Source organism: Gopherus flavomarginatus, chromosome 2 (assembly GCF_025201925.1).
Source record: "Gopherus flavomarginatus isolate rGopFla2 chromosome 2, rGopFla2.mat.asm, whole genome shotgun sequence".
NCBI lineage: Eukaryota > Metazoa > Chordata > Testudines > Testudinidae > Gopherus > Gopherus flavomarginatus.
Genome location: NC_066618.1, coordinates 178,768,138 through 179,921,570, shown reverse-complemented (window position 1 = coordinate 179,921,570; position 1,153,433 = coordinate 178,768,138). Strand labels below are relative to the sequence as shown.

Here is a 1,153,433-nt window from a genome sequence, read left to right as displayed (position 1 = left end):
TGCTGATTCACACCAGCTTGGATCTGGGCCCCCAGTGTCCTTTACAGACAGCTCTTTGCATAGTGATTTAGCATAGTGCATAACATAATTAGTGCATAGTGCATAGCATAATTAGTGCTTTGAAATATTCCACTCTCACACACCCAACCCGAAGGAATGTTAAGGAAAAATGTGTGCAATCTATGTGGAGGTATCAACTACGTAAGGCTTATGTGCTGCAAACTTTCTCAGTGTGAGTCTGTATTTCTGTTGCTCTAAAATGAAGGAGATCTGAACATTCAGGAGCCATCTGATCGTAAAGAGGGGTTGCTTGTATGGCACCAGAAATGGCCATGTAAAGTGTATTGCTCTGCCATTGCCTATGAGAGAAGCAGTGTAGATTGCTTTGCACTATCACTGTATTTACATTTTTCAGTTGTAGAAGATATGCAAAGCCTGCTGAAGAAGGCAAGGATTCCTGTGTTTATCCTACATTTGTTTGATCCTTTTGGAATTCAAACAATGGACAAATGTGTCTAGTTTTACAAGCTGAGGGAAGTATTTAGTCTTACAGTACTTAGTGAGGGATGGGTGGCAGCTGTTCAAAAAAACAGACTTTCATGGAGTTGCAAGAGATAATGCCAGATTGAGGCAGGTTAGTTGCAGATAACTAAATGAAGGGCTGGGACTTTATTGGCCCACAGCTGGGCAGAGATTGCAGTATTAGTGCCGGTAAAAACCTGGACTCAGTTTGTCTTCAATGCAAAGCTATTTATTTGAAAGAATCATAGACTGGCAGAAAAAGGTTATACAGTGCTACTTCCTAATAAGCCTCAATTACCCAAGCATAATCCTTCTGTAACTATGTAGGCCCTACACAGTATCCTGATTGACAAACAAAGTGGGTAGATGAAGGCCTCTGTCTCTTCTCCTCTCAAGCACTTAGTCTGTTAAGTATCCCCCAGAGCAGGGTACTGGCGACCTTGAAACCCTCTGCTCTAAAGTCCCCGAAAGTCTCTTGTAGCAGGGTGTTGGCTACCCTGGGTCCTTCATCTTACAGCATCACAGGCCTCTTCAGATGTTAATTGGGGTGATAACTGAGCATATGATATTTCCCAATACTTATACCCTTTTCTCGAAGGAGTCACATGTCTCTAAAATATGCTACGTTGGCGTTACATAGCCTGTTCTTTTTCTAATTAATATTTTGGAAGGGACAACATGGACTGACTGAAGGCCAGCTGACATTTACTCTCTTGTCAATCGTTCTCTCACAGGGCCACCCAGAGGATTATGGGAGCCTGGGCAAAGCAATTTTGGGGGCCCCTTCCATAAAAAAAAGGTTGCAATACTATCGAATACTATATTCTCTTGGGGGCCCCTGCGGGGCATGGGGCCTGGGGCAAATTGCTCCACTTGCCCCGCTCTCTGGGTGGCCCTGTTCTCTCATCAATCAGTTGCTTCTTAGGTCAGTTCTTGTGGTTGTGTGTGGTTTTACAGGGTCAATTGACCCAGGTCAGTCAGTTTCAGGTTCACCATCTATGTATTTTCTGCGTAATTTGTTTGGTGAACATGACTGACCATGACCATAGTTCTTCCACATCACCACAGGTACACACAGAGCCCTTGGTTAAACATCCAAAGTGCATAGTCATGTCAGTGTCCAAGTGCAATGTCAGCTCTCTCAATAAGTGTCCATATGGCTTGTCTGATGTTAAGAGAACCCTGTTCCCAGAATCCTCCAGCAAATTCAAACTCACCAACCTTTACCACACTCGTGCCAGCCACAGTAATTAGTAATTATTCAGCATCATCCCAACACTAAATATTTGAGGAGGGAAGCTGAATTGTGCATCCCCAGAACCCTCACTGCATTTTGGCAAAAAGCATCCAACAATGTCTAGTTGGTTAGCTGTTGTTTGGAATAAAATGAGAATAGGTGCGGCTGCAGCATGATCTGCAAAATGCACAATGAAAAAGCAGATGAGGCTGGCGTGGGCTCTGTGGAGACCTGAATGCTAATGAAAAGAGAAATATATTTGGCACCATTATAACCAAGACACCCTGAGGATTTCAAAGAATGTGTCCTTTTTTTAACTACAGTAATAAATTTGTCAGTTATGTGAAGAAATGTGAAAAATGAATGCTTTTTACTGCATTCTGTGCGGTCGCTCCAGATTCACGCAGGATAATGGCTAATAAAACTATGAGGTGGGAGGTTGAGTTGTGCATCTCTGAAACCCTCATTATGCACAGTTTTAGAAAACATACACATGTGCCAGAGTGTCTCATTGTTCTTTTGATGGTTTTTTTTATTATATTGGTATGAAGTGGTTTTGGTTCCAGCTATGAAATGCAAATTTAGCTCATATTGATCCTGCTGTCTGCATAAAGGTTGAAAATACACATATAATACTGTCCCTGACAGCTTTGGAAGATGCTATTAGCAATAGTTAGGTTTTATTGCTGGTGCACCAAACCAGACACTCTTCCATGTCAAGCAAACAGCAGTTAGTTTACTTTTCCTTTTTGGTGGAGGATTACGACAAGCAGCCAGACACCAGCAAAATCTTGGGAAGTAAAGACTGTGTCAAAAAACAACCTGCCTCAGGTATTCCAAAGGGAATGCATTATGTCCATTTACAACACATCTGCAACTTCTGAGGGTACATCTACACTGCAAAATAAATCCAACCCTGTGGCAGTGAATCTCAGAGCCTGGGTCAACTGACAGGCTCGTGGGGTGCAGGCTATGAAGCTAAAAATAGTAGTGTAGATGTTTGGGATGGAGCCGGGGCTCTGAAACCTGGTCTCAGAGCCCAAGCTTCAGCCAAGCCCTAATGTCTACAGTGCTATTTTTAGTCCTGTAGTGTGAACCCGAGTCAGTTGACCTAGGCTTTGATACTCGCTGTCACCCATTGTCCCCAGAATTACAACTGCTGTTACTGAGGGTTACTATCTATATACACATAACTGTTAGTGCCCTCCTCCTAGTATAAGCAGGATTGGAATATCTTGTTTACATTATAGGGACCAGAGTCTTCATTGATTCATACATTTTAAAGCTAGAAGGGACCATTATATCATCTAGTCTGACCTCCTGTGTATCACAAGCCATAGAGTATCACCTAGTTACCCACTTTGCATTGAGCCAAATAACCTGTGTTTGACTAGTGTATCTTCCCAAAAGGCATCCAGGCAAGATTTGAAGACATCAAGAGATGGTAAATCTACTACTTCTCTTGGTAGTTTGTGCCAATGGTTAATAACCCTCACTGTAAAGAATTTGTGCTTTATTTCTAATTAAATGTATCTGATTTTAACTTTTAACTTCCACGCATTGGTTCTTATTGTGCCATTAGATTAGACATGTTAGCCTTACTGGGACAAGGAGCACAGTAGCTCCACCAAGGAACCTGTGCAAGCGGATTGCCCGGTTTCTGCATGAGACCTTTGACGAGATCACTGAGGCTGATTTCCGTGATGTGAGAGAGCACATCAACTCCCTATTCTGCATCTAGGCATGCATGCAGCCCTAACCCTCCTCACCCCAAGAGCCTGCACTGAACAACTTCCTTTCCCCCAAATGCCACCTCTGCTGTTTGTTCTTTCCCAAGCACTGTCTACCAGGGCCATCCAGAGGATTCAGGAGGCCTGGGCTCCCCTGCCGCCAAAGACCTGGCACTTCGGTGGCGGATCTCGGGGTGGAAGAACCCCCCCACCACTAAATTGCCACCGAAGATCCGGAGCGTAAGAAACTCTGGGGGCCCGGACCCTGCGAGAGTTTTCCGGTGCCCCCGGAGCGAGTTAAGGACTCCACTCCAGGGCCCCCAAAAACTCTCGTGGGGGACCCTGAGGGGCCCAGGGCCTGGGGCAAATTGTCCCACTTGCCCCCACCCCCGGGCAACCCTGCAATCTGCTTTAACTGGCTACTTTCCTCCTGGCTTGAAAACAGCTCCTGGCTGCATGCATCTAGGGAAGTCGGGCTGTTCCCCTCCTCCTCAGCACCCTCGCTCCCGCTTTCCTCCTCCTACTTTGTTGAACTCTGTGCTGCTACGGCCTCTGAAGTGTCCATGGTGGTCTTCAGAGTGGAAGTGGGGTCGCCCGCAAGTATCGCATTCAGCTCTTTGTACAAATGGCAGGTCGTGGGGGCAGCACTGGAGTGGCGGTTTGCCTCCTGCACTTTGTGGTAGGCATTCTGCAGCTCCTTCACTTTAACTGTGCACTGCAGTGTGTCCCGGTCATGGCCTGTCATAGTATAATTCCCAAATCTGAACCTTAGCATCCAAAATATGGGTACTAGCATGAATTTTCCTAAGCTTAATTACCAGCTTAGATCTGATAGGCTGCCACCAATCAGGACTTAGGTAGAGTGCCTGATAGACTCTGGTCTCCCCAAACCCTTCCCTGGGGACCCCCAAGACCCAGATTCCCTGAGTCTCACAACAAAGGGGAATAAACCATTTCCCTTCCCCCCTCCTTTCTTCCTCCCAGCTCTTTCCCACCCTGGGTACACTAGGAGACCACCGTGATTCAACTCCTTGAATCATCCCTTCCTCCTCCCTTCTTCCCCAGAGAGAGATACAGAGATAAATGCAGAGAGCAGGTTTTTCTTCTCTCCTCCCTTTCCTTTCTCCCACCAATTCCCTGGTGAGTGCAGACTCCCTTCCCTGGAGTTTTACAAAAGATAACCAAAAAATCAATTAGATTCTAAAAAAGAGGAAAACTTTAATAAAAGAAGAAAAAAACATAAAACTTGTCTCTGTAATCAAGATGGTAAATATACAGGGTTTTTTAGCTTATAGACAATAGAAAGAAGCTTTCTCCAGCAGAAACACAATTTAAGCTACTTCCAGCAAGTACACATCTGCAAATAAGAAAACAAATTAAAAGACTATAACCGCATTTTTACTTACTAACTATTCTGAATAGATAAGAGACTGTAGCACGGAGATTGGGAGAAACCTGGTTGCACCTCTAGCCCCGTCCAGGACCCCGAGAGAACAACGCACAAACCCAAAACCCACAAACAAAGGCTTCCCTCCACCCAGATTTGAAAGTATCTTGTTTCCTGATTGGTCCTCTGGTCAGGTGTTTGGGTCCCTGTTTATTAATCCTTTACAGGTAAAAGAGACATTAACCCTTAACTATCTGTTTATGACATGGCCCCTTTCCTTCATGTCCCTTGATATCTGCTCGAAGGTATCGTAATTCCTATGGCTGGAGCACAGCTAGGACTGGACAGCTTCCTTCCGCTAAACACTGATGAGGTCCAGCACCTCGCCATTGCTCCATACTGGGGATTGCCTGGCGGATGGAGGCATGGTCACCTGGAAAGATGCCTTGCTGAGCAAACAGGATGGGGAATTTCAAAATTCCCAGAGAATTTAAAGGGCGAGTCTGACAGTTGGTCACCTGAGGGCAGGGCAGTAGAGTTCAAAGTGATGACCAGAGTGGCTAGAATAGGCATTGTGGGACATTCTGGAGGCCGATCAGAGCGCATTAACAGACCAGGGCTTTCACACTGGCGCCATGGTGCTCCAGCTGGGGTGCAGCAAGTGTCATGCTTCTTGAGGAGGTGAATTACCAGGGGCCCTCCAGCCGTGGCGTCCGGGCGCTCTATGTGCCTTGCCAGTATGGACACCTCAGGAGTTAAGGCGCCCGGGGCTGACTTAATGCACTCTAACTTGCAAGTGTAGCCAAGCCCTAAATCTTCTCTTTGATTGAGCTCTTTACATCTCTCAGGGTAAGGCGTTTTCTCCAGACCTTGAATCGTTTTCTGAACTCTGTTCAATTCTTCAACATGCACTGGAGTTTCTCCACTGTATGTGAAATCAGAACCTGTTCCTATATCCCCCTCACAATAACAGTAGATGTGCTTCAGATCTTTTGGCGTTGTACAGCAAATTCACACAAGTGATTGCAATTACCAACCTCGTAACTTATATCTGTTGTTATTATTTTTGGTCTTACGGTTATATGGCACTTTTCATCCACAACAGTCTAAAAGCGAATGCTTTTCAGATTATGCCCAAGGATTGCTTCACCTGACATGGCAATGCAGCTGCTTCAAGTTGGGATATGGCAGTTGTTTTACAACACAAAGCAACACTATGCTAGGAAGAATGTAATTACTCCGATTGGAATTTGGCCAGGAGATGAGAGTAAGCACATGCAGAAAGTGCCATAAGATGTTTAATGACGGTGACGGTGGACGGTCAGGACCTTGGTCTTATGTCTTATCTAAAAAACTGAATTAAGAATTACTCAGCACAGCCTAACAGTGTTTAATGATAATGCCTGGGGTTTTATAGAACAATATGAGAACTGTAAAAGCAGCAAAGAGTCCTGTGGCACCTTATAGACTAACAGACTATATTAATTATAATAGACTAACTGTATATTAATAGAATGTCATCAGTGTACATCTTCAGGGCCAAATTTTGCTTCCAGTGAGACTGTGCCATGCTTTGGAGGGGACGGAGGTGCATTAGCTAAGGAAGCAGTGCCGGAAGACATTATGCTTGTATTAGGTGCAGCCCTTTCTGGGAGTTGGGAGCAGAGCAAAGTCAGAAGTGGCCTTTGCACACTTTTAAAAAATCATCCTGCCACATGTGGGGGTATGTCCCTGGCCTGGCCTACACCCTGCCCCAAAGCACTCCTTTTGCAGGGGTCATTGGGCATAGGATACAGTGCTAGTCCTTTTCCTCCCTTGTGCACTGGAAGCCAAATGGTGACTCTCTCCTGCACAGATGCCCAGGGCAAGAGAGGGAAGGGACAAGGAGAAGGGTTCCCTCTGCACTCTCCAGGATCTATTACTCCCATCCAGGACGAGGCATAATTTCACTCTCTGTCTGTGTTAGATCAATGTTGTCATGTGCTAGTGATGTGGTTGTTCTTACATACACAGGATTTTTTCTATATTTTTTTTCAAGCATCCATCCGCATCCTTTTAAAATCCCACTAAACTCTCAGTAATTTTTACTCAGTGTGCAGAGCAGAATCTTCTGCTGTCATCTATCTGAGTTCAATCATTGCAAGATAGGCATATGAGAGACGTGCTTAGGAATTGAAATTCTCTCTCTCACCCATACGCAAGCAAGATTAAAATAAAAGTCTGTAAAGAGGTACAGTGTGACCCATCCACTGAGCAAATGTTTTCTGGAATCAATTGGCCAAATTTTGCTGGCAGTTACACCAGTGTAAATCTGGAGTAACTCCATTGACTTTAATGGTAATCCTCTGCATTAACATAGGTGAAAGAGCAGAATTTGGTGCTTTTTTGTGTGCGAAAGATCAATGGAAATACGATGATACAGTAGAAAGGACTAGTGGAGAGGAAAAACTGAGACTAGATTAAAAGAACTGCTCTATAATTTCAGCTAGGAACTAGGGTTTTGCAGGCAATGATGTAGTAGGCAGCCTACTGTGCGGCCAGCAGCCGCAGTGAGGCTTTTCATTGTTAATTTTTAGTATCAGAATTTTTTTACACACATCACACCAGAAATGAAATTTCTTCTTATCTTTTCCAAGTGATAGAGTTATTATAAATGCTCACGCTGCAGTGTTATAGAATGCTGCTTTAAAATTGTGACTTTTTCCATTATAAAAACTCTTAGAATCAGAGGTTTGTATTAGTGATGATTTTAGTCAATTTCACAGTTATAGGATTTTTAAAATAGGAAATTTCATTATTTCAGCTATTTAAATCTGAAATTTCACAGTGGTGTAATTGTAGGGGTGCTGACCCAAAAAGGCATTGTGGGGGGAGGTCGAAAGATTATTGTAGAGGGGGTTGCAGTACTGCTGCCCTTACTTCTGCGCTGCTGCCAGTGGCAGTGCTGCCTTCAGAGCTGGGCAGCTGGAGAGCGGCGGCTGCTGGCTAGGATCCCAATTCTGAAGACAGAGACGCTGCCAGCAGCAGCACAGCAGTAAGGATGGCATGGTATGATATTGACACCCTTACTTCTGCGCTGCTGCTTGCAGAGCTGGGCCCTCAGTTAGAAGCTGCCACTCTCCAGCTACTCAGCTCAGAAGGCAGCAGCGCAGAAGTAAGGGTGACGTGGTATGGCATTGCCACACTTACTTGTGCACTTCTGCTGGCGAGGCACCACTGTCAGAGCTGCCACCACTGGCCAACAGCTGCCACCCTCCAGCTGCCCAGCTCTGAAGGGAGCACAAAAGTAAAGATGGCAATCCTGCGACCCCCCTGCAACTCTCTTTTGGGTCAGGCCCCCCATTTTGAGAAATGCTGGTTTCCCCTATGAAATCTGTGTAGTATAGGGTAAAAGCACACAAAAGACCAGATTTCACAGGGGGAGACCAGATTTCATGGTCCGTGACACATTTTTCATGGCCTTGAATTTGGTAGGGCCCTAGTGCTGAATAAACCCCACCCCAAAAGTTTGGAGATTTGCTTCAAGTAATCAAGTAAGTATCTATAAGTCCAGATGGCTCTCCAGAACTTCCAAACCTTTTCAACCTATCCAGCACCCTCCTTCCACTCACTTCAACCTCTCTAACCCAGATCCTATTGTAAACCCACCATCTCCTCCATTTCTCCTCTGCTTCTTCTCCCCATTTCATTTGTCAAATCACTACCAGCTCTCTTGTGTTAAGGTAGTGGTGGGCAACCTGCAGCCCACATATCCCTGCGGCCCGTTGCTTCCTGCAGATTCCATTGGCCAGGAACGGTGAACCATGGCCACTGGGAGCTTCAGGGGACCATGCTTGGGAACGATCAACAGCAGCAAAATGTTTTGCGGCCCGCAATCAGATTACCCTGATGGGCCACAGGTTGCCCACCACTGTTTTAAGGTAGGTCTTCTGTAGAAATGGCCCCATGCTGGGGTCAGTATGGAGCTCTGTATCAATCCAGTAGGGGTTCTAGGAGCATTTGACTTTAAAGTCACTTTTTAAGAAGGCACATCATGCTGGTCAATTCCCACAGGCTTCAGCTACGGCCACACTTTCTTTCTGCCCCTTTAGGGTTGCTAGTACCACTAGCCTCATGTGGTCCTTGCACTCAGATGTGGTTGTGCTCAGCCAAATGTTGGGTACTGGGGGGAAGTCCCTTTTGCTCTGCTTGCACAGACACATACACCTACCACATTCTAGCCATAGGTGGGATACCATGCATAGGGATAATATGAATCCGATACAGTGCCCATTGAAGTCAATGAAAAGACTTCCATTGACTCTAGTGAGCTTTGAATGGTTTTCTAATACGGCCAGTGATGCGCTGGAAGAGGTGAGTATGAGGCCATGAGAAGCCCTTGTTAAAATTCCACTAGCACAGCAAAGGAAAGCTTGAGGTTATTTCCCTGTTTCTGATTGATTTGCACTGTTGCTAGACTGGTTAATTATCTCTACCAGAGATTACTTATCCGTAGGGCTTGTAAAAATACTAAGGAGCAAATTGCTTGTCTTTGGAATGCATAAGATTGCAGCAGGGGTCAGGAATCTTATATATTAAAAAAATTAAAAATTCAGAAGAGCAGAAACCTGGTTCCTCTTCAGGGAGACACTGGGCATGCATGCACATACACACACACAGACTGTACTATAGTATCAATATACTTAGCATATTTTTCAGGAACACAGTATAAAGATATCCAACAAGTGCACTTAATGTATAATTGTGGTGTTACCTCCCTCCGTAGTGGCGGTTCTGAGAGGGCATTTTATTTAAACAGGAAAACATGGAGCCTCATGAGGAATGGACTTTATTACATGGTGGGGAAAATGTTTTCTGCAATCTTCTTGTTAAAGCATTAGGAGCACAAGTGTCTGAACTAAGTTCCTTCAAACTTGCCAAGCACGCTCACAATGAGGGCATGTTTTAAAGGCTCCAAAACAAGCCCCTGTTTATTTGTCTGAATGCAAAACAAACAACTCCTCCCTCAAAAAATATGCAAAATATTATAACTAGTGAAAAACATCCTCTGGAAATGCCAAATGGAAAGCAGAATTTTAGCCAACTTTCCAGAATGATTGATCTTTGGGCTGAAGTGAAGTGTCATCCAAATGGAGTAGTTTTCAGACAGTTAGGAGTGAGTGAAAAGAAGGTTTTGCAATGGGCCAGATTCAGATATATTTACTGATGTTGAGTAGTACCTTACGCCTCAAGTAATTACATGAGATTATTTAATGTCAGTCAGGGTATCTGATGCAATGAAAGTTGCTTTGCAACCTTAAATATATTGTCAGCACCATGACTCTGATTTAATGTGAGAATGTAAGAGTGTCATGCTAGAATGTATCTCCCATCCACATTAAATATAGGAGGATTTCGCCCTACACCTATTTCATTAGAGGGAAACTGTTTCTTTTCTTACCATGCATGTCAGTTTTCACTGCCAGCAACTTTATTGATCAAAGTGTAAATGAAGGTGGGGAGCTGACATTTGCTGTTCTTCCTGTAGAGAGAGGAATGCTCGCTCTGCAGCCTCAACCAAGTGTGATGTTCCCCTTCTGTAGGACAGCCAGGACCCTTTTTAAGTTAAAAAAAAAAAAGGGTTGTAGTACTTACAGGAGGACATTTTTAGCAACATGCCTGGGGAACTATGCCTGCAACTCCCATTAATGTTAGCACCATCTTGCACATCCATCCTAACTATGCAAGCACCACTCTGAAAATTTAATCCAGCCTGGCTGAGGATCTGAGCATGCGTTTTTTGCTCAGGCAAAACTCCCACTACATCAATGGAAGTTTTGAATTAATAAGGAAGGCCAGAAAACCTCTTTATGATACAATATTATCCATGTTTTTAACTGTACCTTGCTTTCTAAAATTGAATATGTATTTCTAGACATTTTTTATTCATTGCAAAAATGCTTATTTACTAATGTTTTAATACCATAGCTTCAAAAATTACACACCCCAGATCCAGTTAATAGAAATGATAGCACAAAGGGAGGAATCTAAACAGCAGGAAAGAATTCCCACTTTTTTTTCAATACATAAAAAAACCTCCTAAAATATATATTGAAACTTTGCCATCATGGAGATGTTTGGTTAGGTTATCAAAATATGAGGAAAAGCTACTGTCCACATGTAATCAGAGAGAGGTTTGCAAGCGTGTGTGTGTTTTAATTGGGCTATTAAATATGAAAGTCCAGATTGAAGAACTCTGAAAGTGGGTCAAAGAGAAAACTTTGTCTTGAATGCATGTTGCTTTCCCTGCCCAGAATGATTTGTTTTCCCAAAGAAGATAAGTGACTCATTTGCAAGTTACTAGGGGAAAAGAACAGTCCAGGAAGCAACTTAGTGAAAACAAACTGCTCTAAGCCCTCATAGTGTTGCAGGTAAAGCACAAAAGAACAGCCATTTCAAAGCCCTAAATAGATTGATAGGTCTGCAGGTGCAAAGCATATACAGGTCAAATTCCTGTTTGACAGCACTTGGTGTTAGGAGGTGCATGTTTCTTCAGTTATGCAGGTTAATATAATTCACTGGCATTGGTAGGAAATTGTGGATTATTTGTCAGTACATTGGGTTACCATCTTTATTCCTAGTTTAGCAAAACAACAAAAAATTATAGCTAGAATTATTTCTAGGTTGCTCCATGATCACAGTTTTTAAAGGAACTATGCAGTGTGAAAGAGCTGGACCAGTGGTTCTCAAACTAGGGCCGCCGCTTGTTCAGGGAAAGCCCCTGGTGGGCCTGGCCGGTTTGTTTACCTGCCGTGTCTGCAGGTTTGGCTGATCACAGCTCCCACTGGCTGCGGTTTGCCATCCCAGGCCAATGGGGACTGCAGGAAACGGTGCAGGCCGAGGGATGTGCTGGCAGCCCTTCCTGCAGCCTCCATTGGCCTGAAGCTGCAAACCGCAGCTAGTGGGAGCTGCTATCAGCCGAACCTGCGGACATGGCAGGTAAACAAACCGGCCCGGCCCACCAGGGGCTTTTCCTGAACAAGCAGTGGCCCTAGTTTGAGAACCATTGAGCTAGACGATCAAAGCAATATTGCTGTATCCCTTCCTAGTTTGGGATATCAAATAACCGACTGGGTACAGTACCTAGGACAGTGGGATTTAATAGCCCAGGGTCAACATAAACTGTGCTAGAGTTATCACCAAATTGCAGTGTCACTCGTCATAAAATGTAGGGTTTGGGGCCACTGCTCTTTTGGTGGGTCAGGGTAGCAACTGCAGACACTGTGAGTGTAAAGACCACAGGTATAAAGTTCCATCTCTGCATGTGAGTCTCTCATGTTGCTGCTATAATTTCAATTGCCCTTGTTCTAAAGTTGTTACTTTGGTTATTCTCAACATTTTTTTGATTCATTTAAAAAAAGGCTATGAAATCTTTTCCAAGAACTTTCATGGACTAACCTCTCTTTATTTTTTTGACCTCAGTGTCTGTTATCTGCCAATGTCCATACACTACTGCAGTTGTGGCGTGCTATTTTCCTGACTTATGCCACATGGCATATGGTTTTGTACTGGCTCATGAACTATAGTTTCCAGAGAAAAACAATATCAGCTGATAGTAATGACTTCCACAGCATCCTGGAACTCTTACTGCATTTATCCTGGCCTCCTGGAGTTTGACATGTGTCATAGCTGTAGTCCTGCAATGTTGCTATAAGGGTGTGTGAGTGAAAGGAAAAACTGAAAGAGCAGTTGTTCATGCTGCTCCATCTTCATTGAGGAATACATTTCCACTTAGATATTTGCTCCATTTGTCCAAATATTTGGACATTTTTGCATTTTAGTTAACTCAGGAAACAAGCTAGCTTTTTTTAAAGGTCCACATGTGCTGCTGGAGAAAGAAAAAGATGATTAGTGTATATGATTAGGTGACTGTAGAGTGGTTCTGTTCTTGTGTGCTATACCTTTAAAAGTAAGGCGTTGCCCAGGTTGTTATCTGTGTGTGGAGGCGGGAGGGTTGCTGTGCATCAATTCAGGATGGCTCTTACAGAGTAACATGCTGTGCTCTATCTGTGATTTTTCTCTTTCTTGCTGTAAGAAAGATAGGGTATAAAACAAACCTTAGTTAAGCGACTATTTAATTGATTAGCTGTATCATCTTTCTTAGGGCTCTTTTAATTTCAATTGTTTAAATAAAGAAAAGGACTTGAGAGTTTAATTTAGTTATATTAAGTTTTGTTAACTATCCTAAACAACATCAACTAGTAGTATAGGATATAAGAAGGCAAAAATGGTATTGAACTATGATTGGGCTAACGTAAGCTAGAAAGTTGGTTGATATAACCATTCAGGTTTTTGGAATCTAATCATACAACCACAATAGAAAACAACACTTATACTCAATCTCAGGTCTTGGGAAGGTGACCTTGTTTAAAATTTTTGACTGAGTCCCTCAGAATATGGCCTCACGTGTGCCAGTTGGTTATCCAAGCTGCAAAGAAAAAACAATCCAAAGCTAAATCACAAAATAATTTGATCAATTACTTACATGCCAATTCACCAAGGTCTCCTTCCCAATGGACCTATAGTAATCAGCCCTTGTTACCTATTTCCTAATGAATGATGTTAGCCCCAGGATCTGATTAATGCTCCTAACTACCTAAACTCCTACATTTATGACAGAGTGTATAGACTGAGTGCAGTTCAAGAGGCTTGTACACTTGGTCTGTTTTATGTTGGTACGCACCTAGAACTTGAAAGGCTGTATGAAACCATTAACCAGTAACAATCTTGATTGGAACCTGTTACAAAACACTGACACACACTATAACTCTGCGACAATTTTTAACACATATTCAAAAGCATGTACACTTCCTTATTAATTAGATACCCAGTTTCAGAAAATGGTCAGTTGACTGATTTGAGTCATTACCCAAGAAAATGTCTGTGTGTTACTTAGCACCAGATCTTTGCTCAGCTGTCAGCTTTCAGCTTTGTTATTGTTCACAAGAGTTGATGCTGCAAACATGGGGGGGTAGGAGGCAAAGAATGGACACAACTATACTTTTTTCTTGGTGTGCTAGTGGACACCCTGAATTGTTGAAAAATAGGAAGAGACAGTTAAAGGTGTCTCTCTGAGATAGGCACTTGATGTCACCAGGAGGACTCCTGGGTGGCAGGCCAAGGACCTCAGTGTTCTCCCTTCCAGGGTTCTTCGGCTTTCGGGAGCTCATCTTGTCTCACCAGCTTGCGTAAGACAAAGTAGGCCATATCTATTGGTGCAACAATCTTGGGACATATCTTGAACACTGTCTGGTTTGATCCAGTCAGCAACTTACCTCTGCAAACCGCTTTCCGTGGCCCTTTTGTGGCGCATCCCTGGGCCAGCTTTGCAGTTATGCATGCACAAATTGCAGGTTCTTCATCAACACTCTGCTAGCTGCTGAAATGTCCAGTTTAAAGTTGATATAATATATACAAAGTCCGTCTGTAGTCTCTGATGCTCTTTAAACTTGTTTTAACAGTCCATTATACAATGCAAAGTCATTTAAAGAGCTGTTGTTCTCCCATATGCCACAACAGCTGTATAAATTTTCCATTTATTTTCTCCACGTTTTAACAACAATGGAGGACTTTGGTATACATGGCATTATTAATCAAACAGTTACATTTCTGATTATTCCATTCTGTGATCAAGTGTCCTTATACACACACTACTTGGTTTCACTTCCATTTACTGCCTCTTTCAGCACAGGTGTATTTCACTAACTTGATAGCATAAGTATGCTTGATTGCAAACATTAGCCTTCTTCACTTTACCACTTAAACTAAAAGAAATCAACATGAACACAAGCCCTCTCTTTCTTAACAGAGTTTATCACCCATGTTTAACAGTGGTGGGCCATATACCCTCGCTTCTGCCACACATATATTTTTCATAATATCTCTTCAGTTTGGAGGAGAGGGGACCCATAATTGACTTTTAGCTCTTTGCTGCCCTTCTACTCACTGAGATGGCTCTTTTGTGAACTCTACTTTTTAAGTTGGCGGTAAAGCATTTAGTAGCGCTAATGCTGCACTCAGACATTATACGATGACTTTTGTGGGGGAATTTTTATTCCATCTTATTTATCTTAGGGTTCTATTCTGCCATCCAACACCACAGTTTCTGTGCTACTTCAGTATAAAATCAATAGCAGTAGCCCTAGTGGACTTCATGGAGTCTCTGGCACTTCTCCCTTTTTGGGGTCAAAACTGTGCTTGGGATAGGGTGTTTGCGTTTTTTATATTTTAGATCTGATTAATTTACTTTCTTCTCTTTTGGATGGGAGCTCAGTTGAAGGCTTTTGGGTAGAAAGGGATAACAGTGTTGTGGGTATCATCCTGATGGTGAAAGGCTTTCTCAAAGAGGAAGGTTTTGCAATGTTTTCTAAAGATGGTTAGACTCTGCATTCACCTGATTTCCTCTGAGAGTTTCTTTCATAACCAGATCCGCTCAACAGAGAATACTTTGTCCTCAGCTCTCATTCACTTCGTCCTGGGTCTTTGTGATCTGCATTAACCCAGAGAAGCACAGCTGTCATGGAGGTTCATGGACTGAATTTGATCTTTAATGTGGCTAGGGCCTCGTCCCTTATTTCATTTGTTCTTGGTAAAAACTAAAATATATGATTCTGTGAGCAAGAATTTGGTTTTGTTTGCTTTTAGTCTGGATACATGCTGTTTCGCAACAATACAATTCAAGCATCATTACTCATAGTGTTCTCTGGATGATACTTTATATTAAGATTCCCTCATCTGCATTTCATTTTGATTTAATAGGACAGTTATTGTATTTTAAATAAATGCCAACTACTAATTAAAAACATACTGTAGTATAACAGTGCACTGATATTTGATTACAGAAGTGTTAACTCATCAAAGAAATTTCTATTTAAATGACACATGCAGGTAATAACTCGCCAATGAAATACACATCTTCAGAATTAATAGTGTCTTTCTTGTCTGCTAACATGCTCATTGAAATTAACAATACGTTATTATACCATAAATGATTTGTATTTCTTTCTATTAATCAAGACCCTTTCTGAAAGCCTGTAGTAAGACCTTTGTTATATGGATGTTTACCATGGTGTAGCAGGGTAGTCACCCGCTCCTGCCTGGAAGGGCTTAAAACAGCCCTTCGAGAGAGCTGGGGCAGGGGAAAAGCTGGGCTGATTGGGGGAAAACACCCTCAGCTGTGGCCATGCCCCAAACAGACCCAGCTGGCACTACAAAGGCGAGGGAAGCTAGGAGCAAATACTCTCTTTCTGCCTTTAGAGGGAGGAGGACCTGGCTGCTAGGGAGTGTACCTGGGTACCTAAGGTGGAGCAGGGCTGGGGGAAGGCAAGAGGAGCTTGGGAGCTCTGGCCTGGAAACCCCCCCAGCTGCAGGCCTAGGATAAGGTCAACTGGGTACTGAGGTTGCAAAGGGGCAGCCCATGGGTAGACAGGGGCAGCAGGTCCAAACCCCTTTGCCTGTGATGAGTGGCTGATACACTGCAGTATGCCTCAGTGAATGGGGGCTAAGTGATGACTGGCAGTAGCCAAGACTGAGGCAAGGTGGGGATAGTGCGTGGGAGTTCCCCTGGGAGGGGGAGACCCAGAACTGTGGGGGTACTGCCAGGGAGCAGCATCCAGTTAAAGGGGCACAGAGGTCCTGGGAGGGACACGGGGGCCAAGTGGCAGCAGGACACTGGCCTGCGGAGGGCGCTCTGGAGGCTGGAAATGCTAATTCCCAGAGACAATCAGCTGGAGGCGCTGCAGGAGTGAGTCCACACCCTTACACATGGTTAGAAACCTTTAATACATATTATACTTTTCATTTACATAGGACCAGATTTTCAAAAGTATTAGGTGCCTAAAGATACAGATGAGTGACTAGCAGGATTTTCAAAAGTTCCTAGTGTCCACCAATGGGAGTTATGTGCCTAGCCACTTTTGAAAATCCAGCTAGGCTCCTATCTGCATCCTTAGGCACCAACATATCTTTCAAAATCTGCCCGATAATGCTTTTTGTTCAGAGAGCTCAATGCTGTTTACAAAAGTTGCAAAGCATTATTAATTCACTTTGGACAGGTAAAGGAATGGAGGCACTGAGAGATTAATTGATTCATCCAAGGTTATACAAGTTACTGGAAGATGTGAATAGAATCCACATTTCCTGACTCCCAGCTGTGAGCTCATTTCTCTTGACTGCAGGATCTGTCCCCAAATGAGGCATCTAGCATGAATCTTCTATCTTGTCCCCATTAAGCACCAGAAGAAGGGCTGCCATTTGTATTTGCATGAGTGCCCTTTCCTCTGCTAGCATCCCTCCCACCTGTACTTCCCTCTCCAAAGAAATCTCCATGCTGCTTGTTCCTCACCCCTACTTTCAGCTCACAGTCTAATCCCATCTTGCTTTTTGCTGGCCAACAAGATGATTTGCCTGGTGGGCACAGGGGAGGATGCATGGGGGGAAGGAGTTCCAGACTGGAGAGGGGCAGGTGTGGTGGGAATTAATTCTCTCAGCCCCCTTCCATAACTAGAAACCTTCCCACTTCCCCCAGTCCAGCTGCCACAGAAAGCCCTATAATAATAGTTATTCCCCAGGTGACATACTCTTGGGAATGAGCTCGTTTCCTAGGCGTTTATGAACAAGGCACGTGTGCAGTCTTTCCAATATATATGATCAGTTGAGGCACATGTAGTTGGGGATCAGTTGTACTTCTTAAAATAGACTCTTTGGAAAGGGCTGGATTTCCAGAGCGTATCTGGACTACTCACAATGGAAAAAATAGAATTATTTGAAACGTTGCCTACCTGGGGCCTTGTTCTCCCCTCACACAGAACACAAGTCATCTCCATTGTCTTCTGTGACAATGACTAGTATCCTTTGGGGCGTGGGGGAAATCAGGCATCTGGTGCTTATTATCATCCCTTAATTTCACTGAGCTCAACATACAGTGTGACATAAGGAGGAGACAAGGCCCTGAAGATGAAGAGATGGCAAGCAGCCTGTGCCACGCTGTCTGGGAATCCACCGCTAAAACGCTCCATACAATTAAAAAATATTTGCTCACAGGTGAGGGTTTTTTTAAGAACAAGATTCTGTGATGTGGAGAAAGTAAACAAATATTCCTTAAAAGATTGCACAGTTCTTTCAATCGCCTGTTCATAAGTGTCTAAAAGCCTTAACAAACAGTGGAAAGATTTAAGCTTTATAGGAAACCACCCCTTTATATTTAGAAGTAAACTCTCTTAAAAAAACAAACACCAAAACAGCTATTTATTTCCAGCGTCTAAGTAAATTTAAATGAATGCGACTAGAGAAGCACAAGATTTCAAGACATTTCTACTGTATGTTCTTACTAATTCTGAGCCCTTATTTTCTATCACAATTCCTTTCATCTCGTTGTAGCACCCTTCAACCCACTGTCTCCTAATGAATCCAACAAACATGAACTGGGAGTATAGCAAGGCATGGTTTTCTGAGTATTCACTGCAGAGATTTCTAATTCTGTGGGGTTTAGCCGAGCAACAGAGTACAAGCTTATACCATGACTCATATGCTGTAAAACCAGTGATAAGCGCTGTATATAATTAAGACAGCGTTATACGAGCTAGATCACACATCTTTTTTGGAATGTTTACAGTCCTGAAAATGTGTAATGTTTTCAGAGCTGTCAGATGTGAAGACCGTTAAGATATTTTGGTGATTCCATGCATCTGAAGAAATGAGTTTTTTACCAACAAAAGCTTATGCCCAAATAAATCTGTTACTCTTTAAGGTGCCACCAGATTCCTTGTTGTTTTTGTGGATACAGACTAACATGGCTACCCCCGATACTAAGGCCTGGTCTACACTGGGGGGAGGGGTGTCGATGTAAGACACGCAACTTCAGCTATGAGAATAGCATAGCTGAAGTCAACATATCCTATTCCAACTTACCTCCCGCTCTCACGGCGCGGGATCGACGGCCACGGCTCACCCGTCAACTCCGCTTCCGCCTCTCGCCCTGGTGGAGTTCCAGAGTGGATGGGGAGCACGTTTGGGGATCGATTTATCATGTCTAGACGAGACATGATAAATCAATCCCCGATAGATAGATCGCTACCCGCCAATCCAGCGGGTAGTGTGGATGTATCCTAGGTTTAGACCATCATTTTGATTATTCCAGATGTTTCCCTCCATGTATTTAAGGCATCTTCAGAAGAGCTATGTTTTACTGAGAATAAAAAATGGCCTTTACATCCTTTCCAAGGATTTGATATTGTCAATGCCCACAAAGCTCTCATTTTTGTCATACACATTTCTGAAAGAAGTGCTTGAAACATTTACATTACAAGTAGCATGCACAGCTAACTATATTTGCTTTTGAATGCAGTAGAAAGAGCTTAGAAGTGTGAAACCTGACAGCCATGAATTCAGCATTTGAGGATAGCACTAGCTGGCCACTGGGCCTGTTTGTGCTGCCATGTTGTTAGTTGTAGCTAGATGAGCAATTCATAGCAAGCATAAAAAATCAGCTAATTCGTTTTCCTTCAAATACATGGCTGTCAGGTCTGATCCAATAACTTTTTTTTTTTCTTGTGGATTGGTTTATCTAAGAAATAGGATTGGAAAGGATTCTCTGGCAAGAGTCATATCTTGGGTCCAGTTGCTTTGGAATCTAAGTTACTGGATCCAGAAGCTAAATGCAAGGAGCCAATCTCCCAGCCTATCTGAGGGTTGGTATCAACGAATAGAGATGATATCTCAGGTCCATCACCCAGATCCATCTCCATCACCTCAAATGGTGCCAACCACAATGATTTTGCTGGTTGCAAAAGTCCAGCAAGATTATAAGGTTACATCTACACTGCAGTAAAAGGCCTATAGCATGGCTGTGGCAGGCCCGGGTCAGCAGACTTGGGCTTGCGGGGCTCAGGCTGCTGGCTAAAAAATGCTGTGTAGACATTCAGACTTGGGCTGGAGCCTGGATTCTGAAACACTATGAGGGAGGTGAGTCTCACAGCCCAAAATCCAGCCTGAGCCCAAACATCTACACCTCTATTTTTAGCCCCAAAGCTCAACCCTTGTTAGTCTGAGCCAATTGACTCAGGCTCTGAGACTCAGTGCTGGGAGATTTTTATTGCAGTGTGGAAGTATAGTAAGAAAGAAGCCTCCTGGATGCCCCAAGAATGACTAATATTGGGCACACTGCTTTTTCTATGGACACTGAAAGAATTTTCAGTATTTGTGATGTTCTATCCACTATCTTATGGAATAGTATAGCATCTTATGGAGGAGAAGAACCTGATGTCATCCCTACACTTTCCTCTGTTGGTGTTACTTCTCCTCAGTCCAGTCCTGAGGTTGTGTATTTGTTCCTTCTCTCTCAGTAAAGTGTGTTACACAGTCATTGGGGACCGGTCTCTGTCTCTGTGTTGTAGCACCAGATCCATTTTCTTTGGATCTGAGGGCTGGAATCCTTCTTGAAGCCATGCTGGGGAAGTCTAGATCAGATGCACAATTTGGTAAAGCAGTTCTCCAATTTTTATTATATTAGGATTTCACAGATCACCTTCCTAAGTTAGGGGTGTCATAAACAGATAGCTAAGGGTTAATGTTCTTTTACCTGTAAAGGGTTAACACAGGGAACCTGAAACACCTGACCAGAGGACCAATCAGGAAACAAGACTTTTTCAAATCTGGGTGGAGGGAAGTTTTGGGTGTGAGTTCTTTGTTCTTTGTCTTGGATCTGACCCTCTCGGCTCTGAGAGTGATTTTTCTATCTCCTGGCTTTCTGATCTTCTGTTTCCAAGTTGTAAGTACAAGGATAATAAGACAATAGGTTTATATTGTTTTCTTTTGTATTTACATGTGTGTAGTTGTTGGAGTGTTTTGAATTGTATTCTTTTTGGATAAGGCTGTTTATTCATTTTTTCCCTTTAAGCAATTGACCCTGTGTATTGCCACCTTGATACAGAGACTATATATTATGTCCTTTTTCACTCTTTTTATATAAAGCTTTCTTTTTAAGACCTGTTGGAGTTTTTCTTTAGTGGGGACTCCAGGGAATTGAGTCTGCAGCTCACCAGGGAATTGGTGGGAGGAAGAAGTCAAGGGGAAAATCTCTTTGTGTTAGATTTACTAAGCCTGACTTTGCATACCCTCTGGGTGAAGGAGGGAGAGAGATTAGCTTTCTCGGTACTTGTGTTTCCAGGACTGGAAACAGGGAATCTCCTAGGGTCGTCCAGGGAGGGGAACCTGGGAGGAAGTACCAAGGAAACAAGGGGAGGGGGTTATTTCCCTCTGTTGTAAGACTCAAGGCATCTGAGTCTGGGGGTCCCCCAGGGAAAGTTTGGGGGGACCAGAGGGTATCAGGCCCTAAAAATTCCTGATTGGTGGCAGCGCTATCAAATCTAAGCTGGTAATTAAGCTTAGGGGAATTCATGCTAACACCCATATTTTGGACGCTAAGGTCCAGATCTGGGAAAAAATGTTATGACAAGGGGTACTGCTAGCCAATCTCTGCCAAGAGTGGCAATATGGAGAGGTCACTTGAAGAAGACATGAAGGTTACTTACCTGTAACCCGGAGTTCTTCAAGACACACTTTGCATATTCATGGTCCCCATCCACCTTCCCCTCTTCCTTGGATCCTAAACACCACAAAGGACGTGGGATCAGGAGGGAAGCGACTAAGGTGGACACAGCCCCATGCTGCTTTGTACCTCCAGCCTCAGTGGGATGGGTACCTGAGGGCTCCAACAAGCACTGCTAGCTAAGGCTCTGCCATCTAGCCTGTACTGGCTGAAGGACCCAAGGAGTGTGATTATGCAAACCCCATCTCGAAGAACTCTGGTTACAGGTAAGTCACCTTCATTTACTGGAGCATCCGAGGAAGATGCAAGCAAACATAACACCCAATCCACATTTATCAGCTGCATTTGATGATCCCTTGCTTTTGTGTACGTGGAGCCACCAACAAATGTTCTTGAGTCTGGAAAAACAATACAGAGGTATGTGAAACAACAGAAGGGAACTTTAGGAAAAGATCAATCTTAAAAACAATAGAGATGTGTCAGTTGCCTTTCCTACTTTGCTCACATAATTAATACTGTGATATTTTCCTGATGACTTTCTAATGTATTGTTGAAATAATAAAAACAAAACAATAACATTTTGGAAAGAAATCTAAGGGTACTCCTGTGCATATGGGATAAAACGGCTTTAAATGAAAATAGTTAAAAATTACATTTATGATAAATAGTATCAGCAAAAGTTCACAAAATTAATACAGAGTTTACAGTTGAGAAACAGACTTTCCGCATGGAACTTTGTGCCTGAAAAGAGTCCTATTGAAGTCAATCGGGGGAATCCACATGAGGGTATGTATCCATGCTGGTGAGTTCAATTGCCAGATTGGATAGGGTTACCATATTTGAACATTCAAAAAAGAGGACACTCCACGGGGGGAAGAAGGGGAATTTGCACCAGTATCTACCAACTTGCGTTGTATTAATGTGTTGTTATACTGTTATATATGCTGTGCGCTACAAGTCGTCTATATTGAGTATATATAAGAAAAAGTGATATGGCCTCCTCATGCTCCCGCCTGCTGCTGGCTCCCTTGCCGTTCTCCTCTTCACTGCCCCCCGCCCGCCACTGGCTCGCTGTTCACCTCTTCACCCTCCCTGCCCACCACTTGCCTTCTCACCTAGCCGCCTGCCAGCTAGCCAGTCAGCCACTGGCTCCCTTATTGCTCACCTCTTCACCACTCCCCCCCAGCTTGCCTACTCATCCCCCAACCTGCTGCTGGCTCAACACTCACCTCTTCACCCTGCCCCGCTTGCCTACTCACCCCTCCTGCCACAGGTCCCTCTGGCTCCTAGGATTAGGGGCAGCCAAGGAGTCTCCAAGTGCTGTGCCCGCCACAAGCACGAGCTCCGTGGCTCCCATTGGCTGGGAAAAGCACCAATGGGAGCTGCCAGAGCTATGGAGTGGAGCTTGCAGGCGCAGGCAGCGTACAGAGAGCCCTCCGCCCCCCCCCGACCCGACCCTAAGAGCCAGAGGGACCTGCTAGGGGGGCAAGGTTGGGAGTCCCAGCAGTGCTTACTTGGGGCGGCTTCCGGGAAGCATCCGGCAGGTCCCTCTGGCTCCTAGGGTCAGATCGGAGGGCAGAGGGCCCTGCCCCCACAGCTTTGATTGGGCAGGAGGGAGCCGGTGCAGCATGCGGAGACCCCCTCGGCCTCTGTGCCTAGGGGCCACCCACACTGCAGGCTCCTGCCAGTGGGCAGGCGCCAAGAGCTGCCCCAGGAAGCACCGCCAGTCCCGGGACTTTGGTGCATGCAGTGAGGTGAGTGGTCCCCGATATTGGGACAAAAGGCATCCAGACCAATGTAGCAAAATTCCAGACATTTTTAGATATTTAAAAATTCCTCCAGGACGACAATTTAAGAACCAAAAACCGGACATGTCCGGGAAAATACGGACGTATGGTAACCCTAGGATTGGGGCCTAAAACTTTAGGCAAGAAATGATGAGAGATAGTGACAAACAGTAAGGCTAGAGCAGGGCATTGTAAGGACAAGGGCTATAGTAGTGAGATTATTAAATTACTTAGGTTGTTGTTTACACATCTTGATGGCTTATTATACAGCTGAGTCAATAATTGATTTTTCGGTTTGATGGCCAAATTGAAAAATCTGAAAAAAATTGATCTGTTTCAAACCAAAACTGACATTTTTTTCCTGCTGAAACAAAAAAGAAGTTTTGTTTGGGATGAACAAAACATTTCAATTGTCATTTCAAATAAAGATTTCAAAACACAATGTTGATTCGAAGCATTTTCTCATTGAAATGGTAATTCAAAATGAAGAGATGTGCCGAAAAATGCTGAATGGCGAAATCATAAACTACTGGAAGTATAGGCAAATGCAAAGTCATTAGTATGGGCTAATTAATACAATCAGTGCCCATTTAGGGCCCCACATTTAATGGAGGTTCACAGGAGAAGTGCTGACCGTGCCATGTACTAATTGCCCTGACCCTAACCATTCATACTCACCCGTAGGGATTCTGTTTGCCTGTTTCTCCATCAAGAATGTGTTTTTGTTTTGTCTCAGCTGTGTGTAGTGGACAGCTCTGCCATGACACTTCCTTTGAAGCATCACTGTAGCAAAGAGATGAGGGAGGGCATTTGAAGTACCATCTGCAGGTAACTCAGAGACAGCCTTTTAGATGAAGAAATGATTTAGACAGAGCTAGGTGAGTGATGAAAAGAGGAGCACCAAGGGTAAGAGGAAAAATGCTTTCTTTTTTTAAAACACCAAAGTATACAGGGCCAACTATGAGAGTTGGAGCATAAACAAACAGCTTTGTGAAGGAATGAACTTCAGTTAATCAAATAACTGACTCATTGTAATAACCCCGTCATATAAAGGTGATGTAGTTTGTATGCTACTGTGTGTTTAGTCAATAAATTTCTGGAAGCACTGCAGCACTGTTTTGAGAAATAGGAACATGGGGAGAGTTTAGGATTCATTTGTTAGATTATCCTTCGCAAACCACAGCGCAGAAGATTACAGTGGGAACAGGAAAGAACTTGCTGACTTTGTAAAAATCAAAGCCTACAGCTTGCACACATCCATAATTATGAAACATCTGTTAAAAATGTGGATAATGATTCAGAAGTTCATAGTTTAAAAAAAAATTGCACAACAGTGAAACAGCACCTCCTTTCAATTCCTTATGACTAAGGCTGCGTTTCTGTCACAGAGGTCACAGATTCCATGACTTTCTGCAGAGACAGCAGCAGCAGTTTGGGTGTGTGGGAGGGGGCTCAGGACAGGGGCAGAGGGTTGGGGTGCATGGTAGTGCTTACGTGGGGGGCGGGGCTCTGTGGCTCCCACCAGAATGTCCCTGCAGCTCCTAGGCAGAGGGCCTAGGGGCCTCCACGTACTGACCGCACCCACAGGTGCTGCCCCTACAACTCCCATTGGCTGCAGTTCCCAGCCAATGGAAGCTACGGCGCTGGCGCTTGTGGCAGGGGCAGCGTGCAGACCCTCCCTTACTGCCCCTCCCCCTAGGAGCTGCAGGAACATGCCACTTGGAGTTGGGTAGGGCGCCTGCCAGCCCTGCCAACTCTCCCCACACCCAGCACCAGTGAGGATCCCAGGCTTTGTGCCGCTGCCCACCCCCCTCCCAGCTCCAGCGGGGGCCCGGGTTGCACACTGCCGGCCACCTCCCACACCAGCACCGGCAGCCCCCTGGCCCAAGTTTTAGTTAGGGGTATATAGTAAAAGTCATGGACAGGTCAACCATGACCTGTCCAGGACTTTTACTAAAAATACTCATGACTAAAACATAACAACCCTTCAGATCATCAACCGTCAACAGACCAACTACCTCAGATGTTACAATTGGGATGTTTTACAACTTACCCTTGCACCTCCTTCTTAAACTACACACTTGCTTAATTAATAAATTACTCAGCTCATCTGTACAAAGATGCTGGTCAGTGCTGGAACAGAAAGATGGTCAACACCCACTTTGGTAACTGTCTTCAGGAGAAGCCAAAGAAGCAGTTTCACTAGACTCTTCCATAATATAGTTGGAGTGTAGATATAGCTACAGCAAAAGTTGCTTTCATCTTTCCATCAGACATGTACATTTTATTGCCCTGAGTCAGCTAAGCACATCAATGGGATTCAAGCAGGTGTTTAAGGATATGTCTACTCTACACTGTAGTGTAATCCCAGGGTTTGAACTCAGGCTCAAGCCTAACTCCTCTTCCATCTACACACAATTCATGTTAACCCAGGGCTCAGACCAAGGTCCCCATTGGGATGGATGGTCTGAGCCTACGTCAAGCCAGGTCTCAGGGTCCAAGCTCTATTGTTTTTCAGTGTAGATGCAGCCCCACTGGATTTGTGCTCTGGGAGTCCACTGAAAGCATCCCACAATCCCATGGGCCAACTGATTTTGTCCTCTGGAAAGTCAAGTTTGGTGGACAGTCAAGTTTTCTCATGCTACACTATGTACAAAGGGCTAAAGCAGACACATTTTAGGAGGGTGCAAGGAAATTTGGGATATGAGTGGTTGGACTTGGGCCTTCATAATGCAGTGTAAATGCTGTAGCCTCACGTTGGGACCCAGGGTTCAACTTTCCTAAAATGGGGTTACAAATGAGTATAGATGTTCAAACCCTAGGTTAACAAATCCAGGGTCTGCTAACGTGAGTTCTACTAATCCTGGGCTTACTTTGCAATGTACACATACTCTGCGTGGAAGAGGATTAGTCACATGCTTAACTTTAAAAATGAACAAAAAAATTCTTTCTCTGTATGGAAAAAAGTCACATTGACTTCACCTGTCTTTGGATCGGGCCTGTGAACTTGGGAAGGCTGCTCCTGGGAAACTGCCATTGACTCATTGGTTTCCAACAGTTTACAGTGGAGTAGCAACTTCACAAAGAAGAGTGCTCTATCACCAGACTTTCCGGTGCATCATTAATTACATTTAATGGCAGGCACTAAAGGAAAACCAGGGATTTCTGTTTTACATTTACCCTACTGCATCACCCCTGACGTCAATAGATTTGAGCCATACAGCCACTGCTCCACAGGAAGGTAAATTAAGGTCAATACAGGCTAATAGGTGAGGAAGTCTCATTCCTAGGAAGTTGCAGCAATGAAAAAACACCTGCCATCTGGAGCTGTCATAAGCATGAATTTGCATTACTCCCCCCAAAGTAAAGAAATTGCAATCTAGAGAACATTACGCTCCTTGGATGCAAAGCCCCACTGCTATTGCAAATGTGGTCTCTCTGCTTTCAGTGTCATTACCAGACTTGTGAAAGCTCCCCAGAGGTCTCCTGAGAGATGGGAATGGGCACAGAGGGGTATTGCAACCACCAGGCGTTTAGCACTACGGATTGAATGTGGTTGTGCCACTCCATCCGTTTGCTCACCCTCTGTGACTGAAAGCTTTCCTCCCAGCTCTGACAGGGCCACAGCCACATGGGGAAGCACATGACTTCCTCTGGGGGCTGAATTTTTGATTTGTGTTGCAGGCCCCTGACAGACATGGCATAGAAGCAATATTTATATCAGTTTTTGTAATGTCACTGCAGCAACCACAATTCAGGGAGCTGAAATGCTGGATCATGAGCCATGGTATAGAGAAATCATAGACTAGAAACAAATGCAACCATCCTCAGACAATCCTCTGTTGTCCCAAGGCAATGGCAGCACGTACTGGTTCCTAATACTGTTAGGATGAGGCTCATTATTCATGTGGGGGGAACAGAGAAAAGGGATTCTGTTGCAGTTTAGAATAAAACTAAAAGACTCTTGTCCCTGATTGTATCCTGTCTGCTCTTGTGTTGTCATTTACGTTTGTGCAAAGTGTGTATAAAGCTACCACCACTCATGTAAGTCAGCAGAGAATTCTGACTTGTTGCCATTTTACACCCACATTGCATGCAGTGTACATGATGACACAAGGTGCAAAGCAAGGAGCTGGGAATTCCAATTTGCATCCAGGGAGTGGGGAATTCCCATTTTCAGCTGATGCCAGTTCTTTACCATTAGGTACTTAGCTATGTTAAGAGCTAGGCTAGGAATACGGCCAAATTCTCTACAGTTGTAACTCAAGGCATGACTTCAATGGAGTTATGCCAGCAGAAGGGTTGATCCTTAATTTACATTACTGGACTGTAGGCAATAGCTCTCTGTGTGGGGGACAGAATGCCAACTGCCCATCTTTTCAGTCTCTAATCCACACTGCAACATGATGAGTGGTCTGATCTGATTAAACGATCACAAACATTGTGCTGTAAGTAAGGGGTGATCTCCACCAGCCAGTTTGTGCACATATATGTCTGTTTTTTGTATTCACATTATTGTATCTGCTGCCAACTAGCAGCCACTAGCTGGACACTGAGCCTGAGTCTCCCTTCACACTAGTTTACCCTCATGTAACTCCATTGAGTTAATGGAGTTATTCCTGACACATCAGGTGCAAATGATATCAGAATTAGGCCTCCTGTCTTAATCTTCAGCTGTGCCAGAGCAGAGCGCAGTACAGCTGAGTGAGAGGTGGGAGAAGGGATGCAAAGCTGACTCTAAGCTGGCTTTCTGCTCCTTCTTCCCCTACTGCTGGAGCTGGATTTAAGAAGGTGAACTGTCAGGCCGGAAGGAGGTTACTAGTGGAGTTCCTCAGGGACTGGTTTTGGGACCAATCTTATTTAATCTTTTTATTACTGACCTTGGCACAAAATGTGGGAATGTGCTAATAAAGTTTGCGGATGACACAAATCTGGGAGGTGTTGCCAATACAGAGAGGGACCCAGGATATCCTACAGGAAGATCTGAATGACCTCGTAAACTGGAGTAACAGTAATAGTAATAGGACGAAATTTAATAGTGAAAAGTGCAGAGTCATGCATTTAGGGATTAATAACAAGAATTTTTGTTATAAACTGGGGACGCATCAGTTGGAAGTAACAGAGGAGGAGAAGGACCTCAGAGTATTGGTTGATCACAGGATGACTATGAGCCGCTAGTGTGAGATGGCTGTGAAAAAAGCTAATGCGGTCTTGGGATGCATCAGGTGAGGTATTTCCAGTAGAGATAAGGAGTTGGTAGTACCTTTATACAAGACACTGGTGAGACCTCATCTGGAATGCTGTGTGCAGTTCTGGTCTCCCATGTTTAGGAAGGAAGAATTCTAACTGGAACAGGTACAGAGAAGAGCTACTAGGATGATTCGAGGAATGGAAAACCTGTCATATGAAAGGAGACTCAAAGAGCTTGGCTTGTTTAGCCTAACCAAAAGAAGGCTGAGGGGAGATATGATTGTTCTCTATAAATATATCAGAGAGAGAAATACCAGGGAGGGAGAGGAATTATTTAAGCTCAGTACCAATGTGGACACAAGAACAAATGGATATAAACTGGACATTAGGAAGTTTAGACTTGAAATTAGATGAAGGTTCTAACCATCAGAGGAGTGAAGTTCTGGAAAGGGAGCAGTGGAGGCAAAAGACATGTCTGGCTTCAAGACTAAGCTTGATAAGTATGGAAGGGATGGTATGATAGGATGGCCTAATTTTGGCAATTAATTGATCTTTGACTGTTAGTGGTAAATATGCCCAATGGCTTGCGATGGGATGTTAGATGGGGTGGGATCTGAGTTACTACAGAGAATTCTTTCCTGGATGTCTGGCTGGTGAGTCTTGCCCACATGCTCCGGGTTTAACTGATCGCCATATTTGGGGTCAGGAAGGAATTTTCCTCCAGGGAAGATTGGCAGAGGCCCTGGGGTTTTTTTCGCCTTCCTCTGCAGCATGGGGCATGGGTCACTTGCTGGAGGATTCTCTGCACCTTAAAATCTTTAAACCACAAGAAGCTCATAATGGTCCTTTCTGACCTTAAAGTCTATGAGTCTAAAATGGCCCCAGGGGGCTATTCCACTGGTGAGGATCAGACCTCAGCAAGTATTTCAAATAGCTTTTTAGTCATATTACATTTGAGGTTGTCTTTCAGAGCATGGGAAATCAAGGACTAGTGGTGTTTATTTACTGAGCACTGACTGTGTTGTGCACTATATGTTAATCACAAGAGTTTCTCTCCCTCCTAAAACAATACTTGCTTTGCTTCACTGTGTTCCTTCACCAACTATGGAGACATAGGTTCTCCCTACATGGAAAAAGCGCTAGAGTTCTACTTTAAAAATTGCCACTTGTGGAGTTCCATTTGGCCCCACCTGAACCGGGACCTCTGCACAACTCTTTAGGTGTAAGCAGCTCTCCAGGTGTCATAGGGTATGGCTACACTTGCAGCTGTACAGCGCTGGGAGTTAAACCTGTCTTCGTACAGCTGAGTAGGGAAAGTGCTGCAGTCTGGCCACACTGACAGCTACCAGTGCACTATCGTGGCCACATTTGCAGCATCTGCAGCGGCCTTGGGAGAGGTGCATTATGGGCAGCTATCCCAGCGTTCAAGTGGCTGCAACGTGCTTTTCAAAAAGGAAGGTGGGGTGGAGTGTGACAGGGAGTGTGGGGGAGAGACAGAGTGGATTTTTGGAGCCGACACTGTCAGCTCCCTACCTTGCAAGTTCCGATCCCCTCCCCAACCCCCTCACGCTCACTGAAAGCAAACAGCTTTTTTTTCCTCACAAACCAGATAAGCAGCCACTCCAAAACGGAACCCATGCCTACCGCCTGCCGTGCTGTTTCTCTCCTCAAGCAAACACTAGCTGTGTGCTTTCCAAAGGGAGCCCCCCTGCCTGCCTAGTCACAGCAAACAGTAGCTGTGTTTGTTTTTTTAGATAAGCAGCTCCAGGAGCCTGGAGTTGACAACAAAACAAACAGAGGCATCACAACAAAACAAAGAGTGTTATCTTTACTTAAAAGCAGCATGGAAAGCTTCCGGAGGTCAGTTACAGCGTACTAAGATTATTCCCTGTTTACACTGGCACCCCAGCGCTGCAGCACCAGCGCTATACTCTTTATTCCTCTCATGCAGGTGGAGTACAAGCAGCGCTATAGCCAGGGAGATACAGCACTGTATGTGCCTTGCCAATGTGGATGGGGAGTGAGTTACAACACTATAAAGCCACCACCGGCGCTGTAACTCTCAAGTGTGGCCAGGGCCATAGTATGTCAGCTACACCAACACCATTGTGAGGCATGGGCACTCCTGCTGATTCAATCAGGACTAAATTCCAGGAGAGTTTCAGCTTGCAATGCATGTGAAGAGCAAGAGCGCTGATGGTACAAAACAGCTGCTCTTCAGTTCATGCATTTTCTCTGCCCCTTTACTTCCCACCAACTCTTACTATGTGGGGTGGAGGAGGAACATTATTGTGTCTGGAGGCAATGTGGGGGGTTCGTTGGTGCTGAGGGGATCAGAGCACATTTTGCTACTAGGATTTATCTGTAAAAGAGCAGTTAATACATGTTGAGACAGAAGGGTGATTTAATTCCCCAAGCTGTGGCCATTTAACTGCAGATATACAGGCCCCAAATGATAAATGTGACTTTAATTTTGCACTTGCAAAATTGTGCATGTAGATATTTGCATGCACAAAACTTCAATGTACAGTATGTGGGAAATTTGTTCATGTACAGTATAGAGGCTCTGGGTCAGATCCTCAAGTGGGTATAAATTGATTTCAATGCATCTGTATGGATTTACATCAACTAAGGATCTGGCCTGTATTTAAGACTGAGTGAAATAACCCAGCTTTGGGCTAGATCCACATGGCCCCTGTGCACCACTCTAGTGGTGCAAAGGGGCAATACAGCAAGTTTAACCAGCTTGCTGAAATTCCCGAGTGTGACAAGCCCAAGTAGCATACAGATAGCATGACTGGATCTGTGCCATTGTCTTCAGGGGCATGCTTAAGGGAAAGGGGAATGCCCCTTTATAATCTGGCAATCCCCAGATGGAATAATATCCCCTTGGGGGCTGTGCACCTGGCAGAATTTTGAGCAGCAATGAGAGGGTCCAGGATTAGCCCCAGGAGTGTGGAGCAGTAAAGGTGGCTTATAGCTACTTTTGTCCCTCCCCGCCCACCGCCTTTGAGGTGCTGCTGAGTTCTGCATTGGCAAAACTTCTTTTAACATATACACTGAAAATTGTATATTGAAATCCTCCTGATGTATATGTGTGGGGGTGGGGCAGAAGAGCGAGAGGCATCCAAGGCTCCAGCAGCTGTTGCTGCTGCCTGGAGGTGGTGTGGGGAGGGTTTGCCAAGAAGGGAAGTCTCCCAGCCCCACAGGGGCTGGGGGGCGGGGAAGAAAAGGGGATATACTGCAGTTACTTAAGAGCCTCGAACTATTTCCAGATTTCATTGCACTTGAGAAAGTCTACCAGGAACAGGAAAGAGAACATCTGAAAAGAAGGTACCCTGGCTAGCTAAACACTTTCTTTAAAAGATTAATGCTATTAAATAATTTCCACGTTTTGAAATGCTGCCTGAATGGGTATTTGGAAGAAGCTGAGTTCTCAGCATTGAGTATTATTTCTGAGCAGGCTGCAGTGTCTTTGTCATTGCCACATGCATGCATGCGTGTACACACACACACACACACACACACACACACACACACACACACACACACACACACACACACACACACACACACACACACACACACACACTAGGTGTGAAATCAGCTTTATGCTGCCTCAAAGAGAAATCTCTTATCATCCAATATCTGCAATTTCCCTTTAATTGATTTACTCTAGAGAAGTCAGTGGAGGGAAAGTTTTTCTCCCCTTTTTCTTGCAACCTGCAGGGTTTGGGAGGTGATTTTATTGTCTGTGTGTCTGTAGGAAAATCTTCAGATATTTTGTATGTGTAAAAGATGTAGAAGCTCTATACAAAATATGATAGCATTCATTTCAAACACTTTGTAGTTTTTCAGACTCATGATGCAGTATACTTTGTGTGTGTGTGTGTGTGTGTATTAAATCAGGGTAGAGAATTTGTGAGATTCACTCATCAGGGATATTAATTCACCACTTAATCTGCAGTGATGCCTTTTTGGAGGGTTGTGTATGTATTTAATCCTAACCCATGGAATCTCCCAAATGTTTCAAAGTCTTGCTGTTCCCAGACAAACCCTTTTGTGTTTGGGTTTATTCTTTCTTCTCTTTTTCATATGTTTTGACAATCACAAAATACCTTCCAAGCCTCAGGGGATTGTAATCCATCGTTAGACTGATGCTTTCTGCCTTTGTTTTATTTATGTGAGACTGACAAGGTGTAGCTCATTGGCACTGCACACGATTATTTGTTTCTTCCTTTTAGACGTGGGGCTCTAACTTGGTTTTCTTTTCTCTTGCTTTCCTTTTTCCTTTTAGGGGATTGCAACACTGTTACAATGTCTGAACCAACGCACGCTGACAAAGAGAAGAAAAAACCAATTCCCTCTAGCCTGAGTGGCCGAAGAGCCCTCCCCCCAAACATCTCCAATGCTGAAGAAGATGAGGTCCCTGTCATGGAGATGACTGCTTTGGTACCTAGGGGAGTTAACCTGAAAGGTACAGTGTGCTGTACATTTTAAGTGTTGAACCCTTTTTATATTTCCAGTACCTACTTCTGTTTATGTCTACGAAGTAAAACAAAAACACTTGTAATAACAAAGATAGGTAATGATAATTTGTTGTACTTCTGTAGCTCCTTTCATTTGAGGATCTCAAAGGCCTTTATAGGGTTTAACCAATGACCATCCCTGTCAGAAAGAGGAAAGGAAGTTCTCTGTCTTGCAGGCAGAGAAGCTGATGCACAGAAATTAAGTGGACTGCCTCAGGTTGACCATGTCAAGTAGTAGATGGAGGAGGCAGATTCAGGAATATTTTGACAACTATAACATTAAGTTCAGTGCATTGTGACTTGTGGGGATCATATTATTTGTTGTTCAAAAGCATTCAGATGATTGCGGGTTATTTCTGAAAATGTTTGCAAATCTTGAATTAGTCTTTAAAATTACCAGAAATTGCTTGTTATGCTCCTGGTTACAAAGCTTACAATCAGGGATCAGAACTGATATCATGTGACTTGAATATCACACAACATTGAGTAACAATTCTAAGTCTTTAGAACAAACAAGTTCACATGCCAGTTGAAAATAATACGAAAATAATACTTATAAATAACATACATTTAAAGAAATCAGGATTGACGCTTGAATGATTCACTAGCCTAAGAGGCTAAATTTATAACAAACATTATTAGAAATTAATAGGTGAGTTAGTTCTACAGAGCAACCAGGGCAGTATGATATAATAATACATGAAACGCCTACAACAATTTTCAGCCAAGGATCTCAAAGCACATAACAAAAGTGGGTAAGTAGTAATATCCTCATTTTACAGATGAAGAAACTGAGGAATGGAGAGCTTTAGTCGCACTTGAAGACTGTGTAGCCTTGATTTCCTTCACCCTAATCCTATGCCTTAACCACAAATTCACCCACCCTTCCCATCCTAATACATAAATGTTTCTTTAATAAACATCACTTTTAAAAACAGGCAAGCGACTGTCGTGCTAAGAGTGGAACCACGGGCTATGCTTTTCAAACATCCTTGCTGTTGTATGTTGGTTTGTGTTTTGATATAACGTAGCACAGTGCAACATGACATAGGAAGGTCTAGCTCAGACTACCGTGGATACACAGGATCTCAAAGGAGAAACATTAGTAAAATCAGGGAAACCTAAGGTCTTTAGAAGCCTGAGAGGAAGATTGGAGATGTTGTGCCATGGGTCCGAACCAAAGCCCATTGAAGTCAATGGAAAGACTCCCACTGACTTTTGAGGAGCTTTGAATCAGAACCCATGTATAAGGGTAGAGTTGAGGTAGATTTTTATGGGGCTTTTCCACCAACAAAATTAAAATTATCTGAGCACCTCACAGTCACCAAAGGATTTTATATTCACAGCACTCTGTGACATAGGAAGTGCTATTGTTCCCATTTTACAAATGGGGGACTAAGTGACTCATACAAGGTCATACATGAAGTTTGTGGTAGAGGAAGGGATTGAATAGAAGATTCCTCCCTAGCGGTAAATATTATGGATTTACTTACTGTTTTGATCACATAAATTTTGGATGATGCCTTTGAATCCTTTGTAATGACTGGCAAGGGCAAGTAAAAGGTGTTAAGAAGTCTGAAATGTCCACCTCCTGCCTCGCTGGCAGGCCGAGAGATTATTAATGTACAAGGCAAGGAAGTTGATGGCCTAGAACTCTGCCTTTAAATAGGTAAGTGTAGAGGTTCTTTTATATCATAATGTGCTGAAGGGGAGAATCTGCCTGGAAAGATTCGCGGCTTCTGAGGGGACTCATTTGCCCCACATTATCCCTTAGCAATGTTATTCCAGCAGAATTGAGGAAAATGCAGTCAGCATAGCCAGGAAAATACACTTTGAAAAGGATCTGCAGGGTGTGTGATGGTGACTGGGGGGAGAGAGGAATTGCTGCTGTTTTCACCCCATTTTCAGAAATAACAGAAGGAATTACCTGGCCTCTTATTTTTCTAGACCAACATGTCTTACACACAACTCTGACTGAGTATTGCATTTTGGGGTTGGTGCTTGCTGCACAGAGCAGGTATAGTGTTGTGCAGACAAGCACAAGGCAAGAATTTGCCAGCAGGACAGGACATGCCGGGGAGCTGAGGCCTGTGTCAATGAGCATGCTTTCTGCCTAAGCTGCTTCCATGCCTATGCTACCACAATATCTAAGCACCTCACAGTAACCAAAGGATTTTATATTCACAGCACCTCTGTGACATAGGAAGTGCTATTGTTCCCATTTTACAAATGGGGGACTAAGTGACTTATACAAGGTCATACACGAAGTTTGTGGTAGAGGAAGGGATTGAACTTGTAGCTCTCAGGTCAGCACCCTGACCACGGGACCATCCTTCCTTTGCTCTGCTTGCAAAGTTACTCCTACTTAGTGGGAGGAATAAGGCTTTATGGTGGGCTAATAGATGAGTGCTTCATTAACCAGCTAAGAATTAGAGACTGACATCCATATCTCCCCAGACACACTCGTTCTTCATCCATATCATGCCCCTTTTTTACCCAAGTGAGTTCAGCAGAAACATGTCTGGGGGCTTGAAACTTCCTGGTGCTCAGTTGTGGAAGATATGCTCAATACTTATCCTTACTTGTGTCCACTCTTACTAGCACTGGACAGGAAACACCCAGCGCACCCTCCTTTGCACCATCCAAAGACTTACCAATGATCCGTGCCTTTGTGACTGGAACTACCTGAGATTCAAATCAATAAAGTCCCCACAATTCTTCTAGTTTGGAGCCATTTCTGTCTTGTTCTTTAGGAAGTCATGAAGTTTGAAGGCTATTTTTTTTATTGACAAAGCACCTTAACTTGTGCTAATGTGTTGCCATGTTTTAAGTCATCAAATTGCTCCTTCTTGCACACGAAACGAGCTTGCCCTGAACATCTGGTCCAACACTGATGTCTGCCAATCAAGAGGATTTTGCTTCAAGGCTGTCCCTCCGTGGCTTGCTCTCTGTTTTGAACAAAGAGGTTCAGCTGTTCAAAGGGGTCTGTAGAAAGCTCTAAGCATCCCTGTGCTTTTTATTGTATCCCTTTCCTAGTTTTATTTTCTATTAATGCTAATGTCTAAAGCTTACAACTACCAGGAGCCTTGCAGATATTTTGGCCATTGCAACTAACATAACAACAACTTTTGTTGTAAAGGCACAGGTCAGCTGCATACGGTCAATGTACAGTTGTTAATTTTAAACACTTTTGATGTTGAAAGTGTGTGTGTGGGAACTCTGCAGGTATAGATCGCTGCACTTTGACACAAGCTTCATAAAGACTTGAGATGAAGCAAACAGATACTGGAGCTATAGGATGAATTTCCTTTTTAGTTTCTTGAAGGTGCTGGTCTGAAAATAACAGAAGGAGTGACCTGGCTTCTTATTTCTGAAAGCAGAGTGAAAATAGAAGTAAACTCCCCACTGAATGGTCCCAAATTTTGTCAGAGGAATCAGAGTGCTGAGACAAAGATGCATCACATTCCATTCTTCCTCCAACTCCACAGAAGTCCCACATGTAATTTCTGTCAATAGGGGGCACTGCAACTTTTATGTGGAGTGTTCCTGCACTGGGAGGGAATTGAGGAGATGCTATGAGATAGCACCTTTGCATAACATCATTCCACTGGAAACTCATGAGATTTCCTCACATAAGTTAATGATGATCTTGTTAGCCTTGTTATAAATGGAGTGTCGGTAAATCTGAGGGAGTGAGGTGAGCAGATGTTCCAAGCACGAGGAAAAAAATGTGCTTTGGCTCTGACAAAATATTGCCCTTCCCTACCAGGGCTCTGTTAGTTCACCATTGGCTGTATGCCTCTGTCTATAAGAAAATGATCTAGAGCAAACTAGAGTGGGAAATGAGGAACTCAGGATTCCCCAATGGAAAAGTTACATAGAATTAAATAGAGAATAGTAACCTTGCTGTAGAGTTTTTAAACCTTCTGATCATTCTAATCAGGAATTGTATCCTTTTTATGGGTGGGGTTTAAAATTCTATATAGAGAATGCTTATCATGTATCCTCTCTGTGGATGGGGTTATGATAAACTTTTTTTATATACAATTTTAAACCCCAACATTTGTCATAAGTCTGTCCACAGACTGGACACAATTCCCTATTAGATCAATCAGCAGGTTTAAAAACTCTAGAACAAGGTTTCTGTTCTTTGTTTAATTCTATAGGCTTCTTGAGTAACTGCTACGAAAGTTTCATCCTTTTTAAATTCCACTGGACTTTTCCATAAGGGCTGTAGTAAGAAATATGTTGAGCATTTTTACATCAAACAGACATTTCCCTCTCTGATTTGTTCTAGATCGGGTTCCCACAACGCAGCATACAGCTGATGATGAGAAAAGACAAGGACATACTTCTGCAACCCTTATGCATATGAGTATAAAAGAATAGCACAAGTATGTAGTAGCAAAATCAGAAAGGCTAAGGCACAAAATGAATTACATCTAGCAAGGGAAATACATTACAATAAGAAGAGGGTTCTATAAATACATTAGGAGTAAGAGAAAGACAAAATAAAGTATAGCCCTTCTACTTAGTGGGGGAACAAGAGCTAATAACAGACAACGCCAAGAAGGCTGAGGTGTTTAACACCTATTTTTGCTTCAGTCTTCACCAAAAAGGTTACTTGTGGCCAGATACATAACACAATTAATATTAATAACAAGAGGGAAGGAATGCACAGCAAAATAGGGAAAGAAGAGGTTTAAAAAATACTTACGTGGGTTAGATGTATTCAGGTCAGTAGCGCCTGATGAAATTCAACCTAGAGTGCTTAAGGAACTTGGAACCATTATCTTTGAGAACTCCTGGAGGGCTGGTGAGGTCCCAGAGGACTGGGCAAACATAGTACTTCTCTTTTAAAAAGGGCAACAAAGAAGACCTTGGGAATTATAGACCAGTCAGCCTAACTTTGATATTTGGAAAGATACTGGACAAATTGTTAAACAATATGTAAACACTTGGAGGATAATAAAGTTATAAGGAATAGCCAGCATGGATTTGTCAAGAACAAATCATGCCAAACCAACCTATTTTACTTCTTTGACACAGTTACTTGCCCAGTGGATAGGGAGGAAACTGGAGATGTGATTTATCCAGATCTTTAGTAAGGCTGTTGACTCAGTCCCCTATGACAATCTTATAAACAAAAAAGGGAAATATGGTCTAGATGAAATTACTGTAAGGTAGGGTGCATAACTGCTTGGAAGATCATACTAAAAAAATAGCTATTAATGGTTCTCTGTCAAACTAGGAAGGTGTATCATGGGGATCAGTGTGTCTGGTACTAGTCAATATTTCCATTAATGATCTGGATAATAGAGTGGAAAATATGAAATTTGTGGATGACACCAAATTGGGAGAGGTCTCAAACACTTTGGAAGACAGGATTAGAATTGAAAGTGGCCTTGACAAATTGGAGAATTGGTCTGAAATTAACAAAATGAAATTCAATCAAGACAAGTGTAAAGTACTACACTATAAAAATGAAAGTCACAACTGCAAAATGGGAAATTGCTGGTTAGGTATTAGTACTACTGAACAGGAGCTGGGAGTTATAATGGACCTCAAACTGAATATGAGTCAACAATATGATGCAGTGGCAAAAATAAATAAATAAGACAAGTTAATCCTTGTTGTATATTGACAGGAATGTCATATGTAAGACAGGGGAGGCAATTGTCTCACTCTTCTTGGCACTGGTTAAGCCTCAGCTGGAGTACTGTGTCCAGGTCTGGGCACCACACTTTAAGGAAGATGTGCGCCTATTGGAGAGAGTCCAGAGGAGATCAACAAATATGATAAAAAGGTTAGAAAACCTGATCTATGGAGAAAAGTTAAGAAAATTGGGCATATTTACCTCTGAGAAAAGTAGATTGAGCAGGCCTTGAGGAGTCTTCAAATATGTTAGGGGCTGTTATAAAGAGAACAGTGATCAATTTGTTCTCCATAGCTACTAAAGGTAGGACAAGCAGTAGTTGGCTTAATCTGCAGCAGGGAGATTTAGTTTAGATGTTAGAAAAAGCTTCCTAACTGTAAGGCTAGTTAAGCTCTGGAACAGGCTTCAAATGGAGGCTGTGGAATCCCCATCATTGGAGGTTTTTAAGAACGGGTTGGACAATTACCTGTCGGGGATGGTCTTAAGGAATACTGGTCCTGCCTCCGTGCAGGGGCTGGACTAGATGAGTGCTTGAGACCCCTTTCAGCCCAGCATCTTTATGATTTACTTGTGCATCCTTAACTACACTTAAACAGCTTCATCAATCGGTACCTGATAAATAATAATCTTAGAAAAGGAATGAATCAGGTGCATGGCTTTCATTAATGCAACTGTGAGGGCCTACACTTATTTTTATTCAGTGGCCTGAGCAATGACGGATGGAGAGGGGATCAGTGACATAGGAAGTAGCTCATGGTAGGGCTGTCAGGTGCAGGAAGGTCATGAATGTGGACTGCACTTCCCTGGCAGAGCATCGCCCATTTCCCCACTTTTGTACAAGGATAGGAAAGGGAGACTTGGGGCAAAATGGGTGAAGGATGAGTGCGTGAACTCTGAATCTGCTACTCCACAGATCCTCTGACCACAAGTTCTTCACCCCCAGTGAGGGCAGGCTGGATTCTGTGCCTAGGGTGACCATATGTCCCGATTTTATAGGAACAGTCCTGATTATGGGGACTTTTTCTTATATAGGTTCCTATTACTCCCCACCCCCTGTCCTGATTTTTCACATTTGCTATCTGGTCACCTTATCTGTGCCTCCCTGCTTCCAAGAAGAACCTCTATGCAAGGCTGATTTACTTGAGCACTGTACAGTGGTCTGGTTTAGCCCCTAATTACTTACATATCTCATTTCTTCATCAAATTATAATAGTGGCAGTTTATATAATGCATTCCAAGCCAATGCAACATAATTGTAAGGGAGCACAAGTCAGTTTAGAACAGAGCCACACCTGCTTACCCAGCTGTAGTGTTCAGTGGAAAGTGCAAATATTAGCTTACAAATTCCTAAAATGAAAGATGGGTGTGGTTTTTTTCTCCTAGTTCAGCATTGGAAACTCATGCTGACAGCTGATCATCAAGGGGTCCAATATTGACCAGTTATAAAGATCCTCCAGGCAGATCCTGTTGACCTTTTGACTGAGGGTGCGTAAGGTGGAATAGACTCCAGCCCATTCTTTCATAGCTACATTGATGCTAGCAGGAGTGGTGAGGGGATGGTTTTGTTATGAAGTTAGCTAATATAACTTACGTCGGTTCCCTGTGTGAATAGTGGCATGAGAAGATGCCATTTTTGCATAGTCATTTATCTAACTGTAACCACAAGTGTCTCTGGTATTTTTCAAACAGGCTAGGTCTATATGACCCTGATCTCAGCAGGAAATGTCAACTGGAGAATATTTCTTTAATTATAATTCTCAGAACTTTGTTTCTGTAGTTTAAAATAGACTATTCAAGGAAGGGTATTCATCTTGTCAGTTATTTCATGAAATGACAATGAAACATTAGTCCAAATATATCCTGCGTGTTACTCCATTAACATCAATGGATGAAATGGACTTATTTTCTGTCTAAGGTTTAGTTCTGGTACTCCATATTCAAAAGCACCCACAGAAAACTTAAGAAAATTCTGGGTCAGATACCCAGATGGTGCAAATGTACATAGCTCCATTGAAGCCTAATTCCTGACTCTGTCACTGACTTGCTGGGTGACCTTGTGAGAGCCACTTACATGTCTCTGGGTCTCAATTTCTCCAAAGCCACCTTTGTTAAAGGTCTACAAAAGAGAGGGCCAGATCCTCAGCCAGTGTGAACTGGCATAGCGCTGTTGAAGCTGGTGTAAACTGGCATAGCTGCAACCACATTCAAACTACATCAGTTTATGCCAACTGAGGTTCTGGTCCACGATCTTTTTGCAAGGACAGGCACATCCATGGTGGAAAGAAGGAAGACAAAACTTCCTTTTACAGAGTGGTGATGAGGTAAAGCCCTGCTCCTTGTGTCAAACGTTTTTAAGTTGAGTTGTAGTAACTGGAACCATTTACTGCTAATGTTCTGTGCTATGGGGTGTCTGCTTTAGAACAACCACCAAATGGACTTTAAGGGGTTGGGTGAGCTTGATTTTTTTTAACAAAAATCTCATCTTTTATATAGTGCCTTTCACCCAAACATCTCAAACCACTCTACCAAGGTGGGTGGTATTAACTGTATTTCTCAGAAGAGGAAACTGACACACAGGAGTGAGACAGGGAATTAGTGGCACTCAGAAATAGAACTCTGATCTTCAGACCCCTAGCCAGGTACTCTAGTGAGTAGGCACTGATGCTGCTCTACTTTGAACTTGGCAGCAGGATTTGGGACCAGACATGGCTGCAAGCTGAACTTGAACTTTGACCTTCAGCTCCGTCAAGTTACAATACATACAGCTTTCAGACTAGCTTGGCAAAAATCAGTTTTTACTGGAAGGAACCACTTTAATTATTGGCCGTTTATCACAAGTCACAAAACAACCCCGGATAACCCCCCAATTTTTCTGTCTTATCATCAGACAGTCTAACATTGACAGTTAACCCACTGTCATCTATATAGGAAATCAAAATTTCACTCTGCTCTAGCAATAAATGGCTACACAGGCCATTCACTAGCTTAATTTAAAGCTGCATGTTTACAAAAATGCTTCATCCCTGCCTGGGAGATATCCCTGAGGGAGGATAGGGCAGGGGAGGGGGAACCCAAACGGGTTTCAGAAGGGGGTGAGAGAGCAGCTTTAAATTTCACCAGAGGCTCCAGAACCAGAGGAAGCTACAGCAGGGATAAGCTTATCAGCATATCCTCCAGCTGCCCCAGCCACATACCCTCCCTGTCTAGCACTGTCCACTTGTTGAGCTGAGCTGGTCCCCCTCATCTTCGCCTCTAGGCTGTTATCATTCTCCACAGCTGAAATTGCCCTTCCTGTCAGACTTTCTGCTGCTGGGGCTCTGTGCCAAGGCCTATGCCTGCAGTATAGACACAGGAATGAACCTGCCCAAGTTTTTGCAAAGATCTTGCAGGGCACAGGCACCATCTTCTTCCATGCCCTAGTGCCCTGCCTCTTCTCACCCCCTCTATCCCTGCCCCATCTCTTCTTGCCCAGTTCCGACCCTTTCCCCGAGCGTGCACCATCCCTTCTCCTCCCTCTCGTTCCCAGTGACTCCTGCACACCATGGAACAGCTGATCGCAGCGGGCAGGTGGAGCTGGGAGGAAGGGGAGGCGCTGATCAGTGGGGCCGCTGGCAGACGGGAGGCGCTGGGGGGGGAAGAGGGGAGCTGGCTGCCAGTAGGTACTAAGCACCCACTAAATTTTTTCCATGGGTGCTTAGTACCTACTGGCAGCCAGCTCCCCACATGGAGTCAGCGCCTGTGTTGCAGGGCACTAGCCATATAAAAAGAAAATACTGAGTGCATAACAAGCCAATATACTTAGGGTATCTGCCTTCTAAGGAAAATGCAAAGGATTCTATCAGCGCGAATGTTGAAAGCAAGCAAGCCATAGAAGGCAAGTGGGACAGAAAAAATATTAGCTTTATGGGAGCTTAAATAGGTATTTATATGGATACCTATGTCATAGAGTCCTAGTAAGCTCCCTCTCACAGTGGCGCTTTAGATAGAACAGAAGGAGCTCTTGAAAAGTTGACTCATACAACTGGCGACAGAATGATGCAAGTTCAGATCACAGCATAACTGAATGGAAGTGCTCAGTGGGAGATACGTGTTGTGAAGCATGGTGAAAATTAAGATGGGGAAACAGCTTGTTACATAGTTTTACCATAGCGACAGGATTAACCCTCTGACTGCCACCAGTATGTTCCACTCTGGTGCACTCAGAGATATGCCTTACTAAAGTGTTCCCATAATAGGCCAATAGGATAGCATCTGAGACAGTAGATTTCCCCTCCATCCCCCGCAACTGGGTAACCACAGTTCTCTGTGTTGCTGAATTAAAATTTAATTCAGAGACAATAGGATTGTCTCCAGTATGCATTATGTATCTGCATCATTCATGAGACCACCTTAAGTCTCTTAACTTCAGCTATTGGGATTTCATCCAGGTATGGGAAACTTTCTAATGTATTGTGCCCAAAGGGTCACCACTCAGATGCACTGTTATAATTACCAGGATCACCGATGTTTTAGGATAGATACATCTGTATATGTGAGTGCTGCAGCTGTTCTAGCCCAGGGCTCATTTTAGGAACAAACTACTGCTGTGAGCCAATTTGAGATAATAGCACAAACATTTTCTGCAAGGAGTTCAGGTATCCCAGTGATAGGTGTGATATAATTACCTGAGTAGAAGATTTAATTAAGTTAGTATTGTTTATAGCGAATTTTTGCCCCGTGAACCAAGCAAATGGGTCAAAAGAAGCAGGGACAAAATGTTCAGATGTGGCCTCTGATTCTGGATACATCAGTTTTTGGATCCCCAATTTAGGGTCCACCTTTGGCCTGCCCTTCAGAAGTGCTGACCACATGCAATACCCGTGCCTTCAGTAGGACCAAGGTGTCTCAAGTTGGGCACCCAAAACAGAGGCAATTTTGAAACTTCTTGGATGGAAATTAAGCAGAGGAGACCATCTCACTGCTGTGCCAAGAACAAACACTCTGATCATTAGAAAATATGAGTAGTGCAGGGCTCAGGTTGAATTCCTAATCTACTTGAACCATCCCTGTTCCAATTTGACAAAGGAGCTTGACTTTCAGCAAGCTCAGGTTGGGCAACCTTGTTTTGTTGTGATGTGATATTTACTTAGTGGTGTTGTGACATCTGCTCAGAAGAGCCCAGTATCCAGGTGCTCATACCTGGAGCACCAGGAGGAGGAGGTCCACTTCCCTATGTAGCCAGCCTTTTCCTTCAACCCAAGTTCTGGAGAATGGCTCTTCTGGGATGGTTCCCGGGGATACCCAGGAGTGTGAGGCATCTCGCTACCATCTGCCCTTAGTGTGAGGAAGCCTTTTCTGTACCTGCCATGGATGAGCTCCCCAATTCCACCAGCCCCAGGCAACGCAAGCAGTGCCCTCTAAGCCTCACAGACCGTACTGTTACTCTACAGACTAGCAATTGGCACATCCCAAACTCCCAGCCCTCTGTCTCCCTGAAGTGTCCATCCCCTGTTCCTTTGGACACACACAGTATTCACAGATTCATTGCTTCCACAGAAAGAGTACACCTCAGCTCTGCCAGTTCCACCTCACATCACTGCTCTGCTTAACTCACAGCACTTAGATATGTTAACAGTGAAATCAAGTGTAAGTTTATGTAAAAAAGCCTAGCGATTCAAGTGTTAGCAAGAAGTAGTATTGGAAACAAATGGTTGCACACAAAATCACAACAAACATTCTAGAGCCTAGACTTAATTAACAAGATCCTCTCACATCTTGTAGAATATTGCTTACCCAAAATCCTTGCATCACTTTACAGCCAGGTTGGCTGTGACTTTCCTTTCATTAGACATGCATACTGCCAATTTGCCTCCTACATGAAGGATCCTATGTGTTTCCTTCCACCCCAAGATATTCCATACCATTCCTTTGTGTTTATTCATAAATAGGACACACACAGCTTGTTTATTTCTCTCTTGTAGATTTTATAATCCTTAACCTCTCCCCAGGCGCCAATAGGCATACATTGTGAGGCATTCAATACTCAAATAACCAGAGAGGGAGATAGCAAAGAATCCTGTGGCACCTTATAGACTAACAGACGTTTTGGAGCATGAGCTTTCGTGGGTGAATACCCACTTCCTCAGATGCATGTAATGGAAATATCAGGGGCAGGTATATATATGTGTGCTAGCAAGCAAGCTAGAGATAATGAGGTCAGTTCAATCAGGGAGGATGAGGCCCTGTTCTAGCAGTTGAGGTGTGAAAACCAAGAGAGGAGAAACTGGTTCTGTAATTGGCAAGCCATTCACAGTCTTTGTTCAATCCTGAGCTGATGGTGTCAAATTTGCAGATGAACTGAAGCTCAGCAGTTTCTCTTTGAAGTCTGGTCCTGAAGTTTTTTTGCTGCAGGATGGCCACCTTAAGGTCTGCTATAGTGTGGCCAGGGAGGTTGAAGTGCTCTCCTACAGGTTTTTGTATATTGCCATTCCTAGAGCCAGACGTGTACCCAGAAGCCTCCTACTGCAAGACAAACCCAAGAGAGAAACCAACAGGACTCCACTGGCCATCACATACAGCCCCCAGCTAAAATCCCTCCAACGCATCATCAAGGATCTACAACCCATCCTGGACAATGATCCCACACTTTCACAGGCCTTGGGTGGCAGGCCAATCCTTGCCCACAGACAACCTGACAACCTGAAACATATTCTCACCAGTAACTGCACACCACACCATAATAACTCTAGCTCAGGAACCAATCCATGCAACAAACCTCGATGCCAACTCTGCCCACATATCTACACCAGCGACACCATCACAGGACCTAACCAGATCAGCCACACCATCACTGGTTCATTCACCTGCACATCCACCAATGTAATATACGCCATCATATGCCAGCAATGCCCCTCTGCTATGTACATCGGCCAAACTGGACAGTCTCTACGGAAAAGGATAAATGGACACAAATCGGACATTAGGATTGGCAATATACAAAAACCTGTAGGAGAGCACTTCAACCTCCCTGGCCACACTATAGCAGACCTTAAGGTGGCCATCCTGCAGCAAAAAAACTTCAGGACCAGACTTCAAAGAGAAACTGCTGAGCTTCAGTTCATCTGCAAATTTGACACCATCAGCTCAGGATTGAACAAAGACTGTGAATGGCTTGCCAATTACAGAACCAGTTTCTCCTCTCTTGGTTTTCACACCTCAACTGCTAGAACAGGGCCTCATCCTCCCTGATTGAACTGACCTCGTTATCTCTAGCTTGCTTGCTAGCACACATATATATACCTGCCCCTGATATTTCCATTACATGCATCTGAGGAAGTGGGTATTCACCCACGAAAGCTCATGCTCCAAAACGTCTGTTAGTCTATAAGGTGCCACAGGATTCTTTGCTGCTTTTACAGATCCAGACTAACACGGCTACCCTCTGATACCAGAGAGGGAGATAGGTGTCTATTACCTCCTGCCTGAAGGGAAGATGTCTGAGACATGTCATCTTTTGGTCATCTACCTTAACTCCAAGACCTTAAGGACCCAATTTTCAACATAGAAACACAACTCCTTAAATACTATCTGTATGCACATGGCCTGGCTGTGGCTCTTCTGCCCTCGAGGCCCCACCCCCAGGGCGGAAGCCGGATCCAGGTTGGGGTAAGAGCTGCATGGGCAGCTGTGGGGAGACATGGACCCTCCACCTGCCCTGGACTGGGGACATAGGCAGCGGGGACACAGGCCGGGGGCTAGGTGTCGGACCTCCCCCCCCACTTCGGGCAGGTAGAGGAGACTGGGCTCCCCAACCCAGCTCCAGCTTCCAGCTTGAGTAGGGGTGGGACCTCAGGGAAGAGGAAGAGCAGGGGTGGGGCCACAGAGGAGAAGGGGCCATTGCCCCTGCCACACCCCACTTCTCATCCTGCAATCCCTAGCCTCCTGCACTATGCACCTTCAAGCTTCTGCAACCAATGAGGCAGGGAACCTATATAGTCAACAGCCTCACTTGTGACACAGCCCTGATTCATCCCTAGAGCACTGGATTATTATGTAACTTGTTTCACATAAGGGGCCTGATTCTCCTCTCTTTTGAACCCTACAAAGACATTTATACATGTGCCAACTGAGTATAAAACTCTATCAGATATTAATTTTCTCTCCACTTCAGTGGGGCTATTACCAAGTACTACTCAATGTGAGTGAGTGAGCAAGATCAGAGCCCAGAAGTGGTATGATATCAGTATGAAACAAATAAATTGATTTCTCCCCCCCCTTTGTGTGTCTACATAGATTTTTTGGAAGTTAAGGAAGTTCACATGTTCAAGGGTGACCGAGATGTTAACAAGCAGGAGCACCATACTGACAAGTACTACCACCCTAAGCTGATTGTACGCCGTGGACAGCCTTTCCTTATCCAAATTGACTTCAACCGGCCTTACAATCCTGAAAAGGACCAGTTCTGGGTGGAATACCTTATAGGTAAGTGCCAAACAAGAGCTATGTAGTATTAGCAAAGTCAAGTTTATAGAATATCTATATCAGTCCCAAATAATATAGTATCTAAGGGCCTGAGCTTCTTCAATTAAAGTCAGTGAGACAGTAGGACATGCTTAAAGCTAAGCATATGTGTTGCTGAAACAGGACCTGAATCTGGCTAGCTTTATTCATGCATTTAAGTCAATGGAACTACTCATATGAGAAATGTGAGCAGGGTTTGTCCCTCTATGTATATTCAAAAGCTGTACTTTTATATATTGGATTGCCATTGTTATCACTGGTTTATGTTTAACGGCAGATTAGAAAAACTTGTTACAGTAACTCCTCGCTTAACGTTGTAGTTATGTTCCTAAAAAATGCTCCTTTAAGCAAAACGATGTTAAGCGAATCCAATTTCCCCATAAGAATTAATGTAAATGGGGGGGGTTGGTTCCAGTGAAATATTTTTCGCCAAACAAAAGACATTATACGCACACACACAGTCCAAGTTTTAAACAATTTAATTCTGTATACAGCAATGATGATTGTGAAGCTTGGTTGAGGTGGTGGAGTCAGAGAGTGGAAGAGGAAGAGATATTTCCCAGGAATGCCTTGCTGCTAAATGATGAACTCGCACTCAGCTGAGCCCTCAAGGGTTAACACATTTTTGTTAATGTAGCCTCACACTCTACAAGGCAACATGAATGGAGCTCCCTCAGTCCTGACCCTTGTCATGTCCCCCACTGCTCTGTGGAGATGGGGTACAGGAGTGGAGGGACGGGGACTCCCTGACATCAGCACCCCTTTTCCCCTACACCCCCTGCACAGCAAGCAGGAGGCTCCTGGGAGCAGCTGCAAGGCAGAGGGTAGGGGCAGCACTCGTCTGTGGGGGAGGGACAACTGAACTGCCTGGCAATTAATAGCCTGCTGGGCGTCTGCTGCACAGGGAACTTAGGGGAGCTGATAGAGGCGCTGCCGGCCCACCCTGGTTCCAAGCTCCCACCAGCTAGCTACAATGAGCTGCTCTTCCTGCAAGCAGTGGACAAAGTAGCTGGCTGACAAACAACATTATAAGGGAGCATTGCACAACTTTAAACGAGCATGTTCCCCAACTGATCAGCAACATAACAACAAAACAATGTTAACCGGGAGGATGTTAAGTGAGGAGTTACTGTACTTGCAATTTCGGAGGATCTAGAGAAAAGAGCAAGAGATCGTAGTTAGGAGAAATGGCAGAAATGTGTGTGTTGATGTAAAAAATAGTTCTATGCGCAAAGGGAAAAACAGAACAATAGAACTGTGAGAGTTTGTATAATATGTACTTGCTGCTCAATATATTAAACTGGAAAATTCTTAGGCAAGGGGAAAAAAAGATTGCAACCTTGGAATCAGAAAGGTATAGCAATCATAAAGACCAGATCATGAGTCATCCTGCATGACTACTCAGGAGAATAAAAGCAGGCATATGGTGACCCCTTGCACCAGATACTTCCATCACAGGGAAAGAAAATGACCCCCTCCCTCAATGCACCAGCCAGTGCAAACAAGGTATAGGCTGCAGGATATGTGCTTTGTAAAGAAGGGGGAAAGCAAGAAAGCAGACTGCAGGTCTGAGTCACAAACTGCTTCCCACTCTGCTTCTGGGTCAGCGGAGTCGTATGCTGCCTCATACAGAGGGCTTTTAGTAAAGTCCACAATTTCACCCTGAGTTCTCTCTGAATTTTTTTTAAGATGTCTCTGTTCCTTCCTGTTATAGATTATGTATAAATTGGTTTGAATTGACATTTAATATACCTTCCTGAGAACTGCATTTTGAAACTTGTATTACTAATTTTTTTCTGAACATGTATCCACTTATTAGATTTGTTACCTTTTTATGATAGACATACTCTATCTTTTAAACATATACATGGTGAAGAAGTTGCAGTCTGCAAGTCCGTCATCCTCCCTCCCCCCAACTCTGTTACTTCTCATTTCAATTAGGGTTAGGATGCATGTTGTGGTAGTCTAATGAGCTGATTCGCTAGAACATCCGTAACTGCCTTAAAATTTAATATGCACAAAGATTATTAGTCTTTTTGGGGATTTAATTAAATTCAAGGCTTTTCCAATTCATCTGTATATCTTTAAAACAAACACTATAGTTGGAAGAAGTGAAAAATGGAAAGTTTGTTATTGCATTGCGTGATGTATAAAACAAATTTCAGAATTCTTTATAAAAGTGATATTTGTTTAAATTTTTAATTGAAGAATTCTGAAACTTTTTAGATTGATTTCTCATACATAACATGATGCAATTAAACAAAGTATACATGTGCATTGACAGGGCTCTTTCGCAACATACATCTTCCAAGTTTCACACCATGGCTTCATGGGAATGCATAGTGTATTGGTATGCAAGGGGCACTGTCTGGTATTTCAGTGATTGCAGAAGAATCTATGATCCAGGGCTCATTGAAGTCAGTGGAAAGACTTCCCCCTAGTTCACATTAGAGATGAATCTGAACACTGTGGAGAAGCTTGCAATACAGTTCAATATCATAACTTCGCAATCGACTCCTTTCTTTATGATGAACCAAACCAAAACCCCAGAGCCAAACTTTTTTTTTTCTTTTTAAAGCTTTGGAGAGTTTGAAATCCAGATCCATCTGTTTGGGCTTGGGCTCAATTCTAGTCTGTGTTCTGTGGTATTCAGACACAAACATTGCATTTCCCAACTTCCCAAATGCTCAGCCCAGCCATTGGCCTCTCTCATCCTGATCCTAGTCAGTCCCTCCAGTGCTGCGTCTGGAGCAGGCCAGAGAGAAGTCACCAGCAAATAGCTACTGCAAACTTTTTCATTAAACAGGAGCCCAATGGGAAATGATAGTGATCTCAGACATTTAGAGGGATGAGCTAATGGACCTAGTCCTTTAGCTTAGGGGAAGCAGCACATGCTAGTCTTTGTATGTGGTCTGCCTGATTGCCCAACCTTCTACCAATCAGAGCCAGACCAGCTCAGTGCGACCCTATCGATGAGTGGCAAATTATTTCCACAAATCTAAATCCATATTCAGCCATCCTGCTGTTTCTTGCTGAGCATCTCGTCTGTAGTTCTTTTTTGCAGTCTCATGTTCGCAGGTTCCAATGGGAACTGAAAGCACTCAAGCACCTCTTAGGCTACGTCCAGACTACCCGCCGTATCGGCGGGTTAAAATCGATTGCTCGGGGATCGATATATCACGTCTCATCTAGACGCGATATATCAATCCCCGAGCGCGCTTATATCGATTCCGGAACTCCATCAACCCCAATGGAGTTGCGGAATCGACAGGGAGAGCCGCGAACATCGATCCCACGCGGTGTGGACGGGTGAGTAATCCGATCTTAGATATTCGACTTCAGCTACGTTATTCACGTAGCTGAAGTTGCGTATCTAAGATCGATTTCTCCCCGTAGTGTGGACCAGCCCTTAGGAAGCACTCAGCTGTAGGTGAGCAGGGGAACAAGGAGCTAGTTTTTATGAAGGAAGACTTAGCTGCTTTACTCCTAGTGATTCAGAGTGCAGTGTTTCAGAGTCACCCTTCTTCCCACAGGTCAGGATGTCTTTCCCTGAGGAGATGACAGATTTTCACCATACTTAGGGTAGTGAGCATCCCTTGATTAGTGAAATACTTGGTGGCAGTACACTGTTTATTACTTGATGTCCTGATTTTATAGGCACAGTCCTGATTTTTGGGTCTTTTTCTTATATAGGCTCCTATTACCCCCCACCCCCGTCCTGATTTTTCACACTTGCTGTCTAGTCACCCTAGCAGCAGTCAGAACTGCTGCACATTTTCTGATCCTGGTGCAGGACATAGCTTCCAAAAGGCAAGCAAGGAGCTGCTACTCTATCTTGTGATAAGCTTCCAGCCCTACTGAACTCACTGCCAGCACTAAATCCAGAGCACTGCTTAATACTCTGCACTCCGACACATGTTTCTCTATAACCACGTTGGGGGTGGGGTTTTATGTGGGCAGCAACAAAAAAAAACAACAGAACAGTACACATGGGAGAAGGAAGTCATGTAGGAGAGCTAAGTTGACATTTCTTATTGGCAGTCTGTTTGACTCTTGCTACTTCCTTCTAGTGGAAGGTTCAGTATTTAATGATCTTGAGGGGATGAGGAAGAGGTTTCTCTACAAATACTTAGGAACAAACAGAGGCTGCTGAAAGATTCTGCATTTTGTTTGTCACGCCCATGAGGAAACTCACTCTGTCTGCATTTAGTGTCATGTTCCTGGGAAGCAGGCGCCTGGCTTACCAAATGAAAGCAGTACTTGCGAAGGAATTTGGCAGACAGCAGCAGCAAATCATTGCAAGCCAGAGCTTTGGTAGATAAGAATGTAAAAGGTATTGCATGAAAAGAAGTAGTGAGTCAGAGGAATGTTGTAGATTTGAAAGTTTTCAAGTTGATGGATATTAAGCAGCCTTACAGGTGACTGGAATGACGTGAAAAGATCCTCCTCTCCTCTATTCACAAATATGTAAATTAAAATAATCAAATAAGAGACCATCACAAAAGAAACCATCCCAAGTTTTACAGCAGATTTAATGCATTCCAGGATGAGGCTTGAGGTGTTTAACGCTCAATCCTGTGCAGTGCTGAGTATCTTAGCAGGAGCAAATGCCCTTGGCTCCCGGTCAATTCAGTGGAGGTTGAGGATACTTAGCACCTTGCAGGGAGTTCTCTTTGCAGGATCAAGCCCTTAGTGAGTGCTGTGTAGATACCAACACAGAACGTATGTGTTTAGTAGGCTGACCAGATGTTTTGATTTTATAGGGACAGTCCTGATATTTGGGGCTTTTTCTTATATAACTGCCTATTCTCCCCCACCTCCTTCCCAATTTTTCACACGTGTTATCTGGTCACCCTAGTGTTTAGTAAAGATGATTCTTGCTGACAGTAATTCAGCATGGAGATTTAATAGATTAAAGACCAGTTCTGCTCTAAAAAATTACTCATAGGCACAGGAAGTAGGAATGCTACCAGCTGCCGCCAGCCCCGCGCACCCAGGGCCCTGGTTGCTGGCCCTGGGGCTCTGAGGGCACCCTGGGGCTCTGAGGCCACCCCATGCTTGAGGCTTTGCTCCTGGCCTCAGCTCGGGGGATGTGGGGAGTGGACAGGGATAAGAGGGCTGGCTTTCAGCAACCCCACTATTAAAAATGTTCCAGCACCACTGAAATGACTGAGTAACAATGGCACTTGTATACTCCAGAGACCTGGTCCGTGCGTGTATTCTGAGTTATCGCTGTTTACTTTCCTGTCTAAAGTAAATTTTTACTACTCTTTAGTTCTGTTAATGTTGCAGAGCTAATGCCGCTATGGGAGAGTGAACCGGATTCCATTCTGGCTTGTGCATTCCTAACAGGACTATGAACTAAGCTAAATTTGGATTGCAGAATCCTTTTAGTTGGTAATGAATCACATGGGGTGAACTCTCCTTGCTACCCTCAATAGCCTGAAATTTGTTCTCTAGAGATATTTTATGAATAACAAATTTGCAAAAACTCAGTCTGATTGCCAACAACTCCCAAGCAGAGGGAAGTTAACTGAATAATTGTTCATTACAAATAGCTCATGCAGCTCCATTTAAAAATACATCATTTCACAACACCGTACCACAAAGCTATCTAATGAATACAGTACCTTAGCAGAATGTTTCTGTTAAGATGATCAGTAGTGAAGTAATGTAAATGTTAACATTTTAGACAGTCGTAATTAAGTTTCACATGTAACACCTCATTGAATAGTTGTCCAGAGGAAGAGTAACTTAAGTTCTTCTAGTTTTAGGAGCTCAATGGTAGCTTTGTTCGCTGAGGCTATAAAATGAATGCACTGAATCAAGGAATCTACCAGACATCCTGGTCTTATTCATTGCTGGTCAAGTTGGCTTTCTGGCAGCCTCATGGTGAAGGGGCAAATGCAGGCATTTTGTGCCACTGGAGGCTCTACAGCTGATTTTTCAGAGTCGGGAAGGGAGCTTGTCATGAATCTGTCCATCTGCAGATAACCAAGCTGGCACCAGTGCTGTGAAAGCTCAAGTATGAGTGCTTATTTAGAATTGGTAGTTCTAACAATGATTTCTTTGAAAAACAACTGTATGATTAGGGCTGCTAATATGGCCTTCAATCTCACTTTTCATAGTAGTTTCTATTCCCAGGGGAATTCTAAAGCACGTCTGGTAGGGTTGCTGGTATCTGGGCTGGGGCACCCTGCAGCTGGGCTCTGGGTGTACAGGGTGAAGGTGCCTTGGCTGGGGGGCTCACTGTGGCTGGGCGTTGGGAGCAGGGCTGGCGCTTCCATTTAGGCGACTGGGCACCAAGGTTTGGGGTGGCGACATTTTGCTGCCCTTGGTGGCAATTCAGCAGCGGGGGGTTCTTCCACGCTCCGGGTCTTCGGCAGCAATTCTGCGGCGGGTCCTTCACTTGCTCCGGGACCCGCCGCCGAAGTGCCCCGAAGACTGAGAGCGTGGAAGGACCCCCCCACTGCAGAATTTCCGCCAACGACCGGGAGCGCAGAAGGACCTCCGCCTAGGGCGCCAAACACCCTGGCGCCACTCCTATCTGGGGGTAGGGACTGAGGGTGTCCTGCGGCTGGGCTCTTGGAGATAGAGTGTTATCATAACCTAGTCCCAGATTTGGACCTTAGCGTCCAAAATATGGGGGTTAGCATGAAAACCTCCAAGCTTAGTTACCAGCTTGGACCTGGTAAAGCTGCCACCACCCAAAAAATTAGAGTGCTTTGGGGCACTCTGGTCCCCCCAAAAACCTTCCCTGGGGACCCCAAGACCCAAATCCCTTGAGTCTCACAACAAAGGGAAATAAACCTTTTCCCTTCCCCCCTCCAGGTGTTCCTGGAGAGATGCACAGAAGCAAGCTCTGTGAATCTAAACAGAGGGATTCCACCCTCTCCGTTTCCAGCCTTGGAAAACAGAAGTACCGAGAGCTAATCTCTCTTCCCCCCTCACCCAGAGGGAATGCAAAGTCAGGCTAGTAAATCTAACACACACAGATTTCCCCCTGACTTCTTCCTCCCACCAATTCCCTGGTGAGCACAGACTCAATTCCTTGGAGTTCCCCACTAAAGAAAAACTCCAACAGGTCTTAAAAAGAAAGAAAAAGTACATAAAAATGGTCTCTCTGTATTAAGGTGACAAATACAGGGTCAATTGCTTAAAAGAAATATGAATAAACAGCCTTATTCAAAAAGACTACAATTCAAAACATTCCAGCAACTATACCCATGTAAATACAAAAGAAAAAAACAATAACCCCTATTGTATTATGATCTCTGTACTCACAACTTGGAAACAGAAGATTAGAAAGCAGGAAACAGAAATCTTCTCATAGCCGAGAGAGAGACAGACAGAAGACAAAAAACTCAGACACAAACTTCCCTCCACTCAGACCTGAAAAAGTCTGGTTTCCTGATTGGTCCTCTGGTCAGGTGCTTCAGGTTACCTCTTTCCAGGTGTAAGAGACATTAACCCTTAGCTATCTGTTTATGACAGGTGTACAGGTGTGTGGGCTTTGTGGTGGTGGTGGTGGGGAGTGCCCCATGGAGGGACTCGGTGGGGGGGGGAGAAAAGGGTAGTGAGTGTCTGAGACTGGAAGGGAAGAATTTTCCCCCAAGATGTGCCCAGCTGGCACATGTGACACACCCACTCAGAGGTTCCCAACAAAAGCATAACAGAGAAACAGGAACTGGTTTGTCATAGAGGTTCTTTACCTCTCTACTCCTGGAGGAATCTTTCTTGTTGTCTGTATTATTACAGACATACTTGCTGACCAGTATTTTGAAATAAATTACCAAAATAATTGAAACTGGTGCGATTATATTGTGTTATTTTGACAAATAAAATATGCAGAATTTTGCAGAAATTTTAATTTTTTGGTGCAAAATTTTTAATTTTTGACACAGAATTCTCCCAGGAGTAAATTGTTTCCTGTACACTACCAAAACTGTTGATGACTTTATATGGTATATCCTTATTCTAATGAGATATTTCTATGCATGGTTGTAAATCTTAGGGCTAGTCATACCTTCCTTAAATTGCTTCATAAATCCATAGATATTGGTCTATCTATAAATGTTATCATAAACCTCTTATTTATCAATACACTTCAGAAATGGTCATAAATCCCAGACCTCTCAGCTAATCTTACCCCCACTTCCCATGCATCTATAAATCATGGAATATTTCTCTGAAACTAGAGCAGAAACTTCCTTCTCTCTTTTCTGTAGCCTTATAGGGCAATGCTCAGAGGGATTGTTACTCATATGAAATCAGTCAAGAGTAAAGTATTCTAAGGCCTGATCCTTTAAGCTTTATCCAGGCCAAACTCCCAGGAAAGTCAAGAGGGTATTTGCCTGAGAGAAGACTTACAGGGTTAGGGGCTTGGTCCAAAGCCCTCAGAAGTCAATGGGAGTCTTTCCAGAGCCCAGGTCCTTAGTCTACTTTTAAAGAAAAAAATGTCACTTTTAATTGAGCCGAACTTTTTTTGACATTTAATACAGAAGCAGTAAATCTCGTGCTTTGTGAGATTAACTTTGCCAGTGGAGTCATTTTTGCCCATTGGATTCAGAAAAGATTTCTGACTATTGCCTGAGATGGTCAGAACATTGTCTGGGATGGTCTGTTTTCTCGACAGCATGTCTGGTAAAGCACGTTGTCTTGGTCATTGTGACAATATGCAAAAGAGGACTGCCTCAGTCACTGTGACATTGTGGCAAAGCATATTGTCTGCCTGTTTAATCAAACACCATGGTTTAATTAAGTAAATATTTTCCCCCTTTAAAAAGAATGGATTCTCATAAACATACAGGAACGCATGATGGGCTGAGCAGAGAGTCCGTGTCATGTCCCATATTGTTTCCATTTTCTGAAAAAATTCCCATTCTTTGGAGCCAGAATTATTTATGACCATTAGAACACGCTTCCTAAAATTGGTCCAGGACATAAAAACAACTGCATTCCAGCTGTTAGCTAAGAACAACAAATCTGTTTGTTTTCTGCATGATAATGTCAAGGATATATTTTTTTTCACCCTGGCATTGTTTGCCAACAGCTAGAAAGGCATAGGAAAGGAATTCTCTGAGACCTTTTACAAAATCAGGATTTTTTTATACAAAAAGACCTAGATTCTGTTGCCCAATTGCATCTATGCCACAACAGAAACTTTAAAACTTAGCTTCTTCTTTTTTTTTTTTTAAATGCCTTTAATAACTAAGAGTTAGTAACTGCAGTGGGTGTTTAGCAGGTTTTAGCCCAGGGAATGTGGTCAGATCTGGGTAAAGCTGTGCTGATGTGTGTTTTTTCTAAATGTTTTCAAGTCTGCATGCAACCCTGCTAAAGGCGATGCTGTTTGAAGATAGGAGGGAACCAGATGTGACACTAAGGCAGCCTCTTAGAGAGACTAATATCTTCAAGGATTTGTTCTTCTTACAGGCTGTGATCATTTGAGGCAGGAAGATTGGTTTTTTGTTTTTGTTTGTTGCTTTTCTGACAGCTGCATGTTTGTAAAAATTATTCATGAGTGTTAGCTGATCATGGTCCCAGAGTACCCACCTACCATCCTTAGGCTGTTTGTTATAATAAGGCTTACCTCTGTTACAAGGCTACTATACTCTGGCTCTCAGCTCCAACTTATTTATCATCCTGTCACAATTATTATACTTCCAGGACCTGCTTGGAAATGGATTCTTTATGCTGTGTATGAAGGGTCTTTCTGGGTAAAATGAATGAGTCGAACAAGAAAAATATTAACCTCACTGTGTATATAATAAGTCTCCCAAAGGAAGACAGATTCTGGCCTCTTTTTTTAAATATCTGCTAATGAGAATGTGGCTGAAAAGGATACTGCGAAATACTGTGGGGTCCCCACATTTTGATATATATATCTTAAAACTAATGCACTTTGGAGCGGATGGGGGAATATCCTCTGGATTCTAAATATATCTTTAAAAGAAAATCCCATTACTCTGTCTGCCAACAAAAGTATTGCCACTGATTTGTGGGACCTATCCAAAAACATCTTGCACTCCCTCTGCTGGCCCTGTAGCAGTAGTTAACGAATATGCCCTAATTGCAGAGCAATACTGATATCAGTATGTGCTCACTGGTGCACATACAATGTATTAAACCAAAATGACATGTTAGCTTCAATCTTGATTAGAACAATGAAGCTGAAGGAGGAAAGCCCATGAGAGTTTTCCCTGACTCAGAACTGGCCTGATGTTTGTTAAACTGAAAATAACAACATTGGTGTATCTATTTGGCAGAGTTTTGTTTAAAGAGCTTGTTAACTGGAGGAAGATCACTCTTGTGTTGCTGACTGAACCTTATTCTGCCTTCCTTCCTCTCTCCCGCACAATCACTGTAAATTCCTGCCTTATGCTCTACAACTATATCCGCCAGTAAGCCTAGCAGACTAGAGGAACTGACAGAAACTTGAGGTAATGCTGATATACCAAGCAACCGAGACATACTTTAAATAGAGAGAATTTCTATGTGGGATATGTGTGTAGATGACTACAGGTCTTTGTTTTAATTGAACTTGTTTATTCTTTTACTTCTAAATCAATATGCTTGTAGCAGTTGCTGATATGATGGTGGATGGTCATAGTTTATCTCCCTGTACAAAAGGCAGGGCTGTGGTTTCTGTAGGTGCCTTTCCTCATGTTTTTGGAGTTCCTTAATGCACATTCTGTTACTAAATAAGATATTGGACACCAGCAGGAGAAAGCCCCAAGCCAGCAGTAAGGATGGAATCCAAGCCATATTGAATGGCAGAACTCTCATTGACTTCAAAGGGGTTAGGAGTTCACTCTTAAGTATTTGTTTACTTCCAAATAATTAGGCAGTGTTGGCATACTCAGGCCCAGTAAACTCTGAGCCAGATTCATGCTGTGACGTTGCACTCTATATGATTTTATGAAAATATGCTAATGAGTGTGAATTTAATGTAACTGGAATATGCTTCATGCAAAAGGTCTCTTGTAAGGTATCGTTACAAAGCTTATAATCTACTGAGTGTGGTCATCCTATTTGTATAAATGTATCACTCTTGTATCTGAAACTAGAAATATGAAATATAACTCTGAGGGCCTACTGTAGTTATGCAAAGTGTGGGCCATTAATGGTGGTTTGGAATCTTGATGACTCCCATCAACCAGGACAATTGACTGTGGATGGCTCTGTTTGCAGGCAGGCCTTCCTGTGAGTCAGGATGGGAGTAATGAGGGCTTGAAGTCTTACAGTGACATGTGATCATGTCACCTGAACTGGAATCCATCTTTACCTGGTGGTTTTCCATTTAGAAGGATGGGTGGGAACCCAGAGAGGAACAAAGGATTCCTGCCTTGTGCAAAAGATATATAAGGGGGTGGAACAGAACAAAGGGGGCTGCAGTCATGAAAAATCCCCTACCTACCATCGGAGCTGGAGCAAGGGCAGTACTGGGAAAGGACTGTGGCCAAACTAGGAAGGCATCCAGTCTGTGAAAGAAGCTTATTGAAACATCTCTGAGGGCATGCATCTGCCGAAGGGAGTATTCACCCATGAAAGCTCATGCTCCAATACGTCTGTTAGTCTATAAGATGCCACAGGGCTCTTTGTCGCTTTTTACAGATCCAGACTAACACAGCTACCCCTCTGATTTCTGAGGGTGATATTTTATCTGTAATCACTTTCTTACTGTATTAGGGTTAGACTTGCGTGTTTTATTTTATTTTGCTTGGTAATTCACTTTGTTCTGTCTGTTATTACTTGGAACCACTTAAATCCTACTTTTTGTATTTAATAAAATCACTTTTTACTTATTGATTAACTCAAAGTATGTATTAATACCTGGGGGAGAGGGGGCGCAAACAGCTGTGCATATCTCTCTATCAGTGTTATAGAGGGTGAACAATTTATGAGTTTATCCTGTATAAGCTTTATACAGGCTAAAACAGGTTTATTTGGGGTTTGGATGCCATTGGGAGCTTGGCATCTGAGTGTTAGAGACAGGAACACTTCTTAAGCTATTTTCAGTTTAAGTCTGCATCTGTTGGGGGACATGGTTCAGACCTGGGTCTGTATTTATAGCAGGCTAATATGTCTGGCTCAAACTAGGCAGGGTTCTGGAGTCCCACGTTGGCAGGGAAAACGGGTCAGAAGTAGTCTCAGCACATCAGTTGGCAGTCCCACAGAGGTTTCTGTGATCCAACCTGTCACACATGCCTCTGTCAGGTAAGTGAGCTAGACTCGGGAGGGTTTAATGAGCCATACATCAGTGCACCCATGAGGTGGAGAAGCACAGTCAGTTTCCCAGCACCGGAGAGTGCAAAGTATTACTGTCCATGCTAGCTATCCCAAAGAACATGTATTGGAATGGGGTGAGAACACTGAGTGAAGTCATGGCCACACACCTGCATCATTTACCCTGTTACATAGGAGTGCCAAACGATGCCCTTCTCCTCACCCCATCCCACCCCATGAGCCCGTACAAGCCACACACAATTGAGACCTGAATGTACAAATATGGGCCACGTCCCACTTGCCTTCAGAGGAGTAGTCTCTTCTGAGTTCCATGAGTGAAGTGAGACAACGCTGGCACCAAAGTGAGGCACTTTCCTTATAATGAGGGATTATTCTGGGGCATTACGATGAGTTACTACTCCATAAAATTCTTCAGAGCACTGTTAGGAGGGGACTGGATGGTTCTAGGTAATAATTGATGAGTGAGCCTTTCATGTTTAGAAGTCTTGTTTTAAATTCAGACCAGATCAATAGTGACTAAACGTTATTGCCATCTGGTGTCCCTTTGGTGCCCTGTGTAAAATGTGTTGATCGTTTCAGACCAGTCCCTAGTAGGCAGATGTTTGCATCACAGAAAGTGCCATCGCTGACACTCCTGTTGTCAGTCTCAGGCCACAGAAAGGGCAAGGACTGAATGAGCCTGGAAACTGAACTCCTCTTGCCTCTCACATCCAGAGGTGATCCCTGAGGCATGTCAGTGGGACTGTGAGATGATGGAGCTAGTAGTACCACTGTATTGTTAGTACATAAACAATTTTCACTTCCAGTGTGATCAGTCTGGCTTTTCACAAACCCTCAAATTCACTTTTTAAAAATATTAAAGGGAAAATATTTTATGATTGGCAGAGCTGGTAGCATCACCTATTATTAAGGTTGCCTGACACTTCCCATTATAAGGCCCTGTTATTAATTGTCTCTAACATCGCAAATTTTAACCGTTTGTGCTGAAATTTTGCATGCTCAGTGGATGTCTTCCTCAGGCTGAATTGTTTTAGAAAATTTCAGCCAAAATGGTTTGGCCATTTCTGAGAATGAGGCTAGAGAGAAATACATGGGTTTTTTTGCCCATGTTAAAATAGTCTGGTGACCATTTTTTTGTGAAGCTCTAGCACCTATATGCTTTGGAGCAGAAACTTGAAATTTGTCAGAGATGTGCCTTTTGCCAAATTTGCCCAAGTTTTAAGCCTCTGAAGAATCATAGTTTGGACATGCTCAATAGAGATTTCTTAGATTTTAGTAGCTTAATTCCCTGAAGATTCTACCCCCACTGGCATGCTCCAGCCAGGACTTTCTCTGCAATTGCACCTCAGGGCTGCTATGGGCTATCTGGCTATCTGAACTGAGAGCTAGGAGTATCTCTACTATGCTCTCAATGACCTCCTGCTGGGCCCAGGAAGCATAGAGGAAGAAGCTGCCAGATTTGAATGGAGAAGGGAGAAGCACCCGGTCTGCAAGATTGGGGGCAAGTAGATTGGAACAAGGAGCCTGTGGGCAGAGGACATGGACTGGTTAGACAAGGTGAATGGGTATGGGAGCCAGGGAGGAAAATGGGTGTGTCAGTGGAGAGGGGGAATTGGGCACTGAGAACAGATGAAAAGACTAGGACTGGCTGGGCAAAGAGACTGGGACAGGAGTGAGGGGCTTGGAGATTGGACGAGTTGTCTAGGGAGAGAGAATGGAAAATTAGTGGAGAGGAGGAACAGAAGGCAGGACCAGGAATAGCTGGGCAAGGAGACTGGGATTAGAGACCATGGGTGGGAAAGACTGGGATAAGGTCAGATTGGAAGGGATTGGGTAAAAGGGGGTCACATTTAAGGATTGTGGGCAGAAGAGTCTGTGCTCTTTGGACCAAACTCCCTCCAGATCCTGGAATGGAGTCAAAGATCCCTGAGTCTCACCATTCCTCTAAGGGCTTGTCTACATCAGAAAGTTGCAGCGCTGGTGAGGGAGTTACAGCGCTGCAACTTAGGAGGTGTACACATCTGCAGGGCACCACCAGCGCTGCAACTCCCTGTTTGCAGCGCTGGCCGTACTCCCGTTTTGTCTCGGGTGTAGAGGATCCAGCGCTGGTGATCCAGCGCTGGTAATCAAGTATAGACACTTACCAGCGCTTTTCTTGACCTCCGTGGAATAAGCAGGTATCCCAGCATACCTGAGGAAGCCTCTGGTAATCAAGCTGGTCTCCTTCCCCGGCTTGCTCTCGCGTTCCCCGAACCCCGAGCAAGCAGGTCTCCGTCCCTGCGGTTTGCAGGGTGGTTCCGGGAACGCGAGAGCAAACCGCGGCGAAGCTGGTCTCCTTTCCCGGTTTGCTCTCGCGTTCCCCGAACCCGAGCAAGCAGGTCTCCTTCCCTACGGTTTGCAGGGTGGTTCGCGGAACGCGAGAGCAAACCGCAGCGAAGCTGGTCTCCTACCCCGGTTTGCTCTCGCGTTCCCCGAAACCCCTTGAAGCCGCCCAACAGCGCTGCAGTGTGGCCACATCTAACACCACTTGCAGCGCTGGTTGCTGTAAGTGTGGCCACTCTGCAGCGCTGGCCCTATACAGCTGTACTAATACAGCTGTAACAACCAGCGCTGCAAAATTTTAGATGTAGACATGGCCTAAGTCAGCAAATATCTGTGACATCCACGGCCAAACGCTCACCCCCCTCTAGTGCTGATCCACCTGGAGGATGACTACCTGCTATTTCTATCAGATATTCCATTAGCTCAAGTGGTGGAGGTTTGTGTGGTGGCTCTAAAGCTTCCAGCCCCGCTGATGACCAGTGTGAGTGTCAACATGATGGGATTTTTGGGTATGGTGTTTGCTTGCTAGATTCTTTAAAAAAAAACAACTAAGAATTTACACACAGAATATGTTAAAAGAACATTAAGGTTACAAAGACACGCACTGAAAAGTTAAAATATGACAGAACTAAAGTTGCCAGGGCAACTTTAATTTGGTCTCCTTGTATTATGATATGGACTTTAATTATATAATTACATACTTCCCCTTCCCCCTCCCCCATTTGTTTCAGAAATTGGAAGATGTGTAGTGAAAGAGGCATGGGGTGGCAGGAAGAGAAAGGACGGTCTCATGGTTAAGGCAGTTGAACGCTGCCCTGGAGTCTTGGATTCTATTCCTGCCTCTGCTACAGAGTTCCTCTGTGATGCTGGGCAAGTCTCTTTCACCAAACTTTTCACAGCTGGTCACTAACTGGGTGTTCCTCATTTTCTGGATGCCTGAGTTAAGACTGTATGGTCTGAATTGTTGAAGTGCTGAGCACTCGCAACTGCACTCAATAGGTGCTGTGCTTTTAACATAGAAAATGCTAGATAATGAGTTCTCTGAAAAAATAGGTCCCAATTTGGGCATTCAAAATTAATGGATACTTTTGACCTTAATCTCTGTGCCTCAGTTCTCCTGCTGCATAATAACCTTGCACCTCACTATGGTGAACATTCATTAATGTTTGTGAAACACTCAGATGCTATAGTAATGAGTGCCACAGAAAAGTGCATGAGGAAATCAATAATTCTGTCTTCAAAACAGGGTTTGAGTAGTGTGAGGTAAATAAGGCCTATGGCCACACATTGAATAATAAGGAGAAAGTAAAATACCATGAAGTGAGCACCATCCATCCTGTGTACTGAATGAGGCCAGGGTCCTGTGGAAAAAATAGTATGTAAATGTGTATTGACGACTGAATACATACTATGCATTGCATAATCCATCAGAATCACTCTGTCAGTTCCCACAAGCCCTCAGTTCATTGCAAATGGTGACAAACCAACCCCAGCTTTTTCACTCGGCACAGGCACCCTAACCACTCCCAACTCTAGAACCTTCCCAGCATCCCTTGCTTGGCAGTCTCTGCCATCTCCACTCCTAAACCTTCTTGCTTCTTCTCTAACAAATCTTGACTGACTCCTAGCAATAGGGGCCTCCTTTATTACACCCATCCAGACCTTTCTGCTACCCTTCTGGACCTCTCTTGTTCTCATCTCTCACACCTATATGACCCTTCCTCCTACCTGCTTAAACAACCAGTAATACCTGCCCCTCCTCAAGCAAGTTTCTCCTCGTGGACTTTCAAAGTCATCCAGTTTCTGCACCAACAAATTGCAATAGGTAACATTTTCAAGGGCTAAAATATGACTAATGGGATAAAAGGATTATGAGGTGCTCTGATACTATAGCGATGAGGGCCATTTTAGGTAGATGTGTTAGCAATATTTCAGGGAAATTCTTGCAGAAGGCAGTGTTGTACATTTAATAATTGAGTGATAATCATGCCAAAAAAGAGGGGAAGTGAGAAAAATCTTACCTAATGACAAAGAATAACTAAAGGCCTTACAGGCCAAAAAAAAGACATTGTCACTAAGTTCTATCCTGCAACTTTGTATTACTATATCAATTCACATTTAACATTAGACCTTTATCTGCTAAAGAAATCTTAAACAATGTCAAAGTCGACCCATTCATCACTTTTGATTTGCATAGCTTCTTTTTTCCTCACATCTTCATTCTCTCTCACACACACTCACCCTCACATCTCTCTGTCTCTCTCTCGCTTACACTCACACTCACATGTATGGTTTAAGGGGTGGGGCAATCAGGTGCAAAAGCTTCTGCATAAACTCTACTTAACTCTGAAGCTAGTGAATAGGATTGCCCTTTTCCTTGAGGCATTGCTGTTCTGAGGAGCTTTCCTCATTGTGTTGAAGTAAAGACGTGCTTTACAACTAGATGGAACTATAATTCATTTATTAGACTGGCAGACAGTGTTTGATACCACTAAACACAACCTTAGATTAAAAACATGTAGTGCCAGAAAGGGCATAAAGTTGGGAACAAAACAAAAAGATAATGACAAAAGCTGTAATTTAAAAATTACCAGAGGAATGCGATGTTTAGTAGGCAATTCTTTTTTGCTACTTGTTTACATTTAATAAAGCAATACCCTGCCAGGTCTGAGAGGGCTACGGGCATGTCTGCATTGCAATTAGACACCCGTGGCTGGTCCGTGCCAGCTGACTTGGGCTTGTGAAGCTCAGGCTAAGGGGCTGTTGAGTTGCTCTGGGGCTTTCCTACCTTGCAGGGTCCTACAGCCTGGGCTCCAGCCCAAGCCTGAACATCTATACTGAAATTCAACAGCCCCTTAGCCCAAGCCCCACAGTTCTGAGTCAGCTGACATGGGCCAGCCCTGGGTTTTTAATTGCAGTGTAGCCATCCCCTTAAGTGTACTCGTAAAAAGATACAAAATAGACTCAGTCTCATCAAAGTTGTTGGCTTGAATCAGTTCAGGTCTCTGGTCACTAAAATTTGTCACTGTGTGATGGACACAGGGTGATTCGTATGAAATGAATTTGCTGTCAATTCAGGTTCCAATGGACAGATGTCCATATTATGGAAACCACCAAAAGTAGCAACTTTGATGGCAGTGTTAGCAAAGGGGACACAACCGGTGACTAAGAACAATTCCATTGTGGTCAGGTGTCTTTAGACAAACGTGACTAAGCCCTTGTCTACACTGCCACTTATAGTGCTGAAACTTTCTTCACTCTGGGGTGTGATAAAACACCCCCCCAAGCGCAGCAAATTTCAGTGCTGTGAAGTGTCAGTGTAGACAGTGCACCAGTGCTGGTAGCCATGTTCCCAATGCTGGTAACTATTCCCATCACGAAGGTGGTTTTATTACAGTGCACCGGGAGAGCTCTCTCCCGGCGCTGGAGCTGCAACTACACAGCCGACATTAAAGTGCTGCTGTGGCAGTGCTTTAAAATCGGCTGTGTAGGCATACCTTAAGAAAAATGAGAGCTAGTCAGTGCAAGGGATTTTTAGGTGGTTGTGAGGGATATCAGTGTTAGCTCACTAGTTTGAATTTGGCCTGTGAACAAAGGCATTACCATTTAATGATTGTTTATCTCTCTATTTGTAGCCACAGCTCAGTTTTGAGTGGACATACACCCACTTCATAAAAATAACATCACACAGTAGCACCCTTTTGGAAATCTCAAAGGGGCCAGAGACTGATGTCCACTCCCATCTCCAGAGGACCATTTAGATCAAGGATGAGTCACATCTCAGGGCACATCAAGGGAGCTTGTACTGCTGTTTCTGTTCTATGGATAAACAGAAGACTTGGAACAGATATTTTTTAAAGAGATATAGGTGCCTAAAGATACAGTTAGGCACCTAGTGGAATTTTCAAAAGCACATAGGCACCTAAACACCTTTAAAAGTTTGCCCCTTGGTTTAATGGGCTGTCAGCTGGGCAACTTTCAGCAGCACAAAGTTCAGACTTTTCTCTTATCTTTTTAATTGACTAAACCATGCAATTTACCTGCTCTTTGGGATTAGATGGTTTGGAAGTTGCTAGTGATGTCTACTGAATAATCCAACTTGTTTATAAGGATTTCTGCAATAACACTCAGCTATGAGACCTTGTCTCTGAACTACATTGAACTCTGTTATTACTTTCAAATTCACTCAATGAATTCACTTTATGAAGTTCAGAGCAATATCCGATTCTTAATATCTTTGTAATTTAGCTTTACTATTTCCCTTTTGAGTTCTAATATATAAATGGAATCTTATTCACAATAGACCCAGTTCACCAGTATGTGCTTAACTTCCAACATGAGTGATCCCATGACTTCAATAGAACAATCCATATCCTTCAAGCTGAACATGTCCTTAAGTGCCTGATAATGTCTCTTCTAAAAATATATATTCATTCAAATGCAGAAAATATCTAGCCATTATTACTTTAACAAATCTAATCTTCATATCAGTAGCAAGCTCCTACTACAGCACAGATCAGAAGGTTTGTCAGGATTTTTGACCCTCTCTCTTATCATGCAACCATTGAATTCCTATTAAACATCTGAATCTAAGGGCTGCTAGAGTCTGTGCTGTACCTCATGAGAGGTTTCTGTGTTAGTCTTTATCAGCAAAAACAACAAGGAGTACTTGTGGCACCTTATAGACTAACAAATTGATTTGGGCATAAGCTTTCATGGGCTAAAACCCACTTCATCAGATGCATGGAGTGGAAGATACAATAGGAAGATATATATAGCAGTACATGAAAAGATGGGAGTTGCCTTACCCAGTTTGGGGGTCAAGACAAATTAGTTAAAGTGGGCTATTATCAGCTGGGATGAAAAATCACTTTTGTAGTTGTAATCAGGGTGGCTCATTTCAAACAGTTAACAAGAAGGTGTGAGTAACAGTAGGGGCAAATTAGCATGGGGAAATTGGGTTATTTTTAGTTCTTGTAGCAACCCATCCACTCCCAGTCTTTATTCAGGCCTGATTTGATGGTGTCCAGATTGCAAATTAATTCCAGTTCTGCAGTTTCTCGTTGGAGTCCAGGGAACTGGGGACAAAGGTGGCTTACAAAAGGCACCATGCTGCTTCTGTGCTGGTGGAACTCTCACCTCCCTTATTGTGGATCCTGTTCAGCTTCTATATGGTACCATATTGGTGTATCCAGGATGGCAGAATTGGTTCCTAAGTCTAATGTGCACTCAAGCATTAATACCAACCCCCTACAAAAGAGTAAGAAAGGTATTTTCAAAATCAGTACGTGTATGTGGGTTTCAAGCATCTGGGTTAAGCTAGTTGATTGGCTCTGCTGTCATCTGCTGCTGTTGGTTTATACAATTACTGTACATCAGAAGTGGGAGCAAAATACCCACTGTAAAGGGAGGAAGGATCAAATCCAGCACCAGTTTAAAGGGCAATCCTACATTCAGATCCAAATTGTTAGTAGCCACAAAACTGTCATCTCCTATCCCTCTACACCTTAATTTTTAATTGCCTTTTTAAGATGCCCTGCACTTCAGCTTCCTATGTTTGCTATCGATTTTTGTTTTTTCTTTCTAATTCCTTTTTCTTTAGTAGGACTCTTTCTTCTGGTTGCATGCCCCAATAAACAGAATATGTAAGGTATCTGGGTTGCTGCATGACCATCCCTGGACTTTAGGGCAAAAATGGCTATGTATGTGGTCCTGCACAATCCATCAGATGGAAGCATAGTAGAAACTCAGAGGCTGGGCTGTGTTATAAAGTTCAGATCCAGAGCTGGATTTATGTTATCCCAAAATGTAGGGATGTTCAGATTTGGGACTATCTCTATGTCAGCATTATACAAATAATTGGAAAGGAAAATCAGTTACATGCCCGCATACTCCACTTCAAAGCACATAAATGCTATATTTTCACTCTATTATTAGACTTGTCTGTCCCTGTGCATTTACTTTCCAGTCATCTGCATAAGAGCTTGCTGAGAGCTGACTTACTATTTATTAGGGCAAGGATCAGTTTGGAGTTCAGGAGAAGTGTGATGCAATAGCTAAACAATACTGAGATATGGTGTTATCTATTATTCATATGGCAGCAATGCCTACAGACCAGGGCCCTGCTGTGCTAAGGACTGTACAAACATATAACAAAGACAGTCTCATATAAATTGAATAGGAGACAACTGGTGGATGCAGCAAACACATGGGGAGGGGGAAGCACAAGGAAATGATGAGAAACTTAAATTGAGGCATTTACAAAGCTGTTGAATACATTCACAGAAGGATCCTCCTCTCTTTCTGTTACTGTAGGTCGTTATCCACAGCAAAACAAAGGCACTTACATCCCAATCCCTTTGGTTGAAGAACTGCAAAGTGGGACATGGGGAGCCAAGATTACCTGGAAGGAGGACAGTTCCATTAGGCTGTCCATCATGTCTGCTCCAACATGCATTGTGGGGAAATTCCGCCTCTATGTCGCTGTCCTGACTCCCTATGGCATCCTCCGGACAAGGAGAAACCCAGAGACTGACACCTACATACTCTTTAATCCCTGGTGCCCAGGTGAGGAGTGTGCAATATTCAGATATACATACTTCTGCGGCAAGGCCCATCTGTTTCCCCAGGCTTTTGGGGAGGCAGGGGTTGATAAAGTTTGGAATGGAGGGGGTTATTGTATGGGCTTGTCTTCTTATTTTTTTAACTTGTGGTTGGTTATTTTCTAGTTTGAGTGGGCAGTAGCTGGTGGCCTTACTTTAACTTTTGGTAAAGGTACCTAGAAGCCTGGATAGCTGCTTGATCACTCTTTCTGTGTGTCTGATCCAATGAGTCTTTCCACTGATTTCAGTGGGCATTGGTTCAGGGTGCAAAGAACTAAATGTTTAAAACCCAGTGTTTCATTTGTGCCTAGAAAATCAGAATTTGTGCTCACACATGCATTTTACAAAGTGAATTCTATGTTCAAGGCATTTTTGAAGTGAGTACAAATAAGTTGCAAGTTCCGATCAGCACCCTTTCAAAACAGTTTAGGAGCACTATGCCTTAACGTGATAAAACTTGAAATATAGACAGATCCAGAATCTAGAATGGCTTCAAACTTTTGGTATAGCTAATGCTTTAATGATGTCCTGGAACTCTTCCTTCTTGGTAAATATAATCTCTTTCCCATAATATTTATATAAGTTTCTTTAGTCTCAAATAACAAGCATCGTACTTTGTGATAAATGTTTGGCATTATTAATAGAGTACTCTGCAGCACTTTGTTTTGTACATGGAGTGATTTGGCCCAAGTTCATTACCTGCCTCTGGTCCAAGAGAACATAGGCAATGATTAGTTTATATATTGTTTAGGAAGATGCATGATTAATCCTGAGTGAAGTGACATTACTTAAGTGGAATTAGGACTAAAAAGGAGGGAGGAGAAGGAGCTAGGACCAGTGGCGAATTTAGAGTTAGTGGGGCCCTGTGCTCAGCTTCATTTTTGCCCCCCCCAATGGGGGGGAGCATTCTCTCTTACCTCCCCCTACCCCCCGTTTTTCTTTTTTTCCCCCTGCATTCTCCTTCTGGGGCTCAGGGCTGGGGATGCGGGGTCTGGGAGGGAGTTAGGGTGCAGGAGGGGGCCCAGGGTTGGGGTGCAGGATCTGGATAGGAGTAAAGGTGTGGGAGGGGGCTCAGGGTTGGGATGCAGGATCTGGGAGGGAGTTAGAGTGCAGGAGCGGGCTGGGGCTGGGAGTGCAGGGACTGGGTGGGAGTTAGGGTGCAGGAGTGGGGTGGGGTGCAGGATCTGGGAGGATGTTAGGGTGCAGGAACAGGCTGGGGATGGGGGGTCTGGCCAGGAGTTAGAGTGTGGGAGGGGGCTCAGGGCTGCAGCAGGGGGTTGGAGTGCGGAACGCTTACATGGGGCAGCTCCCATTTAGTGTGTGGGATGCAGGTGTGGGGAGTTCAGGTGGCTTCGTGTGGCCCTGTGCTTTCCCCACAGGCACCACCCCCTGCAGCTCCTATTGGCCACGATTCTCAGAGCTGCCTCCCCCACCACCCCCAGGCCAGGCAGGGCTGGAACACAAGGGCTTTAGGGGCTGTGGCCCAGGGATAAGTGGGCCCTGGAGTCCTGGGCTGCAGCCCCTAAAGCCTTGCCCCCTTTCTGAATCCGGCCCTGCAAGTACAGGCTGGAGGACTCAGGAGGAGCAGGGGCAGCCATGCAGCCAGAGAGAAGTGGCAGTTTCCCTTTCAAAGCGCCACTTCTCTCCGGCCAACTGCGCCACTGCCCTGTGCTTCTGAGTCCTCCGGCCAGTGTTCGCAGCCCTCCCACCACCTGCACCTCCCGCCTGCTCCCCTGAGGCTGGGAGTGAGCCTCCCTCCCTGCTCTCCTGCCCCCCACAGCTTCTATCCCTGAAGCCCCCATCCCATGGAGCAGCCCCCCCCACACTCAGGCGCTGGTGCTGAGCAGCCTGAGTCCCCAGCCCTGCCCCCCACCCCCCGTTGTTGGGGGGTCTTGTGCCAGAGCACTGTGTGTTTTATGGTAAATCCGCCTGTGGCTAGGACAGGATGCTACAGCATCATGAACTGTACTAAAAAACACCGTAGAGTTTTGTTCCTTAAAACTGCACAGTAAGAAGATGCTCCATGAAGAAACTAGGTGCACAACCAGAAGAAAAGTGGGCGGAGTCACAGCCAGATGTAGCCATGCAAATATAACTCACTGCTGAGTGGATGTTAACAGATCTCCCTCCATGTCTGATTTGTAGATGATATGAGTCTGTTACAGCCCCAGCTAGGGAGCCTTAGCATAAGTTGTAGCTGCTTGTGCTTTTAGTTCTGGACGTCTCTGGTTCAATGCCTCGTGTGTTGGCCAAGATGACAGCCATCCCCCAATCATCCTGAGCCAAACCAGTGCAAAATCCTCCTAAGAACTCAAGTCATCGAGCAGATCCTCATGACAAATACACAACCATTTCATGTCACATGCTTAGCCAACCCTATAGGAACTCACTGCTATCATGCTATGTACACCTGTTGAATATGACCAAACAGACAAAAATCAGATAAAAATAGATCACTGGAGGAAACCAGTAGGACATGCTGCAAACTGCAATGAAGTGCTCATAGATTCATATATTCATAGACTCATAGACTCTAGGACTGGAAGGGACCTCGAGAGGTCATCGAGTCCAATCCCCTGCCCTCATGGCAGGACCAAATACTGTCTAGACCATCCCTAATAGACATTTATCTAACCTACTCTTAAATATCTCCAGAGATGGAGATTTCACAACTTCCCTAGGCAATCTATTCCAGTGTTTAACTACCCTGACAGTTAGGAACATTTTCCTAATGTCCAACCTAAATCTCCCTTGCTGCAGTTTAAGCCCATTGCTTCTTGTTCTATCATTGGAGGCTAAGGTGAACACGTTTTCTCCCTCCTCTTGATGACACCCTTTTAGATACCTGAAAACTGCTATCATGTCCCCTCTCAGTCTTCTCTTTTCCAAACTAAACAAACCCAATTCCTTCAGCCTTCCTTCATAGGTCATGTTCTCAAGACCTTTAATCATTCTCGTTGCTCTTCTCTGGACCCTCTCCAGTTTCTCCACATCTTTCTTGAAATGCGGTGCCCAGAACTGGACACAATACTCCAGTTGAGGCCTAACCAGCGCAGAGTAAAGCGGAAGAATGACTTCTCGTGTCTTGTTTACAACACACCTGTTAATGCATCCCAGAATCACATTTGCTTTTTTTGCAACAGTATCACACTGTTGACTCATATTAAGCTTGTGGTCCACTATGACCCCTAGATCTCTTTCTGCCATACTCCTTCCTAGACAGTCTCCTCCCATTCTGTATGTGTGAAACTGATTGTTCCTTCCTAAGTGGAGCACTTTGCATTTATCTTTATTGAACTTCATCCTGTTTACCTCAGACCATTTCTCCAATTTGTCGAGATCGTTTTGAATTTTGACCCTGTCCTCCAAAGCAGTTGCAATCCCTCCCAGTTTGGTATCGTCCACAAACTTAATAAGCGTACTTTCTATGCCAACGTCTAAATCGTTGATGAAGATATTGAACAGAGCCGGTCCCAAAACAGACCCCTGTGGAACCTCACTTGTTATACCTTTCCAGCAGGATTGGGAGCCATTAATAACTACTCTCTGAGTACGGTTATCCAGCCAGTTATGCACCCACCTTATAGTAGGCCCCATCTAATTTGTACTTTCCTAGTTTATCTATAAGAATATCATGTGAGACCGTATCAAATGCCTTACTAAAGTCTAGGTATATCACATCCACCGCTTCTCCCTTATCCACAAGGCTCGTTATCCTATCAAAGAATGCTATCAGATTAGTTTGACACGATTTGTTCTTTACAAATCCATGCTGGCTATTCCCTATCACCTTACCACCTTCCAAGTGTTTGCAGATGATTTCTTTAATTATCTGCTCCATTATCTTCCCTGGCACAGAAGTTAAACTAACTGGTCTGTAGTTTCCTGGGTTGTTTTTATTTCCCTTTGTATAGATGGGCACTATATTTGCCCCCTTCCAGTCTTCTGGAATCTCCCCCGTCTCCCATGATTTCCCAAAGATAATAGCTAGAGGCTCAGATACCTCCTCTATTAACTCCTTGAGTATTCTAGGATGCATTTCATCAGGTGACTTGCAGGCATCTAACTTTTCTAAGTGATTTTTTACTTGCTCTTTTTTTATTTTATCTTCTAAACCTACCCTCTTCCCGTAAGCATTCACTATATTAGACATTCCTTCAGACTTCTCAGTGAAGACCGAAACAAAGAAATCATTAAGCATCTCTGCCATTTCCAAGTCTCCCATTACTGTTTCCCCCTCCTCACTGAGCAGTGGGCCTACCCTGTCCTTGGTCTTCCTCTTGCTTCTAATGTATTGATAAAAAGTCTTCTTGTTTCCCTTTATTCCCATAGCTAGTATGAGCTCATTTTGTGCCTTTGCCTTTCTAATCTTGCCTGTGCATTCCTGTGTTATTTGCCTATATTCGTCCTTTGTAATCTGACCTAGTTTCCATTTTTTATATGACGCCTTTTTATTTTGTAGGTCACGCAAGATCTCGTGGCTAAGCTAAGGTGGTCTTTTGCCACATTTTCTTTCTTTCCTACCCATCGGAATAGCTTGCTTTTGGGCCCTTAATAACGTCCCTTTGAAAAACTGGCAACTCTCCACAGTTGTTTTTCCCCTCAGTCTTGATTCCCATGGGACCTTACCTATCAGCTCTCTGAGCTTACCAAAATCCACCTTCCTGAAATCCATTGTCTCTATTTTGCTGTACTCCCTTCTACCCTTCCTTAGAATTGCAAACTCTACTATTTCATGATCACTTTCACCCAAGCTTCCTTCTACTTTCAAATTCTCAACGAGTTCTTCCCTATTTGTTAAAATCAAGTCTAGAACAGCTTCCCCCCTAGTAGCTTTTTCAACTTTCTGAAATAAAAAGTTGTCTGCAATGCAGTCCAGGAACTTATTGGATAGTCTGTGCCTCGCGGTGTTATTTTCCTAACATATATCTGGATAGTTGAAGTCTCCCATCACCACCAAATCTTGGGCTTTGGATGATTTTGTTAATTGTTTGAAAAAAGCCTCATCCACCTCTTCCACCTGATTAGGTGGCCTGTAGTAGACTCCCAGCACGACATCACCGGTGTTTTTTACCCCTTTTAGCCTAACCCAGAGACTCTCAACACTTCCATCTCCTATGTCCATCTCCACCTCAGTCCAAGTGTGTACATTTTTAATATATATCAGGGAACACCTCCTCCCTTTTTCCCCTGTCTATCCTTCCTGAGCAAACTATACCCATATACACCAACATTCCAGTCGTGTGTATTATCCCACCAAGTTTCAGTAATGCCAATAATGTCATAGTTGTATTTATTTATTAGCACTTCCAGTTCTTCCTGCTTATTACCCATACTTCTTGCATTTGTATATAGGCATCTAAGTTACTGGTTTGATCTTGCCTCTCAGCTTTGCCCTGACCCTCTTTCTCTCTGCCATTATAGCCCGTGCTCCCTCCTGTTTCCAACCCATCTCCCAGGTCTTGTTCCCCACTTACCTGTGGGCTTTGCTCACCTGTCCTCGTCGAACCTAGTTTAAAACCCTCCTTACTAGGTTAGCCAGTCTGTGCACAAATAAGGCCTTTCCTCTCCTCGAAAGGTGAACACCACCTGTGCCTAGCAGTCCTTCCTCGAATAGCATCCCGTGGTCGAGGAAGCCAAAGCCCTCCTGGCGACACCATCCTCACAGCCAGGCATTCACCTCCACGATGCATCTGTCTCTGCCCAGGCCCCTACATTCGACAGGAAGAATCGAAGAGAATACCACCTGCGCTCCAGACTCCTTAACCCGTACTTCATAGACTTAAGGTCAGAAGGTACCATTATGATCATCTAGTCTGACCTCCTGCACAATGCAGGCCACAGAATCTCACCCACCCACTCCTGTAACAAACCCCTAACCTATCTCTGAGTTATTGAAGTTCTCAAATCGTGGTTTAAAGACCTCAAGGTGCACAGAATCCTCCAGCAAGTGACCCATGCCCCACGCTACAGAGGAAGGCGAAAAACCTCCAGGGCCTCTGCCAATCTTCCCTGGAGGAAAATTCCTTCCCGAGCCCAAATATGGTGATCAGTTAAACCTGGAGCATGTGGGCAAGACTCACCAGCCAGCACCCAGGAAGCTGTCATCAGCATTCAGGGAATGATAAATAATGCAAAGGACAGGTCACTGATGCAGAACAATCTGGATCTCTTGATAAGCTGGGTGCAAGAAAATAATATGTTCTTAAATCTGGCTAAATGTAAATGTGTACATCTAGGAACAAAGGATCTAGGCAAGTGATACTCAGACCTCAGTGGTTCAAGAGCCGAATTAGCAATCACATTACCCAAAAGAGCCACAACAGTGTGAATTCATTGTTTCATTTTCTCTGTTTCTGTGTATGTATGTATGTGTATCTCTCTATATAAACTCTCTCTATAATATTATTCTCACAGCGAAATGACTAACCAAGCATTATTATTTTATCACCTATAATTGGTTAACAACATAATAAAAGCACCCTGATTGGTTAATAACTTAGATTGGTTAATAATTAACTCACACAGGGTTTTAATATCATGTGCTGCAAAGAGCTGCAGGAGCCGCATTAAAGAGATACTTGCGACTCGTAAGCCTTAGTCTGAGTATCACCGATCTGGGCCATACTTACACAAAGGAGTACACTCATTACAGCCTTTTGCTAACTGATCAGTATATTTAAGCTGTTGGAGTTGTACACATTTTTGCTGCTCTAATTACAAATTTCTTCCGCTCATCCTTGAATATACCGTATATAATTTGAGAATTAGACATAAATGGATGGCCCTGAACTGCTCAGATAAACTATTGTGAATCCAACTTTGTGTCATAGGAAATTTCCCCTAGATTTGCATTTGTGGGTCAGAATTGAACTACTATGGTTATGTCTATCCCGCACACTCCTTGCAGCAGCATGTCAAGTACATACTGTGCATGACCCCCAGCACGGATCTAAATAGCAGTGTAGACAGTAAAGCACTACTTAGGCAAGTAGATTAAAGACATGCCAGAACCTTAAGGTATATACTAGGGCTGTCAATTAATCGCCATTATTATAATAGAACACCAATTGAAATTTATTAAATATTTGTGGATGTTTTACTACATTTTCAATATTGATTTTCATTACAACACAGAATACAAAGTGTACAGTGCTCACTTTATATTATTATTTTTTATTACAAATATATGCACTGTAAAACTGATAAACAAAAGAAATAGTACTTTTCAGTTCACCTCATACAAGTACTGAAGTGCAATCTCTTAATCATGAAAGTGTAACTTACAAATGCAGATTTTTTTTTTGGTTACAGAACTGCACTCAGAAACAAAACAGTGTCAAACTTTAGAGCCTACAAGTCCACTCAGTCCTACTTATTCTGCCTATTGCTAAGACAAACAAGTTTGTTTACATTGACGGGAGATACTGCTGCCTGCTTCTTATTTACATCACCTGAAAGTGAAAAGAGGCGTTCGTATGTAATTTTTGTAGCTGTCATTGCAAGGTATTCACATGCCAGATATACTAAACATTTATATGCCCCTTCATGCTTCGGCCACCATTCCAGAGGATGTGCTTCCATGCTGATGATGTTCGTTAAAAAAATAATGTGTCAATTAAATTTGTGACTGAACTCCTTGGGGGGAGAATTGTATGTCTCCTGCTCTGTTTTACCCACATTCTGGATATAATTCATGTTCTAGCAGTGTCGGATGATGACCCTACACATGTTCATTTTAAGAACACTTTCACAGCAGATTTAACAAAACGCAAAGAAGGCACCAATGTGAGATTTCTAAAAATAGCTACAGCACTCGATCCAAGATTTAAGAATCTAAAGAGTCATCCAAAATCTGAGAGGGACAAGGTGTGGAGCATGCTTTCAGAAGTCTTAAAAGAACAACACTCTGATAAGGAAACTACAGATCCCGAACCACCAAAACAGAAAATCAACCTTCTGCTGGTGGCATCTGACTCAGATGATGAAAATGAACATGCGTCGGTCCACACTGCTTTGGATTATTATCAAGCAGAACCCATCATCAGCATGGAAGCATGTCCTCTGGAATGGTGGTTGAAGCATGAAGGGACATATGAATCTTTAGCACATCTGGCACATAAATATCTTGCAGTGCCAACTACAACAGTGCCATGCGAATGCCTGTTCTCACTTTCAGGTGACATTGTAAACAAGAAGCAAGTAGGACTGAGTGGATTTGTAGTCTCTAAAGTTTTACATTGTTTTATTTTTGAAGGCAGTATTTTTGGACATAATTCTACATTTGTAAGTTCAACTTTCATGACAAAGAGATTGCTCTACAGTACTTGTCTGAGGTGAATTGAAAAATACGTTTTTGGTTTTTACAGTGCAAATATTTGTAATAAAAATAAATATGAAGTGAGCACTGTGCACTTTGTAATCTGTGTTGTAATTGAAAGTAATATATTTGAAAATGTAGTAAAGATCCAAAAACATTTAAAATAAATGGTATTCTATTGTTTAACAGCGTGATTAATTGCACGATTAATTTTTTTAATCGTGTGATTAATCACAATTAATGTTTTAATCACTTGACAGCCCTAGTGTATATCCTACACTGCTCTCTCTGTGACCAAGCAGTGCCCCCCATGTCTACACTGCTATTTTTAGTCTCCTACTTCCTGTAGTCTCCTGTGTCCTTCCCACTGCCTCCCCCCCCCGGCAGTGGGGAAAAGGTGCAGGCATTTCCCCACAGCCAGAGCCTTTCCCCACTACCTCCACCCCGCCCCGCAGAGCCATTCACTGAAGTGTAGCTATACACCTCAGTGGTAGGGACATGTAATGTAGACATACCTTAGGTGTCATCGATTTCAGAAAGGTGAAATTCACCCAAAGTCCCTAATTTAATGCCCCAGTGGTGTAGATGGGTTCTGACTGCTAATCCAGCTCATAGGCTAAAGTAGCAGCCCTGGGGGATGGGGAGGTGCACTGCACTTGGCCATGTGTTGGGTACATTTTGCAGGCACACATACTAACCCTTACTTACTCTGAGCCCTATTGTGGCTTTAGGAGAGACACAGAGTTATACTGTCACAGTAGAAGCCCTGGGGGCCATTTGGTTACAGGGAGGCACAACAGTGCTTGAGCTCCCCAGTGCTCATGGAGAGTGCTTGTTGATGTGCCCTTTAAAGGGAGGCAGCCTAGGCTCTCACTTGTGCAGTAGGTCAGCTGCATGGGGGATATGATTCCCACCTCCTCCCTGCCCTCTTGGGAGAGACTTGACTCTCTCAAGAAGTGTTAGCAGAGGGCATTTCCTGTGCTCAAGAGGGTACAGGGTATGCTACTCTGGCCCGTATATTAGGGGGCAAGGCGGGAAGGCCTTCCTGTGGACTTCCCTTGCTTGATCTCACAAAGGAGCCAACCTATGGGCCCGTTAGCTGCATTACTTCATTCAGACCAAGTGTCTTTCACTCTTACTAATCTTCATACAGGTAAAATACAGGCAATTAAACGTAGGACTTTTTTTCTAGCATTGCTAGAATTTTATTTATTTCCAAGGTAAAACCTAATTAGTAGAATTAATGGGATCCTCCTGTTCATCGCATCTGTAGCTCCACTAGCACAGGATAATTTTGGAATTGTACTGCCTGCAGAGTGCTTAGAATTAAAGTAGTTCACAAATGTCTCACGTTTTCTTCTCAACCGCGGCAGTGGTATTGAAAGCTGTCAAAAATCAAAGCAGTTCGTTTCCAGGGCTTATTTCCACTTTTCAGTGAAAGCAGAGATCCTTTTCTCCTTTTTTTTTTGGTTTAATAAAATACAAATATTTAAAACAAAAACAGAATGGCAAAGGATTTAACCAATCTTCATCGGATTTTTGCAACGATTACATAATCTTCAAATAACAAAGGCAGTCGGATTGATAGCCACAAGATCAATGGATATTTTTATTCTGTGAAAGGAAATATCTGCTGTCATGAAATCATAGGCTATCTCTACTGAATGGGTAAATTATCAGTAAAGATGGAAGAAAATGCAATTTTCATTCCCTTAAATATTCTCGCTCCACCCATTTTCTACAAAGGTATTTTAATAAAACACAAAGGTCAGTGAGTAAATATATACAGTAGCTCAATTTACAAACTACACAAATCAACACCAATAAAATAGGCTATAGAAACCTTATGATCTGTGAAGTTTGCAACATTATTGGCAAAGTGCTATGCAGGAGTTGTTCAGAGCTAGGAATCAGAAATTGAAAAACTCACTTGACAAGCTACTTCCTTAGGATCAGAGTCTCAGCTCATATAAAACAATGGAACTGTTTCAGTTTATGCCATCTGAAGATCTGTCTTGAACTTTTAAATCTATATTAGTAACCTCAGAATCAAAAACTGTGATCCTCTGCTGCTTGAGCTAAAAGACCCAGGTCTGTTAGGGTATGTTTACACGCCATTCAAAGGTGTGATTTGCAGCTCAGGTAGGCACAATTTGCTAGCTTGAATCTAGCTAGCATGCTAAAAATAGTAGTGAAGACATGGCTGCTGGGCAGGCTTCGGTGTGGCCCATACAAGCTCACCTGGTCCCCTGGGTACACGTACTCATGTTGCTAGGCTGCATTGGCGTCTGTGCAGCCATATCTTCATGTCTATTTTCTGTCATGCTCACTAGATTAAAGCTATCGTGAGTGTGCCTACCTGAGCTGCAGTCACACCTTCATTTGCAGTGTCGCTATACCCTCAGTGCATAGCAGTAGCAGGTTCATAAACCTATCTGTTGGTGGCCCAACCATTAGAGCAGGGGTTCTCGCAACAAATATTTTGGTGGGCTCAGAGTGTGGCCACCAACTCTTGCTGGTGGCTGCACTGACACTTTTTCCTAAAATTATTTATTTTTCCTAAAGTTAATTAATTACTATGCACATATATACATCCAAATCATTGTAATTTATTTATGTAAGGTTGGGTTTGGTTTTTTTTGCAGACTCAGTAATAAAAATCATGCACAGTTATCTCTGTTCTTTACTGGACCTAACAGAATAAAAACAAAGGTTCATGTCTTTCTAATAATTATTTCTTTTTGTTTCTTTTTTTGTTAAAAGTAGTTGTCTGTATAACAATTATGAAGTAAATTTAAAAATGCTTTGACATAATAGAAATCCAAATAATAATGAAAAACATATCTAGGTGGCTTGGGTCTGGGGAGCAGAGTGGAGGGGAGGGAAGGCACAGCTGTGGCTGCAACTGACCCAGGGCTCCTCCAGACAGGTGGGAGGGCTCGGGGCTTTGGCCAGCCTGGAGCTCCTCTGGACAAGATTGGGGGGTGCGTGCTCTGGGCTTCAGCCACCCCAGGGCTCCTCCGGGCAGATTTCACTCCAAGTTTCAACCCAAGCTACCGTTTGGACAAAGTAAGAATTTTTAAAATGGAAATACATATATTTAAATAGCTTCAAAACTGTTGGCTATTTAAAATAAACTATATATTCCACTCTACACTATTATTCATATTAGATGGCACAATGGAGAGCCACCAGCACAGGGGTGGCACAGCATAGTTTCATACTTGCCTCATATCACAAGCCATTATTTTCATTTCATTTCGTACCTGTGGCTGTGCTTTTACTTCATTGCATACGACACATGATTTTGGATGCCATTACATTATATCTCTAAGCCTCCCATCTTGCAAACCTTTACACATGGGAGGCAGATCCTGAGGTGGTATGTGGTAACTCCGCTGAAGTCAACAGAACCAAGTCAATTTACACTGCTGATCTGCCAGTGTTTGCCTTTAAGCATGTGAGGGTCCCATTGACTTCAATGGAATTGTTCGTGTGTTTTAAACCTGTGAGAGAGTGTTTGCAGGCTCAGGGTTTATCTTCTCTTGATTGACATGAGATCTATTTAGAAAAGATTTCTTAAAACATTTTTGACAAAGTACTCTTCAACTTGTTTTCCTCTTGGAAAGGTAAGTATTTCCTGGCCAAATGTACAAAAACACCCATATTTACGGGAAAAGAATCCAAACCCTTTAGCTCATATGAGGGAAAACCTGCAGTCCAAATACTATAATCATTTTTTAAGTCAGTACAGATTTTTCTTTAACTCGCTCAACACTGAGCTATTTTCCATTAACATTAATGAGTTTGAAATCGTTGGTGTTTGATCTGTTTTGTAGAAGTGCGTCATGGCGCTCAGCCTTTTAAATCAGCGATGCACAGTAATCATAAAATGGTTGATAAAATGTGACATTTTAATCATGCTTTACAGATCCTGCTGAAAACAGTCAGGAGTTGTCAGCATTTTTCATCTTGCATACTTTTGAGTCCTATGTCTTATTTCTAACTGTGATTGCTATAATTATTATTGTTATTATTTCTATTGTGTTGGAAGAAATCACGTTAGGCCTGGTGAACAAAAGACACTTTTCACGTAAGGTGACTTGAATACAGTAGCTTTAAAATCTGTCGACTATAAAAACAAAGTGGTAGTATTAATGGCTATTGTGTGTAAATTCTGATGCAGAGGATTCTGTGTTTCTGGATGACGAGAAGGAAAGGGAAGAGTATGTCCTGAATGACCTTGGTGTTGTTTTCCATGGAGACATCAACAATATAAAATCCAGAAGCTGGAATTATGGTCAGGTGAGCCCTTTAAAATTTCTCTGGCTGGCCCCAGTGGTACTCTGCAAGTTAGTTTAATTGATACCAGATTGTAGGCTCTCGAGTGCATTATCACTCCCTTTCTGAGAAACGCAGTGGGCATCATTTTAATATTGCATGAAGTGGGTATATACCTAATCCAGACAAGTAATTTCTTAATATCTAATATTTAAAGGGCTAGTATTAGGGGCACATTTCAGATATTGAGAGGCTGTCCATTGAGAATTAAAGGAATCAGCTGACCTTTCTGAAATGCACCAATATTTCTTCTGCTGCTTTATTGCCTCTCCAGGATCAAGACAGTTGGCTCAAGACAAAAGGAGGACAGTGATTTTAAGCATTTATTTAAAAAAAAATGAAATAGCCCTCAAACGTTGTCTAATACAATTCCAGGCATAGTTTATGCCTTTTCCTCTTCTTCTCTTTAGTTCTAGCAGCTCAGTGGAAATACCTTCTCTTCTCACACATTATCCTGACACAGGCTGTGAGGGTTCTTAAAACTTTTTTTGTTATAAGATATATTGATTTTTTTTAAATAGTTCTAGATTATGGAACTTTCCTAACATAAACTGATTTTCCTATGAGAAGTTGCATGGGTTGATTTTCCTTCTCTTCCCCTGACTCCTCTCAAACACTTGGCTCGTTGTCCATGGACATGTTGGTTGTTCCATGTACCTGTGTCATGTGCTTTCATTTTTTCATTTAAACCTGGAGGCCCCAACTTTTTCCATTGCTGTGCTCCATTTGCTGTCCTTTTCCTTTAGTGAAACACAGATGGAACTTGGGTGAAAGTGATATCGAACATTGAAGTCCTACAGGTGTAATAAGCTGCTGAAGGCAATGGAAAATTAGGCCTGAAAACTGTATTTTCAACCAAATTTTCAGCCAAATGAAGTGTACAGTGTTTCCTAACTTCCACAATTGTCTCTCATTTGGGTATTGCCCAATATGCAGTCACTTTGAAAAATGTTGTTTTCTAAATGTGTGGTTTAATTGAGGAATCATGGATGTTAGGAATGAAGAACATGAGTGGGAGTGAATTAAAGTGCAGGCAGGCACCATGCATGGATAGGACGGAGGGGAGAAAATGAGGCCATATTTGCAGTACTGGTGGTTTGGTTTGTATATAGAGAATAGTGATATTTTATATCCTACAAGCCTGTTTCAAACACTGCTCATTTGGATGTTATGCTCAAACTGAAAGTTTTAAAATGGGAGATGAAGTTCCAAAACAGGACCACTAGGTGCTGAGGAGATTGTGGCTGCCATTTTAGAAATGGCCAGCACCATTCTGGAAAGTAAGCGAGTGGGCGGGGGCAGGAAAAGTGGACCCAGGAAGAATAATAGAGGGAATCCGACACTGGGAATAAATGGGAATGGGGAAACAATTGAACCCTTCATCATGATGGTGATTTTCCCCTTGTATTGAGTAAATTGCTAGTCGCTGAGAAAAGCCCAACCCAGAGGGAATACAGGGAAAATCAAGGTTTGGAAGAGATCTGAGCAGAAAGGGTGCTCTAGCCAGAAAACTAGGGAGCTCAGATTTACAGTGATTTTCGTGCTTTTTGCAATACAATTATGATCAGGTCCTCAAATTTGTCTACATACAAAGTTGCACCAGCTTAATTTAAGACATGATTTAAAAAAAAGTATGGATTTAGTTAAACTGGTACAACAGGCCTATAGACACTCTTATCTTGGTTTAACCAGCTTTTATTTCAGTTTAGCATATGCCAATTAGAAACAGGTTTAACTTAAACTGAAATAAGAGAGTCCGCACAGGGGTTTGCCCCAGTTTAACTAAACCAGTGCAAGTCTGTGTGTAGACAAGATCTCTGTGTCTGTCTATTCCTCCCCAGCTTTGTTTTCCATGTAGCAGTTCCATTACTTGCAGCTGTTTCTCCAAACTGCTCTGCCAAAACACCTCAGTCTTGAATCCAGCTTTTAATTATTTTTGTCCTTGGCTGTCTCAAGCAGAGAGTGACTGCTTTGTGCTGCATGGGCTAAATTCAGCAGTATTCTCTGGATACTTGGCACTGCTATGGCAATGCAAAAGCAGCCATTCACTTCCTAAATTTTGGAGATCTTCAGATTTTGTGTTTTGCTTCAGGTCCATCTTTTGCTAGACAGTAGTTGAATGCCAGCGATGAAGACATGACATTGAGTTTGATGTAGTTTTTGCAAAATAACTGGCATGGAAGGTGAAGAAGCATAGGTCTAGCCTGGTTTATGGCTGCTTTGTGCTGCTCTAGTGATACGAAGTCACCAGAGTATGCTGACGGCCATTTATCTCTTCTCTTGTCCTTTTAACCCAGTTATTTCACAAACACTTACTATTGTTATTTGCAGTATTGTAACCACATTGGTCCCAGGATAATAGACAAGGTGGGTGAGGTAACAGCTTTTACTGGCCCGATAGAGGTTGGTCCAATAAAAGATATTACCTCACCCACCTTGTCTCTCTAAACACATACTATGTCAATTCATAGATTTTTAAGGCCAGTGGGGCCTTAACACCACCAGGATGACAGCAATTCCTATATTTCTCTCTCTCTCTCTCTCTCTCTTTCTCTCTCTCTGCCAGTGAGATTGAGATCTTCAGGCAGCAATAATTGAATGAGTACCTAATAAACTGTAGATGGCAAGGGTTTAACTCAGAATATACTTTACTGCATCAGGTCTTTGAGACCAGTGAAGACTAAATGCAAAGAAAACAGATTTTTAACTTTGGTGAAAGTGACATGTCCTCAGTTCAAGCCCAGAGCAGAGTGAATTGTACCAGACAGGGCTGGTGCCGGCAGATGTGAACCAGAGGATTTACATCCTCTGTTGTGAGGATGCTGTTTTGAAAGGGGTATCTTTACAGAGCTATCCTTGGTCCAGGATTATTTCCAATACATACCAATAAGATTATCCAACTGATCTCCAGTGTGAACACTCAGTGGATGATATGACTCTGTCATTAGCTCCTTGGGTGGGGAATGCTGACCTCCACTGAACTCAGTTTTGCACTCTAAGATTATAACTGATTATTTAATAATGAGTTTTTGTTAAATGCCAAAGAAACCAAATTAGTGCAATTGTGGTTAGCAGAGCCAAGGAGTTGAATGATGATAAATGTACACTGACTTTCTTGGTTGATACTGTAGTAGAGAGTGCAACAATATATCAGTACCTTAGACAGGTGCTGACATAATCAATTCAGTTTTTCTGTTTTAGATCAATTAGAAAACAAAACCTTTATAGTATATTTGTTTCTTTAAGAAATGGATGCATACTGTATATAGCGCCTTCCCATTCCTCGTATGGAATTAAATGAGTGAGGAAGAGCTTTGTAGTTCATACCTTTTGATGTATGTCACAGCCTGCAATAGAAATGTAACTTTGTTATATGCATTTTCAGTGAATACAGAAGATGATCATTTTATTAATGTGCATTTCTCTGTCCCCTTGCCTCTTTCAGGGGACTGTGGTATTTTCTGCTGCTATCCAATTTCTCCTAAGCAAATTGAACTACACCAAAGGGCAAGTTATTTGATGATGGATTCTGGTCTATGTAGGCACCTCTGCCCCCTATTCATTCCTGCGCTTGCTATTACTGGATTTCAGAAGTTGAAGTCTTTAGACTATGTTTTTAAAGAAGACCGTTTTAGGTCACTTGTCATTTTCTTAGTCCAAACAGCATAGGCCAGAACAAATCAATATAATGTATCTGATAGCTAGTTAATTTTAAACACTGGTATAAACATATTACTTTTTAAAGTATGGAGACTTTGCCCTAACTTTGGTAAAGCATTCATTGTTCAGCTTTGGGCACTACTGTGGCTATGTCAGAAAGGTCCTCGTAATCAACAGGTCTAGGATTTGTGAAGGACACGGAGTTCTCTTTGAATAGATCAGCATTCTTCTTGTTGTTGTTAGAATTTCCTATTATATTCTTGATAGCCACTTAAAATGTTATGTAATGTAAAAATTACTTTGTTGCCATAACCTTTAACTGTCTAGATCAGAAGTGACTCGAAAGTGAGACTACATTTTCTCACGATGGAACACTTCTTGCTCAATGTGGATAATTAGTAAACAAAAAACCTCAACAACCTGTGTATCTAAACACTGAACTAAAACGTGACCTTTATCAATTTATTGTAGGGGCAAAGAATATTAGCTTCCTGTTTGCTTTCTAGAAGAAGAACTGAAGCAGCCTCTTTTCTTTTTTCTTGTTTTGTCTTTCCTTTTATTTAGTTTGAAGAGGGCATTCTGGACGCTTGCCTACACTTGATGGATAGAGCAAAACTAGATCTCTCTGGGCGGGGGAACCCAGTCAAAATCAGTCGCGTTGGATCTGCAGTGGTATGCAATAAAGATAAAGACCCGAAATGTATTGGAAATAGCATGTTTTTATTTATTCAATTTTTTATTTCTATTTTGAAAGCTGATCATGAATAGCCACTTTGAATAGGTGGAATCTCACTTTCCTGTTCCAGTGCACTGCGCTAAGGTCAGATCTGACTTATTCTTATTACTCATGCTGACTTCTAGAGACCACCATGAATGATGTCTCACTCCAGGAGGGATGATATCTTAGTGTCTGCCCATCATCTGTGTCCGACACTAGGACCACACTGATAGAAGTGCCACTTTCAGCCATCGCACTTCTTGATGTGATGGCACACCACCTGGCACCATGCCAGCATCTAGCAGGTCAAATAATTGTTAATGTCCATCTTCCCGGAGCAGGGAAGACAACATGGTGGTTAGACTGGGAGTCAGGAGGCCTGGATGTTCATTCCGACTGTGACCTGGCTTTGGTGTTTGGCCTCTGGAAAGCCACTTCACTGTGCCTCAGTTTCTTCATTTGTAAAATGAGGATGATGATAATTATTTGTTGTAATTAGATTGATTGGGGCTGCCAGCAGTGTGAGGCACCCCAAAGGGTGAGAATCGTGACCCTGGACCTCCTTCACCATCCGGTAGACCCAAGTCGGTAGGTGAAGGAGCACACACTCCACCCTGATACGGGATGCAACAGCCCCTGTTGAGGCATGTGTGCCCAGTGCTTCTCAGGATTCCTGCTTGTGCAGGTCGATTCTGCAGTATCCCTCTTTCCCCTTTCCACCCCCAGCCATTCTCCCCAGGGCTGCATCTTAACAGTCACAGTGCAGCCTTTTAGTGACTGGTTATAGCACAGATTAAAGATTGAAATACTGCACTGTCCTTGAAATGTGCCTTGTACAGTATGTCTCCCATGACAGCTAGCTAGATGCAACCCCTCACCCTTTGGTTTTGTCACTGAATACTTACCTTGTTCCATCCCAGGGGTCACAGGATTTTCTAATTAGAAAACAGTAGTTAATCCAACCAAAAGCTTTTAAATGAAAATTGTGATTTATTTGACAAGAGTGTAGTTGCTGTGCATTAACATAATTAAATGGAACATGGCGAATGAGGTTTTTCACACAGCCTCAACTGATTTGGTTCAGATAGCTACTAACTAGGAAATGTATTGCTCATTAATGACCATCAATTCAGTCATTAGTCAGCAAAATTCCATGTATAGTCTTACCAGGAGAAAACTTATGCAGCAAAATCTTTCTTGTTTTCATGCATGCTAGATGCATGCTATTAGATTCAGCTCTAAAAATAACAGTGGACCCGTTTCTTCTCTCACACCAATATGTCAGGAATAATTGTAGTGCAGTCACTGGAGTTACACTGGGGTATAAGTGAGAGGAGAATCAAGCCCAATATTTCTCAGTAGGATTCAGAGTCACTTATTAGTCTATATTCACTCTCCGGTAAGCATGCTTATTAATAATAAACCATTGAAAACTGCCAATGTATATATGTTGCATTTTGACTTGAGTTCACCATTTCCATCCCCTTTCTGGCAAAGAATCGTGTCCTTGACTTGATTACTTCTCTTCCCCCCCATTGGAGGATGGTACATCCCCAGGTCCCACTTGAAGTGTGACACTTTCATGGAGTGTTAAACTACCAGTAGAAAATACACTTCATATAATTGAATAGTCCATGACAAACAAATGACAGCTTAGCATGTCTGTGTCAAAACAGTTCCACCCAGTTAATCATTTGGTGACATGATTGAAACTTTCAGTCGTTTGGTCCAATGACAATTGGACTTGAGCAGGGTTTTTCAAACAGGGGTCGCCACTTGTGTAGGGAAAGCCCCTGGTGGGCCGGGCTGGTGTGTTTACCTGCCCCGTCTGCAGGTCCGGCCGATCGCAGCTCCCACTGGCCATGGATCGCTGCTCCGGGCCAATGGGAGCTGCTGGAAGCAGCACAGGCCGAGGGACTTACTGGCTGCCATTTCCAGCAGCTCCCATTGGCCCAGAGCAGTGATCCGCGGCCAGTGGGAGCCGCGATCGGCTGGACCTGCGGATGGGGCAGTAAACATACTGGCCCGGCCTGCCAGGGGCTTTCCCTACACAAGCGGCGACCCCTGTTTGAAAAACCCTGATCTAACTGACTTGCATAACACTGGATGGAGGACCTCCCTGAATTAATTCCTGTTTGAACTAGAGGATATCTTTCAGAAAACCATCCAATCTTGATGTAAATATTTTCAGTGATGGAGAATCCACCATAGCCCTTGGTAAGTTGTTCCAATGGCTAATTGCCCTCACTGCTAAAAAACGTGAAACTTATTTCCGGTCTGAATTTGTCCAGCTGCAACTTCCAACCATTGGATCTAGTTCTACCCTTGTCAAATTTTAGACGTACTTAACATATAGGCATCGAGTATCAGAGGGGTAGCCTTGTTAGTCTGGATCTGTAAAAGCAGCAAAGAGTCCTGTGGCACCTTATAGACTAACACCTATTGGAGCATGACATGCATCCGATGAAGTAGGTATTCATCCACGTAAGCTCATGCTCCAATACGTCTGTTAGTCTATAAGGTGCCACAGGACTCTTTGCTGCTTTAACATATTGGGAGATTTACAAAATTTCTTTTTTCATTAGATCAATGCTAAAGATGATGAGGGCGTGGTTGCTGGCAGTTGGGACAATATTTATGCTTATGGAGTAGCACCGTCAGCCTGGACTGGAAGTGTAGACATCCTGTTGGAATATCATAGCTCTGGTACACCAGTGCGGTACGGTCAGTGCTGGGTCTTTGCTGGAGTCTTCAATACATGTAAGTATTTTAAAAAGTGATATTTTTATCTAGTGCAGATAGCTTTTAGATCTAAGATATTTGTTGGCTCTACAATGTTCAAGAAAAATAGCAGGAGTTATTACCATACATGGCTAAAACAGCCATGCTTTGAACATGCTTGTACGCATTCAACTTTTGCTTCTCTTCTACAAGAATCTTCTAGCTATCTAAAGTCTGTTTAAAATGGCTGGTAAAATATGTGTTTAGTGATTTGTGGGCAATGGGGGCATGATGGGGATTGGGACAGGTGGATACTTTGTAAATGGAATAGTCATTGTTTTCCTCTGGAAATTTGAGATGGAAATCATGAATGAGTGATCTCGGTCTAAACCCACTGTGGGCAACTGACCACATCACAAAGCAATTGCACTGTGCGGCACAACTGACAGTCTCTTTTTGCTCAAGAAAGCCTAATGACTGGAATAGCAAGGATTCTTCCAGGCAAGATCGAGGTGTATTGACACAGCACCTGTAATATTCTGTGTAACTGACACGGTCAACACTTCTTTGCAGTTTGTGAGTCAGCTCTGTGGAGGAAAATACTGGCTTGGTGTATCATGTATTTGGTACACCAAGAGGTTAAACTAAACGATCAAATCAGAGTTTGTTTCAGTGTTGCATCAAAAGCAGAGAGGTTCTAGATTTCATATCCCAGTGAGGGAAAGCAATGCTTGTCTGGTCATAACTTTCGCTGTCAGTTGAAACTGTAGGAGCACCATAGCAAATAATCACTCGACACTGGTGTCAAACTACTAGCCTCTAGAGGCCAAGAAAGACATGAACTGTGAGACATGTGAATACTCTGACCATGCCAAAATCTGGGAGTGCAGAGTGTTTTCATAACTGGGTCCAGGAGGATTATGCCAGTATACAGGGATCCTCTATAGGTTCAAAGCCAGTATAGCAGCTCTTATATCAATGTCCCTGCTACAAGTGTAAGGGGCTTGGCTGGAGTATAAAGGATATGGCTTGGGTTTCTCTAAACCCCACTGATCCCCAACTTCTTGGTTGGCCCACTAAGATGACTGCTAGCCTGGTGACAGAGTGGCACATAGTCATCCAAGGATCACTAGATGACCATAAAGGACATCTTTGCAACACCTTATTCTGAGCTGCAGCCATAAACTCATTGGCCAAAACCAAGGGTATGGGACTCCATGTTTAAGTTGTTAAGAAGAAATTAGATAAACAAACTAACCCAAAGAAACCCTCTCACTTTCTCTTTCATGTTGTATCCATGACCTAAACAGGCACATCAGTTTTGTTTGTTTCCATTATATTCTTATATCAGTGATGTTACCCATACTGGCAGACCTGGAAGTTGCATTATTAATGCACTGAGCGATTAGGTTAAGATTATGCCTCGTTATCTGTTTCTGTTCCATACCTTTCTGGATCTAATAAGATAAGGGAAAACATAGGCCAGACTCTTACCTGGTGTAAATCAGTGTAGTTCTATTGATTTTGGGAGCAATGCCAATTTACATCAACTAGGACTTGGCCCTCCCCAAAGTGTCTGCTAGTGAAGAATCTAGGAATATGTGGATTTCTGGAGTGGGTTGATTCCTGGTTGGGAGCAAAAGTAAAGCCAATATACTATGACCATAGTCAATTCTCCATGGAATTTCAATTACCAGATGTTTGCAGGTGTTGATAATCCTAAACAAAGATAGTAAAAGCAACAGCAAATCTTCAGAGACCATTCCACTCTGCGAGCTCCAGCTAATTGCTGGAGGAAGACCTGAAAGGTTTTTGAAAATATTTGTTCCCTTTGATTTTTGCAGTAGAAATTCAGGTCCTGCCTAGCATGGAAGACTATATGGCCTTGTCAACAGTCAGCTGTTTCTTAAAATTTCTCACCATTTCACTGCCCTGATACAGCTCCAAAAATAGTAGCCAAGACAAGAATGTATGGTATAGCCCTGCTCATAGCATGAATAGCCAGTGGAGAATAGCCTCTTAAATTGTGAGGGCTGCCAATCTTCCACCTTTGACAAGCACTAAATTCATTATTCCTGCTCACTGACTCCCCAAACAAAAGTAAAAATTCTGTTTTATAAAGTGCAGCAGCCAGAGAGCTAGACCTGAAACCATGAAGTTCTATTGCTGTGGAATGGTTACGACAAGAGAGAGACATCCAAAACCTTCATTTCTGAATATTGAGAACTGTGTGTGTGTCTTTAGTTTAGATAAACATCTCTTCATCTGAAACCCACACACTGTAACAAATACCATACTTATATCAAGACTAGCAGGGCTCCAATACAACCTTATCTTCTACATGCTACAAGTGTTGTGATCATGCCTCTGCTGGTAGGTACCACCAGCCATTTGAAATTTCTATAGTCAATGGATGATGCATTTTCCCCTGGATACCCTACCACCTCCATCCTGCAGTACACCTAAAACCTCCTCCATTGCAGACATCCCATTATACACAATCGGTCAAATTTTGCCCTCTGAAGCACAAGTGCACAGCTCCTATTGGTACTGTTTCATTTCTGCATTCCTCTTGCTATACCCTATTTATAAAACTGAAGTAATGCAATGTAGATTCAGGGCCACCTGTATTGCGCATCTTAGGACAGAATCTGGCAAGGTAGGCCTACTAACGTAACAAGTGCAGTCAGAGATCTAGCATGCATTGTTGTTACGAAGCCAGATGACAAACAAAAAAAATGGATGACTAGCAAGTTAAAACGCTAGGCAGTGGCATATCTAGCATATGCTGCTTACATGAAAAGGAGTCACTGCAAACGAGCGTCAAGAAGACGACAGTGAATATGGGGAAGGCTAATTCAGCTAAAATGATTGCTTTGAGTTTTGAGTTATTTGAAGCTTGTAACATTTTATGACTGCAATTGTAACCAATCCAGTTTTCCAAGGTTACCATACTGATTCAAGACAATCATCTGTTTTAAAATGAAAAAACATTCTGGAGAAAAGTAAGCTAAATCATTGATCTTGAAATAGTCAGGTGAATTATTTTCAATGAGCCCCGATGGTGCTGATGTGCTGGAAGTCTGGGAGGGCATTTGAAAGAAATTTAATCCATAGATATGTATGAGATGAATGTATGAGATGCATCCAGGTAATTTATCATCAAACAATTTAAAACGAATGTGTGCTGTTGCTCTTTATTGAAAGTCACAGTAGTGAGATTAGCCAAAATAGTACCATATAGTGCTGTCCAAACTTTTCCATTGACATTGTTTTGTGACAGTAAATTGGGTTTTCAAGCCCCTCTCCTCTCCCAAACTGTATCTGCCTTCTGTGGAAACGTTTGGCTTTTCTTCCAAAAAATGAAGAACACGAAAGCTCATCTGAAAACTGAGATATGCAATTCAGAAACGCCGCTGCAGTGTCTCATGGAAGTTGTTGTTCAGATGCCTCAGACTCCACCACTCCCCCTACCGCTCATTCTTCTTTGAGAGCTGTGCGTCCCTGGCTGGACTCCCATCTCCTATGCTATACCATGGCCATGGGACTCCCATGATGCCCCAGACCATCTGAACAAGATCCTTAACCTGACTACATCTTAGCTTTCCCATCTATAAAAATAGAGGTAACAATTACTTGCTTCACTGAAATGTTCTGGGATTTAATGCATTTTGTTAATTCATGTGAGATCGTCTAATAAAAGGTGATTACAGAAGTTCAAAGTATTATTACTGAGCGATTGGTTCAAATTATGTAATGTGCTTTATTTAAACTCTCTGACCCTGACACTTGTAAATAATTCCTTTTTCTTTCTCAATATCAATTGATTTCTGTTATATTCTTTGGATTCTCTAGGTTCCTCCAAATGTAACATTGGAAAATTCCAACTAAACTTAAAACCAAGAAACCTTCTAATGGTTGCCCTTCTAATAAAGTCTTCTATTCACTTCAAAGCTTATCACTGCTGGAAGGTCCAGTGTTTACCCTCTATTGTGTCTTGTTTTTTGGGGAAGCCTACCTGTTACTTTTCCCTCATGTGCTAAAGGCAGACTGTCTGTGTGTGTGTGTGTGTGTGTGTGTGTGTGTGTGTGTGTGTGTGTGTGTGTGTGTGTGTGTGTGTGTGTGTGTGTGTGTGTGTGTGTGTGTTACAGATTGAAAGAATAAAGGCTCAGGTGATCTTTCCATCCTCCCACCCTGCTTCTACCTGCAGTATACCTATAATCTCCTCCAATCTATCTACCCATCCTATCTACTCATCCTCTTGTCCATGTATCATCATATTGCCTCATATCATCCTTTTAATTTCCTTTCTCTTTCCACTCCAGTTTTGAGGTGCATAGGGATACCTGGAAGAATTGTTACCAATTATTCCTCTGCCCATGATAATGATGCCAATTTACAACTGGATGTCTTTGTGGATGAAGAAGGGAAAGTGGACCCCAAACTCACAAAAGACTCAATCTGGTGAGCTGTCCCAGCAAATCTATTGTCTCTGTGCACATAAAACATGACATATGGTCGAGGTTTAGTTTGTCTCTGCTGTATACCTTAAAGAATACTGCTAGATTATAGAAAGACATAATTGCAAACTGTGGAATAAAAGCTAGTTAATAAATAGGCCAATGAACGTAAATTGCTCAACATGGAAAAAGGCAAGGGATCAGTTCAAGAGTCAGCATTCAATGTACCACACATATAAGCAACATGGAAGAGAGGGTGAACACTTAAGTACAATAATTGCTGAACTCTAGAAAACTAACAAAGGGCCCAATCTTGCTATATGTTGGGTATCTCCAATTTTGCTGGTATTTGCAGCATTTCATAGCTTGGATTTAAGTCCTGATCCAATGTCCATTGAAGTCATAGGAAATTTTCTGTTGCTTTTGATAGTTTCCTATTTGCATGTTTTATTTAAATTTGGTACCTGCATCCAGAGTTGCAGATGGGCAAACTTTAAAATAAACCAGGCACATTTTTAAAAGATATAGGACAGGTCTCTTTAATACTTCAATTAGCTTTATAAAAATAACAGGATATCTGATCAGTGTATTGTTTGACCCAAGACCTTCTTAGATTTGCAGAAGACAATTCTGCTGTTTTCTCCCTCAAACTTTCCCATTCTCCTGTCTGGAGTGAGAACAGCAATATATATTGATTAAGTGCTACATTCAGCAGAAATGATCTGTGGATTACCATACCACAACATCTCTCTTTCTGTGGAGCAATCAATCTGCCTTCTGTACACATTCCTACATTCAGTAGATTCTTGTTCTGCCCACTGTTAATGTTCCTGATTTGTGTGAATGATTTCTTCACCTCATCGGTAGAATAATATTCATTCATCATGACACTTCATTAACATTCCAAGAACTGGATTCTTTATAACATAAAAACTGGAACAAATCTACTGTCCTAAGGACAAAAAGACTGAGCCTATTACAATTGCATCCCTGATGTCATCCTCATGAGTTCCATTGTCAGCAGGGAAGGATCTGGGTTTTGGAATCTATGTAAGAATTACATGTCAATTTCCAAGGAAAAATTCTCTTTCATAATAGCAGAAGTCAGTGCATCTCACAGAACCACCCATGTGCCATCCTATATGAATTGCGCAGAAAACAAATAGTTTTGTATCTAGAGAGACAAGGTGGGTGAGATAATATTCTGGGACCAACACATCTACAACAACATTACGTAGTTCTGTGTCTGTAATATCCCTATTTTGAAGCCTATACTTCGGGGGTCCAGGGTTCCAAAATTAAAATTTAGCATTTACTCTAATGATCGGAAGACATTAGAACATTTCTATAGCTATGATTGTCCTGCAACTTATACTGGTATAAATTCAGAGTAACTCCATAGAATATACAGTGGTGTATAACTGATGTGAGAGGAGAATCAGGCCCTGTGTATATAGCCAAGTATTACTGCAGTCTGCTAGACACTCTACTGACAGCTTCATCAAGCTCTTTTTCCGTTTGTACTCAAAAGTCACATTTGTCTTAACTGCTTGTGAATTTTCCTTTTTCTGTCCCCACCTTTTCATTTCCCTACCATTTTTCAATATTTTTCACTTCATTCAATAATTGTTCAATTTTTCCACTGAAGTTAGGGACAGAGTCTCAGCAGGTGTAAATAGATGAAGCTCCATTGAAGTCAAGGGATCCGTGCCAATTCCCCTGAGCTGAGGAACTAGCCCGCAATATTTTACACCTCACACTTTATATACTTCTTTCTTTGTTTTGATTACTTTGGGAACTTCCTTGTTCATCCCTTTCTCCTCATAATGTATTTATTGCTACATGGTGCACGTAATCCCTTGGGCGCACATTAATTTATCTTACAGCACTTTCCATTTCTCCTCTGTGTCCTTTCTCTTCATTACCTTGTACCACTCTATAGTAGCTCTAACTCAGACTTTAAATAGTTTGTGTCTTATCCTTGACATTATTTCCGTGTAGCCTTTTGGTTTTTTAAGATGACACATTCAAGGTATTTATAACAATTTTTGAAAACAATTTCTTGAGTTTTCTTTTTTAGTTTATTTATAATCCCTAGGTAACTGGACGTTAGGCTCTCTTTCCTTTATGAACATCTATGTCAGTTTACTGCTTTATTCCCTGGAGCTGCAAAAGATGGATCTGTGTTCCTATTTCAAACATCTCTGGAATTCAGGAATGTTTGGATCCAGGATTTTTGTTCAGACCCCTCTCTAGGTGTGGGGCTGCATCAAAGTGTTTGGCATCTGATATGCATTTACTTATTTTTAGAAAAAAGCACTTTTTCCCCAGGATAAAAACATATATAAAGAATTACACAGACTTTTCCAGAAGTTATTTTTAAAAACTTGGTCAGATTACTGTCATTACTGACTGCTTCTCCTTACTTTAGTTTTCTTTTAATTATGTACAGACATGTAAGGAATATACCTTGAAAGGATCCTACTATCCTGCCTTGATCCTAGTATGATCTCCAATCCCTGTTAAAGTCAATGAGGCTCCGTGTGGGTGCAGGAGCTTCGTCCATGCCAAGCTCATTGTAGGATGGAGGCCTTAGTAGAGATCTCTTCTGAGGTGATGAACTCCAATCTTCCATGCTCCACCCTCTCTCTCACTCCAAAACCAAATTTCTTGTGGTGTGGAAGACAGGTCTTCAGCGCTCTTCTCAATCCTAATGTCCTCTCTCATCCAATATGTCCTAACCATATGAACCATGTAAAGTACTCTTCTTAAATTGTCTGCCAGGCCTAAAACCCACCTGGTCATCTTTTATTAGTTTTTCTATCACTTTGTTTAGTCTCTGGCTGGTTTAGATATAAGAGCTAAAACTTCAGTTTAAATAATTGTCTATATATAGGGCCAGATCCTCAGCTGGTAGTAAGTGACATAGCTCTATTGAAGTCAATAGAACAGTGCCCATTTGCACTAGCCAAGCATGTGGCCCAGTATGTTTTGGAGCCGGAAGGAACTTTATATTACCTTTTAGGGATGGAAGAATCCCCCAAAAGCTGGGACAGCGCAAGTGAATATCTATCCATCCTCACGCAATGTCATCATACTTATTTATCATTTGTATTGCAGTAACATATATAAATCTCAAACCCATTGTTCCAGGCACTATTTCAACAAAAACAAAAAAAAAAAGAAAAAAACCCAGTCCCTGCCACAAAGAGCTTACAGTCAAGTTATTACATTGCAGTGTCTACTCGCCAAATAAGATTCGTTTCGTTCATGGCTCCCTTCTCACTGTTTCTTACATTTTGTCCTTTTGTCACACTCAAAACCAAGAACAATGAGTTTGATTCAAAGTTGGATTTTAAGTGCTTCAGGGCAGAGATTGGTTCGTCTCACATGGCATCATCGTGACTTTCAAAAATCCACCTACCAGAGGGCGGTTCACCAAAGACTCTGTGAGAATGACTCAGTACACCGCATTCAGCAGTATCAAAAATTCAAGTTGTGTGCTTCACTTTTCTTGAATAATTCTTTTTCTGTACTTCTGCTTCATTAACTCTCCTAACTGACAAGTTTTTCCCTGATCCAAGCATTTATTTCTGCTTTGAAATGTCTTGTTAGACAAGCCTCAGATCCCACTGACTCCTCTCCATTTCTGTTTTTTCACCTATTATTAATGAAATGGTTGGAGTTTAACAATCCATTCTGTCTGTAATTTTATTGCTAATATTGCATGCATTAGGGAAGTATCAGTGGATACACAGGTGCAATTTTAGTCATCTCTGCTGGCAGGATACACATAATTTGCAAAGAAAATTGCTACTTCCCCTATCCAGTTTTTGGCAATAACAGAATTCAAACACTTGGTTGATTCTTGAAGCTGTTGCGAGAAACTCGTGTTGGGTTTTTTTCCTCCTTGTTTGTGCTCTCCCTTGAGCGCTAATAAAATTTCAGAAGTTACAAGAGCCATCTTTTTCTTTAGGGCTGTTCATCTTTGAAATATTCTGGACAAATTGTAAATGAGGTGACCTGATGGTGTTTTTCAAGCATCCAGCCAAGTGAGGGCATTTCAAGTCTCAGTGCTTAGATTAACCACTTAAATGCCTTTAAACATAACGCATGTGGCTCATGGAACAGCATTTGGCAGGAGTGCTGGAGCAATTTGTATAGTGGGGATGCTGAGAGCCATTGGACCAAACTGTAAACCCTGTATGTAATGGAAACCACTTCAAGCCAAGGGGTGTGGCAGCACCCCAGCACACCTAGTTGCAAGACCAATGGAACTTGGCCCCATGGAAATATGACCTCTCACATGGGCAACCATAGCATGTGAGGCTGTGAACTAATTAGAAACTAAGAGATCTGGGCCTAGTTTTTGCTTACATGGAAAACCTCCAAGGTAAACTTAGCAACATGGCACTGGTGATTCAGCTGGGGTCTCTCTACCTTCTCCAGTATTACCAAGGGAGAGTTGGAAAATTCTAACTAAGTAAATTGCTTTTTGCATATTTTTTTAAAGTTAGACCTAATCATACAAAGGGACCTCTAGAGATCATCTAGTCCATGACTCATGGCAGGACTAAGTTTATCTAGGCCATCTCTGACAGGTGTTTGTCTAACCTGCTCTTAAAAATCTTCAGTGATGGAGATTCCACAACCTCCCTAGACAATTTATTCCAGTGCTTACCAACCCTGAAGTTGTTCCTCATGTCCAACCTAAATCACCATTGCTGCAATTTACACTCATTGCTTCTTGTCCAATCCTCAGTGATCAACAACAACAATTTTTCTCCCATCTCCTTGTTAACAACCTTTTAAGTACTTGAAAACTGTTAGCATGTCCCCCTCAGTCTTCTCTTCCGCAGACTGAACTAACCCAATTTTTTCAATCTTCCCTCATAGGCTAAGTTCCCTGTAAGCTGCGCAGCTGCCTTCTTAGTGCCACTCAGGCGCTCAGGGAATCCTCCTGGGGACCTGTTGGGAGAGAGAGGTCCCTCCCCTGGCCCCAGCCTAGTCTGTCCCCCAACTCTGCCCCTACCCAGGTCTGAACCCAGCCACAGCCGAGGTGGGGCAGCCCAGCCAGGCCTGAACCCAGCCCTGGCTCGGACCTGCTGCGGGAAGGGCGCCTATCATGCGGTCCTAGCCCCAGTGCTCCTGCAGCATGGGGAGGCACCTTTCCCCCCACAAACGCCCCCAGCCCAGGTGCTGCTGCAGGGAGAGAGATCTAGGGGGAGTCCAGTCTCCCCACCATAGCCCCAGAGCACCTTCCTGCACCCCAAACTCCTCATCTTTGGCCCCACCTCAGAGCCTGCACCCAGAACCAGAGCCCTCACCCCCTGTACCCAACCCTCTGCCCAAGCCCTGAGCCCCTTCCCACACTCCAAACCCCTCGGCCCCGCCCCCACCACATGAATTTTGTTATGTGCACCAATATGCAGGTGATATGTGACACATCAACTGCATATTGGTGCACATAACAAAATTCATTCCGCATATGAGGTGAAAAAATTGGAGGGAACACTGCTCATAGGTCATGTTTTCTAGACCGTTAATCATTTCTGTTGCTCTTCTCTGGATTTTCTCCAATTTGTCCACATCTTTCCTGAAATGTGGCACCCAGAACTGGACACAACTCTCCAGTTGAGGACTAATCAGCGCGGAGGAGAGCAGAAGAATTACTTCTTGTATCTTGCTTACTACACTCCTGCTAATACATCTCAGAATGATATTTGCTTGATCCCTTTCTGCAGTACTCCTTCCTAGGCAGTCATTTACCATTTTGTATGTGTGCAATTCATCTTTCTTAAGTGGAGTACTTTGCCTTTGCCCTTATTTAATTTTATCATATTTTCTTCAGAACATTTCTTCAGTTTGTCTAAGTCATTTTGAATTTTTATCCTGTCCTCCAAAGCACTTGCAACCCCTCCGAGCTTAGTATCGTCTGCAAACTAATGCAACTATTCCTCTTTAAAAAGTTTAGTCTTTGGTCTGAAGCATTAAAAAATGACCTACAAGCAGTTAAGGAAATATTTTTTTATATCTAGCGCAGGATCAGTTAATAAACCTGCACCTGCAACTTTACACAGAAACCAGACAAGCTCATTTGTTTGTTTTAACCATCAGAATGAACATAGTTGTGCATATTGCCAGGTGTATTGTTGGTTCTGAAACCTCTGTTTAAGATATACCAAGTCGTCAGCCTGGCTAGGTCTGCTTTATACCATTCAAGAGGCACAAAGCAGTGTTAACACGAGGGTGCATGCACAGTTAGGGATTTCTCTTGCATAGAGGCATTCTCTGAAATAGAGTTGACTGAAACCCTTCTCATGGCCCCCATTCTTGGGAACATGGCTGACAAAAAAGGGTTGTGGCAGGAGTACCATTTTGCACCAACAATCCCCAGATGCCTGAATCTCTTTTTAGGGACCTATGCAATTAAGTGCCATTTAGAGCATGTTTCAGGCTCCTCTAATTGGCTTCTTGGCACTGCACTGGTGCCAGGGAGCTTGAGGATCAGGGGATTGCGAAGAAGGCTTACACCTACCTTTCTGATGCTCCCCATCAAGCTTCAGCAGGCACCAAATTATTGGGCCTGGGGATCTGGCTTGATCTGTCCTCTGCAACGTATAAACTGCTGAACCCAGGAAATTCTTATGAGATTTTCATTGCAACAGTGAGTCATTAAGACATAGGCTTGTTTTGATATTTATTTGTATGCTTCGGTGTAGAATATTCTTTTCTGTTCTCCCATGTAAGGAACTATCACTGCTGGAACGAGGCATGGATGACAAGACCTGATCTTCCCGTTGGTTTTGGAGGATGGCAAGTCGTAGATAGTACTCCTCAAGAAAACAGTGATGGTAATCCTGCTTGCAGTCTTTGTATTTTAGACTGAAGTCGGTGGCTGTGGAGAAGATTTGGAGATGTATTCCTCCTTCTCCCCCAATAGATATAAAAGCACCAATTATCTCAGTGGGCATAGAATTTGGTCAGAGGAAAACAAGACACTCTGTGCCATAATTCAGCCATTCTTGTTGGGTTGGGCAGTATGTACTTCATATAATATTATGTGTTAACGATCCGCATTCCATATTCTGCAATACCAAAAGGTTTTGATGCAACCCATGTATAACCTTGACTTCTGTTAAGGGGGTGAGAGGGCTGCATACTGTTTCCCATTGAAAGCATGTTCAAAGCAGAATTTCTGTGCATACTGATAGGAATGATAAGAATTTTATAATGGAAATTACTTTGAAAAAATCACAGGTGAGACATGGAAAATTTTGATGAAACCACAAACGTTATTTAATCAGATTTCTAAAGTGCCCTCACCATAGTATTTAGGTGTTGGTCCTACATTTTGATACTGATTGTTATAGGCTGAGGCATATTTACATCCCCCTTCAGTAAAGGAATGGCCCCCGCCCTTCAGCCTCAGCAAGTGGCATAAGCAGAGCCCAGTGATGGCTTCAAGGGTGGGGAGAGACTAAGGTATTTTCCACAGCACAGCCAACCAAAAGTCAAAGGGCTCAAGGCAAAAAATGGAGAAGTCATGGGACTCCTGATTTCCATGAGCCCTGTGACCAGCTTGCAAGCCAACTTATAGCGCAGTGGAGTGAGGGAAGGGAAAGGTGCCTGATCTAAAGAACATTGAATCCAGTGAAAGGACTCCAGTTGCTTTCACCGGAGTTTGGACCCAGCCCCAGGAATGTTAAATGTATTTGTGATAACAGAACTGCCCTGTGGAAGAGTGAAAGGAGATGTAACGGTTTAAACCAAGTATTTTGGGTGTATATAATATATGCCATAATGCTAACTTCCCTGTAAGCCTGTGGGACTCACCCCTGCAGCGCCTCCTGCTGGTCTCTCAGGGAATTAGCTCAACTTCCAGCCTGGAGCACCCTCTTCAGGCCAGTGATCTGCCTTACTGCTGGCCCCGTGTCCCTCCCAGGACCCCGATGCCCCTTCCTCTGGGTGCTGCCCCTCTGGCAGTAACCCCTTTCTCTCAGGGTCTCCCCTCCCTGGGGAACTACCACTCACTATTCCCACCTTGCTTCAGTATAAGGCTACTGCCAGTCATCGTTTAGCCCCGTGCCCTGGGGCAGACTGCAGTATCAGTCTACTCATCACTGCCAAGGTTGGGTTTGGACCTGCTGCCTTGGCCTACCCCTGGGCTGTCCTCTGCAACCCCCAGTACCCGTTGGCCTTCTGCTAGGCTGCACTCTGGGGCTTTCCAGGCTGGAGCTCCCCAGCTCATATGCCTTTTCCCAGCCCTGCTCCACTCAGGTACTCTGCTCAGATCCCTGCAGCCAGGTCCCTCCCTCTCAGAAGCTAGTGGGAGTCTGCTGAGCTCCTGGCTCCCAGCCTCTTATATAGGGCCAGTTGAGGCCTGATTAGGGCATAATCCCAGTTGTGGCTACTTCCCACTCAGCCTGAGCTGTTCTCTCAGCCCTCCAGCCCTCTCCCATGGCTGGTTTTAACCCTATCAGGGCTGGAGCAGGTAGCCACCTTGCTACAAACCCTCTGTAAACTCCTGTGGCTGCATTCTGAAAATCCACCATTGCTGTTACATTTCCTAATTTCCTCCTCACTCCGTTCAAACATAGATCCTTAAGACAGCGGCAGTCAGATGTTTCCTAGGTTCACACTCTGGCAGACTGAGCTCCTCCAGGCTTGTCAACTTTAACTCAAATCAACTCGTACTGAATGACATTTCCAGCACTTGAGGCTTATGCTAAACAGTGGAGCAAAAAATGTGTCATTAAGGTGCCAACTGTTAGATAGCTTCAGATTTGGGACTGGATGGTTCACTGAGTTGGTAATATAACATGGAGCCTTTCCCGTCTAGGTCAGTTGTGGCTATACGGTATTACCAACAGAAAGCTGTTCTGTGGCCTAGAGCATGTGAAATGAGTTGATGCTATCAGTCCAGTTCCTAGCAAACAGGGCTCCGTGTCATGAAACTGACATTAATTGACAGTTGCTAACAATCCCAGCAGAGAAGAAAGGACTGAATGACCTCTGAAGTAGTATCTGTGGCTGAGGATTGAAGCATGCTTGTGGGGCAATATGGAAAACATGGAGCAACATGTCAGTGCTTTGTCAGGGGTTAATCAGCGGACAAAGTGCCTGATTCAGCACTTAATTACTCCAGTTTTGCACAAGTGTAACTCCACTGAAATCATGGTGAATAGGGGCCAAGTTCTGTCAGTTCATCACTTTTCAGAAACCCCCAAATCACTTTAAAAAAGTAGATGAAAACATCACCATTTTCAAGTAAGAATCAGGGCCATGATCTTACCTTAGCTGAATTTAGTGCGCGTGTCTGTGCATGCATGTGCACCTGTGGGCAAGCTGAGGTTAGAACATAAAAAAAACTAGAGTGGCGAAATATTGCGGGGGAGGGGAAAAGTGTTGTAAAAGCTTTTTTTTCTTTGTTTTCTTTAAATAGGCTCAGACACTGAAGGCCTGATTCTGATACTCTTATCATATTGAGTAGTACTTCACTCTGCAAGTAGTCTCACTGCCAGCAGAGTTTGTAAGGGTAGCAGAATGAGGCCCTGAAAGTGGAAGGGAAGCAAAGTCTCCATTTTCATTAATAAACAGCTTTGTTGCTGCATCACACACCTAGCACATGAGTCAAAAGGCACCTGCAGTGCTGTGCTTATACCAGGTGTAATATGTGATCTTTGCAGTACAGCTACCAGAGGAATATTATGCCTGCAGCAGAGGAGACAGGTTCTACTTAGTGTCATAAGCCTGACTATCTTTTTATTTCATGTATATTAGAATTGGAAAAGGTTCAGACAATGGCAACAAAAATTATTAGGGGTATGGAAAGGCTGCTGTAAGAGGAGAGATTGGTAAGACTGGGACTTTCCAGCTTGGAAAAGAGACGACTAAGGGGGGATATGATAGAGAGCTATAAAATCATGACTGGTGTGGAGAAAGTAAATAAGGAAGTGTTATTTACTCATAACACAAGAACTAGGGGGTCACCAAATGAAATTAAGAGGCAGCAGGTTTAAAACAAACAAAAGGAAGTATTTTTTTTCACATGACACACAGTCAGCCTGTGGAACTTCTTCTCAGAGGATGTTGTGAAGACCAAGACTATAACCGGGTTCAAAATAGAACTAGATAAGTTCATGGAGGATAGGTCCATCAATGGCTATTAGCCAGGATGGGCAGGGATGGTGTCCCTAGCCTCTGTTTGCCAGAAGCTGGGAATGGGCGACAGGGGATGGATCACTTGATGATTACCTGTTCTGTTCATTCCCTTTGGGGCACCTGGCATTGGCCACGGTCGATAGACAGGATGCTGGGCTAGATGAACCGTTGGTCTGACCCAGTGTGGCTGTTTTTATGTTCTTATTTTAAGCTAATGGTTTTGACTACTTTTTTTTCCCAATCGAGCACATTCAAGGTATTAACTTTAACTAAAGTTAAAAAGAACAAATTCAACCTTTTATTTCTCTTCCCTCTCTCCTCTCAATTCAGGTATGTATAGATGTGGCCCTGCTTCTGTTCAAGCTATTAAACATGGTCATGTCTGCTTCCAGTTCGATGCTCCTTTTGTTTTTGCAGAGGTATGTACCTGAAAAAAATACTGTTTTGAGTGATTTAAATGGGACAGTAAGTCAGTCTCTAGGTATAATACATGGGCTGCAGTGTTATTTCCCATACAACCCATGTAAAATAGAACTCTTAGAATTATATTTAGATCAGTAGGTTTGCTATGACACTTGTGAATGATAAAATTCACCAATCACTGCTTGCCAAAGGAGTAATCAGAAGAAGTTGCTCCAGCTGAAATTATACCAGAGTTACCAGAGCAGCAGAGAAAGTTAGTCACTGCTTTCTGTAACACAATCTGCATTAGTCCCTGCCTCTCATAAAGGACTGTAACAGCAGGCAGGCTCCCCAGCAGGCTCTGAAGCTCTGGGTGGTGTTGTAAACTCTTTGGACCAGGACACGTATCTTCCTGGATGTGTTGACAGCACCTAGCACAAAGTGGGGCTCTACTAGAATGCAAAATAATTGTGCTCCTGCTGGGACGGTGGGGCCCCTCAACTCAGGAAAGTACCTTTACAGGCATCATGGAGACCAGACTTGCTGCCAGTATTTCTCAATCTTCAGAAATATGTTATTAAATAGCTACTGATTATTCAAAAGGACACAGTGGGCCAGATCCTCAGCAGGTGAAAATTGGCTCCAATTACTATACATGGAGCTGATTTACACTAGCTGAAGGTCTGCCCCTGCAACTGTGATAGGAAAGCCACATGAGAAGTGTATCTGGCAGCTAGTTTAAAGTATTACCAAATTATCATTAACACAAGCCCTTTTTGGAAGTGTTTTGGGCCCCAGTTCAGCAAGGTGTTTAAATATGTGCTTAATTTTAAACATGTATCTCGTCCTGTTGAAATCTGCAGGACTTCCTGATTGTGTCATTGAGTCAAGGGGAAGACATACTGGTTTTAAACCCAGCAGAAGATGTAATGCTTTGTTGTTTAATTTTATAGGTAAATAGTGATATTGTTTACTCAAAAGCAATGAAAGATGGAACCAGAGTGATTGAACACATTGATAAGACCCACATTGGGAAATTAATCTTGACCAAGGAAATCGGTCGTGATGGAACCAAGGACATTACTGAGCAGTACAAGTTCCAGGAAGGTAACTTACTGCACATGGCAAAACAAAGTATTGTATATACAGATGTAGATTTTTCTTAAATAGGTCTCATGTAGTTAATATGTAAACCTCTAGCAAGGTGGGTTCTCACACAGCTTTCTCCAAGTGATGTGAAAAACATTGTGCATCTTAATTCCACGTCAAACACATTACAAATCTCCTTAGGCTGTCACTCAAAAACACCGTGGACAGGAGTTGATAAATCTGAAAACAGAGGGAAGCCATGGATGAATTTACTTAATTCAAAAGGAATTTATGCTTTTAATACAATAGGTGAGACTTTGTGGCAAAGATCACTCATATTCTGTACTCAAATGCTTTAAACATGAAGTCTGGACATTCAGTTGGTGTAAACTGGCCTGGCTCTACTGTCAGTGGAGCTGCCCCGATTTATGCCACCTAGATCTGTCCTGGGTCATTAAGGCCAATCCATTCAGAGATTGTGAGGATCTTCTTATGCTTAACTCTACCCCATGAAGTTTCACCATTCTGAGGTATGCACTTCAATAAAGGCATTTCATATCATGTCTGTCCCAGTTTGCGATAATCATTCCATACATTTGCCCCTGATGTAAATGTGTGGTGTTGCCAAAGACAACATGGGCCACTTAGTTATTCCCTACATTGAATACAGACAATCCTCTCAGCTGGAGACTAACAGTATCTGAAGTACATTTATGTGTTTACTGAAGGACCAGAGTCAAAACAGTTAGTAAAAAAATATTTATTCCATGAAGAATTATAGTCATATTTTCCCAAAATGCAGTTAACATTCTTACGTAGGCTAAAAGGTTTGCTGGGCCTTCTGTCCTGACTACTGTTAGCAAGAGGTTAGGTCTAAGCAGGACTCTGTCATCGTAACGTTTTGTGGAATGCCTTTTTGTGGGAGAGGAGAAAGGCATGTTGCATACGTGCTGTTCAGCTCTGCCATGTTCCTGTTAATTTCTGACATAGACTCATAGACTCTAGGACTGGAAGGGACCTCGAGAGGTCATCGAGTCCAGTCCCCTGCCCTCATGGCAGGACCAAATACTGTCTAAACCATCCCTGATAGACATTTATCTAACCTACTCTTAAATATCTCCAGAGATGGAGATTCCACAACTTCCCTAGGCAATCTATTCCATGACGCAAACTACATGAATGTAATGTAAATTAGATAGTAAACTCTTCAGGGCAGGGATTGTGTCTTCCTGTGTGTTTATACAGTGGTGAGCACAATGGGGTCCTGATCCTGATTGAAACTTTTGGGCAGTATTACAAGACAACTAATTTTAAAGTCTCTTTTAACAGAGTACTGGCAAACATACACAGTCATGCTTCATTAATTATTGTGCAGATGAGACCCAGCTGAACTCATACGCAATCCAAGTGCCAGTTCCTCAGTCTGATTCCACTGTACACAGTTAAAAAATAAATAAATAAATTAAACACACCATTAATATGGACAATGTGTGTGTGTTTGGAAGAGGAGATTTTACAAGTGGTTTTTCATCATCCACTTCAGAAGTGTGACATGGTAGTGTGACCCTTAAGAGTAGTGGTGACTAGAGGTTAGCATGTCCTAGGTCTCATGGCAGGGTCCTTTAAAATTTTGAGAGGTTTTGAAGTATGCAAAGCCCTAGGAAATAAAAAGTATTGGTGGAGAGGAAGTGATCCCAGAAATAAGCAGCATGTGGGAGAAAATCAGTTACTATTTCTTTAAGGGCCTGCAAACAGGAATTTTGCAGAGTGGGTGAGGCAAGGCTCTTCTCTAACCCCAACCCAACCAATTGAGGTGAGCTGAGACAAGGGGACTAGCTAATTTTTCATCATCCACTACAGAAGGTCTGACACATGTTGGGTGACAGTAATTCCTTATGGGCTTCCTCCACATCAAATACAGTGTCTTGGTAAGTGCGTCTTTTTTTACCATAAAAGGGATGCGTGTCACACAGCCCTGCTACCCTGAGACTGTTTCCAGTGCTAAAAATTAAGTCCACATGGCTGTGACATGTATCTAGAATCAGATATACTCAAAAGTTGGCAGTGTTCTTCCGTCTTCTCTACTAATTTACTTTAGCAACACTCTCCCATTCATTTGTGATATTAGGGAAGCAGAGAAAGCAAAATAACATTTTAATCCAAAGTAAGATGCTCTGCCCAGGACTGCATGGTTTGGAGTACAGAGATTTTTCTTTCTAAGTCCCACTGATCAATTGAGTTTAGGTTGATGATGAACCACAGTAGTTATTATCTGACTATTGCTTCAAGTATTCACTACTTATACTTCACTAGTCACACAGTGTGATTGATCACCGACGTCATATGGTGGCATTTCTGCGCCATGACTGGATGATTCCCAGTCCACAAGCTATCAGCATGGCTCAATGAACTCTTCAGCACAAATATTCAAGCAACTGCAGATGTGCATGAGTATTTGAAACATCCTGTCTTTCTGTGAACAAAAAATTCACAGAAAACAAATAAGGCAAATATCATTGAGTTAAATTTGGCTATTTTTATTTTTAAAAATTGCAAGTGATTTTTTGTTTTTATTTGCAGTATTTGCCAATCTCTGACTGGTACAATAGTTGGAAGTCTCAGCAAAGGGGCCAGGAACTGAATGGACATGGAGACTGAACTACCCTCTTACTCATAAATGTGGTCTCTTTAGTACATTAGCTGGTCAGTTTGGTGGGGAAGCATGCATTACCCCTGCCACTGCTCAGATTGTCCTCTACCTAGCTCCAGGTCTCCAGAAACCTAAGGGCCAGATCCTGAGATCATTACAGTTAAGGGGAGTCTTTTCATTGACTAATGAGCTGTAGATCTGGCCCATGATCTAGTAGTTTTTTATAAGAACTGAAGTCATTTAAAAAGAGAAATAATTTCAAAATATTTGTAAAAGATTTTGGGGGGGTGTTTGTTACTGCCATACAGAAAACACCAATCTGGACCCCGGAAAAGTGGCACCATTATGAACCTGGTAATTAGGTCCTGTTGTTTCAGGTTTTTTTAACATAATTTCCATCCTGTCCTAGGCACAGAAGAAGAGAGACTGGCCCTTGAGACAGCTCTGATGTATGGCATTAAAAAGCAGGCTACCCAGGATACTATGGAGCAGGCAGGGACCGATGTCGACATGGACTTTCAAGTGGAAAATGCAACACTTGGCAGTGACTTCAAAGTCACTGTAACTTTCAGAAACAACAGCCACAACCATTATACTGCAACAGCCTATCTGTCTGGCAATATTGTGTTTTATACGGGTGTCACGAAGAATGAATTCAAGAATCATACTTTTGATGTGACACTGGAACCCTTGGCATGTAAGATGGGGAAAACTTTAAGTCTCAGCCTTTTGTTTGCTTTCTTATCTGCGTGTACGGACACCCGTGAAACTCCCTCCAGCGATAGGCCCAAATTACATAACCATGGGTAGGGCCCTGGAATGGGAGTCAGGAAACCTGGGTTCTATTCCTCAGTCTACTGTGTATTTGCCTGTGACCATCCCCAATATGTGAAATGGGGATGATAATGATTATCCACATTCAAAAAGAACTTTGAGTTCTACAGAATGAAAGTGCTGAATTATTAAATAAGTGATAAGGATTGTTATTATTTAATGAGAAAGAGAGAGCATGGGCCCAGGTGTTAAGCTGTAAACTGTCATTTTCACATTTTTGACCATCTTGTAATTTCTCTGAAAGGAAAGGGAAAACTCTGGTTCTCCGGGTGGAGGTTACAATGACAAAATAAAAGCAAAATCTTTCCCTTATCTGAGAGAGCCCTACAAGAGAAGGGAGTAGAGTGGCACCGGGTGCGCATCTGGCACAGGAGCTATCGTGCAGTTAGAGCATAAGATGGTTCAGGACAGGCTATGAGAATACAGTATTAGGTGCATATTTCTGGCAATCTAAAAAGGAACAGCATACATCCCTAGCTAGTGTGTGCTGCTAACCACAGCATATGCGCTAGCCAGCTGACAGCACACTCCCTATCTGAGATACCGTGCACCCTGTGGAGCATGCTGTGATGGTGGTACCCCCTTTCTAGCTCTCTCTGGACTGTTAGGGAGAGATACTGCCCTGTTGTTTGCCTGGGATAAAAAGTTCCCTCATCCATTCTGCACGTCTTAGGGCAGGATTTTTCCCTACAACTGTAAATTTCTATTTTGAGCTTGTAAATCTCCATAAAATAATCGTCCACTTAATGAGAAATTACAGATGGACCCTAATCAAAACTTTAGCTCCAGTCTCATATGATGAGCCAATAGCTATTTGTTGGTTGTTTCTGAGTCATCTGATTCATTTGTGGGTACTCAGTAACTGTTAATGTACTTTCTCTCTGCTGCATCGAGTTGTTCCAACCGATTTTATTATAACAAGCAATTTTTAAGTGCTCTGAATCAATTATTAAATGTCACCTGTAAAGTTGTCAAACTTTATAAAAAATATGTGGCTAGCCATTAAAGTAAATCAATTTCAATTCTCGGCTAAACTCTCATTTGCAATCCCATTGCATCCCTATAACTGAGAGAAGCATTTAGCCATAATTTAGATGTTCGGTAGAGATGTGCAAATATCTCAGCAGTCCCTCTGTTTTCCAAGCTAAACTGCACAGGTCAGATTCAGCCCTGTGCTGAAGTTCTATGTAAGTCACCCTGACTCCACTTAACAAAGAGTTTAAATGATGCAGTGGTGCTTGTTTAAAGTCCTCTGCACTAAGGTGAATTTACTAGTGTCATAAACAGATAGCTAAGGGTTAATGTCTCTTACACCTGGAAAGAGGTAACCTGAAGCACCTGACCAGAGGACCAATCAGGAAACCAGACTTTTCCAGGTATGGGTGGAGGGAAGTTTGTGTCTGCGTCCTTTGTTCTTGGTCTTCTGCCTCTCTCTCTCGGCTATGGGAGGATTTCTGTTTCCTGCTTTCTAATCTTCTGTTTCCAAGTTGTGAGTACAGAGATCATAATACAATAGGGGTTATTGTTTTTTTCTTCTTTTGTATTTACATGGTATAGTTGCTGGAATGTGTTAAATTGTATTCTTTTTTAATAAGGCTGTTTATTCATATTTCTTTTAAGCAATTGACCCTGTATTTGTCACCTTAATACAGAGAGACCATTTTTTATGTATTTTTCTTTCTTTTTACATAAAGCTTTCTTTTTAAGACCTGTTGGAGTTTTTCTTTAGTGGGGAACTCCAGGGAATTGAGTCTGTGCTCACCAGGGAATTGGTGGGAGGAAGAAGTCAGGGGGAAATCTGTGTGTGTTAGATTTACTAGCCTGACTTTGCAGTCCCTCTGGGTGACGGGGGAGAGAGAGATTAGCTCTCGGTACTTCTGTTTTGCAAGGCTGGAAACGGGGAGGGTGGAATCCCTCTGTTTAGATTCACGGAGCTTGTTTCTGTGTATCTCTCCAGGAACACCTGGAGGGGGGGAAGGGAAAAGGTTTATTTCCCTTTGTTGTGAGACTCAAGGGATTTGGGTCTTGGGGTCCCCAGGGAAGGTTTGGGGGGACCAGAGTGCCCCAAAACACTCTAATTTTTTGGGTGGTGGCAGCTTTACCAGGTCCAAGCTGGTAACTAAGCTTGGAGGCTTTCATGCTAACCCCCATATTTTGGACGCTAAGGTCCAAATCTGGGACTAGGTTATGACACTAGGATACGTTTATAGCCAAATGATAATTTTTGCTAAGCTTTGGCATGGTATATGGAATGTTTTCATAAAGTCCAAACTCTAATGACTGATGATGATTAGAGAATATAGACTGGGCCTCCATCTAGAATAAGATAGCATACCAGGGGGAAATCGTTAGGGTTGCCAACAGTCCCTTATTATAAGGGACATACCTTATTTTTTCACCGCTGTATGACAAGATTGAGAGTTGCTGAGTGTTGCAAAAAGCAGCAAGAAATAGCCCTGGCAAATGTAGGTGAGTACAGCTGCTTATTACTATTATTATTAATAATAATAATTAGTAATATCAGGAAGATGAGTGAGGTGAGAGTGCTAAGAAAACAATCCCTTATTTTTTAAACACAATGTTGGCAACCCTCAGAATCACCTTAACATATTTTGAGGAATGTGAGCAGAATTTGTAGGTTTAGTGACATAGCAAGAAGTAAGAGAGTGTGTGTGTGTGTGTGTGTGTATTTTGAAGGTAATAGAATATCACTATATGATCAAAATGTGTCAAAGGCATTCTTTCTAGACTGCACTGCTGAAAGGAACAAAATAAGTTTTCAAACAGAAACTGAGTGCGTGATTTTCAGAATAATGATTAAAGGAACTGTGGGGGTTGGAAACATCTTTGAGGATTTGAATAGCTTAAACCTGCCAGTGCCTTCAAAGGTGCTGCTGCTTCCACTCAGTTATATTTAGCTTTCTCTGTGTTTTTGAAAGGCAGTTCAGTTTTGTGTCTCCTTTGGATTTCCCGGGCACAGTAAGTTGTATTGGCATCTTACCAGAAATGAGATTCCATTTTTCTTTTTTCTCTGTGATTAAATTTAATCTGAAATGTTTCTTTTTTCTCCATTGTAAAATAAATTTCACGTATAGTACAACAAATATTTTTTGCACAGATAAAAAACACCTAGTCTTGATTATAATTGAGATATGATGGGAAATTCATTTACAGGAGATGGGACCACACCAAAAAAATTCCAGGCTGGCCTGGTGAATCTAGTTCAGGTGGTCATCCTGGGAATAGCTTTGAAGCCCACTCTAGGGACCCATTTTGATGTAGGTGGAACAAGAGTGGAAAGAGGTGAATATGATTTACCCAGTTTGAATTCAATGTCATGGGTGTTTATACAGTGCCAAGCACACTGAGGGCCTAGTCCAGCATGACTCTGAGGCTCTTAGGTGCTACGATAATACAAATGAATAATAAGTGGGTGGAAAACCTTGATACTTTTTACTAACGTTCGAAAAACTAGACTGGAGTTTGCCCAGGCAAGGAATCAGGATCTATAGTGACTGATCGCCTAGGTGATCTATGTGAGCTTCTTTCTGTTGAATCCTAACACGCTTGCTGGACTGGAAGTTGCTGTTCAATACCGTTAAAATCAATGATTCCCTGCATCTTAACATTCCAGCCCAGGAAGTTGTTCCTTTAAATAATTATCATCCAGGACCAGAGTGAAAGCTCTCAAGGGAGAGAGAGAGTGCTGAGAGATTCCTGCTGCAGATAGCGTTGATGTAGGTCAACAGCTGGCATCAGCAATGGGCCCTGCGCTGAGGAACAGGAAACCTTGCCAGTAGCACTGTGCGCATTCACACCTCCAATTGGTTGCTGTTCTGCCTGCATGGGTACCCTCAAAAAGAAGTGGAAGTGGCACAGGAACGAAGTAGAGAAGTAAACATTTAGAGGGAGATTCGCCAAGGGCATTTCAGCACCTCACTCTCCCATTAAAAGCCCATGGGAGTTATTTATTACATCTTGTTTGTATTATGGTAGTGCCTCTGAGCCCCAGTCAAGGATCAGGGCTCCATTATGCTGGGCACTGGACAGACGCTGGACCGACATGTAACAAAGAAGATAGTCCCTATCCCAGAGAACTCAATCTTAAATGACAGGTGTTGCACAAGGTGAGGACAAAAGGAACAGATGTGGGAAAGGGAGGTAACACACAATGAAAGTTTTAGCAGAAAATGAGGGGTCACAGCTTTTGTCTGACCACCTAATTCCCATTTGTGCCTTTGACAGTCTCTTCATTGGGGGGCAAATCTGTACTGTGTCTGCAGGGCATCAGCAGTACCAAAAGTAATAATAGGTAACTATACTGCTTTCAAGCTTCAGTTTTATTGTGTGTTTTTGTTTTTTCTCCCATCAGCTAAAATTTCTGAGGTCTTAATCAAATCGGGGGAGTACATGAGTCAGCTGCTGGAACAGGCCTCTTTGCATTTCTTCGTCACAGCACGTCTCAATGAAACGAAAAAGATTCTGGCCAAGCAGAAGACCTCTGTACTGCAAATCCCCAAGCTGCACATCAAGGTCAGTTTCAGAACGCAACAAAGGAAACTGGCAACTATCCTGAGTTCAGGATACATTCTGCATCACTGTCACACTGACCTCTATTATGTATATCTACGGGTTGGGCCAGCGCTTAGGTGGCTAACCTGGGGGTCTTTTTTCAAACAAATTTTAAAAGCTAGTATTATAAACAGCTTAAAACAGGGTCAGATATAAAAATAAGTAGAGTTGATTGCATCACATCTAATTCGGTTGCCTCATGCACTCCACTTAGACCCTGTTTTCAGTTGCTTATAACTTTCATTTTGGCTGAAATTTTCCATGTTGGTGTGTGCCTGAAGCTGAATTTATTTGTTGATTGTTTTTTTTTTTGAAAGGCTCAGCAAAAATGAAGAAAATATGTTTTGCACATGTTAAACAGTCTTACAACTGTTTTGTTAAGGCCTATCACCTCCCTACTTTGGAGGAGAGACTTTAAGTTTGGTAGGGACATCACCTTGATGTCAGGTATGGGCCTTTTGCCATCCCCAGGAAAATTCACCCAAGAAGGCCAAGTTATGAGCCTCTGAAAAATCTCAGTTTGTGCATGTTCAGATAGACTTGGTTGTTAGTTTGGCAGCTAAATTCTCCTGACTTCAGCTGCACTGAACATGTTCCAGCAGGAGTGAGCAAGACTTTCCCTCTTATTACTTGGGTAGGAGGAGCAGCAAACTAGGAAATGGTGGGGGCACAGGCAAGATGGGTTTATATAACTATCCTTCCAAATGTGAATAGATACAGAACAATCTTCCTGACCCTGCAGACAGACTGAAGCAATAGCTATGAACTACCCCATATCATCTCAAAGGGAGGGTCAGCTCTGAAGTGTAATAGAGGTAGCTCAAATGGCAGCATTGTTTAAAAGTCTCTATTTCTTAAAATAAACATACAAAAATTCTGAGGTCCTACAATCGTAGTTATATCCATGTGAAACAGCAGGTAAGCTACAAAAAAGGTGAGAAAGTAGAACAGATATTGTAGACTCAAAATACTGAGACATTTGCAGAAAAACTCTCATGAAATACAGAAGTGTCACTATGGTCTAATTAGAGAATGTAAATGATTATCAGTATTCTCTTCAGACAGGGGAGGTTCTGTTTTACAGAGCATCTTCAGTAGCCAAATTTAAAAATGTATAATCCTGTACCTTCAGTATCCAGACAGAACCTCCAACACAAAATCCTCAGATTAAGCTCTAAAATAGCTTATCCACCCTCCTCTCTTGTGATGAGAGAATAATTAATGAAAGTGATAGTTTTTGCTCAATAACCATGTATTCTGTAAACGATAAAAGCTTAAGGTGACCTGCAAAGGGTAAAAAAACAAAATTGTGTTTTGTGCCCTATTCGCTGCTTTGTGATGTACAAAGGTGGTCTGCTTTTTTGTTTTTTTCTTTCAAGTGCATGTAAGAGAGAAGTGGTAGGGGATTCTGCTCAATTTTAATTTTAGAAATGTGAGAAATGCAAGTCTCATCTTCCCAAACTTTCTTGGGAGCCTTCAATATGTGACTTGGATGACTACGTAATCCCTAAGTAAGGGAAAAGGGTGAAAAATCCTATTCCTCATATGTCTTCATATATACATCTTGATCTTTCTATGTCTGGCTAAAAGATCATTGGAATTATAATGGTTTCTTTCAAATTTAGCTTGAAGCCAGGTCACAATAATAAGGCCTGGTCTACAATGGGGGGGGGGGGAATCAATCTAAGATACGCAACTTCAGCTACGAGAATGGCATAGCTGAAGTCGATGTGTCTTAGATCGACTTAGAATCACTTACTTCGCATCCTCACGGCACGGGATCGATGGCCACCGCTGCCCCGTCGACTCCGCTTCCACCTCTCGCCGTGGTCGAGTTCCGGAGTCAACGACAGAGCGATCGGGGATCGATTTATCTATGTCTACACTAGACACGATGAAACAATCCCTGATAGATCAATCACTACCCGCTGATCCGGCAGATAGTGTGGACGTACCCTTAGTGTGCTATAGTGAAATTATGCTCTCAGTTATATCTGTGTAAACCCAGAATAACTCAACTCTTATGGAGTTAACTCACGTGATCAAAAGCACTTAAATAAATTAGGTTCCCAACTCCCATTGATTTCAATGGGAGTTCAGCGCCCAACCTACATAGGCACTTTTGGAAATCCTGCTACGTGCCTGCCTGCAACTTTAGACACTTTTGACATTTTGGTCCTAAATGCCTTATCCTATGCCACTGAAGTCAGTGGGAGTCTTACATTTTACTGTTTCAGAGTGGAGGTGATCAAGCCCTAAGTGAGGATACCAGGATTTGGCCCATAGCAATCTCTTAGGATTTGGCTACACTTGCAGATGTAAAGCGCTGGGAGTTAAACCAGCCTTTGGAGACCACAGCAGAGAAAATGCTGCTATGTGTTTACACTGTCAGCTGCAAGCACACTGGTGTGGCCACAGTAGCAGCTCTTGCAGCCCCACAAAGAGCAGTGCATTGTGGTAATTATCCCAGTGTGCAAGTGGTTGTAGCGTGCTTTTCAAATGAGGTGGGGTGGAGTAAGACAGGGAGCATGTTGTGTGTATGTGGGGGGAGAGAGAGTGGGTTTTGGGGGGGCTGAGAGCATGTCAGCATGCTGTCTTGTAAGTTCAGACAGCAGCAGACGCCCCTCCTCCCCACCTCTCTCTCACACACACACTCACAGCAGCAGCATTCTACAGTAATGGTTTGCTTTGTCCCAGAGCAGATAAGCATGCCGGCTGTCAGAAACTGAGCTTTGAAAGGGGATATCCACATACCTGCAGTCAAGTTCAAAACAATGACAAGAATGGCCACTTGACTTCAGGGAATTATGGGACGTTTCTGGACGCCAGTCACAGCACAGTAATGCAACACGTTGTCTACACTGACACCTAGGCATTTCAGCTGGGGCGCAGCAAGCTTTATGCTTCTTGTGGAGGTGGATTACCAGGAGCAGTCCAGCTGCAGAGTCCAGGCACTCTATATGCCTTGCCAGTGTGTATGCCTCAGGAGTTAGGGCACTCGGGGCTGATTTAATGTGCTCTCACTTGCAAGTATAGCCAAGTCCTTAGACTATTAGACTATTAGAAGTAATATTAAAGCAAAGTACTACTGACTAGAATTGGTCAGAGAAGAGGTTTTTATCCCCAGTGGAAAACTTTCGAGGTGTTGTCAACCCACCACCCCCACCCTCAGCAAGTATTGATTTGGGGGTAGGGAGGGTAGCCAGAGTTTTTACTTTAAGGATTTTTGTTTTTTCATTGAAAACAATTTTGGGTGGGAGGAGGGGAGGACTCCATGAAAACTTTTCAGTACCACTGACATCAATTTGAAGATGTCAGAGGGTCTTTTTAGAATCATAGAATATTAGGGCTGGAAGAGACCTCAGGAGGTCATCTAGTCCAATGCCCTGCTCAAAGCAGGACTAACCCCAACTAAATCATCCCAGACAGGGCTTTGTCAAGCTGGATCTTAAAAACCTCTAAGGATGGAGATTCTACCACCTCCCTAGGTAACCCATTCCAGTGCTTCACCACCCTCCTAGTGAAATAGTTTTTCCTAGACCACCCCCACTGCAACTTGAGACCATTGGTCCTGGTTCTGTCATCTGCCACCACTGAGAACAGCCTAGCTCCATTCTCTTTGGAACCCCCCTTCAGGTAGTTAAAGGCTGCTATCAAATTCTCCTTCACTCTTCTCTTCTGCAGACTAAATAACCCTAGTTCCCTCAGCCTCTTCTCGTAAGTCATGTGCCCCAGCCCCGTAATCATTTTCGTTGCCTTCCGCTGGACTCTCTCCAATTTGTCCACATCCCTTCTGTGGTGGGATGTGTTGGGGGTCCAAAACTGGACACAATATTCCAGCTGTGGCCTCACCAGTGCCGAATAGAGGGGAATAATCACTATATTTGCTTTTTTCCAATCATCCGGGACCTCCTCTGATTCCCACAAATTTTCAAAGATAATGGCCAATGGCTCTGCAATCACATCAGCCAACTCCCTCAGCAACCTCAGATGCGTTAGATCCAGACCCATGGACTTGTGCATGTTCAGCTTTTCTAAATAGTCCTTAACCTGTTCTTTCACCACTGAGGGCTACTCATCTCCTCCCCATACTGTGTTGCCCAGTGCAGCAGTCTGGGAGCCGACCTTGTCTGTGAAGACCGAGGCAAAAAAGCATTGAGTACTTCAGCTTTTTCCACATCATCTGTCACTTAGGTTGGCTCCTCCATTCAGTAAGGGTCCCACACTTTCCCTGACCTTCTTTTTGTTGCTAACATACCTGTAGAAACCCTTCTTGTTACCCTTCACATCCCTTGCTAACTGCAACTCCAATTGTGCCTTGGCCTTCCTGATTACACCCTGCATGCTCCAGCAATATTTTTATACTCCTCCCTTCCTAGTCATCTGTCCAAATTTCCATTTCTTGTAAGCTTCCTTTTTGAGTTTAAGCTCACCAAAGATTTCACTGTTAAGCCAAGCTGGTTGCCTGCCATATTTGCTATTCTTTCTGCACATTGGGATGGTGTGTTCCTACACCCTCAATAGGGCTTCTTTAAAATACAGCCAGCTCTCCTGGACTCCTTTCCCCCTCATATTAGCCTCCCAGGAGATCCTGCCCATCAGTTCCCTAAGAGAGTTTGTCTGCTTTTCTGAAGTCCAGGGTCCATATTTTCTATTCTCCTTTCTTCCTTTTGTCAGGATCCTGAACTCAACCATCTCATGGTCACTGCTGCCCAGGTTGCCACCTACTTCTACTTCCCCTAGCAATTCTTCCCTGTTTATAAGCAGCAGGTCAAGAGGAGCACAGCCGCTAGTTGGTTCCTCCAGCACTTCTACCAGGAAGTTGTCCCCAACACTCTCCAAAAACTTCTTGGATTGTCTGTGCATTGCTGTATTGTTCTCCCAGAAGATGTCAGGGTGATTGAAGTCCCCCATTAGAACTAGGGCTTGTGATCTGAAAATTTCAGTTAGTTGTCCGAAGAAAGCCTCATCCACCTCATCCTTCTGATCTGGTGGTCTATAGCGCATGCCCACCACAACATCACCCTTGTAGCTCTCGCCTCTAAACTTAACCCAAAGACTCTCAACAGGCTTTTCTCCAGTTTCATACTGGAGCTCTGAGCAGTCATACCACTCTCTTACATACAATGCAACTCCCACACCTTTCCTCCCACACCTGTCCTTTCTGAACAGTTTATACCAATCCGTGACAGTGCTCCAGTCATGTGAATTGCCCCACCAACTTTCTGATATTCCAATCACATCATGGTTCCTTGATAGTGCCAGGACTTTTTGACTGGACTGTCACAGATGTGGCTATTAATGCTATCATGGCACATCAGCCATGTGGTGTTATACTGGCCAAAGAGTTTTACCTCATCTGTGCTGCATCCGTTTCCTGTTCTTATAGACAGGGGGTTTTGAGAACAGCCAAATAGAAAGGTTATATACAGAGAACAGACTGAGCTGGAATTCCCTCCAGAGCATTAAAGATGAGTGCAAAAGAATGGAAAGCTGTGCACAAGACCTTAGAGGATCCTGAGTGACACAAACCAGTGCTCCTAATTTTATCGTATGGAATAGGAAAAAATATTTTAGTAGTGCATTCTGGAGTGCCTAATCACCACAGTGATAAAAGGGACTAGATAAACAACACCACGAGCATTTTCTTCCCAGGAGCACCTTCTTTCTCCTGGGAACACCTCCTGCACCAGGAGCTGGGACAGAGAGTGGAAGTGGGCTTGGAGTAGGCTCCACCACCCCAGCTCTACATTTTTGGTGGATTCCTCAGAAAGCTGCTTAAGCCAGCTTTGTTGCTGCTTTGTGCTGCTCAGACCCAAGAATTCAACCTAAAGGTTGTAAAGCCCCTTTTCTAGATCCAAGTTCCACCCCACTCTGCTGGCTGGTCTTACAGCCACAAGTTTGCATATTCCAACAAAGCTTTCTACTTCTTTTTTTTAAGTCAACTAAGAAAAGGAAGACCCTGCACACACACCAACCATGATAGTGCTGTTACAAACAAGGGGCTGTGCACAACTTCATGCATTGCCTGAAAAAAGCAGAGTTGTTAAAACAAACAAGATCCCACTCTTCATCCTCAATCATTCACAAACCTGTGATTTGGAGTGCTGAGCACCCCAACAAGGTGCTGAGCATCTTCCTTTCTTACTGAAGTGCATGGAAGGTGAGGACACACTTTGTCTCCCAACTGTGATGTAATCAGAGGTCCCCCTACTAGGCCAGAATTAAGAAGATCCTCAGAAGTGACAAGGCAGAAAAGGCTGTTTCAGTCTGGAAGCCAATATGCCAGAGACAGAGGTAGTGGGCATAGTGTAAGAATAGCAATAGAATAGAATGAGATCTACAAGGTTTCTTTCTGTCCTCTACCTCAATACAAAATCCTCTTTGTATTCATAATAATCAAGGCCCTGACTTATCTATCATACATAAAAAGTCTGTCTCTAAGGGTATGTCTGCACCATGAAATTAGGTCAATTTTACAGAAGTTGATTTTTAGAAATCGATTTTATACAGTCACTTGTGTGTGTCCTCACTAAGCGCATTAAGTCGGCGGAGTGCATCCTCACTACCATGGCTAGCATTGACTTACAGAGCGGTGCACTGTGGGTAGCTATCCCACAGTTCCCACAGTCTCTGCTACCCACTGGAATTCTGGGTTAAACTCCCAATGCCTGGTGGGGCAAAAACATTGTCACGGGTGGTTCTGGGTACATGTCATCAAGCCCCCTCCCTCCTTCCCTCCCTCCGTGAAAGCAACAGCAGACTATCGTTTCCTGGGTTACCTGTGCAGATGCCATACCATGGCAAGCATGGAGCCCGCTCAGCTCACCGTCACCGTATGTCTCCTGGGTGCTACTGGCAGATGCGGTACAGCATTGCTACACAGAAACATTCTACACTCTACGATTCTGGGGGGACTGCAGGTCACCTGTGCTGCTAAGTGCTGCTGAGCTTGTCACGCTGACCAAACAGGAAATGAAATTCGAAAGTTCCCGTGGCTTTTCCTGTGTACCTGGCTAGTGCATCAGAGTTCAAAGTGCTGTCCAGAGCGGTAACAACGGAGCACTCTGGGATAGCTCCCGGAGGCCAATACCATCGATATGCGTCCACACTACCCCAAATTCAACCCAGCAAGGTCGATTTTTAGCGCTAATCTCCTCACTGGGCAGGAGTACAGAAGTCGATTTTAAGAGTCCTTTAAGTCAACAGAATGGGTGTGTGGGTTGTGTGGACGCATTCATTTAAAATTGACCTAACACAGCTAAATTCAACCTAACCCCGTAGTGTAGACCAGGGCTAATAGTGCTTTAATAGATATGTGTGCATTACTCCACTTTAATTGTATAGCAGGTCCTTCTGTGGTTCCGTTATCTTCACTAGCATACATGTTATGAAATCTTCTCGGACAGGTTGTGTGCAGAAATGAGGTGAAGCTTGGCGCTTTCTCTCTCTCTCTCTCTCTCTTTTTCCACTTCAGCTTACTTCAGTCTCTGAATACTGCATCGTTCACAGTGGGAAAACCCACATTTAAACCAGCGAAAAATTTGCCTGGTCATTGTATCCATTGCAATTTGGTGCAGTAAAGAATGCATTGCTACTTTCCATAGAGTGAATGGCCAGTCACCCCAGCTGCATCTAGGTATTTTAACTAGTTTTGATTTGTAGAGCAGTGAGCACAAAGAAAAGAAACATGGTTCCATATGTTGTGGGCGGGGGGCGGGGGGAGGGCGGTGGTCGTCTTCTCTGTGCATGACCAAGCCCAAAAAACTTATAGCTCATTTTACATTGTTTCTTTCACAAAAAGCCATCTGTATAAACACACATTTTGTTAAATGTGCATCTAACAATTGAGACTTTGCATGCCAGGATTTTATAATTTTCTGCTTATTATCTACATCTTTCCCTTGTTTTGTAGGTTCCTGGAGAGAAGGTAGTTGGTAAAGAAATGTCTGTGATAGTAGAATTCACCAACCCACTGAACCAAAAGCTTGTGAATGTCTTGGTACGTCTCGATGGACCTGGCCTACTGAGGACAACCACAAAAATGTTCAGGTAGGGAAGAGGGTGGAAATAATGGGCTGTTCATTCCCTTCTCCCATATGGGATTTAGCACAAAGTAACTATCCCTGTTGATCCATGTACTGTAATTCAAGCATCTGCTTCTTATTCTAAGGATGTGTAATGGATGGAGGGGGAGTAACAGTTGCAAGAGGTCAGTCTGTCACTGTGCACATTACTAGAGGGTTTGGGGAGTTGGGAAGGGGCTTTGGAGATGTTGGTGATGTGGGCAATTTTCAACTCTGTTATTTTTTTATTTGTCCTCTTTGTGTCAAATCTAATCTCTGCCTCAACTACTCAACCACATATTGCCCACTACTCAAGGGTTGTGGTGAAACCATAAATAGGACCCCCTTTTTAGGGAGGGTGTTCCAAAAAGGGATTCCTCGCTCCTGCATAGATTCAGAGCAAGATTTTAAAAGATTCACCTAAAGATTCTGATAGATGTTTTTGCAAATCCCTTTATGCACCTATCTGAATCTAAACACCTTTTTCAAATCTGTCTCTATGGGTCTGATGCTGAAACTGCAGAGCATGGAGGGGATCACTGTGTTGAACATGGGAGTAAATAACTGTGTCCCTACAGCATTCCTAAATAGGTCTATCCTGAAATGCAGGGGCCTGATGCAGAATGACCTCAAGTCTGAGAAACAGGACTGTCCTATGTTGTTGGCCAATCTTTTGTTTCATTTAGAGAGAATCTCATCACTGCCACAGCTGCTTCCAGATGTAAGGGCTAAATTTTCCAGAACTCACTTTACATTTGAGTGTGATGTGGTGTGTGTGTGTGTAAACAGTAGAACTGTGTGTGCATAAAAGATTTTTGGATGCAAGTCTTATTTGCATGCACAAGTTCTGCTGTTGGCACGCAGTATTGGGCACTCAAATTTAGAGGCTGGATTGAGGCCCTGGTTCCTTTGAAAAATTGGAGTAATTCAGCAGTAGCATAAAGGATAGCATATTTGCACATCAGAGATCTGATTCTGATCACACTTGGACCAATGTAAAAATGATTGGCATCAGATCCTGGATTTGAGTTGGGTAGAAAATAGGTGTTAAAGGGCATTGGACAGTGTGTAACATGCACTACAGTTTAGAGCATGACGGAATTTGGCTCAGGATCTTCCACAGGGGCTATACTAGTTTTGAAAATGGCCTCAATTATTAGAGAATCATGGCAGAGCACCCATTGTTTTGCAGCCCTACTTATTCTAAAAACTATTGCTGACTGCTCTCACCTTCAAGGAAGTGAGAGTTGTCAGGTGCATCCAAAGAAAGGGAGTTACCAGGAAACATGATTAATCAAGTGGATACTTTGCTTTCTTCAAGCCACAGTTTCCACTCGCCCCCCTACCCCCCCATCCCTTTAAGATAATGTGCTAGGTCTTATTTAAAAATGGGAAATGATTGCCTATGTCATTAACTTTCCTCGGATGGATAAAGGCTGCAAGTTACACAGAAGCACACAGGGGACAAACCATGGGTAGTTGTACTTTATTTAAATAATAATCCCAATTGCCTCTATGTATTCAAGGTGATAAATGGCTGCAGTGTGTTGATGGCTCAGCACATTATTTAGAATCATTCATCACTAAGTTCACTCCCAGGCAAATATAATTAAGGCAGTTTGACTTCATTTGCAAAAAAGTTAAAATCAGTTGGTTTTCGGGGGGGGGGGGGAGTTTGCATCTCTATCCATCACTGGGCTATCTCGCACTGGAGGTGTTCCCTTTGGTCTCTTGGAATTAGTTATTGTTTGGAGAGAGGGGTATTGAGGAGGATAAGAATTTAGAAATGTCTATAACAGCTCTTGTATTTTTATAGTACTGACTTATGTATAAGGTTTGAGATAACAGGCAGTGTGGTCCAGCGGATAAAGCACTGGGCGGGGAGTCAGGAGACCAGGCTGTTTTTCCTGCCTCTGCCCATTGATTTAGGCATGTCACATAGGGCTATATATTGATGCTTAGCCATGGGCCTGAGTAGGGAAAGGAGCATGATTTGTGCAAAAGCCTTTAACAGTTGCAGCCTCTGTAGTTGGGGGCATTGCCTTTACACGTCTCAAAGCTAGCAACTAGCCACACAATTAATAGCATTATTAAAATGATTTAGGACCAGCCCATATTCAGATCCTCCTTCAAGTCACTTTATCCTTTTCCAAAACTCTGAGCTTGAATTAAAGGTTATGGAGGTGAGGAAGGCTGATTCAGTGCATAGGACAGTAGATTGGGACACAGGAGATCAGGATTCTATTCCCAATTTAGCCCCAGCCTCTTTGTGGTCCTTGGACAAATCATTTCATCTACCTCGTGCCCCAGTTCCCCATCTGTACAATGGGATAACAGCACTTCCCTACCTTGCAGGGCTGCTGTGAGGATAAATACATTAATGGCCACAAGACATTCAGTTGCAGTGAAGACAAGGTCATATAAGTACCTCAAGAGTGAACATACCAGCTAAAGGCCTGATATAAAGTCCACTTAAATCAATAGGCCTCTTTCAATGCGCTTTGAAGAGTTGTTTTGTATAGTCAGGGCCTGATCAGACAGATATAGTGCATGTGGAATGGCAAATTTAGGCTAATAAAAATCTCCAAATTACATTTATACTAAGATCATGCCTACAACAAGCGTTGCATAAGAAGGAAAGTTTATAATGTCAGTCCACAGGGCTACAACCTCAGCTGGTGTAGCTCCATTGACTTCATTAGAGTTATGTGTAATATTTTCAAAAGAACCCAATTGACTCAGAAGCCTGAGTCCCATTGAAAGTCAATGAAATGTAGGCACTTTAAACTTTAATCTTATGACAATTTACATCATCTGAGGATCTGGCTCATGTCTGACAATGTATAATGAACAGTTTTTTCTACCTAAAGGAGCATATAATGCCTTCATTGCTTCCCATATTGGACATTTCCCCCAAACACTCTGAACTAATGGCATTTTAGCTGGCACTGGCATCTAAGTCATGTAATTCACCATTCTGCCATTGTAAGTTTGTATTTGGTGACAAGTCAGTTATAGAAGGACAGGTTACACATTTCTTTAGGAACAAAGAAAAGAGAAGGAATGTGCTAAGAGCAGTTTGCATATATTCTCTTCAAAACACTGTGCTTTGGTTTTTTGCAGGGTGCATGCATTAAAGCTGCTCCAAAGTATTTTGTGCTCAGCTTGGGACTTACTCAAGAAATCCCCATCACAACCCTGATTCTCCCCTGCCTTGAACCTAATGTAGTCAGTTACATCTGTGCACAGTGTAAAATGTTACCAAATCTGACTTCTGCTTTTACTTAGGGCTGGTCCACACTATGGGGGGAAATCGATCTTAGATACGCAACTTCAGCTACGTGAATAACGTAGCTGAAGTCGAATATCTAAGATCGGATTACTCACTCGTCCTCACCGCGCGGGATCGATGTTCGCGGCTCTCCTTGTCGATTCCGCAACTCTGTTGGGGTTGATGGAGTTCCGGAATCGATATAAGCGCGCTCGGGGATCGATATATTGCGTCTAGATGAGACGCGATATATCGATCCCCGAACAATCGATTTTAACCCGCCGATACGGCAGGTAGTCTGGACGTAGCCTTACACTCATGGTAGTAAGCCACTTTGCACTCACTCTGTTCAGATGTTTACACAGAAGAGAGAATCAGGCCCCACATCACTACAACCTCACAGTCCAGAAGTGTGCAGTTCATAATCCTCTTCCTTGCTGTAAAACAGTGTTTGTTTTTATAAATACCTAGCTCACATCCTCCACTGGTTCCATTAAGCAGGCTGCATTCCCCTAAACACATTCAGTCAGTACCAATTATCAACCTTTGTACACAGGGACACGGAGAAGGCTGTGAAACTGCCTAAAAAACACACAAACCCAATACACGAGGCTGTCTATGTGACTTAAACCTTAGCATAAAATTGAAAATCAAGAACAGTACAGAGTGCAATTTGTTGATGCTATAAGCAATCAGGAGCCATACATAATGGAACAGTGCAACTGCTAACAGCAGGATTCATAAGAACATTTCAACTTGTTTTCATGAACAAAAGGAAGTGATCTGTAAAAGTGGACCATGACAAGATGCTCTCTGATTACTGCAGTGTGAGCTGGCAGAGTGTTTCAATTCTCTATCACCACTCCTCCTACTGGATATTTCTGGATAAGGAATTGTTTGAACTACATACATGAATTTGCTTTCAGTATTTGCATTGGAAACTACAGCTAATCTTCTCAGGTCCTCCCAGGACCAGAGGGGAAAGGGGAAGAACTGAATAACTAGACAAAATCTGCTGAATACTATTTTGTGGCAGCATAGTGCAGATTAAGATGCTAAAATGAATATGCATTCCTTGAGCCACCTGAGAGAGACTAGGTGAAATCCTAGTCCCACTGAAGTCAATGGTAAGACTTCCATTGATTTCAGTGGGGGCAGGTTTCACCCAAATAACTTATTACAGAAAACTGAGCTGAAAGACTAAATTTACACTAAAGTTCAGAATTTTGAACGAGATTTCATGGACTCATGGAAACACAGAATAATGGGTCGAATTCTCTGCTGTTGCATGTCAGCATAGCCGCCTTGGCTTCAATGGAGTTTTGCCCATTTATACCAGCAGAAAATTTGATGCATTGAAAATAAGGGCCACCAGTACCCTATGGGATTGACAGAAACTATGGGTTTAAATTAAAAGGGGGAAAATGTAAATTGAATAGCTGGAAAAACTTCCTCCCAGTCAGATCTATTTGACTGAGAAATAGACTCCCAAGAGAAGTGTGGGAAGCCCCATTATTTTGGGGAAAATTTTAAATTGGGTTGGAAAAAAATCCTAGAAAATATATTGCAAGGACAATTTTGCAATGTCCAGGAGATGGGAGCAGTATGAAAAAAATCTAGATTGATCGTTTCTGGACTTCTCAAATTCTGTATGAGGCTGAGAAATCTCACCCTGCCAATCTGTCAAAACAGTGATATTTTGCTTTATAACCTCAGGGAAATTCCAAAGAATTCTACTTTGACCTGGGAAGAAAAATGTTTTCCAAGACAAGCTGGAGTTCGAAAGCTAATTGCAAGCTTGAATTGTGATGCCCTACGACATGTCTATGGCGAGCTGGACCTAGAGGTTGAAAGGAAACCACTTGTGTGAACAAGACTTTTCTTCTTCAGCCTTTCATTTATAAGTGTTTATAGGAAAAAAACTGAAGAAATATTTTCAGCTCTTATTGTCGTATCTCCGAATAAATCTACATGTCAATGAAGCAAAGTAACAGAAAACACCAGGGAGGGTTGGGAATGCATTTATCAGGTTATGAGTGTTCCAAATTAAAATAATACTCGTTAAAAGCAACTTCAGGACATATTACTCTTATAGTTCACATGAATGTATACCCCTTTGCATTGGTACTGGGAGGGAGAAGAAACACTCTTCAGTTTTAATTAGAGCTTGATATTTCACTGAACAAAAAAAATATACATTTTTATGGTAAAACACGGTTTATGTAGCTTAACGGGTTGCTATATCTTGTGGTGTTAAAGTTTTCAAATGCACAGAGCAGCTCACTTTGTTGAAAGGATTTATCAGGTTTGGTACCTCAGAGCTGCTCCCAATTAGCACTCTGCTATGCCCTCCCATACATACAGACACTGGCTTCTTGCTTTGTCTTTACCCCCACTCTGTCTGCTGCTAGCGCACCGTCCCTCTCGTTTGTCCCTAGGCTACCATATCTTTGCCGGGGTCACTGCACTAAGCCCTCAGTTCATTAGTCATAACCTTTCACCTGTGTTCCAAGGCTTCTGTCTTGCCACACCTACTTTCTCTCCTTCCCCACGCTTAGTAGGGGAACCTTATTATTCCTTAGTGCCAGGTGTGTGTAGCAGACAGCCAGTGCTGACAGAAGGTGTTCCAAGTACCTTTATGGAGTTCAGGCTGCACAGCCCTGGAAAGTGGGCAAATAAGGATACAAAGGTGTGGACAGGCAGCAGGCTGGGCGTCTCTGGATTCTACCCCTCCCAAACCCACAAAGGAACCAAGTGCAAATGAATACATCCCCTCTGTGCTGTGGAACCTTTAGGGATGGTTCAGGAAGCAGCTGTGATCAAGTGAGCTTCTGGTATCTCAGTTTTTGCAGGAGCAGCATTCTTGATTAGCGAATAGGAGCCAGTGGGGCTGGGCATGGCAGATGCCTCTTTAGTTTTGGGAGAGGGAAGATTGGCACAGATCTCTGGATATTCCCAAGGTAAGAGGATGGAATCATAGCTTCTTCCAGGGGGAGGGTACAGCCACACCCACCCCGAGAGAAGGGTGAGATGGAAACTCCACAACCTGATTTCAGCGTCCCCTGTCCTTTACAACTTATTCCTGCATAAGGAAGAATGGGGCCCCAGGCTTCTCATTTCTAAGACTGATCCTACCCATAGCTGTTCCTAACATTTCTATTGATTCCAGTCTCACTGTTCTTTTTGCACACTGTTACTCAGCTGAAAAGGAAGTACGCCCTGATGCATTCTGTGCAATGGTGTGGCTCTCCGTGATGTTGATGTGACTTAGGAGCTCTAGGAGATACAGTGCTGCCAAACAGCTACGGGACTGACCCTGAGTCATACTAAAATTTTTGTAGGGGATTTGAATTTTACTCCTAAATACACATTTCCTCCCCAACCCCAAAACACACCTTGTTTCCCTGGGTGTATTATGAATGCCTACTGAAGTACTTCACTGCATGTTATTCATTATAAAATGAGTGTGTGTGGGAGAGGGAGACGGATGGGTCTCAAATTATTCTGCATCTGCAGTAAAAACCTTTGCTTGCCCAGCTGTAGAGATTTACTGTATGTAAAAGGACACGGCCCACGCTAACAAACTGCATGTGTGGAATACTTCATCATTATAAAGGGAGATAAGAGAGGAAGCAGGTGCAAGCCTTACATCTATTAAATAATATAGTCTTACTGTGCCGTTTATAGGTGACATCATGTTATGGTCTGATCAATGAGAGAAAGATGGTTTGCCTTAACCTCTGAAGTCTCATGCTCCTCTTCTTTCCCATGACCCCTCCTCTCCCCTCCCCACAGTCGCAGATATTGTACCCAGGTAAAAGTAATTTTTTTAGGACAGCTAAGCGCAGGAATTCTCTCAGTGACAGAAGGCCACGTAGGGGAGAGATGGCTTGCTTTTTTGTTAGACTATATGGGACAAATTTTCATACAGAGACACGTAAGTTGCACATACAAAATATGTATGTATACACCTCATACTACAGTGATGGGTATAGGACTGAAAGATAAGTACCCGTTGCATGCCTAAGTGGGCACATTCATATGGGGAATGGGTAGGTGTGTACTTAGAGTACCTGGACTTTAATGAAACCATGCTCACACATGTTTTGCCAGCACAACTTACATTACCTCATTTGAAAATTTGTCCTTACCTATCCAAAGGCTCTCAAGGAGCCCTCTGTGTGTGTTAAGCAGTTAATAGCATGCTGGAAATGCATTACGGCAAATTATGTTTCGTGATTATATGTTCCTTGCTAAATTCTACAGTATCTAATACAAAATAGCCACATTTTGCTACTGAGTATAAATCTGCTTTCTTCTGTGCATTTTTAATAATTAGAACATAATAGAAACTTAAAATAAAGACAGTCTGATTATGGAATAGAGCTCATAGCCTGTGTTTTGTATCTTGAACTGTCATTTCTCCTACAATCCAGCAATATAGGACTCTACTTATAGCATCTGTTAAGGGGCAAAAAAAAGGCTGGGAAAGCTAAAGGCTGCTTAAGAAATGCCTCTCTGATACCAAGGAGAAAGCCCTTTCCTTACCTAAAATGTTTTCCCAGGGCCAGTATAAACTGTTACAGCCACTGCTTTGCGCCCTGGTTTATCAACTGAGAACCTAATGCGTTTATCCAGCAAGGAAGTGAACATCTGCAGGACAGATCACAGTGACAGAGGAAAGACTCCATGGACTTTAAATGGCCAATATTCTTCTAATGAAACCTCACAAACATCCCAGCTTCTAAAATATGCACCTCTTAGCTAAATATACACTTAGTATTTCACAAACATTAAGCTATACAACAGCCCTGGGAGACAATACCCAATTTACAGAGCTATAAAGTGAAGCCCAGTGGTTTGACTGGAGTCTAAGGCAGAACCAAGAACACTGAACTCTCAGATCCGTTGCCTCTCCACTCTCTACAGAGCAGTTCTCTAGAAAGAGTTGCCCAGCTAAACATAAGGACTCACTGAATAAAAATTGAATAAGGACTCCAGAACTTGAGCCATAGATTTTAATAGGTTTGATGTGAGTATGGGTCAGGCTTTGGCCTAATTTACACATATGATGCTACATGGAGAATCTATTCTATACACACCCTGCCATCCCCCAAATTACACTAACAACAAAAGAAATGGGCCCAACCCAAATCCCCAACACCTCTGAACTTTGGGGAAGGCCTGAATGACATCACACGGCCGGAACTGGATCTATGAACCAAACAAAGCAGTGAGGAAAAGCAGTACAGACTGTCAGAGAAATGGAGTCCAGGCTGTAGACATGGTGGAGAGTTGCTGAATGTGTTAAACGAGAAGCTTGAACTGAATACAGAAGAAGGGAAACCAGTGCTGAATGCTAGGAGGTAGGGGAAAACATAGCCAGGATGAGAGAAAGAAACATCAGCTTAACAGCAGTGTTTTGGACAGACCTAAGGCGCGAGGGAGCTGCCAGAGGGGAGAAGGTTACAACTGTTAAAGCGGGAAATCAGCAGAGCATGTCCGAGAGCCTGCAATGGGGATAGCAAGGAGAGAGAAGAGTCTGTAGATAGTATAGAGGAAAAAGCAGCAGCATTTAGCATCCCTGTAAGACCAACAGCAGTGGGTGCTTCATTTTTCCCCCCAGTGATGGCATCTTTACTCCAAAAGAGCGATTTAGGGCCTTTGATTTAAAACATAAACATGATCATTTTAACAGCTGTAAAGTCAGAGTACAGCTTTGATAAATGACCAGCCTTATAGCATAGGGAGAGCCTGCTCTGGTCTGTGGATCCATGTTCATGTGAGGTTCAATTTACCAATGAGTCTGACTTAAATGAGTAGAAAAATGTATTCAGGAACAAGGTTCAGATGATTTTTAACATTATGCCTTAGGAAAGCCCGTCCTAATATGAAAGGGTTAATATCAGGTACAATATATGTGCACCTTTAATACAGTCACCAGCTACTGGTTTAAGATTTATTTACTGTCTTTGAAAAGAGAAAGGGGAAAATTTTTAACAGTGCCTCATTCCTAGTTTGCAAAGTGATTTGATTTTCAAAAAGACTTTTAGGTTCCTTAGTAACTTTTGAAATTAGGATGGAGGCTCCTAAGTCATGAGCTATATTGATATTTTCTGAACAAAAAACAATTTGATTTTTCATTTTTAAATCATTTTAATATCAATGTTTTTCATGTCATGTTGTATTATACAATATTTTAAAAAGGCAAAATCAAGATGCAACATTCCAAGTGACCTGAAACAGATTTTCTTTAGGGTGGGGAGATGAACTTTCCTTTAGAGATGGGGAAACTGAGGCACAGAGAGGTGCAGAGATGACCATTTCTGGGAGTGGCGTGGGGCCACCGGCTCTGGCATGCAGGCAGCCTGCCTACCTGATCCCTGCTGCACTGCTGGCCAGGACTCAGGGGCAGGTTGTCAGATATTTGTCCTGAATTTTGGGGGCCCTGATGCTGTTGGGGGCCCTGTGCCACACATGGTTTTTTTCATGGTAATTACACTCCTGCCCGTAACTGCAGATGAGATGCTTCAGGTCAGCACACTGGAGTTTATTCCAGATGCTCTGTGCTGCCCCCACCTGGCCTAGGCTGTGCACTTTCTGACCCCACAGTAGATAGACTGTCAGGGTGTTGCCAGGGGGTAAGGGAGCATGGTAGGCGGGCTGATCTGGAAATCTCTAGCTGCAGAATGGCCCTGTGGGGCTGTGACAGCTGGTCCTAATTTAGAGTAGCCCTAAATCACACTGAAGACCAGGAGCAGCCATCCACCCGGCCACAGGGTTGGAGAAAAGCAAAAGTGACTTGCTCTTCCCACAGCCCCCAGGATTATAGAAGAGAGGAGAAGGCATAAAATGGCATTATGCCTCCTACATTCCCTTCGCCAGGTGTGCTGAGCATTGCCCGGCTGCACCTGGGGTTTGTGCCCTCCATGATTACATCTTTCTAAACTATGCACCAGCACTATGGGTCTCGCTGAGTTAATGAAAGCCACATAACAGATGCAGCATGGCATAAAAGTGAGATGGCAGAGAGGCCCGCTATTCCATGACAAAGTAAATAGTCTACTGCCACCCCACAAGAAGCTGAGCATTATTTACTCATCATTAGTGTCTAATATTCTCTCTTTTCTTCAAAACAAAGTTCCTGGTGTTGTCCCTGCATCTCAACAATTCAATATTTAGCATTCCAATACAGTAGCTTGCATTTTATGCTGCTCATTAACACAGACCATTCGCTATGTTCAATAGCTTTGGAACTGGGTGCGCAGTACTGCAACACTATATAGAGCATTGCAATATTTGCCACTAAATATGAAACAACAAACAATACAATACACCACTCCTTGCCAGAAACAAAATAAACTGGGCAGCGGGTAGGAGGGGGCAAAACCAGCAACTGACAAGTCAGTTACGTTGCAGCTTTTCTTTTCTTTTGAGTGCTCTATCAAAAACCACCTGCTGACTTTCATTTTCTTTATCCACTAGAAGCCCAGGTTAGGACTCGATCATGCCTGCCTGACCTGTGCAGGGAGGGGCCCTTCCCTATACAGTCAAACCCCTGTCCCACACAAGAAGTGGCTGAACCCCTCCTGCTAAGTCCCATTGCTTCCTCCTCCTTCTTCTCAACCGTGTGGAAGGTGTTTTATGCAGTTCGCATCTGCCCAGGAATCAAGGCAGGAATAGGTGGCAGAACCCTGAAGTTGGCTCAGAGTAAAACTGAATAGAAGCACCTCATTTGCAACAGCCTTGTGGGGATTACTAGGAAAGGAAGCATATCCTGGGGCAGTCTTGCTTTTCCCTCCTTTACAAGGAGGATTTCCCTTTAAGGGCATGTGTAGTGGGTTAGTGACCGTCCCTCCACCCCCGTTTCAGTAGGAGGCCACTCTGCCTCACTACATCTCTGGGGCACTGCCCTCTATTAGGGATTAGGGCTCCAGCCCTTAGGCAGGGCAGAGCAAACAAATGTTCTTGCAGCTCAGGCCCTCCGGCAGAGTGATGCAAACAACAGATAGTCTGACATCCTGGCTCTGGATGACAACAGACACACACAGGCCTTTTGGCCTAAGGGGAGGAGGCTGCCACTCCAGGGTGGAGTTGGAAGCAAAGGATAAGGGGCCCAGGCCCACCCTACTCCACCATGACCCAGCCCAAGACCCTAACAGTGGCAGAGGGTTCCACCACCTGGATTCAAGCAACAACCCAACCTAACTATAGTCTAGTGTCCCCAGGTTGCTTCCTACTTTCCTACCATAATGTACCTGCAGCTCAGGGTTGTCCCCCATCTCTTCAGGGTATATGGCAAGGGACAGTCCTGGCAGCTCTTCTCCTGGCTCAGGCTCCTCCAGGGGCAGGGCATGGCACAGTGCAGATTCAGCTCCAGGGATCTGTAGTGGCCTGGAGAGATCTGTTTCCTTCCCTGGCTCAGACTCAACAGGGTTAGAGGCTCCACCTTTTACACACCCTGTCCCTCCCCATAGCTTCTAGCAGGAGGGGCCAGGCAAGTGCCTATGGCCCAAATCCTCAGAGGCACCCGGCCTGAACAGTGCTGCAATGCCATGCGCCAGGTTGCAATGCCAGTCACTCAAATTTGGCCCAATTAGCCCTCCATCATGACAGAGGGCTGGCCAGCACTGCTTGGGGGGTTGTCCCCCAGGAGTCCCCGCCAGGGGCCTGCCCAGCCTCTGTGGCCCCTCTGCTCTGCCCGCAGGACTGGCTACAAGTACAGGGAGCTGCAGTGAGTGCCTAGATGGAAGAGCCAGCTAGAAGAGGAATGACGGGGAGTGCAGCAGGTGCCAGTCACTGCCTGACCTGGCTAGGGGAGGGTTAACGTCCATACAGCAGGAAGCGAGAGGTGCTTGGGTTAATAGATCACTAGCACAGCTCTGCTGGCCAGGACAGAATTAATATAAATTACTCCATACTGTGGGAGCCTCTAGTTTAGCTGGCCAGCAGAGAGGCCCAGATGTATACATTTGCCTAGGGCCCAGCAATGGATTCATCCAGGCCTAGTTTTGAGCATTATATTAAAATGCACCAGGGAACTTTTATGCAGCAGAGTCTACATGGACCAATTAATGCACAGCATATTAGTGCACTTTAGAAAGCACATCCCATACGGCGCCTTGCTGCACCATGTAAACATGGTTTGATAGTAATAATACCTAGCTCTTATATAGCGCATTTCACCAATAGCCCTCAAGCTGCTTTACAAAAGGTAGGCACCATCATTATCCCCATTTTAGAGATGGGGAAACTGAGGCACAGAGAGGTGAAGTAACTTGCTAAAGGTCACCCAGCCAGCCAGTGGCAAAGCCAGGAATGGAGCTCAGGTCTCAGGAGTCCCAGTTCAGTGCCATGCTGCCTCTTTAATGGGTCCCCATTGGCAACTGCTGGCTACAGAAGCCCTCGTAGCATAGATTAATTGGCCTCAAATGTCTAGGGAGCATTAAGGAGACAGTAGGGCTCCGGAGGGACTGGGGTGGCATGTGAAAGGCACTAGGATCTGCCAGATTTAGTTTTCTCCTCCCACTTAGCCCACCAATCAGCTGAGAAGGGCTATTCCAGACCTTCAGGTTTTTTGGAGCCCAAAGGATCTGTAATGAGTTGCCCTTTGGAAATTCACTGATCAGACTTCCAAGAGGAATAATCTTCCATTTGAAACAACTAAAGGAATCCTGTCAGCAGGGGCATCTTTTGGACCATCAAAATGGAGTGAGGACTTTTCGCAGATGAATTAGTCTGCCCCCAAAAACCTGGCTCTGGGTTCTCAAAGAAACCACACCAGTGCTGTTTAGTTTTATTTCAGTTTACCTGGACAGGTTTCTTCTTGCTGCTGAACTGAGGACACCACTAATGACTATGTGGTAGGAATGCTGGGTAGAAGGAGCCCATGTAATCCATGAACAATGCGTTTGCTTCTCCAGCCTTTTAAACAGATCAACTACAAGCTTCTAGTCAGACACTGTCAGATACAGCTTGAGTTCACCAGAATGTCTGAGTGGCATCAGTCCCTATAATGCCAGCTATACTGCGCAGAGGGAGGTAGGAGTATTAAACCTCTGAGTGACAGCTATGAGGAGAGATAACTAACCCTGCTTCAGCAAGCAAAAGATTTCAATGGTTAACAAGACACATAAGCACAGCAGAACCTAGATCAATGGATTTTGCTATACAGGTGGCCTCAAAGCCAGCGCCAAAAGAATGTATTTTCTATGAAACTTTTACAGCAGCTAATTATCCAAAAGCTTTTTCTTGCCAATTGTTTTGTATTGGCTTTCTCTAGCTGCTTTCCTTGATTTTAAATGAGACTGTACTGCAGAACATCTCTATTGGATTGTATTCATGTTGCTGTGATCTGTTTTGCCAATAACCCTTAAGATCTCAATTCTTCCACCACTGCTCATGCTGAGTAGCGTATTACTGCACGAGTGATTCAATGGACTTACTCATTGAATAAAGATGCTGCCAGATGTGAGCAAGGTTGCAAGAGCTGGGTCCTAAATGATCACTGAAAAGCAGTATTTAAGGGGTTTTCATTACAAGCCAACTGCTACATCACAGAAAAACCTTCAAAGCCATGTTGCAGTTCACATTTCTTAATTCTCTGCTATTGCGGATATCTGCAAGATGATTGTTCACATATCTATGCTGCCTATCCCAAAGGGGTGTGTGTGTGTGTATGTGTGTGCGCGTGCGCGCTCATGAAGATCATCTCCTCATATATGCTGTATCATGTATTATCAGCAGGGCTGATGGCATCACCTGTTATTAAGGTTGCCTGACTCTTCCCATTAGAAGACCTTGTTTTCAATGGCTTATAACTTTGCTAAACTTCAACCATTTGGGCTGAAATTTTGCATGCCAGGTGTCTGCCTCATGCAGAATTATTTTGGCAAATTTCAGCCAAAATGGTGTAGCCACTTCCAAGAAAGGCTAGGGAAAAGTAGGTTGTTTTTCCCTATATTAAGAAAAATTCTGTCAACCTTTTCTTTCAGGAGCTGTAGTGCAGCAGGAATTGAAATGTGGCTGGGCAATGGCCTATGTGTAAATGACGTGCCTTTTGCTGTCCATGTAAAATCTACATACGTTTGGCCAAGTTGTAAGTCCTGAAAAAATTGCCATTTGCACATACTCAGTAGAGCCTTCATAGATTTTTAGCAGCTAACCTCCTTGAAGATTCCATCCAAACAAGGGAAACAGGCATTAGCTTGGGACAAAGAGCCTTGGGGTGGAGGCAGGAGATTGGGACTGTGGCTCGGGAGGAAAGAGGGAAACTGGGACATGAGAGTTACTATGGTGTTTGACTTCTGCAGCCAAACCTCTGCTGAAAATTATATTTTAGGGTACTTCCCTGTGAATTCATTTTAACTCCACCCCAAGACTGTAGTTCTGGAGGGCTGCAGTGTTTATTAAAGTGCATGATTTTACAAAGATGGAGGAGTAAGCTTATATCTAGACTAGAGCAGTGGTATTCATAGTTAGAAGCTATGTAGAGCATACAAATGTAGAGATGAGTTGTATGAATTTGAAGATATTTGTACTGTATTTCTATATACACTTGGATAGATCTAATACTGCCCCACTCCTTTCCCCTCTGCCCTGGTCCCCTCCTTCTGTTTTCTCCCTATTGATGTACATCTTCTACTTTATTACTGCAACACCCACCCTAATGTGTTTTGTCTATGCAGTGTTGTCTTGTATTTGTCTAACTGTGATGAGATCCCATGATGCATACAGTATTTGGGAACATACGCAAGATGTGTCTTTTTCCTGTTTGTACTTTTTATTGCCTGTTTCTTTACAAAAATCAATAAAATAATCCCCCAAAAATGCACAACCTAAGGTGTTGGATTCTGGCCTGATTTCTACCAGCTTTTCACCATTAAACTCCATGGACTTAACTGAAATTACTCCTGCTTTACACTGATGTAAGAAAAATGATCAAGCTCATTGTTTGTTTTTTAATTTTTTTGTTTACATTCCAATAGAACAGTAAACACTGTGCATGGGGGGAAAAAAGACGTTGCTAATGATGTGGCATGAGAATAGCCGTTGTTTGAGGATGACATCACATTGATATCTGAATTTTACAGACCAGTGTAAAACTAAAAATGTTTTAATAGAAACATTCTAACGACGTTATAAAACCAACATGCCACAGTGTGATGCAAAGAAATCTGATTTTAGCAGTTCCATTGACAACTCATTTGTGATCTGCTCCCATGTTTTCGTATCGCCAAGGATTATATCCTCATGCTGCATAGCTGCTGTCAAGGCTGATTTCCCACTCTGGCACTTCGAGTGCAGAAGTGGGGGGGCCCACAAGGTTTCTAAAAATTATACCGGCCACTCCAGGCTGGTATTAAACTCCCAAGGTTACAGCTTCTCTCTGACCTTGAATGGGTAGCTGCTGCCACCACCCAAGTGCAAAAACCCCTTGGGACCCAGGAAGACGCACTTAGGAATTCCTCCCTGTGGAAGGAGCTGAGAAAGAAAACAAAGGAAATCGGCTGTTTCGGTTTCGTGCACAAACCTCTTAGGACACAAAAACCTAATCCTGTTCTTAAAAAAGGTAAATTTCATTAAAAACAAAAAGAAAGAAAATACATCTGGAACTTAGGCTATTGCTAGATTTAAAAAAGGCAAATATAATAATTAAGCATCAAGAATGGTTTTCTTGAGGCCCAGCTTAATGGTTGCAAGCAAAACAAAAGCATTTGGGGGTTCGCACAGAGGAGTCCACAAGCCTAAAATAAATAAACCTAATCGCATCTTTCTAGACATTTCCTGATCTACGTGCATAGCTGGGGTTTTCAATAAGTAGTTTCTAGGTATGACCTGATGATTTTTCATACCTAGCTTAAAGTTTTTTACAGCATAGTCCCAGCCCTGTCCCTGCTCTTCAGGAGAACAACCACAGACAGAGGGAAAGTTTGTTCCCCCAATTTAAAAAAATTCTAGCCCTTCGATTGGCTCTTTTGGTCAGGTGCCCACTCCATTCCTTTTACCTATGGGCTTTTTTAACCCTTTACATGTAAAGCAAGTAGAAAACAGCTACTAATGGGAATTTTGTAGGTAACTTGCTGGCTGGGTGTCCATAAAAGGCCACTACCCCCCTTCATTTATCACAGCTGCTTAGCTATTATTACTGTTATCTTTAATTCAAAGTCTTTTCTTGTTTTAATATAAACAGCTTCATTATATGAGGAATCTTCTGTTTCACAGGAGTTTTATAGCAAGCATCTTTAAATACATTTGTTTTGTCTGGCATTATGGGCCTGGTCCAATGACTATTGAAGTCAATGCGAACCTTATGTTGCCTAATTAAAGAGATGCATAAGGTAGCCAAAAATCTAAGCTTTGGAGAAACATTTGTTTTGCAAACTGTAACATTAACAGTTTAATATTCATGTTCTAAATGAAAAGGTTTTGGTTAAGTTTAAGTGTTCCCCTTCAGAGTTAGACAACTCCAAGATCACATCACTGCACTAGTGCATGAGAACTGTAACATGAACATGCTCAGAAACAAAAGTGAAGCTGACATTTCTTTAAAATGGTGAAATGCATGAACAGTGATAAGCAAATTAGATTGTTAAAAGGTCAGATTCTTAGCTGAGATTAATTTGGTTTCAGTGGGGTTCTGCTGGCACACCAGCTGAGACTCTACCTCTTAAAATTTTCTCAGCAGTAATAAGGTCTTAGGTTGGCAACACAAGAAAGTGAATTTTTAAAAAAAATATATTAACCTGACAGTGGCCCTTTAAACACATGATTCATAATCACAAGTGAGTGTCAGCTTCCCTTCCCATCCATGTCTTGAGGACAAATTCTTTGCTTCACAAAATTTTGGCAAATGCTTTTCTCCTTGGTATTACAAATGCTGTCTAATGGATGTGGGCACTGCAGATGATTCTGTTTGTTATGAATGAATACTGCTTTGTTTGTTTCTATTCGGGAAGTTTGGTACAGTTTATCTATCTATGAGTAAGAAAGCTCCATTCCTGCATCAGGATCTGCATGTCAATGGGATCCTGCTTGGATCTGCTTTAGTGATCCAGACACAGGATAGGGACTTATATATGTGAAAAGCAGCAATAGTCCAGTTACTCCTTCTCTGCCCCCTACTGGCCATGCCCTCACAAGGCGCACACTATCATGTTTCAGTGATACGGTTTTGTCAGGCTTTCATTTGACTCAAATCACTGCTGCAGTGTTAATGCAAGCTTTTGTTCCAGCCTATTGTATATCGATTCTTGTAATTATGCCCTTTCCCAAACTACATTACACACAATTATTGCTGGTTTAAAATGCTATTACACTGTATGTGTCCTGGTATCAGGAAAATAAATAAAGGAGACTCATTCTGGAGAGTGACCTGTATTTCCAGGAAGGCCTTTTATGGATTAGAAAGACTGGAAGCATTTGTATTTTCTCATGTCACTGGTTAGCCTCTGAGGGGATCATTCTGAACATCATGCCAAATACTTACTCACCACAGCTACTCCTGTCCCGGATAACTCAGATTTTAAAGAGCAATGTGTAGCAAGAGTCCAGTGTTCTAAGCCCATTCTTCGTTCATTGACTGGATTTATACATTGAACTCTTAGACCTTGTTTTGAAAAGGGAGGGTGAAATCCTGGCCCTACTGAAGTCAATGGGAGTTTTGTCATTGATTTCAATGGGGCCAGGATTTCACCCAGTGTGGGAGACAAGAGAAATGTTCCTCCATGGGAGCTAAGCTTATAGTTTCCTTAGATTCAGGAGAGTTGTCCTAGATTTTTTTTTTCCAGGTTAATTGGTTGTAATTTGTTTGATCAAATGCTGCTTTAACCCAGTTTGCCTGGAACCCAAGTGCAGTTTTTAGGATCCAATTCTGCAGTTCTTACTCAGCCTTGGGGAAACTCCCCCTCTGCAAAGGGTCAGTGTATGGCTTAAGCCCTTGAGTTCAGTGAATGTAAGCAAGTGCCTTTGCCTTGTGTTGGCCTTCTGCACACGGGTGAATTTCACCCTCTTTACTCATGTAAAACTCCCATAGACTTCAATGGTATTTCAGGCTGTACTTTCCCCAGCTTTATTCTGATCCATCAGGTGTATAGCAAAGTCACACTCCAGTAAGCATAACGTTTTCATACGAACATGGTACCTAGAGTTTAAGATCTTGATTCGGCAAGGTCCTTAAGCATGGGCATCACGCTAAGAATGTGCTTCATTCTATTGAAATGTATGGAACTGCTTCCTGGCTAAAGTTAAGCAGGTGCTTAAGTGCCTGGCTGAATCAGGACCTAGGTGCATATAAGGATCAGTGTAGCACTGTCCTCTGTAATGCAATGTGAAGTTCTTCCCTGTGCTAAATGGCTGGACTTTCTACCTTTCTACCTTTTGGTCTGATCCTGTGAGGAGCTGAACACCAGCAGCTCCCACTGACCTCTTGGGATCAGGCCCTTTCTTCCTAGCACCTGCAATGTCAAATCTATCTTGTATCTGACTTGCTAGACGGGGGCGCTGGGTGAGCACAGTTTGCATCACTGATAGTTCCTGCTGAGGAGGAGAGAGCGCAGAGGAGAAACAGGCCTGGAGTGTTCAGCTGCCAGCTGGACTGAGCCTTGTGGTTTAAAAATAAGCTCCCACCTGCCCCAGTTATCAATTTATTCTTTCCAATAGTGAAGATCATCCTGAAACTTCACAGCATCCTGTGCATATTATTAAGCAGTAAGAATAAAATTCACCCCTTCACAGAGAGTCAGCACAAGTCCATTGTACTACCTACTCCTGGGGGCATTCTGTGCCAGAAAATTAAAAATTTGGTGCACAATGTTTTAAAATTCTGCAAATTTTATTTGGCAAAATAACACTACATAATCATGACAGTTCCATTCATTTTGGTAATTTATTTCAAAATACCTGTCATCAAGTATGTATTATATATAGAGAGAAATACCTATCTCATAGAGCTGGAAGGGACCCTGAAAGGTCATTGAATCTAGCCCCCTGCCTTCACTAGCAGGACAAAGTACTGGTTTTGCCTCAAATGGTCCCCCTCAAGGATTGAGCTTACAACCCTGGGTTTAGTAAACCAATGCTCAAACCACTGAGCTATGTCCGTAACAATACAGCCCTGCAAAAATTCCCCCAGGAGTAGAGAGTTAAAGAAACCTCTATGACAACCCAGTTCATAGACTCATAGACTTTAAGGCCAGAAAGGACCATCATGATCATCTAATCTGACCTCCTGCACATTGCAGGCCACAGAACCTCACCCACCTGCTCCTGTACTAGACCGCTAAACTCTGACTGAGCTACTGAAGTCCACAAATCATGATATAAAGTCTTCAAGTTGCAGAGAATCTGCCATTTACACTTCTTTAAACCTGCAAGTGATCTGTGCCTTTTGCAGAAGAAGGAAAACTGCCCTCCCTGCCCCCCTCAGGTCTCTGCCAATTTGACCCAGGGGAAAATTCCTTCCTGACCACAAATATGGTGATCAGTTAGACCTTGAGCATGTGGGCATGATCCACGAGCAAGACACCTGGAAAAGAACTCTCTGTAGTAACTCAGAGCCCTCCCCATCTAGTGTCTCATCTCCAGCCATTGGGGATATTTGCTACTAGCAATCCCATGTCAGTTATATGCTACCGCAGGCAGTTTCATCACACCATCCTGTCCATAAATTTATCAAGCTTGGTCTTGAAGCCAGTTAGATTTTTTGCCCCCATTGCTCCCCCTTAGAGGCTGCTCCAGAACTTCACTGCTCTGGTAGTTAGAAACCTTTGTCTAATTTCAAGCCTAAACTTGCTGATGGCCAGTTTATAGCCATTTGTTCTTGTGTCAATGTTGGCACAATTTAAATAACTTCCTGTTTCTCTGCCCCCTTCCTTCCCCCCAGAGCCCAGCTAGGGGGGACCAGACACCCACAACCCCTCCCCCCAGGGCCCACCTGCAGAACCCCCCTGCCAATACACCCAAACACCCTGCCTCCCTCTTGCCTAGACACCTGTCCTCCTCCTCCCCCTGAGCCCAGGGATCCAGAAATAGAAACAGCCTGATGCTTGGTCCCATGCTTGCACAGTTTCCTGCACATCACTTTCTCCTTCCCTCAGGGCATGCTGGGACCTCCAGCTGCCAGGAACCCTCCAGCTCCCTCCTCCTCCGCCCCCAGCAGTGTCTTCTATGGCCAAGCTGGGCTTTGCTGAGTCCAGTGGCCCCTAGTGGTGACTAGCAGCACTGCAGCCCATTTCTGTGGGAGAAAGGAAATTCTGCATGCACCATATTAATTTCTGCAAAATTCTGCATTGTGCAGTGGCACAGAATTTCCCCAGGAGTAACTACCTCAGTCTCACTGATATTCATCTGGTGGGTCTGTTCTCTGATTGGCTGGCTGCTGTATCCAACCAATGACAGCACACTTTTCAAACTGGCATTTATAACTCAACATTTGCACAATTGTCGGCTGGTTTTTTGATCAGTAATTCACCTTCAATTAATATTTATGCTTATAATGGGCTTAAGGGTTGGATCTAAAGCCCATCATGTCCATGGAGACTTTCCATTGACTTCAATGGACTTTGGATCAAGCCCTTGCTGATTATTCATGCTAGCACAGATCATTCACCAGAATATTCAATTAAATGAAAAAGGGGTGCAAACCCACAAGAAGCGAATGCATGAACAATTTTGAATGAATATTCATATATCTTTTTCTGTATTCTTCCAGCACTAGTGCTTTCTACAGTAGCCGTTACTATAGTAGTGGAAGAAGAGATTTCTGCATGCAAATAAACCATGTTGCAAATTCATTAGTGTAACTACTGCTTGGTTGCTAGCTGAGATGCTGGGTCTGATTTAGGGCATTGTGACACTTAGCAACAAACTCAGCTTTACTGAGCAGGTGGCTGAGCCAAAATAGTACAGGAGTTAGCAGTTAACTGAAATAATAACAAGCAAAGAGCAGTCAGAATAGTCTTCTTTATTTATTTGTTAAAGCAGCCCCGGGGAAGATCACCTGTGAACCAAGTACTCCCACATGACATCAGATCAAAATATACTCAATCCAGATATCTTCCTCTGCACAGACAGGAAAGTATTCTCGTGTTAAGATGATATGGGAGTTTGACAAATAGATGAGTTACCTGTGGCACTGGAGAACTCATTTGTGTGTCTTGCCTGTTCAGTGGCTCTTTAACAATTCAATCCTCAAGTCCCACAGAAGCACTTGGGCCTCAGGCTGCCTACCACATCTGTTGCACTTGGTCTGCCCTCACTTTAAGGGCTGCAGTGCTGTGCTGTTCTTGTGGCGCAGGTTTTCTGACTGACTGGGAGGCAGTGGCCTGCTTCTTAGGTTGGTCTGTGGGAGAGTTTGTACCCACTCTGTTATTCTGGGGGCCTCATTTCCCTTCTTCCCATTCACACAGATGAAATTCACCCCTGTGCAGAGAGGCAGATAAGGGATGGGTTCAGAGAAAATCACTCCACTTTTGAGGGCTTAAGTGATATACGGTCATTGTGCTTGTCCCCGGCCTAACAATGAATATTAGCTAGGCATGGTAACTTCTACACCCCAGTACAAAACATCTGGCAGAGAGTAGACAGCCTGAAGCTACCGTAGTGCTGTAAAATGCCCCAAAATGTCACAGCCTTTACGTTCTCCCCAGGGGAAGATCGTGCCGCTCCTGCTAGAAAATGATCATCTGATGTGTTCTAGTAAAGAGAACTAGATTCAAGCAGTAGCAGAGCCAGCATCTAATAACAAAGTTAAGCCTTTCTGGTGCTATATATTCAGTTGTACACTGTCTTTGTTACTTGCTGTTTTATTTACAGTATTGGTTTCTGGGCTAAAGGTTAGAGAGGAATCAGAAGGTCTGGATTCAAATCTCTGCTATTCAGTTATGTGCTTTGAGTAAGCCACTTACAACTTTTCTGTGCATCTGCAAAATGTGGATAGTAATACATACTTGTCATGAAGATTAGCACTTGTGAGACTTAAAATATGTTTGTGAAGCACATCGGGATAACTGGCTGAAAGCTTAGTGATCACACAAAAGTGAGGGGGGATTGGTGCAGTAGCTAATACTGTTGTCTATGGTGATCTATACCCTTGGTGGTGAATTCTGACTGCCATGGAGATCCCCGGTGCAAAGCCTGTGTACCTGGCCTTTGTACTAGGCTCCAGGGTTAGGCCAAGTTTTTCATCCGTGACTAGTGATTTTTGGGCACCCAGCTTGAGCCACCTGAAAGGGGCCTGATTTTTCAAGGGCAGGTGCTCAGCACTGTCTGAGAATCAGGACTTTTTTTAAAGGGGTCTCAAGTTGGGCATCCAAAATCACCAGCCACATTTGAAAATGTTGACCCTTTGCATTTACAAAGTGCCGCATAAGTGCTAAGCATCATTATTTCCACAACAAATCAATTGTGGTTACTCAGAAAATTATGATTTCAAGTAGAGAACAACAGCAGGAGCAGAGGAACACTTACCCATGCCATTACCCTTATCAGTATATCACAGGGAAGGCAAATATAGAAGACATGACAAGGGTGAATAGTCTGCTTTGGTTATTTTAAGTTTTCCATAAGATGTAAGCAAGTCTTTAAACTCAGTCAGGCATCCACATCACATCCACCAGGGCAGGGAATTCAACAGATGAGCAGAGAATCCAAAGGGCCAAGTCGCAGGTGATGCGATGATTCACATCATGCAAGGAATATTCAAGTGTTCCATTGAAGCTGAGCATAGAGATCAGGCAGGGATACAGGCAGAAGCAGCATTCCTAAGAAAGCGGGAAGAAGGCAGTGCAAAGTCTCCTATAGGTATTAGGGATAATGGACCAAATTTGACCCTGCTGTAAGTGGAGATAGCATAATTTTGTTTACATCAGTGCTGCATTGGCCACTGCTAGCTATTCATTTGTATGGATTTTTAGCAGCAGCACTTTTTATTTTCAAAGTGCAATAAAAAAATTGCAGTTAGCCCTCACAACACCTATGTGAGGAAAGTGGGTATTATTCTCCCCAGAGTACAGAGGGGAGAAGAGGTAAGTGATGCATACAGCAGTTAAAGCCTATATTTCAAAAGTGGCCTCTGATTTTGTGTTCTTCTGTTTTTGTGGCCCCCAAACAGACATCTTAAAGTGGCCTAAACTTAAGAGGACGAGTATGCAACACTCTCTGAAACTGATGCTCATTTCAGGTATCTCAGGATGGCTATCCAAAAATTGAAGCATGAGAAATTTAATTATATGGGTTACAAGAGTGCCTGGAGTCCTGAAGCAAGTCTGGGCCTGCATTATGCTAAGCACTGTACTAACATCAAGCCCCAAAGAGCTTACAATCTAAAGAGATAAGACAAGGGGCAAAGAGGCACAGAAAGATGAAGTGACTTGCCTGGGGTCAGACAGCAGGGCAGAGGAAGAGCAGAGAACAGAGCCCAGCTCTCCTGTGTCCTTGAGTAGTGCCCTGTCTGCTGCACCAGGATGACTCCAATTAATAGCTAGTCCTGAAAATGTCTAACTAAACACCTTGCTAAAGGCCATAATGGGTACGTTTAAACTGCAAAGAAAAAACCCGTGGCTCCAAGTCTCAGAGCCCACGTCAATTGACTTGGGCTTGTGGGGTTTGGCTTGCTGGGCTTAAAATAGCAGTGTAGATGTTCCCAAATCTCCAGAAGAACATATAGATTAATATTCAGAATCCATGATCAATAATGGATCTCACTCCACATATCATTTATTTCTACGTTGAAAACTTGTCTAGGTATTGATATTTCAAAATCAATGTTAATTTAAAAGAAAATCAATCTGTAAAACTTGAGAATCAGTACACTGAAAAACTGAGTGTAGTAGAGAGAGCCTGGAGCACTGGACCTGATGCAATGTCTGAGGACTGAACCAGAGGCTGTGAACCAAAGTTAGGCCACATAGTCAAGCAGATGCTGACAAGTTTATTGTCCAGTACATGAACTTGGCAAAGTTGTTGCTAGTGTACTAGGCACTAGATATTTACGTAAATATATTCCAGCTAGTACACATAACTTGAATGCAGACTTGTTCAAGGTAAATCTCAAGTTAACAGCATCTATTTGGCCCCTCTATTTACATCTGTCTGGAAAAGGGAAAAAGTGCCAGATCAGTGGGGTTACAGTGAAGATACCCAGAGGTGAAAGTAAGCTGGTCCGGTCCGGTACGACGTACCGGCAAGAGCCAGTATGCTGTGCCAGACCGCATCGGCTTCTGCAGCGGGGATTTAAAGGGCTCTGCAGGGAGCCTTGAGCCCTTGAAATCCTGGCCCACAGCTCTGGCGGCCGGTCTGGGGCCGGCATTTAAAGCGCTCCTCCGAGCTTCCCGGTGTGGCAGGAGCCTGGAGGAGAGCTTTAAATCCTGGCCCCGGCCAGCTCCGGCGGAGCCCTTTAAAATGCCCGGTGAAGCCCTTTAAATGCTGGCCCCGGCCCACAGCTCCGCATCGGCTTCTGTGGTGGGGATTTAAAGGACTCTGCGGGGGGGGCCCCGAGCCCTTTAAATCCTGGCCCACACCTCCAGCGGCCGGGCCGTGGCGAGGAGCCCAGAGAAGCCCTTTAAATCCTGCCCACAGCTTTGGCAGCTGGGCTGGGGTCGGCATTTAAAGGGCTCGGAGCAAAACGGGGGCTGGAGGCTCAGGCCTTTTAGTTTGCCCCAGGGGCTACCAGCCACCTCTGAGGCTGGGAGCCCCCTGCGTGATTTAAAGGCCCTCGGACTCCCAGCCACAGCTGGTGCCCCAGGGCCTTTAAATCTTGAGGCCCCACCTCTTCCGGTTGAGGCCACGCCTCTTCCAGATGAGGCCACCCCCCCCCCCGGACTCCGGCCATACCAGTAAGTCCTGTGAGTTACTTTCACCCCTGAAGATACCAAAGAAAGGAACTCTCAGTGATTGTAATAACTGGCATAGTATCACACTTTTAGCTGTGCCAAGCCAAGTATTGTGTAAGATCATAGTCCAGCATATATCAGAGGCAGTTGGAGCATTCTCAGAAAAGAGCAAGCTGGTTTTAGGAAAGGGTGTGGATGCACAGACCAGATCTTCACTCTACAAAACGTAATAGAACAATGCTCAGAATGGCAAAGGCAACTCTACATAAACGTCATAGACTTTGAGAAGGCTTTTGATAGCATTCACAGGACCAGCCTATGGTGCATTCTGCGGGCATATGGAAACCCCCTCTGTATAATCAACATCATCAAAAGCTTCTATTCCAACTTTACATGCAGTGTTGATCACAGTGAGCTCAGTTTTGAAGTCAAAACAGTATGTCAGGGGTGTGTCATATCTGCAATCCTCTTCAACATTGCTATTGACTGGATAACGCAGGGTACAACAAAACACATGCCAAGAGGCATTAAATAGACACCCTTCTCATCCCTTGAAAACATAGACTTTGCAGATGATCTTGATCTCCTATCACATACCCAACACCATATACAAGAAAAAAGCAACTCGATTCAACGCATTCAGCCAGCAAATTGGACTGAAAATTAACCGCAATAAGACAGATATCATGACCTTTAGTATTGCCTCATCATCACCAGTACAGATAGAGGAATATGTTCTTACCAATGTAGAAACATTTACATACTTGGGCAGCACCATCAGCCAGGATGGTGGAACAAACCAGGACAGCCTGAACAAAATCAATAAAACCTGGAACAACCTTAGTAGCCTAAATACAGTCTTGAAATCATCAAAATACAACACCAAAACCAAACTCGAGATTTATCAGAGCTGTGTACTTTCAACATTACTTTATAGTGCAGAATGCTGGGGAATGAGAAAGTATGACATATCCAACTGTCTTCATTCCATACAACCTACCTCAGAAAAATCCTCCATATCTTTTGTCCCAGAACAATCTCAAACCAAGATCTATTGACACAGTGCAGCCAAGAGGATATGAGCATCATTGCTAGGAGGTGTGGGAGATGGATTGGCCATGTGCTTTGGATGGAAATTGATTCCATCACCAGAGTAGCAATAAGATGGACACCTGACGGCAAGAGAAAAGGAGGCTGCCCGAAAACAACATGGTGAAGAGCTGTGGAAGCTGAGCTGAAAAACCTGGGGCACAGTTGAGGAACCATTGAAAAACTTGACTGAAAGTTTCATTGCTGCCCTAAATGTCAGAGGCGTAATGGGAACATGACGATGATGATGAGTCCAGATACATCCCAATTTAGTACAAGATAAGATGGTTTGAGAAAATAATGAATAGGAATGTTTTATCCAAGATATCAGGAACAAGGAGTGGTAACAAACATGTAAGGTGGTGTGTAAGTTGTGTATTCCAGTTGTTTGGCTCAGCCTATAAATGTCAGGGTACTTCACCTTAATCCTTTGCCTAGCCTAGGCGGGCAGCAGAAAGTCCCACCACTGACAGAGCTAAGACCATTGTAACAAGCACACATGTGTTAGCGTATCTCTAGACATTGACCCAGAGAGATAGCATTGTGCTTTGCTGACAATAAACCGGGCCAAACGCCCTCACCACCAAACCTTAACATTGAGGTCATCTGAACTAACATGCTGCACTATCAACTAATATCTTGAGCTAATCCATAAATTAGCGAATTAATTTTAAAGTTTAATTTCTTATTATTTTCAGACTTTGGGTCACAGCCTCTGGTTCAGGCTTTGCACCAGGCCCAGTGCTCCAGACTTTCTCTGCTACACTGAGAACTAATAGAAAACCGCTAAGACTGGTGGGATAGGATAAAACAAATTAATCTGGGGTGTAGCATATGATGCAGAGATTTGCATGAAGTTTAAGGGGAATTAAAAATGTTTGGGGGAAATACAAGTCAAAAGTGTTCCAGGGACTAAAGCATAAGCAAAAATTTTCATCTCCTGCAGTGTAAGCATTGGTAGGAATATGGAAACATTCTTTCAGTATTCTAAGACATTTTGATGATCGATTGACATACTTCTTACGTGAAATTTCTGAGTTAAAGATAACACAATAGTGTCTGAGTTGAGCTTCCACTGCTGGAATCAAATTAAATGTATCAAAGATATAGTTAGACATCTGGGTATTGATTCTGGGCTAATCAAATGCAGATATATTTTCTGTCATTTGGCTGGTACCGCTTAGTCAATAAAATGCAGGAGGCCAAATTCAGACCTGCTGTCAGCAGGTGTAAATCTGACTTCAGTGGAATTACAGGTTCTTGACTCGGGTCTGAATTAGGCCCATGATATTGTAGTCAATTTTTTTTTATTTTATTAAAAAAAAAACCCCAAAAAACGTTAATTTAGAAAGCATCATGTTAACCATGCTGTGTTATGCATTATGGATCTGAACTGGCTGGGTGCTACGCACCTCTTGAGAGATTCTGGGGAATCCTCAGCTCTCTTCAAAGTCAACAGGAGTTGGTGGTGTTGATTGCTGAGCACCTTTCAGGAGGTGTTTATCACTTGGCTGGATTGGGTCCTAAAACAGCAATCACCTGACGGTGTTTAGTGCAGCTAGTGTATACAGACTAAAAGTGCATTCCTTTACTTACCTACGTGTTCTAGAGAGAATTTTGTGACAATCTGTGCTAAGCTCTACAGGAGGCCAGGCCTAGATGATAACAATGATAACTTTTGGCCGTACAGTCCATGGATCTATGGAAGTGCAGTGGTGTTACTGAGACGGGGACTGGGCTGAATGTCCCTGTCACAAAGCTCTTACTGTTGCGAGTGTCTAATATAAAGCCATGCTTTCCACACTGTGAATTCTATGTAGCACAGGTTCCCTATAAGCCTGAAACAGAGTGAGTGTAGAATCTTCCCATTCTAATGCCTGGGAGCATATCGATGCAGGAGCTCAGCAGATGTGGTGGGCCAGATTCTGCTCTCATTTACACCAATGTACAGCTGGAGTAACAAACTGGATTTTGTCAAAGGTACAGTTAGCGACATTCACATTTGAATTTGGGGCTGCAGACCCCCAGTTGACAGCTGTGTAAATGACAGCAGATTTTTATCCCTACATGTGTAGTGCTTGAGCCCTGTGTGGATGTAAAAACAGTTTGAATGCCCTTATAAATGGTGGCACTTGTATCACTAGATCTCACCGCCTCTCTTTATGGTCTATCACATCCCTGTAACATATAAGGTATTAGTGACACTTGACATCATTTTATTTAATGTGCTGTGTGAGTCAATCTTGTGGTCAAAGACTCTTTAGCTCCATCTAGTGGCAAGAGAACTGAGAAACATGCTGCATACCACAAGGGGGACCAAGAGGGACCAAGACCCCATCAGGGTCATAGGTACTAAAGTAGGAAGCAATGATGCTTGATACTTTCCAGCAGCTTGTATCTGAAACTCTGCTTTTTGGGGTGCAGGAGCCTGATCCTGTGGGGTGCTGAGCATCTTCAGTTAACACTGAACTGAAGCAAATAGTAGTCAAGGGTGCATTACTTTGTAGGATCAGCATGACAGAGCTCAGTGCATTTGGGTACATGGCAACTAAGGGAGCCAATAGTCACAAGAAAAGGGAGATTGTAAACTAGCTTTCTGTGAACTATGTGGCATATACAGAACCCATGATACTGTTGTGTGCTACAAAAGTTTTATTGGTACATGCTTGGGATGAGCTGGGTAGCTCACTCAAGACTTTGCCACTCATGAATAAGTGTGGATTACCCCAAAGTCATGCTAGGAAAATCATTATACCACACAATCATCTAGTCTGCTGTGTAATTATATATTTGCATGCAAGGCTATATTAAAAGAACATTATTAAAGTTGCAATGTCAAGTCCTCCAAGTCAGAAAATGCCAAGCTTATGGTTGCCTATGCCACTTTAATTCAGCCTCCTTGCATGTATGCATTATGATACAGTCTTTAATTACATGATCACGTGTTATTTTTTCCACATGACTCTGACATCATTCTGTGCACAGAGTGGATAGTGCTCACTGAATGAACAGCACTTCAAAATTGTATTTTCTCCTTATTGTTCAATGTGTGACCCCCAGGCCTTATTTTTTGCACACTATTCAAACTCTGCTCTGAAGACAGAATTTTTAATTTCTTCTCTGATGCTCATCACTAAACTATCTGAGTGATTCACAAATATTAATGAATTTATCTTCATAACTCCCTCCTCCAGGCGATGAAGGGAGTAGTATTATTTCCATTTTACAGATGGGGAACTGAGGCACAGAGAGATTAAAGTCAAAAGTGTCCACTAATTTTGAGTGCCCATGTTGAAACACCTAAAACCTGATTTTTTTCAGAGTCTTTAGCATATGTGGAGCACTTTATGTGTTCAAAGCACAGCTCCAACATTGACTTCAGTTGCACTCATAGCTGCATTCTTCAAATCTGACCCCAGGGTTTCAAGTCACACATTCAGAAAATTGGGAAAATGCAACTGGTGACTATCTGTGAAAAGCCTATTTTAAGTGACTTGCCCAGATCTGTGGCAGAGGCAGGGATAGAGTCAAGTTCTTCAGGGCAGCGTTCAACTGCAAGACCATCCTTCCCTCCCCCTGCCCCCCCGACTCATTCACTGCTACCCACCTTCCAATTTCTGTAATAAATGAACCTGGGGCCCTACAAACAACAGTTTCCTTCACTACACAACCCTGATTCATCCTCAGAGCAGGTCCATCCTGTAGGGGGGAAATAGCATGTGATCATGTAATTAAATATTGTCTTTAACGCCATCGGAGTCCCTGTCCAAGTGTCCCCCCAACCCCAGTCCTAGTGTCTTTACCCAGCCAGTCCTAGGTCTCGCCCCCAATCCTTACCTCTGAATCCTTTCCCAGCCAGTCTCAATTTCCTTTCTCCTGGCTCCTCATCCAATCTGTCTCTCTTCCCCACCCTGACCCCCCGTTGTCCTATCCCCATTCTCCATCCACACTGACTCCCAACCCCAGTCGCCCTCCTTGGGCTCCACATCCTGTCACAATGTCTTCTCCCCACCCCCAGCTGCTTGTCCCAGTCTCATTTCTTCCTCTCCATCAGCTCTGTTTCCTCTTCCTACTCAACTCCTTTCTCCCCACCTACTGGTTCTCAATTCCAGTCTTCTTGCCCAGTCAGTCACCGTCTCCACTCTCCACCTGGCTTCCAATCCCAGTTGAATGAATTTCACAAGTAAGTATCCTAAAATATAATTTTCAGCAGAGGTTTGGCTCCAAAAGCTGCCTACTGTTGGATAGTCCCATGGTATATGCATCAGGGTCCCTTTTTTCTTTATTACAACACCAGACAGACATCAGAGAATTGAGCAGAGACATTTTTAACATGATGCAATATTCTCTGGGATTCTGTTACGGGCTGTGACCATCCCCTTCCCAAGTTTTCACAAAGAATGACAGACTAATGGAGTTCCTTTTCATTAACAAAATATACAGAGTGGACACGGACCTGGAGAGTTCATAAAATGTTCCTAAAACTCACAGAAGTTCTGGATCCTCTGGCAGTCCTAGATGTCCAGACCAAGCTGATATTGTTAACAAGGGTCAGAGTATGTCTACACTTCAATCAGATATCTGCAGCTGGCCCATGCCAGCTGACACAGGCTCACAGGGTTTGGTCTAAAGGGCTGTTTAATTGCAGTGTAGACTTGCAGGCGAGGGCTGAACCATGGGCTCTAGGATCCTGTTGGGTGAGTAGGTCTCAGAGCTCAGACTTGCATCCCTAGCCCAGAAGTCTACCTGCAATTAAACATCCCTGCAGCCTGAGTCAGTGGGCACGGGCCAGCCATGGGGTTTTAATTGCAGTGTAAACATACCTTTAGTTGTAAATGCTGCCACTCTACTGTAGAAGAGGGACAAAACCCTCACCATTGACTAATTGGGAAATCCAAATGCCACCTCTGCTCAGCTAATCCTTCCAAATTACAGGTTTGTTTCCAATTTCTATGTCTGGGTTGCCCAAAATAGGTGTTTCTGCATGAAGGCTAAAATGAAATCAATGCCTCTTAGCTAGGATAGTTCATACCTTTTGTGCAACCACCGCAGGTTATACCTACTTTAACAAATAGGTGTTATTATTTGTACATAGTTTTACATATACATTTTTAAGGCTAAATTAACATTTCAATATAAAATAATCTTGGCACTTTATAATTTCAGGCAAGCACCCTCCTGCTTCCTCCTACATGGGAGGAACATCCCATAAACACCTGCAAAGCCACCTCATTGTCCTCTTTCAATTCCCCCTTAAAACTCTCTTCTACCAGGATGCCAACAAACACCTTGACTGTGGTTAGGCTGCTTGTGTGTGCTGAGATCACAGACTATCATGCTGACCAATATTTTCTCATTTCCTTGTACTCCCCCATCTGTCTGCATCTACCTGGTGTCTCTTGCCTTATGCTTAGATTGTAAACTCTTCGGGGCAGGGAAACATATTTTTGTTCTCTGTTTTTACACCACTTAGCACATTGGGGCCCTGCTCCATGACTGGGGCCTGTAAGTGCGAAGGCAATAATAATCATTTCACCTGCCCTGAAGGAGATTGCCTGCTCTGTAGGCAAATTCCATTCCATCCAATCCTCATTCAAAAGCTGCAAGACATCTGCAGCTTGTAGAGCCTGTCAGCAGGTCAGCACTGTGACTGAAGTTCATTAACGGGGCTGACAAGGTTGCGATGTACTTTCTGAGCTAGCAGCATATCACAAGGTTTCTAATTCAGGACCTCTTATTAACAACAACCCCTCTCTCCTGTGTTTATCTGTAGGAATGGTTGAGGGCATCGTAAATCCATAACTGAGCAATCCAAGGACTTTGGTTGGAATCCTCGGGTCAGAATCACAGGAGAACAGCTTTATAAGTATGTGCACATCCTGTGATTTTCCTGCTTTACTGTGACAGAGGTGCTGGTAAAAAGAGCATGTGATCTGAAGCACAAGAGAACTAGGTTACGTACCAGTAACTGGTGTTCTTAGAATACATTCCCTCCAGGGAGCCACACAATTAGAAACATGCAGCTGTAGTGCAGATCCTACCAGTTAAAAGGCACTTTGCCTCCCAAAAATAAATTGCTTTATTTATTGGATAGTGGTGTTTGCCTCGGGTAACTCATTGGCACAAGTCTTTTCCCTCTTTCTGCTGAGTGCAAGTCATGGAATGTTTTACTTTCATTCAGTGTGGGCTGCTGAGTAGAGGAAAGGACAAATTTTAAAGCTAAGCTTTCACCCCTCTCCTCCCATCAAAGATCATCATTCAGTTTTATTAGATTTCCCCCTGGTCAAGTGTCTGGCATTTGGAAACTAATAATGATGCTTAGTATTAGTACCTATCGTGTTAAAAGAAATTAATTTTTTTATAGAGTTGGTCAGGTTGGAGAAATTACGGTTATCTAAAGTCACCAGCTCTGATTATTGTATTTTAGCCAAGAAAATTTCCATCATTATGTTTCTTGGGTAGGGCATTACAAAAATAACAATAATTTCAGTGTTGTATGCTGCTATCTAATGTCTGATCCAGCTCCCACCAAGGTCCACGATAGTTTCTATTGACTTCAGTGGGAGTGGAATCAGGTGCTAAGAGACAAATCAGCCATCTATTCAGTTAGCGTGACAAGGCATAGCTCCATTGCTTTCAACAGAGCTGCATCAGTTTACAGCAGCTGAGGATCTGGCACTGCATTTGCTGTTGGGTAGTTGTAAATTGCATTACAGCATGTTTGATTGCAGATTGAAATTAGAGCTTTTTGGAGCCAAAACAGCAGGATTAGAGCTGGTCAAGGGAAAGTATTATGATTTTTTAAAAAAATTAGAAATATTTTCCATACATAAAATCTAAAAACAATATGTATAAGTTTCAAAAATCACATTTTTAAATTTGAAAATTTGCAACCAGCTCTAAGCAGCTCAGGCAAGTGGCCTCATATCACGCATAGCTGCCGATATAGGACACCCCCAATTTAAACAGGAAAAAGCAATCTATTTGTCCTGCCAATGTTAATCTATCTGTCCTACGTGCTTTGAGGTTCAATCTTCTTATCGGACGTGGAACTTGCCAAGTCAGTTTGTGGTGGCCTCGTCAGCGAAGTGCAGAGCCCTCAGACCACCAGCAATCTGGTCAGAGGGCAGTGGTGGTCAGTGATGTGTGACATCTGTCTTTGACCCCAGCCACACATGGGATCCTCTCATTGGCCCCAGGTGTGAAGAGTGGCTGTGCATTGATTTTGGTCCACTTGAAATCAGTTCAGAAAGCCCCATGAACAAAGCTGGGTGCATGGTCAGGTCTGTTTAGAAAGACTGGGTTCTGGCATCAGCTGCAGAATATTCTTCTTGGCACATCGACGTCACAGAAAAATCTTGGCAGAGCAAGAGGGCCCACAATGGCTGTCTTGGCAGCAAGCATGCGCTTGGTTGGTCAGAGAGATCTAGTATATGTAGGCTCAGGTTTGCCCTAATCTTCTTAGCTATTCTAGCCATAGTGTCCTCATGGCAGATGTTTGGAGGGGTGGTTTTGCTCAGTGAAACTGTTTTATTCTGGGTTTCCCATACATAGAGAAGTTGCATTTAGGAGGCTGGGTATGTATTTAAAAAGAGGATGGAGGGGACGGATGATTGAGATTAAAGCTTCTCTTTACTGCTCAACGGCTACTTTCTGTGATTAAAATAAGTCTAGCTAACTATCCAAATTCTAGTATAGCGGCCCACCAAATAATATCACATCATTTAGAGGTGAAGTTCACTTCAAATAAGTTAGATGCACACTGGTACTGATACTGGTAGCTAACGAGAGGAGTGCTGTCAACAAATAGGATTCTATATGGATAGAATTAAGGTAAAGAAAAATTGCTTTGTAACCAACCGTCAAGCACCACACACACACACACAAATAAAATCAGCCAATCACAGAGCTCATTAAGAGGAAGGGAGTTTAGTCAGCCCATCAGGGTGATGATAATAATTCATTTCTCAACTGGGCTGAATTTCACCCAGATTCAATAATTAAACTGGATTTTTTAAAAGTCAAGATACTTACAGCCAAAATGAATGGTTCTTCCAGTTTAAGTGATAGGAAGACGTGTCGACATTCAGTACTCAGAGGCCTAATTACAGCTGCATCACGTAGCTGTCTACTTAGAGGCTAAAGATTCGGGACATCAGTTTTAGTGCTAAATAGAAGCCTTACGGCCAGATCCTGCCACTACTAGTCACAGTGAATAACAGTGCTTTGTCTTTCATATAGTGCCATTGATTGCAATGGGACTGCTTGCAAGCCAGGATATTACACACTGCGTAGAAGAAGAAACTAGCTACGATCTCAAATTGAGGAGAAACTGAGAGTTAACATTCCTAGCTCCTTTGAGATTATGCTTTTCATTGGCAGTTTATTGCAGTAAGTTCAGTTTGTGGATGTTGTGGGAAGGGTTTGCTTGAGGCCCCAGGGGCCATTTGGGCTCGGTTAATATGACCAGCGTATGTTTAGCAGCTGTGCTAGTTACCACAGGGAAGGGGCTGCAGTTACATGCTGGCTGTGTATCCCAGAAGATGTTATGGAGTGAAGAGCTAGGAGGCAGGAGTGAATGTTGAGGAGCCGCAGAACTGGATGATGAGAGCCAGCTCCGTGAAAATAAAGGGATGCAAAACAATCCGCACTGCGACCTTTGAGCTGTTCCCAATGCACTACTTTAGTGGTGTGCAGAGACTTCAGGGTTAAAAATATGGGCATGGGATGTCCTGCCAACCACTGCCTTCTGCTGGAAGTGTGTCACTGACAAACCTGGCCAGGTGTGTGGGATCATGACATCCTCGAACGGCTCTGGGTGCTGACTGCAGAAGATATAAGCTTTTAAAAAAGGAAGGGGGTGAGAAGGAGAGAGATGAAGGGAAGAGGTGAGATGGGGAAGGAAGAAGTGTTGGAGAATGAAAGGAAAAGAGGATAAAGAGTGAGAGAGGGAGAATAAAGACGAGGAGGATGCGGACTATTTATGACATAATCTCACCAACTAAGCTAGCGTGCAAATAGTACCGGCAAGGAAAGAGTTAATTCTCCCATCCCTTTCTAAGCCAGGCTTTGTAAAATGGAGCAAGGGCAGTAATATGGAAGAAGGAATATGCAGGTGCAGGAGAGGGGGAAGATAATCAGAAAGCAGGGCCTCCTTCAGCATACCCAGGAAATGGCAGAGGAATGAGAGAAGCAAATGCTGGCGTTTGGCAGCTAGAGTGAAGGGCAATGTTATAGAATGTCAGGAGGAAAAAAAATTGCCACATTTTATGGTTTGTAATCCCTGAAGTAGTCTCTTTATTAGATTAAAAGCCCATTTGGATAGGAGAACAAAGAGCAAATTGATGCCATGCAGCTCCTCTGAGGAGTGCAGAGATGTAACAGCCAAATGGAGGTACCCTGAGGAATCCTTCCTACAGGGAGCGCTGGGGAGGAGTGTTCAGAAAGGTACAAAATGCTGTCCCACAGCAAGACACAGGCGGCTACAATGGAGGCAGGACCATGGCCACATCCCCTTGGATTGCAGAGCTCCACTAGGAATGCTAGCTGGTCCCAAATTTAAAGCTACAGGGAGCCCTAGGGGGTTTGTCCTGGGGCTGGTTTTGTTTCAAGGCAATAACATTTTTGTTACCTCAGTGGTTTCCCTGGAAGTGAACATAAAAACGGCCATACTGGGTCAGACCAAAAGTCCATCTAGCCCAGTATTCTGTCCTCTGACAGTGACCAATGCCAGGTGCCCCAGAGGGAATGAACAGAACAGGTAATCATCAAGTGATCTACCTCCTATCGCCCATTCCCAGCTTCTGGCAAACAGAGTCTAGGGACACCATCCCTGCCTGTCCTGGAATGGATGGACTGAACATCTCAGGGCATCAGCAATGGGATTCACAGCTTTACCGTTCTGTATCACTGGTTCAAATCCATCCCAGGACAGAAGTGACTGAAAGGGCCTGCTACACTTAAAACGCTCCAGCGGCTCAGCTTCAGTGTAGACCAGGGGTCGGCAACCTTTCAGAAGTGGTGTGCCAAGTCTTCATTTATTCACTCTGATTTCTGATTTCGTGTGCCAGTCATACATTTTAATGTTTTTAGAAGGTCTCTTTCTATAAGTCTATAATATATAACTAAACTCTTGTTGTATGTTAAGTAAATAAGGTTTGTCAAATGTCTAAGATGCTTCATTTAAAATTAAATTAAAATGCAGAGCCCCCGGACCAGTGACCAGGACCCGAGCAGTGTGAGTGCCACTGAAAATCAGCTTGCGTGCGGCCTTCGGCACACATGCCATTGGTTGCCTACCTCTGGTGTAAACACTGCCTAAGCCGACAGGAGGGATTCTCCCATCCATGTAGGTAATCTACCTCCATAAGAGGGGAACGGATAGCTGAGGCACGTTGTGGAGCGAGCGAGAGGGGACAATGCTGGAAAGCTTGTGCTGTAGCTGCCTGAACCATCTCAGCTGTGGGAATAGAGCACTTCAGTCTCCTGAGTTCTCAATGTGGTACTCTGCAAAAGCCTAAATTCACTTGCAATCCAATTACATTCACTTTACAATGAATGTGTAAGCTTGATTTGTTTTACTGTCTAAAACAGGCCTGGAGGGAAGAGGCTCATGACTATTGGGAAACTCAAGACTGACAAGCTCAACGTCAGTTAGACGGAGCCCACAATTATGGAGCATTTGATAGAAGAATTAGAAAGTTACTCCATGGCTGGAGTTGTATTTCATAGTTAAACTGGTGCAATTATGTGTTTAGACCAGTCTTAATGTTCACATGTGGCTCATACTGGCTTCAGTGGAGAGGCTCCTGCTGAAATCACAGATTGACATGACAATAAGCTCAAGGACCTGAGAAACAGGAGCAAAAATTTATAACTGAAATCATCAAAATGTGCTTTGATAAATTGGTTTGTGTTCACGGGATGAGGCTGCCACACTGGACGCTGTTTATCTGAAGGTCATTGAAAGAGTTTGGATGGACGGGAAAAAGCAAGCTTTACCATCATGGCTGACATTTCCTAGGACCCCAGAATCCCCCAAGATCATTTGGCCTTCTTCCTGATCCTGAAAGACATCCTAAAGCTTTGTAATGATGGTTATTACAATAGGAGCAAGCCAGTGCTAACTCGATGCAAAATATTAAAGTACACTTAACTATAGTCTTGTAACAGTAAACAAGGGTTTTATTAACATCTTAGGCTTTGTTGCCAACACATGTGCATCAACAGGCAAAATTTAGCTCAGGCTACATCTTTTTTTAATGACTCTGTGACACAGAGGTCCATTGGTGCTGACAGACAAAGGGTTCACTGTTCTTTACAAGCAACTCCTGTCTCAGACCTGACAAACTCACTACATCTAATACACCACTTCCATGATATTTATCCATGGAAGGTAGCATGTGAGATCGCTACTGAAAGCTTGTAACTTATCAGTACTCAATCATTGCGAGATGTGTGTACCGGTAATATTTAAGGAATAATGTAACTATATTAAATTACACCCTAATGGACTTGGAGTGAAAGTGAATCACCAGGGAATTATATGTCTGAGTGATGGCCTATTCAAGTGGGAGGGAGTTGTCACCCGTCCCTAGCTAGCCGATTACATAATGTATTACTGAGTTGTCCACTGTTGCAACAACCCAGAAAAGTCAATGGAAAGCCATCAAAGATAAACTATAAACACTGAACCCACCTGAAAGTAAAAAAGAATGATATAACAGACAGGGGATTGCCCTGTCTGGAAATAAAGACAAAAGACAGATTCAGTATATTACACAGTGGAGACAGATGCTCTATATCCATTAACTGAGGAGCCATCTTGTTGAGCAGGGATGCCATGAAAGATTGGATCCTGGTTTCTATGAAGCCAGCCAGCTCTACAACAGACTGAATTTTGGGGGAAACCTACTTTATTAGCTAGGAAAAGGTAACTATTAATAAGTGTAGGCCTAGTTCACATTTAATTATTTTTTTTTGTATTGTAACCATCTGTTTCCATCATTCTCTTGTTTCTAGTGGAACTTTCATAACTAAAACTTCTTTTGTTTTATTACAAGTGCTCCCAAATACTGTATGTTATGCAGAAACAGTGATTTAAGATAAAACTGGGGTACACTGCTCCTTTGGGAGCAGAGGATCTAGGGCTTCTGTGAGCAGCCAGTGTCAGGTTCTGGATATCACAGGGGAACATTTCAAGGGGTCTCAGGGACTGAAGTGCCCCTGTTGCTAACCTGCAAGGCCAGGGCAGGGCTGGCATAACCTGAAGGAGAGTGCTTAAATAGCTGACAGGCTGGTGGTTGCAGGGAGCTAACATTTAGCTACCACAAGCAAGACTCCCTCCTGCTAGCAGAAGAGTAACAAGGTGACTGACAGGCCTGGGTATCCCTAACTGTCACAGACCCTCCCTTCACTTTCACCTGCAAACATTATATTTTCTAACCACAGTTGCCAGAACAGCCTGCAGGGATTGGTGACCAATTTAGAACAGCTAATTTACATTAGGGACCAGACCAGCCCCTAAGAAGCCAAGGATCATGTTGGTGCATTTCCTCTCTTCTCAGACTTGTTTTTACCCTAACTTATCTGGCTGTTCCTACTCTGAATTTCTCCTTAAGAAATACCATTGGAATCCTAGGTGTTTACACAATTTTCTTCCCCTTTAAGTAAGGCTCGGTGTGTTAACTATCTATTTGGTACAAATTTCTCTTAGTGCCTCAAATGTTCAGAATGAGGTTCAACATAAACTCTCTACTTCTGCCTAATTTTCCTCAGACCCAAGGAGTAATGAATGGTTTTACATCCCTCATCAGCTCTGTAACTCCTCAGTGGAATTCTCCACTCTGACTTTTTAAGTTCAATCACTTTCTCAGGAAGCAATTTCAGGCTAATAATACTAAGAGTACTTTACCTAGTGATTCCAGACAGTTATCTACATTCAAGGACCTAGATAGAATATACAAGAGATTTTGTATTTTGTGTGTGTATGTGTCACTTGCACTAAGTAATATCATAGCCTCAGAATCTTCTGTTATATTCATGCAACTGTTTCTGGATTGCTCTCTTTTAAATCTGTGTATCTACCGTAAGTTCATCATCATTTTTATGTACATTTCAGTGCTTACTACTTTAATTGCTTGACCTTCCCTACAAGGAGATGAACGCTGGTACTTCCCCTACTGATTGCCCTGGAAGAGTGCTTTGAGATCTCTGAATGAAAGATGATTCCTTTTAGCAGTACTGATGGGGCAGGTACTGAATCAAAGAGGAGAATCAGAGAGCAGTCCGTAGAGTGATGAACAGATGGAGCTGCCAGGTGTCCCTATGGAAGACAGGTAGATGTGTGTCTGTGGTGGTGTCAGCAGAGACAAGGAGGAACAGGAGATGGAAGCTCAGATGGCTAGCAGCTGTCACAGGAGGGAGCAGAACTGTGAAGAAGATTGAAGAAGATCTTCTAATAGCCCATGATAGTGAAAAAACCTAACTAAATGTTCAGCCTTAACCATTAGAGGACACTGTTACAAGTTAGAACTGAAGCTGGTGGTCAAATAGATGCTCTTCATTCAGGGTAATGTAAGAAACAGTTAAGTTCCTTTTTCGAGTGACAGATGAAGCAATAGGAGTCACCACCCAAAACACAGCCACATGCAAGTGGGGTCAGAAACTGAGCTATGTGGGCACAGGGGTTTCACGGGTATTGTTTGACGGAGGTGAATATGTCTGCGAACAGAAGCACTCAGAAGCAACTAAAGAACTGGCAGAGAAAAGCAGCCAAAAAAGCCAAGCAGACATCAAGAAAAGCACTGAAAACACAGTCCTGGGGGAAAGCAGAGATAGCATTTTACCCAAAAAATTCCCTGGCTGGAAAGAGGCTTGGAACTGTGAGCAGGAGCACTGTCTCCTACTGTTGGATTCCTCTGGGGTTCAGGGAAACAGAACTTTATATACTTTCCTTGTAATAAACAGCATTGCATTACAACAGTACCTGACTCCATGATCAATTTCTCCTTCTAATGGAAACAACTCACAAGACCCCAAAGTTTGGCTAACCATTTGAGTTAAAAGGGGTAACAATAGCATTGTAACAAAGAGGTCCAATGTGATACATGCTCTTCTGGATCTTCTAGCCTAAGAGGTGCAAGGGCTCAAGGAATACGGGGACAAAGGAAACCAAATACAAAGTAGAAAGGATGGTCGAGTGGGAAGGACACTAGACTGGGACTCAAAAAATCTGAGTTCAATTCAGACTTCCTGTGAGACCTTGGGTAAATCACATAATCTCTCTATGCCTCAGTTCCATATTGGTAAAATGGAGCTAGTACGTCTCTGATTCAAATGGATGTTGCGACAATAAAATCCATTAATAACTACAAGGCATTCAGATATTATGCTGACGGTGGCCATATACATACTGATCTAGAGTTAATTAGCAAAAAGAGAAAGAAACAGAGAAAAAAAAATCAGCTATACCTCTAAAATTGGGTCTCTTAATAGGTCTTCAGAGTCCTGCATGTCTTTTCCTCACCAGGACTTGCCCAATACTACTTTTTCATTTGCCCTCTTTTATTTTATACTCTGGTGAGGGTTTCCCAGCATGCTCTTCCCTTAAAGAGATAGCACCCTATCCCAGCTAGAACTGTTATTTTTAAAATGGATGTCAGTAATTATGTAAACTTCCAACAGATTAAAAGCTCTGTCCAGAGCAGAGAGAGTTTCTAAAAGTTCAAATCATAGGAGATTAGGGTTGGAAGAGACCTCAGGAGATTATCTAGTCCAATCCCCTTCTCAAAGCAGGACCAACACCAACTAAATCATCCCAGACAGGGCTTTATCAAGCTGGGTCTTAAAACCTCTAAGGATGGAGATTCCACCACCTCCCTAGGTAACCCATTCCAGTGCTTCACCACCATCCTAGTGAAAAAGTTTTTCCTAATATCCAATCTAGACCACTCCCACTGCAACTTGAGACCATTGGTCCTTGTTCTGACATCTGCCACTACTGAGAACAGCCTAACTTCATCCTCTTTGGAACCCCTCTTCAGGTAGTTGAAGGCTGCTATCAAATTCCCCCTCATTCTTCTCTTCTGCAGACTAAATAAACCCAGTTCCCTCAGCCTCTCCCATAACACATGACTCTAACAATTAAAAAATATCCCTGATAAAAACAATCAAGGAGAATAAGTTTTTGTTAAGGAAACCTGAATAATCATGTCCCAACTTTCTACATCTAGACAATTTTCAGATAAGAGGCTAAAAAAAAAAAAACCCAAAACACTTTTCTCATTTTTAGAATTATCTCCAAGACTCCTTGTCAAGGTATTATTCCCACTTTGAACTTTAGCGTCCAGAAAGTGGGGACCTGCATGTACCCTTCTAAGCTTAATTCCTAGCTTAGATCTGATAGCACTGCCACCAACCAAAAATATAGTGTTTTGGTACATGTTCTGTCCCCCAAAACCTTCCCTGGGGGACCCAAGACCCAAACCCCTTGGGTCTTAAAACAACGAAAAATAAACCATTCCCCCTCCTAGACTTTCCCCTCCCTGGGTTACCCTGAGAGATCACTGTGATCCAAACTCCTTGAATCTTAAAACAGAGAGGAATTAACCTTCCCTCCACCCGTCTTTCCCCCCACCACTCCCTGTGAGTTCAGACCCAATCCCCTTGGGTCTTACACAAGGAAAAAATCAATCAGGTTCTTAAAAAGGAAAGCTTTTAATTAAAGAAAGAAAAAATAAAAACTATCTCTGTAAAACCAGGATGGAAAATGTTTACAAGGTCTTCAGCTATACATAGACTAGACGGACTCCATCCCCCCTAGCCTAAGTTACAAGTTACAGCAAACAGAGGTATAATATCCTTCCAGCAAAATACACATTTGCAAATAAAGAAAACAAACAAAAGACTAATCCGCCTTCTAGCTAGTACTTATTATTTTGAACATGAGAGACTGTTTCAGAAAGATTGGAGAAACCTGGTTGCACGTCTGGTCCCTCTTAGCCCCAAGAGAGAACAAAGAACAAAACAAACAGCCCAAACAAAGACTTCCCTCCACTAAGATTTGAAAGTACCTTGTCCCCCGATTGGTCCTTTGGTCAGGTGTCAGCCAGGTTCACTGAGCTTGTTAACCCTTTACAGGTAAAAGAGACATTAACCCTGAACTATCTGTTTATGACACTCCTTTTATAATTAACATCAGACTTTCCACACATAAAAATCCTCTTCTGGCAAGAGAAAATAATTGAGAAATTGCAGAGGGAAAGCAACTTCTTTTCAGAAAGTTAGAAAATTTGGGCTTACAATGGAAAACTAGTTGCAAACTTCACTGTGGAAACACTAGAGGTTCCATAACATATTGGACATTTTTATTTGTAAGCTCTCTGCCTCACCATTTCACTTTATTTCATTTCAAGACTGTCAAACTGCTAGACTTGTAGACACTATTGGTGATGTCACTGAGAGCTTCTTTTACAAGCGGTAGAGTGGAAACTGTTAGCTCTTTTAGTTCTGTTATGTCTGAATACTGATCTGGCTTTTGAGATATGCAAGGTGGTTCTATCCCTTCATACAATAATTACGGACCATATTGAAAATACTGAAAACGTTAACAATAGAAAACATATTAGTTACAATAAAAGCAAAGTCAGTTTATACAGATAGAGGGAGAGTTTCAAAGGCACAAATGGGAGTTTAGCACCCCACTGCCATTGAAAGTCAATAGGAATTGGACTCAGCTCCTATTTGTGTCTTTGAAAACCTCTAAATTAGGGTCCAATCCACCTGCAGAGAAGTCAACAGAGTGACTCCCACTCAGAGTCAAATCCACTGTTGCAGAATGGCCAATATGCAGTGAAATGACTGTGAGGACTGTAGTTATGAAAATGGTTTTACTCTCTTTGATATCTCAGCAATGCTAATAGCTTGTAGGAAAATTCAGAGGGATACTACCCCTGTCACATGATGGGTCAGGAAAGAAAATCTGTTCATTTTATTTCTTGCCAGCAAAATTCTGATGATGCTGAGCATCCACAAAGCCAGGATTCCAGTTCCTTGTGTTATCAGAGTGAGACAAAGCAGCCAATGTATTCTGGTTGAATGTAGCTCACCATGTATTGGAACGCTAGCCTCCTGCATGCCTTGGACCTCAGTCTCAAAGCAGCTTTCTCCCTGGGACCAAGGGATCTGAGCTGTGGGATGTGGCCAGGGAACTGACTGCAAACAACATAGATCTGCTGACCTTAATAAACCCTTCAGAACATGAGGTACACAGAGAATCGTGGCTGCTACTATAGTGAATGGCTGCCTGTCTGAGCAAATACCCAACACCCTGTCCCTGAATTCAGAGTGGGAAATTCCAGTCCTATTTAAACAATGTTGGTAGCCTGTATACTTGTAAATTTCACCCTTAGGACACTGAAATGTACTTCTGGCAATCATCAGATTAGAGCTTCAGAAAGAGTTTTCAAATGTATTGTCATCACTAATCATGTTTTCTCTTATTTGAATAGCAGAATTATTAAGCATTCAGGTTCAATTAGGCTCAATTATCAAACAGCTCATGTTGACACTATGTAAACTTCAGATCTGATTTTTTGTAAATGTTTTCCAAATGTAGACAGTTACCAGAAAAACAGTATGAAAGGTTTACACAAAGTGTTCAAGCCAGGTCTGTGTATCGTCATAGAAATGCCAGCAATAATATTACCATTCACTTGAATTTCAACTCTTTAATGACAAGTCCAATAGCTGAAAGTGTTTGAAATACAACCAGACGTAAAGCTCACCATCCATTTTAAATAGCAAGTCTTCAGTGCATTTTCCCCCTTACATAGAGTGCATGCATCATGGCAACATGGCTATACAAACATACAGCATTACAACAGGAGATACTCCTTACAGTATCTGTGCGATGTTCATGAATTAGATTTACTATATATGAACCAGATCCGGCTCCCACTGAAGTCAATGACAAACTTCTATGACAGCAGATATGTGCTTTTTATCTACTTGACTACTTCTCAGATGGCAAGAAAACATCAACTGGAGAGAAATGTATGTTTCCCAAACTCTGCAGCACAGGCCAGATCTTGAGCCCAAGGCCCAACCCCAGTAGCAAGGTTGCTCTCAATTGCACCCAACTGCCCATAGCTCCACAAAGCTGTTTTGGCAGCCAGGGATAACAGAGCCAGCATAGTGGATCTCTCTCTGTGCTAATGCTGGGAGCGGGTTGATGAGGAATTTCACACCACCTAGACATTCCTTTTGTTTACAGAGGGAAATCCTCAGGAGATTGGCTAGATCAGCTTTATGGCCCCTTTACACTGAGAACTCTGCTCATAGTCACTGCTACAAGCATCTTAGGCCTGGTCTACACTATGAGTTTAGGTCAAATTTAGCAGCATTAAATCAAATTAACCCTGCACCCATCCACATGACAAAGCCATTTACTTCAACATAAAGGGCTCTTAAAATCGATTTATGTACTCCTCCTCGACAAGGGGATTAGTGCTGAAATCGATATCACCGGTTCGAATTAGGGTTAGTGTGGATGCAATTCAACGGTATTGGCCTCCAGAAGCTATCCCACAATGCACCATTGTGACCACTCTGGGCAGCACTTTAAACTCAGATGCACTGGCCAGGTGTACAGGAAAAGCCCCGGGGACTTTTGAATCTCATTTCCTGTTTGGCCAGTCGAGCTCATCAGCACAGGTGACCATGCAGAGCTCATCAGCCCAGGTGACCATGCAGTCCAAGAATCGAAAAAGAGCTCTAGCATGGACCATTTGGGAGCTACTGGATCTGATCGCTGTATGAGGAGACAATTCCGTGCTATCAGAACTACGTTCCAAAAGACGAAATGCCAATACATTTGAAAAAGTCCCCAAAGGCATGATGGAGAGAGGCCACAACAGGGACTCAACACAGTGCCACGTGAAAGTTAAGGAGCTCAGACACGCGTACCAGAAAACCAAAGAAGCAAATGGATGCTCCGGGGCAGAGCAGCAGACGTGCCCCTTCTATGTGAAGCTGCAGGCAATTCTAGGGGGGGGCCGCCACCACTACCCCACCCCTGACCGTGGATTCCGAGGAGGGGGTACTCTCAGCCATGCCTGAGGATTTTGCGGATGGGGAAGATGAGGAGGAGGGGGATGACGACCTTGAGGAGTGCACACAGCACATCGTTCTCCCCAACAGCCAGGATCTTTTTCTCACTCTGATTGAAATACCCTCCCAACCCTCCCAAGGTGGTATCCCGGACCATGAAGCTGTAGAAGGGACCTCTGGTGAGTGTACCTTTGTATATATAGTACATGGTTTAAAAGCAAGCGTTTTTTAATGATTAATTTTCCCTGAGGACTTGGGATGCATTCGCGGCCAGTACAGTTACTGGAAAAGTCTGTTAATATGTCTGGGGATGGAACGGAAATCCTCCAGGAACATCTCCATGAAGCTTTCCTGGAGCTACTCCAAAAGCCTTTGCAGAAGGTTTCTGGGGAAGGCAGCGTTATTCCGTCCTCCATGGTAGGCCACTTTACCAAGCCCTGCTAGTAGCAAGTAATCTGGGATCATTGCATGACAAAGCCTGGCAGCCTATGGTCTCGGTGTTTGCTGGCATTCAAGCAACATCCGTTCTTTATCTCTCTGTTTATCCTCAGGAGAGTGATATTGTTCATGGTAACCTGGTTGAAATACAGGAATTTAATTAAGGGGACATTCAGAGGTGGCTGTTTGCCCGTGGCTGAAAAGAAATCCTCCTCACAGTTAGCCAAGCCGGGGCGGGGCGGGGAGCACTGGCGCTTAGCTGTTCATGTCTGGCTAGCAGGGATCTACCCTGATACCAGCCACACAGTGAGGGGAGCGATCATCCCAGAGAATTGGATGGGTGGGTTAGTTTGTGTTCTGCTGCTGCACGTTAACACGAAAACCGCAGCACTCAATGGGCTTTGCTTGGTATGGGAAAGGAGGGCACTGCTTTTATGCAGATTGCAGAAGCCGAAAGACTATGGCTTGCTATGGCCGCCTGCAAGCTGAATTCTGTTGCTCAGCCCTGCATCCGTGATCTCTAACACCAAAGTCACAGGCGCTCAATATAAGATGCAAAAAATGACCTTGTACCGAAATCACATGTGCCATGTAATGTGAAGTGTTCACCGTGAAAGAGTATACCCATTGTTCTGTAAAATGTATCTTTTAAAATATTTCTCTCCCTTTTTTCCCTCCCGCAGCTGCAAATTTTTCAAGCCTCCCTCTTCCGTCCCAAAGGCTATCTCAGGTAAGGCGGCGAAAAAAAATGCACGCGCAATGAAATGTTTTCTGAGATCATGCAGTCAACCTGCAATGAAAGAGTCCATCTGAATGTGTGGAAGGACACACTATCACAGTACAGGAAAGCGGCCAATGAACGTGAGGACAAGAGGGATGAACATGAGGACAGGAGGGATGATCGAGATGAGAGGTGGCAGCAGGAAGATCAGAGGAGGCATGAAGCAATGCTGGGGGTTACTATGGGATCAAATGGACATGCTCCAGCATCTGGTGGAGCTTCAGGAACGGCAGCAGGATCACTGAGTGCCGCTGCAGCCCCTGTTTAACTGCCCTCCCCCCTCTTCAAGTTCCATAGCCTCCTCATCCAGACACTCAAGAATGCGGGGGGAGGCTCCGTGCACCCTGCCACTCCACCTCAGTGGACAGCCCAAGCAACAGAAGGCTGTCATTCAACAAGTTTTGAAGTGGCCTTTTCCTTCCCGCCTCCCCTCCTCCCATGCCCCACCCAGGCTACCTTGTCAGTTCTCTCCCTATTTTTATAATCAATTAATAAAGAGTACATGTTTTTTAAACGATAGTGACTTTATTTCCTTTGCAAGCAAGCTGTGATCGAAGGGGGGAGGGTGGGTGGCTTACAGGGCATGAGTCAACCAAGGGGGCGGGTTTTCATCAAGGAGAAACAAACAGAACTGTCACACCATAGCCTGGCCAGTCATGAAACTGGTTTTCAAAGTTTCTCTGATGCGCAGCGCTTCCTGGTGAGCTCTTCTAATCGCCCTGGTGCCTGGCTGCATGTAATCAGCGGCCAGGCGATTTGCCTCAACCTCCCACCCCACCATAAATGTCTCCCCCTTACTCTCACAGAGATTGTGAAGCACACAGCAAGAAGCAATAAAAATGGGAATATTGGTTTCGCTGAGGTCTGAGCGAGTCAGTAAAGTACACCAGTGTCCCTTTAAATGTCCAAATGCACATTCTACCACCATTCTGCACTTGCTCAGCCTGTGATTGAACAGCTCATGACTACTTTTCAGGCTGCCTGTGTATGGCTTCATGAGCCATGGCATTAAGGGGTACGCTGGGCCCCCAAGGATAACTATAGGAATGTCAACAACCCCAACTGTTATTTTCTGGTCAGGTCTGCTGCAGCAGTTTAAACATACTAGTGTTCCTGAAGACGCGAGCATCATGAACCCTTCCCGGCCTGTCCTAAACAGATAGCTAAGGGTTAATGTCTCTTTCACCTGAAGCACCTGACCAGAGGACCAATCAGGAAACCGGATTTTTTCAACTTTGGGTGGAGGGAATTGAGTGTCTGAGGTCTTTGTTTTCTGGCTGCCTGCCTCTCTGAGCTTTGGAGAAGTAGCTCTACTTTCTAGTCTTCTGTTTCTAAGTGTAAGGACAAAGAGATCAGATAGTAAGTTCTATGGTTTTCTTTTCTTTGGTATTTGCATGAATATAAGTGCTGGAGTGCTTTGATTTGTATTCTTTTTGAATAAGGCTGTTTATTCAATATTCTTTTAAGCAATTGCCCTGTGTTGTATCATCTATACAGAGAGAACATTTGTACTTATTTTTCTTTCTTTTTATATAAAGCTTTCTTTTAAGACCTGTTGGAGTTTTTCTTTACTTCAGGGAAATTGAGTCTGTACTCACCAGGGAATTGGTGGGAGGAAGGAATCGGGGAGATTTGTGTGTTGGATTGCTAGCCTGACTTTGCATTCCCTCTGGGGGAATAGGAAAGTACTTTTTGTTTCCAGGATTGGGAACAGAGAGGGAGATTCACTCTGTTTGGATTCACAGAGCTTGTGTCTGTGTATCTCTCCAGGAGCACCTGGAGGGGGGAAGGGAAAAAGGATTATTTCCCTTTGTTGTGAGACTCAAGGGATTTGGGTCTTGGGGTCCCCAGGAAAGGTTTTTCAGGGGGACCAGAGTGCCCCAAAACACTCTAATTTTTTGGGTGGTGGCAGCAGGTACCAGGTCCAAGCTGGTAACTAAGCTTGGAGGTTTTCATGCTAACCCCCATATTTTGGACGCTAAGGTCCAAATCTGGGACCTAGGTTATTACATGAGTAGCAGCGGTGGGATATAGACAGAATCCAGAAGCCAGTAGGAATATTATATTTTTCTTTTCTCTGCTAAGGGCTTTTTAGCAGAGAGAAACAGTTTGGTTTTAAAAGGGAACCAGAGAGAAATTTTTTTTTTTTCTGCTCTCTCTGGCAGTTTGTGGCTTGCATGTTAAGCAGAAGTCGTTAAGGACTATTAACAGTCTTTTGTCACACAATAGCACTCCCATTGAGAGTCATACCAGCACTATATGAATGCAAATAAAGTGGTTTTTCAGGTTTACTTGACATTGAAGATTAGCTAAAGGCACTGTTGCTAGGCAGACTTCAGGAGGCAACAGAGAACCTGCAGTTCAGAAGATAAACACCGGAGGGCACCCCAACACAAGAAAACAGGAACCATGTCTACCAAGACAAAAATGGAGGCTGAGGAACAAATCAAAGAAGCTGAACACAGGCGAGAGATGGAAAAACACAAACAGCAACTGGAAATAAAACAAAAAGAGATGGAGATGAAAGAAAGAGAAGAACAGATCAAAGAGGCAGCCTACCAAAGAGAACAGGCAGCCTACCAAAGAGAACAGGCAGCCAAAGAGGCAGCCAAGGAGGCAGCACACAAAAGAAAACTAGAAGAAGAAGAGGTGGCCCACCGCCGAGAAATGGAAAAACAACAAAAAGAGAATGAAGAGAAGGAAAAACAGAGAAAACATGAACTGGAGTTGGCAAAAGCTGGGCTGCCTGTGCCAGCCAACCCTAACAACCCGGCGCCAAATATTGCTCCACAGCACAGGAAATTTCCCACCTACAAGGCAGGTGATGACACCGAGGCCTTCTTGGAAAATTTTGAAAGAGCCTGTCTTGGGTACAGCATTCCCGAAGACCAGTACATGGTAGAATTGAGGTCACAGCTCAGTGGACCTTTAGCAGAGGTGGCAGCTGAAATGCCTAAGCACCAAATGAATGACTATAAACTTTTCCTAACCAAGGCCAGATACAGGATGGGGATAACCCCAGATCATGCCCGTCGGCGTTTCAGAAACCAAAAGTGGAAACCAGAGGAGTCATTTCCCAAACACGCCTACTGCATTGCAAAAAACTATGAGGCCTGGCTAACAGGAAACAACATTCAAACCTTGGAAGAACTGAACCTCCTCATACAAATGGAGCAGTTCTTGGATGGTGTTCCTGAAGACATCACACGGTACATACAAGATGGAAACCCCAAGAATATCGCTGAGGCGGGGGAGATTGGAGCCAAATGGATGGAACTGGCAGAAAGCAAGAAAGCTACTGTCAAGGGGAACGATTACCCCAGGGGGCACACAGACCATAAACCCTACAACCGAGGACAGCCAAAGACCCCACATACCATCCAAGTAAAGCCACAGATACCCTACCCTTCAACCTCACCAGTCTCCAGTAACTCACCTCGGCCCAGTGACCCATCAGATGGAAGATGCTTTAAGTGTAATGAACTGGGACATATCAAGGCCAAGTGTCCCAAGAACACCATGCGAGTGCAATTCATTACACCACCATCACACCAAAGATCCCCAGGCCCGGATGCCTCTCAAATACCCTTGGAGCGAAGGGAAAATTTGAGAGTGGGCGGAAAGAAGGTTACTGCGTGGAGAGACACGGGGGCACAAGTGTCAGCTATCCACCAATCCTTCGTTGACCCCAAATTCATCAACCCAAAGGCCAAAGTTACAATTTACCCCTTCATGTCACAAGCTGTAGACTTGCCTACAGCTCAACTGCCTGTCCAGTACAAAGGCTGGTCAGGAATGTGGACTTTTGCAGTCTATGACAATTATCCTATCCCCATGCTACTGGGGGAAGACTTGGCCAACCAGGTGAGGCGGGCCAAGACAGTGGGAATGGTTACACGTAGCCAAACCAGGCAAGCTTCCAGACCCATTCCTGTTCCTGAGCCGTCCACAGAGGCCCCGTCTGTGTTACCAGAAACCCAGACAGATGTAGTGGACCCGGATTCCATGCCTACCACTGAAACAGCCACAGCATCTCCAGTCCCAGGCCCGGAACTGGAACAGCAACCAGCACCAGCAAGTGCAACTACATCTTCAAACTCAACGCCAGAGGGCGCCAGCGAGCCAAAACTGGCAGAAGCACAAGACAGCCATACCCAAAAGGCTCAGCCAGAGCCTGAAATACCCTCAGGTGCACCAGCGGAGAGCGGTACACCAGCAACGGAAACAACCCCATCACCTACATCGCTTCCAGAGGGACCAAGCCCAAGTCCACAGTCTGAGGAAGAACTGGTGACCCCAGCCTCAAGGGAACAGTTCCAGGCTGAGCAGGAAGCGGATGACAACCTTCAGAAAGCTTGGGCGGCGGCACGGAGCACCCCACCGCCTCTCAGCTCTTCTAATCGATCCCGGTTTGTTATAGACCAAGGACTTTTATACAAGGAAATTCTTTCTGGTGGACACCGGGAAGAATGGCAGCCGCAAAAACAGTTGGTGGTTCCAACTAAGTACCGGGGGAAGCTCTTAAGCTTAGCCCATGATCATCCCAGTGGCCATGCTGGGGTGAACAGAACCAAGGACCGGTTGGGGAAGTCCTTCCACTGGGAGGGGATGGGCAAGGACGTTGCCAAGTATGTCCGGTCTTGTGAGGTATGCCAAAGAGTGGGAAAGCCTCAAGACCAGGTCAAGGCCCCTCTCCAGCCACTCCCCATAATTGAGGTCCCATTTCAGCGAGTAGCTGTGGATATTCTGGGCCCTTTCCCAAAAAAGACGCCCAGAGGAAAGCAGTACGTACTGACTTTAGTGGACTTTGCTACCCGATGGCCAGAAGCAGTCGCTCTAGGCAACACCAGGGCTAACACTGTGTGCCTGGCCCTAACAGACATCTTTGCCAGGGTAGGTTGGCCCTCCGACATCCTTACAGATTCAGGGTCTAATTTCCTGGCAGGGACCATGGAAAAACTGTGGGAAACTCATGGGGTGAATCACTTGGTTGCCACCCCATACCACCATCAAACCAATGGCCTGGTGGAAAGGTTCAATGGAACTTTGGGGGCCATGATACGAAAATTCATCAACGAATTCTCCAATAATTGGGACCTAGTGTTGCAGCAGTTGCTGTTTGCCTACAGGGCTGTACCACATCCCAGTTTAGGGTTTTCACCATTTGAACTTGTGTATGGTCACGAGGTTAAGGGGCCATTACAGTTGGTGAAGCAGCAATGGGAGGGGTTTACGCCTTCTCCAGGAACTAACATTCTGGACTTTGTAAGCAACCTACAAAGCACCCTCCGACACTCTTTAGCCCTTGCTAAAGAGAACCTAAAGGATGCTCAAGAAGAGCAAAAGGCCTGGTATGACAGACATGCCAGAGATCGGTCCTTCAAGGTAGGAGACCAGGTTATGGTCTTGAAGGCGCAACAGGCCCATAAGATGGAAGCATCATGGGAAGGGCCATTCACGGTCCAAGAGCGCCTGGGAGCTGTAAACTACCTCATAGCATTTCCCAATTCCTCACTAAAGCCTAAAGTGTACCATGTTAATTCTCTCAAGCCTTTCTATTCCAGAGACTTACAGGTTTGTCAGTTTACAGTCCAGGGAGAGGATGCTGAGTGGCCTGACGGTGTCTACTACGACGGGAAAAAAGACGGTGGCGTGGAAGAGGTGAACCTCTCAACCACCCTGGAACGTCTGCAGCGGCAACAAATCAAGGAGCTGTGCACTAGCTTCGCCCCATTGTTCTCAGCCACCCCAGGACGGACTGAACGGGCATACCACTCCATTGATACAGGTAATGCTCACCCAATCAGAACCCCACCCTACCGAGTGTCTCCTCATGCCCAAGCTGCTATAGAACGGGAGATCCAGAACATGCTACAGATGGGTATAATCCGCCCATCTTCCAGTGCATGGGCATCTCCAGTGGTTCTGGTACCCAAACCAGATGGGGAAATACGCTTTTGCGTGGACTACCGTAAGCTAAATGCTGTAACTCGTCCGGACAACTATCCAATGCCACGTACCGATGAGCTATTGGAAAAGTTGGGACGTGCCCAGTTCATCTCTACAATAGACTTAACCAAGGGGTACTGGCAAGTACCGCTAGATGAACCTGCCAAGGAGAGGTCAGCATTCGTCACCCATGCGGGGGTGTATGAATTCAATGTCCTTCCTTTCGGCCTTCGAAATGCACCCGCCACCTTCCAGAGGCTGGTAGATGGTCTACTAGCTGGACTGGCAGAATTTGCAGTTGCCTACCTCGATGATGTGGCCATTTTTTCAGACTCCTGGCCCGAACACCTACTACACCTGGAAAAGGTCTTTGAGCGCATCAGGCAGGCAGGACTAACTGTTAAGGCCAAAAAGTGTCAAATAGGCCAAAACAGAGTGACTTACCTGGGGCACCAGGTGGGTCGAGGAACCATAAACCCCCTACAGGCCAAGGTGGATGCTATCCAAAAGTGGCCTGTCCCAAAGTCAAAGAAGCAGGTCCAATCCTTCTTAGGCTTGGCCGGATACTACAGGCGATTTGTACCACACTACAGCCAAATCGCTGCCCCACTGACCGACCTGACCAAAAAGACCCAGCCAAATGCAGTTAAGTGGACTGATGAGTGTCAAAAGGCCTTTACCCAACTTAAGGCAACGCTCATGTCTGACCCTGTGCTCAGGGCCCCGGATTTTAACAAGCCATTCCTAGTAACCACGGATGCATCTGAGCGTGGTATAGGAGCAGTGCTCATGCAGGAAGCAACAGATCACAACTTCCATCCTGTCGTGTTTCTCAGTAAGAAACTGTCTGAGAGGGAAAGTCACTGGTCAGTCAGTGAAAAGGAATGCTATGCCATTGTGTACGCCCTGGAAAAGCTACGCCCATATGTTTGGGGACGGCGGTTCCAACTACAAACTGACCATGCTGCACTAAAGTGGCTTCATACTGCCAAGGGGAACAACAAGAAACTTCTTCGTTGGAGTTTAGCTCTCCAAGATTTTGATTTTGAAATTCAACACATCACAGGAGCTTCTAATAAAGTTGCTGATGCACTCTCCCGTGAGAGTTTCCCAGAATTCAGTAGTTAAAAAGTGTTCTTAAAATGTAGAAGTCTGTTAGTTATATACTTAGGAGTATATGTAAAGGTGTATGTGTTGTATTAATCTGTTTATTTTCAAGTTCTAGAAGGAAATCGCCGCCAGTGAGCTTCCCCACTGTCTGCAATTTGGGGGGCGTGTCCTAAACAGATAGCTAAGGGTTAATGTCTCTTTCACCTGAAGCACCTGACCAGAGGACCAATCAGGAAACCGGATTTTTTCAACTTTGGGTGGAGGGAATTGAGTGTCTGAGGTCTTTGTTTTCTGGCTGCCTGCCTCTCTGAGCTTTGGAGAAGTAGCTCTACTTTCTAGTCTTCTGTTTCTAAGTGTAAGGACAAAGAGATCAGATAGTAAGTTCTATGGTTTTCTTTTCTTTGGTATTTGCATGAATATAAGTGCTGGAGTGCTTTGATTTGTATTCTTTTTGAATAAGGCTGTTTATTCAATATTCTTTTAAGCAATTGCCCTGTGTTGTATCATCTATACAGAGAGAACATTTGTACTTATTTTTCTTTCTTTTTATATAAAGCTTTCTTTTAAGACCTGTTGGAGTTTTTCTTTACTTCAGGGAAATTGAGTCTGTACTCACCAGGGAATTGGTGGGAGGAAGGAATCGGGGAGATTTGTGTGTTGGATTGCTAGCCTGACTTTGCATTCCCTCTGGGGGAATAGGAAAGTACTTTTTGTTTCCAGGATTGGGAACAGAGAGGGAGATTCACTCTGTTTGGATTCACAGAGCTTGTGTCTGTGTATCTCTCCAGGAGCACCTGGAGGGGGGAAGGGAAAAAGGATTATTTCCCTTTGTTGTGAGACTCAAGGGATTTGGGTCTTGGGGTCCCCAGGAAAGGTTTTTCAGGGGGACCAGAGTGCCCCAAAACACTCTAATTTTTTGGGTGGTGGCAGCAGGTACCAGGTCCAAGCTGGTAACTAAGCTTGGAGGTTTTCATGCTAACCCCCATATTTTGGACGCTAAGGTCCAAATCTGGGACCTAGGTTATTACACGGCCGTCCAAAGTTGATGTTGCTGAAACGTCCCTTGTGATCCACCAGTGCTTGCAGCACCATTGAAAAGTACCCCTTGCGGTGCCAAGATAGGGATATGGGTTCCATCTATCGCCCCCCCACAGTTAGGGAATCCCATTGCAGCAAAGCCATCCACTATGACCTGCACAGTTCCCAGAGTCACTACCTTTGATAGCAGCAGCTCAGTGATTGCTTTGGCTACTTGCATCACAGCAGCCTCCACAGTAGATTTTCCCACTCCAAATTGATTCTTGACTGACCGGTAGCTGTCTGGCGTTGCAAGCTTCCACAGGGCTACGACCACTCGCTTCTCAACTGTGAGGGCTGCTCTCTTCTTGGTATTCTGGAGCTTCAAGGCAGGGGAAAGCAAGTCACAAAGTTCCATGAAAGTGCCCTTACGCATGCAAAAGTTTTGCAGCCACTAAGAATAGTCGCACATCTGCAACACTATATGGTCCCACCAGTCTGTGCTTGTTTCCCAGGCCCAGAATTGGCTTTCCATGGCATGAACCTGCCCCATTAACACCATGATCTCCAAAGCACTGGGGCCCGTGCTTTAAGAGAATTCTGTGTCCATGTCCTCATTGCTCTTGTTACCACGCTGCCGTCGCATTCTCCTTGCCTGTTTTTTCAGGTTTTGGTTCTGCATAAACTGCACGATAATGCGTGAGGTGTTTACAGTGTTGATGACTGCTGTGTTGAGATAAGCGGGCTCCATACTTGCAGTGGTATGGCGTCTGTACTGAAAAAAGGTGCGAAACGATTGTCTGACGTTTCTCTGATGCAGGGAGGGGCGACTGACGATATGGCTTACAGGAAATTAAAATCAACAAAGTGGGTGGCTTTGCATCAAGAAGAAACCCAAACAACTGTCACACAGAATGGCCCCCTCAAGGATTGAACTCAAAACCCTGGGTTTAGCAAGCCGGGATTTCACGGAGGGGGGAGCAAATGAATACAAAATAAATCAAGTCTCTTTCTTGTTTTGATCCACTCCATCTATCTTTTACATCTTAGGCTGGTAGCAGACGGTGCAGTACGACTACTAGCCATCGTCATCTCCTGGGTGCTCAGCAGAAGATGCCGCATTATGACTACTAGCCATTGTCATCTCCTGGCTGCTCAACAGAAGATGGGAATGACCTGGCTGAGTCACTCCCATGTCTGCCCAGGTGCTCGTGACTGACCTCACTGAGGTCAGCTAAAAGAGCACCCAGGAGTAGGATGACGATGGCAACCAGGCGTAATGCACCATCTGCTGCCAAAAGGCAATGAGCTGCTGCTGTGTAGCAATACAGTCCCACATCTGCCATCACCCAGGAGACGTACGGTGATGGTGACCTGAGCGGGCTCCAAGATTGCTGTGGTATGGCATCTGCACAGGTAACCCAGGAAAAAAGGCGTGAAATGACTGTCTGCCATTGATTTCATGGAGGGAGGGAGAGAGAGGGGAGCCTGACGACATGTACCCAGAACCACTCATGACAATGTCTTTTGCTTCATCAGGCATTGAGATCTCAACTCAGAATTCCAATGGGCGGGGCAGACTGTGGGAACTATGGGATAGCTATGGGATAGCTACCCACAGGGCAATGCTCCGGAAGTTGATGATAGCCTGGGTACTATGGACACACACCACTGAATTAATGTGCTTAGTATGGACGCATGCACTCGACTATATACAATATGTTGCCAAAAATTGAATTCTGTAAGATCGGAGTAATTTCGTAGTGTAGACATACCCGTACAATCTGTGACATAAGAAACAAGACAAGCTGTGCTTTGTAAAGAACCTAAATCTTACGCTCAAATAAATGTGTTAGTCTCTAAGGTGCCACAAGTATTCCTGTTCTTTTTGTGTTGGGGTTGGAAGTTTTGATTTTGTAAAGTTCTCTGGGATGGATTTGCCAGAATATCCCAATGTTCTTCCTAAATTGTAATTAAAAAAACAACAAAGTTTCACTGGAGGACAAAATTAACCAAAACCCCCCCAATACTTGCTATATTGTTACAGATAACATCAACAACATAATTATATTCTGTGGTGCATCTAACAAGTTGTATAGAAAATCACTAGCTGTTCAAATGTGCAATTGTGTGTTAACATACCTTCCTAACAAAGCAAAAAAAGGACAATGATTCAATTATCAAAGTATGGACTGTTTTCCTTTCCTGTTCCCTAAAGACTTGAGGCAGTTTATGCACCTTTATCTGTCTAGGTACAGAATGACCTTTTAGGAGCCCTTCAATAGTTTGGTAATTGTGTCATTTCACAACTTTCAACAAACAGATAAAGCTGAGAACAATTTCATTTCATGACCAGAGGAGTGTAAAGTAAGCTAGGATTTCTCACATAACCCGCTTCCTCGCTCTCCTGAAGCTGTTATTCTACAGGCAATGCTTTGCCATACTGATAGCTCCAAGCCCAGATAACTTACATCGTGTTTTCACCCATAATTGTAGCAAAAACAAAAATTTCATTTCTCTGCCCACTGTGCGACTTTGCTGGTTGGCATGAGCAGAGGGTGCTGAGCACTGTTGCTGTGAGCAGTGGGGAGAGTTGAAAAGAAAATCAATGGCATTTCTCGTTCAATTAAGTTCATTATGATGCAGAACCACCTCCTCACACTGCAGAGCCTGCAAGAGATCAGTGCTGCAATCACTGCCTTTTAGCAGCTTGCCTCCCTCCGTCTGGACCTGCCCAAGCCACTCTCTGGCAGGGGATGGCAGTTTGCTCTGAAAAAGATTCCTGATAGCAACCAATGAAATATGCTGTCATAAATCACTGGCCTTCAGGTGAGGAGGTCAGAGTGAGGGGGAGGGGACTTAGAGCAGCTTTCAAAATAAGTCAGTTTATTTAGCTGTCAAAATTACTGCTGTCTTTTTTTACCCTTCAGTAAAAAGTTCTCTCTCCTTGGTGTCTCCCTGAGAAATAGCTGCAATACATATTTTGGTTTTTTGACCTTTTGGTCTTAGCAGCCAAATGGCCTGATTCAGATCCCATTGAAGTTGATAGAATGATTCTCACTGACTCTCCAGTCAGCTTTGGATCAGGCCCTAGTGTGCCTAGGAAGGAAAGCTCAGGGGAACAAAATGTTCATCGGTTCATGACAACGTTTATTTTCCACATCTAGCTGTTTGATTGGCTGATTAGTCCTGGAAGGTGTGGAATGCTTCTCTCAGGTGAGGAGCACCCTCAACTCCTATGGCAGCACATCCTAGGGGTGCTCAGCACATTTCAGAGTAATACGTTTAGGACCTGTGAGCACATTTCCCACTAATGGCTGGCCTCAGCAACTACAAGATCCTTCTACTTTCTCACAGCTAAAGCAGATTTTACTTAGCTCAAGTGTGGAGGGGCTTATGGTTCACTGTGGCAAGTCCCAGGACTTAAACCCAAATGATGCACATGATATTTAAAGGTGTATGTGGTCACAGTTTATTACAAAATCAGAAGACAAGAGAATGATCAGTGGTCTCAAAGACACCAAGGGATTTTTTTTTAACCTGTGGAAAGATCATTAATGCCCTTGGCGAAGGCAGCCATGGTCTTCGTGTGTGCATTAGCTCTTGGAAGTGATTAAATGCACAAAATTTAACAACGATCTCACAGCCCCCTTCCACCCATGTCTATGTTCATCCCCTCATAGCATTTCCACACTAATTCACTCCACGGGGCAAGATTCTAGGGGCAAGTCTCCAAAGAGGCTGTCTGACTATTTAGATGTCATACCCATCTAGGAAAAAGAAGGGCATAATCCCACAGAAGTGTTCTTGACATTTCTAATTGCAACCTACTAAGCAGCAGCTGCCATGTGTTCACTATGATGTTTCAAGAAACTCTTGGTTAGCCAGAAACAAGGATAGAGAGATGCTGGAGAGGGAGAAAAATTTTTGACATGTACATGATTAGTAAATGTGTGCATGACTGACTCCATGAAATATCTAGCTGAGAGAGAGAATACAAGGTGATAGTGATCAACAACTACCCTCTCTTAGACTGATGACCTTCCTTTCCGGACTGTTGAGTCATGCACCTTTAGTACTGCGTCACTGAACAAGTAGCACAGTATGCTGACACTTTTTGCCTACACAACTGCATACTCATTTAGTCCAGTCGTTGTTCCACATCAAACATAGAATAACTTACCCAAATACAGTTTCTGAACAATGATTGTTTTTGGTAGAGTAACAAAGAAGGACCTTTACAGTTTCGAAGGAATGTCCACTTTTGATCAAGCCACACTCACTTGGAGCTTCATCCAACTTCTATTCAAGTCAATGAGAGCCTTTCCATTGACTTAATTGGGACCCAGATATGTCTCTTTATGAGTTCTAGCTTCCTACACGTGTCTGAAGCCAATGGCAGCTGCTACAGAACTCAACACCTCTGAAAATCAGGTTATTAGAGCTCTTCCAGATCGATTCCCAGAGAAGATAATTCTAGAGAGCATCACACACTGCAGATCATTTACTCGTCTCTTTCAAGATGTGCATTAGTGCAGTGCAGGGCAAAATTTTACCTTATATATTTTTCCTCCCTAGATTTAGCACTTTTCTGGCAATGACTATCTCATTTAAGTTCTTTGAGATGCACACATGTGAATCTAAATTGCCTGTGCTCTCCTCAAACTACACATAACTAATTAACACATGGATATTTTTTTCCCAGCTCTGAAGTTCCTTTGTAACTTTGGTTATGTTACTGAGGGCTGATGAAGTGAAAAATTAAAATGTAGAAGAGCATAAGTGTAGGTTTTCATGACAGCTGGCATCAGATAAAGCTGGTTATTTTCATTTGTTTCTAGAAGGAATCATATTGACTTTTGTAAAGAAAACTCAGAATGGAATTTCAGTTGCTGAATTCCTATTTTAACTGAAGGCCAATAGCTGCTATGGCAATAGACAGTCTTCAAATCAATAAAATAAATAAATGAAACCCAATTCTAATACACTAAGGGATCCCTGTTCCCACTGCAGTCAATAGGAGTTTGGCCATTGACCTCAGTGGAAGCAGCAGCAAGCCCTGTGTGGGATTGTTATGGATATATAGTGCAGTTACAGACCTTGTGCAACTAGCTCCTGTAATGCAAATGTCATTGTGAGCCAGAGTCTGACCACAGTTACTCTACCATAAATCTGAAGTAACTCCAATGGAGCTACTCCAGAGTTACACTCAAGTGATTGAGATCTGTAGCTGGCCCACACGATCTATTCAGAATGGCAGAAGGATATCAAACTGAGGCAGGATGTGTTCAACTCACCAAATTTCCATATCCTATACCCTACCTGGATTTGGCTGACTAAATCAAAATATCCAGTTTGGGATCTCAGTTCTTTCCCAGCCCCATCTATGCCATTCAGGTCTGTGATAAAAGCACTGCAGTTCACCTCATCCATAGATCCTTTATATTCTTATCCATGGTATGTGCACCTTGAAAGAAAACACCCATCTAGGGTGACAGAGACACAGTTTTCCAATGGGACAGGTTTTCTGAAATCAGTCCACTCCTAGCAATGTCCATGAGCACCTGAAACAATATCTTCTGTGCCAAACATAATGGAAGTGGGTGTGTAATCCATCTGGATGGAACACTGTGGGCTCACATTTCATTTCTGAGCTCAGTTGGGCTCATCAATACTCTCATTACAACAGCTTATTACGAAGTGGCTGAGCTGGTGAGAAGCAACATCCTACAGATAACAAAATTAACAATCCCTGCTTGGAATTTTCTGTTTTCCACATGTATCAGTGAGGATTGCTGATTGGCTGTGAATGATCATATTTTTAAGAGAGACATTGTTTTCCTTACAATCATGGCTGGCAAAAATTTTATGGTGGTCAAGTGAGATTTTGTAAGTCAACATTTCTTTTCAAAAGACATTTAAAAAAGGACAAACATACATGTAGGCTGAGCTTTCCCAAGGAGCCTAATGGAGTTAGGTGCTCAGGCACAGCTCCTCAAAGATATTTAGGTGCCTAACTCTCATTGAACTAGTTTATTTCAATGGAAATAAGAAGCCTAAATACCTTTCAGGATCTTGTCCTTCAGTTCTTTATCACTTTGATCATCCCAGGCATAGAGAAAAAAGATTTCAATATTTCACTCACTTGGTAAACTTCAATTAAATCATTAGATCAACTATTTTGCAAAAGACTTTATCCAATATCCTTATATTTTAAAAACATTCTGTAACACTATCCCAATACTCTATATTCTACTCTTGGTCCTCAGTTCCCCACTGCCTTCCCCAGCTTTGCATTTTGAATCATCACAACAGTTTACATTCAGAAGAATTAATTTGGCTAACAATTATTCACATTTGTATGGTTTACAGTTTATACACACACACAGCAATTTTATAATGTGACACAACTTTAATGCAGATTAGGGTCAAATTCTTCCCTCAGATGCACATGCCTGCCTGACTCCTGTTCAATACAAGTCATATACATCCAAGGGTAAAACTAGATCTGTGGTTAACCAGGACTTTCAATTAACTTTCTGAAGTTTGGACAGTAACATAAATCCTAAAATATGTGACCAGACAATTCCACTGCACCCCCAATCTAGAAAGTGTTCCTTAAACCCCACCTGTCACATTTTCAGTGTGTTCGTGCTCATTTTCTACTTAAATAAAGTCTTATCTCACAATCGATTGGGGTAATTTCAACTGGGCATCAATATTGGTTTGTATTTTCTGTCTCTGGTCATCTTCCTCTAACAACAGAACTAGCTGGAGGTTATGAGCCTCACTATCTATGGCTTGCTGTCAACAGATATGTCCTTTCTAGACTGTGTAATCCAGTACAGAATGCAATTAGTAATAGTATTTCATTCAGTTAGAGTTGTCAACCAGCGTAGCTTTTTGTAACAGAGATAAAGATGGATTCCTGACCTGAGGAGCTTCCAGTCTAAGGGCTAGATCATACCTCTATGGCACATGTCAGAAACAAGGCTACACAAGGTACAATAGAAAGCAGAATTCCTCCTTGACCTCCACAGCACGCAGAGGGTCTGCAGCTACACCTCTCCCTCGATATAACGCTGTCCTCAGGAGCCAAAAAATCTTATCGCGTTATACGTGAAACTGCATTATATTGAACTTGCTTTGATCCACTGGAGTGCCCACCCCCCGGAGCATTGCTTTACTGTGTTATATCCAAATTCGTGTTATATCGGCTCACATTATATCAGGGTAGAGGTGTACTACTAAACCACTTTACAGGGTACAGTTTCTTCCCCCGCCACGAGCATTGATCCCACTCACAGAGCAATTTGTATAAGGTGTCAGAATCGTGGCACCTATTCATGTTTGTTCTAGTCTTCTTCTAGGGCCAGATTTTGTCATTGCAATGGGTAGAAAGAAATGCTGAAAAGATCTTTACCCTGAGAAACACTGGAAAGAGTTGTTGATAATGAAAATGTCCTAAGATAGTGGTTCAGTCACAGCCAGGGGTCCAGAGCCCCCTGGGGGGCCACAAGCAGGTTTGAGGGGGTCCATCACAATAAACCAGAGAGCAGCATTAGACTCACTGGGACCCAGGGCAAAAAGCTGAAGTCTGAGCCCTGCCGCCTGGGGCTGAAACTGAAGCCCAGAAAACTTAGTTTTGCAGGGCCCTGGGCAATTGCCCTGCTTGCTACCCCTAATGCCAGATGAATGATCTGGACTGGATACAATCAGAATACCCTTGCTTCGATCTTTGACCATTTTTAGAATCTGAAATTCAGAAATCTTCAAACACTGTTCGATTGTGCTTTTTTTTTTTTAAATGTTCACATGGCCTCACACTTCCAGGTTCCAACCCGAACTGGAAGCACTGGAATTAGAAATGGCCTGAGCCATGAAGTTCAGATCTGAATCTATATTTGGAAGGGTCTGAAGCTGCAGTTTGGTCCATTATAATGATAAAGTGCAAACAGAATATTCAGATACAACTGAACTTCCCCAAAATTCAAGGCTATCCAGAGGTGGTTTGGTTTAGGATAATTTCTAGCTGGAACACCACGAAAACCGCTGCTCTTGTGTTCCAGAAACAGAAATGTCAGATATCTCACAGAAAAGCCTGCTCTCAAGAGATTTTTGACAGAGGTGCAGATAGCTCTGAACTGTTAAACATGTATCTGAAATTTTAAACAAATCAGAACTCTACAATCTGTTTGATTTGCATTTTGAAAATTGTCATATAGTCATTTTCAAAGCAAGTTTTACATGTGCTATGGTCAAAAGTAAGTTCAAGACAAGACACTTCATACTAGCTAAGCCCTAACCTGCATCCAGACCTTGTTTACCCTTAGGAAAAAGTAGGAGATACAAGTATGGTAAAAAAAAAACCAACCCAACAACCACAAACCTTTGTCAGTATGGCATGGGAGTGAAAATGAAAATTCCTCCTGCTGCAGCTCTCTCAGTCCTTGTACTCTTGAACTTGTCACTTCCCTTCAATCCTGGTGCTTTTCCAAGGGTGCTTTTACACACTGACCAAAATACAAGCAGCCCAGCTGCAGGCTGACCATCATGTACAACGGTTTCCATTCAAGCACCATGAGCCTACAGCCCATCCATCCATCCCCTTTTATTTGCTGCTATTGCACTAAATCAAATATACAAAAGACCTACCTGACTGATCTTTGCAGGAACAATGGCAGAATTCTACCCTCTGTCTATTGACAGTATTTCTAGAACAGCCATTACCACAACATTTGAATGTTAGATACTGAATTAGCTTTTTTGCCTTAAATCCAGTTTAGATTCAAATATCACTACTGGAGGGAGTTTCTACCACTTCCCTTGAGAGACTATGTAAAATCTTGAGAGTATACCTGTGATGTAGGGACTTCAGCTTTCCCCAGCAGTCTAGAGACCTGATTCTATCCTTAATTCTGCCATGAAATCACTTTGGGACCTGACAAAAGACACTTTACCCTACAGTGTCCCTATCTGGAAAGTAGGGGTAATGCTGCTTATCTACCTCTGTTAATCAGTTTGAGGTCTATGGATAAAAAGGTGTTGTATAAATGCAATGGGTTAATTACATGTTAGTATTATTGTATTAACAGATCTCACCATCAAGAGTTTTTGTATCTTGCTCTTGATTTCACATAATTGCTCCTAGTTGTACTGACTCACTTAACCCTAAATAATCTCTCTCCCTTCTTGGTGACCTTCAAACCCTTGTAGACTGTCATGCCTCCCACCTTCTTACCTACTTATAAGCATATTGCTTAGGCCATGTCTACATCTAAAATTTTGCAGCGCTGGTTGTTACAGCTGTATTAGTACAGCTGTATAGGGCCAGCGCTGCAGAGTGGCCACACTTACAGCAACCAGCGCTGCAAGTGGTGTTAGATGTGGCCACACTGCAGCGCTGTTGGGCGGCTTCAAGGGGGGTTCGGGGAACGCGAGAGCAAACCGGGAAAGGAGACCAGCTTCGCCGCGGTTTGCTCTCGCGTTCCCCGAACCACCCTGCAAACCGCAGGGAAGGAGACCTGCTTGTTCGGGGAACGCGAGAGCAAACCGCAGCGAAGCTGGTCTCCTTTCCCGGTTTGCTCTCGCGTTCCCCGAACCACCCTGCAAACCGCAGGGAAGGAGACCTGCTTGCTCGGGGGTTCGGGGAACGAGAGAGCAAACCGGGGAAGGAGACCAGCTTCGCCGCGGTTTGCTCTCGCGTTCCCCGAACCACCCTGCAAACCGCAGGGAAGGAGACCTGCTTGCTCGGGGGTTCGGGGAACGTGAGAGCAAACCGGGAAAGGAGACCAGCTTCGCCGCGGTTTGCTCTCGCGTTCCCCGAACCACCCTGCAAACCGCAGGGAAGGAGACCTGCTTGCTCGGGGGTTCGGGGAACGCGAGAGCAAACCGGGAAAGGAGACCAGCTTCGCCGCGGTTTGCTCTCGCGTTCCCGGAACCACCCAGCAAACCTCAGGGAAGGAGACCTGCTTGCTCGGGGTTCGGGGAACGCGAGAGCAGGACGGGGAAGGAGACCAGCTTGATTACCAAAGGCTTCCTCAGGTATGCTGGGATACCTGCTTATTCCACGGAGGTCAAGAAAAGCGCTGGTAAGTGTCTATACTTGATTACCAGCGCTGGATCACCAGCGCTGGATCCTCTACACCCGAGACAAAACGGGAGTACGGCCAGCGCTGCAAACAGGGAGTTGCAGCGCTGGTGGTGCCCTGCAGATGTGTACACCTCCTAAGTTGCAGCGCTGTAACTCCCTCACCAGCGCTGCAACTTTCTGATGTAGACAAGCCCTCAGTCCTCTTCCATTAAGGCCATGGGGAAGTGAAGGGCTCTTCTTTCTAAAATGATGCTTCTCGGGAATTGCTGGTAAAAGGAACTGCACTATGCAGCACTCACTGCTGCTAGAGTAAAACTACTTAATTATATTTACTCATTAGGAGCAGGGGGATTCAAAATCAACAGCAGCCCTCACATTGCCTATATCAGCCAGCCTGCAACTGGCTGCTGAAACGGGTGGGAGGAGCTGATTTGGGGGGAGTAATTTTGTGGTGGGTGGATCTGACTGAGGGGTAGTAATTATGGTGGTGAAGGAGTGGCTAATCTGTGGGAAGAGGAGCTGAGTGGAGGGGTCCTTTTGAATGCCAGGATGTGGGTGGGCACAAGCTCGCCCACTGCTAAAAGCCCCTCCTCCAGCCTAGGGAGGAGCTACTGAACCCAGAACCGAACCAATTTTGGGGGACAACAAAGGCAATAAGGGGAACAGTGTGGGGGTCAAAGGGCCAAAACTAGGGACCCAGAAGGGGACATCAAGCAGAGAAACCCTGAGGGAAGGGGTGGTAAGAAGACATGACATGGGGTTGGTAATTTTGTGATGTAGCACCTGAGTGGCTACTTTGTGGTGAGGAGAAGCTAGGTGGGAGCTGGTAACTACAAGCAAGTGAAACCCTTAGCGTCGCTGTGTTCAGTGTGGCTACACAAGGTGCAATGCAGCAGAACATTTCCATGAGCTGCTTGTGTTTTCTCCCTCAGCATTCACAGGCTTTCAGTTTGCATTAGCCAGAGCCAGCACTAGCTCTTTTGGCACCCTAGGGCTACTGCTACCTGAGGGTAAGTGGGCCAGATTTAAAAGGAAAACACTCCACCTAGAGAAGCTGCCCCAGCTGGTAGGAAGGTGGCCAGGTGGGAGCATCACCTAACAATTAAATGCCCTAGGCAGGTACCTATGTAGCCTACCCCAGCGCTGGCAGCAGGTCCCCCTCTCCCTTAGGGGAAGATACCTGTGTAATCCCCCAGGATCAAGTGTGTGTTACACACACCCCATTTTGGGCCTAGTCCACAGAGGGGTTTTTTAGGTCAAGCTGTGGAGCTTGGTGTTTTCAGCTCCTGGGTTCAGTCCTCAGTATGTTAGCCAAGAGAGCAATATACACGCTCTACTGAGCTGAGCCGGAGCTCAAACCCTTGCCTAGGCAGGGGTGCTGACAGATTCGCAACAAATGTGCCCTCTCCCTTGGCCTCACGCCTTGAGCCTCACACCTGGGGTGGTGAGGGCAGCACTGCCTACAGGGCCCCAGGAGAGGGTGGGGATGGGGAGAAAAGTGTGGCACTGCAAGGGCACTGGTTTGCCTGGACAGCTCCCTTATTGTCTGGTGGGGGCATCCCTCTGCCTGACAGGAAAGCCCCAGCCCCCAGAAGGATGGAATAAGGAGCTGGTCAGAACAGGACCCGCAGCATCCACTTCTGTTTGTGCAGCCCCTAGCTTTGATTTGCCTCAGGCCCCAGCCACCGTCCTAATACACACAGTAGGAAAGAAAAAGGCAGATCCGGCAGGCAGGCCCTGGTCTCCCTCAGGATTCAAGGCAGGCAGCCTGGCAGAGGTTAACCAGCTCAGCAGCCCCTCCCATCCTCATCCAGGTGACGTGATAGGGGAGGGATGGGGGAGACTCCTGAATCCTCCGCCCACTCCTCACTGCAGGGGCCAACCCGGACAGACCCAGCAAAAGCCAGGCTCCCACCCCCGCTGCTGCAGCGAGGGGGGAGGCGAGGAGCGGGGTTTCTTCAGTGCTATCCCCACCCACGCAGGGAGGGAGAGAAACTCTTCCACAGCAGAATATACTCCTACTTTTTCCCCCTCCCTTCTGTCTCCTGGAGCCCTGCAAACCTCCCCACAGCCTTTCGGGCCCCTTCAATATTCTCACTTGGTAACAAATCGATGGCTAGATCTCTCCCTAGCCGCTCCTGTTGCTTTGCAGGAGAGAGGGATCGATGGATAGACAGGTTCGCTGTTTGCAAACACCTCCCTCATTGGATCTGCATGCCTTAGAAAGTATTATTTTTGCATCTCTTGGATAAAAAGAGAAAACACACGCATGCCCCTCCCAGCTAAAATAATATTGGACGCTTTGTGCCAGCAGCCTGCCGTCCCCAGAAAGCCCCAACTGTCCTGGACAGAGATCAGATTTAATGTTGGGGTCTAACTACTTCTCCTGTCCCAATCTATTTGCCAGTTCCAGCCCCGTCCATTATGTAACAAAGCAGCAATGCAGCGGCATCGATTCAGGAAGCACAAGGGGCAGGTATTTCATAATACGTTAAAAAAAAAAACAAAACCCAGAGGGCTGGAGAGCGCGTTAAAATCATGTGGAGAGATTATTCCAAAATAAAAAGACAGGGGTGGGGAGGAGAGCGCGGTAATTTTGCAGCCCACTCCTCAGCAATGCCCTGAGTAAAAGCAATGCCCTCGGCAGAGCACTGCAAGTGATTTGGGGCTGTTTCTATACCAGGGCTATTTGTTCTGACTTAGCTTAGGCTCAGCACAAAAGAGCCAGGCCAGCCTGCTGGCAGCCTGTTCAAGGCCCAGCTTTGGCCCCCACGCTGTCGCCTGTTGCGCTTGAGGAGCCGGCCAGCCCTGCAGCGTGAGGACAAGCCCGCGAGGATCACAGCTAGAGGTCGGTGCGTGCCATACACACAGAGTGTGAGGCAGGAGGCTGGACGCAGCTGTTTAGTGGGGGAGAGCGCGGGGGAGAGACACGCACACGCCAGGCTTAACAGCAGCTGCCCTGCTTGTCAGGCGCTTGCTGCAGGGTTTGGCCATGGGGACGTGTTGCTAAAGATGGCAGGAGTTGAGTTCCTCGCGGGCCGGCTCCTTCTGGGGGGCTTTGGTTTGTTATCGGCGCTGCTGCAGGCGCGTGGAGAATCCAGGGCTCCCCTAAAGTCCTGCGGGGTCACACCAGCAGCCAGCAGCCCGGGGGAATTTCACCTGGGGGAGGAGATTTCGTAGCGATTAATGGCAGAGAGCGGGCTAAATCCAGCCTGGGATGCCTATAAATGGCGTTTCTCCTTCCAAGGTGCACATAAAAAAAAAGAATCTGTCAGTGTCATTCCCCCACGTCAGGGCTGGTGGTGGGCGTGAGGCTGTACTTCCTCCGCCCCCTGCTAATGGAGTGAACCATTCCCAGCTCTCCCTTCTCCCTCTTTCTCCATCTCCCCCTCGTCCGCAAAGTCTCCGCTGCTGGGAACTTGTTGGCAATGCCTGTTTTTCAGCTTTCCCCCACGTTTTCCAGAGTAACTATTTAAAGATCTGCAGTCGCAAATGGTTTTACTAAATGTAGGATGGGACTTAAGTTGAACGGCAGATATATTTCTCTGATCCTTGCTGTACAGATAGGTAAGTGGACCGCCAAATTGTGTCTCAGGTTGTCTGCACCAAACCCCATTTGATGCATGCAGAAACGGGATGTCTAAATAACCTGAAATGATTGGCATGATTCGTGGCGAAGGGACCAGGCTGTGCACTCTCCTTGCCCGCTCTTTTTAATGGCACTTTCGTGTTTATTCAGGATGCCAGGTGCTGAAAGAACAGCTTTTCCTCGGGAAAGGGAACGAATTCTTATTCCTCTTGAAGCACCTTTGCTCTTTCTTATTGCAAACCAGACGGACGAAATGCTCGTTAATGGTTAGGTTGCTTTCCTTTTCCTTCCCTCCTCCCCGGGAACGATTACATGCATATTTGTTTCCAGATATATGCCACCGACAATTCAGTGGTTCCAATGCTAGGACGTTTATTTCTTCCCTAGAGGGGCAGAGAGAGATGAGAAATGGAACAAAATGGCTAGAGAGAGGTCTAACTGGAAAGTTTATTTGCAGGCAACCAGGGACATGCAAAGGGGTCGCAATGCTGTCTTTTGGGATGTTAGGGCTCTCCCAGCTGCGGTGAAAGTAAACAAAAACAAAATCTAAATCTTATTGCCTGAGCATTAATTTTGTGTATACACTAAAGCACAGGTGCAAAATGCCTATTCTTTGGGAGTTACTTAAAATAGCACAGGTTTTCCTCCACCCTGGTTTGTGTGTGTGAGTGTGTATATATATATATATATATATATACACAAACGTGTGTATTTCTTCTTGCTGTTGTTTGGGATTTTGTTGTTGCTAGGTTTGTTGTTTAGATAAATTTTGTTCAATGTTTCCGACTAAAATATTTTCACAGTTACAAATATTAAAACAGCTTTAAAGTTAAAGCAACTCCTTTCATTCTGCATAAGGAACTAATAACCAAAAAAAACCCAAAAGAAATTCCCTAGCATTATCAAAAAATGATCTTGGATTAGAAAATAATTAAAAGATATCTTTTATCGATACATTGACAGATTACAAGAGAAACCCTTGAAAAGATTTTCTGCAAAGGAATTCTGTCATAATAAAAATGCTCAGATTTGCTGCTTAAAAATCATTTTGCTCTGTCGCTTTCCTCGCTAGCCGATCTCTGCAGCATTGGGGCGGGGGGACCGTGGAGAAAAGGCAAAACGCGATGAAAATAAATTTCGCATCGATGGGGGGGGAGGAAACCCTTGAGACGAAACACTGAACTCGGGAAAATGTGGCTAGAATTTGCAAACCTCAAAATTCATTTCATTATTTCAAACAATCAGAATAATTTCAAAGGATGCTGAACGCTTTGCAAAACCATTTTTTCAGGACACATGGCCTTTTAAAAACGACATCTCTTTTTTTTAATGTATTTATTTATTTATTTATTTATTTGGAGATTGGAGGAAGATGTGAAGATAGGAAATTTTACCAAGAGAGGCATTTATTCGCCGTGAATTTTACATGTTTTTGGCACTTTATGTGCACTAGATCGTTCGAAAGCGTGCAGGATTTTCGAAAGTTCAGCTAAAACCAGTGCTGCAGACCTCAAATATTACTAAAGTGTAGATATTTTGGGGGTAGTGAGGAAAGGGATGAATTTTCGGATCTTATAGTCTCTTCGGAGAGCAGTTTGGTTTTATTTTACTCCGAAGAATTTATTACTGTTTTGAAATGAGGTGCCACCTCTGTTTTGTAAAGAGAATAAATGCCACATCCAGTGTAGACGTGTATTTACCTCTTCTGGTGAATTACTGAAGGGTTCGTATGAAACGGAAGTTTGTCGCATTAGTTTGGTGCCCCACAAATGTGTGTCCATCTTTGCACCAATGCCTTGGTCCTCATGAATGGCTGGAAGCTCCCCGAACCCACTGACATTTTGACAAGAAAGGTGGCTGAGGGAGGGAAGCGGGGGTTGCAGGAGCTTGGAAGGAAGGTGAGACAGAAAGACAGATGATGCGGGGAGTAGACGGAGCTAAAGAGCGTGTTAAATATGGAGAATAAGCAGCAAAATTAAGGAATGCCAAAAAAAGGATCAATAATGGATGGATCCTTTCGCCCTTATGCGTTGCAGACGGGCTACACTTTCCCCTTTCTCTTTCAAACGACCTAGTTAAAGAGCAATCCCATTGTTGTGTAACTCGGGAGAAACCCTGCCTCGCTTCTTAAAGCACAGTTGCCCCCCAAGCCGCGGACAGTGCCAGCATGCTAACACTGCAATTAGTTGTACGTCATTTCGCTCACGCGCCCGCGTGTGCTGCGAGCAGGCCTCTCCTGCCCAGCCCGGAGGCAGGACAATGGGGCACTTACGAATGATTATTGTTGCCATCGCATCCTGGCGCCCGGGAGGAGTCGATTCATGGGGCAGATCATTTGGGAGCCTGTATTTTTAAGAGTGACTTGTAGCATTTTTCCGCTGGGAAGTGGCGTTTTCGCCCTCCTCGTTCGCTTGCCTGAGCATTAATCGCAATGGCTTTTATAGGACTTTCTCTCTCTCTCTCGGGATGTTCTCGGCTCTACTATTTGTTTGCATGTTTTGTACCGTAGCCAATGTCTCCACCCCCCGCCCCTCCCCGCGTGTTTTGACGTGCGGGTGGGCGGCGGTGGTGAGGGGTGTGGTTACTAAATCAGGTTAATGATGAATCAAACGGGGAGGGTTGACGGGGTTTCTGAGTTGAAACGAAGCGTTTGGAGCCAGCCGTTTACTTGGTAATTTGAGCGCCTTAAAAATAAGCAGCCACGCTCCCCACGAGAATCTCTAGGATAGAGTTTCTTAAGGTTGCAATCCCAGGCTCCCAACCCAGTGTGTGCCCCCAGCATTTGGGGCAGGCTTCTGAAAGCAGCATGTGAAAATGGCAACTCCCTTAACCCGATTACTGTAGGTCGCTAAGATGCACTGCATGGGGAGGGGAGCAGCTGAGAGCTCTGAGCTCTGTTCTTCAGGATCAAGCCAGTGATCAATTAAACCAACAAGCCTCTAATTCCCTTTCATTTGCAGCGGGATTGATAGGGATAAATAGCCCGTATGCTAGCGAATCCCAGCCAGTCAGCCAGAAATTGTATCTGGTGGCGGTGTTTTTTCAAACAGACAAATCAATTGAGTCAGTCCTGACCATGCAAGCAAGCAGAAAGCGAGAGAGAGAGAGAGAGACCAAACCACAGTGACACCCCTACTTCCCTCAGCACCACTGCACCAGGAGACAGAGGCTAGTGTCTGGGAGGGATTTTAGAGCTAACATCGTGTTAAAGATGTTTTCAAAAAATCTTCCCAGCAAGACAGACTGGCTTCCCCTTGCATGAAAATCCACTCTATCCCTCAGCACTGTGTGGATTTCACTGCAAGGGGAAGAGATCGAGAGGGAGCACCTTCTTCCCAGCAGGGTCAGTTTTGTGTGTGGCTAGAGACAGAGCGCCTGGTTGATGGACTCAGCTGTAGCTAGACAGTTTTCAGAAACTTCTAGCCCTCTAGGCAGAGTGGTACATAGAGGAGCTGAGGTGAAGTGAGGTAAATTATGCTCTTGTGTCTCCACGTCGATCCATTTGGCTATGGACATGTCCAGAGACACACAGTCTGACATATAAACCACAGGCGTCTCTCTGGCACCAATCTAGCTGCAAAACTACGACATGGGTGAGAAGTAATTTCACACACACACACATCCCCCTAGTCTGTGACTCTAGCACTCACTCCATCGGTGGATTACACAGGAGGGCATTTTCATTTTTTTTTCAAACAGTGGGAGCGTCTCAGTGTGTGCCAGTGAATAGCAAAATCCGAAAGGTGCAACATGGGACATATAACCAGGAAAAAACTTTAACTGTGGAAGAATTCATTTATCTTACTAGCGACTGCAACCCACACACTTTTCGTTTCCACCCCACGCTGTTGCACCATCGGAGGGAGAAATATACGTGAGCCGTAGCCCTTTGCGTGTTTTGTGAATGTTTTCCTCTCAGAGAGGTTTCATTTTCCGCAGCTATTTACCCAGTTGACACTGAAATAATGAAGTGCCCTTAACAAGAGCGTCCGTGTGTGTATAAACGTTCGGAAGCAGAATGTTATAACAATAAAACGCTTCCCGGGAAAGGAAAGAATTAAATTGAAAATTGCGTTTAATAAACAACCTAACGGTAATCCGGACTGTAGTGGGCCACGCTACTGTAAACTAGATTCAAATATCCAACGGGAGCGCGAGAGATGGAATAAGAAATGACGCGCGCACCCACAAATCAAAGGCACAAACCCACTCCCTGAATGCCTTTGACTCTAACCCTGTTGTTCTCAGCACACTTGCCCTCATTCAAAATTAATCCCGTCTGCTGGTGAAAGTGCCCGAACAGGAAAGCTGGCTTTGTGCGCTGAGAAAGAAGCAAGGCGGTTTGCAACCTGGTGGGTGCACAAGAATGGCAGATCTTCCTGTCACGATCACGACTTTGATCCCTCGTGTATGGTGGGTGGGGGGAAGGGGAGGCTGGGGAGGGGTTGAATGTAGCTCACAGACATGTGGGGGTTGGGTGCTGTACAGTGTTACTGTGTTGGGATCTGTCCGGGCTGATGTGGTGCTGATCTGTTCCCCAGCGTACCTGGTGCAGGCGGTGAGAGCAGCGGGGAAGTGCGATGCGGTCTTTAGGGGCTTCTCGGACTGTTTGCTCAGGCTGGGCGATAACATGGCCAACTACCCGCAGGACCTGGACGACAAGAGAAATCTCCAAACGATCTGCTCGTAGGTCTTCCTCTTTCGTTGTTATTCCTCGTCCCGGATCGCCAGGGTTACATTCGGGGTGGTTATTTGAAAAGAAAATTTCACTGGCCGGCCTGGAAATCCCGCTCCGATGGCTGCTGTGCGTGTGCCTCTCTGCGTAAAAAGAAAGGGGTTTTATGGCGCTGCAAGGCGCTGCCTTATTTTCAGTTGTCCCTGCCCTGAGTTGCCCTGACCTCCGTCCTTTTTTCCCTGCAGTCTGAAGCGCCAATCAGAGCAAAACTGTACTCCGAGGAAAGATTTAACCTGCGCTCTAACCGGGCCATTCCGTTAGTTTCCCCGCTGACTCTTTTGGCTTCTCTTTCCTTTTTCTTGCCCTCTGCATTTTTTTGTAACGCCGATGGTCCCTTCCCAGTTGATCTGTTCAAGGCCCCAAGTGTGACATCCAGCTTTAGTTGTCAATGCAAATAGTCATTGACATGGGTGGTGCCGGTGCCGATAAAAATGGAGGTCGGAAATCCAGCACCGGGTTGGCAACGTTTGGCTGGTACTGGCTCTTCTTAAAGGTCGCTTTTGTTGCTAACGAATTGCCTAAAACATGATCGTTTCTGCAAACCACCTAAGCAGCGAAATTCTAGGGCCACATTTATTCTTTGTTGGCTCCCCGATGCTTTATTTCTTGCGGGTCGCGTTCTGATGTCCTTATTCTAGAAATGTGAGACTGTTTTTTAAGTCAGCTGCTAAGCAACACGAGTAAAGAGATCAGAATCTGGCCCCGGAATTAAACAAAATAAATTAAGATGACAACAACGCAATCGAATATACAGAGAAATAACAATAATAAATGGCACCTTGCTGCCGTATTAGAGAGAGTGATTTCTCCACCATCATTCAGATCTAGTTAGTTTTATTTTTAGAGTTAATCACATAATTGCTTAATAAGCTGTGGATAATGATTTGGTCTTGCAGAATAAATACTGATGTCTGAAGAGGGACTGGCACTGAAATGATCTCTGCAGGCTGACACGGGGGATGGTTTCGCTGCCAAACTTTCAGTCCTTGGGGAAGGAACACTAGGCCAGACCGGGCAGGGAGTGCTTAAGCACAAGTTTCCATTGAAGTCCTTGCAGAGTTTTGCTTAGACTCCAGACTAGCGCCTGGGTAGGGGTCCATTGCATAAGGAAATGTGAATCTTAATTTATTTTGCCCACATTAAAAAAGTGTTGTCTCCCATTGCTGACTCTTTACTGGGGACATCTGAAAGTTGTTGGTGAGACTAGGAGGATAAGAGCTAAAATGCTAATGTCAATTAAAGGGCTCTTCGTTTGACGATAGTAACGCACCGTTTGCATTTTAATTTAATAAAAAAAGAAATCCATTTATAGGATTTCCCTAATTGCTGTTTTCCTGCACAAACCTGAAATATCCGGGAAAAAAGCCATATTTAGAAGCCAATGCGGTGTCATTGGAATGTAAAGTCTTTCTTGAAACATCAAAAAGGAGTCAGAAAACAATGTACATTAAACGGAAACATTTTTAAAATCAAGACATGTTAACCCAAAAGACAACGTTGTGAAACCCCTGTGGCTTCTCTTTCTGTCTATATATTTCTGAGCCACAGTAAGCTGCTATCTGCAGCGTCTGCAATGTCGGTACGTGGCTGCAGTGGCCAGCTGCAATGTACCTGCTGTGCTACGTGTAGAAATAAATACGTAAAGAAGGGCCCTAGCGTTCTAATGGGAAGGCTTTGTCCTGTTTAGGAGTTAGCTTCTTGTCCAGTGCCACCGGCCTGCGCCTGATTTCTGTAAAGGTTTCTCTCCCCCTTTCTCTGTGCCAGTATGTGCATTGAAAGAAGATCAGGGAAGATTTAATTTTCCTTTGGGAGATGCAATTATAGCAGAAATACTGCAGGAGAGGCACACTCTCAGCTTTCTTGGCATCTCAATATCTCATTATTTATTACAAATGTAGCAAACACTGGAGTCTACAACCAGTGTAGAGTGCTCATAAATTAGAGTGCAGGACTGCTTTAGAAAATAACCGAAAACCGAGCGCCTGCCTGGAAAAAAACAAACCAGAGAACAGTCACAGAGGCCACACTGATTTTAGATAACCGAGACCACTACACAGAGATCTGCCAGTCTCCTCTAAAATGAGACAATCTTGCTTGGAGTTTAGATTTAGCCTCGAAATCTGATTTTGGTTTGAGTGAGAAAATGGGAAAGCAGTTTAGGAATATTGGAAAATGTTCCGAGTGAGTCATTTCTTATTCTAAACACGGAAGGATCCTGGGCTCTCTTAAATCACTGGACAGACTTCCCCTTTGTCTCCAGTGGGGCTTTGGATCAGGTCAGGATTCTGAAATTCAAGGCATACTTTCCATGTCATTTCAGAATCACTGACGTGGCGCCTGCTCCAAACCCAGTCGGCATTCTGCAGAGAGGCGGCTGGTTTTCTGTGCAGCGAGGGGTCGATCTAAGGCCCTCTGGAGTCGGTGGAAGGTTTTCCTAGGTGGGATCACCAACGAACGCGGTGCTTTTCTGTGAAGTAACTTTGCTTTAGGATCTTTAAACTTTGGCCGATTCCATCGCTCTGGAAAAGTAAAATCAAAGCTCACCGCACAATAATACAGTTCATCAGCATCAAAAACAAAGAACACTCTCCAACAATAATCATGCTAGGCAATAAATAAATCTCTTCATAATCATTATAGCTAAGAAACACGCTCCTTAATAAAGTCCGACAGTTAAGGAAGGTTAATAATAGGCCCCTTGCTTTTTGTGGCTATTCCCCCCCGGAAGATGTCCATCTAGTCTGTGCATGCAAAAGGCGCACCTCCTGCCCCCGCCTATGATTTATGGAGCTATGCGCTGGACCCCAGCCGCAAAGGCAGAGATTTCGATTTCTGACTCCTTGCAAAAGCCTAAAACAGAACGTTAGCGAGTAAATACAAAATAAGCTGGGTATAGCCTCCTTGCCGGTTCAGAACGGAAGCAAGCAGCTTGCTTAGGGGGCGGTTGGGACGGGGGGGAATTGAGATCGCAGTCACTCTGGAGGAAATCCTGAAACAGCTGTTGCCTGAAGGCTTGATCCTGCTCTCATTGAGATCAACGGCCCCACACCCACTGGTTTTAACTGGGAGTAGGAGCAGAGCTTCACTGCAAAACGAGCCGCTTGTGCGCAGGGCTGCTGCTTCTAAGGTTGCAATTCTGAAGGCAAACAAGGGCCAAGGTTTTCAAAAAGCCACTGTTGATTTTAGGTGGCTCAATTTTGCAGCGCCCAAAGGGGGAAACTTCATGAAGGGGGCCTGATTTGCGTAACTGGGGGGTTGGGCACCCAAACATCAAGGCACCCGTCATCGCTACACACATTTGAAGCTGCTGGGAGGGGCGGAATCAGGACCCGGGCTGGAAGAGGGGCGTGCGGGTGGAGGGAATCGGGCGTGGGGCTGGTATGTTGTTGGGCTCTCTTGTGCAGCTAGTGACCTGGCGCTTGTCCCCTGTGTTTGCTCCTTCCCCAGGTACTGGGATGATTTCCACTCCTGCACCCTCACAGCCCTCACGGATTGCCAGGAAGGCGCGACAGATCTTTGGGAAAAACTGAAAAGGGAATCCAAAAACCTCGATTTTCAAGGCAGCTTATTTGAACTATGCGGAGGAAGCAACGGGTCAGCTCCTTCCTTACTCTTCCCTGCCTTCCCCCTGCTCCTGCTGGCTCTCTCTGCAGCGTTAGCGACCTGGTTCTCCTTCTAGGAGGTCTTTCCTGGTAGAACACACATACCCACTCCCACACACACTCTCCATATACTGGATTTATAGAGGAAGTGTCCATCCGTTTTTTGGGGACCGTTGTGATTGATTATCTGTGATGATGAAACATCCGTATAGGATTGTGGAAACGTTCTCTCTCTTTATTTTGTGTTTTATTTGCCAAATGTTACCAAACAATGAGCAACAAACAGCCAAAATCGGACCTCAGCTTTAGTGTCTCTTCAAATAAAAATAGCAAACCCGAGCCCTTTGTGCAAAAGAATCTCAGGAACGGCTTTGGGCCACCTAATATTAATAATCTTAATAAATAATAATAATAATAACAACAACAACAAAAGATGGGCTCCTGTTATAATATGAAAGAAAACGATGAGTTGAGAAAAAAGGCACTGGAAATGAATCCAAGATTGATATCCACGTGTGAAGCATATGGTGAATAACTCACAATCTATCATCTTTCCTCCAAAGTCGCTTGTTTTTTGGTCATTCCACTGCAAAAAAAAAATGTTTTTTCCTCGATGGGAAAAAAAGAAGGACAGTTAAAAAAAAAGGAAGGAAGGAAAGAGATTGTATCTAATGACTGAAGGATTGAATGCTGCTAAGATTGCTGAGAGTTTAGCTTTACTTGGTGTTGTCAAAGCATCTTTCCGAGTTCACTGCCTTTAATTTCCCTCCTCCTCTCTTGTTTTAGATGTTACACATACAGTAAAATACCTGAATATCCAACAGTATAGATCACAAAAAGGGGGCTTAAATGTAAACCTAAAAATACAGCATATTGATTTTGACAAAAAAGAACCTTGATTTTAAAAGAAAAGATGTAATTTAAAAAGAGTTTATTATAAAGCCAATTCAGCAAAAAAAATTTGCTACAAGTATAGAAAGAAGTATAAAATAAAAAGTATTGTTTGAAATGAGGGTGTCGTTTTATTTGTAAAATATGCATGGTATATATCTATTTAACTGGACAGGCTTTTAATGTAATACCGCTAAAGGCAGAGCTGCTAAATTAATTAACATCGTCATCTTGGTGCAAAGAAATATAGAATTGCTAAACTAATTAACATAGCCTTTAAAAACTCATGCTATAAAACTCTCCCCTAAAAAAGGACACAATACTCCTTTTCTGAACCGTGGGGCTCATCTGCTGTGACTGCTTACAGAGGGAACCAGCCCAAGCCAGCTAGAGTGAGTGCCAGATTTCCGTGGGAACCCAGGGTGCCAGGGCAATGGAGGACGGGCTCCCAGGTCTAGCATTTTTGCATTTGCAGCAGTTCGTCAAAAATCCATCCGGTTATCCTTCCCTTCGTCACATGCGCGGGTTTTGCTGGCACAGCAATTGCAGGAGGCTTTATAGGCAGACAATTTACAACTATATTCTTTACATACGTATTTAGTGATTTCTTTAAAAACAATAAACCTATTTTGCTGAAAAGGGGACCATTTATAGCTATGGAAGGGAGAGAAGGCAACCACCATTAAGATGCTGCAAAGGAGGGACAGAAAGCTGCTGCCTGAGATCAGATGAGTCCTTTCATAATTAATAAGACAGCTCAACTGAAATAGCCAGGAGACTGGGCCCTATTGATTTAGCAGCAGAAGCTGCTATAACCTTGTCTATTTATAGGATTTTGATGCCTTTATGGAGAGGTAAACATCAAGGAGTAAACGCATCCTTTCTACCTATAAGAGTCCTGCTGAGAGGGAGGAAGCTGAGGGGAAGGGGAGGAGGGGGGTCAGAGTTTAATTTTGATTCTGCAATTCTAGTCATACATATTATTTATTCTGGTGCGGGAGGGGAGTGTAATAATCCCCCTTCTCCAATATATCATTATTCTCTCTCTGTCTCCCCAAAGGTCTGTAAAGTCTGAAATGTAATGGGTAAGCAATAGCAAATGTAACAGTTCATAAATCAAACAGTGGGTTGCAATCCAATCTGCATTTCCCAAACGTATTGAATCCCAGCAACAAATGGGCCCCGGAACTGGAGCCAGCCGCCTTTAGCACTGGAAGCGATGTTGATTTTTAATGATAAAATACATTATGGGGGGTGGGGGGGAGAGAGAGGAAATCACCAGTCTATGCAAAGCTCAGAATCATTTCGTGGGCATTTTTCCACCCTTCCCTTCCATTCTTTCCCACATTGGCACTGCCAGGGAACCGTGGGCTTTCTGCGAATGGCTTTTCCCAATTGATCAAAATGTAGATCGCTATTAAAAATAATCATGACATCACACGTTGCTATTATTTTTTTTAGCACAAACTAACAGCTGCAAGAGAGGGGGGAAGGAAATGGGAGAGTTCAGGCAAACCCTGCACTGCTTTAGCACCCGCAAGAGTTCCCACTGAAGCGAACAGCAAAACTCTCATTGATTGCAGTGGCAGTAGAATCGGGTCCTTCTTCGGGCCAGACTCCCACTGAAATTTTGCCCCTTAAGGAGGATGGGTCTTTTTTTTACTGCTAGTAGTTAAATCCATTTCCGTCAGGAGCTAAATCCCGCTGGCTTTACATGCGGTCAAATCCTGTTAGCTGTAGCAAGCCGACTGACTTTCTATCCTAAGCAGGATGTGGTCATGTGATGCTAGTTTAAAGTCCCCAGTCCTGTAGTTCTTACTCGATAAAACTTCCACTGAAATAAATAGATTGGATTCCACTGAGAGACAGAGAGAGAGAAAGAGAGAGAGAGAGAGGTTTTGACTGTATAAGGACTGCAGGACCAAACGCCAAAGATGTGCCATTCTATTGCAGAAATACTAATTGAATCTGGATTAAAATGGCTTCTTATTTCTTTATATTTCCAGATTTTTTTTTAAACAATAGTGGCTTAACTATACAAGGAAATCTCAAACTCTTTGGTAAGGGGGACCGGTTTCCATCTCAGTACTGCGTTCAAGAGATTTTCGAATTAGAATGAATGAATAATAAATCATCTCTCTATATTTAGCAAATACACAGAGTAGTTCTACATGGCAACGAAACAGCAGACAGAGGGCTGGTGAAATAATAAGCATGGTTTTTGAAGTTAGTGATTAGTGAGCCAATGAGAGACTAGGATGCTGGGTTATTTTATTTGAATTTTTTTTCCTCCTGGGGTATTGCAAATTGTTTCGATTTTAATATCAATCTTCTTAGAATTTTAGAAGGGAAAGGATTTGTTCAATAGAAGCAAAATCTCATGGGAAATCTCCCATTCCGGTGTTATTCCAAATGCACCAGCATGCAGATGTGCCTTTTTAATTGACAAATGCCTGCTTTCAGAAATCACTGTCTAATGACAGGGTAATTCCAGGCAATAAGATGAACAAGGATGCATATGTTATACATAAATCTACATTGCATCGCCTATATTTATTTTTTATACAAAGCAAGCGGGTTATAAATAATGACTTACCCAGCTTTCTTTTCTATAAATGTATATGCCACCCACACAACCTCCTGACAGAGAGAAGAAACAATAACCCAAATCAGAGAGAGGAGACTGAAAAATAAGCTAATAAAGAACCACCAAAGGCATCCACCGAAGTAGCACAGAATAAGGAATGGATTTTAATGACCATGTAACTATTCTTTCAAAATGGGATCTTCCCCCTGCTGAAGCCACTGGGAGTTTTTGACACTGATTTCAGTGGGAGCAAGATCAGCCTGTAACTTCACAGCCTAGACGGTTTCATTTGTTTTCCATTTAAAAGTAAAGAAAAGGTCAGGTGCAAGATGAGGAACTTCCCCTCTGATTTTCCAGGGATGTAGCTGGGAATTACTGTACTAGACATAGCTGTTGTCAGTTAAGGTGAGTAAATGAGGAGCTAAGGAGTTTGTAAATGAACTAGCAGCAGCCTTATTATAGAGAAAAATACTTAAGCTTCCATCTCTGTAACTGTCTTGAAGATAGAGGAGGAACTGCAGAACTGGATTTCAATCTCTTAATATTCTTATTGTAGCTATTTATTATTTGTATTGCAGTAGCACCTGCTTTTGCACCAGTCTTTTGCTCCACAAATATTTGTTAGTTTCTTACAAAACAAACTAAAAATTAGGAGGTGGGAACTGAATTTATTTGACACTTTAAAATATAAATATTTTACATAATGTGTTAACAAATGATCTCTGGCTTCTTTTAATTACTGATTGCTGATCAAAACCCTGCTCTATGGAGCTTTAAACAGCACAATATAGTCTCAAATTATAGTGGCAGGGCTAAAGCCTTCTCAGTGTTTAAGGTTATGAAAGTGTAAAGGGTCTTGAACTTCCTGGATGTTATTCTTCTATTTTCTCTTTGATTTTTAATCCAGAAGTTACTGTACTGACATGTGTTTCCAGAGTTTTTCTTCTCAGCTGTGTCCAAATAGCACAGGAAAATAACTGACCCAAACCTAGTGAAAAGGACTAAGCAAACCAGGTTTGTTTAACCTCATCTTTCTGTGCCCGGGAAAGCTTTATGTTTATGAGAATAGAAGTGATAAAAAGAGAAGACAGGAGAGACCAAGAAGAAACAAGCCATGCTCTCTGCTGCACTGGTCCCACTCCCCAATAAGCAGATTGTTTTCAAAGCTGCAGGTGTCCAGTTCTCCAGAAACCTCACACCAGTTTCCAGCCCCTAGGCAAACAGGAGTTGGAAAATTTAACAAAGGTATTCAAATGCTCATTCAAAACTGAAAGGGACAGAAATAACCCAACAAGTGCCCTTCTTTGTTAAATTGGAAAGTAAATGAAGTTAGCAGAAGCTGGAGCCACTATTTTCATTGTCAGAGCAGATCTGCAGGCCCTAATCCTTGTCCTAGTTCAGTCTGTGAGCAACATCAGACCTGCAGGCTGCTGTCCCCTGAGACTCACTGAAGCTTGTCTCCTTCCTTATGAATTCTGGATAAACTCATATTTAGTAACAGGCTGCTCTCACTGAATAATCCTTGCCAACCTCTGCCTTTTAACCAGCCACCTGAGCACTGGAAGTGAAGGCCGCACATTGCTTCCTACTCAGATTTGCCTCGATCGCCTTTGAAAGATGGAAGATTGAGCCAAGTTAAAAAAAATGCATCGGTTACCTCTCCATCTGCTCCACTTCAAATGCCGTGCAGTCAAATGAGCATAATTTTGTACTGGTCGGCAACAAAGCCTTGTCGCATGATGCAAAGACAGAGAGAAAGACGGATGTGCAACATTGCAAAACATTGCTAGCACATGGGGAACGAATAGGGAAATGTAGTATATGTCCATTCCTCAGAATTAGAACATAAGAATGGCCATGCTGGGTCAGACCAGAGGTCCATCTAGACCAGAATCCTGTCTTCTGACAGTAGCCAATGCCAGGTGCTTCAGAGGGAATGAACAGACCAGGTAATTATCAACAACATTTGAATGCAAGGCTGTCTGAGTGTAGGGTACATTAACTTGTATGTACACAGTATTATTAATAATTAAGGCCTGGATTGTGCCCCGTCTTACTTACCTTACTTCCCACGTAGCCCTGTTTAAATCAATAAGCTGTTGTCGTGCTCTGAGAGCAGCCCTAGTGAAATCAGTGGAGCTTCAAGCAGAGGAAGGTACTAAGCAGCCTGAGTAAGAGTGGCTTGTCTACATCAGAAAGTTGCAGCGCTGGTGAGGGAGTTACAGCGCTGCAACTTTGAAGGTGTACACATCTGCAGGGCACCACCAGCGCTGCAACTCCCTGTTTGCAGCGCTGGCCGTACTCCCGTTTTGTCTCGGGTGTAGAGGATCCAGCGCTGGTGATCCAGTGCTGGTAATCCAATGTAGACACTTACCAGCGCTTTTCTTGACCTCCGTGGAAGGAGGAAGCCTCTGGTAATCAAGCTGGTCTCCTTTCCCGGTTTGCTCTCTCGTTCCCGGAGCCCAGAGCAAGCAGGTCTCCTTCCCTGCGGTTTGCTGGGTGGCTCCGGGAACGAGAGAGCAAACCGCGGCGAAGCGGGTCTCCTTTCCCGGTTTGCTCTCTCGTTCCCGGAGCCCCGAGCAAGCAGGTCTCCTTCCCTGCGGTTTGCTGGGTGGCTCCGGGAACGAGAGAGCAAACCGCGGCGAAGCGGGTCTCCTTTCCCGGTTTGCTCTCTCGTTCCCGGAGCCCCGAGCAAGCAGGTCTCCTTCCCTGCGGTTTGCTGGGTGGCTCCGGGAACGAGAGAGCAAACCGCGGCGAAGCGGGTCTCCTTTCCCGGTTTGCTCTCTCGTTCCCGGAGCCCAGAGCAATCAGATCTCCTTCCCTGCGGTTTGCTGGGTGGCTCCGGGAACGAGAGAGCAAACCGCGGCGAAGCGGGTCTCCTTTCCCGGTTTCCTCTCGCGTTCCCGGAACCCCCCTTGAAGCCGCCCAACAGCGCTGCAGTGTGGCCACATCTAACACCACTTGCAGCGCTGGTTGCTGTAAGTGTGGCCACTCTGCAGCGCTGGCCCTATACAGCTGTACTAATACAGCTGTAACAACCAGCGCTGCAAAACTTTAGATGTAGACATGGCCTGAGTAAGAGTGGCAAAATCAGGCCTGTATTTGTTAATTAATTCATATTATTATTTGTATGCCAGTGGGGCCTAGAGGTCCCCACTGAAGGAAATTGAACATTTTAAGTTAAAAGGCCTGATTCACTACTGTGTTACTCCAGTCTTATGCTAATATGAGGTCTCGAGTTTTAATGGAGCTACAAAGGTGTAAAGCTGGAGTAAAACAGTGATGAGTCCAGCCAAGCTTTCCAAATATGCAACCTCTTTTTGCCTCTGGCACTTCCTTTTCTCTCTTGTTATCTGCAGCTCTCCTGCTTTAGCTGCTCTTCCTATTTGCAGGCAGTGCTTATTTTGTGCCAGGACTTGCTAGGGCTGAGCCCTGGCACCTCTAGGCTTGGCAGTTCATAGCTCCAGCATCTCTTGACATGCCATGTCAGTTATGAAAGTAAAAAAATTGCTTGAGCCCGAGCACCCAATTGCTTGAGAGCCCCAGCACCTCTTTCATTACAAATTAAGCACAGCTTGCAGGAGGCTGGGGAGAGGCCTGTGTAGAGACACTAGAGGTAATAGCACCAGGAGGCATCAAGTTGTCATCATCTTCCCAGTGAGGTGCAGGGTGAAAACACATTTTGATGGGGATGAGGAGTCATTAGTCTTGGGTAACCTAGCCTATTTACACTATACGAATCCAGAGCAATTTGAGGTGAGGAAGTGGGTTATGTTTCGCCATCAGGGTTTGGTAACTGGGTGTGCCATAAGCACCTCAGCTGGAGTCAGTGGCCACCTGAGTGATGGTCACACCAGACCCTTGGAGCGGTTTTCCAGCAAGCAGTGCTGTATTATCTTTGGTCAGGTGTCCTTCTCCTGCTCAGCTGGTGCCTTTGGCTTAACAGGAAGTAAGCCTCTGATGACAGAGTGTGAATGACGTGCATCTGCGCTGGAAAAAAAAAGGAGGCAACCAAGGGAAACAAACCAACAGTCATGATGTGTGCAATTCCCTCCTGTACAGAGGCCTACACAGGACCGATGCTCCCACTGAAATCCCACTTAAGCTCTGGAACTTCAGTGGTGCATGGGCCTTGTGCTGCACCTCTGTACATGGATGAATTCCACCTTGTGGGGATACAGCCCTACACCTGAAAATAGAGTACTTCAGTGACCTGTCTTGTAAACCATGTGTAAGACACCCGATTTTGTGGCTGTGATATTTCAAAATGATTGAATAAAAAACCTGTAACATCATGATTTACAGTGTTATCTGACCCAATAAAATTACAAGACAGCATGTGTGTGTCTGTGTGAGAAGGAGAGAGATAATGAAGCTAAAGCCTGTTTACATCCTTGCTTAGAGACAAGCAGCATTAGAAACAGACCCATAACAGTCCCCACACCAGGATACTAAATAACAAGTACGAAGGCACTGAGCAGGGGATAAGTTGTGAAACATTTCTATGTTAACTTGTATTTTCTACCCTCACTGGTCCAATGGACAGACTGCCTGTCTTCCAACTGTTGAATGCATTGGGAATGTACTAGGTTTCAGAAGTTCTAATTCACAGGACTTTGATTGAAAAGTGCATTATTGGCATCTGAATCAATTGGTCTGGTGTTGTATTAATATTATGTGTCATCAGCATGTTGTCACCCTGATGATAAATTACTTAGACTAATACCAGCTGCCTGAATCATCACCTGGATATATCACTTACTGGACAGATTTCTAATGTCTGGGACATTTCATACTCAATATTTTGTTTTGGAAAATAGAATAACTCATTTGCATGGCATGAATGGATAAAATGGACCACTCCAGATCACTATAACAGCCAGACAGCTGGTGGACAGAGTGAGGGAACAGCAAAGCAAAGGGAGTATGTCAGCAAGACAAAAATGGAATATGTTTTAACTGTTGGATAGTGGTTGCTCTACTAAATTGATAGACATCCTTCAATTCCCTGAAGCCTAATAAAGAAAAGGTAGTTGGATTTATTCATTGAGAGGTGCTAAGTGAGACATAAGTGCTGCATAGGTATCTCGTCCATTCTGCACAGGGATTAATTTTACCCACTAAAGCAGAAGGCCCCATGCATCCACATGAAGCATTTAATAAGTGGTGCATAGGGCCTTTGTATGGTCTGGACACACTGGGATGAATTTCACTTCCATTGTGATACAGAGAATGTGGTTAAAAAGTGTTTTATTTAAATGATAAAGGTCTGTGCCTCTTCCTGAGACAAAAGCAAGACAAGGGAAGTCATTGTCAACAGTTTCTGATGTCAACCTGAGACTATTAATTTGAGAAGATTGACTGCCTGCTGCATCAGACAGTAGAGATTACTGCCCACAGGTGCTGTCTCTTGAGGCAGAAAGGGACTCAGAATTGCTGCAGCAATTAAGGGACAAATCCTTATGTCCTTACCAAGCCCTTCCTCAGGCAAAACTTCCCATGAAACCAATGTGAGTTTTGCCTATGTAAGCATTTAGAATTTGAGGTGTGGGAATTTTACCCAAGCTAAGACTCCAGGATCGGGAACCTCAATGTTTTAAATGTCTGTCGGTCCTTTGTACCTTTTCTATGATATTTGACCTCTAGGATTTAATTCCCTCATAAGTTATGTTACCGCTCCATTAGGTAACATGAAAAATGTGCAAAGAGGCACTTACTTATGTAATGAAGGTCAATTTTGTATTCATCAGGACAGGTTTCTTGCCAGGAAATGAGAGACTCTGACGTAGAATCAGCATGTGAGGAGAAGTGACAGTCCTTCAGCAATATCAAGCTCAGAACACTTTGGAAAATGTTGGATATGCAAAGTCACCACTCTGCTAGGCAGGGCTCAGCAACACCACCACCACCACCAAGACAGACACTAACCTGGGCAGTCATTTTTTCATCACAGTTAATTGTCCTTGAACCATCTCTTCGGTATAGATCCACCAACAGGCTTTTCTTCAGCATCTGTTAGGTACAATATCTAGCCCCATCACATTTTTTTTCTTAAAAGGGCACCGTCATATCACGTATGTTTATAATACAACACCTGTCCTCATCTGTGATATTAGTAACCCCTGAGATTATTAAAAGTGAAAAAAATAGAATTGACTTTTCTGTATTTATGCTCTTTTTGCACGTCATTCAGATTGGCCACTAAAAAGAAGCTAGTAGTCCATTGCACTGTGACTTTAGGTCAGCTTCATTTGTTGGTTCTCCTGCACTAGCTGCTGCACAGCAAGGGAATGTTTCAAGCAAAACAATAACAATTCTCCCATTCCAACACCCCACCCCACCCCAAGCTAGGTTAGATCTAGCTGAAAAAGGATTTAGTCATGAATTTATGTCTATGAATCATGAGTTTTGTAAAACTTTTGTTTCTTTAACAAAACTTAATTTTAGGATCTAACCTACCAGACAGCGTCCTGGTTGCAAATAATGCAAAGCAAATTCTGCTTTTCATTGATGCTTATGTTCCTCAATTTCCTTACCAGGTAGCAGGGCAATGGTAGAAGGATGATTCTTGTTCCACTTTTGACTTCAGCTCCCTTGTTCAATTCCCCATCTGTGAAATGGGGATGATGGTACTTATCTCTTTTGTAAAGTACTTTGAGATCTATGGATGAAAAGCCCTATTTAAGAAGCTAGATATAGTTATTATTGTTAATTCTGCTTCAAGACTTGAACTCCAGTTTCTTTCTGATGCTGAAGGGGCACCAAGAAACAAAAGGTGAAGAATGCCTCTTCATAGATTTTTTTAATCTTACTTGGTACAAAACAGAAAACAATACAAGGCAATTTGAATGCTATTCACCCCTGTGCAGAAGACCAGCACAAGGGCCATATACCATTTGTATCTCATCAAAGTCTTATTTTGAAATTAAGTGAGACATAGGTGTGGTGCTGGCCTTCAGCTCAGGGCTCAATTTCACCTTATGATATTGATTTGCTTGCAAGAGACATATTGTGGCATCTTCTTACAGAGACTCAATCCATCTTCAGAAATTTCATTTCACTATTGGTGATCTCTTTATTTGATTGTGCATCAAAGGTTACTTTTTTTTTTGAAGTGCCAGTGATTTGTGCTGTCTCAAGCCAATTCAGTGACTTGGAAAGGGGAAAAAAGAAGACACGCACCAATATTACACAGTGCAGAAACATAACTGGTATGCCTGTTTCCTTTCTTCATTTCAGCTGGGGTCAATTGTTTTTTCGAACTTGGGTGCCTTACACTAGGAACATAAAGCCACATTTAGACACCTATTAGAGTGACCTGATTTTAAGAAGTGCTGAGTATCTACTGCTGTTGCTGACTTCAGTAAGAGTTGCAAGTGCTCAGAATTTCTAAAAATCCAGCCACTCATTTAGGTATCTAAATAGGGATCAGGGTGCCTGATATTAAATATTTAAAGCCGTTGGCTTGGGTGCATGGTCACAGTTTCAGGGTAACTACACCTGTATTCTTCCACATACACCCCTGCGGTCCACTCCAGGAGTTCTCAGTCAGGTCTCCAGCCAGCAACTGTCTCTGGGCAGGAACCTTTGTCCAACTCTCTTGTGATCTGGGTTTTTAAGGTTGCACATCTCCCTGCACTGTGATATTCCCAGCAAGCCAGTTTGCCAGAAGGCCAATACCTGCACTTTCCTTTCTCTCGGAGATGCTATGATCAGTGTATGGTCAACAGTTACTAGTTACCACCCAGCTCTTTCTAAGCAAGCATGTTAATTCTTACAGTAAAGGTACCACAGAGAAAACATAAGAACATACCAGGCATCACTCATGTGCCCTAGTAGTCCAAAGTTCTTCCAACCCTTCTGTGAGGGTTGGGACCCCCTTGGAAAGAAGGTCTTGTCCATTTGCTGGATTAGAAAGACGGCCCTGGGTCAGTTCAAACACAGGCTTTTTAGTGCCAAAAGCCTTTCCTTTGTCTGTCTGTTCTCTGAAAACCCAGTCTGAACCACTAGATACAAGCCTCTCTAAGGTCTGATACCTCTCTGGAGGTGCTTATAACATAAGAGATTCGCCTTGATTTCTCTCTCTTTCTCATACACACACAGACACAGACACACACACACTTTCTTTTTGGTTCCTGGAGCAGTCATGGCAACCCTCCCTTCCTGGAGTTGCATACAATCTCTAGCCCACAGTGATACATCAACTTAATGTGGGATTTCAATCTCTGTCACGTGCATAACGATGTCTCTACTTCTAGTATTAACAAGGAAGCCCGTGTTCGGGGTCCTTAGACAGCTGAACAATTCATTTTGTTAAGCAGTTACAGCAAGAATAGCCAAGGACCAGCCCATGCACTGGATTCACCCTATGCTTGTTCCTTATCTATGCTACAATTTACAATTGCATTAACGCATGCAGAAAGATAAGTAGTAAGTGTAATGTAGACAAAGCCTAACAAACTAAACCACAAATGCTTCAGGTGGTGTACATTGACTCTTGACTACAGTGGAGCTACATCAATTCACAGCTAGACCCTGCAGCTGGTCTAGATGCTGCAAATGGAGTCAGCACCCACATAGAGTCCCAATTAAATCAAGGGCTCTCTCCATGAGCACAGAGGTGACAGTGGACACATCCATTTGTGAGAACTAGTAACTAGCTCTAATTTTGCTATATAGAAAGGGCATTAAACCCATTTCTCTTATTAAAATATACTACGGTGCCATCACTTCAGCAACAAGAATTGGAAAATTGGGGCTAGGTGGGTTAATTTACCAGTTGGCAGAAAGATGGAGTTACCTGTTACAAAATGGCCACTTAAGGGCTGCAGAGCCTGGGCTCTGCCCAGTTTAGAGAACCTGCCCCACAAAGCTTGCTGAGAGAAACAATTCCTAGAAGATAGCAAGCCCTCACACAAAAGTTAGTAGGGACCCCAGGAATTCACTGAGAATAGTGCTGCATGTGTCACCACTCTCCCCCATATGGATTCTCCAGTAATGCCTGCTATGGTTTATGACAGTGCTACAGTAGAGCTTGAAGCTATTACTTTGTGTACTACTGTAGTGTATTTTTAGAAGAGTTGGTATGTACTTGAATACCCAACAATGTATTCATGGCTGTATTGGGGCTCTTTTGGTCCTTGGTGTTTCTCAAAACTCCCTGCTCTTTAATTTTATATTATAAAATCCCTTAAGCAAACTTTAGTGATTTTAATACCACTGCTTTACAAGTTCAATATTTGCCTTCCTGTGTTATTTTATATCTCATAATGTTTACTACTGTCAAAAGTATTATAGTAGATATTATTAAAAACTGCTAGTTAGTATCAATAATGTAATGTCACTAATTGTACTTTTACACCTGATACAATTACTGTCATTTATTCTTCACTCATTCTTCCCCCCATTAAATTAATGCATATTGCAGATAAAAAAAAGAGGGCCAAAACGTTCACTGACTTGAAATGCTGGGTGTACAAGGAATGCAGGATCAATTCAAAAGCTGCTTGATTTTACTGTTTCATTTTTAGGATGCTTGGGACTTGATTTTCAAAGTATCAGAAACTCAGAGACATGTACAGAAATTTATGGGTAACTGAATGCCTAATTTCTGTGAGCAGATGCTGAAGCATTGTCTACACACAAACTTGCAATGGTTTAATTAAACTGGTAAAAACCCCTATATAGATACTCGCAGTTTGGTTGTAGAGTGGTTTCTATCAGTTTAGCTTTAAAGCTGCTCCTAAAGGACTTCAAGCAAACCAAAATTAGCCTGGTTTAAACTGAAATAAGAGTGTCCAACACAGCCTTTTGCACCTGTTTAACTAAATTGGTTTAAAACTTGTACCTTAAGTTAAATTGGCTTAACGTTCTTGGGTAGACAACCCTGACTACGCATGCAAATCTCATACTTGCATGTACAAATGACCAATTAGGCATCTGTCCATTCATATACTCAGATTGAGTGGACCCAATCCCCACATGGTATAAATGGTGCAGCTCAATTTACACCAGCTGATGATGTAGCACAGTAACTGTGGGCAGAAATTAAGCAGACAATTGCACACCCATTTTTTTTGCAGAGAGCCTCTGGTTTCTGATGTATCAAAAATCAAGTCCTTTTTATCATGTGCACTTGTTTGGAGTGAAGATCAAGGAGTTAAGGGCTTCCACAGAAATACTGCAGTGGAGGAAAAGCAAAAAATAACAGAAAAAGACCCTTCACTGAGGAGTCAAAATAATTCCATATTAATAAAATAAGAGTAACCTAAAGAAAAAAAGATTCCTACAGTTATTAATAGTACCAAAAATTATACAGGAGAACTCACCATCCCGTTTAAAGGCATAAGACTGTCATGTGCAGGAATGAAGAGAGTAATTTCCCTCTGACCATGTTTACATTATCCACAGCTGAAGTTCTATCCCAACGTCTGTACTCAGACAAAATTCCTGTGAGGGACTTCCATGTGAAGAGAGATTGCGAAGTATAGGACAATTGTTTAGTGTATAGAAATGAATAATGGGAGATGACAGCTAGATATAAAATAATGAATGACATAGAGCAAGTAAACCAAGCACTTGTATTTCCCTCTACTGAATTACAAGGTCAATATTTATTTTTCCTGTTGTTTTTACATAATATGTTTGGATTCACCACAACTCGGATGTTACAATGTATCTGGTCAGCTTTAATAACCAGGACCATCTGAAAAGCAGAGCACTAAGTGAAAGATGGCTGAGTTTCCTTTACAATAAAAAGTGATTAGAAATCAGCCAGGTATGAGAGACACCGTGGAATGCACAATGGCAAAGTAAGGAAGAAAGGTAACAGGTTTCAGGACAGGTCAATCATTTCAGTTGATGGGGCTGTTCAGATTTTATTGTGAACTCTGAGCACTTTCATTTAAAAAAAAAATAATGTCCTGAACTTCCTTTCAGATTCCCACTTCAAAGCAAAAGGCAAATATTTTCCTCACTGAGGGCTCAGACCTGCATTCCTTGCAAACTCAAACTCCCTGGAGGGCAACAATCATGTCTATAGGAACTTTAATGTTCACAAGGAGAACAAAATTAGGCCATGAATCAGAAACGGTTGTGGATTTTCAAATAAGCTTTCGCAGTATTAGGAGTTATATTTTTAAGGTAGTTGCCTTCGCAATCATTTCTATGTTCCATGATTAATTATTATAAATGTATTTGTATTGCAGTAGCAGCACCGAGGCACCCGTTGTGCCATGCACTGTCTAAGGGCTTGTTTTCATTACAGTCGCTACTGCAATTGACGCAGCAGAGGCCAATTTAGCAGGTCTTCATTTCGCTAAATTGATGGCAGAGTGCTCTCCAGTCGACCCCGGTACTTCAGCTCTCCAAGAAGAATAAGAAAAGTCGACTGGAGAGCATCTCCCATCAATGCAGCACAGTGAAGAAACCGGGGTAAATCGACCTAAGATACCTTGACTCCAGTTACGTTATTCACATAGCTGGAGTAGTGTAACTTAGGTCGACTTACCCCAATAGTGAAGACAAGGCCTAAGAGTTGAAGCGGATATTATGTGGGACCCAAGTCTAACCAACTTGGCTATAGCCCCAGGGTTACGTATCAAATTTAACCAGATTTCTCCAACTTTAAGTGGGGCAGAAGCAGAATTATTACTTATGAATATAAATGTTCTCAAATTAGTTGCCAATGATGTTACTGGTATATGAACAGATAATAGAGTTTACTTAAGTAAAAGTTCTTTGAACAATAACAAATATGTCCCTTGAGTGGTTCATTATTCACATTGGAGGCTTGAGATAAATGTCTAAATGCTACGTGGCCAGTGAAGAGTCAGCAGATTTTTATCATGGACTGGAGCAAAGATTTGTACAAACTAAATACGTGTGTGCCTGTTTTGAGGATACTATGAACATTAATTAGGGGATGGAGTGATGAAAAAAATAGTATTCTGCCCACAAGCCAGACACTGCTCAAAAAATTGGGACAGCTGGACATTTCAGCTGACATGATCAGTACTGAAATAGTTAATGTTGTCATTTAACTTGCCATGGTTAGGCTTCAGAGTCCACACCCCACTGACATGAATGGGAGAGATGTACACTTCTCAGACTTATTGCGCTAAATTCTCAGCTGTAGCCAATATATCCTAGGCACAGCCATGGGGCAGAGTGTGTGCACCAAAGAAGCCAGTCCTGAGGCTGGTCTCTGATATAGTTTAGAGCAGCCTAAGGTCAATTCTGAACTACAATGTCTGACTGTGGCCCCAAGGGGACATTATGCCAGTTGGGGATTGCAGGAGAAGAGTGGCACGCCAGCCTCCTTTCTCATGGCCACAGTTCCCACAGTAGAAGCCAAGAAGGAAGTGAACAGAGAGCTGACATAACATGGGGACTCCTCTACCTCCAGTGAAACCCCGGCTGGCTGGATCCACTGGCTTTACAGAAAAGGAGCCACATATCACAGGGGAGAATCAGACTCATTGATTCTACCAACAGCCCTGCATTAAGGGCTTATTGCAAAGTTTATCTCAAATGAGGCTTTAGGAAGTTCATTTTTTTTAAATGAAAGCTCAAATTCTGCAGAAATGAGGGCATCACCAGAGAAAAACTGGCCCTGTCTGCCAGCTGCACAACCACTCCCTCCCTTAAGATGGGATGCAAGGATCTGACCCTGACTACTCAACATGGCAGCTAGACGCTGGGGGATGACATGAGAGGAGGCAGTGCCTTCCCCATTTTAAGTGAAGGGTGAGTTCCTTCTTGTCTTCTTGCGGTGCCAGAACAGTCTCCAATCCCTTGACAATCAGGCTCCTCTCCCAAAAGTTCCCTTCTTCTATCTCCTTTTGATTTGTAAATTACACTCTCACGTACATGTGTTTATAAAACAATTTTCAGTTGACTCAAAGACCCCAATGCAAAAATCTGGCACTTGGGGCCATCCTGCAGCCTGGCAACGTTTCCTGCAGGACTTGGGAATCCACAAAGAGATGATTACAGTGCTGTGTAGCTGTAGTATTTTCACCTGACAGGTATATAATCTTAATCCTATATTTCTCAGATTACTTATGGTAACTGCTTCAGAAACCCGTCTGTGAGGGAACACAAGAGAAGGGCAATTGTTTATGCAGAATGTTTCCATCCACTGTACAGTAAAGCCATCTAGTGGCATACAGAGATCGGCCACAATTTCCAGTATAACTTTAGTGCCTTCGTGGCCAAGATGGAGTCTGCTCTGCAGGCAGCTCTGGCCAAGAGAAAGGGGGCGCAGGAATGCAGCAGGAGAAATCCCTTCCACCCCAGGAGCACCTGTTCCAAACCCCCTAGAGTGAACACACCCACCCACAGGAAAAATACAATGAATATAAAAAAGGGAGGTATTTATTTACAGAGGGATGAGAGGAGAAAAACAACAAGGGTAAATATAGGGGGAGCAGTAAAACAGGGTTGCATCCAAACCAAGGCCCCACGGGCCCAGTGGTAGCACAATCTAGAAGGGCAGACACTGAGCAATGTGTCTGCACACAGAGTTCAGGAGCCCTGAGCAAAGTTCCAGTCTAGTGATGAGTCTTGGGTGCTCCTGGTCATCTTCGGTGCCAGTGAACTTTCCCTCAACAAACTCCTCCGTGCCCTCTTCTGCCGCTCTCTGCAAAGCCACACAGAGCAACCACCTCCCCACTTAACTATCTGACCACCTCCCTCTTTGTTCCCAGTGCAGAGTCACAAGCCCCAGTGCTCACAACCCCATGCAGCTCTGGACAGCCATGATACTGGGTCCAGCTCCAGCCTGTCCTTCCCTGGCACAGGGCTCCTCCAGCTCCTGTCCTGGGGTGTCCCCGATCAGCCAGCCTGTCCTTCCCAGGCTTCAGGCAAGTTCTCTGCTGCTTCCTTTGCAAGGGCCTACCGGCTGCTGCCTCTCCCTACCTCTGAGCTCCAGAGCCACCCCCTGGAGTTTCCCTCTTTTTTTCTCACTCTCCCCCTGCCCCCTAGGAAAAAGATTTAAAGGAGTCATGCTCTCTAAACCCCAAAGGGGTTACACCAGTATAAACAGAATTTGGTTTTAAATGTTAATTCAGCAACTCACACACTGAAGCTGTGGGCAAAATTGATTTAGCCACATTATATATTGGATATTCAGAGAATAAAGTCCTTGGGTCCACTCTGTGGAATGCTGAAATGTGGCATCATTTAGTTATTTAAGCACCTGGCAACCGTTTCTATAGCACATTTCAGCGCCATTGCTATGACAGAGCCGCCCAGAGGATTCAGGGGGCCTGGGGTCGTTGGCAGCAGGGAGCCCTCTCTTTGGCGGTAATTCGGCGCCGGGGGGTCCTTTCACTCCAGGACCCACCACCGAAGTGCCCCAAAGACCCGCGGCGGGGGTCCCGCCAACAAATAACTGCCAAAGACCCAGCTCTTCAGCGGCGGGTCCTGGGGCGGAAGGACCCCCCCACCGCAGGTCTTCGGGGCACTTCGGTGGCGGGTCCCGGTGTGGAAGACTCACCACCAATGAATTACCGCCAAAGACCTGGAGCAGAAGAAGCTCCGAGGGCCTGGGCCCCGCGAGAGTTTTCCGGGGCCCCCAGAGTGAGTGAAGGACCCTGCCCCAGGGGCCCTGAAAAACTCTCGTGGGGGCCCGTGGGGCCCAGGGCCTGGGGCAAATTGCCTCACTTGCCCCCCCACCTCCGGGCAGCCCTGTGCTATGATACTGTCCCAAAATAGAGTCAATCTCAAGAGCTACCTCTTTAAGCAAGTAGTGTAAGGAAAGTACTTGGGCTCATAAAAGTACAACCGTATGGTAGTGTATGTCAGGCTATATTATCAGAGAAATACACCTGTGGGGGATAAATTCTGAGCATAAGTTAATATTGATCATTCTGGGGTTGGCCCATTGTGCAGATAGAGGTTAACTGCAAATTTTAGACCCAGACTCATAGTGTTCAAGGTCAGAAGGGACCATCGTGATCCTCTAGTCTGACCTCCTGCATCTTGCAGGCCACAGAACCTCATCCACCTCTGAATTTTTTCAAAATATGGCGATGTTTAGATTTGTGGAAAACGCATGGCTATTTTTGAAGCAGAATGAGTGTAAGAGTGTATTGACTGCACAGGGAAAAAAACCTGTGGGATATTATATTAGACCATTCTGGGAGGAAGAACTGGGGCTTTAATGCTCTTTCCAAATGTTGTGAAGATGAATAAACACTGATGTACATTTCCCTTCTCTTTGATATGAAGATATGCTTAATTATATCAAATATTATTTGATTTTTCAGGCAGCAGGTAGCTGTAGTCTAAAAAACCTGTTGCTCTTCATTAGCTATTGTCCTAGCCAGATTCCTGTTGGTAGTTCTCTCTCCTTTGCAACTTCAGCCAAATGTGGACATAACTGCTTAGTAGACAGAGGAGCTTGCTTTGTCTTTCATTAAGCCAGCTGATGGGACCAAGTGTAAAATAGTCACTACTAAACCTGGTGAGACATTTTTCTTGCAGTGTTTGAACAAAAGATCAGAGACCTATTTCTGCTCACGTCTTTCCTTGTTAAGATATCCATTATTTTTAACTGCTTTGGGATATACCTAGAGCATGACAGTTATAGAAAAGCCAAATTCTATTCTTTTTTGAGTGCCATGCTCAAATGCATCTGTTAATCATAAGTACTACCCTTTGATGCGTTGCGAGTAGACAAAAATCAAAAGAGGCGAACTGCTTTGCCAGTCAAGTGTGAGGCTATGAAATGAAGGACACTCCTGGATGTATTGTTGAATATGTGCATTTATTGGTGGTAATTGCAGAATAAGGGCATTTTATCCTGCATATCATTTAAGAAACCAAAAAATAAATAAGATGAGGATTTCCAACCTGATAGGTGTTCTTTTGTATCTAAGTTGCCTAACAACTTGGACAAGCAGCAATATAATTACTGGTCACGTGAGATTATGGACAAGTCTGAACTAGCTTTTTGTTTTCATCTTTTCATTTGCAGCAGAAGTGGTATGTCAAATACATTTTAATTTGCTGACTTTCTCTCAAAACATACTAGGATTTATTTTTAGATGTTATCCAGCACTGGTGTGGTACGAATATATTTTTACCAATAATCTGATCATCATAACCATTATTTACCATTTCTCAAATCATGGCAGAAATTCAAAAAAAGATAGGAAACAAAGGTGAATAAATGGTCAGTTTTCAGAATGGAGAGAGGTTAATCGTGGTGTCTCCGCAGGTCTGTACTGGGACCAGTGCTATTCAACACATTCATAAATTATCTGGAAAAAAGGGGTAAACAGTGAGGTGGCAAAATTTGCAGATGACACAAAATTACTCAAGATAGTTAAGTCCAAAGCAGACTGCGAAGAGCTACAAAGGGATCTCACAAAACTGAGTGACTGGGCAACAAAATGGCAGATGACAACAAAGAGTCCTGTGGCACCTTATAGATTAACAGAAGTATTGGAGCATGAGCTTTTGTGGGTGAATACCCACTTCGTCAGATGCAGATGAAATTCACCATTGATAATTGCAAAGTAATGCACATTGGAAAACATAACTTCAACTATACATATAAAATGATGGGATCTAAATTAGCTGTTACCACTCAAGAGAGAGATCTTGGAGTCATTGTAGATAGTTCTCTAAAAACATCCACTCAATGTGCAGCGGCAGTCAAAAAAAAGCTAAAAGAATGTTGGGAATCATTAAGAATAATACACCGCTATCTCGATATAACACCACCTGATATAACATGAATTTGGATATAACATGGTAAAGCAGTGCTCCAGGGGGCGGGGCTGCGCACTCTGGTTGATCAAAGCAAGTTCAATATACACAGTTTCACCTATAACGTGGTAAGGTTTTTTGGCTCCCAAGGACAGTGTTATATCGAGGTAGAGGTGTATGACTGAAAATATCATATTGCCTCTATAGAAATCCATGGTATACCCACATCTTGAATATTGCACCTCATCTCAAAAAAGAAATATTGGAATTAAAAGAGATACAGAAAAGGGCAACAAAAATTATTACGGGTATGGCACGACTTCCATATGAGGAAAGATTAGAAAGGGCCTTTTCAGCTTAGAAAAGAGACAACAAAGGTGGAATATGATTGAGGTATATAAAATCATGCCTGGTGTGGAGAAAGTAAATAAGGAAGTGTTATTTACTCCATCTCATAACACAAGAACTAGGAGTCACCAAATGAAATTAATAGGCAGCTGGTTTAAATGAACAAAAGGAAGTATTTCTCCACACTACGCACAGTCAACCTGTGTAACTCTTTGCCAGTGGATGTTGTGAAGGCCAAGACTACAACAGGATTGAAAAAAGAACTAGATAAATTTATGGTGGATAGGTCCATCAATGGTTATTAGCCAAGACGGGCATGGATGTTGTTCCTAACCTCTGTTTGCCAGAGGCTGGGAATGGGTGACAGGGGATGGATCACTTGGTGATTGCCTGTTCTGTTCATTCCCTCTGGGGCACCTGACATTGGCCTCTGTTGGAAGCAGGGTTGGCCCTAGAGTTTTTGCCTCTCCAAGCGGCAGAAAAAAAAAAAAAGTCGCGATCGTGATCGGTGGCAGCTCCACCGCACCACTTTCTTCTTCAGCAGCAATTCGGTGTCAGGTCTTTCCCTCCGAGAGGGACCGAGGGACTCACCGTCGAACTGCTGCTGAAGAGCTCGACGTGCCGCCCCTTCCCCTTGGCCGCCTCAAGCACCTGCTTGCTGACCTGGTGCCTGGAGCTGTCCCTGGTCGGAAGACAGGATACTGGGATAGATGGACCTTTGGTCTGAGCCAGTATGTCCGTTCTTATGTTCTTAATCTGTAAATTTCAAACCATTTTTAATATGTTGCCATCATTTGCCCGAAATACCCTACTGCTATCAGCAGGAGTTGATCCTTTTGAGAAAAGGTTATGTGGCTTCTGCTGATTCACTGAGCAACAGTGACACACAGTTGTTCCTGACTGACTCCATATGTAGACACTCCCTCCAGGGAATTATTCAGAAATAGCAATTGCACTTTAAATTCACATCCTATCTCCATCTTCATTAACCTTCAAGTGTAGACAAGCCCTGACATAGGACACTCATTACCCTAGCTTACATATATGGGAGTGGCTCACTGTGGGAAACAGGATTTAAGGTGTGGGCTGAGCATTCCTAAGAGAGGAACCTACCGCACAGTCAAACCAGGGGAGACGGTTTGTGCTGAATTATTTATTAATTTTGTTAATGAAACCAAAGGCAAGGGGTACATTGGGGGTTTATATACTGTGTAGATTGTATTTGTGGGAGGAGGTTGGGGAAAACACCTGTTTACAACATTGTTTCTATAGATGGACTGTTGTAAAGCTCTGCGCCATCCTACTGACATCAGTTTCTACTGAAACATTGCATTTTAAAGGGGGAAAAGTGAAAGGAGACCAAAAGGGACAAATGAAGGGCCCAGTAATATAAACAGCCCAGTGCTCTATGTGTTTGTGTGATATGCAGAGATAGTTATAAATGCGCATGTGTATGTCTACAGTAGATATCGTTCAGATTAATGAATGAGAAAGAGCGATTACCAGGTTATAGATCCATCAGTGAAATTGAAGACAGTCTACCCACAAGTGTGATGGGGCAAGGCCAGATGGCTACAGTAAAGTAGTAAGGAACAGGTATGTTAGCCCCAGGCTAAACAAATCCCTAGTACCATGGTAACCAAATGGCAGTTGCTCCAGGTTAATCAAGACACCTGGGTCCAATTAAAATCTTTCTCGAAGGCAGTGGAGATAGCTACATTGATTGGGCCACCTGAAGCCAATCAAGGGCTGGCTGGAACTACTTAAAAGCTCCCAGTTATTCAGTGAGATTTGTGTGTGAGGAGCTGGGAGCAAGAGGTGCAAGGAGCTGAGAGAGAGAGAGAGAGAGAGAGAGAGAGAGAGAGTGTGTGTGTAAGTACTGCTGGACGATTGAGGAATACAAGCATTATGAGACACCAGGAGGAAGGTCCTGTGGTGAGGATAAGGAAGGTGTTGGGAGGAGGCCATGGGGAAGTAGCACAGGGAGTTGTAGCTGTCATGCAGCTGTTACAAGAGGCACTATAGACAGCTGCAGTCCACAGGGCCCTCGGCTGGAACCTGGAGTAGAGGGCGGGCCCAGGTTCCCCCCAAACCTCCCAACCCGACACAGGAGGAGTTGACCTAGACTGTGGGTTCCACCAGAGGGGAAGATCACTGAGGTGAGCAAATCCGCCAATAAGCGCAGGACCCATCAAGATAAAGGAGGAACTTTGTCACACAAGCAGTGAAGTAACTCCGGCTGGGCCCCGTGTCCTTTATTTCTACTCTCCATCCCCCCCACTTTCAAACCTGCACCATACAGAGGAGCAAATATCCAGAGAAAGCTTGGGGGTGGGGGGTGGCCATTGGGAAGAGGAGAGGAGCCGTTTGCAAAACATCTGTGTGGCTCAGGCCACACGGAAGAAGTAGGCTGGTAGAGGGGCAGGATCTCCACTAAGCAATCAGCACCCCTCAAAACCACAGAGAAGTCACACAATTAATGCGTCCACAGCATAAGTCATTGCTATTCTCTCTCTCTGTCTCCTTCTCTGTCCTCCTTTCACAGTCACAGAACAGAGAAGCCACCAGCAACATGGCTACTGATTCTGCAGTGGCTAGAGTGTGCTGCAGTGGAGAACTAAGTGGCAGATACTGGCCAGAATCTCTGGAGGTGAATCCCCATAGCTTTTTGGCCTCCACTGCCGTTTTTTTTTGGCCTTCCCCCCATGAGGACTAGGATAAGGAAAATGTGCCAATGCCACAGTTTCAAGGGAGCCAGAGAGTTCGTTGCAGTAATTTGTTCCCCTCTGCATCTTTTTTGTTCACACATGGACTGCTGTTTGCTTTCTTTACATTACAGTAACTCCCCACTTAAAGTCGTCCAGGTTAACATTGTTTGGTTGTTATGTTGTTATTTTGCTGATCAGTTAGGGAACTTGCCCATTTAAAGTTCTGCAATGCTCCCTTCTAACGTTCTTTGTCTACTGCTTGCAGGAAGAGCAGGGCTCAGCTAGCTGATGAGTGCTTGGAACCAGGGTGGACCAGCAGCCCCCCTGTCAGCTCCCTGCTCCCTTAAGTTCCCTGTGCAGCAGCTTCCTGCAGTTCAGCTGTGTCCCTCCCTGCACTACCATGTGCTGCTCCTGTCCTCTGCCTTGGAGCTGCTCCCTGGGACTCCTGCTTGCTGTGCTGGGGAGGGGGATAGGGAAGGAAGTGGGGGGGGGCTAATGTCAGGGTGTCCCCCTCCCTCCTGCTCCTGCACGCCGCTTACCCCATCTTCCATAGAGCAGGGGGGACAAACCAGGGCTCAAGACCGCAGCTGCCCTCTCAGCAAGCTGATCTAATTAACAAGGCAGTGTACTTAAGGGAAATGCGCATATCTCCCTCCATTCCTGCTGCCTTGTGTAGAGAGAGAGTTAACCTTTGAGGGCTCAGCCAATTGCTAGTTCATCATTTAGCAGTAAGGGAAATATCTCACCCTCTGACTCCTCCACCTCAACCAAGCTTCACAATCATCATCACTGTGTACCAGTATTAAATTGTTTGTTTAAAACTTATAGTGTGTGTGTGTGTGTGTGTGTGTGTGTGTGTGTGTGTGTGTGTGTGTGTGTGTGTGTGTGTGTGTGTGTGTGTGTAATCTCTTTTGTCTGGTGGAAAAATTTCCCTGGAACCTAACCCCCTCATTTACATTAATTCTTATGGGGAAATTGGATTCACTTAACATCATTTTGCTTGAAGTTGCATTTTTCAGGAACATAACTACAATGTAAAGTGAGAAGTTACTGTATATAAATGAGAATTGCTATAGCTGTTTTTTGAGCGATGAGTGATGTTCAGAAATACTTTTCCACTCTAAAGGCTTGTCTACACTACAAAATTAAGTAAATTTTATCTAATTTGACCTCTACTTTTAATGTGGTTTATGGCAGGCTCATGTCAGGAGCAGAGGTAGCTAATCGAACAATGGCCCTTCCTCATAGCACCACAGGAAGTTGTTTACAAATGGGATATGTGGGGGGGGGGAAGTTTTCACTCCCAAATTGCAGAATCTCTAATGCCCCAGTTCCCTATCAGCTACTTTAAACTACTTGCCAACCCATGCTGAGCACAGAAAAGGCACATTAGCAGCCGCATGGTGTGGCAATCCAGAAAGTGAGGGGGTTGGGTGGGTCTATATGCCCTTTTTTTTCTTGTAAAATCACTTTTAATGAGAACTTTCCCTGTTTCCCCTAGGGGATCCTATGTGATATTAGTCTTCTGAGGGTAACAGAGGCGGAAAGGGAGGAGATGCTGCAAGCATCTGGGTATAGACCCAATCCTTATACAGCTATGCTGTGTACCACAATGATGCCAGCAGAATTAATTCAGGAGTTGCATGGGAAAATGTCCTACCATGGTGAAAGAAATAAGACTGCCCTGCCCAGAAACCGTCTGGCAAAGGATTGCAGAGTACCTCTGTCATAAACAGATGGTTAAGGGTTAATGTCTCTTTTACTTGTAAAGGGTTAAGAAGCTCAGTAAACCTGGCTGACACCTGACCAGAGGACCAATAGGGGGACAAGATACTTTCAAATCTTGGTGGAGGGAAGTCTTTGTTTGTGCTTTTTGTTTGGTTCATTGTTCGCTCTCGGGACTGAGAGGGACAAGACGTACACCCAGGTTTTCCCAATCTTTCTGAATCAGTCTTTCATGTTTCAAAATTGTAAGTATAGCCAGGCAAGGCGGATTAGTCTTATGTTTGTTTTCTTAACTTGTAAATGTGTCTTTTTGCTGGAAGGATTTTTACCTCTGTTTGCTATAACTTTGAATCTCAGGCTGGGGGGTGGTCCCTCTAGTCTATATGAATCTAAGTACCCTGTAAAGCATTTTCCATCCTGATTTTACAGAGATAATTTTTACCTTTTCATTCTTTAATTAAAAGCTTTCTTTTTAAGAACCTGATTGATTTTTCCTTGTTTTAGAATCCAGAGGATTGAGTTGAAACTCACCAGGGATTGGGGGGAAAGGAGGGGGGATAATTAATTCCTCCTTGTTTTAAGATCCAAGGAGTTTGAATTGGTGTGAAGCTTCCCAAGGCAACCCAGGGAGGGGAGAGTCTGGGGGGAAATGGAGTGGATGGTTAATTTCTCCTTGTTTTAAGACCCAAGGGGTTTGGGTCTTGGGTTCCCCAGGGAAGGTTTTAGGGGAACAGAAGTGTGCCAGACACAGACTTCTGGCTGGTGGCAGCGTACCAGATCTAAGCTAGGAATTAAGTTTAGAAGGGTCCATGCAGGTCCCCCACATTTTTACTCTAAAGTTCAAAGTGGGGCAAAAAACCTTGACAACCTCCATGAAAGTTCCTAGAGATATCCATGGAGGATTCCCAGGCTATCCTAGTCCACATAAACACTCTTTTCCAGAGGCCACCCTCTGCGTAGCTGGAGCAGCCTTTTGTAAACAGAGAACCACAGCACCTAGCTTTTTCTTGACAGTAAACATGCAATACCACCGAATGTGTGTGTCTGCTAAAGTTTAACTGGACTTTCAGTGTAACTGTATACTCACCAGAGGTGCCTTCCCTGGCATCACGGTGGACCACCATGTTATCCTGTGACCCACAGGGATCCAGGGTTAAGAATATTTCCTGGCTCTCAGGGAGAATGGATCCACCGCTCACCTGTCTCCCATTCTCCTCCTCCTCCTCTTTCTCATCCACCATATCATCCTCCTTGTTGTCCCTAGACTCACATACCTGTGAGGTGTCCACATTGCTTGTAGGGGTGCTGGTAGGGTCACCCCCAAGAACCATATGCAGCTCGTTGTAGAACTGGCATGTGTGGGGCTCAGCACCAGAATGACTGTTCTCCTCCCTTGCCTTCTGGTATGCTTGGCAAAGTTCTTTTATTTTCACGCAGCACTGCTGTGTCCCCCTCGTGCAGTTCCTTTCCCCCATTCCACGAGCAATCTTTGCATAGATATCAGTGTTTCTTCTGCTGGATCAGAGGTCTGCCTTCACAGACTCTTCTCCCCACACAGTGATGAGATCCACCACCTCTATCCTGCGCAGACCAGGCTGGAGCGCATTTGGGGCATGTAGTCTCCATGATCAGCTGTGCTCAAGCTGGCATGTTCCCAATGCTGATCAAACAGGAAATGAGAAATCAAAAATTCCTGGGGCTTTAGCAGGGGAGGGGCTGTTTACCTGTGTACCTGGCTGCAGTGCAGCAGAGTTGAGAATGATCTCCAGAGCAGTCACAGATGAGCATTGTGGGACACCACCTGGAGGCCAATTAAGTCAAATTACACAATGCTGCATCTGCACTACCTTGCAGTTGACCCATGAAATTTGAATTAAGCACTATGCCTCTCACAGAGGTGGATGATAGAAGTCGACATTAGAGGAGACTTAGGTCAGCGTAAAGGACCCGGTATTGTAGACATGTACATTAACAGGTCAGCTTAAGGCACCTTCCTTTGACCTATTTTTCTAGTATAGACCAGGCCTAAGTGTAATTCTGCATGGTACATTCTATGTTCCCAGGTAACGAACTTCCTTATGTCCTTTCACTATTTTCTCATCTCAGAGGGATATTGTGCTGCCAAAGATTTCTCCTTCAACTATCTCCATGCTTATTATATAGCCTGAAACCTTTAATGGACACCCACAGTTACAGTCCACACACTCACTCAGAGAGATTCGATGTCCCAATTATTTCATCAGGCACTACTGCTGCTTAAAAAAGTCAGGATATCCAACCAGGGAACTGAAACCAAACAATGTAACTTAGGTGACCATTGTTATAACTCAATCATCAAATTCCAAATACTGAATATTTAAAAGAACATTCACTACAAACACTCCATGAACATGCTATAGCAGTGGTTTTCAAACTTCTTTTCTGGGGACCCGGTTGAAGAAAATTTTTGATGCCCATGACCCAACGGAGCTGGGGATGAGGGGCTTGGGATGTGGGAGGGGCTCAGGGCTGGGGCAGAGGGTTAGGGTGCAGGAGTGAGGGCTGTGGGTTGGCCAGGAAAGAGGAGTTAAGGGTGTGGGAGGGGGCTCTAGGCAGGGGGAGGAGGGTGGGGTATGGGAGGGGGTCAGGGCTTTGGAGTGGGGCTGGGAATGAGGGGTTTGGGGTGCAGGAGGGGCTCTGGCTTTGGGGAGGGCTCAGGGCTGGGACAGGGGATTGGGGCACAGGGGTTGGGGCATGGACTTACCTCTGGCAGCTCCTGGTCAGCAGTGCAGCTAGGGTGCAGAGGCAGGCTTCCCACTTGTCCTGGCACCATGGACTGCACTGTGCCCCAGAAGCGGCCAGCAACAGGTCCGGCTCCTAGGTAGAGGTGTGCAAGAGCTTCACGCAACTCTCACCCACAGGCACGGCCCCCTACCTGCAACCGGCCAATGGGAGTGCAGAGCCGTTGCTCAGGGTGGGGGCAGAGTGCAGAGCCCTGTGCCCCCCTGCCTAGAAGCCAGACACGCTGCTGACCACTTCTGGGGCGTAGCACGGTGTCGGAAAAAGAAGGGACTAGCCTGCCTTAGCCGGGCAGTACCACCAATGGCACTTTTAATGGCCTGAGTAGAGCAAGGCCACTCAGTGCCTTACGTGCCATGACCCAGTACTGGGTCGCGACCCACGGTTTGAAAAACACTGTGCTATAGGCCCAATTATGTTGGTCAGGCCAAACAAGTTAGCTCATCCGGGCCAACTGACAAGGAGGGAAAAGGGACAAGTCCAATTTATCTAGTCAATATTATACTTCTCACGGGGGTTTCAATGCTGAGGAAACAGAGCAAAGTGTATTGTCCACAAACAAACAAGCAGAATTGATGGATGAGAAGCATATCAAGGGCTACATTATGCCACTATCTTTTAATCCTGTTTTTTTGCGTGTGGCTCTAGTAAGATTTGGTTTTTAATAATTCTGTTTAAAATGTGATGACATAATATGGTCCCTGATCTTTAGAACTTTGCCATCTTCTCTCTTAGGTTGCTGGAGAGTAGAAGATGACAAAGACACTCTATCCCTCCACTGTAGAAAGTGGGTCTGTGTGGCATGTGGCTGCCAGGCAGATGAGTTCAGGTGCCATTTGTCCCTGCCTGCAGGTATATGGGATCTTGGGGAGCAATTATCACACAGGTGGGGTGCCAATTAATTTCTGTATTAAAGGAAAAAGGAAGTGGTGGGAATTTAACAATGAAATACGATGGGATGGGGTGTATAGGGTGTTTACAATAGATAATGATGGGGGGGTTCTTCTTATTGAACAGTGTACAGAGTTCTAATAGTGGGGTACAGTAAGTGGGGTTCAGCACAATGGTATACAGTACAGTCAATAAGCATATCAAAAAGAAATGCAAAATAAAATGGTAGCTTCTATATAAAATGGTCAACAATCTTAGATAGAATGTATTAAGTGGTTAGTGGCCTTATACACAATGTAACACAATGGTATCAATGCAAATACAAAGTATATTAGAAAAGTGGAAGCAACCAATGGGGTGTTATAATTACAAGTAAAATGTGAATCACAGTGCAATAATACAATACGGGTGATAAGTGAAATTATGCAATGTAACGGTATAAAAGAAAAGTAATGACTTAATTTGTGAGGCTAGGATAGCAGGTAATCTGCAAGAGTGTACCTAAGGGCTGGGTCAAGGAACAGGAGGGGGGAGGGGAGTGAATGATTAGTGGCAACTGATGAGAGGAGAGTGCGGCTGGAAGCAGCGAGAGACTCTGAAGCCCTGCAGGGTAAGGACAACGGAGCAGTGTGATGGTGATCTTCGGTAGGGGAGGGGCAGCGGAGAAGCGTAAAGAAGGGCTAGACAGAGGTTTAAGCAACAAGCGGACACCAAAAACAAAGGGGAAAAAAAAGCGGCAAAGGGTTTGGGAAGTTTCACAGGGGGAGAAGCAGCAAGGGGTTTGGGAAGTTCGGAGGGTGATGCAGACGCGGGGGGGGAAGCAGCAAGGAGTTGGGAAGTTCGGAGAGAGTGCAGATGCGGGGGAAAAAGCAGCAAAGGGTTATAACAGGGAGACACGGAGAAGCACACAGAGGGGGAGATTGGAGCGGGGGAAAAACAGACACGGGAAAGTTCAGGGAGAGATCGGGACAGCGGGAAGACGAATTTAAGCAGCAAAAACCTTATCTATCTTAACCAACGACTAGGCAAAACAACAAATATCACAATTCTAAGCAAAACTATAACAAGCAACTATATGGAGCAACAAAACAGTAAACTATAACAAGGCAGGTGAACTTACAAGCTCTACAATCTTAACAAACTATGACTTTTTAAACTAAAAAAACAAAACCCATGGTGCACCTTATGCTATGGGGAAGTCACAGAGGGCAGAGTGGTATGTGCCCAGGATCCAGCTCCCAAGGAAGCCAAGGGATGGTGGCTACAGCAGTGGATACAGCTGAAAGCAGGGAGCCCTGAGGCAAAGCCCACAGGAGCAGAGCTTAGCAGGGCACAAACTTATTTTTAGCGGCAAAGCGCCGCAGAGTTTAAGACAGGTGTTAAGACACAGACCAAGGTTTAGCTTGAGTCTGTGTGCTGGGGAAACAGAGCCAGCAGCTAAAATAATAAAATAAAAGTAGGGAAAGTTTCACAGAGGGATTCTTACCAGTCCCCAAGGCAGCAGCAAAGGCAGAAGCAGCAGCAACATCAGAAGAAGCAAGGAGAGCTCGGTACAGTCTCAATAATCAGGAGATCTCTCAGGTAGCAATTCGTTCTTCGTGGGGAGTTGTTAAAAAACTGGGGGTACACTCAAAAATAAAACGAGAGCAGAGAAAGGACCCCCCAAAACCCCTGGCTGATCAGACCAGGCAGCAATGCAGGAACCTTTCTGATGTTTGTTTCAAAAATGTCTGGTTTTAAAGGCAAACTCAGGCAGTTTCCCGCCAGTAATCCTGATAGGCTCCCTCTGTCACAGGGGAGGAGGCACAGGGAAAAACCAGGCAGGTGAGCACAGAAACATGTCTGGGCAGAGTCCTGTGCAATAGGTGACTCAAAAGCACACAAGGCCTATGACTCATGCCCAGGATCTTAAAAACACAATAGGTCTTGCAGCTCTGGACATTGCCTGCCCTACACCAAGCCCAGGTTCAACGAGGTGATAACAGGACTAACCCTCTGAACAGGGCAGTGGTCCCATTTAGCACGCAGCACAAGTGGCCATCCCTTTGAGAAGGACAATGGCTCTTATTAAACAACTTAAGGGGCCCTCCCTTTGAGAAGGGCAGTGGCCCTGGTAAACAACTTAACAGCCAGGGAAGGGCAGCCACAGGAGGAGAACAAAAACAAAATGGAGTATGGGGACAGCTGTAAGAAACAAAATGGAATAGGGGGATAGCTGTAACAGACACCATTTATATTCCATTTCTGGATACTGTGTTACAAGACATTCATTGCACATACAACTTCCAAATACGCCCCATTGCCACAGAAATTCTGAGAGACAAGGTAGGTGAGGTAATATCTTTTATTGGACCAGCTAATGCTGGTAAAGGAGCCCCATTTCTCTTCATCAAGATTAGTTGGTCCAATAAAAGATATTACCTCACCCACCTTGTCTCGCTAATATCCTGGGACTGACACTGCAAATAGAAATTCTGGAAAGGTTTCTGTGATAGTTACTGTTTACCGCACTGTTGTAGGGCTGTTGCTCTGCGCTCATGTTACAGTGGTAGGTGGAGCAGTTACACTGGGAACAAGACTCACTTCCACAGCATGAAAATCAGCGTAATTTGTGATGCCAGAAACAACATTACTAATCTTTTTTAGTAAAATATCCTAAACCCACATATGACTTCTTTAATGTAACAGATGTCTGCCCTCCGCCACATGTTAAAATTTAGTTAATCTCTGCTTATCGCATTGATGTAAAGTAAAACGAATTCTTGTTGTTTGAGAGTGTGACAAAGAAAGATTTGTGTTACTACACACTAGACTTTGTGTCCCAGTTAGTAACGTGTGAATTTTAGAAAGGCTCCACTTCCTTTATCTTCAAAATCAGCCACAAAAGAGAGAGAGAGAGAAATGGGGCTAATAAGAAACAAGCCTTGCAAGGGCCTTAGGGATCCTTAAAATGAGGTTCAGATGGCTGCACAGCGATGGAGGTTCCCTACAGCTCTCACTGTGAAGTGACTGCCAAGCATTAGCAGCAGGCTCGTACATGCAGCATAATGTGGGCACACAAGAGGTATATTTCTACAATGGAAAAAGCAGCATCAGCCAGAGGAAGGTGGCCAATATGAAGAAGGGGGAAGCAAGTGGAAATGGAGCAAGAATGGGAAGTCTCAGAAATGGGAGAAGGGGATGCTTTAGGCCAGATCATGGCTGTGAAGGAGCATAAGTGGGAGCAAGGCTCCCCAGCCCATATCCCTGCATAGCCACCTCCCTAATCCCTGGGTCTAGGAGTAAGTGGAAAGAGACAAGGAGTGGACAGGGTCTTGGATCCAATCTCCCAACATACTGACCAGCACAGCTGAGCAGGGGCAGGGTTATAGGGGTGACGTTTATGGGAGCAATCTGTTACCAGTAGCATATGACTGGCCCTCCTCCTGCCAGAGCAAGGGAGGAGCAGGGAAGGATGATGTTAACTCAGGAGCTGCTGAATTTCTATCAGGAAGAATGATGTTTGGGGCACAAACATGTATGGTTTAAAAACACTAAACTGAGTACTAAAGCAAATACATTAATACTTTTCATGTATAAGGCAAAGATGTCTCAGGCTGGGTTGCCAGCCAAGGCTGATGGGTATTTTTGGCCGGGGTACTAATCGTCAGCAAACTTTTACTGACAATCAGTTTAAAAACAAAAAAAAGAAAACTGACCATCAGTACTTTTTTCAGCAAAAAAGGGCACACTTTGGGATGTCAGTTCATTTTGAGTGACTGCCTCGGGTATGTCTACACAGCACATTAAGCATGGGCTCTAAATCAGGTTTAAGCTCAAGTCCTCCTTCCATCCATATAGAAATTATCTGACCTAGGCCAGCACACCCACTTCACTCAGGCCTGCAGACCCTGTTAGTGGGATGGTTCAGAGACTGAGTTTCTCTGCAATGTGAGTCAGAGCACAGGCATTTTCCAATGTGGATGCAGCTCAAGTCCAGGTCGCCAGACTTGGATGTGGAGAGTTCTCCAACACTATCCTGCAATTGCCCTCCTATATAAACTGGATTTGTGTATGTATTGATGAATTTGATTTTTCATCATTAAGAATTTAGGAGTGGCTATATCCAGGAGCGCCGCCAGCTTTTTTGCCACCCTAGGTGGCAGAAGATCCCGCCCCCAAAATGCCGCCCCCAACAGAGGCGGTGGAAGGTCCAGCCACCATGGTCACTGCCCCCCAAATGTTAGTGCCCTAGGCGACCATCTAGTCACCTAATAGGTTGCACCGGCCCTGGCTATATCATGTTGGTGGACAGCAAATGAGATTGACCTCCTGGTGGCACAAATACTGGTAGCTGAAGTGTTTGTAACTGCAACAAATCATATCATCAGAGAATTCTAGTAACAAACAACATCCTTCTAACTTGCATAAAGAAGCTTTATTCAGGCTGAAAATTCTAATGCTTAGTTTTAATCCATCCTATGGATAGACAAATACTGCAACAAACTTATACAAATATTAAAATGATTGTTTTTAAATGAATGTACTGATTGCTATTTCATCCCTTTTGTGTTTGCTTTCTGAATGAAATTCATCCCTGTGTGGAGAGCCAGCAGAAGGTCTATGATCCATTAAAATAGGGTTTTAGAGGGAGTTAAGATGTGCACAAGGGAGGATTTCACTCTGTGTGTGTACTCTGGGGTATAAGTTTACTCCCAAGATTGTCTGCTGAAACAATTATTGTTAAATTTATATTTGTGGCTATTTCCAGAAATTGAATTTGGAATTAGTAATTGTGAGGATTCATACCAAAGGCCCGCTAATTGGTTCTACCTTCACACAATCAATGAACAGAGATATACCATGTAGCCTGTGTCCAGTAAAAACAGCTCAAATTGCAAATATAATTAATTACTCACAAACTTCTCACTGTTCAGAAATTATTAACAGAAAATAAGGCAAAATGTCATATAACAAATTACTGATCTGAAATATTCTCCCTGACCCATCCAGGGGCAATGTTTGGGGGTGGAGGGGGGGAGAGACGAGCAGAGTCTCTAAAAACATCTGGCAAGAGGGTTTTGAATTATGAGGCTGTGGAAAAATCTGCATGTTTTTGTTTTGTAAAAACTGTTCTCTTCTTTTTCCTCTGCTCTCTTATAACCTCAAAACTAGCTCTCTTTTAAAAATTCACACATGCCGTATAGTTAATTTTCAGTGAGGACAAGTGCATGTGACATGGATTTGAAAAGTGCTGGTTTAGGAATGAGAAAGTTATTAACGATTAAATTCCTGAATTACTTAGTGGCATCAGCACACACAGCTAGATATTATAAAGTATAACTAGTGCTATGCATCGCTTAATTTTGGTCAGTATACCTGCTAGCTAATTTTTCTACTTGTTCCTGTAGTAGCTTTTAATTATTTTGGAGGGAACAGCAGGGTAGGTGAAATGGTGATTTTGATTAAGCATTCTTGAAGACCTCAATGCACCTAGGTAATATTAAAACCAATAAACCTACATTAGAAGAAAGTTAAGATTACGAAATCAAGTGCTCAAACGTTAGGAGATGTCAGAATTGATCTGGCTATCTTGTATATACATATTCTGATTAGAAATGGATGCAAAATTATTTAACTGAAACTTTTTTAGGCAAAAAGGGCAGATTTAGCTATGCCACAGCATTTTGCGAATTAACGTCGATTTCACCAAGGTGTTTTGGTTAAAAATAATCTGAAAAATTAAAATGCTTTGTTTCACCATTTTCAAAATGAAACTTTTGCATATGAAACTTCATTTAGAAATTTCCTTTGAATTTATTTATTTTTTTAAAACATTTTTAAAATTGCTCAAAATTAAAATGAAATTCTTTGCGTCAGACAAAATAGGAATAAAATGAAACATTTCATTCAACCCAAAGCAATTTTTTAAAGAAAACTTTGATTCAACAAAACATTTGAAATAACTTCATTCTTGGGTCAACTCTAAACATTTTTTTTTAATTGCCAAACCCAAAAATCCATTATTTACCCAGCTGTAATTACAATAGTTTTTAATTACATGATCACATACTATTTTTTTTCCCCCGGACCTCCACCTCATTCAGTGAAAGGGCCATCAAACATTTCTTTGAATGAAAATAAATAAGGCCCTAGGCCTTAATTAATGTACATCACTCAAATCCTGTACAGAACACAAAATTATTAACTTTTTCATGGGTGTTTCTATGCTACTCATCACTAGAGTCTGAGTGCTTCACAAATATTTAGCTTCACAATGCTCCTGTGAGAATAGGTGAGATTACTATTACCACTTTATAGATAAGGGAGTGAGGTACAGAGAGACTAAGGCCAAACTGTCAAATCTTCAATAATTTTGGATCTCCAACTTGAGGCATGTATGATCTGATTCTTCAGAGTACTTAATGCTTGTGTTCAAAGCCCAGCTCCAGTCAACTTCATTTGCTGCTGTGAGCGCTCAGCACTTCTGCAAATCTGGCCCCAGATGTCTCATGTTGGGCACCCAGAAAATGAAGAATGCACAATTAGTGACCACCTGGAAAAGTCTGGTTTAAATGACTTGCCCAAGCATCACATAGGAATTTCGTGGCAGAGACAGGGATACAATGCAATTACCCATGGCATCATTTAACAGCATGAACCATGAGACGACTCTTTCTCTTTCTGCTGTTCCCTGCTTCATTCACTACACACTTTCCAACTTCTGCAACAAATGAGGCAGCAATCTAACAGTCTCCTTCACTACAAAACCCTGATTCATCCAGAGAGCAGATTCAGCCTGTGCACTGAATGAGGAAGTGATCCTGTGGAGACAATAGCATGTAATCATATAATTAAAGATTGTATTATAATGCATAGACACAGAAAGGCCAAACTAAGGTTTGCACAAACTTTAATTCTGACTTTTGAGGGCTTGACTTTTCAACCTTAATGTTCTTTTAACAGAGTTTTTCCATGTAATTTCCTAATTAAAAAAAAATCAAAAAACAAATTTCAGGTCCCTGCTTCAAAGCATGTAGTGGCCAGAGCCTCTCAGTTAAATGATGTAAGAATATTTTTTAACAGGGGCAAAACAAGATATTTTCCCCTAATCTCCTATCAGAAATGGCTGGACCATTTTTTCTGAAACTTTCTGAAAGGATTCAGCTTGAGGAAGACACTGGCATGGAAAATTTCAGACCTAACAAATTTTAGTAAAGTTATAAACATCTGAAAACAGGGTGAAAAAATGCAGTGCTATCAATTTTGCCTATAATACAGGTAATTATACACCGTTTAAAGAGCTTGGATCTTTACTCATGCTGAGATCTGCTTAGAGATCAAGGGTTCCCACAGAAATTGAGACATCTATTAGTTCAAGGAGCCAAACTCTATGCTCATTTCAAGGAGAAAGGCACAAAAATCCCACCCTTGAACAAAGTGGTTTCCACAAGTGGCAATGTGCAGGGTGGGTTTTCATTTTATTTTATTTTTTTGTGACCTATACAATGTCAGCAACCGAGAAAACAAACCTGTTCAAAGATGTTACTCCTTTTGACCGGTCTTCAAGCCACTTGACGCTGTTCATATCAAACCTGTGTTGGATCAACTTTTCAATGAAGTAAATGTTTTACTGAAATATAAGTGTTTGACACCTACCACTTTCCCTTCCTTCACTAATTTTATAATTGTGCCAAAAAAGCAATCAAGCTTTAACAGTGTTGAAGCAGAAGAGTAGCTCAGGCACAAACGCAGCTATCCTCTATATTTCTCTCAGCCATCAGTTGCCTTTACATCTCAGAGAACTGTCAGAAGTTTAGCTATTGCCAAGTCCCTTTTTTCAATCACTTACAATATTTTGAATGAGAAATCCAACAGAGTAAACATACTATCCTCCAAGACACATGTATGGAAAAATCAAAACAGCCTTCCAAGTATTATTAGCCAGGAAAGCAATGCACAGAGCCATTTGAAAATTCTATTTGAGTGTGTGCTACATTCATTTCCATTGACTAGTCTCAGGAATTGATGCAGTTACTACAGCCAGGATTAGCAATTCTTTCTAGGGACATCCTTCATAAAAGAAAATCCCTCAGCTTGAATGAATCTTTGTCCCAACAAATGAGGAATGCATTGCAGAGGTTTTCAAACTAGGGCCGCCGCTTGTTCAGGGAAAGCTCCTGGCAGGCTGGGCCGGTTTGTTTACCTGCCGCATCTGCAGGTTCAGCCGATCGCGGCTTCTGCTGGCCTTGGTTCACCGCTCCAAGCCAATGCAGGCTGTGGGAAGAGCGGCCAGCACATCCCTCGGCCCGCACCACTTCCCGCAACCCCATTGGCCTGGAGTGGCAAACCACAGCCAGTGGGAGCCGTGATCGGCTGAACCTGCAGACGCAGCAGGTAAACAAAAGGGGCTTTTGTTTCCCTGCCACGAGGGGCTTTCTCTGAACAAGCGGCGGACTGGCTTTGAGAACCACTGTATTAAACTGCTGTGAGCTGTTAAAAAATGTCATGTTTCATCCTACAGGTGATGAGTGAAAGGATGCATGTATACAGCTTGCATATTGGTTTGCTTTGGTTTAAAACATTTGGGAACTCCTTTGAGATGAAAGATGTTATGTGATTCATATGACTTCATATATGTATTTATTTATACTTTTCTCCACTGATGTGGGCCTGTAGTCAGAGTCACTGATAGCATGAGCAGCACTACTAGCTAGGAATAGTTTCACTTATCACCAGAGCTGAGTGGCACTGCAAACTCCACCACCCTATGCACAGTACAGGCAGAACTCTGCATCACATAAGAAAGCCCACACGGCAGCAAGGGAAGCTAATATTTGGAGCAGTTAAAGTAGCAGTTCAGTGACTCACCCATAAGTATCTTTCTCCAGGATTCAAAGGGATAACTTTCCAGCAAGGGATTCTGAGATTTAGCTGCATGGTTTTCATTAATTTTAATGGGAGCCAAGCACTTAATCCCCATGTGATGTGAATTGAATAATAGGGCTGTGACCCCAACAGAATCCCAACGCAAGAGGGCAAAGGGCTCATCTGGTAGTGAGTTTCAGGTCATTGTACAACACCAACTCACTACAGTCACAACCTGTATCTAAAAGTGTCAGTTAAGGTATCAATAGACATCTAATAATACACTGATCATTAGTATTATTGCGTGTGTACGTATAGAGGACAAATTCAAAATTACAAACATACTGGGAATTATGTTCTTAAAATGTGCCTGCCAGACAGGGCTGAAGTTACCCCACCCTAGACAAAGGAATATGGTTCTGCCGCCATGAAGGTATTTCCAACATGCATTAAGAGACAATGGGAATGCAATTTCCATAAAAGGTAAACAAAACCATTGAGCCAACAAAGGGAGGAGATAACCACTCAGCATTGTGGTGGGAGGAAGAGGGAGGGAGGAGATTGCAGGAACCAGATCAGTTTTTATTTTTGCAAATACCAGCAGGGGAAGAAACTAGCATGGAACTTCCCTCACCAACAGATTCCATGTCTCCTTTCTCACAGCTTGAATGTGCTTTACTTTGAGCATTCAGAAGAATCCATTTCAAAGATTCACTAGACTATGAGAGAGAGGAGCAAAGAACCCCAAGTGATCTTTCATCTAAGGAGACAAAGAAACAAAGCGCTTTGGGCTTTGTGGAAGATTCTGACCAGAGGGCTAGTCAATCCTCTTGCTGGAAGGAAGTGTGATAAGAATCTTACCTTGTCTCAAGACTATAGTTTTGTTACGTTTTGGTTTCTAGAAATCATTTTTCACTTTTATTTGCATGTAACCATTTCACTCCATCGTTTATCCTTGAATTCATCTAAAATCCCATCTCCTTTGGTTAATAAACCTGTTTCATTTTTAATCTAAACCAACCCAGTGCTGTGTTTGAATTGAAGTGATAGGTAAGGCCAGCTAAAATGATAAGCGGTTCAGGTTGTTTCTTGAGACACAAACAAACCTTATTCCTCTGAGTGGTCCAGGAGAGGGCTGGACTTTGCAAATTTTGGGAAATTTGGGACTAGGGGGTGTTGGGGTCATTTTGCCTGGTGTAACCAAGTCTGAGGCCAGAGTATGGCTGTGGTATGACAACCAGCCTGCCGGAGTCAGAGCTGCTGGTCCAGTGTTGCTTGTCACACAGACACCCTGTGCATGCTCATACGCTGGCTGGGAGCATCCAGACAAGGGAGATGCAGCAGCAGAGCATTACTCCAGCAGGGTTATTGGGCAGATGATGACAGAACCCTTCACTGGTCTGGACTGCATCCCAGCACATGAAAAGGACCAATCTAGTGAAAGCTTTACAAAAAATGGTGGGGGTACTGCCATGTTGTGTGTTTCACGTACAAATCCAGCTTTCTTGGCAGTGACTTGCTGCACAACTGTTTGTGGACAAAACAATCTACATGGGTTTAAGTCCTGATCCTCATTGTTCTCATTCCTGTGCATCTCAGAAGGAGTTGCAAGCTCAACATTATGTGGGATCAGGCCCCAATTCACAACAGAACTTATGCACATGCTTAAGTGATGTCCCGAAAAAGCAATGGTGGGGGGTGTGGCTGACTGCACACACGAAAATCTTTCAACACCTGCTGCTGTCCAGTGACCTACCATAACATAAAATGAAACAGGAGAATGCCACCTGGTGGAATTGCCTGTTTATATGCTAAAGAAGCTACTGAAGCAGAGAAAAGAAAGATTAAATTAATATGTGATGTTATATGTAATTGGCAAGGCAGATGTACTTCACAATGGCATCTCAGTGAGAACTTAGTAACCATCCAGGAGCCATTTCAGGCAGCAAATTACTAAGTCAAGGCAGCGAGATCATGTCTCAGTTAAATCTTCCACAGTGATTGTAAATATTCCTGATGGATGCGCAATTCGAAGAGCAGGCTGTGAGAATAAGAATGTTAAAATCGGCTACAGCTTTAAGAGCACTTAACTGCCATTCTGTGCCCTTTATTTTTCATTTGGGGTCAAATTCACCTTGATGCAAAGGGCCACATGAGACTCTCTTCACCCCTTAAGCCTCATTAAACAGCTTCCTGGGGTTGGGGGAGAGGTAGGCAACAGTGGATCAGTCACAACTGTGAGTTTCTTTGCACATCATATCTGCCACAGACTGAGTCTACAAATTAGCCCTACGTAAGCTGGCACAGAGCCTGGCGATGGGTGCAGGTCAGGGTAGGGGAATAGCTGTGGGAACTATGCTTATACTGGTGCAGTGACTCCCAACACCCTATGAAAGTGCAGATGAATTGTAGCCATTATTCCAGTGGCAGGGGAGCTGCATTGCAGCTCTGCAGGCTCCAGCTGGATTATAGGAGTAGATTTCACTCCCACCCTTCCCCTATTTCCCTGCATTTTAGCCTACACACTTATTTGGCTTCTAGATAGGGTGTAAAAGGATTAGATATTTATGATCTTTTCCAACAAGTAATCTTCAGGGGAGACACTGAGCTATCTCCACAAGCATTACTTCACATCATGCTAGAGGTCTCCCCCTTTGTTGACTGAGGGCAGTTTCTTAGCCTATTTCCATCTCCTCAAAAGGAATGGTTGGACTTTTGTTTTATTCTGTTTTGTTTTTTTCTGCTGAAAAATCAAAATATTTTTTGTTGCTGAAAGATGGGGACAAAAGTCCAGCCAATACCTGCACGTGGCAACACAAGTTATGGTGCAGAGCAAAATAGTCTGAGAGATTTACATTGCAGGGTTTGTCTTCCCATCTGTGGCATGTCCATTCATTCTCTTTCCTCTGTAAAAGAAAGTATTAAGTCCATCCACTGACTCTGAACTCTTTCTGGTAGCTGAAGGAGGGGCCTGGAAGAATACTCTTCAAACAACAGGCTAAGAAGATCAGTTAGTAACTTGCTGCCGTGACTTTGTGTGCTGTAGCAGTTTGTGTGAGTGGTCTCACTGACTGCACGTATGAGTATATACACACACAATGTCGATCTATATGTATATATACACATGTACATAGGTATATGAGCTAGTGCATGTGTGTGGGAGGGGTGTACATATAATAGATATGTATACACACAATATCAGTAGTCCCAGAGTCAATGGTACAACCTATATCAGGGGTAGGCAACCTATGGCACGTGTGCCAAAGGCGGCACGCGAGCTGATTTTCAGTGGCAGTCACACTGCCCGGGTCCTGGCCACTGGTCTGGGGGGCTCTGCATTTTAATTTAATTTTAAATGAAGCTTCTTAAACATTTTAAAAACCTTATTTTCTTCACTTATAACAATAGCTTAGTTATATATTAGACCTTCTAAAAACGTTAAAATGTATTACTGGCATGCGAAACCTTAAATTAGAGTGAATAAATGAAGACTCGGCACACCACTTCTGAAAGGTTGCCGATCCCTGAGCTATATTATATAATATAGATAGCTATCCATAGGCATATTTATGTGTGTGTGTGTATATATACACACAGGTATATACATAATTAGACTGCATCGATATAAAATAAATTATGAAATTGCTAGAAGCTGAAATAATCAGCGTATTGCTCTTCTTAGACAGAGAGTTGATGTGTTTTAATAGCTTAAACAGGAACAGAAGTGGGCAGCTTGTCCCAGCAGTATACTGTGGTTTCCTAGGTAACTGTACTTGAAATAAGGTGATGTCTGGAACTGGGTTGTAGCAAATCAATTTGTTGTAGGTGCATACATGGAAAAATGAAGCCACACAGAATCCTGCTGATTCTCAGCTCCTACATTGTATCACCTATTTATTTCAGTGTTTGAAGATTTCAGTGAGTTTTAATGATCAGGAACACATTTTTCTTTTGTGGGGAGGGACACACAAAATATTATTATGCATATTATGTGTTACTGATACAGTGCCATAGCTCTGCCTTATGTTTTACAGACAAATGAAAAATGGCAGGTCCCTGCCCTGAGGACTTTACAGTCAAAGCCCTGATCCTGCAAATCCTTGCTCATGTGCTTACGTTTACATGCATGAGTAGTCCCATTGATAGCAACACGACTACATCATTGACGTTCATCTGACTATTCACGTGCATAAAGTCAAGCACATGCACAAACTCTTGTGGAATTGAGGCCAAAGCTTGCTCCTTTTATGCCAGTAGTCCCACTGATTCATTACTGATGGGGATAAGGCGAGACAGATTTGGCCCTAAAATTAGACCTAGCATAGCAAGAGATGAAAACCATCAAAGGATAGAGGTTAGCAGTTATGGGACAACCCAGTGATTAGGGCATTAGACTAGAACTTGAGAAACATAGATTCAAGTTCATCCCCCTCCCTTTCACACCAAAAACAAATCAAGGCATTCAAAACTCACCATCATATAAAGAAACATTTCATCTCTAAACAAAACTTGCTTCCCCTCTAGAACAGGGGTCCTCAGGCTGGAGGGTCATGACATCTGGGAGTGTCACAAACAGATGTTAGGAGGTTGTGACCATTCTTCCCCCCTAGAGGTGAGGGGCAGAGGTTCCTTAACATTTTGAACTCCTGCTTTATCTCTTCATCAGTCCTTGCAAGTACCCAGCTGCTCATGCCCCACTACTCACCTCTTCACAAAGTGGTGGACAAACATACTAGCTAGACGATTCTGTAAATATGATCATTAATGAAAAAGCAGGGATGACTCTAAGTTTCAGAATCAACTCTATTAAGAAAATCAGATCAGTTTACATATCTGTGGACAGCTTGAACCAATAGTCCCTGAAGCAGGTGTCAACAGGCTGAGAGCAGCTGACACTCACATTGGGTGCCCACTGGCTGCTTTTTAAAAATCCAGAGCGAGGCATGGTAAGTGGGGGAGTCTCTGTGATGTTTCAATATAAACTTCCTATAACAATCATTTTGGGAAACATGAGATTTTTGTTGGTCTCTTTTTCTTCATGTGAAATCTTTTCCTTTTAGGTTTTTTTTTTGGGGGGGGAAGGGGGAGGAGGTGGCAGAGAAATAAGGCATTTACCATGTTTGTTGGCTTTTAATACCCATTTGATAAAACTAAGCTCCTTTAACTCACACTTGGATTTTGTGGTCCTGTCTTTCCATATTAGGCCCTCTTCAGGCATCACTTACCTAGCAGAGGATACAGATTTTCACATCGTGTGGATGATACTGGTGAGTTCCACTGGTCTGTGACCATGAACTTGGCACACATACAAGCAGGGCTGTGTATTCCAGAAGCTAGGCAAGGAGCCAGCAACAAAGAGTGAGAGTGGCCAAAGCAATCAAATTCAATGTGTTGTAGTCTGAAAAAATAAGAGAGAGAGAGAGGATGTCAAAGCAAAGGTCACAACAAGTTGTTGACTTGGGTAGCCCAGCTTATGGCTTCGTTCCTATTCTTAACTCCTTCCAACTGCCAAATGTAATTAGATATCCCATTTCAAAACACAATAAAAGCAACTCAAAAAATTATACCCATGCTCCATAAGACATTTAAGATTTCCTTCTGGACAAAGGGTGACACTTTGTTAGAGCCCCAATATCTTATTATACAGTAGCACATTTGGCCACGTCTGACTGAATACCAGCCAGTTAGGAAAAAAGACTAAGGCCTGGGCTACACTGGAGGGGGGGGGAAATCAATCTAAGTTACGCAACTAACTTAGATCGATTTAGCATGGGGTCTTCATCGCAGTCAACTTCACCCGTCAACTTCACCCGTGCCTCTCGCAGAGCTGGAGTACAAGAGTCAACGGAAGAGCACTCGGGGATCAATTTATCGTGTCTAGACTAAACACGACAAATTGACCCGCTGCTAGATCGATCACTGCCCGGGTAGTGTAGACATACTCTAAAGGGAATCTTGGCCTGAAAGTGTTGTGCCCTTTCTTGGTTAATAGCTTTATTCTGCAGGTCAAACAAGAGTGCTTTGAACTATTCCTTGGTTTCTGCTTCCTATGGTATTGATGGGGAGGTGGAGGCCAATGGATGAAATGAAGAATTTTAGCTTGACTGACTACAAAATGGAGCTGTCAGCCAGGGAAAAGTAAAGGGGGCATACAGGGTCAAAAGAGTTTAGAAACAAGAGCAGTTATCAGCAATGAATACCAGCTATTTTACGGCAAATAAAACTCATCCATCTGATAATTGTCCAAAATCCAACAGGCCCACTTCCCCCAAACACACAGAGGAGTGTTTCAAACCAAATTTTTGCTTCACAGCTACAAGTGATGGAAGAGAAAAGCATTTGAAGGATCTGGAAATGAAGTGTAGTGTATCACAGCAGAATACCTGCAGAATTCCTGGAATTTTTGTGATTTCTTATATGAGTCCATAGTAAGACTGCCTCTTGGCTAAACAAAATTATCTTCTCATACCTTCTAGGCAGGATTTCTTACAGTGGGAAATCTATAAGCCAGAGGTTTTCCTCTCAGCTGATACAAAATCCTTGATTATTTTGACTCAGATACATGATAAATTACACACTATATAGTTTTTACAAATCTGATGGTTTCACACAGTGCCCTTTAAACTAAACTGAAAGAAGTTTCTTTACCTTGCTTCTTTGGTGCTTCTTGTACCTTTTTTGACTAGTTACATTGTTCCATTTGGTTGGATTAATCTGGATACAATATTTCTTTGTTGGGTAACTACATGTTGTACATTCTGAATGTGCATATATATAATCAGTAATTCTCAGTCTGAGAGACATTTGCAGAACAATCAGCACACAGCTGCAGCCCATGTAACATCCTCAGAGCCATAGAGGTGGTATATATATTGTGTGGATGCAGCTCACATAACACATAGAGATAGATAGATAGATAGATAGATAGATAGATAGATAGATAGATAGATAGATAGATAGATAGATAGATAGATAGATAGATAGAAGAAACATGGTACCAATGTAGGTGAATCAGGACAACAGAATTAGAATTCAATAACTGTCTTCCTTGCAGCCTGCCTTTGCAGGACATGTGTCTCTACTCCTCACCTACTCTATTCAACATCATTTTCACGATTACAGTACTTTCAGCAATGGCAACTACGGTATTCACAGCTGAGAAGCCAAAGAGTTTGAGAGACAACCCTGGAAGCGAGACACCCTCCTAACATCTCAGGAATGAATGACTGAGTGAGGACCTGATCCTGCAAGTTCCAGAGTGCCTCCTGGGGAGCACTGAGCACTTTCAAAGCTCATTAACTTCAAAGACAGTTGAGATACCTCAGCATCTTGCAGGATCTGGACCTGAGTGAAGGATATTGGAAGAGTGACAGGGTGAGACATGAGAGAGGGGCTAGGCAGGTATTGATGCCACCTGTCATCTCTATGTGTAGTGTACATACATGGCCACATACAGGCAATCAGACACCATGCAGAACTTTAATGCCACTTAGCAGGAGTTCCACAGACCTGAACAGCTGCCTTCTTGTCCTGCTGTGCCTACTGATCGGAACCACTTAGCCCTGAATGCTGAATCACCACTTCCTGCTCTCCTGAGGTAAGCAAATGAGATGGTGACTGATAGTGAATGACTGAACACGTGTGAGTGAATAACTGAGTGAATGAGAAGAAATAGGAATGAAAATAGGAAGAGAGCTGGGTGAAATTTTTTGTCAGAAGCTTTTTTTCGCTAAAAATGAATTCTGTCAACTGAAATATTTCATGAATTTGTGTTGAATTCACATCATCATTTTTGTTTAAAAAAAGAAAAAAATAGAAAAAATCTAAATAAAATGTTTCAATTTTTCAATTTGAAATGACTTTCAAATGTATTTCAAATTCATTTTCAAAAAATAAATAAATGGCTTTTAAAAGCTCAAAAATGAAACAAAACTTTTCATTTCAGGTCATACAAAGATTTTCCCTTCTCCTTACCCTCTCCCTCCATCAGTTCTCAAAAAAAAATTAAACATTTTTGTTTCCGGTTGACCCAAAATGATTTTTCATTTTCAAAACAGTCAGTGACCTGACAAATCAATTAGTTACACAGCTTTAAAGAGGAATAAGAGCAGGAGTGCATGAGAAAGAGAAAGGTACTGCACTCACAAGTATGAAGGGGTAGCAGCTTTGCCTTCATGGTAAAGCACTGGGCTGAGGGTCAGAAAACATGGGCTCTAATTTGTCTCTTACTGTGCTAGAAAATAGGGATAATAATATCTACCTCCCTATTTCACAGGGAGGTTGTGAGGCTGACTTCATTAGTGTTCATTAAATTCTTTGAATTCCTAGGATCGAATGTGTAGAAAGTATTATTAGTACCTGGGGGGGAAATGGGAGGAAAACTTGGTTGGCTCCAATCCACATTATTCCTGCATTGTCCCACTTTATACAGGGTGAACTCATGAACTGTAAAAAGAATGAGGAGTCTGATGGCACCTTAAAGACTAACATTTATTTGGGCATATGCTTTCGTGGGTAAAAAACCCACTTCTTCAGATGTATGGCTAACATGGCTACCCTTTGATATTTGGTACCATGAACTGTAGATCAACTTGCAAGATTTTAAAGGACCCTAAAATAAGTTTCTGGCCCCATATGTTGTCACTATGATGCAGCATTGCATTGTGTTATTAGGAAACCTCAACACCTCCTGAGCTAACTTTGACAACACGTGTGCGACCTACCTCAGTTTTTCCTTCTTCCATCCATGCAAAGGCATATTTTATCTGTCAGTGGCAAATTCAACCCCTTTTATTCATAGAAAGTTCCACAGTTCAGATCCATCACAGTAAAAAAAAATTCCTTCCAAAGTAAGATAAGAATACAGTGCAGCAGCTCTCCAATCCCATTCAATGGTCACCATTCCGTGGTCACCCACCTGAGAGTCATTAACTTTTCTGTCTCCAGGTCCTTTAACTGCAGTTCCAGGCCCCCATTCTCAAGACTATCTACCTGACAGTTCCAAGACCCTGCTCTCCTGCAACTCATCTCCTGCAGCCCCAATCAGGTCTCCCACCAGAGGGCTCCCCTCCATGTTCCACTCACCAGGATTCCTCACCTGTGAGTCCTGCCCCTACTCAGGAGAACCTCTCTCTGGCACCAAGCCCTTGTTCCTGGGCTTCTCCTGCAGCCCTCACCATCAGCTCTTCTGCTAAAGAACTCACTGCAGCGTTACACTCCCTAGGCCTCTTTGACGGGGCATACTACGCCTCACCCCAGAGTTAGCCCCTTGCTTCTGGGCCCAGCTTGTATTGACCAAGCTGATTTTTTCCCCTCATTCTGAGAGGCCTCCACCCAAGCCAAACTCCACAGGGAACACCAGCTCTAGCCAGTCCTCCTAAAACCTTTCCTCAGAATTTGTCACCAGCAGTTTCCAGTCACTGCTCTCCTTCAGGTCTCCTGTAGCCTTTACCCTCAGGCAGCTTTCAGGTGCTACTGACTAACTCTGACATTCACCTACACTGGACCCCACCACTCCTTCCTAAAGGGGCCAGTCACCCTGTGACACACCGGGGCTGCATTTGCAGCTAGTCAAAAATTTCCATCAAAACTTTTTGTTTCTTTGACTGAAAATTGGGTTTTGAACTCAACGGAAACTTTCACAGAGTCTGTTGTCTGCAGAAAAAATTGATTTCCTTTTGGTGAAAAATGTCTTTTAAAAAGTCAAAATTTTCTCTGCAAAATTGACAAACTGCCCCCTCCTCCAATTTTATTGAAATTTTCTGAGGGGGGGGGGGAAGACCTATTTTTCAATGACACACAGAAAGATGTTCCTGTGTCATGACACAACACTCACAAGAAATAAGCCTACCCACACATTTTCATTTTACAAGACATGTATTTATTCTATGTAAAAATGAGGAGTGTTTGCTTGTTTGGTCAAGCACACTGTAAACACATCTATGCTGGGTAACAGTGTGATCTTATTTCTGGGGGGCCCTGCCTCCCCTCCTCCCATTTGTTGCCCCTTCACTATATCATCTGTGAAATCAGAATGCAAGCTCTTCAAAGCAAGGACCATGTGAAATTGATCAGCACTGTAAGGCACCCAGTGCACTTTGGGTCACTGTACAATAAAGATTTGTGCTACAGCAGCACTTAAAGCACAGACTGATTAAGTGACTTGCCCAAGGTCCCACAGGAAGTCTGTGGAGCAGCCATGTCCTTCCTCTGAATGAGATTTATATCTTGATATCACAATGCAGAAATTTGTTCTTCAAAATAAACAGTTAAATCTGTCAACCCCTGTTTCCAGTCCTTACACATGACAATATACCCTGGGATATTTTCTTCTGCAACAAGCCTATAATTAGTGGCTTGTGTATATCAAGAGAATAATATAACTCCATAGACACACTTACGGCCTTTCAAGACACTTGCTTTGGTTTTACTGGTTAGATATGTTGCATCCTTAAGGTACATTTATAAGGTGGGCATACTAGAGTGGTGAGAGGGCACAAAGAAGCTTCTCTCCCCTCAGCACAACAGTGCAGGTACAAAAACTAGTATCCTAGAAGGAGGTGTCCTAATGGTGTCACAGTGGGGCCATGGCCCTGATGCATCCTAATTACCACGATGGCTGAGCTTGGAAGACAAACTGGCTCCCTTTGTTGCAGAAGTAATGCAGAAGGAGCCTTTCCCTGCCTTCTCCCTTAGCTCAGCTCAGCCTCTCGGGAGCCATAGCTGAGCCCCTCAGCCCTCACTTTCCCCTGAGAGTGATAACAGCACTGTAGCTATTTTTTGTTTTAAAAAAATCCACTATCAGCTTGATCAGGATCCAAACTCTGATAGTGATAAATGTACTGCTGTCCTCCTCACTCTCCTTCCATTTTTCAGATTCTGGTGTGGATACTCCTGAATGGAGGCATCAATTTCCAGGACAACAACAATGGGTTTCAATCTCCTATTATTTAATGAGGAATTATAAATAAACAGTACTTCTTCAGAGAAGCTCTATTCAAAATCTCTGTGGGATCCTAAAGAACTCCAGAATTGAAATAACTCACTGACTCTACAGTCCTTAGTAAACACAATTTAATCTAAGAATATCAAGACGTTGTTCTGAAATGAAAAATAATCATTAAAGCCACGTGGCACAATGTTTTAATGTATAGCATCAACAGACCTGGTTATGCCAAATTTAATTAAGGATTTTTATTTGCGGCAATAAATTATCATCCAAGGTAGAATAAAAGTTATTCAGTTTGTTAGCATTCGGTTTCATTTAGGTGTACAATTAATGGATTTATCCTATTGCAAAATAATTCAGCTAAGAAATCAGAGCACCAACAAAGAGTGCAACTGAATCTATTAACAATCTTCAAACACTAATTGGATACAGCTCTGGACAGGACATTTTATGTGTGTCATATTTCTCTCACACACACACACACATAAATGTGTATAACCATTTAGTAGAAATGACTAGTTGAATGCTACTGTAATGCTACTAATAATAAAAGCAGTATTTTTTTTACAGACATCGCCAAGGGCATCCTTTAGTAAAGATGCAAATTAAAAAAAAAAGCTATAAAATCTTTTTTTCGAAAGAGACCATGCAGGAGCAATTTCTTCATTAGCCTCATGCTGGTTCCTTATGCTTTCCCAGTAACCAGGGACCAAAATGGATCACAAATATGGCACCCAAGTGGTCCTATTGCCAAGCATCTTTTCCCACTATTTAAACTAGTGGGCAATGTGGGTGTAAAATGCTACCACATTGTCAGCTGCAAGCAGACAGACACTAATCTGTTGACAACAAAAAGCCAATTTGTGTATCACTGTCACATTTCCCTGGGGGATAACAGGGGTGTGAGGGACTTTGCTATCACCTGCCCTTAGTGTGAGGAAGCCTTGTCTGTGCTTGCCAACTACAGGCAACACAAGCACTCCCCTCTAGGCCTAAGCAGGCCACACTCTGTCTCTCCAGGTTAGTGGGAGGCACACTTCAACCCCAAGCCCTCCAAGTGGCTCCCAGAGTGTGCAGTCCCTGTTCCATTGGACACTGATGGATTCACAGATTCACCGCTTCCAAAGAAGCAGTACACCCCAGCTTACCACTCCCACCTCCAGTCACTGCTCTGATTTACACAGAGATATGTTTATAGTGAAAACAAATAAAAGTTTATTTTTTATTCATTAGAGATTCAAGCAATAGAAAGTAGAAGTGTAGGAAACAAATGGCTACATATAAAATAATACCCATACCTAGACTTTACTTAACTAGATACTTTTCTGTCTAATAGAGCAATACTCGCCCAAAATCCTTCCAGTGTTTTACAGCCAGGTTTGGCTGTGATCTTCCATTTATGAGACTGGTCACACTGTCAGCTTGCTTCCTTGGTGAAAGATCCAGTGTGTCTCTTGGTAGCCTTAGATATACCAGGACAGTCCTTTGTTCTTCTCCATAATCTGGACACACCCTGCTTATTGGCTTCCTCTCTTGTCAGTTTTGCAATCTTTTTATTAGCATCAGGCTCAATATGCAAACAGATTTACATTGTGAGATACATGATACACACATGACCAGCCAGTGAGATACACATCTATTACCCTTTGCTGGAAAGAAACCTGTCCAAGACAGCTCACCTCCTGGTTACCTCCCTTAACAACATAATTTTCAGTACAGACATATAACTCCTGAAATGTTACCTGTACATTCATTTCACAGTGATTATAATGACTGGCTTTAAGTAGAGCTCTCACCCTTTAGTGAATTATTATGCATATATCAAACTCTAAGCGCTCTGCCAGTTGACACAATGAGGTTCCTGGGTCATAGTCAGGTACAGGGCACAATTCTGCAGATTTTATTCAGGAGATCTTAACATTCACCAAAAGGGAATCTCATCCCAAAACCATAGAGGTTATGCTGGAAGCAGAGGTGAAAGTAAGATGGTACGCCCTGGTACGGTGTACCAGCAAGAGCTGGTGCACTGTACAGAGGTGGCCCAGCTTCCCCAGATGGCAATTTAAAGGGCCTGGGGCTCGCTGCTGGGAGCCCCAGGCCCTTTAAATTGCCACCAGAGCCCTGCTGCCAGAGCTCTGGAGTAGCAGCGAGGCTTCGGAGGTTATTTATAGGGCCGGGGCTTCTGCTGCCTCTACTGCCCTGGGCCCTTTAAAGAGCCACCAGAGTCCCGCTGCCGCTACCCCAGGGCTCTGGGGGCTATTTAAAGGGCCTGGAGTAGCGGCGGGGCTCTGGGGCTATTTAAAGGGCCCAGGGTTCCCGCTGCCTCTACGGCCCTGGCAGAGCCCTGGGGTAGCAGTGGCAGCTGGGGGCTCCGGCAGCAGTTTAAAGGCCCAGGGTGGTAGCGGCGGCCAAGCGCTGGGCCCTTTAAACTGCTGCTGGAGCCCCCAGCTGCCACTGCTACCCTGGTGGCGGAGGGGGAGGGCACTTACCGGTACAGGGTGGATGGGGCTGGCTCTGATCCCCAGCCCCTTCTGCCTAAGGTCCCGCCCCTTCTGGGGGCCAGAAACAGCCCCAACCCAGCCCTGTACTGGTAAGTCCCTATTTCAACTTTCACCCCTGGCTGGAAGAACTGCTACCTGTGTTCCCACTTTAAGTTTATTCATGTGCTGGTCCAGTGGTAGTTTCGCCTGAGTAATATTGGCAGGATAAGGCCCCTAGTACAGTATATAAAGTAGCAGGATAACCTACTGGGAAGTGAACTAGGGAAAAAAACACTTATGCGAAAAAATAAATGCAAAGGAAGAGATAATTGATGAAATTATGGTTGTACATGTGCTATTATTAACTGGAAGGACAACCAAATCTAATTCAACAGCAATAACAATTCTTTATTGCTACAATACCCTCTGCTTGAAGGCCTCTGGGTGCTAATCAAGCATAAAATTAAAATAAAATCTTAAAGATAAAAGGCTTGGAATCACATAATCAATAATAACATGGGGCCCAATCCTGCAAGTATTAGGCAGGGAAATAATTTTACTCAGATAAGATACACTATTGACCTCAGAAGGACTACTCACGGGAGTAAAGGTTCTAAAGGTGTTTATGGGTGAAATACTGCCCTAGCTGAATTGCAAATCTCCCACTGACTTCATTGGGGCCAGGATTTCACCTTAAGTCTCTACAGATTACAGATGTACAAATATACAATAAATAAGCTGACTTCTCTCCCCTCTTCATTGTCATTATTATTTGTATTATTATCTGTATTACAGTGGCTACACCTGAGATCAGGTCCCACTGCACTAGATATGCACAAACAGATGGAATTTGAACCAGTTTCAGCTCTGAAGAGCACCTACAATCTAGATAGACTAAAAGAACAAACAGTGGCAGAAAGGGATTCAACATACAAAGCAGACGATTGGGAACCCAGACACAGAGATTAAATTACTTGCTCAAGATCACACAGGAGGTCTGTGGCAGAGCTGAGAATATAATATATGTCTCTCAACTTTCAGTACAGAAATAAAATTTATCCTTGTTAAATGTTTGGTATGTTTACTGCCCCTCCATCCCATTTCACAAGTCAATATAAAACTGTAAAATAAATAAAATATATTAAGCCTCACAGTAGCTCAGCCCACTCATTAAGCAAGTGGCTCCATCCTGTTAACGTCTTCCCAGCTTTCACTGATAGTCTGAGGTAGAGTTTGTAGCAGTAGTCTAGCACACAGGTTACAATGGTGTGGATGAAACAAGAAGAGTCTCTAGTCTCTTTGCCACTAGAGATGAAAGTCTCTTGCACATTTGAGGTACATCTGCACTGCAAAAATAATTTAAAAAACCCACAGCGACAAGTCTCAGAAGTTGGGTCTACAGATTCAGGCTCACACTTCGGTGCTAAAGTAACAGTGTGGACATTCTCACTCATGCTGGAGCTCAGGGTCTGAACCACATGCCTCCCACTGGGTTTCAGAGCCAAAGCAGGACTGTCTACATGGCTATTTTTAGCACCATAGCGTCAGCCCCACAAGCCCAACCTGGGTTTTAAGACTTGCTGTTGTGGGGTTTTTGTCTGAGTTTTTTTTTTTTCTGGTAGCGTAGACATACCCATAGACGAGAACTGAAGTCTAGTGCAGGTGTTACTTAATGTAAGCAACATGTCTCGCATATAAATTGTGTGTGTTTTAAAAAGGACTTTTGTTGGTAAGGCAGTACCAACTAATGACAAAGGTAGATTGAATGTGTCATGAACATTGGAAGGGAAAATTGAGTAGGCCCAAGCTTTGACCAAGATAACTTTAATTAAAATAACAGTGTACAACGGGCAGGAGAAGAGAAAGAATGAAAAATGCCTGTCTTGAGAAATGAAATGTAACTCTAATCGCTAGAAGCCTTAACCGCAAAAGTACAACCTGATAATAAACAGGAAAGTTTGTTGCTTTTGTATTCCTAATAAGGAGCTGTTTTTCTGTTTAAAAGGATATTACGAATGAAAAGTGTGTTTGACTAAATGTGGTTTTAAGCTATATAAGCTTCCGTGTTCCTTTGTTAGACAGACCAGCTAGGCTGGCTGTGTCTCCCTGCATGCTTTTAATAAAGTGGGCCTCAGGCTGTTCTGATCCAAACACATGTGATTAATTTTTCCACCACAACATAATGCGTTTTTGGCCAGGAGCTTACAGAAAATCTAAATGGTTTTAAATAACTTTGTTCAAATGTCCTGAGGTTTTTAATGGAGAATGAAAATGATAAGGGTCATATATTAGTATTTTACTGACTACAAGACAAAAAGGTTGTTTGTAAACATTTTAAACTTTGTACCTGATCAGACTTACCTTCCATTTGAGGATGTAACTCCCACTGTCATCAGCATACTGATGGGTGAAAAGGAGAACACATCCTTCTGCCCAGGAAAAGAGATTTTGGACCTTTCCATTTCCAAAATAATGAATAGAATGAATGGGTTTGGGGTTTTTGTGAATTGCAGTTTGTGCTCGTGACTTCATATTTTCTGCAAAAGTATCAAAGAGAAACATACTTTTTGGCAGGAAGGGTTTTCTTTCAAACATTCTTATGGAACTTTTCCAGTTTTCCAAGAGATAAAAGGACCATTTCAGAAGAAAAAATAAAAATGTCCCATAATTTTTTTTAAAGGTCATTTTCGTAAAAAAGAAAAAAAAAAAAAAGGTTGACCACATCCAATTAATATATCGACTCCTGATAACAGTGGGGTTATTAATGGTCCCAAATGATTAAGACCTCTGTTTTAAGTCTCTCCCCTCCCTCGACCCCCCAAAAGCCTCTCCCAGCAGCATAGTGCCAGCTAACACTATGTTGTAAGGAACTCTCCCCTTACCTGTTCTTTCCTGGAGAATCATGCCACTATTCTTAAAAGATTTTTGTTGCTGTTGGTTGGCATGTCTCCTCCCTTATTAAATCATTCACCATGTAATTTACATCATATTGCTTAATTAAGGGGAAATTGTTTTGGTTAGGAGTCTATTGGAGGATGAATAGAATCAATCAACTTTCTTAAAAGACTAGAATCTCCTTAAAAAACCATTCACTTCCAGGCTTACTTCTACAGAAACAATAAAATGAATGCTATTGTACTACCTGGAAAATGTGATGCTGCAGTGCATTTACCCAGGGTTATGAGTTCAATCATTTAGGGGGCCATTTAGGGATTTGGGGATTGGTCCTGCTTTGAGCAGGGGGTTGGACTAGATGATCTCTTGAGGTCCCTTCCAACTCTGATATTCTATGAAAATATGGTCTAAGAAAATGCTTATGATAGGTATATTGTAAATGTTTATGATGGATATATTGTATATTTTTCATATCTCTGGTTAGAAAATAAAAGGGGTGTAACTTAATAAGCATCAAGTGCTTGAATTTGGGGCTGGAGTACTAATAGGCGGCTGTGCCATGCCACCATTTTCACGGCTCTCAGCTGATGAAAGGAAAAAGGAAGCATCACTTCTAGAGAGAGTGTCATCACTTTGTCCTCTAGCTTCCCCTCCCAGTTCGGCACTGCTAATAGGAGTTATGTGTGTGCATATCGACAGAATAAAAAAACATCTCGGGCACACAAGCATAAAGTCAACTGCTGTGGTCTACTGCAGACCACCCATCATACTGGAGAAGCTGAACCTAATTAATTTAAATCAGGCCCACCTTGTTTTATTATAAGTAATAAGAATAATTTGTTTCTGTAGCACCAAGAGTCTGCTATGGCTATTGTCTTCAGTGGTACTTAGTAGCTTGCAGGATCAGTATAATAGTTATAATTTACAGATAAAGGCTGGGGAATTGGGAATGGTGACAAACCAAGTGACAGAGCAGCAGTTCTTGACATTTTTCATACCAGGACCTCCCACCCAGGTAGCCAGGATCTCACTCACACCATTTCCTTCCCATTTAGCAATATGGGAAGGGCAGGATGGTCATTGACCCCCTGGTATCTGTTTGTGACCTCTAGCTTAAGAATTCCTGGGCTAAAGTAATAACGATAACCCATGTCTGGTTGGTTCCATGATTTTAGTTTAGATTTTCTATTTTAAAAGAAACTGAGGTGCCATCGTCCAAATGTCTGACCCACTATTCTCAAAACAAAGGAATGAATTGGTTGTAACACACAGCAATGATGATTCTGTGTGAGTATGTGTATGTGTAAGTAAGAGTGCTGATGTCCATAACAGCAGCATCCACAAGGGGCTTCACGACTCTGCCTTATAATCATCATATGATCTCATATCATAGGCTTTATTTTTTTGAGTGTTTGCACTTACCCTGTAAAACATTTCTCCCAGACAGGTAAGGGATTTTTCCTGGCTTCCAGAAATGTAACTCCAATGGTAGACAATGTGATTAATGCCACAGAAAACAAGATTTGTGTGGCCTAAAGACAAGCAACAACTGTGATGGTCACTTGGTTTTCACGCTGAAGAGAATAAAAACATAAAGAGGGAAGGTTGAGTGAGGCTTCACTACCCACTAATACCTCACAGCAATTTTTTTCTTTGATAAATTAGCTCTAGACAAGCACTTGACTGTCAGCATGGAATTTTATTTTGTAGCTCCAATACGGGAGAATTGCTTGATATCTCAGCTAAGTGCTGTATATAGTATAAAGAGCAGAATATACTGAAAACAGATCCTACTGGATTAAACTCTGTTTGCTTTGTGTAGAGCAGATTCAAAGCAAATAATGACAGCTAATTTTTTTAAATCTTCAGGGCAAGACTAACATCTCGTGGGTTTATTGCTTAAAAAGAGTTGTCACCCACTTGTCACAGCTGATCCTCATTTTTAAAGACCGTAAGATGTCACAATAACCCCTCATAACAAATGTTTCTGGGAAAAGGTATGAAAGGGAAGCAGAAAGACCGAATTAGTCCAAACAAAAGAGCCTCTTAATACAACTCAAAGCCTGTTTTAAGTTCATGCTTGGTAAACAAGAACAGCGTGAGACCAGACATCAGTGAACCAAAATTGGAGTCAGAACCTAGACCTAACTGGTGGACAAAATAATGAGTGGATGGGCTATTCCACCTATAATTCCCTTTTGAGGTCCTAAAGAAAGGAACTTTGGGAGAAAAATTGTCTACTGTACCTACCTTCACCATTGTGGCTGCCAGCCCCATCATCTCCTGGGACCTCCGGCCTTTGTCATCCTGATCATGAGAGATGTGCTAACCAGACTGGGCCAGAGAGAGAGGGACCATTTCCAATAGCTCCAGCTAAATCCTGAACACCTCCTGGGACATGAGACTTTGTCTCTCCTCCCTGTGCCCCCTCATCCACATGTGTCCTTTTCCTTCCCCACCTTATTTCTTCTCTTTCCTATCCCTCAACTTTTTCCATCTGTCTAACACGAGTCTGGCTTAGCCAGCCAAGACTTCATATTTTGCAACACTGCTGTGAGCCTGTGACCAGAATGAGGCAACTAAAAGCAATGTCCTAAACAGCCTGATACTGATACGTGTCTCCCAGGTCTCAGTGTGGTTGATAAGACCATTTGCTGTGCTGTGACAAGACCATTTCCAGCAGTGAGGTTGCAAGAGAGTCAATATCAGAGACAGAAGCTTCACTTTCTATCTTTGCTATTCTTTCCTCTCCCCCTTTGCGTGTATTTGTTTTCTTTTGAGGAAATGGGATCAAACTTAAACACCCGCAACTCCAGCCCATCTCAAGTAATGTCTTCTCTTTTCCTCAAAAGGACAGTTATTATCATCTTTAATACCACCTAAAAGACTGTCAAATAAGGGCCCTTTTCCTTCTAAAATCTCTCTCCAGCTAAAGCGAAAGGGAAAAAGGGATAATGTTAAAATGAAAGCCTTACTTAATACCTTACATTGCAAATGCTTCAATTGTTTTTTCCTTCTTTTCTGTATCTTTAATAAAAGGATTTGTAATGGTGTGGTTGCTAAGCTATTAAGCAGACTGAAGTCTCGGTATACCAAACCCCAAATCTTGTTTAGAACTGTTTAATGGTGACAGCCACTGGGTTATGTTAACATCTTTGGCCCATATATTCCAGCTAAATTAATACAAGAAGTCTCATGATCTCTGGGTAAATCAGCCAATAAGAGTTTGAAGTGTAAGGCTCCAAAACTAGGCACAGATTGCTTACTCCCATGAAAAAAGATCTATGTGGAGAAAATGAGGAAGCTCCCGTCTGTCTTTCTAAAGTCTCCCAGTGCTTTCAGAATGGTTTGAATATTTATCCTCACTTCTCCTGAACTGTTTTGAAGGATACAGTCCAGCTACACAGGGCTGTGCACATTTTCTGTGCACATTCCTCTGCAGTCTCTATATTTCAGGAGTGGCAGGGAGACAATTCCTAACTGGTTGGGTAATGCAGGTAGGGAGCCTCCTGACTGAAAGGCTGTACATAAATATAAAATATTATTAATTATTTTAATCATTCGATTTTCAAGTTTGTGAGAAAGGACCTCAAATTCAAGAGTCTGTTAGAATTAGAGATAGGCCCAAACTGCAAATGTTGGATCAAATCTGAGCTTCTACCAAGATTAGGCTTGTCTGGATCTGGGGTTTTGGTTTGGGCCCATCTTTGGTTGTAAAAGACTCTCCCCTGAGTCCATTACTCGGCTGGAAATTCTGTAATGCAGAATTCCCTCTCTTCCCTCTCTAAACCTGCCAGGTGCAGCCTGTAAGATATATAGGATAGTGAATGATCCTACCATAAATGAGTCTCCACATTCTTGATAACAGTATTCTGTCAGGTGGTGTGTGAATTCCGAGGAAAAGAAAACTGCCTTGGGGAAATGTTCAAGTTAGCCTTTGGAGCTACAATATGATATACTGAACTTTAGATCAGTCTGATGAAATGCAGCACTGTACTGAATACACTGGACGAAAACCCCACACAATAACCCCCTAATCTATGTACATTTTTAATGCTTCTTACATATTTCTCTTTTCTCAGAGGTGTGGGTCCATTTCTGCACCCCTTTCTTTAGACCTGGGGTGGGCAAACTACGGCCCGTGGGCCATATCTGGCCGGGGAGCCATTTTAATCCAGCCCTTGAGCTCCCACTGCAGAGCGGGGTCTGGGGCTTGCCCTGCTCTGGTGCTCCAGCCGGGGAGCAGGGTTGGGAGCTGCTCTGCACGGATCCCAGAAGCAGCAGCAGGTCACCTCTCTGGCTCCTATGCAAAGGGGCAACCCGGGGCTCCACTCCATATGCTGCCCCCACCCCAAGTGCTGCCCACGCAGCTGTCATTGACTGGGAACCGTGGTCAATGGGAGCTGCAGGGGTGGCACCTGCGGACGAGGCAGCATACAAAGCTGCCTGGTTGCGCTTCTGCGTAGGAGCCAGAGAGGGGCATGCCACTGCTTCCGAGAAATGCTTGAGGTAAATGCTACTTGGAGCCTGCACCCCTGAGCCCCTCTAGCCCCCAAGCCCCTGCCTCAGCCCTGATCCCCCTCCCACCCTCTGAACCCCTCAGTCCTAGCCTGGAGCACCCTCCTACACCCCAAACCACTCATCCCCATCCCCAACCCAGAGCCTATACCCCCAGACAGATCCCTCACCCCCCTGTGCCCCAACCCCCTGCCCCAGCCCTGATCCCCCCTCCCACCCTCCGAACCCCTTGTTCCCAGCCAGAGCACTGTCCTACACCCCAAACCCCTCATACCCAGCCCCCTCAAGAGCCCACACCCCCAGTCGTAGACCTTACTCCCTCCCCCCACACCCCATCCTCCCTTTCCCAGCCTGGAGTCCCATTCCGCACCCTGAACTCCTCATTTCTGGCCTAATCCTGGAGCCCATATCCCCAGCCGCAGCCCTCACCTCCTTCCTCCCCCCAACCCCAATTTTGTGATCATTCATGGCCCGCCACACAATTTCTACACCCAGATGTGGCCTTCGAGCCAAAAAGTTTACCCACCCCTGCTTTAGACAGTATAGCGGTGATCATAGAAAAGTATGAAGAATTGTACATAGTGAGTTGATATATCTATCTATCTATCTATCTATATGTAAGAAAGGATTTTATTACATCTTTAGATTGTCTGACTCAACGCATTTTGCTGATACAGACTCATAAGGTCTAAAATAATTTCCTACTGCTGCTCTATCTACTGGACTGTTGTATTTTTAAACAATTAATGGGCCAGCAAATGCCTGGGAATAGGTCCCATGACACTGAACTAAAACAGAATAATTTTTGCACAGGGTAAATCTGGTGGTGCAGCAAATTTATGGCAAAAGACTCTATACTTGAGATATTAATGATAGGACCTGATCCTACAAAGATTTAGGAGAGTCCTTAAGTTCACACATAGTGAATAGTCCCATTAACCTGGCCCTTATTCTGTATTTAGCCCAGAATTTTTGCTCACTACATAATAAGGCCCTGAGCAATGGGATCATTATTTTTTCCTCCATAAAATATTATAATGGATCTGGGACTGAAATTCTGTGCTGCTGACCTCCCCAGTAATACCCCCTACACATGGTCCTGGAAAGGAGTCCTCAAGAGGCATAGGTTCAAGGATTACACAACATGCCATACAGTGATAGATTCAAGGAGCTTGATCTATTTAGCTTAACAAAGGGGTGACATTATTACACTCTATAAGTACCAACATGGGGAGCAAATATTGGCTCCTCAGTCTAGCAGAGAAAGGTATGACACAATCCACTGGCCGGAAGTTGAAGCTAGACAAATTCAGACTGGAAATAAAGTGTAAAGTTTTAACATGTGGGGATAATTAACCACTGGAACAATTTACCAAGGATTGTGGTGGATTTTCCATCACTGACAAGTTTTAAATCAAGATTGAATGTTTTTCTAAGATCAGCTCTAGGAATGATGTCGGGACAGTTCTCTGGGCTGTGCTAAACAGGAGGTCAGACAGAATGATCATGACTGTCCCCTCTGGCCTTGGAATCTATGAGTACCAGTCTGCCAGGAAATACTTCCTGTGGTGGACATAGGGGTTTTCAGGCCTCTTTTACATCACTCTGGCCCTTTTACACCACATAAAGGAGTGGGAGTGAGGGTCTCACTCTTGGTGAATTAAGCTTTGGACAAGATCATCCACTCAGATGGGCAAAGCTCATTTTATGAGCTTCCTGTGACTGTAGGGGTGGTGGGCTTGATGACTTGTTCCACTTAGTCTAGAAAATTGGAAGGCTCCATAAGCGATAACAATTGCTATTCTATAAGTAGTGTAAGAGAAATACTGCACCTGCTTTTAGTTCCTGTCGCTAATATTTATTTCAATGTTTTGTTCTGAGGTTGGACATTATTAGATAAACCCACTGGAGTGTTCTTAAATTATTTTGGGTTCGTTTTGTTCTTACGTTATTTTTCTTTCCTTTGTCAACAGTGCAGCTGAGAAACCTAAAAAGCACCAGAAGAGCAAGGCAATGCGCCCTAGATGGAAACACAGAAGCATAAAACAGTCTCTCTTCAATCTAGTGTCCAGAGTTGGTTAAAGAAGTGGTATTTGGTTATATGGAGCCATCAACTTTTAAAAGAGCCACAGTATTAAAAAGTTTGGGAACCACGGGCCTAGAGGGACACATGACCCTACAGAGTTAAACAAAGATCTCAGTAGAGAAGAACTGAAGCTACAACACCACTGGAGCAAGAGACAATTTAAAGTGGTAAAATAAATGTATAGGTGAAAAATTAATTTAAAACATAGGTGCTTAAATTAGGCACAAATCCAAATCCAGACCCCGATTCTGCAGACTCTTACATATGAGAATAATCTTAAATAGGTGAGCAGTCCCATTGAACGCCGTAGGACTAAGCTTGTGGTTAATCATGTTTGCAAGATCAGGATCTTAACAGACTACTGATTGTTAAAGGTATTGATCAGCCAGGCACAACTCTCATTGACATAGCTGGGAGTTGTGGGTGCTCAGCACCTCTGAAAATTGGTGCACTTGCACCCCAGTCCTGCTCCCATCGTCTTCAATGGTGCATGATGGGGCTTTGATTTAAGTGCCTAATTCTCAGTTGCAGGGCTAGCTTCACCTCTGTCCTGTTTCTGATATCTCTGGGTGCACCCACTCAGCTGTTCAGCCTCTTGCCCCTACCTGCCTTAGGGTGGATTCTTGTGATTCTTCAACTCCTAAACCAGGACCCAGGTACAGCAACTGTGCTTCACCCGGCAGGTCTTCTGGGATTTCAGACACCTGCATTTCCTCAATTCTAAAAGCTGTGGCCAGTGATACTGACCAACAGCCTTCTTAAAAAAAAAGCATTTTTATTTAGTAGTTGGAACAAAGTATTGGAGGAAGAAAAGGATTTTAAAACACCACACCTTTTCCACTGCGTACATAGTCTTGCCTAATCTTATACTTTGCTACAAGCTAAGTTAGATAGGCTTTCATCTTAAATACAGGAACAGAACAGAGCCACCTTACATTCTCTCAGCAAAGCCCTGATCCTTCTGTATGTCTGTGGGACTTTGCAACTCTGTATCTCAAAGCAACACCCTGGAACTCCCATATATATCACAATTATACAAAGGGGTGAATATTTCATACAACGTACGCCATGTAAGATATCATATGAAAAGTCATGATCCGCTGAAACCTATTGTTCTGTCCAAATGTGTATATCGTTAGTGTGTATGAAGTAATAAGATTTTGCGATACGGTTATTATTGAAATAGGTTGTAGGTTTGAGAGTCTCTGCTGCTGGTTCCCCAGGGACAACAAGAGTGGTGATCCACTCCCAGGAGTGTGTTAAGTGACCCTTAATCAGCAGGGGAGTTGTAAACAATGGATTTGTTTTCTAGGCACATGGACTGAGGATATAAAAGGGGGACAGTGGCATCATGCTTTGGCCCTTATCCTCCTCCACATACACTGGAAGCAATAAGAACGCTGGAAAGACAAAGACTTGAACTGAAGAGACTGATCCCAGGCTTAAGGAGGAAGCCTATATACACCTCTACCCCGATATAATGCTGTCCTCAAGAGCCAAAAAATCTTACTGCATTATAGGTGAAACTGCATTATATCGAACTTGCTTTGATCCACTGGAGTGCGCAGCCCTCCCACCCCGTGCACTGCTTTACCGTGTCATATCCGAATTCATGTTATATCGGGTCACGTTATATCGGGGTAGAGGTGTATTAAGAACTGTAACATCTAGTGCTTGTCCAAATACTGCCCAGCCTAATAAGGTTTAAGATTTAGACTGTGTGCATATCTTTTATTTTCTTTGGTAACTATCTCTGACCTTTTGTGCCTGCCACTTATAATCACTTAAAATCTATCTTTCTATAGTTAATAAATCTGTTTTATATTTTACATAAAACAGTGCATTTTTGTTGAAGAGCTTGGGAAATCTCAGCTCAGTTTACAAAGGCTAGTTTGTGTCATCTCCACATAGAGGGAGAGGAGGACCAGGTAATAAACTTATACTGGTCAGGCTTCTAACCAGGGCAAGACAGTATATTCGGGGCGTGCAAGGCTGGTGGCTTAGGATATTTGCCGGTGCCTTCCCCTGTGTGATTTGTGAGTGAATCAGGTAGCATTCATGCAATTTAGCTGGGTGTGGGGTGCCACATGCTGTTGTACTGAGTGATAGCAGTGCCTGGAGGGGTTTGCTGCTTGTCACTAGCAAAGCAGAGTGAGAGACAGCCCAGGCTGGAGAGGTAAGGGGGCACAGTGGTTCCAGGTTGCACCCCAGGAATCCTGTCACAGGGTCTCAGGATAAAAGTTGATGCTGCAGTTCAGAACAAGCTGCCCAGCCCAGCACAGGTAGCCAGACATGCACTAGCTCTGCTCAAGGCAGCACACTAAAAATAGCAGTGTGGACGTTGCGGCACCAGTGAAGGTGCAGGCTAGCCAGCCAAACTTGGAAAGTCCTGGTAGGTAAGTGACTTAGGAGCACAAGTCTTCTTGACTTTCAATGGGGCTTGTGCTCCAAAGTCATTTTGGTGCTTTTGAAAATCCCACCCTTTTTTTATTTTACTATTCAAACAACTCATTTTCTAGAGTCAAGTTCTTTATTTACAAAAGTAAAATGCTGACTTAGAGAAAACCTGACATTTAATGAGCTGTCTTTTAAAAGTTTCTTTAAAAGCTATGGCATCCTTTTGTGGACTTAGGCAAGTCACAATAAAAAAAAAAGAGAAAGAAAGAAAGAAAGCTCAGCTTTCAGTAACATCAATTAATCTTCACAAGGTCACACTTTACATAATTGTAATTAACATCTATTGAGTGTTGATGTTCACTTGCCAAATGGAAATATGTTCATTAAAATACACGTTAAATACCCCTACTATAACATCAGTCGAGAATGTTAAACAGACAAGAGTTGGAATCACTGTTCTGAATGTTCTTGTCAGTGGTGTATGTGCTTAACTTTTTCAAACATTTTCCATTTCTCTCAGCCTGGATAAATGTACCGCAATGCATCTCCAAGGAGAGCTGTTTCCTGGCTAGCATTATAATTCTGCAAAGGGGAATTTTTATAAACTTAGAATTTACACCGTACTGGGTAGAATGAAATTTAAAATTAAAAAGCCATATTAAAATAGCATTAGGGCACCCCTGGGAATTTATTTATTTGGTCCATTAATACATTTCTGACAGAGATGGAGCAAAGTGCTGTGGCTGGGCTAGGGGAGGGAAGCAGGATTTCTATTAAGCAGTAATGTGGTCTGGTGCGTTGCAGCAGTCTCAAGCTGTGAATCAGCGGACCAAGAGAATACACCATAACATTATCTTGGGGGACCCACGACTGAGTCACCTTGTTACCCACCATGACTCAGCAAGAGAGAGAGACTTGCTGGTGCTAAACTGGGTATCAGCTCCCTGTCACTCCAGCCTGTTAGCCACTCAAACCGTCTCCTCAGAAGCTCTGCCAGCCTTTACTTTGGCTTGCAGGTTAACTTTATGTGCACCCCAATCACCAAACTGTCTTGAAGAGCGTTCCCCTGTCGTATCCAGCCTCACAACTGGATACTCACAGAAATTACCAAGCTCGCTGTCTCCAAAGCAACAGTATGCATGTTAGCCTATTAGGTTCAGCTCAGGGATCACACTTTACTTACTAGTTCAGCACTGAGATTAATTTATAATAAAAGCAAGAATCAGTTTATTAATAAAGAAGAGAGGTTTAGGTGATATTGAGTAAGGATAGTGGAAACAGAATTGGTTACAAAAGAAAAACATGCTTCTAAGAGACTAACCATAACTTCATCAGGCCTCATTTCTTTGACTAAAGCAGTTTCTTCACCCTCCAGTCTGTCTGCAGAGCCTGCTGGTTTTCAGTTGAAACCAGGATCCATAATAGTCATGAATCACTCCTGTCTGCCAAGAGTGTTCCTCAGTGAAATAGATAACAAAATATTCTTTTGCTTCTCCTTATATTTCCCCAAAACTCATTGTTTTGACCCCAGAGACATGCCAAACCCCTGTGGTTTTAGCCTCTGGTGTCTTCTCATGCTGATTTCACTTCCCCTCTGGCAACCTGGCTTTTCCTGCTGTTTTACATGTGTTTTGGCTTTTACACTGCTTGATTTACCTCAGAGATCTAGGCAGGCAGGTAAATCAACATTCCTTTGTCTAGGACAAACTACTTTATCAATGCAGACTGGTCACATGGTTTAAACATATTTTTAGTACATACAAACAACTTCTTAATGATCCCCTGTACATACATCACACACAATGCTTATGATTAGGGCTACGATTTTGTCACAGAGGTCATGGAATCTGTGACTTCAGGAAACTTCAGTGACTTGAGCCTGCAGCACCTGGGAGCTGAAGGGTTCCCCCATCACCTGTGGTGGCTGGAAACTGCAGGGCCCCGAGCTCCCAGCAATCACTTAGCTCAGAGCCACAATGGGCAGCTGGGACACCCCTGGAGCCTAGAGCGCTGCGGGCGGCCGGGTTGCTCAGGAGCTCTCGGCCGCCATGGGCCACCCTGCAGCTGGGAGCCATGGGTGGCGGGGATGCCCCACAGCTCCCAGTTGGGGGCCCAAGGCATGGTGTGAGGACCCCACAGCTCCCCATTTTGTCATGAATATTTTTAGTAAAAGTCATGGATAGGTCACAGGCTTCTGTGAATTTTTCATTATTGCCCATGACCTGTCTGTGATTTTTACTAAAAATGTGTGATAAAATCTTAGCCTTACTTATGATGACAAGTATAATATAAGCTTTCATTTGATACCTCACACGACCTTCTTTACAGAAAAATCCTATGACAGCAATGTGTTCAAAGCAGTGAGTTTGTTAGGCCTCACAGGAGTTGCTGACAACTCAAAACACTTAAAACTTAGGTCAACATAGCTACGGCACTCAGGGTCATGAAAGATCCACACTCATGAGTGCCTTAGCTGTGCTGACCTAATCCCAGCGTAGACACAACTAGGTCGACAAAAGAATGCTTCTGTCGACCTAGCTGCCATCACCCAGGGAGGTGGAGTTCCTACAGAGATGGAAAAACCCCTTCCATTGCTGTAGTCTGCATCTACACTGTGAGGTTACAGCAGTGCCATAGCTATTCACTGTAGCACCCGTTGTGTAGATATGGCCTGAGAGGAATAATAGAAATAACATGCATTTATGTCATATAGAAACATGTCAATTATAGGGCACAACATTGACCTGGTATGGTCACTTTGGAGCCATCTCTTGTTTTACTTAAAAATAACAAAAGTGTTTACGTCTCATGAGAAATGCCTGACAGACTTGATGCCCAGAATTTACAGCAGTGAGCTCATTCCTCAGAAACAAAATGTAGCAAGGAACAGGATTTAGCTAACAGCTCTGGTGCCTTTTAAGCATTGGAGAACTAGTAGGTTTCTGACCTCAAAAATACCATGGAAATGCTACCTGATTTTCATTTAGACAGTTCAAAATTCTTTTATTTTTGCTCACACCTGTTTAACTTAAAACACTTAGGAGAAAGGCTATTTTTCATTAAGGATTCCACATTTTTGTCCCTTTAAAAAAACTAATGGCACAGAAAACCAGCAGTTCACATTTATATGCCATACAAATAATCTTCCAGCCAAAACAGGGAAAGCAGGACTTAATAGTCCAGATGTTTCTTAGGTAAAAAAATCAAGCAGAAAAAACATTTTAAAAAATTCAAGGGGTTTTTAATACATCATACACAAGTAAAAAAGGGCACTACTTTTTTTTTTCTTTCGGAGTCACTTTTAAATATTAGAAGGCTTGAGTTTACTTGATTGTGTAATTAGATATACTTTAAAAGAATATATCTTTGATATAGCATGCATTATTACACATTAGCATTTGTGAGAGATCTATTATTGGCAGTGGTATCTATAAAGCAATATGTGTTTTGGCTATATTTATAATGTGATCTCATATTTCTAATGCCCACTATATGTTGTCATGCTGGACAGCATTCATGCAACAGCAGCTGGTTGAGAAGACATTCAGAGAAATTCTCCACCAACCACCTTACTTCAAAGAACAGTTCTAAGTATGGCTTAATTTTTGAAGAGATAGAGTCTGATACACAAGTGTTGCCAACTTCAACACTCATGGCCTGAAAGTTCTATGCTCTTCTTCCTCTAGGGTAAAAATTGCCTGCCTATAGAAAAGTTCTATCATAATTTGTCTCTTCTTTGTTTGGACTATCCTTCAGAATTGAATAGAAAATTAACCCATTCCTGCTGTGTAATTGTATGGGATGGTTAAAAATAGAACCCATGAAAAGTTTAGAATTTCTACAGGTTCCTAGAGTGATTTTTATTATACATTTCTGTAGAACCTTATGGATTTAAGACCTGATCCTGCACTGTTGAAGTTAATGGGAGCTTTGCCGTTGTAGTCAATGAGACTTTAATCACTATAAAATTTTATAGGACTTTTCCATAAGCATGAAGAAGTTAATCACTTTTTGGGTACTGTCTGCTTCATATTATTTATCAATTTAATTAATTATCAGTAGTTAACTCCCTGTGATGTGCATGGTGCTGTAGAAGACACCAGCAAAGACAGTCCCTGCCCTGAGAAACTTACAATTTCTTCTTTTCTCTATAAAATGTGACAAAAAATAATAGTATTTTTCAATTACATGGTGCCTTATAAAATATATATAAAGTATAACCATATATCAAGGAGTGAGGACTCAGTGGCTCAGAGGGTTGGTAGTGTATAGCACCTCTCTAGGTAGCTCTCAATATTGAACCACAGATGGCTGGTAAATATGCAACAAGAAATACATGTGCAGTCTCTGTTCAGTTTCTAGTGGTCATGCAGAAGAGCCATCTTCACAACTGGTGTCTTGACTGGAAGTCTTGATTGACAAGTGAAAGGCAGAATTGGGTGTGGGACTAAATGACCCTCTGGGCCCTAGAGGTGACTCCCTCAGCTCAGGAAGTTTGCACTGCTGCTGTCTGTGCTGCATCCATTCTGTGGTGCTAGATTAGCACTACCTGCATGGCAATTAAAAAAAAAATCTACTAGGTTTTAACAAAAAAAAATTTCTTAATACGCATATGAATTATTGTTAATTTGCACTGTAATCCAAGCTCCCAACCAAGGATCAGGATGCCATCATGCGATGTTCTATAGACACGTCGTAAAAAGACAGCCTCTGCCCAAAAGAGTTTACAAGCTAAGCAAATTTCTAAATATATGACGCTTCTGAGTCAACAAGAATGGGCACCCCAGAAGCCATTGGAAAAATATAGGTATCATTTTTGTGCCTCTGGAACTAGTAGCCAGCCCTGTTCTTTCAGACCTAGTAGGGCAAAATGGTATGCAGGATGGTAACAGCTCAGTGAAAACATGAGACCCAATACAAGTTAGGGATTTAACTGTTCAAATTATAACGTTCAGTTTAATCTGTGAATCTACAGGCAGAAAGCAAAAGTAGCAGGAAGATTTCCAATATTCCCACAGCCCAGGTACCCAGCTGTTGTTATGCCCTCTTGTTGGTCTTAACCTTTTTTTCCCCATGGCACTCAAGTGAATGCTGACAGCATCCACACCTTAAAACCGTCTCTCTAATAAGATAGCTCTTCTGCACAATTAGGTATTAACTAAATTAAAAAACAACATCCTAGGCCTTGTGCTTTTTTATAGCTGCTTCCAGGTTCAGTGCATCTGCAGAGTGAAGGCCGTAACCATTCACCACAATGCATACAGATCAGCAGACAACATAATGTTTAAAAGCAGCATTGTCCTAGTTACTGAGAACGCCTGGACTCAAATATTTTCACCAGAAAATCTTATTATATTTCTCATATTGTAACACAGTTGTTCATAACTTTCAAAATTCAGTCTGCATTGATAACACCAGCCAAACATTCCAGCAATATAAAAGTTCCTTATTGTTGACTGGGTAGCCTCTGTACATATTACTTTCCTTTGTACCACAGTAATCACACAAACAATGCAAAAGCTGTTTGTTAACTAAAAGTCTGGCTAACTAAAGCATTTTGAACCACAACTTTAGAAAATGGTAGTCCTTTTAAATCATGGTAACCCTTGTTCCAAAACCTAGTGGTTCTCAGCCTTTGGTGTATTAACTAGGGCTGTCAAGCAATTAAAAAAATTAATCACGATTAATCGCACTGTTAAACAACAATAGAATACCATTTATTTTAAATACTTTTGGATGTTTACTACATTTTCAAATATATTAATTTCAGTTACAACACAGAATACAAAGTGTACAGTGCTCATTTTATATTTATTTTTTATTACAATAATTTGCACTGTAAAAAAAATGGTATTTTTCAATTCACCTCAGACAAGTACTGTAGTGCAATCTCTTCATCATGAAAGTTGAACTTACAAATGTAGAATTGAGTACAAAAATAACAGCATTCAAAAATAAAACAATGTAAAATTTTAGAGCCTACAAGTCCACTCAGTCCTACTTCTTGGCAGGGCCGGCTCTAGCCATTTCGCCGCCCCAAGCACGGCGGCACTCCATGGGGGGGGGCGCTCTGCGGCTCGCCGGTCCCGCGGCTCCGGTGGACCTCCCGCAGGCATCCCTGCAGAGGGTCCGCTAGTCCCGCGGCTACAATGGACTTCCTGCAGGCGTGCCTGCAGAAGCTCCATCGGAGCTGCGGGACCAGTGGACCCTCCACAGGGAAACCTGCAGGAGGTCCACCAGAGCCACCTGCCACCCTCCCGGCAACTGGCAGAGTGCCCCCGCGGCATGCTGCCCCAAGCATGTGCTTGGCGCGCTGGGGCCTGGAGCCGGATCTGCTTCTTGGTCCAATCACTCAGACAAACAAGGTTGGTTACAATTTGCAGGAGATAATACTGCCTGCTTCTTGTTCACAGTGTCACCTGAAAGTGAGAACAGATGTTCATATGGCACTGTTGTAGCTGTCATTGGAAGATACACTAAAGATTAATATGTTGCTTCATGCTTCAACCACCATTCCAGAAGACCTGCTTCCATGCTGATGATGGGCTCTGCTTGACAACAATCCAAAGCAGTGAGGGATGACACATGTTCATTTTCATCATCTGAGTCAGATGCCACCAACAGAAGATTGATTTTCTTTTTTGATGGTTTGGATTCTGTAGTTTCTGCATCAGAATGTTGCTCTTTTAAGACTTCTGTAAGCATGCTCCACACCTCGTCCCTCTCAGATTTTGGACGGCACTTCAGATTCTTAAACCTTGGGTCGAGTGCTGTAGCTATTTTTAGAAATCTCACATCAGTACTTTCTTTGCATTTTGTCAAATCTGTTGTAGAAGTGTTCTTAAAATGAACACGTGCTGCGTCATCATCCAAGACTGCTAGAACATGAAATATATGCAGAATGCGGATAAAACAGAGCAGGAGACACCTGCCCCCACCCCCAAGGAGTACAGTCACAAATGTAATTGATGCATTATTTTTTTAATTAGCATCATCAGCATGGAAGCATGTCCTCTGAAATGGTGGCCGGAACATGAAGGGGCATACGAATGTTTAACATATCTGGCATGTAAATAGCTTGCAACACTGGCTACAAAAGTGCCATGCAAATGTTCTAACTTTCTGGTGACATTGTAAATAAGAAGCAGGCAGCAGTATCTTCCGTCAATGTAAACAAATTTGTTTGTCTTAGTGATTGGCGGAATAAGAAGTAGGACTGAGTGGACTTGTAGGCACTAAAGTTTGACATTGTTTTGTTTTTGAGTGCAGTTATGTAACCAAAATAATCTGCATTTGTAAGTTACACGTTCACGATAAAGACATTGCACTTTAGTATGTGTATGAGGTAAATTGAAAAATATTATTTCTTTTGTTTATAACTTTTACAGTGCAACTATTTGTAATAAAAATAATAATATAAAGTGGGCACTGTGCACTTTGTATTCTGTGTTGTAATTTAAATCAATATTGAAAATGTAGAAAAACATCCAAAAATATTTATTACATTTCAATCAGTATTCTCTTGTCATAAGTGTGATTAATTGTAATTAATATTTTTAATCACAATTATTTTTTTTGAGTTAATCGCATGAGTTAACTGTGATTAATTGACAGCCCTAGCATTAACATCTTGCTCCCAACTAACTGGAATCCCCTCCCAATGAGCAACATGAGAAACGCACCTTCCTGACCTCTGCCCTGACAATCCCCTTGCAGATCTCGACCCCTAGTCTGAGAACCCATGGCATATGACAACTTATGCATTGTGTAATTATCCATGATATGTGACCCTTTCTTTGCATCTCTTCACTGGCTTTCAAGGCCTTTCACCCCAAACTCCTCCCCATTTATCTCTCATTCAGAATCAAAAGGTCAACTCTTGCCTCCAGTTGGCCCATGAAACCAGCCTCTATCACTCACCTATCAAATTTTCAAACAAATGTTGTGCTTTCTCCCATGCTGCCTTCATGCTTGGGAGGAGCTTCCCACAAAGCCACTTAACTGTTCTCCTTCAAATCCCTCCTAAAAACTATCCTTTGCAGTGAGGCCAACAAAAACTTGACAATCATTCAGCTGCTGGTCTGCTGAGAGCGCAGCCTATCATGCTGACCAATATTGTCTTATTGTTTCCTTGTTCTCCCCCATCTGTCTGTATCCCTGTATCCACTTATCTTAAACTTAGTCTATAAACTTGTTGGGGGCAGGGGCTGACTTTTATTCTGTGTTTAAACAAGACAGGTCCTGGTCCATGACTAGGGCTTCTAGCCCCTATGATAATACAAATAATAACTAATAATAATTGTTTTCAGAAAGAAAAAAAGTAGGAAGAAGATGACTGGGAAAAGGGAGAGGGGGAAAACCCAGAGGGAGACAGAAAAGATGTCCAGGAGATGTGGAGAAACCAGGTGTAAGACCTCACAGTCCGTGTATATCTCTGGTGATTATAAAGATTATGGGATCTGATGTCCAGTTCTTTTTACTAGTTACAGCAATCAAGAAATAAAGTAAAACTATTTTCAAGGTTAGGGGTCAGTTCTTTTTTTTGGTAAACTACACTCTCCACTGATGCCAGACCATACAAATGGCACTATGGTAGTCTTCAGTCACTAGTGAATGATTTTCTTTGCTGTCAAAGTAGACCATTTTGCACAACAGCCTCCCTAGGAGCATAGGGGTACCTCACAGTAACAGGCAGCTTCGGGCTAATTCTGGTTCAGACTTTTCTCCAAAACCCTCCTCATAACTGGGAGACTCCCACAGCATATGAAGGAGTTTCCCCTGTAGGGCTGACATCGTTGAAGTCCTTAATATCTATTTTTGTGCATTTTATACCGATCCCAATAAAGCCAGAAATGTGTTGTTGTTGTTCTTGATCATACAGTTTGGAAGTCAAGAGATGACTAAGCGTAACCCAGAAGCCTGTCCCCTTAAAAGCCAGTCCTGTTCAATTAGCCTCATCCGTTCCATAATTAGATACCATTCAGCTTGAGGAGGTGGGACTAAGGGGGTCAGGTGTTAGAATGGCAAACGCCTGAGCCTCATAAAAAGGCTTGAGAAAATACTATTGGGAGGAAGGAGCTGTGGCAGAGGCTGCAGACTTCCACAGGGTGAAGGAACCACAAGGAGCAAATTAAGTTCCTGCTGGAGGTCGTGAGGTAGGGTCTGTAAGAAGAAAGGAAGTCCCAGTAGGAAGCTGCCAGAGGGAGGGGAGGCAGTGAGGGAACCTGTTAGGAAGAAAAGAGCCTCCAGGGAGAACCAGAGCCAACGACAGGGGGCTGCTGAAGTGGGAGAATCCCTGTGATGCCACATTCTGGTTTAAAGGTGTGCTCCTGTGGTGTGTTCTTTTTTTCCTCCTCCCCCCACATTACACTGAGGAAGTTTAAGACTTATTCTAGTCCACTCCCTTGCTGTAAATATAGTGTCATTAAAAATTCCAGGCTTATCATTGCAGCCAACATGAGAAAAAGAGTAAATGACTGGAAACAGGTGTCTGGTAAAACTAGTAATTGAGACGCGGAGGAGGCTGCAAAGGACCCTTACTGAATAAGCCAAAGAGTTAACAGTTTCTACAGATTAAGGTTACAGCAGTGTATTTCCTGCATTCCAGAGCCAAACTGACATGACAAACCTGGCCCCTTTTCACACCAGGACCAGATCCCAGTTACCTTTCCTAAGCATTATAAGAAGAGAGACTATCTGGTTTAAAGATGTATCCGTAAAGCTAGTTCAAAGAGTAAACAAGAAGAGAGGTTCTCTGCTGTCAAGAATAGAACAAATGAGTTTAGGTTGGAGAACAGAACAACTCCTGGGTTTGGGTCCATTAACTCAAACAAATACAAAGGAATATCTAATATGGAAGGAAGAAATCCTGTGAGTGCAGGAGAGGTTAGGGGAGTTTCCGCAACCAAAGCAATCAAGTGTGATTAAAGTCTGGTACATCAGAAAACCAGTGGTAACAATAAGGAATGATACAGAATGCCAGATTATCCTGTACTAAGTGGCATCATGCCTTGATAAAATATATTAACGCAGTCTCAGTTTCTATATGACCTGGTCCATTTAGAGCAAATTACTATAGGGAACAACAACATGAATAGGATTTCATTGCCCACCATATTCACACAGCTATTGTAACTTCCCTCCCTGCTCCCTTTATGAACACTTATAGAATGGGTGTAAAAATTAGAAAGGGGAAGGGTATGGGGAAGTGTAGATTTGTCTGAAAAAAAAATACAGTATAATCAACACAACAAGATTGTTTGGCTACTACAGACAGACAGACAAATGATAATCTTTAGCTCTTGGTCATGCACCCATTTAAAGGAGTGGGTACATCGTCATTGACTTGAATGGATACAGGATTAGACTCGTATTGTGCATTTCATCTGTCCATCCCAATGTCCTTTACAAAGAATATTAAGTATGTAATTGCCAAATTTCAGATAAGGAGATATTTCTATCCAGTTCACATTGCATACTACACAGATGTAACCACAAGGGCATTAGCCTCCAAATTAGTGGCTTCTGTATCTATTCACACAAATTTTAAAGTATCTTTTAAAAGAATCTTTCCTATTTGTACCAGCTCTGGCTTATTTGAGGTTTACAAAAAATATAGCAGGCCAGTCATGGGCCCTTCTAGTTAGTGCTCACTGATGTCATGTGAGAGGTTTTATTCTCAGGTCAAATATCTTACTCCCTAGGTCAATAGAGACTATGGGACCTGGCAGGGAAATATGCTCATTGTTATAATAATAATGATAGGCCTGATTCTGATTGTACTTACACTAGTTTTACACGAGAGTGACTCCATTATTTTCAATAATTTTACTCCTGATTAAATTGGTATCAGATCAGAATCAGGGCCAAATATCTTTCATTCAGCACATTTCAGCATAAAGGATTCCAAAACATTTTACCTACAACACCAATGTTCAGTAAACTGCATGGGACTTGATTTATCTACCTCAGAGAGGTAAAGGGTTTTGTTGACTCTGCCAGGATTCCCACCTCTAGTTCTAGTGAGTCTAAATATCTCTAGCTTCATGCTTAGGCCACTAAGCCATCCAACTGTAGCTGGGAGAAAGGAGGTAAACGTTTCAGGAGGATCTCCTGACAGGAATGGCATGCATCGGAGAAGGAGGGAAAGGGGTGTCTCCAGGACAGCTGGGTTTGGGAAACTGGATGTTGCTGGAACTGGATGGTGGGGAAAAAGATCAAGATTTTCTGCTTTTCATAACCCAAACGGAGCCAAAGCTTTAAATAAATAGGGATGTTGGGAAGACGCAGGAGGCATCTGCAGCAGGTTGACCTCTTTGTTGACCCACGAATTCCCGGGTTTGTCCAAACGTGCAAAGAGGTGACACAAACCAATGTGATTCTTCTCAAATCAATGTACCCTCCCTGCTTTCTACAGCCACAGGAAGTTTCTACTCACACCCACTGATTTCTTTTGCTAACTATTCTCTACTAAAGCCCTGCCATATTCACCTCTGTAGCTCTTTTTCTGTCTTGGAGTCCACGTTACCCTCAATCCCATGAGGAAATTCAGCTGTACACCCCATGGAAGTAATTATTTCATAATGGAGTCAGAGCCTGCAATCGAGATGGTGTCAGGCCCCACCTAACTGACCCCATTTACAGACCCAGGCTTTGGCTGGGTGGCACAAAGTGATTTGTAATAGATAGGATGAATTCTAATGATCGATGTGTCACAGTGCCTAGATAGCTCTCAGATGACTACATCACCAGCACTTCACTAACACAGCTGTATGTTTTACAAAATCTATTTTGTCATAATATACTTGGACAGGTACAAAAAAATCAAGGGTTGGGATCTATATCTAACACAACTTCTGGACATCCTTCTGCTAATATCAGGTTGAGGGAAGCTGCTCTAATTGCCTTGCTTCCTACAGCCCCTCACATCCACCTGACACCGCTCAGTGACATTACAACAGATTTTCAATCTCCTGCTCAGCGTATCATCCATGGTGGAGAAAATAAACCAAACCTTCTTCCAGTGGTGTCCGTGACAATGGAGATGACACCATCAAGAGGTCAGCTCTATGCAGTACCAGGGTTGCTGCCATCATCACCTCAAGTACCTCTAGGATCTAGGTGATACCACCCAGATTTGCAGGTAGAATGTGGACTTGGCATGCTGGTATCACTGGACCGGCTTACAAACCCTCACATTCACTGATACACTGACCTCCACACCCGACCTCTAAACAACATTTACAATTATACTTGGCAGGACTTAAAACCAAAAGTGATGGATCCCAGAGCTCTCCCTCTCCCTGATTATGTGGCAATGCACCATGTGCTGCACTGTAAGATCCCAGTTTATAGAAATTGGCCTAACTTGCGTGAGTTCAAAGGAGTTATGCTGACTACATCATTGAAGATCTAGGGTAAATTTTCAAAAGCGTCTAAGTGACTTCAGAGCCTATGCCTCATTTTCAAGAGTGATTTAGAAAGTCAATGGGACTTGGGCTCCTAAATCACTTAGGCTACAGCTACACTTGCAGCTAGGGGTGTGATTCCCAGCTCATGTGGACTGGGGCTTGGGGTGGAATAAGCTATACTAACAAAAGCACAGTTGTGTTCAGGCAAGGAGCGGTTTGCCAGTGTACTTACATTGGCCAAGTGCTTCTAGTGCAGACATGGCCTTAACTGAGCTTTCTCTTTTGTACTCTGTGTTTTGTTCCTTATTTAGAGTTTCTTTGGTACACGTTATAACAGACCTATATTACACCTGTTGGTCTTGGAGGGCTGAGATCTCTAATGGGATCAATGCTGTAGAAAGCTCTTTCTAAGCAGAAAGTGTGGAGGAAAGAGATCAACCTGGGTAGAGAAATAGGGTACAGTTAACAGGGCCCATAAAAATAAATACATAAAAACAAAAGGTTGAGAAATCAAATAAAGTGAACTGGAGTAACAGAGCCCCTTAAAAAAAGATGCCTGAAAATAAAATTTCCTGTTTCATCCAATCTAACAAACGCTGCCCAAATGAAAGGAATAGAATGGTAAACCACAGTAGAAATTTCTCCATGGGAAATGTGAAAAGATGTACAAGCATCAGGGCTAAAAGACTGAAAACCAATGAACAAAGCATAATGTGTGGGCCAAACTACATAAATGGAGAATGGGCAGAAAGAAAAACAAAGACAAAATTTGAGGTTGAAAAGAGGAACAGTTTTAAAGAATTCAAAAAAAAAAACCCCATCATTGGTAATTCTATCACAACAAGTAAAGAAGAATGGGACATAAAATCTTTTACAACCAGAGTGGCCCAGTGCAAAGGCCACTGCACTGGGAGGCAGGAGACGTAGGATTTATTTCTACCTCTGCTATTGACTTGCTATATGTGCTTGGGTCCGCCATTCTGCTTTCTCTCTCAGTTTCCCCATTTGTATAATGATACTTAGTTCCTTTGTAAATTGTGTGGAGATCTAAGGATGAGAAGCACTGTGTCAAATGGAAGTATTATTCTTCATGCAACAGTAGCATCTAAAATTAGAAATCACCTTTCCAAGTTAACTAGAACCTTCATCAGAGATGCCCTTCTCGCATAACAGCCAATGAGAAGCTCTAAGCTCTATTGAAAGATAAGACATACTTTATGGCTAACCAGTCTCTACACAAATCCTCTGGCATACATAAAAACCAGGATTTATTTGAAGGGAGGGTGAGACCCACACAGTCAAATACAGAGTACAAGTCCAAATGAAACAGCCAGTCCTCAAAAATAGAACAGAAGGTAGCTTTTGGAGGTCACGTAGAATCCTCTTTCGCCCTCAAAACAGAACCTTCATCATTGCCTGAGAATTCAGTTCGGCACTTGTTTGCCGTGGATATTCTTCTGCTCATCAGATTAAGCTCTGGGCCAGATATACCCCTGCTACAATTCTGTTATCTTTGGTGGAATTGCACCAAGGATGTGATCTTCTCCCTTCAAGTAAACCAGGGGTAGGCAACCTATGGCATGGGCGCCAAAGGAGGCACGCAAGCTGATTTTCAGTGGCAGTTGCACTGCCCGGGTCCAGGCCACCAGTCCGGGGGGCTCTGCATCTTAATTTAATTTTAAATGAAGCTTCTTAAACATTTTAAAAACCTTATTTACTTTACATACAATCATAGTTTAGTTATATATTATAGACTTATAGAAAGAGATGTTCTAAAAATGTTAAAATGTATTACTGGCACATGAAACCTTAAATTAGAGTGAATAAATGAAGACTTGGCACACCATTTCGGTAGGTTGCCGACCCATGAAGTACACACTGGAGTCGTTTTGCTTATATAAATCTGGCAGGTACACAGTTAAGATAGTACACATGCAACATGTGAAGTCAGATTCTAGGCCTTGTGCAAAGCCAGATGTGTAAATCCTTTAGTAGACATAGGGCTTGGCTACACTTGCGAGTTACAGCACAATAAAGGAGACCCAGGCGACCTAGAGCACTACCCGTCCACACTGGCAAGGCATGTAGAGCGCTCTGACTCCATGGCTACAGCACGGCTGGTACTCCACCTCGGCGACTGGAATAACGTTTGCTGCATCCCCGCTGGAGCGCCCCAGCGTCAGTATGGACAAGGTGTTACATTACTGTGCTCTGATCAGCCTCCGGAAACATCCCATAATCCCCTTAGGTCAAGTGGGCACTCTTGTCATTGTTTTGAATCACTGTAGGAATGCGGATATGCCGTTTGAAACCTCCATTTCTGACAGCCGGGCACGCTGTGTGTGAGAGACAGAGGTGGGTGGGAGGCGGAGGTCTGCTGCTGCCTGAACTTACAAGACAGCATGCTGACATGCTCTCAGCCCCCAAAAACCCACTCTCTCTCCCCCCACATACACACAACACACTCCCTGTCACACTCCACGCCCCCCTCTTTGAAAAGCACATTGTAGTCACTTGCATGCTGAGATCGCTGCCCGTAATGCACTGCTCCCAATGCCTCTGCAAGTGCCACAAATATGGTCATGCCAGTGCACAAGCACTTTTCAGTGTGGACAGACTGCAACGCTTTCCCTACTGCACTCTCCGAAGACGGGCTTAACTCACAGCGCTCTACATCTGCAAGTGTAGCCAAGCCCATAGTTGAACTGCACCTGGGGCATGGTAGCAAACACTGGAAATAGGATGGGCACAAGGCTTGAGGTGATCATGGGGGATTTGGGCACCTACGGGAAGGTGTCAGGTTGTTTGTCACTGGAGAGATGAGGTGCTTGTCACTCAGTGATGAGCTGCCAAAATATTAACAACCGGTTCCCTCCTCCTCACCCCATGAGGGAGTCATACCCCTCCCGGGACTCCTACCCCATTCAACCCCCCACATTCCTTGACAGCCCACCCCCCACAGACCCCTGCCCCATCCACCACCCTTCCTTCTCCCCTGACTGCCCCCTGCAGACCCATCCAACCCCTGCTCCTTCCTGACTGCACCCCCAGGACCCTTGCCCCCATTCAATCCACCTGTTCCCTGCCCCCTGACCGCCCCAACATTAATCCACCTCCCCTCAACTCCCCTGCCCTCTATCCAACACCCCTTCCATGCTCCCTTCCCCTTTACCACGCCGCCTGGAGATGGGGGCCGGATCAGACCGGGGCCGGGTTGGGCCACTCGGCCAGGGTTGGGACCGGAGCCGGGGCGCTCGGCCGGAGCCAGAGTCAGGGCACCGGCCGGGGACGGGCCAGAGCCACAACACACGGTCGGCCGCCCAGGGGCCGGGCCGGAGCTGCGTAGCCCGGCTGGCTGCGGTTGGGACCGGGCCGGAGCTGCGCCACCCGGGAATGGGGTCGGGGACCAGGCCGAAGCCGTGCGGTGCCTGGATCCTTCCTCGCACCCCGACCCCCCTACCCCAGCTCACCTGCGGGAAGCCGCTGCTTCCTTCTCAGCTATCCCAGGCTGCCCGCGCGAAAAGCTGATTCACGGGAAGCCGGGGATGGGCAGGAGAAGACTCAAGAGCATTCAGGGGAGGAGGCAGAGGTGGAGTACGGTGAGCTGGGGCTAGGGGAAGAGCAGGCAGATGCTGGGGCTTTTGTTAAAATTAAAAGCACTTTTCGAACCAGTTGTCCCTCGCAAGACAACTGGTTCTAAAAGGGTTTCTAAATTTAACAACCGGTTTCTGCGAACCGATGGGAACCGGCTCCGGCTCACCACTGTCTATGGGTAGGGCACTTGGAGCTAGGGTTAGGGTTCCTATGAGTAGGGCTTCGCACCCTAGGGTTAGGGTTCCTAAGGGTAGGGCACTTGGAGCTAGGGTTAGGGTTCCTATGGGTAGGGCTTCCCACCCTAGGGATAGGGTTCCTATGGGTAGACCACTTATTCCGAGGGTTAGGGTTCCAATGGGTAGTTTCCCGCACCAGGGTTAGGGTTCCTAAGGGCAGGGCACTTGGAGCTACGGTTAGGGTTACTATGGGTAGGGCATTTGGAGCTACGGTTAGGGTTACTATGGGTAGGGCATCCTGCACTAGGGTTAGGGTTCCTAGGGGTAGGGCATTTGGAGCTAGGGTTAGGATTCATGAGGGTAGGGCACTTGGAGCTAGGGTTAGGGTTCCCATAAGTAGGGCTTTCTACACTAGGGTTAGGGTTCCTATAGGTAGGACTCTAGGAGCTGGGGGTTAGGGTTCCTATTCGTAGGGCTTCCCGCCCCAGGCTTAGGATTCCTATGGGAAGAGCACCTGGAGCTAGGTTTAGGGTTCCTATGGCTAGGGCTTCCAATCCTAGAGTTACGGATCCTAAGGGTAGGGCACTTGGAGCTAGGGTTAGGGTTCCTATGGGTAGGACTTCCCACCCTAGGGTTAGGGTTCCTAAGGGTAGGGAACTTGGAACTAGGGTTAGGGTTCCTATGGGGAGGGCTTCCCGCGCTAGGGATAGGGCAGCCCATCCTAGGGTTAAGGTTCCTATGGGTAGGGCACTTGGACCTATGGAAAGAGTTCCGATGGGTAGCGCACTTCGAGCTAGGGTTAGGGTTCCAATTGGTACAGCACGTGGAGCTAGGGTGAGGGTTCCTATGGGTAAGGCTTCCCACTTTATGGTCAGGTTTCCTATAAGTAGGGCACTTGGAGCTAGGGATAGGGTGCCTATGAGTAGGGCATCCCGCCCTGCAGTTAGGGTTCCTAAGGGTAGGGCATTTGGAGCAAAGGTTAGAGTTCCAATGGAGAGGGGTTCCCGCCCTAGGGTTAGGGTTTCTAAGGGTAGGGTAATTGGAGCTGGGTTAGGGTTCCAATGGGTAGGGCACTTGGAGCTAGGGTTAGGGTTCCTATGGGTAAGGCTTCTCATCCTAGAGTTAGAGGGCCTAAGGATAGGGCATTTGGAGTTAGGGATTACGATTTCTATTGGGAGGACTTCCCACTCTAGGGTTAGGTTTCGTAAGGGTAGGGCACTTGGAGCTTGGGTTACAGTTCCTAAGAGTAGGGCACTGAGAGCTTGGGTTAGAGTTCCTATGGGTAGGACTTCCCGACCTAGGGTTAGGGTTCCTATAGGTAGGGCACTTGGAGCTAGGATTAGGGTTCCTATGGTTTGGGCACTTGGAGCTAGGTTTAGGATTCCCATGGGTAGGACACTTGGAGCTAGGGTTAGGGTTCCTATGGTTAGGGCACTTGGAGCTAGGGTTAGGGTTCCTATGGGTAAGGCTTCTCGTCCTAGAGTTAGAGTGCCTAAGGATAGGACACTTGGAGTTAGGGTTAGGATTTCTATAGAGAGGACTTCCCACCCTAGGGTTAGGTTTTGTATGGGTAGGAACTTGGAGCTTGGGTTAGGGTTCCTAAGAGTAGGGCACTTAGAGCTCGGGGTTAGGGTTCCTATGGGTAGGGTTTTCGGCCCTAGGTTTAGGGTTCTTAAGGGTAGGGCACTTAGAGCTAGGTTTAGGGTTCCTATGGGTAAGGCTTCTAGCCCTAGTGTTATGATTCCTAAAGGTAGAGCACTTGGAGCTAGATTTAGAGTTTCAATGGGTACGGCGCCCCACAGTAGGTTTAGGGTTCCTAAGCATAGGGCACTTGGAGCTAGGGTTAGGGTTCCAATAGGTAGGACTGCTAGCCCTAGGGACAGGGGTCCTATGCGTAGGCAACTTGGAGTTAAGGTTAGGGTTCCTATGGTTAGGGCACTTCTAGCTAGGGTTAGGCTTCCTAAGGCTAGAGCACATGGAGCTAGGGTTAGGGTTCCAATGGGTACGGCGCCTCACCCTGTGGTTAGGGTTCTTATAGGTAGGGCACTTGGAGCTAGGGTTAGGGTTCCTATGGGTAGGGCACTTCGAGCAAGGGTTAGGGTTCCAAAGTGTAAGGCACTTGGAGCTAGCGTTAGGGTTCCTATGGGGAGTGTTTCCTGCCCTAAAATTAGAGTTCCTAAGGGTCGCGCACTTGGAGCTAGGGTTAGGGTTCCTATGGGTAGGATTTCCAGCCCTAGGGTTAGGGTTCCTAAGGGTAGGGCACTTGGTGCTAGAGTTAGGGTTCCTGTGGGTAGGGCACTTCGAACTAGGGTTCGGCTTCCAAAGGGTAGGGTACTTGGTGCTAGGTTTAAGGCTCCAATGGGTAGTGCACCCTGCCCTAGGGTTAGGGTTCCTATGGGTAGGACACTTGGAGCTAGGGTTAGGATTCCTCTGGGTAGGGCACTTCGAGCTACGGTTAGGGTTCCAAAGAGTAGGGCACTTCGCGCTAGGGTTAGGACTCTTATGGGGAGGGCTTCTCGACCTAGGATTAGCATTCCTAAGGTTAGGGCACTTTGGCCTAGGGTTAGGGTTCCTAAGGGTAGGACACATCGAGCTAGGGTTAGTGTTTCTAAGTGTAGGGCACTTGGAGCTAGGGTTTGGGCTCCTATCGCTGGGGCTTCCCATCATAGGGTTACGGTTCCTAAGGATAGAGTACATGGAGCTAGGGAGAGGGTTCCTATAGCTAGTGCTTCCCGCCCTCGGATTAGGGTTCCTAAGTGTAGGGCACTTGGAGCTCGGATTACAGTTCCTATGAGTCGGGCGCCCCACCCTAGGGTTAGGGTTCCTATGGGTAGGGCACTTGGAGCTAGGATTACAGCTCCTATGAGTCGGGCTCCCCACCCTAGGGTTAGGGTTCCTATGGGTAGGGCACGTGGAGTTAGGGTTAGGGTTCTTATGGGTAGGGTACAACACCCTAGGGTTAGGTTTTCTACGGGTAGGGTACTTTGAGCTAGGCTTAGGGTTCCTATGTGTAGGGCACTTCGAGCTATGTTACAATTCCTAAGAGTAGGGCACTTGGAGCTAGGGTTAGGGTTCCTCTGTGGAGGGTTTCCCGCCCTACTTTTAAGATTCCTAAAGGTAAGGAACTTGGAGCTAGGATTAGAGTTCCTATGGATAGGGCACACTTGGAGCTAGGGATAGAGTTCGTATGGGTAAGGCTTCCCACCATAATGTTAGGGTTCCTAAGGGTAAGCCACTTGGAGCTAGGGATAGGGTTCCTATGGGTAGGGCACTTGTAGCTAGGGTTAGGGTTCCAATCGGTAGGGCACCCAGCCCTAGGGTTAGGGTTCCTATGTGTAGGGCACTTGGAGCTAGGGTTATTGTTCCTATGCGTAGGGCTTCTCGCCCTAAGCTTAGGGTTCCTAAGGGTAGGCCACTTGAAGCTAGGTATAGGGTTCCTATTGGTGGGGCATCCCGCCTTCGGCTTAGGGTTCCTATGGGTAGGGCACTTCGAGCTAGGGTTAGGGTTCCCAAGGGTAGGGCTCTTGGGCCTAGGGTTAGAGTACCTATAGGTAGGGCACTTGGAACTAGGGTTAAGATTCCAATTGGTAGGGCGCCCAACCGTTGGATTAAGGTTCCTAAGGGTAGGGCCCTTCGAGCTAGGGTTAGGGTTCCGATGAGTAGGGCACTTGGAGCTAGTATTAGGGTTCCAATGAGTAGAGCATCCCATCCTAAGGTTAGGGATAGTAACGGTAGGACACTTGGAGCTTGGGTTAGGGTTCCTATTGGTAGGGCACTTGTATCTAGGGTTAGGGTTCCTATGAGTAGGGCATCCTGCCCTAGGGTTAGAGTTCCTATGGGTAGGGCTTCCCACCCTAGAGTTAGGGTTCCTATGCAGACGGCTTTCTGCCCTATGATTAGGGTTCCTAAGTGTAGGGTACTTGGAGCTAGGGTTAGGGTTCCTATTGGTAGGGCTCTTGGAGTTAGGGTTAGGGTTCCTATGGGTAGGGTTTCCAGCCCTAGGTGTAGGGTTCCTATGGGTAGGGTTTCCCGCCCTAGGTGTAGGGTTCCTATGGTATGGCACTTGGAGCTAGGGTTAGGATTCCTAAGGGTAGGGCACTTCAAGCTAGGGATACGTTTCCTATGGGTATTGCACCTCACCCTGGGGTTAGGGTTCCTAAAGGCAGGCCTTTGGAGCTAGGGTTAGGGTTCCAATGTGTACGGTGCCCCACTCTAGGGTTAGGGTTACTTTGGGTAGGACTCTTGGAAATAGGGTTAGGGTTCCTATGAGTAGGGCTTTCCGCCATAGGGTTAGTGTTCCTACTTGCAGAGTACTGGGAGCTAGGGTTAGGGTTCTTATGGGTAGCGCACTTGGCTACAGGGTTAGGGTTCCTATGGGTAGAGAACTTGGAACTAGGGTTAGGGTTCCTATGGGTAGGGCTCCCTACGCTAAGGTTAGGGTTACTATGGGTAGGGCACTTCAAGCTAGTGTTAGGGTTCCAAAGGGTAGGACATTTGGAGCTACAGTTAGGGTTCCTGTGGGGATGGCTTCCCGCCCTAGGGTTAGAGTTCCTAAGGGTAGGGCACTTGGAGCTAGGGTTAAGGTTCCAATGAGTAGGGCTCCTTGCCGTAGGGTTAGTGTTCCTGTGGGTAGAGCACTTAGAGCTATGGTAAGGGTTCCTATGGGTAGGGCGCCCCACCCTAGGTTAGGGTTACTATGGGTAGGGCACTTTGAGCTAGGGTTAGGTTTCCTATAGTTATGGAAGTTCGAGTTAGGTGTAGGGTTTCTAAATGTGGGGTACTATGGGTAGGGCACCCCACCCTAGGTTTAAGGTTCCTATTGGTAGGGCACTTTGAGCTAGGGATAGGTTTCCAATGGGTATGACTTCCCGCTGTTGCGTCAGGGTTCCTATGGGTAGCGCTCTTGGAGCTAGTGTTAGGGTTCCTATGGGTAGAGCTTCCCGCCTTAGGGTTAGGGTTCTTAAGGGTAGGGCACTTGGAGCTAAGGTTAGGATTCCTATGGCTAGGACTCTCCACCCTAGGTTTAGGGTTCCTAAGGGTAGGGCACTTTGAACTAGCGTTAGGGTTCCTATAGGTAGGGCTTCCCGCGCTAGGGTTAGGTTTCCTATGAGCAGGGCATCCTGCTGTAGGGTTAGGGTTCCTAAGAGTAAGGCATTTGGAACTAGGTTTAGGGTTCCAGTGGGTAGGGCACTTGGAGCTAGGGTTAGGGTTCCTATAGGTAGGGCACTTTGAGCTAGAGTTAGGGTTCCTGTGGGTAGGGCACTTGAATCTACGGTTAGGGTTCCTATGGGTAGGGCTTCCCATCCTAGGGTTAGAGTTCCTAATGGTAGGCACTTGGAGCCAGGTTTAGGGTTCCTATGGGTAGTGATGAGCTGCCAAAATATTAACAACCGGTTCCCTCCTCCTCACCCCATGAGGGGGTCATGCCCCCCCCAGGACTTCTGCCCATCCAGCCCCCCACATTTCTTGACAGCCCCCCACAGACCCCTGCCCCATCCATCACTCTTCCCTGTTCCCTGACTGCCCCCTGCTGACCCATCCAACCCCTGCTCCTTCCTGACTGCACCCCCGGGACCCTTGCCCCCATTCAATCCCCCTGTTCCCTGCTTCTGACCGCCCCGACACTAATCCATCCCCCTGTAAGCCAGCGGTGTTGGGGTTCGTCCCTCTCAGGCGCGGCGGGGAGCCAGGGCGCCTCCTTACACACAGCAGTCCAGGTAGGCCTAACTCTCAGCAGGCGTTGTGGGAATAAAGGGTCTGCAAACAAAGTATTTTAGCCCAGGCCCTTGGGCAGGGCGGGGCAGTAAGCAGTTCAAGCTCAGGCCTCCAGCAGGCTGAGTAAACAAAGTATATCAGCCCAGGCCCTTGGGCAGGGCGGGGCAGTAGCAGTTCAGGCTCAGACCCTCAGGCAGGGCTGAGCAAACACAGTATCAGCCCACACAGAAGGCCTCCTCAGGCCAGGGAGAGGGGGAGTCTGCCACCCTTGGGGGGGTAGCAGGGGGAACGCAGGCCCTCCCACTCCACTGCGTTCCAGCCCGGGGCCCTAGCAGCGGCAAAGGCACGCTGCTGTCAGTGGGGATCCTGGCCGAAACACACGGACATGGGTTCAGGCTCTTCAGGAGCCAAACCAGGGTCGGCTACCCCTGGGCCACTTCCGACCTCCCCCTCTCTGGGTACCTGTCTCTCACCAGCTTCGTCTGGGAGGTCCCAGACCATGGGCTCCTCCGGATCCCGGTTGTAGGGAAGCTCAGGCAGCTCCTCGGGGTAGTGGGCACAAGTCCGGTCAGGCCGACGTTCCTCTGGGTACTGGGTATGAGGCAAGTCCGGCCAGCGTTCCTCTGGGTAGTGAGCGTGGGGCAGGTCAGGCCAGCGCTCCTCCGGATACCGGGCACGAGGCAGGTCAGGCCAGCGCTCCTCCGGGTAGTGAGCACAGGGTAGGCTGGGCCCGGCGGGAGCTCGGGCACCAGCGTCTGTCTTCTCCAGCAGCCGGCCTCTAACTGAGCACTGGGGCCGGGCTTTTATACTTCCTGTCCCACCCCTTGACTTCCGGGGGGCGGGGACAGGTGGCGGTGACTCCGCCCACTGAGGCACCTGCTCTGGCTCGTCCCTCTCAGGCGCTGCGGGGAGCCAGGGCGCCTCCTTACATCCCCCAACTCCCTTTCCCTCTATCCAACACCCCCTCTATGTTCCCTGCCCCCTTACCACGCTGCTTGGAGATGGGGGCCGGGTCGGGCCAGGGCCGGGCTGGGCCGCTCGGCCGGGGTTGGGACTGGAGCCGGGGCACTCTGCCAGGGCCGGAGTGGGGTCGCCCAGCTTGCCTGTGCCAGAGCCGCGCCACCCAGCCAGCCGCGATCAGGACTGGGCTGGAGCTGCGCCGTCGGGGGATGGGGTCGGAGGCAGGCCGGAGCACTGTGGTGCCTGGAGGCCTCCTTGCACCCCCGCCCCCCTGCCCCAGCTCACCTGCGGGAAGCCACTGCTTCCTTCTCAGCTCTCCCAGGCTTCCCATGTGAACAGCTGATTCGCGGGAAGCCGGAGAGTGGGAGGAGAAGCCTCGGGAGCGTTCAGGGGAGGAGGCAGAGGCGGAGTGAGGTGAGATGGGGCCGGGGGAAGGGCAGGCAGCTGCTGGGGCTTTTGTTAAATTTAAAAGCCCTTTTCGAACCAGTTGTCCCTCGTGGGACAACCGGTTCTAAAAGGGCTTCTAAATTTAACAACCGATTCCTGCGAACCGGTGAGAACCGGCTCCAGCTCACCACTGTTGTTACTATGAATGCAAGAAGGTTTCAAGAGTTGAGGAATTAGGGCACTTGGAAACAGACAGTGTAAGAGCTTTCTTTTTCTTATGCAGTTGAAGGAGGCTGATACTTGTCGTTGGGGTCATGGGGGTGTGGGGGTTGGAAGTCACTGGAGGATATGGGAGAGATTTTCAGTTAGCTGAGTTGAAACCATAAGCAATTACTTACCTTCCAGTAACTTGTTCTTCAAGACGTTTTGCCTGTGTGAATCCCACTTATGGTGTGTATGCACACAAGTCATAGAATGTGCATGTGCAACATCAGTGGGATGCACACAGACAAAGTCTCAGTTTACAGTGCACAGTTACTCATCTGAATATCTCCTTTAAGAAGAACAAACTATTAGAGACACAGGACTGGGACTCAGGAGATCTTGGTTCAATTTCCAGCTCTGACAAAAAAAAAAGTCATCTGTGACTTTAGTCGCTCTGTGTCTCAGTTTCCCACCTGTGGAATAATGGAAATAACCACACTGCCCTACCTCACAGCTGTGTTGTGAGGATAAATGCATTATGTGATTGTAAGGTGTTCAATCACTATGAATGCTTAGATACCCAGACTTATACAGAGGCCCTTGCAAAACACTATAAGCTATTTCTTACCCCTACATCCAGTGCTTTGCAAGAGACACTTTGCTCCAGTATGGACAAGTTTAATATTTGCCAGCTGGCTCATAAACACCTCCAGTGACTGACACGCCCTGGCTATTGACCTGTATGTGTCCACTTCAGCTCTGCAGAGAGTCCTGCGCCCTATTGCTGGTATGTGATGAGTACATAATGCAGCAGCACAAAACTATACACTTTAAATTGTACAACTTCTCAGTCATACTATTCACTCAGAAGGTACATGGTTAAAAACAATGCAAAGGACACATAGCACAGAGATATGAAGCTCCATAGTGCCAGTAGACCAGGAGAGCTGTAAAGGAAATGAAAGACTGCCAATAGGACAGGTGAGGAGACCTGGTTTGCATGTTCACTGAGTGAAGACAATAGAAAAGAAGTGGATTTTAATGTTTTAGAAAAGGGTGGGAATTCAGCAAGTTAGCCAGGATGGGTAAGGAATGGTGTCCCTAGCCTCTATTTGTCAGAGGTTAGAGATGGATGGAAGAAGAGAGATCACTTGATCATTACCTGTTGGATTCACTCCCTCAGGGACACTTGGCATTGGATGGACCTTTGGTCTGACCCAGTATGGCCATTCTTTTGTTCTTAAGTTCTTGTCTACACTGGAGATTTGCCCCAGTTACAGCCATTAATGGTCTGCCATTGGTGTAACTGCAACTTGCAGATCCTACCTTGAATGGGCAAAGCCGCTATTTGCACTGGTGAAGCGTATCCCACTTCCAGAGTTTATACTAGAGGTGTGAACTAGGGCAGCTCTGTTAGTGCTTGAATGGCTGGAAACATGGGAAATCCCCAGTGCAGACAAAACCTGAGGCACAGAATGATGCCATGTTTTATTGGATAGTTGGTACAGCAGCATTCAAGGATTAGGCCCTAACAAAGGCATGTATGTCAAACTCAGAGAAGCCAGGATACCTTGCTCACTAGTTCTTTGTGATTTAGAACAGACATGATGGGAAAATTCCCATTCTGATTTAGACAGAATTAAAAAAGAATGCAAGAGATTAATGGACAACAGGAAAGTGCATTGGAAATTTATAGCACTTTAGCACAACTATTGTATTGACAAGCACCATGAGTCTCAGGTCCTAGCACTCAGCTCAGATAATGCTTCAAGGATTCTGAAGTGGGACTTCTGAGGAAGTGCACCAGTACCCAGTGAGGTACTTCTGATTAGTACATTACAATGAATAGTTAATGACGGGGCACTTATGCTAAACTGAATTACTCACTTCATTGTACGTGTTCCATTACATCATGGAAGGAATCCATTGTTCTCTGCAATTTCAGCAGCCATACTGCTTTACTTTCCCTGCTGAGATGTCACTTGTTCTGCCGAAGGTGCTGTTGGAACATGGCATCTGTTTCAATAGTCACTTAGGCAATTGCATGTGAAATATCTCATTTGCCCACTAAAAGCAGCAGGGCTGAAACCTCAGGTGGTTTTGCCCTTGTAATCTAACAGCTAATTTTAACCTTGGAAGATTTGATTTTTCCTCCCCTTAAATCCAGGCACTTACTCCTAGCTCAAGACACATAAATAGCTCTCTCTGGTTAATAAATAGCTCTTTATAGAAAATATTTAACATCTCAATGTTTGCTCTGAAGAAAGAACCCTTCAGCAGGAGGTAGAGATGATTATGCAACAACAGCACCAAAAACCCAGTGTGTCTTATAAAAAGAGATCAGTTGGCTAATCCTGTTAGCTCCCTAATAAATGCTCTGTGAGGGAGAGAGAACGTTAGGGCATGCAAGTGGGAGCAAGGACTGATATTGCAAATTTCTACTCTCATCACTTTGTTAAATGCAAGTACTTCACATCTAATACAATGGGCTGAAATTTAGGAGCCTATAGGCTTAGATTTTCAAAAGTGGCTAAGCAGCAGTTTTGGGTGAACTTGAGACCCTGGAAAGGGACCTGATTTTCAGAGGACAAGTGCTCAGCACTTTCTGACTAGCAGGTTTAAGGTGTCTTAAATGTGACACCTAAAAATTGGGGCATACCAAAATCACTCATCATTTTCCAAATTTTGGCCTATATCCCTTTCTGTATCACCTCTGTTTGAACAGAGCTGGACCCTGCCCCCAGCCACACAGTCTGAATCCTAGGTTTGGGTGAATACAGTACTGGGATTTTGCTTTGGACCAACCTTTGGCACTGACATAATTCTGAGAGAATAAACAATCGCAAGGGACAAGGTGTGGCTTTGACAAGCTTCAGGGGTGATGAAACAAACATGATTTTTTGTTTCTAATGCTGATTATGCTTCTGTCATTGTGAATTTTTCTAATAAGGAGAATTCCTTTGCGATTTCTTTTTATTTGTAACTGTAAGTACATAACTAATTACAGGTGAGAACAGCTGAGTCAAGGATCTAGAAAGCTGGCAATGCCATTTAATAGTTGGACTTGAAGTTAGAATGCTGCTCAGAGTCAAAGCTGAAGTAGCTGTTGTGAAACTTTGAAGAATGACACCAGAGGGCTTTGTAAATGTCCCTGAATTATGTGATGTTTCTTGCCAATGAATTACAGGATTATAAAGGACATTGTTCCTAACTAACTGTATGACAACTTATAGCCTCTCTCACTTAGTACTCTAAGCTTCAGGTATTTGAGGTGCCTCATAATTCACTCCAGCAGAATTTTACCAGCACACAAAATCATATCAACTAACAGCCTGAGCATCATTTTAAACTAAGTTCACACTGTTTTTTTAGCAATATTATTCCTCATGTAAATATTTACTTACAGATCCAGAAATTATCCAACCTTATTAAATATATCTTTTTGTGTGTGTGCATGCACGTGCATGTGCACATACACACACACACACACACACCCCTACCTGATTCAGTAGAAGGATATGGGCAAAAGTAAAAACTTGAGGAAGCCAAGGATAAACCAAGGGCAGAATATGCTGGCATCAATTCACTCCCTCACAGTCATAGTGCCGTTACACACTGTAGCACTTTTTTGGCATGTGTATATAGTCTTCTCCAATAGCTCAGCTCGTGTTTTAGCTCATAAAGCCAAATCAGATCTTATGACTTGGCTCCAGCCTAGCTCTGCATTCAGTGTTTGTGGCTTATAACCTGCCTCTGGAAATAAGATAAAAGTGAACTTAAAAAAGCAGAACTGCAGTCTTAGCTTTATATCTCCTCCCACAGGAGTTTATATAAAATTCCTGCAGGTTTGTTGAAAGTAGCCCACAGAAACAGAGGACTTGGATGATTTGTATAAGGGCATACAAGTATAATGTTGCCACAGCACTACTTATTTGGAATTTGGGAATAGGGGCTGGCTTAATGAATACCTTTGACTTCTTTTGCTCTTAGGGGTATAGCGGCATCTTGATGGGAAAGAACTTGCATTAATGTTAATAGACCTTACTGACTTGCATGCTGATGAGAATAAACTCCTCCCGTCACAGCTAGCCATGAACAATATTAAAACCTTAGGCAGACGATTTCCAGATTTCAAATTTTAAAATATTTTAAAATGTACTTTGGGGGAATTCAGAACTCAATGTAAAACTCTGCAGACAAAGGAAACAGCTATTCCAGAAAATGTCTACAATTTTCAGAGACTCCTTTTATTGCTGATTGAATCCAAATATTTCTGCCCTTGACTAAGGTTTTTCAGTTCCCTTGTGCCTCCCGGTAATCTCTGCAGAGGCTGAACAGAATTGCTTAAGAAAGAAGAAACTGCAGAAGCATAGACATAAAATCCCTCAGTTAATGAAGGAAGCTTCTTCACTCACAGATTGAGTACAAACAATGTTTCTTTTGGAGGATCACACCATACTGGATGGGTGCATGCGCTGAACAGAACCAAAAACCAGGAGAAGGGAAATGGAATCTCTAGCAAACAAAAGACAGTACCACGTACAAAATCTCACTCATGTGAGTGCAGGGTCCAAGTTCTAATTCTTTACCCATACTTTCTGTTCTTTTAAATTCATACAGTCATATTGCTGCTATTCATTATTTAGAGGGCTCTTGGTGTGTCTGGAGCTTTACAAATCACATAGGGCTAGACTGTGTCCAGCTACTAAGTGGCTGTGTAAAAGGGTCAAGGCACCAGAAGGGTTGTCTTCTTGTGTTCCCCTGCACAGCAACCACGACAATCACAGTCCCATACTCCCCGAAACTAAAAGACTGTTCCCTCCTCGTGCCTCTCTGGATACGCCTGTACTAGAGTTTTTTAACTTGAGTCAATAGGTGGCCAGTTACAACCCATACGAAGGCCAGCCTGGACACTTCCCAGATGTTTGTTACATAATGCAAACATCTATAATTTATTCCAAATAGATCCCTAGGATAAACATTTGTTGTCTGGTACCTCTGGGCTATGTCCATCCAAATCCAAAAGATGGGTTTAACCTGTGTTAACTAACATCAGTTACAATCCCAGTGTAGTCAGGGCAAATTGTATATTAACACTTCTTAGCTAGTAAGGTAAACCGTACGGGAGTGCCTAGGTTTACTTAAATCAGCTGACATATTTCAACTACGACTTGCCCTGTCTACACTAGGATGTCAACACCTCTTATTGAGCTTTGTCTACACTAGTACTTTTGTCAGTACAACTTTTGTTGGTCAGAGGTGTGAAAAAAACAAACCCCCGACTGACAAAATTATCACCAAAAAAAGCACTTTTGTGGATAGCGCTACTTCAGCAGGAGACGCTCTCCTGACAATATAGCTACAGTCGCTCGTTGGGGGAGGTCTAATTATGTTAACAGGAGAGCTCTCTCCTGCTGGCATAGAACAGCTACACGGGAGACCTTACAACAGCACAGCTGCAGCGGTACAGCTGTGCCAAAAGTCTGTAGTGTAGACACAGCCTTAGTTAACATGTTAAAAACACACTCTTTTTCCTAGTGATGATAAGGCCTGTGCAGACTACCCTTTACAAACATGTTAACTACCTCAAGTTAACTGACAATTAACTAAGTAAAGAAACTTCAATGAATATAGACTTCTGGGTGCTTAATGCACCAAAGACAGTGAGGAGGTTGGGCCAGGGTGTGTCTGTTTGCACAAATAGGGTTCCTTTTGTAGACTCATACTGTACTGGATGGATACATGTACTAAAAACTAAAGCAAGATGGGAAATGGCCTCTCAGGAGAACAAAAGACGGTATCAAGACTAAAGTGTAAAAATCTTACATGAGTGAGGTGGTTTGGATCAGGTCCTAATTCTACACTCATTTCTTTTTATACTGGCCAGTGGAGCTGACTGTACAAGGGGGGTATACTGTACTCTTTGAAGGGGGTTAGGAGTGGCACACTTCCCCTTTGCACTGAGGAATTCGGTGACAGATTGTTCTTCTGTGAGGCACAACACCTCTCTATGCTCCAGCTGCGACAACATGGCTCTGCATTGATCCATACTCAAAGCTGTGCCTCTCCGGGGCAAAACTGAGCCCTTTAGAAGACAGGGACCTTGCTCCAAATCAATGCAGATGCACATGCTACACAGTACAGTTCAAATTGTGGAACTGATAGGGGCATTGATAATGGAGATGGCCATGTCAGAGGGCTACACAAAAGTAGGTGTTAGGAAGGCTTGGCGTGGAGAGGGGTGGGAAGGTGGGACTTTCAGTGGATGGGACGTGGGAAGCTATGCTAACTAGTCAAGGAGCTTGAATCATCTCTGTGACCTCAAGGCAGAACTTGTGCATAACTGGGATGGCTCAAGCCTTGAAGTCAAGGAAATGAATTCTCACACTGTTGTCACTCCTTTGAGACAGCCTAAGCCTTTGCTTTGCTGCTGGGTTAGCTCAGCCATTCATCAGCCAACTGAAGGCTGCCAGTAGTGAGGCAGCTGTCTCACCCCGGCAGAACAGGGGTTAAGAACAGCCCTGGACAGGACTGTGGCTGGGATCAAAGGAGTGAGAGCAGCTGAGGGAGTAGCTGACCACATGTGTGGCCAGCTCAGTTAGGGCACAGCTGGCCCTGATAAGAGGGCTGGGGGGCAAGGAGCTGAAGGGAGTCTCACTCTAGCCCTGGAGTGGGAAGGGCTGGCTGCCTGAGAGCAGGGTACCTGAAGTAGAGCAGTGCTGGGGAAAAGGGCAAGAGGAGCTGGGGAGCCCTAGCCTGGCAACTCCCCAGGCTGAGACCTTGGTTAAGGCCTAAAGAGGTACTGGGGCTGCGGAGGTGTAGCGCAGGGTTAGGCAGAGGCAGCTAGTCCAACCCTCTTATCAATGATGAGTGGCCATTACAGACTGCAGTCTGCCCCAGTGAGCGGGGGCTAGATGATGACTGGCAGTAGCCACTGAGGCAAGGTGGGTTTAGAGAGTCGGGGGTTCCCTGGGGAGGGGAGACCCAGAGTAAGGGGGCACTGCTGGGGCAGAACCCCAAGGGAAAGGAGCACCGGGGTCCGGGAGGGACACAGGGCCTGAGACGGGTGAGACACCAGCCACAAGGAGGTGCTCCAGGGCTGGAAAAGAGTTAATTCCCAGGACAGCAGGAGGCGCCACACCAGTGTGTCTCAGCCTCGCTACACTGCACTATGCTATTCTGTTGTTTATTGCACATCAAAATATCATCATTCAAAAAGTGCTGAGAAAAAATGGAAAGACTAGGTTTCAGAAGGACAAGCACGACACCCATTTTATGAATAACAGGCTATTAGAGGGCAACCAGAACTTCTAGATTTAGTCCTGACTTAAGTCAAGTCAATTTTAGTTATGTCTTTAAATGGCAGTATGATATATGAGCAAAGATGAAATCATTACAGGGATTTAATTTGAGGGTGAGGGGAAGAAGTTGAAGCGTGTTCTTATGAAAATACTGATTTGTTTATCATATATTTGTATATATGATAATTTAGCAATCAATTTGCAAACATCTAGAAGATAATAAGGTGATAAGTAGCAGTTAGCATGGATTTGTCAAGAATAAATGGTGTCAAACCAGCCTGATAGCTTTCTTTGATGGGGTAACAAACCTTGTGGATGGAGGGATGCGGTAGACGTGGTACATCTTGACTTTAGTAAAGCTTTTGATACTGTCTTACATGAACCTCTCATAAACAAACTAGGGAAATACAACCTAGATGGAGCTACCATAAGGTGGGTGCATAACTGGTTGGAAAAACGTTCCCAGAGAGTAGTTACCAGTGGTACACAGTCATGCTGGAAGGGCATAATGAGTGGGGTCCCGCAGGGATCAGTTCTGGGTCCAGTTCTGTTCAATATCTTCATCAATGATTTAGATAATGGCATAGAGAGTACACTTAAAAAGTTTGTGGATGATACCAAGCTGGGAGGGATTGCAAGTGCTTTGGAGGATAGGATTAAAATTCAAAATGATTTGGACAAACTGGAGAAATGATTTGAAGTAAATAGGATGAAATTCAGTAAGGGCATATGCAAAGTACTTAGGAAGGAACAATCAGTTTTGCACATGCAAAATAGGAAATGACTGCCTAGGAAGGAGTGCTGTGGAAAGGGATCTGGGGGTCATAGTTGTTCACAAGCTAAATATGAGTCAACAGTGTAACACTGTTGCAAAAAAAAAGCCAACATCATTCTGGAATGTATTAGCAGGAATGTTGTAGGCAAGACATGATAAGTAATTCTTCCACTCTGATTAGGCCTCAACTGGAGTATTGTGTCCAGTTCTGGGAGCCACATTTCAGGAAAGATGTGAACAAATTGAAGAAAGTCCAGAGAAGAGCAAGAAAAATGATTAAAGATCTAGAAAACATGACCTATGAGGGAAGATTGAAAAAATTGGGTTTGCTTAGTCTGGAGAAGAGAAGACTGAGAGGAGACATGTCATGGTACAATTCCCCACTCTGAACCTTAGCGTCCAAAAGATGGGGTACCAGCATGAATTCCTCTAAGCTCAATTACCAGCTTAGTACTTGTAGCGCTGCCACCAACCAGGAATTACAGTGCCTGGTACACTCCGGTCCCCCCAAAACCTTGCCTGGGGACCCCCAAGACCCAGACCCTCTGGATCTTAATACAATGAAAGTAAACCCTTTCCCTCACCGTTGCCTCTCCCAGGCTTCCCCTCCCTGGGTTACCCTGGAAGATAACTGTGATTCAAACTCCTTGAATCTTAAAACAGAGAGGAAAATCCACCTTCCCCCCTCCTTCTCTCTCCCCCTCCCAGACTCTCCCTGAGAGAGAAAGTAATCCTAACACAGAGAGAAAATTAACCTCTCTCCCCCCCTTCCCTCCTTTCTCCCCATCAATTCCCTGGTGAATCCAGACCCAGTCCCCTGAGGTCTCACCAGAATAAAAAAACAACCAGGTTCTTAAACAAGAAAAGCTTTTAATTAAAGAAGGAAAAACAGTAAAAATTATCTTTGTAAATTTAAGATGGAATATGTTACAGGGTCTTTCAGCTATAGACACTGGGAATACCCTCCTAGCCTAAGTATACAAGTACAAATAAAAATCCTTTCAGCAAAATACAAATTTGAACTCCTTCCAGCCAAATACACATTTGAACTCCTCCCAGCCAAATACACATTTGCAAATAAAGAAAACAAACATAAGCCTAACTCACCTTATCACCTAGTACTTACTATTTTGAATCTATAAGAACCTGTATCAGGGAGATTGGAGAGAAACCTGGTTGCACACTGGTCACTCTCAGAACCCAGAGAGAACAACCAAATTCTAACAGCACACACAAAAACTTCCCTCCCTCAAGATTTGAAAGTATCCTGTCCCCTGATCAGTCCTCTGGTCAGGTGACAGCCAGGCTCACTGATCTTGTTAACCCTTTACAGGCAAAAGAGACATGAAGTACTTCTGTTCTATTAACTCTTAACTATCCATTTATGACAAGACATGATAACAGTTTTCAAGTATATAAAAGGTTGCTACAAGGAGGAGGAAGAAAAATTGGTTTTCTTAACCTCTGAGGATAGGACAAGAAGCAATGGGCTTAAATTGCAGCAAGGGCAGTTAGGTTGGACATTAGGAAAAAACTTCCTAACTGTCAGGGTTGTTAAGGACTGGAATAAATTGCCTATGGAAGTTGTAGAATCTACACTACTGGAGATTTTTAAGAGCAGGTTAGCCAAACACCAGTCAGGGATGGTCTTGGAAAGTCTTGGATACTTAGTCCTGCTATGAGTGCAGGGGACTGGACTAGATGACCTCTCAAAGTCCCTTCCAGTTCTATGATTCTATATCCATTCATCATATTCATTTCAGACAACATGGTATCTGGCATAGACTCCAGTAAACTATATAAACACATTGTGATTCCCCATACATGGTTCATGCATGCTGATACAGAAACTGACTTTAGGAGTCTGGTTACACTGGGGAAATTTTCTAATGGGTTTTAAAACCAGTTAGAGCTGTAACATAGACTCAGTTTTAGTTCATTTTTACTGAACCAGTTTCCAAACCAGTTAGAGAATTTTCCATTGTAGATCTTCCTAAGGTGGCTAGGACTCAGACTGCTAGCTATTTTGGTTGAATTGTATGTTATTTAAGAATATCAAACATATACAATCAAATACAAACATTTTTAAAAACTGCATTCACACTGCAAGTGCTCAACCAGTTCTCCTTAGTATCTGCAGTGTATTTTTTCCTGAAAAAGCTAAGGTCCAGGGAATGCACTGTGTGCCAGTGGACAGGATAGCGGAGTGGGATGCAGGAGCCCTGGGTTCTATTCCTGGCATGACTGACATTGATCGGCTACAGCACCTTGGGCAACTAATGTAATTTATCTGTGCCTCAGTTTCTTTACCTGTAAAGTAGCCATTCATAATATATTTGCAAGGCACGTTGCCTGACATAAAGTGCTACATGAGCCTTAAGTCTATTACAAAAAGGACAGGGCACAGGTGGAAGTACATGTTGTGCCCTTTCAAAGGCTAGCGGAGCTATCACTACATACATGCAGACAAAGACCTCAGAGGAATTCTAGTTGAGTCTTTGGAATTCTGCCAGGGGCTCTTGCCATAGCATGGCTTACACACACGAACACCCCTAACATAGGCTATGACTGAAAGCCACAATGTGACCCAAAGTGAAAGTTTAAAGGTGAGTATATAGATTGTATATAATCTTTCAAAATCTGAACTGTGTTCATGGGCATAAAATTGCAAGATCAAGACTTCAATTATGGCTTCTAAAATGATTTGAAGATGAAATGCTCAATGCAGTAGATGTCCTACTCTAAAGCCATGTCTATACTAAGCCTTTGGTCAATGCAAGTTACGCTGGTGTAAAGCCGCTGCAGTTAGTATATCACTTGTGTGCCTGCATACTGACTCCTTGTGCCAGCACTGTGCATAGTCACCAGAAGTGCTTGTCATGGGTAGGCATCCCAGTGCGCAACTTGCCATTGTATGGGAAATTTTGGCAACATATGGTGGGTCAGAAATGAGTAATGCAGGGGTGAGTGCGAGCAAGGGGTCAAGTTCCCATCATGAAGCTTCTCTCTCCCATAATGCCATCCACATCCATAATTTTTGCATCTTTTTTGAAATCCCATGAACCCATGCAGCACTTCTCTTTGTCTGCTATCTCTGACGGAAGCATGGCGTCCTCACAGTGCTGCACTATTGTCATGAAAATTACTAACACAGGGTGAATGATCTTCTGGTATTTGCAATGCCACAAGAAGAACCACTGCAGTGGGGAATGTGAGGATTTAGTGGAGGACAGGTTGCTGTGGGACACAGCAAAAGCCGGTGGCATTCATGGAGCATATGGTGAACAGTTGCTTCTGGGCCTGAGAACAAGCACTGACTGTTGGGATCACATTGTAACGAATGTTGGGAATGATGAGCAGTGGCTGCAGAACTTTTGGATGTGAAAGGTCATATTCCTTGCTCTGTGAGTTGAGCTCGCCCCAGCACTGCAGCACAGGGACACCAGAATGAGCACTGCACTGACAGTGGCGAAGCAAGTGGCAATCGCACTGTGGAAGCCTGTGATGCTGGATTGCTGCTGGTCACTGGGAAATCATTTTGGAGTTGGAAAATGCACAGTGTCATAAAAATGTGCAGGGCAGTTAATTGTCTCTTGCTATGTAGGACTGTGATTCTCAGTAACGGGCAGAACGTAGTGGCTGGATTTGCAGCAATGAGATTAAGAACTGCTGTGGGGCGATACGGAATGCATGTCCCTATGTTGACACCAGACCGTCTTGCCACACAGTACACCAATAGAAAGGGCCACTTTTCTCTGGCTGTGCAAATGTTGAAAGATCACCAAGGAAGTTTCACTGACTTCAGAGTTGGCTTGTCAGGGAAGGTACATGACACACGTATCTTTAAGAACATAGGACTGTTCAGGAAGCTGCAAGCAGGGATATTCTCTTCCGACTGGCAGATTACCATTGGGAATGTTGAAATTCCAGTCATGTTCCTGGGGCACCCAGCCTATCCCTGGCTCATGAAGCTGTACACCGGCCACTTTGACGGCACCAAGGAAAGATTCAATTATTGGCTCTGCAGAACGACAGTTGAATGTGCTTTTGGTAGACTGAAGGGACGCTGGAGTTGTTCACTCACAAGATTGGGTTATTTTTCTCATTGAGAGCTAATGGTTATAGCTGCCTGTTGTGCGCTGCATAATATCTGTGAGGCAAAGGGAAAAAAATTGCTGCCAGGGTGGAGATGGAGAGTCTGTCCGCTGGATTTGAACAGCCAGACACAAGAGCTATTAGAAGAGCTCAGCACAGAGCTATGTGGCTGGAGGAGGCACTTCAGCAGTCAGTCACAGCAGTGTGGTGGTGTGGGCTGTGTTTACCTCACCCTGAAGTTGTTGTTTTTCCTTTTGGGGGGTGGATGGCTGTTAGAAATTGTATGGTGCTTAGTGTACATTTATGAATATAACACTGACTGTTAATGCACCTATTAATTGTTCAGTGCTTGCTGTACATGTATAATTACACTGGTCTACAGTTTTTGAGAAGTCGTCTGCTTCAGAGATAAAATGTGATATTTATTATGTATTTTGATGTGCTGAATTCAAATATGACAATTAAAACAACTGATTGGCTACTGTTTCTAAGATATTTAAGTTTTTACATTTTATGTCTATGTATATTGTGTAGATAGTAGAGTTTTAATCATAAATTGTAAACCTAGGTCTTTTCATGTGTTTATGGTTGCTTTACATGATAATATTTCACCTGTCCTGTTTATGTAACACTTTAAAAATCAGCAAAAGGGTTATATAAATAAAATTTATTATGAAACAAAAGGCAAAAAACTATTCTGTACATAGTTTAGTCCTATTCAGTGTCTACTCGCCACTTCTTGGCTTGTCTCTTGTATTCATTAAATGGAGCATCTCCTGTCACTGTCCAGCAATAGTTTGCAAGCATTGATGGGCTCCATTTGCCCTGATAGCTGCCAGGAGATTCCACTGCTGTAGCCTGGAGCCCAACAGCTCTACCTTACTCTTGGGTAGCTCCAAATCCCTGACAAGGTCATTCAGTTCACCTTGTGTTATGAGGCGTGGTTCAGAGGAGGAGGATGGGAGAAAATGTGGGTCCTGTGACATTGATGGTTCAGGACCAGAAGTTTCATCCTCTTCCTCATCTGACTCAAGTGAGAATGATTCTGGTGCATCAGGAACGAGCAGTCCTTCTCCGTGGGGTACTGGGCGTACAGCTGATGGAATGTTTGGATAACGCACAGTCCACTTTTTCTTCTTTGATACACCTTTCCCAACTGGAGGCACCATGCAGAAGTAACAATTGCTGGTATGATCTGTTGGCTCTCTCCAAATCATTGGCACTGCAAAAGGCATAAATTTCCTTTTCCTGTTCAACCACTGGTGAAGATTTGTTGCACAAGTGTTGCAGCATATGTGTGGGGCCCACCTCTTGTCCTGATCTCCAATTTTGCAGCCAAAATAAAGGTGATAGGCTTTCTTAACCATAGTGGTTATACTGCGCTTTTGTGATGCAAAAGTCACTTCACCACAAACATAGCAGAAGTTATCTGCACTGTTCACACAAGTACGAGGCATCTCTGCTCACTTTGGCTAAACAGAAATGTGTCCCTTTGCAAAATCAAACACTGACAAAGAAGAGAGCATGACACTGTATGATTTCTAGAGCTGATATAGGGCAATTTGTTCAGCAGAGTTATGTAAGCTTCATTATGATTGCATCATCCATGACTTCTAGGAATAACATGATGCAATTCATATCATGTATGATGCAATAGCAGCTTCAGATTGCATCATTCATTGTTTTGCCTAAAAAGCAAGTACTGTCCAAACCCAGTCATACATTTATTCATAGATCCAGTTAAAGATGTATTTTAGTCATTTCTGGTTTAAATTGAGATCCCTTCCCTTTATAACTCACTTATCCTCCGCCATTCCCAAGTCAAGGGTTGTATATACTGACCCAATAGCATATCTTGAAAACTAGAGCCAATCAACAATTCTAAGCATCATTTTCATTCTCAGTGACCCAGAATTAGTAAAGTTGGACTACATTTATTTCAGAAGCATTTTGGCTGTAGAGCAGTGTTATTACACTGTGTTTGTCACTGACCCTGTGCGTTCTGGAGTGCTAGGCATTCTGCAGCATTTGTTGTGAAGTAATACAGATTAATCATTTTCCAAAAAACAGATTTTTATTGCCTACCAAAACCAGTGCAAACAAAACCTATGTGCAATTAAAAAAAAATAAAAACTTCTGAAAGAAATTAATGGAGTAGAACTTAACAAGGGAATGGGTGGCAGGGGATGGATCACTTGATGATTACTTGTTCTGTTCATTCCCTCTGGGGCACCTGGCATTGGCCAAAGCAGGATACTGGGCTAGATGGACCTTTGGTCTGACCCAGTATGACCATTCTTATGTTCTTAAGGAGAAAGAACACTGAAGTCCATTTCAGTCCCTTTTGGCTACCCATATAGCAACTGCAGTTCTCACAGGCCCTTGTACGGGAAGCTGTGGTTGTCCTTACTGTCCCCTGGTGTGAAATGGTAGGGGGACAGATGTGGCCTCTGATGCCATGTTGAATGTTGGGGGGAGGTGTAGGGAGGTGATAAAATAAAGTTCTCCATTGATTGCAAAGGGAGGTAAGCTCGTGCTTGCTGAATGTGTAGGTCAACCAGAGTCTGCAGCATCTGTATTTGCTGCTGGTGCATCTCCCTCTCCTTTTCCTGCTGGGACTTCTGGGCCTTTCTCCTGTAGCTCTTGCCCTCTTGCATCGGACTGTGAACAGAGGGCTAGGCTGTCTGAAATATTCACCTTCCAGGCCCTCTGTTCACTGTCTGATGCAGGAGTGGCTTGCAGGATCTCAGAGAACATATCCTCTCAAGTCTTTTTCTTTCTCCTCCTTATCATGGTCAGGTATTCCAGGGGCGTAAAGGGGGAACCCCTCAAGGCCACAACAGCAGCAGATAAAACACACAGAGGTACCATTGTATGTATAGTCACAACGGAAAGTGAAAATTAAGCTTCAGAACTCCATTCCCTTGTCCCCCTAAAGTTTTAAACAAGATATGTTTACTGGCATGTCAGCACTGCTCTCCAGTTACAGTCATAGTGAGTGCGGCCTGGCAGGGGCAAGTGGGTGGGGAAATGAGAAAGGAATTATTTGCTTGCATGTAACAATAAAATGTTGGCCCCTATTTCCATGGGTACAAGTTCAGGGCACTAAATAGTGGCACTATTTTCCACAGGCGGTGGTGATTATAGCTAGCTCATTCCTGAGGGTAACAAAGGCACAGAGAGCACAGCTGCTGCTGGTGTGCTGAAGCCGTCAGGATCCATATGCCCCTAGCCTGTTTATTGCAATGGTACCTGCCAGAGACATCGCAGACTGAAGTGGGAAAGTGTCCTGCTGTGGAGGAAGAAATAAGGCGGCCATCCCTAGAAACCTTCTGGAGAGGATTGAAGAGTACCTCCATGAAAGCTGGTTACATAAACAAACTGCTCCTCTCCCTGCCCCCACCTGATCCCGTAGGGAATGAAAAGCAGACAACAGCTCTATCTCTGTTTGTTGTCCCACTTCTAGTACAAGTAAATGAATGAAAAATCGATACCTGTGTCCTGCTAACTTGGGGTCAGGCACCACCTGTACATTTAAACATTGGAATGGAAAATGCATTCACACTTACCTGAGGTTCTTTCCCTGGCATCGGGCTCACCCTGGCTCAGCTGCTGGGACTGACTGGACTGCAGTAGAATCTTGAACAAGTTCTGGTTTGCGGAATAGTTGGAACCCCCAAGTCACCTGTCCTCCATTCTCCAACTTCCTTGCTGTTCATGGCAGGGGTCTGTGTCTCACTCCTCAGCGGTATCCATGGTGCTCTGTGGGATGCTGGGGAGGTTGCCTCCAAGTATGGCTCATTGTAAAAGCAGTAGGTCTGTGGTTTGGCAGCAGATGTACAGTTGGCCTCCCTGGCCACATTTCCTTCGCATTCATGGGGCACTGCTGCTGGTTCCTGTTGTAGCCTCTCTCCTGCATTCCCCCGGCAATCTACTCATAGATGTCAACATTTCTATGGCTGGATTGGAGCTGTGCTGGCACAACCTCTTCTCCCCACAGGTCCAGGAGACCCAATATCTCCTGTCTACTCCAGGCAGGAGCACGTCTGGAGAGTGTAGCCGGCACGGCCAATTGGGCAGTTGCTCACAACAAGGGAGAGCTGCTAGGTTTGCTCACGAGGTTGGGCAATTAATGGGATTTTTAAAGGGCGGGGTTTGGCTTCCAGTATCTGTGACCTGTGGGCAGTGAAGTTCACAATTGTGACTCGAACAGTGAGTGTTGAGCATTATGGGACAGCTGCTGGGGACTGTAAGGATCGACATAGGTAACACAGCGTCTACACTCATGCCACATCGACCTCAGCACATCTCCCATGGCTACATGCCACTCAGGGAGGTGGTGCGACCGTGTCACCTTAGCAAGACACTTACATTAGTGGGAGACAAGTTTAAGTGTAGCTGCCTTTATACATAGGTCAATGAAAGGCTGCTTTCATTGACCTAACTTTGTAGTGTAGACCAGGCCTATGTATTATTATTAATATCCTGCTCTGTGTACAGGAATCTTCCCAGAAAGGGACACTGCTGTCTCTCTGCAGAATAAAAGATGGTCCTAATAGTACTAAATTAAAGCCTTTCCCTATCTTTTAGCCAATACTCCTATAATCTTAAATTAACCAAATCCTTTCTTGTTGGTTACACACAGCATTCACAGGCTAGGCCAGACAAAATCAACAACAAAAATCCTTGCAGAATATAAATACAGCGAACCACAGTAAATGGGGAGCAGCCCCTCCCAGAATGGTGCAAAATACATAGGGGACACTGTTGCCATAGTAACTGGCATTACAGCTTGCTTCTGATAATTAATGGAGGGCTTTGCTATTACAGTATTCTTGAAATTTCACTTTCTCCGGTGCTCCACTGCAGAATGCAGTATCATTTCCCCATTCATAAATATTTCATTACCACAGTCAGCCATGTTTCATCATCACTGATAACACTCAGCCTAACCCACCCATAACTGAATTCGTATAGCCCTGTCCCTACAGCAACTTTCATTCTCTCCTTACTCCTTTTACTTCTGCAGTCTCCGTTTTTCTTGCTTGATGTCTTTATGTTGCAGAGGTATTCTTTTGGACTAAGTTCAACACTCACTTTTTTTACCCCCCAACTAAAAAAATCAAGATAAGGTTGTAAAAAATATCATATAACTATACACACACACACAAATATACACAGATAAAATGTGTGTATAGCTATCTCTGTATAACACTGTTTAGAGAGATATACTGCAGATATATGCAGTAATTTACAGAAGGACACTGGCTCCAATCCAGCAAACCATGTGCATGTCTTTAAGCATGAGTGGTCCCATTGATATCAGCTCAATGCCACACTAGTGTCACTGTGATCAATAGGATGTGCTAAACGACTTTGCTGGATTGGGGTCTTATTATCCTCCATGAATAATGAGCTGGGTGGAGACTGTCCAAAGCATGGGGGCACAAGGGGTTAAAGTGATACAGAAATAACCAGGGGAGAAAAGGAATTCTGCCAATTCCTTTCTTTAGTACCAAAACTTTTTATTTACAATAACTGACATAGGGATATTTCCAATGGCTCTCACCGACTGTACATGAAGAACATTTGAGCATCCTTGTTCTTTATCACTTGACATACTAATTTTTGGTGCCTTTCTGTTGTTTTGTTATTATGGTGACTTTGAAAATATCCTGGTAGCCAAAGGGCTCACAGAACCCAATCCACTTGTATAAATTCCATTTCTAACTAGAAATTGTAATTATTGTCTCTTGCATGCAAGAATTTCCTGACTGTTAAGGCCAGGCACAAATATAGCAACAGATATTTTTTTGTCAGTGTGACTGGGACAGAGATGTAATGAAACAACTTTATTTTGGAATCAGCTGGTGGGCTCCTTCTCATCAATATGTTAGGATGGAGAATTCAGGCTACTGGACTGACCAGAAGACATCAAAAAATAAGGAGTAGGCCTCAGCTCAGGTTTTCAGTGTGAAGCAAGTTGATTAAAATGCAGAGGTTTTGGCTCAATTTTGCTTTGAGTCATGAAGGTCAATCAAATCCAGAAGATATTTTTAAAGATGGTCCTTATGTTTCTGATCTTTCATTATGTAACAAATTAAAAACCAGTTTCGACTCTAGCATTACACCTTGAGAAATGCAAACTACAAAATTACAAGAGCAAAGCAAATACTAGAGCCACATCCAAATGGACTGATAGGTCTAAAATGAAACAATCCTACCCTCTAAGCAGCATTCCAACAATTAAAATGATCCCAGGGTCATGGCAACACCATGCTGCAATACTGGTGCATACTGCAAGTATGTTCAGCCATCAGCCATCCAAAAAGTATGACAATAACCTACTAATTTACATCTTTGATGATCTATTGCTATTAGATTATTGCTCTTTAACTTAATTGCTTTTTAGCTTAAAAAAAAAGTGTCAGTGAGTTTGGTGCAATATAGTCATCCATGACCAAAACAAATTGCTAGCAAAATACGAGAAAATAGCGCTGTAAAATAAAAGTTATGAAGACTGTTTCCCCACTATTTTGTACTATTTGCATAACATATATATATATCTTTCTCATCAATTTAATACTGTTTTCCTTGTAAGCTTCTCTAGACCCCACCTCTTTTGTAAAGGTGCCCTAAGCCCCACCTATTTTGTTAGGGTTGCCCGAACCCCTTCTCCCATTGTAAAGATAGGGCTTTGTCTGCAGCCTGGTTAAAAGAGCAGCAGCCATTAGCTGAGAAGCAGGAAGTCACATCCTCACATTCCATCTAAATTACATTAAAACAATGTAATAGGCTGTGAAGGAGGAGACCCAGTCCTAATAGCATCCTCTATCACCAGATAAAGAAGCAGATCTTAAAATGGTTAAAGAAATTAGTTTGATAGCATCCTGTCTGGCAAGAAATCCCTTATCAATAGTTGTGGTTGTGAAATCCTCATTTCTTTACTGTTTTGTCATTATGGTCCCCACTTCCCTATTGTTTGTCTGTCTGATCTCTGTCTGGTTCTTTGATTGTTTCTGTCTGTTACATAACTAATTTTGCTAGGTGTAAATTAATTAAGATGGTGGAGTATGATTGGTTAGAGAATTTGGTTAGGATTGGTTAGTAAAATTTTAGTAAAATAATTGGCTAAAGGTATAGCTAAGCAGGACTCAAATTTCACTATATAAACTGGGGTCCAAAAAGGAGACCAGAAGAGAAGGAATGGAAGAATAATAAGAAGGAAAGACCTGGAAGAAGAACTCACCTCCAAGACACAGCGAAAGATCAGAGCTGCTAAGAATCCTCTGCACAACCATGATGTGCAGCAATCAGAATCCAGATGACACTAACCTTGCCTGGCCAACAGGGAAAGTTCACCTGCCTCATCAGGATTGGTGAGCACAGCATTGTATACTTAGCATATGTATTCTGCTTGGTAATTGTCAATAAACAGTGGGTGAAGATATTACTCTGTGAGGCTCTTTCAGTGGTAAAAGGTCCTGCAAACCTGCAGAAAATTATGCCGAGCCCTAGGAACAGGGTAAGGGTGGGTGCCCTAGAGTGTAAAGTTACGCCTAAGCCCACAGAAGGGTAAGGCTGGGTGCCTAAATTAAGAGGGTTATGCCTTGAGCCTTAGGAACTGGGTAAAGTGCCCCTAGAGTGTGTGAGTGACAGAGAATTTTGTGTGGGTAACACCACCTTTCAGAACTTTAGTTACAGAAATCTGTGCTTCAGACACTCTCCCCGCAGTTTCTTTTGTAAAAACGAAGGCTCCACTGCAACCCACTGTGCATCCACACACAGCCTCATTGAGTTCAATGGGAATCTGCCCATGCAAACCCTGTTGCAAGCTTGGGGCCTAAATTTGGCATGCAGATTTCAGATTAGTTTTCACTCTAGAAAGTGAAATAAAAGCAATGGAGAGCGTGACACTTTGGGGAGCATGAGCAAAAAATAGTCACTGTTTCTCTTTCAACCCCTCACTTTGCTCCCCACCCTCACCATGGCATCCCCAGGACTCTTCTCCAAAGGCAGTCGTTAACTCCTACGTCATCCAACCTCAGAGCCCCACAATTTAACAGAAAAGACATCTAGATTTTTTTCCCCTCAGTGATGACTTTCCATAGTGCCCTTCTGGGAGATTGTTCATGGCTGTGGCTTTTATGCTAAAACTCGGCTGGCCAATCAGAATGCAGCACTGGACAATTATGACATCCTCAGCAAGAGTCTACTATTTTTTTTCAATTCTAAAGAACAACCCCGGGGCTGGTGATGCCTCAATGTGAGTTCAGCAATAGTCTAAAATTGTCAGAGATCCAGCCTGAGAGATTAGGCTGATGTATAAGCACCAACACATCTATTGTGGGTGATGTAAATCGGAGACTCTGGGATGTCATTTTATGTCGTATGGGACACATGTAGCATCTAGTATGGGGATTTGAAAGGCTCTGAAATCTTTTGACTGGTATCAACAGTTGTATGGCATGTTAAGTGTGTAGGCTTAAGACTTTATGTTTCTAGTTTTTATGCAGTCACAATATTCATCCTGTTATGATTCAGCCTGCTCTGTCATCAGGGCCCTGTTGAGTGCACAGCTGAGACATTTGACACTCCACAGGCTGCCTAGAATCAAGAGGAAAAATACGGGCATGCTTTTAAGTGAAAACAAGCTACCAAAGCCCAATACAAGAGGACACTGACTACACGGTACAGCTCTGATTCTAGAGCGTAGTAGTTAAATTGTCTTTTGAACCCTCTTTGAACTCTTGCCACCAATGTATCCAGCAGAAATTCATAGTTTTTTAATCAGTTACAGAGTGAAGTTTCCTTGGTAACTGCTGTAGGTTTGATCAGGCCTTGAGCGTTTGGTCTGCCATTGTTCGTAGTGTTCTCTCTGTGTGGAGGCACCCGATTTGAGATCCTGCCTACCCATGGCTGTTTCTCTCTTCGATATGGGACACATTCCTCGTGTTTAATCTGAGATTTGACTCTCTACAGGGCCAGATTGGGCACTTTGGACCCTGAGACACATCAGAGAATTTGTGAGGTGGTACCACCCCATGGGTGGGAATTTGTGAAGTGGTACCACCCCATGGGTGGGAATTTGTGAGGTGGTACCACCTCATGGGTGGGAATTTGCCTCAGGAAGCCTATTTGCCCCTGGTGCACATGATGCCTGACCCAAAGCCCACTGGAGTCAATTAAAAGACTCTTTCTCAAGGTCAATCAATGGACTCTTTATCCAGCCCCTGGGGAGCACACATACCACTGCATGCCTTAGGATGGCGCAACACAGCCTCTCTGTGTCTGACTAATTCTACTGGCCAGGGCAGGGGAAGATGGGCTCCCTCCCTGCTTCCCCTTTGATGCTTTTGAGATAGTTTGTGCCCCAGGGTGGTTGGAAGAGCAGTTCCTGCATATCCCAGAGAACAGGGCCTGAAATTGTGTTACAGGGGTGCTATATATCTGAATGCATGTAAAGAGTTAGGCTCTGACCTGCAAAGCCACATAGGTTCTGAACTTCTGTTGAACTCGGTGGAAGTTAGGAGCCTAAATATCTTTGTGGATCTGAGCCTTAGTAAATAATGTGTCAGTAGATGAGGCTCATCAGCTCTTAACATCTGGCCCAAGGGGAGGAGGGAGGTGCTTAGCGAAGGGGAAGCTCCTTAAGCTCCCTCTTGTTCATGGCACCCACAAAAGAATCAGAGACCATTCAGCCCATAGTGTTTCCTATTACACCCTATCATGAACTTTTATCTTCTAGAAGATATTTGTTCATCTTAGGTGAGATGGAGAAACAGAATTAAACCAAGGAAAACTGAGAGCTCGGCTATGTGTTTTGGTGTCACAGGAACCCAGAAAATCAGAGAGGTTTCAAAGTGCAGCCTGGCTACAAAAAGTTATCCCTTGCACAATATATTGCTCTTCTCTCTTCTTGTGGCATTAATCTATGCTGTCACCATGGCAACCAGCTGAATTCAGGTGCCTGTTTCCCAAATAACCTTTCTCACAGTACTGTACCAGATATGGTAGTTTATACCTGTGCTGTGCTGTGATGGTAATCACTGACCCGCCTCATTAATTGAATGGTAATAATTAACTCTTAGCTGGCAACATCTCACCTGAAGCTCTCTAAGTGCTTAATAAAGACAGGCGAGTATCGTTCAAAATGGGGGGGGGGAGAAAAATAAAAGCAACTTGCCCAAGGTCACAGGCACCACTGGAGCAGAACCTCTGTCCCTTGACACGCATTCCAGTGCCCTAACTCACTGGATCACACTGCTTACACAAGTGCTTAGAGCTCTTTTACCTGCTGGACACCTGACAACTGCACTTTACAATCACATCCCTCCACTTTTCTATACTGCACTTACCATTTAAGCTCTGACCTCTGTCCTATACTTGCCAAATACTTGAGGGTCCTTTCTTGTGGTTCCACTGCCAGATTCCTACTCAACGCGCCTCCCCTTCCTCCCCCATCCATATTCCTCACATTAGTAGCAGCTTCCCAGAGAACATAACTAAGGGATCTGTATCTTAGGTCTTGTCTACACTTAAAATGCTGCTGTGGTGCAGCTGCACTGCTATAGTGCTTCCATGGAGATGGGAGGGATTCTCCTGTCGGATTAGGGCCATGTCTACACTACAAAATGATGTTGGCCTAACTTACGTCAGCAGACAGGCACCTCAGTTATAAAATTGCTTGTGTGCATGCACATTTGGCTCTTGGAGCTATCTTCACCAGAAGTGCATGTATTGATTGTATTGTCAGTGTGGGGCATTGTGGGACAGCTCCTGAAAGCCAGCAACAGTTGACGTAAGCAACGCAGTGTCTACATTGACACTGCACCAACCTAACTGCATCGACCGTGACTCTACACTGCTTGGGGAGGTGGTGTTACTAAATGGGCATAGAGCAGCACTTATGCCAGCAGGAGTCAAATTTAAGTGAAGACAATTCCACAGCTAGGTCGACGCAAGGCAGTTTACATTAACCTAACCATGTAGCATAGACCAGGCCTAGGTAATGCACCTCCCCAAAGTGCAGTAGTCGAATCAAGTGTTCTTCCATTGACCTAGAGTTGGTCTACACTGGGGGGGTTGGTTGTATAGCTGCGTCTCTCAGGGGTGTGGATTTTTCCCATCCCTGAGAGAGAGAGCCATACTAAAGTAAATTCCTAGTGTAGACCAGGACTTAATGTCAAATCACATTCTTCTATCAAGCAAAGCAGATGTAGCCAGATTTTACTTCCTATTAAAGCACTTAAGTGACTTCATAGCTTAAATCCTATTTTCAAAAGTCACTAAGGTATTTCGGGACCTGAGTCCCATTGAAAGTAAAGTGCTAACCTAACGCCTAAGTGCTACAGCTGGTCAGAAATTTGCCAATGGAACATTTTCCCATCAGAACTATTAATGAGAATGTGTCTGTTCTGCCAGATCTTCTGACAGAAATCAGGCAGGTTTCCACAGAGCAGTGACCCCAGAAGACCCATCATGGGCTGTGGTTGTCAGGGCCTCCAGGCTCCCTGCTTTTTGGTAGGCCACCAGATGGGCAGCTGAAGCATGGGGAGCCTCAGCGATTTCATTTTTTAAAAGTCAAAATAAAAATTCTTGACTCTCCCCATTCCTCAGGAAATTACAGAAGTCCGAGCTTTCGTTCTGATGCAGAACAATTCATTTTCATTTCAGAATTTCCCGCCGAATGGAAATTCTGAGATCTGACAAGCCCTACTAAGTACTTAAGTTCTGCATTCACAGAAAATCAGAACTGGTTTGTGCACTATTTGATTAAAAAAAAGGGCTAAATCCAAAATGAATGTTATTTGTAATGAATAACGCAGCTAGTTCTGTTTACAAAGGGCCCAAGCAGCTTTAGTCATTCAAGATGCAATGGCGCTTCACACAAAAGTGAGGGCAGGTCATCTTCACTAGAAAATTAAATTGAGTTAAAACGCAATTTTTGAGGCATTGTGTTTAAGAACCTGATGCTAAACATGACTTTTCAATCAGTGTAGACAGAGACAAGTTGATTTTAACATCATGTCACATACTCATAAAGTTCACTCTCTGGTTCCAACAGTGTTTATTCATGAGCAGCTGACATGTTATATACATGATTGTCCCCTTCATGCTAGATGACACTTCTCACCTGAAGATCTCAAAGCACTAGGATGGGTTCTAACATTATCTAATTTCCTAGTGAGGACAAGACTTAAGAGTATTGCAACCTCTGTGTCCTGGCCAATTCCCAACTCTTTATATTTTTGCCAACCCCAAGCATTCAAAAATGAAGAGTCAGGCTAAAATCATAAGATTGGCTTCCAAATAATAAGATTTAAAACAATAAAAAGTTTCAGATTCTTTTAATTAGCTTGTCTGTTTTTTTGAGACTTTATGGTTTACATGTTCAAGCTTTCCTCTGCAATCAAGAGGACTAGAAACGTGAAAGAAAAAATATTCTCATGTAATCACATGACTCCAGGAGTTGAGGCTTTAAGAAAAACACAAGAGTTGTAATCAAATCATGAAGTGGCTGACTCTGTCTATAGCTGTCATCTCCAGTAATGTGGCATGCACCGCAATATAAACACAACTACAAATCTAAAATTGGAGTCAACACCTCAGAAAAATCAGGTGCTACAATAAAAGAGAGAAATATCCAAAAGGAAAGAAGTTGTGAACAAAGTAGGCCACGGTAACCAGAGATGTATTGATCCAAATAGGATGACATCATACCAACCCTTTGAAGACAGCCACAGAAGGACACTAGGGATTATATTTAGGATCACGTTGGTTGAGAAGAACTCTCTCTTTCCCTAGCTCAGCCCTGAAGGAATCTCAGGAGGGAGCACAAGGCCAAGTACCAACTGTGTCAGCCTCAGAGAGGTGCTCAAGAAACTCAATCAGTTTACCTAAAAGAGATCCCACATAGTTTCAATTACGAGAGTTATTCTTCACTTCCCCTCCCTAAGCTGTTGTGTAGTGTTTCTGTTTCCTGTTAAACTATAGTTTTTTAGTCCAGAGGTTGCTGAATTTCGGTGATGGGTGAAGTAATTTCTACATTATATAAAAGCAGCAAAGAATCCTGTGGCACCTTATAGACTAACAGACATTTTGGAGCATGAGCTTTCGTGGGTGAATACCCACTTCGTCGGACACAGAGAGAGAGAGAGAGAGGCTGAAAAGCAGTCTGGGATCCTTCAGGCTGAAAACCAGTCTAGGATCTTTCAGGACAAAAGAAGCTCTATAAAAGCATGCTTTTATCTTAATCATTTTCAATGTAATGATTTTCACATTCCCATTTGCAATGCTATTTTTGAATAGCGTCACTGGCCTAAAGAACAGTCCAACCATGATGCTGTCAATCTGGAACTTTTTATGAGCATGACATTCACTTACAGGGCTTTTATTCTTCTCCATTGCTGAGCTTTTCTTTCAATTTTGTCTCCATTTCCCCCTCTGAGCTTAGAAATAGTCAAAACTCATTACAGAGAATATAATATCATAGACATTAGAAATGGAAAGGACCTATTAGATCACCAGTCCAGCTTCCTGCCAATTAAAGACTGTTCTCTAGAGTACATTTTCTAATGCTTTGTCCAGTCTAGTTTTAAAAAGGTCCAAGCAGCTGGGCTTCCACTGCTTCCCTTGGGAGACTATTCCACAGCCTAATACATCTCACTGCCAGCAAACTCTTCCTGCTATTCAGCCTTTTACTGTCACACCATTAGCTCTAGTTATTCCTGGTACATCACACCAAACATTTCTTGCCGCTTGGTGTTTACACCCTTCAAATATTTGCGCACGTTCATATCCCCACACACCCCTTGGTCAGTGCTTAGCAAAGCTGTATCTAGCTGTTACTTTGAACTGATCTGTCAAGCCCTTCTACCCCAAGATTATATTTTCTGTTTTTCTCAAACGTCCTTCCAGCTTGTCAATAACTTTCTGGTATTGTGGGCCTAGCACTGATAGCAGGGGTTAGTGTGGGATTTATATCCGGCAGGGGTAGCGCTGACAACATTGAAACAGGGGATACCTAGCTAAGTGTGAGAAGGCAGGGGTGGGTCCCCATCTAGCGGCTAGAGTGTGTGGCAGCACCCCTGACTAGCAATAGAGGTAGGGGGAATCCAGGCCCTCTCACTCCACTGGGTTCTGACCAAGAAGCCTTCTTGGGCACAGTAAGGAAGGCATCTGCTGTCTGTGGTCCAGCTAACACCCTCCATGGGTTTCTTCCTACTGCTCTGTCCCTCCTTGGGGCAACGTCGTGCCTTGTAGTTGGTCCCTTGCAACCTCTGCAGCCTGGGGAGTCCCAGCTTTGTGCCACAGTCCTCCTGTGGATAATCTCCTGGCATAACCCTTCCATAGCAGCGAGTTCATGTCTGTCCTTCTCCGCCTGCCACCCTGCTGTGCTAAAAGGCTCCCTGATAAACCCCCTCTGCAGCTGGGGCACACCCAGCAGGCATGCTGGGGTGGGGCTTCCCATGCTCAGAGTTGTTGCTGCACCCTTCGCTCTCCAGTGCAAGCTTTATCCATCCCATCACACTACATAATGTTACTTCATTCACTGTTTTTTAAATGGTCTCACCAGCCATTCAAAGAGGATGTTTCTTTTAAGCATCCCTGTGAATCTTAGTTCTTGGGGCACCACAAAGAAGCACTTCGATTAATTATTCTCTCCTAGCAACTTACACAGCCGCACTGTACCTCACCCTACAGCATAAGGAGAATGATCCATGTGAATAGAACCACAATAACTCTCTGCACAATCATGTACCAAGCTACATGCCTGGAGTTGCAAGAGTTATTGTTAAGCATTTTATTTCACTGCTTATAGTAGTTCCAAGGCTCCTAACAGGTCCGGGTTTGGAGCAGTAAATCTGCTGAAAGGCTGAGCATATTAAAGCCCCAGGCAGCAGTTGCTTGGCTCCTGATGTAGGTTTTGTTCATGCACCACAGGCGGAGGTCCTTGCCGAAACCACATCCATGGAGGAATAAAGATCTGTAAATATGCTGCCAACTGGCCCTTTTGTCCTCAGTCAGCATGTGCTTCGGGGGGAGGGGAGGAGAAACCTTGCAGAATCCCTCCACCCCCATCTATCTGCTCCCCAACCCCAAACTCTCAGACTCTTCTATATTTCTGGTTTGATCTGAGGAGTTCCGGAGGGGAAAACACGCAGCATGATTTATTTAGTGTCGCTGCAATGCAGGGAAGTGGAACAGTGACAAAGAGCCCAATGCTGCAAGGTGGCGACTGTATCCTATGAGGTGCAGAGCGCCCTCTGCTCCCATTGGTCAGGACACCCAGCAGCTTGGAGGAGCCATCCCAAAGAAAGGGAGTCAATTCTAGCAGTTAGATCAAGGAACGGGGAATTAGGGTCCCTGGATTTAAGGTTTGCTGTTTGGCATTGGGCAAATCACTTTGCCCTCTGTTCCTCAGGGTATGGCTACACTTGAAACTTCAAAGCGCTCCCGCGGCAGTGCTTTGAAGTGTGAGTGTGGTCGCGGCGCCAGCGCTGGGAGAGAGCTCTCTCAGTGCTGCACGTACTCCACATCCTCTACGGGTGTAGCTTGCAGCGCTGGGAGCCGCGCTCCCAGCGCTGTGGCACTGATTACACTGAGGCTTTACAGCGCTGTATCTTGCAGCGCTCAGGGGGGTGTTTTTTTCACACCCCTGAGCGCGAAAGTTGCAGTGCTGTAAAGCGCCAGTGTAGCCATGGCCCCAGTTTACCCCTCCGTTAAAAGAGTATAATAGCTGCATACCTCCCACGGATCTTAATTCTCATTAAGGTGCTTTGAGATCCTTAGATGAGAGGTGCTATCAAAGTGCAAGAAAGATCTCACATTTGCACAGCTAGGTCAATGATTCCATATAGTTTATTTTGAAAGGTGGCCAGTTAAAGAAGAAAAGAAGTCAGAAAAAATTATTACCAGGAAGACAGAAATATTGTAAGAAAGAAACACTCTTCAGTGAAACAAGGTCACCCTGTATTGCAATCTCAGTTTTTTTGGGGGGAGGGACCAGTTTGACTTGTTGGTGTAAGATGTGATAACCTCACAGGTTCGCCCTTTGTTAAAGATCAAAGTCATTTTCTAAAGATGTTGGGGGTGAGGGGTTAAACCTAAATTAGGGAGTTTGAGCAATAATTGTTTCTTGGAAAAAGTTGGGTTCTTTTGTATGTCCTCTACTTCCAGGAGGAGGGAAAAGACCCTGATTGTTATCAGCAGGTATTCCAGAGTATTCTAAAAACAGATTCCAGAAAGTCTTTCATTTTCAGGCTGAAAGGAAAAAGCTCTTGAGTGGGAAAGGGAGATTTCTTGGCTAGAATTCGATAGCTCTTTGAAAGAGGAAGAATGTTCACAGGAGCGTCGGGTCTCAGACAGCTGGAAGCATCATAAAGTATTGAATTTCTCTCAGAAAAAAGATGATTCTCCTTGTATCAGAGCAAAGCTGCAAAAGAGAATAGTCTCTAATCATATCTAGCACAGGAAACAATGTCTTTGCTTTCGCATCCAGGCCACATAAGTAAGGTTCTCATCCCTGTTTTGATCTATAGACATTTATTTTGAAAGAGATCACTGGAATTAGACAGATACGGAAGTGCGCAGCAATAACATAGAGGCACAATCCGGCAAGGCGCTAAACACCGAACTCTATTTTTCAGCATTCAGTATGTGGGGATGAATGAAAAAGGATGCAGGACACACAGCACACCAACCCTGCAGATTGCAGACACACACTGATATGTATAGAGCTGCTGATGTGCAATGAAGTTTTTCAAGAAAAATAGTTTTGTGTTAGCTTGTTGTAAGTGGGCAGCAGCGACAGGTGCTGGACTGTACGCTCAGATTCTCAAACAGGCTCCCTCGTTAAAGTGCTCCCTGGCTTGGCTTTCAGCCATTTTACACTCACTCGTTTAACAACACACATTACAATCACCTTCTCTTTTCTTTTTTAGCACTCAGAATTCTCACTCCCCACAGGAGGGCCTTGTAATGAGGGTGGAATATATTCTTAATTCGTTATTCAGGGGGCTGTTAGAAGTTCTCAGCCCGACCAATTCCTGTTGAGAACACGTGCCAGACTGCTGAACTCCCTGAAGTGGCATCAGGGTACAGAGCCAGATCCTCAACTGAGCTAAACCGGCATCGACTATGGCAGCTTTTCCAATTTATGCCAGTCCAGGATCGGGTCCAGAGAAGATAGTTAAGGTTTCGGATATGAGCAAACCTATTGATCGCAGAGAAAAGTACTTACATTGTCAAAGAGGTGTATTCAGTTCCTACAGCTTGATCAGCCTAAATGCAACTCTAAATTATTCTCACTTTTGCTGCTGTCCCTTGAGAAAGAGTTTGGCACAGGAACAAGTAAACACCTTTATTAATAAATAATGATAACGAAAAATGAAAAATCCTGGACATGCAAGCTAATTATTTGTCATGTGCCTGCTCAAAGACATGCAGTGTAATTTACTCTGTATACAATACAACAGTCATATGGAACAGTGGGAGGCAGCATCGTCTAGTTAGTACTACCCATGGCTGGGAATCAGGAGCCATGAGTTCTCATCCTATCGCTACTATTCACTCACTGTGGGACCCATGGCATAACATAGGAGCTGACATATCTGCTCAGGCTAGTGGTCCATTTAGGTCTCTAATAGTGGTCAATACCAACTGCTTCAGAGGATGGGGCAAAAAAACTGAGGTAGGCAGTTATAACTTCTTTCCAATCACCCTCAATTCGGGCTTGGCGTATATCTTGAAGCAAGAGGTTATACTTTCCAGAACTCCTTACTATTGTAACTGAAGTCACTTAATCTCTCTGATCCTCAGTATTGTAATCTGTAAAATGGTGATGATAATACTGACTTGCAGCTGTAAAGTGCTTTGTGATTTTGGATGAAATTACTATGTAGGTGCCAAATTATTATAAGCAGCTCACCAATGTGACGGGGTGGATCACAGAGACCCCCTTGGGACTGCCAACTGATGTGCCGAGACACTCTCTGAGCCCATTTTCCCTGGCAGCTTGGGACTCCAGATCCCTGCCTGGTTGTGCCTAACACACTAGACACACTAACCTGCTACAAACACAGATCCATGTCTGAACTACATCCCACAAACTGAAGGCTTAACTGAAAACAGCTTAAGAAGTGCTCCTGTTTCCAATACTCAGGTATCCAGCTCCCAATGGGGTCCAAACCCCAAATAAATCCGTTTTACCCTGTGTAAAGCTTATACAGGGTAAACTCATAAATTGTTCACCCTCTATAACACTGATAGAGAGATATGCACAGCTGTTTGCGCTCCCCCTCAGTTATTAATACATACTCTGGATTAATTAATAAGTAAAAAGTGATTTTATTAAATACGAAAAGTAGGATTTAAGTGGTTTCAAGTGATAACAGACAGAACAAAGTGAACTACCAAGCAAAATAAAATAAAACATGCAAGTCTCAACCTAATACAGTAAGAAAGTGATTACAGATGAAATCTCACTCAGAGATGTGCCAATAGGTTTCTTTTACAGACTAGTCTGATCCTCCTTCTAGTCTGATCCAGCACACACACCCTTGTGGTTACCGTCCTTTGTTTCAGTTTCTTTCAGGTATCCTTTGGGGGTGAAGAGACCCTCTCTTTAGCCAGCTGAAGACAAAATGGAGGGGTCTCCCAGGACTTTATATAGACTTTCTCTTGTAGGTGGAGACCCCTCCCTCTCCCTGTGTAAAATCCCAGCTACAAAATGGAGTTTTGGAGTCACATTTGGGCAAGTCACATGTCCATGCATGACTCAGAACTTTTACAGGTGGCAGCCATTGCTCACATGCTACCCTGAACATTCCCAGGTACACTCGTAACGTGCACTGGAGTCTTCCAAGGTTCCATTGTCCATTAAGTGTTTCTTGATTGGGCACTTAACTTGCAAATTCCTTTCTAAAGAAGCTGACCAAATGCCTTACTAAGGCTACTTAAAATCAAACAAGTACACAGCCAATATTCATAACTTTGAATACAAAAATGATACATGCAAACAAATAGGATGAATATATTCAGTAGATCGTGACCTTTACAGAGATGTGTTACATGGCATATGTAGCATAAAACATATTCCAGTTATGTCATATATATATTTATAAGCATATTTCCATAAAGCATTATGGGGTGCAATGTCACAGCCAACATCTACATACAGTACATAATGACACAGAGAGTTATTGCTTAGGTTGGATTACATTGTGGCAGACACGGAAATCAAACTGAGTCACTGAAAAGAAAAGAGAACAATCTACTGTCCAGCTAACCAGCTCCTGCTCTGGATTACTGCAGTACTGCCCATCAAATTAACATTCACTGAAAAGGGCAGAAAGAGAATTCCCTGAACTGCATGTTAATCATCTCCAGCCACCGGGCGACCACAAAAAGAAAGATCCCTGGCGGTACTATGGTGAGAATACAGGCCTGCTTTGCACAGAAAGCAAACCCATTTTATATACAGCACTTTCTCTTAGCAAAAACACGCAGCAGGCAAAATATATACAACATCCTGAACTTAAAAAAAAATGCAGCTAAGTGTTTAGTGGTAACAATTTACAGGGATGATTTAAGTAACATAAACAAGCAGGTCTGAAATACTTTGGGCTAAATCTTTAACATCACCCAGTTTACACTCTCTCACTGAATTTCAGGGGAACATTTGCATGTATGAAGTTACTCAAGTGTGTAAATGAAGTAGTTATAGGATAGCAGTCCATTTGTTTGGGGAAGGACAATAAAGTTATTCCAATATTAACTAAATAACTGATGCCACTTTTCTGCTGCATTGTTTATTTTGTTTCCTCATTCTCCTACCCAATCCGCAGCATTTGTTTCTTTAGTCCACTTGCCATGTCCTGTCTGACACTATCTATACTGACACTGACTCTGGGATTTTTTTTTAACTGATACAGAAGCCCTAGTGAAGACACAGTTATATTGGCATGAAAGTGATTTATATTTGTATATTTATTCACCTTCCCTTACTGCATCCACACTCGGGGGGTTGTACCACCTTAACTATACCAGTCTACTTAAAACACTAGGCCTTTTAAGTGTAGACAAGCACCTAGACTGTGAGCTCTCTGCAGCAGGGACTGTCTATGTTACTAACTGTCTGTACTGTGCCTAGCACAAGGGGGCCCTACTTCAATACTAACTCTGGATGAAATATATTCTAGAATAGCTACTTCTCAACAGGGTTGTCACTGTTTCATTCTGAAGAACTTGTTAAAGAAAATGCCTTGAAGGGTTAACATGGTCTAGAGAGGAGACCGCTGAGGAAATGATGACTCGAGTTAAATATTAAACAGAACGAAGCCATTCGTTCCTAGACTAGAGTATATGACAAAGAGTTTCTGATCTCGTCCGCTTCCCAGTAAAAAAGAAAATCAATTCTAGTAACAATCAATACAACTACACAGAGTAGCAAGCAGATATAACTATGCTGAAAATAAGAACAGCCACCAATCTGTTACAGTGACTGAGGAAATCTGCTCTTTCCAATTGGGAGGTAAATGACCAAACCAGATTAATGAACTGCTGATTGCAGGTTGTCTGAACAAGGCTGTTTTCAGATTAGTACTACTGTTTTATCATTATTGGTAGTGTTAGTTTATGGGAGAGGTCACTGAAGTCTCAAGTGATTGCATGGCAATTTGCTGTTCAGACAATTCACGATAGTTTTCCATTGCAATGTGTTTACAACAGCGAAAAAAACAGACCAATCAAACTGCACTGTAAATTTGCTATCAGCATGCTGGGAAGTCACAAATCTGGGTGTTAAAACAAAATCTCTGCAATCTCTTTAATCTCTAGAGTCAGGCATCCACGGTAATCGTTCTGAAAAACAATGGGAACTGCAGTATACTGTCTCTGAAACGTTAAAATGGTACATATTGTTAAACCAAAAATAAAAATCCCCAATCAATCCCACATCCTAAACTTTTGATGCAACATGTTACAGGCAACGTTGTTTTTTAATAGTTACTGATCTAAAATCTAATGTCAGACAAAAATAAAGTACCAACAGGTGATCACAATGAAATGAATGGCCTGGTATATGCCACTTATCCTGCTGAATAAGTGCTATGCACACGCTAAGTATTGTTCTTAACCTAATACTGCTCCTCTTCAATTTTTTTTGCTTGGCTTTATTTAACTTGGGTATTTAGGAGATCACACTCCCTACTTTGCTTGAGGTCCCCCAGTTCAGTGATGACTGCTGTTATGGTGTAGCTTACAGCAACCTGGACCTACATGCTTTCTAAGAGCAAAATGAGAGACACAGATGCAGCCATTTCTTTGGCAGTGTCAGACAGGGTTTTCCCTGTGGAGTCCTCTTTGGTAGGGTTTTCTACAGTACATGCATGCTGTAGCAGACCAGACTCTGAGGTTCTATTAGAATAATTTATCTTTGAACAGTAAAATGTATCTTGCACTATAATAATTTATTACATACAATTGCCAAATGCTATTCTACTGGCATCCGAGAGTTATGCAGCCTAAAACTAGATACTTTTGTTGATCTCTTTTGTTGATATGATTCTAAGAAGAGAGCAGAAGTACTGCTGCCTACAATGAACTTTTCCAAATTTATTTGTAAAAAATCAGGGATGGGAGACACAAAAATAAGGAAAGGGCAAGATTTCCAAAAGGTAGAAGTCTAAACATTTTACCCTATCACTTCTGATGTGAGGTCTGCTTCTGTGAGAATGGAAAGTGCCACAGTCACCAGCAACAGCGAGTCCTTGCCTAAGAAGTTTTCCAGATCACATCTATACCAGAGTGTGCATGTAGAAGGCCCATTTAATTTAAATCTATCTAAGCATTTATACCTTGCTGTCAGATAACCATGGCATCTGACAGCTTTACACAAGCCTCCTTCACATGATCTAATCTAGTTCTCTCCTGAAGACCTCTTAGTTCTTTTCCTGCAAGACATGCAACCCCCTTTCCATCTCCTTCTCCTTTCTTTTTTGTGGTGAAAATACTCAGCTAAAAAAGTCAGTTTTGCATTTTGGTCTGAAAGCAACATGATCTAGTCATGCTCACCTCCACCCGAAGAAGTGTCCATAGTCTTGGGCAGGTTCAGAGAAAGCTCTGTCCTTTCCCACCTTTCCATATGAACCCCGAAGGTTGACAGTTCCAGACATCCTGTAGAATGTGGCTGCCCAGAGAGACTGTGGTCTCAGAAAGATGCAGACTCTTAGATAATTGGGCCAACACCATGGAGAGCCTCAAAGAGAACAAATGAGACCTTGAGCATGGCCTATACATGGTTAACATAGTGGGTGGATATATTCTTGCTAACTGGTACTGCTGAAGAGTTTGGATGCTGCAGACTGCACCACGGTTAACTTGCTCACTCCCAAGTATAATGAGAGGCAATAATGCAGCCTAGAGGTCATGAAGACATGGATCACTGTAGCCAAGTCATCCTTCAGCAAAGCAGGGCAAAGCTTTCTAGCCAGTCACAGATGGAAGAAGTCATTTTTAGAAGCCATACGACATGGAATGAGGTTCTTAGCATTAAGAACTTTGTCTTCTCATTGGAAGTTCTGAGTTTCTCTCATCCCTCATGAAATATTACTGCAGTATTTTACTGTAAGTGTCCAAAACACTGCAGCTTTTACAAGATACTCTTTTATTAAGGAACAAAATTCAAGACAGCGGTATTAGAAAATTTTTAAATGAAGAAACCAGATCAATAGTGAAGTGAGAACTGCTTATTGTTGGCAGTGGCACTCTGTAGAAGCATTTTCAAGAATTCACCTATCTTCCCATCCTTTTTCCAACACGAGGTTAGATGCTCTAAGGACTCTCTCTTCCCCTAACTCTCCCTGCTGCTAAGTACAGACAGTTTGCAATCTGGATCATGCCAAGTACCATGTTAATGGCTAAGGAGCAGGCTAATTCAATAACATCTGGGTATCCCTGTTAAACCACTCATTCACATCTTTGGCTGTGAGACCCGAGGTTCACGGCAGGGCTGCCCAGAGGATTCAGGGGGCCTAGGGCAAAGCATTTTCAGGGGCCCTTTCCATAAAAAAAGTTGCAATACTATAGAATATTATATTCTCATGGGGGCCCCTGTGGGGCCCGGGGCAAATTGCCCCATTTGCCCTCCCCTATGGGCAGCCCTGATTCACAGTCCAATTTTCTCCCCACTACCTTTCTTAAACTTCTGCGCCACACATACTGATGGATCAGTCCCATGGGAAAACTAATCTTGCCCTAAGAAATTGTGTGCACGGGGCGAGTGGGAGGGAGGAGGCAGAGTAAAGGGGTTTGAGAAGCAGTAGATGGAGGATTCCCTATTGAATGATAGAGAGAATCTTGCAATGTGCCCAGGGCAGGTGCAAGGATGTTTCGTGCCGTAGGTGAAACTTCCACCTTGCACACCCCTCGAGCCCTGTGGCAGCCCTCTGCCCCCCCACAGCCTAAGGCACCCCCCGCATGGCAGCTCCCCACCCCACCCAGCCCTGAGGCACCCCCCCACGGCAGCTCCCCATCTCCCCCTCCACCCTGAGGTGCTCCTCCCGTGGCAGCTCCCCCTGGCCCAGGGAGCCATGCGGCAGTCCCTGCCCCAGCTCACCTCTGCTCCGCCTCCTCCCCGAGCACGCCGTCACTGCTCCACTTCTCCTGCCTCCCAGGCTTGCGGTGCCAATCAGCTGTTTGGTGCCGCAAGCCTGGGAGGAAGAGAAGTATAGCGGGGCAGCGTGCTCAGGGGAGGAGGAGGAGCAGAGGTGAGCTGGGGTGGGGAGCGGTTCCCCTGCGTGCCGCACCACCCCTTACTTGCTGCATGCGGCTCTCCCCGCACCCCATTGCCACAGGTCCCTCCGCCTAAACGCCGACAACGACCAGGGCGGCTGAAGATCTGACCGCCGCCAAAGGACCCGAAATGCCGCCCCCCAAATGCTAGCGCCCTAGGCAACCACTTAGGTCACCTAATGGGTTGCACCAGCCCTGAATGTGCCCCAGCCAGGGTCATAATCAGAAACGAGATGTCATCTGTCCCCAAAAGGCTCTAGGTACTACCTCAGTGCTCTCACACAGTAGGAAGCAGCTTGTACTCCCCTCCTCATGCAATGTGATCGGTGAAAATCACACTACCCTTTCATCATTAAAGATTTGGGGTCCCCAGGTGGCAACATTGCCTGAACTTGGCTGTGCCAAGGACTAATTACCACTCTGGTGCAATTTTTGAAAAAGTCCTTTCATTGTAGTAGTGTCTAATGAGAATTCTAAAAGGGCGGGAGATTAAAAATAGGGTGGAATCAAATGAAATGGAAGACCATTAAGGACACCTGCTCTTTAAAAAGATATTTGTTTAAAGATCACCAACTAGGTTCTTCTGGCGTATAAATGGCTCCTACTCTGTTTGCCTTATAGAAAAAAATCGAGCATGCTGTCTTTATAATCAAGTTATTTAGATAGTGCAACAGTGATTTAGATTAAAATTTGTTTATATAGCTAAGTCTGTTGAATAATGAAATTACAATGAGCTCTCCGTTCATGTCCCATCTGCACTAGTTGCTGGCTTCTTCTGGCTGAGTACATGTTTACTGCACAGTAGTCTCGTGATCGGGTATAAAGCAATGTTGGATGGTTCTTAGTGCATTGCTTTTACTGCTCCATTTCCTGGAGAAGGCAACGTTCCTTGCAAAGCCAACAAATTTGTAAGTTACCTGAAAGACCATACTAAATATCATTACAGGCAAGAAGAATCACTCGCACTACCGTCTCTGCATCTGAGTGCTTCATCAAGTATTTATCAGACCATTTGAAAATTTCCACAAGCCTCCAGTGTCATTCTACTGCCAAAATTTGCTTATTATAACCTGTCACGAAAGACGTAAGCATTCAACAAAGTGAATGAACTAGAAAGGGGTCCATCAAAGACCCGTTTTCTCCCTCCTAGGTCATGTCTTTCAGTGGATGACTTCTGTTAGGAAACACAACATAATAGGAGTTCAAGTACCTGCATATTTCTGCTTTTCATACTTCCCTCTTCCACCTCTAAGCGATATCAATCTTTGGCTGATGATGAGGGCGATGGACATTTTTGCCATAGTACACATGCTAGGAACATTGATTTGAAACAGACACTTTGCATGTGAAACACATGCATCTAGAAGTGTCAAGAGGAGATGCTCTCTTTGGCTTGGTCTGAGTACACCTCAGCCCACACCAGAGGCCACATCCAAACACCCAGCACTCTGGGAAAGATCTGATTTGCACCCAGAGTCACATTCAACATCTATCCCTTCCTTTAGAATAGGCCAAACCAAAATCCAAAAGCAATCAACTTGGGTCCGGATCCAAACTTCGCAGGTATATTTTATGAAAGTTTTTCTTGATGCAGAATGTGCCCTTTTTATAAGAAGGGGGAGAAAAGAAAGAGTGAACATTTTTTCTATTTAGTGCTAAAATGCGTTTCTGTTTTGCTTCACTCATTACGTGGACGGAAAACCCTGTCAACACAGGAATAATGCCAAGTGTTTACACTATAATGGAACCCAGGGACCAATTAACAACACAGAAAACCACCAGGCAGAGTATTTCTTAATGTAACAGGAGGGAAATCTTACATTACTGCTCCCTCACCCTCTTTCTTAAAATAAAGGACAAATGCTTTGTCAACAATTTCTCAATGGTAATCTTTATGATCTGAAAGTTCTACCACTGCCCGTTTATCAAAAGGCTTCCAAACTCTACGCTTAGCCACAAAACCCCTTTATTTCTTTACAAATAACCATCTGCAGTAATTGTGACTGTCAAAGCAGAGATTTTAGAATCTACCCTCCACTCCCAGTTCTTGTACTGCCGATTCCTCTATGGCTCGGTGAAGGTGGTGCACCTCGAGCTGAGTCAGAGTCCTCTCCAAGTGCCGGTAAGTGATACGATAGCAATGGCTGACCTTCTTTGTCCTGGAAAATAAACAAAAAGAGGACTAATACACATTCATACACACACACCACAGCACAGTACCCCATCACAGCATTTTTGTCTTGCCATCTTATTTTATTTTTACTGTTTAAATTATCAATGTAACGCTAAAATACATAATGCAGACAGTCAGGACTGAATGTAATTTAAATCTACACAGAAGATTTAAGTAAAATCCATTGCATAATCTCACTTGTTTCTCTGATGGATCATCACCTCACTACTGCCATTCTGCCATGTTGAAAAAGTGTTCTGGAGAAATTAAGGAAGTGTTATTTACTCCTTTGCATAACACAAGAACTAGGGGTCACCAAATGAAATTAAGAGGCAGCAGGTTTAAAACAAACAAAAGGAAGTATTACTTCACACAACTCACAGTCAACCTATGGAACACCTTGCCAGAGGATGTTGTGAAGGCCAAGACTATGACAGGGTTCAAAAAAGAACTAGATAAGTTCATGGAGAATATGTCCTTCAATGGCTATTAGCCTGCATGAGCAGGAATGGTGTCCCTAGCCTCTGCTTGCCAGAAACTGGGAATGAGCAACAGGGGATGGATCACTTGATGATTACCTGTTCTGTTAATTCCCTCTGGGACATCTGGCATTGGCCACTGCTGGAAGACAGGATACTGGGCTAGATGGACATTTGGTCTGACCCAGTACGGCTGTTCTTATGTCCTTATGTACTTGACTGCTGAATAAAATATTTGTCATCTGGACACATGCCCTGTGTATGTCACTGTGCTGACTTTCCAATGGAAAGTGAAGACAAAAGAACACGACAGTGTAAGGATTAACACCGACACCTAGGAAAACAAGGGGTTTCACTCACTATATCTCAGTCTAATATGTTTTGCAGTTTCAGAAGCAGGAGAACAACTGGCAATCCTACAGTGCTAGCAAGTAACACTGTCAGTCAGGGTGTGAGATGTTTCACAAATCTCTACTCCATGATGCTTCAGCTCAGTTGTAGCAACCACTAGCAGCTTCAACTAGAAGGGGTACTAGTGCTTTTCCAAATATAAAGAGCAAAACATGTATTTTTCAGTCCCAATTATTATTTTTATTTCAGATCACAGAAAACAAAGAAAGAACGAATGTAAAGTCTCCACATGAGATTGTAGGACAGAGAAAGAAATGTGCCTAGCGAACCCTTACATTCTGTATCTTAACTGAAAAATAAAATGGTAGCTGCTTCACAGCTGCTTTTGTGAAGATTCCTTTGTATCTGAAGGTGCAGTACATAGAAAATAGAATGACATCTCATTTCATTTATGTCACTACCTACACCTTAGTAAGCATCAGTAGCACATATGGTCTTGAGATCATGTAGTACACAGCATACCTCCACAGCAGTGTACCATGTGTCCTTTGGTAGTTGGGCATGTCACCACCAATCCAGAGAGACTAAACAGCAGTTTACGATTACACTCTTGGAAAGGAATTGCAACAATGGAACTGACAGTATTATACATATCACCTAACAGCTTAAATTAAGCTCAAAGATATCAGAAAGTAGAAGAGGAAAGCATGTGAGCTTCCCCCAGTTTCAGAAGTTCTCACAGTTGTGAACGGGGAAGAAAAGGAAAAAGAGGGGAAGAGGGAGCTGGGGGGATAAGACAGAATTCAGAAATATACTGTATGACAGAGGTTTTCAAACTGTGAGGCGTGTTTGAGGTTATCTAGGGAGGGGTGTGAGGATCCGATAGGGATGCACTGAAAGGCCAGGGTCAGGAGAGGTCTCAGTCCACAGGGGAAGTGATAGGGGTTTCTGCAATCTCGCATTTTGCAACTTCAATAATAACTGTATGTAATGTGCTTTTGAGACCCTTGGCTGAAAGCTCTTTAAAAATGATGTAATTCTGGCCCTGATCCTGAGGCCTGGAAAATGTATCACATTAGAAACCATGTAACCATGTTTTAGCTAATATGATGTGATCACAACTTTGCCTTTAGCATGGAAAAGGGCAAGTGTTTAGAAGCGTAATTGGTCGTAGTTAACCCTCCTTATTTTGGATCCCATATCCTTATGCTGTCCCCTCTCATGACTCAAGCTCCTCTCCCAATACAGACGAGCAGTTCTTTCATGACACAGAGACATGAAATAGGTCTGTAAATGGTGGGAATTAGTGTGGGAGAAATAGGAGAGGGGCTGAATTGTAGAGGAATCACAGTTAGTGTGGTTGATTTAAAAAACATTAAGATCAAACGATTCAAACAAAGAAGTAACTATTAAGATGTGACTAGTATCACACCGATAATTTTGCTTACATGTTACACTTTTTTCCCCCTCTTTTTAGCTGGGATTATTGGGAGATTGTTACTAACTAGGAGCAGAACGATTTTTAAAAAATGTTTATTCAATCGGAGATGCCTATAAATTTCAGAAAGCAGAGCCTCCTGCCTAATTAAGTCCACCCTGAATGCCATGCTGCAGCCAGCCTCATGTTAGAGTTTGCACGTCTATATTTCAAACAGCTAAAAATTTAAGCCACAGAACTGGGACAGCAGCTTTGCTAGGTAAACAAACATAGAGGATTAACACTGAGTGCAGTGGACATTATTTACCTAAACTGCACCTTCAGACAATCCCATATGGTTTACAATCACAGCCCCTTTCTCCTTTCATTAGGGTTTAATTGATCTGATTGTCACACTCAACTCTGCACCAGTCTGCAGCTGTCAGGTAAAGAAGCACAATAAATACAGCGAAGCACTGCTCAAAGGGAAGAAGTAGCAAGAAAACAGTGATGTATTCTGATGCCACAAGAGAAACCATGGATGCGTTCAATGAACAACACTGACGTGAGACGATATCTAATATATTTTCATGCATTTTTCGTGGGAACAGCTTTGCCTCATGGACGATGGCTTTTCAGGAACTGGAGTCCTCACAGTGTTACAGTCACAGGTTAGTTTCACTGCATGCAACCAACCTGAAGGTATATTACACACACACGCACGCACACATAGAGAGAGAGAGAGAAAAGGACCTGATTCTTCCCTTACTCACTCAGGAATAACCTTATTTAAGTCAATGTAAAACCAATGTTACATCAGAATCAGAGCAAAGGACTATCAAAACTTAGAATAAAAAAGCATCTTAGGCAATCAAAGCCAGCATTCGTTCCCCTAATGTGGAGTCCCTGACACAGCTCCACTGAAGGACAGGCTAGAAAACTGTATCTGACCCAATAAGCCACCGACAGCAAAATATCTGCAATAACAGCAGCTGGATAACCTGACCCAGCTGTTAACAAAAGTACAACACAGAGCGACCCAAAAAGACTGCAGAAAGAAGGAATGCCTGGGACTGGAGAAAGCACTGTTTTATCAACATGCAACACTGTAACAAGGAAAACCTCTCAGAAGTTTCAGATGGGTGGGTGCACAACAGTGAGCAGGGAAAAGTGTTTAACAACTGTATTCTACTTTCTTTTCACAGTGCATCCACCTTAAATAAAGCAATTGGCATGGAGAGTTCTGCAGCTACATTCAGACGGCTGCTGTGCACACCTGGGCATAGGCACTGGAGCACCTGCAGGAAAAAAATAGTGGATGCTCAGCATCCACCAGTCACAGCTGTTTGGCAAGGTCCTGCCGATCAGCTATTTGCCTGCTTGGGGAGGGGTTTGGGGGAGGGCAGAGAGCAGCGGGCAGGCAGGGACATTGGGGAGGGGGCAGAGTGGGGGCGGGAACAGGCGGAGTGATGGTGAGGTGGAGCCTCAGGGTGGAGTGGGGGTGGAGCACCCCCGGGGAAAAATAAAAGTCAGTACCTATGTACCTAGGACAGAGATAATACAGACATGGATATTTATCTAGACTGCCACATTTATTCTGGGAACAGGAAAGCAAGGAGGATAATCTCTCACACTGACAGCAAAAGACTACTATTGTAATGCTACCTACTCACCACAGCCTCTGTCTTAAGCCCCTTCCTACACAGTATAATTGTGGAGGTGAACTCCCACTGACATCGAAGAAATGGGATATTTATTCCCACCAAAGGACTGATGACCAAATCAATGGGAAGTGTGTGTGTGCGTGCAGGCTGAGTGCCTCTCAGAACCAGATTGTCCATCTCACCAAGAGCTCAGCTTGAAAGTGTTACTCAGCCTGGCCAAAGTTTCTTTCCCCACTCACTCTGCTCACTTCTTATAGGGCTGGAGTGTAAAATACAAACAATCAAACAAAGATACAGTATGAAACATCACAGACAATAGATAATTGTTCCTTCCACTCAGCTTCATGCTTTCAAACCACATACACCACAACCGTAGTATACATAACTAGTGTATGCCATAATATAAAATTTACAATTGACAAATAGCGCTCTTTGCTAGGAACAACATCATGGAAAATGGCAAAAGCCTTGTGTAATATACCATGCTGTCAATAGCAAATAATTCAATTACCATAGCAATATGGATGCAGAATACAAAAACCAGTAATTCACTGAATAAAAGACCTTATCCAAAGATGCGCTCTCATCAGTCCTTTCAAATGTATATAGCCCATGTCACATTGTGTCCTATAGTGTATTTTGAAAAGTGACCACATTTTGGTTTATCTGAAGTGAACTTGATGCTGGTGAAAGACCTGGACTGAGAGCTCTAGAATATAAAGTTTTCTATTAAATCCATAGAATGTACTGCATGGGGAATGGGCATGGAAGCTGCCATCGTACTGCCCTTCCAACATGGCTCAGCCCTCATCCAGGAGAAAAGTAGTCCTGTCTCCAAGGGTGTTCGTTCCACGGCAGCTTGGTTGAGGCTGCCAAATAAACTTGATGGTTGTGGTTGTAATTTTTTTTTAGTGAGGCAGATACTTATCTACGAGGACAGAGGTTCTCAAACTGGGGGGGGTTCCCCCTTAGGGGGGACACAGAATGTATTGTGGGGGTGTGAGAGAAGCTGTAGGGGAAAAAAGAATTACACATTTTACCCACTGCAATGAATAAGTGGGGTCACAGAACATGGCAGGGTCACAGAATATCAGAGTTAGAAGGGACCTCAGAAGGTCATCTAGTCCAACCCCCTGCTCAAAGCAGGACCAATCCCCAAACAGATTTTTGCCCCAGATCCCTAAATGGCCCCCTCAAGGACTGAACTCACAACCTTGGGTTTAGCAGGCCAAGGCTCAAGTAGCAAAGCTGATTTCTCCAGACAAACAGGTCTTCAGATGGTGCTGTACATTTTGATGGCTTTCTGTTAAGACTGCATAGCATTATACAAAGTCGTTGCCATCCGTAAGTTAATCTGTTTGCTATGAAATGGCACAGGCATTTAATTGTGAGCGTCAACCACAATCGCAGTTTTGCTTTTATTACAACGGATTGTTGACTCTGTTTGAATCAATAGCTTACTCTTTTTAATATTTAGTAGGAATTGCATGTTGATTTTTATTATTGGTATATGTACTTGTATGGCAGGAGGTAAATTTGAGAACCACTGTACTAGGAGCTAGATTGAGATTATTAACAATTTATTTCACAGCCTTTAGTCAGATAATGACTTTTTCCTCACTACTAACGTGGGCTAGATTTGAACTGGTGATCCAGAGATGAGTGTTCTGTACCTCATTACCAATCTCTGAGCCTCCTAATCTCTCAGTTTAATTTTCTTTTAAATAAAGATCTTAATATAGAGCTAAATTTCAAATATTATGCCATACATCAACAGGCTGGTTATTAAGAGACAGAAAGAAAGTATGTTATGGGTTCCAACAGCAAAACACATTTATGACTAATGTTGTGTCTAGTTAAGCTAATGGGAACTAACCAAAAATTCCGAAACTTTTTAGCTCCTCAGCCACTAATAAACAAAACTTCTATATAGTCATAAAGATGGATCTGAACCACAATCTAGTATGGGAACATACTGAAGTTGAGGAAGTTTGGATCTAGACTTTCCATGTCCATGCAGCTGTAGCATTTAAGGAGTTAGATGTTGAAAGAAGAGACTTATAATAAAAAAGCCACTTTATGAGAACACCATACGTATGCCCGAGAGGAGAAAGACACTCAGCTGCCAGACTGATTCACTGAAAGTCTAGTGGAGCAATACAACCATCTGGTGTCCACAACCATTAATGCTTTGACCCCAAAACATAGATCACTCCATCTCCATAGATCATCATGGTTTACGGAAAATCTGTCAGATGAAACAGGAAGGCAGACAGCTACATCATCATGGTGAAAAACCCATTCCATAATACACAAACAAAAGCCAAAGGAATTATTGTAAACATGTACCAAGCTGTGCAAGAAGCTAAAAGAACCCTCTTTCTCCTTAGCATAATGATGACCACCTGATCTATACTGTGTAGAACACTAACTTATCAACCCCAATGCCTCAACCCATCCACACATCTGAGCACCTCGCTCTGTAAAGAGCTCTCATTCTTCTCTGCTGAAAAATTAACTGAATTCCCATAATCCCCATGATGGCCTTGCATGAATGAAGTAGACCTGACACAAAAAACAGGAACCATGCACTATGGAGGTTCACAGACTCTCAGAAATGTAGGGTTGGAAAGGACCTCAAGAGGTCACCTAGTCCATCTCCCCAGACTGAGGCAGGATTAGATAAATCTAGCCCCTCACTGACAGGTGTCTGCCCCCTCATATCAAAGGAAAATAATGAAAACTCTGAGGGATGATCAAGCCACTAACTTGGACACAGACCCTTGCCCATCATAGATGGCAAACGCCAGTGAAGAGCACTTACACTTGCTTCTGAATAAAATAACCAATCCTTCCACTGAAGGCAATCCACCAACCACCCTGAAGCAATACTTGGACCAGCTCTCAAGCAGCCAATGCTGAATTCTACAACCCACACCAGCTACCATCCATCTCCAATTTCCCTTTCCTAGGCAAGGTGTGATGCATGGCCAGAAAGGGTTAAGCATCCTGCAGGCTAAATGATACAGAGTCAACCTGTAGAGACATGTTAGAACAGTATATAAATGGTAATTAGGGCCATTCCATGGTAGATAGGCTATAACTTTGAAATGCAAACCTATATTGTTAGAAATTAGAGGTGATACTAATTGTATGTGTGTGCTCATATGTTAGCCATGTAAACAGACAGTTCCTTGTCTGTCACTATAGCTATTGATTCAGAGATCAAAAGGGAATATTAACATTTAAATGAACTGTAAACATAGGATATCACTGTGTTCCTCTCTCTTTAAAATGTATAGCAAGTCACCTGAGAATGATGGAAAATGGGCAATTGTTTTATGTTAATCTGTGTAAATAATTACCAGTGATGCTTAAGAAATAGGTCCACTTCAAAATCTCCATAATTGCCTATTGTTCGTCTAGGAACTCCGACCTGTCAAGAGAAGGCCTGGAATTGTATAAAAGACACTTGGGTTCTCATTCTGTCACCTCAGACCTGCTTGATGCTTCACGCAGGGGAAGCTTAAGTCATAAGGCTGAGATCCCAGTCCTAAACTGAAACACCCTGAACATGAAGATTGGATTATAACCTGTGAACTAATTCTGAAAGAACTCTTTGCAACTACAATGCTTGCCATCTCTAATATGAATTCAATCTCAAGAACTGGTCTCATGTCTGCATGTACACTGATCCTTTAACCAATACTCTCTCTTTTCTTCTTTTAATAAATTTTAGTTTATTTAATAAGAATCGGCTATAAGAGTGTATTTGGGTGAGAGCTGGAATATTCATTAACCTGGGAGATAATGTGTCTGATCCTTTGGGATTGGTAGAACTTTTTTATATGATGAATAAGATTTTAAGTAATCCTCATCATATTTGACTTGGGTGTCTTGGTGGAGGCCTAAGGCTGGGTTATTTTAAGGGAACGTGTTGTTGGCTTGTGGGTAACCAGTGAGGTACTATAGAAGCTGTTTTGTGCTGGCTTGGTAAATCTAAGTATTGGTATATCCACCAGCTCTGGGGATTGTTTGCCCCATTCTTTGCAGTTCACTCTAATTGAGTGACCTTCCTTGGCTCCCAGGAGACTCATGCTGATACCAAAGAGTCCATTGCATCTGGATTTACACTAGGATGTTGCTGAAATGAGATGGCCCCACTGGTTAACTTCAGGTCACTCTGAACTGGGCTGAGGAAGATCATCACTAGAAAACTCCAACATGAAGCACCTCCTTCGAAGGGAACAGAAGGGAAAGAAAGAAAGACAGAAAGAAAGAAAATATTACATTGGTATCCTGCAACCACACCATCCAATTCTGGACCCAGTTCAAAATCCTGGTCCTAATCTATAAATACTTACAATAGGATAGAATCTCAATACCTTAGAGGCTGTCTTTCCATCACTAATTCATACTACTGTAACCATGAGACACAACAAAACTGAGGTAGAAACTGACACTTTCAGAAGCCAGCAGCAGAGAGTTCACAGTGAACAGCACTATGCTATGGAACTCACTTTCATAGAGATAAGCAGGGCCGTCCTTAGGCATAGGCAGAATAGGCAGCCATGTAGGGCTTCACTCTGCCTGGGGGCACCACTCTGCAGGCAGCCCAGACAGTGTAGAAGCAGGGCTGCTGGGTCCTAGAGAGAGCCGAATGCAGCACAGTCTGAGGAATGGGATTGGCTGCTGGGGTCTCTGGGAAGGGGAGGGAGCTCACCTGTGAGTGTGACTCTTTCCCCCCGGCTGAGGTGAGGTGAGGCAGGCTCTGTGGCTCTGGAACCAGTATCCTTTGTTGTCCCCCATAACATCCATTCTTCTCCCCCCCGCCCCACGGAGCACCCCCTCCTTTCTCCCTCCTCCCCAGGAGCACCCCTCTCTCTCTCCTCCCTCCCCTCCGTCAGGGCTGGGTTGGGTGAGGTGCTGGGGGTAGGTGGGGGGAGGGGAGGCTGGCTGCCTGCTGAGGAATGAAAGTGAAAGTAACTCACTTCCTCGGCAGGCAGCCAGGATTGGAGTGTCACACAGGGCTTGGCTGGGGTTAGCCAGATGTGTGAAAAATCAGGATAGGGGATTGGGGTACAGTGATCAGATATCCCTATTTTATAGGGACAGTCCTAATTTTGGGGTCTTTTTCTTCTATAGGCTCCTTTTGCCCCCCCCCCCCCAATCCTGTCCTGATTTTTCACACTTTCTGTCTGGTCACTCTAGGTGGGGGTAATTGGTGCCTATATAAGACAAAGTCCCAAATATCGGGACTGGCCCTATAAAATCAGGACATCTGGATCTGGCCACCCTAGCTGGGGAGCGCCTCTCCCCTGGGCTGGCAGCTGCCAGCGATCCATCTCATCCGGGGGGAGCTGTACAGGGCAGGATGAGCTGCTGTGGCTCCATGGGTGCCCCATCCCTGAGATCAGATGCTGTGCTAACTTCACCATGGTCCGTAAGGCTGGTGGTGGTGCCCATTGGCATGTGATTGGACCTGAGGGTTTGCTGCTGCTGTTGCCACTCTGCACCCCAAGAGGTGGATTTTGGGGTCCTGCAGTTTTCCACCTATCTCCCCCTCTACTGCAGCTGTTGGACCAGCAGGCTGCGGGGTGAGCCAAGCATGAAAGCAGTACTGTGTTGCCATTTAGATTGTCATTTAACAACTTTGTTTGCCAAAAATTCTTGCTAACTATCCTGAATCCAATTTCAATATTTAAAAAAAAAATCAATATCTTAGCTGAAAACAGAAAATTAAGTTGTTGACAATTATTAGTGACAGGTTTGGTTTGAGGCAGGGAGTGGGCCAGTTTTCATCAGAGAAACAAAAAATGTTGACTGACTTTCCTATCGCCTGTTACGCCTGATAAGAGCCCTCCAACAACTGTAATATGCTCATCTCCTTACTAGTGTATAAAGCAGGGGTCGGCAACCTACGACACACATGTCAAAGGTGGCAGTGAGCTGATTTTTGATGGTATGCAGCAGCAGGCTGAGCGGCTCAGCCCATCACTGCTCTGGGGTTCCGGCTGCTGCCCTATTGCCAGCTGGGATACCAGCCATCGGCCCCACTCAGCACCTGCTGCTGGCCTGGGGACCCCCAAGGAACCCCAGGCTGGCAGTGGGCTGAGCAGGCCAGCTGAACCACTCAACCTGCTGTCAGCCCGGGGTTCCATTCACTCAGCCGGCAGCGGGCTGAGTGGGCTGGTGGCGGGCTGAGCAGGGCCGGTGGGGGGTTGAGTGGCTCAGTCTGCTGCCAGTCTGGGGTGCCAGCAGCACTCAGCCTACTGCTACTCCGGGGTTCCGGCTGCCGGCCCCTTGCCAGTCAGGAGCTCAGTTGCCAGCCCCACTCTGCCTCCTACCAGCCTGGGTGAGCAGAATCCCAGGCTGGTAGCGGGCTGAGGGGGGTTTGGCGGCCGGGATCCTGGCTGGCAGGAGTTGGTGGTCAGAACCCCAGACCAGCAGCGGGCTGAGCAGGGCCTGGGATCCTTGTCTAGCATTACAGTGTGCTTAATTAAGTTAAACTGGTTTTAATAACGTGAATGTGGCAGGTTTTCCAATACTGTAAGCTTATGTTTGTGTTGCTAAGAGCAGATCAGGCACAGGGGCACCAGTTTAATAATCTCGCCTAGGGCACCATAAATCCTAAGGCCGGCCCTGGAGATAAGGATCTGCCCAAGTCTACTATGCTCAGAACATGATGTGAGGCCCAATCTTTCCTTCAAGCCTTTTCAAAATTACAGGGATGAAGCATTACAGTCCGTGTGACAGTAAAATAGAAAGAAGAAGAAGAGAACTTCCCAACAAAAAAATACACATCAGAATGTCCACAGGAATAACAGCATCTTTGTGGCAAATAGAGGAGTGTTCTTTGGTTAAAGTACTTGGGACCCTTAATTTTGCACTAAAACTAACATGATGACTGGATGTTGGGTGAGAGGGAGAGAGAAATGGGATGGGTGGAAAGACAGATCTACCATTCAGCTGCAGACAAAACAGAACAAGAAATTGTATGTGCAGCTCACAGTTTCATTGAGCATCACTTTTCCCTAGGGCTGGTAAAAAAGTATTTTGACTGAAAACTGGGTTTTCAGCAAAACTAAATTTGTTATGAAAAGCGTCTGCATGCTAAGAAAAAAAATGGATTTTTTTTAAATAAAAAACCTGAACATCTGAAATCTGAAAAATATTTGTTAAAGACAGAAGTATTCTGATTTTGATACCGTGCTGCAATGCCTCATGGAAGATGTGGTTCAGTTACTTCACGCTCTCGTTCTCCTGTCTAGTCCAGGCCCTTTCGCTGCACTACATCTCCCATGATGCACAGCCAGTTACTTCCATGGTACACCATCTCCTCTCTCCAAGAGGGGAGACTGTGGTGCGACATGGCAGATGTAGTCCATGGCAGGAAGCCTAGCCATAGAATAAGAGCATGAACTATAACTCCCATGAGGCACACTGGCAGCATCCTGAATTCAAATACTTTGGGTTTTGGCCAAAACTTGTTTGTTTTAAATTTTCACAGAAAAATCAACATTTTCCATGGAGGGAAGGAACGACACCACTTTTTGGCACCTTTTCTCACTTCCCAGTTCTGGTTTTCTGTCACATTTCCCTCAGGCTCCTAAACCCCAACTAGTTACAGATTGGATGGTTGCATTTGCATGGAAGTCTATGACCCTCCTGGAAGCTCTGACAGGCATTGTGCTGAGTGCTGGTAGCGCACAACCACTTCACTACTCTAAGAGAGGATGCAGTGCCCACTCCTCTTTGTGTACAGCCAGTGCTGTTGGCTGGTACAGAGGTGGGGAAGGCTCACAACCCATCTGCAGAAGTTAGTGATGGCAGTAACACTAGCCCTGCAGAGTTCTTGCACTCCTTGAGCACATAGACACCACATTTACCTGTCTCCAGTTCAGGAGACGCATGGGACAGAAGGGGAGAAAGATGCCTTTTACCTTCTATCTCTACACACTTGTGCAGGGGACCAAACATGGTCTGATCTTGTGAAAATAGCAACAACAATTATCCTATCATTGGACATCAGGGCAGCTCAAAACTCTCCAAATGTTAACAAGTGAATTACCATCTACATGGACCCAAGAGTGACATGCTTTCTCAACAATCAGAACAAATCCTACACGAGAGATGGAACTGGACTCTTCTAAAAGCTGTATGAAGCATTTATAGTAAAAATGTGCAGTGGAATCCTTTTTCAGTCTGTTTCATAAAAGATCAAAGAAAAAAGGTATAAATATTTAGCAGGAGGTTGGGTTTTTTTTGTCAACTACATGTTAATACTAAAGGCTACAAAAAGTCTTACTAAAAATAATATGGCTGTCAAGTTAAAAATGTATCTGATAAAGGACTAAAAAGGGAATTTATAAGAGGAGTGAAAACACTTCATCCTCCTCAGAAGCCAGGCTGAATCAGTATAACAGCAGGTGCTCAGGCATTTTCAATTAAACAAAACTCCATCACCTCATTAACCTTGGAAACCAAATTCCAAGCTTGAAGAGAATTCTGCCAAAAAGTGTCTTGTGGTAATAAATAAAAACAAAAGTTGGTTACTTCCAACAGTATACAAACAACAGATCTCTTGTGACAAGAAATGGGATGCCCGGCTTGATCAAAAATAGACAGTGACTGTTACAGGCATCACAGATGCACATCTTTTATGAAGTATCAGAGGGGTAGCCGTGTCAGTCTGGATCTGTAAAAGCAGCGAAGAGTCCTGTGGCACCTTATAGACTAACAGACGAATTGGAGCATGAGCTTTCGTGGGTGAATACCCACTTCGTCGGATGCATGTAGTGGAAATTTCCAGGGGCAAGTATATATATGCAAGCAAGAAGCAGGCTAGAGATAACGAAGTTAGTTCAATCAGGGAGGATGAGGCCTTCTTCTAGCCATTGAGGTGTGAAAACCAAGGGAGGAGAAACTGCTTTTGTAGTTGGCAAGCCATTCACAGTCTTTGTTTAATCCTGAGCTGATGGCATCAAATTTGCGGATGAACTGAAGCTCAGCAGTTTCTCTTTGAAGTCTGGTCCTGAAGTTTTTTTGCTGCAGGATGGCTACCTTCCCTGATGATACCACAGCACAACTGGCTGCTCAGCTCTGTGCCTTTATCCTCACCCACAACTATTTCAAATTTGATGACAATATATATCTCCAGATCAGTGGCATCGCTATGGGCACCCGCATGGCCCCACAATATGCCAACATTTTATGGCTGACCTGGAATGCTTCCTCAGCTCTCGTCCACTCACGCACCTTCTCTACCTATGCTACATTGATGACATCTTCATCATCTGGACCCATGGGAAGGAGACTCTGGAAAAATTCCATCACGATTTCAACAGCTTCTACCCCACCATCAACCTCAGCCTGGACCAATCTACACGGGAGGTCCACTCCTAGACACCATGGTGCAAATAAGTGATGGTCACATTAATACCACCCTATACTGAAAACCTACCGACCGCTATGCCTACCTTCATGCCTCCAGCTTCCATCCCGGGCACAGCCAAGCACTGAGGTACAACTGCATCTGCTCCAACCCCTCAGACAGAGACCAACACCTACAAAATCTTCACCAAGCATTCTCAAAACTACAATATCTGCACGAGGAAATAAGGAAACAGATCAACAGAGCCAGACGTGTACCCAGAAGCCTCCTACTGCAAGACAAACCCAAGAAAGAAACCAACAGAACTACACTGGCCATCACATACAGTCCCCAGCTAAAACCCCTCCAACGCATCATCAGGGATCTACAACCAATCCTGGACAATGATTCCTCACTTTCACAGGCCTTGGGTGGCAGGCCAGTCCTCGCCCACAGACAACCTGCCAACCTGAAGCATATTCTCACCAGTAACTGCACACCGCACCATAGTAACTCTAACTCAGGAACCAATCCATGCAACAAACCTCGATGCCAACTCTGCCCACATATCTACACCAATGACACCATCACAGGACCTAACCAGATCAGCCACACCATCACCAGTTCATTCATCTGCACGTCCACCAATGTAATATACGTCATCATATGCCAGCAATGCCCCTATGCTATGTACATCAGCCAAACTGGACAGTCCCTACAAAAAAGGATAAATGGACACAAATCAGATATTAGGAATGGTAATATACAAAAACCTGTAGGAGAACACTTCAATCTCCCTGGACACACAATAGCAGATTTAAAGGTAGCCATCTTGCAGCAAAAAAACTTCAGGACCAGACTTCAAAGAGAAACTGCTGAGCTTCAGTTCATCTGCAAATTTGACACCATCAGCTCAGGATTAAACAAAGACTGTGAATGGCTTGCCAACTACAAAAGCAGTTTCTCCTCCCTTGGTTTTCACACCTCAACGGCTAGAAGAGGGCCTCATCCTCCCTGATTGAACTAACATCGTTATCTCTAGCCTGCTTCTTGCTTGCATATTTATATCTGCCCCTGGAAATTTCCACTACATGCATCCGATGAAGTGGGTATTCACCCACGAAAGCTCATGCTCCAATACGTCTGTTAGTCTATAAGGTGCCATAGGACTCTTTGTATCTTTTATGAAATAGGGATAGATAAGAAGGCAACTATGTTCAGATGCTACTGCAGAACAAAGTACTAAATGGCCAAACCATTCTTTGAGACCATCAGTAATGTGAACAGTAAGTGGAGAGCAGTAGTGCACACTAATACACAAAGGGTATTTCGCACCAACCACAGCTTTGCTTGTGAATGACCTTAATGGGCTTTCCACTCCAGGGCCTTTGGGCACTTCTGCAATATAAATAATACTTAATCAGAAGAACTAGGTTTAATTAGACAAAACCTATCAGGATCAGGCCCCATAGTGCAAACCAGTGCACAAGAATTTAGGGAGAACTGTCTATCTTAGGTACTTATACGACCCTCGTTGACAGAATATCTGACAACTCACGACCTGTAATGGATTTATTTCACAACACCTCTGTGAAGTGCTATGTCTCCCTCATTTTTTCTTTTTAAATCACATATTAGGAGGAACTAAGGACACAGAGACTAACTGACTTGCACAAGGTCACGCTGAAAGCAGGGACTTGAACGAAGGACTCCCAAGTCAAGGCTAGTGCCCTAACCACTGGACCATCCGTCCTTTCTGTCAGCTGTAAAGCATCTCATGAACAAAACAGGTTGCTGTGTAGGCATAGTCCACCCGTGTGCAATAGACCAGACAGCAAAAGGGACAAGGAAAGCGATATACTAATCAAATGTGTGATTTTTGCAAGTGTCATGCAAATTCCATTCTTAAAAATTGACCATAGGGGCAAATAGGGGCTGGTGGTGGTGGAGATGAAGGGCAAGATTAGCTAACATGAGCATGACAGTAGGGAGAGGAAGGAAGGGACTTGTGAAGTGAGGAAACACTTAGGGTACATCTATACAGCAAAAAAACCCAAGCCAGCGAGTCTCAGAGTCACAGGCAGTTGACTTGGACTCACACTGAGAGGCTAAATATAGCAGTGTTGACAATTGGGCCCCGGCTCCAAGACTCTCCCTCTTGCTAGGTGTCAGATCAGGGCTTCAGTTCAAGCCTGAGTGTCTACACTGCTATTTGTAGACCTGCAGTGCAAGCCCCACAGGCCCGAGTCAGCTGATCTGGCTCTGAGACTCGCCGCCACGAGTCTTTTTTTGCTGTGTAGACATACCCTTAGGTTAAAAAAAATTCCTTTGCTTTTTTTGATATAGAAATTACAGAACATTCAAAAGAATCAAAAACTATGCAGCCAGGATATTTCCCCAGCTCCCCTCAGGGCATCTCACAGTGCTATAGGAAAGTCTATAAGATGTTTGTATTTATATTTTTTCCATCTGTCAACTTACTTTTTGGTTTCCAGTGAAACTGAGTGGAGATTTTCTAGCAAGGCATGTAATTACATGGTGTTTCCAGCTGACTTTATTTATTATTTACTTGGTTTATTTTTTTTAAAAGCTCTCCCTTTTCCTCATAAAAGAAAATATTTTTTCAAAATGGGCATTTTTTTATGGTGATTAATCTTGCTCACCAGCTTTGGTTTTGAATTACAGAGATTCCTCTCCTTGATAATACTTTCCTTCCCTGAGGACAATTCCGTTCCACACAGTCAGTCACAAGAAACTGGACCTCACTGTTTTTTTGACAGTCGATGCCTTGGGAAGATGACTGAGAAACAGTCCACAAGTAAGGAAGAGCCTGGGCCAGTAGGTTAGACCATTGCTAGTGCACAGCAAAACAGTGTCTAGCTGTTAAATATTCCTCCTGTTTATCCAATTACATAATGCCATAGTTCCCAAGGGCAGATCTTCAGCTGGTGTAAACTGGCCTAACTCCTCTGAAGTGACAATTTATATCAGTTAAGGATCTGCTCAAAAATCTTGTGGGGTGCTTTAAAATTTAAATCACCACAAAATTCCCACTTCCATTGCGATTCTCAATTATTCATCCCAGGTACCACAGCTGCATTCACTCCTAGTGGGCTACTTGATGTCCTCATAATAGAAGAAAATTGAGGATGGGGAGAACTGACTGGTGTCAGCTGCTACAAAGGAAGAAAAGGGCAGCATGCAGGTGAGACAGTCTAAGGCTGCTAATGCATGCAGCTTATCACTTGCTTCCACAGCTCATAACATACCACTTACATATCAAAACTTCCACTGTATGTCTCATTAATTTTAGTACTAATTGTCTGAATGAAAAGAAATTGTAAGGATTTCTTGTGCATATCGGTATGACAATAATACATGGTATTATAGTCTACAATGACCTTCATATATAGGTCTCAAAGCACTTAACAAAGGAGGTCAGTATCGAGATCTGCATTTTACATATAGAGAAATTGAGGCACAGAGAGTTAAAGTGACTTGGCCAATGTTACACTGTAGGTTAGCATCCAAGCTTGAAATAGAACCCAGATCTTCCAAGTCTAAATTCACTGCCCAATCCTCTCAGCCACACCGCCTTCTCCTTTCCCACTCTGTTGTGTTACAGCCACCTACTGTGTCTTTTCCATATTTATATTGTAGCTCTGAAGAAGGGACTGGCTTTCATTTTATGTTTGTATATGCCTCACACATCAGAGAACGAGGTCTCTGTGCATTATTGAATACAAATAATTAACCTCTGCATATGTTTATATGATCATGCAAGTGTATATATGCACACACATGCTCATGCTTGCAAAGGCTATTTTGTATATTAACTCTAGCAATATTGCTTAGGTTAGCAGGACATTTTATAATACAGGTTATAGGCTAACAAGACATGAGTTTTGTTTGTTTCACACCCAGTTTTCCGAAAATTCAGATGTTTATTGAGTAACCATCGGGGTGAATGGGTCTTATAAAAGGTACATAACAGACAGTGCCACTTCATACATTTTTTCTTGCACTTTCATTAAATTTGAAGTTACAGAGTATAAAATAAACTATTTCTGATGGGACCCTGTGTTGTAACAAATAGTATCTTAGTGGGGTCATGCTTTGTAAACTGATTGATTTGAGGGAGGTACATTATATTGTTCCACAGACTGGAGAATGGATAGAGGAAGACTGTTAAATATAGTCTGGGAAATGCATTTTCTCTGTCTTTAAAAAAAAAACCTAAACTCTTGGTGTGTGATTGGTTAACTCCTAACAGAGAATTATGGAAAGAGCTTGACATTCATCATGTACTAGATGAAGCATCTTGCAGGTTATGATGTTTGGCCTCACATACCAGGATCTCTGAAAGTGAGATTGCCATGAAAAGTGATGTGCTACAAAATGAAGAATAAGATCCTCTTTCTGAGATTACAGGTACATAACTAAACAACACTGAACCAAATGTAACCCTGATGTAAGCCAATTAAAGTCAATGGAGGTTGCCCTCTACTTTTTCCTCAATGTACAATTATATACTACACACTTACTGCCACACTGGAAAGCTCAGTCTGAGGGGTTAAGGGTGCATTTGCATGTGCCTGTGGGGACTTGAGAGGAAGAGGAAATGTGAGGCTAATGACAGACTCATTAAGACAAAATTTACCTGATATTCCTTTAATTTAGAGATGGGCCATAACCACAGAATGCTAAATTGGATCTGAACTTTCCCAACTTTGGGACATTTTTGGATTGGGGGGAGGAAGGGGTTGGTTTAGCTCACTTCAGAGATACAGGTATTGATTTTGATTTTTGATTTTACCAGTGCAAACCCAGTGTAAATCAGATCCAGATACAAATTGTCCAATGTTCACAATCTACGCTATTCATTTGAGCCTATGTTTCTTTTCATTTACTCCCAAGATTGGTTGTGTTTGATGTAGTGGCTAGTAGCTGATAATCACATGCCAACAATTCCCTACATTCACATCAGAACTAAAATACAGCAAATCTCATTGTTCAAAAAGTTCACAGACAGAAAAACCAAACTACAAGTTTCAAACAAGATTTAGGAAAAATAGCCTTATGACCCCAAAACATAGTTGGTGTAAATTGATCTGTTTCCACTGAAGTCAATGGAGCTATGTCTATTTACACCAGCTGAGGAGCTGGTCGACTGTCTTCAAAACAAGAATGAGGACTCCCCCAATGGGAAAGTTTCTAAAATTAATTAGCAGAAGCAGCTAGTGAAATTCTATTTCTGTACACACGGTTGGTTGGGAAATTAATAAATACGTGTAATTGGGCATAGACAGGGTGAGGAGTTAAAATAGCTATTGGTAGGCCTCAGCGGACAAAAATGAAATTCATAACAAGGCAGGGGGCTTGTGCTAGTTTCAACCTACCGCTTAAGCCCTATGTCAAGCCCTTTGTTAAGCGCGGTTTAAGTGATGTGTACATGGGCCCTCTGCACCAGAGTGAATTTCATTCTATGTGAGTGAAGATCTCCAATTTGATCTGTAATGCAGATATATCTTTCCAGGATCTGCAACTGAAAGCTCTCTCTTTCAGTATTTAATTGAATATAGCAGCAATGCATAAGAAATGACTTCCATTAAAAATGAATCTCTTCCAGATCATTGCTTTTAATACTCCCGCATGTCTCGAAACATTGACCTCGGCTGACTGTTTGGTTTTCGGGTATTAAGTGGAGTGGCCAGGGAGAGAGAGAAAAAGAAAAGCCTTCATAATAATAAGCTACACTGTTAATCAGTCATTTGCTGATAGAATGCAATGTCTGTGCTCTTTAATAAACAGGTAGATCGAGAATGTGAAATAATCAAAGTGAGGCTACTATGAAACTCAGCTATAAGATATTTTTAATAAGGAACTATAAAGCTGCTAATTGGATTCAGGAAGTTGTAGAGTCATTATCCTATAACACTGTGTTGCTTTGAATAGAATATGAAATCCATATTTCTAGAGACTGTGTTTTCCTTGTGATTAAAATGTAAAAGGAAACGAGCATGCATATATATGGATTTTCAAGAATAAAAATGAATAATTAAAAATTAACTCATTGCAATTATAAAGCATCCACAATAACATTATTTTGCCATTTATCTTTTAATTAAAGATGCCTCATGATTCAGATTTCATAGGCATGAAATTAGCATGGATTTTTAATGTTTGGAGAAAAACACAGAAGGTTCATTGCACTGATGTATCTGGTATGACACCATCTCGGTGTAAAATAAAGACAGGGAGAGGGATGCTGGGCACTACATATAAATCACTGATCTTTCACCTCATAGGACAGTTTCACAATCAAATTGAGATGCTAAATGAGTTCAGCTTTTAATGTAAAAGGAGCCCAAATTACAAAAGCTCCATCATGTAAATAATTCATTCAGGAGCCACTGCTCAGGCAAAAGCTTAGGACTGAATTAGTCTGAGGACTCTATTATCTTTTACCCGGCAAAAGGATGATTAGTGGGAGAAATGTCACATTTAGATTTTAAAAAAAACCTTTCAAAGATGACTTGCATCCTTTGGCACAAACCAACCATCTTAAAAAATGGAGAGAGATCAAGTGTCCCCCGTTATGATTTCTAGCTCCTGTATCAGGGCACCAAATTTACCCAGAATAATCAATAACGCAGTGCTTGGCACATCCCAGATGACTGTGCTGAATCGCCCTGCCATTGATCCACAGTCTAGCACACAGTGCCAAGTGTCCTTGAGGGAGGGGGCAGATCCCTCCAAGCAGTTATGCCTAGATTCTTAAGTCACAGCACCAGTGCAGTCTGCATATCTCAAGTGTCAACTCAACCGTCAGCAGAGTACAGCAACTAAAGAGCAGATACACTGTATAAGGAGCAGTGAGTAACAGCAGCTCACTCATCCCTCCTAGTGTGAAGAAGGAAATGTACTGCTTCAGCTATTTTATAAAATGTCAGAAAGGGTCACATTAACAAACAGGGTGGGACAAAATGGGAATGTACTAATAAATACACTTCTTCATAGATTTTCTAGTAAAATAGAATTGGATGTTGTCATAAACAGATAGTTAAGGGTTAATGCCTCTTTTACCTGTAAAGGGTTAAGAAGCTCAGTAAACCTGGCTGACACCTGACTAGAGGACCAATAAGGGGACAAGATACTTTCAGATCTTGGTGGGGGGGAAGTCTTTTGTTTGTGCTCTTTGTTTTGGGGGTTGTTTGCTCTTGGGACTAAGAGGGACCAGACATCAATCCAGGCTCTCCAAATCTTTCTGAATCAGTCTCTCATGTTTCAAACTTGTAAGTAACAGCCAGGTAAGGTGTGTTAGTCTTGTTTTCTCAACTTGTAAATGTTCCTTTTTGCTGAGAGGATTTTACCTCTGTTTGCTGTAACTTTGAACCTAAGGCTAGAGGGGGTTCCTCTGGGCTATATGAATCTGATTACCCTGTAAAGTATTTGCCATCCTGATTTTACAGAGATGATTTTTACCTTTCTTTCTTTAATTAAAAGCTTTCTTTTTAAGAACCTGATTGATTTTTCCTTGTTTTAAGATCCAAGGGGATTGGATCTGGACTCACCAGGAATTGGTGGGGAAAAGGAGGGGGGGATGGTTAAATTCTCCTTGTGTTAAGATCCAAGGGGTTGGATCAGTGTTCACCAGGAACTTGGTGAAAAAGCCTCTCAAGGCTGCCCAGGGAGGGGAAGGTTTTGGGGGGACAGGAAGTGTTCCAGACACTGAAATTTCTGGATGGTGGCAGTGTTACCAGATCTAAGTTAGTAATTAGGCTTAGAAGTGTCCATGCAGGTCCCCACATCTGTACCCTAAAGTTCAGAGTGGGGGAGGAACCTTGACAGATGTATTCCCAGCATATAGTGTAGTTCATATAAAAGGAGAGTTTCCTTTGCAGGTATATTTGTGTGGTCATCAGTGGAAAAGGTTGATGTTTACTATTCTAGAAGTACCTCAGATGCCATAGCAATTGCAAGCCTGCGACTGATAACAGCTGCCGTACCATTGTGGGTAAATGTTGACTTTTTAATGAAAGCTACTGTAAATCTGCTTTTCTCATTAGCAGATCTACAGAATGCCTACTTGGTTGCTGTGTGTTTGACTTGCATCAGTTATGTCCTTATGCAATGACAATGGAAATAAATCAAAGAACTCACACAAAGACTGCAGGAACTGGCCAAAGAAATCTTGGTCTCTGCTACTTGGCAAAAGGCAACTACTTCACGGAAAACACAGCTGCATCTTCCTGGAAAAGGAAGAGCTCCCAATAACAAATGAAGAAATCTGAGAGGAATCGTAATATTTCATCCTTACCCTAATCGCGCATTTTTGGCTTTTCTCTGAGATTAATATCAAGCAGACCTTAGGTGCTGCCTTGAATAACATATATATGCTTGTAAGGGGTTGGGGGAGATACTCAATACTACTGTGAGACGGGAGCCATGTAAGTACCTTAACAGAGACCACTACTTTACATCTGTCTTCAATCCTGGCAACTCTTATTCATTGCTACACTCCATGTTCAAGGCTGGCAGCTCACACTGATTTCCATGGCACTGGAAGTGCAGTCCAACTACTAGAAAGTGTATTCTAGTCTACAATCATTTGTGATGTGAAAACAATGTGTATTCCTAACAATAAAAGGATGCATTCATTACTTACACTGTGTAGCAAGAGGGATGATGACTGATCTATAGTAATAGGTCTTTTCTTTAATTTACATCTATTTCTTTTGAGACATGGCCAGGCGGTTGCCTCTAACTTCTTCATAGTCCTAAAAATGCTCTTCATTTTGGTTTGCTCTCTGCTCCAATTGTTTCTTCTCCAGTCTCTTCATATGCTTTTCATGTTTTGAAGGCGAGCTTTTAGTGTCTATTCCATCTTCTGGGTGACTGCCCATATTTCTGATCCATATCTCATTTCTGGCAGGTCACAGATGTCAGATTTTTTAAAAAGAGGAATCTTAGTCTTCATGATGCTGTTCAGCCAGCCAAAGAACAAGGTTCAGCCTTGACTCTTCTCTAGACCTTATTGTCCTGTTTTGGAATATCACCTACAAATTGGCGAAGTTATAATACAGTTGCTCGAAAAGCAGCATATTGCAGACTGTAATCTGGAAGCTTTCGCTACTTCATTAGCACAAGATACTGTCCATATAGTTTTCCTTTACAGAAAAGGATTAATTGGAAATTATACCAATTGGGTTCTATAGCAGTTGTACAGGGTTCTATGGCAGTTATACAGAAATTAATAGAGAATACTCTATTTTGTATAAGTGTTTTCAAATACAATCCTATAGAATTTCATAGCAAGGTAATAATTTTCTATTAAAAATTCTATAGGTCTTTTTCAGAGGTCCTATTTTTCTACAGGTAGTAACCCTTCTATTCCATTTGATGCAATACCACTCAAATTCTCATGGACAGCAAATAAATGCATAACGTACAACCACACAGTTTTAAAGAGAGTGGGAGATAAGGACAGCTTTATGACCTGGTAGGCCATCATGCTAGTCCCTGCTCAATGGCACTCTTATCTGGCTACAGTAGCTGTCAGAGAAAAAGCAGCATGGTCTAAAGGTTAAAGTACAGGCGAGGCTTAGCAGCTGGCGCTCTCTGGAGTGGAACTCCAGTAAATATTTTCAAACCCTAGAGGCGAGCCGCAGTGTGCCCAGAGGGGCTGAAGCCCTAAGATCCCCCGACCCCACAGCTGAAGCCCGGAGCCATGAATGGTGTGGGTTGGGGGCTCCAGGAAATAACATATGAGAATTTAAGCACTGAGTACAAGCCTAGGATTTTGGAAGTCTGCTGCTGACAAAGACTGGCTGTATGATCTTGAACAAGTAACTTTATCTTCCTGTGCCTCAGTAGGGATAAAGATACTTATTAAGCAATTGTAGGCCTCGCTGGAGCCCTAAGCATAAGTAACAGTATGCACCAAAGACTATGAACCAGTGTAGGTCTGGTCTTGGCAAAATAGCAATGCATCAGGTATTAGCTAATGCCGAATGAGCACCTTCCTGACTGGAGAGGATGGTACAGGAACACAAAGATCTCTCAAGTCATTACATAAATACATTTCAAAGAGATGGTACAAGAACATACTGACTCTTTGTAAAGATAAGGAGGGGATGACAGGATAACGGATAAGGATGTTTTGTTTGAACTAGCAGGTACAAGGTAAAAGGATGGTAACTAACAATATCTGGAGTGTCATACATAACTTATTTGTATCAATGTATAAAAGGAGAAGTCATAGGAGGGGCATATTTGTACTTGCTGAAGGGACAGAATCCTGGTGTGCTGACTGAGCAGGTACCATTGTTGCAGGCATACATGTGTTAGTGTACCTGTAGCTCCCATGGGGCGCTAATACTGTGTTTTGTTAACAATCACCCTGGCTGAGTGCCTTCATCACTAAACTGAGCCTGTGGTCTTTCTCACGAATAATACTGAGGTCTGCTGAATCGGTACGCTACACTCTCTACTCGTGCAGCTGACAACGGAGCTCCAAGAACAGCAGCACTGAGCAGCTGTAACAATTTAACAGCCTTAACAACTCTCCGCAGCACTACCACCACCCATCACAAAGACATTGAAAGCCTTTATAAGCTAGTGCGTGTAAAGAGCTTTGAGATCCTCAGATGGAATGAATTACAAGGTCTTTCAAATACTTAACGCATGTGCCTAACTTTATGTGTGTGAGCAGTCCTAAAGCACCATTTTTGCAGGACCGGGTTCTAAGGCTAAGTATGATTTATTAATTATTATTCCTATTATATTGCACAGCCTTCCAAAGTTAATTTGGGTGGCATGCGGGTAACAGTGTACGCTGGAATAAAATTTCTATTATGAAGCCTGAAAACTAAGAATAGTAAAATCTTGTCTATAAATGTTTTATAATATATTTATTGAAGTCATATGTTATATACTTAGTCTTTCCTTAATAAAATATGTCAATAAAGAGAAAGCAATTTCCAGTCCATTATGGAACTTATGAGCAGGATAAATGTGTAGTTTATCGGACCATAGAGAAGAGACTAGCAGTTGATCTGTCACCCTCTGTCAAACCTTAACAGGTAAGGATAGCATGTCCACTTTGAACTGTCACAGTTATGATGCTCAGAAGAACAGTCAGTCCAATGACAAATATTATTATTTTAAACTACAACCTTTGATGTGACAACATCTATAAAGGTTATGGGCAAAAATGATGAAGTACTAATCAACTGTCCTGTACTTGTGACACAAACTGATGGTGTCCAAAGTGAACTTAAAATGCTGCTCTGTGACTTCTGTGCAGGATATTCCACAAAGAGGTGGGGGATCTAGGATTTTTACAGTCTCTGCCTTGGCACCCATAAGGGCTATGCAGATTGTACTTCTAGAGCCCAATATGGCAACTTACTGAGAGCCATCTGACCTCAGCGGAAGTTGAGGAAATCAGCATTTCAAAGGACTGGGCTCATAAGAGTGAAGTTTACCTTAGGATATGACATTTTCACCTCTTTTCACCTGGCTTTAACATCAGATTCAGAGCCAAAATCTTGAAATTCTTACTCAGCGCTTATTCAGGCAAAGTCAGAGAGCTTTGACTGAGTGAGTACATCACTATGAACAACTTCAATATGTGTTACTGAAATACATCAGATGCAGCTTCTTTTTTAACTATTTGGAAACAGATTAATTTTTTCCCAACCCACACAACCACAAAATCACCATCAGAAAGAATTCACTCTATGAATGAGACACCCAATACACTGACTATACCCCTTACAGTATCGTATTTTGTGGCGAACAATGGGTTTTTGCATCTCTTTATCCCTTGCTATCATCCCCTCTTGTAGTGTTTTGTTCACTCTCTTTAATATCTCTAAAAACTGGGATTAATACAAATTGCCTGATGATAAAATGGATTCACCAGTGCACCCCGGAACAGACATTTGGGAAGCAAAACTTTTGCCATTCCTCTTACAATCACAAGTTCACTGGCTAATGTGAGTGGAGGTTTGTAGATGATTTGGCAGTTCGTTTAGTTGAAAGCATGGGAGACTGATTCATCAGAGACCCTTTTACAAATGTGTTTCTTGTTAGTAATGCAGAAACCACCAACACACCACACACCTTTACAAACAGTAGGACCAGATTGGGTCCCTGGGACATAGCTCTTCCTAAAAGGCAGAAGGGTGACATGCTGCTGCCTCCTTGAGCATAATTCCTTCTGTGCTGCCCCCTTGTTGTTGGCCTATGCTACTATGCTACCCCTGGTGTGCTAGATGAGCTGTGGCAAGATTTTGCCCATTCCTCTCTCTCCTTGAAGAGGGGTGTGTGTGTGTGTGTGTGTGTGTGTGTGTGTGTGTGTGTGTGTGTGAGACTGACTAGCTATGTCTATGCTGCACTCTTAATCTGGGTCATTTACATCTGGGCTAGGCTAACCTGAGTGCTAACGTTCCCGCAGCAAAGCTGATAATACAAATAATAATAATATCCAAGTTATTGTGTCTTCGTTGATTCTGCACTTCCCTGTGTGGGTCTGGGGATATATCCCCTGGCTCCTTCTGCTGCGACACTTGAGAATTTGTTCCCAGTCGATTTGGGAGAACTTGTCTGTCATTCGGGGCGCACTGTAGGAAGGGTATTAGGGGACTATTGGCACTTGAGTGATTTATCCTTTGTCCTCCCTGCAATGTGGGTGAGTTCCAGCCTAAGTTAAAGCAGAGCCTGGGCTCTAAGCCATCCCCTTCCAGCTGGGTCAACCAGTGCAGGCTTAAAGCACCTCCAAACCTGAGTAGGAAGTTCTTCTCTGGGGTCGGCACAGGAGTTAAAGATAAAATCTGGTGTGACAAAGTTCCTCTTCTACCTTGGTGGGTCCTGCACTTATTGGCAGATTTGTTCACCTCAGTGATCTTCCCCACAGTCTGGGTCAACTTCTCCTGTGTATGATCAGGAGTTGGGAGGTTTGGGGGGAACCCGGGCCTGCCCTCTACTCCAGGTTCCAGCCCAGGGCCCTGTGGATTGCAGCTGTCTATACTGCCTCTTGTAACAGCTGCATGACAGCTAAAACTCCCTGGGCTACTTCCCCATAGCCTCTTCCAAACACCTTCTTTATCCTCACCACAGGACCTTCCTCCTGGTGTCTGATAACGCTTGTACTCCTTAGTCCTCCAGCAGCACAGCCTCTCACTCTCAGCTCCTTGTGCCTCTTGCTCCCAGCTCCTCACACACACGTCCTCTTCTCTGGCTCCTCCTCGCCTGACTGGAGTTAGCTCCTTTTTAAACCCAGGTGCCCTGATTAGCCTGTCTTGATTGGCTGCAGGTGATCTAATCAGCCTGCCTGCCTTAATTGGTTCTAGCAGGTTCTTGATTACTCTAGTGCAGCTCCTGCTCTGGTCACTCAGGGAACAGAAAACTACTCAGCCAGTGACCAGTACATTTGCCCTCTACCAGACTCCTGTACCCCACTGGCCTGGGTCTGTCACATATTCCTCCCCCTTGCTCAACACCAAGGGGTTGGGCAGCTTGGGATGCCAGACAGTGCACACGTGACAAGCCATCGGCATTACCATGACGGCTCCCTGCTCTGTGCTGCACACGGAACTGGAAAGGTCGGAGAGATAAGAACCACCTGGTCACCCTTGTGTTCTTCTCCTTGTTCCGCTGCATCCATTGAAGAGGGGCATGATTGGTCATGAGGACAAATCTGCGCCCGAACAAGTAGTAGTGCAATGCTTCCATGGCCCATTTTACGGCGAGGCACTCTCTCTCCACCACTGCATATTTTTGTTCCCTTGAAAGGAGTTTGCTATTGAGATAGAGAATTGGGTGTTCCTCCTCCCCAACCATCTGTGACAGAACGGCCCCCAACCCTACTTCCGATGCATATGTCTGCAGGATAAATTCCTTGGAGAAATCAGGGGCTATCAGTATGGGGCTACTGCAGAGGGCAGTCCGTAGGTCTGTGAATGCTTCCTCTGCTGCGTCAGACCATCTCACCAGATCAGGTCCATGGGCTTTCACTAGGTCTGCCAGGGGGCTTGCCCTGGTGGCAAAGTGGGGGATAAATCATCAGTAATACCCCACTACAACTAGGAATGCCCGGACTTGTTTCTTGCGACGTGGTCGGGGCCAATTTTGGATGGCCTCCAACTTGTTCACTTGGGGTTTTACCAGATCTTTTCCCACAATGTAGCCAAGATATTTGGGCTCCATAAACCCCACAGCGCACTTGGCTGGGTTTGCTGTAAGGCCAGCTCGCCTGAAGGTATCAAGGACTGCCTCCACCTTCTCTAGGTGGGTTTCCCAGTCTGGGGTATGAATGACCACATCGTCCAAGTAGGCAGCAGCATAACTGTTATGCGGGTGTAATAGTTTGTTCATGAGGCGCTGGAAAGTAGCTGGGGCCCCATGTAGACCAAAAGGGAGGATAGTATATTGAAAAAGACCCTCTGGTGTAGAGAACGCAGTCTTTTCCTTTGCGTCTTCCGCAAGGGGAATCTGCCAGTACCCTTTTGTCAAGTCTAGGGTAGTCAAGTACCGGGCATTACCCAGACAATCCACTAGCTCATCTATGCGAGGTATGGAGTACGCGTCAAACTGGGATACTTCGTTTAGTCACCAGAAGTCGTTGCAAAACCTTGTGGTGCCATCAGGTTTGGGCACCAGCACGATTGGACTGGACCACTGACTGTGGGATTCTTCCATGATCCCCAACTCCAGCATTTTTTTTACTTCTGCTTTTATTTCCTCCCTTTTGGCCGCTGGCGTCCGATAGGGCCTCACTGTTATTCTGGCCCCAGGGTACGTGATGATGTGGTGATATGTCTCGGTTGTTCGAACCGGTTTTGTCGAGAACGCATCTTGGTTCCGGAAGATCATTTCAGACACCTCATTCTTCTGGTCTGATGTTAAATCGGGAGACACTCTCACCTGTTTGGAAGGCTTGTTTTCCTGGGTTAGGTCTTTTTGGACAGTTATGCGTGCCTCTTGTGCATGCCGGGGTTTCAGAAGGTTCATGTGATAAATCTGTTCTTGTTTTCTGCGTCCTGGCTGCCACACCTTGTAGGTTACTTCCCCCACGGGTTCAACCACCTCACAGGGCCCCTGCCATTGGGCCAGAAGCTTGCTTTCTGCTGTAGGTACCAACACCATCACCCGATCCCCTGATTGGAACTGCCGGACTTTTGCCTGGCGACGGTAATGGGTTCTCTGGGCCTCCTGTGCCTTTTCCAAATGTTCCCATACAAGAGGGGTGACACGGGCTATCCGGTCTCACATCTGTATTAAATGTTCTATTATATTTCTTCCCTCATTGGGTTCCTCTTCCCAAATCTCTTTGGCGATATCTAGTATGCCACGGGGGTGACGCCCATATAATAACTCGAAGGGGGAAAACCCAGTTGAGGCCTGAGGCATCTCCCGGATAGCGAACATAAGGTAGGGCAGTAGGGTGTTCCAATCCTTCCTGTCCCGATTTACCACCTTCCTTATCATAGCCTTGAGGGTTCAGTTAAACCTTTCTACCAATCCATCAGTCTGCGGGTGGTAGACTGAAGTTCTCAGGGTACGTATATGGAGCAGCGTACAGAGGTCCTTCATTAGCTTTGACATAAATGGGGTTCCTTGGTCTGTTAATATCTCCTTTGGTAGTCCCACTCGGGCAAAGATCCCCACCAGCTCTTTGGCTATCGTTTTAGAGGCTGTGTTCCGCAGGGGGACGGCTTCTGGGTAGCAAGTAGCATAGTTCAAAACAACAAGTATATATTGGTGGCCCCGAGCCTACTTTCCTTAACTGGTCAGGTCAGCTCCCTCCAGGGGTCCCACTAGGTCCATGGCTATTCGCTCAAAGGGGACCTCTGTGATGGGAAGGGGTACTAAAGGTGCCCTCAGGTGGGGACGGGGACTGTGCAGCTGACAGTCCAGGCAGGACGCACAGTACCTCCGCACTTCTTCATGTACTCCGGGCCAGAAGAACCGTCGTAAGACTCGTGCCAGGGTCTTCTCTACCCCCAAGTGCCCCCCAAAAAGATGACTATGAGCAAGACTTAATACAGCGTTCTGGTGTTTTTGAGGTACTAGGATTTGCTGTACCTCCTGCCCCTGTACTGGTGCAACGTGGTATAAGAGATTCTTCATTATGAAGTAGGGTCCTGGTCCCTGGGTTTTCCCTTCCATCTATTTCAGTCATCTCCTTTCTAATGTTGTCGTACCTTGGGTCTTCAGCCTGGTCCCGTCCAAAATTTCCTCTTCCGGGGCTAATCTGCCCAAGATCTAGAGGTGCAGTCTCTGCCTCTACTGGTTCAGAAGCGTTAGGGTGGTGGTCAGACTCGGGTGCTTCTTCCTCCTGGGTGGCCTCCTTTTAAGCTGCTCGGGTCCGCCTACCTACGAGAGTGACCCTCTGGCTTTGAGTCAGTTTTCGGGTTCCCAAGGCCTTAGCTGCCCTCCTTTCCCTTTTCGGCTTTCTACCCTGTCTGGGAATGGAAAATACATCTGGGGATATTTCAGAGAAGACTGGGGGTTGACAGTCTACTGTGGATGCCTCACTAACCTCAGGGTTCCCCTCTTTCTCCAATCCTCCTACTGGGAGTAAGTCTTCAAACCCTGGGAAGTCCCTCCCTATGAGCACCGGGTATGGGAGTTTAGGGACTACACCTGCTGCTACCTCAGTAGTGTTCCCCTGAATCTCAATTTTTACTGGGATAGTGGGGTAATAACCGACTGTCCCATGGACGCGTGTTATCTCTATACGCTTAGCCCGCAGCAGCTGACTACACTTCATGAGCTTCCCTGAGACAAGCGTGATAGCACTCCCCGAATCAACCAGTGCTATGGTCTCTACCCCATTTAGCTTTACTGGTCTGGTGTACATATGTGGGGTTAGTGAGACCCCCACAAGGTGGATTAGGGAGCATGGATCTGCCCGGTTCCCCAGGTTACACTGCATAGGCTCCTCCACATTGGGACACTGTGCAGCTTTATGTCCCCACTCCCCACAGGCATAACATCTGTATGGGGCTTTAGGCATTCCCCGGTTTCTTGGTTTGGGCAGTCTAACATCACGATCCTCTTCTCCCTCAGTGCTCTGACTCTTTGTGGCTTCTGGTGGGCCTTCAGCCCCTCTCTTTTTCCACCTGTGATCTCCTGGTTGCCCAGTCACCCAAGCTCTAGGGCTTGGTGCTGCTAGTTTAACCCGGGGTGTCTCTTCCTTAACTGGTCGGGTCAGCTCCCTCGCTGTCCTTCGCCTCTCTACCAGCGCGACAACCTCATCATAAGTGGAGGGTTCGTTCTGGCTTACCCAAGCACGAAGGTCTGACGGTAGCCCCATCATGTATCAGTTGATGACCAGAACCTCTAGTATCTCTTCCAGACTCTGGGATTCCGTTCGCAACCACCTTCGTGGGAGATGGATGAGGTCATACAACTGGGACTGCGGGGTTTTGTTTTCCTGGTACCTCCACTCATGATACTGCTGGGCCTGCACTGCAGTTGTTACCCCAGATCTGGCCAGGATCTAGGCTTTCAGCTGGGGGTAGTCTGCTGCAGCCTCTTCAGGCAGATCATAGTAGGCCTTCTGGGCCTCCCCACACAGGAATAGGGCAAGGATGCCAGACCACTGATTGCGAGGCCAGGCCTCCTGTAGGGCTGTCCTCTCAAAGGCCAGAAGGTATGCCTCTACATCATCCTCCCGCGTCATTTTCTGCAGCTAATGGCTGGCCTGTATGATCTGCGTTCCATCATGGCCGCGGTTCAGCTCTGTAAGGATCTTTACCTGGTTTACCAGTTCCCGCAACATAGCTCGGTCTTGAGAAGCCTGGTCCATCAGCAGGCGATTAGTCTCTTGCTGCAGCCACAATGCCCTCCTGTTGGGCGGCTGCCTGGACACAGGTAGCCTCCTGCTGGGCCACCGTAGCTTGTATCAATGCTCGTACTAAGTCATCCATAGTAGTGAAAAAAAAACAAAACCTCTTCTTTTTTTTTTTAAATCACCCTCCTTCTTCCGCCACGCTGTGCACACCAGATCCCACTCCTGACACCAGTTGTGACAAAGTTCCTCCTCTACCTTGGTGGGTTATTGGCAGATTTGCTCACCTCAGTGATCTTCCCCACAGTCTGGGTCAACTTCTCCTGTGTATGATCAAGAGTTGGGAGGTTTGGGGGGAACCCGGGCCTGTCTTCTACTCCGGGTTCCAGCCCAGGGCCCTGTGGATTGCAGCTGTCTATACTGCCTCCTGTAGCAGCTGCATGACAGCTACAACTCCCTGGGCTACTTCCCCATGGCCTCTTCCAAACACCTTCTTTATCCTCACCACAGGACCTTCCTCCTGGTGTCTGATAACGCTTGTAATCCTTAGTCCGCCAGCAGCACAGCCTCTCACTCTCAGCTCCTTGCGCCTCTTGCTCCCATCTCCTCACACGCACTTCCTCTCCTCTGGCTCTCCCCTCCCTGACTGGAGTGAGCTCCCTTTTAAACCCAGGTGCCCTGATTAGCCTGTCTTGATTGGCTGCAGGTGTTCTAATCAGACTGTCTGCCTTAATTGGTTCTAGCAGGTTCCTGATTACTCTAGTGCAGCCCCTGCTCTGGTCACTCAGGGAACAGAAAACTACTTAGCCAGTGACCAGTATATTTGCCCTCTACCAGATTCCTGTACCCCACCGGCCTGTGTCTGTCACACTGGATAAGAGCCCAAGGTCACTGTGCAGTGTAGACATACCCTGAGTGAGTTAGCAGCACCTCCTAGAGTATGTCTTCATTGCAGTGAAAACCCAGGTTCTTACCTGGCTTTAGCCACTCCCTCCTACCATCCACACATAAAAACCTTTGACCAAGTGGCAGAGAGGCTTTGACACCAGGCTACATTACCCAGCTGGGGGTGTAACTTTGTAGCCCAAGCTCTGCTTTAACTCGAGCTGGAACCTGCCCACTCTGTGGTGCAGATGAAGCCTGTAACTCAAGTTACTTAAGTTGGATGTTGATAGTCCTCCAATGCCTTCCCACAATTCCTGCAGGGTAGTATATTCCTGCCCTTCTCCCTTCTTTTGCACCAGAAATCACCTACAAGTTTATACATGCCCATTCAGCATTTCAACCCCATTCCACGAGGCCTGCTACATTCTACTCAGCACCTGAACACAGATGCCCACCAATGTGCTCCTAGCTGACCACAGACTCATAGCATAGAACATTACAGTTTAGTGGAGTGCTAAGAACCATGTGATGTGTCCCAGAAGTCCTAGCGCCTAACCTAGGTTAGTGCAGCACCAGTGTGGATATAGCTACATGGGTGTGACTTAAGCGTGGCTCAGAAGTGTGGAGGCTCACACTTGGCTTGGATAACTTATGTTCCCAGGCCCTGGAGCCTGGACTGAAGCACAGATATACTCCAGCAAAGATACACTCTTCTAAGGTGCCACAAGTACTCCTGTTCTTTTTACTTTTACCCCTGTATTTCCAGGCTCCAATCCTCACAATCTATCCCAATATTGTATAAATAAGGTAGGGAAATAAACACCTCCCTCAGGTTTTCCACCAGCCAGTGTTTACACTATACTTTTACTTTCCTTTAAATTACTGGCCAGTGTACAAAGACTAAACCATTGTACCACAAAGGTGGAAATGTAACCATGAGGATTATTGAACCCGAGTACCTCCAGCATATCACAATTACAGAGACACCTGTTCTAAATAACTTTGAGCTGAAATACCAAGAGAATATGCAGGGCTCGCTCAGTGGCTCTGAACAATTTTTTATTTTCTGTCTTGTGTGTGTGTGTATGTGCGTGTGAACAACAGATGCACATTGGATTGTGTGTGAAAGAGCATTGATTATACCTCTTAAAGGGCTTTTGATGTAAACACACACCTTGTGAGGCAAAACACTGGTTACTTACCTTGTACAGTAGCTGAAGACCAGAAGATTTTTCATTAGCAGTGTCCTTTGGTCTGCGCTTGTGCCCTTCTCCTCCTAATTCTTGGAAACAAGGGCATAAAGGGCAGCATGGACCAACTCTCTCTCCAGTTCCTTCGCTACTGCAAATAAATGTAGGATAAGGATCTCAAGCAGAGGAGAAGGGGTGGGTAATGGAATACACGTAGGGCCATACATCTCAGAGAACACCAGTTACTGTACATGGTAAGTAACCCATCCTTCTTCTTTGAGTGATGGTCCCTATGTGTATTCCACTCAAGGTGACTCACAAGCAGTATTCACTGAGAAGGAGGGTGCAAGAAGCCCAGTTGTACCACAGATTAAAGGTCTGCTCTGCTGCAGAAGGTGTCAGCTGCAGAAGCCTGTACAGCACTAAGGGGTAACATCTTGCTAAGGCGTGCATAGAACCCCATGCTGTTGCTCTCCAGAAGAGGAATATTTCAAACTGAAGCTGTCAAGGCAGCCTGAGCTCTAGTCAAGTGAGCTCTCAGACTCTGTGAGGCAACGTTATCTGTCAATTCATAGCAAAGCAGATGCAGCCCGAAATCCACCTAGAACATTCCTATTAGGTAACTGCTTCTCCTCTCATATGGTCAGTGAAGAGAACAAATTGTTTAGTGGATTTCTTGAAGAGTTTTGTCCTCTGTAAGTAGAAGGCCAAGGCTCATCAGACATCTGGAGAGTGGAGCTGCTTGTCCTCTCTGTAGGGATGGGGCTTCAGACAGAAGACAGGTAAGTGGACGATTTGGTTCAGACGGAATTCTGAGATCACCTTCGGACTGAATTTAGGATATAACCTTAGAGAAATTTTATCCTCATGGAAGACAGTATATGATTACTCATCTGGCTGAGGTGATTGCAACTAGAAAGGCAATGTTCATGGAAAGATAAGTGAAGGAACATGAGAGCAAAGGCTTAAATGGAGAATTTGCTGAGGTCCCACATCAGGATTAGTTTCAGCAATGGAGGAAAGATTCTGACAAGACCCTTCAGAAAGCTTACTGTAATTGCACAGGCAAAGATAGTATAGTTGCTGTCTGGAGGGAGGGGGTGAAAAGTGCTAATAGCTCCCAAGTCCACTCATAAGAAGTTGAGGACAACCCCGATATTTTCAGAGAGACAAGGCTGTCCAGAACACTTGGTATCTCAGTTTTAAACAAGGTTGTAAATCGTTTGATATTCTGTTTTATTAGGTACATTTATCCCAAGGTGCAAATGTACATCTGTTATATGATACTGAGTTGTTAAACAGTGTTAAAGAAAAGTACATGCTTCACTAGACACATAATCACATCAATAGTTTGGTATGTTAGCATCCTCTTTACTTATTTACAGAGCATTGCTAATAATTTTTGTTGCAACAATAATTTCCTTGCACATTGATCGCTCCTGTTAGACAACAAGAGCAAAATCACTTTAGCTGTGAAAATGATCAGTTTTACAGTAGTCAAGTTATATTTAAAAACGATACTCTTCTGTCACTTAAGCTGGTGAAGCATTTATGCGTAAAAGACCAGTGATTTATTTGTGATGGGTGGGAAGGAAGCAGGAGAAATATATATTCCCTGGATGGGAAGTTACTGAGGGCCAGATTCTAATATCTTACCTATGCAGAGCAGTACGTTACTACTTGAGTGGTGCCTCTGAAGTCTGTGAGAGGACTCAGAGTGAGATCCTTCTCAATGTGAGTAAGGGAACAAGGATGTATCCTTGAATGTTCACAGTATTGAGGGAACAGATTAGAAGGAGTGGTTTTCTTGTAGGCCACTAAATAAATCACTCTAGAAGATCATGGGGAAAGTTCAGACATGCCGTAACTGGGGGCATATCTGCTGATTTTAACAGAGGGGAAAAGGTGCAAACTCCATTGGCTTTTCACATGGAGAGACTTCAGTGAGTAAGGGAGATGTGGGTGGCCTGAAGTGGTCAAAATTATGGGCCAAATCCTTCCTTCTGCGCACAGACCAAGTAATAGGGCTGTGTACAAGGAGGATATGCTTATGGGTGGTGGTGGTGTGCGGGGGGATGATCCTATCCCATCTTGTAGAGCAGCAGTGATGGGTGTTGTCTCCTCCTCTCACCTCATGCAGGGACGAGGAATGATTGAAAGACCCACACAGTTGTGGAGAAGGAGCAGAGCTGGTGGAGCCACAATTGAGCCTGCCCCATCCCACTTTTCCTTATCAGCCCCTCTAGAGTAATTTTGTGGCATAAAAGGGGGGGGCAGGCGGGCCCTGTGCAGGCTCCCAGTGTACTTCTCCCTCCACCAATGCAGTGGAATCGTGTAATAGTTCCGCTGCAGGCACTGTGCTTTGTGATCACAGATGAAGGGGTCAGGTTTGCCCAGATAAGTAGTACAGCACATGAAAGGACTAATAAGGGCTTTTAAAAAAGATGAATAAAGATTCTCTCGAAATTTTCCATTTAAATAAATTGGCATTCTTTTTAAAAAATGGGAGCCCATTTACACTATGTTCAGGCCCAAAACATCTGACCTGCACTTTCAGACACTAAATTACTTGAGTTACACCTGATAACAACAAAATGCACCTGGGGTATCTAGAGGTATCATAGGCTTTGTCAAGCATTCCAGCTGAAGTAGGCTGTTTAATGAAGCATAGAAGGAAAACATGTTTTAGAGGCAATATAAGACCAAGCTCACGTTTAAAGCAGGAATTTGCCCATCCCGATTCAGCAAAGCAGCAGATTTTCATTTCATGGAGCAGAGAAGGGGGAATTGTTTGTCAGATGTATCTCCAGAAAAATGTGCTTATGGGAGCGTGTATGTTTGTGTGTGGAGAAGTTCTTGACCATTTTTGGGAGAAGGGTGTCCCCAGAAGGTTTCCGACATCTGTTCCAATGGGCTGCCCTGGAGATTTTTTATCTTTGGTTTGCCATATGAGAAGTCTGTGCAGCTAGCGCTGCACAGGTTTTCTTTCCACTAGGACCACTCTCTCTGTTGGAAAAAGGCAATACTGAATGCACTGGATCATTCTAATTTCACTGAAGACATGGGTTTAAACTACAGCAGGATGACACAGAGGCAGACATTTCAGACAGCTCTTCCATTTTCTATCCAAGTGACCTTTTTTGAAGGCATAAATAAAACTGAGAAATTGAGGGCCCAATCCTTCAAAGTGGTCCTTCACTCTCAGCTCCCATCTGTCAGCACCTTGCAGAATTAGGCATGAAATTATATGACTCAAACAAAAAACCTTTTGGGGTGAAAACAAAAAAATGGGAAAGGAAAGATGCACTGTGAGTGTGTGTCCAACATTTGTGAGCATTTCCTTCTACATGTGCGCTGTATCTCAAGGTTATTTTATTGCATTTTACAAAGTCTCCCTTACTTATTTAGCAGCACAACAGAATAAATAGTCTATAAAATCCATATTAACTGCTGGTAGCCATATGTACTGTAAACAGAGCCCCCTCCTGCTGTTTTGAATTCTATACCCTTTAGATGTACAATAGATATCACTATTTATCCTGGAGAGGGAACTAAGTTAATATTGAAGAATTACAATTAAACCAAGACAGAAGTACTCCACACTTTTCTTCTGAAAAAAAGAGTAAACAAAATTGACATTTACGAAGGTCTGAATACTTATTTTTAACAGAGTTTTTTACACTAAAAATATGTACAAAGTTAGGATTTCCAGCAAGCAGTCAGACACCTTATTCGTGATTCAAATTTTCTGACCGCTTTGATGTAAGCCCACTTGACATTATGTAGGCCTACACCAGGACTCAGTAATCAACCAAGATAATATTTTGATAGTGAAGGAGAAAGGTAAAAACTATTTTAATTAATAGTATTTGAAAGCTTACAGTCTGAATAATTTCTTTGATGTACACTTTTGTCAGACATTCAGAAACTGAAATTGCATTGCCACCATTTCTTGGGAGGATGTGCATGAAAAAAATGCTTTGGGGGGATACTGAAATTTATTTCCACTATGGACACTTTACTCAATAAGAACCTGATTCCTCCATTTGCTGATCACCTTAAGCTCTTTTTGAGGTCACTGGGAGTTGAGGGCACTCTTCAACTCACAGGATCATACCCTTCCTTGAGTTTGGAAAATCGCTGTGAAAACTGACCTATCCAGGTCCTTAGTTTACCTCTTTCTTGCTACTATAATGATTGACGATAATAAAAAACCCTAATGATGTTTTATTTGCCAATCAAAAAAAATAATTCACTATGGGCCAGCAGAATTTTGCAAAGTTGCAGTACATTTTTAGTGACTCCAATTAGAAATTAGAAATGATATTTTCAATTGACCTGTTGATTGGTTGTCATTCCAAGCAAAGCAGGAGAAAATCCCCTTTAAAGGAAAATGGGTAAGACTATAAGTTGCATTTAAAATGAATAAATTCTATAACTAATTAGGCACAAATGTCTTTCTAATGAGGTTAGTGTTTATGAAAAAGTAATCTAACCACAATCAGATGAAAATCACTAGAGGATTTTTTTATTTTGGTTCCATTGTGTCTTTTTGGGGGGGTGGAGTGAGGAGGGGAGAAAAATCTTTCCTCTTTAATCCTTTTGAGAGCATTGAAAAATGCTGTATAATAGGACATCAAAAAAAGAACAACTTCAAAATGCCAGTGCTATTTTCAGAAGTTTCCTGTTGCTAGATGAAGTAGAAATGATTGTTTATGAGTGCACCAGATGGACCAAGGGGAAACCCCCACAGGAAACTTAACTTTAATCTACAAAGAAGACCAACTGGAAACTTTATCTATGTAATGAAATGAGGGAAACTAGTCTGTGATCTGAAGGAGATAAAGGTGTTACTGAAGACTTTTAAAACACTTCTATTCTTATTGTATAGAGCACCGTCTGTGTGCTCTGTGCCTGTATGCAGTCCCTTCAGGAAGAGAAAGCTCTGGTGTGTCATGCCCTTGATTGTATTCTGTTTCTATAACGAAATGACAAAGATTCCTTTCAGTAAGCTATCAAAAAATGAAGGCCCAGACTTTCCCATGTAACACGAATGCCCCTAGGTGGGTCATCAGCAGGTGGGAATGAAGTTGGGATCTACAGATCTTAGTGTATGAGCGTCTACAGCCTGAGGTAAAAAGACCACCACGTTTTAGCCAAGGCAGTATGTAGCAGGCTCATCAATCTCTAGTTGGCTTTAGACACCACCAGGAGGAAACACAGCACCACACCACATGGGCATGGCTTAAACTTGTGATGTGGCCCCCTTTGTATCACACACCCAGGGGATACTGTACCTAAATCCTGGGTAGCCAGTCACAAAAAGACCACCCAAGTGGAGGAAGTGGGATTTTCCAGCAGCACAGAGATGGTTCTCTGGGTTTTATGATCGCAGCGCAGGGGTGTGGCTGGGGAAGGAGGAGGCATAGCCAGGGTCCCTTGTGTCCTGGCGATCCCTGGCTGCAATTACAGCTCCCTTGGGACTATCAGCAGATGAACTAACACAGTGCTCTGGAGGCTGCTCTAACTTGCATCAGGAGACATGTCCAGCACTCAGCTAGCCTGGGATTTCTAGAAGAGAGCAAAGGTAGCTTACAGACACTTTGGCATGTAAACACACCCACTCACTTCCTCCTGAGACGCACTGCGCTATGGCCTAACAGTGCAGAAGATCCGGTTCAAAATGGTTTCACGTGTATCGGTTAGGCTATGTGTCATATGGCTACAATCTACCCATTCTGTCTTAAAAATGTATCTTAAACCCATAGCGTAGGTGGATAAATGTAATGGGTGTCACATGGCTACTTTGAAACTATATGCCCAAGTATCTAAAATGTAACATGTCACCAGAACAGTTTATAAACCTACATTTTATTATACACCTGCCAACTGTATACACAGAGTCCTGTGCATTTTGTGATTGCAGAATTTGCCATGGGATTTACTCCTTGCTGCAGAATTGTGCTCCAGAACCTCAGTATTCATTTTATAGATGTTAAGCTTCTAGCCCTAATGGGTATGAAGATAACGTCAAACAGATGTTCAAGTCTGCAGAGCTTGAAACAATGGCTCTGGAAGGTTAAATTGCCCCAGTCATCTCACTCAGAGCCTCATGGCTCATGTGATTGTGCAGCCATGGAATCTGGGATTTTTCCAAGATATTACAGAATTCAACATTTTTGCTGCAGAATCTGTATTTGTATGTGTGTTAGAGAGTAGCCAGATGAAAATGAAGGTTATTTCATGTTAATAAAAATGCTAATTCAAGTACATTCATAATTTTATATATATATATATAAAATGCTATGCCATATTGTGAGATGATATTGCAGGTTGTAGATGAAAGCAACTGAAGGCCAAATTTTGCCTTTAACTTCAATGGCAGATGCACATGTATCTGGTGCCAGTGTTCAGCCTATACAACATATACCACTGTTTGCTGCCAATCAATGGATATCATAAAGCTCTTATTCCAAGATTAGAACAGCATGGCAGCTGAGAGTCTATGCTTCCTTCAATTTGTATTACAATCTGCACCCGACTGTGTTTTCACAGAGGCTTCTCTTTTTCATTAATCTTTGGCTCTATATTTTGTACTTACATAGTAGAACATACCAGTGTAATTTTCCGCTCATGTAACTTATATTCATCAAACAGCTTTTAATTCTATATAAAAATAACCTTTTCTTAAACTATCTCAGCCCAATTAATCCCTTGTGCAATGCCAATGAGTACTGTAGAGTTACACCACAGTTGATCTTGGCTCTCGGGGTTTAATTTCAGCCAAGAAGAACTGTATGCTGCTTTGATCTTAAGGGTAATCATCTGCAAATTAGTTAAAAATTAATATTTCATCATTCCAAAGAAAGAAACTCAGATAGCATATATGAAATTTTGGAATTATATCTGATTTACTGATTTAATGTAGGACTATAAGAACATTAGAACTAGCAAAATGGATAAGACCAATGGTCCATCTACTCCAATATTCTCTCTCAGACAGTGACCGGTACCAGTTCATTCAGGGGAAGGTATACAAAACCCCATAAAGGACAAGTATGCAATATCTTGCCACTGGAGGAAGTTTCTTCCTAATTCCTGTCTGTTAATGACTGGATTTGTGTCCTGAAGCACAAAGTCTGATATTTATTCAAACATCAATTTAATCTTAAAAATCCATGGAGCTCTTTGACTCAATATCATCTTGGGTAGGTAATTCATTATGACATCTGTAAAAAAAATTCCTTTTATCAATTTTAAATGTGTTTCCTTTTAATTGCATTGACTGTCTCCCTTATATTTGAGAACTAGTGAGTAGCAGCATGTAACCACCCTTCTCTATGCTATTCATTATTTTTACTTTCCTCTGTCATTTCACCTCTCATTTGTCTCTTCCCTAAACTACATAGTCCTAATATTTCAATAATCTCCTCACTTGCCTCATGTTTCCATACCTCCGATAATTTTTATTCCCTTTCTCTGGACTTTCTCAGCTAAATGTTTTTCAGGACGTGGTGACCAGAAATGAACACACTTCTCAAAGTTTGGATGCACCATCAATGTATATAATGGCTTTTTAATATTTCCAGTATTATGGTTTATTCTTTCTTTAATGCATCTTAACCCCTTGTTTGTTTTTAGGACAATTCCCACTGAAATAAAGGATTGAGCTAGTAGATAGGGCACTGGGGTGGGACTCGGAAAATCTGGAGTCTACTTCCTACTGAGCCACAAATGATGCGTTTCCAGGGATTTTATTCCTAAATTTAATAAATTTAGAATGCATCAATGCATATGATTACCTCAGAATATTCCTACAGATGTGTATTACTTCCACTTAGGTCACATCCATCTAAATATTTTATGGCTACTATTTCCAACCACTTTACTTTGTTCTGAAATGAGATTCACATGCATTTAGTTTCCAGCATCATTCTACCTTTTAAAAAATAGGTACAATATTTGTTACCCTCCTGGCTTCTGGTACAGTAGCTAAATTTAATGGAAGATTGAATTATTTTATTACCAGCCCAGTCACGTCATTCTCAAATTATTTCAGATTGTGTCCTGGTGATTTGCTGCAATTTAAATATTTGTTCTAGCACCAATTTCCTTCACACCTCTGCTTCTGACATGGTTTCATCTTTATTGTATGCCTCAGAGCTACTGTTTACAAGTCTGTTCCTACTGTCCCCTGTGGACAAGACTGATACAAAGAAATCATTTAGTTTCTCTGCAATATCCATATCATCCTTAATTGCTCCTTTTACTTCTCGGTAATCTAGAATAATTTAGCAGACTTCCTATTTCTGATATTCTTAAAGAAATTATTTGCTTTTATGTCTTCAGTAATTTGCTCTTCAAATTCCCTCTAAACTCTGATAATTTCCATCTCACATTTTGACTGCCATATAGTTTATGTTATAGACAGACATCATGGAGGAAATCAATATTCAAATCAATAGCAGAATCAAATCAAATCAATAGCAGAATTCCCATTGACTTGGGACTATGATTTCATCCCATCATTTAAAGAAAATGTTAATCACCACCTTATTTCTGTTTATCAAAAATTAGGTAGGATATTTAGTTTAAGCTTAAAAGTTTCATGTTGTATGAATCATTTTAAAGACATGACATGGGGGAAAACCTTTTCCAACAAGCTTGTATTTTCTGACAAACAACAAAACTTTCCCAACTGCAGTGTTGTTGTAGCCCAGAATAAGGTTCCAAGATATGAGAGAATGAGGTAGGTGAGGTAATATCTTTTATTGGACCAACTTCTGTTAGTGGAAAGTACAAGCTGGGGCTTGACGTGAAGAAGAGCTCTCTGTGTAGCTCAACAGCCTTTACTATCCGCCAAGAGAAGCTAGTCCAATGAAAGATATTATCTCACCCATCTTGTCTCTCTCAAAAACCTTCTGAACAGCTAGGGAAACAGGCTCAGAAAGATTAATGGCCTGATTTTCAAAGGTGCTCAATATTCCCAGCTCCCACTGACTACAACAGAAGTCTTGGGTGCTAGGCACATCTGAAACCTGAGCCATAAGTGATTTGTCCAGGGCCCCACATGAGAGATGAGATTAGAAATCAGGAGTTCCTAGTCTGACTTCCAACATTTGGGCTCATTCCTCTACGCCACTGCCTTTGGTGTCTCATTCCAAAAATGGAATCTCCAACAGCACAATGTTCCCTGCATTGCATTGTTGTCACTCTGCTGTTGGTGAATTTTCTGTCGTGGGGGCCTGCAGCTTGTGTTCTCTCAGCAGAACCCTTGCAGTGAATCGGATCTATACATCTACATGAAGATATTGATATATAAAACCATGCTTTAGTGGTGATACATAAATGTGAATAGTCAAATATGTATGTCTAAAAATATTATTATAGAGTGGTGATAGCAAATATTGCTTTCTGATTGGTCAGAAGTAATGACAATAGACAAGTAACGGACACCATAGGTCCAAACTACTGGGTACTACTGTTCCCCCTCTGCCTCTCTCTGTGATCTCAGGTGACAGTATTTATCCTGTCAGCCTCAATTAACTTATCCATGAAAGAAGGCTAACAAGATTTGCCTTCTTGGTGTGGACTGACTATAGCTTGTATTGAAAAGCACTTGGATGATGTGAAGAATCATATAAGTGGTGGTGTTTTTTTATTAGTTTTTTTTAATTGAAGTACATCACACAGGGTTTAAATTCAGTCAGAGCTGTCCAAAGTTGAGCTCTGGTAAATATTTTAAAGCCCTGAGCCCCAGCGCCTCCCCTGGGGGGTGGGGCTAAAGCCCATGGGTGGAGAAGCAATGTGGGGGGCGGCAGTGGGCATCTACATGTCTTCTCCCATGTTAGCCCTCTCCATATGCTTCCTTCTTGCAGAGGAATGTAGGTGGGTACGGGGAGAGGGCCAGCGGTGACCCAGCCAGGTGTTCTCTGCTAGCAGGTCAGTTCCCCCATGAGCAGTGTAATGGGAGGGTTTTCTAGGCTTCTGTGCAGCGGTGACAAGCCCAGGTGAGTGACTGAATTAGTCCTGGGGGAATTCTGCACTTCGCTCAGCTGCTAGTCCTGACTAGGCTGCGGGGGGTGGCTCACGTGCATCCAGGCCCCCCAACACATCCAGAAGCCCCCTCTGAGCCTCACCCCTGGCACCTGGAATTTCTCTGCACCTGAACCCCCACCCCTCTGAGCCTCTCCCCCTTCATCTGGAGCCCTCTCACACCCAGACCCCCCGCAAGTCTCACCCCCCACATCCAGTCCCCTCACCGAGCCTCACCCCCTCAAATATAGAAGTTGCCTATGCTGAAGCCCCTCCTCCTGGCACCTTCCACAGGGCTGAAGCCCTTCACACACCAGCGTCCCTTCGCCCCATGGGGCTAAAGCCCAGAGCCCTGCTGCCCCTCAGGGCAGAAGCCCCTAGCCCCACCACCCCGCTGCAAAGCAGAAGTCCATAGGCAGAAAAGAGGTGCTGTGTGGAGGGCTCCAGGAAATATTTCAAGAGAATTTAAGCTCTGACATCACATATAATTAATGCACCTCTGCAAATTATGCCAGTATCGACTAATCAAAACATAGGATTTTCTATGATGTTTTAGTTTTTAATATTTTCCCTAATCAATAAAAGTTGAGTAAATACATTTTTTGCTTAGCAGCCATGTCCAACATAGAGTTTTTCACCCTCTTCTTTTTCTGCCTCCTTTCGTCATCTCCTTGCACAACTCAACCTCTCTCTCTTGCACTGCTATGCTTCCCCTGTTCTTTTATGCTGCACTCTCACCTCTTTAGCTCCTACATCATATCTTAATGTTCTGACTCCTGGCCCTAGTGGGCCATTTGGTCACAACTGTTTAGATGTACTATCAGCTGATCACACACACACACACAAAAAAAACTCTCCCATAGTCTGTGTCCCAAGGCTGCAGTGAATAAGGGTGAGGGACTGAAAATTCTTCTAATTTGTTCCCCTACATAAGGAACTTCCACTAAGAGCACTTGCTGGAAATGTTTATACATTGCTCCTGAAAAATACACTAAGCGTATCACAGTATAGCACCGTTTTCAGTGACTGTGCCAGTTGAAATGGCCAGGGGTTAAGTTCTCATATGGATATCCAGAGGTGGTCTCTGTCAGATAATCATTTGGAAAATACCAGGCACCTGGCACAACCTCATCCATTTCGACAGAAAAAAAAATCCTTTCCAAAATGTTTTTCAAGATCCAGGGATAAATTATCCTTGGCAGGAGTGATTTAGCGATATTGGAGAGGGGGTGAATGCTACCAGATACACGGAAATTACCCCAAATCTTCAATACAGTGGATGAATGTTAATCAGGTGCTCCTGCAAGCTCCATCATTGGACCTGTTTCAAGCAACTCACCTGTGCAGAGCCACTGGAAGGGAGGAGGGGAGGAGAAGAATACTGCTTCTAAAAATAGAGTCCTGGCCCAGCAACTCAGCCCGTGTGTATGAGGAGGCATTCTCCAGGGAGGTTATGAGTGGAGAAGGCCTAGGCATTTTTCTCTCATCCATGTCCTTTTTCCTGCTTTCTACTTCTGTTGGCACTGCAGAGTCTGTGCGGCCACGGCAGAGTGAGAAGCATTCTATTGTGGCTTATCACCATCAATAGTATAGTTCATGTGCACTAGAGTCTGGCTGCACCAGTGCAAATCCAAAGTAACTCTGCTCTGGTCAATGGAGTTGTTCTGGAGTGAGTGAGATCAGAATCTGGGCCAGTATCTCAAATGCAGGGCAAATTCTACTTTTGGGTACACTGCCTTACACCATTGGAGAGGGGAGTGTCCCAGTGAGGGACACAAGGTCTAGTCCAAGCAGGTTCCACAATACTCAACTTCAATAGTATGATGTTTTCATGCAAGGAAAAGCAATTCAGAGTCCATTTTAAGAGGCTTCCATGGCTCCCTTTGAGACTTGTGCAGCTGGACCCCTAGTAATTCAGAGAGCTTTTATATCCCTCCAGTTCCAGGCAGAGATGTACCAAACCCGACGAGGACATAACCAAACTCATGCAGACAAACATTATACCCTACATCATCATCATCATCATCTTCTCTGTATATAATTTACTAATTAGTTGGTAGCATGCTGTGATGGCCACATCCCTGTGGGATGACACCCCACTTCTGCACAGCTCAAGAATTCCAGAGCAGAGGAGACATCTCAGCTAGTTCTCTCACACAGAATTCCTGCGTTGTGCAGATTATTATCTGGACTGTGGTAGCACTCAAAGACTCCAGTCAGGATCTGGTCTTCATTGTTATAGGCACTGTACAAACATACACTTTGCCTCTACAATATATAACTTAAATTCAGACATGACATGCAAACAATAGAGAGAGACCACTGGGAAGACAGGGGATGTAGGAAAAGAACATATGATTACTCAGGTAAGTTATGTGCACACCTTGATAATACAGGAGGTTCTAGAGTGATAATGGACTCTTCTTCCTTTATTTTAAATACTAACTATGGGCCAGATCCTCAACTGATATAAATCAGTACATCTCAATTGACTTCAGAGAAAGATCTGCCCCTAAAACTCTTTTGGGGCAATTTATCATGTTTCCTCCTGCTCCCCCTGACCCTTTTCGTTCCATATGATAAGAGTAAGAGAAGTGGCTACTGGATGTGAGAGTTGGAGAGATTCAATGGAGGGATGAGGTGGTCTGGGACAAAACATCAGGGAAGGTATGAGGAACAGAAAGGAAAGATGAGGAGAGAGTAAGGACTATGGGCGCATGCACAGATACAGGGAAGGGTGAGGAGGAGGAGTGATGAGTGGATGTGGTATGGAGAGCTAGGGAAATGGTAACAATGAAAAGACATTAAATGAACCAGGTGGCAGCAAATCAGTAGATGATGGACTTTCCAATCCTACAGTTAGTGTTGAAGGACTAAGCTGGAGCATTGCAGCCTGTGAGGACTGTTGGGGAAAGGCACAGGAAGTAGCTGCCTGACATATTAAAAATCTTTATTTTTCAGTACTTTAGTTTTGTGACATTAAAACTCTGAAAAGTGTCAGACTGGCCACCCTGGAAACTGAGGGTGGGGACAGTGCTCAATGTTGGCCTAACTCTGCTCCCATCAAAGTCACCTGAAAACTCCCAGAGTTAGACCAATGCTGAACACTTTTGAAAATCGCAGTGAATTCCTGTGTTTGTTAACAGAAGAGATACCACAACGGTAGTGCTAATGCAAGTGTTTCCCTACACTGCTCTGCCAGTATGACTCAACCCTAAGTTTGAGGGACTACCTTTGTGTGTAATAATCAGTTTTAACAGACAACCATTGGTGGCCCGCTGATATTTAACACAGGGATCAAGTGTGATGGTGGATTTTGAAATGTGGATTCTTGTCCGCTAGGTATTGGACAGAGACCACTAAATCACTTCATACACAGCAGGCCAACAAACAGCCATCTGAGTGAAAATTCAGGAGGCATTTGAAAGGAGTTTGCTGGCTTCCTGTAAGTCCTCATTTGTTCACACCCCCAAATTTGCAGTAATTCGACATGGCAGCACTAGCAGCCTGTACAGAGACATCACTGGACCTTTCCTGGCCAAGATTTATTTTTCACTAACCTAGCAGGTTTTTTAATATTGTATTTAGTGATTGGAAGTAACTTTTTACCTGCTGATCCACTTCCTCTCAAGTGCTGCCAGCCTATCTCCTGATCAGTGCAGCTCTAACAGTCGATTTCATTGCACAAAGCAAATTGCTTCAGTGGTCACAACAATTTTCATATTTTAGGTTTTTAAACTATACAATTACTGCTGTAGAACACCTCTGGGTGCAGTAGGCTTGTTTTCCTTCAGAGCAACCAAAATGTTGATTCTCATTGCTAAGTAAAATATAAAGACATTTAAATTAAACTATAAAAACAGCACCAGATAAGAATTTTAAATCCTTAATGTACCTTTCCTCCAACCATGGTTTACATTCCCTTGAATATGAGTTCTGACAGCTACGAGTTGGTACAGATTCCACAACAAAGGTTGTCCTTTTGAGGGAAGAGTGAGCTAGAAGAAAAAGAGAAGCATCTAGCTGTGCAACAGGCAAATGGCAGCTGCCAAAGAAAAAGCATCTGGTGTGGTAGCCTCCAGCACCTTTCATAGCAGGAATCAATAGGGCAATTCTATGTTGCTAGTTCAAATAACAACTGAAATGCAAAGAAGTGTACAGAATTAGAGACGGGGGAAATAATTAAAAGACGCAAAAGCTGTAGGCCTCCAAAGCCTTAGCAATCTCGGTTTTATATTTTCTTGAAAGGAAAGAGAACTGAATTATTCTGCTCAAACCTCAGTGATTATACAGCAGGGGCTGTTTAAAAAATCTATACGTAAAATATAAAGGCATTTGACTTTATCACAGTATTCCCGTACTCCCTTGACTTAGCATAGGAAAGGCTATGTCAAATATCACAGCTCAGTAAATGTTGATTTTTTTTAAACAGTGCCAGCTATAAATCCTTTATATTAATGATGTTCTCTTAAGGAGGCTCTTAAGGAGAACTATGGGGGTCAGTTTTCAAATCACACTTTATAATATACTTGTGTAAATTTTACAATTTGCAAAGCGTTTGGTGGATGTACAGCCCACGCTGCACTTGGAAACTTAATTCTGAAAAGGCTGAGGAACCTGTGGCTGTATTTTAAGAGGTGCTCAATACCTGCAGCTTCCATTGTCATCAATGATTTTAATGAGAGATGCTAGTGCTTAGCACCTCTGAAAATCAGGCGGCTAATGACTAACACAGAGTTCCATTACGCTGTAGTGCCCAGCTCACAAGTGACCTCTGAACTGTTGCATCTTATTCTAGTTGGGACTAAAAATGCCCCAGAGTTTATACAATTAGCTGTCAGAGATGGCAGGATATGCCAAAGTTCAGTACTCCATACAAATTGATTATGGATTGAGATTTCAGATTCATGGGAGAATGTTTGTTTATGATGCACAAAGGTGTTATAAGGTGAGGCGCATGATCAAAGCCGCTACTGTTATAAGGGAATTACATTCTGGGGAAGGTATCTGCAAATGACAAGACATCTGTTAGTCACCACCTTGGGCAATGGAGAGTCAAAGGTCCCCTTAGTGCAGTGGTCCCCAATGCGGTGCCTATGGGCACCATGGCGCCTGCCGGGGCATCTATGTGTGCCTGGGTACTGTCCGGAGGACAAGCATCTGCCAAAATGCCGCCGAGAAGCAGCTTCATCCAGAGGCGTTGCCGCCAAAATGCCGCTATTTTTCGGCAGCATTTTGGCAGCGACACCTATTGACGTTGCCACTTCTCGGCAGCATTTTGGCAGATGCTTGTCCGCCAGCCATGGTCCTCAGTGGCTCGTCGTCCGGTGCCCACCAGACAAAAAAGGTTGGGAATAATGCCTTAGTGTATGCCTTTGACGGATCAAGGAAAATCCCATGTTTGGACAAAATCTTTGCCTCCATCAAAAAAAAAACAGAGAGGGGAAGGTTCCCACCTTGCTAGATATTTTTTTGTCTTTTGCCTCTGATCATACTTCATCTCTGTATCATATTCTTGTGATTTTAAAATGGTTTAGAGTACTAAATATTTTCACTTAAATTAACATCAGTCAGTCTGTGGATTTCTGTGTTTCTTTGAATTGCACACATTTATGGAGCATCATGGATTTTATGATGCTATGTGTAATGCATTAGGTTTTCAGATTTTTGTGCATGTTTAAATTCTGAAGAGAAAAATTAGAGTGTTAATGTGCCTGTAGTGTACAAGGCAGCTACTTGGAAAATCTCCAGTGGTGGTTTCAGTTATAGTCACCGAATCAGTTTTTAAATTATGAATGGGGGGGGAAACGGGGAGAGGACATCAGAATTACATGAAAATGATCTCATAGGTATAACTGAAGTGGAAACATTATTCCCAACACGAATTTCACCTTGCAATTTTGTGTGTTTATTTCAAAATGTAAATTGTGATCTCCAAATCAATATGCAGGGAGAGCCATCATGCATGGATCTGTTTCTTCCACTGCAGAATGCCTAGAGCACCATCGTTCGGTTCCCTGGACACTTTTCTATAAATATATTACAAAATACTTCCAGTCACTTACAGTTTACATATGCCAGCGCAGTTAAAGTTAAGTGTGTAAGTTCAATATTTAACAAAGATTTAACCCCTAGATTTAAACTCAATAGAGGGAAGGCCAGGTTCTAGAGGAAATTATTGGATATGGGGAAATATGGGAGATTCAAAGAATGTAAATGAATGCATTTTTGCAAGAGAATGTTAAGCATCATTGGCTAGGTAGAAGTGATGAGATTTCAGGAAATCCTTGTAGTATTGTAAAAATGTCTACCAGGCAAAACATTAATATTTCAGGTATGTATTACACCTGAATAAAACATGGTGTTTTCATTCATAGGGAGTTGTGTACAGCTTGTTCCCATTCACATGGGTTCACACCTTTTGGGTTTTGTGCAAAGAAACCCAAAAAAGCTCAAAGCGAATCTCAGCCAAAATCAAAACATTGAGTTTTTACCTGCTGTTCCCAATGCACACACTAATGTAAATCTGCCCAAGATCTCTCAAAATTTAGCTTATGTTTACAGAAAGGTTTATGAATGTTGGTGATTCTTCGGCAAAACTGGCTCAAGTTTTGGGATTATAATGAAACTCCAAACCTGGTGAATTGCATTTGATTTCAGATTTAGTTTCAGACAACTACAGCATATATGACTGTACTATATTGTCCACTGCTGTCTAGTTTCTAAGCTAAATAACTTGTCAATGAGTGAACACATTTAAGATGTTGGGTAAACTTTTCAAAACTAATTTAGGCACTATTGAAAATTGTAGTCATTTTCTATCTTTTAATTTCACCAGTGTAAATCAGGGGTCAGTAGAGAAATGCCAGAATAGAATAATATCAGTATAGGGTAACACAAGTAATATCAAAACTGCCAGAGCAGAGGCAGACCCTATTATTCTTTCCCAATGAAACCTGCCTGTGCTCCATGTTGTGCATAGAGGAAGATGTGCAAGTACCAATGTTACATTAGACTGAGGGATAACCTATAAGGAACCAAAACTCGAATGCTTTGCTAAACCAACAAAACAGTTGTGATGACATTGCCTCATTAAGGATTTCTGAACACTACTACATTATTTCTTAGCTGGCATCCCCCTGCTTTGCATGAGTTTGAAACGTGGGTATTTTCCAAAGCTAAAATGACTATGTCACTCTTGAAGAAAGAATGGCTTCTTCAAAATTATTGTTGGTGTTGGCAGAAGAATTTGAAGCTATGTGACAAGCAATGTACGGTTTGTGAACGATCCTCTCGTGGTAACTGACATGAAATAGGTCATTATGTGTCTAGCAGACAAATGTAACAGATATGCTTGAATTATAAAGAAGACCTCAGCACAAATACCACTCAAATGTATTTTTCAGAAGTCCCTTATCTTCCAAAAGAAAGGAAGTCCATGTTTAGAGCCGTCGACAAGAATTTAATGTCAGGCATGAAAAATCAGTTCTATCTATTTTTATTACAAGAATGTTGGAGAGCAGTAGAGAGGAAAAATCTACTGTGTTGAGACTGATGACTAAGTGCTGGCCTTGACAATTATAGACGCTGTATGTGTGGTGCACTTGAGTTTTCCTGCATCTCTAAGAAACTGCAGTGTTCATCCTGCAGGTGCCTGTTGTTCCATTTTTAAAAACTTAACTGAAAAGGGCACTTAAGGAGAGTAGACATATACTGTATTCAAAGGCAAAATAAATTTTGATACTGTAGAAAAGGCAAGGCCTTGCTGATATTTTTGTTATTTATGATAGACGTAGGTGAAATTTCCTCAGAGGTAATCAAACATACAGCTTCTGCATTAATAAACAAGAAAAATATCGAATCTGGTAGAACTCTGTCAGCTCCATCTTAATTGTTATGGACTCTGATGTACAGTGATTTTGTAGGTGGAACGTTTTCCTACAAGTCAATGTTGAGCTAAGGCTCCACAGTGTGCTCCCCCTTCAGGCACAGAGGGTAAGTAGGTAAGACTCTCTGTGATCCTTCAGATGTAAGGTGCTATAAAAATGTCAACTCTTATTATTATTATTAGTCCAGAATTTGATGCAAACACTGCTCAAAAAGTACAATAGGAAAAAAGCCCACCACTAATGAACAGGATTTGTACACGTACACCACAGATTCCAGAGTATTTCTGCACAAACTTGGATTGTCTTACTCTTATGTACTGTCTGTAATTAGCAGTGTCAGGCAAATAGCCAAGCACACGTTTAAGCATATGGACTGAACTGCATTGTTTAGAAAAGCAAGTGAGAGAGAGCAATATGCTTCTGAATTCTGTTTTCTTGCCGTTTCATTCTCACAAGCCCCATGCTGCCACACTGGAGTCTAAAATTAAAAACTCACTGCACTGGGTTACAGGAGCACCGCTTCCCATCTCTCCAGTGGAGGGAGAGTTTAAACATCACATCCTGAGGGCACAAGAGCACACTAAAATGGTCATTCTCTCTGGATTCTCCTCGTCCCTTTTCCCAAACAGATCTATTTTTCTGGCCTTGTTGGATAGTTACATTAAAAGAGGTTAAATGAACACAGGCTTTATACATGCCTCCCATATCCGCCCCCAGAGGAAGCCAATAAAAAGAAGTACTGCCAAGCCCTCGTAGTCTGCAGGAGAATGGAAAACATGAACAAGCAGCAGGAGTGAGATAGTCCTACACTAATGTGAATCCCTGCCAACCCAAAACTTACTACCTCTGCATGTCTTTCAATCCTGATCTGAATGGGAATGCTGGCATCAAATTGCATCTTCCAATTAACAGTAAGGACTATGCACTCTGTTCCCACAATGGATTTATGTAATACTAGGGCTTGCCTATACAGGTATTTATCTGAGAATAGCCTTCCATTAACTACTCTGGATCAAATCCATGTGTGGAGCTCTTATTCCAGAATAAGAATGGTGCCTTATTCCAAATAAACTGGATTAAAATAATTTGGAATATGGCACTCTTATTCTGGAATAAGAGCATCCACACATGGTATTAATATGGAATAGTTAATCCGCTCTAAATTCAAATCCTATTTTAAAATGGATTAATTTTCATTAATTTCTATTTTCATTCAATTAATTTCATGTGTAGACAAGCCAGTAAGATGATGTCAGTGTGAAATGTTAAGGGAAAGCTATAATGATGTGTTATAATACCTAAAATAATAAATTCATCTAGACAGACATATATTATGCTAGGGTTGATCGTGATCACTAATATATTTTAAAAGAAGTTAAATTCGACCTACACTAGATGCTCAGTGGTGTTTAAAATCATTAGTAACATCATTTATGAAACTCCTTTTAATATTATTCTGAACAAGGTAAGAGTTTGTGAATTGGTTGGGATGTTATGTGTATGTACTGAATTCACTTATGTATTCTGTTCCTGCTGGCAAGAAATTTTTCTCTCCTTGCTATTCTCTTCCTTGCCCAGTACATGTTCTCCTCAATTATACGAGTTATTGCCAGTTTGGCTTTCATGATTGTTTTTTGTTTTTGCCTTTTTTTGGGCGGGTGAGGGGTAAAGAGATTGGCCCAAGCCACAACTTCAAATACATACTTTCCCAAGCGATTTGTGGGTTTTTTTACGTTTCAGTTCAGACCATTGAATAGATAAAGACAATCTGTAAATTTTGGATCTGGACCCAAAATTTACCAGAGTGTGAGAGAACTTGGATTTGAAGATTTAGTTTGGGCAGATCCTTGGGAGTTTGGGTTTTTTAAATTCAAAATGTTATAAACATATTTATTTTGAGAAGGAAAACACACACAACAGCCCCAAACAATTAAGTTCCATGAAACCAAGTTCAGTTACTTGCCAATAATATACTGGTACAACTATACCCAGACACCCCTTCAAAATGTATTTGCCTTTCCTCTGCTGAGAAACACATAAGTTTGGGCTTGTCTTCACTACCAGGGAGATCAGTGCTGCTGCAATCAATGCAGCATGTGTTGATTTAGCAGGTCTAGTGAAGACCCACTAAATTGACGACAGAGTGGCTCTCTGGTCGATCCCAGTACTCCAGCTCCCCGAGAAGAGTAAGGGAAGTCGACTGGAGTGCGTCTCCCATCGATGCAGCACAGTGAAGACACTGGGGTAAGTCAACTTAAGTTATGTTGATCCAGCTACGGAGTACCATGACTTAGGTCAACTTACCCCAGGAGTGAAGAAAAGCCCTTAGAATGGAACACAGGCTTCTTCCATACTAGGGTTAAGATCCTCCTTGCTTGAAGAACTTGTGGCATAAAGGATACAATTGCTTTGGTAACATTTGACACGTCCATCCACAACCTACAGTGCTTTTAATGTTCTCAAAATAACTTTTTCACTTAAAAAAGCAACAGCAAGAACAAATGGCTTCAGTGAACTGAAAACATCTCTAGGCCCCTCTGACTTTCTCCTGAAATAAACTTGTCCTGTAGCACAGTGGTAGATATGAAAGGTGCTGTCAGGTGACTTAATTGTCACTGACAAAAAATGAAAACATCAGTGAATGCTTTTTTGCATTCTCTTGATGTTAACCCACTGACCTCAACCGATTTGAGGGTTGCTTTAAAGTTCATTGTAGAAACAAAAGACATATTTAGTTGCAGGAATCTGCTGCGTCCCAGAAGCTAACAGCAATACTTGGCCGCTTATGCAAGCTTTACATCTTCAACATGCTGTGCAAACATTAACTAATTAATTAATACTCTCCAGGTCTGTGAGGTACATCAGTAATATTGTATTGAGACAGACGGTTCAATGTTAAAATGTGCCTCTATTCTGAAAAGTGACTAGAAACAGTACCATGGGTCTTTCTGTTTATATATTAAAGATTTCAGACTAAAGTGTTCTTGGTTTACAAATAAAAAGATATTAATTTTTTCTAACTGCCAGCCCTGCAAACTCAGCCTACTCTTTGAGAGCCAAGATGGGCTCTTATTTCTCTTTTTCTAAGCATCATTACTAGTAATAAAAGTTATGCAGGTTACTTACATTTGTGCAGCCGCATTGTCTTCAGATTATGCTCTCACTATCACCTGTGCAACCCCTTTCACTTCAATGGGTGAATGAGTTGCTGGATGCTTAGCATTTTTAAAAGTCAGGACACTTACATGAAACTTAGGGTTCTCATTTTAGAGGCTCAGGTTTGAAAATCTGGGCCAACAGTTTTATGTAAACAAAGATCTTGGGTCAGGCACATAAGGGGTGAGCATGTCACCTTTTAACTCACAATGTTTTATTCACACCTTAAGGGCAAATAATGCTGAAGTGCAGTTCTGCTTCAACCAGTGACTGTAAAATTACATTGTAAGATCCATGTTTTATTGTGGTTCATTGGTTTCTCTTCTCACAAGTAAAAAGATTTTTCCAATTGACAGTGCCACAAACTCTTCCTTGGATCTGAAAGACATCTGTGTTCTTTTTCTTGTTCATACATCAATCCTGGTAATCCTGCAACTGGAGTTTATTTAATAATACTGATAAAGATGCCTGAGTCGGAACAGAATGCAACTCACTTTCCCCTTGCTGTGTTGGCTCTGCAGTGCTAATTGGAATAAAAACTACCCCTAAATCAGCAATTTCACTTTGAATGCATAGTATGAGGCCATCCATTGAGTGCCATTTTTAGATAGTCACTTTTCTAACCTAATTACACATTGTTAGTCCAGCTAGTAGGGGCAGCTGCAGAAATAGCCAAAGCAGGAACCTTCAGACATTCAGAGAACTTTCTATATTTTTGCCTTGACTTTCTCAGCCCTAGGCTCCAGCTCTCCAGCTCCCTCATAGACTCTTCACCTCAGCTTCAATTCACACCTGCCCCTCTTACAGTCTTTTACTCTGCTCTGTCCCCCTCCTCCTCATTCCCTTCAATGTCCTCTCTCCTTTCACTTACTTTATATTTAGCTGGTCCCATCTGTAAACTCTCTGGGGTAGATACTGTCTTCCAACAGGGGTGTACACTATTACATTTTTAGTGTCATTGCAATATCAATAATAAATCTCAAGTCCTAAATAAAATAACAACAACAAAAACACAAGAGCTGGAAAATATAAAACATATGTGAAGTGTTTTTAAAAAAAGGAGTGTTTTCAGTTTTCTAGATATAAACTGCTTCTTAAGTCTATAAAACCCACATATCTTCTGATACTGTGACTTCAAACAGAAGTAATAAATTCCATCTCAGACACTACATTTGGTTTCCAGATGTTAGCTCATTGTTTGATAGGTAATGAAAAGAGTGGGTTTCATGAGTGAAAGCTGCATGCATCCTGCATTGCTTGAACTAGGCACATGCTGCTAACTCATGACAGGTTATTGACAGGAAACAGCTGTGACAGATTTGTTTCTCCAGCAGATATGGCTACAAGGTGATGATATCAAGCAGTCCCTAACACAGAGTAGCGAGGAAAACAAGAGAAGTAAAACAGAAAAAAATTAAACAACCTCAGAGTTTGGAAGTGCCAATGAGACCTGCATCAATTCTTCTTTTAGGGATTTTTATTTGATTTTTATTTATCCAAATGTTCAGGGTACAGATTTACTCAGCATTCATTAGGGTTTCATTTTCTTTTACATGAGAGCAGGTCTCATGATAAATTGAATAGTTATCAAATTCTGGCATAACTTCTGTAAGAACTGCTATATCCTGTGCTGAAATGCTAGTTTGTAATTTCTCCCAATGACACTACCTAATGAATCACCATCACTAGCCCTATGCATCCTCTGGTAACTGTACTAGGGAAGTGGCTGTCCATGTTTCCATATGGTGACTTCATTTTCCTTACTGAGATCCCCCTTTCACATAATTGGGATCCCACTCCCATTTAGTACCCTGACTCCTGTTCCTGATTCCCACACTGAGGACATCTGCTGAAAGGATTACTTTTCCCTCTCTTTCCCCAGAAGGACGGACGGACGGACGGACACACACACACACACACACACAGCAGAGACAAGTCAGAATCAATTGGTTTAGATCTAGAGTCAATCTTCCGCAAATTAACTTTAATTCTGTTGCAAACGGGATCTAAAGAAGTCTCCTTATGGTTATATTCAAAACAACAAAACACTCCCATTTTCTAAATAAAAAGCTAACTACGCAATTTAACATTTTACCCAGTCAAAGCACAACAATGAAGGAATAGACTCTTGCCTGTGTTTTGAAAACATCAGAATGAAGAAGTTCAATAACTCATGTCTGGAACAGGGTAAAAGCCTTAATTCACCAAGCTAGACAGCATACACACAAAAACAGCAAGCCAAAATCCATATGTTTTTAACCCTTTTTAAGGCTTTTATGCAGAATGTGTTCACAAAGGGTGAATTTTAATCAGCTGTGGGAGGCTGGTACAGGGCTCTCTGCACTACTTATGGCCCCCATAGAGGCTGAAGTGTTTGTCTATGGGCTGACCCCCTACATGCCGTGGAAAAGGTCTCAATATTTGTTCTAGATAGACTGTTGTAAAATGCCACACAGGGTGGACTGGGAACAGTCCAAGAAATGAGTCTCAAATCCACAATTACATGGATCCAGTAGCTCAGGTAATGCAGATATCTGGTGTGGGCTGCTGAACAGCAATTCTGTACCTGGCTTGGAATGAAGGGTGTACCTCCTCTCCCCGCTTGTTGCACACCACCCTGAAAGAGGCTGAATACTTAAGCTCTGCAGGTGAAGTAGGACAAAGGACATAGACTATATCAAAAAGGAATAAAATTTGCAATGTGCCCAACCACAAAGTCTCATTTTGTCTCTTCAAGTGGGTTAAAATTTGGGGAAAAAGGGTAAAAGATTAATTTATGCATTAACTCTAATGCTTCTTTGCTGCAATGCAGACATAACAGCCTTCTCTACTACAGTCTGTTCTAGTTAGAACTTGCTCAGCTTGAATTCACTATAGCTCAGCCACACAGTGTTCCAATATAGGAACAGCAATGTACCAAATCTTAATAATGTCTTTGCTAAATGTCACAAAACTTGCCACCCATCAAGGAACAGAGGTAATTCGTTATTGTGTGCAGGCTTGAATTAGACTTCCAATTCCCCTGCTCAAAATAGTGAAAAGCACATTATATATATATATATAAAGGTAAATGTGTTGGAACTGAGAGTAAGTTAGATCTGCCAAGAGACAGAACTATTTACACGGTCAATTTCCTGAGGTATTCCTTTAGTGTTTATTGTATTACTCAATAAAAATGAGTAACAAGCATAACAGCACCTCAACTGCTTGATGCAAATGACCCATTAAAATATGAAGCATCTTGTTAATAAAATGCAATCATCAAACTGCACTGTGAATTCCCACAAACCTGTGTACATTTAAGGTTAGTATATCTCTAATAACCATCAGCAATCCTTCACTTTCTTAAATGGCTATTATTATACTACCTCCCTTAAAACTCTTTCCTCTCACAGATAATGTGGTTGCTAAAGGAAAGCAGGAGCAGGAGCAGCCAGATTATTCCAGGTTCTTACATGGGCATGTGGAGGGGAGGGGCACAAGCAGCACATTGCCCTGTCAGCTGCAATAGCCTTCACCTTGCGAGCCTGGGCGCAGGAAGGGTAATGGTGTTACGAACAGCAGTAGGGCATGGGGGAAGTGCAGAGGGTTTAGGAGGACAAATAAGGAGCTCAAATTTAGCCAGGCTCTGGATGAATTGCTGGTGAGACGTTCAGGAAGAAAAGTCAAAGAAACTGAAGCCCATTCTGCTCTTTCCTCTCTTAGTGACTTTTCTAGGACAGGTTTGTAGCTTTAGCAAGAGGAAGAACATCTCGGATCTGCACCATGGCTAGCAGGGATCAGGTGAGCACTATTACATGCTTACTTCTACACTCCTGGGACTATGGACTTGATCCAAAGCCCACTGAAGTCAATGGAAAGACTCTCATTGACTTCAGTAGGTTTTAACCCAGGCCATGTGTGAACAGGGATGACTGATCATACTGTGTTGCGCTGTGATTTAGCTATGTGGATAAATGTCCACTAGGGCCTGGGATGTGACCACAACACCCATTTGCATCTGAGTTCAAAACAAGATTTTAAACTGCAGAGAGGGCAGAACATTCAACCGTTGTGCCACTTACCCACTTTTACTGACATTCTAGCAGAGTTAAGAGAGTTTACAGTTGAAGAAGGGGTCAGGGAATGGATCCTGACACATAGCGTATGTGGTATTTAATCAATAAAACAGAGACCTACAGTTCCATGATCTACCCTAGTCTTTTTTTAACCACATTCCACCAAGCCATGGCTCCATAGAGCAGCTTATTAAGGCAGCTTTACTCTGTATGCAGGAGAAAATTAAATTGGAAGTACCCTTGGACTAATTAAAGCCCAGTAGCTGATTGGAGTAAATGAAAATGGACACATTTGTTTCAGTGACGGTACTCAGCAAAGTTGTGTGTATACTCGCAACATGTGGATCTGGGACTCTCCGCTGGTATAACCCCATCAGTAGTAGCGACAGTGCTAAAAATGTCCACACTCAGTATACTTGCTGGGTTCCACCATTGCTACCACTGCCAGAGCTACACTGGCAAGGAATTACATTTCTATTTTTCTAGTATAGACATGGCCAGTGTGTTAACCAAGCCAAAAAGACAGAAAATGGTACTGACTGATTCCTCTGCCCGATCTAAGATAAGGTCTTTGCAGTACTGATCTGTGGCCTTACTAAGTAAAGTAAAAAACACTGTTGTGCCAAACAAAGTGCTACCCAGAGACAAGCAGCAGGCAAGATCTCATGCATTAGAACAGTCACATACATCAAGTTTTGTCATGGGGGCCAAATTCCACTCATCGGTACCAGTGAGGGATAGAGCAATAGCAGTGGCCAAGCACTTTGCACTGCACTGAGTCTCCTCATTTTCTCCTTTAACTCTACTGAATTCAAACACTTGTGGAAAAGAGATAATTTGCTGGGGTATAAAGCTATTCAGTAAAGTTATTGAAAGGGGGCCCATGTGTATTCTCTCCTATTCATTAAAAAAAAAACTTGCCATTTGGCGCATTATGGATTGTACTAAAGGAATTTTTTGTGCCAATGTAATCTGGTGAATTCCCAAGGCAAAATATTTGTTTTTTAGAAAGTGTATATTTTATATCTATATCACACACATACATAGCACCCCTCTCACATACATGGTGGTATCCGTGTGATAAACTGCACTTAAGCCCCTTTCACTACATCACTTGCACTCAATCCAATAATCCATCTCCACCAGGACTATTTCTAGTATTTCAAATCTTTAAGCAGCTTTCAAACAGCCACCATTATTTTTTTTTACAACAAACAAACCAACCAACCTCAAAACACTAGCACCTGCCATAAATCTTTCCCTCTTTACCCCGAAACAGTCTCTTCTTTCTCACTGGCTTCTGGTCCAAGAGGAGCAATATTGTTTAAGTCTCATTAGAAAAAAGGTACATAAAATCACATGGATTAGTTTCAGGTTAAATTATTAGACCTTAGAAAGTCAGTAATCAGCCTTATCCAGTGGTTTAAGGTACTTGTTCTCCTGGTAGATCTTTGAGATATTACACCTTAAATCTCCAATGTTATTATGGAGCAGACAGCTCCATAATAATTAACTCACCTGTGTTGTGATGCCTACAAAAGACTCAATAATGGCTAGGCAGCTGGCATGCTGTGACCATGGCTCATTACCTCACCACAGTCGCCATACTGTTCCCTTATGCTCCTGTCTGTTATATTCATTTGTAGTGATATACTTAAACTACGAGATTTTTGGGACATCTTCTTGTTATAGCAGCAAAGAATCCTGTGGCACCTTATAGACTAATAGACGTTTTGGAGCATGAGCTTTCGTGGGTGAATACCCAGTTCCTCAGATGCACTTCTTCAGATATACCTCAGATATACTTCTTGTTATGTATATGTACAGTGCTTAGCACAATGGGGCCCTAACCCTTGTTTAGGGCTTCTAGACTTTATCACTGGGGGGTGGGAGGCAAAAGGGGCAGGGACGTTAAAGTGCTGCAGGGTCCTTTGCCACAGCAGCGCTTTAATGTGGGCTTGGTATGGGCTGGTGCAGGTTCTTACCAGCATGGAGTAACGGCCCGCATTGGCTCACTTTCACTCCTGCTGTTTTGAGCCCAATAACTTGTGGGTGAACTACAACATATCTTTTAGAACTACATCTAGCCTTGAATATTCAACAGATCCTTTCTTCCAATGGTTTAATTGTGGTTTATAATAACAGTTTGTTAAGTATTCTGAATGAAAATCACTTCCCTTTTCAATCAATCTAGTTTCACTTGCTTGATATCTGATGATTTAATCCTACAGTAACTCCTTATTTAATGTTGTCCCGCTTAAGGTTGTTTCAATGTTACATCCTTGCTTAATTAGGGAACATGCTCGTTTAAAGTGGTACAATGCTCCCTTATAATGTCGTTTGGCTGCCTGCTTATAAGATTCTGTGGAAGAGCAGTGACTTTACAAGGGAGCATTGCACAAGTTCCGCTTCTCTGCCTCCTTCTCCTCCTTCGCCTCCCTCCCAGCGCTTGCCCCACAGCCAAACAGCTGTTTGGTGATGCTTAGGACTTTCTGGCAAGGAACAGAGAAGCGCCATGTCTCCACTCCTCCCCCTACCTCTCAGAAAGTCCTAAGCGCCACCAAACAGCTGTTTGGCAGTGCTTAGGACTTGGGGATGGGGGAGGGATGTGGCGTGCTCTGGAGAAGAGGTGGAATGGGGGTGGGAAGAGGTGGGCCTGGAATGGAGCGGGGACAGGAAGAGGTGGTATGGGCTGGTACGCGTACCGGTAAGAAACCAGTACCAGCCTGTATGCAGCCACGGCAGCGCTTTAATGTTGCTGCCCCTTCCCTGTCGGCGGCCCTGCTGGTAGGGACCCTACCAGCAGGGATGCCAATGGGGGAGGCAAAAGAGGCAATGACGATAAAGCACTGCCGCAGCGCTTTAACATCATTGCCCCCCTCCCTGGGCTGCTGACAGGAGTGGGCAAAAGGGGCAGCTGCCCCGAAGCCAGCAATTTAAAAGGGCCCAGGGCTCCTGACCACTGCCCCGGACCCTTTTAAATAATTGACAGGGGCCAGGCAGCGTGGATGACCTGGCTGGTGGAGGCTGACTCCTCCAGCCCTGCCCCTTCCGGGGGCCAGAGCCGGCCCTTATACTGGTAAGAATTTAATATTACTTTCACCCCTGTCCCCGCCCCATAATTCCCTTTTCTCTTTTGGAGGGATGGGATGAATAGGCCAAATGGGCTAGGAAACCCATCACTTTTTGGGCCCTCTTTATACACTGAAAAAAAGCAAAAATGAGCTCAAACTTTAGCAGATTATCTTTACTGCTGCTTTGAAATAACATGTGTGTGCTTGTGAGGGAGTCTCTTACAACTGTTTCCAGGTGCCATTCAGAATCTGGCCCTATCTAGATAATGGGTGCAAAATAAGACATCAGTATTTATCTTATCACAGCAAGATCTGTTCACCATGAGACTACACTGCAATTAAAGGAAAATGCTGAATTGTAATGTGACAGGCCACACTTTTGTGTTGCACCACTGCACCATGCATACTTACACAAGGATCACAATGCACATGTACACCATGTCTTTTATCTGACTTAATTTAAGGAGTAATACAGTAGAAAAACAAAAAGTAAGGATTTTTTTAAAAGAACAGCTATGATTACCTTGCTTTAATAAAGCCTTAATCTATTGGCAGGATACTTTTTTTTAATTCAGGTCAAACATGAATAATATAAACCAGTTTCACTGAAGTACTTTCTATACCAAGGCAAAGAGCAGAGCAGGTCACATCAGCCAAATGACAAGCATTTTAAAAGTTTCCCTATAGAAAGTCAAGACATGGAAAAATCAAAAAGGAATAAAATTTTCAGTAAGGAGACCAGCTTTCCATGCTAACTTGTTTCATTATTAGGAATGAAACAGCTAAGTGACCAAGTATTTGTCATAAGTATCATTCTGCGGGCTAGACATTTTTCCGATGACTACACCTTCCCCAAATTTTACTAAGCCATGTGACCAATACAGAATTAGCTCTTTCTCCTCCCAACTAGCTGTGAAGGTAATGTGAGCTGCTAACAACAGTGCATTCTGACCAGTATCATCATCTACTTCTAGCAGTGCTAAAGTAGGACGTACTGTAACACGATATTCATTTATAAATTAGATTACACAGTGTTCATGTTGCAGAAAATCAGGGGTTCTCAAACTTTATTTTGCCAGGACCCCCTTATGAAAATATTTCAGGCTGGGATGATCCTATCCAAAAAAGTGATGATCTCCTCCCTCCCCCAATGTCACCCTTACTTCTGGCAGCAGTATTGCCTTCAGAGCTGGGAGCCAGCCATCAGCCACGCTCTCGTGGGTCCCCTACAATAGTCTTGCAACCCCCATTTGGGTCAGAAGCCCCAGCTTGAGAAACTCTGCTGAGGGCGAGAGAGATACAGTGAATCAGTGCAGCTGCCCTCGCAGACCCTTGGGGTGGGAAGTAGGGGGCATGCCATGTGCACACATACATAACTGTCTGTACAGGGCCGGCTCTAGGCATGTGTTTGGGGCAACACTTTTGACGGGGCGGCACTCCAGCTTTTTTTTTTTTTTTTTATTCGGAAGCGGCACTCAGGCTTTTTTTTTTTCCCTTTCTTGGGGAGGCAAAAAACCTAGAGCCGGCCCTGTGTCTGCAGGAGTTAATTTGATCTATTATCTTTCACTAACAAACCATAAATGTATCCTAGCATCCAACTGTCGACAATTCCTCCAAAAGAGGGAATCTGGAATAGAATCTATAAGAGATAGGGCAGATTCATCATAAACTTTGGTACTGAATAAATTTAAGATTAACACAAATTGTAATTTTATTGATAGGGTATACAACTTCGTACCCTCTTTTCAAATGCAATCTTCTGATAATTCTAATTCCCCTCCCTCCCAAAAATGCCTACATTAGACTTTCTAATATGGCACAATGTAATCAGTTCTGCAAAATGTAGGTCAATGCAAAAACAGAGTCAACATGCATACATAGTGTCTGAAACAGAGCACGGCATGGAATAAACTAACCTGCTTCATGATGAAAACTATATTCAAAAACCTACACAAATCATTTCCTTACCTAGTAACGCTTTGTTTATCAATCTATTGGTCTAAAACCTTAAAAAGGTTTATTTTCTGGAAACCTACTGTGTTCTTCTATAGTGAATTACTTCAGCTTATATCAATACAAGCTATTTTGCAAATGCAAAGGATAAATGAATCCCCAAAGCACTGCAAAACTTCCACAGTAAAAATGTAAATGGATTATCCCTACATTAATATCTCACTAAACAGCAACACTTTAGAAGCGATCATTCATCTGTTGCTCACAACATAAAACCCACATGATATTTTCTCCATAAATCATCTGGCCGTTATAAGATTAGTGTAGAAAGAGGCTGGGTCTATGCAGAGTTTTTCTATGAGGAAATAAAATATTTAGATAATCTTGCAAGTGGGTTTTCAGATGCCACATTTTCTCTGCCACACACTAAGGCACTACTTTTCAAAAAGCTAAGGTTGATGGTCAGGGTGAAAACTATGCATATGTACACCCACATTTGCTCATGTCACTATCCACTTACATGTGCACGAACTGATTTGCATACACAAACTTGGGTGCACACAGATCTTTGTCTCCACTATGAAATTTTGGTCCCATTTCTGTCCTACCACTTGCAATCCTTGATCATTTTTTCCATATGCTAATCATAATGCTGGGTAAAGCACTGAGGCATCAAGCTGCCTGGAGAGAAGTCACAGCAGTTTTATTAATTACACCAGCATGCAGCCCCGTCTGTGTGTGCTCAGGGTTTTTCAAATATCAGCATCATTACTCCTATGCTACCATCACAGGTCTGGATCCTCATTTGTGATTGAGTTCTCAGCACAGCTTAGTAGAAGGGCATGAGGACAAAAGCAGATTTGAGCCACTTTTGCATTTCCCAACCCTGGGCTGGCCGTGTAATGGTCGGGTCCCCTAAGTTAGAGCAGTCTGCAGGTTGCTCTAAGGTACACCCTCTGCCATTAGGTCTAAGTGGCAATTACAGCGGCCAAGAAGCCCAAGCTATGATCCCTTTCTCCTGGTTAGACCCCAAACACTGGCTGCAGGAAACGCGATGTATCACAGGAGTCATTAGGGTGGTTCTATGCTACCAGAGGATCCCACTACCCTGGGGTGACCTTCCCAGGCCTTTAAAAGGACAGCAAGTTTAAAAGTGGCCCTAATGCAGTGGGTAATCTGGCTGATTATACCTATCCTTACCGGAGCAGCTAAGTTACCTCTTAGGTTTCCAATCTCTCCAGCCAAGATTGGAGTTTGTTTATGGTCAGAAAAGTGACCAAGTTTAAATAGCACCTATTTATTCAACATAACTGCTAGTCATATCTGTTTACTTGTCCAAGAAAGCCACATTTTATACCTGTTAACACTGCAGAACCCTATGAAACATTGCAGTTAGGCACAAGTGAGGTGGCTTTTACTCCTTCATACATCATTCACAAAATTGTCTGCTAAATTCTGATTACAAAATATTAATATTAATTGATATTAATAGATGACAGGTTGACTCTGCAGTGCTGGGAGTTAGAAATGCACTCTTCTTTTGATATGTAAACTGAGCAAATTTAATATGCAGATAACTGAAAGAGAACTCTACAATGTCATTTTTAGAGTCTCTTTTCTAAGTTTAATTAGACAACTACAGCAATTCTCCTTACACTGTATTATCTTTCATAAGAAATTTGAACATGGAAACCACAAAAGCTTCCAGGGAGAAATCATGTCTGGAAGTTTCTTCTCCTTGGGAACTCCTCCATTTTAGAAGCAGATCCCCTCTGACCTTAAAGTCTATGAGATCTGAAAGTCAAATTGCTGTAGCCATTTACTGGATTAGATTATGTCGATACTGTCTAATTGACCCTGTTCCCAAACCCAGCCATTTTACCACCAGATTCTGATGCTCTTAAAGGCTGAATAGAAAGAGGGCTACCTCTACTCTGCCTGATGCAACGTGGCTCTGTTTAAGATGCCTTAAGGGAGTAGCAATTTAAACAAAGCCTGCTGTTCAAGTCATGACTTATCATACAAAAAAAGAAAGGAGAAAAAGAATTAGCAATTGTTAGATTAGCAAAATAGAAAAAGAATACATGTATAGTTACCCCAGGTGATATTTAGCTGACACTCTCTACAAATTAAATAAAAGAAAAGTTTGCATCTGAATCAAGAACGTATAAGTTGTGTAGTGGTGGATTAATCAGTTTGCAAAACACAGTACTGTGCCACCCTTGAACGATGGACAAATTACTTGAAACACTGCTGTGGTTTTGAGAGATTCTATTCCATTCTGAGATGCACCACTGAAATTACCCCGTTCATATTTCAGCATTTTGGACTAGAGTTCCGCAGTTTTCAATAAAATGTCCATGCAACTACATGTGGGAAAATCCCCTCCAGGTCTGTGTGGCTGCACTGGTGAGGGAAGAGGATGGTGGGAAGGAAGATGCTCCCCTCCAGTATAACTACAGCAGCATCGAGGCCCAGTTATTGCATTGATAGCCACAAGAGGACAATGATATGCTAGCTATGGAGTGTGGTCAGCCTCACAGAGTGTATGCTGTTGTGTGTTACTTATTAGGAGTGTTCCTCCTAAAGTTGCAGCAGTGTGTACCTCACCACACATTATCCTCACCCAGACTAGTAATTCCACCCTGTGCTATCATCATGGTTCTGCTAAGCATAGCACTGGCAGCACACATTTCCTCCCCACTCATTCCAGCATAGATCCAGCAAGTAAAGGCAGGATTTAGGCCTACACTGGATCTCAAGAGAACTAAGATTCAGCAATATACTTTAGAATTCTAACATTAGCGACATGTCAGGCAGTTTGGATAAAAATTTAAAACAAACAAACAAACAAAAAACCCCCCAGACCTGAACCTCCACCCTGAGCTCTTACAGAACCTTCCCCGAGAATCTGAGAAAGTTCAGCTTGGACCAGGAATATCATATAACAGCGAGAAAAGCTATTCCCATGGATTTACTAGATCAAGCAGATAAAGTACCAGAAATCTCTTAAGGCTCTTGCATAAGGAGAAGGTAAGAACTCAACTCCCCTGGCTCCCAGGCCTGTGACTCTAACCAGAGACTATCCCACTGGTACTGGACCTATTAACAGATCTCCCCCTCTCCATCCTTCATGATAAACATATCTACAAGGTGTACGTGGCTGTCGTGCTAAGGCAGCTGGAGTTATGTGTCTGTGAGAAGGGTAAAAGGCAATGGAATTGCTAGGAAGGAGACAGCCAAAAGACTGTGGGTATATGTCTTAAAAAAAAAAAAAGGAAATGAGAATCCAGATTGCAGCCGTGGTTCATTTTAAAGATTTGGTTTGTGTAACATGGCTTGCCCCTCAAGGGCTACTGTCCTGGGGTGAGCCAACACTGATTATTAAGGGGGCACACCTGAACAGGGATCACATGGCTCCCCTATAAAGAGCAGGAACTGGAGGAGTGGGACGAAGGAACGCTCAGTGAGATCAAAGGCTGCCAGGAGTGAATTGCCTCCAGCAGAGAGTTCTGGGCCTTGGGATTGAGACTACAGGCAGAAATGGCCTCGGAGGACCCCTAATAATAGGGGAAATACACGAACTTGAAGAGACTTGAAACAAAGCAGACTCCAGGGGTGTAAGATGGAAAAGACTCCAGCCAGACAGAGCCTGGCAGTGGTCTGCCAAAGCAGGAAAAGCTGCAGGCAGGAAAAGGCCTACGAGTGGGAAGAGAAACTTTAGTTTGTGTTGACTTTTAGTGGACTTTAATTTAGGACTTTTTGACCAGAAAAAGCCTATGGGTGAAGTTTGCAGAGTAGTCAAAGTGGGGGAAACGAAGGCAAGGGGCACTTGCAAGACAATCTTAAGGTCACTAGAAGGTGCCTGGGAGGAGGCCACTCTATGACAGTTCGGAAAAAAAGTAATTCACCCATTTTTACTTAAATGTCTTTAATTCTTGCAAGGGAAACATGGAATCCTGAATTGAGGTCTGAAGCAGATAAGTAGATGAGGTTCTTAGAACTAGGATTGGAGATGGGTTCAAACCACAAAATTTGAGTATGATTTGGGACACCAATATTCTCAAAATTCTGATCCAGACTTCAAACAACCCAATATTAATGGGTGCTTGGATCAGGCCCATCTCTAGAACTGACCATTTTTTATGTTATGTTTTCCACATGCAAACCGCAAAACAAATACAGTGAGTTTGATTCTTTTTTCTTACTTTTACACAAGTGTATGTCCATTGACTTCAACGGAGATACTCTGGTTTACAACAATAAATGAGAGGAGAATCAAGCCCTTGCCATGAACAGACAGTTAAGGGTTAATGTCTCTTTTACCTGTAAAGGGTTAACAAACAGTGAACCTGAAACACCTGACCAGAGGACCAATCAGGAGACAAGATACTTTCAAATCTCGGTGGAGGGAAGCCTATGTTTGTGTTTTTTGGGTTTTGTTTGTTCTCTCTAGGTCCTGAAAGGGACCAGACGTGCAACCAGGTTTCTTGCAAATCTCCCTGCTACAGTCTCTTATATATTCAGAATATTGCGTATAAGTAGAAAAGGCAGTTATAGTCTTTTGATTGTTTTCTGTATTTGCAAATATGTATTTCGCTGGACGGATTTTGATTGGTATTTGTGCTGGGGGGAGACTTCTTTCTAGTGTTTATAAGCTGAAAGACCCTGTAATATTCCATCTTGATTTTACAGAGATCTCTTACTTTTTTCTTTCTTTTATTAAAAGCTTTTCTTTTTAAAAGACCGGATTAATTTTTTTCCCTTGTTAAGGCTCAAAGGAACTGAGTCTGTACTCACCAGGGAATTGGTGGGAGAAGGGAAGGAGGAGTAGGGGAGGAAAGGTGAATTTCCTCTGTGTTTTAGATTCACGGAGCTTGAATCTGTCTATCTCTCCAGGATAGCCCCGGGAGGGAAAGCCTGGGAGGTGGAGAGAAGGGGGAGAAAAAACCTGATTTCTTTGTGTTGTGATTCAAGGAGTTTGAATCACGGTGATCTCCTAGTGTACCCAAGGTGGGAAAGATCTGGGAGGAAGAAAGGAGGGGGAGGAGAAATGGTTTATTCCCCTTTGTTGTGAGACTCAAGGAATTTGGGTCTTGGGGTCCCCAGGGAAGGTTTTTGGGGGGACCAGAGTGCCCCAAAACGCTATATTTTTGGGTGGTGGCAGCCTATCAGATCTAGCTGGTAATTAAGCTTAGAGGAATTCATGCTGGTACCCCATCTTTTGGACTCTAAGGTTCAGATTGGGGAATTATACCATGACAGCCCTGTCAATCTATATGAATGTTATATCATATGAGAGAGAGAGAGGGAGAGGGAGCACAGTGTGCGTTACTCATTCTTTCAGAGCCGTCACAACAGAACCCCCTTACAATTATAGGTGCAGTACAAAGAAAGAAGAGCCTGTCTCTCCTTACATTTACATCACTACATACACAGTTATCTTAAAATATAGTTATAGATGAGTGTGCTCTCACACATTTACACAAATACATATATACACAAATGCATGCAAATAAGTGGGTGCAGAGTGGGTACACAAACACACACATAGCTTATTTTTATTTATATTTAATGCTTCTCAATACACTACTAGCAGCAGAGAGCTTCCTTTAAAGATAAGCAACATTGTTTTTCTCTTAGCACAGACTGCTTTGTCATCTTACAGTTAAACAGATGTGTTCTGTGGTCCATTAGAGGCAGATCAGTGTTTTGTTTTTTCACGTGGATTTTCTATATTTTGGTGTTACAATTTAGACAATATTTGACCTAGGGCAAATGTATCAATATTAACTGGAGGAAACCAAAGCAGTCCCAGAAGAAGTGATGTTACAATGTCAGTGTCCAAAGACAAAATCATCTAGGCCAGCTGGGATATATAAGTTTTAATAGGATCTTTGGGTTAATAAGATCTTCCCTTGTTAATGAAGAATAAAGGCAGGGGCTAAATCACATTAAGTGCTTCTAAAGAATTTAACAGACAATTTAGCAAAATGAGATTTTCACAATCAGAAATATAGCTCCAATCAGAAAATTTTTACATGCTCTACTATAAAACTATACATAAATCATCTAATGCATGGTAATAAGACATACTGTAGAGTATGTTCTTCCACTTGGTTCCCCAAGAATTCAGTCTAAATCTAATCTTGTCACCCAGGTTCCTTTATCTGGCATGTAGCAAAGTTATGTTGAGTTGATCGGATTCAAGAGTCGGGGGAGGATATAGGGCGTACTACACATCCAAAGTTACACAGAAGACCTCTTCTTTGCAGTACATTTATACATTACCTTGCATTTGCTATATATTGCATTTCACATTTTGAAATTGGCTTGGTCACTTTGTAGGAACCAACCCCTGCCACAGCATGCTCAGTCCATGCACTGTCCATGTAGAATTTACTCTTTACCTCATCTTACGTTTCAGGCTTATTTTATCCATTGTTATCTTGTCCACTGTAAATGGTTTCCTGGGTGTTCCCTCTTATTTTAGCTAGTACAGACATTCTTGTTTTCAGCCTGCTGATCCCTTTATTTCCCAATCCTCCCAAGAAATGAGGCCTCACCCATGTCCAGTTACTCTTGTCAAGCCAGGCCTACACTATATTCCCTAGAATTATTGTATTAAAATATTAATACAGATCCCAGAGATTAGGACAAAATACTGGAGGGTGGAACTACTCAAATGAGTTATGTTACCCACATATATAACATCATCAAAACTGGACACACAGACCTCAATCCTGCAATAACTTATACATACGTTGAACTTTAAACTAGTAAGTAATCCTGTGATTAAAATGAAGAGTGTGCATAACTCTTTGCAGAAGCAGAGTGTGCATTTACACAGTGTGGGCTTTATTTTCTCTGTTATAGCAGTATATAGAGGGAGTAACTCCACTGAAGTTGCAGAGTTTTCCATTTGAGCTTTGATCCCTCCATATTTTGTTGTGAATGAAGATAGGTGATTAGAAAGGAAATTTATGTAAAAACACAGATTCAAAAAAGGACATCAATAATGAACTAATATTGGGGGGAAACTGAATATCCTGAAGACAGATGCCACTGCAAAAGCCCGTAGGTATATAAAGCAGATGTTTTATGAAAAAGGAAATAAATGTGATAAGCTCTTGGCTCCAAAACTTAAAGGGATCCAAGAGCAACATATTATTCCACCAATTAAAGACAATCAGCAAAAGATAGTTACACACCCTAATGAAATATGTTTTACCTTTGCTTCTGCTTATAAAAACCTGTTTCTCAGATATTCCAAATTCTGAAGTTATTCAAAAATATCTGGAAGTAGCAGGCTTACTGAAGAGAAACAAAATTGATGAAGAAATGCTAGATAAAGAAATAACAGACGTCGTCTTAGAGACAGTAGCGAGTATGAAAAGTTGTAAAGCTCCAGGAACTGATGGCTTTCCAGCTGAATTTTACGAAGTATTTAAGGAGATATTAGTGGGTCCCTTGAGTGTACCTTCAATGGTATTCTGTTAGGGTAGGAACTTCCACAAGCTATGATAGAAATTATTATTGTTGTTCTCCCTAAAGTAGGGAAAAGACCGTACCTTTATACAGCTCTTATAGGTCCCTATCACTATTGAATCATGACAAAGATGTTAGTAAACAATACTACTAGCTGATTCAGTGCACACTCTCAGTTCATATACACCCAGATCAAACTGAATTCATTAAGGACACACAAATGTCAGGCACTATTCCAAGAGTACTTGGAATCATCCATAATGCCTTATAAAAAGAAAGATACATTTCATTTATCATCACTTTACTTAGAGAAAACTTCTGATAAACTAGAGTAGAACTTTCTTCTTCAAATCCCATCCCACATGGACATTGGCCCTCAGTTCCTTAAATGGATACCAGCTCTTTATACCAGCCCAAAATGAACAGTGCAACTTAATGGGATTGAATCTCCCATGTTTGAATTACACAGAGGGATGAAGGAGGCATTTCCATTATGTCCTTTGCTTTTTTCATTGGCCATGGAGCCTTTTGCACAGAAAATAAGGAATAATGACTATCATGGGAATAAAACTTGCAGGAACACATTAGAACATAGCTTTATATGCAGATAATGTAATATAATTTTTATCTAAACCAAATATTATCCTAAAATTTGAATCTAAAGACATTAATGACTTTGAAAAAGCATCTGGATTTAAAGTAATGTTTGCCAAATCTGACATGCTAACTATAAATGAGCTAGACTCTGAAATATTCCTCCAGAAGACATGTGGGTACAAACGAGTAACAAATTCTATAAAATACTTGGAAATTCAAATCTCAAACAACATAGAAGAGCTCTGTGATTTAAATATCAAACCACTATTTCATCAAATGAAAAAAAAATCTGGAATGCTAAGACAAGTATGCAGATTCCTGGTTGGGAAGAACAGTCACAGTCAAAATGAATATTTGGCCAAGGAAATCTTTCTTGTTTCAAAATCGCCTTGTATTCATCCCAGATAAAATCCTTGCAGGAATACAGAAGATGTTAGAATTTATATGGAATAAGAAAAGACCAATAGTGAGTGCATATACTTTGTACAGACCCATTTAACAGCTGTTCCAAATATTTGCTGGTACTATCAAGCCAGCTAGGTCAAAGCACTAGTGAATTGGGAGCCGAACACTGGGTATTTATTGAACAAGAAAATTGTGGCAGTGTAAACATTGATAGGCTATCTTGGATTCATTAAAAAAGTAACGTAAGTTTAAAAGAAATCTGACAGGCTTCCTGGGGTGAGGTGGTGATATTCCAGAGAGAAAACTCTTGCACCATAAGAAAGCTCCCCCATAAAACAGTTTCTGCACATAGAGACCTTGAAAACGAAAAGGAAGCAGAAGAACAGTAAAGGCGGTGACACTTTTGATATATTTTTAAATGTGCTTAAAATGACTTTGAATGGTGACACTGTCCAATAAACAAGGAGCCCTTTAAAAACAACACCCTTCAGCTGTTAGTGAAAGCCTGTAACAACTGAGAAATAAATTTTGTATTTACATCAGTCATTTTTTCCCAATTGTTAAAAAGTTCAAATTTACTTGTCCCTAAATTTTTTTGCTCTGATGAGTACTTAGCTGATTTATCACATCAAACAAATAGAGTCATTAGTGTACTCAAAAGAAAACAAAAATCAATCTTGCCATCTGGTCATAATTTAGTGATTGAGGATTTAATTGTTAAGGAGTAATTCTTCATTTTTTATATTTATATAGTTTGCTAGCACAAATGGAAGAAAATTAAAGCTCTGTAATGTAGGGCCAAATTGTCTGCAGGAGTAAATTGGTACAGTTCTACTGAAGTCAACAGAACTGTGTCAATTTACACCAGTAGAGAATTTCGCCCATAACGTGCCAAGCACTAGAGTTTTGTTTGCGGCTATCATGGTACTCAGAAAGAATACAGCTGTGAATCTAGCAAGAAGCAATTAGGATTACATTTTCAAGTGTTGTCTAAAGGTTCACTCATGTTAATTCTGTTTAAGTCAATGGAATTCATATGGATCAAGAAATCCACAATGCTTTGAAAACTTTCCTGGCAAGCATCTCTTTTATCTATGATGAAAATAGGCTCTGGCTAGTGTCTTCTTTTAGTACAGGAAAAGCAGGCACTTACAGAACCATTGCCATGCTCTGGCAAAGTGTGTTATTCATATCCCATTAAACTATTATGCACTTTTTTTGGTTTCCATTTAGCATCCTTGCTGTTTGGAAAGGTGTTTCACTAAACAGATACCATTCATGCTTCAACTCTTCTTATTCTTCCATTTACCAGCCTAATTCATTCAGTAATGCCACAACCCCAGTGTTTTTGATATCACAATTCAGAAACACCACTGAAGCGTCTTTAATCTCACAATTTCTAAGTTGGTGGTGTAACGGGATGACTGAGGCAGGAGAAGCAGGTTGATTGCAATGAGAAGAGCTTCTGTTTCAGTGCATACAAATATCAGCATTAAGGGCAAGGAAATATATAAGAATTACAAGATTAATGAGACATTAAGAGATGATTTGAGCAGTTTTTCTAGAAGTGCCCTGTACATAGCAATTGAAATTGCATCATCCGTACACATAAATGTGAGCAACTTCTACTACCTTTTCAAAAGCTGAAAACAGCAATCACTGATTTGGTAAAAAGCACTTCCTGGGACTAATAACCAACTGAAAATCCAAGCTAGTTATTCAGAGGCCAATCCTGCCAAATTTTACTCAGGTAAGTAGTTCCACTGATTTAAAGGATTGCAATATCTGGCCTTACTTGGGGAAGGTTTTGTGCAAAGGCATTTTTTGCTTATATGACAGTTCAATGAGGTTTCGTGAATGTGCATATTTCTAAGGTTTACTTAAATGTGACAATTATCATTTAACTCTACAGTTATTATTGCTAATCATTTATATTGGGCCCAGGAGCGGAGCTAGGGTTTTTGGCGCCCTAGGCGCAGGGCCAGCTCTAGCCATTTCGCCGCCCCAAGCACAGCAGCACGCTGCGGGGGGCGCTCTGCTGCTCGCTGATCCCGCGGCTCCGGTGGACCTCCCGCAGGCCTTCCTGTGGAAGGTCCGCTGGTCCCATGGCTCCGGGGGACCTGCTGCAGGTGTGCCTGCGGATGCTCCACTGGAGCCGCGGGACCAGTGCACCCTCCGCAGGCACGCCTGCAGGAGGTCCACCGGAGCAGCCTGCCACCCTCCTGGCAAAATGCCGCCTCCCCAAATCCTGGTGCTCTAGGCGACCGCCTAAGTAGCCTAAATGGAAGCGCCGGCCCTGACTGGGCCATAAATAGTAGGTGACTTGAAAACAGGTAACAGGTCCCTGGCCTGAAAGGTTTACAACCGAAAGGCGCAAAAGACAACAGAAATAAGAAGACAGACAATTTACAGAGAACACAAAGTGTCCATTAGAGCCAAACACATCCTGGAAAAGGGATTTTATTTGAGTGTGTGGAGAGAAGGGGAGAGGTAGGAATCCTGGGGTATGTCTACACTACAGCCACTTCAGAATCACAGCTGCAGCTACGTTGCTGTAGCACTGTAGTGTAGACCTTTCCTATATTGATGGAAGGGTTTTCTAGGGGGCTGTCAAGCAATTAAAAAATTAATTGCATGATTAATCATGCTATTAAATAAATAATAGAATACTATTTAAATATTTTTGGATGTTTTCTACATTTTTAAATATATTGATTTCAATTACAAGACAGAATACAAAGTGTGCAGTGCTCACTATGTTTATTTTTTATTACAGATATTTGCACAGCAAAAAACAAAAGAAACAGTATATTTTAATTTGCCTAATACAAGTACTGTACTGCAATCTCTTTATCATAAATATTGTATAAATACTTGAATAGTCATGGGACCAGAGAGAGTGAAAATGACTCTATAATCCAGTGGCTAGGGCACTCCACTGCAATGTGGGAGACCCTATTCCACACCACATCATACAATCATACAAATGCAGATTTATGTAAAAAAAAACTGCATTAAAAATAAAACAATATAAAACTGTAGTGCCTACAAGTCCACTCAGTCCTACTTCTTGTTCAGCCAGTCACTCAGACAAACAATTTGTTCACATTTGCAGGAGATAATGCTGCCCACTTCTTATTTACAATGTCACTTGAAAGTAAGAACAGGCATTCGCATGGCACTATTGTAGCCAGCATCACAAGATATTTACGTGCCAGATGCACTAAAGATTCATATGTCCCTTCACATTTCAACCACCATTCCAGAGGACATGCTTCCATGTTGATGACAGGTTCTGCTTGATAACGATCCAAAGTAGTACGGACTGATGCATGTTCATTTTCATCATCTCAGTCAGATGCTACCAGCAGAAGGTTGATTTTCTTTTTTTGTGGTACAGGTTTTGTAGTTTCCACATTAGAGAGCTGTTGCTCTTTTAAGACTTCTGAAAGCATGCTCCACCCCTCATCCCTCCCAGATTTTGGAAGACACTTCAGGTTCTTAAATTTTGGGTTGAGTGCTATGACTATCTTTAGACATTTCAAATTGGTACTGTGACGGGTTGGATCACAGAAATCCCCTTGGAAGGCTGCCACCTGATGTGCCAAGACTACTTCTGCCCTGGCAGCTTAGGACTTCAGTGCCCTGCCTGGTTTGATCCAGACTCGCTAGCCTGCTGCTAACCCAGACCCAGGGTCTGAATCACGTCCCCTAACAACTATAGGCTTGACTGAAAGCAACTTAACAGAAGTGTTCTTGTCTTTAACACTCAGATGTTCAACTCCCAATGGGGTCTAAATCCCAATAAATCCATTTTATCCTGTATAAAGCTTATACGGGTAAACTCATAAATTGTTTGCCCTCTATAACACTGATAGAGAGATATGCACAGCTGTTTGCCTCCCCCCCAGGTATTAATGCATACTCTGAGTTAATTAAGTAAAAAGTGATTTTATTAAATACAGAAAGTAGGATTTAAGTGGTTCCAAGTAGTGACAGACAGAAGAAAGTGTATTACCAAATAAAATAAAATAGAACATGCAAGTCTATGTCTAAGAAACTGAATACAAATAAAACCTCAACAGTTCCAGTAAGCTTCCTTTTAGACATTAGACTCCTGCTCGTCTGGGTCCAGCAATCACTCTCACCCTGTGTAGTTACTGTCCTTTGTTCCAGTTTCTTTCAGGTATCCTTGGGGAGGAGAGGCTCTCTCTGTAGCCAGCTGAAGACAAAATGGAGGGGTCTCCCAGGGGTTTAAATAGACTTTCTCTTGTGAGTGAAGACCCCCTCCTCACTCCTATGCAAAGTCCAGCTCCAAGAAGGAGTTTTGGAGTCACATGGGCAACCACATGTCCATGCATAAATCAGTTTTTACCAGCCAAGCCCCATTCCTGGGAAGGCTCAGATGTTGACTGGCATCTTCAAGTTCATTGTTGGCTTAAGTGGTTTTTGATTGGGCACTTAATTTGCACTTTTGTCAAGAAGCTGACCAAATGCTCTACTAGGCTAGTTATAATCAAACCAGTACACAGCCAATATTCGTAACTTTGAATACAAAAATGATACATGCATACAAATAGGATGAATACATTCAGTAGATCGTAACCTTTACATAGATATGTTACATGGCACATGAAGCCATGTCACATATACATTCATAAGCATATTCCATAAAGCCTTATGGGGGTCACCGTCACAAGTATCTTCTTTGCATTTTGCCAAATCTACAGTGAAAGTGTTCTTAAAACAAACAACATATGCTGGGTCATCATCTGAGACTGCTATAACACGAAATATATGGCAGAATGCGGGTAAAACAGAGCAGGAGACATACAATTCTTCCCCAAGGAGTTCAGTCACAAATTTAATTAATGCAGGGGTTCTCAAACTGTGGGGAAGGACCCTAAAATGGGTCAAGACCCCATTTTAATGGAGTTGCCAGGGCTAGTGTTAGACTTGCTGTGGTACAGGACTAAAGCTGAAGCCTGAGCCCCACCACACGGGATCAAAACCAAATTCCGAGAGCTTCAGCTCTGAGCAGTGGGACTCAGGTTACAGGCCCCCTGCCTGGAACTGAAGCCCTTGGGGAAAGGGAGGTGGGGCTTGAGCTTTGGCCCCCCTCGTCTGAGATGGTGGAGCTCAGGTGGACTCAGGCTTTGGTCCCCCATCCTGGGGCTGTGTAACAATTTTTGTTATCAGAAGGGTGTCACAGTGCAATGAAGTTTGAGAATTAAATTAACTGAATTAACGCATTATTTTTTAATGAGTGTCATCAGCATGGAAGCATGTCCTCTGGAATGGTGGCCAAACCATGAAGGGGCATATGAATATCCAGCATGTAAATACCTTGCAATGCAAGCTACAAAAGTGCCGTGCAAACACCTGTTCTCACTTTCAGGTGACATTGTAAATAAGAAGCGGGCAGCATTATCCCCTGTAAACTTGTCTGTCTTAGCAATTGGCTGAATAAAAAGGACTGAGTGGACTTGTGGGTTCTAAAGTTTTATCTATCACTGTGGATAGTTCTCTAAAAACATCCACTCAATGTGCAGCAGCAGTCAAAAAAGCAAACAGAATGCTGGGAATAATAAAGAAAGGGATAGATAATAAGACAGAAAATATCATGTTGCCTCTATAAATCCATGGTATGCCCATATCTTGAATACTGTGTACAGATGTGGTCGCCCCATCTCAAAAAAGATATGTTGGAATTGGAAAAGGTTCAGAAAAGGGCAATAAAAATGATTAGGGGTATGGAACGGCTTCCGTACGAGGAGAGATTAATAAGACTTGGACTTTTCAGCTCGGAAAAGAGATGGCTAAGGGGAAATTTGATTAGATCTATAAAATCATGACTGGTGCAGAGTAGATAAGGAAGTGTTGTTTACTACTTCTCAGAACACAAAAACTAGGGATCACCAAATGAAATTAATAGGCAGCAAATTTAAAACAAATAAAAGGAAGTATTTCTTCACAACACACAGTCAATCTGTGGAACTCTTTGCCAGAGGATGTTGTGAAGGCCAAGACCATAACCAGTTTCAAAAACGAACTAGATAAATTCATGGAGGATAGGTCCATCAATGGCTATGAGCCAGGATGGGCAGGAATGGTGTCCCTAGCCCCTGTTTGCCAGAAGCTGGGAATGAGCGACAGGGGATGGATCACTTGATGATTACCCGTTCTGTTCATTCCCTCTGGGACACTTGGCACTGGCCACTGTCAGAAGACGGGATACTGCGCTAGATGGACCTTTGGTCTGACCCAGTAGGGCCATTCTTATGTTTACATTGTTTTGAGTGCAGTTATGTAACAAAAAAAAAATCTACATTCATAAATTGCACTTTCACGATAAAGAGATTGTACTTGCATGAGGTGAGCTGAAAAATACTATTTCTTTTGTTTATCATTTTTACAGTGCCAATATTTGTAATCACAAATAATAATATAAAATGAGCACTGTGCATTTTGTATTCTGTGTTGTAACTGAAATAGATATATTTGAAAATGTAAACAAAATCCAAAATATTTAATAAATTTCAATTGGTATTCTATTGTTTAACAGTGGGATTAAAACTGTGATTAATCGTGAATAATTTTTTTAATCACGATTAATTTATTTGAGTTAGTTGCGTGAGTTAGCTGCGATTAATCAACAGCCCTAGTTTTTTCCATTGATGTAGGCAATCCATCTCTCTGAGAGGTGGTAGCAAGGTTGATGGAAGAATCCTTCCATTGACCCAGCCAGGTCTACACTGGAGGTTAAGTTGATCGAACTACACTGCTTAGGGGTGCAAAATTTTTCACAGTCCTGAGCGATGTAACCAGGTTGTCCTAGGTTTTCGGTACAGATCAGGCCTTGTCATATACAATTTGAAGAGTTAACAAAAGGTACAAAGGTACTATTATCTTCTGAACACTAAAATGTACTGAAATAATCTTGGATTCTTTAGGAAAACAAACTATAGAATAGTTTTAGGCATGAAGCAATCCAGTTTTACAGAATTTCACCAGGGTTCTACAGAATTTACACCAAAACCTTCCATAATTCAATACAAAGTGATATGTTTTCTATACAGTTTTAAGTCATACTACAGAACAAATATATCCTTGCTATAAAGTTCTACAGTTTGGCTCAAAAATTCTAGAAAAAGGTTATCATTCTCTAGGTAATTTTACAGGACTTTTCCATAAGTGTTTCTGTAAATTGTATTTTCTTCCTTCCCCATGACTGCATGATTTCCACTTATACAAGTCTGGCCAGTTTCAAAATATATATGCCACATTTTCTTAAGCATTGAGTGGATCTCTATGGCTTTCTGTTTAACACTGGAAGGTGTTAATGGCTGCCATCATTCATAGACCTGGTTAAAGTCTATCGGTGTATTAAGCACCCTTCATTCAGGTTAAATAGAAGGAGCAATTAAATGCCCTTTTGTGTAGCAATAGCTGAAAAAATAGAAGCTACTACCCAAGGCACTGACTAGCATGGGTAGCCTGAACAGAAGCTAAAAGCCATGTTGGCTGAGGGAGTTTTCCTAGACACTGATTGCAAATGCAAGGTCTGGGGGATCGATTAGTTGTAGCTGTGTTTGTGAGAGGAAGAAAACCAAAACAAAACCAGCTAACAGCATGGGCCCTGATTGGGAGCAGAGACAAGATCTTTGGGGCACAAGACTCACCGGAAAGACAGGTTTGGAAATTGTTCACCAGGAAAATTCCTGCTGAGCTCAAGGAAGTAGGACTTTGGATACATTCTGTGTAAATAAACAGGACTGCACCAAAGACATATCTAATTTGTATCATCGTTTTCTCCTAATGGAAATAACGCGGTATGGCCTAAAATATTGGCTAACTGCTTGAGCCAAAAATGATCGAATCTTAAAATCTCATAGAATTAAAGCCATAGATTGTAAGAGTTAAAGATTCACTCAATGTTAGCATAAAGCTGATATACTTTCTCATAGGCAGTCCATTGTACTCCGCCACTGACCAGTGACAACAGTGATATCCCCAAGTCAGAACTTGCTGGAAAATGAGCGTGGAAATGAATAGTTAGTAATTTTAGGGGAACAAATATGGAAGTCTAAAAACATGGGGAGGAAAATGTAGGCTAATTTGTTTTTAAAGAAAATGCAGTACATTGGGGCATGAGACAGAATTGCCACGTGTCTGATCGAAAAGGGACCCTGGCGGCTTCGGTCGGCAGTGCTGCAGGGCTAAGGCAGGCTAGTTCCTATCTGTCCTGGCACCGCGCTGTGCCCAGAAGCTGCCAGCAGGTCTGGCTCCTAGGTGGGGAGGCCATGGGACTCTGCGTGCTGCTCCCGCCACAGCACCGGCTCCGGACTCCCATTAGCCAGGAACAGCAGCCAATGGGAGCTTGGGGTGGGAGGGCGGTGCCTGTGGGCAAGAGCAGCATGAGGACTCCACAGAGCCTCACAACCCCCCCACCACCTAGGAGCTGGACCTGCAGCCCCCTCCCATATTCCAAATCCCTTGGCCCCATCGCCCAGCCTGGAGCCCCATCCTGCATCCCAAACCTGTCATCCCCAACCCCACCCCAGAGCCCACCCTCCCAGCCGGAACCCTGAACCTGTCCTGCACCCCAACACCCTGCCCCAGACCATAGCCCCCTCCTACATCCTGAACTCCTCATTTCTGGCCCCACCCCAGAGCCCACACCCCCAGTTAGAGCCCTCACCCCCTCCCAGACCCCAATCCCCTGCCCCAGCCCAGTGAAAATGAGTGAGGGTGGGGGAGAGTGAGCCACCAAGGGAGGGGGAATGTAGAGAGTAGGGGGCCAGAGCCTCGGGGAAAGGGCGGGACGGGCTGGGACCTCGGAGAAGGGGCAGGGCTAGGGTGTTTGATTTTGTGTGATTAGAAAGCTGGCAACCCTTGAACCCCACATGCAGAAGGGAACTGCAGTGGTAAGTCATTCTTAAAAAAAAAAAGGTTTCCATTCACCTTTCAAATATAATCTATGCCATTTAATCTTCTTCAATAGGTGCTACTATGTCACTGAACAGCAGGCTGCAAAGAGAGGTGAAGGGGGAGGATGGAGACACCTACTCACTGTTGTGACACCTATTGATCTTGAGAATACAGACTTAACAGCTGTATATAACATATTTGGACTATGCAGTTCATCCATCATTTACTCCTCAATCTAATCTCCAACCATATTGCCATTACCCAGGTCCCATCAAGCTGCACTAAATTAATCTTTCCACAGAATACTATGGGGCATGACTTGCTCCTCCTTGCCTGCACCACGGACATATCTACCCTGATGGCTTTTTGAAGACATCCTCAATGTTCTCATAAACAACATTTCTCTTTGCCTTTGTACCCACTAGACAAGGTGGACAGCCAGAATACAGGAAACTGCTAACTGCAACTCAGCTGTGTTTCTAGTCACTCCCTCCTCCGCCACCTTCTTTTCATCCTCTTGCCTTTCTACCTTTACCACAGGCTGTCTCCTGATTGAATTCAGACAGACGTTGGGAACCATTATCAAACACAATAGACCACAATGAACAATATGCTCTTGGCTTGAAAAAAACAAACAATCTCAAGTCACTGTATCCTCATTGTTTCTCAATTAAAGGACTGCAAAGTAGATTTAAACACTCATTGTGTCTCTGCAGCAATTGCTTTTAATGCAATCAGGTTTTAGAGATACATTTTTTAAAGGTCAAACAGCTAATTTCAAATAGAAGAGCCAGGAAAAAAACAGCTAAGCCACCTGCAGGAGAGGCGCCCTTATGCCAAACCGCTGACACAAAATCCCTCTGAGTAATGTATACAAATTAAGGGCTAGATTGTGTCCTGCTCAGCTCAGGAGTGCAAGATCGGATCCCATGCAAGTGCAGGCAACACTGCAGTTGGGGAGTAGAGCCACAGCTTCCTATTTTTGCCACTGCTGGTGCTAATTATCAAAATGGGACAAGGTGAATTTGGCGCCGTGGCTCCACCCCTCTTCTGCCCAGCCAGCACACTGGGAAAGAGAACACAGCATACCCATGTCAAGGGCATAGCTACTAGGGTGCTTTGCTTCCTGGGAGGAAGTCTGGCTCCTGCTGCTGTGCAGCCTGTATGCACTTTATCCAGTGCTCCTCCACCCCAAAGCACCCATGCATGCTTCAAAAACTCTTTATAGTCCAGAGGAGCAAAGCTGTGCATGCGTGTTTATACTTCTCCGAACTATGTATCTCTGTCTGCCTATATATCAGAAATCATGTTTATTTACTTCAAATACGAATCGCAATTATAGCACCAAATTATTCTGAGGGGGTAACAACAAAGATACTGCTTTCAGTCCAACATGGATTTATTTCAAAGCAGTTTTCAACATGCTCTAAGCAGCAGAAGCTGTAGAATTGTAAAACACAAGGCTGGCTGCCAAGACCAAGCTCTGCTGCAGCTGAGCAGGCAGCAGTTCAACATAAACAAAAATAATTGAAAATGAAAACCAAGAAAAGGATGAGGGGCTAGACAGAAGAAGCAGCTGAAGCCAAGACTTAAAAAAAAGACAAGAGGGTTTTCCAGGGGGAAGTATGGCTTTTTTTTTTTTAAATCCTCCTAAATATGCTTCTACCAGTGATTCCAGGAATCTGCATGGCCAGCAACAGATTTTGAATGTGATTGTAATCTGAATAAACTATTGTAATGAGATAGAAACTGGCTAAAAGACTTCAGAGAATAAGAGGTCAGTTTTCAACATGGCCATAGGTACCCAAAGGATCAGTATCAGAACTGGAATTTTTTAATATATTTATTAATTTTTTTTTAAATTGACATTGAAAGAACATTTAGGTTGCAAAGTTAAACACTCAAAAGCTAGGAAATGCCATTTTACACCTGCAACCTTACTTCTATCCTCTAGTGCTTTGGTTTTCAAACTGGGGGTCATGGAATGTAAGGCACTGGGTCGCGGTGGCTCTGGTCAGCACTGCCAACCGGGTCGTTAAAAGTCCCATCAGCGGTGCTGCCTGACTAAGGCAGGCTAGTTCCTACCTGTTCCAACACCGTGCTGCACCTCGGAAGCAGCCAGCAGCAGGTGCTGCTCCTAGGCAGTGGAGCCATGGGGATCCGCGTGCTGCCTCCGCCCCGAGCACCAGCTCCGCAATCCTATCTGGGAACCAGCCAATGGGAGCTGGCAGGGGGGAGGGCAGTGCCTGTGGATGAGAACCACACAGAGCTGCTTGCCCGCCTCCCCCTTGGAGCTGGACCTGCTGCTGGCTACTTCCAGGGCGCAGCGCAGTCTGCGGTGCCAGGAGAGGCAGGAAGCCTTCCTTAGAACCCCTGCTGCGCTGCTGACCAGGAGCTGCCTGAGGTAAGCCCACACCCCAACCCTGTGCCCCAGCCCTGAGCCCCCCCAAACCCGGAGCCTCTTCCTGCACCTCAAACCCCTCATCCCTGGCCCCACCCCAGAGCTTGCACCCCCAGACTAGAGCCAACCCTCTCACACACCCCAATCCCCTGCCCCAGCCCTGAGCCCCCTCCCACACCCTTAATCCCTCATTCCTGGACCCAGCCCTCACCCCTGCACCCCAAACCTCTACCCCAGCCCTGTGCCCCTCACACACCCCAAACCTCTGATCCCCAGCTCCATTGGGTCATAGGCATCAACAATTTTCTTCGACTGGGTCACCAGAAAGAAAGTTTGAAAACCACTGTCCTAGTGCATCTGTCCTGAGCAGGGGCAGGGGGCCTGTAATTTCCTGGGGCTCATGTCATTTAAAACTATCATAATGTGTGTGCCCAAGGGGCAGAATTAAGATTCCACGAGCAGACTTTTGCATATCATTTCCTCATTATTTGTTTGCTTGTTTTACAGAAAAAGGTAAAAAACAATGATCTCTGCTCATGCATCATCAGCAGGATTTGAACCCTAACCCTTCAGCACATGCCTCTACTGCTTGTAGTATATGACCTAACGGATAGCAGAAGAAAGTTATCATCACAAAGATGGGGGTCCTAGGGCCATGTGCTGGGTCCAGGGGATGAGTTGGGAGAAAGCCTGGCTTTCTCTCCCCAAAGCCTCTACTATATCTGCTATGGCAGCTCCTAGGTGCGTTCCCAGTGAAATGTCATTGTTGTCTTCTGGTGCTGTGGCACTGGACTGGCCTTAGAATGTTCATGCTCCCAGAATTTTCTGAGGAATGAAAGTGAAAAGGAAAATGGAAATTTGACAGTTTATACAATCTCAGCAAAATCTGAATGGAAAATCAGGGGACAGGCAACAAAGGCACTTCTCTAACCTAAGGGCTTTCCCCTGCTGAACTTCAAAGGCCTGCTGCAAATGGTAGAGGTGTCAGACCTTCTCAAAAAGATCACTAGAATTTATAATGGAAAATGTTACACAATGTAAAGACAGGAATTGCTACTAGTTCCACTAGTGATTTGGAATATGGAGTAAACAGTGAGCTGGCAAAATTTGCAGATGAAAAGTGTGCAGGAAAGAGAGACCTGGACATCATGAACAGCACAATGAAAAAAAATCTGCTAAATATGGAAGTGGTCCAAAAATACCAACAAACCAACCCCAAACAAAATGGTAGGATGTTCTCTAAGAATAGGATAGAAAATAACGCTGAAAATATTGTAATGCCTGTATAAAAATCAATGGTATGTCCTCATCCTGAACACAGAGTTTAATTCTGGTCACCACATCTAAAAATGTAACAGAAAAGAAGGGGTCCAGAGAAGGGCAACAAAAATATTAGTCATGAAAACACTTTCTGCATGAGGAGAGATTAATGAGATTAGGTTTATTTGGTTTAGAAAGGAGATAAATAAGGAGGGGGCACGATAGAGTTATATAAGTAATGAATCGTACCGAGAAAAGAAGCTGAGAGCTCACACTCTTATAACACAAAGCAAAATGCAATGGAAAGAACCAATAAAAAGGAAATACATTTTTACACAACAGATAAATAACTGGTGGGACTCATTGCCACAAGACATCGTCAATGCCAAGAGCTTAGGAAGATTCAAACATGATTAGATATCGATAATAAGAACATCCACACAGTTACATTAGATTTAAAGAAGCATGCATAGAATAAACCCTCATGATTCAGGACATAAACCAATTACTAACTGATGGGGATTAGGAAGAAATTCTCCTACAGGTAGATTATTTAATAATTGTCCATTATGGAGTTTCTTGCATCTTCGTCTGAAGCATCAGGTATTAGCCAATGTTGGATACATGACACTGGAGTAGATGGACCACTGATCTGACTGGTATAGCAATTCCTATGTTTCTGTCATACTTTTCAGCCAGCACTTACACCTAAGGATACCAAATGTTCATTATTACGCTGAAAGGAATGTGCTGGATTTTCTGAGCAACTTAGATTAGACCAAAAAAATAAAAATCAAATTTTTACAGCCACTGTGACAAACTCACTGTTATTTTACTTCCAATCTCCCTAATGCTTCAACTATCCCAAACTCCTTGTTCTCTTTGGGATTTTTTTGGGTGTTTGCTTTTCATTCTCCCATTTCATCTTTTAATACATATAAACATTTTAATCTTGTTATTTTTTGAGCAGCCAGGAAAATACTGCAGGCAATAACAAAAGCAAGAACAGTGCATGTTAGTGCTGGTATGTATGGTCAAGTTTATGGAGCGCACTGCATTACAAATCTGCAAATTTACTCTTTTTGAGAACAAGATTTTCTAAAGACAGCAGAGTTCGAAAGGAGGGCATTAGAGTTTCTGAAGAGGAAAATGCTGCCAACCATACCAATGCCTAAAGCAGTCAGTGACTTGCAAATAATACTCCAAGTAACCCCAGGCAAGAAATCTGTTAGCCATACAAAAAGAGAGCTCACAAAAACTTAGAATAAAGTCAATAAACATGCAAGTCTAGTTTGGCAGCACCAAAACCTACAACGATGATTCATCCAGTCCAAAATATTGTATTCTTGCAGTATAGTGCTGGATATAAAATCATAATAAACACTAGATGAATTGCCATATCTGAAGGTAAATCTAGAAAGCTTAATGTGCCATTTCATACTCTGTACTTGATCAGGCAATCTGCATAGTGAAGCAGGTGCAAAAAAATGATAACGAATCTGCCTTTCATTTCTGTGAGGCCATCAAAATTTGGACTCTTAGGCTTTCATACTGAAGAAGCTACTTTCGCAAGGCATGAAAAGAATGGAATTGGTGGCTAAGTAAAGGGCAGATACATACTACAGCAACTACATTTCATCTGTAGTTCCTCATTATGTGTAAAACCTAATGACTGAGACCAGAAGCTACTGTAATGCAACTACTCATAAGTACTACTACTTATACTACTGCGCAAATAGCAGTGTGCCCCTCTTGACTAACAAATGTATTTTTATGACTATTATATTTCTTGTGTGGTAGCAAGGAAGACCAGGATGCCACAAGAGAAATGACTGAATTAGTGCAGACAGATTAGGTTTTAGGAGGAAAGAAAATATTTAGGATATAATCCAAAACTTATTGAAGTCAATGGAAAGACTCCTACTGATTTCAATGGCCTTTGGATGAAGTTCTTGGTGCTTGATCCTGCATTTCCTACACACAAATTCCACTTAAATCAACAGGAGGTTTGGGTGCCACCGAATGCAGGATGGGCCTTTAGACAACTACAATCATTATCATAACACCTTAATTTAACTGACATGGTAGTATCAGTAAGTAAAACACAACTTTATTTTGTGTACCACTTTTCCTACAACACTTATGAAGTGCTTTGGACAGCTCAATAATACATGCACACAACAGCACAAAGAACAGTTATAATTATTTCATATCTCATCATCATAAACACAAAGCTGAACATTTTGATATGCAATATCCACAAAGGTACTGGAAAGCTTTGAGAGTTTGGACAAACTCTCCAGAATACTGCACGGCTACACAGTCCTTAATTTTGGAATTGTGTCCAGAGATGTATGGAGAGAGTGTTAAGTCACTGTCTGGAATTGCTAAGGACAAAGCATCCTGAAAGCTTTCTCAACAATGCAGGTGAAGTGAAGGGAGATCTAACTTCTTTAAGAGAGTTGCTCTTACAGTTGTATTGTCATAGTGGATTTGAGGGGAAGTGGAAAACAAGGATCTGAATGGCAATATGACTAGATGAAAATGACCATCAACAGGAAAGATGGTAAAGACTGAGGGCCTGAGCCACCGCTGTTATCCAGCTTTACGCCATATATATCCATAGGAGTTACACCAGTGTAAGACTGGGGGAAGGCAGTGGAAAAGCAGGTCACAACCTGTATGTCTAAAGAAAGAAATGATTGAAAGAGAATCTTATTTCTCACATTTGCTCAAAGTTCTCCTGTCAGGATATAGAACGCTGGCACTGATTAGTTTAATACAGACCTACAGGAGTGTGTGTGGGGACAAGTGGCATGGGTGCAGAATAAGAAATCTGACAATCTAACATCTTGTAGGAAGGTTATAGCAGGAGAATAAATCAGACTGAAATTTCTTTATTCTTTTTCCAAAGGAAGTTAACAACAACAAAGATATTAAATACTGCACTTAATCCAGGGTGGAAGTTCCCAAACTCTTTATTAATAGGAAGAAGCCCAACAGGTGATGATCAACTTCAAATGTCATCAAAAATCATGGATATGTTGAGAATTGAAGGAAACTGTTGAGACAAATGAATATACTAGAATGGTGGCTCAACAAGAGTGACAGGTAATGTGTGCTTTTATTTTTTAATTAAAATCTCTCGGGCACAGCTTAAATGGCACAGCATCTTAGCTCACCTGATAATTTCCCCCTACGATTGTGCTTCAACAAATTAGTTCTTAAAATTGTTGAATAAGGAAGTTACAGCACTCGGCTGTAAGTAAACTATGCAAACACAGTTGGGTCATCAAACATATGTTTCTTCTGAATTGCTTAATAACAGTTCATCCATTTGATCCTCTGATCAGCAGAGTCTGCTGGATGGCTTTTAGCACATACCCTTCAAACTTGGAACAATTTTACTGATTTGGCTGTACTCACTTTTGTTTGCTTTCATATAGAGTCTGAGCATTCAACCTTATTCTTGTTATGCTTCTTTCCTAAATGTGCTTCTTTTTATGTATAATAATAAAATAAATAATAATAAATAAATAATAATACAGTAATAATAAACGGCTATAGTGTGCTATATATATCAGCATCCTCTCAACTAACAGAATTAATTAGTTAAGTACATCTGATTTCATTGCATACGTTAAAACTGATATTATATCTTGTAATTAGAATCCCAACAAAAACAAAACAAAACAAAACAATAATAAAACAATAGCAAGGTATATCTAGTTTAGATTTGTAAGTATTTCAAACTGTTATATGATAATGAATTGGGTATTAGAGATAAGATAAAATAGGTGAGATGAAAGTAGAACTGTTTATATGTTGAATGTAACAAAAGAATATTGATAATGCATTTTCTAATGGCAAATTATGGTTGTGAGAAGCTATTTATGAGTCCCCAAAATATACCATCTCTGGGAGGCATGAATTAGCAGTATCTGGGGTGAGATTGATATGTATGAACTCCAATACAACTTACAGCTGTGATGGATGCTGTACAAACGCCCACACTGATAGCGTGATGAGAAAATTATCCCAAACCAATTCTTCAGCTTTGTGACAGAATTTTAACCTGAGGTTTCCAGAAGCCCTGGAAAGCCCAACTAGCCCCCCAACAACCCAATGCTTTGCATTACAAAACTGCCGCTTCTGAGTGGGGCTGAATTGCCCAGGAGATTAGTAATGGGATATAGAGCCTTTCACTGCTGTCTAGGTTACCAGTCCAAATGCAGCCCGCTGTCGTAGTGACTAAAATTGTTATCTAATAGTCTATGAGAAATTAGTTTGATGGTCTCATCCAGTTCCCAGTAGACCAAGGTCTAAATCACAAAAAACAATGACAAGTGACAGTCTTCTTGTAGAACTCAGGCCAGAGACTGCATGGGCAAAAGGCACACCCCCAACCTAGCGATGAGCTGCCATAATCTTAACAACCGGTTCCCTATAAAACGTTCTGATTTAAGGGATGTTCCACAGTATATATTTTGTGTACCTTTCTCCATAGCTTTCTTCCCCTCTCCCCCCACTTCCCTTTCCCCTCCTCCCCCCCTGTCCCCTGCAGGTCCCAGTGCCCCCATGGGTACCAGAGCCATGGAGGAGGGATGCCCAGGGTGCAGCAGGCATGGGGGATGCCAGCGCGGCCCTTGGGTGGCTGGGGCAGGTTCTTTGGGGTCTGCTTGGGGCTCTGAGAACTGCAACAGGCAGCTTGTTTGCAGAAAGTGACCTAGACGGAATGTGCAGATACTTGGACAGCTGCAACCATTTGCAAACTCCATAGCTAGTTGCTGCCAGCCAGCCCCAGACGGCTGCAGGGCACAGCACTGCCAAGTGCTACAGGGGCATAGGCTGCTCCATTTGGCTTACTCGGGGTAGGTAAGGGTGACCAGATGGCAAATGTGAAAAATCGGGATGGGGGTGGGGGGTAATAGGAGCCTATACAAGAAAAAGACCCAAAAATCGGGACTGTCCCTATAAAAATGGGACATCTGGTGACCCTAACCTGGGGGCAGGGACCCTGCCCCAATAGCCATCGCTTGCCTTACCAAATGCTGCTGCAGGAGAGATCTGAACCCACCCAGAGGCAGAACTGGGGGCTGACTCTCCCCTGGAGGATAAAAGAAGCTCCCCCTTCCCCACATACCCTGTCCTGGGTCCACCCTTCCTTCCTGCCCTCATCACACAGGTTTTTCCAGGAGCTGCAGCAAATTCCAGAGTCAGTGGAAAGTCTGAGTCCCCTTCGGAGGTTTATAAATTACAGCTCAGCAAACAAGCTGCTGGCTGCCAGGAGCCCTAGGAAGCCAACCCAAGGCACGACAGCTACTCAACCTCTTCACTGCACAACAGCCCCCATCTACACCACACTCAAAGAATCTGTTGTGCTGCAAGAACCCTGTGCAGGCCCAGCAGAGCATACAGCACCCCCAGCAACACAACCACAACACACTGTACACAGCCCTCCTCCCATACACACCATAAGTGACCTGAACTGCACAACCCCAAGCATTATACATCCGTTCCCAGCGCACAACCCCCAGCCCTCACGCCCACCACTGTGCAGACCTTCTCCCAGCCACACAACTCCCCTGCTACACAGCCACCCTGCAACACACAACTCTGTTTGCACACACTATACACATGTCCCCACTACACAACACTCTGCGCGCGGGGGGGTGGGAGGGAGGCGGGAGGGGGAACGACACACTCGAGTTCTTTGCCCACCCGCCTGGCCCTTTAACAGCCGGTTCTACACCAGCATGTAATTTTAACAACCAGTTCTTGCGAACCGGTGGGAACTGGCTCCAGCTCACCACTGCCCCACCCCAGAGTAACCTCCTGCCAAATTTTAAGTCCTTGCTCGAAAGCATGGAGGAACTAGAGCTTCTCACTGAAATGATTCCCAGAAATTTATTTTTTAACATGGGCAAACTGTTATCTTTCCCTAAGCTCATTGTGAGAAATGGCTGCGACATTTTAGTTGAAACTTAAATCTGCCCATAGCAGACATCCAGCATAGAAAATCTTAGCTTGCACAATTAAAGTTTGGCAAAGTTCTAAGCAACTGAAAACATGGTCTTATAATGGGAAGTGCTGGGCAACCTTAAAGATAGGAGCTGCCATCTGAGCCACCTATAAAGAGCTCTTATCTAAACACCACCACCAAAGAGAAGATTTTTATATATATTTTCATTAGCTTTAAAATACTGATAACTTGAAGCCTGTCAAATGGGCTGTGCTCCCACAGCCACGCAAGGTGAAGCCTAATCAGTACTTGAATGGCAAACAACAAAGGAACAAACCAGGAGGTACTGCTGATGGTTTAAGAGTTTGTACTGTACTCTACCTTTTGAGTTAGTACTGAACCAATGCCCTGGGCTAACACTAAGGGCTCTGTGCTGCAGGAAATGCAGTCTCAGATAAGACAATACCAAGGTCCTGAGTGTATGTATTAATGAAACATCCCGTGGCAATTTTTTCTTTTGGTTTTTAAAAATAATTAACGGGAGAGGGGAGATTACAATGATCTGAAAAAAATTTAATATGGTTACATCAAACTACTGAAATCATATTATAAATACAAATACTATCAATAGATATTAAATCCCATATGAGTCTTCACATAAAGCTACTATTACAGGACTGTTCATCTGAGATTTTAAAGTGATTTACAGCCATATCATCAGCTATATTTTACAAACAGAAAGTCTTAATATTTATGTAAGGTTACACAGCCAGTCACATGCAGAACTTGGAATAAAACTAAGATTCTCAATAAACTCTGTGCTGGAAAAGCAGAAGCTTCTGGAAAAATTGTAGTTTGGTATATTAGCCTTTGGACTAATAAACTACCTAAAATCCTATCTGCAATTTCTATATTATTACACATTTCCTTCTTCTATGTGTTAAGCAGATAGCATATTCCATCCCAGAAGGGTCTAAGTTCAGTGATGGATGCAGGTATCCTTGTATGTAATATAGATATTTGTTGCATTTGCAAGGCACTTTGAAGTGCTTTTGGATGAAAGGTATGACTATAGAGATAAACACCTACATCTAAATTATAGAGTAAAAATAACATATGTAAATTATTGTTCTCATAATAATCATTGGATACCCTTGATTTTTTTAATACATTTTGGCCAAGATTTGCAAAAGCAATGAGTGATCTTTGGTGCCTTCAGTTTTCACTACTCAAGTTGAGACACCTGAAAAGGGCCCAATTTTCACAGGAGCGGAGCATCACACTTCTAAGACTCAGATTCCTTTAACATGTCAAGTTGCCCCGCCCCTCAAAATCATTTGTCATGCTTGAAAATATAGGCTTATGTGTTAAATGCAACATTTATAAAAGGAAAAAAAAGTTACTCAGGACTGTACCTCCTTTCCCTGTTATCATCTGCATTTGCAGATTTTACTTTTTTTGATCATTCAGCTTTTGGAATCCAGCCCCAGTTTGAAAAATCCAACATGAGAAACAGTGCAGAATTACTTTAGACCTCTGATGCCAATTTCCTTGCAGACTGACTGATGGTAAAGGCAATATATAATCAACCAATCAGGAAAGAAAGACACAAATCTCTCCTCCCACTCTCAGCATTCTGAGAGACAGCATACAAATAACAATTCTTAATGGCTTGCCATCAAAGTCTGCGGTTTCCTTCAAACCACTATATTCATATCCATTTTGGGTCAGGCTATGTTCTGTTATGCAATCCAGGGCTCTTCTGAGAGTACACAACAAAAGACATTTTTCACTATTAGAAAAAAGTTAGTGTTAACAGGCTTCAGTAGGAGTCCCATCATTCTTCTTTGGTTGGAGGCTGGGAGCTAAGACATGATAACTTGTGGGAAGACTGGTACAGAAGAAAGAAAAAAAGATAAAAGAGGAAACCACAGGATTCCATTAGAGGAAAAAAAACCAAACAAAACACCTGAAGTGTGACATATCACCAGTGATATTCCATTAAAAATGTAATCACCCTTCATGGGTAACCAGAACAGAAGAAACCTTAAGCCACATGAAGGACATGTGGACTCATTTATTCAGGCAAATGCAGAATATTGCTCTGTTATATAGAAAAGGGATAGCCAGAATCACACCGAATCTTTGTAAGAAGCTACAGCTGGAGAGTTTCACCTTTTTTTCATTATGTTATCCGGAAGTCAGTCCTTAACAATCAATCCTCAGACACATCCCAGAAACCTTTGCAAGAGTTCCCAAAGCACTTCTCAGGAATTAGTACTGTGATTCATGGGATACTTTGAGCATGCAATGGGCTGGTGAAAAGTGGCTAAACAAACCAGCTACAACAGGACACAAGGGACAGAAGAAGACTCCAGCCTCCAGACAGTTGTAGGTGAGTGGCCCCCCTTATGGTCCACAGGCTGAGATCTAGCAGGTGCTACAGAATCTCCCCCAAGAGCTGTCTCCCACAGCACACAACTGTAGGTGTTATGGGAGTTTGAGAAGCATTATAGTGGATATGAATATGTTTGTGAAAAAATGAACTAGCAAAAGCCTTTGTAAGCAGATTCAGTGAGACAACACCCCTTGATAGTGTTATATCCAAAGCCATAAAGATGGAAACTCATTACATGCCATAGAGAATGGGAGGAGTGAGGAAATATTTTTCTGTCCGGTTTTGGATCTTTGTCCATAACTTTTTTATTTTTTAAAGTTAGCAGGATCAGCTGCTCAGTACAGTTTCCATTCTGCCCTTAAATTAAGTCTCCTGTTTAATGCATAATGTACTTGTTTTGCCTTATATTAATTTAGCTCTGTGAAGTGGCTCAGTTACTTATCAGCAACACCTACTTTTAACCCCAAAGGTCTCAAGTTCCTCTTAAGTATATATTGAGAAAAATTCTACCCTTCCCTATGGGAGCTGCATGGCGAGGCAGGAATGAGGTGGTAGTACTGGTGTCAGACACTTCTCTGTCACAAAAATCATTCTACTCATGCAAGGAACAAGGATTCCAGTCAGAGAGCCACAGTACATTACCAAGGCCATGGCTACACTAGAGAGTTGCAGCGCTGGTGAGGGGGTTACAGCGCTGCAACTTAGGATGTGGCCACACTTGCAAAGCACGGCCAGCGCTGCAACTCCCTGGTTGCAGCGCTGGCTGTACACCCGGTCAAGCCTTGGGTGTAGCGATTCCAGGGCTGGTGATCCAGTGCTGGTCAGCAAGTGTGGACCCCACCGGCGCTTTTATTGACCTCCGGGGTATAAGGAGGTATCCCAGCATACCTTTTCAGCCTCTCTGGTAATCCTGCACACTCCACTGCCCTGGGCTCAGCTGACCTCACCTTTAAATGCCCCGGGAATTTTAAAAATCCCCTTCCTGTTTGCTCAGCCAGGTGTGGAGTGCAATCAATCAATCAATCAATCAGCGACCACGCCTCCATGCCCCAGACGAGCCCCAGCATGGAACAGTTCCGAGCTGCAGGACCTCATCAGTGTTTCGGGTGAGGAAGCTGTGCAAGCACAGCTGCGCTCCAGCCGGAGAAATTATGATACCTATGGGCAGATATCACAGTCCTTGCTGATAAGGGGCCATGAACGGGATGCGTTGCAGTGCAGGGTAAAAATTACGGAGCTGCGCAGTGCTTACTGCAAAGCCCGTGAGGGAAATCGCCGCTCAGGAGCTGCCCCCACAACCTGCCGTTTTTACAAGGAGCTGGATGCCATACTTGGGTGTGACCCCACTGCCAATCCTAGGAGCACGATGGAGAGTTCAGAGCAGGGAGAAGTGGGGGAGGGTGTAGAGGAAGCCGAGAGTGAGGCTACTGGGGTGGAGGGAGACACCCTGGAGTCCCAGGAGGCATGCAGCCAGGAGCTCTTCTCAAGCCAGGAGGAGGCTAGCCAGTCACAGCAGCGGGAAGTTGCTGGTGAGGAAGAAGCTGAGGAGCATGCTCGGGGTAAGCAGATTTTTATGTTTTGGGAGAGGACGGTTGGGGTTATGGCTGCCTGCATGCATGCCTAAACATGGAATAGCCCATTGATTTGCTCTATCACGTCTCTGTAATCGGCCTCGGTAATCTCTTGAAAAGTTGCAGCCAGAGCGTGGGCAATGTGCTTTCGCAAGTTTATAGGGAGAGCCACCGTGGTCCTTGTCCCGGTCAGGCTAACTCGTCTGATCCACTGTGCAGCGAGGGGTGGGGGGACCATGGCTGCACACAGGCAAGCTGCATAGGGGCCAGGGCAGAATCCACATTGCTGTAGAAGACCCTCCCTCTCTTCCCAGGTAACACGCAGCAGTGATATATCTGGCAGTAGGAAACCCTGTTGAGAATTTAGAGATACTTGAGTGCAGGGCGCTAGGTTCGCGGTCCCCCCCTGCCAGCAGGTCGCGAGCACCGCATTGCAATCCGGTCTCCCCACCCCCCTTGCAGCAGGTAGCCAGCACCGCGGTGCATTCCGGTCTCCCCACCCCCGCCAGCAGGTCGCCAGCACCGCTGTGCGTTCCAGTCTCCCCACCCCCCTTGCAGCAGGTAGCCAGCACCGCGGTGCATTCCGGTCTCCCCACCCCCGCCAGCAGGTCGCCAGCACTGTGGTGCGTTCCGGTCTCCCCACCCCCCTTGCAGCAGGTAGCCAGCCCCGCGGTGCGTTCCGGTCTCCCCAACCCCCTTCCAGCAGGTAGCCAGCCCCGCGGTGCGTTCCGGTCTCCCCACCCCCCTTCCAGCAGGTAGCCAGCACCGCGGTGCGTCTCCCCTCCCCAGCAGGCCGGCAGTTCCGCGGACCACCCCCCCCCCCCCGCCAGCAGCTCGCCAGCTTCATGTTCCCTACTGTCCCCTGTGCAGGCCACCAGCTACCTCCTCTACCCAGTGCAGATAAACCCTAGTGAGCCATCAGTCAGTTCCCCCTCCAGGTGCAGTCAGGGCAGAAACACTCACCCCATTGCTCGCCATGCCTTCGCTTCCCTGGCCTCTCTGTGTTATGTTAGGTATGTGGGAATGATGCTACAAAAAGTCTACAAACTCCTTCACTGTGTGATAATAAACAATGTAGCCTCTGTGTATTATATGTTTCTATCTATGTTTTTTTTAGTGACCTTGACTAATGCAGCCGGATCACCGGCCTCACGTCGCTTGCAGAACTTGAGAAAAAATCCGCGAAAATCAAAAGAAGAATTGATCAAAGCAGTTATGAATCACTACAACAGAGAAAGTAGGAAGATGCAGGAATGGAGAGAGAAAATGTATGAGTGGAGGCAAACACAAAGCAGGAGAAAGGAATTGGCTACCAAAAAAACCTCAAAGCACATGATAAGCCTCCTGGCTCGCCAAACTGACTCTTTCGAGTCTCTCGTAGCCATGCAGGCAGATCTGTACCGTGGTAACCCACAACCCTCCCAAAGCTCTCTTTCTTGTTCCCCAGTATTTGCACAAAACACCTTTCTCCAGCAGCCAGTTTCTTATTACCCCCAGCTGCCCCCAACACCTGTACGATCACCTATCAGCCCTGATAACTACAATTCTTACCCTGTGCACCCCACCCCCATTACTCTACAGCATAGTAATCCTGAAGTGCAGCAGACATTGAACAGCAATCCAAACAGGACATATTCAAACCTCTGAATGTACAGTCCACCACCCTAACCCGCCTGGCCTTTTATGTACTGTACTTTGAATAAAGGATTTTATGGCTTTTACAATACTTTTTATTATTGCAGAAAGTGGTAAATACTGTACCCCAAGGTAGAAAGGAGCACAGCAAAGGCACCAAACATTACTGTTGGCTCTCAGCATCAAATTGCTCCCTTAAGGCATCCCTAATCCTTGAAGCCCTTTCCTGGGCCTCTCTAGTAGCCCTGCTCTCTGGCTGTGCAAATTCAGCCTCTAGGCGTCGAACCTCGGAGGTCCATTCCTCACTGAATCTTTCACCCTTCCCTTCACAAATATTATGGAGGGTACAGCAAGCGGATATAACAGCGGAGATGCTGCTTTCCCCCAAATCTAGCTTCCCATAAAGACACCTCCAGCGGGCTTTCAAACGGCCAAAAGCACACTCCACAGTCATTCTGCACTGGCTCAGCCTGTAGTTGAACCGGTCCTTGCTCCTGTCAAGCTTCCCTGTATACGGTTTCATGAGCCAAGGCATTAAGGGGTAAGCGGGGTCTCCAAAGATCACAGTGGGCATTTCGACGTCCCCTACTGTGATCTTGCGGTCTGGGAAAAAAGTCCCGGCCCTCAGCTTCCTGAACAGGGCACTGTTCTGAAAGATGCGTGCATCATGCACCTTTCCGGGCCATCCTGAGTAAATGTCAGTGAAACGCCCACGGTGATCCACAAGCGCTTGCAGAACCACGGAGAAATACCCCTTGTGATTAACGTACTCTGATGCCAGGTGGGGTGGTGACAGAATAGGAATATGCGTCCCATCTATTGCCCCTCCACAGTTAGGGAAACCCATTTGTGCAAAGCCATCCACAATGTCCTGCACGTTCCCCAGAGTCACAGTTCTTCTTAGCAAGGTGTGATTAATGGCTGTGCAAACTTGCATCAGCACCATTCCAACGGTGGACTTTCCCACTCCAAACTGGTTCGCCACCGATCGGTAGCTGTCTGGAGTTGCCAGCTTCCAGATTGCAATAGCCACCCGCTTCTCCACTGGCAGGGCAGCTCTCAATCTCATGTCCCTGCGCCGCAGGGTAGGGGCGAGCTCAGCACACAGTCCCATGAAAGTGGCTTTTCTCATCCGAAAGTTCTGCAGCCACTGCTCGTCATCCCAGGCTTGCAGGACGATGTGATCCCACCACTCAGTGCTGGTTTCCCGAGCCCAAAGGCGCCGTTCCACGGTGCTGAGCACATCTGTTACTGCCACAAGCAATTGAGTGTCTTGAGCGTCAGGCGTTTCAATATCATTGTCTGACTCCTCACTGTCACTTTGCAGCTGAAGGAATAGCTCCACTGCCATGCGTGATGTGCTGGCAACATTCATCAGCAAGGTCCTCAGCAGCTCAGGCTCCATTTGTAACAGAAATCTCAGAAATCGCGCTGCAGACTCACAATGCCGCCAAACTGCTCGGAATGTGTAGCAAAGCACCACGGGGCGTTGGAACAGGAAGCAGAAAGACCCGCACACTTCCTTCCCCTTCCCACAAGCCACAGCGCCAAAATGGGACGAGGTGCTCTGTGGGATAGCTGCCCACAATGCACCACTCCCAACAGCGCTGCAAGTGCTGCAAATGTGGCCACACTGCAGCGCTGTCAGCTGTCAGTGTGGCCACACTGCAGCGCTGGCCCTACACAGCTGTACGAACACAGCTGTAACTACCAGCGCTGCAGAACTGTAAGTGTAGCCATGGCCCAAGTAAATCTTTCACAAGGAGCACAGCAGTCTTTTGCTCCTGCATACCTTTTATCACAGTGTGACAGATATGACAATATCCTGGGCAAACCTTATGGAGTTAAGTTAAACCTTATTGAATTACATTTAATACTTTAATATTGAAAATGTTTGTGTACTATTGTGTGATTCTATAGAGCTTCTTTAGCAGAAAGACAGAACTCATGCAATCTCTTATTAGGAACTTTTCACGACCTTTGGGGACAGTGCATGTGTATTGTGCATTCCTAAGAATACTTAGGGAAATACAAATGACCCACTTCAAATTCGTCCTTTTGAAGCTACGCCCTGGGAAGAGAAACCAATTGTATACCGATTACCCACTCCTGAGAACTCCAGTTCAAAGACCTCTGAACTGTGCAAATGGACTAAACTTCTCATGAGTGTTCTTGTTCTGAGCAAAGAATATTTTTAATAAGTTTTCTCTGTAGTCCTTTTACGTTAATAATCAAATATACTTGCTTAGAAGAATGGTGTGGTAGCTTAACTATGGGCAGAGACGCTGCTGTGAGTCTCTGAAGATAAAGCAAGCAGGTCTGCTTAGGCAGTTTGTCTGTGTCTAGGAATAAAACAGTGAAGACAGGAAGCTGTTTAGCACGGTGATATCCGGCCAGAAGGGAGAGAGACAAGTCTCCACCCAAGAAAGGCAATGGCTAGGGAACTGGAAACCTGTGACAGTATGCCCTTGCTGAATCACTAAAGGAAAATACAGGTGCAGTTGCCCTGAATTACGACCTACAGTATATGTTATTGCCAGCTGGAGTTCTGGGCTTCTGGTCTTACCTGCAGACCACGCTCCCTTGGAGCTGTGAAGTGCCAGCTGACATGGTAGCCAGGCACTTCTTAGATGGTTTTGAGGCTAGGAATAGACCCTATAATGCTATTTATATGGGAGGGAATGGGAGAAAGTCCCGATGCCCCTCTTCACCCCTTACTGTAACTTCACAGAAGAGGGATGAATCTAGCACTAAATAATTAATTCTGCCCTTCATCTCTGATGGCTCCAGAACTAATTTTTGTAAGAAAAAAACTCTCTATGGCTAGGAAGGATTTTTAAAAAGTTGATTCACTGCAATAAACAGCTGAAAGGTTAATTATCTCTATGCTGGAAAATGTTAACATTTAGACCAAGGAAATATGTTCTCGTAATTTCAGAACAAACAAATGTCAGCATTCCTGGAAGAGATCACAATGTTTTCAACTTGTTTGTTTTGTACTTGGTGGATATTCTATACTAACAATCAATTTGTTTAAAGTTACCGGTCTATGAAAATGATTACCAAGTCCTGTAAGGTTCTGATCACCCTCATCTCCCGATGGCTAATGGGATTCAGGGCACTGACCACCCTTTAGAAGCTGTATGTTACAGAGATGGACCTGAGCTGCAAAGTTTGCATTTGGATCAAGACTTCTCTAAAGATCAAAACTCCTCTAAAATTTAGGTATTTCTAAGACAGTATGTTAATGTTAACATTACTGTCTGTGTTAGCCATTTGCAACTGATCCATGTTCGTAACTGTCTATTATTTACATTAGGCATAACACCTAAAAGCATGGCAAAGTACATTTTAAGTAATTTTGAGGGTGAAGGAAAATTGTGTATTTATACTTCTATACCAAAAATCTGAATAGAAAGACTACAGCTCACCAAAAAAATAAGTGAAATTAAATTAAAAAAAGCAGTTTAAAAATATACAACCAGCATAAGCTGGAAGTAAATGTAGAGAGAAGAAACAGATGTCCATTTTATACCTTTTCTTTTAGTGTACTAATGTGATGAAAAATTACTTTTTTCTAAGCAAATATCAAATAGAGGCTATATAAAGACTAACTTATCAACCTAATTCTTGGCATTTACTTAACACCATTACAAGTGAGTATCTTAAAGCACTTTACAAACATTAATTAAGATATTATCACACTCATTTTGCAGATAGGGGGAAAAAAAGAGACGTTAAGTGACTTGTCCAAAGTTTCACACACCAAGTGTGTATATCTAGTCCCAGATCTACTCAGAAAACTATCAGAGGTAGCACGTAGTAGTAGGGATGAATAGCGAGATGGTTCAAAATTAGTTAGGGTTTTCAAAACTAGGGAGGACTAAAGTACTCCAGGACCTCACAAAACATAATAATGGTCAGATTCAGTTCAGCATTGCCAAGTGCAAGGTAATGCTGTAACCCCAGAATCTCTTTGTGTCACTGGCAGAGGGCATAAGGGTTACAAGGGATCCCTGGCTCTGGTATTTACATTGTAACTCATTAAAGAATGTCATGTAAGATTTTTACTTAAAGCCTGTGTCACATTGGGCATCACAATCTTTGCAAAATCTATGTGCAGATGATAATTTCCTATACATCTCCTTAAGTATGTCTTTAGGGCCCTGTAGTTAAACGCTGGTCATCCAGAGGTAATATGTCTTAAGACCATTTCCAGAAGGCCAGAGGTGGGAGACTCCTATCTACCTGGTTTAACGTTCTGTCTCTTACAACAGAAGTCTATTTGTGTACTCAGTCAAATACCAATGAAGAGATTGTGGGGCTTCAAGAGAAGAAATAAACAGGAAGAGGTGAACAGCATGGGAGGGACCTCTGTTTTCAGGTAAAGGTATAATATATCTGTGGGTGCAGAAAGACGCCCTGTCATCCTTCATCTGCGGGAGACACGCTGCCAGCAGGTTTGGTCTCATGAAAGAAGGATGTCAGCCATACTGGTTGAAAAATGCTGCAAGAAGAACTTTGGGTAGGCAGCACCTTTTGAGAAAAGAGGGCATCTTGTTTGTTAAATTTAAGCTCTAGAATGTGTTATGATATTATTTTATACATAACTCTCTGTTTCCATTAGTCCTACTTGCTATCACATGAATCTCTGTTCTTTGATAAATAAATGCATTCTTATTTTCACTATAAACATATGTAAGTGCTGTGTGTTAAGCAGAACTAAGGTCTATTCTATAGACAGGATATTGTACCCGATGGTGTCTTGGTATACTCTGGTATGACAATTTCTATTTCTGTATTTTTAAATCCATACGATACCTACACTACCATAGGCTTCCTTTTTTATTGGATAATGTCCCCAGTGGACTTCAGTGTGTCCTGTTGGGCCACTGTAGTCATCTAAATATGAACTATAGTTATATGTACCAATTGTGAAAATGAATATTAATCCAGTAGATTATTACAATAGCTATTATGATCTATCGTGTAAATATGCTTTTAGACAGTTTTTAAGTGGTGGATAATTGATATTGTATATTTCAGCTTTTTTGGTCTTTTGACTGCTAGCCCAATTGCTGGGGATGGTTTTGAAGTAAATCCAGTTTCAACCCAGGGAGAATATTTTACGGCTGAGTTTTAAAGCTGAACTGATGGAAGGAGAGGGATGAGCCTCGCTAGTTTGTGGTTTTACTAACTGCACATATTTTGGGGTTCTCAAATCTATTTGAAGTTCATGCATATTGTCCCTATAATTTAAATCCATGCTTCCCCTCCCACACAAGGACAATTCAATTTTTTTTTAAAAAGTGATTTTCTAGATATCTGTTCTATAAATTTGAGATAGAACTCAACATTCTAGGTTAGCACAAAGTGGGTGACCTGTATATGACATATATAATGCCTACTTGTAGTTATTTATTACTTAATTAGATTTCTCTTCTCACCCTCATAGTCTAAAGATTTCAATCTTGTCTCCTCTGTGAACCAGTTTCACTATGTTTCTCCGCACATGGATTTTATTCTCTACCACCATTCTGCTCTTTCTTCTCAATTTGCAATCTTTTCTACAGCAAGCAGAGTGCACATCCTTTAGCAGGGGTTGGCAACCTCTGGCACGCGGCTCGCCAGGTTAAGCACCCTGGCGGGTTGGGCCAGTTTGTTTACCTGCTGCGTCCACAGGTTCGGCCGATCACAGCTCCCACTGGCTGCGGTTCATCGCTCCAGGCCAATGGGGGCTGCAGGAAGTGGCGCGGGCTGAGGGATGTGCTGGCTGCGGCTTCCTGCCACCCCCATTGGCCAGGGACAGCAAATTGCGGCCAGTGGGAGCCGCGGTTGGCCGAACCTGCGGACGCAGCAGGTAAACAAACTGGCCCAACCCGCCAGGGTGCTTATCCTGGTGAGCCGCGTGCCAGAGACTGCCAATCCCTGCCCTATAGTGTTGGAGTCAGAGTAGAAATTTCAAACCCATGATATTCTCATACGTAAAAAACGAAGCAAACTGAGGGCTTGTCTTCACTAGGGGGTAGGTCCAGCTAAGTTACAGCACATTTGTCAGGGCTACGTACTGCCTCTAACCAGAAAAATCACCTTGTGTGCTTGTATCCTTTACTGGAATTGCTGCCTCACAAGAGGGGCAATACTTAAAGCCAGGAGACTCCAACTTCTCTGATCAGAGAAGAAAAAATACAAAAAGTACAACTTCCAAAAGGCTGTCGGTTTACCTGCCAATGATAAAGTACCTAACTGATGCTAATACACACACAATTATTCACAGCTAAGGAAAACAGAAGATGCGGACACTGAGGAGTTCGGTTTTGCAGCCATGGGTGGTGAGAAGGAACTGAGTGGCAGTTGGGCCTGCTCTTCTCTTTACATCCTCAGTCACAGGGGCATAAGGATGCCCAGGACACAAACGTAACCTGAAAGGACACTGCTAGCCAAAAGACACTGATCTTTGGCATATGCATGCCAAGAGTGGAATGCCAATGGATGAGTGCTCTAAGAACTATCTTCATTACTAGCTTTTTTTTGGGTCATTTTGAGGGCTATGAGACAAAAGCGAAACATGGAGAGCTTCTCATTCACTGAAGAAAATAAGTTGTGGTATTTTGTGTGGGAGGAAGGGGAGAGGAGAAATGGGGCCTTCGCCGGCTTTTACAAACCACTGTGTAATCTTCAGAGGCTTGCTCGATTACCAGGGTTGATGAAAAGGGCCAGAAGCCAGCCAATAGTCTTAAAAAGACCCTGATATAAATTATTAATTTAATGCAGAAATATTAGTCTTCCGTTTATTTGACCAAAGAAATGAAAAGCTCCAGAGCACTAAAGCACATAGCTCATTAAAAGGAGGCCTCTATCCTCTGACAGCTCTTGTCAAGCAGTCTCTGCTCTTCTGGTGATCTTTCCAGAGAAACAACTGGGACTCTGCCAGGTCAGCCGTTAAAGGTAATCTCAGAGAATCCCTCAGCAAACTGTAATGTACTCAGGATGAAGAACAAGGAGTTCAGGGACTGAACTAATTGTGTTTTAATTTGTGTAATACTAGCAGCAAACAGGGTTTCAGTGCTATACCATTGTAATTCACCTCTTGCAGAAGCAAAACTAAAACACAACAGAAAAACATCCCTGATAAAGAACCAAGCTCTAAAAATATTTCTGTACGCATTGCTTGATCTGTATTTTTTGTGGGGGGAGGAGGCAGGCGAAAGGAAGCACAGTATGGCAAGAAAAGAGAAAATAAGGGGATGTACCATACATTGGCTTTTATACAATCTAATCAGGAGGAATGGGAGCAATGTGACAGACTGTGGTAGAAGATGGGATCTGTTGACTTCTCCCTACACCACTACAAATCTGCCCCCTTTATCAATTAATATGGCTGGCAAAGAGGGGTGGAGAAAGGATAAGACAAGATACTGGCCATCTGATTATTCTATATCCAGGACATTTTGAAATGGTGGCAATTCCTATTTTAGTATTTATACCAGGGGTGGGCAAATTTTTTGGCCTGAGGGCCACATCTCGGTATGGAAATTGTATGAAGGGCTGGCTGGGGCAGAGGATTGGGGCGCACAGGGAGGATGAGGGCTCCAGCTGGGTGTGCACACTCTGGGGTGGGGCTGGGGATGACGGGTTTGGAGTGCAGGAGAGTGCTATGGGCTGGTATCAAAGGGTTTGGAGGGCGATCAGGGGTGCAGGATCTGGGCGGTGTTTACTTGAAACAGCAGCCTGTCCCCCCTCCAGAGGTGGGACCACACCGCTCTGCACATTGCCCCATCTGCAGGTACCGCCCCCGCAACTCCCATAGGCTGGGAACCAGGGCCAATGGGAGCTGCAGAACCGGTGCTTGGGGTGGGGGCAGTGTGCAGAGTCCCCTGGCTGCTCTTGCTTCTGGGAGCCGCATGAAGCAGAGCGAAGCAAGCCCCCGACCCTGCCCTCCAGCTGGAGCACCAGAGCAGGGAAAGCTCCCAACCGCGCTCCCTGGTGGAAGCTCGAGGGCTGGATTAAAAGGTCCAACAGGCTGGATGCGGCCTGTGGGCTGTAGTTTGCCCATCCCGATTTACACATTTACAAATGTACAACTGTCTCCAGAAAGAAATTCATTCAAAGACAGGAACAACCTTCCTTCACTACTCCCTTGCCGTCTTTTTAACACTGCATGTGAAAAGCAGCAAAAGAAATTTTCCTGCTTATTCTTTCCCATACTGCCTTTTCAGGGTATTTTTAATTGTTCTGATTAAAATTTACTTTGTTAAGTACCACTGCGAACACAGTTCATTTCTGGTTTCCAGTTTTATATATTTCTTTCACGTAACAGGACCTGAAGAAGAGCTTGGTATAAGCTCAAAAGCTTGTCTCTCACCAACAGAAGTTGGTCCAATAAAAGATATTACCTCACCCACCTAGTCTCCATGTAACAGGATCGTAACCAGGTCGTTCTGCAGTGCCTTGCCTTGATTTCCCTACTTGGACTCCTCAAAAACTCCAGATCACAGTCAAAAGGTAATTAAAACCACTCCCTTTCTGGGATCCAACGTATTTAGTTGTCATACAGGTCGGCATTCTAGGCATCAACCCTAGTTCACTCTCTTTAGGTAGGGAGTCCCCAGGCTTCCTTCCCAGAGCTGGGTCTCAGTTCTTATACTCTTTGCAAGCCCCAAACTCCCGTGGTGTCAAGGTCCTCCCTGCAGGAGCCTCTCTCACACTCTTCAGTTTCCTGAGCTTCGTCCCTGTAAGGCCCAATGCTTCTCAAACCCTGAGCCTGCAGCAGATATCTCCATACTATCAACCAGCAGCAGCTATAACTAGCTCATGCTCCACTATCCACAACACTATGTGGGCAGAGTATGGCAAGTCCTGCCTCCAGGGGTCTGAGAGACAGCAGTCTCATGGCTCCTGATTGGCTCCCTGCCCTATATAAACCCAAAGGGCATTCCAGGAATTGTCCAGGCAACAGCCCATATCTCCTGTAGCTGCCCTGACCATTCCTGCTCCCTGTTCTTGAACCCTCGTCTTCGCCCTCGGCTTGATTTGGACCTTGTCTCTTGACCCACACACTGAAACCTGAACTGGACTCTGATCCTTGGTATTGACCCCAGCCTGGAACTTGACTGCAAACTCCTCTGCTACTCTAAGCCTCAGGTTTGATCCTTCTCTGACCCTTGATCCCAACTGCCCTTGCTAGGATCCTGACACTTCCCTCTCTGAAGCTTCTTGAGACTCTTATAGGGGAATCACCTGATCCCTGCTCAGGTGTGTCTATTTAGTTACTAGGGAAGGCTGGCTCTGCGGCCTCTAGCCTGTCATAAACAGATAATAAAGGGTTAACAAGTCCAGTAAACCTGGCTAACACCTGACCAGAGGACCAATCAGGAGAAAAAATACTTTCAACTCTCAGTGGAGGGAAGCCTTTGTTTTGTGCTGCTTTCGTTGTTCTCTCAGGGATCTAAGAGGGACCAGACAGGTATACAGACTCTCCAATCTTCTGTTCAATTTAGTAAGTACCAGTTAGAAAGGCGGTTTAGTCTTTTTTTGTTTGTTTTCTTTATTTGCAAATGTGCATTTTTCTGGAAGGACTGTATCTCTGTTGCAACTTGTATTTGTGCTAGGGGGAGGATTCTCCCTGGTGTCTATAAGCTGAAAGACCCTGTAACATTTTCCATCTTGATTTTACAGAGACAATTTTTACTATTTCTTTCTTTTATTAAAAGCTTTTCTTTTAAAAAACCTGATTGATTTTTTCCCCTTTGTTAAGGCTCAAGGGAATTGAGTCTAAACTCACCAGGGAGTGGTGGGGGGAAAGCGAAATTCCCTTTGTTTTAGATTCACGGAGCTTGAATCTGTCTATCTCTCCAGGATAGCCCAGGGAGGGAAAGCCTGGGAGAGGACACGGTGGGGGGAAGGGTTTATTTTCTCTTGTGTTAAGATTCAAGGAATTTGGATCTTGTTTCACCAGTGAGTTGGTGAAGCCTCTCCAGACAACCCAGGGAGGGAAAGTCTAAGAGGGGGAAAGGGGGGGGGGATAGTCAGTTCCTCCTTGTTTTAAGATCCAGGGGGTCTGGGTCTTGGGGTCCCCTGGGAAGGTTTTGGGGGGACCAGAGTGTACCAGGCACTGCAAGTCCTGGTTGGTGGCAGCGCTACAATTTCTAAGCTGGTAATTAAGCTTAGAGGAATTCATGCTGGTACCCCATCTAAGGTTCAGCGTCGGGGTGCATACCATGACATAGCCCTTAAAGGGGAAAGTCACCCTGTTACACTCCGTACCTTCCTACTAATCTCACAGGGAGAATTTTTGTGTCAAACTTAAAATTGGGGCCCAGATCCTGTACTGGAAAAATTTATCCACAAGCGATTGAACAAACTCTTCAGAACACATGATTCCATGGTGTCCTGCACCATTATGGAGTATGCAAAGAGGCTGGGCTGAGATGTGTTGCTCACACGGGAAAGTGCATGCAAAGGTGGCTTTAACCAGAGAAGTACAGAGACTTTGGACTTCTGGGTTCAATTCTAGATTCTGAAGGGAAGTGTGTTCTAGAGGTACAGATCCTTCTGCCCCTGTGCCTACAACCTGCCACCAGCCTCTTCTCCACCTATCCACCCCTGCCATCAGCCAGGCCAATAGGATGTTCCACCAATCATGGGCTGTCCTGGCCATACCCATTCCTCTCAAGACAGATCACTTGTACTAGGAGCTGCTACAATGGCTATATGTCACCAGAGGAGGGATAGCTCAGTGGTTTGAACATTGGCCTGCTAAACCTAGGGTTAGGAGTTCAATCCTTGAGGGGGCCATTTAGAGATCTAGGACAAAAATCTGTGTGGGAATTGGTCCTGCTTTGAGCAGGGGGTTGGATTAGATGATCTCCTGAGGTCCTTTCCAACTCTGATATCCTACAACTTCCCTGTTCAGATGCAATCCTCCAGAGGTGGCTATGCTGGTGCACTTTCCAAACTACCACACTGTATTGGAGCCAATGTATTTAGTAACACTAGTTTAAAACTTTTAAGTCTAGAAAACACATTGCTGGTACAACCCATTTTCTAAAGATCAGCATTCAGTCACTTCTGTTTTAGAACAGAATCATAGAATATCAGGATTGGAAGGGACCTCAGGAGGTCATCTAGTCCAACCCCATGCTCAAAGCAGGACCAATCCCCAGACAGTTTTGCCCCAGATCCAGTGGCGGATTAACAAATTTGGTGCCCCATGGCCCTCAAAAAATTGCCACCCCCACCCCCCCAGCGGTAAGCCTGGGTGGGAGGGGGGAGAAGGGGAGTTGTGGCACGCTCGGAGGAGGTGGAGTGATAGTAAGCTGGGGGAGGGAGTGGTTCCCGGTTCCCCCTACCCACCAAGAGTCACTCCCCGCGCCCTCCTGCCCCAAGTCACCTTCACTCCGTTTCCTCCGATCGCACCGCTACTCACTTCTCCCTCCCTCTCAGCGCTTTAGCATGGCAAGCCTGGGACGGAGGGGGGAGTTGTGGCATGCTCGAGGGATGGTAGTGGTGGAGCGGAGGTGAGCTGGGGCAGGGAGGGGTTCCCAGGCCCCCCGGGTTACTCCCCGCACCCATGGGCCCCAACTCACCTCTGCTCTGCCTCCTCCAAGCGCACCGCTACTCCCTCCCTCCCAGCACTTTCGTGCGGCAAACCTGGGGGGAAGTGAAAGGAAGGAAGCACGGTGCGCCCTGGGAAGGAAGTGGGCTGGGGATTTGGGGAAGGGACGGAGTTGGGGAGGTGACACGAGCAAATTTGCAGCCCTAGGCCTAGGCCTTGTTGGCCTAGGTGATAATACGCCGCTACCCAGATCCCTCAAGGACTGAACTCACAACCCTGGGTTTAGCAAGCCAACGCTCAAACCACTGAGCTATCCCTTTTAGGCACCTCTTTTAAACAGGAAGAATTTATACGTATTGCTCTCCTAACCTTTCCTTATTGTTACCCATAATGATACAGGATAAAATTGAGAGGTTTTTTGTTCTAAACTGATTGTTTCACCCATGTCATGTCTTCTGGTTTTAAAATGAGACAGCACAGCTCATTTTCTATTTTATATATATATATATATATATATATATAGTCAACTTTATTTCACTTTGTGGTCTCTGCTGGAAGTTTGGGCATTATTGATTGGTGTTTCTTTTATTATTTCAGGCATGTGCATTCTCATTATCTTCACTGGAATATCATCTCTGCATGAATGCATTACTTATATTAATGTCTCAGCAATTTCATATACTCCTTTTACTGGAATTTTTTGGACAGCAGCAATCTTGCTTACTTAGGAGAGGCATACATCTTTCCTCTATTTGCCTGCTTTTTGGACAACATTTTTTTCCTCCATGAAAACCCATTTCTTTTGCGAAATTAGCAAAGTCTTGACCATAAAAGCAGGACCACTTTCTGATTTAACTATTGATGAAATTTCAAAAATATTGGACAGATTATCTTGTACAACAAGTACTGAATTTATGGACGTGGATAGCACCATTGTTACTGCAGAACATCCGGAAATATTTACCAACTGCTGTCCACTCTGTAACGTTCCATAAAATTCTAAGTATTCACAACCTCTTTTCATTTTGAAAACATTTGCATGAAAATATTTTTGTTCACCAGCATGTTGGAGAAAAGGGAAAATGTAGAAATATGTATTAATGAAGTATTTGCACAGCCATCTTGAAAGCTCTTTACGGATATGTAAGTCATTCAGTCTGTTAGCAGAAACAATAACATATGACTGAGGGGACTAGTCATAGCTCAATACGCAAAACAATATTCACAATGAATAGTTTTGCAAGCAATCCATTGAATAGACAAATATGTTCACATAAACTATTAATCAAGTAATTTTGAATTGCAAATAAATTCATAAAAATCTAAATGTGCTGCAGATAATTTACAAGCAGAAAAAGGATGGGGAAGGCTCTGATCCAATTAAACAGGACAAGGTGGGAGCAGCAACCATGGGGGAAAGGGACACCCTATGCAAGAATCTGCAGCCTTCACATGATCTCTGTAGCATTACCATCAAAGCTCCTACACCCTAGCATGCAAGAGTTCTACAGGGCAATAGGCTGGGAGGTCCTGGGACAAGGACAGCTGGGCCATGACTAGGCCATGGTGCCTGAAGTGAGTGAACATGCTGGGTGAGGGGACTACCGCAGCCTCAAGACAGAGGACTCTTCCATCCCCCAGCCTCTGTGGAGACCTTAGCTCACCTCCTGCTGCATGATGGGAGTTCAGAATTTTGCCCAAAGGGAATGGTTAGCAACAAAGGCAGTACCACATTTTTAATCACAGTATCCTGAGAAGAGGGCAACATAAAATCTGTCAATGGAACAGACATTTTACCTAGAGTAAAAACACAGAATTAGCATACAGGAAGTTAGACTAGTTCTGGACAGGTCTTTCCCATTTTTACATAACTTTCTGATGCTTCTTTTATTGTATCAACATTGATATGAAGACTGGCAATTAAAATGTATTTTCAGCAACATCAGTGTGCCTAGTTTTCAGGTCTATGCATTGTCTTGTGACACCTGACAATACAGTGCTGCCCAAGCGGCAATAAAAAGAAAAAGCTGTGTGTGGCTGCAACAAACTTATTCTTCACCGACTCCATAGTTAATAATCCTATTTCTCTTTATGGTGAGGTGCACTCATTATCTGATCATAGCCTACACTGTTCTCCTGGACATTTGACTTTTCAGTTTAGAGGTATTAATTGAAAATCCTGTTCACAGCAGGAGACATCGCTTAAATGTTAGGAACGCTTAGGGACTAGAAATGCAGAGATTTTAGATGACTCCATAAATTCAAGTGGCACATCCATTTCTTTGCATAAATGAAATTCTGTTTCATACAACGCCAAGCCAGCTTAAAGAAAATGCCAACAACCAACCAAAACTTATTCACCTGTTGAACCACAGTACCTACCAGGCCAGAAAAATAATTGATCCATTAAGCATACAATGTACAACAAATTCAAGAGAACAATGGTGTCAAATGTCTGATTGTGGTAGGAAAAGCCTGCAGTATCCAGGGCATAAACTGATTATCAGCTAGGTTTAGGTCAGAAATTTCCCTTCACCCCTGAGATAATATTGCACAATTAGATTCACAGCCCCATCAACCTACAAGAACAAAAAAGACCGAAAATAAATTATTTTTAAAACCCAATTTTTTAAATGGTTTCAGCTAATAACATTTTACCTCTTACCCTCCTTGAAAGGGCATACAGTAGTTTAAACTGTGTGAAGGATGATCTCAAAAATAGTTTTATCTGCAACATCTGGCATTTGTCACTGTTAGAGATAACAGACTATATTAGATGGACCACTTTTTTTTCCAGTATGATATTTTCTGTGCTCCTATTCTAACAAGAAGGAATTCTGATGCCTGGAAGTGTGAATTGTTCCAGTTACATGACTGGCTAATAGAAAAGAGAGCAAAATCTAATCACCCTCCTCCCACACGCTAAATATAAACAACATTCTTATATGACCCAATACTATTCTTGTGATGCACGTTCAGGATATATGTGTGGACCAGACCACAAGAAAGGAAGGAGGGAAGAAACAAACAAATAGCAGTCATGGTTCAATAGTCTAGGACTAGGATGGGGATGTTGTGGGTGACGTACACTGGCAGATCTATGTGGGAAGTTGGTTTTCAGCCAGCACTATCCCTCCTTAGCATAAATTCAACATCCATGCAAAACTTTAAAAGGAAAATAAAGTTTTTATAAAATAAAACCCATTTTTGAAAACAGTGCTGTAGAAAACATTTTGGAGCCATGAAAATGTAAATGTACAGCTACTGTAATAACCAAGCATGTTTTTATACATTTTTCTAGATAACATAAATCATCATCTGACAATGGGGAAGAAATATTTCAAGAGCTTTACTTACTTGGGATGCGTGAATTCGTCAATGAGGGCAACCTTTTCCACCAAGTCTCCTCCAATGGTTCGGACTAAATCATAGAAGTCATTTTCAGAGTATTTCTCAGAGGGCAGCCAAAAGGAGATGTCATTTATCAAAGGAGGATATTTGCTGAGAGGCTAAAAAATAAAATATATATATACACACATCTATATAAATGTTTGATTTGGATAGAGATACTTACAATTCTATTTTATGCTTGTAATAACATGTAAACTAAGCTTTCATAGAGTTAATTCCTTCAAATTTAGAAAACTTTGTGCCCTGTTTTTAGAAGCACAAACTGAATTGTCAAGCAGCTAAAGTGCAGATCTAAGCTGAAAAGCTAATCTCTCAAAATGGCATTGTGGGGTTCCAATGTTCATTGTCTCAGTGCCTCCTTTGCTCAGTGCACAAGTTAAAAGATATTTCTTTCAGTTGCCATTTCCACAAACATATTCAACCTTAATTCCTTCTTGCACATCACCACTAATAACCAAGGCTCTGTAAGGCAAACAATGCAGGTACACTGTGCAACCCTTTCCTATCTTTAATGAGATTGAACAGGCGTACTCAAAAAATAAAACATGGCTCTGCAGTTAGAATAAACATTAATTCTGCTAATTACTTGTGAGCAGGAATAGAATTCATCTGTCTCTTTCCTAGATGTGTTGGTTCTGCAGGTCTAACAGCTCTAGGTCTAACTATATAAGAACAGGTGTACCTACTTAAGAGTAGTAAGAACTTATTTTTGTCACTTTAGTCAAAGTTTGTGACCTTTAAACACATAGATGGAGCAGATTTGTTCAATAAGAGGAGGCCATTTCATCACAATAATTTTCAAGGTAGAATCAGTTTAAAGATTTACACAGTTCTTTTCACATTGTAAAAAGATGCTTATCACATTCATGCATAACATTTCCATGTAGTTTATTTTACCATGTTTATCTCATTTATCTTCTGTAATGTTTATGTTTATCTTCTGCAATGTCCAATTTAATGTTAAAATGGTCTGATTTACAGTTCTTGGTGATTCTTATTTGTAGACAAAGCAAAGAACATGTTTAGACTAAAAAAATGGAGGTATCAGTTAATTTCCTCTATTGGTTTTAGTTACAATAAAAGCCTTAATATTAAAAAAATACAGACTATTTTTAAGATAATTAATATTTTCATAATCATTACAATATGTTCTCTAAGCATGCAGTGGTAAATGTGTCACCTTTGCTGTTAGGGTGACCAGATGAGAGGAAGAAAATATTGGCAGGGGAGGTGTTTGCCAGTGGAGCAAAAAACAAAAACAAAACAGTGCTGCTGGCAGAGCGAAATATCAGGACAAATTGTGTTGCGACCAAAGATCGGTCGGGACATGGGACAAACATCTAAATATTGAGATGGTCCCGATTTTATCGTGACGTCTGGTCACCCTATTTGCTGTAGACAAGAAGACCCTGTCTTGTGATCTAAGTAGTCGAGAGAGCATGCCCTGATATTGTCAAGTTCATAGAGGGAGGAGAGGGAGGAACAAAATGAGGCCAAAGTTTACATGCACTGGACTTTTAAAGCCCAAGCCAAAGCCCACTGAAGTCAACAGGCTTTGGATCTGGCCCTTAATGAGATTTTTTTCTTTAAGTAAATCCTTATTTTGAACAAAAACAAGAACCAGACAGCAGTATGGTCTTACTTTCTATGCTTAACTTTCTAATTATTTGTATTACCATAGCACTTAGCAGCCCCAGTCACAGACAGGATCCCATTGCGTTAGGTGATGTACAAACACAGAACAAAAAGACAGTCCTTGCACAAGGGACATACAATCTAAGTATAGGACAAGAGACAAAAAACGGATACAGATAGAGGACTGCAAATAAACAGTGAGACAACACTGGTCAGCACGGTAAGTAGTGGTCTCTGTATACTAGCAGACAAACTGTTGTCAAGTTTAATGTCGGAATCAAGCAAAGGAGATTTTTGAGGATGAATTCAAAGGTGGATAATGAGGTAGCTTCACCGCTGTTTGCACGGAGCACTTCTAAAGCATCTCAGGCAACACGGGAGAAAGCACAAAGCTGTTTGTTTGAAAATGTAACAAATGGGCAGTGGAGGCTACCATCACAAGGTGATGGGAAGCAAGCATCTTATTTCCTGCCTTCCCAGGATGTTGCATCTTAATTAAGCACATGTATACAGGATCTTTGGGTACTACAAGAGTAAATTGCTTTTCTTAGTTTGTTTATACAAAGTCAACAATTCGTATGTAGGCACTGATCCGTACAGTACATTGTCTCAATAAAAAATGTGTTCTCTGATTGGGAATGTTTTATGATAGAACAGTGAAATCCTAAGTGAATACCTGATAAAGCAATAAACCTGTTAGTAGGACAAATTTACAGTGCCCAGATTTATACAAATCCTGTTATGTACAATGTAAACCTTTCAACGAATATCTGATAAGGAATATAGTGCAAGTTTTAAATTAATAACTCCTGTGAATCAAACTGTGAATCACAAATGATTATCCAACTTGTTACATGAATAAACTTGTCAAACAAATTCATCTCCTGTGCACCAATTTCAAAACTCCACAAATAAAGCCATCATACAGGAGCTCTTGAGACAATACCAACTCTAAATGAATAAAAGGAATACACCTCTTACACCACAGCCAGAGCTGTGAATGTTGGAGACACCCTAGACTTACTGTGTTAATATAAAGTTAACAAACATTATGTTGTTAAAGATACCAATGTGATAGGACTCCTGTTTTAATATATTTCTCTCTCACCCCGCAAGTTACATTACATTACATTTTCCACTACCACAGAACCCTAGCAACTTATTGAACTAATTTCAAAGTATTTAGGGACTAATTCAAAACCCATTGAAGTCACAACTCTGTATCAGGTCCTTCACCTTGAAACAAGCAGGAGACTTACCTGAAATAAATACGAACACAATCTGCAGCTAATCTAGATGGTAGCTATGTATTTCACTCTTAGAAGTATGATGTTAAATAGCGATACTGCAAAAAATACATATAAATGCCGTTCGTTAATGCCCTGAATCTGAAAGGTGCTGAGCACCTCCAAGTCACGCTCAAATCTTTTGCCATTGATTTCAGTGGAAGCAGGACTGGACTATTAATATGGAGCACTACTATTCCCAGCTAAACTCAGACCTACAAGGCCAGATCCTTCAAAAACACTTGAGAGTAACCTTACTCATGTGAGTAATGCTGCCGAACTCAATGAGACTACTAAGTACATAGTAAAGCTACTCATGGACATAAATATTTACAGGATCTGCATTACCAAGTCTCCAGGACAACTAAATGTATCCTAAATGTATTCTTGGAGAATTAATCAACCCATGAAATTACTGCCTTAGACTAACAAATGTATTATTATTTTTTTAAACAGCGTTTGAAAGAGTAATAGCCTTTTATCTCCAAACAGACAAATGTAGTTTAAACACTAACAAATAGTGAACAGATACCTCAATGCTCCTGAATATTTTGGTAAAACAGATACTTCAACGCTCCTTAATATTTTACTCAGACTTACAATATAGAAAACTCCTGTATGTTCAAAGACAAAGGGCAACAGTCTTATATTCTTGTCACTTTTTGCCACCTGACTGCAGTCAATGGCACTGGATAGGTAGGAAGTAAGTGCCCAATTTGGTTCCAAATGTGGACTACCTAGTTCAAAAGTGCAATTGGTTCAACAGTTGTAAAACTAGATGGTAGGCCACTATCCCCACCCACAAATGGTGGACATATAAAAGGGACAGTCCTAGATTTTTGAACTGGGAACCTAAAATTAGGCTCTTAAATCCGTATTTAGACACCTAAGTAAGTAACCTGAATTTCAAAAGAGCTGAGAGCCCAGCAATTCCCAATAGCATCAATAGGCCCTGTTGCGTCCAGATGCGCAGGTTCATTAACTGAGATACCACAGAATCTCAAATCCCTGTTATTATGGGACTGTGGTTTTTGTGTGTGTGACTTAGCACAAAACCCTGAACTGGCTGGCAAATGCGTGGTTTCCTTTACTCCCCAAATACATGAGAGGAGGCCATCTAACCTGTTTTCCCTTTTACCTCCCCTCCCCTCAGTCCTTCAAGACCCAGGTGAGGAGCACAAATGAGCTTCACATCTCTTGAAAATGCTAGAGGGGAGCCATTCTTCCTCTTGCAAAAAGGCAACAAAATAAGCAGAGCTTTTCCTAAACCCAACATTCCTTCCATTTTCAGGTTCGAGGCAAACAATAGCCCCAAACTCCCTTTCCTCAAAGTTTAATAGAAATTGTCAGTTGTCTCAGTGGTTTTATCTGCAAACCCCTTGATGCTGCTGTTTGGCTGTTTGCTTCTTCCTCCTCCCTTTATATACTCCAGGCAGGTTTCCTCAGAAGCCAATGGGCTCCACTAGCTTCTGAGCTAAGCCCTGCTTGCTAAACCTTGCCTCTAAGTTTTAAATGCCAGGGTTTCTTGATGCAGTTTCTTCCTGACAGTCCCAGGGCACAGATAAGTACGAGGCCCTGTCACATACCCCACATATGAACTTTTTTTGTTTTTAAGATTTGAGAGTAACTTGAGATGCTTGAGAAACTGTAGAACCATTTGCAGAACATGGTCAGACATTCTTCAGGATTACTATACAGCTCTGGTGATGCACTGCAAACCACAGTTGCCAACTTTCATGTAGTAAATAAGGACCTCTTTAAGCCAAAAAATAAGCTAATCCCATTTCAAAACAAGGCCAAAACAAGCTAATCCCTAAGAACCCCAACACCCTATGTGACTAGATCCCCCTGGTGTGCAGTCTGGGATTGTGGCGGGCCCGCTGTGCATCCCTGACTCTCTCATCCTCTTGCCCCTGCTTGCCTCTGCCTGCCGGGAGCTTATAAAAAAAAAAGAAGCAACAAGCTACAACAAGCAACAAACTACAAGGAAAAACTAGGCAACAAGCAACTCACAAACCAATGAAGTCAAAAACAAGCCCAATTTCTGCATTTATTTTTTTTTTGCGGGTTTGGCATGTCTGCTGCAAACTCTATGCTATTTCCTTTCCCCAGTCCACATTCTTCTACATAATGAGCTTTATAGTTGTGCTATTTTCTACACATCTCCATTTTCAAATATTACAGCACATGTACCTTACACCAATGTTTCTCAAACTTGGGAGGCCGCTTGTGTAGGGAAAGCCTCTGGCGAGCAGGTTTGTTTACCTGCTGCGTCCACAGGTCTGGCTGATTGCGGCTCCCACTCAGGGCCGTCCTTAGGCATAGGCAGAATAGGCAGCCGCGTAGGGCCTCACTCTGCCTGGGGGCACCACTCTGCAGGCAGCCCAGACAGTGTAGAAGCAGGGCTGCTGGGTCCTAGAGAGAGCCAAATGCAGCACAGTCTGAGGAATGGGATTGGCTGCTGGGGTCTCTGGGAAGGGGAGGGAGCTCACCTGTGAGTGTGACTCTTTCCCCCCGGCTGAGGTGAGGTGAGGCAGGCTCTGTGGCTCTGGAACCAGTATCCTTTGTTGTCCCCCATAACATCCATTCTTCTCCCCCCTGCCCCACGGAGCACCCCCTCCTTTCTCCCTCCTCCCCAGGAGCACCCCTCTCTCTCTCCTCCCTCCCCTCCGTCAGGGCTGGGTTGGGTGAGGTGCTGGGGGATAGGTGGTGGGAGGGCTGGCTGGCTGCCTGCTGAGGAATGAAAGTGAAAGTAACTCACTTCCTCGGCAGGCAGCCAGGATTGGAATGTCACACAGGGCTTGGCTGGGGTTAATCAGATGTGTGAAAAATCAGGATAGGGGATTGGGGTACAGTGATCAGATATCCCTATTTTATAGGGACAGTCCCAATTTTGGGGTCTTTTTCTTATATAGGCTCCTTTTAAACCACCCCCCCATCCCTGTCCTGATTTTTCACACTTTCTGTCTGGTCACTCTAGGTGGGGTAATTGGTGCCTATATAAGACAAAGCCCCAAATATCGGGACTGGCCCTATAAAATCAGGACATCTGGATCTGGCCACCCTAGCTGGGGAGCGCCTCTCCCCCGGGCTGGCAGCTGCCAGCGATCCATCTCATCCGAGGGGAGCTGCACAGGGCAGGATGAGCTGCTGTGGCTCCATGGGTGCCCTGTCCCTGAGATCAGATGCTGTGCTAACTTCACCATGGTCCGTAAGGCTGGTGGTGGTGCCCATTGGCGTGTGATTGGACCTGAGGATTTGCTGCTGCTGTTGCCACTCTGCACCCCAAGAGGTGGATTTTGGGGTCCTGCAGTTTTCCACCTATCTCCTCCTCTACTGCAGCTGTTGGACCAGCAGGCTGGGGGGTGAGCCAAGCATGAAAGCAGTACTGTGTTGCCATTTAGATTGTCATTTAACAACTTTGTTTGCCAAAAATTCTTGCTAACAATCCTGAATCCAATTTCAATATTTTTTTTAAATCAATATCTTAGCCAAAAACAGAAAATTAAGTTGTTGACAATTATTAGTGATAGGTTTGGTTTGAGGCAGGGAGTGGGCCAGTTTTCATCAGAGAAACAAAAAATGTTGACTGACTTTCCTATAGCCTGTTACGTCTGATAAGAGCCCTCCAACAACTGTAATATGCTCATCTCCTTACTAGTGTATAAAGCAGGGGTCGGCAACCTACGGCACACATGTCAAAGGTGGCAGGTGAGCTGATTTTTGATGGTATGCAGCAGCAGGCTGAGCGGCTCAGCCCGTCACTGCTCTGGGGTTCTGGCTGCTGCCCTATTGCTAGCTGGGATACCAGCCATCGGCCCCACTCAGCACCTGCTGCTGGCCTAGGGACCCCCAAGGAACCCCAGGCTGGCAGTGGGCTGAGCAGGCCAGCTGAACCACTCAACCTGCTGTCAGCCTGGGGTTCCATTCACTCAGCCGGCAGCGGGCTGAGTCGGCTGGTGGCGGGCTGAGCAGGGCTGGTGGGGGGTTGAGTGGCTCAGTCTGTTGCCAGTCTGGGATGCCAGCAGCACTCAGCCTACTGCTACTCCGGGATTCCGGCTGCCGGCCCCTTGCCAGTCAGGAGCTCAGCCGCCAGCCCCACTTTGCCTCCTGCCAGCCTGGGTGAGCAGAATCTCAGGCTGGTAGCGGGCTGAGGGGGGGTTGGCGGCCGGGATCCTGGCTGGCAGGAGTTGGTGGTCAGAACCCCAGACCAGCAGCGGGCTGAGCAGGGCCTGGGATCCTTGTCTAGCATTACAGTGTGCTTAATTAAGTTAAACTGGTTTTAATAACGTGAATGTGGCAGGTTTTCCAATACTGTAAGCTTATGTTTGTGTTGCTAAGAGCAGATCAGGCACAGGGGCACCAGTTTAATAATCTCACCTAGGGCACCATAAATCCTAAGGCCGGCCCTGCTCCCACTGGCCGTGGTTCGATGCTCCAGGCCAATGGGAGCTACTGCAAGTGGCAGCCAGTACGTCCCTCGGCCCACACCTCTTCCAGCAGCTCCCATTGGCCTGGAGCATCGAACCGCGGCCAGTGGGAGCCACAATCGGCCAGACCTGCGGACGGGGCAGGTGAACAAACCGGCCCAGCCTGCCACAGGCTTTCCCTAAAAAAGTGGCGTCCCAAGTTTGGGAAACACTGCCTTACACACTTTTCAGTAGTCTCAGAAAACTAGATAAAACTAGATCCATGACTACATTATCCACAAGGTATTTCCAAGGAATACTGCTAATACCTGAGAAAACATTATGTAACTAGCCAGGCAAAGTTGGAAAGTATTTAAGGGTGAGCATTGAATTACTAAATACAACAGACGCTTTTGAGGATCTATGCCCAATGATATACGTTTACAGTTAGAGATCAAGAATAACAATAAACCATAAATCATTTTCTGGCTGCCCTCTAATAAAAAATAAACAAAATGCATCTTAACACCGCAGCCATGGTGCATGGTACTTACTGTCATATGAAATGGGAAACTGGGCATCCTGCTCTGCCAACCTGTAAAGTATATCTACCTATACCTATTAGGTATATCTGATATACCTAAACACCTTGGCAACTAAGTACCAAATGCAAGTGCTTACAGCCTCTAATGTCACGAGATCTGCAGGAGAAACCTGGTGATGGATTCAGGCTACGGGAATCACGTGCTGATCACAAGGGTACTCTCTGCTTGTTGGAACAGAACAGGATCCGCCAACTAAACTGAATCAAGATTCCCCCCTGCCATATAAAAGAGAAGCCTCACAAGATACTACTTTACTTACAAAAGAGAAAGACCTGCATATGGTACCTTCCTGTCCTTGGGGAAAATGCTGTGTGAGAACGAAGAAGGATTAGTGCTAGGAGTGAAGATGATACGTCAGTACCAATACCCAATTTTTCACCCTAACCCAAAACTCTAAAAAGCTGGTAGCACTGCACTATTTTTGCCCACTGCTTTTCACAAATATTTCACATTAGTGTGGTTTGTTTCTCCAAATACAGTGATCAAGCTGCAGCATGCTGAGGGGAACAGGAGAGGGACTTTTTGATACGGTGTTTCACTAAAATTCTCTCTCTCTGCTACTGCAGAGACAAAATGATACCACGAAAGAGTCACAATGAACTGTAAATTGAAAAAGTGGAAAAAAAGCTTAACTTGTATTTTTATAGCTATGACACAAATATGATTTTAATGAACCAAAAACTGGGTTAGCAATTCCACAACAGTTTAACTATTAAAAAAGCCAACTGTGTTTTACTGTCATCACTGTTCCAGCCAGAAAATAAATAAATGAAAACTATCAGCATTATTGCTGCCACAGCTTTAACAGTCCTGCATTTCCTGTATTTTGGAGAAATGTACATAAACTGCATAGAGTTTTAATGTGAAATAATATTCTCACGCCTGTAACAGATAACCCTTTCTCAATACATTCAGTGCTGAAGCTACACCAATCCACTGTTATGGTTGGAAATTTACACACACAACAGACATGAAATTCAAATTTGCAACTGTAGCTTGATCCATTTGCACATACGGTAGTATTTTGTATTAGTGTATATGCTGTTAAATTTATGCTTTCATATTTATGCTCAATTTAGCCAATTTACAGTTGCTGCAGAAAGCATAACTTTGCATTTCTCGGCTGTCATGGGTGTAAATTCCGAGTCATAATGTTCCATTAAGGGTGGGTCCTCCTCCCATCAAATTTCACTTTCTTTTTTATATTCCAGTAAAGAGGTAAAAGTACAAACAAGCAAAAAAAATTGGATGTCACAGACAAATATATACAGGATGGCCCTGGTCCTGCAAAATACCTTCCATTCCCAGTAACACTCAGCACCTTGCAGGATCAGGTCATTTTCCAGCATACAACCTGAGTTATTTCGCTGACCACACGATTACCCATTCAAATCAATGCTTGAGAATACTGTGGACTAGACTGTGGAATTTAACCAACAGGCTGGATTTGGGGGTAGCACACTGTTTTACTCTCCCAGAAGGAGCTCTGGGAGAAACTGTGTTCTAGAGGAAGGATCCCACACTGAGGAACCCAGATGTAAGAGGAGCAGACATGATGTACCATCTTTGGATGGTGCAGTTTGTTTCCTCCTCAGCACACCTGTGCAGCTTTCCTTATAGCAAAGGCTTTCCTTATAGCACAGCCAGGTACAACCTACCCTATATTTGAAGGTCTGCTATATGTGGTACATGAATACCAAAGAAGTGTTTGAAAAACAGCCTTTTTACTGTGCTCTGACAACTCCCCCGTAGCCAAAGGAAATTTCACCAATTTTGTCCAGTTTATTTCATTTTTCGGCCAAGAAAAAGCATAGTGAATGTAGTCTGGGCCAGGGAGCCGAGCCTACGGAGGAGAATAGGGGCACGGGGAACATGAACAACAACTTCTCGGAGTATTGTCAAGTCAAAATTTTCATTTTTTAATTTTTTGCTGAGAAGTTGAAAATTTCCATGGAGCCTCCCCCATTTTCAACCCAGCTCTGTTCATTACAAATGCCAGGGACCCTAGACATAGTTTTAGTACTTGGTGGCTGATCAGAACTTTTGATTCCTAAGCCGCATTTAACAACACACAAAAAATGCTGGCATTGCCCTTCTGTTTCAGATGACAACCCAAATTAAAGCCAGATCCCACCACAACAAGCATTTGTCTGTTAATTCTGTTACTGATTTGAATGCCAATATTCACCAACACATTGCATCAATCAAACAATACCCAGGTTTCCATTCCATTTATAACAGTTAATATCCCCCTCACTGGGGTGATACAGAGAAGGGAATGTCAGATTCCCCTCCTGAAATCAATACCATGAAGAACAATTGCACATTTGGCAGCAAGGGCTGATTTGTTTGTCAGCAGCAGTCCACACAATTAAAACAATGTTGGATTAGAAATAGCTGCTGCTTCTGATCTTGGCAAACACTTCTTTTTCCCCCATTTTTCCCCTCTACATACAAGAAAATATAAGGAAATATTTTGTGGTCATGAATCAGCACTCAGTACCTTAGCCTCAACACTGCCTGCTCCCCAGGTGAGGTAAATCTTAGCAGGAAAAGCTACCAGTTACAAGGATTTTTCAAAAGTAAGACTTGATAACATGATGATATCGTATATCAGGCTCCCTGGAGGTATAACACAGGAGAACATTTAGAAGTACGTGTTCTGTTCAGGCTCCTAGGTTTCCAACTAACTTCTTCCCATCCCATTCAGCCACCTACCTACTCCATTGCTGCTGAAATAATCACAAACAGCATGAAACACATACATACTTGTTCTTTTGTCACAATGAAACCAAAACCTAACAACAGCAAACAGCACCCTTCCGGAACATTGATGCGGTTATGGTTCATTACAGAAGCAGCCACCTAGCTTAGAGGAGGTGGAAAGGGCAAGTGGTGTTCAATATGACATTGAAGGATTAACATGTGGAACAACTGAAGGGAAGTTCAAAGTGTTATAGATGAGCATATTTCAGCAGCTCCAGCCTGCCTGAACCACAGCAAGGACCGACAGAAGAATGGTGCTCTAGCAGAACTCAGATGTGTAGTCAGTGGGGCTGGTAAACACTGAAGAGGAGAGTGCAGAATGCACAAACCTATGAGATATCAGGGAGGGCTGCGTTCCTAAAACTGAAGGCTGTAGAGCTGAAACAATATCTTACTGTACTAAGCACCCGTGCATGTTTGTCATTCTAGACAGAACATAGGAAATATACTTTTTCAAATGGTGTGTTTAGATAATATTTTAACATGTGGCTATCTGGGAAAAAAGGTGACAAATTACAGAGATCGTCTGAGAAAAAATAGCTGCTGCCCAGCTGTCAACTAAGAGAGAAGTCACTCTTTCCTTGAAAATTCTGTATATTAAAAAATAGTAATAGCCCTCTCCCACATACAACCCACAACAGACCAGTCTCACACCCACGTATGAATCATCCTTTCTGATCCATGTTAAGCCATTTAATAACTTAAAACGTTTATGAGATTAATAATCATAACAACTGGAAAAGGAAGGTAAGGTTCAGTATTCATGCCACCACATGGACACAGGCACCCATGGACAAATGCTGTGCATCTTGGCAAAGCACAGCACAAAACAGAAATCTAAAACATTGTCTGACCTGGGAGCTTCTGTTTGGCATCGCAATTAATGTGTTTAATATTTTAAAAGTAAAACTGTACCCCAGCTGTCATTTCGGGGACCAGCAAAAACACACACACAAAATAATACAAAGGGGGGAACAATTCATACTTTTTACTGAAAAGTACATATTAAAAATCCTTACAGTATATTAATGTCAAGTTCATGTTGGCACAAGAGTAGAACATACAGAATTAAAGTTCAGTTATAATCTGAAAAGAGGCTGGGAAAATGGCATCGGGGCATTCCATAATTATTGTGCCTCTGACTCCAATTCAAATATGCTCAGCCTGCACATAAGAAAGATGGGATTGCCAACTGCCATCCCTGCAAACTCAACCTGGCATCTAGAAGTTCTTCCCTGCTTGTGCATTGTCAGCAAATTTAAAATATTCTGCAGGCCAAATTAGACCCCGTGTGACAGCTATGAACTGAATTCAATGGAGTTACTCCAGATTTACATCTGTAAATTGTTTGGTGTAAATAAAAGCAGATTTTGAGCCTATAAAGAGAATTTTTAAGAAGCTGGGCATTGAAAGTACATGAGTTGTGTTATATCCTGATTTGGCTTCAAGGAATTCATTATTAATGAGAGACAATAGTAATAATACCACCTAGCCCTTCACCTAGCACCTACCACTTTTCAATTAAGAGTCACCCTTTCCTGATATTTAGAGATTCAGACTTTGGTACCATTAAGGGTCAACCACATAAAGTGTAGGTATCGGTACAAACCTAATAATTTTCTAAAATAAAGGCATGAACCCACAACTTTCTGCACAAGTGCAGTCCCACAGAAGTCAGTAGGATGAAGTCCTAATAACCCAAACTCTTCACAAGATGTATCGACTTTCTGCAATGAGATCCTGGGCAACGGTCTAATCACACTCTCCTGTTACTTGTGGCTCTAAGAATGAGCTCAAATATGTGTTGAGAAAGTCCATTAATATTGCAGGCTATTGTACCTTTCTAAAGTTAGCTGAAATAAACATAGTGCTCATATTCATTACACTATTTTAAACAATGATTTTGTTATTTTAAAAGTTAAATTTAATCCAACTTATTACTGTTTTACTTCTCTGAATGCAAAAAGCATCTTGCTTTTTAAATAGATCTCTAGGGTCAGATAATTCAAAAAGCTGGATGGACTTTATGGAACCTTCCACATAGAAAAAAATCACTTCTATTTCTACTACAAAGTAATGTTTATACTCTAGTAAGTTATAAACAATTGAAGGGGGAAGGGAATAGAGGGGTATACATAAACAAAAGGGCCAGTTTAACCTTAACTAAAGCATCAATGTTATACTGTATACAGCACAGAAATACTCACATGCATCGCTGCAATATACAGACACAGTGCTCTTTCGGAAAACTTCCCAAGAGCAGTAGCCAACATGCAAAGTGTCACAGTTACACTACTAGTCAGAGGACATTTAGTGAAAGTAAAATTACTCTTTTGGAACACCAAGCAATGTTTCAGTTACAGATATTTTAACTTTAAACTTTAAAAAAATGCAATCAGTTGTTGGGGCCAGTGTAAATGAACATCTTGATGTGAATGTAGGGGCACCAGCACATTAATGACATTCTCAGGTGACATTGAACTAGAAGGTGTTTGAATATCACTGAGGACAGAGGGGTTCCAAAGAGATTAGAAATATAGCCAGAAAAATCAAAAACAAAATAAGATTCAGTTTGAAAATAAGTCTGGAGGATAATAATTTGAAACACAGATAGTTCAATAAGAAAGAAATCTGGAAAGCAATAATGCAGAAAGAATCTTAGAGGGATAGTGGCCTGCAAATTATATACAAGTTTGAAATGTGAAACAGCTGTAAAAAAGGTCTGGTTCTATGCTTCTTATCCAAGGGGGATACAGATACAGGGCAGGGAGGCAACAGTCCCTCTCTAGAATCACAAGTCAGAGTGCACTGGGTATACTACTAAGAGGTCAGTAGGCTGCTCAGTTACAGAAGGATATCAACAAACTGGAAGAAAAGGGAAGTAGAGATGGTTAGGAACCAGGAGGACTGACTTCTGAGGAAAGGTTTAAAACTCAGCTGATTACAGCACTATAAATTGTTCTGTATCTCCCTCTTCACAGCATATCCACAGTGCAGTGAATGTCTACTCAACTCCCTCCCAATGAAATTCCCTACTACAACCAGGAGCTCCTTTCTAACCTATGGCCCACCAACCACCATCAAAATTCAAATGAATAAATAACATTTTTAGTATTTGTTAATTACTGGTAATGTGCTCAGTACTGGGTAAGGCAAAAATAAACAGCCCATGCCATGGGACAGACAAGACTAATAGAGAGACCTAGAAAAAGGTGCTGACTTAAAATTCCCTCCTCCATCTACTGAGTTTCCTACAAACCTCTTGAAAATGTTGGGAAAGAGATGATGTTTGACAAGGGCTCCTCTGGCACCATTAACTCTACCACCTGAACATATACATTCTGTTCATGTCCCTTTCTTTTAGGCCTGTAGGTCCCAAACTGCAGTCGGAGGAGCACTTAACTAGCGGTCTGAAGAGCTAGTTGGTTATATGATGCTAGCTCTCCTCCTGGTTTCAAGCAGCTAAATATCATTAAGAGACAGCTACAAGCATATCCATACTTTTCTAATATTATTTGCCCATTTAAGCAATTGCTGTGGAAATCATATACAATCACAAGTGGCAGGGGAGGTGGCTTTCCCAGTAGGGACTTGGAAGGGGTATGGAATGGAATGGACTCTCTCTTTCTCAGAAGTTAATCTCTGGGGACAAATTCTGGTCCCCAAACACAACTAAGTAAATGGGATTTGCATATTGGAGAATAAATCATAGAGTCATAGGGTCAGAAGGGACCACAAGGGTCATCTAGTCTAATCCCTGCCAGGATGCAGGATTTGTTGTGACTAATCATCCAAGACAGATGGCTATCCAGCCTCTTTTGGAAAACTCCAACCAAGGAGCTATGACAACTTCCCTAGGCAGTGTGTTGCATTGTCCTACTGTTCTTACAGCTAGGAAGTTTTTCCTGAGAATTAATCTAAATCTGCTATGCAATGAAACAGAATCCTTTTCCCGCCTGGCTGAGTGTGAGCATAAACTGCCCTGCAGCTGCTACTGAAGGAGCTCCATACCTACTGTGTCCCTGTCCATGGGAGTACTGACTAATGGCTAGAGATTGCTCTCTGCACATTGTCTCCACAGGCCATCTCGCACAGAGAGAACTGCATTGGTTCCATTGCGATTGGGTAGAAGGCACCCATAGGTGGAAAAAGGTGCATAAAAAGCAAACAGTTAAGCTAGAAACATCATATACATATAATGTAAGTCTCAGACCTGGACTTTTCTAATAACTACTTAGCATACCTGGGGGGAGCTGGCAATACATTGATATACTCAGTAGAAACGCAATTTATCAGCAGATTCTACGGGCTGGAGTTTAAGAAGTGCTGAGCACCTGCAGCTTCTACCAAAGTCAATGGTAACCTGGGCCAGCATCTCTCAGGCTCAGTTGTCATATTTTCTTGTTTTTCTTGTTTTGGTACCTACTTTTTCTTGCTATGCTTAATAACAACGCTGAGATCAATTGCTCAGTGGGATAAAATATTTCACTTATCAACAATTCCCATCAGAGCTATATATATATAAATAAAATAATAATAACTAAAAGTCTTAGAAAACTGACTTAAGCAACAGGAAGACATTCTTTTAAATATATAGCTTAACAAAATAAACAAATCACATCCAACGTTTTATTTTAATTCAGAAGAAAAATATCATTGGGCACATTCTGTTGATAACATTTCATTTTCCACTCATTACGTTCCACCAATTTGGAGAGCTGTTTTCTAAGCAGCAGCTTCTCCAGAACACCCAAGCGGGACTTGCACCAATAGTCCGTGGACATCCAAATACACAGAAATTACTGCACTAAGAACCCTGTGGCCAAATGCAGCATGTGTAGGAGCTCCTCTATGCCCTCTAGCAAGCTGTAATGTTTAAAAAACAAACAAACAAACAGCGAAGAGATTTCCAAGTGATGGTGCAACGTGTTTCCTTGACAGATGCAGCTTTACACAATGTCCTGGACATTGCTGAAGCTCTAGTGGAATGAGCCTTTCTAGTAAATGGGAGGAAAATGCCCTCATCCCTGTAAGCCTCTCAGACACGAGCTGATCTGTATTGCTTAGGATATGTTACTATATACGGTGCCATCAGAGCTATGCTCCCTAAGGCTCATGGTCTGAGCATATCCGTGATGGCTCTGAAATACTAATGGAGATTTCCCGCGCCACTAGAATGGCTGCATTTCTTCCTCTGTTTGAGGGAAGCTTCAAAACTAATAGCAAAATGTTTGGTCTTTAAAAGAATGTCCAGCCTAAGAAGCTATATGTGAAGGAAAGCAACTAAACTGACAGTCTTCACTTTTTTTCTCTCATTTAAAAGGTGGGGGAAAAGCCTTTCTAATTTCCTTTTAGAAGGAAAACAAACATTCCTAAAGCAATGTCTTTGTTTCTCTCAAAGTGACTATACTCAGATATAGAAATCGAGTCCTCTTAACCCAACAACAGACCAGGGCAAAAAAGTGCATAAAATGAATAAAGTGTTTTTATGATCAACAGTAAAATCTAATAGAAGTATAAATGTTACGTGCTCCCTCCCCCCTTTATGAATAAAGAGAACCTCTGAACGCTAGAGCTTTGTCTTTTACAGGTTTTTCCATTCTACTTTTCAAAGCACCAATAGGAAAATGGGTTCAATATTACTGTATTAGGAGAATATGTTTAACGTGGAAAAAAACATGCAAACTAGACTTTAAATCTGTGTGAGGGGGCTACAGGATGGAAGTAATCAATGGTAATTAATTTATTTATTTTTAAGTGAAATTGCAAACAATCCCTCTCCAGTCTACAAGATATTATTATTATTATTTACATTTTGTTCCCTGCCGTGACTACTAAATTTCACTTGTACCACATTCCAGAATGACAAAGGAAACAGGAAAAGGGTATTACAATATTGATATAGCTTCTTTTTTCCCGATACCGTGCCTTGTGTTTGGCTTTTCTCTGTAGCCTAATTCTTATTCTGATCAGAGAAGTAGTAGCTGAAAACCAGATTTTTTTAACACCATATACATCCAATGGTGCTCATCCTCACACCTACATCCATACAAACATATGCACAATCCCCTCCCATTTTCTAACGACACCTTTCACAGCTGAGCTGCTGTGGCTAATCATGATGATTGAACGGGATTTATGGATGGATATTAGAGCACTCTTTATCAAAAGCTCTTTACAAGATGTATTTTTGTGTAAAATGCTTCCACAAATGTTAAAATGCCACCAAGTAAACTCATCTTTGATAGAATCCAAAATACCCTTCTCCCAGAGCATAGGTAAAAGGAACACAGAGTGGTATTAAAAACTCTCTCTCTTTCTATATTTTATAATGTATATACATGCACACACATACATCTAAATAAATTCTCTCTATATATACATGTTTATTCATAAATGAAATGTCTATGCACGCTCACATACATAAAATGTATCATTGACATTATTATTATAATTGTGGTAGCACTTATGGGCTCCAAACCAGAGATCAGGATCCCATTGTGCTAAGCAATTTACAAAAACGAAACATAAAGAGCTTACAATTTAAAGGTATATCTACACTTATGGCAGTGTGTACAGTACGGTCACTGCATGCCCAGCTAGCACAAGTATAAACAGCAGTATAGACGATAAAGCACAGCTTAGCAGAGGGCCCTACATGCCAGAACCTCAGGGTATATACCCAACACAGTTGTCTACACGCATAAGCAGTGCCTCCAATGTCTAACATTGTTATTTTTACGCCCACTCCCCCACACACACACTGCTGGAGCCTTTCCCTGCCTAAGTGAAAGGCTCTGGTAGTGGGGTAAGGCTCTGCTAGTGGTGTAAGGCTCTGGCAGTGGGGAGGCAGCAGGGAAAGGTTCTGGTGTCTTTCTGCTGCCAGGGCCTTTCCCTGCTGCCACCCCCCCAGCAGAGCCTTACCCTGCTGCAGTGAAAGGCTCCAGCAGCGAGAAATTGCCAGAGCCTTTCCCACTGCTGGAGCCTTTCCTTGCCATGTGTAACTACGCACCACAGTGACAAGTGTGGGCACAGCCTGATATTCACCGTGGCATGCAGCTGTACTGTACATGCCATCGCAAGTGTAGACATCGCCTAAGTATAAGATCAGAGACAACAGACAGATACAGAAAACAGATTGGGAGAACACAAGATAATAATGGGGCAATTACGAACAGGAGTGGAAACAGAAGCTCACAGAGGTGAAGTGACTTGCCCAAAGTCAAACAGCAGATCAATGACAGGGCTTGCAATATAACCCAGATACTACACTGAATTCCGAGTGCAATCCCTTATCCACTAGACTGGAATTTATTCTAGTAAGAATTGACATAAAATGTTACAGGCCCACCAGCACCACAGCAGACTTTTCCACATACCCATTCCTTTATAGAGAGTAATGAATTTGTCCCTGAGAAGTGCTGAGCACCTAACTCCCACTGAAATCAATAGTAATTGGTACTCAGTCTCTTGCAATCAGCCCTAATCTATTATTATTTTAAAACTCTGTGTTTATCCCACCAGCTGATAGTAATTTAAAATGAGTTTTTAACATATTGCTGATGGAAATTGCTCCATGGTTTATTTGAGCACTTTGTCTAACCATTATGCTTCACTATTTAGGATGTTATAAAGACGGGGTTGATGCATTCTGCAGCAGAATTATTCATTTGTGAGCTATTTGTTTTAAAGAATCTCAACTAGTCAAACTATGAATGTATGAGGTTTAGAGATCACACAGCACTGCAGTACATTTATTTTTTAAAGCTCCTTTAAGCTTTTGCTAAGTATCCATTTACGAAGTAGCAGACGTACTGTTGTTTGGTTACATTTGCTTTCACCTTAAAACAATACAAGCAGCAGAATTATATGACTGAAAATAAATCTGTCTATTGCGTCATTCCATCTGCAATACTACAGTGAATGTGTCCGCTCTGGCAATTGTTAATTCCTTGGGTCAGTTTCTTCTGTTATTGTTCGAAAGTCCTTGTCAGGAATCTGGAGGGGATATGTACAGGATATTATACTTAGCTGCTAAGATTTGAAGCCAGGTATACTGCCCTGGCACCCCAAATATGGAGGACTATGGAGGCGCAGAAAAATATATAGTCAAACCTGTGTCCTGGGGTCTCCTCTGGCAGTTGCTGTGCTGTCCTTAGCTCCCCATAGTAGGTAGTACAACTATGACCCTTTTGATAGGGGTCAAAGAGAATGTAGTGGAAGTTTCTGCTGTTTGGAACAGCAGTAACTTACAAGTAGAGCCCTACAAATCCGTGGGTATCTGCTGTATAGCCGTGGACCATTTCTGTAGATAGCAGCACGGATGAGGATACAAATTTTGTAGCCGCGCAGGGCTCTGTTGGTAAGAGCCAGACGGGCAGCTATGTGGAACTGCGGCACGGATCCTCCACCTGCCCTGGGCAGGCAGGGACACTGGGCAGGGGGCTGCTTGGGCCCCATGCCTTTAGGGCAGTGGAGAGTCCGCCGCGGCTCCCCACAGCTGCCTGCCTGGCTCTTATCATGGAACCGGGTTGGGGAGAGCCAAACTGGCAGCTGTGGGGAGTCTGGGTCCCTCCTCCTGCCCTGGGCGGAGGGGCTGGGGGCACGGACACTAGACGGAGAGCTAGGGGACAGGAACACAGGGAAAGGGCTGGGACACTAGGCGGCAGGGTGCTTGGGCCCCCGCCCAGGGCAAATGGAGGGTCTGCCGTGGCTCAGAGCTGGGTGGGAAGCTGTGGGAAGCTGAGTGGACCCTCCACCTGCCCTAGGTGGGAGGCCTGAGGAGCCCCCCAGGCAGCTCCATAGGTCTGCCCCCTTCCCCTGGCCAGGGTAGTGTGGAGCCCAGCCAGGGAGACATGGTGGATGCTCCACCTGCCCGCAGGATGGGGCAAGGTGGAGGGTTGAGAGTAGCCCCTGGCTGTGTTCTTGCCCGCCAGGCTGCTTGCCCAGCCGAGGGCAGGTGGAGGGTCCACAGCTGCGCAGGGGCTCCCCACAGTTGCCCACACAGCTGTCCCCAACCAGACTCTGGCAGGGGGGATGCCTCAGAGCCTAAGCCTGGCCCCCCGTGTAGAACCCTGCAAATCTGCTATCTGCAGATTATTTTTGGCACATTAATTGTGTGGAGGAATGATTGCAGCTACATGGTGCGGGAAGAGACATGGAATCGGATCCCAAATCCTTAAGCATCACTGGGAGCCTTTCTATTAACTTCAATGGGCTTTGGACCAGGCCCACAACGCACAGGTGCATTTTTCCTCTGAATGCCACTGTTAAGAATTGGGACCTGGGGTAGAGTGGTTCAAGACTTTCAGCAGATGGAGGGTGACACCTGCATCTCAGTTTTTCCCCTTCTCCCCTTCCTCAGATTCTTCCCACCCATTCCACTTCCACAGGATTCTCTCTCTCTTCCATTCAGGCTTCCTCCTCAGAGGTTCTGAGTCTTCAAGATGGGGGAAGTGGGAGTGGAAGACTGAAGTATCTGGCCAGCAGACTTCTCTCTCTGCCCAGACTACTCATCGCCCTCACAGCTTTGTAACAACTCCCCTGCTGTGGTTTGTGCTGTTAAGTAAGCAGAGGCAGAGATGGGGAGTAGTCACAAAGAAATGAAAGCACTGAGAGAACATGTTGGCTGAGGAGAAGGGTTTCAACTGCTGGTTTCTGGCTGACTGTTCAGCCAAGACAGAGAACAGCTCCTGGTATCAGGTGGGATGGAAAGATATTTTCTGTTGCAAGCTGTAAACAATCCTGGGATTTTGGCTGAGACTGTTAGCAAGTATGCAAAGGCAGAGGAGCATATGGCTGTTGGACTACAGGTTTTCATCACAGCAGAGAATTAAATTTCCTTAGTGAGAAAATATAGAAATTGGTCCAGCTTTTAGACCTACTTACAATTACAGCTGTTTTAACTCTGCAATATATTCTGACCTGAGGAGATGCACATAAAATGCAACGAAGGAAAGGAAGCAACTGGGAGAATGACACTGCTCCATTCAGATTCAGAGAATGTATTTTTTTTCTTCTAAAATGAAATGCCTAGCTGGGATATCAGAGCACAAAGCAAAGAACTCAGTGCATCTAGAAAGTACAGCCTACATCTTTAGTTTCCAGAGCTCAGTCACCAGCACTGCTATATAAATAACTGGAAAATCACTCTAGCTATTGACATGTGATAATTAAGCAGAGGGGATGGGAATACAAGAGTTTGTGACTATTTTAAGGTTGTAAATGACCAAGAATTATTTAGCATGTTTGTGAAGAACATGGGAGATTATCTGTATTTTTAAAATTAATGTATATTTACTATTGGTCTACTATCATGATATCTGTTACCTGGCTACAAGAGTTAATGTAGTCCAGGGGGGCGGGGTTACACTTCTGCAAGAAGGCAGACAATGGATGTAGATAGCCCAATCATTGATATTTATCCAAACAGTAAAGGCATCAAGACCTACTCCTGCCCTTTTTTCCACGTTTAAGAGGGACACAGCTGACCTGATCCTGTTGTGCTGAAATTGCCAGCCAAAGGCTATTGACTTGATAATGACTCTGATCTAGGTAAGAAACACAGAGGGCTGCTATGAATGGAAAAAAATCCCAGGGCAAAGACAAAAGTTAGAATCTGCTGTTAAAACTCTCCAGCAATGAATGCAGAAGAATGAATGCAGCAGTGAATGCAGAAGACAAGACTGGGCAGCAGGAGCCGGAGGTGCAGAAGAATCCTAGACTCTGTGGAAGACAGTGACTGCTATCCAAAGGATGCTCAGGAGGGGTGCGGAATCTGATTGAGGGTCTTACACACAGATATGTTATTTTTCCATAGATCTGTATAACTCTGGTGCTTTGTCTGTGAGTACAGTTTGTGTGGCTAGAGGTGCCTTTGTTAAGTCTCTTTGGTACCTGCTTTAACTGTTCCCAAGTCCCCAAAGGCTGGAACAGTAATTCAGAGTACACAGGAGGGTGGACCACTGGAGAGGCATGACTGAGACCATGGAGATGGATGGGGTGCGTGCACACGCAGCTAGGGCAGCTGGGCTACATCCTGAGATATTCCAGGAGCGGGAGTTAACAGCTATTCTAGGGCTGGTAGTTAGAGGCTCTTTACATCTTCTGTCCACACCGATTAGCATGTCTGCACAGGGCCAGACATAATTTGGTCCTTAGGTAATATAGAGACAGCATCAAGAACTGATAGCTGAGGGAAACCTCTGAGCTCAGGACAGACTTCTTATACCTTCCACTCCATATCCAGTGGGAACCAGGAGCTAATAATATACAGAGAAAGAAAAAGGTTTTAAAGGTATTTGGAATGTTCATTAAATTGAAAGGTTGGATACAATTAAAGTAGGTATATTTTTGCACTACTGAACTTGTGGTTGTATGATACTGTAAATGGATGGCAGAGTTGCCATGGTAACTAATTTTTCAACACTAATCACTATTGGAATCATGCATAGTTTGTTAACATATAAGCTATTGGTCCCAGGTGATCTTGATTTAGCCCCTTTATTAAACTCCCATGTACCTTCACACCTCAAAATGCAAAACTAAATTTGCATGGTATATTTTTGAGTTCTGGAGCAAAGCATATACTATACCCTTCCTTCCCCCACTGTCTGAGCTGCAGACATTTTGGGGGAGATTATACCAATTTTAAGAGAGTAATCTATGTTACTCTAAATCAGACAATTTCTTTCCCTACTTGACTTGTGATGGGAGATGATACCTAAAAGGACAGGTTCTCCTTTTATGGCTTGCGACCTTGATTTTTGCGACCTCCCATTTGCACCTATGGACCCACATGCAAATGGGTCCATAGGTGCTAAAAATAGGGATCCTAGGAGTACTGCGGCACCCTCTGGCTTGAAGTGGTTTCTGTCATATCCAGGGTTTACAGTGTGGTTCAATGGCTCTCAGCACCCTCACTATACAAATTGTTCCAGCACTCCTAAATGGGTCAGAACTGGATAAAGCCTGAGAAGATTTTCCAGTTTGTTTGTTTGTTTACTTACTAGAAACAGGGAAACTGCCAATATATCACAAAGTCAACTTTAAAAAAAACCCCTATTGCCTCTCTTTTTCATTCTATAGCTAGAATAATATTTTCGTCATTTCTTTCACTCTGTGTATTCTCTGGAATCCACTCTAGATATGTTGCTTTTTTGCCTCTCACCTAATTTATTTTACCTTTCAATGTTATTTCTCACTTCTTTTCCCTTCTCGCCTCCATTTTTAAACCACCCTTTTCTTCCCTTCCTCCCCTCCAGCCGGCCCTCCCAATCTTCTATCCTTCTTTAACCACCCTAAATTAGTCAGGGCTGAAAGGCAGGTGCTGCACACTCTCCTCCAAAGGCCGGCTTGATGTAATACCTTTCCCTCATGCAGTTCAGTGATACCAAGTGGTTTCACAGGCTTTCAAATATCTGTTTTACATTTTTAAAGCATTAAACTGTCATGATTTTACTCAGGATCATTTAAAAACATTTTTCTGCTTACCAAGAGCTCAGTCCTGCAAGATGCTGAGCACTCAGTTCAATCTTGCAAAGTGCTGAGCTCTCTAGCCACGATCCAACAAGCATCCAACCCATTGAGGACATGCTTAACTTTCAGCACATGAGTAATCCTAGTGACTTCAGTGGGACTACGCATGACCTTAATGTTAAGCATGTGTTTAAGTGCTCTGCTGGACTGAGGCCAGAGAGCTCAGCATCTTCCGCCTACTGTCATGACTCATGATGCCAGAGGCCATGATGATTGACAGGCTTCTAGTCCAATGATAAGGCTGAGTGTGAGGTCTCCTTATTCTGAGCTGACAGTAGAAAGTGTCAGTGGCTCCCTTCCCCCACCCCCATTAGTGTGAGAAGAGAATGGAGTGTTCCATCCTCCGCTCTATCCCTCTCCCCAAAGATGATGTACAATACTCGATGGTGTGGGGTGGTGTAAAAATTTTATTGATACTCATTTGGGGTGATCTGCAAAACTAACTCATAAGAAATGCAGCATTTCCAAATTTATGCCAATAAAATTTTTATGCTACACCATCATGTATTCTCTATATGTATCTACAAACATGTGCTCTGTATACATCTTCATTTACAATAAAACTAATTAGCCAATAAGTCACATTTGAGGCTGTACCTCAAATGTTCAGACATCCAAGTTCAATTTACATACTAATGGTTGCATATTTGCCTTTAATAGATGTACTATTAGAAAGCAAACATAATAAATGGATAACCATTTCAGCATGGAGTTACCCTATCTTGATGAAAAATATCTGAAACCGCAACAACCAGTGAATCTATTTACTTTTTTTATTGGGAAATAATGCTAATCACAGACTAAGAAAATAAATGTAAATTATACAGAGCAGCATACTAATGGTGGATCATTAGACCCACCCCCTTCACAGTACGTAATCAGTTCAAATAGGATGAAATGGTTGGCTTGGACCTTAGATTTTATTTTTCTGAGACAGAACTAGCAACATACAGGCAAAGCTGCTTAAGTTTTGAAAATGTTTTCCCTTAGGCCTGTCAGTTTGTTCTATTTTTGGTCTCCCTGAGATTTCCAGAACAAGTCCTCTATCCAGGGGTGGCTCTAGGCACCAGCTAAACAAGCTGGTTCCTAGGGCACTAAAATATATGGGGCGGCATAATGCTGGGGCTCCAGCTCATACCTGAAGCGGCATCCCGGGAGGTAACCAGCCTGTTGTTCTGCCGCCGGGTGCAGCAGGGCAGGGAGCCGGCTAAGTGAGGAACTTGTCCCCGCCGCTCTCCTGTGGGCAGCGGTCACCCCCCACCCCCCAGGTGGGGGCCAGTAGCACGGCCCTGCTTCAGCTGCAGAGGATGGGAGGAACATGGTGCCCGGGCGGGCCGCTCCTCCTTGGCTTGTCCTCGCCTCTGCCTCCTCCTTCTCCTCCCCTCTGCGCCACCTCCTGCCAAAGGATTAGAGCAGCAGCTCGTGCCAGGGCCAAAGCGAAGACCAAGAATGAGCGGGTATGGCATCCAGCAGCAGCCCCAACCCCTGGCCCTGAGAGCGGCGGTGACAGGAGATGAATCCACCTCGGGCCATATCTGCAGCAAGGTAAGAGTTGGGCCGGGCGGGAGGATTTTGTTGAAATTAAATGTTAAAATTACTCGAGTAGGAAATTGTTTTATTTCACTAACTACAAATTCTCTGTTTTCATTTTTTTTAAATTGTAAACAGTCAAAACAAAACTGCAAAGTGAAAACATATAAAAGCTCAAAAAAAAAAAAAAAGCCAGGGGCAGCCAAAAATTTTTTTGCTTGGGGCAGCAAAAAACCTAGAGCCGGCCCTGCCTCTATCTCCCAGTGGCCTCTCTCTCTCTCTCTAGCTCCTAAGGTATCAGGCTAGGGACATTTCACTTGTCTGAGGAAACTGATGACTACCCAGTGGTGAATGGGTAATGAGAGGTTTTAAAGCTGCATGGTGTGGAGCAGCAAGAAACCTCAGGTGTGTAGTGAACAAGGTGCTAATTGGGTAAACAGAACTCTGTTGTGGATTATGGGCTTGATCCTGCAGTCATTACTCACACAAAACACTCAAGGAAGACAAACAGGAGTAGGGGAGGTATACAGGAGCAGCAGCCACCAAGGGAGACAGGAAAGGAACACTGTATATTACAGAGGTATATTGTCAAGGATCCATAAACATTCTTACTCTTTTTTTTCCTTATTTTAGAGTCCGCACAACTTTAAAAACAGTAACAACCACCCCACAGGAAACCCAATATTGTTATGTCTTGACAATACAACACACCAAGAAGCTGCATGGTCTTATGGTTAAGGCACTGAATTTGCACTCAAGAGATTTGGGTTAGATTCCTAGCTCAGCTACAGACTTCCTGTGTGATCTTCCCAAGTCGCTTGTTCTCTCTGTCACATTAAACCCTCTGCAAAATGGGGATAACACCACCTCCATTCTTTCACTTTTTGTTGGCCTCTTCAAGTAAGGCTCTTAGTAAGTGTCTATGCAATGCCTGGTGCTACGGGACCCTGATCTCAGGTGCACCCTAGGCTCCGCTGCAATAGAAATAAATAATGAAAAAAGCAGCCACTGGGAAATGTAACTCACTTTGTGCAGAAGAACAATACTCCCACAAGACTGAAACAACATGCTGCTTAGTGTGGCAGTGAAACAACTGAGATTCCAGAAAACCGCCTTGGCAACAGAACCCATCTGTCAACACCTACAGGTGTGCAGCATTTTATATGAACCTCTCTCCTCTTCCCTCCCCAAATGTCATTTTATTTTTGTACCCTTCCCTGTGTGAGGTGCCAACATCTGAGGTCTTTTTCACAAGAACACCAGCTCAGAACAATTCAGGAAGTGGTCATTATCTGTATGTGTAACTATGCTAGTTGCTCTGATGAATGGAGATATCACATAATATACTAGATCAAATCACACAGTTTCCCCATCTGTAAAATGGGGATGACGACTCTGGGTATGGCTACATTTAGAGCTGCACAGCGTTGCCGCAGGAGCGCTCCCGCGGCAGCACTTTGAAGTGCGAGTGTGGTCGCGGTGCCAGCGCTGGGAGAGAGCTCTCCCAGTGCTGCACGTACTCCACTTCTCCGTGGGGATTGGCTTACAGTGCTGGGAGCCGCGCTCCCAGTGCTGGGGCAGTGTTTACACTGGCGCTTTGCAGTGCTGTAAAGCGCCAGTGTAGCTAAGCCCTCCGATCTCCTTTGTAAAGCACTCTGAAATCTGCTGAGGAAAGATGCTATAGAAGAACTAGATATTTATTAGTATTATTATAGACAGGTCCAAGTGATTTCCTTTAATTATAACATCATGTTCTTCAGGTGCTCAGTTTTTCCCATCTTTTACGTTCCAGGTTCTACCTCCCACCTGCTTTACATTCTGAACATAGGCAACAAATGCTAGTGATTGCAGGGCAACAACTTCCCGTGATCCTCCATACTCACGTGACATGACAAGTTATAGGCTGAGCCATTTAGTTAATCCAGGTCAACACAGTACTCTCAGACTGCTGTGCCAGCTGAGCACAAAGGTATGTGAGTTGTCAGCTTCTGCCAGCAGCTTCTTGACACACTACTGTTTGCATTCAAACACCAAATGACTGTGATGATAGAGTACAAGCCTGACAAATTCAGACTGTTAAAGTGTTCTTTACAGTATGTGTTTCTTGCATTAGTAAGTCCTGAGAATGCGTTCAAATTAAATTCCATCTTTGAACAAGAGTATATTCAACCCAGATAATATTAAAGGTTATTGCTTTCCAATGAGATGATCTTGTCTATTTGAAGAATGTTTTAATGAACAGTGGAGAAATATAATTTGAAAATTATGCACCACCATTTATAAGAATTGATAGAGTAAACTCCAAAGGTTCAAAAGTTTGGTTCAGTTAAGCACTGAAAGTATGAATCCATGCCTCCTGGAGTCTGCACAACTGGGCTGAGAAGTTTGTGAGGACAGGCTCTCAATATTTCTGTTGTACCTAGCTTCTTTTCACTTAGGCTGAAAATGCTACAGTGGCTTTCCTCTAACATCCATCTGAAAAATCATATAGGCCTCCATATTGGAAGGCCATGTTTGCAGCCAGGCTATAACTTTTCTATGAAATTTTATACGAATTGGACAAATGGTTCCTTAATGATGATATGCTAAAAGTAGGAGGGTTTATCAAAGTTAAAGTCTGCTAATTTGCTTTTGCCACTTAGTAGCAAAATGACAGAAAGAAGAGATAAAAATTAGTTTATTAGATTCCCCTAGTTGGGATCTAGACAACAGCACTATACATTACCTGATTACAGTCTCATCTGAATGGTTATTAACTCTTTAAAAAGGAGTATATGGGTTTTCAGCTCTTAATAGCTCAATATAAGAAAGGGTAGTTCAGCACCCATAGGGGGACACACCTCAAAGAATTCCAATTATTATACAAAATAAGTAACCTCTCTCTTTTCTTTGAGTATTGTTCCTATGGATGTTCCACCTCAGGAGACTCCCAAGCAGTACCTCAATACGGAGGAGGCTACCGAGGAGGTGATTCAGCACAGACTGTAGAACAGTGTCACCAAAAGCCGTGTCAGATCTGGAAGCAGGCACAAGAGCATAGTGCCAGGAAAACATGTGTACCTAAGACCAGGTGACTGCCCTGCAGATGTATGAGATATGAAGCAGTTTTTCAGTGCAGCTGCAGAGGTAGATTGAGCCCCAATGGGCTTAATCATTCTGATAAGGCAAAACCCTGTTGTTTATAACAGATTAAGATCCATTCTGTTCAGTCTCTAAGTGCAAACCTGATGTCCTTTCATTCATTTCACAATTGAGATGAAAATCCATGGGGAAGCCCTAAAAGGGCCGAGTCCTGTGGAGGTAAAAGGCAAGAGCTTTTTTTATGTCCAGTGTATGGAGGTTTGTTTCTTCTCTTACAGACTGAGGCATGGGATAAAACGCCAGTATCTGAATCTCCTGATCAATGCAAAATTCTGAAGAAACAGTTAGGAAGCAAGGGTGTGGACACAGTGTTACCATATCGCTATAGAACAGTGGTTTTCAATCTGGGGACTGCAGACTATGTCTAAGATTTCCAAGGGAGTCCACATCTCCATTTGAAAATTTTTAGGGGTCTGCAAATGAAAAAAAGTTTGAAAACCACTGCTATAGGACAGTGCACGGGGGATCAGGCATCAAGGCTGCAAGTTCCCCGACACTTCTGACTGAGGTGAATGCTTTGAGGAATGAGGTATTACAGGACCAAAAAAAGAGGGAACATGTTCCCAGGAGTTCAAACATGGATTTCCTCAGCACACTGAGAACCAAGTTGAGAGGTCCCATGATGAAGTTGGCTCCCTAAGAGGAGGATAGAGACTGAACAAACCTTTAATAAACCTCATAGTGGTTGGGTAGGTGAAGAAAGCCAGTCGATAGTCCATGTGTGTGAAAAACTGTGATAGCAGTTAGGTGAACCTTAATGGAGCTCACCAATAAGCCTGTGATTTTTAAATTCAGGAGGTAATCAAGAATGTGTGTCAAACAGGACTCAAGAAGAGGTATAGATCAGTGGTTGCATGAAATCTGGAAGGTTTCCACTTCTTCAGGAGTTTTCCTTGTCAGGGGTTTTCTACTATGAAGCAGTACTGTTTATACCTCTGGGGAGCAGTCTTGTTCCATACCAGAGAGCCATTTTGAAGCCATGCGTTGAGGTGAAGCATCGAGAGGTTGGGTTGGATGATGGATCCTGACTCCAGGATGAGGAAGTTTGCTGTTAGAGGAAGGCAGAGAGGGTGGTTGCACAGACATGTAAACCAGCTCTAGGAACCACACCACTCTCAGCTATGATGGTGCTATGAGGATGGCTAAAACTTCCTCCTGTTTCAATTTTCTAGGACGTTGAGCAATAAAGGTGGCAGGGGATAAGTATGCAGCAATACACAAGGCCAGGAAATGACTAGGGCATCTCCTGTTGAGTTGTGGATGTGCCCTCCTCTTGAGCAGAACCGTCTGCACTTCACATTGGATGGTGTCACAAAGAGATCTATCTGCATATGACCTCAGGTAGGACATATCTCTTGGAATACGTCATTGTTCATCTCCCACTCAAGGTTGATGTGTAAATGCCTGCTGAGGGATCCCGATACTGTGTGTGTAGTCCTATCAGATTGTCAAAAACAGATAGTTAAGGGTTAATGTCTCTTTTACCTGTAAAGGGTTAACAAGCTCAGTGAACCTGGCTGACACCTGACCAAAGGACCAATCGGGAGACAAGATACTTTCAAATCTTGGTGGAGGGAAGTCTTTGTTTTGTGCTGTTTGTTCTGTTCTTTGTTCTCTCTTGGAATTAAGAGGAGCCAGACATGCAACCAGGTTTCTCCAATCTTTCTGAAACAGTCTCTCATGTTCTAACTAGTAAGTACTAGATAGAAGGTGAATTAGTCTTTATATTTGTTTTCTTGATTTGCAAATGTGTCTTTTTCTGGAAAAATATTTTACCTCTGTTTGCTGTAACTTATACTTGTATTTTGCTGGAAGAATATTTGACCTCTGTTTGCTGCAACTTATGCTTAGGCTAGGAGGGAGGGAGTCCCTCTGGTCTATGTAAAGCTGAGACCCTGTAAACATTTTTCTCTCTTGATTTTACAGAGATAATTTTTACTTTTTCTTTCTTTAATTAAAAGCTTTTCTTTTTAAGAACCTGATTGATTTTGTCCTTGTGTAAGACCCAAGGGGACTGGGTCTGAACTCACCAGGGATTGGTGGGGGGAAAGGAGAAGGGAGGAAGGTGAATTTCTCTCTGTTTTAAGATTCAAGGAGTTTGAATCACAGTAATCTCTCAGGGTAACCCAGGGAGGGGAAAGTCTGGGAGGGGAAAGGTAGGGGAATGATTTATTTCCCCTTGTTTTAAGACTCAAGGGGTTTGGGTCTTGGTCTCCCCAGGGAAGGTTTTGGGGGGACAAGGAGTGCACCAGACACTGAAATCTCTGGTTGGTGGCAGCGCTATATGATCTAAACTAGGAATTAAGCTTAGAAGGGTACAGGCAGGTCCCTACTTTCTGGACGCTAAAGTTCAAAGTGGGAAAGAGACCCTGACACAGATAAACTGCTAAGTTCAGAATCCTGTGTGAAACGTATCAGTTCCATAGTTTCACGGATTTGGTGTTTAAGGACTCAGATCTTGCTCCTCCTTGCTGACTGATATTATAAATTGCCGCTCTATTGTCCAGCATTACTCTGATCAGGTGGACCAAGACGTGTGGTAGGAAGTGCTGACAAACGTAACAAACCACTCTGAACTCTAATATGTCGATAGGGAGGATTGTTTCCCAAGGAATCCATTTGCCCTGAATGGTGAAGTTTTGGGAGTGTGCGCTCTAGAAAATCAAGGAGGCATCTGTAGTGATGGTTCTCGTGGGAAGAGGCTGCAGGAATGGAACTTCCATGCACATTCTTTGTGGATCCTTCCTCCAATTTAGAGAATCAAGGCCCCTCTGAGGTACAAATACTTGCTTGGATAGACTGGTTGTTGGGAGTAGAGACAGTTCTCAGCCAAGCCTGAAGACACCGAGAGTGTAGTCTTGCTAACGGTGTCACAAACATACGAGCTACTATATATGTTTCAGGAGTTGCAGGCAAGCCCTTGCTGTGGTTTGCAAGCTCTGTTGCAATGTTGCCATTCGGCTCTGATGGTGGTGGAGTCCACGGTGGTGTCAATGAAGTTTGTGTGTTGAGTATGTTTGATGGTAAACTTTTCTGTGTTGAACTGGAGGCCCAGTGAGTGGAATAGAGATAGGGTCTTACTGGTTGCAGTCAGTGCCTCAAGAAATGAGAGACTTTTCAGGAGGTGATCGTCTACGTAAGATAAAACAATTATTCCCAGCTGGTGAAGATGGGTTGCAACAGCTGAGAGGACTTTGGGACAGTGGAGAGGCCAAAGGGTAGGGCATGATATTGGTAGTGGTTCCTGACCACCATAAAACAAACAAACATCTGTGTCAGGGGTGCACAGCAATATGAAAATAAGCATAGCGAAGATCGAGGGAAACAAACCATCTCCTGGACCCAGAGAGGGAATCATCACTGCTGGGATTACTATTCTGAATGGCTGACAGCAAACAAAGGTGTTCAAAGTCCTGAGATCAAGAATTCGTCCCCACCCTCTATTTTATTCCTGGATCAGGAAGTCTTGGGAACAGAACCCTTTCCCAACAAAGTCTGGTGGAACAGGTTGTATCACCCCCACTGTTAGAAGGGATTGTACATCCTGTCCCAAAAAATTCTCAAGAGAAGGCTTACTGAAGAGGGATGGTTGATGGGGGGCAGGCAGGTAAGGAGCTGCAATGGATGGAATAGCCAGTAGAAATCACCTCCAAGATCCACCTATCCCATGTGATGAGCTTCCAGGAAGTTAGGAAATGGGAGAGATGATCCCATTAAGGGTGAATGGGGGGAATAGATGCAGCATAGAACCTGGAGCAGAAGTCAGGATATTGGGTTAGTTGGACCATTGGTCTGACGCAGTATGGCCATTCTTATGTTCTGATGAAAAGGCGTGCCCTTCATGTCTGGCTACAGATGACAGTACTGGCAACAATTTCAGCTTGGCTTTGGAGACCTTATGTTTCAAAGGCACCAAGCCTGGTGCTGCTTTAGGTTGCTTACCTGACAGTTTCTCAGTAGGTGGCATGGTATTCTTAGCCAATGCTGTGGTCTCTCTACTGGAAGGGAAGAGAGCCTTAGCAGTACCCAAATCAGGACACAAGGTCTCCTGAAACACAGACTGAGGTTGTGACTTTCCTCTTCTTTTATCCTGTTTTGGACAATGGGGTCTTCTCTTCTCTGAGAGTCTGGATGGTTCTGAAGGGCTCCCAGGGTTTTTGCTTACTGTTGCAGCGGATATGGTTGTTGGAGCTCTCTGAGCAACCAGATACACAATACAGAGGGGTGACTCAGACCCCATAAGTCTGTGAGGCTTCTCCATTAACAGGAATTTTAGTCTATCATAAGAACAACTATACTGGGTCAGACCAATAGTCCACCTAGCCCAGTCTCCTGTCTCTGACAGTGGCTGATGCCAGATGCTTCAGAGGGAATAAACAGGACAGGGCAATTTTAAGTGATCTATCCTGTCATTCAGTCCCAGTTTATGGCAGTCGGAAGTTTAGGGACATCCAGAGCACAGTTGTATCCCTGGCCATCTTGGCTAATAGAATTGATGAATCTAGGCTCCATGAACTTATCTAATTCTCTTTTTTACCCAGTTATACTTTTGGCCTTCAAAACATCCAATGGCAATGAGTTCCACAGGTTGATTGTGTGTTGTGTGAAGAAATACTTTCTTTTGTTTTAAACCTGCTGCCTATTAATTTCATCAGGTGAGCCTGAGTTCTTATGTTATGTGAAGGGGTAAACAACACTTCCTTATCCACTTTCTCCGTATCATTTATGATTGTGTAGCCCTCTATCATAATTGTCTCTCTCTAAGCTGAATGGCCCCAGTCTTTTTAAGCTCTCCTTGTCTGGAAGCTATTCCATACCCCTAATCCTTTTCACTGCCCTTCTCTGTACCGTTTCCAATTCTAGTATATCTTTTTGAGATGGGGCGACCAGAACTGCATGCAGTATTCAAGTTGTGGTCATACCATGGATTTATATAGTGGCATGATACTTTCTGTTTTATTATCTATCCTTCAATTTCTTAGAGCTGCGTTTAAATCCTGCGCCTATCATACATTTGGAAGGAAAGTGAATCTATCTCAGGCAGCAAAGGCAGTTTGAATGCTTGTCGCTGTGGGAAAAGGACTTATGGCAGGTCTGGCAGGGTTTGGAGTCCAAATCTTGGGCATAACCCACACTCAAGGCTGCGGATCAAGGACTAAGGAACAAAAATAAAGGCTCAGAATGCACAAATGAAGAAGAGAAGGTGTTCTTAACAACAGAAAACAAAAAAAATGAAAAGAAAGGATTAAGCAAGAAAGGTAGCAAGCTGTGTAGCTAGCTAATAGGCACTGCAATGATCCATCTCAAGCTGCAAGTGGCTGAGAAGGAACTGGAGTGGTGGTGGGTCTTCTCCCTTCCTGTATACTTTTGTACTGGAGCACCAGGATGTCAAGGGCACAGACACTGCTGATGAAAATATCCGATCAAGAATGCATGGGCACGCGCACATCCTGATGCAGAGCAACCACAGGGATGCCATTCAAAGAAGAACCTCATAGCAAGCTTTCAGAGTCAAATCCTGACTGCTCACGAGACTCCTCAGAGACATTAGAACATAAGAACATAAGAATGGCCATACTGGGTCAGACCAAATGTCCATCCAGCCCAGTATCCTGTCTACCAACAGTGGCCAATGCCAGGTGCCCCAGAGGGAGTGAACCTAAGAGGTAATGACCAAGTGATCTCTCTCCTGCCATCCATTACCACCCTCTGACAAACAGAGGCTAGGGACACCATTCCTTACCCATCCTGGCTAATAGCCATTAATAGACAACCTCCATGAATTTATCTAGTTCTCTTTTAAACCCTGTTGTAGTTCTAAGTCCTCACAACCTCCTCAAGCAAGGAGTTCCACAGTTGACTGTGCGCTGTGTGAAGAAGTTCCTTTTATTTGTTTTAAACTTGCTGCCCATTAATTTCATTTGGTGACCCCTAGTTCTTATATTATGGGAACAAGTAAATAACTTTTCCTTATTCACTTTCTCCACACCACTCATGATTTTATATACCTCTATCATATCCCCCCTTAGTCTCTTTTCCAAGCTGAAGAGTCCTAGCCTCTTTAGTCTCTCCTCATATGGGACCCATTACAAACCCCTAATCATTTTAGTTGCCCTTCCCTAACACCAGTATATCTTTTTTTGAGATGAGGAGACCACATCTGTATGCAGTATTCAAGATTTGGAGTGTACCATGGATTTATATAAGGGCAATAAAATATTCTCAGTCTTATCCTCTATCCCCTTTTTAATGATTCCTAAGATCCTGTTTGCTTTTTTGACTGCCGCTGCACACTGTGTGGATGTCTTCAAAGAACTATCCATGAGGACGCCAAGATCTTTTCCCTGATTAGTTGTAGCTAAATTAGCCCCCATCATATTTTATGTATAGTTGGGGTTATTTTTCCCAATATGCATTACTTTACATTTATCCACATTAAATTTTATTTGCCATTTTGTTGCCCTTGAGGGGGCCCTTTAGGGATCTGGGGCAAAAATCTGTCTGGGGATTGGTCCTGCTTTAAGCAGGAGGTTGGACTAGATGATCTTCTAAGGTCCCTTCCAACTCTGATATTCTATGAATCTATCTTTTTGAAGTTCTTCACAGTCTGTTTTGGTCTTAACTATCTTGAGCAATTTAGTATTATCTGCAAACTTTGCCACCTCACTTTTTACCCCTTTTTCCAGATCATTTATGAATAAGTTGAATAGGATTGGTCCTAGACTGACCCTTGCCGAACACCACTAGTTACCTCTCTCTATTCTGAAAATTTACCATTTATTCCTACCCTCTGTTCCCTGTCTTTTAACCAGTTCTCAATCCATGAAAGGATCTACCCTCTTATCCCATGACAGCTTAATTCACGTAAGAGCCTTTGGTGAGGGACCTTGTCAAAGGCTTTCTGGAAATCTAAGTATACTATGTTCACTGGATCTCCCTTGTCCACATGTTTGTTGACTCCTTCAAAGAACTCTAATAGATTAGTAAGACATGATTTCCCTTTACAGAAATCATGTTGACTTTTGCCCAACAATTTATGTTCTTCTCTGAGTCTGACAATTTTATTCTTTATGATTGTTTCAACTAATTTGCCCGGAACTGACATTAGATTTACCAGTTTGTAATTGCCGGGATCACCTCTAGAGCCGTTTTTAAATATTGGCGTTACATTAGCTAACTTCCAGTCACTGGGTACAGAAGCCGATTTAAAGGACAGGTTACAAACCATAGTTAGTAGTCCCGCAATTTCACATTTGAGTTCTTTCAGAACTCTTGGGTGAATGCCATCTGGTTCTGGTGACTTGTTACTGTTAAGACCACCCCAAGTCACCAGAATTCCTAAAAGGAGTTTTAGTCCCTTATCAAACTCCTTCTTAAATTGTTTAGTTAGCTTTGTAAGAATTAAAAGGGTGTTTATCTCATAGACTAGGGACCCCTGAAAAGACATCCAGCAGCAACCCCACAAAGTGTAGCCGAAAACCAAATTTTACCTTATTACCCTGCCAACAATCCTATTCTGGTTTGTTGAGCCTATTTTGGATCATTTGGGGCTGAGGGCCCTAAAGTGGGGAGGGAGGAGCACAGTAAGGCTGGTGGAACCACCAAAGGCTAAAGGGGCAATGGCTAGGGAAGCTGCCATCTAGCCTCTCACAAAATTCATGGGGAAGGAAATAGAGATTCAAAAGTCAGTCTTCCAAAGAGCATCCTAAGGCTCAGGAGTGTAGAGGAGAGACCTCAATATTGGTGCAAAATGATATTAATAAAATAATTATATTTTTTAAAATGTTAAGTCACTAAACTTGTCTGTGCCTTTACTGAAGTTTATGATATATGTATCACTATCATCTACCTTATCTCCCAATGGCAAGCAAATATCAGGGAAGATGAACATTTATTTACAGCCATAAAATGTGTATTACCTCCAAATGTGTTTACACCAACTCTGGGATGCAGTTTTATAACTTCTATTTTGCTTTAACATTCTATACTATTTTCTTTCATACTATGTTTTGAAAGATTTATATACATGTTAATTATTGTGCCTTGTATACAATGTAGATATGAGTTTGCAATTACAAATTGTAAAAAGACTGCAAACAGTAAATTGTAAATCTAGAACCTATTTAGTCAAAAAAAGTCAACAAACAAATTAGAGTTATCAAAGAATGAGATAAGTCTCCTGTGTATAAGATATTGGCTTGATACAAAGGCAATACTTATTTCAAGAAGACAAACCATATAAACATGCATGTTTTAGGAAGAGACCTGATTGTGAGCTAGAAAATGTAGGGTGTGTTATCATAGTAATAAATATAAGTAAGCCTATTCAAAGAAGTCTAGAACTATCATCATTAAAATGAATTTTATAATTACTCTAAAAACTTATTCAGAAAAAGCCTCTAGAATACACCTGTGTCATTGGAAGTATTTAAAACCTTTTGTTTATTTCTTAAATGTTGAAATGGCAAACACCTTTCTGAAATGCATACTTGCAAATATGTTAATTAAATGCAAAGCTCCTAATACCTTTGCTATGTAAATAGTGAAATACTTCATGTACAAATATAGCAAGGTCATTTGATGTCATAACTGATTACTAATATAAGAAGCCATTTAAGTAAAGAAATATGCACATTAATTAGGAAACTAGTTACCTGATAATCCTTTAGCAATCCCTCATCAAATTTGTGAAGACAAGAACAACCTCTCCAAAAACAAGTAAAAAGAAAAGACAATACCCTCTCTGATAACACTTGAAGAATTTAATTTTAAAAGTCTACTTTGAGAGCTGACCTTAACAGAGAGAACTGGAGTGTTTGGACTCATTTGAAACAGAATTTCAACTTCAATTAAACTCTGATGAAACCAAAGGAATATCTTTGAAAATTGACTGAATATAAAGAAAGAGTTAAAACTAACTTTAAAAGTCATTTGATGCTTTTCTGACAGAAGAACAACAAAGGCAAGTCAAAAAAATGTTATTCGTTATTCAGACAGCACATTCAGGAGATGAGATGACCCAAGCCAACTCTGAAGGCATGAAGCAGTGAAAGAAGGACAGCAACTAACTTTAAATCTACATAAGACTGAAACAACAGGTGTGTTTTCTTACATTCATGGAAGTAGAAAGGAAAGAGTATAAACCCCCCCTCAGAAGTGAGCACCCCCTGTACACACACCCTCTGCTACTCTGCTTCAACAAGAACTCTACAATTCATCACCTCCTGTTCATCTCTACAAGCAAGCTGATACAGACAGATAAGAAAAACAGAAAAGACTCAAGAAACTAACTCAGGCAATAGCTTCCCAACACTTCAACATGGATTGATGAGAGGACATTAACTAAGACACTTGTCAAGAGACTAGATTTAAAACTCTTGTAATGATTTTATTGGAATATGAAATTGCTATTGTAACTTAAAATACTAACAGTGTCTCTTGTTAATCACCAAGTGATTAGAGCAATGGTTCTCAACCAGGGGCACATGTACTCCTGGGGGTATGCAGAGGTCTTCCAAGGGGTACATCAACTCATCTAGATATTTGCCTATTTTTACAACAGACTACATAAAAAATCAGTACAACAGTTTTACAACAGACTACTAGCAAAGTCAGTACAAACTAAAATTTCATACGACTTGTTTATATTGCTCTATATGCAATACACTGAAATGTAAATACAGTATTTATATTCCAATTGATTTATTTTATAAGTATATGGTAAAAATGAGACAGTAAGCAATGTTTCAGTCATAATGTGATGTAACACTTTTGCATTTTTATGTGTGATTTTGTAAGCAAGTAGTTTTTAAGCAACGTGAAACTTGGGATGCAAAAGACAAATCAGACTCCTGAAAGGGGTACAGTAGTCTGGAAAGGTGGAGAGCCATTGGATTAGACCATATATTCCTGGAGAGGAGACAGGCTAAACTCTGGTAAACAGAGAAATAGCGAGATTTAATTGGATTTAAGATTCTTAATATTTGTAACTGGCCTTTCTCAAAGACAGCTCCTGATATGGCTTCTTCTAAGTAACTGACTTCAAATATTTCCTTCAATTTCATAGGATTTTGTTAAAATTACTTATTTTGCCAATTTATAAACTTATTTATTATTATTTATTATTATTATTATTACTATTATTAATAACTAGACAGGACCCACCAATCCTTAAATTCTTTTACCCAATCATAAACAGCCTTTAAGTATCTAATCAGACACTAAAGCTAGAGTCACAATAATTTGGGGGAAACAATATACTTTGATCTTAATTAACCAAAGGGAAAGCAGTCCTCAGAGGTTTTCACTCTGTGGGGTGTAATCTCTGTTAAAAGCTCTCCACAGAGAAACATACAGAAGAGATTGTAATGGAAGTAACGAGCTTGTCATTTATGTTCAGTCACTCGTGTTGTTTGATGTCCTATTTTCCTTTCTTTAATAGTAAAATAACACTGGCTAATAATCGTGATGATTTTGCTTGCTCTTGCTCATGGTGTTCCCTAAGAAATGTTAAAGAACCCCTGTGACTAAAGCAGTGGTGGGAGCCACACCCCGGAGTTCTTAGCAAGAGAAACAATTAGTAACAGCTGGCCGATCATTCCTTGCTTCTCTAAGACAAATATTTTTAATAAAATTCCTCGGTGTCCAGAAATTTAAAATAATCCCTTTCTACCACACAGGAGGGACACACACCTACTCAGACTAAACAAGCACACCTGGGCCCACAGGGAAGTTCAGTGTCTGGTGAGCCTCCTAAGGCTTGCAGTAGGAAAGGTGCGGGGAGCCCAACTAACCTTATAAAACTAACAATACATGGAGGCTAAGGGCCTCCCGCTGAGCCTTCTCTAGAGCTTGTGGGAGCCGAGGGTTAGGGAGGCCCCTGAAAAGAGGCTTGAGTGGGGGTGGCGGGCTGCTAGTTTCTTTGTGGTCTCACAAGCCTCCAAAGGCCTACAGAGATCGAGGCCTCATGATGAACCCTGGCCAGTTCAGACACTTACTCTGGTAGATACTTCTCTTAGGTGCCTCCTAGGGGTTGCAGGGTCTTAGAATGTGTGTATTAATAAGGCTTCCCAACTTCAGACATCAGGAAGGGAGGAATGCCCCTTTCTACATCCTCTCCCCTCCACCGTTCCAAGTTAGCACTTTAAAAAAATAAGGAAATTCCGACATAAAATACTTCATCGAGGTGAAGTTAAGGTTTCTGTCCTTGGTTGGCATGCTTATTATCTTTCAGCTATATTAGAATCACACAAGAAATTAGAAGCCTAAGGAATTCAGTTAACAATGGAAACATTTTAAAGTATGGAAATTCACACAGTTAAGATAGCGAAATTGCCATGGTTTTGCCCCACAAGAAATCACTGAGTGTCTGAGAATTCACTTATAGAGGCAGAACTAAATATGTATTTTTTGTTATTCTAGGTTGGCTATCTGCTGACTTAGAGAACTATAACAATTTACAAGTATTAGAAGAGCACTAAGATGAGGAGAAAATTGTTTAAGGTGGTGTATGGTGGTAAAACTGGGAGCAATGGCATGAAACTGAGCAAAGAAAAAATTTCACAAGCTAGCAGGAAAATGTTTTTACTAAACTCTGCTGGACTGTGAAATAGTCTGCCAGTGGATGTGGAAGACGGTCTGGAACTGGAGTATTTTAAAATGGACAGAATTTTGCCTAATACAGTCTAAGTCCTCTCAGATCCCTAATTTCTATGATTTCACATGGAGAACAACTTTTGACTATTACTATAGGGACCATTTTCATCTATCTCAAGAGGAGAGAAACTTTTTTTTTTTGGTGCTGGCATAGAGAAATTTGAAGGAATAGTCTGAGCATCACAGAAGTGTTACGTTTTATGTTTTGAAGAGATTCATTTAATGATGGAAAAGGAGAGCTGCTGTTAAATCTGGTCAAGGAAAGTAAAACACTTGTAATGAAATTCAAAGCTCTCAATAAACATTATTTTGTCATTCTAACTTCTGTATAAGCATGATGCTGATCAGAATTAAACTGAATGCTATGTGACAAGCTACCAGAAAAAATCAGGCAAATCCAGAGTCTGTCTATCTTTAGGAAACACTGCAAGGCCTTTCTCTTTGAGAAACTTTTCAGCCATATGTGACACACTCAATTCAAACACTCCTTTTATTCCTAAACCCTAGTAACTGCCCTCTCCAAAGGAAAACCGTACCCCAAGCAGAGTTTTGACCCCGTGAAAGGAGGGATACCCAAAGATTCATGAAGTCCAACAGGGACTTCCTATTCCTAATGATTAGACATGGAAGGTGCTCAGATACAACAATGATGGGTGACAGCATAACATTTTAACATAGATTAGATTAGATAAGATAAATTTCATCACCTGGAGCCTCACATCCACAATAACATTAAGAGAGAAGAAAATAAAGTTGTTTTTTTTCACTAGGCTTTTCAGCTTTGACTGAGTTCTGTCAGTCATTTTCATGGTTTGCTTTGACTGGCTCCTCCTTCCTGGAAAGTTGGAGTTGTAAGTATGCGTACTGTATTTGAATGGATGTCTGGGTATTTGAAACCTCCAGCTGGAGTTTGATCTTTGTGAACACACTGGAATATTTAGGTTTGCTCTTGTGTAGGTCCTTTTTACAGTATTTCACAGGAGAACTGTGGAGGCCTTTCCCCAATCTAATATGCCAATGCATCTTCATTGCTAGGTGATTGTACAAATGTGAGAGCTGTTTCAACAGCTGATTCAGATTTACTGTAATTTTTCTTTTAATATTATATTTACTTTCAAAAAAAAAAAAAACCAAACTGGTTCACAAATTAAGTGAGAGGAATAGTAAAGACACTAGTGTTTAAAGTTCACCTCTCCCACATTGACATAGTACTGCAACAATTATTATCTAATTTCTCCTAAAGAGATACCTGGTAAAATTTCAGTAGCTAGTTTAACTTTTCAGTAACCCCTTCCAATGGAGAATGATGCCAGTTGACTTGACCCTCCCCATGCCGATGGTAAAGTATACTCTGAATGCAGCAGTGCCTTTCAATCAATTCATGTTCAGCTGCTGTATTACTGCAATGAGTGTGGCAGTCTGCCAGCTACAGAAACGTTAGAATGGTTTTGATGGCAGAGTTACTACAAAAGTGCTGCTGAAACTCCAGCTTGCAACTCACCCATAGAACAGGCTGAGGAAAATGCTGCTGATACATTGGGGCAAAGGAAACTTGCGCTTGTTAAGTATCATTAAAAGCTGTACCCACATACACATTGAAGATAGCAGGTCACATTTCCAAACTGTTTTGTAGAGGGTTCGCCAAGCAACTCCCAGTGACTTGAATGTACACAGCATGGCTGTAACACTAGGCAAAGATTTAGGAATTTATTACAGTATTTTTAGAGGCAGCTTCCATTCAAAGTAACACAGAATTACAACCCTCATTCAGGAAATCACGTAAGCACATTCTTGAATTCATCCCTATCCAGGAAAAACATGTAAGCATGTGCTTCAGTGCTGTCCTTAACAGAGATGATTTTCTGAATATCTAGAGCTCAATAAAAATGTTCCATCATTGATATAAATGTATGGTAATGACAGGATTTTACCACATCAGCTGAAATTTTATTATGATTTTAAATTGCATTTTACTATTGAAAACAATTTTGATTATTTAACATCCCGTCTCCTTTGGTAATGATCAATCCCTCCTACAGACAGAAAATTTTATATATCTTACCTGAAAATGCACTTTTTGGTCAATGTGAGGCACACTAAACTGTTTCAGGAAGCGTTCGTCTTCACTCCAGAACAGGCGGATGTCAGGGATATCATAGAGTATCATGGCCAACCTCTCTAATCCCAGGCCAAATGCCCAGCCAATTTTCTCCTCAGCACCAGCTGCAATAAACAAAGATAAAAATCCAAGGGCTTAAATGTGGCACATGAAAAATTGCTAATACAATGCCCATCTCTTTCCCAAGGAAGATGCTAAAGAAGCATGAAAGGAAAAAAGTCTCCAAGTAATTGTCAGATGATGCTAAAGCCTGATCGTCATCCCATCAAAGTCAGTGGCAAACATGATCGAGGAAGTATGACCGAGTTCAAAAGTAAGCAAGGCTTGTGACCAGGAAGTCTTGCTCACTTGGCTCTCTGGCTGCAGTTAGACTTTGAAGACACAATTAGCAGAAGTGTATATTGCCTTTCTTTATATTACTCCTCTACTGTGCTTATAGGTTAAACACTTAATATTTTATTCAATTATGCTGTATAATACATACAAAAATTGGTTTACAATCCAAAGCATTTTAGTTGGGCTGATAGACAAGGCCAGTGCAGAGTTAACACTGTCACTAGCATTTGGGAGGATCAGAACAGTCGCTTTCAAGGTTACAGTAAGATCAGTTCAGACAAACTGTTTGCAGAACAAAGGGATTTAGGATACCGCCAGTGTTAATAACAAACAACACCTCTACCCAGACAGCTCTTAGATCAGTAGAGGCTTTTGCTCCTGGAGAAAGCTGTTACTCCCAGATAAGCAAGGTTCTGTTATTATAGCAGTTAAATAATGATTAATAATTCTTTGTACTTATATAGCACTATGTATGTGAGGATCTCTCAGATCTTTGCAGAGGTTCATGACACAAGACCCCCGTCAAGAAGGTGAATAGTCTTATCCTCATTATTTACAGTAGCGTAAATTGAGGCACAAAGATATTAGAGTAAGTTTTTTAAAAAAATGGAGCCTAAAGTTAGACTCCAAAATCCACATACAGACATATGCCTAATTTTCAACAGTGCTAAGTTCCCAACAGCTCCCACTGAAGCTCAGCCCTTTTAAACAATCAAGCAATTGCCTAAAGGTGTATTTAAGCTTCCAGTTTTTAAAACCCTGGTCTAAGAAATGTGCCCCAGTTCACACAGGAAGCTGGTTATAGAATTCTGTTTCCTGATTTCTATCCCTGTTACCATCCATGGAAGGAAACTCCAGCAGGGAGCCCATGAGAGCCTTCCTGTAATTAGGGCAATTGCTACCGCCTAGAGGTGCACTGTCCCCATTAGTGCAGAAGAGGAACATCACATAGTCCTGGATTCTTGAAGGCAGACATAACAAGAATTAGAAAAGAAGTGTAATCATTGTTTTGATTTATTTAATTAACCTGAACTTCCTTATGTTATTTAGAATATTAGAGTCCCTCAGCAGGATTCCAGTGTCCTTTATTTGTGCTATCAACTGGCTCACGCTGCACTTTCCAGACATTGCAGTGGGAGATTAATCCATTTTATAAAGAATAATCCATAGCAGGGATAGTCAATAGGTGGACCGTGGGCCAAATCTGGACTGCCAGACACTTTTGAACAGACCGCAACATCTTTTTATTTACTTATTTCCATTATTATTGTTTTTGTATTATTTTCTCTGGAGTCTGGACCTTGACAATGCCTTGACCAAGAAATTTGGACCTTGGCAAAAAATAATTGATTACTCCTGATCCATAGAGTCAGAACTGTAAATATCCTGCTCTGTCCTCCTTATGATGTTCTCGGGTACAGAGTGAAGTGCCCATTCAGGTTCTCTGAAAGCAGACAAGGTAAGAAGCAGTCTCTGCATATATGTCACACTAAAAAGGCTGGATTTTGCAAGGTTGGTTACCCAATTTTTATATCATATAAAGGGCAGATACAAAGACACAAATGTCACCAAGTGACTTTTTTTTTTAAAAAACTCATACTGAAAAAATAAAGGAAACTGAAAGCTAAGGTTGCTGCTAAGTTATTTGGAACCCACTACAGAGAACTGTGTTAATTACCAAGACATCTGATGAAGTGGGTTTTAGCCCATGAAAGCTTATTCCCAAATAAATTTGTTAGTCTCAGAGGTGTCACAAGTACTCCTCACTCTTTTTGCAGATACAGACTAACATGGCTACCACTCTGAAACAAGACAAAATAGCGACTCCATAAAGTTACACTGGGGTTTGTGCTTAGCACAAGGTTTTAAGCTTCTCTGCTTTGAACATGATAGTGTGCCCTCCCCAAATGCAAAGCACTTATTCTTTTAGTATAGAATTAATTTTTGGAGAATTTTCATGTAAGACTGTTGATTAGTTTAAAAGTTATAAGTATTTAAAAACGGAGAAATTTGTATAATCTACTCTCTCAGCAGACGGATGCTCCAGAATCCAAGCGTTCATGTACAAATAATTATGTTTGCAGTCCTTACGGATGTGAAGAAAAGATGAACCAAAGGAAAATCAGTGTTAAAGTTTGGTCTTCCTGAACTGAATCCCTTTACTGTCTTGTCATTTGCCTCCTTAGATGATAAACTTTTTTGGTCAGGGACCCAGATAGAATCCCAGCCATACTGAAGTCAATGACAAAACTCCCACTGACTTAAAAAAGGCCAGGATTTTACACCATATCACTGTACAGTGCCTAGCACAATGGAGCCATGATTTACCCTCAGAGCACTACTTCATACATAATAAAAACAGAAATAGACTGCCTGAGGCAATAGCTCTGAGAGGTATGACCTGCCACTGCTTGTCTCAACAGAGGAGATAACTCTGAAACCTAAAGATGCCAATTTAAATGCCAACAATGTTAACTGTTTCACTAATGCTCATTTGAGCAGAGAGAACAAAGGTGACAAATTTATCTGATGACAAATGGAACTGATGACAGTGTATGTTCTTTGATATGTAAACATTAGCAGAAGGTCTTGATCTAGACTGTTTTTAAATGTTACTTACGTGCATAGTTTCATTTATGAACAATTTAATAACAACCATTTCTGTGTATTCTGCAAAGTTTAACAATATTCTTTGACAAATTAATTTGTCATACACTGTATTTTTACAGTGAATATTGTGCTTTCATGTCAGTTTATTTTTTAGAAGGAAGGGGTTCCATTGCATACTTCTGCAGTATGCGCATGTGGTAGCCAAATGAGAAAGCATTCTTCATCCAAGCAACTACTTTGCAAGCTTAGCACTTCAATGGCTCACCTATCCACAAGGACCTGCTCCAAGAACTTGTCTTTTGGGTCTCCTGAACACTAGGAAAGCCCACAGGAGGGAAACTGCTTTCCTGAAGACTTTCTGAATTTTAGGAGGCATACACAACAAGATTCTCCTCAGCTGGCTACCCTACAGAACTTGTCAAATCACTATACACCCTCAGAACACACCCCTCCTGCTGTGTCCCTTCCCTGCTGTCTTGTTTTCTACTTGTAAATTATAAGGCCCCTAGTCAGCAAAACTTTTAAGCATGTGCTTTACATTAAGCATATGAATAGTCCCACTACAGTCACAAGGACTAGAGCATATTCTTAAACGCTTGCTGAACGGGATTGCTAATATGCTTAAAGTACATGCTTAAGTGCTTGAATTGGGGTCAAAGCATATACGTTTTTAAAAACAAATATTTCATGCAAGTACAACAGTTATCACTACAGAATTTATACATATAAAATCTACCTGAATAAAAAGCAAGCACCTATACTGACAAGAAATTAACTGCCTGGGGCAAGTGGGCAAGAGAAAGTGACGAGGGAGATGGAAGTGACTGCCACAGACTTAAAACTGGAATGGAGACAAGCTGAGGGCTCACGAGTGAATCTGGTCAGGCAGCAGGTTTAAGGGAACTGGGGAGCTGGTGAAGCATCATAGCTTCTCTGTTTAAAATGTCATAGGCCAATGGAGATAGCTTGAACATCTGTTAAAGCTTTCTCCAGCTTTCCAGGCTGCCAGGCTCTTGATGCTTCATGTGAAAAGATTTGACCATTCAGCAGAGGAGCATCACTGAAAGTTTCCTTGCCCCATATATAGTTTTAAAGGAGCCCTTCTTTCCAGCCCCATGGTCAGCCTCCCATCCTGCGTCCTCAGTCCTCATAGATAAATACATTATATATATTAAAAGAAAAATTCCCCCCACAACCACTCAAACGCCGCCAAGAAATTCTCCATTACAAATCTTTGTTAACTTAGAATGAAGATTGCTCAAATGTATTTCAAACACAAACATGTGGACACTGAAACACCAAAGAAATCGTAAGTTAAGGAAAAATACATGACCAATACAACACCATTCTCCAGATTTTAGCCCACTACCATCATACTGCTCACTCAACACTTTCTACTCGCTCAATTTCTGTACCAAATAACTACAAATAATTTAATCTTCTTTGGGCTGGACTAGAAGATTCTATACTCTAGTTGAGAGACATATCCTGACCTGCCGAAGCCCAGGGGTTAAAGTTACTGAATCCTTTATTACACCTATGGACAGAGATATACATTTTTCTGATGTGGGTGAGATAAGGACTTTTCTATCAGGTAAGATTTTTAAACTCTACTTTGTAATTAATTTTAGGATCAGGCTAACATTCTTTCATATGCATCTCAATCATGCTTATTTTTATACCTATGCTGCCTTTTATTATACAGTTTCCTAATTACTTCTGTTAAATTGCCAGTAAGGAATTATTTTATTCAAGACAACTAAACTGAGTCTTGGAACTATGAGAAGGGGCAGTTACTGAGAGGTGAGAAAAACTCAATCAGTGGTTCTCATCTTGCGGCCCAATCAGCACAGAGCTTCGGTTCCTGAAGGCCAAATAGGTAGTATTGGGTGTGGCCCACAATGGTAAAAAGGTTGAGAACCACTGAACTAAACTCTGATCTTATGGTTGAACGGGGTTTCTCAAACAAGGGTCGCCGCTTGTGTAGGGAAAGTTCCTGGTGGGCCAGGCCGGTGTGTTTACCAGCCCCATCCACAGGTCCGGCTGATCATGGCTCCCACTGGCCGCGGATCACTGCTCCCAGCTCCCATTGGCCCAGAGCAGCGATCCGCCTGGGGCTTTCCCCAGCCCGCCTGGGGCTTTCCCTACACAAGCAGTGACCCCTGTTTGAGAAACCCTGAGGTTGAAGCAGTATCAGAAATGGAAAACAGCTTGGGCACAGTGTGTGCTGTAAATCAACAAATCCAAATCTGGCGGACTAAGGACTGGAGTGAGTTGATAAAGATCTGATTCCTCCCATTTAAAGGTTGTTATTGACTGTTAGCTTGATTACCTTTACTGACTGAAACTGCAGGAAGAGATATGGACTTGCAATTAGCCAGGACCCAACTATTATGACGTAAATTCCACTCAAACTAATCTACAGCCAGAGAATACTACAGAACACAAGTGTAATGAGCTCTCTGCATGAAACATTGCTTAAAGTGTAGCCCCATGTTACAGTATTCTAATCTTGAGGTGAGAAATGCAAGGTAGGAATTAGAAAGAAAAGGATGCATTCTTCTTGCCAAGCATAGATGAGGAAAAACAGTCTTGGCTACAGCTGTCACCTAGTAGCAGGTGAAGATTTAATAAAACCTCCAAATTGTGAACGAGTGATAAATCACACACACACTTCCTCAATCAACAGGGCTGATATACTTCTCTGCCATTTCTCCTGGTTGCATCCCTGAATGAATAAGCATTATCCTAGTCTTATGTGCATTGACCCTCTGCCAGTCATCCTCATTCAAGCTCCAATTTCAGCCAAAGGCTCAAGGCCTGATTTACCACTGTGTTTCTTTTGAGTAATGGGTGTAAAATGCTATCAAATACGAAGTGGGTGCAAAATGCTATCAAATCAGAATGATAGAATCTTGCACTCTATTTACACCAGTGTAAAGGACTACACAGGTGTCAAGCAGTGAATAACTGCACCAACTGGAGTAGATCAGATAGAGACACAGCGCTGAGAATAAAAACTGTTAAGATGATTCTTCTCAAATTCCTTCTTAATTTAAAGAAAGAGCTCTCCTCTTCAGGCTCAAATCTTGCATGCATGCCGATATTAATGTCTACAGCCTCAAACAAGGACCTGGGTCCATATTTTAAATGTGCTAAGGAATTGTTAATAAGCACTGGTTTTAAAATTTCTGAAAACAAGAGTTAAACAATGTTTGGCTAGTCAATATGGACTAAGATCCATATTCTAAATGAGGGCCACAGTGATCAGATAAAGTATGTTTAACCTATGTTAGAAAGAAATCATTTTTAATCTAGTATTTTAAAAAATGGTTTTCTGGTATGGGTAAAACACCATTATGGTTTGGGGACAAAGGGTCCTATAATAGAAATGCCAATACAACAAAAGTCGCCAGTCTAATATAGATGCATATAGGAACAGGGTTAGAAAGGCATTCCATAATGAGGTCAGATGAATGGAATGTTAACCAACTGATGCTGAAAACTTATCAAAGTTCTGCTGAACTGATCTCTTCATCTAAAACAAAAATCAGAACTATTCATATTATCTTCTAACTCCTTTAAATTGATGCGTCAGGCTCCTGAGTGCAATCCAGTTTAAATTACCTCCTTAAACAAGGATGTGTCTTTCAGACTCTGCATGCTACATAAGCCACTCTTCAGGAACTCCAGAAAAGAAGTAAACATTCAATTATGCCTACCATATGAGGGGGGAATAAACTGGGTTTTTTTTAAACTCATATTTGGAATAATTTTCTAACAGTAATAACTGCTTTGAGAATACAGCTTTGTCTCCTGGATCAGACTGATCTGTTCTGTTTGCTTCACTTGAAAACTAAGTAAAAGAACTTTAAAGGCTTTGACTGAGTTTTTAATATTTATGTTTATTTTTCTTCCATAATCAAAATAGCCTTGTACACACTAAAAGTAGAGCCTATTTCAGAATAACTCCCAAGGGAAACAATCACTCCTATTAACTCTCTTCTAATAAGTAATTAACACATATCATCCTTACTTGCCAATATTTTACCAGGCTAAATAGCCAAGTTGGAAAGGGGTCTTGATTCTATAGAAGTTCTTGGGCAAGAAGAAATAGATAACTAGAACAGAAAAGAAGAGGAGAGGTAATGGCAAAAGGAGGGGCGGGGACAAGATGGCAGGAATGGGAAGAGGAGAAAATTCCCTTCTCCCTCCTACCCAATCATTTTTCCTTTTTATCTCCCTTCACTTTACCTTTTCCTTTCCCATGTCTTGATTTCTCCCTTCCCAAACCTCTCACCTTTTCCATCTTTCACATTCCAAAACTGACTCCACTTTCTCCCTTTCCCCCCCCCAAACTACCTTCTCTAAAGTCCTAGGATGAAACCCTGCCTCACTGAAGTCAGTGGCAAAACTCTCACTGACTTCAGTAAGGACCACGATTCTACCCAAATCTCAGAAAACTTTTCTAAGTTATATAAATGAACACTGCCATAAACTAAACTTTCTCAAGCTCCAGCATCTGGATAAAGTCTCCACTCAAATCTTACGTGCAATTCAAGATATTGGTTTTGAATCCAAAGACCTTAATGGTCTATGTCCCAGCTACCTTAGAAATTGCCTTTCTCCATGTATTTTACGCTAAAATTATGAACAGCTGGGATGCTCAAATTTCAAGTCCTTAGAATTGTATGTCTGGGGGTTGGACATCCCCAGTGGATAACACAGGGGGAAGAAAATTCCACTCATCTGATAAAACCAAAAATGTGCTAACCTTCCAAGCATATTGCCCATCTATTTCCCAAGATTTTGCCTAAGGGGTCGAATGTTGCTTTATTTCAGCATGTGTATATTGGGTTCCTTTTGCATTGCTAACATTTTGTCAACATAGGTAGCTCTGGGGGTTTTGTATGTTTTCAAGTGCCCATAGAGAGAGTGAATATATATATAGCCATTTGGCTGGAGAGAATGAGAGGAACTGCAGTGTTCAGAAATTCAATTATAAACCTCGTTTATCAGGGGTATAAACTACAGCTGGACAAATTCACTCCAAACAAGTTTATTGCCCAGATGCAAGTTTCTTGGCAAAATTTCACCATCATTAATTTGAGCTGTTTTGTGTTTTACTAGGGTGGTCTTCTCTAGATTTTCTCAAAGGGAAACAGGTACTGCACAATGGCTAAATCCAAAAAGAACATCACATTTTGATTCAATTACTGCTTGTATTTTATCCTTATATTAGATGTGGGCTATCAAAGTAGCTAACAGACTGAAATGCAACACTTTATACACACCACATCACCGAATACTATTTAGCATGTGATTGAGATTTTCTTTCAAAATGAAAACATAAAAAAAATCTGTAAAACAGGTTATATATAATGAGTGCAAATTCTGATTAATGTATTTGGAGGCAATATGGTATATGGGTTAGAGCAGGGGACTGGATGTTGCAAGCTACTGATGATTGTCAGATGTTTGGGGCAGGGATCGCCTTGTGGCTCTGTCTTTGTACAACGCCTAGCATTGTGGGATTATGGTCCATGATTGGAACTCCTAGGCACCACTGTAATAAAATAAACAATAATCATAAATTCCAGGCTATACACAACTCTGCTACACACTCATTATTGGTATTTGGAAAGTCATAACCTCCCTTTGCATCACTTTCCCCTTCTGTAAAATAATGCCCCATTTATAAAGGACTTTGTGACCCTTGGACAAAAGGCCCGACATATATGCAAAATATTATTAACATCTTCCTGCCACTACTTGTATACCACTCTGAAGGCAGCATTATAAAAGAAATTCCCATTCTGAAATGCTATTGCCCAGGCTCATAACTAGAGCTGGTGGGAAATTTTCCAGTGAAGTAGTTTTGTCAGAAAATACTGGTTTGTCAAATGCAAACTGTGCCACAGAGCTGAGAACCTGAAAACCCTAGTTTTAACTGTGGTTCAGCTTCTGGCTCTGTACCACAGACCCTGGCAATCCTGGAAGATCAGGGTCTAGCTAGGGTTCTCAGGAACTAGGTTCCTGAGTCCACAGGAGGCCAGGCTCTCAGGGCTTCCAGGCTCCCTGGTGTGGAGCTGGGAACCTGGAGGCCTTGGACAGGCTTCCATGGCCTGCAACTCCTGTACTTTTTGCAGACCTACCTTGGATTCACAAATCCTGGAGTCCCAGCAGCAAGTGACTGAAACTGACATACTTTTAGCACCAGTGAAACTGACAAGAATTTCAATTTCAGTCAGCAGTTGCCAGTCCTGCCCAGGACATTTTGTTTCAGAAACACCAGGGGTCAGTCTTGCTGAAACAAAATTTTTTCGGAATTTTGAGTTTGAGATAAATTTTGAAAAATTTGGTTTCAGTCCAATTTGGAACAAAACCAAATTTTGAAATGTCAAAATTTTTGGTAAATTGGAAATCCCAAGTTCTGACCAGCACTACTCATAACTATTGGAAGCATTTGCGACATGATAGTAGGTCTATACTTGTACACCAATAAAATTAATTTATCTCCTGTAGAACGAAGTGTACAACCACATCTAAAGAACCAGTTATTCACTGTGTTCTGAAAAACCTCTGCTCAACAGCAGCTAACCCTGATCTTCTCTTTTTTCTCACCAGAGACATACTCCTTCAGTTCTTTCCCTAAACAACTATAACGGCTCTCCTAAGGGACCAGAGAAAGTATTATCGGCTTTTGAAGCTGTGCCCACATATTGATCTTCTGTCTAAAAAATTTCAACAGTTGTACACTCTTGGCCATAAACGTTTCTGTCAATAGGTCCCTTGTGTTATCCAAGGATCGAATTATTTTTAAAATATATCTCCATGAAATATGCATTATACGGGATTAGACTCTACAAGCTTTGAAAGAGAATTCTGCTGAGTTCTACACCACATTCTACTGGGCTCTTTCAAAGATTGTTAGTGCATACTTTACTCCAGGGTATCCAGTGGAAAGTGCTCACAGTTGGATTTCCATGGTTGACGAACTGCTTAAATTTCAACATTTATATCTACGAAACACACACGGAAACAGTACTGGACAGACTGTGTACCTTGAACACAGCCCTGACTAAGGGGTAGTGTTGTTATAATAACTGGGCCTATTACATTTTATGCAATATTCCAATCACATATAATAATAAATGTTTCTGATAAAACATACAAAAGGAAGACAGCAAGACTGAATTGATCAAACAAAAAGACCTGCTGATATAACCTAAGGACTGTGTTAAATTCATGCCTGGCAAATAAGCAAAGTGTGGGACTAGACATCAATTAACCAAAATGGGTGTCAGAAATTAGGCCTAATTGGTGGAAAAAATAATAAGTGGATGGACTATTCTGTCCATCACTCCCCTTTTTGAGGTCCTTAAAAATAAAAGAGATTTTTGGGAAATAATTGGAGGCTGCAGAAGAAGTAGCTGTCATACAACAAATCCTAGTCACCACCCTCACTGTCTCCTGGGGCCTCAGGATCTAACATGGCACCAGGCCTTCATCCTGATCCCAAGAGGTGTCCTAACCAGACCATGCCAGAGGTAGGGACCCATAAGACATCTTCACCTTCACCAACTCTGGCTGAATCTCAATCATCAGCTGGGATGTGAGACTTTCAGTCTGGCAAGGTAGGAGGATGTAAAATATTATTTTGCTGCTGGGACAGCTTGGCAAAGGGGGTATTGTAGGAGTTCTCGAAATTATCACTGTACCTTATCAGGCACAGCTAGAGCAAAAGACAGGTGCTTTTTTTTAGTCTTCATTTATAAATAGATTAATACATGATAACATATACAGCTCTCCTTCATAGACCTTTAGCGCAGAATTTCTCGTTCTTTCCAAAACACAATACATTAACACAAAATCATTAACAAAATAAAACAATATGACAAAAGAGAACTCCCATAATCTACATTTCAAAGAATCTGTACAATTTATATGTGCACCATATTATATTAAACCAACCTTTGGCTCAAATCTGTATTTAGTGTAGTATAGTTTGGTGTAAATTAATACAGAGAAACCATCAATATGCACATTAAAAGTGTAAAGGGGAAAAATAATAATTGAACATGCTGAGAGTGTAGCACTGAACATAGATTTGGCTCAGTTTGTTACGGCCCTGTTCATACTGATTGGCCTAACTCTTTTAAAGCACAGTTCAGCATCACTGTGATTGAACTGTGATTGACCTGTGCTTAAAGAGGAGGATTTTTTAAGGTGCTCAGAGTTGACCTAACCCTATTTCCACTGAAGTCAAAGGTGACAATACTCTCATTGACTTCAATAGCAACTGAGGGCTGGTCTACACTGCGGGAGGAAATCGATCTTAGATATGCAACTTCAGCTACGTGAATAATGTAGCTGAAGTCGAATATCTAAGATCGGATTACTCACCCGTCCTCACCGCGCAGGATCGATGTCCGCGGCTCCCCCTGTCAATTCAGCAACTCCGTTGGGCTTGGTGGAGTTCCGGAATCGATACAAGCACGCTCGGGGATAGATATATTGCGTCTAGATGAGACGCGATATATCGATCCCCGAGCAATCGATTTTAACCTGCCGATACGGCGGGTAGTCTAGACGTAGCCAGAGTTAGGTCTTCACTGAATCCTTTTTAAAATCCCACCGTAACACATAACACAACGTAACAGTTCCCCAAAACATCTCCGTGCTGAGTGAAGACAGTGCCTAAACCGCCAACAGAGGATGAATTTCACACTTCCTGTAGATAAATGGGGAAAAGGAGCTGGATAGGCTTAATCTTTTAGGGGTAGGGATGCAAGAATGAGGGTGATTGCTGGAAAGTATTAGGAGGAGGGAAAGGAGGCAGAGAAGAAAAATATGTTACCCAGGGATTAGGAGTGAGACATTGGAGTTCCCACTATGAGGAAGAGGGGTCACCGTGTGTCCATTTCAGGTTAAACTTTCATCCTGAAACAAGCACACACACCCCTACCATCAGGGGGAATTCCACTAAGAGTAAAGAAATCAACAGTCAGAGTCAACCCCCCCTCCCGCCCTCAACATATTTAGTTTTTTAAATTCCTGTGATTTTTAAGCCAAATGCGTGCTTTTTGGTGGCATCTGTCAGGATTTTGGATTTCTCAGGTTTCGCAATACTATGAAAATACTGCTTAAGTCCCTTTCTGCCTTCTCTCCTCATGCTCCACAAAGTGGTCTGTAGCGCTTTTTGCCTTTTTTGGTACAGCCCCTCCGCTATGGAGTTGAAGTCACATCCACCTTCTTTTCCTTGCTTAACAGAAGAGAGATAAGGTGGGTGAGGTAATATCTTTTATGAGATCAACTTCTGCTGGCAAGAGAGACAAGCTTCAGAGCTCTTCCTCAGATTAGCTCTGTGTGGCTCAAAAGCCTCTCTAGTATCCTGGGACCGACATGTCTACAACTACCCCGCATACAACAACAGAAGTATATTTAGTCACAGACTGTTCTGCAAATTAATACAGCAGCACCACCACCAGCAGATAGAACCATGTGGCACGACATGTTTGGGATGGGAGGCCTGAATCTACCTGACTCCTCCAAGACTCAGTTGTAACTTCGAAATGGCTTGATTTGTTTTTCTTTCCTTTTCTTTTTTGTTTTCACCTTTGGGATATTTTTTTAATGCCCGGTGTCAGCCAGGAGCACATGGCTGATGGCTAAATTATAACTTCCTAACAAGAATGGAAATTTTGTAACATCTTGAACTATAGTCATGCCAAGAGAACCACAGAATGAAAAACTAGCATCTTTTCTTGTGAGCCTCTATTATATTTCTTCCTCAAATCCAACATCAGGCTTGGACTTTGGCTTCAGCCCCAGACCCTAGCAAGTTTAACAACAGCCCTTCGGATCGTGACCCACAATTTGAGAACCGCTGGCTTAGTTCATTCAGGGAACTGCTATAACCCATATCGGCAAACCTTGTCTAATACCTTAGTGTTTCTACAACCACTTCCATCAGAATTTATGTTCACTATTAGATCACACATGCACACTGGTTATTATTTTACAATGAATTAATGATATAACAATGTTCCACTGGCATTGTACATGTGGGCTTATGCAAATTGAGTTGACAGTCAATAGGCAATCTCTTAACATTCTATTGGAATTACAACTGCATGCATGAGAAAGTGGAGAAGAATTACATTTTAACATGTGAGTATGTAGAGAATGTAACTGTAATACTGCACAGATGAGCAGAGGTTGGCGTGATAAGGTAAACTTTTGACTATAAACAGAACTTCGTAAAGCAATGAGGTGAGAAACTAGGGTTGCCAACTTCTAGTCGCACAAAACCGAACACCCTAACCCCACCCCTGCCCGAGGCCCTGCCCCCGCTAGTTACATTCCCCCTCCCTCAGTGGCTTGCTCTCCCCCACCCTCACTCACTGGGCTGGGGAAGGGGATTGGGGTGCGGGAGGGGGTCAGGGCTCTAACTGGTGGTGCGGTCCAGAGTGGGGCCGGAAATGAGGGGTTCAGGGTACGGGAGGAAGCTCTGGGCTGGAGCAGGGAATTGGGGTGTGGGAGGGGGTGAGGGCTCCAGTTGGGGGTGCAGGCTCTGGGGTGCAGAAAGGGGCTCCAGGCTGAGGGGTGGGGCCAAGGGATTTGGAGTGCAGGAGGGAGCTGTGGTTTGATGCAGGGGTTGGGATGTGGGAGGGGGTATGGGCTCAGGGCTGGGAGTGCGCACTCTGGGGCTGGGGATGAGGGGTTCAGGGGGTGGAGGGATGAGGCTCTGGGGTGAGGTTGGGGATGAGGGGTTTGGGTGCAGGAGGATGCTCTGGGTTTGGGAGGGGGAGCTCAGGGCTGGGGCAGTGGGTTGGGACTCAGAGTTGGAGCATGGTCAGCGGCGCAGCGGGGGTGCTAAGGCAGCCTGTCTGCCTGCCTGTCCTGGCACTAGGCTGTGCACGCCCTGGAAGCAGCCAGCAGGTCTGGCTCCTGGGCGGGGGGAGGTGGGGAGGAAGCTCCACGTATAGCTCTCGCCTGCAGGCACCATCCCTCCCCCCCCCCCACCAGCAGAGCTGGTGCTTGGGGCGGAGGCAGTGCGTGGAGCCCCATGGACCCCCTGCCTAAGAGCCAGATCTGCTGCCTGCTTCCAGGGCACACAACCAGGACAGGTAAGGACTAGCCTGCCTTAGCACTGCAGCACCACTGACCGGACTTTTAACAGCCCAGTCGGCAGTGCTGGCCGAAGCTTCCAGGGTCCCTTTTCGACTGGGTATTCCAGTTGAAAACCAAACACTTGGTCACTCCATAACATACATACTACCACTCTGGGTAGTTGCAGTCTGCGACTGCCCTGTTCTGTGCTGCTTTGTTCCTGCCTGCAGTAGGGAGAGTATCACAGGAAATCCAAAGACTGCATAAGGAGTGTACAGAAAGTGTGGCATCTCTACACATCCTGGGGGATTTATTTTATTGCACAGTAATCTGAAAAAGTGTGTACCAAAGGACGGTTCCATATAAACCCTGCCTCATTCTATTTACTGTACACATCATGCAGGATGGCTTGTTCTGTTGTTTAGAAAATAGCAATGCAAGATAAAATTTATCTATTTTCTTCAAAAAAAAAATCCCCAGAAAATTCCATAAAGAAGACACTAAAAGAATGTAAAAGTTGCAATGTGAAGCAATTAAAATTCTGGAAATGTCAGATTTCATGTTACTTGAACAATCTTGCATCTGCTACCTTGTTCATATGTATTGCAATAAAACTTTGAATTATATTACACACAAAAAACTACATCAAACATTATTAAGTTGAAAAGTGAAACCCTCGAAAGTAAAGAAATGCCAGAATTAAGGCTGCTTATATAATATTAATTAAGCTTCCTTGTGTCTGATATAGTATATATATATATATATATATATATATATATATATATATATATATATATATATATATATATATATATATATATATAAATGATATAGTATTTAGCTACATGATCACATATTACCTTTTCCACAGGACTCAAGCTTCATCCACTGCACAGGATGGATGGTGCTCACTTAATGAGCAACTATTCAATATTTTGTTTTCATCTCAGGCTTTATTTGCTGCACACTATCCAAACCTTGCTCAGAAGACAGAATTATTAATTTTCTCAAGAGCTTTTCCTTTCATCACTGAGTCATTCATAAATATTAATTTATTTCTACAACACTCGTGTCGATGATCATCTCCATTTTACAGATGGGGAACTGAGGCACAGAGACATTAAGGTCAAAAGTATCCATTAATTTGGGGTTCCCGATTCCCCTAGGGCCAGACTTTTCAGAGTACTGAGCACTATATATCACTTAATATGGTCAAAGTGCAGGTTCCACTGACTTCAGTTGCAGCTGAATTTCTGCAAATCAGATTCCCGAGTCTCAAGTCAGGCACCAAGAAAATGAGGAACACATAATCAGTGACCACCTGTGAGAAGTTTGATTTAAGCGATATTCTCAGAATCACATAGGAACCCTGTAGTGCAGACAAGAATGGAATCCAGTTCTCCAGGGCAACATTCAAATGCTTTAACCATGAGACTATTCCTTCTGTTCCTACCGTCTCCTGCCTCATTCATTACACACCTTCCAAATTCTGCAACAAAAGAGTACGTGTGAACTGTGAATTTTCAAATGCTTACAAGCTGACCAAATTTGTGTGGATTTTCACAGGGATGTGTGTAAAAGGCACCTCCCTGAAACTGAGGCCACACCTCTCCCCTTTCTCCACCAAATTTCAAGTCCCTGCTCCAAACTATCAGGGTGCTAGGGGTTTTCAAAGAAAAGATCGCCAGAATGTTTTTTAATATGGGAGAAACAATATACACCACTACCTCGATATAATGCGACCCAATATAACACGAATTTGGATATAACGCGGTAAAGCAGCACTCTGGGGGGGTAGGGCTGCACTCTCTGGTGGATCAAAGCAAGTTCAATATAATACGGTTTCACCTATAACCTGGTAAGATTTTTTTTGGCTCCCCAGGACAGCGTTCTATCGAAATAGAGGTGTATTTTTTCCCCCTCTATCATCATCACTGGAAACACCTCAAGCATTCCAGAAAAATTCAGCCTGAGGCAAACATGCAGCACAGAAAATGTCAGCTCAAATAGTTAGTTTGATTAAGTTATAAGCAATTGAAAGCAGTATCTTTTAGTGGGAAGCATTGGGCAGATTTCATAATAGATGGTGCTACCAGCCCTGCCTGTATTGACCACAAAAGAGAAAATTTTAATTCATGCTGAACTGTACCTTGTTCCATAAGCGCGGTCTCTTTGGGGAGAAAGATACCATTCGATGTGAGTACGGGTATCAGAATCTGGTCCTTACTATTTTTCCCCAGAACACCTGCCTCGCTCAGTGAACAGGTTGGATGGTGAATGAGACAGGTTGAATAGTAAAGAAGAAGTTGGTTGTGTCTAGTGACTGAGGCAAAATTGGGCCCATACACTGGGCACCTGATCCAAAACCTAGCGAAGTCAATAGAAAGATCTGATTGGCTTCCATGGGCTTTGAATAAGTTCCTAGACAGATGGACTAATGAAAAGCTGCCTTATTCACTGAGCAATGTCTATCCTTTGCACTGAATGAGGCAAGGATCCAGTGGAAAAAATAGTATGTGACCATGTATGCAATCAAAGAGTATATCCTAATACATACACACAAGGGGGCTAATTAAGGTTGCACAAGCAGCTTGAAATTTGGCATTTAGTGACTTTTGAGTACTTCACTTTGGAACCTTAACTACTTTTTAATAAGAGTTTTTGAATGGAAAAATTCCCAATGTATGTACAATGTAAGTGAAAGGTCAGTGCTTTCCTTATTTGGTTATTTCAATTCACTGCTAAAATATTTAAATAAATTAACAAGAAAGTCAATTAATCTTTTGTTCTTTGTGAGGAAAGAATATACACCTCTACCTTGATATAATGCTGTTCTCGGGATCCGAAAAAATCTTACTGCGTTATAGGTGAAAGCGTGTTATGTCGAATATGCTTTGATCCACCACAGTGCACAGCCCTGCCCCTCCTTCTCCCCAGAGAGCTGCTTTACCTCATTATATCCGAATTTGTGTTATATCGAGTAGCATTGTATTGAGGTAGAGGTGTATTAATAAAATCATCTCTTGTTCAGCTGGAAAAAAATGCATTTTAGCATCCTTACCGAAAAGATTACTTTCTCAAAATAGGTTACTAATTCTCTGTTTCTTTTTACACAGTTGGTAATTAAGTTGATGCTGTTGTGAACAGAACTTAATTTAGAGTAAATAATGCCACTGTCACTTAAATACATGAATGACAACAAAAAATCAAACTCTAATTCTGCAATTCTGATGTAATGACAATTAATGAAATGCTATTTTCCACTAGGAATTATTTTAAGCATTAGATAAAGGAGTTATTGTTCCTTTTAAGATTTATTCTCATCATCAAACTGCATCTCTCTTATTATTATCTGAAATATAATTAAAAGAAGACTTTAAAAAAACATCCAGACAGTTCTTAATTACATCTTCTTTTCTATTCTTGTTTGACGGTTGACAACAATCACTACAGAAACTCATAGCTGTGTAGGACTGAGTGGACTTGTAGGCTCTAAAGTTTTACATTGTTTTATTTTTGAATGCAGTTATTTTTGGTACATAATTCTACATTTGTAAGTTCAACTTTCATAATAAAGAGATTGCACTAGAGTACTTGTACTAGGTGAATTGAAAAATACTATTTCTTTTGTTTTTTGTAGTGTAAATATTTGTAATAAAAATAAATATAAAGTAAGCACTGCACTCTTTGTATTCTATGTTGTAATTGAAACTGAAATCAACATATTTGAAAATGTAGAAAATATCAAAAACTATTTAAATAAATGGTATTCTATTATTAACAGTGTGATTAATCACACAATTTTTTATCGCGCCAGTAATCATGATTAATTTTTTCTATCGCTTGACAGCCCCACAAATCAGGCTATTACTAGTTTTTTTCTTTATTACGTACAGAGGTAGCAATATAATAGAAACATTTAATTACTCTAGCCTCACTGTTGTGATATAACATTATTATTACCGTGATTTTGCAGATGGTGAAATGGAGGCACACAAGTAATTTGCCAAGAGTCCTAAAGCATATCAATCCCTGAGTTAGCAATATATCCCAGAACTCCCGACTCCCAGACTGACGTTTTAACTGCTAGACCACACTTATGCAAAAGTCTAGCTTTATTACTGTTAACACAAGATGCAACTTCTACATTCCCTGAACGAGCTTAACTGCACATATACAGCACAACAGCATTACCAGTGTTAAGAAATGCTACATAAAGCATGTCACATATGTAATGTGATCCAACTATGAAAACCTTTTTAATTCCCAGAATTATTGTATTAAAAATTTAAGCCATTATGTTGCATTAATACACTCTTTGCATAAAACAGTAATTATATAGTCTCAAATTACTTCATCTAATGAAGTTATTTGTAAGTAATTTGCTGCAACAAACTGTGAGAATAAAAGAATTAAGAACTCAATTCCTTAAAGTTCATTTTTGTCAAAATACACTGTGGGTGTTTCAAGCAAGCAAAGCTAGCCATAACTGTATACCTCTACAACTAGACATATATGAATAATAACATCCACAATTACATTAGATAAGAAATATGTATAAGGGATGTAAACTCTACTCATGCTTTAAGGTTGGAAGAAGCTTTCCCTACAAGCAGATTATTCCGTACTTGTTTATTATTGGGTTTCTTACACTTTCCACTGAAGCACCTGTTACTGGCTATTATCAGACAGAACAATGCACCAAATGGACAACTGGTCTGATCCAGTACAGAACTTGCTATGTTCCTCTCAATTTCTTTTGCACAAACATGCTTTTCAGTTTACATATTTCTAAGGATGCAAATATAGTCAAATCAATACAGTTACACATTTGACTTGGTATATATGTATTATTAACCCAACGAAGTCTTCGTCATCCTCTCAATTTCCTCTCCAGGTCCTATGATATATTGCATACCAATGGCTTGGTGGCAATACATGCAATTATGACAAGAGAGTTCCTCAATTATCAAGCATGGCTTTTACCTTTGTTTCCTGTTTTGCATGAACATCTTAAAATATCAGTCATCAAAACAAAACTAGATAAATAAAGATGCACCTGTGCAATTATCCCACACAGTAGGAGGTAGGAATTTACTACAAGTACTTTATCTACAATGTTTATTTAATCCATCCAGTCAGTAGTATCAAGACCGATGAGATCTGCTTTGATGCTTATTCATGCCTGACAGACCTAAAGCTTCATACTTGAACAAGCCATCCTGCAAGATATGCTACAATGAAACAGATGCTTTTATGCTGGAATCTTGGTGGCAGTGATATTTTTAAAAAAAAGTTCCAGCAAATGTTCATTTTGGTCCCCAAAAATCAAACGTAAATAGATAGGGTTTTACTAGGAAAGAACTTTGCCCCAGTATGTATGTGTAATTTTACTTTAATTTAAAGTAATAATTACTTTCTTTAAAGGAAAAAACTACAAGCATAAGTTCTGATTAAGATAACCTTTCTGCCCAACACCCCCACACTCCTACCCTGTAATTCAAACTAATAGGTTCCTTGATTCAAATAAAAAAATTGGATATGAAACAATCTTGTAATCTTCTTGTAACTACAGAACCATACTGGTGCTTGTGCATGAGACAAAGAATGAACTACTAGTATTACAGGAGAGAAAACAGAGTGCAGGAGAACTAAAAGGAGAAAGGAAAGCTGTAAAACACTGGGCAAGATTGTCAGCTGGTATATATCAGTATACCTCCACCAACATCAATGGAGCTGCGCCAATTTACATCAGATAAGAATCCAGCCCACCACAGGGCCACCTTCACCGACAAAAGGGTCTGACTAAATGTTACATTGTTTTACAGAGGATATATTAATGCAGTGATTATGCTAAATTCAGTAAAATTGCCAGTTCATTTATTCATTTCTTTGTGTATGTTTTAGAAAGCCTTAGTCAATATTTACAATACATTTGGATGATCCCTTCATCTGAAGTAAATAGCTCTTTATTATACCTGTTTTGTAGCTGGGGAAACTCAGGCACAGAAAGCTTTACTGATTGGCCCAAGGTCACAGAATGAGGGAGGGAGAGAAGCAGGACTGCATATGGAAGTGTGACCTCCCAGTGCACTGCTCTTAAAAAGTTTTTTTTTTTCCTGAATCAGTGTAATATGTTGATGTTTCCAAATTTCTGAGCTCAAGATTCACGGAATCACACAGAGATCCCAGTGTAAGAAATCTTCAAGGTTAAATGGAAGATCTGAATTTACTGATCTTTTCTCTCTTTAAATCAACATAGGTCATGCAAGAAAGCACGGTCGATTTGCACAACTGTACGTCAAGCATGGCACACTAATTAAATATTATGACTGGATTACTGTCTGCACAGAAATCCTGGCGTACTGAACTAGAGATAACAGATCAGGAGATTTTTGGTTAGAAAAAAATCCCATGGAAACTCTTCAAAGAAAATACGCTGCCAAAAAACCAGTCAACACTTTTCACTCTCCTTTCCCCCAAATAAAGCAGGAGAAGGGGCTTTAGATCAGGAGTGGCCAACTTGTGCCTGAGAAGGAGCCAGAATTTGCCAATGTACATTGCCAAAGAGCCACAGTAATATGTCAGCAGCCCCCCTCAGCTCCCCTACCCTGCCTTTTTTTAATAATAAATGGAGATATCCTATCTCCTAGAACTGGAAGGGACCTTGAAAGGTCATCAAGTCCAGCCCCCTGCCTTCACTAGCAGGACCAAGTACTGATTTTGCCCCAGATCCCTAAGTGGCCCCCTCAAGGATTAAACTCACAACCCTGGGTTTAGCAGGCCAATGCTCAAACCACTGAGCTATCCCTTCCTCCAACCTCCCTGCCCATCAGCACCTCCCCTCTCTCCCTGTGCTTCACGCAGGATGGAGGAGGCTCTGGGGAAGGAGAAGAAAAGTGAGGGCCCGGCAGGGAAGGAGGAGGGAAGGGACAGGGCCTTGGGGGATGGGGTAAAGTCGGGGCAGGGCCAGTGGCTGAGGCAGGGGTTGAACAGTGAGCATTGGAAAGTTGGCACCTGTAGCTCCAGCCCCAGAGTCAGTGCCTATGCAAGGAGCAGCATATTAATCTCTGAAAAGCCGCATGCGGCTCCGGAGCACAGGTTGGCCACCCTTGCTCTAGATCATCAGAACTCCATGTTCCATATGCTCTATGACAAAATAACTGCACTTGCCTAAATATGTTGGCAAGAAAGGAAGGCAATGTTAGGAGTCTAACAAAGGAGAAAGCGTGTTACAGGACAGGAGGAATACTGGTGATACCCAGTCTGGCATAGTCTGGCTGTGTCAAGGATAATATACTACCATCATGGTTTAGGGGTGCTGCTATATTTGCCCAGGTTGGTAAATTTTCTTAACTATTTTGCAACATTGTTTTACAGGGTTAATAAAAAGCAAGACAGGAAAAAGCATTCAATAAAGCACAGAGGTGAATCATCCCAGAAACTCATAATGATCTCTGTAGGTACCTGCGAGAACCAGCAGTAAACTCTCCTTTACTACTGTGGGTTTTATCAGTGAAAGGGAAGTATAATGCTATTGCTCTATTTATTAAATAGTACCCATCAAAAGAAAGCTGGGTCTGATTATTTCAGGAGTAGCAGTTAAATCCATCTGATGCTCAATGACCATCCAAAAAGCAGTTACAACCTTCAAAAGACAGAGTCACTAAGGCATATCTCAAGACCGATAATCATTAGCAATCAATTTTTATTTCATAAATAGTTGTTTTCTACCTTTCATGTTAAAGCTCAGCTGAGTGATAACTCTGCTGTTTTAGCAGATTTTTAACAAGATGGTGTAAGACACTACATCCAGAAACAACAGTATACCATATTCACCTCTTATCATTCTACTTCCAATATGGCATGTTTTATTTTTATTGTCTAGTAAAATGTTTTTTCTACAACTGTGTGGGAGGTGGTGCAGATGCAGTTATGAGTGACTGCATCTCACAGAAGCTCCAAGACAGGGTGCCTTATGTTTCACAATTCAGCTGATTTTTACCAATCTAGCCCCTGATCCTGCAATGAGAACTAGGCAGCCAGAACCCTGCACCGAGGGGGAGCCTAACTGAGCTCCATGAAGGTGCAGAGGTTCACCCACATGGAGTGATTTGCTTTAATCATTAAGATCCAGTGAAGAACTGTTATACCTGAGACTTAAAATATATAAAAATGTAAAATGCCAAAACAGAACAAAAATGAAAAACAAAACTACTCTGCTCCACAGGCCCTATGCAGGCAGTCTGCCCAGAGCCATCTTTTTTTGACCACAATTCAGGATAATCTTGCAAAAATGTCAAGACACTGGAAAAGACTATGCTGCCTTATCTCTGTGGGAAATCACAAATGCTAAACCAGATAAACTACAGCCCAGACCTGAAGATGAGCTCTGTGTATCTCAAAAGCTTCTCTCTCTCACCAACAGAAGTTGGTCCAACAAAAGATATTGCCTCACACACGTCTCTCTTACAACCTTTTGTCTCAAGCATAGAGGACAAAAAGGAAAATATGTCTATGCAACTCCTCAACCTGGACTCAAACATCAATGTTATTGAAAAGTGACTGCAAAGGAAAGTATAAATCAATAAGGAGCAAATACTGACTTCTGAAAGTCAAACAGAAATACTAGAGACTCAACTCCTTCCCTGGAATCTCTGGATATCTAGGATTCCAGCTGGAAAAGAGAAAGAGGGTCCAATCACCTCTATGGAAAAAAAGAAATGTCTGTCTGTCATAAACAGATAGCTAAGGGTTAATGTTCTTTTACCTGTAAAGGGTTAACAAAGGGAACCAAACATCTGACCAGAGGACCAATCAGAAAACAAGATTTTTCAAATGTCAAGGGAGGGAAGTTGTTGGGTGTGAGTTCTTTGTCTCGGTTCGGTGACCCTCTCAGCTCTGGGAGTGATCTCTCTATCTCCAAGTTTTCTAATCTTCTGTTTCCAAGTTGTAAGTACAAGGATAGTAAGACAATAGGTTTATATTGTTTTTTTTTTCTATTTACATGTTGCTGGAATGTTTTAAATTGTATTCTTTTTGGATAAGGCTGTTTATTCATTTTTTCTTTTAAGCAATTGACCCTGTATATTGTCACCTTGATACAGAGACCATTTTATGTCTTTTCCTTTCTTTTTATATAAAGCTTTCTTTTTAAGATCTGTGGATTTTTTTTTCTTTTTCAGAACATGAGAAGCTAGCATGAAACCTCCAAACTTAATTACCAGCTTGGATCTGATATCGCTGCCACCAGCCAGAATTCCAGTGTCTGGCTCACTCTGGTCTCCCCAAAACCTTCCTTGGGGAACCCCAAGACTCATATGCCCTGAGTCTTACCACAAAGGGAAATAACCCACTTCCCTTCCCCCTCTTTACCTCCTCCCAGATTTCCCTGCCCTGGGTACTCTAGGATATTCCCTGCTTTAAGTCCTTGAAACACAAGTACCGAGAGATCAATCTCTCTCTCCCCTCACCCAGAGGGTATGCAAAGTAAATCTAACACAAAGAGATTCTCTCTTCCCCCCTGTCTTCTTCCTCCCACCAATTCCCTGGTGAGCTGCAGACTCAATCCCCTTGAGCCCCCACTAAAAAAAAAAATCCACAGGTCTTAAAAAGAAAGCTTTATATAAAAAGAAAGGAAAAGACATAAAATGGTCTCTGTATCAAGGTGACAATATACAGGGTTAATTGCTTAAAAGAGAAAATGAATAAACAGCCTTATCCAAAAAGAATACAATTTAAAACATTCCAGCAACTACACACATGTAAATACAAAAAAAGCCTCTGGTCAGGTGTTTGGTTCTCTTTGTTAACCTTTACAGGTAAAAGAACATTAACCCTTAGCTATCTGTTTATGACACTGTCACCTTAGAATTAACTCTTAAAGAAGATCCAGTCTACATAAAGAAAAGCTATTGCATACCGCTACTTAGGAACCCTAATAACCCTAGACAGTGGTACTGCGATCTTCACACTGAGATTAAATCAGGCAGAATTTTGCAAGCAGCCAGACAAAAGCAAGATATCAATCTAGATGGGTTTTAGCTATTCCAGATATTAGTATTATTAACTCAAGGACACAGACAATTGAATATTGTTAAACAGTCCTTTCTGGAAGAAAATGCACAAACATGTTGTTATAACCTGTTATGTTGTGGGTTCTCATAAAAATGAGTGATATCTGTTTGGGGCAAGAGTGGGGGAAAGGAGTGTGAGGAAAATGATGGACTAATCTGTGGATGAACATGGCAATGTGGAGTCAGAAGCTATTGTTTAAACTTTGTGATAAATGTATCCTGATCGTTTATTTACTATATTTTGGATATATTTGCTACTATTGCGTAATATTAAAATTTCCTGCAAGGAAAGGTCCTCTACTGGGACTCATAAAAAGCATTAATATTTTAGGAATTTACTATTATACTAAGAATAGGAAGAACATTTTCTTGGTCACAACTTTAGAATTAACAAAGTGAAAATGCAGGATGTTATGTTATAATGGAAGAGTCTCCCTAGAGCAGGGGTGGGCAAACTATGGCCCGGGGGCCACATTTAGCCCTCCAGCCGGTTTAATCCGGCCTTCGAGCTCCTGCTGGGGAGCGGGGTCAAAGGCCGCTCTGCGCATGTGTGCTGAGGCTCCTGGAAGCAGCAGCTTGTCTCCACTCCAGCTTCTACTTTTAGTGGTAGCCAGAGGGCTCCGCGTGCTGCCCCCACCCCAAGCGCCACCCCCCCAGCTCCCATTGGTCGGGATCTGCAGCTAATAGAAGCTGCAGGGGCAGCGCCAGCAGACAGGCAGCATGCAGAGACACCTGGCCGCACCTCAGCATAGGAGCCAGAGAGGAGAGACATGCCGCTGCTTCCAGGAGCTGCTTGAGGTAAGCGCCACTTGAAACCTGCACCTCTGACACCCTCCCGTGTCCCAGCCTCCTGCCCCAGCTCTGATCCCTCTCCCGCATCCCACCCCCTGGCCCAGTCCGGTGTCCCCTCCTGCACCCTGAACTCCTCGTTTCTGGCCCAACCTCAGAGCCCACATCCCCAGCCAGAGCCCTCACCCCCTCCTGAACTCCAAACCCAGTTTTGTAAGCATTCATGGCCATCATACAATTTCCATACCCAGATGTGGCCCTCGGGCCAAAAAGTTTGCCCACCCTTGCCCTAGAGAGATCAAATAATCTAAAGCAGCAAGAGGTTTCTATAGTTTTGCATATAATTAGATAAGTCCATTTATTTTTTGTTATGTAAACTGCAGTAGTTGACCTATTACTTAAATAGATGGGTCTCCAGCAGTTTTCAGGATATCATTGGAAAGGTGGCTTTGTATACACTCTCCCTCATAAAAAGACTTATTTTAAGACAGTCATACTGTTCAGTTGCTCTGCGTCATACCTTAAGAGAGTAACACTTCTTTGTAAACTCCCCACCTACTACCACTATCAATATAACAGTGCTCATCAGGATTTATAGTGAGCACCAACTGTAAAGTAACCAAGAAAGTGGAAGTGAATGGTCCTCGTAAAAAATGTCATTCAATATAGTATCTTTAATACAAATTTCACAAAACATGGCTTAATTATTGTGACTTGGGAACCTCTTTGTGGCAACTGGGAGAACCCCACTGGTCATCATAATCATTGTTAAGGTTACAATTTAGTCTTGGGTATTTTTAGTAAAAGTCATGGACAGGTCACAGGCAATAAACAAAAATCCATGTCCTGTGTCCTATTCATGACCTTTATTATCCATACCACTGACTAAATCTTAGCTGAGGGGGTCTGAGATGCTGCTGCTCTGGAGGTCCTCCATGACTCTGTTTCTTGGGCAGTCCCTGGGGCCAGCTGTGCAATGCAGAATTTGCACAGAATTAATGTTCCCTGCAAAATTCTATCTTTCCTGCAGAATTTGTGATTCCCACCAAAATGTTTCCTTTTGGAGGAAATCAAAAATTTCAGCCCCGTGTATGGCGGGGCTTGGGCTGCCAGCCCTGCACGAGGTGTCAGAGAGAGACCCAATCATAAATGTGGCTGGCAGAGGGGGCCCCAGCCATGTATAGAGCTGACAGCTGCGGCCCAAGCCAAGTGACATTTCCTGAATCTTTAGGTCCTGATTTGGGGCTTGCACCCCATTCTGCATCTGGTCATCTCTTTATAGCAAAGATACCAACTCTGGTTTCTTAAGATGAGCAGTTGGCAAAGCATACGTCAACAAAATGATCCTTCTTATGGACTTTATAATTCATGCTTGTTCTCCATCTTTCCCAAACAGTCTAAATAAAAGATCCACTCTGCTTTAGGCTGAAGTTTCCTTGTGAAAGCCTCCTTCAAAACTTTGCCCTCTGCCATACTGAATCCAAAGTTTCAAAGGAGGCTTTTGCATGGAAACCAATGTCATTACTTGGCCCAGTCCCCTCTGCATGGACATCAGTCTGTTGTGAATGTACTCAACTGCTGGATCCCACATGTTCCTAAGCCAACTGTATCGGGGCAGAGCCAAACTTCTAGCTCTGGGACTATAAGGCTGACCCCCCTTGCCTGAGCCTTTCCTTGGGAGATGGATCTCAACTGTCCTGTCATCCCCAGACCCTGGAATCAGTGTCTCAGACCTCCTTAGTTGTTTATAACATAGTCTCTCAGAGTTTCATGTAGGCTGTGGTCACTCTGGGATTCTAGTTTAACCCCTTCAGGGACAATATGACAGGAAGGCAAGGGGGAGAGATTTAGCAAAGAAATTTCTTAACCCCTGTTACTTTACTCTTAAAGAGGACTAGAGAGTTACAGTTATTTTTTTGATTTCACCCCACTTCTAGTCAAATCTAATCCCTTCTGAGAGTCCAAGGTCTTGTTAGCATTTCAGACTGGGTCTCTCCTGCCTCCTGACTCTCTCTCTCTCAAGCCAGTTCTTCTTGCACATGGTGGAGGTTGGTTTCCTTTCAAACACGCCTCCTTAAACACTGTGTCTGCTCCCTTTTGCCATGTGCTCAGGTTAATAAACTCCAGTCCCTTCCCCCCACTCAGGCTTCTGTGCAGAGAGTTCATTGTTCCATGCTGTTGGGCCAGCAGTTGAGAGACAATGAAAGCTGAAGGCGCTGCCTAGATGGCTTCTCAGTCATAGTCATTCAACTAGGCATCAAGCATATTTCCTGGGCTGGGCATCTATCTGGAATGCAGCATAACAAACTGACCTGTCAAGATCAGGCTGGTTTTTCAATACAGAATATAAAATGGCCAGCACACAAAATGGAAGACAGGGTACAAAAATAGAAGTCATAATCTGATACAGACATAACCCACTCCATCACAGGAAAGTTTAAATAAAATAGCAGTCAATTGTTCATTCCTCTGCAAGAAAAAAAGAACAATATTTCCAAACCTCTTCTTACACAAATACAAGCCTTTGGAGGAAAAAGGAAAGTGCTAAAGATAGAATCTCTAAAATAAGCTTTGAACAACCCGTGTCTGGTTCCTTCTTTCTTCAGGGAAGGAGCGGGGGAAGTAAACCCTAACAGTCTTTCAATAAACTCCCAAAGATTTAGAAGTATCTCCTCCTTGGACAGTTGTCTCCCTACAGCAAAACTATCAAGCTGTCCAGCCCCATAGGTCAATTTCCTCTTCCTTTTAATTTGGAGGATAAAGGACTCTAATTGTTTTAGGGCCAGGGTTCCTAATAACCCTTCCAACTTCACATACCCTGGAACAAGGATTCCTAATCCCTTTAAACCCCTGGTCTCACACAGGCATAGTATACAATCACATACACCCCATTTCTGTACGAACATGTTTTCCCCTTTATATTTGTGGGTCTCAGCTCAGCTTTTCAGCTGCTCCATAGATCCCTGGTTCAAAATAATCTTCAGGGGGCAGAACTATGCTGTTTCAAAGCTATAAGCGGGATGAAAGAAACTGACTGCCCCATTACAATGTTGCCATATCTCATGATTTTATCATGAGTCTTGTGAAACTTGGTGTTTTTCTTAAAAACTCCAGCTCCCAAGGTTGTGAGAATTTCATCTTTCATATATTTAAAAATAACTTTCTAGCCCTTTTGATTTGGAGAAAAGCTGGACTATACGACTCAAGAATAACCAAAAGGCAGAAAAAAAGAAACCCACATTTACTATTTTAAAACATCTCATAATTTTCAAGCCAACCTCATAATTTTGGGGGGACCTGACAAATGCTTTTTGACTGCTTAGGTTGGCAATACTGTCACTAAGTACAGATTTCACTGTTTCTGTACATTGCCAAAGTCACAGCAATATAAAGTATCCATATGGCCAAAGCTTTTAGCTTTAAATCACAAGTCCTCAAAAACAGCAAAAAGTTGAACAAAACCCAAGAATTACTTCCCTTCCACATTCTCGGCACTGAGTTTCAGAAGGGAGCAAATATTGGATTGCATAGCATATGTTAAAAAAAATAAGCTGGGATCTACATGAGATTTTATATTAAACACATACTCAGTTTTTCATATTTTGTCAAATGAAAAACTATCTGAGCCAAGGAATTCTCTATTTTGAGTTTAGTTTTTCTAAAACATTACAGCCAACATTACTGCATGTTTGGCAGATGCCTGGTGAAAGGGAAGAGAAATTCACCACACACGTCACAACTGTGGAGTTACTTCAGAACTACCCCAAAGACACTCCTTCAATCCAATGGCTAAAGTACAGTCCCATGGCTCCACACAACTCCCGCCACTGGAGGATCCCTCCGTGACAGAATGCACCCCTGTATTCACACCCTACACACATTACAATAACTTTTGTACAAGGCATATCTTATGAGGCATCATTTATAAACTCTTAATTTGCTGATCAATAATATCATGGCAAAATGCACGTAGCAGCGTTATATGTGAAATTATAAACACAAGCTGACATCCTGACTAAAAGCATGTTTTCCAGATAAGGCTGGGGAGTGGTCAAACTAGTTCCTCGGAGACAAAGGACAAGCTAACACCATCGGCAGGAGTAAAAAGGCGGATGCACCATTACCTGCGAAGTGGCCACTCTTCGGCAGGAAAGGGGACAGAATCAAAAATCTACATTTCAGCAAAGAATAAGCATGGGGTTCCCTTCCAGAAAGACTCCTTGCGACACTGCTCCCAGCTGGAAATGTTTCTTGAAGGGGGAAGAGGACTATAAAAAGGGGGGGCAGAGAGCACAAGACACCCCCACCTTCTCTCCCTGCCCATCACATTCACTGGCCCTGAAGAGACAAAAGAAGTAGTCACTGGATTGTGAGGGATGGGTCCTGACCTAAATTGTTTGGTCAGTAAGACTGCTGAAAGTATGTGGTGAGAAAACTTTGCTTTGAATCTAATGTAGTTTGTTATGTTAGGCACCGGTAAAAAGTTTTACCTTTAATTTTCTTGTGACCATTTCTGACTTTGATGCCTCATGACTTGTACTCACTTAAAATCTCTCTCTATGTAGTTAGTAAACTTGTTTTAATATTTTATCTAATCCAGTACACTCAAATTGAAGTGTCTGGGTAACTCCACTTGGGGTAACAAGTTGTGTGCATGTTATTCCCTAAGAATAATGGATCTTAATATACTTGTGCTGTCCAGGAGAGGGCAGGGCAGGGCAGGACAGCACATACATTTCTGGTGGAATATCCAGGCCTGGGGGTATATTGAGGTTCCCCGGCAGCATAACCAAGGCTGGTAAGAGACAAGATGTGGCTGGCTGGCTGCAGCACCCATACAGACATAGCTGGGAGTGACTTACATGTGGGAGGCTGTGAGCAGTCCAGGTTGGAGGCTACAGCAGCAAGACATTGTAAAGGGCAGATTATAGGGTAGGGGTGACACAGCTACTCATTAGTCTGGATTGTATCCTGGTATGTCACACCCTCCGCGAGGCAGATTCCTTGGACAGGGTTCAGTGCCTTACCTAGGGTGCATAACTCCTCTGAAACAATTCCCCCTCAAAAGGTCCCCTGCATGCAAAGTGGAACAGCACTGGTTTCACTGTTAGGGGACCTCGAAGAAGAGGGAGTCAGTATAGCCTAGTACACCATAAACTCATTTTACACCAGTTTTCTATTTCTTCATTCAGAGACATTTTGGGTCATGATAAAAGAAATGCTAAAGAAATTATATGTGGAGTCAAACAAATGTAGCACCTTCAGTGTGTAAGGAGAGTCCGATAGGCCTGAGAGATTTCAGTTTGTTGCAACAGATTCAGTTCCCAGGCTCTTAAGTTCTAGGAGCAGGATACAGTATGTTGCTTGTGTATACAACACCCGATCTGCAGAGGTGGGATATGTGACGGTTTCTCCTTGGGGTGCCACCTAGAACTGGGGTACTACTGAGCCCTCTCACCCACCAGCCTGGGCTCCCTCTCACACTGTGCTGCTGTGACAAGCTGCAGACATGCTCCTGGTCTTACACTTACACACAGGTAGGGACACAACCAACTGCAGTTACATGCAGGATCTCTTATGAGCCACTGCATGTGAATCAAAAATAGAGACGCTACAGCCAAAATAACCACCAACTTCCCAGCGTAGAACCCCGGAGCTGTACCGTCCTGCCCTGGTCCAAACCCCAATCAGTATGAATTTATTATCCAGTTCGCCTCCCCCTCAACGTGGGGAAGAATATGCAACAGCCTTTGCCCCTTGAGCTATGATTTCCCATGCACTTCACTCCAACTCACTGTTTTAGATCAAGCAAAAACAAGTTTATTAACTACAAAAGGACAGATTTTAAGTGATCATAAGTGATGGCAAACAGATCAAAGCAGATTACCTGGCAAATAAACAAAAAAGCAAACTAAGTCTCAAATACTAGAAAAAACAGTTACCTGCGTCTTGTAACTGTTGTTCTTCAAGATGTGTTGCTCATGTCCATTCCAATAGGTGTGTGCGCGCGCGCCGCATGCTCAATTGTTGGAAGGTTTTTTCCCTAGCAGTACCCTTCCGGTCGGCTGTGGAGAACCCTGGAGTGGCGCCTTTCTGGCAGTGTATATATGTCCCTGCTGACCCTCCGCCTGCTCAGTTCCTTCTTACCACCAGTGACGATCGTTGGATCAGCTCAGTCTCTTGCATTCGCAAGTCCCTACTTAGTGGTTCTCTTTTCTAGTTGTTAATTCGTTAGATAAAAGTTTTCAGTTAGCAGGACTTACTTTGGGGGGCTTCCCCCAGCCCTAGTTTCCCCAGGCACCAAGGCATGCCTCGGCTGCAGGAGTTTAAGGCATGCGAGAGGTGTGCAAAACCTATGCTCACAGGCAATCTGCACACTGTCTGTCTCAAGTGTTTAGGAGAGGGCCATCAGTCAGATAAGTGCCCAGTTTGCAGGAGCTTTAGACCCAGGAGTAAGGAAGAGCAGGACTGTCGTTAGAAGCTCCTCCTGATGGAGTCGGCCCTGCGCCCACAGCCAGCACTGGAAGCAGCACCGGCATCATCAGTGCACAGCACCCTGGCCTCAGTGCAGGATGTCCCACCACCGAGGAAGGACTCCTCCAAGAAGCACCAGCACCTCTCCCCAACTGGTAAGGCCAGTGCCACCAGGCAGCACCGCTTGCAGTCCCTGGTGCCACATAAGACAAAGAAGGCGGACAGGGGTCATTCCCCCATCAAGAAACTGTGAGGGGACTCGAGCGAGGTGCGTACTCTGGTGGGACACCCGTGGTCTGGGCCTCAAGATCTGGCACCGTTTACTCTGGCCCCAACAGGAGGCCCGTCAAGTCCAGTGCTGGTGGACTCCCTGACTCGGGAGGATCTGGAGGAAGAGCTCCAACTATCAAGCTGTCCAGCCCCAGAAGTCAATTTCCTCTTCCTTCTAATTTGGAGGATAAAGGACCCTGATTGTTTCCAGGCCAGAGTTCCTAATAACTTTTCCATCTTCACATACCCTGGAACAAGGATTCCTAATCTCTTTAAACTCCTAGCCTCACACAGGCATAGTACACAATCACATTCTATGATTCTATGAAGAGCTCGACCTTCCCTCCATGCCGGACACTTATGAGGCAGTCTGGGATGTCATTGGCATGACGGCGCAGTCCCCAGCCCCATGGGTGCAGGCCCTGGCACCGTAAGCCAAAGCACCAGCGGCGGCACCAGCTGCAGCATCTATCCCGGCACCACATGTGGCACCGATGGTAGTGCCACCTCTGGTTCGTCATCGTAGCAAGCCTATGATGTTACTGCGCTGCTCACTATCTTCCCAGTACTACTCCCCAGCACTGTCTGGCTCCGCCCCCTGTGTTTGGGTACAGACTACTCGTCCGAGTCAGATGCCAAGTCTTCTGTCTCTAGATGCAGCCACTACCACTCCTGGTCCCGGCACCGCAGACTGGTGGAACCAGTAGCACTGGCAGTCACCTGGCCACCCCAGTGGCAGGACCCAGTCCAATGGCCCTTTTGGACCCCTTGGGCCTACCATCAGGCTCAGGGTCAGGGCTCCAGGTGGAATTTGGTGACATCTGCACCCCATGCCCCCCCGTCAGCAACATCACTGGCTCACCACACCCCCCAGGGTTCCTGAGACCCTGCATGAGACAAGGACTCTGGGCTGTCATGCTCAGGCACAGCACCCAAACCAGCACCATCAGTGACACTAGAACCACCTCCAGTCACAGGAGGCTCCAAGGTACCTGACTCAGCCTCCAGAGAGCCAGAAGGGCAAGAAGACCCTGTCCCACTGGCCTCCTCCTCGACAGATGAGATGGTGGGCACCACCACCACCCTACTGGTGATGGACACCAAGGAACACCATGACCTCCTTAGGAGGGTGGCCCTAAACCTCAATCTCCAGGCAGGAGGAGGTCATGGAGAAGTCTCACCCAATGGTGGACATTCTTGCACCTAAGGGTCCTTCTAGGGTGGCCTGGCCCTTCATAAGAACGGTCCAAAACACCACTGCCATTGCTTACAGGCTGGCCAAAATGCTCAAAGGAAGGTTAAACTCTTCCACAGTCCACTGTCTTTGTTAATGGGCCATGAGCCCCATCTGGCTTCTTCACTGTTGTATCTGAAAGGCAGGCTGTGGGTGTTTTCCAGAGTAAGCCCATTTGAAATACAGATCCCTAGTCAATATTCATAACATCAGATACAAAAATCATACATGCATACAAATAAGAATCATATTCAGCAAATCAACTTTTCGAATGGCACCTCACATGACCCGTCTCATACAATATGCATTGTAATTATGCTATAATTATATTATAATAATATCACTGTGAAGAATATGGGGTGCAGTGTCACAGGATGGATTTTGTTCTCTCACATGTATGGTACTGCCTTTGGGTCACTGAGTAAAATGCTGCAATACCAAGTCATTGTTAAAGAGAGCCAAATCTGGTCAGTACTTGGCTGGGATTCCTCAGAAAATCCAGGTATTGCAGGAAATTACTTTTATTTGTATTACATCAGTGCCTGCAGGTTCCAGTGCTAGGCACTGAACATACACACAGTAAGAGCTCTGAAGAGCTTACAACCTAAACAGACAAGACAGACAAAGGCTGGGAGAAAATAAGAACTATAAATCCCATTTTACAGATGAGGAACTGAGGCACAGAGAAATTAAATTATTTGCTCAAGGTCACACACAGAAGTCAGTAAGAGAGCTAGGAATTGAAGGCAAATCTCTGGAGTCCTCAGTCTTGTTTTGGGTTATGGTAATTAAGCAGATGGTATTTACATCTCAGTGTATACTGAAACAATATCCTAGTAAGGAATTAAGGAACACTATGTTTTGGAGGTACCATCATTGAGATGAGCTACAAACCAAGGTCCTGACTACTTGTGGTGTTTAAAGATGTCATGATGCATTTCACCAACAGAAGGGATACTTTAAGCCAGTTTCCAGTTTGGTAATTACATTCTGTCCACCTGAATTCCCCATCTAGTTTCAGTTGGTTGTAACATTCTTTTGTTACTTCCTGTCCTAACACTTCCTATAATGCTGATCTGTGCTACTAAATAGCTCCAGCATTTCAGCTTAACTCTGGCTCCAATTAGCTGCATTAACAAACAGTTTAAAAATGTTTTAGGATCCTAAAGAACTATATAATTGTAACTTATTTGACTGTATGTCTCAATTTTGCATTGATTTCTCACATTTATATGAAAATGTAAACAATCCCAAAATATGTATTTATTTTGACTCATTTTTAAATGTGCTGAATTTTTAATAACAATGGGACTGTTTCTCCTCTCACTTGTACTGCTTTAACGTTGGTTTCACTCCACTGATGTTACACTTGCTTTTTAAGGGATAAGTGAGAGGCTCCTTTGGGTCACTGAGTGCCTTGTTCCCTTCATTGCTACCACCATCCTCAATATTGTCATATATATCTACTTTGGCTGCTATTTTGATGCAACTTTAGTTCTTTATGACTTCAGCAAAATTCTGAAGAACAGCATATCGGCTTTTTAAAATCAAGCTGCAGTAAAAGACAGTTACCTTTTCCGTAACTGGTGTTCTACAAGATGTGTTGCTCATGTCTATTCCACAATAGGTGTCCATGCTCACTACGTGCACCAGTGCTGGAAGTTTTTCCCCTAGCAGTATCTATAGGGGAGCACCCCAGCGACTCCTGGAGCGGTGCCTCCATGGCGCGGTATAAGGGGAGCTGCGTGCTCTCCCCACCCTCAGTTCCTTCTTGCCAGACAACTCTGACAAAAGGGAAAGAGGGTGGGATGTGGAATAGACATGAGCAACACATCTCGAAGAACACCAGTTACGGAAAAGGTAACTGTCTTTTCTTCTTCGAGTGATTGCTCATGTGTATTCCACAATTCCAAGCTATATCTGTTGGAGGTGGGTAGGAGTTCATAAACTCTTAGGTCGGAGCACAGCCCGGTCGAACCTGGCATCTTCCCTGGTCTGGGAGACGATCATATAATGCAAGGTGAATGTGTGAACTGAAAACCAGGTGGCAGCCCTACAAATGTCCTGAATGGGGACATGGGCTAAAAAGGCAGCTGATGAGGCTTGTGCCCTAGTTGAGTGTGCCCACACAATTGACCGGGGAGAGATTCCCACCAGATCATTACAGGCACGGATGCACGAGGTGATCCAGCTGGAGAGCCACTGAGTGGAGTTCGGCCAAGGCAATGAACCGCTGCAAAGACTTCCTTAATGGCTTAGTCTACTCCAGGTAAAAAAACAGAGCCCACATCACATCCAACGTGTGGAGGCGGCAGTCCTCACCGGTACCAGAGGATCCACCACTTGGTCACTCTCCGGGCACAGCACCGAAGATGCATGTCCCACTGACTCTTTTCTTGGAGCCTGGGACAGGGAGGCCGACTGCCGGCCCGAGGCTCCGGCCACTGAGAGAGCCCCCACCAAGGCTGTGCTGGGGACCACGGGGCCCATTGGTACCACTGTGCCGCCCACAGAGCCCAGTGCCACTGCACCTGCTGTGGCACCAGCGGAGCAGGCTGTTCAGCCTGACTGGCCTGTCTCATTGATTGACAACTACAAAGGGAGGCCAGGCTGGGAATGGTGCTGACCACGAGACTGCGATCACAATGTGGAGGAATGATACCACTGGTAGCAACCGCTCCATGATTGGCTCTGGCGGGTGGATCCACGCTGGTGAAGCGCTGGCAATCGATGTCAGGAACTGTGGGAGCGATGCTGTGGCGGGGTTCTGGGGCGAGATGACAAACAGGAATGGCGTTGACATTCATATCACGACTGGCTACAGTAGCCCTTTGGAGATGTCCGTCTCGGTCTCAATGGGGCCCACTCCTCGAGGCGGAACAGTGCCTGGGGCCCCTATCAGTCGGAACCTAGCCAGACAAACTGGTGGGGGTCGATGGTGACTGGTGTGGACTACGCATGGGGCAGTCATTGAGCGGTGAACGGCGAACGGCTTCGGGAACATTCCCTCAACTGTGAATGGTAACAACCTGCCTCTGAACCATGGAGCCAGCGTTGGCCGTGTCCCTGGTACCGGCAGGGACATAATGTCCTGGAGCCACTTGCAGGGCCTCCAGCATGGAGGGCATCCGGGGAAGCCTGCTCTGAATGGGCTGGGCTACTCCACTTGACCTGAGTCAGAGGCCTGGAGGCTGATGGAGACCAAGGACTGCCCAACATGAGTCTAGCCTCTCCCCTGGTCTTGCTCCAGTGTTGAGGTGGAGAAGGCCTCTTCTTAGCCTTCTTGGCGTTCCCTGCGGACGGGGAGTGGTGCCGACTGGACAAGATTCAAGTCCCATTGAGATGTTATCTTTGGAGGAGGGAGGAAAGTTATTAACAGGCCTTTCCAGATTAGACTTGTTAGCAGGTGTGCGAAAACAGAGTAGCCTTCAGCAGGGGAATGGAATGCACTGATACCTGCCAACTGGCCTCACAAAGAATAGAGGGATAGGCCCAATGTCTTCAAAGATAGGATGTAGTGTAGGATGAGTGGGATACTCATAGCTTTTGGTAGAATGCCTCTCTGCTGCATCCAGGATGAGATGCATTTCCATTTAGATTGGTAACATTTCCTGGTGGAGTCCATTCTGCTATTAGAGAGGATGTCTCACACGGCCGAGGAGCACACCTATTCTAGGGCTGAGGACCATCTAAATACCACACCCTGAGGTGAAGCAGTAGTGGATTGTGATGTCTGATTCTGCCATTGCACTGGGTCAGGAGATCAGGGAATATTGGAATGGTAATTGGGGGATGAGAAAACAAGCGCAGAATGTTGGGGAACCAAAACTGTCTGGGCTAGAAAGGGAAGATCAGGATGACTGTCACCCTGTCCTGTTGGATCTTGCACAGAACTCATGGCAGAAGCAATAATGGAGGGAAGGCACAGTTCGTCTGGTCTGACCAGGGAAGAAGGAGAGCGTCGCCTTGGGAGCAGTAACTTAGGGATCCCCTGGAGCAATACGTGGCACACTTGCTATTGGCCTAAGAAGCAAATAGATTCCTGGTTGGGGTCCCGGTTGGGTGAAAATATCATGAAACACTGGGTTGTAAAGTTCCTAGTTGTGGTCAATCACAATGTCTCTGCTGATAGAGTCTGCAAGCATATTCTGCATCCCCGGAAGGTAGGCTGCAGACAGGGTGATCTGTTTGCTGATGCACCAGTTCCAGAGATTGACTGCCTCTGCACACAGGAAGGCAGATCTTATTTCCCTCTGTTTGTTGATGTAGAAACCATCGTAGTATTATCTAACATTATGAGAACATGGTGAGAGAGGATAAAAGGAAGAAAGGACTCCCATGTCTTCCATACCATCCATAGTTCCAGGATATTGATGTTCATTCTGGCCTCTCAAGATGTCCACGTTTCCTGTGCCATGTGGTTGCCCATATGGGTTCTCCAGCCTAGTAGGGACAAGTCCATAGTGATGATCTTGCCCAGTGAAGAGGGGAGAAAGGAGACCTCTACACACACATGATGAGGATTTGTCCACCATAGGAGAGAAGACAGTGCCTTGGCAGGAACTGTCAGTGTGAGGTTCACAGAACGGCGGCTTTGGGAGTAACCAACTGTAGCCATGTTTGAAGGTAACAAAGGTGGAGTCTTGCGAATGGAGTGATGTAGTTGCACGAGTTCACATGGCCAAGCAGAGACAGAGATGTTTTGATCTTTACTTGAGGACTGCTTGTGATGTGAGGTATGATATTGTTCATGGTTCAGAAGCTGTCTGTGGGCAAATAGGCCCTTGCAGTGAGAGAGTTCAAGGTTGCCCTGACTAAATTCAAAGACTGCATGGGAGTAAGAACAGATTTCTTGATGTTCTCACTGACTTCCAATGAGGAAAGGAGACAAAGCACCATAAAGGTTGACATTAAGGCTTCCTGGAGAGATTTGGTGGTGAGGAGTCAGTCGTTAATAAATGGGAAGATGAGGCGGCCATGAGGTCTGACATGAGCTGCTAGATCAGAAAATACCTTGGTAAAGATTCAGGGGGCAGTAGCTATCCTGAATGGTAGTACTCTGTATTGGAAATGGTCGGAGCCCACCATGGATCTGAGAAATCATCTGTGGGCAGGATGAATATCGACATGATAGCATTCATCCTTCATATTGAAAGCAATGAACCGCATGCCATTTTCTAAAGACAGAATTATCGCTGCGAATGTGACCATGCAAGACTTTAGCTTGTGAATAAAGTGGCTGAAGTGGTGGAGGTTGAGAATTGGTCTCCCCACCCACCCTTCTTCTTGGGTATGAGGATGTAAGCCGAGTAGAAAAACCTCTCTCTTGATATTGCGGAGGAATACATTCTGTTGCTCTTTGGAATACAACAGGGACCACCACTCAAAAAAGAATTAGCTGTATTATCCCTAAGTTAGAGTTGACTTTGGTGGGGAGTAGGGAGAGGTAGGGAGGGAAAGCAATTTGTTTCCAAATGCAGCAATATAAAATACTTAATTGGATGGACAGAGCTGTACATAATGCAGCAAGATGTTCATTAATTCAATGTTCTTGGGAAATACATTATATTATGGCAAAGTAAGCATTAAAATGAGCAATGTTCTCAAAGACTTTTTATGAACGCACATATAATATAATTCCTAAAACTACAAATCTTAGACCGATCAAAAACATTCAGCTCAGCTTTTAAGAGATATTAAGCGAATGGAAAGAACTTATTTCAATGACATCAGTGACATTCATTTTCAATGTTAATGTCCTATTTACTATGATAGCAGCTTAATAACCTTTTAACTGACTAAATGAAATTATATTTCAATGATGCAATATTATTACCATTGTTGAAAACCAGAACAGACTGTTCCTTGTACTCATTGTTCTGATATTTTTATCCCACATAGGAGGGGTCACACTTAATGTTCAATTTCCCTTGCCCTTCCTCCTGTACACAATAAATGTTTCAGTCTATCTAAGCACCAGAGCTTGAAGAGAACTCACATTTCATTTATGAAACAAAATGTTTTAACTTGTCAAAAATTGTCCTCCAAACTCCAATCATGGCCTCTTCTGTTCAGATTTCCTTTGAAAATGATGCTGTACTCCCATGACAAGTTCCTTGACTCTCTTTTTACAGATAGAAGCTACTTTAGAACACACAATTGGGCAAAATTCTGCTCTGAGTCAGCTCTGCTTCAAAGGCAGAGACAGTTTAGATAACACTCCAAGACATGCCACTGACTCATGTGACCTTGAATGAATTATTTCACCTTTCTACATCTGTAAAATGGAAATCATAATTACCTTCTTTGTAAAGGACTTTGGAATCTCTGGATGAGAGCACTATACAAGTGCTAAGTACTATTATTAAGAGTTAACGCATATACAATATACTGAAAACATACAAAATCACAATTGTAACAGTCATCATTAGGGCCAGAAGGATTCAATTCCTGCCACATGACAGGCATATAACCTGTAACCCTGACACATATCCCATGACTGGGGCCAGGATATAACGATCATATGTAAAAACATGCAGTTATTATAACAATTTTCTCTTATAAATTATTTATTACCCACACATCATATGGCATCAGTCACTAGGTCTAAAATACAGAAACAAAAACTACTGGAAAATAAAAGGATAAATTAATAGCATATGCAGGCATTATCTCTCCTAGGTCTATAACCACTAAAAGAATTAAATTTTTATAGGTATTATTCTCATCATGTATAAGTTAATCAACATCTATTTTCTGAATAAGCTTTCCTTGCTTTATTATGGCCATCTGTCCCTTAGCTGCCAATCTGAACTCATCTTGGAGTAAATATAGGGAACTCCCTTTTTTGAGGTCTACCTTATGCATGAAAGAACATTGCTCAACCCTCCACGCAAGAGAATATCCTTCTGCAAAAAACATTATATAGACTGCTGTCTTGTTCCATTTAGCACAAACACTATTTGCCATGTCAATTATTCAGCATAGCTGAGCATGAATATTACATATTGAATCCCTGACAATTTTGTATGCCAGATATTGCTTTCAATTGAAAAAAAATCATGATTTGACTCTTCCATGAAGTTCTTAGACATGCTATTACATATTGTCTTTTCATTAAGGTTTTGGCAGCTATCTCATGAGTGACCCACTCTGGGTTAATTCTAATTGTTTAATAGCTGTATCTCATATATTTTAAATATGATCACATGCATATCTGGATGTGAGTGAACTTAAAACATTTTTTGTGCTACACAGATCTTTATCTATAGCAGTGGCGGGCAACCTGCGGCCCACTGGCCGCACATGGCCCATCAGAGTAATCTGATTGGAGGCCGCAAGACATTTTGCTGACACTAATGGTCCGCAGGCACCCCCCCCCTCCCGCAGCTCCCATTGGCCATGGTTCGTCATTCCAAGCCAGTAGGAGCTGCGGGAAGCGGAGGGCTGCAGAGACATGCTGGACGACACTTCCCACAGATCCCATTGGCCGGGAATGGTGAACCGCGGCCTCTGGGAGCTGGGGGGAGCGGTTGTGCATGCCTGCGGATGGTCAACTTCAGCAAAATGTCTCGTGGCCCGCAATTGGATTACCCTGATAGGCCAGTTGCCTACCACTGATCTATAGTTACATAGGACTAAATTCATAGGTGATATGAATTGTGAAGTAACAATAAATAATAATAATAATACTTAGCTCTTATATAACTTTTTTCATCAGTAGATCTCAAAGCACTTTATAAAGAAGGTAAATATCATTATTCTCATTTTACAGATGAGGAAACTGAGGCACAAAGAGAAAAACTAACTTGTCCAAAGTCCCACAGCAGGCCACTGACAGAGCTGGGAATAGAATCCAGGTCTCTTCAGTACCTGTCCAGTGCTCTAGCTACAGGCAAGACCCTATGCTCTTTGTCTGGGTCCACAGTTTGAGAAGTAGTAGAGAGATCAAATTAAATATGAAACCCAGAGAGAACTTGTTTCAGGAAAGCACTTGGGCACATGCAGAAGTCCATCCCTATTCACGACAGCACTTAGGCATGGGCTTAAAGTTAAGCGCACGTTTAAGTGCTATCCTGAATAAGAATGCTTTCCTGAAACAGGGACTTGGCCTGCCTGATATACAAGTACAGTCATTTCTCCAATCTGAATTCATTTGGACTTCTCTTTTTACTCTATTTGCATGATGCTTCCCTTATGTTAGATTTTATGTATTTCTAATTTCTTACATCTGACAAGAAATAACTAAAGGTCAGAATGTTTCAGTGGGTTTCTAAAATGAGTTAGCGCTCATTGGAAAAGTTATCTGACTGGTGGAGCTTTGCTGAGAACTTACTAACTGTTCCTTTTCAGAAACTGATTTTGATTTTTTTTTGGTCTAAAAATGTATTTAGTAAAAGGTGTTCAGTAGACAACTATGGCTATGGACATCAGCTGTTTATCCAGAGAACAGACACAGCACAGACAACCACAGTGTAAGCTTCACCATACAACCTTGCTAAATTGTCTTCACTCTGTTCTTGGAAGAGTGCCTCTAGAGGTAAAAGAGGGCCCACTCACTTTTTGGAGCCTCTGCTGAGATTGCCAACGTATGGATCTCTGACAATTGTTCTGATGGGATTGGTGATATAAAGTGGCCTGAGAATACAAATCCATTTCACATAGGTCACTGAACAGACAATGACTTTTCATCACTACTAACCCAAGCCAGATTCAACCTGGCCATCTAGCAGTGAAAGGCTCTGAATTCCATTACTAATCCCCTGGGCCATCTACTCCCCCAGAGCCTTATTTGTCTTGTTCCTGATATTTACCACAGAACTGAAAGGCACATCAGTAAGCTAAATAGAAATGGTGTGGATATTTCCAATTCAGTTTTAATTACAGAAAATAATTGGTGATGTTTCAAAGTGCCACATATACAGTATTACATTATTACTCCTCTAGTGTTTGGAGTTATACTGAGGAAAGAAAACTAAAATAGAATCACGTTTGTGAATTTTGAGAACACATATCATGAAACACCACAGATGCCTAGAAATTATATCTTTGCACCTTTGACTTGTATGCTTCATTGGATCAAAACGTAGCAATGTAAACTTGACAGTGCACTACAGCATCCTTGAAATTTTAACACTGTTTCAGACTGAATCTGGTGTAAATTGTATCAAATTTCAGACTTTCAATTTTCTGCTGAAGGGAAAATCTAGGTATCACACTATTGAACAAGATAAGAGTTCCAACATACCTCTGTAACCTACCATCAAGGATCTCTTGGGGGAGATCTTAAATCCCCATTATTAATGACACTGTGACTATCTCATTAACATATAAAATATACACTTTTGTAACTATGACAAGAACACAGTAAGTTATTACTTTACCTGACAAGAACAAGTTAATTAATATAACCAGTGACACATTATTAGACTTACAGACTATAAAAGATAGATGTGTCACAGGCTTAGGAAAACGAGTGTTTTCATTTTTAGAGCCGGACTGTGGCAAGCCATTGTGCAGGTACACAAGGAGCTTTCCTCATGCTTGTGTCTCCCGTTCCAGGACCAGGCATGATTGCTGACTGTTATCCTCAAGAACTATTTATACCCTGCTACTAGAGATATGTTAAGGAAAGAACCATGGCTTTGCAGCTCCAGACATTGTGAAGCCCAGGAAGGTTTGATCCAAGGACCTGCAGAGCACATGGGAGCCCTCCACAGAAACTGGGGCATAAGAAGGAGCACTGGTGTAGCAGAAGCCTACAGTGCAACTGCTTCCTCACTAATGCTTGACTCATGGAGGTCTGGTGGAGCAAGTCCCCTTTGTTACTTTGAGGGCTACCTCACTTCTGTCTTATGGCCCCTCTACTGCTCACTACTGTTTACGTTAAAGCAAGCCACTTGACATTCAGGGCCATCCCTACTTATTCTCATAATTCAAGCACTGTTCCCAACCCCGCTCCAATCTCAGTTTCTTCCCCCTCAGACTTTTAGCTGGTCAGCAGCAGCGGCTTCCCATGGAGGTTGGGTCCCCTCTGCAGATTGCCAGCACACAGATGAGGGGATAGCGCCACTATACCTTCTGCTTCCCTGCCCAGTCCAGTTGAACATCCCACTCACATTCCAGGTCCAAAGACGGAGATCTGGCCTTATCTAAGCATTGCTATTTTTCCTCAGGTTACACGCAGGAATCATTTCTCTGTGAGCAGCCAGCCCAGCCAGCATTTAAGTGCATCAGCCTACCATGAGTAATTTTGCCTCCTATCTATCCCTTCAGCCATAAGAAACTTCCTGCAGCCATAAGAAATGTCACTTTGTCATAGCAAGACCAGCTCCAGTTCACAACAGCTAAAAAAAAATAAGGCTATAAGAGAAGAGGCACCGAAGGAAGGGCCTTGAGGACACCTGGGAGGAAGAATAAGAGGAAGAGAACAGCGAGTGGTGGAGTGGGTGAAACAAGGACCAGAAGAGAAGAAGAAGGGAAAGGACAAATGACACAGGAGGAAGAAACCAGAGGTGAGGAGAAGAAAAGGGGACAGAGGCAAAGACTGGAGGGACAAGATATTTTAACAATATATTGAATAATGCACCCTTTGAAAATTACAGAAACTAAAGTAAATGTTATTTATTTTTTTTAACTGATTGTTACTAATAACACTGAAACCTTCCGTAAACAACAGATTTTGGGGAAAATACTTTGTTATTTTTTATTTTATTAGTCAGTCTCTCCTTTTTTGAGTATGAGGTCTTAAAATATAAGATAACATGATTCTGAAACCACAAAAAGCAGGCAAAGAGACTCAGAGTCAGCTGTAGTTCCAAAGGCTAATTTTAACTTTTTTTTTTTAATTAAAATGACTAGTTTACAAATTAAAAGTGTTATTTCATTTTTAAATTCTGTTGATCTGAAGAAACAACTCAAAGTTCATTCTCACGATTAATGGACCTCTTGATTGAACTGCAACCTTGGAAGTTGGAATGGGTATGTTATTCTTTATATTCGCACTAGTTCTAGGGGTAGGGCGAGGAGGGTGGTTTCTCTGGGCACCAACTTCCAAAGGGCATCATACTGCTGCGCCACTCTGCTGCTGCTGTTGTGTTTTTTGTTTTTTTTTTTTTGGTGGCTCAGCTCCACAGGAGAAAGGGACGTGAAACATTTTCCACCCTAGCCAGCAATATAGTTAGGGTGACTTCTGTTTATGTTACACAAGAACCAAAAAACAAACTCTTTTTAAAGCCTTTAAAGTGGACTGGGGTATAACAGAGGGATATGTCACTGTTTCTAGAACCAAAAAATAGGGCTTCAACCACTAAACAAGTTACATAAGCACAAGGTTGCAAAAAAATAAATTGGTTTAGCTATTCAAGCTTTATCAGGTTAGAGTAAAGTATGTTTCCGGCTACACTCATTTGGGCTTCAATTATATCAATAAACGCACTGAAATAATTAAATTATGAAGCCCTGAAAGCATTTAATAATCACAAAAATGAAGCAGATGCACTAATAAAATTAACACTAATAAACTAGGTCAACACTGAGCTAAAGGAAAGAGCAATGACAAAGACAGAAAACTCTACACACAGAATGCTAGAACCTGCCCTCTCCAGGGTACCATTTTCAACACTGTATTCCACATATAGTACTGTGCATTACACAGTAATGACTAAGGAGGACTGATGCAGCTCTTTGACCTCTGTAACACAGGCATGGCTCACAGTGTCTCCACAGAATCTTTACTTGCTGCTGCTAGCGTTCAAATGGCTACTTAATACAGACATGGGAAAAATGCTCATGGTACCAGTACTTTAGCAACGTCCTACAGTAAGAGGTATATTCTCCTCTAGCATGGAGAGATTGGTGTATGTACTCCACACAGGCTTATCTGCAGGGCAACATGATCTAGAAAGTTGAGCACAGGACTGGGAGTCAGGGGCTCCCAAATTCTAAACTCACTACTATCACTTATTTGGGCTTGGGCTTGACCTCTGTGCCTCTGTCTTCCTAATCCAAAATGAAGATACTTTTGCTTACCTTCCTCACAACGGTGTCGTGACAATTAAGTAGGGTCAGATTCTGCCACCCTTTCTCACTTGGAGTGGCATCTTCCTCTGGTAGTGATCCCATCAAAACCAAGGGAGTAACTTGCAGAGTAAGGTACTATGAGATGAAAATAAGGGTGGGTGGCAGAGTTTGGCTCTTAACGTTTACACAATGCACTACATTCACTAAGTAAGTAAGGAACCAAACCTTGAGGAGCTCTGAAGCACCAATAACTTCCACCAAACTCAGGCGGTTTCAAGGATGCTCAGTCTGCCTCCAAATATGACCTATTATTGTTATAAAGCTGACACGTAAGTGATTAAAGTGATTATACAGGGGGGATTGAGAGTATGCAAACGCTAAGTATTATTGTTATTATAATACAGCTACACAAAAGATGATGAAGAGACTTAGGGATATGGCATTGACTTTTAGGTTCTTCAAGGGCTAGAACCACAAGGATCTCTGCTCAAAAGGAAGGAAGAAGAAAGAGGAGGTAGGGATAAATGCAGGCAAAGAGAATTATTCAGGAAGGAAAGAGAGAAATTCTACCTGTCTTTCTTTTTTTTTTTTTTTATACACTCCCTTGTTCACACTGGGAAAGCTCTAGCACAGCAGTAAAACAGCAGAGAAAGAAGAGCAAAGGAAAGAAAGAAACTAAACTGTTCATTAAAACTCAGGATTGGAAAGCACTGACAAGCATTATAGTGCTGCAGAAAATCATTTCTCTCAAATCTCCAACACAGAAAAAACAGGCACAACCCTCATAAAAAATCAAGGACAAAGGAGCAAAGGAAGGGACAGACTCTGAAAAAGGGAGGGTGGTAATAAAGACACACTAAAGTGTACATTTAAGTGTTTTGAATTACAGACACACTTTAAAAGAAAGCCTAACTGTTGTTATAAATCCTGACATTAAAACTTCCACTTTTTAAATCCCACTCCTCAAATGAAGGTCAATGCCAGATTGCAGAGGCACTAGGAGAATGTCTGATACAAAAGCAGAGGCTTTGGAGATATATGCAGAGGATAAAGAGATAGTAAGAGGTCTAGAAAGTAATTCTAGAAACAGTGGCAGGTCTGTCATTTCACAACTAAGCGTGTGTCAGAGTAGAGAGAAAAAGGGCAAGGATGGACATAAAACGATGTAAAAATTAAAAATACAAAGCTTGCTCAAGATCATTCATCAAAAGCATGCTCAGAGGAATCTGCAGTATTAGCAAATAACCCCTGGAGAGCTGGTGAAAAGAAGTGAAGTATCCCCCCCACAGTCTTGCCCCTGCTCCCTCACAAGTAGATCAGTTTCTGGAGAAAGGGGAATAAACCAGCAAGGCTTCATCACTTATAAAGTGTGATAAACCCTTTTATGCCAAACATTACCATAATGCATTCAGCATGGCCCATGGCACTGAACTGGGAATCAGGAGTTCTGAGTTTGGTCAAGTCACTGACCCTTTCTGTATCTCTCTTTCCTCTCACACCCTTTGACTGTTTTGTCAATTTAGAACAAAAGCTCTTTGGGCCAGAGACTGTCTCTAACTTTGTATTTGAGCATAACATACTGGAGCCCCATTCTCAACTGGGGCTTCGAGGCACTACCATAATACAAATAATAATAAATAATAATTTATTCCATCAGTCAATTTCTCTCCCTCTGTTCATTACAAATATTTATAAGTTAGAGGGCAGCAATGATAAAACACTGCCTGAAGATTGCAATACTTATTGGGATTATAGCTATAGTATGTTGCTTCAATGGGTCATAAACCCTTTCATGCAATATCATAAAATCTCAGAGGAACTATTTTAATCCTCAGGCAAGATTTTAGTACTGTTGCCCTTAAACCCATATACTCTTTGTCTCATATATATTGCATATACTAACACAAACATATTATTATTATTATTATTATTATACATTTACAGCTCAACTTTAAATTTTCTGTTTGATAACTGATTTCAAAACAAGCCCTAGATAGCAGTTATATATATTTTAATATCAATGGGCCAAATTCTCTCCTCAGATGCATGCAAACAACCCTGGCCACTTGAACAGGATCACCATTAGGCAACAGATTTTGAGCCTTTATCTTCTCACTGTCCTGACAGCTTCCTTTTCTCTTTGCTCCATCTCCTTTTCTGCTCCTTTCACATACGTGTAGGCTGATGGGTTCTCTCACCAACTCAAGAAAGAATGGTGCTACACCCGTCACACTTCAGGAGCTTGCGTGAGGGCGCTGTTTATTGCCCTCATGCAATGAATGAGTAACACAAAACAAAGCGATTCTCCTGACCAATAGCCTGCAGGGACTTGTCCCCTTGCTTGCTTCACTCAGGCTCTACCACAGAAGAGCGTGTCTCTCCTCTTTCCAGGCTTTTCCTGACTGAGCTGGCATGGCTTTAGACTCCCCAGCAGGCAGTCACATGACTCAGAGTCCTGACCCCTTTCATAGTTGGTTCAAATAACACACACTGCAAACTACCAATCCCAAACATATGACCTTAAACTAGCTAAGGGCTCCACCTGAGAATGGGACAGGCTGATCTCAGCCTTCCCTCTCCACCAACCCGGCCTCTAAAGGGGCAGATCTCTCTGTTACAATTTTATTCTAATTTTTCTCTTTATTTCTTCTTGATCAATTTCTTTTTTTTTTTTTTTTTGCATATCAGCTCATAGGACCTGATTTAACACCCAGTGAAGCTGATGGCCAGACTCCCACCAACTTCAAAGATCTTTGAATAAGGGCCCATAGCTGACTGGACATTTGAAACACTCTGCTTACCAATTCATAAATTTTATAGTGTGATCATTTTGCACTGACTTGACTATTGGCTGAAATATACATTACTCCTCCATAATATAGGAAACTGAAGCTCTAGTACGCACCATTCACATATGTTGCTTCCACTGGCTGAGGAATCCTAGACCTGTTGAGTATGGAGACGGATAGACAACACTGTAAGAAAGAGGAGATCTAAACCTTTCAATTACGGAGAGAAAAAAAGGAGTGCATCATCTCAGAAGTAGAAAAATGAACATAATTTATGAAGATGGGTGTGATGAAGTAGGGGCTGTCTGCATGGGCGATGGGAGAGCTGGGGATGTCTTTAGGTGAGGGATAGGATCTTTAAGCCTGTAACCTGAGCCAGGTAGGGGGGAGGGGGTTAGCATCTTGGCCCCGGAAGCTGGACAAAGGAATCGGCCAGCTGGAGGAGGGGCAGTTCAGTTTCGGTTTTGGGCTGGATGATGGGAATTCAGGGGATCCTATGCTGGGATCCAAGGCCCTGAACCCCGAGGAGGACTCGATCGGGGGGGCCTGATTGGGCCTCCGGGCTCTGCTGTAACCTGCAATCCTGTTGTCCAATAAACCTTCTGTTTTACTGGCTGTCTGAGAGTCACTGTGGGTCCCAGGAAGAGGGGTGCAGGGCCGGACTCCCCCTCACTCCGTGACAATGGGACCCTAGCAACAAGTGGAAAGCAGGGACAAATGGAATGCAGAGGCATTTACTTCTTTCAGACTTGTCGTCTTTGGAGTTTAACTCTTGATTTGATGGCCAGCCCTTATATATTGTTTCAAAGTTAGTTTCTTGTTTCCTTTCTCCCAGACCCACTGAGAGTAGAAGTTTGAAGAGACCTAATTTAAGGTCAGATTCTGAGCTCAGTTATTTGGGTATGAATCCAGTGTAACTTTACTGATCCCCGTGAAATTATTCTGGATTAATGCTGGTGTTGCTTATGATCAAAAACTGGCCCCAAATTCTTATTAATGGCTACAGCAAATATCAAAATATAGGATAGCTGCAAATTGGAATTAGTTTAAATATCCAAGTAAAAAGGTGTGGTGGTGTTGATTTCCACTACTTCTTCAAAGCATCATAATCTTGGATTTTGTCAAAATAGCGATGCTCTGAATAAAGCCTTAGTGAAATGAATTGGGTGTGTATGTGGAGGTATGAGGAAGGTGAGCAAGCACTTAAAGCATTGGTGATGTCCATCAGATCTGTATGAAAAATTAATGAAAAAAATAATAAATTGAGCACAAAGGCATAAGTATTTACAGGACCCAGGCCCAAATCTGTAATTAGATCTCTGTAACTATCATGTTAATCTGACATGATCTTCAGGATACAATGTTGGGGATAATGGAAGGAAGTGTTTGCATGGAGGGAGGAGGAGGGTTGAGGGAAATCTGGAAAATTCTATAGTGACTTCCCCACCCAAAATCTAGAGTATTCTTGAACACAATATTATTTACATTATTCTGTTCTATTTGGCCTAACACTTGGATATCTTTGTAACACACAAGAAGAGTCATTAAAAAAATCATTAAATTATTAAACAAAACTATCTTCTTTTCTTTTGGAAAAGTTTTATAGAGCAGCAACAAGCTACTTCATGGGAGTTCAACCATTACTTGCTACTAGCCACGTAAACATCTCTCCTACATCTGTTTTGAAGAACACTAGTCTGCATCAACATTATCTTACAAATCAAAATAATTTTTGATTATAAGAACTTTAAAAATATGAGCTTCATTCTTATAAGTTCTTTTGATGGAAGAGCTTTCAAATAACTGTGGCTGCATATGAAATGCCCAAGTATTTAAGATGTTCCCAGACTCCTGGGTTTCTGGAAGATCTGCCAAACTATCCAAGTTTAAACATATCAGTTAACTGTGATAGGTTGACATGCATCTTTTTTAGATGGATGGAGCTATACAGAGTGCTATGGATAGTGAAGTTATGGCCATTTGGCAAACTTTGTATTTCCATCCTCTCCAACTTAATGTGTAACCTTAACTTTGAATTTCCTGGCTTTTGAGTTTTTTATTTATTATTAAATTACATTGTTTTATCAAGGGATTTTATTTCCCTCGTATTTACAAACTGAGCTCCTCTTAATAAAGATTTTGTCTAAATTTATTAGGCTATTTGGTTGGCCTGTAACATACCTTTCTCAGGTATTCTGATCAACAGAGTTTTATAATAGCCATTATTTTAGTAGCTCCTCTGCCTGTTCTTAAGATATAGTATAATAAAACATCCCTTACTTCCTTTCTTCCTATTTCTTCTCCACAGAGGACATCCAAGAGATCGTGGAGGATAACATGAAATAGCAGGAAAGTTTGGCAAGATTATTGTTTTCTTTTAGAGATAATCCCAGATGACTGCTAACAATAACAGTTTAATTTATATTGCAACCCACCATACCACAGAAACAATACTTGGGGCTTACATAGCACCTTACACCCCTACAAGTTAACTATTTCACTTAGTTGAAATAAAATCTCTGTTTCTTTCTAAGTATTCATACTGCATTCATCACTGCGGTATGTGAGCATGATAACAAGTGCTGACAAGCAACACAAGGAAAAACTGGATTTTACATACTATTCTGTGGAGAAGACCGATAAATCAGAGAATCATGAAGTCTGTTTAACCTCCTGGATCAGAATGTCTGCTGATGTAAATGCACAGGGCTCCACTAAAGTCAATGGAGCTCTGCCAATGTATGCCAACTTGGGATCTGACCTGCTGAGTCTACTGCTTAGTAGCCCAGTACTCTTCCCCTCCCAGCTCCCAAAAGTCATGCAACAGATATTAACATCACAGGAGACGCAGAACAAATATAAAAGGAAAAGAGGCTTTTTCTAGCAGCAACTTAGCTTCCAATGGCAGACTGAAGTGGATTTTGTGGATCAGCAGATCAGGAACCTGTGCCCTAAATCTCCTATCTCTCTAGAAGGATCTCCATGTTGCCGTGCCCCACTGGAAAAAGTGAGAGAGAGAGAGAGTGTGTGTGTGTGTGTTTCTGTTGGGTTTGATCCAAAGCCCACTGAAGTCAAAATAAAGTTATTCCCATAATTGGGAAGGTATTCAAGATGGTCCATCATTAAGAGTTAGTATATACATGTTATATTAAGGCACAGTTTTTGTTTTTACTGCATGCCTGAGCTTGAGATAGGCGTAAACAGCAGATGAATTAAATAATTCAACAATTCACCTTAATGTACCTTGGTAGCCTGAGTCTCCAAGACCTAGCAAATACAATGCGCTGGCTAAAACACTTGGAAGCACTCCACTGGAGAGAAACCTCGCTGGTAAACTAAAAAGAGAAGGCAGAACATTTAACGTCAAAGCCCACAGCGCCATTTTTATTCAAGGCCTTTCTTTTTAAAGATTTCTTCCCTTTCCCCAAATGCGCCTAGCCAATGAAACAGCTTAAAAGAAAAGAAAAAAAAACATGACCAAGGACTCTACCCTGGTGATGCTGAATGACTAGGGATATTTAGGATATGTCTACACGGCAGCTAGAAGCAAGCCTCTCAGTCCCGGTAGACAGACACATTCTAGTTCTGCTTGAGCTAATACATTAAAAACAGTAGTGTGGATGATGCAGTATAGGTGGTGGCATGGGCTAGCTGCCTGAATACAAGCCTGCCCAACTACCGGGGTTTGAGGTAGGGTGGCTAACCAGTGCCTCCACGCATACAACAAGGTCACCTGCTATTTTTAGTATACTAGATAGCATGGAGTTAGCACATCTGTCTACCTGGACTGTAGCTCCTAGCTACAGTGCAGACATACCGTGAGGAGTCTGAAGCAAAGTCTTGGGTGGTGCACAGACACCAAGAGAGATTGCTTTTCATAGACTGAGCTATTGGTACAATATTGATACTTCTCATTTTAAAATCCATGTCTTATTTGTTTTTCTTTATGCCTAAGCCCTACACACCCAGTGCCCAAAGGTAATAAAATACCAGCCCCTGCACTCGCAACTCATAGATTCATAGATTCATAGACTCTAGGACTGGAAGGGACCTCGAGAGCTCATCGAGTCCAGTCCCCTGCCCTCATGGCAGGACCAAATATTGTCTAGACCATCCCTAATAGACATTTATCTAACCTACTCTTAAATATCTCCATAGATGGAGATTCCACAACTTCCCTAGGCAATCTATTCCAGTGTTTAACTACCCTGACAGTTAGAAACTTTTTCCTAATGTCCAACCTAAATCTCCTTTGCTGCAGTTTAAGCCCATTGCTTCTTGTTCTATCATTGGAGGCTAAGGTGAACAAGTTTTCTCCCTCCTCCTGATGACACCCTTTTAGATACCTGAAAACTGCTATCATGTCCCCTCTCAGTCTTCTCTTTTCCAAACTAAACAAACCCAATTCCTTCAGCCTTCCTTCATAGGTCATGTTCTCAAGACCTTTAATCATTCTTGTTGCTCTTCTCTGAACCCTCTCCAATTTCTCCACATCTTTCTTGAAATGTGGTGCCCAGAACTGGACACAATACTCCAGCTGAGGCCTGACCAGCGCAGAGTAAAGCGGAAGAATGACTTCTCGTGTCTTGTTTACAACACACCTGTTAATGCATCCCAGAATCACGTTTGCTTTTTTTTGCAACAGTATCACACTGTTGACTCATATTAAGCTTGTGGTCTAGTATGACCCCTAGATCTCTTTCTGCCATACTCCTTCCTAGACAGTCTCTTCCCATTCTGTATGTGTGAAACTGATTGTTCCTTCCTAAGTGGAGCACTTTGCATTTATCTTTATTGAACTTCATCCTGTTTACCTCAGACCATTTCTCCAATTTGTCCAGATCATTTTGAATTTTGACCCTGTCCTCCAAATCAGTTGCAATCCCTCCCAGTTTGGTATCGTCCGCAAACTTAATAAGCGTACTTTCTATGCCAACATCTAAATCGTTGATGAAGATATTGAACAGAACTGATCCCAAAACAGACCCCTGCGGAACCCCACTTGTTATACCTTTCCAGCAGGATTGGGAGCCATTAACAACTACTCTCTGAGTACGGTTATCCAGCCAGTTATGCACCCACCTTATAGTAGCCCCATCTAAATTGTACTTTCCTAGTTTATCTATAAGAATATCATGCGAGACATTAAACACATATTTAAAAACATATTTAAACACATTTTGTAAATCCACTGAAAGCTAGTTATTTTATTAAAAGTACGGTGTGTGAGTAATCTCTCCTCCTAGTTGATCAGTTGTCTGTCTAACCTTAGCTTGTGAGATACTCAGGATAGGGACTGTTCCTTTAGATTGTTTGGTAAGTGCCTAGCTCTGAGTGGAAGCTACCATAAAAATATTAATAGGTTATTTATGCATCAATCAATATTAAGTATCTTAATTCTTGCACGTTTAAATAACATTCTGCGTGTAGGGAACTCCATTTAGTTCAATTACAACATGTAAATCTTTTATTAAGTTTCTAATTATCAGCAGCATCCATAGACTTCAGAATATCCTTTCCTCTGGTAAGGACACATGAAGTACACCAACTTCCCTCCACTATGCAAATTGTGAAATGTTTTTAAATAAACTTTTCACACTCACTACCTCAGGAAAAATGTCCCCCATGACTAAATTAAACTCTTCAATATTTTTTGGCCCATGGAAAAGCAAACAAACAAACAAACAAACAAAAAGAGCAGTGTGGGCAACAACTGAATATATGTCAAAAACTGACAAAATCAAGCATTATTTAACCCAAAAAGGAGAAGAGTTATAGATGATTTGATTGACAATATAGTGAAAAGTGATCAATTCTCCTTTCTCTCTGTTCCATATTGTAAGTACAAGGGGGGGACAATAAACTGAATTAGAGAACTGCACAGTCTGAAATTCCTGGAACAGGAACACACTGAGACATGAGTAAGAAAAGTGCTTCTAATGGGCCTTTCATGATCCAAGTGAGAAAAGATTATTAAGAGAGAAAGAGTGCATGTCTGTGATGGGGAGGGAGTACCATCTTCTGAAACAACAGCCTTCTGGGGTTGCTGCAATGATCATTAATTCTGAGGCTATTGAGCAGAGAATGGTCTGCGGATTTCAGTGGTTAAATTCATGGAGAGTATGGATTAATCTATGGGATAAACAGTCAGGATATAGGATGGGCACCTACAATTACATATTATAAATGCAAACAAATTAATCAATTAAACAAACAGATACCAGCTACCTCCAGAGACAGGATATCATGGCAATTCCTGGGTTCCATTGGCTCAATTTTTTTAAAAACTATTACCTGTTTTATTTTTTAACCATTTCAGTGCAGTCATCCACTGTAGATCTAGGTCTTCTCTAACACCAGCACTTTATCCCTCATTCCTTCCCTCTAGCGACTTCATCGTTTGACTTAATTTATGTGTACCTTCCCAAAGTCCTTTCAAATGAATGCATCTGAAGTCTCAATGTCTCCTGTACATTCTGACAGTTGTAGGTGTTCTAGTTTAGAATTTTCCAAGTTGCTCCTTTGCTGCTATGCCCATAGAAGCATCTATGATTTACCAAAGTTTCTGATGCTTTGTTACAATATTAAAACACACTGGGCCAGATCCTAGCTCCGGTGACAGCCCCTTTGCACTGTCCCAGTGATGTATAGACGCCATATAGGAAGAGCAGTCCTACAGGAGATTCTTCCTGGCACAGAGGAGTTGTAGGGGTCTGCACTCTAGCAACTGCTGGCTGAAGACCAGCCCTTGCACAGCTGGATTAAGGCGGCCCCTGCTCTAACTTACATGGAGGGCTTTGCTGGTGCCCAGAACACCCCAAAATCCAGGAGGTACAATGGGTACTTAAAGCCACCTTCAACCCCACAACTCCTGAGAAGTGTAGCACAAAATCCGGACCCTTGACTTAACCCTAGCATGGTAAGAACCTCATTTTCAGCACTGCAATTGTCATGAAAATGGTATTCCAACATCCTGTTAACTGATGTTTTCACCTGGATAACATGCTGTGTATGGGTACGCACAGGCATGTTTGTACCTGTTCACCAGGAAAGAGAGCGAAACACACCTGAGGGGGTCTATGTGCCTATATTTTGGCCTCCCAACACCACTATTACTTTCTATACAAGAAACAAAGCACAGTTGTTGCTTAGCAACTAAGGGTACGTCTACACTACGGGATAATTCCGATTTTACATAAACCGGTTTTATAAAACAGATTTTATAAAGTCGAGTGCACGCGGCCACACTAAGCACATCAATTCGGCGGTGTGTGTCCATGGTCCGAGGCTAGCTCGATTTCCGGAGTGTTGCGCTGTGGGTAGCTATTCCGTAGCTATCCCATAGTTCCCGCAGTCTCCCCCGCCCCTTAGAATTCTGGGTTGAGAGCCCAGTGGCTGATGGGGCAAAAATCATTGTCGTGGGTGGTTCTGGGTAAATGTCGTCAGTCATTCCTTCCTCCGGGAAAGCAACGGCAGACAATCATTTCGCGCCCTTTTTTCCTGGATTGTCCTGGCAGACGCCATAGCATGGCAACCATGGAGCCCGTTCAGCTTTTTTTTTTACAGTCACCATGTGTGTACTGGATGCCGCAGACAGAGGCGATACTCCAGATCTAGACAGCAGCATTTGTTTGCTTTTGCATGATAGCAGAGATGGTTACCAGTCGTTCTGTACCATCTGCTGCCAGGGTAATTTTGGCATTGAGATGATGGTTATCTATCCTTCTGTGCTGTCTGCTGCTATCATGGGTGCCCCTGGCTGAGGTCGGCCGGGAGCGCAAAAGCAAAACTGGGAATGACTCCCCGAGTCAATCCCTCCTTTATGGTTTCTAAAAATAGAGTCAGTCCTGCCTAGAATTTGGGGCATGTGTACTAGTGAAGCAGTGTATCAGAGAGTACAGCTGCTCCGTGTCAGATCCCGCAGAAATGATGAGCTACATGCCATTCACGAGGGGTGCCCCTGCAACAACCCCACCCGTTGCTTCCCTCCTCCCCCAACCTTCCTGGGCTACCATGGCAGTGTCCCCTGCATTTGTGTCATGACATTATAAAGAATGCATGAATAAGAAACAGTGACTTGTTAGTGAGATAAAATGAGGGGGAGGCAGCCTCCCCGTGCTATGACAGTCCAGGCAGGACATTGAGCGGTGCGGGAGAGAGAAGCCCAGCATCCCGCCACTATGATAGTCCAGACAGTACAGAATCTTTTCTTTACACAGGAAAGGGAAGGGGCTGATGGAGCTCAGTCCCCATGGCTATGATGAAGACGGTTACCAGCCGTTCTGTACCATCTACTGGGAATGACCAGGAATCATTCCTTTTTTTACCCAGGCGCCCCTGAGGCCAGCCAAGGGTATTCAGCAGTTATCAAGCATGTACCGTCTGCCACCAGGGAGGGGAGAGGAGCGCATACTGCTCTTCACTGCTGCAGCATCGCGTCTACCAGCAGCATTCAGTAGACATAGGGTGACATTGAAAAAAGTCAAGAAATGATTTCTTTCCCTTTTCTTTCACGTGGGGGGGAGGGAGTAAATTGATGAGCTATTCCCTGAACCACGCCGGACAATGTGTTTGACCCTACAGGCATTGGGAGCTCAGCCAAGAATGCAAATACTTTTCGGAGACTGCTGTGAACTGTGGGATAGCTGGAGTCCTCAGTACTCCCTCCCTCCCTCCATGAGTGTCCGTTTGAGTCTCTGGCTTCCTGTTACGCTTGTCACGCAGCACTGCGTAGCCTGTAGATTTTTTTTTTTCAAACACTTTGGCATTTCGTCTTCTGTTATGAAGCTCTGATAGAACAAATTTGTTTCCCCATACAGATTCAGTATCTCCCGTACGGTCCATGCTGGAGCTCTTTTTGGATTTGGGACTGCATTGCCACCCGTGCTGATCAGAGCTCCACGCTGGGCAAACAGGAAATGAAAATCAAAATTTCGCGGGGCTTTTCCTGTTTACCTGGCCACTGCATCCGAGCTGAGATTGCTGTCCAGAGTGGTCACAGTAGTGCATTGTGGGATACCGCCTGGAGGCCAATACCGTCGATTTGCAGCCACACTAACTCTAATCCGATATGGTAATACCGATTTTAGCGCTACTCCTCTCGTTGGGGAGGAGTACAGAAACCAATATAAAGAGCCCTTTATATCGATATAAAGGGCCTCGTAGTGTGGACGGGTACAGGGTTAAATCGGTTTAACGCTGCTAAGATCGGTCTAAACGCGTAGTGTAGACCAGGCCTAAGAGTCCATCCACACAAGGAGAAGCTAATCAATATAGCTCTGACTATAACCCCTTTATAAACAAAAGTAAACCAGTAATTTTTACTCTGAAATTCAGACTGTAGAATATTTTCCTTTGTGGTCTGACCTTTCCCATCCCACCTTCTGGCTGAACAAATACTTGGGACTGATAGCTCAATGAATTATCACAGGGTGAGTAATGTTTTAACAGCAACCTGAATATGATGTTAAGAAAGATGAGAGACATAAGTGACAGTCCAGTAATCTTCAAAGCAGTTTTGCATAGTAGCAGACTAAAGAATTCAGGCCACTCATGACTTGTCAGCTAATGACACAATCACTTCTGATTTTAATACAATGTAGTAGAACAAGCCAATCATTTATTCTGTAGTCTTCTTGCATAACTGCATAAACAACAGTATCCGTCCTCTGAATATGGTATTTTTATGTTTTCCGTGAATAAACTGAAATTCAAATTCAAGTGCTTTCTTCATGCACAGTTGGAATCTTGTCCTGTCTCTTAGTTAAGTCCTGCACAGCAGCAGCAGCCATACATAACCATGCTAAATCGTTGGATAAGCTGGGAAATAAATTACAAACGAATTATTTTCAAGGTTACCCACACTGGTTTTATTTTTAGCAGGAGGAGATATTTATTATTTGATCCTTTAGCTGCAGACAAGTTTCATTACAAAATGAACTCATTTCAGCACACAACTACATATATTTCTTAATATAAAGAAGAAAACACTTTTTACAAGGGAAAAACACTTGCAACTGTTAGCTAAGAGGTCATATAAAACATTATTAATAATACTGTTAAATCCCCACAGGATTACAATGATCAAATCAATAGGATCTTAGACAATAGCAAGCCACTTACAAAAATCCTTTCCACCTCTTCATTATTGTGGGAAACACACCCTCAGTTTACTCCAGTGGTTCTCAAACTTTTGTCCTGGTGACCCCTTTCACACAGCAAGCCTCTGAGTGCAACCACCCTCATAAATGAAAAACACTTAAAAAATATATTTAATACTATTATAAATGCTGGAGGCAAAGCAGGGTTTGGGGTGGAGGTTGATAGCTTGCAACCCCCCATGTAATAACCTAATTACCCCCTGAGGGGTCCCAAACCCCTGTTTGAAAAACTCTACATCTTCTCCTCCCACCTCCCCACCGGCCCGTATCTTTTGTAGTGTACCCACAAGGTCACCAAATTGAGGTTATCTCAGACCAAGACAGGAAGCAAGATCCAGAGACTGGGAATCCTCACAGAAAACACTCTGTCAGCTACCTTCTCTCTTGTATAATACGAGGGTCCACCTTGAGTGGCCCAGTTGTGGCAGTATAGCACAGGGAGAGAGATGATCTCTCAGGGAGGCAGGTCCCAGGCCAATTAGGTCATAACCAACAACTTACACTCCACCCAGAGACTGATGGGCAGGCACGGAAGACATCAGAACATGACAGGATGAGGAATGGAAAGAGTGGGAAGATGGCAGGGGGGCGGGGGGGAGAAAGGATGGTATTAGTGAGGATTTTTTTTAAAATTTAAATTAGTTGTTACATTTGAGTATCAGAGGGGTAGCCACGTTAGTCTGGATCTGTAAAAGCATCCAACGAAGTGGGTATTCACCCACGAAAGCTCATGCTCCAATACGTCTGTTAGTCTACAAGGTGCCACAGGACTCTTTGCTGTTGTTACATTTGAAATGTCTTATTTTGTGACTAGGAGTCTTTCATTATTATTTAAATCAAAATAAATAATTTAGGGCCTGCTCGTGCAATCTATCCCCCCATGCAGAGCCCCACTGAAATCAGCAGGACTCATTGTGAGAGCAAAAACTTCCCTGTATGGAACCAATTGCAGGTGTATGTGCATATATTGTAAACAAGGACTTCATCTTCTTATACATTTGCAAAATGCCATGCATACGTGTGCCACTATACAAATAAATAGCAAAAGTATCACCGCACACATCTTATTAAACCATAGCTGAAATACAATCTATTTTTAATTAGCTTGCAGTAGAATTTGACGTTGTGTGCGAGGGCATACTGAGAGAGAGAGAGAGAGAGAGAGAGGATACAGGGCAGATCTTCAGCTGGTATAAATTGTCACTTGGGCCCACGACAATTTGCAACAGCTGAAGTTCTACCCAGACACATACCGGTTTTTATTTTAACCTCTCCTTGCAGTTTTGCAACTTCTTACCAGACATGATGGACCATGACATATCAGATGAAAAAAATCTTTCCTTGATTGTGGATTAAACATGGTCTCTCTTTTGCCTTGAGTAATGTCATTTTTTGGGGGAACTCTTTCATGGGTAGGAAAAAAGGATGATTTTTTTTATAGAACTGTTTTATTTAAAAAAAAAGAAATAAATAAAACAGGGGAAGTTCTCTGCGAGGGATTTGAACAGACGTCTAGGTTCTTAGACATAGTCCCAGTAGAGATTAAATTAGTGGGTAGAGTGCAGATGAGGCAGTTAAAGATGCATGATGATAAATGCAGCGTATCACACAGCTCAACAATTTATCACATTGATATTGCCACTATTGTCCATTTGTCTTACCACTACACATATACACACTTCATATCAATCTGTCCAGTTACACAGAAGTAAAGCACAGATCTGTGTATTCAGATATAATTCCCAACTCATTGTGAAAGTAAAAGCTACAGAAAATTCAGATCATTTCCTCTTTCACATCTCCTATACTCCCACAGAACGCACACCGAACAAAAGATTTCATAGTCCAGAGAAAATTACCATCTTGCATGCCATTATCTATACCAAAAGCTTGTTGAAGTTATCAAAATCAGCTGCTGGCACTAGCAAATATTATCAACATGTTGGGGAAGGATTTTCTATTTCCTATCAAAAACAAAGACATACTTGTTTGAATGGTAGTAAATAGTTAAAAGACTCAGCTTTTGGTCCCTCTGTGTGATTTTTTTTTTAAAGGAAAAACTGTGCTAGTAATTACATCTTGCAGTTATGAGCCCAATTAAGAATACGCAATATGTTCCACTTCTTTTATTCTCTACTGATATAACACCACAGGCAGAATTAACTGTCTAATAAATAGGTGACTACTGCTTAAGACTTTGTAATGCTTCAGCACTTTCATTCACTCCAGGCAACAACGCCTTCTCTCCCTTGGCTATTAGCAGATCAGCCTGGCAGCATGAGGATGCTACCATGTGTTGTGACCAGGCACACCCGCACAGTCTTGTGACTCCCCTGGGCTATGAAAGACAGGTGGCATATTCAGATTCTGAAAAGGAAGATGCACTAAGCTACCATATGAAGGTTTTTAAAACACTTTTTTCTAGCTAATTGACTGAAAAAAGGAGCAACTTTTACCTGGAAGGGTCTATGTTTGTATGTCAGCTTGACTAGAAGGAGCAAGTGTGTAAAGTAGGTTTAATATACTTTTATGCACTCAGTTCTAAATATTTCCTTTATGAGCACCAAATTTGATTTACACATATAGGCAAATACGAATTATAAGAAACATTGTAACAAATTCATCTATCCACAATATTTAACTGATTGTGGAAAATGGACATATTGAGCTCCTCTGTAATAAGGTAGGTAAAAGTTTAGCAGGTTTCATAAGCTATAACCTAAACTCACATGGCTAGTGCCTTCTAGCAAGGCTGCAATACTCAGTTATTTTTACAGCAAAGAGTAGAGAGTCACTCCAAAAAAGTCTATGCACATTACAAATTAAAAAGATACTAATGGCAATTCATGTACTCCTACAAACTGACTGATCTCTGTAGAGATCACCAGGATTTGAAAAAGAACACCACAATAATGACACATTATTTACATAAAATAAGGAATCAAGAACAACACAAACTTGGCTAGCTCTACATGGATATGGCCCAGTCAGGACTCACAAGCCCTCCCCCCAGCCTGTTTTGTCTACCAATAGCTTAAATCCTATGCAGCAGTGATTTTAGAATACTGCTACCATTTGCTGAAGAAGAACCAAAAGTACATATTGGCTTTGTTATAGAGATTGTGTATTAGAGATTTGCAGTATGTAGTAATAAAATAAAATAAAAACAAACACATTCAAAAGATTACAAATCATTTCTTCACATAAATAAACAGGCCTTATCCATACAAATATATTACTGCACATGCATATATGAAGCAAGTAGATTAATGAAAAATAAATAAAAGCATATATTAAATTGTTTCTATAACTTTAGAGAACTCTGATACAACAGTCTCTGACTTCATACCTGACTTTTCAAGCACAAATTAAACCAATACCCACAACCTTTTCCTATGTTTTAGCTGCAGTAAAATTTTCCACCACTTCATCAGATTTGAAAAAAAAAAATTTCATAACCATGCATTTCCACAACCAGTTCAGTTCAATTTTCCTAAGAAGTCTCACAGCTGACTCATAGAAAGCAATTGTCTCCTTTAGAAAAATAATGGTTTTAGAGTTCTACATTAATTCACTTGGTGGCACCTTTAAGAAACTTATTACTAAAACAGAGTGAACTAAAAATTACTAACACAGTATAAAGCATAAGTGAGAGATTTTTTCCCCATTCTTAGGAAGTCTGTAGGTGGAGAGCACTACAGTCCTCCATAATGTACCAATTCAATTAGCATTTTCATAGTAAAGCAAAGAAAGATCTAAAGATTCTATTCCTACAGAAACACGAGCAAGTCTCAGCTATTTCATCCAGAGCCTACTCTCTATCTCACCCATCACGGAAAAAAAGAGTCATATCCTCAGCTGGTATAAATCACCATAGCATCATTAAAGTCAAAGGACCTAGCACTTTCATCTCTTTTTCTGGCCCACATTAAGCCAGCAACATCACCAGTATAAGTGTCACACTGTTGCTTCTAAAATGGTGGATGGGCTCTACTTCCAAATCAGTCTACAAATCCTTCAGCTGTATCCATAAATCCCTGCAAATTACCTATCCTTTTGGGAATGAGATCCAAACTCTTGGAAACAGTTCTCTAAATAAAGAAGTCCATTAATTTAAACTGTTGAATTGTTTGTACTGCCCTTGATTGGAGGCAGTGAAACTTCCATCCTAGTCTCAGTGTCTCCACTCTGCAGTGCAAAACCTGCTCTTGGACTGGGAGATTCCTGTTTTTCAAAGTGATACAGCACTTTCTGCAAACGACTCAACTCCATAAGGGGGCACACAAAAAATCCCCAACAAATTCATCAACCGCTCAGCAAACCATTCTGCTTCCTGGGCCACATTTAGGGCCAGTCTGTGCTTGACGGTTGTGTGGATGCACATGAGAGAGAGTATGGAGAAGGGTGTCAGGAGCCAAGTAAAAACACACTTCATACTCTCTCCTGAGCATAGGGGCTGTTGGCTACCATTGCCCCATGGGTCAGCTGCATGGCTTCACCAGAATCTGTACTAGTAAGTGAAAGTAGCTGGTTACTGAGGAAACAGCATGCTGCCCCCTCCCAAGGCTGCACGCTTGGGAAGCAGAGAAATCTCTGGCAAGCAATGTTTGTCAACATACAAAGCCGCCCAGAGCTCTCCACAGGGTAGTGCAGTTCTCATCCAGGCAGGTACTTAATGTCACAAACAGGCCCTTTGCGTTCCTGTGTCTATGTTGCATAAAATGAATGTTAATATTGTGTTATCAATAGCATGGTATTTTTCCTGACTAGTGTTTAAATATTCTTTTTGTTGCTTTCATATGATCCTTTGGAGTGTATTTAATGTTCCGTTTCAGGATATGTGCAGCATTTTGCTGTTAAACACCAAGGAATAGAAAAGAAAACCTCAGTTCAGTCAAGAGAGGAGGAGAAGGTGTGAGCAAAGGCAAGGTGATGCTGTGTAACAATTTTCATAAGGCTTTTTTGGCTTTGGTTTTTTCACCTACACAGTACAAACAGCTGTCTGGACTAGAAGGTTCACTCTGAAAGGTGATGCATCTTAATGAATTCTCTTCTGCCTGTGATTGAAAATATTTTCACTTCCTGCATCGATCCGGGTTGACTTACTGAATTTAGCATTTGTGAAAAACAAAACAAGGCACACAAAAAATCCAGGCTATTTATTGATCCATAGCAGCTAATCTAACAGCAAGCAGCTGATAATGTTGAAAAATAAAATTATGATTAATAATAAAAAGAAACAAAAGAAAAGAAAAGAAAAGATTTAACTAATTTCTCATTGTTAGTATTTCATACCACTGAAATTCATATGTACAGCCAGTTTTTTCCGTTGGTTGAATGGAATGGACACTCCTCAGGATAGCTGGCAATCCTCTACTATGAATCTGCACTAAATGTAATATTTATTTGAACCCATTGCCTATAGGGCCAGATCCTATGACTGATCCTCGTCACAATACCAACAACTCCTCTCACAGGCTTCCATGGGTACTTTGTGTGCCAAATAATTGTCAAATCAGGCCTATCGTCTTATGTTACACTTCTGCCATCTGTCTCATCACACAGTGTCTGCGTATGGGGTTCCAGCCTTCAGCTCTCCCTGACCAACATATTTACGATGGTCACAGTTGTCCTGAAAATTTTCAGTAAAAAAATGTTAAAAACCAAAATCAAACCAAGATCATATACAGCATGAAACGACTGAAAGAAATAATAAAAAGAGAGCTACATTTCTGCTTCTTTAGTTCAGGCAACAACAGCTTTTACACTACAATAAATATTTTTTGACTTTTAAAAAAAAATATATTTCTGACTAAACAATATCTTTTTTGGCTAAGATCACAAGTAGTATCAATGATGATGAGACTGAGGTGCAAAGTCTTAACTCAGAATCTGACACAAACTTCCATAAAAGTCAGGACTGTTTGGTTTCTAGGTTTTGATTTGGGACCATTTGGAGTCTGAGCTTGATACTGAACATGTCTTCTACCCAGAGACAATATTCTATCCCTGGAGATGGACAGACTCACTGATTAAGAGAGCCTTGCACAGATACAAAATTTGTATCCACAACCAATCTGCAATCCACAAAAATGATCTGTGGGTAAAAAGAGGATATCCATGGAGTTGTGGGGCTTTAGATAAAAAATGTTGATCCGCATCCATCTGCAATCTGAAAAATGGTCCACGGATACCAACATCTGTGGATATCTGCGGATATAAAGTGGATATTCGCAGATTTGCAGGGCTTTACTAATCTAACAGGACTTTCCCAGCTCTAACTTCTTCATCCTTCAGGGCTCAACATGGGAATGAATTCTGTCGTCTCTGGCAGCTTTTAAATTCTAAACGTGCAAAAACAATGGATTTAAAGATGTTGCAAAAAGTTGTAATCAGTATGCTTGTTTTTGTGTTTTCAAGTTTTTGGCACACAATGTAGGGCTGACGTTTATTGTGGTGTGGAAAGTTTCTGAATTGAGGCCTGAACTTTCATCACTGAAATCAGTGACTTAAATGGAAACAGCATTGTATCTTTAAACAATTATGTTTAGGACTACAGTTAACTGTGTCCAATCTTATCATTAGGACTTTAAATGCAAGGGCACGCATGACGTCTAGACTGACAGTTTCAGTGCTAATGAGTTATAAGTGTTACAAATATATGATACATCATAATGGCATCATGTAAAAAAATCAAATCTCCTTTTATAATGAGCCTATATACAAATCCAGGGGAGTCAACATGAAGAGGGGGTTCATTTGGAAAACTAAAGGTTGAAAGTCCTTCCTTTAAAAGTAGCAAGTAATAACATCATAATGAATCATGAAGATGGGATGACACTGTATGGACAGAAGACGAGGGAGCACCCTGACTACAATGGGTGAAGTTAGAGAGGTGGTGGTCAAATCTAATTTATTGGAGATGCCACCTTATCAACATGGGAGTCTTCATAGGGGGCCAATCAGAACCATTGTGATCAAGCTATTTTTAAATGTACTGTACCAAAAAGCTATACAGTGCAGTCTGAGTATTTTTTTTAATTATTCATCCAAGTAGTAGTAAATAATACGAGCCAGATTCTCAACTCGCATAAAAGCATAGTGTTCAATGAACCTATGCCAATTTGCACAAGCTGAGGATCAGGTCTTAGGTTTGTAAAAATATCTCATTAGGCTTTTAACTGACCTGAAATGTGCATCTACAGACCAATTTCTGCCAACTGGGTAAACTGAATACTTTCTCCTTCCATGAACATTTGTGTTTCTTGCTCTTTAAAAAATATCCCCATTCCTCAATTTGAAAGCCACCTTTTACTTAAAACAAATCACTTGTACTTTCCATTTCCATTCATGACACCAACATATGCTATGGACAGAGTGAGAGTCCTGGGCTTTTGAAGTTCCTAGTTTATTCCATTTAGTGTCACAATCTCTAAGCATTATTTAAAGGTAGCTTTTGTCAGCAAATATGAAACCCAAGAACAAACATACTGTAGTATATGTGTACACATACACACAAGCAACAAAGTATACGTTACATAGAACATATATTTTTTATATATGGTATACACACACACACACACACACACGTGTATAGACAAACATAAGTGGAATTTTTCTCTATTCAGGCAGAATATTGGCCAAACAAATATTTATTGAGAGTTACTCAGCTGTAATACATAAGGGGATTCATGACATGGTACATCTGGAGTCTTCTTAGTCTTTATGAGATAATTGCACCTTGGACCACTTAAAACAAGGCGTAACTAAAGGATTTGATTTTTAAATTTAAAAACATGAAACGGGCAGGAATTAAATCAGCCATGCCTCTGCACTGTTCATAAATGAAAGAGACTATAAATAAATGGGCAACAGAAATGGTACAATAAGAACAGGATTAATCTGAGTGTGATCAATTCAGTGTCAGATTTAAATGGATAGTGCCAGCTGTATCGGATCCTTTCTGCAGCATTATTCTTTCCTGTCACTTTTTGTCCACCTCCCTCCCATTCCAAAAATCACCTCCTTGGTAGATAAACCTGCAAGAGAGTTAATTGTCACATACATGGATTTAATCACATTGTCCACAGCGTTTGGGGGCCTTGCCTTCAGCGATCCATGACTAATTGTTGTGGTAATTTTTCAATCATTAACAGCAGCGCATATGCTGCAGACAAATCCCATGACACCCACCAAAGCCCAGTGGCAAGAGACATATACTCCTTCATAAAGGCCACCACACTCCCCCCTACACCTATTATACCCTCATTAATATATGCCGGTTTCCTTTGGATGGAGATGGGAGGGGTATACTTAGACTATATATTGATAGCTCAATAGTTTGTTTTTATTTTCTTTAAGGCATGATCTGGTGGGGATGCTGGGGTAGGGGTGGAGGGGAAAGAGAAGGAAATTAAAACTCCATCTGGGACACTAGCTGAAGGCCTGCTCTACATTCTGCTTGTCCTTCATTCATTTTATGTTGAGCTTGTGTGCTTCAGCAAGTACCCTTTCTTTGTTTTTCAGCTGTATTAGAGATTTCCATGGCAACTGCCGGTGCTCATCTGCTGCACCATACTGCAGCCTTTCTCAGCTCAATTCTCCAGTCGCCCCAGTGTCAGACAGGGCACACTATAGGCACTGGTGGGACAAGACCTTGCCTTAGGGAATCCTCCCGCTGATTGAAGCCCTGCTCTAATCACCTCATAATATAAGCGAACCAGATCATATAAAAACAATTTTCTTTTTGAGATTCTAGGAAATAAAACAAAAGAACAAAAATCCCTAGAGGTTCTTTGTTGCTCAAAAGCAAAAGAAAAACAGCACCCAGGATCGTGCAGTAGCAGAAGGGATTAGTTCCATAACAGTCTGGAAGGAACTGGGGGAAATACATAAAAGCATCTCTGCCAATCCAAGCTACATGACCTGCTCCTTTAGCTCAGCTGGCAGAGTGCTTGCCTGGGGAACAGGAGGCCCACATTTCAGTCACCTCTCTGACTTCTCCTTATAAATGAATTTATTCACTGGCACGTGGGCTAGTTTATGCTAAATGAGGTGTGTGGTGCCCTCCACTGGAGCCTATCTGCACTCATAGAAAATGTCACATTCGGTACCCATTTTGCACCCTCTGGATGCACTCAGTGGGGTCATGTCCCTCCCTTTCCCTCGCTGAACATTAATGTATTAACTGTCACGTAGGCCTGTTTATAGGACACGTGCAGCAGGTCCTTCAGAAGAAGGCAAGCCCAGGAATGTGGAGGTCACGAGGCATCAGATCCAGAACTGCAGCATCACTCCTAGGAAAAGACCATTTTAAAACAGAGGTATAAAGAGCACCCAGAGGCTTTAGAAATGCAGATAAAATATTAGGTATCAGAGGGGTAGCCGTGTTAGTCTGTATCTGTAAAAAGCAACAAAGAGTCCTGTGGCACCTTATAGACTAACTGACATATTGGAGCATGAGCTTTGTGGGTGAATACCCACTTCGTCAGACGCAAGGTCATGTATTCACCCACGAAAGCTCATGCTCCAATACGTCTGTTAGTCTATAAGGTGCCACAGACTCTGTCACTTTTTACAGATAAAATATTAATTATTGATAGCAAGTAAATAATAATAATAATAGTGGAAAGAACCCCAAAGAAAGTAAATGAACAAACAAGAGCTTGTGGCAAAGGAAGAAGAGATTAAATAAAAGTAGAGCTCTCTCACTTCCTGGGCCTTCAACCTCAAAAACTTTTATTTAGTTTCTGGTTCTCATCACAAGGGAATGAAAAAAAATCTTATTCTTTTGGCCTGTTTGTCACAGTCATGGCACCAGCTCTCTGATGTAAATGTTAGATAAGTTATGACAAGACCAATGCTTTATTTTCCTCTAGCATGGCTGTGAGCAGTGCTTCTGACATTCCCAGAGCCTCCTCTAAGCCAGTGGTTTTCAAACTGCGGGTCGTGACCCAGTACTGGGTCGTGGAATGTAAGACACTGGATCACGGTGGCTCTGGTCAGCACCACCGACTGGGCTGTTAAAAGTCCTGTCGGTGGTGTTGCCCATCTAAGGAAGGCTAGTCCCTACCTGTTCTGACACCACATTGCACCCCAGAAGCGGCCAGCAGCAGGTCCAGCTCCTAGGCGGGGGGGCCACGGGGCTCCATGTGCTGCACCCGCCCCAAGCACTGGCTGCGGGAACCAGACACTGGCAGCTGGGGGGCGGTACCTGTGGGCGAGAGCCATGCAGAACCGCTTGCACGCCTCCACCTGTGAGCTGGGCCTGCTGCTGGCCACCTCCGGTGCGCAGTGTGATCATGGTGCCAGGACAGGCAGGAAGCCTACCTTAGCACCCTGCTGCGCGGCTGACTGGAAGCTGCCTGATGTAAGCCCCCACCCCAATCCCACACTCCAGCCCCAACCCAGAGCCCCTCCAACACCCTGAACCCTTCATTCCCAGCCCCACCTCGCATCCCAACCCTGAGCTCCTCCCACACTCAAAACGTCTCATTCCCAGCTCCACTGGGTTGTGGACATCAACAATTTTCTTCAACTGGGTCACCAGAAAAAAAGTTTGAAAACCACTGCTCTAAGCCATCATGCAGGACTGTCACACTCATTCTTCCGTACAAGTCACAATGAGCCATGGTATACATTTACAAAATAGTCCTTCAAACTTTTATTATTTTTCAACAGCTCTCTCTCTCACAATCAAAAGTTTGTTTTGCCTGGGTGGCGGGAGGGAGAGGATTTAAGGAATACAACTGAAGCAACATTTTTTTTTCTTGCATGCTGTTCTTTTGGGGAGGGAGGGGAAGAAGGCAAAAACATGTAAACTGTTTCTTGATTAACTTCTGCAGGTGGTGGAGTCAGCGTTATTACCGTGCTGTACTGCGTCAGTGTCACAGACACAGGAACTGCACAAGTTCGGGGATCTGCCTTCTAAAGCCTACCAAACATGACAAAAAATAAAAAAAAATCATGACACTGGCAGATGGCATGTGAATCACTGTAGAGGCAATTAGCAGCTCGCTGCCGAATTTTGACATGCTGGGGAGGAGAGAGGGGGTTTTCTCTGCTTGGAGCAGTTAGCACTAAAGGGGATGGAAATAGGGATTAGTCTCACTTTGCTGCCACAGAGCCTTCACAACTGGTGCTGCTGACTTTGCGGCTGCTGTACCATAGGTGCCCCTAAGTCTCTGGTGCAGAAAGATTTGCAGCAGCAATAAAGTTGCCATCTCGTTACTTTGATGACTACAAGTCACAGTTGGTGCAAAGAGAGGGGTGTTAAGCAGAATAAAGATCTGTGTAGCAAAGGAACACAGCCACCCAGCTAAACACTGACAATGCTATGCAAAAACATTATGGAGCACTACTGAAAATATATCAAAACCCTCGAGTGTTTCTAAGAAACAACTATAAATGGATTTTTGAACTGTTAAAAAATTGGGTTTCTCTCAAAATGGTTCAGTGTGGCAGAAGGTGGTCTCAAATTTTGATCAGTTCAACTAAAACTGAATCCTGCAGCCTGATCCTTATGGATGTGTTCCTCTTCAAATGATGCCAGTCAACAAGAAACTGAAAAGAGTAATAATACAAACTGCAATAATAAAATAATAGTTCCCGTATATGGCCCCCTAGGATTCCACGTCACGATGCTGCACATCCTGGTTACAATGAGAGCAGGAACAGAGCTCTGGCTAGACCAACTCTGACAGTTGATACCACCGTGACTGCTAACCTGTGCTACTGTCACCTTGTTCACCCATCAACCTCCCTCACATTTGTCACCTTCTTCACTGGTTATGTACTAGCTAAATCTTAGATTGTGAGATTTGTTGGTACAGTGTCAAGTACAATAAGACCCTAATCCCTGTTTGGGTTCCAAAAGCAGTGTGGCAACAGAAATAATAACTACAACAGCTCAGAGCCTCCTATTCTAAAAGCAGTCTCCTACCCTTTTTGCTAAAGAAGAATCTCCATTAGCTGTCTGATACAGGGCCTATGATGCAAACAGTTTTGATTTGCTCAGTCGAGAGCAGCAGGAAACGTACACATTAGCTAGATCATTCAAATTCTTATAGACGGCTTCCATCTGAGACTCTAAGCGCATTTTGCAAATATTAATTAAGCCTTACAATGATGTGTCAAGTAGGTAAATTGTTATCCCAATTTTGCAATAGGTAAAGTGAAGAACACAGTAAAAAATGGCTATTGAATGACAAGCAGTTGTGGTTATGGTTTGTTTTTTTTAAGGAAATCCTGTTCTACAGTTTTAATGCAGATCTACGTTAACAGTTCAACGGAGTTATAAATGTTAATTGTGCAACTACTGCATGGAAACAAACCACAACCAACCAAAAGCAATTCCTACAATCAAGCAAGCCAGACCTTTCCCAAGTTCTAACCACTATTCAATACAAGAAATAACTATAACTTCCCAGTTAATACTGCATGTGTAGAACTACCATACTAATTGCTAGGACATGAAAAAAGATCACCGATACACTATGAAACTGCAGATCACTGTGCAGATAGAATAAAAGAAATACAAGATCAAACATTTAGAAGGCAGTCACTGGAGTACAGGAAATAATCAGCCCCGTGAGCACTGAGGTGAAGAGATAATCATTTTAAAGAACATATGAATTGCCATAGTGGATTTGATCAATGGTCTATCTACTCTGATATTTTGTGAGCTACAGAGACCACTACCAGAGGAAGTTGTAAACTCCATATATCATAATTGTGCAATAACATGGCTATACGTGAAGTTTCTTCATCATCATCTCAGGCAGTAAATGACTGTCCTGAAGCATGAGGACTGGTAACATTTTTATCAAACCTAGTTTAGCTGCTGGTATTATTCATATTATTCATATTAATTGTAGGCCTGGTCTACGCTACGCGTTTATACCGATTTTAGCAGAGTTAAACCGATTTAACGCTGCACCCGTCCACACAACGAGGCCCTTTATATCGATATAAAAGGCTCTTTAAACCAGTTTACGTATTCCTCCCCGACGAGAGGAGTAGCGCTGAAATCGGTATTACCATATCGGATTAGGGTTAGTGTGGCTGTCATAAACAGATAGTTAAGGGTTAATAGAACAGGAGTACTTCATGTCTCTTTTGACTGTAAAGGGTTAACAAGTTCAGTGAGCCTGGCTGTCACCTGACCAGAGGACCAATCAGGGGACAGGATACTTTCAAATCTTGAGGGAGGGAAGTTTTTGTGTGTGCTGTTAGTTTTTGGTTGTTGTTCACTCTGGGGGTTCAGAGGGACCAGACGTGCAACCAGGTTTCTCTCTAATACAGTCTCTTATACGTCCAGAATAGTAAGTACTAGGTAGATAAGGTGAGTTAAGCTTATGTTTGTTTTCTTTATTTGCAAATGTGTATTTGGCTGGAAGGAGTTCAAATTTGTATTTTGCTGTAAGGATTTTAATTTGTACTTGTATACTTAGGCTGGGAGGGTATTCCCAGTGTCTATAGCTGAAAGACCCTGTAACATATTCCATCTTAAATTTACAAAGATAATTTTTACTGTTTTTTCTTTCTTTAATTAAAAGCTTTTCTTGTTTAAGAATCTGATTGTTTTTTTTTTTAATTCTGGTGTGAGATCCCAGGGGACTGGGTCTGGATTCACCAGGGAATTGGTGGGGAGAAAGGAGGGAAGGAGGAGAGAAAGGTTAATTTCTCTCGGTGTTAGGATTACTTTCTCTCTCAGGGAGAGTCTGGGAGGGGGAGAGAGAAGGAGGGGGGAAGGTGAATTTTCCTCTCTGTTTTAAGATTCAAGGAGTTTGAATCACAGTAATCTTCCAGGGTAACCCAGGGAGGGGAAGCCTGGGAGAGGCAACGGTGAGGGAAAGGGTTTACGTTCCTTGTGTTAAGATCCAGAGGGACTTGTTCTTGGGGGACCCCGGGCAAGGGTTTGGGGGGACCGGAGTGTACCAGGCACTGGAATTCCTGGTTGGTGGCAGCGCTACAAGTACTAAGCTGGTAACTGAGCTTAGAGGAATTCATGCTGGTACCCCATCTTTTGGACGCTAAGGTTCAGAGTGGGGGTTTATACCATGACAATAGCCTCCGGGTGGTATCCCACAGTGCACCACTATGACCGCTCTGGACAGCAATCTGAACTCAGATGCACTGGCCAGGTAGACAGAAAAAGCCCCGCGAACTTTGGATTTCATTTCCTGTTTGGCCAGCGTGGAGAGCTCACCAGCACAGGTGACCACGCAGAGCTCATCAGCACAGGTAACAATGCAGTCTCCTGAGAATCGAAAAAGAGCTCCAGCATGGATCGCATGGGAGGTACTGATTGCTGATCTGATTGCTATATGGGGAGAGGATTCTGTGCTAACAGAACTCCGTTCCAAAAGACAAAATGAAAAAACATTTGAAAAAATTTCCAAGGCTATGATGGAAAAAGGCCACACCAGGGACTCAGTGCAGTGCAGAGTGAAAGTTAAGGAGCTCAGACAAGCCTACCAGAAAACCAAAGAAGCAAATGGAAGGTCCGGGACAGGGCTGAAAACATGCCACTTCTACGCTGAGCTGCATGCAATTCTAGGGGGGTCAGCAACTACTACCCCACCCCTGTCCGTGGATTCCGAGGTGCGGGTGGTAATCTCAGCCATGGCTGAGGATTCTGCGGACGGGGAAGATGAGGAGGAGGAAGAGGAGGACGATCTTGCAGACAGCACACAGCACTCCATTCTCCCCAACAGCCAGGAGCTTTTTCTCATTCAGACGGAATTACCCTCCCAGCCCTCCCAAGCCGGGAGCCCAGACAATGAAGCCATGGAAGCGACCTCTGGTTAGTGTACCTTTGTAAATATAAACATGGTTTAAAAGCAAGCGTTTTTTAATGATTGATTTGCCCTGAGGACTTTGGATGCATTCGCGGCCAGTACAGTTATTGGAAAAGTTTGTTAACGTGTCTAGGGATGGAGCGGAAATCCTCCAGGGACAACTCCATGAAGCGCTCCTGGAGGTACTCCACAAGCCTTTGCAGAAGGTTTCTGGGCAAGGCAGCCTTATTCCGTCCTCCATGGTAGGACACTTGACCACGCCATGCATACAGCAAGTAATCTGGTATCATTGCATGACAAAGCCTAGCTGCGTATGGTCCCAGTGATTGCTGGCATTGAAGCAACATCCGTTCTTTATCTCGCTGTGTTATCCTCAGGAGAGTGATACTGTTCATGGTAACTTCGTTGAAATTCAGGAATTTAATTAAGGAGACAGAGATGGCCATTCCTACTGGGCTGTTTGCCTGTTGCTTAAAAGAAATCCTTCCTTGCAGGTAGCCAAGCAGGGGGAGTGGAGGGGGGTAATGGAGCTGAGCTTTTTCATGTTTGGCTTGCAGGGATCTTCCCTGCTACCAGTCACGCAGTGCGGGGGGAAAGGGGGTGATTAGCAGTGATCTTCCATGATACCAGCCACGCGGTGGGGGGAGGGGTAAAGCGATCATCCCAGAGAATTGGATGGGGGGTGGTGTCTGCTGCTGCGTATTAACAGGAAAGAAGCAACACTGAACGGGCTTTGCTTGCTATTTGAGAAAGGAGGGCAGTGTGTACATGAAGGCTGCAGAAGCCGAAAGACAGTGGCTTACCATGGCCGCATGCAAGCTGAATTCTGATGCCTGGATCTACGTCTGTGAGATCTCAGACACCAGAGTCGCAGGCACTCAATATTAAGATGCAATATGTGACCTTGTAGTGAAATCACATGTGCTATGTAAGGTGAATAATGTCGTTCACTGTGAAAGAGTATAACCATTGTTCTGTAAAATGTATCTTTTTAAATACTTCTCTCCCCTTTTTACCTCCCTCATGCAGCTGCAAATTTTTCAAGCCTCCCTACTCCATCCCAAAGGCTATCTCAGATAAGGCAGAGGAAAAAAACGACGCGAGACGAAATGTTCTCGGAAATCATGGAAGTAACCCGCAATGAAAGAGCTCATCTGAATGAGTGGAAGGACGTGGTAGCAAATTACAGGAAAGATGCCAGTGAATGTGAGGACAGGAGGGACCAACGTGAGGAGAGGAGAGATGCTCGAGATGAGAGGTGGTGGCAGGAAGATCAGAGGTGTAGGCAGAAAGATCAGTAGTGGGGGGATGCAACGCTGGGGCTGCTGCGTGATCATCCTCTGATGTCTGGTGGAGCTTCAGGAACAGCAGCACGGTCACAGAGTGCCGCTGTAGCCCCTGTGTAACCACCCTCACCACTCACCCCTGTGTAACATCCTCCTCACCCAGACATGTAAGAACATGTGGGCGAAGGCTTCGTGCACCCACCGACTCCACCCCCGTGGACAGCCCAACCAAAAGGCTGTCATTATTTTGAAATATTTTTAGTGGCCTTTTCCTTCCCTCCTATCCTCCTCCCAAACCACACCTGGGATACCTTGTCAGTTCTCTCCCTCTTTTCATAATGACTTTTTAATAAAGAATACATGATTTTTAAACAATAGTGACTTTATTTCCTTAAGCAAGCTGTAATAGAAGGGGGAGGGTGGGTTGCTTACAGGGAAGGAGTCAATAAAGGGGAGGGGTTCATCAAGGGGAAACAAACACAACAGTCACACTGTACCCTGGCCCGTGATGAAACTCGTTTTCAAAGCTTCTCTGATGCGCACCGCTTCGTGGTGTGCTCTTCTAATCGCCCTGGTGTCGGGCTGCACGTAATCAGCGGCCAGGTGATTTGCCTCAGCCTCCCACCCCGCCATAAAGGTCTCCCCCTTACTGTCATAGAGATTGTGGAGCACACAGCAAGCAGCATTAACAATGGGGACATTGGTTTGGCTGAGGTCTGAGCGAGTCAGTAATGTGCGCCAGCACACTTTAAACGGCCAAATGCACATTCTACCACCGTTCTGCACTCGCTCAGCCTGTAGTTGAACAGCTCCTGACTACTGTTCAGGCTGCCTGTGTATGGCTTCATGAGCCATGGCATCAAGGGGTAGGCTGGGTCACCCAGGATAACGACAGGCATTTCAACATCCCCAACTGTTATTTTCTGGTCTGGGAAGTAATTCCCTTGCTGCAGCCGTTTAAACAGAGTAGTGTTCCTGAAGACGCGAGTGTCATGAACCCTTCCTGGCCATCCCACGTGGATGTTGGTGAAACGTCCCTTGTGATCCACCAGTGCTTGCAGCACCACTGAAAAGTACCCCTTGCGGTTTATGTACTGGGTGCCCTGGTGCTCTGGTGCCAAGACAGGGATATGGGTTCCATCTATCGCCCCCCTACAGTTAGGGAATCCCATTGCACCAAAGCCATCCACTATGACCTGCACGTTTCCCAGAGACACAACCTTTCGTAGCAGCAGCTTAATGATTGCTTTGGTTACTTGCATCACAGCAGCCCCCACAGTGGATTTTCCCACTCCAAATTGATTCCCGACTGACCGGTAGCTGTCTGGCGTTGCAAGCTTCCAGAGGGCTATTGCCACTCGCTTCTCAATTGTGAGGGCTGCTCTCATCTTGGTATTATGGCGTTTCAGGGCAGGGGAAAGCAAGTCACAAAGTTCCATGAAAGTGCCCTTACGCATGCGAAAGATTTGCAGCCACTGCGAATCGTCCCAAACCTGCAAAACTATGTGGTCCCACCAGTCTGTGCTTGTTTCCCACGCCCAAAATCGGTGTTCAATGGCTGGAATCTGCCCCATTACCAGCAGGATCTCCAAAGTGCAGGAGCCCGCAGTTTGAGAGAATTCTATGTCCATGTCCTCATCACTCTCGTTGCCGCTCTGCCGTAGCCGCCTCCTCCTTGCCTGGCTTTGCAGGTCCTGGTTCAGCATAGAAAGCACGAGAATGCGCGAGGTGTTTACAATGTCCACGATTGCGGTCTTGATCTGAGCAGGGTCCATGCTTGCTGTGCTATGGCATTTGCACAGTTCACCCAGGAAAAAAGGCACGAAACGGTTGTCTGCTGCTTTCACAGAGAAAGGGGTGAGGCTGTACCCAGAACCACCCGCGACAATGTTTTTTGCCCCATCAGGCACTGGGATCTCAACCCAGAATTTCAAGGGGCGGAGGAGACTGCGGCAACTATGGGATAGCTACGGACTAGCTACCCACAGTGCAACGCTCCGGAAATCGACACTAGCCTCGGTACATGGACGCACACCGCCGAATTAATGTGCTTAGTGTGGCCGCGTGCACTCGACTTTATAGAATCTGTTTTACAAAACCAGTTTATGTAAAATTGGAATACTCTCGTAGTGTAGACATACCCGTAATGTAAACAGAAGTTTGCTCACCATGCAATTCCAAATGAGTTAATAAGAGATCATGGCTCATTTTGGTAATCCTCTTTGATACATCAGTTCCCGCAGTACACAAAGCTAAGCCCTTGCCAGGCAACAACTACTAAGTTAGCAGAAAAGTCTGTACAAAAGCAAAGAATTTGTTTTTTAAAACACTCTCACAGTTTCAAGGAATATACACTTAACATTGAATAGTGCAACACGATGCTTTGTTTTCCCACCAAGTCAGACACTTTTGGGTAGAAGGACAAAACCTTAACACCAACATCTAACAAGCTTCTTGTGCCAAAGAAAATTTACCCCTTGAAGTAATGAAAGCAACGATATGATAGAAATCTAGATGCGAAGAAATACCCATTGCAAGTGGGAGTGAATGTTGAATTCCAAACAGAAAGTGCCAGTGTAACAGCTATTCCATCTAGACCAGTGTTATATGACTACTGAGAGTCAGGCCTACAGGAGGCAAGGCAATGTGACCCAGCGGAAAGAGCACTGGACTGGGACTCAAGAGACTGGGTTTCTATTTGTGGTCTGCCATTGTCCTGCTGGGTGACTGGGGCAAGCCATGTCATTGCTCTGTTCCTCAGTTCCGCCATCTGTAAAATGGGGATAATCCTTAACAGAAGACATCTAAACAAAATCACACACAAACATGGCTCTCTGTTTTTTGAGAGTATCCAGAGACAGTGTTTCTCTAAGGACAAATAAGAGGTGCAACAAACATAGACTCCAGTGCTTAAAGAGGCCACCATACTAGCATATCTAAGTTCTGAAACTATAGCACATGAAAAGATCAAAATTTAGTTTGGTGACCACACATCACACTTCTTAATATATTTATGTAACAGCCAAAACTGTGGTAGGAGCTTGACAGCGAAACAGGTCATTGCTCCAATAAGCTTATAGCCTAATAAGAAAATGTACAAACAAAGGAGTTGGAAAAGGGATGTAACTTTTTTCTAATTACATTAGTCTTTAATCCTCATTATATGGCTGCCAAACCTTCAACCCTTAATTTAGTGTCAATTTTTTAATTTGTATTATATCAATTTTCTATTGATACTGTGATTTAAAAAAATAAATCTTGCCCAGTCCTCAAAGCTTTGCCCAATCACCAAATAATGCTTTTACTCTTTTCTACACTTAAATTTTCTAAGAATACATAACCTGCATTTTTCCATTTCTAACTACCAGCTGCACTCACATCTACCTATTTTTAATTCAAAGCATGATGCTACCAGAAGTCACTATGACTCCAAAACAGGAGTGAGATGCTGATTTTGCCTAGTTCTGGTGAAATGTTGAGAAGCAGAATTCTGAATAATCAACTGGCAGGAGCCCAGCCCTAGATTAACTCCACTCATATTTTATATAGCTGTTTTTACAGCTAACACATCTTTAGATGGGTAAACTGTACTCTTAATGTGTCATTTTGGATCAGACACAGCATATGCATTTTTATACACATAAACAGTACATAGGAACACATGCATTGCCATAATGGCTCAGCTCCATGTTCCATTTAATACAGTATCTTACCGCTGACGGGTGCAGGAAACCACACTGTAGGCAGAGATGGGATAATATGCCTCTTTCTCTCCATCCTCCCGTTAAGGTTCCATCCTAATCTAGTAGGAATGTGCTTTTGCCTTGAAACATGAGATTTTCTCTCTCCTCCAATGCTCTTTTTGTTAACATGGATAGCAAGTGCAAATGTATACAGAATATAGTCTTTGGAACTCTCCCAATTAGTGTTCATGAAAGTGAGGAATTGTTATCCTGGCCTTGATTCTAAAAAATGGAGCTCAGATAATGTGCCTTAGCATAACTGGGAAATTCTAGTTAGTGCCATCAGTCTTACAGTAATATCGTGAGAAGAATTCATTTAGTTGAGTTATAAGAAATTTCAGTCAGAGTTTATCTTTGACTGTCTCTAGTGAAAAGTGTGTGCTAACGAAGTCTGAACTAATCTGAAAGGATTCCCCTAAATCTATTTTTTCTTTTGGAATAATTCATTAGCTAAATACTTTTTAACTGTTACAATCAAAAAAGAATTCCTGACTGGAGCCTTATTTCAGTGGATTCCAGTAACATTTCTAGTATTGCAGTCCCCAATTCTATCTTGCATCAATCAACGTTCTGAAACAAAATTCAGTGACAGTCCCAGCCACTGATAGTAAGGAGATGAGATGATGCATGAAGAGCCCAGTTTCTGAATTAGGATGGTATCTATTCTCAGAAGTAGAAGAAAAAGTGGTTACCTACCTTTCTTAACTGTTGTTCTTCGAGATGTGTTGCTCATGTCCATTCCATGCTAGATGTGTGCACACCCACATACACAGTTGTCAGAGACTTTTGCCTAAACAGTATCCATAGGGCTGGCTGTGTCTCTCTTGAGTGCCATGCTAACGCATCGGTATATTAGGTGCCACCAGCCCTACGCTCTCCCAGTTCCTTCTTACCAGCAACTCAGACAGCAGGGCAGGAGGGCAGGTAATGGACTGGACATGTGCAACATGTCTCGATGAACAACAGTTACACAAGATAGGTAACCATTTTTTCTTCTTTGAGTGTTTGCTCATGTCGATTCCATTCTAGGTGACTCACAAGCAGTATTCCTGGAGGTGGGCTCTGAGTTCATGGTCATGCAGCTTGCAACACTGCTCTACCAAAGCCAGCATAGTCTTGGGCCTGCTGGGTAAGCATGTAATGAGACATAAATGTTTGGACGGATGACCAGGTGGCAGCCCTACAGATATCCTGGATCAGCACTTGAGCTAGGAAAGCTATTGAAGAGGCCTGCGCCCTAGTTGAATGGGTGGTCAAAATCGCTGGAGGAGGCACCTTTGTCTGATTGTAGCTGTAGTGGTTACAGGCAGTGATCCAAGACCAAATTCTCTGAGCAGACATTGGACATCCTTTCATCCTGTTGGCCACTGCGACAAACAACTGTATCATCTTACGAAACAGCTTGGTCTGCTTAATGTAAAAGGTTAGCGCCCTTCTGACGTCGAGAGAGCGCGTTGTAAAGATAAACACGTTACAGGGATGTTGTAAAGATAAACACATTAAAGATTGCCAAGCGCTCAGATATCATTGTGCAGGCCATTGAAGTACCTTAGATAGAGAGTCACTGGAGAAAAAGAGATTTTGTTTTCCACTAAAATATTTGTGATGGGGGTAACAGACTCAAGAGAGAGAGTTAAATTACTCTGGAAGCCTTGTTTGAGACGTACAACCTTAATTCAGCATAACACTGGAGGTGTTTTACGTGTCTATGTGCTCAAACCATTGATATGCAATAGTAACCTTAACTTCACCTTAAAGCAGAGGTCCTCAAACTATGGATCATACCCTCCCACCCCCAGGGGATTGTGGAGAACGTTCAAGGGAGCATGGCTGGGGCAGGAAGGGAGCACCACCCAGCTCCACCCCTGGTCCCGCCCCCAGCTGTGGCCCCTGCCTTGGCCTCCTTACCCCTGTCCACGTCCCCTCAGCCCTGCTGCCCCACTCCCAGCCCCAGCTTTGGGAGGGGGGGTGTGTGTAGCAGACAGCGGTAAGGGTGGGGGGCAAGGTAAAAAGTAAAGGTTTTGTAAGGATCTGCATATGTGTACTCTTCTCTATTATATCTATACATACATACATACACACATTTAAATACTTAAAGATGCCTGTAGTGTTAGTACTCAAAAGGATGTTAGGACAGGTAGAACACATTGAGCTTGCATATTGGATAGGCCATATGCACCATCTGTTGAAACATTTTAATGCAATTTATCAGGCAAGACCCAAAATAAAGAGCTGATGAGACATTAAATTTCCCATTCCCCCAAACTCCCTACCCTCCCACTGCTTGATATATAAATCAAAATCCTACATCTCTAAAATGTAACTCAGACTATATTAATAAATTAAACAAGTAAAACTGTCCCTACAAGGCAGCATTAACAAAGTTTTTCCATTAGCTACTAATTCACTGCTTATTAAGCATGATACTGAATTTGGATGTGTCAAAACCAGAGCTAAAACAACTGAATGGTTAAGAATCTGGAGCTGCCATTTTCCTTTAGAAAGCAGGTGTAAAAATAAACAAAATAATCAGATGTTTAGAGTGTTACAGCTAAGATTACACATTAAAATTTTTATTGTGCAGAAGATGGCAGCACTGAGCTCAGTAACACTTGAAGTACTGGAATTCAATACTGTAGCTAAGCTGTCAGTGTTTTAAAACAGGAAAAAAACAGACATTTTGAGGATTAGCATCTAACTTCCACCTCACACGATACTTTGTGGCAAATATGCTTCTGCCTTAAAACCTGTCACATTCAGAGGAAGAGTTTGCTTCAGTGAAATTAGTTTAGTTACTGCAAACTCTTTTCTTTGTGTTTCTCTGTCTTTGAGAAAGACACTTTATCATGCTCATTAGTCTTCGCTTAAAACAATCTTAGGACTGAATATATAAGGACTGACAACAATAAATTGTCAGCAAAAGTGCTTTCACTGTAACTTCAAGGTATTATACACAATCCTTTGAACCTCAGCACTGCACAGCAATGTTTGAACCTAGAACACAAACGAATGCAAACTGTGCACAGTTTCTCCATATTCTTGTCAAAGGCCTCATTCTGTCACTGAAGTAGGAGCAATCCCCTTTCCTTCCATTTTAGCCAACTGACATTTTCCGTGCCAAGCCCTCCTCATATCCACTGCATTCATTCTCAACCTCAAAAAACAGGCAAATGGCCATCTCTGAGGGCTATGCCAATGCTACTTTCTGAACTGGAGATACATCTGCAGCAACAAGCCTTGCCAACTCTCCCCACAAGCAGCTTCAGTACAGCAGCACTCATGATTTAGGCTAAGGTTTACTCATGGGGATTTTTAGTAAAAATCATGGACAGGTCACAGGCAATAAAAAAAATTCACGGCCGCTGCTTTGGTGGGTCTTGGGGACCAACGGCTGGCCCCTACTCTGGCGGTGATGGCTGACTGGCCCCGGCTGCCTGCTGCTCTGAGGTCCTGAGGGATTGCTGCTCTGATGGTCCCTGGGGTGGTCCCTGAAACTGCTGCTGCACCGAGACTGCTGCTCTGGGGCTGCCCCAGGGACAGCAGCCCCAGCCGCTGTTTGGGCAGCCTTGGAGTCAGCCACACTGGTAGCTGCGGAAGTCCCAGAGGTCCCAGAATGTCACCAAATCCGTGATTTCCATGACAGACTTGCAGCGTTACTCATGGTTCACAAGAACTCGGTGTGAGATATCGGATAGCGTTTACATTTAGAGCTGGAACTACTGTTTTTCAAAAAGTCTTAATTACAAAAATATACATCCTACTAATTATTACTACTATGATTCATTATTATTTGTATTGCAGAAGAGCCTAGGGGCCCTCATCATGGATCAGAATCCCATTGTACTAGGGGCTGTACAAACACAAAACCAAAAGACCCCAAAGAGCTTATGTTGTGCTTAAAAGCTTCAATACTTCATTTTCTAATTGTTGAGTGTTAATTATAGTAACCAGAACTTTATATTAAAATGACTTTTATACATGAATTTTAATATAAATAATATTTAAATATACAGTTTTACTATTAGGAAAAACGCCCCACACAACATGAAATTTAAAAAAAATCTAGAACAAGATTTTATACTGATTATGATATAGAATTTCCTTCTATCTAGCTCTCTCTGTTTGCACTACAGCAAATTTCTAAAGCTCTGCATCACTAACTTCAGCCTTAGGGGAACATGTAACTACATTCCTTACTCTGTGCCTTTGGAATAATACGAATTTTCTAAACAGTTGAAATAAATCTCTACACCATGGAAACAGGTGGAGTTTTTTCGGTTTTAGATAGATTAGATATGCTGACAGAAATTAAGCCAGAAGGGACCATAAGATCATCAAGTTTGACCTGCTGTATATCCTTCTGTATTACACAGACCTATAAATTTAACTCAATTTGATGACAAGATATCTTCCAGAAAGGTATCGAGTCTTGATCTGAAGACATCAAGAGACAGAGAATCCACTACTTCCCTTGGTTGTTTGTTCAATGATTAATCACTCTCATTGTTAGAAATTCGTGCCTTATTTCTAACTTGAATTTGTCTGGTTCAGCTTCCAACCATTGGTTATACCTTTTTCCACAAGATTAAAAAGCCCTTTAGTACCCAGTATTCTCTCCCCATGAAGGTATTTATGCACTGTAATCAAATCACTCCTTAATCTTCTTTTTCATAAATTAAACAGATGGAGCTCTATACATCTCTCACTATAAAGGACTTACTCAAGCCCTCCAATCATTTTTTGTGGTTCTTTTCTGAACCTTCTGTACTTTTTCAGCATCCTTGTTAAGCTGTGGATACTAGAACTGTGTATGCAGTATTCCAGAAATGGTCTCACCAATGCCATACACAGAAATGCAAACACCTCCCTACTCACTTCTCCCCTTTTTATACAAGTCTGGACCACATTAGACCATTTTGCCACATCTTCACGTAGGGAGCTCACACTGAGTTGCTTATTTACTATAACCTCTACATTCTTTTCAGAGTCACTTCTTTCCAGGATACAGTCCCCCATTTTATAGGCATGACCTGCATTTCTTGTTCCTAGAGGCATAATTTTGCATTTGGCTGTATTAAGCACATTTTGTTCAAATGGGCCCAGTTTATCAAGCAACCTAGATGCCTCTGTATGACTGCCCTGTCTTCAGCATTATTTATCACTTCAAAACTAGTTACGCAGGCAGGCCGAAGACCTGGAGACAAAGTTTGGCACCATATTCTCAGTGGAGTTATAAAGAGTTGTCTTCCTAATCTATGCATTGCAATTTTCTTTTAAACAGTCAATAATCTTCCAATCTCTCCTCTCCCTTTCACACTTCAGGGTTTTTATTTTGGAATCAAACATCATCACAATGGGCACCCTGACTGACCTCAATACACAGACCAAGGTCTGAATGGGTATGAAAAATGAACAACCCCCATATCGCATCAAGGATAAGGCTCCAGGATAAGGCTGAGGGCAGCTGTAGAATTTTGGGTGAAGAAATCTGGCATAGTTTTTCTTAATATCAGAAGCAGTTGAACCTTTAAAGTGAGGTATGACACTAAAACAACCCTATACAAGATAAAGCAATGAAATTTCAAATTAATTTTTGTTGTCTCTGTCATTTGGGTTCTTTGTAACACATTTTGAAGGTCAATGTCAGACACTGGAGACCTAGCAGGCTGAGAGTTATGCTGTCAGGAAAGACAGAAAAAGACTGGAATCTTTTTTTTTAATATAAAAAGACAAAAATAAATAAATAAATAAATAAACAAACCCCAGATGACCAGGAAAGAGGGCAGTGAATGAAGCTAATAAAGCTTTTGCTCTTGCACAAATCTGACTGTTTTTAAGTACATATTCTATTTAAAGGTGACTGAAATCAAAGAACGGTTTCTGTCACAGATGGTCCAAGTTTACTTTGTCCTGCCTCAGCGGAGGAGGTTGGACTTGATGACCTCCTTGGGTCACTTCCAGCTCTACATTTCTGTGATTCTCTGTAAAGAGAAGTGAGTATCAGAAGCATCTTCAGTAGAAGAGAGTAATTGGAAAACAATACTTTATCCCAGATTCCATAGGGCATTATAGCTACAATGGAATTCTTCACTCAAAACTAAATGTTCAAAACTGAAAATCTTAAATAATTTGGCAATATCATTTGAATTTGATACATCCTCAAGTTATCCACCAAGACACTGTATTAAGATATTACAAGCAGGAGAACTGTCATTGCAAGACCCATGCAGTGTTGTTGTAACTATGTCAGTCCCAGTATATCAGAGAGACAAGATGGGTGAGGGAATATATTTTACTGGACCAACTTCTTTTGGTGAGAGAGACAAGCTTTTGAGCTACAAAGAGCTCTTCTTCAGTTTTGGGAAAGGTAGTAGGAGTGTCACAGCAAAACAGATAGTTTAGCTTTAGGATAAGTAGTTAGCATATATTCTAAGGGACCATTCAAGGTAAAGTATTACTACTTAACTTCTAATGCCTAACAACTTTGGGGCAGGGAACTTGTCTTTTAATCAGCCTATAAATCTCATCTATATTTCTGCCCAAATACATAAAAAAAATAATAAAAGACAGTATAAAAATCATCCAATGTGTGGCATCCTCAAGGCCTCTTTAAAATATAGCCATAACAGAGCCCTGTGCACATGCAACTTAATTCTGAGTGATAGCTTTTTGTAGTCTCACAAACAAACACTTCACATTTAAGCAATAATACAAAGGGGGGAAACGTAATTGTAGGTAAGGCTGTATTTTTTTCCCATGGAAAAGTGCTATTTTATATGGAAGAAAAAGGCAAATTTCACTGGGCAACATCAAATTTCATAAATAATGGCTCACATCAACCAAAAATGTGTTGTAAGGGGCTAGAAGTGTTTTGTTAGGAATAAGTAGTTTCTATTCATTGTTTACTATTTTGGAGCTTTACTTCAAAATTTTCAGTGTATCTAAGAAAACTTGAATATAAATTATTCAAAAAACATTTTAATAAAAGCAGCTTAAACACACATTCTAAAACTTTTACTGTAGGAAAGGTTTTGTTCATCTTAAGTTCATTCTGCTGCAGCATCCTGTATGAATGCAAACTCCCTTGTTTCTACTCTGGTCATCAGTTAGCAGTGCAGCATAACATGAAAAGTATGTTTCGGCACTTAGCTTGCTTTGTGTGCCAGTTCACAGGCTAACTGAAATATTCCCCAGCTGTGGCCTAGTCAGCCAAAAATGAATAATTTTTTTGTTTGTTTTCTTTTTAAATTCCATTCCATCCTACTGTGCTGAGTTCTAGAGTATCTCCCATGGAGATTCTGAGTTAGCATTTTTCACAAAGGTGAGCAACTGGTGGGAAATTTTAAATTCATGTTTTTCATAGAGCAGTCAATCTCATGTTTTCCATGTAATCTGTGACAACTGTGAAAATAATGTAGCTTCATTTATAGGCAAGTAAGCTGGGTGAAGTTCTGAGGCACACAACGACAAAAACCATGTGGAAATTGTGGTGTTCGCTTCCCAGGAAAAGATGAAGATCTCTCCCGGCATATGGGCAGGATGATAAACAAAGTACTGTTCAAAGGTGCTGGAGAAGCATGAAACCCTATAGATAGGCTTGGTAGAATTATATTTTTTCTTTTCACAATTTTTTTTCCAATTTTTAACCATTTTTATGTTTACAGTTGTGGGAAATTAAGGGGGAAGTAGGATTGGCGGTAGTACTAGGACACTGACAATGGGGCAGTAGGAGGATCCTTGTGCTACTGAGGGACCCAAGATACCCAGACACAGGATGCAGGGAAGGCTGCAGTTCAGGCCACCAGAGCACAGGCCTTTGACCAGGGCTGAAAGGAGGAAGATCAGTTCTCTGCCATGGGCGAGGCCACTCCACTGCTGAACAGTCCCTGCCTGGGGACAGCCCCCACACTCGTGACTAATGAGTGAGTGCAGGACTATGACAGCGGAGCCAGTGACACTGTATCGTTGCAGGTGCAAGGCAGGCTACGGTCCTAGCAGGGCAGACCAGAGGCCTCCCTGGCTGGGACTGCAAGGAGGAGGAGAACAAGCCCCCGACTGTAGAGGGGGCCACTCTGCTGATGAATGGCTCTGTCCCCTACAGCTGAGAGCTCATCCTCCACCTTGCAGCCCTGGCCAAGGTTCTCTACTATGCCCTGCCAGGACCATAGTCTTCCCCACAACCTCCGCCAGCAAGAATCCAGTGTCACTGGCCCTGCAGCTGTGCAGAGACCCCTCTGCAGCTCCGCTGTCACAGACCCACTCCTTCTCTCCTGTGTGCAGGGCTGCAGAGGGTGAACTGTGCTGCTGCTGCAGGGCCAGTGATACCCAGTTTCTACAGGCCCAAGCGGGAGGCTGCATTCACACTAACTTGTACGGATGAATATGCTTTTCACCAATTTCAGAGTGTCAGCTGAAATCAATGTATAACAACATCTATCAATTTAAATTGAGTCCTGCCAAGCCTTTATGCAGAGAGAAGAGACGGAATCATAAAAACAGTCCTCTGTGCACTATGGGATGGAGACTTTGGAAAGGAAGTTCCAGTCATCCCAGCAATCAAGATGAAGGAACTAGGAGGCACAATTTTGATTTCTAACAGCCATGAGAAGTACTTCCCTTCTGGTCATAGTGTCAGAGTAATACTAAGGATTCTGAGAATCTATGAATTTGAGTCATAATAATAAACAAGGCACCAGCATACATAAATGTTAAGTTTGCACTTTGAGGATATTCTGAAATCTGCGTGAATGGGACAGTAGCAACTAATATGTGCGTAGGCTACATCAAGTCATATGCAGTAATTACAAGCCACATTTTGTAATAAATAAATAAACAACATATTGGACATTTTGATTTTGTCTGTATTAAATTTAGTACAAGGCCCTGTATATTTAATTTTTAACTAAACAACAAAAGAAAGTAAGAGAAGCTTTATAGTGTTTCAATGGCTAGTATGTGTTTCATACTAGTGCTAAGCCTAGGCACTTCTATTTGCAAAGTGAATTCTGAACAAGCTGGGGCAAGTGGAGGATTGAAAGCCTACTGCAACTTGAATCGCAAGTAAATAAGAAGACTCCTCAAACTAAAAACAAGCCTCCCACTACATCTCACCAGAGAAGTTAATATACTTTCAAGCTTTAAACTCTTTCACAGTTCCTACTTGTTTTTTCCAATCTGTAATATCCTCTGAGCAATCTCAAAATAAAATGTCTTCTTTTCTCAACAACTTTGTCTCTTTCTGTTTGACAAACTGATTCCTTCCTTTTTGTTCCCCACCTGCAATGCATTTTGTTTTGAATGCAGCTGAAATTAACAGGACTCTTTTGGTCTGTACATCATCATCATCAACTGACCTGATGGGAAACTGTTTTCCCATCCCATTAAAACTCAAGATTTCAAAAATACTCCTGGTTAGTCCTCAGTGCAGAACGTAGTCCTTTCAAAGATTTTCAAGGAAAATGAGAGAGATGCCCCATCTGAATCTGGGCAAGACTTGAACCTGGGTCTCCCACATCCAAGGTGGGTGCCCTAAGCACTTGGGTATTAATTATTCTGGGATGATGCCCTCTCAGTGTTTCCCATTGGAGCTGTCCCACTTTGCATAAATAATTAAATGTTCACTGGGCCAGAGACAGACTGACTCCATACTAGTGGTCAGGGCACTCACCTGGAATGTGAGAAACCCAGGTTAAAGCCCTACTTCAAAGAATATTTAAAAAGAGTCTACTAAAGATAGATGTATGTCTACATCAGAAACACAACCGTGGCCCAGCTGCAGCACTGCAGCTTGCACTGGTGTAGCATAGACAGTTACTGCAGCAACAGAAGGGGTTCTTCCATCACTGTAAGTAATCCACCTCTCTGAAAGGGGGTAGCGCTGTCTACACTCGGGTTTAGGTTGGCTTAACTACATCTCTCAGGGCTGCAAATGTTTCATATCCCTGAGCGATGTAGCTAGGTTGATCTAAGTTTTCGGTGTAGACCAGGCCAGAAATAACTTAAAACCCATAGCAACAAAACACACTAAATAAACCATAACAGAAACACCTGGAGGCAGCAGTCTTCCCCCTTTGCACAAAATACATGAGTAGTATTCCAAAGGACCATTGGTATGTAGTAAACGACAACTGCTGTTTATTCCGGGGGAGCTACAGGTTCCCATCCTCTCCAAAAATCAAGGCCATGAAATAGTGAATTTGAAAATACTTGAAAAGTAATCCCATTATCTTTTTCTTTCCTTTTTTGTAATCTTTACAGGATAACTCATGTCAGGCAACCAACCATAGCTCTGTAATTTCAATTAGATTAATTGCTGTTGCTCTTGAAACAGTACATGATCATCAGTACAAATAAACAACATATAAAAGGAGAATATTTACCCAATTAACACATAGTGGCAGCTAAGATGCCACAGTGTTCTATGTGTGTGCTGTTTTGCTAATAGCATTTTTTAATCATAACTATTTGAATAAATTAGGCTTGATTTGAAAGACAGGAGAATTTATCTGTCAATTAATTAGTTTATCTTTTAAAATTAAGGGTCCTTCCTCCCCCCAAACTCCCCCCAAAAAAGACATGGTTTCAGTTTTTGAGCTCCAGCTAGCTGGCTAGCTTGGTACCCTCACAGCATGCAGCATGCATTCTGTCTGCAGTCTTTCTGCTTCTGCTGCTGCTAACAGAGATGTGTGCGCACACAGCACACTGTGAGGGAAAAAGGATTGGGAGGGTGTGAAACTGATTGTGCTGGAAGTGTTTGCTTATAGAGATGTCAATGAAGCAGAGAAGTTTCAGTACCTGAGTTAACTAGCTGCTGCTCCATGACCCCACAGCCCAGCACCTCCATCCATTCTCCTTGGAAGTTGATCTCCATCTCAAAGGAAGGGTGTGTAAATGGGAAGTAGCAGTCTACCCATCTAATTTCCAGTCCTGTATCATTGTTTAAAAATAAATAAATAAATAAATAGAGTAAGTATTTAAGAGGCTACCCCCTTCAATCCTTTGTAAAATTTGTCCTTCAGTTAATGACACCAATTACTGCAATCCTGAGCAAATAAATAGCAAATAAACTAATTTGCCGCACTTTTGTGCAAGGTAATAAATCTTGAAACTTGTGAAAAAATGGCCATGTCTTTTCTAATATGAAAAACACTTTGTGCAGTTCAGGCACCCTTTGAAACCAAATCAATCACTTGTCAAATTCCAGAAACCACCTGGCAGAGAAGGAAAATGAGCCAAGATCATGGGATGGTAGGTAATTTTGTTATTCTCTGTAACAGAAAATGACTAAGCTCCTCAAATAAAGCTAACCTTTTTTGCTGTGTTTTTATTATTCTTATTATTTTACAATTTTAGTTATTACTTTAATGACAATTTAGGCAAATAAGTTCCCTCCCTTTTTTCCCCCCAAACATAGTAATCTTAACTTATTTAAAAAATAAAGCTATTTTTCCCTGTACATGTTTGTTTATGAATATTTTATCAGGTTACACGTATGAGAATACATGATGGTGCAATGTGGTGTAACACACAAGATATCAGTGGCATGAGTTTGGGATGACTTCAATATTCGTAAGCGGGGAATCTATAAGTGAGCTATGCATGCAGTGTTGCCAATTTTTGCCATTTTGTCATGACTCCATTTTGGTTCATGAAACATGAAAGGCTTAAGAGCCTTTTAATTTTTTTTTAAAATCTCATGGCTGTTAAGCTAATTTTATTATTTCTGCAAGCCTGACATGAATTTTCAATGTTTGAGTTTGGCAATATTATACGTATCATCTCAAAACTGTGCCAATAAAACTTTTACAGCATACTACACCATCCTGATTACATTAGATGCCAAATATTTTACGGGGAAAAAAATGTTTAGCTATGTTTTTGTTTGTTTGTTTATAGTTGTTGTTATTGTAAGCATCAGCATATATCAGGGCCAATCTGATCCCAATGTTAAATTCCAGTTTCTATTCAAATTCCCTCCCCATCACTTTTTCCATGACTAATAAACTATATGAAACAAATTATTTTAGGTTGAAATTTTCCACGTGTAGTTTAAGCCTCCCACCTTTTTTTTAAGCAAATACGATTCAGCCATTTTTGAGCAACACAAGCAGGGAACCTCCAAAACAACTTCCACAAATGTTCTGATGGAAATGTTTGCACTTACATTAATTAAAAATACCGGAAACTAGAACCTTATTAATGACTTATTAAAATGGCACCCTAGAGGCCCCCCAGGTGAGATCATGGCCCTATTATACTAGGCACTGTACAAACATAGTTAACACAGTCCCTACCCAAAACAACTTACAATCTAGGGCCCTAGTCCTACATTGTGATCCACATGGGTGCAACGTCCCATCCATGTGGACCACAATGCAGGATCAAGGCCTAAATAGACAAACCAGACTAAGTGTGGAAGTACCCTTATCCCATTTTATCATTGAGAGCTGATGCACAAAGAGATTCGGAGTAGGGTGACCAGATGTCCTGATTTTGTAGGGACAGTCCCAATTTTGGGGTCTTTTGCTTATATAGGTTCCTATTACCCCCCACCCCCTGTCCCGACTTTTCATATTTGCTGTCTGATCACCAGGGCCAGCTCTAGCCATTTCGCCGCCCCAAGCACGGCGGCACGCCGTGGGGGGCGCTCTGCTGCTTGCCGGTCCCGCGGCTCCGGTGGACCTCCTGCAGGCGTTCCTGCGGATGCTCCACTGGAGCCACAGGACCAGCGGACCCTCCGCAGGCAAGCCTGTGGGAGGTCCACCGGAGCCGCCAGCAGCCCTCCTGGCAACTGGCAGAGCACCCCCCGCGGCATGCCGCCCCAAGCACGCGCTTGGCGTGCTGGGCCCTGGAGTTGGCCCTGCTGGTTACCCTAATTCGAGGTCTCTCTTCACTGCAGAGTTTACTCGGTGTTGCCCTTCACCTCCTTTCCATGCACACAAGTTTAGTGGTGCTTTTAACTTGGGCTAACTGGCTCATTTGAGGCTATACGCTAAACCCCAAGTGAAGCTTTCACTCATGCTGATAACCTGCCCACTGCAGTGGGGATGCAAGCTAAACCACCTGAAGTAATGAAGCTAAGTTCAAACTTGATTTAATTCATGTTCACTAATGAGCAAGGGAAAGCAATTCAAGCGCACTACCTAAAGAGGTGGTGGAATCTCCTTCCTCAGAGATTTTTAAGGTCAAGCTTGACAAAGCCCTGGCTGGGATGATTTAGTTGGGAACTGGTCCTGCTTTGAGCAGCGGGTTGGACTAGACGACCTCCTGAGGTCCCTTCCAAACCCGATATTCTATGATTCTACAGGACTGAATGAAGTTTGTTGGGGAGACATTATATATTTCCATGCGACAGATGATTTTTTAATTTTAAAGAGAAAACTTAACTTTGAATTTCCACAATTTATAACATTTTTTTTTAAACTGTATTATTCTCTTACAGTCTTAGGTGATAGATTATTTCAGCCTTAGCTGCAGGCTAATGACATTTTTGCACGTAAATATTCATACACACACGTTACACTGTAACACATGCACGTGTACACAGACACAGCCAAAGCAGTAAATATGTTCAGCATTTAGGAAACACCACAACGGATTCTGTTGACCGACAGCCATTCAAACACATTAGCACTTGCATATTTTCTTTTTCGCTTTTAAAAATAAATCTCAAGAACTTATATGGATGAAGGTTAACTTTTTATTCATGTAAAATCAGAAAATTCAAAGTGATGATGATCAGAATGACCATATTTGTACAATGTTTTTTTATTTATAGATACATACACACACACTATATGGTGATAATATATTTATATATGCATGAAGTCAGGATAGCTAAGTCTATATGAAATCAGTATATATATGCATGAAGACAGTAAAGTTATCCCCATATAGTGTAAAAGAGAACACTACCTATATACAAAAGGGATCAACATATAGTCAGTATGGGAACCATAACTTTGAATCTCCTGATCTTTGTGCAATTAGAATCTTAACCCTAAGGCTGATATAAGACATCGCAGTTTTTGTATACATATGCATATATGTGAATTTATTTTTCATTCAGATTGCACAATTTGCAATGGCAGTAAGAATTACATTGAATATTCAACTAATTTTGTACTTAATAAAAAGAAAGCTCCAGTAGAATATATTTTTAATAATCTGCCTTTCAGATAATGTTCAGATATTTGATTTCTGTTATTACGACTCATCGAATCACAGAAATGTAGGGCTGGATGGGACATCATTTCTATGATTCTTAATCAAGTAAATACAATTTCAGCACATTATCTGAAAGACAGATTATTAAGGACTGAATGAAAAGCAGGAAAGTGAAAAAATGATTCTATTACATGAGGGGTTTTGGGGCGGAGAAGGTTGTTTTTTTAAATTTTGATCCGTTGTATGTAAATAAGTTTTTTTGGTGTTCAAGAAACACTCCCTTTGGGGTATGAGACATTATAGAATGCAGTTCCTTTGCATTAGGTTATACTGCATTATTTGTCACAGAGTTCATCATGTTACCAAGTGTTCTGATCCACAGGGAGGCTCAAAGAGTTAGGACTGCTGTGAAAAATATATACAAATTACCTGTAATTTAGGATTAGTTAGAACACTAACCGAGTGTTTTGTAATATATATTCATTCTTTATTTATATTCAAAATTAAAGAAATAACATCAAAAGTACAGAAAACAGAGAAGGGATAGTAAAAAGAGAAGTACTGTATAAGAGAAACTGTATCAATATTGTATCAATCTTCATTTATTTTATTAACTTTTGTTTCCGTTTCTCCAGTCCTATACCAAGATGGAGACACCTAACTTCATTTAAATACACATTGCTTACCCATTAAGCTTAATTTCTTTTTAAATTATTATGATCAGAGATTACACATGAGAAATTTCAGGCACAAAGGATTATTTCCAAACATTTTAAAAAGGCTGAAGGCTCCAAAAATCAGACATACAATTCGCAAAATTTCAATAGGACTTTTCAGAACACAGAAGGTTAACCAAGCAATTGGTCCTTCAGACACTAACTACCAGATGTAGCCCCACTGATTTCATTATTTCAAAAGGGACTGTTCATAATAATAATCCATTACTCACTGATGTCAATGGGAATCGTCTCATTGGGTACTGGATTGGGCCCCTTGTCCAGCTGTACACCTCTACCCCGATATAATGCAACCCGATATAATACGAATTCAGATATAACGTGGTAAAGCAGTGCTCCGGCGGCGGAGGGGGGGCAGGGCTGCGCACTTTGGTGGATCAAAGCAAGTTCGATATAGGGCGGTTTCACCTATAACGCAGTAAGATTTTTTGGCTCCCGAGGACAGCGTTATATCGGGATAGAGGTGTATCTAAAGGATTAGGCCTCTAGTGAGTAAAAAGTAAATGGAGGATTATTTTTGAGTAATGCATGACTGTAAGGAATTGCACAGATCACATTTGTATTCAACAGAGGTGGCATTGCTATATACTAAGCTAAAGGAAGAATCTGTCACTGGTAGACTAATTGAGTCCTGTAAGGAAATGTTTAGCCAAAGGCACTGAAAATAAAAATCATTAAGGCAACCCATTGCTGTGGTACTAGAAAGAATCAGAAAAAAAAGAGTACCAGACATTCTCCAGAGATTACACATCCATATACTGTTTTGTTCCTAATAGGATTATGTTTAGGAAAGGACTCTGGAAGAAAAGGAATATTCACAGAAGGAAACTACTGAGAACAGGAGTTGTTTAACCCTGTGTATGTAAAATTTCCATCTCTCCTAAATTAAGCCTGCACTTCATTACTTCCTATTTTCCTTTGTAGCCTCGTCTCCAGAAAGATACGTTGGAATTGGAGGGGTTTTGGAGAGAGGCAACAAAGGTGATTGGGGGTATGGAACAGCTTCCACATAAGGAGAGATTAGTGGGACTGGGACTTTTCGGTTTAGAAGGGAGATGACTGGGGGGGGGTATGATCGGGATCTATAGAGTCATGGCTGATGTGGAGAAGGTGGATGTGGGGGTGTTGTTTGCTTCTTCTCATGCCACGGGAACCAGGGGTCACCAAATGAAATTAGTGGGCAGTGAGAGGAGGTATTTTTTCACATGGCATGCAGTTGGCTAGTGGAGTTTCTTGCCGGGGGATGATGTGGGGGCTGGGACTATAGCAGGGTTCATAAAGGAACCAGATAAATTCATGGAGAATAGGTCTATTGATGGCTATTAGCCAGGATGGGCAGGGATAGTGTCTCTAGCCTCTGTTTGCCAGAAGCTAGGAATGGGTGACAGGGGATCGATCACTTGATGATTGTCTGTTCTGTTCTTTCCCTCTGGGGCACCTGGCATTGGTCACTGTTGGAAGACAGGATACTGGGCTAGATGGACCTTTGGTCTGACCCAGTATGGCCATTCTTATGTTCTATTAATTCTGCTTGCGACAACTGGCAGAAATTGGGTGGACCAAAAATCTAATTTATCCTATGTTTTCTCAGAAATTACCACCAAATGAGATTTTTGTTAGAATGGTAAGAGATACACAAATTGGAAAGAGTCCAGAGGAGACCAAACAAAATGGTAGAGGTTTAGAAAACATGAACTATGAGGAAAGGTTGAAAGAACTGGGCACATTTAGTCTAGAGAACAAAAGACTGAGGGGGGACAGGAAAACAGTCTGAATAAGTAAGTTATGAACAGAACAGTGAACAATTGTTCTCTATGTCCACCCAGGGTAGGACAAGAAGTAATTGCCTTAGTTTGCAGCAAGGAATATTTAGGTTAGATATTAGGAAAAACTTTCTAACTATACAGATAATTAAGCACTGGAACCAGTAATCTAGGGGAAGTGGTGGAATCCCTGTCATTGGAGGTTTTTAAGAACAGGTTAGGAAACACCTGTAAGGGGTGATCTAAGGTATACTTAATCCTGCCTCAGCACAGAGGAATTGACTTTTGAGGTCCCTTCCAGCCCTACATTTCTATGAACAATAATTCTTAGCTTTTGTATAACTGTTTCATCTACAGATCTCAACGAACTTTCCAACGAAGTCTAGTTACAACAATGTTAGAAGAGAAGCAAGAAAAGAACAATGCATGTGGTATCAGGAGCCTCAAGGGCAGTGCAATGAGAACTAACAGGGAAAGAAACCACTTGGTTCCCACTTGGCTTTCCTATACTCTTTTACTGGTAAAAAGGTTCAAGAATTTGGTAAGTGAATATGATGTGTTTGAAAAATATCTGCAAGCTAATATATATTTTATGGAAGAGAATTGAATAATGTTGAGATAATTCAAAAGGGACCGCAATTACCATTTTGGACAGCCTGCCACCAAGAAAAAGAAAATTAAAGACCTACTAAATACCACATTGTGTTTTCCAATTACAGCCACATTCTTACTGAGGGACAGAAATTTAGCTAGTATACAGTAAATTGGTGTAACACCATTAACTTCAGTGGAGCTATGCAGATTTTTTACTAACAGAAGAGCCTGACCTTAAAGACTATTTATAGCAGGGTTAGACTTTGACCTACCACACAAAATGAGCCTTTGACATACATCACACGCTGATTTGCTAGCACATGTGAATGTGTAATATCTTTACTCAGCTTGCTATTATTTAGAACATCCTTGCTGACTCTCTTTCCATACTATCAGTGAGCCTAATTACGGAGTCCACAAACTTTATCAAACCAGTTAACGATAACTGATTAAAATCCCTTGCTGCTTCATCAGTGAAGGTGGCCTACCTTCAGAATAATCTGTCTATTTTTCAACACAATCACGTTCAGATCATTCCAGTTCTTCTGGATGGTAATGCTGGAGGCAGCTAACAGGAGAGGCACAGCTGCGACTCTGTGCTTGGAGGTCATTTGCCATGGCAAGTGATGCATTTGGTCCATCTGTGCATTGTTTGACCATTTGTTTTCTGTGTAAGGGCTGCATAGCTGGGCCATGGGTAAACAGCTGATACAGGTCAGTTTGTTGGAGCTTCCATAAGGGGTGTGTGGCTCTGACTCTTGGTGCTTTGATCATCCCTGGCCTGGTCTTCACTGGGGGTGGAGAGTAGCATAGCTGAAGTCAACATATCTTAGATCGACTTAGAATCACTTACTTCACGTCCTCACAGCGCAGGATCAATGGCCGCTGCTTCCCTGTCGACTCTGCTTCCGCCTCTCACTGATCTGGAGTTCAGCAGTCAACGGGAGAGTGATCTGGGATCCATTTATCGCGTCTATACCACATGCAATAAAATCAATCCCCGATAGATCGATCGCTAGCCGCCAATCCAGCGGGTAGTGTAGACATACCCTCTGAGTGGCTAATCACTCTCTGATGAGGAGAGGAAGAGATGAGCCTGGCTAAGCAGGGGGACTTGACATAAAAAGAAGACAGTTACCTTTTCTGTAACTGGCGTTCTGCAAGATGTTTTGCTCATGTCTATTCCACAATAGGTGCACGTGCTCACCATGTGCACCAGTGCCGGAAATTTTTCCCCTAGCAATACCCATAGGGGAGTGCCCTTAGCGACCCCTGGAGTGGCACCTCTATAGCATGGTATAAGGGGCACTGCGTGCTCCCTCCACCCTCAGTTGCTTCTTCCCAGACAACTCTGAAGAGGGGAAGAAGGGCAGGATGTGGAATAGATAGGAGCAACCCATCTCGAAGAACACCAGTTATGGAAAAGGTAACTGTCTTTTCTTCTTCGAGTGATTGCTCAGGTGTATTCCACAATAGGTGATTCCCAGCTATATCTGTTGGAGGTGGGAAGGATTCACAAACTCTCAGGATGGAGCACAGCCCTGCCGAACCCAGCATCCTCCCTGGTCTGGGAGACAATTGCATAATGCAAGGTGAATGTGTGAACTGAAGACCATGTGGCAGCCCTACAAATGTCCTGCATGGGGACATGGGCTAAAAAGGCAGCCGATGAGGCTTGCTCCCTAGTTGAGTGTGCCCTCGCAATTGACGGTGAAGGATTCCCGCCAGATCATAACAGGTACGGATACACGAGGTGATCCAGCTGGAGAGCTGCTGAGTGGAGACTGGCCAACCCCTCATGCGTTCGGCTGAGGCAATCCTGAAGGGCTTAGTCCGCTCCATGAAAAAAGCCAGAGCCCATCTCACATCCAGCGTGTGGAGGCAATGCTCCTCACTGGAAGCATGGGGCTTGGGGCAGAGGACTGGCAGGAAAATGTCCTCATCCATGTGGTAGGTAGGAGACCACCTTCGGGAGGAATGAAAGATGTGGGTAGAGCTGGGCCTTATCCTTATGGAACACTGTGTATGGGGGTTCGGAGGTCAGGGCCTGAGTTCCAAGACCAGTCTAGCAGATGTGATTGCAACCAGGGAAGGCTACCTTCCACGAGAGGTGCAACCAGGAGCATGTAGTTAATGGCTCAAAGAGGGGACCTGTCAACCAGGCCAGCACCAAGTTCAGGTCCCACTGCGGGACTGGGGCCTAACGCACAGGAAGAGACGATCCAATCCAATCCCTTTAAGGAATCGGGCAGTCATAGTATGGGAGAATATCGGGTGCCCCTGCACTGGCGGGTGGAAGGTCTATTTGGCTGCCAAGTGCACCTTGACGGACGAGGGCACCAGGTCCTGGGCTCTAAGGTGAAGGAGATTGTGATACAGCATGGCCAGAGGACAGCAGGAGAGGGTTAGAAGTGAGCCTTATTCCTTGTAGAGGGAAGAAAGTTTGCTATAGATTAATTAAAGCACCTGAAGCCAATTAAAGCACCTGAAGCCAGTCACTTGATAAAAAAAACCCTGCTTCAGACAAGAGAAGGTGTTGGAGCAGAGAGCAGTTTGGAAGAGTTGGAGAAGAGTGAATTGGTGCTGGAGCAGAGAACAGTTTGGAGGGAAGCAGAGGAAAGTTTGGAGAAGTGCTGCGGTGGGCTAACAAGATCAAGACCCTAGGTAAAGGGACACCTGGCTTGTGCAGAGGGAGGGCAGAAAGCCCTCACAAGCTGAAGGGCAGGAGAGGGAAGTAGTCCAGGGATGGAACTACTAGTTCAAGTGGTTTACTGCTATCCCCAGGGCCCCTGGGCTGGGACCCAGAGTAGAAGGCGGGCCCGGGTCCCTCCCTCTCCACTCCCCTCCTCTAGAACACTAATGGGGCAGTTAATATCCCAGAAATGGTGCCCTGAAACCTCCCCCCACCCCTCAAGAAGAGAAAGCGCGAGATCCATCATAGTAGTGCCGGCAATTTGCCACAGAGATAGTCTAAAATGAGCTGGATCGTGGCAGCCATGGTAGAAACGCCCCACTCAGCACCACATTGGGAAAACCAAGACTACTTTGCCAAGTAGGCTCAAAGTGTGGAGGGTCGCCTGCTTTCCAAGAGGACATACGGAACCCCTTCCAAGCACGTCCTTTCCTCCCGGCCTACCCATTGAGCAGCCATGCTGTGAGGTGGAGTGCCGCTAGGTTGGGGGTGGAGGAAGCGGCCCTGGTCCTGGGACAGTAGGTCCAGACGGGACGGCAATGGCCACGGCGGGGCAACCGCCAGGCTCATGAGATCCTGTACCAGTGTTGCCTGGGCCACGACAGGGCAATCAGGAGGACCCAGGCCCTGTCCGTCTTTATCTTTTCCAGGATCTGCCAATAAGCGGGATCGGGGGGAAGGTATAGAGAAGCTGGCCTGACCAGGATAGGAGGAAGGCATCGGAGACAGTGCCCACTCCCAGCCTTCCCTGGAGAAGAACCAGAGACATTGGCAGTTCTGCCATGTCACAAACATGTCCACCTGGGGAGTTCCCCACTCTTGCACCACCTGTCATGCTGAGAGGAGAAGTCTAGGCACAGGAGTTCCGCCCGTGGATCTGGGCACCTGGCAGATGGAAGGCCTGTAGGCAAATGTCATGGGCTATACAGAAGTCCCACAGCCTGAGGACTTCCTGGCAGAGGGCAGAAGAGCGTTCCTCGCCTTGTCTGCTGATGTAAAACATTGAGGCCATGTTGTCCATGAGAACCTTGACCACTTTGACCTCCAGGTGTGAGCAGAAGGCCCCACACGCCAGCCGGACTGCCCTGAGTTCCTTGACGTTTATATGCAAGGTAAAGTCCTGCGCAGACCACAGACCTTGGGTCTGAATGTCCCCCCCGTGGATTCCCCACACCAGATCCAAAGCATGAGACTCCAGCTCCACCAATGGTGGCCTGCTCCTGAACAGGACCCTGCGGACCATGTTCCCTGGGGAGGACCACCATTGTAGGGAGTCAATCACAGGCTCGGGCACAGTGAGGACCTTGTCCATCCTGTCTCTGGACTGGAAAAACACTGAGGCCAACCAGGGCTGGAGGGGCCTCATCCTGAGTCTGGTACGGCGAACCACATATGTGCACGTCGACATGTGACCCAGGAGCTGGAGGCATGCTCTGGCTGTCGTCACGGGAAACTCTGTGACTGTGTCAATGAGTCCTTTCAGGGTCTTGAATCTGTCTGGTGGGAGGGAGACCTGGCCAACGTCGCATCCAGGACTGCCCTGATAAACTCTATGCGCTGTACTGGGACTAACGTGGACTTGGTGTCGTTCACCAACAGGCCCAGAATGGCGCACGTGGACAGGAGGAGCACCACATGATCCTGCACCTGCGACCGGGAGCTGCCCTTGACCAACCAGTCATCCAGATAGGGGAAGATCTGGACCCCAGAACTTCTGAGGTAGGCCGCCACCACAGACATGCACTTTGTGAATATCCTGGAAGCAGTGGACAGGCCAAACGGGAGGACTATAAATTGGTAGTGCTCCTGCCCAACCATGAAATGGAGGGAGCGCCTGTGCCCCTTGAATGTATGAGTGTGGAAGTACACGTCTTGCAGATCGAGGGCAGTGTACTAGTCCTCAGGATCTAGGAAAGAGATGATGGAGGCCAGAGAGACCATGCAAAGCTGGAGATTTACCACATACTGATTCAGGCCTCGTAAGTCTAGGATGGGCCTGAGCCCCCCTATGGCTTTGAGGATAAGGAAATAGCAGGAGTAGTACCCCTTGCGTTTGAGCTCCACTGGCACCACTTCCACCGCTCCTAAGCCAAAGAGTCGCCCCACCTCCTGTTCGAGAAGGGCCTCGTGAGAGGGGTCCCCCAGGAGGGACGGGGATGGATGGTGGGTGGGTGGGGTAGAGCTAAACTGGAGGGTGTAGCCCCAGGAGATAGCGTTGAGGACCCATCGGTCTGAGGTCAGCAGCGATCACTCCAGGAGAAAAGCACACAACCGGTTGGAAAAGGGAAGTTTTATTGCTGATGGATCCCTGATGTGAACTGGTAGGTCGACCCTGGGCACCCTGTCAAAACTGACGTTTCCCTGCCTGTTTACCCTTGGAGGACCCAGGCTAGGGGGCAGACCGGTACTGCATCTACAAGCGTTTCCTATAGTCACACAACTTTTTATAAGGGGGCTCATATTTAGAGTGGGTGGTCTGGGTGGGAGCCTGCTGCAGCTTAAACTTAGGTCTAACTGGAGCAGGAACAGAGGCCAAATGTCTTAAGTGTAGTGCGAGAATCTTTCAGGCTGTGCAGCTTCATGTCCATCTGTTTCACAAACAGGGCCTTGCCATCAAACAGGACATCCAGACAGCAGGAGCCACGACACTCTCCTCATGGACACCGCAGGGGCCATGGACCGTCCAGCTGTACCCACCACATCCGATGCTGCCTGCAGGGTTGCCCTGGCAGCTGCTGTAGCCTCCTCCACCCGAGCTTTGAACTCCTTCCTGTCCTGGAGGGAGTTCTCGAATTTGGGTAGAGAGGCCCACAAATTGAACTCATACCAACCCAGGAGAGCCTGATAGGTTTATTTGTCCTCAAGTTTCTAGTTAAGAGTGGCAAACTTTCTCCCAAATAAGGCCAGCCTCCTTGAGTCTTTCTTTTTTGGAGTAGGGGCTGGTTGGACCTGCTGATCCCTGTGGTTGACCGACTCGATCACCAGGGAGTTACGGGCAGGGTAGGTGTACAGGTATTCATGCCCGTTGGCAGGCACAAAGTACTTCTGATCAGCCCTCTTCAAGATGGGGGGCAAGGAAGCCAGGGTTTGCCACAAGACATTTGAAATTTTTGCCACGCCTTCGTGGAGTGGGAGAGCCACCCTGCCAGGTACCGAGGCCAATAAGATGTTGAAGACGGAGTCTGAGGGTTCCTCCACCTCCTCAGCTTAAAGGTTGAGGCTTGATGTCACCCTTTTCAATAGTTCCTGGTGGGCTTTAGAGTCCTCCCACGGGACAGAGGAAGGTGGGGCAATAATCACCTAATCAGGGGAGAGTGAGGAGGCGGGAGCGGTACTCTGCGTACCCACCGGTACCGGGGGTCCCACCGTTTGGTCACCCTCCAGGCACGGAACTGAAGATGCATGTCCCATCGACTCCTTCCCAGGAGGCTAGGAAAGAGAGGCCGATGGCTGTTCTGAGGCTTTGGCCACTGAGCGAGCCCCCACCAGGGCCCATTGGTACCACGGTGCCAGCCATGAAGCTGTTCAGCCTGAATGGCCTGTCCCATTGATCGACAGCTACCAAAGGAGGCCAGACTGGCATACAACCTGTCACTGTCCCTGGACCAGGAGCAGTGGCGGTGGTGGGAACAGTGCCGACCAGAAGACTGTGATCCCGACACGGATGAATGGTACCACTGGTAGCAGCTGCTCTGCAATTGGCTCCAGCAGGCGGATCAGCAACGGCGAGGTGTCAGTGATTGATGCCCGGGACTGCGGGAGTGGTGTTGTGGCGGGGTCCTGGAGCAAGACGACGAACGGGAACGGCATCGACGTCCATGTCTTAATTGGCTACGGTAGCTCCTCAGAGAGGAGGACCTTCAGTGGCATCTGTCTCGGTCTCGACGGGGCCCGCTCCTTGAGGCGGAGCCCCTCAGACAACCTGATAAGGGTGAACAGTGACTGGCGTGGACTATTCACAGGGCGGTCGCTGAGCAGCAAACAGTGTCAGGAACATTCCCTCAATCGCAAACGGTACCGAGCAGGGGGCGACTGCGGAGATTCCAGTGGTGGTTTGCCTCTGGACTGAGGAGCCAGCGTTGGCAGTGCCCCTGGTACTGCCAGGGACATAACGTCCCAGGCCGCTTGCAGGGCCTCTGGCGTGGAGGGCATCCAGACATCTGAGAGAAGCCTGTTCCGAATGGGCAGGGCTACTCCGCTCGACCTGAGTCGGAGGCCTGGAGACTAATGGGGACCGAGGACCGCCTAACATGGGTCTAGCCTCTCCCCCGGTCTTGCTCTGGTGCTGTGGCAAAGAAGGCCTCTTCTTATCCTTCTTGGCGTGCCCCGCGGACAGGAAGCAGTGCCGACTGGTAGATGGCACCGAGGGGTAGTCATGCACCGACACTGCGGTACCCAGTACCAACTTGGAGTGGCGCACTGGAGTCGGGGTCAACACCAACTCCATCAGGATAGCCCTGAGCTGAATGTTCCTTTCTTTCTTGGTCTGAGGCTTGAAAGACCTGCAACTCTTGCAGCGATCGCAGAGATGGGTTCCCCCAGACAGTGTAAAGAGAGAGAGGAAGTCAGAGTAGGCTTGGCCACTCACTGGCATCAGCCACCTGCAAGTGTCGCACAGCATGCCCCGACCCAGGCACACTAAACTAATCTAACTACTTCAACTACAGGTACTACTACGATGAACGAAGAAGAGTTCTAGAGGAAAGCTGCAGACAAGCTGGAGCAGAGCAGTTCCAAAGCACCTTCACTGGCGGAAAGAAGGAACTGAGGGTGGGGGGAGCATGCAGCACCCCTTATACCGTGCCATAAAGGTGCCACTCTGGAGGTTGCTAAGCACGCTTTCCTACGTGTACTGCTAGGGGAAAAATTCCCGGCACCAGTGCACAGTGAGCATGCACACCTATTGTGGACTACACATGAGCAAGAACTCGAAGAAGAATAATTTGCTAGGTGAACGCAAGAGCTGCAAATGAAGGGAGTTAACACGGGAGCCTGGAGAGGGAGATTGGTCAGGGAGTGTGAGAGGCTTTCCTTCCAAGTCCAGATTTATGTGCAATTTCAAGATGGCCAGAACTGGAACAGTGGTGGTAGCCTAAAACAGATGTGCCATGTTATACAAAAGTTTACAAAATGTATATAAAATGTAAATTTTAAAAATGTACAGAAAAATCTTAACTTTAAATGAACAAAAAAGTACTGTATTTTTTTACCTTGTATTTTTCCTGCCTGAAGCTAGAAGGAACTTGCTGTGCATGAAGGGCAAGGTGGTGGCTGTGCTGGAAGAAAAGGTTCTTGGATTGGAGGAGTAAGTATAGATGCTAGGGAGAATCAGAGAAGCTGATGAGTTTCTGGACAGCCAGATTTGGGAAACATCTGTATCCTAGCTACAAGGAAGAAAGGAGGTGGTCATCAAAGAGTCAGAGAGAGAGAGAGAAAGGAAGTCGGAGTAGGCTTGGCAGTTCATAACTCTGAAAGGGAAGAAGTGAAGCTGACATTTTGTTTGAGTAGAAAAAGATGAGGATGGGCAGACTGTGCCCATCAGAGAGAAAAGGATCAGGAGAAATTTCACACAGCTTGAAATTTCCAATCCATACCAAGTCCAGGATCCAGCTCTTAATATCCAGCTGGTCTGAGGGAATGGAGAAATAAATAGGACATATGTCAATGGCAACTCAGTCCAACCTGTAAGAAAAAATAAGCTTCCAACGAAGAGATCTCCCACCCTTCAACGAAGACAGACAGTCCTTGTTGGGGATTCAATACTCAGAAGAATCAGAACATTCTGTAAGGGACAGACTAGAAGCAGGATGGTGTACTGTCTTCCCACAGCCAAGCCACTCTAAGACTGGATAGGCTTTTGAAGTGAAAGAATAAGGGTCCTTTAGTGATGGTTCGTATCAGCAGTAATGGCACTGCATCCCAAGATCTCTCAAAAAATAGATTGTTTCAGTGAGCTCTTCAGTCTAGCAGAGAAAAGTAGAACATGATCCAATGGTTGGAAGTTGAAGCTAGACACAAATTCAGAATGGAAATAAGATGTACATTTTTAACAGTGAGGATTACTAACCATTGAAACAGTTTGCAAAGAGTTGTGGTGGATTCTCCATATTTAAATAAAGATTAGATGTTTTTCTAAAAGATCTGCTCAAGAAATTATTTTGGAGGAGTTTTATGGCCTGTGCTATATAGGAGGTGAGACTAGGTGATCACAGTGGTCCCATCTGGCTTTGGAAACTATGAATTGACAGGTTTCAGAGTAACAGCTGTATTAGTCTGTATCTGCAAAAAGAACAGGAGTACTTGTGGCACCTTAGACTAACACATTTATTTGAGCATAAGCTTTCGTGGGCTACAGCCCACTTCATCAGATGCATAGAATGGAACATATAGTAAGAAGATATATATATATACAGAGAACATGAAAAAGTGGAAGTAGCCATACCAACTGTAAGAGGTTAATTAATTAAGATGAGCTATTATCAGCAGGAGAAAAAAAATTTTTGTGGTGATAATCAAGATGGCCCATTTCAGACAGTTAACAAGAAGGTGGGAGGATACTTAACATGGGGAAATAGATTCAATATGTGTAATGACCCAGCCACTCCCAGTCTCTATTCAAACCCAAGTTAATGGTATCTACGCATCTGATGATGTTGGCTGTAGCCCACGAAAGCTTATGCTCAAATAAATTTGTTAATCTCTAAGGTGCCACAAGTACTCCTGTTCTTTTTATGAACAGACAGGAAATGACTGCAGAAATGGCTATCCTGCAAAGAGAAATGGGCTGAACACCTTAGAGGCAGCATACCACACAACTGGAGGCATACCAAATATGCTCACCAGTATATTTAAATTGGCAGTTAGTCTCCACATGGGAGACACTTGCCCTCCACTACTGTTCATGAGCAGAACGCCAATTATGGTAGCCCATACTATAACCACTGTGGAAAACACCATGTAGCTAGCAGCCCAAGCAGAAATCAACACATTCATTTTCATCACCACCTGCTGTGGGGACAGGTGGCAGCTTCCCATGATGCTACAGGACCAAACTAGCATTGTCCTTGCCTGACATCTCATTTCTGCCTTCTGATGTGTCCAAACTCCCAGAAGCATATGTTTCTACTATACTAGAGGTACAGAAGCAAACATATTTTTGGACACAGGTCCTTTTATGTCCCTTATTAGTAAAATAAATTCTGCAGCCTCTAAAGAACTCTAAAGAATACATCTCTCTGTGGAGACTGGTGACAGGGGAACACCTGGACACTCTTGATCTGATTTGAATCACCTTGAGGACTGGTCAGACAATTATTCAAAAGGGCATACAAGTTGTACAGAATTCTTCCAAGTTTTGTATCTTTAAATGGGACTTTCTCCATAAGGATCACTCCATCCTCATGCAGGGGAGGGACATTTCTTCCATTGCAATGACAGGATTCCATTCATGCCAAAGTTTTCCATTTGTTGTTTCATATGTCTGCCCTGAATGAGCTGAATGTGCTAAACATTTTTCAACCCAAGGGTTGTTTTTAAAAGTCAGCATTTATGTAGGACCCACATAATCAGGATTGACTTGGAGAAAGACATTTGTGAGATGTTGAATGGGTCAGTATTAGATCAGTCTTACTTAACAACTTCACTAATTAGTCAGAAATGGTAGCAAACAACACTGATTATAATTAACTGGAAAGTTCTGCAAAGATTAGAGGTAATGTGAAGGGGCCTAGAGTGGTTAGAAATACAGGCAACACATAAAATGAGTGTTGGCTTAGGAAAATGCAATCTAACAGATCTCGGGAAAATAATCTGAAATAAAGATATTGAGTGAGGAAGGAATCTGCAGAGGAATAAAGGTGAAAGTACTTGGCAGCAAATTAGTTATGAGTTTATAATGAGATGTGGCAACAAAAAGGGCCAATGAACTTTGAGCTATTTATGCAGAGCAACAAGTCACAGAGCAAAAAAATAATAATTCTTCTCTGGTCAGCCCCATTCCTGAAATACTGCTTTCAGCTCTGGACACCTCAGTGCCAAAAAGCTTCGGACAACTGAAGAGAGTTCAAAGGAAGGCAATAAAAAAGATTGGTAAGCAGGAGAGACTAATGTACTGCATGAGGAAAGATTAAAATAGCTTGATATATAGTACTTGTAGCTTGGTGCAATGATGACTAAGTGGGCACACAACAATCTTCGAACATCTGAAGGGTATAAATGCAGCGGGAAAGAAGCTAATTACCGTATTACAAGAGGACATAAACAGTAACTAGAAGGAATGGAAGGAAATTAAGGAAGGGGAAATCTAGGCTGAATATCAGGAAAAGCTCCCTGACAGTGAGATCTATTGGAAGAGGTGGAAGGCACATCATTTGGGAAATATAAAATTTGACAAGACAAAACACTAGAAAATGTAACAAAGGGAACCATCATATATTGTCAAGGATGCAAACAACATGACTTAATATTCTAGGTCTTTTCCTACTCTACTATTTATGATTGTTTTGCCAGTGATCAATAAAACCAGAGGAAAAACTTGAAAACATAAACACTTGATACAGTCATTTAGCTTCCACAGAAGGATGGACTTTAAGCAACTTATGTTATTTAAATGACATGTATGGCAGTAAGATACTTCAGAAGCTTGCTATAGCTCCAGTGCTTATGAACATGTTATCCCACTTGATAGAATGTATAACTCAACTGAGAGGTTTTGCCGACTCCATAACCTGTAAAGAATACAACCTAAGTGATTTATGAAAAGCAGCAATAATAAACAAAAATCTCAGAGAGAGAGAGAGAGAGAGAGAGCACATGCAACTGAATGTGGGACCTTGCAGTATAATGCTATTTCAACAAAAAGAAAAATTAAGTCATTTTTCCATAGAAGAAGCAGCAAAGCAAAATCCATTTCAAATTCAAAATTAAAATCTGAGGGACATTTTCATTTCTGGGGCAGAAAAGTAAATAAAAAAATACCGTAAGTTGGACAGCAGAATAAAGATTCAAAGATAAATGCTGTGATAGATAGAATTTATTTGAACTTATCTCAAGATCTTTAGCACTGTGCCTATATTGTACGTCTACAGAGTAAACTGCACAGCACGGATTTTGTTCCTTTGGTGCCACCTTACTTTATTGTTCTGTTTTCACTGACAACTGAGCTGGAAGTAATCGGAGAAGAGCAGGAGAGTGAAAGACAGGAGTGAGGAAAAGGACTTAATTCTTATAAGTTCCTGACCATACAATTTGTATTTATGTTTCTGAAAAATGGGGAGGGAGGGAGGTAGAAAGAGAACAACCTCACTGGTAGATCAAAATGAGTAGGGAATCTAGTAATTTAAAAGTTTCAGACTGCAGGTTTAGCAACTGTTTATTTAAGAATGTTTTTTCTAATGTTCATCTGGCCCCCGCCTAACCTGCTGCTGAATAAACTTCAGTGTAGTAACTGTTATTAAAAATAATTCTTATTCACACACACACACTCTATAACCTTGAAACAGCAAATGGGGGACAGCCTCCACTCAGTTACAGTGTCTAGTTTATTAAGCTATGGGGAACTTTCATGTTACTTCATGGACAGAGTGGATGTAATAACACATACACACAATATGTAATTGTATCTAAAATTACTGATTATATCAAAAAGATCAATCAATAGACTTTTTTAAAACAAATGCAGCTGTTTTAGTGCCATGACAGTTTCCAACAGCTCTCCCTGGTTCTCTCTCTTTTATTATGCTCCATAATGATTCTCAAAAACTTGGATCCATGCCTGCCCACCAGTAGACTAGGTGAAAGGGTCTAACACCACACTGCAATACTTACCATCACCAAAGAGATGAGTCACAAGCTTTGTGAGCACTTGTTTTAGATTGAATTCCACCAGCCGCACTGCCTCCATGGTGTGTGTCTCCTGCTTGTGTGCTGTGCGGTGCCCTTGCTCAAACAACTGTAAATTTTCTCCATCTTCAATGTTGCTGAACAACTAAACCAACAAAACAAAGCACATTGTTTTGTATTAGTGACTTTTTAATGAAGTTTTATTGACACTAGTAGGGAGTACAGCTGCTGAGTCTTCAGCATGAAATGGAAATTTAAAGATTATGGTTTTGTATTGATGTAATTGTGGGCATACTTTTTTTTCCTGAAGAACCTTTATTATGGAGAATGATGCCAACAAATATACAAGAAAAAAACCCAGCTTGACTCTCAGGACCCAGGTCGAGTTTGCAGGTATGGCAGTTAGAAAAACATCTATTTATTTATAGACTGAGCATATTCATTATGGAAATCAAGAGGCAATAAACACTGCATCTTAAAAATCACTTTCCAGAGCAGAGCCAAACACTTCAAAGCTGTAGCCAAAAGTAAGGAAAAATGTAAGAGAAGCTGGAGTTGTAGTTGAAAGATACACAATGTTTGAAACCTCACAGTTGTTTTTAATTTTTATTTAAAATTTGTTACAAATTCCATTCTTTAAACAGTAAAATGAACTATCAAACATTCAATCAACTGAGCTTTACAACTTGATTCTGTACACTATGATTATTTATAGCCACTAATTACAGAAACCTATTTGTAGACAAGAGATTCATAAATCTATTTATAGTAACAAATTAAATCAATCTGTTTGGGATGGGAAATTCACAAATAAATTTTTAAACCATTTTTTACTTCAGAAGTTATCATGATAAATAAGAATACCCAAAACAGATACACAATGTAGTACATCCAAGTTATATCACAATATTAATATATAATAAAATTTGTTATACTTGAAAAAATTTTCAAAATTAAAACGCTCAATAAAAATCTATGAAAAAATTGTATAAATGAAAGACTATAAACATAAGCTTGCTTTGGAAACCCAAAAATAGTTTCAAACATCTCAAACTTTGTGTGACTGACCCATCCCTAATAAGAACACTCTGATTCTTCCCAAAGAGACCTGCAGTCCATGCTAGAATTTAAGCCACATTTAGAATAGCCACAATAGAACATGCCTGCCCTTAATATTGCAGCTGTTTTCCAAAAGGATTAGCTAAAAATCTGCAGACCTCTCATGTGTATCACATAGTGGTTGAATCCAACTGTCTTCCATTGCACCACAAAGGGAAGCAGGCGGGATGGGTGTTTGAGTGTGTATGAGAGACTCTCCTCCACGAAGTACTTTGTACCCTACGGGCAAGTGCACTCAGCTGAAAGCAAGAAGTTCAAATTTCACTTCTACTTACTGCTGTTTATATTTCTATACTTCACCACTCTTACTCTTCAGCATGGTTTATAAACATTTTAGAAGGCAGTCAAATTGCTTCCCCTGTTGTATGCATAAATTAACTGCAAGGCAGCACAAGGTCATTTCAGGCAGTGCTGAGAACAGAACCGCAGGTCTCTAACAGGGAAGACCCAAGACACATTGTGTTTCAAATTACTATGTCGAATCAGCATACTTGTCTATCTGGTCTATAGCCACTGTTCTAGCCACTACATAACACTCCTTTCCCAGAGCCAGGAACAGAATTCAGGAATTCAAATCTCAATATACTGCAGCTGCCTACCAAACAGCTGTGTAACCCAACTGCTAAATATGTGTAGTATCCTTCTGGCATGCCTGGTCCACAACAAAAATAATATATTCTTTGTAGTTTGCATAACAGAAGGCTATCCTGGGGATCTGAAAATCCAGGAATCATACCTTACCGATGACCTATTTATTATTCCAATTTTCTTTTTTTAAAACTAACTATTTACTTACTTTAAAACATACTTAAAACAAGATTTTCAAGTTAAAAACCATTAAAATCTCAATAAAAGCACACAAAGTGTAACCAACCACAGGTGATCTGTATATCTCTCATTTGTCAAACAATTTGACTGCCGGTGTCACACTGTGGAAGATCTGAGAGCTGAGAGGCATGACAACAATAAATATACGGGTATACGGGAGAAGAGAGGGCAACAAATTATACACATAAATCCTTGTGCACACAACCCCTCTCATCCAGCCTGATGATTCAGGTAATAAAGATTGATGGTAGATCCCTTGAACTTTTAACAGATGGAACAAGGGGAAACTTGGAGGTTAGCACTTTTCCTGGAACAGAAGTGTACATAATACAACATAATAACGCCCATAACAGCAGCTAGCTATGGAGTAGAGGCAGGACCACCAAGAGCGGGCTGTGGCTGCGTGAAAATTTTTTTCGGGCCCCCCAACAATATTTACACCTTGTAAAATATTGCGTCCTCTACTCAGGGCCAATGAAGCCAGGCCCCGGGCTCCCTTCCGAACCGCTGGGCCCCGGTAATTTGTACCGGCTCTTCCCCTCCCCCTCGTCAGCCCTGAGTAGAGGATGCAATTTTAGCTCACTTCATGTAGACATGAAGCTGTTATACTGAAGAAGCCCAGTAGCAGAATGCAAACCCTTTCAAGTAGGGTAACAAACAGCCTTGTAAACATTGTGCATCATAACCAGTTTGCATGGATTCAAATCCCTGATGTACAGAAGGTTTTCCCATGATCAATTCTTCTTGTAAATCCATAAGCAAATGTCAATGTTGACACTTTTCTGATATTTGCAGTGCTTGCTGTCTCACAAGAACTGGAAAAGAAGCAAGCTTCCGATGGAACAACATAAATTTCTCTGAGATCAAAGTTATTATAAAACTGTGCTCTAATTATTACGTGAACCAAAATATTAAACAAGATAGTTCACAATAAGCAGAGAATCATAGAAGGTAACCATGTACTAGGCAACTGCCTGCTAGAGTCAGAGACACACAGGGCGAGCAGAAGTACTTCTTCCCATCTATTTGATTTTCCAGGTCAACCTCTACCTTTGTGAAACCAAGTGAAAATGGCTTCTACTGACTACATTAAATATACTCAGCCGATCAAAGGCACAGAAAATACGCATTATGATTGGCCCATTTGATCTATCCCAGCAAACGTGTCTTGAACTCAAAATGTACTATGAACAGTACCCTTAACAATTAACAGATGCCACAGAGTTAACAAAACAAAAACAAAAACAACATGTAAAATGCTTTTTTAGACGTTCTAATAAACCACTGCTGATTTTCAAATGCAGGTCACAATTAATCAAGGCTAATTTCTAGCACAAATATCACAGATGTACTGCAGAACAGGGGAAGTTTGAATTTAATTATTAGAAGCCAAGATTGGGAGAGTGAGTGGAAAAACACCCACTATGGTATCACATGAATTGGTCTAATATTACTAGTCAGGAGGTGACTTGGTTGGAAAACAGAGAAAAGAACCCAAAGTCAGATTCCTGTGTTGTCTTCAGCATGTCACAGAAAAAAAGGAAATGAGGAAAAAAGAAAATAGCAAATAAAATGAGTACTCATCACTCTAAGAAAAAGAAAGGCAGCAGCTTTAAAAATTATTTGTTGCACTTTGAAATAAGAACAAGAGGTTCATCTTGCAAGCGACCATTTGAAAGTTACAAAATACTCTTTTCCCCACTGGCATTTTTTCTGCATTGCCCAAACAAAACAAATTGTCTCCACCACAGCATCCACTTGACCTTACCGCTAGCTGCACAGATCAATCATCTAAAACTCTATGGCTATGTCTACACTAAGAGCTAGGGTTGTGATTACCAACTCACATAGAGCTAGAACACTAAAATTGTGGTATAATTTGGGGTCATTTAAGCTAAGAGCTGCAGAGATATGAACCCAGGGGGAAGAACAAAAAAGCAGCCATAAAAAAAGAAAGAAAAGAAAAGAAAAGAAAAACCAAACCCAGCTGGGGAATTCTTTTGTGCAGAATTCAAGCTGCATCTTTTCTTTTTCTTTTCTTTTTCTTCTTTGCACAGAGCTCAAACTATTGATGTGACGTGGGTCAAAATGGTCTCAGTCTGTCAAGTTATACCCAAGGTAGTGCACGACACCACTAAATCTTTGTGGGACCCAAACTGATAATAGCATTTAAGAAAATATATAATTTTTTTTAATGCGTGTATGCACCAATATGGCTAGAGGATTCCATTCCTGACACTTTATATTCTTTAAAACTTGACTCTTGTAAGTGCTCTAAAATCCAAATGGTTACTCAGACTGCTTTGAAATTTGATGTGCCTCATCATGGAGGTGCAAGGTAGTATTAGCAATCCAAATTTGGGGGTCAACTGACCAAAGGCTTCCCAAGTTGCAGCCCCCCCGCCCGAAAAAAACAAACAAACAAACAAAAACCAGTTCTCTTCTGCTGCCCTATACTATTCAACTGAGAGGTACTAATAACTAGATGAATCTCACACTTCCTGGATGGATGATTGTGATTAACCCTTCAATTATCATCATTTAGGATAAATTAATCATATGCTCTCACCTAAGACAGGAGGAGTTTTGGACTGAGTAACTGAAGGTCGCTACAATTGGTGAGTCATGGTGGGGGATATAATCTAGGTCTTTGGGGAAAAGTTAGACATGAATGCTTCCTGAGAGGAGGGGTGGAGGAGTGGGGAAATAGAGGGAGTGGGTTTGGGGCTGCAGCAAAGAGAGGGGAGCTTTAGGAAGTGGAATAAATGGTGATGGGTGGTAGGAGAAACAGGTGGTACATTTCAGCAACTGTGGGGGTGGCAGAAAAAAGGTATATGTGTATTGGGGCATTGACGAAAAAGGGTAGAGTTAACTATGCAACCTTAACCGTACATTTCCTGGTTTTCATAAGTTTGAGTTTTCCTCAACTCAACCTACTGCAAGGAGACAATATATCACCAAGCAACCTTAACTCTGCATTAATATCATTTTTTGCCACTTTATTATTAATTCAGATGTAACATTAAAACATGTTCACGAACCTCTTAAAATACATAAATTCCATCATCCAGGAGCTCTGCAGTTTGATGGGATCTCTGGTGCCTAAGTCAGTTGGTTTACTCCTTCCAAGGGAATCACATGCAGCTCCAATAATTTAACTGGGGGGAAAAAATCTTGTGTTCTGACATATATGAAATGGATTAAATGTAGTTCTTGACTGGCAAGCTGCCATATTGCAAAATGCCACCATTAGGATATGCACTAATTAGCATCCTTGCTGGCATGTTCCACAGAAGCCTGATCTACACACAGTCCTCGTATCAGTATAAATATTTCACTAAGGCCCCAAGGGTGTGACTTTTTTGTAAACTGATATAGTTATATTGGTACAAGTCCTAATGTGGATTCAAGTTATATCATTACAAAAAATGCCTTATATTGGTATAGTTATTCCATTATTCCCCTTCCTGTACCAGAATAAGCTATCCTGGTATAAGCATATTTTTACCAGTATAACTATGTTCACACTAGGAGGCTTGTACTGCTTTAATTATACCAGTATAAGTAAAGCAGTGCAACTTGTGTGTGTGTAAACAAGCCCAGGGAAGCCAACTACTGAATAGGATGGAGAATGACCTACAGTCTCACCCATTTTAGTGCCTATTCTAAACTTTTATGCCAGAGAACTTCTGCATCAGAACACATGGATATAGTTTAATAATTTCACAAAGAACATTAGCATGTCCAAGCTGCAGCCATGTCATGTGTGTTTACTCTTTCAGAGTAGATTGTGAAAAATAGATCATTTTATTATAACCCATCCACTTAATTTTACAAGCAGAAGAATAAAGGTTTGGTTTAGTGATGTGATGAACAACTGTGACTAGATGGGAGAAGGGCTCAGAAGTTGAATTAGCCATGCTTATTGTGTGCTTACAAAGAGGGACTTCTCAGGTCAGAAGCCAATTCTAGTGGCAGGGATTTACAGTAGCCAATCAGAATGAAGGTATTTACATTATCCACATATGGTTATAGAGATTTTTTTTTTCACCAGCTGTATAGTGATTATGCAAATCTCTGTGTTAAGATTATGTAATAAGTACCTTCCACCAGTGAGAGTACCAAAAAATAAAAAAATAAAAAAATAAATCAGCATTCTGTGGGTATGAGGTCTACACTGCAGCTGGGTGCGAGCCTCTCAGCCCAGGACTTGCACTAGTGGGGCTCAAGCTAGCAGCTAAAATAGCAATGTGGATGCTCTGGCTTAGAGCAGAGCTCAGTCTCTGAAGGCCAGAGGTTGGATGGGCTTGAGAGGCTGAGCTTCCGCTCAAATCGGAATATCCACATTGCTATTTTTAGAGTGCTAATTTGAGTCCCATTACTGCAAGTGCATACCTTCCCAGCTGCAGTGTAGACATACCTTGTATGATTAACAAATAACCCGAGAACTGCCATTTATTCACAGTGGAGGGAGTTGTACAGTATCCCTTGTTCTAACTGAGTGAGAATTCCATTTCAGCATATTCACTCAAATCTCGAATGAGTCTAAGTTCTTTCTGAATACACTACTTAAGAATATTTACCCGTCACTTGGATGTTCAGATACCATGGTGATGAATCTGATATAAAAACCTAGATTAGACTAATTAGATAAATAGACACAATTTTGGAGCTCACCAACAATTTTTGACTTTTGTGAAAAATGTGACTCAGTTTTCCTTTTAAGAAAAACTTTCAATTCCCCCCCCCCTCCACCAATTTCTGGTCAACTCTACATAGATTAGTAGAGAACACCTAATTTATCATTGATGTTAGGATGGCAAAGATTAAGGAAACCCTGATTAAAAGGGGCACTGACAATGTCACAGTATTCTGCCTACTGTTCCTCTCCATTTTTAAATACATAACCAATCGGAAACTTAAAAACATCTTTTTCCTTACCAAATTTTCTACCATATTTACACCGATTTATTATTGAAAGGTTATTCAAACTTATTTTTGTGAAAGGAAAAAATTAAAAATGTTAAACTTCCTCCTATACAAAATTATAGTTTTTTAAAAGACTTAAGAAAAAAAATTGATTTATCAACCCTGACAAGATCCCTATAAATAAACAAGCAGCTGTATCTAAATCCACTTACCAATATCAAAGCATTTTCATATTTTTAAAAATATACTGTAGTTTATAAACTGATGGATTAGCAATGACATTTATCTGGAGCTAGTGCATCAACAAGAAAACTTCCTGCCATCCCAAGTAGTCTCTGAGACAACAAAACTTGTGCAATCACACCCAATCTAAGCAGCGTCAATCATTGAGAAGATGCATGAGCCAGTGTGTTAATAATGGAGTACTCTATGCTGCTTACTGACAAGCTTTTGGCTTGGGAAGAGAGCAAAAAAAAGTTATTTCAGACAGTAAGCCTGCTCAGCTTTCTTAATCTCTGGAAGCTTCAGTCTTCATTCCTACAAATACAGCAGTGTTTCTCAAACTGGGGTCGCCACTTGTGTAGGGAAAGACCCTGGCGGCTGGGCTGGTCTGTTTACCTGCCCCATCCACAGGTGCGGCCAATCACAGCTCCCACTGGCCATGGTTCACCGCTGCAGGCCAGTGGGAGCTGCTGGAAGTGATGCGGGCCGAGGGACGTACTGGCCACTGCTTCCAGCGGCTCCCACTGGCCTGGAGCAGCGAACTGCGGCTAGTGGGAGCTGCGATCGGCCGGACCTGCGGATGGGGCAGGTAAACAAACCGGCCTGGCCCGCCAGGGACTTTCCCTACACAAGCGGCAATCCCAGTTTGAGAAACACTGAAATACAGGAAACAAATTTTTATTTTATTTATTTATTTTTTTAATCTAGCAAAAATGTTTCTTTAAAGGAAGACTAAGCATGTTGCTTGGAATAACACAGAAAAAGCTATCATGTTCAAAGGGTACCAGACTCACAATGATCAATTTCAAGTTCATAATGCTATAATTCTTCATTTCTTTAACAAAGTATCAGAGGGGCAGCCGTGTTAGTCTGGATCTGTAAAAGCAGCAAAGAATCCTGTGGCACCTTATAGACTAACAGACGTTTTGGAGCATGAGCTTTCGTGGGTGAATACCCACTTCTTCAGATGCATGTGGTGGAAATATCCAGTGCATCTGACGAAGTGGGTATTCACCCACGAAAGCTCATGCTCCAAAACGTCTGTTAGTCTATAAGGTGCCACAGGTTTCTTTGCTTCTTTAACAAAGTAAACCTTTTCAAATACATCCATGGATGAAATTTGCTTTTTGTCTCCTGATTAAAGAAGCTGGTTTGATAAATTTATCTTGAAATACATACTTTAATTTTGAACTGACTTCTGAGTAAGATGGGAGTTCCAAACATTTATTTTATTTATTTATATTTAAAATAATAAAGATGCCTACCCAAGCTCCTAGATGCTCTAACGTAATTAATCATTGTGACCCAGGGACCTCTTTATGCTAACTGGCAGAGGGCATAAACGATGCATAAGGGTTACACAGATTCCCATAGTCTGGTATTTACAGCTCACCAGACTATGGGGATCTGTGTAACATAATGTAAGGTCTCTAAGGAAAGCCTGTGTCATACTGTTTATCACAATCATTGTGAGATGTATGTACAGCTGATATCTAAGGAGTTATGTATCTGTACAAAAATTATGTTCTTAAAACAGATAAAGTGACACTCCCCAGAATCCTTCCACCAGAAACATTTCTCTCTCTAGCTATGTGTAAATTAAGTATTGTAATCTTTGCAATGGAGGTCCATTTACATATTGAGTCAAAAGCTAATAAAGGGAAGACAAATCAGCATGAAAGAAGCACACGGGAAAAAAATAAATTGCAGGCGGGATATCTTGTTTGCAAACTAAAACTATGATTTGGGGGACTATTTATAGGGGCAGATGAACCCCCTGTGTTTCCTTCAATCTGGTGGGACAAACTGCAGTCAGGCTTGATCTTACAAGAAGAGGACTCAACCAAATTGGCTGCAAATGCTGGGGAAAGAACATGGGATAAGCTATCTTGTAGGAGACAGGGGAATGCCTTGTTAGTTAAGTTTAGTCTCTAGAAAACATGTTATGATGTTGTTTAATACATAACCATTTGTTCCCATCTCTCATATTGGTTTTTATTTGAATCTCTATTCTTTCTTAAATAAATTTCCTTTTGTTTTATAATTAAGACCCTACTTGAATCACAGGATGATTGTCAAATAATTGCAACTGAATTGCAGACAAGTCATAGAAATTGCAGATAAGTAATAATGGACCTTTATTAATTGTGGTAATTTGGAAAAGCAAGAGAAGACCTATTTCTTTAAGAAAAAATTGCTGGAATGATATAAACACTCAAGTATTATGCCTGCTCATTTTTTTTAATACTCAGACATTTCACTGCAACTATATTACAGTTATTAATGCGTGGGGATGACCACAGGAGTTCTGCTGCTGTCAGCTTGTATAAATGGGGTTCTACTGTACTAATGGGGGAAAAGTGTGGTTGCAAACCTCAAAATGTATGCAAAATTGTGGATTGTGCAAAGTAATTAAAATCAAAATTGTGGTGGAAGCTTAATATTGTGGGATCCACTGTATCACGTATTAAGTGGGGCTTTAATTATTATTTAACTCAAGAGCTGTATGTAATACAGGGACAGTGCTCTAAGGTAACACCTGTAAGCTGCTCCTTTGGAAACAGAGGATCTGGGATTTCTGTGGGCATCCAGTAAACAGGAGCTGGATAGCACAGGGGGATACATTGAAAGGACTTGGGAGCTTGGGTGCATTTATTGTCAACTTGCAAGGCAAGGACAGGGCTGGCAGGGTTAGGGAGCTTACACCTAGCTAGTACGAGCAGGACTTCCTTGTGCTGGAGGAAAGGTGGTAAAAAGGTGAGGCTCAACCTGCATGCCCCGAGAAGTGTGAAAATCATACAATATGTACAATTAAATTAAACCTCAGCCGCACTGAAATAAGTTCCACAGGAACTTGACCAGCCATTCACCTGTAGCACTTCATCATCTAGGAAGCACATCCTCAGCCTTCTTCAAGACCTTATCAGACAGGTGTCTTCTGCAGAGTGCCTGGAAAATTACCAGGTTTTTTGCTATTTCAGACCAAGGGGTGGGTTCAAGAATCTTGGACCCCACACAGAGAATACTCTGCCAACCTGTGTTATAATAAGGGGACTCCAGTTTGGGTGCCCCTGCTGATCCTGGGATGCTGAACAATTATTCAAGTCGGGGTGCAACATCATGCTCTGACTGTTCCTAGCCTCTGTTTGTCAGAAGCTAGGAGTGGACAACAGGTGATGGATCACTCCATGATTGCCTGTTCTATTCATTCCCTCTGAAGCTCATGGCATTGACCATTGTTGGAAGATAGGATACCGGGCTAGATGGACCTTCGGTCTGACCCAGTATGACTGTTCTTATGTTCACTTTCCATTGGGAAGCTGGTACCAAATGAAGCCTATTTTTAAATCAGTCTTTTCATCCATTCTACCTCACAATAAGATAAATATTTTAGCCAAGACTTGTTAGCCAGGGAGAGGCGCTCATTACAGAGGGAATGTCCACTGAAAACATCTCTCTTTCATGTCACTGCTCCTCTTTTATCTCCTCCCCTTCTGTTTCCTGTCCCTTCTCCCCCAGTCAGGAGATGTCACTCATGTGGATAAGAATGCATAGCCCAACCCGTGCCAATCATGACTATGCATTACATTTAACTGGTAGCCCTACATTACAAAATTGGCATTGACTGGAACCCTTGCTGGCAATCTTAACAGAGGCTCTTGATTGAGTGAGCAAGAAAAATAAATAAGTTTTAAACCCTTAAGAGCATCACTCCAGAACAAATTTGAGGACATTAAGAAAGCTGTACTGCTAATATCCTCTAATTGTTGTTGGGTTTGTTTTTTTTTTTTAGCTAAATGGCATGGCTCGGACAATGCCAGCCAGTCCTGCTCTCCACTCGCATCTGACGCTTACTGTGTTTCTGGATTTTGAGGTTCTTTGACCAAGTGGGGTAGCAAACCTCATTCCCTTTATGAAAAAGGCAAGTTGAAATATTTACCTTTCCTCATTCCTGTCATGCTTTTAATCATATGAACAGATTAAAAAGAAGTAACATTGTTAAAAATATTACTTAGAACGAAAACTAGACTTCCATGGGGCGCTCCATGTGTTCCCCAAACAACAGGGGTTGGAGTCTCCAAATTCTGAATTTCCTCACTGATAACTCTATATAACTGTTTTGATCCTCCTCCTATAACACACTGGATGGACAACAAGAAGACATGTCTCAACTGCCCACACTTCGAACTGACACTCACAGACAAAATTAAGATTAACTATAACTTACTTTCTCCCTGACAGGCTTTGCTCTAAGGATCTGGAAAAGAAAGCCGATGTTGATGAAGGGCTGTATGAATATGAAGCGGCACAAAATCTCATCACAATTCAAATAATAGCAGTTCATATATCCCTATTTTTCCAGGGTAATAGACTCCAGAATAACTGAAGGTGTCTGATCATAAACCCACCTTAGCTACTGGTATTTTCAAATGATGTGCTTTGCAAAACCTCCATGTCAAAACATGAATTCCACGGAAAACCAGCCGAGAATCAGAAATCAAATACTGGGAAACTTCCACAGTAGAAATGCCTCTATTGATAATATTTAAATGTCTGGCCTCCCTTTTCTTCAATTCAAAACATATTCATTTTCCCAACTGCTATTTAGGAAGGTGGTGGGGAGGAGAGAGAATCTGAATCTGAGAAACAAACCAGGTTGTTCCACATCTACCACTATCAGACACACAGACGAAACTGCTGGTGAGACTACCTAATCCCCATAAAGTTAAATGCCATTGATCCTGCGACCCATTCAGGTTGCTCTCAGGAATGTGGCCAGCCAGGAAAGACCCCAGTTTCATCAGCAGTGGGCTTGTTCCAAACCTCAATGTTTTTAGAACTCTGTTAAACACATTTTTTTAAAAATCACAGACCCAGATATGCTGCTAAGTCCTTTAACCTACTTGTTAAGGGTCTTCCCACAAAATCCTGCTGTTGGAGCTATACAGGATAGTTGTGTTCTCAGTTAATTATGGCAGACAAACTGCTTATAGCCAAAAAAAATGAAAATGTACAGACTTCCTCCCCATCTATAACCTACTGTCTTGAAAGAAACCCTGAGGCCCTTCGTGTATTTGAACATGAATTACATGAACAACAACATAGGTACAAGAAATCTCACAACACTCGCATGAGGAAGATATGGCCTTAATACAGATTGGGGGCGGTGAAGGGGGGAAGCAAATCACAATAGAAAAAAGAACAAATAAGGCCATCAATATTTTGACCATGAGAAATGCCGCAATGTCACTGTATAAAGCAATGGTGCATCTCACATGGAATGCTATATTCAACTTTGGTCACTTAAGCCCCCATTTTTTAAAAAGCATGTGTGCTAAAGTTGGAGATTTGAGAGCACATGTACCAATGAATGCACATAACCCCAGCTTGTGCACTTTTAGCAGCTGTTTCAGTGCGAGTCAGACACATGCAAAAGTATGTGCCCACTTTAGAAAATACAGGCCTCATTCTGTAAACTGACATCTGAGAGCTGAAACAGATATGGTTCAGAAATGGGAAACAAAATATATTAGAGGCAGCATGGGGCTTTCATCTGATGAAAGTCTGAATTGACTCACAGGACTCAATTATTTGACACCCTTTGTACACTGGAGTAAATCCACAGATTTCAGAGAACTTACTGAGGTTTACATTGGTGTACTGCAAGGGAAAACAGAATGGGGCCTGCACTTTTTAATATGGCAAGGGAAAAACAAGAGGAGAGAAGAGAAAATAGAGATGTGTAGAAAATAAAATTGTACAGAGAAGGCTAATTGGATGTTCCCATCTATCTCTATCTATAAAACAAAAACAGAAGGGTACTTGACTAAATTAGGAGATAACATTTAAAATAGATAAAAGGAAATGACTTTTTATATGATATATAATTAATATCATAGAATCATAGAATATCAGGGGTGGAAGGGACCTCAGGAGGTCATCTAGTCCAACTCCCTGCTCAAAGCAGGACCAATCCCCGACTAAATCATCCCAGCCAGGGCTTTGTCAAGCCAGGCCTTAAAAGCCTCTAAGGAAGGAGATTCCACCTCCTTAGGTAACCCATTCCAGTGCTTCACCACCCTCCTAGCGAAAAAGTTTTCCTAATATCCAACCTAAACCTCCCCTACTGCAACTTGAGACCATTACTCCTTTTTCTGTCATCTGTTACCACTGAGAACAGTCTAGATCCATCCTCCTTGGAACCCCCTTTCAGGTAGTTGAAAGCAGCTATCAAATCCTCCCTCATTCTTCTCTTCTGCAGACTAAACATTCCCAGTTCCCTCAGCCTCTCCTCATAAGTCATGTGTTCCAGCCCCCTAATCATTTTTGTTGCCCTCTGCTGGACTCTCTCCAATTTTTCCACATCCTTCTTGTAGTGTGGGGCCCAAAACTGGACCCAGTACTCCAGATGAGGCCTCACCAATGTCAAATAGTGGGGAATGATCACGTCCCGCAATCTGCTGGCAGTGGCCCTACTTTTACAGCCCAAAATACCATTAGCCTTCTTGGCAAAAAGGGCACACTCTTGACTCTCATCCAGCTTCTTGTCCTCTGTAACCCCTAGGTTCTTTTCTGCAGAACTGCTGCCTAGCCATTCAGTCCCTAGCCTGTAGCAGTGCATGGGATTCTTCCGTCCTAAGTGCAGGACTCTGCACTTGTCCTTGTTGAACCTCATCAGATTTCTTTTGGCCCAATCCTCTAATTTGTCTAAGTCCCTCTGTATCATATCCCTACCCTCCAGCATATCTACCACTCCTCCCAGTTTAGTGTCATGGGATGTAATTACAATCAACATCTTAGTAAGGTACCAAAAAAGTAGAGACTTTTCTATAAATTAGAATAGCCTCTGTAGTTATATTACTTGGGAAAACAGTTTTCATGCTTCAGGGTATACAAACCACCAGCTGGGGTCAGGACGTAATTCTCCCACAATTATACAGAACTGCACAATTAGGAGCAATACATAGATGCCAACTGTCCCTGATCTGGAGAGAGAATCCCTATTTTTAGCAAAGTTTTAAAATTCTCCATTGTGTCTTAGCAACAAATTCACCATCTGCTCCAATACATTTCAATGGAGACTACAGATGTATTCCTATTTTTCTCTCTAAATGTCCCTATCTATAGCCTTCAGATGTTAGCATCAGTGTGCTTTATGGGACTTTTACATCCTCTGACCAATCTGACATTGACCGCTGACGGAGCTAGGATATTGAACTAGAGGAACAATTACTACATACCCATGTCTATTCCCCACCAAAATTATACAAAGCTTGGTATAATCAAGAAAAAAATACTTTGAACTCTCTAAGACATGTAATTTTTAATTAGCATTTGTTGTCAATTGAAATGTTTTGTGATACTGAGTTTGTATTGTCTCCCTCTGGTGGCTAAATACATGAAACCTAGGGGGGTTTAAACAAACATTTCAGTATGTGTGGAATTGTACACATTGATCCCGGTACATCAAGGAGTGCATCTCTCTTTCATTTTCGTGTAGAAATGTATGAATAAATCTTTGGGGATCAGAATTAAAAATGATCAGTTCTAGCCTTACTGCAGTTATGCTAAAGGGGAACAAAAAGTCCTGTGGCACCTTATAGACTAATAGACATATTGGAGCATAAACTGTTGCGGGTGAATACCCACTTCATCAGATGCATGTAGTGGAAATTTCAAGAGGGAGGTATAAATATGCAGGCAAGAATCATTCTAGAGATAACGAGGTTAGTTCAATTAGGGAGGATGAGGCCCTCTTCTAGCAGCTAAGGTGTGAACAACATGGGAGGAGGAACTGCTTTTGTAGTTGGCAAGCCATTCAGTCTTTGTTTAATCCTGAGCTGATGGTGTCAAATTTGCAAATGAACTGAAGTTCAGCAGTTTCTCTTTGAAGTCTGGTCCTGAAGTTTTTTTGCTGCAGGATGGCTACTTTAAATCTGCTATCGTGTGTCCAGGGAGGTTGAAGTGTTCTCCTACAGGTTTTTGTATATTGCCATTCCTAATATCTGACTTGTGTCCATTTATCCTTTTCTGTAGCGACTGTCCAGTTTGTCCGATGTACATAGCAGAGGGGCATTGCTGGCATTTAATGTGTATATTACATTGGTGGATGTGTAGGTAAATGAACCGGTGATGTTGTGGCTGATCTGGTTACGTCCTGTGATGGTGTTGCTGGTGTAAATATGTGGGCAGAGTTGGCATCAAGGTTTGTTGCATGGATTGGTTCCTGAGTTAGAGTTACACTAATGTTGCTAATCCAAAGAGTTTGCAAATCACATGACAGATGGGAAATCATGAGATTTTATATATTTGTATATATAGATAAAAAAAATAGGCGGAGACTCTGTTCAGATTAGAGACATGAACATGTTAGAATAAAATGCAAATGTGCTTTGATTGTGTCCATGACTGTTTCATAATTAGTTTTATGTGAACATTTTTATGAATATTTAAAAAATATTTTTAGAACAAGAATGTACTTGGAAAATGAGTCTCTAATATTTCTGTGAATGCGTAGTCATGGAAAGCTTCATAGTGGAGCTGGTTGCATGGCGATCTTGAAATCTCAGATTTCTCTCCTCTTAATTATAAAAGAATCACTCATCCTACCAGGGAGCAGACGTAATGCCATGTAACGTGGATGATCATTCACACACTATGAATAAGGATTAGCAAATAATCAAAGACATAACTGAACCAAATAGTCTGAACACATCAAAGTATGGTGAAATAAAGTATTTGTCAAGTAATGCTGAATAATGAACAACTTTATTAAAAAAAATCAAATGGTTAATTTATGAACATAAAAAGGTAATTTTTTTCAAACTAATAATAGTTCTCCCAGCTCTAATCCCCATTATTATTATTCTGACTAAGATATTTGGAAAGAGTGATGTGAATGTTTCACTCAAACAGCAGGACTATTTGAAATCCTCCTTGATTACAGTTTGACATGAGTTTGTGAAAAAGAGGTGGTTCATGAAATCTTTCTTATCCTGTCCAAAATGCCCATTCAAGCTGAACTGAATCTTTTTGCAAACATGTTTACTCTCTCTTGATATCAAATGATGGAGACCATTAGCTGTGTATTTTAAATTCAAAATGCCATGGGACTTTTGGCACTTCCTATTATCTGACTGCTCCCAGGTGGAAGGAAGACAAACAATGACTGTGGAAACCTGAAAAGCGAAGTAGTATAACGAACTGGCTAGTGTGCTAAATGTGTATCGTTATTGCCTGCAGGAAATCAGATCTACTCAACTGCGCATCAGAGACCTTATTTCTAAACGTAAGGGTACATACCCAACTTAGCCTTAATGAATGGCAGAGGAACTGCGGCAGGGCGGGCGAGTCATTCAGTGCATATCCAGGGTCTGGAATGGGCTTGCATAGCCCACGCTGCTCTGGCTTCATTGCTATTAATACTCAAGCTACCTACATCAAAGCTAGCTCACGTGTCTACATATGCTCCAATCACACCCTATGGCATCAACTGCAGCGCACACATACTTTATGAGCCAATGAAGCTTTTCATTTAGCTTAATTTGTAAGATCTTGTGCTCTAGCAGCAGGAAAAAGTGGATTCTATCCTCAATACTGTGACATTCCTATTTGCCATGGTGTGTAGCAGAATGCCCTAGGGCAGTGATAGCATCCATTGGCATGCATGATGCTTCTGTGGACTGTGGCAGCATTTATACACGCATGCCCAGACATATAGTGTCTTTTCCCCCACATTTGTAACATCACTGCTTTTTACTCTTTTTCAAACTGACTAGCCCCTGTGTATTCATCCAAGGAGTGGGGACGTTTGACCTAGCAATTCTAAGACAGAACATGGAAAGGCCCGACCGACCACAGTGAAATCACTGAATTATTTTTTGGAATTAGAAGTCTCACGTTATTTTTGTGATGAAGTTTGTAATAAGTGTTATGTATTACAATGTACTGAGTCAATACTCATCATGAAATTCAAGAATAAAACAAAGTATTCGAATTCTACAAGGTGAATTCTATGCAATCTTCCTCTCCACCAGCCCTACACTTTCTATGTGCCACATATTTATTAAGTGTTTGCTACTCTGAAAGTCTCCAACACAGGGAGAAAGCAACATTCTTACTAAAGGCTGCAATGAGGTGAATGGGAAATGGTATGGGGCTTTTCTTTCTCACCCTTCCTGACTTAAAAACAAAATTTAAAATAGCTCTGACACTTGTCAGAGAGATTGTGGAGGAAGAGATGCCTTTTTCAGTATCTCATAGGAGTGTCCAAATGTGGTCAAATTTTGGATCCTCATTTCAATGTCTGTAATCATGGGGTCTAGGATCATGTCTGACCCTGCAACCTTCAGTCAAACTTCTAAGACTTCCCATGATATAAAACTATCAATTGAAAACCCTGTTCTTATTGTTCATCTCTTTGGAGCAGTGAGATGCTCCATACCTGTCTACATGATACAGGAAAAACACACAGATACAGTTCTATGTGGAATTCTCTATAGTAAAACAATATTTATCAGTGTCTGCTAAAGGAGCAACTTCCAGTTATGAAAAACAATGGGGAAAAATTACCATTAATACTAAAAAAAAGGTCTTCAAATGTAACCTGTACAAGATATCTGTGAAATTTTAATTCCATTATTAAGCTCATTCAGGAGAAAACCAATCTGAAAAATGGGTGCTACGTTTCTCAGAGGAATCATTCTTAAATTAATTTTAGTCCATAAATTAACCAACTTACTCAAATTCTCAGAAAATTCATTCTGTACTCAAATTGTAAATGTGGTAATTTTCAGTAAGATACGCTGTATTTTTTGTACATAACTAAGGCCTGGTCTACACTACAGAGTTAGATTGATGCAAGGCAGCTTATGTTGACATAACTATGCAAGTGTCTACATTAAAATTTCGCTCCTGTTTACAGAACTGCTCTGCTATGCCAACTTAATAACTGCACCTCCATGAGAGGCGTAGACATTGCGTTGTGTAGACACTGCATTGCTTACATCAATTGTTACTGGCTTTCAGAAGCCATCCCACAACGCCCCACAGAGACAGTACAATCAGCACAAGTGCTCCTGGTGAGGACGTGCACCACTGACACAAGTGTAGACCTGCACGAGCGATGTAATTACTGCAGTGGCTGTATGTCGATGTAAGGCAGAAGGACTTAATTTTGTTGTGTAGACATGTCCTAAGTGGTTAATCAATTCTTTAAATGTCAAACTCAACTCAACCCAACCCAACCTTGACTGTGCAACTGCAAAAGGCACTTCCCTAATGCAAATATATACTTTTTATATGTGTGTCCCCACCTTATATGCACATATCTTAGATTCATTCATATTACCTCCTCAGCTAAGCAACCCCAATCACTATTCTACTCCAACAAGCAAACCGTTTCACATATTGGCATTCTTATAGGAATCTATTACTCATATCAATATATTACTTATCAATGGCACTTAAGTATGCACAGTGCGTATAAACTTTGCCAGTGAAATATATAAACTCAGGAATCTCGGACATTTGCTAAAGGCTCGCTGACTGGCATTTTTGCACCCTGCTGAGCTTACTGTATAAGCATCACAAGCTTGTATCAGCATCAGCTGCACAGAGCCATCCTTAAAATGGCTTTGGGACGAGACCACGCATAGAAAATTACAGTACAAAAGGAATTTTTCTGAGAAATTTAGAAGCAGCTGGAAAACTGTAATGATTAGAACAGAAAATGCATTTCAATTTTAGCTGCAACAATTACTGCCCTAAATTACTGACATATTGAGCGTGTGAATGAAACAAAGCAGATGGTAAAAAGATGTTCTCAACATGGGTTTGGCATGGATGAATTGAATTACACAGGTCATAAGTAAAGCTAATTGCGCTTCTTTATTTTTTGTAATTTCCAAAGACCATTTCATTTTGCTAGTTTTCAAATTGGATTTTTTTTCATTTTTCAAAATTTCATGTGGATTTTTTATTGACTGTTTCTATTTTTAAAAAATCTGAAATGTTTGAAAAAGGAATTTATTTCAAAATCAGAACTTTTTATCTAATTGTTTCAGTTCTGAAAAACTCTACCATGTGACTAGGCTGACTAATCAAAATTGGAAATACCAAAAAAACCCACAACTTCAAACCCTGAAATTGAAAACTATAACTAAAACAGAAGGTTTGAAGAAAAAGATTTTTATGATTTTTTTTAAAAGACCATTTTTTGTTTTTTAAAAAAACTAACATTCTGGTTGTGAGTTATTCCAAGACAGTTTTGATAAAATCTTTATACCATACCAAGCTGGCATGTGTATGCCACATATCTTACAGAAACAACTATATTTAGAAATTTTCTTTAAAATATTTGTCGATATTGGGGTTTTTTTTAACCTCTTCACCAGTAAAATAAGATTCCTTTGCCAAAATAAGATTCCTTTGGCACACAAACGAAAACTGGACAGCCTTGGAGGAAAACATTATAAATAATGCACTTTAGAAATCTCTACAAATTACCTGAGATAGCTTTTCCATATGTCATCATGGCATGGTTGTAAGGCCCATGATTTTGCAGTCTATGAGGGCTAGAAACAAGAACTCTTTGGAAAGGGGAAATTCCTTGACAGGCTGCAATTACAGGTACAAATAAAGTGATACTAGCCAAATGGAGGGACCTGTGAAACTCCTTGCTTGTTAGAGTCACGCTAAGCATTGTGAATAGTGCCTACCTCATGATTGGAGAAGAGTCGCACTCCTTCCATCTGGTGAAAGATTGGATAGTGGCTGCTATCAATCGTATCGCGGCGGTAGACATCTCCCACAACCAGAAAGGCATCCAGCCCTGAGTGCATCAAGTCCCACTGGTGAGCCGACGTGTGTGCTCTTAGCATGTGAGTGTGGTTCATGTAGTAGTTTTCCCCTTTCCTCCTGCTGGGGTGATCTTTTGGGATAAGCAATCTGTCAAAGTTCTGCTCCACTGTAACCACCGGGGACAGATCATCATAAACAGAAAAGAGTGGGGTCCCAAAGCGTCCTATATACTGCTTGTAAAAATTATCCTTTATTCGCTCTTTGATCAGCCACAAAGGGTGGTACTTTTGGTTGTGCAAGTTTTTTCCCACCTTGGAGAGAATTTTCTCTGTGACATTGCTGTAGTCATCTCGAGGGTACGCTTTACCAAGAAGTTCCACTGTATTTGATGTCGGTGTTTTGGCAACAAAACTTGAAGTTATAGTCCTGGACCAGGCATGCCCAAAATCACTGGTGATTTCTCTTATCTGGACTCCCTGTGACAAAACAGTTTTGGAATAATGAACTACTCTCATGAAATTCCAAGATGCTGCCATCAAAATACCTCTGAGGCTCTAGAAAAAAGGAAAAAAAAATAGTCAAGATTTGCTGTAGGAATTGCAAACAGTCTAATGATCATGAAAAGCCAAACATCAATTCATTAAATAAGACAGAAGTCCAGTTTTTAGTCCACTACTTTACAGAAAAATCTTATGACCCAATTCCAGCTAGATTATCTTCTCCAACCACCAACCGTGCCCTTGTATTAATGATTTGGGACCTGATTCTGTCCCCATTAAAGATGACGGTAGCCTTTGCAGTACAGGCCTTTTATTTAATATCTTTATATTCAATTTAACTCCACCCCCCAATAACTCAACATATTATACAGGAGAAATTGTAGTAAATTTTAACATGTTTGTCAATCAGATATTCATTAATAACATTCCATGTGCTAACATATTGTTGTACATTCTCAAAACAAACTACAGGATTAAACAGCAGCAGCACAACAAACAAGAAGACAATGTAATATTTTGCATTGTTTATAACAAAATGTTGCCCCCATAAGGAGTCTAGAGATGAAACCTAGGTCATTTCGCAGCATAGCATACAAAAACATATGCATTACAAACTATACTTTTGTAGATATTTTTTCTATTTAACAGAAAACAAAAAAGGCAGTCTGACCTTTCAAACAACTACGCAACTGTGTAAGGTCAGACAGCCAATCACAATACACATAAACCAACATATTAAATTCAAAACAGAACACTATCTCAGGTTCTCTATACAAATTCCACATGGACAGAACTGGTCTTAGCATTTTTGGGAAAACCTGCAAATCAAGTTTCCAAACCCACTCTAATGCAAACGACTCTTATCCGTGCTGATTATACCACTATGCAGAGGGTAGGCCTTAGGATTTTGGAGAAGGTCGGTGAAATGGAAGATTTTGCTGGGGGTGGGGGGTTTGGTGGTGGTGTCAAACATAAATGATTAAATCTATATAAAAGAGATATCATTGGCTATCCCTCAGTTTCCCTGGTTGCAGCAGCAGAGCCTTATTGTGCTGGGTTCAGATGTAACTGCTGTACGTTGAAGTGTTTAAAGAGAGAATTCCTGAACAATCAAGGATTCTGAGGGCTGTAATGCCTCTAGAGATTAAGCCCTGGTCTACACTATTAGTTTAGGTCAAATTTAGCAGCATTAGATCGATTTACCCTACACCTGTCCACATGACGAAGCCATTTTTGTCGACTTAAAGAGCTCTTAAAATCGATTTCTGTACTCCTCCCCCGACAAGGGGACTAGCGCTGAAATTGACCTTGCTGGGTCGAATTTGGGGTAGTGGACACAATTCAACGCTATTGGCCTCCGGGAGCTATCCCAGAGAGCTCCGTTGTGATGCACTGGCCAGGTAGATAGGAAAGCCTTGCAAACTTTTGAATTTCTTTTCCTGTGTGCCCAGTATGGCAAGCTCAGAGGTGACCGTGCAGATCTCATAAGCACGGATGACTGTGGAGTCCCAGAATTGCAAAAGAGCTGCAGCATGGACCGAACGTGAAGTACTGGATCTGATCGCTGTATGGGGTGAGAAATCCATGTTATCAGAACTCCATTCCAAAAGACGAAATGCCAAAATATTTGAAAAATCTCCAAGGGCATGAAGGACAGAGGCTATAACAGGGATCCACAGCAGTGCCGTGTGAAACTTAAGGAGCTCAGTCAAGCCTACCAAAGAACCAGAGAGCCAAATGGCCACTCCGGGTCAGAGCCCAAGACATGCCGCTTCTACAATGAGCAGCATGCCATTCTAAGGGGTGCCCCTACAGCTACCCCAGCCCTGTGCGTGGACTTTGTCAATGGATTCTCACGCAACAGGTATGCGTATTTTGGGGACAAGGAAGATGATGAGGAGGAGGAGGTTGAAGATAGCGCACAGCAAGGAAGAAGAGAAACCGTTTTCCCCTGACAGCCAGGAACTGTTTTTCACTCTGGATCTAGTACCCTCTCAACCCACCCAAGGCGGGCTCCTGGACCTAGGAGAAGGGACTTCTGGTGAGTGTACCTTTGTAAATATAATACATGGTTTAAAAGCTAGCATGTTTAATGATCAATTTGCCCTGAAGACTTGGGATGCATTCGCAGCTAGTACAGCTACTGGAAAAGTCTGTTAACATGCCTGGGGATGGAGGGGAAATCCTCCAGGGACATCTCAGTGAAGCTCTCCTGGATGTACTCCCAAAGCCTGTTAGCCACGCAAGCAAAACAATAACAGTCTTGTAGTTGAAAAAAAGCTGTTGCTAGATCAGCTGTTCTGGCTGATGTGGAAGGAGAGGTGTCGAGGCCATCACACCCAGCCTGATTGTGAGTCTTGTTTATAAATCCCAGCTCTAATGATAATTCTTATCCCTGCTCGCTGACTAGTGCCTTGTGGCCATCCATGGCTTGTGGACACCAGCCCAGCTGTGACCACTTGGTCAGATCACCAATTCCCCAGTCCCTTACAGCTCCCTTTGACCTCACACTCTGTATGACCTGTCTTACAGCTTATGGCTACAGGAATACAGATGAGTCAATAAATATATAAGCTCTGAGTACATGATAGGCTTTAACCCAGAAATCTTTAAAGCTCTTTTATCCAGCCTCCTGTCCAAGAATATTTAATTAATGAAAAATTTTGAAGTGCTATGGAAAATATTAGAAAAGTTGGACTGCCACCATCTTGTGATCTGACAGCTTTTGCATACAGTATGTGTGGGGAGGGGAGTTCCACTAACACAGCATATGCTAAAACAAAAATTATAACATATGTTAGGTTGCTAAAATTGGACATTTACCAGTCTGCTTAGCAATTTAGCAAAGCCCTGCATTTTACTTTTGAAAACTGTGCAGGCATACAGCAGCAACTATCACTGTTTTAGCCATAACCATGTCTGTATTTTTTCCCCACTGGTTACAATAGGACACCATGGAAGTGGTTTCGTGCCGTAATATTAGCAATTTGAATGCTTTTTCAAACTAAAGCCTGTGTTTAGAAAACAGACATCTTTTTAAACTCCAAAACAGGCCTGCAGTCCTACCACAAACATCAAATTTGTTATACAACAAGGACTTTTGAAATAGGCTGTACCTCATGCACACACTTAGGCTCCAATCTTATCAGGTGGTGAGCATCCTCAGATTCTACTGAGGACATCTAACATTTCCCATGGCCTTTCAAAAATCTATATTAAAGTCCTGGGAAGAAGGCAGGATAAAATGATTTTTAAAAAAGACTTTTAATTCTTTCATGTACTCAAGAGTTCATCTACTTCACAGCCTATGTACAGAAATTGCAGCCATAAATTGTAAGGAACATACACAAAATCCCCTTTTTGCAGTTTCTGTAACCAAAACAAGATCCCGTAGGTTGATTTCTTGTCTGTTTTCCTATAGTGCCACATTAATCATGATGATACCACTGGAAACATTTGGAGGCTTGCAATACTGAAAGAGGAAAATTATAAAATATTTTCTTGGATAAAGTTAACTACCATCATATTTCTCCTTTCTGTTATGTGTAAGAACTGTTTAAAGTTTGGAACAGAATTAATAATCAAACCATCTCTTGTAACTAATCCAGTTGTCTAATAGCTTAGCAAAGTTTAGTATTTTTATGTCCTGTTTTACACACATCAACACTGAGAGGCACAGAAAAAGCGGCCCATGTATTTCAAGCATGCTTTCCTTCACCATCATCCTCCTCAACTACAAGAAAGTTGCACCATGTGAGGTCAAACCCTATAGTGCAGCATCTCCTGGGAGAACAGAACATTGTTCTGCAAGAGCACTGCATGGGCACCAATAGTTGTATATTAAAATGTTAAAGTGAGAAGTGCAAACTCCATATAATTTCAGGTATGATACTATAACTGATGACAATTCAAGTGTCCCCTTCATATCATATTGGATTATACTGCAGGTCCCATTATTTCGTTCCTGATGCTATCCACCAAGCATACCTAGGATTAACACCAGTTATTCACATCATTTAGGCGTTCTGGTTTATGCAACAAATTAAAGCACATTAATTTAAATAGATAACATTTCTCAATTGTTCAGCTGAATTAAAATCCATTTCAGTGTGGTCAAAAGTTCCACAAGTTCTATAATTCTGTTATAACTCTAGCTGCATTAAATCTAGATTTCAAATATTGATACTGTTTGATTCTAAATGAATTACATGAGCTAAATAAAATATGTTTTAGCAGCTGGGAAAGTGGAGTGCCTGTACACTGGAATTTGTGTTCATCAAACTACACAGTCACATCTAATTTGTTGTACCATTTAGAGAGTGTCAAATTTGAAACAGAGGGCAAGGGGGGCACAGGAAGAAACGATCACCTTTCAAATGGCATCAGAAGTCAACCAGCAGATGGCCACAAATTCAAATTGTGCACACTCCGGCATCCAGTACAACAGAAAAAAGGCACCAAGCCCTATAGTCTGTAAAATTTAAAAATTTAGGTCCCAGCAGAAAGGCCCCAAAATCTTCAGGTCCCCTCCTGATGCAATATTTGAAATTGATGGAGAGAATGCACAGATTTAGAAGAGTAGAGCATTAATGCTGAAACTGGCTTAGATGTTCTCTTAAATAAGTTAAACTGTTAAGAAAAATCTCTTACCCCACATGCATAATAAGCGATGTTCTTTTGCTAAAAATGGGAATTATTCCTTGAATTTTTCCCTAAACTAAATAGAGACTGTTCTTCACTGAAGACTAGCTACATTCCAAGTTTGGAGCTTTAGATGGAGACTTTCAAGAGCACCTATATGATTTACATAAAAACCATTTGGTTTTGAATTAACTGAATATCAGAAATACCAATCCCAAAACTCCGAAATGGTTGAAAGTGAAGTGCGTATTTTAATGTTAAATTTTTACTATATAGCTATATTCTCAATTTACATAATAGTATTACATATTCTCACACACTGATCTCATATCCAACAAGATGATTCATAAATGGTTCCTAAGCATTCTCAAACACATCTCGTGTCCTGCTTTTGATACCTCACTCTTTCAAGAGACGCATCCTGAACAAGGCTAGCCCTTCATTCCTTGTCTGATGGGGGAGCATTGTCTTTCTAATACTTTACTATTATTCTCTTCACCAAACTTAATCCAAACGATATCTCAGGGGTCAACAGCCTTTCAGAAGTGGTGTGCCGAGTCTTCATTTATTCCCTTTAATTTAAGGTTTCCCGTGCCGGTAATACATTTTAATGTTTTTTAGAAGGTTTCTCTTTATAAGTCTATATATTATATAACTAAACTATTGTTGTATTGTAAAATAAACAAGCTTTTCAAAATGTTTAAGAAGCTTCATTTAAAATTAAATTAATATGTTGATCTTAAAGCCACAGACCCGCTCAGCCCGCTGCCGGTCTGGGGTTCTGCTCATCTAGGCCGGCAGCAGGCTGAGCGGAGCCTGCGGCCAGGACTCCGGCTGGCAAGGGTCCAGTAGCCAGAACCCCAGACTGGAAGCGGGCTGTGCAGGGCCGGTGGCCGGGACTCCAGACTGGAAGTGGGCTGAGCCCACTACCACTCAGGAGTTCCATCCGCCGGCTCCTGCCAGCCGGGATCCCAGCTGCCGGACCCGCTCAGCCCGCTGCCGGTCTGGGGTCCCAGCCCTGCCCACATACAGTGGGTACCTACTTTCTTCCTGGTTCTGGCCCATTCTCTTCCTCTCTCTCCACTGAGCTGAGGGTGGGAGTGCACTGAGCACAGGGCTGGGGGTGAAGGGTCTGGCCAGGAACTAGAATGAGGGAGGGGGCTCGGGGTTGGGGCAGGGGGGTTGGGTGTGGGGCACTTACCTGGGCAGCTCCCATTTGGTGCGAGGGGTGCAGGTGGGAATGTGGGGGGGGTGTGCAGGAGCTCCCGTTTTGTGCTCAGAGTGGGGGTGGGGATGTGGAGGGTGCAAGACTCAGAATGTAGGGGGTGCATGGGGTGTGAGGGGGCACAAGAGTCAGGGCAGAGGGCTGGGAGCATGAGAGGGGGGTGCAGGTGTCAGAGAAGGGGGGCTGTGTATGTGTGGGGGTGCCAGAGTCAGGGCTAGGGCCGTGGGGGGGAGTGTGAAGGAGTCAAGCAGAGGTGTGGGTGTGTATGAGGGGGGTACGGGGCTCAGGGCAGGGGCCTGGGGTGTGTGCAGGGCTGCGGGCCTCAGGTCAGAGGGTTGGGTGTGTGTGAGGGGCGATCAGGGCAGGGGACTGGAGAGGATATGCCCCTATTCCACACACCCCGTCCCCAAGGTCCTGCCCTCGCTTCTTCTCTGCCTCTGCTGGGAGCAGTGAGCACGCTGACTCTGCTCTTTCCCGACCCTCTCCCTTGCAAGGGCCATCAGCTGATCGGCCGGCAGAGAGGGAGGGACGGAGAGGCAGAGGAAGGACAGGAACCCAGCACACTGGAAGAGGTGAGGGGGAGCGGAGGGCGGAGAAGAGCAGGCCAGGCCGGGCTCAGCTCAGCAGAATTTTTAATGGCACGCTGCTGCCTGCTGGGGCTCGCATGCCATCTTTGGCAAGCATGCCATAGATTGCCGACGCCTGCTATATCTAGTTTGCTCTCTTTGATTAAATATTCTTCAGATCTGAACTGGTATTTAGTAAATATGCAGCTGAAGTGGCCATAAAGTCTACCTGCAAAATTATCTTTTCAGGCACATTTTCTCAACATCTGAAATTCAACTATGTTATCCTGAAGTATCTGTTAAACAAAAAGAGTAAGTTTCCACTGTGAAGTATTTATATGGGCAAAAATTAATTTACTTTATTTAGGAATTAGACATTAGTAATCTCAATGTGCAGTGGTATATTTCATTAATTTTCACTGCTTAAATATGTCATTTTTATAGATGTAACAAAGTCACGACTGCCCATCTAACTTTAACAGTAGAAAGACAGTAGAAAAAAGTTGAATTTGTTGGAAGCCAGTAGTTCAGTGTTTCCCAAACTTGTTCTGCCACTTGTGCAGGGAAGCCCCTGGCAGTCGGGGCCGGTTTGTTTACCTGCCACGTCTGCAGGTTCAGCTGATTGCACCTCTCACTGGCTGCAGTTTGCTGCTCCGGGCCAATGGGAGCTGCTGAAAGCGGCGGCCAGTACGTCCTTCGGCCCCTGCCATTTTCAGCATCTCCCATTGGCCTGGAGCAGCGAACAGCAGCCACTGGGAGCCGCAATCGGCTGAACCTGCGGACACAGCAGGTACACAAACTGGCCCAGCTCGCCAGGGGCTTTCCCTGCAGAAGCGGCGGAACAAGTTTGGGAACCACTGCAGTAGTTAAACACAAGTTTAGGTGGGTATTAAAAATGCAAGGGACAGTAGAGGGAGAGTAAACAAAAAAGCACTGATGAATTCCACCATAGGCCACTCTGTGGGTAGTCCGGGGCTGGAGCACCCACAGGGAAAAAATAGTGGGTGCTGAGCACCCAACGGCAGCCCAGCTATCACCTCTCCCCCACCCCAGCGCCTCCGGCCTGCCATGATCAGCTGTTTTGCGGCGTGCAGGAGGCTGGGAGGGAGTGGGAGAGGAAAGAAGATGTGGCACACTCAGGTGGGAAGAGGCGGGAAGGGGGAGGAGCAGGGGCAGAAAGAGGCAGGGCGGGGTGGGTCCTTGGGGGAAAGGGTGGAGTTGGGGCAGCACATGGGACAGTGCTGGGGGTCAAGCGCCCTTAGGCACTTTGGAAAGTCGGTGCCTGTGAATTTCACAGTAATGGTCCAAAATACTATAGCACAAATTAGTAATTCTGCAGCGTGCTGAATAATTAATGTAGAATACTGTATTATTATAATGTAAAATATTCAAGGCGTTAACACTATATTTTACTTCAGGGAAAATCATTCTGCATGTTTGGAACTGTCTACATAAATATTAACAATAATTATTATTTCTATTTCAGTAGCATCTAAGATAACAGAATCAGAACCCCATACTGTAAAAAATACAAAAAAAAAAAGACATACTCCCTGACTCTACAGAGTTTAGAATTTAAGGCCACATCTTATAAGCTGATATGTCAATCAGACTCTATTCAGGCATAGGGATTTTCCCTCATGGATCAATTTTCAGGATTGAGACCTAAGAAGAAAAGAAATGGGGAGAGAGATACAATCAAAATTTTAAAAAATCCTTATTACATTAATTTATAATAGACAGAAGAGGAGGACAACAAGAGGACAGAGGTATCGTAAATGCCTCATAAAGCCTATCTTAGCCTTGCAAATATGTTGAGTCTCAGTTCTATTGTGATAATTAGGCTTACAAATTTACTCTAAGTATGAGCTCAACTTTAAAAAGTATGTGGAAGTTCATATATCATATCATAAAACTTATAATAACAAATGTTGATGGGAAAAGGTATCAAAAAGAGACAGAAAGGCTGAATTAGTCTAAACAAAAGTGACTACAGATATGGTTCAAGGACTACGTTAAAATCATGCATGGTAAAAACAGTTGATGTGGAACTGGAAATTAATGAATCAAAATTGATGTGTTGGATACTAGACCGCATTGGTAGACAAAATAATGAGGGGATCGGTTATTCTACCCATCGCTCCTATTTCGCGTCCTTAAAGAAAGACACTTTGGATGAGAAAACAGGAAAGAACAGACGGAGGCAACTGAAGCAAGCTTCGCCATCATGCCCGCCATTCCCACCATCTCCTGGGACCCCGAGCCTTCATCACTCTAATTCTGAGAGATACTCTGATCAGACCAGAGCAGAAAGTAAGACCCAGATAACATCACCACCTCTACCAGCTCCAGCTGAATCCCAACCACCACATGGAATAAAATGGGAATGGATTTTAACGAGAGTTACAGCTCTAGTCCATCTCAACTAACTTCTCTTTTCCCCAAAAGGACAGTGATTGCCATCTTTAATACCATGTAAGAGACTGTCAAACAATGGGGTTTTGCTTGTAAAATCTTTCTCCAGCTAAGGGGAAAAGGAACAAGGGATGTTAAAATCAAAGCCTTATTTAATACTTTACTTTTCAAATGTTTCAACTGTTTTTTTCTTCTTTTCTTTATCTTTAATAAAAAGTTAAAAGGATGTTTAATGATGTGTTCACCATGATACTAAGCAGGCTGAGGTATCTATATAGCAAACCCCAGGCCCTGTTTAATGCTAATTAATGTTGGCTGGTGACAGAATTACATTAACACCTTTGGCCCGTTTATTGAAACTACATTAATGCACATGGACTTCTCCTGAGGGTCGAAATGACAGTCTGGACCTATACATTGAATGCTTCCGCCGGCATGCACAGGCAGAAATCATGGAACAACAACATCGCTTGCCTCACAACCTAAGTCGTGCAGAACGCAATGCCATCCACAGCCTCAGAAACCACCCTGACATTATCATCAAAGAGGCTGATAAAGAAGTGCCGTTGTCATCATGAACAGGTCTGACTACCAAAAGGAGGCCGCCAGACAACCCTCCAATACCAAATTCTACAGGCCACTTCCCTCAGATCCCACTGAGGAATACACGAAGAAACTACAGCATCTACTCAGGACACTCCCTACACTAACACCAGAAGAAATCAACATACCCCTAGAGCCCTGACCAGGGTTATTCTATCTACTACCCAAGATCCACAAACCCGGAAATCCTGGACGCCCCATCATCTCGGGCATTGGCACTCTCACTGAAGGACTGTCTGGATATATGGACTCTCTATTCAGACCCTATGCCACCAGCACTCCCAGCTATCTCCGTGACACCACTGATTTCCTGAGGAAACTACAATGCATTGGTCACCTCCCAGAAAACACCATCCTAGCCACCATGGATGTAGAGGCTCTCTACACAAACATCCCACACACAGATGGAATACAAGCTGTCAGGAACACTATCCCTGATGATGCCATAGCACAACTGGCTGCTGAGCTCTGTGCCTTTATACTTACACACAACTATTTCAAATTTGATGACAATATATATCTCCAGATCAGTGGCACTGCTATGGGCACCCGCATGGCCCCACAATATGCCAATATCTTTATGGCCGACCTGGAACAACGCTTCCTCAGCTCTCGTCCACTCACCCCCCTTCTCTACCTACACTACATTGATGACATCTTCATCATCTGGACCCATGGGAAGGAGACTCTGGAAAAATTCCACCACGATTTCAACAGCTTCCACCCCACCATCAACCTCAGCCTAGACCAATCTACACGGGAGGTCCACTTTCTAGACACCATAGTGCAAATAAGTGATGGTCACATTAACACCACCCTATATCGAAAACCTACCGACCGCTATGCCTACCTTCATGCCTCCAGCTTCCATCCCGGACACATCACACGATCCATTGTCTACAGCCAAGCACTGAGGTACAACCGCATCTGCTCTTACCCCTCAGAAAGAGACCAACACCTACAAAATCTCCACCAAGCATTCTCAAAACTACAATACCCGCACGAGGAAATAAGGAAACAGATCAACAGAGCCAGACGTGTACCCAGAAGCCTCCTACTGCAAGACAAACCCAAGAAAGAAACCAACAGGACTCCACTGGCCATCACATACAGCCCCCAGCTAAAACCTCTCCAATGCATCATCAAGGATCTACAACCCATCCTGGACAATGATCCCTCACTTTCACAGGCCTTGGGTGGCAGGCCAGTCCTTGCCCACAGACAACCTGCCAACCTGAAACATATTCTCACCAGTAACTGCACACCACACCATAATAACTCTTGCTCAGGAACCAATCCATGCAACAAACCTCGATGCCAACTCTGCCCACAGATCTACACCAGCGACACTGTCACAGGACCTAACCAGATCAGCCACACCATCACCGGTTCATTCACCTGCACATCCACCAATGTAATATACGCCATCATATGCCAGCAATGCCCCTCTGCTATGTACATCGGCCAAACTGGACAGTCTCTACGGAAAAGGATAAATGGACACAAATCAGACATTAGGAATGGCAATATACAAAAACCTGTAGGAGAGCACTTCAACCTCCCTGGCCACACTATAGCAGACCTTAAGGTGGCCATCCTGCAGCAAAAAAACTTCAGGACCAGACTTCAAAGAGAAACTGATGAGCTTCAGTTCATCTGCAAATTTGACACCATCAGCTCAGGATTGAACAAAGACTGTGAATGGCTTGCCAACTACAGAACCAGTTTCTCCTCTCTTGGTTTTCACACCTCAACTGCTAGAACAGGGCCTCATCCTCCCTGATTGAACTGACCTCGTTATCTTTAGCTTGCTTGCTAGCATATATATACCTGCCCCTGGAAATTTCCACTACATGCATCTGAGGAAGTGGGTATTCACCCACGAAAGCTCATGCTCCAAAACGTCTGTTAGTCTATAAGGTGCCACAGGATTCTTTGCTGCTTTTACAGATCCAGACTAACACGGCTACCCCTCTGATACATTAATACAACATTTTCTATTTTGCAAAACATTATTTTTCAATTACATCGAGGTCTTTTTCCAAATCAGGGGTATTGTGACAGGTTGGTCTATGGGAATTTAGTCCACGATGGATTCACCTGCCTGAATAAAATTCATATACCTAGGAAGTGAAATTTACCACAAAATCTGAAATGTAAAAAATAGTCTAGGCCAGTGTGACCCCCGAGACCTCTTGATGCCAAGTGGAAAGGTCATAAGGGATGCAGATGAGTTACAGGAATCCCCCAGGTCTGGTATGTACATTCTAATTCACCAAAGTGAGTGTCATGTGAGGTCTCAAATAAAAGCTGGTGCCATTCTCGTCATCGATAACACTGCAAAAACCATGTAAAGATGCGTAAGGAGTTATGTACATATATGAGGCGGCCAAACTGTGGCTTGCAAGCTGCATGCAGCTCTTTTACGGTTAGGGTGCGGCACATCCCTCACTGTCCACATAACAGACTTGGGGCAGGGGAGCTCGGGACCTCTGCCTTGCAGCAGGGTGGTGAGGAAGGAGCTTCTGCTTAGTGCGGAAGGGGGTCTCGGGGCTTCAGTCCCACCAGGTGCACCTACAGGGGCTCAGGGCTTCAGCAGGAGCAGGACTGAAGCTCCGAGCCCCAGCAAGCACATCCTGGCTTTCAAACATCTGAAGATTGTCATATGTGGCTTGGAGGGTCAGTAAGTTGGCCATTCCTGGTATATAGATTAAAAATTATGTTAAAGTCTGTGTATAGGAACCGGTCACCAGGAAAAGTGAAAAACAGTTTTTCTTTCAGGTACAAAATGTTTACTTATTCATCTGTTTATACATTAACTACATATTGTATGTTTCAAAATAGGCCTCCACTCCTGACTCTGAACCAACTGCTAATGAAGTATTAGCTTCAGAGAAAAACAAAAAGAGAAAAACAGCAGGGGTGCGGAGGAGCCCTATTTTGAGGTGCATATCAAAGGTCTGTTTTGGTATATTTGGGGGACAAAGAGGTCATTCTGGCATCCTTCACCTAGGAAGTAAACAGACAGACAGTTTGATTCATGAAAGAAGGGTCTCAGCCAGATTTGCCTGAAAATGCTGGAGAGAATTTTGAGTAAGATAAGCTTCTTTAGACAGGGGACACTAGAAACCAAGCTACAATTTTGTTTTGTATGTAACCATTGGTTTCCAATATTCTTACTAGCACTTGAATCTCTGTTCGATAATATACATATCCTTGTTTTCACTATAAATATATCTAAGTTCTGTCATGCTAACCAGAGAGGTGATGCTGAGTTGACTCTTGCAGCTGGTGTGTACTAGTCCTTTGGGAATAGCAGATCTAGGAGTTTTGTGAGTACTCAATGGAACAGGGGTTAAGCATGGCAGAGGGACACTTAGAGGATTCAGGAGTTGGTGTGTACCTATGAACTATCTGTACAGAGAGAGCAAGTAGGGCTGCCCAGAGGATTCAGGGCCTGGGGCAAAGCGGGGAAGCAGCGATGGTCCGGGTCTTCAGCAGCATTTCGGTGGTGGGAGCCCTTCAGTCGCTCCGTGTCTTCAGCAGCACTGAAGGGCCCCCCGCCTTGAAATGCTGCCAAAGACCCAGAGCGACTGAAGGACTCCCCGCTGCTGAAATGCTGCTGAAGACTCGGACTGCCGCCATGCCAGTGCTCGCGGGGCATTTCGGCGGCGGGGGGGGGGAGGGGAGCTTCAGTCGCTCAGCGTCTTCGGCAGCACTGAAGGATTCCCCACTGCTGAAATGCCAGCCCCACTTGCCCACCCCCCCGAGTGGCCCTGAGAGCAAGGCCTGCTGAGCCCCGGAGGGCAGAGCCTCTGTTACCAGAGGCTAGTGATTTCAGGGAGCTGATCCACAGCAGACATAGACAAGGCTAAGGGCACGTGGTGGTGAGGTGCCTCACAACCATGGGTAACCCTGGTACAGGTCACACCCTGCCCCCAAACAAACCTAAAGTGCAGCTTAATTCAGCTGGGACAAAGTAGAGAGCCAGCTTTGCACGTATTCATCAAGTCTGCCAGGAACCTGAAGAAATGCCCTCTGATTTTCTATTAGCTCCTGCTCTCTCCCAAAAGCCTCCCAACTCACTCTCTCAGCTCCTAGTCTCTCTCAATCGCCTCCAAATTCACTCAGGCACCTGTGTGATCTATCATGATGGGGAATTAATTAACTCACAGCTGCCTCTGTCCCCCTCATCCTACACACCGAAGCTTTAACCACACACATGCCAATATTATTTTCATAATATACAATTCTTAGAAGGAAGAGTTGAGCCAAAACTGAAATGTTCTACCTGAATTTCAAGTGGGGTCTAAATTCAAATTGCGGAATTTGGACCTGCCCATTCAGCTCTGGCTCCTATTGGGATTTAAAACAGGAAGGGATCTATTCCCTGGTTCCAATTGGGATTCAGTCAAAACCTCATTAGAATACCCAATCATTGTCAGATTTAAGCCCAATTGTAGCTCAATGGGACAATTGTACCATTCAAGATGGTAGAATTCTCATATCAATTGAGCTCCTGTACTGCTGCCATTTTGAACCAAAATCTCACCGTTGAGCCAAACCTCAGCACTAGTGCTAATGCATCTTTGATCTCAATTCCCTAACTTTAACCCCTCCAACATTGCTCCTTTCTTCATCTCTATTATGGAAATAACGAAAATCTGTGAATGGACAGAGCATTTACTAGGACTGTGTGTATTTCAACAATCAATCAAAAAATAAAGACAAACATTTCTCTATGGATTTTATTTTAGAATCGATTATTCTTCAGAGTAGAAGCAGCACAGAACATGTAAACATTTGCAGCAGAGATGATACTGCCGCTGCCGAGGTACAGTATCACCCAGTTAGTAAACGTACGATCACATATGCAAAAAATAGCCATCTTTAGTTTGAACAGTACCAGCCCTATTTATCTGTCATAGGTTCTGACAATGTGTTTAAAGAAAACATTAGAATGTTCTTCCAGAAGGAACTGTATTTCCCTGCCTGGGGCATACAGCTTCTATGGGTCGGTAAGAGTGGGACTGAAATATTAATGAGTAAGCCATTTGTCAAGAAAATTATGCAAGAAAGCTGGGCAGTTGCACAAAGAGGCAAGCAATATGAGATAAAAAATCATGCACTATGATCTAAAAAATACCACTGACTGTCTGGTCTGTGTTCAGAAACTACTACCTTTGAAAAGAATGCTTTGGGAAAAGTAAATAAATAAATTAATGAGAGACTTAACAAACAAGTGCATACTAAATTCAGCATTTATAATTGCAGGTATTATTTACAAAAGAAAAGACCCCCACAACCCACTGACTCAGAATGCACAGATGAGATTTCATAATCGATTCAATTAAGAAATGTCTACTAATGATATTTTTGCAAATAAATTACTATACTATATTCCACAAATGTGAGATGAAAGATGTTTTGTCATGTCAAAACCCAAAGAACATAAGAAAAATATCCCATGATGGACAGAAATACAAATGGAAAAAATACCATTTTTGGAAGGTTTTCTCACAAATCGTAATGAATTTGTACTAGGCAAAATGATGTCTGTTGTGTCAAATGAGAAGGTTAAAATCTGAAGTTAAACAAATGCATATGGGAATTAAATCAGTTAGGAGTTTCAAAATATTTTTTCTTTACAAGGAAAATTTACCAATGAGAAAGGACTTTGTGTTATCGGAAAAAAACAGATATGATATACCTTTCATGCAACCTTTCATTTTATACAGAAAAAGATACTGCTGGAAGACAAAATGCATTAATGAATACCAGTTTATCCAGACAAATGTAGCCATATTTTTGAGCAACTTTAAACTGATCCCCGTGTCATATTCTGTAAAGACTCAAATGTGTGTTGCTTCACTGGTTTTTCCCATTGATTGCAATGGGTGGGACTCACAGACATTATTTATGATCTCTTAGAGTATTATTATTATTAATACTAATACTTTGCACTTACATGGCGCCTTTTGCCTGAGCATTTCAAAGTGCTTTGCAACCGTTAACTAATTAAGCCTTGCAATGCCTTATGAGGAAAGTATATTATTTATACATCAGTTTCCAGTTCAGAAATATTGCATTTCATCATACATGAAGATGAGCTCTGCATAGCTCAAAAGCTTTTCTCTTTCACCAACAGAAGTTGGTCCAATAAAAGATATTACCTCACTCACCTTGTATTTCAACATGTCATTTTTCATTTGTTGTTTGTTTCCAATTGGTTTTCAATTAAACTCCTCTCTTTAAAATGCTCAGAATGTTTTTTTTTAATCTTAAATGTCATTTTTATCACCCATTCATGTCAGCATTTTAAAAAAAAACTTCACAGTGAACCTAAATTTGAATGACTTTTCGACGAAACAGACTGCTTGGTTAATGAAAAATAATGATGTGAACAATCATCTAAAAGTATTTTAAACTAGAAACAAGTTAACAAGAATAATGGCTACTCAATGAAATTAAAGTTCTTTTTAAAGTACATCTCTACCTCGATATAACGTGACCCGATATAACACGAATTCAGATATAGCCAGAGGTGAAAGTAAGCTGGTACATGCCGGTACGGAGGACCGGTAAGAAAAGAAGACTGAATGAGGAAGGGGAAGAGAAGCCTGCTCCCTGCATAAGAATAGTTTAAACTCAGCTGTTCCCTGATGGTTCAAGCCCCAGGGCTAGGTTTCTGGCCTCCTTGTTAATTTCACTCACAGTAGCTGGGGAGAGGGGGTCAAGGGGAGGGTGTGTTTGACCATGGCAGGGGCAGTCCCTGTCTGCCCCTGGGGATGAGGGGATCTCTTATACTAATATACACAATAAATACAAGCATTTGGCTGCACAGCTTAAATCCTGAGCTAATAAAAGCAGGTGGAAGGGGAAAACTCACTGTCACATTGGTTTCTCCTCCCCTCTCTCCCCCTCCTCCAGCCAGGCTGCAGACAAGGTTCTGAATTCCTCCCCATTCCCCCCAGCAGGGGTTTTCCTCTAGGCTCTAGCTTGCTGTAGACTGGCTGAGATGCCTGCTATTGCTGCCTGCAAAAAGAAGAGTTTAAAAACTCAGCTGTTCCCTGTGCAGTTCAGTGCCCAGAGTTAGGAGCCGTTTCTGGCATCCTTGTTAATTTCACTTCCAGTTGTTGTTGGGTGTGTGTGACCATGGCAGGGGCAGTTCTTTTCTGCCCCTGGAATGAGGGGATCTCTTAAACACAATCACAATCAGGAACCATTTCCAAGTTCAAATCTATCCCATTCCCTCCCCAGCGGAGGATCATGGTTGTGATGTCCAAACTGCTTGCAGATCCTCTTTGAAATGTTAGTGTTTAAAAAAAACAGCACAAAAAACATGGAGAACATGGTGGAAAGATGTGTCATGATGATTAGGGTTTATTTTGGGCAAAGCAATTTTGCTAAAGCAACTAAAGATTTACAGGGAAAGCAAATAGCCCTCATAGACAAATCACAAAGGGATTGGAGAGGAAAACTTAATATTCAGTGAAATTATTGTGCCTCCTTTGAAAGAAATAGTAGTTTTCATTCCAAGCCACCCTCTTTCTATATTGATTTAAACACCTGAAATGTCCTTAGGACAGCGGGTGCAATCTCAGATCTCTTTTTGTTTTGTCCTGCCTGCAGAGTGCAGAGGCTGAAATTGATAAAACTTTCTTTAAATATCTTGTATATTTCATGAAGGCTATTCCAGTTGTCCTTCATTCACCCCTGACTTTCCCTTCCTCTCCTCCCTCCCTGGCTGGCTGGCTGTGGTTTTTGCCTTGGTTACTTACTCCTTGGCAGACCCAGCCCAGCGGCACCTGCTGGCTTTCTGCAGGCAGCAGCCCACAGGGGCCGGCTGCTGGCTTTCTGCAGGCAGCAGCCCACAGGGGCCGGCTGCTGGGGTCGCTGCTGGTCGGTGGCAGGCTGCAGCTGCATTGTGTGTGACACATTCGTACACATACACATACATACAGTATGTATGTGTATGTATGAATGTGTGTGTCACACACAATGCAGCTGCAGCCTGCCGCCGACTGCCCCGACTCCGACAACCGGCCCCTACTATTGTATTTTAGTAGTATTGGAGATCCCCTCATCCAGGGGGCAGAAAAGAACTGCCCCTGCCATGGTCACACACAGCTTCCCCCCCCCTCCCAACAACTGGGAGTGAAATTAACAAAGATGCCAGAAACCTCTCTTAACCCTGGGGGCTGAACCATCAGGGAACAACTGAGTATAAACTGTTTTTATGCAGGAGGCAGTCTCCCTGCTGCAAGCTAGAGGGAAGCCTCTGCAGCAGCTGCTGAGTGTCAGGCAGGGAGAAAGCACAGAGCCTAGCATGGGCAGCCTGGCTGGAGGAGGAGGAGGGAAGACACTGATTAAAATGTGACAAGTGAGTTTTCACTTTTTCTGGCTTATTCCAATAGTAAAGTTTTATTACAGACAGTACTGGTAGCAGTAATAGTAGCTTTATTTTCTCTATCTCTGTCATGCAATGGGAGGGATCCATGAAATATGTAGGAGAGGTGGGTGGGTTGCTTGCGATTGGACCATATGGGTAAGAAATGTAAATTACTTTCACCCTTGCCCAAACCCCAGGAATTCCAGCCGCCTTTGCAGCTGGTAGCTCCGGGGTTAATTTAAAGGGCCTGGCTCCTAGCTTCAGCCAAATCCCTGAGCCCTTTAAATCCTCATTTAAAAGCCCCAGGATTTAAAGGCCACGCCTCTTCCAGTTGAGGCCCCTCCCCCTCCGCAGGACTCTGGAGTCCTGTAAGTCCTTTAAGTTACTTTCACCCCTGGATATAACGCAGTAAAGCAGTGCTCAGGGTGGGAGGGAGCTGCACCCTGAGGTGGATCAAAGCAAGTTCGATATAACGCAGTTTCACCTATAACACTAAGATTTTTTGGCTCCCAAGGACAGCGCTATATCGAGGAACAGGTGTAGCTTGACTAAGTTGACTATTAAGAACTGTGCTGAACAATTAGGGAATACTGCAATGTTATGGATGAAGCAGCCTTCCATGTACAAGCTCTTGCACTTAACATAATGTATTAGGCTTTATATAATATAATTTTTAAAGCTCAGTCATACATTCCTCAGGCAAGGCATGCAAGGACTGCAGGGTCAAACTCAAATTTCATCCCCCAAAATTCACAGACTTAAATTTTATTATTCTTATTGTTCACTTAGTACAGTCAAGAGACATGAGCTTGAGAAATAAATCAAAAGACACTTAAGTGAAAAAGAAATATGCTTTGATATGAGAAGTGAAGAGAGATGGAGAGCTGCTGAGGCAGATAGGTATAAGAAGGATATTCCAAGTTGATTATCTGCTGTGCAGAAGGCTTTCACATCAAGTATAGCAAAATTGCATGAAATGACAGAGGAGAACATTGCTAGTGTTATTTATGCCTCACTGAGTCTTTAACTCATGTGAAAACTAAAACCTGCCTCGTCTTTGCTAGAATTTTACCTCGCGTTACTGAACTCAATTTAGCTAATTCAAGATGAGAACACTCCTGTTTTCCTGGTGTAGACACAGTCCAACCACAACCATAGGCTATCAGTGTTACGGTTTGATCCCTCATGGTGCTCAGTATTCCGGCCTTGATCCAGCAGAGCAGGCTGAATGTGCTTAAGTGCTTTGATGGATTCGGGGCCAGAGTGCTCAGCAGTTTGCAAGATCAAGTCCTTTGGACTAAAATAAAGAACACCCCAAACTGAACAAATGGAATTAAAGAGCGGAGAGTGTGACTCCTCTGCAAAAGATGCATTAACTCTGCCTCACAAAATCGCAACTGCTTCTGCATCCAGGCAGATTGTTTTAGAAATGGATATGTGTAGTACTGAGAGGATAAAATCATAACATTTACATACACTGTAGCTAGTGTAGATGAACAGAAGAAACTGGGAGAGTAGCAGAGAGAAGTATTTGTTGTTAGTGCTAAAAAAATACTAAGTAATAATCCTAACTAGGACAAGAGGATGAGGCGAGAGCACATCTAGAGAGAGGTTTAAAAATAAGGTAGGACAATATTTAACTAAATCCTAAAATGAATGGGGAGCCAGTAAAGTTATGTGAGGATTGGCGAGATAATGGTTGCAGTTCCTTATATGTGTGAAAAGTCCAGCAATGGCATTCTGCCCATACTAGAAAGAAGAAAGCTGGGTCTTGGGAAACACACAGAAAATGTTGTTTTTAAACAAGGGGGAGGGGAGTGGACAGAATCTGGCACCCTCAATTATGATTAATCAGTAGGCTACAGTGGAGTGAGGTACTACTCAATGTGAGTAAGGGGTACAGAATCCAGACCAAGAAAGGAAAATATAACCATTGCCTAAACAACATGCAGCAATGCAGATTTTGACAGCGACAGGAATATGTACATTATAAAGTCCTGAAGTTCCAAGCACTATTGCCTAGACCTATTACACTGAAGAGACATTTTAGAATTGTTTTACTCATTATACAGCTTGATTTATTAATTATAACCTACGCACAGGATACCATACTATAGACATATTTACGGTGAATGCTTTAAAATTTACTGCTTTTCCCTTCTCCTTGAAGGGCCTCTGTATGTGTATTGTCATCATCCTGTTTATTTTTTAAAAAATCATCTTCATTTTCATGTTGTTACACCATTATGTGTGTTCACAATAAATACTATATCAAAAGTATTAGAGAAAATTTGTGTAGTTCACTACTTGTTATAACAGCATCTGGCCCATCAAACGCATACTGTATCCTACACCTACAGGACATTGTCCAGCTATACTGGAAGAAGAACAAGAGATGCTAGATATGGTTTAATCAGGCTGCAACTTTATTATTAGATGTCTGGGACTACATGGCAGATAAAAGTGTACTGTGCAGGTAACTCCATGATCATTTCAATATCTACCTGGGGGCTTCAGCCAGCCCCCTCTTTTTCCATTGGTCCCCAGCATTGCTGGGACCTTACCATCCCCCCACCTCAGATGAAGGTTCAGGTGAGCTATAAAAGAAGGCAGCCGGCAGACTCCATGCTGCACCAGTCACAGGCATTCAGAACCACCACTCCTGCCTCTGTTCCACTCCTTTAACAGGCCATTTATCTGGTCCCTATGTCCTTTCCCTACAGAGTGCCTGCCCTGGACATCTGCCCTAAACTTACAGAATGAGTTGTGACATCACAGCCTAACGCTCTTCCTTACTCACCGTAACAACCACTCCCTCGAACCTGCTGTGGGGAAGGTGACCCCCGCCCTCCACTCCATCTTGGCCAAACTGGCAGTGAAGGAAAAATTCCTTCTCAGCCCCCAAAGGAGCAGCTAGCGCAATGCCCACAGCAGATCCTGATCAAACCTGGTATTTTGCCACTTCCAACGCTGGGTGCTGCTCTGCTTGGCCCGGGGAAAATGAGCTTCTCCTACCGGGCTTGCCCTTTATCAGATCCCCAGCCCTTCTGGTCTCTGGGGTGTAAGTCTGTATTGCAATGCTGACCCACTCTGCTTTTGTACCAGCGTTTGTGCCTCTCTCGCCTCCCCATCCTTAAAGCGATATACCCCTTCCCCCAGCAAGCCAGAAAACGCTCCTTCTTCCCCCCTCCCCCACCGGCTTGCGGTGCTGTAATTGTCAAGATATGAATCATGGGTGTTACTTTTCAAGTTAACTGAGAAAAAACACATAAATCCATTCTGTGTGCACCTAACTTATGGATGAAAATGCTGAATGTTCATATACAGGCTGAGAATTTAGACAAGAACACATAACCAGACCTTCAAAGTTAGATATACACATTCTCAAATGTTTAACTTATGCATGCATATATTAGACAGGTACCTAATAACTGGGAATTTGTGAGCTCGAGTTATAGATATGCATATCTATATTTGCAAACTTGTTCCCATATTTTCAAAGCAATTTTATCTTTATTATTGAAGCAATTCAGATGATTAAACTTCCCCCATCCCATTTTTAATTTAATGTACTTTTTTCACCATGTAATGTATGCTCTTTGTTTACTTTTTTTCCACTTCACTCTGCTTGAATAGTGAAAGTAGACTTGTCACTAGTCTAGTCTATTTTCAAGAGTTCACTTTTATTAATAGCCATTTTTAATCAATAGTTTTTCCTTGCTACCACAGTGCTAATGCATTTGGATTTCCAACACTGTAGGGAAATAGTTAATTTTATTCAATGTTTTAAAGTTTTAACATGTCTATTAATATAATTTATTTTTTCAATATATTAGAGAATCTGTTATCAAAGTCTCTGGGCCCAGATAGGATCAGATTCTGACAGATTCTGACACTGCTACCAATAGTGTAGCATTTTATTCTGTAAATAGTCCCACGCAAACAAAGGGACCCAACTGTGAAGTAATGTACTACTCAATGGAAGGGCTTCAGAATCTGGTCCTAAATTACTACACTAGAAGGTGCTATGAGACAAACACTACCAAGCTCAGTCCCATTGAAATCAGCAGGACTAATCAATGGTGTAAGATCTAATATGCTTGGTAAGAGGATGAATGTTTGCAGAATTCTGTTCTGTCTCATTCATGTTCTTACACCAGACCCCACACCATGACAGCTCAGTAACTGGGTAATTACATTTTATAATTTACTTTTGGTCATAAATTAGTTGGGGACGGATTATTAATCCCCTTAGAGACACTGGTAAGAAATTACTCATCAGAAGCCACTGGGCTACTTGAATTAATAATTCCTAACCAATGTAAATAAAGGGTTAAAAATCTGGCTCTAAATTCCTAAATCTCTTGATCTAAATTATGTGACTATTTTCCCTATAATCACCCATAAAAGACTGCAGGTAGAATTGCTGTCTTTGTCATTTATGTGGACATGGTCAGAGAATTTAATTCTGCTGGGAAATACTACAATAAAATAACTAAGATAATTAAAGCCCAAATGAAAGTCCAAGATGAAATGGTTGGAATATTTAAAGTTCAAGCTGCTTGCCTGCATCTTTATGGCATTTAATTTTCTGCCATTCTAATACACGCATACGAAATGGCATCTGAACTGAAAACTCTCTTTCTCCAATTCTTCTTTCTGTCATCTGATGAGACGCAGAATAAAGTAATTAGATTGACTAGAGATGTTGCTGATTGCTTTCAGTGTGTAGTTTACTCCCTGACTCCATGGAGAGAAGGCTTGCTAAATAATGATCAACAGACTAGATGAGCCTGTCTAAATCTGTTTCTACAAAGTTAAAAAGCAATGTTTGAAAATGAACTCTTCTCTTTTTTTTTTTTTAAAAGGCAAGTTATTTGAATAAAATGTTCAGTCAGCTATGGCATAATAAAGTTCAGAAGAGATATGTGGAGACTTTACAATTTAAGCAAAATGGAAACTGATTCAATGCTCATCTCCTTTGTAGGCAATTTCTAAGAATCCAGCACAAGCTCAAAGGAAAAGACAGTAAAGAGGCACGTTAACATTTCAGTGTCAGTCACAAAAAGAACTGGATCCAGGGAAGAAAATTCGAATCACAAACCAAAACATTGCAAAATGACGTCACACAAACCACCACTATAACTGGCACCTCATTCACAATCGTACTGGAGAAGCCAAACATGTATAGATAGAAAATTGAAGTAGTGTCTCATTCCCAGAGGTGATTCTACTTGCTCAGGCTATAAGTCCACAGGCAAGGTAAAGTGAGAAGCTTGAATTATTAGTGTCCATGTTATACCCATTTCAGGCCTTCCGGTTTTTACAGTATTACGTTCATTTGAGAGAGAGAGTAATTCAAAAGAGTAAATAAGATCCACTAGTGCATAGGGCAGAAAGAAAATTATTATCCCATTGTTTTAAAAGTCAGTTTACTTTACATAGCAGATAACATTATTCCAACTGAAACTACAAACCACAACTTTCTCTTTTGTTAAATATTTTTAATATGTCAAATGTTTTCTATGTTCTTTCATTTACATCAATGTTATTTATATTGAAGCAAACTGAAACATTTTGCAGGTAAAACAAAGGTACTTAAATTAGCCATTTACCCTGTTGTATTTTTGCTAAGCCTTTGCTAACTTGGCAGTAAATTGAACATTAAAGTGTAGAAAGACAGGGCTTACCCACAGGGCTAGTCACACAAGTGAAATCTATTCACCTAAGGATGAAATTCACCAACATGCAAAAATACAGCATCAGACCTATGCATCATTTTAGCTATTAGTATAGGATTTAGTGGCACAGACATCCTGCTGGTCCTCTGCACAGAGATGAATTTCACCTAGTATTAAGAGTTTGCAGGGTTCAGGCTCATAATTTGTATTCATATATTCTGAAGAGTCACATTCTAAAATACTAAGTTCAAGGTACATTCACACATCATTGTTTAAAATACATTCAAGTTTCCATATAGTTCTCTTGAATGCAGTCGTGATTCAAAGAGTATCACACTAACCTCTGAAGTAACTACTGTACATACATCATATCTTCAAGTAAGTACCACCAAAGGTATGGAGTCAGATTCAATATAATCAGTATAGCCTACCCAATGTTAACCTCTACCATATTTCTCAAAATTGCTAGTAAATTAACCAGCACTCTACTAGGTACATTACTGTAGTTAACCAGCAGACTTTGAGTAGCATTTGTTTCAATGCCATTGGGTTTGTGTGTGTGTGTGTGTGTGTGTGTGTGTGTGTGTGTGTGTGTGTGTGTGTGTGTGTGTGTGTGTGTGTGTGTGTGTGTGTGTGTGTGTGTGTGTGTGTGTGTGTGTGTGTGTGTGTGAGAGAGAGAGAGCGCGTGCACCATAGTGCTGCAACTGTATTTAGATTTAGCTCCTCCCACAATGAATGAAACATCACTGAATTGTAAATTATTCTTCATTACATAATTAAATATATAGATAGTACAATTTAATGTACCCTACATGTTTTTTTTGGACATCTGAATATTACACATTAAGTATACTTTATTACAATATATGACTGACAAGAGAGGGACCTCAGCCAAATCCCAGGAACTAAACAACCTCAAGCTCTGGAATCATTAAGACCTGTACCTGAGCTGTGTTCTCTCAAGCTATTCTGATGCAAATTTTCAGAAGCATCCACTAAATGCTGTCCTTGCAATGACTGGCACCTAATTTTCAGAATTGTTGGGCATCCATGAATCCCACTGACTTGAATGCTGACATAGTAGTATCAAACTGGGCACACGAAAATTGAGGTAGCCAGAATTAGTGGGCACTTCTGAAAGTTTTGGCTAACGGCATTCAAATAAATTGTAATGAAAATAATAAAAACAGAAAACAATAGAAACAAAAGATAACTGGGGAGGAAAAAGGGACAGAAGCACAAAATGAGTATAGAGCAGTAGTTCCCAAACTTTAACAACCTGTGAACCCCTTTCACTAAAATGTCAAGTCTTGCAAACACCCTTCTAAAACTGAATATTTCCAGGAATTTTCTCCTTTACCTGAATATAAATTATAAAAGCAGTGATCTTGGAAATATAAAATTTGTTTTTATGACATGCTTATTACACACTATTTCTTATTAATTATTATCTATCATTACAGTATTTTTATTACATTATGAAAACAGCAACACTCTTCCAAGATCTCACTTTCGTAGCTTATATCAATCTGAATAAGCCTGTTATAAAACAAGGCTCCTATGTTTCATCAAGGAGTGTCAGATGTGAAACAGCATGAAGGTATTTAAGAAGCCATTTCGTATAAGGAGTCTTGAAAAACCATAGAGATCTCCTCAGTGTGATAGAGATGCTTGCTTTGATCTGCTTAGCTCTTGGAAGTCCCAGGGGCTCCAGGCTTCTGGTCCCGTTCTCCGTACGGCCAGCTCTGTCCGCCATTAGGGATTTTTTTCCCAAGAACCCCCTATAACATTACATGAACCCCAGTTTGGGAACCACTGGGGAGAAAGTGTTAGGGGAAAAGGAGTGGGAAAAGATCAGACCACGATTATTGGAGATTCCTGCGCCTTAAGGGCTGAGTCTCGTACTTTTCCACGGTGTGAAATCATTTCTCAATATTATAGTCCTACTCTGCATAAAGCAGTACTTGGAAAAAGAATCTCCTCATTTCTTCATGTATTGTTATATCTTAGCAAAGATTTTTTTCAAATCCTACTTTTAGCTTGCAGAGAACATATTGGAGAAAACCTGGCAACTTCATGAATTCAGGAGGATTTTCTACACACACACACGCCAGGCCTCTTTTCCTCCCCTCCCACTTCCTCGATAGCTCTAAGAAACCATTTAGAGGCCCCAAATAACTTTTGCCCTATCCTGTCTACAAAAATTAATAAACTTTAATAGCATGCTACAAGGAAACACCTTTACTTATCTTAGTCAATAGTCCCTTTTTCAACAGAAATTCTAATGATGTCCACGGCACTCTGTGGACATAATGGGTGATACATTTGCTTATAGTCATTGCCATATATGTATTTTACCCATCTCAGCATTTACACAGTAAAGTGCCTTAATGTGCCAGAATATGGCAAGCAATATATAAAACATTATTTTCTATATTGTATTCCACTAGTTGACATTCTCCCTCTCAGCTTAACTGGTACCAGTACAAATATTCACAGCTATACAAAAAATGTTGCTGAGCATTCAGTGCCCACCACAGTTCCTTGCATATTATCCGTGCACCACATTCTATACCTTGGGGGAGCATCCTGTAACTCCCATATTCATTTTTAAATAAACATGATCTTACATATAACGCATGCCTTGTAAGGCATCAAGGGAAAGATTATGATCTGCTGAAAGTCATTTCTCTATCCATTTATGTATTCAGTAATGCATATGAAGTTATGAGAATTGTGTGGTATGGTTGTCACTAAAGCAAACTGTAAGTTGGGGATTTAGCCAGATATTAGCTCCCCAGAGGCAACAGCAAGGAAAGTAACGAACACCCAAGCAGGGTGTTAAACAACCCATCAACAACCACTGTCCAGCAAGGGAGCTACAATTCAGTGACTCACCTGCATGAGGCCACACCAGGGGAATTGCTCAACCTTGCCTGGAGACTAGAGTATGTCTACACTAGCAGAGTTAAATCACCAGCAGTTACAGCGCCATTCAGAGAGCACTGAAGGGAAACCACTGTTGTGTTCTCACACTCACAGCTGTCTGCGTGTTCACACTTGCAACACTTGCAGCAGTATTTGGCGCGGTGCACTCTGGGCAGCTATCCCACAAAGCATCTCTTCCTCTTCTGCCGCTAAGACTTGTGGGAAGGCGGAGCGGGTCACAGTGCATCCTGGGTTCTGTCCCAATGTCCCATGATGCATTGCTTTGCATCCCGGCAATCCCCATGCTTCCATCTGCATATTGCACCATCTTTCAGCGGTTTGTGTACTGTGCACTCTACCTCTTCAGTCTGCAGGAATGTTGACCAATATACTGCTCACTCTTACTAACATGTCACAAGTAGTTGTGGAGTTATTCCTTAAACTACAAAGGCAAGAGCACTTTGACATTGATCTCGCCATGACACGAGATTCTTGTGGCATTCACGGAGGTGTTGACCACAGTGGAGTGCTGCTTTTGGGCTTGGGAAACAAGCAGAGAGTGGTGGGATCACAACATCATGCATGTCTGGGATGACGAGCAGTGGCTGCAGAACTTTCAGATGAGGAAAGCCACATTCATGGGGCTGTGTGATGAGCTCACCCTAGTCCTGCAGTGCAAGGACATGAGAATGAGAGCTGTCCTGCCACGGGAGAAGTGCGTGGCGATTGCACTGTGGAAGCTGGTTACTCCAGACTGCTACTGATGGTCGCTAACCACTTCGGAATGGGAAAGTTGACCATTGGACGGGTGTTGACGGAAGCGTGCAGGGCCATTAATCGCGTCCTGCTCTGAAAGACTGTGACTCTGGGCAACGTGCATGACATTGTGGATGGCTTTACACAAATGGGCTTCCCTAACTGTGGAGGGGCAATAGATGGCATGCATGTTCCTATTCTGGCACCAGACCACTTAGCCACCAAGTACATTAATCTGAAGGGGTATTTCTCTATGGTTCTGCAGGCACTTGTTGATCACCATGGGCATTTCACGGACATTAACGCAGGCTGGTCCGTAAAGGTGCATGAAACACTTATCTTTCGGAACACTGGCCTGTTCAGGAAGCTGCAAGCAGGGACTTTCTTCCTAGGTCAGAAGATCACCATAGGGGAAGTCAAAATGCCCATTGTGATCCTGGGAGACCCTGCCTACCCCTGAATGCTGTGGCTTATTAAGCCATAAATGGGGAACCTTGACAGCAGCAAGGAGCAGATCAATAACAGCTGAGCAAGTGCAGACTGACTGTTGAGTGTGCTTTGAGCCGTTTAAAGGACCGCTGGCGCTGCCTATATGGGAGGCTGGACCTGGCCGATGATAATACTCCTATGCTTATAGCCGCGTGCTGTATGCACCATAATATTTGTCATGGGAAGGGTGAATGCTTTACTCAGGGATGGACCGCTGAGGCTGAGAGCCTGGAGGCTGAATTTGAACTGCCAGAGACCAGAACTATTAGAGGGGTGCAGAACGGGGCCATAAGGATCAGGGATGCCTTGAGGCAGCAATCTGAAGCTGAAAGCCACTAATATTTGCTGCTATGTTTGGGAGTGCAGTGCTTGTAACGCTAGGAGGTGATGGTGATTGGTGCAGATGATGCACTATGATGATTTAAGAAAATTGCCTGTTGCTCTGCAGAGCTGTTTGCTTTCAGTTAATGGAATATAGATTGCTTTGAAACCAACATAATTGTTTTAGTAAAAAACAACAACTGGAAGAGAGAGACAAAAAACCACATCAGCACTGTGGGGGATGGGGGAAGGGAGGGTCCCAGGAGGAGGTGGGGTCCCAGAATGGTTAAAGATTTGTGTATATCCAGGTATCATATGCAAGCTTGTCCTTTGGAGTACAGTGCAGCAGGGACTGTACTTCAACAGAGCTAAACAGAAGATGGACAGGCTGAGTGCAGTGGGTACTGGGAGTCGGCAGGGCTGGACTGTGCCGGGGCAGGAGTGGAATGCAACAGGTACAGCCTGAAGCCCGGAGGTTGATAAGAGTGTGTTGGCAATGGGGAGGCTCATGGGAAAGAGTTTTGCAAAAGCGGCTGCAGGGGAGGGTGGGCACGGAGCTGCTCGGTTTGCAGTGCTAGTAGCTCCTGGAGCATGTCCGCTTGGCACTCCATAACATTTAAGAACCGCTCCATGGCTTCGTTCTGGTGCACCGCATTCTCCTTTCGGTCCCTCTTCTCGCTGTCTCCCGCCACTCCTTCAATTCTTGTTTTTCAGCCACAGAGTGCATCATGACATCACACAGAAAGTCCTCTTTAGTTCTTTGTGGCCACTTTCTAATTCTGTGCAGCCATTCAGCCAGTGATAACAAAGAGGGAGGCTGGGCTCCGGTCATGTCTGCGAAGCCAAAATGCAGCATTTTACAGAAGCATTACTGTTTGCAACACGCAGACCACTGATTCAGTGATTTAAAACACAGCCACTATTCACCACCTTCCCCCACGCCTCCCAGTGACAGCAGAGTGGCACAGGAAAGTTACCGTTAATGGGAAAAAAAGTATCCGCAGTGGAGATGGGGTTGCCACCGAGTATCACGTCCAGCTCTCTGTAGAACTGGCAGCTTGTGGGTGCAGCACCAGAGCAGCAGTTTGCCTCCTGCGCATTGTGGTAGGTGTTCCACAGCTCCTTCACTTTGACCTGCACTGCAGTGTGTTCCAGTCATGGCCCCTTTCTGTCATGCATCGTGAAATCTGTCCACTGGTATCATAATTCCTATGGCTGGAGTGCTGTTGGGACTGGACAGCCTCCTGTTCCCAAATGCTGATCAGGTCCAGCAGCTCGGCACTGCTCCAAGTGGGGGATGGCTTGGTGCGTGGAGGAGGCATGGCCACCTGGAAAGAGGCACGGAGACCACTGCACGTGTCACTGAGCAAACAGGAAGGGGACTTTCAAAATTCCAAAGGAATTTACCGGGTGGGGATGATGGTTGGTCACCTGAGGAGAGGGGAGTAGAGATCATACCGATGACCAGAGAGGCGAAAACAGGCATTGTGGGACACCTCCCAGGGCCCAATCACAGCGCTGTAATCTACCATGGCACTGTAGCCCAGGCACAGAAAGCTCTATACCTCTCATGGGGGTGAGGTTTGTTGCAGTTCTGCGCACTAAGTGACTTGGCAGTGTGTACACCTCGGGAGTTACACTGTAGAAAGCTGCTTTACTGCGCAGAAACTTGCCAGTGTACACAAAGCCTCAGTAATGCCCACCAGACATACCTGGACTTGTGTGTTCCCCAAGCACATGGAATTCAGGGTATAAAACTGAACACTGGGGGTCCAGGCTTGGCCTTTCTCCTGCCCTCATCTATGTTGCGAGCAACAAAGACCCTCAGAGGAAGATAAGACTCCAATAGAGGAGATTGGCCCAGGTTTAAAGGATAAACCTGTATATTAAGGACTGCAATATCCAGTGGAGTGAAAAAAACTGCTTAATCTAGATGTTACTCAGTCTAATAGGGTTGAGAGTTTAAACTGCATGCTTATATTTTATTTTATTTTGGTAACTAACTCAGATTTTAAGTGATAGGCAAAAAGTCAATATTTTGCAGCAAATACATTTGTTTAACTGTTTATCTTTACCAGTGAGTTTGTCTGAAGTGTATGGTAAATCTGCTCAGGTTTTGCAAAGGCTGGTGTATATCTACTTTCCATTGATGAAGTGGTGAACCAATTAATAAATTTGCACTGCTCGTCTTGAGCAGTACAAGACCGTATATTCCTGAGGTACAGTGCTGGGAGCTAGGGGGAATTTGGCTCTGGTGCCTTTCCCTGTGTGATTCATGAGTGGCTCTGGGAGCATTCATTCAATATAGCTGGGTGTGGGGCTCCACATGCGGTTGTGCTGAGTGAACACAGCGCCTGGAGGGATTTGCTGCTGGTCACTAGCAAGGCATTGTGAGAGACAGCCCAGGCTGGAGAGAGTTCAAGGGGCACAGCAGTACCATGGTCCCAGGCTGTACCCTGGGGAACCCGTCACACACAGAATACCAGAAAATAACATCACCTACCAAATCTAACACAGCAAGTGTCAATGGAGCAAGAAACATAACTGAAGACAAATTGCAATGAACATTCAAATGAGCAAAGTGCCACTGGCTAATTATATATTAGATTTTTAAAAAATATTTTATTAATTTTTGTTACTGCTTCACTTCAAGAACCCTCTTCTTCTTGTAGTATGGACAGGATAAGCAGGAAAGCCACCTGGCTTGTGCTATCTCATTCATTACTTTAGCTAACTTTTGCTTAATTCCCTATGTGGATCCAATCCAACCCTCACTAAAATTAACTGAAAGACTCCCATTAACTTCAGTGGGAGTTGAATCAATCCTGGAAAGAGAGCAGCACTATTATTATTCTCCTCCCCAAATGGCAATTATACTCCTAATTTTTGTTTTTAATTTCTTCTCATATGGCATTTGTCAACTCCAGCTATTGCTCTGAATATTTTGTTGTTGTTTTTCTCTGAACCATTCCTATTTCTGATAGTCCTCTTTTAAGATGATGTGAGCCAAACTGAACACAGTGTTCAAGATGAGTATGTATCATTGATGTATATGATGGCATCATTATTATTCTCTTTCATTCTTAATGCATCCTAACATCATGTTTCTTCTCTTTCTTTTTTTATTTTTATTTAAACAATAGTCTAGCTGGGCTCAATCCCTGGCTGCAATGGGATTATCCATATGCTTAAAGTTAAACACGTACTTAAGTCCTTTGCTGAATCAGGGCCACAGTGTTCAGCATCTTGAAGCACTGAGGACCGTATGTATTCCTAATGTTTCTGTCACTGTAGCATTTAAGTACCACATAGATTTATGTATGATATTGTTTCTTTCTCAAAGGATCTAGCATATGTTTTGTTCCTACAGTACCTACAAGCTGGATCAAATGAAGGTGCAAGAGGCTTAACATTCTTCTATTGCATTTTATCTAGATTTTAATTCATTCCCCACCACTATAGAATCTGAGTGGCACTGGGGACTGAATAGCTATTGCTGACACACAAGAGTACTCTATTTCAATGGTTCAGAGCCACTGATGTACCATTACCATTCTGGTTTAGTAGTAAGAAGAGGAATTCCTAGAAATTAGGGTGCTTCCACAGAACACCTCTAAAAGGGAGAAGGAGGTAACTTCTTCTACTTCTGCATCTAGATATTTAAGAAATCCAATTTAGCTATTTTAACTTAACTAATGTTATATATAGCACTATCACAAGAGACAGATGTTACATAAATTGGCCTTGTTTCCATGCAAAAGGCAAATAAATGTAAGAAACACAGCCATTTATTTTATTAATTAAAAAAGAAATATAACCAAAAGGCAACACTCAGATACTACAAAGATTAGATAGCTGAAATTTTGATATTTTTGTAATTTTACTGCAGCACATAATGTGGTGTGCTCAAAGAAAAGGCATTTCAAACTCTGTATGATTCCAGAATCAAGTAGCAGTTATATTTTAATTATTAGTTGGCTGTTGGCAGTCATGTGACCACTGTGAGCCATAAGAAGGGCTATGGGAGGGAGAGGGTGGAAAACAGCATAAATTCCCTAAAGGAAGGTTTTTATTGCTGTTTTTTCTTCAGGTAGATACATGATGCTATAAGAATGGGAAAATATAACAATATCCCAGCACTAAGAACAGAAATAATACAAGTAAAGACGAGAGACTTCTTTGATGATTCTATTACAGTCTATCAACAAATAGTTATTTAGAAGGTTTTGCTGTTCTGTAATTTAAAAAAATATATAAACTTATTTAAAAATAAACAGTTGTACTCCTTTCACAAAGCAACTTTACTTTTGATAGAACTGTATCAAAAGGTGTCAGCATAGTTGCTGGGAAAAGAGAAGTTTAAACTTTGTTTCAAAATAGAGCAGAAAAGATCTGCTGTGGTTGTATGTGAAACTGATTCAAGGAGGGAACAGCATTCAAAGGAAGAAAGACCTGGAGTTAAAATATAATTTAATAAATGGCATTGCCTACACTCTCCCTTAAGGTACTGAATTAAGCCATTTCTACTGGAAACATGGCATGAACACCACCTCCTGGGTGTCATGAGGGTCACCTCCCTCATGATCTGTAACCTCCCCAAAAAGCACTGCCTCAGCCATATAAAAGACAGAGGGTATACTAAGCTGATAAAATGGACACCATCAAGAAACAATTGAAACAGAACTTCTCTCTTCACCAATTCCCTGAAGTAGGAAATCCCCTTTCAAGAGTCTCACAGGAAGATGACAGGTAAGCAATTACTTGACAAGCAGCAGCATCCTGACAGTTGATCCAATCTCCCTAGGCTGTACTCTTGTTTCCTCTAATAATTCTTCTTCCCTAGGTACCTCCATCTTGATCATACAGACTGAAGACCTACTCAGCTAAAACTGCCTTTGAAGTCAATGATCTCAGTTACACCAGTGTGAATCACTGACATCAGAGTAGTTACTACAGATTTACGCTGGTGCAAGAGAGCACAGAATATCATTCTCGGGGAGTTTTGTCTAAGTAAACTTTGAATAAGTACTCTGGGATTTAGCTCTTTTTGGACAGAAACTCTGCCCAAGAAATATAAACAAAAACAGAGTGTAGAAACAACAAGAAGATGCCTATTTTGACAACCAATTCAAACAAATTGGAAGCTGTGCCCCTTATTTTAAGGTGTAAGATATGCATCTAATGTTTTTAAATGTAAAAGTAAAAGGGTTTACTATAAAACTTTTTCATTTATACTTCCATACGCCTTGAGCAACTCAAACAATCGAAAATCCTACTTATATATTTTCCCAGAGCTTCTAAACCCCACAGCAGTGTAAGCTAAAATCAGGCCTGGTCTACATTATAAAGTTAGTTCAAAATAAGCCCTCTTCTGTCAACCTAGTTGTGCACATGTCTACACTTAAATTTGTCTCCCACCAATATAAATGCCCTGTTATATTGACACAGTAACACCATCTCCCCGAGTGGCACTGAGCCATAGCTGATGTACTAAGGTTGACACCGCATGAGTGTAGACACTGCATTATTTATGTTGACTCTAACATCCTCCAGCTGCTGTCCCACAATGCCCAGTGCTGACTGCTCTCGTCACAGCTGTGAACTCCTCTTCCCAGAGTCACAGAGACAGAAAGATCTCCTCCCCTTTAAAGCCCCAGTGAATTGCTGAAATGCCTTACCCTGACTATCCAGCTTGGGGAGCACACATAGCAGTGCTCCCTTGTTGTGGCAACTTCCCAGTTGACTCTGTGTGCTACACACTCCAGACATGCTCCAGCTTGGAACAGACGGGAGATAAAGCATTTCCTGGGCCTAAAGGGAGAAAAGGCTGTGCAAGCACAGTTACAGACCAGCTTCAGAAACATGGACATCTACGAGCAGACTGCACAGGAGATGCAGGAGAAGGGGTCTGATAGGGACCAGCAGCAGTGCCACATGAAAGTGAAAGAATGTCATCAGCAATATGAGAAGGCTAGGGAGACAACAGTCAATCCAGTGCTGAGCCGCAAACCTGTCGCTTTTACAAGAACTGCATGCCATGCTTGGGGGAGATCCCATCACCATGGATATCTTCTAGAAGCCTAAGCCACTGACCCCTTGTGTGAACAGTGAGGATAGGAGACATGCAAGTGTGGAGAGGAGTCAAGCTATGCCAGGACCTGTTTGACACTTCACTGCAGTCTTGTCAGTCTCAGCAGTCAAGTGCAGGTGAGCACAATGCAGGGGAAGGAACCTCGGGTACGTGTGTAATTGGATTTCCCATTACAATAATATACTGATGGCACCCCCAAGCTAAGAGGACACAGCTATTGATTTTTCATTAATTTACTTGTACTAGAAGAGGCAGTAGTACAACAAAGAGGAAGCGTCCTCATCTGCTTTTCATTCCCCTGTAAAGTTAGGCAAAGGGCATGGGCGGCATGTGAACTGCCGGTCTGGGGAGGCTAGCCAGCCGCTGGCCCCACCCCTTCTGCAGAAGGCCTCACCCCTTCTCTGCTAGATCCCCAAGCCCCCCACCATGGCTGGAGGAGTTCTGCCACAGCTACCTCGAGTCCAGCCCAGACCACCCCACCCAAGCTAGCCGGCCCCAGAGTGTGCACCAGCCCCAGCAACAGAGCGCTAGCCAACCCAGGCCTCCAGCTGGCCCCAACCAGCCTGAGCACAGGCCCCAGCTCCCCTAGGCTGCCAACTGGCAGGCCCTATCCCTAGCCCCAGCCCACTTCAGAGAAGAGGAGCAGCCTAGACTGGGGCCACAGGGGAAGAGTGGGAGGCAGGAGGTGGCCTCAGATTGGAGTGTGGGCAGGCCCATGCCTGGCTGTTTGGTGAGGTTTAGCCTCCACTGGCCTGCGATATCAACTGCCCATAGCAAAGAGGTCCATGCGGAGTAGTTTGTTTATGTACCCAGGGATGTCCCTTGAATCCTCCTGAGAGATCTCGACGAAACTTTCAGGAAGGTACTCTGTAATCCTCTCCTGAAGGTTTCTAGCCATGGAAGCCTTATTTCTTCCTCCGCAGTAGGACACTTTCCCATGCCAGTCAGCAATAACTTCAGCAGACACCATTGCAGTACACAGGCTAGCAGCATACAGGTCTGGGTAGCTTCAGGACACCTCAGCAGCTGCTCTCTGTGCCTTTGTTACCCTCAGGAGTGAGATATCAGCTAAAATAACCTTCACCTGTGAAAAATGGTGCACAAGCAATCCAAAGCATAAGTGTCAATAAGCATGTCTTGTTTAAAACTTTAGGGGGAAAAGCAAAGGGAGTTCCGAGTCTCAACTTTCACTTTCCGTTGTGACTATACTGACTATGGCACTTCTGTGTTTTATTTGCAGCTGCTGCCGTTGCAGCCTTGAGAGGTCCCTTTTCCACACCTGCGGATCACCTGAACCAGATAAGGAAAAAGGAGAGGACTCAGGATGACATTTTCAGTGAGATCCTGCAATTCAGTGCTGCATCAGACCGTGAGCAGAGGGCCTAGAGGGTGAACACTTTGGACAGCCTGGAGAAGGAAAGAGCAGACAGGAGAAAGGCCCAGGAGACCCAGAAGGAAGAGGAGAGGGAGATACACCAGGGCATAATAGGGCTTCTCTGGCAGCAAGCACAGATGCTGCAGCCTCTTGGGGATCTACATGTTCAGCCATCACAGGTTCACCTCCCTTTGCAGTCCATGGAGAACAGCATTACAGCACCTTTCTTCACCCGCCCTCAACATTCCATGTGGCATCAGGGGCTGCATCCCTACCCTACCACCCTATCCCTAGGGACATTAGGGACAACTACAGCTTCATATGCGCACTGACCTGTGAAAGCCACAGTTGCCGTATGTGTTGCTAAAAATGGACATGAACATTCTTTCCCCTTGTTCTGTTCCATTAATTTATTAAGGTTTTATTGTATTTGCTTTTAAACTGCACTGGTTTTGTTACTGAATAAAATCCTATTACCTATATTTTTAAAATGATTCATCTTTATTAGTTCACCACATATGCTGCAGAGTGCCTAGCACTGCTGAAGCACCCACTTACTTGTTACTATACAGTTTGACACAACTTACAGGATCAGTGACAAACACAGTGTAATAATAATAAATTTACAGCAAGCACTTCAAAATTAAATAGGTGCATGGAAAGTGTTATATTCACCAATGTACACTAAGCACCACACAATTCTTAACAGGCCCCAAACAGCAAGGCCAGGTAGAGCACAATATAAAATGCATTACGGTGGCTCACTGTTAAAATGTTCTTTCAAAGGCTCCCTCAGCTGCATAAGCTCTTCTAATAATTCTTGTTTCTGGCTGTTGAAACTCAGCCAACAGCCGATACTCCTCTGCCCTCCACCCCAACAGCAATTTTTCCCCATTGGCTCTACAGATATTATGCAGTACACAGCAGGCAGCTTTTATCATTGGGACGCTTTCTCCACTGAGATCCAATTTTGTGAGTAAACAACGTCAGCGTCCCTTCAACCGACCAAAAGCGCATTCAACAGTGACTCTGGCAGCTGAATCTTTCCTTGGTGCTGTTGAGGTGGTGGTGTACAGCTTCATGAGCCGGGGGAGCAAGGAGTAGGTTGGTTCCCCCAAGATCACTACTGGCATTTCAACATTGCCAATGGTAATGCTCTGATCAGAAAAGAATGTCCCTGCTTGAAGCTTTGTGAACAGTCCAGTGTTCTTAAAGATACGAGCATCATGCACCTTCCCTGACCAGCCCACACTGATGTTAGTGAAGCAACTGCGGTGATCTATCAACACTTACATAACCATAGAAAAGTAGCCCTTTCTGTTTATGTATTCAGTGGCAAGGTACTCTGTTGCCAAAATAGGGATTTGTGCGCCATCTATTGTTCCACAGCAATTTGGGAACCTGATTGCTGCAAATCCATCCACTATGTGATCCACATTGCCAAGAGTCACGGTCCTACATAGCAGGAGACAATTAATGGCCCTGCATGCTTGCATGACAGTGGCCCCTCCAGTGGATTTCCCACAAAATGAGGAATTTCCTCCCAGTAACAGCATTGGCACTCACCTCTCGTGGGCGCCCTCTATCTGGTTGGGTGTGAGCCTGCTTTCCTTGCTGTTCTTACAATGGAGTAGCATCTGCTTCTCACGAGCACCCCCTGGCCGATGGTACTTCAGTGGGTCTCCAGTGACTCAGCACTCCGGTCAAGTCACACATACTGTCCCCACTTCCAGAGTATACAGTCACCTGGCATGGGGCTGTAGCACCAAGGCGTCCTCCCCAGAGGCACAACAAGAGCCTATCATTGTACCCTCGGCTGGTGTCCTTTCGGCAGCCCTTGCCTGGACTCAGACTTCAATCAGAACAGAGGGCCCATCATAGTACCCTTGCCTGGTCCGGCTAGGTTCTGTATTCAGTCCCCTTGGCTCAGCCTCCCTGCAGTGAGCTGTCCTCAGTCCTGATGCTCTTCCAGCCAGGTTATCCCTCTTCAAGCTCCAGGAAGCAACTGACTGCTCTGTTTCTGCTGCTTCCTTTTCTATGGCCCTTCTGGCCCCTGATTGGCTGCCTGGAGGACTTCTCCTCTGCTCTTTTCTGGGGCAGGGTGAGGCAGGGCCACGAGGCCTCCAGTAGGGGGCCTCTGGACCTGGCCCATCCCATCACACTCCCCCAGAATTACCCTGGTCTGGGCGCCAGGATGTGCAATATGCAGTAATGAATCTGTGACATGCTGACTCTGTAACATGCATCTCATAATGCTACTAGAAATAAAATATTTTTAAAGTTGGGGAATGGCTGCATTCTACGCTTTCATTGAAACATACAGCACTTCTAACACCTGTAAATTTCCAAGACATTAGATCTTAAAATCAACATGTTTAGACATTGAAAAGTATTTGTGGTAATTTTTCAGAGGTTTCTATGGAGTATGTTGTCATTTCTTCCTTTTTTCCATATACTACTGATCTCACAGTAACTAAAGGAGTCTGATTTACAAATGGAGGGAAATGAAAAATAGTACCAATAAAAAAGAATAAAACATTCTAAACTATTCATAAAATACTTTTTTACCTGTAAAATATATGTGGTATGCTTTACATAGAATATATGATAGTAGAGGTGTGGTATAAAGGTTTTATCAGCCAAAGTTTGTGATGGCCACCTTGTCATAAACAGAGTGTCTCTTATACCTGTAAAGGGTTACAAGCAGGAAACTGGACACCTGACCAGAAGACCAATTAGAAGACAAGATACTTTTAAATTCGAGTGGAGGGAAGTTTGGGTGTGAGTTCTTTGTTCTTCTCTCGGAGGGTCTGAGAGAGACCAGACATTACTACAGGCTCTCTAAGTTTCTTTTCATATAATAAGTAAAACAGGTTTAGGCTTTTTAATTGTTTTATACTATTTGCATTTGTGGATCTGGCTGGTTAACTTTTATATGTGTAGTTGCTGGGAATATTTTGATTTGTATTGGTACTGGGGGGAAGGTCTCTTTCTGGTGTCTGTAAGCTATAGGACCCTGTAATAGTTACATCTTGAAGTTACAGAGATAATTCTTTACTTTTTCCTTTCTTTTATTAAAAGATTTATTTTTAGAGAACCTGATTGATTGTTTTTTCTCTGTTTCCCTTGTTTTATCCCAGGGGATTGGGATAACTCACCAGGACGGGTGGGGAGACGGGAGAGGGAGAGAGAAAATCTCTCTCTGTTTTCCTTGAATCTGTTTGCCTCTTTGTGGAAGGGAGGGGAGATGCTTCTCTGTATGGTGATTTAAGAGCTTAGATCACTATCTCAGGATAGCCCAGGGAGGGAAGTTCTGAGAGGGGGAAGGTGGGGGAATGGTTTATTTCTCCTTGTTTTAAGAACCCAAGGGATCTGGGTTCTTGGGGTCCCCAGGGAAGGTTGGGGAGGTCAGAGTGCCCCAAAACACTATATTTTTGGGTGGTGGCAGCCTATCAGATCTAAGCTGGTAATTAAGCTTAGGGAAATTCATGCTAGTATCTCATTCCTGGACTCTAAGGTTCAGATTCGAGAAAGAATGCTATGACACACCTATTAGTCACAGATAGTGAAAGGTTCTTATGCTTATGCAAACTATTCCAAAAAAGCACCAATAAAACTTTTCTATCAAACCATATATACCATCTATCTATTCTACTCACTTATATTCTAAATGTTTTCATTATACATTCAAAAATGAACAGACATATGCATTGTTCTTCATGGTTGGAATTTCATATTGTACAACTAGAACTCTGCAGTTCTGGGATTTGAGCTCACAGGAGTTTATGTGGCCTAAACCCCTCTGAATTTCACTCTGATTTCTTTGTTTTTTGATTAACAACCTCTCTAAAAAACACAAAGCAAAACTAAGTTGAAACTGCCAAGTTTTGCCTGGCTTCAATTCAAAATGACTCAGTTTTACGCTGTCTCTCTCCAAAAACATAAACTGACAAAACTCAGTCTAGCATTTCAGATCTCTGTGAAGCTAGCCCCTCTGTCAGGTTTGCAGCAAAGCCCAATACTGGGCAAGATTAGTCTGGCTGTCGGTTTCTCTACAAAAGCTTCATGTTGCTCAAGTACACAACTTACTAAGGTCCTAGGGAACCAGCTGGGGCCTCATTCAAATACCATGCCAATGAGAGTTTTTCCACTGATTTAAATGCATTGAAATCCATTCCTTGACTTGAGTGGAATTTAAGCACATGCTTGAAGCTCATCAAGTGCTTTCCTGAATAGGGATGTTTTCCTGAATTTCCTTCTGGAGCCTTAATCATGTGTGTAACTTTAATCATGTGAGTAGTCCAGTGGAAATCAATGGTACTGCTTACATGCTTAAAGACATGCACACTTGTAAGTGCTTTACTGCATCAGGAGCTAAGCACATAATCTGGCTGCATGATAGAATTTTACTTGAAAAGTAGAGAAGGTCCATTCCACAAAGTTCAGATCCAGACAAAATTATCTCATAGTTGTGGGGGTATTTGAAACCACGGGTTTGGTTTGCCCACTAGAAAGATAGGTGTCACTTAGAGTTCTGGTCCAGATCTGAATGACCTTCAAGTTTGGGAGGAGGTAGGGGGAAAACGTATTCTTACCTGACAATTTTGGTCAAAGACTACCTCAGTTTAAAATGCCTGACCCTGTTAACAGGTTTTCTACACAATGTGAGAAGTCATGACTGACATGGGTCAACTTCCTATAGCATTTCGACTTTTACAGCCAAAGCCTGAAGTCCTCAGCATGTTTAACAATCTTTGCAAGGAGAGCAGAGGATACTTAACCATGTCCCAGGAGACACTCAGCACTTTACAGGGTGAAGCCTTTCATGAAGATAGAGGAGTTTTTGTTTTTTTGTTTTTTGGGGTTTTTTTGGGGGGGGGGGGTTGAGAAAGGAAATAATCTCTTATTTGTTAACTTAACTGGTACACAGACTTTGTGGGGTGGAGGACTGCTAGACAGGAGAATTCACAAAGGATTTTTCAATAACTGAAGTATTAGGATTGCTTGCAATACTTAGAACGAAGTTTGATCAACACACATATTTTAGTGCTTCTCACACAGTAAAATCACATTAAAATCAGGGCAAGAAAATGAGAGAGGTAAAAGGAGATAAAATTCCATATAGGCTCATCTAATTAATAAAACATTATACATACAAGTGCACACTGCGTCTTTTTCCTTTTGTCATATTTTCTCCCTCAGTCTGCATAGTCCTATTGACTTCAATGACATTATTGAAATGTGTAAAGCTAAAAGAATTTGGCCCTCCAATTATGTCAGACAGCTGAAGCAGCAGTAGTAGCAATACTGCAGAACACTAACAGTTCACATTAAAAAATAAATAACTACCGGTACTTGTCAATAAGAATGTTAATTTCTCTTTGCAAGTATTTGGTCAGAACTGTCAGAGCTGAGTTTAGAAAAGCCTTTCACCATCTCAATGACATCTGTTCATTTAATTAGATCAATTTTTCCTACATGTCAGCTTTGGCCACAGCAGTAACATCAATATTCAATATGCATGTGTAAGACACGAAGATTTACGTAGTATGGATTCATAAATAAGCTCAGTAAAGCCAGAGAGCATCTGATTGAAGAGGAAGCAACATGCATGAAGTTCTTACATAATGTAAATGCCACCTGTCAACAAATTTCTGAGAATAACTTCCCAAAGCAAGTCATCCTTTCCCTCAGTATCCTTTCCCTTCATTCCTATATACACAAACACACACAGAGGAGCAAGGTCACTCAGAAGTTAGTGAATTTGTGATCGCAAAGGGAAGGTGAGCTTCTGGTTTTTGAGAAAGTTTTCACTGTTTTGCTGACAACATTCAGCTTCAACAGCAATCACTAACTCACTAATTGTAAAACACATGTATTTAGACACGGAGCAGTGCTTCTGGTTGAAAGGGAAGGGTCAGTAACTGAACAGCCATATTTCCCTTTCCAGCCACCTATCATCCTACATTTCTACCTTGGAAGGCTATGAATAAGAGCATTCAATAACAAGATGAGAAAGGTACTCGTCTTATGTATTCCAGAACCTGATCTGAAATCCTTAGATTATCCATTTGATGTATTTTTGACCTAGATTCACAACATATAAGCCCTGAAAACCCAAAGAAGAGTTCTGTGTAAGATCAAAAGCTTGTCTCTGTCACCATTAGAACTTGGTCCAATAAAAGATATTACCTCACCCACCTTGTCTCTCTAACATACAAGTCCATAATTAGGTCCATACTAAATTCACTGTCCATTTTGGTCAGTTTCACTGTCACAGGATTTTAAAAATCATAAATTTCATGATTTCAGCTATTTAAATCTGAAATTTCACAGTGTTGCAATTGTAGGGGTCCCGACACAAAACAGAGTTGGGGGGGTTGCAAAGTTATTGTAGAGGGGGCTGCGGTACCACTACCCTTATTTCTGCACCACTGCTGCTGGCAGAGGTGCTGGGCAGCTGGAGAGCGGAGGCTGCTGGCCGGGAGCCCAGCTCTGAAGGCAGAGCCGCCGTCAGCAGCAGCACAGAAGGATGGCACGGTATGGTATTGCCACCCATACTTCTGCACTGCTGCCTGTAGAGCTGGGCCCTCAGTCAGCGGGTGCCACTCTCCAGCCGCCCAGCTCTGAAGGCAGCAGCACAGAAGTAAGGGTGGCATGGTATGGTATTGCCACCCTGACTTCTGCACTGCTGTTGATGGGGTGCTGCCTTCAGAGCTGGGTGCCCAGCCAACAGCCACTGCTCTCCAGCCATGCAGCTCTGAAGGCAGCGCAGAAGTAAGGGTGGCAATACTGAAACCCCCTAGAATAACCTTGCAACCCCCCTGCAACTCCCTTTGGGGTCAGGACCTCCAATTTGAGAAACGCTGGTCTCCCTCAGGAAATCTGTATAGTCTAGGGTAAAAGCACACAAAAGACCAGATTTCATGGGGGAGAGGCCAGATTTCACTGTCTGTGATATGTTTTTCATGGCCATGAATTCAGTAGGGCCCTACCCATAACGTGTCCAAAGTTTAGCAGATCATATTCTATAACTCTACTGAATGAATTAACTCATAGTAGCCACTTCACCATGTGAGCTGGCAAGGATTCTAGTAATTATTACATATTGTATTGCCCTTCCAAACACTGTAAATACTCAGGATTAAAATAATTGTGTCATGTGTTCATAATGTAGTCCATAATTCTTGATTTGCACCTCTGCAACATGGGCATAAGTGGATGAAACTCCACTGAAGTTAATGTAAGAATAACCATTTGAATCGATGATTACTGATTTCCGTGATGTGACAAGCATATTAGCTTTTGTAACCTCTACCCAGGCCACCATAGGTGTGCCATACATATGTGACATAATAGCTTTTGGACAAATATTTAAATAAAAGTATAGATATGTACCCAAGGCACACTATATGGCCTATATTCGTCACTTCACACTGAATAGTTTATTAGTATTATTATTTACATTACAATAATAGATAAAAGCCAAAACCTAGATCAAGGTCCCATTGTGCTAGGCACTATACATACATATAGTCCAAGCCCCAAAGATCTTATAATCTAAATAAACAAAAGAAATCAACAGAAGACAGCTAGAGGAAATCATTATATCCATTTTCCCCTCAGTCTTTTGACAATATGAGTTCATTTATTTTCAAGTATTATCTTTTTTAAATCTTCAGCACAAATCAGAACTGAAAGAAAGAAGCTGGGTTCCTTAACTGTTTACACAGCAAAACTGGTGTTTAACATCTGGGACTATTTAATTACTGAGTAAATCACAGGTTTAGAACTGCTTTCTCCCAAAACTTGGATTGGTGATATAAGCATGCATTGCACCATGTCAAAGATCAGAGGCCGCTGACTTCCAGGGGGGCTACTTTAGCTACAACTAATCAGGAAAGAGATCCTGGAGTCACTGTGGATAGTTCTCTGAAGACATCCAAGCAGTGTGCAGCGGCAGTCAAAAAAGCAAACAGGATATTAGGAATCATTAAAAAGGGGATAGAGAATAAGACGGAGAATATCATATTGCTCTTATATAAATCCATGGTACGCCCACATCTTGAATACTGCGTACAGATGTGGTCTCCTCATTTCAAAAAAGATATACTGGCATTAGAAAAGGTTCAGAGAAGGGCATCTAAAATGATTAGGGGTTTGGAATGGGTCCCATATGAGAAGAGATTAAAGAGGCTAGGACTTCTCAGCTTGGAAAAGAGGAGACTAAGGGAGGATATGATAGAACTAACATCACCAGACAGGCACTGTGATGGAACCCTCAAGGCAAGCGGAAAAGAGGCCGCCCAAGAAACACTTGGCGATGTGACCTTCAGGCTGATAGCAAAAAAATGGGCTATACCTGGAACCAGTTAGAACGAATGGCCCAGGATAGAGGTCTCTGGAGATCTGTTGTTGGCAGCCCATACCCCGATTGGGGTGATGGGCATGAGTGAGTGAGTGATATAAAATCATGAGTGGTGTGGAGAAAGTGAATAAGGAAAAGTTATTTACCTGCTCCCATAACATAAGAACTAGGGGCCACCAAATGAAATTAATGGGCAGCAGGTTTAAAACAAATAAAAGGAAGTTCTTCTTCACACAGTACACAGTCAACCTGTGGAACTCCTTGCCTGAGGAAGTTGTTAAGGCTAGGACTATAACAGCGTTTGAAAGAGAACTAGATAAATTCATGGAGGTTAAGTCCATTAATGGCTATTAGCCAGGATGGGTAAGGAATGGTGTCCCTAGTCTCTGTTTGTCATAGGGTGCAGACGGAAGGCCGGAGAGAGATCACTTGATCACTACCTGTTAGGTTCACTCCCTCTGGGACACCTAGCATTAGCCACTGTCAGCAGACAGGATACTGGGCTGGATAGAGCTTTGAACTGACCCAGTATGGCTGTTCTTATGTTCATGCATGACTTTCTCAGTAAAACTCTCTAAATGCCATGTCAAACTGGGAACAGTTGCACCTCCTCTTTTAGGAGACATTCATTTCAATTTTTGCTCACAGAAAGGTCGTGGTAGCCCTGATGAGGACAATAAGAGAAAGAGCCTGTTTCATCACCATAAGTCACAACATTGACAATCTACTGTAGAATAAGCAGCAGCCTTTTTCCATTCTCTCCAGCACTACTGCATTTCTTATTTTCATGACCAGAGTGAAGACATGGTTGAGGTTCAGCTTGATGACATAGCAAGTACTTTACCTCATCTTATTGATTTCTCATGCACTCCCCCCATTCACCAAGTATGAATGCTTCTATTAGTGGCTTCCCCATCAACCTCCTCAAGGTGCTCTCAGGAGAGATGATTGCGCTGCAAAGCTCACAGTCTGGAGTTCTCATTTTCAATTAACCTGGGCTGGGGCTAGTTAAACAAGTGGAAGGAAAAAACAATTTCAAGCAGGGGTTCTGTACTCTTTTCATTTAGCTTCTCTCTCATATTCAGTACCTCCTTAACCTTCACACAACTTCAGGGTCAAGACTTGACTAACACTTGGTAAATAAAATTCATGGTACAGTATTCTCACACTTGTAGCATCCAAATTAAAAGTACTTCTAGGAATATTTAAGCTAAAACTCATCAAACAAAGGACAAGCTAGAAACCTAAAGACACTGATTTGCTCTGTACTCTTTGCAAGCCATTTAACTCTCTATATCTCAGTTACTGCATCTGTGGAATGGGAATGGGAATAATAAATTTCATTGAGATCTGTGAATGAGAAGTACTATCTACCTTACTGCAGGATACTGTGGGTGCGGGTGTGTGTATATTACCACAGGTAAAGCAGGGTTTATTGGGTGACTGGGTGCTAACAACAGCAGATCACAGCTTTCTAGAGGTGCACTACATGAATAACCATATGTGGACAATTAAGCCTTCTTATGAGTGTGGATTCTATCTCTTGGTTTTGATACATGAGATTAACCAGTACCTTAAAAGGAATGCCTCACCCAGAAACAATGACAATCTGCACATTTGTTTCCCAAGGACACAGTATCACCATAAAAGAATGTGATCAATAGCTAGCAAACTAAGGGGAAAAAATAGTGGGGTACTTTCATTCCCACACAGGACAGACCTGAATTAATAAATGTAGCAGAAAACAGTGATAATAGGAAATACCTGTTCATTATTTCCTGCAGCCCTAAGGATTAACGGCCTTACTCATAACAAGGAGCAATGGGAAATTTGGCATCAGTACTGTATTTATTTAAATTCTAATCTGAGATATATGCCAAGCATCGCTGAGTAGTTTGGGTAACACGCTGCTACATCTATCTATATCCACCATACTAAAATACATAGGATAAGATTCTGCCCTGCTAGGGAGATAGTAATTATTAAGTGGTCATTTTCTATACTCCATTATACAGTGGGGAAAAATAAAACTTCAATAAAACTTACATAAATGTGATGCATCACTTAAAGAGATCTGGAGACTGTGTTACTGTGATACTTTAATCAACCTTTCCCATAGTGTATGGTGTGTCCTGATCAATTGCTTGTCCAGTGGGGGGATGGGGAGGAGGAAGAGAATAGTCGTATTCCAAGCTTCCCCCATGCTGCTCTGTCAACAACATGGAGGGGTTGAAAGATGACACTACCGACTTCATTTTCCTGAAGAAAGGCTCAGCTTTCAGAAGTTTGGAAAATGCTATTGTAAATTATATAGATTTAAGTATCCATTTGCTCAACATACTAACCATGTATCACATGCCACAATGATGAGACACCACGATCTGAGCAAGAGGCCCAATTCTGTCCTCAGTGAGAGTTTTGTCATCGTGTTCAACAGGAGCAGAGATAGACCCACAGTCTTATGAAAACGTTTGCGTTAATGTGGTTAAGACATTATACTCCATATTCTTTATGAAAATATGCTTGTGGTAGGCTAACTAAGGTATGCTTTACGCAAGATAACTCTTGTAAGGTATCATTGGAAAGGTTACAATTTACTGAATATGCTTATCCTATTTGAATGCATGTATCATTTCTGTATCTGAAATTAGGAATATTGCCTATGTATCTGTATTTCAACTATGCTACTTTGGGTGACACCCACTGCTAACACTTAAGGTACAGCAATGAAAAAGCTTGACAATGCTGATGGCCCATCAGCAAGAGACAATGGACTGTAAAAGAGCTTAGTCTTCCTGTGAACCTGTGGGTCAGCCTGTGAAGGATGGCTACAGGGGACCTACAGAGGCTGGTGACCATGTCACCTGATACTGGAACCCGTCTTGAATTCTGTACTTTTCCACAAGAAGCGGGGGGTGGGAGGGGGCAAGGTAGGAAACAAAGGACTCCTGCCTTATGCAAATCCTATTTAAGGGTGGGGAGTAAGGAAATCCAGGTCTTCAATTCACCCCTGCTACCCCACCCAAGATGACTGCTGGAAACAACTAAGACTGAACTGGGGGAAAGAACTGAACCCAGGCTGGAAGGGTGTCTGGTCTGTGAAAAAGATTATTAGAACCACATTTAGGGTGAGAACTTGCATGTAACCAGTTTCTTTAGTGTATTAAGCTTAGTTTGCATACTTCGTTTTATTTTCTTAGTAATCTGCCTTGTTCTCTCTATCTCCTTAACTACTTAATATCTACCTGTTACAGTTAATACACTTATTTCTGGTTTACAATATAACCCAGTTTATGTCATTTTTAACTGGGGGGCAAGAAGTTGTGTGCACCCTCCTTCACATTGAGGGAAGAGGCGAATTTCATATAATTTTGGGTTTATACTCCAAAGGGGGTGGGGGTGGATATCTTCCCAGAGCTGATCTCTGACTCTCTCTGCAGCTGGGTGTGGCCCTGCCTGTGTGCTTGGCTAGAAAAGGCTGGGGAGCCAGCAAGGCCAGGTAAAGGGGACCCAGCGTAGCAGAACAGTCTGACTCAGTGGCATCCCAGCACACCAGGTGATGTCCCAAGGGTTCCAGGCCATCACAATAGTAATTCAGGATTCAACCTTTTCTGCTTGTGATAATTTACTCTGGAAATAATCATGTCTGGCTGGTGCAAGCATGTGCAATGTTATATTTAATCTAAACCAAAAGTGAAAAGAAGAAGCCTGTGCCCACGGTGTACTAAAGACTAAAGTGATAATGCCATATGTTATGTGGACTTCTGGAAGTTTTATAATACAATGTTTAAAGGGGTAGCTCTGAGCTAGTTAACTCCATCCCTTGTAAAATTCCTTTAACATGACTACTGCCTAGTAAATATTTTAAGTTAAGAGAAGAAAAACAAAATAATGGACTGAATCAATTTCCTGTTCTGGACTCAGAATCTGGCATATAACAAGCCACAAATACTGCCATGGTACACTCGGTTCCTAAACACAGAGATGAGCCTTTACAACACTCAGCAGTTGCAACTGCTGCCAGATCAGGCATGGAATTAAAGTTTTCCTCAGGGTTGTATTCATTCTGCTTAACCAGAGAATGGTTGTGGTGATGTTAAACTGTGCTAGATTACTTAAGAACAGTGTGGAACCGAGGGCCTGAAGAACCTCTAACCACTATGCCCGGCCTTTGTGGCATACTCATAAACAAAGGACAAGTCACAGATTTTGTAATCCAACCAGATCCATCTTCCCTCAAAATGCCCTGACATGTGGTCAGCACTCCTTATGAAAAAAGGAGCTGTAGGATATGCGCTCAAGTAGCTGACCACCTGTTTCAAATGAGAGATAATATACCATTTTCTACATGGCTGTATTTCGTTTCTTCATTTAAATGTTTGAATAAAACTAACTCAAACACCACCTACGTAGATGCCAACACGTTGTCATAGAAAACTGCCATACAGAATGTAAATCTTGAGTCACATTAAGGAAAAAAAAAAGCTCATCATGCTAGTGCCCCCACCCCCACCTCCACCCAGATAGTGTCAGCAAACAGTGCCAAAAGTGTGAATACGAATGAAGAAAACCCAACATTGCTCAACAGGGAGACAAACAGAGTCCTCATTTATTTCTACCAGACTTCCTACAAAGTAAAAACAAACATACTTTCTATGCTACCTTCTCTCTCCCCTATATCTTTATTATATATTCTTCCACAGACACATTTAAGTGTGTCTCCACACTGTTTTTCCCCTAAAATCTTTTTAATAATCAAATTCTCATTTAAGTTTTACTTGTTTCTCTTCTTTTATCATTTCTTTTCTCTTCAAAGTTTCAATTTTATGTGTGTTTCATAATTTTCCTTCCTCACCAGCCAGTAAGCACACACACAGCTCACAATCTCTCATATTCAGTTTTATTTTCTCACATAGCTAGCATCACCACTTTGCTAAACTTCTCTCTCTCTCTCTCTCTCTGTGGTCCACTTTACCCAAATTACCCTCTTTCCCTGATGACCTTCTTTGCTATCCACTGAAACATTGTGTAGGGTCTTCTTTTCCCTCTACTTTCTGCCACTTCCTAGTTCCTCCTTTCTGAAATGTCAAGCACTGTGGCACTGAATCATTTAAGCATGGGAGTAGTCCCATTGTGTTTTAAATTAAGCATATATTTAAGCTGCTTGCTGGATCAGGACCAGAGTGTTCAGCACCTTGCAGGACTGAGCCCTTCATTCTAGAATCTAAATAAGGGTTTTTTACCCAATTCTACTGAATTCCTATCTAAAACTATTCATTAAGTGTCAATGCACTCACTGAAAAAAAAAAATTAGAAACAAGACATCACCAGAACGCACTCATTGGCCATTCTCACCTTGAAGACAAGACATCCTTTCCAGATTGACTTTTGCTGTTATTGTCCTCCCTCCCCAGTCAGCCCTTAAATAGGTATCACATATATCCCATAACTAGAGTGAACTTCACACTACTCCGTCTATTCTCCCAGTGTCATAAGACCTACTTTGGTTTGCTTCACTACCCATCTTGCAATTCCAGCTTAATTCTTGTTCCTTTTGTCATTTAACAAACTATGAAAAATCTGCAAGCAATCAGTGATTTCAGAAGAAATGAGAACGTGCAGTTACTTCTCATTCTTAAATAATATCCACGTCTAACGAACAGATTTTCATTTTTCACCACTCACATGGGCGGTACAAAAGCTGTACTGCTTTAACACTTCAAAAAGTGAATTGAAAACCATACAACCCATTTTATCTTCACATCATAAACTTTAATAGCAGTGTTTTACATTATAATACACATGTTTAAGTAGCTGTGCATGTACCCCATAACCTATCACTAATTATTTCAGAGAAAGTACCTCTAAGTCATAGAACTACAAAGAGTGCTGACACACACAAGATTTTGATAGAAGGTGAACTTCAAAGGTAAGAAAAATCAGTTGGTTTGGGGCCCTTTTTTGCTTCTTTCTGGTGTATAAAAAAGATAAACAGAAAAAGTATTTTTAAAGAGGTTTTTTCCTACCACTTTTTTTAAACATTAGAAATATCAGGAATATAAATGTTTGCCTTCTCTGTTTTTCCTGGAGGTCTCACTAGAGGACCAGAAAATCAGGTGGGAGCTTGCTCAGCCCTCCGTTGGGTCCTGATTCAGGAAAATACTTAAGCATGTAATTAACTCAATCCAGTACAAGCTTGAAGTTAAACACATGCTTATGTGCTTCCTGTGTTGCCAGCTCTCATGATTTTACTGAGAGTCTCATAATATTTGGTGTTTTACTTAAATCCCCAGGCCCTGGAGTTACAGGATAACATGAGAATCTCATCTTAAGTCTGTTTTGGTTTTTTTTAAACAAAGTTCTAGCCCTCAGCATTGTGAAGAAAGGCTTGAAATATGAACCCTAAATGTTCAAAAAGCAGAAGGCAAATAAGACGTCCCAAAATGTATTATTTTTTAAATCTCATGATTTTCAGGGGCCTGACTGATGATTTTTGAATGCTTGGGGTTTGTAAATTTGGGATACTTTCCTGAAATGGGACCTTGCCTTAAAGAATAAATAGGAATTACAATTTACAGCAGTCAGCAACATCAATCACTAGACATAAGGCTGTGTACTTGGACTTTCAGAAAACCTCTGACAAGGTTCCTCAGCAAAGGCTCATAAGCAAACTAAGCAGTCATGGGATAAGAGGGAAGGTCCTCCCATGGATCAGTAACAGGTTAAAAGATAAATGGTCAGTTTTCACAGTGGAGAGAGGTAAATAGTGCCCCTCACCCCCAGGACCAGTGCTGTTCAACATCTTCATAAATAATCTGGAAAAAAGAATACATAGTAAGGTGGAAAGTTTGCAGATGATACTAAATTACTCAAGATAGCTGGGTTCAAAGCTGGCTGTGAAGAGTTACAAAGGGGTCTCACTAAACTGGGTAACTGGGAAAGAAAATGGCAGATTAAATTCAATGTTGATAAATGCAATGTAATGCATATTGGAAAACATAATCTCAACTATACATACAAAATGATAGTTTCTAAATTAGCTGTTACCACTCAAGAAAGAGACCTCAGAGTCATAGTGGCAACTTCTCTGAAAACATCTGCTCAATGTGTAGCAGCAGTCAAATAAGCAAACAGAATGTTAGGAATCATTAGGAAAGGGATAGATAATAAGACAGAAAATATCATAATGCCACAATATAAATCCATTGTACGCCCACACCTTGAACACTGTGTGCAGTTCTGGTTGCCTCATCTCAAAAAAGATATATTAAAATTGGAAAAAGTACAGAGAAAGGTGCAACAAAAATGATTAGGGGAACGGAACAGCTTCCATATGAGGAGAGATAATAAAGACTGGGATTGTTCATCTTGGAAAAGAGATGACTGAGGGGAGATATGATAGAGAACTATAAAATCATCAATGGGGAGGAGAAACTGAATAAGGAAGTGTTATTTACCCCTTTATATAACACATGAGCTAGGAGTCCTTAAATGAAATTAATATGCAACAGATTTAAAACAAACATAAGGAAGTACTTCTTCACACAACACACAGTCAACTGGTGGAACTCATTGCCAGGGGATGTTGTGAAGGCCAAAAGTCTAAGTGAATACAAAAGAGAATTAGATAATTTCATGGAGGTTAGCTCAATCAACAGCTATTAGCCAAGATGGCTAGGGGTGCAATCTCATGCTCTGGTTGTCCCTAAACATCTGATTGCCAGAAGCTGGACTGGATCACAAAAGCTGGATCACTTGATGAAGTAAAAAATAAGACGTGATCCTTACTAGAGTTATAGGCTGCAAAGCTCAGATGTAAATAAAAAACTAAATGTTCTCAAAGATTCATGTAATGATTCTAGTTCAGACCCCTTGCAGAGGTAGAGGCAAGTCAAAGTCTGAATCCAAACTTCTCCACAGTTTACAAGTAGGTGGGAATACTTAGGGCATGGCTACGCTTGCAGATGTAGAGCGCAGGAGTTAAATTAGCCCTCAGAGACAGCAGCAGGGAAAGCACAGCCATGTGTTTACATTGTCAGCGGCAAGTGCAATGGCATGGCCACATTAGCAGCTCTTGCAACGACATGGAGAGCAGTGCATTGTGGTAGCTATCCCAGTATGCAAGTGGCTGCAGTGTGCTTTTCAAATTGGGTGGGGTGGAATGTGACAGGGAGTGTGTTGCGCTTATGTGGGGGGAGAGACTGTGTTTTGGGGAGCAGAGAGTGTGTCAGCATGCTGTCTTGTAAGTTCAGACAGCAGCAAGGGAAACCCAGACATCAGCTCCCACCCCCACACACACCCCTGCCTCAGCAGCAGCAGCATTCCACAGTAACGGTTTGCTTTGTCCCGGAACAGATAAGCATGCCGGTTGTCAGAAACGGTGCTTTGAAAGGGGATATCCGCATGCCTGCAGCCGAGTTCAGAACAATGACCAGAGCGGCCACTTGACTTCAAGGGATTATGAGACGTTTCCAGAGGCCAATCACAACGCAATAATGCAACATGTCATCCACACTGACATCCGAGCGTTTCAGCCAGGGTGCAGCAAGCTTTATGCTTCTTGTGGAGGGGGATTACCAGGAGTGCTGCAGCTGCAAAGTCCAGGCACTCAGAGGCCATGTCTACATCTAAAATTTTGCAGCGCTGGTTGTTACAGCTGTATTAGTACAGCTGTATAGGGCTAGCGCTGCAGAGTGGCCACACTTACAGCAACCAGCGCTGCAAGTGGTGTTAGATGTGGCCACACTGCAGCGCTGTTGGGCGGCTTCAAGGGAGGTTCGGGGAACGCGAGAGCAAACCGCGGCGAAGCTGGTCTCCTTTCCCGGTTTGCTCTCTCGTTCCCCGAACCCCCGAACAAGCAGGTCTCCTTCCCTGCGGTTTGCTGGGTGGTTCGGGGAACGCGAGAGCAAACCCGGGAAAGGAGACCAGCTTCGCCGCGGTTTGCTCTCGCGTTCCCCGAACAAGCAGGTCTCCTTCCCTGCGGTTTGCAGGGTGGTTCCGGGAAACGCGAGAGCAAACCGCGGCGAAGCTGGTCTCCTTTCCCGGTTTGCTCTCGCGTTCCCGGAACCACCCAGCAAACCTCAGGGAAGGAGACCTGCTTGTTCGGGGAACGCGAGAGCAAACCGGGGAAGGAGACCAGCTTCGCCGCGGTTTGCTCTCGCGTTCCCGGAACCACCCAGCAAACCGCAGGGAAGGAGACCTGCTTGCTCGGGGTTCGGGGAACGCGAGAGCAAACCGGGGAAGGAGACCAGCTTGATTACCAGAGGCTTCCTCAGGTATGCTGGGATACCTGCTTATTCCACGGAGGTCAAGAAAAGCGCTGGTAAGTGTCTATATTTGATTACCAGCGCTGGATCACCAGCGCTGGATCCTCTACACCCGAGACAAAACGGGAGTACGGCCAGCGCTGCAAACAGGGAGTTGCAGCGCTGGTGGTGCCCTGCAGATGTGTACACCTCCTAAGTTGCAGCGCTGTAACTCCCTCACCAGCGCTGCAACTTTCTGATGTAGACAAGCCCTAAGTGTCTTGCCAGTGTGGACACCTCAGGAGTTAGGAAGCCTTGGGCTGATTTAATGCGCTCTAACTTGCAAGTGTAGCCAAGGCCTTAGCAAACATGACAGAAGAACTTACAGCAAACTCATTTAAGAACTAATCCTGAAATACTTAGGTATATGCTTGAGCAGTCTCACTGATATCAGTGGAACTATTCACATGCTTAAAGTTAAGCACGTATATACATGTTTGCAGGTTCAGAGCTTTAATGTTTAAGCCTGGGCTCATTTAACATTTCTCTCTTTATGGAAGTTTTTCTTGGAGGCAACGGAAAATGTACAGGAATTTGTTTGCACTGACATTGAGAAAAATACTACTGGAGATCAAGCTGAGTACAACTAAATTGTTATGGTTTTCCACCACAAATGATATACCATTGCAGTCAGTGCTGAAGTCTATTTACCATAGTTTAAACTCTCACACAACATAAGTATCAACAAAGCAGTCAAACAGAACGAGTTTGCAGAGAAAGACTCCGTTATTAGGAGTTCACAGGTAGAATACATCATTCACCAATGGCAAATTGGTCTGCAGAAAAGTTGCAAAAACACAACAAAAACCCTCTAAAAGGTAAATATCTATAAATTTCACACTTGATTACCCAGTAGCTGTAACTGCTGACAACTTACTACAGTTTACATCAGTTCCCAAGGGTCTCAAGCCACTGCTGATTGAACAGATTACAGTGATCTACTGGTAGTATAAGCCCCTAGGTAGGCATTATCCTACTGTTAAAAAAACAAAACAAAAACCTGTAGAACTGTAATTCCACTGAACCCTTTATCTCTTCAACCCTGTCTTTTGACATATACAATAGCCATTTCTGCACTGCTGACAATGGCTATTTGTTAAAACACTGCAGCAGAAACAAACACCAGGATACATATGAAGAGAAGAATGAGTAACTGAATACAGCAAATGTGGTGGGGTGTATTGATCCAGTTCTTGGAGTTAACCCTTCTGCTGGCTGCAGTTGTTTGTAACCAGTGTGAAAGACAGGAGATGTCTTGTCTATGATCAAGGCAAGAAACAAAAGGCAAGCCTGTTACTCACTTTGGGGAGGCTAGGGGATGAGAAAGATCGGTTTAGGACTCTCTGTAGTTCTGAACTGGGACGAGGAGAAATGCCCAGAGGGAACTGGGGGCAAGATCCAAGAAAAGGGCTATTGGGAGACTTAGGAGAGAAACAGGAGAAGCAGGACATTCCAGACTCTCCCAGCAAGGTTCTAAAGAAATTACAGGCATGAGAGAGCAAGTGTGTGTGTGCATATGGCTGGGAGCCCGAAAGAACTAGTACCTGAAGCCCTAACACAAGGGTAATTGGGAAGGACGCCTGGAAAAGAGAGCAAATGGACTTCTTGACACAGGGGAAATTAAGATTTAAGAAGAACTAAAAAGACCTAGGATACCCTGCTCTAATGTCAAGTGCTGAGTACCTATGTTCCAATAAACAGCCCCAAGAAAGAGGAAATATGCTGCAACGTATGGAGGGGGCACACTTTGTGGTACCAACAGAGAGGAAATTAAGATGCTGACATTCAGACACAGAGTCAAGGTAAGTCAACCATCACACACAACCTGAAGTGAGTCTGAGAGAAACTTCAAAATAAATTGTGTTATATACAAGCAACTAATAGATTAACACTTGTCCTGTTGAAGTCAATAGCAAAATTCCTATTGATTTCAATGGATGCAGGAGCAGGACCCAAACTAATGCAGTCACAAGAATCAGATAATTTAATTACAATTCCCTTTTCCTTAGGTGTGGAGAGTACAACAGTCTCATTATATGGCTGCAAAACATACACAACCAAATTCTCCAGCTATTCCTGTTTGAAACTAGGTAATTCATACAAGATTTATATAATAATAATTATACTCCTTTGATTAAGAAAATAAAAACAAAATAGGTCAAAATATGAAATTTCATGGTTAGGCAAAACTGCAGCAGTTAAAATGACATCATTTTCACTAAAATGACTTCATTTTCACTAAAATGAAATCACTTCTTTTTCCAAACACTTTAGGTTTTAGTCCAGGGAGTTTCTTAGATAATGGCAATCCTCAAGAAACAAATTCATTTGGGAAAATAAGAATCCAAGGGTTAAGCAATCTACTTTACAAAGGTCATGGCAAAAGGGAGGATTGGCTTTGCCAAACATTAAGCACTATTACAAAAAAACAGTCAGACTAGAAACCTGATGGATAACACCAAATCCTAATTAGCACTCAGTAAAAATAGAACAGACTAGGTATTTAACCTGTTATCTCCCATTGAAAATTTCTGCTATATTAAGCTTTTAACCTTTTTCCTCCAATCTAGTTTCCTTATTTTAATATCTGAATTTCAAGTTTTATTTTGACTATCATTGAAGGGGTTTCTCCGTCCTCAGTATTCAAAAAAAGTTCCCAAATTTCTTCATATCAGGCAATAGTTTGAAAGGAGTCACTCCCCTTCTGCCACCTTGCTATGGTAATTCTAGAAGGACTAGGAGATGAGTGATCAGTTCTGTAGGACTTTTATAAGAGACAGAGTTTTCAGGACAATCTAGTAAAAATACTAGGACAGATATTTGGATCTAAACATGAGATAATGAAAGACTTTAACAGATATCATCAACTGATATGAAAAAAGAGGGAGAAGAAGAGTAGGAAAGCATCAATCCCAATATGTGATCAAGACCACAAAGTTGAAGAAAGTGACTAGTAGCAAGCCTCCTCAATACAGCATTAGGGATTTACACAGACCAATTTAGAATTGTGTGTTTGCATATATACCAAGTATTTTTATGTTTGTAAAATAAGGTTTATAAGATTTCTGTTTAAAAGAATGATCTTCATAAATAAAATCCAAAAAAGAAGAAAAATGAGTAATTCACATTTTCTGTTATATTTGAATATATAAACCCTGATTAAGAGGTCAACCCAATGCTAAATTGAGTCAACTAGACAATCCACTTTATGGACTATTTATTGAAAAGGCATCAAACTCTGTCTGAGAAAGAAAACTATTGACTTGGTTGAAAAATTCACACTCACAACTTTGAGAAAGGTGTGGGTTGATGCTACAGTATTACCTATCATATATTCTGTATTTCTATATTGCACATTCACAATATTTGATTTTCTTAATAAACATGACTTTTTCCCTCAGATAAGAAATGCATTGTTGGATGGACTTATACAAGTGTCTTTAAATAATGTGTGGTACATCATTTTTGAATGAAAATCTAATATTTTCTTGTTGTCTTCTGACCACTAGCTAAAAGGTGAAAGCAAACCTGAAGAATGAATTTCAGTGCAGTTGAGTATCGTGCATGACATCACAAGGGCGATCTCGGGCAGATAAACCCAGAAACAGAATGAGAATCACACAAAAACAAGATCTCCATGTGTCCTATAAACACAGAGCACACAAAGACTCTACATTAGTCTTCAACAGAGGTCCCCTTTGTGACTTCAGAATGATGAGCACTCAAAGAACCTAGGCAGGCAGCAAAAAAAGCCAGCAGATGGTTCTAAATGAGAATAAAGACAGGTGACTAACTAGTCTGAGAGGAATAAAAGTAAAACTGGAGCACTGCCATGGTGTTATCATTTTTTGTAGAGCCACCTGGAGATGTTGCAAACTTATCTCTGAATGCCAAAAATGAGTAGTGCCCATCTGGCTAACCCTAATAAATTTCCTTCCTTCATTACGAGACTATAAAAGAATAGAATTCCCTTAGCTCTACTCACATGCTTTCAGCAGATCTATTTATTTAAAATATTTATATGGGTCAGGCAGGGCTTCACAACAATTTCCTTTAAGTACAATAATGCCATAAGTTCACATTTGGAAGCACATACCATATCAGTAGCAATAATAACTAGTAACTGTAGGAAGCATCAACACTATTTTTTTAAAACACAGAATTTTGGATTTATATTTCCAAAATGATTTTAGGAGGATATGGTTAGCCAGTTCAAAAGACTAATGATAATTCCCTGCACTACTACATAGGATGCACAGCTGAGGAAATCTGCCACATTTATGAAGGAGGATGGACCATGTACAAACCAAGGGAAGAATGAGTCCATAAGAATGTATTGTTACTCAGTTCTCTACATTCCCTGCCTCCTATAAATCTTAGAAGAATTGATTGTACAATTTAAAACTATATATTTCTCCCAAGCAGTTTTCACTTGTGCAACTGACACTCACATAGAAGATGGCCATAAACGTCATTGATCTTAATGAATGGCGGGTGTTGCTTTTCCACAAAGATAAATGTACTTTTCAACAAATTTTTCTTTTGTGTTGGACACATATAGATTTTTCACTGACTTTAAGCATGTACTGTATGTCCTCTCTTTCCATTATATTTATGACCACTGCAAGGATGTTTCTAATGGTAATTACTGCTGGAGTTCCCAAAGGTCTTCCTGAGAGTACCCCAGCAAAGTAAATCCTTACAATATGTAGTCTTGTTCTACAAAGGTGTCTGGTTATTAGAGCCCCCTTCCCCAATATCAGCCATACATCTGCTTTCTGGGTAAAATGTTAAGATTAGGGCCTTCTCCAGCTTAAATCAATGTCAAAACTCCCATTGACTTCAGTAATGCATGGTCACGTTCTTAGTACGTTAATAATAAGAGAATGCCCTTGTTCCCTAACTCAGATATATCATTTTGGCACTAGAGGATGCAAAGATACCAGGGGCGGACAAGTCCCATTAATTAAATCACACATCAACCAAACATTCTATCTACAAGAGCAGGTCACAAATTGATTTTTGTGGGGTAGTTGGTTTTGTTTGTTTTTTCTCCCAAAATGGCTTTCATTTTCATCAAAAGTTTACTACAATTGTTTGGATTTTCACTGAAAACCCCAAACCTGAGAATGTTTCAGATTTTGGTGCCAAACCCCGCCCTCCCCCTCTCCCCGCCAAAAAAATACGGTGGGGCGAGGTGGAATGGCTGGGCAATTCCACAGGGATGACTTTTCCACCTGGGACAAATTACTTTTCTGAAAGGGGGAATAACCAATGCTTAAGCTGTACTGAATTTGTCCCATTAACTAATTAAGGTAACAATCATCATCATAATACATATTTCAGTTATTCAATGATTTTCATGTGTTAATTCCAAAGCACTTTATAAAGGAAGTTAAGTATCATTGGGGGAAATTTTCAAAGGCACAAAGGGCAGTTAGGTGCATGACTCCTATCCCAATGGAAATTGGATGCCTAACTTCCACTTGTGCCTTTGAAAATCTCCTCTGTTATCTCCATCTCACAGCTGGAGAAACCAAAGCATGGGGAGGTGAAAAAGTTTGCCAAGGTAACACATTAGGTTAGTGACAGAGGCCAGAATAGAACGCAGCTCCCCTTACTCCTACTGTCCTGTCCATTTGGCCACATTGCCTCAAGGTAGTCTCAAGGTAATACTTATAGCTCACTTCAGCACCTGCTAGAACCCCAGTGAATTAAACAATTAAATAAAACAATATATTGCTGTTTTGTTTTATCCTCATCTAAACCCAAATATTGTACTGAAGGAAAGCACTCAAGTTCTCCCTTACTTCTCTACCCCATGCCTGATAGAAACAGAATTTTCAATTTAAAAAAGTTCATAATTTGCACTAAAGCATAAAAGCAAGTGAGAAATTAATAATTTGCCTGCCCTGCCCACCTCCTAAAAGCACATGCAGAACTAGGACCGATATAAGCCAATGAATCAGAATTCACAGAAAGAAGAGAGCAATTAAGTCACCTAATCTATCCTTCCTGCTACTCCTAAATTGTTCCCTAAAATAGAGGTTCTCAACCTTTTTCCTTCTGAGACCCTACCACAACATCCTATAAAAATTCCATGGCCCACCTGTGCCACAACAACTGTTTTTCAGTAAACTGAAAGCCAGGGCCACCATTAGGGGGTAGCAAGCAGAGCAACTGCTCAGGCTCGCATGCTGTAGGGGCCCCATGAAGCTAAGTTACTCGTCAGTGGGGCAGCAGATCTCAGGATTCGGCTTTCTGCCCTGGGCCCCAGTGAATCTAATGCTGGCCCTGCTCTCTGGTTTATTTTGACTGACTCCCAGAAACCTACTCGCAGCCCCAGGCAGGCTCAGACCCCTGGAGAGAACCGCTGTCCTAAGCATGTGAAAATATATTTACGTTATCACATGCCCCCCAAAATCACTGCAAATGCTAGACATTCACATATCATAGTGGTTAGTGTGAATGTCTTTTTATTTTGAAAGATAACGTCTTCCTCAGAAATAGCATATGTTCCATGCTATATGGCAGTTAAGATTTTTTTTTTAAAGTTGTCTCCTTAATTCAAACCAAACTACTCATCTTCCAAATGTGGTGTTATGTTGCTCAAGATAATCTAAATAAAAAAACAGAAAAAAAGATTACAGCACTATGCAGGATAAATGTAACCTGCTCTCTGGTGAATGCACACGCAATACAATGGGCATTTTGTATTAGGGGACTTCCTTTTTACCCTTAGGCAAGAACATCACAGTATAAGTTATATTTAACTGTCAGCATTACTGTTTATAGTATGTACGTTGTTGCTTTGCTCTTGGATAAGATTAATAAAACAGGGAACCATTTCAGAATCTTGAGATATGTCTCTTGGTTTAGAGTTGTTGTTTTCTTGAGAGGTCAGATCTAAGTTCACTATGGAAAATTCCTAACTATTAATAAGTGGTCCAGAATAAAGTCACATTATTTAGCTGCCCCTTCCTTTAGCATAAAATAGCTCCTTGTGTCAGTGAAATATTGCCACATGTGACTTAATAGTCTCCCTGGTTAATATTTAATCAGCATGCAATACAAAAAATAGATGTAGACATACACTAACCTAAATTTAAAGTAGGCACAACCGTAGGATATTTCCAGCTATGTTGTAATATCATAGGAATATAGATATGTTCCATTCAGAGTTGCCAGCCATTATTCCACCTACACAGATCGTATTTTCACCTTTAGTTGGGCCACCAGAGAAGAAATTTACCAGCAAAGCAAAAGCTTGCCCCTAATTAAATCACATGTATAAGGGCCTCGTCCAAAGCCTACTGCAGTGAATGAAAAGACTATTTTCTCAATTAAACTTTTAAAACACCACTGAATTCTATCATCTATTCAATTTTTATTCACACTAATTTTTCACATTTGGATTTTCATTAATGGTGACATAGGTTAAGAATCAAGACATCATCTAGTTTCAGAACCTTAAAAATAGGGGAGATTCAGTCTCATTGCTGTATTTCTGTGAGTTCGTCAGTTCTTGACATGGCTCCCTGGTTACTTAGGCGAAGTCTACACTACCATGGGATCAACGCTGCTGTAATCAATGCACCAGGAGTTGATTGAGCAGGTCTAGTGAAGACCCACTAAATCGACAGCAGAGCACTCTCCGGTTGACTCCAGTACACTCCGCCGTGAGTGAGAGGAGTAAGGTAAGTCAACGGGAGAGCGTCTCTCATCGACCTACCACGGTGTAGACACTGCAGTAAGTCAACCTAAGCTACGTCGACTCCAGCCACATTATTCATGTAGCTGGAGTAGCATAACTTAGGTCAACTTACCATGGTAGTGGACGTAGCCTTAGGGTCTGAACCAATGCCTATTCAAGTCAACACAAAGGCTCTCATTGATTTGAATAGGAATTGGATTGAAACTCTAGTCAAATCTCTATTTAGGCATTCAGTACCACCAGTATCTGTTACCACCCAGCAGCCAACAGTGTCAAAGCCTAATGAGCATTGCATAGGAAATTCACACAAAAACACTGTTGTCTCTTAAATGAAACAAGAGACTTAGCTACGTGAGCACAGCAATTGTCAACTTGTAACAGAAACGACCTTGTTGTTGTCTAAAACCTTTTATTCCATCTACAGTAGGCCATGATCTAAATTGAAAAAAAGCTGTTTAAATACAATTCCACCAAAACTTTATAAAACAGTTTGGCTGACCAGAGTGCGTCTCCGCGCACTCCAGGAAAATATGAAAAACGTTGAGTGGAAAAGAATGTCTTCTCTGTTGTATTGTCTCCTCATGATATATGGATGACTGTCAACTGGAACTCCAGAAAGGGTTGGAGGTGGAGCTGGGGGAAGGGTAAAAAACAGAAGAGATGCTTCTTGCACCCGAGAACCCAGAGCACCAAGTGAAAAACTCAGGAGATAATACTGCTACATCCTGTATTATGTCACTCCTGGTCTCCTCTTCAGCATCTACTCAGAGGAACAGAAGCCAATGGCTATGCAGCTGCAGTAAGGACAATACTGCCAGACAGACAGGCACTAGCAGAGAAGCAGCTGTTCCTAAAGGTTCCTGTCTCCATGAAGGAGGAAAGTGCTTTCATCAGATTCTTGAGACCCACAATGATAAAAAGTGAAGTGACTTCCAAACTCTGTTTCCCTCAATCCTCATCTCATGGCAAAGAGAATAGTGGTAGGAAAATTCTGAAAGAACCTTGCATTATTTTCCTCCTACTTAGCCCTCTGTCACAGAGTCACAGATCTGATGCTCTGGAACTGCTCTGTATGAAGCCAGACAGGACTCTGGGGTAGAGCGACACCCATCAGGGCATGCTGTCCAGGGCAAGAAGCCTTTTCGGCTATGGCCTTCCTGGACCTGACCTCAGAGCATTCAGCACCCCTGTTCTCACCATGCACTTCCTGCAGCAGGTCCACCTAGATGGGACCCCTAGGGAAACTGGAAGGGCTCTGCACCCCAACTTTGCAGTCAGCAGTGACTCTCAGCCACCATGTAAAACAGAAGGTTTATTAGTTGATAGGAACACAGTGTGGAACAGAGCCTGTTAGAACAAAAAGCAGGAACGTTCACCAAAGACCATCTTGGGGGGACTCAGGGCCTGGAGCCTCCTGGGCGCCCCCTCTGATTCCCGAACAGGATACTGACCACTTCCAGAGGCCCAACCTCTGACACGGCCATTGCATCTCTTCCAGTCTTTTTCTTGCTTCCTGGGCAATGTGTCACCTGGCCGCATCCACCTCCTGGTTCTCAGGTTACGAAGGGCACTGTCTATTGCTTACATGCAGGAAACTTGAGCAGCCTCACCTGCCCCTGGGGGTCTCAGCAAAAGTCACGCACCCTTATTCCCACTACCTAGGCATTGGTGTAATACACCAGGAAACTGAGGTACATGCAGTATTCATGCAAAACAGTAAGACTCACATACACACAACACAACAAGAGAAAAAAACCCTTCATCACACCCTCTCCTGTGACTGTTTCTGCATGCAGAGGTGATCCAGCCCAACATTAAGGCCTTCTTTAAAAAGTGTGTTAGACACTAATTATACTGAAATCAGGTTTAAACAGTTTTTAAACTCAGCTACTAGCCCACTGTATATGAGGCTGTGGAACAATGTCGAGTAAGGTGTAGATGAGCTATATACTATTGCTTAGGAATCATGAATGATTCCCGTAAGTTCATCCAGCCATGGTTGTTGCTATGATAAAGTCTGTATGACTCACCTAGTTTTTAACATGATGTTGGTTCACCCTCTGCTTAATAGAAGTCCATGTAGTTGAAACATTTAGAGTGGTGCCCATAACTTGTACTAAACAAATATATAGTCATAATTTTTAAATTAAATTTACTTTGACTTTTTTTTAACATAATACAAGAAGGCTTTAGTGTTTTAGCATAATTCCCCATTTTTGATACTGTGCCTCTTTTCTGTTGACTCGGTGAATTGAAAACTAATGCAATACTAGGTATGTCTCCTCCCATCAACATGCGAGTAATTCAGGCATTTGTCTTCCATTTCTTCTAATGAGAGGTACAAGCATAAAGAGCTCTCCATTCCACAAGGAAAAAAATAGAACCTGATGACTTACACAAATAGCGTATATACACAGTATGCTGAAGCAAAGTGGATCTATTTAAAGAGTCTCTATTGTAATTCATATTCTATCCCAAACTGCTAGACAGGCAGAGAAAATACCTTTGCAAGGGCAAATGTATTAATCCAAAGTGCAGTAGTCAGTGCTATATTGTAGGAGATAAGCAAGACAGGTTTTCCAACTAAGAGTTCATTCCACTTCCTTCCACCAGTATCAGAAGTTGGAAACATATAAAGATTCACAAGCAGTAAAATGGCTCTGTCAACAAGGCTCGAATAATCACAATATCTATTTCAATAAAGTTAGTCTCATGGCAATAAAAAACTTCACAAGGCAAGATAAAAACAAAATGAGATTCCACTGCTGCACGTTTCCAGTTTGTTTTCTTTTATTTCAGTCTTTTTAGTAAACTTATTTATCATGTTTCTCAACTACTCAGTTCATATTTCATTAGAACCTGCAATTTACAACAGGTTGGTGGGTGGTTGTACCTCCACAGAGCCCCATTGACTTTAATAACGCTCTGAACCAGTTAAGGAGTCTTCCCGTATGTTGTAAATTGCAGGATCAGGGCCTTAATATTCACTTTTTAAAAATAATTCAGAAAAATATATCTTCATGCATTGTGTAAGCAATTTCGCATGAGCAAAATATAACAATTTCCCATAAAATATTCCCCAGTTTTAAACTCTGATGGGGAAAACACAGTTATCAAAGATAGAGTAGCAGTGTTATACATATTCTGTTTGGATTATTGAAATATTTGTCATGTTTGCATTGAAGAAACTGCAGAATTACACTTCTGGCCTATCTAGGGAGGATAAAAACTATAATAAGAAATACGATTTTCTTCAAATCAGAGAGTTCCCAAGTGGAAGTCATAACGTGGTGCTAGAAATTACGCTGTTGAGAAAAAGTCCATCGGGCATTTTATAAAATTATTCAAAGTAAAGTTCCATCTACACTATTAAACACAGGCCAAGATGTAATATGAATTGGTCTTACCTGGTTCAGTGGGACCAAGTCTTGTTCTAATTACATGAAGCAACTGTATTTTTGTTCTAAAACAGGTTAAGGCTAGAGCATAGTGTGGTCTCATTCCTCCATGCAAGCTCAAACTGGTCATGACAATATTGTTTTTAAACATGTTTGAACACTATCAAACTTAACACGTTAAAGGGGTCTTATATCTCCTTAGTTTTCTCAAAGCGGGGCCAACCCAATGATGTGTGAGGTCCCAACCAAAGCAGAGAAAGATTATAAGAAATAGGGCCACAAGTTGTTGGTCCTTCTGGTCCTGCTGTCAAAGGGTGTAGAAAAGTCTGAAGTAATTGCAATACAAATAATAATAATAGTTTCCTCTACCTTTGTATCCGCTATTGGAAAAAGATAATACATCTTAACATATGAGTTCCAAGACTCCCAAAATAGATGCTTATCTTATTTGTCTGTAATGCTAGTCCTGCATCAAACCCTATAGGGCTTGATAACACTGATTTGCTTCCTCCAGGAACAGCACAGAGAATGAAACACCCTAGAAGAACTTTTGCTTGAAAAGCTTCCAGAAAACACCACACTTAAATCATCTCAGAGAACTCTTCCGTGGCCCCAGACGCCAGAAAATAATATTTACTTTCAATGCCAGCATTAGTGAAACATATGAGAGGAACTCAACATACTTATCTTTACAAAAAAGCCACTGTACTTGGAGACATTTTCTTGACAAAACAAAAACAAAAAGAACACATTTTCAGCCAAGATAAATGTCCCTTGCTGGCTGACAAAAGATAAAGTAGGCCAAGATAAGCAAGAAAATAACAAAGAATCCATGCTTTATTATTAATGAAGTGCACTTAGCATCATTATGCCTTGGGCTCCCTATGATACAACTACAATCAATAAACATTGCATTTCTTTATGTACTAGGACAATCTGAGCTAAAGAGTAAGATTTGCCTCTTGCTTTTTCTTTATAACCATTTGGGGAACTGCAGTCTGTGGAATGTTTAAGAGTCAACTTCCACATACAGCCTGCAGGCTCAATCACCAGGGGTTTTGAAATGAGAAGTGAGAACAATAAGGCAACCAGGGTCAAATGAACAGAGGAGATAATAAGGAAAAAAAGTAAATCACTTTAATAAGGAGAAGTCAGACTTTGTAAGGCTTTAAACAGTATTCATTTTAAATCGATAAAAAATACTACACAGTGAGTCTGGGAAAGGAAATCAGAATAATTATGTTTTCCTATCCTTAGTGCAAGTCTTAATTCAACCAATGGATTTTTCCGTTAATTATAGCTTGGATATTATAGTAATTGACTAAAAAAAGAACATGCATAAATAAAATGTCTATATCACAGTGAGAGAGAGCTTAGATTTCACCGGCCTTACTGAAAAAAGGACTGGATGGGGAAGGAAGAGAATAAACTATACTGTAAACACGAACAGCAAAAACACACAGAAATTCCCACCCAATCTTTTTTCACCAAGCAGCATCCCCCTGTTCATAATGCACTTCCTCCGTGATACCAAGGCTAACGTGCCAATGTAAGAAACAGGTAGCTTCTCATATTTAAAATAACTTCCATATAGATTAGATATTTGACCATTGCCTGGTCACCTCCTATTTTGAGATCTGCATGCTGTATCTGTCCATCTGTTGATCATGAACTCCACAAGGAAGGGACTCTGTCTTCTTTTATGTTTGTAATGGCTCAGTGCTCACTGACAGCCATTAATAAATTAAAATAAAAGTGAACGAATGCCAACATTTCTAGAAAGATATGCTTTACAATGAAAGTAAAAGAAAAAGCAATAAGCTATACAGTATGGTGCTTAGAAACTTTAGTGATGGAAGCACTGTAAATACCTTTCCAGACCCAAGAAATAAAAAAAAAAAAGTTCAAAATGAAACACACAATTTTTATTGTAAACATGGATTAAAATTTTACAAAAAATCTTGAATTGGTTATTTTCACTCTGCATCTGATTTTGTATACTAAAAAACATAGACCATCACAAAGCAGCATCTCCAAATGAAATACAAGGGAAATAAGTGTGCAAATCACTTGCATAAAAATTGTAAGTTGTAAGTAAGAAAAATTCTAGGAAGCAAGGAGAAACAAAAGAAGTATAATACCAAACACTGATGTCAAGATAGATCTTGGAAGCATACTTGGGGAAAAAAAATACCCCACACCCCAATGTTTCTGCAGCAGTAAGTCTCAGTTCTCTCCAATGTTCCCTAGAGAATCCTACATTAAATTCTAATTGCTGTATCTGTTACAGTTTGTCAGTCAACCACTTAGAACAGGGCGAGCAAACTTTTCGGCCTGAGGGCTGCATCGGGTTTCATAAATTGTATGGAGGGCCAGTTAGGGGAGGGGGTCATGGCCCTGCCCCCAGCTCCTAACTGCCCACCCCGAGACTCCTGTCCCATCCAACCCCTCCTCTCATTCCTGATGGCCCCTCGGATCCCCTGCCCCATACCACCACCCCTTCTCCCTGTTCCCTGACTGCCCCCAGAACCCCTTCCCCTGACCGCCCCCTGCCGTCCCATCCAACTCCCCTCCTTCCTGACTGCCCCCTGGGGACCCCTGCCCCAATTCAACCCCATTTCCCCCCCAACCACCATCCACACCCCCGCCCCCTGACCACCACCCTAAACTCCCCTGCCCTCTATCCAATCCCCCCACTCCCTGCCCCCTTATCGTGTTGCCTGGATCACCAGTGACTGTCAGCGCTACAGCTGCGCCGCCCGGATGGAGCTGGGCCATGCTGCCGCCACCACCACCACACAGCACAGAGCACTGGATCAGGCTGGGCTCTGCAGCTGCGCTGCCCCAGGAGCTCACAGCCACGCCACCCAGAGCATTTCGCCGGCGGCGGAGTGAGAGAGCTGAGGCTGTGGGGGAGGAGACACCAGGGGAGGGGTCAGAGGCTAGCCTCCCAGGTCAGGAGCTTGAGGGCCAGGCAGGACAGTCCCGTGGGCTGGGTGTGAGCCCCTGGCCGTAGTTTGCCCACCTCTGACTTGGAACCAGATTCTGCTATCCTCTCTCATGTTGAGGAGTCACTTATTCATCAAGTAGTTCCTTTGATTTTAATGGAACCATTTGATGAGAATGATATAAATCAACACGAGTAAAAGTGGCACAATCTGTCCCTTACCAGTTTCTTGGTACTTCCACTACCCTGAATCCCATTACTTCCTTCGATAAAGTATTAGGGATGAAGAAATCATTAACGCTATATGAAGGCCAAAGGCAGGAGTCTGGCATGGCCCTCCAAATATGAAAACAGACTTAGTTTTCTATTTTAAAAGAAGAAGCTGAGAAGGTATGTTCCTGAAGGCAAGAATACTCATGCTAAATGGCTGATAGCTGAGAAAGGGGAGTAGTAGAAAGCTCTATTTCCGTGTGAAGTACTTACTTGCATCAAGAGGTGTTCTCGAATCAGTTCTAATTCCTTTTCTTTGTCTGTAAGTTTTGGTCAACCTACTGGTTCTGGTCTTGCCTTTCCTTCAGAAGGCTTGAGACACAAATTCAGTATCTTCTCCAGATAAAAGTCTAGGGAGAGAAGAAGAAAAGAAAAAGTTGTCCTTTTTGAGGTGATAGTGAATATATAGAGTATTACCTACACCTGTCTAGCCTTGTGCTTCTGAGAGACTTCCCAGACCCTCAGGAATTTCTACTAAATTGCAGGTCTTCCACTAATATCATGACTGTGGATTCTGCAGGTTCCATGGCCACAGGCATTGCAGCCATGAAAGGTGATATTGTATAGAATAGTGAAAGAATACTGATTCCAGAAAGACTGCAAATAAGTTATTGCTGGAAGTCTATTGCTATTATAATTCCCTGAATGCATGAAATACAATAGATTGCTGATTTTTTTTAAATAAAATTAAGTGTTGATCCTTTCCCCACCCCCAGACGCTTCAAATAGCCGAGAGAAACCCAGATACTGGTTGTGGGTCAGATGACAGAAAAGTCATCACACTTTTTGATTTTCTCATTTTAGGTGGGCATAATACTGTCTGGTCTGCCTAGAGAATCACTGAATCGACTAGAGCATGAAAATATGGTCCCTGAAACTCATCAGCTACACCTATAGGAAATGGATGCCAACAAACAGGACAAAAGCTTGGAGGAAAACATATCACAGAGTAATGTCCATGGCAAAAGTGAAGCTTTTTAAAAAAAAATTTATAGCAAGAGTTTTTTTACGCTGCAATCACGGCAGCATTTTTTAAACATTTCTGATCCTATTTGTGTTTGACCCCTGGGTTGGATATTCTGAGTGAGCCAAGAATAAAGTGGTGGCTCTGAGCCACAGCAAACTTCAAATTCAGTCACTCTGAAATAAAGTATCTTTCCTTGTTTTCCAGAACTATAGTTTGCTTTCTGTGCTAAAATCTCAACATCAGCTAAAATAGGAAGAAAAATGAAACTAACTAAATATGTTAGCTTGGCTGAATGACAACTATGGAAAAATATGATGAGAGCATAAATCACCAAGGAGAAAGAGAAATCGTTTATAGATTGTCTCTGAAGGCTATAACTAGGGGCAATGCGATTAAATTAGAAAAGGAGAAGGTTTAGGCTAAATATGAGAAAACGTTCCCTAAAGGTGGGATCTATTATACAGGGGAATATTCTCCTCAAGGGAAGGGAAGGCTATTTATGACTGGACAAAACACTAAAAAGTATAACATAGAAAATGGTTCTGAATTGATGCAGTGACAGACGAGAACACCTAACAAGCCAAGTCCATCTCCGATTTCTATAGTTAAATTTGTCAACAAGATTTCATTATGCCAAATGACCAGGCAATGAAAAAACTCTCACTGCTTGCAGGGTTTCTGTCCACAAAAAATATCTGAAACAATACCAGTATTAAGGTTAGTGGTATCTCTCAGGTTTGGAATAACTACTACAAAGTGAGCATTCTTAAGGATTACAAATACGCTAATTTATATCTTCTGATGTCCTGAGTTCCAGTCTAATCCTTTCACCACAAAACCATCTCTAGCACTTTTCACTCAAGGATTGCAAAGCACTTGACAGACATCAAGACCTAGTTAATTTCCTGCAGAAATGCCTGTGCCATGGGAAAACCTACTTTTGTGCAAGGTTTTAAGGGCCCAATCTTCAGCACATATTCACTTAAAAGAGACAGTGATGGTGGCTTCATGGTAGGAGTATGAGGCAGGGCCGTGGAAGCTAGGAGTTCAAGCCCCTGCTCACAGCTTCCAATAGACAAATGCCAGCACTTTGAAAGGGATATAAAGCCTCATGCTTCAAGCTGTAATCCCATTTTTGAAGATTAGGTTTTAGGGAGGAGATTTTGAAATAGTTGGTTTCATGGGAGGTGATTCTCCCACGTTTGACTTCTTTGGGGTTTCGCACATTTTCCTCTGAAGCTGGTCACTGTTGGAGCCAGTAAATTGAACAAGATGGACCACAAGTCTAACCCAGCATATTACTGAACAATTAAAAAATAAAAACAAACAAACAAGGCAAGCAGGAAGAAGTGTATTGATATGTGATCAGCATCCTGCAATAGGATTCATACATAAATAGAACTTCTCCTGTGGGATCAGAGAGACAGAAGAGTTTTCTCTTGTTATTTCTTCCAATGTAAGGGTACGTCTACACTACAGGATAAATTGGAATTAGCTTAAACCGATTTTATAAAACAGATATTATAAAGTCGATTGTGCGCGTCCACACTAGAAACATTAATTCGGTGGTGTGCGTCCGTGGTCCGAGGCTAGCGTCAATTTCTGGAGCAGTGCACTCTGGGTAGCTACTGTAAAAGAATGAGGCCAATAATGTCGATTTGCGTCCACACTAACCCTAAATCGATATAGTAATATCGATTTTAGCGTTACTCCTCTTGTTTTGTAGGAGTACAGAAATCGATTTAAAGAGCCCTTTAAATCGATATAAAGAGCAGTGTAGTGTGGACGGGTGCAGCGTTAAATCAATTTAACGCTGTTAAAATTGGTTTAACAGCGTAGTGTGAACCAGGCCTAAAACATTTAGGGAGGAATTTTCAGAAGTGCCTATGTGATTTAGCATCAAAACTACTATTGAAGCTCAAAGATGCTTGCGCTCCTAAGTCACTTAAGTGCTTCTGAAAGCCACCCCAGTTCTGTTTCTGTTTCTGTAGGCAATTACAGGGATATAAAGAAATTACTAACTTTAGAAACAGAGTTATTCAGAACATGCGTTTGTTATGATGAAATAATCCTACCCAGTGTGGGCAACAGAAAAACACTTTTTTAATTATAATCAACTATGATAATATTGGCTGAGAGCCAAATTCTGCCTTGATTTGCATTCCTAATTTTCAATGGGTGGTATAGAATCCAAACAAGAGCAGAACCTAACTCTGAGTGGAACTGTCTATCATTGCAATCAAGAAGCAAGAGTGATTAAGATTAAGGAGAATCAGAGCAGCAGCAGGAGGGAAAAGAGGTTATCAAGTTTTTAGAAGTTGAAAAACAGTAATTAAAAAAGATGATAATATCATGATAATCAATTATCATTCCAACCCCAAAAGAAAAATAATCAACATGAATAACAATATAACAGGAAAGCACATGCTCTCTCAAAGTGTTGAGTGCCATGTCATAAAGCTGAAATGATATACCGAAAAGAATAATTTAGGCAGCATATGACAAAGCTACAAATATGCCCTGGAGAATGTAACAGCTGCTCCATTTCACACAGTTCTATAGTCTCGGCAGGTATTTTGTTCAAATTCATTTTTCTGCTACTACAGATTTAGAATATTATCAAGTACGCCAGATGCTTATGTTATTACATCATTCTCAAACTGCTCATTTATCTTAAGATATAAGGCAGAGAGAGGGCCAGCCATGTTTCTTTCTTCCAAATCTGAACACAAGCAGCAAACACTGCTGTCTAAATAATATATAACAATAAATCAACCAACAACGTTCAGAAAACCTAGAAATCTGCCTAGGTTTTTTTTATGCTAAGATTTTATGCACACCACTACATTCTCCCCCATATTTGCACATAAACATGTAAGTAAGCAAAGCACAGTTTATACAAACACACAACTGAACCAGTCCTGGTCCCATTTAAAACTGTGAGCTGAGTAAGATAAGAATCAGGACCCATATGTTGAAGACAAGCAACACTTATTTTTGTGCATTGCTTCCAAGAAAAGCAAAAGCAAAACAAATCTATAAAATTAATCACTCTATCCAACAATACCATCAACTTAAAAAAAGAACACACACTTCTGTCTGAATTTTGTTCCTACTGCTTGATTCAAGCAATCTACAATTACTAATAAGCAAAATAAAAGGGGGGAAATCACCTTGTTTAGTTTACTTTTGCAGTTGACTGCACTTTGTGCATCATTTTCTTCTGATTTGTCTTTTGTTTGTTTTGCATATATGTGTGGCTTTCATACTGATACAGGAGAATGAAAAACATTTTAAAAAGAGGGCATGTGGTTGTAAAACCACAAAAAGTATCAGTTGGACTCAGGAGCACAGGTAGTACCTGAAATTATTTTAAAATAATTTATTTAATGACTAGATTAGATTTCAAACTGACAGCGTTCCTGTAAATAAGGTTTGCTTTAACATATTTTGCCTTCTTCCTCATAATTCTTTCATATTTTGGAGATCAATACAAGAGCAATAGAACCTCTAGTACAATGGTGCCCAAACTTTTCCTGGCTCACCCCTCCTACCCAAAATGGAATCCGTCCACACCCTCCTCCCCTTTACTTCACAGTTGGCTCAGCAGAGGAGCTTGGGCTGAAGGCAGAGCTGGAGGGAGAACTGAGGACAGGGGAAGAGCTGGGGCTAGAGGCAAAGTTGGCGTGGGGGTGGAGAAGGAATGAGGGCGGAGCTGGAGGAGAGGGAGCAGAGGACAGAGTAGAGCTGCAGCTGGGGCTGAGCTCCAGGTGGAGTGGAGCTGGGCTACGTGATGTTCCCTCCTTGCATCCCCCAAAACATTCCTCTGTACCCCGCAGGGGGAGCACACCCACAGCTTAGTGACCAATGCTCTAGTTCCAATGACTGAAAGAAAACTAAATTGAGATGGAGTCATCAGTACACTAGGCTGTAAATCTACTTTTACTTACCTAAGCTTTTCCAAGCCTTCCAAACTAGATTTTACTGGCTAAATGAAGACTGCAGGTTTTTTTATGATCCCTTAAATATATGAATGAAGAAACAAAAAGTGTGGTTGTCTGAGAATTTTAGGAAGAATGTTAAAGAATCTGCAAATAAAAAAGGAAAATTCCACTTTAACATGTGTTTAGTGTCCCCATTGCCCAGACCAAGAGACGTATAGGGCACAAAGACAATAAAAACCCTTAATTTCTTCTATTCATATTCCCTTAATTCATACAGCCAGCCTACAATGCCTCATTCTGTGACCTACAGCTACCAAGCAAGCCCCAAGGAGTATGGTGCTGGCCATGAAAGTTCAGGTAATTGCATTTCTGTAGAACAATTTAAAGTTTCTTACAACAATTTTAATTTTGTTTTTAACAAAGAAGAATGTTTGAGAAGGTGCTATATGTAATTAAATAAAAATGAAATTTATTTTAAATTGCTTGCTTGCTTTTCACAAGACCCAAAGGATAGCCAAAATAAAACAACTTGTGTGTGTGCAGTCTATAAAGTATACACACACAGAGATTATTCTCCAGTCAATATTGTGGTATTTATCTGTATCATTTACACACACAGCACTATTTTATAAACACACTGTAAACTGGATCAGAAATGTAGCTGTTGGAATTAAAAACACACATTATCATAACTTAATAGATTCATGGAGGCTAAGGCCAGAAGGGATCATCCAATCATCTAATCCGACCTCCTGCACATCACAGGCCATTACATTTCACCCAACTATCCCCATCTTAAGCCCAAAGAATGCATAGATTTCAAGGCCTGAAGGGACCATTTTGATCATCTAGTCTGACCTCCTGTACCACACAGGCCATAGAACTTCCCCAAAATAATTACTAGAACATACAGTTTAGAAAAACATCCAATCGTGATTTAAAAATTGTCTGTGATAGAGAATCCACTAGGACCCATGGTAAATTTCCCAATGGTTAATTACCCTCACTGCCAAAAATGTATACCTTATTTTCAGTCTGAAGTTGTCTAATTTTAACTTCCAGCCATTTGATCATGTTATATCTTTCTCTGCTAGCCTGAAGAGCCCATTATTAATTATTTGTTCCCTGTGTAGATACTTATAGGCTGTAATCAACTTATTCCTTAACATTTTCTTAGTTAAGCTAAATAGATTAACAAATTTATTTCAGCATGAGCTTTCGTGAGTTACAGCTCACTTCTTCGGATGCATAGAATGGAACACACAGACAGGAGATATTTATATATACAGAGAACATGAAAAGGTGGAAACATGCATACCAACAGGAAGAGATAATTAAGATGACCCATAGAAGGTGTGAGGAGAACTTAACATAGGTAAATAGATTCAATTAGCATAATGACCCAACCATTCCCAGTCTCTGTTTAAGTCTGAGTTAATTGTATCTAATTTGCATATTACTTCAAATTCAGCAGTCTCTCTTTGGAGACTGTTTTTGATGTTATTTTGTTGCAAAATTGCCACCTTCAAGTCTGTCACTGAGTGGTTAGGGAGGCTGAAGTGTTCTCCCACTGGTTTTTGAATGTTATGATTCCTGATGTCAGATTTGTGTCCATTTATTCTTTTGCATAGAGACTGTCTGGTTTGGCCAATGTACATGGCAGAGGGGCATTGTTGGCACATATCACGTTGGTAGATATAATTTTTTCTCCTGCTGATCATAGCTCATCTCAATTGATTAGACTCTTCCTGTTGGTATGCGTATTTTCACCTTTTCCTGTTCTCTGTAAGTATAAATATCTCCTGTCAGTGTGTTCCATTCTATGCATCCGAAGAAGTGAGCTGTAGCTCACGAAAGCTCATGTTGAAATAAATTTGTTAGTCTCTAAGGTGCCACAAGTACTCCTGTTCTTTTTGCAGATACAGACTAACATGGCTGCTACTCTTAAACCTGCTAAATAGATTGTGCTCTTTGACATAAAGGCATGTTTTCTAACCGTTTAATATTCTTGTGGCTCTTTTCTGAACCCCCTCCAATTTATCAATAACCTTGAATTGTGGGCACCAGAAATGGACACAGTATTCCAGCAGGGGTCATACGGTGCCAGATACAGCAGCAAAATAACCTCTATTCTATTCAAGATTCCCTGATTTATGCATCCCAGGATGCGCAACTTTGGTTAGACCGAAGCATTTAGGTCCTCATGAAACTAAACTGTGTGCAATAAACGGACAACAGGAGAGACCAAGGTGCCAGCAATGCCCAAAGGGCCCTGCATTAACAGCAAATTGATTAGGTGATATCTGACCAAATATGCCCATAATCTGTGGTGTTCCTACAATGTGGAGCCTTCCTGTGATTGTAGGTTTGGCAACATTGTCTGAATCAGCCACAGGCCTTTATGATTGAAAATTGGGAGCAGTTCAAAGAAGTACAAGTAATATTGGACTGATATTAGTTATTGACTCCAGGACCATCCTGCCCATCTCCTATCAACCTTTCAACTGCCCAGCCTCTCCCTCTCACATTGCCTTCTCAACTTCCACTTCAATAATCCCTTCGTTGCCCCAACTTCAACCCAAAGAGCCCCTTAAGGGTTTGTAATACAAAGAACTAACCTGACTTCTGGCTGCCAACACTCTGTCCATGTGGTTTGAATGTTACACCTTCTCCCCTGCCCTTTTTCAGGGTTTGTCTCTTAAGGACTCAAATCTGCAACCAATTAAAAACACAAGAAATTTTATGCATGACAGCAGTCCTATTAAATTCAACAGGGCTACTTATTTTCATAAAGTTATTCTGGTGTGCAGGTGTTTGCAGCATTGGAGCCTTAGGACAGTGGTTCTCAACCAGAGATGTGTGTACTCCTGAGGGTAAGCAGAGGTCTTCCAGAGGATACATCAATTCATCTAGATATTTGCCTAGTTTTACAACAGGATACATAAAAAGCACTAGTGAAGTCAGTATAAATTAAAATTTCATACAGACAATGACTTGTTTATACTGCTCTATATACTATACACTGAAATGTGAGTACAGTATTTACATTTCAACTGATTTATTTTATAATTATATGGTAAAAATGAAAAAGTAAGCATTTTTTCAGTAACAGAATACTGTGACACTTTTGTATTTTTATTTTTGATTTTGTAAGCAAGTACTTTTTAAGTGAGGTGAAATGTGGGGGGCACCCAAGGCAAATCAGATTCCTGAAAGGGGTACAGTAGTCTGGGAAGGTTGAGAGCCACTGCCTTAGGACATGTGTTTAACTTTAACAATTCTAAAAGTCTAATTAGGTTCAACTTTCCAAATGCAGGACACTGTTTTGGTTAAGAAGTATCCTTAAAATATGTGACAGAGAAGTCTATCACAAGCCATTTAAAGACACTGATTCTTCACTGAGAACCAAAGAGAGACACTTCTGTTGAGGTTAGTAGCAAAGGTGCTGGAAACATTTGTATAGTGGAGCTCCTGAGTGCCATTGATCCAAACTGCAAACCCTGTATATGATGGAATCCACTGGCAACACCCCTGTACCCCTAGTTTCAGCACCTATGGTCAGTGGAGTGCCAGTGGAGGGCACAGGGGTCAACCTGCCTGGTTCTCAATGCAGGATTGGGATCTAAGTGAGGGAATTTACAAATAATTATCATAGATTATTGGGGTTGGAAGGGACCTCAGGAGATCATTTAGGCCAACCCCCTGCTCAAAGCAGGACCAATCCTCAACTGATCCCCTCAAGAATTGAACTTACAACCTTGGGTTTAGCAGGCCAATGCTCAAACTACCAAGCTATCCCTCCCCCAATCTGCATGAGTAAGGATTCAATCCTGCAAACATTTACACATATGTATAAAGGTTTGCAAGATTGCCCCAATCCTGCAATCAGGTCTGCAGTCAGACTCTTGCTGAACCAAATTTAAAGCTGGCTTAATTTTTAAGGAAAGTTTCCTCACTATTGACAAGGCCTGTGGGCTTGATTGTGGGCTCCCACCAGTACAAATCAACAGTAGTATCACTAGAGTTACAGCAAAATAAAACTGATGCACATTAGTAAATAAGCAGTAAAAGCACAAAAATAGGGTGTTTTAGGACTCCAAAGATGTGCAGAGGAAAGTCTCTCTTTTCAATATTTTGTTTGCAGGATTAATAATGTGCATGGGACAGAGAGTTCTGGTTTCTAAGGACTTAGCAAACACTATGTTACATTTCCTTAACAGAAACAGGAAGTGAACAATGGAGATTGCAGAGCTGGTTGAAAAATGGAAAGCTGGTTGAAAAATGGAAAAAGATTTTATGTGATATTTTGAAATCTTCCATTTTGCAGGAACCAGTTTTTGAAACTTTGTTTCAAAAACCAAAACATATTTTTAGCCAAAATCTTGTTCAAAATAGTCATTGAACTTTTAGCAATCAAAATGTTAGGCAGCACCTTGAAACACAATTTCGACAGGAGCTATAATTTATAAAATGGATAAAAACATCATATTGCCTGAAAAAAAAAATAACAAAAAGGTCAAAGAGGTGACCAGTTTTTTTCCTGACTAGGTCCACTAGGGGAAGCAGAGGAGAGAGAGAGAAAGAGAGAGAATACGCTCACTATTCATCAGAAAACTTTTCACTTAACAGAAATACCAGAGGGGTAGCCCTGGTAGTCTGAATCCTCAAACACAACACAGCTTCCACCCACTTTAACGGTCTGGGAGGCAGGGGGCAGAGTAAAGGGTCTTTGTTCTGAGCACTTCACTGTGCAACCTGGGGCGAATACTCTTAGTCCCTAAATAAATCAAACAGGAACAGAGTTATATTCATAACGCGGGGTGGGGTGGCAGATTGGGGATATCTCCGGCCCAGAGCAGCCCCCCAGGGGAGGCTGTGAACGCCCATCCCTGTGGCCGGGAGGCTGCCCGCTAGAGGCAGGGGCTGCACACGGGCAAACCACGCGGCGGCAGCGACTCTGGGAAGCGCCGCTGGCCTCTGCAGCAGCTCCTCGCGCCCGCACCGAGTCCCCACGTGGGGACCCCCAGCCGCCACTCACCGTCCCGCTCGGCTCTCTCGCCCCGCGGGCTCGCCGCTGTAGCTGCCCGAGCCCCGCCTGACAAGCCGCGAGCGGAGGCCGCTGGCCGGGACCGAGGCGCTGGGTGCCAAGCGGCGGAGCCAGAGCCGGGCAGGTGTGGGCCCCGGTCTCCGCCCCGCCCCGGGCTCCCCGCGTCCCCGCCCGGGCTGAGGAGGCCGCATTGAGCTCAGGCTCCTGCGCGGGCGGGAGGGCGAAGGGGCCTTCGCGGGAGGACCCGACTGTGCCAGCAACATGGCAGCGTCCAGCCGGGCCCAGGTGCTGCGGCTGTACCGGGCCCTGCTGCGGGAGAGCCAGAGCTTCACCGCCTACGGCTACAGGTGAGGCCCGGCCGGTGGGGACACGTGCCCGGGAACCTGCTGGAGGGTGGCGGAGGGCGAGGTCCCTCCAGGTCCCCGCGTTTTGGAGGGGCGGGAGGGGGCCCCAGGCCTGGTTCTGTCTTAGCCCCCCCCATCTGTGTTCCGTGGCGGGGGGCACAGCTCAGGTTCCAGGGCTGGGGGAAGGGGGGTACAGGCCAATTCCCGCTCCCCCTCCATCCGTGTATGTTTTACTGGGGTGGTACAGGCCGGGCTCTCTTCCTCGGGCCTCCTGCACTAGGGTGGGACAAACCAGTTTCTCCTGTAGGTCCACTTAATTTTACTGGGTGTGGGGAGCACAGCCGGGTCCCCGCGAACTCAATCCCTCTTACTCCAAGGGGAGCCTCAGCCTTGCATTGGATGGGAGCAGAGGCCAGGTTCTCTCACACACATCTGAGCTCCCTGTATGACTCAGAGGAAGGGCCCACAGATTTGGAGTTCCATCCTTGGAGCCACTTTTTTTGCGCCCCAAGTGCTGGACATGTGGCCGTCCCCCCGCCCAAGAATTGGGGTTTAGGGGAAGGCTTCACGGCAGGTCCCTCCGAGGCTGACATTCCACCAAGAAGGCATGTCTAGATTACTAGTGCACCACTGGCTAACTGTTTGCCTGATATTGCTTATAGTTATCCAGTTTGCTTACTAAATACATAGGGTTGCTCCTCAGTAGTACTGATAAGACTATATAGCAATGATGATATGAAGCTCATTGGAGTTGCTTTATTTTAGATAAGACTTCCAATTGTGGTCCTTCTTACTTTATTATATTAACCATTTTAAAGCATAGAAATTATGATTAAGATGTGCACTTATATTGGATTCTTGGAAGTTTTCATGGAGAGATGAAATCTTTCCCTTTCTTCAGTGAAATGTCTTATAATAATGATTGGAGATATACCTATCTCCTAGAACTGGAAGGGATCTTGAAAGGTCATCAGTTCCAGCCCTCTGCCTTCACTTGCAGGACCAAGTACTGATTTTTGCCCCAGATCCCTAAGTGGCCCCCTCAAGGATTGAGCTCACAACCCTGAGTTTAGCAGGCCAATGCTCAAACCTCTGAGCTATCCCTCCTCCCAGTCCGTCTCTAAATACTGTAAAATGGGAAATATTGTCTAAATACAATTTTTGCTATATTTATGAATTTGAAAACACTAAAAGTAATAGCGACTTCTCGCAATATGCAAACACCAGCACCTGCCTGCAGACCATCTAGGAGCAAGAAAACAATTCTACCTGTTGGGGTGGTTGTTTTTTTTTTTTTTTATAAGACACCCATCAATGACGTATATGAGCTGGTAATGAGAATGAATATGTTGGTAGTCTCTTCTGTTCTAAGATAAACAGTTCTACAACATCTTTAGGGCTCACATAATGTGGTGTTGTGGTATCTTAGCACAAACTTCATAAGGAATTACATTTATTCTGAAGGGCAAAATGCTAAAAGTTAAACTCACTGTTTCATGAATGTAGTGGGAGGATTTTTTAAGAACATGTACTGTTGCTTATGAGTCTATGCATTGAGTATGAATCATCTGCTACTGTCTCCCTATTTTACAGTCGTCTTTTTTTTCTGAAATATTTACATTTAGAGTCAGACATGGAGTTGAAGATTTTTTTATTACTTCTATCTTGCCTATTTATGAATGGCAATGTAAATGTTTTCATAAACATATTGTGTACTTGGTCTCCCTATACCACAGTTCCTTCTTCCAATCCCAACAGTTATTTTGCTACCATCACTGTGAAGGGTAATGTTAGTTTCAGCGTTACTGACCTCACTACTGATAGGCTTTAGAATAATAATGCACAGGATCAGTTCCAGAGTCTGGCAATAAAAACTGTAGAGCGCTCTGAAGCCCAGATATGTGGATGATGTTTTAATAGTAGGAGAGAATTTAGTAAATAGTAAGTAATTTAATGTCTGCTAGTCTGCTCTATTACACATGCATGTGGTCTAAAGAATGAAGTGTGATTTAAGATGGTAGGGAAAGAATCAGAAGGTGAAAGGTGATGTTGAGGTGTCTAATAGCAATACACTTGGTAGGAAACATCTGTGTGTTTTTATTTGATAAATAACTTCTCTTGTTGCATAGGTGTTTTTTCTTGTGTTTTAAATAAAAAAATAAACATCAGTATTACAAAGGTCTCAGCAAACACTTGCAACAAGTGTAAAGTATAGTTTTTTATTTTAGTTCAAATTTGGATAAATTCAAGATCTGGAGAATCAGGGCTTACCTGTAGAGGAACAGGAAAACACTGAAGAACTAAAAATGTTTTAATTAACATAAAGATCTTATAAAAGAAAAACATTGTGCTTCCTGCGCTCCCCCTAAAAGTCTGGTCCTTTTTAGAAGGTGCCAAGGGTTAAATTGCTGCATTCTGAGACCGTTTGCAGGCATAAGACCAGAGTAAAAAGAGAGTAGTCCAAAGAAGCTGTTTACAGATTTTTGGGGCCCTGCATCCCAAAGTTCAGAAGGATCAGAGGGAAATGAAAGAGGAACTTGTTCATAGTTTATTACATTAAACTTGAGGTGGGTGTCCGTTTACTTTGTAAACATTTACAGAAATTATCAGCTGATATCATTATTTATTATTTTTATATTGCAAATTATGTACTGGGCTCCCCACAGATTAACATATTTTAAAAATAAATCTTGCTGAGAGGCTTTCTTATGTATGCCAAAAATAAAACAAAAGATCACACCTTTCCTGCCCAGTGTAGATGGGGAAAATGAGGGAAGGAAGTAGTCTTTGGTGGGGAATTTGAGAGTAGTTAAAGATTTACTGTGATCCCCAGATTGTGAAAAACAAATTATAAACAGCCTTCCACATGCACTTACTCAAGGAGGCTATCAGATTCTGCCAGCTAAGACATAGAATTGGGTGGTGTTAATAAATTGATCATACAGATTATATTTAAAAAAAAATCTTCTGTACTCTCTCAAATAACTAATAATCTTTTTTTTCATGCTATAGAAAAATGTTCTTATCAGAGAAAATTGTTATTGTACCATGCTGTTTGAATTTGGTTAAATCAATAATCTACCTCTGGTTGAATGTTCTAAAATTTATGATTTTGCTCCAAGCAAACTACTAGTTGTTTTGGTTCTTTTTGTGTTGTTTTGTTTTTTGAAACATTAGTAAGTTGTCAGATTTTGCATCTATTTTAATATCTCCACCTCCCCATTCCTCCTTCCTTTCTTTGCGCTTCCAGCCTATCCTCCTGGTGTTTGTGTTATCCCTTTGCTCCTATCTGTAGCATCAGTGTCTGACATGTTTGCATGTTTTAGCAATTACTTTTTACTTTCTCCTCTCTTGGCTAGATACAAGTGCTACATACCTTGGTTTTATTCTGTTTTGTAACATAGTTTGATATAGACTAAAACTGATAATGCAAAAACAGAATGCCACAAGCTATATCTTGATCCATTGTTTATATGTAGTAAATCTTTCTGACCCTACATGAATAATGGGGATAAATTAAGTATCTAGAATCAGTCAATTATATCTCCTCTTGGTGAACACTTGGTATATCATTCAAGATAAATTGGAAAACTGGGACTTAGATTAAACAAGGGTGTGAGAGGAAAGAGAAGATCATTCTCTCTCTGGTGAAAATCTTTGTTTTCTCCATTATGTGGGTCAGCCTTGTCAATCAGTTTACCAAAATTTGATCTGCTAATCTTCAACCTTTTTATTTTTTAAAAAGGATGATTTTATAATATCAAGAGATTAAACTGAGACTGTGTTTATGGACTTCCTCTGACCTGGGTGTTCTCTAGGTTTCTGATACATGGCGGGTTAGTGAAGTCAAGATCTCCAGGTTCTACTCCTGGTTCTTCCACTGATTCCAGTTTGGGCAAATTACTTAATTGTTTGTGCCTCAATTTACCCATTTCTAAAGGTGATATATTCACCTACTTCACCAGGATGTTGCGAGACTTGTATTTGGAAAGTAGAAGTTGTCATTCAGCTTTCTCCAATGTAAGTTTTGATTAGCTAGTGCCAGATCTATGAATAAGGCTAATGTTCTTGAGTCGATCATGGAATGTTGCTTGTATCTAATGTATCACTGGGTCCCGTTTCAATGATGACATCAATTCTGTGTTGAAACAGCTGGTACGAGCACAATATGTCAATGATCCATCAACCTGTGCAAAAAAAAGTGCTGAGAAATCAGTGATATTTTTATCCTGCTTTCAATCCAGTAGCCAACAATGGACACTAGTTTAATTGAGCAGTTGGCCATTTCTACTGGCCGAAAGGCCTAACACAAATTCTGGTGGTGTATAGAGCTGTGCATGTGCCTGTTCTCTTCTTTGGATTTAGGCTGAAAGACTTGGATATTTGGATAAGTGGCCTGGCCATCAATTTGTGTGTATCAGTGCACAAGCTCATGAATCTAATAAAACAGTGACCCTGTTTCTTTTCATGCGTCAACAAAACTGTAAGCCACAATAAGGACTACAATATCTTTATTCCTGGTTATATATAGAGCACTACCAAATTCACAGTCCATTTTGGTCAATGTCACAGTCATAGGATTTTAAAAATTATACATTTCATGATTTCAGCTATTTAAATCTGAAATTTCATGGTGGTGCAGTTATAAGGGTCCTGACCCATAGAGGAGTTGGGGTGTATGACTGGGGTCTGAGTGGGGGCCAGCTGAGATCACTCAGGACGAACTGCAAAGAAGGGAGTAGATAATCATAGAACTGGAAGGGACCTCGAGAAGTCATCTAGTCCTGTCCTCTGCACTCAAGGCAGGACTAAGTATTATCCAGGCCATTCCTGATAGGTGTATGTCCAACCTGCTCTTAAGAATCCCCAATGATGGAGATTCCACAACCTTCCTGGGCAATTTATTCCAGTGCTTAACCACTCTGACAGTTAGGAAGTTTTTCCTAATGCCCAACCTAAACCGCCCTTGCAGCAATTGAAGCCCATTGCTGCTTGTCCTATCCTCAGAGGTTAAGAACAATTTTTCTCCCTCCTTGTAACAACCTTTTATGTACTTGAAAACTGTTATCATGTCTCCTCTCAGTCTTCTCTTCTCCAGACTAAGCAAACTCAGTTTTTTCAATCTCCTCTCATAGGTCATGTTTTCTAGATCTTTAATTGTTTTTGTTGCTCTTATCTAGACTTTCTCCAATTTGTTCACATCTTTCCTGAAATGTGGCTCCCAGAACTGAACACGATACTCCATTTGAGGCCTAATCAGCATGGAGCAGAGTGGAAGAATTACTTCTTGTGTCTTGCTTACAATATTCCTGCTAATACATCCCAGAATGATGTTTGTTTTTTTTGCAACAGCATTACACTGTTGACTCATCTTTAGCTTGTGATCCACTTCCAGATCCCTTTCCACAGTATTCCTTCCTAGGCAGTCATTTCCCATTTTGTATGTGTGCAACTGATTGTTCCTTCCTAAGTAGAGTACTTTGCATTTGTCCTTATTGAATTTCATCTTATTTACTTCAGACCATTTCTCCAGTTTGTCCAGATCATTTTGAATTTTAATCCTATCTTCCAAAGCACGTGCAACTCCTCCCAGCTTGGTATTGTCCACAAACTTTGTAAGTGTACTCTCTATGCCATTATCTAAGTCATTGATAAAGATATTGAAGAGAACCGGACCCAGAACTGATCCCTGCAGGACCCCATTTGTTATGCCCTTCCAGCATGACTGTGAACCACTGATAACTACTCTCTGGGAATGATTTTCCAACCAGTTATGCACCCACCTTATAGTAGCTCCATTTAGGTTGTATTTCCCTAGTTTGTTTATGAGACAATCATTGGAGACAGTATCAAAAGCCTTACTAAAGTCAAGATATACCACATCTGCTCTTTACCCTGTCAAAGAAAGCTGTCAGCTTGGTTTGACACAATTTGTTCTTGACAAATCTATGCTGACTGTTATTTATCACCTTATTATCTTCTAGGTGTTTGTAAATTGTTTGCTTAATTATTTGCTCCATTATCTTTCTGGGTACAGAAGTTAAACTCACTGGTCTGTAATTTCCCAGGTTGTCCTTATTTCCCTTTTTATAGATGGGCACTATATTTGCCCTTTTCCAGTCTTCTGGAATGTCTCCCATCTTCCATGACTTTTCAAAGATAATTGCTAATAGCTCAGATATCTCCTCAGTCAGCTCCTTGAATATTCTAGGATGCATTTCATCAGGCCCTGGTAATTTGAAGACATCTTACTTGTCTAAATAATTTTTGTTCTTTCCCTATTTTACACTCTGATCCTACCTCATTTTCACTGGCATTCACTATGTTAGACGTCCAATTGCCACCAACCTTCTTGGTGTAAACTGAAACAAGGAAGTAATTAAGCACCTCTGCCATTTCTGCTATTGTCTTTCTCCCCTCATTGAGTAACAGGCTTACTGTGTCCTAGGTCTTCCTCTTGCTTCTCCAAAGCTGGTGGATATTTTAAATACTTGGATTTACCCTGACAGCATAAAACAGCTTCTTTATTAGCTCACTGGTTGCCCAGAAGGCAACAGCACAGTTCCCTTGAAGTCACCCAGCCTCAGGCCTCCATCCAAGTACCCAAGTCAAATATGATGAAGATTTCTGAAAATCTTATTTCATTATATAAAAGAAAAGGTTCTACCAATCCCAAAGTATCAGACACATTACTTCCCAGGTTAATGAATGTTTCAGATCTTATCCAAATACATGTATACAGCCAATTCTTATTAACTAAACTAAAATTTATTAAAAAGCGAGAGAGAGTATAGTAAAAATATCAGTATACATACAGACGTGAGTTCATTTCTTGAGGTTCAGATTCATAGCAGAGATGGTGAGCTTTGTAGTTGCAAAGAGTTCTTTCAGAAATAGTCCATAGGTTATAATACAATGTTTATATTTCAGAATGGTCCAGTAAGAACTGGAATCTCAGTCCTTGTGGCTTAGGCTTCCCCTGCATAAAACCTCAGGCAGATCTGAGATAAAAAGGATCAGGATCTTTTATACAATTTCAGGTCTTCTTTGACCAGTTAGTCTCTTGGGAAACAATAGGTAATCAGGGTGTCTTTGAAGTGGGTCCATCACCAGTACTTAGCTATACGAATTAACATAAGACAATTGCCTGTTCCTCCACCATTCACTGATGATTTGCTATACATTTCAAAGAGAGATAAATATAAAGCAGAGTGGATTTGATTTAAATCAAATTGATTTAAATCACTAGTCAGGAAGACTTGATTTAATCATGGATTTCTACATAAAAGTGCATTCTTGTTGGTTGTTATAACCTTAATACATATTCTTCATAACTCAGAGATAGATGAGACCCAAACTGGGTCTCTCTTACGGCCTGCTGCCATTATAGGTTTTCCCTTTTAGTGAGAGAATGATATGGTAGATCTCAAATCAATGAGGGCTACACTCAGAAAGACCTCAAGACTTCTGGAATATGCTGCTCAAACAGTTTCACTTTTGGTTCTACTGCCTGTCCCTTCCTTCTCACATTTATCTCCAGACTTCTTCTCCTTGTCCAGATCTATTCTGCCTCCAACAATCATCTATTCATTGAACTTTTAGAAACTTTGCACCTTTAGAGAGAGGTAAGAGAGTGACTCAGTGTACACAAATTTACAGAGGGACAATAGGATTGAGGTCTGTTATTTCTCACCCTTATTTATTTATTTTAAAACATTTTTGCTGTTAACAAGCATGTTATCTCTGGAGACATAAACCCACAGTTTGAGAACTGCAAAACTAAGCATCTCTGATGGTATCTTCTAGACTTAGCACTGAGTCCAATTGGGTAGATAGAAAGATTAACCTAAATAATCTATATAGAAGCCCCTGAAACTCCATAAGATTGAGTTCCTAATCCATAAACTAATGGAACTCATTTACAAAACTTTTCTTGAACATTACATGAATATATTCTCATACTATAGAATTAGAATTTATAATCCCTATTCGATGATGAGAGATCTTTAAACTATAATGTATCTTAATTAAAATCTCTTTAGATAGGTTTTTTCCTCAAAAAGCATTTTATCAAAAAAAATCCAATTTAAATTAAAAAAAATCATTGATTTTTACCCACCCTGATACAGAGAGATCCTGTGTTTACAATTCATTTAAGTGCTAGGATGTTCTTTTGATCTCTGAATTATCAGAATACAGCATAGACAGGGACTGTTGATTACATTGTTGACCATTACCCATATATATGTAAATATACAAAAACACAAACGTTATCTCCTCACATGTCTTTAAGGGTTGAATTTGAGTAATTTATTTTGCAGAAAGTTTTACCTTTTCTGGCCATGTGTCACAGGGGGTTCGCAAGATAATTGTAGGAGGGGTGCAGTATTGCTACCCTTACTTCTATGCTGCAGCTGGCAGTGGTGCTGCCTTCGGAGCTGGGCAGCTGGAGAGTGGCAGTTGCTGGTCGGGACCCCAGCTCTGAAGGCAGAGCTGCTGCCAGCAACAGTGTATAAGTAAGGATGGTATGGTATGGTAGGGAATGGTATGGTATTGCCACCCTTACTTGTGCGCTTCTACCTGTGGAGTTGGGCCCTCAGCAGCTGCCACTGTCCAGCCACCTAGCTCTGAAGGCAGCAGCGCAGACATAAGGGTGGCATGATACGGTATTGCCACTCTTACATCTGTGCTGCTGTTGGTGAGGCACTGACTTCAGAGCTAGGTGGCAATACCGAGACCCCCTTAAAATAACCTTGTGACCCCCCTGCAACTCCCTTTGGGTCAGGAGAAACACTGATCTCCTCCATTAAGTCTGTATGATATAGGTAAAAGCATACAAAAGACCAGATTTCATGGTACATGATGTGTTTTTCATGGCCGTGGATTTGGTAGAGTCCTAGTTATATTGATGTTTGCAGTGTTGTTCTAGTTGCATTGGTCCCAGAATATTAGAAACACAAAATGGATGAGGTAATCTTTTATTGCATCAACTTCTGTTGGTGAAAGAGACAGGCTTTTAAGCTACACAGAGCTGAAGAAGATTGTTTTCTAGTCCTGGACCTCCTCACTCCCCAGATATCAATTCAGCTCTAATAATTACTTTCGTAACAACTTGGCAATAAATTTCTGTCATAAAAGTTTAACGTATTCCCTTGGATAAACTTCAAACTATTGACTATGGATTTCAGTGGAAAAAAAAAAAAAGAGAGAGAGACAACAAGAGATCTAAGCCTGAATCACCTAAGCAGCTGAAGAGGGAGACTGAATGCCACAGCAGAATCTAGACCAGGATATCACAGCACTGAATGAATCCAGTTGGTTTGTGAAGAATTCTATCTCAAAAGAAATTTGTGGCCTCTCTAAAGATATATGTAACATAGAATCCTGAATAGCTCACTTAGAAAATGTTACCAAAGACGGCAATTGAAATTCAGGGAAATTAAAGAAGAAACTACGTCCTTAATTCTTAGGCCTGGTCTACACTGGGGGAGGCGGGGTCAACGTAAGATACGCAACTGAACTCGGATGTATCTTATATCGACTTACATCCCGTCCTCACAGTATGGGATCGACAGCCGCAGCTCCCCCGTCTATTCCGCTTCCGCGCCTCACCCTGGTGGAGTTCTGGAGTCGACAGGGAGCGCATTCAGGGATCAATTTATTGCCTCTAGACGCGATAAATCAATCCCTGATAGATCTGTCGCTACTCGCCGATCCAGCGGGTAGTGTGGACATACCCTTAGACTATACCAACTGAAGAAAAACAGAATGACCTAGAAAACAGATTCTGAAGAAACAACTTTCGCCTCTTGGGTATTGTTGAGGGTCTAGAGGGGAAAGATATTATCAGTTTTCTTCAGAAACTGCTCCCTGACGTACTTAAATTGGACCCCCAGGTACCCCCATTAGATATTGAAAGGGCTTATTGAATGCCTGGTACTAGAAGGCAGGAGTCTGTCAAGCCCAGACCTATCTTGAAGCTGCTGAAGTGTAATGATAAAGTAATGTTAATGAATGCTACCAGAAAAGCTGAAACTCTGACCTACAAAGTCCACAAAAATTCTTTTTTTCTGACTTCTCAGCTGCATTTAACAAAAAGAATGCTGCATTCAGTGGCATAAAACAAATCCTGAAGGGTCAATGTCAGATACAGCATCAAGTACCCCTCCACTTTCACAACGAATTTAGTAGGCGCCACAAGATTTTGCAAAACCCCCTCTGAAGCTTGGCAGACATTTCAAAGACAGATCAGATTTGACCAAAAATAGCAGTATGTTTTTTTTCATCATGAAAAGCATACCTCAATAAGTTTAAAAATCAATTTTTTCTATTCATCCTTATAGATATGGTATTATATACTTATATAGTCTTCCCAGCTCCTAGCAGATAACCAGATAGATTGAACTCTTCTGTTGACCTCCTTTGAAACTGAGCAATACAATAACAACAACTGTTATAGTACTGCAATGCATAGAGTAACAGTTTAAAACCAAGCTGGGGTTTATAGCACCATCTACTGACTGAAGTATTAGCTGCACTAACCATCACAGCTTGTATAGACAGTCTCTTCACTAGCTCCATCTCTGATAGATTTTGTTTTGGTGACTGTAGGTCATATGGAACAGTCAACATTCCTGATTTGTAGACTCTAACCTAAATCTTAAATTGCACTAGTTTTTATTCAATTTGTGCACGGCATTTGAAATACTATGAATATGATTTTTATATTGTATTTTTCATATTAAGATTTTTTACTAATTTATATTTGATTTAACAAATCAGTTGTAAACTTACATGTGATGAGTCTGTATGTATTTTCATATACATATCGGCAAATATACATAAAATCTTCTGCACGTAGGAATACATTATACATCTTCTAGACTACCTAATGGTATTTACAGGGTAATATTTGACTTAAAATATATTTGTATTTAGAGATCTTTAGACTATTATTCGATAATATAAGGAGAGGAGGAGCAAGTGGAACTGAAGCTATCAAGGATCTGAACATGCCCACACTGGCTTATTTTAAGTCTGTTAATTTTTGTGTGTGTTCTGTTGCAAATATACTGTGGAAGACATATGAAATTTAGTTAGATCTTTTTGTATACCTGACACTCATAGATGCTCAATTAAAGGCATAAAATCGTTCAAAACTAACTAGCATCTAATATTTATAAATACAGACCATATACTAGAGATGTGATGTTAAATGTCAATGAGGAAATATGTATCTTAAGGTTATGTATCTTAATATATCTTTTTTAAATTGTGCCTTGAATGTTCTTAGTGTGTGCTCCTGGAATGTGAGGGGACTTAATCAATCTTCCAAAAGAATTAAAATCCTGAGACACGTAACTCTTGAGTTGAAACAGCCTTCTTCAAGACGAACGTATCTTCTTGAAGAAGGCTGTTTCAACTCAAGAGTTAATTCTAGAAAGCATGTGTAATCAAAGTGAAGGTAATTCTGCATTTTTCAAAGACATTGCATACATTCTTTCTAATTAAAAAAAAAGACATTTCTCTAATATTGGGAGGTGATTGGATTTATCCAGATGTCTATCTAGCACAGTATTCCAGTTATGTGATACCAAGTTCTCAAAACAGAATAGGCCAGCCCTCATGATTAATGAACGAACTTGATTTAAAAAGAGATACAGCAATCGAGACACCCTAAAGAGCATGACTATTCATCTTACTCCGGAATTGACTTTTTTGTGTGTCTTCAGAACTGATTCCATCGTGCCCAGAAGCAGCGCCTGATGATATATTAATTTCATATCATGCACCAATTATGCTTAACATAGATGCAGGTTACACATCATTGAAGTCTTCCAAGTGGAAGCTGAACACTGCTATTAAAAGATGCAAAGTTTTGTTCCACAGTTGATTAAGTCATCTCTAACTTTATACAAGAAAATAAGCACTGAGATACCTCAGATACCATCTTTTGAGAAGCTATTAAAGTTACTAAAAAGGGTGAATGTATAAAATATGTCTTCCTAAAAAGAAAGACAGACTCAAGTTACAAGAATCTCTGGATAAGGAAATAGATGAGTGCAGAGAAAGCATAAGACTGACCTAAATAATGAAAACCACCTACATTCTCTAATCAACGCAAAATATAAATATAATGAATGCTCATCCAGCCAAGTCGAATTTACACTCAACAGGATCAGTCAAAGATATTATGAATGGAGGATAAAGCAGGTAAATTATTTTCCAGAAGACTTATCATGGAACTAGCCAACAACAGTATTGAAGAATCCATTCTCATCAATCCCATCGTTATTGAATGCAGCTGATGTTTTTGGAAAGATCTCTGGTTTTTGCATTAACTGGGATAAATCACAAGCAATTAATATATTCAAAAGACCAGATCTCTCTTAGTTTCAGAATTTTCCTGTTCAAATATGCAAGGAAATAACTTATTTGGGTGTTAAAATTTGTTCTAATCTTCTCGAAATTGTTTTGATAAATATGGACTATATATTAGAAAAACATGGTGGGCATGGTAATATCTTTTATTGGCCCAATTTCTGTTGGTGAGAGAGACAAGCTTTTGTCAAAAGCTTATCTCTCTTAATCTTACCAGCAAAAGTGCCTCTTGTCTTTCAAAGTCTCTCCCTTTCTCTTTGCTCAAGTAAATAGGCTTATCATGCAGTTTATATGGGATAAAAAACAACTTTGCTTGTCACAGAAAGCCCTTAAAAATCCTGGGCAACTGGAGATGTGGGGCTGCCCAATTTGTGTCTATATTATCTAGCGTTCCAAATGCAGCCTATAGTAATGTGGTTCCCCTCCAGTAACTCTGTGTACGCCGGCCTGGTTTGAGATTAAAAAAAAAAAAGGTTAAATATGCCATTTGGTTCCCCCTCTTCTTTTATATACCTTAAGATGCTACCTACACCACTAAGGAAAAAATCGAATCTTTGCATCTACATGGGACATACTGCAATGCATTAAGATGATTACAGCATCCACTCTAATTCTCTTATTGAATCACTATGGGATAACCCATGCCTCAGGATCAAAACCAGCCCTACACTTAAGATAATTTGGATAGAAAAAAGATTAACAAAAATATATATATAATACAAGATGATAGACTGGACTCCAATTACATATGCAAAAAAATCAGCTGCCACTGTGTGTCAGTTCCGTCTTTCAGCAGCTGTGCTCAAGGATTCTTGCAAGGAGAGGGGGGCAAATTGGTCTCACTTCTAAAAGAACTTGTTAAGAAATATTATAGAAGGCTTAATGCTTTGCGTTACCCACTGAATCTCAGTCGCAAAGGAAAATGGGGAAAATTACTTCACCTTGTTATCACAACAGAAACCTTGGAGGATATCTGGCTTAGTGTGAAAGATTCTTCAAGTTCTTTATCCTTGCGATTCTTCCAGAACAAGATATTAAACAAGTATTACTGGACTCCAGGACATTTGTTTAAGGCGAGATTAGAAACACACAGTGAATGTTGGAAATGCAAACAACCCTATGCCAACCTTTCACACATTCTCTGTACCTGGCAAAAAATGTGTATGTTCTGGAATACCATATGTAGTGCTCTCTCAAAAGCTTGAAGTGTAGCTATTTTTCCTTTTCCATGCTTGAGTATTTTAGGGGTACTGGATGAGTTGGTATTACCAGTTAACATGAAGAATTGCATTGCAGTAACTATTTTAGTAGCCAAAGAGTTATTTTGAGAAAATGGAAAATCTGCAATTCCTCATACGCAGACTGTCTTAGTGAGCTCTGTACTGTTACCTTAACAGAAAAAAATGACCGTCTAATAGAAATGCTTGGAAGAAATAGTATGTCTGATCACACATGAAACTGTTGCATACTTCTGCAGTTTAGTATCCTGATACTCATAGGTTATGTTCTCACTTATTTTTATCTATTTAGTCACTTTAGCAATTGATGCTCTACATGACCTCTGTGGCTGCAGATTTTTGTTTATTTGTTTTTCCAGGTTTTACAAATAATGAACATTGAATTTTGCCAGGTATATAGTGGTTCCATCTTGTGTATGTATTTATATGTTTTGGTTGTGTTATATGTTTGTATTTTATCTAAAAACAAAAAAAAGTGTGTATCCTTAAATTAAAAAAACAACACAAGTTGGTCCAATAAAATAAATTACCTCAGCTCCTTTGTCTCTCTGGTTATATAGATTCAGAAAGATCGCAGTAAGTGCTTTTAGAGTCTAGACTGAGTTTAACTTCCTGCACTACAAATGTGCAATCTTTTGAACAAACTTGACTAGTAAAAAGAAATATGAAACAATTCCCCTTCCAGTTAGGAATTTGATAAACTCACTGAGAGCTGTTATACATTAGAATGGGCTTTAGATTCCTTAGCTTCTCACTGCGGTCTAGTTGTCTTTTGGGCCTTGAGTGAGTTGAAGCATCTGGAGTTCATGTGGAAAAAGAAAGAGCATAGAAGACTGGGGTCTGCTATAGTGTACAAGGATTTTATGCAAAGGTGAAGAGAGAGTCCAATGGTTAGGGTGCCATATTGGGTCTTGGAAGACCTGAATTTGATTCATTGCTTTGCCACAGACTTCCTTTGTGACCTTGGGCATGCTGGTTCCCTGTGCAGCAGTTCCCTAACTATAAAATGGGGATAATATCTCTTGCTACCTTGCAGAGGTGTGGTGAAGATGAATACATTTAAGATTATGAGGCACTCAGATATTTATGTAGTATCTGACATATCTAGACAAATAAGAGCTATGGCTGAGACCAGAAAATGGTGTTTAGACCTGGAAAGCTCATGTTCCGAACTGGTTCTGAACTTAGGGCTAAATCAGTTAATCACTGGTTCAGCAGCACCTGTTGTTGACACAATTATCATCAATTAGCAACTTTTCAAATGTACAACAGACCATAAGTTGGCAGATGATTGTGCCTTTTCTGTGATGGGTGCTCGGATGTGCAAATCACTGCTGGCCTCCAACAAATCTCTTTCTACCTTTAAACAATCCTTCAAATAAACGTATATATTGTTTCAACAATACTGTGACATTGCTAGCCTGTTTATTACCTCGTTTCCCCCAATCCCTTTCCCTTTTAAAAATAGTATTCAAATTGCATTTCATCCTCTCTACCCCCCAAGCTGTAAGATTTGATCAGCTAAAGTGAAACATTTTGTTAGGCAGTAACCCAAACTGGAAAAACTTTCACTTGTTCTTTTTCACCTTTTATCCCCAGTCTAGATTAACAACTGTGACACATCCCTGCTAGAGGAGTAGTGCTATACATTTTTCTTGCTGATTGTCCTAAATGGGATTGTGATTGGCAAGATCTTTGCTGCTGTGAGCAGCATGTTGCATGATACTGTACATTTAGAACAAAATGTGATCCATGGAGATGTTAAAAATTTATCTGAAACATGGCATTTTCAGGAATGTCTTGTAATGTGTCTTCAGGTACTCTTATAACTGAGTAAAGGAAGGTAGAAAGTGGGAAGTTATCAATTCTGCTCCCACAGCATTATTTTGACTTATCCACCCCAGAAATCTGGCTGTACCATGACAGTGAAATATTGTGATTTGATACTTTTCCTGTTGTTCTGAACTATTTGCAGTGCAATAAAGATAGGTAATCAGATGAGGGATGTGTGGTATTCTTTGTTTGTTTTCTTTAGTTTCCTTCTCTACATACATTGTTGCCTCTTTCCAAGCAGTGGTAGATTTTGGGGCCATCCAGGTCCTATACCCGTTTCGCACAGAAATCGTTGATGCAAACCTAGGTTATTCTTAGTGTAATTTGTTTAGATACAAAATGTTCACGGCATATTTCCTTGAACAGAGGTGGTAACAAATTTTGCAGTCATTGCTCTCATACAGAAACCTTATGTAAGGCCCCACTGCCCTGTCCTAAGAAGACGCTGCGTGTTACAAAATCAGATAGATCCAACTGCTTAAACATGTTCTGTGTTGCTTTTCCTCCTCCAACCCCTACGCTTTTCCAACAGTTCCATCAATCTGTTTTACTCAGGACCCATTTTCTTGGACTTCAAGGCATCATTGAATATCATTCTAATACCTTTATCCTTTCCTTGTAAAATTAAATACACCTCTACCCCGATATAACGCTGGCTTCGGGAGCCAAAAAATCTTACCACGTTATAGGTGAAACCACATTATATTGAACTTGCTTTGATCCACCGGAGTGAGGAGCCCCTCCACCCCAGAGAACTGCTTTACTGCATTATATCTGAATTCGTGTTATATCGGGTCGTGTTATATCAGGGTAGAGGTGTATGGTTCTCTTTAAAAACCAAATGAAAACATATTCACACTTCTGCCTTGGCAGGTTTACAGAATTTCACTGGGACAGAGAGGAACCTAAAATATTTATGGTAGTAATTTGGAAAAACAAAATGGGATCCAAACTTTTGAAAAATAGAAATGGTTAGCTATAATTTGAAAACAATGAAGTGGGTTTTTCTCTGGGGACTGATAGTTGACTGTTATTTTAATAAGGCTCCCAAATTAAGGAAATCTGGTGTGTTTGTAATCTGAAACACTATTTACCTTCTTTACATAGAACAATGGAACAGACATTTTTGTTTTTTGTAAAATTTAATTACAGGTAGAGTTTGAGAACTAATGATGGCAATAGAAAATCACTGCTTTTGGCACAGATTTGTGTCAATAGCGATATCTATATAATTTCTAGTAGATGAGAAGTACTTGGTAATGTAGTAATAGTTCTGCAACATTGAAAGATCAACTTCACTCCCCTTCCTCACCCTGCATTCTTCTGTGGCATGTGGTTAGTTTTCATTTTCTCACTTTCAGAGCCTAAAGTTCCCCTTCTACATTCTGCTGCACGCAGAGAAAAATGATTGAACTGATTTACTTATTAAGCAGTGAGTATATCCTGATTCCAGGGATCTTCCTTAGATGATGAGACAGCTCATAATTCTCTGAAGAAGAAAAAAATCTGTCTATAGAGTCCAAACTGCTCAGTTAGTATGTTTAGATCCGTTAGAAAAGTAGGCAAACAGTAACTTGTGCCAGCATGCAAGATGGCAGATGGCACCAGGATTGGCCAACTATGGTCCTTTGCTCATTGGTTAGATCCAGTTCTGTCCCTTTGAACTTTAGCTACAAGAGAAGTACAACTCTGGTTAGTTAGCTCCACCCATAGAAGCTGAGACGAGAAAAATGGAATTTTTTTCTTGGTGTGTCATAAACAGATAGCTAAGGGTTAATGTCTCTTTCACCTGAAGCACCTGACCAGAGGACCAATCAGGAAACCAGATTTTTTCAACTTTGGGTGGAGGGAATTTTGTGTCTGAGGTCTTTGTTTTCTGTCTGCCTGCTTTCTCTGAGCTTTGGAGAAGTAGTTCTGCTTTCTAATCTTCTGTTTCTAAGTGTAAGGACAAAGAGATCAGATAGTAAGTTATATGGTTTCTTTTCTTTGGTATTTGCATGAATATAAGTGCTGGAGTGGGGGTTAGCATGAAAACCTCCAAGCTTAGTTACCAGCTTGGACCTGGTACTTGCTGCCACCACCCAAAAAATTAGAGTGTTTTGGGGCACTCTGGTCCCCCTGAAAAACCTTCCTTGGGGACCCCAAGACCCAAATCCCTTGAGTCCCACAACAAAGGGAAATAATCCTTTTTCCCTTCCCCCCTCCAGGTGCTCCTGGAGAGATACACAGACACAAGCTCTGTGAATCCAAACAGAGTGACTCCCCCTCTCCGTTTCCAGTCCTGGAAACAAAAGTACTTTCCTCTTCACCCCGAGGAAATGCAAAATCAGGCTAGCAAATCCAACACACACACAGATCTCCCCCTGATTTCTTCCTCCCACCAATTCCCTGGTGAGTACAGACTCAATTTCCCTGAAATTTCCCAGAAAAGAAAACTCCAACAGGTCTCAAAAAGAAAGCTTTATATAAAAAGAAAGAAAATACATACAAATGGTCTCTCTGTATTAAGGTGACAAAATACAGGGTCAATTGCTTAGAAGAAATATGAATAAACAGCCTTATTCAAAAAGAATACAAATCAAAGCACTCCAGCACTTATATTCATGCAAATACCAAAGAAAAGAAACCATATAACTTACTATCTGATCTCTTTGTCCTTACACTTAGAAACAGAAGATTAGAAAGCAGAACTACTTCTCCAAAGCTCAGAGAAAGCAGGCAGACAGAAAACAAAGACCTCAGACACAAAATTCCCTCCACCCAAAGTTGAAAAAATCTGGTTTCCTGATTGGTCCTCTGGTCAGGTGCTTCAGGTGAAAGAGACATTAACCCTTAGCTATCTGTTTATGACATGGTGTTCTTATGGGTATGAATATTTGGGCCGCCATTGATTTGGCTTGCACACAGGATGCACGCTTTTTGCATTCTGTTTCGGGTACCATGATCTTCCCCACTTCCCGCTGCCCCAACCTCAACTGAGGGGAAGGATGCTTTCTTGAGCCATTATATGAAGTTTAAGGGTATTTCACCCACTTCCCTTAATCTGATCCCTTGACAAGATCAGAATGAGGGAGCCAAAAATCAGTCTGAAGATTCCCTTCTGGCTGAATTATCCCCAGTTTTTGGATCTATGACAACTTGGCTTTTTTTCTACTCTTATTTTTTTTCCCACTACATTTTATTGCTTTTCCCCTCTCCCTTTTAAAAAGCTTTTATTAATTACTTTTTCAGAGCACAGTTTAGTGTTTAATATGATATAATGAAGGGATTGTATATACACCTATTTTCTGAAAACTGGTTGTCAGCAATTAAAAAATCTTAAAATAAACCTTAAGGAAATTTTAGATGGGCCCTGTGCAATGAATTGGCTGTGTCCCAGGGTTGGCTAGCATACATGGGCTAAGAATATATTAGGTATTGAAGGGAAGTCAGATAATGCTGGTTACGAAGTGGTATGCAAGGCTGTTTCCTTTATCATGTGTGTGGTGGTTTTTTGGTTATTTTTTTTTTTTGTATCTCTTTTCATAACTGGCAGTGGATAACAGTATTGTAGTCTACTAAATGAGAAGAGCCCAAATACAAAATAAAGTAGAATTTAAGTAGACTCATAGACTTTAGGGGCAGAAGGGACCAATGTGATCATCTAGTCTGACCTCCTGCACAAAGCAGGCTACAGAACCCTACCCATCCACTTCTATAACAAACCCCTAACCTATGTCCGAGTTACTGAAGTCTTCAAATTGTGGTTTGAAGACCTCAAGCTGCAGAGAATCCACCAGCAAGTGACCCGTGCCCCATGCTGCAGAGGAAGGCGAAAAACCTCCAGGGCCTCTGCCAATCTGCCCTGGAGGAAAGTTCCTTCCCGACCCCAAATATGGCCATCAGCTAAACCCTGAGCATGTTGGCAAGACTCACCAGCCAGCACTCAAGAAAGAATTCTCTGCAGTAACTCAGATCCCATTCCATCCAACATCCCATCACCGCCCACTGGGCATACTTATCTGCTGATAATCAAAGATCAACTGCCAAAATTAAGCTATCCCATCATACCATCCCTTCCATAAACTTATCAAGCTTAGTCTTAAAGCCAGATATGTCTTTTGCCCCTCAATACTCCCCTTGGAAGGCTGTACCAGAACTTCACTCCTCTAATGGTTAGAAACCTTCATCTAATTTCAAGTCTAAACTTCCCAGTGTCCAGTTTATACCCATTTGTTCTTGTGTCTACATTGGTACTAAGCTTAAATTAATTTCTCTCCCTCCCTAATATTAATTCCTCTGATATATTTATAAAGAGCAAGCATATCCCCCTCAGCCTTCTTTTGGCTAGACTAAACAAGCCAAGCTCTTTGAGTCTCCTTTCATATGACAGGTTTTCCATTCCTGGGATCATCCTAGTAGCCCGTCTCTGAACCTGTTCCAGTTTGAATTCATCCTTCTTAAATATGGGAGACCAGAACTGCACACAGTATTCCAGATGAGGTCTCACCAGTGCCTTATATAATGGTACTAACACCTCCTTATCTTTGCTGGAAATACCTCGCCTGATGCATCCTAAAACCGCATTAGCTATTTTAACGGCCATATCACATTGGCGGCTCATAGTCATCCTGTGATCAACCAATACTCCAAGGTGCACGTGTAAAAAATACAGTATCCAGAGGTCAAGGAATTTTCTTCTGACCTTTTCAAATTATTGTTCTATGAAAACTGCTGGTTAAATAGGTGGACAAATCAGTGTGGAAGATGAGATGTATCGCAGCTTTGTTAGTATGATTTCTTGTGAATTAGTGTCTGTTGAGTTACACTGACGTGTCTTGAACTTAATGGAAAGATGATCTGGTTCATCTGTTTTTGTTTTAACTTGACAGAAATTCAGAGTGGTTGTTTCCATGCACACTGGTACAGTGAAATGGCATTAAAATAATGCAATTTTGTAAATATTATATCGAGATAAGCCTGAGCTTCAAAATCTCTATATGGACATTGAGCACCCTAAAGTTTGAATATATTCAGATTGTGTTTTGATTGAATCCATTACAAAAATGTGAATCATTTGCAAAATTCTGATCCTCATGTGGGTTTGGATTCTGAATCCACCCACCCAGTTTTGGGGCTTTTCAGACCCATGATTTTGGTTCAGGCCCATTTCTAATAGCTCATACAGATGCATGATATCATCATTCCACAGCTGTTAAGATCATAGGTAGAGTATATGCTTTCTTAATAAGTACACCACTACCTCGATATAATGCCACCCGATATAACACGAATTTGGATATAACGTGGTAAAGCAGTGCTCTGGGGGGGGGGAGGGGGCAAGGCTGCGCACTCCGGTGGATCAAAGCAAGTTCAATATAACACAGTTTCACCTATAACGCGGTAAGCTTTTTTGGCTGCCAGGGACAGCATTATATCGAGGTAGAGGTGTATATACAGTCCAGAAGTGCACTATTCACTTGGTTACATAGGTATAATTTTTCTGCCACATTTCAACTAATTTTGTATAGGCATCACTATACAAAATCTGTGTCTTATTTTTATAAGTGGTTGGTTTTTTTTTTTTCATTTACGTTTTGGGTTCATTGTTTATCTGCAATGGCAGCAACATACGGAGAGGATGCTGTATATTCTTTGTTGCTTTTGTCTTTGATATCTGTAATATAATGCTTGTACTCCTTCAGGACTAACGAGTTCCTAAAGTTTTGATGTTAACTTTTAAAAAATTTATTTTAGAGAGTATCTTTAATAATGTAACAGAAGGCAGAAGTGTCCGTCCCCCACCCTCATACACTGAAAGTTAATTTGTTTTCTGTCTGTCTCAGACAATGGGTTTTTAATTATATTTTTCAGGTCTTCATTGCTTTAGAAAACCTCACGGTCCTGCCTGCAGCTGTTCTGTCTATAGTAGTATGCATAACTAAATTACTTGAAGTGACTGCTAACTTAATATTGTTGAAGTTCTTACAATCTCATTTATTTTTGAGACTTCATTTGGTTTGAATTACCTGTGAAAGTAACATGTTATGTACCTCTAAGGTTGAGCTCATCAGAGATGCCTTCTTCTCTGTTTCAGGCATCCTTTTGCTCATATCCTCAAGGTTTTGATTTCTCCAGTTAAAAGTGTCTTGCAGGGTACACAGTCTCTTTCTTTGATTGACAATATTCTTTGGCTTTATTTATTTATCTAATAAACATATCTTATACAACATAACACACAAGTGAAATCACGGGAACTTATAAATATCAGTCTACTGTTTGCATAGGTAGGGGAAATCCACAATATAACTTGCTCAGAGCCTTGGTATTGCCTGCCCTCAGGCCCTAATTCAGCAGAACACGTAAGAACAGGCTTAAGTGCTGTGCTGAATTTGGCCCTAGGTTGAGAGGAAGTGCAAACATCTGTAGATGCTCTCTTTAGTTTATTAAAGTTTAAATTCCAAAATTTTGCTGCTGTCTGTTGTAACCATGAATCATTGAGGTTGATCATTGCTTATCAACACGTAGTGCGATTCACTTTCAATCTGTATTTTACTACTAAGCTATTAGTTCCTTCAGAATACTGCCCCAAATTTTATTCGATTATAAAGGCTTTTAAACTTGATCATGCTGGGGGGTAAGAATAGTAGTTAACAATACTAATCTAACAGATGTTCAGAAATGGGAAAGTTTTTTCCAAAGCATTCTCCCTACATGACACTTGTATTATTCTAACATCTCTTCTGAGCTTTCTAGCTGAGACTCGGTTTTCAATTTGTGTAGCATGTTTTGGACAGCAGTGTCTTCCAAGAGCATGTCCATTTCACCTTTTAATTATAAACTCATTTTGCCTATTTATAAAAACAGCAGTCTTCATTTCTTTTCAAAAAATCTTTCTTGATCTCTTCTCCAATATTGGGCTGCTCAGTGTACATCTGGTGACATGAATTTTCTTCCTCTTTTCGAGACTCTCTAGCTGTTTGACTTGCTCTCTCAGTAATTGGTTTTTCTCAACCACATCTGCCGTTATGAGTTTGAAGGTACTACTACACTTACTTATCCCCTGTATTTTTGTGCATTGTTATCTGGTAGCACCTGTCCAGTAGAATTGTCTTCTGCCAGGACCATTTGCTTGTATAGCTACACTGGCAAAATCTTTCTAGTGTAAACAAGGCCTTAGTATACCCAGTGATTTTTATACGTTCTCTGTCTGTTACATTAAAATGCTTTTCTGTAGACAGCATTTGAAGAGCATTGCGAGAGTAGCAGAAGGTTTGGAAGCTGTCATTTATTGGCATGGATTAATCACTTTTGAGAGCAGCCAATTCAAGTATCTTTTTTTTTTTCCTACTAGGATATAGTTTTGATCTGAATCCCTGTCTAGATTTTTTTGGGAAGAATCCTTTCATAAATCAGCATGTGTCTTCTCGTGTAATCAATATGGTTCATTTATCTAAGCTACCTTGGATTGCTTCCTTTCCAGAAAACATTTTAGGTCAATAAAGCTCAGATGAAGTGCTTAGGACATAGTACAAACCACAGTACTTCCTAGTGCATTTCAGCTTGAATTATGTTCTGGATGTCAGCAGGAAGCATTCTGAATTGATCTTGAAACTAATATCTGAAAGTGACAGTTTCAGGAAATATCTTGCAACTCACTGTCTTATCTAGATATTATAATACTTTTCTAGGCCAAGTAATTACTAGTAATTTTATAATAATATAAAATACATAGGTAGGGCTGTAAGAAAGTCATGACTTCTTGTTTCAAAAGATGTGACCACAGGTTGCTAAAGTTGTGGTTTTGGTGCAGTCAGTTCTAGTAACACAGACATATTTCATTTATTGAGTTGCTTTCAAAATGGATTCACAGTATCTATTCAAGAAAAAAAATGGAAAATACTAAAAAAAATGCCATAGACTATCAGAGCGTTTGTATAATTCAAAACAGCCCCTCCTTATCACAGTTTGACAAGTAATCATTTGAAGTAAAACATTTTAGATACGTTGTATTGCTTGTGAAGAAATGCAGCAAAATATAAATGCATAATATACATGCAAGATGGGAGTTTTTCAAAAACTTCAGTCACAAAATTGAAGGTGAATGATGTTGCAACCCTGTGTGCCAGGTCAGAATACCTCTCACTCAAATTTGCCCTCCCCCCCCCCCCCAATCCCTCTGAGGGGTTGCGGGGCCAAATTTGAGTGAGTGGCGTTTTGACCTGGCACATGGCTCTAAAATGCCACTCAAATTTGCAACAATTGTAAAAAGTTGCAGCGTGTGTTAAAAGTTGCGGTTCCACGACAAAATCATGGCCCATGATTTTCCTAGAGCCATATATATATTTTCTTGAAGGTGAAATGTTTAATGAGAAATTACAATTATTATTTATTCATAATGTCTGTATAAACTAGGTGCCTTACAAAGATTATAGACATAATATCTTACCTGCCCTGAAAAATTTACAATGTGAAAATTTTCACAAATTATTGATTTACAACAAAGATTAACATAAAAAAATTAGGCAAGATTTTCAGTAATGGGATCAGATGTAGGCATCTAAATAAGTGTCCCAACTTTCAAAAGTATTGACCATGCAACTCCCATTGAAATAGAGATTTAAAAAAATATCTTTGTTGTAATTCTTATTAATAATGTTAATAATCTGTGGATACGAATTTGAATGGTTAGCCCTTTTAGTCTGGATGTTCAGGGCGAGGGGGGGAGAGAGAGGGGCTAATGTCAGGGTGTCCCCCTTCGCTCTGCTTCTGCCCCCTGCTTATCCCTTCTTCATATAGAGCAGAGTGGGGACACAACAGAGAGAGCTTGCTGACCGCAGCTGCTATCTCAACTTCCTGATCGACTTAAAAAGACAATGTACTTAGATTGGGGTCAGCATACTTAAAGGGGCAATGCGCATCTCTCTCTCTCTTCCGCCTCCCCCCCCCCCCACAGAGTGTGTCTCTGCCTGCCATGCTGTCTCCCCTCCCTCCATTCGTGCTGCCTTGTAGAGTGTGAGGCTACATTAACAACAATGTGTTAACCGTTGAGGGCTCAGCCAAATGCTAGTTCAGCATTTAGCAGCAAGGCTTTCCCTGGGAAATATCCCACCTACACCCACCCTCTGATTTCACCACCTCAACCAAGCTTCACAATCATCATCGGTGTGTACAGTATTAAATTGTTTATTTAAAACACATACTGTGTGTGTGAATTTTTTCGTCTGGTGAAAAAAATTTCCCTGGACCCTAACCCTCTCATTTACATTAATTCTTGTTGGATTAGTTTACATCGTTTCGCTTAGAGTCGTTTTATTCAGGAACATAACTACAACATTAAGCGAGGAGTTACTGTAATGACCTTTTTGTGCTTCAGTTCTTCTGTCTGTAAAATACTTCCCTAACTTACATGGCTGGGGATAATTAGGGCTATCAATTAATTGCAGTTAGCTCATACGATTAACTTTAAAAAATTAATTGCAATTTAAAAAATTAATCACAATTTTAATTCTACTGTTAAACAATAGAATACCAATTGAAATTTATCAAATATTTTTGGATGTTTTTCTTTTTTCAAATATTGATTTAAATTACAGAATACAAAGTGTACAGTGCTTACTTCATATTATTTTTATTTAAAATATTTACACTGTAAAACTGAAACAAAAGAAATAGTATTTTTCAATTCACCTCATACAAGTACTGTAATACAGTCTCTTTATCGTGAAAGTACAACTTACAAATTTGGGTTTTTTTTGTTACATAACTGCATTCAAAAAGAGCAGTGTTTCTCAAACTGGGGTCGCCGCTTGTGTAGGGAAAGCCCCTGGCGGGGTGGGCTGGTCTGTTTACCTGCCCCGTCTGCAGGTCCGAGCGATCGCGGCTCCCACTGGCCATAGTTCACCACTGCAGGCCAATGGGAGCTGCTGGAAGCGCCGGACAGTGTGTCCCTCAGCCCACGCCGCTTCCAGCAGCTCCCATTGGCCTGGCGCGGTGAACTGCAGCCAGCGGGAGCAGCGATCGGCCAGACCTGCGGACGCGGCAGGTAAACAAACTGGCCTGGCCCGCCAGGGGCTTTCCCTACCCAAGCGGCGACCCCAGTTTGAGAGACACTGCTTTAGAGCCTACGAGTCCTACTTCTTGTTCAGCCAATTGCTAAGGTAAACGAGTTTATTTACATTTACAAGAGATAATGCTGCCTGCTTCTTATTTTCAGTGTCACCTGAAAGTGAGAACAGGCATTTGTATGGTACTTTTTTTTAGCTGGCATTGCCAGGTACTTATGTGCCAGATATGCTAAACATTCGTATGCTCCTTCATGCTTTGGCCACCATTCCAGAGGACATGCTTCCATGCTGATGACACTTTTTTTTTATTTAAAAAAAAAAAAAAAAAAAAAAAGCATTAATTAAATTTTGACTGAACTCCTTGGGGGAAGAATAGTATGTCTCCTTTTCTGTTTTACCTGCATTGTGCTATATATTTCATGTTATAGCAATCTTAGATGATGACCCTGCACATTTTGTCCATTTTAAGAACACTTTCACTGCAGATTTGACAAAATACAAAGAAAGTACCAATGTGAGATTTCTAAAGCATTCAACCCAAGGTTTAAGAATCCAGAGTGCCTTCCAAAATCTGAGAGTGACGAGATGTGGAGCATGCTTTCAAAAGTCTTAAAAAAGCAACACACTGATGCGGGAACTAGAGAACCACCAAAAAAGAAAATCAACCTTCTGCTGGTGGCATCTGACTCAGATGATGAAAGCGAACATGCGTCGGTCTACATTGCTTTGGATCATTACTGAGCAGAACCTGACATCAGCATGGACACACGTCCTCTGGAATGGTGGTTGAAGCATGAAGGGACATATGACTCTTTAGTGCATCTGGCACATAAATATCTTGCAATGCCAACTACAATAGTGCCATGAGAATGCCTGTTCTCACTTTCAGGTGACATTGTAAACAAGAAGAGGGCAGCCTTATCTCCTGGAAATGTAAACAAACTTGTTTGAGTGAGTGACTGGCTGAACAAGAAGTAGGACTGAGTGGACTGGTAGGCTCTAAAGTTTAACATTTGTTTTATATTTGAATGCAAGTTTTTTTTGTACATAGTTTTACATTTGTAAGTACAACTTTCATGATAAAGAGATTGCACTATAGTACTTGTGTTAAATGAATTTAAAAATATTAATTATTTTGTTTTTTACAGCACAAATATTTGTAATGAAAATAAAGTGAGCACTGTACTCTGTGTTATAATTGAAATCAATAAATTTGAAAATGTAGAAAACATCCAAAAATATTTAAATGGTATTTTATTATTGTTTAACAGTGTGATTAATCACGATTAAATTTTTTTATTGCTTGACAGCCCTAGTGATTATTACTTGTAAAACACTTTGAGATCCTCAGAGGAAGCTGCTGTAACTGTGCAAAGTGTTAATCTATTACAGACCCAATCCTGCTGTGACCTCAGTGGGTGATTTGTCCTGAGCTAGGACAAATGAACCAAGCTCTGTGAAGTGAGAGGTCATTCTGTTTATCAAGAGAAAGGTAATCTGTCCTATTGCATATTTAGAATTTTAAGCCAGAGGTTAAGCTCACATTCTGTTGTCACTACACTCATTTATGTCAATATTTGGTGTACAGTTTCTTCATTCACACATCAGAGGACTAAAAGTGCTTCCATCATTTGTCACAGTTAAATATTTTTTTCGTGTGATTTTTAATTTCTTGCTAGCTTTTGAATTCTTTCTTTGTTCTTCTGTAGGGGATTACTGGATCAAAATACTAAAGCTCTCATGACTTTTAGATGCACTAGTCAATAACATTTTCAAGTCTGAAGGATGGTCTCTGATATTCTTTCCTCAGAGCTTGCCCGTGAAAGAAAATTTTGGATGATTTATCTTCAAATTTGGAAAACTCCAAAAATCACTCATTTTTCACTCAGCTACCTCTTACATTTTTAACATCGGACCTAATTTTGTAGGCTGGATTTGATAATATAATAGTATTTTGTAATAATTTCTCCTCTTGGAAAAAATAACACCACGATATTAAAGATGAACGTATCTAGAGGCTATATTTAGCTCATGGGAAACACTTTGGTCACTATTGATGTAGCACATCAGTCTTGATGGACCTGGAGCCTCTTGCTATCTCAGGTTTGTTCTGTTACCAGCATGCAAAGCTTCTCTACTTCCATTTGTGTCAATGATGCCTTTAGAATACAAGTGGTGGTGATTAGTCCTTTCAAATCATAATGTAGTGTACACAGCCCTGGCAATTAATTTTGGTATGGTGTGACCAAGATATCTTAGGATGCTCAATAGTGTATGTTCTAGGTCTAGATCAGCTGTGCTCTTTTGAACCAAAATCCTCCTTTATGATATGATCTACATAAGAGGCAGTCAGAGAGCTTTAAAGAGCAAAGTATGTTTTCTTTTAAAGTTTTGCTTTTGATGATGGGTTTGTTCAACAGTTCCTCATCTCCTATCTTGTAAGGAGCTACTTCTAAACTTTCACGTGGATGAAGTGATCTCTAGGATTTGTACCCATTTCATCCTTAAAACAATGCTCTGTTTTTATCTGAATTTGGATTTTCAGCCTTCAGTTATGTTAATTTAGGTATTATCCTGTTAGGGTGGTGGTTAAAAATTCCATAGCCCTTAAGTGCGTAAACTGAAGAAGCTGTAAAAAGAAAAATCTGGTACACTTGACAATATGCTTTATGTAGCATTCAGAACACACAAAACAATCTTTTGGGGGGCAGACTCTGCCTGTGGCAAACTAATGGAGGCAGTCTGCATCCAAGCATCCTGAAACATTTCATATATTTTTTCTAAATGGATATATTTACAATCCCAAATGTCCAAAAATATTCTTTATTATTTTGTTGTAGTGTAGGACAGTGGTTTTATGTTGTACACTCCAAATAGATTTAGACTTTAGATTTGAGTAATATGCTTTGCATATAGTATAATTTTTTGTACTGCTAAATATTGCATTGTAATTTAAAATATCCATCCTTGCTGTCCGTATTGATGTTGCAAATTTGTTAGGCTAAACATGCTATGCTTTGCTCTAAGTGAGAGATGGGTTGGGTGATTCATCCATTGGGTGATGGGTGGGAAGTAGAGGGTAGGATGGGGGGGGAGGGGTAGGAGAAAGGGGTTTGAGGAGAAGTTCCCTTCCTCTAAATAAATTTTTGCATGGTGTCTGTGAGCAGACTATGAAATGTGTTATGTTATTATTTTACATTACATAGTTCCTTTTATCCCAAAGTGCTTTACCAGCTATGTGATGATCATAAATCACCGCTGAATTGCAGCCACCTCTAGGATGGAGAAAGGCAGCTGGCGAGCACAGAGCATGCAACAGTGGAAGAGGAAAATTTTGTCTGACATCCGGGTAAAATTCGGGTCTTACAAATAGCATAATGGAATTTTTAATGACGATGTACAGCAGATTGGACCTCTGTTTTCAACAGCTCATCAGAAAGATGAACATGCAAGCTGAATGATATTAATTCTTTTGCTTCAGAAGGATGAAATGATGAATCAGTCTTACCAGGATTAGAACTTGTAGTTCCAGGACTCTAGATATTCCAAACCTGATAATTAGACCACTAAGCTATCCCATGCCCTGTCAGCATCTGTGCCAATGAAACCTTATTTTGGAGCTATTTGTCACTTCAGGCCATAAGGACACTTTTCATCTGCGACAAATTGTACTTCTAGCCCCTGCAGCATTTCCCAAACTGGTGCCTCATTAACTGAATGACATGTTCACTTGGGTCCTGTGCTGGTAAAGCATTTTTCTTTTCCACCTTTACAATACAAAGTTGCAGTAGCAACTCCAATTAAAATTAAAGGAGTTCTTCTATTCTTAAATTTTATTTCCTGCTTTCCTACTTTCTAGATTTAACTTTCTCAAAAGCACTCTCTTTATGCTAAAACTTTTTATGCTTAGTCTTAGTTAAGTGATAATTTCACTCTTTAAAAATAATTAAGTATAGCAAACAACAGTTTATGTTTTAGAAGTTGTTTCAGAGGATTGCCCATATGGGAGCAGTCCAGGTATGAATAGAATGGGCAGTATTCATCAAATAGTATTTGGTGTTATCTTTATTGAAATTGAAAACAGGCAACCATTTAGCCTAAAAAATAGTCTTTCCCCTGGGTTCAGCAGACAAAGAAATGAAACATAATAAAGTTACAAGACTTGCTTTAGAAATCAGAAGGTTTTTTTTAGTTTTCAAATGGCTATTAGCCAGAATGGGCAGGGATGGTTTGCCAGAAGCTGGGAATGGGGGACAGGGGATGGATCACTTGATGATTACCTGTTCTGTTCATTCCCTCTGGGGCACTTGGCATTGGCCACTGTCAGAAGACAGGATACTAGGCTAGATGGACCTTTGGTCTGACCCAGTATGGCCGTTTTTATGTTCAAACTTGTTAGCATTTGCTACTTAAATCCGGTCATATTGATGCACATTATAATATATAGTGGATCTCGATTTATGATGTAATGTGCATCAAATACATCTCTTAATATCCTATTGATCATCTAGTGTTTGATACTAGCTTACCATTAGAAAGAGAGAGGCTTTTTTTTTTTTTCTTTGACCATTCCTTCAAATTATGTTCTGTAGACAGCTTCCACCATCAATCACCCAGAAGCAAGACATTTTAGGAGAGGTTTGGAGTTCTAAACTTACTGACCAGAATAGATTTAAGAGATGGAGGGAGGAAGATGCTGGGATGCCTACCAGGGTTCCCTCCCACCCTCCAGCCTGGCCTTGGGGCTTTCTGTTTGATGTCTACCTCTGGCTGGTAGGTGTCTGAAAAACTAAATGCTTTGTTGCTCAAAGAATGAAGGAGCAAGTCTGTCACTTTTCTCCCACTCCATCTTTTGGCTGCTGTGAGGAATCAGGTATTCTCTGCTTTACCCTTTCCCCAGCCTGTTCTTCTATGAAATATTTGCAGTGCTTGTTTCTGCTGCTCCTCAGAACCTTCCCCAGCAGGAGCAGCAAAAAAAAAAGTAAGTTTCTTGTCAGTTTCACTGCTGCTCATAGGGTTCAGTATATTAGCAGTGAAACTGACCAGTGGCTTGTTAGTTTAGTTGCTTGGGAAACCTATAAGCAAAATAGGCACTGAAGGTGCCATCTCTTAGTAAATTCAGGAGGGCTCTCCTGCATTGATTTACAGTCCACATTTTCAATCCACATATCTTCGCAATTACAAGGACTAGAAACTGATGCTGATTTTATTTTAGATGAAAGCCCCGAACTTTCCATGTAAATATATCCACACACTGGTCAAAAGAGGATTTTTTCCCCAAGTCTTTGTTCAATGAGTAGACCTGGGCTTTTATGTTACAGCCAGATATCTTTACTGTATTGTAATTTGAGAGCCTCAGCACTGCTAGAAATTTGTCTAGTGTGGAAGCTTTGAGAGCTGGAGCTCTGCTAATAGTAAATAAAAATAAAACAACATTACACCTACACTATTCTGTTTGCTCCTGGATTAAATTCCACAAGACACTAAGCCATCCCTAACTGTGAAGTGTGAGTACTTAGGGGAGAACTAGATACTAGGTTACTGGCCTGACTAGGATTTTGTTTATATTCAGTTCTCAAATTTAACTTTACATTAAAGTGTCTGCATAGGGTTATATTTGTTTGTTAAAAGTTTCTGTTTGATCCTTGCTGGTGACTTCTAATGAGACTTTAAAGAATTATGTAAAAGCAGCAAAGAATCCTGTGGCACCTTATAGACTAACAGACGTTTTGGAGCATGAGCTTTCGTGGGTGAATACCCACTTCGTCAGATGCACTGACGATGTGGGTATTCACCCACGAAAGCTCATGCTCCAAAACGTCTGTTAGTCTATAAGGTGCCACAGGTTTCTTTGCTGCTTTTACAGATCCAGACTGACACAGCTACCCCTCTGATACTTAAAGAATTATGAAATATAAAACATATTAAAAAGAGAGATTCCTTTCCTTTGGCGTAATTCGTTATATTTCAAGTCTGCACTGATATCTGACCTAGCAATAGAAGTTTCAGGTAACTTAAAATGAATCTTCAGCTGACTTTTTATCCCTGAGGCTTTCAGTTTTTGAACTAGATGTTGTTCTAGAATGTAAATATAGCTGAGCAAATTCCCTCCAGTTCATGTTTTCCCCATATGAACTGAGATCCTGGCAGCTAGTAGTTTTAGTATATCAAGACCATAGGTATCAGTGAGGGGGGGAGGGAAGGGAAAGAGACTCAAACTATAAATGGAAGAAATTACCAGTCTTTTTTTTAGAAGGGAGACTTTTCTGAATTAGTAAATGTTTCATCCTCTCTGTACATCACACTGCGCCTCGTCCCCCTAAGTCAAAGCATGATAAAATTGGAAAACCTTTTTATTTCATAATTGTTCACCAGAGTGGATTTCCTATACGTGAGGTTCTACAGTACATAACTTATTATTCTTCTTCGAGTGATTGCTCACATCCATTCCAGTTAGGTGTGCGCGCCGTGCGTGCACGTTCGTCGGAAACTTTTTACCCTAGCAACTCCAGTGGGCCGGCAGGTCGCCCCCTGGAGTGGCGCCGCCATGGCGCCCAATATATATCCCTGCCGGCCCACCCGCTCCTCAGTTCCTTCTTACCGCCGTGTCGGTCGTTGGAACTGTGGAGCGCGGCATAGCTGTCCTCCACGTCCCTAGCTCTCCTTGTTATCTATCGTTTATCTCTAGCACTATTGTAGTTGTTAATTAGATTGTTAAGTGTAGATAGTAGTAGTTAAGTTAAGTAGTTTGTAAATAGTTCTTCGCCGGGGGCTTAGCCCTTCCCGGCACCCGGCACCAGGCTCATGCCTGGTTCGCCGGGCTTCAAGCAGTGTGCGGCCTGCAAGAAGCCCATGCCTACCAGCGATCCCCACGACGCGTGCCTGAAGTGCCTGGGGGAATCGCACAGATCCGACAAGTGCCGCATCTGCAAGGCTTTTAAGCCAAGGACAAAGAAGGAGAGGGATCAAAGGCTCCGGACTCTCCTTATGGAGGCGGCACTTGACCCGGCGGCTTCGCAGGCCGTGATCTCGGCGCCGGCACCGGATCGCACCGGCACCGAGAAGACTCCCCGGCACCGACCTTCTCCGGCACCGGGGACAGAGCCTAGGCCGTCGAAGTCTATTACTCCGGCCAGGCAGACCCGACTGGAGCGCCCGGCCTCAACATCGGCCGCGGCGCCGCCGGCACCGTCGACTCCGGGCCCGGCGGGTCCGTCGAGTCCGGTGCCGCCAAGCTCCCCCATGACATCTGGGGTTGAGATAGTGGTGCCATCCACACCGGAGACCTTCGCCTCGGCACGGGACCTCATAGCCATGACTGAGCCCACTCAGCTGCCACCCCCGGTACCTCCGGTGCGGTTCGTGTCCAGAGGCAAGCCTATGATGTCGGCACCGTCTCGGGACTCACGTTCTCGATCCAGGTCCCGACGTCACGGTCGCTCCAGATCCCGCCGCCGCTCGCAGTCCCGGCACCGCTCCCCTCAGCGGTACCGGTCGCACTCGCGGCGCCAGTCGACATCAAGACGATCGCGGTCGGACTCCAGCCGCCGATACCGGCACCGCGATTCCAGGAGCCGATCCAGCCATTACTCGCCGCACCGGTCGACCTCCCGGCACCGAGCTGGTGGCAGGTCCCGATCCCGGCACCGAAGCGGCGCCCGGTACCGGTCCAGATCCCGGCACCGTGACAGAACCCGGTCCCGGTCCCGGCACCGATATGACTCCCGGCACCGGTCCCCGGTACCGAGAAGATCGTCCGTGCCGGCCCGCGCAGACCCTTACCATCCAGGGTCCGCCCCGCCATGGCCCTCTAGGCAGCCGTCCGTATCTTCGCAAACGGACAGCGGGTATGCGCTGGGCACCGACCGGCAGGCGGCGCTGTTCAGCGATCCGCCACAGCAGGACCAAGGCCCGCAACAATGGGGATTCTGGACACCCTGGGCATACCATCAGGCCCAGGGCCCCCAACAGCTCCCTGCTAGGCCGGCGACTGCGGAGCGCAGGGCACCTGAAGCCTCGTTGTCTCGCCCCCCTCCCTCCCCGGATGGGGAGGAAGGGTCCAAGCATCAAGACTCCGCTTTGGCTCCTGAGGCAGAGGCGAGGGCCGAAGGAGACCCGCCGTTAGACACTCTCTTGCCGGGGGTCTCCTCATCCTCCTCCCCGGATGAAGCGGTGGCTGGTACCTCCTCCAACCGCCCCCCCCCCCCCCCCGCTGGACCTCAGGGCGCACCAAGATCTCCTCAGGCGAGTAGCTCAAAATCTGAGTCTGCAAGCCGAGGAGGTCTCGGAGATAGAGGATCCAATTGTTACCATCCTCTCGGCAGACGCTCCCACCAGAGTCGCCCTACCATTCATACGGACCATCCAGGCCAACGCCAACACCATCTGGCAGTCTCCGGCCTCCATTCCTCCTGCTGCGAAGGGCGTCGAGAGGAAGTACATGGCTCCTTCTAAGGGCTACGAGTACCTCCATGTGCACCCGACTCCGTGTTCCCTGGTGGTTCAATCAGTCAACGATAAGGAGCGTCACGGCCAGGAGGCTCCAGCCCCCAAATCCAGGGAGGCCAGGCGGATGGACCTCCTCGGCCGTAAGGTGTACTCGGCTGGGGCGCTGCAGCTCAGGGTCTCCAACCAGCAAGCCCTGCTGAGCAGATACGCCTTCAACTCCTGGGTGGCAGCAGACAAATTCAAGGAGCTGCTGCCACAAGATGCTCGCCAAGAGTTTACGGCCATCTTGGAGGAAGGCAAGAAGGTCGCACGCACGTCCTTGCAAGCCTCTTTGGACGCTGCAGACTCGGCTGCCCGTACCCTCGCGTCGGGCGTAACAATGCGTCGCATCTCCTGGCTGCAGGTTTCTGGCCTTCCGCCGGAGCTCCAGCACACTATACAGGACCTTCCTTTCGAAGGCCAGGGCTTGTTCTCGGAAAAGACAGACCCCAGACTCAAGAGTCTGAAAGACAACCGAGTCATCATGCGGTCACTCGGGATGCACACACCCGTGACGCAACGCAGACCCTTCCGGCCGCAGCAACAACAACAGCGCAGGCCGTATTCCCAGTTCCGCCAGCGGCAGGACCTTAACAGGCGCCGCGGCAGGAACGGAAGGCGCAGGCACTCGGGGAACCAAGGGGGGCAGAACCAAGGCTCCTCTAAGCCCCCGCCTGGACCTAAGCCTTCATTTTGAAGGTGCGCCCGAGGGCGCAGTAACAGTTTCCCCAATGGATCCTTCCCCCCCGTTTTCCAACCGCCTTTCGTTTTTCCTCCCAGCGTGGTCCCTAATAACATCAGACCGCTGGGTCTTAAGCACGGTGCAGTCGGGATACCGCCTGCAGTTTGTTTCATTTCCTCCTTCCCGCCCCCCTTCCTCGTCCCTCTTCAGGGACCCCTCTCACGAGCAATTCCTTCGACAGGAGGTGCAGACGCTCCTCGGCAAAGGAGCTATAGAGGCGGTGCCGGAGAACGAGAAAGGCAAGGGGTTTTATTCCCGCTACTTTCTGATCCCCAAGGCCAAGGGGGGCCTCAGGCCTATCCTCGACCTGCGAGAGCTCAACAAGTACCTGGTGAAGTTGAAGTTCCGCATGGTATCCCTGGGGACCATTATCCCATCCCTGGATCCAGGAGACTGGTACGCCGCCCTCGACATGCAGGACGCGTATTTTCACATTGCCATCTGGCCACATCACAGACGTTTCCTTCGCTTCGTTGTGGGGCCTCTTCATTATCAATTTGCAGTCCTCCCATTTGGCCTGTCCACGGCCCTGAGGGTGTTTACGAAATGCATGGCAGTTGTTGTGGCGCAGCTTCGGCGCAGTCGTATCCACGTGTTTCCGTATCTGGACGATTGGTTGATTCGGGGCACGTCGGAACAACAAGTCTGCAGCCATGTCCGCGTGATCACTGACATGTTCGCCACTCTGGGCCTCTTGGTAAACACGGACAAGTCCACCCTGATTCCCACACAAAGGGTGGAATTCATCGGGGCCGTCCTGGACGCCACTGTGGGCAGGGCCTTGCTGCCATTGCAGCGGTTCCAAGCCTTGTCGGCGATCGTGCAACGGCTGCGGACAGCCCCCTTAACGTCAGTGCGGACATGTCTAACCCTGTTAGGCCACATGGCGGCTTGTACCTTTGTGACCGATTACGCTCGGCTCCGCATGAGGCCCCTCCAGTTGTGGCTCATCAGTCATTACAGGCCGACAAGACAGCCGCTAGATATGTTAATCACAATCCCCCAGAGGGTATTAGATTCCCTCGGCTGGTGGCTAGACCAGTCAGTGTTATGTGCGGGTCTCCCCTTCCGCCCTCCTCAGCCCTCGGAGTCCCTAACAACGGATGCCTCGGATCGCGGCTGGGGGGCCCACCTAGGGACCCTGAGGACACAGGGCCTGTGGTCCCAGGAGGAGGTGGGGCTACACATCAACATGCGGGAGTTGAGAGCGGTCCGTCTTGCTTGTCAAACGTTCTGTCATCAGCTTCAGGGTCGCTGTGTCGCGGTGTTCACCGACAACACGACGACCATGTATTATATCAACAAGCAGGGCGGCACCAGATCCTCCTCCCTGTGCCACGAGGCGATACGACTCTGGGACCTTTGTGTAGCCCACTCCATTCACCTCATGGCTTCCTTCCTCCCCGGAGTACAGAACACGCTGGCGGATCAATTGAGCAGATCCTTCCTGTCACACGAGTGGTCCCTTCGCCCGGACGTCGCCCTCTCCATCTTCCGGAGGTGGGGTTATCCCCGGGTGGACCTCTTCGCGTCCAAGGGGAACAGGAAGTGCCAAGCGTTCTGCTCCTTTCAGGGCAGGGAGCCCGGGTCGATAGCGGATGCCTTCCTCATCCAGTGGTCGACCCACCTGTACTATGCGTTTCCCCCATTCCCTCTGGTTCACAGGGTCCTTCTGAAGGTGCGCAGGGACAGGGCTCATGTGATCATGGTAGCCCCGGCATGGCCCAGACAGCACTGGTACCCCATGCTGCTGGACCTGACCATAGCCGACCCAGTTCCCCTGCCGCTTCATCCGGACCTGATTACCCAGGAACACGGGACCCTCTGTCACCCGGACCTGCAGTCGCTGCACCTAGCGGCGTGGCTCCTGCGTGGCTGACTGGCTCTGAGCTGCGCTGTTCCACGCCGGTGAGGGAGGTGCTCTTGGGCAGCAGGAAGCCGTCCACAAGAGCGACATATTTGGCCAAATGGAAACGCTTCTCCTGTTGGTGTGTGGAGAGAAATCTCCGCCCTTTGGAAGTTTCGGTAGCCGACATCTTAGACTACATTTGGTCCCTCAAAGGGCAAGGTCTGGCCATATCGTCGTTGCGAGTCCACCTGGCAGCTATCTCCACCTTTCACCCGGGTGCGGATGGTCGCTCTGTTTTTTCTCACCCGACGGTGTCTAGATTCCTTAAGGGGCTGGAACGTTTATACCCTAACGTCCGTCCCCCTGCTCCAACCTGGGATCTTAACCTGGTGTTGTCCCGGCTCGTGGGGCCCCCCTTTGAGCCGTTAGCTACTTGCTCCCTGCTTTACCTCTCTTGGAAGACGGCCTTTCTAGTAGCTATCACCTCAGCTAGAAGGGTGTCGGAACTCCGGGCTCTTGTGGTAGACCCCCCATATACGGTCTTCCACAAAGACAAGGTGCAGCTGAGACCACACCCTGCTTTTCTCCCCAAGGTGGTCTCAGCCTTCCACGTCAACCAAGAGATATTCCTCCCAGTTTTTTTCCCGAAACCTCACTCCTCAGGCAGGGAGCAGCAGCTCCACTCGCTTGATGTCCGTAGGGCTCTCGCGTTCTACGTGGAGAGGACCAAGCCCTTCCGCAAATCCCCCCAGCTTTTCGTGGCAGTAGCGGACCGCATGAAAGGGCTTCCTATCTCCTCCCAGAGGTTATCCTCTTGGGTAACGTCCTGCATCAGGACCTGCTATGACTTGGCCCATGTCCCTACGGGCCGTGTGACTGCGCATTCTACCAGGGCGCAGGCGTCGTCGCTGGCTTTCCTCGCCCGTGTGCCCATCCAGGAAATCTGTCGGGCAGCGACCTGGTCATCGGTCCACACCTTTGCTTCCCACTACGCCCTGGTCCAGCAGTCAAGAGACGACGCGGCCTTCGGAACTGCAGTGCTCCATGCCGCGACTTCTCACTCCGACCCCACCGCCTAGGTATGGCTTGGGATTCACCTAACTGGAATGGATGTGAGCAATCACTCGAAGAAGAAAAGACGGTTACTCACCTTTGTAACTGTTGTTCTTCGAGTTGTGTTGCTCACATCCATTCCACACCCGCCCTCCTTCCCCACTGTCGGAGTAGCCGGCAAGAAGGAACCGAGGAGCGGGTGGGCCGGCAGGGATATATATTGGGCGCCATGGCGGCGCCACTCCAGGGGGCGACCTGCCGGCCCACTGGAGTTGCTAGGGTAAAAAGTTTCCGACGAACGTGCACGCGCGGCGCGCACACCTAACTGGAATGGATGTGAGCAACACATCTCGAAGAACAACAGTTACAAAGGTGAGTAACCGTCTTTTCACCACAACTTTAGTTGATAGAAAAATGTAATTTTGTCCTCTCTTTTTTCTTATATTGATGAAGCCTTCAGTACTCTCTAACCTTCAGGCCTCTTCCCATGTGATCTGTCTCTTTTGTTTGTTCGGATTCTGTATCACAGTTTACTGCTTCTGCCCCAGTGTTTTGGATCATCCTAAATAACAATCTGTAATAGCTGTGCCATTATCTTTAGCAGTCTGTTGGCTTATAACTGTGATATGCTCCATTAAGACATTATTTTTGTTCACAATAATAGATATGGGGAAATGTCAGCACATTTATAAGGCCTCCTTTGGTAGGTGACTTAAACCATTAGCATGTTTTGGGTATTGATAAATGCAAAATGTTGAGACTCTCTAACACAGGGGTCCACAACCTTTCAGAAGTGGTGTGACGAGTCTTCATTTATTCACTCTAATTTAAAGTTTTGCATGCCGGTCATACATTTTAATGTTTTTTAGAAGGTTTCTCTCTACAAGTCTATATATTATATAACTAAACTAGTGTTGTATTGTAAAATAAACAAGGTTTTCAAAATGTTTAAGAAGCTTAATTTAAAATTAAATTAAAATTTTGATCTTACGCCACCGGCCCGCTCAGCCCGCTGCTGGTCTGGGGTTCTGTTCATCTAGGCCGGCAGTGGGCTGAGTGAGACCTGTGGCTGGGACCCCAGCTAGGAAGGGTCTGGCAGCAGAACCCCAGAGCAGCAGCGGGCTGTGTGGGGCCAGCGGCCAGGACCCCAGACCGGCAGTTTCAAAATGTTTAAGCTTCTTAAACATTTTGAAAACCTTGTTTATTTTACAATACAACACCAGTTTAGTTCCATCCTCCAGCTTCTGCCAGCCAGGATCCCAACTGCCGGACCCGCTCAGCCTGGTGCCGGTCTGGGATCCCAGCCCTGCCCACATACAGTGGGTACCTACCTTCTCCCTGGTTCTGGCCCATTCTCTTCCTCTCTCTGCACTGAGTTGAGGGTGGGAGTGGACTGAGCACAGGGGCTGGGGGTGAAGGGTCTGACCAAGAGCTAGAATGAAGGAGGGAGCTCAGGGTTGGGGCAGGAGGTTTGGGTGTGAGGGCACACATCTGGGCAGCTCCCATTTGGTGTAAGGGGTGCAGGTGGGAATGTGAATGGTGGTGCAGGGGCTCCCGTTTGGTGCTCAGGGTGGGGATGGGGATATGGGGGGGGCCGGGGATGTGGGGGGTGCAAGAGTCAGGGCAGAGGGCTGGGGGTATGTGAGGGGGGTGCAGGTGTCAGGGTAGGGGGGCTGGGTATGTGTGGGGGTGCCAGTCAGGGCTGGGGTCATTGGGGTGTGTGAAAGAGTCAACAGAGGGCTGGGTGGTACAGGGCTCAGGGCAGGCACCTGGGGGTGTGTGGAGGTGCAGGGCTCAGGGCAGAGGGCTGGGGGGGGGGTCAGGGCTCAAGGCAGAGGGTTGAGTGACTGCCCCCCCCCAGAACCCCCAACCCCCCGACTCCTTGTCCCGACTACCCCCTCCTGGGACCCCTGCCCCTTATCCCCTGACTGACCCCCTAGAACCGTACCTGCTACCTGTCCCCTGACTGCCCCAACACTTATCCACACCCCTGCACCCAGATAGACCCCCTATCTAACCGCTCCCCACCCCCTGACAGGGCCCCCAGAACTCTGGACTCATACAACCCCCCGCCTTGCTCCCTGCCTGCTCCAACTCCTCTCCACACCCCTGCCTCCTGACAGGATTCCCCAGAAATCCCGACTCATCCAATCCCCCACAGCTCCTTGTCTCCTGACCACCCCCTCCAGAGACCCCCCACACCCTAACTGCTCCCCCAGGACCCTCCTTGCTCCCAGTCCCCTGACTGCCCTGACCCCTATCCACCCCTCAAACAGACCCCGGGACTCCCATGCCCCATCCAACCCCCCTGCTCCCTGACCTCCCCCATCAGAGACCCCCAACCCTAACCACCCCCTGGGATCCTACCCACCCTTCTCCCTGTCCCTTGACTGCCCCCAGCCCTTACCCAACCCCCCGCCCCCCCCCCCCCCGGTCCCCTTACCATGAGGCTCCCCGCTCATCTGGAGCCCTGCCGCCGCCGCCCCCGTGCACGTAGCCCTGCCCTGCCCTGCTCCTCAGAGTGCTGTGCACGCGGCAGCAGGGCTCCAGATGAGCGGGGTGCGTCTTTCCCTCCCCACGGAGCCAAACGCTGCCCTGCGGAGGCGCCTAGCCTCAGCCCCCAGAGCTCTGCGTGCGCAGCATCAGGGCTCTAGGGGAAGGCGGGTGGGGCAGCGGAGGCTTGCTGTGCTCGGGCCGGCACTCTGGCCTCGAACCGCAGACCCTGCAGCTTGCCGTGTCGGCAGGATTTTTAATGGCACGCGAAGTCTCAGCAGGCAGCCGCGTGCCTTTAAAAATTGGCTCACGTGCCATCGGTTGCTGACCCCTGCTCTAACATTATTACTTGGCCAGAATTATTTTGAAGAGAAAGTGCTGTGTAGTAAAAACAAGTGTGCCTATGCACAGTGTTTTCAACTTATTTTTTGCACTCCATTTTAACAAATAGTTTTTATCTTTTGTAACTAAGGCTTAAAGAAAAACTGCAGTGATTTTATCTATGTAAATTTGACCTCGCATAAGTATTTTCTAGTAAGAATATCTGAATCCCAGAACAGCAATTATTTTCTGATCTATACCTGTTGCAGTTTCAGTATTTCTGTAGCAGGCAATGGTTCAGACTTCACTCCTTGGAAGCTGCTATTTTGGGAGGAATTGACACACAATAAAATTGAAGGACACTTGAGCTGCATTTTAGAGAATAAGAAAAGCAGAAGTTTTAAAAGTTAGTTTTAAGGTAAATTTGTGTGCGTTAAGAGAAAACTATTATATTTACTACTGTTTTTGGCCAGTACTGTCCAAGATTTGAAAGCTTGTAGCTAGTGCCCATTGCCTATGACACTGTATCTTGAAATGCATTTGCACGGGAACTGTTTTCCACTTTAACCCCAACCACCTTCGATGCTTTCTACAAGTGCAGCTGCTACCTGATTAACACCTTGAGTAACCACGCAGCTGCAGTGCCTTTGGCCTCAAATCTCTGTACTGAAATTATTAACCATCTACATCATACTTTTGGTTTAATTGGATGTTAATTGCATGACAGATGCAGATAAGCAGAGATCGCAGAAGGTGGTTCAGGGAAGGTGTGCATGCAGGATAGCGCACAGTGACTACATTTAATACACATTTTTATTGTGATCACCAAATAACTGTATGTGTTGGACAATTCCAGACAATATCTGCAGTAAAGTAGATGTTAAAATTGTGCTACACTTGGATGATAAAATGATTTCAATAAGACACTGAAAAATTACCTGATAATTGCTTTCATAGTCTCCTACTTTTTCCCGTTCCTGGAAGTGCAGATTGAGTTTCCGCTACTGCTACTGCTGGTGGTTGTTTGTTAGTAAATACTTGTCACTTATATAATAACTCTTTGTCAAGGATCTCAAAGAGCTATATGGAAGTGGTTAAGGAAAAATTACATATGTTGTAATTCTGCTTCTCTGAAGAAATCTTTTTTCATAAGTCTCATTGCTTGGTCCTGACATCTTGGTGCAACTTTCCAAGCTCTGAAGGTTATTTTTAGTTAGTGGTGTGAGATAAGAGCATGAATTCTGGTAGTTATGCAGTACCCCAGTGCATAACCTTCCAATCAGTTCCTGATATGGCAGGAGACATCCCCAGGAAAACAGAATGGTTGACAAATGAATGCCTCAGAAAGGCAGAACAATAATCATCAAGATGTGTGATAAATGCTCTCTCTGAAGGGCTCCCCAGCAAACCGTGAGGGGAAGTGAATGCCTGAAATTTCTGCATGAAAATACCTTCTAATTCTGCATTGAAGTTATGTAATTTTTCCCTTCTGTGAGCATTAGAGCTGATTGAAATGTTTTAACTGAAAACTTGTTTGTTTGTTTTACTTCAAAAACAAACCTTTTATGCAGGAAATTTTGAAAACAAAAACAAAAAAGTTTGAAATTTTCCACAAAAAATAATTGATATTTTCCAACCAGCTCTTCTAAATTGGCCATCTGTAGTGGAGATTTGCTCCTGGAGAATAAGTAGCCCAAGGAGGGGGAGGAGGGAATGAGTTTCCCAAAGGTACAAACATAATAAAATTACAAGCAGTAACCAGGCAAAGAACAACAGTGTGAGTAGTAAGGCAGCATTGCTCCCCAAAGCATCAGGCTTAATATTTCTGGAGGGCATGGGCAAAAATCAGAACTTTAAAAATCTGACCATAAAGGACATCCCAGAAAGACCCTGGGGGCTGAAAATGCAGCCGAAGATCAGCGTACCCCGTCTTGACCATGCTCCCATTTCTCTGGTACACCAGCAGCAACAAGGATGTATGGTTTTTGAGTTTTTATGTTGGCACTTGCCACCATGTCTTTGCCCTGTCCTTCCCGGCCCAGTTAAACTGGCTTTCTTAACAGACTATGCTGGCTTTTTAGATAGACTGAGCTGGCTGTTTTCTGTATGCAGTGTTTTGTAGCTGTCTTGGTCCCAGGATATTAGAGAGACAGGGTGGGTGAGGTAATATCTTTTATTGAACCAACTTTTGTTGGGGAGAGAGAGAGAAAAGCTTTCAAACTTGCATAGAGCTCTTCTTCAGCTCTATGAAACTTACTCATTACAGGATTGGCTACAAGCATTGTCTTTGGTGAGAGATCTAAGGTACAAATTGACCTGAGATAAGTGACTGATCTTTTGGGACTGGAAGCAATCTCAGTCTTATGTGATTTTTTGTGTTTAGCAAGCAGCTATTACTAAGTTCAGCTTGCCTGGGTGGCAAGATAGACTGGAATGCCCAAAGGAACTGTCTGACTCCATGGTAAGACTGCTATAGTGCTTTAGGAGTTCACACTTGTTAGTGGGTTGGTGAAATTTAATTCTAGAACACACACCAGTTTCGAGTCTCTGCCCTGCTTCTTGACAGTCATGAACCACTCCACACAGTTTGACAATTGAACACCATAGAAATAAGCAAGCCGTTCTTTCTTCAATTGTTTGATGTGACTTTTTAAAAAAAATAGTTTCAGACACTGCTGCTTTGCATAAGTAAAAGAAACCCAATAATAAAAGCAAGTCTGGATCGGGATGCTTCAGTTCTTTGAAACTAAGGATCAAGAAATGTGCCCTTTTATTCTGCTAAATTGGTTTATATTGTGAAAAATCTCATTTTGTAACAAAGTGTCTGCAGACTGAACTTTTAATCAGAATGGATTTGGATAATCTCAGATGTTGAATTGCACTTTGCAATATTGGAGTTTTCAGTGGTGCCTAAGTACAAGAACTGGAAGGTCAGCATGATGATTGCTCGGAAACAATTTGAAAGGCAAAAAAAAAAAAAAAAGGGGGTAGATTTCTGCTTCATATGAAGCTGTCTTTGCCCTGGTCTACACTGCAAAGTTATGTAAGTGTAACTACATTGCTCACGGGTGTAAAAATGCATACCCCTGAGCAACATAGATATACCAGCCTTTTCCCCCCCTCACCCGCCACCCTCCGTAGACAGTGTTATGTTGACCGGAGAACTTAGATGGTATTTTCATTAATAATATTAGTTTAAAAATATTCCAAGAGAGTTATAATTCTGTCCTTGTGTAATTTACCTAGAAGAGCAGCAAAGAATCCTGTGGCACCTTATAGACTAACAGACGTTTTGGAGCATGAGCTTTCGTGGGTGAATACCCACTTCCTCAGATGCAAGGTATTCACCCACGAAAGCTCATGCTCCAAAACGTCTGTTAGTCTATAAGGTGCCACAGGATTCTTTGTTGCTTTTACAGATCCAGACTAACACGGCTACCCCTCTGATACTTGTTACCTAGAAGAGACTCTCAGCAGTTGCTGTGGACAAATTCTGCCTTCCTCCCCTTCACACACACACCTCCACCCCCATTTTTTGTTTCTTGTTCTTCTGGCCTTTTGCATTAATTTGTTATAATGGTTTCAAATGCCTATTATGATAATTTTAATACAAGAGATTGCACTGCAGTTAGCTTGCTATTTTTGTTGCAGTAACTCTATCATTTCTGAAACCTGCTTGCTCAGGCTGACAATGTAGCACATACTGCAAGACCCATTTGAATCAACAGGAGCAAAAGGTGTAAGATGTTATATCTGCAAATAACTATTCTGCCCGAATGAGTTTATTTTTATTATTATTTATTAAAGGATATACAGATACTATACACTCTCACTTGTAAATCCTGTACCAAATGAGATTCCTGATGAATTTGTGCTGTGCTGAGAATCAATGATAATTAGTAGTCAGTCTGCAACTCACTATGAGCCAAACAAAGGGATTTCCTTGGAGCAACTATTCTCAAGAGAAAAACAAGTGTGTGCAAGAGAGGGTATATGCTATCCATGTTTCTGCATATTCTTGTTTCTTGCTATGTACAGTATGTGTGTTGCTATAATTTTAAGAGGACTCAGTTGTTCAGAGACCTGCAGAGGTACTGCAGCCATAGTCTTACTGGTGGATTTTTGTATGAGCATTGTTAAGCCCTAGAAGCCTGAGAAGAGGATAAAGATTCAGAACTGAGGCTGTACAAAACAATCAGTTTTTATCTTTTGTAGAAGATGTTACATTGAGAAGGGCTAAAATATATGTTAACGTTTTAGTTTTTTTTTTTTAAACACAAATCTTGGAAGAGTAGACTAGGTTGGGTATGGAGACGATGTTTACCTTATACCTCCCAAAAAGAAAGAAAGGGTGAGTTACAGTTAACATACAGGATTGGATGTTAAGAGATACAGGTTCTGTACCTGGCTTTGCCACAGACTTCATGTGTGACTTAAGGCAAGTCACTTCTGCTTCTGTTTCCCTAGTGCCTTACAGAGGTATTGTGAAGCTAACTAATTTTTGTAGAGTGCACTGAGATATAGCACTTTCTATCCAAGGATGTATAGAAAGTTTTAATAACAGTAAATTGCAAAATTTTGTCTTCCTACTACAGGTATTTGCACATTTAGGTTAGGCCCCAATTTTGCAAATACTTAAGTACATGTTTAATTTTAAGCACGTGAATAGTCCAGTTTATTAATTGAAACTACTGACATGCTTACAGTTAAGCATGTCCATAAGTCTTTGCAGGACTGGGATATAAAATGGCGGCTAACAGATTTACAGGCTGATAGAAATTTGAGAAGGAAAAGATAACACTGTGTAATCATTGAGTCAAGTCTGCTCAGGGCCACCCCTACCTATTCAGGGGCCCTAAGCAGCCCCCCTGCAGGGAGGGGGGCAGGGCAGGCCTCCACAGGGGGTGAGGATGGCTTGGGGGGTAGGGGTGGGAGGCCTGGGGAAGAGGCGGGGGAAGGGCTGGAGCAGCACGCAGCTGCGCAGGGCACCAGGAAATTTGGTACTCCCAAGTTTCCTGTCCCCTACACAGCTGCGTACTTTGCGTATGGGTAAGGATGACCCTGAGTCTGCTGCCCATACATGTTTGTTTCTTGCCATACACAGTGTTTAGACAGTAAATGTGAACGGTTGTGCCAGTTCTTAAATACATCAATTTTCTTTCTAAACAACTGTGTTTGGTGTATTGAGTGAAAAACTAGAAAATGGATAATGAATCCATCATACATATAAAAAAGCAAAAGCAATCTGGGGCCAAACTGACAGACATACATGTGATTAGTCCCATTAAAATCATTGGGGCCTACTCACCTTGGTAGAGTCACTCACATGAGTGTTTGCAGAATAAAGCTGGATAACGAACACCAGTTTTTAAAAAAAATAGAAAGTGTATGTTAGGATTATATATCTTCCAGGAAAAAAACATTCCCAGAAAACCACTGAATATTTTGTTTTCCTTTTAAGAAATCGAGTATATTTAAACACACATGCACCCTGGATGAAGAGCATTTTCCTTATTCAGTCATTCATTATCAAGCAACAAAATTAAACTAAATCTCAACATTTTTTGGTTATGTCTGCCTCAGAATAACTAAGCAGCTTCCCCTCAAAATCTTGCTAGGACACCAGCTGCAAATAAGAATGAGCTTCCATATTTAATAAATTCTATTAACTACACACACATCCATGTCACATTATAGGTGAACAGGCCCTAATTAAAAGCACACACCATCTGCTGGTTTGTGGCAGCAGGGTAGCACTCCATAAGACCCCTGGTTCCTGTGATTGAAATGTGTTATTTATGAGCTCTTACAAAAATATGTCACTTACCTCATGGAAACTGCGTTAAGAGCTCGATGGCACCATCTAATGGTATGGTAGTGAAGCAGGTTGTTAATCTTTTTTCTTAAGTATATTCTCTTTGCTTTTTCTCTCTCTATATATATATGGGGTGGGGGGAGGGGTTAGTGATAAGATTTCCAACAGTTTCATGCTGGACCTGAAGCTTGCATTTCACTTTTGTATGAGGTGAAAAGTAATCTTTGAAAATAGTAAGCTATTGGAGTGGTTTTCATTGTTTTATTCTTTCTGTGCAAAATGTTTAAGTTTGAGATAAATGTGTTTATTGGTGTGAGGCATTTTAAATGCGGATAGTAATGGTGTGCATTACAAAGATATCTGAAAAGGATCAGCATGCACCAAATACCTTTATAAGCTGGCCTCTTATAAAAATATCTAGTGGTCAGTTGGGAGTGTCTTTTAACAAAAATTAAATCCATCTCGTGTTTCTAAAGGGATTTATTGCATACTGTACAAAGATTATTTGTTGGCTTTTAAATAAGGAGAGAAAATTCTAATCTGTTTCTAATGGTCCTTGAGACCTAAAGTTTTGGACACTTTTCTTGGGAGGCAGGGGCCACATCCTCTTTCCCACCTGTCAGTGGGACTAGGGGCACGTTCCTCCAGTGAAAAACAAAATGCACATTGAAAAAAATAAAGCACCTTTTTGAATGGCTGATTCAACAGCTCTCCTTTGGTGACTTCCAGGTTACAAATTATAGACTCATAGATTCTAGGATCAGAAGGGACCAATGTGATCATCTAGTCTGACTCCCTGCACAAAGCAGGCCACAGAACCCTACCCATCCACTTCTATAACAAACTCCTAACCTATGTCCGAGTTATTGAAGTCTTCAAATAGTGGTTTGAAGACCTCAAGCTGCAGAGAATCCACCAGCAAGTGACCCATGCCCCACGCTGCAGAGGAAGGCGAAAAACCTCCAGGGCCTCTGCCAATCTGCCCCGGAGGAAAATTCCCTCCCGACCCCAAATATGGCCATCAGCTAAACCCTGAGCATGTGGGCAAGACTCACCAGCCAGCATTCATAAAAGAATTCTCTGCAGTATACTTATGGGCATACTTATCTGCTGATAACCAAAGATCAATTGCCAAAATTAGGCTATCCCATCATACCATCCCTTCCATAAACTTATCAAGCTTAATCTTAAAGCCAGATATGTCTTTTGCCCCCCAATACTCCCCTTGATGTATGCAGTGGCTAGCATTCTGTCTGATGACCCTTGGAATGCTCGGAACAAGAATCAGTGCACTAATTCAAATCACTCTTGTGGTTCATGTGACAAGAAGAGAGATGATTGAAATATCCTTGTGCTCAGTAGCACTCATAACTACTCTGTGCTGAGAATCAATGATAATTAGTAGTCAGTCTGCAACTCACTATGAGCCAAACAAAGGGATTTCCTTGGAGCAACTATTCAGTAGCACTCATAACTAGCATCCAGCAGAAGTAGTGGGATTGTGCTACTTCAGGCTTTTTCTTTGTAGTGCCAAGCAGTGTTGCATCTTAATAGCAGTAACAGGCAGAGCAATAATGATTGGACTTTTCTTGTGGCTATTTGCATTGTTACAAGGAGACCTTTGGTATTAAAAAACAGTAAACAGAGAGCATGTAATAAGACCCTCCAGATAGTTGTATTTAATTTTATTTAAAAAAAAAATGCCTTGGTGAAGGAAGTTTAGACAACATGGGAACTTTCTGTGTTTCTCTTGGTATTGTTAATGATTCTGTTTATAGTGGTGAAACCACCATCTTTCTTTCCACACATTAGGTAAGAGTGTATAGAAGAGTAATTCTACAGTTTATTTGTGATTCCACCATATGTTTATAATCTACAATAATATTCCCAGTCTGTTGGCATAGAGAAATGTTTATACATGTGCACATGAAGAAAATTGAAGTATATGAGGCACAAAGTTCTTCCACATTAAGTTTTAGTAAAGCTGGTTCTACAGTTCAAGGCCCTCACCACTGCTTTATAGTATTTACTAGGGCATGATAGGATTTAACCTGAACAGAGAGAGAATATAAAGTTTGAAGCAAATAAATGGACGATTAGCGGGTACAACTGTTTGTAAATATCCTCAACAGCATTTACTGCAGTAGCCAAACACTTTAAAAATCGTTTTGATGTCAGAACACTTACGGATGCTTTTTTTTAATAATGTCTAGAACATATGCAATCAGAAGGATAAGAGATGCCTTCAGAGAAAACAAACATTTAAAGGATTCAGAAGAGATACAAACGCTAGTGAATAAAGCAAGAACAAACCTAGAGATTATTCATCGGCAGGTAAGCATACTTTAGTTCATATATTTTACTTAAGAATTGTAAAATGCTGAATGACATATTCTCCCCTAAGGGTGTAAGTCCCATGCCAGTTTAAGGAAGGGGAAGAGAGATCCTGTACAAGTATTATTGTTCACAAATGGAGGGGAGGTAGAATGAGGGAGTGAGTGACTGGCACAGTATTCAGTTCTCCTTGACCGGAAGGATTTAAGCGTGAGTCCCATTAGCACTTATTATTCTGCATACTGTTCTCTAAAATCCTTTGCTGTCCCTCTTTTTTCTGCTCTTCAGTCGTCTGCTGCCATGTGTTTGTCTTTGCTTTGTTGTGTTTTCTCTTGCTCTATGTCCATCTCCTCATCCCTTCTTCATCCCACTGGCATGTTAATATGCTCAGGGGAGTGCCAGTAGCTTAAGCTTCCTTTATTCTGTTTTTGCGGAATTTGAGGCACACTCCAGTAGGGTGTTGAAGCAGAAGCATATTCAGCTTTAACATTTTTTAATAAGTTCGTGAAAATATGTTTTGCCTGTTTGCACCCCGGATATCATTGATTCGTGTCCAGTGTGTTCACACCACTGTGCACCGGACTAAGGAGGGTAACGAGAGGATTCTTTGGAACACACACAAAACTTAACTGATCAATTTTATACATAATGTATGTTAAGAAGTTTTATCTTTAAGTTCCCCCTAGCCTCTTACTTCAGAATTGGAGCCTAGCTTGCCATTTATTTTCAGTCTTCATGACTGTTTTACATTTGTTTACATTTTGTAGGCTTTCTTTGCAAGGAAAGAGGCTAGAAAGATTTTTATTTCAAGCAAAAGCTGAGATTGTTCTTCAAATTTATTTCTCCCACGTCAGGGAGGGTCTGAGGCTGTGGGCTTTATGGGTCCAAAGGACAGCTCTAAATTAAAAAGCTGGAAAGACGGCTTGCTAAGTGGAGTCAACCATTAACCATTTAATAACAACAGAAGAATATCTCTAATATTATTTGTTGAAAGAAGGTTTGGTCTTTAAAAGCATGAGGTGGGGGGAATGGTGTCCCACTCATATGACCTGCTGTTTGGCGCCAGCAAGCCGCAACTAGTTCAGATTCAAAAGTGTCTTCTAATTTTGGATGCCTTAACGTTTAGGTATCCAACTTGACACATCTATGACCCAGCTTTCACTGGTCTCATTAACCTAAATGGAACTGTTGGTGCTCAGGTCCTGCCTGTGTCAAGTTAAATATCCTCAAATTGAGGCAATTCTGTTTAGAGGCCATGCTTGGGAAATTTGTTCCTAAGAGTGCGTCTATACTACCCGCCGGATCAGCGGGTAGTGTTCGATGTCTTGGGGATCGATTTATCGCATCTCGTCTGAACACGATGAATCAATCTGCGAATCAACGCCTGTACTCCACCTTGGCAAGAGGAGTAATCAGAGTCAACGGGGGAGCCATGGCAGTTAGTTCGCCTCCGTGAGGACGGCCAGGGAAGTCAAACTAAGATACTTCAACTTCAGAAGTTGCGTATCTTAGTTTGAAACACACACACACACACGCACGCGCGCTACTGTAGCCCAGGCCTTCATGATTTGGTCCAAGCTATCACAGTATGTCTGTGACAGAGCTTGGAATAAAACCCATCTCTCCTTATTCTGAGTCCTGTACTTCAACCATATAATATTTATGTGACCAGTCCTCCAAAATCTCAATGGAACTTTGCAGATTTGGGTCTTGGGTCTTGTTTCTTGTCAGTTGACATGGTGGGGAAAGATAAAAAAGCACTTTTTGTAACCTTGCTGATGAAAGAACACACACAATTGATTAGGCCTTCAAATGTGTGCTTTTGTTGTTTTGATGCCTAGCCTTAAAAAAAAATTAAGGATCAGGGAGATAACATTGGAAAGTTAGGTTAATCTCTGTTCTACATTCTCACTATCTCTTTTGGTTCCTATTTATAAAATAATAGAGACCTGGTAGCCACTAGCAAATACAGTTGTTATATTTTTTAGGTGACATTGTCACAACACGAACATCCAGACTTAGTTTGGATCTATGAAAACATAGGTGTTTAAAGTTTACTCAAAACATGACATCAGCAAAACCATTTTAATCCATTAATTTTGTTCACCTTGTTGCTCTGAAGTATTCACAAAAAATGAATTTAATAAGAGGTAATCTCAGAATTGTCAATCTAGAAATAATCCTCTAGGGCCATATTTTGCCTTCAGCTATGAACATGCAAATTCCAGTGAAAATGGCTCAGGCATATAAAGACACAGTTCCACCTATAGGGTGAAATTTCCAAAGGCACAGATGGCACATAGGTAAGGCTAAGATTTTGTCAGGGATATTTTTAGTAAAAGTCTCGGATAGGCCACAGGCAAAAAAGAAAAATTCACAGAAGCCATGACCTGTCCGTGACTTTTACTAAAAATATCCCTGACAAAATGGGGAATCTGTAGGTCCCCACACTGCCTGAAGCAGGGCAGCTACACTGGGGCTGCAGAGTACCCTGCCGCCTACAGCAGCTTGGAGCTCCACAGGCTGCCAGAGGCGGCAGGGGTACCCCGCAGCTCCATTAGTCCGCGGGCAGTGACTTCTGCGACTAAATCGTAGCTTTAAACATTGGCACTCAATTCCCACTGATTTTCAACTTGGATTTTCACATTTGAAAATCTCCCTCTTTATATTCTTAATTTGTAATGGTTTGATACACATAATTTAAATGCATTGTAAATCAGCAAGATCATTTAGAGATCTATATTCTTCTCTTCTACAGAACCATTTGTCTGTTTCTCAGTTTTGTTCTTTAATTTGTCTTGACTATCTTCACCTTTACATTTGCTATGGGAAGACCTAAGTCAGTTGCTAAGTCTATAGCTTTTAAGAGCTTTTATTCTCTAAGGGGTTTCTTTCATGTTCCAAGCAAGCCTCCTGGTTTAGAAAAAGTCTGTAATTCGATTGCATTTTGAGATCACTCTTTGTAAAATTTCAGGGGAAAATATATTTTAAAAGCAGGGGATTTTGTAGAAATGGAAGGGAAAATTTTTGTCAGATATGGAATATTATCACTAATTTGAAAGTGTTAATTTTATCTAAGCATTTCTTTAGTCACCCTTTTAGATTTTTTCTTCTTTCAGACAAGATAGAATCTCTCTAAATCTGACTGTCAAATGGTGTATATGTATCTATATATAGATATATTTTTATTGGAGTAAAAATAATAGCAGATGGTATGTGGTGAGGCTTCTCTTTAAAAACATTATCTAATAGAAGGAAATGAGTTTAGCAAGTGAAATTCAGAGATGTCTGCGCTTTGGGGGGCTTTGAATGTTGATATTTGGAATAACTGAAGCTGAATTAGTCTCTATACCAAATGAAAAATGTATTTCTAAATAAGCCAAAGTAATTGTCAGTGTCCGTTTGTGGAACAAATTATATACTTCAGTGCTGGCAACACTTCATCTATAAAGCAAGCTCTAAATATTATGAAACAAGTCTCTGCCTTGTCCTAAAGCACACATGTAAATTAGGGTGAAAGTACAAGAGACCTAGCGTCTCTTCCATTCTGTGTTGCACTTACAATCATCTGTTCCATGAAAAACACAATTTTTGCGTGACTCACATTTCTCTAATATCTTGATTGTTTATTTTTGGTCTTATTTTAATTGAACAATTTAATTGTGTGAACTGACATAAAATAATGGGTTTATATTTAAAACCAACCCTAAAACATATATAAATTGTTTTAAGTTTTTAAACACAAAAGCAATGAAGCAAATATTAGATGTTGTGTGCATTTTTGTAAGCTTGAGGATTTATTATAATATAGCACATCTGGTGTTGCTGACTTTTTCATTGCATGTCGATAGAAATTAAATAATATCCCAGCTTGGTGACAATTTGTTGTTACTGTGAAATCAAATTTACATGCTAATTTATGGTTTAGTCATCAAAGTGACCACTGAAGTATAAGGTTCATAAATAACAATTTGAATCAGTCTCGTGGGAAATGTGAAATAGTGACAGATTATTGTCATTTCATGTCAGTTACCACAGTATTTTCCTGAATGTTTTAAAAGGAGCTTTATGAAGCTAAAAAGCATGAAGGAACATTAATCTCAACCTCTGTCTTCCCACACTTTCCAAGTTATTGGTTTGATTTGAAAATAGGGTGCGTAAGGGAGGGAGCAGATCACAGATTCTTTTCTGCCCATAACGCATGATATGGAGGTTTTTCTTGTATCTGGTGTGCTAACAGCAGAAAAGGGGATTATACACTGTGATCAGCGTACTGTCGTCATTAAAAGAGTGGAAAAGTTGCAGCTTTTAATGCCAGCATACAGTCAACTCTAGACGAGCAGGATAACTTTAATGTAAAATCCTTTATATGTGGTTATTGAGACAGAATGAGTTCTACTGTCACCACTAGTGTGATATGGTGTCTGCCACTAGCTTATCCAGACAGTTTCTATTTATGCTCCCATGACTTCTCTGAAGAACTATTACTACTGTTTGAACAGGAGGGGGATTGGAGAGGCTTCCCTGAAAAAATATTGCTTTTGTTTAGATTGAGGGTTTATACAAGCCACTTTGAAGGTTCATTTGTGTTGTGTGTGTTCAAGTCCTAGCTAGTTCTCTTCATGACATCACAACAGCCTTTGATTTTCACTGCACCAAAATGAAAATCTGTATGGGATCAGTGTGTTTTGGTTAAATGCCTGTTTTAATCCACAAAACTATTTATTATTACTTGTTTTCATCCTACAAAAGACTTCTTTTAGCCTTAGACTGAAACTGGAAGGCTTTAGTCTTTTAGCTCTACATTTAAGAAGGAATTATTCTGGATTTCCCAACAGATATGAAGACTACAGTAACAATTATTCTTGTTCTGACATCATATCACTGAAGTACCCTTTAGTAAAAAGGTTTTGATGCCTTATTGCTTTTGCTTGTTGTTTCAAGTAGTCCAAACTGAGGAGAATTGTGCTTTATACAGAAGATTCTTTTGCAGAGTGACCAACAATACACCATAAACTTCTGGAGGAGTACTATGTGAGGGTTTCCCTGATTAGTGCTAACTTGTCTTCCTGGTATAACCATGTTCAGAGTGAACAGATGGACGGTGATGACTCCTCTCTTTAATATCGTTTGAATTGTTTGACTTTCCTTTCTTATATATATGAATATGAACTGTAAGAAGAATGTTCATGAGCTATGACAATTCTGTTTAAGGGGCTGTGCTTATAATACTACGTACCAAATGCTTAAAATATTTTTCACATTCACAGCATATTATAAACCTCTTCTAATCCTTGCAGTATTCTTTGGGATTGGTAAGCATTGTCTCCATTTCATTGAGATGAAAACTGAAGCATTGTTGAGTGATACAGCCAAAGTCACTGTCAGATCCTGTATTAGAACTCAGGAGTTCCTGTCTCCCAGTCATGTGATTATGCTACACCTGTCTTAATCTTGTAACAGTCTTGGTTTTTCCATTGCAATTTACTGTAATTAGTTGGCAAGTATATTTCATGTTAGAACCTCTGTTTGTGTATTCTCTACCGTTAGAACAATTCTCCTGGATTAATAGTTTGGTTTTTGAGTTACATTATATCCGATGCAGTAGGACATATCCAGAGTGCTTGACCTTCTTGATGCAGTCGTTGCCAATATGTCCCCTCAGCAGTGTTATGGATGCAAGCAACTGCTTGGTGGTACCAGAGGTTATGGCTGATGAATGTACTAGAACAGCACTAGTATTATTACGAATCAGTAATAATATATCTGCAGCATAAAAAATAAAGCATAGAATATTTTGAATCTTTTTGTTCTTTCAGCACCTCCTAAGTGGTTTGGTTAAATGACATTCATTTAGTACTGTATGTGCTGTTGTATTCAACATTTTATTTTTAATGTTCACGGGTTTTTAGAGAATGTTAGAGGGGCACAGACAATTTGAAGTGTAGTCAGTTTGAAAAGCAAAAACTAAATTTTGTTTAGCTACTGCACTTGCTTTTGGATCCCACTGCCAGTGTTTTTTTTGGTTTTACCACCACATTTTCCTGTTGTTTTACACAAACGGGGCTGGCTGACTATTTGGGGGGAGCAATGGAATTGACTCATACAGACACAAACTAACATAATTCAGAAATAAGGGTTTTGTTTTTCCCTCTGATCTTTTCAGTTCTAATAATCTTAGTTTTACTTACAACCGTGGCAGGTAAAATAGTTTAGGAAGAAGTGGGCATTTACTTTTTAAGCATTCAGAGTGCTAGGTCCAGTCTACAAAATCTTTAACGGATTTGGAGTTCACCACCATATAGATCTTCTCACCCTCCAAGAAAGCTACTTAGACTACTAAGCGTTAGAGGCAGAATGCACTTAGCAGCAGAATCTTGACTATGAAACTTCTTGCTAGTAATGTTAATTTAAGGTTATAGATAAGATAAACATTAGGGGGTTTTTTTCCACTTGTTATTTGAGAGTTGCAAAATTATACAATATCTTTGATTATGTAATGGCAATTCTGTAGCCAAGAGCACAGCATAGTTGGAGAAAGCCTTGAACCCCACATTCATAAGATTGTTTGAACACCCACAACGTCCTTGAAAATTTTATACTGTTTACTGTTGATGCTGGGGGTCCATGAACCAAAAATCTGAACGTTTCTGTTCCTACTGACAACAAATTATGTTTGTACACGAATGAGGTTTCTTTTTATCAGATTTGCTACTTGGAAAAAAACATGTAAAGATGGCAAATGAATTTACTGCTTACTTCAACAGGCTCATCTGAATTGATTTTATTTTAACTCTTGCACGTACATCTCTACCTCAATATAATGCTGTCCTTGGGAGCCAAAAATTCTTACCGCGTTATAGGTGAAACTGTGTTATATCGAACTTGCTTTGATCCACCGGAGTGCACAGCCCTGCTCCCCTCCTCCCCCCTGGAGCACTGCTTTACCGCGTTATATCCAATTTCATGTTATATCGGGTGGCGTTATATCGAGGTAGCGGTGTAATTCTAAACTGTACAAAGAAAAATATCTCAGAGTGCCTTTAATTATCTCCCTGGAATTTAAAAACTCCATGCAACATGAAGTGATAAGATTGTTAACATAAGTTCTGTATCTCTGAATGGAAAACCTGCTTTCCCCTCTTATTCCAGATGATCTACGGTTTGGATGGAAGGGAGTGGGCATTTGTTTGTTTATTTGTTTATTTTCTTCCAAGCTTGTTTGATTTTCATCGTTTCCCCTTTCCCTCTTTTTCTCTGTCCTTTCCTCAGAACTATGTATGTTGTTTATCTCCTTATGTGGAACCCAGAAACAAAAGCACATTGCTCTCTCCAAGAGCCTTTCTGCAAGTCAGTAAGCTTCCACCTTTTCCCTTGAGGGTGACTCAGCATATTTCCCTGTCTCTGCTGGCCTGGGAAATGGAAGCCCCAAACTTCATCCTGAACCCAGCTCTCCTGCATACCGACATGCTAACCCATCCCTATCGGCTTTTTTTAAAGCCTAATATTGATCACTTTTTTCCGTTTTATTCTTTTGGATAACTCTCCCAGCCCTGTGGGTCTCAGTGGAGTTAAAAAAGTGTGTCTGCTTTTCTGCACTGTATTTACTAATAACTTTCCTCTCTTGGCAGTTCATTACCATTTTACCTATGATTTTTGTTGTCAGATATCTATCTATCTATTTATTTATTTATTTGTATTACAGTAGAGACAGTCCCTGCACCAAAGAGCTTACAGTATAAGTAGACAAATCAGTGTGGGGGGGGAATGACAAGGTCCCCATTTCACAGAAGAGAAACTGAGATATTAAGAGACTTTCCCAAGGTCTTACAGGAAGTCTTTAGTAGAGCTGGGAGTTGAATCCAGCACTCTTGAGTCCCAGTCCAATGCTTTAATTGCAAGACCAATTTTCCTCTTGGTCTGCAATTAATGTGGCTCACCTGTCTTTAAATTTTTTTACATGCTCAAGCTTGTGCTGATTTTTATCTTCCATTTGAAACTGAGCAAAACTTGTTTAATTCAAATTGCACTGAAGTTTGAGTTCATTTGAAAGAACTCAAGAGGTACAAAACTGTCTGAAATATAACTGCCCTTGTTTTATGCAGGCACCCTAGAACAGGGGTTGGCAACCTTTCAGAAGTGGTGTGTCTTCATTTATTCACTCTAATTTAAGGTTTCATGTGCCAGTAATACGTTTTAATGTTTTTAAAAGGTCTCTTTCTGGAAGTCTATAATATATGACTAAACTATTGCTGTATGTAAAGTAAATAAGGTATGTAAAATGTTTAAGAAGCTTCATTTAAAATTAAATTAAAATGCAGAGCCCCCGGACCAGTGGCCAGGACTTGGGCAGTGTGAGTGCCACTGAAAATCAGTTCGCGTGCTGCCTTTGGCACACGTGCCATAGGTTGCCTACCCCTGCCCTAAAAGCAGGGAGGCATAGCATGAAGAAGTGACTAAAAACCTTACCACGGCTAAATTTTCAAGTAGGTGTTCTCCTTGCTGACACTTAACACAGTGGTCAGTGAGGCGAGAAAGATCTAATTCTAGAATTTTGCAAGAGGAGAAAAGGGAAGTTATAATTAAAATGATTAGATATATAGCTACAATAGTGTTATGTATTATAATGTAAAAATACGCACATTTTTTTTGTCTTTTAGCTGGTCATAGCTTTGGAAAAAAGGGGTAGGGTGGGATACAGGAAGTGAACTGAAGTAAGAGTAACTTTGAACACGCTTTGATAAATTTAAACAAAAATCCAGAGGGATTAATGTTTGGTCTGTCACAGGACATTATTAGCAAGGTGAGACCTACTTCCGACCAGTCTTCTCAGATAGTTTTTATCTTGGCATATGGTATAGTATTAGAGAATATGCAATATTGTAACAGGTGCAAAAGCCCAGAGCTGTCACAACAGTTTAATTTCAAACATCTGAATGTGCAGGAAGTGTAACAGACATTATACCCCTCTTCAGGTGATATCGCTCACTAGGTTACACCTGTTCCGGTCTCCAGGGCAATGTTAGTCTTCAGGCTTTCAATCTAACACTCCTGATGGAAGACAAAGTTGAATTATCACAAATGAATTGCTGCAGTTTGCTCTGTGACTAAACACAAAGTGACAGATTCTATATGTAATTATTAAAAACAAAAACGGACCCTACACTGAAGTAATCTTTAGGTTGTGACACCAGCCATCAAAGACAAAGACAATTCAGAGTAAAAGGGTGAAATCCAGTCCATCCAGAATAAGTATTACAATGGAAATGCCTATTTTGAAAACAAGCACTTTACATCTTTACCAAGTATTTCTATGAAAAATGAGACTGTTTTTGCAGCAGCTGCTTGTAAAATTTATAATTTTTAAAAAAAGATTATTTACAAAAAGATTATTTACAATAATATAGTGATTTGAACATTTTATGGATGTACACAACTTCTCTTACTAAGGTGACCAGATTTTCAAGGTGGTGGGGAGGGTACACATTCACGGAAGAGTTCAGCAAAGCCTAGTGGTGGTAGATATGAGGGAGATGTACCAAGGAAAGTTTGGCTTTTGGGAGGTAGAGAGAAAATAAGGGGCCCACTACTCCACCTTTCCTCTCACAGTCAAGATGTACAAAGCAATCTCGTCCTCAAAACTCTCCTTGGCCATGATGCCTGCCAAAAACGGGACCGTGATTAAGCAACTGGTGTGGCGAGAGTGCTGCCTGTCACACAGACCACTGTTGTCTTTGGTTTACCTTGTGCTCCTCCGTCTGTGTGTCTCAGCTTTATACTTCAATGGTAAGATCATTAGGGCAAGCATCATTTTTCATATATGTTTCTACTTAGCTCAGTGGGCCTAGGACCTCTATGTGCTTCCACAATACAGATGAATAACAACAACATAGCACTACACAGAGTCAGTGAGCCTTTGATTATGTGTGTGGGAGAGGGCTATCTATTGGAAAGTGGCTCATTTAGGAGAGAGGAAGTGAGTTTGGCAATGTGTTAGTGGAGGAAGTTAGTGTTGGTACTAGAGACACGCTTGCACTTAACCAGCTCTAAATGTCAGTAGCTCAGCAGACCAGTGGCTCTTTGAGAGAGCTGGAATCTGTGGAGAATTCCATTTTTGTAAATTACAAGCAGGACAAGCCATGAAAATAGGCACATTTCTAATTTTTGGTGGTACGATTGTCTACCTGTTATCCCTTTGTGCTTCCTACTTAGCTGTATCCAGTGTCAAGATGCAGATAAATACAACTTCCAGCCGTTTGCTGCAGCAGCACTTCAGCTGGATTGCTTCCAAATGAAACCACCAGTGGGAGTTGCACTCATAACTCAATTTAAATATAACACTTTGCAGAGGAATCGTAGATAGAAATAACTCCTGTTCATTACAGTTCACTATGTTTGTACCATGTTTTAATCTGGCTATCCAGTTTAATGTTGGAATCGGTGGTTCTGATTTGTAAAGCTGAATTTCTAATGTTGAACTGTGTCCATCTTAAAGCTGAGCATTCTCGCCTTTTAATGCATGGTGTATGAGAGTGGCCAGCCCTGGAGCAGAGCAGAGTGTTTGAGAGAATTTTGGATTTATCAATCACAAGTCAACTCCCAAGAGTAGCCAAGAAGAAAGAGGTGGGGTGGTTGTGACAGGTTGGATCACAGAACCCTCCTTGGGAGCTGCTACCTGATGCACCAAGACTACTTCTGTCTCTGCCTTCCTTCTCTGTCAGCTTAGGACTTCAGTGCCCTGCCTGGTTTCAGCCAGACTTGCTAGCCTGCTGCAAACCCAGACCCAGGTCTGAATCACGTCCCCTAACAGCTGCAGGTTTACCTGACAACAGCTTACAGAAGTGTTCTTATCTTTAACACTCAGATGCTGAACTCCCAGTGGGGTCTAAACCCAAATAAATCCGTTTTACCCTGTATAAAGCTTATACAGGGTAAACTTATAAACTGTTTGCCCTCTATAATACTGACAGAGAGAGATGCACAGCTGTTTGCCCACCCAGGTATTAACACATACTCTGAGTTAATTAATAAGTAAAAAGTGATTTTATTAAATACAGAAAGTAGGATTTAAGTGGTTCCAAGTACTAACAGACAGAACAAAGTAAGTCACCCAGCAAAATAAAATAAAACATGCAAATCTAGTCAAACTGAATACAGATAATCTCACCCTTAGGGATGCTTCAGTAAGTTTTTTTTCTCAGACTGGACACCTTCCAGGCCTGGGCACAATTCTTTCCCCTGGTACAGCTCTTGTTCCAGCTCAGATGGTAGCTAGGGGATTCTTCATGATGGCTCCCTTTTTTTCCTGTTCCACCCACTTACATATCTTTTGCATAAGGCGAGAATCCTTTGTCCCTCTGGGCTCCCACCCCTCCTCACTGGAAAAGCACCAGGTTAAAGATGGATACCAATTCAGGTGACATGATCACATGTCACTGTAAGACCTCAAGCCTTCATTCCTCCCAGCCTGACTCACAGGAAGGCCTGCCTGCCAATAGAGCCATCCACAGTCAATTGTCCTGGTTGATGGGAACCATCACAATTCCAAACCACCATTATTTGCCCACACTTTGCATACTGACAGTAGGCCCTCATAGTTCTATTTCTAGTTTTAGATACAAGAGTGATACATTTATAGAAATAGGAGGAACACACTCAGTAGATTATGAGCTTTGTAAAGATAACTTACAAGAGACCTTTTGCGTGAAGCATATTCGTTACATTATATTCACTCACTAACATATTTTTATAAAATCATATAGACTGCAACGTAACACCAAGAATAGCCAAGAAGAAAGAGATGGGGTGGTGATTTGTTTTTGTTGCTGATAGGGAAGAAAGCCTTTGCGCAAGGCTCACATTTATATTATAAGTTATATTCATATCTGAATATGAATCTGACCTGGTCATAATTTTTCAATAATATATTTGGGGATAAAACATTGTATAAGTCCTTGCCGGAAAAATGGAACTTGCTATGTTTCTCTCCTGATATGGTGGGGGAGGAGAGGGTTTGGTTTGGTTTGGGGTTTTGTGAGGGGGAAAGTAGGGCTTGGTCTTTTTTTAAAATTGGTGATTGAAAGAAAGCAGGCTCAGGCTTGATGGTATCATAAACTGATCAAAGAAGCTTCTTTCCAGAATCAGATTTAAAATGCATATCCAGGGCTTCAGATTTTCTGGGACAGTAATGTATCACTCTTGAACTTCAGTCTGTGAGATTCAGGCTGAAGTTGTCGACACAATCATTATCTCCCCAATCACCTAAGCTTGCAAACTTGGAGTGTTGTTTTTTTAATAACTTTCTTTTCTTTCTCCCAATACATTCAGGCATCCATCCTCCCAGCAGCTCAACATTACAACCTTTCCTCTCTGTTTTTATGGCTAAAAATGCTTATCCTTGTCTTAGTTCTCTCCCACCTCAATAGCGGTGCTCCTCTGTGGCCCCCTCAACTTCCATCTCACTCCTCTCCAGTCCATCCAGAATACAATCGCTGAAATCCTTTTCTTCACTCTATTTGTTTCTCCCGTTGCTAACATAGCGAGTCCAAGAGTTTTAATCGTGCCTTCAAGGCTCTGCAGAAGTTCATTCTAATTACATCTCTTCTTACAACATCTCCCTTGCCTTGTTTGCATCATCAGTGAATCCAGCTTCACCCCTCCCTGTCTTGCCTTCTTATTTTCATGCCTTTGCTGCTTCCCCTTCTGCCTGGAACATCCTCCCTATCTCTGTATAGTAGGTGCCAATGCTTTTCTTTAACATCTCTATACAAAGCTAATTTCTTATATGAAACCCATAAACATTAACCAGTGTCAGTGTAAAAAAAAAAAAAAGCGGGGGGTGGAGGTGGGGGGCAGGATATGTAGTTAGTTAGACTTCGATTAAAAAGGGCTTTATTTTGGCTGTGTTTTTCCATAAAAATCTGTCAGCCAACACATCCTCGCTTATCACCCTTCTTCATTGTAATTTTATAATTCATAAAATAATCCAAATGCTGTTTGATCTCTGTCATTTGTTATCAGTGGCTGTTCTAAAAGCACAGAAACCAGAGAGAGTATGTGCTGCCTTACTAGTGGTAGGAAAGAAATCAAATGTGTTTTATCTGATGTTATATTGTGATGAAGGTAGAGGTCTGGAGAAGAAGGCCATCAGTTTTTAATATCTGTATGTCAGTCTCTCACCTTTGAAACTTTAACCAAGGAAGACTCTTTTCCAGATAACTTGTAGTGCAGGAGGAAGTTTAATTAATAGTTACACAATTTCCTGGGTAATGCTGCACTGCTTCTCTCTTCAGCTCTGCATCTGGTGAGATGTGCTCTTTTTTTGATCATTACAAGCAATAGCTGAAATGCCCCTCATCTTGATGGAAGGCATTAAGTCAGTACCTTATTTCTAAAAACAGGTAAAAAAAACCCCAAAGAATAATGGAGTCCAAATTCATCTGGTCACATTTAAATTCTGTGTTGCTTGGGTCACATTCATGCATCTGTCAGGTATGTCAGATGTGCACATTTTTGTCCTGTATGTACACTGTATATATACATCATCTGAATGGTGAGTTCACATGAGGAATGAGAACAGTTAGTATTATTTCCCTGGCCAGCTAGATAATGTGTACATATGTACTGTCAGTATGTGTACACAATAAATGTAAATAGGGACATGCGCACACACACAATATGTGAAGATTGTATATCCAAATGCATTGATCTGAGTTATTTTAACCATTTTGTCAGGTAATATGTTTACTCAGAGCACCATATGACCTGACCAGTTAGCCTTTCATGTTAATACTACAGCACCTTGTTTGTGCTTTGTTTACTTTTAATTTTGACCCACCTTGTCTGTTTTAATGTTTTTAATTTTAATCAAAAGTACCTTGTCTCCCAGCAACCTCATTTCCCTGTGCATTTCTCAGTAGCAAATAGTTATTGATGGTCATTACTCTCTAACTGCTTGTGCCAATGCACCTCTGGGAGGTTAATCAATCTTGTGCTTTTTTAATTGACATCAATAATGTGTTTACATTTATCAATATTTCTTAATTGTCAAGTTATAACAGTGGAACATCAATAATAAATCACGCCAATGGTGAACTTCACACATTAGACTTTTAAAAGTCTCCTTAAGCAATTTAACATATTGTAAATTGCTCTGGTGTGATTTGTATGTGCTGTGTGGGAAGAGCTCCAAAAATTGGTATGTAAAGCCATGTACTGTAGAATAAATAACATTAAAGAACCAAACTATTGAACTGACAGTAGGATGGTTTTTGCCATATACATTATATACTGTTATGAGGAAGGAGGAAACAAATCATTTAAGGCTAGCTTAACAGCCTCAACCAAGATTGTGAGCCCATTGTGCTAAGTGCTGTACATAAACAGTAAGAGAAAGTCCCTGCCTTGAAAAGCTTACAAACTAGGTGAGACAGAGGCTGGGGTAAAGGAATTATTATTCCTATTTTACACATGGGAAATAAGGCACAGAGAGATTAAGGACTGGATTCAAATAAGCACGTAAACACACGATTAATTTTAAACACATGAGATGTCTTATTTAAATGAATGAGACCATTCATGCTTATGATTAAGCATATGCTTAAGTGCTTTCCTGTGTTGAGGCTTAAGTAACTTGCCTAAGGTCACATAAGAAGCTTCTGGCAAGGCTGAGAATTGAACCAAAATCTTCCACGTCCCAGTCTGGTATCTTAAGACCATCCATTCTCTTTCTTCTATCCCCACTAGCTTCATGCAGTAATAAGATGCACATATGACAATAATCTGAATGAGAGAGACCTGGCAAAATGCTGTCCTGAGGACAACTGCCAAATTGAAGACATGTCTAATGAGAATGGAAAAAACGAAATGGGGCGGGGGAAAGGTGAAGAAGGTTGAACACTTGACAAGAAGATAACATGGAGCACCAAGTAGGAGGAAAAATAGCACCAATGAAGCAGCTATTTACTTCTTTCCTAATGTTATGCTTCATGATTTTTTTATTTAGCTCCTGTGATTTTAAAGGTAAACGGCAGAGCTTTTAAGTTAAATATATACAAAAAAAATTTAAGATCCTAATCATTAACAGAATATGTTGCTATTAGACTTTAAAACTACAAACTTTAAAAATAAAAAAAAATTCTCCTTACGACTTACCTGCTAAGACCGGAGTTCAGGGTTCTCTGTGTCTCATAGAAGGTATTGTTCATTATTTTGTTATTTGTAAATCATTTATAGTGCTATGAATTTAAATGGTTCTTTACACAGAGCAAGAGAGAGGTAATCATTCCTTTAAATCAAACTAAAACAACAAATGCATAAGCCAGGACATGAGACAATGATTCAGGAGTGAAAGAAGGAGATTATTAATGATGACAAAAATGAGGGGAGAGGGTTGCATAAGGATCTCTTCTTTGAAGGAGCAGAGAAGGGGAGTGTACTGTGGATGAGGACAGGGAGACTGTTCTAGGCATAGTGGCAGCTTGATAAAAAGCACAAAGTTGAGTAGAAAAAGTGACAACGGGAGAGGAGTAAGATGAAAGTATTGGAAAGAGTAGGAAATATCAAGATTATCTAGGTCCCTGTAGATGAGGCGAAGCTTTGAATTTGATTTAATAAGATGCAAAGAGGAAGTGAAGAATTTAGTGGGTGGTCAGAGCACACAGTGGCATTTTGGGTGAAAGTCACGGAGGGCAGAGAAGAGAGAGTTACACTTACCAGGGTGAGAGATGAGACACTCACTAGGGACAATTATTTTTATGGAAATCAGTGGCAGAGCTCCCACTGATTTCAGTGATACAGGAACAGGTCCCCCAGGCTTTAATGGGCTTTGACTCAGTAACCATTGTAATGGTAGTTGGTCAATATCCTGAAGTGTAACACCAAGGTTCTCCCATTTGAAAAATATTGATTTGAGATATATTCTTTTTATTTACTAGTTTGAACATGTGTAAAAGAACAACCGAAACAACAACACAGCTGCCATCATTGTGAACTGAATATTATTGTGGGGGCCTGGCATGTCCTACCTATCATGATTGAATCAATGTGGAAACTGGGACTCCAGTTCCTGTATTCCATATTTTCTTCTAACTCTCTAAAGAATGATACACACAATCTACTCTGGGGAGAACAAGAGATTTTACTGTTAATGTGCTATAAAGTTAAAAGGTTTCTACTATCAAAAGAGGCTGTTAAATAGCATAAAGAACATAAGACTAAATGGTAAAAATCTTGTATAGTTCAGTTTACTATTCTGGCAGCCATTCTGCTGTCTTGTACTTTTACACAGATGTTGAAAGTAGTGAATAAAAAGAATCAGTCTTTTTCAAATGGGAGGACATTGGCAGGACAGCCTTCAAAGGAACTAAATGATAATGGTTAATGAATCAAAGCCCATTAAAACCTAGATATTTAATCAATCTTTTTATCAAGAGTAAAGTAAATCAGAAAGTAAAGGAGCTGACATTTACTGTGTCATGGCAGATTATGTACATTTCTTGACTGCACAGAAGGATGTGTTGTGTGGACTTTGTGTGGAGAAAGCATATCTAGAGTCAAAGGCATAGATTCATAGACTCTGGAACTGGAAGGGACCTCGAGAGGTCGTCAAGTCCAGTCCCCTGCCCTCATGGCAGGACCAAATACTGTCTAGACCATCCTTGATAGACATTTATCTAACCTACTCTTAAATACCTCCAGAGATGGAGATTCCACAGCCTCCCTAGGCAGTTTATTCCAGTGTTTAACTACCCTGACAGGAACTTTTTCCTAATGTCCAACCTAAATCTCCTTTGCTGCAGTTTAAGACCATTGCTTCTTGTTCTATCATTAGAGGCTAAGGTGACCAAGTTTTCTCCCTCCTCCTAATGACACCCTTTTAGATACCTGAAAACTGCTACCATGTCCCCTCTGTCTTCTCTTTTCCAAACTAAACAAACCCAGTTCTTTCAGCCTTCCTTCATAGATCATGTTCTCAAGACCTTTAATCATTCTTGATGCTCTTCTCTGGACCCTCTCCAATTTCTCCACATCTTCCTTGAAATGCGGTGCCCAGAACTGGACACAATACTCCAGTTAAGGCATGCATCTCTTAGCTGGACGGTGGGGACCTGTATTCACAGTAGGGCTCAAATAGTGTTTGCCAAATTGGTTTAAAACATGCTAAACCCTTCAGATTGACTCAGATTAAATGTGAGACTAATTTAGATTAAACATGCTTTGTCTGGCTGGAATGAAGAAGGCGAAATCTTATTTAAACTGAATTTAAAATTGAAAAGTTGAAAAGCAGTATTTCACACATTGGCCACCAAAGCACTGTTTAAAATCAAAGTAGCATGAACTTCGTTTTAAACCAGTTCAGCAAGCATGTTTTTCAGTACAGTATAGGCAGGGCCTAAATAATAACAATGGTTTCTGTTCCTAACATGTTTTGAAGTCCGAGTTAATCAGATTAAGAAATATTGTGCTTGGACCTGGGTTTTTTTATTGTATTAAGAGATGACATAGAGGCTGCTGAGAAATGAAGATCTGTAACAAATATCTTTGCATACCGCCTTTCAGGCTAAGAAGTGAATGTGAGTCTCTTCCCCAAAGCGTGCTAGAAGCCGTACATTGGTACTTACCCAGTATTGGTGCTTCATGCTTTTGAGTGAGATTTTCAGAAATGTCAGTCCTATTTTCAAAAGTGACTTGGGCACTTAGGAGCCCAAGTTACATTGAGAATCAATATTTAACTTCCTAAATCACTTAGGCGCTTGCACATTTTACCCCTTTCTTAGTAATACTCTAGGCCAGGGGTCAGCAACCTTTCAGAAGTGGTGTGCCAAATCTTCATTTATTCACTTTAATGTAAAGTTTCTTGTGCCGGTAGTACATTTTAATGTTTTTAGAAGGTTTCTCTCTATAAGTCTATATATTATATAACTAAACTATTGTTGTATTGTAAAATAAAGGTTTTCAAAATGTTTAAGAAGCTTCATTTAAAATTAAATTAAAATGTTGATCTTACACCGCCAGCCCGCTCAGCCCGCTGCTGGCCTGAGGTTCTGTTCACCTAGGCCAGCAGCAGGCTGAGCGGGGCCTGCGGCCGGGACCCCAGCTGGCAAAGGTCCGGCAGCCAGAACCCCAGACCGTCAGCCCAGTGCCACTCAGGGGTTCCATCTGCCAGCTCCTGCTAGCCAGGATCCCGGCTGCCAGACCCGCTCAGCCCACTGCCAGTCTGGGGCTCTGGCCCTGCCCACATACAGTGGGTACCTATCTTCTCCCTGGTTCTGGCCCATTCTCTTCCTCTCTCTCTCTGCACTGAGCTGAGGGTGGGAGTGCACTAAGCACAAGGCTGGGGGTGAAGGGTCTGGCCAGGAGCTAGAATGAGGGAGGGCAGAGGGCTGGGGACATGTGAGAGGGTGGAGGTGTCAAGGCAGGGGATGGGGAGGGGGCTGTGCATGTGTGGGGGTGCCAGAGTCAGGGCTGGGGTCATGAGAGGGGGGGTGAAGAAGTCAAGCAGAGGGCTGGGTGTGTATGAGGGGGGCACAGGGCATGGGCCTGGGAGTGTCTGTGGGGCTCAGGGCAGAGGGCTGGGGGTGTGTGAGGCGGGGTCAGGGCAGAGGGCTGAGGGTGTGTGGGACAGGGGGGTCAGGGCAGGGGCCTGGAGAGGATATGCCCCTATTCTCTCTCTCTCTCTCTCTCTCTCTCTCTCTCTCTCACACACACACACCCGCCCCAAAGCCCTGCCTCCGCTGGGAGCAGGGAGCATGCTGACTCTGCCCTTTCCCGACCCCCTCCCTTGAAAGAGCCATCAGCTGATTGGCGGGCAGGGAGGGAGGGACGGAGGCAGAGGAGAGGCAGACACCCAGCACACTGTGGGAAGAGGCAGGGGAGCCGGCAGGACCAAGCTTCTGCCCCTTGCCCCCCACCCCTGTGGAGGGGAGCAGGCTGGGCTGGGCAGGATTTTTAATAGAACGCTGCTGCCCGCCGGGACTCCAGCAGACAGCAGTGTGCCATTAAAAATTGGCTCGCATGCTGTCTTTGGCACGCGTGCCATGGGTTGCCGATTCCTGCTCTAGGCTTCCCTTCCCTACATTAATGATGAAACCTCTGTGCTTGATTCAGTGTACCACCATTTCCCACTTTATTAATGCACACTCTCATTTGAAATGGAGTGGCACAATGTAACCACAGGCTTCTTTTTTCTCACTGCCTTTTGATACCCATTAATAAAAGCACAGACCATCTCTCTCTCTTCCATACTCTCAGGCTGAAAAGCTGAGTATTTTCTTTTCAAGTAAATACCCATCAGCCCTGCAGATCTATCAGCAGTAGTTGTTCTAGAGGGTAACATGTAAGCAGCCCAATACATGCATGACCTGAGAGAGGTTCTGAGTACCTACAGCTCCCATCATGATGTTGTGGGAGGTGATCCTATTTATTTGCATGGCAGTAAAACATTGGAGTCACAGTAAGGGGCAAGAATATCATTGCGCTGGGTGCTGTACAGACACAGAACAAAAAGACAGTTCTTGTTCCAAACATTTGAAAAACTAATATTCACAGACTTTTAATATACCTGTTCCCAACTTTTTTTTTTTTTGAGGGAGGGGGGCGAGGTAATTGTACCAGTTTACCAGATAAAGGGTTTGATCTTTAGATTCCGTGAAGAGCATTTACTGTTCCTACTGAAGTCAACAGGGGTTTGACACGAGGGATACATAATAGTTTACTGAGTATACTGGAAGAACGATTCATTATTTATGGCCAGTTAATTGATTTAATTTTTTTTTAAACTGTGTACCTGAATAGCAGTAATGAATTCAGAGTACTGAAAGTGTTCATTTAGTTTCTTAAATTTTTCAGTTCTTATTTGCTGCTTGCTTGCTTAAGATTTCATTTGAAATTGTAAAAATTAGACTTATTTATTTTACTTCCTGGCTGTTACTGTAAAACACAGACATTGATACTGTGTTTCTAATATAAAAATGTCATGAAACTTAGAGGGAGGGAGAGAAAGTTCTGACCTATTTTTGTAAAAGAAAACAAAGATAAGGAAGGGTAGAACACAGAAGCAGAGACCCAAAGTTTCCCACAGTATAGTAATAGAGATGACCTTTAATATCGAGGCCTTTGGATCAAAGTTAAATTGGCATTAAAATTTTCTAATAAATTCCCTGCTGAATCTCAGGGTTTTTTCCCCTCAAAGTTAATTCAATAAGGTCACAATAAAGCGAGTGCTGTCTGTGTTATTGTAATTGCTCTCAGCAGGCTGGTAATATTATTGCACAGAAGTGCCAGCTACTGTGCTTTTATTTCTCTCTTCAACCACGCTCCTTCCTACATACTCCCTCCCCTCGTCTCTCAAGTCCACCCTAAATAGGAAATGAAGCTGTTTTAAATGCCATTTGCCTCTCGTTTAAAATGCTTTTACAGTGATGCATGAATCCTTTGCAGTGAAAGAAATAAAAGCTTAGTTAGATTTCTTGTGGAATAATTGGAGACTTTTATTTCCTTTCTTTAATTCTGCTCCAACCTTTAAGCACTGGATCCAGCCTTTAAGTTCTTAAGTAAAGGATGTTATTTCTAAACACAAAGGGCTTGGTTCATCTCATGTTGGTTTGACTCTCTGAGGGTAGCAAATTGACAGATAGTTCAAGAGTTTCTGTAAGAGTATGGAGGATGGGATAATCATGGGAAGCCAGCTAACATAATAATGTGTTTCACAAACATTCTTCTGCGTATCGTGATAGACCCAGGCCAGTTGGGAACAGCAGAGTAGTAGAAGGGAGATATACTGGCCACTGAATAAGCAGTTTTCTGTTCCCAGGGTGACCAGAGCAGGGGCTGCTCCAGGCTTATGAGAACACCTGACTCCAATTAACCTGCTAAGAGGCAGGTGAGGCTGTTAAGCACCTGACTCTAATTAAGGCCCCTCTGATGGCTATAAAAGGCTCACTCCAGTCAGGCCAGAGGGAGCCAGGAAGGAGGAAGTGCGTGTGAAGAACTGGGAGCAAGAGGCATGCAAGAAGCTTGAGAGTGAGTGGGCATACTGCTGGAGGACTGAGAAGTACAAGCATTAGCAGACATCAAGAGGAAGGTCCAGTGGTGAGGACAAAGAAGGTGTTGGGAGGAAGCCATGGGGAAGTAGCCCAGGGAATTGTAGCTGTCACGCAACTGTACCAGGAGGCACTCTAGACAGCTGCAGTCCATAGGACCCTGGGCTGGAACCCAGAGTAAAGGGCGGGCCCGGGTTCCTCCCAAACCTCCCAACTCCTGGTCTAACACAGGAGGAATTGACCTGGACTGTGGCTTCTACCAGAGGGGAAGGTATCTGGGCTGTTTCCTGATCCACAGGGTGAATCTGTGAGGCAAGCAAATCCGCCAATAAGCGCAGGACCCACTAAGGTAGAGAAGGAACTTTGTCATAATATTTAGACATACCTGGTTGTCCTATTCCTGTAAATTATTGCTATCCATGCCCACCCTGGTTTCTTGAATAGAATAATTAATTTGATATTTCTTGTCCTGTGGAATGCAAGTTTATGTTTGACATTCATGAATCTACTAGTAGAATATTAGTCTGGGCATGGACCATTGCAGTGAATAAATGGCTGCACAGAAACACTGCGATCATTGCTCTTCGCATATGTTATACAACTGTAAGTTGATACATACGTGTTAACATGAATTTGGTTTCACTTATTTTTGTTTGTAGCTACTATTGTGTCCATAATCAGGGCACTGTTGTTTGGATCCTAGTTCCCAGATGCAGCTTGCTCCTCTCCTTCCTCAGACATGCAGTCTTAAATAAACATACAGATTTGGTTGATATGGGTAACATGCAGTGTTGTGTGACAGGCTGCCCACGTTGTAGCCAGCTTTATTCATCTATTGCAGAAATTTTTTAAATACAATATCTGCATTATATTATGATTATTTTTTATTACAGTAGCACTTGGGACCTTCAATGAAATATCAGTCTCCCATTCTTCTAGGAATCAAACAAAGTCGTTTTACAAATACAATTCTTGATCCAAAATGCCTGCAATCTGTCCTCCCCTAACTGCACCTTTCCTCTTTTAGAACCTCTCGGTGTTAACCAGATTCTGAATATGCAGTGAGTTTTGAAATTTAAAATAGAGGTTTTTGCATACACCACTGCATCACCCTTTTGTTAGTAGTAAGGAAAGAGCACACTTGTATGTCACTTTTTCACCCTATTTCTGTATTGCTTGTTATTTCTCTTCACCCTCCCACACACTTTTAAAAATTACTCTTGTCCCACATTCTTGGTCACGCATCATACCCTACTGGTACAAAGTGCACTGCAGTGCCCGCATGTTGGATGAACTCCCAGTGATCAAAATCATCACTTTCACCATGTTTGAAGTTTCTGCCAGTAAAGATACAAGCATCTTGAGGTCACTCCTGATCAGTGACTGTTTTTTGCTCTTATTTATGGCATACACATTTTAATTTATAATTCCTGTTGCTGCTTGGGGTTCTCATTTTTGGTAGCAGAGAAGTGATACCACTAGTTAAAGCAGTATGCCCCCAAGATGAAAGGACGCTACTGACCCAATACACTTCAAGAAGGTTGATTTGGAACGCTGCTGTGGTTGGAGTCTAAGACAAGTTAAGATTCCCCTGAATCAGCATGGCAGATGATCAAGTAGTTGCTTTGTGAATTTAATACTTAAGCATTGCTGTGACAGAATTTCTATTTAAATTAACATTTTTGGTTGATTCTGCTCTTCAGAAGTTCAGTATTGAGATTATAGCAATATAGGCTAAAGAACTCACATTTTCCAAACCAGTTTTCCCTCTGGCTCAGTTGGGTCATTCTAAAGTAAACCTGAATGTTGAAAAATCCATTTGGACTACATACAATAAAAGCTTTTTTAACGGGCATGCTGGGGGAATGGGGGATGCTGGTTAACTCAGAGAGAGGGGTTTGGAGTGGGGGGGGACTGTGGGGCACGGGTTCTGGGAGGGAGTTTGGGTCCGGGAGGAGGATTGGGGCATGGGAGGAGGCTAGGGTTCCAGATGGGGAGGCGCTCATCTCCAGTGGCTCCCTGCAAGCAGCTTCCCGTCCCTGCTGCTCGTGGCAGAGGCACGGACAGGTGGTTCTGCAAGCAGGCACTCTGCCTCTGTCTGCAGGAGCTGCCCCCTGTAGCTCCCATTGGTTGCAGTTCCCAGACAATGGGCTGGGAGCTGCAGCTTCAGCGCTCGAGGAGGGGGAGGGAGGCAGCATGCCTGCAGGGCCACCTGGCTGTGCCTCCATCAGTAACAGCGGAGACAGGGAGCTGCTTGCAGGGAACCACTGGCAGTGAGCCTGCTCCCATCCAGCACCCAGAAGCCCCCGTGCCCTAGACCCCCTCCAGGACCCAAACTCCCTTCAAGAGCTCACTCCCCAGCCCCTGCCAGCCCCACACCAACCGCATTATAAACCAGACTTCCAGTGCAGATCAGAAATGCTGATTTATAGAGCTTGCCGGTTGGTGAAGTGCCAGATAAGAGAGCTTTTGCTGTATTAACCATAAAAATATCAATCATGTTGTCCTTTGTTAAGCTAAACAAATTACTTGATTAAGATGCTATTTAGCACATATTGTTTTAAATAGTTTCCTGACAGGACCCTTCCTTCAACCCTCTTGCAGGATTTTAGATGATACATTTGTCCGTTATTCTGAGCTAGCTGTGTCTAATGTTTGACCTGAATGAAAATCACTCAGCACTTCTGAAAATTAGGCCACTTATTTAAATTTCTAAATAAGGATTTAGGAGCCCAAGGTTCAACCCCAAATTTAAACAATCTAGACCTAGCCCCTGCACCTGAGAGCTCAAATATCTCAGTATCTTGCTTGCACATCTTCTTACAGATAGTTTGGTTAGTTCCTAAGTAGATCCTAAAAGGAGTTTTGACAATAAGGATAGATTGACTGTTGCATCCCAATCATAACAACTTATATATCTCTATCATCTTTATTCTGAAAATTCCCAAAGCATTATACAAATTCTAATAACATCAGTGAAACACATCCTTCCTTTAGGTGGAAGGCCTACCAATCATTTGTTTTATTTGCTTGGATTCAATATTTTAAAATGTCCTGTCTAAGCTGTAGGTATTCTCATAATTAAATTCAAACCCATAAAGGAATATGACCCTATATCTTCATACAAATATTATTCCTGGGGGAATTTTGTGCCAAAATTTTAAAATTTTGGCAAATATTTTAAAATTCTGCAAATTTTGTTAAAATAACACTATATAATCACACCAGTTTCAATTATTTTGGTAATTTCTTTCAAAATACCAGTCAATGTCCTTTTTTGGGGGGGTGGAATTCTGTGCACACATTAATTTCTGCAAAAATCTGTATTGCAAAGTGGCACAGAATTCCCTCAGGAGTAAAATATATGGCCCTTTGGAAAGAGGATAATTTAGCCAAAGTCACTGGGAGCAAATCCCTACTTTTATTAAATGTGTCATGGGATTTTTCCTGTTTACATAATAGAGATGGGGCCTTAGTTTTTAAGGCCCCATCCAAAAGTCGGCATGTGATAAGCTGAAGGGAATTCCACCTATCTTCCTTAGGAAACGGAAAAGCTGAATAGAGCCTGTCTAGATTTCAATCTGTGGTTTCAGTGACCATTGATGTTTCAATCTGATCCTTAAACTACTGAGCCCACATCTTTAGAAACCTGCGTTACTAGCATCCATCTTGTGTATTTTATACTGCTAAAAGCTCAAGCTATGTCTACACTACGAAATTAGGTCGAATTTATAGAAGTCGGTTTTTCAGAAATTGTTTTTATACAGTTGATTGTGTGTGTCCCCACATAACATGTTCTAAACGCATTAAGTCAGCAGACTGCGTCCACAGTACCAAGACTAGCGTTGACTTTCAGAGTGTTGCACTGTGGGTAGCTATCCCACAGTTCCTGCAGACTCTGCTGCCCGTTGGAATTTTGGGTTGAGATCCCCAATGCCTGATGGGGCAAAAACAGTGTCATTGGTGATTCTGGGTACATGTTGTCAGACCCCCCTTCCTGTCTCCTCCCGTGAAAGCAACAGCAGACAATTTTTTTGCACCTTTTTTTCTGGGTTAGCTGTGCAGACGCCATACTATGGCAAGCATGGAGCCCACACAGCTGACCGTCACCGTAAGTCTCCTGCGTGCTGGCAGACGTAGCACTGCATTGCTACACAGCGGCAGCTCATTGCCTTTTGGCAGCAGATGGTGTGTTACGACTGGTAGCCATCGTTGTCGTACTCATGGGTGCTCTTTTAATCGACCTCAGTGAGGTCAGTCAGGGGTGCCTGGGCAGACATGGGAGTGACTCAGCCAGGTCATTCCCATCTTCTTCTGAGCACCCAGGAGATGACGATGGCCAGCAGTTGTGATGCAGCATCTTTTGCCGAGCACCCAGGAGATAATGATAGCTAGCAGTCGAACTGCACCATCTGCTGCCAGCCTAAGATGTAAAAGATAGATGGAGTGGATCAAAACAAGAAGTAAACCCAATTTACTTTGTATTCATTTGCTCCTCACTTCCTCCCTCTGTGTAATCAATGGCCTGCTAAACCCAAGGTTTTGAGTTCAGTCATAGAATCATAGATTATTAGGGTTGGAAGGGACCTCAGTAGATCATCTAGTCCAACCCCCTGCTCAAAGCAGGACCAATCCTCAACTGGCCCCCTCAAGGATTGAACTCACAACCCTGGATTTAGCAGGCCAATGCTCAAGCCACTGAGCTATCCTTGAGGGGGCCATTCTGTGTGACGGTTGTGTTTCTCCTTGATGCAAAGCCACCCCTTTTGTTGAGTTTAATTCGCTGTAAGCCATGTCATCAGTCCCCGCTCCCTCCGTCAGAGCAGACAATCGTTTCGTGCCTTTTTTCAGCGCAGACTCCATAGCACTGGGATCATGGAGCCTGCTCAGATCACCGTGGCAATTATGAGCACTGTAAACACTACACACATTATACTGGAGTATATGCAGAACCAGAACCTGCCAAAGCAAAAGCAGGCGAGGAGGCGATGGCAGCGCAGTGACAAGAGTGTTGAGGACATAGACATGGACACAGACTTCTCATGAAGTATGGGCCCTGGCAATTCGCACATCATGGTGTTAATGGGGCAGGTTCATGCTGTGGAACGCCGATTCTGGGTCGGGGAAACAAACACAGACTGGTGGGACCGCATAGTGTTGCAGGTCTGGGACGATTCCCAGTGGCTGCGAAACTTTCGCATGCGTAAGGGCACTTTCATGGAACTCTGTGATTCGCTTTCCCCTGCCCTGAAGCACCAGAATAACAAGATGAGAGCAGCCCTCACAGTTGAGAAGCGAGTGGTGATAGCCCTGTGGAAGCTTGCAATGCCAGACAGCTACCGGTCAGTCAGGCATCAGTTTGGAGCAGGCAAATCTACTGTGGGGGCTGCTGTGATTCAAGTAGCCAACGCAATCAAAGAGCTGCTGCTATCAAGGGCAGTGACTCTGGGAAATGTGCAGGTCATAGTGGATGGTTTTGTTGAAATGGGGTTCCCTAACTGTGGTGGGACGATAGATGAAAACCATATCCCTGTCTTGGCACCGGAGCACCAGGCCAGCGAGTACATAAACCGCAAGGGGTACTTTTCAATGCTGCTGCAAGCACTGGTGAATCACAAGGGACGTTTCACCAACATCAGCTTGGGATGGCCGGGAAAGGTACATGATGCTAGTGTCTTCAGGAGCTCTGTTCTGTTTCAAAAGCTGCAGGAAGGGACTTGCTTCTCAGACCAGAAAATAACAGTTGGGGATTTTAATGCCATGGCTCATGAAGCCATACACGGACAGCCTGGACTGTAGTCAAGAGCTATTCAACCATAGGCTGAGCAAGTGCAGGATGGTGGTAGAATGTGCATTTGGACGTTTAAAAGCGCACTGGTGTACTTTACTGACTCGGATAGACCTCAGCGAAACCAATATTCCCATTGTTGTTGCTGCTTGCCGTGCGCTCCACAATATCTGTGAGAGTAAGGAGGAGACGTTTATGACGGGGTGGGAGGTTGAGGCAAATCGCCTGGCCGCTGATTATGTGCGGCCAGACACCAGGGCGTTTAGAAGAGTACAGGAGAGCACGGTGTGCATCAAAGAAGCTTTGAAAACCAGTTTCATGACTGGCCAGGCTACGGTGTGAAAGTTCTGTTTGTTTCTCCTTGATGAGCCTCCCCACCCCCCGCCCTTGATTCACTCTACTTCCTTGTAAGCTAGCCACCCTCCCCCCCCCCCTTCAATCTACGCTTGCAGAGACAATAAAGTCATTGTTGCTTCACATTCATGCTTTCTTTATTAATTCATCGCACAAATGGGGATAACAGCAAAGGTAGCCCGGGAGGGGTAGGGGAGGAGCAAAGCATCGGGTGGGGTGGGGGAGGAGGGAAGGACAAGGCCACACTGCACTTTAAAACCGTAAAACTTAAGAACTTTAAAACTTATTGTAGGCCAGCCTTCTGTTGCTTGGGCAATCCTCTGGGGTGGAGTGGCTGGGTGGCCTGAGGCCCCTGCACCCTTTCTTGGCCATCTGGGTGAGGAGGCTATGGAACTTGGGGAGGAGGGCTGTTGGTTACACAGGGGTTGTAGCAGCGGTCTGTGCTCCTGCTGCCTTTCCTGCAGCTCAGCCGTACGCTGGAGCATATGAGTTTGATCTTCCAGCAGCCTGAGCATAGACTTTTGCCATATGTCAGCAAGCTCACACCACCTATCATCTTCAGCCCACCACTTACTCTCTTCCACCCACCACCTCTCCTTGTGTTCATATTGTGCTTTTCTGCACTCTGACATTGTCTGCCTCCATGCATTCTGCTGTGCTCTGTCAGTGTGGGAGAACAGCAGGAGCTCAGAGAATATTTCATGCTGAGTGCGTTTTTTTTGCCTTCTAATCTTTGCTAGCCTCTATGAAGGAGAAACATTTGCAGCTGGTGGAGGAAAAGGGAGAGTGATAGTTAAAAAGACACATTTTAGAGTACTGTGGGTACACTCTTTCACGTTAAACCTTGCTGTTCACATTATACAGCACATGTGATTTCTTTACAAGGACGTATTTTGCCTCTTGTATTGAGAGCCTGCCAGTTTGGTGTGAGAGGTCACTCACACTTCACCCCTCCCCCCACCACATCGCTAACAACAGGGAACATTTCTGTTCAGCCACAGCCAAACAGCCGAGCAGGAACGGGCACCTCTGAATGTCCCCTTAATAAAATCACCCTATTTCAACCAGGTGAGCATGAATGATATCACTCTCCTGAGGATAACACAGCGAGATAAAGAACAGATGTTGTTTGAATGCCAGCAGACACTGGGACCATACACCACCATGCTTTGTTATGCAATGATTCCTGACTGCATGCTACTGGCCTGGCATGGTAAAGTGTCCTACCATGGTGGATGGAATAAGGCTGCCCTTCCCAGAAACCTTTTGCAAAGGCTTTGGAAGTACATCCAGGAGAGTTTTATGGAGATGTCCCTAGACTCTAGAGGATTTCCGCTCCATCCCTATACACGTAACAGACTTTTCCAGTAGCTGTATTCTCCGCGAATGCCAGGGAAGATTAATCATTAAACACGCTTGCTTTTAAACCATATGTAATATATTTACAAAGGAACTCTCACCAGAAGTCCCTTCTCCACCGTCAGGGTCTGGGACCCTGCCTTGGGTGGATCCGGGGGTTGATGGGTCCAGGTCTAGGGTGAGAAACATATCTTGGCTGTTGGGGAAACCGGTTTCTCTGCTTCCTTGCTGTGAGCTGTCTTCAGTCTCTTCTTCATCATCTTCCTCATCCCCAAAACCCGCTTCCGTATTGCATGATTCTCCATTGACGGAGTCAAAGCACAGGGTTGGGGTAGTGGTGGCTGCACCCTTTAGCATGGCATGCAGCTCAGCGTAGAAGCGGCATATTCGCGGCTCTGATCCAGAGTGGCCGTTTGCCTCGCTATTGTTTTAGTAGGCTTGCCTTAGCTCCCTAATTTTCACGTGGCACTGCTTTGCGTCCCTGTTATGGACTCTGTCCTACATGCCCTTTGAGACTTTTTCTAATGTTTTGGTATTTCGTTCATTGGAACGGAGTTCAGCTCGCACGGATTTGTCTCCCCATATGGCATTTGTTGTGGGGATTTGTCTCCCCATAACAAGTCTTGTGGATAAGGGAGAAGTGGTGGATGTGGTATACCTAGACTTTATTAAGGCATTTGATACGGTCTCGCATGATATCTTTATTGATAAACTAGGCAAATACAATTTAGATGGGGCTACTATAAGGTGGGTGCATAACTGGCTGCATAACCCTACTCAGAGAGTAGTTATTAATGGCTCCCAATCCTGCTGGAAAGTGGGGTTCTGCAGGGGTCTGTTTTGGGACTGGATCTGTTCAATATCTTCATCAACAACTTAGATGTTTGCATAGAAAGTACGCTTATTAAGCTTGCAGACGATACCAAACTGGGAGGGATTGCAACTGCTTTGGAGGACAGGGTCAAAATTCAAAATGATTTGGACAAATTGGAGAAATGGTCTGAGGTAAACCGGATGAAGTTCAATAAAGACAAATGCAAAGTGCTCCACTGAGGAAGGAACAATCAGTTTCACACATACAGAATGGGAAGAGACTGTCTAGGAAGGAGTATGGCAGAAAGAGATCTAGGGGTCATAGTGGACCACAAGCTAAATATGAGTCAACAGTGTGATACTGTTGCAAAAAAAGCAAACGTGATTCTGGGATGCATTAACAGGTGTGTTGTAAACAAGACATGAGAAGTCATTCTTCCGCTCTACTCTGCGCTGGTTAGGCCTCAACTGGAATATTATGTCCAGTTCTGGGCACCGCATTTCAAGAAAGATGTGGAGAAATTGGAGAGGGTCCAGAGAAGAGCATCAAGAATGATAAAAGGTCTTGAGAACATGACCTATGAAGGAAGGCTGAAAGAATTGCATTTATTTAGTTTGGAAAAGAGAAGACTGAGAGGGACATGATAGCAGTTTTCAGGTATCTAAAAGGGTGTCATTAGGAGGAGGGAGAAAACTTGTTCACTTTAGCCTCTAATGATAGAACAAGAAGCAATGGGCCTAAACTGCAGCAAGGGAGATTTAGGTTGGACATTAGGAAAAAGTTCCTAACTGTCAGGGTAGTTAAACACTGGAATAAATTGCCTAGGGAGGTTATGGAATCTCCATCTCTGGAGATATTTAAGAGTAGGTTAGATAAATGTCTATCAGGGATGGTCTAGACAGTATTTGGTCCTGCCATGAGGGCAGGGGACAGGATTCGAGGACCTCTCAAGGTCCCTTCCAGTCCTAGAGTCTGTGAATCTATGGCGAGCAGATCCCGTACCTTCTGTTTGGTCCATGCTGGAGCTCTTTGGCGATCCTGGGACTCAATCATGGTCACCTCTGCTGATGAGATCTGCACTCACCTGCACCTTACCACGCTGGCCAAACAGGAAATGAGATTCAAAAGTTTGCTGACCTTTTCCTGTCTATCTGGCCAGTGCATCTGAGTTGAGAGCGTTGTCCAGAGTGGTCACAATGAAGCATTCTGGGATAGCTCCCGAAGGCCAATACCTCAAATTGCGTCCACACCACCCCAGCAAGGCTGATATCAGGGCTAATCCCCTCGTCGGAGGTGGAATAAAGAAATCGATTTAAAGAGCCCTTTAAGTCGAAAAAAAGGGTTTCGTCAGGTGTACGGGTCCAGGCTTAAATCGAGGTAACGCTGCTAAATTCGACCTAAAATCATAGTGTAGACCAGGCCTCAGAGACCTTTGGACCTCCAGTGCTATTAAATATATTAATTAATTGTGTTCATTTTGGTAGTATTCCTGATAATTTAAGAACAATTCAGAGAACTCACTCCAATGAGGCCTTGAGGTTAAAAATGCTATTTAAGTAAATAATATTAAATATTTGGTAGAGTCCCAACTAAAAATTTGGATGAACTGTGGTTTTGACCTCTTGATTTTGGTTAATTGAATCTTCCTTTAAAAATATTGTATCTTCAGATTAAAAATGAATGCAGTACAGGTAGTGTACTGCTTGAGAGTTGCTTATTGATTAACAGAGCAGTCAGTATAAATTAAAATTAGGAAAATTGCTATATATAATTGGAGTGCTTTTAAATTATCTGCATGTTCAAGAATTACATGCCTCAGGCCTGGTCTACACTACGCGTTTAAACCGATTTTAGCAGCGTTAAACTGATTTATCTGCACCCGTCCACACAACGAGGCCCTTTATATCGATATAAAGGGCTCTTTAAACCGGTTTCTCGTCCTCCATGACGAGAGGAGTAGCGCTGAAATCAGTATTACCATGTCGAATTAGGGTTAGTGTGGCCGCAAATCGACGATATTGGCCTCTGGGCGGTATCCCACAGTGCACCATTGTGACTGCTCTGGACAGCAATCCAAACTTGGATGCACTGGCCAGGTAAACAGAAAAAGCTCCGTGAACTTTTGAATTTCATTTCCTGTTTGCCCAGTATGGAGCTCTGATCAGCATGGGTGGCGGTGCAGTCCCAAATCCAAAAAGAGCTCCAGCGTGTGCCGTACGGGAGATACTGGATCTGATCGCTGTATGGGGAGACAAATCTGTTCTATCACAGCTCCGTTACAGAAGACAAAATGAGAAAGCATTTGAAAAAATCTCCAGGCTATGATAGACAGAGGCCACAGCACAGTGCTGTGTGACAAGCGTAACGGAAAGCCAAAGAATCAAATGGACGGTCATGGAGGGAGGGAAGGGGGTACTGAGGACTCCAGCTATCCCACAGTCCCTGCAGTCTCCGAAAAGCATTTGCATTCTTGGCTGAGCTCCCAATGCCTGTAGGGTCAAACACGTTGTCCAGGGTGTTTCAGGATATATCTCGTCAATTTACGCCCCCCTCCCCCCCGGTGAAAGAAAAGGGAAAAAAATCATTTCTTGACTTTGTTATATGTCACCCTATGTCTACTGCATGCTGCTGGTAGACGCGGTGCTGCGGCAATGAATAGCAGCATCCTCTCCTCTCCCCTCCCCTCCCCGGTGGCAGATGGTACAATGTGACTGCTATCCATCGTCATCATCAGCCCCTGAGTGCTCCTGGCTGGCCTCAGGTGAGGTCAGCTGGGGGCGCCTGGGCAAAAATAGGAATGACTCACGGTCATTTCCAGTAGATGGTACAGAACAGCTGGTAACCGTCCTCATCATAGCAACTGAGGGCTGAGTTCCATGAGTGCCCCCCCCCTTCATGTCTAAAGAAAAGTTTCTGTACTGCCTGGACTATCATAGCAGCGGGATGCTGGGCTCCTCTCCCTCCCCCAACGTTTAATGTCCTGCCTGGACTATCATAGCAGCTGGAGGCTGCCTCCCCCTCATTTTATCTCACTAAAAAGTCAATGTTTCTTATTCCTGCATTCTTTATTACTTCATCACACAAATGGGGGACACTGCCCCGATAGCCCAGAAAGGTAGGGGGAGAAGGGAATCAACGGGTGAGGTTGTTGCCGAATTAATGTGCTTAGTGTGGCCGCGTGCACTTGACTTTATACAATCTGTTTTACAAAACTGGTTTATGTAAAATCGGAATAATCCCGTAGTGTAGACATACCCTCAAAGAGCTACTTTTTCTGCCTTATCCACATGCCTAAATCTTTGTACATATTTCTCTCCGACTCGGTGTTGTTTTCTTCTTTCTTCACTCTGTGCTGTGTATTAATTCACCCAGAGCCCCTTATGTATGGTCAGCCTTTTCTTTTTCTGTTTTCCTCCAAAATTTTCCATCCTCTAATCATTTTAGCTCAAGCCTGAAAAGACACAGTACCCAAAAGTGGAAAATGGTAGCACTATTAGTTGATACAGTTGTCGAAGAGTCTGCTCCCCTTTCTTCTCTTTAGGAAAGCACTGTCTTATTATTCCTGAAGTCAAATCTTAGAAAACAGGCCCAAGAACTAAGGTTCAGAAACAATGCTCTAAAACAGAGTTCTCAGACTTTTGAACTGGTGATCCCTTTCACATAGCAAGCCTCTGAGTGCGACCCCCCCTTATACATTAAAAACACTTTTGTATATATTTAACACCATTGTAAATGCTGGAGGCGAAGTGGGGTTTGGGGTGGAGGCTGACAGCCCGCAACCCCCCATGTAATAACCTTGTGACCCCCTGAGGGGTCCTGACCCCCAGTTTGAGAACCCCTGCTCTAAGAGACAAATGGCTATAAGACCTGATAAAGCCACATCTGCCTCAATCCATTGGCAGTTTTTCCCAGCTTATATCTCCAGGCCACATTTATATTGTTTGTGGACCTAACAGGGCAGCAACATACTTGGGGAGATTCAGACCCTTAGAAGAGGTGTCTGACATGATGACACATTTGACATCAATATTCCTATGTTCTGTTATCATGTTCAGGAACCTGTGATTATAATCGTGGTGAGATGCTGTTTCCAAAACCCATGCTGTAGAAAACACGTACTCATAATAAAAACACTACAGAGTACTGTTGCAAACTGAAGTTTGTGATCATTTTTTAGAAACATACTTTTTGTAGAAATCATATTCTACTTTTAGTACTTTGAGTTGAATTCAGGTTTTTGGTTTCTGGTTGTTGTTTTTTTACTCATCCATGTTTATTTATGGTTACATTAGCACATAGTAACTCTGCAGGGTGAGGAGGGAAGGTTTATTGGACTTCTGAAGGTTTATTTGGATTGTGACTGCATACAGTTGGGGATGAATCAGTGGATTAATTAGCAGTGAACTTCATATGTAAAAGAATGTTCCAGGAAAAAAAATCCAGCAGTGTCAATTATTGTATGCATTCTGTCTTTCCATAGTGTGTAGCCTCCCTTCTACTATGGGCCACCAATAAGTGAACCAAAGAAAGCATAAATATGCAGTGATATAAGCAGAAAGCAGGAACACCACATGAATTGTAAGTCACTTTAAAGAAACCTACCTGGACATTTTCTCTGTTTTCAGTCATCATTTTCTAAAACCAGATCTTGAAAAATTACAGTGGATAATGACTTCCTGGTTGGTTTTATTTAATCTGAAGTCATATTAACTAAACAGAGACACGTTTTCTACAGTAGTATTTTTGGACAATAAATCTGGCCAATATAATGCATCTTATTGGATAGTCATATGTATGTATACAAAGGGAAGAATTGATGAGCAATAATACCTGTGTGCTTTAAATTTACTGCACCTCTTCCTGAGTATTCACAAAGGCTTTGGCAGTTTGTAAAATCGAGTTCATCATTTGCTTGTGGTCCTTCCTCATCTGAATGTATTTCTTTCAAGGACATTCCTCCTGCAGTGGAGAAATTGGTAAAGTAGTTCTGTGTTTATTTTTGGTAATTGTTTTTCCATTTAGCATGCCTCTTGATTTTGTTTCATTCCTCTCCCACCCTCACCCCCTTTCCCCCAGTGGCTGAAGTAGCCCATGGCACAGTCTTCTGGCTTTTTATTAGGAATTCTGGAATCTGTGTACACCCAGTGGTCATATTCCTGGAGAAATCTGTGCTAAATCCCAACATAAAATAATAGATGCACAGAACACAATTGCCATTGCTAACAAATGAAAACCACTTAAATAACTTTGATAAAATTAAGCTAGTGTTATGGATATCAAGCTGATGCAATTTTCCTGCCACTTAATTCCTCTCCCTCCCCACAGTGGAAGCTCTGGCTACTTGAAATGATTATATTAGATTCACTTACTTATGTCAGGTGATTTAGTCAAAAGAAGGACTGGAAGTCTGACCACCTAAGTTTTCATCTCAGCTTTGCCAGACCTCTGTGATGTTGAACAAGTTATTTGTTCTCTGTCTCGGTTGCTGTCTTTGTAAAATGGGGATAACCTATTTCAAAGGATGCATTAAGGCTTAATACATGTTTGTGAAGACGTATTATGTAACTGCTATGTTTTTGTGGGTTTGGGGGGGAAGGTTGGTTGTTTTTGTTTTAAAGAAATGTCTTGTAGACTAAACTTTTTTTTAAGAGTTCATTCTGATGTTGTCTTTTATTAGTATTGTATTAGACACCCACAAGCCTTGAGGCTGGGACACTATCTAAATGAAATTTTAATTCTTGCTGTGTCATCTTTGAACACATAAATAGTGTCAAAGGGGTACTCCTCGGGGAATTATGCACCAAAAAAATTAAAAATTCTGCCCACACTATTTGAAAATTTTGCAAAATTCTTCATATTTTATTTGTCAAAATAACACAATATAAACATTCCAATTTCAATTATTTTGGTAATTTATTTCAAAATATCTGTCAGCAAGTATGTCTGTAACAATACAGACCAAAAAACAGATTCTGATAATTTTTTATTTTCTTTTTTTTACGAATAGATTCCTGACTAGGCATATTAATACAGAACTTTTGAGTAATTCTTTTAAATTACAATACAGAGCTGTATTTCCTGCACCTGTCAGAAGCAGTGCAAAGGTTTGGGGGTCAGGGGTAACAGAGGAGCTGAGGGAGAGGGAAGGATCCTGAGAGTGAACCTGGAGGGTGGTGGATGTGGGTGGGAGAAGTTTTTTTGGGGAGGGGGCGGGGTGCATTGTTAGGGAGTTGGGAAGCCTCCCCCATGCAGACCCTGGCTAACCCCAAGCCTCTCCCATTCAGTTAGATACATCTTCCCCATCCCCATTGGTCTCTGCAGCCTCCCTCCTCCCCAGACACCGTGCTGTCACCCCACTAGCTCCTGAGCCCAAGCCCCAGTCTGTCCCCCTACTGTCCATTCTGAATTCCAGTCTGTGACCCCCTAGCAGCTCTGTGTTCCTCATTCTGTCCTAACCTGGCTCCATGGGCAGGGAGCTGTGATGAATTTCTACTCCTGGGGGAATTTTGCAGCACTGGGCATGCACAGAATTTTTTCCCCACACGCACAAAATACATTGGCCACGAAGTTCTGCAGTTCCTCGTTTTGCCCATCAGAGGCCGCTGTGGTTGTTCTGGCGCCACAGCAGACTCTAGTGGGCAAAAGGCAGAACTGCAGCACTTCTTGGACAGAATGTATTTTATGCTGGGGAAAAAAACAAAATTATGGGGGGCAGATGAATTATGCATATCTGCAGATGCACAGAATTCCCCCAGGAGTTAAGGGGTCACTACAAAGAATCTTTCAGGTCAGAACACACTTAGATTTACAATCAAATTTTTTGGTAGCCCAGCTTGTTTTTGACACCTTATTTTGATAGAATCTTCCCCTTAGATGAGATGTAGATAGATTAAAAATGAATGTATTGCAGTCATCAGACTGCTTGGTTTTGCTCTTTGGATCACTGGGAAACGTATAGCCACATCTCTTCGTGAATGGAGCTCACTTAAGAAAATGTTGCAGGAATTGTGTTGATTTAGAGAATAAACCTTTACTCTGCTTCACTAAAAGGAAAAATAAAACACTGAACTAATAAAAGTAGAATTATTCAAGGTGATCCACAAATGACATTGCTGAAATATCAACTTCAGTAATGTATGTGTGATGAATGCCCAGTTGTATTAATTTATAACTTATCATTCATTTTTTAATTTATAATTGAATTATTATAACAACCCCCAAGAATCCGCCAGCTTATTCTTACTTTTTTTTTTTTTTTTTTTTTTTTTTTTTTTAGAAGACCTTTATATATTTTTTTCCTTTTAGGTTACATGACATTCTTCATTGTCATATGGCTGGTTCATTGGTCTACTCCAACACCCCAGCATGTAGCATGCTGGTGAGAGACAGATCTCTCTGAACTCTGTAAACTACGTTATGAGAGGTTAGGTAAGTGGCATTTTTCTTTATTATATTGGACAGCTTTTAATTGATTTCATATTCAACACCATATAAAATATTTAAAAAATAAATTTAGGGGGAAAAGTGCAATATAATATTAAAAATCCACTTATCAGACCTACTATACATGGAGTTGACTCCATGACCCAGGAGAATTGCATGGTACTTTTGGCATCATCCAGCACAATGCACACTGAGGCACCTAGCCGGGTATGGTGAGAACAGGACTTTAAAGAAAAAAGTTAGTTTGTATATAGACGGGCTATTGCAAAATGAATTTATTTTTCATACTAGGGTTGTTCACACAACCAGAGCAAAGAAATGAGCTAGAAGTGGAATTCCTCCTGCCATTGGTCAGTTTATGGGGTTGGTTGTTTATGAACATTGAGCTTTGCTGTTTCAGGTTATCTAAGGCCGTGTTAGTCCTGCTGAATGTAATACTACTGGGGGAATTCTGTACCACTGCATATGCACAGAATTCATGTGCCACAGAGAATTTTTTTTCTCCACAGAAAATACGTTGTCAGAATGGTGCTGCAGTTTCTCCTTTTATCCACCAGGGATCAGTGTGGTGCCAGAACAGAGAGCAGCTGGGGATAGGGAAAAGAAAGAGGCTGCCTTTCTCACAGCACCCTACCCATGGCGCCAGGTCAGGAGGCATATATGGGGAAATGGACAGCATGGTGCACCTGGGGCTGCTATAGGGTCACAAACTGGGTTTCAGAAGCAGTAGCATATCTGGGGGGGAGTAGGGAGAGTGGCTACTCCCCTGAGCACTCACCCGGCGCTTCCCAGCACATTCAGGTCTTCGGCGGCACTCAACTTTAGGCTCCACTGTGTGCATCTTGCAGCAGCGGCTCCTGCAACCTGTGCTTCTCCTGCTCCCCCCATCCTCGCTTTGTGGCAGCTGGGTGACACGCCTCCCTGTGCCCGCTGGGGGGTGCCTGCTATCTTGCGGTTCCAGCTGCGCTTGGCTGAGGACTAACCCAGCGCGGGTTTCCCACAGGCAGCTCTGAGTCTTCGGTGGCAATTTGGCGGTGGGTAATTCGGCGTGGCGAGTTCTTCAGTCTTCGGTGGCAAGATTGGTTTTTCTTTTTTTTTCCCTTTCCTGCTTTGCAGCGGGTTGCACCTTTTTTTGTGTGTTCACTCCCCCTGCTCTTAGAACCTGGCTATGCCACTGTTCAGAAGGGCTAGTGTGGGGAGGCACAGACTGAAGCGGAGGCTGAATGGAAGTGGGGGTGCAGGCATAGATGGGGACGGGGAGGGAGGTGCAGGGATAAATGGGAGTGGGGGGAATGCAGGGACATATGGGGATTGGAGAGGGGGTGATGGAATACATGGAGATGGGGTGAGGGAGGGTGGCTGAGTGGGGGTGCAGGGACACATAGGGATGGAGGGTGCAGGCAGAGGCACCGGAACTTGGGGAGGGAGGGCCCTCCTACTTTTTGCTGGAGCAGGGCCTGCCCTCTTCCCCCTGAGGTCCCACCCCCTGGCCAGGCCAGTGTGGAGCCCGGGTAGATGTGGGAGCCCCGCACAGAGATCCTCCACCTTCCTGTGGTGCAGAGGGGCTGAGAGCAGCCCCCACCCCGTGATCCCGCCTGGCCCAGGGCAAGTGGAGGGTCCGCGACTCCACGGCGGCTCCCCACAGCTGCCCACACTGCTCTCCCCAACCCAGCTCTGGGGGAGAAGAGAGCACCTCAGAGCCTCAGGGCAGCCACAGAAAGAGCTGCGCTGCATGCACTGTGAGGAGCTGCGTACCCTGCACCTGCCCTGGGCGAGGAGGTGAGGACGCAGCCTGGGGGCTGCTCGGAGGGTCTGCCACGTCTCCCCACAGCTGCCCACATGGCTCTTAGCGTGGCCAGGATTCGGCTCCACGGCCACCCCATCCCTGGCCAGAGCTGAGTGAGCAGCTGTGGGGAGCCTTGGTTCCTCCACCTGCCCTGGGTGTGGGGTCTGCTTTTGGCCACCCCAGGTGGGAGGAGCAGGCTCCCCAGCCCTGCTCCAGCTTCCGGCTTGGCTGAGGAGGGTGTCTGGGGGGAGAGGAGGGGCAAGGGCAGGGCCTCAGGAGGGTGGGGGGCCCCAGTCCCCCCATGTTTGGGAAGTCTCTGGCACCCTTGTGTGCAGGGACACATGGGGTCAGGGGCAGATGTATCTAACTGAATGAAAGAGGTCAGGGGTCAGACAGGATCTGAATGGTGGAAGGTTCCCTAACAATGCCTCCCCACCTCAAAAAAAACCAAAAAACTCTGTTCTCCCATCCACACCCAACAACCCTCCAAATTCACACCCAGACTCCTTCCAGCAATTACCTTCCTGTCCCTCTGTTCTTTCATTACTCCTGCCTCCCCCAAGCGTTTGCACTGCTTCTGAGAGGTCCGGGAAGTACAGTTCTGTATTGTAGTTTAAATGAATTATTACTCAGAGTTCTGTATTAATAAGCCTAGTAAGGAATCTGTTTGTCAAAAAACATTTCCTGGCTCTTTTTTGTTGTCTGTATTGTTACAGGTATAGTTGCCGACAGGTATTTTGAAATAAATTATCAAAATAATTGAAACTGTCTTGATTATATTGTGTTATTTTGACAAATAAAATATGCAGAATTTTCAACATTTTAAAATATTGTGCACAGAATTTTTAATTTTTAGTGCAGAATTGGTCCTGGAGTAATGTAATCTTCATCCTGTTGATGGCTGATCTGAAAATCTAAATCTACCTGACTCTGATTACTAGAATCACTGGGAATCACATCAAAAAGCATCATCAGCTATCTGGTGGTTAAAAGTGATGTACAGAGCTAAAACCTGCTCATCTCAGCAATGCATTCAAATCAGTAGTATTAATGAAACTTTACTCAAGTGTTGAAAAATTATAGTATCATTATATTTAAAAAGAACAGGAGTACTTGTGGCACCTTAGAGACTAACAATTTTATTTCAGCATAATGGGGTGGCGCTTCACGCCCCAGCCTGACCGACCCAGCCCTTACAGCCAGTCAGCCTGGACGTGAATCACGGCTGGACGGGGCGCCACCCCCTATGCTGAAATAAATTTGTTAGTCTCTAAGGTGCCACAAGTACTCCTGTTCTTTTTGCAGATACAGATTAACACGGCTGCTACTCTGAAACCTGTTATATTTAAAGTATACTTAAAATGCTTTTAAAGGGAAGATTTAACAGATGAGTTTTAAGTATTGGAAAAAGTTAATATGACACTTTTTAAAGATAGGAATAAATGAGGGAAGAGGACTTATATGTATAGAAAATTTGAAGTATTAAATTTAGCTTAATACAAGGGATTATTGTTTAAGCTGGCATTTTTTAAGACACCAGTATGCAGGATCAAGTCTCGATTTGCATGATGTTGATGCAGATAGCTCATGGTTTGTACGGGTGAATAATGGGCTTTGACTCTTGATTCACCTGTCTTACTGGTGTGTTACCAAATGTAGACATATAAAAGCAGAATACACTTAAATTGTCAGTGTCTGCTGTGTATACTGGTGATATACATAGTTATAATCAAGTCATCTTATTAGAAGTAATGTTCAGAAAGCAACCTTGTAGCTTGGCATCTGTTGGCAATGTGGGTAAACACAATTGCCAAGAGCATGGAGAGAAGGTATTTCAGAGGCTTTTGCATATTAAGTTTATAGATAAATATTGATCAACAAAAATGTTAAAGTAATAGCATTAACTTAAATCAAATTTCTGACTTTTTTTTGCCTTTGTGACTGTTACAATTAAAATTACAAAGAGGTTAAAGAAAAATATTGTCTATTATTTTAATGTTTTTCTTTCTGCATTTGACAGTATTTTGTTTTCAGTTTCATTCAGTTGGCTTCCTGTGTTATTGTATGGATCTTTCACACAGCAACAACTGAGAGAGAGAAACTTAAAAAAAAAAAAAAAGTATTATTTTTAAAATTGGCAGAGCAACTTAAGAGTAGTGCCTGGTATGGCTTTTAACTTTTTTAAAAACTGATTTCAAGTTGACAGTGTTCCTTTATTGTCATGTGATCAAATAAATAAACAAACTTCTCTTCTCCTTAAATGTAATTACATTGGAAAAAAGCTAGGTACATCAAGGTATTGAGATCGCACACTCAACTTCTAGTGCTGCCTATTTTTTTAAAAGATAGCTGTATTAATTTGTCCACATTGCACATCCAGTATATTCTATAGTACCTATTAATAACAAAGGGTAATACATTGAAGAGACATTTAACTAGTTCTCAGGGAGCATCTGTATACATGTCAAGTTTCATATTTCAACCATAATTGCTATAGTCTTTTTTTTTTGTTTGTTTTTTTAAGTGTGGTTGCAAACTTTTAAATGGGGAAAGTGATGTTCTATTGTTTGCTTTTCGTTCTTGCTGTACTTTGAAATATCTGAATGGATCTTGCATAGACTTCCTGGGGAAAAAATATTTCTTTGAGAACAGATCAAATCTCAAAATTTCAACCAAAACAGTGAATATTTATGAAAGTTATTAGTGAGGGAGGAAGGGGAAGGGTTCTAATGAAACTATTCTGCAACCGTATCTACTGTATAACCAAATGCCTGCTATAATAAATGCCAAAGTATATAACATGTATTCACTATCTAAGCACTGGTTTTATGTACCAGTAGATCCATCAGGTCACCCCTACCACATGTTGCAGCCCAGGAGTTTGGGGTTCAGAATCCATCTTTTCCACCCAACTCACTATTCATTCTGTTGAAACTACTAGAGAAGATGCCAGCTGGGACCCTACAGTTTGAAGGAAGTTGTGTATACATTATAGCAGTGCCAGGATGCCTTTGACAAGCTAACCAAGTTGATATTGTAGCACTTTCAATGCCACATATCACTGTCACAGCCAGGGCTATACCAGCGTGGTTGCTGCTTTTTCCCAGAACAAGCCAGCCGGCTCCAGCTAGGGCCTATCTCAGTGAAATAAGTCGCACAAATGCATACACTTTTCTCCTAGCATTTCAGAGTGCATGCTCAGTAAGCAGAAAAAACAGATTGGAGGTTTTAATTTCATGTTTTTCACCGACCTTTTGAAATGTCAATTTCAAATTTTCTACTTAAATACTTAACAAATACAAAGAAATAAAAGAGCTATATAAAAACCTAAGTATTATTAATTATCAAACATAAAAACTAATTTCACCTCTCACACTGAGAGTTGGTTCCTCCAGATCAGCTTTATAAATACATTGTCAGGATAACGTGAATAATTTATGATGCTACTGCGAGTGGTGTAATTATTCTGTGAATAAAAGGAGGACTTCAGTCTCCAGGGATATAAAGCACCTTTCAAGAATACTAAATTAACGTAAAGCATTGAAGAAAACAGCAAATTAGAGAGCAATAGTTTATATCCTATCTAACTGGCCTACGTCCACGTTAACACCATTAAGTAATAGTTTTACAGTATTCCTAAAATAACAGTAGGAATTTCCTTCTCGTTGTGCATATTTGTTCTTCTGCAGTTTAAACAAATATATTTAAGTTGGAATGATAAAACGTATTTGCTTATTTTACAATTACTTTCCATCTTCCCTCAGACTCTCCTACAAGTTTCAGTAATCAATGCTCTGTGTTGACTAGTGATAAATTACAATTTAATAATTCAGGGCTATGATATCAACAAGATTATATTGGGTCAGATGGTTCTGATGTCAGAGACTTGAATTATTAGTTATTTCAAGGAGGAATTGGACTGATGAATCTTAACCATGCGGAATAAATCTGCTTGCAAACTGTCAAACGTGGTCTCTATATCAAGTTGTAATTTAGTCATTCATGCATGGGAGAAGGAGTGAGGAATCAAACTGAGAGGCTGCACAGGGATGCGAGAGAAGCAACTGAGCTTACTGCTGAGGCCAAGTGTTTCCTATACTTTTTGTCCTGTTACTGATTTTGGCTTAACTTTGCAGTCATACTGGTCCATCAGCCTTTTATTTCAACATTGTAGAAGATATTCCACAGAGGAAGCTACTAATTCTGATAGATTTATGAACAGGTTTGGCTGCTGTGGTGGTGGTGGGAAATAAAAAGCAGATGGTTTGTGGACCCATGACAAAAATCATGAATCCAGTGTCCATCCTTAAAAAGTTCCTCCAGATTGAAGGATTCTACCAATTGCAGATATTCCCTACCTTAAAAATAGGTAATTCCATTTCAAGCTGCAGGAACTTCTTGAAGGCGTCGCTCTACATTTTTCCTTTATCACCAGTCACATCTCTTTTATTGAACTGTGTATAAAACTGTATATATGGATACATTTTAGGAACAAAGGCTAAAAGGAAGGAAACTGAGGAATAATTGTCTTTTGAAAATTATTATACATTATTTGTTTATATAAACAGCTAGCTAACAATTTTGAATGGGCACCATGCAGACCACAAAGAAATGGAGGAGATAGGATGTATCTGCAATATGATATTTTTTCATTCCTGTTTTCATTTGTTAAATATTTTTCCTTTCTTGACCTAGCCTACTTAGTCCATTTATGATTAACATTTATCATTCACTTGTTTGTTTAACTCATGCCCATTTGATTTTTCATTTATATGTTGTTTTTAGGACTCATCTGTGTCTATGTTCATGTATAATATATATAAATTGTATTTATCAATTTAAAGTGTATTAAATAAAATGGTGAAAAAAACTTACAAAATAGCCATATCAATACATCTTCAAATGTTTTAAGAAGTCCTGAAAAATACTCCCAGCAAAACAGAAATAAAAGACAGATTTAACATCCTAAATATATATAATATAAATTTTGTGGGTTTTATTCATATTTTCAGTTTTTAATCTCCTGGTTTATTTTCACTTTTTAAATATTTAAACCTCTTATTTTATATTTTAATTTTTTTATCTTTCCAATTTTGTAATCTTGTTTAAAACTAAACATCAAATTCCATACTGAATAGGTCTAAGTGGCAGCAATTATTAGATCTGACTGTCTTCATTTCACTTTGAATATTATTCCAATCTGTATTTCTAGCCAGTATTTAGCATCCATACTGAACTGTGTTTTGTTATCCTATACTGTGGGAGGGAAGGGGAAACACAACTCAACAAGAACACTGTTTTCTGCTGCTTTTCAGCAGTTATACTTCATCTCCTGAGTCTCCTCTGTGCCTCAATAGCTGTAGAAAAGGAAACATTTGCTGCTTTTGATCAGAGGAGAGAAATGACAGTATAACTTCCTCTACAGCCAGTGCCAATCATATTCCTGAGCCTACCAGCAGAATGTGCACATCATTCTTTCTCTTCTCTCTTTCTGCATAGAGACCAAGCAGCTTGTCACCTTGACTAGTTCAGTTACAGAGAAGTACAATTGCTTCCTAAAACTAGAATCTGCTCGGTCAGCCCCATAGTGTGGGAGCATCAGTCATTCATGTTTTTATTTCAACTTTAGGTTTTTTAGGTGAGACAGCGAGGACACCAGAAAATACAGCATTCTGTTAGTGTGACAGAATGTACCCGTGGAGCCACACCCTGCACATTATTGTACTAATCTTTGTACAAATTATGCCTTGTGAGGTATCATTTGAAAACTCATAATTTGCTGGTCATTATTGTCTTGATTGAAATGTGTGTGGCAACACTGTATGCAAAGTCATAAGATTTCACCGTATGGTGTTCTTATCACTAAGAAGCATTCATTGTATTCTGGGGGGGAAAGAGTCCTGACTAGGGCTGCCAAGCAATTAAAAGAAATAATCGTGATTACTTGTGCGGTTAATCGTGCTGTTAAACAATAATAGAATACCATTTATTTAAATATTTTTGGGTGTTTTCTGCATTTTAAAATATATTGATTTCAATTACAACAGAATACAAAGTGTACAGTGCTCACTTTGTTTGTTTATTTTTATTACAAATATTTGCACTGTAAATACAGAAGAAATAGTATTTTTCAGTTCACCTAATACAAGTACTGTAATGCAATCTCATAATCATGAAAGTTGAACTTACAAATGTAAAATTATGTACAAAAACGCAGCTTCATTCAAAAATAAAATAATGTAAAACTTTAGAGCTTACAAGTCTACTCAGTCCTACTTGTTGTTCAGCCAGTCGCTCAGATAAAAAAGTTTGGTTATTTACAGGAGATAATGCAATTTGCAGGAGATAATGCTGCCCGCTTCTTGCTTACAGTGTCACCTGAAAGTGAGAACAGGCATTCTCATGGCACTGTTATAGCCAGCGTTGCAAGATATTTACATACCAGGTACGCTAAAGATTCATATGTCCCTTCATGCTTCAGCCACCATTCCAGAGGATATGCTGATGAGGGGTTCTGCTCGATAACAAGCCAAAGCAGAGCAGACCTACGTACGTTTATTTTCATCAACTGAGTCAGATGCGACTGGCAGAAGGTTGATTTTCTTTTTTGGTGGTTCAAGTTCTGTAGTTTCCGCATCAGTGTGTTGCTCTTTTAAGATTTCTGAAAGTATGCTCTACACCTCGTCCTGCTCAGATTTTGGATGGCACTTCAGATTCTTAAACCTTGGATAGAGTGCTGTGCCCTTTGTCAAATCTGCAGTGAAAATGTTCTTAAAAAGAACATGTGCTGGGTCATCATCCGAGATTGCTATAACATGAAATATATGGCAGAATGCCGGCAAAACAGAGCAGGACACATACTATTCTCCCTCAAGGAGTTAAATCAAAATTTATTTAATGCATTTTTTTTTTAACAAGTGTCATCAGCATGGAAGCATGTCCTCTGGAATGGTGGCCAAAGCATGAAGGGGCATACAAATATTTAACATATCTAGGACGTAAATACCATGCAAACACCTGTTCTCACTTTCAGGTGACATTGTAAATAAGAAGCAGGCAGCAGTGCCTCCCATAAATGTAAACAAACTAGTTTGTCTTCGTGATTGGCTGAGCAAGAAGTAGGACTGAGTGAACTCATGGACTTTAAAGTTTTACATTGTTTTATTTTTGAATGCAGTTTTTTTTACATAATTTTACATTTGTAAGTTCAACTTTCATGATTCAAAGATTGCACTACAGTACTTGTCTGAGGTGGATTGAAAAATACTATTTCTTTATCATTTTTACAGGGCAAATGTGTAATAAAAATAATATAAAGTGATCACTGTACACTTTGTAGTCTGTGTTGTAGTAGAAATCAATATAAATTTGAAAATGTAGAAAAATATCCACAAATATTTAATAAATTTCAATTGATATTCTGTTGTTTCACAATGCGATTAATTGCAATTAATTTTTTTAATCATGATTACATTTTTTGAGTCAATTGCGTGAGTTGACTGCTATTAATCAACAGCCGTAGTCCTGACCTAAGAATTTTGGTCAGTAAGACTGCTGAAAGCATATACTGACAAATTTTATTTGAATCTGATATTTGTTAAGTTAAGCACCAGTAGCATTTTAACTTAATTTCTTGTAACCATTTCTGACTTTTATGCTTCATTACTTGTACTCACTCAAAATCTATGTCTTTGTAGTTAATAAACTTGTCTTATTGTTTTATCTAATCCAGTGTGTGAAGTGTCTGGGAGGGCCGGCTTCTGGCACCAGCTGAGCAAGTTCGTGCTTGGGGTGGCATTCCACCCAAACACAGGGCGGCACAGCCGGCCTTTTTTTTGTTCGCTGCTCCAGCTGCCCTTCTCTCTCCCCCCCCGCTCCCTCCCTTTCCCCCTCCATTAGACCAAACGCGCACTCTGCAGCACACGGAGTCCCCTGGCTCTGGCTGCCCTGTAGGGTTTTTTGTTTTGTTTTTCGCCTGCTTTGCCAGCCATGCCGTTGTTTCTCCTCCTGCCCCCCACACTTTCCTGCTCCAGCTGTGCCATTTTTGTGTTGTTCCCCTCCCGCTTTGCTGCTCCAGCTGCACCATTTTTTTTCCCTGCTTTGCTGCTCTGGTGGCCCCTCCACACCCTTTTTTGTTTTTTTGCTTGGGGCGGCAAAAAAGCCAGAGCCGGCCCTGTGTCTGGGAAACGTCATTTGTGATAGCAAGTTATGAGCATATTATTTCTTTTAACACAATAATGGATATTATGTAATCTTGTCCTGTCCAGGTGAGGGTTGGGCAGTACATGAAATACATTTCTGGGGAATATCTAAGACTGGGAGTGTGTTGGGACCACCCTGCAGTATAACCGTGGCTGGTAAGAGCCAAGGTGTGGCTGGCTGGCTGCAGCACACACAGACATAGCTGGGTGTGATTTATATGCTGGAGGCTGTTTGTGAACAGTCCAGACTGAAGGCTACAGCAGCAGGGCATTGTGATGGGAAGGTTATAGGGCAGGGGTGACACAGCTACTCGTTAGTCTGGATTGCACCCTGATATGTCACACTTAATGCTCAGCACAGATGATTGCTTCAAAAGCTTTTTAACTTTGGTTATATTTTTCAATTACTTATAAACAAATCTTCCTCATTTTCCTTTTTCTCAGTCTTTCCCTGTACAAAAAACAAAGAATAGTGTTTCAAGCGCTAGATAAAATCATGAGCGATGTCCAGTAAGTAATCACACTGTTAGCTGCTTGATTTTCTTTTCTTGATTGTGAGGATGGTGGCTTTTGGATGTTAATGTCTTCAAAACAAAAACCTGTTACCTCAGACCTCCAAAAATAAGAATAAAAATTATATCCAGAGTCTGATTCTCCAGCACTTTTTACTTTGCATAGTCATTTACACCTATGGGGAATAGTGTGAAGAAACCTGCCTATATATGGGAAGAGAAGTCTGATTTGGTAGCCTACTTCATGTTCCAGCAAAGATGAGGAGGAAGTTTATCTAAGCATGCACAGAGAGGGAGCGTGCTGAACCAATTACAGGACATGTCTACACTAAAAGATTTTTCTCTATAACATAAGGTGTGATTTTTAAACCGACATATTGCTATTGATATAACCTCTGTGTAGACATTCTTATTCCGATATAAGAGTGCCTTTTTGTAGTTTAGCTTATGTCGTCTGGAAAGGTGTTTGCGCTACCCACACTGGGAGGGGTAGGGATAATAGATGGTCACTCTACTCACCTGGAAGATTGGCAGCCTCTAGGATCCACAAGAGAGCAGTCTGATCAGCTGCAAGAAGCAGGGAAGTTGTTGGCTTTTTATATACTTGTAAAGGACCATGCACAGCTGTCGCACTGTATCAATAATAAATACTAATAATGGGCATCTCCCATTAACCTACATCAAGACTCCCTTTACATCATTCCTAGTACTGTAGACAGTGCTCCAACTGCTGCTCTTTAGTTTCTGTTTTACCCCATTTTCATTCGATAACATGATTTTATTTCCAGTATACCATAAATTGAACTAAGAGGGTCATTTTGAGTTTTGCTTTAGTACTATCACAAAAGGGACACTTTCTGCCATTAATCAGAAGCAGATCTGTCACAGTAATGACAAACAACATAGCTGGCACGTTTTACATCAGCCAAGAAGGGGGAGAGGCGGGTGGTGAGATCTCCTTCTCTTTGTTCCAAAGCAGTAAAGCTATGGAATTGCTGTCTGGACAGTCATGTCCTCATTTCAACAGTTTACCTTCCCAGCATACAATGCACCACAGCTGAGGCTTTCAGTAGGCACTTCTTACATGTGGGGCTTAGACTCAATCATTGTTTTCTGACCTGGTGGTTTCCAGAGATGGACTTTTTTGCCACCAACAGGAAGTGCAGACGGTTTTGCTCAAGAGTGGAGTTTGGCCAAAGTCATACTAATAGTCCCAATGTGGCCCAGACAGGCCAGGTACCCTTACCTAACTCAGCGTGTCCTTTGTCCAGTGTTCAGTCTTCTGTCCATTCCTCATTCCCTCGCACAAGATGCTGGTCGGACTCTCCATCCCAACCTGGGAATTGTCTCCCTCAAGGCTTAATTCCTTGATAGTTCACAGAAATAGACTTCTTGTTCTGCAGAGGTACAGCAGCTGCTGTACGACAGTAAGAAAAATTCTACAAGGAACGCTTACCTTCAAAAATGGAAGAGATTCCACCATTGGTGTGACCAGTAGCATCTCTCATCTGCTCTTTCCTTTCTCTCTCTGCTGTCCTGCACTATCTATTGGAATTTTAAAAAAAAAAAAATCAAGATTCTATGAGTTCTATCAGAGTTCACTTGATGGCTGTTACAGCTTTCCATTTCTTGGAGAAGGAATTCTCAGTATTTGCTCATCCCATGACAGTAATATTTACCAAAGGAGTTCGGAAACTGTTTTCCTCAGATTAGAGAACTCATCCCTGCATGGGATCTAATAAGACCTCCCTTTGAACTGATGCTTATATGTTCTCTTCTTAACCTATTCATTAAAACAGCCTTTTTGGGGCCATTACTTTTGCCAAAGAGTTAGGGAAAGGGGGGCTTTAATGGGAGACCCACCCTTTATGGAGTTTTTCAAGGACAAGTTTGCTTTATGTCCACAATCTAAATTTCTCCCTGAGTGTCATCAGAATTTCACATCTGCCAAATCATCCAGATTTTTTTTCTGAAATCACATCAAACCTGTGAGGCGCTGCCTTACACACCTTGGACATCAGAAGATCATTACTTTTATATATGGACAGAACCAAGTCATTTAAAAGAAATCTCCCAGACTGTTTATTTCAGTTGCTGACCGGTTCAAAGGGTCTGCGGTCTCTATCCAGGGACTCAACTGACAGCTTTCTGGATATGCTATTTCTTGCTTTGAATCTGCTGATATACAGCCTCCTCCTTGGGTGTCAGCTGATTTCACGGGGTCTTTTTCTGCTTCTGTGGCATTGCTTAAGCATTGTTCCCATTGTGGAGATTTGCAAGGCTGCAACTTGAACTTCAGTACATAGCTTTACCAAACATCATATCATGGTCCATTTTTCTAGATCAGATGCTGCCTTTGGTAATGCACTCTTGTCTTCAGTTTTTGACTCTGCTCTGAAGCTCCCTCCTCTACAACTGAGGGTACTATTCAGTAATCACCTGAAGTGGAGCACCCAACAGGACACTACTCGAAGAAGGAGAGGTTACTCACTTTGTACAATAACTGGAGTTCTTAGAAAGGGGTGTTCCACTACCTGCTTTCTGCGTAGGAGTTTCCTCTAATGGACTTTGTGGTGGCTAAGGAACTGAGGGCAGTTCACCCACACAGCTCTATATAACCTAGGTGCATGGGACGAGGATGTGTGGGGTGTATGCATGGCCAAACAGGCACTGCTATCGAAAATCTCTTATCAGACTCCCAAAGAATGCACCTGAAATGAAGCCTCCACAAGGAGACACATCTTGAAGAACTCCTCTTACTGCATAAGGTGAATAATCTTGACTTTTCTAATATTCAGGGAGTGTACAGCTATTGATTACACCAGTTCTGTTTAATACATTAATTCACTTATCCGCCCAGAATGTTCTTCGAAAAAGACTACAGTGAATACAAAAAAGTCAGTCTTGGCATAGATTTAGTATCCTAAAAATGTAATGTCCAGATTTCTCTTATAACTATAGATTTTTATAGTGTCTTTCACATAAAGAATCTCAAAGCATGTGTCAGATTGTGGGCCAAACTCTTGGAACATAAGCAGAAGTAAGGGAAAGCCTCTTCAAAGAGAGGATGTGCAGCTTTTGTGCCCTGATGCTGGGGCCCTCACTCGTATTCAGTGTGAGAAAATTCTAACTTCTGCATCCAAAGAGAATTCGGTAAGGTGCAAAGATGTTTGGTATAGAGTACAGAAGGGGAGAAAAAATAGTGTAGCCAATTGTCCATTCAATAAATATTCCTTAGCCAATAGTCCATTCCTGCAAATATTTATGAAGATGCTATGGCACCCTAAAGAAACTTCCTGTGTTTACTACCATTTGATTTCCCTTGGCATACCTGTAACACATCTCATACCCATACACACAGATTTTCCTAATGGTGCACAGGCCTTCACAGCACTGTTTTAGTTTAGACATGCTTTGAGCAAGACTACGTACCATGTGCTCCTCCACCATGCCATTCTCCATTGCCAACGTGGTAGGGTGGATAAGGGTGACTGGCAGCTTTGAGATATTAATCAGCCATGCACTCAGTTATGTGTGTCATCTTTAGTTCTTAAACCGCAAAACAGATTCTTCTTTACAACATACATATTGCATTCTCATTAATTCTAATAGAATAATGTTCTGTGCCTAGAGACAAAAATACACACCATTGTATTTATTTCTGATGTTGTCTCCACAGCAGTACAGATATGTGGCCCTTTACAAACAACTGGGTCCCTACCCCTTGCTTTTAGACTATTAGTTCTGCTGAGACGATTCCTTGCTTTCTCCATGCATAACAACTCAAGGCTTCTCCTGTGGCTCAAATATGTAGCTGACAAAGAGCAATAAGTGTCCAACAAAATTAATCCTACCTGGCCCAGTCTTCCCATTATAATGCTGAACAGGCTAAATCTGAATGCACCAGGACCCAGTGAATCCATACAATGTCGACTTTTAAAGCCAACTTCTGTACTAGTGCTACATTAACACCTAATGATATCTGGGTAATTTTTTAGTTAATGGATAAAGTAACATGGTGAGTTCTAATGTGGCAGTTGGCAACAAACTCTAAAAAGTTTCTCCAGGCTTAAATAAAATACGCTTTAAACTGACTGGGAGAGAGTTCAGGGAGCTGGAATGGCATGTTAAGATGCCTGCAGTAAAACCTGCAAAGAATCCTGTGGCACTTTATAACAGACGCTTTGGAGCATGAGCTTTCGTGGGTGAATACCCACTTCGTCAGATGCATGTAGTGGAAATTTCCAGGGGCAGGAATATATATGCAGGCAAGCCAGAGATAATGAGGAGTTCAATCAGGGAGGATGAGGCCCTGCTCTAGCAGTTGAGGTGTGAAAACCAAGAGAGGAGAAACTGGTTTTGTAATTGGCAAGCCATTCACAGTCTTTGTTTAATCCTGAGCTGATGGTGTCAAATTTGCAGATGAACTGAAGCTCAGCAGTTTCTCTTTCAGAATCAAAGAGAGAATCAAAGAGAAACTGCTGAGCTTGAGTTCATCTGCAAATTTGACACCATCAGCTCAGGATTAAACAAAGACTGTGAATGGCTTGCCAGTTACAAAACCAGTTTCTCCTCCCTTGGTTTTCACACCTCAACTGCGAGAGCAGGGCCTCATCCTCCCTGATTGAACTACCTCATTATCTCTAGCTTGCCTGCATATATATTCCTGCCCCTGGAAATTTCCACTACATGCATCTGACGAAGTGGGTATTCACCCACGAAAGCTCATGCTCCAAAGCGTCTGTTAGTCTATAAGGTGCCACAGGATTCTTTGCTGCTTTTACAGATCCAGACTAACACGGCTACCCCTCTGATGCAGTAAAACCTGTGATTGTTTCTGGATGTAAATTAAACAAGCGTTCTTCACACTAATGGTCATCATGTTGGCATAAAAGTACTTGTGTGTCAGTGAATTGTGGTTGTAAAGCATCATCATGTTACTTCAAGAGGATCATTAGAGCTGAATGACCAAACCAAAAAATCCTAAACAAATTAAAGTGCTTCTGTAAGAGCTCTCTGTAAGGGCATCAGTCATTGCTGTATAAGCACTTTCATAGCCTGAGTATGAAAACACCCTGCTGAAGTCCCAGAAGATAGATCAGAGGTGTAATTCTAGAGGAAGATGCAGAGGACTAGTTACTGGAAGACAAATGTAATATAAGATTTTACTGATTGAGTTTCTCTGAATCTAACCTTCAGCACTAAAAATAATTATTTTAGCAATGACTAACACTTAAAATGAGCACCTCTTATATCAGTAAAGGCACACATTGCAGGATCATATTCTTTCAAGTTTACTCCCTTCACTTTAAGACAATGTTAATGTTTTCCTCACCCCCATATTTACCCTTCCTGTTCCAGACAAAGCAATTATCTAAAGTTGTATAGAGAGGAATTTTTTTTCATTTTAAGATCACTAAGTAACTGAAAATTTGTCAAAATCATTGCAAAGAACTTATTCTTTATAAGTATCTGATCAATCCCTTCTTGCATAGTGTGTGGGGGCGTGGGGATTATATGTTGTCAGTTGATGTTTTGTCATGAAGCTTGGCAAAAATGTAAGATCGTAACTGGAAATAATGTTTAATGCATTTGGTGCTGAAGTCTGTTCACTGTGGGAAATGGATCAATATGGCCACAAAATAACTATACTAAACCCCAGATCCACATTTGTCCACTAATATTTACAGTTGTATAGACCCTGCCTTTTTTTAAATTAAATAATAAAATATATTTTCTTTTCAGTATTTAAACAGGTATGACTTTTAACCTAATAAATAATATGAATATGTAGGGTATCTATCTGTTGCACAATGTGCTTTCAATGTACACCATGAAAGCAGAATGCTGAAGCATGCCCGGTGTCACCGAATCTCTCTGGTCCTCCTGGCCTGCAACAAGGTGTTTTGAATCACAGTACCAGCACTTAAGGAATTGTAAGTCCTTGTTTAAAATTATAGAGAGAACAATGGAATTTGAAGTACTGTTTTGTACCATTGGACATCCATTAATGGTTTCATGGTGGACTAGAGGTTACACATCGAATGCACGTGAGGGTGAAGTTGGGGAAGTCTGTGACACCCATATTGTCTCATCATTTGAACATTGTTAGATTTCAAAAGTTTTGTCCAGTCAGCTGCTTTTGAGATAGTAAGAAGAGTATGGAGACACAGATGGACTTTTATCAGGCAGTGAGTGGAGTCTGTTTATATTGCACTGTAAAGTCCATTTTCAGTTTTTTGTGCATGCAGAACTTCCTTTGATGTCAATGGGGTTCTCACACAAAGATCAAGGGTAAAATACGACCTAAACAATAGTGGAGGAAAATGCAGCATAGTGCTTGGTAAACATTTCATTCCTGTTGCATGTACTGGAAATAAACTATATTATATAGATAGATATATATATTAGGATAACAAAATTAGTTGCAACTGCACTGAAAAACTAAAAACATGCAAAATGTTTAAGGCGCCTGATTTACATTGCTATTATAATCTTGACACTTGCATTTCTTTGCAAATCATTACTGTGATTTTAACAATGCAATCTTAACATTGCATTTACAGTTGTTCTTCCATTTAATATAGATGAGAGCTTTCTCGACTAATGCATCTTACTCTGCTAGAATCAGAAGTCTGCTGACTCTCTTTCCATGTCAAATGGGAACAACAGTCTTTCTGACCTCCTGAGCCCTTTTATTATGAATTTCTAAATCTTCTTTGAGGCAGTACATAGCTGAACAACTCCATCCATCAACAATTTGGGTAATAAACTTCTGACCAGATTCTCTTCTGAGCACAGAATTTCTTACAATATTAATGGTTGAAGCAAATGTATAGATATAATATATTCATAGTTTATGCCATCTTATAATACTGTCTCAAATTTTGACTTGAAAAAATAATTCCTGTTGGCGTAGATCGGAACACTGTCCTATCTAAAAACTCCTTTAAAACCCATAAGCAAAAAGTAGTGGTAAATATCAATGCATTGAATTGGTGGAAAGTATTAGGGTGCATAAAACCCAGGGAAAAATGGGTTCTTGACACAGAGAGTTTAAAATATAAATACATGAACAGCAGTAAACACACTAGGAGACAGGTGGAGAAGATTCTTACCTAGGTAGACCTCCCTTCTTCTCCCCTGCCTCTCATCGGATAGTTACAGCATTTTTACTAAGGTGAGTTAGTGTTTGTTGGAAAGAAGTCGTCAGATTTAGGGAGAGACTGAAAAAGAGGCAGTGGGTACCAGTGTTCCCTCTAATTTTTTCCATCCATGTGTGGAATGAATTTTATTATGTGCAGCACCGATATTGAGGTGATGTGCGCCATCACCTCCATACTTTCACAGCAGCCTTTATCTCACCAAGAGGTCACAGCTCCTACTGCTTGTACCTAGCTGGGTCTTAAGTAAGGTCTGTCTTCAGGTGACGTCTGCAGTACCTATCTGTTCATTCCTACAGCCTCCTTCCAATCAGTATATGCTTTGCAAACTATACAGATAAATGCACCAATGAGATGCAGCCATCTCTGAGGAGGAAAGTCAGTAGCCAACTAGACCAACAGCACGGAGAGCATTGTGCAGTAGTTTGGAAAAAGAAGGGGAATTTTGGATAGGAAGAATCTTTTCCTCTTATGCACAATGCTTGAGATATTTAATGTTCAGACAGGGCTTCTTCATCTGTAAAGGTCTCATCTGAATGTAAAATATAGTACTGCAATATTTGAAATCAAAGTAAATGTTTCTTTTAAAATCAGGATGTTAAGGCTCAAAATCATTTAAAAAAAACACTCAAATTCCCCTTACTACCATCATCTTGTATTAACAGGGCAAAGCACTTTAAAAGGTTTATAGACTATTCAACCTTCATGTTGTTTATATTTTTACACTTGATCAGCTTGGACAACTAAAGTAGCACAGTCAAGTTCACCTTCAAATTCTCATGCACACATACAGTGTTCCAATGTCTTGGTGGTTATAGTGAAACACACATAGCCTTGTAAATTTATAAAGCACTTTACAAACTTTCACGACATGAAGTTCTCTCACTTCATTCCATGAGACCACTCACATGAGTAACAGCTACATGAATAATACTTTACAGGATCAGGCCCCTAGATAAACCACGTGTCTTCCTGCCCACAAAAATCTTTTCAAACACTGCTAGGGGAGGTTTAAATCCATAACGGAATTGTTGTAACTGGAAATCAGAACAAAAAAGTGTCACAAAAACATTTCCATTAGTCCTAGTTTTGGTAATTTCATTTTAAAACACAAATCTAAAAGCCAACAATATTTAGTGCTTTTCATTTATAAATCTCAAAGTATTTTATAGAGGAACGTCAATATTTTTATTCCCATTTGGAAATAGGGAAACTGAGGCATAGTGTGGGTGTGGTGATTTCCCAAGGCCACACAAAAACTCAGTGGCAGAGCTGGAGAAAGAGCCAAAGTCTCTTGACTCCCAAGGACTCCCCGAGGCTGCGTCGGGGAGAGAGGACTCCCCTGCCACAGCCCCGAGGCTAAGGGAGAGAGGTGTCATTTCCCACTGTAGCCCTGCACCCCCAAGCTCCCCCATCACTGCCTCCCATCTTACCCCACTACCTCCACCCACCCCCTGTGGCTACGTCCCTGTATGCACACCTGCACTAATCAGCCTTTGATGATCTATTGTGCAGCCATGCAGGCTCGCAGCTTAGAGGGAATGCAGGTGGGTACCTGATGATTGTGATGAGGACGAAGCTCTGGAGATGGAGGACATAGTGGGAGGAAGAATGGAAAACAGAGGATAAGAAATTAAAACAGGGTACGGATGAGGTTGGATTAATTGGTAGAATGAAGTAAACAGTGGTGATAAATGAGAGCAAAGAGAGGGGCAGGGATGGAAATGAAACATTCCACTGTAGTTTGACTTTCTCTGTAGTAATCCCATAACTGGTTTAAAAATAAATTGATCTTGGGGCCTAAAGATCTTTTATCATCACTGCATGCTATAAGACATTTCCCATGAATAGGGCTCTTTTCCTTTAGCCTTTGCCTTTTAGTCATTGCTGTACATCAATATAAATTGAGTTTGTTTCGAGTAGCCTGCTATACAAAACTCTTTAAGTTTTTATTACTTTCTCCTTTGTGAAATAACATGCTCTGTTCCTTTTGAAGCCAGGCATAAATCATGGATATATTATAGTTCAGAGTTCAGTGTAGATATTAGATCATTCTGGTGCTATATAAATGCTATCCAACTGATGGAGGTAAAGGTGGGTGGTCAGAGCTGCATCAATTTCGACCATCCTGGAATGGTTTAGAAGCTAGTAAAAGTGGTGTTTTTAAGCATGGGCCACAGAGAAACATTAGCTTCTGCTGCTTCATTTGCTGAGTTGAAAGAGGTGCACTTTTTCTTGGTTTTTCATGTTATTTCCATTAGTGTAGCTAAGGTTCCTATGTTGACTTTACAGGTCAGCATTGTAGTGTTGATCAGTTATAGTGACAAAATGCATATGTAATAGTATGGCCTCTGTGAGAAACTAAGGAAAATTGGAATCCAAAATGTATATCCAATTAGCACTATTCCAATTATGAGAAATGTTCTGGTAAAGAAAAGCACGAAGCTATATATCTACTTCCCAAGTAGAGATTTCATTTTTATTTTTAAGCAGAGCTCCTCATGAAAACTTCACTGAGTAGCACTTCACTTTGGCTTAATTCATTAACAGCGCAAGGTGATGCCAGAGAGAACCTTTCTTATTACAAATCTTGATAATTGATTTTAAAAAAATAAAGGGAGGGTGTGCTCAGGAGATTGGTGCTTGTATTTAAAGGTGAGGTTGCCATTAGTAACGCATTTGAACTTCTTGGTTGGAGAAGTCATTGTTCATTACTCACCTGAAGTGAAATGTTAATGGCCTGTGGTGATCTAAAGAAACCCTACAAAAATGCACAGGAAGCTCTAATGGCATTATACAATAGTCCTTTCCACAAAGATCCCCCACACACGTTAGAAGGCCACAGAATGTGTTTTTTGCTTTTAATTAATGTATGTTCCTCTAATTTCTAATTGGAATAGCAGAAAATGCAGAGGAGCATCTGTTACTGACTAAAAAGGACAACATTCACCAGGAGACAAGTATTGTCCATTACTTATCAGTATATGGGACATGGGCTGTCTGGAACCATTACAATTTGAAACCGTTTCTGAAAGAAAAAACCTCATCACATTAGAAGGAACTGTTCAGTTACTCTCATTCTTCTGTGTTACTGTCTATTGTTTCTGATTGCTTTTTAGAAGACTAAGAATTTTTGGTAAAATGATTTTTTCCTCTCATGGTTTGAACGGAGTTGAAATTAATAATACTACCTGATATAGCGCCTTTCCTCTCAAGGGATCCCAAAGCACTTTGCAGGCATAAAAAGAAATTTAATCTCTACATAGGGATCAATTAACTGACCGATGAAATGCACCTTTGGTGTGCAGGTCTTCAAGACAACTCAACAGTTCAGGACAGCTGCTCAGTCTGCCCAAGGAGGAGAAGGCTAGTTTTTGAGCATTGGTATAACAGATTACTCACTTATTAGATTGGTTAGACCTACCAAATAAACTAGACGGGCTCAAATATAAGTGATGATAGAGAAAGGGGACTTTGCAACCCGATGAGCAGTAGGACCAAAAACAAAAATAGTTACTGGTAGCTGGAATCATTGGTGACCATCGACATAAGGAGAGGCTTTTTAGTTTTCCAGTAACACAAGGAGAATCACAAACTTTTATGTGTAAAAAGAGCAGCTTGATGGCTTGAAATGTGTTCTGAAATAGGTTAATTTGAGAGTCTTTTAAAGGTAATGCTTGTACCCAATGTGGAAGAGTCTGAAGCACCAAATATAGATGTTAAACTCTGGTGAAAGATCCTGCTCTTTTGGGTTCAAGGAGGCAGTTTACTGGTGTGTGTGTGTGTGTGTGTGTGTGTGTGTGTGTGTGTGTGTGTGCGCGCGCGCTTCTGGCTGGGAAGGCATTCTGACCTCTGGGGTAGAAGATGCTTTAATAATTTTGTGGCTAAAGTAGTATATGAATCTGGGAATTTTAGAATGGCATTTGAATCTTTCAGCTTTTGTGGAGACTCCTGCTTTCCCACTGAACAGGTCTTGACGCTCAAATGATAAATCTTCACCTAACTTCTGTGCCTAAACTGGTAAGGTAGAAGCTCTCAGCCAAGAAGTTTGTGTCATGGCTGTTCATGCAAAGGAGCTGTATATCCCAAGAGAGGAAAGTGTACTTGGCAAGCACAGCTTAGTAACTATCTTTACACTTTTGAAGGGTAATGTGAGGGTTTACACCCCTCGTTGCAGGGTAGTCTGGCCCAGTGGCCAGAGTCCATAGAATTGCTCCCAGTTGCAGGGTAGCCTGGCCTAATGGCCAGAGTCCATAGAATTACCCCTAGTTGCCAGGCAGCACGGTCTAGTGGCTAGAGTCCATAGGTTCCAGCGCCGTAGGACCTTGCCACTGGCTCAGTGGGGAGCTCCTCCCAAAACACGCTGAGGCTTACCGGGGGCAAGGTACCAGTCCATCTCACATACCCCTATCCTGGGTTGCTTCCTACCGTCTTGAGGGTTGGGGTCTCCCATGAATCTCCAGGTTCTCCATGGGTCTCGGAGTCCGTCGCCTCCTTGGGCTCCTCCCGCAGCAGGGCTTCATGCTGGCCATGGGAAGCTTCAGATCCCAGCAAGTTCAAGGGTGGTGGTTGGTCGTCCGCAAGAGCTTCCTAGGTAAGTCCTTCACCTGTGGCCACCAGCCCAGACTGAGCTGAATTTCCTCCTTTTATACTCCCTGAGCACTTGGAGCATGCCCAGTATGAGCGGGGCAGGACTTCCGCTGCCAGATCTACTGGTCTGACACTGCTGGGGCTAGTGCAAGGCGGGGCTGTCCCATCACAGGTAACCAGACAGGAATTGTTTTACATTCAGGAGGGGCATGTATTTTGCCAGTGAGTAAGGGGAACCAGCTTGTGTCATGGGCTGCCAAGGCATTAAGAAAACTGTTACAAGAGAGTATGGAAGTACTTGTAGCCCTTGTGTGGGGGACCTAGTAGATATGCGGCTGTGGCACCTCTGATAATTCCAGGTCCAGAGCTTTGGTAAGTCTACCCAGAAAATCCTCATCGTTCTTTAAATCACCGAAAGGAGAGACCACAGACTTGGTAACTGAGCCATCTAAAGGAGAGAATGATTGTGGTGGCCCTTTTAGAATGGCATCTTCCAAACTGTCAGCATCTTCATCTTCCAGATAGGTGATGGAAAATCTATGGAGAAAGTTGCTAGGATGCAGCTGACATCATGGAAGTTTGTCTCTCTCTCTGACACGTTGAGGTCACATCTTCTGGACCACAGACACAGTTGCATTTCAGGCTGCACTACACATATGTTTTTGGCTGGGGTACAGGGACATAAGTAGTTTACAATCGCAGCACCATCCAGAAAGTTCCAAGCTCATGCCCCCTCTATGCATGTATCTCATATGGTGAGAGCTCATGCAGGTAATCATTTTCAAGAAGATTTACCCTTTCTGACATGTATACTGTTATATTACTAAAAATGCTGCTGTACAACTTTTTAAAAGAGCACTCAACATAGGTATTATTCAATTAACAAAAATTCCCAGTACTGTACATAATACAAACATGGGATTTTCCCTAGAAGACCATTGGTCCATCAAGTCCAGCATCTTGCCTGGTGCCTTATCCCCCTTTACTCTTCCCCCACCCCAAAATACTCCCCCATAATATACAGTTCTTCTTTGAGTGCTTGCTCATATCCATTCCAGTAGGTGTGCGCACCGCGTGCACGTTCGTCAGAGACTTTTACCCTAGCAACACTTGGTGGGGCAGCAGGGCGCCCCCTGGAGTGGCGCCGCCATGGCGCCGGTTATATACCCCTGCCGGCCCGCCGCTCCTCAGTTCCTTCTTACCACCCGTGTCAGTCGTTGGAACTGTGGAGCGCAGCTTGCTGTTCTCCACCTCCCTAGCGATTCACTCATCTTCTCTTACATTGTATGTAGTTTGATCAACTGTAGTTAGTTATTGTTATTTAGTAGTTTTGTTTGTTGTATTGTAGATAGTTTAACGGGATTGGAGGTTAGCCCCTTCCCCGGTACCGGGCCCATGCCCGGCTCACCGGGCTTCAAACCGTGCACGGTCTGTCGTCGGCCGATGCCCACTGGTGACCCACACGACGCCTGTCTTAAGTGCTTGGGCGAGGCTCATTTGACAGATAAGTGCCGGATCTGTAAGGCTTTTAAGCCCCAAACTAAAAAAGAGCGGGACGTTCGCCTCAAGCAGTTACTGATGGAGGCGGCGCTGACTCCCCACTCCTTGGCACCGGCACCGAGAACAACTGCTTCGTCGGCACCGGAGCATACCTCTTCAGCGAAGACTCCGAGTCACCGACCTTCTCCGGCACCAGCTTCTGCCCGGCACCGCTCACTCTCACCTTTGAGCAAGAAGCGCAAGCCTCCTGCGGCTGCTATATCCGCACCGCAGTCAGAGCGCTTAGCCAGGCCGGACCGCCCAGCACTGCCGTCTGCTGCGGCACCGACTTCCACCACACCGTTGATTCCGGCCTCGGAAGAGCCGTCGAGTCCGGTGCCTACCAGCTCCCCGGCACGGGCCGTGGTTGAGCTTATCGTGCCCTCCACTCCAGAGACGTTCTCCGTGGCATGGAACCTGATCGCCTTAACGGAGCCTGAGCTGCCTCGACCCCCGGCACCGCCGGTGCGGGTCCCTCAATCCACAGGCAAGCCGGCAGTTGTAAGACATTCTTTGCCCAGTACCATGGGACTTCGTCGCTCTCGGTCCCGGTCCAGGTCCTGCAGACGCTCACGGTCCCGCCATCGATCTCGGTCCCGCGGCCGCTCGCAGTCCCGGTACCGTTCCCCGTCGCGGTACCGGTCATACTCACGGTACCGCTCGAAGTCCTGGTCATCGTCCAGGTACTGCCGCAACCGTTCCAGATCTCGTCATCACTTGCGGCACCGGGCTTCCCGCAGCTGATCTCGGCACGACGGCTCCTGGCACCGGTCGACCTCCCGGCACCGCGCTGGTCGCAGGTCCCGGTCGCAATCTCGGCACCATCGAGGCTCTCGGCACCGCTCCCCGACACCGCGTAGGGACGGTTCCAGTGGATGCAGGGACCATCACTTCATGGTCTCCGCCCCACCATGGCCATCTCGTCAGCCATCAATCTCCTCCCATGCCGGGTCGGCATCCTATGGCGAATCGGACAATCAGCAGGACCCTCATCAATGGTACTTTTGGACACCTTGGGCCTACCATCAGAGCCAAGGTGCCCCACATCCGCCGCCCCGCTCTGGCCCCTCCGAACATAGGGCACCAGAGGCCACGGTGAGCAGACCTCCTCCAGCGGGTACAGAAGATCTCCCAGCGTAGGTCTCGGACTTGCAAGAACCACCTCAGGACGTTCCGCAGGACCAGGAGTCACTTCAAGACCCATTGGTCCCCGGGGTCTCTTCCTCTTCTTCACCAGATGAGGCAGTAGCGGGGACGGCCACATCTGGACCGCCCCCAATCGACCTTCGGTCGCACCAGGACCTCCTCCGCCGTGTCGCTCTTAACATAAACCTACCCGTGGAGGAAGTTCCTGAAGTGGAAGACCCAGTGGTCACCATACTATCGGCGGAGGCTCCGACAAGGGTGGCCCTCCCCTTTATTCGCACCATACAGGCTTGGGCAGATACAATCTGGCAAACCCCAGCATCCGTTTCACCTACAGCCAAGGGGGTCGAATGCAAATATATGGTTCTATCCAAGGGGTACGAATACCTATACGTACACCCTCCTCCTAGTTCGTTAGTAGTCCAATCAGTCAACGAATGAGAGCGCCATGGCCAACAAGCCCCTGCGCCTAAATCGAGGGAGGCCAGATGCATGGACTTGTTGGGAAGGAAGATCTACTCCGCGGGAGGCCTCCAGCTCAGGGTGGCGAATCAGCAAGCCCTCTTGAGTAGATACAATTATAACACCTGGGAGGCAATAGGGAAATTTGTAGCGCTGATCCCACAGGATTCCCGCCAGGAGTGCTCAGCTCTCCTGGAGGAGGGGAAAAACGTTTCACGGACCTCCTTCCAGACCTCGTTAGATGCCGCTACTTTGGCAGCTCGAACTGTCACCTCAGGGATTGCTATGAGGCGCATATCGTGGCTGCAAGCGTCGGGTCTGCCACCCGAGCTGCAGTATACCATATAGGACCTACCATTTGACGGTCAGGGCCTTTTTTCCCAAAAGACGGATCCTCGCCTCCAGAGTTTGAAGGACAACCGCGTGATCATGCGTTCGCTGGGAATGCATACGCCGCAGACTCAGAGGCGATCTTTCCACCCACAACCACAGCGCCCCTATCCCCCACCTCGGCCAAGACAGGACTTCTCCAGAAGGAGAGGCCGTACTTCCCGAAGACGCCAGTCTGGCCCACAAGGGAGTAATAACTCCGGCCCCACCAAACCACCGGCGGGACTGAAGCCAAACTTTTGAGGGTGCGCCCGAGAGCACTGTACCAATTACCTCTCAGGATCCTTTTCAGTTCACCAACCGCCTTGCCGCATTCTTCCCTGCATGGTCCCAGCTAACATCGGACCGCTGGGTTCTCAGCACGGTGGAGTGTGGCTACCGTCTTCAGTTTATTTTGTCCCCTCCTTCCCACCCTCCCTCTCCATCCCTCTTCAGGGACCCTTCTCACGAGCAACTCCTTCTGCAGGAAGTTTCGAGGCTCCTTGCGTTGGGAGCTATAGAGGAGGTTCCAGAGGACCTAAGGGGAAGAGGGTTCTATTCCAGATTCTATTCCAGATACTTCCTAATTCCCAAGGCGAAAGGGGGCCTCCGGCCCATCCTGGACCTGCGAGCTCTGAACAAGTTCATCACGAAGTTCAAGTTCCGCATGGTATCCCTGGGAAACATTATACCCTCCCTGGATCCCGGAGATTGGTAAGCTACTCTCGACATGAGGGACACATATTTTCATATCACGATTTACCCCCCCCACAGAAGGTTCCTTCGCTTCGGGATAAATCGTCAACACTACCAATTGGCGGCCCTTCCCTTTGGCCTCTCCTCGGCCCCTCGAGTATTCACAAAGTGTATGGCAGTAGTCGCCGCCTACCTCCGTCACCGTCGAATCCATGTTTTCCCATATCTCGACGACTGGCTTATTCGAGGGACCTCCGAGGCTCAGGTTACTGCACACGTAAACGTCATCAATGACCTATTCTCCCATCTAGGTCTGATCCTCAACCTAGACAAATCCATTCTGCTTCCTACGCAGAGAATAGAATTCATCGGGGCCATGCTGGACTCGAATCTTGCAACGACCAGTCTACCTCCACAGAGGTTCCAGGCTATAGTCTCCCTCATCCAGGGGCTACAAGCCTTTCCAACAACCTCTGTCCGTACCACCCTCGCTCTACTCGGCCACATGGCTGCGTGCACTTTCGTGACGAAGCATGCAAGACTCCGCATGCGCCCTCTCCAGACTTGGCTTGCCTCAGTTTATCATCCGCGCAGAGATGCCCTGGACATGATAGTCGCGATCCCACCAAAAGTGCTGGACTCCCTCAACTGGTGGCTGACACCCTCCCTAGTGTGTGCCGGTCGCCCGTTCCACCCACTGCAGCCTTCGGTGTCTCTAACGATGGACGCTTCATCCCTGGGCTGGGGTGCACACTTAGGGCATCTTCACACCCAGGGCCTTTGGTCCTTGCAAGAACTGAGTCTGCATATCAATGTCCGCGAACTGAGAGCGGTCCGATTGGCGTGCCAGACCTTCCAACACCATCTACAGGGCCGTTGTGTTGCGATTTTCACGGACAACACAACGGCCATGTATTACATAAACAAACAAGGAGGCATACGGTCTTCCCCCCTTTGCCAAGAGGCGATGCGACTGTGGGACTTCTGTATAGCCCACTCGATAGACCTCGTAGCTTCCTTCCTTCCGGGAGTCTAGAACTCTCTTGCGGATCACCTGAGCAGGTCCTTCCTGTCCCACGAATGGTCCATCCGTCCAGACATCCTTCTTTCTGTATTCCAGAAGTGGGGCTTTCCCCAAATAGACCTATTTGCCTCCAGGGAGAACAGAAAATGCCAGGTGTTCTGCTCCCTTCAGGGCTGCTCCCCGGGCTCCCTGTCGGACGCGTTCCTGATCCCCTGGAAGGGACGTCTTCTCTATGCCTTTCCACCCTTTCCCCTAGTCCACAGAGTCCTGCTCAAGCTCCGCAGGGCCAGGGACAGACTGATCCTAATCGCTCCGGCATGGCCGAGGCAGCACTGGTATTCCATGCTGCTCGACCTATCCCTAACGACTCCGATACCATTGCCACTCTGCCCGGATCTTATAACGAAGGACTTCGGCAGGCTTCACCACGCGGACCTGCAGTCCCTGCACCTGACAGCGTGGCTGCTGTCTGGTTGAACCAATCCGAGCTCCACTGCTCTGCCCAGGTTCAACGGGTCCTTTAGGGAAGCACAAAACCCTCCACGAGAGTGACATACCTCGCCAAGTGGAAGCGGTTTTCTCTTTGGTGTACACAGCGTTCCCTAGTTCCTGAGGCCGTTTCGGTCCCTATTGTCCTGGACTACTTGTGGTACCTCAAGGAACAAGGCTTGGCACTCTCTTCAATAAGGGTGCATTTAGCCGCAATCTCCACCTTCCATCAGGGGGAGTCGAACAGTTCCACCTTTTCTCACCCGATAGTTTCGAGGTTCCTTAAGGGCTTGGAGCGCCTCTACCCGCCGGTTAAGCCTCCTTCCCCTACCTGGGATCTCAACCTTGTCCTGACTCGGCTCACAGCCCCACCCTTTGAGCCGTTAGCCACTTGCTCGCTGCTGTACCTGTCCTGGAAGACGGCCTTCCTGGTAGCTATCACATCGGCCAGACAGGTTTCGGAGCTCCGTGCTTTAATGGCAGACCCTCCATATACGATCTTCCACAAAGATAAGATACAGCTACGCCCACACCCGGCTTTTTTTCCCAAGGTGGTCTCTGCCTTCCATATTAATCAGGATATTTTTCTACTGGTCTTCTTCCTGAAGCCACACGCATCATGCAGGGACCAACAGCTTCACACCCTGGATGTCTGCCGAGCCCTCGCCTTTTACATCCAGAGGACAAAACCCTTCAGACGCTCGCCCCAGTTATTTATAGCAGTGGTGGAGCGTATGAAAGGTATGCCTGTATCTTCTCAGAGGCTCTCATCATGGGTAACGTCCTGTATCCGGACGTGCTGCGACTTGGCCCACGTCCCGATTGGCCGTCTCACTGCCCACTCTACTCGGGCTCAAGCCTCGTTGACCGCCTTCCTGGCACACATTCCCATCCAGGAGATATGCCGCACAGCTACCTGGTCGTCAGTGCATACGTTCACATCTCACTATGCGTTCGTTGCGCAATCGAGAGACGATGCCGCCTTTGGCTCAGCGGTTCTGCTCTCCGCAACGTCTCACTCTGACCCCACCGCCTAGGTAAGGCTTGGGAATCACCTACTGGAATGGATATGAGCAAGCACTCGAAGAAGAAAAGACGGTTACTCACCTTTGTAACTGTTGTTCTTCGAGATGTGTTGCTCATATCCATTCCACACCCGCCCTCCTTCCCCACTGTCAGAGTAGCTGGCAAGAAGGAACTGAGGAGCGGCGGGCCGGCAGGGGTATATAACCAGCTCCATGGCGGTGCCACTCCAGGGGGCGCCCTGCTGGCCCACCAAGTGTTGCTAGGGTAAAAGTCTCCGACGAACGTGCACGCGGCGCATGCACACCTACTAGAATGGATATGAGCAACACATCTTGAAGAACAACAGTTACGAAGGTGAGTAACTGTCTTTTATGTACATTGTATAATTGATTAGACGCACAGTGGCAGTGGGGTTCTTTCAAGACTCCTACAGCATTAGATCTGAGCACTTGCTATTGTGAATTACCAAGTTCTCTTTTTGAAAGAATGAACTCTTATTAGTTTTAAATTCACCTGCCATTCAAGCTATTGAGTTATCTTATTGTGGGACAGTGCAGAAATGAAGAACTGATCATTTTTAATTGTATCTTCTGTAAATGCCTCAATCTCTTGCCCTTTAACAGTTCTCCTTCCCAGGCTAACTAATCCTATCCTTCTGCAATGCAGAATTCATCATATGTAAATCCCAATACACCTCTGGCCATCTGTGTTATCCTTCTTTGGACCTTGTAATTCTCAGCTGTCTTATTTTTAGATAGGCAACTAAAATTGGATGCATTATTTCATATGAACATTGTTGATCTGGATAAACACATTTAAACCATGCTCTGTATTCTCTCTCGCTCTCGCTGTATTTGCACTAACCGCTGTTCATTTTGTTCATCTGTTGAGGAACAAAAATCAGGAGGAATCGTGTCAGCTTCAGTTCACATGCAACCTGTCAATCAGTCATGATCTGTTCCTATGGGGAAATCTCTACATTTTTCCTCTATGAACTATTCCTGGCAGTCTTATGGTTAAAATGTTGACCTTTGCTCTCATATTTGCGTGTATATTATGCCCAATTTTTCCTGCTCTTATCTGATTCAGATCCAGGACACCATAATCAGCATATTGTAAATCTATTTATCTTATATACTTACATGGCCCCACTATTTCAGCATTTGCTATTTTAATGTGTTTGTCCTCACAACACGCCAGTGCAGAAGGGAAGATCAGAGGGGGAAGTGAGGTACATAAAGATAAAGTGACTTGCTGAAGGTCTTAAAGGGAGTATAGGCCAGAGCAGGGAAGGGAATCGTACCCTGGCTCCTAATCACTTAGACATGCTTCCTCCTGAATCACCTTTATTACTAAAGAGAAAACCATGAGATTGATAAGGAGGATAGCCTAAGAGGATCTCACTGCCAGAAGACTCCAGTTTTCTACAGCTATATAAAAGACAGTTGTGTGTGTGCCTGCCAACATGATAGTTCAGCAGTCAGTATTTGTGACACCACTGATATGCTTAATTGGTGTGTTGGTATTAACAAACGTGTAATGGCATAAAGCACAGATAATTTTGTTACAGCTTTGGCAAACCTGTACTGAAAGAAAGAGTAGCACAGATGGCTGAAAATAGCAGTAAAATATTCCATTACATGTCTGCAAAAATCATTAGACAGCCACTATAGATGTTATTAATGCATCAGATTCACTTGGGGAGTCACGTTTCTGTAATATGCATTAAAACAATGATACTTTTGTTTTTAAATGGAACTGTTGCCAAATACCAACATGTATTTCTGCAGTTATGAAATGAGGTTCTCAGCAATAAAGAAGATGCAATCCATGTTTACACATTTCTTCTCAATGGCGTTGTTTATCTTTTGCCAACTACCCACAGTAAGCAACTAGTAACACTACTGTTGTCTTTGGCCACCACTGCCAAAATGCAATCTTATTAAGTTATATCACAAACCCAATGTATTGATTCGGAGCAAACAGTAAACCCAGATTAGCAGAGAATTTTTAGCTAGAAGACAAAAGTATCTGAATTTGACCTATTTCTGAGAAGCAAGAATAACTCATAAGAAGCAATTGGTTAAATACAGCCTTTTATAGTTAGTGAATAATATTTGAACCTCTTTTCATCCTGTGGTATGTGTGTGTTGTGTATTGCTTTCAACCTTGGGCTTAATTCAAGCATTCATGATTTACAGTCCATTATATTACTAGTTACTGATTAATTTTGGATAGATTTCTGAATGTTTCTTAAAGCTACCTTTATAACAAAGAAGTGAAAACTCCCTACATTTTGTCTGCAGGATTAAAAGGCTAACTATATTGCACTACATGGCAGAGCTATGTAGCAATGATCAGCCATCAGAATAATACATAGATGTTAAACTAAGTGAAGAAACGCAGTCTTATTGATTGAAACCCCTCCCCTTTCATGTTTAAGAACTCTTTTTATTAGTATGATTGTGACGGGGTTTCTTTATTTTGTAGTTGCTTTTTTTGGCTCTTCAAAAGTAGAACTATAAACTGCCGCAGATAAGGAAGTTCCTAAATCAAAAACTTCCATATGAATTCTTCCTTGGATTACATTTATTTTCTAGGCACCTAGATATTTTTTGAAGTACACAGTTTGACTCAACTGAGGTGGATGTGTGCTTCTAGTAAACATGAGCCAAACAAGACAAGTTGAGTGATCACATATTGCTTTGCGGGTTTTCATCTATAAAACTTAACCAAAAATGATGTAAGAAATTAAAAACAAAAATCCATAACCAAATTAAAAATTAATTTAAAAAAGTCCATAACCAAAGCTTGCTCATTCTGAAGTCAGTGGTGGTTTTGTAGCTGACTTTAAGGGGGACAAGATTTGGCCTGTAGCTGAGTCTTCACTAGTAAAAGGACTAGTAAAAGGACAAGTGGTAGTTTTACATTTGGGTTTTCCTCGACTAGCTATATTGAGATAAAACTACTACTTACCTTTTCTTGCTAGGATTTTACAAGCTAGAGATCTTACGTTAGCTATCTCTTTAAAAAAACAAACAAGCAAACAAATCTTTTTAACTATCAAGATGCAGCCAAAGTTGTAAATTAGGAGTCCAGTAGAGTTAAAACACAACTGATATTTGGGAGCTTTTGTCCAGTACACTCTCATTTCCTCACATGTTGCATTAGCAAACTATTGTTGCTTCCTTTTTCCATGATCAGCGCAATGGAATTTTGGCAATACTGATGAAAGCATCTTTAAAATAATGCATCTAACAGGTTTCAGGACCAGTAGCTGTGGAAGATGACCTTGGTAACTAATAAACTGAGTGAAATCTCCTATATGTGCACCTTAGGGCAGGGCTATTCTGATATTTGGTCAGTTAGAAAAACTGTATGTTTTCTGAAAAAAGTCACTTGGAAAAGAAAAGTGAAAAAGCCCACAAATGGATTCGTGTGTTAGTAGGTCTACAGGGTGCCTTGTGTAAGCTGCTTGTTATATTTCAGCCAAAGACTTCTTCCTGCTAAGGGCAAATTTCAATGTACTTGTAATAGATAGATGCAGATGTAATCAATCTTCCTGAGTATTCTACCAGTGGGAAGCTTGTGGTAACAATCTCCCTTTTTAAATCAGCAGCCACAAAGCTGATTATGTCTGAGAGAGAATTTTTGAACTTTCACGGTGTGCTTGAGGATAGTTAAGTGTTAATTCTTTCTCAACAAAATTTAAATAGTGTGTGCTGAACAGCTAGACATCAGGATTTCAAGGTAAGTGCACTTGAGCAGTTCTCTCACTTTTTTCACTTCCTGTTGATTGTCCGAGCAAATGATGAAGGCCTCCTTGTCATACTTTTTTCTTCATTTTTTTTGGAAGGCATATGCAGTAACTTGGACATAATACTTAGCAGTTTTCAGAAAAAGTCAATAGCACTAGTTGGCAATGGCAGTTTTCCCTATAAGGGTTGTTATTAGCAGATCATTTTTCATATAGATGCTTATACTCATTAGCAGATGGCTTGTCATTTTTTCACTGTTTTCTTCAACCTACTAACATGTGAAGACTATCCACATTAGCTAGCTCATGTTTTAAGTAGGATGTTACCACATGTGAATTGCCACATTAGCTAGCACGTTTAAAAAAAAAAAAAATCTTTTTCCCTAGTGAAGTCAAGGCCTAGTTGTGGACCTGTGAGATTAAATCTCTCTGAAGCAGAATATCTAGTGTGAAGTGCTTCATGATTTCCTGAAATTGTTTATTATGTGCAGCATTGAAGCTGAAGTTATGATGAATTTCTTATCAAGTTTGAGGTAATTTTCTCATTGTTACCTAATAGTCATAACAAGAACTATAATTTTCTCATCACTTCCCTTTTAACTTTTTAAATTAAAGTTCACATACTATAATTAGTTTATAGTATTTTAAAAAGAATATAAAATACATGTTACATTCATGTAAATAATTCAGAGTAACGGAAATTATTGATAAAAACAGATTTTTCACAAGTTTGCCTTCGATAGGTGAGAGAGTTATTAAAACCAGATTGCCTATAGACACTATAATATTCCTATCAGACAATTTCCCCCCTCTCCTAGCCTTCATGTTTCATGATCATTCTTCCACCAGTCTTAAATAGCATGCATTTTGTCTCCATACTATTTTATGGTCCCTCTCTTTCAGCTTTGATTTCCTACATAATCTTCCATCCTCTGATGGATGTAAAGATACTCATAATGAATAGTCTTCTCTTCACTCAGTCTCCTCAGCCTGTCACTCCTTTTTCTGCAGTACTCTGGTGGACTCCTAGCTGTTGCTCAACTTCCTTCTACTGTGCAATCTAAAAATGTACAAGCTGTTTCTGTGCTTTTTACAGAAGTGAAAAACGTTGTGCAGCATGGGAGTAACAGAATACTGTGATATTTTTTGCCACACCAACAGTGCAGACCAATAGAGCGTTATTTTTTATTATACAGGATTTACTGTCTTATAGCAGGATGCACTGTGCCATTTTTATAGTCCGCACCAAAAAAAAAAACAAAATAAGAATTACAAAGCAGGGCATAGATTTTTAAAAATGCTTGTCAAACTATAACTCCAGTAAATCATTTAAAAAAAATTCAGATCAAATTCTTGATCTTTCTGGCTTTAATTTTTTTTTTCTGCAGTATTAAGAAGACAGTAACTCTGATCTTGTTTGTTCTTTCCTACTTTCTTTCTTAGTTACTATAATTCTTGGTCAGAAATGTCAAGTGTTTAAAGACAAATATCTATCTATGTACATTTCCTACATAATCCTTTCAAGGACAGGAATGAAATGCACAGCACTTCTACAGAGATGGATTTCCACAGAGAATGTGGAACAGAGCCAGCAAATAACAATCCACGTAAACAAGTGTTCTTTCTTTATAAAAAGCAGTCTTTAAGAATGAAGACAGTAAAGAACATTTTTTGTTAGGTTATGGCAAGTGTATGGTATGAAGGCTCGGGACCAGAAATCTTAGAAACCATCCTGAAAACAGGAGGTACGTTTTACTTATTGAAGGATATAAATCTTATCATTTATTGTCATTCTAGTAAATTTTGCTACTTGTTTAATGTATAGTACAAGATCCTTTCTTTCTATTTGGGATTAGATTAACCCATTCTTTTAAGAATCTATTAATTTCACTTTAAGAGAACTAGAGCAGCTACAAACATTTGCTGCCTCCATTACTGCTTGAGCTTATTTCAAACAGGTGTGCTTAGAAGCAGCAGGAAAGCCCTAATTGTTACCAGAAGCACCATATCAGTTATGTTTGAAGTGGCAGAATTCCTCGTTGTTCCTTTCAAAAAGACTTGTGCAAATTAAGGGCCTTAATGGTCACATTAGAATGAAGGAAGCAAGGTCTGTAAGAACTTGAACCAAAAAATCAATAAAAAAAAATGTTTTATATTTGCTGTGGCCAGCATGGCAGATCTAATAATATTACTTTATAAAATTATTAAACATTTCTGTACATTCTGAAGCACTTGAGTTCATGATGATGTAATTATAGTGGTGTAACCTTTAGTATAGACTCTAAAATTGAACCTATAAATATGTAATTATATGGTAGAGCATATTCTTTTAAAAAATAATAATGCTGAACACTGATCCAATGTATTCAGAACCTGTGTAGTGATAACTACCCTATATTAACCATACAAAATTCAATTTGCTGTTTACTTTAGCTCCTCAAGTCAGTGTAAATCAGGAGGGTTACAAAATAATAACAGGACATGCTCTAGATGGATCTCAGAGAGCTGTCACTATTACATGAGAACAGGAATTTTCTGCATTGAATAGCCATTACAAAATAACATCTGGTCTATCAAGTTAATGGTCTTATTGAATCATTTAGGTTTTCCCATATCTCTTGGACGACACAGTCTTAAAATGCATGAATCTAATATACACAAGCACTTCCACTGTTCCTGCCACTAGTGGAGTCCAGGTTTTGCTAGTGTAGGTTCAAAGGAGAAGCCTTATTAGACTTAACCAGTGCTTAATTTGTGCCAGGTCTGAGCCCTGGCATCTCTGGGCGTGCCAGGTCGGTTACTGGCAAGAGGCTCATGCTAGCCACAGAGCGCACTTTCTGCACGGGGGCTGCAGTTGCTTCCTTCTCAGGCTCCAGTTTCACTGCCTCGCCCACATACTCTGCGCAAGTCCAGCAGCTCACTGAACCTGCCTGACACCCAGCGAGTGCAGCTGCGGCTAAATTGGCACAAGCTGAGTTCCCACGTCATGGACAGTGGAGTCCTTTGGGTCCAGGGATGCCACCCCCCAGCAGTGCTTCTGCCAGCACTAGCTCCCCCTTCACTTTGTGTGGGGCTCCCACAAGCAGGCTGCTGCCCCCGGAAGGCCCAGAAAAGGCAGCAACTCCCCAGTGTTGGCAGTGGGGAGAGAGGTGAGGCATTAGGCATTGAGATAGTGACTATGCAGCTAGGGCACAATGCAGGACGGGGAGCTGGGCACCAAAGCAGGAGGGTAGCTCTAGGAGGCTGGCAGGGCCCCGCTGGGGGAGGCAGAGCAGTTGGAGTGGGTTGCACAAGATGCACCCAGCAGGAAGGCGGCACTGCGCTCCAGCCAGGGTTCGCTGTCTCCCATGGTGACCACAATCCTGGCTACCACAGCCCCCAGCAGCAGCTGTGCTTGGCAGGAGGGGCGCTGCCTGGCCCGTCACCCTCAGGGGATCCTCACTAGGAGGAGGTGGGAGCTGGGCCCAATCCTAGACTCCCTTGCGTGAGGGGTGAGGTGCTCTTCCATAGGGGATTTCAGCTGGGCAGGTGCCCCGATCCAGGCCGAGAGCCGAGCAATCCAAGTTCAGGTGGTAGGGCCCACAGCCTTTTTGTACAGGAGTAATGGATTAGGTGGGGCAGAAAATTCACACACACACATGCCCACATTGAAAGAGCAATGGGAATAGCTGGGGTTGAGGAGGGCAGCGCTGCTCTCCCGCGTCCCCTGCTCCACTTGGAAACCAAAGCACCAGCCCACATCCTCCAGACATGGAGGTTTGTGATGGAGCATGGTTTGGTGGGTATATGGGGGATAGGTAGGTTTGGGAGTGCGTGCAGGATGAGGAATAAGCAGGGTTGGGTGTACTGGTTGTGGGATAAGAGTGCATCAATGCTTAATTTGTGCCTGGGCTGAACCCCGGCACCTCTTTCATTACAAATTAAGCACTGGTTTTAACAAATGCTAGATTTGGCCCAGTGTGAGAAAATTAAATATTGTGGGTCATGTTTAATACTTCCCCTTATGTTCCATAAAGTATTCTCCCCTCCAGTTCTATGTTTGGTTAATACATTCTGCATGTTGAGAGGAAGGCTAGGTAGAAGGTAGTTACAGTGACACAGAACTCAGAGTCAAGAAATCTGGATTTTGCTCCCAGCTCTCCAAGAGTCTTCCTGTGTCACCTCGGGCAGCACTTAACCTTTCTGAGACTCAGTTTCCCCATCTGTAAAACAAGGTGATCATGAGGAATGATTCATTAAAATTTGTAAATGGCTGTGTGATTGCATGGAAGATAATGTATAGCTGAAAAGTACTATTTATTTTAATTTAGAATAAAATGCATAATCGTCATTTTACAGTGGATTTCCTTTTGCTTAATTATGATTTTGACTTAGAAAACATGTTAATTTCAAAGTGCTAGATTTTTTTGTAACAAATTTTACTAAAATGCAAAAAAATTTCCAGCAGTAAGATGCCTTGACAAAATAACAGAGCCATGCATTAGTACCGCTTTATACAGCCAGCAATTACCTATTTGAGAGACTAATGAAAGCTTATATCAATAAATTCCAACCAAGATAGGTTATTTAATGACCAAATATCCAAAGTTGCCTATCTGGTTATGCGCACTAGTTCAAACATGCAGATTTTCACACCCAAGAACTTGGATTTGAAGATGGAAATCTGGTAGTTAGATATCCAGCTGCTCCCTTTGCTTGTGTAAATGCTGCCTGGAAAAGTAGGTTTTCTGAGGCAGAACAGCTCCTCTGAGGTTCCTGTTGAACACAATTTTTACACTTGGATACCTACAGTTGGGAAATCTAAATAAGACTGCTTGATTTTTACAGGTGATGTGAATCTATAACTCTCTTTGACCACAGTAAGAGCTATGAGTATTCAATATCTTTGAAATCAGGCTCCTTGTGTAGGTGCTGAATATGGATTTAGGTGCCTAACTTTAGGCTCAAGTTTGTAAAATTTGGCCAGCACTTTGATGGGTTTATTCTCCTTTTGCATGTTTAATTGTTATTAATATGCAAGTTATTTGCATGTCGGGAGACAGTGTAACAGCATATAAATTAGAAATTTTAAGTCTCTCTCTCCTTTTGTTCATTTTCTGTACTATTGATCATGGACTAAGTGTACAGATGGAGTTGTAAGGACAAAATCCTCAATCAGTAATTATCGTTTTAGGAAAACTAATAACATTTCACCTTCATTTGTGTGTTCCTTGTGGTCCTCTGCTGCAGTTGTCAAACTGAATCTGTCTGCCCTGTGTTTCCTGACACTGCGACTGGATTAAGGAGTGGATCAGCAGGAACTATAAGTAGCTCATGATGCTGACGACATTCTTATCAATGTCAAGCAGACCTGCCTACTTAAAAGTTACTTTTTGTTTACGTGCAGGTATTCAGGTTTTGTAAAGAAAGTTTATTGAGGAACAGTTAAAACGTTCTTATGTACTCCCCTACCTCACAGCATTATTATGGGGCAGGGCTAATTAATGATCAAGGCCCTTGGTACATTTTTTTTTTTTCTTTACTGATTTTTACTGCAAAATTTCTGGGTTTTACAAAAACTGTGGTTTGGTTTTTTACAAGTTGTCATCCCAGTTTTGGACCACTCGAGTATGTGAAAATACTCATTATATGTTAGAAAATCCAATACATTACATAAGGTCGCTGTTTATGTTAATAATAAATTAGTCTACGTGTAAGTGCAAGGCTGTCTGTCAAGGTAATGCAATGTAGTGGGAGATGCATACTTTCACACACGCATATGCATATGTGCGCATCAGTGAACTCTCCAGACTCGGCTCCCCTCTCCAGGAGGACAGAAGGCAGCTTGGTAACCTGGGTGGCCAGAGTAACCAAGCTGCCATCTCTTCTTCTGAAGCAGGCTGGAAGCTGAAGACGTGGAGGAGGGAGCATGAGGAGATAGCACCTCACCTTCGCCGCCTCTTGTGGGCCCAATCTGAGAGAAGAGAAGGTGGTTCAATAACCTGGGCTGCCCAGTTTGCTCAGCCACAATCTCTCCTTCCAGAAAGAGGAGCTGGGTCAGAAGTGCACTTACTTTTCTCTGTTGGTGTTTTTTTCTCCCTGTCTGCCAGTCCCCCCATATTAACTCTGATATTTACCCAGAAAACTCTGGAGTTAATTTTTGCATTAAATTTATACTGTTTTTTTTAATTTTTGTATTAAACATTGATAAATTCCCAGGAAACTTTAAACACAAGAAAAATTGAAAAAGTGGGGCCTTGTTAATGTTGTAAAGTACATTAAAATCTTCTGATGAAAGATAATGTTGTAAAGCTGAGAAGTATTATTATTTTTCCAAATTATGAATTTTTGAATTTTCTGTGTTGGCTGCTGCTGAAACTGGTAATGCTTGTTAAATGGCAAGTGTAGAAGATTAAGAAGTATTTACATGTCAATGCCAAGCTAAAGCCTGTTTGTTTAGTAGGTACTTTCATTTATTTTTATAACAAAGTAATGTATGATCTGGGTTTGCATTATTTGCTGGCTTAATTAGGTCCATGAAGATACATGTCCTACATATTAATTTCATGGTATATTCTACTAATTGAGATGCATAAGTTTCACTGGCAAATGGCTGTAAGATTCAGTACAAGCAGCATGTTACATCCATTCAAATACAGCTATTGGGAGCTAAAGAGACAATTAGCAGCCTTAATGACTCCATTGCCAGGCCTAAAATGAACCCTGAAGGTATAAATTACATAGAGGAGCAAGGTCTTATAGGCCCAGCATACATAATTAACCTTCACAATGCAGTGAATAAAAAAAGAGAAGGAAAAATATACTTAGAAGCAATTAAATAAAGTTAAATACTGAAACAACCTGACAGAAGTGTTTGATGGTATCACATTGCTATCTTGCACTGTGACTTCAAGCACTGCTTCTAGGAAACCTGTCAAATGGTCATGTCTATGCTAGGGCTTTATTAAAAAAAAAAAAAGTTTCCCACTTTTGCCAACACTTGCTCAGTTTCACTATTGTTAGCAATACTGGGATCCCTGGTGTGCGTGAGACACTGACTACCACTTCTCACATAGCCCTGCTTAGGGGAGGTCCAGTCAAGATGGTGTTTATAATAGCAACAGCAGCGCAGCCAGTGGCCCATTCAGGTGCCCAGCAGTGTTGCTAACATGAGTGAAATTGAATCAGCGTTGACAGTAGTGGGATATTTTTAGATAATGCCATTCGTGTAGATAGGGCTGCCAGGTGTCCAGTTTTCAACTGGAACGCCCAGTCAAAAAGGGACCCTGATGACTCCAGTCAGCACTGCTGCCCTCAACTCAAAAGCCAACCACTAGACTCTACAAGTGATACTGTCATTTAAACACAAAATATTGTTTTGTACAATTGCCTGTGTTACTGTATGCAGAGGAGTCTAAGAATCAGTGGTCCTATTGTGTTCCCTCAGGGGTATTGAAGAATAATCTGAGAAGAATGAAACCCTCTTTCAGGAGCAATGTTCCAATAAAAACATTATGCCCTCTTATCACCTTGGACATAGCTGTGCTCGTTTTTAGATTCATTGTAATGACCACTACCTGTTGCACATACTGTTGTATATTCTAAAAGTGTTCTTTAGTCAAACATTTCAGTGAACTGTTTTCATTCTGTGTCATAATTTATTTTGTTGAGTGCTTTATCAAAAAATTAAGAGATCAGAAAAGAATGTCATGCATTCCAATAGAGGAAGGAAGTATTTTGGTGTAATGCACTTACTGGTTCTTGCCTGAAATATTGTTCTAGGACCCTATTGGCATTCCTTGTACACCCAACCGCTAACACTGCTCTACAGCCAAAATGCTTCCGAAATAAATGTAGTCCAACTTTACTAATTCTGGGTCACTGAGAACGAAAATGATGCTTAAAATTGTTGATTGGCTCTAGTTTTCAAGATATGCTATTGGGTCAGTATATACGACCCTTGACTTGGGAATGGCGGAGGATAAGTGAGTTATAAAGGGAAGGGATCTCAATTTAAACCAGAAATGACTAAAATACATCTTTGACTGGATCTATGAATAAATGTATGACTGGGTTTGGACAGTACTTGCTTTTTAGGCAAAACAATGAATGATGCAATCTGAAGCTGCTATTGCGTCATACATGATATGAATTGCATCATGTTATTCCTAGAAGTCATGGATGATGCAATCATAACGAAGCTTACATCACTCTGCTGAACAAATTGCCCTATATCAGCTCTAGAAATCATACAATGTCGTGCTCTCTTATTTGTCAGTGTTTGATTTTGCAAAGGGACACATTTCTGTTTAGCCAAAGTGAGCAGAGATGCCTCGTACTTGTGTGAAGAGTGGAGATAACTTCTGCTATGTTTGTGGTGAAGTGACTTTTGCATCACAAAAGTGCAGTATAACCACTATGGTTAAGAAAGCCTATCACCTTTCTTTTGGCTGCAAAATTGGAGATCAGGACAAGAGGTGGGCCCCACACATATGCTGCAACACTTGTGCAACAAATCTTCGCCAGTGGTTGATCAGGAAAAGGAAATCTATGCCTTTTGCAGTGCCAGTGATTTGGAGAGAGCCAACAGATCATACCAGCAATTGTTACTTCTGCATAGTGCCTCCAGTTGGGAAAGGTGTGTCAAAGAAGAAAAAGTGGACTGTGCATTATCCAAACATTCCATCAGCTATACGCCCAGTACCCCAAGGAGAAGGACTGCTGGTTCCTGATGCACCAGAATCATTCTCACTTAAGTCAGATGAGGAAGAGGAAGAGGATGAAACTTCTGGTCCTGAACCGTCAATGTCACAGGACCCACATTTTCTCCCATCCTCCTCCTCTGAACCACGCCTCATAACACAAGGTGAACTGAATGACCTTGTCAGGGATTTGGAAGTACCCAAGAGTAAGGCAGAGCTGTTGGGCTCCAGACTACAGCAGTGGAATCTCCTGGCAGGCTATCAGGGCAAATGGAGCCCATCAATGCTTGCAGACTATTGCTGGACAGTGACAAGAGATGCTCCATTTAATGAATACAAGAGACAAGCCAAGAAGTGGCGAGTAGACACTGAATAGGACTAAACTATGTACATAATAGTTTTTTGCCTTTTGTTTCATAATAAATTTTATTGATATAACCCTTTTGCTGATTTTTAAAGTGTTACATAAACAGGACAGGTGAAATATTATCATGTAAAACAACCATAAACACATGAAAAGACCTAGGTTTACAATTTATGATTAAAACTCTACTATCTACACAATAGACATAGACATAAAATGTAAAAAACTTAAATATCTTAGAAAGTAGCCAATCAGTTGTTTTAATTGTCATATTTGAATTCAGCACATCAAAATACATAATAAATATCACATTTTATCTCTGAAGCAGACGACTTCTCAAAAATTGTAGACCAGTGTAATTGGCTTCACCAGGAGTTTCAGATGCACAAGGAATGCAGGCTTGTGTCCCTAATCAACTATTAATGCCAAGAGTTTCAAACGTGGGTGCTTTAAAAGTTGGATCCTAAATTCATATTTAGGCATCTAAATAAACACTGTGTACTGAACTGAACACCCAATAGCTCCCATTAAGTTCAGTGGCTCAATACATTTGAAAATCAGGCTGTTTGTTTAGGTGCCAAAATAAGGACTTGAATCCTGTTTTTAAGCATCCACTGTTGATAATCGTGGCATTCCTTTTTTAATTTAACACTGTGGTTGTAAGTCTATTAGTATGTTTTAATTATGTTGGCTGCTGATTTTTAATCTCTAACAGTTGACATGCTGTCTGATGGTTTAGTAATCGTGAGGCTTACAGTTTTCAAATGTTATATTTTGCCATTATCATAGAACAGCAGTTTGGTGGTTCCATGCAGTATCTTGTCAAATATTAGCCAGGATTTTGGCACTTACTGTAAGTTCTTTACATAGGACTTATTTAAATCTAACTCATGCTTTCTTTTTCGCTCTACTGAAACTGAAAGATACATTCAGTTTCAAGCAGAGATGGCTCAGTATTTACCAAAGGTGGTTTTGACCAGGTAAAATCCTGGTTCTTATCACCTTTGGAAAAATCAGTTAGTCTGTTTAAGGCATTTTCTATTTTAAAAATCATTTTGTTAATGCACACCACATTACACTTAGTTTTAGTTACAAATTCTAATTGTGATTACATAAGGCAGTCGATTCATAGATTAATTTAGGGTTGTGCAAATAAATAGTAAAGCCGCAAGAGGTGTAGTACTACACTATGTAATTCTAATACTGAAAATTGGAATGTCACATACATTTTGGTTCAGTATTTTCTAAAGGAAGCTATACATGTCATGACTCATTTCAGTTTTCAGTATTATATAAACAAAAGTCAAACACATTTCAGTTTATGAAAATGACAATAAGGCTTAGTCATAGGTTTGAAGCATTAAATAATCAGAGTGTGCAGAGTTGCAGATTACCAATCCAGGTCCATTTGGCCATGCCACATTCTGTAGCAGAAGATCAACTTTGATTTAGTTGATAGGCGGAGCCTGTTCCTCAGTTTTGAATGGATGTATCCAAAGTTTGAAAATTTCTTCTTTGCTTGCTGAATTTGTTGGACACTTTATTATTTTTTGTACTTTCCCATTTAAGCCAGTATTTACCAGAGCCCTGTCCTAAACTATCGATGAGGTAGCCGTGTTAATCTGGATCTGAAAAAGCAGCAAAATGTTCTGTGGCACCTTATAGACTAACAAATGTATTGGAGAATGTCATGCATCCAGCGAAGTGGATATTCACCCACAAAAGTTCATGCTCCAGTACGTTTGTTAGTCTATAACAGGGGTAGGCAACCTCTGGCATGGGTACCGAAGCTGATTTTCAGTGGCACTCATAGTGCCTGGGTCCTGGCCACTCGTGTGGGGGGCTCTGCATTTTATTTAATTTTAAATGAAGCTTCTTAAACATTTTAAAAACCTTGTTTACTTTACATACAACAATAGTGTAGTTATATATTATAGACTTATAGAAAGAGACCTTCTAAGAACGTTAAAATGTATTACTGGCACTCAAAACCTTAAATTAGCGTGAATGAATGAAGACTCAGCATACCACTTTGTCATGGTATAATTCCCCACTCTGAACTTTAGCGTCCAAAAGATGGGGTACCAGCATGAATTCCTCTAAGCTCAATTACCAGCTTAGAACCTGTAGCGCTGCCACCAACCAGGAATTCCAATGCCTGGTACACTCTGGTCCCCCAAAAACCTTGCCCGGGGACCCCCAAGACCCAGACCCTCTGGATCTTAACACAAGGAAAGTAAACCCTTTCCCTCACCGTTGCCTCTCCCAGGCTTCCCCTCCCTGGGTTACCCTGGAAGTTCACTGTGATTCAAACTCCTTGAATCTTGAAACAGAGAGGAAAATTCACCTTCCCCCCTCCTTCTCTCTCTCCCTCCCAGATTCTCCCTGAGAGAGAAAGTAATCCTGACACAGAGAGAAAATTAACCTTTCTCTTCCCCTTCCCTCCTTTCTCCCCACCAATTCCCTGGTGGATCCAGACCCAGTCCCCTGGGGTCTCACATCAGAATAAAAAAAAAAAACAATCAGGTTCTTAAACAAGAAACTTTTAATTAAAGAGAAAAACAGTAAAAATTATCTTTGTAAATTTTAAAAAATGGAATAGGTACAGGGTCTTTCAGCTGTAGACACAGGGAACACCCTCCCAGCCTAAGTATACAAGTACAAATTAAAATCTTTTCAGCAAAATACCAATTTGAACTCCTTTCAGCCAAATACACATTTGAACTCCTTCCAGCCAAATACACATTTGCAAATAAAGAAAACAAGCATAAGCCTAACTCGCTTTATATACCTAGTACTCACTATTTTGAATCTATAAGAACCTGTATCAGGGAGATTGGAGAGAAACTTGGTTGCACGTCTGGTCCCTCTGAGCCCCAAGAGTGAACAACAACCAAAATCTAACAGCATACACACAAACTTCCCTCTCTCAAGATTTGAAAGTATCCTGTCCCCTGATTGGTCCTCTGGTCAGGTGACAGCCTGGCTTACTCATCTTGTTAACCCTTTACAGGCAAAAGAGATATGAAGTACTTCTGTTCCATTAACTCTTAACTATCCGTTTATGACACACTTCTGAAAGGTTGCTGACCCCTGGTCTATAAGGTGCCACAGAACTCTTGGCACTGTCCTAAACTAGTTTTTCCTGGGGAAAAAAACAACACTGGTTTCAAGGAAGAACACATTAAATGTGTTTTTATAAAATATGATCAGTCTTCACTAGTACTCTCTAAATATACTAAAATGCTGATCCATTAGAGAAATGGGGAGAAATATATTTTTAATTATTAAATGTGATTGAAAGACAACCTTTTTTTCTTGTTTCTAATACAGATAAAGAGTTGCAAATACAGCATTTCTAAAAGATATGCTATAGCTGAAACAGAAGCTATGGGTTTGTTGCAGGAATTTAGGGCCTCTGTTTTGAAGGACATCAGACTTTCGTTACATCTACACAGCCTGTGGCAGTGTGCCTCCTAACCCCAGGTTGACAGATTTAGGCTTGCACTGCCAGGCTAAAAATCGCTGTGTAGGTGTTGCATCACAGGCTGGAGCTCGGGCTCTGAAGCCTTGTGAAGGGAGTGGGTTCAGAGCCCAAGTGCCAGCCTCAGCCACAACTTCAAAGTACTGTCTACACAGCTGTTTTTAGAGTGCTTTTGCAACCTGCAGAAACCCATGTCTGTTGACCTAGGCTAGGAGGCTTGCTGCCGGGGGCTGTGTAGATGTACCCTAGATGATCACAATGATCCTTTTTGACCTTCAAATCTATGAATTTGAATTTGTAACTGTTAATGTTGGGGAAGATTTTTTTTTTTAACTTTTTAACAGATAGCCACTTACTGCAAACAGTAGTGATTACACTTGTACTGTGAATTTACTATGTCTTCTAAGAATGTGAAGGCACTCGACATTTCCTATAAATGTAAAAGAGAAGAAGAAGACGAGAGCTAGACAGTTTCAATACTATTGGATGAATAATTGCAAACCATTATGGACAATATTTTGGTGTGTTCTGAGTAAACAGGGACTATCTTTCTATCATTTTTTCTAAAAATTGCATCCAGCCTAGGCTGCTTTACCTCTTGAAATGGAAGGACTGTCTAGGGTTGCCAATTTGGAGCATTTATCACATGGCAATCTTTAATTAAAGATTAGTCTTTAATTTCTGGAAACTCCAGGACAGTCCTGGAGGGTTGGTAACCCTAAGACAGTCATATCTTTTATCTTGTTTGCTTTACGCCATGACTCTGTTTATAGTCCAGGCAGCATATTTTTAACCAGGCAGTCTTCCTCAGTGGTGCCAATAAAACCATGTCATCTCAAGGAGCACTTCGTGGCTCATGTGGCAAGATAAGATACAATAAATGACTGGCTCAGCAAAACCCCAGCTAAACATTGAAATGTAGGTGTGGGAATACATTCCCCCTTTGTTGTTGTTGTGGTTTTTTTTGTTTTTTTAATATAGAGATATGCCTATCTCATAGAACTGGAAGGGACCTTGAAAGGTCATCAAGTCCAGCCCCCTACCTTCACTAGAATTAAAATGTGTGTGTGAATGGGTGAGTGGTCGTGGTGGGGTTAGTGCTAAGTTGATGGGCTCATATTTCATAAGCTCCTAAGATTGAATGATATAGGATAAAATCAATATTTCTGCTAATTAAGTTTTTTTGGGCGGTGGAAAGACCAAATGGCGTTGTAAAGTCATTTCAAACTTTCATATGTATATTGACTAAAATTATTGGCTTGAAGATTTGAAATCTCTAATATAGAGATTTTTCTTTTGTTTTATAGGAGAAGCAAAATACATTAGATGTTCTCTAAAAACTGATTCTCTTTATTTATGACACAAGGGAGATAGTTCTTGGTGGATATAAAATAATGGCATTAAGATTAATGTCAAATATTCTGAGCATTTAAGTGCAGTATTTTTTTTGCTACTGGTTAAACCCCTCCACCCATTGGGTCCTCCTTTAAAGGATCTTCCTGATTTGGAATAGTGGGTCAGTTCAAATTTAGTGGACATTTGTGCTGGTATCTTTTTATATCACAATTTGTTTTAATTACCATTTGTTCTCTATTTTATTAAAACATTGTCTAAATTTCCCTTTTTAAAAATATTAATTATGTTTATACTTCTGGTTGTGCTAATAGACTTGTTGCTGAATACGTGGTGTTGATAATTTGATGATGGTGCATTAAGTAAGCAACTGGGATTCTTCCTCTTCTGTCGCAGTTTCCCCTACTCCTCAAAATCCCTGCCTTTGTTTTTGTTCATGGAGAAACGTTTACCTAACTCATGGAGGCAGATGGGCCTTTGTTGTTATCGTTTAGACTCTACTGGCTTCATTTTTGCTTTAGGGTCCCTACTAAAGCAATCTAGGGCCCTCTAACACCCCATAGTGGTGTAATGTTGCTTCCATCTTGGCACACGTCCTTTATGAAGTCACTATTCAGATGTGTTGTAAGAGGATGAAACTTCGTGGACTGGGCTGCTGAGAGAGCGTACCACATAAAATAGTTCCTACCTGACTTTACCTCTCCTGACTGACTGATACCCTTTGTGCACGTGTGAAGAGTCAGTAGAGTTGCATCCAATTTTTCTAGGTCTGAATTTGGCCCAACGTCCTTGCAGTGCAGGAACATAACAGTTGTTAATGTTTTATCAGGATTCTTTTTCAAGCTCCTTGTATAAATTATGTTGGCAAGAAAGCAAAGGAGCAGGAAAACATGCATAAAAAGCCCAAAACTTGCGCATGGGGAGAGTGATGCCTTTGTGACATGCTCCTCCATGACCCAATTCAAGACCAGTTTGCTTAAGACTCATTCTGTAGCCCTTCAGACATTTGATAGTGAAAGTGAACTTGACATTACTATAGACCTGAGTTGTCAATGCCAAGTTGGGGACAAGAAAGTTCTCTTACCTAGGGTCTCAGAATAGCAGCCATGTTAGTCTGTATCCGCAAAAAGAACAGGAGTACTTGTGGCACCTTGGAGACTAACATTTATTTGAGCATAAGCTTTTGTGGGCTAAAACCCACTTCATCAGATACATGCAGTGGAAAATACAGGAGGATGATATATATATACACATAGAGAACATGAAACAATGGGTGTTACCATAACACTATAACAAGAGTGATCAGTTAAGGTGAGCTATTACCAGTAGGAGAGAAACAGAGAAAAAAAAAAACTTTTTGTAGTGATAATCAAAATGGCTAATTTCCAGCAGTTGATGAGAAGGTGTGAGGAACCAGAGGGGGGGAAATAAACGTGGGGAAATAGTTTTACTTTGTGTAATGACGAATCCACTCCCAGTCTTTATTCAAACTTAATTTAATGGTGTCCCGTTTGCAAATTAATTCCATTTCAGCAGTCTCTTGTTGGAGTCTGTTTTTGAAGTTTTGTTGTTGTAATATTGGGACTTTTAGATCTGTAATCGAGTGACCAGGGAGATTGAAGAGTTCTCCGACTGGGGAAAGCGCCGCTTCTCTCTGGCTGTGCAGCTGCCCCTGCTCCTCCTGAGTCCTCCAGCCCATACTTGCAGGGCCGCATTCCAAAAGGGGCTTTAGAGCTGCAGGCCTGGGCCCCCTTAGCCGAGGGTCCTGCAGCTTCTAAAGCCCCTGCATTCCAGGTGGCCCTGCTTGCCGGGGGGCGGGGGGGCAGCTTCCCCACTCCCTCCCTCCCAGAAAGTCCTAAGCGCTGGAGTGGAGGGGAGGGGAGGCAGAGAAAAGGAACTTGTGCAATGCTCCCTTGTAAAGTCAGCCAAATGACGTTATAAGGGAGCATTGCACACCTTTAAACGAGCATGTTCCCTAATGGAGCAGTGACGTAACTTCAAAATAACGTTAAGCGGGAGGATGTTAAGTGAGGAGTTACTGTATACTACTATACAACATGCTTTGGGTACGCTCACTAGCTGAGTACGTCCAGTGCCAAGAAGTGTGAGTATACTAAAGGATAGACACATCAACATAGTTTATTTTAAAATTGTTCCTTATAGATCTGTAATTAAAGAAATATACCACACTAGAAAAAAAAGGATAAGAAAATAGTCAACTTTGTTTACGGCCTTTAAAAAGAATTCTGTCAATACAGTCTTTTTACTTCACAACACCATCATGCATTTGATATATGCCACATATGTTATCGAGAAAGTAACTGACCAGTTTTAGATAACTTACACAAATTATTGGGGATTCTTTGCCTTGTTTACCATATGTCCAACTGTAAGGGAGTCTCTGAAAGTAATTAAAACCCTCAAAAATTACCTAAAAAAGCATTTCTGTATTTACAATTGACAATTTTATGGTCTCAATATCTTGGGTCTTGTATGGCAAGAAGTGTCCCCTTCTAGCCGCTGCAGAGCTGTTCTTTTCCCCCATATTCCCCATAAGAACCCCATTAGCCTTCATGCTGCTCTCCATGCTCCCAACCATTCACTAGGTCACATTTTCACTCCACCCTCAATATCCCTGCCCTCCTTGTTCCCTAGTACAGCTTTTTAAATGTTGTGTTTTTAATTTTGAATGTTAAAATGGTTTCACTAGAGGAGTTAAAAAAAAAAAAAGATGGGGAAAAAGAAGGGCAAATTTTCGAAAATGGAGACCAGCTGTAGACAATCAAGTCTGTGAGGTTGAAGAGGGTAGGGATCTGATATGCACAGCTATTATTCCTTTTGAGAATGGAAACAAGTTGCTATCAGTGAGCTACCCTATCAGTGAGCATAGGATATCCTGGAACATGCTCTCCAGACTTCTCTTGCTGCTGGGAACCTGCCCAGATTGATGTAGGGTACAGGTGCTTGGATTTGGCCTCCGATGCACTATAGACCCTTCCTCTCCTCATCCCTCTACTTTGTCTTCTGATCCAGAAAATGAGCCTCTGGAAGAAAAAAAAAGAGTTAGAACCAGAGAACTAAGTGCTGACATCCATGCGTCCAGGAGAGGAGGCAAACCATACTGGAATAGGAAAGAATATTCCTTCTAGTTCTTCGAGTGATTGCTCATGTACATTCCACAATAAGTGTGCATGCTTGCCACATGCACCGGTGCCGGAAGTTTTTCTCCTAGCAGTACCCATAGGGGAGTGTCCCTAGTGACTCCTGGAGTGTCGCCGCTATGGCGCGGTATAAGGGGCGCTGTGTGCTCCCCCCACCCTCAGTTCCTTCTTGCTGCCAGTGAAGGTGCATCAGAACTGCTTTGCTCCAGCTTTGCTGTAGCTTCCCTCTTAGACTCTGTTAGTTCATAGTAGTACCTGTAGTTAGAAGTAGTTTAATTTAGAGTTAGTTTAGTGCGCCCAGGTCAGGGCATGCCCCATGCTCCGGGCTTTAAGTTGTGCGACACTTGCAATCAGCCGATGCCCGTGAGTGATCTGCACGTGGACTGTTTACACTGTCTGGGGGAAACCCATCTCAGCAATCGCAACATTTGCAGATTGTTCAAGCCTCAAACCAAGAAGGAGCGGGACATTCGGCTCAGCCCCAACACCATTGCGCTGCTCCGAGTTGGCACCAAGCTCTACAGCATCGGTGTGCAGTGACCCCTCAGTGCCTTCCACCAGCCAGCACCACTCTGCGTCCACGGGAGACTCCAAAAAGGCTAATGAGGTCTTCTCCACCGAGACATCGGAGCAAGACCAGGGGAGAAAGTAGACCTGCGTTGGGCAGCTCTCGGTCCTTAGCGGCCACCTGGCCTCTGATTCAAGTTGAGCGGAGTAGCCTGGCCCACTCTGAGCCAACCTCCCTGAACGTTCAAGTGCCGTCCACGCTGGAGGCCCTGCAAGTGGCCCTGGATGTTATGTCTCTGCCGGTATCGGGGCACTGTCACCGTTGTCCAGAGGCTAGCCACTGCTTGGATCCCCACAGTCACTGCCTGGATGGTACCATTCATGGTCTAGGGAAGGTTCCCAACGCCATTCCCAGCTCAGCGACTTCCTCATGCGCAATCCGCATCAGTCCCTGTCGACCCCTACCAGGTTGTCTGGCTGGATACCGACTAGCAGGGGTTCCAGGCATCGCTCTTCCTTGAGGGACCGTAGATCTTGCAAGGAGAGCGTGCCCCGTCGAGACCAGGAGAGACGACACCGGAGCCACCAGACACCTTGTCTCTGAGAGGCTACCATAGCCCTTCACAGTACGGGCATCAATTCTCCTCCCATTCTTTGTCTCGCTTGATGTCCTGCCACAGCACCATTCTTGCAGCCCCCGGCGTCGATCGCCAGCACCTCACAGTCATGCATCCGCCTGTCGGAACCAGTCACAGAGCAGCTGCTACTGCGTATACTCCTGCTCCTCCACACCAGGATCATGGTCTCGAGAAATGCACCATTCCTGACACCACCGCTCGTCCCAGTCCTGGGATAGCGGCAGATCATATGCCAGCCCAGCCTCCCTTCGCAGTTGTCAGAGGATGGACCAGGCTAGTCAGGCTGAAAAGCCTACTCCGCCAATGCCACAGCTCGTTCAGTGGCCGGGGTTTTGGAGAGACTGTTGGCCTCCCTTTCTCGCTCCGAGGAAGGAATGATGGAGTGTTCATCCCTGGTTCCGTGCCCGAAGGGGGACCAAGTGGTGGAACCTGTAGCACCAGTGGGTGCGCAGAGTACTGCACCCCTATCCTCATCCTCCCCAGATGAGGCAATCATGGCCCCTTCTCCGCCTGTCCCTTAGGAGGGTTCTAAAGCCCACCAGGAACTGTTGTAAAGGGTGGCATCAAGCCTCAACTTTCAGACCAAGGAGGTGGAGGAACCCTTGGACTCCCTCTTCAATGTCCTCTCAGCTTTGGCACCGGGCAGGGTGGCGCTCTCACTCCATTAAGGGGTGGCAAAGTTCTTCGAGTGCTTGTTGACATACATTCCATATTAGGTGCGCGTGCGCTGCGTGCATAGACGTTGCAAGCTTTTTCCCTTATCAGCTCCCATCGGGTCGGCAGGGGAGCCCCCTAGAGTGGCACCTCTATGCTGATGCATATATACCCCTGCTGACCCGACCCCCCCACCCAGTTCCTTCTTACCGTACGTGGTGGCATTGGAACAAGTCTCTCTCTTGCTTGCGAGTGATCCCTTAGCACAGTTGTAGGAGTCGTCAGTAGTTAATAGTTATCAGTAGTTAGCACTTCTTAATAGTAGATAGTTAAGCTTCCTTTGTTTTAGGTGTCTGGAAGTTGTTTCCGGCACCAGCCCTGGTGGCCTTGTGACAAACCCCAGCTTCCTTGCCCCCTGTCTCTAAGAGGGCAGAGCGGAAGTACTTCGTGCCCACCAAGGGGCATGAATACCCATACAGCCACCCTGCCCCCAACTCCCTAGCAGTCGAGTCGGTCAACCACAGGGAGAGTCAAGGCCAACCAGCCCCTAGTCCTAAGAATAAGGACTTGAGGAGACTGGATCTATTTGGTACAAAGGTTTATTCATCCTCAAGTTTCCAACTGAAGGTGGCGAACCACCAAGCCCTGCTGGGGAGATGCAAGTTCAATTTGTGGGGCTCTCTAACCAAATTCAAGCACTCCCTCAAAGATCATAACAAAAAAGAGTTCAAGGCTCTGGTGGAGAAGGGTAGAGCTGCTGCCAGAGTGGCCCTTCAGGCAGCCTCGGATGCCGCAGATATGGCTGCAACGTCTGTGAGTGTCCATGAGTGTCTACAGTGTACATGAGGAGGGCATCGTGGTTCCTGCTGTCTGGGTTGTCCAGCAAGGTGCAGAACTCCTTATAGTACTTCCGTTCGATGGCAAGACCTTTTTTGTTTGTGGAACAGACAGACATGAAATTGCAAGGCCTGAAAGATTCCCACACAACACTGAAGACCCTTGGTCTCTATGTCCTGGCCTCAGCCAAGACCAAGTTTAAACCACAGCAGGCTCCCACACAGGCCACCCACTCTAAATATGAATCCCCTTATAAAAAGTCGAGGAACTAAAAAAAACACCTGAAGGGTCAATCTTGGTCTGCACCCCAACCTGTGGCCTCCAAGGGTAAACAGGTGGGAAGCGTCAGTTTATACCAGGGATCCACTCACAATAAAGCTTCCCTTCTCCAGCTGGTTGTGTGCTTTTGTCCTGGAGTGGTCGTAGCTGACCTCGGAGCAAAGGGTCCTCAACACCGTCTCCCACGGTTACACCCTCCAGTTTACCTCTACCCCACCCACCTTCCATTCCCATCCCTCCTCAGGGACCAGTCTCATGAGACCCTGCTCAAGCAGGAGGTGAGATGAGGCAAGGTGGCTCCTTGGCCTCGGATCAGTGGAGGTTGTACCAGCGGAGTTCAGACACAAGAGGTTCCACTCCCGCTATTTTCTTATCCCAAAGGCCTATCTTGGACCTGCGAGGCCTGAACCAGTACATAGTAAAGCTCAAGTTTCACATGATCTCTGTGGCTTCCATCATCCCCCCCTGGATCCCAGGGACTGGTACGCCGCCCTCGATCTGCAGGATGCATTCTTCCACGTTCATATATTCGAGGGACACAGGTGTTTCCTCCTTTTCATAGTTGGGCAGGAACACTACCAATTTACTGTCCTCCCGTTTGGCCTGTCCAGCGTCCTCAAGGTATTCACAAAGTGTATGTCTGTGATATTGGCCTACTTCAGACATTGGGATCCAGATCTTCCCCTATCTGGATGACTGGCTGGTCAAGGGCTGCTCCAGGTCGCAGGTATGGGATCACATGGCACTTCTCCTGTCCACATGCTCCACTCTGGCCTGCTGGTAAACGATACCAAGTCCACGTTAGTCCTGGTGCAGCACATAGAGTTTATTGGGACGATTCTGGATGCAACATCGGCCAGGGCCTCCCTCACACCAGACAGGTTTGAAACCTTAAGGGAGCTCATCAGCACGGTCACAAGGTTCCCCGTGACCATAGCCAGAGCATGCCTGCAGTTTCTGGGTCATATGTTGGCATGCACATATGTGGTTCTTCATGACAGACTCAGGATGCGGCCCCTCCAGCTCTGGTTGGCCTTAGTGTTCTCCCAGTCCAGAGAAAGGATGGACAAAGTCCTTACTGTGCCCGAACCGGTGATCGCCTCTCTTTGGTGGTGGTCCTCCCTGGGGAGCATGCTCCACAGGGTTTTCAGGGACTGACCCCCCCTCCGTGAAGCTGGTGTCCGACACATCGAACCTGGGGTGGGGAGCCCATGTGGGGAACATTCAGACCCAAGACTCATCACTTGGTTAATGCGCAACCTTTTAACTTAACTATATTATATATATATATATTTTGGTTCAACAGCAAATTCAGCTGCAGAATGTTCCTTCCTACGGTAATTAAAGTATAGTTACTTTCTATTTTTCTTATAGAGATGAACAAAGATATAGTTTCTCATGTTCTTGATACTAAAGTAAGTGAAGGTTAATACAATAATTTCACTTGAAATAGGCAGTAATTTTGATTTTGAAAGGATGACCTCATGATCATCACTGCAATCTGATTTGGGCTGAATAATTACTGAAAGTTTCCTACTTCTCTGGGTGCTTCCCAGCCTGCTCATCTGAGGAGTTCTAACTTTCCACAATACATCTGTGTTTAGATTTGTGTAGTAAAAATGTAAAATTCTTATTTAGGTGACAAGAATTGGGGAAGGAGCCACTTGTTCATCTACATTATTCCCTTGCCGTCTTGCTATATAAAACCTTCTTATCTATTTGCTTTCATATCACTGGTCCTCTCACAAGGCTGACTAAGAGCATTCCTGAGCCACAGACTTTATTTTATTTAATGCTGTGCCCTCTAATGTGCAAACAAAGATGGATAGACAAGTTCAGGTAATATTAGAATTGCCCCAAAACTTGAAGCAAACTTGTTCCTATGATTCTGTCGATGTTCGACCCATTTCTTATACACAAGGAACTTCCCCTGCAGGATCCAGTATGCAATTTTAGCTCACGACTTGTACACTCCCTACGTGCACAAAAAGGAAGAAGAATGACTGGATAAGCATAGGTCTTTTGTACAGATACTCCATGTATATTTAAAGGCCTTTGACTTTACTAATGCCTTTAGAGAAAACTGGAGTTCCGGAAGAGACTAGCAAGGGGGAAAGAACACCTCAAATAGGAACATTGGTGTCATTCGGGAATTCTTTCTGGATGACGTTAATAAACACATCAGTACTTCTTTCCTTTTAGGGTCCAAGCCTTCTCCCTTGAAACGCCATTCCCTTTACAGCAAATTATCAAATAGCAAATCATCATCTTTTCAAAAATGTGAATAATGTAAATCCTACATAGAATTGTCCTTGATGAAATTGCATATGGATGAGAAGATTCCCCTTTGGACACTGCTTAACATTGCCTTCATGAATCTCCTGCAAGCCGGGGATAAGTGTATAGTCTATAGATTCCAGAGTGGTAGCTGTGTTAGTCTGTATCAGCAAAAAGAACGAGGAGTACTTGTGGCACCTTAGGCCTGGGCTACATTAGCGGGGTGGCGGGGGACGAATTAAGATACGCTAGCTGAAGTCGAAGTATCGTAGTTCAACTTACCTGGCCATCCTCACAGCGGCAAGTCAACTGCTGCGGCATCCCCATCGATTTACTCCTCCTGCCGAGGTGAAGTATGGGCGTTGATTAGCAGATTGATTTATCCCCAATACACCGAACACTACCGCCGATCCGGCGGGTAGTATAGACGTGCCCATAGAGACTAAGGCCATGGCTGTACTTGCAGCTGTAGAGCACTTTGGGTTAAACCAGCCTTCGGAGAGCACACTACGGAAAGTGCTCTAGTCTGTCCACACTGACAGCTGCAAGCGCACTGGCATGGCCACATTTGTGGCATTTGCAGTGGCATTGGGAGCAGTGCATTATGAGCAGCTATCCCAGCATTCAAGTGGCTGCCGCGTGCTTTTCAAATGTGGGAGGGTGTTGTTTGTATGTGGGGGGAGAGAGTGAGTGGGTTTTTGGAGTGCTGAGAGTGTGTCAGCACACGATCTTGTAAGTTCAGATCCCCCTAGCCCCCCCGCCTCTCACTCAGTAATCATTTGCTTTGCCCCGTTGCAGATAAGCAGCCGCGGTCTGAAACAGAGCTCTGAAAAGGCATTTCCGCATTCCTCAGCCAATTTCACAACAAAGAGAAGAAAGGCCACTTGACTTAAGGGGATTAAGGGGCATTTCTGGAGATCAGTCAGAACACTGTAACTTACTCCCCGTTTACACTGGCCCTGGTGCATCTCAGCCAATATGCAACAGCCGTTATCACTCTCGTGGAGATAGAGTACTAGGAGCACTCTAGCCAGGGAGTCAGAGCATTCTACGTGCCTTGCCATTATGGACGAGGAGTAAGGTAGAGCGCTCTAGGAGGCTTTATTGCAGTATAATGTGCCAGTGTAGCCAAGCCCTAACAAATTTATTTGAGCATAAGCTTTTGTGGACTAAAACCCACTTCATCAGATGCATGCAGTGGAAAATACAGTAGGAAGATATATATACACAGAAGACATGAAAAAATGGGTGTTGCTGTACTAACTATAATGAGGGTAATCAGTTAAGGTGGGCTATTATTAGCAGGAGAAAAAAAAACTTGTAATGATAATCAGGATGGCCCATTTCCAACAGTTAACAAGAAGGTGTGAGTAACAGTAGGGGGGAAAATTAGCATGGGGAAATAGGTTTTACTTTGTGTAATGACCCATCCACTCCTAGTCTTTATTTAAGCTTAATTTAATGGTGTACAGTTTGCAAATTAATTCCACTTTTGCAGTTTCTTGTTGGAGTCTGTTTTTGAAGTTTTTTTGTTGAAGTATAGCAACTTTGAGGTCTGTAATTGAATGGCCAGGGAAGCTGAAGTGTTCTCCAACTGGCTTTATTAATGTTATAATTCTTGATGTCTCATTTGTGTCCATTTATTCTTTTGTCTGGTTTGGCCAAGGTACCTAGCAGCAGAGGGGCATTGCTGGCACATGATGGCATATATCACATTGGTAGATTTGCAGGTGAATGAGCCTCTGATAGTGTGGCTGATGTGATTAGATCCTGTGGTGGTGTCCCCTGAATAGATATGTAGACAGAGTTGGCAACAGGCTTTGTTGGAAGGATAGGTTCCTGAGTTAGTGTTTTCGTTGTGTGGTGGCTGGTGAGTATTTGCTTCAGGTTGGGGGGCTGTCTATAAGCGAGGACTAGCCTGTCTCCCAAGATCTGTGAGAATGAGGGATTGTCCTTCAGGATAGGTTGTAGATCCTTTATGAAGCGCTGGAGAGGTTTTAGTTGGGAGCTGAATGTGACAGCTAGTGGCTTTCTTTGTTGGGCTTGTCTTATAGTAGATGAGTTCTGGGTACTCTTCTGGCTCTGTCAATCTGTTTCTTCACTTCAGCAGGTCGGTATTGTAGTTGTAAGCTTGTATTGTAGCTTGATAGAGATCTTGTAGGTATTTGTCTGAGGGGTTGGAGCAAATGTGGTTGTACTTAGAGCTTGGCTGTAGACAATGGATCCTGCAGTGTTGTTTGGATGAAAGCTGGAGGCATATTGGTAAGTATAGCAGTCAGTAGGTTTCTGGTATAGGGTGGTTGTGATGGGGCAGAGTGGCCCTGCACTGGTACTGCAGTGGTTAACCCTTCCTTCTTAGCAGAGGAAGCCACGCCCCGGAAGCTCTACTGGGCATGCTCCAACTGGAGAACAGGTATAAAAGCCTACAGACCAGCTCAGTCTGGGCAGACCACCGGAGAAGGACACATGCTGCTAGCTCCAGAGGAGGGAGAGCCTGCACGCCAGGATCCCGGAGTCAGCCGAGCCGAGATACTCCCTGAGACCCCGACGGTAGATGTCCCAGGAGGGGAACAGACCTGAGGACCCCCCACGGCAGATGACCTGGCATTCATAGTAGGAAGTGACCGAGGGGAACTTTAGAGACAAACGGCGTTAGAGCTGCATTGACACTCGGCGTGTTGTGGGAAGATCCCGATCGAGCGAGTGGCATGGGGAGCTTGCCACTACTAGGGCCCTGGGTCGAGGCTTGGTGAAGAGAGCGGGCCCGAGTCCCCCTGCCACCTCACCTCCGAACCATGAGGAATACTAGAGACTCTGGCCGCTAGGCTGCGCTACCCCGCTCGTAAGAGGGGTTGGATGAACTGCAGCCGCTAGGCCACACTACCCCATCAGACAGAAGAAAGCCAAGAGGCAGTAACCGACCGACCACAGAGAGGCGGACTCAAGGACTCGAGAGTGGTGAGGCGTCGACTCCCCCATCCTACCCCTGCCACAAAGGGGCGCTGCGGTGCCAGGCCCGCAATTGTGTTGTTTATGTGACCATCGCTTATTAGCACTATAATGTCCAGGAAGTGAATCTCTTGTGTAGACTGATCCAGGCTGAGGTTGATGATGGGATGGAAATTGTTGAAATCCTGGTGGAATTCCTCAAAGGCTTCTTTTCCATGGGTCCAGATGTTGAAGATGTCATCAATGTAGCGCAAGTAGAGTAGGAGTGTTAGGGGACGATAGCTGATATGGCACTAACTGAAGTCACTGGGGAGCTTCTGCATGTATCTGTAGGCAGAATTTGGCCAGTAGTCTCTAAGTATTGCTGTCCTTGTTGGTGTGGTGATTGATATACATCAAATGCTTCTTCCCTTCTCATTTGGGGAGATAATGCCTGCTGAAGTTTTTCCATAAGAAGTGCACTGATGCCACATTGAAATGAAGTTATTTTAATTTCTCCTTAGGCAGCTAATGGCAGAACTGGTCAGAGCAACTTCCAGGGAACCAAACTTCATTGGAATGGAAACACTTTGAAATAGGTCTATTTTGGCAGAATTTCTCTTCAGAAAAAAATTGAGAGAAGTACCAACAACGTCCAAATGAAACTTTTTGAAAAGACTTTGTTTCAAAAAAATTTGTATGATAATGCAAAATTTTAAAAATAGAAATTAAAACAACCCATTTCAGCTGTCTCAAAGCAAAACATTTTGACACAGAACAAAAATCATTTTCTGAATTTTCCTTCATGGAGAGTTTTGGAATATCTTGTTTTGTTCCTATCAGGGGAACAGAGCAAATTTTCTAAATCTTGAAATCCTTCATGAAATGGAACATCCATCTGCCTCAGACTTCTAATGAATATCTTACCCCTTTCTTCCAAAGCAAGAAAAAACAACAATAAGCCCAGACCAACGAATGGTCTAATTAGTTTGAAATCCAAGGTTTCTGGCTTTTAACACTTTTTAGTGGTGGGCTGTTTGTTTTAATGACTTCTGGTACTCCATAGAGGGCATTTTGTTGTCTGGGTATTGCTGTCTTGGTGGAGGGGTTGCTGATTAATTTCAGCTTCAGGATAGCAGAATAAGTCATGCTTTCCTCCCCTGCTGCTGCTATTCATGTTGGCAGCACATACCTCCTCCCCCAAAACAGGCACATAAATCCCACTTGTCACATTATCTGTCATAACATTAGGATGAAGCCCATGATATCTGACAAAATACTTGCAGACTAAATGACTCTAGTTCTTGTTCTTTGTAAGCTTCCAACAAAGTGAGAAAGATCCTATAGGAGATCTGTAGAAGATCCTGTGCATCAATTTATTAATTTTTCTTCAGTGGGTTGTTTTTTTTTTAATAAACACCTTTTCTATCATTCTTGCTGAGCTGAGGGTTTTTGACTGGTGGACTCTAGATATTGCTGTCCTGGCATAGCATTGCTGTAGAGATGCCACAAAAATCTGACAAACTGCTTTCAGAAGTGGTAGGAAGAAGTCAGTAATTCCATAATTTTATCTGCTAATTAGTTGGAGTTATGGAGAAAACTGCAGATGCAATAGTTTCAAGATAACATGTTTTCTGAAAAACTACTTTTTGAATGTATCAGTGTGGAGTGTTTCAGCTCTAAAAAGCCACTGTTCAGAGCCAAAAAACACCTGTGATACAAACAAGGCCCCATATAGTCTGGAATTCCATAATCAGGGATTACAGGTTTGGTTTATCTTTTGGGATCCATCAGCACAGTTTACATCTACCCAGCTGCCTGGTCAGAGAGGAGGTATGGTCAGGTTGTTAAAAAAGTCCTGGAACAGTTGGCAGTTTAATGCTTCTCCTGACTGGATTTTAGGGCTGCCCTCCCCTCACAGAACTATGGGATTAAATCTCTGCTCTGGTGCAGCTTCTCCTTCACTGCAAGTATGGGCAGAAGTTGTTCAATAGTTAAGATTGCTACTGAGCTTCTGGTATAAGCCCAATTTTGGTCTCAGAATGGGAAGGTTAGATTGGTAGCTGAATTTTTCTTAAAAATGTAAAGCGAATTGAACAAGGACTGCCTGAATTACTATATTGTAAAATTAGCTGTTAAACACATTTGCAAAAGTCTAACTATATTTGCTACTTGTCACCAAAAAAATAAAAAGGAAGAAAGGAAGAGAGAGACGCTATTTTTACTGAAGACTCCTAGCTAATGACAAGTGCCAAAATTTAGTTTATTAATATGAATTGACAGAAGTTAATAATACTTTTTTTAGCAACATCTCTAGGGAATGTCATTTCTGGCAAGCTTAGTATGGCATGTCAGATAACTGCTGGAAACCTAATAAGTAAGTCTTGGGGGCCCAAATTTTTAAAGATATTTGATCATTGCTACCCTCCATGTCGCAATGCCTAACTGATTTAGGAGCCTAAATCTAATTTTCAAAAAGGTTTTAGGCGCTTAATAGCCTAAATTCCCTCAACAGTTGATGGAGTTTAGAATCCTAAGTGCCAAAATCCTTTTGAAAATTAGATTTAGGCTCCTAAATTACTTAGGTATTGCAATGCTGAGGGCAGCAACAACTATATACCTTTAAAAATCTGAGCCTCAGCCTTTGTCTGTCAGAGACAGAGTTCAAAATCTAACCCAGTCTACAGGGAGACTTATTGATGGGAGCAATGTCATTTTTCTATCCGAAGGTTTGCAAGGATGGCTGACAATCCTCCTAAGGGTACGTCTACACTACAGGATTATTCCGATTTTACATAAACTGGTTTTGTAAAACAGATTGTATAAAGTCGAGTGCATGTGGCCACACAAAACACAATAATTCGGTGGTACGCGTCCATGTACCGAGCCTAGCATCGATTTCTGGAGCGTTGGACTGTGGGTAGCTATCCTGTAGCTATCCTATAGTTCCCGCAGTCTCCCCCGCCCATTGGAATTCTGGGTTGAGATCCCAATGCATGATGGTGCAAAAACAGTGTCGTGGATGATTCTGGGTAAATGTCGTCACTCATTCCTTCTTCCGTGAAAGCAACGGCAGACAATCATTTCACGCCCTTTTTCCCTGGATTGCCCTGGCAGACGCCATAGCATGGCAACCATGGAACCCGTTTTGCCTTTTGTCACTGTCACTGTATGTGTACCGGATGCTGCTGACAGAGGCGGTACAGCAGCGCTACACAGCAGCATTCATTTGCCTTTGCAGGATAGCAGAGATAGTTATCAGTCGTTCTGTACCGTCTGCCTTGCCATTGTAAATTGGCAATGAGATGACGATTATCAGTTGTTCTGTACCATCTGCTGCTGTCATGAGTGCTCGTGGCTGACCTTCGCTGAGGTCGGCCGAGTGCGCAAAGACAAAAATGAGAATGACTCCCCGGGTCATTCCCTCCTTTATGTTGTATCTAAAAATAGTCAGTCCTGCCTAGAATATGGGGCAAGTGTACTAGAGAACTAGTGTACCAGAGAGCACAGCCACTCCATGTCAGATCCCGCAGAAATGATAAGCTGCATGCCATTCTAGGGGGTGCCCCTGCAACAACCCCACCCGTTGCTTCCCTGCTCCCCCAACCCTCCTGGGCTACCGTTGCAGGGTCCCCCCATTTGTGTGATGAAGTAATAAAGAATGCAGGAATAAGAAACACTGACTTTTTAGTGAGATAAAATGAGGGGGAGGCAGCCTCCAGCTGCTATGATAGTCCAGGCAGGACATTAAACAGTGGGGGGGGAGAGGAGCCCAGCATTCCGCTGCTATGATAGTCCAGGCAGTACAGAATCTTTTCTTTAGACATGAAAGGGGGGGGCTGATAGAGCTCAGCCCCCAGTTGCTATGATGAGGATGGTTACCAGCCGTTCTGTACCATCTGCCGGGAATAACCGGGAGTCATTCCTATTTTTGCCCAGGCGCCCCCGGCCGACCTCACCTGAGGCCAGCCAGGAGCACTTACGGGATGATGATGAAGACCGATATCAGTCATATTGTACCGTCTGCCATAAGGAGGGGGATGCTTTTGTTCAGTGCTGCAGCACCCCATCTACCAGCAGCATGCAGTAGACATAGGGTGACTTTGAAAAAAGTCAAGAAACGATTTTTTTCCCTTTTATTTCATGGAGGGGAGGGGGAGTAAATTGACGAGATATACCCTGAACCACCCCGGACAATATGTTTGACCCTACAGGCATTGGGAGCTCAGCCAAGAATGCAAATACTTTTCGGAGACTGCGGAGACTGTGGGATAGCTGGAGTCCTCAGTCCCCCTCCCTTCCTCCATGAATGTCCATTTGATTCTTTGGCTTTCTGTTACGCTTGTCACACAGCTCTGTGCTGTGGACTCTGTATCATAGTCTGGAGATTTTTTTCAAATGCTTTGGCATTTCGTCTTCTGTAACGGAGCTCTGATAGAACAGATTTGTCTCCCCATACAGCGATCAGATCCAGTATCTCCCGTACGGTCCATGCTGGAGGTCTTTTTGGATTTGGGACTGCATCGCCACCCATGCTGTTCAGAGCTCCACGCTGGGCAAACAGGAAATGCAATTCAAAAGTTCGCGGGGCTTTTCCTGTCTACCTGGCCAGTGCATCCGAGTTCAGATTGTTTTCCAGAGCAGTCACAGTGATGCACTGTGGGATACTGTCTGGAGGCCGATACCATCGATTTGCGGTTACACTAACCCTAATCTGACATGGCAATACCGATTTCAGCGCTACTCCTCTTGTCGGGGAGGAGTACAGAAACCGGTTTTAAGAGCCCTTTATATCGATATAAAGGCCCTCGTTGTGTGGATGGATGCAGGGTTAAATCAGTTTAACGCTACTAAAATCGGTTTAAACACGTAGTGTAGACCAGGCCCGAGACTCATAAAGGTGTGAGATCCCCGAGTGAGCCTGCTAGAGTTTTCTGGGTTTTTCCTCCTGCAGAACTGAGAGAGCCCGCTAGAAAGGAGGAGAAAGGTGTTCTCCTTCCCTAAGCCCAGCTGTCACCCAGTTCCACTTCCTAGAAGGTCTTCTGTGCTCCTCTGTTGGTTGCACTAGTTGCAACTACAGGTAGAAAAGAGAAGGGAAAGCTCACATCATACATTTCCTTTGCTCCTGCATACCATGTTACAGCGATTTTAAAAAAACTAAGGAAATTCACTCACTAAAACCTTTGTTAAAGTAAAGTTAGCTGCAGGCACATACTGCGGTGTATTTGCATTCCTTCTGAGAGAATTCTGCACAAAAAAATATTTTTTTTAATTCTCCATTGTCAAAGTTAGACTCAGGACTCACAGTTTGTCAGACCATTCTGTTTTATTAGCACAGCGCTCTGCTAATAACATCCAGATAATGTGAGCACCATGCAAGACACAAACTATCTTATTTATACAGATAAAAGAGTGGGAATTAGACAAAGGGCAAAGAAAGCAAAACAGTAAAATTCATCTGGGGTACAGCATGCATATCCTATTTCCTTACTAACTGTTATCGATCTAAGGCTAATACTTCACCAATTGCCCTTAAACGGTGCAATTGTTCTATGTTAATGTCTGTATTCCTGACACCTGGATTGCAGCATTCCAACAATTTTGCTTAAAGGTACAGACAGCATTTCTTTAATCCTTTCTGTTTTCACAATATAATTCATTCTCTTTTCAAACCATCAAAAAAATTAAAATTCTGCTCACAGTATTTTAAAATTCTGAAAATTTTATTTGTCAAAATAACACAATATAAAAATGCCAGTTTCAATTATTTTGGTAATTTATTTCAAAATACCTGTCACAAGTATTTCTGTAACAATACAGACACACAAAAATTCCCCCAGAAGTAGAGAACTAAAGAAACCCCTACGACAACCCAGTTCCTGTTTCTCTGCCCCTTCTCCTTCCCCCGAGCCCAGTCGTGGGCCCACCCTGCTAATAAACATAAATTTCCTCCAGCCCCAGAACCCAGCCATGGGCCCCCCTTAGCCCAGATACGCCATACCCCTCAGAGCTCAGGGATCCAGAGGGAGAAACACTCGGTCCCAAGCTTGTGTTGAGTTTCCTGCGTGCTGCCACCTCCTTCCCTCAGGGCGTGCGGGGAACTGCAACTGCCAGGAACCTTCTAGCTCTCCTCCTCTCCCTCCAGCAGTGTCTTCTATGTGTGAGCTAGGCTCTGCTGGGTCCAGTGGCCCCTAGTGGTGGCCAGAAGCTCTGCAGCCAATTTCTTTGGGGGAAAGGAAATTCTGCACGCAAATTAATTTCTGCAAATTCTGTATTGTGCAGTGGCGCAGATTTCCTGCAGGATTATTGCATACATATTGCTTAGAATACATAGAATTTTTTTAAAAGTCCAATGTTGAGAAACTAAGAAATTCAGAACTAAAGTTGAAATTCTCATTCAAGGAATCAAAACTGCTTTAACTTTCCCCATGTAACAATGTCCTGAAAAAATCTGAAAAGCATACTACCACATCCATCCATAATCGACAGCTGAATTTTATCATTCCCTGCAACCCACCCTCTGAGGGGAAAAAAAAACAAAAATAGCCACCAACCAAACTGCTTCAGTCTCATAGTGGTTGAGTTGCTTTATACCTTTCTTTGCTATGCTGCGAGAATTTTATAAAAGCAGCAAAGAATCCTGTGGCACCTTATAGACTAACAGACGTTTTGGAGCATGAGCTTCACCCACGAAAGCTCATGCTCCAAAACGTCTGTTAGTCTATAAGGTGCCACAGGATTCTTTGCTGCTTTTACAGATCCAGACTAACACGGCTACCCTCTGATACTTGAGAATTTTATAGATTTCTGAATAGACAAATTCCATACTGAAAGCAGACTTTCATCATGAGATACAGAGCTAGCAAATAATAAATATATATAAATATCACAGGCCATGAACATGCTATTAGAGCACTTGTGTGAAAAAAGCAAAAACTATTTTGATGACAAATTGTCACCGTAGTATGGGGGAGACATATGAATGAAACAATACTCTGCATGCAAAAAAAACGAAGGTAGTGGGCTGGCATCATTAAGATGGGTGGAGTTAAGGTAACTAGTATCTTGCCTGAGAGGTACAACTTAATGCTGCATTCATTAGTTGTACAACATTTGAGGGCTTTTTGTTTTTTTCACGCTCCCATTCCTGAAAAATAATAGTCTAACCTCTGATCTATGTAATCTTAACATCAGTTTAATTAAGTTAGGAGTGTGCAGGGAGTATAATTAAATAAATAAAGCTGTTTTCCTGAATGTTTTCTTTTGTATCGCTTGCCACTATATAGTTTCATGAAGTTTGCTGCAGCTTTCAGTGCCATAAAAGTCAAAGAATCATAGAAGTATAGTACGAGAAGGGACCTCAATATTTTTTTAACTAATCATATGCTATCTCCTTGCTGGATATGGGTCATGGAACATTAGTCATCAAATAAAGCACATCTTTTAAAACACAGGGTTGTAGAGCTGTGATGATCATGCAAATACACTGTGTATGTTTTATTTATTCGTTTGTGCATATGTAGCGAAGAGCTATAACCAAATACATACATCAATTATACAATAACCAGTAGGGTTGCCAGTGTTGGTGGGACTTATTCCTGGAGGTTTCCTCACATGATATAATCTTTAATTAAAGATTAATCTTTAATTCCTTGGAGATACCAGGACACTCCTGGAGGATTGGTAAGCCTACTGACCAGTTAAACAGCTACCTACACTCTTATTATTTCTAAGCAGGATTTGCTGGAATGACTTGGGAAGTGCCACACTGCCATCTACTGGCTAAGCCTTTTTATATTTTCCCCATTGGTGACTTTTGTTTGAGTATGTGCAGAGCTATGTAATGTTGTTAAATAGGTTTTAAGGTTGGATCAGTCCAGATTAACCAGGCTCTTAATGGGTCAGCCAGACATTTAATAGGTACCCATTTCCTTGCTAAGTATTTAAGTGTATTCCTTGTATATAATTCCCTACACTGTGTCTAAATAGTTTAAAGAAACACCGTAAAGTTGTGTCCAATAAATTTTAACCCACTGTTGTAAGTAACACCAGAGATTACTAAAACTGAAAGAAATTAGAGGAAAAAAATATCTTCTGTTTATTTTGTGCATTTGACAGCATTTTGTTCATGGTCAGTTTACTATGTTATTTATGGGTGTTTTTTAAACGGGGGAGAGGGGAGAGAGCCATTTTAAAAAACGAAAAACTAGGAGATGCGATTGTAAAGACATAAAAATTCGCAGCGGAGTCTGGGGCAGGTGTCTCTGAATCTACTTTAACCTTTTTTTAAAAAACATGTATCAGAGTCTCACTGCAAGTATATGTCTGTGTATGTATACAGGCATTGTGTTTTATTCTACAGTGGGCCAAATTTTCTAAGTTAAATGCATTCCTATATTTGTAGTTATCTAAGTTATCTATGCAACCCTAATTTGTGTTCATGTATTGAGTATGTGTGCATACATCAGGCATATGGAAATGTTTGTGTATGCATACATTTGGGAAATTGTCCCCTAAATGTATGTATTCTGCATAGAGAATAAGGACGCATCTATTTAGAGAGAAAGAGAGAGAAATCTTTTATAGTATGAAGTCATTTTATATAGAACAGCTTCACTGTAGCCAGAATTGCAATTTGTACATTGACATAGTCTGCATATTTTTCCCTTTCACACGGCTATGAATAGAGTTAAATTATATATAGATTCCGTTGTTTATATACATTAAACAAATATGCACAGAGAAGCATTTGAATGTTGTGTTTTTCTGTATTACAATACACAGTATCTTGCAATAGCATCAGGGACTAATGTTTTCGAACACTAAGGTTTAGCCATATAATTTCTATGTATGTCAGTCAGTTATACAGATGAACAATACACACGGCTGTTTGAATATTTAAACCTATATGTTGTAGCTGATGTTGGGAGCAGTTACTGTTAGAGTGTATTTTGAATACTCTATGGTGTGTTTTTGTGATTACTCAGAACAGACTCCAAAAGTGCAGAATAAAAGCAAAGAAGACTAGAATGATGATAAATATTTTAAGAGGCCCTGTGACGTGCTTTTATTTTTTTCTGATGTCAGACTGCTGATCAGTGGATTCACAAATTCTAATGATGTGAGGGTTATTATAATGTAAGATTTCTGAAGCGGTGTTTTGTTAGTCATACTATTTGGCCTCCGGCATAGGCTGTTTTTAATGTTAGTTGTGTCACATGCATATATCTTCAACTCTGATCCTTGACATTAAACCACTGATATCACTGGAATAATAATTATACATATCTCTTATACAGAAAAATCATCGACAAATCTCAAAGCGCTTCACAATCTTTCATGTATTTATCCTCACAACGGCCCTGTGAGCAGGGAATGAGGACAGTTATGGGAAGTTTTGACTACTTAAACTGAGTACTTCCTCAAATATGTTTGACAAAACATGAGCTAAAGCAGCATTCGAGTCATGCTGGAATGCTGTTCCAGCACCTTTTGGGGAGCTGTTGTTCTGGTACTTCTGCTAATTCTAGCTGCTTCCCAGCTTCTGTGGGAGGAGTGGGGCCCTGATGCCAGTGCCCCTCTGAAGAGAGCTGGTCTGGGCCAGCCCCTTTCCTTCCCTGGCTGCAGAGCCTCCTCTGAGCCCTCAGGTGCTGATGCAGGGTTCAGGTGGGGGGCACTTGGCAGCAGATCAGCAAGGAGGGAGCTGGGGACATATGGGAAGGAGCTGGAGCCCGGTAGCAGGGACACAGACATCAGAGTCCCCCTCACACATACACACCAGGCACAGGTGCGGGGAGATGAGGATTGAAGGGGCTCTTCAGGGAGTTACCCCACTGCTCCCCGGGCCTCTCCCAGCTCCCCCACTGCACCTATATTCCTCCCAGTTCCCCCCACTAACTCTAGCTTGCCCTTGTCCCCTCAGCTCCCTCCTGAGGCCTCCCACTGCTCCCTCCAGTAGGCACCTCAGCCCTCCCCCACTCAGAGCAAGCTTCCCCCATCTCTGCAGTTCCAGCACTACTTCCTTTAAGACTCGAGCACAGGGCTAAAGTCACCATTTACATTGTCTATAGAAACAATCCTACATTCCATATGTTGCTGCCAAAAAAAAATCCATAAACACATAAAAATCATTATGCATGTTTTCCTAAATAAGAAGAACTGTGGGTGTGAGAAAACCTATGCCCACTTACGCTTACAACTGCTTCTTTTCCTCAAGTTCAAACAAAGTTCCCCCCATTAATTGGCTAATTCATCTCTCTCCCAATTCCTTTTAAAGTACATGCCAAGTTTAGATTTTCATTCTTTTTTGTTTTTGTTTTGTTTTTTTTGTTAACTTCCCTGTGGGTCATTTAATGGTACCCTCTCTCTCTGTCTCTGCCTTCCTATGGTAAAATTGGTGGCGAGGTGTGTGTGACATGTTTGTTAGACGTTGTATAGTGAGGGAGGGTTAATTGCCGATTGTATTGTTCCTGTAATAAATCTAAAGGGAGTGTGTTCTAAAAGCTCCAGCTGTTATTCCAGACTTTGTGTAGTGTGAGTAAATATAAAATGTCTGGGCCTTCGAGACCTTTTAACCTTTTATCTCACTGATATTGGGAAGGTCATGTGTATCCTGCAAGCCACACTTTTACTGCATAGTTAGGAATAAGGTTCATGATCGTCCAAAAGCCTAGTCCATTTAGCATGATATTACTGAAAGGTTTCTTCCTTAAAGCTAATTTTTAAGGTTTCTACTTAGATCTCATTTTGGGTTGTTGGAGCCTGGTTGACACTCGGCATATTAAGAACAGTAATGTGTAAATGATCCTAGGTGGCAGCTGTAATGTAACTTATAAGAAGTCAACAATATTGTGTTCTTGAACCTGCCTCGTTACATTCAGACTTTTCAGTAATTTCCAAAGAATCCACCCACATCCCACCAGATGGGTGCACAGAAACAAAAACCCTCAGCAGCACTCCCACAATCATGTGGGAGTTTTTTCCAATTAGAATGCTTCATTATTTCCTGCATTGAATAAGATTATTTCCCAGCCTTACTCCAAATACTCACTAATCTCTCATTTTTAGTTGCAGCCTGCTCTGGGAAATACCAAAGCAGGTCTATATTCCAGTGTGAGACCAAGTATGGAAGAGTTGGGAAAACCAGTATAGTGAAGAGGGCAACCTTCATAAAAAGTCTTTCCCTGTGCTGTATTTCTCTCTGACACAAGCCCTCCTCTTTCACCCTCTGTTATTCCAAAGAGAGGAAAGACTAATTAAACCAATCACTGAATGTTTCCCACCTACACTATCCAAAAGAACTCCTTGTACAGAATTAGCTCTAACCAGCTGTGTGAAACCCAACAATTTAATTGCAGCCAAAAAATGAAGTAAAAGTGCTGTTACAGTTTATTCCAGTTAGTCATGTTAATATAATTTATACCCTATATCCACATAAACACTGACATCTCTGTGCTCAAAAGCTGGAGGATTTGCAAATATTATTTTTTCCTCTCATTAATTTTTTTAATGTCCGTGCAAAGAGCTGGGAAGACAGCACTGGAAAATGAAGTAATCTATGCATGGAACAGATATAGAACAGGACAAGTGTAAGTTTCCCCCAGTGAAGAATGATCCAATGGCTAGTTTGGTTCCCTGGAGCTAAGGACTCCAGGTTCATGGTCCATGCCTTCACCACAGGCTTCCTTTGTGATCTTAGGCAAGTCTCTTAGTCTCTCTGTGCCTCAGTTTCCTATCTGTAAAATGGAGATAATATTCTCTTCCTCACAAAGGTGTTGTGAGGACATTGCAGCCTGTGGGTTCATATGAGTACCATAGATAGAAGATAGATAAATGCACAGGTGCCACCTCCCTGACCTGGAGTGTCTCAGGAAGTGAGAAGACAGTTCAGTTTCCATGTTGATCAAGTCATTGACCTCTGCTGAGGCTGCCAATAAAGCATGGCAGTTGTAGTAATGCTTTCTGAGATGTGGGCATGTGTCTTTGGGAACTAGACTGAGACCAGCAAAATCATCTCACATCCTCCTGAGTACAGTCGTCATATGGTGACAACTTTTAGTCTCTAATCCCAGTCTGGTTTTGAACTGATGTCCTGAGTTCTACAGATGTATCTTCTTTTCATAGTTCCTTGTTCAGGATTTTGAAGAATCTCACATATACAGATAACTTCTAGAAACCCCAGGCACTATTTTTTTCCTAATGGAAATACCAAATATTACAGTCTTTAGTTCCAAAAGGGTGAATGGGGTTACCGGAGTCTGTGTCTATCTGAGGACATGAAAGTAAGGATATGGTCTATTTTCCAAAGTTTTACTCTCTAGTTCTGCCTGAAGAGCACATTTTGGCTCATGTCATTTTTCAGAAATAGGATTTAGTAATATTAAAATGAGAGTGAAAGATGAGCAAAGAAAATCAGCTGTCATACATCATGCAAATCCAGATAAAGAAGAAAATTGTTCATGTGTGAATATGTAGGGACCAGATGACCAGGGCTTGTTAATCTGTTAGGGTTTTCACAGAAAAAAGAAATCTGTTTTACACTGAAATTAAACTTGATTTCATTCCTAACATACTTGCAGATCAGCCAAATACTGTAGTGGCCACAACAGCAGTGATTTGATCTGAAAATATTTGAATGGAGACCCTTACAGACAGACAGACAGACAGACACACACACACACACACACACACACACACACACATATTTTTTATTTTTTTATTATTTTTTTTTAAAGACATAAATCTGTCAGTCTACATGAGTTAACGCAAGCCTCTGCTTTGGAAAGAGGAAGATGGCTAGAGTCTGTATTTTCTTAAGACAACAATGCTAGTTGTTTTTTTTTCTTTTTCTTTTTCTAATTTAATGTTGTAATATGTCGAGAGAGAATCTGAATCTGCATTGGGAAAAGCCCAAACTTGTAATTAAATATGAAAGGGACATTTGGTTTAGCAACATTACTCCAGAGAGAGTGAGACTGAAACTTTATAAGTAGTATTACGTATTAAAATCCAATTTAATCTCTGGCTCTATCCAGGCCCCTACTTTTCTGCAGAAAGGAAAAAGGGGAGTTTCTAATGCCCTCGATTTTGAAAAAACCTGTATATTGTAGGAGGATTCTTGACTATTTTTTCTTTTAAACAAACTTTTTGAAAGTTTTTGTTACTCCTACATAGTGAGAAGCCTTTGTTGTGTGTCCTGGTAATAAATGGTAGTCTTATACTATAATAAAGTAGGCAGAAATGATCAGAGAGTAGAACAATGTGAAGTTTTAAATGCATAACAAGCAGATTTTTTCAAGTGTATTTATTTAAAGAGATTTCATTATAGGTCTATGTATCTTGCTCAGGATTTTATGCGTGTGCCCAAATTAATTTCTGGCAAATACACACATTTCTATAATAATTGACAGCTCATTGCATGTCTTTGTCCTCAAAGTATGCCATCATCAATATTGACACAAAATGTTTCTTGTGAAATATTCTAGGGGCTTAGATGCCAGTCATGAAAGACAGAGAATGTGAATTTCTAGCAATAAATAGTGGTTTCTTGGGCTGCCTGGATTTTATTCTTACCTTTTTATGTATAGTGAGTTTGTCAGATAAGATTCAGGACAATTACAATTAAATCTAAATGTTTTTCTTTTTTTTTTTAAATATATACTTCAGTTTAATTATTAAGTAATGACCTGCACCACCAGAAATAAAACTAGCAAACAGTTTCTTCTTGGAAAAAAATGTGTTTGCCTTAAATTTGCTTATACTAGTTTTATTTAGAAGATGATTAAATAAAGGCAACATGAACCTATCATGATTGTTGAGTCAGCAGGTTTCACATACCCCCCTCCCCGCCACCCTCGGGTAATCATTTTGTTTAACCATATAGAAATCTAACAATTCTGTATACAGTAGAACCTCAGAGTTAAGAACACTTCGGGAATGGAACTTGTTCATAACTCTGAAATGTTTGTAACTCTGAACAAAACATTATGGTTGTTCTTTTAGAAGTTTACAACTGAACAGTGACTTAATACAGCTTGAAACTTTACTATGCAGAAGAAAAATGCTGCTCTCCCTTAATTTTTTTAGTAGTTTACATTTAACACAGTAGTGTACTGTATTTGCCTTTTTTTTTTTTTTTTCGGTCTCTGCTGCTGCCTAATTGTGTACTTCCAGTTCCAAATGAGGTATCTGGTTGACTGGTCAGTTCGTAACTCTGGTGTTCGTAATTCTGAGGTTCTACTGTATTCTATATTTCTGTTACCTGTATGCTATTTATTGGATTATGGGTTTGATCCTTCAATGAGCTGAGTGCTTTCAACTCCCACTGACTTCAGTAAAAAGTGAGTGTGCGAATATGTTGGAGGATTACACCGAATATTATTTGTGTGCTGTTTGAGCTTTCATTCCACTTTTTATGTATTTGTGGGGTTTTGTCTCACTGTACAGTTTTTTGTGTGTGTGATTGAGGGAGGGGATAATTACAGTACTTAGAACAAGAACGTGTTCTAAGTACTGTAATTATCTGCTGTGAGAGCCATCAATATTAATGCCCCTCACTTCCTAAAAATGACGTGAAAATGAAATGAAAGTTTATTTTAATTCATATTGAATCAGAGAAGTCTGAATAAGCGTTGGCTCATCAGAACTCTTGTTCACTTCAATGACCGCCAGATTGGACCCAGATGATGAAGATATTTTATTGCTGTCATAAACGTGCTGCTATGCTGATCATATTTTTGAGGATAAACTGAATTTATTTGCTTGCAGTTGTCATAATCCATAAACTATGCCCAGATCTATTTGATGCAAGGTATTTTCAGATACTTATTGTTGGAATGGAAGTAAAGCAGCATTTCTGGATCGGGAAGAAACCGTTATTAAACGTATTTTAAAGTCTTTTATTGGTTAGGATAATCAGATTGTCCCGTGTATTGTTGAATGAGGACACATTAAAACTTAAGGGAGCTATGATGTTCCACAGTGAACAGTTCACCCATGTGGGTTCTGTGGAGACTTTCAAGGCCAGCCGTGTTTCATGAGTTGAGAAAGTTTGGCATAACCCCCTAAATGGGGTATTTTACAGACTTTTCCTGTAACTAGACAGGGATGAATATAAATATAAGGCATGCAGTAAAATTAGGTAAGAGGAGAAATAAAACATAGTCATGAAAATGCCATGGATGACAGTGACTCCACACAAATCATCATGCAGACTGTTTTGCTGTGTGAATACACTTCATAGCTCAGGTTTGCAGCCCTCACCAGCAATCAGATTCCTCCTTTTATCACACAGAAGGGAGTGAGGAAAAGGATAGAGAAATTGATCCTTTCAGTACACTGCATTTCTAATATCTGACTTCAAATAGAAATGTTGTCAAAAGGAAGTCTTTAAATTTTGAGTGCTATTCACTGTGAAAGTGCCAGTTCCTTTCAGATCCATAGTGGCTCACAGTATGTGAATGCTTTTAGTGCTATGAAATTACTTTCTCTCTCTTCTCCAAAAGCATGAGCATATTTATTATTTATTTACACAAATCCCCAAAGACTGGATTTTGTTCAGTGTTTCATTCCCAAATAGTCTCTCATAATTAATGATCTAGAGAGACATTACTTGGGGCTGAATCATCTTCCTGTTAGGATGCCAACTTAGGATGTGTATGTACTGTGACTGCAGTCTCATATAGTATTCAGCTAGTAACAGTGCAGAATACATTAGGGTGTATTTTACAATATATACAAATGTGTTATTTGAATAAAATTATGAATAGGCAAATTCACAAAAGCAAGGCATCCCCATTGTCATTCATTAATCTTGTATTGGTATTCGAACACATAGGTTCCTCTGTAATATAATGTATCTAGGCATTTACATTACACTCCTCAGTTTTATCTGAGTACCTGTTATACTGCATTCTTCATTGTGTTATCTGAGAGTTGTAAAGAGTGCTACCCCCAGCTACCATATTTTGTATAGTTTTTGCTATACCCTGCTGCATAGCCAAGTGATTATTTTGTTCCATATTTTATATTCAGTGGATTGAAGCCTACCGTAAGCTGCTCCCTTTTCCCAGATGGGATTGGTCACTTAGTGACAGCCTGCCTATAACATGTTGTGGGTTTCTGAAGGAATTGAGCTGCTCTGTGAAGGCAGGCTTCACCCAGCTTCAGCTCTTTCATACAAAAATGAAAGAGAAGAGGGATGGTGGTAACGTAGCAAATAGGAACAAAGAGGAGAGATATGGAAAGTGAAGAAGGGATGAAGAGATTTAATTTGAAGCAGAGGCTGTATCTCTGTGAGGATGCTAGCACATTTCTGGGTGCTTTAAAAAAGAAGTACTTCTCCATTTACAGCCTCTGTTTCTATGAAACAATCAATATTTCAGGGTAAAAGTCACTAATGTTCTACTTCACTATGTACGGATATTACATACGACTGTTCAGGTACAATAGTTGAACGATTTATTTGTTGTTACTGCAAAAGGTCTGATTCAAGCGTTAAATGGGTATTATGTAATTCAGCATCTGATTGATTGCCTCATGAAGGTTATAGCTGCTTAGGTGTCCTGTATAACTACGTAAATCTAATACTTAGCACTTAAATAGCAAGTTTGGACTTGTTAGCCTGTTTACTTTCTTTCAGATCATTACATCTAGAAATTGGGAGAAAAATATTTTGGAGTAGTTCTTTTTAATGATAGTTTGTCCTACCTCTTGCAAGAAAGCTTTAAACAGTTTTTTTGGCTCCAAATGCCTGTATGTGCTTCTTGCAAGGAAGCCAGCATTTGTAGCGCTCAGCCTCAGCTACTAAAACTTACAAGAGTTCTATTCTAACTTCTCTGCTTCTGGCTCTCCTTCACTTCTGTTTCCATTCCCACAGAAACAGAAATGGAATCACCGGAAACAGGGAAAAGGTCTTCCAGATTGTAAATGTTTCAGAAGTATTCTATTAAATTGGCATAACTTATGTATGCAAATGCCCACTCACACCTCTTCTGATAACATTTGGTTTTAGCTCAGGGATGTTTTTATTTGCTTAGCAAAGAAAAACAAGTCTGTATTTTTTAAACATATTTAACATCAACACAAACTGAAACTTGGCAAATCACTGAACAGTCTCTACTGAACTTCTGGTTTGCTGCTTTTGGCCACGTTAGTGTGTGTTAAACTTAATGTGTATATCCTTCTTTTTCACGTCAGAAATGGATATTAAGTATTTAGAAAATTATTGCTTTCATCCAGTGAATACAGAATTACATTAAACAGACTTACAGAAATTGTGAGTTATATTCATTCTGAACATATATTTGTGCACAGTATATCTAATTTCAGGGAGGGAAAATAATACTTTGAATTATTATTACTTTTTTAAAAACAAATATGCAATGATAAAATCTATTGTCACATATGTTTTATATAAGCATTTGGCAAATACAGTCAAATAGGAGAGATACTGGTTATAAGTTATAAATAACTGTCTCGGGATCTTAAAAGTAAATAGATTATTCTGACGTGTCTTAGTAATTAGTTCATATATCAACTTTCATTGTACATTACTATTGTGTGTGTGGGAGAGAAGGAGAGAGATTTTTAATAAAAGAAAATTAGATTCTACATTAAATTTTGGGGGGATAATCTTTTTTATAGGAATTTTTTTTATATGAGACTTGGGGCCAGATTCACCAGTGCCATATGCAGGTGTAAGTGAACTGGCTTCAAGAGTTTTCCCTTTCAATTAAGTTTTAATTGTGTGATTCCTCTGATATAAATATCAGTTCTGTAATTATCTGTGGAGTCTCCTACAACTAGCAGAATAGACAAACCTGATTTTTTTAATGTAAAAAAAAAGTAAAAATCTATTTTTAAATACACACCCTCATAAGGTCTTTTTATACATCATAAAGAGGCATAAAAGGACATAAATTAAATGACCTTAGATTCTAGTACCAAGAGGAGGCTATCCTGCTTTTCCCGCTTTTGCTGCACATTTACTGTAGAGTTAAAAAGAAAAGGATTAAACGCTTTTGCATTTGAATGCAGAAAGAAGTGTTTGAATATGTTAAACCATCTGTTACTCATCAATTAATTTCAGCTCATCATCTGCAATTCATAGAAAAGATTGTTATCCCTCATAAGATGGCATTTTTCAGCAAAACAATTTCAGGAAATTGTTTTTAAAAATACAAAATCAGGAGAGCCAAAGGAAGTTATTTTCTTCTTCGAGTGCTTGCTCATGTTGATTCCATTCTTGGTGTGCGCGCATCAATGTGCACAGTTGTAAGAGATTTTTGCCTTAATGGTATCTGTAGGATCAGCTGTAGCGCCCTCTTGAGTGCCATGCTCATGCGTCGGTATATTAGATGCCGCCGGCTCTACGCCCTCTCAGTTCCTTCTTACCGCCGGTGATGGTTGGTTGGAGCACCTTGTCTTGCACTGCAAAAATGTTAGTGGTTCTTACAGCCCATTGGTCTGTCTCCTTTGTTGTTAGTTGATAGGTACTTAGTCAGACCTTTAATTTATTTAGGAGTAAAAGTCCCAGCTGAGACTTCACCTCAGAGCAGGACATGCCCCGTCCCTGTAGGGATATTAAAGAAGGTACTAACAGTGAGTCCCCCAAGTGACAGTGACCCCCAGTTTCACCAAGTACAAAAATCTTTTAGTTCTTCTGTTAAAATTTGTAGACTCGTATCTGCAGAAAACATTGATTGTCTCTGTCCTGTGAAAGATACTCTATTACTATGTAAAATTTACAAACAAGTTAATTGACTTTGTTCATGAAGTGAACACTATGTTACCACCCTTGCTGTGAGCCTTAAGCCATTAGTTGACTCTACCTAAGATATGGAATGTATGTTGATGAATGCTTGATGTACGTGAATGGTTAGGGAGGTGCCAGCCTAGAAAGGATCCATCGGCTGAAGAATGTGTCAAGTGGACCACCAGACAACCCCCGGAGGGTAAACTGGTATCCACCCCAAACACCTGGAAGGAATGTGCAACTTTAAACAGTGTGCAGCCACCAGGAATGTGCCATCTGCTGATTGAGTCAGCAACAGCAGGATAAAACAACTCCCATAGACTAACATAGGAATTAATTCCTATGAGAATGAACTCCAAAAACTGAGGATTTTGAGTCTCTGGTTCTGCTGCCAGCCTCCAGGAGCATCAGGTGCATCTGACACAGACTTGGCTCCATCCTCATGACCAAGATACCTGGCCAGTAACTGGACATAAGCAACTTCTAGGCTGTTTACTATAACACCTGTACAGAACCTTAATGAGTGATTGTGTGAATGAATGAATATATATGTGTGTGTGTGTGTGTGTGTGTGTGTGTGTGTGTGTATAAGGAATAAGTAGTGATAGGAATAAGTAGTTAAACAATGTTGTTTATTTTATCTTTTGCTTCATATTTACAATAAATGTGGCATCTTTGCCTTACCCCTCTTAATAAGATTCTGCTGGTTTTTATTATATTGGTATAACATCCCCAGGCTTTAAGCCATGCTCATCGTGCTGCAGGCCGATATCCATTAGTCCCCACCACGAACAGTGGCGGATTTACTGTGAAACAAACTGTGTGGTGGCATGGAGCCCCAGAATGCAAGACAAATCTGACAAATGGCTGAATATAATAAGCGTTGCAAGTCGTGAAGCGGTCCAGGCTTTCTGCTTTCAGTGAACTTATTCTGTGAACTGTGCTCTAAATGTGGTTTTTCGAAATAGTCTAGCAAAGAATTTTGCTTCGCCATTTTTTCACTGTCTCAGCAATAGCATAACAGCAACTAAGCCAAGCAAAGTCTGTCTGCTTGACCAACTATCCAATTGAACAAAAGCACCCTCCCCCACACTTTTCAACAATGCCCGTGATTTGTCACTAGTATGTAATGGTTCAAATTCCTGTTTTTACAGGGTCTGATAAAAATGCGGGATTAACTGCATTAAACCTAATTGAGTGGTCCCAAGCCCACCTGTGGCTACGCCGCTGCTCTTTCATACATTCTTCAGCTACCTAAAATCAAAGTCAGTTTTTTAGCAGTAATGAAGCGACACAATGAGTCTGGCAGTCAAAAAGACAAAGAAAACAAAGCTAAGTAAAAAGACAGTTTGTCACTTATTTTAAAAAGCTTGAAATATTGAATAGTGGACATTCATTACAAAGTATGGGCAAGGAAACATCTGAATTATCTGATCACTTGCTAAGTTGTGGGGATACCACAACAACTGCAAAAGTTGAACAAGTGGATTCCAAAGTGACAATGGAACTAGAAAATATTGGTAATTTTGTCAAAGAAGGAAAGAAACCTACCCTGAAGACATTGTATTATGGCCAAAATTTGTTTAATTGGATATGATAGCATATTTCTTAGGCCATGTCTACATCTAAAGTTTTGCAGCGCTGGTTGTTACAGCTGTATTAGTACAGCTGTATAGGGCCAGCGCTGCAGAGTGGCCACACTTACAGCAACCAGCGCTGCAAGTGGTGTTAGATGTGGCCACACTGCAGCGCTGTTGGGCGGCTTCAAGGGGGGTTCCGGGAACGCGAGAGCAAACCGGGAAAGGAGACCAGCTTCGCCGCGGTTTGCTCTCGCGTTCCGCGAACCCCCCTGCAAACCGCAGGGAAGGAGACCTGCTTGCTCGGCGGTTCGGGGAACGCGAGAGCAAACCGGGAAAGGAGACCCGCTTCGCCGCGGTTTGCTCTCTCGTTCCCGGAGCCACCCAGCAAACCGCAGGGAAGGAGACCTGCTTGCTCGGGGCTCCGGGAACGAGAGAGCAAACCGGGAAAGGAGACCCGCTTCGCCGCGGTTTGCTCTCTCGTTCCCGGAGCCACCCAGCAAACCGCAGGGAAGGAGACCTGCTTGCTCGGGGCTCCGGGAACGAGAGAGCAAACCGGGAAAGGAGACCCGCTTCGCCGCGGTTTGCTCTCTCGTTCCCGGAGCCACCCAGCAAACCGCAGGGAAGGAGACCTGCTTGCTCTGGGCTCCGGGAACGAGAGAGCAAACCGGGAAAGGAGACCAGCTTGATTACCAGAGGCTTCCTCCTTCCACGGAGGTCAAGAAAAGCGCTGGTAAGTGTCTACATTGGATTACCAGCGCTGGATCACCAGCGCTGGATCCTCTACACCCGAGACAAAACGGGAGTACGGCCAGCGCTGCAAACAGGGAGTTGCAGCGCTGGTGGTGCCCTGCAGATGTGTACACCTTCAAAGTTGCAGCGCTGTAACTCCCTCACCAGCGCTGCAACTTTCTGATGTAGACAAGCCCTGAGTAAATAAACCAAAAAATGTAGGTAATGTGGAAAATTTGAGAGGAGAGTATGAGTTTGCAGGACGAAAGCAATTTAAAGGTCTTCATGAATCCCATTTTCTGAAGATGCAGAAAAATGGTACGATAGAAGTGAGAATTTGGTTGATTTTTTTTCAGAAACCATTAAGGCAGTCTGTTATGTTTGCAAGTTATTCCCTGACCATAGTAAAGGAAAACAAACATTTGTTAATGGGCACTCTAATTGGAGAAATGTTGCAAGACATATTGCTGATCGTGAAACTTCCAAAGCTCATATTAATGCTGTGTGTAAGTTCGTTCAGAGGTGTAAATTATCTGGAAGAATTGATTCTGTGTTATGGGCTCAGTTTGAAAAGGCATGTTCTTATTGGAAGAAAGTGCTGAGACATGTTGTTGCCACGGTCAAACTGCTGTCTTCTTTGGGACTACTTTTAAGAAGATATGATAAGCCATTGTCAAATCAAAAAGGTAATTTTTTAACCTGCCTTGAATATTTTAGTGAATTTGATGATTTTCTCAAAGAACATTTGAAAAATTATCAGTATTATGGCTCAGGGAAGTCCAACTTTTTAACGCACCAAACCTACAATGAATTCATCACTATAATGGCAGAGCAGCTCAGAAACCAATTCACTGATGAAGTAAAGGATGCCAAGTACTATTCCGTAATTGGTGATTCAACACCAGATGTGAGACATGTAGACCAATTAACATTAATTTTAAGATATGTGACTGGCAATGGTGAGATTGTAGAGCAATTTCTTTGTTTTGTCCTGCTAAAATTCCCCAGTTCTGAATGTCTAGAGACAACTGTTTTAGAAATCATTGCAAATTTAGCTTTGGACATCAAAAGTTGTCGTGGCCGGAGCTTTGATAATGCCGCAAATATGGCAGGAAAATATTCAGGTCTACAGGCAATACTGAGCAATGCAAGCACTTCTGCTTTATTCGTACCATTTTCCAGCCATTCCTTAAATTTAATCTGCAATGCTGCAGCCGAATCTTGTGCAGGATCTACACATTTTTTTTACTTAGTTCAAAACATGTATGCCCTTTTTCGGTTTCCACACATCAGTGGAGTATGCTGCAATCACGCTTGGAGCAGACAAATTAAAAAACATTTGATAGTCGAAAGAATTTGTGACACCAGGTGGTCTGCTTGTGCATGTGCTATTTTGGCTTTGAAAATGAGCTATGATGATATAAAGAAAACCTTATTAGACATAGCCACATCAAATTCTGAAAAACAGCGTGCGAAAACTGAAGCAAAATCCTTAGCAGAAAAGTTTGGAAAATACGATATTGCTGTTTTTACTCTTTTGTGGAACTGTTTACTTCAAAGAATTAATGCCATCAGCAAATTGCTGCAAAAGGTTGATACAAATTTATTGAATGCTGCGTAATTGTTAGCTTCGGTTAAAAGTTTGTCATGGAAGTTCAAAATGACTATAGCTCAGTGGAAGCAGAGGCACTAACATTAACAGAAAATATAGGTTTCTTTGCTATATCTGGTGAGAAGCGTAAAAAAAGAAAGTTATTTTTCGATGAAACTAGAGACAATGAAATCAATTTAAAAGGGAAAGAGAAGATCGTTGTTGAGACCATTACTGTTATTTGTGACACAATAATAGTGCAATTGCAGAGTAGAGGTGAATCTCTAAAGAAAACGTGATTTATTTTGCGTCTTTTTTGACAGAAGTATGGACAAAAATGCAAAAAATCACTACAGTAAGAAATTAAGTGAATTCTGCCGAGAGAACATAGACACAAATCTTTTTGAAGATGAAGTGAAACATTTAATTTATTTTATTGAAAATGATGAGGTCTGTGCTTCAAGATCACCAGGTGATTTGTATAGACTTTTACGTGACAGTTTGCAGTCAATCTTTTCAAATCTAGAAACCATTCTGAAAATATTTTTTACGATACCTGTCACAGGCTTCTGGTGAACCTTCTTTTTCTGTATTGAAACAAGTTAAAAATTATTTAGAAATACAATGAGTCAGGAATATTTGACAAGTTCATCAATATTGACAATTGAAAGTGCCTTTTTACAAAATATTACTTACGATGACTTACGTGACGATTTTGTAAAGAAAAGTGTAGAAACAAAGCTATCTGAATTTTTTTTTCAAATTGAATAAATTTCTTCACAGGAAGTTAACTTTTATTTTTCCATTCATGCATCATCTATACTTTTTATTTTTACACATTTTTCACATTAGCGTAATGCAAATATAAACTTTCATCTAGACCATAAGTTCTCAAACTGTGGTCCAAGAACTCCATTCAGGTGGACCGAGGAAAGGTTATTAAGGTTTGTTTTTTTTAATAAAGCGCTCTTATCCAAAGCACTTTACAATAGTTAGCTAATGATACAAACAACAATTGGAAAGATCACTAAGTGGTCCACCGAGACCCTCAGCAATTTTCAAGCAGTCTGTGAAAAAAAAGTTAGACTACAAAAACAGTCAAGGTACCTCACTTTATTTTCATTTACTTCATACTACTTAAATATAGGAGGAGGATGAAGAAAAAAAGAATGAAAAATGGGGGAGGGAGATAAGACAGAATGTTCTTTTTCTTGGCTGGGTCCTGAAGGGAGTGAAAATGAAGCTGCGCACAGGGCCCCACTAACTATAAATCCACCACTGCCCATGAGAGCTGTTTGGGGGAGTCCATAGAAGGGATCTGCAAAACTTTCACCCTCAGACTCCGAAGGAGCACGATATCTGCTTGGGGATCCTCCTCATGGAGGCTGCGTTTCATCCTACCTGAGAGCCCTCTCGATCAGACTCCACACACAGCACCTCTGCGGCAGTGCGCAGCACGTCACAAGCCGCGGAACCCACATGGCAGCGTTCCCCCTCCGTGGTGCCTAAGAAGCAGTTGAAGTCAACAGGCCCATCGGCATCACAGAAAAAGGGGGCTTCAGGCAAAAGATCTGTGTCAGGCCACATGCCTTCCCGGGAGCTGCTTGGGAGTACTGCTGCAGTCGGACCCCCTAGCCCAGCCAGGGATTCTCCTCCGACTCCTGGGAGCAGTATGGGGTCCCAGCCTTTAGTAGAGTCATCTATGCCCAAAGCGGGCCCAGGAGCCAAAGAGCAAGTAGGCCGACCAGCACTGAATATGCTAAGCCGGGCGACGGACCTGGCCAAGGCGCTAGACGTCAGGAGGGGCAGCCTTCTACATTGAAAGGATCAAGCCATTCCGCAATTTGGCGCAATTGTTTGTCATGGTGGCCGACAGGATGAAAGGTTGTCCAGTTTCTGCTCAAAGAATTTATTCTTAGATCACTGCCTGCATTCGCTGCTGTTACAATCAGGCAAGGGTGCTACCTCCAGCGATTGTAATGACCCAGTCAACCAGGGCACCTCCTTGGCAGCTTTCCTAGCCCAAGTGGCCGTCCAGGTCATCTGTAGGATGGCCACCTGGTTGTCCACCGTATGTTCACGTCCCATTATATACTTGTCCCAGGCCTGCTGGGTGATGCTGGCTTCAGTAGAGCATTACTGCAAGCTGCTAGACTGTGAACTCCAAGGCCGCCTCTGAGGATACTGCTTGTGAGTCACCTAGAATGAAATCGACATAAGAGCACTTGAAGAATTAAAAACAGTTACCTACCTTTTCACAACTGTCCTTCGAGATGTTTTGCTCATCTCCATTCCATTACCCATCGTCCTATCCATCTGTCGGAGGTGCCGGCAACAAGGAACTGAGGGGACATAGGGTTGGCAGCACCTAATATACCAACGCATGAGCACGGCATTCAAGAGGGCGCTACAGCCAACCCTACGGATACCGCTAAGGCAAAAATCTCCAAGCGACTGTGTACGTGAGCGCGCATACACGTAGAATGGAATGGACATGAGCAGCACATATCGAAAAACAACAGTTACAAAAAGGTAGGTAACCGTTTTTTCTTATGGCATGGTTCATATTTCTATATTGTTCTGCTCCTGTCCTCATTTAGTTAGTTGTCTTGACTAATAAAGTGACCCAGAGTTGATAATTCATGTATTTCCCTTTCCCTGTATGCCCTCCCCTCTACTTGCCTATGCTTCAGAAATAACCATGTTTGAACACAACTGTAATAAGTGCCTGTTGTAATAAGGTTCCTTTTTGCCTCTGTGGACAGAAAGGAAACATTCTAACCATGTCTGGGAGTTATTTTTTAAATGCAATTTGTTTATTAATTAAGTAAAATATAAAGCAAATGTATCCATGTGTCTCAGATTCGATTACTTGCATTATTCCATAAGCAAATGGTTAGTTGCTTGGGGTGAGTTGATGTTGGGTTTTGGTTTTAAATTCCAGATATGCCATCCACAGTAAATCTTAGTATTCAAATCAAGTATGAATAACAAGTAGTAACATTTACAGGGAGAGAAACTTAATGGTTATTTCAAGTTATTTGATAGTCTTTGCTTTATTTTTCTTAATTTTAACAATACAGCTTTAAAATGCTGTCTTATAAGGGAGTTTGGGGGAAAGGGGTTCCTTACCAGCAGTAGCTTGTTCTCCATAAATATTGGCTCCACAGAGCCCTTCTGTAGGTGCTGGACACATAGTCATATGGCCACAGAACCTCTTTGAGCAGTAGTTACCAGCTGGGGTAAAACACATGTCCCTCAAGCCCAGCTATCTGTAGACCAAGGGATTTAAGTGCCGTGGTCACTTCAATGGTCTGTTAATTCCTCACTCTCCATCTGTTGGCGGAGTCATGGAGCCAATCTTTCCTTTTCACATTCATGTTAGTTTTACATGTAGTTGTAAATAGTCCATGGGTAGTTTAATAGTTATGGTATAAACTCAGAAGTCTTAGTTTATTGTTTGGAATGTCTGTTTCTGGGTCACTTTCAAAGTTGGCAGATCTGCTTGGGAAAATGCCAGATGTTCCTCTTACATCGCTATGATCCTCACATCAGAGAAGAATGAAAAATACTTTCCATGTGTTAGGGAAGGGCACTCAGCCCAAGGCTGTGATGCCTTCAAGGCTTCGCCAAAAGGGCCCAGAAGAATTGAAAGACACTTCTCCCACACCATCTCCTCCATAGGGCTCTGGTAGTGCATGAGTTTGTATGCTTTCTCCCAGGAAGATCTCTCCACACATCAGTAATGTGGCCAGTAAACCCTCTCAGTAGCAAACCCCGATACAAAATCCTAAACTGAAAAGGGCTAATGAACCCTGTACACACATGCTCTTAGCTAGCTCTCCCTGCTGTTTATTGAATCCTCATATCCTTTCCACGAATGGTTCCCTCTAAGTCTGGATGTCCTGTTTGTGTCCCCAGAGCTTTTTATTTCCCTTACCTTTCTATAGCAGCTGGTAACACCCAGAAACTGATGAGTCCCTCTCTCACTGTCTTAAACAGGAGCAAAACATCTTTGAGTGCATTTGCATCAATTTAGCTGGGGACGGGATGGAAAATAAAGAGTGCTGGGGGATGCTGCAGGCAGGGAGATAGGCAATAAAAGAAATTAATCAGTGGGGAAAAGATATTTTCTTGTACTCCATTAAGTTTCCCAGGTACGGCTCTTAAAGGTATGATTTTGCTCTGAAAAGTGACTAAAAATGGCACTGTGCAGTTCTGTGTTTGTCAGCAGACTCAGTGGTTTCCATAAAAATGCACTCAGCTTACAAGTGAGATGTCTAATTTCCAACTCTGCAGTTTTGTCTCAAATCTGAGAGTCAAGCTGGGTAAATTTTTCTTCTCTCATACCATCAGCAGTAAGATAGATTCTACAGTCCAAGTTATATCTGTGACACCTGTGATGTTTTGCACAATTATTTCCTAAGTTCCAATCAGTTACAACTCTAATGAACAATAGAATCCAGTTATGTTGGCTCTGCAGAACTAAGGCCACGTCCAGACTAGGAATTAAAATCGATTTTAGATACGCAACTTCAGCTACGGGAATAACGTAGCTGAAGTCGAATTTCTAAAATCGAGATACTCACCAGTCTGGACGGGGCGCCATCGATGTCCGCGGCTCTCCGCGTCGATTCCGGAACTCCGTTCGGATTGATGGAGTTCCGGAATCGATGTAAGCGCGCTCGGGGATCGATACACCGCGTCCAGACTAGACGCGATATATCGATCCCCGAGCAATCGATTTTAACCCGCCGATGCCGCGGGTTAGTCTGGACGAGGGCTATGAGAGTTAAAATGTTGTAATTACTAAAGTTAATGGACATTTTGAATACTACACAGGACTGTTGAGTAAGGTGCCATTTTTAAAGTAGTCACTTTTCAGAGAATTGCACCATAAAGTGACTTTGGAAAATTTGGAATTAGAAACGTAATCATCTGACTTTCAGGTCCACAGTCTCACTAAACAAAACATCTCTTCCTTGGAATGGGTAGGGAGTTAAGGATATTGTTGGCACCTTAAACAGGTTTTCTGAATTTCTAGTTTTCAGAGTATTAAAAACTATAGCATTCTACTAATGTTGTTTTTAGTGACAATATATTTTTATACTTAACGCTGTTTTAAGAGACTTTTCTTCTAAAATTCTATTATTCTTGAGAAAAATTTATCCCACTAAACCTTTTTTATAGCTGTGAAACATTCCACACTAGGTTCTTCTCTTATCATTGCAGCCAGCTGTGATTGAGGGAGAGATCAGTGTTCAAGTGAACCAGGAATAGTAGGAAAGTTTCTTGCTTTTTTTCTGCTACACCCAAATGATCTGTGAATGGTTTGGGAGTTATAGGAAGGAGAGATTCAATCAGTGCTTACTGTTCAGCAACTTTCTTTCCTTTTCTTACTATCAATTTTGCCCATTGATAAAAGTCCATTTTACCCCAGCCCCATACTACTTATCTTACAGCACTTGCCAAATCTGCTGGTGTGAGGGAAAAATCAAGTATGGTTTCATACTATCTTATATCTGATCTGTCCTCTGTCAGGGACTATATTTTGCATGTGCAAGGGAAAGAACTTGATGCTGTAAATATTTTTCATCTCTAACTGCTGTGGTCATCCTTACTGATTTTGTTTTTTCATTGATTAAACTGTTTCAAGAGAATATATCCCTCACACAAACTAACTACAAATATTTGTGGGTAAGAATAAAATAATCCTGTGTAATCATGCTGAACGGTGGCCCAGTTCTATATTGTAAACTGTCTGGGTAGAGAGGCTGTCATCATACTTGTTGATAAAGTGCATAGCACATTATTGGCACTATATAAATATTTAAACATCAAGTAATTCATTCAGATCTGAAGTGTCCCTCTCCATCACTTTGGTCTTCTATTTCCACAGATACTTTCATAAATGTTTTTTATTCTATAACTTTTCTTGGAGGACTAAAGTGTAAATTATACCACCAGTTATACAAAGGGTAAGAAAAAAAAACTGAAGGGAGGTTTGTGGAGCAAATTGTAGGACTTTCTAGGCAAACATCGCTTGTGGTAAATGAACTGTGATGAAAATACTGTGACATTGACCTCTGTACATTGGCTTCCAGCCAGTTACCAAAAGAGTAAATGTCTCATTGTGTATAAATTACAAACATGCTTGGTGAAGAAAGAGCACAGTAAATAGCCATTTAACTCTTTCATGCTTTGTGAGAATCAGTGTGCGGTAATAACATAACACTAGTCAAACATTTTCATTAGAATTGGTGCCAACAGAATATCTTTGTAAAAGAAGTTATTGGGACCTTAGCAATTAATGAATTAAAACTGAAATGTTTAAACACTCTCTTGCAGTCCTGCTGGTATATTGGGGGAAGGTGAGCATCTTAATTTTTCTGCAACTATAAAAGGAATTTCTGTCTGTTCTGTCTAAAGTGTATGTGATCAGGGGATGTACAAAGCTTTAATCATCTTATTGGAAGTTCAAGGCTAACAGTGGTTGAAGAGCTGAGGTTTAGAAGTTTAACTCAAAATACTCTGAAATAAATTCTGGAACTACAAGAAAATCATACAAAGTGCAGGCGGATTATTGAAGATGCAGTGGCATAGTGTTTAGGGCTGAGTGCACACTATGTGTGTCTATGTTTATTGGAAAAATGAGTCAACGTGTATGTCTTTAATGGAGATTTTCATATATCCAAGTCAACCATTCCAACAGTGGATAACATAACCTATTAGCACAGGTGAATAGAAAATAACTACATTGACATTCTCCTCCTGCAAAGAAGCCTGCCCTGCCTGCACACACTATTTCACTCCCAAGCTCTAACAGGTAGAAGAGCTTTGCTTAGCAGAAACATTGTTTTTTAACTTCTTAGTGAAATTTTTGTTTAAGCTTTAATTTATTAGCTTTCCTTATTCCCCAAGATAGTAGAGGGAGAATGCTGAATCTTAGGTCATGTATACATTGGGTATTTTCCTGAGTTGCTAGCCACCAGAATAGCACCACCAGTACAAATCCCTAGTGTTAGCAAAGGAAGCCGCAGCATGCCACAGTGGCACTCCTCTGGGGTGCCAATGAAAATCACAACTTCCCATCTCTACGTAAGAGGTTTTCACCAGTGCAGTTACAACCATGGCTGGCCAGTGAGTGCTGGAAACAAAATATGCTCCATATGGCCAAAACCTTAGATCAGTGTTTCCCAAACTTGGGACGCCGCTTGTTTAGGGAAAGCCCCTGGCGGGCCGGGCCAGTTTGTTTACCTGCCAAGTCCGCAGGTCCGGCTGATCGCGGCTCCCATTGGCCACAGTTCGGTGCTCCAGGCCAATGGGGGCTGCAGGAAGCGGCACGGGCCAAGGGACATTGTACCTTTGTACAACCTGGATGGCGATGTCCCAAGGCTGAAACCTGAACTGCAACTTTTCCTTTGTTTCAAAGGAAGAGGCAGAGGAGGTTGAGCATCTGACTTCTGAATCAGGCAAACATCTAAGGCATACTGGCCGCCGCTTCCAGCAGCTCCCATTGGCCTGGAGCAGCAAACCGCGGCCAGTGGGAGCTGTGATGGGCTGGACCTGCGGACGCAGCAGGTAAACAAACCAGCCCGGCCCTCCAGGGGCTTTCCCTACACAAGCGGTGTCCCAAGTTTGGGAAACACTGCCTTAGATGTTTGCCTGATTCAGAAGTCAGATGCTCAACCTCTCCTGCCTCTTCCTTTGAAACAAAGGAAAAGCTGCAATTCAGGTTTCAGCCTTGGGACATCGCCATCCAGGTGTACAAAGATCTTGACAAAGTCCTCTAATAAAATGAGGGAAGAGGAAGGCCTGGTATCCAAATATAAGACACAAGTAGAAGAGGAATTAATCTTTTTGAGAGGGAAAAAACAAGCTTTGCCTTGTATATAATAAGAGCCTTTAAATCCATGACAGTATACACAGATTATTTTAAAAATGCAGTGCAAGGTTTTAGATATGAGCTCAGAGAGACAGCAAATCTCATCTCAAAACCAGAAAAGAAAATAAGTGATCTGTTGACAGTTTAAAAAAGAAGTTGTAATGGCTAAACCTGTGACCAAGCTATAATGAGAAATTCTTCTCCAGTTTATTTAACTAACCTCAAAAACATCTACTGCAGATTTGGCTGGGATTTAACAGTACATTCTCTCTTCCCCTTCCCCCACCTCCAAGTGATACAAACACAAATGTTAATATTTAAAACTTCCCAGGCGGCTACTTTAAAACCAAACATCTCTTACAAAGCTGAATTGAACCATCTGGTAGAAGTCACTGACATAGCAGTAAGTGCTGCCTCTTGAAAACCTGATTCAGCAAAGTGGAGGGAAGGCTGAAATTAGTAGGGGGATTTGTGTCAACTGAGGAGGCCTCCAAAGCTGAAATTGCAGCACGGATCAGCTAGGAATTCATCCTCCTTGCTTTTCTTCATGGCAGGATGAAATCTCCATTCCCCAAAATTGACGTAAGTAAAAAACAGATTCTTTATACTGTCCTAGAACTTTAAAATTCCCCTGTTGTGCAAGGTGACAAGGTAGGTGAGAGAGTATATTTCATTGGACCAACTTTACTCATAGACTCATAGGTCAGAAGGGACCAATCTGATCATCTAGTCTGACCTCCTGCACAAGGCAGGCCACAGAACCCCACCCATCCAATTTTATAACAACCCCTATCCCAGGACCGAGTTATTGAAATCCTCAAAATTGGTTTGAAGACCTCAAGCTGCAGAGAAACCACCAGCAAGCGACCCGTGCCCCACGCTGCAGGGGAAGGCGAAAAACTTCCAGGGCTCCTGCCAATCTACCCTGGAGGAAAATTCCTTCCCGACCCCAAATATGGCGATCAGCTAAACCCTGAGCATGTGGGCAAGAGTCACCAGCCAGCACCCAAGAAGGAATTCTCTGCAGTAACTCAGTTCCCATCCCATCCAACATCTCCCCGCAGACCATTGAGCAGACCTATCTGGTGGTGTTGTTCTGCAGGATGGTTGCCAATAAACAACATTGAGTTCATGTAGAAAAGACTCTCCCTTCTTCCAGGACAGATCTGTTAGTTGCAAAACATTTTTTAAGGCTTGTTAGGTATTTAATTTCATGCTGATAAGCACATTGTAAATCAGCAGGAGCTGCTAAAAACAGGCCACTTAGTTGAGAGCCTAAATATAGATCTCAGAGCCTAATTTGGATAGCTCAGTGGTTTGAGCATGGGCCTGCTAAACCCAGGGTTGTGAATTCAATCTTTGAGGGGGCCATTTAGGGATTTGGGGCAAAAATCTGTCTGGGAATTGGTCCTGCTTTGAGCAAGGGGTTGGACTAGATGACTTCCTGAGGTCCCTTCCAACCCTGAGATTCTGTGAAACCATCTATGAATATTTTGGCCTAAAATATTCAACTATATTAATTTAGTTAAATGTCATTGCATGGTTTATAATATAGCAATAATTACTACTCTGCAGCCTGCCACATAACCCACATGTTGTGTGGTCTGCCTGATATAAATTACATTTGTTGGAGGCCTATACTATTTTTTTCTTTTTGTGAAATAATATGGCTTTTCCTAAATTGTGTATACTATTTCTCTTTTCATATACTCTATATACTACATCTACTCCCAGTGTTGTCATGGGCTTTTGTTGACTTAATTCTGTATGCTAAGGGAGTGGAACATTTGCTGGCAAGAAACGCTGCTATTCCTTTAAGAACGACACATTAATCTTTCCTTCAGTGAATAGTCAGTCTAAAACCCAGTGCTTTACAAATTTCAGACCAGGCTGTTTATCAAGAGGAGACTGTTCATTTTTTTAGAAGGGCAACTTTATGCAAAGATGCATTTGTGACAGTATGGGGAGTGGATAGCAAAATGTAACTTAATAGCTGCTAGCTTTTTCTTTTTTAAGTAAGCCAATACAGGTTTAAAACATTGAATTTTGACTTTTATTATGCTCTCTAGATTCATGCTGCATTGAGGCACTGTCACAAGTATTTGCAGTCAATTATACTTTGTAATATATCAGATTCTATGTAATACCCTCTACGTAAGTGTAAATAGTTTATATAAATTATGCCATCTTTTTCGTCCTATTTCAGTAACCACAAGCTGAGCTTTTTTTTCCCTACGTTAATAATTCAATGGGAGCTAATGAGTTCTCTTATGAAAACCAAGACACTTATTTAGTTGGCTGAATATGGATTTAGAAGCCAAACGTTAAACTCCTTTTAAAAAGAATCTTGGCCTCCGCTACTTTCTTTAGCCTAAACTTCCTCTTCCTCTACCTCTTAACTGTTCTGTATGTCAGTTGGTTGCTACCCTCTGCCCCAGAGGTGGCTGTGATTCACTGGGAGTGTACGCAGAGTTTCTAAAGCAAGCTCAAAGGTAATTAACACATAAAATAATACGGAGAAAATTTATTATTTGGATTACCGTAGCGGCTAGGAGTCCTGTTCATGGACCATGAACCCACTGTGCTAGGTGCTGTACAAACACAACCTGCACCCAAAGAGCTTATGGTCTAAGAATGAGAGAAGACAACATTTGGATAGAGACATACTGGAGAGTACAAGGAAACAAACAAACAATATTTACAGGCAGTGGTCTCAGTATACCAACAGCCTAACCATTGTGTAGGCATCATGGCAACACAGGGTTTGAAGGAGGATAATGTTAGCTTTGCTGATATTTTTTTTTTTTTTTGGCGGGGCGGGTGGTGGAGGGAGGGAGGGTTTCGTCCAAACATAAGGGTCAGCATAGGAGAAAGCAAAGCTGCTTGTTCAAGAATTTAACAAGTGGGTGATGGAGGCTGGCACTGTGGGCCAGTCACAGGTGAGAGTTGACATCTCAATAGTGAATGAGAGATGATAGGGAGGGGCGGGGATAGGCCACAAACAGCCTTGAAAGTGATGACAAGTAGCTTGTGTTTGATGCAGTAGCGAAGAGGGGTCAGTGGAGTGATGCAAAGGAGTCAAAACGGCAGGCTAGGAAAATGATCATTTCACCAACTTTTTTAATAGATCTGAGCAGGGCCTGGCTGCATTTGTCATTTGGATAGGGAAGGTTGTATTTTAGAGATGTTACACAGACAGAATCAACAATATTTAGACATAGTCTGGAAGTGAGGACCCATAGAGAGGTCCTAGTCAAAGATGACACTCAGGTTACTGGCCTGAGTGACAGGCAAGATGGTAGTGTTGTCTATTGTGTTAGAGGAAAGAGGAAGCAGAGAACTACTAGGGGGGATAATTAAGAGCTTGGTTTTAGCCCTGTGGAGCTTGAGCTGACTACTAGACATCCATATGGAGATGTCAGAGGAATACGCCAAGATTTTATTTTGGACAGGGTAAGAGAGAGAGATCTGTGAGTTGTCAGTATAGAGAAAATAGTTGAATTGGTGTTTATGGATAAGATCACCAACAGATAATGGCAGAGGGAGAAGAGAAAGGGAACCCAGGACAGAGCCCTGCAGAAGCACACAAAGTTGGAGGAGGGACAGTCCTCCCCAGGACACACTGAATAAGTGATTAGAGAGGTAGGAGAACGAGGAGAGAACAAAAATCACAGAAACCAAGGGAGGATGAGATTTCAAGATAATGACCATGGATGACTCTGTCAGAGGTGGCCAACAAGTTAAGGAAGATGAGAATGAAGAACTGGTTCTGAGATTTGGCTAGGAAAAGGTCATTGGAGACTTTGGCTAAAGTGATTTCAGTGGAGTGCAAGGGGTGGAGGATGGATTGGAGAGAGTCTAGGGTGGAATTAGAGGAGAACTACTCCAAGCAGTGATTGTAAACAGCACATTCAATGAGCTTAGAGATGAGAAGGAGATGGGATTGTAGTTAGAGAAGCATATGGGGTCAAGGAGTATTTTTTTTCAGATGAGAGAAATTAAACTGTGCTTGTATTGTGAGAGAAAAGCTAGAGGAGAGGGGTAGGTTATAGAGAACAGTAAGGGAGATGAGTGTGGGTGTGACAGATCAAGGGATGGGACTGGATGGGGTCACTGGGAATAGGGAGCAATCAGGAAGGAGCAGATAGAGCTGGTGGGAATACTAGAGGGATGATAACAAGAATGGGGGAAAGAGGAGGAGGAGGGCGGATGCTGTGTTGCAGAAGAGGGGTGTGGTGAGAGCTATGGGTGAGTGGCAGGTGGACAAAGTGCCACCCCCAATCAATTTAGCATTGTCTGTAATGTTTTAGTATTTGACTATAAAGTACAGAGATCCTGGGTATGAATAGCATGTTATAACAGCATGTTATGAACAAGAAGCTATTTCTACCCATTACATGTTACTGATATACAAATTGTGCAGGGGACCCTATTCCCCTCAACTAATTTTAAGGCAAATTAATTTGTAAATACCAAAGGAGTGGGTAAACAACTACTGTGCATTATAAATTCTTATAATGTTCCCTTCTATTTGTCTAAGTATATTTTGCATTTCCTTTCTCTGTAGTTAATTGTATATATGTATGCATATCTTTTTCCTTACATTGTCAGTACTGCGTTGAGAATTTAAGTATGTGGCTGCTTTATGCATTATCATTTTTTGCTGGCTGGGTTGATGCTGATGAACAACGTTGTGGAAAGAATTTACAGACTACCTACTTTCACTTTTGTTCTCAGTTGTGCATTTTTACTTCCCTTACAGAACTGAAGCCATTCCCCATTGGCCCTCCAGGCCTGTCGTTTCTGAAATATTTTTTGTTTTATTTCAGGTTACCATTGGTCAACTCTATTCAACCCAGAAACTTGTTATTGAGAGTCCAGAAAACAGAGATAATCTGATCATCTAGCACCATGGGACCATCCTCAGCATTCTGTAGTGCTGCACATCCATAGCATATCCAACATAGTGTGTATGCACCCTGCCTGAGTTTGAAAAACTGATCCGTCTAGTAAAAGATAAAGCTTTTGAGATGCTCAGTTTTGGAAACCAAAACAGTCTAGAATTTCTCTTCTTATGGTTCATGCACTAAAATGTACTGCTAAGCCTACAATAGCATATGATGTATTCCTAATATCCCCATTGCTAGTATTTCATGTGTAATGAGACTGTTTCTTGGCCTTATTTGATAATAAAATTCCATGAACCAAATACTTGTAATCCGATATTTTCTTCTCCCAATGATCTTGCTAACTTACCTGGCTCATAAAGGATACCAGTTATGTTTCAACCAATGATACAATTGTTTAAAATTATTTTTTACATTGAGTTAATATAGAAATATGCAGTTTACAGTGAATAAACTAAATAACTGAATTTGTATGGACCTGATGTGGGTAAATTCGTGTTAAATAATTTATTCATTAAAGCCATGTGAAATTTGACAGAGGCCTTTAAGTACAACAAAGATATTTTGTTATATCCTAGACCTCAACACCTACAAATATCAAAGGTTAGATTGTATGTTTTCATTTAAAGCACATTCTCTTTAAATTTCATAAATGACAGACAAACCTGACTAATTTTTGTTTTGTTAATGTGAAACTCAAACTTTCCTGGAAGCTTACCTGTCTCATCTCACTTCTCAGTTAATAGCTCAGTAATCAAATTTTAGCTTCATGTTACTTAGACTTCAGAACTTTTAAAATAAAATTTCATCACTGTTCCTTATTTTAATATACTAAACTGCAACTGGCAATATAAAGGAACAAAGCATATTGTGCTATACAGAAATTTTGTATGTTACCCTTATTACAGATACTTGCAAAGTTAGGTAACTGAGTGTGAATGGTAAGGTTGGTATACTTAATTCAGAATTCATACCAATATTTTCTCATTTCTGTTGAGGAGTGTGCAAATTTCTACACGCTGGCTTAGTGTCTCATGCCTGTTCTACAGGGATTATCTCTAGAGCCTAAAGGCAGTTCAGTCTTTATGCCTGTTCAGTACTGGATCCAGTGAAACTCCCAAGGTGGTTGCTTACTACATTCTAGTCACCTTCACTTACTTACAGCAGTGGTCTCCAAAGTGAGGTGCACAAGAGGATCCTACAGGGTGCGCGGCGGGAGTCCGAGTGGCTTTTTTTTTTTTTTAAGCGGCAAAAATGGTAGAGCCGGCCCTGCAGCGTGGCAGGGGGTGCATGCTCAAAATTTTTTTTACTGATAGGGTAAAGTTTGGAGACCACTGACTTCCAGTAATGCCACAAAAAAAATGTTTTAAGAACATCCATTTGTTGAACTGAATAAATATAGCCAATAGCAAACAGACATTTCTAAAGCTTTCTATAATTATCTATGGGCCTCATTCAATGCACATGTTGAGTAGCATTTTGAAAGAGAGAGGGTTTCTCGTAAGCCACCAACTCAGTAGCTTCACCTTAAGATTCCCCTTTCTTGCAATGGTCCTGAACTCTGCAGGAGAGAAAATTCTTGAACTGCTTTAAAATGCTTTTTTTTTTTAATTTGAAAAGTAAATTACACCTGTTAAGACACTGTGCAAAACAAGAATGGAATTTTTTTTTAAATCTAGTTTTATTCAATTCAGTGCTCTGAGTTCATTATGTTTTCCACTAGAATGTACAGAAAAATTACTGTGTAAAGCTTCAGCACATTGTACAGCGAGAGCTTTATATGAAGTAGACAGAACTTTAAACTAGGACCTTGTGTGTTACCCTTAAAGAAGCTGCATTTGTGGAAGCAAAGGACCATACTTTCTATTTCTTTGTAAACTAAAGAGAGAGTATCAAACTGAAATGACAGAACTAAGCAATGAATGTATGTAAGTGATTAATTTAGAAGTACTAATTCCCAAGACTTATTTATAAAATTGTAGAATTTGTAGAATTACCTGTATTTTAATACAGCATTCTGTTAACTATGCAAAGAGTATGCAAAATAAAGTGCCACTACTGTATTTAAGGCTACAAACTTGCCTTAATATTGCTTTTCACATGGAAAGCAGATACTGTAGTATTTCTCCATTTGTTAGATACATAAATACAGCAAATAGTGCCTTGTTTTTAAACTGTAGTACATGGCATTCTGCCTAGTTTAAAAAATCTTTTAATAAAATGATATTAATGCTGTAGCAAAGTGAACTAACACTTTAAAATCCTAAAATACACCTAACCAAGCTAATTAAAACACTAGCATTGATGGTAAAAGGCGGGAGGGGGAGATTTAAGTGCCACTAAAGCATTTAATAGCAGTAAGATGTTAATTTTATGTTTTCTTCAAATAAATTTTACAGAAGAAAATCATGGCAGGTCTAGCAGTTTGCATTGCTAATAAAAATTATACAAGTGTCTTCTGCGAGACACAGTATAGATACATGTATAATATTACTACAGCCCTTCTAAGGGTATGTCTATACTGCAATTAAAACCCTCAAATGGCCCATGCTAGCTGAATTGGGGTCACAGGGCTTGTGCTAAGGGTCTTTTTAATTGCATTGTAGACCTTCTGGCTTGCTGGAACCCAGGCTCCAGGACCTTGCTAGGTGGGAGGGTCTCAGAGCTTGGGCTGCAGCCCAAACTTCTACACTGCAATTAAACAGCACCTTACCCTGAACCTTGTAAGCCTAAGTCAGCTGACACGGGCCAGCCACAGGTGTCTAACTGCAATATAGACATACCATATGTCTCATCGGTCACATTTTCCTTAGCCTGCAAAGGGGCACCTGTAGTTTTAAGGATGCATATTGTACATATATGCCAAGCCAACTGAAAACAACATTAACAAAACGGAGGCCTCTGTGCATAGAAATATGTCATACAAAGTAGGTTGAGAAGGCTCATTTTATTTTCTCATTTGAGGGATCAATTACATAAGACTTCAAGAAGTTATCCATGAGCTTATACAGCATGGCTACATTGCTTAGTTTCTTAGCTTACCTAAGGACACTGTTCAGTCCTTAAGCACTAACCAACTTCAGTTATACAAAAGATATAAAATTACTGTATTTAATAAGGTGCAAAGTTAGAAAATGAAATAATCTTGAAATAATCTAGTACAATGATTACTTGTAAATTGCAACACAATTAGAGCATTTAAGGATGCTCCTTGGAGCAGGTGTATACAACAAGAATGTCTGTTTCCCGCACTGATGCACAGTATGTGTATCTTCTATTAATATTAATGATAGTAGCATGTGCAAATCTATTACACGTGACTGGAACAAGAGACCTATTATTCTCTGTTAATGCATAATGATTAATATTGCATTTGTTGAGATAACATATCCCCTGTATATAAAAACTATTGTCAAATACTTTATGAAAGTAATCCTATCAACTATGGAATGAAAATGTACTATTGTACTTCCCACTGCTCATTTAAAAATACCTTTTTTTGATATTCTGTTTTCACTGGTTATCCATGAAATTGTTTACTGGATTTGTCTGAGCAATGGAAACAATATAAATATGTGAACATTGTTGATAAAAGGGTTCCCAGTGATTTAATGTAATGTCTTCCTATTCCAAAAGGGGTATTTGTTTCTGATTTACAGCAGAAGAAAATGTTAAGAACTCTTACTAATTCTGTAATAATAATTCTTAAAATTACTTAGTAAGATACTTGTTTTTGTAGTATTACACTGAAAGATCACTTGCTTCACACATGTACCTTCAGCTGTCCCTGATCTCAGCAACCTTTGACTTTAGTGATTTGGAAATGATGTGGCTCAGTTATGCTCCAAAATTTGGCTGTTTACATATATCAAAGGTCAAATAAGAGCTTTTAATAGAAAAATGCAAACAATATTCTCAAAGAGCAGAAGACAACCTCTGAACTGCCCTAACATGAGTACTGTCTAAAGGACAGGCAGTTCTGCAACACTGTTGACATCTGATTAGATAATCCTACTACATTTAGAGGACCTATTTTAAAAGACCTGGAAATACCAGCAGTATGGCCATAGTGAGGTGAAGCAGACGCAAGGTTACATACAAATGTTTTTACCTGCTGATCACATATACTGTTCTTATTTAAACATGCCATCAACATAGGGATGTTAAACTGACTCTGCTGTAGCAAAACTGTACGAACTCTTTCTAGCCTAGTGCGTCATTAACAGCATCACTTGTGCCTCCTAACACGTAAGACACACAGGAGAGCATGTTTTTGTGGAAGGCTCAAGAGCACATTTCCTGCCACACACCCGTGCCTCCTTAACACTTTGCAGAAGCACCTCCACTAAACTTCTAGCAAGGATCTCCATTTCTCCACAGGTACATAGGACAGAACTGAGAGGGAGTGGTCAGCTAACCTCTGAAAGTTCCCCTGCTCATTCCAGAGATATCTAGGGTGAAATCCTAGCCTCATTTAAGTAGGTGAAAAAATGCCCATTATCTGAAATGGTGCAGAATTTCACTCTTAGAGTGAACACTAATGCTACTGGAAGCAGCATTAGCACTTGTGAGCTCCACCTGGGGGTGGGGTCCTACTGTGCATTCACTAGGAAGGAAGAGGGGAGGGAAGAACCATGTTGCCTGGAGCAGAAAGCTAGCAGGGCAGCTGAATCTCCACAGATCTTGGAAGAGCCATTAATTTAGGGCAGGAACCCCACTGGCCATTCCAGTGGAAGAAAATTCTTTCACCCAATTAGAATGTGTTGCTTTTTTCCTATTTTATATATATATATATATATATATAAAAAAGAGGGGAGGGGAATATGGACCAGAGTTGCTCAATCTGAGGGCAAAAGGGGAAATAAATCTACTTCCTCCTTAAAATGAACATATTCCACTAATCTAAAGAAAAATTTGGAACTCTCAAAATTGTACAGTGCTTAGATACCACAGTGCTAGGTGCTTTAAAAATACCTAGGAGATTCCATAGGTGATGAAATATTAATATTTTAGAGGAAATGAATCTTCCTATTTTACTTTGCTATGCTATTTTTAAACCCACTAAGTACTGCAGTTTTATGAGTGAGAAATTGGGGGTTAAATTATGCATGCAAACAATTACTATTCTGCATTCAGAATAAGAACTATGAAGACCTGTAAGGAATTTACAAGACTTCTTTTGAAAAATAGTACATAAAATATTTATACCAGCGTTTGGAAATTCTTCTCACTGAGAACAAGCCTTTTCTTTTTTTTTTTTTTTAAAAAGTAAAGATCTTTCATTATCGTGCTGAAAGGCAAGCAAATACATTTTGTGCTTGGACAGGTGAATTTTCATGACAAATTCTGTATTACCATAGACCTGCATTGGGGAGCAATTTTCAAATAGACCAAACAGGTAATCAAATTTTAACTAAGAATTCTGATCCAGATCATCTCCACTACCTTCATTCAATATACTGGTCCAGCTCCAGATCCCACTGATGTAAACAGGAGCAGAATCCAGCCTTAAGAGCAGATTGAAAGCCCAGGCCTTTCAAAATTGATACTGTAAAGGCAAGTGTAATTTACATGCAACTTTGTAGATCTTGACAGCACTAAATTATGTTTAACTTCACACTATCTTTCTACCTTCTATCAACCCATCTTGATCATGTATAACTATTAGTGAGAAGTTTCCTATTGTGTGTATTTAAATATACAAAGAAAGAATAATAACTGTTTCCTATATGCAGCAAAAATCAAATTGCTTAACAAATTTAGCATGTGTTAGTTTGGTTTCCTTCATGCCCAAGCAATTTAATCTAACCCCTTTAAAAAAAAAAAAAAGTTCAGATGCACTATTTGTTGTTTTACAAATGTCTATAAAAGCCTTTGGTTATATTTCTTCCTTTGATCCTAGACAACCTTGTCTAAGCCACAGGGACCATAGAAATCTGCACACACAGAACTGGAGTTTTTCCAAACATTCTTACAACCTTTAAGATTTCATGTTTTCAATTAGTTTTTTAGAAAATCTTCACATACAACAGATATCTTAAGGTGACACAATGTGTCAATATTGACGTTTAACCCCAGTTATCTTGCTTAGTCCCACCATCAGAGTTTATGGTGTTAGAAATACTTGATTTTTAATAAACATATCTGTCCAGTCTGAATTTATTACATATACCAGCAGCACTAACGTCCAGTGGATTACACATAGGTTCTAGCACTCAGACAGAGTCTAACTCTGGTTTTGACACTGACTTCTTGGGAAATCTTTGGCAAGTCGCTCTCTCTCTGTAGGCCTGTTACCTCATCTGTGAGAATGCGGAGAATCATGCTGATGCAATCTTTGAAAAGTGCTTTGAAATCTACAGCTGAAAGAAATGCAACATACTGTCTTGCTGAAAATTGTGAGAGAGTCAGTAGAGAGTGTCCCCATCCTATTTTTACTTTAAAAAAAAAAAAGCACTTTAGCATTTAATATTGAAAAAAGTGTCTTGTCCATTGCCAAAGCAGAAGGATTTTTTTTTTTAATAGTAGTGTCAGCAAGATTGTAGGTAGGTACAGATATGCTAGCTGTAATTTAAAAATTACATCTCACATCTTGAACTTTTAGACTGCTTGGCTAGGCGGTGTGGGAGGGAGGGGATTTTTACTCTAAAGGTGACCAGCAAAGGTAAAAGACCGCTTTCTTGACTTGGTCCTTTATGATGTTTAAAGGAAGACAAAAAGTCTCTGCGCTTTGTTGCCTTCTTTTTTTTTTTAAACAGTTACACTCTATCCTGTTTTTCCTGAAAGGCTATATGGATGACTGTGCTACTGGTGAGCTCATATCACATATACCATGGATGTGAAACACCATTAATTTAGAGGGTAAGTCATTTATATTCATATGTTTTAAATGCTTGTTAATATCTATAACCTGTAACTCATTCAGCACCCTAACTGCTTTTCTGGGAGTTGAGACAGTTCTGTATCTGGATCCCCAGCAAAACCAGGGAAGAACAGATCAAGGAATACCTATCTTTTCCTATTTGAATAAGTATAAGGTATGGGATGTTAAGTTAATGTTCTGGAAAGTTCTGCCATTTTGGAGAGCAACTCTGCAAAACTTTGCCAGAGTTTGTTGCATACCAGAGAACATTCTGACCTGCTGTGAATAATACTGCCCTGACAGCAGGATTCTTGGACATAGCAGCTACCATCTCTGCTCGCCCCCCCCCAACCCCCCCCTGCATCCTGGGCTAGGTTTAACCTTTAATAGTCAGTTTAAAAATATATATTTTTAATTATTCTTTTGATGATGTAATTCAGTAAAGAATTGGGCTCAATACTTTTAGCATCATACCTCAGCTGTAATGGCATAAATTTCAAGTAGTAACAATCTAATGTTTTATGCGTTTACCATTTTAAAAAACTAGATCAGCTCACATATTCCTATGTAGTATCCTGTTTATACTACATATTTTTACTATCCCCAATACATTAACTCCTTTAAACCATTTCACTATTTTCCTTTTTAAAATATATGGACTTGGTGCATATCGGGGGGGGGGGAGAGGGGAGTATATACTTAACTTGTAGAATTACTACTGGGATTTCTCTTTCAGTTTATATTTATATAACTTACTGTGTACAACCTCAAACACATTTTGAAGTACTGTACAGTATTACAATAAGTCGAGTATGAAACATTCCCAAGTAATTCCATTGAAAATTGGTGTTTTTGTTATGCTAAAAAGGCCTCATACACACTGAAAGTCTAATGCGTCATGCTAGGTACTTACAATATTGTAGTGCCCTAACATAGGTGAATCACGATTTATTCCTATGTCTCAGACAGGATTAAACCATGTTTTAGCAATTAACCATGAATGCTGCTCACAGACCTGCAAAGTCCAAGGTTAGAGTGTGATTCACTAACAAGAGTCTGACCCTGTCTACACTGCAAAATCAAACTGTGTTTTAATCTTTAGGGGGCACTATCATGTTGTAATTGAGTATTCCATTAAGTTAGCTTTCCATAATGTAGACACGCCTTGAAGCATCCGGTTCTATAAATTACAGCTCCATGCACCTACACAACATATATCAGTCATCTAAATGTAAAAAGTCATACTTTTCCATGCTACTTATCTTTTTACACCACTTAGATGTTAGCGAATGGGGTGTCTTACAAAGTTGTACTGACAAATGACCGAACACATGCTTTCATACTAAACAGAATAAGGTACTATAAATACCTACAGAAATGCGGCTATGAATATAGCATGAAGAGGGCTAAAGGAAACCATTTATTTTCACTCATTAGTAAGGACCATGGGAAACTAAGACCTGACTCTACTTCATAAAACCATTCCTCAGGTAAAAGCAGCAAAGAATCCTGTGGCACCTTATAGACTAACAGACGTTTTGGAGCATGAGCTTTCGTGGGTGTATTACACCCACGAATACACCCAGGAAAGCTCATGCTCCAAAACGTCTGTTAGTCTATAAGGTGCCACAGGATTCTTTGCTGCTTTTACAGATCCAGACTAACACGGCTACCCTCTGATACATTCCTCAGGTAGTCATCCCTAACAAAAATATTTACCCATGCCAAATTGTACAAAAATCCATGTAACAACTGGGCATCATACTATTGAAAATTTCACACTTGTGTGATGTAGTTAGGTCAACCTAATCACCTCTGTAGGCACAGCATGATTGACAGTAGAATTGTTTCATCAACCTACCTAGTACCTCTCAAGGGTGGTGGATTTACTACAGCAACAGAAACTCCTTCACTGTAGTGCCTACACAGGGGTGGCCAACCTGAGCCTGAGAAGGAGCCAGACTTTACCAATGTACATTGCCAAAGAGCCACAGTAATACAAGAGCAGCTCCCCATCAGCTCCCCAACCCCGCTCCCAACGCCTCCCACCCACCAGCAGCCCCACTGATCACTGCCTCCCATTCCCTTCACACACCTCCAGATCAGCTGTTTCGTGTCATCCAGAAGGCTCTGGGGAGGAGCAAGGGCATGGCGGGCTGGGGGGAGGGGGATAGGAAGGGGTGGAGGGTGGGCAGGGCCTGTGGCAGAGCTAGAGCTTGAGCAGTGACCACCCCTCCGCACATTGGAAAGTTGGCACCTGTAGCTCCAGCTCTGGAGTCAGGGCTATACAAGGAACCGTATATTAACCTCTGAAGAGCTCAATGTGGCTCTGGAGCCACAGGTTGGCCACCCTGTGGCCTACACTGTAGTGCTACAGAGGCGTGACTGCAGTGCTGCAACTGTGCTGTTCTAGTGCCTGTAGTGTAGACATACCGTTAGAAAAACCATCACTATTTTAAATTTCTAGATCTTTCATTATGAAAAAAAAGCAACATGTGTGTGTGTGTGTTAGGCAAGACTATTTTAACAAAGATTAGCCAGAGCTATACATGAACTTTATAAAATAAGGCCGTGTTATGTGGGAACTGCATTAGCCATTGAACAGTGTCAAAGTGCACCAACTTACAAGGAAAAAAAAGGATATTTTCTGTCATTCGGGGCCTCCAAACCTACAGCAAAGATGGGACACAAATAAACCATAAAGCGCTCACATATGAAAGTTATATTATGGACTCCATTGAATTAACAATAGGGTGGAAGACTGATGTCATATTATGTTGTTTTTGGAAAGGGGTGAAAGAATTAAGCCCCTCATTTGAATGTGTGAAGACTGCTGACTGAACTCAAGCCTTTACGTTCCTCCACAGTCTGGCAACAACATATGTGCTTGACTTTAAGTGCTTGAGTAGCCTTACTGACTACTCACGAGTAAAGTTAAACATAAGAACAGCCATACTGGGTCAGACCAATAGTCCATCTAAAGCAGTATCCTCCTGTCTTTTGACAGCAGCCAATGCCAGGTGCGTCAGAGGGGATGAACTGAGCAGGAATCAAGTAATCCATCCCCTGTCATCCACTCCCAGCTTCTGGCAATCAGAGGCTAGGGACATCCAAAGAGCCATTGATGGACCTATTTTCCATGAACTTATCCAATTCTTTTAACCCATGTGTTTGCAGAATCAAGACCTAAGAATTAAGGGGCGTTGCGGATTGACCCTCACCCAGTTCTCCCTCTCAAAAAAGAGTTGGATTTCTGCAAGCCATAATGACAACTCCATTTTTGCCTACATCTATCCCTGTTTCTAGGAAATGCCTACATACCCATAAAAGGAAAAGTGCATGCATTATCTGTCAGTCCAAAGAGAAATGCCTAATGCATAAGCATAGCACAGTCACAACACTGGATTTAAAGTTCTCTCCTTAAATTCAGTGTATTAAATAGGAAACTTCATATAAGGCACCATCATCTTCAAGTTAGACACATTGTTTTTTAAAAAATAAATCACAAAAATATCTTGTTTCTAGTTCTTTAACCAACTTTAAAGAGAAAAGTACGTGAGAGGAAACTCTGTGACTTCTTGCAGCTCCTGAGAGTTCATTTCCTTTACAAAAATGATGAATTAACAATACCAGAACCAACAGGTCAGACCTAACTTTGTCTACAACTTTAAGGCTGATGGAAAGAGGCCCCTGCCCCTGGATCAGTCAGCTCTTTAATTAAACAAAACAAGCCACAGTCTAATGGAAGGCTCAGAAACCAGTGACTATGCAGCAGGAACGTGGCACAGAGTTGTTCTAGGGTGCGAGGACAAGGAATGGGACACTGCAGTGGTTTCTGACAGCTAAGGCTTGGCTTGGCACAATGGTCGCTTTCTGCTCAAGGGCAGGACATTCATAGGCTGCTTGTTGCCACACCCTACCCACCGCAGGCTCGGCACAATGGGTGGGTGCAACCAGGCTCCCTGCAAGGCGCTAGCTGGCTGGCAGCTTGTTTGCCCCCAAACTAGGCTCAGGGCTGGGGGCTGCTTTTGCTCCCAATCTGGGCAATGCTGGTTTGCTGCCGGGCTAAGCTGAAGGCAGGAGCGGCCCCAGGCTGGAGAGTGCTGGGGTGGTTCCCGGCGGTGCCAGGCGACGCTCAGTAGAGGGGTCCGGTGGGGTCGCCCTGGTCGGTGTCTGTGCTGGGCGCTGCGGGGAGCCCCCAGGGGGCGGGGCGGCAGCAGCGCAGGGTGTAGTTGCTGCCCCCGTTGTTGTCCCAGTACTCGCCCTGCTGGCTGCGGTAACAGACGGCGAAGTGCACGGCGGAGCCCTCCAGCAGGCCGGGCGGGGTGCACAGGCTGAAGTGGAAGCGCTCGGTAGGGGGGTCGCTCCCCTCGGGGCCGGACAGGGGCTGGGCCGCGGCGTCCAGGAAGGAGCGCCACTCGTTGAAGGTGTAGCGCACCGTCACCTCCTTGGGGCCCGGGCAGCTCAGCACCCGCACGGTGCCCCGCACGTCCAGGGCCGCCGCGGGCTGGCCCAGGCGCTCCAGACACACCCGCTCCCGCTGCAGCCGCTCGGCCGCCGCCACCTCCCCGGCGGGCTGGAAGTCGGGCACGAGCTCCAGGGGGGCAGGCGGCGGGCGGGCCCCGCAGCCCAGGCCGAGCGCGGCGCTGAACTCCTCCCGGGGCAGGCGCCGCAGGCGGGAGAGCACGGCGGGCGGCACCTGCGGCTCTTCCGCCGCGCTGAAGTGCTTCACGCTGGCCAGGTTCAGCCCCAACGAGTCCGCGAACTGCACCCGCTTCTTGCACTTGGTGCAGCAGCCCCCGCTGCCCTCCTCCGGCGGCGGGAAGAGCCTGGCGGCCGCCAGGCTGGGGCTAGCGGGCAGCGACAGAGACCGCCCCCCGCGGCGGCGCAGCCCCAGCAGCAGCTCCCCATCCTCCGGCGGGGCAGAGGCTCCAGCCCGCTGCGGCTCGCCCCAGGGCTCCTGCAGAGGCAGCGCAGCCGCCGCCCCCTCTTGCTCTTGCTCTGCGGAGCTGCCTCGCCAGGGGTCCCGTGGGAGCAGCCGAGCCGTCCTCTCTTGCTGGCGGCCCCCGAAAGGCGCTAGCATTTGCTCCAAGCCCAGCAGTCCGGAGTCCCGGCCTTCCATGGCATGTCGCCCTCGCCCCCGGCCCCTCCCCGGGAGACTCCGCGGCTGCTGCTGGCCCTGTCCCGGCCGGGGCTTGCGCTGGCTAAGGCGGTGGGGTCGTTTTATCGCCTTTGCCTTGCAGCGGAGTCATGGTGGGGGGGGGGAAGCGCCACTGTCCCCCCCGGGGGCTCCTGGCGGCAGAGGTGGAGCCTCGGGAGAAATCAAACCGCAGGCTGCCAGCCACGTCCCCAGCCCTGCCAGAGCCAGGGGGCGAAGGGGCAGAGCGGACCCAGCGCCGCGGACAGGCTCGGAGAACTTTCCGTGCGCAGCGTGTTTGGCCGAACACGCCCACCTCGGCGGGAGGCGCTGCCCGCCCAGCCGCGGCTTCCGAACCAGGGGAGGGCGCTGGCGTCTCCACAGCAGCAGCTCCAGGAAGAGCCCAAAAGTGGTATCGGATAAAGGGAGGAGCGGCCCACCGAGTTGTCCCTGCAGGGCCCTGAGATAGCTGGTGATTTGCTTTGTGCTCCCAAGCACGAGCCCCTCTAGATCTGTCGGGGTCAGCCAGCAATGCCCTTCACCTCGCGCAGCTGCAATGCTAGTGTCAGTATTGCAATGCCTTAGGCCAGGGGTATGCAGGTCTCCTCTACATATTTGGCAAGTTTTATAATAGGTTACATAAAAAAGCCCTAGTGAAGTCAGGCTTTCTAAAACTTCATACAGACAATGACTTGTTTATACTGCTTTATATACGATACACTGAAATGTAAGTACAATAGTTATATTCCAAATGATTTATTTTTTAATATGATACAAATGTAGGCAATTTTTCTGTATTAGTGTGGTGTGGCACTTGTAATTTTATGTCTGAGTTTGTAGGCAAGGAGTTTTTAAGTGTGGTGAAACTTGCGGGTATGCAAGACAAATCAGACTCCTGAAAGGGATACAGAAATCTGGAAAGGTTAAGAGCCACTGCCCTAGGCCATTGCTTGTATAAAAGCAGGGCACAATGGTCCAAGCTACCCCATAGTTAGTCTCACATTCCAGCTACCAGGTTTGATACTGCTTCAGGGAATCTATGATGCTACCACAGGCAAAAGTAATTTAAGCCCTGGTCCCGCAACAGGCTCTCTGCATAGGTGATTGACCTCAATACAGTAAATACAGCAACTTCTTGGCAAAAAGTGTCTTGGCAAAAAGCGATTTAAAGCTGTCCCTTTTTGTCTTTGTGATACACAAAGGCCTGGGGGAAGGGATTTACTGTTACTGCTTTTTAAAGTTTTTGCTTCTGATTTTTTTAATGTAGAAATATCAGGACGGGTACATCTAGTCTTCCTGATTTTGCCAGAGAACTCACTGGGGGTATTCGGATCTTTCTGCTGGCCTTAATTGAAGAGAGTGTTGAATCTTTAACAAAAACTTTGTCATCAGGCCATTTGAGTAAAAAAGAAATAGAATCAAAACATTTTAAACAGGTTTCCCACTTCAGTTAAGTTGTGGAATTTAACTTCTATTACACATACTTAACTTCTGTGGAACACCGTCAGAATCCTATCAGTTCTCCACTAATGCTTGGGCCAGGATTTTTCAAAAGCGGCCTTTGATTTTGGGTGCCCTGCTGGAGATCTCTTGGGCCTGATTTTCAAAAGTGCCACACTCCAGGTCCAGTTGAAGTCTGTATGAGTAGCAGATGCTTCCAGTGCTGCCAACTTTTTTATTATTTTATCACAAGTCTCATGATATTTGATGTTTTTCGTTTACAGGGATGTGATTATATGAGAACCTCTGCTTTCATTTTTTTAAGAAAATTTCTAGATTCTCATAATTAAAGAGAAATACTTGAAAACAAGAACCCTGAAGTCTCAAAAACTAAAAAAATCAAAATGAAAAGAATCCCAAAGGTATTAGTCTTTTAAAGTCACATGATTTTTAAGCCACTAGTTACTTTTTTCTTCTTCTTCTTCTTTTTTTTTTTTTTTTTTTTGCCAGACTTGTGATTTTTGAACACTGACCCAGATCCTTAAACATATTTAGGCTCCTAATTTCCACTGAAATCAATAGAAGTTAGGAGCCTCTGAAAAAATGAGCCTTAGTGTTGGCAATACTGTGCTCCTGTGAAAACTATGCCCAAGGAGTCTGAAGGTGCACAGGCCCCTTTTGAAAATCTAGTCATAGAGTTTTCTAAGTTATTTATAATGTTAAAAAAACACACACAGAAAAAGTTTGACTTCAGAAAAACCGTACAAACATTTTTCCCTCTGTAGGCCATTTTTAGCTAAATACTGCATGTTAAATGATAGCACCACAATAAGGATTTTATTGTGGATTTTTTATTAGGATTTTTGGAGTCAATGCCCTTGCATATCTGGGAAGTTTTCCAAAATTAAACGGGTATTTAGTACATGTTACAGCTGTCATCTTTAGATAGTTCTGTTGGTGAAAGTACAATTCCTCTCCTCCACCTCACCTTTTTCAGGACAGAGATACTAGAAATCCATATGCAAGTAACATCACTTTCTGGAGATCTAGGTTCTCTCCATGGATCAAGATAATTTTCTGAAGAAATTAAGATTTATTTTTAATTAAATTTCATTTCAATTGCAAAAATAACCTTCCAAAGGTGAACTGATGAGATACTGTTCTACTATGTGGGCAGCCTGTCTCTCAGAGAGAGGCAAACTGCTCCCATTCATCTCATCTGGTGTTAAAGACAAATGGACACCATTGAAATATTAACTGTCTTTGCAGCAGTCATCTAGTATGGCTAGATAGTTCATTCATTTGAAAGAATATTTCCACAGGAATAAGGGTGCAAGCTTATGCTATTGAAGAGTAGAACCACTAATGTTGAGATAAGTTATTTAAAATTTCCCAGTAACCTGATTCCTTCTGTAATTTCTGTCATTGTAATCAGTTTTTACCAATAACTAGTTCTGGAGCATGCAAGAAAGAAACTAATTTTCAGCCTAGTCTTGTGTGATACACAGGAACTGGTTCAGAGAATAACTAGGAAAACAGATGGTCACTGTTGCTCAGGATACATTGTTTGGCTATCATGGATTAAGAATGGGAGTCAGCAATGGACAACACCTTAACATAAGAATGGAGCTTTTTCTTCTGAAACGCTGATAAACTTAAAAAATAGGCTGAAAGGCCTACTAAAATACCTGAAATGATCAGGTTAAGTCATATTGGTGCAAACACCAGTCTGCACCAATGCAGTTTATTTACCTTAAGGATTTATACAGTGTACTACTTGTGCAACTTCAGTGTAGTTACGCCATTGAAAATGTATCTAATTAAGACACACCTTTACACCCTGATCCTGAAAACACTTTCAGACATGCTTAACTTTACACACTTAAGAAGTCCCTCTGAAGTCAATGAAATAACTCTTGTGCACAAAGTTAAGCACATATGTAAATGCTTGTAGGATTGGGCCATAATTCATAGAATCTAGCTGAAGGCTATTCAAAAACACTATATATAAAACAATATTTCAATGGTGTCCATTTGTCTTTAACACCAGATGAGATGAATGGGAGCAACAAGGAGTGAATAAAATGTGTCTAAATAATGAGGTATGGAATATTATAACTCTTGGATACTATACATATATTCAGTAAGGTCAGATCAATATAGCTTCTGTAAGGTCAAATTTGTGCTGATTTACTATGTTAGAATTCTCTGAAAGAGACGCATAAATAAAATACTGACTCTGTTGTTTGAATTTTCAAATAGCTTTTGACAAGGTCTCCCAAGAAAGGGAGACTGTTTCTGGGGAAAAACAGCAGGATAAAGGAAAAATCCTATTGCAGTGTTGCCAACTGTCACAGTATTTGACGTTTTTTTCTTAAAATTCCAGCTTCTGGAGACATGTGATAACGTAAGACTCTCAGCTTTCATTTTTAAACAAAAGTAAATTTCTAGATATCATGGTTATGGAGAAAAGTTCTAAACCATTATCTTTAAAGGTTCAAAAAAGTATTATCCCATTTTAGAGATGGTGAGATCCACAAAGATACTTAGGCACCCAGATTTAGGTGCCAAAATCTCTGGTGTTTTAGGCTCCAGTGCAATCCAGAAAACTCCTGGCAAACCCTGTAGGTGCCCAAGTTTTCAGGGTAAAAGTTTCCCCAGTGCCTATGTTTCTGTCTGTGAGCATGTGCACCGCCTCCTTACTGTAATTATCCAGATGTCTATCTCCTCCCAAGCCCCAGAGCAATTCACAAACTGGGAGAAGACAGACACATGCTGGGCCAGATCCGGTAGGAGTGTTCAGAGGCCACCTACTGGTTTGGGTTTCATTCACAATTTGGTCACCAGAGGAGGAGAAGGTGGTGGCAGTGCTACCCATCTTATAACTTTTAGCCCAATGGCTAGAACATTTCCTGGAGACCCAGGTTCAATTCTCCCCTCTCAGCCAGAGAGGGAGAAAGACTGAGAGTCTCCTACCTCTTTGGAAATTGCTCCGACCAATGAGATATGGAAAAGTCTGATATGAGACTCCCTCAGTATCTCCTGTTGAAGTGTTCCTCTATGAATAAATAATGAGAGAGTGATTTGAGGAGGGGAACTGGACTCTGGGTTTCCCACTTCCCAAGTGGGTTCCTTAACCACTGAACTACAGAGTCTCTCTGTGTGGCCCAATGACTGTTCCACTGTGGATAAATACTTAAATACTCATTTGTGGATCTGTGTCTGGACCTACCTCCCTAACTCCTCATCTTATGCTTGCTCCACAAAAGCATTCTGCCTCTGCTGTTAATGTTAATTAATATGTTTGTTAATGATTTGGTAGGGGAAGGAGCAGTGAAATTTGCTGATGACACAAAACTATTTAGATCAGTAAAAAAATAGGATTGTAGGAAAAACCTCCAGAAAAATCTAACCAAACGCAGGATAGTACAACAGCAGCTGAATTTTAATTTTGATAAATGCAGGGTAATGCATATTGAAATGAATAATCTATATTTCTCCTAATAATATCCCCATGACTGTGCTAAATGGTCTGCAAAGAGGATTGCCATTCATAAGAATTCTGTGCAAGGAATAAGGCAGTAGGAATTAATATTGGATCAAAATCTATTTAAGCATTAAATCAGGTAGTTATGGAGATCATGGGAATTTAAAAATTCTGAGGGCCAAGTAAATTGTTTGTTAGTATTTCCAAAGCAGGTGGAGTTTGAACTCTTAAGTCTAAGGGTTATATCCTCAGCTAGTGTAAATTGTCATAGCTGCTGGAACTATGAGGATCTGCCCCCCGGCCTTTAATATGCTCTCTATTCAAAACATTTCCAAATGGACTCTTTGAAATAAAAGTTTTAAAAGTGATAGTTCACAAGACTAGATCGTTGAAGAGCATAAGCAAATCTGATCAATGGTTTTTCAAAGCCTACTCATTCATCAAGTTATTTTTGTAAAATCTTTGGTTCAGCTGGAGAATTTTTGTCATTGGAGGTGATTCATTTTTGACTAATTATATGAACAATGTCATGGAGAGGTAATAGCAATGAGGGTTGCATTATGAAGTTTGAGAGGAAGAAGAGTCTTATGATTAATGAACTGGACTGAGTCTCAGGTGATCTTGATTCAGTTCCTGCCTCTGCTACAGACTTTGGGCAAGACATTTATCTGGCAGTGCCTCAGTTCTCCATCTGCAACATGGCAATAGCGAGATTTCCCTTGTCTTATCTGTTTAGGCCCTGATCTTGCAAACACTTACATACTTCACTTGAAGCATTTGAGTCAAACATATGGTTAGTATTTATTGGATTGGGGCCTTAGACTAGAAGCTTGTCAGGGCAGGAACTCTCTCATACTCTGTACAGTGCCCAGCACAGTGGAGCCCAACCTTGTTTGGAGGCTCCAGGCACTACGGAAATACAAATAAATAATTATAATAAGGCTGATTCAGAACACAGTTTTCCTCCTCCTCCCTCTTTGGAAGTGAAATATGAAAACTCCTCATGCCTTTGCATTTTTCAAGTTGTCTCATTGGTAACTATTATATGTTCTTGGAAAAAACAAACTTAGTACTTTATGGCCCTGATTCAGCAAAGAAAGTAAACAACTGCTTAACTTTAATCCACTGAACACAGTGGGAAAATTCATGTGCTTAAGTGCAGTGCTGAATCATAGCCTTTGAGATTAAAAAACTTAAATTGGTTTATTTGGAAAATATTTGCAAACTAAGTCCTGCCAGTCCTGCAAACACTAAGGCACATGCTTAACTTTACTACCATGAAGCAGGCCCACTGAAGTTAGGGATCAGGGCTTAATGTTTTTGTCTGTCCCTCTGTTGGCCCAACCAAATCACTTACCCGTACAAAACTTGATGCGCTGGCAGTGGATTGTGACATTGTCTCTTGACTCCTCCAGTTTTCATGTTCAGGGATAGTAAAAATATATCCAGTTCTCCATCAATGAATCCAATGGAGAAAAGAAAATCATCTGAAAGTATTAAAGTGAGATAGGGGATTTCAGTGGGACCTAGCCATTGTGTTATACTAAGTTACTTAGTGGCTTTATTGCCAGCCTATTCAATTGAAATGTTATAGTATCTTGCAACATTAGTATTGCACTGGGGAAGGGAGAGGGAATCAATAAACCTTGGGGGGAAAAGTCTGGTAAACTTGCCTTAAGAGGGAAAATAATCTGTAAACCCTTGGGGTGGGAGGTCTGGTAAACTTGCTTTAAGAAGCCCTTTCACAATTGGAGGGATTGACTCAAAATATCATATTCACTTCACCTTTCATTTATCTTATTGCCTCAATGTTCGTGTGTCTCTTTTCCAGGACAAAGCTTATTTTGGTTTAGGACAAACAGTGGAGGATAGAAACAGCCTGTTAATTGTCTGGAGTGGCTTCAGTTAATTCCCTCATATTGTAGCCATCTCAGGACTAACATGTACCATACATTTTATTCCATACAACAGAATGAAGGTAATTTATATACTGATGAAAGGAAAATATGAGAAGTTCTTTCATTTCAGAACTGTCACTAGGAATTCTATTTTCAGTAGCCCACGATGTTTGATTTCTGAATCGGTTACATTATTCCATGAAAATAAAACTTTATTGCAGATGCCCTGTCCAGAGGCTCAGTCCTTTGGGAGGCAGTGCTGCTGTTGGATGTGTGGTTTAACAAAGATAAATCTGTTTGAATCAGTAACCACCACATGAACAGAAAAGGAAGACAAAATTGTTTGTCTACAGTCATCCAGCTTCAAATCCCTGGAGAAGGGATGAGCTATATCTAGACTAGAAAATTAAATTTGCTTACTCAGTTGCCACTGTTTCAGATAACCATCCAATTTAATCAGGAATCAATTCAAGCAGCCTGTTGATTATTCCTCTATAACTATTTCGATCATGGCTTCAATCTCCACATCCTAAATTGATAGATTTCCCAGCAGTCCCAAGGAAGGTATTCTATTAATAAACATACAGGTTACAAAGACTCAAATCTCTTCAGTGACCTCACCAGTTCCCCCCTCACATCTTGTCTAAGGAAATCCCTAATGACAGAGGCTTATCAGAAAACATTAATGAGATAACTATTGTATTATATTAACATAAATATCAGAGAAGTCCTGGTGAAGTGAACATGTGTGTATATATTAGAGAGAGAGAAACATCAGCAGTTTGTGCACAGAATGAATATTCAAATCTGACTTCAGATTCCCACATCTCGCTTCAGATTCTTCCAGCATTAGTTCTGAACTGTTTTGTTTACCCATATTTAACTTAGTCTTGGGACTTGAACTTTGAAAATGTATGTTTTTGCATTAAGTTGGTTTTCCAGAGATAAAATTGTGTCATGAATACTCTTGTTTTCAGGACAGCTTATTTTAACAGATCTGTCATTCCTATGTAGATGGCATGTTGGGATATTAATATCCTCTTAAATTATTTTTAAACTATTAATACTTCATGTCCTTGGGGAATGTTATCTGCAAACATAGCATCTTTGTATCTTTGCTAAGATTTTAGGGTTTTAGTTTTATCAGTTTGTGAGGATTTCCAAGTATTGGATGTAAAGATTCCATCAGGTTATGAGTTCCTGCTATATTCCAGTGTAAAACCTGTATCACAGATCTTTCCAGGTTATACTGTTTGATTAGAGTTTATTTAAATATATGTGTATTCCTTCCTGTTTCGAAGCTTATACAGAGAGTTTATTAGAACATTTTCTTATTTTTAAACTAGTTTTCTTCTCTATTAAACAAAATTGAATAGCTTTAATCCATAAAGGCACAGATTAGTTTTGTTCTTGAAGAAGCGGGTATTGAACTTAAAAAGTGTTCAGTATGCCTTGAAAGGAATAGCAGAAACTATTACAGTTTCCAAAGGGACTGAGAGGGATTTAATCTGAATTTCTGCCAGATGTTCAGGATACAAAACCTCATACGTTCTACTGGAGCCCTTCAGACAATGGCAGAAATCTCTCATCCTTCAGGGCTGCCAAGTATTATGAAGTGTTCCATCCACTTTTAACCAGTGACTTACATCAACAATGATGTATGAGAAATGGAGATACTTTGAATTTATGAATATCCTATTTGTCTGATTCATGGCAATGATTGCGTTTCCCATGGTGATCGGTGATCAATGATTGGTGATTCTAAATCTTGTGTTATTTGTGCCATGTATGTGGCAATAGGGCAAGGAATCTCTTTATTTTGGGTGAAATCCTGACCCTCTTAAAGTCCAGTGGCATTTCTCTTTGTGTCTTGTGCAGAACTGAGCACACTGTTTGTGCTGAACAAATACATAATAAAAAAGGGAATTATCACATTATCCTTTGTTTCCCAAAAACAGTGTGCAAAAGATTCCAAGCACTTTGGGGGAAATTTAAACTGAGAACAGAGTTCGACTGAAATTTAACAAAAATAGCTTTTGCACAAATCTTAATTTGACTGTAATTTTATGCATATTTGGATTATTTTGTTGGTGTTAAATTGCAGTGTTATGCATCTGTGTTTTGGGAGATATTTATTTAAACTTTCCCATGTATGTAGTATATTAAAAACCTTATTTGTTAAAGTCATGCTTGTCAGACTTTTCAATCAGCTAATGTTATTGTGGTCAGAGAAATATCTATGTAAAAATGACTCCTTCTGGTGGAGATTTGCAGCTGTGTTCATGAAGTTCTGTGCAAGTAGCAGGAGCCTTTGAAAAGGGCACAGCTCTATGACAAGGTCTGTCAGAGTGATTGGCAAAAAAAAATATATACTCAACTACTGAAAAAATGTTTTCAGCATAGCGGGATTTTTTTTAAAATGCTGCTTTCTGACATGCTGTCACAGAGCCACATCCATTCAAAGGCTCCCACTATTTACAAAGAACAGCAGCCACGGTAGTGGAACACTTTGAAGTAGAAACTACCTGCTGAGTCAGACAGCTCGGGGCAGAGCATCAAAGGGGGATGTGTTTGGACTCCAAGCAGCTTGAACATTCAATTATTTAATTTTAAAGATATCATCTTCACCACCCACTCAAGCCCTCAATGAAGTTGGAGGTAGAATTTTGGATAGATTAATGGGTTTACATAGCCCGCATAGCGTATCGTGATAAATATGGGAGAAGATCTGTTGTCAATAGCCCATACATTTCTAATGTGCAAAGAATTTATTTTAGAAAGTACGGTAACTATGATCAAGCTAGAATAATAACCCCAGCCATCCATGTTCTCTTCCCTTGCAAGGCCATGTCACAGCGGTCTCTATGTCCACACTAACTTGTGGTGATAGAGAGTTCAAAGAGAAGGTGACCTGTTTGAAGTGCTGTTGAAGGATCATAATCAGAATTTAGCTGGTGTGAGGATGAACAGTAATGGCCAGTTAAAGAAGCCAGACTAATAGGGGTGTAAAAATTCCCCTGTCCTCTCTTGTACAAGAGGTTGTAAGGGAGCAAGAACCAGTTTGGGGACAGAGATCCCCACCCATTCAGTTCTAAGATTGGGTTCCTTCCCCAGTGACAGCCTCTGAGAGGCAGAAGTATGCAACATGCCCAGTAAGAACTGTGGTGCTAGCACTGAGAGCTACTGTCATGGGCCCTTCTTTGATCATAAATAGTTTTTAGTGTAAGGAAAATCTCTCCCCAGGTAGTTTGCAAACCTAAGATGGGGAAAAGTATAAAAGAAAGGCATTAAATGGGAAATGTTTTGAGTAGCAGAAACATCTTGTTGAAATGGAAGTAGAATTCTAATATATGCTTGAAGACTCTTTCGCTGGCCTGGGACCCTCTTCAGAGAAATCACAGCTTTAAATGAAGCTATTTTATAAGGAAAGTTTAAATACCGAAGATTAATCTTAAATAGAAAGTGATGATCTACGCAGTGATATGTCCTCTGTTGGGTTACATATCTGCCCTTGTAGGTAGATGGACTCATTATTGTCATTACATTTTAACTGCTATGATGTTTCACGGCCTTGGTAAACATGTATTCAATGTAGATGCACCTGTAATATATTTGTTGTATTATGTTTTGTAAATTTTCATTGACAGTAATACAGAAGAAAATATTGGGCCAAATTCTGCCCTCACTTATGCCAGTGCTCCTTAATGATTTCAGTGTGGGTGCATAGAGGTGTGATTGAGGGCAGTATTTGATGGATTATGGCAATAGAATATCATTGTGATTGTCTTCAGCAATAGATTATTCTAAGCAGCTTTTAACCCCAGAACCTCAGCAGTCACAGTACTCAATCCTGACCCGATTCTATCCACAAATCTCACTCTTTTCTTTGCTGCCTATCTCTAATTGGCCCCTTATCCCAGTCCCAGTCTCTTCACCTAGGCAGTCCCAGCCTTCATTCCTCAGACTTCTCATCACAGTCCTAGTCTCCTTGCCCAGCAAGTCCTAGCCTAACCCCTCCAGACTCCCAGTCTCCATCTCCCGGTCCTCATCTCCTTGCCCAGCTATTCCCAATCCCCCTGCCTGCCTTCCATCCCCACTGACTAAACTATTTTAGCTGAAATTTTCCAAACAAAATCATCATGGGGCAGACAGCCACCATGGAAAATTTTTCCCCACAGGTTAAAGTTTGTGAAGTAATAAGCAACTGAAAACAGGTCTATAATGGGAAGTATTGGACAATCTTAATAATAGGTTTTACTACCAGTCCCACCTACAATAACTTATTTCTATCATAGTACCACTGAATGTCCCCCGTCAGAGTTAAGGCCCCTATTGTACTAGGCACTATAACAGTGTTTCTCAAACTGGGGTCACCGCTTGTGTAGGGAAAGCCCCTGGCGGGCCGGGCCAGTTTGTTTACCTGCCCCATCCACAGGTCTGGCCGATCGCTGCTCCCACTATCCGCGGTTCGCTGCTCTATGTCAATGGGAGCTGCTGGAAGTGGCGCGGGCCAAGGGACTTACTGGCCACCGCTTCCAGCAGCCCCCATTTGCCTGCAGCGGCGAGCCACAACAGTGGGAGCCACGATCGGTCAGACTCTACAGAAGTGCAAAGTATTATGCATATACTAAACCTTTATTAGCCATATAGAGAGAAGATATATTTTACATCAGGTTTATATGTCTACAATAAGAATTTGATAATATATTTTACAAAATATATTCCCCTTGCAGGTCCTGAGCTAATATTTTTCCCGCTTTTCTGCTTGCATCTGAAAATTAGAATGCATTTTTGCACTGTAACGAGGGGGCGTGGCCTCTCTCCCAGACGGACGTTGCGAGTTCCCCTGGCGGGCAGAGCCAGGATACCCACACCTGCCCTTCTGGAAGCAGAGAGATGGGACAGGACCTGGAAATATAAAAGGTCAGCTCACCAGCTCAGCTGGAGAGGAGCTGCCAGAGGAGAACGACATCTCACCCACTGCTGGAGCTCAGACCCAGCAGCAACAACTGCAGCCGCCGAGAGGGACTGCTGGAGCTGCTGGTTGCTAGAGATGTTAAGGAGTTGCTGGGGCTGCTGTTAGCTGTTTATCCCAGCGAGGCAGACTGCGACCCTGGGACTCCTCTGAAATGGGAGTGTAGGAAGTAGCCCAGGGAACTCAATTATAGTTTAAATATAGACTGACAGCTGGCCAGCCTGTTGCGGCCAGTTTTCACTGCTTACCCAGTGGCAGACCACTCTGCCACAGTTAGGGCCCTGGGCTAGGATGCAGTGGAGTTGGGTGGGCATATGTCCCCCTATCCTGCTATCCCATCCCTGGCATGACAGCCTCCCCACCACAGACAAAGAGGCCTGCATTTGTCAGTGGTCCATCAGAGCCAGGACCCTGACTATTTGCTGCTCTACTCGTTGCTCTGTCCTGAATACAGGCCTGAGCTCCCTGACTTTGCTGCTCTGCCCTCATTGAGGGCCTAGGCTAATAGACTTGTTATTGCTCTGTCTTGAATACCGGCCAGAGCCGCCCAACTACTTGCTGCCTCGACCGGCTGGAAGTTCGGGGCTTATAGACACTGCTGTTCTATCTTGAATGTAGGCTAGAGCCCCCTAACTGTTTGGTGCTCTGTCTGGTCAGAGGACCAGGGCCCCTAGGCTCAGCACTGTGTAACCTTGCCAAGTGGCAGAGCCCCCGATGCTAATTCCCCCCTTGAACTGTGCTCTTCCAGAGGACTTGCAGCGAGGGGGCGTGATCTCCCTTCCAGACGGACGAAGGGACAGCTGTGACCGCCTTACACACACCTAATTTAAAAAGAAAATATGATGCCAATATTTCTTCATATTTTTTACTTTAACTGATGAGACTAATAGCTGCAGCTGGTGCTGCAGTCATTCAGTAGATTCTTTCTAATCTATCCATAATATATTAACATGACGGATTCCGAAATCTCCCTTATAAATGGAGCATACTCATGCCAAAACTGGTCTGTTTACCTTTTACCTGCTTTAAACAACAACTAAGCCTGTTGTATTATAGGAATGTTTCAAAAAGAGGCCATAGTTTTTTCAAAGCAAGATAGCACACCAACAAGAAAAGTGACATGCCCCTCTCTGTCACACACACATACACACGCACACATTTTAGATGCATATGGAAATAGATACAGTGAACGACTGGTTTGTTGGTTTTTGTTCTACAGTGACATGTTTGCAACATCAGAGGGCCATAGTCTACTCCAGTCATACTGGTTTAAATCCTGAGTAACTCTCCTGACATTAACAGAGCTACTCCAGATTTACACAGTTGTAAATGAAAGAAGAACATGGCTGAGAGTCTTTTAATTAAAATAATAAACTGCAGAGTCCTTTGGCAACTGAATTGGAAGCTTCGACACTGACAATTTGAGTATTATTTTAAGCAAGCCTGAAGCCAGCAATTTAATAGCACATTATTGATCACAAGTCTCTCTCTCCCTCACTCATCATGTATTTTTGTACTCAATCAAAAACTAATAGAATAAAAGGCAGTCACCATTTAAATTCTTCAGCAAATTATTGTCTATCATTAAACTACTGTTACTTATTTAGGTGTATAAGCCTGCCTGATAAAAGTATTTCCAATTTCCTAACAAAGTTCCACTGTAACCTGTCTATATCTAGAATAGGGGTCAGCAATCTTTCAGAATTGGTATGCCGAGTGTTCATTTTTTCACTCTAATTTAAGGTTTCACGTGCCAGTAATACATGTTAACATTCTTAGAAAGTCTCTTTCTCTAAGTCTATAATATCTTACTAAACTATTGTTGTATGTAAAGTAAATAAGGTTTTCAAAACATTTAAGAAGCTTCATTTAAAATTAAATTAAAATGCAGAGCCCCCCAGACCGGTGGCCAGGACCCAGGCAGTGTGAGTGCCATTGAAAATCAGCTTGCGTGCCATCTTTGGCATGTGTGCCATAGGTTGCCTACCCCTGATCTAGAATAACAGGGCTTGATTCTGCCATCCTTACTCATAATGAGTAGTTACTACTAGGGCTGTCAATTAATCATAGTTAACTCGTGATTAACTCAAAAATTAATCACAATTAATAAAATCAATGGCAGTTTTAATCACATTGTTAAACAATAGAATACCAATTGAAATTTATTAAATATTTTGGATGTTCTACATTTTCATATATATTGTATTCTGTGTTGTAATTGAAATAAAAGTGTATATTTTTATTACAAATATTTGCACTGTAAAAATGATAAAAGTAATAGTATTTTTCAAGTTACTTCATACAAATACTATAGTGCAATCTCTTTGTCGTGAAAGTGCAACTTACAAATGTAAAACTTCAGCGCCTACAAGTCCACTCAGTCCTACTTTTTGTTCAGCCAGTCAGTAAGAGGAACAAGTTTGTTTACATTTATAGAAGATAATGCTGCCCTCTGCTTATTTACAATGTCACCAGAATGTGAGAACAGGCATTTGCATGGCACTTTTGTAGCCAGCATTGCAAGGTATTTATGCACAAGATATGCTAAACATTCATATGTCCCTTCATGCTTCGGCCACCATTCCAGAAGACATGCTTCCATGCTGACAACACTAATATGTTAATTAAATTTGTATGTAAAATATGTAAAAATATGTTAATTAAATTTGTGACTGAACTGCTTGGGGGAGAACTGTATGTCCCCTGCTCTGTTTTACCCACATTCTGCCATATATTTCATGTTATAGCAGTCTCAGATAATGACCTAGAACGTGTTGTTCATTTTAAGAACTCTTTCACTGCAGATTTGACAAAGCGCAAAGAAGGTACCAATGTGAGATTTCTAAAGATAGCTACATCACTTGACCCAAAGTTTAAGAATGTGAAGTGCCTTTCAAAATTTGAGAGGGACAAGGTGTGGAGCATGCTTTCAGAAACCTTAAAAGAGCAACACTCCGATGTAGAAAATACAGAACCCAAACCACCAAAAAAGAAAATCAACCTTCTGCTGGTGGCATCTAACTCAGATAATGAAAATTAACATGTTGGTCTGCACTGCTTTGGATTGTTAGCGAGCAGAACCCGTCATCAGCATGGATGATGTCCCCCAGAATAGTGGTTAAAGCATGAAGGGACACATGAATCTTTAGCACATCTGGCACATAAATATCTTGTGACGCCGGCTATAACAGTGCCATGAGAATGCCTGTTCTCATTCTCAGGTGACACTGTAAAGAAGATGCGGGCAGCATTATCTCCTGCAAATGTAAACAAACTTGTTTGTCTGAGAGATTGGCTGAACAAGAAGTAGAACTGAGTAGATTGGCAGGCTCTAAAATTTTACATGTTTTATTTTTGAATGCAGTTTTTCTGTACATAATTCTACATTTGTAAGTTCAACTTTCATAATAAAGAGATTGCACTACAGTACTTGTATTAGGTGAATTGAAAAATACTATTTCTTTTGTTTTTTTACAGTGCAAATACTTGTAATCAAAAATAAAGTGAGCACTGCACACTTTATATTGTGTGTTGTAATTGAAATCAACATATTTGAAAATGTAGAAAATATCCAAAAATATTTAAATAAATAGTATTCTATTATTAAACAGTTTGATTAATCGTGATTAATTTTTTTAATCGCGTAACAGTCCTAGTTACTACTTAAATAGTCCCTTTGAAATCTGTAGGGCTACTTGTGGAGCATGAGACAACTCAACATGAGTAAGGGTAGTAAGTTTAGGGTCCTACAACCAGATTGTGGAGCGCTCACTGATGTTGAGCACTTATTTGTATGAGTAGTTCTTCTAAGTCACAGGGAGGGGCAGTTTAACAGTATGAGAGGCATCATGCTCTTATTTACTGAGTAAAAGTCTGAGAGCAATGGACTAATCTCAGCTCCAGTTCTGTGGCTTTGCTCAAGGTAAGTAGCCAACATTTTTAGATGTTAGGTAACTGAATGTAGAGCTGAGTCCCAGCAACTTCCATTAACTTTAGTGGGAACATCAAGGGCTCAGCTCCTTTAAAAATCAGACCACTTTTATTTGGGTACCTAGGCTTATATGCCCATATTTGAAAATAATCACCTTAACCTCTCTGTACCTCAGTTTACCACATCTGTAAAATGGTGGATCTCCCTCATAGGTGGATTGTGACAATTAAACAACATTTTTGAAGTTCTGCATATGTCCTAAACCCCACCAGACAGCATAGAAAACCATCCAGTTTGTGCAGCCTCCATGACTTTCCAAACTCCATTTAATTTGAGAGTGCAGCAAATTTGCCCATGTGGCTGTGCTGGAGTGCACATTTTCTTCACTGTGCTATCACAGTAGCTTCTACAGACACTGCAGCACATTTTTTTAAATAAAGTTTGCTTTAAAAATTTATTTTCTCCATATCCATATCTGTCGAGCAGAATCATGTCTTCTCATTCCCATTTTTTCTTTGTGCCCTCTGTGCTCAAGATCTCACCTCATGTCATGACCGTCTTTTCACTCCAGAAGACCAAATGGGCTTGCTTAATCTTAAATGCTACCTCTTAATTAGCTGTAGAATCACTGTTCAATGACACACACTAGACTTTTCACAGGAGATGAACATAATTACCAGCCCAATCTTCCTTATTCCCAATCCAAGAGCAAAAGGTTATCCTTGGTCTAACATAGAGCATTTCCACTAAGCTATAAGGCTGCCTTCCTTTCAAATTCAAAGATGCTTAATGCCTTCAGATCATATCAAACTCTACTTATGTTCTCTGCCACATTTTCAATGGGTTCTCTGATTATTCTGTTTCATCGGTTGATCCAAAGTGTCTGCCATTTCCCTATTTAATACTCTTGTTTCATTTTAAACAATAGAGAGGGACAAATTATTGGCACTGAATTGCAATGAGGTGTCAAACTTTACAATGTACCTGTACAGTAGGTAAATACAGTAATAGTGAATTTTCAATATTCCACTTAGATGATTCTGAATCTTCCCATTAAAATTCAAAAAGCTTATCTGAACTGCTGGATTTTGCTTTCATGAACTGGTGGATGGTGCAGTTCATTTCTTGTCTAACTTCTTCATAAAACTAACAAACAAAAAATCATCTGGGCACATACAAAGAATTGCCTATTCCCAAAATGTTTGGCCTGAAATAGCAAGATTGGCAAGAGGCTCATCTGAACACAGACTGCTAGCAGACAAAATGTGAGGACTCAGACTGTAAACACAAATACTAAATTTGCATCACATGCCAACTGGCAACTGTTTTGCCAGATTATGTTTCAAGGTCAGCTGATGTGGGAACTGTGGGAGCCTCAGGTAAGGAGATGATTTATACAATCAGAGCTTCTATGCTATTGTTGTTCTCAGACAACGCTTTGCCATGGGAAATATCCTAGAGGAAATTTTGTGATTGACTCAGCTATTTGGACTAAATCCAATTACAGGAAACGTGTTTGTTCTAAGTACCCAAATTTACAAGTTGCTTGTTCTCAGGAAGAAGTGATTTTTTTAGTAGTTTAATCATCACTATAAACGGTATAAAGGGATAAGAGACACAAACACCATACATTCAAACTGGGAACAAATAGAAGTAAAATAAGATTGAAATAAAACTACAAATGCACACCCTCTGGATTTCTCTGCTGAAAGGGGTCAGAGAGTTAGGAAAACTCCGTAACAGTCCCCTCACATTATTTCTCACTAAGCATCCCCCTAAGAGAAAGGAATTTGGGATGCTTCCTTGTCAGATAGATCTTGGGGATCGACGGGGCAGGGCAACCTAGCCCTGTGAATATAGGACGCTACCATCTGTGGGACTTCTGCATCTGCGCTGCTCCATGGCTCCCTTCCCATGGCATCACAGTCCCTACAGAAGCTTTGCTTCCACAACTGGATCCTATGTGGCTGCTCAGTGGCCTTGGGGGAGGGGGGCAGGTGAAATCAATACAATTCCTAGCTATATTAGTTATCTGCCACATTTCCACATGAAAATTCAGTGGCTCTACATGGGACAATGCCATTAAATGTAGCCAGTCCTCTGTTCCTTACCCCTAAGTCCCAAATACCCATGGAACCCCTTCCTCACATAGGGAGGGGGTGACGGTGCTGTGCAGGCAGCACTCCCCTTACTTAAAAGCTGACAGCGGGAGATCTGTGCATAAAGGGTCCCTTTCAAGAACATGTGTGTATATAAGATGCTTTAAGCCTTAAACGTCAGTGGTTTTGTATACAGACCATGACCAACTTTTTTTTTTCAAAGTTAGGCTCCAAAGTTTAAGCACCTAAGGGTGGGATTTTAAAAAGTGCCCAACTGACTTAGAAACCCAAGTCCTTACATCAGTGGGGCTTGTGCTAAGTTACCTGGGGTTTTTTGAAAAATCCCACCCTTCCGTGCCTAAATACAGTAGTGAGGCTGAAGGGGTGACCACCCTGTCTGCCTCCAGTGAATTTCAGGTGTATGCGTGGTGTCTTTTCACACAGGGCAGGAGAGCAAGTCTTTCCCGCATTCCCGCAGCAGCATTGACTCCTGTCCCATGGGGCTGGGCCCAATTCCCTGCTCTGGGTCACAGAACCATTCAGGTTTGACCCCAAGTCTAACTGAAAGTAAATAAGACATAAGTGCCTAAGATATGTTTGAAAAAGGGACTTAGGGTCTTAAATCCATTAGGTGCTTTTGAAACCCTAAAATAGACTGGTAAAGTGTGGCTTTGCTCATCTTAGATGAGGCCCTGTTCCCCTAAATCAGGAGTTCTCAAACTGTGGGTCAGGACCCCATTTTGATGGGGTCTCCAGGGATGGTGTTAGATTTGCTGGGGCCCAGGACTGAGGCTGAAGCCTGAGGGCTTCAGCCCTAGGCAGGTGGGCTAAGGTTACATGCTCCTTGCCCAGGGCAGAAGTCCTTGGGCTTCAGTTTTGGCCCCCCAGCCCAGGGTGGCAGGACTATGAGCTGGCTTGGGCTTCAGTCGCCCCTCCTGGGGTCATGCAGTAATTTTTGTTGTCAGAAGGGGGTCGCGGTGCAATGAAGTGTGAGAGCCACTGCTCTAAATTATTACAAGTTCTGAATTGCTTTGTAGTTACTTCGGATTTAAGGTTAACATGAAGAGAGATTACTGGAATTCAGGCCTCAAGAAACTCCGCAGCTATTGCTTTTGTAATACCTGGGCACCACATAGCCATGGACAGCAGGCGAGATAGCTCAGGAAAGCTGTGCATACCAACACTGAAGTAACTAAGTTCAAAATACAAGTGTAAAGGTTTCTTATTGGCTAAGAAACCACTCTCCTCTGTCTCTATGGCTTTCTTACTCTGCTGGCAGCATTTTCAGTATTGCTCTGACAGAGATAAGCAGCAACATGATCTTGACATTGGGTTGAAAAAGAGTATTTCAAAAACCCTGCTAAAATCTTTAGGCCAAATCCTGCAGTTCGTACTCATTCAAAATACCTCTCTTAAACCAGTAGGAGCTTTGCACAAGAAAGAACTGCAGTAGTGGGCCTTTTATGAACAGCTAAATGTTTTTGGAATGTAACACAACAGTTTATTAAAGGAAAATGCCAGCATTTTTCTCAAAATATTTATTAAAAATAGATCTCAGCATAACAAGCATTATTAAAGCAATAGGTGCAGGAATTGCAACATTTTAATGGCATTAGATGACTTACTGGAAGCTGGTATCTTCCCTAAGCATGCTAAAAATGTGATTAACTGAGATGGAAAAGAACTCTTTCAGCAGGAAAAGCATGTAGTTTTGAATGTTGTTTACATTTGAACATGGATTTTTAAAATGTCTGCAGAGGAGGAAATGTAGCATTATTTTATTTTTGGTCTGCTTTGGGCTCCATTGTGCCATTTAAGGACTGCATGTACTGCCCTGGTGGAACACCCGGAGGCATCTTATAGAATGTCTTTCAGAGCCCCCTGGTGTACAAGGGAAGCATAGCTGCTATTCCACCCCATTGTGGGATGCAGTACACTGCTCCCTGTGTGCTGATCCCAATCCCAAGGCAATGTGAAAGAATAGAGCCATGGTCCTACCTCCTCCCTACCTGCTTTGGGACAACTTGCATCTAAGTGCACATTGAAGGTGTGAGCTTGCCTGAGTGCAGGGACTGCATGCAACTGTGCTGTGAAAGAAAAGTGACTTGTAACTCTCTACCACCACTGTGATAAATAAAGGGGCAGGGGGGTTGCTCCCTTTGATTGACACCCAGCCAGCCAGTTAGCTGTTCTTTACTTGCTTTACCTGTAAAGGGTTAAAAAATCCCCAGGTAAAGAAAAAAAGTGGGCACCTGACCAAAAGAGCCATTGGGAAGGCTAGAACTTTTTAAAATGGAAAAAGAAACTTCTCCTTTGTCTATTGGTCTCTCTGGGCTACAGGGACATGAAGCAGCAATGCTATAAGCAGGAATGCTGTGTAAGGTTTAAACCAGGTATGAAAAATTATCTTCCATACCTAGCAAGACTTATTGGGATAGGGCAGGGGTGGCCAACCTGAGCCTGAGAAGGAGCCATAATTTACCAATGTACATTTCCTAAGAGCCACAGTAATACATTAGCAGTCACCCACCTGCAGCCCCGCCAATCAGCACCTCCTCCCCCCTCCCGATCAGCTGTTTTGTGGTGTGCAGGAGGCTTTGGGTGGGAGGGGGGAGGAACAGGCATGGCAGGCTCAGGGGACTGGAAGGGATGGAGTGGGGGCAGGGCCTGTGGCGGAACCAGGGGTTGATCAGTGAGCACCTTCCGGCACATTGGAAAGTTGGCGCCTGTAGCTCCAGCCCCGGAATCGGTGCCTATACAAGGAGCTGCATATTAACTTCTGAAGAGTTGCATGTGGCTCGCTCCAGAGCCACAGGTTGGCCTCACCTGGGATAGGGAATGTTTAGGTAGACCCGATCAGGGTTGTCTGTTTGTTTTTGTTTTTGGCTTGTGGATCTCCTCTGTGCTAACCCCAGATGCTTTTGTTTGCTTGTAACCTTTAAGCTGAATCCCAAAAAGCTATTTTGGGTGCTTAATTTTTGGAATTGCTCTTTTAAAATCTAGCAAAAGTCTAAGTTCTAAATGTTTTTGTTTGTTTGTTTTTTAATAAAATTTACCCTTTTTAAGAACAGGATTGGATTTTTGGTGTCCTAAACGGTTTGTGTATATGTTGTTTAATTAGCTCGTGGCATCTGCTAATTTCCTTTGTTTTCTTTCTCAGCTCTTCCTGGGGGGGGAGGCAGGGGGGACTGGGTACCATTTATTTACATTGACTGTCCATAGGCACGGCCACCTGCAGCTTCCAGTGGCTGCGGTTCGCCATTCCCAGCCAATGGGAGCTGTGGGAAGCGGCAGGCCAGCACACTCCTGTGGCCTGTGCCCCTTTCCACAGCTCCCATTGGTCAGGAATGGCAAACCGCAGCCACTGGGAGCTGCAGGCGGTTGTGCCTATGGACAGTCAATGTAAACAAACAGTCTCATGGCCCGCCAGCGGATTACCCTGACAGGCCGCAGGTTGCCAGCCAGTGGTCTAGGGTCACAAGGTGAGAGTGAGAGGTTTCTTAGCCAGACAGCAACTTTCTCTTTATTCTAACTCCCAAGTCACAGTGAAATGAACAAAGGCTTCCCGGCTTGAGAAAATGTTTTTGTTGGCTTCAGCAAAAGTTCAAAAAATTATGGTTATTTACCAACACCTCTTAGGTTCCTTGAGTACATTAACTATAAAGATCCCAACTCTTTAGCATCAAGTTGGAACCTGCTAGAAAATGGTGAACAGTGAGGCCATTTTCACAATTTGTCACTGAGCTGAACATTTGAGCCTCAGAGTATTAAAGGAAATCGTGGCTTAGCCATTTTTCAATTCCTCCCACTTACTCAAGAATTCCTAAAAATGCTTCTGAAAAAGTGAGTAAGGAGTCTGAAGAAAATGTACCATGATCGAGTGAAATGCCATTTTTCAGTTTCAAAAATCTCAAAAGGAAAAAACAAAGATGGATTTTGCACATTTTATTCCTTGTAGCTAAAAGTCTTAGGCAGTCTGATGTATCGGTCTGTAACTGTTTTATGAAGTATAGCCGAGTTTATACAGAAATGCAAAACAAGATGTTTTCTTTAGAAACACCACTAATGATGGCCAAGGTTAGATGATTCAAGGCTACTTCCTTCCTTTTCTTTTTCAGTCAACAATATTTGAGAGAGAGAAAAACATTGACTTTAAGCAAAAATGTTTTGATGGCAGCTTAGAAACATACACCAGATTCAAAGTAAACATGGCAAATAATTTTTAAGGTTTAATTTTAGGATTTTTATATTTATATATATAAAATAATTAAATATCTGACTTTTGATCACAGAAGATACTCCAGAATGCACAGAAATTAAAAAGTGCATGTCACCTTTTAAACCAATTTTCTGTTCTGTATTGCAGCCTCACGCATTCACTGTTCTCCAGCTTTGAAAAACCAAATAAAGATCTGTTTGCAAAGCTGAAAACATATATGGAAGAGGCAGTTCGCTTCTGCAACAAAAAAATGTTTTCATATAATGTGAAGATTGGGCTTTTATTTCCAAATCCAGTCATCTTTATAGAAAATAGAATCAACTTTTCACCAGTGCCAGGCAACATTTCACAAATCCCACCTTACTCCAAGCTATTACCATGGATGTTGCCTCAAGGCATTTCCTCTTGCCTACATCCTATAATTTTCTTCAAACATAACAAATTGAATTGCTGTATAACTGTATTACCCCGTCTATGGATTGAGATCCCTAGGGAGATTGTTGTGTCTTTCTGGGTGTTGAGCGGTTTAAATTATTTAACTTTTAAGATAAGAATATGTCCATTTTCACAATACACAAAAACCTCACACTAATTAAATACAGAAATGCAGTAATAGCCATTAAAAAGTCAACATTCCTCACCAATTTCCATGCACTAATATAGCCTGTCTAAGCATACGTAAATACTATGGTATCTCGGAGACCACTGTTTGGTAACTGTTGCAAATACTGACTTTTTAATGCAGTTCATTTTGTCTGGTGAGCTGAGGGGAAAGGGAAAGACCCACAAGACTATGGGTTGTGTTGCAGATGGGTAGATTTCTCCTCTGCTGCAATGAGCTTATTTGACTCAGAGGCGTGAATTTTCATCTTTTCAACACTGCCCACGTCCATTGAGCTTCATGGGATAATGTAAAGCCTATCTGTTCATGCAGGCTTTTGCCTGTGGGGTTGATAATGGGCTATCTCTGTGCGTATAGTTGAATTTTACAGCCGAGTCTCTCTATATAGTTGACATTAAAAATCAACTATTTTTTGTATTTTTAAAAGACTTTGTGAATTAGCCAGCGACAAATGTAATTGGTACAATCTTTAAATTAGAAAACTCCTGTGATTACACATGCAAGTGGTTAGATACCTAAATATCCATTTTTTGTATAATTACAAAAATTGTACAAGCAATTGCAATAACTATACAGTCAATGTAGGTGCAAATTTCAGACTTGTTTTAAATATGTTGCTGAGCCACTGACCTCAGAGGTCTGTACCTTAACAAAAGCCTGTCCAGCTAGATGGTCTGAGCACAGTGAGATCACAGCAGCCTCTGCCTTGTCATCAGACTAGCAAGATAACAGAAATTAGTGCCATAAAATCAACCTAGGAGGCCAGAGATGCTGAGCTAGTGACTTCACAGTGGTCTCTGCCTTGTCATCAGACCAGTAATCTAGGGTTCCTGTATTACAGACCTCACAAAAACCTGCCTCTTTACATCACCCAGCAAGCTATAGTTGTTGAGCCAGTGATATCACAAGGAGTCCGGTGGCATCTTAAAGACTAACAGATTTATTCGGGCATAAGCTTTAAGTGAGGTTTTTTACCCACAAAAGCTTCTGCCCAAATAAATCTATTAGTCTTTAAGGTGCCACTGGACTCCTTGTTGTTTTTGTGGATACAGACTAACACGGCTACCTCCTGATACTTGAGTGATATCATAGAGACCTAGACCTTACCATAAACACAGAACGTTCTAGCCTGACATAGTAATGGAGCACAGTCACTCATATCACAGAGAGCTGAGGCTTGATATAAATTCTGCAAGCTAAGAATGCTGAGCTACTAACCTTAAGGAGGCCTGAGCCTTGGCATCAGTGTGTCGTGCTATAGCTGATGAGTTAGTAATTTCAAAGAGACCTGAGCCTGCACATCAGTCCAATAGCTATAGATCCTGAGGTAGTTACCTCAAAGAAGTTTACGCATGGATATTAGTCCTGCTAGTTAATGGTGCTGAGCCAGGGATGTCACACAGGCCAACTTTTGACATGAGACCAGTAAGCTAGAGGTGCTGAGCCAGTGACCCTAACAGAGTCCTGTATCTTGATACCAGCCCAGTACCGTAGAGCTGCACAGCCAGTCAGCTCCCAGAGGCCTATGGTTTGTCATCAGAATCCAGCAAGCTAGAGATGCTGAGCTAATGAACTTAAAGAAACCTATTTACATCAGTCCAACAAGCTAAAGTTGGTGAACTAGTGAAATCTCAGTAACTTGGCCCTTTACATATATCCAGCACACTACAGCTGCTGAGCAAATAACATAACTGTGGTCTGTGTCTTAAAATCGGTCCAGTAAGCTGAAGGAACTTTTCCCTTAGCCCAGATAAAGGGGCTGAGGAACCAATCTCATACAGTCCTGGCCTTGACAGTAGCCAAAAAAAGCCTGAGATCCTGAGCCCTGATCTTCACAGAGTAACAGCCCAGCATGCTAATGCTGCTAGACCAGTCATCTCACATATGCTTTTGGTTAGCTCAGGAGCTAGCGCTGTTGAACTGATATAAAAGCTCAGGCTTCATCCAGACTCAGCTTTTACAGCCTACTGGACTTATGTCAAGACACGGTCTTCTGTCTCCTCTTTCTGTTATTTTTATTGGAAAGCTTTGTGAGCCACTTTAAGTAAACAAAGCTATATACATTTGATAGCCTTGTGCATGCATAAACAGCAGCAAGGTTGACTTGGTACCTATGGATATGGTCACATTTCCTATTTTGTACTGTTCCAAAGTGAATGAGCGCACAGCAAGCCAGGGGACAAGGGAGATACAGTGAGCAAGGGTGAGCAGGGAGCAGATAGAAAAGGCAAGGTTTTTACATGTTCTCCACTATCAAAGGATCTAAGAAAAGCCAAAACTGATGGCCTAATGCTGCAAACACTTGCCATCAAACACTGTGCTTACCATCTGAGTAATCCTATTGAGGATGTGAGACCAGGAAAGTGGAAATGCATTGTTATTTGTAAAATCCTGCAAAAACTGGATGCATGTTAATACTCACAGAGTCCTGATAAGTCTCCACAGGATTCTAACACACCTGAACAGAGTCCCAGTTCATATTGGCCTGTCTCATGCAGTTCCAACACACTCAACAGCACCTTGGGATCCAGATACTTCCTCTGCGGGGTTGTGAGGTGTCTGCCACAGTGACAAGGTGCTTGACACATCTCATTAGGTGCCCGACACATCCAGCAGGACCCTGAAACATCCCTGTTTGCTTGACATATCCCTCAAGGCATCCATAATCCCCAAAACATCCCAGATAGTGCCAGCACATGTTGCGAGTGCCTCACATGCCCACCGTTTGCTCAGCACTTCAGTAGGGTGCAGCCACATCCCTCAGGAGGCTGACTCTTCCCTGCAGAGCACCTGACAAGTGTCATATAGAATAAAAATACTTTTAAAATTATCCAGCCATTTTTACTGGCACATAGTGGGAATCCTGGGGGGGAAGAGGACAAAGCTGATAGAAGGCAACTGCCCAGATTAAGATTCTACAGCCAATTATCACTCCCCATTTGCTCTTTAGAACATATTGCTGCTGAGGGAGTTGTGCTGCAGGCTTCACTGCTATCAGTGTGTGTTTGGAGCAGGACTACTATGGAGCACTACTACTCTGCTTACTGCAGAGGAGTCTTTGAATCATGATTTGAAGATTCAGTAACTCAGCCAGAGGTTATGGGTCTATTACAGGAGTGGGTGGGTGAGATTCTGTGGGCTGCAATGTGCAGCAGGTTAGATTGATCACGATGGTCTCTTCTGCCTTAAAGTCTATGAGCATAAGAGGGTGGGGGAACAGACTACCACTATCAGTGTAGAGAGAGAGGTTTCTATGTTCCTGTATCTGTGGGTTTCGGGGACTGGGGAATCCTATAGGACAGCGGTTCTCAAACTTTAGCAACCCAAGGACCCCCATTTTTATTTAAAATATTCATGGACTTCCATGCTCAGCCCCAGGCCCCACCCTTGCCCCTCTCTTTCCTCCCTGAGACTGCCCCGTCCCCACTCCTCCCCCTCCCACCTAGTGCCTCCTGTATGCGGCTGAACAGCTGTTCAATGGCTTGTAGGAGGCGCGAGGAGGGAGGGGGAAGAGTAGATCAGCAGGGCCAGTGGCGCTGGACATGACTCATGGACTCCCTGAAGTACCCTCACAGACCCCTGTCTGAGAAACTCTGCTATAGGATGCATTTAGTACCAGTGTGGCTTCCTGTGGATTGTACCATTATCAGTGTGTCTGAGGGTTTCCTAAATGCTATCATTGTATGTACGGGAGGACGGTTCCTATGGATTGTACCATTATCAATGCACATGTCTGTATGAGGTCAATTTCCTATGCAATGTATAGTTGTCAACAATGGGGACTTATATGTCTGTGAAGGGGGAGTATATGACATGTACCACTATTAATAATGCGTAGGGGGTGGGGTTCCACAATAACGCTCCTCAGTTATTTCCCACATATCCAATCTGTCATCAAGTGTCTGATCCATAGTCCTAGTGCTCTCTCTTCCTCTTTACACTTACCACTCCTTTGTCCATAGGTTCACCATCTCTCATAGCAGTGTTATGCTCCTTTGTTTCTCTCCATTTGCTGCTCCACTTTAGCCAAAATGCCACTTAACGTATCATCTTACTCACCTCACTTTGTGTATCATTTCAGAGCTCTAACAATACAATTTTATGTCTGTGGGGCACAAAATAGGCACATTAGCCATTTGCTACACATTTTGGAGGCTTCAACTGTATATCCAATGTTTAGGAGGATGTAAATTGGAGGTGATAGTGATGTGGCCTAAATTGTCAGTGTAGCAGTCACTCATGCAGAGGACCTGCTTTTTCCTTTACCCCATACCATATGCAATGATTTACCCCACTGTGACATGAATGCAAAATTTATTATGGGACATCATAACACACCCACTTTGAATTCACATTGCACTGATATAAATAACTGCAGAAGGTGCAATGGAGAATCAGGCCTAAAAATACAAATGACACATTGATCATGGATGGACTTTGATGCATTGTCCCAGCAGCATCCCTTTCACTTCTCTGTTTTGCATTTGGTGAGACAATTAGCTTTTTGTCCCCTTTAAAACTGAGGACACAATTCTTTTAAACATCAAAACCACAGGTGAAAATGTTTAACTCTTTACTAGCAGCAAAGAATCCTGTGGCACCTTATAGACTAACAGACGTTTTGGAGCATGAGCTTTCGTGGGTGAATACCCACTTCCTCAGATGCATGCATCTGAGGAAGTAGGTATTCACCCACGAAAGCTCATGCTCCAAAACATCTGTTAGTCTATAAGGTGCCACAGGATTCTTTGCTGCTTTTACAGATCCAGACTAACGGGGCTGCCCCTCTGATACTTAACTCTTTACTGAATCAACTCTTTAGCAGGTTGCTACAACCTGCTGTAATAATTTTATTGTGAGTCTTAAGATAGTTTGTGTTTTTCTTAAATCTTCAACTCCTGGAGTCAGTGATTAAGTGAAAATAGGTTTCAGTGGTAGCCGTGTTATTCTGTATCAGCAAAAACAAACAAAAAAAACCCACTAGGAGTCCTTGTGGCACCTTAGAGACTAACAAATTTATTTGGGCATAAGCTTTCCTGGGCTAGAACCCACTTCATCAGATGTATGATGTAAAAAATACAGGAGCAGGTATAAATACATGAAAGGACCTAACACTTGGTAAAGCAACCCCATCCTTTCATGTATTTATACCTGCTCCTGTATTTTTTACTTCATACATCTGATGAAGTGGGTTCTAGCCCACTAAAGTTTATGTCAAAATAAATGTTAGTCTCTAAGGTACCACAAGGACTCGTTTTTTAAAGTGAAAATACTAATTAGTTTCCAATGCTTGCAATTTTTAATCACAACTTTTGCAATATTTTGAATTTTTCTTCTTAAACCTCCAGATGCTGGAGTCAAGTCATTTTGTGAAAATCCTAACTTTCATCTTGCAAAAAGGAAGTTTCTAAGGCTGATGGTTGCAAAGAAATCCTTGAAAACATGACCCAAGTCCACCTTAAAAGCTTACAAACCAGATGACAAATAAAAAGAACACCATTTTTTAAAAATAACAATCTCATGATTGTAAAGCAAATCTCATGATTCTTTCAACCTGTTGTGATTCTTAAATGCTAGTGGCTGGCAAGGCTGTAAACACCAACACCAGATCCAAAAATGTTTAACCCTTGGGGGACAGGTAGGACAGGCCCTGAATGGGCTCTTCAGCCAGCAGCTTCTGACACAGATTATCTAGGTCAGGTGTAGGCAACCTATGGCACACATTCTGAAGACAGCACGTGAGCTGATTTTCAGTAGCACTCACACCACCTGGGTCCTAGCTACCGGTCCAGGGGGCTCTGCATTTTAATTTAATTTTAAATGAAGCTTCTGAAAGATTTTAAAACCTTTATTTACTTTATATACAACAATAGTTTAGTTATATATTATAGACTTATAAAAAGAGACCTTCTAAAAATGTTAAAATGTATTACTGGCACGTGAAACCTTAAATTAGAGTGAAGAAATGAAGACTCAACACAGCATGTTTGAAAAGTTGCCAAGCCCTGACCTAGGTGTTAGGCTACATTGTGCCTTAAATGCCCAACCCTGTGTCAGTTACTACAGCCAAACACCCCAACCCTGTTCTGGGCCCTCTGCCCCTATTTTGTACATGGGGAGAATGGCAGCAGCGTCACCTGCTATTACTGCGCATGCTCATCCTCTCGCTCACTAATTACATGGGTAGCAGGAGTTGAGGCTACACCGGAAACAGCTGCTCTGCATCTGGGAGGCGGCCGGAAGTAGCCGCACTGCCCCCGTCTGCCTCCCTCCCTCCTCCCTCTGCGTGACGTGTGTGGGGAGGTTCCCCCTCGGCTGCTTCCTTATTGGCGGTTGTTGCGCGGCGCGCGGATTCGGGATGTCGGTTCCGCTGCGGCGGCTCCGCGAGACCCCGCGGCACCTGCTGGTGTGCGAGAAAAGCCACATGCGGCATGAGCGCTCCCGGCACGCGGCGCACGTGCGGAGCCACGCCTACAACTGCCGCGTGAGTGCGGGACGGTTGGTGGCCGTTGGGGTGCGGGGCTTCTCTGACAGCGAGCGAGCGGGAGCCGCTCACCGCCTCCCAGCCCCGCTTCCTGCTGCCTGTCAGGGGCCGAGGGCCTGCCCGGCCCTTGGCTACAAACGTGCCCCGGTTTCATGGCGCAGACTTAGAAACCCCTTTGCCCTTGGTGTGGACGTGGCTCTGCTGCCACATCTGGCACGGGGCCTGTAGGGCTGGGGACTTCAGTTATAAGTGGAGGCCAACATGAGGGGTCTTCCCCAGTTTCACCTGCTCAGAGTGGCACACGTGTTAGTCTGTGTCAGCAAAAACAGCCAGGAGCCCTTGGGGCATCTTAGCCCTCGTCCAGACTAACCCGCGGCATCGGTGGGTTAAAATCGATTGCTCGGGGATCGATATATCGCGTCTAGTCTGGACGCGGTGTATCGATCCCCGAGCGCGCTTACATCGATTCCGGAACTCCATCAATCCGAACGGAGTTCCGGAATCGACACGGAGAGCCGCGGACATCGATGCCGCGCCGTCCAGACTGGTGAGTACCTCGATTTTAGAAATTCGACTTCAGCTACGTTATTCTCGTAGCTGAAGTTGCGTATCTAAAATCGATTTTAATTCCTAGTCTGGACGTGGCCCAAGAGACTAACAAATTAAAGGTGTTGCCCAAATAAATGTGTTAGTCTCTAAGATGCCACAAGGGCTTCTTGCTGTTTCTGCTCAGTTTGTAAGGCTGCTCATGGGACTTCTCAAGTGTGGACAAGGTCTCAGGCCTGGATTGCACTTAAAATTTAGGGTAGTACAGCTGTGGCACTCAGGAGTGTGAACAATCCTGAGCCTATAGCTACACTGACCTAACCTCTGTGTAGACACTGCTGGGAAGGTGCCCATCAACCTAGTTCCTGTCCTGCGGGGTGATGGAGTTCCTGCACCAAAAGGAAAAACCCTTTCAGTTGGTGTTGGTTTCATTTATGTTACAGGTTATGCCAGCCTAATTACAGTGACAACTATGTTGCTATACGACAGGTTTCAGAGCAGCAGCCGTGTTAGTCCGTATCCACAAAAGGAACAGGAGTACTTGTGGCACCTTAGGTACTAACAAATTTATTTCAACATAAGCTTTTGTGCGCTACAGATCACTTCTTTGGATGCATAGAATGGAACACACAGACAGGAGATATTTATACATACAGAGGACATGAAAAGGTGGAAGTTATGCATACTTCCAGTTGGTATGCATACTTCCACCATTTCATGTATGTATAAATATCTCCTGTCTGTGTGTTCCATTCTGTGCATCCGAAGAAGTGATCTATAGTCCACGAGAGCTTATGCTGAAATAAATTTGTTAGTCTGTAAGGTGCCACAAGTACTCCTGTTCTATGTTGCTATAGTCTCTGTAATGTAGACATGGCCTTAGACTGAAATACTAACAACCCAAAATCTACCAAGTGGTGTACACCATGATCTCTTTTCCCCTTTCACTTCAAAAACTAAAAAAAATCTAAAATTAAAATAGCTGAGCAACAGCCTCTTTTTTTGCATAAAGGTTTGTATTGCCAATTTTTCCATGTACATCTGCTCCATTGATGATTTCAGTTCAGCTCTTGGGACACAGTTCTTCACAGATGGATGAATTAAGTTGTGTGACTATTCCCCTCTCCCCCTTTTTTTTCTTTGCAGAATGCTGGATTTTTAAAGCAAAGAGGGAAAACCCCCAAAACTTGATATTTTCAGTCTAGAGCAAAACACTTTTTTTCCCATCCAGTTATAATTTGTCAGTGGGATTGTAGATCATATTTTTAATCTAAGCATGTCCTTTTAAAGTATCATTTGGATGAGGTGATGATAAATCAAGCTGGTAAAAACAAATAAAAATAATCTTATCACTTCTCTACTGGCACCTAAGGCTTTGTAACTGGTTATCCAACAAGATAATGTTGAAGGGGGAAGGAAGAGATCAGTGTTTACCAACTGGTAGATGTTTTGGTTGTTGGTATTTTAGTGTAAGGCCAGGTGTAAGCTCAGAAATTTGAATCTGTCACCAATAGAAGTTGGTGCAGTAAGAGATATTACCTCACTCACCTTATCTCTATAATTCTATGTCTGTATTTCTGAGATGTTTCTTTAAAGGACATGCAGTTGCTTCTAGAATGTCTTCTACACAGGGACTGTTAGTTTTAACCAAACTGGATCCATTATTGGTCTGCAAGTTGCTGTGTTTTAAAAACTCCAAAACTTAAATCACATTTAACAGCTATATTTGATGTATTGAACAAGGTGTCAAAAACAGATAAACAAGCCAACAGCAGATAGGTAATGTGATGCTTTCTTGAGGTGGTCCAGAGCTGTAAGTCACCCTGTTATCCTTTCTGCCTTAGCAAAAGAAGACTTGGTTGATATTACTCTGTGTGACAGCTCCCTGCCACCACAGTCTCCTGTTAGCTAGCCAAAAAAACTCCTTAGGATGCTGCCACCCCAACCTGTGCCTGGCAAATTAATCCTTGGTGCACTACAATTCTCAAACTCTCCAGAAGCATCTCTCTGCAGCATCCAGCCCCTGTCAATGGATGCTGAGAGAACTACCAACTCTGCAGCCGCCAAAAAGACAGACTACACACCTGCCTGCTGGTTCGGCTGAGGATGCACACCTCTCTTTTTATTATAACAGCACTGAGATGAATTTATAATAAAGCAAAAGTAGGTTTATTAAGACCAGAGATTTAAGTGAAATTAAGCAGAGATAATAGAAACAGAAAATGGTTACAAATGAAACAAAAGTATAACATGTTTGAGGCTATATATAACCTTAGCAGGCTCCATGCTTTGTCTAAAGCAGTTTTCTCACCTGCAGCTATTTCTCAGCATCATCAACTCATCTGGTTGGAGATCCACTGTTCATAGATGCAAAGAGCACTGACCTCTTTGTTCCCTCAGTTATGAGTAGCAAGATGTCTTTTTGCTGCTTATATTCCCCAAAGTTCATAGTCTTTGTCCCAAGAGTCAGGCTGACTCCCTGCAGTTCAGATTATGAGGTGTCCTCTGGTATGCTGATGCCATGCTGTTGCCTCATCCTCTTGATAACTGGTATTTACCTCAGATGCAAATGAAAGGTCCATTGTCTCTGGCATACCTGTGCTTGGTTTACATTAGACACAGGCACCTGGCATTGGCCACTGTCGGAAGGCAGGATACTGGGCTAGATGGGTCTCTGGCATACCTGTGCTTGGTTTACATTAGACACAGGCACCTGGCATTGGCCACTGTCGGAAGGCAGGATACTGGGCTAGATGGATCCTTGGTCTGACCCAGTATGGCTGTTCTTTATGTCAGGCCTGATAGGAGTTGATCAAATCTGCCCCCAGAACTTATTGTAGAAACATATTTCCAGCACACATGCATAACTCTTTATACTGCATCCATGCATCATCATGCAATTATATTAATGACTATTGTGTCACTAGCTTTCACTTGATACTTCACACAACATTCTGCAGAAAATAACATGACAGTAATGTGGTAGATGTAATGAGTGTGTCATTGGAATTGGTATATTGGAATTGGAAAAGGTTAACAAAAATTATTAGGGGTATGGAACAGCTTCCATAGGAGGAGAGATTAAGAAGACTGGGACTTTTCAGCTTGGAAAAGAGATAACTAAGGGGGGAAACAATAGAGGTCTATAAAAGAATGACTGGTGTGGACAAAGTAAATAAGGAAGTGTTATTTACTCCTCATAACACAAGAACTAGGGGTCACCAAATGAAATGAAGAGGCAGCAGGTTTAAAACAAACAAAGGGAAGTATTTCTTCACACAACGCACAATAAAATTGTGGAACTCCTTGCCAGAGGATGTTGTGAAGGCCAAGTCTATAACAGGGTTCAAAAAGGAACTAGATAAGTTCATAGAAGATAGATCCATCAGTGGCTATTAGCCTGGATGGACAGGAATGTTGTCTCAAGCCTCTATTTGCCTGAAGCTGGGAATGGGCAACAGGATCGATTGCTTGATGATTACCTGTTCATTCCCTCTGAAGCACCTGGCATTGGCCACTGTTGGAAGACAGGATACTGGGCTAGATGGATCTTTGGTCTGACCCAGTATGGCTGTTCTTTATGTCAGGCCTGATAGGAGTTACAGAACAGTGGGCCCTCTGCCATTGGCACTGAGTGCCTCTTAGGATCACAGTATAGTTTTTAGACTCATGTTTCAATTAGTGTGTAAGTTATTCGTAAATTAATCTTCCTGGCTGCAGCAGTACCTAAAGCCTAGATCCTGCAAACTGCTGCATACAGCCAGAACCCCATTGAAATCAGTGAAGCTCCATGTGGGTGTAAGGGTGCAGAATTGTGTCTGAAGGTTAAAGGTACCAATCCTACAAGTGACTCCTTGGGAGTGGACCCCATTGATCACATAGAGCATTTTCTGGAATGGGGCCTAAAATTGTATGCAAACATTTGTAACAAAAGATTGGAAAGAGAGAGCTTCTCTCTTAGAATCAAATTGAGTTGCATTTTGCAGCAGCAAGTAAGCAAGTTGTAGTTGAGTTTACTAAGCCTCCTCTTGTTTGGCTGCAAAATTAAATGATCACTTGCTTTTCTGGCAAAGTTTAGTAACCACAGTTAAACCATCTGAATGTTGCTGAAAACCCCAAATCCACTCTGTTCCCTCCCTTGTCACCACAGACTCCTGTGCGACCCTCAGTGCCAACTAGCAGAGAGCACAACATACCATAAGTCACATCAGGCGCGACACTCTCATTGCCCCAACATACTGTGGTCATAATCTGTATCTAAATGGTGTTGTGTGAAGTATCCTATGCAAACTGTTAACATGTTGGTCCTGAAAATCATTGCATGATATATGTATAGGGTGTGTACAAAGAGTTAGAAATGTGTGCTGAAAATATGTTTGTTTGGCAGGCAGCATATAAAGCCCAGCCTGCCCTAGACAAAGGAATATGTTTTCACTTGTCTGGCCAGCTTGATCACAGAGGACAATGAAAAATATATTTACATATAAGGTAAACAAAGCCATCAAACTAGCAAGTGGGGAGATGATCACAATGGGGGATGGAGTCTGTACCTTCCTGGCTCTTGAAACAGATACAATGAACTTTGGGGTAATATAAGGGAAACAGAGAGATTTGAGTCATCCGTCACTGAGGGAACTTAGGGTTCAGTGTCCTCCAAGCCTGTGAAAGCTCTCTTGGCCTAGAAGGCAACAGTAGCTGGAAACTGACTATAGGTTAGAAACCTGCTTAGAAAAGGGAACTTTCTGAAATTGTTTGCCACAATAAAGCATATTTAGTTTTGTTTTGTTTCACTTGTAACCATACCTGTGTTTTTATTTTTATTTATTATCACTTAAATTTATTCTTTAACTTATTTTTGTTTTATTACAAAACCACGTCAGTGCTGTGTATTAAATTGGAGAGTGAATCTTCAGCTGACGTAACAGGCTAATATGCATGCAGTCTTTTTTGTAGGCAGCAAACTTGATAATTTCTGGGAGTGTCCAGTGAGAGGGACTGGATACGGCAAAGAGATGTCTCTGTGGAACTTGGGAATTGGGGTTCACTGGTTATTACATGCAAAGCCAGTTTCGGACTGGCAGAATCCTGTAGCATTTGCTGGTGAAGAAGAAAAGCTGGTGTGCCAGGCCTCTGACACGTTCCTTAGCAGCAGCAAAGCTCTCGCTTGCTGGATCTGAGAGGGGGTAACAACAAGGTGGCGTATAGTTCTGGGTACCCCAACAGAAGCATCACACCCTGATTAGGAAATTAATGGATAAAACATTTAAACTGAGGCTCAGGAATTCTCAAGAATACACGTCTCCCAAGTCTCACCCCCTTCCTTTTCCAAACCACTACTTTTGTGTTATTGTCAACAAGGTCTATCTCACTCTCTTCCGAAGGGCAGCTCAGTGCTGCCATGTCAGACTCAGTCTATTCCCAGCTCCTCTATATTCTATTCTGTATGGGTTCTTATACTATGTTCATCACCTTAGTAGCTGAGGACTATATGCACAAAGGTATGTAGACATCTAAACATCAGAGTTTGGCACCTAAGTCCCAGTTTTAGGCTCTAATGCAATTCACAAAACTCCAGCCGAACCATGTAGGCATCTAATCTCACTCAGCACCTAAATTTTCAGGGAAAAAATTCATAGCTACTTACGTTTCTGCCTCTGGGCCTGTGCACTGCTGCCTTGCTCTAACTGTCTGGAATCCTGTCTCCTGCCTAAGCTCCAGAGCAATTTATGAATGGGGGAAGATAGGTGTTCACCTGCCTAACTTACTGGTGGCGCTCGATCCAGTAGGTGTGCTCAGAGTCTGCTTACCAGATCGGATCCTATTCAAAATCTAGTGTTTGGTTGTAACTTTTAGCCCAGTGGTTAGAGCACTCACCCAGGAGGTGGAAGACCCAGCATCCAGTCCCGCCTGCTCCATTGACTCTTTCATTTAGCTGCAGTGAAACAGCTTCAGCATGAGAGATTGAGGAAGCGGTGTATCAGATTATCCCATTATCAGTGGTTAAAGCATTTGCCTGAGAAGTGGGAAACCCCTGTTAAATCCTGGTAGGAGGGGGAATTTTGAATCTAGGTCTCCCTCATCCTGTGAGTGCTCTAACCATTGGTCACAAGGAAGACAGCTGCAGCAGCACCTCCTCCTTTGATTGTCTTGTGTAGCATTGAGAGCCGGCTTAGTTCATTCCCATAAGAAACACATTAGGCCCTAATCTGCTTGAATTTGGGAGAATAGCCAAACTACATTGAATGTACCTGATCTCATCTGAGTTTTTATGGATCAAGCTGGCTTTATTTTGGGGGCGAGAGGGGGTGTGTGTGTAAATCTGTGTGTTGCATCATGGAATGTATTCGTTTTAAAAATGGACCAAATCCTACCCTAATTTCCATTCGTGCATGGGCATAACTAAGGACAGATTTAACCCATTATAAGGTAAATGCCCCAAATAGCAGAGGTAAAAAGCATTCAGAACAGATTTTAAACTAACCTTTATTTTATCTTAAAACCATACCCTTTTCAAAACCATGCTGTGCAATAGTATCCCTTTCTGTAGTGCTTTAAATGGCACTGTACTGTGTATGAACTATGCAAAATAGAGAACCAAGTCCTAAAAATAAGGTTTGGTAATTGTGAAACTCAAGGGCATCTGGGGTAGGGCTGGCTTAAAATCAGTTATGTGCTGAATTCACCTCTTGCTATTTGGGGCACTCACCCATCTACAGATACTTTTAGCTCTTTAATTTTATATGCTGCTCTTTGAGGAGCTGAATTTTTGTTTGCTTATTTATTTTCTTCAGCCCTGTTTTGTAATTTCTATTATCTATGTTTATATATGAGATCTAATTTGCATTACAAATATGGTCTGAATAGGTGTCATTTTTGATTCCTGAATGTGGAATTCTTCCAGAAGCACTGAAAAGTGTTATCACAGACATTGGAGAGTATTATTTGGTGAAGAATTTATCCCTTCATGAATTGGTTACGCATGAATTTATCAATACATTTGTGAAGAAAGGTAAGGGGGAGCTAAAAATACATACAGTGAATATGAATTAAACCAAATGTCTTGCCAGTGCTTCCTGGAATAGTAAAAAGTGCTTTTTTTTCCCTATTAGTTTGTTGTACTGTGACATTCTTGGCATTTGAAAGAGAAGAACAAATAGAGAAGCCTGCATCACTATTCTCTCTGGTCCCTAGTAAATAGGCTATTATACCTGTTATAGTGCAGAGGAGAAAGGTTAGTGGTAGAAGAAATGGTAGAGGATGGACAGAAAATGTGGGGAGAGAGCAAGGTCACTGGGTTTGTTTGTTTGTTTTTTTAAGGCTGAGAAAACTTAACAAAGAGAATCCTGTAGTACACTCAGATCAGTTTATTCTCTTCCTTATTAGAGTTCTTGGACAAATGCCTGAAAATATACACTGCTCCTGACAGTGTTTATCTTTACAACAGCTTTCCCCACATAATTCTTAACAGGAATGATCTCGTAAACCACTAGCTAGAGAGCAAAGCGTCAAACATTTGAAAGCAGTAATTCCAAGATTTCAGAATGATGTTCTAGCCCTACAGGGCTTGAGGTAACAGTTATTTAGGGTGTGTCTACAGTGCAAAAAAAAGTGTTCTTAACTTGGATTAGCCAACTGCAATAGCTAATTTGAGTGAAAATAGCAATGAAGACACAGCAGTTTGGCTTTTACTCAGGTTAGCGGCTCAAATTAAAATCTATAGGAAGAGGAGCCTAACTGCTAACCAAATTTAAAAGCCAAGTGCTATATCTTCACTGATATTTTAACACAAGTTAACTACCACAGGGTAAGTAATCCAAGTTAAAAACACACCTTTTTTTTGTAGTGTAGACATACACTATGGCAGTGTTTTTCAAACTGTGGGTTGTGACCCAGTACTGGGTCATGACATGTAAGGCACTGGGTCGCCTTGCTGTGGTCAGCACTGCCGATAGTCATTAAAATTCCCGTCAGTGGTGCTTCCCAGCTAAGGCAGGCTAGTGCCTACCTTTTCCAACACCGCACTGCGCCCCAGAAGGAGCCAGCAGCGGGTTCATCTCCTAGGCAGGAGGGCCATGGGGCTCTGCATGCTGCCCCAACCCCGAGCACCAGCTCCATACTCCCATTGGCCAGAAACTGGCCAATGGTAGCTGAGGGGGAGAGGGAGGATAGGTGCCTGTGGGTGAGAATCACGCGAAACCACTTGCGTGCCTCTACCTGGGAGCCAGACTTGTTGCTGGCTGCTTCTGGGGCACAGCACAGTCCACGGTGCCAAGACAAGTGGGAAGCCTGCCTCTGCACCCCAGCTACGCTGCTGACTGGGAGCTGCTGGAGGTAACCCCGTGCCCCAACCCCGTGCCCCAACCCCATGCCTCAGCCCTGAGGTCCCCCCAGAGCCCAGCCCTACCCCAGAGCCTGCACCCCCAGCCCTGAGCCCTGACCCCTTTCTGTGCCCCAACCCCCTGCCCTGGGTTGCGAGCATCAACAGTTTTCTTCAACTGGGTCCCCAGAAAAAAAAGTTTGAAAACCACTGCACTAAGATGCATCAAACTTTGAAGTGTGTTTGTACATGGGTGAAAGGGAGAAGCAAAATGTTAGAATCAGAAGCCTTATTAAGGTTTGTGGTGATCTGACCTATCAGGAATAGCAATAGGTGAATATGTGTCAGGCCTGTGGCATCCTTTATAGGAATGGAATGAAGGAAGGTTAGCCCTGGTGCTCTAGCTCAGTTCCCATCTGAGTAATTACAGTCTGCCTACCTGAATTCTCCTTGCAGTTTCAATTGGATGTGATTTATGCTTTGCTTTATGTCCTGAACTGTAGTGATATGTTGCTGTTGTTGTTAAATCGCAGCTATCTTCCAGCCTAGAGGTAACTGCATTTCAGATATTAGTGACGTGATTCTTCTCCATATAGTTTATAATCATCTTGTGAAAGTTTTGGGTCTCTCGTTAAATGTCATTATAGAGATAGTAATTATGAATAAAATCTGCACGTTCCAAAGAGGGCATGTAAATCTGCACATAGAAATGGTTTCTCCCTCTGGTGTTTCTTCCATCTTGAACATCAAAGATGGAACAACCTGTCTCCTGCCTTTGATATTTAACACTCTGAAGAAAAGGCATGTTGGTGGCAGACATCCAGGGACATCCACCACTTTGTTGATGCCAAAAAGTTCCCTATCACTGAGGACTCAATCATGGAGCAAAGCATTTTTTCAAATGAGCTGATTTAAAAGGAAAGTAGTTAATCCTTGATGGAGGGACAATTACTTACTAAATTTAGGATCCTCTTTCTTGCTGCTCTTATTCTCTTGAATAGTACTAGTGCCAACAGTTCCTATTCAAGCAATGGGACCACTCGTGCCAAGATTACAGGACTGGGCTCTTGATTTTAGAAGATGAAGGTGGTTGTGGGATATGACTGGGAAAAAATGTCCACAATAACAACATTGTTCTCTTTTTTTTTTTTTCAATGTGACCCAATATCTGAAAAATGGTTGGACCAAATTTTTTTCTAATTTGGTGAAAAGAATCACTTCCTGGGTGAAATAAAGTGTTTCAGTTTTGGGCCTGGAATGAATTTCATCTGGGTTATAAAACCCTGAAAATGTCATTGTCAAATTTGTAGAGGCAACATGAAAGTACCATAGTGGGAGAAGGCTAATTACTTTGAAGTGCAGAAATCAAGCAGGATCTAAACAGCAACTGACTGATTTATTTATCTTGAGATGAGTCTAACTTAAATATTGGCAGTATATTTTTTGAGAACTGTATAACCTCAGATTTTACTGTTCCTTTGTGTTAAAGGTTCATGCTATGCTCTTACATACAACACAAAAATTGATCAAGATAATGCTGCTGCTCTACTACCAACTGGTATGAATTCATACTATTCATTATGCACAGATATTGACTAAGGCCTTTGATTGTTTTGTTTTTATTTGGGTTTTTGAAAGGGGTACCGTCAACTGGAAAAATCATGAGTACATTTCTTTACCTATACTTACTAGTAATTATTCAAGTGAAATATTAAAAAAAAGAAAGTTACTCTTTGTTCATTTGTGCAATTTATTTCATTTCTTACATCATGGACAGTAAACTCAATTAAGTCAGTTTCACTTTTACTTATTTTAAATGGTCAGTGCTGCAAACCTTGGGTTGCTAATGTTGTAGAGGAATGTTTGTGTAAAAACTGTTTTCATTGAAATTAAAAAACAAGCTTTTCTGTTGGTCTGAAACTTTATTAAAGGCTGCTTCTTACAAACTCTAAAATCAAAACCATTTTAAGTTGACGCTGCCCCCTTAAAAAATATGGATCAGGTGGTTTTAGTATATTTCTCAAAATACTATGATGAAATATTTAGTACTTAAAAGTACTGAGTAATACTTCTCTCAAAGTATAATTAAGCATTTCACATATGAGAGTAATGGAGAGCTTTGTTTTGTTTCACTGTTTTCCAAACATCTTGAGATTTCAACATATTATACAATACATATTACATCAATTACAGTAAAAATGTAAATCTTTTCATATCCTTTTAATTTTGGTCTCATTTGCTAATTGTCATAACCCAGTTGTGTGCAAAAAAAAAAAAAAAAGCAAGCGTTTGGCAGAGCACAAGTAAACTGAAATTCTTCATGTAAGCTCTTTGCAACAGGGATATCATCTTTTGTATGTATATACAGCCACTAACCCAATGGAAATCTGATCCTGATTGTGGTCTCTGGATGCTAGCAATGTGTAAATGTTTCAAAATAATATTCACAGCCATTCTGGAGTCCATGATTTAGGCACTGGGTGATATCACAGTTCAGTCCTTTTTGACCCTCAATATTATTATTTTGTGGTAGTGTCCAAAGACCCCAGTCAGGATCAAGGGCTCCATTGTGCTAAATGCTGTACAGCGGCAAAGGATGGCTCTGTGAATGCACTGAAGTGTTTTCAATCTAAGCTGCAAACTTCAGACACTTAAGTATGTGCTTAACTTCACTCACCTGAGTAGGCCCATTGAAGTCAATAAGTTTAAGCACAGCAACAGCTTCAAGCATATGCGAGTGTTTGCAGAATCAGGGCCTAACACAAGATTCAACAAATGAATATAACAAACACTAGGGAATAGCTGGGAGGAGGGAAGATATGGGTGACAGAAGTGACATGGCAAAGTTACATAGGGTAATTGCACAACTCAGGAATTATGTTATTTAGGGTTCACTCATGCTAATTCATAAGACATATTTTGACAACCAACAATAATCTACTGTTAAGATTTTCCAGGATTACTCTTTGTGATCCATTTAACTAGAACTGAAGAAGCCTGGATTACATTACTAACACCTAGTGATCCAGATTTAACTTTATGCAGCATGATACTCTCAAAGACTTAAAAGAGAGCTATGGAAGAGATAACTGCTACTAACAAAAATCCATTCTGTTCATAGGAAAACTAATTATATCAGTAGACAAGGACACGTATGAGGAGCTTGGACTACAAGGTCGTCCATCTCAGTATTCTGGTAAAAAAGTCATGAGATATAGTAAGTATTGTTTACACTTACAGCACCTATTCTAATAGTAATATCTATTTATAAAGGTTCTTAATAGGACACCAAACTATCTGAGTTTAAGCTTTGATTCCTCTAAATTCGGTTAATCTCTCAGATGTTTTCTCCCTGTGTACATACCACCATACACATATTGAGAGAAATATGTAAACTACACAAGTAACAAGAAAAGCACAAATAGAACATATACATTTAATATTTTGTTGATATTGTAAGAACTTAATTTCTGCATTTCTTGATTGATTTTTATTACATATCCCTTTTATTGCAGTAATGTAGGATGTGAGCATTTTTGCATTTTATATTCTGTATGCAATCTCTGTATCTTCACAGCAGAAAAAGAAAAACCCTAATCTTTTTTTTTTAAATGAAAGCTTACACCTTGTAGAATGCTGCAGAAACTGCAAAGAAAAAAAAACTACATTTGAGGGACCCCTTTTGTTGAGAGAGAGAGAGAGAGAGAGAGAGAGAGAGATTGGATTTTGTTCTGTGTGTTTGTGACACAAAATCTTTCTCAGGCAAATTGTCCTTTCAGTAGCCTCCGTGCCTTGCACACTGTAAAGAAAATTTGCAGTTCTTAGTGGATATCCTGTGGACATGTTTATGACTGATTTTTTACAAATCACTAACTCTCTTAGTTCATATCCTCCCCACACAAACCTAGAAGGGCCGTACATATTGAAAGCTAATTACAAGCAAAGATGAACTTTCAGAGTGCTGTTGATTTTAAGTTATCTGCATAAAAACAACTGGTAGCAAAATAGGAAATAATGCTATTTCATCAAACTTAAAAATGGCTCAATAAAATTTCTTCAGTTTTTTTCAAAATTCATCTTTGAACTGGGACCAATGGGTGTGGGAAAACAGGCTCATAATGGAAACAGTGCTGAAGCCATAAGTATGGCTTTTGCTGGTACTGTAAGCTATAGCTTTTTTCTTACATGCCAATGGTCTGTTGCTAGTATTTTTTTAAAGCCACTATTTTGGCATGACAGCTCCCCCTTTTCTTATTTCCCTCACAAAAGTGAGCTGCTCATTGCTGGTTTTTAGAAAGCAGTTAACCTTAAAAAAAAAAAAAACAAACAAAAAGCCACCAAACAAAATCCCACAACTTTCCCTTGATTTCTGCACAGTGAAGCTGAGACACAAGCAGAGAAGATAGCAAAAGGCAGCAGTTGTAACATCTTCTACATCAGAATAGAGAGAGAGAAATTTTCATGTGCAAAATGGAGAGCAACAGCTATATGACTAAGATTTTGAGAGAGTGCTACAAGGCATGGAGGGTTAACTTAAAAGGAAAAACAAAGTGTATCCATAAAAAGTAGTTGACAACGTCTTCTAGTTCTCTGATAATTCTTATAGAATCTGAATATTAAAGCTGAGCTCTGTTGAGTAAAATTTGCCCTTTCATCTTTCACAGTTATTACCATTGACTTGACTGACTCAGCCTTTGATCCTGATAGTAAGAAACATAAAAGAGTGCTTTGGGCCTTGAAAGAGAAGAAACCTTTAGAATTTGATTTCCTGCTGTCCTGGCATAACAAAGGTAATAAGAATGAACTGTAATATTAGAAGAATATTAGAATATTAACTATGGATGACATAAAATTAGATGGGTGAGGTTATATCTTTTATTGAACCAACTTCTGCTGGTGAGAGAGACAAGCTTTTGAGCTTACAAAGAGCTGTTCCTCAGGTCTGGGCTGTGTGAAGAGTTCTGTGTAAGCTAGAAAGCTTGTCTGTCTCACCAACGGAAGTTGGTCCAGTAAAAGATATTACCTCACCGAAGTTGTCTCTCTAATATCCTGGGACCAACAACACTGCATACACCAATAATTAGATATCATTCTTATTTGGGTTGTAAACTTGTAATATAGTGGCATTTTGTTACTTGCAGAACAAACTCTTGTTGATGGCACCTCAAAGGTGCAGTGACATGAAGTAAAATTGGTCAGGAAGAAAACTGCAGTTGCTGTTTGATTTTGAAATTAATGTACAACCACTGTATGGCCTGCTATTGCGCTTTTGTAAGGCTGATTAAAAAATGTCCATTGAAACTATTTTTTGACACAGTTTTTTTTTTTCTTTTCATCAAACAACCAAAACATTTTGATTTGGAAGTACTGCAGTGGTGCCTCAGGGGAGATGTAATTTGTTTGCCTCATGTCCCCATTTTCCTCTATAGGCCAGGCTCCTTGTTCTGGCTTCATCTGCCATGATCCACTGTCTCCCCTCTCCAAAAGGGGAAACTGTGGTACATTATAGGAGTTGTCCAACATCAACCAGGAAGCCTGGCCTATAGAGGAGAATGAGAGCACAAGGCACTGCAGCAGTATTTCCAAGTCAAAATATTTTGGTTTTCCACATAAATGTTTTTTGTTTTGAAATTTTATTGAAAAATTGAAATTTTCCATGGGGAAAAGTGGCCATTTTTCAAGCAGCTCTATGCTGTTCCTCTGACATGCAGAATACAAGCTCTCTTGTTGGTGGCCTATATAGAACATCTCTTCAGAAACAGCCTGCCACTGACTTTTTCAGAAGGAGACTTAGTATTGTTTTTCTCCTTTCATCCAAGGATCTCAAAGTGTAGGCAGGGACACTATAAAAATTGCCTTTTACCAATTGGATATCTTGCTTTTGAGTCTGTTAATATATCTTGAAGAGATGGTGTGGGAGAAAAGAGGACAGACTCAAAACATAATGTTAGTGATAAACTATATTCAGGTGATCATGTTCTATTTGTAATAAACTGTCATCTAAGCCTCCAAATCTGTTTAACATTTCAGTGGGATGATCAGATTCTCCATTTGCATTCTTATAGAGAAAGAACAAGTGGAAAAGCATAATTTTTCCTTTCCTATGGCTATTTATTTGGAAACATTAAACACTCATCCTTGAAGATGTTCTGTAACACGAGTTTAATTTTTTATTTTGCCTTAACTGTTGCTAATGACAAATTGAATTATACAAATATGGCTCAATAAGGTTTCTCTGTAGAGCTTGCTGGATCTGAAACTGTACTTCATTTCCAAGAAAAGAGGAGAAGATAAAAAAATCTAGGGCTCTGGCGCAGGTAGATAAATAGCGTGTAAGCAGTTTTAATTTCAGTTCATCATATAGAGCATCTCACACATCTTTCCTTTACAGATGCATGCAAAGGTTTCAGTTTAGTTTGATACTCACTGTTCCTTTGTTGTTGCAGTTTTATAACAACTTTTTGTGGCCTGTGTTGTTAGGTGCAGAAGGATCAACACTGATGTCATACTTTTCCAAAAACCAAATACAAGCCCATCAGCCAAAAACAACATTCAGCACATTAAGAAATTTGCAGTGTCCAGTGTTCCATAGTAATGAACTGCATGGAAAGCTGGAAGAGTCATGCAGTGCGCAGGAACTGTTTGAATGGCTAGGTGCCGTTTGCAACAAAGTTGGTTTGTAAGTATCTGAACTTGCCTTGATCTTAAATATTTAAAAAAAACAACCATAAGCCATAATTTTCTACCTTTGATGCTTGATAGTAGGCACTTCAGTCTTTAGGTACCTTAAATAAGTGACTTGATTTTTCACGGTGCTCAGCACTTCTGAAAAACAGACTGTTTATTTAGAGGCCTAAATATGTATTTAGGTGCTTCATGGTTGATGCACAACTCTGAAAATGGTAGCGTTGGTGTAGAAAATTTGCAGTGTACTTCATCCAGATTATTTCTGTTTTCAGAGACAACAAGTCCTTTAGCTTCTTATCAACCTATTGCTGTCCTCAGCCCAGCACAATAGTGGAGCAAGCCTATTTGTGCACAATCACTGGCTTTATACTCCCAGAGAAGATAATTCAGTTATTGGAACAGCTATGGTAAGGGCCATCAGAGGTACATTATTATAACATATTTACAATGTTAATACTTTTCCCCTTCAAAGTGTTTTACAAAGATTAATCTTCAGCACCCCACAGAGGTAAGTAAAGGATATCATCCCCAATTACATACAGGGAAACTGAAGCAAAGAGGTTAAGGCCAAAATTATCAACAGTGACAACTGATTTTGACTACCTCAGCTTTGGGGGACCCAACTTTGAGATATTCTAGTCTTGTTGTTTGTTGTTTTTTTAGTGTTAAGCAGCCACAACTCTTGTTGAAGTTATGGCAGCTGTGGGAGCTCAGCATTTTTGAAAATCAGGCGCACTGTATGTCATATTGGACAACTCACAGCCAAATTTTCAACTTCTAAAGCAAGTCACACTGAGCTTTGATTAAAACACAGATGTTCTGGCTCCCAGTCTTAAGACCACTGGACAATGCCTGGCCTTTATTAATATCAGTTTGATTTGTAGTCTGGTTCCCTTCTGATGGCCGCAGTACTAATCCACAAAAAGAGTCCGTTCACCAGATTTTCTTTCCATATGTCTTCCACTCTGACATTGGATTGTTCTATTATCCCAGGCACAAATAATGCCAATTCCCTGCAATATGGTGGCTGCCAGAGGCTGCTCAGAAAAGCTGGTTTTATTTAAAAAAAAGTATTTCTAATTAAAGTACAGCTCAGTTACATGTGTCAAAGTACATAATACAATATAAATCTTCAGGGGTGAAGTTCTGCATTGTGAAATGCCATTTGATGCCATTTTTTTTGTTTTTCGTTCAGTTTTACATAATCAGTTAACATTAAAATATTTAAACTGAGCAGTCTCATAAATATTTTAATTTAAGACAATATTAAGGGTCTGAAGGAATGCTAGTGCCTCAGCAGGAAAACTACAACCCTTTGTGCTCTCCATATGTACCTTCTAAAATGGTGTGACAGCAGTTGGAATTTCTCATATAAAACATTTGTTTTCAAATAAGATACTCATTACACTACTGGGTTTCCTACATTTCAGTAAACCCAAGAGTGATTTTTAACTCCTTAGTTATACATTTCAGTTAAGTAGTTGGGTCTCTAATTCCATTCTGGTGTACTTCAACATAATTTATTGTTCCGTTCTAATTAGCAGTTAACTTATTTTTCTTTTCCAGTTGCTATTTTGATGAACCGAAATTGGCTCAGTGGGTGACCTTAACCGTGCATGGCTTTGCAGACAGCCCTGTTTCCTGGAGAGAAAGTGAACATGGTTTCCAAAAGGGAGGAGAGAACTTGTACAATTTTGTTGTTTTTAGGAACCTGGACTATTGGCTTCAAATGGCTGTTGGAGCAAATGATGATTGCCCACCTTAAAAGTTCTGCCTGTAGGGAAGTTTCTCAAAAAGAATTATCTGAGATGTGCTTACAAAAATATCAGACAATTAATTAGCCATTGAAAGGATCTATGTATATAGATCATGTTAGCATCTTATTGCTTCCACATGACAACTGGAAAAGTCTTGTTTACTGGAATGTGTATTTTTGTCATATCTATTTTTAATAAAAAGTGAAACATCTGTTCCTTAGAAATCTTGTTACATATTCTACAAATGTGTAATCTTGACAAAATGATAAATGGTTTTCTAAATCATGGCCTTTTGTGTTAAAAAAAAAATAACAAACAAACGGCACACCTTCTTCCACTGTTCAGATACCAGGAACAGAAATTCCACCTTCCAACACAGAAAGAAATTAAAGCCGCAGTAAGGGGGCTGCAGTCTGGGAAAGTTCTTTGCTCCAATAAATATTGAATATGGCTGGCTCACCTGACAGAAGCTTTATTGGATGTTTTATTTTGTTATGCATCTGTGCAAACTGCTGCAGTTGTTGGATAAGTCTACCATGACCCTGCTTTATAAGTCTTTGTTTAGGACTAGGCCATGCCACATTTCAACTTTCACCTGTTTCTCTTGTCACAAAAGATTGCATTTTTCTTTAGTAGGAAAAGTATTTGTTTTTTCTTTGCCCTCTCCTTTAGTCAAGTGGCTAAAGGGATTTGGCTCAGGCCTTGCTGGAAAATTCATCTGCAGCAAGAGATCAAGCATAGAAAGGCTTAAGGGTAAGAGATCTTCTCGGAGAGTTACAAGCATTTGAAAAACAATGCTTAGCATGGAACATGTTTTGTGACTTTAGCTAGAAAGGCTGCTACCAAACCCTGCTCTGATATACCTCTCAGAATTATTTCTTTCCAGTAACTGCCCACAGTGTGCTAATTATTTTCCAAATGAAAGAAAGGAATAGTCCCAGCCTTGAAGAGCTCTTACTGTTTTGTTTTGTTTTTTTTTAAACTGATGAAGGAAGAAATACAATGTATACAGACAAGGTGGCTAAATATATAAATGTTAATGACTCAAACGCTCCATTAGCCATCAACTAGTTTTCCATAGGCATAACACCAGAGCTGGATCTGCAGGAAGATCTGAATGGAAAAGGAAGTGGCTTTGCTGCTGATCTCAAGAGGGGAGGGAGGCATAGCTGTCAATCAGGTGGACCAGACTAGCATTGTGAGCAATGCAGAACAAGGATGGATAAGCTGTAGAAGCAGCATTATGCAGAGCTTACAATGGAAGGAAAACAACTTTGGAAGCTCAGATCTGTTAACTCCACTAATCTTCCACATAGACTCCAGGTTTTCAGACCCTTTTATGGTCTGCAGAGAAATTACCTTGAGATTGGCTCCAAGTTCTCCATACCCTTTAGCTGTGTAAACAAAGGACTGGGAGCACTACCAAAGCTCAGCCCTTTCTGCAGAGAGCCACTAGGGTGTGACTAATTCCTAGCTCCCCATCCCCTCTCTAGCCATTCTTACCATTCACTAGTGAAGATACTAGCACTGCCGACCCCACCCCAGTGCTGCTGGCCACACCAATCCCTCTCTGTGCTGCTGTAGCTGCCTTCCCACGGCACCTGACCACCACACACCCAGCTTGCTCCCTCTTACCATGGGAGTTTTCTGGAAGAAAAGAACTGATAGTATCCCCCCACACCCCTTCTGACATCTGCAGGTGTGGGTTGTTAGCCTCTCCCTCTCCTTTCAACCTTAAGGAATACCACTGAGGGGAACTACCTGCTTCCCCACCCCTCTAAAGCACTCAGCTCTTCAGGGGAAGAGGATTGCTAAGACCCTTGCCTGTCCAAAAGTGTCCTATGATAAATTGGGCTCAGGGAGACCCAACAACCTACCCACACACATATGAGGGGCTTGTGCCATCACATGGATGAGAAGCCCCACCCACTGGGTGGGTGTGTGACTTCTCCCTCGTTACCAGTTGGTCACTCTCTCCTGAGCTGTATCCAGGACTAGCTTCAGGCACCAGTCCAGCAAGCAGGTGCTTGGAGAGGCCAATCAAGAGGGATGGCATGTCCGCCTCTTCGGTGGTGTGTCCCTCACTCCTTCTTAGAGCGAAGGACCTGTAGCTGAATTGCCACTGAAGTGGCAACAGTAGAGCAGATCATGATTGTGGATTTTTTTTTTTCGTTTTTGCTGCTTGGGGTGGCAAAAACCTGACTGTCAGGCCTTGCTGCTGGGGGTGTGTGAAGGCAATGAGTGTTCCTTGCCCTGGAAATCCCAGTGCTCCAGCCAGTCTCCTGCTGAGGTGGGAGAGATCACTGGCACCCTCAGAAGACTCCTCTGGTAGGTGAGGGGCTGGAAAGGCATAGGGAGCAGGTTTGGGGACAGTGGCATTTTGGGGAGTGGTCCATTGAAGAATAGGTGGGTGACTAGGGTGACCAGACAGCAAGTGTGGAAAAACTGGGATTGGGGGTAATAGCCTATATAAGAAAAAGACCCAAAAATTGGGACTGTCCCTGTAAAATTGAGACATCTGGTCACCCTATGTAGTAAAAGCAGCAAAGAATCCTGTGGCAGCTTATAAACTAACAGACGTTTTGGAGCATGAGCTTTTCTGGGTGAATACCCACTTCGTCGGATGCATGTGCACCCGACCAAGTGGGTGTTCACCCACGAAAGCTCATGCTCCAAAACGTCTGTTAGTCTATAAGCTGCCACAGGATTCTTTGCTGCTTTTACTAATCCAGGCTAATAGGCTACCCCTCTGATACTTGACACCTATGTAGTAAGTTTCACTCCTAAGCTGCCCCTTATATGAGGGGCTGGGAGTGGAAGGATAGGTACTGCCGGTATTTTTCCCCCAGCTCCAGGGTCCAGCCCTATAGGGAGGTGGTAAGAGAATGCGGAGCGTGGGGAGGAGCTGGCTGCCAGGTACGGAACAGCTGCTGCGCTGAGCCCTCAGCGAGCAGTCGGGACTCGGGAGCGGTTTTCTGACCGCGGGAAGGGATGCCGCATGGTTGACTGGTCCGATTCAAGCCTGGGAAGAATAGGCTGTATGAGGCACACGGGGCTTGTTTAGCAGGGAGAGGGGAGGTAGGCATAGGAGCCGGCAGGCAGGGGGTTTGGAGTGACTGAGAGGGGATAAGGACTCTGCATTCATGGAGCCTCCCCCTGTGAGCTCCGCTTATAATAGGAAGGCACGGGTACTTTCCCCTCTCTCTTGCAGCTGGGGGTAAGCGATGGGAGGGCTGGCTGGCTTGAGAGCCTCACTCGCTGAGCTGCATTTGGGGTTGATTGGACGTGTGCAGAATGGGTGGGTGTAGTGAGGGCGGGAAGGAACGGCTGTGCACATTCAGCGCAATGTGGGTGCGTGGGTGGGGAATGAATGGGACTAGGAGCTGAGTAAGCGCTCTGAGGGGGACAGAGTAATAATAGGTGGGGTGGACTGAATGAAAGCTGGGGTGTAATGAGACTATCAGATAATGCCTTTTATGAACATGAATGCTAATAGAATGGACCAGGGTTTTGTCAGCAAGTATGAGAACTAATGGAGAGTTTTAGTTGTAGTATTTGGTGTGGGGTGATGTGGGTATGGTAGAAATCAAAAAAGAGATGAACTGAAGAAAGTCTGTCCCTTCAGTAGAGACTCAAGACAGATGATGTAGAGGTAGAAGCAGCAGGATTTGGCATGGGTTAGATAGAAGGGGCAAGTGAAAGAGTAAAAGATACTCAACAAGTTATAGCAGTTAATTAGGGCAGGTGAGGGGTGATGTTGACTGTGACAGGAACCAGAGGTAACAGAGGATGTGGTAGAAAAGAGAACAAGTTTGGGTTTGTCCATATTAAATTTAAATTGATGGTGAGACATCCAGCAGATGTTGGAGAGATTGAATGAGATTCAGGGTTGAGTGGATGGAGAAGATTTCCAAGTCACTGGTATGGAGATGGTGGTAGTAAAACTCAGCTCAGTGATTGAAATTTCCCAAAGACAGGGTGTAGTAATCTTTTTCTGAAATAAGGCCTGTCCCCTTATTTTGCCCTATAGTAGGCTGCCCCCCTCCCTTTTTAATTTTTTTTCCCGAGCTGCATAGCCTCTGGCAGCACATTTCAGAACCAGCCAAAACTTAGAGACTATCAAAACTACTCTTTTGTGGTAAGCTAATGAACTGTTGTTTGTATTGTATTAACACTTGGAGGCCTAACCAAACAAACACACAGTAGGAGACAAGCATACAACATAAACAGGAAAGACAGACAAAGGGTGAAAAACAGAGGGGCACAGAGGTGAAGTGACTTTCCTAAGGTCAGTGGTGAAGTTGAAATTAAAACCAAGGTCTCATTACATGTAGTCCAGTGCCCTAGGTACAAATACTATCCTGCTTCTGATGATGATAATCATAGTAACATAGAGTCTCAGCTCTATCATTACAATTTCTTTATGTTAAAGAAATAGTGGGACAAACTGAAGTGTTTTCCTTGACCTACTTCATACACATTCTCAGAATAGAGCTTGAGTGTTCTTCAAATGTTGGAGTATTTAAATATTTGGTCTTTGTGAATAGTAACAAGAACTTCAGAAAACCCCAGCATAAACTGTGGCAAGCTCTCAAAGATCATTTCTACTAGTAGAATAAACAATGGCTATTGCCTCTATTTACTCACCCTCTTTTGCAGTATGCTACCAAATGTTCCTAAAAGGATTTTAGTTTAATTTTACTAGTTTCATGTATTGGCACTAAAAGGGGAGCTAAAGCAAATTACAAAATTCTTCTGTCTCCCAGAGTGAAGATGGCATAACTGTAACAACTTTGTTAGCTAGCTGCTCAAACACAGTTGGGTCTCAATTGTTCCACTATAGGCATATAATAGTTATTCAATTGGAGAGTAGTCTAGCTTCTTAAATCTATCCTAGTGTGTGTTTGTTTTTAAAAAGAAAAACAGAGCTCATATAATCTCCATTGTTAACATCTGGGCTAGATGCCTATATTTAGTGAAGACCAACAACCTAATATTGTGCCCCAGTATAGTTGCATCCAGAATCTCCAAGTGATGTAGGGGAAATTATTTCTTTTGTAGGTGGAAAACTGAGCATGTTCTTATGTTAACTGATTCATTGCATGGGCAGGAGTTTCTAATCTTCTCAGTCCCAGTTTTTTTTTTTTGTTGCTGCTGTTGTACTACCAGATCAGCTATGTAATTTATAATAGGATGCTACTGAAGGATTTAAGTAATGAGTAAGGCTAATATTTCGTTGGAAAATATCTTCAGGAATATACACTGAAGCATTACATATCTGAACCAGGCCCTGAAACAAGAAATATAAGCAACTGTAATTGGGCCACCATAGCTTACCCCAACACTTCCAGCATTGAAGTCAGGGCTGGCCTTATGGGTGGATAACCGCTCAGGGTACTGTGGTTGGGGGTCAAGAGGCAAGGAGCAGTGTAAGCCTGGGTTGCAAGCTGTGTAAGGGTGTAGGGAGGCAGCAGGGCCTGGGGGCAATGAGGTGGGGGGAGTCTGGGTTGTCAGTGGGGCTTAGGGTGCCAAAATACAAGTGTGCCCAGAATGCTATTTTCCCTAAGGCTGCCCCTGTCTGAAGCATTGGAGTTGAGGGCACTCATTCCTACAAGGGGCTCACTCCAGAGTGAAGTAGAAATACAGCTGATTATAGGCTAACTCCTGATAGATGCTGAACCTTCACAGCGGGTATTGGATTCCAGTGGGACTGGTGAGAGCTCAGCAGCTAGGAACATCAGGCATTTTGGGAGAAAACTTGAAATACACAGGATGGCAGATCAGAGCAGCCATACAAACCCAAACTTGGATCTGCTAAGGCCGACCTGGCTATGGCTTATGCCCATGTCAGCTCCATTTAATTGGACACAAGCTTACACCAATATCTTCTTGAACTATGAAAGTACAAACTGGTGAGCCTGTTATCTGGCCATTAATGTCTGGGAAGGTGAATGTTCTCAGTATATTAGAACGCTGCCCTCTCTTCTCCTCTTCATCCCCTTAAAACAGTTAGCAAACTGTAATTATGTATGTAGAGAATTGCTCTTCATGAACAAAACAAAAATTGCTCTAATGAGCACGCTTGACTTGCCCAACAATGAGAGATCAATCTGTGCAGGTGCCTAGTGCAGGAGGGTCAAGGGGATGGAGAAACAAGTTTTCAAGATCTAAGGAATTATGAAATTACTTGAATGGAAGCTAAAGGTGTCTTTCATAATTTAAAAATGTATTCACTTTCTATAACAAAAGTTTTCCTGCAAAAAAACTAGTTCTTGCTGTACCAACTGAACCAGGAAAGAACACAAACAGTAAACTGCTCCTGGATTAATGGGGAATTGATAGTATGCCATTCTGAGCGTATTCCTGAAGTCTGAATGGGAGGTACAGCATGTGGATCGCGACAGAAGTCTTTTTGTTGAAAACTCAGTCCTAAGTCACAGTGATAATGAAACAGTTAAAGTTCCAGTAGGTGTCCTGGGGCAGCACACTTATACAACAGAAGCATGTTCTGCTGATTTTAATATACTCCTTAGAATTTTATATATGGCATTTCAACTATGTCCTCTCTTAATCTGCTCTGATGGGAGTTTAGATTTACAGAAGCAGTATTGCCTAGTAGACAAGGCACTGACCTTGTCAATTCACTTTGTCTCTGTGCCTCTGTTTCCTCCTCTGTGAAATGGGCATAATGATACTTGCCTCTTTTGTAAAGTACTTTGAGGCCTACAGATCACTACTTATTTTTGACTCACAGAATTTACTTTTAGAACCTCAGGCAGCTAGTATTTTCCACTTAGGAACAGATTAGTAACCATGTTTTGGAGGCTGCCAAACAAGGCTGGCCTGGATTCCATAATTTCACCACCCAGCTGAGGTTTTAGCTGTGTGGTGCCAATTGATATCAAGTGGAGAGAGAGGGCTAAATTCCCTTTTACTGCTTTGTCAAAAGACACTTATAATATAAGCCATAATTAGTTGATAATGTCAGTCATGTTTAGTCTCAGTAGAAACTGATGTAGTTAGTATTAAGTTGCCAAGGCTCTATTCCTTGTGTCAGGGCTTGAAAGAAAGGGTCCTATCAATAGAAATTTCATGGGCTTCCAGGATTACACTCTTAGGGACAAGGTCTCAGCTGTTTTCTGTCCTCTCTGCGCTGCTTGAAAATCTAGGCCTTCTCTTTTTTTTTTATCCCCATCTGCTCATCCATCCATGCCTTGTATTTGTAGAGAGCTATTCTACATAATATCCAGGCACTTAAATTCAGAAACATTAAGCTGACATCAGACCCAGATCAAAAGCCTAATCCCCTGCATAGAGATTTGCAATTTGAAGCGGCAGGATTCAGTTGAGGTTAAAATAAAATCTGGAGAAAATATACAGGACTCAAGCCACCCCCTCTTAGTGCTTGCATCTCTGGCTTCTTTGTGCTAGAAACTGCCTTGGAGAGAAGCGCATGCATCTTTCAGTTATGAAACAACATACCTTTCATTGCCTTTTAGGTCCCTGAGGTACTGCTGAGCCTGGGAAGCCCTGTTTGCACAATTCCTATGGAACTGGGAGCTAGGTGCATAGCCATAGTGCTCCAGAGCCCTTGTGCAATCTGTCCATGTGAATGGCTCTGGCTTCTGCCTGACCATTGCAAGTTCTGGAGCAGAATTGCCACTCATTCTTCAATAAACCCCTCCATCCAGCAGAACAATTCGCTTTTGCATAGCTTTCCTTCCCTCAGGTCTGAAAATGGACCTCACGCTATGTTTTAACTGAACTGGAGACAATCCTTTACTCCCTCAAATCCAAAAGGTTTAATCCTCCCATGAGTACACAGCCTGACTATCCGGGCTTTCCAGGAAGAATGGCTGAGGGAAGAAAGGAATGTTCATGAGGACTGTGAAATGGCCATGCAGACCCTCTCCATGGTCACCACTGCAACCTCAGAGATGCAGCAGGTTCTGTGTCTGTTGCTGCCTCGTCGCCCTATGTGACTGGGTGGGATTTGTTCAGTGGATTCAAATAACCATGGAATCACCAGCCCTTTTCTAAACTTCCCTGCTGAGACAGAGGGAGTCCCTGTGGTGGTGGTCTCTGCTGCACGTAAGTGACTTGTTGAATGGTGGCGGTGTTCATGTTTATTCCAACCAAGAATTGATGTCCCATTCACTAGGTACTGTACTAACACAGTAGTAAACGGTCCCTGCCATGAACAGCTCACAATTTAAACAGACATGGGGTGCAGGGAGGCATCTAACACACCAGCAGTATAAACCATGTGATGGCAGCAAATGTCTCAGTAGTTCTCCAATTTTGTTTTTTGGATGAGTTTAGTTAGGTGGGGATATGCTGAATGGGGAGGTAAGGGAGATGAGGCAAGTGTGGTGACAAGCTGAGATGAAGAGGCGTGTGGAGAGAGAGGGTTGCAGCAAACGGAAAATCAGCACAGGGCAGAGAAAGTCCAGATAAAACTTTAGAAAGTTCTCTGAATGTCCATGGTGTTAAACTTGGCAAAACAAATTCTTCCATCCTTAATGAGAACTGTGATTTAAATAACGCAGCTAGCCGAATTCCTAAATGCACCTTTTTGCTATAATTCCACATCCAGCCAAGATGGTGTGAAAGACACCAGTGGAGGGAATTGTTATGAACATCAGACCTAGGACTACCTGGAACCAGGATGGATAAAAATCAATGTGTTTTTTTATTTAAATCAGATTTTTTTGATGATTTTTTCCTCAAAAAGCATTTTATCTAAAGATATCTTAATTAAACTACATTATATCTCAAAGATATCTCATCATGGAATAGGAATTATAAATTCTGTTTCTATAGTATGAAACAATATATTCATGGAACTCATTTACAAAACTTTTCTTAAGCATTACAATAGTTCATGGATTAGGGACCCAATCTTATGGCATTCCAGGGGCTTCCATATAGGTTATTTAGGTTAATTGTTCTATCTACCCAATGGGATCCAGTGCTCAGTTTAGAAGGTACCATCAAAGATGCTTAGTTCGGCAGTTCTCAAACTGTGGATTAGTCTCCAGAGATAACATGCTTGTTAACCGCAAAAATGTTTTTTAAATAAATATATAGAGATGCGAAATAATGGACCTCAACCCTATTGTCCCTTTGCAAATTTGTGTATAGTGAGTCAATCCCTTACCTCTCTCTAAAAATGCAAAATTTTAAAAAGTTCAGTGAATAGAAGATTGTTGGGGGCGGAATAGATCTGGACAAGGAGAAGAAGTCTGGAGATAAATGTGAGAAGGGAGGGACAGGCAGTAGAAACAAAAGGGAAACTGTTTGAGCAGCAGGTCTTCAGGTCTTTGAGTGGAGCCTGCATTGATTTGAGATCTACCATACCATTCTCTCCCTAGAAGGGAAAACCTATAATGGCAGCAGGCCATAAAGGAGACCCAATTTGGGAATAAGAACCATTCAAGAAATATGTTTCTGATGATGTTTTAAAGAAAGTCACACCAGTGAACTGGTAGAAGTCACTTAAGCACTTGGATTCAGAGACTGTTGAGGTGATAATCTCACTTTTAACAGCAGTAGCTTCTTCTGCTGGTGTAGAAAGAAATATTATTTTTCCTTTTGGAGTAATTCATTCCAAACTGAGAAATCGTTTGGGACTTGGAAATGCAGGAAACTTGTTTTTCTTTTCCAGATTATGAACGAACAGGAAAAGGACAGTGAAGATGACTGAGTTAGCTGCAGATGCCAGAGTTTTAAGTTTCTCATATTGACCTGGTGACATAGTCGATTGAATTTTTTAAAATTATTTTAACAAAAACCCAATTTTAAAAAACTTGAATGTTTAACTAAATTCAAAATTCATATGCGTTACAAACATATGCTTGTTTTGTTAAAATGTTTTCTGTTGAAGAAAAGAATCCAGCATACGTAATGTTGTTGTTTTAGTTAGACAGACATTTAAATTGCTTTATTTGTCTCCTCCTAATATAGCATGACAAGAAAATCCTCCAAATGTTAATGATTAAACTGTTCACTTCCCAATGACTTCATAAATATCTGCTTCAGTTACCTTTTGGTAAATGAAATAACCAAACAATCATTCATTTTCTGATATAGCTGTAAAACTAATCTGAAAGGTTTTCAAAATAAATCACTTAAAAATGTATAGTGTGTACCTTCTAAAAATGAAAGCTTCATCTATCTCTGAGTTGTGAAGAATAGGTATTAAGGTTATAACACCAATAAGAATGCACTTTTATGTAGAAATCCATGATTAAATAGAGTCTTCCTGACTAGTGACTTAAATCAAATCCACTCTGCCTGGAACTGCAGGAGATCAAACTGCTGGTCAGCCTGTTAACCAGCTTTCCTCTTTCAGCCCAGACCAAAAAACAGAGCTCTTGGTAAATGCATCAGAAAGGTGAATGTCACCAGCCTAACATGTGTAGGGTTACCCTTATGTTATGGCTGAATATAATTTGAATGATACGTACTTGCAAGAGAAGGATGGTCTTGTGGTTGAGGGACTGGACACAGACTTTCTGGTGACCTTCAGCAAGGGATGTGGGGCCAACTTTTGAAAAGAACTCTGTTCCCATTTAGGCACCAAATAAAGTAGCCAGATTTCAAAAAATTCTCAGTGGTGTTGGGTGCTCAGCACCTGAATATCTGGCCCTTATCGTTCCATGCCTCAGTTTCCCATCTATAAAGTGAGGATAATATTACTTTTCCTGGCTTTTGTCGTGTTTATATAGACTTTGGCCCCGGGTCTGACTTACTATGTGTGTTTGCAGAGTGTTAATGCTGCTGCCTATTAGCAGCAGGACTGTTGACATCAAAATTATCTAGAACTTTGCATCCTTAGAGATGCTGTAAACACGGTGGGGCTCAGTTCTCAGAATTTGGCTCAGTTCTCAGAATTTGGCTCTTCAAGGTGGTGATGCAAAATAAAAACACCCTTGAAACATTCATGAGTGAAGGAAGTAAAGTTTTGAAACAGGCAGAGCCAAATTCATCCTGGATGTAATTCCACTGGCTGCAGTGAAGTTATACCAGGAATTCATTTGTTCTGTTTTCATCTGCACAAAACAACTGATCACAGGCTTATGGATTTCTCCTATCTTTATATAGATTTAGGCCAATAATTTAAAATGATTACATTGCACTTTTTTATTTAAATAATAATTGTCAAGGAGAAAGCATGAGTGGGAAGAAATGGACTAAATTCTGAAGTTAATTTATGCATATGTTTTCAGAGTTGGGTGCCTAAGACTGGGCATGGAAATGGCTTGACTTTCAGGAGTGCTAAGAATCACGGCTCCCATTGACTTCTCTGGGAATGGTGGCTACTCAGGATCTGTCTAAATCAGGCTACTTATTTGGGTGCCTAAATAGGAATCTAAGTGCTTAATTTTTGGAGAAAAGTTTTTAAAAATTGACCTTATTTCGTGGTTGCATGTTTAGATTTGTTCCCATTGTTCTATACCCCCATTATTGCTCAGAGTATGTTATTACCAACAGAGCACTATAAATGACAACTGATGTACATTGCCAAAAGACGGTCATCTCTCTCATTTTTCCTTCTCCCCTAATGAAAGCATATAAATCACACTGTAGGCTTTACAGTCTATCAACCCTTTTGATCAACTGTGAATAATGATAAAGTTTTCAGATTATGAAAACCAGTTCCAAGGCATTGCAAAGACCAAGGAGAGATTTTCAGAGAGACTCAGAGCCAACAAGAGAGAATTGGAGTGTTTTATATTAATTAGCATGGAGTGAGGCTTCTGAAAGCAGAATGGATCTGTATCAGCATATTGGCTCTAAAGCAAGAGAGAGCTGGCTGAAGCCCATTCATCTGCATGTAGTTTTAGGATGAATTAAAGTTTTGAAAGCAAGGGGGTTTGCTGAAAAAATGATGTTTTGGAAGAAGCAAGTTGGCTGCTATGAATGTGAATGGCAGCAGAGCCAACATAAGCTCATGTTTCTTTTATTCTTGGACCACTATGAGGTCCAGATTTTCCAGCATGACCTGCTCATGCAAAATGACTCTGCAGAGAGATCTGCCAATTTTTAGTGAGAGGCAAATATGAAAATAAGTCATTAAGTTCTCTTATGTAAATATACTGCATGTGTCTAAAAGGTCAAGTTACTCAGACATGATGGGGTATGTGTATGCACTAGGAAAAGGAGTGGAGGTGAGAGTGGACAGAAAACACAAACCATTACTTCAGTGTCTGGCAGAAGAGTAAATAAAGTATTGGGATGTAAAAAGGAAAAAAAACAGAGCAAAAGAGGTTATTATAGTAGTATACAATGAACCAGTGAGACTAGAGCAGGGGCATCAGGATAAATTTGTGTGAGGGGTACAGCCGAGGGTATCAGGAATGACAAAGGGCCTGAAAGTTAAGGGGACAGGCCAAAAAAATTATGCTATGGTCCAGACACCTGTATAGATCAGATACAACTCAATGACAGTCAATAGCAGTAACTTGCAAAATTTAGGCTAGAAAGGGGCCATCTATTAGACAAGAGGTTAATTAGATATGGGGATGTGACTGAGTTCTACACAGCTCTTAAGATACATAAGGTGGGTGCCAAAAACCTATCTGAGCAGCTAACAAGTTCATAAAGGAACACAAATGAAAGCAGAGAAGGTCCAGACTCAACAGCAATAGAATTACCTTTAATGTAAAGTGTCTTTATGCATGCAGGAAAAAAAAAAACGATCAAAGCAGTAATAGTGGATGTAGTTTAAGAATTAAACTGACACTTAAAAGGAAGGAAACACTACAGGATAAGTAATGCTAGATAGGTGGATTGACCTAGACGGGCCTCCAGGCCTCCTTCAATCCCAAAATGTTGCTGTATCGGAGATTGCTGAGTTCACTGGATGTTGAGTAATTTTATATACTGTTGTGAAGAACTGCTCTGAGCAGGGACTCCTGTAGGATTCTGCTACCATGAGTTACAGATGTAGGTTAAAGATAACACAACAAAAGGGGGCAAATGGCATTACATTAATATAAATTAATAATACAGTTATTCAGATTACTTCAGTGCAGTCTGACCAGGGAATAAATATCCCAGCTAATAGACAGAACAAATATTCAGGCTTAATTTTTAAGGTGAGGCAAAACAGTTCAAATAAAAATAATGCTGAACTTTTGCATATCCCCACTTCCTATTTTAAACTGCTGAAAATGTAATTTTGAGGTTAGAATAAAGTACATCAAATAAATGCAATGGGAGTTGAGACCCCTATGCCAGTTGTGTGTCTGAAAATCTCCCCATTGCCTGTAATCTTGGACCAAGATTTTTAGAAAGAGGAGCCCCGCTTTTTGGCATTCAAGTCCATTATTAGGTACCTAAGTCAGAGTTCTAATCTTCAGAGGTGTTGAACACCCACAAATCCCACAGAGATGGAAACAACATTAGCTCAGTGTGATGTGGATATAAAATTGTGTCTAAACTGAGATGTTTTACATAAGTAGAGTGACCATATTTTCCAAATGGAAAATGGGGTATCACGTAGGGCTAGCCTGAACCCCCACCCCTGCCACACTTGGGGCTGGCCCAACCTGCTAGCCCTAGCTCCCTCCCCACAGGGCTGGTCCAAGCCACTCATTTGAGCCCCCCTCCCCACGTGGAGCTGGCATTGCTGCTCGTCCAAGCCCTGCCTCCCCTCTGTTCAGGACTGGATTCAGCACTTGCCCCTGCTCCCCGCATGTTCCTCCGCACCCCACTTTTCCACTTTTTTTTGTTTTGTTTTTTTGTTTTTTTTGCAAAAGTGGGCATTTGTCCTGTTTGCTCTTGCCAATTGATAGTTGACGAGCAATGAGGACAAATGCCCACTTTTGCCAAAAAAGTCAGGATGGCCAAGACAGGGCTTAAAAAAGGGACTGTCCTAGCCAAAGTGGGATGTATGGTCACCCTAATAATAAGGAATGGTTGGAAGGCTTGTTAGCAACACAATATTACTTAAGGGGTGGCATTTTCAGTAGCACCTAAAGAAGTTAGGGGCAAAATTTTGGAAAATGGTTGCATAAGCTGTCTGTGCAAATATACATGCAAGGATCACAAACAGGTAATTGTGCATTCAAAATTGGATGATACCACTACATATCTTGCACACACAACTCTTTATTTGCACACAATGTGTGTATTTAGCAGATACAAGCTGAAGTGTTTTGGTTTTTATTTTGAAATGTGGACCTTTCGGTGGGAGTTGGGTGTCTAACTCCCATAGGCATTTTTGAAAATTCCATCCTAAATTATAATGCTAGGGCTGCTTAGGTTTAATTATATTTGTATTTAAATGAAAAAGGTAAAACATATGATTTTTGCAAACTTTTTTTTAACACCTTCAAAATGACCCATTTCTTTTTGAATTGCTTCAGAGGGCTGTTTGCCTTCCAAATTGCAAACTATAATATGCTTGTCAGTTGAACTGACTCAGTGGTGTTTATCATCCTGGGCTTCTAGCCAGGCTAATCTTAAAACTGCAATTACCATTGTTAGGAATAGTTACAGTTCTCATCCCATTTCCTCTGCCTTCTTTCTTTTTTCCCCTCAAGGAGGTCCTCCATTTTCCTGTCAGAATGCTGAGCAGCCCCCTAATTTCTCCTTAGCGGGTTCCCACACTGCACTTCACAAACCTCAAGGGTGTGGTTGTAGTCACAGTGACTTCTTTTCCACCCAGCTCTTTTTGGCACCAATCTCACACTTCTGCTGGCACAGAGACCTCACTGAGAAGCAGTGTGAGGCACTCCTTTTCCCCCGGATTGACATCCCTTGCTGGCCTGAGGGGTTTTATATGGGGAACCAGGAGTGGACCCTACTGGTTTCCTGCAGAACAGGATATTATCATTAAGCACCTACCAGCTCAACACACTCCATCTGCCTGTGTAGCACCAGGGTTCTCAAACTTTTTTCATCTGATGTGAATCCATTTGTAATCACATGGGCTACCTCCCCTCCCATTCATGATCATATAAGCAATTGCTGGAGTTGCTGCAGAAATGCTCATCAGGAAAAGTAATGCTACAAAAACATATAATGTAACTGTAAGTGACCTTCTAAAGTAGGTTAAGGGGAACGAGGAGGTGGGGGAAGAGCTAGCACCATGTCTGGTTACCACCTGACCAGTATGTGACAGGCCTGGCTGTTTGTTTTTTTTAAATAGATTTGCCAGTTGCCAGAAAAATAATTTAATCTGCCAGGTTTTTTTTTGACATGGGTCTAAAGATTTGCATTATTAGGACAGTATACAGGGGTACCTAATGTTAAGTTTCCATGTCCAGCTAAAGATGCTGCTGTGTTCCCACTTCTGCAGTTTAAAGAAGAAAATGTTATCAATCTTATCTGTATGTGTTCTCTCTCTAGATACTATAAGTGACTGTTGAAGGGGGCTTGCAGAGTTGGGGTTGCAGTGGGCGTGCCTTGTGTGGGAAGGGAGGTGCTAGTTTTTTTGCATTTCGAAGTTGGTAACCCTAGCACTGTGTGACCAGCCAGCTGTGTGTAGACCACGAACATGTGCTATGTGGGCCACAGTTTGAGGACCTGTGACCTAGCATGTACGCAAGGTTCTGTTTGCTGCTGTGTATCTTGAGAGGATTGGAGAATAACACTCTCTTTAAATGTCCATTCAGTTCCACAGGGAAAAGACCATGTCTTTCTGTTAGTCTGCTAGAAAAGCCAACTCCAACTCTTCCAATGTGCGTGCATCATATCATTGTTGTAGCCACCAGGTAGACATACACATGAGGGTTACAGCACCCAGGGTGCTGGCTACCAGGCAGAGCATGTTGAATGTGAATTCTCAAGTGGACAGCCAAGTCAAGACATCACAGCTGGATTCATTAGATTGTCTGGAAGGTGGAGCTAGTGCATTGATCTATTGAATGAATTTGGTGTGCTGTAATTTTAGCTAAATTATGTGCTGGTATTTTATCATCAGTGATTTGCAGAGTTGATTATGGCAGTAATCCAGGAATAGGAAAAGTACAGCCTTCTCAATGAAGTCTTTAGAACAAAGCTTCTGTTTTATGCTATAGCACATACGAATGTAAAATGTCCTTAATGTCAACTATCACCCTCAGGTCAGCAATGTCTTTTATGTTGTGAGATAGATATGGGTTGTGTATCTTTATGATTGTATGAGGAGCAGAATATATTCACCCCAAAAAGTTTTTCACTTTGTGAATTCCAGTCATGCTGCAAGAAAGCGAAAACCGTGGTTATCTTGTTAATGCCTCTTACTCTAAGGCTTGGTCTACACTACAGAGTTATGCTGACAAAAGGCATCTTATGTCTTCCTAACTATGTTATTTGTCTACACTACACACTGGCAGGAGCAAGACTAAGGGCATGTCTACACTTATCTCTGGAGCGATTGATCCAGCAGGGGTCAATTTATTGCATCTAGTGAAGACGCGATAAATTCACTGCTGAGCGCTCTCCCATTGACTCTGGTACTCCACTAGAGCGAGAGGCACAGGTGGAGTCAATGGGGGAGCGTCAGTAATCAACTTACCACAGTGAAGACACCGTGGTAAGTAGATCTAAGTACATCAACTTCAGCTACGTTATTCACATAGCTGAAGTTATGTAACTTAAATTGACATCTTCCCCCCGCACCCAGTGTAGACCAGGCCTGAGTGCCCTACTAGCCCAACATAATAAATCCACCTCCACAAGCAGTGTAGGGCTTATGTTGGTGTAATTAGGGTGACACTTACATTGGCTATTGGCTGTCATATGTGTCAATTTCACATTTCCAGCACAGTCATGAAATTGACAAGAAAGCTGACCCTAGCCGGGCTGCTGCTGGGTCTCTGCTCCAAGGTGGGCTGCCATCCAGGGTCCCCACTCCCTGCTGGGAGCCCTGCTGTCTCCCTGGGGTCCTAGCTCCCTGTTCTCTCCAGGGATCCCGGCAGCTGACTGGACTCCAGCCACAGATCTCTCTGCCAGAGGCAAAAAGCCATGGGCAGCTGCCCCCCACTCTTAGCTTGGAGCTGAGTGCCCTGGCTCACAGCCCCTTCCCCTCCCCCACTGCCCTTCTTCATTCAGTTGAAGTGCTCCTGGGTAGGAGACACACCATCGACAGAAGGAGGGCAGCGTGGACATCATAAGTCGACCTATCATAGGGCAACTTAAGACTGTGGCATAGACATGCCCTTAGGCTGCTCAGCATCTTCACTGATGGGTTTCTGAGGAACATGTGGGGCTAGAACTTACAGTACTTCCACAAGCACTGTAAACCTGCTCATGTAGCAAATCCACAACAGCTCCAGGAATCTAGCGGAGAGCTGCTAGCAGATCAAGTCATACCAGTGTAAAGTAGCAGAGTCTAAAGGCAGATAGTGGCTAGCTGGTAGGCAAGCATGCAAACAAAGCTTGTTTTATTCTAATCCAATTGTCCTTTCCACACATGCTCTCTGGAATGCTTGTTGCACGGCTTATTACTCTAATAAAGTCAACAAATAACCACAAGGATATTTAGCAGTAGTGAAGCGCTCTTTGTTTCAAGAGCTTTACAAAGGTGTATAAGCATTACCACTACTTTACAGATGGGGAAAATTGAAGCACAGAGATAACTGACTTGCTAAAGATCAGTAACTCATCACTGATGAAAAGGGTGGATTAATTTAAATCAGGCTAAATAATCAATTTTAATCCACTTTCCGTTCACAGCAAACAGTAGCTGTGTTTGTTTTTTTGATAAGCAGCTCCGGGAGCCCGGAGTTCACAACAAAACGAAGAGAGTCATCACAACAAAACAAAGACAGTAATATTCACTTAAAAGGATTATGGGAAGCTTCAGGAGATCAATCACAGCGTACTAAGATTATTCCCTATTTACACTGGCACCCCAGAACTGCAACAGCAGCGCTATACTCTTTATTCCTCTCGTGCAGGTGGAGTACAAGCTGCGCTGTAGCCACGGAAATACAACGCTGTTTGTGCCTTGCCAGTGTGGACGGGGAGTGAGTTACAGTGCTATAAAGCCACCAACAGCGCTGTAACTCTCAAGTGTAGCCAAGGCCTTAGGCAAGTAGGAATATAATCTCCAGTCACTTTCACTTATGCATTATTTTCTCAGGCTGATATGAAATAATCAGTTTCATTTACTGATAGATAATCTCTCTGTTCCAAACATTTAAGGTTGTTTTGTTTAATCAAAATAATTTTCATATGCTGTTGTGTTTAAGTAAATTCCCGTTACCATCCTAATGCAGCTTTATACAAATCAGCAAAATATTAATTATCTAGTCAATAAGCAGTATCTCATTCACCATTTTCTAACATACTAAAGATGTACAATTAATAAGAATCTGAAAATATTAAGCTACATAATTGCTTAAATGTATATATAGTTACAGGATACCCTCCTAGGTAGCAAAAAAGATGTACCAAAGCTAATGTAATGACTCTATTTAGCTGTAAATCAACCTATGTTAAGGGTTGTATCAACCAAGGAGAATGCACTTTTCTTTAGCAAATAACTGAAGTACAACTAGCAGGGGGCTCCCTTTGGAATGTCCACAGCTAGTGTTTGCTTGAAGAGAGGGGGAAGGAGGGGGCTTGAGGAGAGAAGCAGTGTGGCGGGCAGGAGGTGTGGGGGGGGGTCTGTTTCGGCGAGGCTGCTTATCTGGTCTGTGAGGGGAAAAAAAGCTGTTTGCTTTCAGTGAGTGAAAGAGGGGTGGGGGAGGGGGTCGGAACTTATAAGGCAGGGCACTGACACAGTGTCGGCTCCAAAAATCCACTCTCTCTTTCCCCCATGCTCCCTGTCACACTCCACCCCACGCCCCCCCCTTTTGAAAAGCACGTTGCAGCCACTTGAATGCTGGGATAGCTGCCCATAATGCACCGCTTCCAATGCTGCTGCAGATGCTGCAAATGTGGCCACGATAGTGCGCTGGTAGCTGTCAGTGTGGACAGACTGCAGCGCTTTCCCTACTCAGCTCTATGGAGACAGGTTTAACTCCCAGTGCTGTACAGCTGCAAGTGTAGCCCTACTCTGAGTCTCTGGAAAATGAGAACCTACATAACTTAGGAGATTTCTATCCTGCAAACTTTAAAAACTAGTTGATCTTATTCCCTTCCTTGTTGTTTATTATTCATAGAATGGAAAGGAAAAGTTTTCCTGCCTTTTTTCCCCCCCAACTCCCAATCGATTTCTCAACATTGAGTGAATTAGTCCAAATGAAGACAATATTCTTTCTGTGCCTGTAGAAGATGCTACTGCTGTCAAAACTGGTTTAGCATGTCACAAACTCTGTTTCCAAGTGCTTAGCTAGTGACTTCCACCAATTCAGCGGTGTGACTTTCTTTAAAGTAACTGTAGTCAGCAAACAGGTACTGCTTGAATGGTTCATCTCCAGCACTGAAATTTATTATGGGTGACTAACAGATGGTCATGTCATAGCTGCAGCATCTTGTTCAGCAGTTAGGAATCCACCCTGGTACTTTGGGTTGAGAATATTGCCAAGAAAATGGGATAGAGTAAGTACTTGATCCAGCCGCTTCTGTACTGCTTGCAATGTAAAACTGTTATCGGGTATTTCTTTCTTCAGTGTCTTTGATGCTCTTGCCAAATTTCAACAGCATCAGCAATACAGCCGCAATCTTTCTACAGTTTGTCCAAGGCTATGGAAATAGGTTTCAGTATATTAGCATATCATCTACTTTTCTCCTTAGTCTGAGTTGATTAGTTTGGTTGTGAAGTTCCATCTCAAAAGTTCTTTTTTGTGATGATTTTCTTCACAAATTGTCATCAGAATAGGCCAGCTTTTAATAAATAGCTCAAAACAGTCAGCCGCTGAATTCTATTATACATCTTTGGGGCTAATTAGTTTGGTTCCTCCTGTTTCCTTCAGCAAAGCTGAAATGAAGTGGCTGTTATGGAAAGATTTTTCAATTTCAACAGTATTTTCTTTTATTTCTGGAATTGTAGTTACATCTTTGGCTAAAGGGTGCATGAAATTAGCACTGCACTCCTCTGCTATAAGTTTCAGTTTCCCTTAATTATCTTTTTCTAGATTTCTTCTCACATTTATTGCATTGGCAGTAGGACTGCCGATTAATCGCAGTTAACTCATGTGATTAACTAAAAAAATTAATCGTGAGTAAAAAAATTAATTGTGATTAATTGCAGTGTTAAACAATAGAATGCCAACTGAAATTTATTAAATATTTTGGACGTTTTTCTACATTTCATATATATTGTATTCTGTGTTGTAATTGAAATGAAAATGTATATTTTGCATGACAAATATTTGCACTGTAAAAATGACAAATAAAAGAAATAGTATTTTTAAATTCACCTCAGACAAGTACTGTAGTGCAATCTCTTTGTTATGAAAGGGCAACAAGAAGTAGGACTGAGTGGACTTGCAGGCTCGAAAAGGTTATATTGTTTTATTTTTAATGCAGTTTTATTTGAACATAATTCTACATTTGTAAGTTCAACTTTCATGAGAAAGCAGTTGCACTACAGTACTTGTATTAGGTGAATTTACAAATACTATTGTGATTAATCATGGTTAATTTTTTAATTGCTTGACAGCCCTAATTTGCAGCATTATCCCTGACAAAGCTATTATTGTTTATAGTTTACCCCTTTTACTGCTACTACTTTTTAAGTATTCTGCTGTATGAATGTAATTCTAAGAGCTTCTCAATATCAACTCATATTGTTACTCACACAACTTTGGGGCTCCCACCCCTTTCTAGGGCCCAATGGCCATCTACAGATCCAAATAGGATCTACAGGTTAATGTGACTGTGTCCCAGTAAAGGAGCCTTTATCACATGGAAAATATTCTTAAATATGCACACTTATTTATTAGCAATTAACAATCAATCAACAGAATACACACATCAAGCGTCTAATACTCACCAATCCCCACAAAACAGACTGGTGGTCTCCCAATGGGCAGTCACAATTTGATCCCGTCCAGGGCTCCAGCTTCCACAGAATCTAGTCATGCAGGGGTTAAAAATCCTACCAGCTCTGGTCTTGAGCTGTATCTCGGAGTTAAGTTCCAAGGAGTGTGTTTCCTGATGCTCATTATATTGTTAAAATTGAGAGTTCTTCTTATCAATACCTTATCCAATTATTTTACTCAAAGTATATCTATGCAAAACCACTAACCAATCATTTTCACTATACAGGGGTTCACATGCCTGAGACAGCCTACTCATTAACTTTTGTATTTTTCATAGTTATTAAAATTTCTGAATCTATGCTTAGTTAGTGGAATATATTTGGAACAGCAAAGCCTTATGCTTTTTATTATCAGGAAGAAGCTGGAGAAACTCAAGGATAGCTTTTCCAGTCTCATGACTTTGTGAATATATATCTAGCCCTGTTAGGAATGCTGCAGTGGATACTTTTCTATCTGCCTGCCTATGTCAAGGCCAAATTCTCCTGACTCAGTAGTTTTTTTGTTTCCAACTTATGGTGGCTGAACATAGCAGATGGTTGCAGGTTACGATAAGTCTATAGGCTGAAAGTCATGTCAAGTCCAGACCTCTTATTACAATATCAGGCTTGATACGCTCACCATCCCCCCAACATTTTGCTGTCATAGGTATCCAAAAGATATCCTGTAAGGTATTATACGTAAATTGGTGACATGCTGGTCCCAAATATCATTGCTTGATGAAAGAACATTTACATATGAGTAGGGCTGTCGATTAATCGCAGTTAACTCATGAGATTAACTAAAAAAAATTAATCATGATTAATCCCAGCTTTAATCAATAGAATACCAATTGAAATTTATTAAATATTTTGGATGTATTTCTATTATGGTTTAACATTCTATGTATTCTATTGTTTAACAGCACCATTAATAGCGATTGATTTTATTTAATCCCTTGGCAGCCCTACATATGAGGTAAACATAGCAATCCCGTGTAAAAGAGTGAAGTGAGCACACCAGCGACAAGGGTCTGCACCCCCAAGACGTCTTCCTGGCTCTTGAGGCAAAGACTAGCGAGTATGGAGAAATAGAAGGAGAGCAAAAAGTTGGATCCCTGGGCCTGCAGGGCTAGAGACCTGGAATTTGGTGTAAATGAGAAAACTGTTCAGGCAAAGATTGTAAATTGCTAAAAATTTTACTCACTAGAAAGAGTGTAATGTTTTGTTTGTAACCATTCCTGTCCCTCTCACTCTTGCTTAGATCTGTTCTTTAATAAACTTATTCTTAGTTCTACTAAGTTTTACTATAACCCATCTCAGTGCTGTTATATTGAAGTACAAGAGTGAATCCTCGGCTAACCTAACAGGCAGGTGTGTACTCAGTCTCTTTGGAGACAGCACACTTAATTTCTGTGAGTGTCCAGTGAGAGAGACTGGACACTATAGAGAGACATTGCTGGGGAACTCAGGAACTGGGTGTTACTTGCAGGGCAAGGTTTAGAGTGGCAGAGGTTGGAGGAGTTTTGCTAGCAAGGCAGACAGGCTTGAGTGTCAGAGAGCTGACATGCAGCTTAGCAGCTGCAAAGCTCTCCCTTTGTGAGACTGAGGGTTAACACAATGGCTTGTGGTTCTGGGTTCTTTGAGGAAGTGTCACAGTGAGCGTTTCCAGATTTATGAATTGTTTCTGTAAGATAGACAACCCCATCTTCTGTTGTCACACAAGCACTTACTGGATCGCTGTGTACACTGCTCTGTCAATATTCCATTGATGAATTTCCTGTCAATGCTTTTTGCACATTTGTTCAATCTCCTTCTCATACACTTGTATCCAGCAATGTCTGCTGTGCTCTTGGAGTGTAGCCTGATCGTAATGATTGAATCATGTCTATTAAATGTTTATTCTGGTTAAGACAAAAGGGAGAATTTGTTGCGTAAATTAACCAAAGGATCTTTTGTTTGTGGAGTCTTGCTGGAATTTGCTGGTCCTGATTAAAACCATGGATGAGTTCATACTGGATGATGATGATAATGAAAGTCTTTTGGATACAGATAACTTACTGTGATGTTTAATTGCAGCACTTCTGGTGGTACCTGCAGATGACTCTGAAGTTGTAGATATTGTAGATGATAGACATTCATAACCCCATACGTTAAGCTGGATCCTGACACACAATGGTAAGTTACTGACTCACTAAGTATTACTCAGTGCACTGCTTTAAAAAAAAATAGAAATTGTAAATGAAGGATTTATTCTACTACAGCTGTTTGTGCTACAGTTTAAATGATAGTTTATTCTAAACCCAGTTTTATAGGGAAAATACAGATGCTCCCCGACTTATGCAACTGTTCCATTTTGTAATGCCTTGCGTAAGTTGAATTTTGCATAAGTCAGGAACTTATCTCCGACAATTACACACACAAACACACACAAAAAGAGCTTACAGAACTTTTTCCGTAAGTATGAATTTCTGTAAATCAGGTTTGGGTAACCCGGGGTGTGTCTGTAATTAATAAATCATAAGAATTATCTAAATCTATTTAAACCATCTCGAGAGAGATACCAAACAGCTTGAAGAAAAAAAATTTAAAGTTAAAATTCATAAATGCCTAATACAACTTTTCTTATAAAGAGGAAATCTTCACCTTGGATGTTTGTCTATACTGAGCAATAAAAAATCATTTCAAAAGTGTAGCCATGTAACTGAGAAATGCTCCCACAACAAACTAACATGTCAATTAAATTCATAAGCAAGGCCATGAGTTGGTCACAGATTCTGATTTTACGTGACTGTGCCAAAATCTTAGCCTTATTCATTAGCAGTTCCCCCAGAACATGGCATGGAAGGCAGTCCACAAGAATGGTGCAATAGTAAATTTACTAACCAGCTGATCCAGAATGTTCAGACATGTCCACAGTATCATTGTCAAAATCGCTGCCTTCTGAGGAGTGGTATTTCATTCTAACAACCAGTCCTGACATCTTTTTTGTTGCAATGTTTACATTTGGCACATGTTCCTTTTTTTTTTTATTAACTCAGTACAAGAATTTCTTAACAATATTCCCAAATAGGATCTTTTTATGACCTGCAGCCAGAACAGTCCCCAGGTGTTGAAGTCAACACTAGAGGCTGCACTCTGATGAATGCTGTCCCTTCTTCCCACAGTGTCCTGCTTTGACACCAGTATTGCCTCCTTCTGGTTGCACACTCTCTGCTCCTTCTCTCTGGGTGTGTAACTCTCCTGCCCCCAGAAAAACAAAATAACAAACAACAATCCAAGACTCCTGCTCCTGTAACTCTTTTGTAGGGCAGTACTTCATTCATTTAGAGAGCGAGGAGAGGCAGGAGAGGAAACTCATGGATTTCTGTTTTGTTTGTATCTCTATGTACTCATGTAAGGAATTGGAGCAAGGCCATTTACTTGAAGGGCTCAGAACTATCCCGGAGTAAAGCTGGTAGTAACTGGGTGAGTCAGTGTTTTTCCATAAGATGGAGAGTAACTTTCCACGGTGGGCGGAGTCAAAATATTAATAATTTTGAGAACTGAGCCAATCAGAGTTCAGGTAGGGAGAAGCTATAAACTAAGAGTATGAGACCATGCAGGTGGGCTTGGTAAATGATCCTGATGAGGTACATGGTGGTATCTCCTGTAATCAGAGGCTGGGTCGCACACGCAGTAGCATGGCCTCACAGAGTCAAGCCCTTAATAGAGTAAATGACATATCGTGCCATGTTTATAAACCTAAACCTCAGAAATTAAATGTTTTCCTCCTAATCCTTTCTTTATAGAGAAAAGCAGCCTTTGACTCGGTTTTTGATAGAGGCTTATGGACCCAGCAATTTAAATTAAATATTTTAAAAGATTATAAGTAGTTTAGGCCTTAAAATATTTTGTATCAAATTCAGATTTCATTGTAAACAGGTTTATTTTTAAGAAGAAAAGTGAATACATTAAAAAAAGCTGATTTGTAGCCTCTCTGGTACAGAGCCATAGATTGATTACTATTTCTGTAGGCTGAGAATTGTCTAGAGGGAACAAACACCACATATTTGACTTAATTTCAGCCTATTTTACTCAGAGTTACTGGGCTTGTTGCAGGAGCTTTGTGCTGGACCAGTTCTGCTCATGGGAAATATAACGGAAGAGTCTGCCTATCCTGGGAAACAGAGTGGCACTTTAAAGTGTGTTAACTAGAGCTGGTTTTATAAAAAGGAGAGGGGGAAAAAAACTGTTTTTCCCTCCTGTCATCTTCAGGCTTTGAAAGGTTTAAATGATGGATTTTTCACAATTTGTGAATATTTAATATTAATATTTTGCATTGAGAAATCAAACCAGTTCTAGTGCTAACTAAACATATTTTAATTAGCACGTAATGTAGACACAGCCAGCCATAGCTGTTTTTTGTTTTTAATTTTTTTTTAAGTATGAACTGATTATGGTTATCCCTAAGTGGTATTTTAAGAACTTCTTAGTTAAGACGTTTTAAAATGCCACTCATTTTAAGTGTAGAGAAACCCAAACAGGGAGGTTTGTTATAATTGGACTTGAAAGGATTAGATTATCAGTAAATGTTGATTTCACCACCCATGGAAACTGACAAAATATTTTCATCAGTGATAAGTGAAATTCACAGATAGGCAAAGTAAGAAAAATGCTGCTTGAGAACTTTACTTAGAGTTTGGTTTCAGGATATTTACTTTGTATATTGTGACATGTTGACAACTGGTTTTTAACAGTTCTATAAGGCTTTGAGAGGCTTGCTTGTGTAGTTCTGCTTTTCCTCTCAAGAGGTTTCCAGTAGGTTTCATTAGATAGCTGCTCATACTCCTCTAGGCTCCTTTGAACAAATGCATGAAACCCCATTATGGATGCCTAAAGTTTTATAAATATCTATCAAACAATAGCTAAATTCAGCGAAGCTAGCATAGGGCTGTGAAAAGTCGCACATCCCTGAACCAGTTGTGCCCATCCCAACAGAAGGGAGCTTTGTTCTCCTGCAGGACAGCTTCCAATCCTCTTTTCCTATCATACTGCTTGGCATGATTCTCTAGTAACTATGTAATTGGTGCTTTCAATGGCTAATACAAAGCTAGTAAGATGGGGGATGTGATGGTGAAACTAGCAGAGTCCTCTTATTTTAGGGATGATGGAGACTACAGTTCTCCAGTTCAGTAGAGCTCTTGTAATGTTCATGTCACTAGCTCTATTTGGTTAGCGGGTCAGTGCATATATTCTCTTGCACCACCACTGTTTGATTATACGATGTGCCTAAGAAATATATCTGAAGTAGGTGCTGGAAACTTTCCATTTTTATAATTGAAAAAAAATCCCATTTTTGAAAAAAAACTATGCTCTCCTTTTTGATACACCAAAACCCTCCAAGAGGTTGTGACCCACACATTTGGAATCACTGCTCTATAATATGTATACAGTCTATCTACAGGAGAAACTACCCTTAGCATTGTCTGATGGTTGGCTCATCTGATGCTCTCTCACTAAGTGTCAATAAAGGTGGTTGTGCTGATGGCAGGCAGCCACTTTTACCAGCAAATTAGTCTTCCTCAGGGGCCTGATGCTCTTAATCTGTTAACCACAAGCTACAGCGTAAAATCCAGCTATTTATTTACTCAATCTGATACCTGAGGAATTGATGAGGGGTGTATTTTTAACTTTCATTCTGAGATTGAGTCAGTCTATTAATGTTGTGATACTGATCAATTTTGTATTGTCTAAAAATTAGTTTGTGAAACCAGCAAAAAATGTGATGGGTACACTTCAGGATATTACCTCTCTGTCCATAGGTGGAGTGCAAGGTGCTGTACGTGGTGATTGTTGTTCATCATGCCTTTATACAGAAAAAGGTGTGCTATGCTGTTCCCTCTTCCATTTTAAATAAAATATAGGCTCACACTTACCATGTGGCTTGCACATCCACATTTCTCACTGAAGCCAACATACCCTTGTTAATTAAATCATCTTGTAGTTCTGTGTCCAGCCTATTCCTGGATGGCTTATTCATGGAAATAGGTGTATTTGTTTGTTTTGGGACATTGCCTTAGCCCAGAAATTGTTAGAAGAATTTCTCTGAGGGAGCAGATCTTATCTGGATAGGATTTTCATGCTAAATATATAATCTGAAAGTACATTAGTCATCTTTCCATCTTCAAGTGGCATTTAGTTGCTTAAAGGATTTTATTTGCAGTGGTTGCTGTCTCCCTGACTGTGGGTCATCTTAGTTGTCCTTATTACAAGGGACAAAATATCTGGCTGAAATGACATTCACAGCATGTGCATTCTCCTCTCATCCCCAACTTGTGTATCCATCTCAGACTATTTCCTTCTGACTGATGCAGCAGATGTCAGTGTGTTTAATGCATAAGTGTAACAGAGGCAGAGGTGAGGCTCATGTTTAAATACAAAAGTGCTGACAACCATTCACTTTACATGCACCTCCCTCAAAGCAGGTACAACCTGTGCTACAATTGTTTTGTGGAGACAACACGACCTCTCCGCTTCTACTGCCAGCAGCGCCTTTCAGAAGCATTAGATTGATTTGGAGTTAAGTGTTTGCTAGTTTCCAGGAATAGACTTTTATGAGCTGTCGAGATATGGATACAGGACAAAGCTAGGCCTAGCCCTGCTCTTTAGGAAATCACAGCTGTAAGGACCTTTTAGCAGCCTCTGTGAGATACTGAAAACAGTCCTGCTGGGAGACAAACCACATATGTTATATGTCCAGTCTTTCAAGGATCTGGAAACTTTTGTGCCTAGGTGCTGAAATTCCCTAAAGCAAGAGCGATTAAAGGAGCCAAATTCATGACCTGTGGAGTGTTTGTGCAGGCCATGGGGCTCAAGGAATACAGATGCTGGGTATCTTGCTTTAAAAATTGAAGTGGGGAGCAGAAAATCTTCTCAATTGGAGGTGCTGGCTCTGCTTCATTTATAGCCCAGCCTTCAGAAATTATTGATCAAATTGTTTGGGGTTGTTATAGATAGCGCACTTTAGAAGACTGAATGAATGTATTCAGGACCTTACAGTCCTAGACAGGAGAATGGTGACTTGCCACCTCTAGCCCTTACTCCTGTGGTGTGGTGGTTACGGATGGTGGCTTTAAGAGCAACTGCTGCTCTAGAATATTGTCCTGCTCCTGCATCATCATCTCAGTGGTGCATTAAGCAAAGTCCAATGCTGAGTTGAGCCAGCTTTGATTGGGTATTTACGCTGTCCCCATAGCAGTGCGGCACGCTGTTGAGTCTGTGTTGGCAGCCAGGCACTAAATCAAAAATGGTACAAGGGTTTTTTAGTTCAATCCACAACATCACTTGTTGGTATCTACTAACTCCCCTCTTCTGTATCCCCCTCCCAACAAAAGAAACCCCTGTCTTTAGGGCTAGATTGTAGCTGGCCCCTGCATAGTTGCCTAAGAGCAGGGGGTTGGGTTATGGAACAAAAACCCAGTGCAAGCTTTTCACTGAGTAGTGGTGTGGATCCTACTCTAGATGTGCATTAGCCTCAGGCAGTCAAGATGGGAATCTTTGAACAGGTATGAAGTTGGGCCATGCCTGCCCCCTGTGGATATAAAAGGCAGCTGCAACTGTCCTTTAATTCCCTCTAGCTGTGGTAGTGAGATAGAGCCAGAGTGTGTCTACCTGCTACCTCTTAGCACTTTGCTATACATTTTCATAACTAGGGTGAGTTCCCTATATATCACCCTCATGTTTTTCTTCTAAAAACTTTTCCTTAAACACCCCAAAAACCAAAACAACCCAATCTATACCTTTCCCCTCTGCTACAAGGTTAGCAATACCTATTAATGAAGACAGTTTGGAGCCAGCTAACAACCTTACTATCCTTGCCCCAACTAGCAAGCAAGTGCAAAACGGATCAAATGCTACAGAAGGGCATCTACACACATTCCGTGGATCTCTGCTGGTCTCTACAATCCAGGAGAAAGCTGGACAGCCCAGTCCATCAAAAGCTACTCTCTCAGATAAAGACCCTAAAAAGCTGGATCTCTGGGACAAAAGTTTACTCCCTGCTTCACTCCAGCTACATATCTTGAATTACCAATCACACCAAGGAGGGCTTCAGGCATGGGGTAGCTCCACCAGGGTACAAAATACTACAGAAGATCTACCCTTTGAGAACACTGACCTATTAGGCAGCCACACAGAACAGGCCCTCCATTCCTTAAGAGACTCTAGGGCTACTTTGGGATCACTAGCATTGATAGCCTGAACTCAAGATAGAAGTCCTTCTGGTACCATTCTCAGCCCAAAGAAAGAAATAACAGTGATCATCCTTAGAAGAAGAGACCACCATCTTCTCAGTCACTACCACACTGCAATGTGATGGCCATACTAGAGCCATTCCTGAACCTTATCTTTGAATGCCATCTTTGCCTAGAATAATTGCTGCAAAATAGACATTAGAAGTTGTCTCCTCATGAGTACTCTAGTCATTTCCAGTCTTTGCCTCATGACCCTTCCCCTATCCCTCCTGAGGGACGCTTTTCATGATAAACTGAAAAGGAACCTAGAGCAGGTACCTCTGCAATTCAGAAAATGATTTCTACTTCCCATATTTCCTTATTCCAAAGAAAAAAAGCAGATCTTTATCCTGAGAACACTGAACAAGTGTATACTCTCTCAGATTCAGGATGGTGACAGTGTGAAAGCTGGCTAACCCTCCTTAATAGATTACAAGCGGCCAGTAGGTGGGGGGGTGGGAGTGAGTACTGCTCATGGACACAGTGCACTCTCTCTTTTCCTCTGCCTCAAAGCAGGAAAATCCTGCTCCAAACCAGTTAGTACTAACCAGATAACAGGAGCATAAAATTTTATATTAACCAATCAAGTATTAACACGCAAGGGTCTTTGTCTCAATGTGTATAAAAGGTTTGTGAAATTGGTGTAAGACAGAGTCTTTTGTACCAAGGTACAGGCTCTCCTTTTTCTGCAGAATAAAGCATTTTTCCTTATCCCTGTCAGGCTGTTAATTGGCTCTCAGCTACGCAGATCCGATATTTCGGTAACAGTGTCACAGTTAGTTACACATTAGTGGCTGATGAGACCCTTCAATCCCACCTACCCATCTGCTTCCCCATCGCCTGGAGTGGGATCCACACTAACGAAGAACAACAAAAAGTTACTTACCTTTGGAGTAACTATGGTTCTTTGAGATGTTGTCAGTGGGGATACCATGACCTGCCCGCCATCCCCATTCATTGGTTGTTTGTTGAAATTCAGAATTTCAGAGGGATGCAAGGGACTGTTGATCCACTCATGCCCTCAGGTAGCAGTTATGGGAGAGGTGGAGGGAGCAGGTTTGGCCCAAGAGACACTGATGTTCAGAGACTCCAATCTCAATGGAGGGGCGGGATAGCTCAGTGATTTGAGCATTGGCCTGCTATACCCAAGGTTGTGAGCTCAATCGTTGAGGGGGGCCTGTTAGGGATCTGGGCCAAAAATCAGTACTTGATCCTGCTAGTGATGGCAGGGGGCTAGACTCAATGACCCGTCAAGGTCCCTTCCAGTTCTAGGAGATAGATAGGTATATCTCCAATTATTTTAAATGTGCATGAGGTATATGCACATCTGGAGCGAGCAAAACATTTCAAGAACAGCAGTTACTGCAAGCTACATAACCACTCTTTCTGTAGTTCACTGGGAGTGAAGCAAAACTTGAGTGTGGCCCACAGAAGCTAAATCTGAAGCTTCAGACTCAGGTAATTTATTGTTGTTTGACATTTATCTATCACTATAAATACATACACAGCTTTACAAAAAGAGGTAAAACATATGCTAGGGAAAGAAGGCATCATTACCAAAAGAGGACTGCGCGGAGAAAATTTAAAATATCTTGGTCACTTTTTACACGCTATGCCTGGTTTATGCAAACTAGGAGGATGTCTCTGTCTTCACACCTACCAGTTCACTATTTCTTTTTCTTTGCCGTGTTTTTTACACAGGAGAACAAACCCTGCTTGGTCAGCTTTATTAGATGGTATGAGTTTCTGAATGATTTGCTGCGGAGACTTGCTGGGAAATAAGCTAAGGTAGAGATTTTTCAGAATAGTTAAAGGTACAACTCTAGATTAGGCCAACTTGAATTCAAATACCTGCTGGGGAATACTGGCTGGAAAACTAACCTTGCAGATGTCTCCTTGCAAACAAAGAATGAATCAAACAATTCTTGCAGAAGGCGAGAAAACTCACGCATTATTGAAAATTCTCTCAAAGAAACACAGGTGTTCCTGGCAAACGCTCCATGCTAGTGGGGGCTGCGGGAAGCGGTGCGGGCCAAGGGATGTGCTGGCCGCTCTTCCCGCAGCCCATTATTCTGGAGCAGTGAACCACAGCCAGTGGGAGCCGTGAGTGGCCAAATCTGCGGATACGGCAGGTAAACAAACTGGCCCGGCCCTCCAGGGGCTTTCCCTGAACAAGCAGCGGACCAGCTTTGAGCACCAGTCCAGTTTTGTGAGGAACCGGTGACACTTCAGAAAAAACACATGCCTTGAAGTGTGTGTGTCAAACCCCCTCTGAGTGTTATTAAACAAATGGGGAAAGAAGTGTGCCGCTTCACTGGATATGACTTTGAATTTACATTAATTTAATAATTGAGGCACTCATTATAAAGCACAAGGAGGAAAAGCTCAAGGTGTGTAAGTACCTACAAGCTTTTGATTTGGAGGCAAATGCACAAAAGAGGAAAAAACCTATTTCTAAGCTGTAACTTTCCCCAAATCATTAATTTGCAAGCTTTTTCAAAAGTTAACCTTCAAAAAAAATAGTGTATCAAATTCCATTTTTGTAATAATTTGTTGATTCTTAGGAGGTAAATCTGCAGTGCCCAGCCTCTGTATACACATGCACTTATGTGTGTGCAGGTGTTAACATTTGCACACGCAAAACCTATGGGTCCAATAGGTTTTTTAAAAAAAGTTACTGACAAATTTAGTGCACTATCCAATACATACATACAGGGAGAAATCTACATCTAAATGTTAGAATGTGGGAGATACATTGCGTCTGATTCTCCATTCTCTCCCAGGTTTTACATCAGCGTAACTCCACAGGCTTTAATGCAGTTTCTCTTGACTTTCAAGGGAGAGAAGAATCAGCCTAGCAGAGAGCTTTTTTTCTATAGTTTGCTACATAGGCAACGTTATCTCAAAGTATAAAAGCATGTCTTTTTTGATGACCCTTGAGAGTTTACCTGTAGGTGCTGCTTGTGACATTGAGTAGGAAGATTTTTGTAGGAATTGCCATAGTTACAGTATGAATGACTGGGGTAGAGTCCCTGCTGTTTATAAACAAACAGCCTAATAGCCAGAACCCATTAATCCCCAAACAGATATTGGAGAGCTGGATTTGAGCATCAATTTAATCTCACTTTAATTATTTTAATCACATCTCAATTTCAGGGTTTTCTTTTATGGGTCACGTTATATGATCATTCATTGACTTGTGGTTCTTAATAAAAAAAAAGGGACATGGGGTCAGAATATTATGAGGGTTCGGGGAGCATTCCACAGAACAAAGGGTCAGGTTTGTAATCGTATGCATGTGAAATGGGTTGTACAGATGACCAGCATGTTTAGATAAAGTTCTGCAGGCAGCCTGGCGAGTATGCGTGTGCCTGGGCATACAGAATGTTGATAGGTTGATCACCCTATGCAGCAGAGGTTGGGGCTTTTTTGAGTTCATTCGATTACTGTGGTGTAGCAAAAGTGGGATTCCTTTCCATTGGAATTGCCTGTGTGAGTACGGTGGAAGAATTACTGACCTGATTCTTATTTACATTAAGACCCCTTTACAATGCCATAAAGGAGCGTGCAAGTGGATATAGGTGCAATATATACCCACCTTGAGGCTTATTAAGCATGAGAGAAGGGTATAATGAGTATCTGGCTGAAATTCTATAAATCAGAATCTGGTCTAGCATGCTCTGTTTCTTCTCTTCCTTCAATATGATCACTTCCAAACAAATTTCAGTAACTGGTTTGTAGAACTAGTGGGTTAAAACTGTATTCTACCCTTTTGAAATGCCTGGGAGGAGAACCTACCATAAACAGATTAGTCTTCTGGACACAAAATAGCTTCATGTATTCTTTTTTTCCTCTAAGAGAATGGTTTACAGTATAGACAACTTTCCACTTGACAGTGAGGGGAAACGGTAATAGATTAAAGCACTAACCTTTCATTGCTGTAAAACCATCACTTACAGAGTTTGTTAAAAAGGGGAGACTCCTTTATCTTGGAAGCTTATCTTTGAAAAAGAGGACTGAGAGAAACCCATTTAAAATGTGTTAAGAAATATTAGTTTTATTTTAACCAATTTTCACAGCTGAATATTTATTCTATAAAAACTTTACAGATTGTACAGTTTATATATAGTTCAAACTACTAGAACAAAAGTAGGTCCCACAGATGCAAAAATACTGTACCAATCCAAGGTAAAAGCAATTTACATACTGTACAGCTCTCCACGAGGAAGGGAGGTGGTCAGTTCCAAGTATAAACTTCAAAACTGTACAAAAATAAGGTTTGATTTTTCATTCTTCATAATACATTCAATAAGATTGCAAGCACAGATACCCAAGTAATAGTAGATATCTGCAGTCAGGAATCAGTAACCAGTCCTGAAAGGAATGCAAAATAGATCTATTTACAGAGGGCACTCTTTTACACCATATTGTGTATATATAGTGTATATTTAAAATAATAAAAAAGCATAGACAAAGAACATTAAACATCTACTATAAGGTAGTTTTTTTTTTATAAAAGGAGTTTTTGTATGTAATAGTGTGCCAAAAGAATTTTAACTTATTTAAATAAAATATATTCTAAGTGAACCTAAAATGCATTTTTGGTGTAATACATCAATTAATCCAGCAAATAGAAAAAAAAACCATACTGTGTAGAAAGTAGTATTCTCACCCAGCAACAGAAGCACTTATGTAGTTATTAAAAAAAAATCAAACTATTTAAAAAAAAACACTAAAACTAACTTATAACTTAGGATATTCATATACATAAGATATTCAGTGATTCACTAATACTGCAAAACAAGCTTTTTTCCCCCCCTATGAGACAGTGGTTTCTTTATGCTAACTAGGTAAGAATTAGACATGTTCCCCCCCAAAAAAGGGGTTGAGTGTTTTCTTAGCATAGCTCCTGAGCACACTCTTTTTGGGATATTTATCTAATTAAATCTTTCATTATAGGGTTTTATTCTCAAACAAAAAAAAATTAAAATGTTCCATTAGTTGAGGTATTTCAACCTTCTTCTCAGATCAAGACAATGCCTTATCTTAAGCCACTTGTTGGGCCATGAAAGTAGGAGCTGGCTAATACCCGTTTCAACTCTGTATTTTAGTGAAAGGGGGGAAGCATTATTCAGACTTCCCTGCCACATAGAAAATAATACAACACAATTCACTCTCCTCCCCACCCCCTTCTTTCTGATACAGTACTAGCCAATGCTAACAAAAACTAGAGCCTCAAAGAGATGTTTGGTAGTGCACTCAATTATAATTTTTAGTTTGTGTATATAAAGATTATATATATACACAAACTATATATAGGGAGAGTTTTTTTTGTTCATTTCTTTAAGATACAGTACTTTACAACCCCTTGACAATAAGCGCGAGGGTCTTTCCAATCCCATCCCCAAGCTTTGCGCTATGGGTGACTTGGTAACAGGTTTTCAAAATAAATTGGGGCATTTTTATGCCCCAGTTGTCCACGTAAATACAATTCCAGTGTCAGTGCACATCTCATCAGAATTCATCGATTTTCCTTTGCAGGTATTTTAACATAGAGTCCATCCCTTGTGCAGAGCCCCAGATTTTCTTTAAAGCTTCACACTCCTTGTCATTTGCTTGTTCTAAGTCCACCTTCATGATATTACGGACTAAAGCTTTGGATTCTTCAAGCACCTGTAGCACAAAAACCACAATTGATATTAGTAATCTGTGTGCTAAATGTGTGTTAGTAAAGTGGAATAGTCACCAATAGATGTATGTGGGCAAATCCCAATATTGCTAAGAGAAATTATACACATGAATCTAAGGGACAATATATTTCACATCAAGCAGTTACTTTTCCACAAAGTAACACAGGAGCTTCTTCATTCTGTGCCAGATAAAAGCGGAAATATTTGAGTATGAACCAGACTTTATAGATGGTATTAAAGGAGATAGAAGTCATTATAACAACTTGGTAAATTCTGATCTCAACACTGTTTTCCAGGATTGTCTGAATTATAACCTGGTAGATTTAAAAAATTGCTTTTTTTATTTTTAAGTAAAATTTCATAGGCTGCTTTTAAATGCTAAAGTTGATGATTTTTAGACAATTCATTTGTCCTCTCCAAAAAGAAAGACTTCATAAGAGCAGAAACTGATGTTGATCTAGTAGTTTAAAATAAACTTTACATTTTGGTAAAACTCCAGCTGGCAGGAGTGCAACTGCCACCTGCATACAGGAGCAGGAAGGCTCCTGTATCTTCTTACTATGTGCATCTCTGAGAGTTTAACCTAATTTAATGGAATGTCCAGAATTTTATACTCCTGGTTCTTATGTACAGGTCTATTTATAATAGTTTCTTGATGTGTGATAAAATGTTGGTAAATATTTAAGTTACATTGTGTAAATGGTTCTTTGATGTGAAAGTGGTGGAGTCTGTTCTTTCTTTCTAGGGCAAATGAAGTGCTGACCCCAAAAGCTACTTTGAGCATGTATGTAATTAAGTGACTGAGACTGTCAGTACTTAACAGGGCCGCCCAGAGGATTCAGGGGGCCTGTGGTCTTCGGTGGTGGGGGGCCCCCACTTCGGCGGTAATTCGACAGCGGAGGGGGGTCCTTCCGCTCCGGGACCCCCCTGCCGAAGTGCCCCGAAGACCCGCGGCAGGGAGCCCCCTGCCGCCAAATTGGCGCCGAAGACCCAGCACTTCAGTGGCGGGTCCCAGGGCGAAAGGACCCCTTGCCACTGAATTGCCGCTGAAGACCTGGAGCGGAAGAAGCTCCAGGTGCCCAGGCCCCGTGAGAGTTTTCCAGGGCCCCCGGAGCGAGTAAAGGACCCCGCTCCAGGGGCCCCAAAAAACTCTTGTGGGGGCCCCTGTGGGGCCCAGGGCAAATTGCCCCACTTGCCCCTCCCCGCTCCCCGAGTGGCCCTGGTACTTAAAGATGGTTAAAAAATTCTCCTCCCCCCCACCCCACCCTGGTTTTATTAGTATTTATAGCAAGCTGTTGAAATGAAGGAAAAATCATGGATTATTTTCCATCCAAATTTGGAAACTTCAGTGTTGTTTGTTTTTTGACTGATTTTATTGAACTACACTATTGCTACTGTTGAACACAGAGGAGTTAGCCACACAGTGGTGTTAAATCAAAGATTCTTCTCTTCTCTCCCCTCCCAATACACCTGCCATTCATTTCTGTATTTCTGCTCAGTTCTGATTGCAACTATTTCAATTTTTAATTTGGAGTGAGTTAGTATTAGTCTCTTTCTATGTGGAGTATACTATTAATAATTTAGAGTTTGCCTTGTGTTATTAATCCTACAATCTATTACAGCGTGTGATAATTTGAGAGGTGTCTCTCTCCTTGATCTCTTTAATGATGAGCCTAATAATATTGGAATGTGTTATTAAAACTTTGTGCTCCAATTTACATAATTTATCTCAAGTATTCCATGCGAATTGTTTCTAGAAAGATGAGTGAATGATGTAGTTCATTATTAATCTATTCATAAAATGGAGGAAAATAAAATGAAACTTACAACTGAATTACATGTGACAAGTTCCTTAATTCGAACCATTACTTCCTGTGTGAATGTTCCCGGCCAAAACACTTGAGATACCAATCCTTTTGCACAAGCTTCCTGCGCAGTCAACTTCCTTCCACTGAATAACATTTCATTTGCCTGAGGGGATAAAAAGTTATTTCTGATATGAAATGTAATGACAAAAGAAAAGTTGAAAAGAAAATGTTAATAAATGCCTGCACTAGTTGGGATGCTTGGTTGTACTATAGCTCTCCAATGTTAATCCAAATACATCAGTAATATATAAAAAGGAAGTAGATGTTAAAATTGTTGTGTTGCCAACTATCATAACTCAGTAGTTAATCAGAGATGCATTTGTGATTAAATAAGAAATCACCAGATAAATACTTGAAAAAAGTCACACTTTTTCCATTCATGAATGGTTAAGATGTAATTCACTTGAAGTAGAGTTATTTATAATTCATACTAAAAATAAATCATAATTAGATTGCAAAAAATCTGGAAAATAGATGGAAGTCATTACAAATGGCAGTTTGATGCATCTCCTGTGTTTGATTAGTTTTAGTGATTTAATTTTGGCTTCCGCAGCACTAACAAACAGTAACATTCCTCCACAGATCACCATTCAGTTGACTCATTTTCTGCGTTGGAAGAAAGCATATTTAAGTCATGCAGCAACAGATTTTGCAGCTTAAAAATTTTACCACTGAGACTTCAAATATTTAAAATATGATATTCTTACAGGGCCTGATCCCAAAGTCCACTGAAGTCAGTAGGAGTTTTTACAGCAACTTGAATGAGCTTTTGATCTGGTTCATAGTATTTCCTCCTTTCTATTAACCTCATACATATGTTGTTTTAATACTTAATTTAAAAACAGTTGTTTTGAGTAGGTGGATAGAGCTTCTGTTCTTTCTGAATCTTTGAGGCCTAGTTTTAAATAGTGTTTTTATCAAATGGATTATAGGCATGGAATGAGAAAATATACTGGAGTGCAGGATAATTCTCTCATGCAGGAGTTAGTGCACTAATATAAATAATGTGTATTATTTTCTAATGTTAAATACACCTATGCTAATATGATAACATGTATTATCTGCCCTGTTAGGCCCTGATCCTGCAAACACAACTTTAAGCACAAATATTTCTAGCTTTTAACATTCTATTCTATTCTTAGTACCTGCTGCATCGATAGTCTTTCTTTAATACCGAGTTGCTACTTTCTACATTAAAGGAAATCACAAGGCTATTCAGTAAATTTATTTGCAACTGAAACATTACTCAATGACAAGGCCATTGTATCAGAGCTCATGGAATACAGAGAAGAAACATGAGCCCGATCTGACAGATTTAGCATTTCTTAAGATAAGCAGTTGAATAATGCTTGGCACTTAGTCTTTCATCCAAGGATCTCAAATAACTTACAAATCACTATCCCCATTTTACAGATGGGGAAATTTAAGGCCCAGAGTGATTAAGTGACTTAATGATACAGTAAAATAAAAGATCTGAGTTCCTGCTAACAAATAAAGTTACTGATTCCCAGTCCACTAGACACACAGACTACACCGTGTATTGAGAGGTTTCATAGAATAGTTTCACTGTATTTGCAGATCCACAGGAAGACACTGTAAATAGATTTCCATCGCAAGTTGCAGAAAGGAAGCTGTGACTCATGTACAAAACGAGAAAGTGTTGGGTACATCCACCTATAAATCCACCTTGGGTAAAAAATTTATGAACCTGTTTGCAAAATTGGAAAGTATATTTGTGATAGCTGTTAATTGACAAAACTGTAGCTAAACAGAGTTATAAGAATGTTGCATCGTGGACTCTCTTATATGCACTTGATGTCAAGTGAACACATCAGGAAAAGGAAGTATCTTTTGCGAGAAGTACAAAGTGAAGAACTTCTGAACGAACACTGAGTTTACTTTTTGTAATTACAAATCTACTTGGGAGTTTATAAATGTAATTTGTCTAATTATTTATCCTCTGTAGGAACGTATGAATGCCAGAGTGACTTTTTATTCCTTTAGAACCTGATAGATCTGGCTGAGCTCTTTCAACAAGAAATATTATAAAGAACTGTAATGAAAATTTTTTTGGTCATCTTAAATCTCATTTACAAGCTACAAAACAGCAGAGCCTCTCCAACCTGAAGTAAGCACTCAGCTGTGTTATGGTTTGGCAGGGTTGAAGGAGTGCTTTCTGCTATGGGCTGGCACTTAGCTCTTGATCTAGCTCCAATACATGCCAAAACGTTAACAGCAATTTGACCAGAGTCCTGCTGTCAACAATATTCTGCAACCAACACCTGTATTTCTGCTCTGAAAATTGACAGCGCTACTGGCCATTTCCCACTGAAATAGAATAAAATGTAAAAAGGAATAATACATTTCACTAACACTCTGAGTGGTAAGTTCTCTTTTGGGTATGTCTACACAGAACAAAACAAAACAAAAACAGCAGTGAGTCTGAGCCCAGGGCTCTAGACTCAGGTTCAAGCTATGGTGCTAAGAATAACTCTAGACGTTCAGGCTCAGGCTCTGAAAGCCCCTTTCTCCTCAAGATATAAAGCCCAAGCCCAAATGGCTACATCTCTATTTTTAGCATCATTGCGCAAGCCCCAGGCTGTAGAGCTGGGCTCTGAGATGCGCTGCCATGGGGCTTTTTTGTCATGTTTTGTCATGTTTCCTACTCATTCTATTCCAATTCCTCTATCCACTTTGTCCTTATTTTTAAAAAAATCCAATTAGCACGTGATCCCCTCTCCCAACAAGTTATAAACATGATTCTAGGGGACAATATGTTCTAGAACGTGGTTATTTTAAAAAAAAAAATTACAACAATATAGGAACCAATGGTCCATCTAGTCCCGTATTCAGTCTCTGGCTAGCCAGAACCAGCTGATTTAAGAATCGTTTTTGCTACAAGTAGAAAAATCAATACATTCCCCAAGGAACATGTAAAGTTCATGCAAGCTAAACTCAAACTTTCTAAAAAATAATCAGCCACAAAGTTTCTCAAAACTAGAAACCAAATACAAATGGAAAGGAATGACTGCTCACTTAGAGTAGACACCAGCATGAAAAAATTATTAATCTAACACATTTACGTTTTTCTATTAAAGAACTGTATCCGACTCTCTCACAATGAAATCTGTTAATTAATTACACTAGTAAAATAAAAATGTGAAGTTCCTTCTAAATCAATCAGTAAGTGCATGGGGGGAGGGAGAGGGAGGGTTCTAGGAAAAAAAATAAGGCAGCTCTAGGCATTTGCTTCATGGAGCTGCTCATCAATTTCATACTGGCTTAGGCTGCGGGTCTAACATCAAATGGTGCTCAGAAGGATGCATATATATTATGAAATAAAATGCATAGTAGCATGAAGCAAAATGAAAAATAATGCAGATAACTGTGGCTTTTTTCAGCTTTTTCTAAAGTTTGCCCCTTCACTTGATTATTTTTTTTAAGCTGTATGTAAATTCAGTTTCAGCAGTAAGAGGATATGGGAACATGTTTTTAACCTACTGATCCTACAGACTACACACTTCCCTGGCACAACACTTAGAAGTGATAAACAGAAGTGTCTTATTGGAACACTTGAGAACTAAAATATCAAGATATTAATATGTTAATATTAAACAAAGCCTCTTCAACTGATATGTGCATCTTAGGAAAGTTTGACGAGGCTACTCGTGAGAGAAAGAGAGAAAACCCACACAACTTAAAATACATAGATATATTTTACACATTAAGGTAAGATTGTGGGAAGTAAGCAACTATAGGTGGCAGCTAGAAATGCAATACTCCAGTATGGTTGTGCTTGATTTAGGCATTATGCCTTTAGGAGAACTGCGGTAACAGAGCAGTCTCTGCCTCATGCCTTTACAGGATGCAGCATGTAATCCCTCATGTGCTGGCTCAGATCTGCTGGCTAATATGGAGGGAGAGGAAGCATGTTTGTAGCCCAGTTTTCCCTTCTCCTTCCCTTTTGGGGAGACCTTTGCCACTACAACCAGTTAGCCTTGCACAAGCAGAAGGGTTATAATTAGCCCATGCACCCTCTCGCTCCTCTTTTGTATACCCATGGAGGCCTTGTCAGAGTCTAGTCAGAGTAGATAAGCTAAAAATATATTTATTTCTCATGAACCATTTTCATAAAACAATTACAATCCACACACCAATGAAAACATGACAGGATCACTGTAGATAGAGCACTAATGGGGAACAAAGCTGATTATTTATTTTTATTAAAGTTACTTACAGAAGCCAGGCCCATTATCCTAGGAAATGTGAGGGATGAACATCCATCTGGACTCTGTCCAAAAGTAGTGTACGGTGTCTGAAACCAAGCCTTCTCATTAGCCCAAACCACATCACAGAGAGATAATATTGATGCTCCAAGTCCAATGGCTGGGCCATTTACTGCTACAATGATGGGCTTCTTAAACTGAATAAAAGTATTCACAAAATTCCTGAAAAGAAACGAACACTCCATCACTACACATTTTAGCAGCAAAATGTATCAGCCGCTCAGCACTCAGTAATAAATAGTCTCCACAGCAACTAGTTGTAAACAACATTTCAAGAACCTGCTCTACTCCCTCACCCTCTGCAGAACACAACCACCGGGTATTTGCAGACCTCCCACGACCCTACCTGGTTCTTAACAGGTGGTTGTGTGTGGCAACTGACATCACTGGTAGCAGACCATTACTGAGTATGCTCAGACAGTATTCCCAGATTTATCTTAAAACAGAGAGGAAGGGGAGCCTTCCCTGAAAACACAAATCTGCTTTTTGGAAACAAGTGGGAAAAGATCCATCAATAACTTCAGCCCCATTATCAATCACAGATCTTTAAAACCTTCTCCCCTTCATTCCTGGATCTTCCATGTTCATCATGATCCTCAGAGGTCTAGGTGTCTTAAGGATAAGCAAATTCATCTTCCTTTAGCCACCCAGAACAACATCAGTTTATTTCAGTGCCCAATGGTGTCAAAAGCTTGGATAATGCACGGGTTTCCATGTGGAACTGTGGAGTTCAAATGTGTATCATAAGTGCCATCTGGGTAAGACAGAAGCATGCAATCAATCACAGGGAAATGGCAATGAAGAGGAAATAAAATAGTGAGAGCCCGGGGGTGACAGTGGCCATTGAAATTTTTATATTTATAGTGTAACAGCTCAGAATACTTTTCAACATATCACAATTTGGATTTGGTGAAATTTTCTCTCTTCCCATATCAAAAGTTTATTCCAAACTTGATTACCTCACGAACACAAAGCACCTTCAAGCAACTATTATACTGAAATTTGTAGTATTTTTGAGACCTAATTTAAATTGGGAAGGGAAGATGGGGGACTATATTGTGGGGAAGGGGCAAGAGAGCCCCTGGCATGAGGGAGGGGCTGTAGGGAGTTCCTGAAATAGAGGGGAATGGGAGGATGACACACAGAGAACTTGTGGGAATGGGGAGAAATGGAGGGATGCAAGGAGCCCCTCATATGTGCAACAAAGCATGCAACCCTCAAGTATGTAAACACCTCAGGACAACAGCCCTTTCTGTTTAGCTCGCTGATTCTGGCTTTACATTAAAAATTACTCCTAAGTGAGACGGTTTGGGATAGACTAGAAAACCCCGAGTAGTCTTGTCTGCAGTAGAGAACACCACCATCAAAACTTTCAAAGGTGTGACTGTCTGGGGTAGGAGTACTGGATGAAAGCACTATATTGGTGCAGCTTTCTGTTCACAATGGCCCTGCAATGGTGCTGGCTATCCTCATGCGCTATTGCCAAGGTGTGGTACAAGTACAGCAAACACTTCCAAAAGTGTTGGCATTGTTTACGCTAGAGAATTTCAGCAAAGTCAACATATTATTGTTTAATCAGGCCAAAAAGGATGGAGACAAAAATGAACATGATGAGACAAAAGGAAATAGGCTTGACTAGGCTGAAACCACAAATGTTTTGAAACAATGAAACATAGTAGTAACCGCCCTTGGTGACTGGCTACTTTCTGAAAAAAAGCAATTGCTTCAGTTGCAAAATAGTGGCAAATCAATTTCCACATCTGTATATAATCTTGCTTCTTTGAGTGATGGTCCATATATGGATTGCAAACGTGGATGCGCAGGTATGCCACGTACCAGAGCCAGAAGTTTTTCGTAGCAGTGCCCGTTGACCCACACGTGCACTGTGCATTCCCTCGTGTTTGCAGCTGAGGTTGTGTGGGTCAATGCCGCTCCAGTTCCCTCCTACTGCTGCATGACTGGAGTTGGAACCCCTGTTCCGCTCCGCTGAGAGAGTGACTGTTGCCCTTTTATCTGTATTGTGACAAAGTTCCTCCTCTATCTTGGTGGGTCCTGCGCTTATTGGTAGATTTGTTCACCTCAGAGGTTCACCATGTGGGTCAGTGAACAACCCAGAGACCTTCCCCTCTGGTGGGGCTGACAGTCCAAGTCAACTCCTCCTGTGTCTGTCAGGAGTTGGGAGGTTTGGGGGGGAACCCGGGCCTGCCCTCTACTCCGGGTTCCAGCCCAGGGCCCTGTGGAGTGCAGCTGTCTAGAGTGCCTCCTGGTATAGCTGCACGACAGCTACAACTCACTGGGCTACTTCCCCATGGCCTCCTCCCAACACCTTCTTTATCCTCACCACAGGACCTTTCTCCTGGTGTCTGATAATGCTTGTACCCCTCAGTCCTCCAGCAATACGTCTTCTCATTCTCAGCTCCTAGTGCCTCTTGCTCCCAGCTCCTCGCCTGCATGCTACAAACTGAAGTGAGGACCTTTTTAAACTCAGGTGCCCTGATTAGCCTGCTTGCCTTAATTGGTTCCAGCAAGTTCATGCTTATTCTGGAACTGCCCCTGTTACCTTACCCAGAGAAAAGGGATCTACTTAATCTGGGACTAATACATCTGCCTTCTAACACTCTCCTGTATCCACCTGGCCTCACTCTGTCACAGTATATAGTTGTAAATAGTTTGTTTTTCCTTGCAGTTAGTAGAGTTAGTGTAGTTTTCTCCCTCTTTGGAGGACAAACAGCCCCCCACCCAATACAGGGACTATGCCCTATCAGGCTGGCTGGCTTCAATTGTGCCCATGCTCATTTTTGAGTGATGAGCAGTAACACTGCTTCTTTGCCTCAGAGAGGCCCATGTTGCCATCCATTGCAGCATTCGCAAAGTGTTCCAGGCCTGAATGCAAGGGGCTTGAGAACATCACCACAGGAAGTTCCTCATGGAGGAGGCCATGTGCCCGTGTGTGCATTCAGACCTGAAACTGGCAGAACTAGTGGTGCACACCTCCCCCGCAATAACCGGTGACCAGTGCTCCTCCAAGCACCAGATCCACTGCTACCCAGACTGTCGGAGAAGCCCCGCCACAAGGCGGAAAAGCACAACCATGGCCACAAGAGCAGATCCCCGGCCAGGACGCAGTGTTCACTCCCTGAGCTGTGCCAAGTCGGCTGAGAAGTTGCGCATTGACCTGGCCACTCTACCGTCTAAGGATCCCAGACTTGAGGGTAAGGCAAAGAAGAAACACGATCCAATGGTACTGTTGGTTCCACCAGGGCCCACGCTGGTGCCCTCCTCATTGCATTTACCACCCATCCCACCAGCTCACCTAATGCCGCCTGGACCCTCGGGGCCACCCCATGACACCCTACACCTCCGGTCGCCTAGATCCACTGCTCTCTACTGAGGTCACTGCTCCTCTCCACTCACCCATGGGACCTGCTGATAGGCAAAGACCCTTACTTTGGGCCTTATAGGCTGCCCTGTGATCCAAACTGGGACTGTAGAGCACCCATCTCCTATCACCCATCCCCACTACCCCTCCTGCAACCTCCATTTACGAGGAAGACAAACTAGACGTTGAACCGGTCCTGCTGGTCCTATGGCCTCCTCTTCCCTGGACGAGGCGCTTATCCCTGCCTTGCTCTCCCCACCTGACAACCACTGTCAATACAGACGCTCCCCAACTTACGCAAGCGTCCCGTACCAGAATGCCTTGCATAACTCAAATTTTGCATAAGTCAGAAACATATACCCAACAATTACGCAAAACAAACAAACAAACCCTCCTATTTCTAGCTTATGGAACTTTTCCCGTTAGTGTGGATTTGCGTAAGTTGGGTTTGCATAACCCTGGTGCATCTGTAGCAGGAACTGCTCCAGCGGGTGGCAATGGCTCTGGGAATCCTGGAGGAGGAAGTCCAGGACACACACCATCAATTACTGGACATCCTCCAACTGCAGAGACCCTCTTGCATGACCCTTCCTGTCAACGAGGCTATTTTACAGCCAGTTCAAATGGTCTGGCATACCCCTGCCTCCTGTGCTCCCACTTCCAACAGGGCTGAACAGAGATACTTCATCCCCGCCAAGGGTGCAAACGTGCTCTTCACCCTCCCAACTCTCTAGTGATCTACGCAGCAATGGAGTGGGTCCACCAGCAACCCCAATGCTCCACTCCCCCGGACAGACTGGCAAAAAAGATTGACCTGCTTAGCAGGAAGGTCTACTCTTCAGAGGGCTCCAATTTCACATCGCCAACTACCAAACCCTGCTTGCGAAATATGATTTTCTTAACTTCTCAAAACACACTGAGTTTAAAGATCAACTGCCAGCAGACAAGCAACAGCAGTTCCAAATTCTCTTGGATGAGGGGAAGCTCAAGGCAAAGTTGGCCTCCAAGTTGCTGTGGATGCGGCCGAGACAGCCTCTCAGGCATTGGCAACTGGGATTGTGCTTCGCAGAGTTCTGTAGTTCTCTGGTTTCCCGCAAGAGGTCCAAACCACCACTGAAGACCTCCCTTTCGATACATGAAAATTATTCAGTGAGAAAAAATGGATGAATCCCTCCATTCCCTGAAGGATTCGTGAGCCATCCTCCACTTCCTCGGCATCTATGCCCCAGCCCTGAGGTGCAGGTAAAAACAATTGTTCTGCCCCTGACCACTCGCCCCCTACTCACCGTATTATCAGCAGTAACAGGAACCACAACGTTGATGTCAACAGTCACACATGCCACGATATATGGCCTCTGCCACAACTACCTCCTTGACCCAGCAGCAGTCAAAACAGCAGTTTTGACACACTAGTCAAGATTTACAAACCACTCCCGATCCCTACTGCGCCACCCCATATCATCTTAGGGGGCCATCTTGCCCCATTCTCCCACAATTGGGGCAAGATCACCACGGGTACTGGAGGTCATCTATCATGGAAACTCCATAGAATTCTTCTTGTTTCTTCCTCATTACCCAGGACCCCCTGGCTGGTCTCATCCCATCAATCCCTCCTGTAACAAGAAGCCGATGCTCTTCTCCTCAAGGGCACCATAAAGCTTGTCCTGTTTCACTACAGGGAATATGGCTTTTACTCTGCATACTTCCTCATCCTTCAGAAAGGCAAATGCAGTTATACACTGTGTTGTACTCCAGATCACACTTCCTCACACCCACCTCCATGCTGATCACTTACCTGTAACAGAAAGTTCTTTGAGATGTGTGGTCTCTGTTTGGATTCCAATACCCGGCCTCCATCCCCTCTTCTTTGGCCTAGACTACTTAATAGTAAGAGGGATACTGGAGTGGCATCGACTCACACATCCTATTATAGCCCTGGTTGCAAACATGAGGATGATGCATGATGCACATGTGGGTCAACGGGCACTGTTACGAAAACCTTCTAGCTCCGGCGCACCTACATTTGGAATCCAAAATGGGACCACACATTTCAAGGAACCTCCAGTTACAGGTAAGTAACCTCCTCTTTCTCAAAACAGAAGGGGGTCTGATATTAAAAGAATTCTGTGGAGAAACCTGCTGATATTAAAAAAGTAACTGTATTTCCTTAGTTTGATTTTCTTTCCACTATAAAAATGAAAAAAATCTTTTCCTTCGAACAAAGCCCTAAGTGCCAAAGCTTTCTTTACGATGTTTTGGAATGCACAGACTGGGCTGTTACTCCTTTGCTGTCAGAAAGGGTGTTACCTGGTGAGTTTAAGACAGGATTTGAATCTCAGATATTTTCTAAAGCCTCCTTATCCCAGGTGGAAAATATGAGGAAGGCAGCTTGGCATGGTAGGAAGAAGGAAGACCTTTTGGTCCAGTATGCTATCTCAGAATCTGATTAAGGTCTTGTCCTATCATATGGTGGTCCCTGACTGGTATGAACATCAGTACAAATTCTGAAGGAAAACACACTATTCTAGGCCATAAAACACTTCTCCTGGTCATTGTGTTGCTAGCTATCATTTTCATCAGAAGATTCAAAACTTAGTCACAAGTGAACCATCATCTTGTGTTATTGCTTCTAATTTGGCTTTCTTGGAGGAGCAAGGCATCTTAAAGTCAGTGAACTCAGCTGAAAACACTTTTGGCCATGTAACACATACTGACCACAACAGCTAGCCAGTAGACTGGGCTCAGAAACAGTTTAACAGAAGAGTGTTTTAGAAGGCTGAGCCTATAAGCCCCTTCCTCAGAACAAAAAATCACTATCGTAGAGGGAAGGGCAGAAAAATTGTCTTTTAGGGTTGGCATTTCTACCTCTTTTATCTAATTAGTCTGAGTCACGTTGTGCTTAAAGTTCATGATTCCAGAACAAAAGTTGTAATAGATCTTATATGGGTTAAATAAGGCAGAATGGAGATTGCCCCCCTTCACCTCGATGGTTTTCTCCAATTTTCAGCTGGTAGAATTGTACAGGAGCTCCTTTTTGCTTCATAATTATAAAAAAAAATGAAGATAAAAATGTTTGTAAAAATTTGAGAATTTGGGCCATAGCAACCGTGTTTCATCAACATAATGCAGTTGTTGGAAAACAACGAACAGTCCTACTGTAGTTAGGTTATAGTTAGCCTTCTATAACCTATTTTTCTTGTAATATTTTAATGCTAAGTAGGTAGTGAGTTCCTGTATTCTGACACCTTTTGTTTTCTCTTTGCATTTCTGTAGCTTCTTCTGCTTGCCCATTTAGAATAAACATTGTGCTGAAACTTATTTCAGCTATTCAAAAATCTCAGAATAGCAGGCAGTATCAAATTTTTTCCTTACTAAAAGATAGAAGGGCAACCTTTAAAACCGAAGGCCTGATTTAACATCCATTTAAGTAAATGAAAAGATTCCCACAGATTCTAATGGAAGATGGATCAGACCCAAACAGAGCTTAAGAATCTGGCATCAACAGTTTTTTCTTAGGAAATGTTTTAAACTAAAAGAACTCACAAATACACCTACATTTGAAAGATCAGGTGTTCCCAGTATTGAGTGATTTTTAACCCCTGATGCTCCTGCTAGACAGAATTGTGGGAAAACTTTAGCACTACTGGTGAAACTGACAAAGAAACCCTATTTAAAAAGAAACTAGTTCTTGGAGAGTTAGGTGCTAAACACCTTTGAGGAGCTGGGTTTAGAGCTTGTCTCCCGGGAAAACTGACAGGAATAGCTATTTCTATTAGACAATAAAATATGACCTGAAGTGGATTAAGTTAAAACTGGAAAAAGACACTTGTATTCTAGAATAAAAATGTCCAAACAGGGAGTAATTCTGGAACAGCTATCGCACTTTACATTCTCACTCGACCTTTTCTAGGCATAATTTCCCCATGTAGGCAAGCACTTATTAGCCACTTGGTTCAAACGGCTTCACCACTTACATAACCAATGAACACATGAAACCTTTTATCTTTTTTCATGAAAGCCAGGAGTGAATTATGAGCATTAGTTCTTCTATGTATATTTTTGGATATTTATGCTACATGTAAACATTCAGATATTCAAAATGTAATAGGAAACCAGTTTACAAGTTACATGGGAAAAAATATCCTTAAGATATTACAAGAGGTACATATTACATGCCTCTAATCCAGCACAGGCACAGTGTCCATCTCAGCGGTATGTTTCTTTCATGAAAAATTATGCTGTATAAGACAATTAAGTTCATTTATTTGAATTTGACAGCTAGCTAGGATGTTGCTCACAAAGATTAAGCCGTCCGTTTAGAATGTCTGTCATTCTACCTTTTTTATATGGACTTTGTCCAATCTATTCTTTCAGCACATTTATATATTATTTGTACTGCTTTTGAACAATACATTTAAAATAATCTTTGACAAGAATTTCTCAAGTCTGTGTTGTTTCTATTAGGGACACTATCATGCTAAGTTTTAATCAGACACGGGCTCTAATTCAACATGGCAAAAATGGAGTAAAAAGCTATGAATAAAATGTAAACTTGAACAGAAAGGTACAAGTAATATAAACAAGTTACGCACACTGTGTATTATCACAACTGAACGTCTGACCACACTAAATTCCTACTAAGAAGAACAGTTAGATCTTTTATGAGATAAATTAAAAATAAACTAGTTTAGACAATGAAAAAACAATTTTACATACCTAATAGCTTCTGCCATCTTAGTGCTTTCCCTTTTTCTATCATCTGTTAAACGGCGTATAAAATAAATAAAATCAAGACCACAGCAGAAGACACTACCAACTGCACTGAGCAGCACAAGTTTACTGTCATCTGCAGCTGCTGTATTCAGTGCACTTTGGACTTCCTTCATTACCTGAAAATCAGCAGGAATTAAATTCGTCAGACTCTTTGTATTGTGTTATTAAAAAGTAACAAACTGTTGTTCTTTTTTGACAGGTCTGAATCTGAACTTTTACATTCCTGTGTATTCCCTAGTATCTGGGATACTTGCAAATTCTGCTGCAGTTGTTTGTTTAAACACATTCAAATTTTTCATTGTCCAAAGGAAAAGAGAGTCTAGTAATGTATGTTAAAAATGTACAGATCACAAATATGATTACACTGAGATAATGTAATCATTACGAAGAAATCCAGCAACCTGCATCTGTTGCTACAGCACTCGCTCAGTATTTCTGTAATTTGAACACCAGGTGGCATATGCAACCACTTCAGAAAAATGACTTGAATTTAGGCTGATGTTTATTTCAAGTCGCACTTAATAAACCACTACGTTTATTATGAAAGGCTGCAACTCTAAATATTCAGATAATGTTGTATATTGAACTGTATTAATAAATAAAACTGAAATATACTAAGATTCAGATTTTAAAAGGCAAGAAAGTATAATATTTACACATTTATAATACTTTAAATGCACTAGTATGACTTTTCTGGAAACTACTGAACTATCAGTTGTTTTTTCATATTTCTGTGATTAATAATAATACTGTAATTACAGCTGTTAAAATATTTGTACAACCACCCCCAAAAAGCAAGCAAGCAAACAAATCAAACCACGCAAAACAAACATTCTAACCTCTGGATTTAGTGAGTTGTTGTCAGATGATTTTGTTGATAGCAAAACATGTGTGAATCCGTCTTGTTTCCTGACAACAATGTCTCTATACCGGTAAGCACTTTCAGTTTGTCTCACGCTGAAACGTAGCCTCTTGTCAAAAGGTTGATCTCTCCTATCATCAATAAATCTCCGTTTGCTGGCTGTCACTCCTGTTACAGATGTTTGTATGTTGGTTGTACCGTTGGCTGCTAATGCTTCAATAAAGGTGGATGTACCTGTAAAGAGTTTGAAACAACAGTGTTCTATTAATTTAGTTCTATAGCTGGAAAATCTCTTATCATGGAGACATGTCAGTCAAAGCATACTATGACAACATACAAAAACAAGTGCCTTTGTTCTCTGCCATTTGGCAAACATTTAAAAAAATTGTACATGGAACCAAACCTGAAAGCAAAATACTGCAAAGGATGAAATACCTAAAGCATGAATTTTAAGGCTATGAGAAAAGACATTTTTAAATGGGATAAATTTTGCCCATTCTTCTTTTATCTGATTATTCCTAAAACTGGAAAACCCTTTACTTGGGGACCCTATCAGTAATGCAATTAAGACATTTTTAGAAATATATTAAAATAAAAGAAATGACAAAGATGTACTACCTGAGGCAATTTGTTTTTTCCCTCCTCTAAGTGGCCTAAAATTTTCAAAACCATATACAAAAGAGAAAGTGAAGGGCTTTGTTTTAAACAAAAGTGGGAGCTCAAACTCCTGACCAAACTCATACCTTTGACAAAAATCAGATAAAAGAGTTGGACTAACAAGACCATATAGAGTATATGAATGTTTACAGAAAGGTAGGAGGAACAGGGAACACAGGACAGTCTTAGTGAGAAAGACACAGAATCAATCTCTGAAGTGGAAGGGTATATAATGGGAGACATGGAAATATGGCCCTTCTTGACCTACATAATTCTTTCCATTAATACTTTGCCTTTCTGATCTTGCTAAAAGTGATCTTAGCTTAACAAAGAGAAGATTAACATGTGACTTGATTATAGTCAATTAGTACCTACATGGGAATAAAATATTTAATAATGGGGCTCTTCATCTAACAGGATACAATGGCGGGAAGCTGAAGCTAGCCAAGTTCAAACTGGAACTAATGTGTACATTTTTAACAGTGAGAGTAATTAACCATTGGAACAACTTACCCAGGGTCGTGGTGGATTCTCCATCACTGACAATTTAAAAATCAGTATTGCTTGTTTTCCTAAAAGACCTGTTCTTTATATGGGGATTATTTTGGGGAAGTTCTATAGCCTGTGTGACACAGGAGATCAGCATAGATTATCACAATGGTCCCTGCTGGCCTTGGAATCCGAGAGTCTATGAAAAGTTTAATCAGTGGAATTTCAAAGAATGCACGTGAACAAGCCACCCAGAGAGTCACAGAAAATATCAGTTTTCTACATTTCATGTTGTGAATGTAATATTGTCTAAATTAACACTTATGGGAGATGCAAAGAACATTATGAGAGACATTCATGTCCAGTAGATAAAGGACGGAGCTGACACATCTTTCAAGATCCATGGGTCCCACACGTACCTATCACAGCATGTGGTGTACCCTCATCCAGTGCACTAAATTTCCCAATAACAACTATGTGGGTGAAACCAATCACTATATTCTTGCAGGAATTCACACAGAAAAATGATAAGACAAAAACATTGTATCACCCATGGGCAAACGCTTTTCACAAAACGATCACTCCATAGCTGATCTCTCAGTCCTCGTCCTCAAAGAAACCCTGCACAACACCTTAAAAGATAAGCCTTAGAGCTTGAATTCATAACTTTGCTAAACACTAAAACTCATAGTCTTAATAAAGACACTGTGTTTATGACTTATTACAACAACCTTTAATCACTAACCTCCCTATTTTGTTCTATGGCAGCAGAGGTGTTAATGGGCCAGTTCATTTCGATTGGTCTCTGGCAATGTGTGTCAACGACTTATGCTAAACAATCTGTTCCATCTTTAGCTCACACTTTGAGTACTTTTCCCAGACCTGAAGAAGAGCTCTGTGCTGCTAGAAAGTGCATCTCTTTCATCAGCAGAAGGAGGTCCAATATATAGGTGTCGACTCCGTGCTCAGCACCTATAAGCGACAGCTGTTTGGTGGCTTGGGGAGGAGCTTAGGGGAGAGTAGAGAGTGATGGACGGGGACCTTGGGGAAGGGGTGGAGCGGGGGGGGAAGGGGTGGAGCGAGGACAGGGCAAGGGCAGGACTTGGGGCGGAGCACCCCCAAGGTAAACTAGAAGTTGGTGCCTGTGGTCCAATAAAAGATATTACCTCACCTACCTTGTCTCTCCAATAGATAAAGGGACATTTCTCAGTAGAGATTTGCATGTTGCCTTCTGAAACCTGTGTAAAGCTGCAGTTCAGATATGAAGAGCAGAAACACTGGAAAAGTATACTACCAGCCGAACCACAGATCTGATTTTTTTTCATACTTTCATGTTTAACAAAAGATGAGAGCCCATTTGTCAAATAATTTAAAGATTAACTATAGCCCTGATCCCCCAATGGGATCCCCACAACCCATAATTGTACATATCATAGCTTAAAGATAGCTAAAATGAAACGTATAGACAAGCCTTAATAAAAAACAAAACAAAACAAAAAAAAACAACAACAGTGGTGGATCTTGCTTAATTACTGTAATTTCCCTTGGAATAATTCATCCTGTTTAGCTGAAGTAGCTACATGAGATATTTAAAAACTGTGACTAATGTATAGTGCTGTCACTTTAAGAGAGTATGTGTGGGAGACCTGTGGGTCCCATGAGGACATTATGTACATTTACCTAAATAGTTTGCTACACTATTACTGTAATTGGGATATTTACTTGTTATTTTTGGCCAGATTTGAATTAGGAATTATACTTCACTAATAAAAAGATCTTTCAAATAAAATAAACCTTGAGAGCGCATCAGTTTCTGTAACATTTACTTTGTTACTTTTCTCTTTCACACAAACAGAACCCTTAAAAAAATAAATGTAGTACTTAGTATGTAATGCATTTGCAAAGAAAAGTACTCCTAATTAACAACCCTGTAAGATCATTAATTATGTAAATTGTCAATTTAATTGAAAGATTTTATTTTACTTTTTAATATCTTTTGTATCCTCTGAGTTATAGCATTAATAATCTACTGCTCTCTCTCTATCTTCTCCATACAACTTGTTATAAAGAGAATTCAAGGTTTTTCCAAGTCATTTAAAGGGAAGAGATTGAGAATGGTCCACAAACTGAATCCATTTTTTTTCAAAGAGGATAGAGGGAGGAAAGTAATGTGGAAGATTGATGTTATTTTATGTTGTCATAGAAGATTCACATTTGTTCCTATATTTTCCAGTTTATCAAATTCTCTTTCACTTCAGCAGAACAAATAAAACTTAATAATGAATACTAAATATGAAATTGCTTGCAGGAGTTCACATCAGATATTTTTCTCTTTTTAAAACACAACAGGGATGATCATAGTTCTATAGAACAAGGGGGCTCAACCTTTTTCTTTCTGAGGGCCCCCCCACCATGTTATAAAAATTCCGTGGGAGTGGGGAGGAAGGACTCAGAGCTTCAGCCGCAGGGGGTCTCCGGGCTTCAGTGAGGGGAGCGTGTGTGTGTGTGTGCAGGGGGCCTCAGGGCTTCTGCCCTGTGGGACTCCAGTGCTCTGACATCCTACCCACAGGGTGCCAGTGCCTGGGGCTTCATCTGCAGGGTGCCAAGGCTCAGAGCTTCGGGCTTCATCTGCAGGACACCACAGCTTGGGCTCTCAGGTTTCTGCCCTGGTCCTCAGCCAATCTAACACTGATCGTGCTTGGCAGACCCCCCGGGGTCCTCAGACCCGCTGGGGTCCTCAGACCCGCAGTTAAGAACCGCTGCTAGAACACAGTATTCTGTTTTTCATTAGCAACTGAAGATGAAGTGGCATTTGCTTTTGCAATGGTTTGGTTTTCATTATGAAGGGTAAATCAGTACAATTCAAATCACCTCTACTTTGAGACTTAGGAGGTCATGACAGAACAGCAAAACATTACAACATTCAGGAAAACTGTAGAGAACTTAGGTTTTTGCTCATAACTTATACTACTAAAGATGTCCTCTTGTATCAAATAATTGCCTTAGAGATTTTAGAGGCAATGAGATACTTAACATATACCCTCGCTCCCCCCCAAAAACTCCCCAAACCTCAAGCCTTCTTTGTCAAGGTAGACCAAGATATAAAGGTCAAAGAGCAACTTCCCTGCTTATCGGACAACACCCATGAGGAAGTGTACACATATATTACAGCACTGGATCGTAGGTATAGTTCAAAACCTCAGATAAATACAACTGGGTAGCTACACTTAAATGGAAGGAGATCTATGGTTTAAATCAGTGGTTCTCAAACTTGGGCTGCTGCTTGTTCAGGGAAAGCCCCTGGCAGGCCGGGCCAGTTTGTTTACCTGCTGCGTCGACAGGTTCGGCCGATTGCAGCTCCCACTGGCCGCGGTTCGCCGCTCCAGGCCAATAGGACTGCAGGAAGTGGCACGGGCTGAGGGATGTGCTGGCAGCCCTTCCCGCAGCCCCTATTGGCCTGGAGTGGTGAACCGTGGTTAGTGGGAGCTGTAATTGGCCGAACCTGTGGACGCGGCAGATAAACAAACCGGCCCGGCCTGCCAGGGGCTCTCTCTGAACAAGCAGCGGCTCAAGTCTGAGAACCACTGGTTTAAATAGTTGTCCACTTTTAATCTCTGAAAAACAAACAAACATTTTGACTATATTAATGGACCAGGGCCACAGATTTGCTGACTTAAGAAAAAAGTGCATATTTTTCTTGCAAGGGATTTCAGCCAATTTCTTTTAATCCAAAAATTACATTCATAGATCAAGAATACTGGATCAGTATCTATTAATACATGTTGGTTATAGGACCACCACAGCACATACTGGACCTTGAAGTTTAGTGCACAGTTTCTTGTGGCTTTTAGTCATAAAACTGAAGAAAAGAATTACAGAAATTCAATGTAAAGCAGTACATTATGTCAAGTAAAAATGCACACGCATTAGTCAAGTTACACCACAGTCCTGAGGTAGTCTTAGATTTTTCTTACAGCAAATGAGCATAAAAGAATCAAACAAATGTACCATGGACAAATCTTAGAATTGTATTTGCATAATTAAAATGATATGTCAGTCACTTAGTTCCAAGTAATTTAATACCATAATAATATTTAAACCACAAATTCTGAATTTGTTTTTCACCAAAATGCAAACAGAAGGATATTCTCGCCACTTCAATTCTTTGAAAAATATATTAGAAAGCATTAAAAAAAAAAAAAAGCTACGAACCTCCACTAAAAATCAGGGCTTGAAATATTCATTTATCCAGGACCATTATCAACATATACAGAATTAAGTTTTCATTTAAAAAATTTCTAACCCTGATGAGTAAATGTAAATAGAGTGTTGCTTCAGTGCTGTCCCTGCAGCTTAAAGCTTTGCAATGCAAAGGCAGAGTGAAATTAACAAGACCATCAGTTTCACAGCTACTGTTCAGAACTTAGGAGGTTCTTTGCTGCTGCCAAGAATTACCGTTTTCATTCAGCTGCTGCTGACAGAAAAACTATGAGCATCAGCAAGGTCAGGCACAGGTGTTATTCATGGGGAAAGATGACCCAAAATACAGAAGTTGGAAGGGGACAGAGTAGCAGAGATCTCTTCCCCATTCCTTGCTCTTATTTTTACCATAGCCAAGACACTCTGAAGTAGGGACAAAAGAAAAAAACTCTCCCTTTGTGCTATCTAGAGGGAGTGGCAATTGAAACACTTCAGATGCACCGCTACCTCAATATAACACGAATTTGGATATAACGCGGTAAAGCAGTACTCTGGAGGGGCGAGGCTGCTCACTCTGGTGGATCAAAGCAAGTTCAATATAACACGGTTTCATCTATAACGTGGTAAGATTTTTTGGCTTCCAAGGACAGTGTTATAACAAGGTAGAGGTGTACCTGCTAGCCAGAGAGTGATACTGAAAATAAGAACCAAATGAGGATGCCATGACAGTGCTCAAGGTAAAATCCCAGGACTTTCGTCCTTCATACCAGCCACTGGAAGCCCCTCGACCTTGCCGGTGTGGTGCCATCCCCTTTCATATCCATCTCTTGACTTGTAGGTTTACTTATATGGCTGGCTGGAGTCTAGTATTTTTCCCGTGATTAAAAGCAAATTAAGAACGTAAAAGAGGACACACATATAAATATACAGTAACACTGATAGCCAATCAATCTTTTTTTTCCACACAGTAATTTTCAGTACATACATACTGCAGAAACTAAAACTAAAGGTAACTGAAACAATTAAATCTGAATAAGGATTTTGTTAATCAGAAACCCTCTTTTTGAATAACTGAATTAAGAATCCAGGACAAACACCATCATCACTAAGCTTTTTAAAAAAGCTATTTACACAAATATAACTCTATTTCTGCTTGAAACTTGTGCAGTATTACCATATATACTTGTCCATAAGCCAAATATTTTTGGTAAAAAAGTGAAGCATCAAAGAGTGGGGGTCGGCTTATAAACGGGTCTACATCAAAATCTGATGATTTCAAACTCTATGGAATTATTGAATTGAATATCTAATATATTGTCGTTTTGTTTACCTGGAGCATCCTGGTGCCACTTCCTGCAGCTCCCATTCGCTGGGAACAGCAAACTGCGGCCACTGGGAGCTGAGGGGCTCCATGTCTGTGAACTCTCCAGGTAAACAAAAAGTCCAGCCCACTAGCGGCTTACCCTAACGGGCCAGGAGCCAAAGTTTTCCAACCCCTGAAGTATAGGGTCGGCTTATGAAAGGGTCATATAGTTTATGCTATTTTTACCTATCCATCTTGTGGGGTCAGCTAAAAAACAAACGGGCTAATGAACGAGTATATGTGGTACTTTTAAAGTAAATTATCTTAGTTTTCCAATGACTGCAAGAAAATCCAAGAAACCTGTGTAACTTTAAAGATGGGCATGTTTAAGCACAGATCAGCAGTTTTCCAAAGAAACAGAAACTGAGTGGTAGGCATGAAGGGCAGTTGTGAAAGACTGATGTAAAAAAAATTCAGTGTTAAAAATAATCCTTGTATTTTATGTTAAACGATTGTTTTGGGGGAACACAAACAAAAACAATTCTCTGTCTATACTTGTATCATTTTACAGCCCGAGTATATGAGACTCAAACACCCAGCTCTCCAATTCATGCTGCTGTTACTAATGCTCCTCTTCCTCCAAGAAAGTGTTCTTTTGCCCCAGGCCCACATGCATCACCAATCCACAATTTTACTCAGGTCACCATTAAACCTTTTCCATTTTAGCCTTGGGTAACTAGATAATTACATGTTGGTATCTGAAATATTCCCTAGACCTAGTATACAGAATTGCACAAGTACAGAGGTAACATGATCCAATCCCAGATTGGAAAGCATTATGGGTGACCACGGTGTGTACACGGTCCACTTTCTTTCTTCCTTTTCCTGTCTTATCTATGTAGACCGAAAGATCTTCAGGTCAGGGACTCTCCCTTACTAAGTGTTTATACAGAGTTTAACCCAATGGGGCCTGATCTCAAAAGGTGCTATTGTAATGCAAATAAATAATAATATATCCCAGAGTTATCTTTCTGCCTATGCTTTCTTCAAAGTACTTGAATAAATTACAAAGTAAATACTTTTTTAATATAGTGGAATATTTGAATAGGTTCTAAGAATTCGCTCAGCTGGTTCCACAAACCACTCAAAAATATATCAGAAGCTATCAATACCTTGCACTTCCTAAGAAACCTTCATGGTAAGTCTGCAACATTTTTAGTCTAAGAAAGCCTCGTTATTTATAATGTTTAGTCTCCAAATGTAACAGTTTTCCTTTAATATGCCATTACAAAGCAACTTGTGTAAGTAAAAACAAAATGAAATTATGTTTTTATTGTATATTTTTTTGGCAAAAATCAATGTTTTGTTCTGGAAGAGTGATCAGCAAAAGTTTGTCAGTCATGTGTGCAAATACAGTTTGTACTAATACGTGTATAACAATACTGATATTGGCATAGTGCACAAAATACCTATACTACCAGTAATATTCTGCAGGAACCGCGTGTTAAAATACAGCTACCAAACAGAAGAGAAGCTTGAGATGTTCATCCCAATCAACTCTGTCAAAGACAACTCACAAAAATACTCCTTCAAATTATACAAAGCTGAATATTGTATTACCCTGTCAATCCACACTCAGTACAGCTTTCAGAAACAAGGTGTAATGATGAGCAGCAAATGGATATTTCCAAATTGTGTTGTCCCCTTCCTTAATTATATTTTTGAGAAAGTGTTTTTGTTTAAACCCTAATACAGACCCTGGTCCCTCAGCCATTCTTTCTGCAAACATACCACCTAGAACCCCATACACTGGATCTGTCTCAGAGTAAGCAAGAACATTTTGTGGGAGCACTTTATAAAAATAGCAGCAATTCCTAAGTAAATATTACACAATTAAGATAATCTTGCACTGGCTGGATGACTTAATTGGCCATTTCCATCTTAATTTCTATGGAATTGGTTTCCTCAGGAAACATGGAAATACACGCGACAGATTTCTTTTCTCTTCTGTATGTTCTGTATGGGTGTGAATTTTAAACAACATTACTGTGGAATAAAGTGTTTTCCAAAGTCTATATTTTTATAAAGTACTACTTTTGGAACTGGGTGAAGACAAAGTGAACCTTCTCTTACACCTACACTTAGAAATATTCTCCAGGCAGAGAATTCTTATTCATGTCCTGCACCAATTTTTATTTCGACTCTCATGCCATATTTAGAGTATTAGGTTCTGTAGCAGGATGCAATACACTAATGTACAGACTGAATGTACAGGTGGGAAATTACTTTCTCTCTGATTACATCACAGTATCCATATAATATGTTCACAATTTTAATGATAGCAGCATTATTGCTTGCCTTTGCTATCAGTATCTTGTAGCCTATACTGCTGTATTTGCTGTTTGCTGTCATTCCTACTCAAAACAATAATGGGAGCTATGTGCATATTGTATAAATAAAAACAGTCTATTTCCACACATTTCTCTACTAGAAAGGAGGTTAACCAGAGCTTTCCTGAACACCCACAAGATGGTCATCTGGCAGAAGACGTACATCATTTCCTCACTTTAAATTTAGATCAGAGTTTGGGCATTTAAAATTACATTGGTGGAAATAACAGAATTGAAACAGATACATACTTTTTTGTTTTAATTAAATTACCATACAGCATATTAGACAGACACTTAGTAGTATTATGCCCATAAAAACAGCAGGACTGATAGTATTAACACAGTTGGAGAATGAAGTTCTTAAAAATTGACCTGGAATAATTTTTCTAACTCAGAAATAGAATTCTACATTTTCATGAATAAGCTACTTAATGACTTCTCTACAAGTTATTTTATATGAAAAATAAACACACCTCTAAGAATTGTGCCTGCTAGATTATCAAAATGTACCAATCACTCATTGTACGATTCATTTATTTTCAAATTTTAAAGAGAAAATAAGTAGTCCAAATTGTTCAAACCACAAGACTCTGCCCTTTACTAATGTCAGTAAGTCACATAGGCAATTTTTCACCTCTCTTTTGCTAGATTTTAGACTTACTGTTTGGCAATTTAGCTGAAACAAGAGATTTAGAACAGACATGCCAAACCTACGGAAAAAATGCAGAAATTGGACTTGTTTTTGGCTTAATTGGCATGTGAGTTGCTTGTTGGGTAATTTTTGGCTTGTAGCTTGTTGGCCCCCCCTTTTTTGGGGGGGAGGGGGAGGGGAGATAGGCTCCTGGCAAGCAGGGGCAACGGGGGAAGAGAGTCAGGGATACACAGCGGGTCCACCACAGTCCCAGAGTGCACGCTGGGGGGATCGAGTCACATAGTGTTAGGGTTCTTAGGGATTGGCTTGTTTTGGCCTTGTTTTGAAACGGGATTAGCTTGATTTTTGGCTTATTGTGAAAGTCATGGTTCTTATTTACCACGTGAAAGTTGGTAACTGTGATTTAGAACAACTATCAAAATACTACTGGCTATTCCAAAAAAGAGTGTATAATCATTAGGTAAACACTTTTGGTCCATATCACAGTGTATTGTAACTACTTCTGACATTTGCTCTCGCAGGAACAAGAATTATACCAGGAGTTGTTTCTCATCGTATGGATAAGATTTTAATATAGAGACTATGAGTGAGATTCTCATGGTTGCTCCAGCCTCTGGGTAAGAAGCAGTTGTGAAGTGGCTCTAAAAGTCCTAATGTGCCTGGGAGAGAATTGTAGTGGGTGTGGCAGAGGGTGGGAGGTATGGTAAGGGGTGGAACCACTGTTATTCCAAAGCAGCTGGGAACTGGCCCAGAACTGCTCAAGCCTCTGGAGCACCCCAGAAATGAAAATCTTTAGTTCCTTAGCATTCCCTTCCCCACCAATCCTTGGGCTGCCCAGCACAGTTTCTCGCTGTGTGTCAAGGACATCTTCTCTTCTGTTCACAGTTGCACACATATGCCTGTGGCTACTACACAAAAAAGAAATATTAAGAAATTAATGAGTGTATTTTCAGCTATATTTTAATGTAATTTAGTATCTGGAAACATAGGAGCAGCTAGCACTGTGTTACCAGCCAAGTCTCAGCAGATCAGAATCAGGGGCTCCATGGAGGACAGTTTAAGAATCTCTGCATTGTGCAATTGTAGGATTTTTAAATTCCAGTTTCTCAGGCTAGAACTTTGATATATGCAAGCATCTGTTCCTTAAGGAACTCGAATAGTAAATTATTCTAAAATGGATGGCACCTATGGATTAACAGTATTTGTGGTAGATTCAGACTGACTGTGTTACTATCTGTGTCCACAAGACTAGTAGGGATACACATTAAGAAACAAACAAAAAGATTTCAGTGCTAAAATAATGTAAAATTTAGAGAGAGATTTGGCAGTTAGGTCTAAAAGTTGAGTGGTAGTAGTTGTGATGAAATGCATCTCTATATTTACACCTTACATGCTATTGTAATAATCTTTGTACAAAACACACCTTCTGAGGTACCAATTGAAAACTAATATCTCACTGGTAATATCAGCATGACAGCATGTGTACAGCAACATTATATGTAAAGTTATGAATTCCCCCAAATGATGATGGTCTTAAATTTACATATAAGTTATATATTGCTCCTCAGATAGAAAGAGGGAGAAGAGAAGAGACGAAAAAAATCTGCATTTCCGCAAACAGAGGTAAGAAGAAACAGCATGAAACCTCTTTCACCACCAGACACCATCTCTTTTACTCTTTGAATAAACTTTGCTGCTGGGTTATCTTCAGGAAAATACATCTCAAAGACCGAATGGACTATAAAGATGAGGGGCAAAAACACCCCAGGAGCTCTCCACCTAAGAAGACAAAAGAAACAGCCTACGGATTTTGGGAGAAAATCCTGACCTGAAACTTGGTCAGCAATGTTACTGGGAGCCTGGGGTAAGAATTTCACATTGACTCAAGTCTAGTTTGTTAAGTTTAGAAAGTGTTTTATCTTTATTTCTTTTGTAACCATTTCTGACTTTAATGCCTTATACTTGTACTCATTTAAAATCTCTCTTTTTGTAGTTAATTAAGCTTGTTTTATTTTTTAATCAAAACTAATCCAGTGCTTTAAACTGTAGGTAACTCCATTTAGAGTAGAAAACTGTTGTATACTGATCCCCTTAGAGAGGCAACAAACCTAATATATCTGGACTACCTAGGACTGGGCTGGACAGTGCAGAAACACATTTTGCGGGGGAAACCTAGGACTGAGAGTGTGTTAGGATCACCCTGCAAGTAGTAACCAAGGCTACTGGAAGCCAAGGCGTGGCTGGTGTTTGCTGACATGATGCTGGGATCAGAGTTACTGGACCAGAGCTATAGCTACAGACAGACACACAGGGTGTGGCCTGAATGCTGTTTGGCTGTTTGTGAAGAGCCCAGGTTGGGAGTTACAGCAGCAAAGAATTGTGAGTCACCCCAAATTGCAGGGCAGGTGGTAACACAGCCTCTCACTGGTCTGGATTGTACCCCAGAATATTAGAGTGGCTTAGTCTAAACAGGATTTATACACAGTTTGCTATTCTACATGAGATTTACACTTTAAGCACTGGTGTAACAGTTTCAAGTGAATCTCAAATGTGCTGGCTGGGAACAAAGAAAGGTTAGTTTGTTGTTTTCTGCTTGCTTATTTCAGGCAAAGGAAATAGAAACAGTAAAGCTGTATATATGAGTGCCAACAAAGCAGCTATGTGGCTAGAACTGACCAGGTTGGAGCAAGAACATAAAAGACAAAGATTGTGAACACCAAAAGTGGCAAGCAGAGATGAGAGCCAAGGAGAGGGAGCCAGAAAGACAACAGCAGGAAGACACACACCAGTGAGCCACGAAGCTGAAAGACGAAGAAGCCCTAAAAAAGAAAAGGAGAGAGAGTATATTTTGGACACGAAGGCAAGGGCAAATCCCAGAGTTTCCAGTCGCTCCCTTCATACAAGGAACACTTAATTGTGACAAGTTGTGGCCTGCATAAAAGGAAACAAATTGTACTGAAGAATACTTTACCACTTTTGAAAGGCTACGTGAGGTTCAAAAGGTTCCAGAGGACAAGAAATTCCCCAAACTGATTGCAAAACTCTCTGCTAAAGCTTTAAATGGATTTAATAAAATGCCAATTGAAGAGGTTTTGAAATATCCTGAATTTTAAACAGCTGTTTTGCAAAGGTTTCAAATTACCCCTGAAGTGTATAGGTTGGAACGTAGAAATCGCAGGAAAAGTGTTGGCATGCGTCACAGTATGTCTACAAAATGTGTGACAATGAAAAAATGGGCAAAAGGGGCTAAGAACTATTACCGATTTCTTTACCTTTTTGCTCAAGAACATTTCCTACGTGTATGTTTTGATGAGGTCGGAGATGCATTATGGGATAAATCTTTAAATTCTGTACAGAAAATGGCCATCCTGCCTGATTCCTTTGTGCAAGCCTGAATATCTAATGAGTGCAAGACACAGAAGGGGCACAAACCCAGTGAAAAGGGGGATCCCATTTTTACCCCCAGGAAGGAGGGTGCTGGGAGCCCAGGCACACATCTCCCCAGAATTCTGCTCCTAGAAATCTCTCACAGACTTCTTATGCAAGAAAATGGTCTAAGAAGGTGTGATGCTGTGTAAAGGGGAAGGTGACCGGCTACTCTCACACGGTCACCACTTTTACAAAACTGTGATAAATCTTGTGTAAAATATGCCTTGTGAGGTACTGGAAAAGTTGTAACCTGCTGAGTATTATTATCTGGTTATAATGTGTATATCGACATTGTGCGTAGAATTATGAGATTTTGCTACGTTTGTAATTCAAACGTATTGTGAGTCTGAGAAATGCCCGCAGGTTAGCTCTTCAAGGCTAACAAAGGAACTGTAAACAAGAGCCTCTGCATATCATGTCCAAAGATACCTCAAATGGCACGTATGCAGAATGTGCAAGCAAAAATTTGCAATTCATATGAAGAACTGGTGGCAAAGTACGTACACTATGGGACTGCTTGCCCCCATGACACAGCAAGGATTTTTCCAGCAAAAAGGATCATGATATAAAGAGGGAGAACAAAGGCTCTGGCCACCTCTTCCCTACCCCATCTCTGGACTGATGAATTCTGACAGGAAATTTTGAACAAAAGGACTGAGGTTCCCCAAAACTATTTGGGCAACCCCAGATAGACTTTTAGAAAACTAGCAGATTTAACATCCTTGCTATCATTTTGGACTATCTACTTTGATCCAACTGTAATGTATTTTATTTGTTTTAACCTTTTAGTAACTCATCTCTTTTTCTCAGTTAATAAATCTTTAGTTAGTTTACTAAAGGATTGGCTACAGCATTGTCTTTGGTTTAAGGTCCTGAGAACCTGAGTAAGTGACTGGTCCCCTCGGGCTGGAAGAACTTAATGTGTGGTGATTTTTGGTTTTAATAACCTGTCATCACAGAAGTCCAGTTTGTCTGGGTGGTAAATATAGGCCAGAGTGTCTACGGGGATTCTCTGTCTCTCCATGTTAAGCGACTATAGCTATCCAGAAGCACACATTTGTTGTTTGTTTGGTTAAATCTAATTATAAAATATACTACCAGAGTGGGGGAGTCTGCCCAGTTTTTTGATAGTCTGACCTGAGATTGGCCCTCTCCGCTATGATCCCTACCAGGCATGGCGACAGAAGGTGCTTCTAGTATAACTTCACTGAGCACCTAAGAAATCATTGCTCTCAGCTAAAAGGAAATTAAGCCCACATCTCATCCAGTCCAGACTGTCCTTAACTGAAGCAACTGTCCTTAACACACAACCCCAAAAGGTACCTGCAGGTGCTCTATTGAATTTTGTGAGGTCTGACCCTGGGGAGTAGATATGGAATTTATTAAAATCACCAAGGTTAATTGCAAAAAACATATAGGGTGGAGAGACTGGTGCTCAAATCTCTCGGTCAGGGAAAGCGTGGTCCAGAAGACTGACCTGTTATCTGATCAGGAGTTAAGAGTTTCTGGCACTGGGGAAACAAAATTCCTTGAGCTTTAGGCTAAGGTTCATTTAGAATGGGAAGGCTTAGAGGGTGACTTGACATTCTGAATAGTATCCCTATGGAAATGCTCATGGGGAATGATATTTTGCATATGGCTAAGGCTGTTAATGTTTTAAGCCACAGCAAAAGGGAATAGTGTTCTGGGATTCCAGAGGAAAATGGTAAAGACCAAGAAACTGTTAAGATAGGAGGGGAAGGTCCTGCCACAATCTCTGCAGCAGTAGAAATCACTGTGTTTCCAGGTGTGGGATAGCTCAAGGTCAGCTTCTCTATGGCAGATGAAAGAAGCGTGTCCTCAATGCTGGGAACTGGGGGAAGAGGGAGTTAATCCTTGTTACTGAAGTTGTCAGCTGCCAGTGTTTTGCAGACCCCACTCTAGAGCGCATAAGAGGATATGTCTTAAAGGGCGCCCAAAAGAGGGGAAATGGGGAAAGGTTTTTGGAGATTGTACAGGGAATCTCTCATGGAAAATTATAAGAGCCCTGGAGAATCCTACAAGCAGCTCGTTGTGCCTGCTCAGCACATGGGGAATTAGCAATGAGCACTGTGGGACCTATGGCATGTCCTACTCAAAGGAGGAAGAAACATATCCTGGTGGAAGTAGATTTTGCCACCAGATATCCTGAAGCAGTTGCTCTAACTAACACAGAAGCTGATTCTGGGGCAACGGCCCTTTTCACTATTTATAGCAGCATCGGTTTCCCTAAAGAGATTTTATCTGACTGTAGGTTAAATCTCATGTTTCAGCTATTCAGTGAGTTATGGAAGTTGTGTGGAATGAAACAACTAAAAGCTGCCCCATATCACCCAGAGACAAATGGTCTGGTGAAAAGGTTCAATGAAACTCTAAAATCTATGCTGGAAATGTATGAAAATAAGAGAGTAAGACTGGGATGAAATATTACCATTTTGCTATTAGCTTATAGAGAGGTGCCCCAAGAATCAATCAGCTTCTCTCCAACTCATCTTCTATCTGGAAGGAAAGTGAGGGACCCCTAGATTTCATCAGAGATTCACAGGAAAGGAACACTAAGGCAGTGGGAGAGCCAGTAACTGAATACATACAAGGAGTCTGGTCGCACCTTAAAGACTAAGGGATTTATTTGGTCATAAACTTTCATGGGTAAAGTATCAGAGGGGTAGCCGTGTCAATCTGGATCTGTAAAAGCAGCAAAGAATCCTGTGGCACCTTATAGACTAACAGACGTTTTGGAGCATGAGCTTTTGTGGGTGACATGCATCTGACGAAGTGGGCATTCATCCAGGAAAGCTCATGCTCCAAAACGTCTGTTAGTCTATAAGGTGCCACAGGATTCTTTGCTGATTTCATGGGTAAAAAATACCCATTTCTTCAGTTGCATGGAGTGAAAATTACAGATACAGGCATAAATATACTGGCACATGAAGAGCAGGGAGTATCAGTGCTGACAAGGCCAATTCAGTCACGGTGAATGTGGTCCACTCCCTTGGTACTGACACCTCCTCATCAATTATTGAGAGTGAACCACATTCACCCTGACTGAACATACTTGCAACACTCTTTTGAAATAGGTGACTTGGTGTTAGTATTAAGATCTGGGGGGAAAAAAAATACAAAACGCAAAATTCCTGGGAATGAGCTTTTGAGGAGACAGAATCGGTGAATGAAGATACATATGTTTAAAAGCCTCATGGTAATGCTATCTCACAACTGGTACATGTAAACAGACCAAGCTTATCCTAGCCTAGAATCAATTATATGATGGATATCTTAAGCAAAGCTAAATATCTCAGTTCTTTTAATTTAGTTAAGAGGTACTGGCAGATACCTTTAGATGATGATGCATTGAAAAAAATTTGTTTTTGTTACTAATATGGGATTATATGAATTCAAAGTGTTACCATTTTGCTCAGTTAATGCAGGAGCCACTTTTCAGAGGCTGGTCCACCACATGTAGTTTACAGGATTTTGTGAGGGTCTATGTCAATGAGATACAGGTGTTCAGCAACATCCTTGGGAACTGCGTTGTAAAAGCTCAAAGAGGCAGGCCTGACTACAAAAGCCTCTATAAAATTGGAATAGCCAAAATTCTTTATTTGGGACACTGTGTAGGGAGATATGGAAATTGTGCATACAAAGGGAAAAGAAAACATGGTGGCAGATGCCCTGTACAGCCTCTGATCCTCTGACCCCAAGTCAGCTAGTGGCTGACACTCCTGCAACTTTGCAAGGGGGGAGGTGTGATGGAATGCACCCCGATATTCTCACCCTATACACTTTGTACAAAATATGCCTTCTGAGGCACCATCTGAAAACTAATAACTCTCTGGTCAATAATATCATGATGAAACGTGTGTAGCAACATTCTACGTAAAGTTATGAATTCCACCTCAATAATTGTAGTGTGTTCAAATCCACATAGCCCTGATTAGGCAGAACCAAGCAAGCAGGTCTTAAAAAAGGAATGTGTGTTTACCTCAATTTACATATAAGTTGTAAATAGGGTCTTCAGGCAGAAAGAGGGGGAAGAAAGGAGACAAGGAAAATCTGCATTTCAGCAAACAGAGGTGAGAAGAAACAGCATGAAACCTCTTTCACCCTCAGACACCCTCTCTCCTTTATTGTTTGAATAAACTTTGATGAGGGGTAATCTTCAGGAAAATGCATCTCAAAGAGGGAATGGACTATAAAGATGAGGGGTAAAAACACTACCCGTGGCTCTCCCTATCCATCTCTCTCTTTTTCACCTAAGAAGATAAAAGAAACAGCCTATGGATTTTGGGAGAAGATCCTGACTTGGAAACTTGGTCAGTAATGTAACTGAGAACCTGGGGTAAGAATTTCACCTTGACCCAAGTCTCGTTTGTTAAGATTAGAAAGCGTTTTATCTTTATTTCCCTTGTAACCATTTTTTACTTTAATGCCTTATACTTGTACTCACTTAAAATCTCTCTCTTTGTAGTTAATTAAGCTTGTTTTTTTTTTTTTAATCATAACTAATCCAGTGTTTTGAACTGCGTGGGTAACTACACTTAGGGTAGCAAACTGCTGTACATTGATTCCCTTAGAGGGGCAACAAACCAAATATATCTGGACTGCTCAGGAGAGGGCTGGACAGTGCAGAAACACACAGTTTTGAGGGGGAAACACACTGGGAGTGTGTTACGGTCACCCTGAAAATAGTAACCAAGGCTGCTGGAAGCCAAAGTCTGGCCATTGTATGCTGACAGGCTGCTGGGGTCAGAGTTGCTGGCCCAGTGCTGTGGCTATACACAGACATTCAGGGTGCCAATGCTCTGGCTGTTTGTTGAAAGTTACATCGATGAAGCATTGTGAGGCACCCCAGGTTGCAGGGCAGGTATTAACAGCCCCTTACTGGTCTGGGCTCGACCCCAGAATGTCACAGTTGTGAAGAAGGAAAACAAGCCAAATGGGGGTTAAAAACACATACTGTAAATGAATGGCTAATTGAACAATAATGATAATATCTAATACTTGAAACATTTTATATCTTCAAAGTATTTTTCCAAACATTAATTAACTAGCCCTCACATCATCAGTTCTATTAATTCCAGATACAGAGATTATAACATTGGGCCACCTCACTCCCCACTCCAAATGGAAATCAGTACAAGAGAACCAGGGGGAAGGAAAACTCCAGGAGCTTCCAGTCTTTGATTTTCCCCAACATCACTCCTTTGGGAGCGAGAGCAAAAATTAATCCCTATTACCACGTAAAGAGCAAAGAGGATCAGCCCCCAGAACCTGGGCTATCTGCATGGATGACAAGAGCTTCTACACTGGGTCCCATGGCCACCATACCATCAGTGGAACCATGCTGCAAAGGCCAGCTACTACCCTGACCCACATCCATCAAAGGTATGCAAGTCCATGTCGGGTCTACAGCTGAAAGGGAAATCTCTTCAGAAAAAACATTGTACAACTTAAGGGAATACTTTCTTATTAGCCAATTCCTGCTTGGTGCCCAGCAGTGGAGGGGCTGGAGTAGAGAAATATATTGAGCACATCTACCCTGACACTGCATAGATACTGCAGTAATGGCTAAAACCCCCTTTCTTCCAGGAAACGAGGAGATACGGATCTAGTGGGATTGATCTCATACTGGTAGGACCAGGGTTACCATATGTCCATATTTTCCCGACATGTCCATTTTTTTAGTTGTTAATTGCTGTCCGGGAGGATTTTTTAAATATATAAAAATGTCCAGAAAATACGGACATATGATAACCCTACCCACTGCCCCTCTCTTCTCTAGAGCTGTCAGCTCTCTGCAGCCCACGGATTCCAACTCCCTCCTTCCCCTCAGTGCTGCTGCAACCCTGTGCCCCATGGCTAGGAGCGGTGGTATCTCTGCAGCCAGCTGCGGGTGAGGGGGACCCGCGGCCGCTTCTCCCTCCTCCAAGCATCCCCTGCAGCCCTGGCAGAGCCTCAGTTTCCCCCCTCTGCCCCGGCCGTGCAAGAAACCTCCCTGCCAGCTGTCTGCGCAGCTGGGGCTTCCTCCTTCTCCTGCGGAGCCGCACCCTGGGGGGAGGGTCCCGGCAAATGGGAAAGTTTCTCAACGTGTGGCGGCAGTTCCCAGGAGCCTGAGCTTTCTCCTCAGCCTTCTCCCCCGCCCTGGGAAGGGCCTGCGCTGCAACACATCCTGCAGCCACCCGGCCTCAGCTGTTGCAGCCTGGCCAGGTCAGCTGAAAGTGTGTGGAGGCCCCGCTGAGCCTGGGGGCAAGGCCTGGGCCACGCACGCAGCATTTCTCTGCTCAAGCCCAGCCAGAGAGGGAGCTCGCAGCTGGGATGCAGCCTTGCAAGTGGGAGCGCGTTGGGGCTGGGATGCCCAGCTCAGGGGGAGGCCCGGGGCCTGAAGCAACTTCCTGCCCCCCTCCTTCCGGCTCCTGCTGTGTGGGGGAAGTGCCTGGCCAGGGGCGCACGGACTGGAAAGAGGCGGGAGCTGGGAAGGATGTGGCTGTTTTGTGTGGCTGGGAGGGAGGAGGAGGAATGTGGTGCGCTCAGGCGAGGAGGCAGGGCCAGGGCGGGGATTTGGGGAAGGGGTCCAATGGGGCAGAGAGGGGGCAGAGTTGGGGCGGGGACTTTGGGGAAGAGGTTAGAATGGGAGTGGGGAAGGGGCAGAGTTGGGGCAGGGCCAGGGGCCCCCGGAGTGTCCTCTTTTTTCAATGTTCAAATAGGGTAAACCTAGGTAGGACTCAACAGATAACATGGTCTGAACCCTACTATGTTAACAAATGTGATGCCCCCCCTGAAATTCTACTGTATAAAACTGCCAATGTTCAAAGATCAAGTCAGTATCAAAGCCAGGATTAGACCTGTGGATGGCCCTGGTTCCTAGTTCAATACACTACTCTTCTCCAGAAGCAGCTGTTGGTTTTGTGGACTACTGGAATAGTCTCCTGGAGTAAGAAACTGTATGCATCTAAATTAAATATACACCTACTGGAAATACTGAGACTGTATCGTTAGCCAATATGTATTTATAGTTGAAGAAACAGCAAGGAGTTGACACAGGAACTACCCCCTTCCCCCTGACCAATGATATTTAAAGGGAATGTACTGTATTACACAATAATAATGAACTAAATATGAAATTATAGGGCTAAGTAGTACAATATTAAGAACATTACCAGTGAGCATCTCTGCAAGGTTAACAAGAAATTAGGGAAAAAACAATGCTAGAGAAAAAGAGGGGTTAGGGCAAATTCCCGAAAGATTGAAAACCAAGAAAAACAAAAGTTAACTCCTAAGACAGGGCTTAGGAGCCTATGGTGGTAGAGGTTTTAAACCCTGAGACAGGGCTTAGCTACTACAAGACAAGCACTATATATAAACTCCCTGAGGGTCTGTGGAATAAAGTAGGTGAGCAGAAGCCTCAAAGAGACAGATGTCTGTAACTTGTATAGAATGTTTTTAGTTGGGGGTGGGAGGGTAAAGTTAATATGACCCTTTGGGCAGTGGAGCAGGAGCAATTTTTTCAAAGTGGGAATGGTACTGGTGCAACTGTCACTGGGAAACCAGAAAGTTTTGGCAGCTGGTACAGAGGTAGTTTTGGAGATCCTGTCACTGGGAGGCAAAGGAGGGTTTGGGTTCTTAATCTGATCATTTGAGATAGATGGGGAATCATGGCAGCCATCAAGTGAGTTCATAAAGGTCTATGTGGAGGTGGGAAGGGGGAGATTATTCACAGAACAGGACCAGCAAAGCACAGGAATTGTGTAGCTGTGGGGGAGGGATAGCTCAGGGGTTTGAGCATTGGCCTACTAAACCCAGGGTTGTGAGTTCAATCCCTGAGGGGGCCATTAAGGGAACGGGGGTAAAAATCTGGGGATTGGTCCTGCTTGGAGCAGGGGGTTGGACTAGATGACCTCCTGAGGTCCCTTCCAACCCTAATAGTCTATGATTCTATGATTCAGTACATGGTTTCTGAGGATAGTCTCACCCTGAGAAACAGTTAAACTGAGCTTAGCCAAGAAACCAAAACATTGATAGGGCCCTATCTAAAAGTGAGATATAAGAATTGCTATTTAATAGGATAAAAGTTGTACATGCACATATAACAAGACTGAGTATATGCATAACTGTTAGTCCAATTTTCATTTGGAATGCATTTCAAAATGTAGTATGGATGAGACAATGATAGATGAATTAAATGATTGCTTCCTGAAACTTGTCAAGGATCAGCCTGTCTAGATCAGTTTCCAAACACTGAAGAGAGCAGAATAAATAAATCAGAAATAGGACAATACTGTCAAGAGGCCACAATATGATTAAGTGTGATGTGGAAATCAAATTTAATTACTATCAGAAGAAAACCGTGCAATTTTAGGTAACTGTAGATGTGAAAGAATATTACACAAAATGGTTCCAGACAAATATCAGATACTCCAGTCACAGGGGGAAAAAGGTCTGACTAAATGTAGATGGTAATTACAATATTTTCTTCAGAAGTCAGATGCAGCTTTAAAGAACTCCATATCGTTAAACAGGTCAATAAGAAACTGAGGGGGAAGACAGAATATCCTACACTTACAAGAAAATAAGTAGTAAAGAACACTGGGAAGAATACAGGGAGATGCTAAAACAGATAAAGAGGAGTATTAGAAATGCAAAAACTTTGAAATATACATAGTTACAGATGCTAAAACACAATTTTTTTCCAATGAAACAAAATAAGAGATAAGTGAAAGAAGATTGAGACAGAAAATAAGAATGAAAGGGAATACAAAAGTTACATATGGGGATTAAAAAAATAAAGAAAAAATAACATGCCCTAAGAAACCAAAAGGGATATACACTGAATAAAATTATATAGATACACACACACAGAGTATATGCAAGCTACAATGCTGCAACATGGCAAAATTGCTTATTTATAGTAAGACTAGAAGCACACAAACATGATATCCTGCATGGAAAAAGCTTGTCCATCTTTGGTTAAGTAAAATAATTCAAGCTGCTGACAAGCAAGCTTGAAGGGTATTTTCTGTAATATAATTCTGATTAGGACAGATATAATTTCAGATAGAGTGGAGAAAGTACACTAAAAACTGCAGTTTATTTGTTTTCAAGACTGCTTTCATAAAAAGTCATGTTTAATAGAGCTCTATTAATATTAAGCCCTACTGGGTGCAGAAAAGTAATCAAGAGCAATATCCAAGACAGCCATCTTGGCTGGAGTGGAGAATTTTCATCCTTTTTCAACAGTTCATTTGCTATTTGTTGTTGATTTTCCTCAGTATTTGTGTAGTTTTATACCATTATATATGTGTATTAAATCAGAGTTTTCTATATGAAGAAAATAAAGAACGGCCATACTGGGTCAGACCAAAGGTCCATCCAGCCCAGTATCCTGTCTTCCGACAGTGGCCAATGGCAGGTGCCCCAGAGGGAGTGAACCTAACAGATAATGATCAAGTGATCTCTCTCCTGCCATCCATCTCCACCCTCTGACAAACAGAGGTTAGGGACACCATTCCTTACCCATCCTGGCTAATAGCCATTAATGGACTTAACCTCCACGAATTTATCTAGTTCTCTTTTAAACCTTGTTATAGTCCTAGCCTTAACAACCTCCCCAGGCAAGGAGTTCCACAGGTTGACTGTGCACTGTGTGAAGAACTTCCTTTTGTTTGTTTTAAACCTGCTGCCCATTAATTTCATTTGGTGGCCCCTAGTTCTTACATTATGGGAACAATAACTTTTCCTCATTCACTTTCTCCATGCCATTCATGAACTTATATTAAATATTCCACACTTATCTCTGATATAGTTCAGTTTTTGTTTTTAAATGTCTTCAACTGAAAACTGCCCCTATTTTGCTCAGCACAGAAATCTGAAGTTATATGGCTAGAATATTAATTTGAATAAAATATGAAATCTATTTGATAATGTAAAGTTTTAATAAATTAAACACACATCTTGTGCCTACTGCTCATGCTGGTAAACCTGATTACAAGTAACATAACTTTTGACAAAGGGGACAGATTTTGCAAAAGAGCCTGAGTACTTCAGAAAGTGCCTGACTTCAGTATGCAAATAGCCCATAAAACACATGCAGGCTGGGGATTGTGCATACGTACAGCTAGATTTTGCAGGGACCTCTGCAAAATAAGACCTGAATCCATTCCTTTTTCTCTCTGAGCTGTTTTTGTATTCCTACATTCATGGTTCTACACATACAAATCAATAGCATTTGGTGGATTCCCCTTCATGAGCACCACTAGAGCAAGACACTACAGTAAAAGTGGGACTATCTAACCAGAAATGACAAGTCTAATACTTCGGTCTGTTGACTTCACTTAGTTGAGCCAACCTGCTTCCCTACCTTTTGTTCCAGTAGCCTCGATCCCAACCAATTACACTTGAAGAAAATGTTAACACAATGTACAGACCAGCCACACATTAGAAACATGACTAAGCTGGGAGGTAGGTCTGAATTTTCATATAGTGCTGCTCTGGGTCACAGGCATCAGACTTGTAGATTCATAGCTGCATGTGAAGCCTTGAAAGCCACTGGTTTAGTCCTGCTGTTCTACAGTATTACTTCATCCACTAAAAAGTCAAATTCAGCCCTCTAAATTTCCCTGCTTTTATTGATTTTAATTAACTTAAGGAACTCACTGAACAAAGTCTAGAAAACCACAATTAATATATAATAATATAAAATTAATCTAAGCATTACCATCATTTAGTATTTTAAAAGCACAGGAAAGCTAAAGATAACTATATACAAAATTCCAGGTTCAGAAAGGTAAAGGCAATGAGACAGATAACCCTTCAGTTTATATTATTAAAAAACGCACATTTAATAAGGGACTTTACTGAGTATGAAAATCTCACATTATGGACACTGTCAACTCAATTTACTATTAGTAGCCTAATGATGACAGCATAAAAAATTCAAAGCAGCTATCACACAGCAATTTTTTTCATTTAGAGAATCTCAGATATTCCCAGTGAGGGAATGTGTGCGTTGTTTTTTTTTTTTTTAAAGAATGAACACAGCAAAGTATGTAGAGTAATTAGAGATGTAGTAATGCTACACAGTAGCATAATTACCATTTCAAAAATACTGTATGGTTCAATGACGTTTACAAGATTAGTAACATTCACTTTTATTGAAAGTTTGATTCTACAGAGCATTACCAAACTCAGCATCACAGCTTTCCGATTCACATTCAGGGAATGTTCCTATGTCTCTACAAAATCACCAAACAATTCTGCAGCAAAGACTTCTCTTGCTATTTTCTGTAAACTGAACTTAGAGAGAGACTTTCCACATAAAATACACTCTTTGTGCATGTAATTACATAGAAGTTCTTGTGAATACATAAACTGTCTATTGCTGCTCAACTGCACAACGAACAAAGACAAATTTCACTATATGACTGAATATCTCACCAAAAACAGGTTTCTGAGTAGCAGCCGTATTAGTCTGTATCTGCAAAAAGAACAGGAGTACCTGTGGCACCTTAGAGACTAACAAATTTATTTCAGCATGAGCTTTCGTGAGCTACAGCTTACTTCTATGCATCTGAAGAAGTGAGCTGTAGCTCACGAAAGCTCATGCTGAAATAAATTTGTTAGTCTCTAAGGTGCCACAGGTACTCCTGTTCTTTTTTCACCAAAAACACTGCATTATCAAACTTATTTTCCCACAGCTCAAACTCTACTGAAAACATATGAACTGCTTTGAAATCACAATGAATTGTTTTAAATCATTACAATCAACAGAACATAGTTGTTGAATTTCCCTTTCTCACTCTCAAATTCATATGACATTTAATTAGTTTGATATAGAAACCTTTTTTTCCTAGTTAAGAGATTGCTTTGCCATGAGCAAGGAGCAAGGAGCAGCAAACTGCTACGAGGGCCCTGGAGCAGACCAGCACAGATTGCAACTCTGAGTCACAATCTGTTTTCTGTGTTTCCCCTCCCAGCAAGGGGGAAGTACCCTTCACCAGTTCTACACCCAAAGCAGCGTACTTCCATCAGCATGCTGGCATTGTTATACTAGCCGGCATGTTTCTGGATTCAGATAAGATTCCTTTCATTCTCCACAGTCCTGTCCACTTGGGCGGAAGGGGCAACGCTAGCCTTAAGGAGGCTGCTCTTCTCGCTGAGCTGCTGCCTGCAATCTAGGTAACCAGTGCAAGGGAGTAAAAGGGGACGTACAAGCTGGGATACAACCTGGCCCTAAAGCAGTAATATAGTTTAAGGAAAGGGAAATTTGGGGGTGGAGGGATTGCTTGTAAATTTGGTCTCTTCTGTTGCAACACAAAACTAGAATAATTATTACAATTTAAATGGAAGAAAAACATGCCCATTGTATTGATGTCCTGACTTTTTGCCCCCATTTAACATTCTGATCCATAGCTGAGGAAACAAATTTAAAGGGGGAAAAAATGATTTTGCCTTCTTCCTGCATTGGACCCATCATTCTGAACAGAAGTAATAATTTATGAAAAGTAGCAAGAAGTGGGTAATAAGAATGATCAAATGCAAAAATAGTCACTATAAATATATGTGACCAGGATTCAGACAAACTATCACTGAAAATCACTCACAGCCAGAATTAACCTGAGATTTAAAAGTGCTGTTAATACTGTACATTAGCTATGTACTGAAAAATAACAGCTTCCCATAAGCAATAATTTTTACACACTCTCTCTCTATATATACGCACACAGATAATATACCATTTTTAATAATATACCTCTGCATTTTGAAACTCTGAGAACAGTCTGATAGGCTCAGAATTGTTGCCTGACAATTGCATCCAAATAGGATATCAACACATTTCTGTAATGCTTAAAGAATGTATTGATGACCAGTTAGCAGCTTTGTAAAACGTTTCTTCTTTAGAGAGATGATGCTTCTCCATGCAAAATGTTTCTCATATATTTATATATAAGCAAAATGAGCCCCAAAATCCCTAAGAAGATTCTATGACTGCCTGGGAAATGGAACCATTTCATTCCTCAGGCAAAAGTGGACTTTGAGTGTAACACTTTCATTTAACTGTCAAACAAAAACGTTATCAGACTTGTTCCACAGATTAGAATGTTTTAGATAAAAACATTGTCTGGACCTTTTTCCGAGATTTAAAATTGTATTTTTAAGATATGGAAGGCTTATGTCTGAAAAAGAAGCTTGAAAGCTTTAGGTGGAGTTCTGTGATCTAAGCAGGGAAGCCCAGAACGGATATGTGGACCACCTTATCCAGACTGTTGAAAGTAATAGTCTACAATTAAACAAAACAGTCTCTGCTCATCAGACCTTAGGGAAATGGACAGAGTTGAGAAACAGACACATCATGGTTGCTGGGGTTACCATGTTGCTTTAGAAATCAGTGATCATGAGCTACACACTATAAAGAAGTGAGAAATATGATTAGAAAAGGGTGGGCTGCTGCTAGACTTGAATTTAAGGGCTAGGTCTTGTGATAAACATAGCAGTGCTGGGAGGGTGGGAGGTAATTGCTGACTATGCCATTAAAGAGAAAAAAGTAACTTTGGTTGAATCAGTCACTGTTTCAAGAGAGAGTTACTCATGTTGGACATCCATGCCCAACTCATGAGAAGAGAACATGGTCAGTAAAGTCCTAATAGTAAGACCAAAGCCTGTCCTTTATGTATTCCAGAAAGGATGGGGGAACGAGAAAGGGGGAGGAGAAGGAAAGGAGAAACGCTCATAGTTGGAGCCCAACAAACTACAGACCCTAATCCATTGTAGATATCTAGGAAATCTGTGAATTTTGAAAACTGAGTAGTGAAACAGTTCTCCTTGGGATGCATCAGGAGAGGTATTTCCAGTAGAGATAAGGAGGTGTTAGTACCGTTATACAAGGCACTGGTGAGACCTCATCTGGAATAGTGTGTGCAGTTCTGGTCTCCTATGTTTAAGGAGGATGAATTCAAACTGGAACAGGTACAGAGAAGGGCTACTAGGATGATCCGAGGAATGGAAAACCTGTCATATGAAAGGAGACTCAAAGAGCTTGGCTTGTTTAGCCTAACCAAAAGGCGGCTGAGGGGAGATATGATTACTCTCTATAAATATATCAGAGAGAGAAATACCAGGGAGGGAGAGGAATTATTTAAGCTCAGTACCAATGTGGACACAAGAACAAATGGATATAAACTATCCATCAGGAAGTTTAGACTTGAAATTAGACGAAGGTTTTAACCATCAGAGGAGTGAAGTTCTGGAACAGCCTTCCAAGGGGAAGCAGTAGAGGCAAAAGACATATCTGGCTTCAAGACCAAGACTGATAAGTTTATGGAGGGGATGGTATGATGGGATAGCCTAATTTTGGCAATTAATTGATCTTTGCCTATTAGTGGTAAATATGCCCAATGGCCTGTGATGGGACACTACATATGGTGGAATCTGAGTTAAAACAGAGAATTCTTTCTTGGGTGTCTGACTGGTGAGTCTTGCCCACATGCTCAGGGTTTAGCTGATCACCATATTTGGGTTCGGGAAGGAATTTTCGTGCAGGACAGATTGGCAGAGGCCCTGGAGGTTTTTTGCCTTCCTCTGCAGTGTGGGGCTGGAGGATTCTCTGCACTTTGAAGTCTTTAAACCACAATTTGAGGACTTCAGTAGCTCGGACATAGGTCAGGAGTTTGTTACAGGAGTGGGGGGAGGGATAGCTCAGTGGTTTGAGCATTGGCCTGCTAAACCCAGGGTTGAGAGTTCAATCCTAGAGGGGGCCATTTAGGGATCTAGGGTAAAAATCTGTGTGGGGATTGGTCCTGCTTTGAGCAGGGGGTTGGACTAGATGACCTCCTGACCAACTCTGATATTCTATGGGTGGGTGAGATTCTGTGGCCTGCATTGTGCAGGAGGTCAGACTAGAAGATCATAATCATCCCTTCTGGCCTTAAAGTCTATGAGTCTATACTAGGGGAAAAGGTGTATTTGTATACATACGTTAAAATTCTAGTGTGGGCAAGTCAGTTGTATTTGTAACAGAGACCATAGAGTATCAGAGGGGTAGCCGTGTTAGTCTGGATCTGTAAAAGCAGCAAAGAATCCTGTGGCACCTTATAGACTAACAGACATTTTGGAGCATGAGCTTTCGTGGGTGAATACCCACTTCCTCAGATGCATGTAGTGGAAATTTCCAGGGGCAGGTAAATATATGCTAGAGACCATAGAGTTTACCTTGACCATACAAAAAATTAAAAATACACTTTTTTTCTAGTAAAGACATCTCCAAGGGTAGGGTCTCAAGCCCCTTCCCTCTCCAAGATTAGTGACTGGCCAGAAGAGTTAATTAGGGACACCAGAAAAGGTCCTTGCTCTGTTCTCATCCAAGTTGTTATACTGTAGTATGAATTTGGCACCTATTTGGCAGCAAGCAAACATGCGGAGCAACTTTTAAGTACCACTGAATTAAAAAAACTGGTACCTCATGCCAAATATTTAAATTATGAGAGACCTCTCTATATATCTTCCTACCTAATTTAAAGCCTGCCTAATAAACCTTACTAGTTCTGAACCTAGGAGACTGGAATCACATATTTGCTTAAGTGTGACTGACAAATCCAAACAGCCATCTCTCAATCACAGCTGGCAATTCAATGCTCAAAACAATCTTTTTCCCTTCTACATTCTTACTTGAACTCCCTTGCTTGTTCTCTATTTTCTCCACTCTGAAGAGATTTGGAGAAAAATTGTTTTTTTGCTTGAATGATCATCTCACATATATGGAACACAATAAATCTGAGAGAATTGGCAATTGCAGGTATAATCTCTCAACTCAAGTGTTCAAATATCTTCACTCTGTATTTCAAATGCCAAATCCCGTGTAATAACAATCCCTGAAGACTCTAGCCTATCATTCCTCTTAGTTCTGGCATTCACTTAATGGGTTAAGACTGAAACTTACTGCCTTGTGTAGTAATACAATAATTACATACACCAAAAAAACATGTTAACATGGTGTTTTAACCTTAGACACATCAATGTTAACTTTTACAGAGGACTCCAGAGACCTGATCAGCAAAACTGCAGAGTATTTGGGCTCATTTTCTCATTGCTGAATTATTCCCTTCAGGAAACTCTTATTATGCAAATTCATGATAAACTAAAAGTATCTGAAAGGAAACTGGGTGTTAAAGTCACACTGATTCTGGAGTTATATTCCTTTTTTTGACAATATTCCTGGACTCCAGTAAAATGGGACTCCATAAATGTAAAAGATTATGGAACACTTAAAGCCTTTATATCTTTGGAGCTTCTTATTAAAATTAGAAAAGGTGAATATAAAGTGGATTTGTTAACTATTTGCACTTGAATATAATTTGGAAATTATAGAAAATGACAACTATATTAAATCACATACATGAAACAGAAAAGGAATATAGGTATGTGAATACATGTTCTAGTGAGGGAGTCGAGGGAGAAGTTAACACTTGATATTGTTGACCAAGTGAATAAGACTATAATCCCATACCATCCCACACAACTGTATGCAACAGGATTTTTGTGCTGGTAGGTAAGAAAATAAAATCACTCAAATTTAGTAGTACTGTAGAAACTTACTTCAAAGAGTACTACGCCACACCATGTGAGTAAAGAGAACTCACTGACAATATCAGAAACAGGGAGTGGATTTTGAAGACAAGCTATTAATTTTATTATTATTATTAAATGTCATAGGAAATTTATTTTAAAATCAGTTTATAAAGGCTTTAGCAAAACTCAATTTCTTTAGGAAGCGAAGAGGAGAATATGTTTGAAATGTATTTACTCAGAACGTATCAATGACAACAATCTGATTTACAAGAGAACAGAGGTAATTTGGCAAGATTTTCCATTTCAATTATTTTTTTTAAGAAATAGCTTTCTTCTTTACTATTTATGGCACACTGGCGTCATAATGATGTCAGGCACAATATTTAAAAGATGTAAAGGGGAGTGAGTAAATAAGAATTACAAGTTAGAACTTCTGAAGCAACAAGACGACATATTCCATTTTCTCTTTTTCCTGTTCCCTGCACCCCACCTGAACAAATGAAGGACTGCCTTGATTAAAATTATATCACATAGCTGCTACTGAATATTAACATAATAAGCTAAAATACCGCCTTTGGATAAAATTTTCACTAAGAAAGAAAAATCTGACAACCACTCTGTATGGATTATATTACAAAGAAGCATTTTCAGGTAAAATTTCTGCAGCTAAGGTACAGTAATTCAAACAGACAAATAGGTTAAGTATTACTATTACCATTCAAAGAGCAAGAGACATCCTTTGCAAATGAGACTCAGAACCGCAATACTTACTAAATGCCTGATCCTGAACCACTGAAGTCAACAAAAGTTTTGCCACTGACTACAAATGGTGCAAGATTGAGCCCTATGCAACTATAGCTTTAGATGCTTGGCGTCCTCCATGATACTTCAGAGGATAAACAGATGATAAAGGACCCTGCCTAGATTTTATTTCATTGCTCACCTAATGCCAGACATATTCCTTATTTGAAAATGGATGTGGACAAAGAAATATTTCCTGGTTCAAATGGATATGAAAAGAAATGAACTGTGTATACTATAACCTTATTCTGGAAAAAAATCAAGAAAGGAGGTTGTGTGTCAACGTTTTAACTGACACTGTGAGCTGACAAAATAGCAATCAAGAAAATGATCTTGACAGTTAAGAATCAAAGAGCTTTTCTACATTTAGGCCATGTCTGCACTAGAGACCTTACAGCAGCACAGCTGTGCCACTGTAAGATCTCCCGTGTGGCTGCTCTATGCCAACGAGAGAGAGCTCTCTCATCGGCATAATTAAATCACCCCCAGCAAGTGGCTGTAACTATGTTGGCAGGAGAGCGTCTTCCACTAACGTACTGCTGTTCACACCGGCCCACCTATCGATGTGGCTTATGTCAGTCAGGGGTGTGGTTTTACTGCCAAAAGTGCTAGTAGACGTAGCCATACAGTGCTACAGCTGCACCAGTGCAGCATTTAGTGAAGATGCCACCTATGCTGATGTGAGAGCTTCTCCCATTGGTGTAGGTACTCCACCTCTCCAAGAGATGGTAGCTATGTCGATGGGAGACGCCCTTCCCTCAACATAGTGCTGTCTACACCAGGAGTTAGATCCATATAATTGCACCACTTGGGATGTGGATTTTCTACACCCCTGAGTGACATAGTTATACTGACTTAAGTTTGTAGTGTAGACCAGGGCTCAGTGACATAGACAAGTTTGAAAAAGAGGTGCATTACATTAACTCTCAACAGTACAATAGACCTAGCAAGATAATGTCACTTCTCTAAGCAATGTACTATTGAAGAGATGGGTCTTCACTGGGTGCCTATTAATGGAGTCAAGGGGAAAGTGAAGTATTGTGGACCTAAATAATACGGAGGTATACTTAACCAGCCCTTCCTGCAGGAAGATCGGCATTGAGTTATGAAGTCCTTTCTATGTTCCTAGCCTTATCAAAACAGAAAATATTTTTCTAAACGTAGGAATAAACTTTTAGTTAGATGTTCTTGCAGACTGAAATAACATACCCACAACCTCATCTCGCACCACCCTTGTCAACAGCTTACAGATTCAGATGACAGATTGGTTCCCTCAGACAGACTGTTTGGAAACTGTTGCAGCAGCCACATATTTCTAAAAGAGATTTGTACTTGACTGGCATACCGAGCCAGTCAAGTACATGCTGGTTATACTACAATGACTCTGCATGGTCTACTTTATTTTTGATCCTTACCTTGTATCAAAAAAGGCTCAGAAGAGAAAATGTACGTTAAAACCTAGGACACACTAAGAGAAAAAGAACCTGTATGCTCATTACCTGGAGCATGAGTCCTTATGAATTTTATGTGCAGTATTATGTGAATAACATGAGACACACTACTTACCTCCTCATATTTTTCTCAGGTTGCATATTTCATTTTCAAGTATTGCAAAGATTTTCAATACTGGCAATATAGTAAATCTTAAGGGCAAGTTTGTTCACCACTTACTCACATAGGTGAATGATTGCTCATGAGTATTTTCTTTGACGTTAATAAAACCAGTTATGTAACTTACTCACCAATGATTTGGGGATTCACAATATGGCCCTAAGATTGTTTCGTGAATTAAAGACCCACTGCCTGGGGATTCAAGGCAATATACTCTTGTTAAATGTTCTTGTTTCATGTCAGGCTGGTAATTTAATTCCAAGTTGCATTCACAATTTTGAATTCCTCTTTACTGAGCTGTCTCAAGTTATACACTTTCTCCCTTCCCTCATTGGTATATAACCCTTCACTCTTCCAAAGCGTGAATGTACTTGACATGTTATAAGTTAATAATTCTGAAACTGCCATAATGATCAAAAAGTTGCAAATGAACAGTTTACACACATAGCTACTACTCATGTTTACTATCTTGAAGGCTAACTAGTAAAAAGGAGAATTGAAAAAATATACTGCTGGAAGTACGTACTATTTTTAACTCTTGAACCAAATGAAAAATTTAGGTCTGATGGTTGTGGGCATAGTTTTTCAATGGATCTTGATTTTAATGAACACTAGATCAGGTCCAGACACTGGTTCAAGTAAGTTTTCATTTGTATTTTATTTATTATCATTAAATACTCCAATATTTACCTGTAAAGCATTTTTCAAAACGGCTATAATACTTAAAAAATTAAGCTAGAAAGAACTATATAAATGCATAAACTGTATAAAAGCACATACTTTATACAAAAGCATAAAAAGAGTCAGTGGAGGATTTGCGAAACCTACATTATTTTTTTCAATCCAAGAAGCTTGTTATAAGGTTAGGATAGGACAGATGTTTATTTCTTTAAATGATAGCTAGACCAGTGGTTCTCAAGCAGGCCTGGGTTACACGCAGAGGTCTTCCAGGGGGTACATCAACTCATATAGGCAATTTGTCTAGTTTTACAACAGGCTACATAAAGAGCACTAGCAAAGTCAGTTTAAACTAAAGTTTTATACAATGACTTGTTTATACTGCTCTATATACTACGCACTGAAATGTAAGTACAATATTTATATTCCGATTTATTTTATTGTAAAAATGAGAAATTAAGCATTTTTCAGTAAGAATGTGCTGTGACACTTTTGTATTGTTATGTCTGATTTTCTAAGCAAGTAGTTTTTAAGTGAGGTATGCAAGAAATGTTGGGTACGCAAGACAAATCAGACTGCTGAAAGGGATACAGTAGTTTGGAAAGGTTGAGAATCACTAATCTAGACAAGTCATCTACAGGTGATTTATTCTGAAGTAAATACCATACCATCTTTGTCATATCAGAGTGAATTTATAAGAATTAAAAAACAAAACAAAACAAAACAACCTCCCCCACAAAACAGCTGACATCACATAGGCTCAAGAAAACAACTCACCCGCATCATTACTTCTCACCACCCAATCCAATGATACTAAATATTCTCTCTGATGATAATCACATTCAGTCCCTCCCAACCAGCAAATAAGCCAAGGAATAAGATTGCATTACAGTCATATACCAGCAATGCAGTGTGAAATAGTACGTTATTAGCAAAATACAGCCTCGAGAAATGAGTTTTAAGGCCCTGATCCAGTAAAGCACTAGGACAAGTGAATAGCGTTAACAGTCCCATTGAAGTGACTGTGCTTAATAGGTTTGTTAGGTCATGGCTTAAATGCAGTTCTACTGTAAAAAGTGACTGAACTGTGGAATTCCCAGTTTACTGCACCTCAATTATTTCTGTACCAAATATCCTTAGTCTACAAGTAACAGTTTTTTTCCTAACTTCCAGGCTCACAAACTCAACCTAGGCTCTAACAATCAAGCTGTATTGTTTCCATTTTGCACACTAGCACTAGTAATTGAAGGTTCAGCAGGCTAAATTATACCTTCAACAACACCTGTATAACAATGTTGTTTTCAATGGGATTTTCCTTCACTGAAATTTCTTTTCCAGTATCTTCCCGTTTGGTATCTCATCTCTTCTGCTGTTCCTGAAACGTCTACTGGAGCAAACAGAATATTGTCGAATTTACTTACTGAATTTTCTGAAATCCCTTTTGCTACTTCAAAGAAACAAGGGAGAGATTCCTTCTGCTTTTCAGAATTCTCTGATCACAGTATTTAAGCATTTAAGATATAGCACCACAGGTCACCAGATAACTACACTTGATATCGACCAGGAGGAGAACTGGACAATCAACAGTAGCATCTGCAATGAAAGATAATTCAAGTACTGTAAAGTAAGGTTTGTCTCTCTTTGTTCCTGGCTAGATGCATTTACCTTAGTTCCCTACACCAAACTAGGGAAGCTCAAGCAAAAAGCTGAAGCAAAGCACTGTACAGACTCATCTGCAGTTTCATAATTCCTCTGCAATGAGAATTCTGTTTTCTTATTCACTTGGTGAATCTCTTTGAGTGTAATGCATCTCAGATCTCAAACTACTAGCCGTCACCTATCTTGGGATGGAATCACGATTCTCCCACTTTCAGTACAGGCCCTGGCTGAAGTCCTCTGGTGCTAACCATGATTAGCTACACAGGCATGATTCAGAGTCAGACCTTGGACTGTACTGACAGTGGGATTCAGTAACCAAACAGCCTTTTTAATGCAAAGTATTATTTATTTAGAGCCAAAGTATTTAAGAGAAAACAGATCTTAAAACAATAAGCAAACTGTACACAGGTCTAGTTTATGAGGTGTCTAACCATATTCCACAAGCGGGCCCTGGTACATCTAATTTCCTATAGACTCCTCCATAAGCCTCTCCTTGTGTCAGCTTGTCTTCCTGGACAGCCCCTGGCAACTGACAATGACCTCTTTTCTCCTCCAAGAGCCTTAGACTGTTTCATTTCCTTTTGATCTGCAGGCTGCCAGCCTAACAAAACAAGGCGTGCATCTTTGCTGGAGACAGGATATAGGATCCTCCAAGTCAGTAGCTTTCCAAATTGTCTTTCAAGCGCGTGCCAGGATGTTCTTATCGGGGAAGCTCTTGTGTCGCCCTTCCACACAGTCCCCACTGAATTAAAGCATTATAGGTATATAACAAACACTCCACTACCTCCAGTGTAAGTTATACCGTCACTCAATAATTAGGTTACATATTAGTACTCTTAGATTATAACACAGCAAGCTTCATGATGTCACACCTGACCATGCGTAAAATATCCTATTCTGTGGGTACAGCTGATTCTTTTGCCTGAAGACCATTGACCGCAACTGTATTAGGTACCCACACTTGGACTTTTTTCTGAAATGCACATTATCTTGTCTAAGGCACTTTCCTTTCGATTGTTGTTTTCATTCTGACCAGATCCCTTCTGCAATGCATGCAAATGGGGAAATCAGTTTCAGTTTTTGAGCTGGATGGAAAGTTTCCTAATTGGGAAACTGAATTCTGTGACCACACCCCAAACTAGAATTACTCTCCTTGCTGTCGTTTCAAAATAATGGTGGGAAAATAGCTGTGCTCTGAGGAAACGTCTCATTGATCAGATTCAGATTCTCAATTCCCCTCTCTCACAAGAGTCATTCATCAGAGGAAGGCAACAAGCACTTTCTTGCTCCCTCTCATGTAGGTTGTATTTTTTTTTTTAAATAGCATTTTGACATATCAGTATACTACTGGATGAATTCTGTAAGGATTCAGATGAAAAGGCTCAAGCTCTTTTATGTGACTCCTTTTTGGACTTCCCAAGCCAGCTTTTGACCTTGTTAATAATATAGGTGCTGGTGGAATGGTTCTCTGAGGCGACCTTCCCCAGACTCTGTGTTAGTCTGGAGTTTGGCACAGGTGGAGCACTAGAGGTGAAGTTAGCCTCTTTCCCCCCAAACCACTAACCAAATGAGGAGCACAGAGGAGGGAAAGCAGTGGTAACTGCTAGTGGGACAATGGCAAGGGGGGAAGGCTGAAGTTTATTAGCATCTAGTTATGCTAAAGGGGAAGCTGCCTTCCTGGATTTCCCCCTAAAGAGGAGGCTTTCCCTGGATTGGAGTGCTTTTTCCCCTTCTTGGGTTTCTGATGCTGCTGCTGCCCCCTGTCCCCCTCAGCACTGCTCTCTACCATTGTAGTAGCTCTGGCTCCTGCACTGACCTGCTCCTCCACAGCAAATTTTAGCAGACTACTAGTTTCTCCACAAGACTCAGCAACTGCAGCGCTAGTTCCCTCTTGGAAGGCTTCAAGTTGCTCCCTTTCCATCAGCTCAAGCAGTACTGTGTCAGGGGAGCTTCTCTGTGACCCAAAGCAGCATTCAGTAACTGAACAAGAGTTGAGGAAGGGTTCCTTGCACTGGCTATGCTTTGGGTCATCTACCATTTTGTAGATGCAGGCCTAAAACAGCAGGCAGAGGGTGGGAAATTCTGCTCTGTAGGAAAGGAAAAGAGGTGGGTGCATGAAGACATCACAGAAAAGTTGGCAAGGGAGCAGAGAAATAAAATATAAACAGAGTTCCTAGCTGCCTGCTATTGGAAGTAGACACAGCCGGTAGTAATCTGATGAGCAGTCCATTCCTCTTTACCCCATAACCCTAACTTGCCCAGAGCCAAAGCTCCAGGTGCCTCTGGTCCAATCAGTAGAGAGGCAGCAAATCAGAGGACATGTCCCTCCCAAAAAAACAATCCTTACTACCAGGTGCAGTGCTTATATGTTGAGGAGCTTAATTACAATCAAGGGACTCATTCCTATACTGGTAGTTAGCATAACACATAGTAAACAGCTGCATGATCTGGCTTCGATGTATTAGTTAAAAAACATTATTAAGGTTGCAAAGTCACTCTAAAGTTAGGAAATGCCAGAATTTAGGTTGACTTTGTAACCTTAATTCAGTTCCTCTGTGCCTATGCACTATGATACAGTCTTTAATTACATGATTACACAGTTTTTTTCATATTCAGTACACAGAATGGAAGGTGCTCACTTAATTAGCAGCTATTCAATATTTTGTTTTCACCTTGTGAGCCTTGCCTTATTTACAGCACTCTATTCAAACCCTGCTCTCAAGACAGAGTTAATAAATTTCCTCCTGGGTTTTTCCATCAATATAGTATCTGAGTGATTCACAAATATTAATGAATTAATTTTCACAAACCTGTGAAATGAGGGGGAATTATTATCCCCATTTTATATGTTGAGAACTGAAACAGAGAGAGAGAGAAAGGTCAAAAGTATCTACTAATTTTAAGTGCTCAATATGAGCTATGCAGGACTTGATTTTCCAGACTGCTGAGCACTATATAGCATTTATATGTTCAAAGTGCACCTCCCACTGATTTCAGTTACAGTTGTGAGTGCTTAGTATTTCTACAAATCAGAACCCAGAGACTCAAGTCAGGCATCCAGAAAGTTAGGAATACTCAATTATTCTGAGCAAAGCTTAAATGACTTACCCTGCATCACAGAGCCAGGGGTAGAATCTAAATCTTTAGGGTGACATTCAACTGCCTTAACTGTGAGACCATCTTTCTCTTCCTGCAGTCCCCTGCCTCATTCCCTATACATGTTCCAGGACTCCTTAGATGCCTTTGAAGAGCAGTGGGAGCTGTCTGAGGTTCTCTGCTCACTGTCCTCTTCCGGGTTCCCTGATTTTTAACTCTCGATCCTCACTCCCTTTCCTGTTTTGTTTTGTATTTTTTTTAATTTGTTGCCCCAAGACATCAGTTGTGGCCTGAGTTTTAGTGGTTCCTTCCCCTTGGGTGAGGGGGTGGCCCTTTACTTCTGGGAAGGCGTAGGTCCATCCGCTCCAGTATTCACAACTGGCAGACACTTTGCACCCCTCTCCATCTCCCTGACTCAGACTCACTCCACGCCCACCTCCTCTGTTTCCCAGATCTAGTTTTCTTAACCAGCCAGTCCCAGTCTCCACTAACCAAGGCTCATTGCCCCAATCACTTCAAATCATTTCCCTCTCTTGCAGGTCTGGCTCCAGAGGTGCTGGAACTAGGGGTGCTACCCCACTCCATGGCTTGAAGTGGTTTCCATTATATACTGGGTTTACAGCAGGGGTTGGCAACCTTTGAGGAGTGGCATGCCAAGTCTTCAGTAATTTAAGGTTTTGTGTGCCAGTACTAATTTTCCATTTACAGGGGCCCCCAACAGAACCCCAAACTGGCAGCAGACTGAGCAGCGCCGGTGTGAGGGACCCTGGCTGGCAGGGGCCAGCAGATGGAACCCCAGACCGGCAGCTGGCTGAGCATGCTGCCGGTCTGGGATTCTGTCTGCCACCCGTGCTGCTGGTCTGGGGTTTTGTCCGCTGGCCCCTGCCAGCCGGGGTCCTGGCCGCCGGCCCCGCTCAGTCCGCTGCCGGCCCAGGGTTCTGTCCAGCCAGGCTGGCAGCAGGCTGAATGGGGTCGAGACCCTGGCTGGCAAGGGGCCGGTCTGGGGTTCTGTCCGCTGGCTCCTGCCAGCCAGAGTCCTGGCCCCTGCTGCTGGCTAGCAAGGGGTGGGTGGCTGGAACCCTCGATCTGGAGCTGACAGTCTGGAGTTCTGGCTGCCGGCTCCTGCCAGCCAGGGTCCTGGCTGTCGGTCCCGCTCAGCCCACTGTTGGCCTAGGATTCCATTCACCCAGGCAAGCAGCGGGCTGAACGGGCCTGTGGCCGGGATCCCAGCTGGCAGCAGCATGCCAGTAAAAATTGGCTTGTGTGCTGCCTCTGGCATGCATGCCATAGGTTGCCAACCCCTGGTTGATAGTTCGATTCAATGGCTCTCAGCACCCCCACTATACAAATTGTTTCAGCACCCCTGTCTGGCTCTTGTCCCCTCTGCATTTGAATCAGGCAGCTTCCATCTTCACAATGCATAGCGATCACTCAGAGCACAAGACAGAGACTGGCTTCCTGTTCTTGGTTCAGGCACACAGTCCCTGTCAAGTATTTCTGTCCACTTGATAGACATGCTAAGTACAGAGTGTAAAACAATTTTGCTGTTGGTAGCAAGGATCATTTGTGGATTACTCTTATTCTTCAAGGTAATGACTAAGCAATGATTCAAATGACACTTTACTTTTTTTACACACACACGCACACACTCTCTCATCCTACACACACACACACACACACACACACACACTCTCTCTCTCTCTCTCTCTGTCTCTCTCTCTCATCCTCTAAGCTCAGATGCATTTGTGATTCAGGAGAGTCTGTTATACCCAATTCACTATTAGTTTTTATGCCAGTGTAATTGATTATTTTACCATGTGGACTTCGGTATTATCCCCTTTATGAAATCTTGCTAATATCTATGTCTCTAATTTGCACACCCCATAATTTGTACTAAAAATGTCTTTTCCTCATTTCTCAGCAAATATTTAACAGGAAAGTGCAGTAATGTGATCACATTAAGACTTCATTCGTTTGACAAAATACAATACATATCTTCAATAATGTGAATCTGTGAGCCAAACTCACTACGTATTGTAGGCTGTGAGCATAGATCCTATGGGAGCCCTAATGTTGCAGTAGTGGACATGGAATAACTGTGCAAATATTCCAAAACCAAGGGATGAGCGGGGGGGAGGAGTCTCCAGAGAAACACTGTGCAATGCCTGATAACTCAGACTTGTTACAGGGACAATAATATGTCTCTAAGGAAATAAGTAACATTCAAAGTACTCGGCCAAAGTTTCAAAAGGATATCAAGCCAGTCTCTTATTTGGCAACCACAATATACAAGTACAAAATGAGAGGGTAGGTAGCGTCCGTAGTGAAAATATACCCTTTTAAGTTATGAAGAAAATACAGTAAGTACTTGCACGAAAACAATTTACAAGTTGCACAATTCAGTTTGATCAGCTAAAAAGTCAACTTCCTACTGACACACTTTACACAGTAATTCTATTACTTCTGTTTGCAATCATCGGAGCAAAACTAAAGAACCAAAATTGTGCATACGAATAATTCACCTAAAAGCCTTTTTGGACACCTAAACCGCTTGCCTGTAGAACTTTACTTCTTTAGTTTTATTCAAATGTACAATGCTTTAAGGAATTTAGGAAGTTACAGAAGATCAATTCATTTTAAGTTTAAAAAAGTACATGTTTTCTCTTTACCTGTAAATGTGGTTCACCAGTTTAAAACACCCCACAATAGCTGTAGCAAAAGCATCCAGAGAGGGAAGGAAAGAAAATAAGTGGAGACATACTAAAGAAAATTAAACATTTAAAACACTGAACTGCTGCCTGAAAGACCAAACTACCTTAGTTAAGGAAGAAACAGCTCCTTTATAATACTTTATGCTGGGATGACATGAAGCTCAGGATACTGCCCTGCAGATCTCATTAGAAGATGCTCAATTCTTCTCTTCCCAAGAAGTTGAAATGGATCTTGGGGAATGAGATTTAATACCATGAGGTGAAGATTTGCTAGATTTAAACATATACCTCTTTAACAAACTGCTCCTTACCTTTTTAGAGATTGTAGATTTTGAAGCTTTAGAACTCTTTTGAATGAGCTAGAAATAGAATGAAAAGAGCATCTAGTTTTCTGCAGATTTCACTTAGACTAATACTATATAATAAAATAATAATTTATAAACTTTCACCTCTTGGAACCTGGGGAACTGGGTAACACAACAAATAAAAATGCAACATTAAAAACACACTTAGCATTAAAAAAAGCTTAATAAGAGGATCTAATAAAAAATAGGGGAAAGCATGAGATATTGGTTTTTGTAGTTGTTTTGTAGCGGAGAGATGAACTGTTGTGGGCAGTAATTACCATACCACAAGGGCCAACACAGTAAGGTGCCATGCCCTGCCTACCTGACACATAACGGTGAGATTCCTATAATGTGGGTAGGTATTAGAGCAGAAGTACCCATCAAAACAAGGCTCACAATCAGGTGGTCTTGAACAGTGAGAAGACTAATGTCACTTAGAGTTTTCAAATCAACAGTACCAACTTCAAATCAGTGTGCCAGTGCAAAGAATTAAATACGGTATAATCTGACCACAATTTGTTCCAACCAATGAGCAAATAGGTTACTGAAGACGTTACCAGCAATAGGGCTGCCTCTCAAGCTCTGTAATTTCCTGTTTTGCGGTGACAGAACTTTATGGTCAAAATGGCATGGGCTGTTGTGAGGTCATTTCTAGATAAAGAAGGGCGCAGGCTGTATAACTGAAAAAAATCCCCAAACAAAAAAGATTTTCTATTATACCTGACAGATGGTATTCCACGTAAGTTATGCAGCTGACATTTACTCTGAGCTTCTTGAGAGGAAAAGGTGATCTTGTTAAAGCACAGGACTGGGAGTCAGGAAACCTAGATTCTATTCTCAATTTAAAAAATTTAAAGATGAGAACTTAACACTACCCCCTTCACAAAACAGAGAGAGAGACTGTGTTCTCACTGCAGACTCTCCCAAATTATAAAACCTAAAACCCCAACCCCTTAAAATCTACAAAGTAAATCACACCAAACCATTTCTGGACACTATAATCTCTGTCAGAAGCATGACAGACAAAAACTAACTAAAATAAAAATTATGTCTTCTGTATTTGTTCCAGAAGTTAAGCAAAGCTTCATTAAAAAAATATGAAGGTACAGTAGCTCTCTAATAGGAAGAGGTCAGAGCATGGTGAGCCATCTACTTGACTGAAAAGAAACTAATACAAGAATAACAGCAACTTTAATAATTAGAAAGCACAAAACACCTGCCACTGACATGAATGTACACTCATTACATGGGATAGAATTATTCTCATTTAAAATCTCACTTCAAAAGATGATTAAAAGCCTTAAAGAAATAAACACACAAAAAAACCAAGCAACATGCAACTAGCAATGTCATTGTGAAAAAGCAATGTGGCATGCATATTTGATTAGCTATAAATATCCAAAGAGAGAAACTTGAATCCTAAGAGTTCTAAAATTTAACCAATACTGCAGATTATCAGAAGAAATCTTATTAAATATTTAGAGTGCCAATTATGTGATCTGTGCTATAGAAAGAGAGGATGGCAATGCTCCAACCCCCAGGGGGCAATCTGCATTCAGCATCTAATTAATCTAACTCCAGGACAGTCACTGGAGATATTTTGTGAGCAAACCATATGACAAGATATGAATCATCTGAAAAAGTTCATCCAGAAATAGTTGAGAAACTTTGGCCCTGGGACTTTTTTTAGACTACAGAAATCTTGTCGAACATTTTTCTTCTATCACCAAAACTTTCAAACCCAACGCCGCTGGTGTGGAGTAGAGTATGGAGAGATGATCAAATTTCTGTCATACAGGCATTTGGGCCGTATTGTCATTTACCAGTGTAAAGTGCTTAAGTGTAAGTGAGATTCCAGACCTGCAGTCTCATGTGTTAGAAATGTAAGGGAGCAAACCCTGATAATTCTAATACTGGATTTTGTGGCTCACCCAGACTATTCTGACATAGTATCTGAAGATTAAAAGACTGAAAATAAATGTATTCAGATATTCAAACCAATTTATAAATGCTCTTTGCACTGAAATGTTAATATTTTGGAGGCACCAAAGTTACTTCCAGAGTCCTTAACATCCTGTAAAATAGGCTTTGGCAGGAGACAGAAGTGCCTGGTTAAAACCATGAAGATCCCAAGGGGAGAAAAAAAGAATACATGGCAACAACACTCATTGGTCAGCAACTCGAATTACTCTTCAGTGACTGAGGCACTCCTACTACCAAACTCTAAGAAATAAACAAAGCCTTTGCAGCATTCCCAGGCTTTGGCAGCCTGAGAACCCATCTGGAACTTCAGATGGAACTTGGGTCTCTGGCATGACCACACTGAGCACTATAAAGTAGGTTACTAGATTCATGGGTCCTTTTAAAGCAGATTTTCCATGCCATTGTACACAGCCTCCAGGGATTTTTATATGTAAACATGGTATTTTAGCAAGGGCGACATTAATAGAGAAAATGCAAAACTCTTGGCAGATGTACTAATTCTGGAGAGATCTCTTAGGGATTTTTTCCTTCTGAAGAAGGGACCAAATAAAGTCCAAGGGAATATTATCTCTACCTCCAGAGATTTGCCAGAAATCCTTTACAGTGGATTCAGAAACTGGTTCTTCATAGACCAGGTAGAATATACCTTATTCTACAGCTTGGGCAGTTCATTCTATGGACAAATGCCTATTACACTGGGTATAAACAAAGTAGAAAAATGCTGAAAGGGAGAACATTTCATGTGACTCAGATAAAGAAAATGTAAGGACTTATTTTTAACCTTATCTTTTAGGGGGAAAACCACAAACTCCACAGTCTGATTAGAGAAAAACCAAGGACCTTCAATGGGTTCCCATAGCAGGAGTCTCTCAAGTGAATGACTTCAAGGTCTTACCCACAACTGCAATACTGTGTGTGCACATATATCAACTATCAATAAAACAGAAACTTCTCCACAGAAAATTTACATTTCTTGCACAAAAATATGCCTTTTTCTACACAAGTACACTTGAAGGGGAAAAGAACCTTACCACATCACAGTGTACTTACACAGGACCAGGCATAATGTCTCCTGGAACTGGTGAGCACAAAGGGGGTGGACCAGCTAATATTGCCACAACTAAGAAAAGCACTAGAATGGGTGCTTCTGGACAAACTGTGTGCTAGGATATGTCTCCTGTTTCCACAATGAGTTGGAATACCTTTGCTGGGACCTTCTTAAAAAGGTGTAGCAAGTCCCACTCTGCACTGAATTATTCCTAAGGTATAAAAAGCATATACCTTTTAAAGGAAAATTGCCTCGATATTGTGCCCTCCCCCTTTTCTAACAAGCCTCAGAAGGAAGTCTAAATTGCACTGTGTGTTCTACAGGCTGAAGAGTATATTTGTAATAATGTTTGAAATTATATTGAATTATGCATCTTTATCTGTCGAAGAGCTGAAGAGTGACAAACACAATTGCAGTTGGGTGAGGTTTGCTGGGATTCGCACTGAAGCCTTCTCTCAAACATCTGCGAAGTTCCAAGTCTATTAACTACAACAACTACCTTTCTCACAACATTTTTATTAGCATTTATATAACTGTACTGTTTCAGAACCACTAAAACCAGATCAGTATCTTGAACCAATAGCAGCAGACATGAAAAATTTAGAATGACAGAATGAACAGAAAATATTATAAAAGACTGACAACAAATTACTAATGAGTTTGCCTGAGCAGTAATTTTATACTATACACTTGTCTACATGAACATTTAGTTTGCTCAAGCTGGGGTATAAACAAACTCCACACAAGTTTGCTGCATACTAAGTGTCCATGTAGCCCCTGCTGCTGTGCATTACAAGCAGCGTAGCATGCTCTAACATGCTCCACTTTAAAATGCAACTAGATCGAAGTGCATTAAGGAACTCTTAGTGAGCATCACCAGGGTCCACACACACAGTTGGTGGCTGGCAGGTTACTCAGGGTTGATTAACACCGTAGCTTGCGGCAAATGAAATGTTTGTGTACACGAGCCCTAAATTTCATCTTAATCCAGTATTTACAGATAAAAAACAAAGGTCAAATGAGTTTCTTACTTTCCTGAACATGGCTTTAGTTACTGTTACACTTATGTTTTGTATCTACAGAGGTTATTCATGAGGTCTTGAAAAGGACTTCTGCTTTTGGATCAAAAGTCAATAGGTTATGAGGATGTGTGTACTGTTTCTTTAAGTCTATAGCAGAAAGCCAGACAGAATATTGGTGGGAGAAGTTCTAGGCAGAAATTAATATAACTGGAACTACATCTATTTACAACAGATGAATCTGGTCTAATATGGTTTTTCCTATTCAAACAAAGTTCTTTGTTCAGTCTTAGAAAAATGCAACTTTTTCTGCAATTCTTTACCAGTAACACATAATATGATGCCAGAAGTTGTCTCATTTGGAATCAGTATAAAAGCAAAATTATGCTGAAGTTCATCCATCCACAAACTTTTCAAATATGATAAGCCCCTGGAACAGCCTGCGCAGAAGGAGTGCGTCCCAATATTCTGAATCACAAGAAATCTTAATTTAGAGAAATTTGAAGTACTGGCCAAGTTACTAATTTATGCAATAGGGATTGAAACTGAAAATATTTATAAATCATTTACATTCACTGAGGAAGGAGACAAAAATAGCTATGGCAGCATTTCCTTCCAAAAAGGAATGTAGTAAGCAGTAGGCAAAGGAACATACTTTTACTAAAGGATGCACCAGCCTGGAGAAAGGATTCATATAGTAGTTTCTATGCTAACATATGTGAAAGAGAAAAAGTATTGATATAAACAAGACAGAACTAATAAAAGACTGTCTAATCACTTGGATTTTAATCAAGAAACTTTCTGATAAATTACTGTTAATGTCTATGCCTCCTCTGGAACAGGCAGTGCTACTGACCCAGCAATGTGAGCTAATGAAAATGCAAGTCATGCAGCAAGGAAGTAAAATAGGCAAGTGCAAGACGTAGCAGCAAAAAAATCCCACAGGAAACAGAGAAGTAACATAACTAGTCCTATCACCTCCAAAAAAAAACCCAAAACAAGACAAGACAAAGCAACAATCCCCACTCCACCCCAAAAACAAAACCCTAAGAATTGTGTTTCCTGGTCAAAACGTGAGAATAATGTGCTATAAGAGACACCCAAATGGATGATGTCTGCCTAGAAAGAGAAAGCACATACAGGAAACATCTATCTTGTAGACCTTGGAAAAAACTGTATTAGAGTTGTATGAAAAACAAGGACATATTTGTCCTATAGCCACTGGATTTCTAGAGCTGTAGAAATTCTATTTTTTTGTCATCTGGGGTTGACATGTAGGTCTACTGAAGTTAAAAAGACTCTTTTCTCATTGGTGCATTCCAAAAGAAAGTGTCACTGACCGCAGCCCACACTTTGCCAGGTCTGAATTTCTACCTTTAGGGATGGAGTATAATTTCAAGCATATTACTTACAGCACTATCACCCACATGGGAATGGCTTACTGGAGAGAGAGCAGTCTTCTTCTTCCATATGGCTTGGGTAGGTAGGAACGATTACACATTTATATCTAGATTTGATAGCCAGCACATTGCCACAGCAGTGAGCTGGTGAATGTCCTTCAGGCCCCCAGGTGAAAGAATGAAGAGGACACTCAGATATGATGTGCTCCATCATTTGTGCCTGGTGACCAGTTGTATACAAGTGTTTGCTTGATTTTCCATTTAAAGAGAGTTTGTCCACAACTCCCATTAGATGTCCTGATGTGATTCAATCTGCACCAGTCTCTCCAACATAAATCAAAACACAGTGGTTCCTCAGTAGGGTTAATAATAAGCTTCAGAGGGGTAGACGTGTTAGTCTGCATCTGTAAAAGCAGCAAAGAGTATTGGAGCATGAGCTTTCGTGGGTGAATACGCACGCATCCGACGAAGTGGGTATTCACCCATGAAAGCTCATGCTCCAATATGTCTGTTAGTCTATAAGGTGCCACAGGACTCTTTGCTGCTTTTAATAAGAAGCTTGGTTTTGAGAGCTCAAAACATTCCACGTGCCTCTCTATTGAGCCTCAGTGTCGAAGCTGAATGTAGGGGTCTTGATGTGGTTCCATAGAGGGTTGTGGGATTTTAATCTTGTCTTTGCCAGATTCTGCAGGTTGTTGTGCAACAGGATCCTCATGTTTGCATTGACATGGTTGAGAAAGCAAGATGTCTGGGCAGCTCTTCCAATCTGTGGAGGCTGGAGGTGCGAAAGGACGGGGAGCCAATCGACTGGAGTAGATTTTAGCATCCCTTACACTCTGCGCATGGTGTTATTGAGTTGAGTACCAAGGAGTTTAGCGTGACCACTGTGAGAACATACTGGCGCACAATATTGAGCCGCAGAATATACCAAGGCAATGATTGTGGTTTGTAAGGTCCGTGGACTGTAGCCCCACCATGTTCCAGACAATTTCCTGATAAGTGTGGCACAGGACCTCACCTTATCATGGGTGTTCTCAAGGTGTTGTCAAAAGGTCAAACTCCAGTCCAGTGTAACGCTGAGATACTTTAGTTAGAACAGGGGTAGGCAAACTTTTTGGCCCAAGGGCCACATCTGGATGGGGAAATTGCATGCAGGGCCATGAATGTAGGGCTGGGGCAGGGGTGCTGGAGGGAGTGCGGGGTGTGTGAGGGGGTGCAGTGTGCAGGAGGGGGTTCAGAGCAAGGGGTTGCAGTGGAGGTAGTGTGCGGGGTATACGAGGGGGCTCAGGGCAGGGGGTTGGGGTGCAGGAGGGGGTGCGGAGTCTGAGAGGGGGCTCAGGACAGGGGACTGAGGTGCAGGAGGGGTGCAGCAGGGGGCTCAGGGCACGAGGTTGGGGTGCGGGGAGCGGGCTCCAGCCCGGCACTGCTTACCTGGAGCAGCTCCGGAGTGGCAGTGGCATGCAGCAGGGCTCAGGTAGGCTGCCTGCCTGTCCTGGCCCCACACCGCTCCCGGAAGCAGCCAGCACCACGTCCCTGGGAAAGAGGGGACAGAGGGGACCATGTGCTGCCCTCGCCTGCGGGTACCTCTCCCAAAGCTCCCATTGGCCACAGTTCCCCATTCCTGGCCAATGGGAGCTGTGGGGGGCGGTGCCTGCAGGTGAAGGCAACATGTGGAGCCCTCTGCACCCCGCCCAAGGGTCTTCAGGGATGTGGTGCTGGCCGATTCCAGGAGCGGTGTGAGGCCCACGGTGCCATGGGGGTAGGAATCTTGCAGGCCGGATCCAAAGCCCTGATGGGCCAGATATGGTCCGTGGGCTGTAGTTTGCCCACTCCTGAGTTAGAATCAGGGACATCATTTTAGTAAACATATACAAGCCATCTAATATCATGTGGCCTGATCCCACCTTCCCTTCCCTTCTTCATCCGGCCATCTACATAGGTGACTTTAACAGCCATCACGAAGACTGAGGATACTGCTCAAACGACACAGCCGGGGAACAGATCACAGAATGGAACTTCCTCGAAGATCTCCACCAGCTCCATGATCCAAAGCAATATAGATCTTTTCAGTCTCCAAGGTGGACAATGCATCACAACCCTGGCCTGTGTTTAGTGACCTGTAACAACACAGGTATCCCACTGGCCACAACAAGAACCATCTTGAGTCACTTCCTGCATAGCCAACGTGGCCCAATCATCCAATGTGGCCTGGAAGTGCCTCTTCTGAGGTTGGTGCCAAAGCCTCTTTGGAATTTCCACAAGGCTGACTGACCTGCCTATGCTTCAGAAACAGAACATTGGACCCCACAGCTCAAACCGATACCTAGAAACTTTGGCAGTTTTACAACATCCTAAAATTGACTGCTAAGAAGTATCCTGTGCAGTCACCACAAGGCTTTCATCCCCTACTGAACAAAAGAATCCAAGTCCCTTCTGAGGAAATATGAAAGAAGTGACAACCCAGATAAAGCCATTGTGCTGCTCGAGTTCTTGCATTCGGTGCACCTGGGAAGAGATTGTTAAAAGCCTTGATTTCACCCATTCGAGCTGCAAGGCATGGGCTATTTTGTGGCAACTTGGAGGATCCCAGCCAGTAATGCGAGTCCCTGCAAAGGTGACCACAAAATGCTGTCACCTCTCATCTTCTTTCTAATAGCAAGACGTTAACAAGATTACACACCGAGAGGTCCAGTGGAAATTCTGCAGAAACCTTCACCAATGCCTGGAGGAATCTCCACTCTCCTCTCTGTACTTTGTAGAGAAGATCAACATTGCATTGTTGGAAACCAAAAGCCGGAAAGCTGCAGGAGTTGATGTAATTCCTCCAGAGTTTCTCAAGAACCTGGGGAGCTGGGGATGGGAATGGTGACAAGCAACAGTGGTTGTCCTACTGAAGCCTGGGAAACTGCAGCCAGCTATCGTCCCATCGCTCTCCTCTCAACCACCAGAAAGTGCATGGAATGGGCACTGCTCCATTGTCTGTCTGACATTATCAAAGATATCCTCCCAGTGGAGCAGGCAGGATTTTGCCCAAAGAGGAACTGCTGTGATCAAGTAGCTTCACTCACCGGCCACATTGAGACAGAATTCTAACATAAATTGAAGACAGAGATCACTCTTGTTGACTTGTCCTCGGCATATGCATCGTCTGGAGAGAGGCCTCCTCCTCAAAATCTCCTGTGTCATTTATTGCTGATGAACAATCCGTCTCTTGGCAGCTTTGCCCGGGGACTGCCACTTTAAGGTACACCTTAATGGCCAGATCAGTAGACGAACTCTTAACTCGGGCACCCTTCAGGGCTTTGTCCTGGCCCCGATACTTTTAAATCTATACACTGTGGATATACCACCGACAGAGTCGAGGAAATTCATGTATGTGGACAACATTGCCCTAGTTGTTCAGCACACAAGCTTCCAAACCATCAGCTGCACGCTAACCCAAGATCATAGCACAATGGCTTGATTATTTCCAACGCTGAAAAAAACCAAAAATATGGTGTCCACTTTCCATCTGAACAATAAATACCAAACTCGACGTGCAATTCTGTGGTTAGAGTGTCAGCCATGAAAGAAAGAAGTACAGATTGCTACAATTCTATAGCTAAAAGAATCTATGGGTATGTCTACGCTTTGAACTGAGGATGTGACTCCTAGCTCAAGGAAGCATACTCATGCTAGCTCGCACCATGCTAAAAACAGACTGTAGCTGCAACACTAGGAGTGAGGGGATGGGCTAGCTGCCCTTAGAGTGTGCCTAGAGCCTCAGATGGATACATACATGGGGTGGCAAGCCCATGCTGCTGCTCAATCTGCCACAGCTAGGCTATTTTTAGCATGGTAGTTCAATGAGAGCTAGCGTGGGTATGTCTCGAGCTGGGAATCACATCTCCAGCTTGAATGGTAGACACCCGCTATATTAGCTCAGCTGATCTATAGTGCAGCTTTCACACTGGAGTAACCCCAGCTTAGTGGTTTGTGGGCTGATAGGTCAGAACAATGCTGTCTGCCTTGGAGGTAAATCTTCCGACATGAGTCTGTTTGCTTACACAGGAAAAGAGAAGGTATATGGGGAGCACAGAACAGAGATTTTAAGATTGGGTATCATTTCTTTAATTCTGTACCAGGAAGCGAGGCAGGAGGGGCTGAGAAAGATTCCAGAAAAAGCTGTACAGTGAGGTGAGAGCAGCAGTGTAGTGCTAGCCTATTGGGAGCCCTAAGCAAGAATGTCCCCCTACTCCCCCAATCCTAAAACCGGCAAGTTCTTACAAGAAGAAGTGAATAGGGGGCCCCTCTGAGCTGCTCAGGGCCCTAAGTAATTGCTCACTCTGCTTATGCTTAGTGCCAACTCTGGGTGAGACAGAGACATCACTTTTTTCCTCATTCTAATAAAGTTCTTTGTTCAATGAAGAAACCAAATCTCTGTGACTTTAATATTCTCTACCACTTGGGAACTGGAGACAATGCTCTTGTGAGAGATGCTCAGATGGGGGGAGGAAGAGCTTAGACGGGGACGGAGCATGGACTGGCGATCTTGGAGCAGCTGGAATGGTAGGGGCAGAAGTGCCTTAGAAAGCAAGGGGAGGCTATCAGTCCACCGTGAAGGCAACACAAATCCTATTTAAAGAGAATTTTCCCTTTTCTGACACTCCCTTGGCTCTCACTCCATTGGGGGTTCCAGGGTACTTTGCAGGCCTGCTTAAAATCCTCTGAGTACTATTTCATTTTCTCAGGAGGAGATTCTCAAAACCTTATTGTCCCAGATCTCTTACTTCCACAAAGAGTGGTGTGGGCCAAGGAGGGACCCAGTGTAGACTCCTGCTTTGTATATAAAAACTTAGTAGCATGAGCACATCCTGGTTCTGAAGCCCCTTCAGGAATTGTTCAAGCTGCAGTCCTGGCTCAATGCATGTGGGACTGAAGGCCCATAAACTGCTGATGCCTCACATGATGCTTCAGAAGCAGCTGTAGAAGTCCATGTTTTATACCATCAGAACTTCTCAGGTCTACTCCTCTTGCACTTCTAGGACTACTCCATTCTTCCTTTTATGCATGAGAGGGACAGCCCACAGACCGTAGGTGATGTGATGCTGCAAAGTTAACTGCCCACCACGGTTTGCCTTGATATCTTCTGAGGTCTACTCCATTTTCTCCTCCATTCTGTTCTCTTTTCCTCAAATGAAAAGGGTTCTAATGCTCCATATCATGAAGAAAGAAACAGCTAATGGAGAAGGAAAGCCACTGTAGGAAATGACATCACCAGAAGTATCAATGTACGATTTCTCTTTGCTGGCAAAGAGGAATCATATCCAAGCATCTAGAAAGCTACAGAAGATGTTAAAGAAAAAAGTACTAAAATTTTAAAAAGCGCAGTCTCAGCTTTAAAAAGGCACATTTGATGGGCAAATCTCATGACTAGGACCCTACCAAATTCGTGGTCCATTTTGGTCAATTTCATGGTCATACGATTTTAAAAAATAGTAAATTTCATTATTTCAGCTATTTAAGTTGGAAATTTCACAGTGCTGTACTTTTAGGGGTCCTGACCCATAAAAGAGCTGGGGGAGGAGGGTTGCAAGGTTATTGTAGGGAGGGTTGCAGTACTGCTACCCTTACGTCTGTGCTGCTGCTGGCAGAAGTTTTGCCTTAAGAGCTGGGCAGCTGGAGAGCACTGGCTGCTGGCCACGAGCCCAGCTCTGAAGGCAGAGCCACTGCCTTCAGAGCTGGGTGTCCAGCTAACAGCCATCACTCTCCAACCACCCAGATCTGAAGGTAGTGCAGGAGTAAGGGTGGCAATACTATGATCCCACCTAAAATAATCCTGTGACCCTCATGCAACTCCCTTTTGGGTCGGGACCCCCCACTTGGAGAAATGCTGGTCTCCTCTGTGAAATCTGTACAGTATAGGGTAAGCGCACACAAAAGACCAGATTTCATAAGGGGAAACCAGATTTTCACGGTTCGTGACACATTTTTCATGGCCGGGAATTTAGTAGGGCCCTACTTACAACCTAAGGCTAGTCAAAGTTGTGTTTCTCCATCAGGTGCAACTTTTTACACTTGTACCAGTGCAACTGAAGAGAGAGGAAAAAACAAAAAATAACCTATTCTTGTACATCAGTAATACTACTATGTAAATTACTTTGCTGCATGAACATGAATGTTGATAATTTTCATGTTTTCATAGTATTCCTATTAGATCTAATGTCATTTTAACCCATAGGTACTGCCAAGTATAGAAAATGGATATAAAAATGTCATGACAGTCTTATGGAAAAAATGCTTTTACTACACACAAGCAAAACACTTAATTTAAAAAAGAAATCAAATGGTTTCAGGAAGTCAAGCACCCTTGATCCTGCTCAACATCTTTACCATTTCCATGAGATGGTGTAATGTCTATTAAATCCAGCAGGAAGCAGTCTATTTTTAATTTTAAAAAATAAGTCACTGTAAGCAGGCGGTGTCGGGGCTCGTCCCTCTCAGGCGCGGCGGGGAGCCAGGGCACTCCTTACACACAGCAGTCCGGGTAGGTCTAACCCCTCAGCAGGCGTGGAGGGAATAAAGGGTCTGCAACAAAGTATATCAGGCCAGGCCCCTGGGCAGGGCAGGGCAGCAAACAGTTCAAGCTCAGGCCTCCAGCAGGCTGAGCAAACAAAGTATATCAGCCCAGGCCCTTGGACAGGGCGGGGCAGTAGCAGTTCGGGCTCAGGCCTTCAGCAGGCTGAGCAAACACAGTATCCCAGAAGTCTATATAGCAAGCCTCCTCAGGCCAGGGAGAGGGGGAGTCTGCCACCCTTGGTGGGGTAGCAGGGGGAACGCAGGCCCTCCCACTCCACTGCGTTCCAGCCCGGGGCCCTAGCAGCAGCAAAGGCACGCTGCTGTCAGTGGGGATCCTGGCCGAAACACACTGACATGGGTTCAGGCTCTTCAGGAGCCAAACCAGGGTCGGCTACCCCCAGGCCACTTCCGACCTCCCCCTCTCTGGGTACCTATCTCTCGCCAGCTTCGTCTGGGGGGTCCCAGACCATGGGCTCCTCCGGGTACCGGTCGTAGGGAGGTTCAGGCAGCTCCTCGGGATACCGGTCGTAGGGAAGCTCAGGCCGCTCCTCGGGATACCAGTCACAAGGCAGGTCAGGCCGACGTTCCTCTGGGTACCGGCTATGAGGCAAGTCTGGCCAGCGTTCCTCTGGGTATTGAGCGCGGGGCAGGTCAGGCCAGCGCTCCTCTGGATACCGAGCGCGCGGCAGGTCAGGCCAGCATTCCTCCGGGTAGTGAGCACAGGGTAGGCTGGGCCCGGCGGGAGCTCGGGCTCCAGCGTCTGTCCTCTCCGGCAGCCGGCCGCCAACTGAGCGCTTGGGCTGGGCTTTTATACTTCCTGTCCCGCCCCTTGACTTCCGGGGGTGGGGACAGGTGGCGGTGGCTCCGCCCACTGAGGCACCTGCTCTGGCTCGTCCCTCTCAGGCGCGGCGGGGAGCCAGGGCGCCTCCTTACAGTCACATATATCCACGTGTTGATACAAAGAGATTCATTTATCACACAAAAGTATAATGCAGTGCACTACAAGTGAGTCATCCTTCCATTATACCCACATACAACACATAATTAAAATTGTAAGGAACTCCCACATACACCAAGTATTTCTATCGTTTCAGCTTGAAGAATGTGCATAGTTCTAATATGTCACAATAATTTAAGAATCTCTTGTTTATATTTTTATATGAAGGCATGCTAAGTTAATCAGTGTTAATTCAAATAATTTGTTTGTGATACAGTACACAATTAAAGATGGTCAAAAAGTTGTATCACATGATTTGTGATTACAACAAATCGGCCGCCACAAGGAGACTTGTACAAAGAATCCTCAGTTTCTGTGATGATGACAAATGATTAAATCAACAAAATTCCCACTTGTGCTATAAGAAATTTCAATATCCATCATCTCAATGACCTCAATCAAACCACAAACCAACAAGTTTCTCCTCCTCCATTTTCTAAATAAATTTATAAAGAGAAAAAGAAAGTAAATATGTGAATCCTGCACTCCTTACACAGACAAAACTCACATTTGTGTCATTAGGAGTTTTGCCTGAATAAGGACTGAGGATTTGTGGTAAAATTTTCAGAAGTGCCTAAGTGACTATGACTACACTATGAATTACTTTGGTATAACTTACATTGCTCAGGGATGTGACTAATCCGCACCCCTGAGTGACATAAGTTATATTGATGCAAGCACCAAGCTTCTCCCGCCGACATAGATACTGACTCTTATGGAGGCATGAGTTAAGCCGACAGGAAAGCTCTCTCCCGTCGGCTTAAAGCGTCTTCACAAGAAGCACTACAGCAGTGCAGCTGTGCTGCTGTGGTGTAGACATAGCTTTAGACATAATTATCCACTGCAGAGTTAACTGAGAACTGCAGAATCTTGAATACACATGGATCAATGTGCTAGCTAGCAAAATACAGGAGGGGCTATGGTGAAGGTCTGCTACAAACCTCAGTATCAAACTAGAAAACAGGATGAGTTACTTACTACTGTAGTTCACCTATCTGTAATGTGTGGAGAGAAAAAGTGTGCTGTTACATGCTAAGTATGTTATATTTCTTCATTTTGGTGGGAGACATATGCTGGAGATCTCATGCCTTGTGGATGTGGGGAAGAAGTGTATGAGATATATCTTGACTTTAGTTAGGCTTTTTTGATACTGTCTCACATGAACTTCTCATAACCAAACTAGGGAAATACAGCCTAAATGAACCTACAATAAGGTGGGTATATAACATGTTGGAAAACCGTACTCAGAGTAGTTATCAATAATTCACAATCAAATTGGAAGGGATATCTAGTGGGGTCCTGCTAGGATCTGTCCTGAGTCTGGTTTTATTCAATATCTTCATAAATGATCTGCATAATGACAGAATATACTTATAAAGTTTTTCTGAATGACACCAAGCTGGGAGGGGTTGCAAGAGCTTTGTTGAACAGGATTAGAATTCAAAAGGTTCTTAAATTGAAGACATGGTCTAAAATAAATAGAATGAAAATCAATAAGGACAAATGCAAAGTACTACACTTTGGACAGATCATCAATCGCACAAATACAAAATGGGAAATTACTTCCTATGAAGGAGTACGCCAGAAAAGAATTTGGGAGTTACAGCGGATCACAAACTAAATATGAGTCAATAAGGTAATACTGTTGCAAAAAAGTGAACATCATTGTGGAATGAATTTGCAGGAGTATTGCAAGCAAGACACGAAAAGTACCGTATACTTGATCATTAGCCAGTTTGTTTATAAGCTGACCCTCCCAGATGGATAAGTAAAAATGGAAAATTTTTATGACTCGTTCATAAGCTGACCCTATAATTCAGGGGTCAGCAAACTTTGGCTCCCGGACCATTAGGATAAGCTGCTGGTGGGCCGAGATGGTTTGTTTACTTCGAGCGTCCACAGGCACAGAGGTAAACCTAAGTAAACAGGCCGGGACAGCTGGGAGTCAGGAGGGTAACCCCTGTGACCACCCCCCACATGACCCAACCCCTAGCCCGGGACCCCCGCACTCTCCCCACCCCATCCTTCCCACCTTATCTGGGGAGGGCCAAAGAAGGATGTCTCTGGTCTGGATGGAGTTGCTCCAGCAGGGTGGGCAGCAGGGCCACAGCCTGTTCCGGCGGGCCAGACCAGGTGGCGCGGCTGCAGTATGTTCCAGCAGGCTTGGCCGGGCGGCATGGCCACAGCCTGCTCTGGGGGGCAGGGCCAAGCAGCACGGCTGCAGCCTTGGCACCCTGGAGCTGCAGCTGCTTTGGAGGCTGGGGGGAGAGCAACATGGCCAGAAGCAGAGAGACTCTGGCCCCGCCTCTTCCCTTCCAGCTCTGCTGCCTTTTCTTGCTCCCTCTGTTGGGGGGAGGGGCTGTGTCCCACCTCTCCCTCTCTATACTTGTTCATAAGCCGACCCTCTTCTCTGGTGCTTCCCCTTTTTTTTGTTTTTTTTTTTTTTAAGTAAAAATCGGCTTATGAACGAGTATATATGGTAATTCTCCCACTCTACTCATTACCGATAAGGCCTCAACTGGAGTACTGGGTCAAGTTCTGGGAAGATTAGGATAAATTGGAGAAAGTCCAAGAAAACACGATGTTCAAGGAAACACTGAAAAAAATGGGTTTTAATCTGGAGAAGAGAACACTGATGGGGGACATGATAACAGTCTTCAAGTACATAAGTGGCTGTTACAATGAGGAGAGTGAAAATTTTTTCTCCTTATCCATTAAAGACAGGACATGAAGTAATGGGCTTAAATTTCAGTAAGAGAGATTTAGGTTAGACATCAGGAAAAAAAAATCCTTCCTACCCGTAAGAGTACTGGAACAAATTATCTAGGAAGGTTGTGGAATCTCTGTCATTGGAGGTTTTTAAGAGCAGGATAGACAAACACCAGTCAGGGATAGTCTAGAACAGGGGTAGGCAGCCTACGGCACGAGTGCCAAAGGCGACACACAAGCTGATTTTCAGTGGCATTCACACTGCCCAGGTCCTGGCCACCGGTCCAGGGGGCTCTGCATTTTAATTTAATTTTACATGAAGCTTCTTAAACATTTTAAAACCCTTATTTACTTTAAACACAACAATAGTTTCATTATATATTATAGACTTATAGAAAGACACCTTCTAAAAACGTTAAAATGCATTACTGGCACGCGAAACCTTAAATTAGAGTGAATAAATGAAGACTCGGCACACCACTTCTGAAAGGTTGCCCACTCCTGGTCTAGAGTAATACTTAGTCCTGTCTCAGAGCAGGGACTTGATTAGATGACCTACTGAGGTCCTTCCAATCCGACATTTCTGATTCCTCCAAAGTCTCCTATTGGCTGTTGATCTGCAAGCTGCAGGCAGCCATTTCCCAACTTCACTCTCTCTATTGGTCCCTGACAAGGATGAGAGGCAGCCACTTCCGATGGCCAGCTGGTGAGCTTGCAGTTAAATTGGTGAAGAGAAATAACCTAAAATTCACTTTAATAATCTGTAAGTCACTTTGAAGATGAAAACCATTTCAATATCTATCTATACAACATTCCAAGTAAGGTAAGGTCCTTATTTTACAGATGAAGAAAATAAGGGTTTGTCTACACTTACAGCAGTCCAGCGGTGCCACTTTAATTCTTAGCGAAGATGCTACATACCCTGATGGGAGAACTTCTCCCATCAGCATAGGTAATCCACCTTCCTAAGAAGCAGTAGATATGTCAACAGGAGAAGGCCTCCCATCCACGCAGCAGTGTTTACACTGGGGGTTAGATCAGATTTTCTAAACCTGTGAGTTATGTAACTATACCAGTTATACTAACAACCACCCTACTTCTCTGACACAACATAATCGTACTTAATAGGTGATCGTTCTCTTTTTCTACTTGATTAGTATTGTGCTGATTGAAATGTAACCTTCTGATTGAACAAGATTGAATGTATTAGGTGGTTAGTAGTTGACACGTGAATCATTAAAGACAGGTCCATGGTTTATTAGATGTTTACAAAATATTTTATCGTAACTCCTTATTTAACCTTGTAGTGATGTTCCTGAAAATGCGACTTTTAAGCGAAACAATGTTAAACAAATCCAATTTTCCCATAAGATTTAATGTAAATGGGGGGGAGTTACGTTCCAAGGAATTTTTTTTTTGCCAGACAAAAGGCATTATATACATAAACTGTGTAAGTTTTAAACAATTTTAAACAAGCAATTTAATACAGGTATAAGTTTTAAACAGTTTAAAACAAAAAATTTAAGACTATACTCAGCAATGATGCTTGTAAAAACTCTTCCCCTCTCCCCTCCAGCCTCCTGAATGCTTGCAAAGTTCAGTCCCGGTGATGGTAAAAAATTAACAGGTGCTCTGCACTCACCGGCAGTGAAGCTCCCCCTACCCCCGCCTCCTTCCCCGAGTGCGCCACATCCCTGCTCCTCCCCCTCCCTCCCAGAAAGTCCTAAGCATGGCCAAACAGTTGGTTGTCTTGGGAATTATCTCTCCAGCATATGGAGCGCCCTCTTCAGGCCAGTGTCTCGCCTGCTGCTGGCCCTGTGTCCCTCCCGGACCCCAGTGCCCTTTACTCATGGCTCTACCCCAACAGTATCCAACCATGCTCTGGGTTTCCCCTCCCAGGAGAACCCTCAGCCCTCTAAAACCCACCTTGCCTCAGTGGCTACTGCCAGTCATCATCTAGCCCCCGCTCAGTGGGGCAGACTGCAGTCTGTGATGGTCACTCATCACTGGCAAGCGGTTCGGACCAGCTGCCTTTGCCTGTCCTCAGGCTGCCCATCAGCAGCCCCAGTACCTTTCGGCCTCAAACAAGGTCTGCAGCCTGGAGTTTTTTACCAGGCTGGAGCTCCCCAGCTCCCTTGCCCTATTCCCCAGCCCTGCTCTACTTCAGATACCTCACTGTCAGGCAGCTAGCCCGGCTCCCTCCAGGGCTAGAGTGAGACTCCTTCAGCTTCTGGCCCACAGCCCTGTTATCAGGGCCAGCTGGGCCCTAACTGAGCTGGCCACAGCTGTGGCTGCTACTCCAATCAGCCTAGCCTGGCTGTTTTAACTCGTGTTCTCCAGGCGTGGGGCAGTCACCCCACTACAGGGTGGGAGGAGGTGGAGAAGAGGAAGTTGTGCAATGCTCTCTTGTAAAGTCGCCAGAGAATCCTACAAGCAGTGGACAGAGCAGGTAGCCAAACGACGTTATAAGAAAGCATTGCACAACTTTAAACAAGCCTTTTCTGTAATGGAGCAGGGATGTAAACTTCAAAACAACGTTAAGTGGGAGGACGTTAAGTGAGGAGTTACTGTACACATAACACAGAAGTTGTTTAACAGCATAGTAATTATGCAAGGTATGTATTTCATCAAGTGCAGAATTTTTTTCAATGGCATAATCATCTCATTTTTAAATAAATATATGTAAATCATATCTAAAAACGTAAAGTGAAATTGTCATAAACAGATAGCTAAGGGTCAATGTTCTTTTACCTGTAAAGGGTTAACAAAGTGAACCGAACACCTGACCAGAGGACCAATCAGAAAACAAGATTTTTCAAATGTCAAGGGAGGGTAGTTTTTGGGTGGGTGTTCTTTGTCTTGGTTCGGTGGCCCTCTCGGCTCGGAGAGTAATCTCTCTATCTCCAGGCTTTCTAATCTTCTGTTTCCAAGTTGTAAGTACAAGGATAGTAAGACAATAGGTTTATATTTTTTTTTTGTATTTACATGTGTGTAGTTGCTGGAATGTTTTAAATTGTATTCTTCTTGGATAAGGCTATTTATTCATTTTTTCTTTTAAGCAATTGACCCTGTATATTGTCATCTTGATACAGAGACCATTTTTATGTCTTTTTCTTTCTTTTTATATAAAGCTTTCTTTTTAAGACCTGTTTGAGTTTTTTCACTGGTTAAGGCTAAGGAACGAAGGAAGGGGGAAAATCTCTTTGTGTTAGATTTACTAAGCCTGACTTTGCATACTCTCTGGGTGAGGGGAGAGAGAGATTTGATCTCTCAGTACTTGTGTTTCAAGGACTTGAAGCAGGGAATATCCTAGAGTACCCAGGGCGGGGAAATCTGGGAGGAGGTAAAGAGGGGGAAGGGAAGTGGGTTATTTCCCTTTGTGGTGAGACTCAGGGCATCTGAGTCTTAGGGTCCCCCAGGGAAGGTTTTCGGGAGACCAGAGTGAGCCAGACACTGGAATTTTCTGGCTGCTGGTGGCAGCGATATCAGATCCAAGCTGGTAATTAAGTTTGGAGGTTTCATGCTAGCTTCTCATGTTATCTACTCTAAGGTTCAGATCTGATTAGGAAAGTTATGACATGAGTGGCAGCGGTGTGGAAAGATAAGAATCCAGAAGCCAGTAGGAATATTATTTTCTTTTTCTCTGCTAGGGCTTTTAAGCAGAGAGAAAGGGTTTGGTTTTAAAAGGAGCCAGAGAGAATTTTTTTTTCTGTTCTCTCGTTGCAGTTTGGCTTGCATATTAAGCAAGGAACTATTAAGGTTGACAAAGGATCTTTTGTTAAACTATAGCACTCCGATTGAGAGTCAAGTACCCAGCACAACACACATGCAAATAAAGTGGTTTTTCTGGTTTACTTTACATTTAAAAGATTAGCTAGAGGAAGAAAAAAAAAGGCACTGTTGCTAGGCAAACCCCAGGAGACAACAGAGAGCCAGCAGTTCAAAAAATAAACACCAGAGGGCACCCCAACACAAGAAAACAGGAACCATGACTTCCAAGGCAAAAATGGTAGCAGAGGGACAAATCAAAGAAGCAGACCACAGGCGACAAATGGTAAAAAGAGAAAGAGGTGGAGCTGAAAGAAAGGGAAGAAAACATCAAACTGGCAGCCCATAAAAGAGAACAAGAAGCCAAAGATGCAGCCCACCGAGAACTGGAAAAACAACAAAAACAGAGTGAAGAGAGGGAAAAAGAGAGAAAGCATGAAATGGACTTGGCGCGGGCCAGGCAGGATGCTCCAGCCAATCCTAACAACCCTGCGCCAATGATTGTTCCACATCACAAGAAATTTCCCACCTACAAGGCAGGTGATGACACTGAGGCCGCCTTAGAAAATTCTGAACGAGCCTGTCTTGGGTACAGCATCCCTGAAGACCAGTACATGGTAGAGCTGAGGTCACAGCTCAGTGGACCCTTAGCAGAGGTGGCGGCTGAAATGCCAAAGGACAGAATGAAGGATTATAAACTGTTTCGAACCAAGGCCAGATTCAGAATCGGGATAACCCCAGATCATGCCCGTCGGCGTTTCAGAACCCAAAAGCGGAAACCAGATGTGTCATTTCCCAGACACGCCTACTACGCTGGGACAAATTATGAGGCCTGGATATCAGGAACCAATGTTAAATCCTTGGACGAACTGCACCTCCTCATGCAAATGGAGCAGTTCTTGGATGGTGTTCCTGAGGACATAACACGGTACATACAAGATGGAAAACCCAAAAATCTCACCTCGACCCAGTGACCAGTCAGCTGGAAAGATGCTTTAAGTGTAATGAACTGGGACATATAAAGGCCAACTGCCCAAAGAACCCCAACCGGGTGCAAGTCATTACACCACCATCACCCAAAAGATCCCCAGGCCCAGATGCCTCTCAAATACCCTTGGAGCGAAGAGAAAATTTGAGAGTGGGCGGAAAGAAGGTTACTGCGTGGAGAGACACGGGGGCACAAGTGTCAGCTATCCCTCAATCCTTCGTGGACCCCAAATTCATCAACCCAGAGGCCCAAGTGACAATTTACCCCTTCATGTCACAAGCTGTAGACTTGCCTACAGCTGAACTGCCTGTCCAGTACAAAGGCTGGTCAGGAAGGTGGACTTTTGCAGTCTATGACAATTATTCCATCCCCATGCTACTGGGGGAAGATTTGGCCAACCAGGTGAAGCAGGCCAAGAGAGTGGGAATGGTTACACATAGCCAAACCAGGCAAGCTTCCAGACCCATTCCTGTTCCTGAGCCGTCCACAGGAAACCCGTCTGTGCTACCAGAGACCCAGACAGAGGTAGTGGACCCGAATTCCCTGCAAACAACGGAAACAGCCACAGCACCTCCAGTCCCAGGCCTGGAACTGGAACAGCACCCAAAACCAGCACCAGCGCCAGCAATCGCAACCACATCTTCAACCTCACTGCCAGAAGAAGCCAGCGAGCCAGAACTGGCAGAAGCAACAGACAACCATACCGAAGAGGCTCAGCCAGAGCCTGAAATACCCCCAGGTGCACCACCGGAGAGCGGTTCACCAGCAACGGAAACAACCCCATCACCTACATCGCTTCCAGAGGGACCAAGCCCAAATCCACAGTCTGAGGAAGAACTGGTGTCCCCAGCCTCAAGGAAACAGTTCCAGACAGAGCAGGAAGCAGATGACAGCCTTCAAAACGCTTGGGCGGCGGCACAGAGCACCCCACCGCCTCTCAGCTCTGCTCACCGATCCCGGTTTGTGATAGACCAAGGACTTTTATACAAGGAAATTCTTTCTGGTGGACACCGGGAAGAATGGCAGCCACAAAAACAGTTGCTGGTTCCAACAAAGTACCGGGGAAAGCTCTTAAGCTTAGCCCATGATCATCCCAGTGGCCATGCTGGGGTGAACAGAACCAAAGACAGACTGAGGAAGTCCTTCCACTGGGAGGGGATGGGTAAGGACGTTGCCAAGTATGTCCGGTCTTGTGAGGTTTGCCAAAGAGTGGGAAAGCCCCAAGACCAGGTCAAGGCCCCTCTCCAGCCACTCCCCATAATTGAGGTCCCATTTCAGCGAGTAGCTGTGGATATTCTGGGTCCTTTCCCAAAAAAGACACCCAGAGGAAAGCAGTACCTACTGACTTTCGTGGACTTTGCTACCCGATGGCCGGAAGCAGTAGCTCTAGGCAACACCAGGGCTAAAGCTGTGTGCCAGGCATTAACTGACATTTTTGCCAGGTACGTTGACCCTCCGACATCCTTACAGATTCAGGATCTAATTTCCCGGCAGGGACCATGAAAGAATTGTGGGAAACTCATGGGGTGAATCACTTGGTTGCCACCCCGTACCACCATCAAACCAATGGCCTGGTGGAAAGGTTTAATGGAACTTTGGGGATCATGATATGTAAATTCGTCAACGAACACTCCAATAATTGGGACCTAGTGTTGCAGCAGTTGTTTTTTGCCTACAGGGCTGTACCACATCCTAGTTTAGGGTTTTCACCATTTGAACCTCTGTATGGCCATGAGATTAAGGGGCCATTACAGTTGGTGAAGCAGCAATGGGAGGGGTTTACGCCTTCTCCAGGAACTAACATTCTGGTCTTTGTAAGCAACCTACAGAGCACCCTCCAACACTCTTTAGCGCTTGCTAAAGAAAACCTAAAAAATGCTCAGGAAGAGCCAAAGGACTGGTATGACAAACATACCAGAGAACGTTCCTTCAAGGTAGGAGACCAGGTTATGGTCTTGAAGGCGCAACAGGCGCATAAGATGGAAGCATCATGGGAAGGGCCATTCACGGTCCAAGAGCGCCTGGGAGCTGTTAACTACCTCATAGCATTTCCCAATTCCTCTCTAAAACCCAGAGTGTACCATGTTAATTCTCTCCAGCCTTTCTATTCCAGAGACTTACAGGTTTGTCAGTTTACAGTCCAGGGAGATGATGCTGAGTGGCCTGAAGGTGTCTACTATGAAGGGAAAAAAGACGGTGGCGTGGAAGAGGCGAACCTCTCCACAACCCTGGAACGTCTGCAGCGGCAACAAATCAAGGAGCTGTGCACTAGCTTCGCCCCATTGTTCTCAGCCACCCCAGGACGGACTGAACGGGCATACCACTCCATTCACAGAGGTAATGCTCATCCAATTAAAACCCCACCCTACCGGGTGTCTCCTCACGCCCAAGCTTCTATAGAACGGGAAATCCAGAACATGCTACAGATGGGTATAATATGCTCATCTACCAGTGCATGGGCATCTCCAGTGGTTCTGGTACCCAAACCAGATGAGGAAATACGCTTTTGCGTGGACTACTGTATGCTAAATGCGAAATACATGCTTAAAATTATTACCTGAACCAGGTCCATAATTTCTCCTTCCTTTTATTCAGCATACATAGTTTTGTATGTGTAAGTGGCATTTCAATTCCCATTATATCGTCAGTACATCTAAGAACTGTATCCAGAACTTCTGGATATACATACATCCTCATATCAAGTGACAGAACGTATTTGCCTTTATATGGCACAATCTGAGATTTAGAGGTTTCTTTAATTTTTGCTAATTCCATTTTAATAATCTATGCCAAATCTAGTATTTTATATTGCATTATCACATATGAACACGTCATACCAGTGAGCCTATTTCATAGCCTATGATTTGTTCCTGTTTGTTTTTTGGTTTTACTATGCAGTATTGTTGTAGCTATGTTGGCCCCGGGATATTAGAGAGAGGAGGTGAGTAAGATAATATCTTTTATTAGATCAACTTCTGTTGGTGAGAGAAATAACCTGAAAGATATGATCTCACCCACCCCGTCTCTCTTTTTGGCTTCAGTAACATTTTGAATATTTTAGATATAGTGTGTGAAATCCTGATTCAAATGAAATCAATATTGCTTTCTAGATAGTTTATAGTTATTATCTAAATGATTTGAGAGCAATGTGTGTTCAATGTACATCTGAGAGGGAGAATACCACATTACAGGTCTGTAGCATCTTAGGCGTATTTAACAGGCGCAATTTCAGCTTTACACGGTCGGCAAAAACAAGAACCAACAAAAGAAAAACAACAATAATTTAAATACTGTTTCTGTAGTGCAGGTGATTCCGCCCACCATTACACTCAATGTAATTTTGACTATACGTGATTTTTGCTTTACGCGCTGACTAAGGAACGTAACCCCAGCATAAGATGAGACAGACCTGTAGAATGTACTGTAAATCAGAGGCCCGATAAAACAATACTAGAAAACCCTGTGCCTACATATTTATATGAAAATATTTACCTGAATAGTTTTATATGGAGGTTTTCCCTTTTCACATAAGTTTAAATAGTTCATTTGTTTTGCTTAAAATATTTTCCTAATACTTGACAGGGCATATTTTGTAGTAAATTAATTGTTTGGAAAGCTCTCTCATTTTAATTATTGCTACCCTCTGTCATTTATTCAGAACTCTGTTTTTGATTATGATATTTTAAGTACTTAATTTATTTACACTATTCTCAAATAGGTATGAGTATAAAACACTAGAAAGACAGATAAAAGCAGCAAAGAATCCTGTGGCACCTTATAGACTAACAGACGTTTTGGAGCATGAGCTTTCGTGGGTGAATACCCACTTCCTCAGATGCATGTAATGGAAATATCCAGGGGCAGGTATATATATGTGTGCTAGCAAGCAAGCTAGAGATAACGAGGTCAGTTCAATCAGGGAGGATGAGGCCCTGTTCTAGCAGTTGAGGTGTGAAAACCAAGAGAGGAGAAACTGGTTCTGTAATTGGCAAGCCATTCACAGTCTTTGTTCAATCCTGAGCTGATGGTGTCAAATTTGCAGATGAACTGAAGCTCAGCAGTTTCTCTTTGAAGTCTGGTCCTGAAGTTTTTTTGCTGCAGGATGGCCACCTTAAGGTCTGCTATAGTGTGGCCAGGGAGGTTGAAGTGCTCTCCTACAGGTTTTTGTATATTGCCATTCCTAGTGTCTGATTTGTGTCCATTTATCCTTTTCCGTAGAGACTGTACGGTTTGGCCGATGTACATAGCAGAGGGGCATTGCTGGCATATGATGGCGTATATTACATTGGTGGATGTGCAGGTGAATGAACCAGTGATGGTGTGGCTGATCTGGTTAGGTCCTGTGATGGTGTCGCTGGTGTAGATATGTGGGCAGAGTTGGCATCGAGGTTTGTTGCATGGATTGGTTCCTGAGCTAGAGTTATTATGGTGTGGTGTGCAGTTACTGGTGAGAATATGTTTCAGGTTGGCAGGTTGTCTGCTCACAGACATCATATGCCAGCAATGCCCCTCTGCTATGTACATCGGCCAAACCGGACAGTCTCTACGGAAAAGGATAAATGGACACAAATCAGACATTAGGAATGGCAATATACAAAAACCTGTAGGAGAGCACTTCAACCTCCCTGGCCACACTATAGGAGACCTTAAGGTGGCCATCCTGCAGCAAAAAAACTTCAGGACCAGACTTCAAAGAGAAACTGCTGAGCTTCAGTTCATCTGCAAATTTGACACCATCAGCTCAGGATTGAACAAAGACTGTGAATGGCTTGCCAATTACAGAACCAGTTTCTCCTCTCTTGGTTTTCACACCTCAACTGCTAGAACAGGGCCTCATCCTCCCTGATTGAACTGACCTCGTTATCTCTAGCTTGCTTGCTAGCACACATATATATACCTGCCCCTGGATATTTCCATTACATGCATCTGAGGAAGTGGGTATTCACCCATGAAAGCTCATGCTCCAAAACGTCTGTTAGTCTATAAGGTGCCACAGGATTCTTTGCTGCTTTTACAGATCCAGACTAACACGGCTACCCTCTGATACTAGAAAGACAGATGTGTTTTTAGGACCATTTAAAATATATATATTCCCTTTTTAGAAAAAAGCTTCAGTGGGAACTGTTGAGTGCCCAGGATTTATGAAAGCCATATGCCTTATTTGCATACCGAAACAGGAATTTAAGAAGTTAGCTTTAGACTTCATGGACTTGAAAATAGGCCCACATGTTTTGATACTTTAAAGAGAAAACTCCATGACACCAAGTCAAATATTTTTCCGTGTCTAATCTGACAATAGTATTAGACACCTTTTTGTCTAGATTTTCAGTTATAATATCATAAATGATGTACTTTGGAATGGCCTGTGTAAAATAAGCCTGCTGTGAGTGTACTGGCTTTGGCTTTAGAGGCCTCGCTACTACAATTTTGGCTAATATTTTAGTGTCTACATTTAGCAAGTATTTAGGTCTGTTTAACAAGAAATACATATGAGCTTTCCACCTGTTTTGGAGGACTATATTATATTATTACAGTTTTTTTGAATGTTTGAGTGTTTAATCTTTTCAGGTCTTTTTGTATACTTGAGAGAAATATAGGCTAATATATTTATGTATAGTTCATAAAATTTTATGGGTAGGTCATCTAGACTTCATGTTTTACTTACCTGAATCGTTTTAATTGCAGTTCTCATTTCTTCTCTCTCGTTTTCAAGCAGAATTTTAGTGTCTCCATCCATATATCCATGATTGTTAAGTATTTAATGAGTATCTATAGTAGTTACATTTTCTTTCAATATGAGGTATTATAATCATTAAAAGTATCATTTTATAGCTTACTAGCTATATAGCGTATTTAATTCCTTTTGTCTAATAGCTGTTATGCTTTTCACACCTTTTTCTCTGTTAGTAACCAGGCCACTATGCACCTTTGCTTGTCCCTCACTTCAGAGGTATTCCCAGATATTTTCAGATATTATTGAATTATACTCCAATCTTTTTATTAGCTAAGTTTGGTTGTTATGAAGGCTTTCTGCAGTGTGGGAGGAAAAGTTAGGGAGGTGTTAAGTTTATTTCTTATTGTGCTTTTGTTTTAATTAAAGCTTAGGTTCTGCAGAAAACAGAAGTTGTAAAGCCCTACAATTGATATAACAATGTTGTTGTGCTTGCAAATTTACTGGTACCATACAGCCCATTCACATTAGTCAGGCCCAGTTAAGTGACAGTATTAATCCAATTACCAGATTAAATAAGCAGTTTTATTGTGATGGAGGAGGAAGAGTCGATTTACAGACTTCTTCACTGATTGGATTACTGAGAGTTCTATATATTCCAAGGGGCAGTGTCACTAACTGGAAAACTTGGAATAAAAATGTTCATGTGTTTTAGTTCTCCTAATACAGGAGGCGGAGAATATGGGAGTTGTGTAGCATTTTTTTTTAAACTATTATATGTCTGTCAGGTTATCCGTTTATATTAACCTGCCTCAATGCCCAGTTAAACCAAAGGAGTTTGTAAAAGGAGAAACTGACAGAAAATGAAATAATGGCAAAGATAAGGATCCTTGGGGAAACAATGTGGGGAAAGCTATCCATAGAACTCTGCAAATCTGCGGCGATCCACTTTATATTCATGGACCACGTTTGCAGATTCTGGATGGATACAGATCCAAATTTTATACGTAGAGCCCTGCAAATCGTAGAAGTCTGCTTTAAATCCATGGATGTGGCTATCCGTGGACCGCTTGTGGATCACAGATCGAATGTGGATGTGAATTTTGTATCCATACAGGTCTTTAGCTATCAATGGGGGAATACCCCTTTTGGCTCCATTCAGGCTATAGAATGGCTTACTCTTCCCAAAGAGAAGTGAAGTGTTTTTACAGCAGACAAATTCCTGTTACAACCTCTGGAAAGCAAAAATTAAAAAAGCTCTCAGGAACTGCTAATGCATCAACATCACTGCAAATCTCTCTCTCACCTACTTGCTTTGCTAGGGACTGTTTGTCTTGTCCAGTAATCTGAGTATCTGGCTATGTCTGAATTCAGATTCACCATAAATAAGATTACAACCGGGATAGGCAACCTATGGCATGCGTGCCGAAGGTGGCATGAGAGCTGATTTTCAGTGACACTCACACTGCCCGGGTCCTGGCCACTGGTGGGGGCTGAGGCGGGAGGAGGGGCTTTGCATTTTAATTTAATTTTAAATGAAGCTTCTTAAACACTTTATTTACTTTACATACAACAATAGTTTCGTTATATATTATAGACTTATAGAAAGACCTTCTAAAATGTATTACTGCCATGAGAAACCTTAAATTAGAGTGAATAAATGAAGACTCGGCACACCACTTCTGAAAGGCTGCCGACCCCTGGATTACAACATACTTCGTAGAAGAAAATTTGGTAGATAATTTTACATTTTAAAAATTTGCATCCTGATGCTTCTATGTTACACATATGCCCAAAGCCCTGGAAAGTGGACTGTCAATCAAAAGAGATGATTTTTTTCAGTCAAACAAATATGAAGGAAGTTATTCAGGACAACTCACAATGGCTGCAAATTCAATCTTCTCAGGTTAAATTATCTGTGCGTAGTCCCAGCCACAGTGAATAGTAATGGAAGATGTGAAGAAAATCTGTTCAGTCTCTCAGTTTATATTTGAGTTTAGAGAGGCTGAGGAAAAGTTGCCCACCTTCTTCATAAAACTGAATACAGCTATTTTAAATCAGAACTAAAAATTCTAATTGTGAAGAACATCCACAAGCAAGTGGTTTTAAAACAAATGGTACGATAATAGTGTAGAACACTTTTAAATTGACTTATGTTATTAGATAGCCGCTGACATATTTTTGTTTAGCAGAAGCTAATGAAACTCCCTTATTCTTTATTACTCTGTAATGTCCATACTTCCTGCTCAGCCTGACAGGAAATGAGCTGCTGTCGTCCAAGCATTTTACTTGAGGGAGATAGCAATGACTCAGTGAAGCAAAAGGCATGACAAAATCATTACATACTGACCTAAGATCATATAAATGTTGCTGCATTCTGCAAATTCTAATTTTATTCGTAAAAAGCTTCTAACTTTTGCATATGCTATAGTCCAGATGTTACAATTCATGCTTTGTATTCACTGCTAAAAAGGTGTGGTTTTTACTTCAGGGTAGGGAGCACATGTGAACTATCCTGAAGTAAAAATACAATGAAGACAAGGCATTCAGTTTTACCACAAGGTCAACTCACAGAGGTCTGCCTTACAGATACTGTCTTACTTAGGTTACTTAAGATTGGAGAATACTGTTAAAAAATTCAGAAGAACTTAACTGAGCTAAAAGAACAGGTGTACTTGTGGCACCTTAGAGACTTAACAAATTTATTTCAGCATGAGCTTCCGTGGGCTACAGCTCACTTCTTCGGATGCATAGAATGGAACACACAGACAGGAGACATTTATACATACAGAGAACATGAAAAGGTGGAAGTATGCATACCAACTGGAAGAGTCTAATCAATTGAGATGAGCTATCCTCAGCAGGAGGAAAAAAACCCTTTGCAGTGATAATTGAGATGACTCTTCCAGTTGGTATGCAAACTTCCACCTTTTCATGTTCTCTGTCTGTATAAATATCTTCTGTCTGTGTGTTCCATTTTATGCATCCGAAGAAGTGAGCTGTAGCCCACGGAAGCTCATGCTGAAATAAATTTGTTAAGTCTCTAAGGTGCCACAAGTACACCTGTTCTTTTAGCTCAGTTAAGTTCTTCTGAATTTTTTAACAGTATTCTCCAATCTTAAGTAACCTAAGTAAGACAGTATCTGTAAGGCAGACCTCTGTGAGTTGACCTTGTGGTAAAACTGAATGCCTTGTCTTCATTGTATTTTTACTTCAGGATAGTTCACATGTGTAGCCCACAAAAGCTTATGCTGAAATAAATTTGTTAGTCTTTAAGGTGCCACAAGTACTCCTGTTCTTTTTGGGGATACAGACTAACACAGCTACTACTCTGAAACCTGTTAACTAAGCTAGGTGGGTGAGCAACATAATGGAAGACGAAATTGAATGTTAAATTAAAAGTAATACACAACAGAGGAAATAATTTGAACTACTCATATTCCTTTCTAGATTCTAAATTAACTCTCTGCTCAGGAAAATGACTAGACAACTCAATCAATACTTCTACTCAATATGCAACAGCAGTCATAAAAAGCAAACAAAATACAAGGTCTAGACAGATCAAGTCTACTGTTTCGCCCACCCACTAAGCCTGTTATCCCACTTAAAAGTTAGACCGACACCTATTAGGGGTAGTCTCAGTATATGTAATCCTGCCTCAGCACGAGGGGATGTATAAGAAAACCGACTGAGGTGCCTTCCAGTCCTACATTTCTGTGATTCTATAAGGATTGTGATGGAGATTGATATGGAAAATATGACACTAAATCAATGGTATTCCCTCACTTGGAACACTGTGTTCGTTTTGGTTACCCCATCTCAAAAAGGATATAGCAGCATTAGATGGCATTCAGAAATTGAACACTCTCTACACCAGTCCTGTGTGTGAGATCTCTGAATTGACTCCTAGATTAAAACATATTTGGAGAATCTAGGACAAGCCATTGGTCAGAGATGACAACAGGAATTATTGGGGTACGGAAAAACTTTTTATACAAGAGAAATTGAAAAGATTGCAATGGATTGCTTTAGAAAAGAGACAAATAAAAGGGACATGACAAGAATGGTAGAGAGAAAGTAGATCAGAAGCTTCTATTTTGAATAAGGGTGAACAGGACAAGAGGCATTCAAGCAAACTGAAAGGTTCTCAATTCAAAACTCACAAAACAGAAATATTTTTTCCACACAGCTTTCAATTAGTCTCCAGCATTCATTACTACAGTATATCAGAGGCTAAGAGCACAGCAGGATTGAAAAAAGGCTCAGGCATTTATATGGATTTAAGAAAAAATTCCAAAGTTAAGAGTAGCAATTTCTTTAAAAGCATTTGGAAGGAATATAAATCCTTCATATTTCTTTAATTGTGGGGTTGCTTTGCACCCAGTTCAGTCTTCTACACCAGATGTCAACAGCCCCATGCCACTTTGAACATACACCCCTACGTCATCCTCAGAAGCAAGGGTTGGCATGAAAGCAGATTTATGGCAACTCTGTAAAAAGAATCCTCCTACATAGGGAAGATCTTCTCAGGGCAGATGTGCCCAATGTAGAACCATATTGCAGTTGTGGGTTAATGGTAAGCAGTCAAAGCATGGTCCAGAATTGAGGCCTCTGACTGTCTAAAGTCTGCCAGATCTCTGAAATACTTAAAGCCTGTATATCCTGCCAACTCTGTGGCCTGGTCTACACTACGCGTTTATACCGAATTTAGCAGCGTTAAACCGATTTAACCCTGCACCTGTCCACACAACGAGGCCCTTTATATCGATATAAAGGCTCTTTAAACTGGTTTCTGTACTCCTGTCATAACTTAGTCCCAGATTTGGATCTTAGCGTCCAAAATATGGGGGTTAGCATGAAAACTTCCAAGCTTAGTTACCAGCTTGGACCTGGTACTGCTGCCACCACCCAAAAAATTAGAGTGTTTTGGGGCACTCTGGTCCCCCCAAAACCTTCCCTGGGGACCCCAAGACCCAAATCCCTTGAGTCTCACAGCAAAGGGAAATAATCCTTTTCCCTTCCCCCCCCCCAGGTGCTCCTGGAGAGAGACACAGAAGCAACCTCCGTGAATCTAAGCAGAGGGAGTCCACCCTCTCTAATTCCAGTCCTGGAAACAAAAGCACTTCCCTCTTCACCCAGAGGGAATGCAAAGTCAGGCTAGTAAATCTGACACACACAGATTTCCTCTGACTTCTTCCTCCCGCCAATTCCCTGGTGAGCTGCAGACTCAATTCCCTGGAGTTCCTCACTAAAGAAAAACTCCAACAGGTCTTAAAAGAAAGCTTTATATAAAAAAGAAAGAAAAATACATACAAATGGTCTCTCTGTATTAAGGTGACAAATACAGGGTCAATTGCTTAAAAGAAATATGAATAAACAGCCTTATTCAAAAAGAATACAATTCAAAGCACTCCAGCAACTATATCCATGTAAATACAAAGAAAACAATAGAAACCTTACTGTCTTACTATATTTGTACTCACAACTTGTAAACAGAAGATTAGAAAGCAGGAAATAGAAATCCTTCTCATAGCTGAGAGAGATTCCGGCAGAAGACCAGAACAAAAGACTCACACACAAAAAACCCTCCACCCAGAGTTGAAAAAATCCTGTTTCCTGATTGGTCCTCTGGTCAGGTGCTTCAGCTGAAAGAGACATTAACCCTTAGCTATCTGTTTATGACACGCCCCCCAAATTGCAGACAGTGGGGAAGCTCACTGGTGGCAATTTCCTTCTAGAACTTTAAACTAAACAGATTAATACAACACATGCACCGTTACATATACCACTAAGTATATAACTAACAGACTTCTACTATTTAAGAACACTTTTAACTACTGGATTCTGGGAAACTCTCACGGGAGAGTGCATCAGCTACTTTGTTAGCAGCTCCTGAGATGTGCTGAATTTCAAAATCAAAATCTTGGAGAGCTAAACTCCAACGAAGAAGTTTCTTGTTGTTCCCCTTGGCAGTATGAAGCCACTGTAGCGCAGCATGGTCAGTTTGTAGCTGGAACCGCCGTCCCCAAACATATGGGCGTAGCTTTTCCAGGGCGTACACAATGGCATAGCATTCCTTTTCACTGACTGACCAGTGACTTTCTCTCTCAGACAGTTTCTTGCTGAGAAACACGACAGGATGGAAGTTGTGATCTGTTGCTTCCTGCATGAGCACTGCTCCTATACCATGCTCAGATGCATCCGTGGTTACTAGGAATGGCTTGTCAAAGTCCGGGGCCCTGAGCACAGGGTCAGACATGAGCGTCGCCTTAAGCTGGGTAAAGGCCTTTTGACACTCATCAGTCCACTTAACTGCATTTGGCTGGGTCTTTTTGGTCAGGTCGGTCAGTGGGGCAGCGATTTGGCTGTAGTGTGGTACAAATCGCCTGTAGTACCCGGCCAAGCCTAAGAAGGATTGGACCTGTTTCTTTGACCTTGGGACAGGCCACTTTTGGATAGCATCCACCTTGGCCTGTAGGGGGTTTACGGTTCCTCGACCCACCTGGTGCCCCAGGTAAGTCACTCTGTTTTGGCCTATTTGACACTTTTTGGCCTTAACAGTTAATCCGGCCTGCCTGATGCGCTCAAAGACCTTTTCCAGGTGTAGTAGGTGTTCGGGCCAGGAGTCTGAAAAAATGGCCACATCATCAAGGTAGGCAACTGCATATTCTCCCAGTCCTGCTAGTAGACCATCTACCAGCCTCTGGAAGGTGGCGGGTGCATTTCGAAGGCTGAAAGGAAGGACATTAAATTCATACACCCCCGCATGGGTGACGAATGCTGACCTCTCCTTGGCAGGTTCATCTAGCGGTACTTGCCAGTACCCCTTGGTTAAGTCTGTTGTAGAGATGAACTGGGCCCGTCCCAACTTTTCCAATAGCTCATCGGTGCGGGGCATTGGATAGTTGTCCGGACGAGTTACCGCATTTAGCTTACGGTAGTCCACGCAAAAGCGTATTTCCCCATCTGGTTTGGGTACCAGAACCACTGGAGATGCCCATGCACTGGTAGATGAGCGGATTATACCCATCTGTAGCATGTTCTGGATCTCCCGTTCTATAGCAGCTTGGGCATGAGGAGACATCCGGTAGGGTGGGGTTCTAATGGGGTGAGCATTACCTGTGTCAATGGAGTGGTATGCCCGTTCAGTCCGTCCTGGGGTGGCTGAGAACAATGGGGCGAAGCTAGTGCACAGCTCCTTGATTTGTCGCCACTGCAGACGTTCCAGGGTGGTTGAGAGGTTCACCTCTTCCACGCCACCATCTTTTTTCCCATCGTAGTAGACACCGTCAGGCCACTCAGCATCATCTCCCCAGACTGTAAACTGACAAACCTGTAAATCTCTGGAATAGAAAGGCTTGAGAGAATTAACATGGTACACTCTGGGCTTTAGTGAGGAATTGGGAAATGCTATGAGGTAGTTCACAGTTCCCAGGCGCTCTTGGACTGTGAATGGCCCTTCCCATGATGCTTCCATCTTATGCGCCTGTTGCGCCTTCAAGACCATAACCTGGTCTCCTACCTTGAAGGAACGTTCTCTGGCATGTCTGTCATACCAGGCCTTTTGCTCTTCCTGAGCATCCTTTTGGTTTTCTCTGGCAAGGGCTAAAGAGTGTCGGAGGGTGCTTTGTAGGTTGCTTACAAAGACCAGAATGTTAATTCCTGGAGAAGGGGTAAACCCCTCCCATTGTTGCTTCACCAACTGTAATGGCCCCTTAACCTCGTGACCATACACAAGTTCAAACGGTGAAAACCCTAAACTGGGATGTGGTACAGCCCTGTAGGCAAACAGCAACTGCTGCAACACTAGGTCCCAATTATTGGAGAATTCGTTGACGAATTTATGTATCATGGCCCCCAAAGTTCCATTAAACCTTTCCACCAGGCCATTGGTTTGATGGTGGTACGGGGTGGCAACCAAGTGGTTCACCCCATGAGTTTCCCACAGTTTTTGCATGGTCCCTGCCAGGAAATTAGATCCTGAATCAGTAAGGATGTCAGTGGGCCAACCTATCCTGGAAAAAATGTCTGTTAGGGCCAGGCACACAGTGTTAGCCCTGGTGTTGCCTAGAGATACTGCTTCCGGCCATCGGGTAGCAAAGTCCACTAAAGTCAGTACGTACTGCTTTCCTCTGGGCGTCTTTTTTGGGAAAGGACCCAGAATATCCACAGCTACTCGCTGAAATGGGACCTCAATTATGGGGAGTGGCTGGAGAGGGGCATTGACCTGGTCTTGGGGTTTTCCCACTCTTTGGCATACCTCGCAAGACCGGACATACTTGGAAATGTCCTTGCCCATCGCCTCCCAGTGGAAGGACTTCCCCAACCGGTCCTTGGTTCTGTTCACCCCAGCATGGCCACTGGGATGATCATGGGCTAAGCTTAAGAGCTTCCCCCGGTACTTAGTTGGAACCACCAACTGTTTTTGCGGCTGCCATTCTTCCCGGTGTCCACCAGATAGAATCTCCTTGTATAAAAGTCCTTGGTCTATCACAAACCGGGATCGATTAGAAGAGCTGAGAGGCGATGGGGTGCTCCGTGCCGCTGCCCAAGCTTTCTGAAGGCTGTCATCTGCTTCCTGCTCAGTATGGAACTGTTCCCTTGAGGCTGGGGTCACCAGTTCTTCCTCAGACTGTGGACTTGGGCTTGGTCCCTCTGGAAGCGATGTAGGTGATGGGGTTGTTTCCGTTGCTGGTGAACCGCTCTCCAGTGGTGCACCTGAGGGTATTTCAGGCTCTGGCTGAGCCTTTTGGGTATCGCTGTCTGTTGCTTCTGCCAGTTTTGGCTCGCTGGCGCCCTCTGGCGTTGAGTTTGAAGATGTGGTTGCAATTGCTGGTGCTGGTTGCTGTTCCAGTTCCGGGCCTGGGACTGGAGGTGCTGTGGCTGTTTCAGTGGTTGGCATGGAATCCGGGTCCACTACCTCTGTCTGGGTCTCTGGTAACAGAGACGGGGCGTCTGTGGACGGCTCAGGAACAGGAATGGGTCTGGAAGCTTGCCTGGTTTGGCTACGTGTAACCATTCCCACTCTCTTGGCCTGCTTCACCTGGTTGGCCAAATCTTCCCCCAGTAGCATGGGGATGGAATAATTGTCATAGACTGCAAAAGTCCACCTTCCTGACCAGCCTTTGTACTGGACAGGCAGTTCAGCTGTAGGCAAGTCTACAGCTTGTGACATGAAGGGGTAAATGGTTACTTGGGCCTTTGGGTTGATGAATTTGGGGTCTATGAAGGATTGGTGGATAGCTGACACTTGTGCCCCCGTGTCTCTCCACACAGTAACCTTCTCTCCGCTCACTCTCAAATTTTCCCTTCGCTCCAAGGGTATTTGAGAGGCATCTGGGCCTGAGGATCTTGTGGGTGATGGTGGTGTAATGAATTGCACTCAGTTGGCGTTCTTTGGACAGTTGGCCTTGATATGTCCCAGTTCATTACACTTAAAGCATCTTCCATCTGATGGGTCACTGGGCCGAGGTGAGTTACTGTAGACTGGAGAGGTGGAAGAATAGGGCGTCTGTGGTTTTATTTGGGTTGTATGTGGGGTCTTTGGCTGTCCTCGGTTGTAGGGTTTATGGTCGGTGTGCCCCCTGGGGTATTCGTTCCCCTTGACAGTAGCTTTCTTGCTTTCTGCCACTTCCATTCATCTGGCTCCAATCTCCCCCGCCTCAGCGAGATTTTTGGGTTTTCCATCTTGTATGTACCGTGTGATGTCCTCAGAAACACCATCCAAGAACTGCTCCATTTGTATGAGGAGGTGCAGTTCTTCCAAGGTTTTAACATTGTGTCCTGATATCCAGGTCTCATAATTTTTCCCAACGTAGTAGGCGTGTTTGGGAAAGGACACATCTGGTTTCCACTTTTGGGTTCTGAAACGCCGACGGGCATGATCCGGGGTTATCCCCATTCTGTATCTGGCCTTGGTTTGAAAAAGTTTATAGTCGTTCATTTGCTGCTTAGGCATTTCAGCTGCCACCTCTGCTAAAGGTCCACTGAGCTGTGGTCTCAATTCTACTATGTACTGGTCTTCAGGGATGCTGTACCCAAGACAGGCTCTTTCAAAATTTTCCAAGAAGGCCTCGGTGTCATCACCTGTCTTGTAGGTGGGAAATTTCCTGTGCTGTGGAACAATAATTGGCGAAGGGTTGTTAGGATTGGCTGGCGCATGCAGCCCAGCTTGCGCTAAGTCCAGTTCATGTTTTCTCTGTTTTTCCTTCTCTTCACTTTCTTTTTGTTGTTTTTCCATTTCTCAGCGGTGGGCCATGTCTTCTTCTTCTTGTTTCCTTCTGTGGGCCACCTCTTCTTCTTCTTGTTTCGTTCTGTGGGCCACCTCTTCTTCTTCTAGTTTTCTTTTGTGGGCTGCCTCTTTGGCTGTTTGTTCTCTTTTGTAGAATGCCAGTTTGATGCTTTCTTCTTTTTCTTTCAGCTCCACCTCTTTTTGTCTTTTTTCCAGTTGTCGCCTGTGTTCAGCTTCTTTGATTTGTTCTTCGGCCTCCATTTTTGTATTGGAAGGCATGGTTCCTGTTTTCTTGTGTTGGGGTGCCCTCCGGTGTTTATTGTCTGAACTGCAGGCTCTGTTGCCTCCTGGGGTCTGCCTAGCAACAGTGCCTTTTTCCCTGTCTTCCTAGCTAATTTTTTCAATGTAAAGTAAACCAGAAAAACCACTTCATTTGCATGAGTATAGTGCTGGTATCTGCCTCCTAATGGGAGTGCTATTGTCACAAAAGACCCTTAACAGCCCCTTAATGGTTTCTTGCTTAATATGCAAGCCACAACTGCCAGAGAGAGCAGAAAAAAAAATTCTCTCTGGTTCCCTTTTAAAACCAAACTGTTTCTCTCTGCTAAAAAGCCCCTAGCAGAGAAAAGAAAAATATAATATTCCTAATGGCTTCTGGATTCTATCTTTCCCATAAACGCTGCCACCATGTCATAACTTAGTCCCAGATTTGGACCTTAGCGTCCAAAATATGGGCGTTAGCATGAAAACCTCCAAGCTTAGTTACCAGCTTGGACCTGGTACTGCTGCCACCACCCAAAAAATTAGAGTGTTTTGGGGCACTCTGGTCCCCCCAAAAACCTTCCCTGGGGACCCCAAGACCCAAATCCCTTGAGTCTCACAGCAAAGGGAAATAAACCTTTTCCCTTCCTCCCCCCCCTCCAGGTGCTCCTGGAGAGAGACACAGAAGCAACCTCCGTGAATCTAAGCAGAGGGAGTCCACCCTCTCTAATTCCAGTCCTGGAAACAAAAGCACTTCCCTCTTCACCCAGAGGGAATGCAAAGTCAGGCTAGTAAATCTGACACACACAGATTTCCCTCTGACTTCTTCCTCCCGCCAATTCCCTGGTGAGCTGCAGACTCAATTCCCTGGAGTTCCTCACTAAAGAAAAACTCCAACAGGTCTTAAAAGAAAGCTTTATATAAAAAAGAAAGAAAAATACATACAAATGGTCTCTCTGTATTAAGGTGACAAATACAGGGTCAATTGCTTAAAAGAAATATGAATAAACAGCCTTATTCAAAAAGAATACAATTCAAAGCACTCCAGCAACTATATCCATGTAAATACAAAGAAAACAACAGAAACCTTACTGTCTTACTATATTTGTACTCACAACTTGTAAACAGAAGATTAGAAAGCAGGAAATAGAAATCCTTCTCACAGCTGAGAGAGATTCCGGCAGAAGACCAGAACAAAAGACTCACACAAAAAACCCTCCATCCAGAGTTGAAAAAATCCTGTTTCCTGATTGGTCCTCTGGTCAGGTGCTTCAGGTGAAAGAGACATTAACCCTTAGCTGTTTATGACAACTCCTCCCTGACGAGAGGAGTAGCGCTGAAATCGGTATTGCCATGTCGGATTAGGGTTAGTGTGGCTGCAAATCGACGGTATTGGCCTCCGGGCGGTATCCCACAGTGCACCATTGTGACTGCTCTGGAAAGCAATCTGAACTCGGATGCACTGGCCAGGTAGACAGGAAAAGCCCTGCGAACTTTTGAATTTCATTTCCCGTTTGCCCAGCGTGGAACTCTGATCAGCACAGGTGGCGATGCAGTCCCAAATCCAAAAAGAGCTCCAGCATGGACTGTACGGGAGATACTGGATCTGATCGCTATATGGGGAGACAAATCTGTTCTATCAGAGCTCCGTTACAGAAGATGAAATGACAAAGCATTTGAAAAAATCTCCAGGCTATGATAGACAGAGGCCACACCACAGTGCTGCGTGACAAGCGGAATGGAAAGCCAAAGAATCAAATAGACACTCATGGAGGGAGGGAGAGGGTACTGAGGACTCCAACTATCCCACAGTCCCCGCAGTCTCCAAAAAGTATTTGCATTCTTGGCTGAGCTCCCAATGCTTGAAGGGTCAAAAACATTGTCCGGGGTGGTTCAGGGTATATCTCGTCAATTTACTCCCCTCCCACCCCCCCGGGAAAGAAAAGGGAAAAAAATCGTTTCTTGCCATTTTTCAATGTCACCATATGTCTACTGCATGCTGCTGGTAGACGCGGTGCTGCGGCAATGAACAGCAGCATCCCCTCCCCTTCCTTTCCTAATGGCAGACGGTACAAAATGGTGGAAAACCGTCATCAGCCTGTGAGTGCTCCTGGCTGGCCTCGGTGAGGTCGGCCGGGGGCGCCTGGGTAAAAATGGGAATGAATCGCTGTCATTCCTGGCAGATGGTACAAAATGCTGGGTAACCGCCCTCGTCATAGCAGCTGGAACCTGAGCTCCATCAGCCCCCTCACCCCACTTTCGTGTCTAAAGAAAAGATTCTGTACTCCCTGGACTATTATAGCAGCGGGTGGCTGCGATCCTCTCCCCCCACCCTTTAATGTCCTGCCTGGACTATCATAGCAGCTGGAGGCTGCTTCCCCCTCACTTTATGTCGCTAAAAAGTCAGTGTTTCTTATTCCTGCATTCTTTATTACTTCATCACACAAATGGGGGGACACTGCTACGGTAGCCCAGGAGGGTTGGGGGAGGAGGGAAGCAATGGGTGAGTTTGTTGCAGGGGCACCCCCTAGAATGGCATGCAGCTCATCATTTCTGCAGGATCTCTGGGGCTCTGACACAGAGCAGCTTTGCTCTCTGGCTTTCTAGTAGACTTGCCCCATATTCTAGGCAGGACTGACTCTGTTTTTAGACAAAACAAAGAAAGGAATGACCCGGGGAGTCATTCCTATTTTTGTCCATGCGCCCCTGGCCGACCTCAGTGAGGCCAGCTAGGAGCACCCATGACAACAGCAGATGGTACAAAATGATTGATAACCGTCATCACCACTTTCCAATTGCAAACAGTACAAAATGATTGATAACTGTCATCTCATCACCAATTTACAATGGCAGACAGTGCAACAGGGATGGTAACCATCTCTGCTACCTTGCAAAGGCAAATGAATGCTGCTGTGTAGCACTGCAGTACCGCCTCTGTCAGTGGCATGCAGTACACATACGGTGACAGTGACAAAAGGCAAAATAGGCTCCATGGTTGCCATGCTATGGCGTCTGCCAGGAAAATCCAGGGAAAACGGGCGTGAAATGATTGTCTGCCGTTGCTTTCATGGAGGAAGGACTGAGTGACGACATTTACCCAGAATCACCTGCGACACTGTTTTTGCCCAATCATGCATTGGGATCTCAACCCAGAATTCCAATGGGCGGGGGAGACTGTGGGAACTATAGGATAGCTACCCACAGTGCAACGCCACAGAAATCGACGCCAGCCTCGGTACATGGACGCACACCACCGAATTAATGTGCTTAGTGCGGCTGTGTGCACTTGACTTTATACAATCTGTTTTACAAAACTGGTTTACGTAAAATCGGAATAATCTCGTAGTGTAGACATACCCTGAGTTTGTAGGTTCTGTAGAGACTGATGAACAGCTTTTAATATACTATTATAGGCTTCAATGGCAAACAAATTCTGAAATCTAACTTTATGGAGTGGGGAGGAGAGAAGGAGCTGGAAATTTGAATAAATTTATACAGTGTTGGAATTAAAGGCAGGTATCTAAACTCCAAGGAATTAACTCTGAAACTAAACACGTTAGGCTTTGCAAACTAGGTCTATGTATGGACCTTTTATCAGGCTCTTAGAAAAGAGAGTCTAAGACAAGCAAGTATCAGTGAAAGATGACCCAACAAACAAGCACTGGAAGATTTTTTAAAAGCAAATACCACCACTTACTTTCTTTTTTCCTTTTGTTATATGTGTCATAACACGAAAATGCCTGTGAACAGATTCACTTCAAATTTGGGGGTGGGGGGGAACCCCCAAATCCCTCACATCCTTTCGAAAAAGAACATACTAAATTTCAAATGCAAAGAATCTTTTTTTGAAGAATACAGAGGTGGGCCAAAATCAGGCTAATAATGAGAAGCTGATTACAACCATATCTATGGCAAGATTAGTGTATTACCATAATAACATTTGAATAGTTATTAAACATTTAGAAAAATTTATTCTGATGGGCACATGTGGTGGGTTTTTCTTCCAAGATCAATGATCCTGAACTGCCTGAAACACTTCTTTAGAATAAAAACAACCATCAATAGAAAGACTAGAAGCCTTTTTTTCTTAAGTTAATGTAAGGAAGAGAGTTTAATGTAATGAAGGTGAAAGTAATGGGATTTTAAACAATATTGTTTTTTGTTGTTGTTTTTCTTAAAACTACAAGTACAGGAGATTGCATAGTGTTCTTTGTTTGGGATTTCTATGTTTGCTTGTTTGTTTTTCTTTTGCCAAATAACAGGTTAAATTTAAACTAGTAGTCCGGAGCTTTGAAGAACAGTGTATTACAAGAAAATTGACACAAACAATTATCCCTTTTCATTGTGTCTGTATATGTAAATGAGGGCTGTTAATTAATTACAGTTAACTCAAGTGATTAACACAAAACAAATTAACTAGATTAGAAAATAGTTGTGATTCATCACGGTTTTAATCACACTATTAAACAATAATAAAATACCAATTAAAATTTATCATCAATATTTTTGGATGTTTTTCTACATTTTCAAATATATTGATTTCAATTACAACACAGAATACAAAGTGTACAGTGCTCACTTTATTGTTTTTATTACAAATATTTGCACTGTAAAAAAGAACAAAAGAAACAATATTTTTCAATTCACCTCATACAAGTTCTGTAGTGCAATCTCTTTATCGTGAAAGTGCAACTTACAAATGTAGATTTTTGTTACATTACTGCACTAAAAACAAAACAATGTAAAACTTTAAAGCCTACAAGTCCGCTCAGTCCTACTGCTTGTTCAGCCAATTGCTAAAGTAAACAAGTTTGTTTACATTTATGGGAGATAATGCTGCTAGCTTCTGTTTCACAAGATCATCTGAAAAAGAACAGGTATTTACATGGCATAGTTGTAGGCGACATTGCAAGATATTTACGTGGCATATATGCTAAACATTCTTATGCCCCTTCATGCTTCAACCAACATTCCAGAGGACATGTTTCCATCCTGAATTTAAATTGGTATTCTATTATTGTTTAACAATGCAATTAAAACTGTGATTGTGACTTTTTTTAATCTTGCGATTTTTTAAAATCATTTGACAACACATTTATAAAAGGTGCACCATCAATCTGAAAATCCTATTTGTTTGAAAATAATGTATCTAGTATAGCGTCAAGTTATAGTTATGATTAACACAACTGAATGGGATATATTTTCCCATTTCTTTACTTTGTGGATTTGACAGCACTTAGTGTATAGTCGGTTTCATTGTGTCCAGTATAATCAGGAAGTTTCTCCCTTGATGAAAGGACCTTTGTAAACAAACTGAAGAGCAGAAAACCCCTTTTAAAATATTTATTTAAAAAACATTTGGGGACATACTCTTTAACTGGTTATCAGAAACTGGATTTAATTTAGCATTTCTCTTTCATGAAAATAAACTTCAGTATAATCTTTCTGAATCTCTTTTTATTTACAATATGTATACAGTTCCTATTAATTTGTTGATCAAATTTGGATAAAAAACAGGGAAAGTAGCTGAAAAACTTACACCCCTCCACCCACCCACACGTACACATACTTCCAGGATGCCAGCAAAACAAAACCTTCAGCAAGCCAGCCCTCTCCTCTTCAGAAGCTGCTTCCAACTATTGTGCATCTCTGCCTTAACTGCTCTCATTAAATGCATGTGAAGGGTAGCTTCAAGTTACCATACCCTTGACAAAGGCTCTCCTAAGAGGCACTTAGACCTTGGGTGAGGTGTTAAAGAACATTACATACTGGATTAAAAACTGGTTAAAAAACAGAAAACAAACAATTAATTTTCACTGTTAATTTAAAAATTATTTCTACATTGTTAATTTTCAGCATGACAGCGGCTGACTGTCCATGTTGTTTAATACATTTATTAATTAACTGAATAGTGAATGTGAACAGGGTGATGGCAACATTTCAGGACCACATTTTATTCTGGTTCAGAACTGAAAAAGCTGAAAAACTTCAGTGACCTAACAAAGACAGGTGAACGGACAAGCTTGACGGCAGATTTAAAATGTTGCAATACACTGCACACTGGAAGGAATAATTTGAACCAGTCAAACACATTGCTGGGTTCTAAATGAACTGCAACCACTCAGGAAGAAGACCTGGGCATCATTGTGGACTTTCGTTCATTCAGCTCTTGATGAATTAGCTACGTGCTATCACATAGACAACAGAGAGTACACAACAGCACATACTATTATATTTTTGACAAAAATGGTGAAAGTAAAAAACAAAACCAAGACGACTTTACTCAATAGATTTTAATTCAATTAATCGCAGATGAAAAATCTGCCTAAACTACTTTATCATTAAATTGTTATATTGAGGCCAACCAGGTCAGAACCCCACTGTACTGTACAAACAGAGAAAACGATAGTCCTAGCCCCTAAAAAATTTACAATCCAAAAAGAGACCATACTACTATAAATATATAAAATCTTCAATTAAAAGATATAATTACACTCTTAAATGAATAAATTAATTAGCCAAATATAATACAATAAACACTTTAAACTGAAGTAGTGATTTTCATCCAAGTATGTCAAAATGATTTCCATATCATTCAGACTCACGACACACCAAACAGGTGGGGAAGAAGTTTAATCTTCTTATAATTGGGTAAATGGAGGTACAGTTAAATTAAATGACATCTTAAATTATATGACAAACTGGTGGCAGAGCAGGGAACAGAAATGAGACACTATTCAACATCTAATATGAAAACACTAGTAGTGCTGACAGACTCTCCTCATAATGGAAGCAAGGTATGAAAAGCATGAAGAAAATACCGTACTTGTGAACAGTTCTTAGTGAAAAATTATGTATCTACTGTACATCTGAACGTACCTGCTTACTGTATACAGTTTATATGGATATGCAATAAGCGGACAATATTATTTATTAAAAATTGAAATTGTTTTTATTGTTATATGAATTCTCATCAATGGAACCTGAAATAAAACAAAAGCTTCTAGAGATTACTGGGTACAGAACACATTGCTTGGCTGTTTAAAGAATGAAATGATATCCACAAAGAACACATCTAGGGTCTGTTCCAAAGCCAATGGAGTCTTCCACTGACTTCAAAGGTCTTTTGATCAGGACCCTAGTGCATAGTAGATATAGTCATGAATCATAAAAATTAAGCAATGTTCAGATCTGGGATTTTGCTTTGGACTCATCAGTTACATATATTAATATTAAAAAAAAATAAAAGATTTGGATCAATTTGTATTTCTGAAGTAAGTGTGTTGCTTCAATTTTACATGATCATTTCTAAGAAAGAGGAAAGTGAACAATGACTCCCTTATCTAATATACTATACCATCTATAATTGCTTATTTTGTTTGAATTACTTACATAATATGTCACCCCAATATCTATTTCTAGTCCAACTTTACCAGATTTTCAAACATATTGCATCTAATATTTAATTTTGAAAATCAAAATATTGGTTTTTTTTAACAAGTCATTTAAAGCATTTAAGGTAGTGGAGGTTTTCTATTACTTGCGTTACTACAAATAGAACCACACTGAAATAATAACTCAAAATGTCAAATTTAGTTATTGTAAGATGTCTGGAGCTGTTACCTAAATATCAAACTTAAAAAATTCAGCACATTTTGCACACATTGAGAGAAATAAGGACTCCGTTTTCCTAGCCATTGTACCATTAAAGCACTAACGTCTGTACTAACGGGTGCAAACAAAATTTGTACCAGGTAAGCATTTTCAAAGAAGGGTGTAATCAGGTTGAAAATAAAATAACTTTGGAAAATATGGCAAAACAAAATAGCTGAAGACAACTGCATAGTCTTGTATAGACATTTAAAGGGCAGTTTAGTCTGAGAAGAACTTGAAATTATAGTCTGGAATTTACTGGAAAATCGTTATGATATGTTGCCAGTCTGTAGCACATCATCACCTGTCTGAAAAATCTCTGTCTCCTTGCGAGACTAGGTAACGTTGGTCATCTGATGTGCATAAGAAGCCTCTGAATATTATTAAGTCTAGGTAACATTGAAAACTACTTCCCTGTCTTTACTTTCTATTGTTTCTTATGACACATCTATTGATTGGCAGAGATAGATGAATTGTGTATAGGGGAAAAAAAGTAATTCCGTATAAAGAGCAAAGAATACACTTATTTGCGATATAGCCAAGGTTCCTCAAGCTTGGAGAAAAGTTACTTTTCTTCATGGTAATTTTATGTCTGTGCACTTTATCATGGCTGTCTTATTTCCTACTAAACTTAGACACTGTAAAGACAAGAGATTTTTATATATATAATTTTGAACTCAAAAGTCTCTTTATATCTCCCAGATTTATAACAATCTGGGAAAAGGGAAACTGATGCTGCCCTATTTGATTCTGTGATAGTCACATTGTGAGCTGTTGTCTGCAGCTGTTTTTTCTGCCTAGTGTAAAATAACTGACATGTTCTGGAATGTTTTGGTTTGGTACTGTTTAAGATGATTCTGGCTCCCTCTTTTCTAAGTGTATGGAAAGGTGTCTTGCAGAAGTAGTGTAGGCTGGCTGCCTGTCTGTATCAGTAATTGTGTTGAGTCACCTTCAAGACCTGGGGTTGACAGAATTTTCTTTATCTTAGCATTAAATAAGTAGAAAAGAATTAAGGCTAAAATTGCTTTCTGTACTGAAAACTGCAACCTAAATAATGTATGTTTACACTGCAATTGAGAGCGAACGGGGCTCAAGCTAGTTTTCTAAGAATACCAGTGACCTTGTGCTTTGGGCTGGAGCTTGGGCTATCAAGCTGAGGCGGGGTCTGGTGGTCTTGAGAGCCTGAGCTGCAAAATCCACATTGCTATGTTTAGTGTGTTAGCTCAAGCCCCACTAGCACAAGTCTGTCTACCTGGGCTGGGAGACTCACTCCTAGCTGCAATATAGCCAAACACATACACTCTAAATTATACTTTTGACAACAGGTCCTCACAATTGCTGCTACTTTTTGCATCCCCAAATTATTTCAGCATTCATTAAAACCTTATTTCATAGTGAATATGATTGCCATTTGGAAATACTCCAACAGTTAGTATGGGCTGTAGGAAATAAAGAAATTGACAGGAATTGTGCAATCACGTGTGTGGACAAATGCCAATTACTCAACAGGCAAGTTGGATGCCTCTAGGGAACAGCAGAGAGCAGACCAAGGCAACATGTCTGAAGGCTGCAAGAAAACAGAAATCTAGTGGGAGTTGAATAAATATGTTTTATCATTCAGTACCATTTTCCTCTCTACTCTGTGAGGGAACCATGAAGGCACACAGCCAAACATTACACCTGCCTCCTTTCCCCAATAGACAATGAAGAGGCAGTTTGTCCATGAGATCCTTGGGAAGATTCTCCCTCTCATAGACTAACAGGCCAACATCCCAGACATTTCTGTCTGATATGGTTATCACAGATTTAAGGGGTTTTAGGAGGCTTTTCAGACTGTTTGTACTCTCCTTAATAGCTTCTTTTCATTACACACAATCAGTGAACATGTTCATATTATAAACAAAATTCACTGGGATGCCATGGGATGAACACAATTTCTATTGTTTATCACTTTTGTTGGTGACAGCTGGGACATTTGCCAAGACATCTCAGCCTCTCTCTGATTTCCGGTACATCAGTGTTGATGACTGACTGCTCTGAGCCCTCTCTTCCCTTTCTATGATTGATAGAAAAGATTAAAAATAAGAAGGAGCATAAACTCTGGCAAATGAAGTGTAAAAATATAATTAGGAAGGCCAAAAAAGAATTTGAAGAACAGTTAACCAAAGATTCAAAAAGTAATAGCCAAAAAAAAAAAAAATAGGGCACATGTCATTGGCCACTGTCAGAAGACAGGATACTAGGCTAGATGGACTTTGGTCTGACCCAATATGGCCGTTCTTATGTTGATTCTCTCTCTTGATTCACTCTCCTTCACCCTTTTGCCCCTTTCTCACAACAAAGTCCTCCTTGCCAATCCCCAGCCCTAGGAAACCCCTAACATCTCCTCCTCTGCTCCTGCTCTCTCATTGCAGGATTGGCAACAGCATGATTATTGGGTCAGATCTGAGTTTTATATTGACTTGGATATGTGGCTGATCTAGTGAGATTAGAAGAATCTGTTTGATGAAATTGGTTTTCAACAACCACACATCATTAAGTCTAGTGTCTGGATGTTAAAACAAAGGCTAGGATACCTAAAGAGACTGCATTTCTGACTTCTAGTTAACCACTGTCGTGAGACAGAAGTTTACTTTTGCTACTGGCTTGGTATATCTTATGGAAGAACCACCACCAGTTTGGGGTGGGTCTGCCCCATTCTCAGCAGTTTGTCCTAAATCTGGTATTCTCAGTTGTGACCCACTGAGGCACGGTGATAACTTGACAAATGCAATCTTGTCCCACTCATATCTATTTAGAATGCTGCTCCAAAGATCATTTTGCTAGCTTGTCTCTTTGATCACGTCGCCCCTCTTTGCATTCCTCCACCAGCTCTCTTTTTTATTGCACATCAAACAGGAGCTATTTGTCTTCGCTTTCAAGGCCCTTTATAGACTTTCCCCACTATACCCATAATCTCTCACTTGCTACAGAGATATTGACTCTTGCCTTGGATGGGCCCACGATGCCAGCCTCCACTGGGCACTTATTAAATTTTCAAATGAGCATTATCGTGCTTCCTTGCATGCTATCCCTCATGCTTGGGAGGAACTGCCCATAAACAGTCACAAAGGTACCTCATTATCCCCCTTCATATCCCTCTCTCCTTTGTCCATAATGTCTACAAAAACTTGGTAACAGCTATGTTCTGAGATCACTTCCTATCATGCTGAGCAATATTGTCTCATTCTTTCCTCACACTTCCCCATTTGTTCCATCTGTATCCATCTGTTGTCTCTTGCCATATTCTTAGACACTATGCTCTCTGGCGTAGGGACCATCTTTTGTTCCGTGTTTGTACAGTGCCTAGCACAATGGGGCCCTGGTCCATGACTAGTGATCCTAGCTGCTACAGTAATGCAAATAAATAAAATTATTAATAATAATGATCTAGGCCCTAGGTTTCTTCTGCACATGCATTGTTTCAAGGAATGTACTCTCAATGTACATTAGATAAGTAGAGCTGGGTGGGTAGATGGTTTTCCCATCCCAAAAGGTCAAAATCTTGAAGATTTTCATGAACTGATAATCTGAAAATTATTTTGGTATGAGTCAATCGAAATCTTTTGTGTCCATAATTTGGAACTATTTAATTTTTATTTCAGCCTAGTGATTTAATGTTTTACTATAATTAACTTAAATTTTAAAACTAAAAATAGTTTTGAGCTGAAAAAATTGAATGTTGCATTTTGAAAAATGTCAAAACGTCCCATTCTGACAAATTTGAAACTTTTTTCCAAAAACTTTTTGAAACCAGATATTTGTTAAAAATTGACCATTTCTCACAGTTTCACTTTCAATGATCTGGCATTTTCCAACAAAAAATGCTTTGTGGAAAAATTCCCAACCAGCTCTAATAATAAGTTTGTTTTGAAAATGTCGCATGATTTAAGTCCTCCTGACTACATTCCCCTCCCCACTTCCTTTTTGTCCTATTGTATCTGCATCTATGAAAAAATAGAGGAGAGCCCAAACATTTACACAGTGCCACAATCATAAGTGTTAATAGGCAGGCTTCCGAAGACATTCCTGAGAAGATGTTTTGTTGACATGACAGTATGTTGACTACCTGGCCAGTGTATTTACATCTTCTTAAATGAATGACAGCAGTTGAGAGAAACAGTAACACCTTAGCAAATATACAGGTATATGCACCTGACACAATACCACTTATCCTCTACATAACTGAAGCTTCTTTCTCTGGATGGTAGGAGGCAACTACACTGAAGAGAGAGTACATTTGTCAGTTCAAAGTGGGCATCCATACAACACTTTCTCACCATATCAGTTATCACAAAACCATTGCATGTGCACACACCTCTAGTTCATCTACACCAGTGACTTATTGACAGTAAATTTCATACACTGCAGTCTCTCATGTTTATCTCTAGCTTCTGTTTGTGTCCTTTGAGATTCACATTCCACATTCACCCCATGCACAGCAAGAGACAGTCCTGCCACCAAAGTGTGCATTAAAATGATTCCCTAGTTAATCTGAAGCACAGTGGATTGATTTGTGACCTGACATCACAGCTCCTAGAATGAGTTCCTCACTGCCCACTGCTTTCCAAACTCTCCTATTGTGTCTGGGTTTTCAGAAAATCTGAAGAGGAGCAACAATGTGTATGAGCTACAGGCAGAAGTGAAGTCCTCAGTACAATCTCTTTTGTGTCCATCAGTTGTGCCTGCCATGTTTGCAAGGGCCAATTCTTAGTTTCCAAAACATTTTTGTCACCCCTTCGGCCCCAAGATTTTGGCCTCTGCAACACATTTGCAGATGAAATTTTACACTTTTGAAAATGTAACCCTAAAAGTGCACTCACAAGAATATTTACAATTGTACAGAACAGTCTAAATACGTTTACAGTTATTCTTCCCCTTGAAAGAATAAAGACTTGGGAAATCAAAGGAGTGAACATGAAGTTTTTAAACAGGTTTCAATCATTAAAAAGCAGTTTGTCCTTTTATGGTGTTACAAGTTTTGTAAAACAACTTGAATAAATTCATAATAGGTCATTGAGATATTAGTAAATTTGGTCTTTAATCTAAATGAACTTTCAATCTAAAGTGAATTATATACAGCCAAATACTGCTAAATTTAATCAAAATGCAAGACAGAATTCAGTTCAGAAAGAAAGTGCATATATCTGCCCAATTGGCTCAAATTTGCACAGAAACCAACCATAAGAACTTTATTATTTAAACCACGTAATTCTGATGGCTTTATTCCAAGCAACAGTTAGGCAAAAAGATATGTAAACCAAAAGAGAGAACCACTGGAAAGAACCCCTACTAAAAATTACGTGACTATTTCCATCATTTATATTGCTAGCATTCATGACAAATTTGAGTCTCACCTATTTAGAGAAATTTAAAGCAATGATGTAATCTTTGGGAACGGTATACTGATGTCAAGTCAAACACAGATGTATCTTATGTTGATTTTTAAAACACAAATGCCAATGGAATTCAGTGAAGAAAGCAAAAGCTGGCAAACCTCTCAAAGGCATCTGCAGTCTCAGTTATTTTAAAATAAAGCAATTGTGAAATTCTCCAGATTTGGCTTAGTACAGCAGTTATTCTCTCAATCAATCAATACACTGCTCAAGCAGGTCAGTTGAACAAGTAACTGTTTGCATATGACAAATAACAAAAGAGTCCAGTCAAAAGGATAATCTACATAAAAATGTTAAACGTATACACTTACCTTTTCCATTTATTGTTAATGCTGATGCAATTGTGGCTGTTACTGGCACTGGTAGCTGTGGCACTAATGGATGTATTCTTGGCCGGCTCCCCATCCTAGCACGCTCTGCACCAGGTCCTAGTAAAGCTCCCATTGGTTTTTCTGCTGCTACTTCTGGTGCTACAGAGTCTTCTTGATCCTGTTCTATGTGGTCCAATTTATCAGGGCTTTCATTTTGAAAGTCATCAACTGCTGTCCTGCTTTTAATAGGACTTTTGGGAACAAGGATTTTAATACCTGATTTTGCAAGGTCCATATTTTTCCTGCCAGAAAGAGATGGTGAATTATTTTTCCGGAACTTCTGGGTGGCAGTAAACAATTGATTATTTTTTGACTCCTGGTCTTTGCCAATCACTAAAGATTTAGGTGACGTCTTTGAAAAAGAGCTATTGGTAGATCTAGAAATTTGTTTTCTGGCATTATTTGGAGAGGTCCTGTTTGTCCTGGTTAACGTGCTTTCTTTTTGCTTTTCATTGTGACGCCTATTAAATTCATGTATATATTCCTCACAATTTACAAGGTGCTGTTCAGGTTCCCAGGTGTCATCTTCACTCTCATATCCTTTCCATCGCACCAAATATTCTATTTTTCCCTTCTTGTTTTTCCTCTTGTCAACAATTCTCTCTACCTGTTGAAAGGAAAATTAAAAGTTAAACATGGATTTAGATGTAAAGAGGAATAAATATGAGAGAGCAATTGCACATGATATTAGATGCACATGGAACACTTTTACAGGAATATAGATTAAAATATTTTTATCATTCTACCGTGAGATTGTATTCTTCCACTGCTGACTGGTAATGCAGTTTAATGTATCTCAGCTCATTACTTCGATCTGATAAAAGCTGTTTGGAATATCAAAAATGTTCCGATACAGAAAATATTTTGTATGTTCATGAATCTGAATCTAGCATATCTCAGTTACCACTTTGAGTGAAATCTTGGCCTCACTAAAATCAAGAGATGTTTCGCCACTAACCTTGATGGGGCCAGAGTCCTTTTAACTTTAAGGAAAAAATGTCTTAATATGTTTAGACAGAATGTTTAGATAGCAAACTGTTTATTTTACAAAACATATTGGTTTAATATTGTTTGATAATCTATTTATTTAGCATGAGTCATGTGTGAAGTTATTGATCCTAACGATATATTCTTTGGTGATCAAGGACACGGTATAGCTCAGGAATCAAGGGAGGATATGTGCCATTACATGAGGAAGGCTTTTCTTCTGGCAAAGACAAATAACTGAGAACCAGGAGAACTGGTCCTCATTCTGGCTCTGCCAGACTTGTGTGTGTCCCTGAGCAAATCACTGTGCCTCAGTTATCTCTAAAATGGGAATGGATAGTATTATATCTTACTTTTATAGGCAATGCAAGAACAGCCACAGGATTATCAGTTTCTTCCGTTCCACTTCCCCCACAGGAGATGCCTTTTGCTCACCCCTTCCATCCTATCCTATTTTTGTTATGATGCTCCTACTGCTCCCCTTTCTTCCATGTTCTCCTTGTTTTTGTTTATATGTTTTGTTTTTTAAAAGGGATTCCTACTTTACTGCTGCTCAGTGTTTTGACCCACCATGAGCAAGGGCTCCTATTTTATTACCATACTGAATGCATGTATCTAGGATTACCTCTGAAGGATACTTCTACACATCAAATTCACAAGTATGTGGTTAAGCTAAATTAATGTCTATAGAGTGATTAGAAGAATGGAGGGCAATATACAAGTGCAATCATTATTGTTGAATCATATTGCGGCTGACAACAAATTGTGTTAAATGTACCTCTTAGTTTTGAATTTATCTATTTAAAATTGCATGTTTGTGATTTGTAGTGAACTTCAAATTTTTGTTTCATTTAGACTACATAATTATTTTAACTTCAGCTACAGTAAAATCTATATGATCTGCTGTAACAGACCTTTGTGATAGACCGCAGGTACTCTACCATAAATATCCAGCCACCGGGATGTTAAAAAGGCCAAACGTATAACTGGGTTCAAAAAAGGATTAGGTAAGTTCATGGAGGACAGGTCCATCAATGGCTACTAGCCAAGATGGTCAGGGACGCAACTCCATGCTCTGCCTGTCCCTAAACTTCTGAATGACAAAAGCTGAAACTAGACAACAAGGAATGGATCACTCAATTTCCCTGTTCTGTTCATCTGCTCTGGTCTACATGGACCATTGGTCTGACCCAGCATGACCATTCTTACATATCTGCATTCAACTAAAGCTAATAGAAGCTTTTTACCAGAATTCCCTTAATAAACATTACTTTACTGTTCAAATATAGGGTACTACTATTTCAATACACTGAAACAAAATTTGTGAAAAATAAATTGTCAAAACATTTAACTGGTGACATTTTCTAATTGCTAAACAAAGAAAACTTGAAATATTTATAATTTATTTAAGAGCTGATTATACTACTCTTTTACATATTCATGGGACTGATGGAGAATGGGCTAGACATCAGACTATGAAATCAAGGCATTTGCTTTTCCATAAAACAATATATGGAAAACAGCCTGAACAAAAATGTTGTCTCAGAGTGAACGAATACGAAGTTTACCATATGGATGTAGGGAAGAACAAGCTATCAAGAACTACTGTTAAGAGACAGACTGCCTAGAAGTGCTTATCAGTGTAAACCAGAAATGTTAAATTAAAAGCAAGATGAAAGAACACAAAAACACCAGAATCTTGGACTTGTATTGTCAGAGAGTAGTGATGATGACTCTGTCTTCCTATCTCCATCTTTCTCTTGTACTTCTAAAACAAAGATAAAAAAAGCACTAACCTCAGAGAAGATGAGCTACAAATAGCGGTAAAGAAATTTATATTCTCTAACTCAAATCTTCATAATGAACACACCTAATAGGGGCTACATCTTTCAAGGATGACTAATTACTAAGTACATGCTCTTTTAAAGTAGTAGGCAATTACATCTGCATACAGAAAGACACCTCAGAGATATAACAGATAAACTGCTGAACAATAAATACAAAAAAGTGTCCTATCCAGATGATTTGTAGAGCAGACGCAGCAAAGGCATGAAAAGAACTCTGAACAAAATGTTATGTTTGCTCTTTCAAAAGTTTACAACTGAACATTGACTTAATACAGCTTTGAAACTGTACTATGCAGAAGAAAATTCTGCTTTTAACATCTCAATGTAAATGAAAACAAGCACAGAAACAGTTTTCTTACCTTGTAAAAAAAATTTTTTTTTTAACTTTCTCTTTATTTTTGAGTAATTTATGTGTAACACAGCATTGTACTGTATTCGCTTTTAAAATGTATTTTTAATCTCTGCTGCTGCCTGATTGCATAAGTCTGGTTCCAAACAAGGTGTGTGGTTGACCCGTCAGTCATAATACTGGTGTTCATAACTCTGATGGTCTACTGTAGTTATATTATGATAATGCCTATAAATCTCAATCAAAGATCAGGGCACCATAAAGACAAGCAATAGAAAACAGTATCTACCTCAGATTGCTTAATATCTTGATGCTGGACAAGCCATAGTAGGTGGACAAGACAGACAGACAGGATACGGGGGTACTGGGAAGAAGAGTTCAGACCTTGCCGCCCTTGCAGGCTGAGCTCATCACCTTTCTGCATCCTCTGTCCCCCTCACAATGTCCATGTGGGGTAGGACTCAGAATGAAGTGAGTCCTGGGTGTAGAGCGAGGAGCGCCTACCTTGAGTTATGGGTTATATAGTTGGAGCCTTATAACCCCCACATGGAAACCACTTAAATGTCTAGTGTATGAAAGTATGGGTGATGGATGGATAGTACCCTTGCCCTGTGTTTAAGTTAATGAAAGTTGCAGCCTACTGTTTAAATGCGTCCATGTGTCTGTCCTCATTTCACCAGTGTGTCTGGATCAACGGAGCTGGGCAGAAAGGCAAAAGTCACAGTTCCCTACTTGCCTAACAAATGCTAGATCAGGGGTAGGCAACTTATGGCACGCATGCCAAAGGCAGACCGCAAGCTGATTTTCAGGTCCTGGCCCTGGTCTGGAGGTCTCTGCATTTTAATTTAATTTTAAATGAAGCTTCTTAAACATTTTTAAAATCTTATTTACTTTATATATAAAAACACTTTCGTTATATATTATAGACATAGAAAGAGACCTTCTAAAAACATTAAAATGTATTACTGGCATGTGAAACCTTAAATTAGAGTGAATAAATGAAGACTCGGCACACCACTTCTGAAAGGTTGCAGACCTCTGTGCTAAATGATCATAATTTGTAGGCTTCATGCCAGAGATGCTGGAAACAACTGGCTTTTGGCAACTACTGGATACTAGACAACCAGCCACCTTCTGCTACAGAATACATTATCCCTGGGTAATAGCTATTATTTAGATTGCTGTAGTGTCTAAAATGTGGTACCAAAGATTGGCTTCCAAACACCAAGTAGAAGATCCAGTCTTTGTGCTGAAGAGAATATATATAGTCTAAAAAGACAAAGATAGACTAAAGGTGGGAGCAGGAAAGGTATGTATCAGACAAGCAACATTATGTGGATGGCAACAGGCACACTTCCTAGTTTTATTTATTTTTACACATATTAAATTATTCTTCCCCACCACTCACAATTCAGTTTCAGTTTGAGGTATTAATGTACATTGTGTATAAAGAGAGGATGTTCTAACAGCCAGAGCACAGGAACACCTGAGTTCTAATCCCAGCTCTGACAACACATATCTGTGGCTTTAGGCAGGCCACTTAACCTCTGTGTCGCAGTTTTCCCATATGTAAACTTGGTTATATTATTGCCCTCCCTCCAGTGGATGTGGTGAGAATTAGTTAATGTTGGTCACTTTTTTCAAAGAGGTAAAAGCACTATGTAATGGCTAAGCATTATTAATGAAAGTAACTGAAGCAGATATAAATAAGAAAAACAGTTTATTGTACATTTCCAGAGCACCCCAACCATGCTATCTTAAAACCATTATCTTCAAGATCTGCAAACTGAAATAAACAGCACTAAAATTATACTAGCATGCAAGAAGCCTAATTCTTGAAGATTGTCAAAAAAAGCTGAAGAAAACAAATATTTAGATATCCACACACTTACTCATTACACCAAACAAACAACATGGAACACTGGAACCCATTAATATGGGAGAATTATTAAAGGTGACGAACACCCAAGCTGTTCCTGTCAGGAACAGAGATGGAAAAATGTGGGATAACTACCAACAAATTGAATAGTTTTAGGATTCAGTGGGAATTGCAAGTGGAAAATAAGTAGCAACCATAATCTTTCAAGAGAGTGAAAAGACAAGAACTAGAGTCCAGAAGCAACAGGAAAAATGGTTTCCAGCGTTGTAGTAGAAAGAAACAACACAAGCATAGACTGAAATAATGGCAAATAGTGGAAGGAGTACAGGATTTTGATCCTTTTTTAGGGTTAGTATTAATGTTAGGATGGGAAAGCAATTCAGAAACAAGGCCTCGCCAATAATGTTCAGAGACCCAAAGTAAACAATCAGCTGAATCATGAACAAACAAGGACTGGCTAAAGGTGCAGTAACTAGTGTGCTGTGCACCATGTTTGAAGATGAAGAAAATATTTAAAAAGCTGAAATTTTATTTTACACTAGGGGAACAACTATGTTACTCTGCATTTCAATAGCAGCACACAGACATTGTAAGCTCACTCCAATGATTCTGTGTCCTCTTCAGAATAGAGCTCTTCACACCCACACCCTATGTAACACTCCATCAATCCCATGTGACCAAAGCAGGATCTCAGATTTGCGTGATAGGAGGTCCCAATTTTTACCTCAGAGGTATTCAGTAAAAGACATTTTTAGCCACAGAATTCAACCTTGCTTGGGTGCTTCAGCCTACACCATGAAAAAAGTAATTATGTTCCCCCCAATTGCAAGTGCCAGTCACTAGACTTAGTACTTCTGGCTAAAGAAAGAAATTCCTAGTGAATGCTTCCCTACACCTCAGACAAAAAAGGCTGCACACACAATAGCACACTGCTACATCCAACTTGGGAGTTGAGCTTCTGGCTCCAACACTCTCAGTCAACTTGGGAAGCAGAATCTCATTACCAGCTGAATCCAGGTCTCCTGCTTGACACTATTTACCACAGCTTTTTAGGATGATCCTTAAATTCCTGTTTATGGCATAAATTAGTTGCGTAAGAAGTTCTTTAGGCAAAGGTACATAAACATAAGTCACTAAAGACCAACACAAATTTACAAAACAAAACAATTGACAATTTACCTATTACAAATAATCTTGAAGAAATCCAAAATGATATGAATAACTCTGAGGTTGTATCAGCTCAAGCGGTTAGATAAATGAAATTTAATCACTGTGTCTTGCAAACTGCCAGGTCATTTTGGATCTCTACCAGCAACTTTTTGGCACGCCAGATCAACTTTCAGTCATTGAATCAGAATTTCACTACAATCAGACTTCTTAAAAGTTAAGCAGCAGAATGTTCTAATATTTGAAATTTAAATATTAATGCACCTTTTAAAAAGAGATTGCTTGCACAAGAAATATAAGCACAAGGATTCTAGGCCACATTTTATGGACAGTATTTCAGGATGGACTGCAAAATGTTTTGTAAATTGTTCTGGATCCCTTTTTCCTAGTTTTTATGATGAAAGTTTCCTCCTGACTGACAGACAGGCAGACAGACAGACTTCTCTCATCCCCATCCCTGCAAGGATTTTTTTTTTTTAAACCTTATAATAATCAAGAATGTCAAGTCTGCTTTCCCTTGAAGTGGTGGTTCTCAGCTCTCAAGGATGCTTATTGTGAGCTCTTGCTTGGTAACAGAAGGATGGAGCTGAACCTTTAACAAACAACTTCTCTAAAGCATTCACATTAATCATTTTAACTACATGATGTTAACAATAAACAAAACACAAAGACTCTGAAACAGTCTTATTAAAAAAAAACCCCTTCCCTTCCTAAATTGCTTAGCTTTCCACCTTTTGATTTTCATCTAGTCTCCACAGCATTTACTTTACCTAGCACTTTCCCAGGAAATTTTATTGCGTTTAAATTGTTCCAACATAATTGTCAAGAGCCGAATCAGCTGACATAATGCTGACCATGCCTGACTGGTCAGTCTACATCAGTCAACATTGGGTCAGCTAGTTGCAGTTAAACCTTGGAGAAGGTGCTGGTGTTTGGACAAGATGTAAAAATCTGATTGACAGATGAACTGCTCAGGGAATTGTTAATTGAATTAGCCTTTAAGTCACCAAGACTAAAGTAAGAGAGAGAAAGTAATATTTGGCTGAAATATATAACTGGACAAATTATTCACTATGAATGTAATATGAGTTTAACTCTTTTTTCTGTTTCTGAATTATCCACAAACATGCCACAATTTTTAGAAATATATTCATTATTAACAATTGTTCAATAAATAGTTTGTGTGAAGAAATTTTAGCCTAAGTTTGTTTGCACATTGATCACTATGCAAATATTTGTCACCAAAGTGCACATCCAAAAGCTTTTTTTATGTGTTCATGACAGCACTTTTGCTTCAAATGATTACTAATATTTATTCAATGTGCTCAATAATACTGGCTGTATCTATGCAAGAAAATACAAACTTTGTTTCAGAATGGAAATCTAAGAGCTATGTATAATAGAATCAAGAAAGCAACCAGTCCTTCAACTGAGAAGACTGTCCCACTCAAATCTCTAAATGGAGACATCACATTGACAGAAACAGATGCAATGCTGGGTGGAATGTTGTCATGAACGCTATTAATATGAAACCACTGTTTCTGAAGCAGTGCTAAAACATGATCCCAAAGTTCCGGATTGTGATATAGGGGTTCATGGGTGCCAACAGAGAAAGTGTTCATTGTTCTTTACAAGCAACTCCTGTCAGACCTGACGAACTCACTATACTTAATACTGCAATTTTATGGTATTTATCTGTGAAGGTAGCATGACAGGTCCCTACCGCATGCTTGTAAGTTATCAATACACAATTATTATGAGGTGCGTGTATGGGTAATATTTAAGGAATTTTGACCAGGAGGTCAATGAATGATCTTTCAGTCTCCAAAGCAGTGGCAATAGTTCATGTACACAGATAACAGTATACTGAACATGGATGACCATGTGAAGGTTGCCACCATCACTCCTTGCGAGCATCCTTCCCCCAACCATCCAGTGAGAGAGGACTATGTTGTGTGAGTACAAGAAAGCAATCGCTAACCAGGAGCTCCCGCTCCATGACAACCTCATTCACTCGCCTCACACCTGCCAACCATTCTGGACAGCTGGAGAAGCTCTTCTGTCGTCCAGCTTCAACCCAGAAGACACCTGGTAGGTGCAATGGGCAGGCTCTAATGTAAACAACAAACACCTCATAGATGACCCTACTATCGAACTGCCAGGTTTCTTGCTCTGCTGAAGACAGTGGACAACCATCAACCATGTTAGGACGTTACATGGAAGAGGAGTACACATAACGCACAAATGGAGAATCAAGGATTCTCCACAATGTGAACACGGAGACCTCCAAACCACCCAATACATTGTGAACCGAGCATCCTATCTTTTCATTTCCAGGAGATAGAGCTCTCAATTGGATTTCAACCTATTAATTTGTAAATGTTGCTATACGAAAGAAGATTTAAAGAATAATATAACTATACTGAAAACTATGCCTTATAGTCTGCCTTATAGTCTTGGATTAAAAGTTAGTTTCCAGGGAATCATATCTCGGTGGGTAACTGGGGACTGTCACACCCACTATTGAAGAGCTTAATGTATAACCGTCTATAAACAAACTTGAAAATGCAATTGTCACCCCACTCTGGCTAGCCAATTATGTAATGTATTATTAAATTGTCCACTGCTGCAACAACACAGAAAGGTCAATGGAAAACCATCAAAGATAAAGTACAAACATCAAAGCCACTTGCAGGTAAAAAGGAACACTCTACAGACAGCAGAGTGCCCTGTCTGGAAATAAAGACAAAAGACTGACTCACAGGTTAGGGAAAGACACTCCATCCATTCACTGAGGACACATCTTGATGAGCATGGGTGTTTCATAAAAGACTGGATTCTGGTTCCTGGGAACTGAAGTCTGGAGGGAAAACCTACTTTATTAGATTGGAAAGGTAATACTAATAAGTGTAGGTCCTAGTACACGTTTTATGGTTTTGTTTCATATTGTAAAGTTCACATATCTCTCTCTTGTTTCTAGTGGAACCTATCTTAAATAAACTTTCTTTTGTTTTATTAAAAGTGCTCACAAGTGCTGTATGTTATACTGGAGTGACGATTCAAGGTAAAACAAATAAACTGGGAGCAGAGACTCTGGGATTTTTGAGTGTGTCAGGATCTGGATATCACAGGGAAATGCTTCAAGGGATCTCAAGTGCATCTCTTGTTAACCTGCAAGGCAAAGATAGCACTGGCATAGCCAAGAGGAGAGCGCTGGAATCGCTGACAGGTTGGCGGTGTCAGGGAGCTAACACTCTGCTACCACAGGCAAGACTCCCTCTCACTGGAGGTAGGGGGTAACAAGGTGACTCTCAGTCCTGGATACCCGACTGTCTCACAGACTATCAAAGAACTTAATATAGAACCATCTATAAACAAACTTGAAAAGGCTATTGTCTCCTAGCACCAGGAAAGGCCACAGGAAAAGATGGAATTCCAGCTAAAGCAAGAAGGATAAGTTGTGCTTAAACATCTGCACAATGTCCTCCTTCCCTGCTGCAGGAAAGGAGGAGTACTACAAGACATGACGGATGCCACCCTCATAACACTGTATAAAGACAAAGAAGGCTGAAGTGACTAATGACTACAGAAGAATCTCTCTTCTTAAAGTCGCTGGCAAGGCATTTGCACGGGTCATTCTCAAAAAACTGCAAGTTCTTGTCAAACGTGTGTAACCAGGGAGTCAGTGGGGCTTCTGAGATAGATGATCAACTATTGACATGGACTTTGCACTACGGCAACCAAAAAAAAAAAAAAAAAGTGTCAAGAACAAGGAAAATCTCTCTACATGGCCTTCATAAATCTTACAAAGGCTTTTGACTTAGTTGGCACAAATGACATTTTCCCATTTCCCCTCCCCCTTTTCTCTCCCTGTATTTTCAGAGATTCATAGATTTTAAGACAAGACGAGACTGTTACATCTCTAGGCTGACCTCTTGCATACCAGAAGCCATTCAATTTTACCCCGTTACCTCATAACCCAATACACTGGGCTTGATTAAAGCATCTATCTTTCAGAAAGGCATTCTATCTTGACTTGAAGATATTAAGAAATATTAGAAAAGGGATGGAAAATAAGACTGAACTACCATAATGCCATTATATAAATCCATGGTGAGCCCACACCTTGAATACAGTGTCCAGTTCTGATTGCCCCATTTCAAAACGCATACAGTAGAACTCAGAAAGGGTTCAGGGAAGAGAAACAAAGATGATCAAGGGTACAGAATAGCTTCCAAATGAGGAGAGACTAAAAGGATTACAGCTGTTCAGCTTAGAAAAGAGAAGACTCAGGGAGAATATGGTATAGTCTATAAAATCATTAATGGTGTAGAAAAAATGTTATTTATCTTTTCACAAACCTAGGGGGTCACCCAACGAAATGAATAGGCAGCAGGTTTAATACAATCAAGAGGAAGTACTACTTCACACAACACACAATTAACCCGTGGAACTCTTTGTCTGGGATGCTGTGATGGCCAGAAGAACAACTGAGTTGAAAAAAGAACTTGGTAAATTCATGGAGCATAGGCCGTCAAAGATTATTAGCCAATATTATCAAGGATGCAATCTTATGCTCAGGGTGACCCTAAACCTCTGATTGTCAGACGCAAGGAAGGGAAGACCAGTTTGTCTTCTGTATTCTCCAATGGCCCTGTTCTGCACACTGTCCCTGAAGTTCTGGTATGGGTCACTATTGGAGACAGGATACTGGGCTAGACGGAACATTGGTCTGACCCAGTATGGCCGTTCTTATGACAAAGGGTTCATCACTTCCCTTGGTAGCTTGTTCCAAGGGTTAATCACCTTCATTGTTAAAAACTTGTGCCTTATTTCTAATTTGAATTGGTCTGGTTTCGGCTTCCAGCTTCATTGGTTCTTATTATGCCTTTCTCATCTAGATTAAAGAGCCCTTTAGTATCTAGTATTTTCTCCCTCTGAATGTACTTACACGCTGTAATCAAGTTACATCTCAATCTTCTTTTTGATAAACTAAACAGATTGAGCCATTTAAGGGATTACTATAAGGTATTTTCTCCAGCCCTCAAATCATTTAGTGACTCTTTTCTGAACTCTCTCCAAATTTCAACATCCTTTTTGAAAGGCAGATACCAGAACTGAATGCAGTATTCTAATATCGATCTCACCAATGCTGTATACAGAGGTAAAAATAACTTCCCTGTTCTTATTCACTACTCTCCTATTTATACATCCAAGGATCATATTAGCTCTTTTTTGTCACAGCGTCACCCTAGGAGTGCATGTTTAGATGTTTGTCCATTATGACTCCTGAATCCTTTCCATATAGTCCTTCATTCTATAGGCATGCCTTGCATTCTTTGTTCCTAGATGTATGACCAAGCATTTGGTGGTATTAGAGCAGTGTTTCTCAAATGCAGCCACCAGGGGCTTTTCTTGCAGCCACAGCCTCATGGGCTGTGATAGAGGGGGAAGGCAAAGGAGAGACACTTCCCCCTCCCTGTTGCTCCTGGATGCTGGGGCCAACAGCAGCCTCTGGAGTCATCTGGGGCACAATGCTGTTGGAGCAGGCAGTCAGCAAGTTCTCACCTTCCCATGGGTAGCAGAGCTCAGGCATTGGGCTTCAGCCTTGGGGCAGCAAGGCAACAAGCTCTGTCCATGGGGCTTCAGGCTCCAGCCCTGGGCTCTGGCTGCGCAGTGGTAGGCTCCAGGCTCCGGCCACACAGCTTCAGGCTCAGTCCCTGGACCCCATTCTCCAGACATGGGGCTTTGGGCTCTGGCTGCAGGGCTCCAGCCCCCAACTGCCTCCCCCAGCCCCATCTCCCCTGGCCCCCACTGCCTCCCTCAACCCTCCATCAATGGCTTAATTTGTCCCCCAGGCTTGCCAGGGCTGATTAAGTCTGCTGTGAAAAGTGATATTTGTATGTTTGTTAATATCACTTTTCAGAACAGACTTACTAGCTAGCAATAAATAAATTACAATGATTTGAAGGTGTATATGTGCATATTTATTTGGTTATCCTAAAGCTAATCAAGTATTTTAGGAAAAAGTGAGAGAGCGGCCATTAGCAAGAGTTTGGTGGCCTCAGAGTGTGGCCACATTGTCCTGAGAACCCCTGTATTAAAGTGCATATTGTTTGAACAGTCTAGCTTACCAACTGACCCAGACTGCTCTGTAGGACTGCCCTAACTTCATAATCATTTGCCACTCTGCCAATCTTTGTGTCACCTGCAAATATTATCCGCAGTGATTTTTCTATTTACTCCCAGTATTTTTATCAATGATCTGAAGAACCTCACACTTCAAATTAATCTCTGCAGAACCCCACTAGAAACACTCCCATCAATGAAGATTCCCCATAGAGGTTTATCAGTTAGACAGTTCATTCTTAGTCCATTTAATGTGCACTATATTGATATTGCATAGTACTAAATTTTTTTAAATAAGAATATCACGCGGTACTAAGTCAAATGCCTTACAAAAGTCTACATATATTACAGCTATGCAGTTATCTCCCTGAACTGAACTTTTAATCACATAAAAAAAATGAGATCAGGTTTGCTTCTCGAGATCTATTTCAATAAAACCATGTCAACTGGCATTAATTATATTCCCATCCTTTAATTCTGTATTGATTTAATTAGATATAAGTTTATTAATAATTTCCCCCAGGATTGATGTCAGGCTAACCAGTTATAATTGCCCAGGTCATCCCATTTGTCCTTTTTCAAATATCAGCACAACATTAGCACCCTTCCAATCTCATGGAACTACCTTAGCAGACTATGACTTTTTAAAAATTCAAGTCAGCAGGCCAGAAGCATCATCGGCAAATTATTTTAGTACTCTTAGGCAGAAGTTAGCAGGACCTGTTGACTGAAAAATGTTTATAGCTAGTAAATCCTCATAAGTTGCTAATAGACTAAACAGTACTTCAACATCCCGCTTCTTTCCAAATACAGAACAAAAATATTTCTTAAACACTTTTGCATTTTCTGCATCATTATTAACAATTTTACCATCTCCTTCTAATAATGGGCCTATGCCATCAGAATTATTTTGTTTCTAATATAATTTAAAATCTTCTTTTTGTTCCTAGCCTTGCCAGCCATAGATTTCCCCCTGATGCCTTTAGCTTCCCTTATTAATTTTCTACACTTCAGAACTTGTAATTTATATTGATTTCTATCTACTTACCTCTTCTGCCCCCCCCCCATTTAATATATATTTCTAAATGCTGTCTCCATTTCCCTACTGAACCAGGATGGGCTTTTACCCAAAGTTGTTCTCTTTCTGGATTGTGGAATCCTGGCTTTTTGGCTACCTAATAAAACTTTTTTTTTTTTTTTTTAATAATTGCCAATTTTCATTAATATTTTTCTGTCCAAATTCCCAACAAGTTTTGCTCCAATTTTCCTCATGTTTAGGAAATTAGCCCTTTAAAGCACCAACTACATTATTACTGGGTGAGACTGTCTCCTGTTTGCTCATATTGAATGTAATCAGGTCAAGATCACTAGTCAGACACCACCAACTTCCAGTGATTAATCCATCTTTATCTGTCACAATGAGGTCCAAAACAGAATCATTTCATGATGGGGGCAATACCTCTTCTGCTAGACAATTGTTTATGATTACAAATGCTACTGTTTTACTACTGGCTGCATGAGACATCTAGCATATGTCTTCCACCAAAAACTGAAGTCCCATATAACACAATTTTTATTTCCACACATTACAGACAGGAGCTTAAGGAGCTATTCTCTAGTTTAATAGTAGTTTGCAGCAGACCTTCACCAGTACCCCTCCTGTGCTTTGCTAGCTAGCAATTAATCCATATGCATTCAAGATTCTGCAGTTTAGAGTTATAAGTACCTCTAAAACAGGTAATGATGTCTTTACCATGCAGTGCCACACAACCCCACCTCTTTTATCCACTCCATCCTTTCTAAGCAGGTTGTGCAACTAGTGATTAACATTCCAATCATGTGAATCATCTAACCATGTTTCAATAAAGCCAATTATACCAAACATTCTTATAAATGAGAATTTCATATTCCTCTTGCTTATTACCCAGCATTAATATATGAGTCAAAAAATTTCTTCTCTTCATATTCTTTGTCAGCTTGGTTCAGTTTTTTTCACAACACAGAGTTTGAGTTTCTGTTGCATGTGTCATGTTATCACTCTTCCCTTGAGTTGTTAGTTTTCTCTCTCTTTTGACTGCTCCAGTCACCCCACCCCCACCTGTGAGATGCAGGCTCTCCCTCTCTTCTAATGAAATGTGGCTAGTGTTCCACAAACCCTTCAGCTTCACGCCAATATTCTACACAACAGTTCATTTCCAGTATTTTATGCCTTTTCCGCCTTGTGGAACTGTGAAGAACTCCAGAAAGATTACTTGGCCTTTCCACTTCTTCAGCTCCTTTCAAGATCCCTGAAGTATTCAATTACCTGTGTAGTTCTGTGTCACGCTGTACCATTGGTTTCCATGCATATCGTCATCAATGGAGACGTTACAGCTCATGTCTTCGCTCTAGGGAGAGAGCACAGTGTTCTGCTGTCCTTATGTCCCTTGCTGAATTCTCGGTCTTTTCTTCTCAATATGGAGACACTGATGACTACTGCTTGCCTACATCAGACCACTGAAGAACCTCTCTTGCTACTTGCTTTGTACCAACAGTATCTCATCATATATGCTCCCAGTAGATGTCTGTTCCATTCCCCCCGGAAACAGGTTCCTCAGTAGCTGATTCACCGAGTACCCAATAATGATTCAACACTTCTGGCAGGTTGAGCACCTTTTTATTCTTTCCCTTCTCGGTCACAAATCACCAGTCTGCTTCTTCATTTGTACTTGCTCAGGTTTCCTTATTACTCACCCTTCCCCTTATGGAATCTGTGGCAATGATTTCTGAATCTGATTGTCCAAGAAGTCTTCATTCTCTTCTTGCACTTGCAGACCACACATCTTACCCCTCCAATACGAACATCAACTTGCACTTCATTTACCAAAAATCTCTCCTGTCTTCAGGCATGTGCAAGGCAGGTCACAACAGCTTCTCATCATCCATATCTGCAATAGAGCTATACCTAAAACAGAAGCAACCACATTCCCTCCAGTAAATGATCTCCAAAACACCACTGTTTGCCACTCCTGTTTGCCTGCTTACCTGTTTGGTTGGCAGTGAGGAGGTGGAGCTATGCATAGAGACTTAGTACACAGTATAGTAGAGAGAGGGGGATTAACCACTCAAGGTATATCTACACTAAAAAAAAAGACCCATGGTAGACTCAGAGCCCAGGTCAACAACCTTAGGCTCTCTGGGCTAGTGCTGGCTAAAAACAGCAGTGTAGATGTCGGGCCTGGGCAGGAACACAGGCTCTGACACCCAACTCCCATCACTGGGTTGCAGAGCCCAGGTTTCAGCCTGAGCATGAACATCTGCATGGATATCTCTAGCCTGAGCCCCATGAGCCTGAGTCAGTTGACTCATTGAGACTCCCTGCTGTGGGTTTTTTTGTTTTTGTTTTGGGGTTTTTTTTTTTTTTGTAGTGTAGACATATCATCAGAGACTTTAAATACTCCGTTGGATTGAAGACCCCAGGGTTCCAGCCACAAGGTCCTCACAAAGAAACAAGCAGACGTTTGTCATATGGCCAACCAGAGGCTCTAACCCCCAGCCCTATGGTCCTCCTGTAGACAAACAGGCAAAAGCAGAACTCAACAAGTCCCTTTACCTACAAGCACAGGTTCTGCAGCTACTCCCTCCAAAACTTTCCTGTTTGCCACTCCTGTTCACCTATTCATTCAGTTCTAATCTGATGGCTATTGTCAAACATGCAGCTCACAGGACAAATCAGGTCTGCTTGATGCATCGATGTGGCCTGCATGAAAGATTCATATTCTGCAGAATCTATGTTTACTTTTTAAAAACCAAGATTTTAGATCTCCTGGTTGCAAAGATAAATGTGAATTGAGTATAAACCAATGCAGTGAGGTCTGCCTGAATCTGCAAGGCAGCCTGAAATAATGGCTGTGAGAAATGTGATCAAACCCTGGCCCTTTAACCCAAATTAGGGGTGTCAACTCTAAGCCCCAACAGTTATACTTTAATATCAACTTTAACTATTTCATTGCAGATTATTTTAGTAGATGGAATGGAAGAGTAGGTAGGATTGAAAGCCAGGAGAAGTGAAAATTGGGTGCTACTGCAGGAAAGGAAAGGAAGATATAAAAACAGGGAACACAGACTAAAAAGGGGGAGAGAAATAAGGATGGGGAAGGAAGGGAAGAAAAGAATAGAAACAGCAATGGTCTTATAGGGGAGCATATTTTCTGACTGACTGAAGCTGAACTTAAAAATAAGGCACTGAACGAATTCCTACGATTTAGTCATGGAGGTCGTGGAAAACATGGAATCCGAGACTTCCAGTGACCTCCGTGACTTCAGCGGTAGGGAGCTGCAGGGTCCCCTGCTGCCCATGGGGAGCTGCAGGGTACCCCCCCTGCCTCTGGCAGTCCCTGCAACTCCTGGCCACTGAGGAAACTCTTGAGCTCCAGGGCGGCAGGGGAACCCCCAAGCTCCTGGCCTTCACAAGCGGTGGGGGAACTCCCTTGCTGCTGGGGACAGCGGGGAATCCCCCAGCTCCCAGGGCCCCCCATAGCTTTGGGTGGTGGGGGTACCCCACAGCTCCTGGCCCCTGTGCAGCTGCCCCCCTTCAAGAGGTTTGAGGATCTGCACATCCCCATTTTTTCCTGGATATTTTTAGTAAAAGTCAGACAAATTCAGGAAAGTCATGACCTTTCTTTTTTGCCAGTGACCTGTCCCAGATATTTTTAGTAAAAGTCATGGACAAAATCTTAGCCTTAGTTATTACATGAAGGCCATACTCCACCATTGATTTCTGTGTAAGCCTCCCTACTACATCATGAGTACACAGAACTTAAATCCAGAATGGCACTTCCTATCTACTTCAGTATCCTCTCTCTAGTAATGGCCAGTACCAGATATTTCTGAGGAAGGCACAAGAGCCTTGCAGTAAGCAACTGTGGAATAATCTCCCTCATCTTCCCAATACAGAGGTCTCCTCAAAATCCCTTATAGTTACAGATTGGTTTAAGACACGACACATGACGTTTAATAACCCAACCAACATTTTTTGTTAGCAACAACTATTACAATGCTTAATATTCTTCACAGTAGAAGTTAGAAAGGAACTGGATAGTTATATGGGTAAATTATTGGCCTCAAAGACATCCTGGGACAATGAGTTCCACAGGCTAATTGCCAGCTGCGCGAAAATATATTTCCTTCTATCAGTTTTAAATTTGCCACCTTTTGACTTCATTGAATGCCCTTTGTTTTTGTGTTATGAGAGAGGGAGAACAGAACTCCCTGATCCACTTTTATAAACTATTATTTTATATACTTTTATTTTCCCTTTTATTCATCTCCCTTTTAATGTAAACTATCCCAGTCTTTTCAGTCTCTCTTAGTATGAGAGTTTTCCTCATCCCTCATCTTTCTCATCACCCATCTCTGACCCCCCTGTAATACTGGAATATACTTTTCCAGACAGTGTGACCAGTATTGTACATAGCATTCTAAGTGAAGCACACCACTGAATTATATAAGGATATTATATTTTCTATGTTGTTCTCCATCCCATCAGCTTCTATCAACTGAAGTTCTACTGTGGATTGAGAGGGTTATGAAATCCTATATTTTATAGCCTGTACCACAGACCATAACTATAATTTAAACTCAGTCCTCTTCACACATTTCAAACCCCTGATATAGATGCTTATAATGGACCTCATCACTGTAGAAACTGAGTGCCTGAGATGCCTGTCTCAGTCAAGTTTGTAGTGCACCATCACAATTGGGATCTGTTGGAGGTCTAAACAGAGAGTATGGGACTAGAAACTGTATTGTGCCCTCTCCCCCAGCATTAGTGCTCCCACCAGCACTGAAATCATAATTGAGGCCCACTGACAGATTGCCTGGCTGCTGCTCATGCTGCACCTGTTCTGTATATAGGTTGGGATTTTCAAAGTGGAGGGAGTTAGGCACCCGCTCTCACTGAATTTCAATGGACACCTAACTCCTTTAGGCTCCTCTGAAAATGCCAGCCATAATACGAGAAAAGTCTTTGGAAACCTTTTGCAGGAAAGGTACACTAGAAACGCTAGAGAATGTAACAGAAACCTGTGGTAAAGTAATCATTCTTATTTAGTGAATTTCCTTATCAGGAAACATCTTTCCTCAACATTTACTCTTTTACAAGTCACCTTTTTAAACTCACATTAAATTTCTGCATGGCAGATAATCTTCCTGTTTAGGGTTAACATAGAAACTATCACTCAAAATTGTAGGGGCATAATTAAATGAAAACCTACTGCAGAATCATTTTATCAAGAAACTTACATTACCTGTATTTATCTAGATATTCCTTTATGAACAAATACAACCTATTACTCTTCATTTTGCTGTTTGTGACTGATCTAACCCTCAATTAGGAACAGTTCAAGCATATTTATTTACATAACAATGTAGCAAAAATAAATATGTTGTAAGATATAATCCTATAATATATGTAAAAGTGTATAGATAACATCTGAATACATTTCTACATATTTATATAATCAGCAATATATGATAAACAATGGTACACTGTACAAAAAAAAAGCTATGTATCATTTTATTCCATTAAAAATAAAGACAAAAAGGAAGACTGTTAAATTAGCATTAAATAAGCTTGATTTCTTAAACTACAGTACTCTTATTAGAAGGAACTTCTTAAAATTACCAGTCTTCCCTTTCAGGTATACAGTAGGTTGGAGCAGACCAGAAGGCTTATGTATTAATGTGCTATACGCATTAAGTTATCAAGTTCGCTCACCACCAGTTACCCAAGGATCTCATCACCAATATATAAAATCCCTCAGGAAATTCTTCCCATCTTAAATTCAGTAGTGAAATCTGTCCTCCAGAGAACATAAGATGATTCAATTCACTTGGCTTTTTATTGCACAAAACACTAGTTGTTCTCTTCTTTCATAGGCAAATATTCTCTCTAAGGGTCAAAATCCTGCTGTTCCCACATTTCTCTACTGCAACATGGAGGGCTCAGGCCAGCGCCCCAGAACAACCAAAACTGTTCCACTGGAAAAACAAACCAAACCAAACTGTATTGAAAAGTATAGTCTTGCAATACAGATGACCATGGTAACAAGAATCATAGATTCAAATAAGAGAAACTGCTGAGCTGGAATTGATATGCAAACTAGATACTATCAACTTAAGCTTAAATAGAGACTAGGAATGGCTGAGCCATTACACACATTGACTCTATTTCCCCCATGTTAAGTATCCTCACAGCTTCTTGTCAAACTATCTTAAATGGGCTATCTTGATTATCACTACAAAAGTTTTTTTTCTCCTGCTGACAACAGTTTATCTTAATTAATTAATCTCTTAGAGTTGGTGGCAATTCCCACCTTTTCATTTTCTCTGTATGTACATATATCTCCTCATTATATGTTCCATTCTATGTGTCCGATGAAGTGGGCTGTAGCCTATGAAAGCTTATGCTCAAATAAATTTATTAGACTCTAAGGTGCCACAAGTACTCCTGTTCTTTTTGCGGATACAGACTAACACTTATTTGAAACCTGTCAAATAAGTCTCTGTCTCAAGATGTGATGATTTGGTAACATTTGGTACATATATTAAAGCTGTCCCACAGACAGAAAAGACATCTTTAAACTACAAGACTTGAACTTACGTAAGAGATACTGTTAATAAAAAAAATTGTCATGGTCTCTTGCTGATAGAATAATGCTGAGAGGCAGCTGAAGAATTCATCAAAATCAAGTATCAAGATAAAGCAGACATTTGCTTCCAAAGCAAGAGACATTGACCCTGCAAGAATTTTTAAATACAATTACTATTTCTATAAAATAAAATGACTGATGCAGATTCAAAATATTTTCCCTAATTTGTACATTAAGGTGATCATGGTACAGTTGTTGACCTTCTGTATTCTGAATGGCTTAGAAATAAAATCTGTGTACTTCAGTCGTGGTTAGGCACCCACAATAGTGGATTTTGGGTGGAGGTTTTGGTATGCTGTACTTCAAATTTACACACTCTTCCTCCCCCCAAACACACATTTTCATTTATTATGGTCAACTGTCCAATAATATGACTGGCATGTATTGCAATGGTATAGAAAATGCTTGGGTCTTTGGCAGAATTACTATAGGTATATTTTCACTTAAATTATCTGTTCCTTTAAAAGTTGCTGATACATTAGACACAATATAGGTTTTTTTACTCTTCAAAAATCAGTCACTCTCAAAATCAGTCATTCATGTCTTCTCATTTAATAGAATATTAATTATATTCATTGCACTCAATATTAAAGATCCTGAATTACAAGGAAGTTCTGATGTCTACAGGATTTTTGTCTACCTTCTATCATTTTGGACATGTCCCTCTATATAACTTCATTGCAATGCAGCAGCTGCATTTATTTTTCTTCTCCATCATCAGTTTACTTAGGGCGCAGCAGTTTTTGAAGGTTAACATCAGGATAATCAGTCTAGCTGGCAGATTATGCCCCGTCCCATCTCAAAATTGTGTGTGCATTGCCATCAGGAGTAAAGAATGTGACAGAAGTGTTTTTTGGACACAGGAAATGGCAGCTTCAGCAACAGCAGACTGTTTAGATAATTCTTCTATTTATTTCAAACAATTAATAAAAAAAGAGAGAGAGAGCTGAACAGAAAACTTTTTACATTAACAAAAAGTCTTGAAGAACGACTTCCTTAAATATGCTTCAGAGTAATCTTTTATTTATTAACGTCACAAATTCAATCCAGGTAAGGAACAAAAAACTGACTTGCCATAGACCTTAAATTTTCAGAATCAGGTACTTATTCTCTCCCCCTGTTGTACCCTTCCCACCTTCTTGTTTGAAAACAAGACCTCAAAGTTAGCCCTAGCACAAAGCAGCCACTGAAATCTGGAAAAATGTACGCAAAGGAGATGCAAGAATCCTACCACTGCAAGATCATGGTTGAAGTTTAAGGAAATGTTTCTTCAATTCTGTGATCTGTGCCACTGTCTATGACATTCAGAAGAAAAGTCTTGTCCTTCATATGCAAGTGGCTAAAGTCTTTGTTCAGGTTGAAACAATGTGATACTCTGACTCGACTTGTTAAAATCTGTTCTGGAGAAGGAAGTAGTCAACAATTTGCACATATGATGTTGTTTTACATTATCTTTTACTTACAGAATGTTTTGGTCTCTTGTTTACTTTCCATCCTCCCACCCCCTCACCGGTGCCACCAGAGATGAACTCAGCTTTCTAACAGTTAGTATATCCAAGGTTATCTACTATTCCTGACTACACAAAAGCATCAGAATTATTTATGAATTTCCCTGTATGCTATTAATAAAGGTGCCATTTAAGACTTCATATTTCTATGTAAAAATATATATTTCTGTTCCCCATCCCCCGAAGACAGATTACAGATACTTTTTCAGCCATTTAGGCATTTTTTCCATCTAAATTACAAACATAGACATTTCTTTCCTTTACATACAAACACTATTACATTCTTAAAAGGAGTCAGTAATTCCTAAACATCAATTAATAGTCTGGGAAGAAGTCTTAATAAAAATCTTCATATTATTCCAGAATTGCCCCATTTAATTCCTTAAGATTTGTTCTAAATTCTTTCACCTAGGGAATCTCAGAAATTTATTTTACATTTAGTTGTCTGGTTTAAGAACAAAAACAAAAAATACTGCCCCTTCCCTCCCACACACATTAGATGCCTCTAACTATTATTTGTCTGGAAGCATTCACTTTTATTTTCATATTAGCTCTTACTATGGCAGGCGTGACAGTGAACACTACATTTAAAGATGCAAAACAGTTTCTATTATAGTCACCCATTTTCAGTTACTCTTAACCTCTTAAATCTCATCTTTCAAGATGAAATTTTCCAGGCTTGGTTACTGCCTGGAAGATTTTTTGTTTCATTTGAACAAATATGATTTAGCACGTTTTTTTAAGCAAGAGTGAGAACGTTTTCCCTACTTTCAAAAAAATAAAACACCTCCTGTTCAAAATAAGGTTGCAAAAGTTGGAACTAAACCCTCACTTCTTCACAGCCCAGTTTATTCAAGAAGGAGATGTTAAATACAAAGTTTTGATGAGCAATTTCATAATATAAACGGCATCTTCACCCCACCAGCAAAGAACCTCATTAGCCAAAGGGATGGAGCTCATGTGAAATAGTACATACCTCTGTGCATATACAGATTGCTTCAAATGGAAAGGTTCCTCACAGAGGCCCGGTGAACAGCCTTCTGATGTAGATGGAGACCTTGTTGGGCAACATGGTGAGAGGGGGGGAGAAAATGGCAGTGTGGGCTGTGAAATGGATACCACGACTGCTTTATTAGCCTCAACCTATATGGAGTGTTAGAGCCTTTGAAACTTGGAAGGCACAATGAAAGATGTAAGCATCTAATTTATCAATGCTTTGGGATAAAAGGAGTCAGGTACAATCAATTTCACAAAGACTACTGGACACTGGAAGGAGGCTTGTCTTCTCTACAAGTACACACTACACTTTCAAGTTGGTTTTGCCGGCTCCTCAACACAGGGGGAAAACATCATTCCCATAGTGCTGAACAGCAAAGAGGCACAATCCATGACATTTGCACTCTTTATGATCTTTTTTCTTGGAGAATTTGCCACCTTCTTCCACATTCCTCAGTGTAATGGTGCAAAAGTGTCCATTCCCAAGACAAGGAATATTAAAAGAGACCAGTCTTTAGGGCACAAAAAATCTCTGATAAGTAGTTAGTTACTTTTACCCGATTGTCATTTTCAGAAAGAAATCCTGATTTCTGGATTACTGGAAAAAATATAATTTTTTTTACAAATACCACCACTCCTTTACATTTGAGCGATGCAGAGATGTTTTGATGTTTTTTCCTCCAGCGTAGAAGGGGCAGAAATGGGTTCTGCCCATAATACAACCACCCAGTTGATTAAAAAAAATTACATTTGAACTATTTTAAAATATTTCTGGGAAAACTTCTCTCAGAGCCTCTCTCTGCTCCTCTACACAACATCAAACCTTATTCAAAGCGAGACATAAGAAACGGTTAATTAAGAAAAACACATTTTAATTTTTTATTTCAAAAATCACACACCACATTATAAACTATTAAGCACAAAATTTTCTCCTAAACAGTGACATTTTGTGGTCATGGTTTACAATGCTTACTATGTTTACTAATTTTGATGCAACTAATGTACTATCATTTCCAAACTATAAAATCATTTAACTTTGAACACAGCTCAGAAACTGGAATTTCCATTTTCAATTTGACTGTCTTGATAATAATCCCTAAAAAAGAGATTGGAAGTTAAATTACATATTATACTTGCATCCAAAAGAAAACTTACATCCAAATGAAAACATTTTGATACACCCATTTTTAATTTGTGGAAAACATTAAGATACAGAATTATAGGACGGGAAGGGACCTTGAGAGGTCTTCTAGTTCAGTCCCCTACACTCAAGACAGGACTAAGTATTATCTAGACCATCCCTGACAGGAGTTTGTCTAACTTGCTCTTAAAAATCTCCAATGATGGAGATTCCACAACCTCCCTAGGCAATTTACTGCAGTGCTTACCCGCCATGAAAGTTACGTAGTTTTTCTTAATGTGCAATCTAAACTGCCCTTGCTGATATTTAAGTCCGCTGCTTCGTGTCCTATCCTCAGAGGTTAAGGAGAACAATTTTTCTCCCTCCTCCTTGTAACAACCTTTTATGAACTTGAAAACTATTATCATGTCCCCTCTCTGTGTTCTCTTCTCCAGACTAAAGAAACCCAATTTTTTCCATCTTCCTACATAGGTCATGTCTTCTAGACCTTTAATCATTTTTGTTGCTCTCCTCTGGACTTTTTCCAATTTATTCACATCTTTCCTGAAATATGGCACCCAGAACTGGACACTGTACTCCAGTTGAGGCAATATCAGTGCTGAGTAGACCAGAAGAATTACCTCTGTGTCTTGCTTACAACACTCCTGCTAATACAGCTCAGAATGATGGTTGCTTTTCTTGCAACAGCGTTATACTGTTAACTCAGAATTAGCTTGTGATTCACTATGATCCTCTGATCCCGTTCTGCAGTTGTCTTTCCTAGGCAGTCATTTCCCATTTTTTGTACAATTGATTGTTCCTTGCTAAGTGGAGTACTTTGTATTTGTCCTTATTGAATTTAACCCTATTTACTTCAGACCATTTCTCCAGTTTGTCCAGATTATTTTGAATTTTAATCCTAGCCTCCAAAGCACTTGCAACCCCTCCCAGCTTGGTATCATCCGCAAACTTTATAAGTGTACTCTCTATGCCATTATCTGAATCACTGATGAAGATATTGAACAGAACCGGATCCAAAACTGTTCCCTATGGGACCCCACTCTTTATGCCCTTCCAGTTTGACTGTGAACCACTGATAACTATTTTCTGGGAACAGTTTTCCAACCAGATTTGCACTCATCTTATAGTAGTTCCACATAGATTACATTTCCCTAATGTGTTTATGAAAAGATCATGCCAGATAGTATCAAAAGCTTTATTAAAATCAACATATACCACATCCTCCCTATCCACAAGACTTGTTAGCCTGTCAAAGAAAGCTATTAGGTTGGTTTGACATGATTTGTTCTTGAGAAATTCCTGCTGTTACTTATCATCTTACACTTCTAGGTCAGTGTCTCTCAACTCTTCCAGACTACTGTACCCTTTCAGGAGTCTGATTTGTCTTGCGTACCCCCAAGTTTCACCTCACTTAAAAACCACTTGCTTACAAAATACAAAAGTGTCCAGCATACAATACTGAAAAATTGCTTACTTTCTCATTTTTACCGTATAGTTATAAAAATCAATTGAAATATAAATGTTGTACTTACATTTCAGTGTATAGTATATAGAACAGTATAAACAAGTCATTGTCTGTATGAAATTTTAGTTTGTACTGTTTTTGCTAGTGCTTTTCATGTAGCCTGTTGTAAAACTAGGTTAATATGTAGATGAGTTGATTTATACCCTGGAAGACCTCTGCATACCCTCAGGGGTACTTGTATTCCTGGTTGAGAACCTATTCTAGGTGTCGGCAAACTGACTGCTTAATTATTTGCTCCATTATCTTTCTGGGTACTGAATTTAAACTGACTGGTCTGTAACCAAGGTGGATAAAAATAAATGATTTTTAAAAAATAATTTTAAAAAATTAGATTTTTATTTAAATCGGATTTTTTGATAAAAAGTTTTTTTCCTCAAAAAGCAATCTAAAGATAGTTTTAATTAAGATACATTATAGCTCAAAGATATCTCATCATGGAATAGGGACTATAAATTCTAATTCAATAGTATGAGACTATATTCATGTAATGTTTAAGAAAAGTTTTGTAAATGAGTTCCAATAGTTCATGGATTAGGGACCCAATCTTACAGGGTTCCAGGGGCTTCTGTATAGATTATTTGGGTAATCTTTCTATCTACCCAATGGGACTCAGTCTAGAAGATACCATCAGACATGCTTAGTTTTGCAGTTCTAAAACTGTGTATTTGTGTCTCCAGAGATAACATGCATGTTAACGGCAAAATGTTTTAAAATAAAAAATAATATACAGAGGTGAGAAATAACAGACCTCAACCCTATTGTCCCTCTGCAAATTTGTGTACACAGTCAATTCCTTACTTCTCTCTAAAAGTGCAAAGTTTCAAAAAGTTCAATGAATAGAAGATTGAAGGGGGTGGAATAGATCTAGACAAGGAGAAGAAGTCTGGAGATGAACGTGAGAACGGAGGGACAAGTAGTAGAAATAAAAATGAAACTGTTTGAGCAGCATATTCCAGAAGTCTTGAAGTCTTTCTGAGTGTAGCCTTCATTGATTTGAGATCTACCATACCATTCTCTCACTAAAAGGGAAAACCTATAATGGCAGCACGCCGTTAAAGAGACCCAGTTTGGGAATATTTTAATGAAGTTCCTCTACCTGTGGGTAAGACAGGCATGCGTGCAAAATGCAAACAGGGCAACAAAAAAATGCAAGGCCTGGTGGCCCAAATGAAACAACATCATGAGAAGTGTTCCTTCTCAGGAGGAAGCTCCGATGAAGATGATGAAAGGAAGACATCTGAACATGCTGAATCTTCAGGTTGGTAAACTTTTTATTTCATATATTTTTCTTAAGGACTGCCTGTCTTCCTTCTGGAATATTCTTGAATTCTCAAGTTTGAGCAGAAAATATAGTTGTCACTCTATGGTACTATCATTTTAGATGCAGTTGTGATAAAAAATAAATAGCTGAAATAGGCAAATCTTCCTTTTACAATTTCTCCTTTAAAGTAGTACTGAGTGTCAATGAATGCAATGAGTAATACTAAATGAGCAGTATGGTATTAATAATTAAATAACTGCATTGACTTATTTTGTTTAGGAGAATCCATCCTCAACATACAGGATTCTGAAGACCATCCACCTTCAAGATCACCATTGTTACCTATAGTTTCAGAGTTATCAGCCAATGACTGTGTTTCAGTCACATCATGTATGTCATTTAGCCACAGTATATCACCTGTAGCAAAAAGGTAAAAAAATCTCCATCATCCAGAAACAACCACAGATAAGTCTGTAATAAGAACCAGCAAATTACAAAAAGAGGTAATTGATGAAAAAATTGCCCAGTTTGTTTATGTAACAAACTCTCCTTTCCGTATGACTGTGAACCCACACTTGATTAACATGGTTCAGTCATTAAGACCAGGGTACAGTCCACCCAACAGAGTAGATGTCGCAGGCAAATCACTGACTAAAGTGTATGAAAGAGAAATTGAGCAGTGTACAAAAGGTCTAGAGGGTGAAATTATTAACCTGAGTCTTGATGGGTGGAGCAATGTCCCCAATGATCCTGTTGTATGTGCTTGTGTGACAACAGAAGAAGGGAATGTCCTCCTTACAGAAACAATTGATACATCAGGAAATGCACACACAGACAAATACTTACAAGTAGCAGTAAAAGCTATAACAAACTAGGGTGACCAGACACTGGGGGGTAATAGGAGCCTATATAAGAAAAAGACCCAAAAATCAGGACTGTCTCTATAAAATCAGGACATCTGGTCACCCTATAACAAACTGCGAAAAACAAATTCCAAATGTCTACTATACAGCTTGGTCACAGACAATGCTGCAAATGTATCCAGGATGAGAAGAACTTTAGAAGAGAGTCCCAAGCTAATAACATACAGTTGCAGTGCTCATTTGATGCAACTCCTAGCCAAAGACTTCAGTGTTCCAGAAACAAAGGCTAATGTTGAAATTGCAAAATACTTCCGTAACAACCACTTTGCAGCAGCTGCTCTGAAATAAGTGCGAGGAACCAAGCTAACTCTCCCACAAGACGTGCAATGGAACTTAGTAGCGGACTGTTTTGAGCACTATATCAAGAAGTGGGCTAATCTGATGTCACAGCCAAAGTTCTCAACATTGGGCTTAAAGAGAAATGTTGAACATATGCTGAAGCCTATTTCTGTAGCCTTGAACAAAATGCAGGGAAACAGCTGTTTTTGCTGATGCTGTTGAAATTTGGAAGGAACTGAGTGAGATCTTAAAAAGAGAAATATGCAATGACAGCATTAAATTACAAGCACTAAAAAAAAAAAAAAATCAGAAAAGCACTATCTCCAGCTCATTTTCTTGCAAATATTCTCAATACTCGGTACCAAACCTTAACTGCTGAAGAAGAGTAACTGGCTATGACATGGACATCCAGCAATCATCCCTCCATAATGCCAACTATAATAAACCATTCAAGAAATATATGTTTGCTGATGATGTTTTAAAGAAAGTCACAGCAGTGAACTGGTGGAAGTCACTTAAGCACTTGGATTCAGAGAGTGTTGAAGTGATAATCTCACTTTTAACAGCAGTAGCTTCTTCTACCAGTGTAGAAAGAATAGTTTCTTCCTTTGGACTAATTTATTCCAAATTGAGAAATGGTTTGGGACCTGAAAAAGCAGGAAAGCTTGTTTTTCTTGTCCTGATTATGAACAAACAGGAAAATGAAGGCGAAGATGACTGAGTTAGCTTCAGAAGCCAATATTTTAAGTTTCTCATGTTGACCTAGCTGACACAGTAGATTAAATTTTTGTTTTTTAAAACAAATATTTCATTTACTATTTTAGTTAAAAATAATTTTAACAAAAACAAATCTGATTTTAAAAAACTTGAATGTTAAACTAAATTCAAAAATTCATATCCTTGTTTTGTTAAAATATTATATGTTTGCTGTTGAAGAAAAAGATCAAGAATATACAAGGTTTTTGTTTTAGTTAAATAAAACAATTTAAAATGTCTGTCTGGGGATGTTCTCCTCCTAAATACAGCATGGTAAGAAAATCCTCCCAACAGTAATGATTAACCTGTTGAATTGGAGATAGTTCACCTCCCAATGACTTCATAAATACTTCTTCAATTACCTTTGGTAAATCAAATAACCAAACAATCATTCATTTTCTGATATAGATGTAAAACTAATCTGAAAAGTTTTCAAAATAAATCACTTAAAAATGTATAGTGTGTACCGTCTAAAAATGAAACCTACATCTATCTCTGAGTTGTGAAGAATATGTAGGAATGCACTTTTATGTAGAAATCCATGATTAAATCAAGTCTTCCTGACTAGTGATTTAAATCATGATTTAAATCAAATCCACCCTGTCTGTAACTCTATGGGTTGCCCTTATTCCTCTTTTTATAGACTGGCATTTAATTTGTCCTATATAATCTGCACAGAACATTTCTGCTGATATTTATTGTATAGGAGTAAGAATCCTTTTTACTCTTCTTTTTTAAAATAGTAGAAATCATGAAAATGGGATCTCTGTTCTTTAAACATTCAGGTATTGAATAAATAAATACACCTCTACCCCAATATAATGCGACCCGATATAAACATAAATTTGGATATAATATGGTAAAGCAGCGCTCCGGGGCGGGGGGAAAGTGGCTGTGCACTCTGGCGGATCAAAGCAAGTTCGATATAACACAGTTTCACCTATAACGGGGTAAGATTTTTTGGCTCCAGAGGACAGCGTTTATTGGGGTACAGGTGTAGTGGAGCAGATTAAGTCCTAACCCTTTGTTTTGATATCACAATAACCTCTCTCACAGCAATCAAGTGTGATATCCTAAACAAAGGACTACGATTTCAGGTAAACAGTTGAAGCACATGGACTAAAAAGAAAAAGTAATATAGAAATGTACCCAATCAGAATTCAGTTTTTCAAGTCTATCCATTCCATCTGAAGAGACAAAACCCTGCTACTCCCCAAAACAAAAATGCCAATTATATTCAAAGTTGCCACATATTCTACAGGAGATTGTTTGGGTTCAGGGTTTGTCTCTCAAAATCTGTGTCCTCTTTGAAAACATTTCTGCAACTAACTTTACAATAGACCTTTGGAAGCTTGTATCAGAAAGACCTTCCACATACTGACAACCTTGACTTGTTTCTCCCATTATAGGTGATAAAGCAAAATCTTAATGTCATAGTCAATCAACTAAGCACCAGAGAACATACCCTGATCTCTTACCTGTGAGAAATTACCACTGATGCAAACAGTATGCTTTGCAAGAGAAAACCCCAAGTTTTGTGTTACTGAAGAAGCAATGTCTGGGATATGCAGAGTCATGGTCTGTGTGACAAAATACGGAAGTTTTGGTGTGGTCTCCAGTTATGACCTTTAAAATTTATGAATGCCTTGGAATGAATCTAAATTGCCTATTTGTTTTGGTGGCTAACTTCTGCTCTCATTTGCTCTAGTGTAAAACTGAAGTTGTGTCAACAAAATCAGTGGAGCTGGTGTAAATTTTAAGTAACTCTACAGACTGGTGTTATTGAGAACAGAATTTAGTACAGTAAAATATAACAGAGCTAAAATATTAAATATTGTCATAAGTAATCACAAAGTTACTGATATATACAAACATTTTTTTAAAAGGTGTATTTGTTAAAAGTACGTCCAAATTATCCACTGATTATTTTGGACATACAAATAATTTTGGATATTTTTGAAAGATGACTGGATACTTTAGCAACACCTTCCAGATTGATTTTATTTTAAATAATTGTCACAGAACTTGAAGTACAAAAGACAAAACGGCCCTTGTCTGAAGGAGCTTGCAATATAAATTGGTTGAATGCAATATAAATAGTTAGTAGGCAATGAGGGTAAGAATCAAGATGAGCAGAAAAGGGAAAAAAAGTAGGCTTATGGAAATATTTGAAGCAAGAGATAGAGGATGCTTGGTGTATATTTGAACATTACTGTAACAATATACAATAGAACCTCAGTTATGAACATCTTGGAAATGGAGGTTGTTCCTAACTCTGAAATGTTTGTAACTCTGAACAAAATGTTATGGTTGTTCTTTGAAAAGTTTATAACTGAACATTGACTTAATACAGTTTTGAAACTTTACCATGCAGAAGAAAAATGCTGCTTTTAATTATCTTAATTTAAATGAAACAAGCACAAAAAGTTGCCTTACCCTCTCAAATCTTTTTTAAACTTTTCCTTCTTTAGTAGTTTACATTTAACACGTCACTGTACTGCATCTCTTTGCTCTCTCTCTCTTTTTTTTTTTTGGGGGGGGGGGGTCTCTGCTGCTGTCTGATCGCATACTTCCAGTTCAAAATGAGGTGGGTGGTTAACTGGTCAGTTCGTAACTTTGAGGTTCTACTGTACTAAGACAAAAGGAACATGTTGCAAGTTTCTAGGAATTAGGTTGTTTGTTTTTAAGTAAAATTATCATTTTGTGTAGGTGGCAGTTAACAAGTTTGAAGTTTTGAAATAGCTACATGAAGAGTATCTGATCTTGCCTAAACTGATGTGACTGAGGAAACCTTGGTGCCAATTGGCAGAGGGCACAGGGTTTTACAAGAATCTTCTTGGTCAGATACAGACACAATTCACTAATGGGTGGTATCTGAGGTCTCTAACAAGATCCAGTAGCCCACTGGTCAGCACAATGATAGTGAAATACATGTATGGATAATATTTAAGGAGTTATGTGTCTGTACTGAAAATCATGTTCTTAAGGCAAGTAATCTGGAGGTGACATGTCTCAGATAGGTTCTTTTCAGTCAGTGGTAACAAACACTTATCTCCCTGTTTGGTCACTGTTTGTAATGTTTCTTATAATTTATGCCTATTTTCATACTGAGCCAGACGCTAATGGAAAGATTAAGACAACTACAAGAAAGGAATATACAGGGAAAAACAACCTGAGGGTGGGGGGCAATCCTGCTTATGAATAAGGATAGTGGATTGTTCTGCTATATCTGCGGCTGTAAAGAGAGACCAAGAATCTTCCACAGAGCAGGCAAACTGACAGTGTGACTTGTCTCCTGAACAGAAGATCACAGCCCAGCCTGGCTGTAAAATGGTGGAAGGACTTTAGGTGAGCACTGCTTTACAAGAAACGAAAGTATCTAGTTAAGTAAAATCTAGGTTCTAGCATGCATGTTATGATTTTTATATGTAACCATTTGTTTCAATACTACTATTTGCTACCACTTGAACTGAATCTCTATAGTTTGTTAAATAAACTTTTATTTGTTTTCACTAGAAACATATCTAAGTGCCATGTGTAAAGTGGAGCAGTGATCTGAGGTAAAACTGGTAAACTGAGGTGTACTGCTTTATTGGAAGCAACGAAACTGCGAATTCTGTGAGTGTCCAATGGAACAAGGGCTGGCCACTCCACGGAGATGCTCAGAGGGCTTGTGGGGGTGGAGTGTGCCTATCACTAACCTGAAGAGAGAGATCAGGGCCTGATAGGCCTGAAGGGTAATGTTTATGTTGCTGGGAGGTTTTGTTTGTGGCTCTCTTTGTTTGTTCCCTCTCCGGACAGCGAGAGAGACCAGACAGGCACAACATCTCCTGAAAACATACCTGAAATGATCCATCTAAAATTACAAAAATTGTAAGTAAGGCAAGGAAATGCATTAGGTTATCTTTTGTTTTGGCTTGTGAATTTCCCTGTGCTAAAGAGGTGATTTCATTCCTGTTTTGTAACTGCGAAGCTGAGCCAGAGGGGAATCCTCTTTCTTTTAAATCTTTTATTTACCCTGTAAAGTTACCTGATTTTGCAAGTGTGATTATTTATAAAGAAAAAGTAGAAGGTCTTCTTTTAAGAACCTGATTGATTTTCAGTGTCCTAAAGACAAACGGTTTGGTCTGTGCTCACATTGCTAACCAGTTGGTTGGTATATTATTCGCAAGAATCCCCAGGAAAGGGGGTGAAGGAGTTTGAGGAGATATTTTGGGGGGATAGGGATTCCAAGTGACCCTCCCCTGATTTTTTGTGTAAATCACTTGGTGGTGGCAGCAATACTGTCCAAGGACAAGGAAAGGAATTCGTGCCTTGGGGAAGTTTTTAACTTAAGCTGGTAAAATATAAGCTATGGGGATCTTTCATGTGGGTCCCCACATCTGTACCCCAGAGTTCGGAGTGTGGAGGACGACCCTGACAGCCATTATGGAACATCATGATACAACGATTTGGCTAATAGCCCTCTCACACCGATGAAGGTGCTATCTGCAAGAAAGCTCATCCCATTGACATGAGTGCTGGAACAAATGGATAAAACAGGGACACAAAAAAGTTATCTCTGTCTCTTTTGCTCTTTGGACTCTCACAAGGCTGGAGCTAGGAAACAAACAGAAATCCCCAGGGTAAAACTGGATTAGCCTAAAAAATATTCGGTGATGACAGATTACTACAATTCTGTTATGTTTTGGAACCACAGACTGTATCTCATTTGTGTATATATGTTGCCAGCTTTAACCTGTAAATTACTCTCGTTTCTTTTTCCTAGTTAATAAATCTTTAATTAGTTTACTATAGGATTGGCTACAAACTTTGTCTCTGGTGTGAGATCTGAGGTACAAACTAACATGGGATAACTGACTAGTGACTGGTCTCTTGAAAGCAATCTGAATATTTTGTGAGCTTTGGTGTATGGCAACCAGCTATCACTAAGTCCAGCTTGCTTGGGTGGCAAGACAGAGTCTCAAAGGGACTGCCTTTGACTCCATGGGAATACTGCTATAGTGCTTCAGGAGTTCACACTTGTTACTGAGTTGTTGAAATCTAACCACAGAACATACCAACAGTTTGGGATCTCTGCCCTGCTTTTAGACAGTCAGCCCTAAGGCTGGCACTCATGGTCATGAATCATTCCAGACAGTGTGATAGGCAGGTTGTAGCAAGATGCCTCAAAACCCTGGGTACCCCAAGAAGCATCACCACTGATCTTGGGTATACACTGAAATGGGAAGTATAATCTAAAATTTAAGAGCTTGCCTACGTGAGGAAGTTGACCAGAGCACCTATTGCAGAATACATGGAATATTCTGCGATAAAAGTAAAGTTATTCCAGAAACAGATTATACAAATAAAAGGAAAAGGTATTCTTCCCAAATGTTAGCTGAGTCAAGACAAAGACCTTATTGTTGCTTTTGTGTTCTTTATCATTACTGGAATTAGATGTAGTTTTTGCTAAACAGATCTGTTCACTGGAATAGCAAACCTGCAGTTTCTGCTTGAACATTCCATGTCAGACCCCCCTAATCTCAACCTGAATCAGCACCTCTTGGTGACAGCCAATCGCCACTACATTTCCTGCAGCTCCTAAATAGTCTTAAAATACCCTTAAAGTAGGTCATGAAACATTTGACGCACTGTCACAATATTTTTGTCTCATGGACGTACTCCTCTGGCAAACGATTAATCAAAGAAAGCAAACTATCTTAGATGTGTAAGAATTGTATTTTAGGGTACATTTCTGTCCAACCTCTTGATCTGTTTAATATGCCTGACCCATTTAGAATATAAAAGCTTCTGAGAGACTTGCAGAGGTCATGTAATCTCATCAACTACCTAGTTTCTGTTTTACTTCTTAACTATCAGCATTAATCGCCACATCTCGCTGTTCTGTAACAGATTCATCCCTGGCTAATTCAAGACCTCTTCAAACTATTTGAGCCTGGTGGCTCATAAGTCATCCAGCCACACCTTTTCTTTTGCTTCCATTGGCAAAATATCTCTGGTTAAAATTTATCAGCATTAGGTTTCTGACAGCTACCCACAGTGAAATATGTACTCCAAAATACACCATTTATTATGCCTTCTCACTTAACCTTAACAGCCTGTTGAGATGTTAGCACATATATAAAAATGATAAACACTGGCTAAAGTGAACTTGGACCAAATTCTCAATTAAAAAACTTCAAGATATTTCAGTCATTCCTCCTGACCATTGTTGGGGATAAATTTATTTGCAACAGCTGTGACAGCTATTTAAATTGGGGGAATAAGAACTTTAACTAGGGAGGTACATTAAAGGGCAGCAGGTATCTCAAGTACAGTATATGTAAAGTTTAGTTTAAAAAAAACCCTGCTTTTTCAGACATAAGGAAAAACATATGATTCGCTTCATTTATCAAGATAAAATGTACCTAATATTTGCAGATAGATTATCTCTAGTTCTAAACTTTATGTATACCTGTATTACAGTGTACAAAGTTAACAATGCATTGACCTGATCCTACAATTATCTGACTAAGTCTTCCAAAGTCTTACAATGGGACTACTTGCATGAGTAAGCATTATTTACATAGATGACGGCTGCAGGATCAGTTCTGTAGTTTTTATAGCCATAACAGAATTTTTGTATCTGGAACTATTTAGGAGGGTTCATTATGTTTGACTAGACTATAAAAGTTTTTCAGAGGCTTTTTAATAGCCTATTACACAGATCCAATTAGGGTTAAGACCTCTTTAAGAACAAAAATATTATAACATGACAAGTGTGAGAATAAAATGTTATGAGGATAAGTATTACAACAGTTCCTCACTAAATATTACATACTGAGGCGTAGTACAACCACCTTGACACTTCCTAATACTAACAAGCAATTGATTATCAATAGCTACTGGCTTATCAAAATCAGCATTTGCAGACCTCTTGTATGCTAGGTACCAAACTATAGAGAGTGAATGTTTTCACTCTGGTTAATATAAGTGCTTCTAAAGGCTACGCTATTTTTGCTCTTTATACTAAAAGTTTTAAAGTATTTTATTTGTGAATAAACAGCAGTTATATGTTTATATTTTACATTTTAATTTCCAATCAAATTCTATCAAACAAATAAAATAATATAGACCTTCCAGATGGTATGAACTGGTTTCAGTTATTTTTTTAAAAACAGACTATAAGCAGTATTACTCTGCCAGGCCGGGGGGGGGGGGGGGGAGTTTTATTCAAGGAAGTGGGGGGGAAGGAATATTTGCAGCAATGTTAAAGTTGTGCAATTAAACATTCAAGAGTCAGGTTACTTAGGTGGGGTTTCTGTGAATCCAATAAAGTGCTGCAGTTTGTAGTGCTGTAGGAAAAAATTACACAACTCCACAAAAAAATCTTACAACAAAGGAACATTACATTTGAGATTGTAAAGTTTTAAAAATTTAGAAATATGAAAAAATTAAAGTCTCTCATATTAAATACATAGATTCCAAGGCCAGAAGGGATCATTGTAATCATCTAGTGTAGGGGAGGACAAACTTTTTGGCCTGAGGGCAGCATGAGGTTTCATAAATTGTATGGAGGGCTGGTTAGGGGAGAGGGTCATGGCCCGACCGCCACCTTCTATCTGCTCCCCCCGAGACTCCTGCCCCATCCAACCCCCCTGTTCCCTGACAGCCCCTCTGGGACCCCGCCCCATCTACACCCCCCCGCTCTCTGTCCCTTGACTGCCACTGGACCCCCGTTGCCTCATGCAACCCCTCCTCATTCCTGACGGCTCCCCTCAGGACCCCTGCCCCATCCAACCACCCCGTCTCCCTGTCCCCTGACTGCCCCTGAGACCCCTGCTCAACTGCCCCCTGCCACCCCATCCAACCCCTCCTCCTTCCTGACTGCCCCTCAGGACCCTGCCCCCATTCAACCCCGTTTCTCCCCCGACCACCATCCACACCCCCATCCCAACCACCACCCCGAATTCCCCTGTCCCCTATCCAACATCCTCTGCTCCCTGCCCCCTTACCGCACTGCCTGGAGCACCGGTGGCTGGTGGCACTACAGCTGCGCTGCCCAGCTGGAGCCGGGCCACGCTGCCACCGCCACCATACAGCACAGAGCCCCAGGAGCTAACAGCTCTGCCGCCCAGAGCACCGCACCAGCGACAAAGCAAGCGAGCTGAGGCTGCGGGGGTGGGGAGACAGCAGGGGAGGGGCCAGGAGCTAGTCTCCCGGGCCAGGAGCTTGGGGGCCGGGCAGGATGGTCCTGTGGGCCAGATGTGGCCCGCAGGCTGTAGTTTGCCCACCCCTGATCTAGTGATATAACACATTTTGTTCCTAGATGTATACATTTATACTTCACTAGAAACACACCTGTACAAAGATGATTACCCATTTACAATTACATTTTGAGACCTATCAGAGTTTGCTAGCTTTTAAAGCACAAAGCACCAAGCATGGGAAGACGACAATGGACTTATTTAGGACATGCTTTCAGGATGCCAGCAACACAACTTCCACATGGTGGTATCATGGACACTATCTGGAGAAAAGAGAAAAGGAGAACTACCTAGAGAAACAGTGTGCAGAACAACAGAGAAAGAAGCTAAATCCATCAACATGACACTTGAAAGCATGAAAAGACCAGCACAAGACAGAAATAAATGGTGGAAACTGGTGGATGTCTATGCACCTGAGGGTGCAGGAGGATAAAGAAAAAGGAATATGCAACATGGATAACATTAAGTTTTTCTGAGAACCTCAACTTTTGTATCCTCTGACTTTTGATAATTCACAACGTATAACAGTAGATCAACATATGTTTTTGAATTCGATATCCAAATTTTATTACCAAAATCTAATTTCAGAACAGCTCTTGATTATCATCCAGTAACATGCATACTTTGTCAATAACACCTGAAGGCTGTACTTGTTGCCTGCACCTCCAGTATGTTAGCCATTGACCGCATCTGTCCTTTATTTTTAACTTGGACAATTAAAGAGTTAAATCAGGAGGATATTTAAAAATACAATCATCATCCTGAAATCAAAATGTTGTTTCCTCTCTGTCAAGATGCAGCAGATGTCTAGGGATTTGTATGTTGGCTTCCCAGTGGAGAAGAAATCAGTGACATAGATTTTAGGCATATTCCAAGTGTAATCATTTTCATCTACCCATATAAACACAAACCTGGAACATAGGTTGTCACAAACTGCATGCAGGTAATCCCTCCCTTGAAAAATCTCCCAACATCAATGCTCAGTTCCCAAAGAGTAAATCTGACTCAAGAATTGATTCCAGAGACCAAACTTTCCTGCTGTTCACACACCTTCTATACATAACCCTGCATAACAAAACTAACGTAACATGCCTTCCCAACACTGAACAATTGCTCATGTGCTAAGAAAAAGAACTTGAAAGGCTATGATTACAGCATCACATGGTGACACCTACAACAACGATATATTCTCTACCTTTTTAGTGCCTGAGGGGCAAATACCTAGCTATCACAGTAGCATCCTTGTGTTTTACCACCACCTACCAGCATCACAGGTAACAGTGCAAGAAGTGAAGCAGGCTCACCAGAATCACTGCATCCACTACCCACGTGGGTGGGCGGGAAGGGACAGGAGTGGAAAGAGCCCTGCCACCCCTGGCTTCCCATTGGTGAGCACTTAATTATACAAGTAGCCCAAATGACTTAAGAAAACAAAAACTGGGGAGTGAGGGTGAGGAAAGAAGGAAGGGAAAGGAAGGACAGAGTGCCAGTAAAAAGGCTCACCAGATACACTCACTGAGAAATGTAAAGGTCTTGCAAATAATTTATTCTTCTCCATCGCCACCCATCTTCAGCTCTCAAAGATGAAACAACAGATGTTATTTTTCATTTTTTGGAATTATCTGAATGAAACCAGGGTGGTAGCTTGGGAAACTGGATTAGAGGAAGATGTTCCAATCAGAAGGAAGGGAACCATGCAGACTATCATGAAAGAAGCTAGCTAAAAGGAAATGGAGGTTGGTGCCACAGACCAAGCAGAGAAGCTAAAGAATACAAAAGGAGGCCATATCAGTTGTATAAAAGGTTGCATGCATGAAGGATCTTAAAGGCAAGAAGTGGCAGTTTTCACTTGATGTTCAAAACAACACAGAGTTAGGGAATTGACTGAGGTTGGGGGTGACGTGTAACAGTTAAAAAAGGTAAGGAAAACGATTTTGGATGGGGGGGAAGGGTCAAGATTACTTAAGGGATAAAAACTGAGATAAGAAGACTGCCATAGTTCAAGGCAAGAGAAGATTATAGTATGGGTACACAATTTGCCTGTCGGAACAGAATGAAAAAATATGGAGATTTAACTTATGCAAACTCAGATGTTGTATTTCCCTCATGATTATCCATTCACTATTTTAATTCTGTTAGCCATGTTTGTTTTTTTTAACCTCCTCTATGGTATGTTTATTCAGATAATCTTTTTCAACTTCTCTACATTTTTTGTTTTAAATATGACACGGTATCAAAACATTTATTAACTCAAGATGAATTAAGTCAACTGTATTTCTTTTGTCCAAAATCCCTTGTAGTTATATAAAAATATGATAATCTATTATGAACAATTGTTGCAACTTCCTCATGTTACTGTCCTCTGACTGGGAATAAATCTATAGATTCACTTCTTTAATTAGTTTGTTCTGGATCATCCTAGCTGTCATTTATATTTGTTTCTGTATGAGGATTCCCATTCTCCTTAAACTGAGAAGTTATGTCGCACTCTACCAATCCTTTTCAGTCTTTTTTCTTAATACATCTTATCCATGGACACTAACCACTAACGTTCTTAGTTTTCCAAAATTAGTTTTAATAAACGCAGAATCTTAGTTTACTCTCTTACTAACCTAAATTCAATAGTTCATTAGCACTTTTCTCCAGATAACTCTATACTTTCAGCTGTATTATTTCCTTTTCATTGGTTGCTACCAGTTCAAGGCATATTTTCAGTATTCTGAAATAAGAGGTTATCCTCCAAAGATCTAACGAGTTTTCTGTGTTTGGCACTCATATCTTGGTAAGTGAAATCGCTTATAAACACTAAATTCTGTCCTTTCTCTAACAAATATTTCAGACAAATTCATCCCTAATATAGTTTCCTTGAGCAACAAAATTAACATTAGGGAAGAATTTGGCTCTTCATTTTTATTTTTTAGTCTGATTTTTTCCTGGGTTAACAATAACTTGACTGTAAATTTTTGCTTATTCCAACACACACACTTTTTCCAGAAACCTCACCAAATCATAGTCAATATTGTGTATGCCCTAGAAAACCTAGGTGTCCCGATCAAAATTCCATAAAATTACTTCATATTTCAGACAAAAAAAATGGTGAACTGCCTTGATGGATCATATGTGATATTCTGGTCACTGAAATAACAAATATTATTTTCTTCTGAATCCTGATGCCTGGCGCCTTCCCTTGTTGATATCCAGTAACAACATAGTACTGATATATCTTACCAGAAGATATTTATTACCCAATATGGTTTGCTACTGCTGCAAGACCATCAAGTTTGACTGCTTTCAGTGCCAAGAGATTTATATTCTGTGACCTTTCACTCCTAGCACAAGAGTCAGATAATCTGTAGTTCCCTCATCTTCACAAATTGACATCTATTTTGAGAGTCACCCTGATAAGAATCTGGAAAAGTTTCATTGGAATGTCTATTCCACAGTCTAATTAGAGAATCTGGATCATATTTTCCCTCCTGGAATGGTCTGGGCACCACTGTCAGAATAGATAATGCTGCAGTGCCTTCATTCTCCAGCAGTTCCAGGGTAGTATGTTGTGCAGCTCAACATACTACACCAAAACCTTAAGAAATCCCTAATTTTTGCAGTCCAGAGTAGGAAAGGATCTGGTGTGAGGTGGCCTGGAGATCCTGGAACCTGTAAGGAGCCAGATATGCTCTTTCTGTGAGCAGATTACTACCCCCAGATGTGTTAGCTCCTTTGTCTGTTTCAGGTAACTATTCTGGTAATTTAAACAAAAATTAGTGAGAATTAGGTGGCTGCCTTTCTCTTCTGATAGTTGACATATTGACCGAATAACGTCATCAAGAACAACAACAAAAATCCCACCACAGTCTGGTGCTCTTTCAAAAGCTTGGCTGCATTTTAACTAATGACCAGAGCGTAATCAGGTAACTTCCAGCTAGAAAAAAGTTGGTTAAAAATGCTTGGAAAAACCACTAGAATCAACACTCTTGGATTGGGACATGGAAATTGATCCAGCTGGAACCACGATCCTGTTCTCTGAATCGTCTATGAGCTGAAACGAAGAAATCCTCAACTTTTCAAACTCCTGAAAGGAAATAGCCATCAAATTTCCCTCTGAAAGATCTACTGAACATGGTCTAAGACAACGGGCTCTCCTCTCTACCTAAATGGCTACCATGGCAGCTTTTCATTTCCTCCACTCACCTATGAATGCCCTATTCTATTTTCTTGTTCAAGGAAAACCCCTGGCGGTCTGGGCCAGTATATTTACCTGCCGTGTCTGCAGGTTCGGCCGACCGCGGCTCCCACTGGCCATCCCAGGCCAATGGGGGCTGTGGGAAGCGGTGCAGGCCGAGGGATATGCTAGTCGCCCTTCCCGCAGCCCCCATTGGCCTGGAGTGGTGAACCGCGGCCCCCGATTGGCCGAACCTGCAGACATGGCAGGTAACCGGCCTGGATCATCAGGGGCTTTCCCTGAACAAGTGGCAGCCCAACTTTGAGAAGCACTAATCTAGACCATCTCTGACAGGTGTTTGGCTAACCTCCTCTTAAAAATCTCCAATGATGGAGATTCCACAACTTTCCTAGGCAATTTATTCCAGTGCTTAATCACCCTGAACGTTATGTCATTTTTCCTAATATCCAACCTAACCTGCCCTCGCTGCTATTTAAGCTCATTGATTCTTAACCTCAGAGGTTAAGAAGAACAATTTTTCTCCCTCCTCCTTGTAACAACCTTTTATGGACTTGAAAACTGTTATGTCCCTTCTCAGTCTTCTCTTTTCCAGACTAAACAAACCTAATTTTTTCCATCTTCCTTCAAAGGCCATGTTTTCTAGACCTTTAATCATTTTTGTCCCTCTTCTCTGGATTCTCCAATTTATTCACATCTTTCCTGAAATGCAGCACCCAGAACTGGACCCACTACTCCAGCTGAGGCCATATCAATGCAAAGTAGAGTGGAAGAATTACTTCTCGTGTCATGCTTACAAAACTTCTGCTAATACAGCCCAGAGAAGGACATTTGCTTTTTTTGCAACAGTGTTACACTGTTGACTCATATTTAGCTTGTGATCCACTATAACTACCAGATCTTTTTCCTCAATATTCCTCCCGAGGCAGGCACTTCCCATTTTGTATGTGTACAACTGATTGTCCCTTCCTAAGTGGAGTACTTGGCATTTGTCCTTATTGAATTTCATCCTATTTACTTCAGACCATTTCTCCAGTTTGCCCAGATCATTTTGAATTTTAATCCTATTCTCCAAAGCACATGCAACCCCTCCCAGCTTGGTATCGTTCGCAAACTTTATGAGTGTACTCCTTATAGAATCATAGAATCATAGACTATTAGGGTTGGAAGGGACCTTGCCATTATCTAAATCACTGATGAAGATATTGAACAGAACTGGACCCAGAACTGATCCCTGCAGGACCCCACTAGATATGCCCTTCCAGCTTAACTGCGAACCACTGATAACTTCTCTCTGTGAATGATTTTCCACCTTGTTATGCATCCACCTTACGCGAGCTCCATCCAGATTGTATTTCCCTAGTCCAGGGGTTCCCCTGGAAGTGGTGGCCAGTACGTCCCTCAGCCCGCGCCACCTCCTGCAACCCCCATTGGCCTGGAGCAGCGAACCACAGCCAGTGGGAGCCGCAATCAGCTGAACTTGTGGACATGGAAGGTAAACAAACTCGCCCAGCCCACCAGGGGCTTTCCCTGCATAAGCAGCAGAACAAGTTTGGGAACCATTGCCCTAGTTTGTTTGTGAAAGGATGACGCAAGATAGTATCAAATGCCTTACTTACTTAAGTCAAGATACACTATATCTACCGTATTTCCCCCCGGCCCCGCCCCTCCATCCACCAGGCTTGTTACCCTGTCAGCACTTGTTGCACTGCGGCGGAACAATGCAGCTCTGATTGGCTTAACCAGCCGGCAGCCATGCAGTCAGATGAAGGGACTGCAGGTCCGGGTGGTGTAGCCTGCCAAAGGCCTGTGTGATCAGGTCCGGGCAGAGTGGCAGGGGAATCGGGTCTGACAGAGACAGGTCGAGCAGCATGGTGTACCAATGCTGCCTCGGCCAAGCCCGAGTGATCAGGATAAGGCGGGCTTTGTCCCTGCGCATCTTGAGCAGAACTCGGTGGACGAGAGGAAATGGTGGGAAGGCATAACAGAAGTAGCCCGTCAATGGAAGGAGGAACGCGTCCGACAGGGAGCCCAGGGAGCGACTTTGCAGGGAGCAGAACACCTGGCATTTCCTGTTCTCCCTGGAGGCAAAGAGGTCTATTTGGGGAAAGCTCCACCTCCGGAAAACTGAATGGAGAATGTACGGACAGATGGACCACTCATGCATCAGGATGGACCTGCTCAGATGATCTGCGAATGTGTTCCGGACTCCTAGGAGGAAGGAGGCCACAAGGTCTATGGAGTGGGCTATGCAGAAGTCCCACAGTTGGATCGCTTCCTGACATAAGGGGGAGGACTGTGTCCTCCCCGTTTGTTTATATAATACATGGCTGTTGTGTTGTCCGTGAAGACCGCAACACAACGGCCCTGTAGATGGTGCTGAAACACTTGGTACGCCAGCCGGACCGCTCTCAGCTCCCGGACGTTGATGTGTAGTGTCAACTCCTGGGACGACCAAAGGCCTTGGGTGTGCAGGCTCCCGAGGTGAGCGCCCCAGCCCAGGGAGGACATGTCCGTTGTTAGGGACAGGGAGGGCTCGGGAGGATGGAACGGTCGTCCTGCACACACCCGGGAGGACATTCGCCACCAGTCGAGGGAGTCGAGAATGCTCGGCAGAATTGTCAGAATGAGGTCTATGGCGTCTCTGCACGGCCGATAGATGGAGGCGAGCCAGATTTGGAGAGGACGCATTCGCAGTCTGGCGTGTTTTGTGACGAATGTGCACGCAGCCATGTGACCGAGGAGACCAAGGCAAGTGCAGGCAGAGGTTGTTGGAAAACGCTGAAGACCTTGGAAAAGTGAGACTATGGCCTGAAACCGATGGGGGGTAAACTGGCCGTCGCAAGGCTGGAGTCCAGCATTGACCCGATAAACTCTATTCTCTGCGTAGGCACCAGAGTGGACTTGTCTAAGTTAATGATCGGGCCTAGACGCAGAAAGAGGTCCTTGATAATGGCCATATGGCTGATGACTTGCGCTTCGGAGGCCCCTCAGATAAGCCAGCTGTCGAGGTAAGGGAAGACGTGTATCCGACGACGGCGTAGAGAAGCAGTGACAACCGCCATACACTTCGTAAAGACGCGAGGGGCCGAGGAGAGGCCAAAGGGAAGGACAGTAAACTGGTAATGTCAATGGTTTACCACAAAACGCAGATACCTCCTGTGAGGGGATAAATTGCTATGTGGAAATATGCATCCTGCATATCGATAACAGTGTACCAATCTCCGGGATCCAGGGAAGGAATAATGGTTCCCAGGGATACCATGCGGAACTTAAACTTTTTGATGAATCTGTTCAGTCCTAGCAGGTCTAGGATAGGCTGGAGGCCCCCTTTCGCCTTGGGAATGAGGAAATAACGGGAATAAAACCACTTGCCCCTTAACTCCGCCGGAACCTCCTCTATAGCTCTGATTGAGAGGAGCTTGTGGACCTCCTGGATGAGGAGTTGCTCATGAAAGGGGTCCCTGAAGAGGGACGAGGGGTGGGAGGGAGGGGGTGAAACAAACTGAAGACGGTATCCAAGCCCCACCGTGAGCAGGACCCAATGACCTGACGTCAACTGGGACCACACCGGAAGGAACGGGGAAAGGCGGTTGTAGAACTGAAAGGGATCCAGGGAGGCAATTGGTACACTGCTCTCGGGCGCACCCTCAAAAGTTTGGTTTGGGTCCTGGAGTTGGTTTGGCGGGACCGGAATTGTTGCCCCCTTGAGGTCCAGACTGACGTCTGCGATTAGTGTGACCTTGTCTCCTGGCAAAGTCTTGCCGTGGCGGGGGGTAAGGGTGCTGCAGTTGGGAGCGGAAGGACCGTCTGAGTCTGGGGGGTATGCATTCCCAACGAATGCATAATCACTCTATTGTCCGTGAGGCTCTGCAGTCTGGGGTCCGTCTTTTGTGAAAACAACCCTTGACCATCAAAAGGCAAGTCTTGCACTGTATGTTGCAATTCAGATGGCAGGCCGGACACTTGCAACCATGATATACGGCACATGGCTATGCCAGAAGCGACCGTTCTGGCTGCCGAATCAGCGGCATCTAACAAGGCTTGTAAGGTGGTCCTCGCAACCCTCTTTCCCTCCTCCAGGAGTGCTACAAATTCCTCGTGGGAATCCTGTGGAACCAACTTGGCAAACTTCCCGACAGCCTCCCAGGTATTGTAACTGTATCTGCATCTGCCGAGGAGGGCCTCTTGGTTCGCTATGCGGAGTTGGAGACCTCCTGCAGATTAGATCTTTCGCCCCAACATATCCATGCACCGGGCCTCCCTAGATTTAGACGCGGGGGCTTGTTGGCCGTGACGCTCCCGTTCGTTGACAGACTGTACCACCAATGAACAGGGAGCAGGGTGCACGTAGAAGTACTCATACCCCTTGGAATGCACCATGTACTTCCGTTCGACCCCCTTGGCTGTGGGTGGGATGGAACCTGGGGACTGCCAGATGGTGTCTGCTCTAGCCTGGATTGAACGGATGAATGAGAGTGCCACTCTGGCAGGTGTCTCTGCGGACAAGATGCTAATCACCGGGTCCTCCACCTCTGGAACCTCTTCTACCAGCAGGTTGATATTCTGGACGACATGCCGCAGAAGGTCCTGGTGCGACTGGAGATCAATTGGAGGTGGACCCGATGATGATGTCCCCGCTACTGCCTCATCCGGGGAAGAGGAGGATGACAGCTTCAGGACGAGTGGGTCCTGCACTGACGCCTGGTCCGGTGGGACCTCCGTCTCCAGAAGGTCAAGCGGTTCCGGTGCGTGTGCACTGGTTTCCTCTGTGTCAGTGGGGAGAGGCCGGCTGACGGTGGCCTCGGGCACGCGGTGCTCTGAGTGACCTGAGCGTGATGGGCCAGTCGGTTTGCCTTGGGCTTGATGATATGCCCAAGGTGTCCAAAAGGACCACTGATGAGGTCCATGGTCCTGGCCATGGGCATGCGCATCCAAGTCCCCATAGGAGGCACTGTCCGCATGGGCGGAGACGGATGGGTGACACAGGGCCACGGAGGAGCCGAAGACCCTTGGACCAGGTCTCTGCGTCCATTGGACTCCTGTCTGCGCAGTACCGGCAAACGGTACAGAGAGTTGTAGCGGTGCTGGGACCGGGACTGGGACCTGTGACCAGCGCGGTGCCGGGAGGTCAATCGGTGCCTCGCATCACCGTGCCGAGATCGGCTGCGAGAGGTACGGCAGTGCCAGGATCTGGACCGGTGCCGAGAGTACCGTGATGGAGACCAGGATCTCGAGTGGTGCCGCGAGTACAACCAGTACCGGGATGGAGAGTGGTACCGGGACTGTGAGCAGCGCCAAGAGTGAGAGCGATGGCGGGACCTAGAGCGTCCGCGGGACCTGGATCGGGACCGGCGGCGTTGCGCGGTGTCCGGCAAAGATGGCCTCATCATGGCGGGCTTGCCCAGTGACTGAACAACCCGCACCGGTGGTGCCGGGGGTTGGGGCAGCTCGGGCTCCGTCAGAGCAATTAGCTCCTGAGCCGTGGAGAAAGTCTCTGGCGTCGAAGGGACGACAAGCTCGACCATAGCGTGCGCTGGGGAGCTGGTAGGCACCGGACTCGACGGTTCCTGAGAGACCGGAATCAACGGTGCGGAGGCAAGCGGTGCCGCAGCAGTTGACGGTGCCGGGCGGTCCGCTTTAGATGTACGCTCCGACTGTGGCGTAGATACAGGTGCCGCAGGAGCCTTGTGCCTCTTGCTCCTCAGGGAGAGGGATCGGTGTCTGCCACAGGGTTGAGCCGGTGAAGGCTGGTGCCGAGGAGTCTTCACTGGAACCGTGCGTTCCGGTGCGGCGGAAGCACTCAGCCCCGGTGCCGGAGTTGGTGCCGAGGATGGAGGAGTTAGAGCTGCCTCCATCAAGAGTTGCTTGAGGCGAATGTCCCGCTCTTTCTTCATTCGGGGCTTGAACGCCTTGCAGATTCGGCACTTGTCCACAAGGTGGGACTCTCCCAGGCACTGTAAACAGGAGTTGTGCGGATCTCCTGTGGGCATCGGCCGATGACAGGCCGCGCAAGGTTTGAAGCCCGCTGAACCGGACATGGGCCCCAGTACCGGGGGAGGAGAAGGAGCTAGCCCCCGACCCTCTAACTATTTACACAACTACTATAAAACTACTAATAATACAAAAGTTAACTAGAACTAATGAGAAACTAACTATGTACACACTAACTATATAAACGAGCGAAGAGCTAGAGAGGTGGAGATCAGCTAAACCGTGCTCCACTGTTCCAACGACCGACACGGGCGGTAAGAAGGAACTGAGGAGCCGATGGGCCGGCAAGGGTATATATCAAGCGCAAGCAGCCAACTAACATCATCAGACAGGCACTGCGGTGGAACCCCCAAGGCAAGCAGAAAAGAGGCCGTCCAAGAAACACCTGGCGACGTGACCTTCAGGCTGATAGCAAAAAAATGGGCTATACCTGGAACCAGCTAGAGCGAATGGCTCAGGATAGAGGACTCTGGAGGTCTGTGATTCGCGGCCCATACCCCGATTGGGGTGACGGGCATGAGTGAGTGAGTGTGAGTGATGGCGGCGCCACTCCAGGGGGCGCCTGCCAGCCCTCCGAGTGTTGCTAGGGTAAAAAACTCCAACGAATGTGCATGCGGCGTGCGCACACCTAACTGGAATGGATATGAGCAAGCACTTGAAGAAGAATTTGTTTGTCTTTCATTTTTATATGCCCATACCAAGAAAGCTTCCAAAACCAAATCAGTGCCGATGGAAACAACTGCTGGGTTCGACTTTGAGTATCTTAGTTCCTGATCTTGTCCTGCTACCTGATATGGAGCAGCTGACAATGAGAATAAAAAATGTTAATCCAGTATTCTTTAGCCTTCCTCGGCGCCCACATTTTCCTTCCATACAACAGAGTTGGTATAACTGTGGTTCATATAACTCCTCAGCTTTGTAGCAAGACTGATGTCATGTCATCACAACAGAGGCCACTGACAGGCCCGAAACATCGCAGCAGCTGCTGCTCTATCAGTGCCTGCATCTTTCAAACATCCTCCAGCATCACTGATGACGCAGCCCATGTATTTGACATATTAATAACTCTGCTTCTTGCGTGACCAGAACTACAATTAATTGCACTGATTCAAACTAAACCAACAAGATGTCATCAGTGTATTCAAGATCTTGAAGAGGCGTAGTGTTCAGCTCGACATCACTGACAGCGGTTTCCTCAAGCTTATCCATCAACTGATCAGTGCCAATACTGAACAATGATGGTGACAGAACATCACCTTGCCGACCTCCTGTAGCAGTAGGAAATGATGCCGTCCATCTGTCACTGACTCAAACGCAGACTTCCATTCTATCAGCGTTCTTTTATAAATGACACTATCTTCCCAGGGATGCAGAGATGCCTCATCAGATTCCACAAACTTGCTCAATGCACTGACTCAAAGACCCAGTGGAAGTCTGTAATAAGTGCTGTGCACGGCTTAGTAGCTTTTTGAGCGGTGGATGAATTTATCTGAAGGTAAAGTTCTGGTTGACAGTGGAAGTACCAGGTCTAGAGTTGCACTGAGTATCCTGACCTTTGCCTCTCATTGATTTGAGATGTTAACACAGAAATAAAGTTCTTCCGAGACTCTAAATCAGGGGTCGACAACCTTTCAGAAGTGGTGTGCTAAGTCTTCATTTATTCACTCTAATTTAAGGTTTCGCATGCCAGTCATACATTTTAACGTTTTTAGAAGGTCTCTTTCTATAAGTCTACAATATATAACTAAACTATTGTTGTATGTAAAGTAAATAAGGTTTTTAAAATGTTTAAGAAGCTTCATTTAAAAATTAAATTAAAATGCAGAACCCCACGGACCGATGGCTAGGACCTGGGCAGTGAGAGTGCCACTGAAAATCAGCTCATGTGCTGCCTTTGGCACGCGTGCCATGGGTTGCCTACCCCTGCTCTAAATCTAAATGGGATTCCTGAGAATCCAAATCATCCTTAACTAGGAGTGCCCTGAAAGAATGTGGATGACTAACCCAATGTGCAGCCTTGCTTCTCTGCTTCATAGAGAGACTTTGATGTGGGAAGTTTCCAAGGTTTGGAACATCAGTTCAGAACCGCCTTTGAACCTAAAGCCCACACATTGACACAAAGCAGTATTTTCACAAGGCAAACCACGGTTATGGATTTTAACATAAAAGGCACTGGCACAGAGCCCCTCCATGTAGATGAAGTGCTGAGGAGCTCCAGTCGCTTTATTAAGTCATTAAAGCGCATCAAGAGATTGATGCATTGTACACCTTTTACGTCTCAGAGCTCAAAACTCTCTTGCTAAGTGTACTATGTTCCTTCGTGATCATATAATGTGACCTCCTGTATAACACAGGCCAGAGAACTTTCCCAAAATAATTCCTAGAACATATATTTTAGTAAAACAGCAAAATCTTGATTTAAACACTGTTGGTGAATGAAAATCCACTACGACCCTCGGCAAATTGTTCCAGTGGTTAATTATCATCATTGTTAAAAATGTATGCCTTATTTCTAATCTGAAGTTGTCTAGTTTCACTGTTTATAGCTTTCTCTGCTGGATTGAAGAAGCCATTATTAAATATTTCCTCCTCATGTCAAGTCACACTTTAACCTTCTCTTTCTTAAACGAAATAGATTGATTAAAGCATTAGAAAAAATTCTTGTGGCTCTTCTCTGAACCATCTCCATTTTATTAATATCCTTTTTGAACTGTGGACACCAGAACTAGATCCAGCATTCCAGCAGCGGTTGCACCAGTGCTAAATACAGAGAGATAAAATAACCTCTGAACTCCTACTTGCAATTCTCCTATTTGTATGCCCAAGAATCACATTAGTCCTCCTGGCTACAGCATTGCACTGAGAGCTCATGTTCAGCTGATTATCCATCAAGACTCCCATATCTTTTTCAGAGTCAGGGATTCCCAGGATAGAGTCCTCCATCCTGTAAGTATGGCCTACATTCTTTGTTCCTAGATGTATACATTTGTATATAACCATATTAAAACCCATATTGTTTGCTTGCGCTCAAGTTTAGTTAGTGATCCAGATCCCTCTGTTTTGTTTGCTGTCCTCTTCATTATTTACCACTCCTCCATTTTTTATCATCTTCAACCTTTATCAGTGATAATTTTATGTTTTCTTCTAGGTAATTAACAAAAATGTTAAAGTAGCCTAGGGCCAAGAACTAATCTCTACAGGACTCTTCCCCACCCCCCTCCTTAAAAACGTACCCATTCTATGATGATTCCCTACTTATGCCTCAAAATGAATTATATCGGTTAGCCAGCTTCTAGTCCATTTCATGTGTGCCATGTTAGTTTTATATCATTCTAGATTTTTTAATCAAATGCCATGCTGAACCAAGTCACTACACCAACACTATTACCTTTATCAACCAACCATGTAATCTCATTAAAAAAATCAAATTAGTTTGACAGGATTTATTTCCTTATATCAATGTTAATTGACCAGAGGCATTTACTGCATATGCATTCAACATTAACAGCTGTTCATTTATATATTAAGAAAAAATCGGACTGAGAGCAACAGCCCTCCAAAAGAAAAGTTTTTCTGGATACTCTGAGGAAATGGTCTAAAGCTCTTCCTCTCAATTCCCTCAGGGTAAGCAAGAATTATTTTTACATTGGAACATGGCTTAAATTTATTGAATTGCACTGGGATTTTATCTAAATGCTAGATATGAGGTTATCCTACTTATGGATATTCTCTCAAAACAGTCCCTCAGGGAGGATATTCTTACAGACTGTTTTGGCCCTTTCCCAATGCTTTTATGATGTTTGATATAGTGAAGTCTTCTGGACCTCTTCGCAAGAAACTGGTCCAATGCCTGAGCTAAGGTTAATATGAAGGAATGCATTTCCTTCTGTTTGTCTGCCTTGCAATACAATCCTTAAAATGTCTTTACCTGAGAACCACATGGATTTGCCGCTAGGTGTTTACACTTGTTCAATATTTCACCAAATACTCCCACATTCTGCTGCAAATAGAGATTTAGGAAGCTTCCATTAGACTTCTGGGCATATAAATCTATCTCCTACAGTTTCTTTGTCCCTTCATGAAAGAGTCGATGCGTTTGTACTGACTCCCCTGGAGCATTTTAGTCTCTGGAAGTAGTAATCCAGGTATTATGGTATAGAACGGACACTCGCCTCATTTGTAATTCCACTGCCCTGAAGGTGGTTATCTGGTTAGATTCACACTCACTTGTCTGCTTCTGCTCAGAGGCCCCAGTTCAGGAGAACAGTTAAGCACATACTTAACTTTAAGCACATCACCTCAATGAGACTACTCATAGAAGTAAAGATAAGCATGTGCTTAAGAACTTTACTAGATAGGGGCCAAAGTTGGGAAAGGGATTAGAATTTACAGTGACGGATGCTTTTTGTGATGGTGTCACACTACTGTAGATACTGTCTGGACACCTGTTACACTTAGAATTTAGGGTGCTCTCTGCTCCTGCTCACCAAGGAACTGAAACAATATCCCAAAGGGAAGCAGCATGGAGATGCTGGTAGTTGGTTTCAGATGGAGCCAGCCTGTCTGTGCCTCAGAGCCAGACCTGGGGAAAAGACGGTTACTCACCTTGTAACTGTTGTTCTTCGAGATGTGTTGCTCACATCCATTCCAGTTAGGTGTGCGCGCCGCGCGTGCACGTTCGTCGGAAACTTTTTACCCTAGCAACTCCAGTGGGCCGGCAGGTCGCCCCCTGGAGTGGCGCCGCCATGGCGCCCAATATATATCCCTGCCGGCCCACCCGCTCCTCGGTTCCTTCTTGCCGGCTACTCCGACAGTGGGGAAGGAGGGCGGGTGTGGAATGGATGTGAGCAACACATCTCGAAGAACAACAGTTACAAGGTGAGTAACCGTCTTTTCTTCTTCGAGTGATTGCTCACATCCATTCCAGTTAGGTGAATCCCAAGCCATACCTAGGCGGTGGGGTCGGAGTGAGAAGTCGCGGCATGGAGCACTGCAGTTCCGAAGGCCGCGTCGTCTCTTGACTGCAGGACCAGGGCGTAGTGGGAAGCAAAGGTGTGGACCGATGACCAGGTCGCTGCCCGACAGATTTCCTGGATGGGCACACAGGCGAGGAAAGCCAGCGACGACGCCTGCGCCCTGGTAGAATGCGCAGTCACACGGCCCGTAGGGACATGGGCCAAGTCATAGCAGGTCCTGATGCAGGACGTTACCCAAGAGGATAACCTCTGGGAGGAGATAGGAAGCCCTTTCATGCGGTCCGCTACTGCCACGAAAAGCTGGGGGGATTTGCGGAAGGGCTTGGTCCTCTCCACGTAGAAAGCGAGAGCCCTACGGACATCAAGCGAGTGGAGCTGCTGCTCCCTGCCTGAGGAGTGAGGTTTCGGGAAAAAAACCGGGAGGAATATCTCTTGGTTGACGTGGAAGGCTGAGACCACCTTGGGGAGAAAAGCAGGGTGTGGTCTCAGCTGCACCTTGTCTTTGTGGAAGACCGTATATGGGGGGTCTACCACAAGAGCCCGGAGTTCCGACACCCTTCTAGCTGAGGTGATAGCTACTAGAAAGGCCGTCTTCCAAGAGAGGTAAAGCAGGGAGCAAGTAGCTAACGGCTCAAAGGGGGGCCCCATGAGCCGGGACAACACCAGGTTAAGATCCCAGGTTGGAGCAGGGGGACGGACGTTAGGGTATAAACGTTCCAGCCCCTTAAGGAATCTAGACACCGTCGGGTGAAAAAAAACAGAGCGACCATCCGCACCCGGGTGAAAGGTGGAGATAGCTGCCAGGTGGACTCGCAACGACGATATGGCCAGACCTTGCCCTTTGAGGGACCAAATGTAGTCTAAGATGTCAGCTACCGAAACTTCCAAAGGGCGGAGATTTCTCTCCACGCACCAACAGGAGAAGCGTTTCCATTTGGCCAAATATGTCGCTCTTGTGGACGGCTTCCTGCTGCCCAAGAGCACCTCCCTCACCGGCGTGGAACAGCGCAGCTCAGAGCCAGTCAGCCACGCAGGAGCCACGCCGCTAGGTGCAGCGACTGCAGGTCCGGGTGACAGAGGGTCCCGTGCTCCTGGGTAATCAGGTCCGGATGAAGCGGCAGGGGAACTGGGTCGGCTATGGTCAGGTCCAGCAGCATGGGGTACCAGTGCTGTCTGGGCCATGCCGGGGCTACCATGATCACGTGAGCCCTGTCCCTGCGCACCTTCAGAAGGACCCTGTGAACCAGAGGGAATGGGGGAAACACATAGTACAGGTGGGTCGACCACTGGATGAGGAAGGCATCCGCTATCGACCCGGGCTCCCTGCCCTGAAAGGAGCAGAACGCTTGGCACTTCCTGTTCCCCTTGGACGCGAAGAGGTCCACCCGGGGATAACCCCACCTCCGGAAGATGGAGAGGGCGACGTCTGGGCGAAGGGACCACTCGTGTGACAGGAAGGATCTGCTCAATCGATCCGCCAGCGTGTTCCGTACTCCGGGGAGGAAGGAAGCCGTGAGGTGAATGGAGTGGGCTACACAAAAGTCCCAGAGTCGTATCGCCTCGTGGCACAGGGAGGAGGATCTGGTGCCGCCCTGCTTGTTGATATAATACATAGTCGTCGTGTTGTCGGTGAACACCGCGACACAGCGACCCTGAAGCTGATGACAGAACGTTTGACAAGCAAGACGGACCGCTCTCAACTCCCGCATGTTGATGTGTAGCCCCACCTCCTCCTGGGACCACAGGCCCTGTGTCCTCAGGGTCCCTAGGTGGGCCCCCCAGCCGAGATCCGAGGCATCCGTTGTTAGGGACACCAAGGGCTGAGGTGGGTGGAAGGGGAGACCCGCACATAACACTGACTGGTCTAGCCACCAGCCGAGGGAATCTAATACCCTCTGGGGGATTGTGATTAACATATCTAGCGGCTGTCTTGTCGGCCTGTAATGACTGATGAGCCACAACTGGAGGGGCCTCATGCGGAGCCGAGCGTAATCGGTCACAAAGGTACAAGCCGCCATGTGGCCTAAACAGGGTTAGACATGTCCGTACTGACGTTAAGGGGGCTGTCCGCAGCCGTTGCACGATCGCCGACAAGGCCTGGAACCGCTGCAATGGCAGCAAGGCCCTGCCCACAGTGGCGTCCAGGACGGCCCCGATGAATTCCACCCTTTGTGTGGGAATCAGGGTGGACTTGTCCGTGTTTACCAAGAGGCCCAGAGTGGCGAACATGTCGGTGATCACGCGGACATGGCTGCAGACTTGTTGTTCCGACGTGCCCCGAATCAACCAATCGTCCAGATACGGAAACACGTGGATACGACTGCGCCGAAGCTGCGCCACAACAACTGCCATGCATTTCGTAAACACCCTCGGAGCCGTGGACAGGCCAAATGGGAGGACTGCAAATTGATAATGAAGAGGCCCCACAACGAAGCGAAGGAAACGTCTGTGACGTGGCCAGATGGCAATGTGAAAATACGCGTCCTGCATGTCGAGGGCGGCGTACCAGTCTCCCGGATCCAGGGATGGGATAATGGTCCCCAGGGATACCATGCGGAACTTCAACTTCACCAGGTACTTGTTGAGCTCTCGCAGGTCGAGGATAGGCCTGAGGCCCCCCTTGGCCTTGGGGATCAGAAAGTAGCGGGAATAAAACCCCTTGCCTTTCTCGTTCTCCGGCACCGCCTCTATAGCTCCTTTGCCGAGGAGCGTCTGCACCTCCTGTCGAAGGAATTGCTCGTGAGAGGGGTCCCTGAAGAGGGACGAGGAAGGGGGGCGGGAAGGAGGAAATGAAACAAACTGCAGGCGGTATCCCGACTGCACCGTGCTTAAGACCCAGCGGTCTGATGTTATTAGGGACCACGCTGGGAGGAAAAACGAAAGGCGGTTGGAAAACGGGGGGGAAGGATCCATTGGGGAAACTGTTACTGCGCCCTCGGGCGCACCTTCAAAATGAAGGCTTAGGTCCAGGCGGGGGGCTTAGAGGAGCCTTGGTTCTGCCCCCCTTGGTTCCCCGAGTGCCTGCGCCTTCCGTTCCTGCCGCGGCGCCTGTTAAGGTCCTGCCGCTGGCGGAACTGGGAATACGGCCTGCGCTGTTGTTGCTGCTGCGGCCGGAAGGGTCTGCGTTGCGTCACGGGTGTGTGCATCCCGAGTGACCGCATGATGACTCGGTTGTCTTTCAGACTTTTGAGTCTGGGGTCTGTCTTTTCCGAGAACAAGCCCTGGCCTTCGAAAGGAAGGTCCTGTATAGTGTGCTGGAGCTCCGGCGGAAGGCCAGAAACCTGCAGCCAGGAGATGCGACGCATTGTTACGCCCGACGCGAGGGTACGGGCAGCCGAGTCTGCAGCGTCCAAAGAGGCTTGCAAGGACGTGCGTGCGACCTTCTTGCCTTCCTCCAAGATGGCCGTAAACCCTTGGCGAGCATCTTGTGGCAGCAGCTCCTTGAATTTGTCTGCTGCCACCCAGGAGTTGAAGGCGTATCTGCTCAGCAGGGCTTGCTGGTTGGAGACCCTGAGCTGCAGCGCCCCAGCCGAGTACACCTTACGGCCGAGGAGGTCCATACGCCTGGCCTCCCTGGATTTGGGGGCTGGAGCCTCCTGGCCGTGACGCTCCTTATCGTTCACTGATTGAACCACCAGGGAACACGGAGTCGGGTGCACATGGAGGTACTCGTAGCCCTTAGAAGGAGCCATGTACTTCCTCTCGACGCCCTTCGCAGTAGGAGGAATGGAGGCCGGAGACTGCCAGATGGTGTTGGCGTTGGCCTGGATGGTTCGTACGAATGGTAGGGCGACTCTGGTGGGAGCGTCTGCCGAGAGGATGGTAACAATTGGATCCTCTATCTCCGAGACCTCCTCGGCTTGCAGACTCAGATTTTGGGCTACTCGCCTGAGGAGGTCTTGGTGCGCCCTGAGGTCCAGCGGGGGGGGGCTGTTGGAGGAGGTACCAGCCACCGCTTCATCCGGGGAGGAGGATGAGGAGACCCCCGGCAAGAGAGTGTCTAACGGCGGGTCTCCTTCGGCCCTCGCCTCTGCCTCAGGAGCCAAAGCGGAGTCTTGATGCTTGGACCCTTCCTCCCCATCCGGGGAGGGAGGGGGGCGAGACAACGAGGCTTCAGGTGCCCTGCGCTCCGCAGTCGCCGGCCTAGCAGGGAGCTGTTGGGGGCCCTGGGCCTGATGGTATGCCCAGGGTGTCCAGAATCCCCATTGATGCGGGCCTTGGTCCTGCTGTGGCGGATCGCTGAACAGCGCCGCCTGCCGGTCGGTGCCCAGCGCATACCCGCTGTCCGTTTGCGAAGATACGGACGGCTGCCTAGAGGGCCATGGCGGGGCGGACCCTGGATGGTAAGGGTCTGCGCGGGCCGGCACGGACGATCGTCTCGGTGCCGGGGACCGGTGCCGGGAGTCATATCGGTGCCGGGACCGGGACCGGGTTCTGTCACGGTGCCGGGATCTGGACCGGTACCGGGCGCCGCTTCGGTGCCGGGATCGGGACCTGCCACCAGCTCGGTGCCGGGAGGTCGACCGGGACCGGGACCTGCCACCAGCTCGGTGCCGGGAGGTCGACCGGTGCGGCGAGTAATGTCTGGATCGGCTCCTGGAATCGCGGTGCCGGTATCGGCGGCTGGAGTCCGACCGCGATCGTCTTGATGTCGACCGGTGCCGCGAGTGCGACCGGTACCGCTGAGGGGAGCGGTGCCGGGACTGCGAGCGGCGGCGGGATCTGGAGCGACCGTGACGTCGGGACCTGGATCGAGAACGTGAGTCCCGAGACGGTGCCGACATCATAGGCTTGCCTCTGGACACGACCCGCACCGGAGGTACCGGGGGTGGCAGCTGAGTGGGCTCAGTCATGGCTATGAGGTCCCGTGCCGAGGCGAAGGTCTCCGGTGTGGATGGCACCACTATCTCAACCCCAGATGTCATGGGGGAGCTTGGCGGCACCGGACTCGACGGACCCGCCGGGCCCGGAGTCGACGGTGCCGGCGGCGCCGCGGCCGATGTTGAGGCCGGGCGCTCCAGTCGGGTCTGCCTGGCCGGAGTAATAGACTTCGACGGCTTAGGCTCTGTCCCCGGTGCCGGAGAAGGTCGGTGCCGGGGAGTCTTCTCGGTGCCGGTGCGATCCGGTGCCGGCGCCGAGATCACGGCCTGCGAAGCCGCCGGGTCAAGTGCCGCCTCCATAAGGAGAGTCCGGAGCCTTTGATCCCTCTCCTTCTTTGTCCTTGGCTTAAAAGCCTTGCAGATGCGGCACTTGTCGGATCTGTGCGATTCCCCCAGGCACTTCAGGCACGCGTCGTGGGGATCGCTGGTAGGCATGGGCTTCTTGCAGGCCGCACACTGCTTGAAGCCCGGCGAACCAGGCATGAGCCTGGTGCCGGGAAGGGCTAAGCCCCCGGCGAAGAACTATTTACAAACTACTTAGCTTAACTACTACTATCTACACTTAACAATCTAATTAACAACTACAATAGTGCTAGAGATAAACGATAGATAACAAGGAGAGCTAGGGACGTGGAGGACAGCTATGCCGCGCTCCACAGTTCCAACGACCGACACGGCGGTAAGAAGGAACTGAGGAGCGGGTGGGCCGGCAGGGATATATATTGGGCGCCATGGCGGCGCCACTCCAGGGGGCGACCTGCCGGCCCACTGGAGTTGCTAGGGTAAAAAGTTTCCAACGAACGTGCACGCGCAGCGCGCACACCTAACTGGAATGGATGTGAGCAATCACTCGAAGAAGAACAGCCAGGTTCTCTTGGGCTGGGGGGCAAAGACCAAGGTGCATGGATATCTTCAAGGGCAGCACAATTAGAAGCATGTAATTTCCATTTCCACCAGAGACTGCATTTTAAGAGTCTTAACCACATTCTTAATAAGGCTCCTCTCCTCAACTGAGACACTCCGGGGATACTGTAAACAAACAAGTTACTGATACAGACACTCTTTAGCTGTTTGTAGATAGAGCTACTGAAGCAGCATGGGGAGGAAGCTTTCTTGGGGAAGGTAGAGAAAGAAGGAATAAGACTCAGAGCCAGCCTTACAAACATCTGGTTGAGCAATGAAGTTACTTTAAGAGAAAAATACTCCTTAGCCAAACTTGGAGGGAAGGAGGGGAGACGGCCCTGGAAATCAGCCTCTGCCATGTCCCCATCCTTCTCTGTTGCCAAACTCTTTATTTAAAGGCTTCCTTTTAGCAGATGCTGTGCCTTTGACTGCAGACATCTAAGGATCTGCTAGCCTGTACAAAGGGGAGAAGTAGCCTGGAGCTTTGATTCGACCCTATAAACATATGGATCTCTGATGCACCTGGGAAAATGTCATAGCAGGAGTACAGTTCAGTCCTATTTTCTTCTTTTAGGGGGTGAGGAGGCAAGTGATAAAAAATCCCCCTTTGTCATTGCTGGGGGTGGGGAGACAGCATGGAGGTCAAGAGTTGCAAACCAGTCTTGAGGATCTAAAAGGAATTACGGATGCAAGTGCCACCATCCTGAACCTAAAATGACAGATAAACTTCTTGAGATGTCAAGTCCAGCATGGGAGACCAAAACCCCTTTCTCCTTTCGGATGAGAAAGTAATGTGAATAAACATCCCTGACCCTGAACTTCCAGGACACCTTCTCCATTACTCCAACTTGTATGAGGGAGTCCACTTCGCAGTATCTCATGACACGGATCCCTGAAAAGAGACAGTGAAAGACAGGGTAAAGAGTAGACTGTAATTAGGTAGGAGCCTCACTTTGTTTACATTTTCCAAGACCTACTGAATCCAAATCTGAGTCCAGGCTTCCCAAAGTGGGAGGGAGGGGTTGGAGGGAAGAGATCATCTAGAGGTTCCTAAAGGCTCTGGTGGAAGACAGAGACTATACAACAGAAGAAGAAGAGGCAGAGAGCCATCATCGCTGGAATCTCTGTTTCTGTCTCAGGGGCTCAAAAGTCCTTTGGAGGCTGCTAATAGTACTAGGTAGAAGAATGCTGCTGAAAGCAATCCACAATCTCATTTATTTCCTTCTTGTGTCCGGAGCACAGAGGTCCAGAGAACGTAGAGTCACCCTCGAGTCCTAAAGGAAGACAGTGGGCCTTATTTGTCTTTGAATTAAATGTTCATTGCCCTCAAAAAGGGAAGGTCCTCATCTGTTGTTTGGACTCCTCTGAACACTGGAACCAGATAGATCTTCTCACAGCCACCGATGTAGCCATAATATTCACCACTGTTTCGGACATGTCCAAACCATGTAGGCTATCAGATGTCATTTGGACATGATAATCTTTACCTCACCACCACCAAGAGAAGCTAACTTGTCAAACTGAGACAGTTTGTCATATGCAAATAAATGTAATTACACAGAAGAACTGAGTAATTAGCTACATATGTCTGGAGGTGGGCAGATGAACAGACTTCACACTCGAAAAAGTCCAGTCTCTTTGGGATTTTTCTCCCAAGGTATAGAATTGGGAGGCCTATGCTGCTTTGACCTCTCTTGGACCATAGCTACCAGAAGTGACTGTGGTACTGGGCGGGAATAAAAGTACTCAGCTTCCCTGGGAGGGACTTGATATATCCTGTCAGCTCACTTGGATGTGGCTGTAATGGACCCTGACTTGCCACAGCTCTTTAGCAGGCTCCAAAAGTCCCTTATTCATAGGCATGACAATGCTTCCAAGCAGTTGTTTGTGAGGTTTTCCCTGAACCACTTCCAGAGGTATATCTCGAGTCTCTGCCGTGTTCTTGTAGAGGCACTGGAAAGCTTGGAAGGTGTAGGAGGAGAGAAGTGAAGAAAAGCAGTAAACCTCTTCCACGGAAGAGGCCATCCTGTTAGAAGTACACTGGTGGTGAAGTCAGTACTACAGATACTTTCTTCATCTGCTGTATCAACAACGCTATAGCCCGGAGCTTAGTTATCACCACCCTCTACTTTGCTGGATCTGATATTGTCTGTACAGAAGCACGGCGTAGCAAGGCGCCAGGTACTGAGAGAGATGTGATCCACAGGTTTAGTTGGTACCATCGCCGTTCTTGTAACAGTCAGTACTGGGGCACAAAAGGGACCCTTCTCAGGCTGGTGGGTGCCCCTCGACCGTTGAGCCAAGTGGGTGAGATAATATATTTTATTGGAACAACATTGCTGATGAGAGAGACAAGTGTTTGCATTTACACAGAGCTCTTCTTCAAGTCTGGGAAAAACTTACTCAGAGTCACAGCTAAATACAGGATGGAACTGATTGTTTTGCATAAGTAAACAACACATTTCAAGGGACCATTCAAGGTGAAGGGACCCTTTAACACTCCTCCAGCCATGTGAAGGAAAGGAAGAGAGAGGGGGAAGCAGCTGGGGGGCAGGGAGGGGTAGGTTGTTTGTGGGTTAACACTCTATAGTCTGGTGAACTCCTAGCTCACGGTGCTGGAGAGGGACTGACCAAAGGACTGAGGTCTAACTGTATAGTTCCTCTCAGTGTTTGAGGAATTTTGCAAAGAATGCTTCAAGGTGAACAATTTTAGGTTGGCTGTTCTCACTTTCTGAGTCTGCTTACAAAAGGAACAGCATACAGAATATCACTCAGGAATCTGTCCCTCTCCTAAACAAAATAAGCTCCTACATTGCCCATCATTAAGTGGCACTGAAGCTTCACATGAGGGGCAGGCTTTAAACCTCCCAGAGATTTTGCTTCTGCTATTAGATCAGAACTCTGTACAAAAAGGGTGGAAGGAAGAGAGATTCTAGCCTAAAAACAGAACCTAAGAACTATGTGTGTTGCCAATGGACAACAAGAATAGTTAAACTTAACAGTCAATAAGCAAAGTGCAAAGAGAGCCAAGCAGACACTACGTGCATTCCATCTCATTGCCATGGGGATTGGGTGGTAAGAAGGAACTGAGGAATCAGTGGGTCCATTCGGCTCAAGGGGGGGGAGGGCATGAGCTCATCTAACGTGTAAGTGCAGTCCCAATAGACACCGCTGGCAAAAAGACTCTGATCTCATGCACATGGCACTAGTGCACAAAAAGTGGGATCAATGTGGACATTCACTTAAGAAGGGCCATATTTACTGTTGCAAGTAATTCCCCCTTCCCATCACCCCCTCTGCTTGCCAACCTGCCCATCAAGACAGGCACAGAAAAGGTAATAAGAAACTGTGTATTTTTCCTCACTTGCCTCATTCTCAAAAACTGACAGAATTTGTTTTGCTCAAAACTTAACCAAAAATATTAACCTTCATGTTAGATATCTAAGTTTGGGAAAGTTTCAGAAAATAATGAGCAACTGAATATAAGGGTCAGGCTTTAAAGGGGGGAAACTATACAACTTTAACTTTACTGGTCACGAGTGTTTCTGCAACAATAGTAAACAGCTTTATTTCTATATTTTTTTAAACTGGAAATCAACAAAACAACAAAATTTCTAAAGGTGCAATTACTGGAGCATTTGCGGGGGGGGGGAGAGAGTTGCATTTTCATTCCAAGTAGAAAAGCACAGACCAAACTTCTTCTGGGGGAATTCACTTTAGCTGTTGCAAACTACATAAATATTGATTGGAATAATGTTTTTTTTTCCACATTTCAAAATCAACAGATCAAATATATATATATCAGCATAAACTTGTATTTTATTTTAAAGAACTTTCATTACATTGGAGTAGGAGAGCTGGAAGTGACCTCTTACATTTAGAATGCTTAACTCTTTCCGTAATAAAAGACTGTTGTGGCCTTTTTTGAAAAGCAGTAGCATCTTCACAGCTTGCAGCAGACCTTTGAAATTCAGCAAGTAGAAAGTCCTGGGGCTAGAGACGTGCCTTTCACTTGTCTCATGTACTTCTATTCAGGTTTGGCTGAATTGTAAACTTAAGAGTCACCATTTCCCTACTCATGCTTGCATTACTCAGGAAAGTTATGACTTAATTGTCATTACAGACACTTGGTGGGACAACACCCATTATCGGAGTACCTGCATTGAGGGATATAGTTATTCCAGAAGGATAGGTATGGAAAAAAGGAGGTATTGCGCTGTACGTCAAGAATGTACACATTTGCTCTGAGATTCAAGAGAAAGTGAGCCGCAGATCTCCTGAGAGTATCTGGGTGAGGATCAAAGGGAAAAAGAATAGCAGTGATGTTATGATGGGGGTCTATTGTAGACCACCAAATCAAGAAGAGAAAGTAGATAAGGCATTCTTCAAGCAGGCAACAAGATTAGCTACCACACGAGCTACTTTTAACAGGGGGTTTTAACTTCCTTCATATCTGTTGGAAAACTAATATAGCAAAACGTATGTCCTGCAAGTTTTTAGCATGTGTAGGGGACAACTTTCTGATTCAGAAAACAATGAGGGGGTAATCCATTTTGGATCTGGTTTTGACCAACAGGGATGAATTAGTTGCGAACATGAAGGTGGTAGGGAACTTGGGAGGAAGTGATCATGATCTGATAGAATTCAAGATCCTAAGGAAAAGAGGACACAAGAACAGCAAAACAAGGACACTAGACTTCAAAAAAGGCAGATTTCAACCAACTTAGAGGAACAGTAGGAAAGATCCCAAGGAGAAACTAATTAGGAAGAAAAGGAGTCAAAAGGGAAGGAATTAGCTAAAGAAATCTCAGAGCCACTCGCAATAATAGGGAAATACAACCTAGATGGAGCTACTATAAGGTGGGTGCATAACTGGTTGGAAAACCATTCCCAGAGAGAGTAGTTAGCAGTGATTCACAGTCAAGCTTGAAGGGCATATCGAGTGGGGTCCCACACGGATCAGTTCTGGGTTCAGTTCGGTTCAATATCTTCATCAATGACTCAAAGTTTGTGGACTATACCAAGCTAGGAGGGGTTGCAAGTGCTTTGGAGGACAGGATTAAAATTTAAAATGATCTGGACAAACTGGAGAAATGGTCTGAAGTAAATAACATGAAATTCAATAAGGACAAAGGCAAAGTACTCCACTTAGGAAGGAACAATCAGTTGTACACATACAAAATGGGAAATGCCTGCCTCGGGAGGAATATTGAGGAAAAAGATCTGGTAGTTACAGTGGATCACAAGCTAAATATGAATCAACCGTGTAACACTGTTGCAAAAAAAGCAAACATCATTCTGGGCTGTACTAACAGGAATGTTGTAAGCAAGACACGAGAGTAATTCTTCCGCTCTACTGCATGCTGATTAGGCCTCAACTGGAATACTGTGTCCAGGTCTGGGTGACACATTTCAGGAAAGATGTGGACAAATTCAAGAAACTCCAGAGGAGAGCAACAAAAATGATTAAAGGTCTAGAAAACATGACCTATGAAAAAAGTTTGAAAAAAATGTGTTTGTTTAGTCTAGAGAAGAGAAGATTGAGACGAGACATGATAACAGTTTTCAAGTACATAATAGGCTGTTACAAGGAGGAGGGGGAAAAAATGTTGTCCTTAACTTCTGAGGATAAGACAAGAAGCAATGAGCTTAAATTGCAGTAAGGGCAGTTTAGGTTGGACATTAGGAAAAACTTCCTGTCGGAGTGGTTAAGCACTCTGCCTAGGGAGGTTGCGGAATCTCCATCTTTGGAAATTTTTAAGAGCAGGTTAGCCAAACACCTGCCAGGAATAGTCTAGATAATACTTAGTCCTACTATGAATGCAGGGGGCTGGACTAGATGACCACTCGAGGTCCCTTTCAGTCCTATGATTTGCAAACTCATGGATTACAGGAGACATCCTGGAAGACTGGAAAAGGACTAATGTAATGCTCATCTTTTAAAGGGCGGGGGGGGAGGAAGAGCTAGGGACCTATAGACTAGTCAGCCTGACTTCAGTACCTGGGAAGCTACTAGAGCAATGTATAAAATATTCAATTTGCAAATACCTGAAGGATGAAGGGGTGATCACTAGCAGCCAGCATGGATATAAAATTTTTATTAAAGCTAATGTTAAAAAAATTATATAATACATAGTTTGAGAAAACAGTGTCTGTATATCTGGGTATAGTGCTTAGATTATCCACAGATACAAAGTTTCTTTTTAAAAGTCATTGATACATACAGTACATAATCCACAATAACCCAAAAGTGAATAGATTTAACAATACAGTTTCGATATTAGAATCCGAATACTTTGGTACATCACTCATGAAAAGTTGTACAGAGATTTGATTATGGAAAGCAAAATATATCAGTGAGTGGAGATTGTCCCTCAGCAATTGAGAATTAAGTAGGCTGTCCACTTAGAAAATAGAGTCCACGAGGAAAGTACTTCAGTTACTTTCCTGACTGCGCTTTTTATCGGCACTCCAGCTCATCCCTCCTGGTATTGCTGATGTAAAAACAAATCATGCCAAACTAGCTTGATTTCCTTCTTTGACAAGGTAACTGGTTTGGTGGATAGGGGGAATGCAGTAGACATAATATACCTGGACTTTAGCAAGACTTTTCACACAGTCCCACACGACCTTCTCATAAGCAAGCTGGAGAAATGTGGGCTCAGTAATACTACCATTAAATGGATACATGAGTGGTTAAACAACTGCAAATTAAGAGTAACTATTAATGGAATGGCGTCACAAGAGGGGTTCCACAGGGATCTGTTCTGGGTCCAGTGTTGTTTAACATCTTTATTAATCACCTGGATGTAGGAATAGAAAGAATAATCAAATTTGCTTATGACACAATACTAAAGGGAGTTGCAAACACTTTGAAAGATAGAGCTAAAATTCAAAGGGTGCTTGCTAAATTGGAGAACTGGGCTACAGACAACAAAATTAAATTCAACAAAGACAAATGTAAGATGCTACACTTAGGGAAGAAAAAACAAAATGCACAAATACAGAATGGGAGCACTGCTGAGAAGGATTGGAGAAAGTAGAGTAAAAGGGGGACATGATATTCTTCAAACACTTGAAAGGCTGCCATTAAAAAGATGGAGAAAAATTGTTCTCTCTTGCCACAGAAGGCAGGACACGAAGCAATGGGTTCAAACTACAGTATAGCAGATTTAGAGTAAATCTGAGGAAAAACTTCCTAGCTGTAATAACAGTAGGACAACGGAACAAACTGCTTAGGGAAGTCGTGGATGCTCCTTCACTATAGGTTTTCAAAAAGAAGCTAGATAGCCATCTGTCTTGGATGATTTAAACACAAGAAATCCTGCATCTTGGCAGGGGGTTAGATTAGATGACCCTTGGGGTCCCTTCTAACCCCATGGTTCTATGATTCTAAATTCTGGCGGCATGTCAAAATGACAGCTGGGTGTGAACATTCTGAAGAGCCAGGCCCATATTACTGCCAAAAGCAGCAGCAGCAGCAAAACAGCGGCAGCACACATAATATTGGGAATGCCTGGGAGTTGCCAGAGTTTTTGCAGAATGGAGAGGAGAGCAGACTCAAGCCAAACTCCCGGCCCACACTCAGCTAATGGCCTCAGCAACACATTCTCCCCTCTGGAGCAGCACAGTGTGGAGTGCCCCCCAACTCAAGAGAGAGGGGACAGAGAGAAAGAACCTGACTGGGCTTGGCTTTCTTTAACCCCCTTGTGCAATGCATTATGATATGGTCTTTACTTATATGATAATTAGGGCCCTATCAAATTCACAGCCACATAGATCGTGTCATGGACCACAAAATCTGGTCTCCCCCATGATATCTGGTCTTTTGTGCACTTTTACCCTATACTATACAGATTTCACAGCAGAGACCACTGTTTCTCAAACTGGAGGTCCTGATCCAAAACGGGGTCATGGGGAAGAGGTCACAGTATTGCCACCCTTACTTCTGAGCTGCCATCAGGACTGGGTGGCCAGAGAGTGGCAGCTGCCGGCCGGGCGCCCAGCTCTGAAGGCAGCACCTCGCCAGCAGCAGCGCAGAAGTAAGGTTGGCAATACCATACCATGCCACCCTTACGTCTTGCTGCAGCTGGAGGCAGCGCTACCTTCACAGCTGGGCTCCCAGCCAGCAGCCACTGCTCTTCGGCTACCCAGTTCTGAAAACAGTGCTGTCATCAGCAGTAGTGCAGAAGTAAAGATAGCAATACTACAACCCTCCTACAATAACCTTGTGACACCTCCCCCCACCCAATCCCCTTTTGGGTCAGGACCCTACAGTTACAAAACCATGAAATTTCAGATTTAAATACTTGAAATCATGAAATTTACAATTTTTAAAATCCTATGACCTTGAACTTGACCAAAATGGACCATGAATTTGGTAGGGCCCTAATGATAATATAGTATTTCCTCCCCCCTTGTCCCCCTCAGACTCCGACCTCACTGAGTGCACACGGTATTGAGTGCATTGGGTATACAAGGAGGCAGATTTAAGGTTGCACAGGCAACCTTCAACACGGCATTTCCTAACACACAGGAATTCTACATTAGACCTCGTCTTGATGAACAGAGGAAATGATCACAGAACTAAATATCAGCGGTAGCTTAGGTATAACTTATCATGAATTGACCACATCTGTATGCTCAAACAGAATAAAGTCTAGACTAGTAATTTATATATTTGGTGTCTTAAACGAGCCAATTTTACAAAGCTGAAACAATTATGAGTCAAATCAGTTGGGAGAAATAATTTAAACAGAAATATACAAATGATAATTGGGATGATCTAAAAAAAAGAACATTTTATCAGATGCCCAGAAAACCACAGTCCAACAATTGAGAAAGAAGATCTCACAGGTTAAAAAAAAAAAAAAAAAAACTAGTTTAAAGGAGAAGTGAAGGCAGTGATTAAAAAAAAAAATCCAACCCAAAATCAAAACCCACTATACGACAAATGGAAGAAGGGGGAAATTGATAGTAATTGTATAAAATTGATAAGGGAAGCAAAAGAAAACAAAGAGGCCACAGACTTAACTATAATAAGAATAAATTTTAAGTATATTAGGAACAAAAAAAATCCTAGAAATGGTAGTGGTCCATTACTAGATAGAAATGAGAGATTTGTCAATAATAACGCAGAAAAGGCAGATGTTTTTAATAATTTTTTTTTCTGTGTTGGGGGAGAGGGGGGACAAATGATGTCGTCATAGTATATGAAAATGATGAAACACTTCCCATTCTAATAGTAACTCAGGAGAATGTTAAACAGCTGTTAATAAAGTGAGATTTTTGAATCAACAGGTCCAGATAATTTGCACCTAGGAGTTTTAAAAGAATTGGCCAAGACACTCACTAAACCATTAATGTTGATGTGTAATAACTCTTAGGAAAATGGGGACATTCCAAAAGACTGGAAGAAAGCTAATGTTCTGCCAATATTTATAAAGATAAATAGGATGACCGGGGTAATAATAAGTGTGTCAACATGGCATCAATCCTAGACAAGATAATGGAACAATGGGTACAGGACATGATCAATATAATTAATGCCAATCAACATGAGTTTATGGAAAATAGATCCAGTCAAACTTTTTTTCCCCTCAAATGAGATTACATTTTTGGTTGATACAGGTAATAGAGTTCATGTACTATACTTACACTTCAGTCAGGTATCTGATTTGATTCCGCATGACATTTTGGATTAAAAAACTACAATATAAAATTAACATGGCACACATTAAATGGATGAAAACTGACAGGTCTCAAAATATAATTATAAATGGGGAATCATCATCAAAAAAGTGTGTTTCTAATGGGGTCCTGAAGGGATTAGTCCTTGACTCTATGCTATTTAATATTTTTATTATGACCTGGAAGAAAACATAAAAGTATCAGTGATAAAGTCTGCACATAACACAAAGAATATGGGTGGGATAAAAATAAAGAGGATACCTAAGTGATACAGAGTGATCTGGATCATTTGACAAACTAGGCACAAGCAAACAATGCGTGTTTTAATATGGCCAAATGTAAAAGTATACATCTAGGAATAAAGAATGTACGCCACGCTTCCAAGATAGGAGCCTCTATCCTGGCAATCAGCAACTCAGAAAAGACTTGGGAACACAGTGGAATATCAATAAAACCTGAGTTCTCAGTGTGATGTAGCGGTCAAAAGGGCAAATGTGATCCTTGGCTTTATAAACAGGAGACTATCAAGTAGGAGTAGGGAGATTATATTACCTCTGTATTTGGCACTGGTGCATCTTCTACCAGAATACTGCGTCTAGTTCTGGTGTCCATAATTCAAGGGGGATGTTGATAAATTGGAGAGGGTTGAGAGAAGAGCCATCAGAATGATTAAAGGATTAGAAAACACTTTATAGTGAAAAACTGAAGGAGCTCAATCTATTCAGTTTAACAAAGAGAAGGTTGCAGGTCATTTTGATCAGTCTTAGGTCATGTTTACACTACAAAATTATGTCAACCCAACTTAAGTCAGCATACAGCCACTGTAGTTATTAAATCACTTGTGTGTGTGCACACACTTGGCTCCTTTTGTCAGAAATGCACATCTTCATTGGGAGCACTTGTATCAATTGTACAGTCAGTGTGGGGCACTGTGGGATGGCTCCTGAAAGCCAGTAACAGTCAATGTAAGCAATGCAGTGTCTATACTGACACTGCATCCACCTACTTACATCAACCACGCCTCTATGCTGCTCAGGGAGGTGGTGTTATTAAGTGGATATAGAGAGGCACTTACGTTGGTGGGAGCCAAATTTAAGTGAAGACATTTCCACAGCTAGGTTGACGCAAGACAGCTTACATCAACCTAACCCTGCAGTGCAGGCAGGTACCTAGGTGGGAACAAAAATTTGAAAATGAGTTGTTCAATCGTGCAAAAGGTATAACATGATCCAACTGCTGAAAGTTGAAGCTAGACAAGTTCAAATTAGAAATAAGGTACAAATTTTTAGCTGAGGGTAATTAACCACTGGAAAAATTTACTAAGGTTTGTATTGGATTCTCCATCACTGGCAATTATTAAAATCAAGACTGGATGTTTTTCTAGAAGATATGCTGTAATTCAAAACAGGATATAATTCAGGGAAGTTCTTTGGCCTGCGTTATGCAGGAGGTCAGACTAGACTAGAGGATGACAATGGTCCCTGCTGGTCTCAATCTATGAATCCATGACTTTTGAATGCTTGACTCTGCAAACCTAAGTAATGGTCTATTAACATTTTTTTTAAAATGTAATTTCGAGACTGAAGAGGACTGAGTGACAGACAGACTTATATAAGGTCTCTGTTCTGAAAAGCTCATTATTCTGAAATTCACAGGCATATCAGTTTCTAAATTATACTGCAGAAGCAATGCAATCAGACTACGTTGCTCTGCAGAAGCTTAGGGCTTGTCTACACTTGGAAATTAACTGAAATAGAATTCCAGAATAATGATTTTGGTATAAATTCTAGTGTGGACACTCTCATTCCATTTTGGTAATGAATTAAGCTAAATTGGGGGAGGGGGCAGCTTTTCCTGTGGAATAACCATTTCAATAAATTTCCTAGTGTAGACATACCTTTAGTAAATGTGGTTGACTTGCAGGCAACAACAGGAAATCACCCATGCTGAAAATATCATTCCCCTAGTTTTAGTGCTGTTTGAGTTATAAGTATCTAAACATAAAAGGGTTTTTTGTGTTGTATTCTTGAACAAAACCTCTGAACTATTGTAGAGTAAGCATTATAGAATAACTATGTCACAAGAGACTAACAGCAGTTTCAATTGCACTGAATTACTTTTTATGTTTATAATGACTAAAAAAAAAAAATGTCAAATACACAGTGTCAAGGAAACTATTGTTTAAATTGTTTTAATATGATCTCCTGAGATGTTTCTCCAACATTAGTAACTTATATACTGAACATTTTGAAGGTAAACATTTTCAGTTGATTTCCTTGAATATTAGAGATAACACACATCTAATCTTCAACCTTCCCACTGAAATATGAATAATTAAACAAAATATCACCAAATTTAAAACAAGTAGATACTAAGGCTTGGTCTACACTACCAATTTATGATGGTATCATTACATCGCTCACGGGTGTGGAGTCCCGGTGTAAAAAGCACTATGTTGGGCTTCTCCTGTCACCACAGCTGCTGACTCTTGAGGAGGTGGAGTATGTACACCGATGGGAGAAGCTCTCTCATTGGCATAGGCAGAGCTTCACTAAGCACTGCAGCTGCACTGCTGAAGCACTCTACATATAGACAAGCCCTAAGAAGACATTAACCTTCTGTGTTTCCAGACACTAAATTTCCCCAACTACTTTAGTATGTGCTTTTAAAGGCAGGGGAATGGTGCAGAGGGCTGAGCACATCTTATTATTTAGTGACTGTAATTACCTTAGTTAAATAATTGTACACTAGAAAATTATCCATATTGATAGATACAGATGTTCAGGGAAAAAAAAGAAGTGCAGAACACCATCTGGGCCTTACCAAGGAAGGTAAAGGTGCATTAAACCCACAGCACAAGAAAGGGAGACAAATTTCAACTCATTAAGAGGCAATTAAACAAATCATCTTGTCTCACTTTCTTCCAATGGGTTGCATTATATACAGATGCATGTACACATATGCATAGGGAGTAAACATTCATTTTATAGTGCACTGTAAGAAACAATTCCAAATAAATCTTTAGATTATAGCAACAGTATACAATCAGACCTCAATAAGCAGCAATCACAACAGTACACAATCACCACCACTTAAAATGTCATTTTGTACTCACATTGCACCTTAGAAAAATATTAAAGAATCATCTAAATCCATAATGCTGCCTACTAATATGTGCAATTTTAAATGCTAGGATGAACAGTTTCCTTTTAATACCATACATAGCCTTTGAGGTTGTGTCAAAACATGGCAAACATCTCTTGAAAATAGAACCTCATCCATCTACAGTTTGTTAATTTTTTTAAACTTGTAACAATTATGTTAACAAGCAGCCTAGTAATTTGAATAACGTTAACATGGAAGAGCAGCAAAGGGTCCTGTGGCACCTTATAGACTAACAGATGTTTTGGAGCATGAGCTTTCATGGGTGAATACCCACTTCGTCAGATGCATGTAGTGGAAATTTCCAGGGGCAGGTATATATATGCAGGTAAGCTAGAGATAATGAGATAGTTCAATCAGGGAGAATGAGGCCCTGTTCTAGCAGCTGAGGTGTGAAAACCAAGGGAGAAGAAACTGTTTCTGTAATTGGCAAGCCATTCACAGTCTTTGTTTAATCCTGAGCTGACGGTGTCAAATTTGCAGATGAACTGAAGCTCAGCAGTTTCTCTTTGAAGTCTGGTCCTGAAGTTTTTTTGCTGCAGGATGGCCACCTTAAGGTCTGCTATAGTGTAGCCAGGGAGGTTGAAGTGTTCTCCTACAGGTTTTGTATATTGCCATTCCTAATATCTGATTTGTGTCCGTTTATCCTTTTCCGTAGCCCCTCTGCTATGTACATCGGCCAAACTGGACAGTCACTACGGAAAAGGATAAACGGACACAAATCAGATATTAGGAATGGCATTATACAAAAACCTGTAGGAGAACACTTCAACCTCCCTGGCCGCTCTATAGCAGACCTTAAGGTGGCCATCCTATAGCAAAAAAACTTCAGGACCAGACTTCAAAGAGAAACTGCTGAATTTAAGTTCATCTGCAAATTTGACACCATCAGCTCAGGATTAAACAAACACTGTGAATGGCTTGCCAATTACAGAAACAGTTTCTCCTCCCTTGGTTTTCACACCTAAACTGCTAGAACAGGGCCTCATCCTCCCTGATTGAACTACCTCATTATCTCTAGCTTGCCTGCATATATATACCCGCCCCTGGAAATTTCCACTACATGCATCTGACGAAGTGGGTATTCACCCACGAAAGCTCATGCTCCAAAACGTCTGTTAGTCTATAAGGTGCCACAGGACCCTTTGCTGCTTTTACAGATCCAGACTAACATGGCTACCCCTCTGATAGTTAACATGGAAGATAATATAAAGAATTTTACACAACATTAAATTGAAAGAAAACAACACTAAAGAGAAGTGAGAAGAGCTATACCAATGTGCAAAATCTATCTGTCCAAAATTCAAATATAAAAGTTTATTGGCTTTCCAAGCCAAAGTGCAAGTCACTTAACCTAAAATATTAACCCCAAAAGTTCAAAATATTAGAATAAAGCTTATATACATTTTAGATGTCTAAGTCAGTAAATATATGAAGAAAACAAGATGTTCAAATGCTACACATAGCAGAACTTCTTATCAGCAAAAAAAGAGGACTCTTTAATTTCTATTTTTCAGTCAGCTACTATCTGAAACTGGGAGGAAAATATTTGAAACCTATGTATAAATTCCAAACAACAAATTCCTTCTGGAGGCATGGACCCATGCACATCCAAGAAAATAGGGGTTAAACTTAAAAAACAGAAAGGTACAGTTACTACTAGAACTAACCTCTGACCCCAAAGGAAGCTTTCCTCACTCCACATGTAGAGCCAAATCTTGCCCTTAGTTACACCTATGTAAACTCATTGACTTGAATAAAGTTTCTCGAGTGTAACAGAATAGAATATGGCCTATGCTCAGCAATAAGACACAAAAATGATGTCTAATCCAATTAAAAATGAATAAGTAGCACAACATGCTATGCTTTCTGTGGGATTCTGCACAGAAAATGCAACCAAAACAGATTCTGACAATCCTGCAAAGAAAAGCTCTGTGCAGCTCAAAAGCATGTCTCTTTCACTAACAGAAGTTGGCCCAATAAAAGATATTACCTCACCTACTTTATCTTCCTAAAATCCTTTGGCAGACATGTCTACAACTAAAATATTAAGACCTATTTTGAACTTTTTACACTGCTTATAAAGTAAATAAGGCTAGATGCAAAAACCGAGGTGGTTAAAATTAGCTATACAACTTAAATACTGCTGCTCACATTGCTACACAGGAAGAATTACTCTCCTGGTCAAAATATTTGCCTTTTCAATGAGGTGAACTATCAGGTCACCTGCTAACAATGTGGATTCTTTCCTGTCTGGAAGAAATGCATTGTCATCTCCCTTAACAAATAGCACCATATTGTTTCCAGCTGGTTACTAATTTATGCAATTGTTATGAGAAAATGTTTTCAAAATGATGTACAGAAGATGTACACTTTGGGGTATTCCATTTTCTTTGGTTTGAATACACACACTATAAAAATGCACACCCAAGTTTTTCCTCTCTCTATTTTATATGATTCTTATGTATATAGGAATGCTATATTCAAATATATTTTACACATATACACTCCTTGACTAAACCTGGATGCATTAGATGCTGAAAGCACCTTGGCCAGTGTTGGTAGACAGCCTGTATTTTTCATAGGCTCATAAATTTTAATGCCAGAAGGGACTATTATGATCATGCAATCTGTCCTCCTGCATAACAAAGGATACAGATATTACTGGGTGAAAATCTGTATCAAACTCAGTGTCACTATTTAAATCAAGATTTCAAGCAATGGAGAACTCACCACATCCCCAGGTATATTGTTCCAATGGTCAATTACCCTTCTTGTTAAACATTTTCACCATATTTCTAGTCTGAATTTGTCTCTGTTCCGCTTCCAGCCACTGGATTATGTTATGCCTTTGTCTGCTGTATTAAAGGGCTCTCTGGTATCAGAAATCATGTCCCCATGTATAGGCCATGATCTAGTCACCTCTTAACTTTCTCTTTCTTAAGATAAATAGATGAAGCTTCTTCTTCAGTCTCTCAGAGTAAGGCAGACTTTTCAGATTATTCTTCTAGTTCTTTTCTGAATCCTTTCCAGTTTTTCAACATCCCTTTTAGATTGTGTCACTAGGACTGGACACAACATTCTAACAATGGTCAGACTAATGCTGCAGACTGAGTAATAACATCATCTTCCCATTTCTAATTTTAAAAATCTCTGCTTACTCATCCAAGGATTGCACATGCACTCTTACCCACCACATCACATAGCAACCTCACATTCAGTTGGGTTTCCATCATGACCCCTCAATTCTTTTTTGAGTTAGGGATTTCCAAATACAATCCCTCATTCTATAAGTGTGCTCTACAATCTTGGTTCCTATATTAAAGCTGTATTAAAACACACATTCTTTTAATGAGCCTAGATTGCTTTTTTCCAGTTCTCTGGAACTTTCCCGAATATTTCAAGTTTTGTTAAATATCAACAGTCAGAACTTCAGACTGCTCCTCAGCCAATTTTTAAAACTTCTGAATGCAAGCTATCTGGTCCCGTAGATTTTAAAGTGTTTAACTTTAGCAACTGCTGTTTACCATCCTCCCTAGTTACTGTTGGAATATAAATTATTTCCTTCCCACTGTAAACTGAATACATCTAGCTTCTTTCTTAATGCAAAATAAAAATATTTATTGACTACTTCTGCTTTTTCTGCATCACTGACAATTTTATCATGCCTTTCTAGCAACGGACCTACACCAATACTAGGATTTCTTTTGTTCTTGATATAGTTTTTTAAAAAGCCCTCATTGTCCTTTACCCTGTTGGCCATGGATTTTTCATTAATTCCTTTCACTTCCCTTATCAACTGTCTGCAATTCATGGTTGCTAATTTATAGCCATTGTTGTCACCTTCACATTTTGTATTTGTTATAGATTATTTTATTTTTCATTGCTGCTTTCACTTCCCTTCTTACTCAGGGTAAAGACTTCTGATAGCAGAATCGTGGTTTTGGGACCTCAGATTTTTTTAAAATCTCCCAATCATCATACACATTTAAAATTTAAATAAAATCAATTTTGCCCATTTTTGTTATTGTCAGCTTCTGGAAGTTGACCCTTTTTTAAAAAATGCCAGGGGTGTGTGTGTGTTTAATTGGTCAGGAGTAGTTTCTCTTTGGACATAACAAATGTAACTAGGTCATGATCACTTTTATCCAGGCAATCACTAATTTTTCCTTCAGTGATTTCTTATTAGATTTCATCTTTGTCAAAAATGAGATCTAATATAGAATTACATCGAGTAGGATGTAATACTTTTTGTGATAGAAAATCATCAAAATTTTAGAAACTCCACAGAAGTTTTACTAGTGTTTGTATAAGATCTCCAGTTTGAAAAGTGCAGTTTTTTCCACACATCATAATTGTTTGCTAGTTTGATTTGGTAGTCTATAATGGATTCCAAACAGGACCCCATCTTGTGATTTGTCAGAATAGTTATCTATAAGCATACCAGCTCCTGCATTTCTGAACTGTCTATTATTCTAAAGCATGTAATGGTAGTTTTGATATAGAACACCTGCTCTGTTTCTGTCTTCAGGATCCTTCTTAAACAGGGGTGTATTCAGAGATTTTAACATCCCAAACATGTGAATCCTCCCACCATGTAATATCTATTGTGTCAAATTTATTTTTAATAAATGAGCACTAGAAATTCTTTGTATTCATTACTCAGGCTTCTATCATTGGCACACAGGCAATTAAAGATTTCTTTTCTCTACACCCCTTGAAACCGTGATTCTTTCCATTCATGAAACCTTGAGCCTGAATTATATTTTTGCCTAGTCTGAGAGAGCAGTGACCACTTCAAGACCACAGATACAGACATTAGTTCTACACTACACTGGAAAGTTGTATATCACTGGAAAGCTGGGTTTAACATATTTTTTTATTCCGGGGCTTCATGAGAAATCAGAATTTCAAATCACATTCTGAATACACTTTTGCCTTTCCAACTCCATTCTTCAATTCAAATTTGATTTTACTTGCCACTATATAAGGAGAATGATTAGAGTTAAAAATTAATAGCTGTAATCTCAGTTTTCAAATGATATAAAACAATGATAACCCGAAGCTCAAACTACCAAAATGATGCTGGAAATAAATTGGAGGGGGAACGCAAGGTGGTAATTAGAACTACTTGTTTTTAGAATGTGGATCTACCCTGAAAAGTGAGTTAAAAAAAAGCATCATGGGATTCCACCTTCAGTATTTATCAATGATTTTCATATCTAAGCATGACTAGCATTTAAGTAAAAAGGTGGTTTTAAACTGCCACCATGACCAATTCAGCTTGGGCTTGGAAAATCAAGCTGGGTACTTTCCATCTTGCATATCACCACCTGTAACAGAGCCTCTATTGGGCAAACTGCACCATCAGTTACATCTGTGCAATCCAATGGTTTTCACCTTGGGTTTGCAGAGGTTTCTGAGTTCATAACTGGAATATAGTAGGATTTCACACGTCTGCAATATTTATATTTCTGATAATCCTCTCCAAGAGGGGGAAAATCCAGAACTTTTAATAAACTACATGATTACCATGCTTTAAACTTTATTTTCTATAATGTTTGTGGTGAATGAATATTAATTATGTGTATCAATAGTTTCACACAAAATTCAGAGAAATGTTAATATTTATAAGTCTTAGCTCTGAAAGGGTCAGAGACCACAAGTCCCATGTAGTTGCTGAAAATTTCCAATTGTCACATGAAAGAGTGAAGTTACAGTGAAAGAAAAAAATCAGTTTTAAAGGGGAAAATACAAGTCTTCACTGGGATGTGTAGTTCCTCTTGAACGTGCACTGCTACCTGTGATGGCACCATCAACATGGGACTCAATGTCCTCTCAGATTTTGTTGGGAGTTAGAACTAGTTGAGGGACAAATACCAACTTTTCTTAAAGTTTCCCCAAAACTATTGAAGTTTAACCAACATTCAACTACAAAGAAAGATTTAAAAATATCAGTTAAGATTTTTTCTCTCTTGCCAAGTCAAGGAAACATTTTGGTGGGATTAAGATGAATGCATTCATGACCCATTAATTTTTCAGTAAGTTTCAGCACCACCAGCACTACTCAATTGCAGTCATCCACTAATATCACCCACAGTCTCCAGGACCATGCCAGCAATAGATAGAAGGTTGGATCATCCTGCACCAAATATGTGAAATAGAAGACATGGGCATTTGCCTTCAAATCAAATACCTAATTTCTCAGTGGCAGAGAGGGAGGAGAGAGAGAAAGGTAGGGAGGAGGCATTTCTGTTGTGGCTTGTGCTTGTGATAGAGTTTCCTTGCATGTGACCCAGTCAATCTGCCTCTGTACACGTGCATACATATACCATATTATTATTATAAATGTGACTGGTAGCACTGCCTGTTATTAAGGTTGCCCAACACCTTCCCATTATTAGACTCTGTTTTCAGTTGCTGATAACTTTAACTATTTGGACTGAGACATTCCAGGCAAGGCATCTACATCAGACTGATCTGAGGGGGGGAATTTCAGACAAAGCAGCTCAGCTACTTCCAAGAATGAGTCTGAGGAAAAATATATTGTTTTGTTTTGGTGAGGTTTTCTTTGACAAGCTCTAGTAACCCCAAGCATTGGAACAAGAACTTGAAATTTGGCAGTGGGATGACCTGTGGAGCAAGGATGTACCTTTTGCCATCCCCATGAAATTCCACCCAAATTTGGCCAACCTAAAATTTTCTGAAAAATTGCTATTTGCACTTGCTCCATAGAGACTTGATAGAGCTTTGTAGCTTCATTTCCCAAAGATTCCAACCCCACCAAGCATGCTCCAACCAATGGCTGTAGGAGGCCCAGCAGGACTTTCCCTATAATCACAGCTCCTGATTACACCAGGGCAAGTCCAAGCTCGAGAAATGAGATCAGGGAGCCTGTCTCTCTTGTGCTCTCAATGACCACCTCCTGTTGATGACCAGGTAGCATGGAAGAGGTAGCTGCCTGAATCAACTGCAGAGAAGACAAGACAAGAGTCAGACTCGAACTGGGGGGGGGGGGAGAGGAAGGGAGAGAAATGGCTGGGCAACGAAACTGGGACAAGAAGCCAGGAAGGGGCGGATTCATTATGTTCAAATTAGCAAGATTTTTCTATACTATACTTGATAAACAGGTTTTAGATGTATGGTTTTGAAAACATATGAAATAGTAGGTCTTTAGTATCCCTTTTCTTCTGCAGTCATGAACATAAACTGCCAAAGCAAACAACTTCTTGATACACTGACTTCCATATTTCAACAATCTTTCCGTCAACAGCCTCAGAACACCACGTCCCAAAGAAAAAGGCCTTCAGCACTTGAATTTATACCTCATCTCTTAAAATCAAATATTTTGTTAAGAATTTGAAGCCAAATAAAAGCATACCTAGAGAGATACAATGAGCCCAACATGACAGACAACAAAATAAAAACAAAATCCTGCAATATGAAGTAAAAGGCTATCTTTCAGACATAAGTTTTGCCAAGAGATATTTCTCTTACATGAGTAAAACACATTTTTATACTGATCCTTCAGAACAAAAAGATACTTCCTTGCAATTTGTACCTTGGAATGCAATTCCCTTGTTCATATTGATCATCTGCAGCTTAGATTAAAATATAGCTTTTCAACATATTTATTCTGAAGCCATGCCTCCAGAAAACCAGAAGATGTTACACTAGCTGTGGGCTTCTAAAAATGTTGTCTTAACCAAGTATTTCCCATACTACACACAAAAAGCATACAATGAACCATGAGAATGAAAATTTCACTGCATCTAGTTTTTAAAACAGGTTTCCAATCAGAGATCAAATTCTTTCCTGATCAATGATCCAAGACAAGCACTAGAAAAAACACACTGGTCCTGAAAACATTTGTACTGGTCTGCAAATGTGTTCCAAGTTCTGGCTTCTATATGGCAAAAAAAAAAAAAAAAAAAAAAGATGACTTTTTTAAAACCCAAACTGTAACAAACAAGGTTAATTTTTCATTTATCACTGTAGGCAAGGAAGACTAATTTACTGAAATATAAATAATAAAATCAAAGTTTATGATTATCTACCATAGTGGTTGGAAGTTTCAAATACCCAGTAATAGATTCTGGAATTCATTACTACAATTTGTTTTACTGTAACCCCACGACCTTTTTCTTTCATTTTCTGATAGACATTTGTATGTTCTACACCAAAAGTCCGGTCATACAAGCCAGCTAGATCTTATTTTTCTATATGGATCACATATACTAATCTTGTCTCAACTGCAAATTTTACAAGTCTTCACTGGGATTGTGAAGTTCTGCCCCTGAGTAGGTCACTGCCCGGGAATGAACCTAGAACATCTGCATCTAAAAGCGTGAACCTCTACTGCTTCAGCTAAAGGAGCAAGGATGAAATCTTGGTTCCACTGAAGACAATGACAAAAATCCCACTGACTTCATTAGATCCAGCATTTTATACCAGATCTATTACCTCAGAAGCAGTAACAGACACACAAACCTATATGTGGTCTAGTCTAGAGGTGGACAAGTGTTCTTAGCATTGAATACAATTATGCAAATTTAACTGGAGCCGGATTAGCTTCTGCAGTTGCATGTAGTTAACAACTCTAACAAGCAGCAGGCCAGAAAAAAATCCAACTCACTCTCTTGCAGCTGTTTTGACTCTGTAGGGCTAACTGGAGGAAAAGTTATTCCTGCCACTAAAGCAAGCAGCTATTACTTCAATAGACAACATGTGTTATGAAGGTTTTATCATTATATTAACTTATGTAACTACTTTTCATAGGAGAACAACACTTTTAAAAACAAACAAAACACACATCTAAAGCCACAGAATCTTGTTTCACTATAGTCAGCACATTACAACTTCAGAGTCTTTGTTTTTAAAGATTTTTATAGTTTAGGCTTAATGTAATCTGAAATGCATACCTATATAATATTTTTATGGACAAATTCTTGTTGAGATAAAACACCTTTTATAAGATATTTGATGTAACTGGACCTTAAATCATGATTCTCTACAAAAGCCAAATCTGAAATATGCCATTAAATAAGTGATTTACACAAGCTAATCTTATCCCAGAAAACAACCGCTTGTATAACTGCTGATTACCAAAATAGTAAAAAGAATTTACCTTGTCTGCAAAAAAAACCAAACAAAACACAAAACTCTGGACACCAGAAGCATAAAAGTAGTCATGTGGTTAAAAAAATTAGTGCTATCCCCACACAATATTTCAGAATAGTCTTGAGAAAAACTTAAATGGTCTCAATGTGTGTCTCAAAAGTAGGGAAATCTGGAAGTTAAGATGTTTCTTATTTTGAGGTTTGTTTGTTTTTTAAAAGGGACTGCATAGCTGTGTACTATGTAAATGTGGCTGGGCTACTTAAATTCAAAGCAACCTGGCCTTGAGGCAAGGAGAACCCTGACAGTCATTAACCCATTTCATCATTATATTTTATACAACAGGTTTTAAAATGTACAAAGTGTCACTGAAACATCACAAATAAATTGATAGTTACAGTAATTACTTTGGTTCATTATTCAAGAGCAGCAGACAGTTAAACAGGTATTGAGTGACTATGCAAGTGGTTTTCTTTCACATTTTATACTAACAAAATGGCTATAAAAATCATTAAAAACAGAAACTTACCTTAGGTTAAAAGAATAGTTTTCATTTATATCCATAGTTATATGTATTAATCCATCTTTACAAACATCTAATACAAAAGATCTACAGTAGTTCACCACTAAAGAGGCACATGCAAGTCTATTGAGGATGTTTACCAAAATAGTAAATACTCTTGTCTTCATAATGTATTGGAGCAACCTGCATTAAAAAGTCTTATGCTAGTTTTGTTTTTCTATTAATACTGACAACAGATCAAAGAATACCAAATTGTTCTGTAAATATTGAGAAAAGTCCACCAAGAAAAAAAATTACACACAAAATTAAGTGTTATGGCTACTGATACTACATTTGATCATGAAAAATACATAAATGACTAACAATATTCTAGGTCAAGATAAAGTGTGTACAAAATGTAAGATTATATACCAAAGGGAAACACTGGTCCATCTTTAGTATTAATTAGCAAAAAAAAAAAAAAAAGTTTAGTGACATTTTACACAGTAAAGGCAACGCACAAGCTATTCAACAAGAATAAAATGCAGCTACAAGTGCCAAGTGAACAGGGGGTGGAGGGAGTGATAACAGAACCAACCTAAAAAAAAGGAGATATGAGTGAGCACAAGAACCAAAGAAGAATCATCTGATTGAGCATTTCAAGAAAAAGCATTCATTCCCCTCTGCAACATCCTGGTGCAGAGGTATGTGGAAGCAGGACTTAGAGGAACGGGTAGGATTCAGACCAGAATGAAGTATAACAGATCAGCTATTTTTGATAAGATAGATATTGGAGAAATATATAGAACACAACCAAACCTGTTACAACAATTCTGTAAGACTTCAAACAGGCTTTTGACAGCATTTTGTAGAAAGGGTAATGGCAAATCTTAAAAATGTATGGCATTCCTGAGCTGAAATTGACCAAGTCAATAGAAAACATCTACAGCAAGACCAGGAGTGTGGCAAGAGTAAACAAGAAGCTGAAGGATTGGTTCAGAATCACAGGAAGGAGTGAGACAAGGATGCATATCATCGCCAGATTTGTTCAACTTAGTATTAGAAGCAGTACTGTCTGTAGCACTGAGAGATGAAATGAGAAGAGTTAGGCTAGGAGGGAGGACAGTGAATAGTCTTAGATTCACAGAGGATATTGACCTCATAGCATTGACCAAGGAGGATTTACAGAGAATAACCTCGTTCGGACCCATCGTCGCTGTGGAGTTGTTGGACAGGAAGCAAAGAAAGAGAAAGAAGAGAAAAGCGATAGTTAAGGTTGCAGCGAGACATCTCATTCACCCAAAATCTTAAAAGCAAAGAAAATAAGACGTTAAGGGGAAAGGTTTGTGCATTTCTTTCCACCCTCATATTATTGGCAGTGTGGAAAGCAACAAACCAACTCTCCATAAGGTTTTCACTTCCATCTTGACAAGATACCCAAAAGCAATACATAACCTCCCCATCCCATCAAATCTGCATTCTAACACAAAACCTTAAGAGTGACCCCATACGCTTGTATATCAACAGATCAGCACATTTGACCGCCACACATTCAGGAAGTTATTTTATCTTAACACTGTTGAGGTAAATCTTAAGGTTTTGTCTGAGTGCAAACTGCTGAGGTTTGGTGTGTTGTGCTTTTGGATATCTATTTATGATGGAAGTGAAAGTCTTATGGAGCCTTGGGGTGTATCATCAACAGTGCTGCAGGCAACTGGGAGGGTGGGGGTGGAAAGAAACACACAAGTCTTTCCCCTTCAGCTTAAAAGCAGGGGGAAAAGTTTAGTGAAGATGGGGCACGTCTAGCCACAACCTGAACTACCACTAAACATAGGGTTTTTTTTTTCCCCACTCTAATTTCCTTGGGGGTGTTTGGTTTTAGGTACACCTTTGGTGTATCTCAATCGAAAGCTCCCATGGATCAGGTAGAAGCAGAGCTGCATCTGTCTCCTAATCAGAGAAAGAAACTGAGCTGCTGAAGCTGCTCCTGACTACATCAACTCTCCTGAAGACCATGACAGGATGTGATGTGCTTTAGTAAATTGTGTGTGTCTAATATTTTATTCTCATTGAAAAGTTAATGCAAGTAAGTACAGCCAGAGCCACTCTCCATGATAAAAGAACCTATCAGCTGGAATGAACTTCTGTGAAGAGTCTATGTAATCTGCAAGCGTCATGGCCACCATCTTAACCAACACTGAACCAGTGACCTCCAGAACAAAAAACATGGAGACCTTACAACTTGAACTAAAGAGCATGAGCAGTCACAGACTCACATGCCCTGTGGACTGGGCACAAAGAGGGGCACATAACACATACTAGGGGGTTACCAAAGGAAAATGTGTGACAAATTAAGAAAATGTGAAATGTGTACTTTGGATATACACATCATGTACAGATTAACATTGTTTTCAAGTACAAAAACTGTTTTAACGTTTTTTCCATTTTGTGATTCACATGCAACTATATCATCCTCCCACAGAGCAACAGCAGGAGTTGAATCCCTTGACCTTCAGAATCCTAGCTTAGGCCCTTTCCTATTTGAGGCACAGAAGTAACTGCTAGTGCCTTTCTAGGCTAACTACTTCAGAGCATGGCACACTTCCATAGTGGGTTGCAAAACTATTTAGTAGTCAGCAGTAGAATATTGGGGAACAGGAATCCTAGATTCCACCTTTTGTTCTGGAGAGGAGTGTGAATTATCGTGGTTAGAGATTGGATAACCCAAACTGGTTTAGCCACTGTGTGGTACAGTAGATAAGATGCAGGTTTGTCATGTTTGAGATGTTACTGTTTACACAGAACCCACACTGTGTAAGTTCTTTGTTAACTTACTTTAAAAAAATGGAGGGAGGAGTAGCTCTTCCATAACTATTTTCTAGGTTGGCTGTCTTCAATAAGGGTAATTAATTACATGAGAATTTAAACAGCACTTAGAGGTGACATTTGAACACCTTGTGTCTTCTTTGCAAGTTTGGGAATTGTTCCACTAGCTACAGTGGTATCTGATTAGTTGAAGGATGGGAAAGCAAGTCTCTGCCCTCCCTTGGACATGAGAAATGGCAATTCCACCACAGCACATTTGTTGTCAAATAACATTTGACTGGTCTGTCATGGTGCACCATTTTGCCAGTATGGCTAGAAGGTTGTAAACCACTTTACAGACAAACAATACCTAACTGATATTCTAGGAATCACAGCACATGTGGAGCAACAATGTGGCCAAAGGACAGGTGCCAGAGTATTTTATACTGCTTGCTAGAGGGGTGCAGAGAAAAAGAGAGACACTCCATTGAAGAAAAAAAAAATCACCCCAAATGGGGGATTGTAACTCATTCTCACTATCAATTCATTTTTCATCAAACCACCAAGAAAAATTTCAGTAGTACAAAGTTTATATTGTGTGTTTTGGTTTCTGCCATTTCCATGAGATTTTTTAATAAAATCAGAGGCTTAAATTTCCTGATAAAACAGATCAACTTGGACTATTGTCCAGATTCCAATGCACCACAATATATGGAAGCCCCATGTGTTGAAGTAGGTATTTCCCATCAAGGAGGAAAAAATCAAAAAGTACTATTTTGGAAATAAGCATATGAGCAGTAGTTCAAGTATATTTTATGCCTAGGACCAAAACTGTATGCACGGTGTGTGATTTTTTCAGAGATTTTAAGGCTAGAAGGATAAGAAATCATATAGTCTGACCTCTTATATAACACAGGCCATAGAATTTCATTCAGTTACTCATGTAATGAGCCCCAACTTGTGATTTCACTAAGCCTGTGCAGATTTTTACTTGAGATTACATACTGTCTTTTTAAGTGAACTCTTACATATGTTCAAGAAATATATTAAGAATGAAAATATAACTTTAAAAGGCTCCTGAATACTGTCCTTTCCTTACTATAAGCATGAAAGTCAGCCTGAAAATGTGGACTACACTGGCTGAAACATGTAAAACTTTAATATCTTTAATGGAAAAAGACTTGATATATGTTAAGTCATATGATGATTGGGTTTATGAACAATGACAAAGTGAAATATAAAATGAAAAGCAGGAATGTTACACATTGGCTAAATTCAGGTGGATTTGGTTTCTGCTGTTTCCTGATAAAACCCAAAAGCATTGGCTTAACAAAAGCAAAATCAGACCTGGACCGTGTTTATTCATTAAGAGAAATTCATCCAATGGGACAAATCAAGAGCTGTAACATTAACAGAAATATTTATAGCCAGAACACTTTGTATCAAATCACACTACAGTCTCCAAAAGCCACAAAATAATTCACATCACTTCTACTGCACAAAGTCCACTGCACTAAAATTTAGAAATAAGTGCTTTCCAAACCCACTGCAAAAGTTGGGGGGGAGGGGCTGCCTATTAAATGCCAGACTTTTGCTGTTGTTGTTAAGGCAGCTGTTAAAATGCAATTGTACCCGAAACATTTAAAAGGGATAACCTTCATGTTTCAAAAACAAATCTCTCACACCACCAACTATTTGGTATTATTTTAATCCCAATCACCACTACAGAGCTCTGCCAGAAGGGGTTAGGCAAACCACTACAAAGTACTTGCAACTTGCTTTGCAGTTGAGCTGTCTGGATACTTTGAGATCACTCATTCCCCTGCTGACCCAACAAAAACTATTGATTATCATCTTGCAATAGGCAGGTGTCAGTAAGGCAATGAAAGTTGGTCAAGGTTTTTCATAAACACTGAAGAGATGAGAGTGAAATAAACCAAACTGGAGGAGAAACTAGTCCTAATGTTTGCTTAAACAGATGCAAGTATGCACAGGAGTTTCTAAAAGGTGAGTGCATTGAGGGAGGGAGGGGAGATTCCATAAAAAAGAGCAAGTCAAACCCTCCCATGTGGACAAATTTGGGAAAAAGTGAGAGGAACCTTTCCGTCACTTGTCTTGTCCACCAACTGCCCCAGGTCCATCCCCAACTATAATATCACTTGAAAAGTTAGGAAAGGTTTTTAAAAGGAAAAACACTTACTTGTCACAACCACAGATACAGTCAAGATCACATCTTTGGTTTATTGTCCAGAAGAGAAGAGAAAAAATAAAGCAAAACAAACAAAACACAACTGATCTGAGGTCTCTCCTCAATGAATGCTTCAGATTTTCTTCTGATCATGAATTTTTTCTTGAGCAATTAGTTACCGCTAAAAAGGCCCCTATAAAAGCTCTGAACTAACAATAGATAGGATCCATAGCTTGTCCAAAGTAAGTCTTCCAAAGTTTGGGGTCTTTCAAGTTGTCTGCATTTGAATTACAAATCTTGACCTATAACCATTCTTCCAGTCTCCAGAGAAAATATCCTCAATAACAAGAGTAAAAATAAAATAATAATAAAAAAATCCTTCAATACAGTGACTGAATGGCTAATGCTTCTGAATTTTTAATCTTACTTGCAACAAAATTCTCAATTCAGGTTTCTATTTTAGAAGAACCAGGGTCTTTTGACACCAGCATGTTTAACTGTCATTGGTAGACTGATTAACATTCTCAGATATTTGATTACTATCTCTTGACCAAAACACAGGATTAGACTGGAAAAACAGGGCTGTAATCACACTTCATAGGGTATGATTTTGGACTTCATATTATTGAATGCAAAGAATCATACAGCACCTTAATTAAAAGATAATTCACAAAAAAACAAAAACTAGAAGCAGAGTTAGAAGTACTCAGGCTATGCTGTTGTAGTTTAATGAGTTCCATTCAATATCTCATCTCTTCTGATGGTTCAGCATCGGGCACTGGTGGCATAGCCATGCAAATTCCTCCTCCAGAAGAAACTTGGCAAGATTGAACAGCAATTTTGTTTTTAAATTACAAAAATCAGTGACAGTTTGTCCATTTATAAGTCATGCAAGCTTTAAAATAAAAGTTTAGTTGCCTTATGCATACTTTGCACTTGTATAATTAAAGAATTAATTTTATTTTTAGATTAAGAATGACAAAAAGTAATCCATAATGATACGGTCCAACCACTTTTGGTGTTTTGAAAAAAGCAGGCTTTTGAGTAACAGGTGGAACAACTAGACTCCTCAGAGGACTGGCAATGAGATAAGAGAGTCTTTCACTTAAGTCACCATTTTAAATACATTGTCTAGTGATCAAAATGTATTACTATCATAGTGGAGCTCAGTGGGCCCACTTGGTATGAATTTGTAGACTGCATGCAATTCCTAGTAGAATGCAATGGAGGAAGCGGGGGAGGTTGGTTGATTTTGACACCTATCAAAACTGGTACTCTATATGACAGTCTCAGGCATCAGATATTGGTATCAGACAGGATACCAGATTAGAAATGCTCATGCTCCAAAGAGGACAAACACTGTAATGAGAACAGAGTCTAAGGGCCGGATTCCACAAATCCGTTTACCAGCAGAACTGAACATCCACCAAAATCAATGTAAGTTTTGCACATAGAGGATTTCCCAAATTGATCCCTTAATTTATTTTCTTACTTCTCAAAATGACCCCTTCAAGGCTCAGTTGAGCCACATTAACAAGGTGGCAAAATTTGCAAAAACTATTAACTATGATTTATCTGACTTGGGAATAGAGGCCTTTGGTTTTCTGGTCTACCAATTCAGCACCACTAAAGCTCACTTATAAATTTAAGTGGACACAAGATACTTTTCATTGGTTTCTGTGTCTCTATTCTTCCATCATTGTATATATGTAATTCCATTAACAGGCGATTTTTATACTTGCACCAGCAGGAGAAAAAAAAATATCTTTCTGTGCGCTCTTCTACAACTGATCTCAATGACACAAAATTCCAACCTCTGGTTACAAATAGTAACAAATAGTAAATTTTTTTTTAAAACCTGCCTTAAAATGTATTCTCCCAAGAGATAAAACCATCGTTGTCTCAGGTGAATACATATTTATCAAAGAAATCAGAATGGCTCCAGAATAATGACTGTTTTACACTCCCAAGGATGGCTTCTTGTAAAAAATAAAAACAAGGAAGTTAAATCCAAGAGAAACCATACTGCTTTTCAATTAAGGTTAAGGATCTAAAATTGAGGCATCAAAAGACAGGAAATTCAAAGTTAAGGCTACCACCTCATCCTCTCTTCACCCCAAGACCCCAACTCATGCCATGACTGCTCCCTTTGAGCACTTCTCAAGAACCCAGTGAATGATGGTGTGTTAGAGGCTTAACTTTGGCTCTCATGGCTTCTCTTATAACCTTTAACCTTCTTGTTAAAGCATGTGGGGATGAGCAGTTTAAATTTTAATATTTTGCATCACCTGAGCTTGCTTGATGGCCAAGGCACAGGGTGGTACTTTGATACACACATTCACACAGAAGGAAACCCCCTCCACCCCCAACACATGCCATAACTCGGCTTTGCACACATTTTTGCACACTACCAAGCGTCAACACTTTTGTGTTGCTGTCAGCGCTACTCCCCACCATCCAGCAACCCTCCTCCCCGCCCCCCGCCCCCCACCCCGTCCTCCCGCTGGAGTCAAAGTGTTGCTGGGGGAGCACAGGCCAACGGTAACACTCCACCGTCTCCACCTTTCAGTCATATTTCCGTCCTCCTCCAGCAAAACTGGGGAGGAAGGCGGCGGGGAAGAAGGGGGGCCCCAGGGAACCCCGCACCCGCCGGGCCCTGCGGAGAAGGGGCAGCAGCAGGAGCAAGTGTGGTGACAAGCCTGCAGTGTTTCAAACAGCCCGAAAGAAGGGCGGGGGGTCGGGCAGTGTGTGTACGCACGGGGGGGTGGGGGGGCAGGGCTGGTGCTCTGGGTCATTACCTCGTAGAGTTCCTCGGAAGCCATGCTGGGGAGTCTCACAAGGTGGAGTTGGGGGTTGGTTTGGAGATACTTTGTTTCAGTTGGTGTCTGTGTGGCCTCCCCCCTCCTCCTCCTCCTCCGTCTTCTTCTTCTTCCTCCTCCTCCTGCGCGCTGCTGCCTCTCGCTCCCCGGTGCAACTGGCCGCTGCTCCCCGCACGAAATGCCAGCGCTGCTGCGGCGGCGGGGGCTGCGCGCAGAGCAGCTGCGCAACTCGCTCGCACACTCACCCGGTCACACACACACTCACCCACACGGCGGCTCCCCGCACCCCCACCCCTCTGTCCCCGGCTCGCTCCCCAGGATCACTAATCGAGCGCAGAGAGAGCGCCACACGCAACCCGCTCCGGCTCGACTTCAGCCGCCTCTCGCACCATCCTCCTCCTCCCCCCGCTTTGATCTCCCATTGTCTGGCGGCGCAGGGCACCGCGAGGCGGCGGCGGGCGAGAGGCGCGCGAGCTCCCTGCCCGGGCGCGGCACAGCGGCTACGGGCTGGCTCCGCACTTTGAGGCGCCTGCCTAGCTCCAGCCCTGGAAAGAGTGTGTGTCCCATTGGCACGGTCCTGGGGAGGCACGGCCGGGCCGGGCAAAGGGGCTGCCACACTAAGCCAACGTGGGAGAGGAGGCAAAGCCATGTGGGGAGTCCCAGTGTTCACAGGAGGCGGGGCCCCAGCTAAATTCTGTCACCCTCCTATCCCCACCATGATCCCCATCCACCTACTCATCATCATCCTCCTACCCATCACCACCATGATCCCCATCCATCTACTCATCATCATCCTCCTCTTACCCATCCCCACAGTGATCTCCATCCACCTATTCATTATGCTCCTACTCTTCCTACCCATCCTGACCGTGATCCTCATCCAACTATTCATCATCCTCCTGCTCCTCCATCCCATCCAAACTATGATCCCAATCCACCTACTCATCCTCCTCCTGCTCTTCCTACCCATCCACACCATGATCCCCATCCACCAACTCTTCATGCTCCTGTTTTTCAGACCCACCCCCACCATGATCCCCATCCACCTACTCATCTTCCTGCTCCTCCTATGCATCCTGACCATGATCCCAATCCACATACTCATCCTCCTCCTGCTCTTCCTACCCATCCACACCATGATCCCCATCCACCAACTCTTCATGCTCCTGTTTTTCAGACCCATCCCCACCATGATCCCCATCCACCTACCCATCATCTTCCTACTCCTCCTATTCATGCCCACCATGGTCGTCATCCACAGTCATCCTCCTCCTACTCATCCTGACTGTGATCCCCATCCACATACTCATCATCCTCCCGATCCCTACCATGATTCCCATTCACCTACTCTACTCATCCTGACTGTGATCCCCATCCACATACTCATCATCCTCCCCATCCCTACCATGATTCCCATTCACCTACTCATCATCTTCCTACTCATGCCCACCATGATTGTCATCCACAGTCATCCTCCTACTCCTCCTATCCATCCCGACTGATCCCCATCCACATACTCATCATCCTTCTGCTCCTCCTACCCATCCCCACATGATCCCCATTCACCCACTCCTCATCATCCTGCTCCTCCTACCCATCTTGACCACGATCGTCATCCACTTACTCATCTTCCTCCTGCTCCTCCTACCCATCTCCAAATGATCCCCATCCACTTCCTCATCCCCGCCATGATCCGCATCCTCCTACTCATCATCCTTCTGCTCCTCCTACCCATCCCCACAATGATCTACGTCCACCTCCTCCTACCCATCCCCACCATGATTCCCAATCACCTACTCATCATCCTACTACTACTCCTACTCATGCCATGATACTCATCCACATATTTATCCTCCTCCTACCCCATCCCTACTGTGATCCCCATCCACCTACTCATCCTCCTTCCGCTCTTCCTACGCATCCCCACCATGATACCCACCAACTCTTCCTGCTCTTTTCAGACTCATCCCCACCATGATCCCCATCAACCTACTCATCATTTTTCTGCTCCTCCTACCCATTCTGACCATGATCCCAATCCACGTACTCATCCTCCTCTCGTTCCTCCTACCCATTCCCACCATGATCCCCATTCACCTACTTATCTTCCTGCTTCTCCTACCCATCCTGACCCTGATCCTCATCCACCTACTCATCTTCCTCCTGCTCCTCCTACCCATCTCCACAGTGATCCCCATCCACTTCCTCATCCCTGCCATGATCCGCATCCATCTACTCGTCATCCTCCTCCTACCATTCCCACCATGATCCCCATCCACCTACTCATGATCCCTCTGCTCCTCCTACTCATCCCCACTAGGATCCCCATTCACTATCCATCATGCTCCACCTGCTCCTTCTACCCATCCCCACCATGATCTCTATCCACATACTCATCCTCATCCTCCTTCCCATCCCCCTTGTAATCCCCATCCACCTACTAATCATTCTCCTGCTCCTCCTACTCATCCCCACCGTGATCCCCATCCACCTACGCATTATCCTCCTGCTCCTCCTCCTACCCATCCCCACCATGATTCCCATCCTCCTACTCATCATGCTCCGACTCATGCCCACCATGATTCTCATCCACCTATAATGAAAATATATTGGAAGGACAGAATAGGTAGTGCAGGGGGGGTAGTGGCACTATATGTGAAAGAAAATGTAGAATCAAATGAAGTAAAATTTTTAAGTGAATCCACATGTTCCATAGAATCTCTATGGACAGTAATTTCATGCTCTAATAAGAATATAACATTAGAGATCTATATCAACCATCTGACCAGGACAGCGATAGTGATGATGAAATGCTAAGGGAAATTAGAAAGGCTATCAAAATAAGAACTCAATAATAGTGGGGGATTTCAATTATCCCCATATTGACTGGGAACATGTCACCTCAAGAAATGCAGAGACAAAATTTCTGGAGACTTTAAATGACTGCTTCTTGGAGCAGCTGGTACAGGAACCCACAAGGGGAGAGGCAACTCTAGATTTAGTCCTGAGTGGAGCGCAGGAGCTGGTCCAAGAAGTAACTATAATAGGACTGCTTGGAAATAGTGACCATAATATAACATTTAACATCCGTGTGGTGGGAAGAACATCTCAACAGCCCAACACTGTGGCATTTGATTTCCAAAAGGGGAACTATGCAAAAATGAAAGGGTTAGTTAAACAGAAATTAAAAGGTACAGTGACTGAAGTGAAATCCCTGCAAGCTGCATGGGTGCTTTCTAAAGACATCATAATAGAAACCCAACTTAAATGTATACCCCAAATTAAGAAACACAGTAAAAGAACTAAAAAAAGCCACTGTGGCTTAAGAAGCATGTAAAAGAAGTAGTGAGAGATAAAAAGACTTCCTTTAAAAAGTGGAAGTCAAATCCTAGTGAGGTAAATAGAAAGGAGCATAAACACTGCCAAGTTAAGTGTAAAAATGTAATATGAAAAGCCAAAGAGGAGTCTGAAGAACAGCTAGCCAAAAGGTAATAACAAAATGTTTTGTAAGTACATCAGAAGTAGGAAGTCTGCTAAACAGCCAGTGGGGCCCCTCGATGATTGAGATACAAAAGGAGCGCTTAAAGACGATAAAGTCATTGCTGAGAAACTAAATGGATTCTTTGCTTCAGTCTTCACAGCTGAGGATGTTAGGGAGATTCCCAAACTTGAGCTGGCTTTTGTAGGTGACAAATCTGAGGAACTGTCACAGATTGAAGGATCACTAGAGGAGGTTTTGTAATTTATTGATAAACTCAACATTAACAAGTCACCGGGACCCGATGGCATTCACCCAAGAGTTCTGAAAGAACTCAAATGTGAAGTGTGGAACTATTAACTAGGGTTTGTAACCTGTCCTTTAAATCGGCTACGGTACTCAATGACTGGAAGTTAGCTAATGTAACGTCAATATTTAAAAAGGGCTCTAGAGGTGATCCCAGCAATTACAGACCAGTAAGTCTAATGTTGGTACCAGGCAAATTAGTCGAAACAATAGTAAAGAATAAAATTGTCAGATACACAGAAGAACATAAATTGTTGGGCAAAAGTCAACATGGTTTCTGTAAAGGGAAATCATATCTTACTAATCTATTAGAGTTCTATGAAGGGGTCAACAAACATGTGGACAAGGGGGATCCAGTGGACATAGTGTGCTTAGATTTCCAGAAGGCTCTTATGTAAATTAAATTGTCATGGGATAAGAGGGAAGGTCCTTTCATGGACTGAGAACTGGTTAAAAGACAGGGAACAAAGGGTAGGAATTAATGGTAAATTCTCAGAATGGAGAGGGGTAACTAGTGGTATTCCGTGTTCCCCAAAGGTCAGTCCTAGGACCAATCCTATTCAGCTTATTCCTAAATGGTCTGGAAAAGGGTAAAAAGTGAGGTGGCAAAGTTTGCAGATGATACTAAACTGATCAAGATAGTTAAAACCAAAGCAGACTGTGAAGAACTTCAAAAAGATCTCCCAAAACTAACTGATTTGGCAACAAAATGGCAAATGAAATGTAATGTGGATAAATGTAAAGGAATGCACATTGGAAAAAATAACCCCAACTATACATACAATATGATGGGGGCTAATTTAGCTACAGCAAATCAGGAAAAAGATCTTGGAGTCATCGTGGATAGTTCTCTGAAGATGTCCACGCAGTGTACAGAGGCAGTCAAAAAAGCAAACGGGATGTTAGGAATCATTAAAAAGGGGATAGAGAATAAGAAGGAGAATATATTATTGCCCTTATATAAATTGAGGGTATGCCCACATCTTGAATACTGCATACAGATGTGGTCTCCTCATCTCAAAAAAGATATACTGGCATTAGAAAAGGTTCAGAGAAGGGCAACTAAAATGATTAGAGGTTTGGAACAGGTCCCATATGAGGAGAGATTAAAGAGGCTAGGACTTTTCAGCTTAGAAAAGAGGAGACTAAGGGAAGATATGTTAGAGGTATATAAAATCATAGGTGATGTGGAGAAAGTAGATAAGGAAAAGTTATTTACTTATTTCCATAATACAAGAACTAGGGGTCACCAAATGAAATTAATGGGCAGCAGGTTTAAAACAAATAAAAGGAAGTTCTTCTTCATACAGGGCACCGTCAACTTTTGGAACTCCTTACCTGAGGAGGTTGTGAAGGCTAGGACTATAATAGTGTTTAAAAGAGAACTGGCTACATTCATGGAGGTTAAGTTCATTAATAGCTATTAGCCAGGATGGGTAAGGAATGGCGTCCCTAGCCTCTGTTTGTCAGAGGGTGGAGATGGATGGCAGGAGAGAGATCACTTGATCATTTCCTGTTAGATTCACTCCCTCTGGGGCACCTGGCATTGGCCACTGTCGGCGGACAGGATACTGGGCTAGATGGACCTTTGGTAGTACAGCCGTTCTTATGTTCTTGTTCATCCTCCTCCTATGCTTCCTCCCCATCCCCACCGTAATCCCCATCCACCTACTCATCATCCTCCTGCTCCTCCTACTCATATCCACCATGATCCCCAACCATGTACTCATCTTCCTCCTCCTGCTCCTTCTGCCCATCCCCACTGTGATCCCCATCTACTTATTCATTATCCTCCTGCGCCTCCTCCTACCATCTCCACCATGATTCCCATTCACTTGCTCATCTTCCTACTACTCACACTCATGCCCACCATGATCCTCATCCACCTACTCATCCTCCTGCTCCTCCTGCCAATCACCAGAGTGATCTCCATCCACCTATTCATCATTCTTCTCCTCCTCCTACAAGGGCTGTCAATTGCAGTTAACTCACGCTATTTACTCAAAAAAATTAATTGCGATTAAAAAAACTAATTGTGATTAATTGCACTTATAACAATTGAATACCAGTTTAAATTTATTAAATATTTTTGGATCTTTTTCTATATTTGCAATATTAATTTCAGTTACAACACAGAATACAAAGTGCATAGGGCTCACTTTATATTTATTTTTATTGCATATATTTGCACTGTAAAAACCAAAAAAAAATGTATTTTTCAGTTCACCTGATAGAAGTACTGAAGTGCAAACTCTTTATCATGAAACTGTAACTTTCAAATGTAGATTTTTTTTAGTTACATAACTGCACTTAAAAAAGAAACTGTGGAAAACTTTAGAGCCGACAAGTTCACTTAGCCGTACTTCTTATTCTGTCAATCACTAAGACAAATTTGTTTACATTGACGAGAGACAATGCTGCCTGCTTTTTTTTACAATGTCACCTGAAAGTGAGTACAGACATTCGCATGGCACTTTTGTAGCTGGCATTGCAAGCTCTTTAGATTCGAGATATGCTAAACATTTGTATGCCCCTTCATGCTTTGGCCACCATTCGAGAGGACATGCTTTAATGCTGACATGTGAACACATGTCGCTCCACACTGCTTTGGATCGTTATCGAGCAGAACCCATCATCCGCATGGATGCATGTCCTCTGGAATGGTGGCTGAAGCATGAAGGGACAGATGAATCTTTAGCGCATCTGGCATGTAAATATCTTGCAACACCAGCTACAACAGTGCCATGTTCTCATTTTCAGGTGACACTATAGACAAGAAGCAGGCATCTCTGACAAATTGTAACCAACCTTGTTTGTCTGAGTGATTGGCGATCAAGAAGTAGGACTGAGTGGACTTGTAGGCTCTAAAGTTTTACATTGTTTTATTTTTGAATGCAGTTATTTTTGTACATAATTCTACATTTGTAAGTTCAACTTTCATGGGAAAGATATTGCACTACAGTACTTGTATGAGGTGAATTGAAAAACACTCTTGTTTTTTTTACAGTACAAATATTTGTAATAAAAATAAATATAAATTGAGAACTGTGCACTTTCTAGTCTGTATTGTAATTGAACCTAATATATTTGAAAATGTAGTAAACATCCAAAAATATTTAAAATAAATGGTACTCTGTTGTTTAACAGCGTAATTAATCGTGATTAATTTTTTTTATTGCTTGACAGCCCTATCTCCTACCCATCTCCACCATAATCCCCATCCACCTACTCATCATCTCTCTGCTCCTCCTACTCATCCCCACCATGGTCCTCATCCCCTACTCATCATCATCCTGCTTCTCCTACCCATTGCCACCATGATCCCCTCCACTACTCATCATCCTCCTGCTCCTCCTACCCAACCCCACCAGGATCTCCATCCACCTACTCATCATCCTGCTCTTCCTACTCATTCCCACCACAAGCCCCCTTATCCACTCATCATTTTTCTGCTTCTCCTTCTCATTCCAACTACAATCTCTCTCCACCTCCTTCTCCTGCTCTTCCTGCCTATCGACACCATGGTCCCATTGTTCCTGCTTCCCCTCCCTACCATGAACCCCTCCATCTACTCATTATCCTGCTCCACCTCCTCATCTCTACATAAAAACATAGAAATGTAGGAGTGAAAGGGACCTAGACAGGCCATCAGGTCCAGTCCCCTGCATTGAGGCAAGACTAAGTATTATCTAGAGTCTGACAGGTGTTTGTCTAATATGTTCTTAAATCTGCCAATGATGAAGTTCTGGTGCTTAACTACCCTTACAGTTAGGAATTTTTTTCTAATGTCTAATCTAAATCTCCTTTGCTGCAATTTAAACTCATTACTCTTGTCCTGTTCTCAATGGATAAGAACAATTTTTCACCTTCCTCTTTATAACAGTGTTCTCCAGACTAAACAAACCCAGTTTTTGAAATCTTTTCTTACACATAGTGTTTTCTAGACCTTTAATCATTTTTGATGCTTGCCTCTGGACTTTCTCCAATTTGTCCTTATCTTTCCTGAAGTGTGGTGCCCAGAACTGGACACAATACTCCAGTTGAGGCCTTATCCGTGCTATGTAGAGTGGAAGAATTACTTCTCACGTCTTGCTTACAACACTCCTGCTAATACATCCCAGAATGATATTCATTTTTTTGCAACAGTGTTACACTGTTGACTCACATTTAGTTTGTGATCCACTATC

The 1,153,433-nt window shown here is 42.4% G+C and overlaps 7 protein-coding genes across 11 annotated transcripts; 4 read left to right on the top strand and 3 right to left on the bottom strand.

Moving 5' to 3' along the window:
• The first annotated feature begins 31,631 nt into the window (after positions 1-31,631).
• F13A1 (coagulation factor XIII A chain) lies at positions 31,632-127,945 on the top strand. Its single transcript, XM_050939963.1, has 15 exons — positions 31,632-31,771; positions 32,736-32,915; positions 46,895-47,083; positions 68,006-68,257; positions 80,799-80,917; positions 85,178-85,285; positions 87,917-88,091; positions 92,378-92,516; positions 99,263-99,366; positions 103,007-103,095; positions 104,032-104,185; positions 107,227-107,514; positions 112,024-112,184; positions 120,139-120,275; positions 125,277-127,945. Exons 2-15 carry the CDS (start codon positions 32,756-32,758, stop codon positions 125,428-125,430), a joined length of 2,229 nt encoding a protein of 742 aa, XP_050795920.1. The 5' UTR covers positions 31,632-31,771; positions 32,736-32,755; the 3' UTR covers positions 125,431-127,945.
• A 60,370-nt stretch (positions 127,946-188,315) lies between these two features.
• On the top strand, positions 188,316-202,557 carry NRN1 (neuritin 1). Its single transcript, XM_050940348.1, has 3 exons — positions 188,316-188,544; positions 193,108-193,252; positions 196,749-202,557. Exons 1-3 carry the CDS (start codon positions 188,490-188,492, stop codon positions 196,978-196,980), a joined length of 432 nt encoding a protein of 143 aa, XP_050796305.1. The 5' UTR covers positions 188,316-188,489; the 3' UTR covers positions 196,981-202,557.
• Positions 202,558-319,138: 116,581 nt separating this feature from the next.
• On the bottom strand, positions 319,139-679,330 carry FARS2 (phenylalanyl-tRNA synthetase 2, mitochondrial). The gene is made up of 10 exons (XM_050940051.1): positions 679,263-679,330; positions 676,843-676,936; positions 674,231-674,368; positions 669,527-669,663; positions 601,247-601,882; positions 581,415-581,574; positions 562,432-562,563; positions 473,877-474,037; positions 432,197-432,348; positions 319,139-321,293 (listed from the first exon to the last, which is right to left on the bottom strand). Exons 4-10 carry the CDS (start codon positions 669,530-669,532, stop codon positions 321,155-321,157), a joined length of 1,386 nt encoding a protein of 461 aa, XP_050796008.1. The 5' UTR covers positions 669,533-669,663; positions 674,231-674,368; positions 676,843-676,936; positions 679,263-679,330; the 3' UTR covers positions 319,139-321,154.
• Positions 679,331-679,449: 119 nt separating this feature from the next.
• LYRM4 (LYR motif containing 4) lies at positions 679,450-858,677 on the top strand. Of its 3 annotated transcripts, XR_007772578.1 has the most exons (4): positions 679,450-679,618; positions 728,087-728,207; positions 764,869-764,991; positions 858,298-858,393. XR_007772578.1 is itself a non-coding variant. In XM_050940366.1 (3 exons), exons 1-3 carry the CDS (start codon positions 679,533-679,535, stop codon positions 858,373-858,375), a joined length of 285 nt encoding a protein of 94 aa, XP_050796323.1. In that variant the 5' UTR covers positions 679,450-679,532; the 3' UTR covers positions 858,376-858,677. The 3 variants fall into 3 exon arrangements, 2 of the variants coding, with proteins under 2 accessions (XP_050796323.1, XP_050796324.1); XM_050940366.1 differs by lacking the exon at positions 764,869-764,991 and having other exon boundaries at positions 858,298-858,677; XM_050940367.1 differs by lacking the exons at positions 764,869-764,991; positions 858,298-858,393 and adding an exon at positions 733,152-734,971.
• A 9,060-nt stretch (positions 858,678-867,737) lies between these two features.
• PPP1R3G (protein phosphatase 1 regulatory subunit 3G) lies at positions 867,738-870,677 on the bottom strand. The gene has a single exon (XM_050940218.1). The coding sequence runs from the start codon at positions 870,357-870,359 to the stop codon at positions 869,373-869,375; it is 987 nt and encodes a 328-aa protein (XP_050796175.1). The 5' UTR covers positions 870,360-870,677; the 3' UTR covers positions 867,738-869,372.
• A 140-nt stretch (positions 870,678-870,817) lies between these two features.
• On the top strand, positions 870,818-917,060 carry RPP40 (ribonuclease P/MRP subunit p40). 3 transcript variants are annotated; one of them, XM_050940204.1, is made up of 9 exons: positions 870,818-871,101; positions 877,133-877,279; positions 906,977-907,084; positions 909,882-909,950; positions 911,514-911,609; positions 913,057-913,182; positions 914,873-915,071; positions 915,352-915,486; positions 916,646-917,060. In XM_050940204.1, the coding sequence occupies exons 2-9, from the start codon at positions 877,243-877,245 to the stop codon at positions 916,842-916,844; spliced, it is 969 nt and encodes a 322-aa protein (XP_050796161.1). In that variant the 5' UTR covers positions 870,818-871,101; positions 877,133-877,242; the 3' UTR covers positions 916,845-917,060. The 3 variants fall into 3 exon arrangements, with proteins under 3 accessions (XP_050796161.1, XP_050796160.1, XP_050796159.1); XM_050940203.1 differs by having other exon boundaries at positions 870,819-871,101; positions 906,940-907,084; XM_050940202.1 differs by lacking the exons at positions 870,818-871,101; positions 877,133-877,279 and adding an exon at positions 899,368-899,529 and having other exon boundaries at positions 906,940-907,084.
• A 32,981-nt stretch (positions 917,061-950,041) lies between these two features.
• CDYL (chromodomain Y like) lies at positions 950,042-1,145,737 on the bottom strand. Its single transcript, XM_050940049.1, has 7 exons — positions 1,145,442-1,145,737; positions 1,057,500-1,058,166; positions 966,847-967,103; positions 965,951-966,123; positions 957,807-958,017; positions 953,529-953,672; positions 950,042-951,684 (listed from the first exon to the last, which is right to left on the bottom strand). Exons 1-7 carry the CDS (start codon positions 1,145,463-1,145,465, stop codon positions 951,526-951,528), a joined length of 1,635 nt encoding a protein of 544 aa, XP_050796006.1. The 5' UTR covers positions 1,145,466-1,145,737; the 3' UTR covers positions 950,042-951,525.
• Between the last annotated feature and the right edge of the window lie 7,696 nt (positions 1,145,738-1,153,433).

Coding starts and splice junctions, on each gene's coding strand:
- FARS2 (XM_050940051.1), bottom strand. Junction 581,575..601,246: donor GACTCTTCTCCAATCATGAG/GTAGGCACTATT, acceptor TTGTTGGTTTAG/TTGTTCAGCAACATTGAAGA. Junction 321,294..432,196: donor GACGAATTCACGCATCCCAA/GTAAGTAAAGCT, acceptor TTTATTTTCCAG/GACAAAGAAGGTCAGCCATT.
- LYRM4 (XM_050940366.1), top strand. CDS start 679,533: ATGGCAGCGTCCAGCCGGGCCCAGGTGCTGCGGCTGTACCGGGCCCTG. Junction 679,619..728,086: donor TTCACCGCCTACGGCTACAG/GTGAGGCCCGGC, acceptor AATAATGTCTAG/AACATATGCAATCAGAAGGA. Junction 728,208..858,297: donor TAGAGATTATTCATCGGCAG/GTAAGCATACTT, acceptor GTTTTATTTCAG/GTTACCATTGGTCAACTCTA.
- PPP1R3G (XM_050940218.1), bottom strand. CDS start 870,359: ATGGAAGGCCGGGACTCCGGACTGCTGGGCTTGGAGCAAATGCTAGCG.
- F13A1 (XM_050939963.1), top strand. CDS start 32,756: ATGTCTGAACCAACGCACGCTGACAAAGAGAAGAAAAAACCAATTCCC. Junction 32,916..46,894: donor TAGGGGAGTTAACCTGAAAG/GTACAGTGTGCT, acceptor GTGTCTACATAG/ATTTTTTGGAAGTTAAGGAA. Junction 47,084..68,005: donor CTGGGTGGAATACCTTATAG/GTAAGTGCCAAA, acceptor CTGTTACTGTAG/GTCGTTATCCACAGCAAAAC.
- CDYL (XM_050940049.1), bottom strand. CDS start 1,145,465: ATGGCTTCCGAGGAACTCTACGAG. Junction 958,018..965,950: donor AAGATGGCAGAAGCTATTAG/GTATGTAAAATT, acceptor GTTTCTTTTCAG/GAATTTTGTGAATACTTTTA. Junction 951,685..953,528: donor TTGTCACATGTAATTCAGTT/GTAAGTTTCATT, acceptor TTTGTGCTACAG/GTGCTTGAAGAATCCAAAGC.
- NRN1 (XM_050940348.1), top strand. CDS start 188,490: ATGGGACTTAAGTTGAACGGCAGATATATTTCTCTGATCCTTGCTGTA. Junction 188,545..193,107: donor GATCCTTGCTGTACAGATAG/GTAAGTGGACCG, acceptor TCTGTTCCCCAG/CGTACCTGGTGCAGGCGGTG. Junction 193,253..196,748: donor AATCTCCAAACGATCTGCTC/GTAGGTCTTCCT, acceptor CTCCTTCCCCAG/GTACTGGGATGATTTCCACT.
- RPP40 (XM_050940202.1), top strand. CDS start 899,404: ATGTCGGTTCCGCTGCGGCGGCTCCGCGAGACCCCGCGGCACCTGCTG. Junction 899,530..906,939: donor GCCACGCCTACAACTGCCGC/GTGAGTGCGGGA, acceptor TGGTCTGAATAG/GTGTCATTTTTGATTCCTGA. Junction 915,487..916,645: donor CAGTTATTGGAACAGCTATG/GTAAGGGCCATC, acceptor TTTCTTTTCCAG/TTGCTATTTTGATGAACCGA.